Genomic DNA, 1,050,384 nt, shown 5'->3' on the forward strand with positions numbered 1-1,050,384 from the left:
ACTGAGATGGCCCCGAGCGGCTCCAGGAGCACGAGAAGGCTGGGCTTGGGCTGGTCTCTGAGAAGGGACCCTCACAGCCCCCATGCCCAAGCTGAGTGTCCCTGGAGGCGTTTGTGGGTAAAATAGAGCCTGGCACGTCTGCCTGTGCTTGAACTACTCCAATTCGTTACTGGAATGCTCCCCTGTGAGGCGGCAGCCCTGACTCTGGGTGCGACGGCATTCCCAAGACCTCAGCCAGCGTCCGTTTCATTCTCCAAACCCCCTGTCTGCCCCTGAAGACATTGCTTTGCCATTTTTCCTTCTCTCCCTCCCTGGCTTTGTTGTTAAACGTGATGAAAAAGTACTGACTTGTATTCATTCCCGGGGCCGTGGAGACAACGCATCTCTGGATCTCCTAGGCTGCCGTGGCCAGTTGATAGCCAGTTGGCTGAAGTCTGATGTTAGGAATGTGGGGTCTTTTTGGGAACTGCCCGTAGCTGCCAAAACGGTTCTAAATACATGAAAAGTAGGTTAACTTGCTATGCTCCTCGCGTTTATTCTTCCAGCTGAATTTTCCTGACTTTTTTTCCCTTTCATTTTATTAGGTTAATAAAACTTGGTTTTCGAGCGTTTCACTGCCCCAGGAGGGCAGTGGGCCCCATGTCCAATTCATCAAGTGCCTAATGAGTGGCCTCGGAGGTCCTGGCCCATCCATTCCAGAAGCTCTCTCTGCCTCGTAAAGGTGAGGCCTACGGGCTGCACTGTATATTTTGTCTGTTGGTTTCCCAAATTCTCCCGCCAGCTCAACTGTCACTTTTCAGGATTTATATGAGGCCGACGGCACCACGGGGCAGCTCCCCTCCACAGCAGAACCCCCCTCCTTTGCTCGTTCTTCACACACACCACACACTCTGTGCCATAAAACAACTTTTCTGCAATAAAATGAAATAGAAATGTGTCGATGCTAGCATTTTCGAACATTCCAGCCAAAGGGCTGTGGGAAATGCCTTCGTTTACACGAAGGAGGGAAGCTCTGTGAAACTAGGGGATAAAACAGTGTGAGAAAAGGCCTTTAGTAATAAGAAATAGTCTGGCATTTAAAATAAATAAATTAAAAATAAAACGTGTGCATGTGCGTGTGTGTGTGCGTGCAGTCACTACATTCTTTATACACATACGCTTATGCTGTCCTGGTTTGTTTTTGGTGTTTCAGAGAAAGGGCAGTGAGGGAGAAAAGTGGATGTCGCTTGCCTTCTGGGCCCAGCGCCTGGGCTCTGTCTCCTTCTAGAATATTCTTCCTTTTCCTCCCCTGCAGGCTCTTTTGCCTTCACCAAGTTGTCGGGATCCTGCCAGCTCCAGGCTTCGGCTGTGTCTGCCCCAACATGGATGGGAAACTAGAATCTGAGCACCAAGAGCTCAAGGTACAGCTCAGGGCCTGGGAACCCGAGAGACGCGGTGAAGGTTGCAAGCATGGGGCCGGTCGCTGGGTCATGGGGTCCCTGGGCCAGAGGACTCCCGAATTTCCACACAGCAGCCTGGCCGGGTCCGGGTTCCTTCTCTCTGGTTTGATCCTCCAGAAATCGCCTGGCCTTTAATTAAGCACCCCAGCGGGGTGTGTGCCATTGCTGACAAGTGACTCCACACGGCCTGTTGATCTTTTCTCCCCTTCCTTTCAGTGGCTTCTTGAGCACCAGAGGGAAGGAGCACGGAGGGAAGGTCATGCTTGCTCCGCAGGCAGTGAAAGGGAGAGGGAACGCTGTCTCAGAGGGTTCTCTGTGATGCCCTCTGCATTTTATCACCCACCAGGCCCTGAAGCCAGGGCACAGGCCCTGTCCAAACAGTTGGCTGGGGTTTAATACCTGAGATGTGGAGACGTGAGATGTCTCCCAGGCTGTGGGGCAGAGGCGAGGATGGCTGTCCCTCTTCTGCAGACTCTTTCTGTAGAGGAAGAGGATGCTGGAAGGTCTCTGAGGCCAAGGGGGGCATCCATGGCCGGCCCACCCACGGGTAGACTGGCACCAGCTAGCACCTCCCTCCTTCCACATGGGGAAGACACAGTCCAGATTGCGTGGCTCTCAGCAGGGACCTCAAAGTGTCCACACGCCCCAGAATTTTCACCCCAGTCTCGTACGGCCCTGTATGTTCCCACTGGGCTGAAGGATTTCATGGCGTGTGGGTCAGTGGCTTAGAGTTCCCACATGGGAGGCCACCAGCAGCCGTTCTGATTGGGGCTTCGGGGCGGGGGGGGTGGGTAGGTCCAGTTCAACCCTGTGAAGACCCTCAACCCAGGACTGGCCTTTCTCAGTTGGCCCCCGTTCCATCCCAAGGTGGCTGGAGTACCACTGTCGTGCAGGATTTCCCACGAGGAGCTGGCCTTCTCCCCTGCACACCCCTCTTACCGGGCGTTCATTGTGCATTAGATTGTCTTCTGAAAATATACTTTGAAGAGTTTTTGTTTTGTTTTGTTTTTCCTACTTGACACTCTTGAATCAAGTAGGCCATTTATCTTTTAGGCAGAAGAATTTCAACAGTTACACTGCACACTTGCTGGAGGATCGCAGGCTCAAAGCAGAGAGGTAGTTTAAAAATTTTTTTCATCACGGGTTTATTCTTGTCTTAGCTCCCCCTAAACTTTGCAGCTTTCCTCCCCTCCAACTAATCCTCCCGACTGCGGCCCACCCCCACCCCCCATGGATCCAGCCCACCTTGAGCTACTCAAACTGAAAGAAGCATTCATGCCCAGGCCATCTGTTTGTTTAAACTCACCCCGTGTTAGTCCACGTTAAATGCAACAGAATGGAGAAAAATGTAATTCTCTGTCGGCTTTTGATCAAAGAGAGGAGTTTTTTAAAAAAAATTCAAGATGGATTTCTGAAGGACAATGTTATACACATTCCGTGTGTTTCTGAGCTTCAGTGTTTAGTTGAGTTGGGGGGAAATTTTTTTTTTTTTCCCTTTTGATCCCAGGGAGAAAACACTCGCACAAACACATCTCAGCAACACAAACAGTGCGAGACAGGCACTTTTCTGTAGACTCCCCAGCTGTAAAGTGGAAGGGGACTGCCTTTAACTTAGCAACAGAGCAAGAGAATTTTGAAATACGGCTCAACTGCTATACACAAAGCCTTTCTAGCTTCTGTGGGAATTCAGGGCGAAGTCACTCTTGTCTGGGCAAATTCAGGACCCAGGATGCTCAATACTCCCACCCCCCAACCGGCTCAGAAACATGCAGATCCATGCTCACTCCATGATCTGATTTTCACGACCAATCATTAAATGTACATTTCTCCCCTCACTCCCTCAGCTTCAGAGCAAATGCAAATAAAAAGTGCTTAAAATGGTTAACATTTCCTGTCACTGAAGGCATTCGTTAGGGGCGGGGGTCGCTGAGTTTTAAAGTGTATTTTCATAGGAAAACTCCTTTCAGATCTGCGGCAGGAACTCAGACTGTTTCACACAGTGAATCTCAGGGTTTGCGATAAGCCTGCGTCCATGGCAGGCGGTCGAATGATCCTTTATATTATGCGGGTGCAGGAGAGCAAATATCCAAATTTGAACTGAGATTAACCTGGGGCCCAGCTCAGGTCACAGGAAAAAATTATAACATGTCCTCTTTCCCCACCCTCCCCTCTGCTCACTTTCTTTTCCTTTATTGGAGAAAAAACCAAATTTGGTACTTTAATTTGTTGTGTTTCCTCTATTGATTGTTTAGCTAGTGATTTTGCCAGCTTCCTGGATGTGCATTCTGGTTCTGCACAAAGAGCCACATTTCCTTCTGGAATCGGGACCAGGACACAGACAGACAGCAGCAGACACTGGAAACTGTGAGTACTCCAGTCTCTCCTGTGGCTCTGACCCCGCTTGTCCCGTCCCGTCCCGTCCCGCTGCCCCTTTCTTTCTCTACCAGTTAGCTTTCTGCGGGGCTCCTAGACTGAACTCACTCTGTCAGCCCTCAGCACCATTCTCAATTTTAGGAAAAGGGACCCTACAGTTTCTACACAAACATCGGGTAGGAAGGGGAGGGGGAGTGTGCTTACCTATTGCAGTGACTTCAATTTTCATTTTAAGGCTCCGAAAGATGGAGAAAGTAAACAGAAGCAGGCTGGTTTCTTTCAGGGGCTAACAGGGAGTCCCTACTGAATTTACCTAATAAAATGAATTAAAAATTTTTTCATTTTCTCATTTCATTCCAGCAGAAAATGAGTTTGCCTTTATAATGTCCAGATCTTTCAAACTCTATTGAGTGAGAAATTAACTTACAAAATGTAAATACTTTGGTATTTATATATATATACATATATATATATATGAAATGAATATATATATGAAATGAAGTAATCTGTGACTGTAATACAATAGCAAGCCTGACTTTAAGGCTCCTAGGACACTTAACATTTTTTTTATGATGTGTAATAAAGAAAAATAAAATTCAGTAGAAATGTTTCTCCTTTAAAATGGGTGAATCGTGATACTTAATAAATTTAATTGTAATTTTCATTTAACATGTTATCTATTTACCACATTTTTTTTCTGAACATCTTGTCAAATCTTGGGAGGGTTGTAAAGAAAACATATGTTAATATTCTGGGCCACAATTGACTTCTTTCCTTTCCTCCGTGAAACTATTCCAACGAGTATGGGAAATTGTAAAACAATGTAGTTCTCTCATGAAAAGAATACCCTGACTTTAATTACCAAGAGAAAGCAATTAATGCTCAAATTTCAAGGCCAATCCAGTGATCAGTTAGGAGCAGGAAGAAGGGGGGAAAGCAGGACTGTTACTTGCATAAGAAAATCCAGAAATCGACATCATGCAGATGTATAATTGGAATGTGATTGTATTTATAAGGAAAAGTTACATAAACTTCAAAAATGGTAGTTGTTTTGCTTAAGTGCCTGAAAAAAGAGTTTAGAATAATATTTGGGTTATCCCAGTTTTATGCTCTTGTGTTCCCAAAGCCTTGTTAGGTTAAAGAACTCCAAAGGAGTGTGTGTGTGTGTGTGTGTGTGTGTGTGTGTGTGTGTGCCTCTTCCGTGTCCCCAACCCCCAGGAAGTGTGCAGAGAAAAAGGTGGGAGCTGACTAGTGACCAAAAAAAAAAACACCTCTCACTCCAGAAATTCATAACTAATATAAAACTCTTAGAAATTTAAAATAGCAATTGTCTTACTTTTTCCTCCTCCTCTCTGGGGGTTGTTGCAGGGGATGGGGTGATGGGGTAGAACCAGTTTTCAAAATTGCTGCAGACCAGTTTGTGCAAAAAGGGTATTTCCACTTTCCTGCACTTTTGATTAGAGTATTTTATTCTTGCTCTTCTGTCGCTGAAGCTATGGCATTGTACATCTTAAATATATACTTTGTAAGCTTTCTAGTTTGGATTGCCGAAACAGAAACCTTCCTCTTCTTAGGGAGGTTCCCCTGCTGTCCAGTAGATGGCGATGTTACTTCTAGAGTGACCCACGGGTGGGGGTGGGGAAGATAGATACTGAGATTTACCCCCTTCACCTCTCTGGAGTGCATCCAGTGATCTCTAAAAGCAAGAAGAAAAACTTTTTTGAGGCCTGGCCAAGCCATCCAAGAGTATTAAAGTATTTAAGGCGACTGTTAACTACCAAGTGTCTCACCGTCCTGAAATAGTCTGAGACATCACCCAGCTAGAGTTCAACGAAATACTTTCTGGAAATGTTCAAAATAAAAACGGAAGACGCTTAGCAGCTATTTCAGTATTTTATCTGTTGCCTGCCTATGTTTTATCAAGTAAACGATATGATTCTCCGTTTGTAACATTCACGAAGAATATACGTGTTACAGTATTGCATGGAATCTTATATGCGTACAAATGGCCAATTAAAATCAGGAGTGTACAGATAATGATACCAGAGTCTCATCTTCTCAAAAAAGTATTTTCCTTTTGAAAGTGATGAATGTGTGTGGGCCTCCCACCCTGGGCATTGTATTTCATTATATCAGCGCCTGCTAAATGGTATCGCCAGCTTTTTAAAGCTTTTAAACCTCCATCTCCCAGGAATGAAGCTCCTCCTCTCCAACTGGGAAAAGTTTCTACTTTATTTCAAAAACAAACAAACGTTTTTCTATCCCCACCTCTTGCTAGAGAGAGTCTCAATAACCATGAGCATGTCGTTCAACATATTTAATGTTAAAATGATTTTAAAACATTTTTGGATAATTTCAGTGTTTTGATTCTTCATGGGACAACACAATTCCTTAATTTGTTTTATGGAATATTTGCTGTATCTTTTCTTTAACTTAAAAAGAAATAGGGTGCATGTTGACAATTATTTTAAACAAACTGGAATTCAACAACAGCAACAAAAAGATCTATTTCTTTTCCTAAAAATAATGTTATCATTTGTCCTTGGAGGGAGATAGGCAGGAATTCATTTCACTCCAATTGTGAAATACTATTTAAAGACATAGAAATATGTCTTTAAATGCAGCAGAGAGCAATAACGCCATCATACTGGTAGTAATTAATCATGCATTGCTCTCTAAAAATTTAATTGAATGACATGCCAGCTTTTATACCTGTATGTATTTACAAACTGAGCAAGTCGCCGACTACTCATACCTCGAATCTACGCATTGATAAAACGATTGTGCAAAAACAAGCTGTTTAAATAGACTATGTTCCGCTTTAAAGATGTTTTACCCTTTGGGGAGAAAGTCATCTAAGTACTGAGTGGCAGTGACCAGCGAACAATAGTAAGAATGAAAATAAAGCTTCCTGAAACTTAGTTTTAATTTTCTTGAGCAAGATACTAACCCATAAAAAATAAACATTGTTTATGGAGCCAGGTGTGTATCAAGTGAACCTCTGTAAAATGATATGGAGAAACTATGAATTTGTATGTCTCAAGTACTTTGGTTCGCCTGCAGAACAGAGGGAGCTATTTGATACATAGAAACCGAAAAATAAAATTAGTGATTCTGGAGAGAGGTCCAATTCAGATCTGTGCAGACCCAGGCGACTGTATTATAATTCACACACAAAGAGCTGTGTCACTTAGCACCTTGGCTTAAGGGATAATTTAATTACACCACCTATTAACGCTGACTTACGTTTCTGCTCCGGCCAGTCTTCTTACGATCTTGTTTATTCCCAGAAATCACATTTGTGACAGCTCTAATAGGCCATTCAACAGCGAACATTTTCTTGTTTGGTTGAAAATATTTCATGTCTCAGACACCCAACACGGAAAAGCACTTTCAGACTTCGTGTAAATTAATAAATTTGTTCGGCATGAGACTTTTTAGAAAATGAATTCAACAGCCTATTTGACCAATTTCAGCCTAAAATATTATGTTTCAGTTTGCCAACCAGGCTGATAGGACCTCAGCTGATGCAGAGACTATTGCCTCTTCTGGGCTTTCTTTTTTCTTTTTTTCTGGCAGAAAGTGGCCCTGGTACCATGTTTGCACATGGGATTAGAGAAACAGCATGGAGGCCTGGTTGCCTACAAGCATGTCGGGCTGCACACATCCCTGGCTTGGAGTGATGGTGTGCTGTTGCAGATTTTGAGTCCTGTATTTGTAAACTTTCCACTTTTTGTTTTTTGAGAAATTCACGTTTGATCTCTGCCAGCAAAGGTGGGGGTGGTGGTGGATATGTACTTCCCTCTTCACAGCTGAATGCAATCAAAATGCTTATTTTATGTTGTGTTTTAGTTAAAAGGTAAAGGAGAAGAGAAAAAGACACTCAAAAACCCAGAAGGTACAGTTAGCATGGAGTCATCAACCCCACAGTGCCGGGAATAAAGCCCTCGGGACACAATGCATTTTATCCCACCTCCGCACCCCCCGGCAAATTCTCTTGGAGGGAGAGGGGGGCATCGTGGGGATTCCATTTAAGGGTCAGCTAACGTGTTTAAGCTGTGTGACAGGAGAAAGAAGGCCGAAATCCTTTGTGCAAACAAGTGCCAGAAGCTCAAATCCCTGCCTGTCTTCTCAGAAACAACTTGCCCAGCATCTTCTGTGCGGTTTGGAGAAGTGAGGTTTGAGGCCACCTTTCAGTGGCCTTGTGTCGCCGCCTCTGCATCGGAGGTGTCTGGGCCCCAAACATTCCAGGCTGCTCTCCCAGGTCTTACCCCAGGCTGCAGTGGAGGCTGGTTTGGTGAGGAGCTGGGACACACTCCCACCTGGGAGGGCTGTGAGCAATGCACAGAGCGGACCGCCTGGCGGGCACCCAGTCCCACAGGGCCCGGGCGAGGGCCCGGAGAGGGCCGTGCTGCTGTTCCATCGCGCACACTCTCTTGGAGCTCCAATCTTGGACACTCAGTCACATGACGAACGCCTAGTTTTGATGACTTGTGCGTTGTGTCTCTCCACCGGAATCTAAGTGTCATGAATGTTGCCTACTTACAACAAGGTTGATATTTATCCAGAGTGTGAACGTGCCAAGGGTCGCACGGGATCACTGGATGGTGCCTCCCAACACGTTGACGGAGTTGGGAATGTCATTGTCCCCACTTGACGATTGAGGCACCTGAGTGGGATTCCCAGGCGGCACAGCTCGTGTGCAGGGCTGGGGTCTGAATCCAGGTGGGGGATCACAGGCCCCACGCTCTTCAACAGGGCCTTGTAGGCTCTTCGAATTCAGTCCTGTTGAGTGATGGAGGGCGAGCCTGAGAGGCAGGGGTGATGCCTGAGCAGAGGGTTTCGGCAGGTTTGGGTTCAAATAGGGCTCTGCCTCCGTTCACTGGGGACCCGTGGTGAAGTTTTTAAATTTCCTGAGCCTAGGTTTCCTCCGACTTAAAATGGAGCTGGTGATCTTTCTTTTTCAGGTCGTGAGGATTTGAGATTGTGAATGAGAAGGCTGGGCCCCTAGCGTATGCGGGATGGACGATTGGGTCGTGGCCATTTGTGGGCCAGTGCCTGGAGCCCAGGAACAAACGGGCAGAGGGGCCACCTGGCATCACATCTCAGCCACCTACGAGAGGGGTGACCCCGGTGAGTCTCTTGAGTTGGTGGTGTTGATTTTCTCTCCCGTTGCAGTTCCTGCCTCAGAGGCTGGAAGGAGGAGGGAAAGCCCAGCTGCAGTAAATACTAAAGGAATGTCCTCTGGGCGTCTCCCTGTAGGCGTTCCGTTCCCTGCCGTTGCTGCCTCGGGAAGTGTGGCCCTCAGACCAGCAACCTGGGCATCACTGGGCGCCTGTTAGGCATGCAGAGTCTCAGGCCCCACCCAGCTCTCCTGGGTCAGAACCAGGGCTTTGCATGTGTGCGCTGGCCTGGAGCACACGGGAGACAGAGGCCACTTGTCCCGAGGGAGGCTTCCTCTCTGTGCCCTCAGCCCCATCCCTCAACCCTCCCTGGCTGGCTCTGTGCTGCAGGGGCTGAGAGGCTGCGTTTCACAGGCTCCCCTGGCTTCTGGCTGGGTCTGGCTGGTGAGAGGCGCTGGTGAGAGCCGGGAGGGGGCGCTGGAAGAGGGAGAAGCTGGGCACTCTCCCCTCCCCCTCTCCCCTCCCCTCCCCCTCCCCGTCCTCCCCCCACCAGCTCCCATCTCAGCAGCTCAGCAGCGGTGCTGCTACAGGGGCAGGCTCAGTCAGCCCTGGCCCCTCTCTGTCCCTCTGGCCCCAGGGTGCCAGCAGCTTCCTGCCGGTGCATACCTCCCAGGCTCCACGGTTGGCTTCTCCGTTTTCCATCATCAGAGCAACCAGTTCCACGTATTGAATTCTCTGTTTTAAATACTCAGTGAAGTTTCTGTTTTTCTTGGTTGGATCTAGTGATCCACCCAGGCTCACACCTCAAGGGGAAGGGGTCTTGGAGTCAGACGGTTTGGACAAGGGCTCCAGCTGTCCTGCTGCCTTGTGCTGGACCCTGGACAAGTCACTCTTCGTTTGCCCAGGGGAGGACCCGGGCTCAGAGAGGCCCCCTTGCCTCCCTACCCAGCATCTCTTCTGGCCCTGGCCTGGGCCTTCCTCACCTGCGACAGGTGGAATGCATAAGTGGCCTCAGGGCCTCAGCCCTCCCTGGGTCCAAGCCCTTTGCTGAGGGCTTTGTAGCACCTTCTACTAAGAGGCGGGTAGATTTCCTTGTCCCTGGAGTCTGGGTTTCACTGTGTAACTTCCTTTGGCCAATAGGATGTTAGCAGACGCCACTCAAGCAGAAGCTTGGAGGAGCTCTTACCCGTGTCCACTAGTCCTCGTGCGCCTCTGCTGTCTGTGTGAGCAGGGCCTGAGCTGCTTGGCTGAGGAAGGGTGGGAGACGCCCGTTCATCCCCGCAGAACTACAGATATGTAAGTAGCCCAGCCAGCGTCAGCAGCGACGCCTACCTGAACAGTTACGACACAGGGTATAAATGCTTCCCTCACGTGCCACAGGTTTTGTGCTTTCGTTACGTAGCAGGATGTGCTGAGAGCTGAGTGATGATCATCGCCGGGTGACAAACAGCCCTTTTCACGTTGCCCAAGGGCAAGGACCGCGGTATAAAATGGCATTCGAGGAGCCAGGAGCCTGGATTGAGATCCCAGCTCTGCCCCTTCTTGTTGGGTGTACTGGGGAAAGTCAGTTTGCTTCTCTGGGCCTCAGGTTTGTCCTCTATAGAATGGGATAATAGTAGGGCCTACCTCCTGGGGTTTGTAGGGACTGAGATGGTGTAGGTAAAGTACCTGGAACATAGTTGGTGCTGGACAGACACTATCATTATTATAAGCAGAGTTAATGATAATACCGTGTTATGAAAACCAACAACCACCACAGTCTAGCCTCGGCCTTCCTCACTCTGCTCCGTGACACACCCACAACCCGCCATTCTTCAAAGGCCTTTGCACCTGCTGTTCCTTCTCCCCAAGTGCGGTTCCCTCTCCTCCAACTAGTGACTCACCTCCTTGCCTCAAGGCTTCAGTGCAGTGGGGAACTGAAGGGAATTCTGAGTATTTCACTTCTCCCTTCTGTCCTTTTAGGCCGTCCTTCCTTTAGCTCTTGGTCGCCTGGGGTTAGCCATCTCTCCTGCTGCGGCACCAGGGCCAATGCGATGAGACACTCTCCTCCTTTCCCCAAGGGTAGGAGGTATAAGGACATGCTGTGTGGGAGGGAAAACACAGACGTGGCCAGATGAGGCCTTGCTGTACCTCCCAGCCCTCTATAGCCACCGCTGTGAAACGACAGCATCCCCCACTAGGTCAGCGCCAGTCACCCACGGGCAGCAAGTGTCTGTGGAGCCTGACTCCGTGCCTAGCCCTTGGGCGGCTCTGGGTTGACAGCCGTGAACAACAAGCAAGGTCATTTCTATCTCGGCCCACAGTCCACGGGGAGGCTGGACTCTGCTGGGCGGCTGCAGGCTCTGGGGGAGCGTTGGACGGGACACTGGGCATGTAGGGGGTTTCGGGGAAGCCCTAAGATGGGCCTCTGAATGGAGATGTGAAGGCTCAGCCTGTGGGGAGCTGGGGCAGCTGTATTCCAGGCACTGGCCTGGGTTAGGGGCCAGCAAGGGGAGCGTGGGGAACTCCCAGTGGGCGGAACGGGGAGAGTGGACGAGGGGGGACGTGCTCAGAGACCACAGCCTTGGCCTTATCACCGAGATGGGGGCAGTCCCGGGACCAGGCAGGCACGGTCTGGGCATCCCCACTGCACAGGCGGAGACGCCGAGGCCCTCTGCCTCAGTGCTGTCTCCATCGGTCACCACTTCAGGAGAGACAGCAGCTCCGGGGCGCCGCAGCCCGCTTGTCACGTTACACCTCAGGGAACCTGAAGGCGCTTCCACTAAGGAAAGCATAAATAAACAAGCCCCAGTAAATACAGTACTTACAGTAGTGAACAGAGGCGTCTGCCTTTCACTGCCAAAAGAAGACAGAGAACACTGTGATTGGACGCTCTTGATGTCAATCATCTCTGGTAGGCAAGAGGGAGGTGGGGCGCCCAGGCCTGGGTGGGGGTTATTTCCAGGGAGATGGCCGGTCTGACGTCTTCTGTGTTTACTCCTCAAAGATGAGGTCAGGGTTGCAGCTCCTAGTATTCAGGTGCACGTGGGTCAGCTACAGATAACAGGGGTGTAGTCCTAGGCAGGGAAGGTGGAGGTGGGCAGACCGGGCAGGGAGCCTGGTTCTCTCCATCTTTTGGGCTCTGGGCCTGTGGGCTCAGGTCCTGAGGTGAATGCCACATCTTTGGGACTCATGGCATTCTAGGAAGGATACAGGGCCAGGGAGATGCTGCACTGTCTTGTCCCTCTGGAAGGGCCCCTCTGGGCAGTTCACCTCCATGGCCTTGGCTGGAACCATGTCACCTGACCACTCTCACTGCAAAGGAGTCTGGGAAACTGCATATTTTTAGTCGGGTCCATTGCCAAACCAAACAAAACCCGAATCCTGTCAACAGGGAGGAATGGGGTGGGGAACAGATGTGGTTGGGTGACCAGCAGAGGGCCAAGGCGGCGTGGGTCACATCTGACGATTACGTGATGTTCTCTTGATTCAAAGCAGAAAGAGACACTTTTCTTTACAAAAACCCTCCTGATGGGATGTTTATCTCTTCACATTCTGGATATCTCACTCATGGCCTCTTTAAAAATAAAATGAATTAATGTGTTCCTACCAGTCGGGAAAATAAAGGATCGGTGTTTTGGGCCGAAACTTCCCTTAAAAGCAGGAGGCTTCTTTTACGACTGTCATTTCACAGAGAAGGAAATCAAGGCACAGAGAGGTTGGGGGTTTGCCCAGAGTCACAAGGTGTCAGAACCAGAGAGGGGTTCAAGTGGCAAAACTCTCCCCTGGCGCCAGGATCCCAGCCCGTGCCCAGAGGCTGCTGTGGCAGGCTGCGGGAAGGTCTCTCCAGGTGGGCACAGGTGACCTGTGGGCGAGCCCGGGAGGAGGGCGGGGGGCCTGGCCTTTGTGGTCACAGTCCTGGGAGGCCCTGCGTGGTGGGCCTTGGGGTGCCCATGGCTTCCCTTCTCTGGCCCCACACCTCACTTGGGCTCCCAGTCAGTCTGGGATTTTCCACGAATCGGTTCTCTGAGCTCAGAGCCTGGCCCTGGGAGGGGACCCTCTCTGCTTTTGGCTGAAAGCCCGCTTGACCTCGCTGCACTCTGGGGGGCCAGAGAAGGCTGTGCTGCGGCCAGCAGGGCTGTGGGGTCACAGATGAGACCCCAGAATGTGCCGTCGGGCCGCCTGCGTTCGCACCTGTCTCCAAATGTCTCAGAATGGTGGGCAAGACACTAGGGCCCCCTGAGGTTGTGGCTTCCTCGTCCTGAGTGTGGGCAGCACAAGGCCCCTCACAGGGCTCTCGTGAGCGACAGAGAGGAAGGTGGGTGCACGGTGCTGGCCTTGGAAAGAACATGGGACCTGGGCCTACCCCAGCCGCTCACATTCGGTATGGCCGTGGGTGCCGTGGGGAGGCGTCTCAGGGAGAGCGGGAAGATGGGCTGCTCTCCTGCTGTCATGGAATCCTGCTCAGCCTCGGATTCCTGGCCTGGAGTGTGGGAACGCTCCCCAGACTTACCCCATGGGCTGCTGGGAGTGCTGGAGAGAAGGGCATTTCAATAGTTAACGTTTGCTGAGCACTGATCACCTGCCGGGTCTCTGCTAGACCTTTCGCTGGACTATCTCTTTCATCCGTAACCTGGTCAGACCACACCGGGAGCAGCGGGAGTCAAATGGCTGCCCACTCCGGCGCTGAGCGATCCTTGAGGCAGGTCCCCTACAAATGTCCCTTCCCAGCGCACAGTCTCCTTGTGCGTCGTGTGTAAGCAAAGGCATCTTCCCGCAACCCACTCCTAGAAACCCAGTTGTAAAGTGAGCAATCAGATAGGTTGGGAAAATTCACCTCAGAAATGGATTACAGTAAAGCTGTGTTTCTGAAAAAGGGCTGTTTGTCAGAGAGGTCGTATCAGTGATAAACAGCCTGCCATAAAAGTAAGACACAAGGAACCCAGTCCTGAGTGGCCATTAAATTGGAGAAGTCGCACCCAGTCCTATCAGGTGGGCAACTACAAACACATCTATTATCCCAGGGACCCTGTCATTGTAGTGGCCACAATGGCCAGAGAAGGTAACCCTTCTGTTTATTGCAATTAACTTTTTTGTCATAGGTCCACTTTGGTTCAATAAACATTTACTTAACAATCTGTTTCCCTTTTTAGAACGTTGAGGGCTTTAGGACATTATATGAAGAGAAAGTTTTATGAAGAGAATTGCTCAAGGGACTCTGATCTCACTATACCTTCCTTTCTCCAGAAAGGTCCCAGGGCCCCCCAAAGTTCATCGTCAGACCTTGCGGGTACTGTCCTAGGGTTCAATTTACATTTTTAGCTGGTGATGCTTTTTCTCTCTCACAAAAGGAATTTTGAAATGAAAGCTTCTCCAGCTGACACAGATGGCAGTTAGAAACGTGTTAAGCTTCAAGTCACAAATAGTCCATCTTGAAGTGGCTTAAACCAGCATGGGGTCATTCTTCTCACACGACAAGGATGTCTGGAGAAAGGCAGCTGCTGGCCTCTGTTTGCTCGACAAGGGCAAGCCAGCATCTCATATGGCTTGTGTCAGTGCCCTGGAGGTGCTGTGACAAATGACCACAAACTTGGCCGCTTAAAACAACGCAAATGTATTCTCTCACAGTTCTGGAAGTCAGAAGTCCGACACGGGTCTCACGGAGCTAAAGGCAAGGTGTCACAGGGCTGTGTTCCTCCAGGAACTCAAGGGGAGAACCCACTTCCTGGCCTTTTCCTGCATCTTCCAAGCCAGCAATGCTGCATCTCTGCCCTTCTTTCTTCATCACAGCTCTTCTCTGATCCCCTCTTCTACCTCCATCTTCCACCTTTAAGGACCCTGTGATTACATTGGGCTCACCTGGGGAATCCAGGATGATCTCCCCATTTCAAGGTCAGCTGATTAGCAACCTCAATTCCCCTTTGCCATATTACTTAACATTTTGACAGGTTCTGGGGACTAGGATGTGGGCATTTCTGGGAGGTGGGTGTCATTCTGTCTGCCACATTTCCATTACCTGTCCTGTCGTGGTCTCGAGATGGCTGCTGCATCTCCAGACATCACGTCTGTATTCAAGGGGGGAGGGGAGGAGCAGGTTTCCAGGACTGTACCAGCTGGGTCTCTGCCCCTTTTTATCAGGAAAGCAAAAGCTTTCCCAGAAGTGTCCCGGACTCTTTTTGACATCTAATGGGTCAGAACCGTGTCACTGGCTGCGTCTAGCTGCAAGAGAGGCTGGTAAGGTACACAGTCGGGAGAAGGTGGGCATCAAAGACTCTGGGAAGCACACTTGCAGTGTCTGCCACAGCCCCCTTTCCACGCTCCTGAGTTTATTTCAGCAGATCTTCCCAGGGAGGGCACCAAGAGGGAGGAAGTGGTGGCTTTCAGGGCATGGATTTAAAGCTTTCCAGTGGGATGTGGTTGACAGGAACTCTGGGAGCTCTAAAAAGAGACTTAAAATCTCCCCCTCTGGAATTGTGGGGGAGGCTCTGGGCTTTGGAGTTGGCTTTCCTGGGTTCCAGAACCTCCTTGACTTGGGAACAAGAGGGGATGTGCACCACACGGGGCTCCTGGCAATGCTCAGAGCTCGAGTGCCCCAGGGGCACGTGCGGGCAGGTCTGAGTGGCAGGTCCTCTCTGGCATCAATGAGGCAGAGGGAGGTGTGTCTCGCCCTCTCTCCGTGCCCTGGGCTTCCGTTTCACGGGGGGGTCAGCTCTGTCCTGAACAAAGCACTCACTGCACTTTGAACAGAGTGGTCCCACTAGGGTCCTGAGGGCATCACCACCACCTCCATTCTGCCTGGAGAGCTGGGACAGGTTCTGGGTTCCTAGCTGGTCTCCATGATGGACTCCTTATCGTTGAATTCCCCCCAAAATACACTGGCTCTGCACCAACTCATTCAGCCCACCTGGAGTGAAGGAAACAGACCTCATGGGTAGCATGGGTCCCTCTAGAGGTCGGAGCCTGACCCCCACATGCCCCAAGCAGCATGGTGCCACCTCCTGCCCATTCTGGACACCACGTGCTCAAAGCGACCCAGGAAATAAAATCTGAGTCAATTCGACTTTCGCTTTCGAACTCTCCATTGACTGGTTGCCGTGCTGGCATCCTTTGGGGACACAGAGAGAGATGGGTGAGGTCCCTGCCCTTGAGAGGGAAAGGAATTCCCAGAGAGAGAGAGAGAGAGAGGTCCCAAGGGCTGGGTCCCTGCACTGTGCAGACACAGTACTCCCCTGATCACCACTGGGTGATGCTGCGCAGATGACTTGACCTCTCAGAATGTCAGTGGCCTCGACTGTTGGGGGTGCTAATAACAGCACCACCCTCCCAGGGCATCGTATGGAAAGTGAGCTGTAAGTACTAGCTTTCATTCTTGCGGTTATTATCATTTTTGATGTGTGCAAACAAATGCTCAGCATTTGGATTAAACTGAGCCTAAAGGCATGACCCACGGATAAGAATGGAATTGGAGTCTCCTGGAGCTGCCACTTGTGTTGTTGGCTGGTGCTGATCAGGCTCTCAGAACAGTGGTGAGCTCCAAGATGGGTGGGCACAGCCTCTGGCTCCACCACGTCACCTCCTCCACGTCCACATCGGCCTCCGCGCTGAGACAAGGGGCTCGTGCCAAAGCCCAGCTCCTGGGACTGGGACTGGATGAGGGCTGGACCTGGTGATACAGGAAAGTGCTGAGGGCACAGTGGGTCCTCCAGAAACACACTATGGATCACAGCAAAACCCCGAGGAGGGACGGAGGTAGTTCCCACCTGCAGCCCCATTTTGCAGGTGGGGAAACTGAGGAGCAGAGAGGCAGGGCCACTTGTCCAGGGCCCCACAACCAGCGAGACGTAGGGTGGGCTTGAAGGTCAATCTGAGGAGTGACTTCAGGGATGAGCGAAGGGTGAAGGGTGAGAGGTGTAGGGTGTGGAGTGCGGGGTGCAGAGCTTCGTGCAGTGTTGGCCTCGGGCATCTTTCTCACGTTCCTCCAAGCTCCCTGCCAGCTCTTTTGTCCCCAGGGGGAGGCTGGGCAGTGAGAACCTGGGAATTCTCTTATCTCTGCCGAGCAGGATGCGTCCTCTATTGTGTCCCCCCCTCGAGGTTCCCAAGCACGGTGATGAGCTTGCAGATTTTGGCGGGTGATTGCTCTGGGGGGGTGGGGGGGGGCTGTGCTTTGTTTGCCAGGCTCTCTCGCGAGGCTGGCTTCGTGTCCCTGGCCTTTTCAGCTCCTCTGCAGGCCCTCCCCTGCAGAGCTCTGTGAAATGGCAGGGGTGAGTTCCTGCCTGGGGCCATTTCCGCCCATTCTTTCTGTAGGGGCAGTGGGTGGGTTCCCTGCTGGGAGGCTGGGGGGTCGCAGTGCCCCGCATGGCCCTCAGGGGCGCTGTGCAGGCGGGTGAGGGCAGGGGAGGCCTGCCTGCCTGGCCCGGGCTAAGTTTCCGTCCTCCCCCCTCTCCATCAGTACCAGCATCTGAAAGATGCTCTTATCAAGCCATGGAATGTGCATGGAAACAGGTAATTAATCTAGTTGTATGATGGAGAGTGGGCAGCAATGGTTGTCTGAAAATGCAGATTCTCAGGCCCCGGTTTCAGAGTCAGACTCACGAGAAGTGGGCTGGGACCCAGGATTCATAGTTTACACCAGACCCCCGGGTAATTCTTCTGACCTGGAACATTTGGGAAAAGGCTGGCCTGGCAGCTTGGGCAGGCTCTGGGGTCAGACAGGCTGAGAGTCATCTTCACTGCTACCCCTCCTGGTCATTCTGAATCTTGGAGCCTCTCAGAACCTCAGTCTCCTCCTCTGCTGACTGGGGATGATCTTATCTCTCTTACGGGGTAGTTGGGAGACATCCTAGGATGCCCTGCACACAGCAAGCACAGACAGTGTGTTCAGGAAAGGATTAATTCTTATTGCCCATAATGGTATTCAGTTATATAACCTTCCTGGCAAAGTTTCTGATAATCGTAAACTCAGGGCAGACCACACTGAACTCACAGGGCTGGAGTCAAAAGCAGAGACTGTGAGTGTTTTGAGCACCTTCTTAGGCCTCATTTTAGGAACCAGTGCTCTTTGCATTGGAAATTTCCAAATGTTGACAGTAATACAAGGGACTCAAGTCCTTGCTGTCCCCTGGGGCACAGGAGCCCTGAACCAGGAAACACGGAGTGACCCTGGGATTCTCTGAGCTGAGGCGTCAGGGCCAGAGGGGGATTGACCCTCCTTAGGACACATCAGGTTAACGAAGAGACCAGGAAAATGCTCGTGTTTTCCACGAGGAAACTTTACAACAATGAGGGTGAAATCCTGCAAGACCCGTCAGAGGCACTCCTGTCAGATGAGGTGGGGTGGGGGGCAACGAGCCCCTCCTGGAAACGTGGGCAGTGGCAGAGGTAGCGCCCTCGTTCCAGTGCTCCCTCCCCGCCGCGTCCCTCCTGTGCCCGGTTCCCTCCTGCGGGAGGTGCGGTAGTACATCCTTAGGTCACCGGTCCTCGAAGGGGTAAGCGCAGTCAGATGTTGAAGCGCTCAGGCGGCGCCAGAATTAGTGACAGTGTTGGTGGTGGTGGTCTCTCTTTTCCGCAGATGGGAACGCTGGAGGGGCCAGGAGGGATTCCTCCCTTGCACAAGGGCCTGGTGATGAGTGGTGGGTCTGGGATTTGAATTTGGGCCTCTGAGAGCTCTGCACTGCCGGTCCAGTTTGTGGAAAGACAGGCATGGAGACAGCGGAAGAGGCCGGAGCAGGCAGCCTGATTGTCTGGCAGAATCAGTAGGTTCTTGGGTGACGAGGGGCTTGGACAGGTTCACTCCCTGTCTGTTCGAGTCCTACGGTTTTTCTGAAAGTCAGCATGACGGGGAACGCAGTGGGGTCCTCAGAGTTTTGGGTCCTTGTCTTTTATGAACTTTCTGCTTTGTTGTTGGGACTCTCCCAGTACTTTCTCATCCCAGGGTTTCTGTTGACCCAAAGCAGGAAGCTGCAGGCACAGAACTGGTTTCACGTTTATTGGCTTATGTTTTTCCAAAGCAGGGGTGCAATAAAATGTGAAATATGGTGGCTGACCAAATGGTCTCATGCTGTCTTCCTGAGACTTTTTTTTTCTTGGAAAGGAACAGACATACTCACATGCACATACACATGTTCAGTCACATGCACACACTTGGACACATAACACACACCACACGCACTCTTATCACACACACACACCCACTCACATACACACCTGTGCATACCAGCACACATGCACACATGTGCATACACACGTGCAGTCACACCCTGGATGGTGAGGTGGGTCCACCATTGATCTCCTGTTCGTGAACGCTTGGCTGGGCTGCAGCGGTTCTAGGACAGATCACCAAGTATCTAATACTGGTGGCTTCTGAGTCCTAGCATTTTTGCCAGGAACCACCCCCCCAGCCCCAGCTCACTCTGGAATAAATTTGTGACCTGCCAGGTGATGTCACCACTGGAACGAACCAGTTGCATAATTTAAGGCCCGGTTCCTCAAGATTTTCTATCACAGAATCTTGAACAGAGTAGGCTCCCCTTCCCAAGAGTGTGGACCGAGAGCAAAACGTGCCCAGGCATGACCTCTCGGGCATCTCCTCACATTAAGCCACATCATCTTTACTTTGCATTCCGTGTTATTTGAAGAGGTATTTTAAAAAGCCATTGTGTCCCTCCCATTATTTTAGCAAAAATGATGATTTTTCCATGCATCATGTTTGTCTTGGGTCTTCTCATGGTCTCTTTGTTTGAAAAGCCAAATTGACCTTAAGGTGGTAACCTGAAATGCAATCCCCTCTTCCTAAATGTCAGTCATTCACATCTTACTAAGAATGGTGACACAATCTTAAGAGTAGGTTTTCAATGACAACTTGAGATAGGACCATTAAAACTCAGGATGCCTTTGAGGGGAGTACTGATGCCCTATAAAGAGTCAAATATAACGAGGGAGTCGGAACAAACACATTTTGCATTTCCCTGTTGGGTCTCAGCCTCCCCTCGTTCTCTGTCTGAGGTCTGCGAGAACCAAACCTGGCAAAGATCAGGGACAAGATTCTCCCACAGAAACTTCTCGCCCCGGCCAAGAGCTCAAGTGTCTGGCCCCTCTCCCATCGCCCTCTGTGCCAGCCCATCACAGAGAAGCCTTCTGATTTGCTCTTTTCTTTGTATCTACCCATTTTCTCTGGTTTGGCAGGGCCCTGAGAATATCAGCATGTGGGCTCTTCTTGGACTGTTTGGCATTTTCCAAACCTTTGCACAAACTCTTCAACTTTGTTTAAAATATATAACGTGTTGTCATACAGGTGTAACAGTAAAATTTTAACTATTATTTGTTTACCCAAATGGGATCATAGTTGTATGCACTCATGATGTCTGCTTCCTTACCTGGGTTCAAATCCCATTCCTGCCACTCCCTAGCTGTGTGACCTTGGGCAGGTTACTTACCCTCTCTGTAGTTTTCTCTTCTACAAAGGGAGACTAAAAACAGCATCCAGGTCATCTGAGGGTTAGTTTAGTCACTATGTGTGAAGTCCTGGCATTAGTGCCTGGTGTAGGCATGTTAGCTCTGTCACTCTCTGAGGTGTGTGCCCCATGCTGGGAAAGAATAATTTGACTTTCCAGAATGGCCAGTGGAATGTGATTCTTTTCAGCGCAAGATCACTGAAAGCTTCACTGTGGAGTTAACTCCGGCTCGAGGATATATTCAAAGGGAATGAATTGGTGGAGGTCACGTGCAGCTTTGTGGCAGCAGGTGATTCCCATGTTTGGGTTCCCACCTGTTGGTGCCTATGGGCTGGCAGTATTAGAAGCAGTTCCTCCCTGGTGGGCTGCCTGGGGCTTTAGAGGAAACGGTCAGGCTTGAGCCTCTGGTTTGCCAGAATTCAGCTCTTGGAACAGCTTGCCTGGGAGCTGCCTGGCCCCCCAAATGTGCTCTTGGGTCTCGGGTCTCTGATCTCCCCAGGCAGGCCTCCGTTTGTGGTGGAACGCATGCCATTTGTCAGTGGCATGGGGTGACTCTCTGGGCACCCCTTGAAGAGGGCTTGCAGAGTTCAAGGCTGGTCGCCTGGGCGCTCATTATCTGATCTAATTGTGGGCTCGGGCTTCACAACCGGGGGCTGCGCAGGTGGGGCACAAGCTGCCAAGGTCACGCCTAGAAGCTTATTAAAGCGCTGGTGCGAACGGCGAGACCATCTGGATGCCATTTGACAGCCTCAGTGTAATTACACCATTTGGTGCAGGAATTAGTGAGAGCTGTGGCTTCGACTGTGGCAGGGACCACTGCTGTGGGAGTGGGGTGCTTTGGGGCCATCCCGTCCTGCCATCTCGTGGTCCTCAGGCCTACTATGGCTTCTCGGTTTTCCGTGAGCTCTTGGGGTGGACGGCGGAGTTGGCAGTAACGGTGGGCAGCCTTCTCCCCTTCCCCGGCCCTGCAGCCTCCGTAACCAGGAACACCTGCCTTCTCAGCGCTCTGTGTCCAGGGAGGGGAGTGGGGGCAGCTTCCAGTGCATTCCACCCAAGCAATATGGAAGTGTTTAAGCAGGGTTTGCACCAGGCAGGGTAGCTGAGATCTGAACCTTTAAATTATAGCCATTCCCGGACTGAGGAAAAGTAAATAAACAGTTCACAGCTGCAGCCAACTCAGCACAGGACCGGCTATCTCTTCTGATTGCCGGACAAGTAATTAAGTGGGAAATGTGAGCCCTCAACGTCAGGGTGAGATGATAAAGGTCTGGGGGCAGTAAATCCCCCCAACTCCAGAGACCTTCAGATTAACCCTCGAAGGGCTGGCAGGGTTTGAAACCCAGATCGGGAACCTAGGCTCAGAGATTGTCAAACGCTCACTAGCTAAGTGAAAACCACCCACCTCGCTGTGTCCTGCTTTAGGGGACATAAGTGTGAGATTCTGGATTCTCAGCCATATGCCCAAGGAAGCACCTCAAAACAGGTTCTGTCTGCATTTACTGATTGTTCTGAGCTGAACTGAATCCTGCACAAAGTTCACGTATTGGAGCCCTAGACCCCAGGACTTCAGAATGTGACTGTATTTGGAGACTGGGCCTCTACAGAGGTAATAAGTTAAAATAAGCTCTAATCCACTATGACTGGTGTGCTCATAGGAAGAGGGGATTAGGACACGAACACACAGAGGGAGACCACATGAGGACACAGGGAGAAGACGGCCGCCTATACGCCAGAGAGAGAGGCCTCAGGAGAAACCAACCTTGCCGACTCCTTGATCGCAGACTTCCAGCCTCCAAACTGTGAGAAAATAAATCTTTTTGGTAAGCCCCCAGTCTGTGGCACTTTATTATGGCTGCCCAAGCAGACTCGTGCACTGATCTTTGCCTGGGTGCTGAGAGCTGGTGTGCTTTGTGATAAGAGCCGACAGTCTGTGCAGGCCCCTGTGAGGTGTGTGCATGTGAGGCTTCGTGTACTCACCAAGGCAATGGCATTCCCATTCCACAGATGTGGAGGCTGAGGCCTAAGAGGCTAAGCAAATAGCCCACAGTCGCATAGGATGTGTGGAGAGAGCTTCCTTCCGAGAGTTGAGGTTCTCAAACCTGGCCGTGCGGTGGGATCACCTGGGAAGTCTTAAGAAGTACTGGTTCCTGGGCCCCACCCCAAACCAAGCAGAGTAGAACCTGGGTAGCAGTTTACAAGTTGCCTCAGGTGACTTTCAAGTACAGCCAGGGTTCAGAACCACTGCTTTATGCCTAATTCCTCTTGTTGGAATTCTTTTTAAAAATGTGCTGGCTTAGGGCTTCCTTGGTGGCGCAGTGGTTGAGAGTCCGCCTGCTGATGCAGGGGACACAGGTTCGTGTCCCGGTCTGGGAGGATCCCACGTGCCGCGGAGCGGATAGGCCCGTGAGCCATGACCACTAGGCCTGCGCGTCCGGAACCTGTGCTCCGCAATGGGAGAGGCCACATCAGTGAGAGGCCCGCGTACCGCAAAAAAAAAAAAAAAAAAAAAAAAAAAAAAAAAAAAAAATGTGCTGGCTTAGCAGCAGCTAGTGACCTATGTGTCACCTCCCACATTTCCAACGTGATCCTCACATCATGGTCAATTAGCTTGTACCAGTGTAGGCTCTGGAGCCCAAATGCCTGGGTTTGAATCTAGGCTCCACCATTAAGTTGCTGTGTTACTTCAGGCAAGTCACTTGACTTCTCTGGGTCTCAGTTTTCTCATCTGTAAGATACAAATAAGAGTACCCACCTCTAAGGTTGCTATTAATAGAGTTAATGTTTGTAAAGTCCTTAGAACGATGCCTAGCACATGGAGAGTGCTAGAAAAATGTTTGTTAGAAATAAATTAACTTTCTCCTATCTTTACCCCTGGGTAGTACAATGTTGAGGGGTGGGGGTAGGGGTGGGACACAGAAGTCAAGTCTGAGCTCTGTATTTCCCCCAGGGCACAGAGGGGACCTCGGGAAATGTTATCGGGAGGGGACGGGGCGTTCATCACCGCCGCCCTCACCAGGCACACGTGGCCCCATGAGAGGTATGGTGACAGCCGACTCCTGTTCTCGTGTAAACCCTGACACCCAGGGTCCAGAGTCTTAGAGGGACGCACATACGGAAATCTGTGATGTTGCTGAAATGTAGTTTTCTCCGTCAAGAATGAGGTGCGCTGCAGACAGCAAGGTGCCAGGTTGGCACTGACCCAGCGTAAGAGCTGCAGGGGTTGTGGGCGATCCTTGTGTCTCCTTGTTTTCTGTGTGTTCCCCGTTCTTCTCCAGCGCTGGATGTGTATCCATTTTGTAACAAGACAGAGTAGTAGTTGTTTTAAAGAGCAGTGTAAAAACTGGCTGAGTTACTCCAGGCAGATTCTTCCCTGGGGCATGGTTTCGCATTTCCGGGACATCCTCGTGGCCAGCAGGGCTGGATGCCCCTCGTTCGTCGCTGGCAGGGCATGTGCCTGCCTGTTTGCTGGTCTGTGGCCCTGAGTTGGGGGGTGGGGCGGGTGTGTGTCACCCAGCTGTGTGTCTCTGGGAGCCGTTGCAGGGGGCCAGGCCACACGGCCACACTCCAGGGGCAGTGGTTTTGTGGAAGCATGGATCTGGATCTGGACTTCTGGGGGTACCTGCTGCCGAAGGAGTTAGGGTCAGGGTGGGAGGAGCTCCCAGAAGAGGCTTGGGGACAAGGACAGGAGCGGGTCTGGGCCCTTCCCCACCAGGCACGCGCTCCTCAGCAGGGGTGTCTGGGCAGAAAGGGCACTGCCTGAGCCCCTGCTGTGTGGTGCCAGGCCCCTGGGGTTCCTCCCAGCCTGCCACTTAGCTGGGAATTTTCTGTGCCTTGGTGTTCTCAGCTGTAAAATGGGGGTGATAACCTGAGCTAATTTAAGGGCTACTGGGAGGATCGAACAAATCAAAGGGGTAACAGCACCTGCTACTTGGAACGAGGCTCTCCTTAGGATCGTAACTGTGTTTCTTGTAACAACTCTGAGCGGCATCCGTTTGCAGGAGAGGACCCAGAGCTCAGGAAGGCTCGTTGATTTATTCAGTCCTTCAGCCAACAGTTATAGCCCTGGACTGGGCACTAGTGCCTAACGAGAAGCAAACCAAGATTCCCGCCCTTGGGAAGTTCTCCACCTCCTGAAGGAAGCAGCCATCAGTCAAATGATCACCCAGAGGGGTAATTGCAGAATACGGAAGGTGCTGGGGCAGCAAGACCAGGATAAGGAGAGCACAGGGCAGGAGCCTGACGGGGACCAGTGATGTCTGAGTGGGATCTGGGGGAGGAGTTCACTAGACAAAAGGAGAGGAACAGTGTTCTGGGCAGAGGGAACAGCCTATGCAAAGAGCTCATCCTGTCCAGAGAATTAAAAGGAGGTGGTGGTAGGGCAGCTGGGGTGCAGAGAGGGAGGCGGCCAATTCCCCCACCATCGACCCTCCCATCCCCCATAGTAATAGAAGAGCCTGTCACAACTGTGTGAAAGCATGTGACGAGCACTGGCCAATGTGATTCAAGAAGGGCCACATGCAATCTCTGGCGTGTGTCCCTACCAGGAGGGGCCATCTCCTCGTCCCCCTCTGTGTCCTCCCAGTGGCTTGATGCAGATGCTGTGATGCATCATCACAGCCCACATGGATGAACCCCATGCTTTACGGCAGAGAGGAAACCCTGCTGGTTTCAGAGAGCAGAACTCAGACCTTTGTGGGAGAAAAACAAATTCTGCAAACAGCTCATCTTGGACACTGGTATTCCGGCTTCTGTTTAGTGCAGCCGAGGCCAGCTTGTAACACAGTGCAGGCTTTCATGGAGGGGCAGCAGGCAGCAGCCAGGGTCCCACTGTCCCCACTCTCTGGCGTGATTTTGGGAATTACTCCTGGCCACTCAGCCTGTCTTCCTGCTCCCAAGTACTGCAGATAATGTTGGCCATGCAACATCCTCTTGAGTTGCTTTTTTACTTAATTCAGCCCAGGGAGCTTCAGTTATGTGGGAAGAATACTCCTGTCTGGCGCAGGCCTCCAGGTCGGGATGCAAACTTTGCTATTTCTCCTAAGAGCCTCGGGAAGCCGACAAGAGGTTGGAGGACTGACCCATGGGCAGTAAACGGCAGGGCTGGGGCTTGGAGGCAAGTGCGCGGCCCGTATCCTCTCAGAGTTCCCGTCCGTGCTGTGGAGCGGTGTGGGTCTGAGGAGGGGCTCAGGGCCAACCTGCAGACACTCCACTCACTTCCGCTGTCTTACTGACCGTCTGGCCAGCAGCTGTGGGGGTTGGGGGGAATTTGCACCTGTGAGAGCAGGAGGCTGGCATCCTGCACGCAGATGCCAGGAGCTCTCCATCGTCCCTCCCCGAATACTGGCTTATCTCAGATAAATCCCTTGTGCCAGTTTCAGTCGGCATTTCTGTCACTTGCCACTGTGGTATCTGAATTGGAATGCTGGTGCCCGATGTTCATCGTCTGCACGTTTCCTCAGCTGGAGGCTATTATGATTTTCTCGGAGCTTTCGCTTCTCTGGACTGGCCTTCCTGAGCTCCTTTGGCCCTTGCTTGTGGCCCCATCTGCTTCTGCATGAGACCTGTTTTCTTGGGGCCCTTGGTTATGTTTCTGACGTTTCCCCAAAATGGACACGGTGGAATCAGGTTGCTTCTCATTCTGAAGGAGGGACTTAGGCCATAGCCGTGGTCCCAGAGGCTGGGTGCTCCCTGTTTCCTTACTCTTTTGAGGCCAACCCCTTCCAGTGGCAGAGGCTCCTGGGTACAGTGGCATGGGGCCATGGGACGTGACCTCACTGAGCAGACCTTCAGGGAGGATGAGTGGAAGGGAGGTCAAACGAGAGGGGGCCCCAGAGAATGCCCCCCATCCTTGAAGAGCTGTGGGTCTCTTACCACCACCCATTTACCTTGGCCTCCTGCCCACCAGTGCCTCCACTGGGACCTTACTTAGAATGTCTCTTCCGGGACAATAACCCGATTCCTCCCAGCAACACTGAGCTGGTCTGAGACCCCCTCCCAGGCCCTCCTGGGCCCTGCTCCCCACTCAGGGGAAAAAGATGTGGGGAGAGGAACACGGGTTCTGGGTTTAAAGAATCTGCATTTGGTCCTCAGGTCTGCTTCTTACTAGCCGTGTGGGTCTAGGACGTTGCTTACTACCCATGCATCCCATTTTCCATGTTTGCAGAATTAGTCCCCAAACCTGGGGTTGTTTTGAGGATTTCCTGAGATTTTGGCTGAAAGGAGATCAGTGGGTGAGAAGGGTCAGTGATGGGGCTGCTGGAACCCGGGAGGGTGAGGTGTGGGCAGTGCTGGCTGCATAATGTGGGGGTCCCAGTGCAAGATGAAAATGGGGTCCCTGGTCAAAAATAATGAGGAATTTCAAGTCAGCTACAGCAGAGCACTGAACCGAGGGTGGGACCTTCTGGACATGGGCCCCGTGGTACACTTGCTGGAGTCCCTGGAGGGCCCAGGAAGTGGCAGGAAGCTGCAGACACTGAGAGGTCAGTGGCTGATGATAATGGATTGTTTGCCCACTGCCGGGGCCTTTGTGTCTCAGTCCAGGATCCTGACCACAGCAGCATCCAGAGACGTTTCTCTTTAACTGTGGAGATCCACCCCGTGCCTGTGAGCCTCTCGGTGGGGGAAGGGGCACAGCTTTTGGACGGTCCCCCATTGAATCCAGTCCAAGGACTGGCCCAAGGGTCACAGCCCCTTGTAACCGGAAGAATCTGACTTCTGGTTCTGGGTTCCAGAGCGGGCAGCCCCGCCCAGCACGGTGACATCATGCCAGGGAGTCCCTTGACGTCACCGTGATGGCAGCCTTTGTGGGGTGGGGGTGAGGCTGTAAAGCCATCAGGATGGATGTCACTCCTTGGCCCCGTTTCTCCCATCCCCAACATCTCTCCTGAGCAGGCCTGGGCCTCCAGGACCCGGGACCCCACAGTGAGCGTGCTTGTGCCGCGGGCAAGCTGGGCACCACGGGCACAGCTGCACCTTGCCGTTCAGTGCCAATGGTGCTTCCAGGTTAAGTCTTGTTCGGGTAATAAACGGGATGAAAAAACAGCATTTCACTGTATTTTTTCCTGGGGTGTCATGACAGATTGAGGGCCTATGGCTCGAGGCAAGCTGGCTGATTCCAGCTCCCGTGACCCCGAGGTAGGGGAGCAAATGGGCATGTTGCAGACTTCCCCTGCCTTGGCCGGGCCTGACTCCAGGCCCCCTGGCCTCCATCTCTCTGACCATCCTGCTAGTGGCGCTTGTGGGAATGTTGAGCCTGGTAGAGCCCAGGCCCGTTGCTCTTGCCCTGAGAGCTTGTTGGGCCTCATGGGTCCCCGGGGAGCACGTCTCCTGAATGGGCAGGCTGCCTAGCCCCTGGCTGGCTGAGCTGCGTGGGGAAGAGCTGGCCTGCATCTCCCAGGACAGGAAAGAGCCCTGAGGGTGGGTGTCTTGGTGCCTGGCACCTCCCTGGTCCACCAGAAAAATGGCTGCTGCTTCTATGCCATCTGAGTGGCAATGAAACAAAATGGTCATTATACCCACATCCACTATCCACATTCTCACTGTTCAAACTCAGAAACTAATTGATTCAGGTAACAGGGGGCACTTGTAACTATAATAAATATGACACTAGTGCTCACTCCTGGAGGCCTCATTCTGTATATAATATATAACGTGCACATTTTCTGAGCAAGTTTTCCTAGCAGCTCCATGTAATAATAGTACTAGAAAACACACCATGCTTACTATGTGCCTGTTCCAATAACCTAATGTAGAGTGAGTCTTTAAATCCTAACAACAACCCTATGAAGTAGGTACTTCAATCATCCCTATTTTGCAAATGAGGAAGTGAGGTTCAGAGGGGTTGAGTGACTTGCCTAAGGTCACACAGCTGGTTAGTGTCCAGAGCTAGAGTTTTACCCGGTCAGTATCCCTCAGAGTTCATGCTTTTAACCACTAACGTTTACCACATCCAGGGCATTCAAGCAATATTTGGGGCAAGAACATGCTGTGGATTTTATTACTAGAGGCTGGTGCTCCAACAGGAAAGGAGCGGATTCTCCAGGCGGTTTCCTGGGACCACCAGATGAGATGGTAAAACCACAGAGCCCTACCTCTAGGTTTAAGAGAAAGCAAGTAAATCAATCAATAAAAGATAATGCTCTAGTATTACCATTAGATGACATTTATGGATTTATATTCTACTATTTAATGTATCTGATGCTTATCCAGCACTGCTCTGTGTTGGGTGCTGCGCTAAGTGCTTTATGGTGCCTGTTTCACGGGAGGTGAGCTCACCTGTGCAACGCTGGTCAGTAGATGCCTTTGGTGGGTTCAGGAGTCAAACCCAGGAGGTCTCTGAGCCCCCAGTGCAGAGGGACTGCCAGCCTGGAGACGGGCTCCCTTGTGAGCAGGAAGAGGGCCACCTGCCGCCTGTGTGGTGTGATTCGTCGGCTTGGGTGGGAGGGTGCCTGGCAGACCCCTGCCCAGAAGGCTCTTCCCCAGTGCCAGCCAGACCTTTCTCCTCAATGGAGAGGTGAGATGTAGACCCTCTCCACCTGTCACAGAGGCAGAGAGAGCCCATCTAGTCTGTTCTTTCACACCTTAGCAGAGACCGCCCCTGCTCTTCTTCCTGGGCACACCGCAGCCTCCACAGCCCAGCCTCCCTTGGGATTGGCTGTGGCCATTGGCTGACTTGCGGCCATAAGTGATGCGCTGAAGAGGCGCCAAGACGCAGAGGAGAGCAGATCCAGGATGGAAGCGCCCTGGGGCCCAGTGACTGGGGAGAAGAGCTCGCCTCTGGCCCCACTGGGCTGGGATGTGAGCAAGGAAGTGGGTTCGTTGAGTTAAGACTTGGAGCTGGTACAGTGCTTAGCTTGTCCTGGGGAGGACACTGCCCACAACCTGGGCCAACACAGGGAGGATCTCAAGACCCTTCCCAGCTGGAGAGTCTGTAGTTCAGGTTTGTGGATGCTCAGCTGAACATCAAGAAGAGGGAGGAGGTGTTACCCTCTAGCCACGTCTCAACCCTCCCTCCCGCAGCTTGTTCTCTGACTTCAGGGGCCTCCTCTTAGTCCCCTGGCCAGACGGACTGCTCTCTCCTGCCTGTCTTGGCATAGGCTGTTCCATCTGCTTGGCACACCCTTCTGCCACACCCACCCCACCTCTAGTGCTCATCCTTTGGATACCCTCTGAACGCCCCTTCCTCAGAGAAGACTCTCCTGACCCGCAGGATGGGGTCTGGTCACCTGTTTTATGTCCCACTATACTGGGCACACTTTGCTTTCATAGCACTGGACATATTTGTGATTTGTAAGCTCCCGGAAGGCAAGGACCATGGCTGCCCTACTGATGAATCACTTGCCTGTTAACATGTGGGTACTTTATATTTGTTCATTCGTTAATAAATCAATGAATAGGCCTAAGAACATCCCCCAGTTTGTGCCTGGGGTAGAGCCTGTGGTGTTCTTGTGTCTATAGCTCCTTTAATTATTGTATATAATAATATATAATAATTATATTAATATAATTTAAGTTATTTATGTAATATAATAGTTTAATTATATCCCACTGAACTCTGTCCTGGAGCAGTGCGGTCGCACAAGGAATCGCTGCTGTATCAGTTATCTGTTGCTGTGTAACATATTAGCCCAAGACTTAGGAGCGCAGTGTCCAAGGCCATACAACAGATCCCAGCACCAGAATCTGTTATTGTCATTTCTATACCCAACAATGTGGGCACTTCTCTAAATATAAAACTGAGAGGAATATCACATTTTCTGAAACCCCAAAAACACATGTCTATTTTCACTCACGTCAGAGTGTTTCTCTAATCAGCATGCATCTTGTCACTGATGGTTACATATATTCTGGGGTCTCTTTTCTCCCTTAAAAACCCTTAGTAATTTGATGGTGGATCCCAATCCATGTGGCCTTAGGCTGCAAGGAGTACAGTACTCATGAGAACTGCTGCTCACCGATAGCTCTCTCTGTTGTTGCTGTTTCACTATCCGTGATCTCACTTTACCCTCACAAACACCTGGGGAAGGTGCACAGGTGAGGAAGGTGTGTTTCCATGTTACAGATGAAGAAGCATAGAATCAGAGAGGGTAAGCAGCTTGCCCAAACTCACACAGCTACTAAGTGCTTGGATTGAAACTCGGCTCTAACTGTAGGCTGAGTGCTTGAAGATTAGCTATGGAGAATTTTTCATAACACATAGCTATAAGATATTAGGTGCCTTTCATAAGCTCTCTGCTAACAAGCCTTATTTGCTGTGTCGATCTGATTGAACTGCACAACAAAGTACCACAGCCTGGGTGGCTTAAACAACAGACATTTATTTTCTCAGGATTTTGGAGACTGGGAAAACTGAGATTGAGTGTCAGCAGGGTTGGTTCTTCCTGAGGCCTCTCTCCTTGGTGTGTAATGATCACCTTCTCACTGTGTTCTCACATGGTCTTCCCTTTGTGTGTGGCTGTGCCCTAATCTCCTCTTCTTAGAAGGACACCAGTCCTGTTGGTTTAGGGCCCCACCCTAGTGACCTCATTTTAACTCCATTACCTCTCTAAAGACCCTCTCTCCAAACACGATGACATTTGGTGGTGCTGGGGGTTAGGACTTCAGCACATGAATTTTGGGAGCACACAGTCATCTGCTTCCTCTTTATTCCCCCTCACCACGGGGACCTGCCATGAATCTACGTATCCTCTCTTTTAACAACAAGGAAATGTCTGTCTTGGAAACAATCAAATCATTTGAAATGAAACCATTTCTCTCCCTCCAAACAAATTGAACCTTTCTATTTGGTTGTGTGGATACGTGTTAAATCCGTCTCAAGAGTTGGTTGAAGAACCACTTAGGTAGTGTTCTTGTGTCCACTGCCCGTTAGACCAGAAGTGTCTGAAAATATATATGTAGCATTTCCCCTGTGAAGATTGTGTTAATATGTCTCCTTCTGGCTCATGCAAACACACACACACACACACATGTGCACACACACACACACACATGCACCAGTATTTCCCAAAATGTGTGTGGAGCACATCCTATGAGAGGAATTGATGCATATCTCATGGAGGGAAAAGGTGTTTTTTTTTTTTTTAAGTCAAATATGCTTGTGAAATATTATGGTACGCAAAGTGGAATGGATTTCCTTGATGCTGGATTTCTTGGAGTCTCTAGTGTGATGATGTGATTTGTGAATCTCTAAGATGGCCTTAGAGCAGGGATCAGCAAACTTTATCTCTAAAGTACCAGCTAGTAAATATTTTAGGCTTTGTGGGTGACGTGGTCTCTGCTGCAACTATTCAACTCTGCTGTTGTCACCTGAAAACACCATGATATGGTTGATATGTAAATGAATGGGCATGGCCCTGTTCCAATAAAAATTTATTTACAAGAACAAGTGGCGGGCCAGACTTGGCCCTTGGGCTGTAGCTTGCTGACCCCTGTCTTAGAGTGTGGAATATTTTCCAAATGTATTGGATCATGGAGTTCTTTTTCAAGGAGTGTTCATGTTCCACACACCACACTCTTCCTTTGGCCAGCCCTGGACCCTCAGCCAGCTGACACCTTCCCACTGCTCCATGTCCATCCTGTGTGCATTCATGTCCTGATACTGTTTTATGAGGCTCATCTGTGGACTGGGCCAAATCATCGAGACTTCTGTTCAGACTTTATCCTAAGTAATCCAAACTGCTTTGGCTGGAAAATTAGCCAGGACCCTCGTGTGAGGTTGTTCAGTATTTTCAGGTTCTTCAGAACTTGAGATACCTCACCAGGCATGTTATCACAGTATTTAGTAATTCGAGGGAAATTGTACGTTATGGAAAGGCGGATTTTTCTTCTTTCAGATTAGCCATTTCTCCCGTCTCTCTGGCCTGTGTTTAGGTGTCTGTGCATTTGAGAAGGGTGTGAGGGGAGATGGGGGGAAAGGGTTGAATTGCACGGGGTGGGGGTATTTTAATCAGGGTTTACAGTCGTCAGCTACTTTCACTTACATTTAAAAAGTGTTTAGTCTTTGTCTTCAAGCCGATGGCTCTGGGTTCATTTTGGAGGGAGAGTTTTGGAAAAGGGGGGACTGTTTGTATTAAGACAGACGTGGATATAATCTTTCAAGGTATGAAATTTGTGCTGACTTGGTCCAAAACACAACCGCATCTGGTTATGTCTGGTCTCCACTACTCCAAAAATGTCCTAAATTCCAGACAACCTCTTGGGCTTAGAAATAAAAGTCATTAATCCTGCATTTGAATTTAATATTTGAAATTTTATCCTAATCTTTTTTCTTCTTCCACATGAATTAACTTTTGAAAAGAAACATGAGGTTTTTTCTTTTTTCTTTAAGGGAACATTCTTAACAAAAGGGTATAAAATTAAACTAGGTTTGACCTTTTGAGTTTAGCAGATTTTCCACCTGGTCTGAGCAGGAAATGGGCTTCGCAGTAGGAAAGCTTCTTTTCCTACTTCTGGAAAGGAGTACTGTGTACATTCTGGAGGTGGTGAATCTCTTGGCTGAGCAGGAATGTGGGTTCTTCACTGACGGTTAATTGATAAGTGGTGAGATGGAGCGTCTGGGTGGAGAGCCCATTCAGAGAAGGGTTCCAGCCAGCCCTGGTCTGGTCCCATCAGAAATATTTAAGCTCCCCTCTCCCCACCAAAAAATGCACATAATTCTGCAGGAATCTCACACGTGGGTGGACAGATCTATCTTGGGTTTCATCCGTTCAGGGCCAACTTCTTTCTGGCATGAGGGGTGCAAGCTTGGGGCACAGACCCAGCCACACAGATATTTCAAGTGATCTGGTAAAAGAGAAAATCTGGGAAGGAAGGGGGTCTGGGAGCCTGATGGTGGGTGGGAGGTGGGGAGTGAGAGCTGAGAGAAGAGGGAGGCCCATGGAGGGAAGGGGGGCGCCCCCTTGGAGTCAGGGGTTTGGGGAACACGCATTTGACCTCTGTCCCAGATTTCTGGGACATCCTCCCAGGCAGAGGATGGGGCTCCTTCAATTGGGGTTATTGCCTGTCTGCTCCCAGGGGGTCTGTACATGCGGCAGCCTGGGCCTGGATCCTGGCTCCATTTGCTACTGAGTGAGAGACTTAGGGCAAATCACATAACCTCTCTTAGCCTTAGTCGCCTCATGTGTAAAATGGGAATGAAATAGCACCTTCCTTGGAAGGCTTAAATGAGATGATGTATCTCATGGTCATCCCGGGCCTGGCACCCAGGGATGAGCTTAAAGCAACACCCTTATAACCTAGAGAATTTTTCATTCTTGAGTTGATTGTGTTCACCAAGGCAAAGGAGGGCTGGCTCCCTCCCCTCCCACTACCCCCTGCCCTCTTTGTGACTCGTTTTTCCTTTCAGGGGTGGTCTCTGCTCCCTGTGTACTGTGATGTCACTGCCTGAAAATGTTGGGCGCAGGCGTGGGGAGACGGAAGGGGCATTTGCTGTGACTTCTCCCCGCCAGCCTTGCGCTCCCCAGGGGCAGCCCTGGCCACGTCTCAGGAGCTCCAGGCTCCTTCCCAGCGGAATTTATGATTCCCTCCTTGGCCAGAGCTGGTTGGCTCCTCCAGAAATAAAACAAAATCGGCAGAAAGCTGAGGCTGAAGCCCTGACTTCCTTTTTTTTTTTTTTTTTTGCGGTACGCAGGCCTCTCACTGCTGTGGCCTCTCCCGTTGCGGAGCACAGGCTCCGGACGTGCAGGCTCAGCGGCCATGGCTCACGGGCCCAGCCACTCCGCGGCATGTGGGATCTTCCCGGACCGAGGCACGAACCCGTGTCCCCTACATCGGCAGGCGGACTCTCAACCACTGTGCCACCAGGGAAGCCCCCTGACTTCCTTTTTCATCCCTGATTCATCAAGCGACAGAGGGGCCGGGTAGAGTGCGGCGCCCCGGCAGACCTGGGCCCTGGCTGAGTTTGCCTTTAGACAGCTGTGGGGCCTGGGCTTGGAGACAAGGGATTTGGACCAGCAGACTTTCAAAAGCTCATCTGTGTCACTGATTCTATTTTAGGCAGGTGAAGTGAGTGTTTCCGACCGTGCAGGATGGAGGAGAGGTTAGGTGACACTAGCCCAAGTATTTTAAAGCTTTATTTAAATGATGATGCAGGGAAGGGGCTAAGAGAGGTAGGTGAGGCACTGGCCCTGGGTGCAAAGTTTAAGGGGGCACCAAACAAGCCAGTAATCAAGATAAACACGACTTGAATGCAGCACTTGAAAAATCAAAATGCAAAAAGTAATGCATGATGAACAAAATATAAAAATTTTAAATGAAGGCAGGGTGAATATTACCGATTTTTCCTTTTGGCTCAGGCTCCAGTGTAGCTGACACATGTGCTTTTGCATTATGAAAACATTTCTCACAGATCAAACCCACATTAAGGTTTAAAAAGTGAGTTTCTTAACAAAGAAAAGGAGAGGTAATCTGGTGTGTGTGATTGTGGTGTGCAAATGGCAAAGACTGTGACAATGGGAAGAGGTTCAAGTTTAGGTGCTGGAGGGCAGACCTGGGGCTGGTAGGTGGGTGGGTGGGTGAAGTGAACCCTAGATGGCCCTTGAATACACCCCCGATGCCTGGGAAGCCATGCTGGTGCCATGAGCGTCCACTCCTTTGGCCACAGTGGACTGGTCCCCAGGGGCTCCCAACTGGAGCCTCCTGGGTCCTGTTTGGGCTGGCATCCTCCCTGGGGAGGTGTGCACATTCGTGTCCTGGGCATGGCCTTGCTTCCCTCTGTGAGTGGAGGGGCAGAGAGAGGAGATGGTCCCAGCCTGCTCTTCAGCTCCTGGGACCCCTGTGTCTTTATCATTAATCCCCTTTGGCATAAACTGGTTGGATTCGGCTTCTTTCTCTTAAAATGAAAACATCTCCACGGGTGGTCTGAATCCTTGTTCCTCATCAGCTACTGACTGTTTGCCCCTGGGCAGGTCCTTTTCTTTCCCTCTCTCTAGAAAATTCCCTGACAGGTAAATCAGCGTGTCCATGTCAAATAATAGAATGTTAAGTGCTGATTCTCAGAGGGTGAGGTTGAGGCATCTTAATTCATTCATCACGCAAATCAAATTTATTGAGCACCTACTATGTGCAGTGAGGATTCAGCAGAGAACAAGACAGGCGCAGATCCTCTCCCTCACAGAGCTTCCAGAAGCAGACCTGAGGCAACGGCTCATATCTCAGGGAGGGGGGTCCCAGGACGCTCCATTAGGGGGTGGGGAGGCAGATAGGGCAGGTCACCACGTGGGCAGTGGGGTTCCTCCTTCCGGGGATCTTTGGGGGACCATAGAGAACCCAGCTGAGTGCTGTGCTGCCTGGCAGCGGCTTTGTTGCTGGTCTCAGGTGTCACAGACGAGCATACCGGCTCCCAGGTGCTGTGGCCAGCCTTGTTTTCCAGGCTGTGGGCTGAGTTGTCCTGAGGGTGGGTATCTGCCTGTGTTCTGGAGAGGAGGAAGATGGCGTACCCTTGCATGAAGACCTTTGGGAGGCTGACAGCACCAGGGTTAGTCCGCGGAGCGTGGAGGAGAAATGGCGGCCCACACCCTCCTGCCACCATGCTCTGCAGAATGTCCCTGTTCCCAGCTGGCACTTCGCAGTTCACGCTGTCTTCTTTCTGCCTGAAGGGTGTGGAAGCCAATCCTTCCCTAGGAAAGTTCCGGCTTAGGGGGTGGATTTCGACTCCTTGGTTTCGGCAGGGCTCTCTTAGCTCCCTTCTGGGATGACCCAATCTGGATGCACTGTTCTTTCTGGACTGTCTCTCCCGCTGCTCACGCATTGGAAGCCCTCCAGACCTGGAAGGAAGGTGGACGTTCTCAAGGTCCCCGGCGGGGCCCACAGCCATCTTTCATCTTGCCTGGAAGGTCATCCTTTTTTCCATGCAAGCTATCCAAATCCCATGGACAGTCTTTTCCGGAAGCTCCTTGAGTACTCCAACCTTCCTTGGGCTCTGATTTATCTCAGAATCTCTGCCACTCACAGTGGATTCAGGGGCCTCAGACGGGGCCCTTTGGTTGTAATGAGAGTGATCTTGTTTGTCGCGTGGGCAGTGGGGGCGGGGGCATGTTTGGCATCATTTCCTTTGGAGAGCCAACATTTTATTTCACAGTAATCTGTGCATTTCAGGTAAGCCTGGCCCTGCTTCCTGGACCATGGATGGGGTGTGACCCGGGCCTGGCCACTCTGAGCGTTCCATGCCCCTTCCCCTCCACAATAATGGGTACAGAGATAGACATGGGACCATCCCAAGCCAACCCTAGTGTTCCCTGGGACTTTCCCAGAGCTCTTGGGAGAGATGAGCTCCCTTCTCAGGGACCCACGTTTTATGGACAAGTAAGACCTGGTGTTGCTGGGGATCATTTTTACCTGAGAACAAAATCAAGACAACCAGTGTCAAGATATGGAAAGGGACAGATTCCTGATAGCTTCCAGTCCAAGTGTGACTGAGGCTGGACCTACCCTGTCGATTCTCCAGTTAAGATAACCCATGAATGGCCTTTTGGGTTAGGCTGGTTGAGAGGGGCTCCTGGCAATCACAACTAGGAGTCCCAGGTAACTTTGCAAACGGGATTCAAAAAACAAGAGCAAGGTCTAGCAGAAGGATACTGGGGGCTGGTAGATTCAAAAGAAGAATGAAACATGCAGACTCTAGGAAGGAGGAACCAGGCAGCATCAGGTGTCTTGGCACCTGGAACACAGGGAGTCCAGGTACCCAGGGAAGCATCCATGTGCTGGCTCCAGTGGATTTCCACTCTCACACAGGATTCCAGGAAGAGATCACCTGAGTAGCCCAGCCTGCAGCCGGGAAGCTGGGTGGACAGCTCCTCAGGGACTTCACTGCCCCAGGGGAGAGGTGTCCTAAGGTGAAGAGGAGGCTGCACATCGCACATCCAGATGTCTGCATAGCTTGGGACACAGCAGCAGACAACACCAGAGTCATTTTTCTCTGGTTGGACTTGAATACCCTTGAGGGCTTTAGCTCAGAGGCCTGGCAGAGGGGCTGCCCTGCAGTGGAAGGAATGTTGGGCTTGGGGTCAGAAGTCCCTGGTCCTCCTTGGACCGGGGTCCTTCCACCGTGGGCGTTTGTAACCAAAGCTGAGACCGTGACGGTGCTGTCCTCTCAGAGCTCCCGTGGTGACCGAGTGAGTTACGCTAAGTCCGGTCCTCAGAACTACCCACTTCCACCCAAACTGCAGGCGTGCTCGCTGTGGACGTCTCTTCTCTCATCCTCACAGTGGCTGCAGGGCCACATCAGGGAAGCCTAACTTGCCGCGTGGAGATGTGCTGCTCAGTGATGGATTTCCATCTTGACCTTGAGTTTTAAAGCCCGTGCTCCCCTTTGGGGAACGTGACGACCTCAGTCTTCCCTGTGACGTGAACTGAAACTCAGACACTGTGATAAAACCAACCAAAAATGTGGTTGTAGTCAAGCTGCAACTGACATCCATGGGGATCCCGACGTGCAATCATGTTCTTGAATTGGTCTATAATAATTCAAAAAGCTAATTTTTGATTCAAAAAGTAAAAAAACACACATTTCCCTCAATTTTAAGTATTAGGAGCAATGGGAGTGCAGGGGTCCAACACTCTTGGCTTGGAGGTTAGACTTCCTCATTGCCAATTATTTTCTGAGTAACCTTGGGTAAGTCCCTTTACCTTTTGAACCTCAGTTTTCCCGTCTGTAAAATGGGAATTATAATAGCCTACCTTCATGAAGTTCAATGAGTTAATGCATTTAAAGTTATTAGAATAGGTTGGCACATAGGAAGTATGCAGTAAATCTTAGCTCTTATTACTGCTGCCAATTAGTAAAGATTTGGACATGTCTAGCACTTTAAATGCCTAAACTGTGTGTGCTCTCTCAGGAATAAGCTACATCCTGAATATAAAAAATCCCCATGCCTAGGTCTGAAGCCATTTATAGCAATTCCTGTTTCCACTGTGGATTTCAGTTTTGCTGATATGGAGGGAAAATTTCAAGCCCTCTGCTGTATAAATTTAGTTAACATTTTATTGCTCGTGACTCTTTTATCACATGACTTTTGTTTCTCATTAAGTCAGTGAATGAGATTTACTAATAAGGCAAGTAAAATCTAATTAGGGCAGGGGCCCTTTCCTGAAGAATTAGTTCTCCTGCTGACCAGCAGATGTTGGGAATTCAGGGTGAGTAATGTGGAGTATCCTTCGCTGCTTGGAAACGCTGAACCCGCACGCACTCACTTTGCATGTTGCACAAAAGCTGGTATAATTTTCATAGGTTTGTTTCCTGAAAATGAATATTAGTTGCCTCAAGGATGAAAACCAAAAATAGATATAAAGGACAATGGAATTGCCCTGGCAATGAAATACATGTATTAAATGCAGCTTGGCAATCCATACTCGTTGGGTCTCTTATGAAAAGAAGAGATTTTTAGATTAATGTTAGGGTTTTTATTTCCTTTTTGGCTATTTAAATGTTCTGCTTCCAAGGCATAAGAAAAGTTAATTTATCTCAGTCAAGTACCAGCATATTGTTTACACCTGTCCAAGTGTGTGCTCTCACACACATACACATACCTGTTGGGACTAAAATCACTGTTGTGTGTTTCCAGAACTGGTCTTCCCCCTGACTATTGAAGAGACCTATGATTTATTTTTCTTCCTAGGTTCTTTCCTTATTTCCACTCTGTTTTGATCTTAGCAGCCATTGGTGCTTAATGCCTTTCCATTAACTCATTAAGTGCTGCAAAACAGTGAAGTTCTGATTCTGTCATTTTGTTTTTGTTTATTAGCTAGAGTAAGTTTATACAGAGATGCTTCCCTTTGTCTACTATTTGGTTACTCAGTGGTATGGTTCGCATAGGAAAGAGAGGATAAATGATTGAGTCTTTCATTTTATTTACCTAGTTGATAAATTGATTCCTTGCAATTCTCAAAAGGTGATCAATTAGTTTTTTTAAAAAAATCATTGTAAACTTGTAGATTTAAACATAATTAATGAGTTTCAACCCACTGCAATTCAATGGCTAAGGACCCAGCTTTGGGTCTGCATATGCTTATGAACCCATGGGCCAGTCATAACCTTCCCAAGGCTCAGTTTTCACTTCTTTGAAGTGGGACTAATAAGACACACCCTCTGACATACTTGTTTGAAATGTGGTAACGTCTGTGGGTGTTTAACAAAAAGCCTGGTATATAAGAAGTATTACATAAATATATATTCTTTGTTGTTGTCATTGTCATTTTTTCTTTTTGTAAAAACAATGAGAGTTTATTAGTACAGGAAGGATATACAACAATATTTTGGGGGTATGGGCCTTGAAGCTTTCTTAGAAAACCTTACTATATAGCATGTGGTGTAATGTGGTTGCATGGAGAATGTAAAATTCTTTTTTTTTTTACATCTTTATTGGAGTATAATTGCTTTACAATGGTGTGTTAGTTTCTGCTTTATAACAAAGTGAATCAGTTATACGTGTACATATGTTCCCATATCTCCTCCCTCTTGCGTCTCCCTCCCTCCCACCCTCCCTATCCCACCCCTCTAGGTGGTCATAAAGCACCGAGTTGATCTCCCTGTGCTATGCGGCTGCTTCCCACTGGCTATCTATTTTACATTTGGTAGTGTATATATGTCCATGCCTCTCTCTCGCTTTGTCACAGCTTACCCTTTGAGACAGAAAGGTTAGCCACCCTTAGAGCAATTATTCATGCAGTTGTTTCATTATCTTTCTCCCTTACCAAGCTGCCAGTTCCGTCAGGCCATAAATCGTGTCTGTTTTGTATGAAGATGAAAGAGCAGTTTTCCCACTGGTGGTGGACAGAATAATGGCCTCCAGAATGTCCATGTCCTAATCCCTATACCTGTGGATATATGACCTGACCTGGCAGAAGGGACTTTGCGATGTGATTAAGTGAAGGACCTTGAGATGGGAGATCATCCTGCATTCTCCAGGTGGGCCCATATATAAATAATTCCAGGTAGCATTAGATTGACAGCAGGGCAACACAGGGGAGAGGGTATCCCAAGGAGATTAGCCCAGTCTAGGGCTCAGTCAATGCAGCCCTGAGAGTTAGGTTCAAGGTGAGACTCGAAGGATGATGGAGTTGGCCCATGAGAGAAGGGAAGGAGGAACATGCCAGGCAGACCGGAGGGCAAAACCCAGTCTAATTCTCGGAACAGATGGCGAGGTGGTGTCAGTTCCCCATTATACAGATGAGAAGACCGTGTCTCAGAGAGAGATTGCTCATGGGCTCAGGCAGCACTTTAGAGACACAGGAAAGAAACACTGGGGGTTTATATGAACCCTATATGCCTGCTTCTACCCAACCTGGATCCAGGAATATTGTGGTCCCGTCTCTGAGTGCAGTCACTCTGAAGCTGCAGAGTCCAGCAGGGGAAGATCTGGGAGGGATGGTGGGTAATAAGGCTTGAGGAGCTGGCGTGAGCGGGCAGACACCGCCTGGCTGAGGCCCAGCCGCGTCACCTGCAGCCACAGGGCTGAGCTCCTACGTGGGCCCCAGAAGAGGAAATAGTCCCCCAGTTGCTTCAGCCGCGCGAGACATTCATCCGTCTGTGTTTTCCTTGCAGTTACTGAAATCCTCTGGCTCATGTTTAATGCTGCTTCCAGCTCGATTTTCCTTAGAACATTGAAACCTCACTTTTTGCTGAGCGATTTTCAGTTTGAGACCAGTGTTGAATTAGAGGCCTCCCCTCTGTCAGGGCCTGGCAATGGGAACTCACACCTACTCAGGATATTCAATCCACTTTGTTCTGCTCGGCACAAGCAACGCGGTCAGAAAATCCCGATTTATGGTGCTGCTCAGGCTTCCTGTTACTTTAAACCTCGAGCTTTCAAGCCGCACCCTGTGTCCCTGGCCAGCGCAGCTGCCTCCTGACACCCCCCGTATCGCCAGCCATGCGCTTATATAATGTCAAGAGTGGAATAATTGACTTTCCAGGGCTTTGAATCGTCCCGAACCTCATTCTCCCTTTTTCAAAACAACTGAGCTTAATTCACATAACATGAAATGAAGCGTGTTAAAGTGTACAATTCAGTGGCAGTTTTCGTGCATTAAGCACAACCAGCACCTCTATCTGGTTCTAAGATATTTCCGTCACCCCAAAAAGAGACCCTATACCCAGCAGTCACTCCCTCTCCCCTCCCCCGGCCCCTGGCGACCACGAATCTGCTTTCTATCTCTACGGGTTTGCCTGCTGTGGACACCATGTGAGTGGAATCATGCAATGTGTGGTCTTTTGTGTCTGGCTTCTTTCATTTAGCCTGTTTTCGAGGTTCATGTGCCTTGTTTGTACCACACGTACATACTCAATTCTTTTTTATGGCTGAATAATATTCCATAGTATTGTGACTACAATTTGCTTATTCATTCATCCATTGGTGGATGTTTGTGCGGTTTCTGTCTTTTTCATTACTGTGAATAATGTTACTATGAACATTCATGTACAAATTTTTGCTTGAGAACCTGTTTTCACTTTTCTTGGGTCTGTACCCAGGAGTGGAATTGATGGGTCATATGCTGATTCTGTGTTTGATTTTTTGAGGAACCTCCAGGCTGTGGAGGCTGGGAGAGCTTCCTGGGGGAGGTGATACATAATTTAGGAACCAAGGGAAGAACAGGCATCCCTGGAGGTGGTGTAGGTGGACAGCACAGCTCAGGGAAAGTGGCAAAACCCAGCTTTTGGACGCTTGTCCCTGACCTCCTGCTCTAGTCTCCCCAAACTTTTCCTTCCCAGTGCCAAGGGCACCCATGTCCAACCATGTCCAGGTCCCCCTGCAGGACCCACTCGGGAGAGTGGGTGTCAGCATCCCCAGGGAAGGAGGTCTTTCCCTGGCAGAGCATCTGGGGCTTCGGGGTGCTCCCTGCAGCTGGCTGCATCCAGGCAGGCAGGCCAGGGTTCCTGTCCCTGCTGCACCATTTCCACCCAACCCCACACTGGAATGGAAGGGACTTTGGGGCCCCATAGATTTGGGTTCCAGTCATGGCTCTGCCATTTCCTGAGCTGTGTGGCCTTGATGAAATGTCTCTGCCACTCTGACCCTCAGTGTCATCATCTAGAAAATAAAGAGAATCACACCAGGTAGGGAGAGCTCACCTAGTGGGGACCCTCCTGAGCTCTTGCCAAGTATGTCACAGACAACGGCTCATTAATCCCACAGCACTGCGAGGCTGTGCTAGTGTTCTCCACACCTTACAGATGAGCAAACTGACCAGCAGAGAGGTTGGGACATCTGCCCAAGGCCACACCCTTGGTTAGTGGCAGAGCTGGGCTCCGAGCCCTCACCCTCTTCATTCTTACACTGTGCTTCCTCATCGTGACTGTCATCATTTGTGTCACACTTTCTTATGAAATTTCTACTCAAAGGAGGACAGAACAGGACAATAAACTTATCACGCCCCACTCCAGGCCTCCGAATGTCCAGTCCTGCCCCCCAACACAGGTCTAGCCACTTCCCTTCCCCTTGGTTACTTTTGGAGCAAAGCCCAGACGTCCATCATCTCATCAGTACATATTTCAGAGTGTGTCTCTAAAAGGCGACCACGTTTTTAAGTGTTTGTCTTCCCCTCTGCACTGTGTGTTCTTTTCATGTCTGAGACTTGGAGCACAGGCCTGACCCAGAGGGCACTTGCCAAGTGCTTGCTGAATGGTGAGCGAGTGAGGGCGTGAATGAACCAGCACCAGGAGCCGTTTCCGTGGATCCTCGTGTAGGAGGTCACTCTTACCTCCCCACGAGCTAATCAGGAGCCCTCGCTTCCCTGCCCCTGGGAAAGCCAAGACCTCCCTGGAAACGCAGGCCTGAATCCATCAGTGGAAGTAGATGACAAGTTATGACATGGATAAGCGCTCACAGGCCTCAGAGGAAAACACCACATATGTACCCAGAGCCTCGTGTCCAGCCCGGTTGGAGGCCCTGCCCACAGGGCTTGGGAAGCTGCTGCCCACGCAACTGGGGCCAAATTGGACCGGGGGGCGGAGGACCGGCCCGCACGTGGTGGGGTGGGCCGGAGGGAGCCCCTGTGTCTGTCTGGAGGGGCGGCCGCCTGTGTGGCCTGAGTGGTCCTGCCAGACTGTGTCCCCACCTCAGCAGCTGGTCGGGAGCTTGTGGTGCTCCGTTCCCCAGGCACCCATAAGGGCATCCCTGCACCTATGAACTTGCAGTGGAGGGCAGTTTGAGGGAGAGTGTGCATCTTCCCAGCCCAAATGTCTGCTTGTTTGCGTTCTTTTAAAGCCCCCGATCCCTCGTGAAACACCAGCGACCTCGGCCGTTGGCTTTGGCCCCTGTCTGCAGAACGCATCTCCTCTTAGCTCCGTGTCTTCCTCCAGTTCTATGGCCCGTATTGGCTCCGGATACTCAGTTCAGGCTAAGACTTCCAGTTTTCCCCAGATGTTGATCTTTGGGATTCAGGAATAACATAGCAAAATTCCTGGGAAAATTCAAGACCTTCTGAAATCATAAATTATGTAATATTCTATAGCACTTACAGTGATTCAAATAGCAATGAGAGACCATGATAGTAAATGGTTAATCGTTTTTCTGGGACTGGATTATATGAGAAGTTTTTTAAATTAAAAAGTACAATGATAAAGCATAGTTTATTATTCTTTAAAATCAATATATTTTGCCAATATTACTTAATTCAATAATAGATAGCATTTCACATTAAGTTGCACCTGATTCAGATGTATGATAATAGAAATTATTAAACGTAAGACATATTAACACAAAATAAAATGTCAAATAAGAATCATTTAAAAATTGCAGTACTGCAAATATTTAGTAATTAAAATTTATCGGTCTTGATGAAATTAAAAAAACACAATCCAGTAATGGCCCTATCTGAAGGTCTTGATGTTTGTTTTGTAACAGATAATCCAGACTTAGAAAATTTTCCTTTATTTGGCATCTACATTGGTTGAATGGCTGAGTGCATCCAAAATCATTTGCAGTTTGGGCGTTAAGTGCATGTTGCTTTATGTAAATTAAATTCCTTTTTGAACAGTGAAAAAAATTTGTCCGCTGGCCTGATTGTGGTTCTGCTGTTGAAATTGGCTTTAGCACATTTGTGTAAGATCAGTTTCTGATTTCACTTGGAGCGCTCCACAGTGACATACACCACTTCTGCTTGCATCTCTTCTGTTAAAGTATTTACAAAGATCGGTACCCTAGAGCAAAAATTCATGCACCGGAAATAACGCCGAGTTCAGATCGTCTAGAAACGTTAGCAGGGCTGCACAGGATCATGTCAAAATTACCAATTTAAGGCCTTATTTTGCTTCCATAAATTGTTATTTCTTGGAACACCGCTCATGGGATTTGAATGTGTGCAAACTTATTGATATTTATGTTATTTGCAAGAATGACTCACCCCAATGGCAGAGCTCACAGTTATAAGAGGACTGACTAGTGGGCACCACTTCTCCCCTCGTGTTCCTGCCCCAGTCCCTGGAAATGTTGGCTTTACCCTCAGGGCTACCCCCGGTCTGCACCGTCATCTCACACCTGGCTTATGGTAACAGCCTCCTGGTCTCCTAAGTGCCTGCCCTTCCACCGTCCACCCCTGCCCTTTCTCTAGCAGGCCGGGTCCTGCAGGGTCAGACACCGTAATGCTCACATCCAGGAGACACCCACAGTGACCAGATGGGTCGGGTCAAGCCTCCAAAGTTTCAAAACTTTTCAGTGGTATAGCGTGCACTCTCTCTCTTTCTCTCTCTCTCTCTTCCTTCCCTCCCTCCCTCCCTTCCTTCCTTCTTTCCTTTTAAATTAATAGAGTTTATTTTTTGAGAAGTTTTAGGTTTACAGGAAGTTGAGCAAAGAGTACAGAGAGTTCCCATACCCAGTTTTCCCTACTATTGCCATCTTGCATTCGTGTGATGCTGTGTGACAGGCGATGAAGTACCACTGACGGGTTATTACTAACGAAAGCCTGTAGGGTTCACTCTTGGCGTTGGGCGTTCTGCGGGTTATCCACCTTCCAGTGTCACATGTAACAGTTTCACCTCCCTAAACATCCCCTTGAAGAATGTGGGTAGACCTTTTTAAAAAATGCCATCTGTACGTAAATGTCCTAGCACAGTGCCGGGCATACACCAGACACTCAAAGACGGACTGCAGCCCCTCCTAATGGGGGCGACTCCTCCCAGGTTCTAGACCCACCCAGGACCCACTCTGTCCACTAGATCACCCTGTCCCCTCCATGGGCCTTGTCAGCAGCAAAGAGCCATGCAAAATGGGGCCACCAGGCTGGTGTTCTCACTGCTCAACGCCATGGGGAGCGGCCGCTCTGACTCCTCCTGTGAAAGGGCAGCTTGTGTGGTTGTTGACTCTGGGTTGGTCATTAACTGCCCCTCCGGGTCCTGACATCGCAGCTCCCAGGCCAGGCAGCTCAGGCAGAGATCTGCCACTGATGATGGGGGCATAGAAACAAGGAGTGACATAGAAACAAGGAGTGACAACGGGGCCATTGAGCTCGAGCAGCTCAAATAGCAGTGATGGTGTCAGTTCTTGGTGGCCGCTTGTCCAGAAGGTGGCTGGAGTCCGGCTGTCCTCACTCCCGCATTCCTTTCCAAAGGAATCAGCCAGGAAGGGGGCTGAGGGCGTCTGCAGCAAGGTTGCCACAGTTTTCGGTGCAGATATGGATGAGCTGAAGAGGCGAAGTCATCTGTGGTTACAGGGAGTGGTGGGCGTTTGTTCAGTTACCCACTGCTGCCTAACAAGCCACCCCCAAATTAGTGGCTTAAACAACGACTTTGTGTTTTGCACTGTTCTGTGGGCTGCCTGGTGGTCCCGCACACGTGGTGTCTTGGGGTTACTCGCGGGCTGCGTTCAGCTGGGAGCTCTGTGGTGCCCTCCACGCGGGTGGCCCCGTCCCTCCTCCTAACGGTGGCTCAGCCCCTGCCCACCTCAGGAGGCCTCTCTCACCAGGGACCCCTCTGCTTCCTTACAGCATGGCTGCTGCAGTGCGACCCCACCTCACGGCGGATTAGTCTTTGGGGGCTTTGCCGCCGTCGTGCCCCGGGCTCCTCTGTGTGGGCTGCTGCGGGGTCCCATGTCAGGCAGGCCGGGGCTTGCCTGCTCCACTTGAAGCCCACGGCTTGCCCTTCACTGGGCGCCAGCTGGCCCGAGGGGCCGAGTTTCTTACACGCTGTTAGTCAAAGGCACATCCGTCATCCGTGGTGTCGGGACGGGGACGTTTGTCACCTGGCAGCACAGGAATGTAATCGGTAGATCAAAGCCTTCTTCCCATCTGAGATGAGGACACTGGCAAGAGAATAAAGTCTTTGTTTAACAAGGAGCATCAAAGCTGATGTCATGAAGCATCGTGTGTAGTTCAGAGAAGCACTAGCTCACTGTCCCACTTGGTGGCGCAGGGAGACGGCCCCATCCTCTGCTGTCTGCCTTCACTCGGGCGTCTTCTGGACGGAGCTCGGGGCGGGGAACCTGCCGGGGCCACGCAAGTTGTGAGGCCACGTGCGTGTCACACAGGAGTTGGGAGCGACTGGGATTCACTGAGTGTGTCACCCCCCGACATATCACTGTGGGTGCATCGCATCACCTCCCTGAGCCTCAGGTTCCTCACCTGTCACATGGGGATCTGCACGGCCCCTGCCTTGTTTGGTGTCTGGGAACTCTCCATCAGACTGCAAGCTCTGGGGGGCAGGGGTCCCCTCTGTCTCGCCCATCAGTGTTCCCCAGCTCCATAGATACTCAGTAGTTAGGGTACTGCTATGACAGAAAGTTGGCACTCAGCATTTATCATCGTCATCATCGCTATTGCTATTATTACGCTTTCTTTCACGTTTGCTGAGGACCTCAAACACCCTCACAAATCCATGAAGCCATTTGGCACTCTCTGGCGGGGGTCAGCAAACCAGGGCCTGAGGGCCACATGTGGCCCCCCATTTGCTTTTGTGAGTAAAGCTTTATTGGAGCCCGGCTACGCCCATTCATTTATCCAGCATCCGTGGTGGTTTTGCGCTGCAACGCCAGAGACCATGGCCCACAGGATCGAAACTGTTTACTCTCTGGCGCTTTCCAGAAAAGTTTGCTGGCCCTGGTCTAGGGCCTACAGCCAGGAAGGGGTGACGGAGTGCAGGCTCTCTAGTCCTCTCTTGCTGAGGACAATATTTAGCCCTGACGGTGGGCTGAGAGGAAGAGTGAGGGAGAAGAAGGGGGATGGGGAGGAACAGGAGGAAGAGGTCAGGGGGGAACGCGGCCCTGAGCGGGCTTCACGGCCCCTCTGCTGAGGACACTGCAGAACTGGCTGGACATTTCTCTCAGCTTCCACTCAGTCCCACTCTGTTGTCCTCATGATGTGTGTGCAGCTTCATCTGGAAAAAATATGGGGGGAGAAGCCGGAGGGCCGCTGGGAGAGCTGTACCCTCTCTGTTCTACCGCTGAGTGCCTCCTCTCTCCACATGGCCTGGGGGGGGCCCGTGAGACAGGCCTGCATGGGCAGGTCACCCATCCACTTGTGGGGTGAATGGACGGGCTCCTTTTAGCCTCTCCCAACCCCCAGCCTGGGGACTTCTCCTCTCTCCCAGCTTCGGATGAAATACTAGGGAGGGAGGTGCGTGGTTGGCTGTCACTGGGGGAGAAGTCCCAGCCCGGCTCGTGGACGTGGTCATCCCAGCCTTTCTGGGGTCTCTGCCAGCTGCCTCGGTTTACCTGCCCCCACTTTCTGAGCGGAGTGGAGCGTTGGCTCCTGGCGCCATCCTGGATTCCCCTCTCTTGTTCTCTCCCTCCTGGAAATCTTCGGCTCCATGCCTCTCCTGCCAAGCGGAATGCTGCTTCTGGCCTGCTGCGGGGCCAGCTCTCCTCCGGCTGGCCAGTTCACAGACTGCTGTCTCCACTGAACCACCCACCACGGTCCGACACACAGGAGCTCGGAAGCGTCATGTAAAATAAGAAATATAAGCCACGGTGACCCTTTGTCCCGAGGAGATGGGGAGAGAAAGCCCCCAGTCCAGGAAATAAGAGCCAACAACACTTCTAGCTGGAGTCTCATTGTCTGACTGCTTTAGGTGCTCATCTCAGCGGGGGCTGCAGGGCTGGGCTGGGCAGTGAGGCCCTGGAGGTGGGGTCACTGGGGTGGGGAGACTATGGAGGGAATGGGGACCTGGTAGGACGTGGTGTCATGGAGAAATGCGGTGACCGAGGGGCTTAGGGGCATGTTGACAGAGGTGTCGTGGTTGTGTGCACCCAGGGATGGAGGCTGGTAGTCCCCAGGCATGTGGACGGGCAGGAGTCAGGGAGCCGAGTCCTCCTCTTTCTGGTGGCACCAGCGTTTCATTTTGTAAATCACTCATGGCTGACTCAGGTTAGCAATAGCTGCAGACACTCGTGGAATCTGTGATGACTAAAGGGCCGGACAATGCAGAATCATAATGGAAAGAACTCTGGACTGGAAATCAGGAGCCCTGGGTCCAAAGTCTGGCACCGCAGTTCTGTGGGCCAGTTATTTCCAATTGATTGCTGAAATAATTGAGGCTCAGAGAGGGCAAGTGTCTTGCTTAAGGTCACAGAGCTTATATGGCAGCAAGGGGGATTTGAACTTAGGTAGGCTCTTGGGATTAAAGAACCTTCCTTGTTGCCCTTGGAATTGGGGATGAAGCCCCCGAGTCCTTCTTATTAAACACAGACATCCTGGGAATCTTTAAAGCAACTTTACAGATATATATTTTACGTAACATTCAGCCATTTCAAATGTACAATGATTTGAGTAACTTCACTAAAAAAAGTGGTGCAGCCATCTCCATGAGTGAGTTTTAGAACATTTAGACATTTTTATATCTTCATAAACATTTTAGAATCTGCTTATCAATTTCTGTAAATAAATAAAATAAAAGCCCTGTGACATTTTGATAGGAATGGCATGGAACCTATAGATCAGTTTGGGAGAACTGTCATTTTAACAATGGTGGTCTCCTAATCCATGAACATAGACTGTCCCTCCGTTTATTTAGGTCTTCTCTGACTTCCTTCTTCCTTCGCTCTCCAGGTCTTGTACTTTAAAAAAACATTATTCCGAAGTATTTTATTCTTGTGATGCTGTTGTGAATGTAATTGTATTCTTAGTTTTATTTTTGGATTGTTCATCACTAGTGTATAGAAACAAAACTGATTTTTGTGTATGGATCCTGTGTCTCATGACCTTGTGTTTAGTTCATGTGAGTGTGTGTGTGTGTGTGTGTCTGTGTCCTCTATATACAGGATCATGTCATCTATTAGTAAAGTTAATTTTGCGTCTTCCCTTCCAGTCGGGATGCTTTTTATTTCCTTTTCTTGCTGATGGCACAGCCCTGGGAATTTGCCTGTGCACCTCAGAGAGGTGTGACCACTCAACCTCCGCTAGCCATTGGCTCCTCCTCCTCCTTCAGCCTGAAATTCACGCTGAGGTTGCCAGCCACGCCCACTCCCACCCTCAGAAGTCTGGTGGAGTGGCTGGGTTTGCATCCTGGCTTCATCGTTTACTGGCTTTGTGACCTCGGGAAAGCTGTTAGCCTCTCTGTGTCTCGGCCTCCCATCTCCCAGGACTATGTGGGTCAGTCTGTTTAGTAAAGCAACACCTGGCACAGAATCTCCCGTTGGCACGTGTAGGCTTTTATCACCCCAGTGGTACAAAGGTGGACTTAGAGCAGGTCGAGATCTTTGCTGATTTAGAATCTTATTGTCTCACTACACCTCACTTTGTACGTGAAGACACTGAAACTGAGAAGGTCAGGACCCCAAGACCCTGCTTTCCTGACAGTCATGAACCCACCCCGGTGACTCACTGCAGGGTGGCCTGAACCCACCCTGAAGACTTTTCATTATGGATTTCATTTCTGGCCTTCCAGTCCAGCACCCCCCACCCGCCCATATTTAAAGCGGATTATACTGCAACACATAAACACAATTAAATTATAGCCATCTGGGTATCTTTCCATCCAAACAGGGGCTCGTTGTCTGACGTGAAAGCCATCGTCGCCCGCCTGACCGCGTTCTGGCTTGCGTCTCCCGAGATATTGCTCCATGATAAATCACTGGGTTGGCCTTTTTCCCTAAAGGGAGGCTCACAGGCCTCCTCCTGCCCTGGCCACAGGCCTCCCTTGGCCCCAAGTAGGGTCCTTACTCTCACTCAGAATCCCAATGGCCTTGGGCGAGTCGACTTATGCCCCTGAGCCTCACTCAGTTCCCACTTGTGTCAGCAGGTGAAGAGACACCCTCTACACGATCAGGCTTTCCGCTCGTACTCCTGGGCCTTATGCAGGGCTTGGTGTGCGGTGGATGTTAAACAAACATTTGTTAATGGAAGGGAAACAAATTATTTTTAGACCTTCACTTCCCTGAAATTGCAATTTCAAATAAGGTAGTCAGGAAGGCCTCTGGAGCCCATGAACCTTGAGGTAGGACGTGAAGAGCGTGATGGAGGGACCTGCATGGGTTTCTGGGGGAGGTGATGGGGATAGACCTTTTAGGATGAGTCCCCACACTGGGATCCTCAGCTAACCAAACTGAGAGGCTCAACCCCAGAGTCTCTCAAGGCAGTTGTGCAGGGCAGGGGGCTGGGTAGATAGAGGAGGACCCCAGAGCGCTCTGCCAGGGGTCTTGCGTGAACGAGAGCAGCACCTGCTCAGCTGCTTCTCAGGGGGCCTCGAGCATCAGGAATCGAGAGAGGGTGTGGGGCAAGCTCGGGCCTGGTCTAGCTTCTCCTGCAGCAGAGGAAATAGAGCTGGGAATTCCCAGTAACACAATAAGAGTGTGCACCTCTGTGACACCCAAGCCCCAGCCCGCCCTTGTAGTATGGATGCCCAGGCGGGAACAGGAGTGTGGGGGTCCCTCTCACTCTGGGTGGCTGCTGAAGGGGCACATGAGGCTACCGGGGAGGGAGAGCCCAGTGGGCTCGCCAAGGCCCAGTGTGCAGGCTGAGCTGCGCCCCTCACCTGCAGGAGGGTCCACAGCCAGGATTTCTGGAAGCCGCGTGTGGGACCCTCCGTGCATGCCGGGCATCTGCAGGCCAGCGCCCGGAGGATGGGAGTGCAGTTTTCCATCCTGGTTTGTGAGCCTCCGTGTGTCACCACCCTTTCGTTGGGTGTTGGTGTTGCTCCTGAGTGGAAGAGAAGCTGGTTTCTGACCCACGAGTGGTCTCCTGCCCTTTTTGTCTCTCCTGGGGCTGCAAGTCAGGGCCTGGCTTGGCTCAGCTCAGCTGGGCCTTAAGCGGACTCAGGGCCTCTGGGAGGAGCCGCCAGGAAAGCGGAAGCGTTCGCTAAGGTGGAGAGTTCCTGGCCTGGGCGCTTTCTGAGGCCCATTTGTTGGGGAGAGGAAGCTGGTGGCTGAAACCAGAGCCAGTGCCGCCGGGCGGGTGAGAAGCAGCCTCCCAGGCACACAGGCCCTCAGTGTGGGCGAGGCCGGTGCCAAACGCCCTCCTGCGGAACTGGGGCTTGGCAGCCTGGGTGGCGTGCTCAGGTGGTTACAAGGCTGGGCTGGGAAGGAGACTGCTGACGAAATGTCACTTTGGGGAGGGGGTGGGGCTGGTGGAAAAGGGCTCCTTTGGTGTCTGAGGAATAAAGAGGCTTTTGTGCGAGGGCGGGCGACAGACGCTGATTCCCCACAAGGCAAAAGGACACATGCCTGCCTTTCGAGTCTAGCCTTGGTCAGAAGGCGTGGATTTTGGCCCACTGCCACTTCTGGACAGGTCCAGAGTTAAGGCCACAGGCCCCTGGTGACCTAACTGGGACCGCAAACCCACAAGCCACCTCACAGGACTGACCCGGGACAGAGGGGAGCCACAGGCTCTGTGGCCTTGAGCAGCAGGGCGGTCACACCGTAGAGATGGCAGGTCACGGCATCGAGGACTTCTCTGGGAATCTAGAGCTTCCAGACCAGGACACCCGCCTCCCCTCACCCACGCCCAATATCAGCCATAATTTGTAAGCTCCAAACACCTCAGGTTCATCTTTTCTTTTCTAAAAATACATTCATTTTTCATGGACTTTACTTTTTTGAGCAGTTTTGGGTTTACAGGAAAGTTGAGTGGAGAGTGCAGAGTGTGGTTGTATTATATCCCCCAGTGTCCCTTATTACTGATGGCCTCACTGGTGTGGTGCATCTGGTGCACTTTTTTCTGGCTTTACACACATGATAGACTTATAACATTGTGTAGGTTCCAGGCATACAATGTGATGATTTGATACACGTGTATGTTGCACAGTGATCACCACAATAAGGTTAGTTAGCACCTCCATCACCTCACGTGGTTATGACTTCTGTTTTGCGGCGAGAACGTCAGGTACGTAATACAGTATCATTAGTTCTAGTTGCTGTGCTGTGCACTACATCCCAGAACTTACTCACCTTCTAGCTGGAAGTCTGTACCCTTTGACCAGCATCTCCCTGTTTCCCCTGCCCCTGGCACCAACATCCTACTCTTTGCTTCTATGAGTTTGGCTTTTTCAGATTCCACATAAACGTTGATATCATACAGTATTTGTCTTTCTTTGACTGATTTCACTGAGCATAATGCCCTCCAAGTCTATCATGTTGCTGCAAATGGCATTATTTCATTCTTTTTTGAGGGCTGAGTAGTATTCTATTCTGTATATATGTACCACATCTTCTTTATCCATTCCTCTGTCTGTGGACCCTTAGGTTGTTTCCATGTCTTGCCTGTTGTGAATAATGCTGCAGTGAACATGGGGTGCAGATCTCACTGAGATCCTGATTTCATTTCCTTTGGATATGTAGGGTGGGTTCATTTTACATGTTAATGCTTTTCCAATCCACTGGGAACAACTGGATAAAATTCATCTAGGCCGATTGTTACACACGAGCCATCTCAAGTACAGGTACACTTATATATACTAAACGAAAAAAGAAACTTCAGGACTGCTAAGTCTTTAGTGTGTTTTTTGCCAAGTAATAGCCTCTCTGTTTGGGGAAATTGCCAACACTTTCCCTATACTCTTTTCTTTAAAAAAAGGAAAACAATTAAGAAACAGAATTCAGAAGTACATAGTGAATTCCAGGTCAGCAATTTAATGTCAGATATGAAGCCATTTCCTTGTAGACTCTCTGGTCTGTGGCGCTGGTTCCTTCCGGAGAACAGACAGCAGGCGATTCTGGCCAAACCTGGGACCGCTCCTTTCCAGCGACTTCCCTTGGCGGATCGTCACTCTGCCTGTGGCGGGGTCTTCTCAGGTCTGTAAGGCTTGTGGCGAGTTGCTTCCGTCGATGGTGTTTGAGGTCCAGGGGAGGTGCTTTCTGTGAAATTAACTGCAGACAGTGGCGTGGGGGCTGGACTCCTCATAGCGTGTTTCTAGAGCTACATCATTTTCTTCTAAATGAATGTGGCCAGAGGAAAACAAAAATAAGGCAAATTAGAAGTGTGTGGCCTGAGCTGCCCCTTAAATGCCAGGAATGAGAGGGCTGTGTCCAGAGAGGCCGATGTGTGATCAGCACACGAGCAGAATCAGAGGGTTCACCTTGCGCACCGGAAGGGGGCTTGGCTGGACCAAAGAGAAGGCTCGCCTCTGATGTCAGCCTGGAACTACTAACTGGCGGAGACTCGGGACACACCAGCCTGAGGCTGCAGAGGGAGTGACTGGTGGAAGATTGCCATTTTTCTAACCCACACTGGTTGTCCCTGAGCTCGGGCACCAGTATTTTCTCCACGGAGCCAAAGTTGCACAACTACTGTCCATGAGCATTTAACTCCAGGCCCTTCCTGTGATGGGCAGTTTAGATGCCCATCTCACGGGGTCCTCTCAACAACTGCACAGCCCTAGGGGGGGCTATCCCCGCTGTAAAGATGGGTAAACTGAGGTCAGAGCACTCAGTGACTCGATCAAGGCCACACGCCTTAGAGAGTCTCAACATACACGAGCACACTTGAGGCTTTCGAGAGTCCTGCGGGAAAAACCAACAGGACACCCCGCTTAGACAGCTGGAACCCGGCATTTCCTAATGAGAGCTGGTTGTAGATGAATTGTGCCCGGAGGCCCTCGTGGACACGCATCTCTGCATGGGGCCACTCACCTACATGCCAGTTCAAGGCCCAGAAGGGCCGTGGGTGCGTTAGAAACACCGCCGCTGCAGCCCTCAGTGTGGTGCTGACTGTGCCGTCTTGATGACCAGTCTCGCTTTCAACCTTGCTGTGTTCGTTCCCTCCCCCAATGGGCATCTATTTGTGCAGAATTTACCATGTGCCAGGAGCTGCTGCCGTTGCGTCACACATTTGAACTCCTGTCACCCGCCTAACAGTGCTGCGGGGCAGTCACGATTGCTGCTGCTTTGCTTAGGCCCAGAGACGCTAAGGAGGGTGCCCATGGTCACAGACAGCTGGCCGCTGGGATTTGGACCTGGGCCGAGCGGGGCATCTCAGCTGGCTGACCAGCGAGTCCCTCACTCGCTGTGTCCGCCGAGGGCGTCAGCGCAGGGCGGTCATTACCCCAAAGACAGATCGCGGCTGGCGGTCTAGCTGTCAACCTCACGCAGTCCAGAGAGGCCAGGACGCGCCTGACTAAAATCCATTTAAGAAAATTAACCCTGCGGCTCTCACCCTGCTTTCAGTTAGTGGGCGGCAGGAGCTGCAAAGTTCTTAAAAGGTGCGAGGGCGGATTAATGGGGTCCATATGCCTGGATTGAGAGTATCTTTGTGCTGGGTGGGCTTATCATCAAGCCTCTTAGGATAACAAAGGTGGGACAGTTCAAAAGACTGGCTCTCCAGACGCGGGGCTCTCACGGGGTCTCCCGCTCCAGCCCCGCTGAACAAATATTGCCGTCTCGCTCCTCCACTTTGAGCCCAGGCCTTCGTCCCCCTCCCCGCTGCCTTTGTTTCTTTTCCTTTTTACCCTGACAGTGAAGCAGGACGTTTTGTGGGAACCATCCCTGTAAAAGGACTGATTTATAACCCCATTTGGGAGTAAAACGATCTGTGATGATCCATACCTGGGCTTGTGGGGGCCGTGGGATGAGCAGGGCAGGGGCTCGTCCAGCCTGACAGCTCAAAGCTGACAGCCCTCAGTGGAGGCACCTACCTCATCTGCACAGCCCTGCCGGGGAGAGTGTCTGCTGGGCAGACCAGCAGCTGGACTCCAGGCCGGGACACCGTCCCCCCAAGTGGCGCTGCCGCTCACTGGCTTGTTCTGTGAGAGACTCACAATCCATTGTGTGCAGACGCCCTGGGGGAAACACGCTTGTCCAGACTGGATGTCTATGATGTCTCAAAGATCAGGCAGTCGCCACCTCTCTGCTTTGCTGCTACTCACCTTCTTCTAGCTGATACCTGAGCTGTGGTCTGTATTAGGTGGTTATTGTTTCCTGGTTTTGAGAATGCACTTGACTTACAGATCATCCTGTCTTGGTAAATGAGCATTTAAAGACTCTGGGTGATCCAGTATTTGACTATAAATTAACTAAGACTTACTGACACCCGCGGAGCACAAGGCTTTCCCCTGGGATGGGGTTAGTCATACTAGTAATAATAATGATAATGGTGTTGCGCATTTGCCTTGGATTCTGATGAAGGGTCTGTGTTTGGAGAGGAAGCCTGCTTGGTGCGCGCCAGCCTCAGAGCCAGCTTTTCTCTCCTCCTTGCCGAGCCTCCAGTGCTTGTCAAATCCTGTAGCTTCTTCCTCCAGAACATTGTGAGGATGGGAAGTCCCCCAGTTCAGAGGAAGTGTGCTTCTCTGAGCCTCGCTTTCCAAACCCATAAAAATCAAGGAATTAATAAAAGTCTTTGAAGGGAAGCTTAGAAAGAGTGATGAAGAGTCTTGGGTAGGTTGTGGCCCCAAGGAAGCCCAGTGAGACATGGCTTTCGTCATCGGCTGCTGTTGCTGCTGCTTCTCTGTGGAGCAACATTGGCTCGGACTGTTACGGTTTATTTATTTCCTGGGCCTGTTGCAAAACCCTTCGGAGATCTTCTCGCCATATCTATCTAGCCTTTCCCTCCTCTGACTCCTTTAATATGTTCCTGGCCTTATCTTGGGCACCCTCCAAAGCTGCGCCCTTGGGAGCTGGTGGTTTATTTGGGAGGTGGTGTAGGGTGCCAGGAGTGAGGGAGCGGGGAGGAGGAGGGTGTAAGGTTGAGGTCACTGGGGACAACGGGGGCTCAGTCCTACCAGGACAGCCTAAGACGCTCACAGAACACCTCCCAGAGCTGTCTGCCCCAAAGACGGGGGCAGGGGAGGGGTATTTGTCCATTGGTTCTCTTCCCTCGTTGGTCAACTCCTGACTTCCAAGTGGTGCTCGGGGAGGCCGGAGGGGCCCCCTCCACAGCCTCCATGGCCAAGTGAGGACCTGCAGCCTCTGAGGCACAATGTGGTCAGCAGGAAGGGCCCCAGGGCTGTGTGGACAGTCCACCTGGCGTGCGCAGTCAGAGGAGGGGCTGGGTGGATGCGAGCTGGGGCAGCACATGTGCCCATGTCCCTCATGCTGGCTGATCGTCTCGGGGCTCTGGTCATGCCCCCTCCTGCTCATACATCTGCTGGTCCCCCTTCTCTGTAACAGCGTTCCCCAGGGCTTGTCACAAAGAGCTGCTTGATCCAACAAGGCTGAGAAATGCTGTGTTAAGCAAATGTGGATTCGATTCTCTACTGTAGGAATTCTCAGAGCCTTGATCCTGTTCATGAGCCTGGGATGTATTCAGAAGGAGGCAGGCAGTAAAGCTTTCCCCCAGCTTCCTGATTATAGAACTCTACCTTATGGGTGCAGCTCACGGGACCCGAGTTTCCTGGGAGAAGTGCCAGCCGTAGAACTGCGTCCAAGACCCTTAGCCTGAAACTCGAGACCCTTTGTTATCTTGGGGCCAGTGGTGTTTTCTAGTTGGAGTTTCTGCCGCCTCTCTTCCCGTGTCCTCAACTCTGACAAAACTGGCTCTGCTTCACATTCTGTAATTTCTGACCTTGGAGCCTTCGCTCATGCCGTTCCTTCTACCTGGAATAGCATCTAATCTCCCAGATCAAACTCTCCTTCAAGTCTCCACTCAGTTGCCATCGCCTCTCTGAGGCTGACTGAGATCTGGTGAAGCACAGAGCTGGCACAGAATGGTATTTGCAGCCCTTGAGACCCACCACCCACCCCTGTTCTGGTTTCTCACACACACGTCTAGTCTCCCTGCTAAGCCGTATGTGCTCCGGGGAAGGACTCGTGTCTGCTTTGCCAATCCTTGGTCAGTCCTCTCTCTAGTAGCCAGGCTCTGCTCTGCCATGCTGCACTAACAAATAGCTCCCGGATCGCAGTGACACAGCACAGCAAAAACCTACCTCCCACTCATGCCAAACCCACTGCAGCCTCAGGCAACCTTCCTGGGCAACCATCCTCCACACGGTGACTCAGTGATCGAGGCTGATTCCACCTTATTGCCCCATCCTTTCAACATGGGGCTTTCACATCTGCCACCAAGGGGAAGAGGGCACATGGCAACCAGCTTAAGGACCCCCCCACCGCTCTTTAATGGTTCGGCCTGGGAATCACCCACGTCGCTGTGGCTTACCGACCTGCCAGAACCAGGCACGTGCCGCCCTCTCCAGGGGCAGGAGGGCCGAGAAGTGCAGTTTTTCTTGTGCCACTGATAGTGTCTTGCACACCCACCTCCCTCTCCCTCGCCTGCACCCCACTCCAGCAAAAAGCTCACAGCTCTGCTCTAGAAGGTGCCCTCAACCCGTTTACACAGTGGTGCATAACTGTAAGGTGACCTCTCCCTGTCTTTGGAATTCAGGGCCCTCACAACTGGAACCACTTACTGGGCATTTAAAGTTTACATGTTGTCTTGGCAGAGCCCTTGGAATGGCATGTGTGGTTCAAATCTAGAACCGAAATGTGTCCCAGGAGATGCTTCATGAAAAGATGTTTCCTTGCCCAAATAACTGGGGAAACCCGGCTATCCTCTATTTCTTGGAGATGCACAACGCACATAAGCATATTCAAGGCTCTGAAAAGCCCTGCAGTTAAAATATAAACATGGAAACCTGTATCAATTGCCTTAACCCAGCACTTCCCAAACCTCTACGTGCCTCGTGGGGTGGTAATGCAGGTTAATTTGATGATATGTACAATTAGCCCTGTGCCTGGCAACTCACAAGCATTCAGTAAATGACAACTGGCACTGTTAACTCTCCCCAGGCCTCAGCTTTCCCACCCATAAAATGGGAGAGTTAGACACATGCACCCTATGTCTTCACCCCCGACACCTGCAGTGTGTCTGTATTTTCACGTCTTAGGGCTTGAATCATTCTGGGGCAGGGGTTTCTTGCTCGAATGCTTATATTCTCTTCTCTCGCAGAAGAAAATGTTTGAACTAGACTCATGGTTTTGGTCAGAGACTGACTCGCTGTGTGTCTTGCATAAACCAGTTTCCTTCCTGGTTCTCATTTCTCTCATATCTAAAATTATGGGCTTGATTAAATGATCTCTAACATCCTTTCTGTTCCTAAAAGTTAGGATGTCATAATTCTCTTCAGCAATGCCTAACCAGTTTGATTTCTGGGTTATTAGTATAATTCCCTATTCCCGTTCCAGATTCTCTTTGCTTACCTACTGAGATCTCTCAAGAATCTCACTTGTTCAGTAAGGAATTAGGTCCCTGGGAAAGAACATGCATTGCTGAAAATTCTTGCTAGAGTATAAATGCCTGATAGGGAACAATCTAGCCAGAAAGCCGTGTGATGGGGAGCAAAGGGTTAGAGTGAGGGAATGGCAGGGGGCTGGACGAGGGGAGAGGGCTGCCCCCGAGGGCTGGAGGTGGGATCTGGTCGGGTCAGTTAGCGTAAATGTAGTTTACTTCATCTGGGGATGGAAAAGTAAGAGGCAATTTAGCACTGATGACAGGGAGCACAGAGCCAGGAGTGGCCAGCGTGGAATTAATGGACATACCAAGCACTTGGAACTGGGCCTGGCATGTTTTTTGCAAGCCTCATCATTACAGAAAAGCAATTAGGAAATGCAGGGGAAGCTCAGAAGAAAAATCACCTTTAATATGCCACTGCTGACACTGAGTATGTATCTTTGCATTTATGTTTTACCTGGTAGCTGTAGAAATAGGGTGCTGTGTGCAATTGCACAGGGTGTGCACTGCACAGCTCCATTCAGAGAGGTGAGGTTGAAAAGGCTCCCCCTAGAGGTGTGCAGCATGCAACACGTATGCAGCGGTGGTAATAGCCTCCATGACAGCCTCTTCCCACTTTTTAGCTGGGGTATAAGCAAGTCCGTATTTCATAGAACACACCTGAGGTTCTGCCCTCGGCCAGCTACTTGGCTCTATGGGGGCTTCTCTGGGTATTGCCACCTTAGTTACCTCCAGGCCAGAGCTCTGGAAGAACAAAGCTGAAAGGGATTTGTTATTATTCTGCCCAATTAGTCTCTGATTAAAGGTTTAAAAGGTTTAAAAAGACAGGAGTGTGGGGGCAGCGGGAGGAAGAGGAGGGAGAGCGTGAGGGCTGTTTATGGAGCAATAAAAGGAACATTATGCTTCGAGGCTCTGCGAAATGTCTCCACAGAAGCCGACCCTCTTGCCAGCTAATTCAGGGCGTAATAAATACTAATCCCACAAAGGGGGCCCTTGGAAGCCATCGGAGCCCTATCTCCCTGTAATCAGAGCTCCATTAAGCGCCCGTCTTCCTGCACTCGGCGTCGTAGCCGACAGCCCTGCTGCCGGCCCCGTGCTAGGGATGTGGCAGCCTCGGAGCCAACCTGGCTGGCCCTCCCTCCGCCTCACCTCCCCCCTTGCTGCTCGCCAGCTGCCCTGTGTGCCGCCCGTCTCTGTGACACCCTTGCGAGGCCCCGGCTGCAGGCTGGCCCTCTGCTCCTAGCACTGGTGCACTCCAGCGCTAGGTTGCGGTGGCCAGGGTGTCGCAGGAAGCCCCGTGGAGCACCATCAGCTCTGGGAGCTGTGCTAAGCCCGTCACGATGCCACCTATTTCCCCTGCCATTGGGGCCAGAACCTCCATTTTACAGCCGAGACAGGCCAGTGTGTGTAAGCCACCTGCCCCGGGGTTGCAGCCAGAAGTGATGGAGTGGGGCTTGGACCTGGGGCCCCTCTTTTCCCCTCAGCCACCTGCCATAGAAACTCCTGTTTGGAGAAGCCAGGACTCCCCCGCTACAATGCATCCCAGAATCTTGCGTCAAAATATGTATTTTTCCACTCCACAGGCACCCTAGCCCCCAAATACCCTCAAACATAATTCTCATATTGTGCAGAGGTCCGGAGGGCTCCTCGTATAGGCCACTGAGTCGCTCTGTGCCTCAGTTTCCCCACCTCTGAGATGGGGCTGGCCCTGGCTGCACCCACAGGACTGCTGTGAGGAGTAACCGGGACAGGACAAGTACAAGATCACAGCGAATGCTCGGCCCCGTGACGGTCACCAGGGCCTGGCCGGGCATCCTCTGGAGCGCCTGCACACGCTCTTCCTCCTGCCCCTCCGTCTGCTTCGCCCCCAGTCATCCTGGGCCACGCTGAAGTCGAGGTCCAGTCATGTGGCCCTCAAGGCTAAAAATAGCAAGGGGCCATCTAGGGGCTTCCCGATGACCTTCGTGGGTCCGGTCAAGTGTACGTGGCCTTCCTAAGCTAATTAGCCCGGCCTCTGACCCCTACACATCTGTATTCGGGTTCAAGGGGCGGGTGAGGTCCTGCTCCCTGAACAGCCGGATAAATGCAGCGGTCGACTCGGCATCCCTTGGTCTGCTCTCCTGGCTGGGGCACTCTTGACTCAGCGCTCCTGCCCGGAAGCCCCAGGATGGGGCAGAGAAGACGGCCCCAAACCACAGGGCTCTCCCTGCCCTTTCACTTGGCGCTTTGGGTGTCTCACCACACGCCCACCTCTGTGCTGCCCCTTCCGGAGGGGAAAGGGCCACGGGGTAGGTGATAGGCCCCATAATGTTGATGGGGAGAGCTGGCACTAAGTCAGAGTCCTCCCTGAGCGGAGCTGTGTGGGCGTGGCGCAGGGTCCTGGGGCCGCAGCAAGCGCTGCATGCTGGGCTCTCACAACAACAGAAATGTCCTCTCCCAGCTCGGGGGGCCAGAGTCTGAGATCAAGGGGTCAGGAGGGCTGCACTCTCTCTGGAGGCTCGGAGTGGGGGGCGGTCCTTCATGCCTCCTCCAGCTCCTGGGGGCTCCAGGTGTCCTTGACTTATGGCTGCATCACTTCAATCTCTGCCTCTGTCTTCACATGGCCTTCTTACGCATGTCTCTCTGTGTCCCCTATGCTTACAAGGACACCCTCATCCAGTGTGACCTCATCCTAACTACATCTACACAGACCCTCTTTCCAAATAAGGTCACATTATCAGGTTCCGGAAGGACATGAATTGGGGGGGGGAACACTGTTCCACCCCATACATGCCTTTGTTCTCTAATATTTTTTTTCTTTTTTTTTTTTTTTTTTGCGGTATGTGGGCCTCTCACTGACGTGGCCTCTCCCGTTGTGGAGCACAGGCTCCGGACGCGCAGGCTCAGTGGCCATGGCTCACGGGCCCAGCCGCTCCACGGCATGTGGGATCTTCCCGGACCGGGGCACGAACCTGCGTCCCCTGCATCAGCAGGCGGACTCCCAACCACTGCGCCACCAGGGAAGCCCTGTTCTCTAATATTTTATTCCCACTTCTCGGGAGGAAACTGAGGTTTAGACTGGTAAAGCAGTCATCAGGCCAAAGTGAAACTTTAAACCCATCAGGTTCCATGGCCCTGCTCTCAGCCTGCACACATCCCACTGGCCACACAGTGAAGCTTTCTGGGAGTTTGACCACTAGAATGGGGTGTGGGGGAGTGAGGGGGTGTCAAGGTCAGGAACTCCGCAGGAATCCAGAGCGTCCTCTGGGGTCGAGAACTGGATTCTCAAGGAACTTTAAAGGTGATTTGAACCAGAGGGTAAGCTTTCTGTCATCATCATCGGATCACTCATTTACATGACAGAGGCGCATAGTGCCTGGCAGTATATGCCCCAGGTCAGGCTGCCCACGAGTGGAACAGAGGGCAACCCAGAGAAGGGTCAGTGAGGGGTCTAAAATAATACCTGCTTTGTACATCGGTTATGCAAATTCAAATGTCCGTTGTGTGTGATCTTGGGCAAATTACTTCATCATGCTGCCCCTGAGTTTCCACATCTGTGAAGTGGGGGGGCCACAGATAGACCTCCTGGGGTTCACTGGGTTCATCCCTACAAGGCCCTGGAACGCAACGAGCGTGTCATACTTGTTGGCACTTCGACCCTCGAACTCGGCGCCTTAGGAAGCATTTCTCTTAGCATCTGCCTTGGACTTTGTCTCAGGGGAGGCACGGAGGGTCCAAATTGCAGACATAAGCCTCAGCGTTTTTAGTCCCATCCAGAGAAGGAGGCAGACAGAGCCCGACTCATTCTCCCATTTTCTGGATGAGGGAACTGAGGCTCCGGGGTGGGGGGTCAGGGGGGCGTCCCTTCTCTCATGGGGCTTCTCAGTGTCTCGTCTGTAAAATGGGTATAAGAGCAATACCTGCATCCTAGACCTGCTGTGCAAGTTCAAGAAGCTGATTCAGCATCAAACAGTTCGTGCAAGATGCTGCCTGGTGCACAGTAGGCCCCCAATAAATAGGGCCTGCTATTGGCTCTATGGGGCAGCAGGATACATAGAGGCTGGAGCTGAGTAAGAGGGGTGGTGAGGCAGGCCCCTTAATCCAGACTCAGGCAGGACTCCTGAGCCGTCAGCCCAGGATCAGGGACCACCAGTGTCACTGGGGGAGAGTGTGTCCCCTTGAGGGTCAGGACCCCCTGTAGGACAGCCAGCCTAGGGGTGGGGGATGTCTCAGGCCAAGACCTGGGAACTGGAGCCTTTCTCAGCAAAGCTCAGGTTCAAAAGTTCAAGCCTGCTGCTCTGCAGAAGGCAAAACGGAGGCCACAGACCCTCTAGCCACTGCGGCTGCCGCCCCCCAGATTCTGACAGCAGCCAGTGCCACCATTTTTCAGGAACCGCTCAAGCTGGGGTGGCTGGCTGGTCGAGAATATTCTACTCCCGACGTTCCAGGCAATGTTCGTGAGCAACAGAAATGACACGAGAATCTTTTTTGTTTATAAAATTCTGAAAGGAACCTTTGCTCACAAAGTCTGCCGTTCCCTCTGAGCACGCACACCAGGGCTTTAAAATAAAACACAGGGCATCTCTCTGTCAGTGCACACGTTTATTCACCATCTTTTGAGCACCTACTGTATATCCAACACTGTTCTAGAACTTGGGGATACAGCAGTCAACAGCCCAAGACGCCTGCCCTGTGGAGCTTGTGGCCCCATGACCGACCCTGTTATCTTCAGCGGGTTCAGGCTCCGGCTGTTGCGGGTGTGCCGTGCAGAGCACAGGAACTCGGGCCCGGGAGGTGTTCTTCGTGTAGCCGAGGGCTTTACCTGTGTCTCCAGGGCTCCTCTCGCGAAGATGCAGATCCTGCTTCCGTGGCTGGGGTGGGGGTCTGCATTTCCCACGGGCTGTCGACACGGCTGGTGCACAGACCGCACTGAACAGCCCCCCGTCCCAGGGGTGTCCTTCCCGGGTTGGCAAGGGCACGCCGGCCTAGAGGAGGTTTTGCGAAGCCCAGTCTGAGTGCAGGACCTGGGATCGTGGAGACCCCATTCCTCCACACCTTGAAGAAGCGAGTGTGCCCCTCTGATGTGCCCGTATGTACTGTGGGCCGAGGTTTCAGCGACTTCTCAGAAGGCCTCTGGGGCATGGAGCAACCACCGGCCTTCGTGGGCCGGCCAGGCCACCTCCTGCTCACCCCTCAGGAGCCAGCTCACATTCCAGAGGAGGGAGGTCTTTCTGCCCAGGGCGATTTATTGCTGAGCAATTTGTAACTAATTAGCCAGCGTGCAGTGATTAGATGCTTGCATAATAATTGCAGGTAATTGCCTCTTGACACTGCGAGCAGGATCCATTGACCAGCTCAGAATGTCTTTTCAAATTAACTTGACTGTCTTGGGAGGCCCTCGCAGGGAGCGGCTACATCCCAGTTTCTCTGACACTCTCGGGTGAAGTCCTGCCTGGGGGATCGCCGAGTGGGTGCCAGGCTCTGACAGCGACTCCAGGCCTCCCTCAATTGGTTCCAGATGCAGCCCTCCAGCAGGCCTCCAGTTCTATAAATAGCTTGCCCAGTCTGGGCGCTGTCAGCAGAGACGGACAGCTCGGCAGTCCTGCGGGGCCCTCGTGTGCAGGGGGAACACTGAGCCCGTCAGGCATCAGGGGCCACACACCACTGCCCTCTTCTCCTCCCCTTCCTTCTACACAGGGTAACACCTGAATTCTAACGTTGAGCTCTGTTTCCCCAGTAATCAGAAGTTTGCCTTCCCAGCTGCCTTTGGGGTGTTTTCTCTGGAGCTGGGAGAAGGGGGGAGTCATAAAGTGAACTCCAAGAGAACAGAAACCACCGTGCCTCATTCAGGACAGTGTCCCCGGGTCCACAGCCGAGCCCCACAAAGACGTATTGTTGGAGAATTACCCCTCAGAGGAGAAAGCCGGGGTAGCCAGTGTCCCCGGACACCACTGCCTCTGGAGGTGACTCTGGGTGATGGTCAGCCTTCCGGCGCATTCTCTGCCTGGGGCTCCCCTGGGGCTCCCCTGACAGCCTGTGTGCTATGAGTGGGAGGACAGCCATCAGAAGCTGCAGCGCGGAGGTCCGAGCCGGGTCTGAGCACCGAGATGTCAGGATGGAGACCCCGCATTCCTGGCTGGCCCCGCTCTGCTTTCTGGCCATGTTTTAAAGACAGCCAGGCTCTGGGTGGTACATGTGGCAGACATCAACTCTGGAGCCTGCTTTTGTAGAAATCATTCAGGATGGATGGTTTCCCTCACTTTCCTGCCGTGGTTACACAGAGGCGGGGGCGGGGGCGGTTGGCCCCGAACGCTTTGAGCCGCCTCTCCCCCTCCCCCCGCCCGCTGGATACGTGGATCTATAAACACGTCAGGAGGACAGTTGTAAAAGAGATGGATTTTGCTTCCCAACAGTATCCCCATGGGTCCGTCGCCAGATAATTCATGACTAGCATTTATGGTCAGGGTCCTCGGCCTTATGTCCAGCACCATACGACCCAGGGGTGAGGGCGTGGCTCACCCGCGGGCCCAGACCCCGCCTCTGCCCCCACCAGCTCCATTTGCCTGGAGCAAATTCCTTACTATCTCTGTGCCTCAATCTCCCTACCAATAAAAGGAGGATAAAAAATAGAATGTTTATAAGCGGCGTTTATGATGTCAGGTGTGTGGCAAGCTCTTAATAATTCTTACTTGTTGTTATTGGTCAGATGGAAACATTTCTGTAGAACATGCGGGATCAACACACATTGGAGGCATTTGGAACCTGGCAGGCCATGTAGGGAGCGAGTGAGGGGGGTGGAAATAAGGATGGGGTAAAGCTTCTGAATGTAGATCTTTTAAATTCGGGGCCATGTAAAAGAGTTTCCTATTAAAAATTATACACATCGTTGAAGTCCATTGTCCTGCAGTATGCATTCTAGGATGGAGCCGTTTTACTTTTTATTGGGGTAGACACGTATTCAGTAAGGGGAACACGTTTAAGTATACCCCTCAGTGCATTTTTTCTTGGCAGGTGCATACCACGTAACCACTGACCAGACCAATGTCTGGAACAGTTTCAGCCCCCAGCAGGCGCCCTCCTGCCCGTTCCAGCCAATATCACCCCCTTCCACAGTGAGGAAACTTCTGTCTGATTCCACACCCTGGACTAGCCTTGTTGGTTCTCTTATCTCTCTCTCCAATATATATTTTATTGGAGTATAGTTGATTTACAATGTTGTGTTAGTTTCAGGTGTGCAGCACAGTGATTCAGTTATACACACACACACACACATTTTTACATTCTTTTCACTTATAGGTTATTACAAAATATTGAGTGTAGTTCTCTGTGCTATACAGTAGGCTCTTGTTGGTTATCTATTTTATATATAGTAATGTGTATATGTTAATCCCAACCTCCTAATTTTTCCCTCTCCCACCCCTTTCCCCCTTGGTAACTGTAAGTTTATTTTCTATGTCTGTAGGTCTATTTCTGTTTTAGAAATAAGTTCACTTGTATCTTTTTAAAATAAATTTACTTATTTTATTTTATTTTATTTATTTTTGGCTGCATTGGGTCTTCGTTGCTGTGCGTGGGTTTTTCTCTAGTTGCGGCGAGCAGGGGCTACTCTTCGTTGAGGTGCATGGGCCCCTCTTTGTTGTGGCTTCTCTTGTTGCGGAGCACGGGCTCTAGGCGTGCGGGCTTCAGTCGCTGTGGCTCACGGGCTCTAGAGCACAGGCTCAGTAATTGTGGTGCACAGGCTTAGTTGCTCCGAGGCATGTGGTATCTTCCTGGACCAGGGCTCGAACCCGTGTCCCCTGCATTGGTAGGCGGATTCTTAATCACTGCGCCACCAGGGAAGCCCCTGTATCTTTTTTTTTTTTTTAAGATTCCACATATGAGTGTTATCATATAACATTTGTCTTTCTCTGTCTGGTTTACTTCATTTAGTATGATAATCTCTAGGTCCATCCATGTTGCTGCAAGTGGCATTATTTCATTCTTTTTTATGGCTGAATAATATTCCATTGTATATATGTACCACATCTTCTTTATCCATTCATCTGTTGATGGACACTTAGGTTGCTTCCATGTCATGGGTATTGTAAATAGTGCTGCTATGAACATTGAGGTGCCTGTATCTTTTTGAATTAGGGTTTTCATCTTTTCTGGATATATGCCCAGGAATGGGATTGGTCCATCCTCTTTTTTCAGTTTTTTAAGGAACCTCCACACTGGACTAGTCTTGTTGGTTCTTGAATTGCCAGTGATGGGGCCGTACTGAGTGTTTTCTTTCGTGTTGGCTTCTTCGCTCAGCAGAAGGCCTGCGAGAATCATCTGTATTTTTGCATCATAGAGGGTACTATATTTTAAATGACTTATTTGGGGGCCTTTATCAATTACTTAACTAACATTTTATTCCGTGAAACTTCTAAGGGAAATACCTTTAAAAAAAATCACTTCTAGGTGTCAGGAACAGTGTTAGGCTTCTTCCTGTGATCCTTATAATATTAAATCACCTGGTTGTCACAAATATGTATATTTATAGTGCATCTCAAAGACACGAATCACCCAGATGAACTCTAAAGTAAGGAAACAACACCAAGCCAAAACACGTCAGCTAACCTCAGGTGCCACGTGTGCAAGAGCCCTGGGGAAGCATAGAAACCTCCTCCTGAAGGTATTTAGACCTGGAAGGGAATCGCCATCCATCTGTCGACACTTGTTTATTGAGCACCTACTATGTACCAAGCATTGTTAGGTCCTGAGGTCCCATCAGCAAGCAAGGTGTCCCTGGGTAGTGAGTGAGTGGCTGGCTGCGTCCAGTAGCAGGAAATCGTGGCCATGTGGCCCACCTGTCTCTCTCTCTCTTGAATATATATATATATATATATATATATATATATATATATATATATATATATATATATACACATATACCATACGTATATATATGTCTATCTATTTACTTACTTATTTTAAGAAATTGGCTCATGTGGTTGTGGAGGCTGATAAGTCCACAGTTGGCAGAGTGAGCCAGCATGCTGAAGGCCCAGAGAAAAGTTAGTGCTGTAGCTCAAGTCTGAAGGCCGTCTGCTGGCAGAAGTCCCTCTTGCTCTGGGGAAGTGAGTCTTTTGTTCTATTCGGGCCTTCAACTGATTGGGTGAGGCCCACCCCCATTATGGAGGCAATCTGCGCTACTCAAAGTCTACAGATTTCAGTATGAATCACATTTAAATTTTCCAAATTTTCCAGACTGGTGTTTGACCAAATATCTCAGTACTGTGACCCAGCCAAGTGGACACATAAATTTAACCCTCCCAGCAGTCCTGTTTCCCAGAGCTTCACAAACTGCTCCCTGGACCCCAGAGATCCCATAAAGGGGTGTGAGAAGGGCAGGGTGGAGGTTGGGGAGCAGAGCCTGGGCCCCTCAACTCTCTAGCTGAGAGCAGTTTTGCTACCTAAAGGCCCCCCAGGCGTCCTCTGCTCGTGTCCCAGCCCACACCTTACAACCCCACAGCTTTGCCCTGTCTCACCTCTGCATGCCTGCCTCTTGCTGTCCATCTCCTGGGCTTCTGGATGGCTCCTGTCACGGCCTCATGCTTTTAGAAGTCACCTAACAATTGGAGGCATTTCTCTGCCTTCCTGGCCTCCCTAGTCTAACCTGCTCCTTCTTCCTGGAGTGGGTCATCTGTGCCGTTTCTGCCTATGCCTCTAGCTCCCCTGGACCTTGAGAAGGGTCTTCCTCAGGCCGTGCTGCTGCCGCAGCCCAGGGTGGACACCCCGACCGGGTCATCTCAGCTCTAGGTACCTCTAGCCTGCCCTCCACCCATGGTCACACTTGCCTCACCCCTGAGTGTGGGAATGAAAACCATGGCATGAAGCCACGTAGAGGGGACGGCTCGTCCCTTGTGCTGACTGCTCGGTTCCTCAGTGACTGTCCACCTGGAATGGACAAGGAATGTAACAGCAGACCCTACCTCCGGAGTCTTAGAGGAGACAGAATACAACACTTGTGCTTGCGTGAGAGATGCTTCTCTATGTGGGTCCTGAGGGCTCCCTGGGGAAAAGGCACTGTACTGAGTGAGGATTTTACAGGTGTTATTCTTTAAACTTTTATTGAAGTTGTGTGTACATATCTGTAGCTATAATATCTACATATCTTTATATCTAGATTTGTATGTTAATTTTTACACACTGAACACACCGTGATCCAGAAAGAGATCACTGTCCACCCCTAGGCCCCCACCCCACCAGATAGATGCTCCCCTGACTTCCAACACCAGAGGTGAGTCTCAGCGATGGGGCACAGTGCTCGTGGCTACCCAGCAGTGCCTGCACTGTGCTGGGCTTGTCCCTCTCACGGTGTCCATGGAGGCTGAGTGGTCTCCTGCGGTGATGCTTCGCTCCTTGTTGCTGTAGGGTCTCCATTACGTGAGCATCACAGGACTGACCTGCTGCCTCCTCCCTGGACGCAGGGGTGGGGGGCGGTCTAGCTGGGGCAGGCTTGGTGGACACTCGGCCGAGTCTGGAGGTGGGGGGGGGCACCCAGGAGAAGTAGTGCTGGCACAGGGCACACGAGCTCTGCGTCACTAGAACGTCTTACTGCTCTGAATCCTCCTGCCAACCCTGAGATGGGTTTCATGTGTTATCGGGTGTTGTTTACACATGAGGACCCCGAGGCCCAGGAGGGTGAAAGCCGTGGCCCAGGTTCGCTCTCGTAAGTCGAGGAGCTGGGCTCCATCTCAGGCAGTCAGATCCAGGACTCTGGGGCTGAACTTTTAACCATCTCGATACGCTGGGACAGACACGCTGGCCCCACTTAAAGAGGAGAGCCGGGTCACTCTTGCTCTGAAAGCCTTGATCTGTATCTTAAACTCACAACTTCCTCTCATGAAGGGGGTCACTCTCTAAGGACACAGCCCTTTTGTAGGAGAAAAAAATATTTTTAGCACACCCGGGATCAAATTTTGGCTCAGCGACCCAGTAGCTGTGTGACCCTGGGCAGCTTCACGTGAGCAGATAATGAGATAAACCACACATCGTGAGGCTTCATGCAATGGCTCCTTTTGATATTCTCCTCAGATCCCCAAATAAAGAAATTTTCCTTATGATTAAGGAAAAGTTCCTGAACCACTGGAAGCAAGCCAAGATCTGTCATCCCCCCCCCTTTTTTTTTTTGCACTTATTTGGGAAGACTGTCCCTGTAAGACTTCAGATTAGCACCAGAACGTGGCGTGAACATAGTAGAGCATGGCATGAACTGATCTGCTGAATGTTTTCAGTGCTCTTGAATTTTAATACCCTGAAACTATCTCCTTTCTCCCTTACAAAAGAATTAATATTTAAACTGATAAAAATAAACAAGACAAAATGGAATTCATTGTAGAAAGATTAGTTTTACAGGTAACTTTTTCACGAGTGAGCCTTAAAGCTCTCTTGCTTGATTTCACACCAGGGAAGGCTGTTGTAGCGTCCACCTGAATTGGGGGTACAGACTCTAAGGAACCTGTATAAGAAAATATGGATGCAGTCTAGCTATAAGAGGCTTCCAACTCTGACATTGAAGGACAGGTGGGATGCAGATAGCCAGACGTGAAAAAGAACAGCAATAGTGATGGAGAGAAATTGTCTGTATATATCATAGGACCATTCATTTGTTCATTCGTTCATTCACTCATCCATCCATCATCCATCCATCATCCTTCCTCCCTCCCTTCCTCCCTCCCTCCCTCCCTTCCTTCCTTCCTTCCTTCCAGCCACCCATCATCCATCCATCCATCCTTCCTTTCTCCCACTCATTCATCTACATGGCTCACTTCCTCACTGCTTTAGGTTTATACTCAAAGATCACCTTCTCAGAAAGCCCTTCTCAGTCCACTCTAGAAATTTCAACACTCCTGACCCCCCAATTTCATATGTTCCTCCTCAGTTTTCTATTTTCTTTCTTTCTTTTTAAGTTGAAGTATAGTTGGCTTAAAATATTATATTAGTTTCAAGTGTACACCGTAGTGATTCAATATTTTTATACATTACACACCATATAAACTTATTACAGTATTTTTGACTATATCCCCTGTACTGTACATTACATCCCTGTGACTTACTTCTTTTATAACTGGTAGTTTTTACCTCTGAGTTCCCTTCACCTTTTTCGCTCATCTCCCTACTCCCCTCCCATCTGGCAACCACTGGTTTGTTCTCTGTATCAGTGAGTCTGTTTCTATTTTGTTATATTTGCTCATCTGTTTTATTTTTTAGCTTTCACATATAAGTGAAAACATCCAGTATTTGCCTTTCTCTATCAGACTTATTTCACCTAGCACAGTATCCTCCAGGTTCATCCATGTCATTGCAAAAGGCAAGATTTCATTCTTTTTTATGGTTGCATACTATTCCTATGTCTCTCTCTTTATATCTATCTATCTATATCACCTCTTCTTTATCCATTCATCTGTCGATGGATACTTAGGTTGTTTCCATAACTTGGCTATTATAAGGAATGCTAAAATGAACATTGGTGTGCATATATCTTTTTGAATCAGCGTTTTAATATTCTTCAGATAAATACCCAGAAGTGGAATTGTTGGATTATATGGTAGTTCTGTTTTTAGTTTTTTGAGAAACCTCCACTGTTTTCCATAGTGGCTGCACCAAGTTATACTCCCACCAACAGTGCACAAGGGTCCACTTTTCTCTACATCCTCACCAACACTTATTGTTTCTTGTCTTTTTTTTATATATATATATATATAAATTTACTTTTTTATTTTTGGCTGCGTTGGGTCTTCGTTGATGCGCGCAGGCTTTCTCTAGTTGCCGCGAGCAGGGGGCTACTCTTTGTTGCGGTGCACAGGCTTCTCATTGCGGTGGCTTCTCTTGTTGTGGAGCACGTGCTGTAGGGCACACAGGCTTCAATAGTTGTGTCATGCAGGCTCAGTCGTTGTGGCACGCAGGCTCTAGAGTGCAGGCTCAGTAGTTGTGGTGCACGGGATTAGTTGCTCCATGGCATGTGGGATCTTCCCGGACCAGGGCTTGAACCCGTGTCTCCTGCATTGTCAGGCAGATTCTTAACCACTACGCCACAAGGAAGCCCTCTTGTCTTTTTGATAATAGCCATTCTGACAGGTGTGAGATGTTATCTCATTGTGGTTTTGATTTGCATTTCCCTGATGATTAGTGATGTTGAACATCTTTTCATGTGCCTATTGGCCATCGGTATGTCTTCTTTGGAAAAATGCCTATTAAGTTCCTCTGCCTATTTTTCAAATTGGATTTTTTTGGTTGTTTGATACTGTTTGGATGAGTTCTTTATATATTTTGGATATTAATCCCTTATCAGACATATCATTTGTAAATATCTTCTCCCACTCAGTCAGTGGCCTTTTCATTTTGTTGATGATTTCCTTTGCTGTGTCAAAGCTGTTTAGTTTACTGGGATCCCACTTGCTTGTTTTTGCTCTTGTTGCCCTTGCCTGAGGAGGCAGATCCAAAGCACTATTGCTAAGACCACTGTCGGGGAGCTCACTGCCCATGTCCTTCTAGGAATTGTGTGGTTTCAGGTCTCACAGTTCTGTCTCTAATCCATTTGAGTTTAGTTTTATATATGGTGAATAGAGTAGTCCAGTTTGATTCTTTCACATGTAGCTGTCCAGTTTTTCCAGCAGCGTTTACTGAAGAGGCTGTCTTTTCCCCATTGTATATGCTTGCCTCCTTTGTCATAAATTAATTGAACCTATAAGTGTGGGCTCATTTCTGGGCCCTCTGTTCTGTTCCATGGATCTGTGTGTCTGCTTTTGTGCCAGTACCATGTTGTTTTGATTACTGTAGCTTTGTAGTATAGTTTGAAGTCAGGGAAAGTGATATCTCCAGCTCTGTTCTTCTTTCTCAAGTTTGCTTTGGCAAGTCGGGGTTTTGTTTGTGTGTTTTAACTGGCCATGCCTCTGCTCTTTAATAGTCTTAGCACTTAGCACGCTGTAAAACATATTTCAGTTATCTCCCTGTTTAGTGAATGCATCCAGCCAGAATAGGAGCCTGAGAGCTCAGGACTTAGAACAGCCTGGCACACAGTAGATACTCAAAGTTACTCGTTGTCAAGTCCAATCAAATCTGCCTATTCCATTCATTCACTGAGCACCTGCCATGTGCCTGGCACTGAGCTGAGCCCTGGGGCTGCCGAGGAGATAGGGTGGGCCCTGTGCACACAGAGGAGGGGCAGGGGCATCAGAACTGAGCCCCGGAGGCCAAGCCGAAGGCCGGCAGGTGTGGAAAAGTCTTAGGAGGGCTCCAGGAAAGAGTGACCGCCAGCCTCACACGGGACACTGGTCACCAAAAGACCTCAAGCAGGTGGGCCTGGCTGGCGAAGATGAAGCTGGCGAGGTGAGCAGTGGCCAGACCCGAGAGCACTGAGAGGGACTCGGGCTGACCCTGTGGGCGCTAGGGAGCCCCTGGAGGTTCTCAGGGGCGGGACACGAATGGGTGGAGAAAGCGGTGGTGGGCACTGTGAGCAGGACCTGCCCCCGTGGAGCTCCTGGCCCTTGGCTCCCTGCCCGTTCCCCACCTCCGTCTTCAGAAGCAGATGTTGCTCCAGGTGTTCCTGCCTCCTTGGCTGTGCTTGTTCACACAGAGCTGCTTCCAGCCCGGCACATGCCCAGGGCCCCCTTCAGAGGCCTCTCGTTTTCGCCTGCTTCCTGCTTCCGCTGGGCTTCCAAAAGCCTTCTGTCCTCAGTCCAAGCTGCCCAGGGGCTGCCCAGCAGCTGGGATGTGGCTGGTGACGGCAAGAGCCAGAATCAAGCCGGCAGTAACGGCCGTATTCACCACACACGCCTCCTGTGCTAAGACTGTAGCTCTTATTCCCAACGCCATCCGCTAGGGATAAATGCGATTTTTCCCCCTTTTGAAGATGAGGAGGTTTGGCTCCGAGGAGTTAAGTAACTTCCCCAAGCTCTCCCCTGGTCGGCGGCGGAGGTCACGTTCCAGCGCAGTGGGGCGGCCCTGACACGCCCCTGGCCATTGCGCCAAGTTGCCTCCTCCACTTGATGGGGACTTGGGCCTGGCCCGTCACTGCCAGTGTTGCGGGGTGCCAGGTCCTGAAGGCAGTGAGTCCGCCTGGAACCTGGACTCCTCAGCAGACACATGGCGCTGGGAGCGGATGGAACGCTGCCGAAATCCTGCGTGACTGGATGGGACTTCTCTTGCCCCGCCCACCCCCACCCCCACCCCCCCACGGCAGAGGAAGTGCGTCCCAGCTCAGCGACGGGGCTGCTGCGGGGGGTGGGAAGGTTGGCCCCGAGGCCTGCGCTTGGGAGGAGTATTCTGTGCCTGCCCAGGCCTCCCATCACATTACCCCCGGTTCGGCTGGTCAGAGGCCTCCCATACTGTCATCTCTGCTTACGGGAAACACCCAGTTGTGTGTGTTTGGAGGAAGGACATACATCACAGAAGTTTCTGTAGAGGCAGCTGCGCTCAGAGCTGCAGCCACCAGGTTGGCACTTCCCTTCTGCTCAGAGCTGGGTGAGGCAGGTCGTGCCGGTGACTCTGCAGTTAGTCGGTCTGTCAATGTCCTGGGGCTGCCGTAGCAAAGACACAAACTGGGGGGCTTAAAGCAGCAGACTCTTATTGCCCTACTGCCCTGGAGGCCGGAAGTCTGAAATCAAGGTGTCACAGGGCGGTGCTCCCGCTGGAAGCTCTAAGGGAGGATGCTTCCTGCCTCTCCCAGCCCCAGATGGCCCTTGGTTTGTGGCCACTTCACTCCATCTCTCCCTCTGTCACCACGGCTCCCCTCTGTGGGTGTCTCAGATCTCCCTCTTCTTATAAGGACACCTGTCATAACGGATTTAGGGGTCACCCTAATCCAGCTTGACTTCATTTTTACTAATCATATCTGCAAAAGCCCTATTTTCAAATAAGGTCACATTCACAGAGACCAGGCTTAGGACTTGGCCGAACTTTTTTTTGAGAAGGGGTTTCTCCCACTGACGTTGTCCTGGTGAAGCTCTGAGGCAGAGTGGACGCCAAGGGCCCTGCTGGCGTTCCACAGTCCTTGAGGCTCTTCTCCTTACCGAGTGGACCCAGACCGTCGGCTCCCCCTTCATGGACGCTCACACTCCCCGTCTCTAAGATGAGGAAGTGGAACCAGGCTCAGGGTTATGTCCCTGGATGTCCATCCCAATCCCTCAGAGAGCGTTTGAAAAGTACAAATGGCTGGGCCCCACATACTCCAGCTCTACTGAGTCAGAAGGCCCTGCAGCTTGGGAGGAGTGGGACTGATCGTGCATCCATAAGAGTGTGAGTTTCGCAGGCGATTTTCAAAGCATCCAGTCTAGGGATCACTGTTGGAAAACTTCCGGGGCAAGTCTTCTCCAGGAATGTTTTCAAGCTTGGGCATTCTGGAATTCTGTGAGATGTACATCTCTCCCACAGAGCAGGCAATTAGTGTAAGTCTCGAGCCTGGGAACTGGTTCCAGGACCGTGCAGTACCCTTAATCCAAACTCTTTAGAGAAACACTGAAATTTCAGTAGGAAACACACATATTGAACACAACATCAAGGAATTTTTAATGTGACCAAAAAGTCAAAATTTGCCTTAAATTTCAGTCATTTGGGGGCAGAAACCATTGGCAAGATGTTGGATGTATTTCTTAACACGGTGTGAATATCGTGCTAATATTTTTTTCGGTGTTTTGGCTGAGGTCTTCTTTATGGTGAGGGTCCCCACGTAGGATGTACAAGTGATGTCACTAAGGCTCTCTCAAGTATGAATAACATTGGACCCTACAGCAAAATGACAGTAATTGACCCCAAATATACTGATAATGAAAAACTATATTTTCAATTTTTCTGAAAATTTGGCGTTTGTTCATTATAGCTATCTTGATGTCACAATAATATTTAAGTATTTAATTGCTTATTCTAAAGAGAGCAGCGCCTGAGCTCGTGGCCATCGAGAAGAGCCACCTCTGATGAGCCGTCAGGCAGATAGTGTCCCAATGGCTGGCGCTGCCACTCAGCTGGGCCCCCAGGCTGGCTTTCCAGTCTCCCTCAGGACCCCTCCTGCCCGACATCTGTTTTAGCTCCACCACTGATCTGTCTTTCCCCAGTCAGGCCCTCGTGATGGATTGTACCATGTGTCTACCCGTCAGTCACCAGGCAGCCGGTGGGCTCACACAGGGGGACTCCAACTGGGTCATCTTAAGGCTCCAAGTAATTTACCATGTCTGGCCCTCTTCTCTGTTAGTACCGAGTGGAAAAACAGTTTGCAGTGGGGCCAGTCGCTTACTGGGCCCCTCAGCGGACATCTGAGTGAGTCCATTTAATGGAGAAGGCCTCTCAATGCATGTTTAGATTCCATGCCTGTTGCCCCTATATCATCATCGTCGTGACGTTTACTTTATTAAGTAGAAGGATATTCATTTCTCATACCTTATCTTAGCGTCATTCGTGGGTTTATATTAACAATATGGTGCCACCCCGTTCCCTATAGACTGAATTCTATCCCCCTCCCCAGATTCATATGTTGAAGCCCTTACCTCCAATGTGGTGATGCTTGGAGATGGAGCCTTTGGGAAGGAATTAGAATTAGAGAGGTCATGAGGGCAGGGCTCTCTTGATGGGATTAGTGTCCTTGTAAGAAGAGGAAGAGACACAGGGAGAAGGCGGCCATCCACGTGCCAGGAGAAGAGCTCTCACAGAGCCTGCCCATGCTGCCACCCTGATAGTGGCCTTCCTGGGCTCTAGAATCATAAAAAGATAAATGCGTGTTGTTTAAACCACCAGTCTCTGGTGTTTGTTGTAGCAGCCCAAGCAGACTAAGACACTGTTCTTTAAAATAAAACTCAGTCGAGTATGGGAGCTGTTGTTCGCATTCTCACTACCCAGCAGTGTCAGCAGGGGAGCTGATAGAGCACAGCACGTGGTCCCCTTCCGAAGGTTCCGATGTACCTAATCTTACACAGGGCCTAGGAGGCACTGGCATGTTTGCAAGCCGCCCCAAGTGATTTCAGTGCGCATTCAGAGCAGAGAACAGTGGGCCCTTCTGTGCGGGTGCTTGTTATGTATGTACGTCCCTGCATCCATCTCTCCTTTGGATAATATCCCTGATTTTTAGACTCACCCAGGCTCAGCGGGTCATTTCACCCCATCCAGCCTGCTTGGTTCAAGGGCGGATGAATGACTGGGGCAGCCCAGCTGGAAGATGCCTGGAGACCATGCAGGGAGCCTAGGCTGGAGAAGGACACTTCCTCTCTCCTGCTGGACTAGAATCTGGACAGATGTGGCCACCCTGTGAGGCGGGAACAGGCCTGAGCATGGATGCAAAATTGAGGTGCTGGCAGATGGAGAGAGGAAGCCGCATTTGTGCTGACATTGTTTCCACAGGGGTCCAGGTGTATGTGAAGTGGCTGTACCCCAGCGTTGTTCAGTTATGTGAACCAGTTAATTCTCTGCTCTTCTTAGGGCATTTCGAGGTTGGTTTTTCTATCACTTGTAATGGCTTCCTAACAGATACATCCTTTTTTATAGAAAAAAAAGGAGGTTCAGAGAGGTTAATTAACTTTCCCAAGTTCACATTAAAAAAATTCACAGCATCTCAACAAAAGAGCACAGCTACCAGCCACTGAAGGGGGACAAGATATAGGGCTGGTAAACCCTGGCTCTGCGGTTCACTGACTTGGGGTGGGGCTCTTTGACCCTCAGTGTCCTCATCACCAACAGAGCAATCAGTATTACGCCTGCTTGTAGAATTTTCATGTGGAGTACATGGCTTGCAACAGTCATATTGTATCATCAGATTCTAAGCTTCTTGAGGGCAGAGAAAAATGCCTTTCCTTCTCTACATGACCATCGTGTCTGGCTGCACGGAAAGATGCCTTAATATTTGTTGAGTCAGTGAGCGTAGGAAAGTACTAACCCAGTGCAGCATGTCGTGAGTTCTCAGGTTTATTAATGCATAGCATTGAAATTAATTCATCTTCCAATGATGGATTTTCAGACAAGGGAAACGGGAGGACGTACTGCAAAGCACACAGGCTCTAGAGTCAGATGGCATCCAGCTTAATCTATACTCTGCCTTTGGCCAAATTAAATACTCTCTTAGTTTTCCTCATAAGTAAAATGGGTTTGTAGTCCCCACCATGGAAAGCAGGTAAGAGCTTCAAAGTAGATCACATACAGTAAGTACTTCATAAATAGTACTTATTTGTTAAATAAAGTTTCCAGGCACAGGGCTTCATAAACCGGAGGGTCAAAATCAAATATTAGTTTTTGTCCTTAGCAACAGTAACCATTTTTGTTGTTTGTGCCAGTGGCAAGGCATTTTTTGCACCCTGTATGTGTGCATGTAATATGTGGAGAAATGCCCCTCCCCCTGAAAAAAGACATCACAACAAGTCCCTGGAACCTGTGGTGCAGTCTGGAAATGGAGACAAGGTCAGTTTCTGGAGATATTGTTTAAATCCTGGAGCAAGCCGTGCCTGAAACCCTTAAACTACTCCTGGGCTATTCTGTTATATAAGCCAGTAAGTTCCTTTTACAAAAGAACAGATGAGAATGTTATCATTGCTCAAAACACATGGCAAGACAGATCCCAGAGCACAGGCTGGGGACTCACTCACCTCTTCGTCTCCCACTGTGCTAACTCCTATGGTTGCTGTAGATTGCACCTGGCCCTCCTCTGTGGAATCTTGACCACCCTGGTGGTGCGCCCAGATTAGACTCAGCAGCAAAGCCCCTCTTGGCAAGACCGTCCCCTGGAGCCTGGGGTTGGGGGGCGGCACAGGCATTGGCTTCCAATCAGATAAAGTGCCGGTGGGTGCAGACGCCGCCCCCTTCACAGGGCACGGTGGGTTAGGTTTCACAGGCCGGACACATTTATAACAGCACAGTCTCCGTGCAGAGAGGAGGGAGGGCAGGCAAGGGCTGGTGGGAGATTTATCACCTTAATAGTAGCTCTGACAGGCCTTGGAGTGAGATGTCATGGGTCCACGGGGGGTGCGAGTGGGGCCGGGCCGGGAGCTGATCAGAAACATAAATTTGGGGAGAGCAGCTGGGGGACAACTGGGCCCAGCTCTGTGCAGCCGCGAGCTGCCCTCGGAAATGATAGAGCTGATGTGTCTCAAGGCACCATGAGAAGCGTGTTGTTCATATTAATGTATTTAATCCCCCAGCAACTCTAAGAGATAGGTGCTGCTCTCATGCCTCTTTTACAGATGAAGGAACTGAGGCACAGAGAGGTTAAGTGACTTGCCCCAGGCCACCCAGCTAGAAAGTGGCAGACCTGGGACTAGAGCATGGGTCTGTCTCATTCTGAGCTATTCTTGAATCGACCATAGGAAGATTCCTATCACTTGGTCAAGTGTGTCCCATAACTGTCTGCAACAGACCAGCACCAGCAGCCTTGACTTTCCTGGGCAGTATCAGCTGGGGAACTTGTGCGTCCGTGGAGCTGGACGGGCCTGGGTTTGAATGCTTCCCCATCCCCCTACCCCTACTAGGCTGTGCGACATTGAGTAAGTGAATTTGCCTCTCTGAATCTTAGACCATACTCCCATGCACCATTTAAGGTTGTGAGGCTAAAACCCAAATACAGAATCCTAGTTTGGAAAAGTGGGACACGGAGCTCAGCTCTGGGCTCAGCTGTGGGTGCTTGTCTTGCACCGTGCAGGCTTGAGAGCAGTGGCCCCCGAACCGGCTTTGCAAAGAAAACCGGTTGCCGAGGATGTGGCACGAACTAGGAATAGCGCTTAGTTGCAAGCTGCCTGTGCCAGCAGCTGACCATGGGCATCTCACTCCTGCCTTCAGCCTCAGTTTCCCCACATCTCATGGGCTAGGGCAGCAGTTCACGTGTTCCACACTGGAATCACCCGGCCTCCCCTTACACACCCTGCCTTACTTGATCGGGGTGGGACAGGACTTTTGATGTATTATTTTACATTAGGGGTGGAGTTGTGTCCCCCCAAACGATGTTGAAGTCCTGCCCCCCAGTACCTGTGAAGGTGACCTTACTGGAAATAGGGTTGTCAGCAGCAGATGAAGGTCAAGTTAAGACTGAGCTAAGATTAGAGTGGGCCTAATCTTGTGACTGGTGTCCTTATAAAAGGGACATTTTGACACAGAGACACTCACAGCCATGTGAGGATGAAGGCAGAGATTAGAGTGACGCAGTTACAAACCATGGAGCCCAAAGGTCGCCAGCAAACCACCCAGAGCTGGGTCTCCTCACAGACCCCAGAAGAAATCAACCCTGATGACATGACACCCTGATCTCGAACTGCGGGCCTCCGGACTGTGGGAGAGGACATTGTTTAAGCCGCCCCGCTTGTGATCCTTTGTTACGGCCGCCCCAGGACACTCACACACCAGGTGGTTCTAATGTGCTGGCTTATTGGAAACAGAAAACAGCCGAGCTTCCTCCTCACCCGTAAACGTTCACACCCCTGGGGCTCTTTCTTGGAAATGATGGGGTTCTAGAGCACTCCCGGGACAGAGATAGACTCTAACGGAGGACAGGTCTTTGGGGGGGTGACCCTCTGGAAGGCCCAGGTAAAGGGAGGGAGCCTTGATCTTCGGTGCAGACAGGTGGGTGTGGGAAAGGTCACTGTGAGCTTCACCTCGCAGCGGATGCCGTGGCCGCCTGCTGATAACCGCCATAAGGGGACACAGGGGCCAAGAGGTAATATTGGTGCAAAACACTCAGATAAGGGAAGCAAACACGGCCTGGCTGTCATTCCTGGCAGACCATCAAAGCACGTCACCCATCAAGGTAGCAGGTGTTCTGGGAACCCGTCCTGGTTTGCAGCTGGTCACACGGCCCAAACACAGTCCTCTTGCCACCCTCCTTTGCACCCACTGTCCACTTCTGCTGGACATGGAAGGGGTGTGGAGGGTCCCGAGAGAGTAGCTGCTGACACGGAGGGGGCGTCGGGGGTAGAGCTGGGAGGCACGACGGGCCTCGGGTCGAGAACTGAGGGTAGGAGGTGCTGGTCCACACACGCCAGCTCATTCTCTCACTGGTCCTGCTTCAGGGCTGAGAAGTCTGTGCGTCAGAGGGCAGGCTACCTGCCGGGCCACAGGGCTGGGTGGTCACAGACAAGGATGAGAGCATGGGCCCTTGGGACCCAGTGGTGATGACGGGGATATCTAGGAGCACCCAGGGTTTGCTGGGTGCCAGGCTCTGGGCAAGTGGCCTCCTTCTCGCCCTACCGGAGCCCAGGAAAGCGCTCTTATCCCCACCAAGGTCTGAGGGCCAGCTTGGGTCTGGGGGGACCAGGAGCCCTGTGCTGTGCCAGACGGTGCCGACCATCCCCCAGGACAGGGGTTCTAATGGGTGATTACACCCCACAGCGGACACTGGCAATGTCTGCAGACAGTGTTGGTTGTTGTAACTGGAGGAGGGGGTGCTGCTGGCATTTACTGTGGGGGCCAGAGGTGCTGCTCAACACCCCACAGTGCACAGGACGGTCCCCCACAAAGAATCATCCGTCCCCAAATGTCAACAGTGCTGAGGTGGGAAAGCCCTGTTCCTGGCCCAACTTCCCATAAGATGCTCTGAGATGGGGCTGTTGATTGGTTGTTTCAGGTGCAGACGGTTTGTGCTGCCCTGTTCCTTACGGGGCACCAGAACATAGGTGTACAATTCTGCATGATTCCCGAGGGGCTGAGTGTGGTCTCTGGGGATCTCCCATTTACCCGTCACTGCACAGCTGAGGTGCCAGGGCCAGAAGCAGGATTCGAGCTTTGCCCAGAGCTGACTCGCAGGCCACGCCCCCCCCACCCCCGCTCCGAGGCTTCCCTCAGTTCCCTGCTTATTCCTCCTTGGACCCTACTGTCCACTCACAATCCAGAGTGACCCCCTTGAAGGCAAATCCATCTCTATCGCTTATTGCTGGACATATTCCGGCAGCTTCTGTGCACAGTTAGGGAAAATTACAAAACCCTCTGTGGGGCTCCTCAGCCCCTGTATGATCCTGCCTCACCGTCCCCCTGACCCCTTGGCCTCCCTGCTGCTCTGCCAAGTGCAGTCCTACCACAGGGCCTTTGCACGGCTCTGTCCTCTGCCTGCAAAAGCCCCCGGCCATTTTCAGGACTCACTTCTTACCTCTGCAGCTTGGTCGTCATCAAGACTTCCAGTGAGCACTCTGTCTAAAGAAGCACTCTTGTTCCTTCATTCTCTAGCCTCACCCCGATGTGTTTTTCTTTGTACTATTTATCACCACGTTACGTATTTATTTATCCATTTATTCTCATGTTTGTTTACGGTCTGTTTCCCCCACCGGCCTGTAAACTCAGAGAAGGCTGGGCCTCGGTTGGCTGTGGTTCATGCTGCATCCTCAGCTCTGAGCACAGAGGATGGTGGCAGGACCAAGGTCTCCTGAGAGCTCAGACCTGAGGCCACAGTGCATGCCCCTCCCCACCCCCCGCCACCTGCCAGCTCAGTTCTTCCCAGGAACAGCCACGGGAGGTGATGGGCCTTTGTGCACTTGCTCAGAAGAAAGGAGAAAACTCACTGTAGCCGGATGAATGGTGCCCCCCACCCCCTAAAAAGATATGTCTGTGTCCTCATCCTCAGAACCTGTGGATGTGACCTTATTTAGAAATGGCATCTTTGCAGATGTGATTAAACTAAGCATCTTGAGATGAGGTCATCCTGGATTGCCTGGCCAGGCCCTGAATCCAGTGACAAGTTTCTTATATGAGACACAGAAGAGACACACGCAGGGAGAGGGCATGTGAAGGCGGAGGCAGAGGCTGGAGGGAAGCGGCCACAAGCCAAGGGCGCCTGGAGCCCCAGGAGCTGGAAGAGGCAGGAAGGACCCTCCCAAGGTCCTCCAGAGGGATCCTGGCCCTGCCCACACCCTGATATCAGACTTCTGGCTTCCAGGACTCGGAAACAATAAATTTCTATTGTGGCAGTTTCTTGTAGTGGCCCTAGGAAACTCGTACCTCACCTAGTAGATGCTCAGAAGTCTGACTGTTTCTTTCAGTTGCCCTGTAATCCGTGAGGTGCACAAACTAGGTGGAATATTGGCTCCCAGCCTAGTGTCTGCGAGAAATGAGGGAGTTGCTGAGAAATCAGCCAGCATCACATTCCTGCAGTGGAGGGCAGGGAGAGTTGAGGGGTTGAGATGGGGAGCAGATTTCCTTGTAATCAAATCCAGAAGTTGCCTGTAAACCTTATTCCAAGAGACCCCCCAGGTCCCGAGCGTGGGCAGCGCAGTGGTGGATTTGATTCCTTCAAGCAGGCAGATTCCTGGGGCCTGGCCATCCGGTGATTCCGGCCGAGGACCGTGGGGAAGGTTCCAAACGTGTCACTGAAGCAGCGCTGTCTCCCTGGGGCCAGAGTGAGCAGCTGGCTGCCGTCATTCTCACCGATCACCTCGGCAGTGGGGCCCTGGGGACAGTGCGGGCTGGGGGCTCTGAGGGGAGGGCTGGGAGCTGCTCCTCTTAACCCACTGGGAGGAATCGGGAAAGGGAAGGCGACCACGAACCTGCTTCCCAACTGTGACTGTGACCGTCCGGGTGGGTGTCCCGTGAAACCGTGGGCCAGAACCCCAAGATCCAGCATCGCTGTGCTGGGTAGGGCGGGTGGATGCTGGAACAGGGCCTGGCTTGGTCCTCACTGCACAGTGCTGACGCCCTGAGGGCTTGGGCATGTCCTTTGTCCTCCCTGAGTCCCACTGCCTCCGTCTGTATGGGGGAGGGTACAGTGAAGGTCACAGCAGAGTGCACAAGAGCCTGGGGTCAGGCCTGGGTTTGAGTCAGGCTCCTCCACACACTGTGACTCTGGGTGGCTCTGAGGAGGTCACCGACTGCCCCAAGCCGCAGTTATCTTGCTAGTAAGGAGATTGTAGTAGGGCCTGCCGATAGGGTTGTTGTGAGGTTCAAAGAGAAAATGTATATCCAGTGTAGCCAGAAAAAAAGGCAAGACTTTTTATCATCCACGTCACAGGAGTATGAGTGTGGAATGTTTTGAGTTCCAAACAGTCGTTACTGCTAACAGCTGTGTGACCTTGGCTACCTTACTTACCCTCTCTGGTTTTCCATTTCCCTTTTCTGAAAAATGATTGTTAAAGGATCCAACTCACAGGCTGGTCTCAAGGATGAAATGAGATTTCGACCTAGCGCAGCGCTCGGCACCCAGGCGATGGCTCATACCCGTCATATGTCGTGACGGTGGTGCTGTGCCCCTAGTCACAGTGGCCTTCTCTGCGTGTGGCCTGTGCGGTCTGTGCATGACCAGGCTCCCAGGGAGAGGGCTGGGAAGACTCCCTCATCAGCGTCTCGTCTCTCCCACTATTATTGGTCTCCCTCCACTGAAGGCCAGGCCGCCCCCACGAAGCTTACGTTACAAGGCGGAAGGTGCATGAGCAGTTATAGCAAACAAGCAGCTAAAGTAAGTTCACATAGTGCTGATGGGTGAGCGTGCCAGCTGCCTCGCTGTGTCCTAACCTGCAAAGTCAGGCTAAGTCCTGCACACCAGTTACCTCTTCTAACATTCCCCCAACAGTCTTAGGAAGTGGGCAGTAGTATCATCCACCATTTCACTTACAGGGAAACCGGGATACAGAGAGCTCAAGTCACCTACCCAAGGTCACATAGCAGAGTCAGGAGTTGAACTAGGGCAGCGTGGTTTCAGAGCCCTGTCTTCTAATCACCTTGCTGTACTGTGGTGTGCGTGAGTGTGTGTGTGTGTGTGCACAGCTGTGCGTGCAAGTGCCCATGCAGGCCCGTGTGTGTGCACATACACATGGCTGTAATGTTGGGGGCACATCTTTAGAGTGTGCTACTGGAGGAGGCTTGTTGGAGGAGGTGGCATTGGCTAAAACGAAATGAGACCAACAGTGTAAGACATAGGGAAAGTCCCAGGCTGAGGACTGGTGAGTGCAAAGGCCCTGGGGAATCAGCCGATGGACTTTCCAGAGCCAAGAGTCGGTGGTACCCCCTAACCCCATGTGCCCATGTGGAAGCCCCCTCCTTCTCCATCTCCCTCCCCCACGTGTAGACACCCCACCTGGCCAGGTGCTCTGTCAGCAGCGTTCGCAGACCCATCCTCTCAGGCCCTCCCCTCTCCACCCTGTGTGTCCCTGGTTCCCGCCAGGCCGTGAGGGCCTCCCCTCTGGGCATGCAGTGCTGTGCAGGAGCCTCTCTCCACCTGGCTGCCAGGCCCCCGAGCGCTCTCTGGCCGTCTGTCAGGACCCGATGCCCTGGCTTCTGGGCAGCCACTGAGGGACTGATGTGTTTTACATCCCTGCTCCTTCTCCAAACTCTGAATATGAGATGCGGTTTTCAAATTCTTTGACAGAATGCTTTTTACAGGTCTGAGGGGCTGGTATCTTCCCTGCGTCCTGGCTGGCTGGGCTGCCATGAAGTCTCAGTGGGAGGAAGTGGGCTGGGGGCAGCTCCTGTTTTCTCCTGGAGCCCGTGGGGGAGCTGGGAGGTGGGGTAGCTGTGGTGCCAAGGCCCCTGCGGCCTCAGGAAACCGCGCTCGCTCTCTTGAGTCTCTCGGAAGGAGACCTGAAGCTCTGGGTGGGACCTGGGGCCAGGGGCTGGGGGCTGTGGAGCAGAGCTGGCCTGGAGGACCTGCCCTTGGGGGCTCCAGTCCAGCTGGGGGAGACACGCGCGCGGTATACACCGTGGAAAACCGTGACTGCCTGCGGAGCCCCTGAGATGCCCCCTGAGCTCCTTCTGGGCGGGCGGCCTGCCCCGGAAAGGAGGTAGGCTGATGTGTGCAGCAGCAGGCTTGGGTGGGGCCGGGCTGTGTGCGAGGATGAAAATACGTTTGTGCGAATGGAGGCCAAAGCAGAGCGGGACGAGCCCCACCTCTGCCTTCTGTGTTTAAACTCCCCGCGGACACTGTCCCACGCATGCTCGGTTGGCAAAGAGTCACTGAACTGTACACTTATGATGGCTGTGCTTTTCCCTGTGTATGTATTCAGTGGAAAGGTCAAAAAGCGTTTGTCACCCAAAACATCTGGAATCACACCAACATGTTCAAAATGTGTGTTGTTTCTGGGTGTTGGGATTCCGCAGAATTCGGCTGCTCCCCCCCAACCCCCGCCGCAACGGTTTCTCAGCTGTGTTCCTATGGTCTATGTTTGTTTATTTTACAATGAATATATGGTATATTAAGTGTTTAAAGATGCCCACCTCTCCTGGGGAAAGTTCGTCTGCCTGTCACGCCTTGTGTCCAGTTGTGACTTCTTATCAGAGCCGCGGGATTAACATCCCTGGATGCAGGGTCTTCCATCAAATGCAGACAAACAAAACACCCTGATCTCAGTCGCGTTCTGCAGCTGGGCCTGGTGGACCTTCCCAAAACAGTCTTGGGGAAGGAGAAGCTGAGGGAGAAGGCAGGCTGGTGTCGTTAGTCCGGGAAGCCCCTCAGTGCAGAGGCGGGGATGGGCGTTATCTCTGGCTGGGCCCTTTCCTTTGGAACTCAAGATCAACTACTGGGTCTGTCACCCGTTCATTCATTCATTCAGCAAATATTGGTTGCACATCTGCTAAGGGCCAGGCCCTGTTCCAGGTGTTGGGGATGCAGCTGTGAATCAAGTCCTGTTCTCGGGGGAGCTGTAGCTGAGTGTGTGTGTGGGTACACGTTCTGAAACTCGGGGAGCAGTAAGTTCTGTGAACGCCAACAGCATGAGTAAGGGGTGGACAGAGACGGGATGTTCTTTTAGTCACACAGGGCGGCAAGCCTCCTTGACAAGATGAAGTTAGAGCAGAAACCTCAGTGAGGGAAAAGGAATGGGCAAGCCGGGGCCCTGGGGGAGCATGTGCTCAGCCAGGCAGCTAGCATGGCCAGAGTGGAGGGGGCCGTGGGAGTGTGGTCAGAGAGAGGCCCAGGTGGCAGGGGTGGGCTGGGCAGACCAGGTGGTCTTGGTCAGGGCTCTGGTTTTCTTCTGAATGAGATGGGGGCCACGGGGCCACACAGAATGTCCCTGTGTGGCAGTTGCACACACAGCTGCACACAGCACACCTTGGAGAGGTGGGCCCATGACCTTCCCCTTGAACCTGGGTGGGCTGGTAACTGAGCAACAGGATGCAGTGGAAGTGATGCTCCATGTCTCCCAAGGCTGGGCCAAAAAAGGCTGTGCAACCACTGCCTTGTTTGTGGAAACATTTGCTCTTGGAGCCCTGACGGCCGTGTACAAAGTCCAACCGACCTGAAGCTGCCATGGTGTCAGGAAGCTTGAGTCGTGTACGGAGTCCACACGCTGACATTCCATCAACAGTCCCAGAGGGCCTTCCTCCTCCCAGTTGTCCCAGGCCAGTTGCCGGGTGTGTGACTAAAGAAGCTTCCAGAAGATTCAAGTCCTTGGACATCCGCATTCCCTCACCTCACCCCAGCCATTTGAATCTTCCCAAAGGTGTGCATCAAAGAAAAGCCATTTCTGCTGTGTTCTAAGCAAATTCCTGACCTGCAGAATCCAGGAGCATAATAAAATAGTTGTTTTGTGGCCCTAGGTTTTGGGGTGGCTTGTGATGCCTGGGTTTAATGGTGATCACGGCTTGCTGTCTCATCTCATGCCGAGGGTTTGGGTGCTCCCTCCGGGCCCGGTGCTGTGCTGAGCTGAGCATTTCTGGTCTATGACCTTGTTTAACCTTCACAGCTCCCCTGGGAAGTAGGTGTTGTTACCCCAGTTCAGACAGAGAGAGAAATAGGCCTGTGACAGTCAAGTGGCCGGCTGAAGGTCACACGCCAGCATGAAAATAGTGAACTTGCCCAAGACCTGGCTCTCGACTGCTGCCCCCTCAGCAACTCTGTGTCCTCGTGGCTTTGTTTGCCTCCCTACGGCTGGACACATCTCCTCCAGCCTCCTTCTCTGGCTTGTTCAGCCAAACTATGGATTTAGAAAGGACCGTCATCCCATCCATCTTGTTGCTGCATTGCACAGAAGAGGAAACTCAGGCTCAGGGACATGGGACAACTTGCCCAGGGAAGCGGGGGTGCAGCCAGGGCTATAAGCCACCCCTTTGGATTACAGGTCCCAGGCCACTGCTGACGCGTTAGCTCTGTCTCTGAAAATGGCTAAGGGTTATACACGTGCCTGAGCTGTGAGCCCGCAGGCCCAGAGTGAGATGCCTGTGACTTTGCTTTCTTCCCCAACTTTGAGGTACTTAAAGGCACATACTTTCTTATTTAACCTGATTCCTTGGATAACTGAGTTTCTGACATCTTCACGATGAGGAAGATGATAGCAATGAGGATAAAAGGGAAGACGCAAGCTCTCGTGGGCTCTTTCTAAGGGAGCCACGAGGTCCCAGTTCTCACCTTTAAGGAACTAGCATGGAGAGTGTGAAAGGCTCATCGTGGACAAAGCAGGTCCTGCACTAGCTTTCAACTAACTGGCCCTGCTCTTTGGAGCAAGATTTGAATTCACAGAACAGGATGACCATAAGGGATGGGGCCCAGGTCTGTGGTCTAACTCTTTTCTCTGTTGCAGGGGACCACTTGGACCCCTGGCTCCCATGGCCCACCCGCCCAGTCTCTTCACTTATGCCACCTGAAGCTCGCCATATGTTTCCAGATTGTTCAGTGGAAGAACAAGTATTGAACCCAATGAGAGCAAACCCCAGAATTCTAAGCTGTACTGTGTTTAACGTGGGTAGTTCTGTACATAGTATTTTGGCTTGTGGGTCCCGCAGTGTGGACCCTCTCCCCTCTCCTTCCTCCCAAGTGATTTTGTTATTGGCGGAGAAAGCGGAATCAGACAAACCTGGTCTGAATCCGAGCTCTGGTAGTCACGGCTGTGCCCTTGGATACCTTACGCTAGGTCTCTGAGTCTCCTCTCTAGAGGGGAGTTGTGATAACACCTAACTCATGAGATGGCGGGGAGGACGGAAGGGGAATGCACGTGAAAATTCCTGACGCCCACTGGACTCAGGCGTGGCTTCCTTGTTTTCCTTCTTAGAAGCCTTTTATGGATTCAGGTAGAGACATGGGCTGCTGTCTCCCTCCCTACATCGTCACCGTCTGCAGAATCACACAGCCCCCCTCTCAGTGTTATCACCCTTCCCACAGCCCTGGCACTCGGTGCTTTCCTGAGATGCAGCTGAGAAGGCAAGTCAGAGTCCCCCAAGGCTCTTGCTAAGGGAGACTCAGCTGGGACGTGAGTCTCTTCCCAGCGGTTTGTCGGCATTGGATACCCTCTCCCTGGGAAGCACGGTGGGGCTCAGCCTTGCAGGTCTGTTCCAGTCAGCCGTCGCTGCGTAACAAACCATCCCAAAGCTGTGGCTCACCAGTCCAGGGGTTGCCTGGGCTCAGCCAGGAGGTTCTCACTCAGGCTGTCTCACACAGCTGCCAGTAGATGGGCTCATCTCAGAGGCTTCTTTTCTCCTAGGAGCTGGGCTGGGAGGACTCACACAGCTGGGCCTTGGTGCAGCTGGAGCTCCTCGGGCATTTCTCTCCCTATGTGGTCCCTCCAGGGTGATGGCTTAGGGCATCCAGACTTCTATGTGCTTCGCATGCCTGACTCACTGGTCCACTGTGTGATGATCACATGGAAAAGGATTCTGGGTAGAAGGAATAGCAGTTGCAAAGCCTCTGAGCTGGGAAGTATTGCTTCAGTTTCCCTCTCTGAAATGGGAATGGTACTTCCTCGTGGACGATGCTCTTGGGTGAATCGAGTGAGATGAAGCAGGTGAAGTGTGGACATGCCATTGCTCAGGGATTGGGGAACTCCCTCGCCACAAAAGGCACACTTTCCAGGGACTCTCGGAGGCTGCTCCAGAGGAGAATTGCACACAGAGGGAAGCCCGATCTGCACACAGCTCACCATCACCGATGCCCTGCGCCAACTCAGAGGCCCGGGTCAGACTGGAATCTGGACGTGGGGACATCTGTCACCATGGGGGGGCATTTCTTCTGCCCCTTAATGCCAAAATTATGAATGGCTCCACTGTGCTTTGCCGACAGCGAAAACAGCCCTCCACATGGTGCCCGTCAATAACGATGTATTTTTAGAAGCAGCCTGCACTGGGGAGGCCGAAAACCTGCCCTTGAAAGCACAGGCATGGCCTTGCAGCTGCCTAGACAGGGACTCAGGGCCCTGGGTTTGGGGATGGGTCTGAGGGGAGGCGAGTGAGCTGGAGGTCAGAGGACAGGTCACATTTGTTTCTCAGGGTGGGACACCGGGCCCAGTACCTGGGTGGCCTCTCTTTAAAAGGCAGGAGGCTGAGCTATGACCCTGATGCCTCTGTCCCCATCCAGCCCTTGCCCACCCGGAGCCCAGCCTGTGACCGCAAAGCCCATGAGGTGAGCTTGTGGACCTGGCTGCTGGCTGACGAGGCCTGGCCCACAAGTCCTGAGAGCACCTGGCCCCATACTGTACACTGGGGGATGGGGGGCGGGGCCATCTGGTCTCGCATTTGCCGCTTCTGGTATGGGGGCTTCGTGAGGGCTGTGACTGCAAAGGGGGATATGGCCCCAGGACAGGGGTCCCGTAAGAGCCATTCCTCCCTCCAAGTAGGACGAGGAAGCATCTAGAACCGGTGGACGGGAGGGACCAAGAAGCTGTCCCACCCACATGCCAGGGAGACAGGGCGGCAGGGTCTACACACTCACTCCTCCCAAATACCTCTTTGCTTCGTGCTTCATTGGCAGGAAACTTAGAGGAGATAATCAGCGTTACACTTCTTAAATCAAAACAACTATAATTTTTCTATAAAAAATGATAGATGCTCATTAAATATTTTCTAAATAACATAGAACAATCTAAAGGAAAAAAAACAAAGAATTTTTCCCACCCATCAAAGAAAACCACCCTTTAACCATTTAGTGTTTATGGTTCCAGACCTCTTTATTTTGATCATTATTTCTTTCACTATTTGTGTGTATTTATTAATAGGCACTAACTGTGATACTAACTTGCTCTCTTTTCTCATCCTTCCGCCTGTACCCAGGCCCATTTCTCCCCTCCCACCTTGGCCCCCCTCAGAATTTCACCAAATCTCCCCAAGTGAGCCATGGACCAGAGGATTCTGGGAGAGGGAGGTGGGCAGTGGGGGAGGGGCAGCCGCAGGACAATGGGGTCTTGTTCTCCGTGTGGGCGAAACCCCCCTGGACCCCACTGGCGAGTGTGTTGGTTCCTTGCGGAGTCAGCGTCCTGCCCCAGAGTGAGTGAGAGGCTAATTAAGAGGGCTCGCTCCGGCGTGAGCGCTGGCTGCACATCAGAGGACCCAAGGTGATGACTGTTTTGGTCAGGAAGCTGGGGACATTGTAGTGGGGCAGGACAAGCCAGGGCACAGAGGTGCCGGCTGCGGCCTCCCCCCAGCCCCTGCCCTTTATCAGTTTCCTCCTCCCCCTGGCTGCAAACAAAAGGCTGCCGGTACCTGGGGGCCGGGGAGACACTATGACACAGGATGTTCCCAGCATTTTGGATATTTCCTCTGCCGTCTGATTGATACGTCCTAGAGAAAGCGCTGGGATTCTCCAGGGAGCGCGGGGCTGTAAAAACTCCAAAACACAGTAATAACAAAGCCATAAATCTGGGGCTGCCACAGCAGCTCTGGGCTCAGGGCGACCAGCCCAGGCCACACAGTGCGGCCACCAGAGGCCCAGGGACTCAGAAGTGGTCAGAGTCCAAGGGACAGAACGTGGCGGGAGTGATGTTCTCCACGGGTGGTGGTTAGGGCTTGTTTTCATCAGGTGCGGGAGCTCATCCCGCGAGGCACAAATGGGGCCTGGGAAGGCAGTGGACTTGGGGCAGCACTGGGGTGTAGGGCCAAGGGCTCCAGGTTTGGTGCCCAGAAGAGAAGGTCTGGATCTTATCTCTCTTCTCTGTCAGACAAGCAAGTTGCTTGACTTTCCTCCTCATAAAATGGGGCTAATGATGACACCCGCTTATGGGGTTTCTTGTGAGGGTAAAAAGAGCCGATGTCTGTTAGGCATGGAGGGTGATGCCATGGAGATATCCACACGCCCTCCCACCCGTTCTTCTCACGAGCACCGTGTCCCGTCCACAAACAGCAGCCACTCCAGGTGTTTTACAGAGAGGATTTAATATGGGGGTGTGGATCTGTAGGTGGTGGTTGAATGGAGACATCAAGTAGGGACAGTGAAGTGCCACCTGGATTAGCAAGAGCAGAAAGTCACTGGCACTCCCTGGACTGGAGGAACAAAGGAGGGAATGGTGTCATGGAACCCAGGAGCCAGGGCTACCTGGTGAGAGCTGGCACCTTCGTGGTCCTGTCTGCTGGGAACAGGGACCATGGAGGGAGGGACATTCCCACAGGAGAGGAGCAGAGAGAGAGAGAGAGAGAGAAGGAGAAATACTCCAGCTTTTCCCTCCTCTTGCCCTGCCCAGCTGCACCAGTGTCTCCCATTGGCTGAGCTTAGCCAGGAGTCTGAGAGCAAGGGGGCCTGGGAAATGTAGTTCCCTGAGATACAGAGCAGTGAGAAGTGGGAGGGGGCTGTCCTGACCAGCACAGACCAAAGGTCAGGTGGCTAATGATGGGGTTCTGGGGAGAGATTTCCTGGCCTTGCATCTCAGGTCCCCACTTCTTAGCTGAGTGACCTTGAGTGAGTTATATAACATCTTTTGGCCTTGATGTCCTCATCCACAAACAGGGGATGGTGGAAGTTTTTAATGTATTGGGTTGTTATGGAGAGCAAACATGAGAGCATACGTGAAGCCATCAGCGCACCCTCGATAAACATCAGCCAGCACATATTTCAGAAAACTGGGTTCAAGCGGAGATCAGACCAAGGCCTGAATTCACCAGCAAACATTGTCCACCTCTCAGCATGGACCTGGTACATCTGGGCTTGGGCCCCTTTTCAAAGAAACAGGTATAACAGCCAGTTTCTTGGGAAGGAATCACTCATAAAAGCTCAGCACATCCTCTGCCAAGAGTGACATAAGCTCCGTGCTGAAGGTGGGAAGGAATCAGGTTGAGGGCACCTCCCCTGTCACCCACATTCTTCAGGGGTTAGAAAACCATTAGCCGTTACCGCAATGGAGACATTCAGCAATGACCACCGGTCATCGGAAATGCGGGCATAGCCCTGCTTCTCATTTCCCCATTCAGGGATCTAAACGTTCCTGACACCCTGGCACAGCCTGTTGGCATGCTTCTTATCCTGGTTGAGTACACACTGAGCTCACAAGTGGGAAGAAGATGTTCCGTTTCTGGATGGGGGCCTCTGAAGTGACTTCTTCACTTCCTGGGCAGGTCTTGAAGGAGGCCATGGAGTAATTCTCACCATGCCCTGGCTGAAGCCAGTGGGGATCTCTGTTGCAGAGATGGGGAGAGGTGGTGTTGCTGAAATCTGTCCATCTGTTCCAGATTGCATGGAGGACCCCCAGGGATCAGATCATGTGAGGCAGTGGCTCTCCTCTGGGCTTCCTGCCGTGGTCATGCCACTGACAGAGTGGGCTAGGGAACTGGGGAACGTGCTGGGGAACTGGGGAAAGCCAGATTTCAGATGTGTTTTGGATTGCTTCTCAGCTAGCTCTAAGCTGAGCTGCGGTGTCTGACGTGAGATAAGCATTTGTCTCAGCAAAGCATCCACAGGGGAGGTGATGATGGTGATATGATGATGATGATGATAATGATGATGGTGATGATGATGATGGTGATGATGATGGTGGTGATGATGGTGATGGTGGGGATGATGTTGATGGCGATGATGGCGGGGGTGGTGGTGGTGATGCTGGTGTTTGTGGTGGTGGTGATAGCTGTCATTTTTAGAGTGCTGTCGGCCAAGCACTGTGCTAAGTGCCATATACATTCCATTTAATCCTCCCAAGAGCCCAGTGAGGCAGATGAAGAAACTGAGGCTCAGAGGACTAAAGTAACCTGCCTGTGGTCACATCTCTGATAGGTAACCGGGTACAGTTGTAGCAGGTCTGTCTGGTGCCAAAGCCCACGTGCACCTGTACTACCTGCTGGCCCCGTGCCAGGCACAGTGCAAGACCTTAGGGACGCCGTGATCACTAAGATGCCAGAAAACGAGACCTGGAGCTCGAGGTCCCGGTGCAGTGAAATGAGACTTGCTAAAGAGCAGACTCTACCGTCCCGTCAAAGCCGCTAGGGCTGCCAGATTCTGGGGACCAACCCCACCCAAGAGTGGAGAGCATAGACCGCCGTCTTGGAAGGAGGTGGGAGGATGGAGGCACCCCTTCCCCCAACGTTTCCTCACACGTTATCAGAGAGTGGATGTGTGTTGGGGGCTGCGTTTGCTGGACTGGAAGGCGCCGACAAAGAAACACGGGAGTCCTGACTGCCAGCCCAGGAGGTGTGTGCACAGACCTGCGTGACACGGCCTTTGGGACTCCAGATTCCAGAACCTTCTCTCCCAGGACTTCGGACAAGAGACTGCACCTCTCCCAGCCTCGGTTTCCTTGTCTGTACCCAGGGACTGATGGAGTAACTCCTCCTAGAGCTATCGCAGGCGTGAACGAACCAGCGCCCGGGATGCTGCAGAATGCGTCAGCTACGTCGGGATGGGGGCCTTGCCCTCCTGTGACAGATCCAGAAACAGGCTTGGAGAGGCCAGGTCTAAGAGGCAGGGCCGGGGTGATAACTCAAGACCGCTGAGGCCTGTCCCACGGCTTGGGCACAAGGCTGAGGGCTTTACTGCCCCTGAGTCCTTGCTACACACTCACCTGTTGCCCCCAACTGCAGCATCACCTCCTTATTTTATATGGAAAACATAGGCATCATAGATTTATGACTTATTATAATACCATTTACGTAAAGAGAACTGAGTTCTCTTTTGGTCCGGGAACTGCATGATGTCCCTGTGAGATGGTTGGGGACCCCCTGGTGAGCTGTGACACCAGGTGGGGACATGCTGGCCCCGCTGCCCCATCTGTTCTTGAAGAAGCATTTGGCTTTAAGAACGAGAAGGCAATAAAGAAAATGGGAGGGAAGCTGCCCTTTGCCTTCCACCTCCGGAACCACGGCAGGAAGAGCCTGCACTCGGGGCCGGGGCCGCCGGGGGGCTGGAGGACTCCCACTCACCCTACCGTCAAGTCCTTCCTGTGACACCTGCGTGTGCAGACAGCAGGTGAGAAAATGCAGCTCAGGTGGGTGATGCTCAGGGTCACCGCTGCGGGGCCGGGATTCCCCTCCTGCTCTGCCTTCACAGCTCTTGGCCCCACTCCAGGCTGCCGCACAAGAGATAAGACTCCTGAGCGCACACCCAGCTCATCCTGTGGGTTAGGAAGGAAAGACTCCAGACATAGTTAGAAGTGTGTCGGGGAGAGTGGAATGTTCTCCGGAAATGTATTATCATCAGAGCTGGCCTCTTGCCTCCCGGGAGAGAGTGCATGCATGCTTATCGAGCCTGCATTCACCTCCCAACCTCCTGTATGAAGTCCTTTTCATCAAAAATGAAGCCAAAACTCAGAAGTTGCTCCCCTGCATGAACTTTTCTTTCTGCTGCATTTCGAAGAGAATCCGAGAGGCCCCAAAGGGGGAGACCTAGGCACCCCTGGTTTAGGGGGGTTCTGATCACCCAGTGGATTCAGAAACTTCACCTACCTGCTCTGTGCCTCAGTTTCCCCGTTTGCAGACGGCCTGAGAACACAGGAAGGTATTGCGTGGAGGACCTCCAAGGTCCTCTCTGGGTGCCCAGATTCCTTATCCTGGCCAAGAAACCCCAGAGGAGGCAGTGTTGCCTTGTGGCGGAAAGCAGGGCCTCTAGAGCGAGGCTGTTGGCCCTAAGGTTCTGACTGCTGGTCACGGGACATTATTGTGGCCAGAGGTCACTGACGTGCCCCAGCAAGGATCGGCACCCCTTTCTGCGTCTCCTCTGCATCTCGCTCTTCCCTTCAAAGCCCTCCTTGTCGCACACAGATGCGTATTTCACGTCTGGGTCCCTGTGAGACTCAGAGCTTCACCGTCTGTGATGCTCCTTCCCACGTGGTGATGGCAGAGGTGAGATGGAGCTGGGGCCTCGTGTGTGCTTTCTCCCTCTCGCTGGTCTGTGACCGCAGCCGGTCTTGGTAATGACTTCCAGGGAGCCCGGTGCCCTGCATCCCGTCAAGGCTTCTCCTGGAAGGCTGTGCCCGCCGTGGGCTGGGCAGGGCCCGCGGCATCATGCGCTCCAGGTGCTGGCTGCAGCGCTACCCCTCAGGGGTACTCATGCAGCACCAGGAGGGGAAACCTTGAATCAACTCCAGGAAGAAAAAACCCATTCTCCCCACTTTCCCAGAACCCAAGGGCTTCCACGCTTTGGGAACGTGTTGACTTTGAACCTGAGCCCGTCGTGGACCTGGACATGGATCAAAGAGGATGTATTGTTTTTCCTAAAAGCGTTGGGACAGATCACATCAGCAGAATTTCAGGTGCTGTGACTCAGCGTTTCCTCTGCTGCTACCACCTTCCCTCCCGGCCGGGAGAGGAGGAATACAGCCCTCTTCCTCAGGGAGGCGCCCTGCACGGCGCTTGAGGTCGTGGGACTTGGCATTGACAAGTCGGTTTAAATGTGCCTTTTACCGGCTGCTCAGGATGACCACGGGAGAACTTCTCTGCTTCCCTGAATCTCGGCATCTCTTATTTACGGTTGGGGTGAGAGTGAGGGCCACACTCCTCACCGCGTGGTGTGGTCAGGGTTAATGAGAAAATAGAAACTGCGCGCAAGTTCCTCGCAGGGCATTTGGCACGGACTGAATGCTTGGTTAGTGACCGGAACCTTCCGTCGCCTTTCCAGAGGTCGCCTAACACTCGGGTGGATCATCCCGAGCTTCCCTCTTTAAGCACCTGCTTCTCTTCACCGAGAGCTTTCTTGGCTCAGAGATGGATGGGGGCCACGCAGGGGGTCAGTGCCCCCAGAGCAGCACGCCCCCTCCACCACCACAGTGAGAGGCGGGAGAAGGTGGGCAAACAGCCAGCCCTTCTGTCCTTCAGGGAGATGATTCCAAGGTGCCTTCACACGGCTCCACGAGTGTCCCCACCAGGCCAGCACCCCCGTTACGCCAGCAGCAAGCTCTTCATTTTGCCCCTGGGTTGCCTCCTCCCTCCCGTTCTCACCCCCTCAGCCACCTCCAGGTGCTTCCTGAATTCACCTCCAAAATAGTTCACTGTCCCCACGTGTGCTTGGGGGGACCCAACCAAGATAGCACTCACTAAATAGTTGCGGTTATTATTATTCAAAGGGGCTGGATGCAGAATGAGATTAAATTACTGGTCAAGCTTTGTCCTCTGGGTTACCTCTCTCGTCTTATCTCTACGATGCCAGATGCCGATTTGGAAACACCCACGTCCTTATTATGCAGACTTTTGTAGAGCAGCTAATAGGTGTCCGGTGCTGGGTGGGGAGCGAGGGGCCCGGAGGCCCATGGGCAGCACGGGATCTGGGCTTCACCTTGGAATGCTGGGCGCTATGGGTGTTTGGGGTGGGAACCAAGAGACCCTCACACCTGAGTTTTAGCATCGGGGGTCTGGAATCACCATGTTTTCTGGACTTTCTCATCTTTCTGGAAGGAGAACACATCGCTTTTGTAGGAAGGAAAAAAGATATTTGAAAGCTCCAAGACTGGTGTGACAGGGAGCCTTGTGCAGGTGTTTGGGTGGGGGCAGTGGAGCTGGGCCAGCTTAGGAGAGAGAGGGTCAAGCTTCAGGATTCCTGTGAGAATCCTATAAAGCTGATGGACTTTGGCCACAGGAAAGTGGACTCCTGCGTGGAATTCTGTACCCAGCTCCAGTGGGCTCACAGAGCCCCAAAGCCAGATGTGGACCCAGCTATCACTCAGCTTGGTTGCATTTTCTAACAGTTCAGGCAGGAGGTTCTGAGGACTTTGGAGCTCAGTACTTGACTGCCTTGATGCTGGGGAGGGCTGCCACCTTCCCTCAAGGGGAGCCCATGAGAGCGGAGGCATTGCTTGGCATGTTGGGGCCCAAGGAGGCCAAGCGAGGCTGGACACGGGCAAGACCTTCATTGCAGGTGAAGTAAACTTTCCCTGGCATTGAACCCAGTGTTGCAGGTTAGATTTGGAAAGAGCTTTGGAACCCAGGGACTACATTTGCACGCACGCGGCTGGGTGTCAGCAACACTGGCGGAGGCCTCTGTTCCCCAGGCTGGTGCTGGGCAGGGTCGGGGGTGGGGGGGCGGGGTGGTGCTGGAGGTCTGTCCCTGCTCCGGGCCGCTTCATTCCATCTAAGCTTCCGCCGGGCCGGCTCAGGGGACACCGGGCGTCTTGTGCAGGAACGCTCACAGGCTCTCCAAGTCTGCTATTGATTTTCAAATTGCAAACAAGAATGTATTCATTCCCTGGGCTTTGCCATAGTCTTACATTATCCACTTAGAGTCACGTTACAAAAATAGCTTTAAACCGTCTTGCTTGAAATATTGGACACATCTACTCACTGACAGGGAGGTTTCATTTGGTTGTCTAGCCGGGCTTTGGGGCATAACTTTTCACGCTGATGGTGTACACACCCGTCACTTTGACACAAGAGGGGATGTTGGTATTTATTTTTCCCTCGAGAAAATGATGGGGGAACAGGCAGAATAAAAAGAATTTCCAGAACAGCCCACACCAAACCCTTGCCACGTCTCTGCGGGCATGGACTCTTTCCCAGGCCCTTGAATTCCTTTGGTTTGAGGGAAGAGCCCCTTTTCCAGCCCTAAAGAATGGGGCCTGCTGGAGATGTGGGCTCCTCTCACCCCTGGCTGCCCGCACTCCTACCATGTGGGGAGGCTTAAAAAAATGCCAGTGCCCGAGCCCCACCTGAGGCCCAGGAAGCCTTCATTCCCCATGGTCCTGACAGGCAGCCAGGCTGAGAAGCTCTGCTTCAGCCAGTCCTGCTCTTTGGAAGGAGAACGAGGTCGTCACAGCAGCTCAGAAGCAGCAGCGTGATCAGTGATGTATCTGCGTGGCCCCTTTACGGGTTCCCAGCTCTCCTGCTCCCACCCTCGCCCAAAGCCTCCCCCCCTCTCCCACCTGGTGAGCCCATCTTCTTATTTTATTTATTTTTATTTGTTTTTTGTGACATTCAATTCAGTTTTATTAAAAAACTCTTTACTTTGAGATAATTGTAGATGCACATGCAGTTGTAAGAAATAATACAGAGAGACCCCTGTACCTCTACCCAGTTCCCCCTGTAATAGCCCCTGCATCAATCACTACAGTACAGCAGCACCGACAGGAAACCGACATTGACGCAATCCATCCGCCTTATTCAGATTTCACCAGATTTCACTCATCTGTGTGTGAAATGAGTGTGTGTGTGTGTGTGTGTATTTTGTCCTGAGCAGTTTTGTGACATGGGTTCACTTGTGTGACCACAACCAGTCAGTACACAGGACAGCTCCATCACATCCCAAGGATCCCTCGTGCCCTGTTTCATAGCCTCTGCCACCTGCCTCCATTCCGCAGCAGACACCAGCCTGTTCTCCATCTCTGTCATTTCGTCACATCAAAAGTGTTACATAAATAGAATCACACTGTGTGTAACCTTTTGAGACAGGCTTTTTTCGCTCAGTGTCGTTTTCTTGAGCTCCAGCTACGTTGTTTGATGTATCCTCTCCTTTTCATTGCTGTGTAGTATTCCCCACAGTGATGCACTGCTGTCTGTGTAATACTCACCCTAGGAAAGATGCTGGGCTTGTGTCCAGCTTTTCCCTATTTTGAATAAAGCTACTGTGAACATACATAAATTTTCATGAAAACAAAAATTTTCATGGATTTCAGTGAAAATTTATGTGAACCCCATCTTCTAATTAGTCTTCCTGCTTGGCCTTTCGTGCCTAACAGTTCATTCTCCCAGGAATGTTCCCTTCACGATGCAAACCTGACCCTGAGCCTGACCCTCAAGAACTTCTCCGTACTCTTAAGACAAAGTGGGAAGTCCCTACCGTGACATCCGACACTGGCCTGGCCCCTGCCACCCTCCCTCATGTACGGGTGTGCTGCTCAGAGCCCAGACTCTGTCGCCTGTTGGCTGCGTGCAAGCCTGCTCCATGCTCCATGGCTGAGGGCCGTGGGCAGTTAATTTATCCCTCTGTGCTTGAGCATCCCCCAACCCGGAAAATACAAACAAGCGTAGAGCCTACCTCCTAGACTGCTGTGAGGATGACACGATTGCACGTGTGTCGGGCTCTGAGCTCCACGGCTGGCACATGGTTAACATCTGGTAAATGTTAGGCACTGCTGTCACCACCTGCTGGGCCCCCTCCCTCTCTGAGCTCCCATCACATCTGCTCTCCTTCCATCCCTCAGGCTCACTGTTCTCCCCCTCTGGCCTTGGGGCTGTGGCACACACCATCCTGTCTTCATGGGATGCTCTTCCTTTCTTCTCTTTCCCTGGTTAATATCGCTGCCTCCAGGAAGACTTCCCTGACTCATTGGCCAGTTAAGGGGCCCTTGAAATTCACTGGGGCACCTACTAAGTTTTCAGGTCACTTACCACAATTGCTGACCATCTGTGTATCTTTCTAGGATACAACTTCTACAAGGGCAAGAATTGGGTTTCCTTTTCCACTAAATGTTCCCACTTGGGTATAATAGGTGCTCAGTTAATGCTGTTTCATGAATGAGTGAATGAATGAATCTCACTGTTGGCAAAGTGGACAGCACCCTCATGCCACTGCCTTTCAGCCGCCTGCCCTTTTAGGCAAGGTTGTGTGGTCCACACCCACATGCCAGGCAGTCTGCACCCGGCGAGAACAAGCCTGGACCCTTCCCTTTGCTCCCCAGCAACATCTTGACTCTGCCTCTGCCTCTGCTTCTGAGCCGACCCAGGTCCACGTCCCTGCTCAGAGCGGATGTTGCCTCTTCCTACCTCGGGGCTTTCCTCTGTCCTTTGGTACACAGATCTCTTTATCTCTCTCTCTATTTCTGTATAGCAGCCTCTTCCCTTTTGTTTGACATGAAATTCACATAATATAAAATTAACCATTTTAAAGCAAACAGTTCAGTGGCATTTAGTGCATTCAATATGCTGTGCAATCACCACCTCTATCTTGGTCCAAAACATTTTAGTCACCCTAAAAGGAAACCCCATACCCATGATATAGTCACCCCCACTTGCCCTCCCCCAGCCGCTGGAAACCACCATCTTCTTTCTGCCTCTATGGATTTACCTGTTCTGGACATTTCATATAAACGGCGTCATTCAGTATGGTCTTTTGTGACAGGCTTTGTTCGCTCAGCATGATGCTCTCAGCGTTCTTCCATGTTGTAATGTGTGTCAGGACTTCATCCCTTTTAATGGCTGAGTGATGTTCCATTGTATGGAGAGGCCGCATCTGTGTTTATCCATCGTCCACCGATGGACGTTTGGGTTGTTTCCACCTTCATGGCTACTGTGATTAGCGCAGCTGTGAACATGTGTGTACGTGTCTTTGAACACCTGTTCTCCACTCTAGGGTCCATACCTAGGAGTGCAAATGCCGAGTCATATACTAATTCTATTTTAGCTGTTTGAGGAGCTGGCAGACTGTTGCCCGCTGTGGATGCCCCATGTTACATTTCCACTTCTTTGGTTTATATTTCTCTCCTGGTTTCTCCCAAACGCGACTGCTCTAGATGTCACCCCTGACCCCCGGCCCCAGCCGTCCTCTGGCCGTCCTCCTGCAGTGTCCACACCACCCCAGCTTCCCATCCCCTGCTTCACTTCCCCATGTGGACACAGAGGGGCTGCTTGTCTTGGTCGGAATCCTGGCCCTGCCACACACAAGTTGGATGCCGCTGGGGCAGTCACTGCCTTTCTGAGCCTCAGTGCCAGTTTGTAAATTGGGGATGATGGGGTTGTTATGAGGGTTAAGTGAGCCGTGATGTAGGAAGTAATGCTCACTAAGGCTCAGTGACCATTAACTGTACCTACTTAATACAAATCCACTGCGGGCACAGAAGGAGTATCAGGCGTGGCCTCTAAAAGGCTCACCCGCAGGGCCTAACCCTCGGAAGGTACATGGTTATCACTTACTGGTTCTGAAAATGACATGAAACAGCCATGTAAGATGGAACCATGCTGGATTTTATGGTACAGAGGGCAAATGAGCTATTTGAAAAGGACTTGTAGTTCGTTAGTTTCCGATACGAAAATATTACTAATGTGCACAACTGGAGAACTGACCTAACCATGTTCTGTGACTCATTTTACCTTCTCAACACCCCTCCACGGTAGCCCTTATTGTCCCATTTGGCTGACAGGTAAACTGACGCTCCCAGAGAGAAGGAATCTGGATAAGTGGGGGCAGCAGAAATGGGACCCAGGTTCACCTGGCTCCAGAAACCACTCTCCGCACACTCTGCATTCTTTCTCACGCACTTCTCCAGCCCCAAGACAGCCTTCCATCTTTCTCTGCTCCATGGGCGCCCCTCTCGGGCAGATGGACACAGCAGAGGGCTGTGAATCTCCCGGATCCCACAGTGTCCTTGGGCTCCAGCCCCTGAACACTATTTGTTTTTGCCCTCCTGCGAGTATTTCCATTTGCTTTGGATGGAAAAACAGCCCTTTCTGTTGTTGTGAACATTTCAAAGGGACCCGGCGGGCCGCAAGATATCCGCTGGAATGCCATACCAGGAACCGCGCGTTGATTCAGATGTATTGATTTTTATCAGCTTTTGACCCTATTTGTTTATGAAAAATATCTGACTCCCAAATATGGGTGCTTTGAAGGCATAAGAGATAAGAGCATGACTGTGTCCCCAAAGCGATGCGGCTCTTCTGTGCCCACAGCGGGCACAGCGCGGCTGCTGGAGCGTGGACTTGTGTCTGGGCATTTAGTGAAATCAGAGCCTGCCACATCCGCACCGCATCAATCCAGGGGGAGCTGGATGCCCTTGGGTGCTAAAAGGGGGAGTGGGAAGGTCTGTGTTAGGAGAGGAAGGCCATGAACTGGACACGAGCTCAGGCCGTGTCCGTGAGAACCACGAGCCTGGACTCTGTGCCTGGGACCTTCTTAGTGAGGCGATGGCCAGGCACCCGGGGCCCTGCAGAGGGATGGCCTCTGAACCGACAAGGGAAGCTGTCAGGGTCTGTGGGGGGAGGGTGGCCAGCACTGCAGCACCATCACAGTACCCCTCATCATGCTACAGGGGCCCCTCATCATCGGGACACTGGGGAGTGGGCACAGCTGCCCTGCCTACTTTATGATGTTATCGGCCGCTGCAGTCACATGTGTCAGCAGATGTGTACTCTTCCACTAATTCTCAGACAAGGCAGCTTCTGGAGCACTACTGGGGAGCACATCCCCCTCCCGGCCCCCGTCTGAGAACGCTGAGAATACCTGAACACGGGCCAGTACCCTCACCTCAGAACTAGTGTTGGTGTACCAGTGAGAAAACTGCACTGGTCCCAAAGCAAAATCCACAAAAGATAAATAAAACGGGGTCCGTCCTCACAGTGGAATATTACTCAGCCATAAAAGGAGTGAAGTGCTGACGTAGCTACCACGTGGATGAACCTTGGGCACGTGCTGAGTGAAGAAAGTCAGAAGCCAAAGACCATGTATCAGATGAATCCATTTATCAGGACACGCCCATAACAGAGACAGAAAGCAGATTAGTGGTGGCCAAGGACTTGGGGAGATGGGGGTTTGAGGGCAATGGCTAAGGGGCACTGAGTTTCTTTGGGGGTGACGAACGTATTCTAAAATCGACTGTGGTGATGGTCACACAACTCTGTGAATAGACTAGAGCCCATTGACTTGTACACTTTAAATGGGTGGATTGTCTGGTGTGTGAATGACATCTCGATAAAAGTGTTAAAGAGACTGAGGGGTGGGAGATCCTGAGACTGAGAACTTTTGTCCAGTGCGACTTCCTGAGAGGACGGTTGTCGGCGCCCCTCCCCGAACTCTGAGCCCGTTGACTGTGTGTGTGTTTGCAGGTATGTATGTGTGTGTGTATGCATGTGTATGTGTGCATGCACATGTCTGTGCATGTGTGTATGTGTGCACGTGTGTGTGTGTGTGTGTGTGTGTGTGTGGTGTAGGAACCTCGCCTGGGCCTGCAGTTCTGAGGCGCACACTTTGGTGAACCTGGGGTAGGGAACTGGCTGACGGCTTCTGTTCTCTGTGTTTTCATGTTGAAATGGCCCTCAGGTGTGTGTGGACCAGAATTCACACGTTTGCCGAGTTTGTATCAGTTTGCCGGGGTGTCCACGGGACAGGCGCTCTGCTGGGGATGGGGTCCTGCACCCTCCTCCCTGGTCTGAGAAAATCTCCGCCATTTCCTGCCTTTGCTCACAGACACCCACATGAAACACCCCACTTCCTCATTCCCCTTACTTTAAGCACAGCCTCTGATAACCTGTGACCCAAAACAAGTCAGTCTGTGGTTTGTTCGGACCGTCGGACCTCCCCAAAGTCCTCATGTTGTAACTTAAGCTCCCTGTCACCTTTGAAGGCTGACCAGGCTGAACTTTCTCTGCCTTTCCCAGCACGTGTGTCCTGTCTACACAGCATCCAGTTTTGGTGGTGGGCGCCCGGAGTGGGATTGCTGTACCAGAGGCTGCCAAATGGCTGTGTGCATGGTCGTGCCGCTGGATACGAGGCCAACAGATGTGCGTCCGCGTTGGCACACACTGCACGCCTGGTGGGTGTGAAGCAGTGCAGGGGTGATTAGTAACGATGGACCCCTCTCCAGACACTTATGGCTTTTGGACAAACCGCCTCCCGGGGTCAGTCCTTGTCTCCACACTGTCCATTTAAAAGCAGCCAAAGGCCTCCCTCTGTCCCTCCGTCCCTCCACAGGGTAACCTCTGTGGGGAGTCAGGCCCCTCCTCCTGTGTGTGTTTTATACCCCTACCGCTCCCGCAGGAAGTACGCGTTCCTGCTGCACAGCGATAGCGCCAACTGTAAAACTGGAACTTTTCTTTCAATGTTCCCACCCATCCAGTGCTCCTGGCTTCCTGTCCAGGGACGCTTCTACCCCCGCACGTTCACACCTCACACGCACACCACATGGCACCCACACGCACCCTTCACACCATCCCCCGCTTCGCATTCACACCGCGCCGCCTTCCATCTGCTCCGGGCCCGTATCAGCCCAGTTTTTCTGTCCACGGCTCTTGAAGGGAAATGGTAGAGGAGGAGACTGGATAGGAAATTCGTGCACCAGATATCACCTGCTGTGGTCTGAATGCCTGTGTCCCCCTGAGATTCACATGTTGAAGTCCTAACGAGGTGGGGCCTCTGGGGGGTGATGAGGTCACAGGGGTGGAGGCTCGTGAAGGGGATTAGCGCCCTCGTAGAAGAGACCCCGCAGGCTCCCTCCCTGCTTCTGTCCCATGAGGACACAGCGAGAGTCTGTGACCCGGAAGAGGGCTGTCACTCGACGGTGCTAGTGTCCTCGTCTAGAACTTCCGGCCTCCAGAACTGTGAGAAATGGACTTCTGTTGTTTCTACGCTACTCAGTCTGTACTGTTTTGTGATAGCAGCCCGGAGGGACTCAGACATTAGCCCACAGTCATATGACTTCATCCAGTCTTCACAGGTACCCAGTAAGAGAGGGGTATTGACTTCACTTAAGAGACGTGCCAAATGCAGCTCAGAGAGGCTAAGAGCCTTGTCTAAGGGCACACAGCTGGGAAGAACCAGAACCACGCTCTCGCTCCTAGGAAGAGGGATGTGGTCAGCACAGTGGTCCCAGCAGATCTTGAGCTCCTCCCTGTAGCCCTAAGGATGCATTCGGACCAGCCAGGACGAAGTGCGGCCCCTGAACTGGCCGTTGTGCCGCCAACAAGCAGGGCAGGGGCCCGGCGGCCGGACCCACAGCGATCTTAGATACAAATGCGCCTGCTCACCCCGCTGTGGGGGACGGCACAGGACAGCAGTCCGAAGTGGTTTGGGCTGCTCCTCAGCCTCCGAGCCTCACATGGCTTCTCTCCACGTGACACAGACCTTGTGAACACTTCAGCATGCTGTGAAAGTCAGGATCATCTCTGGCGGTTAAAGACCTGACTCACCCATTGTTCCTGCTCATTGTCACTTTAGGAAGTTCTTCCCAATGGGGCTTCTGCAGGTTCGGGCAGAGGGGCCTCCCGGTGACCCCCACACCATGTGTCCGGTCACCTCTCACATACTGGGGAGGCACACTTTCTAGAATTCATCAGAACAGGCTGGTCTTTCCTGGAAGGAGCCCGGCTCTCCCAACACTTCCTGGATTCGCAAGTTCAGGGATTCACCGGTGTTCTTTCTCAACCTTTATTTATTTCTCTCCCTTTATTATTTTTGGATTCATGTAAATGAAATCTGTCTTTGGCTTCCTAAAATGGATGAAAGGCTTGCTTGGGTCAGAAGCTTCAAAGTCGGTTTTGATGGAGAAAAACCGATACAAGACTCTCTGCAGCGTTTTTTAACTCTCACACCTTCTTGGTGTGAGATGAGGGGGAGGAGGAGAGGAGGATGGGAAGACAGGGATGAGGATGAGCGTGAGGGGCACGATGTGCTCCCATCACCACATCTGAGTCCAGACAGTAGGAGGGGGGAGGGGACTTGCGGGCACGTGTCTGGAGCGGGACATCACTTCGCTCCCATCCCACTGGCCAGAATCTAGACACGGGGTCACACCCGCCTGGGACCTTGCACCTTTAGTAAGAACAGCATCTGGGACGGTGAGTCGCTGGGAAGGACGGTCATGCCTAGTTACAGTTAATATTATTCCCTAAGAAGGAAAATGGATATTGGCGAGAACTAGCAACTTCTGCCTTGACGCGCATCAGGCTGGTGTTAATCTGGGGACAGATATTCTATCTGAGACGCCCAGAGAAGTCAGTGCGCAGGGGTCACCCCTTTCGTGTGCAGCCGAGATGTGCCTTCCCCTCCCGGTCGTTCTGTGCCTCGAGGTGTAATCTCCCATTGTCTCGGTTTGGATTCCCCCAACACAGACCAGGGTCAAGTTTGGGTGCACCTGTTTGGAAGGTGACCTCAGGAGGCATCGGGGAAGGAGAGACGGAAGAGAGGGGCCAGTGCCGGGTGCATTCTTGGCCCTGTGACCACAGTGAGAGCTTGGGGGCACTGTGTGGATCACCCCTCAGAGTTTCTCAGCTGCTCAGCCAGGGAGCTGGGACGTTGCCCACCAGCGATCACTGTCACTGAGGACTGCTCCCAAGGACAGTGGCCCCTGGCAATTCTGGCCTGCCCGTCTGCGAGCGGGCCAAACACTCGTCTGTAGCAGAGAAAGCTCCCATAAAAGGCCGCAGGCACCGGAGGAAGCCATTGCTGTCTGGGACGACGCCTGCCGAGGGGTACAGGCTGGACAGCAACAGTGATGCTCCAGCCGTGTCCTGAGCTGACAAAACCTCCCCGGGTCCCCACGGAGCCACTCTCTGCCTTCCAGCTGTGAGCTGCTGCCTGGACGGCTTTGTGGCTTGGACAACTGCAGGGAAGCCTTCTGTTGTCAGCAGTCTGAGGGGGTGCTTGTAGTTTCTCTGCGGCCCCCAGGCACTCCTTCACCTGGCCTGTCCTTCAGGAAGGTGGGGTGTGCGTTAGTTTGCTGGGTTGCAGGAACAAAGCACCACACACGGGGGCTTCCACAGCAGAAATGTCCTCTCCCACGGGCTGGAGGCCCCAAGTCTGAGACCAAGGTGTGGGCAGGGCCGACTCCGTCTAAGGCTGCGAGGGGGACATGCTCCAGGCCTCCCCAGCTCCAGGGGTTCCCTGGCCACCCTGTGCTCTTTGCCTTGTAGGCGTGTCCGGGTGATCTCTGCCATCATCTTCATGTGGCATCTCCCTATGTGCCTTCTGTGTCCACAGTCCCCCTTTTATCAGGATGCAGTTGTATTAGATTGGAGGCCCACCCTCGTCGATATGACCTCATCTTGACTAATTATATCTTCAAGGATCATATTTCCAAATAAGGGCACATTCTGAGGTACTGGGCGTTGGGATTCCAACATGGGAACTGGGGGAGGACACGGCTCAACACGTAAAGGGTGGGAGAATGCGGCAAAGGGGCCGCCACGTCGCGTGCGAGGGGATCTGATTTAGGTCAGCACAGGCCCCCAGGCGGGTGGAGGTGTGTGCCGAGGTCACCTGCCGAGCAGGGCACCAAGCATTTCATCTGAGACCCTTGAGGTTTGAATGGACGGGCTCCCTTCCACTTGTGTGGCTTCACCACTGCTCTTGGTTGTGAACACGAGGGCCCTCTGGAGTTCACCCAGCTCTGTCGAGGCAGCCCCGAGGGTCCTCCCTGAACCGGGGGCAGGGAGGTGGGGTGTGAAGCTCCCATGAATGGCAGGTGGAGCACAGTCTGTGGCGAGTGGCTCTTCTGTGCCTGTTTCAACCTCCGGGCAGCGGGGGGGGGTGAGGGAGGGGCGGAGGGGTGGGCGGGGCGAGGATGTCTTATGCTCCCCACACAGACTCAGGGGCGGAACGCGGTCCAGGGTTCCAGCCTTGGAGTCCCCAGAGCTAGTCGCTAGCCATCCTCCTCCCCCTGGAGGATAATGCATTTAAAACTTCTGAGCTGTCTAGACTTGTTATCTGGCCTCTAATTCCTGAGAGCCCAGAGCGGGCAGCAGCGGGACTGTCGAGATAGCAAGAGGGTGAAGTCATTGGTGTAAATCCTGAGGCAGGAAGTCAGTTCCAGGGACGATGGATGAGCGTGGGCCGGTGCCCGCACAGGGGGCAAGATAACACGTCTAGACTCCGCTGGCCGTTTCCTCCTCTTCCTTTAGGTGTCCTATCGGCTGCCCCGTGGCCTTCCTGCTCGCTCTTCCCGTGCCTCGCAGGAGACACCCTCTCAGGAAGACCTCACTTCATTTTCGCTGTAGGGGGCTCTCGGTGACGTGGCCTCGCTGGGGGTGGGTGCCTTCCCTAAGCCACGGCGACGGCGGGGAAGGCCAGGCTGGCCTCTGTCACTCTGTCATTTCTGAGAGTTCAGTGGGTTAGGGGAAAAATGACGTTTTCTCTCGCCGGTATCCAAAGGTCAATGGAAGGTCACTGGTGGGATCTCGAGGAGACAAGTTGATGTCCGACAGACCCAGAGATTTCCACAAGTCCCGGGGAGAAAAGAGCCTGGAGCAAATCTTATCTAAAAGCCCCTGGGAGCTGTGGAACGCTGCATAAGCTGCATAACCTCCTACTTCCGGAAAGTGTGGCTAATTTCGTTGGCCCCTGTGCATGCTGGGCTATCCTGAACCCTGGAGTTGGGGTTGGGAGTGAGGTCAGAAGGTCATTTGGTTCAGTCCCCTGCCTCCAGGCAGGATTCTCCCAGCAAAGAGTCATCGTGTGTGCTCCAACAAGCAAGGACACAAGTGGTAGCTTGGGAAGAAAACAGACCTGCGAGCACCTGTGGAGAATGAGGACGTGGTAGTCCCCGCCAGCTGTCCAAGCCTGTGAGCCCAGCTAGCGCTTTGGGGTTTGAACCGATTGCGCTGAGATCTGTGGGGGACATCTGTGGAGAAGAGCACAGTGTGTCCAGAGATCAGCCACCACTGCTGTGGCAATGACCACACAACATCAATGACAACAATAAAAGCGAAAATGTCTTGAGCACTTGCCATTCGCTAGTTTATGCCGAGTGGCTAGATGTATGCATTTAATCTCTTTAATCATCACATAAGCCTGTAAGCCCACGAGGGCATCCTATTGCATTTATCCAAACTGAGGCCCGGAGAGGAAAGGTATCTGCCCAAGAAGGAGAGGTAGAATTTGGACCCAGTTGGAGCTGACTTCAGAGCCCAGGATTGAACAGCTAAATGCTTCTGACGTGTGAACATACCATGTGTGTTCTGTTGGACAGGTGGGGGTGGCTGAGGGTGGCCCAGGTTAATAGACAGGATGGCCAGGAGGCCAACCCACATCTTTAGATCCCAAATCCTCCATTGCTCCACTGGGCCCTCCTGTCCCACCACGGGCAGTGCCCTCTGGCCAAACCTGCTGCTCTTTTATGACCCATGAGGCATGTGGAGGGGGACTCCCTCCATGAGGATTTATCTTTCCTACCCTCCTTTAAATGAGGATGATCCAGCACCTACTATGCTCCCAGTATAGATGTGAGAGAAAGCTCTGGTGTGTGAAAGGAGGTCAAAATCAGCAAGGAGAGTGCTTCTAAAGAGGCAGAAGGACCTTGAGTCTCACCCAGCCATGAACAGAGCCTCAGGCTGGAGCTGGACCCCACAAAGGGGGTTGCAGAGACTGTGAGGAGGAAAAAGGAGGACGAGCCTCAGAGTGCCCGGCAGTCCCAGATGGCCATGGCGGAGATGCTGCCTATGGGAAGTGGGATGTTTATCATGAAGGCCCTTATCATTAAGTAGGGGGCCTGTTAAATAAATAGATGATAAATGGGCCATTCAAAGGAATAGTATGCAACCATGAAAAGGAATGAGGGTTCTTTATTTAACAATATGGAATGATCACCAAAGTAGGTGAATGAAAAGCAACAAGATTGTGTGTGTGTGTGTATACTTACACACGTAAGTATACATACTCATATACTTACATGCACATAATTATATGTTTATATTCCTAAAAGATCTCTAGATATTGGTAGCCCTGGGAAGGTGGCTGTGGGAAATGGTGAGAGGGAGATACCTTTTTCTATCTTGAATTTTTGACCATGTGAAGATATGACCTTAAAAAGGAATTTAAAAGATCCATACTATCCTCTAAACTTGGGTGGCCTCTTGAATAATAAGCAACCCCCTTTGTGCCCAAGGACTCTTGCCCTCTCCCCTGGGTGTCCCAGAGGTAAGCGAGGGGCCCTTCTGTGGGCAGTGAGAGGAAGCCTGCGTAAGGGGTGCTCAGTGCCCGCCTGTTCCCTTCTCAGCTCCCAGGCACCCCCGCCCTGCCCCTGGGTGGTGCTGCTTGTCTGTGGGCCGAGGATGCCCAAGCACAGAGGGAATTCTGCAGCACTGAGCTCCTAGAACCCACGCAGAAGCCAGTGCCCTCAGCCCCACGAGGGCCCAAGCGGCTTCCTGCAGGCTTAGAAAAGAGTTCTTTTAAGAAGTTTAAATGCCTTCTGCCAGGCAGGGGCCGGAATCCTGAGAGGGAAACACCCAAGGATTTATTGGCCTTCCCAGGGCTCGGGCTTTTTGACGGCCCCATGAGAGAGGCAGGGGGTCAGGGGTTATCTCCGGGTGGGCAGCTGGGGGCTGCCTGGGCCCCCTCCCTCCTGCGGCATCTGCTAGAACCATTAAGGGGTCCCTCCCTAGAAGTGCCCGGCTCAGGTTTCCTACCTCCAAGCTGCCCATACACTGTGCAGACCCCGGGTGGGGTGAAATGGACGTTTCTCGATTAAAATGAAGAGGGACAGTGGGCAAGAGGGACAGATGGGGAGAGGAACAACGGACGGAGAACAGCCCCCCGCAGAGATAAATGTGAGGCCACTGGAACGTGGCAGTTGTGGAGGCCCTGGTGGGGTGAGGGGACATTTGTTCTTGCTGCAGTCAGTGCTAACAAATGGTAGCGTGAGGGCTGTGCGGGAGGCCCTGGGAACCACCTGTGAGAAGTCAGAGACGGGACCGCGGATTTCAAATTCCCGGTTCAGCCTGCTGGAAGGCAGTGCGGTGAGGGTCAGGCGGTCCCCACTGGGGAGCCTTGGAGGAGTTAGGCCATGCTCTGGGCCTCTGTCTTCACATCTGTAAAACGGGACTAATAATAATTCCTCTTTCTTGAGAGTGTCGGTGATTACCTGAGATGCTGCAGGGCAAATGCATGGCCACAGTAGCAGCCAGTCTCCCCCCCAAGAGCTTTACCCAGGTGGCCCAGGCAGTCCCCACAAGAATGCCATGCGGGGGTTCCAGAGAAAGCAATTGAAGCAGAGAACCGAGGACCTTGCCCAAGGTCTCGGAGCTAGTGAATGGTGGGGTCTGGATTTGAACCCAAGCCCCTGCTGGGTGGTCTTCATCCATCGCCCGACTGCAGCCAGACCTCTTTCCCAGCATGCCACTAACCCAAGCCCCTCGTTTCAGGCCCACGGGATGGTGATTTTCCTCAGCCAGCGGGTTTCTGTGTGACTTGAGTGCAGGTAAGCTTTGATTTAATGTCCGTGGTTATTTCTCAGACTCCAGTGAACCTGGAGGATGCCCTTTCTCAAGGCCCAGAGAGGGAGGAATCCATCCTTTCCACAATCCCCAGAGAGATTTATGCTGTTGGCGGGCCGGCCATGCATTATTACATTTCCTTCTCTTTCATTAATCATCCTCCGGCCCTCGTTCCTCCTGACATCCAGGAGAGCCCACAAGCCCAGGGTCTTACTGCCGATCAGGACGCGGCTGAGCCGGCCGGCGCTTATCTCTGGGAGAGAGCTCAGCGCTGCCTTGACGGGAGGGCAGCGGCTCCCGCATCACCACCCCTCCAGGAAGGAAGCCCGCCCTCCCCAGAAGCCAGGTGCTGACGGGATGGCCCAGCAGGGCTGCTGCAGAAACAAGTGCTGACTCGCGGGCACCTGGTCCACATTCACGCTGGGACGACGACAGTGACTCCCTTCTTGCTGGCCTTCTTGCCATTTCTTGAGAATTTACAAGGTTGCCGTGCCAAGCACTTCACTCTGTTACCTCGTGTTTAATTGTCTCAACGCCCTCTAAGGGGCACACAGCTCATCACCCTTCCTGCGCGAGGAAACGCTGGTCCAGGGAGGCGGGAGGGACAGGCCCCCGTCAGCGAATAGCACAGGGTAGGGCGCCTGGGGGTCCTGCCCTCCACTGCCTTCCGTCATGACAGGCCATGGGATTCCGTTTTCAAGCCTTTTCTTAACAGCCTCGTGGAGATATAATTTGCGTCCATACAATTCACCCATGTAACGTGTGCAACTGAGTGGTTTTTTGAATATTCACAGATATGTGCAGCCATCCCCCAGTAAATTTTGGGGCAGTTTCATCACCCTCAAAGCATCCCTGCACACTTCAGCTATCACCCCAGCCCCCTCATTCCCGAGACCTACGACCCCCAAGTCTGCTTCCCGTGTCCATGGTGCACAACTGGTTAACAGACAGCTGTGGACTAGATGCTGGCCGTCGCCCCTCGTGTCTCCTCTGTCCTGGTTCCAAGTCACCACTACCTCCAAGGCCCCCTGGGGTGCTTGGCCAGGCTGGGCGGGGTGTGTCTGAGCTCTGGGGGCCACCCTTGCTAGCATCCTGGCTGGAACTGGTGGCATGGCAGGGGGGACACTGAGATAACTCAGGGAGGGGACTACAGCTCTCAGGGAGCTTAAGGCCCAGTGGGGGTGGGGAGCACGGGGGCGGGCAGGCAAGGCCCAAGGGTTTGCGACTTGGGACCAGTGAGCAGTGAGGAAGGAGAGGGGACCACAGGCACACAACATACGTTTGAGTTGAAACGTGAGGTGCAGTGGGAGGTGGGGTCCAAGTGCAGGGAGGCGGGGCAGGGGCCTCAGGAAGGGAAATGGCCGAGGTCAGAGAACAGGGTCCCTCTGGGAACTGCAGAGAACTCACCGTGAAGCCCAGGAGGACCAGTGGTGGGGGCGCAGACAGGAAAGTGGGCAGGCGGCTTGGAGGCAGGACCGGAAGTGCGAGGCCACTGGGGCTCAGAGGCGAAGGGGCTTCCTGTGAGCCCCTCAGTTATAGGACCTTCTTCTCTGCGCTCTGTGCTCTGAGATGCTACCGCAGAACTCAGGCCTGAGGCTGTCAGGGCCAGGCTGCCTGCCTGGGCTCTCCTGCTAAATGCTGCCCCGTATTTCACATTTGAATGACGCCTTAATACTTACTGCTCAAGAGAAGTCCAGACTATGTCTTCCTTCTCAGCGTCAGAAAATCTGAGTCCCTCCTGGCAACCTCGGGATCATGTGCCTTTGGTGGGCATGGCCCCACGATGCTCTCTCCTGCACCTGACTCCAGGCCGGGGGTTCCTCTTCCCCCACCTGGCCTGCCCCCCTCATCCGTGTCACCTCCGGGCCCTGTCCTTTATTTGAAAGTGTTCAGAGTGGACATTTCACCAGGCTCTTGCCAGCAAGATGGCGCCTTCATGCAAAATACAAACGTCAGCCCCTCTGGACGGACAGATGGCTCCAAAGTGCCCCCCCTGGGCAGATGGATTCTGAAAAAGTGCGCCTTCCTCGGGGGGCTGATGTGGGGTGCAGGGTGCCGGGCAGGGCTAGGAAGCCTGTGTGTGCAGAGCAGGGCCTCGTCCTCCTCAACAGCCCCTCTCTGATGGGTAGGCAAGCCCAGAAGCCTAACTGAGAAGAGACAGTGCTTACTGAGCTCCTACAGTTTGCTACCAGCACGAGGGCCGGGAGATGAGGATGGAGCCAGTTGCCTTCCAGCATTCCAGCGTGGATGGGGAGGGAGTACACATGCCTCCCCGGCCTCTCGCAGGCTGGATTTCCTGCCTGGCGCTGGGGATCCAAGAGGGGGTAGGGGTGGGCGGGTAAGGTTCCCTCTGCCCCCTTCCCCCACTGGCTTCCACACCATCCATCAGCCCACGGCTCACCTGTGAAACCCAAGGCTGGGAACCACAGCGCTGTTCCGTTACCAAATCAAGATTTATCGGAACATGACAGGCCTGCAGGGCTTTTATGACATGCGTGGCGCCAATCCCTTCTGTTAACCTGCTTGTCCCTGGTGGGGCGGGGCGTTTTACGACTGCCGACACCACTCCATCTGCTCCTGAGCTTGTAGCGTTCTGACAGTGAAGACAAAATGTCCAGCTTTGTCCGGGCCCCGCGGGCTGGATTATCACTCCGGCACTTGAGAGCTCAGCCCGCTTCCCCCTGGAGCAAGACCCCCGGGCGGGCTCTCTGTCCCCTCTCCTTGGCTCTGCCTGCTGGGAATGAAATTCAGATCGCGCTCTGACACTCCTGTGAATTATCTGTTCTCCAGCCTGCCTCCCTGGGTCTTTCATCTCCATAGCAGAAGCTACGTCAGGGTGTAAAGAGGGGGTTTCTTCTCGTGAAATAATCCACTGACGTCTCTACAAAGGCCCTCGTGACACCCAAATTGCCCGAGCCTCAAGGAAGAAAGACACGATTTGGGGGCCATTCGGAACCTCTTTAAAAAGGAGGGCAGGGCCTCCCGGGGGCTGCCTCCTGGCGAAATACCATCCCAGCAAGGTGGGAGGGTGTCCAGGCCCGGGACACTGGGCCAGCGCTTCAGTGATCTGGTTAAAGAGTTAAGCCATGTTTACACTAAATGGAACCCATCGGGAAGTTGGAAGCTCGTGGATGCGCTGTGCACCCTCCTCGTCCAGGGCACCCCTGCTGGTGTCCGTCCAGAGCGAGCACGCGGAAGGGATTTTTCCGTACTAAGTGACAGCACTTGCTCCCCGTTTGCCTGATGCTCACTGTTGCTCAGCCGTGGACCTGGCTGTGGAACTGGGAAGCTGACAGACGTTCGATGTTCAGAAGAGGAGGCTGAAAAGGGCTTCTCATGGGCGGGTGCCAGGGGCGCCCACCCCCACCCGCCCCCCTCCCGCCAAAACTCTCTTCCCACCGAGGAGGGTCCCACCGGAGGGTGGTGCCGGCCTCTCTCCACTGTAATATTCTGGGCTCTCTGTGCCCGGGGCCTGGGCTGGCTGTTTCCAGAAGCCTATGGAGAAGACACTGTGATTCCAGGGTTTCTGATGAGGCCATTAAGTCACTAACTCAACAGCAAAGTGAAGCTGTTCAGGGCAGGGCTGGGGCAGGAGCCCGACTGATGCCAAACTCATGTTCCCAGGTGGAAACAGTTCCGGCTGCTGACAGCCAGGTCTTACTCAAGTGCCCTGGCCTCGTTCACGGCGTCTGTACGTCGGGTTAATGACATCTGCCTTACAAGGTTTTAAGCCTAAATGCAAGTTGATAGCTAAATGTACTAGTATGCAGTAGGCACTCAACCGTTATTCACGGACTGCCATGTGCCGTGAGCCCTGGAGTCACGGAAACCTAAGTCTGAACCCCCAGGTTGGCCTTCAACAGCTGGTGACCCCAGGCAGGCCACGGGACCCCTTTGAGCCTCAGGTTCTGTGTCTGTAGCAGCGCCCAGGTCACGGGGCAGCTTGGAGGCCACGCAAGGCTGTGGGCAAAGCACTTCGCGAGGCGTGCAGTAAGCGATCAGTGAGCCCTCGAGACGCTTGCCCCGATGATGGGGAGGACGCCGTCACTGCTGCGCTTTCATAGACCTCACCTGGAAAATACGTCCTGGGCCCTAAAGAGCTACGTAAGGCCCTGTGCAGGCCTCCCCTGGGCCTGGCTGCCTCCATCCTGGGATTTGCAGGTGCTCCTGTGTCCCAGGCCCTAACGGGGCCTGCTTACACCAGGGCCACAGCCTGCAGCTGGGGAGGGACCAGCCAGCTGAGCAGCTGGGGAGGCAGCCCTGTTTGTTGGCCTTGGATGGCCTGAGTGTTTTTATTTGCAAATGAAAAGTAAGAAACACTCGCCCAGGCCAGAGCAGCATGATTTCATCCGCAGTGTCTCCTCTGGCCTCCCTATCGGGAGGCCCGCAGGACACGGATGCCTGAAGCCGTTCAAATAACTGAACCTGCTGTGACCTGGGCTGAAATCGAGAGAGGGTGTGCTGGGGTGGCTGCCGAGAGGCATGGGGCGCCGTCTACACCAGGAGCTTCTCAGCAAGCCTCTGCAGCTTGGGAGAGAACAGAGATCTGGTGGGGTTAACTTCACCCCTCCGGTCCCCGCCGGGCAGGAATGGTGTGTGGACAGGCTCCCACAGAGGGGCACCTGTGCATGGCAGGGATGATCTTAGCTCACCTGCACTGAGTGCCACCTGTATACCCACCCCTACTCCATGCCCTTCATAGAAGGAGGTATTATTAGCAGTATGATCGGGGGAAGGCAAAATGGTACAGACATTTGGAGGACAGTCTGGCAGTTCCTTCCAAAGCTAAATATACTCTTACCACACGATCCAGCAGTCGTGCTCCTTGGTATTTCTCCAAAGGATTGAAAACTTATGTTCACACAAAAACCTGAACATGGATGTTTATAGCAGCTTTTTTCATAATCACCAAAACTTGGAAGCAGCCAAGATGCCCTTAGGTAGGTGAGCGGATAAATAAACTGTGGCACATCCAGGCAGTGGAATATTATTCAGCACTAGATAGAAATGAGCTCTCAAGGCCTGAAAAGCCACAGAGGAACCTTAAATGCTAAAGCGTGGAGCAGCACTTAGCATATTGCTAAGGGAAGAAGCCCGTCTGAAAAGGCTACGTGCCGCGCAGTTCCAGCTACCAGCTGCCCTCCTGGGGGTCTGGCCTGAGGATTCTGGACTTGTCTGGCCAGCCCCACTATCACTAAGCCAATTCTTGAGCTAAATCTCTTCTTACCTGTCTCCCTCTGGTTCTGTTTCTCTGGTTTGGCACAGACTGACATAATCGCACCACGGCTGTGTCACCTAGGGTGACTTGTCTAACGTCTCTGCCTCAGTTTCATCATCTGTAACATGGGGCTAATAAGAGTGCCCGCCTCCTTAGATGGGGACTAAGTTACCCCATGGCAGGCACTGAGAATGGCTGGCACAGAGCAGGTGTAACTAGTAACTCCTGCTTTGCTGAGGAAGAAACGGAAGCCCAGGAAAGTTCTATCACTCGCTTGGGGCGTCACAGTGCAAAATGGCAGAGCCAGTGTGGAATGTGACACCTGTGGCCCGCACCATGCTAACGCCACCTCCACTCACAGGCAGTTCTGATGGCATTTGTGTGTGGAAGGCTTTGAATGGCCTGTATATTCTGTGCTTTCTGCAGAAGAACTGGAGTTCACAAGGGTTAGAGCGTTAAGTAGTCATGACAGCCCTTCGGAGGCAGGGAAGGTGGCCGGCCCATCACATGGCCACCACGTGGCCAGGCCAGGAGACGGAGGTCGGAGAAGCCCAGCCACACTGGCCACCTCCGTGCCCAAACCTCGCCCGGGACCCGGCGTCCGTGGCCTCCAGTGGGTGCACTGTCTTCCCTGGGGCCGCCGAGGGCTTCCCATGGGTTTTTATTAGAAACAATTGGAGGATCCAGCTGCCCCTCAGACGTTTCGAGTTGCACATTTTCCACATTCCTCCTCGACCTGGCACGGCTGGGACACTGTCATTTAAAAAAATAATAATAAATCTGGTATTTGAAATTAAAAAAAATCACAGCCTTCCTTTCTTTGACTCATTTCCTGTGGTGTTTCCCTGGCCTAATCGAAACCTGACAGGCTTCGTGGCAAAGGAAGCCAGACCCCCCTGTGCCGGGGCAAAGTTCAGCGTGGAGAATGGTGTTTTTGTTCAGGGGGGTGGGAAGAGGTGATGGCGAGGGGGCTTCCCCTACCGAAACCAAAAAGCAGAGAAAAGGACCTAAAGGAAAACATCCTCCTACGTGGCATTCAACTCAGCCCTCAGAGTCGGGATTGAGATTTGAGCCGCAGTGCCAGGAGGGGGTCATCTGTGCCTGGTCTGCTCCCCAGTGCTCCTCTTGGGCTTTACAGGGACCACTGAAGCCCTTGGGGCCCCAGGATCTCTCCTACCAGGAGTGGACAGGAGCAGTGTTCTCACTACCTCCCTGGCACCCACGGAGCTGGATGAGAACAGGAGACTCCGGGCAACGACATGGAGCCCAGAATGCTGGGGGAGTAAGCATTGTGGAGCGCCCGACACGCCAGAGTGGGTACGCTGGCCACACCTGCTTTGTTGGCGTTTTTACGCCAGCGCTGACCACCATCGCTGACCACCATCGCTGGCTTGTGTGGAGCGTTTACTGTGCTGCTCACCTTGCAGGCTTTACCTCGTTTTATCCCCAGACAACCTTAGAAGGTGGAAGACATGACGGCTGCTGCCACTCTATGGAGGTTTGGGGAAACGGAGCATCTGAAATGTCACCCAGCCGTGAAGGAAGCCACATGACCAGGCTGGCGCTTCGAGCCGCCACGCTCTGCTCATTTCAGGGGGCAGCCAGCAGAAGGAGGGAGGCTCACAGACAAGTCACTTGGAAGGCTCGACAAGTGTTGACAAATAGGCATGAAGGAGGCTTTGAGAAGAAAGAAGACATAGCCTTAAACCCACAGGGCTAAAGGGTTAAAAACAGCCGTGGATGCCCTGTTACAAGCAGCATGATCATTAGACACCTTGGAAAACCGGGTGGCAGTACCTTCGAAACTAAACATTCACCTATTCTAGGACCCAACATATACACCCAAGAGAAATGAATCTATACATCCACCAGAGACACGTGTGGACCAAGAACACTCATAGCAGCTTTATTCCTAACAACCCCAAGTGAGAAGATACCAAATGTGCATCAATTACAGAATGGATAAATAAATTGCGGTACATTCACAGAAGGGATCACATTCACAGCAATAGAAAAGAACAGAACTCGTCTGCACACATGCGAATGACTCACAAGCTAACAATGGGTGAAGGAGGTCCTACCACAAGAGTACGCACTGTGGAGTTCTGCTCGTGTGAAGTTACAGAGCGGGCAACGCTGATGGTACCCACGGTGATGGGGGTTCCCTTGGAGATGTTGACTGGGAAGAGGTAGGGGAGAGCCTTCTGGTGTACTGGAAATACGCCCTATCTTGATCTGGGTGGTAGCTACACCAGGGTTTACTTATTTAAAAATTCACTAAGCTGTTGCGTGCTTTACTATGTATTTATAACACTTCAGTTAAAATTAAGGGAAAAGCACAGGCATTGTCCTCAACCCGCTTGTAGCCTGGTTGGGGTGATTGGTTCACTCCAGGGCCTGCAGAGAAGGGATGAACCAGTAGGGACTGGGGTGGTGGGGCAGAAAGGGGACATGGAAGCCTAAGTTAGACAGATTTAGAGTCTCTTTCAGACCCTCGTTGAGGGTTATCTCTACCTTCATATGTTATTTTCAAGGTCCATGTCAATGTGTGTGCACATACATGAATCTCTCTCTCTGTATGTGTGTGTCTGATTTGAGCTTTTACATACCTGCACCAAATACAGAAAGTTTAAACGAACGATTTCTTTGGCATTGTTACCACCCATGGTCTAAGTACACCAGGCAATTATTCAATGGTTCTTGTTTCTTCCTAAACACCTAAGCCTCCGGTTTGGCCTCTGACCCCGTCCGTGTATATTTAGGCAGAGGACAGAAGAGTGAACTCCCACCTGGCTCGGGGTGGGGGTTTGTGAAGGCAGCCACAGGATGCTGTCACTTTGACAGTCACACTGCAGGTGTCCCACGTGTGACAACCCTTTGTAAGGGTCCTGAGCATACCACCCCCCAGAAGTCCCTCTTCCCAGTTAGCTATCTCAGGAGCCCTTTACAAAATAATAAAACAAAAGATTGCCCCAGAGGAGCGTGTGTTGTGGGTTGATTACTCGCCAGGCTTGGGATGATCAGTCCTTAACTATTGAGAACAAGGCAGACAGGAAATAGAACGCTACCAAGTGTGGGGATATCGGATACAATAATAACGGAAGATGGCCCCTATACTCTCTCTTGCTAAATTAAGGCTCTGTGCATGTCTAAACCTAAGACTGATTCTTGAGTGAAGATGGTCACTATTGGAGAGTCTGCAGCAAGCTCATGTCATCCCATTTGTGCTACAAGGAAAAATGACTCCACTAAATCGAATGACCTGGTTAACAGAGAGTTACCCCATAGAACCTACATGTATAACTGGTGTTCAAAGAACTCATTCAAATCAAAGCTTTTCAAATCAAGAAACATTTAGGGAGAAGTCGCTATGTTCCATGTTCTGTCTTTAGCACTATTGGTCACAAATGAAAATGACCCAGTCGTGCCCTCAAGGAGCACTTGGTTGTATATCTCAGCGACACTGTCCTTCTGCCCAGAAAGGAGCAGTGGCCAACTGACAGAGCAGTTGGGGGGTTGGCCGTTCTTCTGAGTCATGACTGTGAATGCCAATCCCTTTATACTATATACGCCCAGAACCAGTAAGGAAGCTCTGATGGCTGGAAGGTAACAAGTTCACACACATAAACTTGTGAGTAGATGCCATGCTGGTGGGTGGGTATCAGTGAAGAGGCTGGATTTCATATACATAATTCAGGGAACGTGTTAGAGACAAAGGTGGTTGCTTATTCCTTTGTGCCCTACGTGTACCTTTGGTCCACCGGAATTACGGCAACTGTAGAATTGTATTACATTTATTGATATGCGTGACTATTCAACCGAATGATGAAGCTCTTGAAAGCCATGACCATGGCTTAATCAGCTCTGGAACCCCAGGCCTGACACCTAGGGGATGCTCACTAAATATTTATTGAAAGAGGTAACGGATGAGTGAGGCTGAGAGATTGAATGTGCCCTTGGGGAGATTAGCATTTACAAGATTTACTTTCTCATTTAGAAAAGGAGACAGTGATGGCACCAGCTCATCATTGTGGGGTCATTGGGAGGGCCAGGTGAGATGATGCAGGTGGGTGACGGTGACAATGACAGCATCAGTGGAGGAGGAGGATGGGAGGGAGAGGGACTGGAGCAAAGGAGTTTGCTTTGCTGATCGTCACTAACAAGTCAGCATTAAGGTTGGAATTTGTTGTCCAGTCCTGGCTTGAGAGGACTTTCTCTAGAAGCAGAAGACAAATGAGGGACCCAGGCCCCCGCCTTGGAACTCCATGTGAACTCCCCTTCGTGGGCTGAGGTCAAACTCTGGGCAGTGGATTGGCTCATTAAACAAATGACCTAATTTAGTACTTAAGACACCGAAAATTTACTAGACTAATTTGTCAAGTCATCCAGAACAACCAAACCACAAACGGTTAGCCTCATAGGTTTTAATGGAATTATAGACAGAATTCAGCTTGACTACTGAATAAAAGTTTCCGTGAAAGCAGGACCGACAGTTTAGTCTCCAGAACCCTGAGGAGACTTTTACGGGCCCGTGTAAATCTCCTGACGGACTCTTTCATCTTGTCCTTTCCATTTTTACCGCCTCTGAAGGAGAATGGTTTATGGAACTGGGGGGCGGGCAGCAGGAAGTAGGAAACAGGAAGTAGAAAAGTTCTGTTTTGGACGTGGCAGCTGATAAGCAGGTTAAGGCTTGGTGCCCTGGGTGAGGGCTGAAAGGATGAAGCGCGTTTGCCCATCACGCGCGGCATCAAAGGTTATCTACAGAGATGTGAGAACATTGACCAAAGTGTGGTTGGCACGGAAGTCTGGGCCTTTCACGGGGTCTTAAAATCCGAACCTCTGTAATCACACCTCCTTCTACAACTGAGGCAACGCCTGTCCTTTTTCAGCAGAACCGCCAGAGAGGACCTTCTCCGTTCTGCTGTTCCCGGAAGGACAATGGACGGTTACTAACAGCCGTATTCTTGGGGGTGCTTGCGCCGCCCCTCACATCATCCGGACAGCTGTCTATTTACACGGTGAGCTATTTGCAAAGCTTCCAATTTAAAGATCCATCTGGTTCTTACATCAAGCTGAGCCACGATCTTAAGGCGCAAACCCAAACACACCAGGGAGATGCGAAAATTTAGGAACGAGCGTGTTTATATTGTATGTGCATTAATGCTTCCTAGAGTTTATTTTCAAAGTGAAGAAAGAACAATGCATAGTAGGCTATTAAACCCAAACATAATCAGTTTAAAGTTAGGGGCGTGCTCCTAAGAATATTTTTCTCCTGTTTTGAAGGGTCCACTTGAGGAGGGAGTCGGGGGGGTTGGGAAGGCGGACAGGGGCGGAGGAGGGACTGTTGTGAATTCTCCGCAGGGCCGGGCCTCCCCTGCGGGCCACTGCTGTTTGTCATATGGAATGGATTAGGCCTTCTCTCTCACACTGTCAACTTGGGTGTTCTGTGCACAGCCTGTTTTTGCTGGGGTCTTGGTTTTGCTTTTTATAACGGCAGGAAGTGCCCCTCTCGGACCACATGTGAAATCGTGTGGGAACGGTTGGGAGGGGGTGGGGGAACAGAGAGGAGGGTGAGTGGGGTGTGCGGATGAAAAAGCCTCCCCTGAAATATACGGCAGTGGGGGAGCAGGGAAGGGGGAGATGCGCCCTGGCCAATTTAACTTTATGGGGCCTGGTTGGCAGGAGGATGAGGACTCGGAGGCTTGCTTGAGGAAACCCTCCTGTCCCTAACAGATCTGCCCCTAATATTTTACAATGCCGCACAGAATCGTGGAGGGGCCATTAAAGCATGAGGGATTGCAGCTGCTGTTTAATTTGTTCTAAATTTCCTGCCGGCCTCACCAGACGTGTACAGGAAATGGGCGGTAAATGTTTAATAGGTCATACCTAACCAGACAATTAACAGGTGCTGTCATTTAGAAAATCCCAACCTGTGTATATGCATATCCAGAGCCAAATCAAGCCCCCTGGGTTTTGTTTTTCCTTCTGCACAAAGGCTCGCTGTGATGTTTTGCGGAGGGTCCCACAGGGACCTTCGTAGAAAACAGCTTGATGGTGGTGGTGCCCCCTCGGTGTCACGTGTGGCCAACCCTGCCCTTCTGCCTCCCAGGACGCTGCCCATGGAGCCTGAGCCTGAGGCTGACCCAGCAAGGGTAGGCCCGCAGCCGGGAGCTCTGGCTTCGTGAAGAAGCTGCTTCCCCATCTGCAGCTCCTTCACCACCTGCTCCCTTGGCAGGGGGAGGGCCAGACAGAAGCAAAGAGGGGGCGAGGCCCTACTTTGGCACCCACATCTCAGACAGGACCAGGGGGCAAGTCGAGCTTGAAAGAGGACGTGTGTGTGCGTGCACATGCGTGTTGTACCTGAGCGGGGGTTGAGGAGGGTGTCTGAAGCGCCCTAGGTTTGTCTCATGATGGGTCCTTGCATCTCCCCCTTAATTCCTGGACTGGTTCGTTCCCCGCAGACCTTTCCCAGATCCGCCCTCCAGACCATATCACAGAGGGGAAACTGAGGCACGGCGGGCTCAGACCTTGCCTGGGTCCACAAAGCTAGCTGGTGGTGGAGCTGGGATTTGAACCCAGAAATCTGCGTCCAGAGCCCCGTGTTTGACTATGTCACCAAAGGACAAACTGGAAGATAAAACACTGTGACCCCCACTCCCGACAGCAACCTGTTAAGAGTTTTAGACAGTTTCTCTTGAGCTTTCCTCTATGGAATATTTTTTCTCACAAAATCAGTATTATGCTCTCTAGGTAGTTTTGCAACCTTGTACTTATAATTACTATCATAGGGTGATCACTTCCTGTGGTTGACACGCAAAAATATGGTTCTCAAATAATCCATCTAATAGATAGGCCTTAAATTACTCAATCAAGCCCTTTTTTTGACTAGGCTGTTCCTAATTTTTCTTATTTATAGACCAAACCAGATCTCACATCCTTGTACTTATCTGTGATTATTTTAACGGTTTTCGAATTGGAGCAAAGGTAGCTTACAACTACAAAGTTCTCGAGTCCCTGGCGAGGCTGGCGTGTGGAGAAGGGGGAAGAACCAAGGAGTCACCCGCTTGGGGCCTGATGGAGAAGGGGCGGGACCTCCTCTGTGGCCTGGCGGATTGGGCAGAGAGGGCTTGGGCTTGGGTTGCGGTCCTTACCTGCGTGATGGGTTCTGTTCCAGGGCAGTTCCATCGACATGATGAATATTCTCAGATGTGCGGACTGGGCTAAATGGGATGTCTGGGGCTGCAGAGAGCCTGGGGTGAGAGCAGCATGGACTGGGGGTCTGGGTGGTCAGGCCGGGTTAGATGGTGCCTTGCTCGTCTGTTCCCTATCCGCTGGACTCCTCCGAAGAGCGTGTTTGTTCCTGTGGGTAAAAGATGAGTCCGACCCAGCTCCTGGCCTCAGGAGTCAGTCACCCAGCCCCTGGCTGCTCAAGGTGTGGTCCCCGGTCCAGCCTCAGCATCACCAGGCCCTTGTTAGAAATGTAAGGCTCAGGCCTCACAGGATCAGAACTGCATTTTAACAGGCGACCAGGGAGTCATGTTACGTGAAGCACTTGGAGAGCTCACGTACATGTTGTCCCTGAGACCTTAAGTCACATCTGTTGATCCCTCTCTACCTCCTATAAAACAGCACAAAGGCAGGGTAGAAAACGACCCCGTACACAGTGCTACAGCTGCGTCCCTGATGGAACTTGGTCGGCCTTGAGGGCAGGTGGCTTCCTCTCAGTAGCCACTCCCTGCTGTCCCCGTCCCCAGGGCCTTGCACGTAGAAAGCCCCTCAGTAGACGTGTGTGGCAATAAACTCAGCCCAAGAGGGAAACAGCAATAGTTTGTTCTCCCACAAAAGAATCTGCAAAGAACTTAGGCTCTCACGCCGCCCCCCTTTTCAACCCACTTCAGGTGTCATGAAAACTGAAGGCATTTAGGCAAAGGCTCCTGACAGAGGGACCAGACCTTGTGAGGTTCTCCAAAGGCCTGACCACTCCTGACGTGTCCATGCCACCTTGGTGTTTACTACCGAGCTTTGACAATGAGAGGTGCCCTCATGTTCCTTGGTCTGATGGGTGTTTAAAAGTCAGAGCTGGGGGCTTCCCTGGTGGCGCAGTGGTTGAGAGTCCGCCTGCCGATGCAGGGGACACGGATTCGTGCCCCAGTCCAGGAGGATCCCAAATACTGCGGAGCGGCTGGGCCCGTCAGCCGTGGCCACTGAGCCTGCGCGTCCGGAGCCTGTGCTCCGCAACGGGAGAGGCCACAACAGTGAGAGGCCCACATACCACAAAAAAAAAAAAAAAAAAAAAGTCAGAGCTGGAAGTGAGGTGATGAAGCACTGGGTTTGCCTGGGACTGCTAGGTTTCCTGAGACGAGGGACTTTCAGTGATGAGACCAGGAGAGGCCCGAGTACATGGGATTCCAGTCACCTCACCCTAGCTGGAAGGTGTCTTCAGAGTCCCCTGTGTGATGCCCTTATCTTATGGAGAAACGTACTGAAGCCTGGAGGTGCCCTGGGACTCCTCAAGCCTCCAGAGTTGGCTAGAGGTTGCCTTGAATGCACCCCCCCACCGCAGGTCTCCTGGCCCCCAGGCGCCGAGACTCGAAAAGTCCGTGCGGGTGTCTGGATGGAAATTGTTGCATTGGCTGCCAGGCGACCCTCAGCTCCCACCCTCCCTGCTATTACCTGCGTGAAGTTCATGTCTAATGGGTTTCAAAAGATGGTTTGAAGACAACATCTGAAACGTCTTCTAATAGTCCATGACTAATGGGCTGGACTTGGCTGTCCAATAAATTGTCTGCTCTATAGAGCAGCTACAGTGATGGGCCTCAGACACCCTTATCAGCACTTGGTGCTCATGTAAACTGACTCTCATTAATGACAGGATGAGAACGGTGACGCTGTGCAGGCCTCTGCCTGCTGTCCTCATCACGCCGTGAAGTCCAGCTGCTAATAGCGGTGCAGACTGCGGACGTGAAGACGGGTGGCAGGTTGCACAGACATGCCTAATTTCAAACAGTTGATGTTGGTTGTCATTTTGGCCAGAAGGCTCCTTCTGCTATGCTTGGCCACGACAGAACAGGCCTTGTGGGGCTGGCGTGCAGCTCGGGGCGCAGTGACGTCCCTGCCGGAGAGATTTTAATTTTCTGAAGCAGAGGGTGTAAGTGGTGGATTGGGGGCTGAATCAGTCAGTGGATGTATTTACATTTTTAAAAATTGCTTCATAACGCTTAAAAACAGAATATTTTATTTAAAAACCTAGAGCTCTGGCTTCTCTTGACAAATTGGAAGGCCCAGCTGCAGTTGGATATGGCAACAATTGGCTGGGTGTGGGTGCGGGCATCCCCTTTGGATAAGGCTGTGCTTCTCAACGTTTCCAGTCCCCACCACTCCCTGCCGTCTTGCGCCTGGTGCAGACTCTGGTAATTTAAAGCACATGCCTGGCTGCTGTAGGCATTTAAATCTGTGATCCTGTTTCAGAGTCTCTCATTTTATTCTTTATACAGCCTCGAAAGGAGAAAAGAGATGGGTTGCAGGGGCACGAGAAATGTAGAAAGGAGTCGTGAGTGGCAGTCAAGCATTCTGGGTCTGTGCCCGGGCTCTGCTGACCCACCTGACGCTTGTGTGAGTTGGAGGGCTGCTGGAACCACCTCAGGAGTCCGTCCAGTACTGTCCCTCCTTCTCTGCCGTGGCATTTGGAGCTTTTGTCCCCCGCCTCCCTCCCAGAGTGGGGAAGTTCAAGCCAATGCAAAACGATGGAAGAAAAACTGACTTGAGGGCTTCTGGATCTGGTGGCACCTAGGACTCAGAACAAGCCCCCGAGCCTTTCCGGGCCTCGGTTTGCAAAGCAAGAGCGTTGGGAGCAGGTGATCCCTGAGGATGCGTTTCTCTCTGACACCCTGAGAATCTGAAGTCCCCGGAGATGCCTGTCCCACCGGCCAGGTGATGTGGCGAGTGTGCACAGACCATGAAGGAGAGGTGTGGTCCCAAGGCTGCGGGAAGAGACGGAGGGTTCAACCTGGAGCACGGTGTGGAGGGCGGGAAGGGGAGCTGGAGTGTTCTCACCAGGCTTTCAGCTCAGCCCCCTGGCCTCCTAGCTGGGTGACCTCGGGCAGGCTTTTTCACCTTTCTGGTGTCCAGTCTCTTTATCTGTCAAATGAGGATAACGATGCTAATCTTGGAAGCGTTCTTGTCGAAAGATGTAGAGGACTCGTAGCCCAGCATTGGCACTGATAAAATAGCGGTCGTCACCATAGTAAATAGGAGGTCCCTCGCTGCAGCAAAATTCTAATTCCATCCCAGGGACCTGGGTGTGCTGGATGGTCGTAGGATAACTAGCCAGACCAGGAACCCCCACACGGACCCTACAAGTTACAGGTTGTTGATGGGAAAGAGCCATCGCTCACACAAATCCCAGCCTTGGGCTCAGAACAGTCTGGTCACCTCTGCTCAACAAGAATTCCCTGCAGACCTACTATGAGCCAGCACCGAGTGGCCAGAGGGGCCTGCATGGTCACAGTCTTCAGAAAATGAACCCTTATTCTGGGGTCCATCTGCATTCTTGTTCTGAGAATGTCAGAATCTTGCAGGAGAAAGAATAAAGAGAAAGAAAAAGAAAGGAAGGAGGGAAGGGAGGGAGGGGGAAGAGGTGTTTAAGTGGGCAGCTTAATGCCCAGGGAGCCATCCTCTCTGTGAAGGCCAAGAGGGAGGACACTTGGAGCTGGGTGTAAAGCACGTACGTTGAAGGATTGGAAAGGAAGCCGTCTAGGGGCTGAGCGTGTTTGCTGAGCTGTGCTGGTTTGGAAACGCGGGAGGAGGCTGAGGAAGGAGTCATCAGTGATGGTCAGAGTTTCTGAGCAGGAAGAGGAAGGCTGGCACTGACATTAACCAGCGTGGGGGGCAGTAAGCTCGGGTTGGTGAGGGACGAGGGGGTGCGTGGAGCTCGGGGTGTCGGCCGGAGATCCAGCTCGAGAATACCATCAGGTTTCCTTTGGAAACCTCAGTTGACTTGGACTTACATTAAAGACCTCACCCTCGGGCTTCCCTGGTGGCGCAGTGGTTGGGAGTCCACCTGCCGATGCAGGGGACACGGGTTCGTGCCCCGGTCTGGGAAGATCCCACATGCCGCGGAGCAGCTGGGCCCGTGAGCCATGGCCGCTGAGCCTGCGCGTCCGGAGCCTGTGCTCCGCAACGGGAGAGGCCACGGCAGTGAGAGGCCCGCGTACCGCAAAAAAAAAAAAAAAGACCTCATCCTCTTTGGCTGGAGTGAAGTCACCATTTAATTCAGAGTAGGCGTCCAACGAGGGTCTGCCGTGTTGTGAGTCAAGACGAAGTCTAGCGGAGCAACCTGAGCCACGGCCGGGCCAGCTGACAGTGTTACCACGTCCATCCCTCAGTGCCGCGTCTGGAATAGACGCTGAAGACTAGCACCAGACTGGCCACGTACATATCGCTGGGTGCCAGGAGTAAAAGCTGGATTCAGGTTCTGGAAGCATGTTTTAATAAAGGCATCCTAAGTGTGGTGATTTAACGTGGAGATCAGGGTCGAAAGAGGGGGGTGATGTCTCCTGTGCGGGGAGTAGCTCCCCGTTTTGCATTTGCAGGAATGATGTTTACTGGGGAACCATGGTGGGAATAAGATACTCACATCTGCCTTCACGTTAAGTCATCTGGGGAGCTTTTAAAACTAGGGTGTATACCTTGGATTGTAAGTCATTGCAGTCCTTATGTTGTCATTGTTGGTTTGCTGGTCTGTATCCTCTATCGAACTCTACATTCTGTCTTATCCTCTGTGTCTCACAGGCTGGACTAGGGTCTAGCCCCGAGGAGGCCTTGGCACATTTACTGAGCGTGTGAATGAGTGAATGATAGACCCTAGCCCCAGCGAGGTCTCACCTGGGAAGTGGTTCAGGAAAAGACAAGCAGAAGAGAAGACTCCCCTTCCAGCCCTGGTTCTGCCATTTTTCCAGCCGCCTGCTTTGGGAACCAGCCATTCACAGCTCTGGGCCCAGTTCACTCTGGCTGCGCTTGCTTCCCCGCAGCAGCTGCTGCCAGAGGGAGCTCGTCCTCACAGGGATGCGCTGGCATCCTTCTGATTTTTGTTTGACTCCGACAGGCCTGGGTGGTCCCTGCTCAGGGAAGGGAGGCTCTGAGGACAATTCCTGGACCAAAAAGGGCCCCCTCTCGGGGCTCCCCTGCACTTTTGGAGTCCACCTTCACACGAGAGTGGCCTGACCCGGTCTTCATTTTCAAGGGATCTCCTCCCCCTCCTTCTCCCCTGCCTCCAGTCCAGATGGATACTGGGCCCTGTTGCTGGGGTCAGGCTGCAAATGCCGGCCTCACACAGGGGCAGCCTCCACCGTCAGCAGGCCCCACGTCCTCTCCCCTCTGGCCTTTGAAGTCAGTGGGGCTGTGTGTGCAACTGAAAAGGCCTGGGCCGTGGAAGCAAAGATGCTGGCTCCAGTGATTCTGGCCAGGATGGAGGGCAGGGGTGCCAGAGTCTCGCTGGAAAACTGATGGATGGCAGCCTTGAGCGCAGTTTCTCCAACGTGAGAGGTTTGGAGAGGCTTCGGATCAACGTCTGACACCCTGGACTCAGAGCTGGCTCAGCCGGACACGGCGGCCCACCCGCTCTGGGACAGCTTTCCGAGCCCACGGAGCCTCTTGGGCGAGTTCGTCCTCACCTCAGCCCGCTCCGCTCTGGGTCCAGCCCAGGCCTCAGGCCAGCAGACGCAGGGAGGAGCTGGGAGCCTTTGAAGAACGGTCACACCTTTCCATGCCTTCCCATTCAGAAGGGACTTGCAAGCTGCCGCTAATTGGATTTGAGTTTGGATGGCTTCCTTCGGCCTTGGAGGATTGCAAAGTGAGGCCACCTGGCCTGGGGCTAGCAAGAGGCCTAACTTTTCGCAAGGCCAAGGCTTTGGGCCTGCGGATGATCCAGTGTGCTTATATCCCAAGGGTGGATGGTTTGGGAAGTGAGGAGAAGGAAGCCCAGGTACCAAGTTGCTGTAGAACCGAGCGTCTTGCAGACGTCCTCGTGTCAGGCAGGGCAGAGGGACACAGCTGGGAGGAAAGGCAGCTTGCCCTTCAGCCAGAAGTTGAGCCAGCTGCACATCTGCAACCTGGGCATGTGTGTCTCTAAATGTTTCGCTGTCCCACACATGTAGAAGGATGAGAGAGAGGGAGAGAGACAGGACAGAGACAGACGGAAAGAGAATGGATGGACATAGGAAACAAAGCACAGCTGTAAAATGCATTCATTCACTCATTCATTCATCACATGTTTTTTGAGCATCTAATCTATGCAAGAAACCATGCTAGGTCTACAGCAGATAGAAGAAAAGCAGCAGTTCCTTCCTTCAGGAGTGTCGTGATATGGGGAATTGGATATGGGTGGGAATCCTGCATCAGCCATTTACTCCCTGTGGGACCCGAGGCAGGTGCTCTGACGTCTCTGAGGCCTCTGTTTCTTCCTCGTGGAGGTGTTCTAAGGGTCCAAGGAGCTAAGTATGTGAAGCCTTTAGCAGGGGCTGGCCTGGGGTAAGCCCTGGAGACGTGGCAATGGCAGCAGTAGCTGTGTGCCCCCAAGGGGATGTACCACGTGTGCACCTCGGGGCCGCCCCTCCTCTGGGCTGCCCCTCCCCACGCTGCCCAAGCCTATCTGGGAGACGACTTGGACACTTCCCCTGTTGCCACATCCCTGTTTTTACCTTCATCACAGCTCTTCTCTCATTACTGTTGCTGCCATGTTGGTCCCCATGATGAGCCGTGACCTCTTGTCTGCAGGATCCTCACATTGTTCATATTTCCACCCTTAGCTTCAAGCAAAGATCTGGCACGTGGTAAATCCACATGCACACCTTCCAAACCCCCATCCTGTTCTGTTTTTTCCTAGCGTGTGATGTAATTTACTTCTTTACCATGTTTATTCTGTGTCTCTCCCCCCCCACCAGAATGTCCGCTTCAGGAGAGCAGGGCTTCTCTCTGTTTTGGTTCTCAGACTTAGCCCAGTGCCTAGACACATCCTCTGTGCATAACTGCCTGCAGGGCCTGACATATAGTAGCTACTCAGTAAAGACTCAGATGGATTAATGCATGACTTAGCGATACTTTGTGAAATTTCTGAGCAGACTGGTTGGTGGAGTTGCAAAGGCCACTGAGAGAGACCAGCGCTCCAGCACGGAGGACAGTCTGCCCAGGAGTCAGGCCACCATGCCTCCCACTCCCTGTCCCTCTGCTTGCCAGCTGTGGGACTTTGCAAGTTGCTTAACCTTGCTCAGCCTCAGCCGGCACAGAAGTAGAATGGGAACAGCAACAGGGCCTCTGGTGAGATGTGGGGAGAATTAATAGGAGAGATGGGCATGAATCACTCAGCGCCTGGCACGCGGGCCACGCCGATGCTGCCAACCGTTGTAAGGTCCACAGTGAGCACCGATGCCGGGTTCTCCGGGGAACAGCCACGTGCTTCTGCTGGAGCTGCGTCATCCCGTCCTCCTGCTACAACGGGCATTGCTTTCTGTGTCGCATCTGACCCGGGATCCAGGGTGGAAGCGTCCTTCACATGAGTGACGGCTGCAAATCTCAGGCCTCGGTGTATTTAGTCTGCTGCTTAGTCCACGAGCAGTGCGGCTGCCACCACTCCCTGCAAGAAGCCCCGCTGTGACCCCAGGCGCCCACCGGACCACTGCTCTGGCCTGAGTTCGGATCCTGTGATTCTCGTGTCCACTGCACAGGCGCGCGTTTACAGAGCGCCCACTGTTTGCACCAAGCCTTGGGTCGCCTTGGCCACCGTCCTCCGATCCGGGGCGGCCTAGAGGAGCCCCCACCCTCTACCTATGGCCACATCTGGGGCTCATTGGTGCCGTCACGACAGTTTGTTTACGTGTAATTTCTGGCTGAGACTTGAAAGCCAAACGACCGCTCCGTTCTCTAAACAGTCACTACCGTTATACAAAAAGCAGGCCATCTCCCGGCTTGGATGTCGGACCAAAGTATCTACTCCCAGCGAACCCCATGAGGGAAATCAAAGGGCTTGTTTACTCACAAGTGGAAACTGCGATGTTCAGGGTCCCACGGGACTGGCTGTCTCACAGCCGAGAAGCTCGCGGGCTCACAGGGTTGTTTACGCAGACGGTGCTCCCGGTTGGGAGCCAGATGTCCCGGAGGCCAGGGTCCTCCAGCGGGGGGACAGGAGCCTCACAGAAGGCAAGTGTCCGCAGGTTTCCTCCGCAGCGTCGGAGGCCTTCCTTCTCCTCCGTCCTCTCTCCCTGCCTCCCAGGGGAGACGTGCATACAGAGAGAAAGTCTCCTTTGTTTCTCCCACAAATGTTTCATTAGGAAGGGGGTGCTCCTGACCTCTGGCAGCCCCGGTCAGTCATCGGGTTTCAGGACCAGGATTTGGACAGCTGTGCGCCCTGATCTGGTCAGGCATCTGGGCGGGGCTGTGGCTCTCACCCCTCGGAGGCCCCGTGCAGTCCGTCCCGTCCCGCAGGCGTGGGCCCTGAGAGGCTGCCGCCCCCTCCGTGGCCAGCTGTCCATCAGGACAGGTTGGGTGGCCCTTACGTGGGTGGGAGAACTCGGATGTGGCCCCAGCTCATAATTTATGTAACTGGGCCCTCAAGGAGAGAAAGGAAGGGGAGGGACGGGTGACCGTGGGGCTTCTGTTCCTTCTGACTGCGGGGCAGTGGGGTCCATAGGACATCTGTCTGACAGTTCTGGAGGCTGGGGGTGGGGCTGATGAGTGCTGGGGGGACCCTAACAAATAATGTGCAGTCGATTCCAAAAAGAGGCCAGGAACCCCCTCAGTGCCGCCAGCTTCCTGTCGGGTGTGCGTCCACGCAGAGTCTAACTCTTTCTACGAGCTGGTGGAGGGTTCCCGGGGCTGCCCAAAATAAGTACCACCAACCTCCGGCTTCACACGACAGAAATTTAGTCTCTCACAGTCTGGAGGCCAGAAGTCAGAATCAAGGTATCGGCATGGATCCTTCGGCCTCTCTCTGCCTTCTGGTGTTGCTGGCGTCCTTGGGCTCCTTGGCTTACAGATGTATCGCTCCAGTCTCTCTCTGCCTCCGCTTCACATGTGCATCTTCCCCCTGTGTCCAAACTTCCCTCTTTATTGGGACACAGGGATTTGGCCCTGTTTCCAAATAAAGTCACACTCACAGATTCTGGGGGTTGGGACTTGCATGTACCTTTTCAGGGGACACAGTTGAACCCAGTACAGAGCTATTCTCCACAAGGGTGCTTTTTGCTTGGACGTCTTAGCTTTCTTATCTGTAAAATAGGGATAATAGTCCCACCTTCATTGGGCTGATGTGGGGATTAAATTGGCTCAGAGATGCAGAGTACTCAGAGCTGTGCCTGATACACAGCAGTGGGATGTAAGGGGTCCTGTCCTTACTCTGATCTTCAGCCACAGCGCTCCGAAAACAACGCGGAAAGAAAGAGGGTCAGGGTCAAGTGCATGTCACTCACTTCCGTGGTCCCCAGTTACCCTTAGAATAACGTCCCCGTGGCCCCCAGGCCTCATCCTTTTCACTGGGCCTGGGCACGTGGGCCTTGCTCCCCGCTCCCCCATCGTCACACTGGCTGCCGCCTCGGGACCGTCTCCAGCCTGATCGTCCATCCCTCTGTCCTTCCTGAGTGCTCTCACGGCTGGGCTTCTCCTCAGCACCCCGACCACCCCATCTAAAGCTGGCGTCCCTGCCTGGGTCCATAGAACGTCCATCCTATGGACGGATGAGGCACAGCACCTCTTCGTGTGGCTGTCACGCTGTCACTTTGCTTTCTTCATCGTGGTAGCACAGGCTGTCGTTTTATGTAGGTGGTTATCTGAATGCATCTAGAACACAAACCCCATGAGGGCAGGAGCTGCATGACTTGTTCCTCCCGTTCTGCGCCCGGCCCTCCGGAGTCCTGAATGATGACGCGAAGGTTGCAATCAGACACCCAGTTAGTAACCTGCGCCCCTTCTAGCGGTGGATGCTTTCTCACTGGGAGCCTCCGTCGGGGGGTCCATGGCAAAGAGCTGACGTGTGAGAGAGCTTGGTGTGGCTCATGCAGCCTTACGTTTTCCTGTTCTATTTATTTCTACTGAAGGTTTTATTTTAAAAAATCGTTGGGCCCACCCATAGAAAAATTGCCAGGTATTACAGTGAATACCCCTGTGCCCATCACCTAGATCCACCCCCTGTCAATATTTAGCCATATTTGCTTTTTCACTCCTTTTGTCTCTCATGGTCAACATCATCGTGATCATTACTTCTTTATTTTTGCTGAACTCTTTGAAAGTAACTTGGGGAGGATGTGTCCCTTTTTGCCCCTGAGCGCTGCAGCACTGTCCCCTTAAGAACAAGGGCATTCTCCTACACAGCCACGTTGTCATGGTGCGTTAGCAAACGTTCATATTCAGATCTCACCGTTTGTTCCAGAACTGGGCTTTCTGGCAACCTTCACCCTCCAATCCAGGCTGTAACCTGGAACCACGCGTTGCATTCAGTGTCATGTCACACGAGTCTCCTTTAATCTGGAATGTACCTCAGCCTTTCTTTGCCTTTCATTTCATCAGCATTTGGGAAGAGTGCAGACCTGCCCTTTTGCAGTTTGCCCCTCTACTCGAGTTTGTTTGACAGGATTCAACTGAGCTTTTATGCATTTTTGGAAAACCAGGCGTTTTTTAAAATGAGAGAATTTTCCATTATAAAAAAAAGACTTCACCTTTTAAAAAATTAACAACTTTGGCAACATCGGGCCCAGATTCCACATGGCATGCTCTGCATAGTGTCCATCCACAGCCTCCAGTCTCAGAAGCTATGCGTGTGTGAGCCCCACCGTGACCCTGGACGTGCCCCTCACCACTATGGGCCTTAGAGAACAGTCTCCCAAGTGGTGGAACCCAGAAGATTTGATCCTTTCCCTCTAACTCCATGGAAAACTATAAATAGATGCTTCCACAGCTGGAGGGAGAAGCATCCCAAAGAAGGACCACACCGTAAACAAGAGCGGCTGGCACATGGCAGGGATTTGTGCAACAGTAGGAGGAACAGGTGATAAAATGGTACTTCTGAGAAGAAACTCATCCACCAAGGGTTTATCAATGGTGGTGATCGTTCTTAAGAGCTCAGATGCTGACAGCTCTTCATGATGGGAATGTTGGTCTCAGAGAAGGAAGGTCAGGCCCCCATGGGCCGCCGTGGGTCTTGGCTAGGATGGGCCACCACCCCAACCATGTGTCACTAGGCTCTTATGTCACCCCCTAAGTCAGAGCTGTCATTCCCCCAGTTCAGACACGTTCATGCTCAGTGCTGACTACCCAGCAGGTGCGATGTTCATATATTTTGAATAAATACATAACTTATTGAATAAATGCAAAGTAACTGTTTTTTTTCTTCTCAACGAATTCTCTGACTCATTCTCCAAAGAAGTGTTTCTCAGCCTTCTTATACAAATATCCCCTTCCAGAAACATGTCCCATTTCACATACTGATTTGTACGCCCTTCCCCCAAAGGGCGATGAGAGGAACTTCTCATTAGTAATCACAGCCCCATCTAAAAATCTCCACAGACTAAAAGTATTCTGTCACTCTTGGTTTTCAACTTCTGTGAAAAAAGCTTCCACCCATAATTTTTTAATATTGCAAAATGGAATGTTCCTTTCTATTCTGTATCACTACTGTTGTAGTTTGTGGTTGCCCACCCCAAAAAGGGGGGAGCAAATGACACCCCTCCCCAGAACATCTCTGATCTAAAGCTTTAGGATGGAGAACCTAGTGGGGAAGCACCTGACCTCAGATGAGTCGGCGTCGTGGTCACTGTTCTGAAATTTTCACCAGGAGCCTGGTCTCAAGGTCTAAAGGAGCCAGTTTTCTCGTAGGACATGGCCCCGAACATCCCGGTGGCTCTACATCCCATGTGGAAGAAACGCTGACCTGCGGAAAGGGAAAACAGAAAGCCAAGAGAGCCAGCCACCAAAAATGCCCAACTTCAAATGAAATCGTGCATGTTCTTAAAAAATAAACAACACAAAAGGCATTTGGGGTGAGCTGGGCTATTTATCCCCATATCCACAATGTGTTGGTTGATAAAGATCTCACTTGGAAACTTTCTTTTGCGGAGATCAGGACAAATTTTCCAGTTAATAATTACAGGTATTAGAAAGCTCAGCTGATCTGGCTATGAGACAACACAGGAAGTGTTTCCTCTTCATTTTTAGCCATGTACTACTAATAACAGCATCAACCAATTTCAAGCAAGATCAAATAGAATAGCTGGTTTGGATTATCCAACATAACGGTCCAATGTATTAAATTAGCTGTGAAATCTTCTAATTTTATTCAGGCATGTAAAGAAAGTTTTTACGCGTAAGTGCATCCAACGGCATATTTTCAACTAGCTTTAAACAGGCTTTCAGCCTAGCTAAGAGAGTTCGGAATGCAGGCTCTGGGGCCAGATACTTGGGTTCAAATCCTGCCTCTGCCACTTACTGCCTGGGTCAGCCTCACGCCTTCCTCACTCTCTTTGTGTCTCAGGTTGCTCCAGTGAGCAAAGGTGATAATGATCAAAGTACCCACAATATGGATTGGGAGGCTAAGTGGGTCAATTTACAAAATCTCTTAGGTCAGTTCCTGGCACATGGAAAATATGTCGTGGAAGTTAGAGATCATGATGGTGATGATGGTGATGGTGGTGATGATGGTGATGGTGGTGATGATGGTGATGGTGGTGATGATGATAATGGTGGTGATGATGGTGATGATGATGGCGATGATGGTGATGATTCCCTTCATGTACACTGAGCACTTTGCACCTGTAGGTGCCATGCAAGTGTAATACATACAGATTTGGTTAATCCTCCTGGAACCATTATTGTCCCTCTCTTTTGATGAAAATAGAAGAGGCTTAGGGAAGTTAAGAAACAGGAGAGGACCTGGACCCAGGCCTCCCAGTTGAACTGAGGCCTCTCATGGCCAGGGTTGGGGGTGTGTAGATGGACAGGACATGTTCCCTGCCTCAAGGGGCCCATCGCTCCCCCCACCCTCTGACAGGTAAAAGGGTACAGTGTTCTAGCACTGGCATCAGGGAACAGCAGGTGTCTTTTGACCTTTAGAGACACTTGTCCCCTGGTTGGAGCAGTCACTGTCCCATCTATATAGTTAAAGATAAATTGACACTCAGAAAGGTTACGTGGCTCATTCAAGGTCACACAACTGGACTTGAGAGGGCCTCCCGACTTCGATGTTCTGGCTAATGCTGTCCATGGCAGCATATCTCTTCCAGCCCTGACTTGGAGGAGCTGCACAGGCCGTGCTCAGTAGGACAGTCCCAATGACCCAGGCACACAGAGTTGGAATCGCTGCCATGCTGGGCTGGGTTAAGATGACAGCTTGACAACTGGCCCACTTGCTTGGTCTTTATGACAAGCATCATTAGCAGCTGTGTTTGAAATGGTGCAGAGACCTAACTTCAGGCAGAAACTGAGGGGCAGTTACTGTGTAAAACTGCCTGGAGAGCCAGGACTAGAGCCAGGGATTCTCCCATCAGGCCACATGCCAAGCTCAAGGGTCTTGCCCCAGACCACACAGCCAGACTGTGATGGGCCAAACTCATCACAGGCTCATTTGGCTGCAAGGCTAATGCTCTTAACCACTTCCCCCCACGGCCCTTCCTCACTTTGATTTTGCCTTGAAGGAAACCAATGGCTTGAGACAGAAAGTCCAGGAAATGTACATAAACTTCTTTTATGATCTGTGATTATTAGATACTGGTGATTAACACTGGCTCTGGGATAACCAACTCTATCTACATGTTTGTGTCCTAACTTAAGCCTGTCCACTAATGATTCACTGCTTAATTTCACAGTGAGAGGACCAGGTTTCAGCTACCACCTCCAGTCTCTGCTCAAAGTTTTGCTTAGTTAGCTGAGGGTTGCTGTCCTAAACAATGGCTTGTAACACATTTTGCGTCATAAGGCTGCTTGTCATTAGTCTTCTCACAATGCTCTTTGGTTTTTCTATGTGTCCTTTATAAGAGAAAGTAGTTTTCTGTTATATATGTATCTATCCTCTCTCTCTTTCTGTCGCTCTCTCCCTCTCTCCCCAGCCTCCTTCTGCAAAGGAATGGGAGACGCTTGTTAACTAAACAACCCAATAGGTAGACATCCCCAATCTGCAAAGGCCCCATCAACGTTAGATTAGTTGCTGACGTCTGAGACGTTCAGATCCTCCCAGGATCTGCAGGGTCCAGTTGTGAAATTGGTTTCATTTCTTCACTTGGAATACAGGCCATGCTTGTTAAATGAGTGAATCACCAGAACTGGCTCTGAAAGATTTTCGGCTATTCTAATATTCAAACCAACTTATAAAGATTTGCTATCCCCAAAGATGATCGAAGACAGAGTCCACACACAAGTATCCTTGAAGAGGCAACAAGCAGGCAGTGTTCAAAGACCCTTTGTAGAAGCATGTTTGGGACTCACAGCGCCCTTAAAGTCAGTGGCTGGATTCCCTCTAAAGGGCCAATGCTTTAGAAATACTAATATGTAATTTAAAAACCACAATTTATTGAGAGTGTATTCTTCATATTTAGTCCATCATGACTTGCATACAGATACGAAAATAGGTTGAAAGCATGCAGAAGTTTGCCCCAAATCAGGCAATCATTGAATGCTGGAGTTGGGATCAGAATTCAGGTGTGTCAGCCTCTGAAATCTGGGCCACGTTCAATCCGCAGTCACATCCATTATCTTACTGGATGCTTGTCCTCATGGGTGAGTGAGGGTTGGTCAGGTGGTGAGGGGTGGAGAGAATGTCAGTGTGGCTGGCGGAGGGGGTGAAGGGATGGTGGAGGGGCCAAGGGGAGGAGCTAGAAGTTATGTAGAGGCCGTGGGTCCTCACTCTGCTCATTGAATCTCCGTGTGAAGCCCTTAAGAAATGTAGGTGATGCGGTCCCACCCGAGATCAGTTAACTCACAATATATGGGGGTAGGACCCCCAAGTAAATGTCAGTTTTTTTTCCAAAAGCTCCCCAAGGGGGTTCTAATGTGCAGCTGGGGGTAAAATCCCCCAGGGTGGATCATGAAGGGACGCGTTGGCCACAGTCATGAGGGTTCCTGACTTGGTCTGTTTTGAGATACACTTTCATTTACAACTTTATTCCCAGGGAATTGTCTTTGTTCCACATCCAGGCTCAAAGCAGGGGGCTGCCACACAGGGTAAAGGCAGGGTGGAGGGCCGGGGGCTGAGTGACACCCGACAATGTCTTCCTGGTCAACTTGAGAAGCAGCATAAACAAACCATGAAACTTTGCTTCTCCTCCGCCTGGGGACTCTTGGTCCGCTGCCACGGAATTGTCAGCCTCTTAGAAAGTGTCTATCTGCTCTGGAGAGGCCATGGGAACACAAAAGGCACACACGGCTCCAACCTGGAGCCGTCTCCCACCAGAGCCAGCGGCACAGAACAGCCACTTCTTGGCCACCTGGTCGGCCAGCAGTGCTCGCTGGGAGCCCTGGCTCCAACCTGAAGGCTGGAGCAGGGGTGGGGGAGGGGGTCAGTTAGAGCTGCATTAATGCTTTTTATGAGTTTCCCTGGGGGCTTACAAGCAACAGGCTACGGGGAAACCCCACATTTCCAAAGCAGCTTGTTCCTAGCCCTAATCTTGTCAGTTTTCCCCAGCAAACATACCAGCACAGAGGAAAAGCTTCCCTCTGAAATTGTTACCCCCACAGAAATTTAATTCTCTTAGAAAAATATCCCCCTTTCCTCTTCCCAGGAATTCCTTTTCCCTAGAAGAGGATTTCACAACAAGCCAAGGTGTTTGGGGATCTCTTTAAACCATAGCTTCATCATTGGACTTTTGGGAAAGTAAAAACATCACCAAAATATAAATCTGGTCTCTAAATATTCAAAGTAATGAAATTAAAGAAGCCCTCAAGTATCATTTCTCTGCTTCCCATGTTAACCCCTGACATTCTATAAACATTGACATTCAGTGCTTATTTGATTGTAGTAGTGAAACTAGAGAGTTCACTGAATTTTGGTAGCCTAGTAAATTTTGTACAACATGACTGCAAATTCAGGGAAATAGAATGTTTGTTTCCTTTAGTCTACTAAATTCCGTCTCTAAGATTTTATACCAAAGCGAAGTGGCATCAAAAGTTTAAACTCAAATGTGCAAGGATGTTCCCTGCTAGGTTATCTAACTCCCAATATCTGGAAAATCTCTAAATGTCCTAGAACAGGGGTCGGGGAACTCTTTCTTAAAGGGCCAGGTAGAAATTATTTTTGGCTTTGCGGGCCACATACTTATGGTCTCTGTCACAGCTCCTCAGCCCTGCCGAGGTGGCACAAAAGCAGCCACGGGCAACACGTGAATGAGTGCGTGTGACTCGTTCCAAGGAGACTTGATCTGGCCCCCAGACCAGTGTTTGTGCCCCGCTTCTATAATAAAGGACATGGTTGTCCGATTCTGAAACAATAAAATACGATGGACTATTTAGCAGCTGATTGAAGAGCCGACAGAAACTTGGGAAAATATAAATGATGGAACATTAATGTAAGAAGGCAGAAAAACACATGTTTAGTTGCAATCATAAAAAAATCATCATAAAAGATGATCGTCATAAAAGATGGAAGCAGGCCGAAAGGAGACGCGCCAGTGAAAAGGGGGTGAAGACAGCGGGGTGAGGGGGTGCTGACGCCGTCCTGAGCCGTCAGGATAGAAGGATGCCAAGGTGCGTCCCGCAGCCAGCTGACTTCCACTCTAGCACGTTCGTTGACTAGATAACATCATTTGTTTACTCAGCTGTTTGTGAATTTATGTAAAGCTGTTTACTTGCAAATGGTAAAACGTCTGCTATGCAGGGTTCTTGACCCGGGAACTTGCGAGCAGGTGCGCTGAGGGCAGTTGGGCAGGAGTCAGCCCGGGCAGTCCTGGTGACGAGCCTGATCTTCCCCCTCCAGCAGTGGCAGGTCCGAGAACAACCTTCCCGCTGTGCAGGGGCCACAGACTTGGAGGGAGGTGATGGTGGTTCATCCACCTGGGCCCCCCTGGGACAAACCCAAATTAAGGAGCGAGAGAGCTGGACATGGTTTCCGACAGCAAAGGCTGGAGGCTCCACCGAGCGTGAGAGACCCAGACCCGCGGCCCTTGCCGCCACACCGCCCGCTGCCCCTTCCACGGGGTCTGCATCTTGTGGACGCAGGGCCGCTGCCAGATGGGCCTGTCTGACCGGCGATAAAGCGCACTGGGGGCCGGACTGGTCTCGCTGGGATCCTGGGACGGGTTCAGATTTACATCCGCGAGCACGCACGAGGGGCTGCAGTGTAAAACTCCAGGTGTCCACCCTGCAGATGTTTCACGTGCAGTTTGGGAACCCTCGGAAATTTTAGCATTTGCGTATAAAATTGCCTGAAATGCAGTCCAAATGTCCATAAAAAGTAACCACATAGCTGTTTATTGTTACTAGTCCATGTTCTTCGAGCTTCCATGTTGGGCATGGATCTAATTGGGTGCCGGCCGCGTTGGGGGTGACCTCAGGGGTGCTTCCTGGGCACCTCGGGGTCTGGTTTATCATGAAGCCGGAGGTTGGCAGTCTCCCCCTTGGCCCTGACATCCGACCAGGACACGTGGGGAAAGCCCCGGTGGGCCTTCCTGAGACTTTCTCCTTGAGGTATATTCCTGAAAACCTTGATGAGGGTCCAAGCCTGTCCATAAATTTGCCAAAATACAGAAAAAAGGAGCTTTAGGAGAAGATTCAGTTATCACCAGGGAGCCCTCCCCGGAACCCCCAAGAGCCCTTCGTTTCTGTCCCTGTTTTGGTAAAACACACCCAACACAGAGGCCACCATTTCACCCGTGTTCAAGTGTGCAGTTCGGCGGCATTTAGCACGTCCACAGCATTGTGCCGTCACTACCTCTAGTTCCAGAACATTTCCGTCACCCCAAAAGGAAACCAGCGCCCACTAGCAGCCACTCCCCAGCCCCTCTCCCAGCCCCCAGCGACCACCAGTCTGCTTCCTGTCAGTGGGCTTGCCTGTGCTGAACGGTTCGCATAATGGAATCACACACTCGGCAGCCTTTGTGCCCAACAAGCACGTAAAAGGATGCTCCCCGGGAAATGCAAATCACAACGCCATGATATACCACCTCGCGCTCACTGGGATTGCTAGAATAAAAAAAAAAAGAAAAGAACAAGTGCTGGTGAGGAGTTGGAGAAACGGGAACACCCGTGCTCTGCTGGCAGGTATGTGAAACGGTGCAGCCCCTGCGTAGAACGGTAACTTGGGAACAGGGTCTGTTCAGTGGGAAGGAGAGGGGCTGTGTTCGAGCCCCAGACCCTCCCTGTAGGAGCCGTGTGACCCTAAACTCGCCTGACCTCTGTGAGTCTTCATTCCTCATTCCTGACCCGCCAAGATCCTGTGAGGCCCAAATAAGTCACAGGCACAGCCTGTAAAGGCGTCTGCGGTTGTCCCCTGAGGCCCCCCTCCCAGGGTTCTTTCCAGAATCTCCCCTTGCTTACTCCCCTCCACCCAGACCAATGGCTGGCTCTCCGTTTCTCAGACAGGCGTGCCCCACCCCCGGGCCTTTGCACCCTCTTTACCCTTTCATTCAACTGTCACCGTGTCAGTGCCACCTGCCCCCTCACTGCCCCTCGGCTCTCTCCATCACACTGACAGAGTAATAACTGACTTTATTTCTTGGGGTCATGACGTCGCCATGAGCCCTGCGGCCTGAAGGCCATGCCCGTGGGCTCTCCGCCGTGTCCCCAGCACAGAGAGGGGCTCAGAAGACCCTGTGGATCAGTGGATGCACGTCCCAAATGACGCATGCACGCAGGTCGGGTTCCTTGAGCACAGGAGGTGGGGGTGGTGCGCTGGGACACCCGTCCCATCCCCGCAAAGCCCAGTGCCCCCTCGCTAGTGGGAGGACAGGCCAAGGGCGAGCACGAGCAAGTTTCTTGCTGACGAGGATTATGCAAAACCAGGGGGATTTCTAAGAACCCCTGGACGGAGCTGGACCCGGAAGGAGTGGGACCCGGTCCCCGGACGGCGTGGGAATCCTCTCTCCCCACACCCCCTGTGCGTCTGTGTTTTGCTTCCCTGACCTTCTCCCCTGAGTCCGTCTCCCCTGCTACGGGAGACGTTTTCACAACGGTGTACACACTGTCTAGGACCTAAGGCTGGACTCCTCTCTTGGTCCCAGCTGCAAGTTCTTGGGGAGGGGACTGACTTCTGGTTGCCCCACTTGGGGTCAGGCTGCTCCCTGGACCTGCCGCCTGTGGCTGGGGCTGTGTCGGGGGGGTCAGCACACCGTACAGATGGCTTCAGTGGTGGGAGCAGCGGCACCGGGGGTGACGGGGCCGTTACGGGAAGCGGCTGAGGGCGGAGACGCTGACCCTCAGGTCCCTCGTCTCTCCTTCCTTTGTCCACACTTCCGTCGGATACTTAACTGAGCTCCTGCCATGTGCCGGGCACTTCTCTAGGGCCTGGAGATATGTCCGTGCACAAAATACACGGACATTCCTACCTTCCATAAGCCTGACTACAACCTAGCAGAGGCAAGGCTCCACAAACAAGTAAACAGGTCCGTTCATTAATGTTGGGAGAGCCAGGGCTCTAATGAGCTTCCAGCGGGTGAGGAGACATGGTGGGGGCAGCGGGCAAGGTGGACAGGGAGGCCTCTCTGAGTGAGGACGCTTGGCAGGGACCTGGGTGAATGGAATGGGCCAGCTGAGCTCTAAGCAGCGGCCCAGCACGTACAAAGGCCCTGTGGCAGGCAGGTCATGCGTGTTCGAGGACAAGGAGGAGACCAGTGGGCCTGGAGTGGGGACGGAAGAAGCGTATGGCACTGGGTTTGTAGCTTTCCAACCTCTTCACGGGTGTGTCCAACTCTGCAGCCGCGATGACTTGTCTCTGGGGCCTCGATGTCCCCACGTTGGGGGGTGGCACTAGGAGCCCCTCCTAGTCTGGCCGTGGGGCCTGAGGTCACACTGGGGGCTCTGGGGAAATATAAGGCCACAGTTGTGCACCCGCGAGGATTAGGGGCTCATTCTTCATGGAGATCTGCGGTGACAGTCATGGCCCAGGGGCGGGAGCCGCAGCCAACGTCCCACCCATGGCTCGCAGCCTGTCTCCACCGCTGGGACCCCCGGGTTGGAAATGAGGGCATTCCAGGGGATGGTCTGTGTGCTCACGGAAGGACGGAGGGAACCACATGGTGGACGAGACCGCTCGCCCGCCGGCCCCTCGGCTACATCCCAAGTAGGAGGCAGGAACCCTTGACAGGAAAACCTGAAAGATGGGTCCCCACGGGGCCATCCCGATAATCTGCTGGGGGCCTCTAAGCCCCAGAAAAGGCCACAGCCCTAATAAGGGCCTCACCCTATGGGTCCCAGGGGCCCTGTCAATCAGGGCAGAGGCGGGGGCACAGGGACGGGTCAGGCTGGCTTGAAAGAAAGCCCCGTATTGTTTTTGAAGAGCAGCCCATTTGCATCCTGGGTTTTACCGGCTGTGTGGCCACCCGGCCAATTTAGCGTTTGCTGGGAGCTGGGGAGGACAGGAGGGAGGAACAGCCCCCCACCCCCCGGGCCTTAGGTAGCCTGTGCTCATGCCCGGGGAGGGGGGGGCGGGGGCAGGGGGAGGGGCACATTTTTATCCCATATTTGGTGATATGGTGGGCTTCAAGTTCCTCTTGTGCTCTCATTTGTCAGGACTTAATGAGAAACCCCAAAAGGATTTAGAAATTTCCCTTTCCCAAGGACAGGAAATAAATGGGAAAGTTCTAGGGAATTAGGGGAAAACCCATTGCAGGGAGAGACAGCAGCCCTTGTGGTCTGCTTGTGTGAGGGTGTGTGAGTGTGAGTGTGTGTGAGTGTGTGCGGGTGTGTGCGGGTGTAAATGTGTCAGAGTGTGAGTGTGCGCGAGGGCGAGGCCTCACCTCCCGATTCGCTTGCTGGCCTTGAGGCCATGCCGTCCTGAGAAGGTTAATTTTGGGGAGTGTCCAGAACCTCCCTCATGACGACGATTCATTCCTTGAAGCTCTCAGCTTTGAGTAAACAGTTTGTCTCTCGTCAGGCGTTTGGATGGGAGAGTAAAAGCACTGTGAGCGAGTGTAAACGCCGATTAAACGGTAAGGATATAAGGAATGAGCAGGTCCTCGTGCACCGTAAATACCCTCACTCATTTCTTCCATAGGACGCGAGTCTGCGGGGGGGGGGGGGAGGGGAGGGGAAGGAGGAGGAGGAAGGCTCGGCGTGAACCTGCTTCTCTGTGCTGCAGAGCGTCTTGCAGACCAGAGCAGACTCGCTGGGAACGGGAGGGCTTTGTGTCCGCCCGCACGCAGCCATTCATTAATTCACTACCGTAAAGAGAAGCAGTGCGAGCCGTGACGGGGAGATAGAAGTAGTTTCGGAGCAGTAAGGCCTTCGAGTAAAACAGGATGCTGAGTCCCTCTCGCTGTTAGGATGGAGCCCGCTCCCCGCTCAGCGGTTCCTCCGGGGCGGTTCCCCTGGACGCCGGCATAACGGGTGGCCTCCTGCCCCTGCTCACGCAGATGCAGACGGCAGCCTGCGCGTCCCACGTCCCACACTCCGTCTTCCGTCGCTCAGCGTCTCTCTTGGAATTCACGCTGCTGCCACGTGAGCAGAGCCGTGTTCATTTTCACCAGCTGCATAGAACTCCATGTTTGGACGCCCACAGTGCATGGAGCCCCGTCTCCTGAGACTGGATGTTTGGGTTGTTTCCAATCTTTGGTTATTACAAACAACGCTGGCACAATATTTTTATCTCTTTGTACAGATGCTCGAGTAGATCCATTAGGTAAATCCCTAGAAGTGGAGTTTACTGGTAGAGTCTTGTGTTCTTAAATGTTTGATAAATACTGTCTAAGTCTTTTTGAAAGAAGCAAACTAAATTCACGCCCCGTGGCGTAGCCCATGGGGGTGTATGGCTCGGATCTCCCTGCCAGAGAGACTCCGCCACAGCGAGAGAGGGCAGCTGGTAGCCTCCAGCTGGGGGTGACTGCAGGGCCTGCCTTGACTTTCTGGCTGAGGCTGCATGCCTTCTGGGCAGCCGATGGCCAAGCATGGCAGAAGCACAAGGCCCCGCCATTTCTGCCAGCAGGGACACCCTCCAGGGGCCTCATCCCTCAGGGCTCCCCATCAGCCTGGGAGAGACTTTCCTGGAGCTGCACGGAAGGCCGAGGCTTGGGGTTACCCCACGCTCCTTGCGTTCACGGGTCCAGGCTCTCCCACCTCCTCAGGCCCACTGTCCCCGGCCCATCACGTTGGCTCCACCCCAGCACAGCCCTCCCGCCCCACTCCATCCCGGCTACAGCTTCCCTGGGGCCCCGCACGGACGCATCTCAACACGCAAGGTTGCAGTCGGGGACAGGGGCTACGGCTGAACGTTTCAGCCCCCAGTCGTGTCCAGATCTCTCATTGCATAACCAGAGAGCTGAGGCCCAGAGAGGGCAAGTGACTTGCCCAAGGCCACATAGTCAGTGATCTCCGACCTTGGGACACCAGCTGACCTTGTATGTCCCCCACCCTCTGCCGAGTTTGAGCCAGGAGAATACACACTTGGCCTGTGCCACCTTTTCTACTTTGCCAGGTTTTCTCAAACTTCCCTGAAAACAGACGGGGGGTTGTGTGCCAGTCCTTGGACAGCCCGAGTACTGTTGTCCCCAGGGCGCCATTCCTATCTCAAATACAGAAGGGCCAAGGGCCAGGCAAGGGGACTTGGAATGTCCTATACTGTGGGGTCACTGGGCGCCGGGCTCCCCAGCTATGGTCAGGGCTGACAGTTGGCAAATATCCTCGGGTTTGGGCGGCGGACCAGAGGTGCGGGACAGGGAGAGGCGGGAGGAAACGGCACTGCCGCGGGCTCCCAGCGCCACCTCCAGGGGCTCGTAAGTCAGGGAGACTGGGATTCTGTCTACACACAGGAGCGTCGGACTGCAGGCCGTTTACCACGTGCTGAAGGGGCCTCATCAGCCATCTCTCTGGGCTTCTCGCCCGCCCAGCAGGGCTGACCGACTTCCACGATCACCTCGCATCGGCGGCCAGAGGGCAGCCTCAGGCCCAGCTGCAGCCTGGGCAGGGCTTGCCCAGCATGGACTCCGGCGGGGTTCGGGGGCTTGCCTGGTTAGGCCTGCAGCCAGGACAGGACGGCTTTGGCCCTGTGCTGAGGGGGAGCCGTGGAGGAGAAAGGGGGATGGGGCCACACATGCCTCTGTGCCCCTGAGGGCAGTGGCCAGCGCTGACTCATCTCTTGTCCTGAGTCCCTCGGCTCAGCACGCGGGAGCTCCTGCTCATTCAGTTTGTCCACTGAGTGAATAAAGGAGATAGAGGCAGGGCGGAGCGAGGCGGGAGAATGAAATTCCTCCTGCCTCTGTCCTTGCTCTCGGTGGGGGCTGGCATCATTTTAAATCGTGCTGACCTCAACCTTGTGCCCAGCTCTGGACCCCGCCTGCCTGGCTGGGCAAGCGCTGGCTGAGCCCCTGCTGGGTGGACATGGCCGTGGCCAGCGGCAGACCTTCCATGGAGGTCAGCACACAGTGGGGGCCCTGTGGACACCCCAGTGGAGGGCAGAGGCCTCAGTGTCTGTGCTGGCCCTTTTCTGGCACTGGCGTGGAGGTGGACACGTCCAGCTCCTGTCCTCCACTGGACAGACGCCATCCCCACCCCAAAGTGTGTGTGCAGGGAGCTGAGGAAGACACGCATGGGTGAACATGCCTGTGTGTACAGGGCTGTGAGCACGTGCAGGACTTCGGGTTTGCTGAGGGCCGTTAGCGCGTGGGCCCTCAGGCGAGGCCATCAGCCCTCTGTGGGTCTTGCCAGGAGACGGTGAGTGACGTTTTGTCTCTGGGCCCCTTGGCTGGGAGTGGCAGGGGGCCTGGCACCGTGTGTAGTGGGGCTGACCTCCTTCTCCTTGAAGTAAGTTCTGACGTCAGCTTGCAGGCCCCCAGCTAAGAACAGTACAGAAGGACGAATCCTTGAAAGAACAGTTAGGTCATCTGTGGATAATGCTGCTTCCACCTCGAAGCGGCGGGTTCACACAGGGGCTTGTAATGCTCAGCCGAGTCATGCATAAACGGTGACTCACACTCACCTTTGCCTTTGCTGGTGGGTCGCCCAGGCTCCAGGTGCAGTGGGTGCCACCAGCCCATTTGCAGCAGTGGCCCAGCAGGCCGCTGGGACTGGGGCAGGTGGTCTGTGAGAAGGCTGTGAGGGAGATAACCATCTTTCAGCCCGAAGGCATCGCCTGGTTTGGAGTGAGAGGAACTGATGCTGGGAAATTGGCACCAGTGTTAAAACCATCCCTTGCGTTTGGTGTCAGATCTACTTGGGTTTTGCAAGGACCACTCCTGCTGCTGGGCTGAGATCGAGGAAGGGGGAGCAGGGGGACGCGTGGGACGGGGGGAGGCCAGTGCCGTGCTCCCGGTGGATCCCGCAGCGGTGACCATGGCCCGGGCTAAGGGTCTGCGCCGATTTGCAGGTGGAGGGAGCCCTGCCCCGTGCAAGGCTGCCCAAGCGCTGGACAGGTGGGCGGGTGGATTCCAGGGGACACAGCTGGAGGGAGGTCAGGGGAGAGGGCTGGGCTCTGTTTGGAAACAGCACAGAGGTGCTCGGTGGAATGCTGAGAGTCGAAGAAGAGGCCTGGGCCAGCTTTGGAGCAGGAGGAGGGCCGGCCCAGGCCCTGGGGAGCCCTGCTGTTTCAGGGTCAGGCATGGAAGCGTCAGCCCAGGAGGGAAGCTGGAGGGGTGGGAAGGAACCAGGGCAGCACGGGGCACGAGCAGGACCGCCCTTGCCCTGAAACCGTCTGTGGGTCACGGGATCCATTCTCTTCCCGGGTGGGAGGCCCTGTGGGGACAGGCTGGGTTCCTCTTATCCACCGTTATGTCCCCAGAGCATAAGAGCATATGAGAGGTGGCGGCAGGCATCTGCTGAGCAAACACCATTGGGCCGACCGGCTAACGAGGCAGTACCAGCCTGCGAGACCCTGGGCCACTGGGTGTGCTGTGGGGCCTTCAGGAGGCTGGGCTGCTCCACCCCGCACCCCAGGGACTCAGACGTCCCACCACCCACCATGCGTCTCGGGGGAAACGGAAGGAAAGAAGTTCCAGGCTTTGCCGGCTGGTCACAGCACCCCTCCATCTCCTGTAGACGCGGCTTGGTGGCCGCCTCCCCAGGACCCTCCACAGCAGGGAGGCCCCACCTCTGCTTTGCACGTGCTCTCCCCTTTTATGAAAACTGCTTTTCTCTTGTCATCAGACAGACACAGTTGGCGCTTCTGTGTCAACGCAGATAGAGCCTGCCCTTAGATCCTGTCTCAATGCTGGAGTCACAGGCCAGGCTAAATTAAAAAAGCAAAACGTGTCTGGCCCGATAGCTGACTTCATGTGCAGTGGAAAAAGCAAAAAATAAACACTGAGAGTTGATGACATCCGTACCATCTGTGGGCACGGTGCCCAGACAGGGCAAGAGCGAGGGAAGGGTCCACATCCCTGCCCTGCACACAGGGCACCGGTGGGTCCCTGCAGTGGCCAGGAGCAGGTTCCACCGGAAGCTGTGGTCTCTACTGTAGAAACTGCCCTCCCCGGGCACCGTGGACCTCGGTGCCCAGGGCACATGACCTGTCACCCAAGCCTCCAAGTTCTCAGAGAACGCCCACCACCTGCTTCTGTCTGCTTGTCTGAGAAGCGGCCCAGGGGGCAGCATCTCCCTGTTTCATTTTTATCTTCGGTTTTTTCTTGCTCAGACGCTCTGCAGGATGAGTTTTGGAACTGGCTTTGGTCTGCATGATAAGAAGTCACTGCAGTACTGATGGGATATGGTCACCTGGTGATCGGGGAGGGTTTTGCCTTAATTTCGTGGAGGAGGAAAGGGAGCGCTGGGGAGCCAGGCAGCAGCCCTTCCGCCCCTGCACTGTGGCCCCGGCTCCAGCTGCGGGGGTCGCTGCCTCCCTCCCGGCTGCCCCGTGAAGAACCCTCCTGCCACGTCTTCGATGACTCTTTTGATGAATATTTGCTTGACATAGACTTCAAATTGATACCCTCCTCTCTCATTTTTTACTCAACTTCATCATAAACAGTACAATTATTAACATGGGTTATGTCATTTTTTTCTTAAAATACAATATTATAAGTACAAACCAGTTAATACATTTCAGATGCGTCACCCACGCACCACGAAAGGGCCTCGAGGGCCACCGGGGAAGCATGCCCCTCTGGGAGCTGCTGGGCCAGCCGGCAGAGGGCTGGAGGCTGGGGTCCTGGGCTGTGAGGTGACCTGCTCCACCTCCCCAAGGGACTATCCCTAGATATACTCTCAGACCTCTACCTGGAATACGGATCGCCTGAGTGTGCTCAGCATTTTATGGGCATAAAACATATACGCAGAAGAGAACCCAGACCCCCGACCCGTGCCCCCAGCCCCACGTGTGTCTCTACGTGTGAGCTCCACGAGGACAGGGGTCTGGGTCTGTCTTGCTCCCTGCTGTGTCCCCAGCACCTAGGACAGTGCCTGGCACGCACTAGGTCCTCGGTACGTATCAATGGAACACGTGTGTGTGGGTGAAAGAAGGAGCTGGAGTTCCCCCCCGCAGTCTGTTCCTCTCCAGCCTCCAGGCCACACTGGGCTACCATGCAGTGTGGTTGTGTCACCCCTGCTCAGAGCATCCTAGTGGCTCTCTCCGGTTTTCACAATGCTGTAGAACTGTGTCCCCCACGCTCTGCTCTGCCGCACTCAGATTCCCATGTTGAAACCCTCACCCCAGTGTGGCAGTGTTCGCAGGGGTAATTCCAAGGTGATTAGGTTTAGGTGAAGTTTAGAGGTTGAGGCCCTCGTGACGGGATCGGTGCCCTCGTGAGAAGAGGAGGAGGACGTGGGGAGAAGGCCATCGTCTGTAAACCAGGAAGAGAGATCTCACCAGGACCCAAATCTGCCCGCACCTTGATCTCATGCTTCCAGCTTCCAGAGCCGTGAGAAGCGTGTCTGTGGTTTTGGTCCCCCAGTCTGCGGTGCTTTGTCACGGCAGCCTGAGCTAAGACCACGACCTTAGGATGGTCTTCAAGGCCCCAGCTCCTTCTACCTGTGCCCTCTCCTCCCTGCTGGACCGTCTGCGGTGCCTAGGACGTGCCAGGTTCTCGCCTGTCAGCGTTTCCACAAGCTGCTCCCTCTGTAGGGACGCTCTCCCTCTGTTTATCACCTGGCCGATTCCTTTGGGGCTCAGTTTACCCCTCACGGCCTGAGGACGCCCCTGCTGACCACCGTCTCCACCCGCTACCGTCCCCCGCACCCCACAGCACTGTGGGGTTGCCCCTTTGTATCAGGGGAATGGGCGAGTGACAACCCTAGGTGACGTCACACAACGAAGGTCTACTTCTCACTTGGGGTCCATGTTCAAAGAAATTCCTTGGGGCCTTGTTCCCCATCACCACTTAGGGCCCCGGCTAGATGGAGGCTCCACTCTGGGCATAGCCAGGAAGAGAGAGAGTGTCGCGAACTCAGTCCTGCCCTAACTGCCTCTGACCCGAAGTACCAGGGGTCACTGCTCACGGTCCATTGGTCAGACCTAATCACCTGGCCCCAGCCTACCTGGGAGGGGGAAGAGAAATACATGAACTCCACTGTGTGCTCAGGAAAAGGAAAATACAACGGAATGGTCTCTGCCGTCACCCGTCATAGAATGTTCCTGTTTAATTTCTGCTCATTCCCTGGCCCAGACTGAAGTTCCTCTGGTCCCTGGATTTCAGGTTTCTCCCCAGTCTTACCCGGGGCACATAGCATGGGGCCCTCCTGAGGGACCAGGAAGGTTTGAGAAGGATCCACATGGAGCACAAGCCCAGTCAGGACCCACGGCCAGCTGCCCCCAGCAGACACCTGAGTCCCTGGGTGGTGCCCTGGTTTCTCAAATGCTCTGCACTGTGTGCCAACTGCAATGGGTCGTTTCTTCACCCGTCTGCCCTCCGCTTCCGTCATTGGAAAACGTCGAGGACCTATGGAAAATCCTAAACACACTCCGTCTGTCTTGTCTGTTTTCCACTTTGTGCTGTTTTTTGTACAATAAACAAGGTGAAAGCAATGAGATAAACAGCGTGAGATTTAAAGGGTTTTTAATGAATGAACAATACCTAACTGTTCTGAGAATGTGAATCCTTAGTTTACACTGATAGTTGGAAAACACAGCATTTGGACGACAGCCAGTTTTCCAGGGTGAATAAACACCTCGAGAGGGACAAGTATTTTTCACAGACCATCAGTGAAACAGAGGCTCAAATATTTAAAAGTAAATACATAAAAAGGGAAGAAATAAAGAAAAGAAAAGGCAAGGTGACCCTGCTGACCTTCAGTTTCCAAATGAGCTAAAAAACAAGTTTTTATAGTTATGTTTACTGCTTCCAAAGAAACAAAACCTTTTACTTTAACTCCTCTGTGCCACTACTCCCAGAATGAGTTTTTCTAAAATGTCACTCTTGAGATTGGACGAGGGACTTCACTCTTTAGGCCTCAGTTTCCTCACCCATGAAATGGAGATAATTATAATTCTTCATTCACAGGGTAATTATGAGAACTAAAGAGGTTAATGTATGCAAAGGGCTTAGACCAGGGCCTGGCACCTGTGAGTTCCATATACGTGTTAGTCATCACCACCGTCATTGTCATCTCCATCACTGTCACCATTGACATCACTATCACCATCACCATCACCACCATCTTATCATCATCACCACCATCATCATCACCATCGTTATCATCATCACCACCATCATCATCGTTATCACCATCACTATCACCATTGACATTATATCACCATTGCCATTATCACCATCTTATCATTATCATCACCAGTCTCATTACCTCCACCACCATCATCATCACCATCGTCACCAGTCTCACTACCATCATCATCATCATTATCAATAGTTACAAACCGCATTTGATGGAGGCAATGAAAGCAGCTATCAGGGACCCATCCCCTGGTTGATATCAGACAGTGACCATCCAGTGGGATGTAAGCTTGACTGTTGAGCATAGACCTAAAATATGAGTATATTGCTGTTTTCCTGGCTTTCACCCCAATGAGGCACAGGCATGCATGTCCACACACTTCATACACCCACACGCTTGACTCCTTTCTGAAAATTCTCTGTACTACTTCTGCTCTGCTGTGAGGATGGTGACATAAAGGCAGCTGCTAGGCCGGGCAGTTCTCAAGAATTCACGCAGTGGCAGAATGCTTCTTCTCGATCCACCATTGCCAGGGTTGCAGAAGCACATGCTCCAAAATGTGAACAGTGGTCGCCTCCAGGAGCAGCATTAGAAATAGGGCACCCGCAGGTCCCTAGTTTGTGCCTGGTTTCCCCCTGGTGTCATCACTCACAGTGCTCCAATTATGAAGTATATGATCACAACAATTGTAGTGATTTCTGCTCTTCTTTTTGCTCATCTCTATTTTCTAAGCTTTCAACAGGAAACTCTTCTAATAAAGAGGAAACCAGTACAAGTGACAAAGCACTAGCTCAGGTGCCTCCTTCCCCAGAGAGGGTTCCCTGCTCCCCCAGCATGAATCATGCCAGGCAGAATCTTCTCCAGCCTCTTCGTGGCCGGCTGGCGTTAAATATTGGCTACCGAGCAGGAAGCTGGACAGCCCCACCCCCAGCTACTGGTGTCATGACGGTCCGACTAGTGATGGTGAGAAATTGAATCACTCCTACGGGAGACATAACACGCAGAGGCCTTCTCCCAGGACGCGGTCCCATTTGCTGGGCAGTGTAAGGCAAGGCTTGCACAAGAGCACTTGGGCTGGCTCCGTCTGCTTGGTGCTTCTATCCGGTGATATCTCTCCACGTGGGAGCGGAAAGAAATGAACCCAGGAACCATGTCCAGGAATGAATCGCTGTGTCTGCAACTTTATACTCATTAGAGTTTTAATAAACTCCTGCTTGTTTTTATAGGGATTTTTTTCCATCACCTTTGAACTACCTTAAAACAATAAAGTGCCCTCTTCACACAGGTTGGCCCAGTGGGAAGACTGACCTTATTTCGATTCTCCTACTGAGAGTGACGACTCAGCCTCAAGTGCCAGGGATGCCGTGATCGTATGAGACACGGAGTTCAGCCTCTGCAGTGACCCCTGGAAGAGGAAGCAACTGGACGTTTCCTCTGCACATTGTCTTGTGCAAAGATACAAGTAAGGGATATTTGTATTGGTTTGTTTTTTTCTTCTCTGAATGCCAGAAAAACTTGCTAAGTTTAAGGAAAAATGGAGGGAAAAACCTGCATTATTAAGTTTTAATGGATAATCATGTTCAAACCAAAGACCCGTGTCTGCTCTGTGGCCATGACCGTCCTCACACCGAAAGGCCTGAGCACACTTTGGGGGCACAGATTTCAGATAAGCCAGCTCTCGTGCTTAACACCCGAGGGTGCTCCCTACCTGGTGCAACTTGGCATCACCTGTGCACTCGCTGTTCCCTGGAATGCTCTTCCCGTCTCTTCCCTAAGGTTTGGCTTTGGGAATTTCTAGAGACAATGATCGTCCTAATTGTCCTGTGTGGCGCTCTGCTCATCACCTGTTTTTCCTGCTTGTTTACTTGTTGACTTTCGGTTTTTTCCCACCTGGAGGGTAAACTCCCATGAGGGCAGGGACTCATCATTGTAGTTTCGTTTCTGAATGATAGATTGTAATGTACAATGCTCCTGTTCTTAAAGGCACAGTGCTCCGTGCGTCGCAGGAGACCAGGCTGGGCGGTCTCCAAGTCCCCTTCTGTTTTTTTGATCCCAATGGTCGGGTCCAAGTCTCATTTAAAACCTCCTTTCTCTCCTCCTGAATCGACTCCACAGTACCAGACTCAAATCCGCTTCCCTCAGAAAACCTCTCCTAGGCCTCTCCCCGTGCCCTCTCTGATCCTGCATCCAGTGAGCAAGCATACGCTGAGTGGCAGCTGCATGCCTGCACCGCACTTGGCTGGAGGTTCCGCCGTGGACAGCATTGTCTCAGACACGCAGGCTGGCCCCCGTGGAACAGAGCACAGGTGCAAGGAGCGAGGGGCTCGCGGAGCTTTGTGGGTTAGGAATCTCCCCTCCCATCACTGGCTCCTGTTCTAGACTGAGTTAGGGTCTTCTGAGTGGTGCCCAAGGCATCCTGGTACTAATTTTCCCAAAAGCCATTTCTCTGTGTTTAAGACACTGTCCTTCATTCCAACTGGAACCCTACAGAACTGCTCCCAGGCCAGGAAGCTACTGTGTGGGGCTTTCTCTACTTCAGATAAAAGTCCTGCTGCCTGATTAGCCAACAGTTCCACCCAGCGCAAGGGAAGGGAAGATTGTTGAGACACAGCTGCCTTCAGAGGGGAGCTGACAAGCAGGTGGAAGGTAGATGTTTTGGAGGGAAGGGCCCAGTTAACAAAATGAGGGAGGAGACATCCCTGTTGTTTATTTCTTCTTAGATTCATAGTCCATTTAACCAAGGGTGCTGACGGGGAGTATTTGGATAGAAATATTAGATGCTCTGAAATCAATGCCTAATACCCTGCCAGAGACACCCAGCTTCTGACCATCATGCACACTCATACCCACAACACATACACACTCACACACACCTTTACAAGCTCTCACAAACTCACACACATACCCCTACACTCATTCATACACTTATACAAACTCTTATGCACACACACATGCACACACTGCAAGAGATATTATCGACCTGAGTCACCCCCCATCTTTTTTCAATCTCTAAAAAGCTGCATTTACCAAAATAAGTAAAACATGTGAGGTATGGGATCCACCTTGTTGAAGGACTGGGTTTTATTGGTCAACTGGTAAATCAAAACACATGGAAAAGTGCTACATTTAGGAACACACTGCGACTGTATTACCCCTCGTTTTACTGGTTCAGCCCTAATCGGAACCAGCTGGCAATAAAGAAGCGAGTTCATGGGAATCCACCCTTTGTTGAAAGCGGGGCTGGGGGGATGCTGGAGGCCGATGAGCACGATGAAAACAGCTGTAATTGACTCACGAGGTCAGGCTCTGGGTAGAGCTCGGGGACAGAGGTGACACTACAGCTGGTGCATAAAATGCCGGGCTCCCGGTTACCTATAACTGTGTGCAGAGGAGCCAGCGAGAAAGGCGCCATTTGTGAGGCTCCCCTCAGTGTCTGCTCCCGCTGACCTGACGCAGGCTTGCTCTAGAATCTCACAGTTACTCTGGGATGCTTGTTGACATTAATCACCATAATGTAATGATGGCACTCGTGATGGTGATGACGACGACGGTGATGATGATGGTGACGATGATGGCGGTGGTGGGGATGGTAATCATGGTGGTGCTGGTGATGATGGCGGTGGTGATGGAGATGATGATGTGACGGTGGCCATGACGGTGCTGATGAAGATGGTGATGATGGTGACGGCGGCAGCAGTCAGAAACGTCAAACGCTCCACAAAGCACGTGGAGCATCTCCACATCAAAGCGCTTCAGTGTTAATATGTGGGCCTTGTAACCTTGACAACACTAATTGAACAACTTTCCATTCTCCTTGTGTTTTATCTGTTTTAAACACTTTTTCCCCCAAACAAGGAAACTGGCGTCTGAATTCTAGAAATGGAACATACACACATGCCACCCCAACTCCCCTTCCTGTCACTAATCAGCTCAGTGGCTCCACCCTTTGGAAAATTGTGATGCATTAGGAGGGTCTGTGGGATATTTTTAGCACCTGACACCATCCCATTTCTTCCTCTCTCTGCAGTGTTGTGTGATGTGCACCTTGTTTAATCACCATACTTTAATTTTATAGACAGATTTTTTAATAAGTCTGCTAATATTTTGAGATCTGCAGAGGGTTCAGCGTCAGACTTGGGCCTGTCCGCCTGGACCTGGGCCAGGGCGCACTGTACACACGGGCTGCCCTTTCTCCTGGGCCAGGGCGGGCCTTAGTGACACTCTCACACAGAATCTGAAGCTAGCGTCTCATTTCTTCTCGACACAGGATGTCTGGGATTCAGTACCAATTGCTGGAAGTTGGTGAGATGAAATTGATCTATCATCCCTGGAGATGTTGTAATAAAAATAACACCAGGTCTTTTCATTTCAAACTTAATCCCTTGGCTTCCACTGGCCCCGTAGTGAAAGTAAGGGGCTGAGTAGAGGGCACCGCATTTCTAAATCATGAACATAGAAAGATTTAACCATTTTGGCGGTCAACACTCTGTACCCTGCTCATTAAATCCATTTAGGAGAACTACTGTTTGGAATCATACAATGGATTAACCTCTTGGCTGTAAAAAGGGTGAAGTCGTATGCACGGACAGGCCTTGAGGCCCCCGTGTCTGCCCTGCTCCCAGCTCCCAGCCGAGGAAAACACTGTCCCCAGAGCACTGCCCCTCCCTGGCATTGGCTACACACCACTTTGCTGTTGGAATGTAAGCTTCATGAGGGTAGAGACTTAATCTGTCTCATTCCCTGCCACCCTTCCTTGCCTTGGACAGTGCCTGGTGTGCAGAAGATGCTCAGTATATTTATAGAATCAGTGAATGAATGAATGGGACTTCCAGATTTCTGAGTCCTGGATAGAAGGGTGGGATTCTCTCAGGGAGCTCGTCCCCCAGCAGTGTCCCCCGCCCCCGGCCGATTCCTTGCATGTGGAGAGAACAGCCAGGTGGGGAAACCCCAGCCTGTATTTCCAATAAGAAATACGTGATTTTTCTTGTATTCACTTTTGTAACCAAGGGGAGCCCCTTCTGCTGAGTAACCCTGCTGGTGGACGAGCAGCTTTGGAAACCAGCGTGCCCAGTGACTACGGGATGCACTTCCCGTCACACGTGCGGCCTGCGTCTGTGAAGAGGAGACCTGAGGGGTTCACGAGCGTGTACCTGGGGTCTGCCTTGCTCTCTTCGTGGCATTTTCCTCTCTGCTGGGCTAAGCTATGACCAGGTTGGAGCTCCTACCTCACGAGTCAGACCTCTTTGCCTTTCCCGGCTCCACCTTTGGCACAGTCTCTGGACCCGACTCCATGCCAACCTGGTAAGGGGGGCACAGAGCTGTATGTGTCTTGGAGGCAACACGACAGGGGCGTAAGGGCCTCAGGGTTGCAGAGGGAAGAACAAAGGCTCACTTGGGTGCAGACACGCCTCTGGCTGGTGAACAACCACATTGGATCTCTTACTTGGAAAGCCTTTCCAAGAGGCCTGAGAAGGAAGTTTCCTTGGTGTGTGTGATGGATTCCAAAGCTATGAACTTGCCTTGTTGAATGTTCTTTGAAGTGACATGGACTGTGTTTTCTCGATGAAAAGGACATGCTGGAGAATTTCCTTCGAGGGAATTCCTTAGACGATTCAAGTTGGAGGGGGAAATTTAGAGGGAAAATGGGTTCCCCCCCCCAGGAATTCTAATGAATGAAAACCATCTTTCCCACGCGCCCAGTCCTACACGAGCTTGGAGAGCTATCACATGGATCACTACAAAGACCTCGGGCCATAATTCTGGAGTGAATTGCAGGACTGGGAGGGTTTTCTTGCCTTCAGAAAAGACGCAGCCACTCTTCCCTTATCCCTGGGCTTCCCTCCAGATACACCATTTAACATTGTGTTCCTCAAAGGGACCATGGGACCATGGACCCAGCTCGTGAAGGCCCTCGGTGGGGAAGGCAGGGCCATAGTGATGTTAGACATCATAAACCCAAGTCACGTTTTGAATGTCAAAAGGAGTCCTAATAGCCAACTACCTCCCCTACTTTCTTCCTAAGAGAACTCAGATTTTATGCGAAGGGGCAAGGTCCCCAGCTAAAAGACCACCGTGTCCAGTTTTCCTCCTCACCGTGGGGCCCAGTACCGCCCCCATCATCCCCGCCATTAACATTGTGGGGCTGATGGAGTGTACGTACGCGGTGTGAAAGTAGCCTCCAGTCACCCTTTGGCACCAAAACTGGTGTAGGAGCACCCATGGCTGAGGGTGTCAGCAGTGGAGTCTGGGCTCAAATCCCAGCACAACCAGGATGTGGAGCCAAGGACAGGTTACTCCCTGGGCTTCAGTTTTTCCGTGTCTGCAAGATGAGAGTGATCCTAGCTCCTAACGTAGGGGCACTGGGAAGGTTAGGTGATCAGAGGGTGCTGGTGGTGATGATGATGACGGTCTTAGCACCACGACCATGGCTAGGGATAACAAAGCAACTGCATCTGTGGTTACAAGGGTTGAATGTTTCTGGCAGTCAGATAATATGTTTTCCAGGGCGTGTCCTCACCCTAAATCGAGGAAGATGCTAAAGAGAAACCCATTGCCTGACTCTGATCAGTGTGGGTCCAGGAAGCAAATGAAAGGAGAAGTCTGGTTGTTCTAGAAAGGAGTTGGGGCCATGGGAACTGTGAGAGATGCCAGTGCTCAGAAGCTGTGGAGCCCCACCATCCACTTGGGTTGGTGTGTCTTACCCAGCACATGACACGCATGCACCTGCCACCTGGCCATCCTTTCTCCTCAAACGCCCTTTGCCCTCTCTGCCAAATCACCCTCCAGGGTTAAAGTGGGTACAAGGGCATCAAGCCGTCACTCATGTCTAGATGGTGTTTCATTCAATCCTCAAAATAACTGTACAAAGTAGGCAAAGTAGGCACTATTACCTCCATTTTACAGATGAGGAAAGTGAGGCTCAGAGAAGGGAATTCGTTGCCCAAGGTCATCCAACCAATGATCAGTAGATGCTCCAGCCCCTTCCCCCCATGGGCTCCTTGAGGCACCTTAGGGTTCCTTGGAACCCAGTTTGCAAACCACTGCCCTAGCCACTCTCTCATGGGCCTTCCCAGTCGGCCGTATGGTTATTTATATGACTTTGGTCGTCCTTTGTGGTCCTGAGGTGGTGAGGAGTGGATAACGTTCAGCATGCACTGCACCCGGTGGGGCTCACCAGGTGCTCTGACAGGAAGGTGTTTTCTTTCCTAAAACGAGCCTCTGCAGACGCTGTGCACAGCAGAGTGGGCAGCTGCTTGGAGCCTGATGAGAACTTTCCACTGGTGCATACAAAGGGGCAGCGTGGCTCGGCGTCCATCACAAGGGCATCAACAGGAGACGGAGCTCGGGCCTCTGCTGTCCTCGGTGGGACAGGTCCCCGTTTCCCTCCAAGTCTGGCTCGGCTTCACCAATGGAATAAAAATGGAACGCGGGATATAATTACACTTGCCGAGTTAGCAGCTGAGAAGCTCACGTGTTTGCTTACGTGTGCACAGAATGAAATCTCGGCTCACAAGCGGGGGTGTTAGGATTATTAAATGTGTGTTGGTGGAAGGTTTGGCAGCTCTCTGGTCGCAGGCATGGAGCTAGAAGTTGACTCAGAGTCCCAAGTGATGGCTCCACACTCATCCATGTCTGTTAGTCATGATGGCCCATCTGCCTGGAGGAGGAGGTCCCTTCCCGAGGCAGGAGGGTGCGGAGGAGATACTGGCAAGGTGCCAGTGTGTGTGTGGGGGTGCTTGGGCTCCCCCTGTGCCCACGTGCAGGTGGAGCTGGGAACTGACCAAACCAGAGACTTCAAAGCAGGGTCCTGGGCAACCTTCCAGGTCACGCTAAGCACTGGAGGTTCAGGAGGAGATCGGAAGGTGTGCACACAGAAAGCAGCTGGACCCAACTTTCTGACTGTCCCCTGACTCACCAAAGTCCATGCTTTGAGAGGAGAGGGCAGTGGGACACATGGCATTTATCGGAGCTGTCATCGTATTAGTGCACTGGTTACCACACCTCCGTGAGCTTGAGAAGCCCCTGGGAAGCTATGTATACAATGTGCGTCCATCTCCCACCTCTTGCTACAGGTGTGCTCCTCTCTCCGGCTCCGAGTCACTGGCACTGCAAAGGGGTTCAGGAATCTATGTGTTCACAACACCTGGCCTTTCTGATGTGGCTGTGAGTGAGTCACAGTTTGGGAGACAAGTTCTAGAGCAGTGGTTTTCACACTCCAGCCCGCTCAGGATCCCTGCGAGGTTGTGTTAGAGCACAGCCCCTCCCTGCAGCTTACGATGCAGCAGTTCAGGGACAGAGCTCCAGAATCTGTACTTCTAACACATTCTTGGGCGAGGCCTTGCTGCTGCTACTGGAGCCCCACTTTGAGAACTATTCTTTTCCTGTCTTGGAGAAAAAAAATCAGCTTGGTCATTTCAGTGGCTCTAAGGAGGGGAAACCATGCCTTACTCAGCTTTTATTCCCTAGCATGGCAGGCTCACCCTTGGCTAATTAAATTCACCTTGAGATCTTTTAGAATGTTCCAGTGATGTTCTTTTTCTTTTTATTGAGACGTGTTTGATGTATGATATTATACAAGTTTCAGGCGTACAACAACATAGTGATTCACAATTTTTACGAATATACTCCACTTATAGTTATTATATAATATTGGCTATATTCCCTGTGCTATACAATATATCCTTGTAGCTTACTTATTTTACACATAGGAGTTTGCATCTCTTAATCCCATACCCCTAGCTTGCCCCTCCCCTTTACCTCTCCCCACTGGTAACCACTAGTTTGTTCTCTGTATCCATATGAGTCTGTTTCCATGTTATATTCACTAGTTTGTTTTATTTTTTAAGGTTCCACATGTAAGTGATATCATACAGCATTTGTTTTTCTCTTTCTGGCTTACTGCACTTAGTAAGATAATCTCTAGTTGCGTCCGTGTTGCTACAAATGGCATTATTTCATTCTTTTTTATGGCCGAGTAGCATTCCATTGCATATATGTACCACACCTTCTTTATCCATTCATCTGTCGATGGACACTTAGGTTGTTTCCATGGCTTGGCTATCGTGAATAGTGCTGCTATGAACATGTGCATTGGGGTGCCTGTATCATTTTGGGTTAGTGTTTTTGTTTTCTTCAGATAAATACCCAGGAATGGAATTGCTGGGTCATATGGTAGTTCTATTTTTAGTTTTTGGAGGAACCCTGATGATGTTCTAATTGGGGGTGGGGTCCTGGCAAGCTGCCCTCCCCCAGGTGCAGCCAGAGCTGAGAACCACCTTAGCACAGAGCAGGCAACCAGTTTCCATTTCCATGTTAGTATTTGTCGAGCGCCCATAGTATGCTTTCGGTCAGTAATTACCAGGTGCCTGTTGTCTTCCAAATGCTGTGTCAGAGTCCGTGGGGACAGAAGAAAACGGTGTCTGTCCAGGTCTCAAGCAGCTTGTGGCCCACTGGAGGCGACAGGTGTGCAGTCACAGGTAGGAGCTACAATCGAAGGACGTGCAGGCGCTGCAGGGCCACAGAGCAGAGGAGCTGGGCAGGGTGTGAAAAACTTCCAAAAGGAGGCAGAGTCTGGGCTGGGTCTTAACAGAGGGCAAGGGAGAAGGCAAGAGCGCTCACCCCGGGCCGGTGGGGCCGCGTCCTGTGCCGCGTCCTGCGTCCTCACGCAGCGGTCAGGGAAGCCTCAGCAGGCCGGTGTGGCTGGAGGGTGGAGCGTCGGGGCAGGAGTGCTGGAGGACGAGGAACGGAAGTCACTGAGGAGCACAGCGTTTAGAAGTGAGCTGAGTTTGGAGCATCAGATTGCAATTCATTTTCCCCAACTGAGAGCTGGAGGCTTGGCCATCAGCCCCTTGCAGCCACATGGTGGGATGGGTACTCACCCCTCCCAGTGGGAAAGCACAGCCCTTTGAGTCTGCGTTCCTTTAAAGAGCATTGATTCTAATGTTTTCCTACGTGCTTTTGGTGCCGGGGCTCGTGCTAGAGCCCCAGCACCCATCTCCTTCCAGGAGCGAGCGGGAGGGCAGGGTGGGGGACGGGGCTGCTTGCTGGGGCAGTTGGCTCCTGGTCCGGACCCTGCTAGTCGTTCCTGGTTCGCTTCTCACTCTGCTGTGCCTATAGAGTGAAGCTGGGCAGAAAATCCCAAGACCAGTGGAGCCCTGACCTTAGAAAGTTGTCTCCTGCTGAACCAATGAGCCAGTGGAGACGAGACAGGAAGGACAGCCTGAAGACGCCGCGGCCCCCGTGGCTCCCTCTGACACCCGGCCTCCCCGCCTGCGGTGCCCTCTCACCCAGCCCAGCGCTGCAGGTCCCCGTCCCTGGGCATCCTGGGACAAGGCCAGGACACCGCAGAGCAAGGTGCAGGCACTTCCCGTCAGGGTGAATCCCAGCTGTTACCTCCACAGCCTCCAGCTAACAGAGAGCTTCCCAGGTCCCCAGTCCCTGAAGAGAAATTGGTTTATTCAACAGTGTTTCAGAAATTAAAACCAGGGCCTCACTCTCGTATTTGGGCAGTCGGATGGGAAAAGTCAGACATGAAAGAAGGAACGGGGACATCTTGGGTGTGGGGCTCTCGGGGGCCTGGCTCGGGATAGAACAGCTGAGCCAAGCCGTGCTGGTCCGCTCCACTCCTGAACCCCGAATGCTGGAGCAGGGGTGCTGGATGGTGTGCCAGGGCGGTACCCCCATCTGCCAGGAGGAAGTGCTGAGAGGGGTGGGGCCGGGGGTCAGCACAATGATGGGAGCTGTGGGTTTGACCGTGGCTGGGATGCCTGTGTAATGTACTGTCCAGGCAGAAGGGCAGCTACTGATCACTCCGCTGGGATGTGGGTGTAAACCAGAGCTGTCCAGGGCGGGCGGGTGGTATGGAAAGCCAGCCCACGAGGCGGAGTTGAAGGAACTAGGGATGTTTAGGCAAAGAGAGGATGAGTTGGGGGAGGCATAAAGCCTGCATTTTCTAGAGTCAGAGTTCCTGACATAAAGCCCTGGTTCCATCACTAACCATCTGTGTGACCTCAAGCAAGCGCCTTGACTTCTTCATCAGGACTGGATAATCATGCCTGCCTCACTGGGCTGCTGGCCAGAGGAGTCAGGATACTAGAAGCCTGGTGTTTATTCGGTGCTCAGTGGGTTTGGTGGCTGTAGCCGTTACTGGTGTTCCTTGCAGTGGCCCCGGGCACTTCTCTCACCCCCGCTAGCCTGCAGTCTCCCCTGGTAGGAGGCAAGAACATCTTCTTTCCTAGTTATTCCTCAGGATAATCAGGATGACAAATGGGACAACTGGTGTGGAAGGCTTGGAAAACTGTGGATGATCCAGACTACGTGAAGAGCAGACCCACGAGAAGGGAACCAGAATAAAGTGCTCCTAGGATGTGTGGCCCCTCAGTGGATACATTTCATCTCTGATGGGAGATTCAGATGACATAACCAGACATAAATATAACCAGTTGTCCCATTCTTTGGGTTGGGTAGCAGTGCCATAAATAAGCAAAGGGTCTTTTTGTCATCCCAGCATCGATTACTTCCTGTACTGGTATTACCTCCTCTTCCCGTTATAGTCTGTGAGTTTGGGTGGGGTTGATCCTCCTCTCCTAGCTCCAGGCCTGGCCAATCAGAACATTCTGCTACTTGGGCCATTAGTCATTGGAGCAAATACTGGCAAGAGGTCCAAGCAGGCCAGTAGGACTCAGTTCCAGGGCTTTGATTAGAGCTATTAGCAAAGGGAGGACAACTTTTCCACCAAGGTTTCTGAGAAGGTGGGTCTTAGGCCTGCAGCCGCCATCTTGCTCACCCTGAAAATGGAACCCACACAGAGGAAAGCAGAGCTGAGAGCTGACAAGGTCCAAATGGGAGACTGCTTCCTTTGTTTGAGTCCTTGGATTCAGCCCTACCGAATCCCAAAAGCGGAGTTTTCAGTTAGGCAAACCAATGTTCCTTTTCTTGCTTAGGTAAGTTTCTGTCACTTACAATCAATAGAACTTTGAATAATAGATGCAGCTGATGATACGAAGTACAGATACGGAGTGAAGGATTCCTAAGCAGACCTTGGGTCGGAGATGGGGCGTCGGTCCTGTGTCTGTTGGCCCTCAGGAGCATTCCCTGCCCTCCCCATCCTGCTTTGTCTTACGGGCAGGCCGCCATCTGCAGGCCGCCTTCCCAGACTTCTGCGTTGGCTGACCTCCAGCCAGTTCAGCCAACGAGGGCGCTGGGGGACAGTCAGAGGCAGGAGGAGGGGAGAAGCTGGGGGGTTCCCTTCTCCCTGCCTGCCTTGGCGGCGTCTCCAGCAGCGGCTGTCTCCTCTCCCTCCTCCACGGTTCCTGCTTCTGCTGGGGGACCCATCCCTCCATCCCCAGCCTCGTGATGCTGGAGGCCTCCTGCTCTTGTTCATCTGTGGGTCGCCGCACTGTCCCCTGGTTGGCTTCTTACCAGCCCCATCACTTGTGCAGCCAATTCCCTGTATTAAATTCTCTCTGTTTTCAATATTCAGAGCTTTCCCTCCTCTCCTGATTGGACCCTAACTGACACAGATGGCAAATAGGTTTCCTCTTGTGTCCAGCAGTAAGACAGCACAGGGACATTCAAGGAACTAAAATAAATTCAGAGTTCTTGGGGATGAGTGGTGAGGGTGGGGCTGGACCAGGCAGGGCCTTGTGAACCACATGGAGGAGTGTGGCTGTGACCTGAGGGAAGCGGGAGCCCCGGTGCACTTTACGAAGGATTAGGGGTGGTGTGGCGTGGTGAGTAGGGGAGGGGTGAGACTCCCACGCCCCAGCAGACTCTGGGACACATCCCGAAATGAGGACTTGGCTTCTACAGGCCAACACGTGCCAGGGGCCCAGAGAAATGTGATCTGAAACTTCCAGGAGCTGCTTCTCACTGACTCACATATTTCAAAGGCCAATCTCTTTGGGGGCTCTTCTTGCCCAAGTGAAATGGAATACTGTATTAGGACTTGGGCGTAGAGGGGAGGGGACTCCAGGAGCCAGCAAGGCGGAGTGGGCCGGGGGGCTTCAGCGAAGCCGGCAACAAAGAGCCCAGTGACCCAGAGAAGCCTGAAGCAGCCCAGACATGAAAGGAATATGCTGGAAAAATTAACTCAGTGTTTTCTTTGGGAACCAGTCTGACGGCTCTTAATCCAGTGGGTGTGTGTGCATTGCAGCTCACGGGACGCCCCCAGATCCTGGCGGGGCGACAAAGGGCCGTTTGTGATGTTTCCATCTGCACCACGGAGGGTGCCTGCCGCCTGGCCCAGGCTCTGGGCTCTGAGCAGTGGTCCTGCCGTCGGGGGCTCCAGCCTCCCCTGGCGGCTGGCTCCTGGCTGGCTGCTTGCTGACTTTTCCTTCTCTTCCCACCATGATGTTCCCACTTTAGAAAGACGAATGGCACGGAGAAGTCGCCAAGCCCCAAGCCCCAAGGCTGGATTTCATGGAGGGTTTGTTTCTTAAAAGTGCATCTGTCAGATGGAGCAGACAAGAGGAAGTACGCCCTTGGCTCCTGGAAGGCGGGTCTGGGGCAGGGAGGGCAGGCGAACCTTGCAGGGATGAGTGACCCCCTCCTCCTCCGTGAGGTAGTTCAGTGGAATCACAATGTCACACGTAGGCGGACAGTTCTCAGACGGAATTTGATTAGATGTGCTTGAGAAGAAATCATGTTTTACATTCCTTTCCTCCTGTTTTAACTAGGCCAGCCCCAGGGAAAGGGACACCTTGGCCAAAATTCATAGATAAACAAAAGAAGTCACTTCTTAGATTTTTGAGCTTCCTAAGGGCTCAGCTCCTGCCATTCCAGGGGGAGTTAAATGACTCTCAAGGGTACCGTTGACCACTGTGGTTTTGCATTACCGACTGGATTTAGAAGTGACCCCTCTCTCCATGTTGACCCACAGACGTCCTGTCTACAAAGCCATCACACATGTGGTCCAGTCTTGGGACAGTGCAGTCATCAGAGAAGCTGAGTCTGGCAACCAGAGCAAAGTTAAAAATAACCCAAGTTGCGGGCCTCCCTGGTGGCGCAGTGGTTGAGAGTCCACCTGCCGATGCAGGGGACACGGGTTCATGCCCCAGTCCGGGAGGATCCCACATGCCGCGGAGCGGCTGGGCCCGTGAGCCATGGCTGCTGAGCCTGCGCGTCCAGAGCCTGTGCTCCGCAGCGGGAGAGGCCACAGCGGTGAGAGGCCCGCGTACCGCAAAAAAATAAAAATAAAAATAAAATAACCCAAGTTGCTAACTTGCATCTGTCAACCACTATGAAGGGCATCAATGGACCAAAGCAAAAGATTTTTAAATATCCTTTTGCTGTTCCGTCCAGTCCCCTCACATGTCACAGCTGCTCCCCAGTTCTCTCCTAAAACAGAAGCAAGACCCCGCCCCTCTTTTCTTTTGTGACAGAAATGAGAACCTGGGAAGTCAGGATCCTCTGTGGTGGTGAGGCCAGCTGAATGCAGAGCCCTTTTCATCGGTGTGTGTGTGGGGGGGCAGTCTAGCAAGGGTAATGATCATCCCAGATCCTCTGTGTCCCCGTTTCTGAAGGAGGGTGTGGGTGTGCGAACGCGCCTGCCTGTGCTCCCTTCCCCGAGGACGCTCTTCTATGCCGCCACCATCCGTGGTGGACCCTCAACCCAACCCTTCAATCTGATACCCCCTGTGACCTTTTGGTCTCTCATCTCTGGCCCAGCAGGACATTCCCTGGCCCCTGCTCTTGCCCGTGGGTCCCCACACCCCGAGTCCTCCTTCCAGCCCCCTCAGCAAGTGTGTGCACAGGTTCCAGCCCTTCCTTCCTGCTCAGGGCCTGGATGTTTCTGTCACGGAGGCACCGCACCAGCCCCCGGGCTTCCTTTGTGTCAAGCAAGAAGGAACTCTTGGTTTACTTAAGCCACTTTCATTTCAGGGCTTTATCACCAGCAGCTGACCACAGTTCTAACTGAGAATGTCAGTTATGTTTATTGCTTTAATATAAGGATGTCGTTTGCAGCAACTCACCCTGGAGTAAACTGGTGCTCTGGAAACGAGTGTCCTCACTTTTTCAGATGTCCTGCCCCCTGCCTGCCATGTCCATTCTGCCCGCGGGGCCCAGAGTGAGAAGCTGGGTGCGGCAGGCTCCTCCCCTACTCTACCTTCTGCTCTTTCGATTGAACGGGCATCTCCGGGCACCACCCGAACTCCAGACCCGAATGTGCTCGTTGCCTGGTTCAGGGTGGAGGTCAGCCTGGCATGGGGGGCCGAGCCCTGGCACTGACCTGGTCCTCATGTGCACTTGGCTGCTATTGGACCAAGTGACCTTGCACACGTTCTGGGACCTCTTTGGGCATCCTTGACATCCTTGGGGCTTTATAGTCAGAGAGAGTTGGGTTCAAGTTCTGACTATCATGCACTAGCTGTTTAAACTTGGGGAAGTCACTTAACTTCTTTAGTTTCTGCATCTATAAAGTTTCTGTCTAGCACTAGCATTTGTAAAACAGGAATAGTAAAGGCACCCAGCTCTGGCACCCTCCCAGATCTGGAGAGCACAAATCTGAGATCAAGGTGTCAACAGGGTTGGTTCCTTTGGAGGGTTATGAGGGAGTCTCTTCCAGGCCTCTCTCCGGGCTTGTGGTGGCCTCCGGTGTCCCCTGGCTTGTAGATGGCATTCAACCTGTCTTCTCATGGTCTCCCCCCATGTGTGTCTGTCTCTGTGTCCAAATTCCCCCCTTTTATAAGGACACCTGCCAGACTGGATCAGGGCCTGCCTACAACCTCATCTTAGCTTGATCATCTGCAAAGACCCCCTTTCCAAATGAGGTCACACTCACAAGTACTGGGGCTTAGGACTCCCACATCTCTTGGGGAGACACAATTCGACCATGAGTTGATTGAGAAAATTCATGTAAAGAAAGTCCTTTCCTGCAGCATCTGCAAATGCTTACCACTTAGCAAGATTTGCTATTGCTGGGTTTATTTTTTTGTAGTTATCTTGCTTTTTCATGAACCACTAGACCAGGTACCCAGGTTTACATTGACTAGAGCAGAAAGGCTGCACCTATCCCGCTAATTCAGCTCTGGGGGTTTTCAGTTGACGATTGGTGGCAAGCCCCATGGTTGTGGTTGAGCCGTCCTTGGATCTAACTGGCTGAGGGGAGGAGGCCATGACCTCCTCATGGCCACTAGTCGGACAGACAGACAGACTCAGCCAAGGGGCCAAAAGTTTCAAATCTCCCTGAATTCCTCCAGCCTTGAGATTGGATTTTACCACGGAATGAAATTCATTCAAAGGCATCTTCATTTTCCATAGAACTTGCCAGCTGCAGAGAGGCAAGGCAGAAAGAGTGGCTGGAAATTCCAGCTCCATCCTCCACTGTTGGCTTTCTGGAAGTCGGTCCTTCATCTTCTCTTTCATCCCTCTCCTCCTATCTGTGAGCAAGAAATGAAAATAGGCACTGCTTTCAACCGTCTCCCCCACGCTGAGGTTGGGGGCTACCTGTGAGGTGACACAGGTCTCCTGGTGGGTAAACGCAGCAGGTGCTGCTTGACAGCTGGTGGGTGACTGTCCTCCTATATGTGAGCAGAGAGGGACCCTGCGAACGGGCATGTTCCTAGTCTAGCGCACTGAGCGTCTCCCAACATCCTCGATAAGGAAATCATCTTCAAATGAAACAGTCTCCAAATAGCTGAGTGGTGACCTAAAAAATTAGAGCTGATAGGAAATGGGAAACACATCTGCCTCTGAGTAATTGGTTCTTTTTTTCATATGTGAGTTGAATCTGTGTGAAATTCCTTCCCCCCAATTATAAATAGAAACCAATGTGCTTTTCGGTTGGGCTTTTCTTTTTTTATGAGGTTTTTCCCACAGACAAAAGGGATTTTCACTTTCAGGAGAAACGATTGCCAAAGGCAAGAGGCTTTTAGATGGATGTGAATCGGGGCCACAGGCCCTCTCGCCAAATTCAGCCATGATGTACTGTCCTTGGCCTGACAGCCGGGGCTATTTTCTTTCTTGGGGAAAAATGCTGGGAGGCAGGAGCTGAAAGATGGGATTCCAGCCCCAGTTCGCCACGGCTGGCTGGGTGGCCCTCACGGGCTGCCTTTGCTCACCTGATACCAGTTTGCTCACCTGGTACTGATACACTGAGTCGGCAGCTACACTGGCCTTTGCACTCAGAGTCTGGATGCTGCAAGATGTGCAGGGAGGAAAAACCGTTCAAGGCTCTCAGAAGCCTGGATGGAAAGGTCGGTGCTGAGAGGAGAACAGAGGAAGTGCCTGGTCTTGGAGGAGAAGCTGGAGGCTCTGCCGCCGCCGGGCAAAGGTAAAGAGACCCGTGGAAACTCGAGGCAGCGCATTTATTGGGATCCGCCTGAGAGACTAAAAACCCCGGCAACACAGATCTGCGATGCCTCCCCCTCAATTCCAGGATCCGAAACCGAAAAACCTAGATTAAAAAAACCTCCATTGGTGACGAAGTCTGCCCTTAAGTGAAACTCAACCATTGACTGCAGAACCGTTTGAAGATACAGGGAAGCCCCAAACCCACGGGAAAATGATGGGGTGTAGGGTACAGTCACCCTATTACCTTCCTAAAGTCCATAAAAGTTCTGAGTTTTGCATGCATCTGGCCCCAGCAGTTTCAAATAAGGGATTAGGGATCTGAAATAATCTCATTTAGAATTGTCACCAGCAAGCAGGTGTCCCCAGGTGATGTGTCAGAGGTCGCAGGCTGGTGGGCTTCAGGAAGACCTGGGGGTATATTTCACTCGGTGACCACCGTGCTTTAAACATCCAGGTTTTTTTGGTGTCTTTGGTGGGGAACAAAGTGACATCTGAGTCCCTCCTGTTTCTTTCCTCCGGGCCACCTGCCTGCCTCTGAAGACATTCGCACTGACAACCTGCCAAATCATCATCGTTGAAAGTGCTTATAAGAAGAAAAGGGGTAACTGAGACAGGCCCCCCCGATTGCTGTCCCCTTACTCAGTCACTCATGCACGCTTTCGTTCAACAAGCAATGGTAGGGCCACCCTTGCTTACCACATCGGTCGCTTGGCAGCAGTCGTTAAGTGTTAAATTCTCCAGAGGAACAGAACCAATAGGAGATTTTATATATTACATATATATATATATATATATATAAATTAATTATAGGACTTGGTTATGGAAGCTGAGAAGGCGACTGTCTGCCAGCTGGGGAACCAGGACAGCCAGGGGTGTGGTTCAGTCCAAGTCTGAAGGTCCGAGAATTGGGGGTTTATGGGCAGGGAGCTGATGGTGTAAGTTACTGTCTGAGTCCAAAAGCCCAAGAACAGGGCTGTCAGACATCTGAGGGCAGGAGTAGGTGGACGTCTCAGCTCACGTGGAGGGAGCAGGCCTGCCCCTCTTGCTGGATTTCGCTCTGCTCAGGCCCTCGCTGGATTGGGAGGTGCCCACCACGTGGGTGAGGGTGGCCTCTTTACTCAGGCCACCAGTTCAAGTGCTATAGTCTCGTCTGGAAGCACCTCCCAGACACACCCAGACCTAGCGTGTGACCAGCTCCCTGGGCACCCGGAGCCCACGTGAAACCATCCACCCCAGGGAGTGAGACCCCATAGGTGTCTAATGGCCCCAACGCTCGGTACCTGATTTTGTTCTTTAGCTGCGTTTCCTGAGCACTTCCTCTGGGGCAGGCCCTTGGCTATATTTCCAGGTTTGCATTTAGGATTTGGAGCTACCCAGGGATGGGGCACGGCTGTCAGACCCATTTTACAGTCAGGGAAACTGAGGCTGTATGATGTCTCGTCTCTTGTCCCGGCTTCTGCAGCCAAAAATGACAGAACTTAGATTCCAAGCCGCCATCTGTTCCCGTCCCTACAAAGCATGGAGTGGAATAGAAATGCTCAAGGAAGTCACATTTAGTGCAGATTGATGTCCCCATGTAAGATCTCTGGACGGTATCTGTGTCCCTGCCTACCTGTTAGGGTTCTTGTGAGAATTTTATGAAAGGATGCAGAAGAAAGACGTTCCTAAGATGCAAAGCACAGGTGGAAGGGACTATCAGTATTATTAATGTTGTTGCTGTTGTTAATTATGATACAAGGGCCCCCAAAGTGGTACTTTAACATGTGAGCGTAACGGTGACTGGGGAAGTCTCCCAGCAGCCTTTTAGGTTCCCCAGCAGTGAGTTCATTCAGAAAAATCTGAGCACGAACTATGTGTCAATCTGATGAATAAGATTCTAAAGGCTCCCGTGGAAAAGCAGATTTCCAATCGGCCCTTTGCCCCCCAGATTTCATAGTGACTTCAGGCAAGATGCATAAGCTCCTGGGTTTTGGTGGTTTTCCCCTGGGCGTATGAGAATCATTTGGAGTAAATCGTTCCCGAGATCCCAGCCAGCTGTAACATCTGATGGCCTGCAGCTCAGGGCTCTCCCCAGCTCTACCCCACTTCCTTCTCCCTGCCTCCTTGCCGAGCTGAGCCCTCCCTCCACCTCTGAAGCACCTGAGCTTGCCTTGCTCCCAGGAGCTGACTTGCGAGGCCAAGCCCTTGTCACCACTGTGGACACAAAGGTGGACCGGCCTGTCCGCTCCACCCAGGGCAGCACGCAGGGTGAAAGCACACGTTATAAGTGGGACTCTTCCTCGTGAAAGGGTTGCCAACTCTCTGTAAATGCAGCTCCTTCTTTCCTGACCCTCTGCCCTTCTTCAAAAGAGCCTTTAAACCTTTAGAAAACATGCGGTTTCACTTTCAACTGTATCCGAGCTTAGAGTGTGTTATTTTGGCTCCAGGACAGAGCGCTGGGTGGGAGGTGTCGACTTCATAGATTTGAGCCGGGTAATATTAATGATGGGACGGCCTGCAAAGGCCCCCAGAACTGCGAACCCATGGTCAGAGCCGTGTTAGTTCAGCTGGAGCCCCTGCTAGGCTCCCAGCCTGAGCTCTGCAGCCGCACCATCGCGTATCAGTCTGACCCCAGGTGACCTCCGCTTGGTCTGAAGTTACTACACATATTCCTGGCCCCACCAGCAGATTCAGGTTTTCTGGCCTCCAACAGTACACAATCTGGGGGTCCTTCTCTAAGAAATCAATTCAAAATCCAAATATAAAAGCAGTTACAAAAGTGAATACTCAGAAAAGAAACCTTAACAAATGGCAGATATTAAAAACCTGACAAATGTGACAAACATCACTAACTACACAAATTAACATAATATTTTTACTAATTAGCTGCCTGACCCACATCTATAATACTTTTTTCCCTGCCTTTTTCGGGCGGCTGCACGAGCTTTGATCTCCTTTTCATATAATACGAATTTGGCCGCATCATTTTCTATAGAGAGAATGGAAAGATAGCCGAGTATTTCCTGTGACATCTTGGACTATAGTTTGCTTTTGTATGTGTATGCTTGGTGGTAGCTCAGAAAAAAGTCTTTCAGCTTCCCATTACATAATTATACTTTTACCTGGCCCATAGATACCAACTGCAACAATTCTGGAAAATTTTTAAGCCTGTGGTCAAATTTGGGGAAACTTCTACTGAATTTCTTTCATATAGGACCTGTAAGATTTCACCATTTCAAATTTTCTTGGAAAATTAGCACTGTTTTTATTTGCGAATTTTATGCTGTCTTCCTCAATGTCGATTATTTTGTGTCAAACTAGCCAGAAATGTAAATATTTTTGCAATATTTATTACATGATTCACTTCTCCACGTTCATTAGGTTTTCAGACTATCCAAGTGCTTCTTCATTGCTTGTATCTGAAATTGATCTCTTCTAAATTAATTAGTGCTTTTGTTATGATCTGGACATTTTCAGTTATAATTCACTTCTCAAGTCAGAAAGGTTACCTCTTTTGTTTCATATTCCGTGAGTATCTTTTGTCACTTGATTCTTTAATAATGGAATTTAAAGATGACCAAAGAAGGTACCTTTCAGATACGTTCATAATTTCTCACTTGTTTCTTTGAAGTATTCCAAAATGCTTTTCCAAATTCCAATTATAATGGCATACTCAAACTTTATCAAATATACCATTCTCACCAAAAATGCTTGAAAAGGTGATGGCACACATGTCACTGCATTGGCTGCACTATTGAGTGTACTCGTGATGGAAATGGATTTCCATTTTGACTTTGAGTCCAAGAGAATCAAATCTTCCTTTTGCGACCACACACATCTGTTTGGAGGAATTTTCCACAGACCAGCGACTGGCTCCATGCCTCCCAACCTCGTATACCCGCCACTGCCCACGCAATTCTTGTGGCGGCATCACAGGGCCTGTTGGTCCCACCTGTCCAACCTTTGGCTCCGCATCTTTGCGTTGTGCTATGAGGAAAGTCAGCACAGGAAACCGTGCCCACCGCCAGGGCAGCCAGCAGCATCCCGACTGTGCCAGAACGACTGCTCCACAGCTGTCCATCCTCCACGAGCCAGGCTCCACGTGCCAGCTGCCCTCAGCCACACTCCTAGGCTGCAGACGCCACCCAGCAGAGGGCAAGTCAGAGGGAGGGAGACAGAAGTCACCGCCAATTGCAATGAGGACATCTTGCTTCTGCCAATTTCCCCGAAACCTATGACCTTGGGAACTCATCGGAAGACACCAATGCACGTTCAGGCCCTGAAGCTAAACTGCATTAGTGTCATGATGAACCCACCTCTATGTGGCCCTGGATCCCACAAGGAACACACTCAGGGACCCAGCTGGCAGCTGGGTTGTGCCCCAGGCTGATTCCAAGTCACAGGGTCAAAGCCCTCCTTGATCCACATCTGAGTCTCTTGGAGGCACCAGGTCCCTTCCTTTTACAGTCACAGCCTGGCCACTGGTTCACATCCCAACTCCTGTTACTAACTTGCCTTGACAACCGTCTGACAGAAATCCCTGCCATCAGACGAGGTCGGCCCTTTTCAACTGCCACAGCCCCCACAGAGGGGACAGTAGCACCCCTAGAGCTGTGCAGTGCCCAACCTGCCCAACCAGACATGGCACCCATCAACCTCTCTTCCCGATCCATACTCCCCTTTGTGGCTAGAGTGACCTTTCTGAGATGGAAACCAACCACACTACTTCCTGCCTACAGAAACCCGCTAGGCGTCCACACTGCTCTCACCACGAAGCCTAAGCTTTGTAGCAAGGACTCCAGGCCCTGACCTGCCTGTCCAGCCTCATCTCTCACCATCCCCCCAACTCTACTCAAAGAAGCAGACTTCCCTGCCTCTCCAAACCCTCCACCCTGCCAAGAACACTCTTCCCCACCTCTTCAGCTGGCAGATTCCAGCTCAGCTTTCGGCTTGCCCATCGCCTCCTCCAGGAAGCCTTCCCTGCCCTGCCCATCCCCCACACGTGGTTGACGACCCCTTTTATTTGCTCCTACCGGATCTGTACTTCTCTGAGAGACATCTGACCAAACTGTTCTGTCATTTCATCTCTTTTGGCCTCTGCCATTCTCTTCCTGGGTGAGGCACTAGAGAGAGATGGACAGAATGTGAGCCCTGCCCTCGCAGAGCTCTAGGAGTAAAGAGAAGATAGATTTATACACAACCAGACACAGAGGTGGGGACACTGCCACAGGGCAAAGAACGAGGTATCTATGTCGCAGGGACCCTCCAAGGAGCCCAAGAGTGTCCTGAGTTGGAGAGAGAAGTCAGGGCAGGGGGATCTGCATGGAAGAGTAGACCCCATGCCGGCTCCTTGCAGGGAGGCTGCAAAGGTTGCCTGGGGTCACCTGGGACTGGATCCAGCCCTCAGGGGCGCCACTGAAAAATGCAAAGCAAAGCAGGGAAGTGGCAAGGTCACATTTGCATGTTGGAAAGATGTCCCTGGCAGCAGAGAGAGTGACCTGGACGGGGTGGGAGTAGAGGCTGGAAGGCCAATTAGGAGGCTGTCAAAATAGTGTAATTCCAAACCGATTTGTCACACGCTGAGCATAGAGGCATCTCATTAGTGAAAAGAAAGGGGAAGTGATCCTGCCCCTGAGATTGCAAAAGCCCAAGTTCAACAGAACGGTTCCTTTCACACGTTTTATTGGTTTTTACAGTTTTGTCTGGTTTTTCCCGCTTTTGTTTCTTCTGTTTTCCATCCTTCTCTTGCTGTTCTGTGTCTTCTCCTTGTTCCCTCTCTTAGGCTTTTTGGATGTTCTTTGCATCCCTCGTTTGCAGTTTTTAGTCCTCACTGCAAGGTTAACGGCTCTACCTCCCTGAGGCTGGACAGAGTTGGGCCCAAATCCAGCCTCTGCCATTTGCTCCGTGGTGCCAGGGGAGCCCCGGCTCCAGCTCCGTTGGAGAAAGGAGAGGCCTACAGTCCTGTCAGAGCGTGTGATGAAGAGATAACTCTGGGAAAACATTTACGAGAATGTGTAATGCACGGTAGCTGTGACTATTGTTTTTAAAGTTGCCTTTAAAAAAAAAAGGCCTGCTTTAGTTTTTTAAACAACCCAGGCCAAGATGAGGTGCTGAACTGGTCAGCGGAGGAGAGACTGGGGGGTGAGGGAGTAGTTCTGAGGTGCTTCTGGCAGAGGACACGATGGCCCCGGGGGTCGGGTGACAAAATGCGTTTTCCAAGTGACACCCTGTCTCTACTTCGCTATTGAAAGGTGATGATTCTCCGGGACAGCGGTTTCTGATCCCCCTGTAGAGACCCTACTCTCTTCCCCAGGCATAGCCACTGTGATGTTTTGAAACTATGCAGTAGAAGTGAAAACGTAAATTAAAATATTGATAACATTGGACTCTTGCTGTATGCACTTTGTCTTATATACCTTCATTCAGTCTGGCTGAATGAAAACTACATTTCTGAAACTTCGACCATTGAGTCTCCCCTTACCTCCGTTCCATTTGTACTGTTACCATGCACTTACTATTTCTTCTTTAAATCATGTCTTGTTTCGTTTTTACTTTATTTTGTTTTGCAAGAAGTTTGCATCACGGCCGTCGATGGAAATGGTAATTTCTCATCACCATTAGAGTCCAAGGTAAAAATAAATGCAATAAACCGTAACGGTGTTATGAAACTCACGCTGGACGCCGGGGTTTGCCAGAGGCTTCAAGCCGAAGCCTGTTGCAGCTCGTTAAAGGGGGCGATCTGTGCGTGTGAGAGGCCAGGAGCACTCCACTGGCTGGGGGCTTCCTCCCCACCTCCTCAGGGTACTTAGAAGAGCGTCGCCAGGTGGTTTCCAGGGGCCCCGAATGTCCCACCTGCGGTCATCTCCTGGGCAGGCTGTGTCCCAGGCCGTGGTGGAGAAGGAGACCAGGGGAGGGGCAGGGCAGATGCCACTCCTCTCTTTTGTCAGGTGTAGAGGATGCTCTCACAGCCAAAAGACGCCTGATTCTGAGTCTGTCAATGAGTATTTTAGTGCTATTCGTAGTGGGGTTTGTTTCAGAAGGAGGATTTTTTCCTTCTTCTTTCATAGAAGACACAGGAAAGGATCAAGCCAGCCCACAGTCCCCGCCGTGCTGTGTGAGTCTTACCGCCACTGCATTCCCACACCCACTGCCCCGGAGCCCAGGGCCGCCTTCCCCACGCTGGAACCAGGCTGGGGCTTTCTTGGCGAGTAGGTCACGGCTTTGTTGGGAGTCAGGAAAAGCTGTCATTAGAATCTTTGGGCTATGGCACCACTAGTTAAGATGTCACTGTCCTACCAGGAGATCATCCACAAGTGTCTATGGCAAAATGGAAACAAATTCATTCAGAGGTGACACTGAAAACCAGCTGACGTGCAGAAAGCCCTTCTCAGCTTGGAACTAGCTGTCACGCTCATCATTCCCATTTAACAATAATAATCAGAGCTCTGACGCACAAATGTTACTTTATTCCCATTTTACCCACCGGGAAGTTGAGACTCGGGTGAAGGGTTTGCCCAAGATGCTCGCGTAGTAGAGAGGCTGAAGTGAGACCATAAATCCAGCCTGAGACGTGCCTCCCTCCCACCCCACCCCCACTGCTCACCAGCCTCACAGCCGTCCTGTGGCCAGGAAGGCAGCGCCCAGGGGCCAACTGGGGTCAGAGGCTGAGCAGAAGCTGGGAAGGAGCAGGTTTTCTGCGGGGAGCTGTCTGCTCCCTGCCCTTGTGGATTTGAGAGCCTGGGAGGCGGCAGTGACAGTGGGGGACACACGTCAGCCTCCCTGGCTGTGAACGTCCCCCTAGAACGTGCTCGCGTGTGACACCCAGGCCCTGCAGCTCGGCAGCGGGGCCAGGAGTGGACTGCCCTGGCCTGGCTGTGCCACTGTCCAGCTGGGGCCTGGGTGGTGGTGGTTGTTTACCTTGTGGGTTTATTTTGAACCTCCTGGAGGCTCAGTTTTGTCGTCCACAGGACGTCTGTCGTGAGCCTTTGCTGAGTCGTGGCTTCTGAGCAGCGTTGAAACAGGTTCCTCTTTGTGCTGCCTCCTGAGGCCATTTCCCACTCTCCCTCACAGGAAGGCTGGTGGCGGGAAGGCCCTGCCCAGTGCTGGCCCTCGAGCTATGGTGTCGCCTCCCAGGGGCCTCAGGCGTGAGCTGTTACTCCAGAGGTTACAGTGCCTCTGGGCCTGAATGTGGCCCAGAGAGTCTGGCACAGAAATTCCTAAATATTCCTGTTCTGCATAAGCGTGATAAGCCCTGATGCCTGCGCTGCCTCATGGGGTTGTCCCAAAGAATAAATGAGATAATGACTGTGAATTGCTTTCCTCAAGGCTCAGCACGTAGTAGGTCCTCAATCTATAACTGTGGAATGAACGAAAGAACGCATTCATGGAAGCACATGGAGTGGTGTTTGGCACCTAATAACTAAATATGTGTTATCATGACCATGACAGTTGTTATAAAATAATAATAATGCAGCCTGGAAAATAGCCACAGCCTGTGTGCCTCTGGGCAGCCTGCAAAATGAGAGTAACTGTGGTGATCAGTGGGGCTGATCCCCGACTTCTAGGCCCACGTAGACTTGCATCTCTCTGTGCCCTTGCGGTGAGGACAAAGGTGTGCAGAAGTGACGTATCTTCCGAGTGGAAGTTTAAAAATCCAGGGTGCAGTTTTCCGAGACTCTTTTGCCTGTGCCATGGCAGCCGGTAACACACGGATGGCGGCAGGGTCGGTGTAAGGGAATTCCCAGCCAGCACTCGGGAGATCAGAGCACATGGCAGGCGGATTACATCGTGTGAAAGAGAAACAAGCTTTTATGTCTGTAGCACCAAGTTTTGTCATTGCAGCCAGTCTCGTCCGTCCTGGCTGATAGGAGGATAGAAATCACGAGTGGGCATATGGTCAGCACGTAGTAAGAATCCATCTTTTACCCGGAGGAGCACTTTATCCCAGGAGGATCTCAAGGTCACCTACGCCTCCTGGGTAACATCTTGGGAAAGCGTTCACCTAAAATAGCTCCAGGAACGGGGGCTCCCTCCCTGAAGCCATCTCCAACTTCAAGGAAATCTCTGTTGCTTTATACTCAACAAGAGTTTTCCAACTTTGCTTCCAACTTTACCCTCAGAGCTCCTGGGTTACAGAAGCCCTGGGACAGCTCTGGGCCTGGGAAGGGGCTCCTTCCTCTCTGTTGTACATGTGAGGACACCCAGGTGCCAACGGTGAGCTTGAGACAAAGCCATCTGGGTGGTAATTCAGTGTTTGTTCTACTAAAGTCATAGAGAACAAGCTCAAAACCACACCCTGCCCATTCCCAGACACTAGCGCCATAGCAGAGTCTGGGTGCAAGGTCTTGACACACACGTACTCACTGTACCCTACTGTGGTCCGGCGCGGGGCCAGGCATGCGGCTGCAGAGAAGAAAGGCACAGACCCTGCCCTCATGGGATCCCCAGCCTGGCTGGGGAGGTTAATGGCTGTGGTGTGGAAGGCTTGGAGGGCTTCCTGAAGTCGGTGATAATCAACGTCCTCCACCTCCCCTGACGGATGGGCTGGTGCTCCATGCTTCCAACCAAGGGTTCAACTCCCTCTAGTATTTGCACACAGTCTTCAGGCACCTAATCTTCCTGCAGGTGGCGCTGGCCTTGGTGTGAAAGTGGCCTGAAATAGCAGCCTTGGGGATGACGAAATATTCTAGCCCCAGATAGCCGTGATGGCTGTAGACTCTGGGAAGATACTACAAATCCTTGACTGTGCACGATAAGTGGGTGAATGTTATGATATGTGAATTATATCTCAATAAGGATGTTTTAGAAAGCATCTCATCATGAGATTTTATCCCCCAACCCGGATTTGGTGCTCACCCACAAAGCCCAGCCCCGTTCAGCCTGGGGGCGCCTGCCTGAGAGGGCGCGTGGTCCCACCCGCTGCAGTGGCGCCCCAGGCTCTCCTCTTCTGGGTCAGTAGCAGCTTGAGCCCACCTTTTCCACAGAGGACAAGCCCTCTCTTGGCCCCACCTCTGCCAGCATCGGGGAGTACTAGGGGCAATGCTGGAGGCATTTGAACAACAGTCAGCTAGGCTTGTTACCCGACGTGTGGTCCCCAGACCAGCAGTGTGGGCATCCCCAGGAAGATGTCAGGAATGCAGAACCTCAGGACCCACCCGAGATCTACCAAATTGGAATCTGTACTTTAACCAGATTCCCAGGGTCGTAATGCACAAGAGAGAAGCATTAATCTAGGGCACACATCTCACACTCGGCTGCATTACTGACGCCCAAGTTGCACCCCCAGAGTCGGATTCCCTTGCTTGGGTGCAGCCCGGGTATGCACAGGTGCCTCAGTGATTTATGATGAGCATCAAGGTTGAGAGGCCCAGGTCCTCTGCACGTAGAATTTTCGCTTCATGTGGTTATTTTGTCCAAAGCCAGCCTGGTTCACTAACCCTCACTGTGTCTCTCACTGTCAAACCAGCCTGACGGTCCCTGCCATGTCTCTCCCTGGCACATAGCGCTGGCCGGCTGGCTCCTTTCATTCTGTTTCATCTTCACCGAGCAATCACTGCCATCTCTGTGGTCACTGTTAAACTTGGCCCCGACCACACTGGGCCTCACAGTGACTGTCCAAATGCCGGACTTCAAACAAACAAAGAGAAAATAACATTTGCTAATCCTTTGTGATAAGCCGCCTTTATCAGCCTCCGTGGCTCTCAGCTGGCATCGGCTGGTCAGATGGTCTCTTTTACACGCTGTAAATAAACATCACCTGTTTGTCCAGGATGACACGGGGGGCAGCTCCTGCTACTGGTGTTATCACAGAGGAAGCACTAGGTTGGGTGTGTGAGGGTTTGGATGTGAACAGAGAGGACAATAACAGCGGCCTTGGCTCTGCCCCAGGGTAACCCGATCGCAGCCTCGGGAGCGTGGCTGAGACTTGTGTGGTTATTGCTTCCTGGAAGGTGCGGCGCTGAGAAGGGGACTTTCACTTCTTCCTGCCTCAGTGGCCCCCTCTCCATCGTCTAGACTTGGCGTTCACAATGGCCAGGGCCTTCCGGATTCCATTCTCTGTCTGCTGCCAGTTTCCGAAGCCGTGTATCTAAATTGGGATTTCCTGGATTCCCAGAGTCTTAGGGTTGGAAGGGGCCCTGGAGGGAAGCGAAGCCAACCCCTCTCTCTTTTTACAGCTGGGAGGACCACAAAGCAGAGAGATGGAGGGCAAAGGTCACACAATTGGCAAGGATGCTCCAGGCGAGAACGTTCTAAACCGAACTGCCCCTTCTGCCCTTATATCAGCGGGAACCTTATATCCTGGGACACACGCCTGGGAGTAGAAAAGTTGGGCCTGATACCAGGGTGCGTCCACAAAAGTCCTGGGACTGAGTCAGTGGCACTGATTGGCCGCATTGGGCCATGAACCAATCACTCTGGCAGGAGTAGGTGATACCCTGATGGGCCAGACCTGAGTTGCAAGGACCTAGGATCCTGTGTGGGGTCAGCCCCAGCCTTTCATTTAGGGTAGGGAAGGGTGCCCAACAAAAACCTGGGCTCTGCTCTCGGAGATGGGGGAACGTGGGCGCAGAGGCAGCTTCGCAGCAGCACGTATGGTCCCCAAGTGCCCGAGCCAAGCATGTCTGCATGTCACAAAGGGTAAACGATGACCACAGAGCTCCTGTTAGACCTGCCAGCAGCAGCCGTGGATGTGGCCAGAGGCCTCGAGATGGTGCTGGCGGAGGTCTGGATGTCAGTCACGTTCTCGGCGCCTGGCTGGGAAGCGGCTCACAAGGAGAGATCATCACCAGTGGCATTTCACCGAATAATAAACGAAACCCTCAAAGGGCAAGTGAGAGGAACGGCTTGTTCCCAGCCAGACCGCTTCTAGGGCAAAGCTGACCCCAGCCTCACTCTCGGCCCAAACCCAGAGGGGAGATGGCTCTGTTCTGCACGCAGGGTACACTGTAGGTTCTCTGGGGGACGGGGTGTGGAGGGGGGAAAGATGCAGAGGCCCCGAGTTGAAGCTGTGCCAGTGTTACGTTTCCCTCGGCTCTCCTACGCCCTTGGTACAGCTGCAACATGGAAACCTTGGACGTGCGAGTTTCCGCTTCCTCGTTTTGCTGTTTTGTAAGTGGAGTGGGTGGTATTTTTCTCCCCAGACCCTGCACTCTAGTCACGCTGGAGGCCTGCAGCCCACAGAGGAGCCAGACCTTTCCTGAACCTGGGATTGCACTCCTCTCCCCTTGGCCGGGAAGCCTGCCACCTGTCCCCGCCGTCTCCACAGGCTGTCCAGTTACCTGCTGCTCCTCCCTTACAGCTTAACTCAGCAGCTTAGAGCGGCAGCTGCCCAATCCTACCTTGATGCTGAACATGGCCACCGCGGGCAGAGCTCAGCTGGAGCTGCCCCGCCTGAAGGCTCAACTGTGCAGGCCTCTCGGGGGCTCAGTGACACGGCTGAGTGGAGGCGGCCCACTAGTGTCCACACTTGGCCTCTCCTGTGGCCTGGGCCTCCCCTGTCATGGCAGGTGGAGCCTCCCGAGGAAGAGGAAGACAGACCTCTTCTAAATCACCTGTGAGTCCAAGAAGACATCTCCAGAGAAATTGTTTAAAATACATTGACCTAAATGAGAACAAAAATACAGCTTATCAAAAATTGTGGGATGCAATGAAACTAGTGCTTAGAAGAGGGAAATGTATGAAGTTAAATGCAAATACTAAAAAGGAAGATCTAACATCAATAATGAAGCTTCCACCTCAGGAAACTAGAGAAGGAGGAGGAATTTAGGCCTAAAGTGGAAGAAAAGAAATAATTCTAAAAATGAGCAGAAATCTATGAAATTGAAAACAGGAACTTTTAAATGTTTTTAGAGAAAATCAACAAAACCTAAAGCTGGTTCTTTGAAAAGATCAACACAATCGATAAACTTCCAGCCAGGCTAACCAACAAAGAAAGAGCGAAGACACAAATGACCAAGCTCAGAAAGGGAAACGGAGTCGTTACTGCTGATCCCGTGGACGTTAAAAGGACAAAAAGGGAATTATGTGAGCAGTTCCATGCTCACAAGTTTGACAACTTAAATGAGATAGACCTGTTCCTTGAAAGACAGGAACTACCAAGAGAGGAAGCAGAGCCCAGGTAAGGGCTGGCAGTAGGATGGTTCCATGTCCATCATTCTGCTGGTGAAAGCAGTGACAGGCCTGCCCAGGCTCAAGGTGGGGAGAACTTGACCACGTGATGAGCAACGTCAGGGTCCCGTGGCACAGGAGCTTTCGGGATGGGCGCTGCTGTTGTGCCCTGGGAAATGCAACCTACCACACTTACCCGCCGTCACCTCTTCCAGGAAGGCCTCCTTATCACCCCCTTAGGAGCCCCCAACTTGGTGTACAGAAGGATTTAGTTAATATCTATGAAATCAGCATTTCTCAACCCTGGCTGCACAGCAGTGTCATCTGGGAAGCTTTTGACAAATATCCTCACCCTGAGATTCTGACTTAATTGGCCTGCTGTGGGGCTGGGGTACCTCTTAGAAGTTTCCCAGGTGATTCTTCTTGCAGCCAGGGCCGAGGAGCTGTGTGGTGAATGAGTGAATTGACAAGTGATTCTGGCTAAACAGTACAAGAACAGCAATGTGGAAACTAAATATTTAGAAACTAAATATTGATGGAGCAGCATAGCAAAGAAGGAAAAAACAAAACACGTAGGAAAAGAAGAGTGGTAAAGAAAATAAAAATACAGAAAGAGGAGGGGAGATGAGACAGCTCAGGGAGGGGCTGTTCAAGGGTAGATTTTGTTGTCAGGCAGGAAGAGACGTGAAATCCACTGTGGGGTCTCAGAACGCCAGGTGCCAAGCACTGCCTGGGGCGAAGAGTAAAGAGGGGATACTCTCCCCAACAGAAGGCCCTCGGAGAGTTCTCTTTCTCCTGTAATGCTGTCACTTGGGTTTCATAAACAGACACGAAAAGATCTGTGCCCAGCAAATTTTTTTTTTCTTTCTACTAACTGAGCAAACAATTTAAAAATGCTTCGAGGTGATTCAGGATATTTTTCTTCCTGAATTGACCATCTAAAACTTGGGCCACGTTTCTGTAAGTGAAATGTAGTGTGTACAGACATGCACACGTGCATGCACAGGCACGGAGTCGATTAGGATGTAAAGTTAATCTGGAGAGAAGTCTCTAGTAGCCTGCCACAGGGCTCTGCATTTAATGCTGTCCTACTCACTTTTTTTTTTTTTTTGGTGGTTAAAAAATACATACCATAAAGTGTACCATTTTAACCACTTTTAAGTGTACAGTACAATAATGTTAACTATATGTACATTGTTGGGCAGCAGACCTAATCACTATTTTTTTTTTTTTTTTTTTTTTTGGGCGTTACTTGGGCCTTCCACTGCTGTGGCCTCTCCCATTGCGGAGCACAGGCTCCGGACGCACAGGCTCACCGGCCGTGGCTCCCGGGCCCAGCCGCTCCGCGGCATGTGGGATCTTCCCAGACCGGGGCACGAACCCGCGTCCCCTGCATCGGCAGGCGGACTCCCAACCACTGCGCCACCAGGGAAGCCCCCTAATCACTATTTTTATAAATTCGTGACTGAAAACAAACCATTTTATCAAACAGCAGAATTCCCAAAGCTCAGAAGTAATTCTCATGAGCTGGGTGAGAAAGCAGTGATTCAAAAGACAGTAGACAGTTATGCCCAATGCCTCTCTAAACAACTTAAACCCCACAACTTAGGACCTGCTGTTTAGGAGGTGCTTTCATAAATGTTTATGAACTAAGTGAATTTTAGCAGGTTGAAATGAAGGGCCCAAAGTGATGACATTCAACAATATGTAAAATCCTTCCTCTAGATTTAAAATCCGAAAGTTCTAGAATCTAAAGTCCAGCTCAGTAAGAAAGAAATGTCTGTCCTTTAAAAACTTTGAAATATGTCAAGTCTACAGTTGAGTACAGAGAATAAAGTAACCAGTAACCATATACTTAGAGCCCAGATTTACCACCATTAGCCTCTTACACTGTTTATCTGGATATTATCTTATGAAGGAAAACATTGCAGAGGCACTGGAACTCCTCTCCGTACTCCTCCCCGGCCCCGCCTTCCCTTCTCCCTTCCCGAGAGTCGACCACTATCCTGATTTTGATGTCTATCATCCCCTTGCCTGTTTTTATATTTTGGCCACGTGTAGATTCATCCATAAACAATGTGAAGTGTTGGTTTGCATGTTTTTATGCTCTATAAATGGTTTCCTACTGCACATTTCTTCCTGCAAATTGCTTTGCTGGCTTCGCACGATGCTCGGAGATTCATCCGCCGTGATACCGTGGCTTTGTCCCTCAAGTTCGCCACTCTGGAGTGTGCTTTTGAGTGAACCTCCCCCCATTTAGTTATCAGCCCTCCCATCGGTGAACGTCTGTGTTATTTCAGAGTTTTTGCTGCAATTCACTCAGCAGCAGTGGGCTGTCCTATATGTGGATGGGAGTTCCCCTCGGTGTCTCTGCAGACGTGCCATCCGGGTAGAGGGTCGCACATACTGGATTTCAGTAGAGACGGGTGTTGTTCTCGGAGCTGTGGTGTCAGCTTCTCAAGCTCACAGACACCGTCAACAGCCCCGCCGTCTCCTTTCTCCAAACCCCCCAGAGGGGAGCCAGCGGTACCTCATTTTGGCTTTCACTGGCATTTCCCCACGACAGGCCAGTAGGGTGTCGTCCTCGTTTACGAATCACTTACTCGTATCCTCTGCTCCTGTTTTCCTGTTATGTTGTTTTTCATTTCTTATTGATTCATAGGTGTTCTTTATATATGTAGTTTGGATACCAATTCTTTGCCACATGTATGCGCTGCAAATATATTTCCAGCACGTGGATTACCTCTTCACTTTATTTAGCACGTAGTAACGTTTAACAGCATAATTTTGGACAGTATAACCCTTTATGGTTTGTGAATTTTCGATGCCTTTTAGAAAAGCCCTTCTCTATCCTAATATCATAGAGTCTTCTACATTTTCCTCTAGAGATTTTAAAACTTCGTTTTATCCTTTTATAAGACTTTAACTATCTGGAAATTATTTTTGTAAATGATCTGAGGGAAGAATCTAACTTATTTTTCCTGTTGATGACCAGTTTCCTCAGGACTACCTGTTTAAAAGCCCAACTCTGTCCACTGGTCTGTAAAGCTGCCTCTTTCCTACGCTGAATGTCTTGCTCTCTCCAAACCTGCTTCTGTCCTGATACTTGTGGACCTAATAATGATGTAGAATTGTCGATGATGCTTCAGGCCTCTCAGAGCCGACACATCTTCTCTTCCAAAGCTCTTATCCATCCCTTCCATGGTCAAACCCAAGAGCATATGGACTGTCACTGTGTTCCCTCTTTAGTTCCAAGCATCTCATCACCAACCACCATCTCCAATGTTTCCACCTCACCCCTTCTTCCACCAATTCGTGGGGTCCAGGGTTTGCCAATCCTATCCCCGACTGCATCGTCAACGTCCCTTGGACTGGCATATATAACAGCCTACTCAGCCTCCTATTACAGGTCTAACAGGCAACTCGGATGGTCCAAACCAGGCTTTGCATTTCTCTCCTCCCAAACCTGCCCCTCCTAGTGGTTCCCATCCCAGTAAAATCCAGTTCCAATCCTCAGGATAAGGGGTCAGGCTTGGCCCCTCCCTTTTGCCTTCCACACCGAACAACAGCAAATCCCGTCAACCCTACCTTTGAAATAAGTCCTAATCCTGCCAGCTCCATCACTACCACCTTGGCCAAGCCATCGTCCCATCAAGCCAGAGAGGACGACTCTTTAGCAGGCACGAAGCCAGGAGCTGTAGAAGGGTAGATGAATGGTGAGCAAGACTAGAAATGGGCCCTTCCCTTATGGAGATTCCAGTCTAAAAATTCCTCCGTGAACCAAAACTAGAAAGGATCAGATGATCCCTAATGGTCCTCCAAAGCCCTTCAAGTGGAGAGAACCAGAGAAGTCCTCCCGGGTTTGCTGGAGCCCACTTACACCAGCCGGTGGGAGCTGACTGGGGGCATCTCTCCCAGCTCTGAGTTCAGTGACATCAAATTGGAAATTCAAAATCAGCCGTGGTGGGAATGTTTACATCATGGAAACTGGCAAACTCAGCCAGTCAGGGCTCCGTGCAGGGTGCAGGTTGTCAAACACTTATCAGCCCCACTGTTCCCTCCCAACCATGCTGGAGTCAGTGTAAACAGAGCTAAAAATCAGCCGATATCAACAAGCTGCCGTGGAGGAGAAACCTTCTTATGGCCCCGAAAGTGGAGCCTCTGCATTCACTGACAGCCTCCTGGTGCTTGTGGATCCACGTCCTGGTGATTCCACTGTGGGAAGCAGCAGTGTGTGAGCTGAGGAGCATCCACCTGGAGTCATGGGCTGCGTTGAAATGCCAGCTCTAGCACTCTTTGCTGTGTGACCTTGTGCAAATTACCTAACATGTCTGAGACTCAGATTCCTCTACAGAGAATGATTGTAATAATACTCCCTACTTCATGGAGGTGCTGTAGTGATCAGACAAGAGAATGCATGTCAAGTTCTTAGCAGAATGCCTGGCACAAAGGAAACACAATAAATTACAGCTATAATTATTGTTGTATTCCCATAACTCCTCCCCATCTGAAGACAATGATCAAATCCTAATCGATATATCCTTGTGACTTAGCACAGCTGGTGCGCAAGGAAGCCTCCACAACCGTCAGAATGACGAGTGAATGAATAGTATTGGTCCTGGCAGAACAGGATATTGTCAGAGAAACAGCCAACCCTCAAGGGGTTAAAGTAGCTCAGGCACAAAACTCACCTCCGGCCCTTGAGCCAGCAACAGCTTCACCAGGTGAACTCCACACGGACAAGACCAGCCAAGCTGTCACGGTCACTCATCCCACTGGAATCTCTTCCATTGAGGGTTGGAGGCCAGTGGTGGTTTTGTTTGATCTTTGTGGGTCAATCTCCATGTGGCTCTGGATAAAGTTTTTATTATTTTGTTTGGTTAGAAAACGATTTTCGTCCAACAAGTGATTTGGTTAATTTATTTCTCAGCAGCTGGAACAGGCAAGGTGGTGACCTGAGCGATCGGTTAGCCACCCGGTTCTCAGCCCCGGCCGCATGTTAGAACGACCTGGGTGCTGTCAGCAAACACCAGTGCCTGGATCCCAACGCCGGAGAGTCCAACCCGGTGTCTCCAGGGTGAGGCCTGGGTGAGGGTCCTTTCTGAAACCTCCCCGGGGGATTCTGGGATGAGAGGAGCCAGGGTCGAAACTGCTGCGCTGGACCACACAGTCGCAGTGGCCAGCCTGCGCCCTGTGGACGAGGCTGTCGCCACCTGCATCTGCAGCCATGGAGCTTTGGGGTGTGCACTGGGGCGGGGGTTGGGATCAACCGTTTGATGGCCATTTGGCTTTTTTGGCGAGGAAAGGACCCGCTGGAGCAGTTGTCTGGTGTGTCATAGGCAAAGCCGCTGATTGATTGGGTGTCTTTGCGTTGGGTCCAGATGTCCCGGCCTCCTCGGGCGGGGGCCACCTTGGCTGGGACGAAGACAAAGAGTGAGAGGGCAAAGTGGCTGCGACGCTCGGTGAAGCGCCAAGGTGCACCCCGCCCCCCCCACCCACGCCACCCCCCCCCCCACAAGCAGGAGCCTTCACAAAGCCCGGAGCAAAGGTGGACATCACGTGCCCTTGAAAATGTGTGCAGCACTCAGCAGCTTGCAAACACTTCTCTAGATTCTCAGTTGGGTCTTTCACCCCGAGAAGCGGGGCAGGGAGGTCAGAATTCTTATACTCATTTTGCAAAGGACCAGAACTGCAGTTCAGGTGTTAAGAGGATCCAGCGATGATACACAGTTAGCAAAAAGCAGACTAGGACGAGAACCAGGTTATCTGTTAGGTATCCCGCATACTGGACATTTGAATCCATCTCCCTAAGCAATTTAGAAACCCGAGTGCACTCTGGACTGGCCTCACCCTGGGTGCATTCTGGGCCACGGCCTCACCACGGGCCACCTCTCCTGGAGCAGCTCGGCATGGGGAGAGCAGAAACCACTCAAAGAAAAAGACCCCCACGCCTCTCTGATCTGTTCCCTTTGCCACTTCCAACAGGAGGGGGCCCAGGGAGAAATCCTGGTTGTGACTAAAATGAAGTTTTAAATCAGAGTTTCCCGTGCTTTTCACATTTGACATCAGAAAATATCCCAGACTGCTCAGGATAGCTGTTGTTACTTTTAATGTCTGTGAGTTAAGAAAACATAGCCTGACAAAAATGCCTTCTGTGAATTTGTAACACTCTTAATTTTAGAAAATCGGTCATTGCAATAGTGTGCATTTTAAAAATCGTAATCCAGTTCATATGGACACAGTATTTTCTCTCAAGACGCTTTTGCTATTATTGGAAGAAAATGACTATATTTTTAAAAGATGCGTTTTTAAGTATGGAAAGAAAAGAAAGAAATGATGTGAACTCTGGGGAGCACGGTGAAGTCTTACACTGATGAATGTAGTTGGTAGGTGTATGGGAGCTCGTTAGACTTTCCCCTACTTACGTCTTTCAATTTTCATCATAAAACATTTCAATAAAGACAATACTTGTTCCAGTATTAATTCACATTGTTGCCCCTCCCTGTAGCCCACAGATTGGAACCAGTGGTTTTAGAACTGGTGAATACCTGTCATCCAAGTTTTTTTGGTTTTGTTTTTAATCTCTTAGGTCAGAATGGCACAGAGTGATGATTGTACTGTATTTACTCATAAACCCATATTTTCCCATTCCGTTCTGCATGATTGCTGCCAACGGCCAGTCAATAAATATTGATCAGTCCGGGATGGAGTTAATGAATCCAAAGATTGGGACCTTCCACCCCAGGAAGCACAGTTGTATGGGAGATAAGTGCTGAACACATCATAAGAGATGATTAATAAAATCACTGCATATAGGAAGAGCTGGAGGGGGAAAGGCAAGTGCTCCATGAGAGTGCACAATGGGGGCTCCTCAGGGCTGGGGCAGGGCGGCTTCCTGGAGGAAGGGGCATTTCAGCTGAGACCTGAATGGTCAGTAGGAGCTCGTTAAGCCAAGAGGCCAGCCGGCCACGGGGTCTTTGCCCAAATTCCAGAGAGCCCCAGGCCCCAGCTCCCTGGCTGTCAGTGGCTTCAGGGGTGAAGGCACTTGGTGCTTCGCATAATCAGATCCCGGCCGGAACAGCAGGAATCTCTGCCTGCCGCCTTCCGCCTTCCTTGTCAACAGGTGGCCCTTAACAAGTGACTAATCTTTAGCATGTTTGATATGCAGTGGGGAGCAAAAATAATCACCTGTCAAGGATTCCATCTTCATGAAAGACACAGCAGTGATCGGGTTTCAGGATGCGTGGGCGCGTGAACCCTGGGGAACTCGCCCTTCAAACAGGACATTGATCTTCCCCGCAGCCGCCCGGGATGGCCCCCATCGAGCCGCAGCTCATATTTCCTGGACCTTCACAGGGAGATAAATGCAAGGAGGCTGACAATCCCGCAAAGATAGGCAGAGCCCTGCCCACTGTAAGGTGATCAAGAAGCGGCCAAATGGGTAATATTTTTGAGTAGTTTCCAGGTGCCAGGCACCACACTCAGCATTCTCTCTGCACCGGCTGATTTACTCCTTCAGATTCTTGGATTTGGAGATTTCTCATGTTCGAATCTGAACTCTTGATTCCCCCCACCCCACCCCCACCCGAAATGTCCGCTCTTACTGCGTTCCTGCCAGGCCAAGACCTCGGTGGTCGCCTCCAGCTCGATCTGCCCCTCCTGGCACCCTCCCAGTCCATTAGCAAATCCACCTTAAACACCCATCCGCTGCCGCCTGGGCTGATGTCCATTGACCCAAAGGCTAGAATGGTTGGCGTTCACTCATGCTGACAGTGGTCTCTGGAGACAGACTGCCCGCCAGGGCCCTAGAGCTGTGCAGCTTCCCAACCATTCTGAGACCTGGTTCTGGAATTCTCCTGTCAAGCCTTTGCACTATCCCAGAACAACCCATGGATTCCTTTTTTCCTTAAGCTAGAAATGTTTTCACTGCAATGAAAAAATCCCCCAATAACGGAACTTTGTTTTTATCCTTCTGGTTAACAGTATTGTTTGAATGCCCCTTCATACAACAAAATGCTTTCCCTCTGACTGTGTCTGGATGAGCAGAAACAGCAATGCTTGGGATTCCCTTAGTGTTATTTTTCATCTCCTTCTATCTTCTCGCCTTCACTCATGGAGACGGGGAGAGAGAGATGGATGGGGATGATTCATTCTCCAGCTTAGCCTGGCTCTAGCCTCAATGGCAAATACGTGGATTTTGTCCAAAACTAGATGAACACGATGACCTCATATTTGGGGTGAAGCCAGAAACGCCCTTGGAACAGGACTATTCTGTCACTGTCACAGGCTCACAGGGAAATGACCATCGCTTTTATTTTGCCAAGGGATGATCACTAATCATAAAGGGCTGCGGGGTGGGGGTGGGGGGGCAAGCAAAGTTCATTCCTTGTGCTGTTTTGCCTTTGCAGTGCTAAATTAGTAATGGAACAGCCTGGCCTAAGAGCTTTCCTCCCAGAATCTAATAAAAGGCCTAGGTGTAGCTGAGGGGCACTCAGCCCTGTGCGGCTCAGGGCAGTAGGAGAGCTGGTTCTAAGAGTTCCTATCTACGAGGAATCAGTCCTGTTCTGATTTAAGATGAGCTCGTTGCCAAGTAGAAAATACAAGGAACGCTTTTCTTTCCCAGTTTGGGTGCTTTTTTTGGGCTGTGCATGTGTGTTGCTTTCTAATGAAGCTCTAGCTGAACGCTTGCTCCAAAACCTTTGGCCAAATCTGAGGGGAAGTGTTGAACTTGAAGAAAGAAAAAGTGGGCATGGTTTTGGCATCCTTTCACTCCAGTTAGGATGGTTGAAGTGTTATTTCCAAGGATGGAAACAGGTGACGGAAGGGATCTGGTGTGCCAGCAGTTTCGGGAATCCCTGTCATCATCACTGACACCACCGTTGTCACCATCGTCATCGCTCTCACCAGCCGTCTCCCCATCACCATCCTCACCGTCATCAGCGCCATCATCGTCGTCACCGTCATCATCATTATCACCACATCCCTAACTTGACCACTTATGACGTGCCAGGCACCATACTAAGCCCTCAGCGTGCATTGACACCTCCCTCTGGTCGTTCTCCCCACACGCTCTTCCGTTTCTCTCCTTGGCACGTAGCCCCACGGGGCAGCACGTTGTATCTTTATGTGTTTATTGCTGTGCTGTTGCCCCCCTCATTCTTCTGCTCGGAATGTAAACTCCGCGAGGGCTTTGTTTGCTTTATTGACAGTGGAACTCCCAGAACCTAGCCCAGTGCCTGTGACCTGGTAGATGACGGTAAATAATAGCTGAATGAAAGAGTAACATCAGTGACAAGTTAGCTACTATCACTGCTCTCACCTTGGAGATGGGAGGAACGAAGCTCAGTAGCTGACTATCAATAGCTTGCCCGAGGCTGCTTGGTGCCACAGTCAGAGCTGAGAGTCAGGTGGCGGTTAACACAAATCTCAGACTTTAACCTCTAGACAAAGTTGTGCCTTCGTCTTTGCCCCTGAATTAACAAGATATAGGTGCTTCAAGACTTGTAAACCTCCCCATCTCTGGTTATTTTTCTGAAGCCAGTGGAATGCATCTCTACTCTCTAAAAGGAGAACAAAAAAAGTTCTGGAAGAGTGAAAACCACCCGCATCTGCTTCTCCGCTTGACACAAAAACCTGAGCGTGTGTTCTCCAAACTCTTAATTAATGACGTGCCAAACTAAGAACCATTTGCCCAAACCAAGGCAGGGATAAGGGTTGATTGACAAGGCTCTAATTAAACCCCAATTTATAATCTAACAGCCGGAGATCTTTCAGGTCACAAAGGACTTTGATCCTAGAAATTGTGCTAATACGAGTTCCCCCACCCCCAGCTCCTCCATCTCTGTCTGGCTGCCCTGACTTCAGGATGGGTGCTGTAGCCCTGCTGAAAAGAAATTAGTTCCCTGCCGTGGCTGAATGAGCTGTCTTTAAAAATAACAACAAACCAACATGGGGTCTTGAGATAGCAACCTGGCCGTGGGCTCCCTCAGTGGGGATGTCGTTTGCATGGCGATGCAGGCCAGATGGTTCTGAGGCAAATTCCAGTATCTGTGATGCTGGAGGAGCCGCGGCCCTGGGTGGGGGAGGGCTGGGAATGGGCGAACGTTGTGGGGTGCAGGTGCTGCCCCTCTGGGACTCAAGGGACCTGACCCCCTCTGATGATTCGCGGGGAAGGGGGTCCAAGTTAAAAATGAATAATAGGCAATAATATTTAGGAAATAATAATGCCGCACAACTGGAGGGATGGGTGGGTCTGAGCACTGTGTGGGTGTGGGGCAGCCAACAGGCTGAACCCCAGAGGGTATTCTTTCCCTAGTCAGCTGGAGAGATCCACTTAAGTAGTCTCAGATTTGGGGATTTAAACAATTTGGGAAATGTTTTAAATATTGGGTGGATTGACATAGGCTCACCAACTTTTACTGTGTCAATTAAGTACTTGAAAAATAACAAGCAAACAAACAGATCAACAGAAATAACATTATCCCTATTATCTACCCTTAGAACAAATTCATTTATTTTATTTTATTTTTTTATTATTTTTATTTATTTATTTATTTTTAATTAATTTATTTATTTGGCTGTGTTGGGTCTTCATTGCTGAACACGGGCTTTCTCTAGTTGCAGCAAGTGGGGGCTACTCTTCGTTGTGGTGCGCTGGCTTCTCATTGCGGTGGCTTCTCCTGTTGCGGAGCACAGGCTCCACGTGCGCGGGCTTCAGTAGTTGTGGCACACAGGCTCAGTAGTTGTGGCTCACGGGCTCTAGAGCACAGGCTCAGTGGTTGTGGTGCATGGGCCTAGTTGCTCCGCGGCATGTGGGATCCTCCCGGACCAGGGATCGAACCCGTGTCCCCTGCATTGGCAGGCGGATTCTCAACCACTGCACCACCAGGGAAGTCCCCATTTATTTTAAAAAGAACATTTTAACGCACACACACAAGTGGGGAGAACAGCATCACAGGTGAAGGATGGACCTTCTCAAGAAGGGGTAGTGGATGTTGGTAGACACATCTCTACATACTTACATTGTCCTTATTTTTCTCACTTATCCTTTGGTAAAAATTAGTTATAGATCAGCTGAGCCCAAGGTCTCATATTTGTAGGATGACCATAAGTCCCCACTGGGCTGGGACAGTTAAGTTGAGGTGATTGTTAATTAATTAATGTCCACTAATTGTTTCTAATGTCTCCTTTCATTTTCAAATGGGCCCCAGTTTGGACAGTCAGTTATATGGTCCCCCTGAGAACTGGTGGACCTCTAGTGCAGCCAGTGCTCAAGACTTTGATCTTACTCCATGACCCGGCGGACATATTTTTAGTGCTCTTTCAAAATGCTTTTGTTCTAGATTTCAGTAGAAGGAAGTGGACACGTGTTGCTCTGAGATTCACTTCTCCCTCTGCTACCACCCTTCTCTCTTACCCCCCACCAACAGCTTTATTGAGAGATCATTTGACATATCGAAATTGTATATAGTCTAGGGCAGGGGTCCCCAAACCCCAGGCTGCACAGAAGGAGGTGAGCGGCGGGCCAGTGAGTGAAGTTTCATCTGCCGCTCCCCATTGATCCCCGTCACTCGCATTACTGCCTGAATCGTCTCCTACCCCACCCCAAGTCTGTGGAAAAATTGTCTTGCATGAAGCTGGTCCCTGGTGCCAAAAAGGTTGGGGACCACTGTTCTAGGGGTACAACTTGACGTTTTGATATACGCACACACGGTGAAAGTTCTTCCTTCTTCCTTTTCTTGTTCTGCATGATGGTCTGAAAGGTTTTTGTGTGGAGGAGTAAGAAGTGGAGAGTGATCTAAGACATTATGTACATGATTCTGTCAAAGTATATCATATTGGCTTAGAAAATAGAGGGAGAAATCACAGTCCTCCCTCTTGCCTGCTAGTGTGCAGGAAAGTCACTGGCTCCTCAGACCCTCGCCTCAGCTTGTCTGCTTCCTCGACTATACTCTGTTGCTCACCCATGGCATCTCACTTACAGAATCCCCCCACTCAGTGATCAAATTGACACCTTGCTCTATCCCATTTCCCACACCGTTTGTAAACTGTGTGCATGCACCCATGTGCTGATGGAGAAGGGACGAGGAATTTGATGCAAAGGGGTGTTGTCAAGATGAAAACCAAAATAGGCAATGTAAAACACAATTTTTATGTTCACTGAGTGAGAGACAGCGTGTCATCTCTAGGACAGCCACCAACTCCTGAATGTTCGTTCCAGCTTAACATCCCAGAGCCCTAGGTGATGGCGGTGACGACGATGGTGATAACAATGATGGCAGCAATGGAGACAGACCCGTGAGGGTTCAGTGGACACCCCAGCACCGTCAGTGCTGACTTGTGTGCACATCTTCACAAAACAAATAGGAGCTTTCAGGATCTTCTGGTCCAATCCACCCCTTTGGATTTCAGTATTTTCGGATGAGAAAGTACCGAAAGTCTGGGAGGAAAGCTCCATGTATTTCTATTCCTGCCCAAGACTACAGGTATTTAGCACTTTTCTTTTCTGACCTATAGGAAGGGTGGTCCTTGGGTTTGGCCAACCAAATGAACTCTTCAGTGATGTAGTCTTCATCCTCCTCTGAGCTGCTCTATCCTGCACAGGGTTGAGGCTCAGTACCCCTGGGTTGAGCTGCCCTTTGCCAGAGCATTACGTGGGCCAGCCCCTTTGCCTCCTGGGCCATCAAGGACCCATCTCCAGGGGCACCCCCATGGCGGCTGGGGCAGGTGCTGTGCCTCAAGGGGAACATCTGGGCTTACAGGCCCAGGTTCTCATTTCTGAGCGACCAGATCATTGAACAGAAACAACTACCTGCTTTGTGCATATTTCTTTCCTTCTGGGGGATCCGTGGGGGAAGAATTGGTGTTGGAGACACAGTCAGAGACGCTGCCAAAACAATCAGAAGCCCTCTGAAGGAAACGAGAGCCAATTGCCAGCATCCAAAGCAGCAGCCAAGATTTAGGAAGCTTAAATACCTAACTTGCCTTGATTTAGAACCCTTCTCGGCTGACATTTAATATGCGAGTTGCCTGGTGGGCAGGCTTCTCGCAGTGTTTGGGGGAGGCTAAGTGGATTGGAATAGCGCTGACCTCATCTGCGTTGGCACTCTTCGGCTCTGGCGCCACCTCTGAGCTCAGAGCAGCTCCATTTGTATGACTCCACACCCCCACGCGGGACTTGGAAAGCCCGGTGTTTATCCCGGGGAAGGAAAAGGTTGGTTTTGGTGCGGGGGTTCAGGCCCACCCAGGGAGATCTGTGCAGACCACAGAGCAACCATTGGTCTTATGGTGAAAAAGACACATGGTAGAGTTAGGCCAACCAGAAAGCAGATGTCGGACTATGGGATGCAAGTTCTGGGGAATTAGGTTCCATGTGGCGATACCGCTTGGAATGATGAGAGCTGTCCAAAATGGAAGAGACTGATTAAATAATTGGTCTGTCTGTCCACCATGGGAATTGTTCAGAAAGTGTAGAGGACCACTTGGTTGAGGATGTTGCTGAAGAGTTTCAAACCCTGGAGAGGGAGGAGGTGGGACTGGGTTAAATCTTGGATCCGAGAGTCGATCAGTCAACAAGGATGGCACCGTCACTGGCTCCTGTTGAAGGGTCTCTGGCGTATAGGAACACCTCACTTAACTGGGGTTTCAAATATCAGGCACTCTTAACTAGCTGAAAAAGAACCAAGAATGAGCAAGAAAATGCAAAATGACTCTGAGAACTCTGAAGTGATGCTGTAGAGTTCATGCATTTTACTGGTAGGAGAGCACCTAGGGTTCTCATGTATGACCTAATGACTCCTACTTCAGACACAGTTTTAGCTCTTACAGACTTGTTTGTCTCATTCCCCAGCTGTAGCTGCTAGAGAAAAATGCATTAAGGAAATCGGGGGAGAATATTATAATTTTTAATACATTAATAACAAGGAATACGTGTGGATAGTGGATCACTAAGGGGGAAACCAGAATAACAAAATAGAGAAAAGTGCTCATAAGTATGGCAATTTGAGGCCATTTAATGAGAGGGCAAACAGTTGTACAGACTTGAGGAGCACTTGGAGAAAGGCCAGGTTATGGTTACCGGTAAGAAGTTAAATTATGATCAGTGGTCTGTGTGAAATAAGACAGAATGATATACAATATGGTTTACAGAAATTTGTAGTAACAGATTGAAAGGTAGACAATTACCTGGAAATTTGCAATACATATGGCAGACATATGATTAAGATTCATATTATAAAATAACATCTATGTATCAGTATGAAACGTATAAACAACTAAAATAGAAAAATGGGCAAAGGACAGGGCATAAACAGACAGTTCTCAAAAGTTCCGTATGTTGTTTTTGGCTCATTTACATGTAAAATATGCCCAACGTTATTAGCAATCAAATACAGGCACACGTTTTAAAACGAGACCTTATTTTTGTCTGCCAGATTGTCCAAGATTTTTAAAAAGCCAAAATGTTCCAAGTTGGTCAGAATGCCAGGAAGAAAGTCCTGTCAAACATGGCTGGTATGCGTTTTGGAGAAGCCAGTTAGGCCCTTTGTATCAAATTGTTATTTATCCATTTATCAAATGTATCTAGAAATTCCATTCCCAGCAACTGACCCCTTCAAAAAGAGTATGAAGGTCTGTGTCCAAGGATATACATCAAACTTCGAATTATAAAACATTAACAGTAGTCCAGAGTGCATTAATAGGGGGTGAGACGAGAACATTATGGAATGTCCATGTGGTGAAGTATTATGGAAACATCTAAAAGCGAGGTATCTTTGTAAATTGATGTGCTGTGAATAATATATCGTGAATGAAATGTATAGTTCATGGAAAAAGGAAGTTGTAGAACCGTATGTGAAATATGATCCTTTTAAGGCCTAAAGATGATGGTATTATTATTTAAACCATGTTCATAGCAAACCATGGAGCTACTCTCAGTTCTTGGAAAGCAAGCTTCTCTCCAGAAACAGGGCCAGGGCAGGGACGGTCTTCCAACTTTTTAAAAACATGGAACAGCTTGGTTTAGCTCGACAGCTGAGCAAACGCTGCTTGGCGTCTTCACCTCCGGATGCTTGACAACATCATTCCTTGCTGTTGTTTTCAGCTCATCGAATTCGTTGTTTCTTTCGTGCCAGACACTCTGCTGGGTCTTCACAAAGGTTCACTAGCACCCTCTGAGGTTGTGCTTCCTTATCCGATGAGGCTCAGAGCTATGAAGCAACTTGCCTTAGCTCACCAGTTAATAAGTGGCTTAACCAGGATTCAAACCCAGGTCCATCTGCCCTAAGAATCTGGGTTCTCTGCAATTCCTTCATTCCTTCATTCATTCACTAACCAGATATTGTTTTGAGGATTTTTTGAGCCTTTTGCTACACCTTTTTCTTTGAAGACGTGATTAAGGATGGGAAGTGTGTATACAGAAGCTCATCTAGAGTGCACAGGAGGGCGTTGGTCCCTCTGTGAATAATTCACAAGGATAAAGGGTGAAGACTCTGTTTCTCCACCATCAGACATAGAATCCCCAAAGCTGGAGCTGTTATGCCTTTGTGCTATCCATTTCAGAATGGAGGAAACGTCCTAGGATTTAAAATAATTAGGAAATGGAAACCCAAACTGGAGGGACCCAAGGGGATGCTGGGATCAGTAAGACGTAAGACAAGTGGAAATACAATAATGAGACTGATCTTGGAAGGATAGCAAAGCATCATTCTCACTCAAGCCTGGAAGCCCAGGTCAGGCTTTGGGGCGGGGAGCTGGGGGAAGAGGGGGTGGAGAGAGTAGAGACAGGATTCGGAGGTCAGGAGGGACAGGCCTGGGGGGTGGAGCAGAGGGACGGGGGAGTGGGGTGACTCAGGGCTCTACTTGCAGACCTGGACAACAAGAGATGCCGTGCTCTCCACCAGGGAGGAGGCTGCTGAACACGGTACCCGGAGACCATGGTGATGGGCTAGCCTGGCCTTCACCCAGAGCAGCCCTGTGTTGAAGTTCCCTGAGCCATGGATGGCCTCTTCACCCAGGCTCCCTGGGAGCTCTGAGAGGGCCTGGTGCCCAAGTGTCCCCTCTAAGCCATCCTGGCTGGGCCGGTCTGGTAGGGGTCGGAGTCTCTTTCCTTCTTTACTTTCTGTAATGATCTCCAGGTTAATTCTAAGGTGCATCCAGGGTAGAAGTGACTCTGAAATACAGCTCTTTTTAAATACGATTATGCGTTCGCCCATTTCCCCTTCTTAGGAGTGCAGACTTCTTTGGTTTTTGTAAGTGGGGTGCCACTGGGGACCCCTGTATGATAGTGAGGGCGGTGGCTGGGCCCTGGAGACGCCGCCCAGGTTTGCTGTGTGGTCTTAGCTGAGTCCCGTGGCTCCTTGGCCCCCAGTTCCTTCTCAGGAGGACCCTGTCTAAATCCCTATCCCTGGCACCCAGCCCACTGCCGGCACCAGTAGCAACAGATACTTGTGGAATGAACGCATGAGCAAATGCAAGGGTTATTTCAAATAACTGAACTTAATCCTGGAAAGGCACCCTCCCTACCTGCTTTAATCCTTTATGGCTCTAAATCCAGGCTTCTTAGAAACTCGAAAACCAAGCCCCTCACATTTCACAGGTAAGTTAGAAGATGGGATGCCGCTGCTGCCATATTTTCACAATTTTATTTCATTTGCCGAAACCTTCACATTTACAACCTTGGAAACCTTTTCACCGTTGGCTTGGAACATCACCAACCCACCCACTCCCACTTAACTAGTATTAAACCAGCACGAAGCGGCAGGCATCTCGGAAAGGTCAGCCTTCAGCCCAACTGACCCCTTTTCTGTTTTGCAATTTTGCAAGAAGGGACCTGGGGCTTGACCAAGTCACAAACTGTCTGATTTGCGCTTTTCCCCACTAATTAAATTCAAACCATTAATCAGATGAGAGACTGTTTTCTTTTTGCCTTTGACCTCAAGTCGATTTGCTCTTCGCATCTGTCACCCTGGAAACTTTACCCTGTGGGACAGGGCTCGCTCCAGCTTTTGAAGTTGTCAGGGAAAAGATAAGGCCAAGGAGACCAACCAGATTCACTTTATGCAAAGCACCTGAGAGGGGCTCCTGGAAAGCCATCCACATAGACACATTACTCCCACAGCCAAAGAGACGGCATGTTATTGTTCCGGGGTCATTTGTTTTCATGTTATGTGCCCAAGGAGGTGTGTGATTTGTCTTTCAAAAGCTTGTTACTCTGCAGTGGACACCCCACTCTTTCCTACCGGGATTGGTTTACTGGCTCTTCTGCCTGCAAAACAAAAAAGTCCTGGGCAGATTTCAGTAGCTCTTTGTTACTCACTTAAAGATCAAGTTCTGCAAGGTAAACTGGGGATGACAACTGAAAAATAAACACTGACCATGTGCAGGGTGCCTCTGTTTTGCTGAAAGGTGACCCTGGCCCAAGGGTTTCAGACGAAGTGGAGGTTACACTGTGTCCCACCGAAAAGAGAAAAAAAAAGAAAAATCTAGAACTAAAGCTGGCCTCTGGGATTTGAACCCGGGGACTGGGGAGAGTTCAGGGCACAAGCCACTGCTCTGTAATGAGCCACGGTGTCTGGTTTCCAGAATGTCATGGTTATCAACCGCAGGGGCTTAGCTGGATTAACATCTGAACGCCGAGGCCGAGGCCGGTCCTGTTACTTGGGCTGCTTTGTTTGCTCATGTGAATTGTATCACACCCGCTGCACAGCAAGAAGTTGCTAGAGCTGAACCCAGTGGGATGTGTTTCCATCCCAGGGCAGAGGTGACGGCTCTGGTGAGCTCTGCTCCGTATTCCAGGGCGATCGGACCCCACCGTAGTTCTGCGGCTTTTAAATTCTTGTGGGTTTCAAGTTTGAGCCTCTCTAGAGGGACGTACTGTTAGCTTATTAAACCAGGTAACTGATGATTTTCTCCTAACGAGAGCTTCACGCTGATAAACCTGGTCATTTTGAAAGTGGAGACATCCATCGTCACAGCCCTTTCTTGAACAACATGCTATCGGAGGTGCTGAAATGTGGTCCCTGACCTTACGGGGTCATCTCTAATGTACCCTTTTCTTTTGTGGTCCCACGTATCAAATGAACAGAAACAAGTTTGGGACATTTTGAGGGAGAGATGCTCGTTGGATAAGAAGATTTCGTGGAAGCGCTCAGGCTTAAACGAGCATCGATCTCAGTGGGAGCTTTATAAATACACAGGGGCTGAGACCCTGCCAGAGATTCGAATGGATCCACCATTCGTGCATCAGACCTGTGTCAGCTTCTTCGCCGGGTGAACTGGAGGCTGAGCTTTAGATCAATGCCACCAAAGAGCCCAGAGTCGAGACCATGAAGACCATTGACCATCTGGTCAATTCTTGTGAGTGAATGAGTAAAGCTGCCTTGGAGACGGGACCAAGTACTGGAACTCCAAGGTCTAGGGTGGGTGGACCAGCCAGCTGGGGAACTGGAGACCATCTACACGGTCACGTCACGGGCAGACTCCTCCCACATCATAAAGAAAATCTCACCTTGTGGCTTCATACTCCACTTGGGCTTAGAGAGGGGCAAGAAGGGCCTCCTGGCACGAGGCACAGATTGGGCAAAGGTCTGGGGTGGGATGCTCCCTGGCCCGGCCAGAAGGCAGTGGGCAGACCTGTATTTTGCCCAGCAGCAAAGGCCACCCCTTTATGGGAGAAGAAGGTTTTGGTCAATGCATTCAGAGAAGTCACTGTCATTTCCTGTGACTTTAGTCCGGGAGTCTTCAACTGCTGCAGGAATATTTTGTTGGCCCTCGAAGTTTTAAAAATGAGGACATCTCACGTGGAAATCCATACAGCCTGATGCTCTTGGTAAACTCCGAAGATCTGGCCACAGCAGGCCGGTGTTCCCATCTGGAAACAAGGGCCCGGAGCCCAGCTGTGGCGTCCGCTTTGGGCAGGCCCTGTGCTCCCAGTTTGCCAAGTCCCCCCTCTTCCTCGTTGCCTGCCCCCATCCGCCTCCCTAGGCCACACTATCTGCCTGGTCCCTGTAGGCCATTGAGTCTGCAGTGCTTCACACAGTTGGGGAAACTTGTCCTCTGTGATGTGTTCACAACTCATGTGGAGGAAAGTCATCCACAGTTGAAATTCCTTGCAGGGGGACTGGATCAGGTCACTGATGGAGGAAGCCGATAGCCAGTCACAGGTTAACGAGCCTTGTGCTCTAGAGAGGATACATAAATATACCCCAGAGGGGATCTGAACTTTCCCCCACCTATCTGATCCGGCTCTAATTGTTACCAATTGGTATTCCCTTACGCCTCTGCTTTCTTTGTAATAGAGACGGTCTCAGGTTCTCATTCCGAGTGACCCTTTATTCCAACTGCCCATCCATGGGGTCACTGACTTCCTGGGATGAGAATTTAGGGGGTTTTGGTGTTTGAAACATCCTATTTTCTTTCTTCCCTAACCCAGCTCCGTTTATTTTAAAGCACCAGGCATCCCCGGACCCTTGAAAGCTGTTCTTACTGCATCCGTATCACTAAGCGAAGTCATAATTTTACCCAAATCCTGAGACAGGCTTTTTATTTTATTTGTTTGTGCATTTGTAAGAAATGAGCCCTTACGGGAGGACGTGTGTGGTGCCTAGGTTCTGTCCTCGCTGGCCTTTTAACATGCGTCATGGATAATTGTCCATAGAATTGCGAGCTGGTGATTGGTTTAAATCCCACACCGTGCCCTCTGACCTCTGACACTGTGAGCATGTTGTGGGACAGAGTGAGTTCACCACACCCCTCACCCCAGACTGCCCTGAAGTCTGAGCTGGATTAAGCATCTGAAGCATGACTTCTTACAGAGAACACGGCCCTGGGTCCAAGCAGGTGCTGGACCCTTTGGTGTGTACCTGGCCCTAATCTGCCTAATCAGATAAGTTTGGCCACTTACACAGTGAGCCACAGTGGAGAATGACAAGGAAGAGAGACACCTTCGGGGCTTCCCTGGTGGCGCAGTGGTTAACAATCCGCCTGCCAATGCAGGGGACACGGGTTTGAGCCCTGTTCCGGGAAGATCCCACATGCTGCCAGAGCAGCTAAGCCCGTGCACCACAACTACTGAGCCTGCACTCTAGAGGCCGCAAGCCACAACTACTGAGCCCACGTGCCACAACTACTGAAGCCTGTGCACCTAGAGCCCGTGCTCCGCAACAAGAGAAGCCACCGCAATGAGAAGCCCCCACGCCGCAATGAAGAGTAGCCCCCGCTCGCCGCAACTAGAGAAAGCCCACGTGCAGCGACGAGGACCCGACGCAGCCAAAAATAAATAAATTAATTAATTTTTTTTAAAAAGTAGGGCTTCCCTGGTGGCGCAGTGGTTGAGAGTCCGCCTGCCGTTGCAGGGGACACGGGTTCGTGCCCCGGTCCAGGAAGATCCCACCTGCCGCGGAGCGGCTGGGCCCGTGAGCCATGGCCGCTGAGCCTGCGCATCCGGAGCCTGTGCTCCGCAACAGGAGAGGCCACAACAGTGAGAGGCCCGCATACCACAAAAAAAAAAAAGTAAAGGAGGGACACCTTCTCCCTTAGGTCTCCCCCCACCACCCCAGTCTCTCAGCCTAGGGACATGTGCCGTGGCACCAGAAGGAGCAGAATTGTGGCTATCAGGGCTGGGGGCTGGACAGTGACAGCGATGAGCACAGGGTCTTTTCAGGTGATGAAATTGCTTGGGTACTGGACCAAGGTGGTGGGCACTCACAATTGTGAATGTACTTAACGCTACTGAACTGCACACCTTTAAATGGTCAAAAGGCAAATTCTGTTATGTGTATTTTACCACAGTAACACAAACAGCAATGGGAAGGAAACAGAAGCTATTCAGTGTGAAGAAATTTTTAAAAGGAAAAATGACCACTGATAACCTCAGGGAGAGAACGAGAGTGTGGGTCTCTCACCTTCCTCATGGGGCATAATTATACATGCCTGTCTCACAAGCACACACACACATGTACTCAACGCCCCCCCCCCCATGCACACACACACCACATCTGTCACCCCAGCCAACCAGCATGCTTGTCACGGCAGTGCGAACCTCCCGGTGTGACCTCGGGCCCAACCATTTCTTCTCCTGAAAACGGAGACCAAGGCTCCCCCCAGGATTCAGTAAAAACACTCGCACAGGTCCAGGGGTCCCAACGTCGGGGTCTTAAACTTTCTGCTGCGTAAAGGGAAAGTGAGCCATCATGTTGGAGCCATCCCGGTTTTCCAAAGCCCTTTTAGGGAGCCCAGACAAGATCAAACCAGGGAACTCACAGAGCCTCCCTAGCCGCCTTCCTATCGTTAATTAGCCGGGTGTGTTGATTTCCCCCAGATGCTGAGGTTTCAGATCATAACTGTGTCCAGGGCTGGGTCTGACCCAGCCACCCACAGAGCCGAGCCATGCACAGGATGCCTTTGAATGCCGGGGCAGGAGCGCCGCTGGGGAAGACCAGCGTGGGGTTCAGATGGAGGGAACATGGGATTTGCCGCACGCCTGCCGTCTCTGGTCTGGCACGGTGGAACCCAGTGAGATCCAGCCAAACCCTGTGTACTGTTTGCGGGGGCCCCATAAGAAAGAACCACAGACTGGGTGTCTTGAAACAGCAGACTGTTGTCTGGTTGTCGTGGAAGTCTGGAGTCAGGGTGTCGGCAGGCCGTGCTCCCTCTGCAACCTGTAGGGGTCCTTCCTTGACCCTCTGTGCCTTTGTCTTCTCATCAGGACCCCAGCCGTGTTTGGTTAGGGCCCGCACTACTCCATCTTGACCGTATCTCTGATTACATCTGTGATGACGATTTCCAAGGGAGGTCACCTTCTGAAGTCCCTGGCATCAGGACTTCAACGTATCTCTTCCGGGGGACACAGTTCAGCCCATAACACCCAGCAGTCCCTCCACGCCCCAGCCCCTCTGGGAACCTCTTGTGCCTCCTGAAATCCACAGTGACTGTTTGCTCCTGAGCGCCGTGACTCTCCACAGGGACCTCTCCAAAGCCCTGGCTTTCACGGTTTAAAGGAAGCCTAACATTGCGGCCATGGTTTTAATTAAAGGTTGATGGGCCATGTCATGACATCATCAATAAAACCAGCAAAATAAAAAGAAATAACTTAATAAGAGGCGTGGGAGGGCAGCCCAGGATTTGTCATGAAATTGCATTATGTAGCAATAAAACGCCATTTTAGAGAACACTGGCAGGGTTTGGGCTGCCCAGCGTGTCCTTTGTTTACTAAGAAGTTCCACTCCTGCTCATCGACTTTCTGCGGCGCCTCCAGCCCAGACAGTGCCCCCGAATGTGGAATCTGATTTGCTCCCAAGTTGGGTGAACTGAGCAGGTTAATTCCAAACCACTGGGTCTGAGTCAAGTTCTTTTCTGGAAATCGTGCACTGAAATTACCGGCACCCTCACGCAGTGGGGGCCGTGGTGTGATGATATCTCTGTGTGTCACTGTGCCGCCTGCCTGGGCAACCAGCCTGAGACTCCAGAACAGAAGCCAGAGGGGATTCCGGGGTTTAGAATTAGGCTCAGCCTTAAAAATGGGGTTGGGGACATCCCTGACTGGATTCATCCATGGCTGTCATTTCCCTCAAGTTCACGGATAAACAGAAGTTCTGTAATATTTTTCAATTCCACATCCCTGTCTGCATGGTTTAGAAAATTTGCTTTCTTGGGAACTAGAAAGATTGGGGGAATTATGTGACCTTCTGCGAGTAGCCATTTAGGAGGAACACTGATTAGCAGGGACAAGTGTTGATACCACGGGGAGGCAGGTGAACGTGGGGCTGCCCGTCCCCGCAGGCTGTGCCCTGTTGTGTGTTTCACCAAAGCACCAGTCCAAGGGGGCTGGAGCCAGCTTGGGTCCGGCTGGCCATGCCATGAACCGCTGGGACTGCTTCTAGCAGAGCGGTGACTTTTTGCAATTTTCCCACCCAGAGGGGGTGCCCCTACCTAATTTGCACAAAGATGCCTTATAGGCAAGCATGGCTCTGGTCAAAAGAATTTGACCATCAAATACAAAAGGAGGGTGGACACACCACTTTCCAGTTGACCTCACGCACTCGTTCATTCCACAGTGTTTTTCTGAGCATCTGTTATTGCACTGGGAAGTCTGCTATCTGAGGGGAGGAGGGCAGGAAGGAGCAGGGCCCTTCTGGACCTCAGAGGACACAGTTTGAACCAATGGGTAGACGTTACGTGGAGGCTGATCGCAGATGGAAAACACACACACCAGGATGCCTCTTGGAGAGGTAGTTTAGAATCATCTAGAAAGTGGAAGCTGTGTACATTTCATTCCAGGTGTATCCCCTGGAGGAATCCGGGTCCAGGTGCACAAGACAGTCCATGGCAGCATGATCATCAGGTTCCCCAGCTGGAAACAACACAAATATGTAAGAACAGTCACACCAGTGGGTGACGGTGGTGCCATCTTATAAGAATGATGGTGAATGGCTGCAGATGAACTTGTGAACATGGTGGCAAGCAAAGGAAGCAAGTCACCAATACACAGCCACTAAGATGGTGCTTCGTAGAGTTCAGACGCAGCAGGGCTCCCTTACACGTTCACGGCTGGACACGTATGCGCTGCGTGCAGAGAAGGGCAGGGACGGTGCTCGTGGAGGCTGGGGCCGTGGGCAGCTCTGGAGCAAGGAGCTGCCCCAAGGAATGAGTGGGGAGATGCAGACTGAGCCCTCACCAGCTGGGAGCCTCTAGCAATTGCGGACGTGGGACAGACACGGGGGCCGGTGATGTGGCAGGAACGTCTGAGGCTGCCCTCTTGGCTCTTCACACAAGGGAGGGCCTCTGGCCAGCCTGGTCAGGGGCAGGCAGAGCCGTGACTCAGAGCATCCTTCTCCTCTGCTTGGCCTGGAAAGGGAAAATGTGAGGCCATTTCTAGGGAATCTGCTGCTTCCAGACCTAGGCTGCATCATCCCCGCCTCCAGAAGGAAGGAGGTGAGGCAGGGGCCACGGCAGGTGGGAGGACCTGATGTCCCATTTGGGGCAAAGGGGCTTGGAGAGGGGGCAGGGCTGTGGCGGACACACCCCTTCTCCAGGGGTGAACCACGCCGCTCCCTTTGCGTCCTGACATCCCAGGGGAACCTGCTCTCAGGACCAACTCATGAGGTCTTGCACTGGATGAGCCCCTCCTCCCCCGGAAGTCTTTGCTGGTGTGTCAAAGGAGGTGGATTTGCCCCTATAGGCCAAACCTGCTGCTCCTAAGATACCCATCTTGTCAGAGTCCCCAACCAGGCCCCCAACCACGGTGCACAGGTGCACGTGGTACACTAAACAGAAGGCACCCTGAGCCCTTGGAGCCCCCACTGTCGTTAGCTGTCAGTGTTGTGTTAACCCCAGAATACCTTCTCTCGCTGACCCTTCACCCCATCTAAATCCACTCTTATTTTGGTCATTGAGGTCTTGAAGCATCCAATTAGAAATAAACAGCCCCACGGTGGAGTCACGGCCACCATCTCTCCAACGTAATTCAAAATAATGGCTGATATTTACCCAAAGTCCATGGCATGCCAGGCCCTCTGCAGTGTGCTTTATGTACACCAGCTGATTTGATCCTTAGAAACCTCTATGATATTGGCACTGCTGGATCCCCCATGTTAAGGATGAGGAAACCGAGGCACCGGGCAGTCAGGGAATCTGCTCTTGGACACAGCTGGGATTGGAACCCAGGTCTTCTGGCTCCAGAGTCTGAGCTTTGAGCCATTACACTGTCATCCTGGTTTGGTTTAATGGGTCCCGTGTGGTAGCCATGGTAGCAAGTAGCCATGTATGGCCATTTAAATGTAAATACATTAAAATCAAACCAATGAAAATTCAGTTCCTTGGTTACACTGGCTAGTTTAGGCCCAGGGGCCGGGGTGGTGACATTGGAGTGACGGCTGGATGGTGGAATCGAGCCGCTTTTGTGAATCGCCACGGGAAGAGTGAGTGCGTGACTGATCAGCATATTCCGAAAAGCCCAGCTGGAAAGGTTCTAGTGGTAGAGAAACAGAAAAAAGGGCCCCGAGGCCAGGGCAGGGCTGCTTTAGGGTCAGGCCGTGGAGATGAACAGGACCAAACCCCAGAGGGCGTGTGGGCTGTGGTGAGGAACCACGTGCAAAGCTTGTTGCATTAATGCCTCCAGTCATGGATTCGTGGGAGACACTGGCAGTGTTAATGCTTTTCCGGGTTCCCAGTCCAAACGGGATCACTTATACTTGCTTTAGATGAACACGCAATAAAAAATGCTGCAGAAAAATGCTCCCCGCCCTTCCTGGTGGGTTCTCTCTTGAAGGGAGTGAACTGCATTCGCCGTTTCCACACCCTGCCTGAACTTGGCCTTTTCTCCCAGCTGCTTCTCCTCTGGATGCAGGGAGGTCCATCAGGTCTGTGTCTGAGGAGCCGGACTCAGTTTCCAAAGCAAAGAGAGACACAGAGACGACAGCAGAGATGTCTGTCTCAACACAGGCAGGAGTTGCCCGGGGGTCAGGTGAGATGCAGGTGGCTGGGTGGACATGAGGTGGGCTGACTGCACCCTGTACATTGAGGTCATTTGCTTTCCCGTGCAGGGACCCCCTCTAGAAGGACCCTCGAGGGAGTGATGGCTGCACGTGTCTCCTCCAGGGGAGGGGAGGTGGCCAGAGACAGTGGTGGCAGGGGAGTCGTTTTTCACTGAAAACCCTTTTGTACCTTGTAAATTTTGTTCCGGGTTCATGTGTTAGCCATTCGGAACGTGTACACATACACAACAATTTCTGTGTGTTAATCTTGTTTCCTGCTACCTTGCTAAATTCATTTATCAGTTCTGGTAGTTTTTGTGTGGAGTCTTTAGGGTTTTCTATAAATAGTATCATGTCATCTGCATATAATGACACGTTCACCTTTTCCCTTCCAATTTGGATACCTTCTATTTCTTTTTCTTGTCCAATTGCTGTAGCAAGGACTTCCAATACTCTGTTGAATAGAAGAGGTGAGAGTGGGCATCCTTGGCTTGTCCCAGATTTTAGCAGGAAAGCCTTCAGTTTTTCATCATTGAGTATTATGTTGGCTGTGAGTTTGTCATAAATAGCTTTTATTATGTTGAGATATGTTCCCTCTATACCCACTTTGGTAAGAGTTTTTATCATGATTGGATGTTGAATTTTGCCAAATGCTTTTTCTGCATCTGTTGAGATGATCATGTGTTTTTTGTCTTTTCTTTTGTTTATGTGGTGCATCACATTGATTTGCATATGTTGGACCATCCTTAAGAACTTGGGATGAATCCCACTTGGTCATGGTGTACGAGCTTTTTCATGTGTTTGCTAATATTTTGTTGAGAATTTTAGCATCTATGTTCCTCAAAGATATTGGCCTATAATTTTCTTTTTTGGTGGTATCTTTGTCTGGTTTTGGTATCGGGGGTAGACAACAAAATAGTTTTAAGTAGAAGCTGATGGCTATCTCTCATGAGGTCCAACTCTATGGGAACATGGCATTTCACAAGGATTCATTGTTTAGTGGTGAGATCGTATAATCGTATAGAACCTTGGGTCTAAAGAAGAATGTTAAAGATCTGGCCCAACCCCCATGTCACAGACAGATAGACAGATCCAGAGAAGTCAGAGGTGCTCCTGAGGCCACACAGCTGGTTTGGGGAGCAAATGGGATTAACATCCAGGCCTTTTGTCACCAGCCTCTGTTCCTGGAAGATGCTCTAATAGGCCAGATGCTCTCCCTGGAACTTTCCATTTCTAAGTTTCTAGAATCCTGTAATGAAAACAGAAAACGTAGCCCCTGTAATGGCTTCCACGTTTTTAGAAAGAAAAATGGAGATTTCTAATCTGACCAGGGTCTGTGGGCGATTTCTACATGCAGGGATCTGGCGGACAATGTTCTCTGATGGTTGAGGCGGTGATGTTTGGGGCCATGTGCATGGTTTATGGCAAGACTGGGGGATTGGGAGATTTTTTGGCAAATCCCAAACATAGCCATATATGGAGGATTTTATGCAAAATAGCTGACTAGGATCTAATGCTGTAGTTAATGGAATGAATACAAAATGCTTTTGTAATTTGTTATTATTGAGCCTTGCTTATGTAGTGGTTACCTTGTGTCAAGAATCATTCTGAGCACTTCACAAAAATTAATCTGTGCAATATGAGCACTGTATCATGGTAATTTCAAGTGTGAATTTTGGAGTCATGTAGACATGGATTTAAATACTGGTTCTGCCATTTTTATTAATTATGTGACCGAAGTCAAGTTACTTGACCTCTCTGAGCCTCTGCTTTATTCGTCCATAAAATGGGGACGTTACCAACTGTCTCACAGACTTGCAAGAAATGAGGCAAGCTCTTAGTTTGAACCGTATAAAGTATTGACTTTCGACCTGTTTTCATTTACAAAACTGGCAGTTTCATATGGTTCAAATATATAAAGAGCTTAGCCGAATGCCAGCACTTGGAAAGCACTGAATAAATAATAGCTTTTTTTTTTTCAACTTTAGCTTGAGAGGAGCTAAAATACAAGAACCCTTTCTGCATTGCTATATGCATTTTCCTTAAGTGCTTTGATGGACCCTTTTGCCCCCAATTATTCTTCAATAAGGACTCACTAAAATAACTGAAAGGCTTTCACTGAGATCCAGCCTTTGAAAGAAAGAAAATTTTGATGGTGATTTTTGAGTTTCCATAAGCTCTCGTTCCCAGTGGCTTCAGCTCTCGTTGAATAAGGCTGCTCAGAGCAGGCGGCTCTGAGGTGGGCAGTTTAGGTCATGAATCAGGAACGAAGAGCCCCCAAGGCGGGCTCCTGGTGATACAAATTCCTCAGCCCCGTGTCGCCCTCGCAAGGTGGGGGGTCCCATCACAGCCCTTTGACAAATGCACAGCTCCTGGGCCAGGGAACCACAGGAGGTGAGATTCACATGGGCTAATTATATCAGAAGATAGATACCCTCCCCAGAGGGAGACCCTTTCTAGTCCCTTTCCTGCCAAAAACACCATAGCAACCAACATGGAAATGCCATTCTGTCCCTCAGATGTCAGCGCCTTTCTCTGGGAGGGAGAGCAGATGCGTGTGCAGGTTGCGACCTCCTACCCGAATGGAGAGGTGGCCCACATGCCCAGGTCACACTGCTCACTTCAAGGGAAAAGCGTCAAAGAGCATTGACATTTGGGGGCTCAGGAGGAAACCAAAATTGTGGCTTCAGGAGCTCAGTGACCACTGGTCAGGAGTGAAATCAGAAGCCTTCCATTCCCGCAGAAAAGAGCCATGGCCCTGCCGTGCCGTGAATTCTCAGCACCATTTTCAACACCAGCTATGTTTTTACATGTGTTTAGAGCAGCGTCACGGGTCTAACTCATCATCACCAAATTGTGTAATTATCCACTCAGTGTGTCACCCATGTCGAGGATGGTATGAAGAACGTTTAATGGGTAGAATTCCTAGGGGGTTATATTTGAGAGTCCCGTCTGCCAGCGCAGTCACCCTGGGTGATTGCATTGCTTTCTGGTGCAGTAATGGCCAAACACTGGTGTAGTGACCTGGGCAACACACATCACACCAATCACGGAGAAGCCTGAAGTGTCTGTGCACTCAGCTGCCACCACCCACGGCCCCCCAGCCGCTTGCTGACTCCAGTGTTACAGATCCTCAACCACAGGGTGCCCCCACCATGTAGCAATCCTTACCTGCTTTATAAATAAGCATTATAATTGTGAAAGAAAGTTACCAGGAAAACAGATGCTTGATTACATCATAAAGATAGAGCATAAAACACACATTCAACCACTGATGACACAAAACATTTCATTTTTACCCTGTGGAAATCAGAATACCCTATACAATACTCTCCATGTGTAAATAATCAGTATAACTTTAGAGAAGGTTGAAAAGGAACCTGGTTCAAAGCTCCTTGAAGATCTGATTCGAAGGCTGCGCTGGGAAAATACAAGATGAGTCTGGAGCATCTTGTAGTGTCAGAAATTAAAGTGTGTGTTTTTGAAAAAAAAAAATGGGCAGTGTCAAGAGGACACAGAAGTCAGTCATCCAAAAGATCTTCCAATGGCCAAAATGGAACAATTTGCCCAACAAAATAAATAATGAGAGTATTGGGTTATTACCCAAACAATAAAATAAATCTCCATGAGCCCATCCTGATATAAATAGATGATTGAATAAATAAATAAATGGAAGAGAAGGGACAAATCCTTCCTACAAAAGAATTCCAAATAATAAGTGTACAAGGAATGAGAGAAATCAGAAATCGTCATTAGGAAGAGTTGCTGTGGCAATATCTACTGATGATGCTGAAGTTAGTAGTGGGGCTTTAGGAGAAGCAGAATAGCTGCAGAGCCTCAAAGTGTCTCCCCTAAAAGATTTATCGATTGCTGTTACGGCTGTAGCCTTTATGTCCACAAATTCTCTGATACTCTGCCCTCCAAGACGTACAGCTTAAATATGGGCTGGACTTGGTGACTCTCTCCTAACCAAATAGAGTATGGGAGGGGAGAACAGGGAACTTTCAGTGGAGGAAGCTGGCAGGCATCGCCCAAAGTGGTCAAGTGATCATCACCCATGATAAGCCATTCAGACAGCATGCACCTCCTGATAGGTGGGATGGGAAGGACACATCCATTCTGTGATATTCTTCCCCCAAGTCCATATCCTCAAGTCTCATCATGAGCAAACAGTAGACAAACCCAATTTAAGGGACATTCTGCAAAAGATCTGACCAGGACTCTTCAGAGCATTATGGTCACAAAAAAGAAGGGAGGGGCCTCCCTGGTGGCGCAGTGGTTGAGAGTCCGCCTGCCGATGCAGGGGATACGGGTTCGTGCCCCGGTCTGGGAGGATCCCATATGCCGCGGAGCGGCTGGGCCCGTGAGCCATGGCCGCTGGGCCTGCGCATCCGGAGCCTGTGCTCTGCAACGGGAGAGGCCACAACAGTGAGAGGCCCGCATACCGCAAAAAGAAAAAAAAAAAAAAAAAAAAAAAAAAAAAAAAAAAAAAAAGAAGGGAGGTCTGGGAAAATGTCACAGACGGGGAAGCCTAAGGAGACGTGACAACTAGATGTGACGTGGTCCCCTGGATGGGATCCTGGAGCAAGAAGAGGGCCTTCGTGGGAAACAGAGATCCCAGTGAGGTCGTGTCTTACTACTATAGCTGTGTTGGTTTCTCCATCTTGATCAAGGTCCACGGGTCGGGTGCGAAGTTACCTTTAGTGGGTGGACTGTATTCAGAAACTCTCTTTACTAATCTTGCAACTCTGAAAACCTAAAATTATTTCCAAATGGAAGGTTTTAAAAATATACGTGGTTCACAAGTTTTCTTCCCCTGCATTGACCATCAACATGCTGTGATAAGGTCAATTACTTTTAATAAAAGAGGAGAAAAATGAGCTGGCACCCTCATATGCTGCCTGGGGTCAGGGGGGTGGGTACCACCTGGAACAACCAGTTTGGAAAACAGTTTGGGTAGAGCTGCTGAACCTAATATGAGCCACCCTAGTATGCAGCAATCCTGCTCCTAAGTATGTGCTCAACAAAACTGCGTGTGTATGTGTGGGTGGGGGGTGTGTGTGTACCAAAAGACACGCGCAGAAATGTCCATAGCAAATTCATTCATAATGGCCCCAAACTGGAAGCAGCGCAAATGTCCATCAACACGAGGATGGAAAATACGTTGTGACATGTTCGCACACTGGAATAGTGTCCAGCAGCGGGTCTCAGAGTGGGGTGCAGGGACCCTGGGAGTCCCCGAGGCTCTTTCAGGGGATCTGAGAGAGCATTTTCATAACATCGCCAAAATCCGTTTGCTTTCATACTCCCATCGCGAGAGCATCTGGAGGAGAATTCCAGAAGAACTCCTGCGTGACGTGACATCGCAGCAGACAGGAGGAAGGGGCGGCTGTGAGAGCCCAGCTCTCCTCTGTTGAGTGAGACACAAAGAGATTTGTAAAAGGCCAACCAAGGCCAGTCCACTCACTGCGTGTTTTGAAAATGTAGTCATTTTTATTAAAACACGTTATGTATAATAACATGTAGTGTGTTCATGACTTTTCCAAATAAGCTAATAAATATGTTTCTAAATTTCTCCATTTTGTTAAATTTCAGTATACATTCATAGACGTACAGAAAGTGAAAGTGTGCTGAGACCAAAGGCTTTGAGAAGTGTGCCGTTTCACAGCGAGGAAGTTTGGGCTGCACGCCGCGGGCCGGACGGGCGTCACAGCCCTTATGCTGAGTGAGAGGAACGGTCGCAGCCCTGTCAAAGGCTCAGAAACAGCCAGAACCTCTCCTGCGAGAGCGACCAGAACAGGGGGCTCCTCTGTGGGGGGAACGACCTGGGTGGGGACACAGGACAGCCTTGAGGGCTGGTGGGCGTCTGGCTCTCAAGCTGGGTCATGGTTATGCAGGCACGTCTGCTTTGCAAAGCTGATCAAGCTTAAGCTTTGTGCCCTTTACCCTGTGTCTGTTATCCTTCACTCAAAAATGCCCCCAAAGAGGGACGCTCTTGTCTTAACAGTTGAAATAACTGCACTGCTGGACACTCAGCCCCACGGCCAAGCTTTGGGACCAGCTGGCCCTGAGTTCACTGACTAACCTAAGTCACTGCCCAGGCCCCTGGGCTGGTGATCGGGGTCGGGGTGGGGAACCACGGGAGTGAAATCACGCCCCCCACCCCCTGCCACCCCGCTCCTTCCTCCCCTGCATGAGCAGCTGGCCCGTGAATGTCTCTTGACCATGAGGTCCCTTAACCCACCGCAGGGAAGGAGTTTGCTGCCCCACACCTCCCCCCATGTCAAGCCCGCCCTTGGCGTCAGTGGCCAGGAATGTTCAGTCACTGCCCCAGAAAACCGTGCCGGCTCCAAGACCCACCTCTCAACTGCATGCGATACATTGGCCTGGGCCCCCGATGGCCCAAGCCCCTCACTTATCACTGTTACTCATGAGTTCAGGAAACGTGCTGCTGGATCTTTTCTCTCCCGACAAAAATGCCCCAAACCTCCGTGGGCCTCCCTGCCCGCCCCCAGGATGAATTACACCAGCTCGTAAGCACACGACTGTCACTCCCCTTGCTGCTCACAGCTGGGGCCATATTTCAAATAGCAATTAATTGACGACAAATAGTAATTAATGGGCCACATTCCTCCTTCAGTGCAGTACACAATTCCGTGCTCCTTGCACTGGGGATGGGCCACACTCTTGTTTTCTTTTAATCTGATTTGAAAGAGGAGCGCTCTCTGGGCGGCAGGGACAGAGCCGGGTCCCCTGTGCGTTCATCGGTGTGGCATGCGCGGCCTCACTGCGCTCAGATATGAAAAGTCAACCGTCAGGGCCCTGCAGGGGCCTCGGGGGCGCGGGTGAGGAGCTTAATGAGCCGTGGTCCCAATTTATTAAAAATCATAAATATTCTCCTTGGAGGCCGGGGGCAGCTTCTGGCTGCTGTGTATATGTGTGTGTAAGTGTGTGCGTGTACATGTGTGCATGTGTATGTGTGTGGGGGGGACTGATTTCCTTTCTTTTTGATTTTTGAATTTTATTTTATTTAGTTTTTTAGACAGCAGGTTCATATTAGTTATCCATTTTATACATATTAGTGTATACATGTCAATCCCAACCTCTGTGGGACTGATTTTCAATGAGTGTGACCGAGCAGGCAGACCTCACTTGGAAGCAGGGTTTTGGATGTGGTCCACGTTTAAGTGCATGTCCCAGCATGTCCCTTGAGAAGGCCTCTCACCTGGCTTATGACAAGAGTGTCATAAAGTAGCTGTACCTCCTCATTATTCACTTGGCCCAATATTTGCTAGGTTCCTACTGGATTCTCAACCCTGTGCTCAACGCAGGAAATAAAAATGGGTCAGACACGGCCCTTTTCATCAAGGAGTTCACAGTCTCCCTGGGGAGAATGACAGGGACATTTGACATGTGGGGACATAATGATTACATAATAATAGTAATAACAACCAGCATATTAGGGTCACAGAAGAGCATTGCAATAACCGTAAACATCTGTGATATAGTAATGTATGCATTTCTTGACAAATACATTCACTAACAAGATGTCAACTGTAATTTCGAATGAGGATAGACAAAGTTTCAAGGTATCCACGACAACGGAAATGTTATATGAAAATATCTGATCTCTGCAGGGGAGAAGTTTCCTTGGTGCTGCTCTGCTGCCGTCATTTGCTGCCCGCATTCATATCGGAAGCAACATCTATGATTCAGCGAGAGGTTAGTGCAAATAGCGGGAGAATGTTTTTCCCATCCTGGTGTGTGGACCTCCTGGGTTCCCCGTGGTCCAAGGGTGCAGGTCATGAACCCCTGCTGCAGGAGGTGAGAGCTGCAGTGCAGGAGAGGCCTGGCTCCCTGAGCTGCACTTTGGAGGGGAGAGCTGCCCGCTGGCCTAAGGGGTGACGTTCAGCTGGACCCCTGTCTTTGCTCCTGAGTCCCTAGCAGCAAGCGGAATGGGGGAGAGCAGCTCTTAAAATCCTAACTGAACATAACCAGTTCCCAGATTTAAATTCAGCCCTGTAGCTAGTGCTTCACTGCATTCCAAGCGGGTCTGTGTGTCACATACTCTGTCTCAAGGGAGGAATAAAGGCATCGTCTTAAGGTTTGCCAAGGCATGCAATTACTTGAAAAAGCCCCAAACAGTCCAGGCCAAAGAGCCTTTTTTCTGTGAGCAGTCTGGAAATCTAACTTTTGACGGTGTAGCTGAAATTGCTTTGAATACAATAGGGATGGAAGGAAGGGAGAGCTCAGAATTTTCAGTGGAGCGCCTTTATGTGTTAAGTGCTGTAGGAGATGCTTTTCACTATCGCTGTCTCACTGTACACTGTCTCATTTAGCTGGAAGGCTCTGGCACAGCCTCACTGCAGAAAAGCATTTCAATGGATTAGGGTGCAAGTAGCACATATCCAAACTAGTTTAAGCATTAATTTGAATTTATGGACCCATATAACTGGAGAATCCAGAGATCAGGCGAGCTTCAGGCTCAGTTTGTTCCAGCAGTTGACAGTGCCACCAGACTTGTGCTTCTCTTTCTCTAGGGCAGCTTCACCTACACAATGGCTTCCCTCGAGGTGGTCAGGTGGCTGCCAACTGCACTAGATTCCATGCTTCCTTCTTCACCTACAGGAGAGGAGACAGGGTGTCTTCCCCACCTCACCCAACCCAAGTCCCGAGATTTGCTCTGATTGGATGGGTTTATGTTGCAGCCCCATTCTTGAATCCATAACGGCGTCAAAGCAGGTGAAGTATGTGATTTTTCCAAACCACCTGGGGCCTGAACAAATCACAGGACTAGGAGGTTCAGGTTCCTTGCAGGAAGGAAGGAAGTGGGATCACAGATTCTGAGAAGCGGTGAATTACAGCCACTGCAAACAAAACAAAACCAAACAAAACCCCAACAACAAGAACAGCAAACTTCTGATTATCAAACTGCGTGGGTCCAGTACCATGCTGCGTAACCATCATTCTGTGTGTGCCTTGCAGGCTTTATCTCATTTCAGTCTCAAAACCCTGGGTCTTGGGCTCCCTGCCGATGACATAAGGAGGTCAGAGGTCGGAGGAGTGGCTCTGTGAGTGGCTGTGCTCAGGGCGCACACAGCATATTTCAGGCATGCCTTCTTGGAGGGTGGGGAGATATCTGTACCCCTTCCCAGGGGTGGGGTGGGGAAGAGACTCCCCATCTCAAGGGAAAAGTTCCTAGTCTGTCGGCCTAGACACGGGGAAGGAAGCCCAGGAGCGAAGCTAGCCTCACCTGCAGCCTCTCCACACGTGACAAGGGCTACATTTTAAATGCGCTTTTTCAGAAGAGCATCAGGTGAAATGGTCACCCAACCAGGGGGCGACCCGGAATAGCCAACTGCAGGCTGCTCGTTCCTTGAGAGCATCTGGGGCTTTCAGCTTTGCTGAGACGCTGTGTCCCACAGTAACTGGGTCCATCCAACCAAACTGACAGATGAAATAGAAAAACTCACTCAAAGCCAGGGAACTTTGCTTTCACAGCATTGTAACCACTGAGGACCAGGACAGACATTGGCTTAAGTGGACATTTTCATGGGTCAGTTACAGAAGAACTAGAACACGGATTATGTCAACTCAATTGTCACCAAAGTAGCTTTTTTCATTATTTAACATTTGTATTGGTTTATAACATTATATAAGTTTCACGTGTGCAGTATTCCATTTGTACTTCTTCCACACTCAGCATGCTCACCGCCAGAAGTCTAGTTTCCTTCCGTCCCATACTATTGACCCCCACCACCCGGTTTGCCCTCCCAGCATTACGCACAATACCTGAGATACAGAAGCAACCTAAGCGTACATCGACAGAGGAATGGATAAAGAAGGTGTGGTACATATGTACAATGGAATATTACTCAGCCGTAAAAACGATGAAATCTTGCCATTTGCAACAACATGGATGGACCAAAATGTCTTTTCGAAAATGGATTCTGGGGACTTCCCTGGTGGCACAGTGGTTAAGAATCTGCCTGCCAACACAGGGGACACGGGTTCGAGCCCTGGTCCGGGAAGATCCCACGTGCCGTGGAGCAACTAAGCCCGTGCGCCACAACTACTGAGCCTGCACTCTAAAGCCTGGGAACCACAACTGCTGAGCCCATGTGCCACAACTGCTGGAGCCCGCGCGCCTAGAGCCCATACCCCACGACAGGAGAAGCCACCGCAATGAGAAGCCTGCGTGCCTCAACGAAGAGTAACCCCTGCTCGCCGCAACTAGAGAAAGCCTGCGTGCAGCAATGAAGACACAACGCAGCCAAAAAATAAAAATAAAAATAAAATGGATTCTGGAGTCAAATGCTCACTCACTGACCACCTGGCAGTTTGTCCAGGCATGTATGTAACGTGGTTGTCGACCATGAGAGCAGAGTCCGTGGTGTGCTGACTAGGTTAACAGCCAGTTCTCTAGACGGAAGCAGTGCTTGCTCATGGCCGTGGTGTAACTACTCTGTCTATGGCTGATTTCAAGCTACCTGTGGGACCTCACTGGGAACATATAGTCATCAGGTCTGGAGAGCCCATGCTGGGTGACTCCAGCACACCACTGCCTGGAAGGAGCGTACCATTCATTTTTCATGCAAACTAGGATGCCTTGGAGGGTACAAAGGGAGCACAGTTGATGACTACACTGCACAATGGGCATAAACCAGGACACTCCCAGGCAAAGTGGGGCACCTGGTCCCCCTCATTAGAGATCAGAGAGACCTAACATCCTCCCAGCTCTCCCATTTTTCAGACGAGGGAAATGAGACTCAAAAGGCAGGATAACTTGCCCAAGATACGGAATATGTTACCTAATATCCCAACTGTTGTACCTTCATCAAGAGCACCTCAAATAGCAAAAATGAAGAAAAATAATACCAGCTGGCTGCACTGGGAGAAAAGCCATAGTGTCTGCTGGATGCAACAGGAGACCAAGGGGGTCCACTCAGAGTCTTCGGGGAGAATGTGTACTGGCTACACCTAGTGATCCACGAAATTGCTCTTACCCTGGATACTCGCCCATCACCTGCCCTTTGAAGGTAGGCGCGCATCAAAAGCCATACATTTAGACACGCGCACAGCCTGCCCTGTGATGTAGGGCAGGGGGACAGTGGCCTGTGGGGGAGGAACCTGGGTCCAGCCTCGTCTCTGCCTCGACTGCCTGGGGTCTGCAGGCTCCTTGCTTCTCCTCTCCTCTGCATTTCAGATTCCTTACTTAAAATAAGAACATTAGCTTAAAAGGTGCATTTTGTTTTGCCCAGAGGATGATTTTGTTTTTTGTTTTTTTAAAGAAATGCACTTAGGACCTGTGCCCACCAATCCTGAAACTTCCCCACTCCCTGGCGCTCCCGATCCTCTGATGGCTTGTTGCACTTGATATAAATTCCACGACCAGCACATGTCCTAAACCTGGGCTGCCAGATTTAGCAAATTTAGTATAAGTTTGTCCCATGTCATATTTAGGACATACTTATACTTTAACAAGTACTCTTTTTTAGTTTGAAATTCAAATTTCACTGGGCATCTTGCATCTTATCTGGAAATTTTACAGAGGTGTTTGAGCTTCACACACCTAGACTAGAGTTTCTAAGGCATATTCCAGCTCTAATCGTTCATAAATATCCACTAATTCATTCAACAAGCATTTACTGGTTACCTAGGGCATGTGCATTTTCGCCCTCTGGAAAATACAGTTGAGTCCTTATCTAAGCCCAGAATCTACGTAGTTCAGTCTCAGAAATCCATTGCAATCCAAATACACAGTATACCAATCAAAAGTAATTTCAGAATAACTCCAGTACTTTACTTACTTTTCTTTAAAACCACAAAGGGACTTGGACCTACCATCCCTAACAGCCTGCCTAGAAAGACCCTCCTTGTCTTCCTTTCCCTGTGTGCCCAGATGCTGCATCAGAGCTGTGCACACTGAAAGTCCTTCCCAAACTCCACTCTGAGCCCTGAGCCACTTTCCTCTCCCCCCAGCCCCTTATTCCATTATTATGCTATAGACCTAGCTGCTCATTCGCTGAAGACTTCCCTTTGGGAAGAGAAAGGCAGCATTGGCGATTTTAGAATATTCTGCAGTGGACCCAAGGGACAGAGAAAACCCGTGAACACATCTGTGTTTGGAATTTGTGTCCTGTTATCTGAGCATTTGGAAACCGTGTTCCCACCCTCAAGAGAACTTATCAGCTACATAGGGCACAAGATATACCCAGTAAAATAAGTTGAAAATATAGTTGCAGGGCAGCAGCATTTCAACACTGGGAGATAAAGACAAAAGAAATAAAACCAGAGGAAGAAGTCAAGGTAGGCTAGAGGAAGGCAGACGATTTTCTTGAGTGATCTGTAGCAGACACCATCGGGGCACTGCCTAACCTCTTCCAGCTCTCGGCACTCCCATCTCATTGGTGGAGGGCTGTCCGAGGTCCCCGGAGTCTGTTCTGCCTACACACACGCGTGGCGGGACAGAGTTCCAGGGAATTAACCGCCCTCCCCCCCACAGGATTAGCCCCCAGTCAGTAACTAATGAGGGTTGGCGTGTAAATACCCCAGCTCCCTCTCCTTGGGCACGATAATTCTGAGGTCTGTGCTCTACATCATTTCCCAGATTAAGTTGCTTGATAATGACACCCCCAACTCCTCCCCAGTTGACTCTGTCCCTGCTCTGGGTCACTTCTCCACCTGCCCACTCCCCTGTTGGTGTTCCCTAGGATCACCACCCAAATAAACAACTCACATTAGAATCCTTGTCCTGGGGCAGCTTCTGGGGATCTCAAACATGACAGACACGAATAGCCCAAAGGATTGGCCAAACTCACCTCTGAGGTCAGAAGGAGACACCAGCCCAGGAAGGGAAAGGTCCCAGAGGTTTGCCTAAAGAACATATTTCCTGCAGGTAGAGCCCTGGCGTTGACCCCTTCCCTCTCAAGAGCTCAGCAACCCAACTAGAATAGGTGCATCCTCTCCATCCCACTCACAATTGGAGCAAAGGAGCTCAGAAAGACTTGGGACATTTTCCCACGAATTTCTCTCCCTGGTTTTGCCTTCTCCCACCTCTGGCTCTTTCTATTCTACAAAACAGAAGCTGGGATCACAGCCGTGCTTACTAATGGGTACTATCTGAATAAGGATGATAACACCAATAATAGCAACATATCCTTAAAGAGGGCTTACTCTGTGCCCCGCACTGGGTGAAGCCCTTTACGTGCATCACCCTCCCTCCCACCCGCGGCGTTTCATCTTCACAGCCACGTGATGTGGTACTTTTAATATCCCCGCTTTACATATGAAGAGTGTAAACCTCTGAGGCTCAGAGACATTAACTGACTTTCCAAGGACACACAGCAGGAATGGGAGGAGCAGCCTGGCTCCAGAGCTCACGCTCTTGAGATGCCAAGACCAAATGGACCATGACCACGGAGGCTGTAACTGACCCAGAACCAAACAGAGGCAACCAGAGAGAGTCCACTCTAACTAGCCTTTCCTGGACATGCCCTTGGGTGCCGTTGACCAAAGAGCAGATGTTAGCCTCCAAACTCTTCATCTGATGGGTGCATTGACCTCAAGTTACTCAGAGGCTCCAGACAGGGAAACAACACAGCCTCTTTGGTGTGGAAGCACGTGCTGAGGGGCTTCTTTCAAGTTTCCCATTATTTCCTAGTTTATCCTGGATGGAAAACCCATGAATGAGGAAGGTGGTATGCTTCAGCCCCCAGTGCCTGACTAAATCTATAGGGCAGAATCGGCAGTGGGAATTAGAGAACGCTAACCCCTCCTGGAATCTTCCATGGAACGGATTCAAGCTGCTTCTCATCTTACCCAGATCTTTCCGCCTACTACTGGAAGAGAACACGACCTGTTAGGTTTCTGAACCACTCGATCCTATAATCTACAGATGATCCATATGTGCTTCGTGCCAGCCCCACGCGCTGGCTGGCCAGCCTTTCATCATTTTTCCCCGTCGACAGCTATACCGCCTGGCCTGCTTCTGCCTGCCGGGGAGACTTGTGAGGCCATCTCAAGGCGAGATGTGAACCCGGGAATCTCATAAGCATTTTGTTCACACAACTTGGCCTTCTTGTGAACTTGCAGCCTGCTTCTGTTCAACTGACCCCCAAATTGCCTGGGTCACTGAGACAGGCCTGAAGGCCGCGATTATAGCCCTGAGCTTGGGCTTCCAGCTACAGCCCAACACACGTGGGCTCGGAATCCTGATGGGGTTACGGAATGAGCAAGAAAAAGCTCTGAATGCGGACAAAATCATGCAGCCAAACTGGCCTCCCCATCCCACTGGAGTGTGTGGGAACCAGAAGAATCAAGCCTTGATTGGCTTGTTTTCCCTAAGAAAATGGCCACAAGGTCATTCTGATGGAACCTCCTGCCTTGAGATGGTTCATGTCAGCCCCATTCGGAGCGCCTGCTGATGGGAACTTAAACATCTAGAGAGTCATCACGCCTCTAACAGGGAGAACCCTGAAATGTTCTCTTCTCATCGGGAGCAGAGGAAATGCCTTCTGGGGGAGGGCCTGTAGGGAACCCAGACGAGGGAAGGGACTCAGCATTCAGCACCCCTCACCTCAGCCCTGGAGTTGGTCCACACCCTGGGTGCTGGCTCCCTCGTCACTGTGTGACCCTGGCCCAGTTGCTTTCCCTCTCTGGGTCTGGGTTTGCTTGTCAATAACAACAATAGCAGTAACAGCCACAATAATAATAATTGCTGAATGTTAACAGTAATCAGTGCCCTCGTCCTGTTGTTCGCCTGGATCATCTTCCTTGAACACCCCAGCAGTAATTCTGTGAGGGAGGCATTAGCATCTGTCTGTTTTCATAGATGGGGAAACTCAGACTTTCATGTGCTTAAGAGTAATCTGCAGCATTTGCTTAAACAAATGCAGAGTCCCCTCGCATTCAATGTGACAGGCGTTTAGGATTCTGCTGCAAACAGTCTACGAGATTCTGAGAAACACCGCCAAACCGAATCGGGAGGCCTACGCGTCCTGCCCGCCAGCCCCCTCCCCACGCCCCGTGAAGCATCCCCCTTGTCAGGGCCGGGAAGCTCCAGGCTTCTGTGAGACAATGTGGTCGCCATATGCAGGGCACCCAGCGCAGGCACGCTGGGTAAATGTTATTACAACGATAACAATGATTCCACTTAGGATAACAATGATGGAAATCTGCATTAAACGACTTTAAACCGCTGATACCTTCCCCTTTCCCACTCACAGAGAAGAAAGGGATGCGAATTTGTCACTTGAACCGGCAGCTGTGGTTCATCTGGACTTCATCTTTTCTGTATCGTCTTTATTAGCAGGATTTTTTTTTAATGAGTAAGTTTTGAACTACCAGGTGTTTTGAATTTTTGTCTTGTTCTCTTGCATACAGGAGGAAATTCAAATAGAGAGCGACGTATTAATAAAAACCCAGTGGGAGGAAAGTGCAGCCTCTCCCCCATGGGGGTGCCTCTGCTCTCCCTGCGGGTCCCCCAGTTCTGGCTGAAGTCCCCAGCTCAGCCACTAGGAGTCGATCTGGGGGGTGTAATCTATTCCCCAGGCACCTGGCTGCTTCAGGCCCCGAGTCCTCTGTGAGCTCACACAGCTGCAGCGCTGCCCCCTCCCCATTAATTCCCACTGAGGGTAGACTGAGTGTGACCACCCCCCTGCCCTGAGCTGATCCCTAGCAAGGAGGGCACAGACTCACAGGCCTGTCCTGGTTATTCCTATAGAATCTGCTCCCCATGCTAGCTGGGGAAAGAAAGGAGAGAAAAAAGATGCAGTCTCTAGTGGGACCCCTGAAAAAGTCCTGGACCAACTCTCCACCATGAGGAGTAATCACGACCGAGCACGCTGCCCCACGTGGGACCCGGGAGAGGCTGTAAGCCCCAAATCGGCCCCACGAAGGGGCCCTGGTCGTCCCCAACCAGCGAGGCTCAGAGAGCAGCTAACCCAGGGGACTGCAAGGTCCAAATGCATGCCCCTGCCCAGCGACGGGCACAGGTGGCACCTCTGCACAGCCTGGAAGAAAGAGGACGTTGGCCTTTCCCCAGGGGAAAGTCTGTCCACTTCTCTGGGGCTCTGGAGTCTGCTGGTGGCCTTTCCAGGCTCATTCTTATCTCCGAAAATCTGGGCAAGGACAGGAGGAGGGAGCAAAGCTGGGCTTTTTTTTTTTTTTCTTTGTCTCTTATTGGTAGCTTCGGGGAAAGGGTTTGTCCAGGAGGTTGAAATTAACTAAAATGAGGTGGGGATTAGTGTGGGACCCCACTGGCCGGGTAATCCTGGGAAATGAGGGCCGACTTCAGCTCGGCACAGACCAAGCCTCCCTTCTGGGACAGAATTAGACTTAAGAAGCCACTTGCTGATAAGGGTTAATCCATGGCTAAACGGGACGGTACCAGAAGCAATTAACATTCCTCGACTCAGTTTCCCTTTGTCTGCAGAGCATTTGCTCAGGGAGCACAAACCCCACTTTGCTGCAATGAGTGCATCCACCCGACTTTCCATCCAGCATCGTCTCCCCGGGGTGGGGACATGCTGGGGCCACATTTAAGCTGCTGTGTCAGCTGGGTCACCCCCATCTCCCCATGTTCTTGCCCCAAAACAGTGGCTCCTGAGACACAGAGAAACACTGCAGATCAGCAGAAGGCAGTGTCAGGGTTTTTCTGTGATGGTCTCCAAAACAGGAATGGAATAAAGAAGCCATTTATGGACTGAGAGTCTGTGGATATTGAAGGGAAGATAGTTTTTCACGTTTTTTGGGTTTTTCTTTTTTACTGACACTCACCCCTCACTACTCCCAAAACAGACCCCAAATGTCTTATCTCAGTGGGAAAATCACAAAAAACGAGAAGGCCAAAGAAGATTCCGGAATGCAAAACCTCCAGAACATTCAAGTAACGATGAATGAAGATTAAAATCAAGTCAAAGAAGGAAGCCGGTCCACGTGCGAGCCTTGGATGGAGGCGTGATTTCAGCACCGCGAGAGTGTTGTGTCTGATTTGGTCTGGGAAAAGAGAACTGGGGGTGGGGAGGGGAATGTTCTGGAAAATGAATTCTTAGTGGCTGTGAAAAGTGAAGAAGGTGGGGTACCTTCCATTGTCATAGATTATTACGTATTATTTATAGCTTATTGCTCACTATTTACTTATGATAGATTATTATTTATTATTTAGTTATTATAGGTTATTATTAAGCCCCTCCTTTAAATGAATGCATCCTTTCACAGTGCCTGATTCCAGATTCTCGCCTATAATTGCACTATTCTGAGATTCAGCAATGACCCGAATGACAGCCCGGCTTAGTCGCAATGACCCATGGTGGTTAGCAACAGCCCCCGTACGACACCTGCGAGAGTGTGACGAGTCACTGCCACCCTGCTGGCTGCGTCCTGCTCCCCTGCTCCCCTCTCTGCCTGGGCACGAGCACGACGTCTCCCACTGTCCTGCTGTGAAATTACACATTGCCGGTATTTTCCCAGCCTGGTTCCGCCTGGCTCACCACACGGCCCTGTCACCATTTCCTCTAATAGCTGTTATGCGCAGAACTTCTTGATATCCAGCTTGAGTTTCCTTTGCCTCATTCATTCCATTCGTCTTAACTATGCTGCCCAGTACCACAGAGTAAGTTCCCACTTTCCTTGGAAGGAAAAGGTTCTTCTTCGTTCGTCCATCCAGGGCACTCATTACATGTTAATTGCAGGTGAGAAATGTCAATAAACAGAGGGCATTTCAGTTTAGCAGCGGCCACTGTGAGTCAGAGCTGAGAGACAAGTTGGGGAGCTTGGCGTCCGTTGAAACAGAAAGGTGAGGACCGCCGTCCTAATAGCCAGCGTCGTGCCGCAGTTAAGGGGCTGGGAGCGCGGACACGCTCACTCTTGCTGTGTCCTCACCACAGCTTCATGAGGTCTGCATTACAGTGTCCGTCTATCACAGACGTGGAAACCGAGGCTCAGAGAGCTAAGGTTAACGTGCCCAGGGTCACACAGCTCAGAGAGAAATGAGCTCCTGATGGCAGATCCTTTCTACTACCTTCTGTAGATGATCAGAAAAGGATTGGATCATGGGCCGCTCTCCTGGTCCAGTAAATAGCTGAAGTTGTGTGTTTGTGTGAGACGTCAACGAGAGAAAGCAGGTGTGGCACCAGCAGGCTCAGGACGGCATCCAGGACACCTTTGGGACGGCAGGTTCCCTCCATGCCTGGCAGTGAGTCCTGGGTCTGCTGTAAATCCATAGCCAGGCCCACGCCCTGGACTCACCTTCAAGTTTCCTTTGAAACCCGGAACACTTCTTAACAAAGTCAAGCCTGTTTCCTTCCTGGTTCTCATTTTTCATCCACGCTCATACCACAAAGACCCTTTCAGAAAACACCATCAGGCACAAACCCACCAGCCACACCAAGAGAATTTGAGATAAGGTTGAAAACCCCCATTCACTGAGGCAAGGGCTTTTTCCCATTTTCCACAAACCTGGCCCGGGCTCCCAAGCCTGTTGCTCGGTGGTATGTGAGCACCTCGTTCCTTTGGGTGGGGAGGGTGGGCAGGCTGCAGAGCCTCGGCTGACTAAGGAAGGGAGAAAGAGGAGGGGCTGTGTGGAAACTGCATCTGAAGTAGCTGTTATAATGGTTCACGTCCACGGGGGCTGCCCTGAGCCAGACACCGCGCTGAGAGCTGCTCACACATCGTCTCCACCCTGTTATCAAATGACACCCTCGGCACTTAATGCTGTGTAACAAATGACCCTGAGATCGCAGAGGCTCCCAGTAGCAAATATGTGTTTCTTTCTCTCAGATCTGTAAGCCGGGTGGCTCTGCTGTGGGCCAGGTTTAGATCTGCTCCACGTGTTGCCTGTTCTAAGACCAGCAGCTCCACGGGCATGCTTTTCCCGTGATGGTGGCAGGAATGCTAGAGGGTGAAGCGGAATCCACTGTGGCTCTCCAGGTCTTGGTTCAGGATTCACAGGCTGTCACTCCTGCCCACATGCCACTAACCACAGCCATCACCAAGGGGGAAGAGAAGGACACCCCAGCCACAGTGACGGCCAGCAAGGTACGGAGGAGAGGCTATCATGAGCAGGTAACAGAACGGAGGAGGAACTGCAGGCTGACAGAGGTAATCCCTGTTGAGCAGTGGCAGGGCCGGTGGATGGCTTCAGAGCCCAGTGCCAAGGCGGACACTCTGAACTGGAGGGAAAGATGCTCCAGGATTCCAGGCAGAGGCCCTCACCGCCTCAGGGTTGCCTTCTAGACCAGAGCAGGTCCCTTTGTCACTGGACGCAGCAGAGGACAGACCTTTAGCTGGAGCCAGACTGCAGAGGTCCAAATCCTGGCTTTGTGTGGCCTCAGTTTCCTCACCTGTAAAATGGGAGCAACACTGAACCTACGGCACAGGGTTACCATGAAGATAAAAGGGGTTGGTATTTATGGAATGCCAGAGGAGTGCCTGACCCACAGGAAGCGCTGCATGAATTTGCGCAATCTCACGGAATCAAAAACGCATCAATCACTGCAGGCTGGGCAGTGAGAAGGCTGGACACGTGACAGTCCAGGCTGCAGGCGTCAGATGGAGGGACAGTGGGGGCTCACTGAGCACCTTCCAGGAAATGTTCACGGGGGTCTTAAGGAGCATGAGACCCAGTCCCTTGTGTCTCGTCCACCTATGGGGGGGGGGATCTAGCCTAGCGGTTGAGAGTGCTGGTTTTAGAGTCAGTCAGCCTGGGCCCTGGTGCTCACGGTGTGACTTTGGACAGAGACCTTGCACCCTCGGAGCTCAGCTTCCTCTTCCGTGAGTTCCACGTTGGGTCAGCGTCTCTGGGGATGAAACAAGATAAAGAGCGGCAGGTCAGATGCAGGGAGGGGCAGCGGGGAGGCCCCAGCCGTGTCCTAGTCATGCAGATACTCGAGGCACAGACATGCAGCAGTGCCACTCTCCTCACTCGATTTTGTTTGTTTTGTGAGATAGTTACTTTTCATAAAACACGTTTTCATTTTAACGTAAAATGAAGTGAATCAATAAATGAATTTTTTTATATTACTTAGTTTTATTTTCTAATGTGATAAATATGATAGGAAAAGGTCTTCAAGATCCTGAATCAAAGGACCTGCTGTACAGCACAAGGAAATCTACTCAATCCTCTGTAATGGCCTATATGGGAAAAGAATCTAAAAAAAGAGTGGATATATGTATATGTGTAACTGATTCACTTTGCTGTACACCTGAAACTAACACAACATTGTAAATCAACTATACTCCAATAAAAATAAAAATAAAAAAATCCTGAATCATGTTTAAGCGTGTCAAGTGTTCCTGGGATTAAAGGTTTGAGAACTGTTCTAAGCAGTGATTCTGAAGCCTGGCTGCACACACTGGAATCACCTGGGTCCAGCGCCAGGGTGTGTGATTTAATCTGTCTGCTGTTGGGCTCAGGTGCCAGGATCTTCAAAGCTTCAGGTGATTCTAATGTGCTTCCGAGCTGAGAAACCAGATCCAAGGCCCTGAGACTCCAGGTTGGAAATGCAGAGTCCTGGGCCCCATACCAGACCTTCAAATAAGCGTTTGCATTTGAACAAGAGCCCCAGGAAAATTGCTCACAGAGCGAAGTTCAGGAGGTGCTGCTTTAGATGATCTCTGAGGCCCAAACTCCGATTGCACGCTGTCTGTTGTCAGCTATCTTCCACGACCACGGTTGCCACGGTTAGTTTTCCTTTCTGCAGTCAACACATGGGTTGTTTTAAAAGAATACCAGGTTAGACCCTTCAAAATAAGTAAATAGAAATGATTCTGTAGTTACAGATTGTATAGATTACCCACAACTAGTAAACTTCTCTCTCTTTACGTTCTCGTAACTTAAACACAGCCATAATATATTTACTCTTCAGCTGAGGGAGAGGGAGAAAGGGCTGACGGCTTCTTTTCAGCATCCTCTCTGCAGGAGAGTGAGTTCCTACCCCTTAACTCAAGAGAAATGCTTCTTTCAACCAGGAACGTGTGCCATTGTTTAAAAGACATCTCATCTCTTGGGCTTCCCTGATGGAGCAGTGGTTAAGAATCCACCTGCCAGTGCAGGGGACATGGATTCAAAGAAAAATGGATAGGAAATACAACTGTAACTGTGACTGAGCTGATTCCATCAGTATTCATTCAGGTCTTGTGATTTGATTCTAGTCGTTTATGTGTTCCTCAGTTTCCCTATTTGTGAAACATTTCCATTATGACCATCTGTTAATAAAATGCCACATCTTTCCAAAAAAAAAAAAGAAATGGTCCAGGAAGATCCCACATGCCACGGAGCAGCTAAGCCCGTGCGCCACAACTACTGGGCTCATGTGCTACAACTACTGAAGGCTGCGTGCCTAGAGCCCGTGCTCCGCAACAAGAGAAGCCACCGCGATGAGAAGCCTGTGCATTGCAACAAAGAGTAGCCCCCACTCGCCACAACTAGAGAAAGCCCACGCGCAGCAACGAAGACCCAACGCAGCCAAAAATAAATAAATAAATAAATTATTTTTTAAAAAGCCATATCATCTCAGCAGTAAAATTTTCCCAAGAACTTTTCACCGTCCAAGGAGGTGGCTCTGGTTCAATGATAAGAGCTGTCCTACATGAAAAAACACCAATTGACTCTCCACCTCACCCTGTTAGGAGCTGTGTGACCCTGGGCAACTCATGTCACCTCTCTGAGCCTGTATCCTCAACAATCAAATAGTACTAATCCCAAGTAACTCACATGGGTGTAGTGGAAATGAAACAAGCTATCAAATGTAAACATTTCAAGAGCAGAGTTCAAGATGCATTATTGTTTTGCATTATTATTTTAACCGTAAAGTGTGATTGCAGAGGGAATGCCTGTTCCATATACAGACTTCAAGGGGAAAAAAACACAGAGAAGTGCAAAAGATGGAACGAAAATTGCCAGAAATCCCATTCCAGTGTTTAAAAAGCTTGTCAAACCCATGAGGGGGTAGAGAAGTATTTACCACATCACTGTGTAAGGAGTCCTGGCTTTGGTGGCTCCACATTCACGGGCACACGTGCCCGTGGGTTTATGTGTGAGTTGGGTTAACACGGCCGTGTGCAAAGCAAGGTCTGGTTGAGCTCTTCTGTATGTTTGAATTAGTTCATTATTATAAATGGAATTTTGAAAATTAATCTTACGGTATGTTAATTTTTGAATAAAAATTTTGTAAATGGCAAAAAAAAAAAGAGCAGGGATTCTCGATTCGTATTCTCTTAGACACGTCTAGCACATTTAATGCAAGTGTTCTGTTCATATAGTGACTGTTTCTCGGGACTTAAAGCTTCAGCGATGGGGCTGCCGGCACCTTCAAAGGCCTGTCGGGCTCCTAAGAGCCTCCTCGTTTGCCCGATGTTTCTTTCAGGGAGTGAGTCTTAGGTTTCTTGAGCACAGGGTGGCAGGGACAGACGTGTGGGGTGCCCTTGAGGGTCGAGTGTCCCTTTCCTGCTGGGAGTGGGGTGAAAGCAGCCGGCGGTGAGGGAGTCCCCAGCAGACGTCGGGCAGCCGGCTCGGGCGCAAAGCATGGGCTCCATCACTCATACGTAAGTTTGTGTTAAGGGATGTTGCTGCCTGGTTTACAGATGACTTTTCTAAAAGTTTCGTTTTATATTGGAGTGTAGTTGATTAACAGTGTTGTGTTAGTTACAGGTGATTTTTCAGCTTGTCCAGTTAAACAACTGGCCCACGTTTACAGTGAATTAAGTGGTAAAGTGGGAAAACTGGTTGTGAAGACACGTCTGCAGGCTCCAGAGGCCTGAGCGTTACGTGACTCAGCCTCTCTGCTGAAGACTAACCTCGGGATTCTCACTTTCTAACAGGGAGGCTTAAGCCTGACAGACTCCACCTCCTGCTGCACTGCACTCTACCCCCTGGACAGTGATGCCCCGAGGGAAGGGTCCATTTCTCTCCATCTCTGCGCCTACACAGCCCTGCACACACGTGGGCCCGGATGATTCCTGGAAGAAGCTACCTCTTTGGTGAGTGAGATTCTGGTCGGTTAGCATCATGGGTGACGTTCCTTCCCTCTGTCTTCACACATTGCTTTAGTGTCATGGCTCCTACTGGTCTAGAGGAAAGGTTTAGGAGTAAAACACAGAACCCTGGACAGCCCCAGACCCACCATTTTTAAAGGAAAACTGGTGTGAGAACTTGTTTTTCAAGCTGGCAAACGTCGTACAAACCAAGAGAGGTGAACGCAGAACTGCTAGCTGTTATATTGGTTCTCAGGACATCCCGACACCAGAAGGGTGTGGTCAGTGTTTGGACATTGGCTCTGGTGTGTCTCGACTAGCTGGGAAAACTGTCCTTGAAGGACCGTAAACAGATCTGAGCGCTAACATCATGGGAGTCCTTGCCATAAACTTTTTGGTCTGGTGTCAGTGTCCCAAGGGACAGCTCTGAATCAGGCAGAACGGCCAAGTCACCAGACCCAGATTTGTAGAACCTCAGGGCCAAAGAGGCCAAGGATGATGTATCAGTCAGGAACGGCCAAGACACGCTGAAGTAACAAACAACCCCCAAATTCTGAGGTTTACTTTTTTTTTAAAATAAAGGCTTATTTCTCATTCATGGGGCAGGTCCATTGTAGGTCGGCCCAGACCTCTGCTCAATGACTTGATCATTCCAGTTGCCCTGTGAGGGATGGGGGATGTGGAGGGTCTCATGGCAGCACTGAGGCACCCCAGCCCAGAAGTGACCCATTTCTCACTGGCTCATGACTCATTGGCCTGAACTAGTCACCCAAAAAGGCAGGCAGTGCAATCCTACCAAAATCCTGGACAGGAAACTACTGGAAATAGTTGGCAAACACAGCACATGTGGATATGACAACCACATGTAGCTGTTAGATTTCTGACCGATTGCTAATGGCTCACAGAGAGCGGGGTTGAGAAGGGTTCAGAGGGCTGCCGGAGAACATGAGCTGACCAAGAAGCCGTGCCTGGGGTGGGTGCTGGCCTGGGGTTGTATGTTCCAGGGAAGTGCCACTCTGACCAAGACCAACCTCCTCATCTCGCTGATGAGAAACCTGGGGTCCCAGAGGGAAAGTGACAGTACAGGTGACCAAGCTAGTTAGTGGCAGAGTGAGCTGGAATCCAGGGTTTGTTTCTCCTTCCAGCTTATTTATCACGCTACTACTTCTAGGACTCAGCCGAAAAATCAGACCATTCAGAGTTTTCATTTCCTCCCTCTGTTACATACCAAGGTTCCTTTTCACTTATTAAAAAATTTAAAAAAAAGCGGTGTGGTCACTTTGTGACCCATTCCTCTCTCTTCTCAAATCTGGAGGCACTGACCCAGGGGGGTCACATTGAACGCTGGGTGTAGAGCTGTTGATGTGAATGAAAAAAACAAACAGAGGAAGAAGATCTGGCTGCATCTCCGTTGTTTGTTTGCAAGACCGAAACTATCCTGTCCTTATTTTTCAGTGGAGGGTCATGTGGCTCAGCCACACGCTGGCATTTGGGGCTGTAATTCCCACCAAATGAGTCAGCAGAGAGAAGAGCACAGAGTTTTTCAGCAGACATCTTTGAGTTGGTGCCCACTACCATTAAAAAGAAGTCCTGTTTATAACGCGACTCTGTAGTAAGCGCAAAGCCCCCTACACCCCATACCCAGGGTCATCAGCGTCCCTGGGACCTGACCTCCCCCCGCCCTCTGCCACCACCGTTAAGGGTAGACACAGCCGGCTCGTTCCAGCATGGGAACACTCACTCGCTTCCTTTTTGGAGGACAGCATTGGCAGCACTTCTCAGTGCTGGAACACCCGTAACAACCTTTGGAAACTGTGACTTATATTCCACCCTGGGATCCTGGAAGAGTGTGCGTGTGCACCTATACACACGCACGCACGCGCACATGTGCCCGTGTGCCCGTGATGAGTGTGTGCTGCAAACATGTTTTTGTCCCCCTCAGGCAGGAGCAGCTTCAGCTATAGATACGGCCAGCCGCCGGTTCAAGCGCGGAACAACTGGGGCTTAAATGCCACTTCCAGCCCAGAAAAGGAGCCCGTCCATGGCTTATTTATACAAATGTGTAAATGACTGACACTGGTTTTTTGGAACAAGTCTCAGTAGGGTGGCACTGCTGAGAGTGCACAAGGTCACAGAGGGTTAAAGGTGTGTTAAAGGGGAGAGGGAGTTGCATTAAAATAAAGGAGAAAAAGCACAAACAGAAAGTGGTATAGGACGGAAGGCAGACTTTCTCCTATCAGACACTTGCCGAGAACCGACATGGATCTCATCATGACTGTGATCTGAGCTGAGACCCATCCAATCTCTCCTCACCGTGCTTGCTTGGCTGGAAAGCTTCCGGTTTGGGGCTGCACTAGCCCACGGGCTTGGTGTTGTCCCCGGGCTTCTCTGTCTCTCAGACCACCCCCAAAGCACACCTGCATCACCCCATTTAGACAGTCTTTTGCAAGCAACAAACCTGGGCTCCCAAAACCAAACCTTGTTCTTTGACGTGTTGTGTTGAAATAAAAGGCAACCTGCAGAGGGGTGTTGGGGGCGAGAGCCGAACGGGGTGTGACGAAGGACGCCGGGAATGGGAGCCGGGTCTCTCGGAGTCCCGGGAACGTGGAGACAAATCCACGGACGGGACCTGGCCACAACCGCATTCAGGGTTACTTGAGTCTTTGTGCCTTTTCCCCAAAGTGCAGCATCTCACAAGACTAAAAATGTATCATTATTATCAGGCATGGAAAAATAAATTGGGGCTGGTTTGGCTAATGCAACTCAGATGCGGTGCCTCTCCTCCCTTCTGCTGGAGCTGCGAGGCCTCGGCCCATATCTGATCTGGAAGAAAACCCACATCTCAGGGGCTCTGATACGCATCTGCGCTCAAGCATGTGTGTGTGAGCGCGCCTGGCCGCCCACCAATGTCAGGACATGTGCTTGGAGGGAGGCTGGCGGAGCTCTGCGGGGGCAGCCCCAGGGGGTGATGGACCCGTTAAGACGGCCCAGGTAGGATACAGGTGAGTTGGGCCACACCCCTGGCCCTCTGCTGGCCCAAGGGATGCCCGTGAAGCCTGTCTCTCATCCCTGCACACGGTGGAGAAGGCCCTGGGTGGTGCCGTGCACCTCTGGCAAGCAGTCCCAGCAGGCATTTCACCTCAGCCCTTGGTGGTGAGGTCTGCAAAGACCGTGTTTCCACGGTCGTATTCACAGGTTCCAGGGATTAGGGCTTGAACATATCTTTTTGAGGGACACAAGTAACCCAGTATGGAGCTCTCAGACATATTCACTCATTTAATACTCACAGCAGCCCTATGAGGTGGTCGCTACTGTTATTCCCATTAGACAGATGAGGAAGAGAGGCTCAAAGAGGCGAAGTTTCTAAGCCAAGATCACTCAGCATTTTAACATGCAGAGGTGGGGCTTGAACCCAGGCAGAATGCTCCAGACAGCTTGGGGCTACTATGAATAGTGCTGCTGTGCTCATGCATGCACAGGACTTTGTGTGGACGTGTGTTCTCTTGGGGTAACATCTAGAAGTGGGTATTACTGGGTCACATGGTGAGTCTGTATTTAACTTTATAAGAGAGGCCATCCTGTTTAATCCACAGCGTGTGAGAGTTCTTGTTGCTCATATGTTCGCCAGCACTTGGAATTAACAGCCTTTTTAACCTTAGTTGTCCTTGTGGCCGCGTGGGGATATTTCATTGTGGGTGTGATTTGCATAAAATGAGTGCACAAAATAAGATGCAAAGTAAACAGAGAGAGAAAAAGAAATGAATCTAAAGCATTCAGATCAAGCTTCATAGCCAGGAGGAGTGCTGTACAAATACTGAGTTGTGACAAAGTTTCATCTGTGATGAAATGAGAGCCATGAGAAAAAACAGCCAGGGGGGCAGGAAAACCAACAGAAACCACAGCCCTCGCCATCCAAATTCTCTGTGAATTCTTTTCCCTGCTCCGTTCCCTGCTTCCTACTCCCATGTTTGGAGGCTTACCTGTCAATTGGAGCTCCATCTTGGCCACAAAGAGGGTCCCTCACCTTCAGAAGAACCTGCGGCCTCGGAGAGCTGGAGAAATGGGCCAGCTGGCTCCACAGTGTGTTCTGAGGAATCTCCGACTCACCCACATCCTTGGCTCTCGCCCATCCCCGCCTCGCTTGCCCACTCCCCAAGGGGTGCTGACGGGGACCATCTCCCACAGAAGCAACGTGCACGTGAGCCCTTGTGCCAGGATTTGCTTCCCAGGAAACCCAAACTAACACGGGACCCGTTGACTGGAAGGGAACAGAATGTGTGAAACTGAGCCATTCTGAACAAAAATCCACAACGTACCGTCATACTCAGAGAAGGTACATGGTAAATGCAAATGAGCATGTAGACATCTTGGTGTTTCATGGACACCAGCCATGCAGCCTCATATGGGGAGGTCACCAGCCCTCCAAACACAATGACACATTTTACGGCCAAGCGTCCTAGCGTCTGTTGGCCTAGACACACCCTCTTACCCTTCAGGAGGAAGTGGTGGCCTTCTCCACTATGCGTCACTTGAAAGGAACTCTTAAAATACCATCTGAATGAAGAGCCCACCCAGTCTGCCCTGGCCACCCGCAAGTCCCCACATCGCATCTATGGCCGACTGGACCTTCATGGCAATGGTCACTCTCTAAAAATAGAAGCCCCTGCCCCGCAGAGTCGGGGGAACCACAGGAAGCAGTTCAAAACCACTTCCGGTGGCCATTCTGCCTCCAGTAAGTTAGGAATAGAAGTGGGGCTGCTGTTGGATTAATAGGTCGTTTGCCTGGGCCATCAATCAATGCGGAGCAGCCCCACATTTAGACGAGCTGCAGGGGGAGCGTGCGCCTTGTGCGCCTGGGCGGCCGGAACCATTCCCAGTCCTTCGAACCCCGCACCAGCACAGGCGTCAGCAAAGTTCCTTAAATCGCAGGAAATGAACCTCTGCCTCTTTAAATCCCTGCAGCAGTTCCACGGGGCAGCCCTGCACCCCCAATGGCAGCTCCAAACAGATTTCTTTCAGTCCTGGATTTGACCTAACTTCTCCCCACCCCACAGCTGCTTGTATTGTATTGTGTTGTGCTGTGTTGTGTTGTGTTGTGTTGTATTTTTCAGCCAGCTGTACACGAGGAGAACCTCAACAGCAGACCTCAGCAGTGTGGTTTTTTTCTGTTGCGTGTTTTTGTTTTGCTGCAGCGCTGCCGACCTGAGGCTTGCCTCACACTTGGTAAAATTCACAGCAGCCGTATAAGAAAATACCAAGTTTGTCAGCTAACCCTGGTCTTTATTACAGTAACCGCCGTAATGTCAGCCAGCTGGGATGGTCCCAGCAGCCTGACACCCATCTGGGGGCTGGATGGACCGGGCCTGCCTGACAGGGCTGGTGCCTTCCAGATGAGATGCCAGCTTCCATGGTGATGGAAACAACGAGGTCTTCACCGCTCGCTACTGCTTCTCTTAGGACAAAATGCAGAGGGAGGGAATGTTTCCTTGGTAAAAGCCACAGTCAAAGTTAAAGCCCGAGTGCCCGCCGTGGCTGCACCCCACAGTCTCGTGGGCAACCCCCTCCTCTGGTCAGCCGCCGCTCACTAGATTCCAGGCGCCGAGACACTTCCGTGCAAATGACAGCTCAGGTCCCTTGTCTCTAGGACCTGACGTCTGGGGCGGGGCCAGGAGACCAGGAAGAAACAAATTAAACCACTCCTTAAATAAGCCTCAAAAGCAATCGTGCAAAAACAGATCAACACAAACAAAACAAAGATGGCTCAGCGGACTTTCGCAGGCCTGGCAGTGGGGTGGGGGGGTGGGGGTGGGGGCGGGGCTGGATGTAATAGTTTGTGAGGGTGAAAGGTAGGGGACGTCTGTCCCAGAGCATGTTCTGGACCCGGAGCTGTTAGTGACCCTTCAGCCTGGACAGAGAAAGGGGGAAATAACACGAAGTAAAAGCATTTACTGAAACAGTGGCCAAGTCCCCATCCCCATGGCCGCATCACTGCTCGTGTTCTGTGGCCTCCTTACATCCTGGCCCTTTTCAGGTGGGAGATTTGGGGCCCTTTCCATCCATTTATCAAGGAAGCACTCATCTGGGGGAGGACCCTCCTCTTTGGTGCGTTTAGACCCGAGCTTATGGAATTGAGGAGTGATCTCCGGCTCTGATGCACAGGAAGTGCAGACTCGGGGCGCTGGGAGTAGAGGGAAGAGGAGGACAGACCCTCGGAGGCCTGTCCAGGGAAGCTGGACCCAAAGCAGGTCCTGAAACAGAGGAGAAGCTCTGGTCTCCTCCCCTCCACGGGCACCGTGTGCTGCAGGCACACAGTGACACGTCTGTTACTCACATGAATGCCTGCCTGTGTTTTGACCAAGACTTAGGTCATATTTGAAGTCTTAGCCCAGGTTTTCCACGGGCAGTGGGTGCTCGGGGACAAATTTAGCCTCCAGTGAAGGAGCAGGGTCTTCCAAGGCTGGACGCAAAGCCAGCGTTGACCCACGGAGCGTGCGCAGCTGGACGTGCAGCCGTGTCGTCTCCAAGCCTGGCCTTTTCTGTCTTTGCCGTGAGGTTTCCCAGTTTCAGCTGCCTCTAATGACCTCCTTCCCGATGTAAGACTAAGCCCATTTTATTTGTACCATATGTCACAGATGCTGGTATGTGGCGTGGTTTGAGAAGGCTAAATCTGCCCATTGATTTGGGGTTTTTAGGGACCCTTATCGGGCTGGGACGGCTGACCGCTCTCCACCCGTCATCTGCGTATCCACAGGGGGCTTGTGGCGGAGTCACAGGGTCAGGCTGTCTGTCCCCCCCAGATGTTTACAATCTCAGAGGGGCTGGAGCCAGAATCCAGAGTGGTATTCGGAAGACAGCAGAATTAGGAAAGTCTTTCTTGTTTTTTCCCTAAGATGCTCAAGGCTTGAGTTCCCAGGCTTCTGGATCAAGGCTGGTTGACTGGGCTCCAGCCCCTTACAGGCTGGACAGTCCAGAGCTTAGAGTGCGGCTCCCTCCCGGCGTCTTGGCAGGAAGTGGTCTGGGAGGCTCTAAGGCACCATCCAGCGGGATGATGACAGTGGGGGCGCTGCTGGGCCTGGCTTAGGGCCCACGGACTGTGAGGGCCATTGCAGTGCTGGAGGGACCACCCAGTGGAAGGCAGCCCTAGACTGGGCAACAGGCTGGGCAGCAGGGGGCTGGGAGCGGGGCTGCAGGGTCCCTGCAAGAGGGCAGGAGCCAGTACCGAGCTGTAATTAGTCTCCCCAGGAGGCCAAGGTCACAACGAAGGTCTAGTCCCTGAGAAGAAGGGGACGAGGTCGTGCCTGGGCTGACACCAGCCCGGGGTTTCCCTTTTCAATACAACGTTCGTGTGTATTCAGTAAGTCAAGCTAACAGCACTGCTCCATCACCTGGTCTTCTAAAAGCTGGCAGACTCTCTTACCACTGAGCTTCTGGCTCCTCTTCCGGAAACTTTTGAGAGATTTTGCGTCTTAGAAGAAGAGTGAGGTGTGATCTTGGGGGCATGAATATTTACGGCCATTACGGTCATGGCTCCTTCCCAAGAAGATGCTTTCTCAAAGCTGCCTTTTGGTATACAGTGACTCAGTGAGCCCTCTGATGATTTGGGGGTCTCACTTTTATTTCGTCTAAATGTAATCTTGTCATTCGTCCATAGGAGCCTAGGGGGCTGTCATCAAATAAAAGAGACATGCCCAGCACATGGTAGGCACTCGGCACTTTGTTGAATACATGAATAAATTATAAAGTAAAAAAAAGGAAGGATTTGACATCTACATCTCAGAGTTAGGCCAGATACCCTGTTATTTAAATGGAATTCCGTTTAGTGATTCAGTGTTTTTTGCCTGCTTATAGGTTTATTTCCCACAATTAAATAACTTAGATTTATCTTTCAGGGAGGTACAATATATTGATATATTCCATCGTGGTTTTCTTTTTCTCCAAGAAAGGCATATAGTGGTGTATTTTTAAGTATTGGTGTAATTGCTTCTTATAAGTATCATTCATGCTTGCTTTTTAAAAAAAATTAAGCAGAAATTCCTAAGAAAGCGACCAACTGCCCAAAATGTATTAACTCCTGCAAAATAGGATTAATATTAATGTGGCTGTCTTTCTGAATGTCCTCCTACACACGTACACAAATATCGATAGAAAGCTGAAGAGAGGAAGTTAATACACATGAGTAACACTATCCACACTATTTAAAAATGAAAATGTATTTCTTTTACTTGAATTTAATTGAAAAAATGTAAAGTAACACCAAGGGAATTGCCAAAATAATTCTTTACCACAAAAGATGGTGACACGGGGAGGAGGAAGGGTAAGCTGGGACAAAGTGAGAGAGTGGCATTGACGTATATACACTACCAAATGTAAAATAGATAGCTAGTGGGAAGCAGCCACATAGCACAGGGAGATCAGCTCGGTGCTTTGTGACCACCTAGAGGGGTGGGGTAGGGAGGGTGGGAGGGAGGGAGATGCAAGAGGGAGGGGATATGGGGATATATGTATATGTATAGCTGATTCACTTTGTTATACAGCAGAAACGAACACACCATTGTAAAGCAATTATACTCCAGTAAAGATGTTTAAAAAAAAAAAAAAAAGATGGTGATTCCTAAAAATCACTCCAAAGCTAAGAAAAGTGGATGCCAAAACTGTGGTGAGGGGTGACCCGAAGGCTGTGCCCTTAAGACAGCGTTGTTTGACACCCCCCAGGCTCCAGCTTCCACGCCGCCCCACTAACCACCTGTATCACGTTTCCTTTGACGGGACCCATACGATATAAACTGTGTTCTGAATACTAATCCCCCCCGGGTGTAAAGTTACATATTTAGGGTTTATACTGTTTAGGGTAAATTCTGTTCTGTAACAACAATCGCCCCAAGTGTGCAGAATCCCAGTCTATGTGAATTTCATGGTATCGCCCATCACTTCCCCACAGTGTCTTCTTTTGGGATTCTTTATAAGTCTCTCGTTCAGTTCCATGTCATCGAGGAATTCTCCAGTGCCCTGATGGGATGAATGAGGGTAACATTCAGTGTTTTCTTGTTTTGTTCTCAAAAATACCGATTTGTTGTCTTCATACTTGAAAGACAATGTACCTGGATTTCATATTCTTCATCCTGTTTTCTTTTGCTCAAAACTTTGGGGAAACGGCTCCATCATCTCCTGCCATGAACTGTGGAGGTGTGGAGTCCCTCCCACCAGCACTTCTAGTTCCTTGTTAAGGGGAATGTCCCCACCTTTCTCTAAACAGGTCACATTTGGTGCTATCTCCAAATATGAGCTTGTCTTTGTCCGCCCTCAGGGTCCACCCTCTTCTCTCTGCTTGTGGGGACCTCCTCTCTTTGTCTTTTTCCTTTCCATTCACTGTAATCATCTCAAGACTTTCCTCTGTGTAATTTGTCATCCATGGCTACTCTGTTCCCTGCTATCTTGAAGCCACCCTGGGAACTGTGAAGTCCTGGTTTCCCCGTTTTTCAGCTCAAGTGACTTCCAAGGCCACGTGGCCTGAGCTGAGTTTCCACTCCTGGTTTGTCCCATTCCAGTGCCTGGGTTCACAGGATTCACCACGTACTGCTCAGCTTTTTAAACTTGGATTCTGAAAGACTCTAGGTATCTCTGTGCATTTGTTTCTTGAGGTACAATCTTTATGGAGATATAATTGACATATGACACTATGTAGATTTAAGATGTCCAGCATAATGATTTGACTTACATACAGATATGTAATTTGTATATTGGGGAATCAATATTTCATTCCAAAATGCCACCTATGTCTGAGCTTTCAGCTTTCACTGCCCACCTCCGCCTTCCCCACCCTCATCACTGTTCATTTTTTATTCTGTGTCCATAACCAGAGATCCTCTCTACTGAGGTCCTCCCTGGGGCTGATCCCGTTGAGCTGGATGTGACCGAAGTCTTGTTCTATCAAATGTTGAAGGTTTAACGTCAGTGAAGGCTGCAGTAGAAAACATCTCACAGGTTTGGGGAAGTTTTTTTCATTATAGAAATATGCCATTACATTTTAGGTTTCTGGATAATATGTGTATTCTTTTGCCCATACAAAGAGCCTATATTATTAGAGCCTCTAATAATAGGTGGGTAAATCCCTAGGTAGTATAATGATGTCTCTGGGGTTTTCTACCGGAATCTCTGCTCTACAGACTGACATTTCTCTCATCTGCTGGGTTAGAAATGCAGGATTCACCAGTCAGTGTGGACAGTTTGGCTCCCTGGCCATGCCATGCCTCCCTGAGGATTTCTGACAGGGTGACAGAGCCAGTGTCAAAAAGCCTGAAGCTGTGAGACATAAACTCAGTCCCGGCCACACTGGCTCTGTTCTGAGCCTCCACACACCAGCCCCAATCCTGTCCCAGGACCTTTGCACTTGCTGCTGCCACCACCTTGCACTCTTCCCCTCAATCAGCCGGGCTCGCTCCCTCACTTCTTTCCGATGGTGTCTTCCAAAACATTGTCTCATCAGAGGGAGCGTCTCTGACCACTGCATTTAATACAGCACACACACACACACACACACAATCACATGCCTGCACATTTACACTCACAGGTACACACCGCCACATACACGTGTGCATGCGTGTGCAAACACTCCTTCCCTCTTTCTCTCCCACCTTTCCTGCTCTGCTTTAGATTTCTCGATTGTCAGTCTCTGTCACGTCCACTGATTGTTTTGGTTTCTGTTCCCTTTCTAACTGCTCAAGGGGCTCAGAACTCCAACAATCCCTTCTTTTCACTGCCTTCTTTTGGGGGGGTAGATGGAAGGGACTGAAATTGAGGGGGGAAGGTAGGAGACACATTAATAAAGAGGAATCCACCAAAAAAAAAAAAGAAACTCACCCACACATATGCACACACTCCTACACTCACCCATAGAGGCCTTCTCGCACGCACACGCTCATGCACACACAGACGAACACACTCACACGCGCTCAGTACTCGTTTACCTTCACCCTCTTCACTCTCCATCATGCAGTCATCACCCCCTGCACACACAGCGGAAGCTCCAGAAGCTTCCTGCAGGGACCCCGAGCCTTGAGTGGCCCCAAGCACTTGGTAAAACACACTAACCACCTGTGCACTGGATAAACGCATGCGTGACCACGTGGGGGACAAGCTCGGTGCCTGGGCTGGCGAGTGTGTGTGACTCAGAGTCAGGCACAGGGGAGGAGGTTCAAATTCCACTCCCTCTGTCACTGACTGCCTGATCCCCCAGAGCCCCCTCGGGTGCAAACAGGGACACTCAGGGAGCTACGGGTGGTCGTGAGAATAGGAGACAGTGCCCAGGGCTGGGCGCACTGATTGCACCCCACGGCTGCAGGAGGCTGCTCACACAGCCTGGTGTGGGGCTGCCCAAATGGCGTGAACGCATCACGCTCACAGCTGAGGGTGTTTGTGTCCCCTCACTGCCCCCCCGCCCCGTGCTTAACAAACTTTGCTGAATCAGTGAGCAAGCAGCCCTGGTTCTCAGCTCTTCCCCTGCATTTTATCTGCTAGGTGCGACTGTGCCCAGCTTCAGGCCACACCACTCCTCATAGCTGAGAGGCTCAGCTCTTGCCCTAAGGGACAGAGAGAAAAGAGGTAACATTGACCTTTTTTGTTTCTGCTTTGCAACCTCAGTGAAGCACTTCCTTTCCCCACCCCCATCCAGGAAGGGGAGACCATTACTCAGTTTCCAAAGTCTGAGCTCTCCTATACCTGCAGGGTGGGCCCAGGGCCCAGGGGGTGTTGACACTGCCTCGGGTGGGAAGGGCTGTGCTCTCTCCCGGGAATGCACTGGCCTGCACTTCAGATGGGACAGGACACAGATGTCATGGGTCTCAGGAGTTGGGTGACCAGATGAAATATGAATAAGTTTTAATATAATAATGAAATATGAATAATTTTTAATATAATGATGTCCCATGCAATATTTGAATGTCAGGTAAAAATTAATAATTTTAGTATAAATATGTCTTTTGAAATATTTGAATGTCAGAAAAAAATGAATAATTTTAGTATAAAATATGTCCCATGCAACTAAAAAACTATTTCCATTATTGTCATGGGTTGAATAAGTGTCCTCCAAAAAATTCACGTCCACCCAGAGTATCAGAACGTGTCAAGTTGGAAATAGGGTCTTTATGGATATAATTAGTTACGATGAGGTCACACTGGATGAGGGTGGCCCTAAATCCAATGTCTGGTGCCCTTATAAGAACAATATGTAAAGACGCGGAGACACACCAAGGGAAGGCCACATGAAGACAGAGGCAGGGATTGAAGTGATGCTTCCACAAGCCAAGGAGCCCCAAGGATTTCAGTAGCCACTAGAAGCCTGAAGAGACCAGGAAGGTACCTCCCTCCCTCAGGGCCTCCAGAGGGAGCACAGCTTTGCCCACACCTTGATTTCAGACTTCTGGCCTCCAGAATAGTGAGGGAATACATTTCTATTGCTTTAAGCCTCCCAGTTTGTGCTAATTTGTTATGGCAACCCTAGGAAACTCATACAGTTGTTTATCTGAAATTACCATTTAACTGGGCATCCTGCATTTTTATTTGCTGAATCTGGCAACTCTAGATTACTCCCGGAATCCCTCCAGAGCAGTGGTTACAATGGCCTGCTTAGTGTCCCAGACCTGCCCCTGTGCTCTTTTCCCTGGTGACTCAGGCAGGGCATCTGCAAAGTGCTCGGAGGGGTGGTTGCCCGCAGCAGGCTTTCCTCACCTCCACCTGCACCTCCACCAGCTCCTGGCCTATGGTGGAGTTGTCTGCCCTGCACTAGACCAACCACGTGGGCTGCTGTGCTTGGGCTCCAAGTAGCCGTGGTGGAAATCACACCAGACCCCTCCCTCAACTATTCTGAATTGCTTAAGACCACCTAAGACAGGTAACTGTCTCTAGGGAGTTGACTTTTCCCTGCTACCTACCCGCCTCAAAAAAGGCAAAATGACACAGGTTAAATTTCTCACAAACCTCAACACGTGGTAGGGGGAGAGGGAAGGGACAGGTGCAATTGGATTTGTCCGATTGAGAAAAATCAGATAAATAAATAGAATTCTCCTGACACCCATGTCACGGAGTAAATCCACGCCCACTCCGGCTATTAAAGCGTTCCCGGGGAGACTCTGCCTTCTGGGAACCGTGTCCACTGTCTCCCTCAAGGAGTAAAGTGCAGACTTCCTCTCCGCAGTCCTGAGTGGTGGCTGCTGCTGCTCCCTGTGGCATTTCCAGGGCTCCACGTGGATCCGGGGATGCCGCTTCCCCAGGCTTCCCGCAGCTGTCAGGAGGGATAGGCCTGCAGGGCGCTGAGCTCACCCGGCAGCTGAATAAATGCAGGCTGTCCTCCGTGGGGGGAGTGCTTCCTCAGATCTAATTGCCTGAGGACGATGGGACCACCCACTGTCCTAATTACCCTCCGTTTGCTAAACCCGGAGTCGGGCTCTCCTGTGATGGACTCTGCGTTCCAAAGGAGGAACGCATTAGCTGGGTCTCTCGTCTGTCCTAGACTCACGCAAGGGCCCTGGCTGGCTGCACAGCTCAAAGCCGACCCACAGGGCTCCGGCCACGTGGTGATACCCTCAGTGCCCGCCTCGCTGGGCCCCAGGAATCTCACTCAGCTTTCCCGTGGCAAAGCAGACATCAGCGCCCGAAAGAAAGGTGCCAAGGGGTCCCCTGTAGCCTCACGTGCGACGGCTCCAAACCGGCAGACGTCTAAATCAACGCTCTTCACCTGGAAATGGTACACCCAGCGGCAGCAAGCTCCTCAGGCCTCAAAGGGTACGGGGACTCTGCACGGCTGTTAGGGAAGCTGTGGGTTGCCATGCAGATGTGATGGTCAATTTCATGTGTCCCCTCGGCCGCGCTCAGGGATGCCCAGGTAGCTGATGAAACACGTTTTCTGTCTGGGGTGGGGGGTGTTTCTGCGTGAGATGAGCACTGAGATGGCGAACCTCTGAAAGCAGATGGCACTCCAGCATCGTGGGCGCCACCCAATCCATTGAGGGTCCGGGTGCAACAGAAGGTCGGAGGAAGGGCAAATCTGTTCTCTCTGCTGAGCTGGGACATCCACCCTCTCCTGCTTTCGGACGTCAGTGTTCCTGGTTCTTGGGCTTTTAGATTCAAATGGGGGCTTACAGCATAGCTCCCCTGATTCACTGAGCATGTGTCCGGCCACTGATCAAGGCCAGAAGGGTGACTTTTCTATTCCTAAATCGTTGCTTTCTGGATGCATCGTCTTATTTCTAATTCATGGTCAACGGATGATGCCAGAGACATGAATAGAAACAGCTCCCAAGGACTGCATTCCTCACAGGTGCTCTCACATTCACACCTGTACAGAGGGGTGCCTGAAGCACAGGGAGGTCCAACACACGGCCGAGGGCGCATCCATAGGTAACGGGCAGGGGACTTGGTCCCCGCCTGCCTGGCTGCAAGGGCCCCGTCTGAAGTTCTGACCATGTCACGTACTGCCACAGTGCACGCCCCATGTCGGGGTCTGCAGCGGCCTCGTCCTGTCGTGAACAGTGAACAGGAAGATGTTCTAAAGATGGGCATGCACAGCATCACTCAGCTCCCAGACAGCAGAGGAGCTGGGTTGGAACCTGGGTCCTGAAACCCGCTCCACCAGAAGCAGTGAGTCATCTAACAGGCGTGGGCTGAGGGCGCTGTGCTGGTGCCAAGAGCCCGCGGAGATGTAGCCTCAACTTGAATCTGAACCCCCTTTGGATAAAGCTCAGATTCATCCATTTTATTTTAATTAATCATTCTCCCCATTTGCCGATCTAATCTCCAGAGGAAGTTGGGCCACCGATTTGGACCCGTTGAGAGGGCGAGACCTTCTCAAGAATCTCAGTGCGGGAGCCCCATGCACACCCCAGCCTTCCAGGACCCTCCTCCAACTGCAGGGGGCGCTTTCAAGGCTAAAGCTCCCTAAAGAGCCCTCCTTCCCCCGTTATCATTTTTTAAGGGAGATGTCTGCAGAAAATAAAAAGCCGCTTGGAAGCAGCAGTTTTTTGGAGCAAGAGGCGGCAATCTATGCTGTGAAGCAGCCCTGGGTGGTTCTCCTTGAAGCGCTCTGCCTTTTGGCGTTTACGTGGTCAAAGTCCTCCACCCTTGCCCTTCCACCAAAGCCAGGCTCCGCGATGCCAGGACTCAGCCTGGAGGGGCGTGTACCTCCACCCACTGGGAGACAGAGTCGGCTCCACGGGCACGCGGGCCCCTCAGACGCCCGTGGACGCTGCAGACTCCCGTCTTCCCTCATCACTTGTCAAGCCCCCTCCACTGATTGTATTCAGCCTTCCCGGGCCGTCTTCCACCCGGGCCCAGCAGGTGCCTCCTGCCCCAGGACAGCTGTGCAGGCCCGGAGACGGGCCGCACTCCCGGGCCCCGCTCTGCCCGTCCGCTGGGCGGCTGGCCTTCCTTTTTGCCGGGGCTGATGGAGACCTGCAGGAAGCTTGCAGGAGGCGGTGCCTGGAGAAACAAGAGGCCTTTGAAGCACAAGGTGAACCGGCCTGGCTGTGGTTTACATTCTTTACCTTAATTTTAACAAGTATTTCAGCCCCTTGAAAATTGCTTCTCTAGAATAATAAACAGAGCCCATGTTGAGTCGTGGCTGGATGTCGGTGCAAGGCGGGAGGGGAGCTAAGCTTGGGGGGTCATAACAGTAGCTGGTGAATGCGTGTGTGCCCTTGCGGCGGGGGAGGCAGGGGGCCACTGCAGCTCAATTGGCCCTCATTTTTGGAGATTTGGTGGGATTGGTGTGGCAACATGAGGTTTTGGGTTACACATAGCAAGTGAAACAGTATACAAATAATAGAGGTAGAGAATCATGGAAGAAAGGGAGTGGTGTCTGCCTGTCGGGTCTGTTACTTGTCACTCCAGCTGGTGCCTTTCGGGCTCCTTCCCTCAACCAGAACTCCAGAGGGCCTGTCAACGAGAGAAAGATGCCAGGTCCTGGTCCTGAGAAACAGGGGAGGGACCAAGGGGAATCCTTTCATTCACTGGGTATTTATTAAGCACCTACTATGTGCCGACCTCTGTTCCAGGCCATGGGGATCAGCAGTGAGCAGAAATTCCACCCATGTCCTCCCGTGTGTGGCCCACACCAGCAGCCATGCTGTCCCCGGGAGCAGGAACGGGCTAGAAATGAAGACTCTCGGGCCCCTCCCGCCCTCCAGCAAGGCCCCAGGCCACTGAGTGTGCAGTCAAGTTGAGGACTCCGCTCTGGAAACAAAAGGAGACGCTGACAGGAGACGGCACGTGGCCGCGTCAGAGAAGAGACCTGCTCCGTGGCTGCATGTGGGGCAGCCAGAGTGAGCTCAGCCACTGACCGAATCATTAGCCCCACGTCCATGCAGGAGCGCAGCTGGTCAGCATCCACAGCCTTGACGGGGCGGCCTGGAGACACAGCTCTGCCCCTCCGTGAGGTAGGCAGAATAATGCCCCCGTCGGAATCCCCAGAACCTGTGAACGTGACCTTCCGTGGGGATGAGAACTCTATCAGCCTTGCTCACCACTGTGTCTTCAGCACTTAGCACGGTGCCTAGAACCTACTAGGTGCTTCACAGACACTTGCTGGCTGAAAGCATTGACCCAGGTCCCCAAAATAGACAGCTTCTCAGAGGGCAGATAACCCCAGAAGTCTCCAATAGCTGGGCCAGATCTGACCCTGTGACCTTGAGGAATATTCCACTACCCACATCTGCCCACCTCCCTTGACAGTAAAAGCCAATTTGTAAAATTACCCAACAGCCAGGCAGACAAGCGCAGGGGTTGTTGGCCGCCCCTGTGTGCCAATACAGCGTGAAATACCTGTTTCTCAAGGATCCGGCAAGGGCAGGCTCCTCAGCGGGCTGGTCTTCCTTGCCCCCGGAGGTTTCTAAACAACCCACTGGCCCGAGGCCGGGAAAGAGTTTTATGGAGATTATTGGCATCTTTTCCCAGATGTGTGCTGTCCTCCAGGTGTGAGGCTCCTTGCTGCCCAGCGGGCATCCCTAACCTTCAGAAAAGGATCTTTGCAAGAGTCCTTACCCTTAGCTATAGGGAGGCGGTGAAGAGGTTTGGGGTTTACGGTCTTTGCACGGGCAGGCACCGTCTCACTCACCCTCCCAAGCAGCCTGAAGGGGTGACAGTACTGGGTTAGGGGCTGCACGAGGACTTAGGGAGAACTTGGCTGTGAAATGCTGAGCGCGGGGCCGGCACACGCACCTGTTTGGGTGAGCCCGTGCTCACCCCCCTCATCTCCACCACCACTTAGTTCCCACAACACACACTCCTGTCAGGCGGGAACCACTGAATCCCCATTTCCAGATGAGGCTCAGAGAAGGAAAGGAACTTGCCCAGGGTGGCACAGCTTTCCCACTGATGGAACAAAACCCTAACCTCCTGGGCACGCTGACACTCTATGGCCAGACCCTAGGTCTCCGGCACATCATTTCGTAGCGGGGGTTTGTGGACAGCACGGGTGATGAGCACCCTTTGCCCCTTCCTCAGGCATCGGCTGATATTAGTGTTTACTGTATCGTTCCTAGAACAGAGGTTCTCAAACCTCTAAATCTCAGGACCTCTTTACATCCTTAAAACTGGTTGAAAATCCTAAAGAGCTTTGCTTTTGTGGCTTATATCTGTCAAAATTTACAGAATTCGACAGTAAAATTGATAAAATTTAAAAATATCTTATCCATTAAGTCATGTAAATGAGAACGAGGGTAAACCCATTGCATGTTAACACAAATAGCGTATTTTTGAAAGAAATAATCATGTTTTGCAAAATAGAAAAGTAGTGAGAAGATTCACAGCGTTTTTCATTTTTGCAAACGTGTTTCATGTCTGGCTTAGGAACCAGCTGGGTTCTTTTATCTGCTTCTTCATTTAATCCGGTGCATATGAAACAAGCCTGGCCACACACAGATATGGATTTGGAAATTAAGAGGTAAGTTAATAGTCTTTTTGGATAATTATGGGTATTATTCATTAATACTACACCAAAACTCGACAAGAGGTAGTTCCTTAAAGACTAGTAGCAATGCGGAATCTGAAACCAAATGAATGAACGTTTTGTACTTATTACATTCAATTCTGTTGGTCTGTCCTGAACTTTGCATGGATCTTTTACCCATGCATGATTTTATAACATTCCAAAACATTATGAAGAGGCCCTGGAAACACCTCAAAGTCCAAGGACCACTGTTGATAACTGCTGAACTAGGTTAAAAGCTCCAGAATGGGGTTTACATGCGTTTTCTTTGGCTCTGTGCTTCCTGAAGAAAGGAAGTGGGTTGTGGAGGGTGTTGGCGGGGGAGGGAAGAGGGGGGAGGGGAGGAAGGGAGGGAAGGAAGGGGGGAGGGTGCTCGTTAGTGATACAACAGACTGGACTCCAATTTAACTCCCAGACCAGCCCCAGAGACCTCAGACACCCTTCCACCTGGGTGGGAGGGGAGTCACTGTGGCCTCCGAATAAGCTCTGGTCTCTGCAGACTTTTCCACGACTGCAGAAGTAGCCCAGGCCACTGGTCATTTTCCCTAACACTTCATCCCTTTGATGTGGGATCTCGAGGGGATTTCCAAACCGTACAGAATATGCGCTGTCCTTACCTTGAATCTAGATGTCAGCATTCCTGTAGTCTGACGATCACCTCCTGTATCCATCATGGTCCCACCAGGAAAGCAGCCTCCGCCAGAGGTAACTGAAGACAGTGTCAGGGCGGGAGGGCAGTATTTACAGAGCAAGGGCAGGGCTCTGGGGACCAACCAGGATGGGGAGGTATCCAGAGGCTAACAGGAGTGGGGGGCCATTACCACCTGGGCTGGAAGTGGCAGGGGAAATAACTGGGGAGGCTACAGCCAGGCACGAGGGGTGCAGAGGAGAAGCCCCCCGCCTCTCTCCGCTCCCGCCCTCCAGTCTGCTTCTGGCATGTCCCCTTGGCTGATCCCGACTGGAAGTGTGGGAGCCCCGTCACACAGTCCCTGCAGGGCAGCCTCCCAAGGCACAGAGTGGCACGCAGGATGGATCTGGAGGGGTAAGTGGAGAACAGCCAGTGCGGCTTCCGTGCACCATCATCAGAGTGGAGCACGTGGCCATGCAGCCTCAAAAGCGCTCGTGCGGACAAGCCTCCCGTCTCTCAGCCCTGTCTCAGCCCACAGGACACCCAGCCTGAATGTGGCAATGGGGTCTGCAGGCCCCTCTCTGCTGGCAATCTCCCCCGCCGTTCCCAGCCCGGCCAGTCCCCAGCCCTCCCTCTGACCCGCCATGTACACCCAGGCCGTGTCCTGTTGGCCTCTCCTGTACCATGACTCACCATTATCAGTCCCTTATGGACCAAGCACTGTGTCAGCTAAGCCTCCCATCTGCGCACAGGGAACCAGGAATCAGAGTGGCACAGCACCAGACTTGGGGCATAGCAGCACAGCAGTGAACGGCAGCACTAGACAAGCAGACCCACCGTGTCAGGGGCCACTTGCCAATGCCATGTCCAGCGTGGTGAGGCCAGGGGACCCCACACTGAGTCCACAGAGCCAGCCCCAAGTTCAAGTTCCAACCTTAGGCAGCCTTGGGCAACTCACGTTGCCCACCTTCCCATACCTCCGTTTCCTCGTCTGTGAAACAGAGCCCTTCTGGGCGATGCTGAGACTCCTCCTGCTCTCACCATGCCCAAGCCCAGCGGGGGTTGAAGACACCGTGCCTTTGTCTTCTAGATTTGAGCAAAGCCCCCAGAACCACATCCGCACTCTCAGATTTTGTGGACAGACAACCTGCTGCTTCTCCTTGGCGCCATGCACTTGTTGGGATCGGCAGATGTAAAATTCTGACGTCGCACTTAGAAAACTTCCTCCATCTGGATTTCTGCAACCCACAGGGAATCATTTGCCAAACACATGTTTTACAAAACACGGGCCCACTTCACTGTGACTTATGGAGCTGATAAAATCCACCTTCCCCCTGGTCCCATGCCTTCTGCCCACGCGTGCTTTCTGGCTGGGAAGAGAGGCAAGACCATGCTGGGTGGAGGAGGCCCTTGGCCTCTGTGCACCACGTGGGCTGTGCTGATGCCAGGGCAGATGGCAGAGGACACACAAGGCCAGGCTTTACTAAAAACGTAGACATGTAACATATGGTGCTAATAGAACCCACAACAGGGTCACTGGTACAGTGGAAAATCATTCATTTCTAACGTCAGGCCAACGACTGCTGTCGGGAGGAACGTTTCCGAGTGTGTCCCTGTGTTGCTGCTCACTTTTCTGGGTGACATTCAAGAGAACCGGGGACAGCGACAGTCGGGTGGCTGATGAATTTAGGAAGGCTTTAGAGGGACTGGAATAATGACAGCTGTAAGCACTGCTGCAAAACTTCTCCGTGCAAGGGATTAAAATGCTGGCTTCCTCTGAAATGCAAGTTTTTAAAAATTACTTAGTTTTCTAAAATCGTGGTAAAATATACCTGACATAAAATTTCCATTTTAGCCATTTTAAGTGCACAGTTCTGTGATATTGAGTGCATTCAAACTGTTGTTTAACTGTCACCACCTAGAACTTCTCTAGAACTTTTTCGTCTTCTGTAACAACACCGAACCCACCCTACCCCTCCCCTAGTCCCTGGCAACTACCATTCTACTTTTTTTTTTAACATTTTTTTATTGGAGTATAGTTGCTTTACACTCTTGTGTTGGTTTCTGCTGTACAGCAAAGTGAATCAGTTATACATATACATGTATCCCCTGTTTCTGGATGTCCTTCCCATTTAGGCCACCACAGAGCACTGAGTAGAGTTCCCTGTGCTCTACAGTAGGTTCTCATTAGTTATCTGTTTTATACATAGTAGTATATGTAATGTCAATCCCAATCTCCCAGCTCGTCCCTCCCCCGCTTCCCCCCTTGGTTCTCTACATCTGTGACTCCATTTCTGCTTTGCAAATAAGTTCCTCTGTACCATTTCCGTCCTACTTTCTGTCTCTATGAATTTGACTCCCCTACTACATTATAGAAGTGGAATGCGACGGTATTTGTCTTTCCGTATCTGGCATATTTAACTTGGCTTGATGTCTTCAAGATTTATCCATGTCGTAGCATCTGTCAGTACTTTGTCCCTTTCTAAGGCTGACTAATATTCCACTGATAGATTCTCAGCGTGTCTATGGACTTAGAATATTGAAACAAAACAGATCTCTTTAAATAACAATGGTCTTGCCTGAAAGTCGACAGGTGATGGGTAAAGCTCCGGGGGACTGAATTTACTTGCCCAGAGTCAACCAGGAGGGCTGTATAAATTCAAGACCACCACTCGGATAGCCTAACTCAGCTGCCCCAGTATTATTCTGTGCTCACTTACATGGGCACACATGCTTCCTACAAAACACACACACACACAACTAATTTCATAAGTTATCTCAAAATCAAAGCAGACCTCAGTGATCATTCATAGCTCTGAAACACGTGGCCTACTGGCTAGTCTTTGGAGTGTTGCTTGAAACGGAGATTTATTACAGAAAGAGAAGCCCATACAGAACCGTCCCTGTCATCAGTGTGACTACTGATTCTGAAGTAGGACATCATTAGAAATGACCAATGATGAAAAATGATGCAGGAGTGGAACAGAGAGGCCGAGCAGGGCAGGAGCCAGCCGAAGATGAGACACATCTTCTTCAGCCTGTTGGTCCATCCACCTTCAGCCAATCAAGAGCTTTCTTAGGACAATCGGACAATCTGAATAAGAGCTGTAGATTAGCTCAGAGTTGTGTCAGTTTTAGTTTCCTGATTTTGATTATTGTACTGTGGTTACAGAAGAGAATCCCTCATTTTTAGGAAATGTACATGGTAGTATTTAGTGGAGAGGCAGATCTTATATGCAGCTTCCTCCGTGTGTTGGGGAGGGGATACAGCAAAGAAGGTAAATATTCATATTTGGGGAACCTCAGAGAAGGGCATCTTGAGAACTTTTATGCTCCTCTTCCATTCGTCTGAAATCGTGTCAAAAAAAAAAAGAGGCTGTGTGGTCTCCAAGGGACACCTGCACAGAAAACAGACAAGTAATTCAAGAGCAGGGACGGAGAGTGAGAGGCTTGGTGGAGCCGGTCGTGGAACGGACTGGCCGCCGGGAGACTGAAAGTCCAGAAGAGGCTGCACCCATGATGCTGTCCCCGCATCACTGGCTTCTCCCAGCCCCGCTGTAAGTGTCATGGTTTGAATCATCGAAGCCACCCCTCCCTCTACTGCGATATTGGCAACAGCCCGGGAACAACCCACACGCCCCACACGTGTTGACAGCTTGGAGAATGTGTAAGTGTGGAGTGTTTTCCGTGTCGATGACATGGCACACGCAGAGTTAGAGTGTGTACACTTAAGAGCACATGGGTCCTGTTGTTTCATGGACCCTACACAGTAGTCATGGGTGAAATACTTCCAAGAGCGGCCACCCCACCCCAGGTTTTTTAATATAAAACATGTTATGTAATACAATTTTAGCAAATTCCCTGTGCAGTAACACTGGCAGGATCTTGAAGATAACATGAGGATAACAACCCTCTCCCATCACCACTTGGACGGAGTGTTCCCTCAGCGCTGGGGCTGCGCTAACCACTGCTGTTTCTCACTGCAGGGAGGGGCTCAGAGCTGTGGGTACTTTTGCATCCCCCAGGTTACTCACTGGGGCACAGCAGAGCCAACGTATGTCTCCTTTGACGCCAGAGGTTATCTCGATGTGACACGATGTCACCACCCCAGCAAGTCATGCTGCCCCACACCCACCATCAGTTCGTGTCTACACTGCATTAGGTACCGGGTGGAATCCAATCAGCTGCAACTTAAGGTCCCTTTGTTCCATTTCTCAAGGGTCACTGCCAGGCCCACAGTGTCTGGACAGCCCAGCTCTCCCACAGGTAGAGCCGTCTCTGTCCACATGGTGTGAGGCCACCATGAGAACTGGAGCAGCCACCTCTTGCTGTCGTGTCCAGTTTGCAAGACCTCAGAACTGGACCTTTGCCTTTCTCAACATCTGCTCAAGATGCACCGGTGACCGATGCATCAATCTCAGGCAGAGCGCTTTTAGATAAGGGCAGGGGGGCATCTTAAACCTCCGCATTGACAGACTTCCAAGATGGTTGTCAAATACGCATGGTTATCCATACTGTCGTTTCTATGTTTAACTTCGCTTTCAGAAGTTTAAGAAATAACAATATCAATTCAGGTATGCTTGGGAGCCAAAGAAAGACACACCTGCTGCTTCTCCAACTCAGACCCACACCTTTCGACAGATGAGCACAGCTGTCGGACCTTGGACTCAACTCTGCTCTGTAGCAGGTGGCTTCCTTCTTGGTGGAAATGACTTTCTGTCTCCCTGTCTGTGTCCTCTGGCCACACCGGCCCATCCCCCCAGGCCTGGGTCAAGGGCATTTCCTCCCTCCTCCTCCCTCCCGTGGGGACAGAGCTGGCCTTGGAGACCACAGCACACGGCACTTCTCTCAGGGCTGGTACTTCAGACGTACAATGTCAATGTCATCTCTCCGCCTCCTGACCGGACTCTGAGCTTCTTGCTTGCTGACCACAGACTGTGTGGGTCTACAGGGATAATGAGTGTACAAAACAGGCATGGTGTTTGTTTTCTGGGAATCAGTGGATTTTATATTTCTGCCAAAAGTTATACATGGGCGATATTACATATATACATTAGGCAACTAAATTTCATCTCACTTGCCCGCTCTGATGGACAAGAAGTGGATACAGGCATGTTGTGTGGAGAGAATTGTGGGGCTGCTCCTGGCGTCTGCAGGGAAGAGCGGGGCGGGGTGGAGCAGTGGTGTCCACCCTGCTGGACGGACAGGCCAGCAGCCATGACTTCCTGTGCCTGAGGCCCAATACCTGCAGCAGGGTGGACACGCCCACCTTTGAACTCTAACTGGCTTGTTCCTAACCACCCCCACCCACCCGCGTCCCTGGGGTGATTGAATGCAGAGCTTCTCCAAGAGCAGCCTGCGCCTGAATCGCCAGGCACATCTGGTCGAGATGCAGGTTCTAGGGCAGCGTGTGCAGGTGGCGCTGAGATTCTGCATTTCTATCCCGCTCCCAGGTGATGGCTGAGGACCACCTCACCTGCGGGGTAGTGAGACTCTAAAGTAAATGAATAAAGAGACCTTCACAAGAGCCCCGCACACTCTAACAATCAAAGTGACACTCTCGCCCCCCTGCTACTGAAAGCGGGGGGCAGCTCAGGGCCCCCATCTCTGTCCTCCGTCAGTCTGCCTGAGCAAACCCCCTCTCCTCTGGGACACAGATGGGTCACACTCTAACCCCCTGCAGCCCCAGCTAGAGGTGCTGGACGCCTCCACGCAGCCCTCCCGACCACTCTTCCGTCCTTTCCTCCGTCCTCTCTCCCTGGGGACTGGCCACATGCTCTGTGTCAGTGGCCCCTGCTCTCTGGCTTCCGGCTGGGGACTGGAGAGGGGGAAGTGGGACCCTCTCCTCCCTGAATGATATGCTTGTCTTCTGGGGAACGTCTGCGATGCGCAGGACGCAGAGTGCCAGCCCACGGTAGGGCCCGAGGAGGGAGAGCTGAGGCTGTTATCCTAACTCTGTGTTCCTTTTAGTTTACTTATTTGTATTATATTTTACTTGTTCTTTCTATTAAACCTATTAAGTTCTAGCTCAGGTCCCTCCTTCATGAAGCCTTCCTGGATTATTTGAACCTTCAATAACTCACTCACTTCTTTTAACTCATTCAAAAAATAATGTAGTCCCTTATTCTGAGCCATCTTGTCTCTTTTCGTCCCATTGCTTCTAAGGATCAGTCTGGGCTCCACAACTGGACAAGAGGCTCCAATTCACCATCCAGCCTTGCACGTCTCCCATGTCCACGGCGCCTGGCACACGCTGGGATGTACTGCTGACCTCAGGGAAACTTCTCTGGTGGGGCAAACTACAAATGCATCTGGAACTCAAAGAATGCAAATAAATACTTGGAGAAAAATCTATTTTTATGGGTGTTTTCTATTTTCATAATAAATAAGTATTGGGGGAATATCTAAAAACAATAAAACATTTTGAAAAGTCAACTTCTAAAGATAGCTTTTTTGGGATATAATTTATATCCCATACAATTCATCCACTTAAAGTATAAAATTCAGTGATTTTTAGTGTCTTCACAGAGTTAAGCAACCATCAGCACAGTTAATTTTAGAACTTTTTTTTTCAGCTCAAAAGGAAGCCCCCTCCGTATGAGCAGCCCCTTCCCTTATCTTGCTCTTTGGTTTTGAGCATAGATTTAGAAAAGAAAGCACGAAAAGGACACTGCAAATGTAAATTCCTCAAGATGCATTTCTGTTTGCGTTGCCTTGTAATCTTGATTACCGTTTTTACTGTCTGTGTTTCAGGAAGACTGAATTCAGATGGCATGAAAATTCACCCGGTTTTGCCACGTTCCCGTTCACCTGCCTCCTTGCACACCTGAGTTCTGGAGCCTCATCCTTCCACTAGAGGGCGTGGCGTCATAGATGCCAACTGTGCCACCTGGGCTGTCCCAGTGTTCTGACCTCAGCCCTTGAGAAGGTACGAGCTTGTTCCTACTGGTCTGGAATGAACTTAAGAGCTCTGCCCCCTGTGTTGTAATGGAACTGGGAAGGGAGCTTTCATTTATGAGCCAACTACAGACTTGATTGTTTCACAAGGTGAGAGGTGGACACAAAGAAAATACTGTGCATTGGTGATGCGGGTGACAGTAATAACCCAGTCATTTATTGAATATTCGCAATGTGCTTGGCGTGGCGCTAAGAACATTACATACGTATCTTACTTAATCCTCCCAACATCCTTCTGAGAATGGACCTTATTATTTTGCCCGATTTGCTGATAAGGAAGCTTAGAGAAAGAGCTTTAGAAACTTGCCCAGAGGATCCTTCCTGATCTTTGGGTCAGTATAGGTATCTGTTTGGATCGAGGGAGAGGTCTGAACTGGATGACCTTCTGAAGTCTTTGAAGCTGCAGAATTTAAGAATTCGGACTTCTACGAAAACTGAATCATAGGATAGCCCTCGAATAAAAAGATTGGATCCTTTTAAACCAAACACACAGGGGAGAGGTGCATTTGTGGGGAGTGGAAAGAGCCTATTTTCGATTTAAGTCATAAACATATGACAGTGTGTGTTGAAATGAGAGCTCTACACCTCAGGGAACCCGTCCCCAATCAGCCTGGATGGATCTGATCCCAGTAACGGCCAAGTCCTTAAGGTCTTACGTTCTGACAGGACAGTGCCCACCTGGAGGTCCCACCTGTCCTCAGGTTTCCTGTCCCCCACCTGCAGCATGGGGCCCAGGAGCAGCCAGCAGCCCTCCATCTCCGGCCCAGGCCCCCTCGCTATGGAATTCATGTTATTAATTTTAAAGATGTGGATGTGGTTAGTGGCAACTTCCCATGTGGCCCAGAGCAGCCTCCATTCCAGGCTCCCAGGGTCAGGAGGTAGGACTCCAGGTGTAGAAAGGAAAGGGGGACAGGAGCCCCTTCTCACTTTTAAGTGGGGTGCACCTCACTTCCACAGCAGTGATGCAAGCTGGAATATAAAACCTCTGCTGCAGTTGAGGTCTTGAGGTCTACACAAACACCTGTGAGCCCTTCAAGAAACCCCCTGTTTCTCCATAGAACCTGTGTCCTTTACAATGTCCCTCCCCCCATGAGACGTCCCGATCGCCTCAGAGTATGTGGCCACTTCTGGAGTCCAAGAGCATCCCAGACGGTATGGCCACATATGACCCATCTTCCATGCCACCTATTATTGTTAGATAACGTTATCTTCAGGAAAAAAAAAAAAAACCTGTAAGAGTCAGATAAGCACTGCCAACAATTTATAAGATACAAATAAGCAGAAGAGGAAAAAAATCATTACCAAAGAGAACCACCTGGGAATGTGAAATGGGGCCGCCACTTTGGAAGAGAGCCTGGCAGTTCCTCGAACTGTGAAACCTGGAGCAACCACGGGATACATCGGCTCTAGCCCTCTGGGCTCCCCACTCCCTGGTCTGGACCCCAGGCGCTGGCACGTTCAGTCCCTGCTCAGCGACCACTCCGTCGGCACCATTTTAACCAGCACTGAATTATCCCACCAGACACGGAACACAAGGGTGGGTCCTCACGGCTTCAGGACCCGTCGCTGTCCACTGGAAAGTCATTCGTGCCCCAAATCAAGGAGATTGTGACCAGGACCTCAGCCCAGCTTCCTTGGGGCTAGAAGGTGCCAGTGTCCTCAGCCCTGGAGTCTTTCTTCAGGTCCGTGGCTGTTGGTCCAGCTGCCACGAGCTAATGACCTCAGTGGATGCAGCAAGGTTCCCGTGCCTTAATGACCTGGCGTGTGTGTGTGTGTGTGTGTGAGTGTGTGTGTATGTGTGAGACATGGGCAGGTGTGTGGCTACAAGGATAAAAGCTGACCTACATACGCTCTATAGCAGGTCCTGTCCGGCGTTCCCTCACCAACGGACACCAGGGCCGTGCAACACAACCGCCCACTGCAGGCCGTCAGCAGACAGGCCGAATGAAGGGCAGTCGTTATCACAGCGAGAGGCCGACTGCCAGGCACCCCGCCCACCCCCGAGACCCGTCTCCGCAATGGAAACCCTGCCGGGCAGCACAGCATGAGCCCAGGTAACAGCCCCACGTGGGACTTCTGGGCCTCCCAGACTCGGCCGCTCCTGGGATCGACAGGGTCCACTTACCCCAGCGCGAGCAGTTGGGTGGGGAGGTGCTGCTCAGAAGGGTGGGTGGGGATGCTGGCATCAGGAAGCCCTGGGCCTCAAACCTTACTCCGCGGCTGTGTGACACTGACAATTCACATAACCTCTCTGAGCTTCACTTTTCTCAACTGCAAAAGGGGGTTTATGCTACTTTCTCTTTTTTTTTCAGAAATAAGAATTTTTTTCAAATTTTTATTGGAGTATAGTTGCTTTACAACGTTGTGTTAGTTTCTACTGTACAGCAAAGTAAATCAGCTATACAGATACGTATACTCCCTCTTTTTTGGATTTCCTTCCCATTTAGGTCACCACAGAGCATTGAGTAGAGTTCCCTGTGCTATACAGTAGGTTCTCATTAGTTATCTATTTTATACATAGTATCGATAGTATATATGTGTCAATCCCAATCTCCCAATTCCTTCCACCACCACCCCTTTCCCCCTTGGTGTCCATATTTTCTTTAAAGAGCTGTCATGAGTGTGAAATGAACAAATGCCTAGATAGTGAGTAAATGAATGAACGATACTGATTGCACCTGTGTGTGCTGCACGCCAGGCTCCGTGTTAGGAGATCACATGCTCACACACACTCACACTCACACACTCACACACTCAGGGATGTTTATTAAGCTCCTGCTCTGTGTCTGGTATCCCCCCCAGGGATGCAAAAGTGGATACCACCACTCCCTGCCCTCTTATAGGTGACAGTCTAATGCAAGAGGCAGAAAAACAAGCAAACAAGTAAAGTAAAGAAAGCAAGAGATAAATCATGTGTTTTCAGTAGTGGCAAGTGCCACAGAGAAAAATAACCAAAGCAAATCCGGGTGAGGAGATGGAGGGTGATCCACTTGGAGGTGGCTCTATTTTTAGATGTGGGAGGGTCAGGGAAGGCCTCCTGAGGGAGGTAGCACCTGGGCCCAGACCTGAACAGCATGAGGAAGGCAGCCACGCAGGGCTCTGGAGGGAGGGCATCCCAGTGCCGGAGCCATGGTTACAGAGGTGCTCAGAGGGACGTCATCCCGTGATCAGCCGCTCAGGCCAGCAGCCCAGGCACGCCGCCCCTGCATCCCAGCTCTGATGCCAGGCGCTTCACTTGGAGACTCGCCTGGCACCTTCTGGCCCTGAAGCGCCCTCTTGCCCTTAGGGACAAGATGGCTGTACTGGCAGGGCCAGCTTGAGACTGCACCTGGATGTGATTTCTCCCTGGTGTTAATTGGCAGGGGGTGGGAGGCGGGAGAGGGGAAAACAAAATAAAGCTTCAAAGGCTTGGCTGTGCCTGAGTTAATGCCCTCGCTGCCCTCGTGGCACAGCATTGGGGCTGAGAGAGGATGCTCACAGCAGCCTCATCATCTCGTTAAATCAAATTACCGGGTGCAGTGGGAGTGCCGAGCACCCCGGGAGGTGTGCTTCCCTGCTGGTCATGAATAGCCTGTCTTGTTTCCCTTAAAAAATAATTTTTTTAATGTCTTGACAAAACACCTCTCTCTTCCGGCATTTCCAAAGTTAGCAAAAATTGAGCTCCAAGCAGCAAAAAACTAAATTGGTGTGTAGTTTGCATTTTCCATTTCCTTCACTTCCATCTTCCTGCCCTGTTGGAAGGGAACAGGAAGCAGTTAATGTCACAGGGGAAGGGGCTCCTGCCAAGCTGTGGCAGGTCCTTTGTTTCTTTGGCCTCGGTTTCTCGGAAAGCGCATCCCCGCAGCTCCCCAGCCCACCTTGCCCAGGAAAATCTATGGTGGGTCCGTGTCCCTGGCCATTTTCATTTCTGTTGCTCTTTTGTTATCTTTCGGGATTTTGCCCCCAGCTGTCAATAGTACGTCCCGGGGAGGTTTTCTCCCAGGAGCCGTGCCTACAAATGGCTCAGGGCGAGTCCGGCTTTCCGGCTTTCCGAGGTGACGGCCCAGGGCCAGACCGTCAGCGGCTTCTGTGCACGATGAACCTGTCGGTGGCAGCGCAGGCCTGAGTTCTGCCGCTTTCCCCTGTGGACCTTTGATACTGAACTTATCAAGGGGGAGGGGTGAGGAGGGGTGGCCAGGGAGGGGCTTGTCATCCTCTGTCCACCCCCGGACCGCAGAGAGCAGGAAACAGGAGTCCAGAGCAGATATCAAAGGCCAGAAGTTTCTCAACATCATGGAGAGGAGCAAGGCCCAAACTCGCCGCTGAGTGTGCCCCCAGGATGGGGCTGGGCGGGCACCAGCTGAACTGAGGAAGCTGACAGGAAGGAGACAGAGCTGGCGCTACAAGCTCGGGAGCCCAGGGCTGTCGGAGGAGAGTGAGCCGGGGCGGGGGGCCCACTGTCGTTCTCGTCCAGCCTGCTTCCCTCCACCTTCTTACTCAGCCCTTGCATTCTGAATGCATCGTAGCTCTGTGCTCTTCTGTTCAGGCTGTGCCCTCTGCCCAGAATTCTCTTCTCTAGCTCCTTCTGTTCCTCATTGAGCCTCTACCTTACCACCCGGTTTTACCTCCCAGCACATCCCCCGACAGTGGATTCACATGGAATTGTCATTGCCCGTCTCTCTCTGTCTCTTGCACTGGAGTGCGAGCCCGGAAGAGCAGGAACTGTTCCCTCCTCACTGTGCACCCTCAGTGTGAGACTCAGAGTGCTTCATCCTCACGTGTCTTGCCTCATGGTTGCGATATGGCTGCGGCAGCTCAGAGCATCTTATTCTCTCCCGATAGCGTCCCAAGAAGAAAGAGGCCTCTCTTGAATGTCCCTGCCTTACATAAGGGGGTGAAAATATTCCCCAGAAGCAGACTTCTGTCACATTGGTCATAACTGAGTCAAATGGCTCCCCCAAACATTGAAAGTGTGGGTGGAAGGAGGGAGGAAAAGAGGGAGGGAGAGAAGAAGTGATAAAAGAATGGAAGGAAGGAAGGATAAAATGATGGCTGGGCAAATGGAAGGATGGGAGGATGAAAGGATGGGTGGATGGAGGATGGATGAATGGATAGATGGATGGATGGATGGATGGATGGATGGATGGAAAGACGCAGGGATGGGGTTTCTTCCTCAGTTGCTCTTCATGCATGCTTCACTGTGATTATGTATTGTAAGTTCTATGGGGTTTGTGACCAAGAAGATAGCAAATGGGAGACTTGGATTCCAGTTCTGGTCTTGACCTGATAAAACACTTTCAGAAAGGCAGAAAGTCTGCCCCAGACCTCCTCTGCCTTTCCACTTCCTTGGATGGCCCTGGGGTCCAGCCAGTTTCCCACTCAGAAACCCCACTAGACGCTCCCCATAGCAGGTGGTACGAGTTGTCTCGGCAAAGTCAGACCTTCCCCCTCGTGTGCTATAGCAGGTCCACCTCCCACGGTGGAGGCTGTGACCCTAGGTGCTCTCGTTTCCAGGCTCTCCTGTAATTAGGGAGGGTCTTATGACCCAGTTCCCACCAAGAAGGCATAAGGGAAATGCAAACAGAAACCCCCTTCCCCACATCTGCTTTGGATGCTGTCATGAGACAGGATGTGATACCTATGTCTGGGGCTGCCGTCCTGTAGCCTGAGGACGAAATGCCAACAGGCTGAGGAGGGACACGCCTGGGCCTTGATAACATCGTGAAGCCACTGAACAAACCTGGAACTCCCTGTGTGCTTCTCTAGACAGAGATAATTACCTAGCTTGTTTATACGACTGTTAGTCAGATTCCTGGTCACTTGTAGCTGAGACATCACACTAAACCTCCCTTTGGAAGTGGCTGTGACGTTGGCAATTGGAGCCTTCACAAAGACTCGGAAATCAGGATGGCTGCTAGGGGAAGGTGGGTTTCGTGAAAATGGGTCAGTAAGAAATATCAGTTTTCTACTGCTTATGTAAAGGTGGTTTGCTTTGTACCTAGTCTTCCAAAATTTCATAGGACCCAAATCATGGGTCACCTAAATGAAGTGTCTCATTCAGCTGTGGGGTAAGAATCAGAGGATAGAGAAGGTAAACTATGAGATTAAATAAAATACATGAGAAATGAAAGAGGCATGGATGGAATCATTTGCCCTTTCTATTCAGGATAATTAGTCTGAAAACCCACTATTCCCTGAATATCAGCTCCCTGAAAATTGGTTATATCTTTCAGGACATTCATTTATTTAATAAGATGTTGCTGAGCGCAAAAAAAAACTACGAGATATGGTCCTAGGTGCTGGGGATCCAAGGAGGAAACAGAGATGGACCTGTCCTCCAGTGGCGTCCATCCAGGGGCAGAGCCGGACAAGCACGCTGGCCATTGAATTAGAATGTGACCAGGAAAACAGCATCTTTAGAGAAACCTGGCAGACACCACCTTAACCAGGAGATCCAGTCACCATCACTTATATAAATAATGCCACACACGAGGAACTAAGTAATAGTTATCACTAAGTAATAGTAATAAGATACATGATGCCCAGTAATAAGACACATGGGCATCATGTACCCCTCAGTTCGATACTCTGAAAAGGACTGGACATCACTTCTGGGGTACGCTTGCCAAGAATGCAGTACATCAAGCTAATCATGAGCAAACTTCAGAAGAATCCAAACAGAAGAGCATCCGATGGAATATTGGGGTGGCCACAAAGTTCGTTCGTGTTTTCCGTAAGCTGTTATGGAAAAACTCGAACCAACTTTTTGGCCAACCCAGTACATGACCCGCACTCTGCAGAAACACTGAGGTCCTAAGATACAAGGAAAGACTGGGGAACTGTCCCCAACTGGAGGAGACCAAGGACCCGTGACAACTACATGCAACATGGGATCCTGGGCTGGAATTCCCATTAGTGGGAAAGGAAGATGAAATCCAAATAAAGTCTGTAGTTTCATTGGGACCCTACCAATATTAACTCCTTGGTTTTGCTGAATTTGTTGTCGTTATGTCAGAAGTTAATGTTACAGGATGCTTGGTGAGGGTAAATGGAAACTTTCCTTGTGATTTTTGAAACTTTTCTGTAAGTCTACAATTATTTCAAAATGAATCCTCTGATGAAAGAATCATAGGTGCTAGGAGGTCATATGCCCCACGACTGACCTACCACATCATTCAGTCGGTCATTCAACTAAGTTTTACTGAGCACCTGCTACCTGTCGGGCACTGTGCTACATGCTGGGGAGAGGAGTGAGCAGGACACTCTGGGAAGCACTGAGTTCACTGTCTTCTCTTTTCCATCTGCCCCCCAAAGGCGGTGCTGCGGACGAAGGCTGTCCCCTTAGTGGTGAACACGAGGTGCGAAGCCCCTGCCAACCATGTGTGGACTTGCAGCGTGGGCAGGTATGAATCTTTGCTGTTGTAAACCAAAGAGACTCCGGGGGTATCTGAGTAAGCTCTAAGTGCTGACTGCAGATCAGTCTGTGTGACACAGTGGACGAGAAGTAACTGCTGAGTGCTGACCTGGTGACTCAGGCTGACAGGTGTTAGTGGAGTTCATTACAGCAGCTGAAGATGGGAAATAGAGGAAACGGGAGCATCCCCAGGACTGATTTAGGTAAAGTTTCCTCCAAGTCACACTCTGGTGTCCTCCCCACCCATTCTTCCAACTATGAACTGAGCCATAATTCATTCACTCCTTAAGCACCTGTGTCAGTACCTGCACTGATCTAGGCAGTGGAGATACATGAGTGTATCAGCTGGCTAGTGCTGCGTAAGAATCCACCCCAAAACTTACTTAGTTCACAATTCTGTAAGGAGGCTGGTTGGTTCCTCTGGCCTGGAATGGGCTGGCTCTCTCCTGCTTTGTGGTCAGCTGGGCGCTAGATGCGGTAGGAAGTGTTCATTCACGTGTCTTGGTCCTCCTGTGACCCTTACTCTCCAGCAGGCTGGCCCAGGCTCGTTCACATGAGTTCCCAGCGTCCCAAGAGCAACCGGGGGTGGAGCCCCGGGCACGAGCACCCCCATCGTACCTGCTAAAGTCCCCCTGGCCAAAGCATGTCCCACAGCCAAGCCCAGGTTCAAGGGTGGAGAAACAGACTGCAGCCTCAGTGGGAAGGAAGAATGAATGACCGTTTCTCAGACGCAATGGGAAGAACAGACCCCAGGCACTGAGATAAGCACAGAGCAGGGAGCCATGACCTTGACTGCAGGGGAGATTTCCTAAGGGAGGTTATGCTTGAGCCCCAACCCTGAAAGACGAATTCAAGTTCATCTGGGAGAGTCAAGTTCATGCATATTATTCATGCAACAAGAACCAGGAAGGAAAAGAAACTAGGACAGGGTCATCAATGAGCTGGGCTGTCAGGTGGCCGGGGTGTGGCAGACGGAGGGGGTGGAAAGCAGGGAGAGTAATATAAGCAGAAGGAAAGCTAACACGAGAGGGGACGTGCTATGGTTGGTGAGAGACCGAACTGTCCAGCTGGGGACCTGAGGCACATTACTTAACATTGCTGTGCTTCACATTCTTCATCTGTGGGGTGAGGATGATGATAATCATCTCGCAGGGGTTTTATTTTCGGGATTTTAAAAACCTGATAACATGAGACGCTGTTACGTTAGTTCCTCGTGTGTGGCAAGCACTCAGTAAACTGTAGTGATTTATCCGTCATTCACCGCATGGTCTGATGTGATGCTCACAACAGCATTATAGACAGACAAAAAGATAAGTAAGAAGATGCCCGAGGTCGCAGAGCTTGGATGGGGTCTCCCTGAGTCTGACCTTGAGTCAGCACCATAACCTCACGGGGTCTTCAATCCTGACGTCTGCGGGAGTGACCTGCCGTCTGGGAGCCTCCCCTCTGGAATTGGGCTGTTTCAGGACCACTTTTCCAGGAGGTTCTTGCACGTGAAAAGAGGGAGCATTTTAATCACAAATCACTCCATGCCATCTCCTGGGTCCCCAGATGCGCTGGAGGGATGGGAGCCTTTGTTCGTGCTCATGAAAGGCTGTGTCGGAGTTTCCCTGTAAAACTGTTGTTTTCTCTAAAATGGGGAGATGTGCCCTGACTTGACCATCTTTGGCAGGAAGCAGAACATTCCAGTAGTGGAGTAACCCAAAAGGCAATGTCTCCATCAAGCCAGGGACGTTTGTGGCTGTCTCTCCAAGGCCCTCGCTCATGGCTGACACGTGCAGTGTGACTGCAGACGGCCCCGAGCCCGCCGCCCGGTGAGGAGGTAAGGAGGCCCATCCAGCGAGCACGGTGCAATGGCAGAGGAGCCGTTTGCTCTGTTGGTTCCAGTCCAAGCTAGAACGGCATTCAGAGCAGAGAGAGTTTATTTAAAGAACCCAAAAGGTTAAACCACTCAGTGTTCTGCAGAGTTAAATCAGAGGTGTTTTTAGCAGTCTAGGCAAGTTTGACCTGGGCCGTATGGGTCTCATAATTTATCCTACACTCTGACGTCTCTTGATTCCAGAATATACAGCAAAATGCTGAGCAGGGAGTGGAAACCATGAACCCACATCTCTGGAGGCCGACTCCGTGCTGTGCATCCTCCATATGCAGCTCCCTGACCTCCCAGAGCTCGGGGAGGGGGGGTTGTTACTGTCCCTCCCTCACAGATGGGGAAACTGAGGTACAGGAGGGAGGAAGCCAGTGGCCTCAGGTGTCACAGCAGCAGGGGGCGGAGTGCGGCTCTGGAGCCAGGCTGTGATCCCAGCATCCAAGCTGCCTTCCCGTCAGCCTCCCGATGAGTCTGAATCTACATCTCCAGCCACAGTCTCGCTCCTGGGCTCTGCTCTTTGCTCCTCTGGGCCTCAGACAGGTCTCCTCCGATACCTCCGTTACTGCAGACTCAGCGGGTTTAAAACTGACCCTGACCTTCACCATGGAAGGGCCACCCACTCGTCCTACTCCAGAGGACACTGGGATCAGACGGGGGATGGGCCCCACCCGAGGCCCTGGCCACTCATCCCAGGCTGTGTCCCCAAATTGCCGCCTGCAGCCTGCGACGCACACAGATGCGCAGCCGCCAGCGTACCCCTGCTGATCTGAATCACCAAGGTAGGTCATGGCCCCTCTGGGGACCCCCTGCCTTTCCATCCCCACGTTTCCTTATTGGGGTGTCTACTTGCTCTGCTGATGGGGCAGACTGGGCGGCACATGCTGGACTTATGCCATCCCGGGTGGCTCACCCAGTTGGTCATCCTGGCACCCACCAGACTGCACAGGCTAAGGGCCAGAGCTCTGCATTAACATGTGAGCAACGGGGGCGTCCAGGCTTGGGGGCCACGGACGTCTGTGCCTGCAACCGGTAGGCAACGTCAGGGTCAGGCAGGCCAGGCTCGCCAGTAGTAAAGTGGGCTCTGGACTCTGATGCCTCCTGATGCTGGGTGCCGGCTCTCTGCTATTTTCTACGCTAGAGTGGAGGTGATGTGGTCAATGAGATTCCCACAGTCATGACAGCTCTGGCAGAGGAAACGGACTCCAACCATGTCTTTGGTTTTTCTGCTTCTGCACGCTCCCTCCCTCTCCCTTCCCAGATCATGCCCGCCATACAAATTATGTCACCTCTTTTCTAAGACAGAATGCAGAAGCTGGCTAAAAAAAAAAAAAAAAAATTGTGATAAAGCACTTTAGGAAAAGCTGCTCATTAAGAACCCCATTAAGCCTCACCCAGTTCCTTTCACCTCTGGGTCCTCACGGCCACTCCCCTGGCCCGCGCAGCATCAGCTGGCCCCAGACATCCCAACAGCTGCCTCCCTGCCCCACCCAATGCAACGCACTCCCCACTGCTCAGCCTGAGACGTGACCCTGAGCCGTGGAACCCACCGTCTCTTCTGAAACCATCCCAGGGCTTCTCGCGGTCCTCAAGTAAAGACCCAAATCATTTGTGATTGTTTGGGCTCACTTCCCATCCCCCTGCACTCCCCACCCTATGCTCCCGCCACAGGGAAGGGGAGTGTATCCCTCCTACGCCAGCTCCCTCTCACCTCCGGCCCCTACCGGCCCCCCTTTCCTGACCCCCACCCCGGAGGCCAACGGAAGGTATGCAGTGCGCTCTTTCCTGCCCTCCCCCCCCCCACCAACTCCTCCTGAAACAAAACTGCCACCAAATGGTGGGAATCCTGTTTCCTCGGCCATTTGCAGAGAAGGCGTCGTGTTTGCTACTAGCACAGGGCACTTTCAGGCACTTGGGGTTTTTTCTTATTTGGACTAAAGTAACCCAGACTTGGGGGAGTTAGATTCTCCGCCTTCATTCATCTTCCTGGAATGCGAGTCAAATTCCGTGGGCACACTGCGCGCTTCCCTCCTGGGGCTGCCTGAGTCTTCCTTCTTGTGTTCCCGGCCCTGCTCTTCTCACTGTGGTTAATCGGTTAATCGGGGGCTCAAGACTTCAGCTGCTGCTGGGGACGAGGTGTCCCTTCCCGCTCAGAGCTCTCGACCTTTCCTGGGATTTATCAGTTACCATCCCCGTGAAGCCCCACGGAGAGGTCCCGCCACCTTTTCACACGCCAGCCGCCCGCCAGTGGTGGAACATGATAAGTCACAATCACTGGCCCACCGCATTGTCTGCGCTGGCTGTCTCTGGGCCCCGCCCTGTGTCGTCTTTGAAGTGCAGCTAAGCCCCTGGTAGCTTTCAGATGACACTTAGGTTACACCTCTTCTGCATTCTTATCTCCACCAGTGCCTTTGAGTGCAGACGTGTTGACACGTTGGCAGTGCGGTGGCCTCTCTGCGGGAGCGTGTCCCCTGGGTGACCTTTGGCTCCCGAAGGTGGCACCTGGGCCTGGATGGATGGGACAGGGCCGCCCCTGCACTGGGCACACCGGGCGCCGCCCCCCACCCTGTGTCGACCCTAAGGGCCTCCTTTCATCACTGGTCCTCTGGGGGCGGGGCTCCCAACCGCCTCACTCTGGGGCCCCCAAATAGTGAGGGAGGCGCCCCTCGGGGGTGCTGCTGCTGTCAGGTGTTCCTTTAATTATGATAAAACAGACACAACATAAAACTTACCATTTAACCTGTTTTAAGTGTACAGTTCCGTGGGGTTACGTACGTTCATGTTGCTGTGCAACCATCACCACATCCGTCTTCGGAACTTGTCCATCTTCCCAAATTGAGGCTCTGTCCCCATTAAACACTAACTCCCCATAACCCCCGGCGCCCACCGTTCTACTTTCTGTCTTTATGAGTCTAACGAGTCTAGTACCTCCTATCAGTGGAATCATGCAATACTTATCTTCTGGTGATGGGCTCCTTTCACTTAGCACAATGTCTTCCAGGTTCATCCATGTTGTAGCAGGTGTCAGTGCTTCCTTCCTTTTTAAGGCTGAGAGCTGTTCCATTGTGCGGATGGGCCTCGTCTTGTGTAGCCATTTATCTGTCAAGGGACACTTGGGTTACTTCCACCTTTTGACTCCTGTGAATAATGCTGCTATCTATGAACGTGGGTGTCTAAGTGTCTGAGTGTCTGAATCCCTGCTTTCAGCTCTTTTGAGTGTACTCCCAGAAGTGGAATTGCTGGGTCATATAGTAATTTTATTAATTCTCTGAAGAACTGCCATACCGTTTTCCACAGTGGCTGCACCATCCCCCGCAGCCGTGCACAAGAGTCCCAGTTTCTCCACAAGCGCCCCTGCCCACACCCTCCCAGCCCAGGCCCTCCTCACCCTTCCATTCTAACCTCCTCTGTCGATGGGACATTTCAAAGTTTCATGGGCAAAGACTGCTTTTAATGACCAGACACAGTGCTTGTGAAGGCAGTGGGGAGTGGGCATCCTCTAACACAGGGGATGGAATTCTCAATCACCCCCACCTTTCTTAAGAGCAGTATGTGTCAGGCTCTAGGTCCATCCACGTCTCTACAAATCACCCAATTTTGTTCCTTTTTATGGCTGAGTAATATTCCATTGTATATATGTACCACATCTTCTTTATCCATTCCTCTGTTGATGGACATTTAGGTTGTTTCCATGTCCTGGCTATTGTAAATAGTGCTGCAGTGAACATTGGGTTGCAGGTGTCTTTTTGACTGTCATACAGAGTAAAATAAGTCAGAAGAAAAAGTATCGTTTATTAACACATGTATGTAGAATCTGAAAAAATTGATATAGACGATCTTATATAAAAAACAGAAATAGAGACATAGACGTAGAGAACAAACGTGTGGATATCAAGGGGGGAAAGAAGGGGGTGGGATGAACTGGGAGATTAGGTTTGACACATACACACTATTGATACTACGTATAAAATAGATAACTAATGAGAACCTACTGTAGAGCACAGGGAACTCTACTCAATGCTCTGTGGTGACCTAAATGGGAAGGACATCCAAAAAGACGGGGTGTATGTATATGTATAGCTGGTTCACTTTGCTGTACAGTAGAAACTAACACAACATTGTAAAGCAACTATACCCCAATAAAAATTTTTTAAAAAGAGCAATATGTGTCAACATTTAAAATGTGCAGACATTTATAGGACAACATTGTAGGAATTTGTCCCAAGTAAGTGTTCAGACCAGATTGAAAAGGTGTGTGTGTATGCAAAGGTGTCTATCAAATGCTGTCAATAATAGCAAAATTAAATAAACTAAATTTCTGTTTGTCCATCAGCAGACACTTGCTTTTGAAGTTGATGGCTCCTCCATATGATGAAATATATGGCATTAACTTTAGGCGTATTGACAAGGAAAATGAGCATAATATAGTGTTCTACTACAGAAGCACATGACAGTGTGACTCCATGTTTGGATACACACACACACACACACATAGACAAAGAAGACATATATTTGTCTATCTATATATACCTATATACTTATGTCTTCTACTGCAGGATATATATATATATATATATATATATATGTTTTCTACTTCAAGCTATAACCTCTGTCTTGGCAATGAATACCCTCCCATCCCCTTCCGTGCAGCCCTGATCTAAACTGGAGAAATCCTGGCAACCAAGAGGAATCCATATTTAGTGGTGTTGTCAAAATGGCCTTTCAATAGCACATTCATTCTGCACCCTCGAATTCAGGCAGGAAAGGGAAGGGGGAGCGAGAGAGAGAAGAAAAAGAAAAAGCCAAGTGTTTGTGCGAGCATCTTGGAGACCCGGGGCTCAATAAGGCAGGTGTTCTGCGGCTGCTTCAAGACCACACGGGAGAAGAGGCCATCAGAGCGCCCGTTACAGTGTGCCAAATCGCTGGAGCTCCATCAGATCCAGCTGCAGAAACCCAGAGGGCAAAGTGCTTAAGGATGCATAAAACGCGGATTTTTCCATAATTATTTAAATATGTGTTAATGAGTGCTGCAAACGCAGTCGGAGTGTGACCATTAAAGGATTAAAAATACAGGCAAATGGAAAAGGAATAGCTTGAACAGTGGGGAAAGCACTCACATGGGGATCGAAATCCCCCAAATTTCTGTTTTGCCTCTAGTCCTGCTGCTCAGAGTCAGACATCCAACCTCACTGGGGCTCCATTTTCTCATCTGAAAATGATCAGCGGAGGGGAATAGATGGATCGGTCCCCCAGCTACAGAACTCCTGCATCCTCAAAACCTGCCAATCTCCTGAATTTAACAAAATCAGAGAATAAGAATTGTCTAAGGAAAAGGAGCCTGCAAGAAGATTATGGAACTTTGTGTGTTTTCTTAGCAATATAAACAGAGAAAAGACCCTGTTTTTTAAGCAAAGGAGTTGAGAATACAAATGAGCCATTCAGAAAACTCAGAGAAAAATTTGATGGACGGGGTGGGGGCTGTCAGATACTTGTGCCATTAGCCCCTGGTCCTCTTGTCCCCTCTCCTCCCCGAGTGGAAGGCCATGAAAGCATCAACTTAGTCTAAGGTTCCTTTAAGGAGGGAGGAATTTACACCACTTGCCAATGGAGTGGAGGAAATATAGGAATGACACTTCATCATTTTTCTTCCCCCATCAAGGAAAGAAAAAAAGAAAAAGAATGAAAGAACCCCAGTGCAAGACTGCTACATTCCATGCCGTTGACACCCAGCCTTTAATTGGAACTGCTACATCCAAAATAAAGAAAGTAGTGATTTCAGGGTATATTTTTGCCTACGTTTTTGAGGATGTTTTGGGCCTTTCATCTCCTTTGAAGGCGTGTCACCTAATTACGCCGCTTTCATCCGTGTATTCCCCAGTCGGAACATGCCAGTCCCCTGCATGGCAATTGATCATGACGGACGGGTTTCCACTCTCCAGCTGGTGCAGAGCCTGGGTATTTGTGACTACCTGAATAAACTCCTTTAATCCAAACACAAACTCCTCCTGAAAGAAACAGGCTGAAAAGGCCTTTCATGGAGTGTTTTCCAACGCACTGGTTCGTGGTTTCCTTGGATCTCACCGTGCTTCCTGCACTAATGGTCTCTGAATGCATTCCCGACTGTGGCTTACTGGCCTGCCGAAGTCCCTGGCGTTACAGGGGAAGAAGGGCACAGGTAACACAGCAGATGCTCAGAGGAGCTGCCACCACTGCCTAGGTGGGAACTGGAACGAAATACATGTGGGCGAGAGCGCTGCGTTCTTTCTACAACGTTCTGAAAGACGTGCTTCCCTCCGTGATGTTTGAAAAACAAAGTTATAGTCACACATGTGGGAACAATCTGCTGGATTCAAAGCAGATCTCTCAAATCAGCATCGAAAGTTCATAAATACAAGGGCTGATGACGCTCCTCTAATAAATAGATTTGCTTTTGGAAGATCGACAACTTGCGTTATTTTTTAAAGTCTGTATTATTGAGATGATAGTGGGTCCGTTAAAAGAGTACCGTACCGACCTGGGGGTTGACCAGTGGGCGGGTGAAGTGCTGAGGCTGGAGCCCTGGACTTGGAGTTGTAAGGTTCAGTTGTGAGAACCAGCACATCCGCTTTCTAAGCCATACGAACTGTCCTAACTTAGTCTTACTCTGTCCATGCCTCCGTAACCCGATCTCCAAGGTGAGGGGCTTGGGCTGCATCAGAGGACCTTTCCCTCAACCAATCAAAGTCGTCCTTATCTGAGCAAATGTCCCAGAGCCCCCACCCCTTTAGATCCTCTGCCCTCTGCCTGCTGTACGGTGATCCCTGACAGGGTCCAGTCTCGCCACTATTGCTGTGTAACAAACTACCCCAGAACAAACTGGTGTCAAGCAAAAGCCCTTTTATTTTGTTCACGATTTTGCAGATCAGGCATTTAGCAGCTCAGCTGGGCAGTTACCCCTGCTGTCTACCGTGGGGCTGCAGCCAGGTGTCAGCTTGGGCTGCAGGCAGCTGATGGCTCCCCTGGCCTGGACATCCCAGGTCTTCCATTCACATGGCTGGTGGTCGATGGTGGCCGTTGGCTGCGCCCTCAGCTGGGACTGTTGCCCAGAGTGCCCACGCGTGGCCTCTCCAGCATGGGGGTCTCTGTGTGCTCAGAATTCTTATTTGGTGGCCAGTTTCCCCTAAGAAAAGTTTCCAGAGAACCAGGTGGAGGCTGCGTGGCTTATTGTGACCTAGCCTCGGACGTCATGCAATGTTTCCTCCACTCCTTTCTACTGGTGGTCACAAGGTCACCAGGTTCAAGGGGAGGGGACAGCATTATAGAGGCAGGTCACGTGTAAGAGCACCTGGGCATGAGACACGGTGGTGGCCGTCTTTGCAAATCACATTCTGCCTCAGGCTTCAAGAATCACAGCTGAGAATCTCTAATGTCTAGATTAGATTCAGTTTCTAATGGCCCTCCCTCTTAGAAAAGAAAAACATCTCTAATAGGGCAATATTTCTTGTTCAGACTCTTTTTTTAAAGAGCTTAATCGAGGTATAATTGGTATGGAATAAATTGCACGTGTTTAAAGCGAACCATTCAGTAAGTCTTGGCATGTGTACGTGCTTGTGCAGCCATCACCACGATCATCCCCTAAATGTTCCTCATGCCCCTGTACCATCCCTCCCTCCTGCTTCCACCCAACAATGCCTTCATCCCCTGGCAGTGATCCATCTGCTTCCTGTCCCTATACATGTCTAGAATTTTATGTATCTGATCATAAACTATGTACTCTTCTTTGTGTAGCTTCTTTCATTTGGCAGTTCTTTTGAGATTCATCTATGTTGTAGCGTGTTTCAATAGTTTTTTTTTTAATTATTTTAATTTTTAAAATTATTTTTAATTATTTAATTATAGTTGATGTACAGTAGCATGGATCAATAGTTTTTTCTGTTCTTATGGCTGAGTAATATTCCATTATATGGATATAACACAATTCTGCTTATCCATTCATGAGTTGATGGACATTTCAGTTGTTTCCAGTTTGAGGTTATTATAAACAAAACTGCTACCTACATTTGCCTTCATTTCTCTTGGATACATACTTAAGGGTGGAATGGCCACATCATATGGCAGCTGTATGTTTAACTTTTTAAGAAATTGCCAAACTGTTCTCCAAAGTGGTTGTCCTGACTTTCAGTTTCAGCTCTGACATGTAAGAAGCTTGGCATCACTTCCATGCTTACCACAAGAAAAACCCTGAACAACCCGAAGATCGATGACTTTTCTCGGACACGTCAGAGAATTGGGGTCAAAGGGCAAACCATCAGAAGGTCGTAAGTACAATGTACTTCCTTGCAACAGGAGCTGCAGGAGCCGTAAACTGGGAGGAACATTTTGTTCAAATGACAAGTTCCTGGAGGCTGAGTGTGGGCTGCTGTGAGCATGAGAAACTCCCAGGGCTGCAGGCTTAGGGCACGTCCACAGTTTCGTGGCTTTTACCTCCAGAAACTCCACCGGGTTTTACCAGCAATGAGCTGAGGAAGACCCCGCACAGGTGTGGTCCATCTTCAGTGTGGCTGTCTTCCCAGGTATGCAGTGGTACCTCACTGTGGCTTTTATGCGCAGTTCCCAAATGGCTAATGGTGCAGGGCGTCTTTTCATTGGGTTCTTGGCCACCCATAGATCTTCTCTGGTGAGGTGCCTGTTCCAATCTTTTGCCCATTTTTCTACCAGGTTGTTTGTTTGCTTATGATTGAGTTTTGAGAGTTCTTTATATATTCTGAATAAAAGTCCTTTATCAGATCTATGATTTTCAAATATTTTCTCTCATGATAGAGCTTGTCTTTCAATTCTCTTAACAGAGTCTTTTGAAAGCAGAAGTTTTGAATTTTAATGCAATTCAAAATTTCACACTGTTCATGCACAGATCACGTGTATGTAAAAGCTATAGATTATGACAAATCTAAGAGATCTTTGCCTAACACATGGTCACAAATGTTTTATCCTTTTATTCCAGAAGTTTTATAGTTTTAGGTTTTATGTTTAGATCTATGATCCATTTTGAGTTAACTTTGGTGTATGGTGAGGTTGTGATCGCTTGTATTTTTCAAGGGAAGAAAGTTTCCTTCTAGTCATTGTTTTCTGAGAGTTTTTTTTTTTTTTTTTTAATGAGGAATGGGCGTTAGATTTTGTCAAACGTTTTTCCTATCTTTATTGAGATGATCGTATGATTTTCTGTTTTAGTTTGTTAATATGATGAATTACATTGACTTTCTAATCAATTAATCTTGCCTTCATGGGACAAACCTCACTTAGTCACAATGCATTCTCCTTTTTATATATCACTGGATTTGATTTCCTAAATTTTGCTTAGCATTTTTGCTTCCATGTTCGTGAAGTATATCGGTCTGTAGTTCTCTTTTCTTAAAATTTGTCTGGATTTGGTACCAGGGTAATACTGCTGATTCATTAAATGAGTCCTTTTCGCTTTTTAATTATTCAACTTAAATGTTTGACAGGATTCACCAGTGAAGCCCTATGGGCCTAGAGTATTCTCTGTGGGAAGGTTTCTAGCTACGAATATAATTTATTAATAGAGAGTACTCTTATCTATCTAATCATCTGTTTCTTTTAGAGTTACCTTTGGTAGTTTGTGTCTTTCAAGCAGTTTGTCCACTTTTTCCAAGTTGTCTGCAAGATCTGTAGTGGTGTCAATACTCTCATTTCTGATACTGGTGGTTCGTGTCTTTTCTCCTTTTCATGATCAGCTTGGCTAGATGTTTATCTTTTATTTTTTTGTACTTGAGTTTTGTTTTTTATTTAATTTGACATTGCTTTTCAAAAAATTTTATTGAAGTATAGTTGATTTACTATGTTGTGTTAATTTCTGCAGTAGAGCAAAGTGACTGTACATATACATAAATATATACATATATATATATTCTTTTTCATATTATTTTCCATTATGGTTTATCACAGGATATTGAATATAGCTCCCTGTTCTATACAGTAGGACCTTGTTGTTTATCTGATGTTTATTATTGTTATTGATCTTCTCAAAGAACCAGCTTTGCGGGTCATTGGTCTTCTCTATTGTTTCCTGTTCAGAATCTCTCTCCACAAAAGGAGCATTTCCTTGCCTTTTCTTGCTTCCCCTGTGCCTAAGGAATCCCCTAAGACAATACCTCACGTGTCCCTGGTCTAGGGCTGAGCTCCAGGACAAAGTCATCTACTAGCTCCCAATTTTGTCAAACCCCCTCAGCCCCCTCAGCCCCAGTACCTCCAAATTTCACGTGACAATCAACTTGTTCAAAGGCGGAGCATTCCAATCAGGTACTTCAGTAAATGCCCACGTGTAGATTTTGAAATACTCTGCCCCCTACAGCTTCAGTGACAGGGATATGAATGCAGTACTCATTTAGTGACACGGATGTTCGTTCCCTGGCTCTGCCCTTTGCTAACATATGACCTTGAGCAAGTGACTATCCATCTCTAAGCGTCAATTTCCCTCTCTGTAAAATGGGAATAATAATAATAATAGGGTTGTTTAAGGACCCAATGAGACGATAAATGCAAAGAGCTTAGTACAGAATCTGGCACGGGGCAAGCAGTCTGTGAACAGTTGCTATTAAAATATGACAGCGAGCGTTATGGTCTGGGACTCCGTTCCCTTTACTACTAGAAAGGAAGGATTTATGGTCTTCCTTTTCTTATGTTGATGTTGGAGCTAATGTTTATTGGTTGTAAATGTTAAAAATATAAACCTGTGGTAGAAATCCACAGACTGTGCATTTTGTCCCATTAGAGCTGAGTCCATGGCCACACCTGCTCTAGCACTGAAGTTTACATTTCCAACACCCAAAATACACTTCATTTATAAAAGTATTGCTTCAGAAGTTTGACAGCTCTGTGACCGTGTCACAGGAAGAGCTCAGATCACGGGTGTTTGTCCAAATACCATCACAGGTATTTCCCTGGGATGCAGTCGTGTTCACATGGCCGGGGAGGACGGGGGGTTGTGAGGGCTCGAGACCCCTGTGGAGCCGGGGCCTCTGAAGCCAAGACAGCTGGCCCTGCTCTCTGGTGGGACCGTCCTCACTGGCATTCTCGGGGCACGCTGTGAACCCCTGCGGCCGGGGGACTGGAGCAGAGGAGGGAGACACAGAGGAGCCAGCGTGGGAGAGCCAGAGGGGCCAGGATGGGCCGTCAAGTCAGGGAGGACTTGAGACCTGCCAGGCTTTCTGTGATGGTCTTTGTCTAGGGGGGTGCTGCATCCTGAATAGCACATGGCAGACATGGCTCTGTGTGACTCCCCAGGTGTGTTAGAAAAGGCCAGGCAGCCTCTGCTGCTCTATCTTGGGACACTGCGGGAATCTTTGACGGACACGTAAGATGCCCAGATGGCCAGTCACTCTATGGCCAACATGTAGCTGGCGAGAGGGTCAGGGGTGGCCGGGCCGTGGGGGACACAATGCGGTGGGGGCGTTGGGGGACAGAGAGAGAAGAGTGTGCTGAACCCACGAGGCGACCCCGACCAGCCTCCGTCTAGGTGGACCCGCGTGAGAGACCCTGACTGAGCTGCTGACGGGACTGTTGTTGTGTTAGTATATTACTGTTGGGGGCGGCTTGTCACACAGCTAGCGTTCGTAACTGGCACACAGCCCATGCCTGGTATGAGCCTCCGAATTTCTGAGGGCCTCGGGTTTCCACCAGTAGAGTGAGCATCGTAAGGCAGCCTTCTGAGCATTCCTGGGAGAAGCAGAGATGTGGAGAACCGAATCCCTGCCTGCGTCTCCGCACAGCCTTCTTCTCTGTGCCTGTGTCACCTCCCTTTTGTCTCTTATAAGAACGCTTGTCATCTCAAGATCCTTGATCACATGTGCAAAGACCCTTTTTCCAAATAAGGTCGTGCTTACTGCTACCAGAGGTCAGGATGTCAGCATATCTTTGGGCATATCAACCCCCCGTGGCATCCTTTACTTAAAGGCAGTGCGGTACAGGAATTAAGGAAAAGCCATCAGCCCCAGGCGTGAATCCCGGCTCTGCTGTTTCCCATGGGGTGGCCTTTACCTCTTTGAGCACCGACCTCTCCATCTGTAAAATGGATCACCCACAGCGCTGCCGTGAGGATCGACTGAGATGGCACATAGGACGGCCCTGGAGCTGAACTTAGCCACACAGTAGGGCCTCAGTACTGGGCAACCCAGCACAATTTCGACCTGGCAGTTAGTGGTCAACCATACTCCACCCACCAGACAGCAACGTCACATTCCGGGACTGTGAAGAGGGGCCGTGCTGGTCCTTTCCTGCGCGGGAGACTGGGCAGACCAGAGGGGGTCAAGGAGGGGGCGCTCTGGCTGGGAGGAGGCCTGTTTTAACCCCTTCCACCCTCCAGCCATGCAGGCGGGGCCTTTCCTTGGTCTCTCCTGTCCCGCTCTCCTCTTTATCCGGCTTCGAGTGCCAGCCCGACAACGTTCCCAGCATGTCAGCCAAGGGTGAGCCTCCCCCGCACTCGCGGAAGGCAGAACTTTGGAAGACACGCTGTGGCATTCTTGGATAGCCGCGGCAGCCTGCGAGAAGACACATGTCCCTCTCTCTCTGGCTTCCCCGCCCTCCATCCATTCGCGGGCCCCCCAACAGGCCAGCAGCAAACGAGGGTCCCGGCAGCGAGCCCTGTGGTAGACTGAACTGGGTGACCTCTGCGTTTCCCACTGGCGCCCGCACCGGCCCAGGGCAGGGGCCTTCAAGCAGGCCTGGATTAGAGGTTTGGGGTTTGGAACATCCACGTTGGGATAAAATCAGAATTTTTTTTTTTTTTTTGAAGAAGAAGACAATTTCAGAAACACAGTCTGAAAAACAAAGCAGCTTTTTAGCTCTTTCTCTGAAATGACATCAGTGGCCACCACAAAGCCTGAATCGGCCCCATTGCTTTCGGCCATGGGGATGTATCATTTCCCCTCCAAAATACCCACGGCATTGTCCCGGATCCGAGCCAACCTGGAGCCACTCACTTGGTGGGAAGTGGCCGCACTTTCCCACCCGTGCTCCAGAAGGGCCTTGTAATTGGAAAAGTGCAAGTTGCAGATGAACTGGGAGCCCAGGCCAGGAAATGGGTTTTATGGCGCTGTGTTTGTCCTTGTTTTACATCCATCTCAATAGTGCCGTCCACGTGGGCATTCAAGGACTGGGATTCCGGGAACAACGTTGCCGGGGACCAGCTGCGCCCTGTCGCTCCCACCCCAGGCCCAAGCTCTCAGCCCCTCCCCACCCCCTCCCTCCAGCCCCATCCAGACTCTCTCGCCTCTGGGGTTTTCGAATTGTGTGGAAACTGGAGGATATTGTCAAGATGGATTTTGTTTAATTGAAGCAGCAACCCAATTGCACTTAAATTTGTTTATCACCACATAAAAATAGACATATAAAAAAAGACCAGAAAGAAATACAGTGACATATTAACAATCTGGTTGTCTGTGGCTGATGGGTTATTTTTTCTTAATTCCTTCTACTTCTGTAAATTTTCTCAATTTTGCTTTTGTAACACAGAAAACATTATTTATTAAAAACCACCAACTGGATCTTGTCTCTGGGCCAAAATGAGCTACTTAAGCGAGTGGAAAGTCAGGCTTTATGGAGAGCCGGCAGTCCCCAGGGACTTATTTCTTTGAAGAGACACTTTTTAAAAACTCAGAAATAATCTGCATAGTTGAAACTTCTGTTCCTCTGGGATTGTTATTCCTTCATTAGTTAAAGTGATTTACTGAGTCACAGGAAATTTCGCCGCTGGACCAAAAAGTGATTCCATTTCCCAAGCATTCACTGAGTGTTTGCCCAGATAAAGCTGCCACGTTCCTGCCCTGGGTGGGCGCACAGTCGAACGAAGGATTCGGGAGCCAGGTCTCTTGTTCATTCACTCAGCAAACATTTACTGAGCCCGTATTATGCACCAGGCACTATTTGGGGAGTGCTGGGACATGGCAGTGTATAAACAAGACCAAACCCCCTGTCTTCATGGGGTTTAAATTTACGGCAAATGTAGAAAACGAAGAATATAAAAAATGCTCAGAAAGTTCAGAGGAAAGAGCTGTCTGTGATGACGGTGATGGAAGGAGGGGGTGTCCATGTCAGGGAGGGGGCCATGGGTTGAACTGTGTCCCCCCTCCAAATTCGTGTGATGAAGTCCTAACCCCCAGTGCCTTGGAATGTGACCATATTTGGAAATAGGTTTGTTGCAGATATAATTAGTTAAAATGAGGTCTTCAGGGTGAGCCCTAATCCAATATGACTGGTGCCCTTATTAAAAGGGGGGGATTTGGACACAGAGACCTCTCCTGCTCTCTCCATGTCAAACATGTTCTGATTCATGTGAACACATGTGTGTGTGTGTGTGTGTGTGAGCCTGGAGGGAGAGACCCCAGAGCAGCTAGAGGTTCCTTTCCCTTCTGCAGCCCCAGGCCCATCATTCGCCTGTGGGAGAGAGCTGATAGAAGCAGGGCCCCCGTATTTAGTCACTCATCAAGCGTAACTGAGCTCCTACTACGAGCCAGACACTGCTCTAGGACGAAACAGACACAAATCCCTGTCCTTATGGACAGGAGATTTTCCTAAACACCTACTATGTGCCAAAAATTGCACTCAATGATTGAGACCCAGAGTCAACTGAGACAAGGTCCCTGTCCCCATCCATCTATCCATCCATCCATCCATCCATTCATTCACTGTTTCTGTTCACCTATATGTGTCAGGGACTCTGATAGATGGTGCAGGAAACTAAAAAGGAAGATTCAGCTTAACAGTCTGATCAGGGAAAGAGATGTGTTTAAAAAAAATAAAACTCTAATCAATAAGTTCTCCAATGAAAGGAAGCACAAAGTACTTTAGAAATGCACAAGAGAGGGAGAGGCAAATAGCCTGGGATGAAAGATTTAGAGGTAACTCTGCAAAGGAGATGGGTTTTGAAGGAAGAATAGGAGTTCACCAGGCAGAGAAAAGGTTCACCTGTGCCAAATCACAGAGGCTTGAGCGAGGGCTGTGTGTGGAACAGCACACAGCCCATGCAAGTAGAACGTGAGATGCTGAGACCCCAGACGAGGCTGAGGAGCTGCATGGAATCGGGTCTAAAGACCCCGATAATCATTCATTTATTCCACAAATATTTATTGAACCCCTGCTGTGTACAGGCACTGAGGACACGACAGGGAACAAATGGGTGAAAACCTCTGCCTTGAGGGAGCTTATTTCCAGCAGGGGATGTAAGAAACACAAATGTAAGAGGAAAAAAACAGGTGTTGATAAGTTATGGGGGGGCGGGAGCAGGGGAGGTGAGAGGGTGGTCAGGGAGGGTCTCGCCGAGAAGGTGATACGAGAGTAAAGACCCAAAGAAGGGGGGCAGTGAGGTAGGTGGCCCCCCGGGGAAGACAGTGCACCGAGGGGTGGCGGCCGGCACCGCGGCCCTGGGACAGGGGGCAGAGCCAGAGGGAGGGCAGAAGGGGCTGAACGCCACAAGGCACAGGAAAGACGGAGACCCAGGCTCTGGGGTTTAAGCGGGGAGGGGGGTGGCCTGACCTGGTTTTGAAGGATAACTCTGGCTCTGGGTTAGGAGCGGGCCCACGGTGGAGAGTGAGCAAGGGCAGGGGGCACCTGAGATGTCAGCCCCGGCAGAGTCTCAGCAGATTCTGGGTTCCCAGGAGTGAATGGATGAACGAATGAACAGACAAACGTGTAGCCTCAGGGCACTGGAGGCCCACATGGAACCTGAGAGACAGCCCTGGGGAAGAGGCTCATCACCACCGCCCGTGACGCAACAGCAGCGGCCCAGCACCGCGTGCTCACTTCCTGGGCTGCTGCATCACGTGACCACAAACTCAGCTGGCGACAACACACACGTGTTCTCTTGCAGTCTGGAGGCCAGAAGTCTGACGTGGGTCTCACCGGGTCAAGTGAACGTGTCGCACGGCTGGTTCCTTCGCGAGGCTCCAGAGGAGAATCTCTCCTTTGCCCTTTCAGCTCCTAGAGGCGCCTGCATCCTTCAGCTCGTTGCCCCGCGTCCCTCCAACCTCCACTTCCATCGTCACAGACTCTGACCTCCTGCCCTCCTCTTATAAGGCCCTTCCTGTTGCTACATGGGACTCACCTGGATAATCCAGGATCATCTCCCATCTCAAGATGGGGCCATTATGCAGCCGACCCAGGTACCTCTGCCAGGCTGTGCAAGCCCATTCCATCCATGGTCTCAGGGAGTCTTCACAGCTGCCCAGGGAGGCAGGTGCTTCCAGTGACAAAACTGGGGCTCAGAGAGGGTGAGTAACTTTCCCAGGGTCACACCTCCAGGACCTCGAGGAGCGGGGACGCACACACGCCGGTTCTCTCCCCGCCCTTGCTGGAATGACCCCACATCACCACGTGGCAGGGAAGACACAGACAAGCCCAACCCAGACAACCCGGACACTCACAGGGGTCCCCCAGCTGCAAACCATCACCGCGGAAAACCACATCAACTCTGAGAAAGACTCACCCCCAACCTCGTCCCTGTCACCCCACAAGAAGCCCAGTCTCCCGCGATTGAGAACAAAGTGCCTTTTGAGTGCCCGGGGCTCCTCTGAGGAGCCCCTTGGCGGGGGATGATTTCTCTGTGACAACCCGCCTCGCGGAGTGCTGCCGCCGAGTCGCTGGGTGAACCCGTGTGTCAAGCAGAGAAGAGCCAGAAGCCCCTCTGGCACCGAGCATGGGGGAAGCGGCCGGCCGTCTCCAGAAGAGGCAAGCAGCCTTGTTTATTTTCATTTTTGCGATTGAAAATGCTCACTTCCTAGGCCCCTCCGCTCAGTATGGCTGTTCCTTTAAAGAGAAAAAGGAAGTGTGGTCCTGGCAGCGTGAACCGAAGCAATAAAAAATAAATCTTGGTAATTGTTGTGGAGACAGAAAGCAAAACAAACCGGACTTAAGTACATTGCAAGAAAATGTCAGCGTCGGAGGCCCGGCCATTAGCGTGCGAAATCGTTTCTCTCCCCGGAGGAACCGCTGGATGGGGACCAGCCTGTTTGATTTTCTACATTCCTCCTTCTGGGGTTTCTTGGAATGTCAGACTACTGAGTTTTTTTCTTTTTCCTGAAAAGGACGGGTGGCTTCAGAGATGGTGATGGAGAAACGTCAGGAAAGAGCCTGAGGGAAGACAGCCGTCAGCGAGCCTTCACCGCTTGGCAATGGTTCCCATGTCCCAGGGCCCCTCGGGTGAGGGCAGCAGGCAGGGCTGGGAGGGGGTCCTCAAAACACCCCCTGGATGCCTCTGACAACAGCGGCTCCCCTTTAGCCTCACCAAAGGAAGCACCCAGCATCACGTCTGCAACACGGAAATAAAATGGAATATTTCCTTATTCCGGAGTCAACTCACCTGTGTTTCCAGAAGCGATAACAACCCTCCCTCTCTGTGCCACTTGCCACAGAAACAAACTTCAGAGTTATGAGTGGGTGTCCGAAAGGACGTGGACTTTGGAACAGGAGTGCATAACCCCAGGTGACAGTCTTGGAGCTCACCCCGGTGCTGATTCCCAAAACAGCCCTGATTTGCCTGAGAGGGTCCCTGTTCGTGTGGGATGCCCTTGATGGGACCTTTCACTTTCGGAAGATCCTGGTTGGGATGACGGAGTGGCGTTGGCGGTCTGAAATCACACACCTCCCAGATGAGGAAACTGAGGCTCAGAGAGTGACAGAAGTGGCCCAAGTCATAACAGGGGCCAAGCTGGGATTTAAACCCAGGCCTGGTTGAGTCCAGCGCATGAGCGAAGCATAGACATGGCCGCTCGGCTTGAGTTTCCTCTGTCCACCAAGGTAACTGTAAATCAGACTTCGTTTGGGAGGAAACTCATTTCTATCCTGAACTTTCTGCAGAATTTAAGACCCAAAGATAAACCACTTGCTTAACTTAAAAAGGTTCAAATTGTTTTTCCATCGGCACCTTCTGCCCAGCAGGAGTGCCCTTCTCTGGCTGTGCCTTAGGTTTAGAATTCCAGGTTTACCGGGTGCAGGTTAGCAGTGTCCCGGCACCTGGAGGGTGAGCAGAGATCAGCTCTTTCTGAGATCTTCCCTGGAGAAGCTGAAAAGAGATTCTCCTCTCCGTCCATCTGAAAATGCATCCCAAGGCCCTTTTGTCTCTGGCACCTTCTACGCTGGCTCTGGTTGAGAAGGCACCGAGGGGCCGTGCTGGGCTTCTCCCACTAAATCAGAAACTTGGACACTAAGTGTGCAGAGGGGGAGCCAGGCCTCTCAGCTTTGAGCTGAAGCGAGGCCCATTGACTGGCTGGGAATGACACATGGCCGGGGATTAGCGGCTTTACAGACTCTAAACAGCTGTAAGAGCAAGGGGAAGCGCTGCAGCTGCCCCCGGGGTAAGGAGGCCGGCATTTGGGCGGGGGGGGGGCACCTGGCCCCTCCCTGCTCACTGGCTGCATAACCTTGGCCTTCTCTGCGCAACGGGGATCTGTACTCCACGGCTGGCCTCCCTGAATCATCTCATCCTGTACACTGACACCCCCTGCCTTCCCTCCAGAGGGTTCTTCCTGACCCCAGACAGCAGGAGCAGCATCTGACCCTGTCCCTTCAGGACGGAACAGAGGCTCTCCTCATTTGGGGAGGCCTCGGAGGGAGGCGTCTGGTTTTGAACCTGTGAAAGGGGCCTGGATAGCTTCCAGATTGCAAAGGTGGCCTCAGTTTCCATGCAAAGCAGATCATCCTGCAGAAGATCAAAGGCCCACGCTCACCTACACCGGTGGATGGTGGCGAGGCTCACGCGCCAGCTGCCATCAACTAGTCGTGCCTGCCTGAGGTTTCTGAGGCTCCACCCAGACCGTGGAGAAGGGTGAGGCCAGCGACTGGTGACATCTGCCGTGGACGTGGTGGAGTGTGTGCCCTGGATTTACTATTCCCGACCTAGACCTCGGGCTAATCGGAGGAAAGAACTCAGCGCACACGGATGTGTGTCTAGAGGCACCATGGCCACAACAGCCAGAGTTCTTTGTACCATTCTGAGACTTCAACACATTTGGTCTTTCATCGACCCCTGGAGATAGGAGATGAGAGGACTGAGGGGCAGAGGGGTTGAGTCACGTGCTCAGTAAAAGGCAAAGTAAAGTGGAGGCTGCACCTTTAACCACTTACCTCATGGACTTCTGGGACGGGAGGAAAGGCTGGTGGCTTTGAATGGACAAGACTGGGTTCAATTCCCAGAGCTGCTGTTGTCAGAGAGGTAAGTGGTTGAGGGCTTTCAGCAGACAACCTGGTCTAGCCCTGGATGCAGGCAGATAGCAGTATTCCCATAGTATCATCTGGGGTTCAGAGAAGGAAAGGGACTGCTCCAAGGTCACACAGCTTGGAAGAGAAGAACCCAGGACAAGCATACAGGGTTGGTCTGCACTAACTGATGCTCTTTCCTCTACATTAGATGAGAAGGTGACTCAGCCCCTGTGACCAGGGGTGTGAAATCAGAACCAGTCCCAAGAATGAGCTGGAAAACCAAGCAATGCGACCCTTCTTCTTAAACACGGATCTCTGATTTCACACGGCTGCCAGTCCCCGAAACGTCCTCCCTGTGTCTGTGGACTTGCGCGCTTTCCGGTGGCTGTCAGGACAGACGCAGACACCCTGGACCACACCAGCGCAGCTGTCTGATGGCATTCCCAGCCCAGTTGGGAAAAGGAATTAGCACAAACCTCAAGAGAGAGCTGTTCTCATGAAATGCACAGCCTGGTTGGGCTGCTCAGAGTGGGAAGGGAAGTTCACGTTCTCTTATCTGCTGACTCGCTTGGCCCCGTCTCCAGCGAGTCTTTCAGCCCCCACGAGAGAGGATCTGGCACAGAAAGAGGGACAGCAAACACCGATCTGAACAAAAGCTGAACTCCAAGGTCTTTACCTAGAGCCCATTACCGTGACCTCTTGACCCCTGTTTTGGGGGTCATGACCAGACTCTTTGCTCGAGGAACACAGGTGCCCGGGGGTCCCCTAAGAGCTGTCTTCTGCAACATGGCGAGAGTCGTCTCTGGATGCTGCCAGTTCCTGGATGATTCCCTGTTGTTTCCAAGCACCCTCAAATCTGGACTTTGGGAACCTTTTCTTGACACGTGGCCATCCCAGGAGCACATTGCTGGCCTCTATTGCAGCACCCATGCCCTCAGCAACCAGGGGCTGTGTCGTAGCCTTTGTGATGGGGCTTCCCTCAGAGCAGTACGAGCCATAGGCACGTGTGTGAGTGAATTGTGACAACCCCTCCTGCCAAGGACCGCCATTGCAAAGAGGGCCCACACAAGCAAGCATACCTACAACCTTGCAGACATTTCCCCCATCCTCATGGATTTAAATTTTTAAATAGGGAAAATATTAATAGTACCTTAGTTCCAAAAATCAAAACGATTCAAAAAATGAATACTTGGAAGTTCCACTCCCTCCCTTAATCCTTCACCCGTTCCCACTCCCCCTAGGTAATCAATCTCCTTAATTATTTTTGGCTTATCCATCCTGCATGTCTTTTGGAGGGGGAAAATATTACACACACACACACACACACACATCTATTTGTGTACATAAGAGATACGCATGCGAAATAAATATATATTATATGCAAAAATATGGCACATTATGCATTCTGTTTTGCACTCAGGGTTTTTTTCCCCCTTAACATTGCTCCCCGGATATCACCCCATATCAGTCCAGATCAGACCTTCTCATTCCTTATTACAGCCGTGTAGGACTCCACTGTGTGGATGGGCCATAGTTTATTCAACTGGATCTCCTAGGTGTAGGCATTTTGGTAATTTCCAATATTTTGCGATGGCAAGTCATGTTGCAGTGAATGACCTCCACATGTATGCTTTCTTATCGTCAAGGAAAGTCTTTTCTGTGCAGCGCAAGCCTGTATATTTTCCATGGTTGAATATTGCATATTGAAGAGCACAGACTCTGGGACTCTACTGCTTTGGCTGCAGCTCTACCCTTATGAACGGGCTGACTTGTCCTTAACAAATCACCCGCCGTCTCTGTGCCTCCGTCTCCTCTTTTGTAAATGGGGATGATAAATAGTATTTTCTCCATGGGATCGTTGTGAGGACTACAGAGCTAATGTGTAGAGGAATGCTTATACCTGAGCCTGCCACACAGGAACTACTCAGTAAATGTGTGCTGGGTGTGTCTGTGCCAGACATTGTCAGAGGTCCGCCCAGGCTGGTAAATGCGTAGCTCTCCAAAAAAAAGTCCTGAGTTGTAGCATTTGCTGATTCCCATGGTGTAAATACTCCCACATGGCCGTCGCTCAGCATGGAGTTGGGAAGCACGCAGTCTGCTCTTTTGATGCAGTGCGAGCTGGCCCCCGCACCTCCCCCACGTGCCCTCCGACCTCCTGACCACCTGTGGGCACACTGGCTGCCCAGCAGCCAACCCCGGTGGCTGAGGTTTTTGCTCGAAGTCTCACCCTGGCCTGGCCTCCTTCCTTTCCCACTCCCACTTCCTCACTCCTCAACCTGTCTTCCCTGTGAACTTTCCGAATCAACCCCTTTCACACACAACCTTGCTCCAGTGTCTGCTTCTAGGGAACCTGCCCAAGACCACATCTCAAGATATCTTTTTCCCTAGAATGCACTGAGGTTTGGGACTCAATAACACTCAGCAAGCTTGCGAGTTCTCTTTTCCGTTAACTCCTCCGCAGCTGTCTCCGGGGCTTCATCTACATCTGCGCCCCAAGGTGTGTCTGTCGAGGGTCCTGACTCACGGGCCACGGTCCTCTCCTCTGACTCAGCAATGCCATTTCCTGCCCACAACCTTCTAGAACTCTTGCACTCTTGACACAATGGGGACCAGCCCACCCCTGATTCACCAGCTCAGTTTTCTGTCACATCCTGTACTTTCCCTGAGGACTTTTCTGTTCTCCTCCTGACCAGGGCCAACGCCAACCAGCCCACAAGCACCAGAGAACAGAAACTCAGCCAGGCAGACTCCAAGATGATTCAAAAAAATTGAGGCAAACACGGACGGTCAAGAGGTCCTTGGTCCTTCTCTCGTTGGAATAGATAGAATTCACTGTGTTGAAGTATACATAGTCTCTGAGTTTCCTTCCTTATTTCCCCCAAAAAGGGCTTGGTGGGGGGGATGGCATGGTGTTCTATGTGGCGGAAACGTGAAAGAATCGCTCACCGGCAAGTGTAATCGTTCTGGAAACCGTTCAGAATATTCACGTGTTCTGTAATTTTTCCCCAAGTAAATAAGGTGGAAAAGCATCAGAAAAGAGTCAAAGTTTTCCTCAGGAATCCAGACCACAGGGAGAAAATAACGAGTTGCCATGGCTCACCCTTGCGAACCACTTCTCTGTGAACCTAGCCTAGCATGGGTGTCTGTTTAGGAAGAGATACTTCCGTATCTGAGGTTGGCTTCCATACTGAGTGGAACGAGAAGGCTGCCAGAAATGGCCACTTTCAAATCTAGTGAAAACAGCTAAGTCAACAAAGGAATAACAAGATCCCAGGTTGCAAAACAAGTTGGAAAAACTTTTCTAAGAGCTGTCCTGGTCACCGCACCACACAGATCCTTTGCTTTGCCTCTGGAAACATTTAGCTCAGGGTTACTTCCGGAATTAATCTGTCGGCATAGGAACGTGCTTTTAGGGTGAAACTTCACTGTTGTCATTGTTGTTGCTTTTTACAGAGCTCACTGTAATATATTTTAAATGTCTAAGACTAGGTGACATTTTCACATCAGTCATGAAATCATTACAGAACTCTATCCAATGCCAGACGAGAACCGTTGTGTAGATAAAGTGATAGTGTTTTTCCTTCCTGCAGAACTCCATCAACAACCCAGAACTATGTTCACTGGAATATTTTGAGTCATAATTCTGAACTTAAATTGATTGTCTCCTATTAGGATAATTTTAAAATGAAGCAAAACAAACAGAAAGAAAACAGAAACAACTAAAAACTTTAAATACCATGCCTATCTACAAAAGGTAAAATGGAGGACCCGCAATTTGGAGGTGAATATGAGCATGGCCCACATCTAATCTGGAACACATGGGTCCAAAATTACCCCTTTACATTCAAATTGCTAAATACGATATGCATTCTCAGTTTCATTTTCTTCCAAAGAATCTTCCAGATTTATGAATAAAGTGCAATACTTTGGACTCAAAGCACATACTTCGGACTCAAAAACCTGAATTTCTTCAGTCTTCAGTCTGCTGCTTGCAAGATGCTTAATGTATAAAGTGCACATCCCCTCCCCTAGCTCAGCCTGGGCTGTAGTATCTCACAGGGTTGCTGAGAAGATGGTAAGACACGAGGCATAGAACCGGATTCACTATGTTATCACCTGTTCTTATAGCACAAGCTCAGTTCTATGACTGCTCTTGTTTGCTTAATCGGTCCCCTATTTGAAAGTGATTAGTTATTTAAAACATAGAGTCTCTGTCTCCAGAGCTTTGCAATAACGCAAAATAATTCTACACGATGCACACAAGGGCACATGGGCATGCGCGTGCGTGCGCGCGCGCACACACACACACACACACACACACGTCTCTAGAAGGATAATTTTCTCCAAACCACATTTTAAGGGCCTGTGTGATTTGGGCAGGGATAGCGGCTGCTGCTTTCCTAGCAAATAAATTTGTCCAAATCTGTTTACTCTCAAATTTATATAAAGAGCTTCATTAGCAACAGCCATGAACTAAATGGCCGCCACATGGCACACAGAGACAGTCTTAGGCTGTTGGTTTACCCAATTTTGCAGAGTGATTTGTTTTTAATGAATTATGCACACTGATCATAGGCTCTGCTCAAAGCCTCATTTACTCTGGAAATTCCTGAAATTGCTATTCATTTTTCCAAGTTTTTTTTTCCCTTGAAAGTTCACAAACACTTTCTGAGAAAGAAAAGAATTAACACACATCTTTTTGTAGATTAGGAAACACAGATGATTTGATAGAAAGCAGGTTCACGTGAAATACTCATGAAAATTAATCAGATCTCTGGCTTTCTTTTAAAAAAAAAAATCTATGGAAACCCTGACAGCAAAGAAAGTCTGATTAAATAAATTCAGAGTAGATTCATGGACTGGGGTCTTAAACTTCTCTGGACTAACTCATGGTGCTGAGAACATGGTAGAAACCAAAAGAATACGTGTGAGTTAATAAAATCACACTTCCAGACACATTCTTTAAGAAGTTGAGCAAGGAATTGACCCTTTTCTTAAGCATCGTATCCGTGGAGCTGCCCATCTAATGGCTCATATCTATTCTGTGGCCGTGTGCGCTAGAAGAACGTCTTCCCTTCCCCATGGAAGAGACAACAGCGGGGTCTCTGGGTTGTGTCTTCTGCATGGTTGCAGCTGGGAGACATAGCATTAGTGTGTAGACAGGGTGGGTTCAATGCTAAGCAGCATTCACAGAGGGATGAGAAAAACAATCAGCTTGCCTTTTGGTCCACCCCTGCCCCAAAGACCAGAGCACGGACACTCGGGGCACCAAGAGTTGAGCACTTGGCTAGAAAAGAAGCCCAGTGTGGGCTCAGTCAGTCCATTAATGCACATCGTTGAACACCCACCACAGAGGAGGCACTGAGCAGAAATCAGCTGGCCAAGAAGCCATCCCTGACCCCTCCAGGGGCTTGCAATCCAGCCAAGAGATAAGACTAAGAGGCCAAAAATTAGATAAAATGCAAGATGCAAATAAGAATGCAGTGTGAGTCAATGCAAAAGACCAAACAAGGAGACCCTGACCATCAGGCAAGGTGGTGTCTACCAGCTAGATCTGGGTTGAGTCTTGGCCTCACCAGAAACCCGATGAGCAACCTCGTTAGTTATTATCCTCCCTAAACGTCTGCTTCCTCGGCTGTAAAGCAGGTGTAATGATACCCTCCCCTCTAAGATTGCTCTAAGAATTAAATGGCATAACCCGGGGCAAGGCAGTCAGAGCAGGTCTTACTGTCCCCAGCGTCCATTGATGGTGAGAATTTTCCAGGGTACCCAGCGATTTAGGAGACCTCACCAGAACCAAGTCTGATTACCAAGTCTGATGTTCTCATGCTTAGTCAATAGGCCAGCAGGCATTTCGTGAAAAAGAGCCCGTGATCAAGTAAGTTTGGAAGATGCTGAGTTAAACAAGGTTCTTTACTAAAGGACTTAAAGAGTCCTTATCTTCCCATTGTGCATTCAAAATCTTCATGAGGGAGGAAGTGCTTCACAAACTTATTTGAACCTCAAATCGTTTTGTTTTCTAAGGAGCGTTTCACAAATCTGTTTACTGCTGAACATCAGCACAGTGAGAGATTGAGCTGGATTTCAACCGAGGTCTGTCTAACTCCCGTTCAGCCTCTTTCCATTTCATAGCTCCTTTTGGAGGCAGGAGCTGGTCTTTGACAACTTCACTTTTTGCCAGTGCTTCATATAGTATTTGGTTATTTTATGTGCTCAGTTCAATAATGTATGAATTCAGGAAAGAATTCAATGATGTAACAGAAAGAATGGGTGTGCGGTGGGTGCTCGGTGATTTCCTTCCTTCCTCGGGTAAAAGATCCATTCAGAGTGCCAGAGACACCAGTTACACCGATGTATTTTAATGCACCAGAGAATTAAAAGTCCATTCACAGGGTTTCAGATTCCACATTGCAACTAACCTTTATGAAACTGCCACTTGTCAAATTTTGGTGTAGTATCAAAGAAGAAAAGCTCCAGTGATCTGAGAGCCTTATCAAAATACTCCGCCCTTCTCCAGCTATCTGCGTGAGGTGGATTTTCTTCTTATACTTCAATCAAAACGTATTGGGTTGGCCAAAAATTTCATTTGGATTTTTCTGTAAGACGTTACAGAAAATCCCGAACGCACTTTTTGGCCAACCCAATATTACGTCAAAGTCAGAAAGCAGACTAAAAATTAAGTTGTTTTCTATTATAACAAACATCAAAGAGATTTGCAAAAATGCTAAAACAATGCTACTCTTCTCACTGATTTTTGGGGGGGGGTTGGGAACATACTGTTATTTTTCATTAAAAGTGAACTATGTAGGTTATGGGTTCTTTAAAATAAATTTATTTATTTTATTTAGTTATTTTTGGCAGCGTTGGGTCTTCATTGCTACTCACGGGCTTTCTCTAGTTGCGATGAGTGGGGGCTGCTCTTAGTTGCGGTGTGCGGGCTTCCCATTGCGGTAGCTTCTCTTGTTGTGCAGCACGGGCTCTAGGCACGCAGGGCTCAGTAATTGTGGCTCGTGGGCTCTAGAGCGCAGGCTCAGTAGTTGTGGTGCACAGGCTTAGTTGCTACGCGGCATGTGGGATCTTCCCAGACCAGGGCTCGAACCCATGTACCCTGCATTGGCAGGCAGATTCTTAACCACTGCACCACCAGGGAAGCCCCAGGTTATGGGTTTATTATTGCTATTTTAAAATAAATATTCTAAATGTTTCTCAGTTTAAATTCTAATACAGTGAATAATAATAGATATAACACACAGACACCAAACTCTTTGGGACTCTCAGTCATTTTTAAGATTGTAAAGGGGTTCTGAGACCAAAAAGTTTGAGAACCACTGCTCAAACTAAGTACTTCCTGAAATTTCCCCCCAAACTGAACTCCATGTGGGAATGGCTCCTAAGATACTGGAAAAGTTTAGAGGCATGATCATTGAGTTCCTAGGAAAATGCCCTATGCAGGACTCTTCTCGCTCTAAGGATCTCAATTTCCTATGTATTTCACAGCCATGTTGAAATTATTTGCAGAGATTTTTAGAATTATACAAAGTGGCAACACAAAATGGGCCCATTATTCAGATGGAAAAAATAAAGGTAAAAAGTTGAGATGGTGCCAAAGAGCAGATCCTGGGTGGATCCACCCTGTTATGGGGGAAGAAGACCCCAGTTCTCCAAACTTCCCGGGAGCCTCTGCAGCCCAGGAAACTGTGCAGGACCCGGCTTTTCTCATGACACATCCATGGTTTGGCCTGTGGTCTCAGCTGCAATCATCATGGGAATAGCTTGTAGTATTCTGGCCCCTGTTCATTTCCGTCACCACTGAAAGCAGGAATTATCCAAGTGGGTGGAAAAAGAAAATGTGAACAATTTAAGAAACACGACAGAAGACGTAAACAAGAGCCCAGCCGCCCCCTGTTTGCTTCTCCCCAAATTTGTTTCCAACGTGGTGTTGTTCATCCGAGGTGTGATTGATACCAAGGCCTGAAATGCAGGGATGATTTAAAGTGACAGCGGGGGCCCATTTCACTGCAGTCTGAAAACTCCAGCCTCCCTGAACCCACCCCATTGCAGCCCAGGCTCAATTTCCCACACACAGCACTGAAAAATGATTCCCAACACCAGACCGCAAGGGGCTTTTTATCTTTGCTGTCAGCCTGAAATACATTCAGAACTCAAAGCAATTATGGAAACATTTGGGTCTCCTGAACTTTTCGCTGTTGGGTTTCTCTACCAAATAAAATGAAATGAAGCTTAGTTCTTTGGGGATTAATATAAACAAAGATCATAAAGGCATCTAGTGAACGGGGTAGGGGGCGGAGATCACAGGCTATGAATGACCAACCTCACTTGCATTCAGCACAAGAACATCTTGCTTCATGGGGGAATCAGGGGCTCTAGGAGAGGGCCTTGCTATGAATACAGTTAATTCTTCTAATTAGAACCCAGGAAAATGTTGTTTCAGCTCCCCCAGCCTCACTCTGCCAATCTACATCTTCAAGGTACTGAATAGAACAAAATGCAAATGTCCTTTTTTTTTTTTTTTTTTTTTTTTAAAGAAGGTGGTCAGAGGGTCTGGAGGGAAGAAGGGAATTTTGAAGTATGCAGTAAGTCAACAGACCCGTGAGCAGTGGGACAGTAAAATTTCACAGCCAGGCTTTGATCTGGATTTCAGAAAAATGAAGCCATAAATGTAGAATGTTTTATGAACCCCAAAATAAGAAACTCTTTGTCTTTTATCTAAAATGTCTACTGAGAAAAATCAGAGGATTATCTAAACGTCGAGCTCATTATATTTTATTTGTGGCAGGGTAAGGAGAGATCACAAAAATATTTACTGAGGTTTATTTTAACTCAAAATAAACTAAATGTCGTTTAAAAAAAGGTATATATATATATATATATATATATATATATTCTTCAAATGGGTTTCAGTGGACAAATCCATCAACCCAAATAGGTAGAAATGAATGCCTTTTCTTGCTGAGATGGAAATTTCCCCTCTGAGGCTGCCCTGACTGCCATGAAAGTTTCATTCTGTTGTCAGCTCTGCAGGTGAAAATCCTCTCTCCACCCTTTGCTACCTGCCAGCTATCCCAGAATGATGGTAAAAGCCACACCGTGATAGGTGACATCACAACCCGAAAACCAGCCAGACCCCTCATCAGCACCCTACATACATCACCACTTTTATGCTCTCTGAACCCGGTACCCGATTTAATACTTGTCACATAGTAGGTGCTCAAGGACACCAGCCGCCTGACTCTTTTCACTGGAGTCCAGTCCTCTCTGGACAGGTGCCACTGCACCCAGTTTACAGGTGAACAGACCGAGTACTGAAGAGTTCCCCTAACTTCCTCAGGGCCACGCGGCCACTATGTTAAGCCCAAAGGACTCTTTCTTACAGTGCCACTGTTGCTTGTAAAGTTAGCCAAGAGGAGGGGAGAGGTGGGAGCAGACCTGAGGAAGATGAAAATTCTCCCAGAAAATGGAAAGCAGAGAACGGGTGGTCTGGGTGAGTTGCCCAGAGGAGCAGGGCCTCGTTATTCCCGGCACCTGGTCCTTGGCACACCTGAGCTTGAGTGTATAAAGGTGCCAGCGTGGCTGGAGAGTGCAGAGGTGCACACTTGGACTCTCAGGATGCTTTAACGCTACTGGATGCAAAGTCAGTGCCCGCCCCGTTATGCACTCGCCTCCGCGGAGCCCTGCGGGCGGCATCCACCAACTCCAGAGACCAGCCCACAGTGTGCCCCTGTCGTTCCCGAGCTCCGTGCTTCTGTGCATTTGTGCATATCTGTCGTAACTGCCAGGGTATGTGCTTCCTTCCACCTCTTTTTGCAAAGTGCTTTGCTCAAGGGTCCCTCGGCAAAGGTTAATGCATTGTCTCTAGACAAGTGCTCTAGTCCTATAGGTCATAACCCATTAGTGGGTCATGAGGTCAGGGGAAGGAGTCATATCTGTTTATTGGTTTGGGTTTTTTTTTTTTGCGGTACGCGGGCCTCTCACTGTTGTGGCCTCTCCCGTTGTGGAGCACAGGCTCCGGACGCGCAGGCTCAGCGGCCATGGCTCACGGGCCCAGCTGCTCCGCAGCATGTGGGATCTTCCCGGACCGGGACACGAACCCGCATCCCCTGCATCGGCAGGCGGACTCTCAACCACTGCTCCACCAGGGAAGTCCCATATCTGTTTTTTTTTTTAAAAAAAAGTAGAGCAGGGCAGAATGGAATGGAATGGGCTAGACCAAGGCACATTTCACATGGTAAGAAGTGGCATCATCTCTGAAACATCTGTTTTGTTGTGCGTGTGTGTGTGTGTGTTTGCGTGAGTATGCACGTGTGTGTGTGATGTAGCCTGGGCATGTTAGTCAGGGCTACACTATGCTGCTGTATTAAAGGGACACACAATATGGTGGCTCAACAAGGTAGAAGTTTGCTTCCCTGTCTGCACCCAGCCAGAGGTGGGCAGGGGGCTAGGGTTAGTAGACAGCTGTGCTCTGTGGGATAATCTAGACCCCCAGATCCTTCCCAGGGTGTTCTACCTCCCCTGGGTGTGACCCTCATCAGCCTGGCCTGGCCTGGCCCCTGCCTGCAGCAAGCCATACGGCCCACAGGAGAGGGTGGAGAGGAAGCGGAAGGCAGGTGCTTTCCTTTTCCAAGGGCCCCACCTGTGGTGCACACCCTTCTTCCCACATCCTATAGGCCGGAAGGTAGCCTCCAGGTCATACTCACTTGCTAGGAGAGACTGATGGGAAATGTAATCTTCCAGCTGAGCAACTGGGTGCCCACTCAGACTTAGGGGGTTCTAGTACTAAAAGCAAGAAAGAGAATGGAGGCCAGGTAGCATCCTCCACTGCTCCGGAGACCCAGGTAAAATGACTTATTAGGGATGTATTTTTAAATGTTTGAAAGCCACTGCCTCATGCACACTCTTTCTTGTCCTTTATGAAAACCCCCAGGATCCCTTGATCTAATTAAAAGGGCATGATCTGAACTTAAGGAGAGTTGGGTTGTAGCCTTAGCACTCGCTGGTTACGTGTTCTCATGCAGGACCTTTGGCCTTCTTGCTCCTCAGTATTTCGGCAGTGAGATGGGGGCATGGTACCCAGCTCCCTGGTTCACGGGCTCCTCGGAGTGTGAAATGAGATCAGAAAGGCAAAGCATCTCAGCAAAGTGAAGGATGCTCTGAAAGACAGATGTGATTATCCTCTTCAAATTCCCACTCCGCTGCTAATCAACTGTGTACACTTGAGTGAGTTTCCTCCCCTCTGGGTCTCAGCTTTCACTTTTTTGTTGTTGTTGTTTTTGAACCTGATTGGGGTTTTTGTGTTTTTTTTTCAGCTTTCAGTTTTAACACAGGAGAGAATCAGATTTGGTGGTCTTTAAAGTCTGACATTTTAGAATCTGCTTTTGCTATCCCCACCCTGAGTCTTCTCTATGTGGTCTGAAGCTACTTAACTGTAAGTTTAAACAAATGAGCTGGAATACTATGGGGACGCTGTCGTTTTTGCATGAATGCACTGCAGATGAGTGTGTGAAACATTATTGAGAGAAATGTTTATGTTTCAACATGATCATGATAAGACATGGATTGTGGCTGAGTTTGCTGATGTGAAATCACTGAGGGGGAAGAAAACTGAAAGTGTTGAAAAAAAAATTTCACATTAGGTGAATGTGTGGGAGGACCTAATTTCTAGCATCCCAACCTCAGATGTGTTGGAAAAGATAGAGATTGGAGTGGGTGACTTTTTAGGAAAAACGACCATGTGTTAAGAATGCTTCCTTGTCAGCCCCTCTCTACACATCTACCAAAGCCAGCCTAAGACCAGTTAAGCAGAGAGTCATCAACCAACATTTTTGACAAAAGGCCATGACTTTTGCTCCTATGCCATATCATTATACCTTGAAATTGAGTTCTTGACATGCTGTGCTTGACATGTACAACTTTTAGCTAATTAGAAGACTAAAAAATGCAACTTAATGAATTCAAGACTTGTTTATGCTAACCTGCCAAGGCGTTTGGCAGTGAAAAAGTGTGATTTGGTGAACATCTGATTACAAGCCGTGTGGAATTCCATGTGCAGAGAGGCTGGGTTGGATCGGATTTTTATTGAAGTATTCTCTAGTATGTGAACTAATTTCCGACTACTTCATAAAGACCCCTAAGCAGGGTTGACAAAGGATTTATCATAATTATTGCTCTGGCCAGGAAAATGATTATAAGTGATACATGTGTAAATTGTGTTTATAAAGTTTCCGAGTCACAATTAAAACATGCTGTAATTTTTCTTCCTTCTCCCTTTTTCTCCTCCTAGTGATGACTTGCCTTTAAAAACTTCCTTTTTTCTCCCTCAAATTAATACCTGCCAGAGATTTCCTTTGGACAGAACAGACTCCCAGCACATACCCATACGCATTCTTAAGAAGCTTTTGATCTGCCATTTTTTCAAACCCGCCCCCTGAGAAAGTAGTTTAGCTATCAATACTTTACATAACCCTTCTTTCAAAGCCACAAACTCAAAGTAATTTGCAAATGCCATTCAATGCTCATTCAATGCTTAGCACAAGCCATTTTAAAATCATAGAGTACACTGAGAACATGTCAGAAAAGAACAGAATGGGGTTCAGAGGGCTGAGCAGAAGGAAGATAGGAAGAAGAAAGGAATGTGTTAAAAGCCAGGAGAGAAATATCACTATAGGGAATTCCCTGGCGGTCCAGCGGTTAGGACTCAGCGCTTTCACTGCTGAGGCCCAGGTTCAATCCCTGGGTGGGGAACTAAGATCCCACAAGCTGTGCAATGTGGCCAAAAAAAAAAAAATCACTCTATTGTTTGTTGGGCATAAAGTTCTATACACTTCTACTAGAGCACACTTAGTTATGATGTTATTGTCCATATATGTATTATTTTTGTCTCTTTGAGCTCTCAGGGTCTAAAAGTGTGTATTTAAAAATCTCCAGGACTTCCCTGGTGGCACACTGGTTAAGAATCCGCCTGCCGGGGCTTCCCTGGTGGCGCAGTGGTTGAGAGTCCGCCTGCAGATGCAGGGGACACGGGTTCGTGCCCCGGTCCGGGAAGATCCCACATGCTGCGGAGCGGCTGGGCCCGTGAGCCATGGCTGCTGAGCCTGCGCGTCCGGAGTCTGTGCTCCGCAACGGGAGAGGCTACAACAGTGAGAGGCCCGCATACCACAAAAAAAAAAAAAAAAAGAAAAGAATCCGCCTGCCAATGCAGGGGACACGGGTTCGAGCCCTAGTCTGGGAAGATCCCACATGCCGCGGGGCAACTAAGCCTGTGCCACAACTACTGATCCTGCACTCTAGGGCCCACGAGCCACAACTACTGAGCCCATGTACCACAACTACTGAAGCCCGCATGCCTAGAGCCCATGCTCTGCAACGAGAGGCCACCGCAGTGAGAAGCCCGCGCACCGCAACAAAGAGTAGCCCCCACTCACCGTAACTAGAGAAAGCCCGGGCACAGCAACGAAGACCCAACAGAGACAAAAATAAAACGATAAACAAATAAATTATTTTTAAAATAAATAAATAAATAAAAATCTCCAGTGAACACTAGATGATTTATCTATTCCTCCCCATAATGCTGTCTATTGTGGATTTATTGGAAGGACCGTTATAGTATCATAGTTTCTCATCTTTTTTTTCTTTTTAAAGCAAAAATAAAGACTGCAAGAACAAAGGATTCCGACACCAAGAAGTTTGCAACAACTAACCACACCCCTCCCTCACCTCACCTTTAAAAATGCTTTGCTGAAACCTGTTAGGGAGTTTCGGTTTTGGGGGCAAGAGTCACCCATCTCCTTGCTCAGCCCTGCAACAAACCTTTCTCTGCTCCAAACTCTGATGTTTCCGTTTGTTTGGCCTCAGTGTGCGTCTGGCACATGAACTTGTGCTGGGTAAAGAATCAGTCTGAGAAACACCTTCTTTTATTTATTTCTTTCTTTGAGAGGGATGCCTTAGTTTCCTCCCAGCTTTACTGAGATATAATTGACACATAACATTGTGTAAGCTTAAGGTGTGCAGCGTGTTGATTTGATACCTTTATATGTAGCAAAATGATTACCAGCTCAGCATCAGCTAATAGCACCTCCAGCCTGGCACACAGTTACTACTTCTTTTTGTAGTGAGAACACTTAAGATCTACTTTCTCAGCGACATACACGATACAGTATTATTAGCTGTAATCCCCCGCTGTACCTTAGATCCCCGGAACTTATGCATCTTACGACCTTTACCGCCTCTCACGGGCTGAGGGGCATTTTGAATCTCCAGGAGGGAGTGTAGCGTTCGGCGCTTTTGCAAACATACTTGGCCCTGGAACTCTGTTTTTCTGGAGCATCTCTTGGGGGGATTATTCCATCAGGCACACTTTGGAGGATGAGCTAAACCTGGAGGCATCTCGGAAAATATTCTGTGGTTCCATCCTGAGGAGCTGGTGTCTCCCAAGGGGCCAATCATGAACCGGGCTCACACCCCCTCAGTCAGTGCTGATCCCGTGCACTCTGTTAGCGCTTGGACCGTGGATGAACGAGACAAAAGGACAGGCCTGAAAACATCGAGACTTCCCATTTTAATGGTAAAAGTGTTTTTTGGGAGATCATGTGGCTTGTCCCTTGGGTTTTGCATTAGAAGTCAACACTCCCCCAAGAGGGTGAGCTCAGAGCCCAATCTCCAGAGTTCAGATCCCAGCTCCACGATTCCAACCTGAGTGACCTTGGGACAGTTACGCAACCTCTCTGAGCTTCACCTTCCTTATCTGCAAAACGGAGATGCTGATTGTGCCACTTCCACAGGTTGCTGTCAGGATTCAGTGGAGAAGCCACAGAAAGCACTTCCCCTAGAGCCTGGCACTTAATGAACACTCTGTGAATATGAGCTATTCCAGAGGCTTTTTCTCTATTACACTTTGCTGTGATTCAGAGTGGAGCTGAGGCTGCATGGCCTAGGGATTTCACGTATGAACTTCCAAGCCAGACCACCTGGTGACCTTCAGCAAGGCACTTAACCCCTGCGAGCCTCAGTTTCTTTGCAGCAGGTGGGATAAGAGCAACCCTAGCCCGCGGGGCTGTTGCAGTTCAGTGAGTTAGTATCTGTAAGCGCTGAACCCGGCGCCGTCACAAGGCTTACACTCACTAAACCTCAGCAGAACTGCGCACTCCCCTCTCTTCTGAACACCCCAGAAGCGGATCAGGTGGTCTCTGCAGGCTCTGCTCTTCCGTGAACGATGTTCTCCTGGGGTAGCCCCCCGCAGCCAGGAGCCACGCCCGCCGCAACTCCGTACCTGGCTCCCAGCCCCACGCTGGCTGGGGTCAGGCACCCAGGAGAGACTCGGCCCTGACAGTGCACTTTCCCCGAGGGTGTGGGGCTCCTGGCTGTGCCTGTCAGCCGAGGACTGGTGTCCATCACACTCATCATCAGATCCTGAGGTCCCAGAGGAGTGGAGTGCTTGGCCCGGGAGCATCCGCTAAGGGAGTGGCCAGTCCTCAACGAAAGCCCCCGAGGCTGATCATGCTGAGTCCCCTCGCCTGGAACTTGGAGCAGCGGGAGGAGACGGGCCTGACATTTCCTCCTGATGTCCTGCTGTCTGCGTGAGGTCTGAGAAGCCAGGACAGAGTGTGGCCCTCTGGGATGTCAGCGGACTCTGGTGCTGGCTCTGCTTCCCTGTGGGTGCTGGGCAGGGTCTAAGTCCACAGTGACCCCCCCAGGAAGGGTCCTGTCCACTGCCATCGTGTCCTCCAGCTCCTTTCTGATGGGACTTGGGACGAGTCCCAGGCACCATAAGTGTGAGAGGGGCTTAACGACAGAGAACTTACCTCGGAGCCCGCCCAGCAGCCCTCGGCACCCACAGGTCATCGGCAGGCCGCATCACACATGCCAACAGCTTCCTGAGGAGCTTCTCAACCCCACCCAGGACAGGCCAGACGGGCCAAGGAGTCAGTGCCCCCAGGAGCATCCCAGGGTGCGTCCCCAGCTTCAGGGCCCTCAGTGGACCCTGCCCTGGCCCGCCCACATGCCCACAGCAGTAAAGCATCACCAACGAATGTTTGTTGCCTTTCTAGCTTCCCCGTCTCACTCCCAACACACCACTGCCCAAGCTGCATGTCAGGCTCTGCTCTGGGAAGACCCAGACTCAGACGGTGCTGACCCCGTGGCCTCCGGGAGTGCGGGCTCTTGTGTCCAGCTCCCAGCTGGATGCAAGTTTCCTCCTGTCCTTAGCAGCCAGGCCCTGGCAGTAAGGTCACGTATTCAAGTTTCTTCCTTTGCAACATGAGTGTGATAACAGCACTTCCCTCCTGGTATCAGCCTCAGGACTGACCAAGTCCGAGTACAGAAGGACCGAGAGAACATGTGTGTCCAGGGAACAAGCAACACACACAGGGCAGCTGCTGTTATGTGTGCACTTAGCACGGTTTCTCAGCCAGTCGGAGCCTCAGTTTGCACAACTGTGAAATAGGAGAATAATCAATGACAAAAGCCAATACAACACTTGCTGGGAACCTGCACAGAAGGGGCTCGATAAATATCAGCTGCTGTTGTAATTGTGATTGTTGACAACGACTACTTGTCATGACTGACCCCCACACAGCAGTGCCTGAGATGCTGGCTGAATGACAGTGAGGAAAAGCTGACCAGCTGCTGCAGAGGTGAGGGTGGGGCATAGATCCAATCAGTCACCCAATAGCCACAGGCACAGGCAATTCCCCTGACACAATTCCTTGTCAGATCACAGAAGGAATGCCGAAGGGGCCAGGGAAGGGGAGATGCTCTGATAAAAATCACTAAAATAACATCCAACGCTAGAGATCAATATATACATCTTCAGTTTAACTGTTTGCTTTGTCCTTCAACAGCACTGTGCCGGTGGCCCTCGGATGGCACAGGTGGTGGGCTGCGTGCGACTCCCAACGCAGATGAGAACAGCCCTGCGGGGACCAGATGCTGAGCAGTGCTTTACCACCATGGTCACGGTGAGTCCCAGCCAGGTGCTAGGTCGGTGCGAGCGGCGGTACTGAATGGATGTGGAAACTGAGGCTCAGAGAGACGGATTCACTTGCCCCTCGCCAGGCAGTAGCAGAGCAGGGGCTGAACCTGGTCCATCTGAGGACCACGGAGGGAGGGCTGGAAGCACCAAGGAGGCTCAGATGGAGAGAGCTGAGATGGAGAGAGCTCTCCACCTCTGGTCTCAGCCAGGGCTCCCCGTGGGGCAAACCTACACCGGAGCCAGGGTGCAAGGCCTCTGGGAGGCGTTTGCAGAGAAGAGCAGAGGCGGAGCAGGGACGGGCTCTGGGGACAGCCCACCATCTGCTGCAAAAACAGAATTCCCCCTTCTCCCAGGGTGGCCACGGGTCTTCTGTGGACACCCTCACAGGCTCCTCCGCCCCTCCCTCCCCTGCAACAAAGCTGGCAACTCCCCTCCCTGGCCAGCTCCACGTGATAAAATACTGTGTTAGTCCTACCATTTCCTGCTAAGTCACTCTCTTCTTTTACAAAGTTCAGCCACTTACCAGGAAGATGAAAACAAGGACTTCCAGCCACATAAAAATCTGTGCAATAATCCCACCATCCCCAGAGCATGTGGCAAAGGCCACACATGTGCCCGCAATGGGCCACCTCCCTACCCCGAAGGCATGGGCGGGCAGCCAGGGAGGGGACCCAGCACCCGGCAGCACCCTACACACCCAATGCAGCCTTCTCCCACTCTCTGCTGAGCTTGGAAGCCTACCTCCCTGGATGGGGTTCAAACACCTACACATTTTTATCAGCTTTTAAAAAAATGGAAGTGAAAAGTCTAATGGGATTGCTGAGTAGAGATTGAACAGTTCCAGGGGAGGAAGTAATATGGGATAAAAAGAGGGTGTTGAGTTTCAAAGCTCCTAATAGAACGTTGGCGAAAACTTGCATAGAAAGCACTTGTCCTGAGTGCCAGATTTCATTATGGATATCTGGTCAGAAAAAGAAGTGAAAATGTCAAGTAGAAAAAGAAATTAGGGTGACCGAGGACTTTCATGGTGGGAGGAAATGTTTAACTAAGTGCATTATTCATTTTTCATTGACTTAAGTGCCAGGGGCTTTAGCTCAGAGTGTGGGGCTGGCAGTAACGTCCAGGCCCAGCGAAGCTGTGCAGTTCAACTTCTTTTCTTTTTCGTAATCTCGGTTAAACAGCTCTGGTCCTCTGGGGTCTTTTGGCTGAGAGCAAATATTCTGTCTCCTCCAGGGAAACTCTGCCTTTTTGCTTGGCAGAAAAATGGAACTGGTAACCTAATAGAACTTGCATTTCTCTGGTTACCAGGACTGAGTGAGCCTTTAATCTCCACTGAATTACCCCATCCCCTGGGATTGGGTGGGAGGTCTTTGAGTCAGTGAAAAGTTCACTGTGGTTTTGACATAGGCCTGCTATTTCTTGTGTCTCCAGAGGGGACTCTGTGAGTGAACCATTCTTGAAATCACACAGAAATGCCTTACTTTTTCTTTCTGACTCTGACATACAACAGTGATCTCTCTTCTTATTTGATGTGTTCCAAAATGTCGTAGTTGCTGCGAACTATTTCCCTAACTGATCTGGAATGCAGACTAATTCCTGTGCCCTGAAGTGGTTCATGGGTCCCAAATTTGGAAATCGTTTCATACATTTAAGACTAGCCTTGTTAGGGCTACAGTTTAGAGTCATGTTTAATAAACAGACCCCCCTCCCCCACCAAAAAACCCCACAAAAAACAGAGGAAGACTATGATCTCTGACCCTATTATCATAAATGTTTTTTTCTAATTCTACAAACATTGTGGTAATAATCATCAATAACAAAAATGGAAGCAAACATTTGTGAGACACTACCTTCCAGGCACCGTACTGAGTATCTTACATACTCAGCACATTGGATTTCCCTAATTATCTGTGTGAGAGGCATTGACATTCACAAAGAAGTTCATAGAGGGGCACAGAAGTGGTGTGGTTTGCTCAAGTTGACACAGACAATAACAGGTGGCCCCAGGACAAAGTTCTCTGGTGAATTCACTGTCATCTGAGTCGTCCACAGGTGTAGAATTTATGGGTATCTTACGATCACTGATGCCACAGCTTTGACCCAAGGGACCACCACACCAAAAGCTTCTATTCCAGTAAAGAGTAAGAACCAGTGGTCACTTTCTTCTTCCCACTTATCCATCCTGGAGACCTGGTCCATGGCTTAATTCAGATGTTGGCTACGTCACTTGCACTCGTATCCCATTGGCCAGAAGTTGGTCATACGACCATGCATGGGAGGCTGGGAAATGAAGTCCTTACCTGGGCAGCCACATACCCAGCTGAAGCCCTGGGATTCTATTACTATGGGAAAGGGAAAGTGATACTGGGTGACAATAGCTGTGTCTGCCACAATCCATGAACCATTGTGTCCCCAGCGACTGTCCCCATCTCCAGTACATAAGTCCTGAATAAATAAACTCACCTGTCAAAGTTTGTCAACCTCAGATAAGAACCCCAACTATTATTCCAAGCTTCCGGAAGTCGCAGCATTAAAAAGTAGAGTAAAAATCCTCTTATCCACATAGATAAGGCAAATGCTGGTACCCCCATTCACAACTGAGAATGTCATATCCATGCTCCCCTACTTCCTTACCAAGAGGACCCCGATTTTATTCCGGGTGACAGTAGAGCCATCACTCTTCCTTCCAGAAGAATCCTAAGTAATCTACGTGGATGCTCTCTGTTCCAGGAGGTGGAGCCTCATCCTGCCCTTGAGTGTGAGGTGAATTAGTGCATTGCTACCAAAGGATGGAGACTAATAGTAGCCTTAGAGTGAAGAAGCCTGCCAGGCACTATGTTAATCAGGTGACCAAGGGCAACGTCACCAGTGATAAGTCATGTGGATATGATGCCCCCGCCCCAATATCTCTGTTCATATAACTCTAGTCAAAGCATGAGAGAAGCCCAGTTGACAAACAAACTCAACCTGGGGGACATTCTACAAAACATCCAACCATTCCTGTCTGAAATTGTCAAGATCATGACAACAAGCAAAGTCTCAGAAATTGTCACAGCCCAGCAGAGGCTAAGGAGACATGATGACTAAATGCAGTGTGGGACCCTGGGACAGAAAAAGACCTTGTGGGAGAACTGGTGAAATCCAAATAAGGTCTGGAGTTTAGTTAACTGTATGTATCAGTGTTGCTTCCTACTTTTGAAAGTGTGCCATTGTGATGGAAGATAGTAACACAAGGGGAGACTGGGTGCAGGGTATATGGGAGCCCTCTGCACTGTCTCAGAAGCTTTTCTGAAAATCTAAAATTCTTCCAAAATAAAACATCATCAAAATAAAGAAATACCCAGCATCCCTTGCAGTTAGAGGCAGCCAAATGACCCGGTTCTGGCCAACGAGATGTGAACAAATGTCTGTCCACAGACGTGGGTTTCTAGGAAAGCTATCGTGTGTGTGCGTGTTTTGTTTTGTTTTCAATAAAATCTTGGCACACACCTCTTCCCCTTTTCTTATCACCTCCTCCATGCCTGAAATGCAGGCTTAGTGCCTGTACTCAGGACCAAGGGCAGTAAGCCAGAAGGAGACCCAGTTCTTAACAAGCCCCTCAGCCACTGCCGTGTGCTGGACTGTCCATCTTTGGAATCCTTGTTGCACAGGAAAATCAAGCCTCATAGCCTGACTTCATTTGATGAAGCACTGGGTTAAGTTTCTGTGATATGCAGAGTCTACTCTAGTTGATATTAAGTAGAATCATAGGAAGTTGCCAATAGTTGATTATTTGGACTTACAAACATGGCATCTACAAAGTGTGACCTATCATGGGTAATTTTTTTCCAAATGTCATTAAACCATCTTCATCAACTATACATTGAAATAATGAGCAGGAGCAAACTGCCACTGTCCACCATTGTTTGGGGTGAGCATCTGGTCCCTGAAGAACCAGAAGGTCTTAAATGTTCTGCGGTACCTGGGATGCTCTCACTGCTGGACACTTCAGATGATCCAGTGAAAGAGAGTCTCAGCCTCTCACGACTGCATGCATTAGATGGCACGGTTGGTGGTTAAAAAAGGTTCTTATTTTCCTAGCAGTTTCACTCTTAGGAATATGCCCAAAAGAATTGAAAACAAAGACTTGAGAAAATACTTGAATATTCATAACAGCGCTATTCATAATAGCCAAAAAGTGGAAACAACTCAAAGGTCCAGAAACTGATGAATGGATAAGCCAAATGTGGTCCATTCACACAGTGGAATATTATTCAGCCATATAAAAGGAATGAATTTGTGATACAGGCTACAACACAGATGAACCTTGAAGACATTATGCTCCGTGAAAGAAGCCAGACACAGGAGAACATGTATGATTCCATTTGTCCGAAATGTCCAGAATAGATAAACCAATAGAGACAGAATGCAGACTGGTGATTCCAGGGGCTGGAGGAGGGGAAAACGGGAAGCAACTGCTCAATGAATACAGAGTTTCCCTTTGGGGTGATGAAAATATTTTGGAACTTGATAGAGATGGTGGTTGCACGGTGTTGTGAAAGTACTAAATGGCACTGAATTGTACACTTTAAATGATTAATTTTACGGTTTGTGACTTTTGCCCTAGATTTAAAAAAAAAAAACTTTCTTTCAGTGTGTTTAAATACATGATAGAACCAAGATAATAATCCAACAAAATGACTTATAATTGAGATAAAAGAAAATAAAATCAAGCCAGCCAAGGGCAAAAAGCTCTCTGTGCACTGGGTTTGTACCTCCAGAGTGTCAGTTATTGCTTGCTGCAGAGTGACACCCTCGAAAATGCAGTGGCTTAAAACAATGACGACATTTATTTTGCCCACAAATCTCTGCATCGTGCAGGGTTTGGCAGAGACGGCTCATCTCTACTCTGCTCAGCATCACCCAGGACTGCTCAAGGTGGAGGCTGGAATCGTCTGAAGGTCCTCTGGCTCACCTGGCTAGTGGTCGATACTGGTGGTGACCTCAGATGGGCCGGGATCAGGACGCTTACGTGTGGCCCTTCCAGGTGGCTGTTTGGCTTCCTCAGAGGATGGCAACTGGGTTCCAAGGCTGAGCATCCCCGGGGGTCCAGGCGGACGCAGCATCACCTTTCATGTCTGAGCCTCAGCTGTCACACAGCACGGCTCGCACTACAGTCACCAGCCTGGGCAGATGCAAGAGTAGGGGACGGTCAGCGTCTCTGTGTAGGAAGAGCAGGGGGCTGCGGTAGACGGGTGCAGCCATCCTGGGCAGTGCAGCCTGACACAACGATCATGTTGTAGGTGTTTATACTCTTGCATGTGAAGGACTGACGCGGAAAGGACCCGGAAGAAGCCTAGTTAGTAACGTATAACTAGGCATCTAACAGTAGTTTGGAGCTGGTGATGGAGATGGTCTCTGGGTTTTCACCAGAGAGCTTAGAAGTCAACCCTGCACTCTCGCTGACGTTAAAGGATCATGTGGAAACAGTTAGCAGACGTCCAGCACTACCGAACTCTGTCATCCGTACGTTAAAAACCTTTCTCATCAGCGGCCTCCCATTTACAGCCATAATGAACAACCTCTGAGCTAATTATTGCCCAGAGATATTTAGTCGACTCCACATACACTGTGAACTGACTTAAAACATTAAACACATCTGTGTTTACCCAATCAATAACTTTCCTCTTCCCAAAAAGAGAGAAAAGGAGAGTAAGAAAGAAGAAGAAGAAAAAAATTGATCCAAAGTTGTTTGGGTTAAACACCAGCGTTTTCGTCTTAGGGATGAAAACCACTTCCTCCGAAGGCCAGACTTCGTACAACACGCGCTAAGAGGCAGTCGGGAAATGTTTAGGAAGGAGAGAGACACCCCAGCTGCTCAGTCTCACCCCATAATTCGACATCCTTCCGAGGCACCCTACACGGAGAGTGGGGTGGTCCTACTCCTCCCACAGGATCCCCCAGATTTCTGTCCTCACGAGTGGATCCCACAAGCCGCTGGGGAGCCTGGATAAGGAAAGGGGTGGAGGGTGGTGCAGTGGTGCCAGGATGGAGCTTGAAAACCCTGAAATGCTGGTACATCCCATACGCCCAGAGCCCCTGGGTTCCTGTTTCCACCTCCTGTCCCCAACTGGAGCCTCAGTGTGCGCATTTCTCATGGAAGGCCAGCTGCAGGCCGACGTGTGCATGAGGAGAGAAGAGGAAAAGCCTTCTGCTCGCAATTCCTATTAAGGCAAACACCATCCACTTGGTACTATTTGGTGGAGGTGAGAGGTCAGACGGGCTCTGACCACAGGCCAGACGCTCCAGCCCCCTCCTCCTGGCACTGAGAACACAGAGCAGCGATCTCCCTCGATGGTAACTAACCTCACAGAAATAAGATTGTTAAAGCCCACATGTGACTTATTTCTCATGGCAAAGTGATGACCAGGACGCCCAGTCTGTTGGCGATTATTGTCACGTGAGTCCCTAGTCTTTATCAGAGAGGCATTTTCCAAATCTGTGACAGCAGAGCTTACAAGGAAGATTCAAGAGCTGCAGTGGCCTGGTGGCCTGTGGCCGTGCCTGCTGTCACCGGGTCCCCACCAGAAGGGGGGCTGCCTGATAGTTACAGAGGGGGCCTCGTGTGAGGGGAGCTACTTGAAGACTCCCGCTCGGTGCTCAGGCGCCCCTCCTTCCTCGGGGTGATCTGTCCCCCAGCCCCACCTGGAGTAACCACACTTCCTGTGGGAGAAACACACCCTGGGCCTGGGGGCTGACTTGGGATGGTCGGTTCTCCAGGAAAGAGGGGAATGCAGGCAACACCCGCCGTCCCCCGCTTTCACCTTGGTGATGTCTCCCAGAGGAGGGACGCTGTTGAATCTCTCCCACGGCAGGCGATCTTGCTTAGTCCTCAGTGTGTGGACAGGCCCGCCTCACCTGCTCCTGGGCTCCTTCTCACCTGTGTCATTACTTTCCAGGTTGGTGGGGCTGTGGACGGCCCGAGCCTTTGAGCTCAGGCCACTGTGCCCAGCCCTTTCATCTGTTCGATTCGATGCTAAGTCTGCCCTGAGCTAGGTTCACGGCGGGGAAAGGGGAGCAAGGCAGACGCTGTCCAGGACATCCAAAGTCGGGGATCTAGGGAGTCACCGAGATTCAAGCTGTTGTTGATGGGCGAGCGCGGCCAGCAGGGGAAAGGGCTGGGGTGCTGCAGGCAGAGGAACAGCCGTGGGAACCTCTCTCTCTCTCTCTCTCTGCATCTCTGAGCTGCCTCACCTGGAAAGCGGAGAACGTAGTTACCTGGTCTCCATGCTTCCCTCCTAGCGCCCTGCACCCTCCTCCCCACACTTGAGCTGCAGGGATTCTTTTTTTTTTTTTTTTTTTGCGGTAGGCGGGCCTCTCACTGTTGTGGCCTCTCCCCTTGCAGAGCACAGGCTCCGGATGCGCAGGCTCAGCAGCCATAGCTCACGGGCCTAGCCGCTCTGCGGCATGTGGGATCTTCCCAGACCGGGGCACGAACCCGTGTCCCCTGCATCGGCAGGCGGACTCTCAACCACTGCGCCACCAGGGAAGCCCTGCAGGGATTCTTTTAAAACCTAAGTCAGATGCTGTTCCCCTGCTCAAAACCCTCCAGTGGTTTCCCACTTCACTTGGAATTAAGGAAGTCTTTGCAAGATCCCACAAACCCTGCTCCCCTCGCCCACCTCCACCCTCCTGTCCTCCACATACCACCCCCGACCCCCTGCCCACTCTGCTGCAACACACCAACCGTTTGCACACACAGACGGCTGCCTCGGGACCTTTGCACTGGCCGTTCCATCCCCTCTTCCCAAGACACCCTCCATCCTCACGTCCCTCTGACCGTGCTCAAGTGCCACTCCTTTGAGAGGCTGTCCCGTGCCCCTGTGTGACATCACTGCCCCCTCCACCCACCCCGCCCCACCCCCAGTCCCTCTCTATTCCCTGGCCCTGCTTTTGCCTTCCCAGCACTTTTTGCCACTTGATACGGTGTATCTTTTTCCATTTAGTGTTGATCCTCCTCTAGTTTGTTCGTGGCTGTATCCCCACACCTAACCCAGAGCTGGGCACACGGTAGCAGCCCATGCTTTGTGTGGCCCTCATTGAATCGGGGCTGGTTCTAGATGACCAGTAGAATACTGGGAGGTGACACGGTGACTTCTAGACTAGGCCACAGAAGGGCTTGCAGCTTCCCCCGTGGGCTCTCAGAGCACCTGAGCCACCCTGTAGGAAAGGCGGCTTCCTCGCAGCCCAGTGAGAGCACCTACGTGCAGAGGGAGATGCCTCGCCCCGCTGCCCCAGTTCCCATCACAGAGACAAGGCCTCCGACAAAGCGGAGCGGAGACGGGGCCCCCACAAGCCCCTGCCCAATCGCAGACTCATAAGCAAAAGAAAAGACACCGTTGTCTTAAGCCGCTGAGTTTCGGGGTTATTTGTTCCGTTGCAGTGATGACTAGAACGTGTCCAGAGAAAGGGCTGTACTTGGATTCTTCTCCCAGGGTAGACTTCTGGGCATCCCCCACCAGTTGTGAGGGTCAAAGACCAGTGGGTGCCTGGCGTCTGCCCAGCGCTGCACCCAACAGTCAGGCCGGGCCCGGTCGTGCATCCACTTCACACACCACTCAGAGAGCTTGAGCTCGGCTCCTCCCAGCATCTTTAGGGGCCCAAGGCTGTGAGGGGAGGGCGGCTGGGAGGTTGTGGGGTGAGTAGAGACAGTGGGTCTAATCAGGCCTGCAGGATGCTCCGAGCTTCTCTTGGACCCAGGTCGGTAATTAAAATGTCACCAGGGGCACATACTATTCACACGAAGTGATGCTTTGTACAGGGTCACAGCAAATTGAAGTCACCTGGCAAGAGGCCCCTGGGGCTCTGGGAAGGCGCCTGTCCCCGGGGCCACGGGTGGGGGCTCCCGCTCAGCCCTCCACGCCAGCAGCACGGCCTCTAAGAAGTGAGTGGCAGATGTGGGGAGCAGGGGGCCCATGCCTTTAAAGGGGCCGAAAAGTCAGGATTCCAACCCATAGTGGAAAGACATGCAGCAGGGGAGCTGCCAGGTTCGGAGAGTGATTTGGTTCCTTGACAGGAGGCTCCAGAGGAGAAGCCAGATCAAAAGAGGCCATGGACGCCCTGGGGATCTCGGCCTGGGAACGCAGGCGAGCCCTCTGGCATCTCCCGCCCAGACCAGCCTCTGTCTCGGGCTTCAGAGGGCACCCTGGGAACTGGACATTTCCTGCCCCATAGCTGACTCTTTGGGCCCCTCAGGAGGCTTGGGACAGCACGCCCCGTGGTCCAAAGGCTGCTGTCAGCCAAGGCTTATGCCAGACGCCCCAGACACTGCTGTGCTCAGCGCCTGCAGTGGATCATCTCATGGCGTCCCCACGGTACCCTAGCAGCCCTGTTCCCCAAAGTAGCACCCAGCCCGAGAGGCTGAGGCTCTGCCCCCTGCCCTCTGAGTGTAACCCATGGGCCAGCCTCGGAACGGGGAGACTACCCTTTTGGGAAAAGCCTGGAATCCTGGCAGCGGTGGTGGGGAGTGGCCTGCACTCAGCTCATGACCCTCTCCCCAGCCACTGATTAATCAATCTGCTGGCTTGACCTTTCACCTCCAGGGGACTTAACCTCATCTCCCAGTCCAGGGCCCCAGGACAATTTGGCAGGACCACATCTCACTCTCGCGGGAGCCCCCAGGCCTCTGAGATCCACCTGTCTGTACCACATGTACGATGAGAAACATGCTTTATACCTCACCCCGCCAGAACCAGAACAACATTCCTGCTACCCCCGATATGGTCTGGAATTTTCTATTCTATTCTAGCCTTGTTTATTTTTGTTGTTGTTGTTGAAGTGTAGTTGATTTACAATGTTGTGTTAATTTCTACCGTAGAGCAAAGTGATTCAGTTATACATACATATATATATATCCTTGCTCATATTCTTTTCCATTATGGTTTATCACAGGATATTGAATATAGTTCCCTGTGCTCTACAGTAGGACCTTGTTGTTTATCCATTCTATATGTGATAGTTTGCATCTGTTAATCCCAAACTCCTACTCCATCCCTCTTCAACCACCCCCTCCCCCTTGGCAACCACACGTCTGTTCTCTATGTCTGTGAGTCTGTTTCTGCTTTGCCGATAAGTTCATTTGTGTTGTATTTTAGATTCCACATATAAGTAATATCGTATGGTATTTGTCTCTCTTTCTGACTGACTTCACTTAGTATGATAATCTCTAGGTCCATCCATGTTGCTGCAAAGGACATTATTTCATTCTTTTTTATGGCTGAGTAGTATTCCATTATATATATGTACTACATCTTCTTTATCCATTCCTCTGTTGATAGACATTTAGGTTGCTTCCACGTCTTGGCTATTGTGAATAGTGCTGCTGTGAACGTATGGGTACGTGTATCTTTTTGACTTAGAGTTTTCTCCAGATATATGCCCAGAAGTGGGAATGCTGGATCATATGGTAGCTCTATTTTTAGTTTTTTGAGGAACCTCCACAGTTTTCCATAATGGCTGCACCAATTTACATTGCCACCAACAGTAGACTTGTTTATTGATTCTACAATTCATTATCCCAGCGTTCCAAAAATATGTTCCCCAAAGTTAACATTTTCTTATTGATGAACCCTCCTTTTTGTCATGACTTTTTTCATTTGCTCAATCAATAAGTACAAATGTTATTTACACTAAAGAAAGAGTCCTTTACCCCAAAGAGTTACTCTGAGAACCACCTAGTTCTCAGAAGTCTAATTTAGCAGAGATTCTGAGCTAGGGTGCTCCAACTTTGCAACTCATTGGAGCCACCTGGAGGGTTTTAACCCTCCCAATGTGCAGGTCACAGCCTGACCAATTAAGTCAGAACCCAGGGGTGCGGTAGGTGGGGCAGGAGGACTGGTTGTTTCTAAGGGTGATTCCAGTGCCCAAGGCAATAGGAAAAAATATTGTTTTCAAAATAACTGGGTCTGGGTGGAGCCTGAGACTCTGCATTTCTACAAGCTTGCAGGTGATACTGCTCGTCCAGGGACCCCACTTGGAACATCAAGTTTTAAACCCTGGCTGAACACAATAATTACCTGGGGAGCTTTTAGACCCCATCCCAGGGGAATTGAATGTGAGTTTCTGGGTCCCAGAGGCAGCATTCTGTATTTTCCTGAAACTGTGCCCTTGATTCTAATGTGCTTGGGTCAAGGGGTGCAAACACCTGGCTTTGAATCCCACAGCGTGGGACCGTGGATGAGTTCCTTTGTTCTCTGAGCCTCAGTTTCCCTATCTATACAATAGGGATGGTGTGTGTGTCCTGGGGGCCTTGAATGGGACTTAGACTTGGCCAGGTGGTCTGGTGGGCAGGTGACACCCAACTTTTATTCACCTGGGCTGAGAAGCATGAGGAAGCATCCTGAGAAAGCACAGTTCTTACAGAACCTAGAGTTCTTTCTGGAGAGAGAGAGAGAGAAATCAGTGAAACAGGTGGGCCACTCTGGGACTCGGCCCGTCGGCCACGTGGAGAGGGTCCTTGTCCCCACAGCATCCTTGGGGATCCTGCCAGGTTCTGACCCCTGGCTCTGCCCTTCTCATGCCCCTGGGTACCCCAGGGCCTTGCCATCCAGGAAGAAACCGGTCTGATGGGCAATCAGTTCCTTCCAAGCTTTGGAATCAAAAGACTTAGTCTCAAACCCCAGCCCTGCTGTGTGACCTTGGGCAAGTGACTTAACCTCTCTGGGCTCTCTTCTTCATCTCTGTAAAATAGGAATGATAAGGATCCCTCTAAGGTCATTGTGAGGTAAAAAGAGGCATTATGTGCACATGACAAATATTATTATTTTGATTTGTGCTGGCTTGAATGAAATAGGTGTTAAGGAATAGGTAGGATTGTGAGGTCAGGTTGGAAAATGGAGAAATTAAAAGGAAAAATATTTTCAACTTTTCAGAAAACATCTAGATGCTCCCGACGGAAATCTGTTTTTCAGCTGTGGCAGCACCGCCCCCAGGCTTCCAGTCTCAGCAGAAAAGGGCTGCTTTCTGGAGCTGTGTGCCCTGGAAACAGCGCCCAGTGCTCTCAGAGCCCACATGGGCCGAGGGCCTCTGGGAAGTCGGGCTCAATCCAGTCTGACCAGACCTGGGGTGTTTGCCTGGGTGCTCAGGATTGCCTCGACATGGCCTGGCCGTGTCCGAGCGTGTGAGACTCCACTGTGGGGCCTGACAGCCCCGCTTGGCAGTGGGCTGGGCTGCACGTTGGCGCCAGGACTGGGAGGATGACGAAGTGCTGAAATCTGCCCGAGACGGAGTAGTATCAGATTGTGTGGCTGCCAGCTCCACGCTCCACGCTCAGCGAGCGCATCCTTGGCGACCGACGGGGAGACAGGAGGGCAGGGCTGACAGTTATCAGCTGGGGAGCTGGCCAGACATGGCCCAGGGGCTGAGCTAGCGTGGGTGGTAGAAAGCAGCACTGGACTGGGAGGAAGGCCCCTGATTCTGTCCGTGTCGCTGACCAGGTGATGAGAGAGTCGGCCACGCAGTGAAGAGTGGAGGCCCTGATGTCACATGCGTGTGTGGGCCCTGCCGCACCCTGCCTCGGATGCATGGATGCAGATAGATGATGGGTTAGACAGATGGATGAATAAACAGGCAATAGAGACAGAGATATATGTAGATGATAGACAGATAGATGATAGATAGGTGACTGATAGATAGATGATAGATAGATGATAGACAGATAGATGACAGGTGATTGTTAGATATATATAGATAGATGATAGATACATAGATGATAGATCGATAGATAGGTGATAGATATATAGATGATAGATACATAGCTAAATAGATAGATGATTGATAAATAGATGATAGATAATAGACAGATAGATGATAGATATATAGATAGATGATAGATCATAGATAGAAAGATGATAGAGATGGGTGGGTAGAAATGGATGACAGATAATATAGATAGATGTAGATATGGCAATTGGGAAATTTTGGGCAGTAACTGGATATCTGATTATTTTGAAGAATTATTGTTCATTTTTCCGGTGTGAAAATGGTCCTGTACACAGAGTAGACCATGGCTAGGCCTGGCCAGTCGAATTCCTGCATGAATTTTACTTACATATGCTGAGGAGAGAGTGGCTTCCACTTACCTCTTGGATCTCCAGGACCCAACAAATAGCAAGAAGGAGAAAAATAAAACCAGATCACCGTGCAGCGCAGGTTTGCTGTCCTCCAGGCACTCACTTCGGGCAGAGAAACCGATGAACAAGGCAGGGGTTTGTGCTCGACGAGATGGAAAATTCTGTTCCTCAGTTACACCAGCCCCATTGCAGTGCTCTAAGAGCCACACATGTCAACCACCTGGGACAGTGAGGTTCTGGAATGTTCCATTGTAGCAACCCGTTCTTCTGGACGGCGCTGTGTTAGGGAGTCTGAGAATAGGTGCAGCTCTTGTGAGGGCAGCGAGCTAAGAGGTGTTGCCGTGCAAGGTGGGAGTGAGCAGGGCTGTGTGCAGCGGCGACGGTGGGCAGCTCTGCCCGGTGTGTGGGCGCCCCGGCCGCCATCCCGCTGGGAGCATGCAGGAGAGTCCCTGGGCTTCCAGAGCCCACGTCCTGCGTGGAGAGGAGCGTTAGTCGGCTACTCCCTCCTCCTCCTTCACCACGAAGGCAGCTTTTGTTAACCCGCCCGCCAGCATCTTACTGTTTATTGGCTTCCCGAGTTAGACTCACTGTGTCCAGGGCGGCTCCAGGTCTGCATCTGGCATCTCCTCTTCAAGTTTCAGTGCATGTCCCAGTGTCTCTCCCCAAATTAACACCCCCAGCTGCCCCTTTCCTTGTGCCCGGCGTGCAAAGCAGGCCAACAATGCCACTGGTTCCCCTCTGGGGGCTGGCAACCACAAACAGCCCAAGCCCCGCTCAATTTCAGCCCATCACTAACCCTCCAGACCCGTCCCCCAACCTGCCGGGACCAAGCCCTGACCCCCACGGTCTGCTTCTGTCCATGACTCCAACTCCCAAATGACCTAAATCTACCCAAACCATTTTGTCGTTTTAGTACAGAGGACACCAAGGATGGCCCTTTCTACAATGAGCCACTGTGATGCTGGAGCTGAAATGGCTCTTCTGAAGCCGAGGTGGGTCCACTCGGGAGGAAGGGAGACCTTCCGCTCAGCGTGGACTCAGTGCCCACATCCTGGGCTTCTCGTCACTCACATCATTTGAGGTTGGAGGTAGCTTTTTCTCTTGGCTAAATGTTTATTGTGGAATTGATGGAAGCTGCCGGTCTGCAATGACTTCTGAGGTGTCTGGGCTCCAAGTGGCTGTTGGTAAAAGATTTATTGGGGACGTGGAAGGTTCTGGACAATTCAGACTCTGTGGCTCAGTTTCTCCACTCGCCTGGCTGGCCCGGGTCTGGAAGGAGTAAAGTAAATGGCAGCTGGGAGCTGCTGATGAAACAGATCAAACAAAGCCCCTGGGAAGGTTTGCCGGGGTCGGGAAGCAGAATGACTTGCGGTGGCTGGACGCTGGGTGATGCAGGTGCGGCTGTAGAATCGGAGAGCGTGGTGTTGGGCAGCAGGTGGCCAGGGACCAGGAGCTCCAGCAGGTGGGCAGGGTGCCCACCCAGCAGTAGGAGGACAGACGCCGGAGGCAGTGAGGTTTGGGTGCACCTTGCAGGGTCTTCTGTGATGCTGGATTCAGGGACAGGAGCCCAGAGCCTGGAAGGACTGAGAAAAGTCAAACAGAGCCCCAAGCCTGGGAAAGATAGAGCATCAGGCCAGGACGTGGGCTCATAGTAACAAGGCAGGAAGACACATGCTCAATCAGGAACCCTGGTGGACCCATGGACACAAGGAAGAAGCTAAGAGCCCAGTCGCTGGAACTTGTTTGCCACAGAAAGATTCTGAAATGATTGTGTCTGCCAAGTGAAGCCCCGCCAGGCTGTTTACAAACCCAGACGTATACACGCCCCTGTGGGGCCCACACTCCTCCCTCATGGCACTGGATCACGTTGGCTCTAGTCTCAGGCAGGAACTGCCCTCATGGAGGCAGAATGCCTGCCTGAGTACCAGGCTTGCATCCTATCTCCCTGAGCTACCCCAGCCAGAGAAATTTTTTGGTTTCCCAGTATATCTAAAAGTTATGTTTACACTACACTGCGGTCCATTAAGTGTACAGTAGCATTGTCTCAAACACAACGTTCATACCTTAATTTTTCAAAAGTTGTTGCTAAAAAAGGCTAACCATGAACCTTCACCGAGTCATAGTAGTAACATCTACGGTCACTGATCACAAATCACCATAACAAATATAATAACAATGAAAACGTTTGAAATACTGTGAGAATTACCCAAAATGCGACACAGAGACATGAAGTAAGCAAATGCTGTTGGAAAAACGGCGCCGATGGACTTGCCTGATGCAGGGTTGCCACAAACCAGCAATTTGTAAAAAACTGGAAGTGAGATAAAGCAAAGTGCAGTAAAACAAGGTGTGCAGGGACTTCCCTGGTGGCGCAGTGGTTAAGAATTCGCCTGCCAATGCAGGGGACACGTGTTCGAGCCCTGGTCTAGGAAGATCCCACATGCCGTGGAGCAACTAAGCCCGTGTGCCACAACTACTGAGCCTGTGCTCTAGAGCCTGCGAGCCACAACTACTGAAGCCCACACACCTAGAGCCTGTGCTCTGTAACAAGAGAAGCCACTGCAACGAGAAGCCCGCGCACCACAACAAAGAGTAGTCCCCGCTCGCCGCAACTAGAGAAAGACTGAGCGCAGCAACGAAGACCCAATGCAGCCCAAAATAAATAAATTTAAAACAAAACAAAACAAAACAAGGTGTACCTGTACTGAGCGGGCAAAACAACAAATGTCGATCTTGTCCTGGGGCCGGGCCACCCTGCACTGTACTCCTCCAGTGTCTGACGTGGTGGGGGACACTTGTTCACCTTCCTGTGATGTTAGGAGCACTCGCTGGACATGTTTTGGGGCAGTAGACGTGGATTCCCGCCTCGTGTACCACAGGGCTGGAAGACAGGGAACTACGCTTCTCCACAGACGAGAAGCTCTCACACGAGGTTTGGAAGGCAGAAGCCACCCGTGTTTCTCTGGCAGCCACAGAGGACGCATTTGGCAAATGCGCGTTTTTGTAGCTGCCTCTGTGTTCCCTTGCCAGCCCCCTGCTCGGGCCCACAAGGCGGCCCTGTCAGCAAGGTTTTCTGCAGTTTTCTGACCGCTGGGCAACAGCACCAGTCCGTTGAGTCTTTGAATTCCACTCACAGTGACAAACCTGCAAGCTGGATACAACCTCTCCTGACATCCCTCTGCCAGGCTCTCTGAAGGTTTGATTCCCTAATGCCCTACACCCAGTCCCTTCCCTTTGAAATACCTGGTATTGCTTCAGTTTTCCTAACAGGACCCTGACTGTAACAGGGAACTCTGGTGGAAATTTTTAAGAAGCTCTCATCTACCCAAACATCTCTTTTTCTGAGGAGAAAACAGTGGTCCATGGGGAAGACACCCTGTCACGGTCACCAGTTTGCAGACTCGCTCCTTGAATCCTCACAGCCCAGAACCAGGGCCACCAGCCACGTGGCCACTTAGATGTAAATGAGTTACAATTGAAGCAAATTTAAAATGCAGCTCCTCAATTGCCGTCTCCACATTATAAGTGCTTGGTGGCTACCATATGGGAGACCACGCACATGTATATTCTATTAGAGAACATTCCCGTCGCTGCAGAAAGTTCTTTTGGACAGTGCTGTTCTCGGCAATCATCTGTAAATCTCTGCCCCTTTTGCAGAAGCACTAGAGGGGTGACTCCTTCCAACTCACTTGTGTTAAAAATGGAAAAACTGAAACCCAGATTCAGATAGTGACTCAAGATTTCCCAGGAGCCCAACAAGGCCAAATCTCACTTCCCTCCACTAATTTGAGTCATCTGGTGGTTCAAATCAAAAATGTTTATTTTCATGTCAAATACGACACTAATCCAGGAAACAATTTTCAATCGTTAAAAACACCACACAAACAAACAAACAAAAAAACCATTAAGAATGGTAAAAGAAAAACAAATAAGTAGTTATTCTTATAAATAACCCATTAGCACTGATCTTTCAATGGATTCAACCAACTGCCTTTTAAATACTATGGTGCTTGGTTTCTTTTGATGATTATTATTCCCAAATCAAACCATGTTTTGTATCTGATTCAGATTCAAAGATTCTAAGTAGGACTTTAATTCTTCCCTTTCCCTTTTTTTTTTTGGCCCCACCGTGCAGCCTGTGGGATCTTAGTTCCCCACCAGGGATTGAACCCGTGCCCCCTGCATTGTGAGCGTGGAGTCTTAACCCTAAGTAGGACTTTAAATGGGATGTTGGCAACAATGTCTGTAAGAGCCGAGTGATGGAAACCAGGGTTCATTCTGTGAATCATGGCACACGTCTGTTTTCTACGAGTTGGTCACTGGGGGATAAATCCCTTCCTGATAAAAGGATTTAACTGGGTAAGTTTTTCAAATCACTGTGGGAGCATGTTTTCTTGGAAGGAACCATGAGTGTTTCGTATGTAGGAGTAGTTATTTCTTAGAAGACTTTTTCCTCTTTAAGCCTTTCTGGAACAGATGTCTAGGCTCTGACCACCTGGGAGTCCAGGGGATGCCCCACTGGCAGGCAGTGAAGAATACGATGGGACGCGGCGTCTGGGGTCCCTGAAATGGGAGTTTCGAAAAGAGCGAATAGAACCTTGAAGGAAAGCAATGTGCTTTTCCTCAACATAAGGTTTCCTCCCCCAAAACAGCGTCAGAGACTGTCGGAAGCTGGGCATCCTTCCAAAGGTTAGAGACGGGGCTAAAACATATCCTTTTAGCCTTTTCGGATGGCCATTTCTGTCTCGGAAATGTTAAATACTGTCTCACCACGGTTGCCAAAGCCCATCCCTTGAGCACAGCCCGGCGGGTAAGCTTCTGGGGACCAGGGCTGAGCGGCAGAGAGGAGTGCTCTCGTGCGTCCAGTCCGAGCCGGCGGTGCAGCCTGCAGGGCTCGCTGGAGGCTCAGACGCTCAGGAGAAGCATGCTGGGTGGGAAAGGCCTGAGCAGCGGGCCTGTATTTGCCGGCTCACTGGTAAATGTATCTGCGGTCTTTTCCTGTCTTCAGTACTTCCTACGTTCCTTGCATAGGGAATCCTGCGTCTCTTTCGAAGCATCAGATGCTTGCCCACTGAGGGAGCTGAAGCACTGCGGAAGTTCATGGCAGAAGGGCGCCTGACCGCGGAGAAGCTTTGGACTAAGCACAGCTCTTTCTCCAGCCTCCGGGGCAGCTTCCTGGCAGGGCCAGCGGCCACCTCTGCTTCAGCAGAGGCTGCCAGTGCCCTGCCCTCACGCCCTCACCCTGCCTGAACATCCAACGGCTTCCCAGGGCAAGCTCCTGAGCCCTGCCTGAGGGCGCCCCTGGCCACAGCCCTCCTCTCCGAGCTCATATCAGGCCAACCCTTTCTACCTCTAAATGATCACTTTGGCAACTCGTTTGAAATAGTGTTTGCTCACACTTCCTACCAACCCCGGGAGGCAAGCTATATGATTCCCACTTCCCAACAGGGGTGGAGGAAAGGCTTAAGGAGGTGACTTGGCCAGGGTCACAGAACCGGAAGACGACAGAGCTGTGGCATCAACCCAGGTCTCCCGGCTCCAGATGCAGTGGTCTGCTGCTCCACGCAAACCCCAGAGGGGACAGACCCCTAGAGCCTCGTGGGCCTTGTCACCGTGACCGACAACATATGGCCGTGACTGAGTCAGGAGTCAGGAGAGGGAACGTTTATCTGTGCTTGTCCTACAGTCACATCAGCTGCCTTGTCCTCGGGCAGTGGCTGTACCATCTGAGTAGACACAACAAACTTTTAATAACTCTACACAACTCTAAACCAGAAGTGTATTTTTACTCTTGTGAGTCAGCCATTTATTTGTCAATAATGGCCAGTAAAGGAAAAGGCCCAGGGGCCATTTATAAACAGACCGTAGACCCTAGAGACCTCCCAGGGGAACCAAACTGTCTAGAAATGCACTGGTCCCTGCAAACTGTTCCACAGGGACAGACAAGCACTGGGAGCCGCCTGGGAAGTGGGTTGTGGGGGTGCCAGAGGCGGAGGAGACATTCGCAGGAGACAGCAGAGTGGCGGCACATGGGCCTCGGGCAGACGTGCATCCCAGCTCCACTGGGGACCCTTCGGGCAGAGTGATTAGCTCTGCTGGGCCCCAGCTTCATCATCTGCGAAGCGGGCAAGATGATACCAGCCTTTCAGGGCTTCGTGGAGATTAGAGATCAGGTCCATAGAGGACAGTGCTCGAATGTCACTCGTGACGGTGAACAGGGTGCTGGCGGTGACCGTGATGGTGGTATGATGGGAAGGGGGATTTGATCAGTGTCCATTCTCCAAAAAGGAACCGCATTAGCTGAACACCTACTGCGTCCCAGGTGCTCACCACATATTGGGAGAGGAAGACGTGTGTAAATGCAGCCCCTCTGCAAAGAGTAAGAAGTAGAGGAACAAGAGTTCTGTCTCGCTGGGACACTGTCCGGCAGGACAGAGCTCAGAGGGCACACAGCCCATGACCAGGCAGTTTCCTTCCCTGAGTATATCCCCAGTGGAATCTAGGATTGTGTTCTACAAGGAGGCATATGCGCAAGAGCCCTCACGGTTACTGCCAACACTCAAGGACTTCAGACAACCCAAGCCCCCCCCAAGCAGTAGAACGAAGAGGTCGTGGTTTCTTCATCTAGGGGAATATTACACAGCAGTGAAAACGGACCAACCACTGCCACAAACAACCACGTGGATGAGTCTCCATCATAGCACCGAGGGAAGGAAGGCAGACACAAGAGCACATGCTGTTTGAATCAATTTATACAGCAGTCGAGAACAGATAAAACTAACTGATGGTGATGGAAGTCAAAGGGGCAGTTATCTCTAGGGTGGGGGGTATTGACTAGGAAAGGGCACAAGGGAACTTACTGGGTGACGGAAATATTCCAAATCATAACCTGAGAGGTGATCAAAAGAGTGTCCACATGTCTAAAATGTTATGGATATTGTGTATATATATATATATGTATATATATATATATATATTTTAAGAGTAAGATATAGTCATAAAAATATCAAGACTGAAAAAAAAAATCAAGACTGGAAACTACCTAAGAGACCACTTTGTGATGCAAACTCAAAAGTCTACAAGGGCCAGGAAGATAATAAGAGTCACTGACATGGGCCAGGTGTAAGGCCATAGGCACTAGGCTGCTGATATTGCTATCAAGGATAAGATCTGTGAGATACAGTGTGTTTTAAAATATGTTTCTTTGAACCAAAGAAAACGGCCAAGCTCTCATGCCCCCAGCCATCGGCTGCAAGTCTGAGGCCTCTGTATGCAATCCTTCACTCCCCAGTCGGGAGCACAGGGGCCCAGAGACACCGCTGGCACAGCTGAGTGGTGGAAAGAGAGTGAGCCTCTTTCAAACACTGTGAAACAGGCAGCAGGCTGCGGTGCAGGGGCCCGGGCTGGGAAGTTAAAAGGTCCCGTTTCCATCCGAAAGACCTAAGACTCCTGGAGTAGGTCACTTAACCTTGCTCAGTGCCTCCATTTCTTTATCAAATGGATGCTTCTTGAGTATCACCTGCTTGGCTACAGAAACTCCATCTTACATCTTTGCCATTCCACCGGGGTGCCTAGCTCATTGTAGGTGCCCAGCAAACATTGCTTGGTCAAATTAATCAATCATCAATCAATCCATCATTCTGGACCATATCAAAGGGACGTGCTGAGAAAAAGGGGTAAATATGAAAATACTCGGTAAGGTTATCAAAATGAAAGGTGCTAGCTGGAAGTCTATCACAGGAAGCCAGCTGTCAGCAACAGTGACGCTGAGGACGCTTGGATTCAGATACCTGGTCTAGGACTAGAACTTCTCCCTCTGAAGCAATTCAGGTTGGCCATCGCAAAGCGATTAGACCAGTCCCTAATCTGTTTGCAGACATCCTGTTTGTCCAATGTGTGCTTTTAAATGTAATTTTAGCAGATGTGTTTCATTAGGACTCTTTTGGTTGAAGGTGACAAAAACACAACACACTCTGGCTTAAGCAAATTGGCTTAAGAATTTTTCGGTTCCTCTAATCAAATATCTGGGGCAGAGTGAGCCTCAGAGACTCAAAGGCTGTTCTCCCCTCCCACCCCCGACATTTTCTCTTTTTTATTCCAAGAAAAAAAAACCCACCAAACTGACTTTCTCCTCCTTGATACAGTCGGATGGTGTGGGAGAGAACTGAAAAGGGGGAAGCCTTCTCACTGGGTGACTTTCGGGTCAGCTCTGTCCACCCACCAAAGGTGGAAACCACACCTGCAGGCACCTTCCAGGCTCCCATCTTTCTCAGAGAAAGAGCACACGCTTCCCCGCTCCAGTGAGGAAAAACCCTGTGGTAGACTCTGATTGGCCCAACAGGAGTCACATGTCCGAAGCTGGGCCCAATCACTGTGGCCCAGGGGTGGAGTCTGATGCAGACGTAACTACTGGAGGAATCCTGGGCCGCCAGCCCCAATTATTTCTGGTCCTTCAGGCAAGGATTTGTGGGGTTTTTTTTTAGTCTCTACCCAACCACCTGCTTTTCCTCCTGTTATAGTTCCAGAAGGACGGTGAGTGAATGGGGGCGTCAAGAAAAAAGGGTAGGACTTCCTTGGTGGCGCAGTGGTTGGGAGTCCGCCTGCCAACGCAGGAGACGCGGGTTCGTGTCCCGGTCCGGGAAAATCCCACATGTCGCGGAGCGGCTAGGCCCGTGAGCCATGGCCGCTGAGCTTGTGCGTCCGGAGCCTGTGCTCCGCAACGGGAGAGGCCACAACAGTGAGAGGCCCACGTACCGCAAAAAAAAAAAAAAAAGAAAAGAAAAAGAAAAGAGGGTAAAGACTATTGAAGAAGGGGGAGAGGAGAAGAGAGGAGAACTGGTGTCTGGAGGGGTGCGAAATAGACGAATAAATTATGCGTAATAATTATTGTTTACAAGGCATCACTTTCCTCATCTCTTTGTTCCTCCGCCAGAACCCTGGGAGGTGAGGCCAGGGTTCGGGGCAGGGATTACGTCCCACTCCACGGGGGAGACAGCCTGCAGGGAGGTTAAGTGACTGCCTGCATTTACTGGTTAGATTACGAAGAAGAGGAGGAAAAGGACCCAGAATTTCTCGCTGCCTCCCCCAGATCTCCCTCTTCTCCTGCACTTCTGCCAAACATCAGCCAGCACCGGGAGTGTGAGGCTTACCAAAGCACAGACCACTGTTGCACGATTTCATTAATGTTTTCCTTTAAGTCGACTCTCACTTTTCACTTTAAAAGTAAACTTTGAAGTATGGCTGACGATGGACAATCCATATCTCTTGATATGTAGATTGTAAACAAAAGCAGGTACAAGAAAATCAAAGCAATGCTGTTCAGCCCTAGCTAGATATTGTTACCTGGCCACGGCTCCACCCCAGGCCTTGATCTGCCTACCTCACATGAGAAGATTGGCAGGTGTTAGAGGGAAGAAAGACCACGGCCCCAGCAACTGAGGCTCTCCTTGATGCCATCAAATGGCGCGGAGGAGAATGGAAAGGGGGAAACCTTTCTCACTGGGTGACTCATGACATGTTAACACTCAAAATCAAATTTGGAAAAGCATGTTTATTATGGTTGTGTGTTCATTTTCAGGATATCTCTGCTTTCTCCTGCACCCTTATTCCTTCCGGGTCTTAGTACATAATGGAACAGGGTCCTGCCCCTGCAGCATTTGATGTCTTGTAACTGTGGCACCAAATAAGTAAAACAAAAATGTACGTGTGTGTGTGTGTGTGTGTGTGTGAGAGAGAGAGAGAGAGAGAGAGAGAGAGAGAGAGAGAGATGGGGGGGAGTAATACTCAGAGAATGGAGTTAAATATAGGGCCAAAGGGATATTTCAGGGTACAAAAAAGGAAATATTAAGCCTATCAAAATGTAAAATATTCTACTAGAATTGACTCTGAAGTTTTTCAAAAACATAAACCTTAAGCAATTGCATTTTTAGGGGAAGATAAACTTGTTAAATACAAGAATGTAATCAGAAAAATCCAAAATGTGGGAAATGCCACATGATAAATGACCTATTTCTTCCACAAATAAATCGCCCACAGAAAAAAAGAAGCGAGAAACCAAAGGACTAAAAGCCACCAAATGCAACGTATGGCTTCGTTTAGATCCTGATTCAAAGAACCCAATTTTTATAACTTATGAGAAAATAGGGGGAAATTAATCAGGATTTTTATGACATTTAGGAATGTATTGCCAATTTGTGATCAGGGTATTGTGGACTTTTAAAGAGTCTTTCCTTATGTTCTAGAGATACGGACAGAACTATAGAAGAATGAAATGATAGAAAATCCAGGATTCATCTCAAAGTCAAGGTTGATACTGAGCTGATGAGGGCTGAAGCTTGGTGAGTAGTACATGAGGACATTCTCTATTCTTGTATATGTTTTAAAGGTTCCATTATAAAAAGTTTAAAGTAAATCAGGCTTTATAAACATGTAAGTCCCTCCTAAGTTATATTCTCCTAAACTGTGTGGAGCCCAGTCCTCAGAACATCTTCCAGGCTGCCGTTCTCTGGGCGGATAGAATCAAGGTGCTAAAGCAAAAGGATCCACCATTCTCGTCCCTCACCCAGCCCATGGCATGACTCCTGGACACAGAGGCGGTGGGACCCTGGTCCTGGCTTTAGGGGAGGGGGTCCTGACCGGTCTTCAAAGGAAGCAGGTTTTGCCCATTTCACAGCCCACTGAGAATTCACAGTTCTCTAATTGTGAACCAAACATGAACCTTTTTTCAGCTAGGGAGCTCATTTATGCTTGGCAAACGGCAACATCTCATTTCAAAGCCAGGAAGGGAGGACTTTAAAAGATTTAAAACCCAACTCCAAAAGCTCCTTGGACATCAAATAGCTTTTTTGAAACAAGGTTTTGATGAGTTAAGAGCAAATGAATCAGAAACATATGGATTAAATTCCCCTTAAAATCCACATGGGTTTAAAAAATGAAGGGGAATGGAGCTTGGCAAATATCTTTTTCAGTTTTATCAAACCCCAAGCATTTTAAAAACAGTGTGAGATGGTTGGCAAATCCAAAATGCAGCTGAATTCATCCAATGCTAACAGCGGATCTTGGGAAAGGATCTGCTGAACAAGTTGGGGACGCCACGCCAGGGTGGCTGTTAGCTTCTCCTCCATCCAACGAGGACAGGCCTCCCCTCCACACACCGGAAAGCTGTGAGCTGAAGCTCCGGCTCACGGTGCCATAAAGGGGTTCTGGTCTTTGTAGCCGCCGTTCTTCTTGATAACTGCCTTAAAGGAAATTAAGGGGAATTGCAAAAGGCAGCATTTGCATTCTGTTCAGGTCCCCACCCCCAATTAGAGACTTCCTCCAAACCCCCCCCTGTAGACATCTATGGGGAACCCAAAGGGCGCTCAGCAAAAGAAAGTAATGTAGTCACAGCTCTGTGTCCGAGATGGGGCTCCTCCCTCAGGCTCTGGACAGAAACCAAGCACGTGTTCTTTAAGTCCCTCTAGAGGGAGGCCTGTGGTCAGGCATGTACTCAGGGGCCCCTCTGTGCTCAAATGTGGACACCCCAAGCGGGTGACAATGGAGCAGCCCTCAGCCAGCCCTGGAGGCAACTCCTTTTTGTTACAGGTGAGGAAACTGAGTGCTGAGGGCACAGGGCCCCCTGGGGTCACGTGTCGGGATACACAGCAGCAATGCAGGGAGGTGGGCACCAAGCTTCCCGATTCCCAGGCCACACACAGGTCGCATCTCAGATCACATGTTGCACAACCAGAAAACATTCTAGAGCACAGCTAACGATGAGAATCCTTGTGGATGGAGTCCTGAGAGGGGTGCAAAAATGCATCGGTGGCCCCACATTCCTAGAATAAGCACCAGTCCTCGGCATGCATGTCAGTGCTATCTATGGGGTGGCGCCTAATCCATCATATTCATGGAGGACCTGCTAAAGAGATGGATGGGAAGAGCGGTGAGAGAACGGACTCAGGGCCGGCCTGCATCCCACGTAGAGCCGTGCAATGGTGAGTTAGCTACCGAACCCCTCTGTGGCCCAGCTGGCTCGTCTATAAAACGAGGATGCTCATAGCTCCCATCTGAGCCTGTGGTTGGAGGAACTGCATGAGTTTCTACACGAAGGCTGTCGGCGTTGGTTTGGCCCAGGGGACGCGTGCAGTCAATGCCCACTGTTGTGGTTGTTACGCTGTGCCGGTCCCTGCAGATAAATGACCTCACCCTGCTCCATCCTCACCACCGCCCTGATGTCATTACCCCATTGGAGGGATGAGAAATCTGAGGCTCCAAGAGGCTGAATAACTTGCTAACAGGGAGCAAAGCCGGATTTCCAGTCCAGATAGGCCTGGTTCCCGGGCCATCTGGACCCCAGAAGGAGCCTCTCCTCCAAGATGCATGGGCTGGATGTTCAGCCTTAGCTCGGCCCCTCGGCCAGATCTGAGCAGTGGACAAGCTGCATGACCAGTCACCACGGGCCTGTCTGAATCCAAAGCCTCCCACTCATGTTAGCCAAGGAGAGGCCGCAGCCACCCTGACCTCCAGCACAGAGGCCAAGCCCTGCTCTGTGTCCTCCCAGCTGGGTAGCCGTGAGCAAATTCGTTTACTGAACCTCAATCCCCTCATCTTTAAAATGGGTCTGTTGTTGGTATTTACATCACGAGGCTGGAAAAAATAAATGACAGAGGCCTCTGCTGCTCTCGCTTGGCAGAGTTCCCAGCACTTGCTAGCTGCCCGACAATTATGGAGGCTCTGGACTGTGTCGTCACCCACCCTCCAGCCTCCAGCTCCAGAAGGACAAGATGTCTCCATAACAGAGTCCTTCAAAGGCAGTTTCCTTTCTACAACCCAGCATCATGCCTCCCAGAACTTGTCTGGTGTCAAGGCCCAGAAACAACGAAATGCTGGGGCTCCGGTTGTCTGCGTGTCTCCACTGACATTTTGGGGTTGGCCTTCATGGTCGTTTCGCTCGTGAACGTGCACACGGCTGCATCTCATCACGCTTCAAGATCCAGTACTGAACCAATCGCTACAATTCTAAGATGCCACCAAAGACGGCATCCTACAGATGGCCCAGCGTGCTGGGTAATGGGCTCAACCTCCCTCAACCGTGGTTTTCCCATCTGCAAAATGGAGCCAGTAACACCTGCTTCGATGGGACGGTACCAGGAACACAGTAAGTGCTCAATAAATGGTCTTCCCACCATGGGAGACTCTATTCCAATCCCCAGTCCAGTTTCACACCAAGAGCCAAGAAAACCATAGATCAAACCATAACCCATAGGCGCAGGGATGTGTCCGTCCCCTGCGCTTTCTTAAGATGAAAAAAAAGGCTTGCTTCGCTATGTCAGGATCACAGACCTCTTACGCTTTTAAAACCCAAAGAGGAGACTCAGGGCCTTTGAAGCCAACGTAAATACAACTGTTTAACAGCTTATTTTAACTATCCAATGGGAACCCAGTTGCTTAAATGGATTCACGTTGCCAGCAATCTCTTTTTGCGACATGGTATTTGTTAGAAATCAGGATTTTACTTAACTAAATGTCCTGCGGTCGCTCCGCTTTGTTTCTTAACAGGGCTGTCTTTATGTGAGTTTTCTTTGGCTTCCCAATAGAAGAGTAACAGATTCCTTTTGAAGTTTTTTATTGATGAATGAGCCGCTATAAATAACCCTCCGTGGCAGCCGCCCGATCTCTGAAGTTTACTCTGGAATAATAGTAGCAGAGGGAATGAAGGCCAGTTCACGGCAGCGTGTCATGAAATACTTTAATGGGCTTCACACTGTTTAACTTAATCTTTACAGATGTAAAAACAGAAATACAATTATTTTAACAACTATTATTACATATTGCTTTGCTAATGAAAACAAAGTCCTGGGAAGCACTTGGAGACACTGAAGGGACCCTTATGATCCTCATGAAGCTGTGCTGGATGCTGGTGGGGATCCCCGCAATCTGGGGACAGAGGGAGAGTCAGTGATGGAGATTCTTGATCCCCCCAAAGTCTCTTTCTGCCTTCCAACTTGGCCACACGTCCCCACGCACACGCAACCACGCACACGCAACTGCACACACGCACGTCCTAATCATGTGGTCGTACCGAGTGCAGCTTCTTGGAGCTGATTTCAGGCTCGGCTCTACGGTATGAATTATGGGGCCCGTGGAGAATTTCTGTTGCTGGGAAAGACAACCGCTTGCTCTTAATGGAGCTCGAAGGGCTCTTCCTGTTTCTCACAGTCCCCAGCTGCCACTCCGCCTCCTTGATCCTAGCCCTCCCCGCCCCCACCCACACAACTCCAGCTTCCAAGGAGCATCCTCTCGCCAGAGGGGACTGGGATACGACTCACTCGCCAACCCATAAATCCAGAGGTCACGCCTGCAGCTTGAACGTTCTCCCTGCCCCTCTGGGAAGTCGCGGAGATTAAATATGGAACCCCTGGGTCTGGTGCACAGTGCTGTAAAGACCGCCCTCCTCTTTGATTCTTCGGGGAGGTCTTTGCCTACAGAGGCGCGTCCAGAGTCGAGACAGGCATTTTTCTCATGAGCTGCAGCCTAAGCCCCCCTGCCCTCCAGACTGGGAGCCGGGCGTCCCCACGGGACCCTCCACTCTGTAACTCTGTGCCCTGGGGAATTCACTTCCCCTCCCTGCTCCTCGGTGGGGTCCTCGCCAGGAAAACCAGGAGATTGCCTGAATTCTGAACCCTTTGGGAAATGACAGGATTGGGCCGAGAGAAGTCAAAAACATTTATTTTGAAAGCTCAGCTGGAGACTGTGGATTGTATCCGTGGTGAGCAACAGACTTGCCCGCTAGTCAGTGGCCCCTCTGGACTCAAGAAGCCTCCACCCCATAGTTGGGGTGGGGAGTGGGCAGACCCTTGAGAGCCAAATAGAGGGCAGCTCACTCCCAGGGAAAAAAGCCAGGCTGGGGCCCCGGGTGCCTGCCTAGCTCTACGCACGTTTACCCGTCCGATAAGCCGCCCGTCCTGGGCTGAGCGAGTAGAGGAGGAGTGAACAGTCTGTATGGAAAGAAGCACCAGGAGCCGGACAAGTGCCTTCACATGATTGTCCTACAAATACACTGTGTGCTATGCACAAAGCACTGGGTGACAGCAAGCTGAGGGACGCCTGCTCTGGCAGGAGAGTCAGGCGTGGAAAAAGTGCAGTCCCGTTAACAGACATTTTTCTGGACGCCTGCTAAGTGGCAGGCACTAGGCTGGACAGATAGGAAAAAAGGGGCAGAACAGAAAATGACGTAACCTTTGCCCTCATGGAGCACATCGCATCGTGGGGAGGGACAGATGCGGAACTCATCATTGGGTAAATAATGACCTAATTGCAGTTGGGATAAGTAATCTATAGAGCTGCAGAATTCTATAAAAGTGTGTGAAAGGGCAACCAAAGAGAATCTGAAGCTGTGCCGTCCAGCGGGGCTGCGGCTACGTACGTACGCGTCGCTCTTGAGTTCAAGAAACGCAGCTCATCTCAGTTAAGATGTGCCATTAGCGCAGGATACACACCGGATTCCCAAGACTTGGTGCCCAAAGGATGTAAAGCATGTCGTTAAGTTTTATATGAAGTTCACACTGAAAGGATAAAGTCTTGGATAGGTGGGGTTAAGTAAAATAGATTCGCTAAAATGAACTTTACCTGTTCCCTTTCCATGTTTCTTTTTTAAGGTGGCTACTAAAATTGTTAAGTTATTCTTTTTTGGCTCACTGGTCTAGAAGATCCAAATATACATCCCTGATCAAGAAACACTCTATGGCCCTTTAGCTTGAAAATCCCAGAGAGATGGGAAGAAGATGGAAATGTGTCTACGCCACTAGCTCTGTTCTTTGGGTGTGGAGATCTCGCAAAGGGAATATACGGGGTTTCTCAAACCTCAGGGCTATAGAGTCGGATAATTCTCCATTGTGAGGGGCAGTTCTGTGCTTTGTAGGCTGTCCAACAGCATCCCTCAGCACACTAGGTGCCATTAGCACCCCTCCCCTGGTTATGACAACCCAGACTGTCTCCAGACATTGCCAGATGCCCCAGGGGGTAAGATTGCCCCCAGTTGAGAACCAGCCTCCTAGACCAATGCTGGACCAGATGAGGTCAATGGTTATTCCACATTAGAATCACCAGGTGGTCAAGCAACCCACCCAAGCCCAATGCCCTAGCATCTCTGGGAGTGGAGTCTGGGAAGCACATTTTGTTAAGCTCCCTGGATGGTTCTGATGTGCAGACCTGACTGAGAACCTCGTATAGGATGCTGTTTGATAGGCGGTGTGTTCCCTGCCTGTGTCCTTCACTTTAAGAGGTGAGGGGGTGTTTGCCCTGTAGGCCCACTACTTTCACACCCGGTCAGGTGATACTGAAGAGCAGCTACGAGCTTTAAAGACAGGTGTGCTTGGGTCTGATACTTTGCCCAGGACTCGCTTTGCCACCTGGGGAGCGCACTAGTAAAATGCCGCTGGTGAACTGGACACAGCAATCCCCAGCTCCCAGGTTCATTTCAAAATGAAAGAGATTGTGCACATAAAGGCCTCAGGACAGAGCTTGACAGCTGCTTCAGAGCCGGAGAGCCTGAATCCAAACCCTGCTCTGCCACGTGTGGGTTACGAGTTGGGAAGTGACTGAGCTCTCTAAACCGGCTGCCCCACCTGTGAAGGAGGGAAAACTGCCGTCCCGAACTCACAGGGGCTGGGGAGAAGTGAGTGAGTAATAATAATACATGCCAAGTATTATCCTTAGACTAGTCCCCAGCAGAGACCGAGTACTCAGCAAATACTAAAATGATAAGTAGCCCCTCATAGGTCTTATTACTTTTTGGGTAGCTTAAGTTTTTACTGCAAACTCTCGTTCAGTTACACAGAAAGAATTTGCAAGTAGCTCACAGGATCTTTGCAAAGTGGATTCCAAGCTGAGCTCCCAGGAGTGAATCCCTGCCAGTACTGCAGGGCTGGCCACCACGGAAGCGACCACCTCCAGTAGGATCCAACGACTTCAAATCCTGGGCGGCTCTCACGGCTCCAGGTCCCAGGACCACTCTCGTGGTCCGCAGCATCAAAGCAGGTACACTATGCCCTCCTCCCTGCCCACCTGGCCCCCAAGGTCACACCTTTATGTCTGGTGGTGGGCCCCATCCTAGCACACAGAGACGAGCGGGGGGTTCTTTCTTTTCTTCTTGTATTTGAAAGACTGGCTTGAAAGAATGGGAATCTCTCAGGAAATGGAGAGCGTTTAAAAGATTTTGAGTAACCATAAATGTCAACAGTGCATCCGCTGGTGCCTGTCAATTTGCTTTGCTAGTTTTCCCCACCTGAATATAAGGCCCTCGAGGACAGGACCGGGGTCTGGTCCATTTGTATATGGCTAAGGTGTGTCGCAGGCTTGGCGCTTAATGACTATTTGATGGATGGAGAATGACAAGCTATTCTGATGACCGAGGCACTTGGAACAAGTTCCTGATCATGGGAAAACAAACTCTTTTACTCGTTTGTGCATATCCTTAAATGCATGTGCTTCCTTTACCCCAAGCTGAACGTGGGTGGATATTTGTGAAACACTAGCTTGTGCAGCGAAGATGTTGTGAAAGAGAGCCGGAGCTTTAGGAACAAATGGCCTGAATGTTTGACTCGGGTTCTCCCTGCCTGTGTGTTATGCACTCACCCAGCCTTGATTTGTCCTCCATCAAGTTGGGAGACTCGAGGCAGCCTCACAGGGTTGCTGGAATGATTCAAAGAGGTGATGTGCTCAGTACCTTCTCCCCAGACGGTGTGCAAGGAGGCGGGGAGGCCGTGAGCCCTGATGAATGTCAGCAGCTGGGCTGCCTCATTCAACCCGAAACCCACTTCTCTGTTTCTTCTTGCCCAGAGGTTTTTCTGAATAATCCAGGCACTTGACCTTAAGCCTTCCCTTACTGATACCAAAACCACTGCTTCCCGACGCCAGCTGCACTCTAGGATTATTGCGGGGGGTGGGGGAGGTCATCCTAAAATACCATCTGGGGCTGTGACCCGGCCGTCAGCATTTTTTAAAAGACCCCCTGGGGATTCCGGTGCTTAGTGCAGGTAGAGATCCACTCGTCCAAACAGACGGCAAAAGTCGAGTTCTCACTCACAGCTCTACCCGTAACTGCTGGAAGCATGAAAGCCAATAAAAGAATGGATCTTAGGTGCTGGCGTGGCTCCCCCGTGATGGGGAGGGAGGGGACAGCGAGGGTGCGGATTGGGTCTGTGGACCAGTGGTCATGTGGTGGGAGTCTCTGTCCCCATCCTTGGTCCCGACCTCATGGCAGGGGGTCAGAAAGAATCTTAGTGCTGGCCATGGGCTCCAGATTAACTCTGAGCCTGACTTGCCAGATGCCTTAGGACAAGACACCTGTCTCTCTGAGAGAGAGAGAGAGAGAGAGAGAGAGAGAGAGAGAGTGTGTGTGTGTGTGTGTGTACGTGTCTGTGTCTGTGTCTGTGTAAATGGAGATCATGGTGATGCCATAGGTGGTTAAATTTAAATGAGAAAAGGGCTATAAAAATTTTTGCACAAAACAAGTCTTTTTCACCTCCCTGTGCATTTCTTTGCACCTTCACATGAATCTATAATTATTTCAAAATAAAAGGTGTTAATAAATAAACAAAGAGATCTATCTTCAGCTCATCTTTGTGTGGCCAGGCTGTCAGCAATTAAAGGATTGTGCCTTAAGAGGCCTTACAGCACCTCCCTGGCACTCTGCGTGTGCCAAAAAGCTCTATGGTGGTGGTGGTGGTGATGATGATGGTGATGGTGGCAGCAGTGATGAGTAAAGAACAATTTGTATATATACAGACAGATCTAAGAGCAATGGTATATCTATAGTCGATACAGATATATATATAGTCTGGTGGTGGGGTTATTACAGGTGGTCATGGGATCACACAGTGGTTCTCTTTTTAGTACTCTTCTAAATATTCCACACTTCTTGCGTGAACACATAGAACTTCTACGAGTGTTTTCGTGGCGGCAACTTTCCCCGAAGAAATGGAAAAAGGATGCTTTTGTTCATGGAGAGAAGCTGAGAGTCTATTTTGACCAAGTGGAAATTGAGTACAAATGTGGATAAATAAGAATAAAGAGTAAGAGATGAACAACCTGCTTTGCACGATTCCTTCACCCCCAGAGACCCGCCTGATGGCGTTGGTACCGCGCTACGGTGGCGCGCAACCCTGGCTGCAGAGCAGACTCCCCTGAGGAGCTTTTAGAAACACGCCATCTGGTCCCACCAGAGGCCAATGGAATGGGAGCCCTTGGGAACAGGACACAAGCACCGAGAGGTCATCCTGCAACAGAGGAGTGGGCACACGGCCCCCTGGGTTTGTTCTCGCCCCATGTGGAAGGCCAGTGAACCCCTGGAACAGACAGCAGAGACAAGAAATGAAACGCACTGGAAAGAGATGTATTTCTCCTTAATCCCATCTTCCTTATGTCACTGAGTGGCCCTTATTCAGACACGGAGCTGTCCCTAGCCCAACAGTTTCTCCCATGCCCGCCCCACCCCTGTCCTAGAGCCCCATGCCCAAGGAAGGGAAGGAGCAGCCACTTGCAGGGTGCTCCGGGCACCCGCAAGAGCCCAACATGGATTATTCGTCCCCCCCACCTCACATCATGCTCTCAAGATGGAGCCTGCAGAGCCGACACAAAGTCCAAAAATGTGGGAAAGTTTATTTATTTCTCTAAAACATTCCTGATTTGTAATGTGCTTTCTAAAAATGTTCTAGCTGACCCAGCCCCTGCTATATTTAGCCACAGCATTTAAAGAAATGTTCCTTACACTTTATAAGGCGGACTATGAAACGCATGAATTTAGGAAAAGCTGCTCCCCAGTCTGGTCCCTTTGTCCCCGGGAGAGGGGCGGAGCCTCCCCTTGATCAACAGGCGTGGTCTTGGTGCTGGGGTGGGGGGAGGGCAGAAATGAAGAGTTTTATTCATTCCCAAGGCCCCTGAGTTCACTATGGCTGGACGGCCAGCCCTGGGAAGCTCCTTCTAAGCGCCTGGGCAAGGCAAAGAAACACCAAAGGACTCGCCCTCCTCGGCTTGTGAAAATCGCCCTCCTGTGGTTTCCTAGGATCCCCTGCCGCGTGTGGCGGCTTATTTTGCTTTTGGTTTTGTGTTCAAACGATTGGATCATCTCAAGAGATATAACACTGCAAGGAAGAGATGAAAATGGCTGCCAGCCTGCCCGGGAGGAAGAGCTGAAGAAGTCAGCCCAGGAGGAGTTACGGAATGCGAGCCGAATTGTGGGTTCACAAATGGACTTGTAAAACAAAAGTGTTTAGATTAGAGGCTACGTCTATATACAGAGACAAGACCTCCCATTTACCGAATGCCTCCCACATGCCGGATATTTTATGTGTATATATTCACTAATTTAATTCTGACAACTGCCCGATGCAGAAGGCATTATGATTAGTCCCATTTTGCAGATGAGAACTGGGTCAGGTGCTGTCCTCGGAATTTACACCCATCATTAAATTTACTCCTTTCTACAGCTTGATGAGGCAGTTACTAACGTTGCCCCCGTTTGTTCAGATGAGAGCGTTAAGGCACAGAAGGGTTAAGTCACTTTGCTGATGTCACACAGCAGGTCAGAGCAGAGCTGGGTTATTATTCTCTGTCTGGCGGGCTCACTCTTGACAAGGCTAACATACCCCTCCCCACCTTCATCTGAACATCAAGTTACTGAATGGTAATGAGTCAATAAGACATTAATGAAAGGGGTTTCCCTCACTAGTAGGTGTGTCTAGAGAGACCTGTGGAACAGTAGAAGGTGACCACTACCTGGGAAAGAACTGTGGATCCCAGGATGCTGGGGAGACAGGACATGTGTCATATTCACTTTGCACAGTATGAGGACCTGAGTCAGGCTTTAAACTTGGTGTTGTCCAAGGTCACATGGTCTTGTGGACAGCAGGGTGTCTTCCCCACTCTTCCCAGAGGGCCTGACCTCCGGCCAAGACACTTCCTTTGTGTCCCTTCCCTGGACTCCGGCTGGAGGACGCCCTCACCAGCGTGTGGGCCACACATTCTGGAAGAGTAACACGGCATCAGTCACGCTCCTCGCACTAGCCAGGAAGGAGTAACTTTGTTTTAAATGCTCAGCAAATGGATACAAACTATGTACAGTCATCGCAGCCCCCAGCAACTCAGCAAATCCTTTCCAGGCTCAGAGGTGAGAAGGTGGGGACTGTACGGCCAGGACCAGGGCCCTCAGGAGCTAAGTCCAGACTCTGCCCACCCAAGAGGCTCTCAGGTTAGGGTCTAGAACCACCTTCTCCTGGAAGCTTGCCAGACGGGAAAATCCAATCTGTGAGAATGCCAGATGCAGCCGCCGGTATTGTCCCAGACATCCTGGTCTTGGCCCTTGGACATCAACAGTGTGGTCCGGGCAGCTGCCACCAACTGGCCCCAGAGGCAGGACCCTCCACCGTGCTGGCCGTGCTCTGTTCGCCTCGGTCCCACCCTGGTGCATTCTCTACCCCTCTCTGCCCCCGGCAGGCTGAGAGCCCTGTGGACTGCATCACCTGGGCTCCCTGTGGGCTGGACTCCTGGTGGGGTTTAGCCGATCAGAGGCATCAGCATGAGGCTGGAAGGCAGAAGAGGAGAGAAGTCGGGTCACTCCCCTCGGCTCCTGCCAGCGCCAGCACTGCGGTCACATCTACGCTCACTCCACCTACTCCCCTGTAAGTAGTCCCTCCAACCAGGTCTTTGCCAGTGGTTCATCTAAGTAGGTTTCTGTTTCCTGCTGGAACCCTGATTCACGCTCATGGGAAGAGGAGGTTGGGACTGAATCTTTGCCCCAGTGCCTACCCTTTGCCCTCCCCTATCACTGCCAGGGTTAATAGAGACACCTGAGTTGATAATGTTCCCCCCCCCATCCCCAGTACGTAGGATAGGCCCTCCCACCTCCCTCTCTCCAGCCACCTTCCAGGGGAAGAAGTGAATTTTCCACTTGGTCTCATCTGCCCACCACAGTGTACACCCTGGGTTTGAATCCACATCTGGCCTGTGAGCCATTTGTGTGGTTTGCCCTGGGCAGTTGGCAACTGGACGCCACTGGAAGAGACAGACCCTCCCAGTTGGGCCCAGGCTGCACCACTCCCTATGGACCCCTCTAGGTCACTGTACAATCTATGGGATCTGTCTGACCCTGCAGAACCCCGAGTCTGGGGCCTCTGGATAAAGACAAGTGTAGACGAGAACTTGACACTTGGCTATTCAGGCATAAAAACTGCTTGAAATGTGGATAAAAAGAATTTTACTTTTCCAACAAACTCATGTTCTTCAATTTTAATAATAAACTTGGTTTATTATCATGTGTATTTTTGACTCTATAAAACAACCCCTGCTTCATGGAAGCAACACCCCAGCCACCATGAAGATGGGAAGTACACCGAGTCGTGGCTCTCACGTGGGTGCAGCCCGGGTGGATGGGCTCTGGCCTTCAGCTGTAACAATAACATCACATGTGGCTAATTCATTAAGCCACACATGCATAGACACTGACCACTCTTCATGAAATGGTAGAGACCACGGGGTGGGCCTCTTTCCAGAGAGATGCGGCTGTATTGGAAAATGGCAAAACACATCCTGTTCCAATTCTGAAAAACCTTATGGGGCATGTGAGACCCAGGAGGCCATCAGCTTCCACAAGAGCCAGGTAATATCCACAAGCAGACAAAGCACAAGGCCTCTGTGAAGCCCCTTGCAAAAGGTGTGAGGGTAAAGGTCTCAGGTGGGTATGTCTTCCAAGATTCTTTTGTAAAGTCCTTGTTAGTTTCACTATGATAGTGCAAAAAACTAAATTATTTCTTGTTCAAATTATATAGAAAAAATCTTTCCCAAAGTACCAATACTTGCATAAATCTAAAGGAATTCAGCACTTGATTCGAGTGTATCTGTCCCAGCTATGCAATGAAGGTGAATTTCTGACCATTTGTGTGTGTAGAACATATATACACACATGCATGTATGTATATACATACACACATACATGTATACATATATGTACACATACACATTTGTCACTGTACCTACACCTGCCATATCCCCTATTATGATCAGTGTACTCATAAGTGTGTGTGTGTGTGTGTGTGTGATCAAGGCTTAAACCAAAGATCATCTACAGGAAACAGAATCTGTTCCCTTTGTTTAGATGAGAATACTGAGGTATACTTCAGATTGCCAAAGAACAGAACGATTTGGTTGCTTCTAGTTTACTTGAAATCCAGGTGCTTTTGTTTTTATTGAGAGTAGAAACCTTTCCTTGCTCTCATTGATCCATAATTTGGAGCACATGACTAAAACTGGAACATTAGAACAGCTGTTTGGATTGCTAAGTGCCAAAGCCCCGCTTTCTCTTCAGTAGGAAGGAATACACATGGAATTGTATAGAATCCATAGAAATGACCCCACTGTCCGTTTCTCTTTGCTTTCCTAAACCAGATCAATGTGGGGATTAGGTAACAGAATTCCTCTTTATGTATGTATAAACACCCTTACAAAGTGATACATACTCCTGCCTTTTTTTTCTTTGCCATAAAAATAATGTCTGTACTGTACTTTTTGGAACTGTAACTCTAAGATACCATCCTTTTAAAATGACAGTATTCGATTATTTGCTTCTCCAGAAAACAGCCATCATAAATTAACAAAACACACAAGATCTCAAATCAAACATAAAAAGAAAACATTAAAAACATATCCTACACAGCAGAATCTTCATCTTATTGCTGACATTCAGGCAGCATCCACCAGTCCTGGGGTTTTCAGCTCCGACCCTCCAGTCCATGTTTGTGTACCCTCCCTCGGAAGCCAGAGCCTCCAGAGACACTGTTGGGGTTCCGAGGTATAATCCTAGGCTCCCCTTTCTTATTACACTGTTTGTTTATCCCCCCGCCCCAGTAATCCATTGAACCAGTCACTGAGAGGTTAATGAAAAAACAACTTTATTCACAGAGGCTGAGACTTCGGGATAACAAAATATCGAATGACGGCCCTTCCACCACATTTTAAGTTAATCACAGTGATCCTGGATCTCAACAATAGGATCCCATCAAAGTTCTACACATCAAGGACCCTGAAGCTCGCCCCCCAAAGTGTTCCCACCAGCCCGGGCAGAAAGCGGTCATGGATGCATGTGTGGGTCGGTAGCACACGCCTCCAGGATGAATTCTCAGTAAGTAAGCTCTGTGCCTACTAGTTATTAAATTATTCTGCCTGTCCAAAATATCCAACGTATTAACCAACAGGCTCTCCTGATGTAAAGTTTGTGTTCATTTGTATATGTCCTGGAAACTGCTATAAAATTCAGAGACTGTCTCCACCTCCCTCCAAGAACTCATGGCTTATTGTGCTTTTCCCACATCAGATAAAATTAAAGTAACTTGGAGGTTCAGGAAATCAAGTTTCAGAACCACCAAAACAACCCAAGGAGAGATACCATAAGAGGTTAGATGCATTTCCCAAAAGTTCCAACTGTACCGGGCTGTGAAAATCTCAATTTTCATAACCAGATCTTTGTCTCAGCCCCCTGCCTTCCCTCCCACCCCTCACACCAGACTTCCAGTCACCTCCATAGGTGTTTATTTAGCTGCAGCCTCTGGGCCTGCCTGGTTGGGGCTTAGAGGGAGGAGCCAGTTGCTGTCCGCTGGGAAGCCTCCCACCAAGCCTCCTGTTCCTTGGGGTCCAGAGAGCCGCCTCCACAGACACCAGTGGGCTCCCTTACTCTTCCTGGCACTAACCCATCTCTCCCTCTACTTGCTTTCCATGTGTTTGTTTCACCCAACTCTTTTGATTAAAAGTAGTCCTTCACTACACAATTCTGGAAAAGGTTGCAACAGTCAAGCCTAGATATTGAAAAAAACACGGAAATGGAAAATCTTCCGCTGTCTTAGACATCTTCCCTCCCCCTCACACACTTCCGGCGTCTCCAGAAATCTTTCGACCCCTTAAACAAAAAAGCAAAGAGATAGGAGGATGGCTATTGCTGGTAACATGTGTTGGAGAACATGTGTAATGATTAACAAGCTATCATAATGCAACAAAATGCTAAATTATATAGAGTGCACTTTCTTAATAGAAGTTGTTAATACAGACGTTTTCAGAGGGCAATCCTTACAGTAAAAAGAATCAAGCATTTTAGCCAAAGAATATAGCATGTTCCTTTTACTATCTAGAAAGGAAAAGAGAAAAATTCTCCCTGGACTTCAGGGACAAACCTAGCTGTGAACACCCATCACTCCAACGAGCTCAAAGCCAAGGCCTGGGCCACAGTGACAGCCGAGCTGGTGATGGTCAGACCGTGGCTCTCAGATAGAAAGGACCACACTGCGGCCACGTATCTGCCCTCGGGTTGTCTGGGCCCTCCCGTTCCCCAGACACGCAGGGCCTGTCTGGGTAGCCAGTGGGACTGACCTAAGGTCAAGGAATTGTCCTGCTCCCGCAGTAGGAGGTCTGAGATGCCCAAGTCCCAGCGTGGGCAGTGTCTTTTAAATCTCCAAAGCTGCTCCGGGTTCTGGGAAGGTCCGCCTTGCAGGAGGCAGGGGAGTGTGCCCATCCCTGCGCAGAGGTTGCTAATACTTCCCAGGGGTCGGCGGAGGAAATCATTTTTTAAAAGACGCGCGACTTCTTTCTCCAGCGGTGGGAGTCCTGGTTGCTCACAAGAAGCTCAGACCAGGGCAGGGGAAAGATCAGGCACTGTTTGCTTTACTGGAAATGAAGCACCGTGTCGGGGAGCTGCAGAGGGAAATAGGAGAGGAATGGGATCCCGAGCTGGTAAAAGCCGCCCTGGACGTGCGGGTCGAGCATCAGGGAAGCGTTGAAAGGTGGACGGAGGCCGGAGGAGGTGGCCAGAAGCGAGGCGCCCAGACAGCCGCCGGGCCCCTGCTTGGCGCCCCCCAGGAGCTCGCCCCCTCCAGCCGGCTTTTGCCCCTGCCGTCCCGCCAGGATGCTGTCTATGCTGAAGCTCTTGGACTTTTCCGAGCTCTTCGGAGAACTGCGGGAGGCGGGGCGCGGAGGGGACCGCGAGCCATCCACCGTGCGAGCGGGCTGGCTGGCGGCCACGGCCGCTGCGCCCTGGAGCGCGTCGCCTGCGTCCCCAGAGGGCGACGCGGGCCTGGGCCAGTGGAGGGACGCCGGAGGAGAGGAGCCTTCCCGGAGGGGCGAGGGGCGCGTAGGCGCTCCCTCGTGGATGGGGGTCGCGGGGCGGGGGCGCGCTCCCCCTCTCCCCACCTCCGGCTGCGCTTCTGCGCCGCGCTCCTGCAGCTGGGCGCGGCCCCGCTTGGCCTCCGGGGCTCCGGGGCCCGGCTTGGGCTTCCTCTTCCGGCGCCGGTAGTTGCCATTTTCGAACATATCCAGGCAGCGAGGGTCCAGCGTCCAGTAGCTGCCCTTGCCGGGCCGTCCTTTCTCGCGGGGCACCTTGACGAAGCAGTCGTTGAGCGAGAGGTTGTGGCGGATGCTGTTCTGCCAGCCCTGTCGGTTATCCTGGTAGAAAGGGAAGCGGTCCATGATGAACTGGTAGATGCCGTTGAGTGTGACCCTCTGCTCAGGCGCATCCTGGATCGCCATGGCTATGAGCGCGATGTAGCTGTAGGGCGGCTTCTGGGGGGGCTCCACCCGGCCCGAGGCCGCCAGAGCGGCCGCGGGGGCGAAGGCCAGAGGCAGCCCGGGTCTCTCGGGGCCGTACAGATAGAGCATGGGAGCGGCGGCCAGAGCAGGCAACCGGGGGCTGAAGAGGTGGCTCATGGCGAGCGGGCGCCCGCGCTGCGCTCCGGCGTCGCAGGCGACCCAGGCGGCTTAGGGACTGTGCCCCGCGCCGCAAGGGCCCTCCAGGGGAGCCCGCCCTGCGCCTGCCTCCCGCTCTGCCGCTCTCCCCGGCGGCTCAGGGCTCTGTCCTTTCTTCATGGCTTTAAAAATGTTAAATAATTGTTGTCAGTTTGCTATTATATGTTGACTTAGCGCTGGAAAATAAATTGTCTATGATAAACAGTCGCTGTGTTCTCAGCCCACCCACATTAATTAAAATTTCATTGCTGAAAAACTCCAAGCTTTTCCCTCCACGTGTCTTTTTGATACCAGCCAATCGGTTTCGGGGTTATTCCTTCATTTGTTTATAGAATTAGTCTGTTGATAAGTCCGCCCACCCAAGTTGAATCAAGCTGTGTTTATTTGGAAAAATTTCCGGGCACCCAATATATAAACGCACTGATCTGATGTTTGAAATATCACGTCCACCCCTTGACGCTGTAAGCACACACAGTCAGCGAGGCAGGATGTGGATCGCGGTGGCTCAGAGCGGGGTCTGCCAGGCCAGGAAGGAGAGGTGGGGGTGGGAGGGGCGCAGGGGTGAGTTTTACCTCTGGCCTGGGGGAGCCCCGAAATCCCATGGCCTCCCACAAACGATCTTTTCTTCTCCCAGGCTTAGTAGGAAATGTAAGAGATGACACAGTCTCATAAAATGCCTTCTGAGGTCTCTAAGAGCTCTTAGATATTTTGGCGGGGGAGAGGAGATAGATGGGAGTCTGATTAGAAGAAGATGCAGCCCTCCTTGGAGAGATCCTTGGGATGCCGCAGAGGAGCTGGGAGTGGAGGCATACTCCCTGGGGGCCTAGCATCCCAAAAGGAGCAAGCCTCGGGGCTCCCTGGGGACCTGGGGAAGAGGACTCCAGGAGCCCAGTTTCTCCCGAAGCCAGTGGCACAGGGCACTGAGAGTTGGAGAGGGCGTGCAGTACCGGGTCCGTAGCTTGGTTGGGGAGGTTTCAAAATAAACCCTTTTGGAGGGTTGAGGGGGAGAGACTGAGGTCTTTCTGATGGGTCTGAGATTGCAAGGAGGAACACCATAAAAGGGGAATTTGGCAGCTGGTGCAGGAGAGCTGGTATTTGTGAATGCGGGTCTCTTGCTTTATATTCTGTGCTTTCCTGTTTATAACAAGGAGGGGGTTATAACAACTTTACAAGTGCACGCAGCTGGCCCGTGATTACATTAAGCGTTTGGGAAGCCTGCTCGCTCTCCCGCCGCTCCCCCCCACACTCACCCTGGGGTGTAAGCACTCCCCACCCGGTCTCACTTTACATTTAGCCACATCCCGGTTTGAATCAAAAACCCTGAGTGATGCTGACTTAGAAGGAGGTGTCTCCCCTACTCCGCCGCCTTGGAGGGGTGGCACGTAATGTGACTAGTTCCTGTTTTATGATCTTTGCTGGATATATTTTAAAAGAAAGAAAAAGCTTGGGATGACTGAATGAACGTTTCTTGAGGCAACCGTGTGGATGCCAAAGAGAAGGCAAAGGAGTGAGGATGGCAGGTGACGGTTGTAATGGCCCTCGAGGCTCCCCGGCAATTGGGAGGAGACGCACTAAAGCTGAGTTAATGAGGGAGGGGCCTGTCTGCTGCTGCTGTCACAGAGAGGCGACCCTATGCTGGGGACCGGCTGCCAGTGCTCAGGTCACCCCTGAACACGGAAAAGCAGGGAGAATCCCACTCTAAAATGCGGAATCCAGAAAGTAACTCATGCGTTTGGCGGTTCCGAATAGACTGCAGGGGACCCGGTACGTTTGAAATACCAAAAAGGAAGGCACGATCAGGGTCGAAAAACCGGTTTGGGGGCAGGCGTGGCTTGAGGGAGAGCCAGGTCAGGCCCTGGGACACATCCAGGCCTCCGTCCCCAGCGCTGCAATTCTAACTTATGCCCAGTGTCCCGCCTGGCCTGGTCCCGGCTTTGGTCTTGAGGATGGCCCTCTAGCCAAGACGGGGCGGGGCGCTGCCTTCTCTCTAGATCCCTGGCTTTCCTAGGAGCCCCCCTTTCAACGCTGGGATGGAAAAACAACCTCAATGTCGGCGCTTTTGCAACACACGGGTACTACAGTCGCCGGAGTCACCCAACCCCTCCAGACCAGAGCGCCCCCTGCAAGCTCAAGTTTGGATCCAGCCTCGGTGCCGGCTCTAACAGACCCAGAGCAAGAGACAAACCGGTGTTACTGCGCGGAGCCCCCACCTCCGCTCTCGGAGCCCTTCCTGGAGTTTCCCAGGCACCCAAAGTCCAGCACGTACATCCTTGCCTTTCCGGAAAGGCGCGCCACCGCAGCGCTCCCTCTAAACTCTAAGGCAAATCGGAGCTTGAATTCGTACAATAATAAACACCGCCCAGTTTGGGCATGGGCGGGACGCAGGCGGAGACACGCGCAGCTGGTGGGCAGGGCACTGATAGTAAAGAAAAAACAACCCCAGTTCTAGTCGTGGTCTGGAGAGGCGAGCCCCACGTGCTTGCAGCAGTTAGCAACCTCTCTGAGAGGTTTCAGCCGCAGAACTCCGGCAGGGCGCCCTAACCCTGCTCCGGCGGGGGGAAGAATCCCGGGCTCCCAGGTGAAGTGTGTAACTTGAGCTTAGGAGGGGACGCTGCAGGAAGGAACCCCGCGCTGGGGCTTATTTCCGGGGAGCGCAGGGAACAAGCACTGAGTGTCCGAGTGTGGATGCGCCCTCGTGCGGAAGCTCTGTCGGGTGAGGACCTAGCGGAGGCTCGGTGGGGGGCCATCTGAGCCTAGGAGACAGCCGGGCAGACTGGGTGACTCAGAGAGCCAGATGGAGACGCCGAAAGTTCCCTGCAGGTTCATAGGTCTTCAAATCCCAGAAAAGCACATTCATCTCGGAAGTCAGCGGGAGCGCGTCTTCCAGAACGCAGGAAAGCCCTGAAATCATCCTTCCCGAAGGACCGTGGCAGTTCCAGCTCTGGGGCCCAATCGCAAATTGGGTTCAGTGTGGGATGAGGGCAGAAAGTACCATACCCAGCTCCCTGGCAGAAAGCGTGCTCCTTGGGCAGGCCAGGCACTAGCCTGGACCAAAGAGGCCTCACGATAAAAGTCTTCGGAGGAGAGACAGGAGTTCCTCCCATTCCCCGCTCCCACCTACCCATCTTCTGCTTCACCGGTAAATAAAGAGCAGACATTCAAGTTAACGATGATCTGCGCCATATTCCCAAATATCTGCCTTCACACTTTTCTAAGTGTGAAGATAGTTAACAGATTGTATATATATTTGAATGAATGAATGATTCATTCAATGATTCATTCATTCAGTTGAATGAATGAATGATTCTACCATATGTTTGAGAAGAGTGAGGGTGGAAAGATGCAAGGTCACCTTAATGACAACCTAAAAATGTTGGCGAGGATGATGATAATAAGGAAAATACGAATAACTAATTATGTCTTGAACACTACTATGTGCTGGCGCTGCTCTAAGTGCTTTCCTTGTATTAAGTCACTCCATCCTCACAGTAACCCGAAGAAACAGAAATATTTATCATTCCCATTCTGCAGACCAGGCAACTGAGGCCAGGAAGTTAACTCACCTCAGGTCTCCTAGGAGGAAGTGTTCCAAACACAGGACAACAATCACATTATAATAGCTACTGTGTGTGGTTCTTGAGAACCCTGGCAGCATCTATGGAAGATGGGAGGATGGATTCACCCATTTTACAGATGGTAAAACTGAGGCCGGGCACGGAACACCGGAAAACAACGGAGGTAGTAAATAGAACAGGGATCGGAACCCACACGGTTTCCTCCAAAGGGGGATTCTCTGAGGTCTGACACCCTCAGGTGAGCACAGAAGCTGAGTAATGTGTGTCTGGAGTAATCAAAGGGGAAGGGGGCCCTCTGGAGAGGAGAGATGAGTGCCCCACCCCCAGAGCTGGGAGATTTGGGGCATTGTAAATAGGAGACCCAGAGTCCTCATATCCTGCCAAAACCCAGGACACTCTCTCCTCCCCTACCCTCCTCTTCCACTTTGAAAGGATCGTGGAGCAGTGTCTTTTGCTTCTCTCAGGGGAAGTGAGCCATAAAGGTAATGGTTGGCCAGTCAGCTGATGCTGATTGAAGCCCAGAGAAAAGGGGCAGTTAGGGCCCCGGCACCACCCTCCCCAAGCATATCAGCATTTAGCCTGATATATGCAGTTAATTGAGACCAAAGAATCCTTTCTCTTCTGTTATCCAGGTAAATCCTAATAGCTAACAGCCCTTACTATGGACTGGATGTTATCGAAGCACTTTCCCCACGGGTGTTGGGTTCATTAATCCTCATGATAACCCTATTTGATGATCCTATTTTTTTTCAGTTGAGAAATGGGCTCAGAGAGCCTGAGGTAGCATGCCCCAGGTCACAGGAACCCTCAGTTGGCCTGTGTGCGGTAGGGCTTGAGTTGGTGCATGTGGATTTGGCTTAGAGAGAAATCTCCATTGGAGAACCCATCTGGAAAAATAACATGAGGGCAGAGAGAGCGCCCAGAGGGGCTGCTGGAAAGGTAAGGTCCAGGATCAAGGGCCACTGAGCCTCCGTGAGGTCAGAGCGGCCTCTCTGGCCTCCGTGACCTCCCAGCCTGGGTGGGCGTATGGAGTGAGCACAAAGCCCTCCCAGTGCTCCCCAACTCCATTCCCTTAAAGGGACCATCAATGCCAGCAAGTCCATCAAGCTGTCAACCCATCCCCTTCCTCCGTTCCAGCCTTCGCACACTCACAGCCCCAGCATAAAGTCCCCACGGACCTGACCCAGGAAAAAACACAGCGCCAGAGAGGCACCTTCGAGAATCAAACTCTGCCCAAGCTATGTCTGTCTGCTTCTGCTGCAGAACAGAAATGTTGCAAAAGCCAGAGAGGGAAAGGCTTGCATAAGTGGAGGCGGTGGCGTCTTCCCAGGTGCAGCAGCGGCTGCCCAGCCTTCCCAACTCCCTGAAACTTTCCACCCCCTTCCTTACATGCCTATGTCAAAAAGCAAACATTTCAAATGCCTTGGTGAGCTGAGGCCAGGCAAGAAAAAGGCAGGCAGGCAATGCTTCTCAAAGTTTGGGAAAGCATTTCAAGTATGTGGTGCCAGCAGGCACTGGGGGTGGCTCTGACCAGGGGGTCCCGCTGACCTGGAGTCTGTCCCCCACTCCCCAGCCACCCCTGGCCTGGCTGCACCCAAAGACGTCTCTACTCTCTACTTATCCACTCCCACCACGCCCTGACCGACCGGCACGAGCACGTGGTCCCGAGGATGCAGGCACACATCCCCTGAGACGCCCGGTACGGGCTCCCAGAGCCCAGTGCATTCTGCTTATTCGTCACGGGAGTCTCTTCTCCGTGTCACTCTCTCCACTCACCTCAGGTTTATGGTTATCAATAAATTTCCATTGGCCAACCTGGCCCAACACCCCCGTCCAGATGTCTGGATTTGGGCTGGGGTTGAGGATGGAGGAGGCAAGCACTCGGCCACCGGGGACCTGGGAGCTCTGCTCTGTGCTTCGAGTGACGCTCACAAGCCTCTCCCAGGCCCAGAGGTGATCCCACCCCCCAGGCAGGCTTGGAGTAAAGGGCAGGAGATGGACCTGTGAAGATTTATGAGCCAAATGCTGAAGTTCCCAGGACCCTGCATTTTCTTCTCCCACTAACTTCTGATATTCACTTCTTGCGAGCAGAGAAGGCGAGTGGGGATAAGCGAAGGCCCATCGCAGGAGCCAGGGATGCAGGAAAAAATATGCCCGCTGCCCTGAAATGCCCTTGCACTCACCTGCTCATTTTAGATGAGAAGACCAAGGCGAGGGAGGGAAGGCGTTTGTTCACGCAGCGAGATGTGGTCCTCTAACCCCAGCCCACTGCTCCAGCAGCTCGAGGATGCATGTCGCTACCGATTTTGGCGTCCTCGGGGACAAGCCACTTGAACCAGAGCAGTGAGGGCCGCCGGGCCACCGACCCAAGACTGGCCGTGGGAGAAGCCCAACTTTCAGCCTCTCTCCCTGAAAGCAGTGAGCCTGGGTGTCTCTCCGAGTCTTACAAGAAGCAAGGCTACTCCAGTTGCGGCCTCTCAAGGGCTAAGAACAACGTGCAGGATGCTCAGAGGCCACTGGGTCTCTCTGGCGGCCTTTATCTGTCAAAACTGGACACTGGTTAGAGACACAGTCCACCCAGCCAAGGCCAGTCGGGGACGCAGGGTTATCTCTGTGGGAAACGGTCTCTGTTGTGGTGTTCGGGTCACTTCCATTTTATTTGCTGTATCTTTGAGACCTGCCCGACTGTATCTTACCGGGTCAGGAAGAAACGTGGTTATCAGACGCAGCTTCACGCAAACTGCGTTCGGTGGACCACAGAGCCGCCTTAGCAAGGAGTCCCGGCAGACCTGCAATCCGGCCCTTCCAGCCCCGACCTCCTTTCCCCTTTTCCTGAAAGGCCCTGGGCCTCCGAGGAGAGCGGCGGAGGAAGGCGCGGCGAGCGGATGGAGCCGTGGAGCCGGGACGCCCCGCGCAGTCTCTGCGCGACGGGGGCAGACGCGTAGGTTGGCGCGAAGACCAGCAAGGCAGCCGGCGCCGCCTGGGCTCCGCGCTCAGTCCCGGCGTCCGGTCTTTCCCACTCCGCGGAGCAACGGACGCCCCAGGCCACTGAGCCCCGAAGCCGCTCGGGCTGCTGCAGGCCGGGGCTGAGCCTGGCTCCGAGCGCAGGGCCTCCCCCCGCCCGCACGCGGCCGGCCTCCAGGCGCTTCCCGCACTCCCGGCCTCCTCGGCCCAGCGCCTGACTCGCCTCCATTCTGCCGCCTCCAGAGGCCTGGATAACTCCTCCAACAGTCCCCAGGTGGCCACGTTCCCAGGGGAATGGAAGGGCCCCTCGCCGTGGCCTCCGTGGCCTTCCTGAGCTACCCGCTCAGGTGAGCGGCCCACGCACAGCGGGGACTTCTTTAAGAGGCTTTCCCAAAGGTAGGAGACCCCAGCGCCATGTCAAGGGCAGATCAGATCTCTGACCCCGTGGTTCCATTTCTCTCTCCACTGTTTTCCATGTGTCTCTGAGACCTCCTCTGAGTTCTAAATCTTAAGGTGAGGGCAGGTTTCAGGGAGGACTCTGAAATATCTGGGGAAGCAGAAAGCCAGCTAGAACACTCTCCTTGAGGGAGAAAAAAGTGAAACCCCAGTGCCCGAGTCCGCAATGAGCGATCTGCAGCCTCATTCTGCAGCTCAGAGAATGGTCTCAGGGGTCTCTCCCTCCCTCTCTGTGGTCCATCCCACTCAACTGAGCACCAAGGACTGGGGGCTCACCACTCCTGTGGTCATGAAAAGGAATAAAATGCAATCTTTAAGTCTTAGCCAGGTGCCACCTCTGGGGCCACAGATTGAAAGAATCTGTGTTGCACATATGGGGGAAATTATTATGCTCAAACTTCCCCCAATTCGATTTCAGCGTAACATAAGAGACAAAATGCCATGTTAAAAACAACATAACGCCCAGGTTACATTCAAGGCTACTGCATCCAGCAAGATCACCTTCTGGAAAATCATCATCTCCTGAAGTGTTAAGTTCACAGGAGCTGCACTCTAGGCAAGGTACAGAGTGCCTTCTCACCTGCTGGGCTGGGAAACTAATTCCCAATTTGGAGCTCTGGACCCCAAAGTCACACACAGAGACCAAGAGGGGAGTTGCGTGTTCTGGCCAGTGAAACAGATAGTAAAGCCATCCCCCCCTCCCCCGCGCAGCCACACCTCACAAAGGCTGCATGGCTCTTTAAAATTTTAAGGACGAGGTATTAAAATTGAAAAGAAAATCTATTATTTAAAGTCCTGGAAAAGTTGACAAACTTAAAACTCTAAAAACATTGTAAATTATTTTTGAAGTGTGACGAGGCTTTAAAATTTTTCACTGCAGTAGGGTAAAGATTTAGAAATCAAATCCATAAGTAAAGAGGTCAAAGATTCACCTCTGATCTGGTCACCGCCAGGGATGGTCATTAAACGGTACAGAATCAATCCCCTTTGGATTTTCGCCATCCGGGTTCAAATTCTTTTCTGGAGAACTATTAAAGTGGGGAAGGAAGTCCGTATTTTAGGAAACTGAGGAAAAGCAGGACTCCCCCTGGTTTGTTGTTAGCTAATGGAAAATGTTTACCCTCCTCTCCCTCACCTCCTAAATTGGAGATGGCTGGACATTGGGATGGAATGGCACTGTTTGTTTTGACTATTGGCATGTTTTTCTGCGTTTAACAAAATGCATTACAGCAAATGTCATTACGGCTCACAGCCCTTCAGGCAGCCACGTCCAAGCAGGACTGTTTCTTGATTGCCTCAGTCAGGGTGGGATTCTGAATTAATCGAAAGCCTTTTGTGACACTAGCAGGACAACAGGGGAGTTCCCCCAGTCTTCTGTGATCATCTGTAGATGTCTACACATTTACCCACCTGTGTAACAAAAATAATCAAAACAGGTGGATTTGTGAACACACCTGGTTTTTAAAAATTCGAGAATACAAACACACTGTCCGGACTTTGGGCAGAAAAACAACATGGGTTTATTTTAAGGCAAGTACAACAATTAAGACCACATAAGACAAACACAGGTCAAGTTAAATTTTTAGTGTTTTTTTTTTCTTTTAGGAATGCTGGGGGAGGAATCTACTGTACAACACCATCACACTTTGTAAATAAAAAGTATCAGATACTTGACTTCTTTATCCGCCAACAACAAAAAATAAATTATTTTCTTGTTTTGTAAAAGACCTACAACTGGGAAAAGAATTATATCTCATAATTGTACAGGGGGGAAACCCCGCATAGGTTTCTTGAATTTTCACTTTGGCAGTTAGAAATGGTCGGGCAAGATGAGAAATTATCCAGTGAACTCAACTTTAAATATTATATTAATGGCTCTGAAAAACAACAAAAAAATAGCCTGATTACAAATCCACACATTTGTACAGCACGGTTAGAGAAATTTAAAATTACACACAGCACATACATAATCTATAGAGACCCCCATAGACCTATGGGGGTCTCTACAGAGAGTCATTACTGGATCGCTATGGGATTTGGTCCATAAGTTATAATTTTTGAAACCCCGAGTGGAGCAGTGAGCACAGCCATCCTGGAAGGGGTGGGGGATTTTAAAATCATTATTCATTTCGTTGGGCCGCGTCCCTGTACTGGGGCCTCTTGGGATCTCAGAAACGGGGCGGCGAATTAAAGTTACCTGCTGCTTCGCAGAGGGCTGAGGCTGGCGCGCGCACTCTCTGCTCCCGGGTCTGCGGAAAAAGCGGTGGGCAAGTTTGGGTTCTTTTTGCGTCTCTGCAGCCTGAACTGTTTGAGAGGGTCGCGTCTGGGAGGCGAAGCCAGAGCGGGCCAGGGCAGAGGAGGGCCGGGGCAGGTCAGTATTTCGTGCAGTCATAGGAATATGGAGCTGCGTGGCGGTAGAGAGAAGGCGTAGACCTGTAGGGCAGCTGACAGCTCGCGTTGCTGCTCACCTGGGGTTCCCCGAGGGTCGAGTTCTCAATCCCCAGCCGGTGGGAGTTGAACATCTCCCTGACGTTAGGGAAAGTCTGCTGCTGGGCTGCGAACGTGTGGCCGGAGAGGTGGTTCAGGTCCCCGCTGTGGTTCAGATACCAGGACGCCGCCTGGGCCGCGGCGGCCCCGGGTTGCGGCGCCGGCTGGGGCTGGGGAGCCGGCGGGGGCGGCGGCGCCTGCGGGTGGTGGTGGCCGTGATGCTGGTGGTGATGGCCGGCGGCGGCGAGCGCGCCCTCCTGGCCGGCGGCGAGGTTGAGGGCGCTCAGGGGCGATGTGGGGCCGCTCGGGTGGTCCGAGAGGGCCTCGTCCAGCGCGGGCGGGACGCACATGTGCGCCGGCCGCTCGGCCCCGGTGTACAGGCTCATGGCGCGCATGCTGCACTGGTAGCCCCCGGCGCCCGCAGCCTCTAGGCCCTGCGCGCACGGCTGGCCGTAGGCAGCGGGCGGCGCGGCAGCGTAGGGCAGGGCCAGCGGCGGCACCACCAGGCCCGCGCGCCCGGCCGCGGGGCTCAGCTCGCCGCCCGGCGGCGACGTTCGCAGCGTCATGATATTCTCCACGCTGAAGCCGGGCAGCCCGTTGGGCGCGCCTGCGTGGTGCTCCGGCAGCGAGCCGTCGGGGGAGCCGGCGGGCGTAGAGGCCGCGCTGCGTGGGCTGCCCTGCAGCGCACTCTCGGGACTCAGCGTCTCCACCTTGGTGATGACCGGCAGCGCCGGCGACGCCGCCTCGCTCTTGATCACCACCTTCTTCTCGGCCTCCTTGGGGGCGTCCGCTAGTGGGGGGGCGGCCGGGGCGCCCTTGGACGCCGCCGGGGGCGGCTCCTTGAGGTGGGCCCGCTCCTCCTTCTCCTTGGGCACGTCCTTCTTCTTGAAGCGCCGCCGGCGCCGCAGGAAGCTGCCGTTCTCGAACATGTTGTAGGAGTCCGGGTCCAGGGTCCAGTAGCTGCCCTTGCCAGGTTTCTTGTCGTCGCGGGGGACCTTGACGAAGCACTCGTTGAGCGAGAGGTTGTGGCGGATGCTGTTCTGCCAGCCCTGCTTGTTCTCCCGGTAGAAGGGAAAGCGATCCATGATGAACTGGTAGATGCCGTTCAGGGTGATCTTCTTCTCGGGCGCGTTCTGGATCGCCATGGTTATGAGCGCGATGTAGCTGTAGGGTGGCTTCACGAGGTCCTTGGGCGCCGCGGGCTGGTGGTGGTGGTAGGGCGCGTAGGAGCGGCCCATGCCCGCGCCGTACTGCTCCGGGTGCCCCGAGTAGACACCCATGGGGCTGGCCATGCCTCCGTAGCTGCCCGCCGCCCGGTAGTAATTCTGCTCGCTCAAGTAGGGCACCACTCCCAGGGCGTTGGGGTCGGACACAGAGTAGCGCGCCTGCATGCTGCGTCCGAGACGGCTAGCCACCGCCTGCGCGCACGGACCGCGAGGAAGGCCCTACGAGAGCGAGCGCGAGCGAGAGAGCGAGAGAGGGAGGAAGGGAGCCGGCGGGGGGAGCCCCGGGCGCCTAGAAGCCTCAGGGGTGAGCTGGAGGAGGCGCCGGGAAGGGGCGCCCGCCTTTGGGCCGGGAAGGGGCGCTCGTTTTCAGCGGACCGGGCGGAGCAGCATCCTGGAGGGCGCGCCCGGGCGAACGCAGCGCCGTCCCCCGCTCGCTCGCCCGCTCGCTCTCGGGACTCGGCGGGTGGCAGCCCGGGCGGGCGGCCGGGGACGGAGCGGAGACGCCGCGCGCGCGGTGGACCAAGGCTGGCCCCTCGGTCCGCGTCAGGAAGGGGAAGGCGGCTCTCCAAGCCCCCCCAGCAAATCGGCAGCCCTGAGGGCCGGAGAGCCGGGGTCCAGAGTGCTACCCTGCCGAGCCCGGAAAAAGAGGCGAAGTCCCTTTTAGGGAATGGGAAAAGTTTCAAAAGTCTTCTTGCTGAAAGCGAGTTTTTACTTTCCTCCAGCCACGCCCCCTCCGGGAACTTTGGACCAATAACCCGGCCGCTGTGGGGACTTGGCACCAATCAGGACGAGGAGCGCCGGAATCCGTCGGCTCTAAGACCCAGCCGCGCAAAACCAGACTTCTGCAGCTCAGTCTTAACTTGAAAATATTTTTTAAAAAGTTATATCTTATTAAAATTTATTTTATTATCACATTTTGGTTAATGGGCCCACGTGCCCAGAGCAAAAGAAAAAAACAAAAAAACCCCGACGCTCCTTCGCAGATAAAAGTCAGTTTGAGATATAAAATCGAATTGATTAATGTAGTCCAGTATCTCCCCAAAGACCTTGTAAGTAGCAAAGAACCTGGGACTATTTTTCTTATTAATGAGTGATGAGGCAAATAATTAGATTTCCTAATTATCGGGGTCCAGGTGTAATGGCTTCCAAGTAAACGTGCTGGACTGGAATGGAGGAGCCTCCGCTGTATGTTGTCATTATTTAAGCAAATAATTAATAATGAACGGGAAGTTTCCAGGTTCAGGGCAGTCAAGAATAACCTATAAAGGTTTTAGAGGCAAATTATAGAAACCGAGTGCCCCTCACCCCAACCTGAGGAGGCAGGCCGAGGCGTCTATACGGGAAAGGCGAAGTGGGGAAAGTAGCGACATCTTGACAATATAATCCTCTAAATTCGCCGTGGATTCAGTAAATCATCCACGACATCGGGAGCCGTTTTGTGGGGTTTGGGGAAGTGAGTGAAATAATTCTGTTCATTTCCTCCTTTCCCCTCCCGCGTAGACGCTTGCAGCCCACCAACTCCAGCTTCGCAGCGTGTCTCCCTTTTCCCAGAGATAAATTCCCTTTGACAGGCTGACTCCCGCGCTCCCCGAAGATGGGAACAATGCACCAGCCACCCGGCCCCGGGAAAGCCGGGTTCCTCTGCGCGCGAGGAGAAACCCGAGCCTCACCCAGCGCCCTGCACTCTGAGCCCTGCACTCCGCGCTCTGCGCTCCGCTGGGGCTTCGCGCTGAACGCGCGTCCGTAGAGCGGGCTCCCGACCGCCGCCCCGCCGGCTGGAACCCACAACCCTGGGCGCAGCCCTTGCCTCCAGTTCCTGGAGAAGCCCCTTGGGATTCTCCAAGTTAACTTTCTGTATTTCAGTCTTTTCTGTCTGGCTGCTGTTTGATAAGGTGATTTGGGCACTGGGGCTCCTCGAGAGGATGGGGTCAGCGATTGCAAATGGTTAAAGACACCTCCGGAGATGGAATTATTCGGGGTATCGACCTGCAGCGAGTCGGAGATCCTCGCCCTTCAAAGCTTTCTCCTTCTCTCTAGGAGTCCCAGAAAGTTTGTTTATTTGTGGACTGAGTATTTATTTCTTCAACACCTCGAATAATCAGGTCCCCCTCCGTTCGCTTCCCTGAAGGGGCAGGACATCTATAAGACGGGCTAAATGCTGGTCAGAATTCTTCTGGAAGTTGTCGGTCCGGTTGGGTAGGGAAGAAGACTTCGGATAAAACTTCTGTATTTCAGGATTCCTTTTCCCCTCCTCACTCTCCCATCAGTTGTTTATTAGATTCCCAGGAAAAGGGTTTGAGAGAATCTACGGTCAGTCTTAGCTTTGGGGGAGGTGAGTACAATGCATTGGGGATTCTTCATTCATTTTCAATAACAGAACAAAAGAAAAGCATTTATATGCATTATCTTTGAATGGTATTATCTCCTGATAAATTCAAAATCAAAGGGAAAGTACAAAACAGTTTCCTATTACCTCGAATATTCTGCTTCTGAAACATTCGCTACTTTTTTATGGGTGCTCTGGGTTCTTTCTCTAACTTGATTTTTTGGGGGGCAACGAAGTAAAATAAACTGCCTAGTCCTCAGCTCACAGGTGAATGGTTTGAGCGTTCTCCGCAACCCTCCAACTCCCACTACAACTTTATTATTTTTTCATACCTCTAGTATTTTCACATCCATTAAAAAAAAGAAAAAAAAACCTCTAGCAAAAAGTGTCTTTCTCCTGGAGTACGTGACAGGCAGCCCGAGTTCTCACAATTTTACTGGAAATGCAAACTATTGATCAAGAAACACTCCTCAGTCTGTAGACTTCCTGGAGGAATATTATTTACTCTGCTTTTACGAGGTGCTTTAAGAAAAAAAGCCTTATCACAGCACAGGGCAAAAACCAAAATAGCTAAGGACCACGGAAAATAAATCCCAAAATGGCAGTTTCTGCCTGAGTTTATATTTACAAGGGTGTCCAGGTTTAAAACCAATGACATCTGAAAAGAACTAGGCTGAATGGCCTAAATTATTCCCCCCCGCAAAAAAAAAAAAAAAGTGGGATGGGAGGGGGAAAAACTCCTTATAATCAAGACAGAAAAGGTGAGAGAGACATTTTCCTTTGCCCTTGGAATTAGGTTTCTTCTCCGCTCGGTAGGACTCCGGGAGAGATGTTTGTTCAGGTTATTAAAACAACACCTTCCACACACCTGGACTTTGCAAAAACCATGTTTCCGATCTTTTCTTTTTCCTGCCAAGGTATTTTGAATTAGGGGCTGCTGATTTTTTCCTTTCTTGACCTTGCTGTCAGTGAGCCGAAAGCCAAATCGGGCCCCAGAGAGCCCTGTGCATTAGTAGAATAATAAGCGACGATAAAGGCAGAAGATATTCAAGTCACTCCCCCACCCCCGGCCCCGCGCCCCACCGCACCGAGTCCTTGCCTGGGCGCCGCGGGCTCCTGCACCTGGAGGCGGCTCGGGCGGACCTGTGGTGTTGGCGCCACCTTGAGGCCCATCAGGGAACTACTCCTGAAATAGTGGGGCGGGGGTGGGGGGAAACTCAACCATTCTGGTTACAATGGAGGTGCTGACACCTTATGGATACACCTTAGCATTGCATGGCAGGAATAAAGTTCAAAATCTCTGAGAGAGAAGGTAAATAAACTGTGCGCGGCGCGTCGATCAAGAAAAAACATTTTCCATAGCTTTGCGATGTGTCAAGAACATGATGTGTTGGAAAACAGAAATGTCTTTGAAACTGCTTGGGGAGCATGAAATCCCCTCTAGGGAGACTCGCTGAGGTTTTAAGCAAATAAAACCTGCGCCTCTTAGGTGTCTACAAGTCTGGCTATAGTTTTGCCCGAGTTGTTAACAAATTGCTCTCCTCGTGTCTTCCCAGGACAGCTGTCTTTCTGCCCGATGTGTGGCGTGAGTTTCAGGGAACTCATCAAAAATGTTTGGGCTGCATGTGTGCGCCTGACATTGGCTTTAACAACCCTTAACTTTAACCAAAGTTAAGGGAGACTTAAAACACCTCTGCAGCCGCTTCTGCTTTTGAGCAACAACAGATTAGACAAGTGAAAGGATTTCTGTGTCTCTCCTCACTATTTTCAATACATTTCTCTCCTGGGCTCATGAGGTTTTAGGGAAAGGGACCAGGAATGAGAGCAGTCTCAGGCTTCCAAAAGCTACTTGGGATCTGATGAACCCTTGAGTTCACCAGAGCCAATGCTGCTTCTTAGAAATCCATTGCAATCCAACTCCTAGAAATTTTTTCCAGGACAAAAAGTGTGTCCCTGACGAAAACTGTCCAAACCACCGTTCACAAATGGTAGCACCATAAACAACAAAATAACAGGGGTAAGGACTGTTCTTGGTGAAAAGATGAAAGAAACTGAACAACTAAATGCAATACTTAATCCTAGATGGAGGAAATTTTTTAAAAACACTAATAGAGGAGAATACCTGGGGAAGTTTGAATATCACGTGTGTATTAGGTAATAATCTTTTATCAAGGTTAAAATTCTTTTCTTTTTTTTTTTTTTTTTGCGGGACGCAGGCCTCTCACTGTTGTGGCCTCTCCCGTTGCGGAGCACAGGCTCTGGACGCGCAGGCTCAGCGGCCATGGCTCACGGGCCCAGCCGATCCCACGGCATGTGGGATCCTCCCGGACTGGGGCACGAACCCGTGTCCCCTGCATCGGCAGGCGGACTCTCAACCACTGCGCCACAAGGGATGCCCCAAGGTTAAAATTCTTGAGTGTGATAATTATATGTGGTCAAGTAAGAACATGTCTTGTTTTTAAAAGATGCATGTCAAAATATTTAGAGCTGATATTCATCACCTCTGCAACTTTTAAAAGATTCAACCAAGGGGGAGGGTGTGGACAGAGAGGAGAAGGAAAGAGAAAGTTATATAAAATGTACTAAAATGAGGACAACTGCTGAACCTATGGTATGTGGGTATTCGTTGTTTATTGGTCTTGCAATTTCTAAGTTTGAAATTTTTCAAAATTGAAAAAAAGTTGGGAGAAAACCACCTTTGTTACTCTGGAAATTTAAAAAGGGATGTGACACAGAGCAAACATCTTTCCATGGAAGGGAATTAGGGTTTCCGTATTGCAAACATTAATGTGGGGGCCTTATTTGGCGCCCAATGTCCCCTCTCCTTGTGTTCTGGAAGTTTCTGGAAAACAATCTGGAACAACCATGGAGTTTATCACATTAACTTGTGGTTGTTTTAAAAAACCAACAACCAAAAGCTGATTGTCTAAGGAGCTTATCTATCTTTATAATTCAAGCATCACCACAATTAATACCATCAAAATTGCAAGAAATCCAATAGAGTACTGTAGATGTTTCTGAAACAGAATATTAAAGATATACACAGGTTTCTTCTTAAAGAGAGTCAATTGCATACCTCTTTCTGCTGCCCATTTCATGCCAGTTCTATACAGTTGTCTATACAGTTGCCCTTATGCATGTTGCTATGCAATTGGTTGGCTTACACAGTGTATCAGTCAGTTGAGGCTGGTGTATGCTGCAGTAACAAACAACCCAAGTCTCATTGACTTCATCTTGAGCCAACCCCAGCTGGGTGTCACTCAGGAGCCTGGGTTTTCAAAGGCTGCCTCTCCTGTCACCTTGGCAGGGGCAGGAGAGGCAGATTCTGCCCTGGGAATTAAGTGTCCAAGTGACACATGTCACTTCCTTTCACAACTCATTGGCCTGAACAGATCATGTGGCCCCAGCACACCCCAGGGACAGGAAGTTCAGTCTTCCCTGTGCCCAGGCAGATGGGTGAGCTGACTTTTGTTTAGCAGTCTCATGTCTGCCACACATGTCCTACCTGTCCAGGCAGCTGGTGACTCTGTCTTGTTTCTCTCTGCAGCGCCAGTGCCTTGCAGGGTTCCTTGGGGCATAATAGTGCACAAGAAGTGTTTATTGAACGAATGTATGACTTTTCCAAGACTTTCCTCCCTAATAAATAAGGGAAAATATAATGCATGCATACTGTGTGCCAAGATGTTCTGCCTGTGACATCTCATTTAATCCTCTTTTAGGGTAGGTACTATTAATATCACCATTTTACAGGTGAGGAAACTTAGGTTTAGAGATCTTAAGTAACCACAAATTTTCAGCTACAAGTGAGAGAATCAGGATCTCTTAACCCATTAATTTGCTGCCTCTTTAAGATTAGGGTTAGCGTCTTGGAAATTAGAGTCAACTTAAGAAGTTAAAATACAAACTTCTATATAAATAAAAATAGTCTATATGGAAACATACATTTATGTAATTTCATAACTATATATACACAGTCAATAGCGTATGCACGAAGGCATGACTTCTGAACACATGACTCAATGTCTATGAAATTTTAGCTTCTTATACCACCAACTTGCAAACCTGTAATTAACCCGGTAGGGTAAAAGATTCATTATCAGAACCTGCAAGAAGCGACTGCTCTCTGGGAGGTGCAGACAGGGCTTTGATTGTTGGACAGGGCAGGGAGAGAAAGAGGTGAGGAGGCTATATGTTTTTCACGGAATTTGCAGACTGTGGGATGTGTGTTCTGAGCGCCAGGGAATACACCAGACTTGGAATCACCATCCTGCCTCAAAGTGACCACCGGGTCTCACGGTGAAGATAAGCAAGGGAGGCCCTAGGGGGCCTGTAAAGGACCGAATGAAGCACAGCGGCTCCCCAGGGTAAAAGGAATCTTCTAGCTTCTCGGGAGCCGGCCTTTGTTATTAGAATTATTTATTTATTTGTTTAGCACTTTAGGAGGGGTGTGTGTGTGTGTGTAGATGATGCAGGGGGAAGTCAGGAAACAGAAAATAAACTGTGGCATTTAACGTTTGTAGGGTCTCTCACAGGAGAGGGATTGCGGCATGGAGGAGCAATCCAGGCCGGCTTCCCGGAGTAGGGGGCCTCTGGGGAATAGAAGAGGAGGTAGCTGTGTTTGAATTGGCAGTGGGCTCCGACAGGCCAGGGGTTGTTCACTCGGTAGCTCCCCAGCGCCCGGCAAACGCGCGTCGGAGCAGGGGCTCTATGCTTGGCCTGCTCAGAGAACAAACCCTCAGGCCCGACGCCCACCTCCCTTCGCAAGGCCCGCGGAGCCGCATGCGCGCCGCGGAACGTTCCCACCAGGCCTCCGCGGCTACGCCCCCGCCCCCGCCCCCACCCCAGGCCAGTGCGCAGGCGCCTGGAGGGCGCGCGCAGGTGTCGTCACTTCGTGCCGGACTCCGCTCGGGGAGGTGTCGCGCACTGACGGCGTCGCCATGGAGCTGAGGGCGGGTGAGGGGCCGCCGGAGGGACCACCTGAGAGACGGGTGGGGAGGCGGAGGGGCCACTGAGAGACGGTCGGGGATGCGGAGGGGCCGCTGAGAGCCGGGCGTGGACGCGGAGGGGCCGCTGAGAGACGGACCGGGGACGCGGAGGGGCCGCTGAGAGACGGGCGGGGACGCGGAGGGGCCGCTGAGAGACGGGCGGGGACGCGGAGGGGCCGCTGAGAGACGGGCGGGGACGCGGAGGGGCCGCTGAGAGACGGACCGGGGACGCGGAGGGGCCGCTGAGAGATGGGCGGGGACGCGGAGGGGCCTCTGAGAGATGGGCGGGGACGCGGAGGGGTCCCCGGGGATTGGGCAGACGGGACGTGGAGGGACGGGCGGGGTCTCAGAGGGGTCGGAGCCGGGTGCGGGGTCGAACCTGCGGCGGGTTGGGACCCGGATACCCGACACTGTCAGTGGAGCAGGTGGGAAGAGGAAGGGAGGCTATCTGCTGGGTACGTGGTACTGTCCGTGCGTCCCCGTGAGATGTGTCTCCCGTATCACGTCCTCTTTACAGCAGGAGAAACGGGGCTCACAGCTGCTGGCAGGGGCACGACTGGAAGCCAGTTTAACCTAAACCCTGGGGTGCTGCATCACAGACCTCTTAACGGATGGTTTCCGAGACCTAGGCTGTCCCAGCCCCTTCCCTAGGCCTTGGGGAGGCTCGCCCCAGAGCCCCTGAGCTTTGGTTACTGATTGCAGAATTGCCTGGCAAAGGTGTTACCAAGGCTGTTGGTGCCCCAGGGTCTGTTCAACCCCGGTTCGACAACCGTGAATAAATCCACTCCTCCCTTACTGTCTGGGTAGCATGGAAACAGCACAGTAAACAGGTGCCGATAGTTCAGTGGGATGGTGACAAAGACCTTTGGAGATGCCAGGAGTGACCTCAGGGCTAGAGACAGAAGGAACGAGACCCAGGCTGACCTGTTGGGCAGTTACGGAACAGGGTTCATGCATTTCTCACATTAATATATGTCACCTTTTATTATTCTAATTATTTCCCATGTTTTGGTAACTTTCTAAGGGCAAGAACCTGCCCTTTTATTCTCTCCCTCCCCTTGCAATTAGCCCATTGCTTTCTACATGGGAGTCACTCGGATGTTTGTGATTTATTGACTCTGGAGCAAGGGCCCCAATGCCTACATCTCTGTGTCCCACACAGCACTGTGCACAGTGTTGGGGATATTATTGGACATCTGGGTTGTTAGTGAAAGTGATAAATGTAGTAGCCTTTTAATAGTTGTGTCGATGTAATGGTTTCTGTTTGAAAAAACAAGCAGTGAGCGTGCTCTGGGTTCCTCAAGGGGGGAGGATCCTAAAGGAGGGACAGTCTGTCTGTGACCCAGCACGCGGAATGCTTTCTGGGGGAGGTGGCGTCTCAGCTAGGCCTGAAGGGAGAGGAGGGGGAGAACCTGGGAGGGGAGGGAGGAGAGGAGGTACAAAGGCCTGAAAAAGACAGGGGGACAGGTGTGTGGGGCTAGGGGCCGACATGGTTGGGCCACTTTTTGAATTTGATGTGAGGGTGACAGGAGATGAGGCTGAAGTGGCCAGCAGAGCTTTACAACTCATTCCACACCCTGTGCCAGGGGTCCTCAGGGCACTGGAACAGCGTGGAGGGGAGACTTCCTGGAGGTGGTGCCGAAGCTGGGCCTTGAAGAGTGAGGGTTTGCCTGAGGGACAGGGAGTAGAACAGACTTCCCAGCAGAGACCAGCAAATGCAGAGCTCCCAGCAGGAAAGAACAAGCCAAGTGCTGGAAACTGCCTGCATGGCCCTACCCAGGCCAACAAGTCTAGTCTTGGCCTGCGTCTTTGGAGATGCGTGTCCCCTAAGTGCCCTCAAATCTGCATTCTTGATTCCTGCAGTGGTTCAGAAGCACAGCTAGGGTCAAGAGGCACCAGCAGTGTTTGCAGGAAGTCCCGGAAGCTCTGGGGTCTGGCTGTGAAGGGCTTGGTATGGGTGCTGTTCCAAGGGAATCTGTGTCTAGCCTGTGGGCATAAGCAGTGGAAACCTTTGGCTTTGCCCTTAACACCTTAAAACTACACGTAGAGGTTTAACAAATCGCTATAAAATGGGCAAGGACTGTAAAGGCATATACATCAGTAACAAGGTTGGAAACCACCTATCAGTCTTGAGTAAAATTTGACCTGCCCCCATCGTGGAAAACTGTGCAACTGCAGAAAAGGATGAGGGTGCTTTTGTATACCATATGGACCAATCTGCAAGATAGTAAGTAAATAGCAGCAGAGTTCAAAGCAGTATATGTAGCTGCATGTATAGCACACCCTCTTAGGGAAAGAAGATGAGGGCAAGAATGGAGTGTCTCCAGGGAGAAGTCTGAGATGCCTGGGGAAGAATTCACTAGAACAGATAGGTGCACTGATTGTCTCGGGGGAAGGGACCTGGTACTCGGCAGGTAGTGAGGAGAGAGGCTCTTCATTATAGATGCCTTCGTATGTTTTAAAACTCCATTTGCAAAAGAATTAAGCTTTTAAAATGTAATTTATTCACAAGACTCAAAGCCACACAATTCCTAAATGTTTATGGCGAGAAGCCAGCTGCCAGCCGCATCCCACCCCCCAGGGTGGTGGCTCCCAGCTCTCGGGCTGCTCCCTTGTGTCACTTTTGCGCAGCCTCCACTCACGCAGGGGAGACTGAGGACACCTGCCCCACTTTGCGCCTGGGTGATGAGAGGTGCCCCATCACACCAAAGTGATTTGAAACAGACTTCTGTACGAGTCCAGGGATATCCTTTCGGACTAAGAAACACAAAAATTCAGTGAATATTTTAAAATAGTTTATATGAATGTGCTGATTTTATTTTTTCCTGCTTAACTGGAAACTGCTTTTCATAGTTCTCCATTCCAGGAGGGGCACATGGTTGATACGGATTTTCTTAGGACATTCCCAATCATGTCATTAAGGAATATTTGTTGCCTAAAAATCCATTACCAAAGTGAGGTCTAGAATAAAGATTCCCTCAATAAAGGGGATTGTAGTTGGTAATCCAAAATAGTAGCTGGGTTACGAATCACTTAGGTCTAAGAGAAGCAACAGGACTTACAGCAGGAGTGAAGTAATCATAGCTGTCTCAAGACCGATAGAATGAGAGTGAGATCACGGAGCCGTAACTGAGCAAAACTTGTCTCTCCACGTGAGGAGTTAGGAATGCTTGGGTCCACGGCTTGGGTTGCGGGTGTTCTCCTGCCGCTGCAGGTTCATGGAACTAGCTTCATTAAACACTAGGGTTACGTTGAATTTACACTGTGTCTGGACTATAGCAGTTTATTGAGGTGTAAAAACTTACCACTGACCCTAGTTTTTCGACGTAGGGATCAGAAGCCCTAGGTTCTGTCTGGCGGGGCGGAGCTGGGGGTGCAGCGGGAGCGGGCGGCGCTGGGCCCTGGGACTGCTGCACCGTGCGCTTCCTGCCTGTGGCTTTATCAGTCACACCCTTTACTGCCATAGGTGTTTCCAAAGAGGACATTCGTGGGCAGATTTGGGACTACATGGAGGCGCGGAATTTAGCTGATTTTCCCCGGCCTGTTCATCACAGGATTCCCAACTTCAAGGTACTGCGGCACTCCTGGAGCGTTCGCAATGAAAGCAGGATACCCCTAAATGAGTAACAGTGGTAGTACAGTTACCTTCCTGCTTCACGGTGGGTTTGAACTCAGTGAACAGTGAGTGGTGTGAAATCTGAACCAGCGGCCGGGGTGTTTTATGCTCTGAGACGTCCTTCTTCATGTCACTTCACCTTCACTCTCGAGCACCTCCTGCCTTTCTGTGCAGCGTTGGTGGGTGGGTCGCACCTTGCTGGGAGGAGGTGCTAAGGCTACTGTTCCCCGTTTGGTACAGAGTGAAATATTTCTCCTGGCTGGAAGCGTTCAATTGTTGTGGTGCCTTTTCACACAGTTGGCTCCTGAGGAGCGACGTGCTCTGAGAGGGAGCCCCAGCCAGCGAGGCCGGCTCCTCAGCCCTTGCTACCTGGCTGCTTCCTTAGACATTCCTCGGGTGACCCCGGACCTGGTCTCAGAATCGGCCCTTGCGCCTGTCTGGGGGAGATGCTGGAGCATCAGGCTGAGGGTGGCCCAGGGTGCTGGCCTCTTAGTAACGTGCACTTGCATTTAAAAACAGGGTGCTTCTCAGGCCGCTGAGCATTTCCCACGTTTGCAGGCGTTCAAAATGGCCAGAACCATTAAAGTCAACCCTGACGCACCCCAGAAAAATGCCCGCTTCTTCGTCCTCAACGTAAGTGCACTTCTGTCTATCTGCCTAACCAGGGCTCTTATCTGGCTTGCCAAAACATCAAAGACCTCGAGGTTTTTGCCAGAACGCAGGAAGTTAAAGTGGACCCTGATAAACCGCTGGAAGGCGTCCGGCTGCTGGCGCTGCAGGTAATCCCATTCCCCGAGCCTGAACCCTGGCTCCTGAGCGGCCCACCTTCCGCAGGCGGCTGGCACATGCGCACAGTCCATGTTTGGGAAGATGGTGCCCCGACTCCCTCCAGTGCAGACTGTGTCCTTGGAGTTGTTTTTTCCAGGACAGTCCAGACTCTTCGGTTGTCTGTCAGTCAGAAGTCCTGAACATCTCTGAATGCAAAGAGAAACCGTGACTTTGAGGCATCCCAATTCTCATGTACCTCTCCAGAAGCGAATGATTACAATATACCTCATCTGCTACATTTGTAATACTGTAATTCCTCGAAACTTGATAACCCATGAGTAAGAGATCTGATAAATGAGTCCCCAAAATATATGAATTAGAACAGTGTTTCTTAACTTAGATATAATAGGCCCCTTTTCAAGAAGAAAAATTCCCCCAGGGTTGCTTCAATTTATTATAATTTAATAAGTATAAACATAAAACTTGGCATAAATTATAATGCTCAGGATCTTATGTGACTGTAAAACCAAAGTAAACATGTAAATTACATATAAACAAAACTATAAAAGCAGTAAAATGCAGATAACAGCACTCATTTAATGTAATGGCTGATGTTGTTTTGCTGAAACAAAACACCGTTTCCAGTGAGTATAGTGCTGCGTGTGGCAGTGCGGGGTCTGTGGGATTCTGCTGTATGCCAGCAGGCCTCGGGTGGCGACTCAGTTTCCCTACAACTCCTGAGAATCCTCTATCTACGGGCGCCTTTCATCCTGTGTGGGAAAGTGCATACCTCGGCAGGCAAGGATAGTGATGTACACGGCCGCAGATCACACCTAGGGGCACAGCTTCCCAGGCTTGACCCCAGACCTTCATTCGGTTCTAGAACCTATTCATAGTAAACGCCCTGATGGAACTTTGAGATCCCTGGGCCTGAGCACACTGGCTGTAAGTCAGCACCCCTGAGGAGCTTTGGAGACTCTTGGCAGTGTCCGGTTCTGAGTCAGGCTCGAGCGGAACTGTACATTGGTGACTCTCAGAGCTCCCCGGGGCGCTCTGGTGTACAGCCAAGGGGTGCGACTACAAATAAAATCACCCACCTCTGTCCCACTCAAAAGGAGAGTAGCACGTACTCGTTACTTCTGCTGAAATACTCTTCTTGGGGTTGAAAACCTTTATTAAATAAGCCAAGCTGTGTTTTTATAGGTCTTTTACTGGTCTCAGGCTGTCATCTGCACAAAAAGTAAAACGTGATTTTTTACATGAAAAGTTTATGATTGCCTCATGGCCCACCCCTGTATAATCTGCAGCGGTGTCCTTGGGCCTTGTTTCTCCAACTTTCTTGCACATCAGGATTACCGGGTGGGCTTGTTAAAGCAGGTTGCTGGGCCCCACAGGGCTTCTGATCACTTCTGACAGGTGTCCAGGGGCTGCTGATGCTGCTGGCCAGGGGCCCCCACTTTGAAAACCCCTGCCCTGGGGCTCGCAGTAGATATTTGAGAACTTAATAGAAGAAGACGGTTATCAACACAGGTCAATATAAAATACTAATTGTAATGAGCACTGATCTCTCAGACTGTGATTTATTGAGCAGCAAACTAGATATAAGTGCTTGATGGGGTAATGTTTTTAATGTGACTGTGTAATGCCAGCTTCAAGATAAAACATCCCTGTACCTGGATAGTGCTTAATGCTGGGAGCAGAAGGCACAGGAAGGTTATGGCTGGAGTTTTCATGAGAACAGACTTTGTCAGGATTTGCATTGTCATTTTCACCTGTAAGCATTTTGAATGGCAAGTGGAGTTGAGTCAGCAAGTTTTACAGCCCCCCCTGCCCCTTTATTCTGAGGCGGGTAGTGCAGCTGCTCTAAGTAAAATCGGCCCCCTGCATTATTCACTTGGGTTTCCAAAACCACTCATCTCCTTGGCACACACCCAAAAATGCAGGTAATAGTAACTTGCTTCTGTTCCTGAAATGTTAAAAATATACACAAGAAAGTTCCCATCTTAAATTCTGTTATTTATTGATTGTCTTTTCTTTTAAAAGAGCAAAAAAACATTGTTGGTTCCAACACCACGACTGAGAACGGGGTTGTTTAATAAGATCACACCACCCCCCGGAGCAACTAAAGACATCTTGAGAAAATGTGCCACCTCTCAGGTAAGTTTGAGAAGCAACACCAGCCACAGGGAAGAACCGTTCTCAGCCGTGACTTCTGGTGAGTTAAAACAGTGTAAATCCGCCAGAGTTGAAATCTGTGTTTAACAAAGCCAAATGAAGAGTGATGTTAAGTATTCAGCAGTCTTGTCATTACAGGAGCCAAGCAGAAAAACTGCCTGTAACTCGGTTTTTCTCTTGCACTAAGCTGAGAAATAGTAAATTCCCCCGTTAAAAAAGAAAAGGGAAAGCCAATTTGACGGTACTCTGACGCCCTCTGGTGTTAACTCTTGATGCTGTTCAGTGCCCTATAGCATTTTCTCAGATGCCACCAGAGCAAATGGGGACACGGTAGAATTTCCAAAATATGTTCAATTGGAAATTGCCTCACCAAGTGCTAAAGTAATAATGGCTTTAGTGATTTAGGAATATGATTTTTTTCACTGCCTCACAATGCCATAAAACCAGTGTGTAAATATCACATTAGAGTGCCTTATAATGGAATTTGTCTAGTATTTTATAGATGAAGAAATAGAATCTGGTGACTTTTCAGAGTTCTAGAGTTGACCCCAGGTCACTTGATTCCTAATCTGGTGGGAAGAAGAAATAAGGCATCAAGATATTCCTTTTAAAAAGGGATTTTCCACTTAAGTCTAGTGCATAAAACGTGAATGCTTTATCGTTACTTATTGATAACCTGTCTTATTGCAAAAAGAGAATTTGACGTGGCATACACCTCAAAGAAGTAAGATGATAAAATACATGTAGGACAAAGAACAAAGGGAAGATAAATGCAGAAAAATGAGAGATAACCCTGGTTCTGGTCAGTGTTCAAAGTGCCCACCCCGTGATCCCCTGCCGTTGGCGGTCGTGGCCACAGATCTGAGCCCATACTTCCGGGAGCTGGCAGGGAATGTGCTCTGTTATGCTTGGTAGGTTCCGGGCAGTAAGAGCGGCCTCTTTCCACGTATTGAGGTCCAGGTCAGACGTGGCCGTGGTGCTGGTGTAGTGGTCTGTGTCACCCTTAGCAGCATCCCGCTCCCCTCTGAAGGGTGACCGACATGGGGCTCGTTGCCAGGAGGCCCTGTGAAGTGCCAGCTCTGGCTGGTCCCGGCCAGGGCAAAGCCAGACCAGCTCTCACGACTGAACCTGCACAGAGATCGAACTGGGTTTGGGCTCGGTTATGTCATGAGATACCGGATGGAGATCAGAGATCCAGGGCCCTGAACCTCAGAATGACAGAGCGCAGGTAGAGGAAACCAAAGAGTTTTGTTTTCTTTGTGGCAGAGGAAACATGGCAAAGGAGAGAGAGACTCTTACAGCCACGTCTAATGCAGATGCAAATTTAGTACGATTATTCTTTAGGTTGCCAGAGCTTAGTGGTGACATGCTGCCACCGTGCACATCGCTGGAGGAGACTGTGACGTAGCCTCACTCCTTGGCAGAGAAGACTCTGAGTTTGTCCCTCCGCCCCTGCTACTGTCACACGCCAGCCACCTGTGTGTGCCATCCTTGTCTTTGTATTTACTCTTTGACTCAGGAGTGTTCTGGTAACCACCCCAGGGGGCAGACGGAAAGGTCTGTTAACTGCCTCATAAGTCCCTCTGCCCACCCGGTGCCTCTTGGTTGAATAGAACGGGACTTTGGAGAGTCACGGTGACTCCCGGTTGCTCACGCGGTGTCTGGTCAGACTGAGCAGGTGAGGCTGAGCCCCCGAGAGAAGGGGGGGCCTGACAGGTGACAACACAGAAAACCCCGGGCAGGTGCGTGCTCCCCAAGGCTGCCAGGCACCAAGCCCACTGAAACAGGCTTGAGGACATGGGCCGTGGGCAAGAGACCTGCCTGCGTGGCCGCTGTGAGCTTAACGGAAGACACGCTTTCCCGCAGTGGGGGCACCGCGGGCCGATGACTGCGGTTTGATGGTTGGGAGGCCCCAGTCATGGTACCGATCCTATAGGGACTTGTCACGTGCTTGTCGACAGGGCACCGTACCACATCCAGCGGCCACTGCTGCCGGGTACTTGGCCGTGCAGCATCCTACTCTAGTTTCCGAGATTCCCCTGTCTCCCACTGTCAGAATCACGGCCACAGGAACCTCCCTGTGCTTTGCACACAGGCCTCCATTCGTTAGCGAAAGTGGGTGTGCTTTGGGTGCTTTTTGGTTGAATAATTAATGTGTTAGGAGTGATCAGCTGTTCACGCAGAGCGAGGCCCCCCGTGTTTCACAGTGAGTTAATAGGTCACACACGCTTAGTGGCCATGTCCTCCGTGCTGGACGCTTTACCCGCACACTGTCATTTCGTTCCAACATGTCGGACGAGGCAAGGCTGGTGTCCCTGTCTTGCAGAGGAAGGGACCGGACCTCAGAGGGTTTCCTCCTGTTGCGGCCACAGGGGAGAGGGATCTGGACCCAGTTCCTTGTGACTCCCGAGCCTGTATTCTAACCACTGTGCTCTCCTGCCTCTTGGAGGACGATGCTGTGTTGAACATCATGAAAGGAATGTCCTGGTCATTGTGCTATATCAGTTCCTCCGGGTGTCTTTCCTGGGGAAGAACTGTGGGGAAGAGGCTTAAAGTGGTTCTGATCCGTGGTTCTCCTGAGCTGCCGCTTCCGTGATGCTGCGTGTTTGCTGTGGGATGGTGCGCGTGCTTGCTTCCCTCGGGGGGTGGTTCAGACCCTGAGTGCACCTCCCCGTGGGTTACGAGACAGGTGGCCTCTCTGCCAGGGAGCTCTCAGGCCGCGTGTCTGTCCGCAGGGCGTGAGGAACTACAGCACTCCCGTGGGCTTGGATTCCAGGGTCCTTGTGGACCTAGTGGTGGTGGGGTCCGTGGCTGTTTCTGAAAAAGGTAAGATTAAGAACAGAAACTCTCGGATGTGACCACTTACCCTGCAGCCTGATGTTCCTCCAGCGCTCCGGTCGCCTTTCAGACATTGATGGTGAGTAATATCAGCTTTCTGGACGCGTGCCTGGCCTGCATAACCCCCTCCCACTCTCAGCCCCACTCAACACCTTTACAGCATTTTCACTTTTCATAACAGGAAAAATAAAGTGAGATAATCTCTCTTCAGGTGGTGAAAGATTTCCCCTCTGCTCTTAAGTTAACTGGAACTAGAGCTGAATTTATTTGCAGTGCGTCAGTAAATAGTTGGTTTTGGAGAGCCTCCAGTAAGTGGAGAAACACTGGGTTCTGAACCTTTTTTTCGTTGTGAAGCAGCAGCCTCCTGGACAGTGCGGGGTGTCCTGAGCCTGCCTCTGGGGCCTGGAGCTTCACCCCGCAAGCCTGTGAGCAGGGACAGCGTGGGTCAGCCTGCCAGCCTCTGCCCTGGGCTGAGCCACCCTCAGGACTCGTCTCGGGGGTGCCCTAGGGCCTCTGCCTCTCTGCCCTGCTCTGCCCCAGGCCCAGCTGGGTGCTGTTGGAAAGGAGCTGCTGGTTCTGCGGCAGGGTGAGCACGTTGCAGGGCTGCGCTTGTGTGGTGTGATCGGGCCCCCCCCCCGCCTCACTAGGAGAGCCTTCTCCTCCCTGCCCGGCAGGAGAGTATCCTGAGATGCTCATCCTCAGATCTCCCTTTGGAAGTTGACCGGCCAAAGCCAAGTCCTTCCTTCAGTAGAGCTTCTGAATGAACAGTTGGCGAGCAGTGCTCTAATCATTTGTTCTGAACCCTGAGCGTCGTGTTGTAAACGTTGGCCTTTAATACCATCACCTTGAACTTAGTCTTTTCCCGGCTCCTGCTCTGAGCTCCTGTGTGAGATGCTTAGGAGTGAGATGTTATATTCCCTGTTTTCCGTGTATTCACAGTTACAGATGCTTTACCTGTGTCCTCAGGGACGGGTACACATGAGCACACATGTGCCCACTGTGTGCCACGTGCCAGGCCAGCACTGAGTGGGCTCTGCTTTGGGTCCTCGGTGGGTGGGAGGAGCAGACATGAGAGCTGAACTACAATACGACGCACTCAGTGCTGGAAACAGAAGCCGGGGTGGGCGTAGGCGGGCTCAGAGGAGGGACTCGCCAGCTTGGAGCAGGGTGACCTCAGAGCAGGCCTCAGGGTTAGCTCCTGCGTGCCGGGTGTGTTCGAGGCAGGCGGAGCAGGACAGGGAGAGGGAGTGCTGTGGTCACGTAGCACGGCCCTCTGGTGTCCGGGGCTGTGCTTCCAGAGACCGGAGGCCAGATGCCGGGAACTGGGCTGTACTCTTTTGGCAGTGGGAAGTTAGCAAAGATTTCTTCTTTTAAAAGGACGTCAGGAGTTTTCTTTTCTAGTTCAGGATGTATGAAAAAGAAAACAATGTTTTGTAACTGTCACTGTTTAGATAACCCCCTAATTAAAACAACAAAATCACCATGCATGTGTTTAAAAAATGTGGATAGCACAGAAAGCATTGCCTGGCCACTTTCCCTCTGCCTGTCCCCTGATGCCCACAGAAGTATCAGCTCTTGTGGTGTGAGATACAGGCATCTCGAGTGTTCTGTGTGGGGGCTGCATGTTCATCCTGGTTCTGTCTCCGCACTGACGGTGCTCTGTGCCCTGCTGCTGCAGCGTCTGCGTCTCCAAGGGCTCTGCCCGTCAGCACAGAGGTCAGCCTCCTGTTCATCAGCCCTGACTGATACACATTTAAGTGATCTCCAGTGTTTGTTTCGGTCTTTCCCTTGCAAATAGCGCCAGAGTGAGGTGTAGTCTTATCGTATGCTCTAGGGGTACCTTTGAGGACCATCCGTGGGATGATTCCTAGGAGAGGAATTGCCGGACCAAAGGGTTTTTAAATCCTGATGGATGTTGCCAAATTACCCACCAGGAAGTGTGCCCACGTCACATCCCCACACCATCTGCTCGCCTCTCTCCCTCTTCTCCTGTTAATAACTAGAATTATCCCACCTCAGGTTTTGTGTCTGAGAGTGAACAGTGGTATTTGAGTTGCCTCTTCATTTGCATCTGATTTGGGTGAGCTTGAACGTTTCTCCTGTGTTCACTGTCCATCCGCCTGTCTCTCTCTGGACTCTTTGTACCCTTTGCTGTTCTGCTATTGAATTGTCTTTCTCTTGCTGCTTTGCGTGCACGGTTGAAGGCTTTTCATTGTAGAAGTAGCTCAGTCAGGTCTGAATCTTAAAGGACGCGTGAGTGATGGCGCTTCCACGCTTGGCGGTGATGCTGACGTCACAGAGAAGTCAGAGCTCCGGGCTGGCCTGGGCGTCCTTCCGAGGAGAGTGACTGGACTCGGCTGGTAGCCGGCAGCGTGCTAACGTCCACTGTCCGCCGTCCTGCGTTCTTTTCTCCTGCTTAGCTTGTCCTTCAGCTTCAGATGATGAATCCTTTTCTTGTGCCGCATTTGTGAATTTGCAAAATAGCACTAGTGCTGCTTAAACCGCCTCCTTCCAAGCTGTGGGGCTGCGCTGGGCGCGTCCTTGGTGCTTTTACAAGGCGAGGCCGTGCTGTCTCGCAGCCATGTCCCTGATTTAGACTTTCTGCTTTCCCTCCATGATGAAAAAGATGTGCCTTTAGTAGGAATTTGTTCTTAGCGTTTTTAAAGACTACTGTTTCACTACTTTTAAACGTAAACATAAAGCTCACATAAATACAAGCTCAGTTTCCTTGGTAAAGGAGAGGTTTCTGTGTTTAAAAGGCTCCAAGCTCACTTCACTGTGTGTTAACCACTGTACCCACTTAGTGTGGCTCTTCCCCTGTAACTCCTCTGAGTCCACGATGAGAAACGTAATCCTGCGTGGTTCCCCAGACCCCACGGAGACATTGATTCTCTGCGTTGTTCTTAGGCTGGAGAATTGGGAAGGGAGAAGGTTATGCCGACCTTGAATACGCCATGATGGTGTCGATGGGAGCGGTCAGCCAGGAGACGCCAGTGGTCACCATCGTCCACGACTGCCAGGTGCTTCCTGGGAACAGGCCAGCAGAGCTACTCCTGCCCACTGAGAGCGCAGGGTGGGGCAAGGCAGGGTCTCTGCCTCCACTCCCTGCCGTGTCGGGCATGGCGTCGCTCAGCCAGGCTGGGTTCGCTTGGTGCAGCAGCTCGGCCTTGCCCATGACGGGTTTGGGGGACATCATACTTCCACCCAGTGGTGCAGCGAACACAGCTGGGGCCGTATCCCTGTCAGCTCCTTCACCCGCTTCTGTTTGACCAGGTTGTCGACATACCTGAAACCCTCCTCGAGGATCACGACCTCACCGTGGACTATATTCTCACTCCAACTCGAGTCATCACCACGGGGTGTGAGCGCCCCAAGCCAGCAGGAATTGTGTGGTCCAAGGTGGGTCGCCGTGGTGTGGAGCGTGGCCAGCGCCGGCCCGTGGCCTCTAGGCACCTCCTCTTTCCCTGCGTTCTCTGTCTGGCATGGCAGCTGTCCCCAAGCCTGCATGGCTGTGCGTTAGAGTCACCCATGAGTTTCTGAACATTTCTGCTTCTGAATCACAGTCTCCAAGCATGGGCTGGAGAACCTGCTTTGCAAACCTGCTGGTTCTGACGAGCAGGCAGGGTTCAAGGTCTCTACACGACAGCAGCTGTAGGAAGCGGGAAGTGCCCAACTCAACTAGGGGAGCTGATGCCTTGAGTCTGTTTGCCAGCTGGCTTTCACTCCTGAGAGCTGTCTTCTGCCGTCGCAGCTCTGCATCGTCCTAAGCATCAGTCTTTGCTTTCGCAAACCCAGATTTTCTTACTGCCGTCTGCATCTCCATGCAGAACTGAATTGGGTAGGAGGCAGTACCCAAAGCCCTCGTAAGCTGATGCCATGGTGACTTTCACCCCCAGAACAGGCAGTGGCTTGTATCGCAGAGTGGTCTGCAATTGGAGTTTGACCCCAGAAGCCAACCTGTAGGTTATGATGCCATCTGCTGGTCAATAGCCAGAATTACTGAGAAAACTGGAGAAGTGCTCTGTTGGGATTGAAACTCTTGGTCAAATTAGCATGTTCGTCCATGTTTCACATTCCTTAAACCTGAGTCATCCAGAGCTTCAGGCCTCCTTCCTGCGGGCGGGCGTGGGAATCAGCAGCGTCCACCTCCGAGGGTGAGCCCTGTGCTGTCACCACCGCACCCTGAGGGCTTCCCCACAGACACCGGTGCTCCTGCCAGGATAGCCCCTGAGGACAGCAGAGGGGAGCACGTGAGACCCTGAGACGGGGCGTGGGGCCGTCCACGTGCACCCTGAACACCAGGGAGAAGGCCGCAGCATCCTTCATGACTATTAAAACGTCCCTCAGGACATTTAGAACTCAGGGCTCCCCAGAATTCAGGCCCACAGCCTCCCTTTGAATGGCGACTGACATACAGGCCGTGGGAGCGAGGTGGCTGTGCTCAGAGGTGAGCACACGGTCTGGGGAGGATACATCACGGGGGCGGCCACAGCGAGGCTGCAGGTGCCCTGGGGCCAGCACTTCATAGCTGAGGGCCAGCTGCAGCGCAGGCTGGGAGGATTCTGGGGGCCTCTCCAGGGAGAGAGAGTCGGTTGCCTTGGAGAATAGCCGTGGTTACAGTCTGCAGATTTTAACAAGAAAAATATAAAGAAAGCAACAAATTAGGTTATCAGTTGTGTTAGATGAATATAATCCCTCTGAGATGAAAGGAAACCAAATTCAACCACAGCTTCCTGAGACATCTCAGCCTGCTCATCGGGACGTTGGCTTATTCATCCTCTTCCCGAAGGATGCTAATCGTTAGTGAGGCCTTGGCAAGAATCCCTAGCTTGTAAAAGGCCATTTCTTATTTTGGGTCCTGTGTTCTCAGTTCTACAGTGCAGAGGGATGGGTCCTGTGAAGGCAAGGACTCTCTCCAGCCCCTGGGGTTTCTGTCTTGGCCTCGCTATGTGTGCAGCCAGAGTGCGTTTTCATTGACTTTGGGGACAAAGTCCCTAATGCCACTGAAGATTTTTTTTTTTTTTTTGCGGTACGCAGGCCTCCCGCTGTTGTGGCCTCCCCCGTTGCGGAGCACAGGCTCCAGACGTGCAGGCTCAGCGGCCATGGCTCACGGGCCCAGCCGCTCCGCGGCCTGTGGGATCTTCCTGGACCGGGGCACGAACCCGTGTCCCCTGCATCAGCAGGCGGACTCCCAACCACTGCGCCACCAGGGAAGCCCTCCACTGGAGATTTGAGGAGGTGGTGGGGGCAGTTCAGTGCTGGGTTATAGTACTGTTTCAGGTTGGCTCTTTGTTTGGCACATACCGGTAAATCCTTCTGTGATGCTCTACCCATAGACTCATCATGCAGGGATCAGACTCTAGGAATTTGCCTCTTGTCTTTATCATTGGAATAGCTGGAATCCCCTTTTTCTTCTAAACACTGTAGCCCTCCCAGATGAAATGTTTTGAAGTAGGTTCAAAATGTGATGCTTTTTTTTTAAAACTCATTCTTAATACACAAAGACTGTACAGCATTGGATTTTCCAGCCTTTGCTCCAGCTTCTCAAGAAACGTGAGTACTGCCCCAGCCAATAATAGACTGATCTGATATGAACTCTGTTTCCAGCTCCAGTCACTTCGGACAGTGGGTCTCCTCTACCCACCTTCTAAGTCTTGCAAGAGACTAACGTGGTTTTTATGGAAGTTGTAGTTCTCATTAGAAATACTTCCAATGTTTCTGTTTAACTTTGCCGGCAGCTGCTCCAGCACATCCTGGCATTATAGAATGACATCATCCCTCCCAAGCACCTTATCTTCTGGTCAAGTGAAGTGAGAACCAGAAAGAAAAGCAATTTATCCCAGAGCGTAACCCCAGCGTGTGGTGGAGGGAGGTTAGAGCCGAGTGTCTTCTTCTTGGGTTGGCAGCAGACGCCTCGAGAGTCAGATTTCTGATTGTATTGGACGTAGCGAGCATTTCTAGGGGACAGGTTTAATTTAATCTCTAAAGGGAACATACATTTATAAACGACTGCCATCTGCATGCTTCAGCAAAAAGTGATTGTAGCGTACAGAAAAAATCAATTTTGCTTTATACTTGCTTTTTAAATGGTATGATTAGTTACAGAAGGGCATACATTTTTTTGCTTGATTAACAAGCAAAATCTTTCATTTCACATGGAAAATAGACAAAACCTAACAAATGTTCCTAATTGCCAGCCAGGAAAAATAGAGAGTGGCACTGTGGGTCCCATGTGGGTGTCCAGCCCGTCCACTGGGCTCTCAGAAGCCTGTCGGCTGCAGGGCCACCATCAACCTACGCCATCCCATGCGGAGCACATAGGTGGCAAATGGCTGGGAAAGTGGCAAAGACCCCCCCTCATGGTCAGGGAGCTCTGTCCTTTAGAGCACACGGGGTGGGAGTGGCGTGGAGAGGGAGCTGACACTGGGCTTTGTTGTTCCAGAGAACATACCGCTCTCAGGACGAGCAGTTTTACGTAAAAGCCTCGCATTTCTGTGTTTCCGTTTCCAAAGATCCCTTGGTGTGTGCCAGCGTGGCGGTGCTGTGGACTCAGTTCACAGTGTGTGCTGGAAGGCTTTCCTTATCCTGCAGCTGATTGCAGTCTGTATGTGCGCCAGCTTGGGATCAGGTAGCTCCCGGGGACGTGCACAGAAGGATGCGTGTTTGCTTCACACACGTTTTAGGGTGGATTTCTGCTGCCTGAGCGTGGAGCCTCACCCCGTGGGTCAGGCTTCCTGAGAACACGCACCTCTGCCTGGGGCAGCCCTGTGGGTCCACTGGGCACTTCAGGGGTGCTCATCTGGCCACAGTGGGCCCAGTGGACGCACGGTGTTTCCCAGGAGATGTGGCCTGGTGGCTCTCGCTGCTGGTGCTTGGACTGGGGTAACGTTTAGTTCTCTCGTACAAGGACATAGTCACACTTTTACTCTGATGGTAATTACAGTTTTAAATTTGATCATTCTTTCTCAATGCGAGATCCAGTCACTTAAGAAATCCCCAAGAATCTAATTATGACCAGTTTAAATTTACTCCTAGATACTTTGAAAGAATGCAAGAATCTGACCTCCTTAAGAAGGCAGAAGAGGGACGTGGCAGGCAGTTGGGTTGGCCAGACTCGCATTGTCTTTGGGATTCTTTGGGAACTGGAGCCTCTGGAGGACTGGTCTGTGAGTTTAACCACCTTCCGATGAGTCAGTTCAGGAGATGGCAGAAGGTCAAGTGGAGGCAGATCCCCTTTGATCAGGAAGAGTGGCTCCATCTTGTGGGTGTCTCGGTGGCATAGACGTGGTTTTTGTTTTTGTATCTCAACAATGGGAAACATGAGAAGGAGGGAGTTTTTCTTTGTGCTAAGAGTGTGCTCTGTTCTGAAGACCCGAGTGGTCGGGTGCCCCCCGCAAGGCTCCTGACTTGGCTGTGCCGGGGACAAGGGCAGCATCTGGCTGGGGAGGCCTCTGACCCCCAGGCAAGGCTTTGCTGCGGTGGAGAGCATCATCTGCATAGCGCTGGGAGAGAGAACCAGGACAAAATTGATGAGGATTAGGAGCCTGTAGGTCTGTGAGAAGATACTTGCCGTGCTTAGGTGTTTGTGTTTCTTTAAATCTTATTCTAATCCATTGATTCTCAACCTGGGACCCGTGTGCCTCTTGCGGTTTGTAGGTCCATGAACAGATGCTGGGAAATTGTACAGAGAATTGTGGCAGAGCCCTTGGGAGGAAACCCCAGCTTCTCTTCAGGGTCCCTGACACCCTGACAAGGATAAGAACCATTGCCCTAAGTTACATAGGATTCTGAATATATTGAGAACACTGGTACTAGTTGAACTATTTTTGTAGAAAAATTATAGCTGTCCACCTTGTGTGCTGATCTGTGTTCTCATGTACCCACATCTGTGGGAAGCCTGTGTTTGGACCGTTGCTTGCCTCTTGGTGACTGATTTTTTTTTTTTTTCCGGCCACGCTGCACAGCTTTGTGGGATCTTAGTTCCCCAACCAGGGCTTGAACCCATGCCCTCAGCAGTGAAATCATGGAGTCCTAACCACTGGACTGCCAGGGAATTCCCTTGGTGACTGATCATTTACATGCTTTGTGCCCCAAACAGAAGACAGAAAGCATCTCTAAAGAATGAATTATTGAAAAGAACTAAGCATGGCTTTCTGTTTCATTTCTGCCTTGGGATTCCTTAAGAGACATGAACCACTCTGCCCCGGGCTCAGCCCCCAGTGCCCCCTGCGCCACAGGACGGAGCCGTGGGTGTCCTGTTCAGGCTTCCCCTCGAGTATTGGGGCTCTTCTGTCACCTCCATGGCTATGGGTGCTCAGGAAATACTTGCTGATCCATTTGACCAAAAAGCCAAAAGTGTCTTTCTCTTTGAGATGTAACATTGTGTGTGGGATTCGTTATTTTGTAGCCTGATCACCCTTCGCTAGAAAGTGTTCTCTATGTAGCATTCTGTTTCACATTCGCCTTGTCTGTGCTTTTTCCCAGAGGTCTGGATGGGTTTGGCCCTCAATTAAGGGGTGCGAGGTGGGGGGTGGGGGGTGGGGGGAGGCTGAGAAGGAGATCCCCACGGCCCCATTAAAGACCTCCTCCCACCCAAAGGCGTAGGTTGGGGAGGAGACGGGTGTGGAAGCAGAAACCGCCCCATTATCCCGGGGTTGCCAGGGCGGTTGCCCTTTGTGACCCTTTAACCCTCAGACCAGTGATCTTAGCTCCTCCCCTTCTTGTTTCTTTTAAGATTTTTTTTTTTTGATGTGAACTTAAAGTCTTTATTGAATTTGTTACAATATTGCTTCTCTTTTATGTTTTGGCTTTTTGGCGGTGAGGCATGTCAGATCCACACCCCCTGCCTTGGAAGGCAGAGTCCCAGCCACTGGACCGACCGCCAGGGAAGTCCCTAGCTCTTCGCCTTCTGCGTAGGAAGCCTTGGTTGTCTGCCTTCTGGGCTGCCAGGAAAATGGAGAAAGCCGCCCGGTTCCTGCCAGCGGCCACGGCCTGTCTGGCAGACGCAGAGTGGCAGATGGAGATGGCTGGCCTGAGTGGACGGAGGCTTCCACGAGCATGTGGGGCAGGAGGCCCCTGAGTGACTGATTTCTCCTCCCTTGTGACCAAGTCATGGTCCCTTTTGGACGCCTCAAGAGTACCTGGAACTGCCTTGCTTTTTCAGATCAGCTGTGAGATGATGGGGAAAATGCCAGTCCTCAGAAGCCTGCGCTGCCGAGAGGAGCAGGCCGGGAAGGACGTCACCCTTCAGGATAAACACTGGAGCCTTCCGGGTGCCCGGGCCGCCCTGAGCACCGTCAGAAGCCCGCGGGAGCTGCCCTCGCTGGAATCGGGCTCCTTGCAGGGGGAGGATATGCCGTCCAGCACTGTTTACGTCGGGAACCTCCCCCGGGACGCCCGGGTGAGTGAGCTGAAGCGAGCCCTCAGCGCACGGGGCGCGGCGCCCTCACGGCTCACTTGGCAGGGGCCACAGCGCAGGGCCTTCCTCCACTACCGGGACCCGGCTGAGGCCTGGCAGGCCATCTCCCGCTTGCAGGGCTTCTGTCTGGGCGCCAACACAGCGAGGGTGGCGCTGGCCAGGCATCAGGGGTCCAGTGGCCCGGTGGGCAGCCACGCTGGAGAGCCACACCCTGACCCGTGACAACATCCCGCTCCGGCCTCCGGCGAACTTCAGAGCCCAGCACAGCGGGGTGTGGTGGAGCTTTGCTGCACAAGCTGCTTTGAGTTCAGTCCTCTCCAGGAAGTCAGAGCTTCAGTTGCTGCCTGGTGTCTCCTGAGGAGCAGGGAAGTCGGCTGTAATACACTTCCCATCTTCTGAAGGCAGAAAGGTCCATGTTCAGGCTTTGGCTTATCCTGGTCCTTCAGCCTGCTGCATGTCTCAGCCCTGCTGGTGTCTTGGTTTAGGGGACTGAGTGGGCAATAAACAAGTAGGAGTAAATGCTGACTGCAATTTAGGGGAGTCTGTGTTTTGAACTTGAGAGGCATGGGGGATTAAGAGAAGGTGGACAGGGGACCAGATGCAGAGGCATGGCGGCTCAGAACCAGAAGACATCCTTGTGTTCCTGGCTCCTTGGCCTGGCACTGCTAGAAGGGAAAAGATGCGTTCAGCTTGCAGAAGCCAGGTGGTTCAGCCCCCTGGGTACAGACTGCTTGTCACATCTCAGTCGTGGTGTCGGAGATGGAGGCCAATCTGGCCTGGACCCTCGGCTGTGTGGCCTCACCTCTGTCCTCTCCTTACCTTTCCAGCCAGGCTCTGCCCTCGGGGTGAATACCCTCTGCTCTCGGCCAGCTGCCCCTGAACAGCAGGGAGCTCTGTGTCTAGGAAATACTGGCTTTCAATGAGTTGTCCCAGCCTACGTCACAGACGAGGCCAGACAGATGCTCACACACTCATTTGTCCACTGTCGTATGTTTTCCGTATGTTTTCTTTCCCTCCATTTCTCTGTTCCTGAAAATCAAGCTGGATTTTGGATGAACTGTGCTTTCTAAACAGAAGTGCTTTTGCAGTTGATCCTGGGTGAAAAGTCAAGATAAGCATTTAAGTGGAGATTTCATTTTTTTTTTCAAATGTATATGCACTGGACATTTTTATTTTTTCACCAGAGGGTCTTACTGAGGATGTTTTAAACCCATTATTATGCCTCAAGGGGCAGGCCTCGCCTGCACTTTGAAGATAATGTTCTCAAGGCTCTCAGTCTCCCTTTGAAAAAGCATTTTCTTGTTGGTTTTACAGTGAAAATGCGGTGGAGACTTTGGAAAGAGAATTGATCCTTAGATTTGCTCAGTTAAATGCAGACTCCTTCCACATTGTCATGAACAAAACCAGGGGGTAGAATATCTTAACACAGGGCAGGCCAGGCCATAGGGCCTCTGGGCTCACTCTTTCTCTGCCCGACCCCTGTCCCTCGGCTGGTTTCGTTTTGTCATTTGTGTTCAACTTGGCCATCCCAGGCTGACTGACTGCCCAGTCCAGAGTAGCGACCTGGTATCTGAACTCCTTGCTCCGTTCCGGTTGGTTTTCCCGTTTTTTCCAGAATGCCTCCTGTCTTTGGCATGTTCTTGTTCAGTTTTGGTTGCTGTTTCTATCATTGACTTGCTACCATTGGAGTAGTGCTACAGGAGGGCAGGAAGTGAGTCTGTCCCTGCCTTTATTCCCCACTGTGCCCCAGCCCCAGCCATGAGAACCACCTGCTGATACCCAGCAACTCAGGAGAAATGCAAATGGGAAGGGCTCCGTCAGAGCCAAGGGGGAGGCTGGGTCCGGGCCTCAGCCCTGGGGGCTGGTGTCTGGTGAGTCTGGCGCCAGCACCTTAGACTGTTGAGTTGTGCACATCAGGGATGATCCCTCCGGCTTGAGCCAGAGTGCTGGGTTTTCTGTCACTTTCAGCCAGAATAATCCAGATGTATTGACATACAGATAATCTGAATGCATTCATCATTTTTTTATATTTGTGGACAGTAGGTTAGTTCGAGGGAAACTAGGACCAAGGGCCTGAAATACAAGCCCTCCAGATGTATCACCTCCGCGCCTCCCCTCCATTCACCTCGGGCAGCCCCAGAGCCATAGTTGTTCTTAGCGCCGCCAGGAGGGGCACTCAGGGACCCTGCTTTTCGTTCTCAAAGTTCTTGAGTATTTGTCAGCATCATAATTGTATAATTCGCATATTAGAAAATAATGGAAAATGAGCACTTGACAAGTTGCTGAGACTGTATGAACCCCTTTTAAGTGGATTTGTCACGATTCATGGGTCACATCTTGCGTTTTCCTGAGTGGCGCTGCAGTTTTGCTTGCAGATGCGAGGAGATTCCTGCCACCCTCAACTCTGCATGGTGAGCGCTGGCCCTGGGGCTTCACTGTATCTGCTAACGGTTCCTGTGTTGCCGGCAAGTCATGGAGCCTCTCCGGGCATTAGCGTCCTCATCTTTACAAAGAGAGGGTTGAGCATGTTTGTTTCTAAGGCCTGAACGGTTGTAACGTTCTGTTTCTTTTAAGGCTCACTGCTCACCGTCACTTAGATTTTTTTCTGTTTATAAAAGTAAACTTATCCCTTCTGGAAATTTGGGGATATCAGAAGTACAAAGAGTGTCACCCCTCACTCCACCACTTAAGCAGCCTTGACACTGCCTCTTATTTACTTCCAGTCTTTCCTCTGTGCAGTTTTAAAACATAGCTAGGATTAACAGCATAAGCTTCAGAATCACACAGGTTCGGCCGAGAGCATCAGTGTTGCTGCTGCCTGGTACCTCCTGTCTGAACTTCCACATGCTCAGCTGTGAGTGGGCATAGTGATAGGACCTCGTCTAGATTTGTTGTTTTGAAGGGTGAATAAAGCAGCTTGGATTTATTTCCAAGTCATACCACACGTAAAAATAAATTCCAGGCTAATTAAATATCTAAACATAAAAATGAAGGAATTTGGAGATAATAGAAGAGAATGTTTTCTAATGTTGGGTTAGGAAAGGATGGTCAGGGCCCTGACTTTAAGGAGGAGCTTATTCCTGGGCCTCTCTTGGAATGTCAGGTTTTGGTGGGTATGGAATCCAGATGGGCCCTCCAGGGTGAGCTGTCTGCGGGATGCTTCTCCAAGCAACGGCATTAACCAGTGTTTTTATGCATCGAAATTTCTATGTGTTCTTTTCTAAAATTTGTCACTATGCACAAATGATTTTATTTAGTATTACTTAAGTCGTTTTTGAAATGTTAAGATAAAGAAGCTTTACAACATGTGTCTCCTACTTCTAAAATCGACCTCTGGACTGGGTGACTGTTACAAATGGAAACAGCTGCTCTCAGAAGGTGCAGTGGGCTTGTTCGGGGCTCCAGACCCAGGCAGAGGTAAAGCGGGTACTTGGACCCTGGCCTCTGCCCCAGGAGCCCTGCCGGCCTCTCTGCATTACGGTTGGCCCTCAACACCTGCAGGTCTTGCACCAGCCATGGGCTCACCCAACTGCCGGTTCTGAGTCCTGGACCCACGTGGAGCCCGTGGACACGGAGGGCCGACTGTATTGCCCAATTTTATATAAGGGACTGGAGCATCGGTGGAGTTTGGTGTCTACGGAGGCTCCTGGGAACAGTCCCCCACACATACCAAGGGATGACTGTACTTTCTCTACCAACCCAGCCAGCAGCCCCTAAGCTGCCAGGGCGTGTGGGAGCCGGCCCTCCTAGACTCTTAGGGGAGGGGTTCTGTAGGTCTGCCCTCCCTTGGTCCTTTGGCCATCATTTGGCCTTCCTGGTTCCCATCCAGCGACGCACACAGACCTCCCCCAGATGCCGCATGAGGAGAAAGAAACACGACACAAGACTGCAAATAGAAAAGGCTGAGAATAAAACTACCCAAGAAAAGAGAGCCCATGTAGCTAAAACCACAAAAGAGTTTATGTTTGGTGAAGAGAGATACTGGAGAGAAGATAAAATGTCAGATGAGAGCAACATTGAAAAACAGTAATCGGGTCCAGGGATGGTAAACGGGCAAATCCAGCTCTCCATCCACACCCACACCCACACCCACACCCACAGCAGACATCAACAGTCCATCCCAGCACCCTTACTGGCCAAGCCTGAGAAACCTTTGCACTGGATTTTAAGGAACTGGGGCCAAATGATCGTTATGAGATGAAGCTTTCTGCCTTTTTGCCAAAGGAGGATCCTTCCCTTCACCTCTTGTTTTCCTGGGGAGCATTGCCACCTCTTACCACCTGCCTCCCCCAGACAGGCTCCCAGGAAGCACCTGGCTTGCAGAGGACTCTTCCAAAACTTCAGTTCTGCTCCTCACACCCCCTGCACTCAGCAGAAAAAGCTGAATGGGTATTGCTAACCTCACTTCCCCCGTATCTGGATCTAACCCAACCAGTGTTCCAAATACAATAGATACTGTGGACTCTATAGTCATTTTCAAAATGGGTTTTTTTAGGGGGTGGGGTGGGGCAGGGCTATCCTAGGGAAGTCTGTCTTCAAAATAAATCTGACACAGAACTCCATATATAAAAGCAGGAAGAAGAGATTAGTGTGTAGGTGAATTTACAGTCACCTCCCGCAGTATTCTTTAACGGGCGCTGCCTACCTGAGCCCCCAGCTGTCCTGCAGCTGAGGGCGGGATGCCGACCTCAGCTGGGTTGGCTTCTGTCTTCACTCCTGATGATAATGGCTCAAACTTATTGAGCTGTTTAAAATGCTGTGGAAGTTGTAAAGTGTTAGCCCAAGGTTCTTCAACAGCCCCATTGAGAGAAAGGGTCTGTGCAGATCCCCTTGGATCTGGGCCCTGGGGCAGCTGGGTGAACACTGCTGGCTTGCATGAGGAGGCTGAGGACCTGGCAGTTTCCTCCTCATCTTCTCGGGATGCTTGTCCTCAGAGCCTGGTCCCCACGCTGTGAGGAAGCCCGAGCTGCCTGGGCCGAGGCCTCACAGAGGAGCGCATACCACCACCTCACCGTCCTCGTAGGCGTGCCGTCTTGAAAGTCGGTCCCCAACCCCAGGTGAGCCGTCTCAGCTGATGCCTCCTGGAGCAGACAAGGGCTGTTTGCACTGAGCCCTGCCCAGATTTCAGTCAGGAGTGAAATGAATGCTTTCTGCTGCTTTAAGTTTAGAGGGCGATTTGTTCTTCATTAATAATCAGTTGCATAATTTCATTTATATTATAACAATGTTACTATATGAATTATATGATGCACTTATAAATACACATATATTACTGGAGATACAATTTAGAAATACAAATCATATAGATGCGCAAGTGCGTGATTTCACCTGACTCTCAGAATCGCTTCTGAGAGACGTCCCTATGCACAGACGGGTAACTGGCCCACAGTCCCCCAGCTTTGGTAGTGAAGCCACGAGTCGGGTTGTAGCTGATTGTAGACTAGTCCAGAGTTATCTGTGTATCTTCTTTCACTCTGGGTCACCTTCACCTTGGCACCTAAGGTAGAAAGAGGCACACAAAACCGGGTCATTTTCTAGAAGAGAGATGCAGGGTGGGTTGATACCCCCAGGCACACACATGCTAGTGGCAGAGACACCCCTGGGGCTGGGTCTGCTCAGTTCAGGAGCCTGCAGGAGAGTCTCCAGGCAGGGGGCGGTGGGTTTTGTCCACTCTCTGTTGCATCTGTCCTCCTGCCTTCAGTTGTGATCTGCACGTCTCTAGGTAGCTGCCCCTGTTGGAAGCCCTCAGTGTGAGGGTCACCAGGCCAGCTTCCCCTCTGTTGCTCGAAATAGCCCCGTTATTTAATCCATGTGTAGATGAGGCAACTGAGGCACCGAGTTGTGATGGCTTGTCCCCCGGTGCATGGCAGAGCCCCTCTTGTCCCCCACCCCTACCACGCCCTCCCCTGTGAGTCCCACTTGCTTTGCCAGTCCTTGTCATCATCCTAGGTTTTCACTGGAGACTGCCTGGGCGATCTTTCATACAAGCAGAGACTTCTAAATAGCGGAACCCACACTCCTGTTCCTCCAGTGGGGCAGGATTTCTTCTTGTGAATGGAATTCTTTATTTCCGACGTCCATAAATCACCAAAGTTATAATGGGAGCTGACATGTGACCATGTAATGTGGACATTTTGCACTTTGGGTGTTTTGGAAGCAATAAACTCAGACCCTGAAGTGCTGAGTTGTGAGCAAACTAAACATCCTTGCCTGCCTCGGAGGGTGGATTAACTCACTTAACCCTTAGAAGAGTCCCATGAAGCAGGTGTTGTTACGTTCCCATTTTCTAGGTGAGAAAGATGTGGCTCCCAGAGGTTATCTGACTTGTTCAGGTCACACAGCAGAGCTGGCCTTCAGTCCCAGAGCCTCTCCCCACCATCAAGGGAGAAGCCTGTCCGTCATCATCTCTTGACTGCCACCAGGCCTCCGAGGTAGCTGGGAGCCAGGGTGGCCCATGGGGACAGCAGAGACAATTGATTTAGTGGTGGAGGCACATGGTGTTGAAGCTACACCCACCAGGGTTGGCAGTGAATCCAGCTCCGACGGGTCCTTGCTGTGCAACCTCAGGCGGAGTGCTTGCCCTCTCGGTTTCTTCACCTGTAAGCCCTTCATAGATTTTCTAATCACTTAATCCTTTGAGAGGAGTTCTCCTACCATCACCCCCATTTTAAAGATGGGGAAGCTGAGGCATAGTGGGGAGGCACTGGCCCGAGCTCACAGTTGGGAAGCAGTGGAGTTGGGACCCAGACTCGGGCTCTCTGACTCCCAGGGTCTCAATCCTGGGTTCATCCTCTGCTTCTCCAGGGTCGGCAGGTCTCCGTGTGTGTGGGGAGACGTCTCCTGGAGCCGACACGCTGTCTCGAGGGGTGGGTTTGAAGCCATGTTTGCTTTCTTCCTTTCACCTTTCTACAGTTTATTTATTTTATTTTAAATAAGCCCTATCATTTGTGTAATTAGGAAAAGACTAAATTCATTTAGTTTGGCTCTCTCCCAAAAAACGCCAGCTGCACCTTAACAAAGGTCAGAGGCCCTGAAACATCAGAATCAGATTCATCTGTGCACAGCTTCTGTCCACGGTACGTTCAGGTGAAATCAATTTTCCTCAGTGGGTCCCTGCTGTTATCCCAACAAAAACGTCGAGGTGGACAGCAGGTGGCGCTGCCCCCTCAGAAACAGCCAGGGGCGGAATCCCTGGGACCGTTCAGGTGCTAGGCTGCCTCCTCTCCCAGGGAGGGTCCCCTGCCCCGAGCTCTCTGCCCAGGGAAGGCTTCTGACCATTTGGACAGAGATGGCCCAGCCCTCCCTGCTTCACCCCAAGCTGTGACCACGCAGGGTGTTAACAGCAGGACCCAGAAACACGGTGTGCTGAACTATGGGACTTGCTTTGGTGGAAATTTCCAAATACAGAAACGTCTCCTTTTCCAGGGGACGTCTGAGGGCCCGGCGTGCCCTGTGGTCGTGAACCCTGACGCAGCAGGGCTCACGGAGTCCGTGCCACCTCCCTGGTGTGATGCCGTGGTTTTAATGACATAAGCCTGGGGAAGCTGTCACCACCGTTACTCCTCAGACCACTGTCCAGCTGCAGCGTTTCTCCCTGGGCTGCCACCCCACTGACACAGCGAACTGCAGGAAGTCAGCCGCAGGGCACGGCCTACACCGGCCCCAGCGCCTCTGTCCACTCTGGACAGGCTCGGCGTCCTCAGCCCGTGCTGTGAGAGTTGGAGGGGACCTTAGTGACCATGCCCACGCGGGGGTCTTGAACAGCACCAGCTTTCTGCCTCCGCTGGGGGCTTGGGTTGCCTTGGCCTTGGTGATGTTGCCTCTTCAGGGTGTTGACACGACCGACCCCAAGTATCCTGGTGCTGGAAACAGTGCACTCGTCTGTTGACCCGTGTCAGCAGGGGTGTGTCAGCCGCTGAGTCTTGTCTGATCCAATGGCAGAGGGTGGTGGGTACTCAGTGTCCCTGAATGAGTGAGTCTGTGCCAGATTCTTCCTCTGTCCTGTGTTTCGTGCCGACGGTATTTTATACTTGCAGAGCCAGTTGTCCCTCTTCCCCTGCCTGTCCCCAAAGCACAGAGATCAATACCGTTGTTAAGGGCCCATGATTTGTCTCGGTCCCACAATAAGTCAGTACGCCATCGTGAGTGGACGTGGCTTGCCAGCGGGAGATGCTAAACAAGGGCCTCCCTCCTTAAAACAGCCCAGAACTCTGAGCTCTTGGTATCCGGAAGATTCCAGAGGCAGAGCGGGAGCGCGCAGCCACATACACCGCCCCAGCTGGCCTCTCTTGCCTTGAGCTTCGACTTTTGTTGGAGTTTTTCTCCGTTGGACTAAGGGGCCCAAGGAAGTGAAGGGATCTCTCATGGAGGTCCGTGGTGGGAACCTACGAAAACCAGGTCTGTTGTCCCAGAGAGGAGGTGAACGTCAGGGGTCTGAGCTGGGGCTGCTAGGAGAGCCTCCCCACCCCATCCAAATGCAGGCAGGGGGATCAGAGGGGCCCCAGTCCCTTGTGCTGCCCCTGTCCATTGCCATCTCCCCAGCAGAGGCAGGAGGCTGGCAGAGGATGGATCACGGACCACACTTCAACTTGCCTCTTTTTTCACTAGGCCTCATGGCTGGAGGAAGGTGGGTGTCCAGGAGCCATGGGGCACAGTGGTTAGGGACATGGGCTTTGTGGTCAGAAAGTCCTGGGTCTGAGTCCAAATTCCACCTCTTACCAGCAGTGTCTTGATAAAGTCCCCTAACCTCTCTGAGCTCATTTCTGAATCTGGAATCGGGAGCAGTAAGTTGTAGGACCTGCCTAAGAGGGCTGCTGAGAAGGTGGTATGTAAAGAGGACGGCCACGTGGCCAGCACAAGGCACCTCCTGCACAAACTCGAGCCCTGTGTCTGCTCGCCTGGGTGCCAAGTGCCCTCCATCAGCTGCTGCCTAGGGTCACAAGCTGGCTGGGCCACTGGGCGGGAGGGGGCAGCAGAGGCCACAATGAGACTCCTTCACCGGGGTTTTCTCAGGAGCCCAGAGAATGCTGGAGGAGAGACTCTAAACTTAGCACCCATCAGGACCACCTGGAAATCTGTGAGCCTGTGGATTCCCGGGTCCCACCTCCAGAGATTCTAATCCAGTGACTCTCAGCACCTGCCCCTGCCCCCATCTGCAGTTTGAGCAGACACCCCTAGTATTTCTGATGAGGGCAGTTCCTGGGCCGCACCCTCAGAAGTGAAGCCCTTGAGCACAGGGTTAGGAGATCCTGGGGAGGGTCCACATCGGAACCCTTGACTCAACCCCACGTTAGAATTCCATCTCTGGAGCCAACTGAGACGTCTTCCTTCTCCCTGGGAATGGAGGGAAAGTCCAGGTGCGTCATACTGGAAGATGGGGCGTCCAGTGGTTCCCAAGCTGGATGCCCGAGTCCCTGAGCAGGAGGCCTTGTAGAATATGGGTTTTTGCAACTTGTTTGACACCCACCCCACACTCTAGGGGAGGAGGATAAGAAATGCCTGCATCTCATAGCCATTCCTGGCTGGGCATCCTGGAGCTGGACTGTCCTCTTGCTCCCGGCAGGTGTCACCTCGCTGACCACTGAGGTGAGGAGAACCTAGGCTCCGAGGTAACATGTCTCGCCCAGGTCAAGTGGCACTGGAGCTGGGACTCTAGCTCCATCTTTGCACTGCTTCCAGGAGAGCTGCAGGCGGGGAGCCAGGCCTTCAGTACCCGCCGCTCCCCTCCCTGTCCCTAGCCCTCCAGCCCCAAAGGGCAAAGAAAACAGCAGGACCAGGCAGGCACTTTCCCTTCGGAAGCACGCACCCTGAGTGCCGACTGGTCGCCAGGCCTGCAGCTCCCGTCTGCCAGGGGCTGGGGAGCCAGGACACTGCGCCAAGGCGCCGCTGCTGCTGCTGCCGCCGCTTGGGGCTGCGATGGCCTGCAGCCGAGGTTCAGCTGCGTCCCAGCCGTCGGCCCCGTGCAGAGAACTGCCACGGGAGGTGTAATCCACGAACAGAAGCCCTGTCGTGAACATCCTGGCTGATGCCCCACCTCCTGGCCTATTGTTTTGGGGAGTATTCATACCCTTGGGGTATTTTGACTGCGTTGTTCCAGGACAAACCCCCTAGAGATATGTGCAGAACTTTTGAATTAATTCTCTCAAAACTGTCCCTAAGCTAGAATGATACCCCTTTATGCACCCAGGGCGTGTGATTTTGCACCGGACTCAGAAGCGCCTTTGCATTTTAAGCTGGTAACTTGCACAAGCCGTGCACGCTTTTGTGTTGGCACCGGTGGTGGGAGCTTCATCCCCGTGGTCCCTGTGCGAGCCAGGCCGAAATGGGCCTTGGGGAAGACTCGAACGAACGTGGTCTTGCGCAGGGGCAGGGGGCGGCTTCGTGAAATCTTGGTCCTGGGCGTGGAGGCAATTATGCCTGTAGAATCTGGCCCTTTCGGGTGTCCCTGGAGCCAGACTCTCCCCGCGGGGAAGGCTGGACTTTGCTCTCATCCCCAGGCTCCAGGTCAGGCCCGAGGCAGGCCAGGCCCATCCCTGATCCCTGGACTCCCCAGGACTGGTTTTCTTGCACAGGCCCCTCTGGGTGCCTCCCACCTGGCCTGGCCAGGACGTGAGCACGCCGGGAGATCTTGCTGAAATGAAGGCGCTCCGGGGGAGATGAACAGGAGACCGGGGTTCACCGCCACCCTCCACCCCCCACTCTGGTCCAGCGGCGCCAAAGCCACGTGCTACCAGGGCACACCAAGGGGCCAAGGGAGTGGGTGCGGGGGCTGGAGACGCTGCCCGAGAAGACGGAGTGCGCCGACTGGGCTGGCATTGGGTTTCTCCTAATCAGCCCCACTTCCCCGGAGCCTCCATCCTAATTGGGGCGCAGGCTCCGATGGAGGAAGCAGGGGGCCCCACTCCTGCCTGCCTGCCTCCCTGCCAAGATTGTCTGGAGCCCCAGCACAACGTTCCTGCACTGGAGGCCTGGGGGCTTTTCTCTGGCCCCGTTCTGGGCACCGACGGGAGGCAAGGGGTGCGGAGAGGTGGCCTCTGCCCCAGAAGACAGCGCCTCCTCCGCCCTCCATGAAGCTGCTCCCTGCCCGCTGCCCAGGAGACCCGGGCCCGCCGCTTCGGCCGCCCAAGACCCCGAGGGATGGAGTCACCGGCTTTCTCCTGTGCCCTTTATCTCGGTTTTATAGACAGCTGTTAGTTTGGGGCATTAATTGCCTGGGCGAGTTTATTGATAATTTTGATGTAACAGAGCACCGGGGAAATTGCCCTCACGTCCAGAACGTCAAATTTGAGAAGAACCAGGTTCAGAGGCTCACGACCCCACGATGCGGAGAAACTGCGGTGGGTCTTGAATGGCTGCACCGACAATGTGACTTTATTGTGTTTGTTTTCCTAGGTAGCTGGGAATTGGAATAGAAAGAGGGTCAGTAGGGGAGACAGACTTTTTAAAATGGATTTTTCCCCTAATGATTTAGGGGGAAATGTAAGCTGATTGGAAACATGCCTATCACCTTGCTCTCCCACCAACAGCCTTTTTCCTGCTCAAATTTTACTCGCTTCTCCATTGGGGAAAACCAAGTGCAGGGCACAAAAAAAAAAAAAATCCTACCAAAAAAAAAAAAAAAACCTTAAAAGGTGTTCCATGATTTATAACAGCTAGAATATGGGAACAGTAAAGTCTGAAACTCAAAGTACAATTCTCATTGGTCTTGGAGTGGCCAAAACAAAAGTGTAAAATATTTTACGTATATACATATATATATACACACGTGTATATATCTGTTTTTTCCCTGGGGGAGGGACTGTAGTTTTTCTTTAAACGTTTGCTTATTTCTTTAAAACAAGAAACGACATTTCGAGGGGCAGAGGGTTCTCCTTAAACAACAGAAGCCGAGAAGAAGAGTTGCTCTTGTCCAGACGTCACTTCAGCGTGAAATGAAAAGTGAAAAGAGAAGGATTCGCCAAGAAATAAAAAAAGAAGAAAAAAGGATTAAGGATTATCCATACTTGAAATTAAAAAAAAAAAAGGCTGGAGATCCCAGGCTCGTTTCTGTCTGTATTTGGAAGATATTCTGCAATCCCAATAAAATACTCATGCGATTTTATTTCTAGTTGATACAATATTAAAGGCCATGTACAAATGTTATACATTTTTATTTTTGTTCTTTTTTAGGAAAAAATACACAAAAGGCAAAAACATCCTCAAATTGTAATTTTTATACAGTGCAGAAGGAAATTTAAAATACGTGTCACAAACGCTGCACCCCAGCAGCCAAAATACTAAAAAAGGGGGGGGGGCCTTCATTTTATATATATTTATTTATTTATTTATTTATATAAAACATATGGAAATTTGTCTTTACACAGATCGGACTTAGTTTCAAATTTACAATGGATACCTAAAAAAAAAATCTACGCGGCAAATATTGCCAACAAAGTTACACCATTAATACTGATAAACGGAGGAGCCTATGCGGTGTTTCGATTATTAGGGAAAGAAAGAATAAATAACAGGATGAGCCTTGCTATCGTTTTTTAAAAGTGCCTTAACCTTTCTGCGTCACCGCGATCCTGAATCCGAGCGCTCAGCGGGCCTTCCCAGTCCCCGCGGCGCCGTGTTTTCCTCACTCTCCCACCAGAAGGTTTACAGTAGAGATCAGGAGACAGCCAGGTCTCGGGAGAAAAACACCCACCAAAAACGTCAAAATAAAGTTAGAAACCAAACCAAAAACACTGAAGAGAAGGATGGAGAGGAAGGCGGAGGGGGACGGCAGCAGAGGCCCGAGAGCCGCCGCTTCTGGGCTCCTGGTTTCTTTGCTAAGACGAGCAGTGGCTTCAGAAATGCAAGTTATTCGCACAAGGATCCACCTGTGGTTGACTGGAGGACTTCTGAGGTGGGGAGGGAGAAGGCGATTTCTTGCCCCCCCTTCCCTGCAAAAGATGGCTCTGAAAGGAGACGCGCATTCCAAGACATTCTTTCAAAAAAATTAAAAATAAAAAGATAAATACTCAACCAAAAAATAAAAGTATTTGATAATGACGGTCTCACATGTTTGCCTTTCTCCTTCCCCGACTTTTGCCATTGGAGGGGAAGGGGGGAGAGACCTCAGCAGAAAGCTTGTTTAGATGTTGAGGGTTTTTCCCCAGCACAGCACCTTCTCAGCCGCTTTCAATAGGATCAAAGACAGATATTTATTTTTCAACAGCTGCAGTCAGATCTGGCCCCCCCACCACCAGTTTAAAGAAACTGTTGAGCGGGTGGCGGGGAGCCAACAGCGGGGCTCCGTCTTTGCCTTGGGGATTCCTTTCCCGAATAATCCGGTCGGGGAGGGGTCAAACCCTCTTCTTCTGCCGACGGTTATACCTCGAAAGTAAAGCAGTTTCTGGCGATGGGTTCCGAAGTCCCAGTGCCCGGCCAGCCCCTGCCCGGAGGGCCCCGGGGGCTGTGGCCTCACATCACGCAGGGCTTGATGTCTTGGTAGGTGACCTGCTGGTGGTAGTAAGAGCCACCGCCGGCTGAGTGCATGGACGAGGATGCCATTGTGTTGAAAGAGAAGACGAACTCCTTTCGGTCACACATGCTGGGCGACTGCGAGTGATACCGCGGGATGCCTGCAGGGCAAGGCGACAGGAAAGGGGACGTTAAAGGGTTAGCCTCCGGAGGCCAGAGTTCCAGGTGGAGAAGCACCTTTGCCCGAGGGGCGCACGGGGCAGGCCTGCCCGGCTCGGGCGCAGGGCTGGAGGCCTCCCCTCCACAGCGCCTCCCCGTGTCCGAGTTCCCGGTCTCCGTAGGGTCGGCGCCCAAAGGGAAGATCCCCAGACACTGGCAAGGATCCCTGCTCCCCTGAGCGCCCGCTGGCTGGGCCTCTCCCACCTTGGACACCGAGCCTGGGCCGGGGCCTTCCAGAGGCTGACGGGGAAGTGGTGAGAGGGGCCGACATGCGCCAACAGCGAAGGTCCAGCGGCCTCCACTTTCAGGGCAGCCTGGGGCCTGTGCCTGGCGCTGGGCAGCCACCTTCCAACCCCAAAGGCTGCGGTGGCCCCAGAGCAGCCAGCCAGGCCGGCAGGGGCCAACGCAAGGGCCAAGGGTGGCTTCTCCAGAGGAAGGGCCCTTTGGAGAACCGAGCCTCTGGGACAGCTGGAGCCCGCCTGGAGTTTGAAGCCGCCCAAGCTGGGCAGCCCCCGTGCAGAGAGGGCCCCTCCAGCCTCCAAGCCCAGCTCCTCCCCCCCACAGGCTGCTGACAGCTGACTCCTGACAGGCCCCTGCTTGGACCACTCCAAGCTCTTCTCAGAACCAGGCCCAGAAGGCTGCTAGTGGGTGCCGAGGTGGAGGGTTCAGAGGGGAAGAGCGCTGTGCACCTTCTTTTTCGGAGGATTGGGGGTGCGGCGGTACCTGGAGACCCGAAAACCTGGCTCCTGAGAAACAGGCTGTGTGGGGGGCCTGCGACTCTGACCCTCGATCGGGTCCCCTCTCTGCCTCTGTCACCACAAAATGCCCCGACTCAATGTTCGCGTGCCCCAGGCCTGATTCCTGAAAGGCCGGGCTCTGAGCCTCTGAGCCTCTGAGCAAGCGTGGAGCCCGGCCGGCTTTGGGCCTAACTCTTCCGTCCTGCCCGGCTCAGAGCAGAGGCGGCGCTCCCGCAGCGTTTCTGGGGCGACTGGGGAGAGTGAGCCAGCTGTCCGGGGCTGGGCCTGGCTCCATCCTGGGAACTTGCTGAGGTGTGAGGGGGCTAAGGGACCTGAGGGGACTTAGAATATTGGAGTCTAATAAGTCTTTTTGGTGAGGATGGGGCCTACCTGGCCAGGCTGGGGCAGGCAGCAGCTGGGAGTTGAAACAGAAAAGGAGAGAAAACGACATCTTAGTCTATACTGGGGGCTCCAGGCTGCACTCGCCTCTCAAATGGGGGGGAGGTGGGGCTGAGAGGCGCCTTGGGGAGCTGATGCCTCCCCGCAACATGGGGCTTGGCACCCCGCAGAAGTGGCCGCAGGCTGTGGCCCAGGGCGGTCAGCAGCTTCTGGGGGCTGGGTCTGCAGTGCGCTCACAGATGTGCTCCCCCCCTCAGGACTGGGACGGCTCAGCCTCCCCACTCACCTTGCAGCTCAGCTGGGATGTTGTGACTGTTCTGGTGCAGATACGGCTGGTCCTGGGAATGCGTGGAGAGGCTGCCGGACAGGGGGTTGGCCGCGGGGTTGCAGGGGGACAGGGGCTGCTGCTTGATGTAGGAGGCGCTGCTGTTGAGTGCCGCGGAGGCGGAGGGCGGCCAGGCGGCCGCGGAGCCTGAGTAGACGGCGTGGGGCTCCATGACCCCACCGGCGGCCGCGGGCAGCAGTGGGGAAGCAGGCACCGAGCTGTCGTGGTGCGGGTACTCGCCGGCCGCCGCGGCGCCGCAGCTGCCCATGTACGAGTGGCCACCGTTGGCGGGCAGGTGGGGCACCGAGTGGCTGGGCAAAGCCATGCCGTCCACGTTGCCCGGCAAGTGGCCGTTCATCATGCCCAGACCTCCCTCCAGCGCCAGGCTGTTGGGCGGGCACGAGAGGCCGCCGGCGGAGCCCTGGAAGCTGTAGGTGTCCGGGAGGTGGTTGAAGCCGAGCCCGTTCATCATGCTGTACATGGGCTTGAGCGCCTGGCATTTCCTTCGGAAGCCGCGCGGCCGCCGCCGAAAGGAGCCCTCCTCGAACATGAACTCACTGGCCGGGTCGATGGTCCAGTAGTGGCCCTTGCCCGGCCGCCCGAGGCCCTTGGGCAGCTTGATGAAGCACTCATTGAGCGAGAGGTTGTGGCGCACGGAGTTCTTCCAGCCCTGGTAGGAGCCACGGAAGAAGGGGAAGCGGCTCTGCAGGAACTGGTAGATCTCGCTGAGCGTCAGGCGCTTGGTGGGCGAGCTCTGGATGGCCATGACGATGAGCGCGATGTACGAGTAGGGCGGCTTCTCGGGGCGCCGGATGCCGGCGTTGGTCTTCTTGGCCTTGGACGGGCCGGACGACGCGGGGTCCATGGCCGCGCCGCCTCCCCCGCCGCCGCCGTGCGGTGGCTGCTGCTTCTCGGGCGCCGAAGACATCGGGTGGCTGCTGCCGCCGCCGCCGCTGCCGCTGCTGCTCTGCGCCGCCGACGAGCCGGGAGGAGGAGGAGGAGGAGGAGGAAGAGGAGGGGGAGGGGGAGGAGGGCAAGGGGGAGGGGGCTGCGCGCGCGGGGCTGGCTGCACCTCTGCCGTCATCGGCGGCCACTTCTCCCGAGCGAGCCTCGGCGCGCCCTCCCCCGCCGGCTCGCTCGCTCGCTCGCTCGTCCTCCCCGAGGAGCTGATGGATCCGCGGGCGGTTGGCGCAGAGCCCCCTCTCTCTCCAGCTGCCTCCTCCCCCCACCTACTCTCCTCCCTCTTTCCCTCTCGCCCTCCCACAAGGGAAGGAGCCGAGCAGAGGCTGAGAGCAGGCTCTCTGCAGCCTGGGCGGAGGCCGCTAGGAAGCCCCCCACCGGTTTTCTGGGGGAGGCACCACCTCTCGGGCCGGTGGCCGTGCGCCCCCGCGGGGAGCAGCGCTCGGTCCCCACCACCCGCGGCGCTCGGCTCCAAGACTCCAGCCGAGGCCGCCCTCTCTGCCTTGTCTCTCGGCGGCGTCTCGCGGGCCGGCGTAAGACCCTCCAGGAGTTCCCTCCCCTCCCTGCCCCCCTCCGGCCCCCGCGGTGGTGGGCGCTTAAAGGGCCCCCACCCTCGCCTCCCAGCGGCCGCCTGCAGAACCCGCCCCGCCTCCACCAACCTGGCGAGCAAGTGTTAAAGCGCCCTCGGCCCGCGGTTCAGCCCAGCTGCGCGCAGGCCCCCCGCCTTCCCTGCCCGGCCCGCGCGGAGGAAAACGCACCCCGGGTCCCGGGCCTTCCCCGACGCGTACTGCTCGGTGGCAAATCGTAACTGAAGTGGCGGCCGTGGCCGCCGGGTCGTGACCATCGCGGACGCAGCCGGTTCGGCTACGGGTCCCCGCGGCCGGCGGGCGTGTGTTCCCGCGAGGGACCGCCTACCCACTCTCCCCGCCCCGGGAAGGACTGCGCCGCGCCCGGGACTTTTCGGACTCGCCCAGCCCCGCGCGAGCGGGCGGGCAGCCGATGGAGCCGAGAGCGGGCGGAAAACGAAAGCGCAGGGCGGGTCGCTGCCGCTTTGTCTCCGGCGCCTCGGGCCGTTCGGGGAGCGAGTGAGAACCTCTGGCCTTGCGGGGACCAACACCTCACGGGCTTCCCGAACAGGCGGCCACGCTCATTCACTTACTTGTGCACTCGTGCACACACATGCATACACTGATGCACATGCAAACCCGGTAAATTTCGCAGACTCAGACGTGCAAACTCACACCCACGCGTTCGTTCCCACTCACGCGCACACGGCGCTCAGGCATGTGCGTGCCCACTCGTGCGCTCACTCACGCGCACACAAAAGGCCCACAGGAGCTTCAGTTCTCACCTACTCCCACTCATGTGCACACTAGCCACGCTGATCTGAGCTCACACATAACTCAATTGACCCCCCCCCCCACAGCATACACACTGAAAACCCGCCTATTTGGCCCCGCAGTCCCTGTGTCCCCGCTTCCCAAGAGCAGGTTCCGATTTCTCGCAGATGGTAAAGGCCCTGGCAGGAAGTTTATACGGCTCAACGTAAACACGTTCTGGGGGATTCTTTAATAATAATAATAGAGAATTCCGCGTGCGCGGGGGGAGTTGGCCTAATGCCCCTGTGGGCTCGGCCTGCCGCCGCCGCGGGGGCCTCTGACATTGAGCGCCAGGCCAGGTTCCGGAAAGCAGTCTGCGCGGGCGGGGAGCATGGGCCCGGGCGGCCCTCGCGCGCCGGGCTGCCCGCAGCGGGGGGCTCGCACGCAGCCTTACCCCGCCAACCTCCCGGCGCTGGGGTGCGGGTTAGCACGGGGTAGGGGGGACGGTGGCGCCGAGCGCAGGATGGCGCAGGAGCCGGGCGCAACGCCGCACGCGGGGACCCAGGTGAGTGCTGTTCGCTCGCAGACTTCGGAGGAGGGAGGCGAGGGGTGTTTTCGCGGGTCGTCGCGAGGAGCCAGGACGCCGTGCCCCGGCGCGAGCTGGGGCGAGAGGCGTGTGCCGGGCTCGGAGTGCGGCCCCGCGGCGCTTTTCAAAGCCCACCGGCCTCTCGGGTTTCTCGGGCCTCCTTGTCAACCCGCTCACGCCCCTCCTCGCTCCGACGCCTTCAGCTTCGGCGGTAGACGCCTCGTCGCCTTCGGGACGCCTGGCACGTCCATGCGAGGAGCTGGGGGTCTCGGCGGCGTAGCCTGCCCTGGCGGAGCGCGCTCGCGGGAGACTAGAAAGCCAGCTTCTCTGCGCTGCGCTTTCGCTCGGCTCTCCCGGCCTCGGCTCCGCACGCAGGCCGGGGTCGGTCGGCTGGGGAAGGGTGAGTGTGGGATGTGACCGCGTCGTGTGTGGTTGTCTTCGCGCAGGTAGACGCGCGTTGGCAGACCCACTCCCACTTCACAGAGCCCAGCCAGCATCCACCGACCGCAGGCATCCTGAGCACGGCGCACGGCCTCGGCCTCCATACGTCAGAGAACACCCCTCACACAGCTCAGGCGCCCCAACCCTTGCACGAGCGCTCAGGCCTGCCCACCGCCGAGGACACACTTTCGGTTACGTGCACACACTCCTGCACTGCGCGTTCGCCCACGCGCAACCCGCCGCACATGCACACGCAATCGCACGCACGGCCGCTCCACTCGCGCGCGCACACGTCCACGCACACGCAATCTCACATTTCTCTCTCCATCACTTTTTTTTTTTTTTTTTTCACCAAACGGCAGCTGCAGGGTAGGAGGCCCCGCGGCGCTGGGAGGGAAGTTCCCGAGAAGGGGTCGCTACTACCGGCTGCCGGGAGCACATCTGGCCTTTAGAAGAGAGGCCACTGGGGGAGGTTGCCCCACTCCCAAGCCAGCGAGGGGTGCAGGCAAAGCCGCGAGGCTCCCAGAAAGCGATAGTAACCCCTCCCTTTCTCTCGCTCCTCCCCCACTGACAGGACGCTCCAAAATAAGGAGGCCCTGTAGAGCATGAAGTTGGGGGCCCTTTTTCCAGTAGCCCCCTTCCCTCTTAGGCCCTCTCTAGTTGGGAGAGGGCTACAGATGCCGTCTTCAGCTAGCCCACAGATCAGTTCCTCTCACTCCTGCACATCACTGTTTCTCAGCGGCTCCCTTTGCGGGCTCCTGTGTGTTTTGAGGTGGGAAAGCTTCGGCCTTCCTGGGAGGAAGTGTGGAGTCAGGGCCCCACCTGGCCTCCACTTACCCCTGAGGTCTAACAGTAGAATAGACTTTGCCGGGGAAGGCCAGCAGTTGCTGTGCCCAGGGAGGGGCTGAACGGCCTCGGAGCCTCAGGAACGCGGCAGATGGAGGCTCTCCCCCAACCCCGAGTCTCCACTGGGGCAGGAGGTAAAGTGGAGGGGGAATGAGTTCCAGCTGTGTGATTTGGAGGTTCCCCCACCCCCAATTCTGAAAAGAGCCACAGCCATGGCAAGGAGGGCTTTTCCAGGCGGCCAGAGACTAAGCTTTAGGCTCTTAAGATGCCCTGAGAGGTCGCTGCTGGTCTTGCCTTTGGGGGATGGAGAAACTGAGGCCCTGGCCTGGGTCAGCCAGCGCTGCCAAGCGAGCATCTCTCTGTGGTTTGCTCCACCTCCAAGGGCTGACTGTCATCGAATTTTACCCTCCCAGATGCCTCGTTACAGGCCGAGAGTGGAGAGAGAGGGGTGTTTAGAAATGCTTCTGTTGCCCCCCACCCCTGGCTTTCCAGGCTCAAGGGCACTGAGACCCATTGGAGAACTGACGGTGATAAAATAGTAACCACCGCCACAAGCACATGATGATAATAGGATTTATCGATTGCTGGCTGTGCACGCGGTATTGAGCTTCACCTTATAAACACCTCTCAGATGTTCTTGATGTTTCTCTGGGCTGTGAATCCCTTTGATAAACTGTTGAAAACTACAACCCTACACCCACCCCTTCCTGAGGAGAGATACCTGCGACATTTGTAGAATGATTTTCAAGGTATCACCAAATGCCTGGATCCACAACCTCCCATCCACGAACCCAGGACTGTGGTTAAACACCCCAAGGATACTTGTTTAACCTTCACAGATGACACTACCAGGTCAATATTATCCCTCCCTTTACAGATGGGCTCAGTGACATTGCCTCATGTCCTAGGTCACCCTGCAGAGGCAGGACACGAATCCAGGTCTGAGCAGGACTGGGGGTTAAGCCTCCGGAGTACAGGGCAGAGACTGTCTACGTGCAGACTCACAATCGTGGTCCAAATTTGAATCCAGCCTCCACTATGTAGTGATGTTGCCTAAGCCATTTGTGCATTTGTTTCTTGTCTTTTTTTGGCAGGGAGTGGGAGGGTGGGATTTATTGGTTGATTTTTCCCCAGCTTTATTGAGATACAGTTAACTCATTGGGTAAGTTTCAGGTGTGCAGAGTGTTGATTTGATACATGTATATGTTGCAAAATGACACCATCCCATCATGTAGTTACCATTTCTTTCTTTTCTTTTTTTGGGGGTGTGTGTGTGTGTGAGAACGTTTAAGATCTCTCTTAGCAACGTTTAAGTATGTGATACAGTGTTGTTAGCTATAATCCCCGTGCTGTAACTTAGTGTCTTCATCTAAAAATTGGGACGAATAATGCCGTCTATTTCTTAGGGCTGTTGGGAGGCTTGGACAAGACTGTGCAGAGAAAGACAGGCTATCCAAACAGACAGAAACAAACAAACCCCCCAGGGGCCCAGCCCCAGGGACTGTCGGAGAAAACGCAGACAGAGATTCGGGCAGCTTTCTGCTCTTAGCGCAAAGATCTATCAAGAACACGCACCCATCCCAAATCCAATCTGCGCTCCAGCGCCGGCCCCAGGAACCCCAAAATGGGGAGGGGGTGTAAAAATAGACACGCCTGCCATGTCTCCCACTCCCGAAGCCCAAGGTATTTTTACTGACTAATTGCTTAAGTGAAGCCGCCCGGGCTGAGAGCGCGCCGTAACCCGAGCAGGGAACCAGATCCAGCTCGGATTGTGCCCGGGCCGGCAGTGCGGGCGCGGGCGGGGGCGGGGGCGGCCGCCGACCACCCACCGCGAGGGCAGCCGCCCTGCTCTGCATTAACGCCGGCCCGCGCCTCCCTCGTCCCCGCTCCCTCGAACCCCTTCCCCGGCGACGTCCAAAAGCGACAGAAGGTAGCGCGGGCCTGGCCCCAGACCAAGGTGGGCGTTTGGCAGTAAAGGAGGCCGCTTGGCTTGCGGACGTCAGTGGGGCGTTAGGGGTGGGAGGTTTGTGGTGAAAATGCGGCCCTGGGGACAGGAGACTGGGTGGGGGGGAACGTCAGAGTCAGGAGGAGAGGGCACCCTCTCCACAGTCACAGGGTGATCTGTGCACAGAGTAAGTGGGGTATTTCTCTGCAGACTCTGGAGGTGCACACATATCGCGTGTGCCAATGTGCAGAATATTGTCCAGAGGGCGAGAACTATAGAACTAGAGAGGCACCGAGCAGTGCCCCGTAAGTGTGATCGTGTCAGGTGGGTGTACAGTGTAAGGCCTGTGTGTACAGAATAGCACAAGGTGTGCAAATGTAACTGTTTCTTGTGCGGAGCATTATTAGGGTGTGGGTGCAGCATAGTGGCTTCACGCATAATGAATATTTTAAGGTGTGAATAATATGACACGTTGTGTGTGCAGAATATTTGAGGGCAGTAAGAGGTGTCCTGTACACCCAATATTATAAAGTGTGTATAGTACGTAGCAGGTTACACACACAGAATAGTCTGGGGTGTGTACAGCACCATGTATTCTGGACAGAATATTGTAGGCTCTGCGGACCATATAATATAGAACTACGCGGACTGTTGTAAGGTGTGTGCGTGATATAATGGGTTGTATTGGACATGATATAGTGGTTCTACACGCACATCGTAAAGTACGGCGCGGTGCCTGTGCGCACGGAGCATCCCGGGCAGCGTTTCGCAAAGACAGGGGTCTGCGCCGTGACGCTGTATCTACCCAAGCGTCAGGCAGTGCGTTTGCAGTGGAGCATGGTGGCGTGAGTAGAACAACGTCAGGAGGTCTGCACGCAGCCAAGCATGCAATAATAAAAATACAGAGCTCACACATCCGACGGTCGTGGAGGCCTGACCTTGTGCCCTCGCTAGGCACCTCAAGGCCACCACTCGCTCAGTAACCCCCACCATAACCCTGGGAGGCAGGTTCTGTTCTGATCTCAGGTCCCAGGGAAGTGAGTGATCCACCTACTCTGTTTTTGTAGTGACGGAGCAACTTTCCTGCCCTTTGTCGTGCCGGGAAGGGAGGGCTGTCCTCGTCGGCACGGTATGGAGACGTGGGGACGATTTACCTTCTGTGCAGGTCTTTGAGAGGCTGTGAGCTCAGAACCGTGTAAGCCTCTGTCTGCAGCCAGCACAGAAAAGACGCAGAGACAAGGCACGTGGGCAGCATGAGCACTAGAAGGGACCCCAAGTCCTAGGGAGCCCCAGTGCCCTCAGAAGGCCACTGGGGAGGCTCCTGCTCTGTGCTGCACACCCACATCTCGGGGTGGTGTCCCTGCTTGTGCCCGTTGCTGCCAGCCAAACTCTAAACGAAGGCAGTCCTGTTGTCTCCTCTTGTCAATGGCAAGTCAGATTCTGGGGCCCCTTAGCGTGTTCCTGGGGCTACCCCAAAGTGAGGAGGAGAAAGAGCCCTACCCTCCGGCTTCACTGGCCCGGCCACACCCCCCTCGGCACAGATGGGGCTCAGAAACGGCACCTGTGGGGACCACTAGGGCCATGTTCGGGGAGCAGCTGAGGCAAGGGTTGTCCCTGACCCAGGTCCTGGCAGGTCATCTCCCCGTCAGCTGCACATTAGAGAGAGGTTCATATTTTGGTCAAAAAAAAAAAAAAAAAAACAGAGGCTCGTATTTGCGCTGCTGCAGCCCTGCAATTGCCTCTCCACTTGGCCTTTTACCCAAAAGCACGCATTTTCCATGACGTTCTTCAATGAAATATTTGACAACATTGCAGCCCAGGAATTTACAGCCCTCTTCCCCTCGAGATTTTTGGGAGTTTTCTGGCATTAGCAGTGCATACTGCTCTAAGGAACAGATAACGCTCCGGGGACACTGCGTGTCCTGGGGCTCCCACCCCGGTGTCTGGCCTGGCTACAGTCTCCTTCCCACAGGGGCACGCTCCAAAGCATCCGATGTATCTTTATCCCTGCTGCCTGGACAGCTGCTCTCAAAAAGATGGCGAGAAGACGTTCGCTCCATCATGGGGGGTGTGAGGGAAGGAGTGTGTCCCAGATCTTGTTTCTGAGCAAAGGACCCACACGCAGGGAGGGAAAGAGAGGCATCTCCCAAGAGGCAGGGCTGAGAGAAAGCAACTGGTCCTCAACACTTACTCGGGGGGTGGGGGGCGCCCCGTGGAAATAACTCCTCTGGGGGCAGGGGGAGCGGACAGTGTAGAGAGAGATGATGAAAATGAGTGAGTTTCCAAAAAAAAAAGAAAATATAAATTAAATTTCAAACGTCAGATATTTTCTATTTCTCAGGTTCAAGGGGGAGATAACACACACCACCTTCGGGGAACAGGGGCTTTAGAAGAGGGCGAGATGAGGAAATGAGGGCCAGGCCAAGCAGGGACGGGGGCGGGGGTGTGCTCAGATTGGGTTCTTAATCAAAAGCAGCAATTTGCTCCCAGAAACCTGCCAGCGTGCGCACCCAAAATGTGCCTGTTGGTCTCCGCTAATAGCTTGTAATGCTCTATGTCCACTTAGAGGGTGTGGAAAATATGAAAACAAGTGTTATCTCTAGGGAGAAAGCATAATCCGCGCAGCCCAGAGCGCCTGGGGGAAGAAGGGACTTCACCTGCCTGAGGCGGCCCAGAGCCCCGGGTTTGCTGAGGAAACGGAGGTGAGGTGCTCTTTCCGCGCCTCCCCCCCCCGCCCCAGGTTGGGTTTGGGCCCTTTTGTCCCAGCCGGGTCGTTTCCGGGCTGCCCCAGGGACCCCCTGGGAGGATTTGCACGTGGCCGTGCCGACTTGCACAGCCTCGCCCGTCTGTCTTCTGCACGATCGGAGAGCCAGCTGTGTGTGTGACACGGGGAAGGCGACACAGCTCCCGGGCAGTCAGAGCTGAGTAGAGTGCCCTGTGGACGCAGAACAGAGGCACAGGTGTCCAGGACACACGGAGACCCTCCTCCACCCCAGAGAGACCCCAAGGTATCTGGTCACTAGAACCCAGAGATGCCTGGGTCAAACAGACAGAGGGCGAAGCCCCAGGAGACTCACATGGACTGTGAGAGTAGCAGGGACTCCCACAAAGCCTAGGGTGAGAGAGAGAAAAAGAACTCACCCAGAGGCACGCAGGGAGGGGGCCCCTCGGTCTGCTTGGGGAGGAGGTGGGCAGGGAGCTCTAGAGTGGAAAGGAGTGTGTGAAAGAGGGAAGGAGAGACAGAGAGAGACAGAGAGACAGAGGTCTGTGTGTGTGTGCGTGTGTGCCTGAAGGCACAGCCCCAGGTGACTGGACACCTCTCTCCGCGGCTCCAGCATTGGGCGGGCAGTGGCCACTCTTGACGTGGAAGTTCCTCTGTGTCCAGTTTTCCGAGGAGCAGGTCCCAGGCCTCAGCCCACTTAGCCCTGGGGTGGGGCTTTCCCAGGAGAGTCGGGAAGGGTCTCTGTGAGGCCCTTGTCAGTGTCCCTGGGGCCACGTGGGAGGAAAACCAGAGGAGGCGGCCAGGGGCGGCGAGGAACGAGGAGAGCCTTCGCAAATGACTTAACCTCTGGGTGCCTCTGTTTTTCCTTATTTTAAAATGGGGATAAAGTCAGTACCCATCCATGGAGCGGTCTGAGAGCCAGAGGAGAAATGCAGAAGAGCCCTGAGCACGGTCTGGGAGGGGGATAAGGCAGGGGGATATAAATGCGAACCAGGGCAAACTTCTTAAAGAAATAAATAAAACTGTATTGAGACTTGGCTTCCATTGCTGTGTGACCCAGGGCTGGTGGCCTTACCTCTCTGTGCCTTGGTCTCCTCATCTGCAGAACCAGAACATTGACAGTAGCTCCTTCTGGGTAGTTAGCAAATTGTGAATAATTCTTAGCCTGGTTGTTATTACTGGGGGTGTTACCTCATCCCTGGTGTTTGGGGTGCTGGGGGTGAGATCCTGTGGGGCTCAGCTTGACAGGACCAACCTTTGGTGGAGTGAACTCAAATAGGGGAATCAGCTCACCTGAGACTTGGGGCACGTTCCCCTCCCCTGGGCACTCTGGTTTGCCCTCACCCCTAGACAGCGTGGAAGAGAACGTAGCTCAAAATCCTGGCACCTACTTCACAGAGCAGAGCGTCAGGTTGGGTTGGAGGGGAGCCTCCCCTGGCCCTCTGACACCTCAGAACCAACTTGCTGCCACACGGAAGGGTGATGAAGTCTCAGGTGCGCACCCCGCCCCTCCACCCGCCAGGCTTGGTCCCGGGTCACCCTCTGCAGACAACAGAGCCCACTGAGGGCTCCCATCCCGCTTGGGGTGGCCTCTGGAGCAGGGGTCCGGCAGCCAAAGGCCTGGGTTAGAATCCCACCTTTCTGCCCGGCTGCTGTGCGGCCTCTGCGCAGCTTAGTGACCTCTCTGAGCCCCTCTTCTCATTTGCATGATGGTGAAAATAAAGATATCCCCACCCTCGGGCCGCGGTGAAGACTAAATAAGAACAGTGTTATCTTTAGAGAACCATTGAGCGCCTGCTGTGTACCAGCACGGGGCTAAGGAGCTGCTGTGCTGAGCCCATTTTGCAGACCGGAGAGCGAGGGGCAAACGGCGAGGGCTCCATAAACGTGGCTCGGTTTAAGACACTTCTCTCCTCCTCCCGAGGGCACCTGTGGGGTCCCAACTCTGGGCTGCCATTGGCAACTCCAGGAAGAAGAGGGGAGACTGCTGGCTCCTGACTCGGAGGCTCTGCTTCACGTCCCCCTGCCCCAGCTTTCCACCCTGCGTCATGACAAAACAGTAGTCTCCAGCCTTCTGGGCCCTGCCCTCTAACCCCCGCGTGGGGTAAGGGGGCTCCGAATCACTTCCACCACACCCGCCCCAACCCGATCCCACCGGCTTCCTGGCACTGCTCCCCAGCAGCCCGGCGTTCTGAGAAACGCCAGGGACGGAGAGCGGCGGGGCCTGGCCTGGACATCTGCACTCCTCCAGGGCGTCTGTCTTGCTGGGAGTGGGGCTTATTGAGACCCTCGACTGCCCTCCCGCAGGGTGTTCAGGGCAAGTCTTCATGGCCACTGTTTTTGTGGACTTAAATTGGGGCAGGAGGGCTTGGGGAAAGGCAGACATTGGAGCGCCCCGGCTGAGCTCCTTGGGGACCGATGGGGTCCCCGTCCCCCCAGGAGCAGACCTCCAGTGGGATCCCTTGGCGGGGGCGGTCCTGACCAGCCCAGGCAGTAGGTCTCAACCTGGGGCAACTGCAGAGCTGCTCCAGCGCCGCTCCTTGCCTTTTAAAATGTGCGATGTCTAGGGGCTTCCGTGGTGGCTCAGTGGTTGAGAGTCTGCCTGCCGATGCAGGGGACACGGGTTCGTGCCCCGGTCCGGGAAGATCCCACATGCCGCAGAGCGGCTGGGCCCGTGAGCCATGGCCGCTGAGCCTGCGCGTTCGGAGCTCCGCAACGGGAGAGGCCACAACAGTGAGAGGCCCGCGTATCGCAATAAATAAATAAGTAAATAAAATGTGCTGTGTCCCTTTAGGCTGCACTTATTTTTGCATCTCAGTCAATGCTCACCTTCCTACCGGCAGCTTCCCGCCCTGTAGAATTTAAAAATCAAACAGAGGTGCAAAGATAAAGTAGTCACTCACACTTCCTGGTTCTTTTATGTTGAAACATGTTTTCTCAGTGCTTGAGATACACCAAATCTGGGAACAGTTTGATCACACACAGGTCTTAGCATGGGTTCGTTTTTAAAACTAATTTCCTTGGGGCACTCGGTTTGCATTTAAGTACTTCACTTCTGTACTCCAGCACCAATGAATTGGGTACTTTTCTTAATAATTAGAAATCAATTACATGCAAAAAGTCTATATAGCCCTGACATGGGAAGACCCGCTATCTTAAAAAGTGTAAACCTCAAAATATTTTAAACATTTTGTTATATTCCCAAGGTCAAAATCGATCTTTTTATCTCCGTTCTCCTCCCACCTCCCTTTTTCCTGTTAAAGTTTGAGAATGAGTTAGGTCCACGTGGCAGCTGCAGGCAAAGCTTCCACGAGGTCATTCCCACCCCACCCCTAAATTGGGCGAAGACCCATTTAATTCGCCATGAAAACTAACTCATTAGGAGTCAGATTTGCCCTTTTTAAGAGGCCGGTAATGAGTATCCTAACACCCCCTTCGCCATCGCCTCCACGTTTTCTCCGCGTTTCTTGCAAAACAGCATTTTCTGAAGAACGTAGCTTCAGGCTGGCTGCCTGCCTTTCACCGCCGCCTACCTGCCCTAACTTCTCTCTCTCTCTCCTTTTTAAGCAGCCGAGACTCACTCTGGCTTTGCGAGTCTGATTCGAGCACTGTCTAGTCGCCTCCCAGAAAATAACTGTGGAGGGCTGGCGTTCGGCCGAGACGGCGCTCTCACCCGCGCAGGAAGCCGAGAACGCGTTTCTCTCCGCGCGGATCCGGGCCCACGGGGCTCCGCGTCGCGCACGTCACCCCTCGGGGTCGGGGCCGCCCCGGCGGCGACGTGGCTCCGCGTCCACCGAGGCCCCGGCGGCGGCGGCGGCGGGAGGGTCCCAGGCAGTCCCGGCTGGTTACTGCCGCTCTCGTTGTGCGACGAAGCAATTATTTTAACCGTGGTTTGGGCTAATGATGGTTTCTGCTTGCTTGAACGCGGTGTTTATTTTACCTCGACCATCCCCGGGGAGGGGGCGTGCGCCCGAGCGCGGGACGCTGCAGTTGCAGATCCGAAAACTCTCGGGCTGGGGTAGGGTCTTGGGAGGTGGGGTCAGTGAGCTCCCTTTTCTCGCTCGCTTGGCCCTGCCTGGGTGGGAGCCGAAGGGGAGGATTCAACCTTCTCCTGCGGGCGTCTAAGCGGAGAGGCCGGGGGCTGGGGCACCGGGGCGCGCCCGGGACTCGCGCTCGTGGAGAGGCGCCTTCTGGAAGCCAAGCACGCGCGCGTCTCCGGGCCCCGTCACCTCCCTTTGACCGTGGTGGGGACTGCCCAGTTTCGGATACCGCGGGCATTGGGCGCACGAAGGGAGAGGGGCGGATAAGAAGGGACTCCGCGCTGGAATCCGGATGCAACCTAGGGTGCCGTTAGAGAGTGAGACGCCCAGGGCAGACTCTAAGGCTCATGACACTGGGGTACCTCGAAGTGTTTCTTTTTCTTTTTCTTTTTTTTTTTCCCTGCAAAACCGGGAAATGCACTTAGAGTGCATAATTGCTTGGGACGTGTCTATACGGGTAATGGGAAATAGCGGAGACCAAAAATTATGTCGTAACGTTAGGAGGAAAAAAGAACATCAAAGGGCTACTCCTTGGACAATTCCAGCTGCGTTGTTCGGGGCCTGAATTATACGGGGAACCGGCTCTGTTCTTGACCTGCCTGTGCCCGCAGAGACGGAGACTGGAGCCGGGGCCTGGGCCAGTCGGGGTGATTTCCCCTTGCGGTCTGCAAGACCCTGTCGATTTTCAATTCGTGCGGGTGCGGGGCCCGAAATGGGGGTACAGAGCGGGGTGGAAGAGAGCGAAGCTCAGACCCATGACTCCGGGCTGATTTGGGGCGGGGCGAGCGGGAGGAGACCCCGCTGGCGCAAGGACCAATTGCTTGCACACGCGGACGTGGGGAGTGGAGGGGCCAGGACTGCGTGGACGCGGACGCGGGAGGCCGGCGCACCAGGAGAGCCGCCAGATGGTCACCGCGCCCGTTTACGCGGACGGCAGAGACCCCCCCACGTTATTGCTGTTCCTTCACCAAGAGCCCACCCCGGGCCAGAAGTCCCAGGCGGCAGGCCCACCTCCACCCCCGCCCCCGGCCCCTTCCTCCACCCCTCCAGGCGTCCAGCTGAACGGAGGCCGTGCGGGTTCCAATTCAATTAGCTCACTGCGAGGCCGCCGCCAGCGACCACCTCCTCCTGAAATTAGGGCCGCGCCGGCGGGGGCGAGGGCGAGGGCGGGGGCTGGGCAGGTAAAGAGGAACCAATTTGCCCCGAGGCTTTATCAACAAGTGGCTTAACTAGGAATTTACATTGACAACTCAGCACCTCCGTCGGGACTGTGGTGGCGGCCGGCCGGGATGACAGGCTGAACTGTGGGGGGCCGGCCGAGATCCGGGAGGCCTCAAGCTTCAAAGCCACCCAAAGGCGGCCTCCGCCTGGGCCCCGCGCGCCGCGTGGACGGCGCGGACCCGGGCGCCCCCGGCGCGCCGCGAGGGCAGGGGTCCCGGTCGGCGGGCGAGCGCGGGCCGGTGGGCGCTGGGCCGTCTTTCCCGGCAAAGTAGGTGGCCGTGTATATTTTTGTTCAAGTGGTGTTTATGTTAATGGAAAAAAGGGATGGAATTACAAACAGCCCGCCGATGGAGCTTCAGCCGCCGGGGCCTCGCGGTGCTCGCATCCCAGGTCCAATCAAAGGGCGTGCGCCCTGGGCCGCTCGGACTCTTAGCAGGACCCCGTCCTCCTTCTTCTAACTGGATGAAATTGTCATGTCTCCCCCCCCCCGCGGTGCAAAATCGGGACTCTGTTTGTTATCACCCCCCCCCGCCCCCGCCGTCCGCAGTAGCACAATCAGGTTTCTGGGTAAGAAAAACCCTAATTTAAGTCCTTCAACGCCCCTTTCTAAGAGCACCCAGACAGTTCCTCTGGGACAGTCAGCTGGGGTGAACGCAGCCTCCAGCCTCCCTCTGCCACCAGCCTTTCCCTTGTCTCTTTTCTTTTCAAATAATATAATTACCCCAGGCTTTGACGTTTGTTTCCTGGCCCGGATGACTTTTTTTTTTTTTTTTCTGGGGAGAAGCAGTTGGCTTTCCAAAGGCCACCCCAGTTCCCCCATCCCAAGAGAGTTTTTCTCCTCTCTTTTTCTCAACACCCACTGCCCACTTTTCTTCCGTTGCCTCAGAGGGCGGCATGTGCTGGCTTTCGCCTCCTTTTCTTTAGCTGAATGAAAACTGGAGTAGGAAAAGCAGGACCCCGCTGGAGAGATCCCCCGACCCGCAGCCATCAGGAGGGATTCCACTGCTCGGGGGGCGGGGGGCGGCGGCGGCCGTGGCCGAGCCCGGGTGCGTTGGACCAGGGCAGCGGGGCTGGTGTGGGCTCTGCACCCCTTGGGGATCACAGCCGCGTGCTTCCTCTTGGAAACACACCCCCAGCCCCTCTCCAAACACCGTGCACCGGGAGACTGGCAACCGTGTAACCAAATGGAGAACTCGGGGCCTTGTCTAATCTCCTAGAGGACATTGGGCTGGGAGATTCTAGTTTCCCAATAGATCCCCGCAGCTCTTCACCACGCTGTGCTTATGTAGATGCTGGGCTCCCACCTTTGGGGATCAGTTCAGCCCGCTCCCAATCCTGTGTGCAGGGTGCTGGGCCGCTGCAGATGCCAGGCAGTGGCCTAGAGAACACCACGCCTGGGCTTCCAGCCTGGTAGACTGGAGCTACCAGCAGCATCCAGGAACCACATTCCCTGGCTCTGAATCTCCACTTCCCGGGTACTACAAAGTCCACAGACAATACTCAGCTAGGCTTTGGAGGCCAGGCTCACTCCGACTCAGCAATCCGCCTGGCACCCCAGCAGTAAAGAAGTCGTGGGAGCCAAAGAAACAAAACTCTTTCAGGAAGAGAAAAATAAGGAGACGATTACTTGGCCCTTAGAGTTGTGCAGGTAGAGCCTTCCACAAGGGAAGGAGCAGACCCTGGCGTACTTCCCCGGTCTTAGGTCGAGCTGTTGGGGGGTGCGCTTCTTAACTCAAGACCAAAGGATCTTGGGGTGGGAGGTGCAAAACTAGGTGTGTGGGTGCATGTTGGGGAAAAGCAGCCCATAGCTTTCAGTGCCGTGCAGAGTCCCTTACACACTCCCTCCCAGATAAGAACCACCAAGATCGAATAAATTGGGCCCAAGTCACAGTTATTGACACTCCCTTCTTTCAAGCAGTTGTCATTTGTCAAAGCCCTCCGTTCAGCTGACACTCCCTCGATGGCTTTTGTAGCCTTGACATTGAGCAGCGGAAAGAAAAATCCAAGAGGCACGGCTGGGTGCACCCTGCACTGCCACAGGCCGGAATCCGCCCCCTCTCCTCCGGGGCGCGGAGGTCACAGGCCACGTTTTTCATGCAGAAGCGCCTGCGTCGCCCACAGGCAGGTTGCTTCGCGGAGCCCCTCCCGACTTGCAGCCCAGCTCCGGGTCGCATCACCAAGTCGTCTGCCTGCTCGAGTTTCTTTCTCTCGATAGCCTTCAGCAGGTGCCAGCGCGCCCTCGTTCCTGGGTCCCCTCTCTCCCCTCGCCCTCACCAGCCAGGACAGATACAGAGGCATGTGCCGGGAGCACTTGAAACCGGTGTTTAGTCTGTGGCGATTGGTGGCGACTCTTGTCCCAAGCCTAACGCCCAGCTCACCGGCCTTGCATTCTGCCAAGGGGGAGGGGTGCGGTAGGAGGGTAGGAGTGGCTTTTTTCTGGGGGACTTTGGAAAGCAGGGTGCAGGCAGAAAGAGGGAGTTAGTCGCAAGAGGGCCGCTCTCCAGGGTCAGCAGCCGCCGGAATCCACCCACACCCAAGGGTTCCAGGGCGGCCCTGGCCATGGACCGCATGGCCGCACTCGGCTCCTGAGCCTTCACCCTCCTTTGTGTCCCAGGCGCCGCGGGAGCCCCTTTCTCTGACGCACCACTTTCTCCGGGACTGGCGGATGCCAGATGCAGAGCCCTGAACTTGCCTGCGAGGTGGCGGGGGCCCCTTCGGCACGTCCCAGCCATTTATTCCATCCTGCAATTAAACCCGAGGTCAAATATCTCCTTAACGACGCCATCAGGCCAGTGGCTCATTATGGCATATATTTAGCCATAAACTACGGGTTAGCGAGGGAGAGATGAAAATTATTGTGTTCTGGGAATGAATCCTTTTAGCAGAAACCGGAGCTGTTATTTACCAGAGAGAACTAAGTACAGGCTTCTAGGCGACCCCAGGCAGGACAAGCTGCGCTTGCAGGCCCTTCCTGCCTTCACCTGCGCACCCCTGCCTCAGGCCTGCCGCTGGCTCCCTAGGGCCAAGAAGGCACCGCCTCAGGGCTCCCCGAGCAGCCGCACTGCTGAGTAGCAACATCGAAGGTGCCCGTGGAATGGTCTGGAGCTTGGTGGGGTCAGAACATTTGGCTTCTAGAGTGATTCTGTTTCTCCTGTGCAGCCTTAGGTGGCTTACCTAACTTCTCTGTGCCACAGTAGCCTCATCTGTAAAATGGGGGAGAAGTCTGAACCCAGGGGGAAGTTTAGCAAATGATGGCCGAGAGAAAAATCATGAGGATGCTGATAAAAAAGCAACTTTATAGGCTGCTGGAATGAATTATGAATGAAAGCACTTATGTAAGGCTGGGGGAGACTTGGAGTCCAGGGTTGGACGGAGCCCAGTTTGAATGAAGCCCAGACCATCACCAGCTGTGCCCACTGGCTTGAGTAGCTTATTTTCCATGTCCAGGCCCTGGGGTCCTCATCTTTGAACGCTGCCTGACCAGAGTTGCCAACGGTAGCTGAGATGCTGCTGTATCCAGCACAGAGCTTTACAGGAGGGAAGATGCTCAAACATTATCTCACTTCCTGCCCCCCCACCCCCCCAATCCGGGATGTCAGGGTGGCCCTGGTTGGAACCAGAAGCTTTTGTATACGCTGGAGATGCTCAAGTTGGCCCCTGCAGTGCAAGGGAGATGGAGATTGTGTGGGTCAAAACCACCCCACATTTAGCCTCTCAGGAAATGACCAAGTGACCCACAGGCTACAAATATTTGGACAGATGAGACAAGGGAGTCCCCAGTCTAAATGTTTGCCCGAGGCTTCCAAGGAGGCAGATTAATTGTGAGGCTGCTGGGCCCCCTTCCCAGGCCGGGCAGGTGTGGCCTAGAGGAAAGTGGCCGTGGCCCCTCACCCCTGCTGGCCAAGGCCCAACTTCCCCGGCCTCCAGGCCGGGCAGCCCACCAAACTCCCCATCCCTTCCCACGGACGTCCTGCCCAGAGATTCTGAGAGCGCCTGCCGGATATTAGACGGGGGTTGTGTTGGGGCAAGACGGGTCCCCCGGACCTTCCTGAAGAGCTCACACGCGTCCACCGACCAGGTCCCCAACTCTGCCTCCTCGGGGCAGACCCTCACCCTGCTGGTGCTGCCCTGTCAGCGCAGCCAGCCCCTTCTCCCAGGCGGCCCATCCGACATGAGATCGCAGGGAGTCCTGGGCGTCCTCCTGGACTCCGTCCTGCAAAGGGGAGGGGCACCAACACTCTCCGTCGTTAGGAATCATGGCCGATTCCAGAGGTGTTCGCAGTTCTGAGAGGGAAGTGCTGGACGGCAGTGCCGGTGCCGTGCTGTCCCTCACAGCTCTGCGATCGTGGCCAGGTCCCACCCGTCTCTGAGCCTCTGTTTCTTCTTCTGAGCAATGAGGATCCTCAAGAGGCCAGGCCTTCCACCTCTGACATTCGATGTCAGACCCTCCTTCTCAGTTTGAGCAGCGCTCTCTCTCTCTCTCAGGCATCACCCCATCACTTTCAGGAAGCGCACACCAGGTACTTCATGGGCATTTAACCCCGAGGTGACGGGGATCCAGGCTCTTCGGATGGCCCGGTGGCTGGGAAGGGGCACAGGGAGAAATTCAGTACTTAATCACACAGAGTTCTGCTTAAATGACGTCGCAAGATGTAACCTTCGTTGGTCAGTTAATATAAATATATACGTGGTTTATTGCTAAGGGAAAATGTGCATTAAAAGCCTGAGTGTCTTTGGGCTGCACACTGTATTACCCAGGACCTCCACAGGGCAGAGACGGCAAAGAGTGATGTGGGTGGTAGAGGCATAAATGCATCCGCGGATATGTCCACTCATAGGCATTGGCCTCAGGTGGGTCCTGAGGCAGTGCCTGAGACAGGCTGCGGTTGCCTTGGAGACAGGCTCACCGCACAGGGCTGGGCTCCGTGCTGCCATTCAGGCTGTGTTGCTGGGAGGGTCTCCGTCCGAGATGACAGATGCGCTCAGCCTGACGCGCTCTTGGAAGCACAGCGCCCGCCTGCCCCTCACAGCGGAGACTCTGCTGCCCGACAGCTTTTATTTCATTAGAAGCGTGTTTACTGTCCGGCGAGCCGGCTGCTCTGGTGAGGGGCCCGACCTACAACGTACAATCCTCCAGTTGTGCTCTCCAGGCCTTTGACATGGCAGTTCTTGCACAAACTAAGTTCTTTCTGTTCCAGAAGGGTGTTTCTATGCTTTCTTCCCCTGTGAGAGTGAGATTGAATGCCTGCCTTGTGTCGGGCTCGCTCAGGCGGTGGAGGAGATAGCAGAAGATCCAGAAGGATTAGGCCAAGAGACGACATCTTCCCTTCGGGATCATATTTTGGTGCACTCTCTCGGGTCAGCACTGGTTTCAGCAGCTAACGTGCAGGGAGACCGGCACCGGCCAAAGGGAGCCTTCATCTCAGGAAACCAGGACTGTGGTCCCAGGACAGCGGTGTTTATGGAGCACTTCCTGTGCGTCAGGCGCCGTATTCTATTATCTCATTTAATCCCCAAACAGCCTTGCGAGAGAGACTTTGAGATCACTGTTCCCATCCTGCAGATGGGGTCACGGAGGCCCAGAGGAGGCCTGGCTTGTCCACCCACACAGTTCTGAGCGGTAGAGCCAGGGGCCAACACAGCGTCCAGCTCCAGAGCCTCAGTCCCCAGGGGCCCTGGCTGTCCACCCATCCCCACCGACACTGCCCCCAGGATGCCGGGTGAGAAGCTGTAGGTGGTGGTGCAGGGGTTTGGGGCCTGGCCTGGGTGGGTATTAAAACAAATGGCCTACTTTCCACATCGTGTTCATAGTCTTCTGAACACGTGTGAATTCGGACCACCCTAGAACCACTCCTGAGGTTCTAAGAACTGCTTTCTAGAAACATTGAGCGCGTCCGTCGATGTTCTTATTTGCGTTTTAGTGTCCGTGAGGCATCTGGAGTGTGTTTTCGATGAGGGTACTTTTCCCAACAGGGAAGAGGCGACCCAAATTCAAAGACGGCTTTGGGATGCAGAATGCTTCGTCTGACCAGCAGCTGCATCACCGTCGAAACCTGCTCCGTCCTTGTCTTTTATAGATACTAAGTGAAATACGTACTGACGGGCTTTACTTCAAAATAACCCGGGGGTCAGGAGACATGGGAAGGGGTGGAGATGAAACAGGATTGGACAGGAGTTGATAACTCATGGGCAGTGGGCAGACGGGGCTGGTCATAGCATTTTCTTTAATTTTGTGTGCTTGCTGTTTTCTATGGTAAAAAAAATAATAATAATTTTTTAAATTAAAATCACCTATCTTGACCTCATAGGGACCAACACGGTGGGGTGGGGAGCGGGACAGGGAGCTGTGCAGAGACACACAAACCCCCACACACACACACCATATATCAATACATATACCACACACACCACAGACGTACACCACGCACACACACACACACACGCGCGCGCGCACACACAGAAGAACAGAAAAAAATTCAAGACATTTAAAGCTAGAAGGAGACTTGACATAGTTTCCTTTTCTTCTCCCATTTTATAGTGAGAAATAGGGAGGCCAGAAAGGGTAAGAGGCGCATCCAGTTTGGCTGGCTGTGTTAGTGGTAGTGCCAGGACCAGATCACACGATGACACAGATCCTGGCCGCCTTTTTTTTTCAAGATTTTTTTTTTTTGATGTGGACCATCTTTAAAGTCCTTATTGAGGTTGTTACAATATTGCTTCTTTTTTTATGTTTTGTTTTGTTTTGTGTTTTTGGCCACGAGGCATGTGGGATCCCAGCGCCCCGACCAGGGATCGAACCGCATCTCCTGCATTGGAAGGCGAAGTCTTAATCACTGGACCTCCAGGGAAGTCTCTGGCCTTCTTTTTTTAAACCATGTCATGTAGCAGAACTAACGAGTTTCGTATTTGCTGTTGTACAGAATCATCGGAGCAGCCGGTCAACCAGGTCTTGTACTAAACACATGGGTAGGAAGGTGAACAGTCCAGGGAGCCACCTGGACATTCCAAATATCTGGGTGCTTCTCAGTCTTGTGGCCAGAGTTTCTAGGTGGTGGGCTGGAGTCTCCTGTTTCTCAGGTTGTTCTGGGATCTGCTGAGCTGTCTGTAAATGCGGTGACCGGCTACTGCATTGTCACACCCTCTTCATCTATTCAGACATCCCAGCCATGGCAGGTGATAAGATGATACCCTCCAAGTATTTTACATAGACTGGGACTTAACACAGGAGATTCAGGGCTTCCAAAATGATCAGATGGCCTGCGACTCCTACAGGCCGTAGGTTTTAGTGGGCCCTCCAGAACTGACCTGCCGAGAGCTACCTGGCAGGAGGTTGCCTCTGGTTCTGCCGAATTCAAGAACAGCTATGCCTGCCATCCAGGCTCAGGAAGTCACCTCCCATGGCCTCCTGCCCCCCCAGGGTGGGTGACTGGAGGCTGGGACACTGCCACACCTGCAGAGCCCAGCAGGAGCCGGATCTGCTCCAGGCTGCCTTCCTTCTGCCTCTGGCTGCATCTTATTGGCTGTATCTCATTCACAGCCAGCACTTGGGCTACAAGGGAGTATGGGAAATGTAGTTCTTTATTTTCTGGACCAGGAAGATACGTGTGAAAAGGGGAGTGGATGCTGGGAGCCAGCCAATCACCTGCAGCAACACAAGTCCCTCCCTCCCTCTGTGTCCAGAGAGGCCTCTGTTCATAGCACTGGCCGAGCACCAGTCCAGCTGCCTGTGATCCACTGGAGGTTGTGGCATCTGTCTCCCTGTACATCATCAAAGCACACGCTAGTTCTGTATCATCACTCCATCCACTATCCACCCATGTATTCATTCAATGGATATTTACCAGGCACCAGGTATTGCCGTGGTGGTGAACAAGGAGCTTCCATTCTGCTTGGCAGGCAATTAGCAACAAGAAAGGACACATCAGCAGAAAAGCTAATTTCAGATGGAGCAAAGTGCAATGAAGAAGTAAAACCGGGAGTGAGGTGGAGTGATGGGAAGGGAGGGCTCAGCTGAAGGGAGCCGGGGCCTGAGGACAGGGAGGGGGACAGACAGTAATCAGCATGTGCAAAGGCCCTGAGGTGGCGGCAGTGGGTAGACTTCCGGGATCCACCAGGAGGCCAGGGTGCCTGGGGGTGGGGGGAGTGGAAAGCAGAGAAGGCTGAGAAAGTAGAAAAGGAGTGGGGAAAGGTGGGCAGGGGCCAGGTGATCCTGCCCGTCTGGTGGGACACAGAAAGTAGATTTTATCCTAAATGTGATGGTCGACTGTTGAAGGTTTTTGGCAAAGAAAATGGCTTGATCTGTGGGTGGTTTCAAAACACATCTGCAAATTCTTCGACGCCCCTTCTCCCAGAAGGGATGGAAGGTCTGTATGCCCCTCTCTGGAACCTGGGTGGGACTTTGAGGCTGTGTCAACAGTAGGATGTGGTGGAAGTGAGGTGTGTGATGTCCAGGACCAGGGGAGCAAGGGGGCAACTTTTGTCCGCCTCTCTCGGGACACACGCCTTGAACCTGGAATGGCCTTGAAGGGGGTCGGCTCCTCAGAAGCCCCGTGCTGGAGAGACCACGTGAAGAGGCCACATAAAGATAAGAGGGCCCGGAGCCCCCTTGGCTCCAGCCCCCACCGTTCCAGGCTCCCAGCCCAGGGGCCAGACGTGTGAATGAAGGAGCCTGTAGACGACCCCACCTGGCCCCCATGGCACCTTGCCCACATGAGAGAGCCTAGCCAGAGAGCCATTCCAGCCCAGCCCCACTCGGGTTCCCCACCCACAGACATTGTGAAAAATAATAAAGCCACACTGCATTTTGGCATAATTTGCTGTGCAGCAGATTACCCGAGAAAAGTCTGATTTACATTTTTCAAGTAAACTTCGTATTGAAATATAACCTCTATATAGAGAAGTCCACAGATTAGCTCGATGAGTTTTCTCAAAGGCAACGCACCCTACAAGCAGCGTGCAGGTCAAGACACAGCAGCCCATCCCCCAGGAGTCCCTTGTGCCCCCTGCCAGTCACTGCCACCCTGCAATGGACTGCAAGTCCGTGTCCCCCAGATTCCTGTGTTGAAGTCCTTACCCCAGCGTGATGGTGTCAGGAGGTGGGGCCTGTGGGAGGTGGCCAGGCTGCTCCCCTCCCTCGGGAGTGGCTGGGACACCGCGGTGTATGCGCTCCGTGGAACACGATGCAGCAGAGAGAGTCCTGCCTTGTGTGGACCCTGTACAAGTGGATCATATGGGCCGTGCTCCTTTGGCCCCGTGTCTTCACTCGGGTCGTGTGTCTGCAGGGAGCCGTGCGCAGCTCCTTCACCTCCGTTGCTACGCGGCAACCCGTCGTGCGGTTGGACCCAGGCTCTTTAATCCTGCTGCTGTTGAGGGGCGTCACGGGCTTGGTTCCAGTCTGAGTCCATCACCCACAGGGCTATTGTGAACGTCTGGGATGTGCCTTTTGGTGGATGTATGTGTGCATTTCTATTGGACATTATTTCCATGTCTCTTAACGCATAAGAGACCATCCTAAATGTAGTGGCTTAAAACAATAACCGTTTTCTTCTTTCTCAGGATTCTGTGGATGGACTGGGCTCAGCCGGGCGGTTCTTCCGCGCCCGGTGATGCTCCACGGCATCACCTGGGCTGCACGACCGAGCTGGCCTCTCTCCTGGCCGGTGCTGGGAGCCCAGCTGAAACTTTTGGTCAGAGTACCTCAGTTCTCCTCCCTGTGGCCTCACCACGTGGTCCAGCTGCTAATGATAGGTGCCTGGATTCCAAGAGGAGGGAAGGAGAGGCTTCCCGCCTTTTTAGGACCTGGGCTCAGATGTCCCAGACCATCATCCTATTGGCCAGAGCAGTGAGAGGGCCAGCCAGGCTCAAGAGAGGGAAATAAAGTCCATTTCTGGATGGAGGACTGTCCTGCACCTCCAGGCTGGTGACATTGCTGGGGACCACCTTTGGAGCTTATGAGTGAGTTGTGGGTTGACTGGCACTCGAGCAGCACCACTCTGGTCACTGTGGGGAGTGGATCGTGTGCTCAGGGTGCACCAGGACTTAAGAATCCCCTTGGGGCCCTTCCCACCCTGAGCTCAACCTCCACATTAAAGGTCGGCCCTCTTGGGGCCCCTGGATGTGAGCAGAGAGCGAGTGAGAGTCCAGACCCCTGCGGCCTGCATCCTGACTGGTGGCTGGAGAGGTGTGCTGGATCTGGTCCCCGGCTCCTGCCTCTGGCTTGGGTTCCCAAGGGCACGCCCTCCTCCATAAATCAGACTCCTCCATAGAAACGGCCCCCACTTTACCCCAAAGCCAGATCCTGCAGTTCAGCACCAGCGTGGGCATAAACTAACTCTCCTGTTTGTCCAGCGTGGAGCAGTTAGGCTATTCGTCAGCGTGGGGCTTGCGGAGCCTAGAACTGGGGGTGACCTAAGTGTCCCTCTCTAGGGGAACAGACTGGACCACAGCAGTATGTGCACGTGGTAGGCTGCCATGCAGCACTGAAACCGTGGAATGAAGCTGCTCACAGCAGCATGGACAGATTTGAAGATGTGACCCTTAGGACCAGGGCGGAGACAGGGTAGTGCCGTGAGGGTGAGCCCCGCCTCTGGAGCTATAATGCGAGGGTTCAAATCCCCGCTCCCCTACTGACCGTGACCTTGGGCAAGTTACTTCCCTCCCTGGGCGTTTACATCCTCAAAAACATGCAGGACGGTGGACTCACCGCACGGATGGCTGCTACTCGCCTTCCCCAAGGGCAGTCCCCAAAAACAGGACAGGGGGAGAGGGGCGCAGTTAGGATGCTGAGTGCTCACTGGAAGTGTGGAGAACCACTGCTCAGCGACGATGGCTCGGACCTGCTGGAGACGGGACAGCAAAGCAGATTCACGCCTGTTGTCTCGGCTGTTTATCCAGCTTCGACAAAGATGGGCAAAGACGGTTTTGTTTTTAAAAAAATAGAGAAAGACACGCAGACCGGAGAACACCACGCAGAGGGGGACACAGAGAGACACAGGGAGAGGCCACATGACGTCGACAGAGGCAGAGACCGGAGTGAGGCGCCTACATGCCAAGGATCTCTGGTAACCCCAGCGGCTGGGGGGAGAGGCCTGGGGTGCCTCCTCCCAAGCAGACCAACCCTATGCCCACCTGGACTCCAGACTTCCTGCCTCTGGAACTGTGAGGGAATCCATTTCTGTTGTTTTAAGACCCCCAGTTAGTGGTCCTTTGTCATGGCAGTCCCAGGAAACTCATACACATTTAAGTATCTAATTTTTTGTATATATGTGTACTTGTTAAATAAAAGATATTTATAAATCATTGAGCAGTGAATTAAATTCATTACATTGTGTTGTTAAAAAAATGATGTTATCTATACATTTTCTATGCTTGTAAAGAAAAAATCCAAGTCTACAGAGGGTTCCTCTTGTTTTAATTATTTCATTCCTTTAAACAACAAACAATGTGGCTAGAGTAAACAGAAATTTTGTGTGTGTGTGAAACAAACAGAAAGGGTAAACCATCCCACCAGCATGGAAACAGGGCTCAGCCTCTAGACAGAGTCATGGGCGTGGCAACGTCTGTGGAGTTTGGGGGTCTGCCCGTTTCGTGGGAAGGGAGTGGGGCCTTTTCTGAGAAACTCTCCCGGCGCACTCGGTCCCCAGGCAGCAACGCCAACTGCTCCCCAACTAGCTCAGGATGCAAGCCGGGTTCGAGGGCTGCACTGTCCCCCCACAACCATGACCTCCCGCCCTCCGGGCAGGACTCTACTGCTTGTGACCCCATCTGTCCCTGAGTCTCGGGGCACACCAGTCGGAACCTCCAGCGGTTGGCCCTTCTGTGTGGAGCCAACAGCATCCGTGTCTTTGAAAACTCACCAGCGCTCCTGGAATTCCCCCACAGGCCTCTTGTCTGCAGTCTGACCTGAAAGTGGGAAGGTTTCAGAAAATTCCAAGGAAATTACTGTTACTGTTAAGAGTCAGAAGTGGTGCTAACAGGATGCTGAAGGCTTGTCTTCTTGCCTTGAAGACAAGGCGAGGCCACCCAAGCAGGATACCCCAGGAGGCTGACTTGATGAAGCAAGACACAGGAACTCTTTGTATCGGGTCAGAATGACGGGGAATTGTCAGAGACCCCTGAGGGTTGGCCCAGGAGCAGAGAACGAAGTATTCTTTCCTGCTTGCTCTCTACTGGGTCCTGCTAGGTTCCTGAAATGGACTTGCAGTAAAACTAATGATTATATAGCTGTTCACCAGTTTCTAAAGCCGTTTCTCTGTATAATTATGAACATCACCATGGGGAAACAGAAAAGGGCACCAACATATGCTAAGTCCATGGCACACCAGGCTCTTCTTTTAATTTTCCCAACTTGAGTCAGAATGACCCCATTTTACATTTGGAGAAACTGAAGCTCAGAGAAGTTAAGGAGCTTGCCCAAGGCCACACAGTGAAGACAGGACTTGGCTGGGCTTTGAACCCAGGTCTCTTTGATTCATGGGTAGATTGCAGGTTCCAAAGACACGCATAACAATCTCTCCCATTCCACACGCTCCTCTAGACCTTGCCACCCTCCTCCCATCAAGGGTAGAGTTGGAGCCTGTCCCTTTGATTCTGGGCAGGCTCTGTGACCACCCCTACCAGAAGGGGACAGCAGAAGTGAGGGGATGTGATTTCCGAGGCTTTGGGACACTCATTCCTGGAACTCAACCACCATGCTCTGAGGAAGCCCAAGCAGCCTGTGAGAGCCCCACATGGACAGGACCCAAGGTCCCCCGGCCCATAGCCCTGGCCGCGCTCTCCGCCACGTGGGGGGGTGCGCCATCTTGGAAGTGGGTCCTCCAGCCCCAGTAACCTTCCCTGCTGAGCCCTTAGCCCGGGTCGCCTACTGAATAAATGACTGTTGTTTTAAGCCACTGCCTTTCAGGATGGTTGGATACACTGGAAAAAAAGACTAAAGATGCAGAAGCCCACTCCACTCCAGTGCCCCCCACGGCCCCCGGTTGACTCTGTGGCCCTCTGCTCTGCATTGCATTCTCACAGGTAGCAGAGGAGAAGCAGAAACCAAGGACAGAGGTCCCAGAAGGTTCATGTCGGAAGGTCGTCAGATTTATTTTTATATTAGGGCATCAGCTTCTAAAATGAATTTATGTATATAAAACGTAAGGGTTAGGTAGATTTTCCATCAGAGCTGTATTTTGGGTGGGCTTTGGCAAATATTTTTTTTAAAATCAGGTGTTGTAATCAGGTAGCTATGAAAACAACTGCCATCTTTGCCCACAGCCAGCACAGGTGGTCCCAGGGCAGAGGTCCCTGGAAGGGCACACATGGCAGTGGAGTGGAGTTTTCATAATCCTTTGATGGCAGCAGACTGCCCGTCTTGCGACTGCACCTCATTCCTGTGACACTGAGTCTTTATCCTCACAATGCCCCTAATGGCCAGTCTGGACAACCTAGTTCTGGACAGCTGGGTCTGTTAGGCCGCAAACAAACACTCAGAAATAGCCACCCAATTTTATTGGGCTCTCACCATGTAGCACTGTGGCACTGTGCTAAGAGCCTTGTGTTTCAAAAGGTGTTTCATTCATCCTCATTTTTTTCTAGAGGAAACTGAGGCTCAGAGAGTCACACAGCTCGGAAACAGCAAGCCACCCCCAGAGCCTAACCTACTGAATCTGCAACTCTGTATCATAACAGGCCCTCCAGGTGACTCTGCTGCCCTCAAGGTTAGAACACGGGTTTCAGGAGTTGAGTCTTCACTGGAGGAAGCATCTTGATTGTCCCCAGTACGGCCCTAGGTTGTCCCTTCCCAAGGCCTTGTAGTGTGCTGTTCCTCAAATTCCTTACATGCCCTTCCATTAGCTAACCCCCTTCTCCCCCACAGCCCCCACACACTGTCACTCCATTTAGGATGCACTTGGCTGTACGTCACAGAAAAACTGGCTTCAGCAATGAGGACATGTACGTTTCTCACGTGAAGCACCTGCTGGTGGGTGGGCCAGGTCAGAGGTGGTGTCTCAGTGCTGTCCTCTGTCATTGAGGACCCAGATTTCTCCATCCTTGCGCTCTGCTGTCTTCTGCACATTGGTGCTTGCCTTCTCACCTCATGGTTATAAGATGGCTGCCATAGCTCAAGCATCACATCCTTCCTCCCACATCCCAAAGAAGAAAGAAGGGAGCAAGTGGAAAAGACACTTTGCTTTTATAAGGGAAGAGAAGCTTCCTAAGAAGCCCAGCCAAGATACACAGTGGGGTGGTTCATGTGATTCACATCGTAGTCAAGAGCTCAGATTCTGGAGACAGACTGGGTGAAAACCCCTGCTCCACCACTTACTAGTTGTGTGACTGTGGGCAAGTTATGCCACCCCCACCCTGTGCCTGTTTTCCCCTTTATAAAACGGGGCCAACTCTGAGGGGTTATGAGGATTAAGGGAGCAGGATGTGTGAAATGCAGGCACAGGGTAAGCTGTCACTGCTGTCCTCAGCTTCATCGGCCTTCTTGTGACAGAGAGGTTGGTGTGCAAAGGGGCACAGAGCAGAGGCATAAAGGGCCTGGTCCGAGAGCCCTGCGAGTTCCACACCACCTGCCACCCTGAGCTATCTCACGTGGACTTTTATTTCAAGCGTATGCGCACGGGGCCGGAAAGCTCTGTTTGTTGCAGCCGCTGTGCTGGTGTCTCTCTCGTAGCAGCTTTATGTGACCCGGAACTGGATGTGTGTTGACGTCTGACCCCTTGTGCCCTTCCTCGAGAGGTAGCAGGTCACCCCAGGGAGGATCAGCCTGTCGTGGTGGGAATGTGGAGAGAAAGGCCTCCACTTCCCAAACGGGCCCCTGGGGTCTGCGGCACCCGTTCTAATCACTGCTCTTACACTTCAAGAGGTAAGACCCCCGAGGCAGGCTGCGGGGTCACCTGAGCCCAGGTAGCGGGGCTCCCTGCCCACACCCGAGGGCAAGCCGGGGAAGAGTGAAGAGCCCACCTGGCGTGGGACCAGGGTTCTCAGGGTCGACCCCTACGGGCTACGGGGTGGTAGATGCAGTTGGAGAAACAGGGTCTGAGAACTTTGGGGCTGGTAACAACGACCCAGGGTCGCTCACCCCATGCGTTTTACATGCAACCACACATCCTCAGCAGAAAGGAGACGAGACCTCCGAGGCGGCTGAGAAAAGTGGTAGCCACAGGGTCTGAGTGTTTTGTGGGCCCTGAAACAAATGACCACAAACAGGATGACTTAAAACAACAGAAATTATTCTAGCGAAGGCCAGAGGTCTACAATCAGGGTGTCAGCGGGCCGTGCTCCCTCCACAGGCTCTAGGGGAGGGAGGGTCCACCCCGCCTCTTCCGGATCCTGGTGGCTCCAGGCGTCCTTGGCTTCTGGCTGATGGCCAAGTCCCTGCCTCTGTCCACATGTGGCCTCCGCTCTCCTCTCTGTCTCCGATAAGGATACTTTTGTCTCTTATAAGGACACTGTCACAGGATTTAGGGCCTACCCGCATCCACGGTGATCTCATCTTAAGATTCTTTTTTTTTCCTTTCTTTTTAAAAATAAATTTATTTATTTATTTATTTATTTATTTTTGGCTGCATTGGGTCTTCGTTGCTGTGCACGGGCTTTCTCTAGTTGCAGCGAGCGGGGGCTACTCTTAGTTGCAGTGCGCGGGCTTCTCATCGCGGTGGCTTCTCTTGTTGCGGAGCACGGGCTCTAGAGCGCAGGCTTCAGTAGTTGTGGCACACGGGCTCAGTAGTTGTGGCTTGGGGGCTCTAGAGCGCAGGCTCAATAGTTGTGGCGCACGGGCTCAGTTGCTCTGCGGCGTGTGGGATCTTCCCGGACCAGGGCTCGAACCCGTGCCCCCTGCATTGGCAGGAGGATTCTTAACTACTGTGCCAGCAGGGAAGTCCCCATCTCAAGATTCTTAACCTACACATTCAAAGACCCTTTCTCCAATTGAGGTCACCTTCCCAGGTTTCAGAGGTTACGACACGGACATTTCTTTTCTGGGGCCACCACCAACCAGCAGTAACCGTTCAAAGACCCTCACCTGCACTGAGGTAGTGGCAGTTGTAGCAAGAAACTGTCCCATTTCATTTGCTCAGAAAGCAAACCTGGAGCATGGACGGGGGAGGAGAGGATGGAAGATGTGTTCTCGGGTGTGGGCTCGGTTGCTGCGATAAAGGTCCAGATGACGTGCGTCTAAACAAGGGAGAATGTAATTCTCGCCCATGGGCGGTGTCCCACACAGCACGTGGGACTGAGAGGTTGGTCCACAGTGTCAGGGGACCAGAATTGCTGTCTTTCTGGTGTGTCTGCCAACCATAGGCTGCTGCCTGCATATGCATGACTCTCCCCACGAGCAAGTCTGCTTCTGGGCAGGGGAAGGACGCAAGGGCAGAGTCGAGGGGAGAGCACGCCCAGAGCTGGTGTTGAGGTTGGTGTACACGGGCACGGCCCGGGGGGTTCCTTATGGTCAGTGTGTGTTTTGATTTCTCAGGGACTGTCTCTACTGCTTGTTCACTGTTTGGACTACAGCCCCAGGAAGGTATGCACACTCGCATCCCATTGGCCAGCACCTGGTCATGTGACCACAGCTAGCTGCAAGGTAGCCTGGAAGTGTATTCTTTATTGGAGGTGGCCATTTGCTGGGTGGAAAATTCGATTACCATGAAAGAAGAGGGAAATGAGATACTGGTTGCCAGTGACCGTCTCTGCAAAGGAGGGGACTGGCATTCTGGGGACAGGCTCAGCTTTTCCTGACTCTTCGGCTGCCTGGGAATTGCTGGAGGAAGGCTGATGGGTCTTTGCCTGGGAAAGTCCTAGATCTTTATGGTGTCCTGAATCCTCGGGCACAGCAGCTATGGGCCATCGCTGGCTTAGCTTTGCTCCGTGTGCACTGGCTGACACCCCCAGCGTGGCAAGGGTCCAGCTCTGTCCTTTGAGATGTTGACCCACTCCCAGCCTGTGAGTGTGAGGGTAAGTGCATTGATTGTACACTTAGATGCCAGGCACTGCCTAGGCATTTCCCCGTGCGTTATTGTTAGTTGAGAAGCTGCAGGAGCTTCTGGCCAACAGCCCTCTGCAAAATGGGCTGCAGACGCTCTTCCAGAGTAGCTTATCCAAGGCCTTTGGGGGCCTGCAGGCAGCTCCCAGTGCAGTTCTTCTTTAGGATGTTATGCAGCCCAGCAGGTTCAGTGACGTTACTGTCCACGGGAAGATGAGGCTACCTCCTTTCCTTGGCAGCGTCCCACTTGCATTGTTTGTTTTGGAGCTTCCTGCCAGACCCCAAAACCAAACACCCTCCATCCTATTGTCTCTGAGGCTCAGTGACAATGGAAAATGAAGTTGCCCTTTGTGAGAGATGGAGCTTTTCCTTTGTCTTCCTATTCCAGCTCACCCCTTCATTCATTCATTCATTCAGCAAATAACAAATAAGAGCCATTTATTGAGTCCCTTCCAGGGGCCGGGCCCTGTGCCAGAATTTGCCAGACATCTTCTCCATGGCCAATCAGTGTGTGATATCGTGGCTAGACAGACACAGGTGCAACAATATAATGCATAACTATCGTGTTAAACACAGTGTGGATTGCCCAAAAATAATATGAAAGTGGGTCCAGCCTCACTAGGACTCTTGGGGAAATGCAAAAAAAAAAAAATGCAGTGAGCCCCACCTCTGGATATATTCCCAAAAGACTTGATGGCAGTGTTTTGCACACCCATGTTTTTAGCAGCACTATTCACGGTAGCCAAGAGGTGGAAGCAGCCCCGGTGTTCATCAGCGGATGGATGGATAAACAAATGTTGTCCATCCCAACAATGGGGTATTATTCAGCCGTAAAGAGGAAGGAGATTCTCACATGTGCTACAACATAGATGAAGCTCGAGGGCATTACGCTAAGTGAAATATGCCAGTCACAAAAGGGCAAATACTGTAGGATTCCACTTACACGAGGTCCCTAGAGTATCACATTCACAGAGATGGAAAGTACCATGGTGGGTGCCAGGAGCCAGGGCAGGGGAGATGGGAGTTCAGTGGGGTTTCAGTTTGGAAAGACGAAAAAGTTAAGGAGATCTGTTTCACAAGAATGTGAACGTGCTTAATACTCCTGAAGTGTACACTTAAAACTGGTTAAGACGGTACATTTTATGTTATGTGTGTTTTACTACAATTACAAAAGAAAAAACAAGTTAACATTTTTTACCCATTGGATTACATATGTTAACGGTGGGAGTGTCAATCGCTAAACTCTCTAGGGAAAGAAATTTAGAAACGTCCTTAACATTTTATTTATTTATTATTATTATTTTTTTACATCTTTATTGGAGTATAATTGCTTCACAATGGTGTGTTAGTTTCTGCTTTATAACAAAGTGACTCAGTTATACATATACATATGTCCCCACACCTCTTCCCTCTTGCGTCGCCCTCCCTCCCGCATCGTCTGATGGCCCAGTCCCTCACTTGGAAATCTCCAGAAACAAAGAAGGTGGCTGGTTGGCGTAAATAAGGTCCTTGGAGTCCATCAGCCCTGTGCCCAGCACTCAGGACGTAGCTGTGGCTACAACTGTTACAGTGACACAGTAGTGACGAGAGGGTCCTCCTGCCCCCACCCCGCAGGCAGGGGTCTCCAGAGCAGCAGAACCAATCGGATAAATATATAGGAGAGATACTTTATACATATGGGATATATAAAGAGATTTGCTTCAGGGAATTGGCTCACGCCATTGCAGAGACCGGCAAGTCTGGAACCTGTAGGGCAGGCCGCAAACTCAGGCAGGAGCTGGTGCTGCTGTCTTGAGGCAGAATTTCTTCTTCTCTGGGGAACCTCAGGTTTGCTCTTAAGGCCGTCACCTGATTGGATGAGGCCCACCCACGTGATCCAGGGTCTCCTCTTTTACTTAAAGCCAACTGACTCTGGATTCTGTCCACATCTCCCAGACACCTTTGGAGCAACACCTAGATGCGTGTTTGGTTGAATAACTGGGTGCTACAGCCTGGCCAAGTCCACACGTAAACCAGACCATTGCAGGGGCGGATCACACTGTGCTTGGCTGGGTCCCTCTTTCCCTGCAGACCCCGGGCTCTGGGGACCAGGCAGGGCTGTGAGCAGCTCTGCCAGTGTCTTCTGTTGGTTCCATTTGCTCAGCCCATCCAGTCAGAATTATCTTAAGGGATTGGCTGAAACATTGAGGTTTTAGCCAATCATTCTCCATGTCCGAGTTTGTCAATTTGACCCAAAAAAAGATCCGAGTCTCCACCATTTGCTGGCCTTTGTGCCACCAGGCAAGTTGACATGTGGACAGCCTTCTCATTAAAGGTGGACCCTGCCCATGGGTTGGTGGTGGGGCCATCACACAGATGCAGGAAGCGAGAATAACCATAGCAATGCTTCCTGAGCACTTACTTTATGCACCAGGAGGCTTTAACCACTTTACAAGTATTAACTCCTTTAGCTATACAGCTAGATGCTGTGATTACACCCACTTTACAGATGAGGAAACTGAGGCCCCCAAAGGCTAAGTTACCTGCTCAGGGTGATGTGGCTAAGACATGGAGGAATCAGGATTCAAACCCAGGTTCTCTGGCTCCAGAATACATTCTTCTGAGCCTATAGCATGTGCCATCCTAGGATGTCACTCTCTGTCCATTTGTCAGACTGGGGAGGTGACAGCTGGGGGCCGGACACACATCTGGGAGTCTCAGCCCCAACCCAGAGTTCCTCTCTGGACAAACACAAACTTCATTTCTCTCTTGAGGATGCATCTCCTTGTCCAAAGCAGGACTTAATCCCCCCGTCTCTTCTCTGGAATGTTTCGAGAATGTGTGTCTGTCAAACGCTTTGGAAACACATGAAAAGAATTTTTTAAATGCCAGGTCTTTTTTTTTTTTTTTAATCAATTATAGATTTGCCTTTGGGGGTAACCCTAGAACACCCTAAAATCCCAAACTCTCATCCCACTGGAGCGAACAAAAATAATCGCTCCGTTAGGTTTTCAGCGGTCGCTTAGGGTTTCACGTTCACAGGCACCAAGGAGAGAAGTGGGACCTGGGGAGGAATTCTGGAGCCTCGAGCCCTGCGCGTTCCCGACTCGGGGCTGCACGGCCGCGGAGCCAGCTTGAGTGTTTGCAAGCAGCGTTTGCACAGGCAAAACACTTCTGACGGGTCCTCTTGAGGGGTCTGGTAACTAGACGCTCTGCAAACTGGAAGAAATTAGCCCCGACCACAGACCATCCAACAGATCCATGTTTAATAATACTTCCCAAATGTGTGAAGCACTTAGTTTTAGAATAACAGGAAGGCGGGAATCGCCTGGAACTGCAGATCTGAATTTCATCCTGGCTGTCACAGCCTCCCGGGAAGCCCTGCTTTCTCTGGCCAGTGAAGAGTGGCGGGCACGGCCCCATCCAGCCGCCCAGCGTTCCCCGACCTTGGGGCTGGCATGTCTCACGGAGGGTGACATCCCCGTGCCCTGCATCCTGGCCTGCTGTGCCTGCGTAAGGCGCCCATGATCCAGCCAGGCCCGGAAACGTGAGCGCCTCCACGGGGTCCACCGGGCCACGGAAACCACCACAGAATCGCTGCCTTCCTTCTGCCCTGCTCCGTAGAGCTGCCCGCCTCGTGGCAGCTCCAGGAGGCCCTTCTGACAAGAGAGCATTGTGACTGGGGTCTGACCCCTCCCTGTCACAAAGGGGCCTTTCACGGCTGTGATCTGGGGCAGGGGGTGGGGACCGCATACCCTCTCTTCAGCCAGCTCTGGGCACGGCAGCCCCGGCTCACCGAGCGGTACCTGGAACCAGCCCTCTTCTGGAATCAGACCCTTTATTTGATTTCCAACAGGGAGCCCTCCTGACGGCGGCAAACTTGTTTGTCCAGGAGAGAAGTGGCTGGCTGTTTACTCCGACAGAGATGATATAGGAGGCTCACAGATCCCGCTGTCTGAAGAGCGATTTCCTTCTGGAAGAAAGGCTCCATTTGGATGGATGGATTTATGGTGTCAGCACTTTCGGAAGGATACGAAAGAGATGGACGGCCCCGTTACGTGCGGGGAGCTTGGTGCCTCGGAGAAAGGACGGGAGGGAAAGAAACTTCGCTCTCTGTCCTTCGGGCCCTTGGAGTACTGACCCACCTGAACAAATAGCTAATTCACAAATGTCTCCATCCTGCAAAAGGCGTCTCAGAGAGGGAGGGTGGGCGTGGACCTCGGCTGGGCTCGCGGAGAGCACGGCGCGGTGTGCGTGTGCCCGTGCCGGGGGGACCTCAGATGTAATTGCTTTCAGCAGAACACGGCCCTGCTGTGTCATTAAGCCGAGGGGGTTGCGGGCTCCCAGAGTTTAAGTGATTTCATGTGCATCTGATGATTATGCTGCTCTACTTGGATAAAAGTGCTGCTTTATTTTCACCTACAAAATGGTGCCCAGAGAGGCCTGGGCGACAGCACTGCCTGCCCACCTCGGCGCTGGGGCTGGCAGCTGCTTCCCGGTGGTGGTGCCAGCGGGGAGATCAGGGAGAGAAGCTGCGGGAACTCCCGCCACCCTTCGCCAGGGTGACCGCACCGGCCCCGGGTCGATCTGGATGGACTGGGCCAGCGTGTTCCTCCTTGCGGGACACCCTCGTCAAAGCCAAGGTTTTATAGCTGGAGACGTGAGGGTCCCTGCTCTTTGATCCACCTCTATTTTTATCATTAAAAATGATCAGAGCTTCCCTGGTGGTGCAGTGGTGAGAGTCCGCCTCCCGATGCAGGGGACATGGGTTCGTGCCCCGGTCTGGGAAGATCCCACATGCCGTGGAGCGGCTGGGCCCGTGAGCCATGGCCACTGAGCCTGTGCGTCCGGAGCCTGTGCTCTGCAACGGGAGAGGCCACAGCAGTGAGAGGCCTGTGTACCGCAAAAAAAAAAAAAAAAAAAGTTTCTCTTTCATGAAAATCCTGGGAGACAGTCTGGCCAGTACGCTTTTCTCCATGTAGTCCTCAGGGACCAGGCCCCTCCCATCTTGTTGCTGTAATGTGAGCAACCTTCATTCCGAAGGTCCAGTCGATAGCCCAAGATGGCTGCTTCAATTCCAGCCATCACACCTACATTCCAGTTAGCAGGAGAGAAGGGGATGAAGAGGGGCCAAGTAGTTGTGGTTGTATAGATTTAAGCTTTTTGTAGATCCACATGCATTTGTAATGAACAATACAGAGAAATCTCATGTACCCTTCACCTAGTTTCCCCCAGTGGCAACACCTTGAAAAGCAATATCACAATATCACAATGAGGATATTGACATTAACATAATCCTCCAATCTAATTCAGATTTCTGCAGTTTTACGTGTGTGTGTGTGTATGTAGTTCTGTTCAATTTTATCACCTGTGTATGGTTGTGTATCTACCACAGTCAAGATACAGAACAATTCCATCACCATAAGTATCTCCTGTTGCCCTTTTACAGCCACATCCACATCCCTCCCATCTGCATCTCTGGCCCTTAACTTCTGGTCGCCAGGTGCAAAGGATTTTGGCCAGGGTTCTTTTTCTTTTTTCTTTTTTTTAGTAAATTTATTTATTTATTTTGGGCTGCATTGGGTCTCTGTTGCTGCGCACGGGCTTTCTCTGGTTGCAGCGAGTGGGGGCTACTCTTCACTGCCAGTGCACGAGCTTCTCATTGCAGTGGCTTCTCTTGCTGCGGAGCACGGGCTCCAGGCATGGGAGCTTCAGTAGTAGCTGTGGCTCGCAGGCTCAGTAGTTGTGGCTCACGGGCTTAGTTGCTCCGCAGCATGTGGGATCTTCCGTGACCAGGTCTCGAACCGTGGCCCCTGCACTGGCAGGCGGATTCTTAACCACTGCACCACCAGGGAAGCCTTTGGCCAGGGCTCTTGATTCCCATCAGCATGGTAGTCTTTTCTGTCCTTGAACTCCGTGTAATGGAATCCCAGAGCACGCACTGTGTGTCCAGCTGCCTTTTGTCAGCTCACTCTTGAGCTTCATCCTTCATGCTGTGTGTGCATCAGGAAGGTTTTTGGGTTTTTTTTTAATGGCCTCTCATTCCATTACTTAAATAAACTATAATGTGTGTGTCCATTCACCTGTTGAGTCATTTGGCTTGCTTCCACTTCTTGGCTATTGTGAATAAAGCTGCTATAAAAATTTGCATACTTGCCCTTTTAGGGACATCTGTTTTCAGTTATTTTGGGTAAATGTTCAGGAATGGAATGGCTGGGTTGAAAGGTAGACATATGTCCTACTCAATAAGACACTACCAAGCTGGTTTCCAAAGTGGTTGTATTTGGTGTTGTCTGTGGATGTAATTTTAGCCCTTCTGGCGTGTGCAGTGCTATCTCACTATGGTGTTGATTTGCATTGCTGATGGCTAATGGCGTCGAGCATCTTTTCATGTGATAAATGGCCATTTGTATATCTTCTTCTATGAAGTGTCTGTTCAAATAGTTTGTGCATCCTAAACATTGAATTATCTTTTTTTATTACTGAGTTGTAGGAGTTCCTGTATTCTGGATGTGATCCTTCATTAGACATGTTTTGCAAGTGTTTTCTCACAATCTGTAGCTTCCCTATTCATTTTCTTAATGGTGTCTCTTAAAGAGCAAAGGTTTTAAATTTTGGTGAAGTACAGTTTAGCAATTTTTAATTTAGTTAGTGCTTTTTGCGTTCTCTCTAATAAATTGTATTTTATCTATGCATCTTGGCTATGTTTAGGTATACGATTCATCTCAAATTTTTGTGTGTGGTGTCAGAGAGGTGTCAAGTTCATTTCTTCTCCCTAAGGATATCTAGTTGTTCCAGCAGCATTTGTTAAAAGGATCATCCTTTCCCCCACTGAATTAATAATAATTATTGATATCGACAGTTTGTGTTTTCTCTATTTTTTGCTTGATCACTTGAGTTAGAGGCTTATCAGTTGTATTAATCTTTTCAAAGAAACAACTTTTGCCTTTTAATTTTTTTCTGTTACTGAAATATTTTCATTTCCTTGATGTCTGCTCTTTATTATTTCAGTCTGCTTACTTTTACTTACATCCTTTTACTTACTTATTCTTCTTTTTGTAGCTTTCTAACTTGGTTCTTTAGACCACTAACTTCAAACTTTCCTTCTTTACCAGCAAACACAGGCATCAAACCTATACCTTTCTCTCTAAGGATCACTTTAGCTGAGTGCTGCAAATCATAGTATGCTTTGCTTTCAACGTCATTCATTACAAAATATTTCATAATTTCCCCTGTGATTTGTTCTGTGACACATGGCTTCTTTAGAAGTGTGTTCCTTAATTTCCAAGTATTGGGGGATTTTTTCCAGACGTCTCATTGTGTTTGTTTCTCGTTTAATTCCACTGTGGTCGGAGGGTACATTCTGTGTGTCTGTCCCCTACAATGGATGGCAGCGTGTTTCATGGTCCAGCCTGTGGTCTGTCTTGGTGAATATTTCATGTCCTCTCAAAAAGAGTCCACATTCTACAGCTGTTGAGTGAATATTCTATACATTCAATTAGGTCAAGGTGGTTCAGAGCTTTTATATTTTTACTGATTTCTTTTGTCTACTCATTCTTTCTGTTATTGAGAATGGGTTTTAAAATCCCCAATTATGACCGTGGATTTTTTGGTTTTGCCTTTTTTATTTACTGTATAATTTTGCTTAATGATATTTTGAAGCTCTGTCCTTAAATGCATAGACATTTACCTATTCACTTAGATTTATATATATTTATTAATCACTATATATACAATATATAATATATACATGTATGTCTGTACCATGTATATATATATACCATATGTAAATATATATACAGCATAAATACTGTATACATAAATATTGACGCAGTATGTATATATTTATATGTGTGTATATATGTATATACGTGTGTGTGTGTATATGCATGTATATATACATATACATGCATATACATATATATGGCTTACTCTCACCTCTGTGGCCCATCTGTCCAGTTTCAGCACCTCATCCCCCTGGGAGACCCCCTGCATAGATGACCACTCTTATTCTTCCAGAGTTTCTTTGTGCACATAAAAGGAAATGCAAATATACGTGATATTTTTCTCCCTACACTCCGTCGCGATGACGGTAGATCTTGGTTCTGCTTTCATGTTAGTCCACGACCGCTTCCTTGTGGCAGCTGCGTTATGCTCCAGTACAGCTTGTGTCACCAGCCCCACTGAGGGACATTTGGCTGGTTACAGTCACCGCCTGTCACAGCACTGCCTCTCTGTCCTGCCTCCACCTTCCTCACTGCCCCTTGGTCCGCTCACCACACACCTGCCCAGGAAGTGGGCAGGCAAACAGAGCTCCCTGTCTCCTCCAGAGGTGAGGCGGGGGACTGTAAGCACCCCACATTTAGCACTTCCTTCTCTCACAGATGTGGACCTTCCCCTCCAGGAGGCTCTGCCTTCGCCCCCCCACCCCACCCCTTCCGGTGCGTGAAGCTACCCCCCCAGCAGCCAGTGAACAATGTTTGTGTAAGAAGTCCTTTTATGCAAACACCCTGAAACCGGCGATGGCATTGTGCAGCTTCTGCTTCTGTCCTGGGCACTATAGTCTAGTGATCAAAAGCCTGGCTCCAGCTCTGCCGCCAGTTTGCTGGGTGCCATTGGTGGCACTCGGCTGTGGGACCCTGGGATGGTAACAGCTGTCATGTAGAGGGGTTGCTTGTCCTCTGAAGAGCACTGCGTCTTTAATCCCTTTTACCTGACCGGTCACGCTGCTTTCTCCGTGGGTCTTCCTGAGGCGCAGAGGGGTTAAGTTTTTTGCCCAAGGTCACACAGCTCAGTAGAGCTAGGATGTAATCCCAGCAACCTGGTTTCAGGCTATTAGGAGAGTTAAACCTATCAGGGAACAGAAAAGCATTCCGACAAGGACCTGGGTGGTGCACAGCATGGGCTCATTAAGTATTAGCTCTTGTCGTCATAACTCGCCCAAGGAATTGGAATCTGGCTAGCCTTGCCTGGGTTAAAGAGGAGGCAGAACAGGAAAATCCCAGGCACGCTTGGAAAAGCCAGACATTCACGTTCACCCCATACAACTTTGAAACGCGCTAGGTCCACGGGGCAGGGCAGGGAAGAGCACCTGCTGCTGGCGTCAGGTGGGGAGCGCCGGAGACGGGGTGGACCTGGGCCACCCAGTTATTAAAGGCCAAGCTGAAGCCTCACTTCCCATCCAGTGTGCTAGTGCAGGACGCCGTCAACATGAAATGTGCAAATGATTTAGAGTCCCTTTGCTTTTCTCTGCGGCAAAGAGAGAAGCAAAGAAGTTAGCAAGCTTGTTTTGGCAGAGGAAAAAACATAAAATGCCCAAACCACAGAATTCTCAAAAATATTGCTAAGCACTAATTTTGCTAACATGTTAGACAGGCTTTCGGATCTAGGCAGTCTCGTTCCTCGGCTGGAAACGGTTCCCGAAAGCCATGTGATCCCAAATCCACCCTGGGCATGTGGGGATGATGAGAAAATCAGCTCCTGCCTTCCCTTCCCTTCCAGCCAAGTCGAGCGGGGCATTCCCGAGCGCATCAGCCCAGGACCCACCGGGAAGATGCCGCTGGTATGCAAAAGCCCCAGCCCGCCCGCCCTGCCCTCCTGAACTCAGTCAAGCCCCAGAGGTTTACATGCCCTCGACACATTGTCAGACCGAACCCACTCCCCAGGTCCAAGTCACAGACCCAGAAAGACAACTTCAGGCTGCGATAGAGCTCCCTGTTGGCACATCCCCCGTCGTTCAAGGTCAGCATCTCTATCGAAAACAGGCTAAATAACGAGGCAGATAGGATAGATCTCTGTTAAGAAGGTAATGAGTCACAAATGCTATTTCGATGGTTTCTTTGAAAGAAATACACATAACCAAACCAATTTTAATTAAAGATCTTGTCTTTGTAATCAGGCAGCCACAAATGAAGACAAAACTACTTTCATGTGGAATCATATATACGGAGCCGAACAAGTTTTCCCATAAAAAGGCAGGGCGGGTTTTTGTTTTGTTTTTTTTCAAATAAGAAAATAGTTTGTTCCTAGCAATACGGGGAATGCAAAAAGAAAGAAAAAAGCTATCTTTTGCAAAGTATAAAATTTTGAATTGCCCTCATTCCCCCCCTGGAAGCCACTTGTTGTTGTTAAACTAGTTGGAACGTTTGCCAAGTTCACATCCCATCTGGGAGTATCCTACCCTTTGAGATTAGACATGTGATCCTGATCTTTAAGCCAAAAACGCCGTCGAAAACCAAATAAACATACCTACAAGTACATCTAAGACGCAAATGGTGGAGACATGATGGTCACACACCACAGTGTGTATTTCTGCAGAAGAAAGAACCTGGACATCACAAATGATGTTTTGATTTTTCGTTTTAAACGACAACAGAATTGAAATACTTCTGCTAAATACATCCTCTGAAACCAGCGAGGAGATAATCGTTTTCAGTGAAATATGCACTTAATTTAATAATCCACGGAAGAGAATGCATCCGAGGTGGTCCGGGCATGGCCACTCATTCTTGCTTCTTGAATCGTGTCTCTACTAAGGAGAGTCTCAGGGTGGACGCCTGTGGCCCGTCCTGCAGACCACCGCCCCACGTCAGGCCGAGCATGTCTTCGGACGTGGCTGGATGCCCTCTGGCTAAGGAAGGCTTGGGGGGCAGCGGTCATCTTGAGGCCTCTTGGCACCCCTCGTGCGGGGAGGAAGAGGCCACTGGGCCACTGTCTGCTGAACTAGCAGCAGGCCGCATTGACTCCTGGGGGCTTCCTTAAGTATCTTCGGATGAGTGACTGTCTATGCTGGTTTTACAAATATGGAGCTTTGTGATCTGGTGATAACCAGAACCCATGATGGGGAAATAGATGATACTAGCAAAGTTTTAAATGCAGTGTAGCTGCTATGCTGTCTGAGTGACAAAACTCAGGCCAGCAGCAGCTGATGCTGCCGGGTGGATTGGCACCCGGATGCTGGGCAGTATCTCACAGCCAACCTGGACTGCACATCTCTGTGACCCACTCACTCGGTGTCACATCCCATATAGGAGCTGGCCTGTCACCCTGTTTGATCAAATCCCGGTTCCGAGAATAGCAAATCAGCTTTCATTATTATTCTGTCTGGGGAGGGCCTGATGCGAGGCAGAAGACATGGTCCTCTCCTCTTGCCCCCAGGTCACGTGTTCCAGGTGCATTTCACAGACCAGCGGGGGGTGGAGAGCCCACAGATGCTTGCCCTCCTTGGCCTGAGGGCTGGTGGCTCAGCACAAACCAGCTGCTCTGGACGTACCGGCCGTCTTCGTTCTCGTTCTCGTTCTCGAAGGCACGGAGCCACATAGAATTCTGGGGAAGAGTGTGGGTTTGGGAGTCACACAGCCGAGGCTGCTTCCGCCTCCAGCTTCATAGCTCTGGGACAGTGTCTCATCTGTAAACGGAGATGACTCCCACCCTCAGGCCCCTGCAGTGGCGGCAGCGCAGGCTAAATGTTTCGTATTGATCACATGCCAGACACTTGGGAGGAGAGTGGACCTGCTGACACAAATGGACCACACCGACTGTCCTGCACAGGACACAGGTGACCTCTGAGGCACAGGAGTGCTCTCCGCTCTGGAAGTCCTTGTCGTGCCTCTCCTCCCTCGAGGTTCTTTCCTGAGCCCACATGCTAGGCTGTTCTAGGCTCTCTTCCCAGAAGGCCTTGGAGTGTCCTGGGACAGAGCTGGACACAGGGGTGACCACGAGGACAAGGACGGCAGGGGTGGAGCCTGCCCCTCGATGGCCCAGCTGGTGTGTGGCTGGGATGGTTTCCCCGAGCCTGGCAGTGGGATGGCTTCGTTCTGCCTCCTCTCTCCGCCCCCGCCCTCCCCCGCAAGGCCCTGGGGACTTGCTGGCGATGAGGAAAGAAGGGGCCTGGCTGGACCTGAGGGGAGGAGGGCGCTGACCGTTCAGCCAAGGGACATGCGGGCCACGGTGCTAAGGAGACGGAACAGCAGGTCATCAAGCTCTGAGCTGACCCGAGAAGCCGCTCCTGGACGATCAACAATTATGAATGTCTACGTGAGCCTACTGTTTACTAGTCTTTAAAATCAGACTGCAACGTTTCAACCTAGGTGGCAAAATGACCTCGCCTTTGTCGTAGTAATGAACGTCTTCCTTTGAATCAAGGACATCTTTTAAGGCCTCATCTGCATTTCACAGATTCAGAGCAGGGGGTCCCCACCTCCCTGAAGGACCCAGTGCTTCCGCAGACACACTGAGCTTCCTCAGGCCTGCCTTCTTCCTGAAGTCCGCCTCCCCCAACCCCGCCAACCTGCCTTCCCCAGGCAAACACACCCTGCAGGTTGCAGCCATGCACAGCTGCCTCCGATCCCCAAGACCAGGCCACGGGTCCCCTCTGTGTAGCCAAGGCTGCACGCCCCTGTTGTAGTGTCATCACTTGTTGTGTAGGTTTTGAATATCTTCAGCTGGAAACAATAGAAACCCAAAGTAACAGTCGCTTAAAGAAGGCAGATTTGTTTTTCTTTTTTCTTTTTCACACCAAAGTCTGGAGTAAGGCAGGTCAGGGCTGGTGTGGTGCCACTCCTTCATAACGTCCTCAGGACGTGGCCTCTTCTGTCTGATTAACCTACCACATGGGGCCTCTTTGCCCAAAGCCACCTTGCTCAAGATGGCCACTTCAGCACCAGCCATCACATCTCCATCCCAGCCAGCAGGAAAGAAGATCTCTGAAAGGAAAGGGCAGAAAGCTGGGATCAACCGTGTTGTTTAAAGGAAGGTCCACCACACTCTGCTTAATCTGATTGGCCAAAATGTAATCACATGGCCACATCTAGCTGCAGGGGAGGCTGGGAAATGTAGTTTTAATCGTGGGTGGACACATGCCAGCTAAACTCAGGGCTCTGTTACTTTGGGGGGGGGGAGAACGGGGTGACAAATATGGGAGGAGAGCAGCCGTCTTGCCCACATCATCTCTTTCTTTATTCCTAGTGCTCAGCTGAGAGACAGATTGTTCGATATTCTCAGTAAATAAGTGATGCTTGAACGAGGGAATGAACCAGTGGCTGGCAGCAGGACCCGGACGTGGGCTCCCCTCTGGGGGCGCCTCATGGGACTGCAGGCCCAGGGCACTCTTGGCTCAGCTGCGGAGCAGGCCCAGAGAGCAGTGTTCGGAGTGTGGGTGGTAAAGGGGGTGAGGAGGCTTTGATTTCATAGGTGCCCAGGGAGGGGCGCAGGGGGGGTGAGCAGGCCTGCAGGGAAGGGGTCATCTCAGCCTCCGACCGGGGGACCCCAGTGAGGGTCCCTCATGGCCTGTCCTCTGCTCCTCTCCCATCTGAGTGCCCGGCTGTCCTCTCCGACTTCTGGGGTCTGAGCCTGGCACAGAGTTTCAGCAGGTAACGGCACCCGGCTGCCTGCATTTGATTTTTCCCGTGTCACTGGGGCCCAGCTCTGCAGACAGCTGTACGGCAGGATCATCTTTTCCAACCCAATTAGCAGCAGACCCCCCAGACACCAGGGAGATCCGAGGCGGTTCCCTTCCCACAGCGAAGCTCGCTGCAGCGGAGTTAGGCTGCTTGGTGTCTGGAAGGAGGGGAAGGGACAGGGAGAAAGGAAGGAGGCGAACCGATCCTCTGGCCGGGGGAGAGGGAGGACGCTCCTGGACTTGGCCCGACCAAGAGGGACAGAGGCAGGAAAGGCCGAGCCACCCACGCACTTCCCCCATGTGGCGTCGCAGCTGTGACTCCTTAAGCTCCACTTGGGGCCCAAACACGCAGAGGACTCACGTTCCTTTCTTTCCTGGCAAGAAAATGATGAGGGGCCTTTGTCTGCATCCTCCGTCCTCACCTGGAGGGGAGAGAGGAGAGAGGCATCTCCTGAGAGCAGCAGGGGTTTGCAGCTGCCGCATCCAACCCCCTCCTTCTGGAAGGAGAAACGGAGGCTCCGAGGGGGGCATGCACTGCCCGAGGTCCCAGGAGAGCTGGGACCAGCCCCGAGACCTCCTGCCTTCCAGTCACTGGTGTCCTGATAGGTTCCCCAGAAGGGCCTGTTTTGCACCGTTTGCCACCTTGCCTCAGTTATGCCTGGACCAAGAACAGCATGCAGTACCGGATGTCAGGAATTTACCCCAATTTCCCACTGGGAGGCTCGAAGTACCTTGTTTCATAATTTCCTCCACCCTGTTTACATCATCGGAGGGAGGCCTCCTCCTGGGATCAGGCATTCCTTCTCTGGATGAGGAAACCGAGGGACGGGCCAGCTGATGAGCCGCATCCCCAGAAAGATGCCCTCCAGTCGGGAGACGTCCCTCTCTTGGACACTCACTGAGGCCGGTCCGGGTCCCCAGAGGCTGCCTGTGGCATTGTTCTCGCACGGCTTCTGCACCCCCGGAGCTCTTTCTCAGCTGACGGTATACATCAAAGTCACTAAGACGGCATCACCAAGAACAGAGCCTCTTTTGGGTCCCAAAGAACCGAATGACCCCCAAGCTGAGAGTGAGCTGGGCTGAGGACGTGAACAAGCCCGGGTCCCAGCCGGGATGGGTGACTGGGTAACTGCAGACACTCCGAGCGTCAGAGGAATCCCGTTTAAAACGAGGGCTGGGATTATGTGCCATTCACCTTCCCGCCCTGGCATCCCAATATTTATTTATTTTTTAGTTCCACGTCAAACGCAGACCTGCTCCAGACCCACAAGTCTGGTTTGGCCTCCCCCATCAGCAGCCGATACCGTGGTGCTGAGCCCCCCACCCTGCGTGCCTTCCTAAGGACAGGGTGGGTTGCCCGGCAAGTCTCCTGGTTTGGGGGACCCGCTCATGAACTTGGCCCCTTGCTAATTATCCCTCCCAGTTACTCGGCCTGATAACTGTTGCGTTTGGAAACAAATGACACACTTTTCCTACATCTGCTCCAAATTTGTCTCTCAGAAATTAGAGAATTTAGTTATGCAGTATTACATGGCAATCGGGCTGGGCCTCGGAGTATGGAACTGATTGGATATTCCGCCCAGAATAAGAGGAGTTTCGAGCTCTTTCCAGGAAATTGAGTGGAACACGCAAACTGACATCCAATATTAAATATTATATTTGTATAGTTGTTCTGTAGAGTTCCCTGGCATCCAACATCTGGGAGCGAAATTTATAAATGGAGAAATTGAATACCTGGTTAGAATGATGCTCATCAGAGCTAAGAAATTAAAATATTACTGTGTGCACTCCGAGGCAGGCCGCTTATAAAGGTAGAGCTATTAAAATATGATTAGCTGAACCGTATTTTGTCTCAAAAATGTCATACACCATTAAAGTTGAAAAGACTTTGATGCAAATACCCCTGGCAAAGGCTTTGCCCCGTCAGCAGCAACGCACTCGGGAATGTTCACTACAAATATACAGTCCTGCCGAGCAAGGGGGCAGCTGCCAGGGCAGCAGGATGCCCAGTACCTAGGGACTTGGGCTCCAGGCTCAGGAGCGTCTCACCGTGGGACAGTTCAGGCCAGCTTCTCCAGAGTTCGAGGGGCAGCCGCAGGATTGGGTGCAAAATTTAAGGGAGTGCCAAAAGTCTTGGTAATCAAGATAAGTTAAGATTTTAGTCTAATATGAAAAAAACAAAATCAAATGGACAAACAAAAAAACGCCACCTGGCAAACTACTGCCTACTGCCTGGCCTGTTTTTGTCAATAAAATTTTATTGGAACTGGGGCCAAGATGAGAGTGTGGCAGGTGAGGCAGTCACTCACGCCCACTCAGGATCAGATTCTGTCCTTACTTGAAATTTGATATTTTGTCCATCGTGGATTTTTTAAAAATTCATGTTGAGATTTTTGGCATCCATTTAAATGTTGGGCCCAAGGCAGATGCCTTACTCCCTTCCCATGGCCCCAGCCCTGGCCAGGGCAGTCGTTTTGGGTAGTGACGCCCCCATCCCCATGCCCCAGCCCAGGTCCCTGCGCTCAAGCTGGGCAGGTTGTTGCTCTGAGGAGCCCCCATGCCTGTGCCTGGAGCAGGTGGACGAGGCTCCTCCAGCCCCGGGAAATGGCAGCTGCCCACGCCCCTTCCCATCAGCTGGACTGAGCTGAGCTACGGCCTCGGTCTGCATGTCGCTGTCCCTTCTCTCTGTGGGCTAGAAAAATGGGGCAGGGGTGGTCGCCTCTTGGCCAGGGTCCCCACGAGGTGACCGTGCTTGGACCCCCATGCCCGCAGAGGGCATGATGCAAGGAGCACGAAGACCCAGATGTGCACCAAAGGGCAGGCCTTCTCTCCGGGAGAACCTGACCTCTCCCAAAGGTCACCTGCCCCATTTGACCCCCTGCTGTGAAAGTTTTCGAGTGAAAACCAGTGAAGGCGATGCCCCCGCCAACCCCACCCTAACCCCTGGCACCGCTCGGGGGCTCTGAACACTGTCCTTTAGCTGCTGGCTTTAGGGGACTGCCAACATGACCACCCACTGCTTGTGGCCTTGGTGTGCAGCCTTCAGGGTCCTGGAAAGCCAGCAATGGACTCTCAGGTGACTTAGGACCACCCAAGGGGTGGGGGAGGGTATCCCAGATCTGGTGCGCAGCAGACCAAGGCCCACCCATCATCGGATGGGACACCACACTGTGTCCTGGGGACACTTCCAATCTGGGGAAGGAGTACCCTGGTCAAGCCAAGTTTCCCGAATGCTCCTCTTGCCATGTCCATGGGAAACTGCTTTAAAAGATACGGATTCCCGGGACTTCCCTGGTGGCACAGCGGTGAAAAATAGGCCTGCCAATGCAGGGGACACGGGTTCAAGCCCTGGTCCTGGAAGATCCCACATGCCACAGAGCAGCTAAGCCCGTGCGCCACAGCTACTGAGCCTGCGTTCTAGAGCCCGTGAGCCACAACGACTGAGCGCGCGTGCCACAACTACTGAGCTCATGTGCCACAACTACACTACTGCCCGTGCTCCGCAACAAGAGAAGGCACCGCAATGAAGAGTAGCCCCTGCTCACCGCAACTAGGGAAAGCCCGCGCCCAGCAAGGAAGACCCTACACAGCCAAAAATAAATACATAAAATAAATAAATAGTAAGAGATACGGATTCCCAGGCCCCACCCCAGACCTACTGAGTCAGACGTCGGCCAGGGTGTAGGAATGTTCATCTGTGACCCCCTCCCAGGTGGCTCCGATGCCCACATCTTAGAACCAAGCACAATACCCACCCTCCCATTGTGAATTCTTGGGAGGGGTTATTTTAAAATACCATTTCCTGCGCCCAACCCAGACCGTCCGAATCCAAATATCTGGGCGTCACCTTAGGCATCTCTAGCTTGCTGAGCTCTCTGGATGATTCTAAAGTTCTCAATCAGCCAGGACTGAGAAGGTTTGAGCTGGAGGGTTTTCCCTGGGCAAAGCCCGCCACCCATCACCCACCATCACCGTTAAGAGAAGAGACGTGCTCGTGCAGGAGCCGCTCAGGGAAGTACAGCTGGGCACGGCGGGTGCCCCACATCTGGGCAGACAGCCATCAAAACGCGGGTTGATAGAGAGAGTCGTCGAAGAAAACTGTATCTGGGGACATTGGGCAAGGCACTGTGATTCGCTAGGCTGGTTTTCCCTTCAAACCACTGAGGCCTGGCACGGGCCCAGATACAATAGAATTGACCATGCTGCCCACTTAGGATGCAGACCACGCAGCCTCGTAAACGGCCTAAGAGACCCATAAGCTGAAGGGACAGCCCCGTCCACACCCCGTCATTTGTTTGGCTTTGGCAGAGGCAGGAGTTCGTGCCTGGCGTTATTATTATTATTATGGTTTTTATGGTGATTCACCCCCCACCGTTCAGCCTTCCTCTCACTGCCCGTGAAGGAAACCTCTCTGATGTCTGTGTCGCCGCTCACATCCGTCAGGGTGGTTGGAGCCCCTGGGCCTGACTGGGGCCATGGTCACCGGGTTCAGGCTGCTTGGAGGGCTGACCTGCCTTTGTCCTCTGGGGTCTCAACCTTCTATGTATGGCGCTCGGTGGGTGTCGGCTTCACTGGTGTGCTTTGCTCGGTGCTGGGCGGGAGGGCCCTGAATCCATCAGGAGCGTTGTCTCTGGCTGAACCGGGCAGGCCTGTGGCCAGACTGTGCCCTTACTTAGCCACCAGCCTGAGGAGGAAGAGAAGTTGAGTTAACCTCAAACATTGCGCAAAACTAGGCACATCAGATGTGGGGCAAGACTGCCTGGACTCAAATCCAAGCTCTGACACAGACCTGCTGGGTGTCCTGGGACATCACTTAAAAAACTCTCCATGGGCCTCAGTTTCCCCATCTGTTAAGTGGGAATCATAACCAGAATGCCACATAGGGTTGTTTTAAATATAAAACAGATCCAGCCTCTCAGAGCAATCTTGCAACAGTAAGTGAGCAGGAAGTTAACTTATCAGGTGTCTGTCCATGTAGCCATACCTCTATCCATTTTTTTTTTCATTTTTTTTTATAGACATCAGACTTCACCTCTGGGGTCCAATTATTTAACCTGAATGCCTCTGTTTAAGTTTTAACAATGCACATTTGCAGGCCCTACAGAAATGCAGCTGGCCCTGGGTAACCTGATGGGCAGAGTCAGAATCTACAAATTTCTAGGCAGATAAAAAGAGGGAGGGACTCCAGGGCACTCCAGGGCGCAGAGGGGCCACCACAAAGGGCTGGGCTCGCTGAGGGCAGAGGCTGAACGCCGCTCCCCTCTGCAGGGTTGGCATAGAACCGGCCCATCAGAGCCTCAGGCAGGACAGTGGCAGAGCTGTCCCCGGGGTGCTGTCCTTGGCACCTTCCTGGGTGCTGCTGTAGCAGGCGGATCAGTGGCTCCACTCACCGGTGCCCAAAGGGCCTGTGGGAAAAGTGGCCTTTGCTCATTGGGAAAAAGCCAGCCTGGGGGCAGGGGGTGCAATGGTGTTCCCCAACTTCATTATGGAAATGTCCAGACATGCAGAAAAGTTAGAAGGCGTGTACAGTAACCACCCACACAGCACCCACACCTGGATTCTCCAGGTCACACCTTACTCTTCTTCCTCACCTGTCCATCCCTTCACCCATCTATCCATCCGTCCGTCCACCCACCTACCTATTCATCCATCCATCCATCCATCCATCTCTCCTCTCATCCATCTAATTATCCATCCACCCACCCACCCGTCCATCCATCCACCCATCTAATTATCCATCCATCCATCCATCACCTATCCATTCATCCATGTAAAGAGCATTTACCCAGAGCATCATCATTAGTTACCATATGCCCCTCATTTAATCCCCATGACAACTCTCCCAGACAGGTACTCTTATTATCTTCCTTGGACACGTGACGAAACCGAGGCACAGCCACTTGTCCAAGGTCACAGAGCTCCCACAGGCAGTGCTAGGATTTGACTCCAGGCCCGGGGACCTGCCCACAGCAGTGCCTGGGGCCGTATGGCTCTTCCCCTCGTAGGGCCCTGGCATTTCCAAAGGGTCAAGAGCGGAAGTGGGTGATGCCTCCCTCACTTATAGAACTGTGACCTCAGAGTGTGACATCATTGCCCCCAAGTTTTAGAAAGCCCCTCAAGCCTGGGAGTTTTCCTCCTTGGGGAGCTGGGGTTTGGCCTCACGCCCATCTAGAATCCAGGGAGGGTCAGCTTTGAGACCGGCTTTGGGGACTTTTCCTGGAAGGAGCATGTCCCATCCACCAGAGTCTCGTGCAGTCAGTCGTGTCTGGGAACAAAACCACATTTCCTGTGTTTACCGAAGCTGCTCTGTGGGCTGAGTGAAGACCCAGGTCACCCGGGCCAGGCACATTCCGAGGGGACCAGCCACCCAGGAAGCAGTCAGGGTGGGGGGTGGAGGGCACGGCGGTGGGTGTTGGGTGGGGGCCCGGCAGGCGCCAGCCGTTGGAGCATTAGCCCCGGGACTGCTGGGTGCCCTCGGGGTGCATCTGAGCCCCATCACACTGTCCCTCTGGTGCAGTGAGGATCCCCAGGGCACAGCCTGACCCCTTTGTGTGTCTGGGCAGGGTGGAAACTGAATTCCAAAGACCCCCGGCATGGAGGAGGGGAGGAGGTGTTGAGCTCACCTATCTGGCCCCTCTGGTTGTTGCAGGACTTACCTGGAGCTTCTCTGTGGGAAAGCCGCCCTCATTCTCTTGGGCCCCAGCTGCTGGCCCTGCATCTCCAGGCCAAACTTGATAATCTCAAACCTGATCTGGAACCTCAGCAGCACCAGAGGGCATGTTGACACACAGATGGCCCGCCTGCCTCCACACCCTCGCCCCTGGGGCTTCCTGAGGGCTCCACCTGGGAAGTTGGCTTCTAACAGAGTCCCAGGTGACGAGGCTGTTGCTGTAGGTCTGGGGGCCAGACCTTGAGACCCACCCCCGGGTGCCTATCTGTCTTTGTTAATGGGCCAACAGTCCTGCCTATAGGCACATGGGGCCCTCCGTCATGGTGACAAAACCATTTCCGAGTAGGGCAGCCACATAGAGCCCTGGCAGAGGACCTGGCCAAGGCACCCAGGCTTCACCTGGGCTGAGCTCCTGGCCGACAGCCAACACCAGTGTACCAGCCATGCAGTTAAGCCCTGTAGGTCTTCCTTGCTGAGCCCTACCCGCAGCTTCTCATCCATGAAATGGGCCTGATGCCGCTGTCTCCGATGATGAGGTCGTGTGTGATGAGTTCATGTGTGTAAATGCTCAGCACACACCACATACGGTCAAGTCAGGGTGTGGATGCTATTGGCGTTACCGTGGCCTGTTGGGCCAATGGGCCCTCCCTTTCCTGCATGAAGCACGCTGGCCCCTCACCACGAGTTCCTGGCTCCGTTTCTGTCATCATAAAAGATGGTCTTCCTGTGAACAAGCCTCTACTCATGGAGGCTATTCAAGAAAGTTCCCTGCTCCCCGCCCACTCCCTCCCTCCGCCTCTTTGAGGTCCAGTGGAAATGGCCGCCAAAGCGGGGCCCCTGAAAGCATCAGGGCCGCCAAGTTGGCCCTGGCCCCCGTCACTGGGCCCTGTGCCCCGATGGCCTGATGGAGACTTTGGGCGCAGGTCCTGGCCACCGCCCAGGTGTCGGGGTCGGGGTCGGGGGAGTGTCTGCAGCCGGTGGGGAGTGGAGAGCGCCAGGCAGGGAGAGAGAGGCGTATGAATAATCCACTGACCTTTCCTCTCGCCGTGTTTGGGTGAACATAAGCCTGTTTACAATAAACCCCAGGGAGATTTTTCATCCTTCCAAATGGAACAAGGGTTATGTAAGCAGAGAGACCTGGAGCGCAGCAAACACCTGCTCTAGGGGGCCCGATGGAGGGAGATCGGGAGAAATGGGGCCCTCCGCTGACTCATGACCAAGTTCAGGATGACACGGGCTTCATCAAGCGGGAGGCTGCTGGGAAGGGCAGAGGGTGCTCCCTGGGGCTTAGCAGACGGGGCTGTACTAGAGGGCAGCCCTCCTCCGCACCCGGCACAGGTCAGGACGGGATCAAGGTCTTGGACCCCAAGGAGGCTGCCCGTCCCTAGAGTTTATTTCAAAATCACCCTGGGTGTCCTCTGTCTTTAAAAATGGGCCTGCATACGTTCTGATAAGGGTAAGACAAGGGCCACTCCTCCTTCCTGGGCTTTGTCTCTCCTCTTTACCCATCCTTGGGACCTTCAGCAGCGACTCAACCCAGGATTGTTTATGTACAGAGGCTGGTCTCCTATCTTTGGGTTTAAGTGTATTGTGTTAAATAAGATAAGCCATACTGGAAACGTAAGGTCAGCAACCAGTGCTTTGGACAATCTATAGGATTATTTGTAGAAGCTCTAGGCTGGTTGGCAGCCTGTACCCATTCATGATTTGGGTGAATCTGGCTTGGGGGTGGTTGTGTCTTCACAGTTTCCCAAATAAAGTCATAGATGCGGACCTCCAGAGCCATCTTGACACACCACGTCAGAAAGAAGGAAGGCAGGCATCTTTTTTCTTTTTTTTTTTTTTGCGGTACGCGTGCCTCTCACTGCTGTGGCCTCTCCCGTTGCGGAGCACAGGCTCCGGACACGCAGGCTCAGAGGCCATGGCTCACGGGCCCAGCCACTCCGCGGCATGTGGGATCCTCCCGGACTGGGGCACGAACCCACATCCCCCGCATCGGCAGGCGGACTCTCAACCACTGCGCCACCAGGGAAGCCCTGAGGCAGGCATCTTACGGTGCCTCCAAATGTCTCCCTCTCGTTTCCAGATTGTCTGTTAGGCAATGGCAGACTGAATTTTCCAAAACAGCTGCAAGGAGATCTCCCATCCCCCATGCTCTTCTTCCAGTGTCCCAGCCCATAGGTGGGGGTCCGTGCTCTCCTCCATTTGCATCTCAGTGGCTCTGTAACTACAGCTGAAGTGGAGCTATGTGACTGCCCAGAGTGGGCCCAGAGAGGAGACACAGCTTCTGTGTGGTCCTGTTGGGACATTCCTCCTGGGAACCCAGCCACCATGATGTGGGGAAGCCAAGAGGCCCACGTGGAGAGATTCACATGGAGGGGAACCTGGGTGGCAGCCTTGAGCTGGCCGGGACTCCCAGCCAACAGCCAGCACCAACCGCCAGCCCTTCACCATCTTGGAATTGGGTCCTTTAGCAGCACATAGTCAGGCCTCCAGGGGTGCAGGAGCTGCGTCTGTGACACAGGGTGTCTGACTCCAAAGCCAGTGGCTTCTCCCTCTGGCAGCCACCTCCAAAGTTAGTGGCCTACCGGTTACAAACTCTCCTACCCCTCGGGCCCTCTTCAGCATGGCTCCCACTGCCTTCCCGATGCTTCTCCAAGGCACCCGCCACTTCCTCAACAGTCCAGCCACGTGCCTGGAGAACCCCCACAGACCCCACTCAAGCCTCCTGCCACCATTGCATCTGCTGTATTCTCAGTCTGGAATGGCCTCCACTGTAGAAAACTGCCCCTCCAGGGAGGCCCATTTCACAGGCCAACTAGTCTCCAGAGCTTCTCCTGGTGTGTGAAGTGGGCACCAACTCACAGAGCTTCAGAGCCGGAGAAGATCCCAATAGTGACTTTGGGGGGACATGTCTGATTTTTTTTTCTTTTTTTAAATTTTTATTGGAGTAAAGTTGATTTACAATGTTGTGTTAGTTTCAGGTGTACAGAAAAGCGAATCAGTTACACATGTACATATATTCACTCTGTTTTTAGATTCTTCCCATATAGGCCATTACAGGGTATTGAGCAGAACACATCTGATTTTAACCTGCCCGAGGGTCCGAGAATCACCGCCCCCTCTGATTTCCCGTCCAGCCTGGCCTGTGCCCCTCTCAGGAGCCCTGTGGTTCGAATGCCCTGCGATTATTCCTTCCACTGACTGCAATGCCCTTCGAGTTCAGGGCAAGTATATTCTTCACGTTGGTGCCCTCAGGCCCACACCTACGAAAAACACTGATTCACTGAGCATCGCCCGGGGGAGCTGCCGCCTGCCTGTGTTGGGCCTCACGCCTCAGCATGTACAGTGCAGCCCACACTGGTCACCCCCAACACCAGTCTCCTTCTTTCATTTGCTAGAACCACCCTCTCTCTCCACAGGTTTCTCTGGGTCCCATATCCACTGACTGACCCACCCAACCACTGGACAAAGTAAAGTCTGGTCCCCTGACCTCAACTCAGGACAACCCAAGCTCCAGAAGGGCTGTCCCAGCTCCAGAGCTCCCTGTGGGATCAGCTGAGGCCTTGGTTGCAGCTGAGTCCTGGTCCAGCGCCTCCTCCCCCACCGGGCAGGTCCCAGTGGGTGGCCCCCACCAACGTCCCACATGAGATCTCTGTCTCAGAGCGTACTTTCTGATGACCACCCCCCCACCCCGAGTTGGTCTCTTCCTTCCTCCTCTTTTCTGGATGGTAATGGGATGGCTGGAGACTAAGCTGCCATTTTAGAGAACAGAGTGCACGGGGTACACGAGTGGTGGGCCGGAGGGGGCCTGGATCCCTGAGGGCTTTGCAGGGTGGGACAGGGGGGTGTGGTCAGCCCAGCCGTGACCACCTGTCTCTAGGCCATCATGTGAGAAGCTTCTGTACTACTGCTTGGGGTTTTCTGTCCCACACCACTCCCAGTTAACGTACTGTCTTGTTTGGCTTTCACAGTCATGCCAGTAAGTAAAGAGGTGGAATCCCAGGCTCAGAGAAACTAAGTCACGTGCCAGGGGCTGCACAGTCAGGAAGCAAGACCTGAACTCAAGGTGTCCTCTGACCCGTCGCCTCTCTCCCTGTCACTGCCGCTTCGGCAACAGTGTCACCTGCCACCCCCACTCCTGTACCTTGCTGGACTGGCTTGGAGCTTGTAGCTAACATTTTGTCAGTTGGGGCAACTCCCTTTGCCCCACCTCCCTGGCACTGTTCCTGAGGGTGATGAATCACCCAGCTCGGGGCAAGCTTGACTCACTCGGGCACGAGGGGAGGTTCCAGCTGGAACCTTCTCTTCATGCCGGAGCTGATTTCAACATGACGGGAAGGATGGCTCAGAGCAAGGTGTCCCGGCCTTACTCTTCATTCTCCTGCCATCTTGAGGCCCCGTGTTTCTCCGCTGTGCTTGGCGGACTCCCAGGCACCTTAAAGGATTTGGCTCAGATGTCCCTTCCTCCAGGAAGCCCTCCTGACTTCCTCCACCCTGTTCCAGATGTGCACACCCCCAGCAGGGCCTTTCCTCAGCGTCCTGATTTCTCGTCACCTCTCTGAGAACCATTCCACTGGGCCTCACAGGGCTACCTCACCTGGCCCTGCCCCACCAGAGCTCAGAGAGGCCAGGATGTTTGCCCAATGTGACACAACTGGCAAGTGGCAGAGCCCAACCCACACTCAGACAGATTGGAGCCCTAAGGCCACAATCTGACCCCAGGGCTTTGCCCGCGGGCAGTGCAGCCTAGTAGCCAGGGAGGGGAGGAGGGGAGGAGGGCAAGGAGGGGAGGAGGGGAGGAGGGGAGGAGGGCAAGGAGGCTCCCGCTGCGCCTGACCCTGCTGCTGCCACTGAGCAGTGTGGGGCCTTGGGCGGGTGACTTCACCGCGACAACTTATTCAAGGCCCCACCGGACTCCGAGTGTGACCACATCCCAGGCTCGCATGTGTAGGACAAGCCCAGCCTGCCGAGAAAGAGGCTGCCTGCTCGGGCCCCCTTGGCTTCGTTGCCTCTGCTCTCTGCTTTAGCCCGGCCCTGACCCCTGACCCTGAGGCTCAGCAAGCAGTGCAGAGTCGGGTGTCTGCACCTGTGCGGTCAGGCCCCTCAAGCCGGCTGTCCTCCTGCTCTCTGCACGTACCCCACCCGACCAGCGCCTGTTTCCCACACACCCGAGCACCTGACTGACCTTCCTACACACTTGCCCCGGGCCAGCTGGTGATCGTTCTCATCAAAGGGGCGGTGAGAGGCCTCGTGCCCCTCCGCTGGTTTCCCTGGTAACTAATGAGCCCACCTGAGGGCAATTCCCCTATAAACTGGTAACCTCCCCGTCCCGCTGGAGCGAAGGCTTGTCATGTCGTCCTGCCCGCCGTCCACCGCACTTGGAGGCCCTCCAGGACCTTGCTTCAGACACGTAAGCTCCGCCACGCGTGAAACCAGTGACGTCTCTGTCACTGACTCCGGGCTCCTTCTTCGGTCTTGAGTTTGGGCAACGACAGGAAAAGCCAGCCAGGAGACTGAGGAAACTCCGTGAGCGCCGAGGTGGCGGCAGTGCGGGATGGGGGATGGAAAGCTGCGTGGCTGTCCGCTAGCACGTGGGACCCGAAGGTTGCGGGGGTAACCCCGGTCAGGTCTTGCTGGTTTGCGGGGCGCTGTGGCGGCTGTCCTCGCTGAGGTGGGGCTGCCGGGGTATCTGGAGGCCGGTGGTCTCTAAGGGTTCCGCTGTTGTATCAAAGTCTTTTGTCATTGGTTAAGCTAGCTCTCTAGAAGGAATGCTATTTCTCTTGGGCCTTTGAGAGGTAAATGACCTACCTGAGCTCTCTGGAACTTTAATCTCAGGTGATCTCTAAGAGGAAAGGAGAAAAAGGAGCTTTGAGGTAAACTCTATAGAAAGGATTATGTTTGGGGTGTATCTATCTAAAATAGTCTCTCCAGACTTTGGTAACTTGAAACTGAACTAAGTTAAATGAAGAGGATTCATTGACTATCTGCGTCATTTCAAATAGGGTAAAATGTTGGAACATTAATTACTGGATGGGTCTAAGTTTACCTACCCTTGCCTGCTTAGGAGAGGAAGACTAAAGCGTAAGTTTTCTAATCAAGAAATGTACAATTACTTGCTTCTTGGTTTTTGCCAGAGATTAAGGTTTTTAAGGATTCATATTATAATCAGTCATAATTCTTTTTCTTTTTAAAATAAATTTATGTATTTATTTTTGGCTGCGTTGGGTCTTCATCGTTGCGCGCGGGCTTTCTCTAGTTGTGGCGAGGGGCTACTCTTCATTGCGGTGCGCGGGCTTCTCGTTGCAGAGCTTGGGCTCTGGGCGCGCGGGCTTCAGTAGGTGTGGCTCATTGGCTCTACAGTGCAGGCTCAGTAGTTGCGGCGCACGGGCTTAGTTGCTCCGCGGCATGTGGGATCTTCCCGGACCAGGGCTCAAACCCGTGTGCCCTGCATTGGCAGGCGGATTCTTAACCACTGAGCCACCAGGGAAGTCCCGGTCATAATTCTTATTATAGCCAAGTTTTTCTTATCAATTACATTGGGATCAGGTGTTTTAACTGTGCCTTTTAAAGTCATTTGTTATTTTTAGACAGTTGAACTCTGTTGCTTTTGCAAAGGTGCTTCATTTTCAAGAAGATGCATAGGAAGGACCTTTTGACAGTAAAAGGTTTCTGATAAATTTCAGATTATATTGCTGAACTGGGTAAGAACTTAAAGAATCCTAATGGAAGACCTGATGGCTTGATAAAAAGTTAACAAAAAGATTGGTTACTGAACAAACTGGTGAATATGGTTCTAATTTTTATGGGTTTCATCTGGAATGTTACTGGTTTTTATCTGTGTTTTCCAGGCAGAGGGAAGCCCTTCCCCTCAAGTTGGTTATGATTTTTAGCAATTTGGTAAACTACACCTGTGGGTAGAATTAAAACATTTTTCTTTTCTCTCTGCCTGGTCCCTCCAGAAACTGGGGACTCTTGGGTTCTGGGCAGCCTTATCAGGTGAATGGGAAAGACTGTCTCCTGGCATGTACAAGAATCTCAGTATTTGGGGGACTGAGAGCTCCACTGAGGCAGAACCTGATGACAGGCCTTGGGCATGACTGTCCTGGCCCTGAGAAGCCTGCTGGGGATTCAGTCTGAGAGTCCTTCTGAGGAGCTCTACTGCAGCCAGTTTGGGGGAGCCTATATGATCGATGGACCAGACTTGTTTTGCAGACAAATTAGTCATGATTTGTCTTTGTTTGGTGGAGATGAGGGTAATTTTAGAGAGAAAAATATTATGTTTCAGTGGACGTTAAATTCTAGTTCTGCTAATTGAGGTCTAGATTTATGAGTTATTGTGTTAGCCATACTTTTGCCCTGATGTTCTGGATCGAAAGAAAAGTATCTAGTGAAATTGTCACAGAGTATAACTACTCATGAAGTGTGACACTGCTTGCTTTAAGTCTGCTGCTAAAAGCACAGGTACAGTGCTTGTGTGACAACTGGGTATAAGTGGTAAAATGTACAGCCTATAAATTGTTTCCCCATTAACATACCTCCGAGCCTGTTCACGAGATCTGATTAGTTTTCCCCGAACGTGAATGACTAAGTGAATGTAAAGGAGACCTAGCTCCTAGGGACACGATCCGAACCTGGGGTGGGAGCCGGCACTTCAGCATCACAGGACAAATATTTTGATCATCAGAGCCTTCTACTGAAAGATTTGCAATCAGAAGGGGAAATGTTGGAAAAATCTGCACATATTGAGATATGAGGAAGTCATTGTGGCTTATACATGGTTGAACTTAAATTTTACCGACCAGAGCAGCCTGCTTTGTGGCCTTTCAGACACGCATTGTACCTCTGCATTCTCCACTGAGGAAGGGAATGCATTTGAAAGTCAGAATGGTGTAGCTGTGGTTCAGACATCCAAGGTAAAACTAGGTGGCCCTTGTGAACATAAATTTGGACATGTTCCTGTGTCGCTGAAAACTTGAGTTTTCTGAACTTTATTATAGACCAGGACAAAAGCCACAGGTGGGTGTGGTATTGTCTCTGATTGCGGCCTCTGCTTGTATTGTGCTTATTGGTCACGATGTCCCCTGTGTTGTGCCTGTTAGATGTCTTACATTGCGTCCCTAGTCTGAGGGAGGAAACCTGTTTGAGGGCTGAGCAGCAGCACTGGCCTCACTGTGAAGTGAGTCTAACTGCTGGGTCTCAAGCGAGATGGCATTGTCGTCCTCCTCTGGGCTTCCATGAAAAATCGACCCGGCTTATGGAGACTTATGTGGGGACTACTGACCGTGGGGGGAAAAGACTCACCATCTTCCGGTCCCATATGTCAATACGTCAAAAGGACCCCCGTCGGTAAACGTTACCGTACAACTGACCGGGTGGAGAGGAATAGGCTGGCTTCTGGACACACAGGTCCAGCTAGTGGTGTTACCTGTTTTTTTGTTTGGAAAGACCTAATGGGCCCACCCCTAATGGCACTCAACATAACACGGGGTGACAGATCTGTACTGTGAACGCGGACCCCTGGCTGGACCACGAGAATGTTTCTTTTAAAGCTGGACCTTCCCCTCCCCATGGGGGTGGCTCTGGCTTCGTGAAAACCAGGGGTGGCCTTGCCTTCCTTGTAACTGGATGGGGCGCTGCTACAGCTGACTCCCTCTCCATTGACTTGGTAAGCGCTTGGCTCCAAAGTTTGCCCACGTCCTGGCAAATGACTGTTCTGAGCATACGAGGTATCTTACCCTTGATTCTTTGGCTGCCGCTGTCTGTGTTGTATTTGTGGTAGCTGGTCACAGTACCCCCTTCCATACCTGACCCCAGGGATATGGCGGAAGAGAAGTGGACCAGGATTGTAAGGGTCATGTGGGGTATGGAGGGGTGGAGCCAGCCACTCCAGGTGGCTGTTGTCCTGCTCTCTGGACATCCCCTGCCCGACCAGCGCCTGCTTCACCCACACCTGCTCCATGACTGACCTTCCCGCATGCTTACCCCAGACCCCAGCTGATGATCGTTCTTATCAGAGGGGCTGTGAGGGGCGTGCCCCTCCGCTGGTTTCCCTGGTAACTAATGAGCCCACCTGATGGCAATTCCCCTGTAACTGGTAACCTCCCCTTTCCCCCGCCGGGAGCAAAGGCTGCCACCTTGTCCTGCCTGCTGTCAGCCGCTCCAGACGTGTCAGCTCCCCCAATCCGTGAAACCACTGATGTCTCTGTTGCTGACTCCAGGCTCTTTCTCTGGTCTTGAAGCTGGGCAAGCACAGGGCTTGCAGCCCAACAGGGCCTGCCTTCACACCTGCCACCCTCACCTGGCATCCTCGCCCCCTGCTGACAGCCACCCCTCACCCCAGCTGACAGAGCTCAGTTCTGCTCACAGAGCTAGATGCGTCAGAGGGATAGGAGTGTGTATTCTTCCTAGCACCTAAAGATAAAATTTTTCATGGTCACGCACACCCATGTTATGTGTTCACATTAGAAACGTTCTAAATCAGAGAAGCAAGAAAAGAGATGTGGGTAATCCACCACTCAGATAAGTATTTTCAGTATGTGTGTCCTTTACTGCTGCCTTTGATGTGGCTTTGAAAACACACTTTACCACGCTTGTTATCCTTAGACTTTACATATATTATCTCACTTTATCCTCATACAGTTCTGTCAGGTTTGCATTGTTACGATCCCCATTTTATTGAAATGAGTTGGAGTAACTAGTTCAAAGTCACAAAGGTAGTAAGTGATGGAACAGTGATGTAAACTCAGCTCGCCGGATTGCAGAACCTGCGTTGTTGCCCGCAGAGACATCCCCACCCACCCTTCTCTCTGGTCTTCTCTCTCTCTCTGTGTCACACACACCCATGCACACTGACAAAGAGATGAAGTTGAGCACAGCTTTGAGATGTTTTTAATGTAACAGTAGAGCAGGAATGTATTTCTCTTTCACTGAGTAGAACCCCCTGCATTTTTGGCCCCGGCCTCTTCAGTCAGTTTGTTAGTATTGACCGTCTAGATAAACATCACGGCATCGAACATCTTAGAGTTAAATCTCTTTGCACACATCCTTAATTATTTCCTCTCTATAAATCCCTAACAGCGAGGAATTCAAGTCACTGTTTATTCATACTTGCAATTTTGGTAGTTATTGCTAAATCGCCTTCCAGAAAAGCTGAATAAATTTACACTTCCAAGAGCTTTATCTGAGCAGGATCAACGAGGCTTTGAAAAGTCTTTCTTAACTAGGGTTCTGGTGTCTTGGAGGCTTTTTTGGCCATTAAGACCCCGACCATGTTCCAAGGAGGAATATTCCAATTACCTAGGAAGTCAGGCCAGCACTCTGTGACGTCTGGAAGGAAGGAAGGAAGGAGAGAGGGGAACAGGGATGAGGAAGCTGCATCCTGTGCAGACTTCTTGAGAAAGGCTGTTCCCGGGGGTAAGGCTGTTTTGTCTTCCACCTTATTCCTGCACCAGGCTAGTCTTTATAAGGAAGGGAGAGAGCTTACCCTCACTGTTGGCGGCGGGGGGGTGGGGGGTTACCTCCCAGAGCACCACAAAATCCGTCCTTAGGCTTTAGAGATGACCCTGAGGAGGAGCGTTGAAATGACTGGACGTGAGCCCAGGAGCTGTCCCCACTTAGAGCAGGGCAGGCGAAGGGGATTGAGCAGCATGTCCCCCGCATTTGGCCATGACCCGGTAGCGCTGCAGGTCCCGGGGGTCCACAGCCAGCCACGCCTCCCTGGGCTGTTCATACGTGGTCCCCCAGAAGCTTCCTGACAACTTGGGCTCCAAAGAAAGGGGCTTTCCAGAGGTCCGCAGCTCGCTGGAATAAGCACGTGCAAGACAGGTTGGTGCAGTGCAAAGACCCCAGGTTCGGGGCTGAGACAGATCTGGGGTGAAATGCCATCCCTGTTCCTTGCCAGCCCAGGGGCTCCTGGTGAGTTGTCCCACCTCGCAGCTTCCCTGAGGGGAGCACAGCCCCCACTTTGCAGGGCTGTGAAGACAACAGATAACTGACCTCCCGGTGCCTGGTGCACAGACCACAGACGCCCATAAACGGGACCTGTGCTCACCGTTACCTGAGATCAAGAAGCGAACGAATGGGATCCCGAGGCAGAGGTCCCCCTCCCGCTCGCACTGCAGCAGCCAAAATACCAGCTACAGGTGAAGTTAATGATCTCAGGGACAGCAGCTCTTCACTCCATTTTCTAGTATCTTCCCAGCAATCTCACTGAGCCCCTATTTTACAGATGAGAAAATAGAGGGTCTGAGAGTTCTAAACAGGGATTGGCTGAAAGCCCACACTCCTTCTGGGAAGACCACCCAAAAAAACCCACGTAAAACAATGGCAATTCACTCTCCAGTGATTTTGGCAGTGAGGGCTGCAGCCCACGATGGGAGCGCGGCCACTGCGGCTGAGCCCCCCAGACGTGCTCGGGGGGCAGCCTCAGCCCTGCTGCGAGGACCCACCAGCTGCAGAGTCTCCCCCAAGAAAAGCACTAGTGGAGGAGGCCTTTCCTCCAGGCCGTCTCACGTTGGGCGAAACTATGAAATGGTTATTAATGTCTGAGATTTCATAATTTTTTTTTTCCAGTTATAAAGGAGGTTCTGAAAAGCAATGTCTGCTTTCCATAATTGGCAAGTGTTCCCCAGATGGCCGTTCAGCCACCTTAAAAACCAATATTTTCACGACCCTTGACCCCTCCTGCGCTGACGAGTGTCTCCTGCAGGTCGGTCCCAGGATGAAAACAATAAAAGCAAATATATAACAGCAAAGGCCCGAGGTTAATGTCTTTAACAAGATAATGTTACTTAAGGGAACTGTAACGCAAATCATTCCAAAATTCCGTGTATTCGCTGCAGCTCCGACTGTATTTTGAAACCACACGTATGTGCTGCTGGTGCATCTGGCCGTGCACGGGCTCCGTTTGTGTGTTACTTATTTTGATCATGTGTCAGACTGTTAGTTTAATACCCTAATCATTCAAAACCCCTAAAAGACACAAAAGGTGGTGTCGTGTGACTGTGGAGATTCTTGCGCCTCAAGCCTTGTGTTTTCTGGACTAATGGTTGTCCCACCACAAAGTGAGACTGATGCTCCCTTGGGGACACTTTGCTGTGTGCTAGCAAGAGTGGCAACTGAAAAACAGCTCAGCAAACAGATGTTTTGATTAGCTGATACCAGACATCTGGCCCTTTGGAAATGTTCAGGTTTAATCTGGATTTGGGCATCAGGTAAACAGGCTCACACCCTGGTAGGTAGATTCAACTTGTCATTGATGTCATATTCCTTGCTGTTGTACATCCTCTGCTCAAGCCATGGTCCTCAGAGGATAATCTCGGTGGCTGAACACGAGGGTCTGGGAACCAAGAGCATCACCTGAGGTTTCCCTTGTGCCTGTGCCATCATCCAAGACGGACCGCTTCCTGGTGCTGGCGGGGCAGATTCAAACCATGACGACGTGACGCGTGCTCGCCAGGATGGCTAGAGCTAAAAGCATGGACATTCGGAGCAAGTGCTGGCCGAGTGGGGAGGGGAGGGCTCTTCCCGTGCATGGGGACTGGCACCCCTGTGGAGGTGGCATCCGGGCTGGGAAAGGCAAAGGCAGCACCAGACTGGGCACGGGTGTTCCCAGAGGAGCTTTACTGGAGCTGAGACCTGGAGGTGTTGGCCAGACACAAGAGGGGAAGGAATGTTCCAGGGTGGGGGCCGGGTCACCAAGGCCTGGGGCAGAGATCTCGCCTCCATCCTCACGACTCAGGGAGCTCTCAGATACCCAGCCCCAGTGGCGTCACCATCTTTTTCAAAAGCACTCCAGGACACACGGTTGGCGTCCCAGCCCAACACTCACCCCCAGTCCTGCCTTCCTTGCCTACTCTGCTCTCAAGGCTGGAAAGACCAGTTCCCTCTCCTCGCCTCCTTCGTAGCTGTGAGGGCAGGAGAAGGCGGTGGGGTGAGCAGCAGAGGGAAGGGGGCCCCCGACCTGGGTGGGCGCAGAGGTGTGGGATATCCGCAGCACCTTCTACACCCTCCCAGTGCCCTGCTGTATCAGCCTCGTGATCAATCCAGACCCGGAAAAGAGCGTGGGAGTCCAGCCCCGAATGGGCTGTGTGTGGACTTTAGGGTCACAGGTGACTTCAGGTTCTTCTTTGGACTCTGAGGAACTTTCCCAAATATACACACGTTGCTTCTGTAATCAGGACATTTTTTAAAAATTGAAGTGTCATTAATTTACAGTGTGCTAATTTCTGCTGTACAGCAAAGGGACTCAGTTATACACATATATACCTTCTTTTTTTATATTTTCCATTATGGTTTATCCCAGGAGATTGGATATAGTTCCCCATGCTCTATAGTAGGACCTTGTTGTTTATCCATTCTAAATGTAATAGTTTGCATGTACTAACCCCAAACTCCCAGTCCATCCTTCTCCCTCCCTCCCTCCCCCTTGGCAACCACAAGTCTGATGTCTCTGTCTGTGAGTCTGTTTCTGTTTTGTAGATAGGTTCATTTGTGCTATATTTTAGATTCCACATATAAGTGATATCATATGATGTTTGTCTTTCTCTTTCTGACTTATTTCACTTAGTATGATAATCTTTAGTTGCATCCATGTTGCTGCAAATGGCATTATTTCGTTCTTTTTTATGGCTGAGTAGTATTCCATTGTATATATGTACCACACCTTCTTTATCCATTCATCTGTTGATGAACATTTAGATTGTATCAATGTTTTAGCTATTGTGAATAGTGCTGCTATGAACATAGGGGTGTGTGTATCTATTTGAATTACAGTTTTGTCCAGGTATATGCCCAGGAGTGGGATTGCTGGACCGTATGGTAGTCGTATTTTTAATTTTCTGAGGAACCTCCATACTCTTGTCCATAGTGGCTGCACCAGCTTATATTCCCACCAACATTGCAGGAGGGTTCCCTTTTCTTTACACCCTCTCCAGCATTTGTTATTTATAGACTTTTTAATGATGGCCATTCTGACAGGTATGAGGTGGTACCTCATTGTAGTTTTGACTTGCATTTCTCTAATAATTAGCGATGTCGAGCATCTCTTCATGTGCCTATTGGCTACCTGTATGTCTTCTTTGGAGGAATGTGTATTAAGGTCTTCTGCCTATTTTTTGATTGGGTTGTTTTTTTGTTGTTGAATTGTATGAGCTGTTTGTATATTTTGGAGATTAAGCCCTTGTTGGTTGCATCATTTGCAGAGATTTTCTCCCATTCCATAGGTTGCCTTTTCATGTTTTTTTTTTTTTTTAATGGTTTCCTTTGCTGTGCAAAAGCTTGAAAGTTTGATTAGGTCCCATTTGTTTATTTTTGTTTTTATTTCTATTGCTTTGGGAGACTGAGCTAAGAAAACATTGGTACGATTTATCAGGACATTATTTTTTAAGAGCAGGAGAGGGAGGGCTATCCTATGGTGCCCATGAGCCCGACTTCACTTTCTGGAACCTTCAGGGAAAGTCTCTGCCTTGCCCTGTTTAGTGCCTAGTAACCAGCTGGTTCCCACAACTCGGTTTTCCCACCTTTAAGATGACAAGGTCTTGATTTCGAAGATCCAGTCTGCATTCTAAGCTCCTTTTCAGGCACTTAGTTCTCAACAAGTCTCGACATTAAAAAAAATTTTTTCTAAGGCACTGGAGATTTCAGAACAACCAAGTATTACCATCTGAACGTGTAAACTACCTTCAAAAACCCGAGGCAGCTCTCCCCCGGCCCACCCTCCGAGGCCTGCCAGCCCTCGTCCTCCCACAGGCCGAGTATTTTTAGAGCATTTGCAACCACTTTTCATTGAATCTTAGTTTTTTCCCTCCCCCTTCACCCACCAAGTACCTGAGGTGTAGAAATGAATTTATAACAGGAAGCCTTTGATTTTAGAGCCTTTATGTTTTTGAAGTCTTCCAAAGCGGGGCTGTAAAACAACAGGCTTGGTTTAAAGGAATGTCACAGTCTCCACGCGGGGGCTGGCACCGGGCTTTCCTTAAGGTGGGAGGGGCATGTCCCTGTGCCGAGGGTGAGGAAGCGCCCGCCCTGTGGAGGAAGTGGGGATCTGGGGTGAAGGCACCTCACGGCCTAGCGTGTTCCTGCTCCCTCGACTCCAACTGATGGGGGAGGGGAAGCCCGGAGGGGCCTCAGGGGGATCGAGCCCTCAGCCAGCAGGTGATGCTCGAGGCCACCCCCACGGCGACGTGCCCGTGCCGATTTGGGGTCCGCCTCTGTGGCATCATTCCTCCGTCCCCCAAACACTGTGAGGTGCGCACGCAGTCTACAAGCTGCCTTTACTGCAGAGGAGGGCGGGAACTGCCATCACGTTACACGCAGGCATCGACCGGAAGAGGCCCTCTGACTTCAGACGTGCCGACGTGATCAACACACAGGTTAGCACTGAGTGACGAAGACAAATGGACGCTGGGTCCTCAGAGGGTTTCGGGGCTGCCCAGAGGGCTGCCCAGCGCATCCGGCCCAGCCCCCAGCCCCACCGAGCGGGCTGTGGCCGCCACATCTTCCCATCAGAGTTCCAGCTGCAAATGGGACGTCCGCTAAAATACTACCGTGCGCCCACATTTTTCCTATTTTACACGTAGGGAGCCTGAGGCTCGGGGCAGCTGGGGAGCGCACACGGGGTTGCTATGACAACGTTGGCATCTCTAACCCTGGCGCTGCCAGCCCTCCCGTGCACTCACACCCTTGTCTCTCCCATCCTGGGTGAAAAAGAGGATCCTTCCGGCTCTACGAGGGCAGAGTTGAGTAGTTGGGACAGAGACGGTATTGCCAGCTAAACCTAAAATATTTTGTGGAAGAGGAAACAGCTTCAGAGAGGTTGAACAACTTGTCCAGAGTCACACAGTAAATGGCGGAAGCTGAGACTCAAGTTCTGACCAGAACAAACTTCAGTCTAGGTCAGGGGTCAGCAAACAATGGCCTACTGCCTGTTTTCGTAGATGGACTTTTATGGGAACACAGCCGTGCTCGTTCACTCGTACGTTGTCTGTGGCTCCTCTGGGGCTTACAACGGCAGAGCTGAGTCGTCGTGACACTGACTGTGTGCCCACAGGGGCGAAAACGTTACTTTCTGGCCTTTTATGGAAGAAGTTTGCTGATCCCTGATGGAGACAAATACATTTCAAAGTAGCGGCTGGAGCAGTCACGTGAAGAGACCAGGGACCCCCAACGGTGGCAGGATAGCTGCTTGTTAGTCTGGATTAAATGTACCAAATGGAATCTACTGCAGGTATTTGAGCCTTTTGTACAGGGAAGTTGGGATCTTGAGAATTTGCCGGAGGGCAGGGACAGGGCTGTCGGCCCGCGGAGTCCCAGCTTCCTGCAGAAGGTGCACGCTTGCTCCTGTCTCCTGGCACAGACAGGCCCCTCTGCTGGGCGGCCTCCACCCCACCCGTTGTCAAGCTTACAGCCGCTCACCCCTATCCGATTTCGGCCTGACCTCCTCCGCAAGCCCTGCTGGCTCCTCACGGGGCCTGGGTGCCCAGTTCCTACGCTTATCTGGAAAGTAGCCATCACCTCCCTGCCGTGCTGCGTGGCTATCTACTCCTCCGTCCCTGCGACCCACTGCATCTTCCAAAGACGGCTGCGGCGCTATTCCCATCCCACCTGTGACTTTGACACTCTCCCCATCGACAGGTGGACCTGCGTCCCCACCCCTTGAAACTCAGCAGGTGTCGGTGACTGCTTTGGCCATCAGAGGATGCAGAAGCCATGCTCTGTGGCTTCAAAAGTGAGGTCCTAAAAGGTGAGGCACCTTCCCTTTTGCTCTTGAGGCTCTTGGCAGCCATGCTGCGAGAGAACCCAAACTCCCACGTGGGGGAGACCACACGAGAGGACCTGCGGCCTGAATGAAGACAGGACCCGCCCCATCTGTCTGCAGCCGTGTGAGGCACCTGGGGCCGCAGCCACCTGCTGAGCCCTCCTGAGACCCTGACCACAGAACCCATGGGAGACATTCTTGGTTGCGCTGTGTCCTCCAGAAAAAGATATGTTGGGGTCCTAACCCCCAGTGCTTCAGCATGGGACCTTGTTCAGTGATAGGGTTTTTATAGAAGTAATCAAGGTAAAATGAGGCCATGAGGGTGGGATCTAATCCAATATGACTGGTGTCCCTGTAGGAAGCGGAATATTGGACACAGAGACACAGGGAAATGATGAAGGCACAGAGCACATGGACGCTTCTACAAGCCAAGGGATGCCAGAGGCCGCCAGTGACCGCCAGAAGGTAGGAAAGAGGCCTGGAACAGGTTCTCCCTCAGAATGCTCCCTGCTGACACCCTGATCTCAGACTTCTGGCCTCCATAACTTGAGGCAATACATTTCTGTTGTTTAAGTTGCCCAGCGTGTGTTCCTTTGTTATGGCAGCCCTAGCACATGAATACAGGAGATAAAATGAGTGTTGTTTTCAGTTGTTTCAGCCAACACTAAGTTCTGGGCTTGTTTGTTACACTAGCCCAAATATTCCAGTTCTAGCTAGCTGGAACTTTCTCCCACGGAAGTGGAATCTCCTTGAAGGCAGGAATCCCTGGCCATGGTATATACTTATGAAAGGAGCAACGATTGGATGATTGGCTGGCATTGCCCTCAGACAAGTCCCTGGGCAGCCCCAGGGACTCTTCAAGGTCCATCCTCCAGAGAATAGAGATCTGGGCGTGGCGAGCCCAGGCTACAAACTGAGAAACGATGTGAGCTCCCATCGCCCGCCTGGGAACCGTAGTGAAAACCCCCATGGTGATGCATTTCCTGAGCGAGCCCTTGCCTGGGAAAACAGGAAGGTTAGTGCCTATGCGTTTTTATGGGCACCCAATGTAAGATTTTGGAGGATGGAGGACTGGTAGGCAAACAATGCACGTGAACTGTTAAAAAGCCAGCGGGAAGGCATATGCTTTTGCATTCAAGTGGGACACACAATTAAATGGATGCTAAAGGCAGCTCACGTTGACGATAAAAGACAACCCAGCTCTGGGTTCTGCACCGTCGCCTGCACAGTGCAAAGCCCCCAGGGGAGCAGAGAGCGAGGACTGTAGGATTGTAGACTGCAGGAGACCTGGGGGTCATGACGTCCAACCCCCTGCCTCTAGGCGAGTAGGTGCCTGCCATCCACAGTGGAGGGGTCCCTTCCTTACTTTTAAATTTTTTGAAAAGTAAAGTGTTAAGGTTGAGAGCTGATATTCGCGCTTTATTGAAAGGTCTCTAGGCATATATAACACATATTTGGGTGATGGAATTAGCTGTCATGTAAAGGGAGCCTTAAGGATAAGGAGTTAGAAGACTGGAGACACAGCTTCCCCACGGTCATCAGCTCCTGAGGGGTTAGCTGGGTTTTGAGCTCAGACCCACCAACCCCAGAGCCACGATCTTAACCACTGAGCCGTACACAGCGGCGCTACAGCATTGCATGGGGTACCTCTGATGCTGGACAATTAGGAAGAGCAGCCAGCGGGTGCCTGCCGGTCGATGGGCTTCAGCAAGCGTGCGGGTCGCCCGGGGGCTGGGGGCACCGCCCGTCCAAACATCCCCCACGCGTCCATTTGACAGCGCTGGTTTATTTCCTTCATTCAGTATCTTTAGGCCACATAAAGAAACTTATACTGCAGTAGAAGTCCCCTAAACTCAGAAATGATAATGGACTTCTGACCCTGCTGCCTCTAAAAGCCAGCCTTTTATTTTAACTTTTGCTTCCTTACATTCTCTGTAGATGCCCTTATAATTTTTTAATGAACACACATGCTTTTTTCACTTATTAAATTATAAGCATTGCCTTTTTCTTTTATTTTCTATGTTAAAGGCCAGGTAATATCTCATCAAGTTGATAATGTAGCACCTCTGATGCTGGACTTTTATAAGGTTTCTCCTTTTTCTCTGTTCTAAAGCTGTTGGCACAAACATTTTCACACAAACTTTTTTCTCTTCTCATTCGCTTATTTCCTTGGGATAAATTTCTAGAAGTGAGATGTTTACTAAATCAAAGAACGTGACTATTCTCTCTAGTTCTTAATCTCTATTTTAAAATCATTTCCCGAAGGCCTGTAAGAATCTACGCCCCCATTGGTGATGTGGCGGACTCCAGATTCACTAGGCGTTGGCAGCTCTGAGCATGACTGTTGTCTGAAACCGTGGTGAATTTCACAGGTGTAAAAGGCCCAAAAACCTGCAGTCGGGACCCGTGTGTGAGCAGGGAAGTTGTCTTGTTTTTTCTTGCTCCGGGCGGGGGAGCTCAGGCGATACATGGGAGCCTTGCGTCCTCATCTCTCTCGTTTAAAGCACACCAGCCTGTTGGTTAAACTCATTCTCTTTACTTGTATTTATTTATTTATTTTTCTGTGCAAGAAATGCTTTTCTTCAGCTCAACAGAACATGGAAGTCTGAAAAAACCCCTACCTTCTGCAGAGGATGTGAGCTGGCTTGCGGCCAGCGGCTGAACTGCTCCCTTGTAAATACCTCCCTTTCCCGTCAGGGCCCGGAGATAAGCCGTCCGGGATTCTGCCTGGACGGCCGGTACCCCTTCCATCTGCTGAAGAGGGAGGCCCCGCACCAGCCGTGGGTTCAGGCCCCCCGGGCCCCCGGAGGCGGCTCCAGTGAAAGGATGTCTGTCTGTGGCCAGGCCCAGCGTGGAATATTCCGTAAATGTTGCCCAAGGAGAAGCTTTCACATTTTCTTCTATTTTCCAAACCGCGGGCAGCGTGAGTTCCCGTGAAGTCCTGCGCTGGCTGGTGCCCGGCCCCGTCCACCCTCTCCTTCTCCTGCCCGGCCTCCCCGCCAAAGCCCTAGGCCCCGAGCCCGCTGCCCCAGGGCCGCCCTGCGACGCCGGGTCTCTGGCTCGTCGTGTGCGCCGCCGCCTGGGTGACAGGCAGGCGGATGCGGGGGCGTCCAGCCTGCGCATCCCCGGGAGACAGGCTCCCTGGTGTCCGTCGTCAGAGAGTGGGCACTGGCGGGGCACCTCCGCTCGGCCCTCCACAGCCTGCCGGCCCCTCGAGTGGGCGTGATGCCAGCGCACGTGGGGACGGGGGTTCAGGAGCCGAGGCCGAGGACATACATGCCTGCTTTGTGTGGGTCACCGTGCAGGGAGGCGCAGAGTCGGGGTGCGCCTCAAATCCGTGAACAGAAGGAGAGGTGGGGCTGGAAGTACGGCAGCTCCCTAAAGGAGCGTGAGGGCGAGACGGTGCGTGCAGGTGTGTGCCAGCGCGTGCGTGGCCCACCTCAGCTCACGAGATCCCCCCTGCCCGCACCTCTCGTTCTCCCCGGCTACTTCCCTGACTCAGTGGCCACCACCTTCCCCCTGTCACTAGCTGCCCCGGCCTCCGTGTCCCCGCAGGGCCTCTGCGCTCCTGCCCCTCGGGCGGCGCTCTCCTCCAGGTCGGCGCCCCTGACTGACTTCCTCCCTGGAACCCGCCCGGGGCCTCGAGGTGGGCGCTCAGGACACACATGTTGAGTGAAAAGTGACTTGTTTATTTTTTAATTAATTAATTATGCTTTTAACCTTCAGTTCCACTGCCCGTTGACTTGGGAGGCATTTGTCATTAAAAGATCTCAGGGCTAACTTTTCAACCCACCCGAGGGGGGTTGGAAGTGAATCTCTCATTTGAAGCCCCGGCCCCAGCCGTTCCGCGCGCTCAGCTGGGCTCAGCGGCTGACCTGGGCCTGTTTCTGCCTTAACGTGGATGTTCTCAGAACAAGCTTGGCCTGGGGAGGGGGTGGGGCTGTTCTCGCCATTTGGGGGAAAAACGTGTGTTACAGCATCCTAGGGAGCCTCTGCCTTCCCGTCGCCCAGACAGCTTCGTGCCCCTGACCTGACTATCCCCAGACTGGGAGCCTCGGCTGGTCTCAGCTCAAAGAGTTAGGCCTGTGAGTGTTGCCTCCAGCCCTTGGTGGCGGCTCTGAAATCCTGACACCGGGTTTGAACAAAAGAGGCCCTGGGAGGTCTCTGCAGAGGAAGGAAAGTCGTATTCAGACGAGCCACCCTTGACGTTCAAAGTGACTCGACAAGGGGGAGTGCCGGGATACATGGACGGCAGTCCTTCCTGAAGAGTCAGGCTGCTCCCGCTGCCCCCCTCCGCCCAGGCTGCCCTGGGGAAGCAGCTCTGCTCAGTCCGCTGTGCCTGGCCAGATTACCAGTCCCTAGGGGCCTCCACGCGGGAATGTCCAGATTACTCCTCTATCAGACCAAAAGGGGCTTTCGTCCTGTCTGCAAGGCCAGTGACCACCCATCATTTGCACAGTCAGCAACCTGTGCTACCAGGCCGAGCAGGCCTTCCGGTGATGAGAGGGCATCAGGAGATAGCATAGCTAGCCCTGGCTATCACCCTCAACATCTGGCGCTCCCCAGGCTCTGTGAAGCCCAGCTTGCTTGAGCATCTCCAGGGCTTCTCAGCTGGGGAACACGTCTGTGCTCGGCAGTGTCTGGAGTTAGTACATCTGGTTGACAGTATTAAACCAGGATAGATAAGGGCAGGGATGTAGAGGATGCTTTCAGTGAAATTGCTACAAGAAATGTCCAACATGATGCTCTGGGCATCGGCCACAGATCTGGCTCCGAGTTCTCTCCTTCCCAGCTCCGCCCCGCCCCCCCCACCCCAAAGTCAGAGGGAAATAGAATGATATTGAAATTTGCAGCACTCATAAAGTAAAAACAAAGCCATTACTCAGAGGATTAAAGCTATTTCTGATACCTAGAAATTTCTCCCGTCTATACCTAGCTTGTAGAGATTTTTGTCATGAAAGAGTGTTGAAGTTTGTCAAACACCTTTTCTGCATCTATTGAGGTGATTGTGTGTTTATCCTTCATTCTGTTAACGTGGTGTGTTATATTAACTGATTTGCACATGTCGAACCATCCTTGCATCCCAGGGGTATATCCCACTTGGTCATTGTGTATGATTCTTCTAATGTGCCGTTGAAATTAGTTTGATAATATTTTGTTGAGTATTTTTACATTTATGTTCATCCAGGGTATTGGCTTATAATTTTCTTTTCTTGTAGTATCCTTATCTGGCTTTGATATCAGGGTAGTGATGACTTTGTAAAATGAGTTTGGTAGTATTTTCTCTTCTTCAGGAATGTACTTCAACGTAAGAAATGCCATATGTGGAAAGTCCACAGTTAACATCATACTCAATGGTAAAAAACTGAAAGCATTTCCTGTAAGATCAGGAGTAAGGCAAGGATGCCCACACTTGCTGTTTCTATTCAATATAGTACTGGATATTGAATAGAAATGGCAATATTGCTCCTAGCTAGAGCAATTAGGCAAGAAAAAGATATAAAAGGTATCCAAATAGGAAAGAAAGAAGTAAAATATCTATCTGTAGATGACATGATCTCGTATGGAGAAAACTCTAAACACTCCACACATGCACAGACACACACACACACACAAACTAAGAAACAAATTCAGTACAGTTGTGGGATACAAAATCAACATATAAAATCAGTGGCATTTCTATACACTAACAATGAACCCTCCAAAGAAGAAATTAAGAAAACAATCTCCTTCACAGTAGCATCAAAATAGAATAAAATACTTAGGAATAAGCTTAACCAATGAAGTAAAAGACTTGTACACTGAAAACTATAAAACATTAATGGAAGAAATTAAAGAAGATACAAATTAGTGGAAAGACATCTCATGTACATGGATTGGAAGAATTAATATCGTTAACATGTTCATGCTACCCAAAGTGAGCTACAGATTCAGGGCAATCCCTTTCATAGTTCTAAAGACTTTCTTCACAGAGATAGAAAAAAACAACTCTCACATTCTTAAGAAGCCACAAAAGACCCTGAATAGCCAAAGCAATCTTGAGCAAGAACAAAAGCTGGAGGTACCACACTTGCTGACTTCAAAATATCTTACAAAGCTACAGTAAAAGATAAGTGTTGGCAAGAATGTATAAAAAAGGAAACTCTTGTACAGTGTTGGTGGGAATGGAAATTTGTACCACCATTATGGAAGACGGTACAGAGGTTCCTCAGAAAATTACAAATAGAAGTTCTATTTTTCGTTCTATGATCTAGCAGTCCCTTTTCTGGATATTTATCCGAAGGCATTGAAATCAGGATCTCCAAGGAATATCTGCACTCCCATGTTCACTGCAGTGTATTCACAGTGTGGCCAAGCTGTGGAAACAGTCTGAGTGTCCACCGATGGATGAAGGGATAAAGCAAACATGGTAGATATACAACGGAATATTATTCTTCCTTAAAAAAGAAGTAACTCCTGCCTTTTGTGAAACACGGATAGACCTGGAGGATGTTATGTGAAGAGAAATAAGCTAGACACAGAAAGACAAATACCGCATGCTGTCACTTATATGTGGAATCTAAAAAAGTCAAACTCAGAGAAATGGAGTGTAGAACGGTGGTTGCCAGGGCCTGGGGGAGGGGGAGGGGGATTGCCATTCAGCAGGTTTAAAGTTTCAGTGATCCAAGGTGGTAGATTCTAGGGATGCCGTACAACACAGCACCCACAGTTAACAGTACTGTATTGTGCGCCTAAAGATTTGGTAAGGGAGTAGATCTCACGTGTTCTTACCCCAATTAAAAAAAAAGAAAAGAAATTTCACCCATGGGATTTTTTTAAGATGATAAAAAATTGAAATTTGAAATGTCACCAATAGGGGTGTGGTTAGGGAAATTAAGTTAGAGCAACCTGATGACTTATCAAGAGGCTTTTAAACTATTAAGGTTTACATGATGTTTGTATACTGGTGTAAAGAAAGATATGCAAAGTGTGTGGATACTGGGATGACAGCATTAAGAAAAAACACACTTTAAGATAAAGACCCCATTTTGCACTTTTTCAAAATTGTCTTAGCCGTCGGCGAAAGTTTATTCTTCCGTGCGAATTTTAGAAAACACACTTGTCAAAGATGCCACGGGAACCTTGCCGTCTGCCTCGCGGGGCGCCAGGTTAATCTGAGGGGATGCAGCTCCACAGGCTCAGTCACCCCCCACGCACAGGGGACTCTCTTCCTCTGCTCAGGCCTTCCTTCCCATCTTAGTAAAGCTTTCAGTTTCTCCATGAAATTCTGCACTTTCTTTCGAAGGGGACTCCCGGACGCTTGATCATTCCTGAGATGGCATCTTAGTTTGGACTTTGCATGCGTCTTGTCATTGCTCTTAGTCTCCCTCCAGGACGGCTGTGACCTGTATACGCTGCGCTCACGCACAGCTCCACTTGGCTGTGGGTCTCCACTCATCCTTCTAGAATAGTTTTATGTCTGCACAGACGTAAAAAGATGGGTGTTGGCCCTCCCCCAGCCCCGTGGGCGGCTCATCAGAGAGGGAGCCCCAGCAGCAGCCCTTGACCAGGGGTGGACAGAGTCACCACTGGTGACAGGGGATCGCGCCCCAGCTCTGCCATCTTTCATCTGGGTTAACTCCGAGGAACATTCTGCAAGCCTTCCGGAGTCTCCAGCAGGGTGGAGCTCCAGGTGCACACGGGGTGCCTCTCTTCTGTGGTGCCTTTCCTGTCCTGCCTTATCTCTCCGCTCTCCTATGGTGATTTCCCAGGACCATTTTCCAAATGCAGTGTTTTCATTCCTTGCCTCAGGGTGTGCTGTGGGGGGAGCCCAGCTGAATTGTTACCCTCGTGGACACCCTGCTGGACAGTGAGCTGAGGGTGCGGGGGAAGCATCAGTGTCTCCTGCTCTGTATCGTGTTCCCAGTGCCCAGCACAGTGCTCAGCCCGCATCTAATGCTTGAATAATTCTGTGGTCAATGGACGGATGGATGGGTGGATGGATGGATGGATGGATAGATCGGTGGATGGATGGATGGGTGGATAGGTGGATGGACAGATGGATGGATGGGTGGACGGATGGATGGATGGATGGTTGGATGGATGGACAGATGGATGGATGGATGGATGGACGGATGGATGGATGGGCTGGGTGGATGGAAGGAAGGAAGGATGGCTGACGGATGGAGCATGGATAGATGGACGGATGCTGTGGACGAGGTGGGGAGAACCTGGGTCTCCTTAGATCATGTTCAGTCGGGGGGCCGACAGCAGTATTTGGTAGTGTTTTGCACCCCCACCCCGCCGACATTCCACACCCTTCTCTGAAAACAGTTCTCTGTTCCAAAGACAATTGCTCTTGCCCCACCCTTCCCAGGAATCAGCACACCAGGACTTCATCCTCCTAAGGACCTTGTTGTGGGAAACGAGCAAAACAGAAAACCACAGAGCCAAGCTTCCCGCTTGGCTCAGAGAGCAGGCTGAAGGCAGGCCTGTCATCTGGTGACTCAGACCCAAGTGCCTGACAGGATACACTGTGCAGGGCATCCAGGCAGGGAGGCGGGGGCGGGGGATGGCCACCTGGCACTTCAGGAAGGGCTCCCGCCCCTGCCTCTGCCCCCTGCCTACCAGCTCAGACCCCAACCTCTGTCCCAGGGAGCTGTGCTGCTGGTACCTACAGTGCAAACTCAGCTGGAACCGGCAGAGCTCCCTGGGCAGGGCAAGGCGGCGCAGCGGTTTACATCATCGACTGCTATGAGATGTTTTCCTGAAAGCTTAGTTTAATGAGAGGGGAGGGGAGTCAGTGTGTGGCCACAGGTTTCTGAAGCTTGGAAGTGAGTTAAGATCTTTGGAGGCGCAAAGAAAAAGAGTCTGGGCAGGGACGGGGTGGGTTAGTGAATTTTGATAGCCTTGCAACTGGTCAAATAGTGAATTCAAACAGTGAAAGTAATAGCTAACGTTTGAGGGTTTACCATGTGCCGACGACATGAGGCAGCTCATCTGACAACTTGGTTAGAATCTACTCAACAACCGTGCTGGGTGGGTTCCATGACTCACCCTCTTTTATAAATGAGGGCCTGAGGCACAGAGAGGTTCAGACACTTGCCCCGCGTCACACAGCTCGTTAGAGGGACCGGTTCCAACTCTGTCTGTGACCTTTGCCGCAGCACTGTCGTTTCTCTGCCTGATGTCCGCTAGACTCAGTGCCGTATCATTGGATGTGCCTGATTTATCTCTTTGATCATTGCCTTCACTAAAGCGACCATTTGCTCTCCCCCTGGGAGAGACAGCCAAGGGTTTTGAAGACACTTGTCTGTCCCCAATGCCTTAGAAAGGGCACAGGAGGTTGGGAGGCTGGAGGACTCACCACCAGGACTCCAGTGAACTGAGTGATACCTCAAGCAGGTCCCTGGTCCTCTCTGAATTTCAGTCTCTTCATCTGTCAAGTGGAGGAAGGCCTGCTTTGTGATGGCAGGAGGTCTTTTTAGCGCTAAAATTACAGAGCGCCTCCCCGCATTTGCTAACCGTGCGAACTTCTAAATGCTACAAACTCTCGTGCCTCACTTTCTGCAGCATTCCAGTTGACATACGAATTGTATTTTCTCTGTGAAGATTCAATGGACAGTGCATAGAAGTGTACTTCATGCAAAGTCTGTAGATCATATTCATGAAGATGGTCTTCCCGCTGAAACACAAAACCCACGTATTTTAGAGGCTCAGCACATGGAAGTTTATATCGTGCTCACACGGCAGTGCAACACCGACTTTCCTGGTCGGGCGTCTCTCCTGGGGAGGGTCCTCCTTCCCCCTCCTGGGTCTGCCTCCTCTTGGCCCTTGGAGGCCTCCCCATTCAGCAGGTGGATGAAAAAGAAAGGAGAAGGTTGCAGATTCACGTTTTATGGGTCTGACCTGGAGTGGTCGCCGTCGCTGTCCTCACACTCCATTGCCCCCAGCTGCACAGGAGGCTGGGGAGTGTGGATGGCTGTGTGCCCTGGAGGAAAGGGGAGTGATTTCCAGGACAGTTCATCCGTTTCTGCCACAGAAACGATCGTCTTCATGGTCACTGACAGCTATCATTTTGCGGAAGGAAAGAAAAGACCCCTTGACTTACCAGGTTTGGAGAAGTCTCGAGATAACCACTGTTTTGATATGTGTGCAAGTGTGTGCGTGAGTGTGTGTTCCCCAGAAAACAAAACCCGAGGCAAGACTTACAGGCTACTACCTTCTGAGGAGGTGTAAGCCCAGGAAGCGGAAGTGAGGGCAAGGAGAACCAATAGCAAGGTCCAGTCTGGACTGACCAGCCCTCGGTATTGAGAGCAAGTGATCACCAAGGTTTTTTTTTTTTTTTTTTTTTTGCGGTACGCGGGCCTCTCACTGTCATGGCCTCTCCTGTTGCGGAGCACAGGCTCCGGACGCGCAGGCTCAGTGGCCATGGCTCACGGGCCCAGCCGCTCCACGGCATGTGGGATCCTCCCGGACCAGGGCATGAACCCGTGTCCCCTGCATCGGCAGGCGGACTCCCAACCACTGCGCCACCAGGGAAGCCCCAATCACCCAGTTTTATAGGACCATCTTCCTGAAGTCCATATAAACAGTTGCTTCTCAGGACAGTCCATCCAAGGAGGAGAAAGGAGGGATGTTTATCCACTGGCTTCTGCTGCTCGTTGGCCAATGGTTCATCCCAAGATGCACGAACTCTCTCTGGATCGTGGACAGGCTCTGGGCAAGTCCTACAGCATCTATGGCCCCCGGGGCCACAGAAAATCCCCAGAGAGGGAGGTGGAGGTGCCCAGCAGGGACACCCAGCAAGGCGCCCGCAGAATCTGGTTGAAACCCGTGAAAAGGTACCTGGGACCGGTGTCACCTTTGTCAAGCTCACAGAAACCGGAATCGGAAGGCACCAAGATCCAGAGACACGTTGGCGCCTGGCATCTGGTTAGCCCACCACAAGATCCCCGCCTGAAGCCGAGTGTGCTTCTGCTTTGCACTGTATCTGACCTCTGGAGAGCTTGAGTGTTTGCTGGGGAAAAAAAGCCCACGCACACATGATTCTCCGAGGTCCTGCCATCTTTCACCGAAATGAGCCCTTCAACCAATGTAAATACTTTCCACGCTCTCCCGGAGGCCCGTCCTAACAAGGCCTTGCCGGGGCTCCTCATATCCCCCGGGATTGCTGAAGCGTTTAGCTTTCACGGAGTAATTTGTATGGCGGCCTGACTCGCAGCCGGCTCCGTGGCGACTTGCCTGCGCTGTGCTCCCGGGCGGCCCAGAGAAAGCCCGGGCTGGCCTCACTCGGCGCTCTGCAGACCCAGAACGAGGATGCCTGTGAACCTGAGAAGACTCGGCAGTGACAAAGCACCATCCTTCCAGGGGCCGGGGCCCCAAGCCTGCCAGCCCCGTGAACACCGAGACGGCTCTGGGAGCCAGGAGAGCCCGGTGCTCCAGGAGCAAAGGCCCCAGCTCGGCACCCACGGCGGCAGGTAACCAGCCGAGTGGCCGTGCGTGAGTCCGTCAGGCTGCTTTCCTCACCCCCGTCAGCAGCTTCCGAAGCCACGCTCACGAGGTCTGTGCAGTGGGTCCTGTCCCCTCGGCCCCCGCACCTCGTGTCGTGACTGTCCCCTCCCCCAGCCACACACCATTCTGCCCCCAGCGCGGCGCCCCCTAGAGGTGCTCCGTAGCGTCGGCCAGTGTCACCCCTAGCCGGGTTTCTCACTTCCTCTCAGCAGACCGCAGACATCACTGCCCAACCCCCAGCAGTCGGGTGGGACCCCGAGACGGGTTCTGGCCGAGGGATCTGAGGAGGATTGCCGTGTGCCACGGCCAGCCTGGCCCCAGGAACTCTGCTGTCCTCCATGATTTCTCTTCTCTGTCCATTGACTGGACACTGGGGTCCAGGGGGGACTCTGAGACCCTAGGAAAATGGGTGCTGGGTTCTGGAATGTCCGCATGGAGCCACCCACGCACCCCACGTCCCGCACTGGCCCGTGATGAGAGAGGAAGCTGTGTCTGGCCAAGCTCCTGGAATCTGCGGATGTTTGTTCCAGCAGTTGTTCCACTGACTGACGCATGCTCAAGAAGTGAATCTAGCCTCGCAGAGTCTCTTTTCTCTACCTTGAAAATGGGGACAAGACACACATCTCAGCCACCAGCGTTGTTGTGAGCTCAGGCGAGGCAGCCGTCGTCCTGGCCTGCAGCCAGACAGGTGGCTGGGCTGCAGCCCCTCAGCACGTCTCAGAGGCTGCCCCACCGGGCACGGTCAAGGTTGGTCAAGGTTGGCCAAGGTCGCGTGGGTACAGCATCTGGAGGGCGCCCAGCAGCCCACAGCAGGCGTCTGCCCCCCGGGGGCTGGTGCTTGCCCACCACCACGCTCATCCCAGCCCCTCCCTCTGCCCCGCTGACCCCCAGAGCCAAGCGCACCTGGGTTCCCTCGTCCTCTGTCTGGCTTGCCGTGGGGTTCAGCCAAGGGCGGTGGCAGGAGCTTGAGGCGCAGGCGAGAGGTGTCTTCCTCCTCCCGGCCCTCCGGCAGCCTGCGAACACCATTTCCCCCCGTGTCCTCTCGGACCTGAGTGTGTCTGTGGCTTCCTGGAGTTGCTGGTCTCACCTGCTCACACCCCTGGGAACGGCTCCCGCACTACAGGCATCTTCAGAGCCCGGGCCGAGGGTGCGAGCTCTGTCCTGGGGGGACCCAGACTGCTGGCCCTGGTGGACGTCTCTCAGGTGCTCGGTTGGAGCAACACCCTCGCTCTGCCTGACCCGGCCGCAGAGGCATTTAGAAAGGGGTAGCAGCGCGCTCGCAGGACTTCCAGGAGGCTGTGCGATGTGGACGTGACAGCCTGGGAGATCAAATCCTGGGACCAGGCTGGCGGCGCCACGCCGACCTCCGCGGAGCCTCGCTTCCAGACTAGAGCGTCGGGCGCCAGGCATCTCAGGGACTGAACTTGTGTTACTGGCCTGGCCCCCGGCCGTGAGCGCTGGGTCGTAAGCACATCGCAGGGCGCTTTGGACCCTGGGTGGGACACCTCTCGCTGTCCTTTATTCTCCACTCGGCCCTCGGAGCCGTAGCACGTCATACTCTCCACGGTGTTCATCGGGCTCCCCTGCCCTCGCTTCCGGGTGAGTTCAGCCAACGCCAAGCACCAGCGAGCGATCTGAAGGGCGAGGGGAGAGAAGGTGGGGTATCCGTGGGCCTCGCTCAGGCTCACGGACATTTGTGTCCCTCTGGGAAAGACCACAGCTCCCGACAGATGGGCCTCTGTGCCAGGGGCTCTGGTGGCTCTTCTCGGCCAGCCCCTCGGTCCTAGAGGTGGTGGCAGGTCCCCGCACCCACCCGTTCATGCTGGTGCGCTGCACCACCCTGTGTAGGTTCCTGTGTAAATCATCCCCCTATTAAGCCCTTTTCAGGTCCCCACTTCAGAGGGACATTGGTTTCTTGCCGATAGTTTGCTAAAGAAGCTGCAAATAAACAAGCAAACCAGCAGGCAGGCCAGTGGACCATGCTGACGAAGGAAGCTCTCCTAGGTCTCTGGGGTGTGTCGGAGTGTGGTCCCCACAAGAAGGATGTTTGAGTCCTAAACCCCCAGGACCTGTGAATGTGGCTTTCTTTGGAAATAGGGTCTAATCAAGTTAAGGTGAGGTCATGCTAGGTTACAGTGAGCCCTAATCCGACGACTTGTGTCCTCATAAGAAGAAATTTGCACACAGACACACACACACAGGAGACCTTCGTGTGGTGACTCAGGCAGAGACTGGAGGGGGGCAGGCCATGCCGGAGAGGCAGGAACAGAGTCTCTCCAGGTCCCAAGGAGGAGCCAGCCCTGCTGACTCTCCAGAGCTGGGAGAGCCTCCCCGGGGACTGCAGACACCTGTTGTCCCCGTGTGAATGGGACAGGCCCTCAGAGCCCTGCACCGCATGGCCTGGTGAGCGTGGGCTCCGGAGACGGGTCTGCCCGGGAGCCGGGCCCTGTCTCGTGCTGACGGTGACCTTGGGCCAGTCCTCAGCCTCCTCTTCTAGGGAGCCAGGGGAGTAATCACACGTACTTTATGAGATGGCTCTGAGGAAGACAGCGGGTAGTGTGGGAGCCCTGAGCACGATGCCGGCCACACAGTGAGCCCTCAGTAAAGCCCCAGGAGAACATATCCGCTGGTTGTTTTGATCCAGCCCAGGGCGACAGGGATGACGAAGGCCTTCTTGGAGGATACAGGGCCTGAACTGAGGCCTGGCGTGAAAGGAGGATGACAGCTGGAATCTGCTCAGAAACAAGCTCAGACAGGAGAGAAACGTGCAGGAGCCTGGTAGACGTGAAGGAGCGACGTGCCGGGCTCCTCCCCAGGCCCTGGCTGTGTGACTTCAGGGTAATCGCTTGCCTTTCCTGGACTGTGGTCACCCCGGCCAGCTGGGGCTGTTAGGAGCACATCGGCCTGAAGCAGATGGCCGACCAGGGTGGTCTCCTAAGACCCTTCTGTGGCGGGAACTGTTAACTGTCCCCAGGATCCATCCTCCACCACTTCCTCAGTGCCCTGCTGCCCACGTGGGGCCCGGAATAGAGACTCACCTCCCAGCCTCTCTTGCAGCTCTGCGTGGCCAAATGACTGAGTTCTGGCCAGTGAGAAGTGAGAGGACGTGTCACGTGGTACCTGTGGGACATCTCCTTAAAAGAGAAGGGCGTGAACTGGCTGTCACGGCCAAGAGGAGCCTAAGGCGACGTGATGACTAAGTGTAAAGTGTAAGGACCCTGGATGGAAGCCTAGGACAGATGAAGGACATTAGGGAAAACGAGGGAAATCTGAATAAAGTACGGACTTTCACTAATGATAATGTATCAATATGGACTCATTAATTATAACAAACGTGCCTTACTAATGTAAGATGTTAATAATATGGGAAACTGGGGGTAGAGGGTATGGGGACTCTGTTATAGTCACAATTTCTCTATAGATCTAAAAATTGTTCTAAAAAATAAAGTCTGTTTGTAAAAAGAAGGAAGGCATAGACCTTCGCCTCTCCTTCTTCCATCCTGCTATCAGAAACTTGGATGTGATTGCCGGAGCTCAGGCAGCCATAAAATAAGGAGGAGGGCCACACTGTAGGGAGGCTGAAAGGAGTCTTGTCCCCTGTTAAACTCATGGAAGCACCATGTCAGCCCTGGAATACCCGTCATATCTTCTTTTATGCTAAAGGATCAAATATGGTGTGTTTGAGCCACCATCCATTACTTATTTTTGTTTGTTTGTTTTGTCTTACTCTGTGGAGCCTAATCCCAATGGAGACGTTCGTCTATCTCTTTAAATGACATCAGACCTCAACAAAATTCCTTGTGGGAAACTTTCCCATACAATGTGATCCTAGAAAACAAGTAGCGTTTCTCTCCCTGTGCCCTCCCGAAGTTTTCTTGTTAAGTGTTTAGTGGCGGGTCCACTAGACACTGATTCATGGCTCCCTGGGTGAATGGGACAAGACAAATATGTTCCATTCCAACTCCTTAAAAAACAACCAGGCCAACTCGATGGCATTTTGGTACTTTTCCATTTGCTGGAGTTAAAATTTATGTCCTCTTCGTCAAGATAATGCAAAAGGGCAGCGTTTGGTGTTTTCGGTCCTCCTGTTGGCACGTGAAGCTGATGTGGCACAGTGGCAGTGCACAGTAGAATGAAATACATATAATCAGTATAATGTGATTTACTCTCATCCTGCTGTCCTGACATTTAACCAGACGTCAGATGAGTAGAGAACACAGCGGGAGGAACACATTAGGGTAAATTATTGCATCTGAAAAGAGGGAGTATCGTAAAAACGTTAAAAGAGAAAGTATTTATGCTTCGAGTTGCTGGTAATTTTATCTCCCATTTGCCTCCTTGTGTGAGGTAATTAGAGCCTCTTCCACGGGGAAAGCTGCTGGTTCCAACGGGCTTGGATGGGACTGACAGATGTCCCCGCCTGCTGAGCTATCCTCGGAGAATGCCACGCATGCCCCTCGGGGAGTGTCCTCTGGTGTGGAAGGGAAGCAGGGGCTGCAGGTTCTAGGAATGAGTCACCAGTGGGGACACGTGGCACCGTGGCATCATCTCCCTGCATCCCAACTGTGCAAGGACCACTGCACCCATTTTACCGGCAAAGAGACCCTGGCCCAGAGTGAGGTTCCGGCTAAGAAGCGGTGGAGCCCGCCTTGGGTTTCCGTCTTCTGGCTCCTGAGCCATCCCTTCCTCTGCCTTCCACCCTGCTGGACATCAAGGGTCTCAGCCAAGCCAAGTTGAAAGGGTCGGTCCTGTTGGCCTGCCGTTCTGGAAAATCCAGATTGCGGCTGAGGACCGAAGGCAGTGGAGTAGAGATCCGCATTTCTCCAAGGGCAGGGGTCCTGCAGTCCACTCACCTGGGGTGCTCAGTGCCATGCAGAGCCCCAGGCCATACCCGGACCTCCAAGCTGAGCACATCTGCAGGGTCACGGCAAGGAATCTGCACTGTAACATCTGCCCAGAGAAACACCTCGTGAGCAAAGGTCTGAGACTCCGTGGCAGAAAGATTAAGAATGCTGATTCTGGAGTTGGCGGCCGCTACCCATAGCGGAATAACACACACTGTCCCTTGGTGTGATTCACCTCCACCGTGGAGGCCTTGAGATGAGGGTTTCGTCGACGGGTTCAAACCCCGGCCCCGCCCCTTCCACCCGTGTGTAGTCTTTCCGCGACTTTGTTTCCTGCTCGGTGACACGGCAGGGTGAGCGCCTACTTCACGGGTTGTTGTGAGACCAAAGGGCTCTCTGCTGCTGTCCCGTGTTTGCCCAGACAGCCTTCGCGTGCGTGGGAAAGGCACTGTCAATCCGCTTTTCCCAGAGAAACCTACTCCATGGAGCCTGCGGTCCTCAGGAGGGGGCTGGAGTCCCTTGTCCTTAGAAGTGACCACAGACTCTTCAACCAAGTGTTCCCAGGTCCTAACCAAGCCCTGGGAGATACTTTGATCCACTCCATGGGGCTTGCTGGCTGACAGCTAACCACAAGTGATCTCCCGGATGAGTAGTCTCAGTACATAAGCACTACTTCATGAGTACCCACCCCCGTATATATTCCTGGACTCCAAGGCCTGCATGTATCATACATTTAAACACACGGAGCTACCATGCTCACCATCATCACTGCTATAGACTGAATGTTTGTGGCCCGCCCTTGCCCCCAAGTTCATACATTGAAACAATCCCCAGTGTGATGGTTATTAGGAGGTGGGGCCTTTGGGGTAATGAGGTCATGAAGGTGGAGCCCTCCTAAGTGGGGTTAGCGCCCTTATAAGAGAGACTCAGGGGAGATCCCTTGCCTCTTCCGCCATGCGAGGACACAGCAAGAGGATGTCCTTCTGTGCCCCAGGAAGTGGACTCAGCAGACACCAAGTCCGCCAACACCTTGATCTTGGACTTCCCAGCCTCCAGAACTGTAAGAAAATGTTTATGAGCCACCCAGTCTAAGGCATTCTGTCATAGCCATCCACATGGACTAGGATAATCACCATCAGCACCATCACTGTCACCACCTTCATCCTCCTGACCACCATCATCACCACCGTCATCCTCATAACCAACTCATGTCAGCCTCCCATGTGCCACGCACTGTCCCAGGTGATTTACAGGCGTGCCTCATTTTACTGTGTTTTGCTTCATTGCGCATTGCAGGTATCTTGTATAAAGTGAAGGTTGTGGCAACCCCGAGTCAAGCAAATCTCTCGGCATCATCTTCCCAGCCGCATTTGCTCGCTTCGTGGCTCTGTATCGCGGTTTGGGAATTCTCGCCATATCTCAAACTTTTTATTATTATTATTGAAATTAGTGTTATATTTGATATGGTGATCTGTGATTAGTGATCTCTGATGTTACTTTGATGTTATAGCATTTTTTAACAATAAAGCATTTTTAATTAAGGTATGTACATTATTTTTTATTAGATGTAATGCTCCTGCACACTCAGCAGACTACAGTGTAGTGTGAGCATAACTTTTTTCTTGAAGCATAGTTGACTTACAATGTGATGTTGGTTTCAGGTGTCCAATATCACTTTTATATGCACTGGGAAATAAAAAATTTCGTGTAACTCACTTCACTGCAATATTTGCTTTATTGCGGCGGTCTGGATCTGAACCCGCAGTATCTCCAAGGTGTGCCTGTACTTGCGTTAATTCAACACCACAACTTTATTATTAATTCACCACAACACCATTCTTACAGTTGCACCCTCCCTCATTTTACAGAGGGAGAAACTGAGGCACAGAGAAGTTAAGAAATCTGCCCAAGAGCCCCCACCTAGGAAGCCATGAAGCCTGACAGTTGGGCTTTAGGGTTTTTGCTCTTGACATTTACTCCAAATTGCTGTGCAGTTGGAGGGTCCAAAAGAGAAAATTCCATCGCATTCCCAACAGAACCTTTCAGGATGGTCAAATATACTCTGATTTTTTTTTTTTTTGTAATTTAGAATTTTTAGTCTACATTTAAAGAATAAACTCCTCAAGTTATAGGGGAAGCAGCCCTTATAGGCAGAGGTGTGCATGCTGAGTTGATGTGTGTGTGTGTGTGTGTGTGTGTGTGTGTGTGTGTGTGTCTGCTGGCCGGTGGTGTTCAGATTAGCCTGTCTGTTCCATAGGACTAGGACTGGTCCACATATTCCACTGAGTCAGATGGGCTAGTGGCCGAGGGCGTTGGTGTTGCTCTCCTGAGGAGGTCTACGGGTGACCTTCCTGAGCATCCTTGGAGAACACGTTGATTATTTTAATTTTCCCCAACTTTGCAGCAAAATTCTTGCCTGTGAAGTACCCTTCTTGCCTTAAAGGTGTGTTGAAAGCTGGCTTCTGCTCACAAGCCTCAGTTCTGCTGCCTAAAATAATACTCCAGGATGCCGGTAAGGGAATAGTCCACTTCCTGCGAGTGTTCGATTCACATTCTCCCAAAAATAACACGGAGACTGTTAACACCTGCACTTTCCAACGTTTCCTCGCTAACAACAGGGAGATTAATGGGTTCCATTCAGAACAGACCTCTCTGACCTCATGTATGAAGTCGGGGAACTCAGGAAATTGCTTGCTAATCCAAATCTTGATAATCCCAGCTTTCTGACATTCTTTTTTCCCTCCCCCTTTGCAGCCCGAAAATGCCCCCATCTGAATGGAATTACAGCTTTCAAAGTTTCGATAAGATACTAACCAGATTATTCCCCACAAAATAACATCTAACATGGTTTGTGTGGATTTGTTGAGTGGGGAGATCAAAAATGATGCAGTTTAACAGAATGAAAAGTGGTCTGATGAACCCCAGAGAGCCGGCCCATTAGAGAAAGAAGGAAATCAGAGGAAGGAGGGAAAAAATGAGAGGATGGAGGTCTCCCGGGGCAGCTCTTCATCCTGTCGCAAACATCCCAGGCAAAAGTGGGGATACACACCTGGTTTCCACGTGTGGACAAACTCATGGGCCAACAGACCCCAGTTCACTCCATCCTCGGCCACATTGGTGTAACCTTCTACAGTAGGTATTTGGAGGCCCATTTTACATGTGAGGCAAATGAGGATACCCAGAGAGAGACTGACTTGAACCCAGGTGTCCCAGCTTTCCTCCAGTCAGCTCTGAACTCCTGGAGGGATGGGCCAGGTCTTACTTAACTGCGCTTTTCCATTGCAGAGCCTACACCTGGCACACAGTAGGTGCTCTTTAAATGCACGTTGGAAGTCAAATGGCCTGCAGTGATCCCTCTTCCTCTCCGCGGATGAGATCTGTGGTCTCTGCGGGTTACCTGGGACTTACGCTTACCTTGCCTGTTACTTAACTCTCACGGAGACACTTCTTAAACATTTCAGTTCGTGGTTGGGCAGTGTATGCCTGAGGAAAATATTCAGATGTTTACAAGGGTTTGTGCAGGAAAGTAATCCTCCCGCCAGCGTCTGTCCCCAGGTTGTAGGCTTTCTTGCTGCTCAGAGGCTCTCCACCTCCAGGCACACATAGGTTTGCATTTCCCGGCCCCCCTGTGGCAAGTGCTGACGGAGGACTTGTGAGCAGAAGTGACGTATGTTACTTCTAGGCTGGAGCTCGTTGTCAGCTCAAGACCTCCAGAGCTCTCTTTGAGTTGGTGGATACTCCATCGGCTTCTGTCCTTGAGCGATTTATGAGCAGAGAAGCCCTGTTGCCTATGATGATCTTGTATGGATGAAAAACAAGCCTCCATTATTTAAGGCACTTAGATTTAGGGTCCGTTTGTTACTGCCGCATACGCACGCCTCTCCTGACGATATACCCAGCCTCTCAGATCCCCTTTTGGAAGCACCCACTCTTACCACAGTGTCCTTGCAGATATAATCAGAACGTATACCAGAAAATACGTAATAGCATATGACACATGCTGTTCTCTCTCTTGCTTTTTTTTTTTTCCACATAATGTATCTTGGAGATACTTCCATATCAGCATATAAATATCTGCCGTATTCTTTTTTGAACAGGTAAATCATATTCTACTCCAAGTATGTACCATAATTTATTTAAGCAGTGCCCACTTGTTGGACATTTAGTTTCCAACCCTTTGCTACTCCAGTGCTGCAATGAATAACCTTGTATACGGTTACGTCTCAGGCCGTTGTATCTCTAGAGCAAATGAGGCCCTCCGTTTCTTCATGTATAAAATGGAAATAATAATAGGACCCACCTAAAGAGGTTGCTCTGTGTGGATCAGACGTCTTAGTACAAGTGAAGTGCTCTAGCCTGTAGCAAATGAATGAATGAATGAATAAATAAATATGTAAAAAAATATTATTTTTATTATTGACTTTTGGGTAAATTAGTGAGCTCTAAATAGGCAAAACAAAGTTCCTAAGTGGAATGACATTCAGTGAAGAAAGGGACTGAAAATGCTAGTGTCATATTATTATTAAGATAGGTACATTATCATTAACTAAGCCACGTACAGCAGAATTTCCTTCCTATGTTCATCCACTTGTTCATTCTCTCATTTGATGGCCTTTATTTTCTGAGCATCTACTGCGTGTTACCCACCATGCTGGCAACAGGAAATACCAAGGTGAATCATACACAAAAGCACAAGCTATTGTTGTCCCCACTTTACTTGAGAGTCAAAAATAAAATTCGCCTGATTTTGTGTATCACCCAAGTTTCTTCAACATTGCTGCTTTATAGAGATGTCTGCAAGCATCATGACAGGCAATGTAGAACATTTCATCACCCCAAAAAGAAATCCTGTACCCTTTAGCGACCATTTTCCTATCTCCCTGTTCCCCCCAGCCAAGTCAACCACTCTTCTACTTTCTGTCTCTGTGGATTTGTCTATTCTGGACATTCCATACAAATGGAATCATACAATGTGGCATTTTGTGTCTGACTTCTTTCACTCAGCATAGTGTTTTCAAGATTCACCCACATTGTAGTGTATGTCAGTGCTTCATTCCTTTTTATGACTGAAAATACTCCATTGTGTGCATGGACCACACTTTATTTATCCATGTCCCTTTTTCAATGGACATATGAGTTGTTTCCATTTTTGGGCTCTAGTGAAGAATGCTACTATAATCGTTTGTGTACAAGTGTTTGTGTGGGCGTATGTTTTCAGGTCTCTGAATGGAACTGCTGGGTCGTAAGGTAACTCTGCATTTCATTGTTTGAGGAACCACCAGATGATCTTCCAGCAGCTGTACCATTTTCCACTCCCACCATCAGTATACAAGCGTTCCACCTTCTCCGCATCTTTGCTAACACTTGTTGTTATCTGACTTTATTTTTTTTCTTCCTAATCTGTGCCTTTTCTTTTTCTTTTCTTAACAATATATTTCAAAGAGCAGAATTTTTGTTTTTTTTTTAAACGTTTTATTTTACGTTGGAATATAGTTGATTAACAGTGTCTCAGGTGCACAGCAGAGTCATTTGGTTACACAGATACATGTATCCATTCCGTTTCAGATTCTTTTCCCATTTAGGTTGTTACATAACGTTAAGCAGAGGTCCCCGTGCTATACAGTAGGTCCTTATTGGTTATCCATTTTAAATATAGCAGTGTGTACATGTCAATCCCAAACTCCCTCACTATCCCCACCCCCTCCACCCTTCCCCCCAGTAACCATAAGTTCATTCTCTAAGTCTGTGAGTCTGCTTCTGTTTTGTAAATAAGTTCATTTGTATCCTTGCTTTTCAGTTTCAGCGTATAAGCCATATCATACAATATTTCTCTTTGTCCAACTTACTTCACTCAGTATGACAATCTCTGGGTGCATCCATCTTGCTGCAAATGGCATTATTCCATTCTTTTTAATGGCTGAGTAATATTCCATTGTGTATATGTACCACATCTTCTGTATCCATTCCTCTATCGATGGACACTTAGGTTGCTTCCATGGCTTTGCTATTTTAAACAGTGCTGCAATGAACATTGGGGTGCATGTATCCTCTGACTTTTTAGAATGCCTTCTCTTTCCTGCTCTAAATCCTGAGGGAAACAGTATGTAATTGAGGACAGAGCCTCATACTTAGAAAGCCTGCTCCTGACATAAGATTCCTGCCAGTTGTTTACATTTCTGTAAGGTGTGACACTTTGCAAAGCATCTACAGATACAGAAACTCATGGAACCTTCCCAAGATCTCTGAGAGTCTGATAAGGGAGGTGTTATCATTCCCATTTTACAGATGAGGAAACTGAGGCCCACACAGGTTCTGTGAGCATCCAAAGTCCACATGGCAGGACCAGCAACCCAGGTTTTCTGGCCCCCCAGTCCAGGCACCTCGCTTTTACACCCCCAGGGAGCCCTGTTTGAGGCATTTCATCCGATACACTGGCCAGGTCGACCAGTTGCTCCATAATTAACTATTCAGAGGAAGTCAGAACAGCCTGAGGCTGCCATTTTAGATGCTGGCTTAATTAAAAGTTTTAAATTAGTTCTGAACAATTTGGTTGCAAAAGCGAGGTTGGCCTTTTTGTAGTGATTTCCAGCAGCGAGGGAAGAGGTCGTGCCACCGAGGCTCTATTGTTTAGCATCTCAGGGCCCCAGCTCGTCACAGGAAATCCACAGCAAGGTGAAGGCCATGCTTGCCAAGTCTTTGAAAGCAGTTCCTCCTGCCAGAGAGTTCCTACAGAAGCCACAGACCCAGACTTCCCGGGGCACTTTCTGCAGAACAAAGAAAAAAAAATTTTTTTTTTGGACCAAACACAGCGCTGAGCTTGATATTCCGCAGTGGAGGTGAAGACTCAAGCGATGCTCAGGGCTTTGAAAACGAGCTGAGTAAACGTGGAAACTGCATGGATGCCCCACAAGAGTGTTGGTCAATAGAATATGGCCCGTTGATTAGATACAATCCAGGCATCTATTGAAAAATTCTATATTAGAAGATGTTTATGGCCTGGAAAAATACTTACGGCATCTGAGGAGGTGAAACAAGCAGGTTCCTATGTAGCAGAATGTCCAAGGCCATTTGGCAGTATCTGGAGACTTTCTCGGTGGTTAAAACTTGGGTGTGCTACTGGCGTGTGTGGGCAGCGGGGTGTCACCAGACATCCTGCAATGCACAGGGCAAACCCCTCACAACAAATAATTATGCAGCCCAAATGACAATCGTGCCAAGGTTGAAAAACCCTTCATATAATAGGCATCACATGATTTACATTTTTATTGCATAAAAATGGTATATGTGATCAGAAGAATGTACACCAGACATACAGTTGATTTCTTACTGGATAAGGGAAAAGGTACATTATGTGAAATTTTTAGGCGCCTTTGTAGTTTCCAGTTTCTACGAACAAAAGCCATATATTACTTTGCAATCAGTTAAAAAGTAAAATAAAATGACACAATGACAGTGACAAATAGGGGAGCCCTGTCGATGAGAAGTTGCTCGTCTCCCGTTTCTCAAGCTCGGTCTAGTTGGGTCACGACCAGCCCATGGTTTGCATCTGAGTCATGTAATCTCTCCTCGCCTTGGTGTCCTCTTCTGAAAGCTGACTTTTCGTATTTGCCTTTCGCTTCTTCCCTCTACCACTTTTCTTCCCTCTTCATGTTCAATTTAGCAAACATCAGTTATGCTTCTGTAACAAGGAGACATTTCTAGGTACTGAGGGCTCCAGGGATGAAGGAAGTCCATGCCAGGGGCCCAGAGTGAAGTATAATGTAAGCCACGGACTCCGGGCAATGATGATGTGTCACGGCAGGGTCATCCGTTGTAACAAATGCACCACTCGGGTGGGCATGTTGATAATGAGGGAGGCTGTGCCCTCAGAGAGGGGCTCCCCATAAGCGCCGGAGAGCTGTGAGCAAGAGCCTCAGATTCCACATCTGCAAACTAAGCCTGACCGTAGTTATTCATCTCAGGGGCTTGCTGGTGAGGGTTAATGAACTAATGTGGGGAAATGTCTGCACATAGTTGGTCCACAACAAATGCTCTTTTACTTCCCTTAAGGATATCATACCCTATTCCAAGAGAGTTCTTATATTCTTTATTGTTTAATTCATGTACTCATTCATTCATTCATCCAATATTAATTTGAATGCCTACTATGTGGCAGGCACTGTTCTGGTTGCTGACAGGTCAGCAGTGAGAAAACAGCATTTCTCTCTGACTACTTACCTCTTATTGTGTGACAAATCGCCTCACACTCAGTGGCCTCAAACAACAAACACTTATTATCTCATCGTGTCTGAGGGTCAGGAACTCGGGAACAGCTTAGCTGGTGTTTTGTGAGGACGCAGTTGGAACGTGACAGAGGCTGCCGTCTCATCTGAAAGTTCAACCGGGGCTGGAGGAGCCGCTCCCTGGTGTGGCTGCTGGTGGGAGGCCTCAGTGCTTCACCTCGAGGGCCCCTCCATGGGGCCGTTAGAGCATACTCACAGCAGAGCAGCTGGCTCCCCCAGAGGGAAAGAGCCAAGAGAGACCAAAATAGAAGCCGCAGTGTCTTTAATGACCAGGTCTTTGAAGTCACACCGTCATTTCCACTTATTCTACTTGTTAGAACTGAGTCACTAAGTCTGGCCTATACTCAAGGGGAGAGGATTTGGTTTCCACCTCTTAAAATGCCTGTAAGAGTCGCCCCCATTGAGAGTGCAGTTTGCTGAGTTTGGCAATGGTGTGCAGTTATGTAACCACTTTCAAGATCAAGGCACAGAGCATCCATCACCCTCAGGGCTTCCTGTGCTCCTTCCCTGTTGGTTGGCAACCCTCCTCCCTGGCCCCAAGCAGCCTGCTTCGTATCCCTATTGATTAGTTTAGGCTGTTCAAGAACTTAACCCAAATGAAACCAGACCACATGCATTCTTCCATATCTGACTTCTTTCATTCAGCATAATATTTCAGAGGTTCATCTGTGTTGCCGGCACCACTGGTTTTATTTTTATTTATTTATTTGTTTTCAATTGCATTGCATTGTATGGACGTACCACAGTTTGTTTTATCCATTTGCCTGTTGGTCCTCTCTTTTCATGATTGTTTGCTATGATTTCTCTGTCCCTGTGTCAGTGTATAGCAGGTGTTCTGTTACTGAACCATCCCCCTCTTGTTTCTCCACTTTCCTCAAGGGCTGGTTTAGGTGGGATGGCACAGCCCAGGTGCATCTCTTCTGCCCAGTCTGTACCTCTTGAGATGTTTGGGACTTAAAAGATATATATTTCTCTTCTCTCAGCTGATGGAGAGGTTGGGGGAGGTACGGACTGAGTTTTTCCAGGGGTTTATCTGGGGGATGAATAAGTAGGTCCCTGCCCAGTGAAAATTGCCACATGTTGAAGTCAGGAGCTAATGCAAGGAGCCTCGTGACCAGCAGCACCGTCCCTCCCAGAGCCCCGCAGGCATCTCCACCACCTGGGTTTGCAGAAGAGCTTTCAGCCTCTGTGTGGGAGGGAGGGACCGACATGGGCTGCCCAGATTTTGTCCTCAAGTCATGGACTGTGGTGGCCGCCTCCTGAGTCGAGGAAGTGGACTTAATTCAGTAGTTTTCTCATAGCTGGCTGCACCTTTCAGTGGGCCATGGATTCCCTGGGAAATAAGCCGTGAGACACGGGTTTTTCTCGAGAGCTCTGACAATACGCCTGTGTTGGGCGTTGGCAGGGGGGCGAAGCACTGCGCGGGGTTGGGGGGCGTGGGCTGCACAGCTGTGGTCCCAGTGGCCTTGGGCCACCCTGGGAGGAGGTGTCCTGCACCCAAGGCTTGACCAGTCCCTCGATATGGGCTGTTCCCTTCAGCGGAGGGCACTTTCTGGGAAGGCCTCAGCTGTGAGCCACCAATAGCAGCTCCCCCGGCCCCCGGGAGAAGGAACGCTTGGGCGCAGGAGGGGACAGGGCTGCACATCACACAGTAAAGCCCAGCTCAGTCACCGGGCCGCTAAGTAACGTTTCATTGAACCTGCTGCAACAGCAGATTTGAGAAGTTGCAGCAGAAACCACGTAACTAAGAAGCATAAAATCTTTAGTGTCTGGCCCTTTAAGGAAAAGTTTACCAATCCCTGATCTGTATCAATGTAGTGCATCAAGACCAGCGTTAAAAACAACAAAAAAATGAACGAGGATAAAAAGGATCCAAGTGCACGGCTGTCGGGGAGGTTCGGTGTTGCCTCATGAGCCTCTGCTTTGGGTTCTGAGTATAAAATGTCTGTCTTAGGTGGGCGAGGGCGTGTCACAGTCACAAAGTCGGGAGGCCCTGCCCCCTCACCTCGTCACCTGCAGGGCGCCAGCGCCAGGTAGGTGCTCAGCGTTTCAGAAAGCCGGCTTTGAGTAAAGCGTGAAGGAGAAGGGTGTCGTGAATCCACTTGGCAAGTCCTAAACATCCGTCTTGAGGAAACTGAGCGCCGAAAGCTGCAAGGTCTCAGCGGCGCAGCCGGGGCCCTTTGCCAGGGGAGCCCCGGGAGTCGGCTTCACCATTTTGGCTTCTACGTGGTTTCTGCTCAGTCTCAGTAGGATCAGCACAGCCGTGGCTGCAGGGTGTGCTCGGTGGCTCTCACATCTGGGCGAGCATCAGAATCCCCCAGCGGGTGTGGTAGAAGGCATTTGGCTGGGCCCATGGCGGGGCAGGGGTTCTGACTCCATGGGGCTGGGCTGGGCTCTGAGACGTCGAGTTTCTCACAAGCTCCCAGGGGAGGCAATGCTGCTGGCCGGCTACCCCTCTCTGAGAACCGCTGCTTTAGACCATAGAATTCTAGAATGTCTGAAATCGTGGAGTCCAGGGTAGCTCCTTTGTGATCTCGCCACGCCTCCCTCCCGACCTGAATTCTTACTTAGTCTATTTAACTAGACTCGTCTTTTGCCTTTTCAATGCATTTATTTTAAAAGGAAACTCTGTATCTCTACTGTAAATAGAAAACCAGTATCACTGCACAGAAATAGAAAGTAACTATGCAGATAAAAACTGAAAACGAAAACAGTTCAGTTCAGGCCAGTGGCCACCTCCGTCCTGCTCTTCCTTTGTTAGAAGGGGTGGCGTCGGGCCCAGTGTTTACTGCTGGTCAGAGACCTTCTGAGCACTAAATGGGCCTCCCTCCTAGACTCAGTCACAAGGCGTGAAAGAAGCCTTCTCTTTTGGGGAAGGAAATGGGTTTTTCAGCGTGTGGGTCGATTTGATTCAGTGCTGTGATTATGTGCTGCCTCGTGTCAGCTGTGGGACCTGCCATACTTCAGCGAGCGCTCACCTCGGATGCGGCCACGCTGTATGTCCCCTTCAGGGCAGCTGTCACAGTCGGTAGTGGTCTTGTTGGTTTGCTTCTTTGCCTCCGGACTCTGTGCCTGGCCTGCTGGAATGAACACTTCGTTAGGGAAACAGACACCCCTGCCTGGTTCCTGAGGGCCTGGCCCTGGAGAAGCCCTCACCCAAGTGAATTAAAGCATCTCCCTTCTTAGGGGGGTGACTCTGGGCTTATGGTACTTCTCTTTGGGGACATCCCTTTCCGCAGTGTTCCCAGTGTCCTCTAAGCTGGACCCGTGGAATCCTTGGGTTGCTCCAGTTTCTTTGTGGGCGGGAGGCCCTGGGCCCATCCCGGCACCTATTTCTGCATCCGACCGTCTCCCCAGTGGACCACAAGCCCTCATGCCATTCAGGCCCTGACAGGACAGAGACAGCACATTGGACTGGGTAACTGCAGAGGGATTGATAAGGGGCAGGGTCCACGGAAACTAACAAGTGCCCTGAGGCTAGAACCGGGGAGCCTTCCCCACCCCCAGCTATGGGGCGGGGGACAGGAAGTGGAGAGAGGAACTGCAGGGGAGGGAGGGCAGGGAAGGCTGCCTCAAGGATGCTGAAGCCTTTGGGGAGGAATGCAGCCACCTGTTCGCCCTGCAGGGAGGGAGATAGGACGGAAAAGGTCAGACTTCACCCTCTTGCCCCGCTCAGCTCCCTCTCACTGGCCAAACTCAGCTGGAAGCCAGAGGCCCAAGGAGCTCACTGGCTCCCCAGAGCCGGACCAGGGCAAGGAGGCTGGGAGAGGGCACGAGATGAACAGAAAAAGAATGACCGACCCAGGCGGCAGATGGCATGCAGCGGGTACCCCGCCCAGATCCCCCTCCCCAGCCTGCGCCCCTTCTCTGCAGAAGTGCCCTTGGCCCAGTGGGAGCCCCTTGACCGGGAAGCTATGCGCCCGCCCAGCCCCAAGACCTGGGCCAACGACTGACTCCAGGGGGAATCACCTCTGGGATGCAGCCCACACTCCGGAAAGACCAGCTTCTTGTCAGCCCCTCCTCCTCCCCCTGCCTCACCTCCACCACCCTAAGCCCCTCGGTGGCTGTGCACCTCACCTTTTCCTGTGTGATGGCAAAAAGGTCTTTAAACATTCTGAGCCCCAGTGACTTACCTGGAAAATGAGCAAAATGGATTTTTCCATTTTGAATGAGTATGAGGGTCAAAGGGATAGTGTCTTAGAAACAGAGGTTACCCATGTAATTCTACTGTGAGTCTCTGTACAGAAGCATATGTATCCACAGGTCAGCAGTGGGTCCCTCTTGGCTGGGGTGTTGCTAGTGATTCTGATTTTCTTATTTTTACTTATTCGTATTTTCTAATTTTTCTTCACTTGTTTTATCGACATATTTTTTAACAAAATGTTCTGTACCATTAAAAAGAAAGCATATCAGAACACACAAGTGGGAATGATGTTATGAGAGGGATAATAAATCAGGTCTAATTTTTAAAACAAGAAATAAATCATTTACAAATTAGGTCTCATTTATAAAATTTATAAATCAGGTCCGATTTATAAAGCAAGGAATGAATCATTTGCATATTTCAGCAATTCCAGAACTTGAACAATCCTTTCTAGGAAGTTCTTTGTGTCTTGCCCCACAGGGGATTCCAACTTGTCCGGGTGTCAGAAACCGTGGCTGAGAATATTGGATGGACAAGACAGGCCCTTCAGGAGGAGAAAGCAGGTGGGGGAAAGGCAGGCTAGTCCAGATCCAAATTGGAAAATATAATAACAGCAGCTAGAATGAATTTTCGGGGCTTTTGCTTTATGCCAGTCATGGTTCCTAAATACTTTCCATGGATTAACTGCTTTCACCAAATAGCAACCCTCTGAAGAAGATACTCTTATTATTCCCATTGTACAGAAAGGAAGCTAAGACTCAGAGAGGGCTAAGGAACCAGGTTGTTAGTGGCAGAGCCACGGCTGGGACTCAGGCCACTGGCCCCCGAGACTGTGTCGTTTGCTGTCCCACCATACCAGATGGCCCAGGAGCAAACCCTAGATCTGCTCTTGGGGAGAATGTCCAGCTCTCCATGGGACTTTTAAAGTCTCTGGGTCCCAAACTTGGACGTAGGTACATGCTTAATGAGCCCTGTACTCCGTGGAACTTGCCTCAAGAATTCTTGGAAGTGTGTACAATTTTCTGTCTTCTTTCCAAGCTATAAAAGTTCAGCTAATGGAAAGGGTGGACTCAAAGAATTAAAAAACCCTACATCCTCAGAGAAACTAACTAGCATTGCTGCCTTGCCTTCCTGACAGAGGTTCCTGGAGTTTGTAACATGTCACCTGGGTGTCAAACAGCACACGTCAAACCCCAGGGGCCTCAGCCAAATTGAACAATCTGGGAACAAAGTCAAGGAAGAAGGAAAGGTGGAGAAGTGAAAGTCTGGGTTGGGGGCCATGGTGAGGAGGACCGAGTGCAGATCAATCAGAACTGGCAAGAATCAGAAGAACTGATTCAGACCAGCCAGTACCAGGGTCTCTGCCAAGCACTGTTATAGATACGATTTTTCCTTAATCTGTCCACAAACAATTAGGTAGGAAACATCATCTTCACGTTCCCACGGTACTGAGGGTGAAGAAACTGAGGCTCAGAGAAGCTGAGTAAGTCGCTTACGGTCACACAGCCAGTGCATCAGTTAGTATGGCTGAGGTTCTGCTAGAGAGAAAAAAAAAAAAGATAACCAACAAAGACCTACTGTACAGCACAGGGAACTCTGGTCAATATTATGTGTAACAACCTAAATGGGAAAAGAATTTGAAAAAGAATAGATACATAGATGTATCTAGATGTATAACTGAATCACTTTGCTGTACGCCCGAAAGTAAAACAACATTGTTAATCAACTACACTCCAATATAAAATAAAAGGTTAAAAAAAAAAAAAACCAACCCTCAAATCTCAGTGGCTTCAAAAGACAAAAGTTTGATTTTGCTCATGCCCCATGCTCCTTGTGGGTTGTTGGGACACTGAGATCACTCAGGTACCCAGGCTGATGGATCAGCCACTTGCTCCACGCTTCTCTAAGGGAGCGAGCACGTCTCAGCCGATGTGTGGTAGAAGCATAACCCCACGGGCCTCAGCTCTGAATAAAGCTTTACCTCACTTGCCTTTATGTCAAGCCACTGAATGCACAGCAAACTTCCTCCCAACCTAAAAACAAAATCCGTTCAAGGTAAGAAGACAGTTCTCCAAGGGGTGAATTTCCAGTTCAGCCCATGGGTCAGTCAGGTTCAGGCTCAGTTGCTACAACAAATAGACCCCTCTGGACGGTGGCTCACAGCAGCGGGCCCTGTTTCTCTCTCAGGAGCGGGTAATCCAGGCTGCGGGACCCAGGTTCCTGCAGTCACCCTCCTCCTCTGTCACCTGCCGGGGAGGTTCTTGCCCATAAGATGGAAGCTGACCCACCAGCACCGCATCGGTGCTCCAGCCAGGGCAGGGAAGAGCGGATGTGAAGGAAGGGACGTGGATTGCACACCCTCCTGGTGAGAACGCAGTCACGTGACCTGCCCAGCCCAAGGGGCGGCAGGGAAGCGGAGTCTCTAGCTTGGTGCCCATGTGTCCTCCTGAAGCTTTGGGAAGGGCTCCCCCTTGTCTCTCCACCCAACTCTCCCGTGGAACCTCTCTGACGCTGGTTTCCCATCAGCCTGGGTTTCCATCCCAGATTACTGCCTGGTGCGACATCTCCTGATCCTCTGTGCTACCCTCCTGCTCAGGTGGCTGTAACAAAACAGTGCAGACTGCGGGGCTTAAAACAACAGACATTTATTTCCCGCAGCTCTGGAGGCTGAAAATCCGAGATCAAGGCACTGGCTGGGTCCGTTCCTGCTGAGGACTCTTCCCTGGCTTGAAGGCGGCCACCTTCTTGCTGTGTCCTTATATGGCACAGGGTGAACTCTCCTCTCTACCCATGAAAGCCACGAATCCCATCACGAGGATCCCCCCCTTTGTGACCTCAGCTAACCCCAATCACCTCCCAAAGGCCCCACCTCCAAATACCATCGCAGTGAGGGTTAGGAGGCCACGTCTGAATTAGTGGCGGGGGGCACAACTCAGTCCATAGCGATGAGACTGTGTGTCGTGCCTCGCTGCCCACGGAGCCCGGCTGTGCCAGAACCCTACAAACGCAGGACACCATGCTATTGTTCCTCACAGATTAGTTGGTATTTACATGATTGATTACATGGGCAAGAGAGAGGAATGGAAGCCAGCAACCCCGGGGACCAAATTCCACGCCGGTTGATGAATAAGCCTCCTTTTCAAGCCCAGCCCGGAGGAGCTGATGTATAGGAATGCAAATTTGTTATAAGCCAATGACCATCTCCCCGCCAGCTCCAAATATCTCGAGGGCTTCCCAGCCCCTTCCTACAGCCCACTGCCAAATTAAACACATGCATCCACTTGGTAAACGTGCACCCAGACATTCGAGGGGGCAAAAATAGAAAAGAAACCAAGCACGGCCTGGTCTCACAGGGCCGCCTCTCCCTGGCAGCCGAGAACACGGGGCCGAGGAAGCCCAGGGCTGTGTGAAATGGGATGCATGGGCTCAACCTCCGGCAAACCTTGCGAACCGATTTTGGGGGATAAATGGCTCCTCAGAAATGTTCCACCCTTCTGTATAAATATGATTTCACACTCTACTCAAAACGCCCCGGGAAGTTGCGACAAAAAATGGGTGCTCAGAGGAGCCCCCTCAATGAACGGGTCCTTGTGCCTTGCCAACGGGCAGCTTGGAAAAATCACCTTGCTTGTCCTTTCCGGAGCTCCGCCGACCGAGCGAAACGCACGCTCTTGCAGCCAAATGGCCGATGCACTGGTCACCTTCCCTCCTTGGCGTGTGTCACCGCAAATGCTCGCTGTCCTTGCTGCTCCAGAGTCCCTTCCTGTTTATTTAAACCTTTCCCTGTCTTCCCAGCCCAACTCAAATGCCACCTCCTCCTGGAAGCCCACGGAGACCACGCATCCAGCCCCATTTTCATCTCTTGTCCATGTCTCACATGGTCCTTGCTGTCCCATCCCAGCCAGACTGCTTGACCAAAGCCCTCTGAACACACGGGAGAGGTACCTGGGCAGTGTCACATGACAACAACCATGCGTCCAGCTGAGCTAGTCTTTAGCTACGTTACCCTGGGCGAGTCATAAGCTCTCTCTGTGCCTCAGTTTCCCTGCTGCCGATGAGTCTGTGGATGGGTGAGCCACTGAGGCCAGTGCCTGCCCGAGCTCATGGTGTCTGTGTGTCAGCGCACAGCTGTGCTGCTCGGGCTGCCTCTCCTGCCCGTGTCCCGGGAGTGAGGGCCATGGGGGAGAACAAGGAGGAGGGTGAGGAGGACGGCTGAGGGGACTGGAGCCAGGCCTCGCGGGGCTTGGGGTCTAGGTTAAGGACTTAGGATGTTACTCCAGGGGACTGGGCAGGGATTTGGGCCAGGCAGTGACGTGCTCGGAGCCACAGTTCGGAAGGTGGTGGTGGTGGTGGTGGGTGTGGGCTCTGCCATGAGGACGGAGCACAGCACTGAGTGCAGAGTGCCAGGCACCACCCCCTCGCCCCGAGTCACTGCTCCTTGCGCTGGAGCCCACTCCCCTGACGCCGAGCAGACCCTCCTCTCGCATCTGCTTTGTGCGCAGGAACAGAAGGCCCTGCGTTCCGAGTACTCGGGAGGAACGCGGCTGGCTACCAGCCAGGAGGCAATGCCAGGCTCCTTCTGGAGCATTCCTGGAAGCGAACTCTGTGCCGCTCCTGGCACACATAAGACAGGACCGTGACATTCACTAGGCACACGTCCAAGAACCTGGGGAGTCTCTGAATTTAGGAATATCACTATCTCTAAGACCTGCAGCTTCAGCAAGGTCCTGGCGAGGAGAGACCTGCGAGGATAGACCAGGCAGGCAGCCCTGGCTTCTCAACCTGAGTGAGGCTGTGTGACTTTGGGCGAACTGCTTAACCTCTCTGGTCTTCTTCATCTTAGTTTCTCCTCGAAGCAGACCCTGCAATGAGGATTTGAGTGAGGAGTTTATTTGGGAGGTGGTCGCAGGAAGAACACACCGGGAGTGGGGAGGGGAGGCCAGGAGGGAAGGAGACGATGCAGCCGTGTTGTTAAGACAGTTACCACTGTGGGTCGTTGGAGCTTAAACCCACTGAGAAAACTCTAGGAGAAAAGGAGAACACGCACTTCAGAGGTGTCCGGGGCAGCGGGGGAGCTGAGGTATTCATACCCTCGTCATTGGGAACTGTCTCTGCAGGAGGTTGGTTCCTTAGCTCCCGCCTGCCTTATGGACTCAAAGCCAGCTCAGGGCATTGACCCCAAGCCCTGGCAGGCAGGTGCTGGCTCCGGGGTCAGGTCAGGGTGAGGACTAAGGGTGGGGCACCCGCCACAAACAGAGTAAAGTGGGGTCATTCTCAGGATTAGTGTGAGGACGAGATGATGTGTCAGGTGTTGGCGAGATGTTTGTCACGGAGGGAAAAGTCAGTAGATGTAAGCTCGCTCGTCCTGACTATGAGAGTTTGGGGCACGTCGGGTGGGTGATTTTCCCTTACCTGGAAGGTGGGAGGAGAGCGGCAGGGTGTTCGTCCCCAGGGCTCTCCCTGCTGCGTCACTGGGGGTTAGCTGCATCTGCTGCTGCTGGCTGACCCTCTGCAGACGTTACCGTCTTGGGTTTTTCGTAACCCTACCCTACTCCCCCTCCAGGGCTGGGCTCTGCGACATCCTGCGATTTCCCCGACACACTTCGTAAAGAGTCTTCTTTTGTTAAACTCTCCTGGCCTGTCTCCAGCCGGGCCCTGACTGACCACTGCCTCACCCGTGCGTGGAGTGACCACTTGCCATTCTTAGCGGCCACCCAGCACCCCGTCTAGGTTCGGGGAGCCACCGTCCTTTTGTGTTTGAAGGGAGGAGGCCTGAATTCCAGGCAGCTGGGATGTGGGCACGTGGCCTGGCCTCCACCAGCTGGACACGCCTGCCCTGGACTTTAAGTTGGGAGCTCGTGGCTCCAGGAAAGAGGGACCGTGGCTGGTTCTCTCTGACAGGGGCGGCTGGGGAGAGGTGGGCGCTGGGGCACTCTGCCCAGATCCCCCTTCCCTAGTGACTCACCTCCCTGGGTGCTGAGAGGACGTCCAGCAGACACGCTCTCTTTGGGGACCGCCGCGGCAGAAGAGCACAGCTGGCCCAGGGGCACGTCCTGGTTTTGTGTGGCAGCTACATCTGATGACTGATGTCACAGGGGTGTAATCCCAGCCCCTCACCCCAACTTGGGACAGCTCCGGAGGACCATCCCAGCTCCAAGCTCCTCAGGAGGGTGGCCAGGTCCTTTGCTGGGACTGTCTCACAGCTCAGTGTCCCCTTCTGCTCAATTCTGCTTTCTCCTCCTCACGCTCAGTCAAGCCCACTCCCTGGTAACTGGCCCTCATGCCCACCCCCATCTCAGAGCCTGCTCCCAGGGTTCCCAGCCTCGGCCGGGGCTGAAGGCAGCGTCCGATGCAGCAGTGACGGTGGGCAAGGCTCAGTGCATGGGCACCATGTGGGTTTTACGAGCTCTGTCCGCAGAACTTCTGAGGCTGACTCTGCAGCCCCCTTAGTTAGCAGTGATCAGCCACAGCAGGGTCCTCTGATAAATTCCTTTTCTCTTCTTACCAGCTGGAGTTGGTTTCTGTTGCTTTCAAGTAATAACTCTGACTGCTAGTTGCTGCCTAACAGTAAATTCTCGAACGCTTAGAGATCTACGGCAGGATTTTCACAGATGCCCATAAATAGGTTTTGAGGAAGTAGATGATCCTCCCCCAATAGAGCCTGCATCACGTGTGCACGACATTACGCATATGCAAATGATGCACATCATTCCTGGGAGAGCATCCAGACCTTCTAGTTAGATTCCCGAAGGGCGTTTTGATTGCTGCCAAATGTCCACAGCAGTGCCCCTCCGTCCCTCCCATGGCCTGTGTGGCATGCTGTGTTCCACTCAGGAGGCTGGCCCTGTGCACTAGGCACGGCGTGTGGGCAGAGTGCAGTTTCTCGAGTTTCTTGTGCACTTAGCAGTCTGATGCGGGCGGGCTCCTCGGTAGTCACTCAAGAGCCCAGGCTCCTTCTGCCTTGTGGCTCTGCCCTCCCGCAGGACGCTGGAGTCCTCTGCATCCAGCACATAGGGAGGAAGAGAACAGAGCCAGTCGACATGTGCTTCTTCAGCAGTGGGGCCCCCACGTCCCTTCTGCCCACAGTCCACTAACGAGGGCTGTCCACTGAGTCACACGCTCCCACCTACTTGCCCAGTGGGCTGGGAAGTGCAGGTCCTGGCCGGACAGCCGCCTCCCAGCAGCAGCTCTGACAGGACAGGAGTGGCACGCACGTTGGTGGACAGCAAGCTGCGTGGACCACACCTGGGGCAATAGTAACAGAGCAAGAACCCCGAGGAAAGGGCCCTGGTTCCACACGATACCCCACCCAGGGAGTTAATGATCAAGCTGGGGCTCAGTACAGACCTGCTGACTGAATAGAGGAAGGAATAAAGGAATGAAAAAAGCCACCAGACTCTGTCAAGTCCAGGGACCATTTCCAGGTTGTTCTGGCTTTTTGGAAAGCATTCTCAGAATGGTTCTCCAGTTGAAAAGGAAAAAAGAATTGGCTGGACGAGGATGCCATTTTTCTCTAAGACAGTGGAAGGAAGCGTTTGGACTCTTGTCCAGGATGTCCGGAGCTGGGCGGATGGATGCCTCTCCCCAGCCAGGCTCCTTCTCCGAGGCCGTGTGTTTACTTGGAAGAGGTCTGTTCCTGCTGGAAGACAGGTGTTCTGCGTGCCGCCGACACGGATGCGCTTGGAGACCCGGGTCCTGCACTAGGTCGGCTGCCTGGAAATTGATGGCCTTTCTTGTTTTTCTGGTGGGAACTGGGAGTTTCCCAGCAAAAGGTAACACAGCCTGTGGACTATTATTTCCTGAGAAGCACTGGATTTCCCCCCATATTAGTCATCGGAGAATGTATATTATTTTAGCTCTCGGACTCAGACTTGGATTTTTGAGCACTGGAGGCAGAGTGGAAAATTGCCTGCAGGGCCCGTGGCTGACGACTTAGGAAAGGGCAGCTCTCTTCCTCTTCTGGAGGTGACGGGATGCTCCCTGAAGGCACAGACAAGCCTCTTCCAGGTCCGGGACTTGGTGACCTTTCAGAAGTGATGTCCAAGCCCTGGGTCTCTTGCGGGCTGGATGGGGCGGGGTGGGGGGTGGGTAGAGAGACGAGGCTCAGCCAGCACCTGGTTCACAGAGGTGCCCAGAGGGGTTAGAGGGCTGATGTAACAACCACCTGTGGTGTGCCAGGCACAGGTGATGCCCTGGGGGAGGGGGCAGGTAGGCCACTCGGCTGTGGATGGCAGGGGAAACAGAAACGTACACGCTCGGAGGAAGCAACAACACACGCCTCGTAGAAGGGTGCATCCTCCAGGATGGGGGGAGTTTTCCAGATGAGAACAAGACATCCACATCAGTGAGAGCAAGGGCCCCGAGGCTGGAAAGGGCAAGTGTCTTCCTTGAGCTGCAACTGTGCCCCGGCCCCCCTTGCTCCCCAGCCTCCGGCCGCAGCCCTCTGAGCCCAGCCAAATTGCTGGCTGCCTGGGTGGGAGGCCCCGGGGAGCACTCTGCCACGGTGCTGCAGGCTGGGAAAAGACAGTGAACTTGAGTGTCCCCCACACCTTTTCTATGGGAGAACGCCAGGAAGATTCGAGGGAAGGCAGAAGGCAGTACAGGGGGCCGGGGGCTATCAGAGGCGACCCCGCCGCTGCTGGATGGTGACCAGCTGTGGGACCGGCCAAGTGCAGCCCTGCCAGGGCTCTCACTCCAGCTGGGCCCCTTCAGTCCTCCCAGCCCACTTCCCATCAGTGGGGGCCCTGAGGAGGCTCTGAGCAGATGTCGCCTTCTGGGCACCTGCCCCGTGGTACCTGGGAAAATCCTCCTGGTCATGAGTGGGCAGGTGAGGCTTGCCAGGTGTTAGAGTGAGGGCGATGGAGCCAGACTGCCTGGGTTCAGACCGCACTGTCATTTCGTAGCTGCGTGTCCTTGAGCCAGTCCCTTGTGAGCCTCAGTTTCCCCGTTTGTAGCACAGGAAAGGCAGCAGCATCTCCCTGATAGGGTTACGGGGGTCGCCTAAGAGACACTTAAATGCCAGGCACACTTGAGCCGTGGTTTTAGGCCTTGATGAGCTGATATTTTGGGGCCCCTGTTCCGTGTCTGATGCCTCTCACCTCTTTTTCTCTTCGTGGCGCCTCTTTATTTACTTCTCGTTCCGTCTTTCTTCTCCAGCTCTCTCTCCTCTCTCCCCAGACTCACGAGCCTGCTCCATGTAAGCTTCCTCTCTCAGAGGACCTAGTGTCAGCATTAAGTGTTCCTGCCACCTGGTCGGAGCAGGGAAGGAGTCAGGAAGAGGGCTTCCGCTGGCCTCCCCCAGACACCAGGTGCCAGGTACGCCCTGCATGTTTGTCTCCTGAACTGCTACTCAGTTCTAAAGGCCCAGATCAAAAGCCCCCTCCTTCAGGAAGTCCTCCCAAACTTCCTCGAGCTGCCAGCGGCTGCCTCTCCCGCTCGCCTACAGCCCTGGACATCGGTGCGAAATGCTGACCCCCCGAGCTTCCAGCTCAGTCGGGCTCCTGCCTTCTCTTCCTGTGGCTGAGACACAGGAGGCTCTCAGTCTGCTGCCTGGTGAAAACCTGGCTGAAGGTGGGGCCACAAGCTCCAGTTCTTGGCGGTCTGTGCCAGTGGGACACCGGAGGCTAGATTAAAATAACGACTTAAATATTAAGGGCGACATGGCGGTAAATGAGCTGTGGAAACAGCAAACACGAGGATCCAGCATGAGGCTTTGGGTCTCTCGGCTCCTGCCCGCTCTCCTGCCTTCCAGCCCCGTGTGAGCCCAGACCTTCCCCGAAAGCAGCTGCTTCCGATGCCAGCACCTTCTTGCACTCCCTGTTTCCCCGGCCATTATTTTCCTTGTCACTCTGTTCCTCTCTTTCCCTGGGAAACTTCTTCAGATACAATTTATTATTTGTTGAGTACACGTGATCTGCAGGCTAAGTGGTTTGCACCTTGTAACCCTGATCCATCCCGGGGTTGCTTGTGGCCCCGTCCCTGCGCGAGCCCACTCTCCAGGAAGCATCGTCTGGCTGCAGAAAGAGGTCCAGAAAAAAAGGAATTCTGACGTTTCTCTCAGGCATCACCCGACTGTTCCTGTAAAGGGGCAGATAGGAACTATTTGGGGGTCTCTGTCACAAACCCCGCCACCTCAACGCCAAGGCAGTGGACACAGCCGTAAACGGATGCGCATGGCTGGGCTGCGGTTAAGCTTTATTTACAAAAGCAGATGGTGGTTTACTAGCTCCTGCTTCACATGCATCTTTTTTAAGTCCATCACCTGGATGCCAGTTCATCCTCAACAGCAGCACATCTCATAAAATATTTCTCTCCAATCTCTAACTCCCTTTGGAGTTTCTCACAGGTGAGACCCCCAAGCCCTCCGCCCAGCCCCAGCCTGCATAGTTTTCCTTCCCCATCTATCTCTCTTTCACCCTTAGTCCTGTCTTTTCAATGCACATCAGGTTGGCTTGGCCGGCTGGTCTTTCCTGGGATTCAGAATGGCCTTGGCAGGGGAGGGGGAAGTCAGGTAGGGTCCTCAACACCGTTTATGAGCCCATCTACCTCCCTCAACCGTCTCGCGACCTGTATGATGCTGGCCATTTTACAGAGATGTAAACGGAGGCTCAGGCAGCTTCCACCTCTTGCTCAGAGCTAGGCTGTGAGTAAACGATGGGGCTGGAATCCAAGCTGGGTCTGCACGATGCCAAACTCCTGTTCCCAGCGGCCGTCCACCCGGATGCCCTGGGTTCACAGTGCCCACTCCTCCCTGTGGCCCCATCGCCTCTTCCTCTCCAGCTCCATTTCATGTGTCCACTCAGGGAATTTGCCTCCGGGGCCAAAGCATGGGCATCAGTGACAGTCAAGGCCCCAGTTCTTCCTGGGAACCCCCCCCCACAATAGTATCTACCCAACAGCAACCGGAGGCTGAGGAGTTATGGCTGAAAGGAGCGCGTACGTAACGAGCACATGGGACCCAACAGGCCGCTCGGCAGGTCCTAGGTCTTCTGCTGAGCACACTGCGCTGAGAACTGCTTTGTGTTTGCGTTTGCCGTGTGCGAGCCCTGTGTGCTGGAAGATCCTCCCAAGGCCCCTGCGCGGTGACTCCATCACCCTGTCTTAGGGGTCAGGGCTGAGGCTCAGAGATGCAAGTAACCTTCTGAATGTTGCACAGCAGGGTTCTGACCCACCCCACACACTGCCTTCGGTTACTGTATTGGGTGAGATAGTGTCGCCCCCAAATTCATGTCCTACCCAGAGATGTGAACTTATTTGGATGTAGGACCATTGCAGACGTGATAATGTAAGATGAGGTCATACTGGAGAATATGGGCCCTTAATCCAACATGACTGGTGTCCTTATAAGAAGAGAAGAGACACAGACGGACACACGGAGGGAAGACAGCTAAGTGATGATACAGGCAGAGACCGGAGTGATGTATCTGTGGGCCAAGGAGCGCGGAGAGAAAGGCATAGAACAGACTCTTCCCTGGAGCCTTCAGAGGGAGCATGGCCCCGCCAACACCTTGATTTTGGACTTCTGGCCCCAGAACTGTAAGAGAATAAATTTCTGTTGTCTTTAGCCACCCAGTGTGTGGCGCTTCATCAGGACAGCCCTAAGAAATGAACTGAGCCCCGTTACACGGGATCTGGTGAGTCCAGACTCCAGTCCACGGTCGGTCCAGCCTCCAGAGTCGAAAACTCGAAGGCCCCGGTGGAGGCCAAGGAGACAGGAAGAGCCTGGAAGGTCAGCTGAGGGCTGACAGGAGTGGGTTCTTCCCCCGGTATTTGCAGACTTCAGTTTCCTAAATACTCTGGAGACCTCGTCGTCACCCCAAGACTGAGGCTTTGTCCACAGTCGGCACAGGGCTCCTCTGAGGGCCCCAAAGGACCTGACAAGGTGGACGATGCGGCCCAAGCTCTCGGGCCCCTGCTGCATCATTTGGGCCCAAAGTGGCTCAGTGCCAGACCCCCCAGGTTGGGGTCTTCGGCCTCTCCTGGCAGGTCCCATGGTTGATCATGAGACTGAAAAGGGGGGCAAGGAGAATAGGAAAGAAAGACGGGAGTCAGGAAGGATACAGAGATGGGAGAGAGAGACGGAGAGACAGGAGAGGGAGAGAGACAGAGATGGGAGAAAATAACAGGAAAAGAGAAGACAGGGATTGAGAGAGAGCTTGGGACAGGTGGACAGACACCCGGACAAGGAACAGATGTTGACAAGGAGACAGAGGAAGAGTCAGAAAGACAGAAACAGAAAGAGAACGAGATAGGGAAAGGGGCAGAGAGAGGAGATGGACAGATAGACCAACAATATAGAAAGAGGGGAGATAGGAGGGTCAGGAGGGAGAGGGTTGGGGGATGCTGCAGATTGCCTGTGCTTAGCATTCTGGCCCACATCATGCCCAGGGCAGAGCGTGCCTTCAGACCCAGCCCAGAGATTGCAGGGCAGGGTGACACAGCCACGGGGCCAAAGGGCACTCTAAGCCCCAGCCCCCAGAACTGCGGTTCTGCGCGTTCCTGGTGGGGCGACGTGAACTCCCCACCCGACAGCGGGACATGGTTAATGTTCTCAAGTCCATGGGCCTCGACCCTCGATTTTAATTAGGCATTTAACTGGAAGGGGGTGAGACCTCCACATTTCCCCACAGATCCAGCTGCCAGCTTTATCGTGATCCCCTGCAGGACACTGCAAAGAGATGGCTTGTATGAAAGAGGAGGAGGAGGAGGGCGTGTCAGAACCGCCCAGTCCCCCAGCCCAGGTTTTATGGGATTGGAAAAAGTATCTCAGCTTGAGAAGCTCCTAGGGGGAGGAGTGGGCTTTACATTGACCAGAATTTAACCCTTCAGAAGCTTCCGTGATTACTTTTCTGACACGTGGGGACCCCGAGGGAGTGAGTTACTATGTCAGGGCAGCCTTGGCTGCTTGCAAATGTCAGGAAGCCTAACTCAACCTGGCTGAGTTAAAAACAGAAGTTTGGCTCAGTTACCTGAGAAGTCCAGGGGCATGTCAGCTTCAGGTCCAGCTGGATCCAGGTGTTGTAATTTGATCAGCAACTGTCCTTTGCTCCTTCCCTCATCTCTGAGTCTGTTCTTTTTTTTTTTTTTTTGAATTTTATTTATTTTTTTTATACAGCAGGTTCTTATTAGTTATCTATTTTATACATATTAGTGTATATATGTCAATCCCAATCTCCCAATTCATCCCGCCACCACCCCCTCCCCGCTTTCCCGCCTTGGTGTCCATACATTTGTTCTCTACACCTGTGTCTCTATTTCTGCCTTGCAAACCAGTTCATCTGTACCGTTCTTCTAGATTCCACATGTATGCGTTACTATACGATATTTGTTTTTCTCTTTCTGACTTCACTCTGTATGACAGTCTCTAGGTCCATCCACGTCTCTACAGATGACCCAGTTTCGTTCCTCTTGATGGCTCAGCACTATTCCATTGTATGGATGTGCCACATCTTCTTTATCCCAACACAAAGTGCTGGAGTCTTCCTCCTACACCCATCTGTAACGCAGGTTCTAAAGATGTGGCTGAGATGTGGGGTGGGAGTTGTCAGGGTCATGATACAGCTTTCTGTCTCTCCCTCGCCTATTTTCTCCTCTCCTCATTCTGGACTTTCCAGAACCAGGAACCGAGACTCCCAGCCTCTCCCATCAAGACCATCCCTTCTGTTGGCTGGGCCAGGGCTGGGGAATGCCCCCTAGTTATATAGTTAATGCAGTTATAATAACTTTAACAGTTCTTATCTACTAAATTTATCATCTCTGTTATTTCTAATTATTTTTGATGGATTGATTTTCTTCTTATTACGGGTTATATTTTCCCGATTCTTTGGATACTGGAAAATTTTGGATTGGATGCCAGATATTGTGAATCTTACCTTGCTGGTTGCCAGATATTTTCTTCTTCCTATTCTGGAATATTCTGGAGCTTTGTTCTGGGACACAGTGAAGCTGCTTGGAAACTTGATCCACTCAATTTGGGTCAAAAACTGACCAGTTGCAATAATCATTTGAGCATCTGGGATGTACACAATCTGGGCTAAATTTTTTTTTTTTTTTTAATGAAGAAGCTAGGCAATTGACTGATGTTTGGAGACTACTATGTGTGTGATTCTGAGCTGTTATTTTCCGGTCAAGAAATCGGTCTGCGATGGGTATCTTTTGAGCACTGGCTGAGCTCATGACGTGGGGGTAACTTCTTTTATGGTCAGCAGTAAACCAAGTCACAGCCATTTTTCTTCTACCTGCTATGGGCACGATGCCGTAGTAATTTCCTTAACTGTCACCGAACTAGCACCCACAGCCATCTTTTGGCACATACGTAAGTATGAGGCATGGTTTCTTCCGTGAGACGTAGATAGGAAGGTTGGCCTCGGTCGTGGCACAGAATGCTGCCAGGCAGTGGCAGATGTTGCCTGACAGGTGCTTTCAAACAGGGCTTCGGAGACAGGGAGTTCACATCCGCTCCGGGAAAGGTGGGTCCTGCTGTCGCTCCGGGGTGGTCCCGGCAGTGCTGTGTATAAAGCAGTTATCACACACCTAAAGCATTTTTTCACCCCAAAGCCTGTTCGAATCTCACAGGGACTGTCTTTTCCTCAGCTGGCAACTTTTCCTGTCTGTGACCCACGAGTTAATCCACCCCTCACTGCCTCCCCACCGTCCCGCTGCTCTTAGGATTGTCATTTTGCAGATGAGGAGGCAGGCTCAGGGCTGGGACCTGCAGGCTGGCCGGGGCAGAGGCGAGATGGGAGTGCGGCTGCCTCCGGGGCCCTCTCTCTCCTCCACCTCCCATCCTGCCTCTCTTCAAAGTGAGTCACTGGGAAGCCGGCAGCCAGAGGGCCAGGAGAGGTGGAGAAAGCCTCGGCCCCAGCTGCACGTTCATCAGATGCAGTGTAGTAAGAGATCACTTGGCAAAAGATGAGCCACAAATTAAATTACTCAGAGCACACACACTGCAATCAAAAGCATCGTCTCGGAGAAGCAGAGTGTTTGCCTCTCCAAGCTGGGCTCAATTATAGGCCAAAAGGAGCCGCCATTGCCCGCGGACTGGGCTCAGGACCCCAAACACAACCAGGGGCCACCTCCTGGCCCTGCCCTCCTCCCCAGCCCCCTCCTGTGATAGCGGTCCCCAGCCTTGGCTCTGGGGGGCCCGCGAGGAGGAGGCCTGGTTCAACTGACACTCTGCCCGGAGACCACAAGTTTATGAATCCCAGAAGTTTCGCTTGCTCAGGTCAGGCGCAGAGCTTGGCTGCACGTCGAGAAGACATTTTTCTCTGTCAGGCAACAGAACGCAGCACAAAGACGCCAGCTGTGAGGCCTCAGAGCCCAAGTCTCTAATTAAAACAGTGGAAAATTAGATAACTTCACAAATTCATCACTGCCGCCACCGGCTGTCAGAGGAAAGGCTTCAGGGGTCACCCCCACCTCCAGCTTATGTGCCGACGGGGTCCCTCCACTTGGCCTGCGTGTGAGTGTGTGTGTGTGCGCACGTGTGTCCGTGTTTTCTCTTCCTCTTGTTCTAGGCTTTCTGTCTTTTCTTTTTCTTTCTTTTTGTGCCCTGTCCGTAAAATCTACAGAGTCTAGTGGTTGACCAAGAAGAAGGAATTTCCTCAGACAGTGATGCATCCACTCCCTGAGCTGAGGAGATGTTCCTGTTCAAGGTGACCTCATGTAACAGCTCGTTTAATTCTCCCAATAACCAGGAGAGGTGCTTTCATCAACTCTGTTTTACAAAAGCAGAAACTGAGGCTATGTAAGCCTGGTACCTGGTCAGGTGACCCAGGCAGAGGCTGAGCTGGGGCTTGAAGACCTTGCACCTCACCCCTACCAGACCTGACCCCATGTAGACTCTGCCACTGTTAAGTGTCCAGCCCCGTGCCAGAAATCCAAGGGATGCACACGGTGGGCGCTGCGATGGCTACCCTTTATTGTGTTTCATGAGCATAGTCTGCTTTTCCTCACCCAAAGCAGCACAGGTTAGGTAGTATAAATATTCCCATTTTACAGCGAGGGAATATTGAGGCTTAGAGATTGGAGCAGACACTATGGGCCAGCTCCTAGCTCTTAACCCTTACAGTTCCCAGCACCCAGATCTCCTCTGGTCACCGGAGCCTGCTCTGCCCTGCATGTTGGCAACCCTAAGTGCTGGGTCTGACGCCCCGGGAGCGTAAATACCTAGGCCCCCTCGTGCCAAGCAGAATAATTCTGAGGTGTGATCTGCGTGATTCCACAGGGGTTTACAACCTGGGGGTGGCGACAGTCAGCAAGTACACAAATCAATGTGTGATGTAATGTGAACTAGCGACACATGCAGCGAAGAAGCGGAAAGCCGGGTGGGGGCTGCCAAAGATGGGGGTGTGCTGGTCAGGGAAGGCCTCTTGGAGGAGGCATTTATTGGTGTATGGACCCGAAGAAAGTGAGCCAAGGCACCATGAGGGGATTTGGGAGGACATCGAGGCAGGCAGCACAGAAAATGGTGGCTGTTAAGTCATTGTCATCAACACCGGCACCATCAGTGTCACCACCACCACCATCATCAATGTCTGTTATCATCACCATCATCACCGTCTCCATCACCATCATCATCACCATAATGTCTGTTACCATCAGCATCAGCAGCATCACCACCACCACCATCAGCACCATCACCATTCCAATTTCCAGTTCAGTTGGTCTGGGGTGGGGCACAGTGGCATTTTTTAAAGCTTCCCAGATGATTCTAATGTACAGTCAGGATTGGGAGCTACTGTCCCAGACTAAAACACCTTATTGGCAAAATTTCATTTTGAAATTCCATACTCACAAAAACTCTGTAATGTTGATCTCCTCACCCATCCCATTTTACAGATGGGAAGACAGACTTAGAGAGAGTACGGCCTTGAGCAAGGCCACAAGCCCATCGGCTGTGTGGTGTCCACGGCATCCTGGCACTCACCCTCTTAGCTATCACTCTACATCCCATTGAGTCAGCAGGACCTTCAGAGCAGAATATGTGCCCAGGGAATACCTGTGGATGGGCTGAGGCTTGTTTCTCATCCAGAGGCCCCTCCTTCCATCCCAGGACACCTCCACTCCCCATCTGTGCCCCAAATTAGCATGCTGCCTTTCAAAGAAGAGAGCCATCCAGGGGAGGCCATAAAATATATAAAGGCGACAGTATTGATATATGCCGTGGTTGCTGTTTCTCACATTATTGAACCCCACTTGGTGTAACATTCTAAGAAGCATCTCTACAACTATTAATCTGCAGCAACCATACAGGAAGGCTGCCAATTATTTCCCTGTTTTTTTCACATGAGCAAACCTGAGGCACAGAAAGATTAAGACACTCGCCCAAGGTCACACAGCTAGTGAGTCGCAGAGCCAAGGTAATGCATAAACATAGCCTTACAGACCCCCAACTCCATCTTCTCCACCCCTCTCCTCACACCCGCTTTTGAGGGAAGATACAGCCTGGAAACCAAGGCTCCAGGTCTGAGCAGTGAGGAGCTTAGGCAAGTCTGTCTCTGAGCCTCAGTTTCCGGGTCTGTATATGGGGGATGATTTGTGTGCTTCCTCTGCTCTCCTCACATGGTTGCTGTGAGACTAAGGGAGAAGCAGCGTGGCCACTTTCCATGAACTTCCCTGCACTCTGCGCCTCTCACCCCGTTTCGTCTTGTCGTGTACACGAATGTGGCCAAGGCTTCTCAGCTCAGGGTAACTCTCAGCCCCTCAGCTCCCCGCTCCCGGCTGGAGGAGGCCTGAGAACAACCTTTGGTCTTCAGGAGCCCTCTTGGTTCAGGCCTGTGCGCAGACTGGGGCATTCTGTGCCCTCATCTGCTTCCCCATCTCACAGCCGCCACTCGCCCCCAGGCTGGATGGCAGGACCGGTGGGCACAGAAGCCAGGGCAGGAGCAGGCTGGGGGTGGAGGCTGGTAATCCAGACAGGGACGGGTCCAGAATCAGAACCCCTGGGACACGGGCTAAAAACGCATGTTCTGGAGCCCGGCACAGAAGAGGCTACAGGGAATCTGTGTTAGCAAAGTTCCCCAGGCAATTTTGTGGCCAGCAGATTTGAAACCCATTAATTTAATGTTTGTTTGTTCATCCAACAAGCATTTACTGGCCCCTGCTCTGCATGCGGTGTGCCCAGAGTTCTAGCTGGTTAAGGGGCCAGCTCTGGAACTGCGGTGTCTGGGATCGTGTCTGGATCTTTCATACTTTGGGTGGGTGATTTTTTCTCTGTGGTTTGTTCATCAGTAACAATAACAATGGCTAATGCGCATTGCCAGTTCACTGCAGGCAGTTATGATGGTGTGCTGGTAAACGCTCAACAGCAGGCTCTCTAGGGGGAAAATTCCTGATTTGTAGCATCTGCCGAATGCCGTGGTATAAATGCTCTCCTGGCGGCTGATTTCCAGCTGTCACTGAACGTGGATGGAGCCGGGAATGCTCACAGCTACTTAGCATTTCCTCCATCGTGATTCAATAGACATAAATCACCTAAGAGCAGAGATAACAGTAAAATACAGTAAAGTAATTAGGAAGTGGTGAGTTTTTAGTGTTTATTATCTTTGTTTTTAATACAATTTATTTCAGGTGTCCAGAATTTAATTTTTAATAACGGCAAACTTTCAAGTTCTATTAAAATTTAATAGTTAGTGCTTGCAAGCTGGTACATGTTGGTTCCAGTGGTCCACTGGGTAGCTGCTGTGATTATTCCCCATCTTACAGGTAAGAACCCCGAAGCACAGAGAGGTTAAGTAACGTGCTCAGGGTTGCAGGCTGAGCCAGGATCCAGTCCCATTAGTTTGGCTTTAAAGCCTCACCACTGGGGATAATAACCACCCCATCTCCTAGGTTACTTTAAGGATTCACGCATATGATGCATTTAGATGAATGCCCAGAACCTAGTACGTGCTCAGTCAGCACTGCGTGCTGTTGTTCTGTTACTACAAGCTGGTGATCCAAGTGCATCAAACACAATTTCTGTCCTTGGTGAGCTCACCATACAGGGGGGTGAGACACATACCTGCAAGGCATAACAGAGGCATCTACAGCACGTTCACTGCCTGGGCACAGCGGAAGAGTTGATCGGTTCTGTTTATGGGGCCAGGAGGACTTCATGGTGGAAGGAATATTTAAGCTGGGTTTTGAAGGATGAGTAGGAGTTCACCAAGCCATTTAATGAGTCAGGTGGCTAAGCCAAGTCACCTGTCTGGCCAGAGGAGCCTTCTCTCCTTTTGCTGCCCCATTCCCCTGACCCGTCTTGCCACGAAAGTTGGTGCAAACATCATTACCAAGTGGAGGCTCTGTGACTTATCTGGAGAGGCGAGTCCCTCACACCATCAGGTCTGACCTTGCCTGAGCTTGCCTGGCGGCATCTCCCAAGGAGGCTTCCAGATTGAGGCAGTGAGCCTGGTGGTTACAAGTGGTGAAATCTCTGGGTTTGAATCGTGGCTCCTCCCCTGACTTTGTGCTGCTGGGCACATTGGGTAATCTCGAGCCATCTCAGTTTCCCCATCCATAAAGGGGGAGCCATGACCGCTCCTACCTTGTCAGGCCACACAAGAGACACGAGACAGTGCCTTCCTACTTAGCACAGTGCAGGGAACAGAGAAAGTGCTCCAAACAAGCCAGCCTCAGGGTGTGGGCCAGCCCTGGCAACCGTGACGGTCCACACTGGCCATGCCTGCAACGGCTGTTGGGCGTGTGAGCCCGGTGAGCTGGGTGGCGCGTGCAGGACCAGGTAACATCCCTGGAGCTGCAGAGCCCACCCAGACCCCGCCCTGCAGGCCCCGCGGCCAGCTCGGCGTGGGCGTCAGGAAGCCGGCGGCCGCGTCAAAGCAGGCTGTCACCGTGCCCTGTCCCACGAGGTAAAAGCATTACGGGTGATGCTGCCGTGCAGTGGCCCCACCTTGCAGCCCTTCCTTTGAACTCTGACAGCAACTTCACATGTGCATGTGGCTGCCAAGCCAGCGTGTCTGATGTCCTTTCCGGCTTTTGTAATGTCACTTCCCGTCAGGGATGGGGTGATGCGTTATTGATGTAGAAAAGTCACTTTTTGGCATAAAATTCCCCGACGTATAGAACATCAGCATGAAAGGACCTTCTGGTTCGGATGTGAGCAGTTCAACTTATTGGGCTTTTGCATTTCTTTCTTTCTTCTTCTAAGTTGGTCACTTTAGGGATCATCCATTTGGAAAAATGTACCTGTGGAAATAGGGTCACCAAGGGGAAGGCCATCGTCTTCTGGAAATGCTCAGTTCCTTGTAAATTAATCGTTGGTGGATTTCATGTGAGAATCAAACGTGAAGAGACCAAGAAATCATAAATGCAAAGCTCTTGAGTCTTTGCTGAGTGGTAGCTTTTGCAGTGACCATGATACAGTATGACTAATATAATTAATAAAACATACTACAGTACAATATAATATACTATACTATAATACGAGCAGTACAGAGCATCAGCAGAGATTTTTGTTACAGGACCAAATAGTAAACATTTTAGGCTTTGCAAATAGTACCGTCTGTGTCGCACTTACTCAGCTGTGCCATTGCAGCAGGAAAACAGCCACAGATGATACCCTGAGGAATAGGCGTGGTCGCGTTACAATTAAACTTTATGTGTTCTCATGAGAAATCTCCTGTTTTCGGTTGTGGGAACACAATCTGGCTGTGGTCACAGGCACCCCTGGCTTGGGTGTCAGAACAAGTTAAATGAGAACCGTGGCTTCACTTCCCTCCGTGAGAAGTGAGACCTTTAGGAAGTTAGTTCACACCTCGGAGCCTCAGTCATACCACCTGTAAAGTGGGGGTGAGGACGGTGTGTGAAGCAGTGGTTTGCAGGGAAGTGAAAGAGGAGATTCATGTGAGATGCTGAGCACAGTGCCCAGAGGAGGGGGTGAGATCATAGGAGCCGTCCTGGTTGAGGATGACGAACGATGAAGACGACGATGATGATGGTGATGGTGACGGGGGATCTCCACGGGAGGAGCAGGGGCCGGCCCTCTAGACTCTATCTTGCTGCTGACCTGGGTGACCTGCGCAAATCCATGGCCCTCGCACCGGGCTTCAGTTTTCTCACCTGGCAGGTAAGGAGGTTGGACTGGTGATGCCCAGGCTACCTCTTCTCTCAGTGCCTCTGGGATCTGCAGGTCCCTTGAGGACGCCTAATCTCGCCGTGGGCACGAGCCAGACTGGTGCTGTTTTAGCCACTTCACCCAGGGTCAGAGCAGGGAGTCAAGGGTTACTGTCACCCGAAAAGCCGGACGGCACGGGACGGTCGCCCTCCCACGCCCTGCGAGGCTTCAGCTAGACACGCCTTCATTCACTCGGTCGTGTGTTCCTCCAGAAACTCTCGAGCATCTGCTGTGAGTGGTGTGATGCCAGAGTGATGCCACTGGGAATCAGCAGATGAGCTCCCCGCCCCTCAGGCTCACTGTCACGGGGACGTCCTCTGCGGGGAGAGTCTGATCTGGCTGTGGTCACGGCAGTGGGTTGAATTGTATCCCCAAAAGATAAGTCCTCATCCTACCCCCCAGAACCTGTGATATGACCTTGTGTGGAAATGGGGTCTCCAGAGACGTAATAAGGATCTGGAAATGAGATCACCCTGCACTTAGGGTGGACCCTGAATCCAAGGACACATGTGCTTGTAAGAGATGCGAGAGGAGAATACACAGACACAGGGAGAGGCCGTGGGGGACACAGGCAGAGACCAGAGTCATGTGGCCACAAGCCAAGGGGTGCCTGGGGCCCCCAGAAGCTGGAAGACGCAGGACGGACCCTCCCGCTAGAGCCTCCAAAGGGATCGTGGCCCTGGGGACACCTTGATTTTGGACTTCTGTCTTCTAGAGTATGAGAGAATACATTTCTGTTGTTTTAGGCCCCCGGGTTGTGGTCATTTGCTGTGGCAGCCCCAGGACACTGATCCCGTCGCTGAGCCAGGGGCTGCTGGGGAGAGTTGAGCCTAGATTCTCCCTTGGACTCAGTCACGCCCCCAGCATGACACTCTTGTCCCTTGAGGAAATGCCATCTCCCGATAAGTGGAAATGTTCTTTCAGTAGAGACATTGCAGGTCCAAACTTGTTAATGAGGTTCAATGTCCTGTTTCAATTCCTGGGTCAACGCTGGTGCAGAAAGGAGGTTTCAGATTCTGCGTGGTGCTCGGACCAACGTGTTCAGCCAAGTGTGTGTCAGGGCGAGAAGTGAGTTCTCTGTGTGTGTGTGTGTGTGTGCGCGCGCGCACGCACGCATTAATTTTTTGTTATTTATTAGAGATCAAAAGGAAGTTTTTAAGAAGTTATAAAATCTACGTGACGTAATGTAAAATACAAGATAACACTATGGCTTATAATGAGTTAACTTCCCACATTCTGCCTTTTTGTTAAGTTTGTTTGTTCTGGTTTTGAGTCCGGTTTGGGCTTTATCACTCATTCAGGTTTGGTCCACGAATCCTTGTCAATTGTGCGCAGTGCCTTGGGGGAGCCCATCTGATTACCCGACTTTGGAAAATTAGTCTCTAAGCTTCGGTTTCCTCATTAAAACATGGTGCTAGTACAGGGGACTCAGGGTTGTTGTGAAGATAAAGAAGCTGCTTTTTAGGGTAGGTACCTCGTGCCGTGCCTGCCCACGGAGGTGCCTCGTATGTGTCCTTCCCTGGTGATGAGCTACCGAAATGACACTCGCTGGAAGCATCCTTCACCCCGCGCTGTTGGGAAATGAAATGTTTCCCCATAGTTTTTTAGAGAATGTGATGTTTCCAAAGGATCCCCCTTCTCCGCTGCCCTCAAACAAAATTAAAAACCCAAACCCGCCTTTGATGAAAATGATTCTAACCTGGAGACAACATCTCGGGCCAAACTCGGACTGAGAACAGCTTGCCCACAGCTGATGTCGTCGCCTGGCAAAAGGGTCAGGCCAGGAGAGGACGTGTGGGGTTGGAGAGCGGACCCTTGCTCCATGGGCCCTGCCCCCAGACTGAGAGCGGCCATCTTCATAAAGCAGACAAGGCTCCTTGCCCATGACGATGCAGCTTTGCTGTTGGGAAGGCGTGGGGTCACAGGAGGACCCAGCTTTATCCAGGCTTGGATTTGGGTCCCCACTTGAGATGATCACTTAACTTCTGTGAGCCCCAGAGTCTGTCTACAAGAGCTTCACAAAAAGAACCTCACGGGGCTGATGGAGGGACTGGACGAGACAGGAGGTGGTGGAGATGGTGACGGGCCCCTCCCCTAGCCTAACAGAGCTGTGCAACGATGCCTGCCTGTGCCGTAGTGAGTTCTCCGTCAGGGGAGGCATCCAAGCACTTATGGGGGTCCTGCAAAGAGGACTTGAGCACAGAGAAGAGTGTTGCCCTGAGGACCTCGAGGTCCCATCCTTCTGCAGTCTCTCTCACATCGTCAGGCACCATTGGGCAGAGCCCAGCTACACACAGAGCCCCAGCCTTGCCCCTGTCCCTGCTCCGCCCGTGGTGACAGTGACCCCAGGGCAGAGGCTACACAGCCTGCAACTGGGTCCTCCCCATTCACCCTAGAGCCTCTTCTAAACAGTGTTCGCTACTAGCCCAGAAATAAGCGAGTTCATTTTATAATATCTTATTTGGGTCGCTTTTAACACTTGAGAGCCTTGCTTTAAAAACTCTTAATACCGGATCGCTCTGTTTTTATATCCGTGGCAGTTCGCTGGGGGAGAGGCTCTCAACCGTGCCCCACCCCCACCCCGTTATCACACCCCCTCAGATCCTCCGTTTTGAAAGGTTTTTTTTTTGCTCCAAAATGATAACAGCTTCCTCGTTCCTTGTTCATCACACACACTGACGGCCACCAATCTGAGCATGAGCTAATCAGCGTGACCAGTGCCAAAAGCAGTGAAACTTGACCGTAAAGTCACTCTGATTTTGGTTCATGTACAATTTCTGTTAGGTTCTGTGAAATTAGGAAAATAGGTCCTGGGTCACCACCATAATCTGCTCAGAATGATGGAGCTGCAGCCTCCCTGCCTCCCTCCCTCCCCTCTCTCCCTCTTTGTTCCCTCAGTCAGTCGCCATTCCTTTATCAAGCATTAAGCTGGACATCCATCCCCTAAATCACCCACTCCTTTGTCCATTTTCAGGAAGTCTTTATTGGGTGGACCCTTTGTGCCAGGCCTGTTAGCCCCTGCGGGTACAGGAGGGATAGGCAATGTCCTGTTCTCGTGGGATGCTTTCCTGGGGATGAGATGAAAGGCTGCATGGAGCAACCAGCATTTTCAAAATGATTAGTCAAGGGAAATCCTGGATCTGTGGGAGGACACCAAGGATATAACAGAAACCTAGAACATGCAGCATTGGCTTAGCGGTCAGACAGCTGGAACCTGTGTTAACCAGACCCCCGTCACTCTGGATGCAGCTGATATACCTGATGAACTCACAGACCTAGGGAAAGAGGTTGGAACACAGTGCAAAATACATGGTGATTGGCCACGCTTGGCAAAGCATGATAAAAAGGCTCCAGAAAGTGGCTCATTTGCAGCAAAAATGAAAGGGAATCAAAGGTTTGTAATATTGAAAAGCCAGACGCTTCTCAACATCAGCAACAACAAAAAAAGCAAAGTCAAAAGGACTCAAAGATCCAAGAAAACCTCTGTGATTTATTTTAACTAAGTTTTCTCAGGGCCCAAAGCAGACTAATGGTGTGGTACCCAGTAAACGCTTTCGGTTGGATAAAATGACTCATAGCAGAGATTAATGGTGAGACCTTCCCAGAGAAGCCCACCCCTTCCAGGCAGCCCCCTTTCAGACCAGAAAGAGAAGCACAGGAGACGAGGAAGCAAAGAACTCTGTCTGAGCACCACATCCTGAACGGCGCCCGGGCCGGGTTCATTGGCTCATGGGACCCTCTGCAGGGAAGTGGGAGAGCGGCTGGCTGGGTTTTGATGAGGGTCACACTGCCAGGGAAAGATGAGCTCTCCCACCTTCTACAGGCAGAATGTGGCTCCAAGGAGGGCATACCCCAACACCCACTTCACGGGGGGCCCAGGAGGGTGAAGGGCAAGGAGGAATCTTCCCAGGGCAAGAGAGGGCCAGGGGGCTGGCCAGAGCCCATTCCCCACTGCAGGGTGGCGCCCTCCTGAGCTGCTGCTAAATGTGAGAAGTGCCGTAGACCAGGTCCTCTTTCTGGACGGGACTGCCAACTGGGGTTATCCTGACCCTCCTCCCCAGCCCCCGCCTCTGCACGTCAGGTGTGGGTGGAGGGCTTGTCCTCTTAACTCAGATGCTCCACCGAGAATCTCCACATCTCCTTCCATCCTGCAGACCACCACGCGTCCCCCACAGATCCTGGGCTCGGAGCTGGGATCGTTCCTGGTGGGACTTCCAAGTTGTCGTGGTTGCAGAGGGGTTGAAAATGTTTTAGTGGGGGATGGAGGGAAGCAGAGGGACATCTGGGGACCAGAAGGGCAGACTGTTGAGACGGTAACGCCCTGCTGCCTTTTACCTACTGCTCTGTAACAAATGACCCCAGTGCTTACTGGTTTAAAACAGTTACTTATTATTACCATATCTTCCTCTTTGGTGGGTCAAGAATGCAGAAAAGATGCAGCGAGTCTGGTTTATCTTCACGGCTCAGATGGAAGCCTTTCTGAGCCTTTCGCAGCTCAGGCTGGGCCGGCAGGGAGGGGCCCGATGGTGCATTCTGTCACTTTCTGCCTGGGGCCCTTGGGCTGCTGCAAGCACAACGGCCTTGGGGAAGGAGGACTTCTTACCGGCAATTTCAGGGCTTCCAGAGGATGGAAGGGGGGGACTTACAGTCCCCTGCAAGGCCAGGCCTGGAGCTGGCCTGGTGTCACTTCTGGACTCACTTGTCAAGTCAGAAATCTACCCAGACTCAAGACTAGGGCCACAGGCCCTGCTGTTGGTGGGGAGCATGTCAAAGTGCCAAGTATTTTATAGGCTCCCCTACATTTCCAACCCCCTGACAGTCAGCTGCTGCCCTAGAGTCTTCCCAAGGTGAGTCTGTGTAACAAGCAGCCCCAGGGTGGCAGCGGCTCCTGCCCTGTGCCGGGCTCTTCACTACATTCTGTCTCCCCCATGGTTCTTTGTTCCCAGAATCTAGGTGGCAATAAAAGGAATGAAGCACTGACACATGCTACATTGATGAACCTTGAAAACACCGTACTGAGTGAGAGAAGCCAGCCTCAAAAGGCCACATGTATGACTCCATTTGTATGAAACATCCAGAATAGGTAAATCCACAGAGACAGAAAGAATCGTAGTAGTGGCTGCTAAGGGTAGGCGTTTCTTCCTGAGGTGATGAAAATGTTTTAAAATGGCCATGGTGATGGTTGCACACATGTGTCAATATACTAAAAACCATTGAATTGTGTGCTTAAAATTGGCATTGGAGGTAAAACTGCCTCTTGATTAATGAAATAAAGGACTGACATTTTCAAAAACCAAGGTATTCTCACAAGCTCCACTTCACCCTTCCTTTGGGCCACTGGACAAGATGAAAGTCACGAGAGCTTGGGCTTCGGGGTCAGGGCTGCCCCATTCTGGCTGTGTGACCTTGGGCAAGCGTCTCTGAGCTCTGGCTGCTGCTGGTAAAAATGGGATGATAAGAGCACCTGCCTTTTAGGTTCCATTTTTGAAGATGAAATACAATAACCCAGGTCAGTTGTCTGAGCAGGCCTGGCCGGCAGTAGGGAGCTCTCAGCACAGCGTTTGCCCTGCTCTGGTTGCTGTTGTATTTTACGGAGGTGAGTCCAGTCCAGAGAGGTGAGGTGGCTGTCAGAGGGCCTCGGAGGCCGGCCCTTCCCGCCCCCACTTCCACATTCCGGCTGCAGCCAAGTTGGGAAGTCGGCCCTGGCTGATGGGACCAGCTGCAACTTCCTTGGGGTCCAAGTCGGGCTCAGCCGTAGGGCCCAGTGCTTTTGTGGTGCTGATGCCTGATCTTCAGCAGGCCCTGCAGTTGTGGTTTGGAGAAATAAATGACATGCTGATTACTTAATCCTAAAACAACGGGAGTTTTCTCCTTTCCAAGGGGCAACGACAGGAAGCTGGCAAGGTTGCAGAACTGGCCACATAAGTCTCAGGCTCCTTTCGGGGGTAGAGGGAGTGTAGGTGATGGAGCAAGATTGAACGGGGGCTCGGGGGGTGGTCTGTTCCCTGCGTTCTCCTCCTGGAGCCTCAGCCACCTGCATTTACAGCACCGCATCGGTGCAGCAGCAAAGACAGCAGAGCTGCGCCCACACGGCCCCTGCCTCCCGGGTGACCCTCCTCGTGCTGTGCGCGGGACCCAGCCACCCACCCTCAGGCCACCTCACTCGTCTCTGGTGCCATCTCGCTAACCTGCCCCATCCGCTGATTTGGGACAAGGAAAATTAGCGACATCGGCCTCCCTGCGTGGGAATGCAAGTGCTGGACTGACCCAGGTTTTCAGCTCCGTTCCCCTCGCACCAGATGACAGGGCCAGCGGATAAGGGAAATCAGAAGCGATGACAGCAGGTGACCCGGGGGCTTCTAGCTCGGCCATCTGAGTCTTGCAGCCATGTGGCCGCGTGTGTGTGAGGAACTGGACCCGCGTCGTTTCACCGGGTCCCTGCAGCCTTACCTGGAGCTGCTACCAGCCCTCCCCTCCCGCCCCACCGGGTCCAGAACACCCAGAGCCTCAGGCCCAGGCTCTCCCTGGCACTGATCCCTTCGGCCTCAGCAGAAATGCCACATCGCTGCCCTCCTGCCCAGCTAGGACGGCCCCTCACCCGTTCTTAGCGGCTTTCTCAGCGCAGAGATCGCGCCTTCAAAAGATGATGGGTCGAGAAGGCGGGGTCGTGTCTGGTGTGCTCTCAGCTTAACACCGCCCCCTCCCCCCTCCCCTCCTCCAGGGCCTGACACAGGGCCCTGGCCCGGGACCAGTGACCATGGGAACGGTGATCCTGAGGATGCGTGTGGCAGGAGGTGACTCTCAAACCCTCTCGATTGTGCCCACTGTGCCTAGTTCATTTTACACTGTGACCCTGTCCCTGCAGGCGCGAAGAGTTGCAGGAAAGCTTCGCAAACAGTCCCTGCCTTTACTGACCCTTTCATATTCCTTTCTATTCAATACTATTTCATTTCTTTAAAAAAGCGCTGGGTTCCGCCCACTGCATTGATTTCACAACACGGTGCAGAGACCCACAGTGTAAAGGAAGCTGGTGTAACAAGGCAAACGTGTTTAAATCCCCTCTTTCTCATTTTGGGTGGGAAACTGAGGCCCAGGCACACAAAGTGACTTCCTAGGGCCTCAGGGTCGGAGCTGCCACTGCAGTCTCTGTCTTCACCGCCCCCCCTCCCCGCCCCCGAGCATCCTTCCCGCCTCCCTGGGCTGCCCCGTTCATTCTGGGAACTGGTTGTAGAATCAAAGGCCGGACGGACTCTCGTTTTTTCAGAAGGCGACTGGAAGCTCCGAGAGGGTGAGTAACTTGTCCAGAGTTGCTCAGCTAGAGAAGTGATGTGAGGATTCAGTTGCGCGTCGGGGCCCTGGGCCACAGTTCCAGAGGCCTCAGCTCTGTTTTGCATCCTTGTACCCCTTGGGGGTGAGGGGGTACTTTGTCCCGCTCGGGCTGAGCGACCCCCAGCGTCAGCCTCTCCCAGGGCTGTCCTCTAGGGCTGCTGGCTCCGCTCAGAGCAGCTGGGGGCCTTCTCAGCTGCGAAGGTTGCTGTGCCTGCACAGAGATCGCCGCGTCTTTGACAACTGAAACGCTTCTGCTGATTGACAAATGAGCTGGTACCTGAGTGTCTGGAGCAGTGTAATGACACCGAGTGTCAGCCCGAGGGCCAGCGGGCAGGCCAGATAAAAACAAGAGGCCAGGACGGTCTGGGGGCAGCCAGCCGGGCCCCGCGGGCTCAGCATCTTCCTGCAGGGCGGGAATCAGTCACTCCTAAGGCTAAGTCCGGGCATGCTGGGTGGTCCTGTGCCGGCCACTTGTCAACCCCCGCTTCTCCCACACCTCGTTCCCCTTCCTTGGGTCCTGCCATCGTGACAGTTCCCTCCCGTCAATCACTCAGCAACTCAAGTATTTATTAAGCCAGACATTGCCCTGGGCTAGCAATAACAACAACGACAACGGGCAACAATAACAGTAAGGGTCTTAAAAAACGCGTGACTGGCCTTCAGAATTCTTGTAATCTTCACAACAACTTTTTGAAATAGATACTATTTTATCAGCTTTTTTTTTCTTTTTCTTTTTTTCTAATTTCTTTCTTTATTTTTTGACTGCGTTGGGTTTTCGTTGCCAGGCGTGGGCTTTCTCTAGTTGTGGCGAACGGGGGCTACTCTTCATTGCAGTGTGAGGGCTTCTCATTGCGGTAGCTTCTCCTGTTGCAGAGCACGGGCTCTAGGCGGGTGGGCTTCAGTAGTTGTGGCACGTGGGCTCAGTAGTTGTGGCTCGAGGGCTCTAGAGCTCAGGCTCAGTAGGTGTGGTGCACGGGCTTAGTTGCTCTGCAGAATGTGGGATCTTCCCAGACAAGGGATCGAACCCCTGTCCCCAGCATTGGCAGGCGAATTCTTAACCACTGCACCACCAGGGAAGTCCCTTTATCAGCTTTTATAGGTAACAAAGCTGGGTTACAGAGAGGTGAATCGGTTCACCCGCTGCCATGTAGTAAGTGTTGGGGGCAGGATTCATTCACTCACCTGAGCACATCTGTCTGGCTCTAGACTGGCGAGGGGCAGTTGGGTGGAAGGTACACAGCTCTCCTCTAGGCTTTCTTGCTCTTAGAAAGAGACACAAAGAAGAAACAGTTTGTGTTTTTTTTTTTTCCATTGGATACTGGGACATCTGTAAGTGACAGCTGGAACTGTGGCAACCATTTTGTGACAGTGAGGAAGAGGCTGATATGCTGACGATGAAAGAGCAGCAAGAGGGAAGGACGTGGGTTCCTGATGAAGACTCTGCATTAACCAACCCCGGAGCCTCTGAGCCACCAAACTTCTTTTCCTGCAAAATAATATATTTTCCTTATTGTATAAACTGCCTTGGATTGGGTTTCTGTGACTTAGAGCCAAACGCCTCCTGTCTGATTCATGGACTCAGAAGGGAGACACCCTTCAGAGTAATCCTCCTGCGGGGAAACTTCACAACACATATAAGTGCTCAGTAAGTGGGGGTTTTCATGACAACAAGGATGACAGTGACAGTGGTGATGGTGACGCTAATGATTCTGCTTTCCCTGTCACTTTGGGAGACCTGACGTCTGGACAATGCAGGTTTACTATTTACAACCCGTTTCCACTCAGGCTTGAACAAAATAGTCTCAGGGGAGGCAAAGGATGACAAGGAGCTCTGCTTTGGGTTGGTCTTGGAAGGCCAGCTTCCGCTCTCTGCTTCTCAGAGTGGCTGTCACGAACCAAATCACAGCAAATGCAGGGCCCTTGTGTTCACACATTCAATCCTCAAGTCCATCCTGTGAAGTAGGTACTATCCTTATCCTCCTTTTACAGGTGGGAGAACTGAGGCCCAGAGATACTTAAGCAATTTATCCCAGACGACACAGAAAGAACTGGTGAGACCAGGACTTGAGTTCAGGACTGGCAAACTGTTTAAGCAGGAGAGTGAGGGGCACTGAGTGTGCTCATCAGGGCCCACGGGAATGCAAATCGCTGTGATCCTGAAGACAGCCACATGCAACACATGCACAGAGGTGGCCCAGAAATCTTTTCTCAGAACATCCATCCTATAGACGGAAAAGCTCCAGCATGTGAGGACTTATTTACAAAGATGTCTGTTAGAAGCAAGAAAACAGACAGACAACCCAAGCAACCTGGACACAAGCAGAGCATCCCTCCCTGGGGAGGGGGGAGCTGTGAGGTCCCAGCAGCTGATGAAGGAGGAGGAGGTGGAGAAGCCTCAGGGAGGCCATCCACAGGAGGAGAGAAATAAATCCACCTGCAGAATAACGTTTAAGGTGTAATCTCACTGGGGTAAAAAGTATGGGGATGAAAGCTCTATTTGGTTATACATGGTTGTGTTTGATTATGTCAGCATAAGGCAGGCAGGGACGGATGTGCACAGCGCTCAACAGCAGAAACTAACAAGGGGAGGCGGAGAGAGCGTTACAAAATCTCCTTCAAAAGGGGTGTGATCAGGACTCCTCTGGTGGTCCAGTGGTTAAGACTTCATGCTCCCGGGCTTCCCTGGTGGCGCAGTGGTTGAGAATCCGCCTGCTAATGCAGGGGACACGGGTTCGAGCCCTGGTCTGGGAAGATCCCACATGCCGCGGAGCAACTAGGCCCGTGAGCCACAACTACTGAGCCTGCGCGTCTGGAACCCGTGCTCCGCAACAAGAGAGGCCGCGATAGTGAGAGGCCCGTGCACCGCGATGAAGAGTGGCCCCCGCTCGCCGCAACTAGAGAAAACCCTCACACAGAAACGAAGACCCAGCACAGCAAAAATAAATAAAAATAAAAAAATTAATAAACTCCTACCCCCAAAATCTTCTAAAAAAAAAAAAGACTCCATGCTCCTAATGCAGGGGTCCTCCTGGGTTCTGTCCCTGTTCAGGGAACTAGATCCCACATGCGTGCCGCAACTAAGAGCCCGTGTGCTGCAACTAACACCAGGCACAGCCAAATAAATAAATACATTTTTTAAAAGGGGCATGATCAATTTTTAAATGTAGAGGAAACTAGAGAGAGAAAACCACATGTGACCATGGACCACTTCCTCAGATAACTGCTATTAACGTTCCTCAAGTCAGTGCCTTTGTGTGGAGTAGGCAGAATCCAGATGGCTCCCCGACCTCTTGCCACCCCCGACGCCCATACCTTTCTATGATCCTCTCCTCTTGAATATAGGCACAACCTGTGACCTGCTTCTAACCTGCAGAAGATGGCAAAGATGAAGGGCGTTTGCAGGTGTGATTAAAGTCCTTAATCAGTCGATTCTGAGTCGATCAAAAAGGTGGTTCTTCTGGGTGGGCCTGGCTTAATCAGGTGGGAGCCGCCTCAGTGTCGAAGGCTCTCTCTCCCCTTGGCCTTGAAGATGCAAACCACCATCAGCTCCACAGCTGCAAGAAAAAGAATTCCGCCAAAAGCCTGAGGGAATTCAGAAGCCCATCCCTCCCCCTAGTTGAGCCTCTGATGAGAATGCAGCCTGGCCAGCACCCCGATTGCAGCCTCCAGAGACCCTAAGCAGAGAACCCGGTGAAGCTGTGCCTAGCCTCCTGACCCTCCAAACTGTGAGATGTAAATGTGTGCTGTTGTAAGCCACTGAGTTCATGGTCAATTGTTACACAAAAAAGAGAAAAATAATACAATGCCCATGGCTAGAAAATGAAAACAGTACAGAAAGGAAGAACGTGCAAAATCCAAGTGTGGCCCCTTTCATCCCCCTCACGATCTCCCTGTGGTGTCAGATGCCCCGCTGAAGAACAGCTTTCATGAGCACGGGGCCTGACTGGTGGGGAGAGGGCTTTGTTTTCAAGTATATGGAAATGACTCCCTTCCCCCCCCCCTTTACGACAACAGGATATGGAGCACACCCCGACGTAAACAAACCTTGCTTTTTTTCACTTAACAATGCATCTTACAACCTCTTGTTATCAGCCCCCTCAGGCCTCCTGAATTCTCTTTCTTTAATGAAATGGGTCAGATCTTTTCCTCCGTTCTCTCTGAGATGTGGACCACGGGGGAAGCCGTCTGCCCCGGTCCAGTTTCCCACAAGTGAAGGCTGAGCAGAACGACGGGCAACTTGGACTTTCAGGTCCATCAGGTCAGCTAACGGATGCTTAGAGCCTGTAAGCTTCACGAGGCTTTCAAATCATTTCCAGACGTGGGAGGGATACGCCACAGCGGGGCTGCGAGCTGCGAGGTACCTCAGCAGAGGGGGAGGAAGAGGAGGCTTTACGGGGGCAGGAGATTGAGTGAGTGAGTGAATGGCTATTGGGGTGTTTGGGCAGTTTGAATGCATTTTATTGGATTTTTTTCATTATAAAAGTACTCTATGATTCTTTAATAAGCCCAGTGGTTCAGAAGTAGATAACTAAAAAGGTGAGCTAGGAATTGGCCTTGATATACCCTGGCTGCGAGTACACCAAGGTGTGTGTTCAGGAGTATAACTGCAGCCTTGCTTGTGATCACCCACAAACAGAAGCCCTCTAGTCCGTTGAAAGAGGACCAGTTACATACAGCATGGGGCACCCACATGTTGGAATACTGGGCAGCTGTTCCAAATGAAGATGCTGTAGTTTGTTGATACAATGAAATATTATACAGCAACAAGAATGAGTGATTCGTAACCGCAGGCAGCAACCGGGATGAATCTCACCTAGATGATGTTGAACAAAAGCAGCTAGAAACAAGCGCACACGCTGTGATTCCGTTTATAGACAAGCATAGAAACAGGCAAAGCTAATCCATGCTGCTGAGTCTCAGGATGTCGATTACCCCTTCGGGGAGCGTGACAGAGGAGGGAGAGTTTCTGGGGGCTGGTAATGTCTGTTTCTCGATCTGGGTGCTGGTTACTCAGGTGTGTTCGGCTGGTAAAAATTCATCTGTTGTACACTTAGGATATCTGTGCTTTTCTGTAGGTGTATTAGATTTCAACTCGAGGTTTAGAATGTGGGACCTCTTGTCACGACAAAATGTGACCACATCTGTAGTTTCCAACATAGCACATTGCTACAAGACGATACGTTTAGAAATCCAACAAAAATGGTTTATGAATGATTACAGATCAAAAGTGAAATAATGTCATTTTAAGAAAATGAAGCCGTTTCAGGAAGCCTGAGGGAGCTAATAAAAGAGGGATGCAGTGTTAGATGAAAACAGCAGGGCTGCAGCCCCCTTCCTCTGCCTGTCAAGCGGAAAGGGGGGAAGCAGGATCAAGGAAGCACTGGTTTCCTAGCAACAACCCCAGCTCACGTCTCATTGGTCAGAATGGCATCACATGACTACCTCTAGCTGCAAGAGAGCCTGGGCCTTGTGATCTTCCTGTGAGTTCTGTTGGTAGGGGAGAAGGACAGAAGGGATCTTGAGTACTCGATGGAATATTTCCTCCACACCCATCAAGAGCAAAATTCACCTAATGAGCCCATTTGCAGGGGGTCCCTGGGGATGAGGAAAGAAGACGCCTTGTGGTTTGATGACTGGGAGCTCTGAGGCCTGAGCACGCCTCTGCTGACCATCCTAGTATCTGTTGGCTCCATCAGGGACCTCCCGGGACTGCTTGACTGTTTAGGGTCATTAAGAATTAAGGCCATTATGGGCATTTAAGAGGAAGAAGAGGAAATTGCTACTTCTCAAGTATTTCCCATATGTGAAGCCGTGTGCCTCTCACAGGGGTGCCCAGCATCCTCCCAGCGTCCTGAAAACAAGGAATCATCACCCCATTTTACAGATGAGGCAGCGGGAGGTGAGCGCCATGGGATGATGGTGATAATTCTTCGGGGTGGGTATTTTATTCCAGGTGCTGGGTGCACTGCACGCTTCACCTCCATACCTCTAACCACAGTTCTAGGAAGCACGATTGTTTTGCTGTTGTACAAAGGGGGAGAGGTTCAGAAACACCCTCAAAGTCAAAGAGACTGACCCCCAACCCTGTGCCTCCAAACCCCAGCTCTTACTCCTGTCCCCGCTGCTTCCAACCAGAATAATGTGGCAGGTCCGGGCCGAGGCCAGTGAGCAGTGTGCACAAGAAGGCTCTGGAAGAAAGCTTCGGCTGTGAGAGGCTGAGGAAGTCGATCAAAGCCGCACAGCTGGAGGGAGGTGGGCCAGCGTGGAAGCACAGGTCTGCTGGACACCAAAGGGCAGCCTTTCCCCACCACGCCCCCTGGACCCAGGGGGGTTAGCTCTTCCCGTGCATCCACCCACCCTCTACGGAGCCCAGTGGAGGGGCTCCCCAACCCTGTGGGCCAGGGAGTTCTGGGTCCCATGTGGACGAGGAACTCCAAACTTCCTAACACAGCCGGTCCTCAGGAGGTATTCCCAGCCTTCCGAAGGGCTCCCTCCACGTGACCTGGAGCCCTGGGTTCACAGCAAGGACACGGTGCATCCGCCGGGCCTCCCAAGGTCCAGTTGTCACCGTGGCGCGTTTGGCCATGTGTGTCCGTCCCCGCGTGTGGCTCCTGCGGCCCGTCACTGTCCTCAGAGCTGAAAGAGCTGCTGAAGCCAGAAGGGCGGGTGTCTGCAGCCCAGCCCACGGCATCTGCCTGTTGGCCTATGTTCTGGACATTCCTCGTTAATGAGAAAGCCCAGAAAGGCCTGACCCTCTTGCTGCATTATCTTTGCTGCTTTTCGAAAGGATCCGATTTCCCATCTGCGTCCTGCCCTGGCCCCTCCCAGGTTAGTACGGAATATACAAAGAGGACAGCTCTTTCTGGGATGATATATGGGCCCCTCGCTGGGGGCCCATCTGTCTCCAAGAGACCCCACTCCTCGGGCCAGGTATTGCTGGGGTCATGGCCCTGGGAAGGTCCCCGGAGGTCAGATAAGGAGATGTTGAGTCTATCAGTGATTCCTCCACTGGACAGACCCCATGTGATGGGGCTCTGCCTGAGGAATTAGTGAGATTTGTCATGAGGTCGTCGAGGGACGGGAGGGGGCCTTGCTGGCTGAGGTCACAGGGTCACTTTTCCTCAGTGACTAGTGCCTTGTGGGTAACAGGCATGGCCCGTAGCCCCTGCTAAGCCTGCCCTATGGAACCCAGCCCAAGGCAGTGAAGGAAACCTCGGAGACAGTGACTTGAGTGCCCAGCCCATAGTGGGTGCTCGAGAAGTAAGATCTGAATGAACACGTGCGTGCACGAATGCATGAACTTGCGAGCTGACCCAGAGGTGCGCACCTGAATTGTCTTGGGGCTGCCCAGCATCAGTCCACCTTGGTCAGAGTGCTCGGACTTTGCCTTGGGAGGGATTATTTCTGTCCTGTCCTCTAAGCCACGGGATGGACTCATGCCTTGGCAGGGGGTCTTTTCCCGGCCTAGAAACTGGGACCTCTGGGACCGACGGTGGCTGCAGTAGTGCATCCAGTGGTGATGTCCAGGGAAGCGTTTCTTGGCTGAAAGGTCACAGAGAGCAGTCGTCAGCCTGTCCTGGTGGCCCCAGGCGGCGTCTCCTACCCGCGGCGTCTCCTACCCTCGCCCTCTCCCTCTGTGGTCATTCCTTCATCTAACGAAGCCCAGTTATGCCCCCTCTGCACGCCACACTCCCCAGGCACCAGCAGAAGGTGTGAGTCCCCAGGCCGCTGGCTCGCACGCGGTCCTGTGGGTGACAGAGGGCCACACACAGGTGGCAGGGGGCCAACTGGAAAAGAGAGGCTGTCCAGGCTCAGGGAGCTAGGGAGGTCTGGGGGCCCCCCATCCTGAGGAGTTGGAGGCCGTGGGGGACTCCTTGGATGCCCGGTGGTCAGGGGTGGCCGTGGAGACGGGATGCTGCTGGAGGATCCGGAGTCTTTCCCCTTCAGAGGGAGACTTACAAAAAGGCACCAAGAGGCCGACCTAAGTTCCCCCCGACCTTGCCCCCCAACCCACAATTTCTGGAAGCAGTGCAGGAAGTGAGCATTTTTGCACAGTCATCCTGCGTGAGGGGGGTGAGCGCGCATGGGAAAGAACTCTCTTTAACTTTTTGTTTTCTTCTGGATTCAGCAGCTCTTTCAAAGGGGATTTTCTCAGCCACTTTTGTGACGTGCTGTTTCATTATCCTGGGGGGCGAGGGGGAGGGCTAGGTGCTGAGTCATGGGGTCTTTGAACGTTCGCCCTCGATAATTATAAGCCAGCTCCGCGTCCCCCGAGGACCTTGGCGCACAATTCTTGGAATTGTCCTGTTTGCCTCATTATGTTACAGAAAGTGCAACGCCAGAGGCATTTTCTGGAGAATCAAGATGTGAAACCAACATTATATCACTCTCTCATTGTTGGCACAGGAAGAAACCCCGGCCCCTGCCAAGTGAAACATGTCAAACTTCCATCAAGTTCCCGAAGGTCCGAACCTTCGAGACTGGTGAATTTTGATTTCATCTTAGGAAAAACTCAAGAGTCTAATGCCAGGACACAGTGAATATTTTAAGTAACTTTACACATTAAGTAGAAAACAAAAAATAATGATAAAGAAAAAGGAGATGGCTGGATCCCCCCAAGGGGCCAAGGGGGTGGGGGAATGAAGAACAAACTATGAAAAGATCCCTCAGAAATGCCGCGCCTGCTGTTTGTCCTCTCAGCCTTGGCTACTCTCCGTGCTCTGAACATTCCTGCTCTGTGCCCCTCAAGACTTTATTTAATCTCATTAAACCCAGATGAGATGCCTCGGCTCCGCGACACCTTCCTTTAATCTCTCCAGTCCAGATTGGTGTTTCTCTTCTTTGCAGACTCACACTTTTTTGTTCTGTGTTACCTGGTGTTTATTGTTATTCTTTTGGCCTGATATTATTCATGAGCACACGTGTCTCCCCGACTAGACCACAAGTTCCCTGATGGCAAAATGCTGCAGGTCTGCACATTCTTCCTGGGTACCCGGCATGTTCCAGGTCCTTGGCAGGAGAGCAGTACCTGCTTGTTCCGTTAATTGATGAGGTAATTTTAGAAACAGGATCTGCTTTACATTTGACAGTGGCTCTGCTGGCCCCCAGAATCAGTGTGCCGCTGCCCAGAGCGCAAACCTCACGCACCAACCTCGATGTCTGTGTGTATCCCTTTATTATGTATTAGCCACCCAATGTAGAAAGGAATCGGAGCTGGTTTATTCTCATAAGCCATGAGAACGCACAAAGGCTGATCCGAGATCACTGAGAAGGAGCAGATCGATTTCCAGGAATCTGGAACGCGTTAGGTGCTGTAATTAAACATAAAATTTTACTCTGAACTTCCTGGCAGCCAAGACAAAATGGAAATTATTCAGGATCATCAGTGCCTTCCTGTTATTCAATTCTCGGACAGCTTTAAGGAGTAGGTCCCTATTTAAGGTTGGTGGAAAATGCTTTTGAGTTCCATTTTATTAAAGATACAAAACATTCGTCACATATTCAAATCAGAGGTCACCCAGAGGTGATAGGAAGAGGACGCGGGGAAGAGAGAGCTGTGGAGGGCTCACACCAGTGGCTCCTTGCCAGGATCCTGTGCTAGTTAGGATGACGGCTAGCTGCTGCGACCACCACTCCCACGTGTCAGGGCACGAGTCGTGTGCTGGTGCTGTGGGTTGGTCACTGTCTCCCTCCACGAGGTCATTCAGAGACTCAGGATCCTTCCTCTGGGGCCCTGCCCCCCGCCTCACCTCTGTGGTCCTCCTCATCCAGCTGGTGGTCGGGGAGAAGGAGAAAGAAGCCGGCACGGCCACTTCTGAACCGGTCGGACTGGGAAGGGACCCCGTCACGTCACGTCCACTCACATGTCACCGTGAGAGTGAGGACTTGTCCCAGGGCCACCTTAGATGTGGGGGCCAGCTCAGCACCTGCCCCCAGCGACAGCTCCTCTAAGGAGGGGACACACGCTGTATACAGTAAGTCCCCTACATACGAACCTTCAAGTTGCAAACTTTCAAAGATGCGGACGCGCTTGCGCATGTCCGGTCACGCAAGTTCGTTCATGTGTCTGGCGTACATTGTCACGTGAGTGCATCCTCTACAAGTGGTTGTGCTTTTGTGTACTTTACTGTACAGTACTGTATAGAGTACAGTAGTCCAGTACCTTTATTTCAAGCCCAGGTTGTCCAGAAGCTAGCGTAAGAGCAGCAGTGATGTAGCCGGTGCTGTACTGTACTTTGCAAGGTACTGTGCTGTGAGATTGAAAATGTTTTCTTTATTTTTTGTGTTTGTTATGTATTATTTGTGTGAAAAGTATTATAAACCTATTACAGTACAGTACTATGTAGCCGATTGTGTTAGTCTAGGCTACCTTTGTTGGACTTATGAACAAATTGGACTTAACGAACACGTTCTCAGAACGGAACTCGTTCGTGTGTGGGAAACACTTTTAAAACATTCTGGCTCAGTGGATCTGGGCGATGTAAACATGTGGACTTTGCAGGAGCTCTTGCAGTGACTCTTTGGCCGTCCTTGAGGGAGGATGGTCCCTCTGATTGACCCCCACCACTATCTGACCACATGCCCTGGGTTGGGTAGTGTCCCCGCCACCCAAATCCATATCCTTCTCGGAACCTCAAAACGTGACCGTATTTGGAAATAGGGTCCTTGCAGATGTAATCAAGTTAAATGGAAGTCCTCCTGGAGTGGAGTGGGCCCTGAATCCAATGACTAGGGTCCCTCCAAGAAGAAGAGAAGATGTGGAGACAGACACACATGGAGGACGAGGCCCTGAGGCCACCAGAGAAGGGCCGGACAGCTGCGGGCCAAGGAAGGCCAAGGACTGCCCGCGAAGCCAGGAGCTGGAAGAGGCAAGGAAGACCCTCCCCGAGAGCCTTCAGTGACGATGGCCCTGACCACCCCTTGATTGTGGACATCTGGCCTCCAGAACCGTGAGATAATACACCTCTGTTGTTTTAAGCCTCCCAGTTTGGGCTAATTTGTTACGATCACCACAAAAACTCCTATACCACCTGCCACTATGGTAATTCCAAATGGACCCAAGAATGGAGACTCTGGGAAAAATCCGAGTAGCTCTGAGGCGATGTAGGGTGGGAGGTGCATGAAGTTTCTGCACGCTGGCAGGGGCTGGGAGGGCTGTGCTAGACACTGGAAACCGGGCAGCCAGACTGCATTTGGGCCCCGCTGTGCTGGGAGAACCTGTGAATACCTTTCCACTTTCGGCTTCCTTCTCCTCAACTGTGAAATAAAGGGTTTGGCCTGGAAAGGGGTTCTCCTGATGTAGACCACGGACCCCCTGGGAATCTTGTCGAAGATGCTGATGCCTGGGCTCCACTCAGGCCCTTTGAATGGGCATCATCAGGGGTGTGGTCAGGGGGCTGTCACAGGATTCTGTAAAAGGTGGCCCCGGCACCCACTTGACAAAGAGTGTCCTGCAGGCGAGTCAGGGTGTTGGCGCACTTCCTGGCTTGTCCACGCTTGTGGGAAAGCAGCTACGGAGTCAAGAAGCTAAATGTTCCTTCTCTTTATCTGCCTCTGGGGCTGAGCTCTCCTCCATGTGGATATGCTTGAAAAGATGCCCCAATTCTGGGGGGCCGGGGTGGGGAGGGGAGAAACCTCTTATGTTAAAATAACAACCTCAGCGGCTGTGTCGAGCAAATCCGAGAAGGCATTTTTTAAACAGACACTCATTATCGGGGCAAAGAGAGTTAGTAATAAATAAAACACAGAGCCCAGCAGAGTCTAACAGCCAAGCCGAAATTTATTTTCTAGAACAGAAGGTATGATGTGGCCTCCTTTGTTTCTCTCGCTCCTAGATTAAAGTGGTTTTGCCCAGTCTTAATATTTACTAATTGTTTTCCACATCAGTTGGAGGAAAATTGCATTTCCTACTTTTCTAAGTGTATAGGTAGAGAAAGAAATCATAGAGAAAAAGATTAATGCAATGGCCCTGTAAACCTTTTCATTAATCCATTACAAAAGTAGAAAGCAAACAAGAAATTGGGGGAAAAATTAGCAACGGCTGTGAAAGACTTTCTAATTGGCCTCTAGAAGACTAAGAAGAGATGAATTCTAATGAAGGGCTAATACAAATTTAAATTCTTAATATGCAAATGACACTTGTAAATCAGTAAGGTCAAGGCAATTATCCCAACAGGCAAAAGGCAATGGATATTTTCAAGCAATTCACACAAGAAGAAATTCAAGTGGCTGACTACCCGAAAAATCTCCACCTGCAGTAGCCATCCGAGCAAAGAAGCTGAAACACAGATGTCCTCTCTCTTTTCTGCCCGCCAAACTGGCTAAGGTTTTTTTTTTTTTTTAGTTAGACTATTCAGTATGAGATTTTTGAGAAAAGTACTCTTATCAGATATAGCCGGTGAGATTGCAAGTTGAGACAACCTTTATGGAGATCAATTTGACAAAGGGTATCGAATGCTGTGTAAGTTACGTAAATAACTACTAACCTAGAATTGAGTAAATAAAAGACAAGACCTGCCCGCAAGGAAATGCTTTAAATCATGGTCTTAAAAAATAGTTAAAGGTGTAAGAAGTGTTTACAAAATGCGTGGGACGAATGCATACAAGATAAAATAGGTTACAAGGCAGTACATGTGTCATGATTTAAAAGTTAAGTATTTTATTTATTGGCCTGTAGGGGGAAAAAACCACTTGAAACGAATCTGAATCTTAGCACGACAGTCTTTGACTTTATTTATGTGCTTAGGTGTGAAGTGTCTGAGGTCAAGACAACTGAAAAATCATTGCTGTGTGATTTTTATTTTAATTTAGGTGCTCGTCTATATTTTTCAGATTTTCTACCATGAATATGTATTGTTTGTTTTTATTTTTTTTTTTAATGATATGAAATCCACCCCACCTCTGTCCAGTTCCTTTTTTGTTTTGTTTCGCTTGATGGTTGTGAGCTCAGGTGGCTTTAAGTACAGACTTGGAGTGTCTGAGGGACGATGGGGCAAGGAAACTGGTAAAAAAAACTCTGAAAACCTCTTCCTGGTCTAACGCATCTCTACTGGCGGAGGACCAAAGGCACTTATACACAACAGCTCCGTGAAGAAGAAGCTTCCGGGGCAAGGCCAGCGCTACCTTGGCTTCCACCCCATCTCCACCAGCTTCTATCTACTCGACCTGTGGGGCTTTCTGGAAATACGTTGGGATAAAGGACTCTGTGGGTTTCAGTAGTGTAATATTGAGATTTATAGTAAGAAATACATCATTGGTCTTCCTTCTATTCAGGTGGCCAAGCGCCTCAAAACCTTGGGATTTCCTAAGTGAGGAGAGCCATCGAGGTATCGTGTTAAGTTAATGGGGTGCCTTTTGTAAAGTCCCCAGGTCACCTAAGGAGGAGGGGGCCAGTTGCCAAGGGACCCAACCATGTGACTAGAGGGTTGGAACTTTCAATCACAGGACTGGCCTCCAGGGAGAGGAGCCACGGCCTGGAGATAGAGTTCCGTCACCAGTGGCCAGTGATTGAATCCATCATGCCCGTGTCCTGGAGCTTTCATAAAGTCCCACAAGGACAGAGTTGAGAAAGCTTCCAGGTTGTGACCCCGGGTAGGTTGGAGGAGAGTGACGTGCTCAGCATGGAAGCTGCTCACGCCTCCACGCCCGCCACACCGTGGCCTGTGCACGTCTTGCGTCTGGCTATTTCTGACTTACATCCCTTTATAATAAACCAGTAAAAATCTAGTCAGTAAAATGTTTCTGTGAGTTCCGTGAGCTGCTCTAGCAAACTAAGCCAGCCCGAGCAGCAGGTGGTGGAACCTCCGATCTGCTTATAGCCGGTAGGTCAGAAGCACGGGTGACAACCTGCACTTGCCAATGGCACCTGAAGCCTGGAGAAGGAGTCCTGTAGGACTGAGCCCTTAACCCATGGTGGGGAGGCCTGACGCTGCCTCCAGGCGGGTGGTGTCAGGACTGAGTGCATTGCTCAGAGGTGTAAAAAAAACATATATATCACACGTTGGAAATTGTTCGAAAACTTTTGCCCTGGGGCATCTCTCCATCTTTGATCCAGCCAGGAACACGGGGTTGGACCCCCTGAGATAGATTTGACGTCTAGAACCCCCGATGGGGACGTGGAAGAATGACAGTCCGAGGTCACACTGATGGCATGGGGGCCGGCTCCTTCCTTCAGGAGTGGCAGTTCTTTTAATTCTCACAGCAGTCCTGGGGGTAGGGGCTCTTACCTTTCCCACTTTACAGATGAGGAAACTGAGGCCGAAGCTGCAGGACTTGAACCTGAGGCTGGCTTCAGAGTCTCTGCTTTCAAGTGGTCTGTGGATGACGTGTAGTGATGAGGGCCAGGACCTCTGGGGGTGGGGCGGGTGGGGCCTCTGATCCCTGGATGATGTCACCTGGGTGTGGACAGGTGGCTGAACTTGGGAGCACAGAGTTGGGGCTCTTCCTGGGAAGGTGTGGACACCTGCTGAGGGGTAGCGGGTTGACCGGAAGCTCCTGAAAAGATAAGTCCAGGTCCCAACCCTCGGAACCTGTGACTGTGGCCTGATACGGAACAAGGGTCATTGCAGATGTATAATTAAGTTAATATCAAGATGACATCATCCCGGATTATCCAGGTGGGCCTTGAATTCATGAAAACTGTCCTTGTAAGAGGCACACGAAGGAGAGATAAGAGGGGAAGGCTTAGGAGGACGAAGCAGAGGTTGGGGAGATGCTGTCACGAGTCAGGGAACACCTAGAGCCACAGGAGCTGGAAGAGGCGGGGGGACCCTCCCCTGGAGCCCGCAGAGAGAACACAGCCCTGCCACACCTTGACTGCAGATTTCTGGCCTCCAGAATCGTGAGAAAATGGATTTCTGTTGTTTTCAGCCCCGTCGTTTATGGCCCTTGGTTCCAGCAGCCCCAGGACACAGATACAGAAGGAGACGCACTAAGACACTTGTTGTGCCCGTTTGTGTTCCCCTGGACCAGCCTGTCCCAGCTCCTGGTGTTTGAGGACAGTCTGCCTAGGCTGACGCCGGGTGAGACTTCCTGCACAGGATCCACAAGGCGGTGCTCCCTGAGCCCTGGCCGGGACCTAGAAATAGCTCTGGCCACAGCGCCCTTTTTTGGTTAATGGATCGGGCTTGCGGTGCCTGCCACTTAAATAGCCTCACCAGCCGGGAGGCCGCGGGGAGCCTGGCTCCGTCCCTCCCGGCCCGTCTTATCATGATGGATTGCCGCTCGGAGTGAGATGGAAACTTTAAAATGCCTTGCTCTGCACAGCTCCGGGCAGTGCCTTGCTGGTTTGATTCGCAAATCCAGGGTCGTAAACTTTTAAAAATAGGCACAGGGCTGCCAGTCTCGTTAAAGGAGACTCTGACTTATTGAGATGCGCCGTCATCGCTGCAGATGGTTCTGGAACCCGCCGCAAGACCCTGCTGGTTGTGACAGTGCTGTTTCTCTCCGTGCTCCTCGAGGACTTTCTGGGTACCCTCCGTGGAAGGCAAACATCTGTCGCTTTATAAATGCTTCTCCTGATGGTTTGCGCTGAGAGGTAATCACTGTTCTTTTGAGGCCAGCTGGACCAAGGAGAAAGCAACTGTCTTGAATCGCATTTTTACTGAGTGTGTCAGAGCGAAAGCCTCTGGAAAAGGGGATTTTCCAGAAAAGGGGGGGAGGGGTGGGGGGGAGGTGGGATATGTGCCGCCGCCCTGAGAATGTTGTTGTTTAAAGTATATTTAGCCAATTCCATTTGGATAATAGTGGAAAATGAAATTTGCCAGGACTCAGCTGACCCCTTTACAGCTGAAATCAGATCCGCTGAGTGAGAGGCAGAGGGGCTTCCTGACCACCCTTGTTTCTTCCTTTATGGAGGCAAGAAAATGTGGAGACAAACAGTAAGAAGGAGGTATCACTTCTAACCCCGCTGCTTCAGGATGATGGCGGCTACGCTCTGGGTGCAACTCCCAGTGCCCTGCATGTTGTAGCCATCCACATGGCTGTTGGCAGCCCTTCCCCCCCGACTCAGTACACTGCAAGCCTTTGTGCTTGCATTGCATATTCGATGGCCTCATTTTAAGGGGATAGGGTTCCGTTGCATGGATATACCAACATTCACTTGGCCAGCCCCCTGTTGCTGCATACTTAGCATAATAATCGGATTAAGGGCTAATTTTTGATTCTTAGGGGTGGAGCAAGAGGCAGATTCTTTGTCCTATAATTCTTTTCCTTTACGCTGAGTACACAGCCCACACTGGATGCCAGTTTTTGTACTCCTGCTGAGATTAGATGTGGTTGACAGGGAATGTTTCCTCACCAAAGTGGTAAGTTAAAGACTGTCATTTCAGACCTCTCCGGGCAGGGTTTGGAGCATGCTGGTGACAGAGAGGAACATGGAATCAGTCCAAGAGCCTGTGGGTCCCTAGGAAGCTGGAACATTCTTCATCTGATTAGAGGAGGAAGAACATTCCTGAAAGTGGGGTTTCTCTGGGCACAGCAAAAGCCCCAAACATGGTCTGTCCTGGAGAGCTGGCCATCAGGAACTCCCCTAATGGAACGTATCATTCAGGAATTGCATTTGGTGCTTCAAACAGAAATCCCCAAATGGTGGCTTAAATATACTTGGTGTATTATTCTTCTCAAGTGTTGAGAATTCCCAAGGTAGCAGCAGATAGCATCGTTCAGTCCAAGACTGTCGGAGGTGAGACCTTGTCAATGTTCTTGGATAGTCTTTTATTGTTGCCTCATGGCATCAAGATGATTGCCCTATCCCCACCATTGCATCTATGTTCCCAGCAGAAAGAAGGGGGAAAGTCAAGGTCAGATAGACTCTATCTGAATCTACTGGGAATCTGCTTGCCCCGCACTGGCCCACACTGTTTTGCCATCTGCAGAAGAGGTATTTCCAAAACTCTGTGTCTTCGGGAAACCCCAGAGCATCTCCTGGCATGCTGTGACACCATTTTCGTGGCCAGAAAATCAACGGCATCTAAAAAAACCAAACCAAAACAGTAGGAGTAGCTTTTCCAGAGGTCTCCCTTCATGGAAACCGGGCCCTCTCTGATTTCAGTTTGGGGTTTTCATGGGACGATGCTGTCAGGAGGTGCAACTCGATAGGCAGCTAAGGGCGTGAGTGGTGGAGAGGTGAACGCACAGACCTGGGGGGTCAACCCTTCCCTCCATAGCTCACAGGAGGGCCAGTTACTCTGCCTCTCTGTACTTAAGTGTCCTCATCCAGAAGATGCATGCCAGGGCCCCCTCCATCTGACCCCCTGGTCTGTGCTTGTCTCCCCACACCAGTGCTTCCCAGACCCTGCATATCCTGTTCCCAATTCTTGGTCTGTAGTATCTGTACCAATATTTTTTGTTTACATCCATTCACCTTTTGCTGAAATAATTCACTTTAGTTTTCACTGTATGTTTTAAATTTTATTTATTATTTATTGTTTTATACAATTTTTAAAGGTTACACTCCATTTCCAGTTATTACAAAATACTGGCTCTGTTCCCTGTGTTGTACGACGCATCCTTGAGCCTGTCTGACACCCGGTAGTTTGTATCTCCCCCTCCCCAACCTTACATTGCCCCGCACGGCCCCGCGCTGGTAACCACTAGTTTGTGTTCTAGATCTGTGAGTCTGCTTCTTTTGTGTTTTTTATTCACTAGTTTGCTGTATCTTTTATTTTTAATTTAATTTTATTTATTTATTTATTTTTTGCGGTACGCGGGCCTCTCACTGTTGTGGCCTCTCCCATTGCGGAGCACAGGCTCCGGACGCGCAGGCTCAGCGGCCATGGTTCACGGGCCCAGCCGCTCTGCGGCATGTGGGATCTTCCCGGACCGAGGCACAAACCCGTATCCCCTGAATTGGCAGGTGGACCCGCAACCACTGCGCCACAAGGGAAGCCCTGCTGTATTTTTTAGATTCCACTTGTAAGTGAGATCATACAGTATTTGTCTTTTTCTGTCTGACTTATTTCACTGAGCAAAACGCCCTCCAAGTCCATGTTGTTGCAGATGGCATTATTCCATTCTCTTTTATGGCTGAGTCATATTCCACTGTGTATATATGTACCACATCCTCTTGTCCATTCCTCTGTTGATGGACACTTAGGCTGCTTCCATGTCTTGGCTCTCGTAAATAGTGCTGCTATGAACGCTGGGGTGCATGTGTCTTTTTGACTTAGTGTTTTTGTTTTTCTCGGATCTGTGCAGGAGTGGCATTCCTGGCTCATATGGTAACCCTATTTTTAGTTTTATGAGAGCCCTCCGTACCGTTCCCCACAGCGGCTGTACAGAAATAGATTTACTTTTTTAAAAGAACCTGTAAATAAATTGGCAAACAGCCCACCAAGAGCACCTGCCACAGGTGGGCCCATGCCTCTCAAAAGTGAACCTGGCCAGAAGCGCACGCCATCCGAGCTGGATAGGGAAGCCCTCTGGAGCCCAGCTCTGCCCTCTCGTTGGCATTCGGTATTAGGTGTTAAGACGATGGGCACCCACCTGAGGCTTCCTGCAGTTAGAAGGCCGGGCCATGCAAGGACAAGGGGACAGTGCATTGTCAGCCGATGTGATTTAGCTCCACGTCACCTGGGGATCAGGGCGTCCACACCCGCTACCCCTCTGAAGACCTCACTGTAGGAAAACGGTCTTTCTTTGAGCGAACTGTGCCTCCGAACAGTTGCACTTCCTTCAACTCTGGGCTTTCCATGGAGCCATGGTCTGTTCCCTCCATTCCCCAGGGACACCCTTGGCCCCTGGATGTCTGACTCTGTTCCGGATAATAGAAGCCTTTGAAGACAGCATATGTGCACACTTACAAACGGCCATCCTCATTAGCCCCTTCCCCCCAGTTTAATACATATTCCTGTAAGAGGAAATATTTGACCCAGTGAAGTTCCTTGCCTGGCCCCCAAGGAGACTGGCGTTTGAGACCCCTGCTCTGCGTGGTAAACAGTCTTTGGAAAGCACTCCGGGTGTGCACATGGACACACCCAGGGGAACACTTCCAGCTCTCCCCCCACACATGGACCCCACAGCATGGCCTGTTTTGTTTTCCCCCGTCTCTGTCAGCCACCTTCTCTGATCCCCACTCCAGAGCTGAGGCCGGTGACCGTCCACGGAGGGCCTCTCCAAACGGCATGGGGCAGCAAGGAGGGCCCTGGGCTAGTTCACTAGCTTCCTTAACAAGGTGCCACAAACTGAAGTTTATTCTTCCATGGTCAGAGGCCAGAAGTCTGAGATCAGGGCGCCCGCAGGGCTGGTGCCTTCAGAGGCCAGGAGGAACAGTCCGTTCCAGGCCTCTCCCCCAGCTCTGGGTGGTTTGCTGACATCTTTGCTGTTCTCTGGCTTGTAGAAGCATCACCCTGATCTCTGCCTTCACCCTCACATGGTGTGTCCCTGTGTGTGTGTCGGTGTCCAAATTTCCCCTTTTTATAAGGACACCAGTCATATTGGATTAAGGTCCCATTTACTTTAGTATGACCTCATCTTAGCCTAACTAATTCTATCTGCAACAACCCTACTCCCAAACAAGGTCACATTCTGAGGTGCTGGGGGTTAGGACTTCAGTGCAGGAATTTGGTGGGGGGGGGGGCACGCAGTTCAGCCCATATACCAGCACTCCTGCCAGACTAGAGAGTCAGGGAAGGCAACTTCAGCCTGTGAGATGGAAGGAGTTAGCTCAGCTAAAGAAGAGGTGAGTCGTGCTCCAGGCAGAAGGGACAGCACGTGCAAAGGTCCTGAGGACACGGGGAAGACAAGAAGCACTTTCCAGACAGAAATGCTTGGAGAGGGGGGCGGCTGAAACCAAAGAGGCACTCGGGGTACACATGATACATTTGCAGTGAGATCTCATTTTGTAAACTCACAGACACAGTCATATATACTCAGGGCAAAATGGCAGAAGAAAAGGTCCCGAAATGTTCCCAGCACCATCCCTGGGCAGTGCTGCGCTGGCATTCAGGGCTCAGGGGTTGCTGGGAAGCAGGAGAGAGTCTCTGGTTCCCTAGACCACGTAGCTCCCATGAGGATGCATTTTCCAGTGCAGAACGGTCTGGGCTGGGCAATTATGAAAACTTTTAAAGGCTTATGCGGCAACCCCTTCCAGAACACTTCACTTCAGCCCTGCTCGTAAACAGATTGTAAAGACGCAATCAGCCCAGAGCCCACTCCGCTGTGATAATCTGATGTAAGCCAGGCACTGATTTATATGCGCCAGTCCAAACAAACATACCTGTAGACCATCAAACTGGAATTTCTTCCATACTTTCTTCTTATGCATTAAGGAACTGCTTTTATTTCTCTTTTGCCGGAGGGAAGTGATATATTTATTTTGCGGAAGAAGAAAAGCCGCGTGCAAGATGCGAGGTAAAAGCTGTGAGGAGGGCTGTCGGCCGGGTGGGAGCTACAGCTCCTTTACAGACAGGCCAGGTCAGAGCTGAGGGGCTGGACAGGCGTGGTGTCCAGTTCATTTCATGTTTATGTTTGAAAACAACCTCTGTATTGCTTGTTAGGTGCCAGGCGCTATTCTGAGAGCTCTGTAAAGATTAACCTCGAGACTCGTCCATCCCCATTTCAGAGGCAGGTAAATTGAGGCATCAGTGCCATCCATTTCTCCCTGGGTTTTGGTTTGCCCTCTGCCCTCTCTCCCATCACTCTTGAACTCTCAAGATTTGGGTCTGGATTGTCTTTCTTAGTCCTGGCTGGTGAAAACGTCTGGTTCAACGTCATTTTTCAACCATCCACCCCCTCCCCCTCCTCTCCCTCCCCCTCCCCCTCCTCCCCTTCCTCCTCCTCCTCTCTTTCCTCCCCTCCCCCTCCTCCCCTCCTCCTCTCCCTCCCCCCTCCCCCTTCTCCTCCTCCCCTCCCCCAAATAACATTCCTGCAAGGCTCAGTATATTAATCACGCAGTTGCCTCCCATCCTCACCGCTCCCTGCACCCGTGGCTTTTGTCACGATACACTGCAGTTCCCCTGCACCAAACGGACAGAACACATTTCCCCTCCTTTTAACTCTGAGTTCATCCATGTGACTTTCGTTGGTCAGTAGAACGAAGTAGGGGTGACAGTATGCCCGTGCTGAGCCTTAAGGGACCGTGCATGTCCTCTTGTTCCTCTGCCATCACCATGAGGGCCAAGTGCCCAGGCTCCTCCCATCCCAGGAGCAGGATGGGGGACACGAGCAGAGCTGTCCCAGCTGAGCTCATCCTGGGTCAGCCAGCTCTCAAGCACCCCCGAGACTGTGAGCTACATAAATGCCTCTCATTGCACACTCACTGAGATTTGTGGTTGTTTGTTACGCAGCATTTTGTGAGCCACGGATAACTGCTACAGTGTTCACTGTAGAAATTTTGCCTAATACAGAGGAGCGTGAAGAAGATGGTCATGTGTACTTTTGCCACCCGGAGGCCGTCTCTGGGAACGTTTCGGGATCTTTTCTTCTCCTGTTCTGTCCCGGGTGTACGTGACTATGTCTGTGGGTTTACAAAACGAGGTCTCACTGCAACATATCACATAGGCTGGTTACCTCTTAAGACTTAGCACCCCCTCCCCAAGCATTTCCATGCCTGCTCATTCCAGAAAGCACTTCCTCTCTTCTCTGTGTCCTCAGGACCTTTGCACATACTGTCCGTTCTGCCTGGAGCACGGCTCTCCCTCTTCTTTGGCCGAGTAACTCTGTGCATCTCTCAGGAGATGCTCTGCTCGGATGCTCCTGCTCTGTGGTGTGCCCACAGCCCCTGTCCTCATACTTCCCTTAACTGCCCGCCTTGTGTGTGCCTGGGTGCTCGTCGGGCCTCTCCCCCAGACTGTGAGCTCCGTGGGGGTGGGACTTTGCCTTATCCAGTGTCCCCAGTTGCACACAGTGGGCACGCAATTAACGTCTGTGAAGAGAAGTTGTGACGTGATAATGTAACATGATCTTGACGTGACACGATACCGTGAGCAGTTTTCCCCACATCATTAAAGGCCAGCTTGCCTTTCAACGGAACGTTGTCTTAGGCATTTTATGCAGCTAGGGGAAGATATTTCTGCCTGTTTTCTTGAGCCAGGGCTTGAGGAGTTTTCTGTAGCACGATGGGACTCTTCCCCAGATGAGTTCTGTGGTGGTTCCCTGCCATCTCCCACCCCAGCCATCCTGGTTGCCAGCTCCTGCAACCTCAAGCGCTCCTTTCATCATAGTGCTGCCTCTGCTCAATAAACTTCAATGGCTCCCTAGTTCCCTGGCAGAGAGTGTGCGAGGCTGATCATTTAGAATTTACGGATGGAGTCATGGTCAAGGCAGAGACTGGGAGGAGGAGAGGTGAGCAGGGCTCTCCTGGGCTCCCTTGGCCGCTGGCCCCTGGCCTGCTGTCCCTCGGGACTCCTTGAGAACAGGGAACACGACTCCTCTGGAAGCCCCTGGGAAAGCTTTGGTGACTGTCTAAATGACCGGCTGCCTCGTCAAGGCTCCTGACCTCTGCTACCTGCCTCTGTGCCCATGACCGCACTCTGTGCCCAGGGTCCTGACCACAGTGCAAGCAGCGCCCTGCGTCTGTCCTGGCCTGTCCTCTCCTCGCCCCCTGGCGGTCCCGCCTCTGGTTTTTAGGAGGCTGGACCTATCCTGCTTTGTTTGGTCTCACCCATCTTTGCTCTTTAACTGGCCGTGCTTTAAGTCATTGAGTTTGCCTTCCTGGCAGGACAGATGCCACTCTGACTCTGTTGTGTTGAAGCACAGGTCCTCTGATTCCTGCATCCCCGAGGGTGGCAGGTGGAGGCCGGATCTGGCCCAGAGGCACTAGAATGCTGGCCCCAGTTATAGACAGAATCTTAGCAAACCACCGAAAATGGCAGACTAGGACAACCTAACATCCCCTGCGGGGGCCACTGGGTCCCAGCCACAGGGCTGTCTGGACTTAGGTTCCCCAGAAGCATACTTGCTAGAAGCATTTGAGAACAAGGAGTTCATGTGGGACATGAACAGCCTGGGGACAGCAGTGGGAGCCAGGGAAGGGGGGCAGGAGAAATGAAATGGACAAGGGGGACAGGCCAGTGAAAAGAGCGTTAAGGAGAAAGGGACCACTGCAGGCCACGGGGGCACCACGCACGGCCCCTACAAGGCAGTGCTGGCCACGCCAGCCCCAGAGCTCTCCCTCGGGAGCTGGAGTATCCATCCCCCAAATGCCTCTCCCTCACTGTCGAAGGCTGCTTTGGGGGCTCCCTAGAGCACTGCTGCCTTGTGCATGGACAAGCGTGACCCAGAAGAGGCCGGCTCAGACAGAGGGGCCCAGGGCTCCCAGGGGCAGCCAGAGGTGGGGAGGTAAGCGCTTAAGAAACCCGGCAGTTCCAGTGGCGGCCGATTCGGAACCACTGGAAAGGTGGGGGGATCTGCACAGGCGACAGAATGGAGGTCCGTGCGGGATGCCGCTAGGGAAAAGGGAAGCCGCAGGACAAATATATGTGGTGTGATGCTCTCTCTGTTCAAATACATAATGCATGGGTGTGCTTCCACCTGAATAGAGAGTCCACACATGCTGTTGAGCAAGCTGGGCACAACTACAGAGACGGGTCTCCATGTTCTGACTCACCTCTGCATTGCTTGATCGTATGTGTTGGCCTTCTAATGTAAAAATTAGTAAAAATACACAAATGATGCTATAGGAAAAAAAACTAATGACACGGTTCATGGCATCAAAAATTAGTGTGAAGTTAACCAAGTAGCTTGTAAAACAGTCTGTAGGATTCCATTTTTATACCATTTTTATGTGTATCTATTAGTATCTGTGTATATGCCTATGTGTGTACGTTTCTATACATCTATACGTGTATCTGTGTATCTATCTCTTGTCAATCTGTATCATCTTTCTATGCCTGTCTATATCTATCTGTCTACCTATCTATCTGTCTATCTAATCTATCTATCTATCCACCTGTCTATCTAGGGAAAAGAGAGAGAACAAGATCTGTATTTGGTAGGACACATACCAAAATGTGAACCGTGGTTGTTTGGATTCTTTGGGGGATTTTTTTTTTGCACGTTTAGACTTTTCACGTTTGAACGTGTGATACTTGCACCCTTTTTGAAATTATTAGGCTCTCCAGCTCCTGCTGGGTGTGTGGGTGCCCTGGGAACAGAGGGAGGGAGGGTGTCCTCTCGGTGGACCGGCGAGGGCCACGCAGCCACTTGACCCCTGCAGCTCTCGTTGACCGTGCAAGCAGCCCAGCCAGCGAAGGGCTGGCTCCCAGCCTGTACTCAGGTTCGGGACTCTTGGGTCACAGTGTTATGTTTCTCGTGCTCCCCTGCCCCTGCCAGAGGTGGTTGAAGGTGGAGGGGAGTGGGGTCTTCTGGGAGGGCTTGTGAAATGAGAAGAGGACTGGGGGCAGACTGCCAGGGGCCTCCACGTGGGAGAGACACGGGGGAGGAGACGGAGCCGTGGGAGGACGGGGCCAGGACGGGAGGACGGGGCAGCTTCCTGCAACCGCGCCGGAGCTAAACCCTCCTGCAGGCCTGGTTCACGGAGGAGCTCACCCAGCTGATGGTCCTTTCTGTACCTCGGACACCTCCAAGGACTGTCCAACCCCAGGGCCTTTGCACATGCCAGCCCCTCTGCCTGGGGTGCTCCCTCTCAGCTCTTCCTCATCTGTCCGTCTCAGCTCGGTTGCTACCCTCTGGCTCTCCTGTCCCCACCCTACCCGGTCCCCCGGCAAGTGCTCTCCATCACGTCACTGTTCATCTTCCTCATGGCCGTAGTTACCACCCGGAATGCTCTGGACTCTATTTTGTTTTCTCTGTTATTACCTGTCTCCCCCCAGCGAGGGCGAGGGCCTGGCCTCTCCAGTCCACAGCTGGGTCCCCCGTACCAGGAGGGCGGAGCCAGTGCTCAGTACAGCTTGGCTCCTGTCACAGGTCTGTCCTCCCCGTGGATAACGGGACCTGGCGGGGGAGATTGTTGGTGCCGAAACCACGCAAAGGAAAAAGACTTTACGGCGGGCGAGCTGGCCCCGCGTTGCACTTCCTGTGCGAGTTCACAGCCAGCCCTGCTCCTGGAGCTGCCATTACGAGTTTAGATTGTTCCAGAAACCCACTGCGGACTGTTCAGAAGGCGCCCAGCTGCTATCAGGAAGTGGCTCAGGAAGGTGTCCGCTAAACACCAAGAAACTGAGAGGCAATCAGCCAGCCTGGAATTCAGGAAAATGCTGGCTCTGGGGCTGGAAGAAGAAAGACCAAGTTTCAGGGTGACGGCAGGCAAATCTGCCCTCTTTCCACCTGCCGGCCGGGCCGGGTCCGCTCCCCCGCGCCGGCCTGCCGCCCAGGGCGCCGCAGCCCGAGGGGCAGAGGCTGGGATCCGGCTGCTGTGGACAGGAATGCTCTGTGATTGCTACTCCTTCCTGCTCCTTGGCATTAACCTGGAATCTTTCAGTTGTGGTCTCAAAGGCCAAACACGAACCAGGATTTTCCATGATGGTTGCAATTTTGGCTTGTAATTTTATCACTCGAATCTAAATCCACTTCAGAAATGTCATAAACTAATTGTCACTGAATAAACTGAAACTTTTGAGGAGTTTATAAAAGTGATTTAATGAAAAAAAAAAAGAAAATAGAAAACAAATGTTGCCTACAGTATTGCTGGCAAAAAGGTAAAAGCTCTCTGTTTCTTTTGAAAGCGTGCCCTGGTCTCGGCCCGAACCCTGCCCACCAAGGCTTCAGAGCCCAGTGGAGGGGATGCAGTCTGTGGTGGAGCCCGTGGCGCTGATTTCACATTTGTCCTGGGGAGGCCAACTGTGTGTGTGTGGAGGGGGGGGGTTGGAGGCTGGGGCACGGGTCGGGTCAGGCGAAAATAAATGGCCACAGATCAGATCAAACCCGGATCCAGCAGAACGAACCCCATTTCCTTGATTCAAAATAATAATAATAGCAAACTGAATGTCGGGGTTAAGTAAATGTGAGTTAATTACTAAGCTGTGACCATTTTCACAGTTTCTGAAGCTAAACACTTCAACTCGAGTTGTCAGTTTACGTTAGGCAATAATTTGAATGACTACCGGTTAGCGGTTTCACTCCATTCATATTAAGAAACAATATACAAAGGGTATAAAGTGATCAGCTCTGTTTATGCTGAGGAGGAGGGGTGTAACGTCAGCTCCCAGGAGCGGGGCAGAGGGAGCTGATCCTGGCTTTCGATGGGCTTCTGCTGATTCCGTATGAATGAAAATCTTTGGAGAAACTTCCAAACGCCTGCAGTCTGGGAGTGGTCAAGCAGAGAGCAAAGGCCATCAAAGCATTCCCAGCAGAACAGCAGAAGAGTTTCCCTGGGGGCGTATCTGGTGGATAAGAGCGTCTGCAAAACAGACAGTTCCTTCCGGGTCAAAGAGATCAGGATTTGGGATCTGTTGAACTCCTACAGGAAGAATCCAGATGACCCAGGAGGGCTGGATTCCAGCGTTTTCCTTGACTGCTGGGGCAGGGGTGGGGAGGTTGTGGAATTCTGAGCTTCCAGGTTGGCTGGGGAGAGTGGAATGAGGACGGGCGCCCCCCTCCCTCCTCAGACGCAGAAAAGCCTCAAAACCTCTTGGCCTCGAACCCCAGAAATCTCGGTTCTTCTGCGAAAACGGGGCACACGGTTGTCAGAAATCAGCCTGGAATCCCAGGAGGGGTGGCCTCTCACATGTTTAGGGCAAAATAGCAACCACCACCACAACAAAAAAACTGGAAAAAGCAAAGATGTTTTCTTAAAAATGTTAAAGCTCTCGGGATAGGAGGTGACGAGAAGCAATGCAACTGTCCATCGACAGGGGAGCAGATAAACAAAATGGGGTCCATCCACACAGGGACTATTATTCAGTCTTAAAAAGGGAGGAAATCCTGACACCTGCTACCACACAGATGAAACTTGAGGACACTGTGCTGAGCGAAACAAGCCAGTCACAAAAGGACAAATATTGTACGAGTCCACTTATCCGAGGTCCCTAGAGGAGCCAGATTCATAGAGACAGAAAGTAGAACAGTGGGTGCCAGGGGCTGGGGGGAGGGGTGGTGAGGATGGGGAGTTAGTGTCTCATGGGGACAGAGTCAGTTTGGGAAGATGAAAAGTTTCTGGAGACGGAGGGTGGTGATGGCTGCACAGCCATGTAAATGTGCTTAATGGCACTGAACTGTACACTTAAAAATGGCTGAAGTGGGGCTTCCCTGGTGGCGCAGTGGTTGAGAGTCCGCCTGCCGATGCAGGGGACACAGGTTCATGCCCCCAGTCCGGGAAGATCCCACATGCCGCGGAGCGGCTGGGCCCGTGAGCCATGGCCGCTGAGGCTGCGCGTCCGGAGCCTGTGCTCCGCAACGGGAGAGGCCACAACGGTGAGAGGCCCGCGTACCACAAAAAAAAAAAAAAAAAAAAAAAAAAAGGCTGAAGTGGCAAATTTTAGGTTATGTATACTTTAGAACAATGAAATAAAAACACTATAAAACAGGTGTGCAGTTGAGATGAGATGGTGCATCTGAACAACTTAGGCTTGGCTGGCACATAGTAGGCACTCGTTTATTGAAATCACCATCCTCAACATTCCGACTGGTACCCCGTGACTGCTTGTGAGATTCTTTATGAGGGAGAGAAGGACAGAGAGAGGAATGAGAATTAACTTCTGTTGTTGACGTAGCAGGAGGCTAGATCCAGGGTTGTCTAAAGTAGAAAGACAGCCCCTGTGATGCTGTTTATAGTATAAAATCGATGAACCGGGTCTTTACAATTAGAGAGTGTCACGTCTTCTTAACTCAGCCCCATCTCAGCAGTCACAGTTCCTTAAGTCCTTGTGGGGCGTCCGCTACGTTCTCTGCAGCCCAAAGTTGGGACCCACCAAACCACGTGTTGCCCATTAAAATACGGGACACAGGGCCTCCTCACACGTCACCTCTTACGTTTCAAACGAGCTACACCATCGTCCAAACCCCCTTGAACTTCCCTCCATATCCAATCGTCCCCATGACGCCATGTGCAGCAAGGCAGGAACCGTTTATGGACGAGGGGCTGGAGGCAGCGGGTTCTCCCCTGGCGGGGCCGCCCCCACCGGCAGCACCTCTCGGTTTCTGTCTCGCCTGGGCTGCAGCATCTTAATGGCCAAGGGTTTTCAGTCAAGGGGCTACCGATTCTGGCGGATTCTGGCTGGTGTTGTACAAACACGGAAGGAAAGAGGAGATGACTTTGCCCTGTAGATAGATGTCCATCCCCCTAATAACAGGGCCTGTGTCATGGCTGGTGGGCGAAATTCCTATGGACACCTTCTCTTAGAGACTGGTCCTTAGAAATGCAACTAAATAAGGTGCACTTCTCCAGGGAACAGCTAATTTCCCTCCCTCCCCCTCCCCCTCCCTCCCTCTCCCTCTCTCTGTCCCCCTCTCCCTCTCTCCCTCCCCTCCCCCTCACCTCTCTCCCTCCCTCCCTCCCTCCCTCCCTCTCCCTCTCCCTCTCTCTCTCTCTCTCCCCTCCCTCCCCCTCTCCGTCCCCCTCTCCCCCTCTCCCTCCCCCTCCCTCTCTCTCTCCCTCCCCCTCTCCCCCTCCCCTCCCCCCTCTCCCTCCCTCCCTCCCTCCCCCTCCCCCTCCCTCCCTCTCTCTCCCCCCCTCCCTCTCTCCCTCTCCCCTCCCTCTCTCCCTCCCTCTCTCCCTCTCCCTCTCTCTCTCTCTGTCCCCCTCTCCCCCTCTCCCCCTCTCCCCTCACCTCTCTCTCTCCCTCCCTCCCCTCCCTCCCTCCTCTCTCCCTCTCTCCCTCCCTCCCCCTCTCTCCCTCCCTCCCTCCCTCTCCCTCTCTCCCTCCCTCCCTCTCCCTCTCTCCCTCTCTCCCTCCCTCCCCCTCTCTCCCTCTCTCTCTCCCCCTCTCCCTCTCTCCCTCCCTCTCTCCCTCTCCCCCTCACCTCTCTCCTCTCTGTCTCCTCCCCTTTCCTTTGGCCTACAAGTAGGTTTGGGGTTGGCTGCCGAGAGAGACCCAAGGCTGGGCACTGAGTCCAACTTCTATATTTACTAAGGAGCAAAGACTCCCTCTCTTAGGGAGAAAAGAGCACAAGGTGTTTTTTTCTTTCTTTCTTTCTAGTGAAAGCCATTACTGTGGCTAGACCATCAGAAGGGCACCCACTTTACCTAATGCCCCCAGAGCCTACAAAGCCCAACTTGCTTCCCCAAGGTTTAAGGAGGTTCCTGGGATGCACTCTGGATGCCGAAACCAGGACAGTCCCAGGCAAACCGGGCCCAGCTGGTGACCCTCGTTCACAGGCCAGTCTTCCGGCATCTTGATCCTTTCCTCTGGCTTGAAACAAATCCTTGCAGCCCATTGGAGTCTGGACTGTCATCACAGCCCTAATAGGATATCTGGCGGTTAACGACGTCATCTGATCTTATCAGCCTCTTCTCTGGCAAGCCTGGCTCCACCAAAATAACTTTTATCTGGAAATAAAATAATGCAATTAATGTCATGACTCTCCAATGCCCTCTCTGGTGATCTCAGCCGTAATGATTTAATGGGTGTCCTCCATCTACTAATTACCCAGAGCATTTATTAAGTTACAGGCATTCGGCTCAAAAGCAAGGGCGTGCACGGCGTGAGGACCTTGTGAGATGAAATGGATCCACAGGCGAGGGGATTTTTCGTTTTCTCCTTCTCTGTTTGGCTCTCAGAGGGCCCCGCACCCCACCCCTTCCCGGGGCAGGAAAAGTGCATGCCACTCGCGCGAGTGTCCTGACTGCATTTACGTCACCTAAGAATTTTCCTTTTCTGGCTCGCTCTCTGGCATCGCCCGGCCGAGAGGCTCCAGGAAAGTCGTAAACCCCGCTGAATGGCACCGTGGTAACAGCCTGTCCCCTCAGACCGCGTTTGTGCTTTTCATCTTATAATGTCACAATGAACTTGGCCGGGAAACCGAAGCCGCCAGCTGTGTGCAGGTTTGGCTTTCTGCGTTTCTGGGGGGTGCCGGGCAGCAGAGTGGGGAGGGCTGGGCGGGCTCCCTCTGTGGCCTTGGGAGAACCACTTCTTCATCTGTGAAACCAAAGCTGCTGAGAATCAGGCAGACCCCTGCGGAATTGTCCCCACGGCTCCGTGAGCACTTCCAGAACCTTCTTTGCCACACTTAGGGCTGAGTGTGAGGCTCTCGTTGAAGATGAGCTAAGCCTGGCTCTGCCCCTGAATAGCTGTGTGGGAGGCGCTTCACCTCTCTGAGCTCCAGTTTCCACGTCTGTGAAATGAGGTGATATTGGACCAGGCCAGGAGTTTCAACTTTGTCTCATCCTGGGATCTTATTCTCTATGGAAACGGTCCCAGGATGTGACATTCGTAAAATGACATTTGTAAAATGACAGCTGGTAGTAGCTTGGTCCCATCTGCTGAGTGCCCCCTGCCGCCCTCCTCATGAGGGGCCTGGCGGGTCTTCTCACCGTTTAATAAACACATCCCTAAAAGCTCCCAGGAGGCAGTTTCAAGCTCATGATTCTGTGTTCTAATTTGCCAAAACCAGTGTCAGTTCGTCTGTCAGTCAGTCTAGCTAATATTTCAGCTCTCTCTGTCTCTCTCCTTTTCTGTATCGTTCTCACATCCATCTGCGGACCCCCTTTCTCCCTCACTCCCTCTATCCAGCTCTCAGATTTATCTTCATTTGTTCCCAAGCTTTACCCTGTCCAAGAGTCCCCTGATGTCTTTGATCCAGAGGTCTGTGATGGGGCCTGAGTCCTGCCGCATTTCTAACAAGCCCCAGGTTACTGATGCTGCCGGTCCCTGACCACACTGAGTGTCTCTGAATCTTCTTCTGCACTTGCTGACACTGAGAGTGTCTTCACGTTTGATTTCAGAAGCTTTTAAAGAAGCTAAAAGTGTTGTTTTTTTTTTTTTGCGGTACGCGGGCCTCTCACTGTTGTGGTCTCTCCCGTTGCGGAGCACAGGCTCCGGACGTGCAGGCTCAGCGGCCATGGCTCACGGGCCCAGCCGCTCCGTGGCATGTGGGATCTTCCCGGACCGGGGCACGAACCCGTGTCCCCTGAATCGGCAGGCGGACTCTCAACCACTGCGCCACCAGGGAAGCCCCAAGAAGCTAAAAGTTTTAAAGAACAAAACTAGTACAGATGGTCACAGACTGACAGTCGTTCAACTTAGGATTTTTCCACTTTAAGACGGTGTGCGAGCGATACACGTTCAGTAGAAACTGCGCTTTGAATTTGGAACTTTTCCTGGGCTAGTGATACTTGGTCAGGTCCTCTCTCATGGTGCTGGGCAGCGGCATCCACCACAGCTTCCCGTCAGCCCTTGAGATCATGAGAAACAACCGATACACTTACTACCATTCTGTCTTTCACTTTCAGTATGGTATTCAATAAATTACATGAGATAGTCAACACTTTATTATAAAATAGGCTGTGTGTTACATGATTCTGCCCACCTGAGCATGTTTAAGGTGGGCAAGGCTAAGCTGTAATGTTCGGTAGATGAGGTGTATTAAATGCATTTATGATTTACAATGTTTTCAACTTGTGATGCATTTATCAGGACCTAACCCCATTGTAAGTTACATGCACTCAGAGTAACAATCCACAATGTACTTGTCTAACGCTGAAGTTACTTTTCTGCAATTTGGGGCCTAAGAGCATTTGCATCATAGGATACTTGCATTTATTAAATTAATGATTTTCCCCCTTATGGTTGAAGCATAGAACTCTGATGAGTTAGTAGTCAAATTAAGTGTTCACGTATCCCAGGGCCCAGCCACGTCCCATCCTGGGTAAGCACCCTGCAGAAGCCTCACAAGGATGTGCACAGAGATGTCCGTCCAGGTGTTGTTTGTGGTTGTGAGAATGCAGGGGTCTGTCACTGGGACACTGGACAGTACATGGGAGGTGCCCGCCAGAGTGTGGGCCACCAATTAGGGTCCACAGATTGAGTCCACCCAACACCATGGATGAGCCTTCATACTGTGCTGAGGGGGGAAAGAGAAAGATGGTGAGAAGTTGAACACAAGACCACTTAGGCAAATTGTTGCCCACAAAACCTTACACAAGGACAGACATAGGGACACATTGGAACAGTTGCCCGTGCGGGGAGAGGGGATCTAAGTGGGGACCCAGATGGAGGGCACTGGAGAAATAAAACAGGCAAGGGGAGCCCTGAGGCCAGGGAGGAAAGCGATGCCCAGAAACTGGCGGCTGTGATGAACTCAGCCCTCTGCCCCAGAGCCGAACTGAAGAATCAATAACAAATAAATACATAAAAAGTGAAAAAATTAAAATGGCCCCAGGCATCCACAGACGAGGAAGAGGACTCCTTTCCCCAGCAGCCTCTGCACCTCTGTAACTTCCTGGCTGGGTCTTCTCATCCACGCACTGCCTGGTGCCTGCCCCCCAGTGTGTCGTAGAGCAGGGCATCCCCGGCGCGGCCGAAAGATCAGAGAGAGACAGAGAAGGGACTCACCCGGCTTCTCGTTCCTTTGTTCCCCTCATCCTCATGATGCTCAGTGATAGTGGGACTAGTTTTCTTTGTGGAGTTTTAGTGTTGAGACCCTTTGTGGGTGAGCTCATGATTAAAAGGCAGACGGGTGGTCCAGGGACCCAGCGACATCACAGTCAACCAAGGCTCTTGATTTAAAAACACCTACCTTCTCAGTACCCACTGCATACCAGACTCTCCCGGGCTTGGATTAAGGAATCTGCAGATTCTTTTCTTTTTTTTTTTTTTTAATCTTTTTAACATAAGTTTTCCAGGTGTTTGGAATGAAACCCAAGTTAGAACAGGCAGTGTAGCCCAAACCTGGGTCTCCAGGTGCCGAGACAGGACTCCCCTGCGCCCCCTGGTGGCCAGGACGATGTGCACGCGGCCATCCTTGGTGGAGAGCCCAGGGGCAGGTGGACCCAGACAGAGGCCAGGTGTTCTGCAGGTGTCCGGTGGAGGGAGGTGACACCACCGCCCTGTCCACGGAACATTACATCCCTTGCGTTTCAGCCCGTCCCACGACTGATTGCCAAGGCCTTGTCTGGTCTGATCTCATTCGTGTTTTCATATGTGCCTTTCCTGAGCCAGAGGGTGACTTTGATGGTTGAATTCTGGCCACTGTGGCCGGACATCAGGGAGATGGTTTGCTGGAGACACTGGTGTCCTGCTTTCCTCCAGCCCATCCCCAGAGTAACCATTTTTGTTTTTTTGCTTTTGTTTGTTTGTCGTAAACTCTGTGTTTTCATCCTGCTCACAATTGTAGAGAACGTCAGCCACCGCTGAATGAATGAATGAATGAATGAGTGAATGGGTTCCCACCCAAAACCCACCAAGGAAAACTCAGGAATCATGTCCAAAGTTTGGAAGATCAGAGCAGCCAGCACCTTCTCTCCTGAGCAGATCCAAGCACTGCCGTGGGCATGTTGGAAAGGGTTCCTGTTGTATGAGTAAGAGTGCTGCCTTGCCATGGGGCATGGTTTCTGGAGCACATGCTTGGCCAGGTGGCTCCTGCTGGGCAGGGCGATTCGGGTCCTCCCTGTTCCTCCAGCTGGCTTGTGTAGAGTCGGGGAAGCAGGCTGCCCAGAGGGGGCTGGGTGACAGGAAGAAATGGCCTGGCTGTAGGAGGGGAGGCGAGGGGGGAGGGCAGGGGCCTCTGAGGAGAAGGGGGGTGGGCCAGCAAACGCCAGGGCTTCCCTTCCAAGCGTCAGGAAGGATGTAACCCCAACTGTATGCAGGGGTTTCATTCACGTTCTCACTGTTCTCACACGTCTGGGTGAGGCACACCCAGGTGAGCATCACCTCAGGCCGGAAGATGACAGCCAGCAATCATGGGGCTCCTGGATCAGGTGCCGTGCCAGAGCTTGACGTCTTGGGCTGTCCGTCCACACCACGAATGAGCTTGTGAAGTGGCACCGGCCTCACCCCTCCCTGCGAGACAAGAAAAGCAGGGGCACCGCCAGGAGGGAGAGGGCACCCCGGCCGCCCAGCAACGAGCTGGGAAGCTGGGATTCCCTGGAACCCAGCCTGCTGAACACTCAGGACCACACACCCTTGTGAGAGAATGAACAAGTAAAGGAACGGGTGGGCTCCGGGGGCGGATAGGGCCGGAGGTGATGCTTTATGTTCCCCGTGACAGGCAGAGGACCCGATAACGTCCCCGTGGGATCGGCGCGCCCCCACCAGGCTCTGCGGGTGCGGGGCGCGTGCAGTTTATCACCTCTATTCCTGTCTTCCCGCGAGCTCTCTCCACTGAGATGTCAGGAGGCTTCCAGAATTCCTAAATGTTGCGGGTTGAGTGCAGAAAGCCCTTGAGGGCCAGCGTCCCCTTGAAACCAGCAGGAAGATTACAGCAAACCTGGCAGCCGACTGGCACTCCAGGTTAGACAGCAGCAAAGGGCCAAAGTTTCCTCCCAGGGATACAAGTTGTACAGGTGCAGATCCATCCCACCCCTGCCAGCCAGCGCCCGCCCCGTCTCCGTCTCCGGGCCCACACAACCTCTAGAGCTCTGAGCACGGCTGGCCAGGGCGGGCACTTGTTCCCACATTCCTCTCTGAGTTCTGTGTTTGGCCCTGCCCCCCACGCTGGAACTCCCTCTAAGACTAATAGGATTTCTGTGGAGGAATCCAGAACGGCCAGCCCGACTCCCATCTGCGGCTCTTCCCTGCGTCTGGGGGAGGCCTCTGTGGCCGGGCTGCTGGGCCCAGACTCTCCCTTTGTAGCCGGGGTGCCGTGAGGGTGACAAGGGGGCAGGGGGCTGGGATGAAAGACAAGGGGGTGGGGAGAGAAGGAGGGAGAGTGATGCTGAGCAAGAGGAGGGCCCGGCTGGGGGAGGGGCAGCAGAGCCACTGCTCAAAAGGACGGTTTTCAGAGAACTTCCTGCAGTTCCTCCTTCCCTGAAAAAGCCCCGCAAAGATGAGGTGGTTGGCGCATTTCAGTTCAGGATGAGTTTTTAAAGAACCCCCAGGTCCTGGGGGATGTCGGCTGTCCACGAGTCCTTTGTGGATGAAGCTGTGTGTTGGAAACAGCTGTGGGTGGTGGCGGGGATCTCCCGTCTCAGGGCCACCACGTGTGCACCGCCTGCCTAGCCCCGGGGAGGGTAAGGATGGACCCGTCTTCTGGGCAGCGTCTTGAGACCTGGCAAGGCTCTTTCAGTGACGAGGCTGTTGAGTGGATAAAAGCCATTTCTTGGGGAGGATGCTGCCCCCCCCCGGGGCGTCCTGTCCCTGGCTGACCCAGAGAGTCTGTCGGAACGTCCCCCGCCCGCCCCTCTGTCCCAGTGCAGTGTCTTTCTCAGGGTCCCTGTGAGAGCTGGTGGGAAAAGCACATAAAACGGCCCCCGGAGGTTTACGAGTGTGGTCAGTTCCCCGGGGCAGTGCCCCGAGATAAGAGACCATTAACATGTAGAGGGGGCTCACTGGGGCTCTCGCCCCTGCCCTGCAGAGACAGCTCCAGGAGAGAAGGAACTCCTACATCCCTCCTCCCAGACCCTCCCGGTCCCCGTTCCCAGAGGCTCCGTGTCCACTGCCGCTGAGTGACTGTCCCTGAGCCGGGGCTGGGCCGGCCAGGCCCTGGGAATTCACAGGAGGAGATAAGGCACCCAGGAGCCTGGCAGAGCCCCCAGTGAACCTGTGTGCTTTGGGAACCTGATAAGCACCGGGATAGAAAATACCCATGGTCCCAAAACTTAAAAAACACCCTTTTAAAAAGTACGTATTGAAATATCCGTACCATGGGCAGGCAGCGTGGTGAATTTTTGAGAAGTAAACACAGGCCGTTTGGAGCCAGCCCCTGAAGCCCCCAGCACCCCCCTCCTCACATCCGCACTCCTGATAAGGCTTATCAGGCCTGCATTGGCCAGGCAGGCAGAGCCACCCTGAGTGATGCGGATGCACAGAGTTAGGACAGGGACTGGACTGGGCACGACTGTGGGAGGAGCTGGGGAGGGGCGGAGCTGAGCCCCGCCCCAGCGTTCCAGAAGCAACGGCACCTAGGACCGCGGTGTGCAGGGGACCCTGGCAAGCAGGCTCGCGCGTGGGTTGCCACATTGGAACCCAGTTCCACTGTGGAAGAGAGTTGCTTCTGCAACGGATGGTGCAGGGGTCACTGGTGGTCAGCGAGGCCGGTGGGTGGGAAGGAGGTGGGGACAAGGGCAGGTGCGACCCGCCGTCCGCCACCCCCATCGCCTCTCTCACTACGGCAGCCGCTGCTGTCCGGGGCGGCCGGGGGTGGGGCGATGCTGCTCTCTCCCTTCCAGGTCAAGTGCACGTCCCTCTTTCAGCCACCACAACCTGAGGCCACTCAGCAAGAAGTGGGCCCAGGCAGGTCGACACAGCCCGACACCCCCACGAGCACAGATCCGGGTCACCTGTTTGAGTAGGTGGTGTTTGGTGTGGACGTCTTCAGCGCAGCGTGACGTGGGTAAGATTCACCCATGGGGCTGCACGCAGCAAGATTTGTTCATCCTCATGCTTGCATAGTGATCCATGTATAACTGCTCCATAACTATTTATTCATTCACCTGCTGAAAGGCATTTAGGTAGCTTCTAGTCATTGCCTATTAGAAGTAACGCCGCCTGAGTAGTCGGTACTTGTCTTTCGGTGGCCATACACACACATTTTTCTTGGGAATGTGCCTAAATGTGGAATCTCTGGGTCATAGGCTAGGCCTGTACTCAGCTTCTGTAGATACAGCCAATTTCCCAAAGTGGTGCGTTATTTTGAGTGTTGCTTGTCCTTATTTGGTCTGTGTCTTGAGTTCAGATTTTGACTCTGTTACATAAAAGCCAGGTTTGTGTCTGATGTCCCTGGGTTGAGAGGAGGGACCTATATAGGAGCAGGAATAATATGCATTATATGTAAACACATTTATTCTTTGTTTACATGTTTCTTGTCTGCCTCTCTCCCACCCTGGACTGTGAACTCCATGAGGTCAGAGACCGTGTGAGTAGAATGAGGGCCCCCCAAAGATACCAGGAACTAACCCCCAGAACCTGTGAAAATGTTGCCCCCCCATGGAAAAGAGCAATTAGGGTCACAGATGAAACAGAGGGTGGAAGATTATCCTGGATTATTTGGTGGACAGGGTCCTTGAAAGTGGTTGGGGAGGCAGAACTGGGAACCAAAGAGGCAGCGTGATGACTCGACTCTCGACATATTCTGGCTTTGAATATGGAGGAAGGGGCCACAGGCCAAGGAATGCAAGTGCCTCTAAATTCAGGGAGGGGGCTTCTCTGGGGGCGCAGTGATTAAGAATCCACCTGCCAACGCAGGGTACACAGGTTCAAGCCCTGGTCCGGGAAGATCCCACATGCCACAGAGCAACTAAGCCCGTTCGCCGCAACTACTGAGCCTGCGCTCTAGAGCCCGCGAGCCACAACTACTGAGCCCGCGCACCACAACTACTGAGCCTGCGTGCCACAGCTACTGAGCCTGCACGCCTACAGCCCATACTCTGCAGCAAGAGAAGCCACCGCAATGAGAAGCCCACGCACCGCAACAGAGTGGCCCCCGCTCGCCGCAACTAGAGAAAGCCCGTGCACAGCAATGAAGATCCAACGCAGCCAAAAATAAATAAATTTAAAATAAATAACCGAATAAAATCAGGGGGAAGCAAGGAAACAGATTCTCCCCTAGAGACTCCGGAAGGCCCCAGCTGCGCTAACACCTTGGTTTTAGCCCCGTGAGACCCCTGCTGGACTTCTGACCTCCAGAACTGTAAGAGAATTCGTGTGCGCCATGTAAGCCACTAAATTCATGGTATTTGTTACAGCAGCCCCAGGAAACAGATATTGTTCATTCCCTGCTATGTCCCCAGGCCCTGGCCCGTAGCAGACTCACGATGAATATCTATTGAGTGAATAAATACAGTAAAGGGAACTCTTCGTTGAGCGCCTGGTGTGCCAGCTGCTTAATACACAGTGAGGGCTGCCAGATGCAGCCCATAAAAATACAGGGTGCCCAGGTAACTTTGAATTTTAGATCAATAACAGACCATCTTTTATAAAAGTACGTACAATGCTATACTAAAAAAAAAATGAAAAATCATTGTTTAGCTGCAATTCAAATTGACCTGGGTGTCTTGCATTTAATCAGGCAACCCAGTCATTTCCCATGAGGCAAGATGTGCCCAAAATTCACAGCTAGTTAGAGGCAGATCTGAGGCCTGAAGGCAGCCCCGGGTGGTTCCCAAGGCCCCCTATTCCTACCCCGGCACCCTCGGCGTGAGGGGAATGGGCACCCGCATCCCCCCAGGAGCCCCACACTGTCTCCCAGCAGGTCCTACCTGCTTTGGGGAAGCAGGTTCAGGGGGCATCTCTGCTGAACAAAACCAGGGACCAGACAACCTCTGGTGAGTCTCTGGGCCACGTCCTGTCTGGTCCAGGGGGAGGGGAGGGGAGGGTACTGAAGTGGGACCCCCGGCCAGACAGCTAAGACTCTGGGAGACCTTGGCCGTGTGTCTTCCTGCCAAGCCGGCCTTGCCCTGCACGGGGATCTGAGGAAACAGAAGGTGAGGGAAATCCTTCTCTTGCAGACAGGGGCCTCCAGAAGGTAAAGCCACTGGAATGCAAGCTGGACAGAATCTTGCCGTTCTATTTTGGGGAGAACAGTACAAAAATAGGGTCCATGTGGAATTGCTTCCCCCGCTGTGCACGGCCGGAGGAGGACGCAGGACGGGTCGGTGGCTTGTGGGGAACCTCACAACCACATCCAGGAAACACCTTGTCAGACACGCTCTCCCGCTGAGCAGGGCACCCAGGATGGATGTGGAACTTGATTTGGCAAAGGGTTCTACTGTTATTTTTTTTTTTTTTTTTTTGCGGTACGCGGGCCTCTCACTGCTGTGGCCTCTCCCGTTGCGGAGCACGGGCTCCGGACGTGCAGGCTCAGCGGCCATGGCTCACGGGCCCAGCCGCTCCGCGGCATGTGGGATCTTCCTGGACCGGGGCTCGAACCCGCGTCCCCTGCATTGGCAGGCGGTCTCTCAACCACTGTGCCACCAGGGAAGCCCTACTGTTATTTTAATTAGTGAGGGTTCCAAAGCACCTCAGCTCCTTCAAAGGGAGTGAAAAACGCCAGAGATCAGGGATTTGCCCAAGGGCATGGAGCACAATGGACGCCTCCCCAGCCCTCCAGTCTCCAGGCAACTGCTCGCCCTGGGATGATGTTGGACGGCCTGTCCTGGAAGACTTCCAATACAGTAAGCATTCAGGCCTCCCCCTGCCCAGCCCTTCATCCAGGTCCCCTGACCCAGGCGCGATTATCCCGAAATGATGCCAGCTTCACGTAGATTTGAGGTTTTGTGAGCTTGACTGCAAATATGATCTTTCTGGAGGTGGATAAGGTAATTTTGTACCGTTCCCTATTAACAAGTTGGAGGGAGGGGGCCTTGCTAGGCTTCTGGGAGGAAACGGGACAACGGCAGTGTCAGATTGGGAAGTTAGAGGGGAGTCGGACAAAAGGACTGCCTGCAAAGTTGAGGACAAGGTGTCGGGACTGTAATGAGTAGCGCCTGGGGGTGGCACCGTGGGTGCTGTCGCTGCCTCGGGGCATGAAAGAGGGAGGTGTGGAGTTTGGAGAGAGGGGCCACTGTGGACAGCAAGGACTGACGCCGATGGGATGAGCCCCATTGGGTCAGACTAGTCAGAGCTAGAGAGGGGCCAGGTCTCTGGAAGAGCATGGCAGCCCGACACCTGAGCAAAGTCAGGGATCTGTTACCAAAGAATACAGGGGAGGGAGGCAGAGTGTGGACATGGGGTGTATAAGGTCGGGGTCGGGTGGGTTAGGCAGGAGACCTTGTCTCCCAGTGGCTGAGTTGTAACCTGGTCGACTTACACAGACAATCGCACACCAACCCTTGTCTATCATGTCCTCTCCTAGGGAGAATTATGAGAAACTAAGGTTCTACATCCCAGTACAGAACTTGATTATGAATAGTAGATAAACTACACACACACTTTGCCTGGCAAACGTTGCATCTATAAAACCAAAACATTTCAGCTAAAAGCCTTCTCACTTTGGCTCCTTCACGGGGACTCTTCCGCATGGGGGGTCCGGAAGTGTTTCTCGAAGCTTTAAGCTTCCCAAGGGCAGAAGCTGTGCACACGGTGTCCACTGCTCCAGCCCGCAGCCCAGCCCGCAGCCCAGCTGAGGCTCCAGAAACGTTCCTACAACCAGGGAAGGAAAACGGGCTGCTACCTTCTTTCCCTGACAAACCCCCTTGAAGCAAGGAGAGCCCCAGTTACTATTTTGAGGATCTTCTGACTTGGTTTGAATTGAGGGTCATCTGCCTGGAAACTTTCTGATTCAGTGTCCATGAAATGCTTTGGAATGTCAGTTCTGAGGGAGGGAGCAGTTTCCGTGGGGACGCAGCTTTCTCTGACGTGGTCCTTGCTCCAGGCTGGGCTGAGTCACTGAAACATGAGCACAGTGACTCACACGGGGTCAGAGTTCACAGGGATGATCGACCCGTGTTTTGGTACTTATTTTGGAGTTCTTCTTCCTGACAAAAAGGACCCTCAAAGCGGGGGTCGTGGGTGGATGTGGAGGCTGCTGGGTGACTCTCCCTAGGATGGGGTTTCCCCAGAAATAAAGGGAACAGCAGACTGGCTTCAAAGAGACTGGGATTTAGTCCTGCCTGGGATCCCCATGGGCTGTGTGGCCCTGGCAAAGTTAACTAGTTTAAACAGAGTCGAGTCTCTGCCCCCTTACCTGCAGGGCTGGTGGGAGCATTAAAAGAGATGGTATTTGTAGAGTGCCAGGCACAGAGTCTGCTGGGGTTGGAGACGTTTCTGTTTTCTTACCCTAGGACGGAGTTGTCCTGTCCCTTGAAGGTAGCTGTTATTTGTGAAAATCCCCCATCGCTTTGTCTCTGCAACACGTTGTCCAGCAAAGATACTTACTTCATATGTTCCCTTCCATCTTCTCAACTAGCCAAAAAGAAAACAGACACTAGAAAGGGAGCCAAATGCCCTATGATCTGTTTTTCCCCCCAAAGCATTACGGCATCTTCTTTGCAGGGTGATGTTGGGGGAGGTCTTGTGCCACAGACATCTCACAGCTGCCTGACTATGCCAGGAATCTGGTCACTGGGGAAACCTCTGGGCCATTTCCATAAGGATGAGAGAATCCTCCAGGACTCCATTCTCAATGCCAAGGCCAGCAAGTCATCTTCCAAATCCAATTACCTGAGATCATCAGCAGCTTTGGACATGTCCCCGGTTGACTGTTCAAATCTGTTGCTGGAAAGCGGTCTCCTCAGCACACAGTGCAGTCGGTAGCTCTGGGGCCTCAGTAACTGGTTGAATACGTTAACAACCCTGAGTTTGTCAATGGCTATTAAGAGAATTACGGTAACTTAACCATCTAAAATGGCCCTATGGCCAGTTCTCGGGCCATGAATCATTAGACCAACTTGGTCAAATTCTGTTTTCAGGGACCCGGAGAGGTTGTTTGGAGAAAAGAATTGGAGTAAACGTTGTGCAGACAGTTATGCTGGGGTACGCTGGTGAGGCCAGACAAGTGTCTGAGAAATTCAGAAGCGGGAACTTTTGCATTTTGTTTCACTTGAGTTGTAATAGCAGTTCCTCTGGGAGCGGCTATACCTTACGCTGAACACTGGGCCAGGCGTTTTTGCATCAAGCATGTTGTGAAATCCTCACGGCAGCCTCAGGAATGGGTGTGAGCGTCCCCGCGGACACACACGGAAACGGAGAAGCTTTGTGCTTGTGAACCCACTGAGCGCCCACAAGCTAGGAAAGGGTGAGGGCCCCCCCAGGGTCGCAGCTCTGAAGTTTGACTTCACAGCTGGAGTAAGCTGTACCTCACTCCACTCACCACGTTTCTTGTTGCTGTTTCCCTCTTGGTGTGGACACACGTTTGTTATCTCGAGATAACTGGCCTGGCCTCACTGATGACTGGAACCTTTCAAATCAAGGAATGAATGTTGTACATGCCCCGAGCGTTAGTCTGTGCAGAGACACCAAAGTGTGTAAGTCCTGGATCTCCCTGCAAGCTGTCACCGTCCTATTGGGTGGGGGACAGGTCACCCAAAGTGGAAAAGCTCACTAAAGAGTGCCGGGGCGAGTGAGGGTGTCCACGACGGGCCCCCAGGACCGGGCGGGGAATGTGCTGGGGCCAGCTGGGAGGAGGGCACGTGTGTGTGTGTGTGTGTGTGTGTGTGTGTGTTGTGCAAAATCATTTATTTATTTACTTTTGAGACATTTTGTTTTGAAATAACTTTGGACCTTCAGAAAAGTTACAAAAGGAGTAAAAGAATTCTTGTAAACGTTTTACCCAGCTTCCCCAAAGGCTAACATCTTACCATACCTGCTTTGTCATGTCTAGCAGACATGATGTCGCCTTCCCTCTAAATATTCCAGAGTATATTTCCTCAAAACAGGGACACTTTGTTACATAACCACAGTAAGGGTATCAAAATGAGGAATTCATCCCTGATACAGTAATTTCATCTACTTTAGAGATCTTATTCAAATGTCACCAACGGTCCTATGAGTGTCCTTTATAGCCAGAATGAGGGGGAGATAGATCTCTCTCACTTTGGTTCCAAATCTAATCCAGGACCACACGTTCCATTCAGTTGTCCTGTCTCTTTAGGCTCCTTTATTCTGGAACGTTCCTCAGTGTCTTTTTTAGTCTTTCATGATTGTGATATTTTTGAAGAGGAAAGGCCCGTTATTTTGTTGAATGGCTCTCAACCTGGGTTTGTCTGATGTTTCCTTGTGATTAGATTCCATTTATGAATTTTTGGCAGGAATGCTCCAGAAGTGACATTGCATCCTCAGGGCATCATATCAGGGGTCCATGATGTCATTTGTCCCATCACTGGTGATGGTAACTGAACACTTGGGTAAGGTGGTGCCTCTCCTCTGTAAAGTTACTCTTTCCCCCTTTGTGGTTGATAAATATCTTGTCAGGAGCTACTTTGAAACTATGCAAAATTCCTTTTACTTACCATCCTTTCTCTTACTAGTTTAATACCCATTGGTAATTCTTGCCTGAAATAAGTGTGATAGGAGTAGCTTCCAAATGGTGACTTATTTTCTCATCCCATCATTGCTTCTAAAGTTCTTCATTGCAATTCTGCTACGAGAAAGAGCTTTTCCTTCTCCCCCATACAAACCTTCAAGTTGCAAACTTTCAAAGATGAGAACGTGCGTTCGCACGTCCAATCATGTGAGTTAGTTCACGTGTCTGGCGTACATTGTCATGTGTGTACATCCTCTACAAGTGGTTGTGCTTTTGTGTACTTTACTGTACAGAACTGTATAGAGTACAGCAGTACAGAGCCTTTATTTCAAGCCCAGGATGTCCGGAAGCAAGCGTAAAAGCAGCGGTGATGAGCTGGTACTGCTGTACTTTTCGAAGTACTGTGCTGTAAGATTTTAAATGTTTTCTTTATTTTTTGTGTTTGTTTTTTATGTATTATTTGTGTGAAAAGTATTATAAACCTATTACAGCACGGTACTATATAGCCGATTTGTTAGTTGGGTACCTAGGCCAACTCTGTTGGACTTCTGAACAAATTGGACTTACGAACGCGCTCTCGGAACAAAACTCGTCCGTGTGGAGAGGACTTACTGTATTGTATCAGTACGGTTTCGTGAATTCTCATTCTGTTCTCTGGGTTGTAACCCATGATTATCAGTATTTGTTCTGTTGCTCCAATCGTCCTAGACTTGGTCAGCGGGAGTCCCTTTAGGTTGACTTTGACGTGTCCGCGTTCTTCATTGAGCGCTTCCTCATGTCGGTCACAAGGAGATGCTCTAGGCTATAGCTGTTCTCCCTCTGCAAACTTCACTTCCTTTTTTCCACGTACTTGCATCCACCATAAGCAGCACTTAAATCCTCTGGTTTGTACTCAGGTACCATCCATATTTTCATGCGTCTGCTTCCATGTAAACTGTAAGGGGCTCTTCTCTGGAAACAGCACTTGAGAACCAGCAGTTGGCAGGACTGAAAGACAAGGTGGACCCAGACAGATTTCTTGGACCTATGCGGGTATCCAGCACGTGGTTGTCAGTCTAAGAAGCGTGCTAATTTCCCACGGTTCACTTCAGCCTCACCAAGTACCTTCCTCCAATTCTGCAAGTAAAGCCCAGCTGATGGACATTTATTGTTGCAAGATAGTCGTTTAACTTGGAGAATGGAGGATTAAAGCCGTCCTAAGTCAGATAATGCACTAGGGTAAGAACGCTTAATCTCCGGGGAGTGCCTCAAACCCCAGGATGTGCTTTCAATGCTTTTTGTGCATTTGGAAGCCTTGATGAGCAAAAAGAGGTAGAAGCTACACAAAGACAGAGGTTTTAATCAGTGGATGATCTAAGCCGTCTGCCACTAGCCCATAAAGTATCTGTGTGCAAATTAGAAAAAGATGCTTTTTACCCTGGTAAATATAGCCCAAGCCATGTGCAAGGCTTGTGAGTGCGGTGCGGGCTAGCCACTTGCCCCCTTGTCTACGTACCTTGTGCAGTGAACAACCTGTACAACTGTACCCAGCGGCCCAGACTCCAAGAGAGTCCTGGATTTTTCTTTCTGCCACAGGGGGTTCTACTGACAGTCCACAAAGGATAAAGAAGCACAGCTGCAAGGTTAAATGTCAGCATATGGTTGTGTACAAATGTCAACTCCCTGAAAGCTTTGCTTTCATGAATTCCTGTCACCTAGGCAGCCTCAACTCCTGCTAAGGAGAAGGTAGGTTAAGAGGCCTCTTGTCAGCACCTTCACTTTGTTTATACGTCTGGGGGGGTGGCAGGAGAGTCAAGGACAGTTCGCTCTGAAACCTACCCTCGCCAGGGAGGTTCTTCCACGAAAGGTGGCGTCTCTGGAGGTGCCGTGATTACTTAGTGGCCAGAGCATGGAGCAGCTGTGACACAGGGAATCGCGTTGTTCCAGTCACGTGCCGTGAATGTCTGAGAATGTGGGGGGACATCTCGGGGGCAGAGACAGGCTGTGGGGAGAGCACGGAATGGAGAAGGGAGAGGAAGGAGGAGCTGGGAGTCCAGACAAGGAGGAGGCCCCTCTGTCTCATGTATGTCTCATGTTGGCATTTTTATGTCCATTTCACAGAAGAAACTGAGAGTCAGGAAGCAGTGAAGCAACTTCCTACTGTGAACAAATAATCATACCCCAACGTAATCATGTGACTAAGCTCTGTCCGGATTGCATAGGTTGTATTTGTCTCCTGAGTATTACTTCACCTAACCTTTGCAGGATTCCTACGTTCTTATAGGTCAGGAATAGAGGTGTTAGGATTAGTGTAGATACATTTATAGAAAACCCAAAATAATAGTGGTTGTAGCATACAAGGGCTTATTTTTCTCTTTTGTAAAGCATGTTTAGAAATAGGGAACCCAGGGTCAATACTGTGGCTCCACAGTCATTGGGGATTCAGATTCTTTTTATCTTGTGCTCTACCAATGTTAGTACCTCCTGGTTCAAAAATGCTTGCTAGAGCACCAGCCATCACGTGTGCCTTCCAGGAAGCAAGAAGGAAAAGGGGAAGGTACTATGTGTCTTTTTATTTCTCGAGGAGCTTTCCCAGATTCCGTGCCCAATAGTATTCACTTACATTTCATTAGCCAACCCTAGCTGCAAGGGAGGCTGGCCAACTGCAGTCTCTTCACTGAGCACATTGCCTTCTGGGCTAAACATGGGGTTCTGTTAATAAGTGCAGTAATCAGGGTAGGCTAAGTGCTGAAATGAACAAACTCTGAGTCTCGGAGATTTTAATAAAATCAATGTTATCTTGTGCTCACATCACAGTGCAACACAGTTGAGGGGTCGGATGGGCTCCTGTGGATGTCTGCTCCACCAAGTCACTTAGAAACCCAGGCTTCTTCTGCCTTGTGGGTCCCCCTCCTCCAGGTGCTGAGAGGCAGCAGGTGGGGAAAGACAATGAGAACTGGGCACAGGGGGTCTTCATGGGCCAGGCCTGGAGAGGGCACACACCACCCCTGCTCACATTGGCCTGAACTCAGTCATAAGGCCACCTAACCGCCACAAGGCTGGGAAATGTAGTCTCTGCGGCACAGAAGGAAGAGGGGCCCAGGGGTGTCGGCAAACACCAGGGCCACCGGGTAGACGATGTGCAGTTGGCCGGGCTGCAGAGGGGGATGTCTCTCGCCCATTCAGATCTGGAATCAACCCAGGGACCCAAAAAAGGAAGGGCCAGCTTCCCTGAGTAGCAGAGCCAAAAGCCCAGGGCTTTGCTGGGACGATGTTCAAGGCTCGGTGACATCCCTTCCACTGTAGCAGGAAGAGTGCCCTCCCCGGAAACTCAGGGACGGCTCCAGCTTCCCACCACACTTCCTCTGAAGGATACAATTAGTGGAGCTCTCCAGACAGGGCCCGAAAATCGAGGCCTCCCCACCGTGACCTGAACGGATCATTTGTGGCTCGAATGACAGACAAATGCAATAATTAGGCCTGTTTAGTAAAGAGGGGGTGAAAGGTCAAACTTGGAGGCCAACGTCTCCTGTTACTGGCCTGGTGACCAAGTCGGATGATGTTTGCACAGTTAACCGCCGCTGGCTACCGCCGCTCCGCCTGCTCGACCCGCGGCGACCGCCTCCCTGGGGCTTTCAGGTTTTTTAAAAACCCCATGAGCTGGCACCAGGCTTGCAGGATCCAGCCTCCCAGCCCTCCTTGTAGGACCGTATCCCTGACAAGGCCCCGGGGGCTGAGATGCCTGTGCCAGACGTGGATTTCTGCTAATGTGACCGCAGCGGTGGCATCCATGGCAGGGTCAGGGAAAATGGACTCGGGAAATCCACCAGACAGTGGGTCAGGGCCTCCTCCCGCTCTGCACTCTGAGTTCCCTGCTTATCTCTTTCTTCTTGTTTTTCTCCCTAAAAATCTGATTTCTTTTCATTTTAACCCAAAACAGATGACCCAGCTGCTTCTCAGCCTTTTCATTGCTCCCTGCCTGGGAGGATGTTCTGAGGTCCCCTCAGGCCTGAGGGGTGAGCAGGGCAGGGGGCTGCTGGGTGTGGGCTGGACCCCGCTCCCCAGAGCAGGCAGCACACGGGCTCGGAGGCCCCTCATCTGCTTTAAAGATTGTGCAAAGCCTTCACAGGACAGGATGGGTCCTTCTTGCTTTAGGGGACCCCCTCGAGAAAACTCCTAGCATTCTCGCCTCTTTCCCACCTGGCTGTTCTCGCTTAAAAGGGTGGATTCAGCTGGTGGGGGGGGGTGCCGAGGTGAGCGTTCTGCTCCTTGCAGGGAAGGCTTCCTCCGCCCGGTCACTCAGGAGAAGTGACCAGCCCAGTGTTCCATCCCCTTTGGCCTTGCAGCAGCCAGGAGGCCCCAGGCCAGAGTCGGTCTCCACCCAAATTTGGCAGATTCTGCCTTGAACTTATGGAGCCTTTGGTGGTGGTTGAGGCGGGGGAGGGAGAGGTCAGTTAATTTGCTCTCAGACAAATACAACTTCCTGGTTTACAGAACAGTAGGATTTAAAACAATTATGTTTTTTAAAAAGTTTCCATCTCTTTCCCGCCCGTCGTATCACTTTCTGCAAATTGACAGTGGGGTGAATGAAAGGCACAGGCTCTCAGAAAGCAGCAGACCTGGGGGATGGGCCACCACGGGGAGGGAACGCTCTCGCAGCCCATCCCGTCTTGGGGTGCGGGACCTGGAGCTGCCAGGAGAAGAGGTGAGGGACACGCGAGACGCTTGTCCGAGCTCACGTGGCCGCCTGCCCTGCACGATCCAGGCAAACCTCGCCGACGCCCATGGGGGTGAAGGAGCGGAGGATGTGCCCCAGCTGGGAGGCCTGGCGCTGTGTAGGTGCCTCTGTTGGGAGGAGAGCCGGAAGGAGGCCTGATTTGTTTGTTTGTTTGTTAGTTTGTGAAGGAGGTCATTGTGTGCCCTCCAAAGCTCGCTTGAGTCCAAGGGACAAACCAGGTCCCTCGGGAGGGATTGTTTTTGTTTTATCGTGCAAATCAGAGTTCAAGTGTTGAAGTCACCAAAATATGTAGCCCTTGAAAATGAAAGCACTGCAGACAAATTGGGCTACGGGGGAAAAGACAGCCTTGTCCAAAAACACAATGAAATTCAATTCAAGAGGCACCCGATGGATGGACCTAGAGTCTGTCATACAGAGTGAAGTAAGTCAGAAAGGGAAAAACAAATACCGTATGCTAACACATATATATGGAATCTAAAAAATTAAAAAATTTTAAAAAGGCTCTGAAGAACCTAGGGGCGGGACAGGAATAAAGACGCAGACATAGAGAATGGACTTGAGGACACAGGGAGGGGGAAGGGTAAGCTGGGACGAAGTGAGACAGTGACATGGACATATATACACTACCAAACGTAAAATGGATAGCTAGTGGGAAGCAGCCGCATAGCACAGGGAGATCAGCTCGGTGCTTTGTGACCACCTAGAGGGGTGGGATAGGGAGGGTGGGAGGGAGGCGCAAGAGGGAGGAGATATAGGGATATATGTATACGTACAGCTGACTCACTTTGTTATACAGCAGAAACTAACACACCATTGTAAAGCAATTATACTCCAATAAAGATGTTTAAAAAAAAGGAAAAAAGATAGATAACCAAAGAGGACCTACTGTAGAGCACAGGGAAGTCTTACTCAATATTCTGTGAAAACCTCTATGGGAAAAGAATCTGAAAAAGGATGGATATATGTATACATATAACTGAATCACTTTGCTGTACACCTGAAACTAACACAACATCGTAAATCAACTGTACTCCAATAAAATTAAAAAAAAAAAAAAGAGGCACCCGAGATCCTCCTCAATTCAGTGAGGGCTTGGCCTCCCCTAGAACCCAGTGTTCACTACGCAAGATTGTTTTGTAACTGGCAACCACAGCTTTCTGTTCCTGGGAACTCACCTTTAATGCTTGTGTAAAACCACAAGCTTAAGTCACTTCTGAAGGTACCCAGGAGCCTCATGTTTGGGCTTCTTTGGAGCCGGAGGTGGGAGCCACGCTAGTGGGGAGCGTTCTGAAGGGGCTGCCTGCCTCAGCCACAGACGTGGGCGAGTCAGGGTCCGCGTCCCCTCGTCTGGGGCACGTCATGGGCTCGCAGGAGGTGATCGTAGTGGCCACTTGTGGCCCTCACGGTGCACCTGTGCCGTTCGGAACCCTGTCTCTCCTGCTTCATCTCCTCCCCCTCCCCGTGATGTCGGTGCCCCCTTACAGATGAGGAAACTGAGGCCCAGAGGAGCTAGTGGCTGAAGGCCACCACGTAAGCTGTGGAGCCAGGCACTGAACTATCGTTCAGGAACCATAAGGCTCTTCTTTCGGTACCTGGTACACATGTGTAGGAACCACGTGATACTGCCAATAACCAAGTGCTTTTGACCGACAAAAATGACATTTTCATGCAGCCCAGCCTCATAAGGATCATCTAGTAATGGGAGCTGCTACCCGCTGACCAGGGCATGTGCTGCTCTCAGATGGACAAAGCGGGCGGGCCAGGCCAGCTGGTAGCCCCCAGTGCAGCATGAGTGTTTGGTCAGAAACCATGGGGGAATTGTAACAGAGCCCTTAGGAACATGATGACCCTGTGGAAAGAGGCTCCTTGCTGACAGAAAGAAGTCAGCTGGGGCTGGGTGACCGAGCCCATTTTTAAGCTAAAGATGGAAGAGGACCCTCCCACCCTGGACTTTGCAGGTCCTGCTTATGTTGCTTAAACTAACATTAGGAAATCTGACTTTTCAGGATGAGTTTAAAAACACAAATACTAATCAGGCCTCACGTACTGATTTCGGTTCCTTGCATGCCACCTGCGCATTATGTTCTTATACACGCCTTTGGAATTTTGAGGGAATAATTGGATATTTCTGTCCCCATTTTAAGGAAGAGGAAGACGAGACAGGGAAGAGATGTGTGTTGAGCGTTAAGCCAAGAAGCTACATCTGAAGTTCCTGATCTTTCATCCCAATGAATCATAACTGTTTTCTTCTCTGCTATCCTTTCTTCCTAAGGAGCTTTGTGTTTCTGGCACAAGGTCACTGAAACCAATTAAAACGCTTAAGCTGGTACCTCACTTTTAACCTATCACAGATTCAGTAATAATCTGATTTCAAGTCTCTACATTGGGTAAAAGGGAAAACGCTCTTCTCTGTGAGATTTTGGTTTCGGTGCCTAATTAGGTTGGTTCCACCATTATTGCATTTTAAAAGTAAAACATGATTTTATAATGAACAGTGAAACCACAGAGGAGATGGTGTTGCAATGGGGATTGTTCAGATAAGCAAGAAAGTCGTACCAGATGCCTGTCCAAGACCAGATTCAGCAGATATTCTGATGTCTGGGGTTGTCCCAAACATTCCGTATTTAAAAGACTGGCCCTTCCCTCGAGGTTTTACTCGATGTGAAAGGGACATTGGAAATGGGAGGGCAGAGGTGGGTCCGACTCATCAGAATCTTTCCTAGAATCCAACCTTGGCCGCACTTCTCTTCCCACTAAAATACGCTGGGCTGGTTCTTGGAGGCTGTGTCCCCACCCTCCCTTGTGTCTCCCTCTGGTTTCCACCCACCCTGATGCAGACAGAGGTAGTCCCCAAAGACCCGAACTCTGGTCTTCGCCGGAGGAAAGGTCCAGGCCGGCTGCTTCATAGGGCAGATGCTCCGCTCAGATCTCCGCCCTGACAGGGCAGACTCTCTGAGGGCGGCGTTTCCCGAGACCTCGGAGGCTCCTCCCCCCCATCACCAAGTGTACATTCCAAGCCCAGTTCTCCAAAAACACAGAGAAAAACTTTGCCCAAGGGCTAGGATGACAGGGAAGGTACTCGCAGGCAGGAGTAAACCAGAGGCCGCCAAAGCCTGGGGCAGGGAGGGTGTCAGGATAGGAGGAGGATTTAAACTTGCCCCAAACACGGGAGTGTCACAGTTTAAAAAAAAATACTAGAGCAACCAAATTCCTATGTCTTTCCTCACCCCTCCCCTCTTTCCCTACACCTAGATCAGAATTTCATACCCAAAGTTTAAAACTTTGAAAGAAGCCTTTAAAATAAAGAACTTTTAAAAATAAGGTACATTAAATATCTAAATTTAACTTGCTACAGATCAGTTTCATGATTATCTAGTATATGCCCGATCAGAGGCGGTGACATTAACTGGCTCATATTTTGCATGTTTGGCAAACCTGCTGAGCACCTACTGTGTGCCACATGCTGTACTAGGCGCTGGGGAGAGAGCAGAGAATGAAACAGTCAGAAATCCCCGCCCTCATGGAGCTCTCATGGGGGGTGGGGGAGGGAGCAGACAATAAAATAAATCAGCGGGATGGCAATAGGTGTTTTGGAGAAAAGAGAAGTAGAGGAAGTAACTGCAGTGGTTTTTTAATTTATTTTTTATCGAACTACAGTTGACTTACAATGCTGCGTTAGTTTCAGGTGTACAGCACAGTGATTCAGTTTTTTTTGTTTTTATAAATTAATTTATTTTTGTCTGTGTTGGGTCTTCGTTGCTGTGCACGGGCTTTCTCTAGTTGTGGCGAGCGGGGGCTACTCTTCGTTGCAGTGCGCAGGCTTCTCATTGCGGTGGCTTCTCTTGTTGCGGAGCATGGGCTCTAGGCGCGTGGGCTTCAGTAGTTGTGGCTCGTGGGCTCTAGAGCGCAGCCTCAGTAGTTGTGGCGCACGGGCTTAGTTGCTCCACGGCATGTGGGATCTTCCCGGACCCGGGCTCAAACCCATGTCCCCTGCATTGGCAGGCGGATTCTTAACCACTGCGCCACCAGGGATGTCCACAGTTTTATACATATATATATTCTTTTTCAGATTCTTGTCCCTTGTAGGTTATTACAAGGTATCAAATATTGTTCCTTGTGTTATACAGTAGGTCCTTGCTGTTGGGTAATTGCAGTTTTAAACAGGGCTCTCAGAGATCATTGCCAGATTGCCTTCCGTGTGCTTCGAGGTCAGTGTTACTGTTTGTGCCCATTTTACAGGTGAGGGAACTGAGGCTCAGCAGGTAGTTGAATGAATACATGAAGGTTGTCAAGAGAGTGACGGGAGTCAGGTTTAAATCCACATGTGCCCGACGCCACTGTCCAGGCTCTTTTAACTATTTTTTTTTTTATTACTGGGTACGTTATGTTTTTTCCTAATCATTTAACGGGCTGTCTCACATCATGGCCATCCCCCACCCCGCCCCCGGCAGCAATTATTGTCCTGTTTATTGATGAGGAGATGGAGGCCCAGGAAGTAGTTTGCCGATGGCCCCACCAGGACCGGGCAGCTAGCCAGGACTGGCCGTTTCTGAGCGTGAGGTCAGCAGATCGTCCCACAGGCTCTGTCCTGCTGGGACCACCGGTTATATCTGATAGTGAAGGACCCTCCTCTCTGGCCAGATCTGTAAAAAGTGACAGAGTGACCTCTGACATGATTTGGTCTGCGAAGCTCCGGCCTGAGCCGGTCATAAAGCTGATAGCGTAAGATTTCAGTGAAGATTGAGGCGTTTATCGCAGGAAACCCTCCTTAATTGCTGTTAACTTAAAGCCCTCTGTCCTGCATGACCGCTGCAGGCCTTGATTTGCTCCTCAGGCCTCGGGGACAGAGAAGGGGACCAGATCCCTCAAGGGTCCCGAGGAGACGGGCAGCGGCCACTTGCTGTCTCTTCCACTTGTCTGTTGGTTTTTGTTTTTTAATTTCAAAAACAAAACGAACAGCGGTGTGGAAGTGGCTCGCTGGAGCCCGCTTGTGCCGGTCAGGGCTGGCCTTCCTGAGCTTCCCTGATTACAGCAGAGGCAGGCGGATTGGACTGCCTTTGTCGGGAGTAATGCGCCCTTGGCCGTGGGGGGAGCCTGAAGCTTTTCTCGGGATGGCTCACCGATGCCTAACCCAGCCTCCACCTTAAGAAATCTCATAGGGGAAGCTTTCTTCCTCTTATATCTATATTCAAGTACACCCCCCTTTTTAATTAGGAAGAAAGGATAGATGCTTGTTTTGACAAACCCAACCAGCAGAAATGAACGCGAACAAAGAGTACCCATTTCCCTCTCATGGCTCCACATCTTGCAGGGAGAACCACTGTTGTCAGACTGGGGAATAGCATCCAGAAGTTTCCAGTATTGGTTCAAGGCTTTTTATTTTGTACTTTCTTTACAAAAAGGGGGATGCTCTATACATAGTGGTCTCCAGCTTGCTCTTTCACTTACTGATTTACCATGGGCAAAGTCATTGTGAAAAATGTATTCTTTTCCAAGCAGACGACTGGATTAGTTCAGCGACTCCATCAGTCAGTGCCATTTTTAAAATCAGTCTTTTTTTTCGAGCGACAAGAGTCGCGTCACTCCACCCATTTCACCTTTTCCTTTGGCTGCCAGGGAACCCAAGCTAAATTCCATTTCTGGCCAAAGCCATCCATTCCCTCCTCTGTTCTCTCCTAGCATTCAGCAGGTAACACTACGCAGCACCTGCCATTTTGCTCTATTCCCTGCTCTAGGTTATAAACTTCTTGTTTATAATCCAGAGGAGACGAGTCGTTTCTCCCTCCATCCAGGGCCCAGCCTGTGCACAATGGATTTTGTTTAAAGGTTGGTGACAGTACCTAGAGGGCCCAAGGTCACCTGTTCCTCTGTTCTTTTTCACTGGATTTTGTTCTGTTAGGGTTGTTCAGTGATCCTGGTTTCTATTCTGCTGTTTATTTATTTATTGGCACGGCATGTGAGATCTTAGTTCTCCGACCAGGGATCAAACCCACACCCCCTGCAGTGGAAGCACAGAGTCTTAACCACTGGACTGCCAGGGAAGTCCCCTGCTTTGTTTTAAAGGATGTGTTAAATTATTTGGGGAACCAGGTGAGATTAAAGGAAAAAAAACCTTAAATATGTTGAAAAGTAAAGAAAGATCCATCAAAGCTATGGGAAGAACTGATCCGTCAATTCCAAATCATCCCAGAAGGATAGACGTTGCTTCCCCTGCATTTCTTCTTTCAAGTTAGAGAATTACGTCACCAGAAAACAAACAGAATGGCATTTACTAACTCAAAATTATTCTGCCTTTAAGAGTTATAACAAGAAAGCAGAAAGGAAGGAAGGGAGAGTTTCTATAGGACAAAAGCAGGTTGAATAAATGCAGTAACAGGAAGGAAGGAGCTATATCATAGAAGTGACTCCAAAAACAGGGCAAAGATCCTGATGTCAGGACAGCCTGGGCAGAGAGGGGCTGATCGTGATCCTCATTTATTCAAGCAACTGTCGGCACCTCCCGCCTGCCACGCCCCACGTTAGGTGATGAAAAGGACAGCCCAGGGCCCTTCCGAGACAGGGATCTTCCAGAATGTCTACACCCAAGGGCTCGGGGCATCAAGCTTTACAGGAAGGAGTGCAGGGAAGCATGTTGCTCTATACCCAGGATGTTTGGGGGACTTCAGGGAGAGCCTGGTAGAGCTGGGAGGGAGCCTGGAGACCAACAGGTGAAACTGCAGCGAAATGCTCCTAATTTCACTGTGGCCCCTAATGCCTCTGTGGAGGAGACCCGGGGGCAGTGCCTGCCCAGAGCCACCGCTCCCGGCCCTTTTCTCTGCACCCACCCCTTTCCAGAACCTGCTCCTGTCTATTTCACGTGAGCGCCAGCAACGCAGCCCTATCGATCAAGCAGAGCTGGACCACAGAATTCCTTTCCTTCCTCCTTGACAGATCACCCAGAGGGATGCTGTACCCCGTCAATGACACCAAGGCCAATGATGCCCAGTGATGCCCAGTGATATGCAGTGATCCCCAGTAGTGTCCAGTAATGCCCACTGATTCTCAGTGATGCCTGCATGTCTAGTACTTCTGAGTAATGCGGTGTGCAATGGTGCCCAGTGATGTCTGACGTCGACTGTGATGCCCGAAGGGCCCCCAGTGATGTCCAGTGGTGGGAGGGGCCCTTTCCGCAGCCCCAGCGCCAGCCCACTCTGAGCGCGCTTCCCCGGCCACACAGCCAGCAAGGCTTCCGGTTCTGTCCCCCTCACCTCCCTCAGATGGATCTCCTCCCCCTCCCCACACCCCGCCCCCAGTGCTCCAGCGTTTCAACCCCGCTCACGCTTGGGGACAGTTGTCATTACTCCAGCCCATCCGTGTTTAGCTCTCGTAAAGCCCTCCTGACAAATCCGTCCAGCTCTTTCCTTAATCATCCTGTTGCACTTCTCCAAACAACCTTCAATTTGTTGACATCCCCGGGTCGTGCAGCCAAGAGCTGTACACAGAACCCAGGTGCAGTTTCAACAGCCCTAGATAAGGCAGGGTTCAGGGGCGGCACCCCCTTCCTGGGCCCAAGGGTTCCTCGGCCGGTCCACAAGGACAGAGCCAGGACGGAGGGGGCCAGCTCCCAGGGAAATCTTCACCCGAGCAGATGGCGGTGTAGGCAAGGCTGCTGAGGCCGTCACTTGCCCTCAGTGTTCAGATAGTTTTATTGAGTACTTATTATTCGGTTGGTGTATGTTCATTGTAGAACAAATGGGAATCCACATATGCAGAAAGAAAAGGGGGGAAAACATCTGCAGTGCCCCAGGCACAACCAGCGCTGGCACTGCCTCACAGCCAGCCTGGGGCCGGGATGCACGCACGGACCCTGGGGTAACCGCCTGGGTCCAGGTTCCTGCATCTCTCTCTGCCTCGGCTTCCTCATTCCGGACAGAATGCTCATTGAGGAACCCAGTGCTGTGATTCTAAACCGGTTCCCATCGTAGGTGTGATCAGACAACTGTAACGTAGCCTTACCACGTGGACCGTGTCTCCAGCGCTCCCGGATCCATGCAGTTCTCTCCTTGCAGGGGGCGTTCCCTATGCGGTCGTGCTTCTAAAACGGGATTCCACGATTTATGGTGTCTCCTTCAACCTGTTTCTTAAAAACCTTACAGTGTATTGCGGACTTCCTATGTCAGCAAAGTCTCTTCTTCAAATTACATCGAATAGCGCAGAATGTTCCAGAGACTGAAAGTGGCGTGTTGGATAGCACTTTCTGTACGGATGGACTTTTAGGTCAGATGCAGCTTTTGGGCCAGGACAGGAGGCTTCAGTGGACATCTCCGCAACCTAAGCTGTGCTCACACCTTAGTTAGGCCCCGAGGGCCCGTGCCTGGAAGTACACGTGCGTGAATGAATATACTGCTGAACCGCCCTCCCTTCTGGAAGGTTCCGCCCGCTCGCCCACCCCAACAGTGCAGGACTGTGTGTCTTGGTGACACACTTTTTTTTTTTTTTTTTTTTTTTGCGGCACGCGGGCCTCTCACTGTTGTGGCCTCTCCCCTTGTGGAGCACAGGCTCCAGACGCACAGGCTCAGTGGCCACGGCTCACGGGCCCAGCTGCTCCGCGGCATGTGGGATCCTCCCGGACCGGGGCACGAACCCGTGTCCCCTGCATCGGCCGGCAGACTCTCCACCACTGCGCCACCAGGGAAGCCCTGGGTGACACACTTTTTAAAGCCTGATTTCCCCACATCATAGGCTCTCCCTCTGGGCCGCACACTGTAACACGTGGGAAATTCTTAAACGGAAAGTATTTTTGAAATAACTCCCTAGAGAGGTATAGTGGGCAGTCAGGCCTGAGGACCACCCAGAAGGGCATTCGCCTGCTCTCACACGCCCTTGTGCATGCCGTCAGCAAGTGTTTATAGAGCACCTACTGGGAGACACAGCCTTTTCCGGGCACGGGGGTTACAACAGGGAAGGGCGCTGCGTTCACGGCGTTTACATTCTCAGCTTAGAAACCAGACAAACAGTCGATACCCACGTGCTCTGCTGGGGAGAGAGGATGGTCTCTGCCTCTGCAGAGCAGCTCGGGAGTGAGCCCTGGCGCCGGGCGTCTTGCATGTTGTGTCGTACCCCTGTTGCCCGTCGGGAACAGCCAGCCTGCAGCGAAGGGTGGGCCACGCCCTGCACAATGAGGCCTTCGGGAGTCGTGGAGCGAGAGCTAAGGAAGCAGGGCCCGGGCTGCCTCAGGCTGCGTGCTGGCCGGCTGCCACTCCCCTCCGTGCTGGTGGCCGTGAGAGGTGAGGTCAAGGACCGAGACCTGCCCAACACAGACGCTGCCGCTGGTCACTGCCCACCTAAGGGTATCATCGCTGGTGGATGGGCCTCTCTGGGGAGCAGCGCAGGCCTGCGACCCCCTGCAGAGCAGCGAGGCAAGGACAGATGTGCTGCCCAGCACCTCCTCTCTGCCGCCTCCACCCCCTGCAATTCATTCGTTCCCAGACGGGTCCTGATGACTGCCAAGCCGGGACACACAGGCCCGGATGTTATTTACCAACCAACCCAGCCCCACAGCACGCATCACGTAGCACGTGCAGTCGAGTTGCTCATTCATTACTTCATTCACTCATTCATTCAGTCCTTTCTTCACTGCTCCATCCCTGGGCTGGCAGACCAGCACTTGCCTGAGCCCCCTCTGCTCGGAGCAGCTGCTTAACAAACGTGTGTCGGTTGTCGAGGGAATCAACTCATCCCGTCTGGGCCCTGAGCGTTCGTGGATCCTCATCCCTGTGCCAGGGACTGAGCTCAGGCTGGGGATCGAAGACGAAGAAAAGGTTTGGTGACCCGGCGGAGTGAGATGGGGGGAGAACGCGGGTCTGGATCAGAACCGTGGCTTTGCAGAGGGACGTTGGGCCTTGCCTGCAGGACATGAAGTTTCTGTGAGCCGTCAGCATTAGCAAATGCTTAATCATCCTCACTGGGGCAGAGACGCAGCCGTGTCACCGGCTTCCTAGGGCTTTAATTACACAGTTAGGATACTTCCCTTCAGGAGTCTGGAGGAGCCGAGAACATAAGCCACTCAGCTAGTTTGCAGTGAGTGGTTTTCCCTAAGAGAGGCTGCCTCAGCCCAGCTCTGGGGAAAGTCGGCCCTTTGATCAAACCTCCTCGGGTCTGTGAAAGTGCAGGGTCGGAGCTGCGGGGAGCCTGTTAACAAGGGCGGGGCCGGCCTCTGCCGCGGAGCCACAGATTCCAATGCCGGCCCTCAGGGGTCCCACCCCACGAGGCGCGCCTGGCAGACCCCCAATGCTCTGTGGAGAGAAGGAGCATCTCCAGAAATGCTAGTTTTTTCCTTTGAATTTTCATGTCCGTGGAAGACAGGAGTTCAAGACAGTAGAAGCCGGAGCAGGTCCCTCGTAGCAAAGCATCGGCTGCAGGTGCAAAATGCCACTGAAGCAGGAGAGATGTTTTGCCAGGAGAAAATCGAATATTCATAAAGACACACAAATGTATTCCTTTTTCCCTCAATGTGTCACTGTCTTATGAGTGAGCAATTTGTGCATTTGGGGACTGAATGGGGCTGAACCGAGGCGAGCGCCAGGACCACCCAGATGTCCCTCATTTCCAGAAGAAGCCTCAGGTATTCACGTCGGCGGCCGTGGGGCTCCAGGGCTCAAGATGTTGGCGGCCTGGGGAACACGATGAGGAGCACAGGGACCTGGGTCTGGAGTTAGCACATCGTACGGGGCGGGGCGGGGTGGGGGGGACAGACGGACAGAGAGACAGACAGAGAGAGACATCCCCGGAGCGGAGGCCGCGTCCTGCTATAGTCTTCGCCCATGCGTGGCTCTCGTCTCCTCTTCCTGCTGTGTCCTGTCTCCACGTGTGCACGTCCAGGGCTGCAGCGCCCGTCATTTCAAACAGACAACACCGGCGTGACCCTGAGAGACTCAGAATTTGTCTATTTTGCAGCCTTCAGCGGAAGTTTCCAGGGGCAGCTTCATCCAGCTGCGTTCACTTTTCCCATCTGCAGTGCTTTAAAAACCGAGGTGCCACCCCCTGAATCCACCCGCACAGATTTGGGGGACCCAGGGCCCCGGCTTCTCACCCCAGAGCCTTGGATGTGAGAAGAGAACCCAGCGTCCCGTGGGTCTTCAATGGGACCACGCAGCTAGATGAGGGGCATGGTTCCCGCCATCCCAAGTCAGGGGTCTCCTGGCACAGCTTCTGGGACGGAGGGCGGCTCTGGGGAGTTATTTGTGTGTTGGGACTCTTTGGCGATCTTTTCTGAGAGGAGACAAACGACACACCTCTTACACTTGGTGGTCGTTGTTTGCAGACAGGAAAAACGGAGCCAGAGGGCTCGTGGGTCTCAGCTGGCTGAATGTAAGACCAGCATCTGTGGGAAAACCAAGGACGAAGTCACGGGCAGCGGCCCTGAGCCCCGGCCAAGCTGCCACCTTTCCCTGGAGCGTCCAGGGGGTTCAGCCACGGGAACGTCGGGTTAGAACAGGGACCGCATGTCCTGAGAAGGCTTGGGAGGCTGGTGCAGCCAGAAAACTGAGCTTGAGGACAGATGTGGGACCTGCATGAAGGGGTTGGCATGCTTGAGGAAGAGGAGGAGGAGAAGGGGAGAGAGGGTATCCTATGCTCCGTTTTCCCTGGACCCTCCCAGAAGCCGACAGCAAGGGGCTCCTAAGTGCATGAACAGCTCCACAACCCCTGCGTTAAACCCGTGAAATGGTGGAGTGCGACTTGGTATGACTCGGGCCCCTTCCGGCTCTGATATTCTGGAATTCCATGTAATCGTCCCCACACTGGGTCACACCCAGGCTAGCAACACCCATGGAATCGTGCCCTGCGTGCGCACCGCATTCGCAGTAAAGGAGTATCATTTCATTACAAGAACAGATCATTATTATTGCCGAGTGGAGGGCCAGCGGGGCCCGAGGGTTATTGAAACCATACTTCCAAGGGCTACCAGCTCCTGTACGAAGACATGGATCTCTCCTCCCGGGCAGCTAAGCCTGGAGAAATCCGCTTTTAATTACCCATCGGCATTGACTAAATGTACCATAGCTGTCTTATCACATTTAAGGAACATGTCTACTTAAGATATTTAATTTAAAATGATATCCTTTATTTCCTCATGGTTTCCGAAGTTTATGTTAACTTTAACCTGCTAGTTTGCAAATGCATTCTCTCTTTGATTACCTCAAGTCCCACACGTTTATCTCCAATTACTTCAGCGGTGATACCCAAGCTCAGTTTTTTCGGCACTGCCGTGTCCTCGTGCACCCAAGTGATAACAGTCCTGAGTTGGGGACTTCCCTGGTGGCTCAGTGGTTAAGAATCCGCCTGCCAATGCAGGGGACACGGGTTCGAGCCCTGGCCTGGGAAGATCCCACGTGCCACGAAGCAGCTAAGCCCGTACACTACAACTACTGAGCCTGCGCTCTAAGGGCTGTGAGCCACAACTACTGAAGCCCGTGCGCCTAGAGCCCATGCTCCACAACAAGAGAAGCCACCACAATGAGAAGCCCATGGATCGCAACGAAGAGTAGCCCCCATTCACCGCAACTAGAGAAAGCCCGCGCGCAGCAACGAAGACCCAACGCAGCCAAAAATAAATAAATAAAATAAATAAATTTATTACCAAAAAAAAAAAACAGTCCTGAGTTGGCCTGGCACCCTGAGAGACTGGCCAGGCTTTCTGACACGCGGCGATTACACTGCTGGCTGACCCTGCTAGTGCTTGCTGTGTGCCAGGCATGGGGGAGGGGTCTGAATGCACCATCTCGTGGCGTCGACCCAAAACCTAGTGGGTAGGTGCCATTGTACACCCATTTGCCAAGGAGGAGGGTGAGGCCCTGGCCACACAGCTGCCCTTTTAAACATGGTGCCCATCTGGACAGATGTCATGCCACGGCCCCAGCACAGGGCACACGGGAGAATGCCCAGCACTGCTGAAGAGCAGCCCAGGGTGGCCAGAGCAGGCATCATGCAGTCCACTCTGCAGATGGGAACACCCACGCCCAGGGTGCTTGCCTTGCCCAGGTCACTTAGCTAGTAGGTCATGTCCACTTGGACATCGCTGATGCCCTCCCTCCTTGCCCCTCTCCCTGGACCATCACAGTCCTTATCATGTCTCTGCCAATGGGGACCATAGTCAGGCCTGGGCTGGGGGGCAAGGGATGGACTTGGGAGCTTGCTGCCCAGGTCGGGAGGGGCAGGACCAGGTCTGACCTGCAAGTTTGACAGTGGGGTCCAAGGGCTTACGCCCCACACGATGCTGCCGCCCGACACTGAGGCAACACTTCTGTCTGCTTCTGGAGCAGCCCTCCAGACGGAGGAGCAGCAAACCTCAGCACACCTTCTGTCTGTACTCGTGGATTATCTGATTTAAATGACATCTTTCCCCAAAGGCAGTGTGAGTCGTACAAATTCATCCCAGTTTATCCGACTGGTCACCATCATCACTTTGCCTGAGTATCTTCAGGTTTGTTCTGTTTCAGGGAACGAACTGCCTCTTTTGAATTTTATAAACATTAGTTAACAGATTTTTTTTTTAGATGAGAAAATGTGTGACTATTTCTACATAGAAGAGCATGACGTATGAGGATGACAGCGCAGCGTCTACGAGCATGGACTCCGGGGCTGAGCTGCTGGGTTGGGTCTGAGACAGGCTGTCAGCCATTCCTGCCTCTGTCTCTGCCTCCGCAGAGTGGAGGTGACAAGCGTTACAAGTTAGGGTTGTCATGAGGACTAAATGGGTTCTACATGAGGGCTTAGCAACTCCCTAACACTGAGTGATTGTCCCGTCGGTGTGAGGTTTATTATTATTATTAATTAATCAACAAGTATACTGCATTATGCCAGGTATTTGGTCAAATGCAATCTCAGAAATAGGAACCCTTGTGCCTTGCTGGGGACTATGAAATGGAACCCTACTTGGGAAGCTTCCTTCCTGATCTTTTAAATCCCCACAGTGCGATGGCTCTCTCAGGTCCGTGGGTAGGTAGTGGGTTTTCTTCCCCCTTTGCTGAACAGTTGATTCAGTTTAGAATATGAAATTGTAACGTAAAGGATTCCCAGACTTTTAGTCATGAAAGTCAAGCCATATCCATTTCGTCCATTCTTATTGAAGCCTCTGGCCACCGATCTCTATCCTAAAGTTCTGTCTGCATCTCGGGATTTTCCACGAGAACTAAGAAAGCACTTCATCATAAGTAATGTACTGAACGTGCCCATGTGCCAGCGTGTGCCGACGAGTGTCTGCGCCCCATTTCCTTTCTGTGAGGCAGGTGCCCCATTTTACAGATGAAGAAACTGAGACTTTCGGGAGTTTGGTGGATTTTCCAAGGGCACACATGGAGCCTGAATGCTGAAGTGGGGCCTTACACTGTAAGGGAATGAAATTACTAACCAAAGACCGCGAATCTCAGAGATAGGCGCCCTGCCGTTGCTAATCCCATCACGTAGCTGGCAGTACATAACACCCTGTGGGAGAAACAAGTGTGACTATCTTAGTTCTCCCCAGACCAGAACAGTGCTCATTTTGTAACTCTTTTTTTTTTTTTTTTCATTTACTTATTTATTTTTGGCTGTGTTGGGTCTTCATTGCTGTGCGCGGGCCTTCTCTGGTTGCTGCGAGCGGGGGCTACTCTTCATTGCAGTGTACGGGCTTCTCATTGTGGTAGCTTCTGTTGTTGCAGAGCATGGGCTCTAGGCGCACAGGCTTCATTAGTTGTGGCACGTAGGCTCAGTAGTTGTGGCTCACCGGCTCTAGAGCACAGGCTCAGTAGTTGTGGCGCATGGGCTTAGTTGCTCCGCGGCATGTGGGATCTTCCCGGACCAGGGCTCAAACCCATGTCCCCTGCATTGGCAGGCGGATTCTTAACCACTGCACCACCAGGGAAGCCCCTGTAACTCTTTTAAGTGTGCTAAATATATATTGCAGATTTACACTACCTGTAAAATCTAAAAGTTTCACTTTTTGGGGGTCACACTTTCCTTTGTGATGCCCTCAATCTCGTAAGTTTCAGAGAGAATTTTTATGGTTTCTCAATTTTAGCAAAAACAAACCTTTTCCCCCTTGAATGTCAAGAGTGAGCACTCAAAAAAAATGTTGTATGATCTTCCCAGAATTATGGATTGAAGGGATTCAGGCATAATTTTGAAGTTGGGTCACCAAGGATCCTATTAATTAATTAAATGCTGGGACCCTAGAATCCCTAAGGGGCTCAGTAAGGGCTCAGGGGCTGGGAACCCCTGAAATTGGTGTGGACTCTGGCAATGCTCTCTCTGACACGGCCTCCGTGCTTTCTCTCCTCTTTTCTCAGTGTAGGTCATGACTCACAGACACACTGAGGACAGGCCACCCTAGCCCCCTCCCTGGCAGGGGCGCCCCTCACCACCACCCCACAGCACGCTTATTCCAGACTTAGCTCCAGACCCCACCTCGCATCTCACAAGGAAAGGGTCTGGCCACTCCCCTTCCTCTGGTGGCTATCGGGTCAATATTTGGAATCCACCAGGAAGTAGGTACTTGGGTTAAAAAAAATGTCTAATATTTTTGAACTAATTTCAGGAAATCACAAATAACCATTCCAGAGCAGCTATTCTATTTTTTTCCACCGGTAAAGGAAGTTTGCACACTTTAAAACATTTTTTTTCATAGAGGAATAATAAAATAAATTATGGCACATCCATAGGATGGCATATTAGGCAACCATTAAAATGATGTTTATAAACGACCTCTAATGACTTGGGAAAGTGCTTATGAGGTACTGACAGGTGAGAAAAGCACAGTATAAAATTCCTGACACTGGCTTTGTAAAGCATGCATCTTTATAACACACACAAACACACATACACACACACACACTCACTTGAAAAAAAACAGATTGAAAAGAAGTTTACCACCATGTTAACAGCAGTCACGTCCGCGTGGTGGAATGTCATATCACTTTAACTTCCTTTTTAAACTCTCCTAAATTTTCTCGCAAGAAAGAGCGTTCTATTTATAAAAGAAACCAAAGGATTATAACAAAACACAGTCTCTCTAAAAGAAAAGATTGTTGAATCAAGGTACAAAGAAAAAGTTAGCAGCGATCATGTCAGTAGGAAGGTTTCAAAATGACCTTTAACAACGTAAATCCAAGTCTGCAAGTTTTATTTATACGTTTGAAAACTGGCAGAACCCGTTACATATGCTTCTTTATTTCACATTTAAGAAACTAAGTGGAGGAATCCGATTCTCGTCTCCTCGTCTGCTATAAAACACGTGGACGGTTCAGTTTCGGTGAGCTCTGAGCGCTGTCCAGGCTAACCTTCTTCCACTCCCCACTCTGTGTACCTTGGTATAAAGGTCCAGGGGATCAAGATTCCAGCCCAGTTTGTGGGGTGGCCCACAAGGGAGAGAGGAGGATCCCCATCCAGGCTAATCGCTTCTCGTTTTGTCTAAAAAGCAAGAGAGGCTGATGCTGGCCTTGGGAGGGGGTTTCCAGAAGGTACGGAGCGCGAGGTGGCGGGTCACCACAGTCACGCTTTGTCTGATGTTCCAGGCCAGAGGCAAGCCCCCGGAGCCTGGCAGGAAGGGCCCCACCCCCAGAGTAGCCCCTCGCCAGCCCCACTCCCTTGCCCACTGTTTGTCCCAAGCTGGTGAGTCTGGATGCAGCCCCTGGGGTCAGCGCCAAGGCGGGGCGCTACCTCGCAGAGCTCACGCAACGGCCCTCGGCTGAGGGTGGAGTAAACAGACTCTCCTTAAAGGTCACTTCTTCAGGCTCTGGCTCCAGTGACCGGAGGAAGCTGCAATCATTTTTCAGGGCTGTAAATGCCAAAAGAAAAACGCACTGAGTCACAGCTTTCCTCCGTGCCCCTGGTCAGCGAGCGCCTCTCACAAGGCATTTCCTTGCCAAATAAAGCTTTTTTTTTCCCGCCTGAACCCGGAATAGACCTCGAGTAACCTTTGCTCAAAGGTCTTGGGATGCAAGCTTTTAAATTTAGTTTGCAAGCCACGGAGGTTCCCAGCTAGCAGATTTTACATGAAAAGATTTGGGCCCAGGGTGGCATCTTTACATTAAAAGGGCTCACAGTGTGCACTTTTGTTTAGTTTGTTTGTTTTTTGGGTTTTTTTTCAGTGTTGTTTGGTTTGGTTTGAAACAAAATGAAAGATTAAATTTTGATGGCCCAACCTTCCTCAGTATAGAAGCAGCCCATAGCTGAACCTGTTACTTGTATGTCCTGAGGACAGACAGGTGCTCAAGCAAAGCAGAAAGGACCAGAGAGATGAAATTTAAGGATTAATTTCGGTGAAACTGAGAAGCATCCTCTCCAACTAAATGTGTCTTCCCCGCTGTCCAATTCACAGACAACCATCTCATGATGAACAGGCCCCCTTCAAAAAAATGCATAATTACTCCTGGTAAAGTACAACTACTTAATTTGTTGGACTAATTCATACTAAAGTGTGACTGACTGATGCCAGGCCTGACCCACCAAGAATGACGTTTTGAAGAATAACGTGAGGCCTAGGTAGCTGGGAAAGAGGTGTCAGGTAGTCAGAAAGTCTAGGTCAGAGAGTGGACAAATGAGGTCCTTGTGTAGCGTGCCTGTGTTTTGCTTAAGGGAATTTCTGCAGGTAGAAAATCTAATCTCTAAAAACAGCTCCCAGTGGAAACAGAAATAGGAGTGAGTGCTTTGGATTAATTTGGGGTCTACATCAATTAAGTTATCCTTTAGACGTTTTTTCCCCTCATGTGTAAGCCAGAAGCTGATGGGCCTGAGTCAGGGGTCATCTTTGAGGCTGGGCCGGCCTCCTGCATCTCCATGGCCCCAGCAGCCAGCAGGGCTTTGTGTGGAAAGACACCCAAACAAAATGGGTGTCTGACGGTGGCTCTAGTTTCCCTGGGCACTTGAAGACAGTGTCTGTAGGAGAAGAAGTCTTTTAAAAAATCTATAGTTTGAGACAGCACTTTCTAAGTTAGATTTCTAACCAGGTTGAAGTTTCCTTTGTGAGCCTTTTAAGTGGTGCGGTTTCCACGTGTTTGAGAAACAACACAACTCAGCTACTCACTCTGCTTCTTCATAGCTGTGTGACCCTCAGCAAGTCCCTTCATCTTTGTGTCTCAGTGACCTTGACCGGAACAAAGAGGGAGGCTGTGATCCGTGCTTCCAGCATTGTTGGAGGCTTGAGACGCTGTTCGCTGAAGGGTTTAGCGCAGTTCCTGGTGTGACACGGCTGTTCCCCATGTACTGTCTTTTAAGGGTTAACAGCAGAGCTGGGAATGCAGTAGACCATCTTGAGCAGTGGTAAGCTCCCCATCTGTGGGAGTATTCAAACACCAGAGCCAGGATGATCTCTTTTGAGAGAAAGAGTTGAGCTGATTCAAGTATTCAGTGGCTGGGTAGAGGGATATATGAGGGGTGGGCGGTCTGCGGGAACCCGTTGGCCGTTAAAGACCTTTGCAATATGAAGTTCTAGGACTAAATAGATGCCCCAGTTCACAGGTGCATAAATGACAGAGAAAAACATGCAAACGAGACCATGAGATGCTACTTTGTACCTACGGTATTGGCGGAGGGAAAGGATGGGGTGGTGTCCAGTGGGAGACAGGAATGGGAACAGGGACCAGGAGTAGGTGGCTTGTGGAAGGAAAATTGGTAATTCCTTGTTTGTGGATGGCTTGCTATGAACACATCTATATTTTAAACGTGAAAGCCTTATATTGGTTACCCCACCTCTAGGAATTGACCCAAGGAAATACTTAGGCAAATACTTAGTGCAATGGATGTTCGTTGTAGCCTTGTTTATAATACAGAGCAGCAAAACTTGGAAAAAGTCTGAGTGCCATCCCTGGAGTTTGTGGGACACTCTACAGCTATGTATAGATGATGTGGATCTTTATTTACTGACGTGAAAATATATCCATGCCCTATCGTTGAGCTGAAAAGAAAAGCAGGTCAACTGCAGGAGGTAGGAGATGACCCCATTTTTGTAAAATAGTACCCATTGATCTCTATGGGTATAGTTTGCATAGATAAACATTTAATGTAATTTTACCAAAATATTATTTCTGAGTGATGAGATTTTAGGAGATCATCTCTTTTTTCTCTATATTTTGATGATGTTTTGGCAATTTTTAATAAGAAACATTTATTAGAGTTTTAAAAGAGTATCTATGTCCTAATTTTGAAAATAAAAGTGAACTAACTCGCCGAGCCCTAAACGGTCTCATCTGGCCCGATCCATCTAATAAGACGACATTCCAGGACAGGGAGCTTGCAGTGACGGAAGACAGTTGACGGATGGCAGAGCCCTCCAGCCTATCTGGGCTGATGGGCTGATAACCCCTCGCACGGCCTGGCTCGCTTCAGACCACAGGGCTGGCCGCAGACCCCGAGGTCCCCAGCCTCCCTCAGAAGTAAACAGGAAGCAGAGGCAGGGCTGAGAGCTGGCGGCGGAGGACCTGCCTTCCCGGCCGAGAGCAGAGAAGACCTGGGCCCCTGGCTCGGCACAGCCTGAAATTCCCAGGAAACAGGCAGCAGGCGTGGACACGGGGGCTGTGGGGGTGTGAGTCGTGGATCGGGCTCCTGGCATCACTCGAGGGCAGGGACCGAGGGGGACACCAGTGGACCCTCGAACAGAGGGACAGGACAGAGAACACAGAGACCAGCCAAGGGAGAAACAGGATGACAGAGCCACTTTATTGGGGCCATTTCAGGAACTAAGGATAGGAATGGGGACATCAAAAGAGAGGACACTGCAAACTGCTGAGCTCCCCCCTCAGCCTGGGGGTGCTGGTCGCAGTCACCCACTGCCACCCCAGATGACTGATGACATCTTCCGGGGTTCTCCTAGCTGCGCTCAGGCTGGACACTGGGAAAACAGAATCCCATTTGTTCTAATAACCACGTGGGGTTTTAAGGGTGATTGAAGGACCACATGGATGTAAAATCACTAAAACATGTAAAATGCTGCACCGAGACACGGCACCACGTTTCTGTTCTGGAATTAGTTTGAGTGAATTAAACCAAATCGTAGGTTACTTTGAGCTTAAAAAAAAAAAAAAAACTCACAGAAATTATCTGTCCAAAAAATGCTCTAAGAGACTTCATGGAAAGTATCCTCTTTGTAAGGTTCATTTCATCTTCCATTCATTCATTCATTCCTCAATTATGTATTGAGCTCTTCCTATGTTCCAGACTGTTCCATCCCAGACGACAGTGCAGTGAACAAAAGACAGAAAGCCCTGACTCCGCACTGTTCATTTTCTGCAGGAAACAACGGACACTTGTGGGAAGTTTGTAAAAGACATGGCCCCGCAAAGCCACGGCAGCCAAGGGTTACATGGCTGATCGATACTGCAGGGGTGGCTGGTACAGTATGGTCCTCATTCCAGGACGCAGGGCAGGATGGATGCTTGTGAAAACACGAGCTAAAACCCAGGGCTTGGAATTGACTCCACAGTGTCAGGTTTCTGCAGCCTAACTTCCCAGCTTGTGTGTTTCCAAGATGAGCGGTTCTCGGAGCTGTTTTGTGACAAAAGACACAAAAATATCTACATACTACAAAAATACCTTAAAATAGGATTTATCAGAAAGCAAGTTTTGTAGGGCTTTCCTTTTTGTATTATCGTTATTTTTTTTTTTTGCCATGCTGTTGCTTGTGCAATACTTTGTGAAGACTTTAAATTGAGAGTTTGAGAATAGCCATTCTCCCCATAATGACAATAATAAAAGCCAACTGACTATGAGTCAGGGACAGCTCTCAGTGCTTGGCATTTGTTAACTCACGTGATCTTCACAATTATTACCCGCATTTTACAGATGAGGAAACCAACGAGGCACACAGAGAGGTTAAGTAACTTGCCCCAGGTCACACAGTGGGCAAGGGGCGGAGCTGGGATTTGAATCCAGGCCTGTGGGCTCCATCATCTCTGTAATCCCTTTACTGTACAGCCTCCAACTGTGGGCAAGGGTGAAGACGAAACGGGAGTCACTGGTACTGAAGCCGGCTTGGTGTCAGGCTCTGCTGCGTCATCTGCATTCTCATCTCTAATTAGCCCACACTCTGGGGGGCTAAGTCCCAGCTCCATCCCCATTTTACTAGTGAAGGGGACACCAAGCGCCCCACCCACCGGAGATCACAGACCCAGTGAGTGGAGGGCGCATGACACAGACCTGGTGTGACACAGTGGCTGTGTCTTCCCATAGAAACAAAACATAGAACATAGAAAACGTAGAAAACATATAAAAACAGAATAGCATCACTGCGTCCAATCATGGTTTAATGTGGATTGCATGAGTCCTTGAGTCCTTGGAGAGGATAAACTTTTGGGGGAGGAAAAAAAAAAAACCTGCCTTAAAAAAAACCCCAACCCAACTTAGCTTTTCTCCCGGGAAGAGCCACCAGCTTCAGAGAGCTTACGCTGCAAGCCTGTGGCGTGCTGGAAGTTCGCAAACACAGAGAGGCGCCGGCTTGGGAGCCTCGCCGGGGAGAGGATTAATCAGGGCGTGTTTGCTGCACACCCTGGGGGCTGCACTGAGACTGTGCCCGGGCCCGAGAGGCAGGGTGAATACTGCTGGCATGTGGGGCCTCACCGTCCATCCCGAGGGCCGCCGGGAGGCTCCTGCCGCAGAATTCCTCCTCCTCGTCGTCGTCCTCGCTCTCTTCCCGGATGTCAGGCTCAAAATGCAGCAAGTGAAACTGGTTTCTTTGGGGCCGGACCGCTTTCCCCGTCCCTGCGCCGGGCAGCCGCCTCTGGATCGCATTAAGCTGCGTAAATAACAAGGCTGTTGTCAGATTCCCCCTGGTGAGGAGAGGGCACAGGGGGAGCCCCGGGGCGTGACCTTCGTGTTTCACAGCAGGAGTCAAAACGCCTCCCGGCCGTGGAGGGTCTGTGTTGTGCTTGCACTGGGCCCTGACAGGCAGATGTGTTTCCCGCGCGCGGCAGCCGGGGGGCAACGCGGGGATTTGCTGGCTCCGTCTGTCTGTCTGGTGGGACCGCGAACCTCCCTGGTTTGGGCGGCCCCCTGGGGACGGGGCTGCGTGGCCGCTGTCTGTGGCAATGACAGGGGTGTTTGTGGTGGGGACTCCTGCGTGGCCGGGGGAGGTGCTCAGGAAGCAGGGGTGTCACGCTCCCCCCCCGCCAGATCCCGAAGATGCAGGGAGGCTGGCGTTCCCTCTTCCCCGACCCATCCTGCTTGGGGCAGCTGCCTACAGGTACATGAAATGTAGAATAAGGCAGGGTCCAGGGCTCTGTTTCCAGCTTCCGCTCCTAACCCAGGTCCTCACCCTGCTTCCCCGGGCACAAGGGCCAAGCTCAGAGGCTCAGTTTGAAGTGGTTGCTTTCGGTGTCCTTGTTGGTTGTTTCTCCAGTTTTTAAGAGACTCTGCAATCTATGTTAGTGGTGTTTAAAAGAAAAAAAAAAGGAAAAGGCGTGGGGAGTGAGACATAGAAGAAAGGGAGGGAGAAGGAAAATGAGATAGAGGCAGATTTACTGCTCACCTACTATGTACTGAGCACCTGCTCACAACCCTCCTGGTGACAGGGTTATAGGCCCATTTCACGGATGAGCAAACTGAGGTTCCAGGAGATTAGTAACTTGCCCAGATCACACCCACACGTAGGGTGGGATCCAGCCAGGATTCAACCTGGAAGTTCTAGTGAGTGGAGGCCCCAGAAAGAAAACAACAGTCACCTCACTTTTCATGACGGAATTCCGATGAGTTCCTTCCTTCTCCAGCTGGGTCATTCCTCTATATCGTGTCAGTATTGCTTTGTTCCCCTCTTTATATTTGCAAGGCACAGCAAGGCCTGTTTTAGCAAGAAAATGATTTCAGGGCCCCTCCTCCATGGAAAGCCTTTCTTACCCTTATAATTATTCACTAGTAACTAAATACCATCCCAAGGAACAGGGCAAAGTGGTAGAAAGAACCCTGAGGGATGAGACCCTGTCTTTCCTCTCTGCCCAAGACGGCGGAGTCTCTCCAGCACCCGTTTATCTCCACCCACGGATTAAATGAGGAGCTTCTCCCGCTGTAACGGGTCTCTCTGGGGCTTTGCCTGTGTGACCTCATTCCATCCTGAAAACAACTGTAGGCCCATTTTCCAGGTGGGGAAACTGAGGGCTGGTACACCAGTCAGGTGCTTCAGGGGCCAGGGGCCTGGGCCTGAGAGGCTGACTCAGAGTCACGGATGGATTCTCACTTGATGGGGTTCCCAAAGGGTTTATGGCATCGAAGTTTGGAGCCCCGGCCAGGGCTGCTCTGACCTCCGGCTCTCCACCGCATCGACCTGTCTAGTTGTCTTAGGTCTCCTCATTCTCCGAGAACCTCATGCACATCTGCTTCTTGTCTGCTTCTCCCCGCAGATTACGAGGACTCTGTCTGTCCTTGGTGTCCCTCATCACCTCCTCGGAGCCTGGGCTGGTGACCCCGCGTAGTAGGTGCTCGATAAAAATGGACTGGATGGTGCAAGGAGATGAAGTGGGCAGCAGTGCAAAGTTCAAAGGCTCGGCTCGCACCTGATCCTCCCAGGGAGGGCTCCCCGAGCCCCAGGAATGGAAAACCCTCCCCTTATATGGGGGGGACTGCCATCCGCCTCACTCTGATCTGCAGAACCGCAACCATGACGGGGGCTTCAAAGCACGTCTGCCAATAGATCAAGCCTCCTCTCAGCCATGACAGCCCCCCACTGCTCACCTCCCCAAATAAACCTGCGTAATGAAGACAGATGGCTCTGGTCAGCGCCGGCCGCGCTGGGAGCGGAGCAAAGCCTGCAGATGGGGCCGGGGAGGCCCGAGGCCCCACCCCCCACCCCAGAGCGGTGTCTGGGGTGTCACCAGGATGGACACTAACCTGCACCCCCTCCATCGCCCCCGGGGGCAACGTCTCTGTTTGACAAGCCCGGTGAGTCAGGAGATGGGCCCCTTCCAAGGCATCCAGGGACTCGGGAGCCCCCTGGGACATGAGCCCCTCGGCTCCCGCACACCTTGTGCCCGCGGGAGTGGAGGGTGGCTGGCGGGACCCAGGGCCTCCTGTTGGTGAGGCTTTCTGGATGCAGCCTCCTGGAGCCGTCTCTGGGCAGCAAAGGTGCGGCCACCGGCATTCCCCAGGAGGGTGCAGGCCGCTGGCCGCAGGGGGGACAATGGTAACGAGGGTCCCAAGGGGCGAGCCATGAGCCCCGGGAAGCAGGCGTCCACACACCCTGCACACCAGCAGCTGTTATCACCGCAGCTTACAGGCAGGGAAACTGAGGCCTGGAGGGATGCCTGCGGAATCCAGCACAGGCACGCAGGGCCCGGTAGGAGGGCACCCACGCGGGTGTCTAGGCGCTTCTCCCAGCCTCCGGGGGCACGGAGGAAACGCAGTGAGCAGAGGCCTGCGTGCCTGCCTGCGTGCGTGGAGACAGGCGGGCAGGCGACGCCTGTGTGGTCCGAGGGGGCTTCGTGTGTGTGGTCCGCCACCAGCCCGACGCTGATCATCTGTCCAAAGGCTGCTAACTGCCTGCCCGGTGACCAGTCTGTTTACTTTAGTCCTGTCTGCACCAACTGAACTCAGAGAGCTGTCTCTCTCCAGCTGGACCTCCTCAGGGGGAGAGGGAGCAAGGGAGGGAGGGAGGGAGGGGGAGAGGAAAGGAGAGAGAGATGGGGAGGGAGGGGGAGGGGGAGATGGGGAGGGAGGGAGGAGGGGAAGGAGAGGACTTGGAAGAAAGAGAAAGTGACGCGCGCACGTGAAGCTCTACACCGGGTAGGCTGTTAATGGGGTTCCCAAGAAATCAAGACAACCACTGATGGGCCATTTCACCTCCATCCTTTCTCCAGCCCCTTCCAACCTCCCTGTGCGAACCTTGAGGGGGGGCCCCCCTCCCTACCCCAGCCCCATGCGCATTTGCTCAGAGGGACCAGGGTGATGAATCAGCCCCTCCGTGGAGTGTGGCCGAAGCTTGGTTTGTGTTCCTCACCACTGACATCAAAAGACGTCTGGTGCAGACGTGTGGTGGTGCGTGTCGGTGATGTGAGCTCGGGTGAAGGCAAAGTGGGTCGTGTTGGAGGTTTGGGCGAGCGTGGGCAGGGTCTGCACCTGGTGTCTGTCCATCCATCGCAGGCAGAGGTTTCAGCCCCTGGCTAGCCTCCCGAGGGTGGGATGAGGAGAGGTCCTCTGGAGGTAAGCATCCCACCTAAACACATGGCGAATTGAATTTATGATGCGCTACCGCCGCTGTGCGGGGTTCCATCCCTTCAATGGCTGGGTTGTAATGACTCCACTCTCAGAATCTTGATATTCAGCTTTAGTTTACATTTCTCCCAATTTCACACTTTCAGTTGATGGTTCTCTCCTCTTTACTGTGTATCTCCTACGAATCATCTCAATATGATATGCAATGAAGAGGGATGGAAACGAGAGAGAGAGAGAGAAGAAAGTTCTAGAAGGCCTGGTTTCAATGGATGTCAGGCTAGCACTTTGTATTAAGACTTGAACAGTCTGTAAGAAAACGATCCAGTGTCATGCCTAGAGAAGTTTCGTTCTGAAGAACGCTCTATTTTTTGAACCAAAAGGAATGTTGGTGATGATTTAGCTGAATCCCGCTCACTCGCGACCCCGTCCTGTGGTTTACACAAAAGCAGAGCCCCTGCCTCAGGACAAACCAGTCTTCTGACCTACATCACTGTTTCCAAGTCAAGGAAATTATTAAATACACAACCTGGAGATAAACAGATAACTTCATTAGGTGGCTTGTTTTACAAAAGAGCATCGGGCACTTTTTTTTTCAACCGAGGTAAAATCCACCTAACAGACAATTCACCACTTTAAAGCAAGCGATTCAGTAGCATTTAGTACATTCACGATGCCGTACGATCACCACCTCTATCTAGTTGCAGACTATTTTCATCACTCCAAAAGCACACCCCAGACCCATTCAGCAGTTTCTCCCCGTTCCCCCTGCCCCCAGCCCGGGGCACCCATAATCTGCCTTCTGTCTCTATGGATTTGCCTAGAAAATCAGGTATTTCTTACTCACCAAAAGCGCTAACTGAAAATGGCTTAGCTGTTTTTAAATTATTATTATTATTATGGAAAAAACTCATACTCATGTAGAAAATTTAATTATTACAAAAAATATAAGAGACATTTAAAAGAATGCCCCCTCCTAATTTCTCACCCTGAGTCACTAAAGGCAACGTTTGGTGCCCCCTACCCCCCACCCCTCCCAGACATCTCTCTGTATAAACACTCCCATAACACACCCTTTTAAAAGCTAGTGGAATCACATTGGATGGCTAGTTGGCAACCTGATTTTTTTTCAACCTAACAATATATGTCACGGACATATTTTCATGTCAACACACACAGTTCTTGATCATTTTCGTCTGCCCAGGGCTCCTTCCTGCAGACCTACAAGTTGCTTTAACCAGCCCCCTCGGCCTGGGTGATTAGGTGTTAGCATCTAGTTTTCATTCAAAAGGATTGACTTTCTGGGCTGTTAATTGATTGGATTTAGGGGCCTTGCTCTCAGGCGGGAGGGATTGAGGAAGGATTTAAAGAATTCTATAGAGGAATTCAGGACTCACTGACACCACCGATGAGACCCCAGAGGCATGCAGACACACCACCCCCTTGGTGCATGTTTGCAGATGTGGGTGAGGAGTGGATGCAAGCAGAGATGACCCACTGTTAGAAGGAGCTACCCAAGGACAGGTGACCCACTAGCAAGTCCACCTAAGGAGGAGGCGTGTGCGGGCCGGCCACTCGGGCCCAGCGCGGTTGGGCGGGGTGGGGAGTGGGGCGGCCACTGCTCGGGAGGGAGCAGTTTCTGCTGCGGGGAGGCGGGCACGGTGGCTGTTCTGGGGAGATAGCAGTGCCGGGGTGAGGGCGGGGACGGTAAGGCTGGCATTGCTTCTGGGATGCTGGCTGGGAGATGCCGGTTGGCGTGTGCCTGTGTGTGTTTGTGTGTATTTGTGCGTGTGTCGGCCAGAGAGGAAAGAGAAATTCCCCTCAAAGGGCGGGATATGTCAGTTTTCCAAAATCCTCTGGAGAATCTGGTAACTCAAGTCTACATTTTGCCTTCATGATGTAAATGGTTGCACATGGAGATTTTTTTTTTGAAGCCAATCATCTTGTCAGAGTTATCTCAGATATGTGCTTTCTCTCTCCACCTCTTCGAATGTTCTGAGGCCCAAGCAGTCTCTGCTTCTCCAGGGAGGCTTCCCGGGCCACCTGGGTGAATCCTGCGTGCGCTCCTGTCCCCGTAGCTCACACATACAGCCTTGAGATGCCTTCCAGTCCTGTGGTTTCTCCTTTCCCTCCATATTCCTGTCTCTCCAGTTACACCGCAAGCTCCGAGGGCAGGGATCTCTTAGGACTTTGGCCCTGGTCCTTGGCACATGTGTGAGCCCCGTACCATGTTTGATGGGCACTCGCGCTACGGCTGCAGACCCCTCAGAATCGCCACGTGCATGCTGGCAAGGCCCCTCCCACTCGGGTTTCTGAGGACACTTCGGTTCAGAGGGGTGAATACAATTATTCACGTATTCGGGGAGGCGGGCAGGCCTGAGGGTGAGGGAAGTGACACCCTCGCCTCAGGCACAAAATTGAAGGGGTTGCTGAAGAAACAGTCGCCAAGTACACTCTAGTCCCGCCCGGCGGCTGATGTATCTTGTCCAAGGTCAATGGCGGTGCAACCGGGACGCACACCAGGTTTCCGGTGACCAGAGGTTTTCTGTTAAGCAGTCGGCCCTGAAGGGTACCTGCCATCTGGACCCCTGAATCTCTCTGTTACATAGTGTTGATCTGCCTGGGCTCCTCGGGTTCTCGGTGGGGCAGATGGGGAGGGATGAACTAGGGTGAGGTGCCATAGCACCCAAGAGGCCGCACAGAGAAGGTGCTTAATAATTCTGCTTGTTCAGTCTTCTCCCTTCTGGACCTCCAGCCTGTCCCGAGCCTTCACAAGATGTTTGAGGTTAGCGATGCACTTAAAACTTCCTGGCGTCGCATTTCTGTCAATGCAGGGTATTGTCACACCAGGCACAGCAATGCTTCCATCTGAGACTCAGATATGAAACTCCTGGAACAGAGTTTTACGGAGGAGAGTCACGTATTTCATGCAAAATGCACACTTCGCCATACGCTTCCCCACGATGCTGATGACAAAACGTCCTCCTCTTTTTACTCAATGTGTCATATTTTTAAATAAAATGTTCCCCAAGCCCAGACCCTCAGAATCTGGAAAAGGGAAAGTTTATAGGATACATGGGAAGGGTCATTTATAAATTGATTTCACTGTTGACCAAATAGTTTTGCCTTTTTTTTTTAAATGAAATGATAACATTCTTAAACCAAGGCTCGCCCTCCCACCCCCCAGGTGGAGCTCTGTTTTGCTAAGATACAGGCTTGCAGGACCCAGGCAGGCTGGCGGTAGTCCCGGCCCCGAGAGGCTATTAGCCTGCCGGCTTTAATTAAACTGATTGACCAATTCAGTAAAACAACAACAACCGTGTAATTATTTGGTGGAATTGGGCATTTTTCGAGCTGGATTTATCTACCATCACGATGGATGGGGAAGGAAGCAGGCTGTGACAGGGAAGGGTGGGCCGGAGACCTGCTCCATCCCATCCCCCCCGCTGCCTGGCTTGAGCTTCTGGGAGCCTCGGCCTCCCCCTTCCAGAAGTTTCTGATCAGATGGGCAGCCTCCTCCTTCCAGAAGGTTCCCAACAGATGGGCGGGACATGCACTGCGTTTGGCTCAGGACCTGCTACCAGAGAGTATCAATGTCCCCTCTGCCCTCATCTTCCTCACCGCCACCCCCCACCCCACCCCCACCAAAAGATACTGTGCTGAGAGGCAAAGTCATCTCAGAGGTCAGGGGAGAAGCCGCCTGTCCTAAGGTTGGTTGGGGCTGGGGAGTTTTTGTTGGACTTTGATGCATGGGGGGAGGCTAATTGAAACATCCCTTTTGAAAAAGTGTTATTTAATATCATTCACTGATCACCTAGTATATGCAAAGGCCTCCACTAAGCTACTCCAGGAAACCCTAAAACCAATCCGATCCAGTCCCACGGAGGTAACAGACCAGACGGGACCCCAGCTAGTCCTGAAGGAGGAATGGGAGCCGGCGGTGCCGGCCCGCCTCTCCATTAGGCTGTGGTCTCACTTAAAAGGATGCTTAAACCTGACTTTTCATCTTTCCTAAGAAAGGATTTATAGAAGTGGTTTACAAACATAGCATGCATTTATCGTAGACTATCTGGAAAATACACAACGGCACAAAAGGGGATTTAAAAACAAAAAACACAAAAATGCCACCACTGAGGGAGAACCGCTTTTCACATTTGGGGGTTTTGGTGTGCAAGTTACACACACATTCCTCCCCCCACCCCACGTGGAGCAGTGCCTGGTGTGGAACCAGCCCCCAGGTAGCATTAGCTATCGTTATTACCGTTATTTATTTTCTCTCGTCCTCAGAAAAACAGGATGGAATTGTGCGTGCGCTGTTTTTGCAAATTTCATTCTCTCTCCGATTGCTCGAGCATTTCCCTTGCCCTTCAGTATTTTTCTACAATATACTTTTTCGTGGCTGGAGAGTGGAAAACTGCTTTAAACCCTCAGCCCTCTGCAGTGCCCCCCCCTCACTGCAGAGGGTGGGAACGCCACCTTGTAGCTATGCTTCCCCAGGAAGCGGGGTGGAGGTGCGCCGCGGCACTTCGGGGCCTCGAGGGCTTGGGCTTGGGGTTCAGGGCTCCACGGGCTTGGGGGAGGCTGACATATTTTGGCGGGGTCGGCATACATCTTTGCCACTTTGTGGACTCAGTTCCTTATCCTAAGCTCACATGTCCTGCACGGATGCCACCCAGGAGAGGGGAGGAAGGAGAGTGAAGCTGCTAGGGCTTGGATCCGCCCGTTTTGTGACTCTGCCTGTTTTGCCGGGTGGGGCGGGGGGACAGCAAAGACACTTCGGAGGCCACCTCCCCTTTCCAAATGGGATTGTCGCAGCCCCAGGCCAGGGGTGCCGAGTTCCAGGGGAGCAAGCGGCACTTCCTGCCCAGGCTGCTCCACCACTGGAGAAAGAGCAGACGTCTTGGGACCCAACACGGTCCCCAACTAAAGGAACGGAAATCAAATTTCAGTTCACGCGTGTGTTGTGGCTCAAAAGGGTGAATAGTTTAACACCACCACCAATAAGAACACTTAACACTTGCTCTGAGGCAGGCAGTGATCTAAAGGCTCTCAGGGAAACTCATTGCATTTTGCACCCCTCCTTTGAGGAAGGTACAACACCAGCTCTTTGCAGCCAGAAGGCTGCATATCTCCCAGGTTGCACGTAATTCCTTCCCATGCCCAGAAGCCCATCTTGTTTCCTTTGGTTGAAAAAACCCCCAGTATTTGCAATACTTGCAATATTACTCTCTTGTCCCTTCTTATTACAAAAACAGTAAACGTTTGTCACCCAAGCTTCAAGCATCACAATGAGAAATGACTTAGAATGAAGGTCCTGCATCCACCCAGATAAGAACTGCTGCCATTGACCAGCAGACTCCGTTCCAAGGAGATATCAAGTCAGAATTACGATTTCTTTCCCGAAGTGGGGCATTTCTATCTCGTCTGCCAGGAGCTGGCCTTTCTCACACCCACTGCTCTTGCTGGCCTGTGGTGCTGTCCGATTGTGAGTGGATTTTAATGAAACTGGAGGACTCGGGGGGGTGCTGCCCAGCAAGAGCTGATGCCCTTTAATGGAGGAGTTCGTGCCCTGGTTTCTGGTTTTCTACGACTTTGAATCTGGCCACTCCTGGCTCTGGCATCCCCAGCTGAGCTCTGAATCCCCGGGGGTTCTGTAAGTGGGGGGCTCTAATAACAGAGCCTGCTCCCAGGAGCTGGGGCTCCACGCCTGCGACGGAGCAAGTCCCCATAGGACACTATTAGCACAGATCCTGTGTCCCTGTTCCCTCCCCACGGAGGGTTCCCAGAGCCAAGTGTTAGGAAATGTCGGGGATTCCAAGATGATCTTTCGGGTGAGCAAGCTCAGCTTCTGTGGGTCCCCTTCGTGAGCTGCTGCCTTTTCTCTTTCCAACCTGAACCGCAAACAGCGCCCTTCTCCGTTTTCCAACCTGTCCACCGACAGCACCGGACACGATGGGATTATCTGTCATTTTAACTCTTTTTCTTAGGAATTTCTCCCCTCTACTTTTAATTAAAATTTTAATATCACACGCGCAGATCGTAAGTTGAATCGAGGTTCATTTTGACCACCTTCCTACTGCGTTCTTTTTATTCCAAAGGGAAATGGGCGATGGCCATGCTGCCGGGACCGGGTGGGTCAGTCTCAGTGGCAGAGGCGGGGGCCTCGGGGCTCCCCCGCCCCGCGGAGCAGAAAAGCGCCGGGGACTGGTCTCCGCGCGGGGGGCGCGCCAGGCTGTGCGGGGCCGGGGGCGCCGACCTTCCCCTGCACCTGCCAGCCGGACCCCGACTCCGGCCAAACAGCCGGCGCCACCGGCGCGAGGAGGCGGGTGCGGAGAGAGGACGGCCTGCGCCTTGCTTCCCGGGCAGCGGCTGGGATGCGCGGTTGGGAGCGGGGCGCGGGGAGCGGAGCAAGCCCGGGACCTGAAGGGACAGAGAAGTGTGGGGCAGGCGCTGGAGGGCACAGCAGGGAGTGAGGAGACGGGAGGGCGCGCTGGAGAAGGCCAGAGGACGGTGGCCAGGGGCGTGCGGAGAGAGTCCAAAGAGAGTGTCTCGGCGCAGGGGAGCGCAGGGTGGGGAGTCTCAGGGGAGAGGGGCGGGGGAGACAGGGGCTGGCAGAAATGCGGAGGGGGAAGCGGGGCAACGAGCGGAGCGGGAACCCCAGCTGAGCCGGGAAGGAGCCGGCGTTGGGGCAGCTGCTCCCGGGAGGCTAATGCGCTCGGCGGCTCAGCGGTTGCAGCCGGAGTGCGATCCTGCATCCACTCAAGAGTACCAATCCCTGGCCCCTTTTCGACATCACCCCAGTCAGTCCCCAGACCTCCAAGTCACAGGTGAGGAAACTGAGGCCGGAAGCCGCTGAGCAGGAAGTCCAAGGCCAGGGCCAGGCTCTTTCAAGGTTGTTGAGTTGAAAGGATGAGCCCTGGAGCCCGAAGCCTTCACCACGGGACACCAGGCTCACACCAAAAAACGACAGCAGCAACTTGGAGTATGCACCCTAAATGCCCAGAACCCTGCGTTTTTTATCCTATCAGATTTTCAAGGAATCCTATGAAGTACTGTTAGTCTCCCCATTTTACAGAGGGGGAAACTGGGGCTCCACCTGGAGGACATCCCTCTCTCGTTCTTGGAGCATCTACATCTCCTCGGGTGCTTCTTGCAGAGCCCAGGTTTCTCCTGCTGTATCTCCCATCTGCCATCTGGGTCGGGGCAAGGCACATGGGCTGAGTTCTGGTTGGGCAACTTCTGTGAAACAGTGAAACTGGCAGCCCTGGGTGCCCAGGTCTCAGGGCCAGCCCCACCTCCCTGGGGACCTTGCTGTACCCCAGAGTTTCTGCACCTGAGGCCTCCCAGCCTTGCCCCTTAAACTCCTACAAAGCAGTGCAGCCAGCCCTTCAAAGATGGGCTTCAGGGAGAGGAAACCATCTTCTCTGCTTATAAGAGCCATCTCCTGCTCCCCTTGCTGATGGACTTGACTAGCAGTTTTTAAGCAACACCTGGGGGCTTCCCTGGTGGCGCAGTGGTTAAGAATCCCCCTGCCAATGCAGGGGACACAGGTTCAAGCCCTTGTCCGGGAAGATCCCACGTGCAGTGGAGCAACTAAGCCCGTGCGCCACAACTACTGAGCCCGCGTGCCACAACTACTGAAGCCCGTGCACCTAGAGCCCGTGCTCTGCAACAACAGAAGCCTCCTCAATGAGAAGCCTGCACACCGCAAGGAAGAGTAGTCCCCGCTCGCCGCACCTAGGGAGAGCCCGCGCGCAGCAATGAAGACCCAATGCAACCAAATAAATAAATAAATAATAAATAAATAAATAACGTTTAAACAACACCTGGATGCCAAATGAGCTGATGTGTGTTAATTAGTTCTTGGCCAAGTCAAAGCACCTTGGGAAGAACCCAACACAAGAAGGCCTCGAGTGGGTGACATCCGTATTATGCAGTTCAACAGGCCACAGAACCTGAATTCCCTGAATTCTCACTGGACTGCCCGAGGGGGTGTGGCACGTTAGCTTCTGTGAGATTCCCAGGTACCAACATCAGGCCCTTTCATCTCCAGCGTGACTGGGAATCGATCAGAAGGCTTTTTAGGACTTCCCTTGGCCAGAATCGGGCTGAGGTTGGGACCCTTCAACATTACAAGGAGCTGTCCCAGGTTCCCATGAATATTCAGAAGAAACAAATGCAGTCAAAGGTGTTTCCCTTGAAATGCAGAGGAAGTGCAGCAAAAGTGAGACTTCAGTGCTCAGTTTTTCTTTAAGATGTGGTTAATTATCATCAGCCTGGGCTACTGGAATGTCCTCATGAGCACAGTATCTTTTCATCAGGAGCTTGCTGAGCGATGGGGGGCTTTCCTTCTCTCCTGGTTATTCCTGCTGCGTAACACATTACCCAAAACTCAGTGGCTAAAACAGCCGTATTCTTTTGCTCACAACCTCGTGGGTGAGGAATTCAGGAAGGGCCCAGCTGGCTGGGTCTCACTGGGGATCTCTCTTTTGATTGTGGTCAGATGTTGGCTTGGACCTACAAGAGGGCACACTTTTATAGCTGCCAGTCGATACTTGCTGCCTACCGGGAGCTCAGCTGGGCTTTGTGGATGGGCACCCCAGCACATGGCTCCTCCAGCAGGGGGTCTCTGTGCTGTCGGATGTCTAACGGACAAGAGCTGCCTAGTGTGTCATGCCCCTGAGTTTCTTTGCCTGGGGCCTCTCTGGATTTTGCTGCCTGCATGGGTATCATGTGCGTGCACGCACACACACACACACACACACACACACACACACACGGCACCAGCAGCCTTTGATAAATATCCCATTGTCTCTGCTAGGGTGATGGATAATTCACCTACACTGGCTCCTAGAGTTTTCCCGGCACAGCAGGGTTGAGCTCAGTGGCCCATTGGTGCTAAGTGACCCAGTGACCCACCCTTTACAGGCTGCCCTCTGCCCCCCTTTTCCTACCCCGCTCATCCACTGATATTTCCTGGGACTGTCAGCTAAACAAACTTCTTCACTTGAATGCTGTCTCTGCATTTCTTGGGAAGGAACCCAAATGAAAACAGTCCCCAAGAAGTCTGGCTGCTTCTTTGAGGCACAGAGACCTCCCCAGACCAGCCGTCCATGTAAGATGCTCCCAAGAAGTAAACAAAAGTGAAGGACCTGCAGACTCATGGTGACTTTTGCAATCAGGGCCACCCCACACAAGGCCCAGGGAACATCCTAGAAGCAGCCTCCCTGGACATTGCCCAACACCAAGTCCCTGGATTGGGAGGGTTTGGGTCTTAGCAAAATGAGACCCCACCCCCACTGTCACCCAGAGCTGCAGGCAGGGATTTTGTGAGAAGGAACTTTGGCTGGTGGTTGTAGAGGGTCCCGATGGGGAAGACCCTGCGTGGGAGGCAGCGGTTTGTCTCGCATCCTGGGGGTGATGGTGCGCTTGCTCAGCCTGACTGGGCACCATGACGAACTGGTCTAAATCTCCTGCAAATTCCTGAGCCAGTCTCTGAGTCTGGGCACTGTCAGAGGACATGTCGACAATGGGCTCTCCCATCCTGATGATGGCAGGTTCATATTCTTGGTCTTGGCTTCCCTGGGCATGTATGCAACTTGCTCAGTGGCATAGAGCAAGTTGTGGGGTGAGGGCTGTGCTGGGTAGGATCCTGTGCTCGTGGTCCACGTAGGGGAAGGGAATTTACTGTATTGCCAAGCTCAATAACCAGCCATGAAGATGTAAAACCAGGCTCAGGAAGAAAGAATAAAAAACCAAGAAAGTACTAGAGTCCTTTTGTGGAACAGGAACTATTTGATGGTCTCCATAAGTCACCACTGCTGGGTGCTATTGTATTTTTTTTAAACATGGATGCATATAGCTCTTACTATTATAATATTTATATATGAGTATGTTTAATCTTCATAACAGTGCTGTGAGGTCAATAATTTTATCATCCCTGTATTTTAGACAAGGAAACTGAGGCACAGGAGAGTTTAAAATGACTTGCCTGTGGTTAGTGGCAACCAAAGTAAGAGGCAGCCGAGTTAAGATTTAAGCTGAAGTAGTTAGTTTTGGGGATATTATTGCTTTTTCCATTAAAATAAAAGGCCCAAAGATGGGGGAATCTGGCTATTAGCTCCCTGAAGGTCTTGAGAAGTCTTTCTTATCCACTTTGCAAGCTTCTTTTTCTGAGGTCTCATGGTCCAGAAAGGCTGCTGGAGCTCCATTCATTGCATCCACATTCCAGGAAGAAAGAAGAGTGGTGGTAATGGGAGGAGGAAGACAAAAAGCTGCCCTCTCAACTGAGTCAACACTTTAAGATATTTTCTTGGAAGTCCTACACAATAGCTTTTGCTTACCTCTCAACAACAATAATAAGTAGAATAAGAATATAAATATAATAATAATAAATAGAAATCCTTGTGCCAACTTTCCTCTTTCTGGGCTCAGGTAGTAAGAACCATGTGAAATTATCATAAAATCAGCCATATCCTGGTTAACGCTTGAATTCCTATATTTAAAAATGCCGTAGGTAACTCGTTATGAAAACAGCCCTCATTATGCAGGTACGAAACACAATTACTGGGATGCTGGTGGGTTTAGTTAAATAATTAGAGTGAGCTGCTAAAGACCTTCTGGTTGTTTCTGTATTTAGATTAAATCGGCATTACTGATTCTCCGTGGCCAGGCTTGCTTTCAAGTTCTTATTGGTGTAATTAAGTGAGGTACTTTGCAAAGAAGACGCCCCCTGTTTACTTTTACACTCCAGGAGAGCCAGCAATTACCTTCTCCAGCCCTGGGAGGGTGTGAGAAGACACAGCCCCTGCTCTCAGCTGGTCTGACAGGCGTGCCGTTTCGTTTCATGAATGCAGAACCCAGCACACCATCAAACGCAAATTGAAGCACCAGATCATTTCAAGTAGATGTCTGGAGTTTGTTTGTTTGTTTGTTTTTCCATTGGGACAACTTCACCAGTGTCCCTGAGATCTTCGGGACTTGGAGACGGGTGGGTGCTGGGACTGCTTGGCACCAAATTCGTCATCCTGGGCAAGGTGGCTTGCCCTTTCTGGACCTCAGTTTCCTCCCCTGTAAAGTGGGGATAATCACAGTTCATGAGCAAGAGGTGTTTCCCCCACCACTGGATTTTGATTAACCGTAAAGCTGTGCAAAAAGCAAAAGGCAGAACAGAGAAGCCAGAATCACTGAGGAACAAGCAGCTTTCCCTCCGCCCCAAATATTCCCCCCATCCGTGCATTTCTTCTTTCCCATTTTGACCCACCTCCCCTCCCCCAGGGGGCTCCTTCCTGGCAGGGTTATCAAGAGTCAATTGATAGTGTTTGACCAAAAGGTTTTGAGTGGCAAAATATACTACTGAAGATACTTACGTTCTTCAATGTGTATGACGGTATTCTGTATCACTATATAGAATATATATATTAAAAAAGAGTCTGTTGAGAGAGATACCCCCTCTCCTGGGCATTTCTGTGTGTTCCCAGATGCGTCCAGTGAACAACGGGGCAGGAGGACATCACTGCACACCCGCCTGCTGCGTGCAGAGGCTCAAATCCTGATGAAAAGCCTTTAAAGATCGAGAGTCTGGGTGTCGTAGGAGTTTCAGAGAAGGTATTGGAGAGGCTTGTCAGTGCCTCTCCATCAGCTTCCCCTGGGGTTTTTAAATTTGATTTCCTTGGCTGCAAATTCAGCTCTTGGCTTAACCGCAAGCTCATGAAATATTAACAATTTCCCCACTGGAAATTGCGTGTGTGTATGTGTGTGTGCATATGTGAAACCATAATTTTCTTCTAGAAAACGCTAAGAATTCTGGGGTGGCACAGTCTGGGGATGCTGTTGCCATGTGCCAGGACCCTTATCTTGTGGAATCGTCATGATACCCTATCAGGTTGGGATTGTTTTGTTCCCATTACAGAGATGAGGAAACCGAGGTCAGACAGGAGCCCTGAGGCTCACCGGGGTCTCACAGGGGGTCAGGGTGGAGTCAGACCCAGCTTCAGGGCTCCTGCTGCCCCTTAGTCACAGGGTGGGTGTTCCACCCAGAAGGATAGTGCCCGGCCCTGATTCTGGAACTTTCCCCAGTGGTTCTTCCCTGTCGGGGAGAGTCTGCACCTTTCTCAGTATCAAGAGGATGGGCCCAGGCTCTCCACAGTTCCCTGGCCACCCCCAGAGCCCACGGCCACCCATCTGTCAGCACCAGCCAGCTCAGGCCGCTTGCGCTCCTTGGCAATGTGCCAACCTGCTCCCACCCTGTTCCTTTCTGGCACCAGGAGACTCAGGGCCGTCCCTGGCTCTTTGCTTCTGTCAGCAGCCATGGGGGCCAGGCCGGCTCTGGGGGCCCATCATCGCTGCTCTCCCCGGCACGGGGCAGCATCTTCTCCCGGCACCTCTGGGCCTGGGTGTGCCGTGCTCCTGTTCTCCATCAGATCCACAGGCTGGAAGGAACTGCCAAGGCCGTGGGGGTCATCGTCGCTAGGGTAGGAAGGGTCACTCGTGATGTTTCTAAGAGGATTTCAGGGTTGTTTCTGTGGGTGACCCCCGTGATAGCCTCTCCTGTTTTCATCGTTGTTTTTTTTTTTTGCGGTACACGGGCCTCTCACTGTCGTGGCCTCTCCCCGTTGCGGAGCACAGGCTCCGGACGCGCAGGCTCAGCGGCCATGGCTCACGGGCCTAGCCGCTCCACGGCATGTGGGATCTTCCCAGACCGGGGCACGAACCCGTGTCCCCTGCATCGGCAGGCGGACTCTCAACCACTGCGCCACCAGGGAAGCCCTTTCATCGTTTTTGATGTCTGGTTAGACTTCCTTTCCTTCTAAGATCCGTCCCAGCCAGGGTGTGAATCCCAGTTCTGCCACTTACTACTGTGTGACCTTGGGCAAGTGACTCAGCCTCTCTGGGTTTCATTTTCCTCATCTGTAAAATGAGACCAATCATCACGCCTGCCTCATGGGATTGTTGTGGGAACAGTGTTGGTTAGTGCACACAGGCTTAGAGCTGTCCCCGGTACCCAGCACCGAATGTTTGCCGCAGCTTCTTTCTTTGTCTTTAGTACGTATTCAGCATTCAAGAGACCCCAGTGTCTCTTTGCAAATAAATGATGCAGTAGCTTCACAACCCTTGTGGCTCCTAGGGTTCAAGTTGAGGGGACCCTAGATAGAGCCCCCTTTAAAAAAGTATGTTCTATGGAAACCTGGCCGCTGCTACTTCATTATGCAGCGCTCTGCTGTAGGGAAATGGCACCAAAGAAAATCAAATCGTATTTTTCAACCAGAAAACTTAAATACCAGTCATTAATGGAAACATGGGAATTTTCTGGCATTAAAATACTGTTGCTCAAAATAAACCAGAGAATATAAATTCCAAGGAGTTCCGTTGAGTTGGGGTTCCAGCAGAGTCTTTGGAAGCCTGGTTGCCGGGGTCACCAGACTCAGCTGAGCCCTTGGGACTCAAATGGCTCCCCGGTTTTGACCAAGATGCTTTCCCATGACCCCCCCGTAGGAGAATAATCCCGCTGGCTGTGGTCCTCCAGTCACCTCCCTGAGGAATGAATATTTAAGCAAAGTTGAGATTCTCCTAGCAAGACAGAATATGGGGGAATCGCATCTGGTATACATACATAGACAGACAGACAGATAGATAGATAGATATGTGGATGGATGGATGGATGGATCGATGGATAGATACATGGATAGACACATGGGTGGAGGGATGGATGGATGGATAGATGGATGACGGATGGATACACACGTACATAGACACACACAAACATCTGGGTAATTTGAGCCTGAATTTACTGGTATCCAGGAAAAGCGTGGTTGTTGGGCTCTCTTCTCCCTTCACGTGTCCAAAGAAATTCCTTTTTCTGGTATTCCTTACATAGTTGTTGAACCTCGTTCTTATTTTGTCTACACAGAAATAACTTTTACATACAACACATCGCCCCTTAGCCAAGTAACTGAGTGTGGGCGCATTGCCTGCCCCAGCCCCGTAATCTCTAGCCGTCTAAGGCAATAATGTCTTTGAGTGAATGAAGCCGTCTTCCCGGCACCCTCATTCAGCAATTATCTGAAAGTGATTCATCTACATTGCGGAGGAAGCCCTGCACCCCACCACATTCAGCTGGTGGCGTTTGATCAGGTGCACCCCGTGTGTACACATCCCTCGGTCCCCGTGGAGCTGTCAAGGTGTGTGATGGAGCAGTGGCAGCTCTGGATGGGAGCCTAGGGGCTCCATCCAGGTTTTGAGTTCCAGGCAGCCCCTGTCCTCGGGTTATTCATTTGTAACGTAAAGGTCCCTTGGAGGTGAGAAGTTTTGCAGCTCTAGGATCCAAGGCTGCAGGAGGCGCTGCGAAAGAGGAGGCTGGAGGGGGCAATGTGGGACCCCCCTGAACTGAGGATCAGCAGTGAGTGCAGAGGAAGGGCAGAGAGGGAGAGGAAGAGGACGTCGTCACCAAGCCCTGCCTTCTTAGTGCAAACTAAGTCAGTCTTTAGTTCTTCCTGACCCAACCTAACCCAAGTCTGAGCTTCTGTTCTGGGAATCTGTCAATGCCAGGGTCTCCCAGTCACTTTGCCAGGGCAGTATCTACGAGCTCTGGGGCTCGCCTCGTGGCAGTGTCAGAGGGAGACACGCCTGCTCTTGACGTTGATGTCCGTGTAGGTCTCCCCTGAGATGGCCCCCCTCCCTGTCCCTTTGACCCTGCGGGCATGGTGGCTGTTTCCATGCCCAGCTTGGGACCCCTGGAATTCTGTGGAGATGTCTATCACCCTGCCTGCCTGGGTCAACTACCGTGTTTCCTCTCTGGGTCTTACTGCTTCCGAGCAAGGGACAGACTCTCATTTGCCTAATTTAGGAGGGAAGTTCAACTTATATAACAGACACCCAAAGGTCAAAGGGTTATTTTTCTCTCCTGTTAGGTACTGGCAACCCAACTTGAACTCACCCACTAGGTGAAGGGTGTCAGCATTGGGGAGGTCAGGTCCCTGGGAGGCCTGGAAATTGGAGGGTTCATCAGTGGGTGCTGGAGATGGGAGGAAGAGAAGAACAGTGGGACCTGGATTAAAAATCACTCCAGTCGATTGAGGAAAGCCAATGGGATCCATCCATGATGGTGATCTCCAGTAGCCCGAGATTTCCAGGAGATGGTCCAGAGGGAACACGATGATTTGGAAATGGCAACAGTGGATGAGAAGCAAGAACAGGTGAACGCTTCTCTCTGTGTGCCGTTACTGAAAGGGGTGAGCCGGCCTTCCCCATGCAGTTTCATCCTTAAAAATCCCCCAAGACCGGGGCTTCCCTGGTGGCGCAGTGGTTGAGAGTCCGCCTGCCGATGCAGGGGACACGGGTTCGTGCCCCGGTCCAGGAAGATCCCACATGCCGTGCAGCGGCTGGGCCCGTGAGCCATGGCCACTGAGCCTGCGCATCCGGAGCGTGTGCTCCGCAATGGGAGAGGCCACAGCAGTGAGAGGCCCGCGTACCACAAAAAAAAAAAAAAAAAAAAAATCCTCCAAGACCAACTGCAGATACTAACTAGCAGAAAAATAAGTGCGGGGTCGGGGGGGGGCCGCTGGGCGCCGCGGTTACTGGGGGAGACGTCCTCTGTAAACAACGCCTCCGTCTCCTCGTGTCGTGGCCTGGGATTTTATAACTTCCAGTTTCTGGTCTCTTCTATGGGACTTTCCACATTCTGCCCCTTTTCCCAGATTTAGTGCGGAAAACTGAATTTGAGGCAATATGGATTTAGAACGGAAAGAATGTGCTGAAGGATTCTCAGTTACTTGGAAAATTCGGTTCCGTAATAGCGTTGATGAGAGACCAAGAGGAAAACGGGTGCAATAAAAGGCCGATTAATACTTATAAAACAATTAATACTTATAAAAATAAGGGTTATTGCTGCGCGGGCCTTAACCGCGGGCCAGGCACTGTGCTTATTAATTCATACACGTGACTGCATCCGCCCACAACAGCGCTGTGACCTAGATGCTGGTATTGTGTCCACATGACAGGTGGGGACATGGAAGGTCTTCTTTGTTTTTCGTTGTCCTCATTGATTGATTGATTGAGGTAATACTCAACTCCTGTGGAGAACTCATAGCTTTTGCATAAAAAGTTGGACAGAAAGAGATGCGTTGTCCCTGTGAGGGTCTGTTTCTGTAACTTACCACCAAATACCAGGTCACCCTGGCAGTGGCCTTGATGTCTGGCTCTTTGCATCTCTCCTGTTTCCTCCTGGCCTCCAGAGACTGAAGATCAGAGGAGGAGACTGAGGTTTTAGCAGGAGCTGATGGATTTTCCTTGGGCCACCCAAGAAGCCGTAGACCAACAAGGGATTAAAATGCCTCTGTCCTGAGCATCTTTTCTGGAGGGGGCTGAATGATGGAAGAGGAACGTGGAGGGGCGGGTGAGGAAACCTTGGGTCAGATGACCGCCAAGGTCTCCAAAGGAAGTGGTCAGAGCCCAAGCTTTGAGTCAACCTCCAGCTGAGAACAGGCGCGGAGGGCGTGCCCCAGAAGAACAACGTGAAACCACGCCTGGTGACCCAGGGAGGCTGAAGGTGCGGGGGAGGTTAGCGTGCCTTCAGCCGCAAGTCCCACCTGGGGACTTGGGTTCAAATTTTCCCTCCGGGAGACTTCTGATCCTTGCCAAGATGGACAGCGCCATCCTCCAGGTCCTCCATCCTATAACTAAAAGCCCTGAATGTAACACCAAACAAACACACGAAGACTGGGAAAGGGGGATATTTGAAGCCAAAATCATAGCACCACCTGAGGTGGTGCCCCATGTACACAGAGGAAGTAACTAAGACAATTATATCTATACATACATATATATATATATATATATATATATATATATATATATATTTTTTTTTTTTTTTTTTTTTTTGCGATACGCGGGCCTCTCACTGCTGTGGCCTCTCCCATTGCGGAACACAGGCTCCGGACACGCAGGCTCAGCGGCCATGGCTCACGGGCCCGACCACTCCGTGGCATGTGGGATCTTCCCAGACCGGGGCAGGAACCCGTGTCCCTTGCATCGGCAGGCGGACTCTCAACCACTGCGCCACCGGGGAAGCCCGACAATTATATTTTAAAAGTAGGGAGGGGGCCTCCCTGGTGGCGCAGTGGTTGAGAGTCCGCCTGCCGATGCAGGGGATACGGGTTCGTGCCCCGGTCTGGGAGGATCCCATGTGCCGCGGAGCGGCTGGGCCCGTGAGCCATGGCCGCTGGGCCTGCGCATCCGGAGCCTGTGCTCCGCAACGGGAGAGGCCACAAGAGTGAGAGGCCCGCATACCGCAAAAAGAAAAAAAAAAAAAAAAAAAGTAGGGAGGATGCAAGGGCCTGAATGGAAGTAAGTTTTCTAAACTCCATGCAAAGTGATAAAACCTTGATATCAGTGGACCATGATCAGTTACGTCAATAGGTTGTGATTTTTAGGGCAGACGCAAGGAAACTGTAACAGCCATATACCGAAAAGCATAAGTAAGTCAAGCAGGAATCAGAAAAATGTGCAAGTAACCTACCAGACTTAGGCAAAAAAAGAGAAACAGAGGAATGAAAAATGGACAAATGTAACAAACAAAATAACAAAATGGCAGACTGAAGTGGTAATAATTACTTTAAATATAAATGGTCTAAATACAGTTAAAACAGAGGTGGGCAGAGTGGATGGAAAAAAAAAACCCACTGAACTCTATGCTGTCTATAAGAAACTCACTCCAAATATATTGACATAGGTAGCTTGGAAGTAAAAAGATGGAGAAAGACACATCACGCAAATGTTAATTTGCCAAGAACGAGCAGCTATAGTAATGTCAGATAAAGCAGACTTCAGAACACGGAGAACTGCCAGGGAGAGGGAGGAATCTCACCTAACGATGAAAGGATCCATCTACCAGATCTTACCTCCACCATTTGCCATCTCTGCTGACAAGCAACGTAACCTCTGTGAATCTTAGTCTCTACGTCTCTAAAATGGAGACAATAGGGCTTCCCTCGTGGCGCAGTGGTTAGGAATCTGCCTGCCAATGCAGGGGACACAGGTTTCATCCCTGGTCCGGGAAGATCCCACATGCCGTGGAGCAACTAGGCCTGTACGCCACAACGACCGAGCCTGTGCTCTGGAGCCCGCGCGCCGCAATTACTGAAGCCCGTGAGCCACAACTACTGAGCCTGCGAGCCACAACTACTGCAGCCCACGTGCCTAGAGCCCATGCTCCGCAATAAGAGAAGCCACCACAATGAGAAGCCCACGCACTGCAACGAAGAGTGGCCCCCGCTCGCTGCAACTAGAGAAAGCCCGCACACAGCAATGAAGACCCAACACAGACATAAATAAATAAATTAATTAATTAAAATGGAGACAATAAATACTTCATAAAATACTATGAAGGTTAAGTACTTAGTACAGATTAGCACGCAGTAAAGACTCAATAGGTAATGGCTCATCGTCATCTTAAATAATGTGTATCTCATCACCACTATTTACGTGATGTGTATCAGCCAGGAAAACAGGAACCACAGCAGTTGCTCTGTGTGTGTGTGTGTGTGAGATGAAATATAAGTAACATAAAATTTACCATTTTAACCATTTTTATGCATACAGTTCAGTGGCATTAAGTATATCCACGTTGTCGTGCAGCCATCACCACTGTCCACCTCCAGAACTTTGCATTGAACTTGGGAACTTGGGAATTGAACTTGGGAGCCATTAAACACACCAGTTACTGTAACAGAGAGAATTTGATACAGAGGTTTTTTAAACCAGGTTTTGGAAGAATGCATAGGCCAGAAGGCCACGTGAGAGTCGGCCGAAGTGGGAATTACAGGTGGGTGCAGCCACCACCTCTAGGGCTGGTGGAATCAGCTGCCCTGTGTGGAGGACATTTCTGCTGTGATGCTGACGGGTCAGGAAGCAGACAGGGAGGGGCACCTCTCTCCTGCCTTCCCGGGCCTGGCAGCAGGCTCCCTCCGGCACAAGCCCGGAGCAGCTCTCAGAGGCGTAGCGGGCAGAGCCCCAGCTCCAGCTTCACTGTGCAGAGAACAGAGGGCGGTGTCTGAGTGTCCTGGGGTGGCCGTGACAAAGTGCGGGCTCAACACCACAGAGGCCAGAATTTCAAAATCAAGGTGTCAGCAGGGCCACCGTACTCCCTAGAGAGGCTCTAGGGGAGGGTCCTTCCTGCTTCTTCCAGCTCCTGGTGGCCCCAAGCATCCTTGGCTTGTGGACACATCCCTCCAACCTCTGCCTCCATCTTCACGTGGGCTTCCTTCTGGGCGTGTCTGAGTCCAAATTTCCCTCTTCTGATAAGGATGGATTAGTGCCCACCCTAGTTCACACACACCTCACCTTTCAACCACAGTAGGTGGGTTTGGAGCTGAGAGACAGTAGCCTAGTAACCAGCATGGGCATCCGTCTGAGAATCAGGGAACATAGGCCCACTTCTGCCCACACAGGTCACTGGGACCTTTCAGAGTCTCCGTTTCCCCATCTGTAAAATGGGGGTGATTATCAAACAGGTGAAAATCAACCACGTGCAAGGCTAGGCATGGGATACGAGACAAGATGACCTGCTTCCTGCCATGGAGGGGCTCAGGGTGAGGGATGGCAGCTGAGCACCAGCAGGTGACGGCACAGTAGGAAGGGCACCGTTGCTGGCCTGCGGCGTACGGGCGAGCTGGGAGTCCTGGGCTAACGGCCCGGTTTGTTTGACCTGGGGGGATGAGAGCTGCCCAGCTGGAGTGTGAACGGGGCCATGGATTTACAGGACCGAGATACCTTTCCCAAAGCTTTTTTTTTTTTTTAGATTGTTTTTTCCTTACAAACATCTTTATTACAAGTGCTCTTTTTTTATTAATTAATTTATTTTTGCTGTGTTGGGTCTTCGTTTCTATGCGAGGGCCTTCTCCAGTTGTGGCAAGTGGGGGCCACTCTTCATCGCGGTGCGCGGGCCTCTCACTGTCGTGGCCTCTCGTTGCGGAGCACAGGCTCTAGATGCGCAGGCTCAGTAGTCGTGGCTCACGGGCCCAGCCGCTCCGCGGCACGTGGGATCCCCCCAAACCAGGGCTCGAACCCGTGTCCCCTGCATCGGCAGGCAGACTCCCAACCACTGCGCCACCAGGGAAGCCCTCCCAAAGCTTTTTGATGGGATTGAGGGATCCCAGACAGAGCACAGAGCTTACATACGTGATGCAAAGTGGTCTTCAAAGGGCCGGGGCTGCAGCTTCCATATTCATCTGACCCCGAGTAATGTAAACTGCCTTCTCCACTAGACCTACGGTTTATTTGTACAGTTTGGACCATTTCTGTAAATGTTTGACCCGTTTGGAAATCCAATCCAAGGGAAAGCAAATGAGTGCTTTTATTCTGTGCAGAGGCATCCCGGTCGATGGCGGTGACATTTACCTGTTGCAATTTACTAAAGGCGTCGATAAGCACGATAAAAAAAAGGACCCGTTTTGTTTGGTTCTATCCTGTTTTTAAACATCTCAACACTAGGGAGAAAGGAAAATGCGTGGATTGGTGAAGAGTGAGGAGGTGTGGGGCTAGACGTTTGTGATGGGGGCCCAGTAAACTATGGACGGATGAAAAGCCCCAGGGGCGGGTGGTGAGGGGGGTTCAGAGTAGGGGTGCCCAGGCGGGGGGGCGTGCTGAAGGGGTACCGAGCTCTGCCATGTGTCAAAACACAAGAAATCCCTTCCGAGCCACTGAACATGCTGGAAATGTGCTTGTTAAGGAAAAGATCCTTGGCTTTCACATAAAAATGACTAATTACTGCCAACTTCTCTCTTTAAAAAATGTATATCAATATTCATAAAGTTGGACTTGCTACCACTAACGTATCAGCAGGAGAGAACACATGAGCAGCTGTAAGTTATAGCGTGAGTGTTATAAGTTCTCATGTACGTAACGGATTCCTGGTTTTTAAATTATTATGTTGTTGTTACAATTTTCTGGGATTGGAGACACATTGCAAACAGCAGAAAACTATAAATGGAGACAAATGAACTCACCAATAGTTCCTTGCTTAAGAATTCAGGGGTGATTTTCCAAATCTTTAACCTGGGCCCTGGCCACTGACACGGCTGCTGAGCAGTCTGGAGGCCCCGTCCTAGAAGCCATTTGTGTGCCCGCCAGGCGGGTCACGTGTACAGCCCTGCGAAGAGCACTGAGCAGGAACTCTGGCAGCTCAGGGCAGGGCGCCTGGCCCACAGTAGGGACCACACTTGAGTCTGGACAGGGACCCCTGAGAACCTTGTTAAAATTCAGACTTCGGGGACCTCCCCCAGAGTTCTAATCCACTGAGGCTGGGACAGGGCCCCGGAATCTGAGTACTCACCAAGGCCCCCAGGGGCTGCCCTGGACGTGTGGGGACAGGGGACCCGCCTGGGCTGCGGTCTGCCCTGTGCCTGGCGCACCCGTCTGGAAACACAGCTCAGGCCTGTGATATGGCTGCAGACTTCTGGGAAGTGAACGATGTCTGTGTCTCAGCCACGGTCCCGATAGGAAGCAGACGGACCCCTCGAATGAGAAGAATTCCACGAGGGTCTGTTTAATAAGGGATTTTTATGTGAGTGGGGTTAGGGTGTTAAGAATGCACAGGTGGTCTGGAGGGGCCACGGAAATGTCCTGAATCTTCCTAAATTCTTCCCAAGTCCACACAGCCTCTATGTCCTGCTGTCCGTCTCCACCTCACTGTCTGCCTCAAACCTTCATTGTGTCTTGCCTGGTTTAGTGTCACAGCTTCCAAACTGGCACCCCTCCCCCAGCCTCGCTCCCTTCCACCCCACCGTCCAGAGATTTCTAACATCCACAGCTGATCATGCCACCCACCTATCAGGTTCCTTCCAGGGCCCCACTGCCTGCAGGACAGGGTCCCGTCTCCAGGCCCAGCCCCCAGAGCGTTCTGCAGCCTCCCTGCCCACTGGCGAGGCCACCACTCTGGGGAACCTGCAGTTCCCCGGAGGCTCCGGATTCCCTCTGCCCACCTGCTTCCTCTGTCTGGAATCCTTCCCCTTGGTCTCGGAGGGTCCCGCTACTTCCTTCAAGAATCTGCTACCATGCCACCTCCTCCAGGAAGCCTCCCCTGAGCTGCATCAGGCCTCCTTCTTCTTTACCGGATGCCTGGGTCCGGAGCCCAGGTAGGTCCTTGCAGGCAGCAGTGCCAGGCTCAGCTCTGCTCACTAAGAAGTTTCTGGTTTCAGTAACTGCATTGTCCTTCCGGCCACTTCCCCCTCTCTCCCCTAGCCCTGGGTTTGGATTGGGTCTCCATTTGGAGCACAGTGGAGCCTCTATTCCACTGGAGCTGAGTCCAGCCCGATCCGGGACACTCACATTTCAGCAGGGTCCGCGGTCACATCCAAGCTGTTTAATTTCACCTCAATCAGCAGCACTCGGGGTGCCGAGCTCAGCCCTGTGGGTTTGGTGACCATCAGCGCCAATTACACGAAATGCCAGTCGCCGGGGCAATTCCACCTTCGCACAGGCCAACAGAAGAAGAAAAATTGCTCCTAAAAGTAATTGAAACCAAACCGAGACCACAGGGCTCCTTCTGGGGGAACTGACCCCGGCCCCCTCCCGGCCCCACTTCCTGCCGTGAGTGTCAAAGCCGATCCCACCCCCCGTACATTTTGATTTTTGCTCACTTCTCCTTTGCTGGGATACAGGTTCGATTTCTTTGAGCAGTTGAACCAACAGCCCGTGTGGATGTGAGTGTTTCATGGGCAAACTGGATCATTTCTGTGCTGGATGAAGTGTCTGTTCTGTGGGGATTTTCACCTTCACGGACGCACTTGTAAACTCCAGGATTATAAAAAATCATATATAGAGAAAGAGAGAGGAGTGTGGTGTGGCAGAGCCAGTGGGATATTGAGTTACTTCTGAGACCAGTTGATTTCTAGAACCTGTCCAACCTTCTTGTGCATCCGTTGTGATGAAATTGACTGTGAATCAATTGGCCAGAAGTTTCTCTGGCACAGCTCTGGGCTTGGCCTGTTCCCTGGTGTATCTTTGATTTTCTGTTGAGCAAAGGCTTGGTTAATAAGAAACCAAAATTGGTAGTTAAGAGCATTCATTCTTGAAATATCCATGACGATTGATAACTTTATCTTTTATTTCTTTCAAAGGTATCTTTTTAAAAGTTTACTTATTTTAATTTAGTTTTAAACAGCTTTATTGAGGTGTAAATTCAGATGCCATGCAATCCACCCTTGTAAAGTGTACAATTCAGTGAGCTTTGGTACGTTCCATAATTTTTTTTAAATTATGGACTAATACATACAATACAAAATTTGCAATCTTCACCATTTCTAATGAAATTTCACGATGCCATGCAAGCATCTGCGCTATTTCCAGAACTTTTACCTCACCCCCAAAGATGTCATCTTTAAAGGAGTCTTTGTGTTTTTTTTGTTTTTTTTTATTTTTTATTTTTTTTTATTTTTTGCTTTATAACAAATTTAATCAGTTATACATATACATATGTTCCCATATCCCCTCCCTTTTGCGTCTCCCTCCCACCCTCCCTATCCCACCCCTCCAGGCGGTCACAAAGCACCGAGTTGATCTCCCTGTGCTATGCGGCTGCTTCCCACTAGCTATCTACCTTACGTTTGGTAGTGTATATATGTCCATGCCGCTCTTTCACTTTGTCACAGCTTACCCTTCCCCCTCCCCATATCCTCAAGTCCATTCTCTAGTAGGTCTGTGTCTTTATTCCTGTCTTACCCCTATGTTCTTCATGACATTTTTTTTTCTTAAATTCCATATATATGTGTCAGCATACAGTATTTGTCTTTCTCTTTCTGACTTACTTCACTCTGTATGACAGACTCTAGGTCCATCCACCTCATAACAAATAGCTCAATTTCATTTCTTTTTATGGCTGAGTAATATTCCATTGTATATATGTGCCACATCTTCTTTACCCATTCATCCGATGATGGACACTTAGGTTGTTTCCATCTCTGGGCTATTGTAAATAGGGCTGCTATGAACATTTTGGTACATGTCTCTTTTTGAATTATGGTTTTCTCAGGGTATATGCCCAGTAGTGGGATTGCTGGGTCATATGGTAGTTCTATTTGTAGTTTTTTAAGGAACCTCCATACCATTCTCCATAGTGGCTGTACCAATTCACATTCCCACCAGCAGTGCAAGAGTGTTCCCTTTTTTCCACACCCTCTCCAGCATTTATTGTTTCTAGATTTTTTGATGATGGCCATTCTGACTGGTGTGAGATGATATCTCATTGTAGTTTTGATTTGCATTTCTCTAAGGAGTAAAGATGTTGAGCATCCTTTCATGTGTTTGTTGGCAGTCTGTATATCTTCTGTGGAGAAATGTCTATTTAGGTCTTCTGCCCATTTTTGGATTGGGTTGTTTGTTTTTTTGTTATTGAGCTGCATGAGCTGCTTATAAATTTTGGAGATTAATCCTTTGTCAGTTGCTTCATTTGCAAATATTTTCTCCCATTCTGAGGGTTGTCTTTTGGTCTTGTTTATGGTTTCCTTTGCTGTGCAAAAGCTTTTAAGTTTCATTAGGTCCCATGTGTTTATTTTTGTCTTTATTTCCATTTCTCTAGGAGGTGGGTCAAAAAGGATCTTGCTGTGATTTATGTCATAGAGTGTTCTGCCTATGTTTTCCTCTAAGAGTTTGATAGTGTCTGGCCTTACATTTAGGTCTTTAATCCATTTTGAGCTTATTTTTGTGTATGGTGTTAGGGACTGATCTAATCTCATACTTTTACATGTCCCTATCCAGTTTTCCCAGCACCACTTATTGAAGAGACTGTCCTTTCTCCACTGTACATTCCTGCCTCCTTTATCAAAGATAAGGTGACCATATGTCCGTGGGTTTATCTCTGGGCTTTCTATCCTGTTCCATTGATCTATCTTTCTGTTTTTGTGCCAGTACCATACCGTCTTGATTACTGTAGCTTTGTAGTATAGTCTGAAGTCAGGGAGCCTGATTCCTCCAGCTCCATTTTTCGTTCTCAAGATTGCTTTGGCTATTCGGGGTCTTTTGTGTTTCCATACAAATTGTGAAATTTTTTGTTCTAGTTCTGTGAAAAATGCCAGTGGTAGTTTGATAGGGATTGCATTGAATCTGTAGATTGCTTTGGGTAGTAGAGTCATTTTCACAATGTTGATTCTTCCAATCCAAGAACATGGTACATCTCTCCATCTATTTGTATCATCTTTAATTTCTTTCATCAGTGTCTTATAATTTTCTGCATACAGGTCTTTTGTCTCCTTAGGTAGGTTTATTCCTAGATATTTTATTCTTTTTGTTGCAATGGTAAATGGGAGTGTTTCCTTGATTTCACTTTCAGATTTTTCATCATTAGTATATAGGAATGCCAGAGATTTCTGTGCATTAATTTTGTATCCTGCAACTTTACCAAATTCATTGATTAGCTCTAGTAGTTTTCTGGTAGCATCTTTAGGATTCTCTATGTATAGTATCATGTCATCTGCAAACAGTGACAGCTTTACTTCTTCTTTTCCGATTTGGATTCCTTTTATTTCCTTTTCTTCTCTGATTGCTGTGGCTAAAACTTCCAAAACTAGGTTGAATAAGAGTGGTGAGAGTGGGCAACCTTGTCTTGTTCCTGATCTTCGTGGAAATGGTTTCAGTATTTCACCATTGAGGATGATGCTAGCTGTGGGTTTGTCATATATGGCCTTTATTATGTTGAGGAAAGTTCCCTCTATGCCTACTTTCTGCAGGGTTTTTATCATAAATGGGTGTTGAATTTTGTCGAAAGCTTTCTCTGCATCTATTGAGATGATCATATGGCTTTTCTCCTTCAATTTGTTAATATGGTGTATCACGTTGATTGATTTGCATATATTGAAGAGTCCTTGCATTCCTGGGATAAACCCCACTTGATCATGGTGTATGATCCTTTTAATGTGCTGTTGGATTCTGTTTGCTAGTATTTTGTTGAGGATTTTTGCATCTATGTTCATCAGTGATATTGGCCTGTAGTTTTCTTTCTTTGTGACATCCTTGTCTGGTTTTGGTATCAAGGTGATGGTGGCCTCGTAGAATGAGTTTGGGAGTGTTCCTCCCTCTGCTATATTTTGGAAGAGTTTGAGAAGGATAGGTGTTAGCTCTTCTCTAAATGCTTGATAGAATTCGCCTGTGAAGCCATCTGGTCCTGGGCTTTTGTTTGTTGGAAGATTTTTTATCACAGTTTCAATTTCAGTGCTTGTGATCGGTCTGTTCCTATGTTCTATTTCTTCCTGATTCAGTCTTGGCAGGTTGTGCATTTCTAAGAATTTGTCCATTTCTTCCAGGTTGTCCATTTTATGGGCATAGAGTTGCTTGTAGTAATCTCTCATGATCTTTTGTATTTCTGCAGTGTCAGTTGTTACTTCTCCTTTTTCATTTCTAATTCTATTGATTTGAGTCTTCTCCCTTCTTTCCTTGATGAGTCTGGCTAATGGTTTATCAATTTTGTTTATCTTCTCAAAGAACCAGCTTTTAGTTTTATTGATCTTTGCTATCGTTTCCTTCATTTCTTTTTCATTTATTTCTGATCTGATTTTTATGATTTTAAAGGAGTCTTTGTTAGCCGTCCCACAGGTAGTGAGAATATCAAGATGAAAAGTGAAAAAATATTGTCAGGTTCCCCGAAGGTATTCATCAGCTCCAAAGTGCAAACACCTGGCATGGGGGCTACCAGAAAGTTCTAGAAGGTGCTGGTTCTGGCTCCTGAGCTCCGAGGAGAAAGGGGATTCAATGTAGTGTCTCCAGCATCGAGACCCGTGCTGGGCACACGTCAGCACGTAGGCAATGCTAGTGAGATGTCTCAAAATTGGGGTGTTTGTGAGGGCGCCCCCGTGCTTAGGTGTGGGATTGTCGGCCCAGGAGGCAGGAGTCTCTGTGGTGCCACGAGGGGAGGTGACAGTGTCCGGGATCTGCCGTGTCCTGGGACAACTCAGGGCGCCGTGCCAGGTGCCCCCCACCCCCTTTCTCCAGCCCACAGCGCTTGCATCTGTCATAACACTAGATATTTTTCTAGGACTTCTTTTTTTAAACTTTGAAAGAAATTTACAATGAGAAAATGCTCATACCATATCCATAAAAATGCAAAACTGTATTTCTTGGGGGAGGGGGTTCTAGTTTTGTGTTAAAAAAACACATTAGATATGTGTAGAATTTTCTGGAAGAAATTAACCAGGAGGCGAGATACTACGTGGTGGCTTGTGAGCCTCTAGGTCTGTGGAAAGGTGTTGTGCCGTACGGCACAGCCTCGCTGCCCTGGTGCGAGCCCCCTCGGCCTGGCCTCCACCCCTCAGCGGGGTGGCCCCACGAACTTCAGGTCAACTCCCTGAGCCACAAGCCCCGCCCCCTGCCTTCCCCCTGGTCCACCTCTGCCTGCCCTGCTGGCCCATCTCCTGCTTCTCCCATAGCTCCAGCCACTCAGGCTCCTGTGTGTTCCCCAGGCACCTCTGCTGGCACCAGCCAGCCCCTCTTTCTGGAATGGTCTCCCCCAAGTTTCCACGCAGCCAGCTCCTTCTCGGCTTGCAGGGCCCCTCATCCGAGAGGCCTCTTCTGCCTACTCCACCCACCCACACCGCCTTCCCTCCTTTCCATCCCAGCTCCTGCCATGACCTGACACTCCCTTGCTTTCACGTATTTGTACATTTCCTGTCCCCCACCCCCAATCAGACTATGAACTTGTCCTGTTGGCCACCGTAGCCCCAGTGTTCAAGTCACTCCTTGGCATATGGTAGCTGCTCAACTAATACTTGTGGACGGTTCTGAAGTTGCCCACTGAGCAAGCTATGGCTGGAGCCGTCAGGAGTCCCACCCTCCTGGCTCTGCTGGCCGCCTCCCCCTCTGTCCCTCGGACCCCCGATCCTCCCCCTCCGTGCAGGATATCACGCTCCGTCCACACCAAGGGGCTCACACCTAAGGTGACCCCGTGGACTGATGCTTGGGCGTTTGTACTTGAACAAATAAACTCCTTAATGACCGCCTGCAAGGGCTTCCCGTCTTCCAGGAGCCGGCCGGGGGAGTGATTTATTTTGCAGCTGGGCTGCACACCTCTCGGTAGGTGCCCCTGAGCCCTCTCCAGCAGCCACCTTCGCCCAGCACGGGGGCCATCCAGAAGTCTGTGGCTCTTGCAGTGACAAGATAACTGTCCCTGAGCTCCCGACTCCGGCCCCTCCTGTGCTCTCCCAGCCGGGCTGCCTGGAGCCTCCGGGTGATGGAGAGACCCAGCTTCCAGCCTGGCTGTTTCAGGTGATGGGAGACCCATATCTTGCAGGGCTGGTGCCAGCGGCTTGACAGAAAGCCGCCTGCCAGGCAGTGGAATCAGACTGTCTATAAAAAGGAGTCAGAGGTGGATTAGCACCACCCATTGGTTACTTGGCGCTGGGGGTCCAGGGTTCACACCCGGCAGGGCGGACCCCGGGGGGGGGTCATGACACTATCATGGTCTCATCGAGAAAAATGAGTCACAAACACCATGGCAACACCAGGCGTTCACCCGCTGTCCAGGCTCGCAGGGCAGAGGCGTCAGGAGCAGCCCGGGTCCCCTGGCGCCGTCCGTCTTGCCAGGCGCCCTGAGAGATTAGACAGATGCTGGCATGTGCCTCCCCAGGAACCCAGAGCTTCTCTAGGACCAGGGAAGGTGGGAAAACCCCGCTCACGAAGGCGTATTGTTCAAAAAGGGGTGGGCTGGGATTTGAATAACAAGACATGGGTGAGGGGCTTTGGTTTACGAATCGAGAAGCAGGCGTCTCATCAATAACAACAGCACCAACAATTGAGGTTGGTATACTTCACCCCTCTCTGTAACTCACACAGTTTCTCCCATTCAGACACACGCAGGCACCCCACAATCAGCACGCCAAGATGCCTCCTACTTGGCCCAAATCCTTTCCAGACGTGCGCACGCTCTGTGCCAGGCTCAATGCTGGCACACCAAGGGGGGCCCAGCGGGCCCAGCCCCTCACCTTACCTTGGGGAATTGGCTTCTACAGGGGAGACAGGCATGGATCAGATAATCCCACAGATGTAAGATCGCACCCTGTGACAAGTGTCAGGACAGAAGAGTCCAGCCTGGGACACAGTATCTTAAACTGCATTTTGCCTGCAGGGGCTTCTGAGGCCCAGATAAGGGAGTTTGGGCCGTGGGACAGCTGGAAAGAGGCACGAGGGGCGAGGGAGGGTGGCCCCTGAACCCAGCGTTTCCTGCTGGGCCCCTCCCAGCCCCACCCCAGCAATGGACCCTCCTAGGACTCAGTGAAGGGTGTTTGAAAGGCCAGTTGGAACTGAGCCCCAAACCGCCTCCTGGATCAAAGAATCCCATGGGCTTCAGGAGCTGATCTCCCTGCCCTGGGGCGCGGGTGAAATGACTGGGTTCATTGCACGGTGACAAGCCCCACGGCGGAGTGTGGCGGGTCCCGACCATGTGGGCCTGGACACTTGGCTGTACAGTGAAACACCGCCCCGGGGAAACCACTGGGCAGGTGAAGCCTCGTGTGTAACCCCGCCTGCCTGCTGCCTGGAGGGGCCGCGTGCTGGGCTGGGATGCAGGCAGGTCCGAAGAGAAGGCAGTTTCCAAAGACCCAGGGGCGAGGAGGCCGGTCCCGGGATGGCACCACCCAGTGCCCTGCTGGTCTTCTGCCAGCCCATCTGTCTCCTGCACGCGTCTGTGCAAACAGCTGCTGAACTCACACCTGGCTGAGGCTCACTGATGCCAGGCTTCCTCCTGCTTAGGGGCTGCTGGCGAGGGTGGCCAGAGATGGCCCCGGATCAAATGGGAGATGCCTGGCGTGGTTTGCTGTCTGTGCAAGACAGGGAGAAGGTGTGTGTGCGTGCAAGCATCTGTTCACAGGCCTGTGGGAGAGTCTGGGGGCCAGGGCACCTCAGGGAAGGTTGTAAAGGCCGATTAGTTCAATGCACTCCCGTGCCCACAGAATGGCCCCTCTGGACATGCCAGGGAATTTCTGGAATACCAAGAGTGATGTCAGGATCCTTCCAGAAGGAAGCTGCTTCCTGTCAGAGGGAGGAAAACAGCTCCCCAAGCAAGCTCCCATCGGAAGGGAGCCGATGGCCGAGACTGTGGGTCACCCGAGCTCCAAGGAAGCCAGGCCTGTCCTGGGAGTGACCTGGGGAGAGAACGGAATTGCCTTTCCCTTTCAGTTTCAGAGATTCTGCAAAGCACTCCCACTAAACGTCATACAGAGCGCCTTTCCTCTTTCCCCCTTTTTTCTCATCTCATGCTCAAACGTCCCCAGAGAGCAGGCACAGAGAGGCTTATCTCCATTTTTAGATGCAGAATTGAAAGCTGGATTAGGTCAAGTGACTTGTCCAGTGTCACAGGGAGTGGAAATGAGCCGGTTGAAAAAAGACCCTCAGGATTCGCCATTCCACGTGGCGACTCCCCCCCCAGTCAGCAACGGGATGCAAGCTGTGTTTTCTGTGAAGGTATTAAGTGCACATCAGCGCGTCATGCAGCTCGAAAAAGCTAAATTCCTGTCCCTCTGCCTTTTAACATCCTCAGTATTGACATCCTTTTAATGTCACCCGTTGCCATGTTTGCTAGTTGCTTGATTGCATTTATTCCTTCTATTGTTTATTCCAAATATTTACATACCTGTTGGAGGTGGCAGTTTGGAAAAGTGCTTTGGGATGGGCGTACTATCTACACCTCTCAGCTTCACTCCATCTGGATGACTTGCAAGGAATCGGGTGGCTCAGCTCCTGGGATGATTTGTCCACACGTCCCCCGAACTGCGCCAGACGCGGGGTCCTTCCTTTGCTTTCAGATGTTTGAGGTCCCGAAGACACGGCTGTATGGGAGAGCCCGTTGGCTGTTTATTTATTGCCATCCTTTGGGTTTACTGGGGTCTCCATAAAACCTGCTTGTTGAGTCAGAAGGTTTATGGTCTGGGTTGTGTTCTGGGGATTTCAGATTCTGCATGTTTGGTTTGTCATTCTGAGAAAAGGCACAAGTTTTGTTTTGTTTTGTTCTGTTTTAAACAAAGGAATTTCAGGATTTGTGGGCAAGCTGGAGAGAACCCTGCATTCTGCAAAAAAGGAAGAAAACATTTTCTGGGGGTATTTTCAAGGAAATAGAAGCTACAAAGATTTGGGACAATTCATCTGGTGTTTCTCAACCTTCAGTTCTAAAGTTCTTAAATCTCTCTCTGTCACACACACACACACACACACACACACACACACACACACACACACACACACACACACACACACACACACACACTGATGAAATAGCTAAATGAAACGAAAAGGAAAGCTTCGGGAGAATAAAAAAAGTGACCTCCGTAAAGTTTCCAAAGACTTCATAGTTCTCATAGTGAAACACAATTAAAACTTGTTTGCCGAGGTAAGAAACTCATGTCTGCGTTTTTATAGAATATCATCTATCTTTCTTTTATAAAGACATGTCTTGTTTCTTCTGTGGAGAATGTACGTTATAAAGCTAACTGAAATATTTTTGTCTCCATGCTCAATTTCTCCTAAGAGATTCAGAAAGAAATCAAGGGCACTTTTTCCCATAAATAACAGGCAGCCGCTGATTTCTCTCGAGCGCTCATTTGGAGTGTGTTTATCAGAAGAGGACGAGCATTTTCACGCTGCACAAAGGGCTTTCCTCTCTCTGCTTCTCTGCTGCAGATTCTGAAGTAACTGCCAGTGCAGAGAAGCCCATCCTTCCTCATTCAAGTCTCTTTTCATTCCCTCCGCCTGGTTTTGGCTTTCACTGATAACTATTAAAGGGAAAGTTCAATTCACAAAAACGGTCATTCTAAAAGCAGACTCTTGATCAGCAAAGTCATTCTGAAAACTTACTTTCATGTAAATGCCACTCAAGAAATTGTTCATCTATTTGTATATTTAAGCACATTAAATGTCCAAAGTGGGTACCAGTTTCTTGCAGCAGATCATACCCGCCGAAATGTATGTTATTAGCTTTACTGTGGATGACAACATAGCACAAACCAAAATGAGTGAAGAGAATTCACTGGTAGCTCAAGCGTAATAACTAATTTTAAAGGATTGGTGAATACCTCTTCATGCGGGGTCTTATGAATAAACATCCCCTACTTTGGCAGTGAGGGAATCGGTTCATTAAATAACAGCGTTAACCGGGGGCAGTAAACAACAGGCAGCTCACCTTCGTCACATCATTCAAGACGGGTGACACACGTGGGAGAGCACATTCACTCCCCCACGGAACAGCAGTCATTTCAAACGACCCTCAGAGTGGACTGCAGCAGGCTGCCTGGCCATAACGACGGCTGCCGCAATAACTGGGGGTGGATTCACTGTCTCAGCCACACGCCAGAGCCCAGCAGACTATTTCCCCCGAGACCAGGGAGGGACCGGCCGGGTTCCCAGGTCCCCATCCCGCTGAACGGCCGGCTGGTTGCAACTCAGCAGATAACTGCCCCGCACCACGTTGGCTGAAGCCAGCACATTCGATGAAAAGGGAGAGATTCCAGGGACCATTCTGATGTGCCCACTTGAGGGCTTTAAAAAAAAAAATCCACATCAGGCAGAAAATGTGTCTTGTGGCTGACAATTCTGATGTCTTTGATTTGGACTTCTGGTGTCACAGATGCAATCTGAACTATTTCTGCGCTGTGCCCAGGAACGCTGACAGTTGTGTGAATGCCCTGCTCCGTTGTCTCACAAGCCCTGCTTCCCGCAGGCTGCTGGGAAGCGGGGCTTCGTGGAAGCGGTGAGCTGACACACTCAGCCTGACCCTGCCCCAACCCGGCACAGGCAAAGCCGAGCCAGATGGGGCTGTGTCCCACACACACCGCCACCTGTCACACACAGGCGGGAGGGGACAGCCCAGGTTACACCCTGGTCCTGGCACCGTTATTAACGGCACCCTTTCACTCTCAAAGGTGTCCCGACTGGGACTATCAGTTAAATAGTTACTCCACATATAAATACATGTGTGAATATACATTCCCTTATGCAGTATGTATGGGTGGCTACATCCATGAGTGTGTTTGTTCATAATCTTAGGCAAATGAAACAAACCCTGGGACCCCTACACACACACACACACACACACACTCTCTCTCTCCCCCCCCCTCTCTCTCTCTCCCCCTCTCTCTCTCTCTCAAGTTAGAGCCAATTGAATTGCATCCACAGGATGTCTGTGTCCTTACCAGGAGTTGCACAGCCTGAATTCGGTTGTCCATGGGAACTTCCTGCACATGGATTGCGGTGTGTGTGTGCACGCGAGTGTGTGGCACAAGAGCCTTGGGAAGAGGGAGGTGGCACGGTGGAGCGACACAGACAAACTAGGGGATCAGAGGAGACAGAGAGGGGGACAAAGTAGCAACAACAGAGAAACCCACACCCTGTAGAATTCGAAAACACCAGGAGCGCTTCATTTGCAGCAAAGGGGCGGGGCGGGGGGGAAGTATCTCTGCATAGACTTTTGGGCAAGGCTTCTGACAACTGCAGCTTGGGTTCGGCCTGCACGTCCCAAAGGCAGGGTGCAGAGGGCAAGCAGGAGGCGGCCTGAGTAATAAGAGCCGTGCATTCTTGGAGTTCAGACCCACACAGGGCAACCGAGAGGGAGGGAAATAACTTACTAAGTCCTAAAGTATGGAATGAGGGTCTGGTTTGGGGGCGGGTGGAAGAGAACCTCTGGTTCGGTCCAGAGACATTTTTTCCTGCCATCTGGTGGGGGGTGGGAGGTGGGGGGATGGAGACAGTCTCAGCGCCTGGGGGCCGCCGGCCGAGAACGGCAGGGGCTGGGGAACGCAGGGTGGAGCCCTCGGCTGGCTGGCGGTGTCTGAGTGACTGCAGCCAGGTACCATCCTCAGGCAGCTGTGGGTGGCCTGGGGGGAGGGGTCTGCACACCAGGATTCCCAGGCCACCCAAGGAGAGACTTGTGCCTAAAGCAAAGCCATCTTTGTGCTCTTAATGGACATGAGGCCTAGGGAGCACGTGTAAGGTCGGGATCTGATCAAATTCCCAGCGTAGGGCAGGTACCGGCCACCAAGGCCACCACCAAGCTCCCACTCCCCCGCGGGGGCACCAGCTGGAAGGCAGCTGTGGGCAGCAGTGGGACTCAGCCAGCGGTGCTCTCGGCCCTGGTAACTCAGTCCTTACAGATGGAAGTGCGCCGTGTAAAGGCCTTTGAGCTGTCAGCAACCCCGTCCAGGGCTCATCAAAACCGAATTGTCCCGGCAGGCAGGCTTGGTAATGACCTCTCCCACCCAAAATTCTGTTGCTCAAAATTGGCACGCAGTTGTCCCCCAAGACGCCCACACGCAACCTCAGAAGAGAGAGGAGGGAGGCTCAGTCCCTGGGCTACTCCTCAGCCGGGACCCCTCCCCCCTGGACACCCCCTTGAGGACCGAGGCCCACAGGCCACCCGTCATCTTGGCCCTGGGGCTGGTGGCGTCAGCCTGAATCCAGCCTCTGGCTTTGAGAGTGTGTCATAGGGTCGGGAAATGAGAGTGACTCACAAAAGCGCGTTAAACAAGGGAGAAAACGAAAGAGCAGGCGAGTTTCTATTTACATTGTAAGGTATGGGTTAGACCCTCGCCCATCAGCGGGCGCAGCTGCTCTGGGGAGTGGGAACGTCCCCGGTGGAAACCGGCTCAGCGTCCCCAGCGCTGGATGTCGTGCCTGCCGGGTGCCCCAGCAGCCCCAGCTCTAGGGGCACACACCACGGGGAGACGAACCCCGTTCCTGCAGCCCCGAATTGGAAACCACCCACGGCCCCTGAGCAGGGGCAAGGGCACCCGAGCGCAGGTGGATGTGTGCAGCAGGGCATCACGCAGCCCTGGAGACGGACCAGCTCCGGGCAGCAGACCGGTCTCACCTTGTGGTGAGACAGCGTGTGCCGCGTGCGTCTGTCCACATAGGGCTCCACGTGGGTGGAAGCGCCCCAGGATGCCAGGGGCCAGGGCAGCAGCTGCCTGTGGAGAAGTGATGGTCCAGCCGGGGAAGGGCCTCTGGGATGCTGGTACCCATTTTTCTTCTTGATGAGGGTGGGCATCACACAGGTGTGTTCACTGCCCCTAATACATTGAGCTCCGCACGTGTGCCTGACCCTTTTCTGCGTGTGTTTCACAAAGAATAAAAAACTCTATAAAAATTATCTGACAACATATTCACCCACAAATGGTATTAGGAAAAGCAGTGGGCTCTCTGTGGGGGACCGAGGCCAGGCCTGCATCACACTTGCTGGGTAGCCATGGCAACCGGTCTGCCTCTGCTGCTTTCTCTGAAAAATAAGGGGTACAAAAAGTGTTCACCTTTGGGCTTCCCTGGTGGTGCAGTGGTTGAGAGTCCCCCTGCATTGGCAGGGGACGCGGGTTCGTGCCCCGGTCCGGGAAGATCCCGCGTGCCGCGGAGCGGCTGGGCCCGTGAGCCATGGCCGCTGGGCCTGTGCGTCCGGAGCCTGTGCTCCGCAACAAGAGAGGCCACAACAGTGAGAGGCCCGCGTACCGCAAAAAAAAAAAAAAAAAAAAAAAAAGTGTTCACCTTTGAGAGAGCCTGAAGCCCTCAGAATCCCCGTGGATGCTCACCCAGCAAAATGCAAGACGTTTTGCGTGCAAATTCTGGGGGCTTCCGACCCACCTGAAGCCCACACTTTAGGCTAAGGAGCTCTGCAACAAGCAGCTGTGGGGTGCCAAGGTGACGAAGCAGGTTCTGGAGCCTGAAGGACCCGGAGCTGAATCGGGGCCCCGCAGCTTTCTGGTTGTGGGGTCTTGGATGAGTGACTTGATGTTCAGGTCTCAGTTTCCTCATCTATAAAATGGGGATAATAAAGCTCACAGAGAGAATGGGAGGATTTGTAGAGATAAGGCTCCCCCGCGCTTAGCCCTGATCCAGTCCCGCAGTAAGAATGCCATAAATGTCAGCGGCTGTTATGAGGTGGCCTGGAAGCCTCCTTTCGGCTCTGACATTCCAGGATCTATTATCTACTAAGAATTCCACCCTGATCTCAGGGCTGGGTAACACGAGTCCCTGTGTGTCCTCCCTGTCAAGGTCAGATTTCCGCTGCAGAGACGTGGTTTTGGGTCTCTCCATCTCTGGAAAGCGAAGTCAGCTCACAAATGAGATGTCACATGTGTCCAGCAACAGCGTCACGGGCCTCCTGCATGCAGAGAAGTTTCCAGAAGGACATCCACTCCAGCCCAGAAACTGCTGGACAGCCCCGCGTGGTCTCGGGCTGCCGAACTCTGGTTTTATAGCAATCAACCTTGGGCCAGAAGACAGTGTGGAGCCTCCCTGGGAGCCTGCTTGCTGCAGTTGGGAAATGCATGCCACATGCCTGGGATTCGCATGGGGCCGGGAAGGATGCTCTTCCCTGGGCGGCCCTGGCTCTTCCTCCACCTGGCTTATCTCCTTTCATGCCAATAAAAAAGAAATATTTGCAGCAATAATAAAATAGGCCCAAGGATTAACTATGTTCCTCCCTTCAATGTTAGGAAAACGTTTGCCTGCCAGAAAAGCAACCCAGGGATTAAGGAGCTCCTGGCTGGAGACGTGGGGCTGAGAGGAGAGAGAAGGCTGCTTCCGGGAGAGGCTGGACATCCAGCAGGCCAGCCTTTGGTGGGCCAGTGGCTCTGTTAGTCAGACCCAGGCCTGGGTCCATCCTCAAGAGCTACCACCTGTGTCCCCAGCCCCACCGTTTGGAGGTGGGCTGGGTCACATCTATTCCAACCATCCCACTGTTGAAGGGGACCACAAAAACCTCTGCAGGTTTTATCATAATTATCATCTACACTGGACATTGGTGGCATCAAGAACAGTAGCCAGTCTTAGGTGAGGGCTCTCTATGAGTTGCACAGAACCCTCACACACCTTCTAAGTGAGGGTCCGTTTGTGCCCATTTTACAGAAGAGAAAACTGAGGCTTAAGGAAACTGTGTCTTGCCCACAGTCCCCTTGCGAATCCTGGAGCTGGTATTGAACTCAGCAGTACCCACAGCCCTCCCCGCTGTTACACGACATTACCCATGATACAGATGTGGGACCATTTTCTTCATACCCACTTGACAAAAGGGGCTCGTAAACTGATAACGACATTCATTCAAACACAATGTGGATCCCAGTCTAACCACAAGCAAACACCAGGCAAATCCCAACAGAGGGACCTTCTACAAAATACCCGACCAATATTCCTCAAAATTGTCAAGGTCACCAAAAACATGGAGAGTTCAAGAAACTGTCCCAGCCAAGAGGAGTCTAAGGAGATGTGATGATTATCCTGTGGGACCCTGGATGGGCTCCTGGAGCAGAAAGAGGACATCACATGAAGACGAAGCAAGTCTGAATAAAGTATGGACTTTAGTTAATGATAATGTAGCAATAACCTAACAATAGTGGTTCATTAATTGTAGTAAATATGGTAAACTAACATAAGATGTTAACGATAGGGTAAACTGGGTGTGGGGTATATAGGAACTCTGTACTCTCTTTGTAATTTTTCTGTAAGTCTAAAACTTTTCTAAAAAGTAGTCTATTAAAAGGAATTAGATTGCTGGCTGGAAGGATGGATGGATGGATGGATGGATGGAAGGAGGGAAGGAGGGAAGAGAGGAAGGAAGGTGACAAAGCAGGAATCACAGAATGTTGACAATTATGGACTCTCAGTGAGGAATATGTGGGTATTCACTATGGATAACTTTTCTGTATGTTTGTGATTTTTTATAATACGGTGTTGAGAGAATAAAAAGGATCAGAGGCTAAGGGATGTATGCCAGCTTCCCCTTTTGGTTTCTTTATTCCTTTGCCCTCTGCACTTCCCTGCTCATGGTGGGGGTAGGGTGCCCCTGGAGTTGAGCAGCGTGGTCCCCTTTTACTTCCAAAGCGGATCCAAATTCCGACAGGGCAGGCATCAAAGGCTGCGGATGCCAGGGTAAATTGGGGACTAAACAATGGAGACTAGGGGCCCTGGTTCATCTCCCTTCTCTCCTCACCACCCACAGAGCCAGGGTGCTCACATGGGATCCTGGGATATTTGTGAGCACGAGCTGTGAGCTAGGCCCCTCCTCCTCCTCCAGGCAAGGAGAATCTCACACCCAGGACTAAAGAGCCTGTTGGCACTTTGGAAAAGCAGAACAGAGAGGACTGTGCATCCGGTGACAGGCGGACGACACCGGCCTCGAAGGAAGAATCTAGAACCGGACATGTTGCTGCTACCGGGCGGCCCCGCCTCCGCCTGATTGAGGATGGGATGCACAAACAACCCAAATGCTTCCAATCTGGTCCTTGAAGAGAAAGGATATTTGTGGTCACGGAGAAATTTGCCACCCAGCGCTGGTGCTTTGGTGTCATGTTTCTGCGGTCCCAAGTTATTTATCCAAAATTGGTCTCTGCTAGGAAACAGCAAGAAAAAAATTCCATATTATAAAATGAGATTTGAAGTGATCTTCCATCCCGGGGTTGATATATGGGGACATGAAAAGAAAAGACAACAATCGAAAGAAAAAAAGAAACTACTAGATTGAAGAAGTCCTTTTCCCTCGCCCTTTAAAGGCGTTTCTGTTTTTTGACAATAGACACTGGGCTTCCTTTCACGAGCGAGATTGGTCTTCCTGCCGTAGCTCAGAAGGTCTGCATTCTGCTCTACCACGGATGCTGGGACACCTTCTCAAAGGGCTAAGGGCCAGGGTGCCCCAGTGATGGACCTCAATTCAGATCATCGTAAACATGCCATGGACGCCCTATAAGATGACAGAACTCCCAAGACTCGTCTTCCCTACCCTCCTGCCTCCTCTGAGGAAAGATGTTCTCTCAGCCAGCCTTCTGGGCCGTCCCTGGATAATCTCACTGATCCTGCCGTGGCAGCCTGCTCGCTGAAAGTACAGAGTATGGGGATCTGGCCGAGCTCCCCTGCCCGCACATGCCCCAGGCTGTCCATCTGCAGAATGGGTGGGTGGCTGGCCCGCCGTCTCAGACTTGGAGAGCTGCAGCCCTTTGGGAGTTGATCAGCCCCAGTCCCATGGCATCGGCTTCTATCCCCTCCCAGCACGGCTCCTCTGGCGGTGTCAGACTGGGGTCCAGTCCCAGCCCAGCTGTGTGATCAGTTAGACTGCTTGAATTTTCCTAAGCCTCAGCAGCTTCATGAACAAAATGGCAACGTGGTAATACCCAGCCCTGGGATCTCATGGGGCTGGTGGTGAGCCAACCCTTGCAAAGTGCTTACGTGGTGCTGGACCAGAACGAGAGCCCAGCTGCCCCGTGATTATTGAGCAGACGCAGTTCTGGAGGGTCTCACCTCCCTGCCCAGAGCCTGCCTGCAGCTATTAGATGAAAGAGCTGAGAATCCGGGCTCTTCCGCTTCTTCAAGGAGTGGTGATGGAGGGCGGCTGGAGACTGAGCCACCTGCTGTCAGGGCTACCCTGCCCCACTTGGAAATGCTTGGTTAGCCCACCCCTTCGCCACCCTTGCCACACTTGGGGGTCAGGTGGGGACACTGCTTGTCCTAATTAGGCCCTTCCCAGGCTCACCCCATTCCAACCTGTCATCTGACGTGACATACACAAAGTGATGTGGATAATCATCCACTTCAGTAAACTCACTTCGCCTTTCAGTGTGCTCACAAGGCCACAGGCCAGAGGAGAGGTCAATACGCCACCTCACCTTTCCCCAGAATGTCAAGTGAGCTGTGTGTCTTTGTTAGCCAGTATCACAGTGTGGTCAGCTTTTCTTATTGTTTCCTTTGATGATGGGCTTTCCGAGAAAAGGAGGGAGATTTTGAGCTCACTAGGGAAGGCATGGAGCTGGCCGCAGTGGGTGCTCCAGCTCCCCAAAGCCCTGCTTTGCACCAATGCCTGGGCTGTAGGTTGATAATCAGCTGGCAAGGATGAAGCAATTCAGTGGGGATGTGGGATCCTCTCGGGAAGCGTCCGTGAACGTAGGAAGAGTGTGGTCCCCAGTCACTGACCAGCCCCACACACCCTTAGAAAGAGCTCTGCTTGCCTGGGAAGAGGGCTCTCCACCCACCACCCCCACTGCTGACCCTCTGCTTTGGGGAGCCTGGGACCTGCAGACAGAGCCAAAGGCCTGAGGTATCAGAGGCATCAGAGGCCAGAGGCAACTATTGGTTGGGATTCCTAAAACTAATCAACCCTGATGCCATCTGTGCTTCACCCATCCATTCACTCATTCATTTAAACAGTTATTCATTCATTCAGCAGTCATCCATGGTATTTCCTCTGGGTCAGGCTTTGTTCTGAAATAATTGATGCTAAAATACTTCTGTACCCTCAAAGCCTAGACCAAGCAGTGCTTAGCACCTGGTAGGAATACACTTCTGAGGAACAGATGGATGGGTGGATGGCTGGATGGATTGATGAATAGATGGGTGAGTGGCTGGGTGGATGGATGGACAGGAGGATGGATGGATGGGTGGATAGATGGATGGATGGATGGATGGTTGGATGGACAAGTCACTGGATGGATGGATGGGTGGGTGCCTGGATGGATGGATGAATAGATGGGTGAGTGGCTGGGTGGATGGATGGACAGGAGGATAGATGGATGGGTGGATAGATGGATGGATGGATGGATGGATGGATGGATGGATGGATGGATGGATAGATGGATGGATGGATGGTTAGATGGACAAGTCAATGGATGGATGGATGGGTGGGTGCCTGGATGGATGGATGAATAGATGGGTGAGTGGGTAGATGGATGGACAGGAGAATGGATGGATGGATGGATGGATAGGTGGATGGATGGATGGATGGATGGATGGTTGGATGGATGGATGGATAGGTGGATGGATGGATGGATGGATGGACAAGTCAATGGATGGCTGGATGGGTGGCTGGCTGGCTGGCTGGCTGGCTGGATGGATGGATGAATAGTTGGGTGAGTGGCTGTGTGGATGGATAGGTAGGTGGGCTGGATGACCTTCACCCTCCAGGAAGGTAATCTCTGCTGTGTTCATATAAAATCCAAACAATTCCTGTCTTTCTCACGTTTTCTTTCTGGAAAGAAGTAGACAGACCACCCAGAGGCACAGACCCAGCCTCTCCTTCCTACAACCTCTTATTTTCAACATTGACTGGGCATCTACCCTGTGTGTTCATCATGGTTCTACGTCCCCAGGGTCAGGGTCAGTCCCTCAGTCGCCTCATGAGACCAGTGTGTGCTCTGGCCAGGCTCTGAGGTGCCATGCCGATAAGAACAGGGGAGGGGAAGACAGAAGGCAGTGTGCAATTGTGCAATAGGCTCTCACCACTTGGGATTCGGAGGGAGGAGGGATGTGGGGCTGGAGGACCCAGGGAAGGCTTTAAGGGGGAGAGAGCCAGGCAGGCAATGGGTGGTGGGTTGGGGAATCCTGGGCTCTGAAGGAAGAGGGTGAGAGGGACCACCTTCAGCAAGGTCCGCAGCTGAGCCAGCCTCAGATTCCACCAGCCGCCGGGATCAGGTCCACATCCTCCCCTTCCCCTCCCCACAACAAGCAACACCCACCACTTGCAACCTCACAACAGCTGCAATAGCTAAGTAGACTTGACCCCGACCATGTGTGGGGCACGGAGCTGGGGTTCTGCCTACATTATCGTGTTTGATTCTCCTGAGGGAGAACCACAGGGAGGACTGTGGGTGATGCCCTCATTTTATGGGCGAATGACTAAAGTCAGGACAGTCGAAGAGTTGGTCCAGCCTCACTCGGTTGGACCCAGACGTTGGCCTCCGGAATCAGTGCTCTCGACCAGGGAATGGGGGTGCTGCTGTGTCCAGTGGGTGGAGGCCCAGGACGCTGCCCACACCCTACAGTGCACAGCACGGCCACACCTCGAAGAGTGACCCCGCCCCGGGTGTGCACAGTGCCCGCGTGGAGAGACCCTGCCCTAGCGGGTCTCAAGCTCCCAGAAATTAGCTAAACCCCGAAGTTTGCCAGAAATGGAATTCTCTGTCAGGATCTCTAAAAGAAAACCAAAATCTCTTCTCTTTTTTCCCAGTTGCAGCCTCAGAAAACACTCTCCAGTCTCACACACATGACTCCTTGCAAAGCTGGAGTGGATGCTTGGGAGTGATTGCGATCCAGACAGGAAAGCAACTTAATTCCCCAGAAAGGACCCCTATTTTATGACTATTTAGTATCTGCACACGATTGCAAATCCCTTCTTACTGCTGCTCAGTGCTGGGGCAGCGATTTCCTTTTTTTTCTTTTTTTTTTTTTTCCTTTTTCCCCTCCCTGCTGCCCTCAGATTGAAGCTGGGTGAACTCTGGCGTGGGTTGTAAGAACGTCTTTATAAAGGGTTGCACGAGATTTCTTACTATATCGGAGTTCCTGAGGATGATGTATCACGTTACTAATTCCCTTAATTGCATGTCTGGGCTAAAAACAGACTTTCTTAGTTTTCCTAAGAAGTTACATTCTTAATGACATTAAAACACTGTGGTAAATGAATCAAAATGTTAACTGATGTACTTAAATCATGAATCAGTATATAGAGTGTTTACCTAAACTTGTTTACCCTTCTTGGTCACTCATTTTGTAGGTTTTGCCAAAACTGAGAGAGGAATAGTGGTGTCAGATTCAGTATCTGGAAATGACTCAAGAATTTTTGTTTTCTTTCGATTTTGAGCCCCGGACTGAGTGGATGCTGCAATCATGTAGTAATCAAAGAATTAGAGCAAAAGGCTGCAGGCTGATTCATTTCCCCGGATTTTTGCAGAGGATGCAGAGAGCAGTGAAGCTGTAGGGAGAGATGACATTTTCCTCCAAGGATGAAAAACTTAACCTTGCATTGTTTGGTTCTTTCCAATTCAATTTGTTAAAAGCTAAAGGCAAAGATAGGGAGATGTGTGATTTATAGCAAGAGACAAGAGTTAAGGAGTACCCACTAGATGCCAGATGGAGTACCCACTAGATGCCAGATGGTCTTCTAAACACGCTGTATATTTTAGCTCACAGAACCCTCCCCATAAACCCAGGGATTAGGTATCAGCATCCTTCCCAGATGAGGAAGCTGAGGCCCAGAAAAGCTGAGTAACTAACTTCCCCAAGATGACACAGCCAGCAGAGGGACAGGGATTTGAATCCCAGCAGGCTGATGCCAATACCTCTGCCTTATTACGCTTCCTGCCTGAGACTCTAGCTATGAAAGTTCCAAAAGGGAACAAGCTCTCTGGGCATAGAAATCATCCATAGCTGAGACCCATCTGTACAAATCTCTATCGCTTGTAAACCCCTCTCCACTAGATACATTATCACGTTGACTCCATGGTGTTTTTCCTCTTTGTGGGTTCAAAATGCTACTTTGGTTTGTCTGTCTCAGTTTCTGTCTTTCTCTCCCCACCCCTCTCTCTCAGCCACATTTTATTGGTAGATAATTTATTTTTCAAGTAGATAATGCATTATCAAAACCATCAGACACTTCAGATCTGTGCATCTGACTCTATGTGAATTTTATCTAAAAAAAGAAAACCCATAAACAACTACTGAACTCCAGTTAATGATACATATGACAAAAATTTTAGGAGGAAGTGCACTGATATCTGCAGTTTACTTTGAAATGCATCCAAAAAAGAATAATAAGAGGGAATGATGGACAGACAGGCGGATGGATGGATGCATGGATGGATGGATGGGTGGATGGGTAGATGGATGCATGGATGGATGGATGGATGGGTGGATGGGTGAGTGGATGGATGGAAGACAAAGCAAGCAGAGCAACATGCGAATTACAGAGCTGAGATCGTAGGTATGTGGATGTTCACTCTTCAATTCTTCAACCTTTCCGCATGTTTGTAAATTTTCATTTAAAATATTGAAAAAAAAACAGAGAATGCAGATACTTGATAGAAATTCAAAAGTCACAAGTTAAAATTGAGTCCTCCTGCATCTCCTCCTAACCTTTAATTTAGCCTCCCAATTTCCCTGACAACAGAAATCCCTGTCACCTGTGTTTCTGGCATGTCCTCCCAGGGATTATTTATGCCTGTATCTGCACATAGGTGCTTTCTTTTCAGTGGTGATGATGATGGTGATGGTGGTGCTGTAATAATAATAAGTAATAATTATACAGCTCCTTCTATGTGCCAAGCGCTGTCCTAAATGTTTAACATATATTGATTCATGAAATCTCTTCAACAGCCCTATGGCATAGGTGCTATTATTATCCCCATTTTATAGATGAGGAAGGTGAGGCCCAGGCATTTAAATAACTTGCTCAACATCACTAACTCATCAGGGGAGTAGATGGTGTATATGCTCATCCACGACTCAAAGGTTCTCAGCCATGTGTCACTGTGATGTGTCGCAGAGCTCCATCTGAGGACTTCAGATCTGCCTCTTTAAAGTGTGCGTCGCTTTCCAGGCATGGATATACCGTTATTTATTCCACCCATCTCTATGAACCAGCATCTAGTTTGTCTCCAAACTTCTGCTACTGCACAGAGTGCTGCAATCAATAAATAAACCCGAGCGTACTGTAACTGTGGGACAAATTCCCAAAGTGGAACTGCAGAGTCCAAGAGAAAATGCGTTTTTAATTTTGATAGTCATTGTCATACGTCTTTCTGAAAGGGTTGTACTGAGTCCTGCTCCAGAGGCGACCCCCGGCGCAAGGCTGCTACCGTGTGAACAGCTCTACCTAGGGCTGTGCTGTGTACAGCTTGCGTGGTCACAGGTAGCAGCCCCGAAATACTGGTAAACCAGCGTAACTGTGGTTGGAATTCATATTTCTTTCAATATAGATGGAATAGAGCATTATTTTATAGACTTAAATTCACTTCTACTGCCTTTCCTTTGAATAGACATTTTTTTCCTTTTGAATTGTGGGCTTGAGAGGTTGACACAAGGTTTATTCCTCCCTTCCAGTGTTCTCATTGGAGGTAGATTGGAAAATAACCTTTGCTGAAAAAAAGCATTTATTACTGCCCTGAGGGAAGGAAAAGAGAAAACCATAGAAGGCGGGAGGGAGAGCCTGATGGAGAAAGAAGAAGCAAGTTGAGTGGCGGAAGCCGGCCGGTTCTGGGGCCAGATCACCCACTTGAATCTCATTACGGTCAAACCCTGTTGCAACATTTTCCAAAAGACGAGAAAGGAAAAATGCTGGAAGTGGGGGAGGGAAATACATTGGGAGCGTGTGCCTGAGCACGTGCGTGTGTGTGTACATGTACTCCATGTATAATCTAGACTCAGACTTACAAAATCCAAGGGAAGAAAAGAATAAGGAAGAAAGGAAGAAAATAAAACACAAACATTATGTCCAGAAGGCAACCTACGGGGAGACATTGCAAGGAGGTCTTATAATAATTGTGAGCGTCTTTGCAGAGGGGTCCTTAGCATCTAGAACATGCGGGTCCAGTGCACATGTGTGTTCTCAGAGAAGAAATGTGGTTCTCCTGTGCCCTCTGAGTAAGTTACTGGTATTTATGAGAAGAGCACAGCTTAGCTGTCTTTTTCTTATCTAACTCGTGTGGAACGTAGCTCAGCAGGGCAGAATCGTGTGGTTTCTTGCGAAATCGGTCCCTCGTCCTCCCTGGCTTGGAAGCCTTGCGGTTCCTGGGGACACTCGGGCAGCTCCTGAACCCACCTCGTCAGGGAGGGATGGTCCCCAGTTCTGGGAGAGGAAAGCCCAGTCTCATTTTTTTGTTTTTTGGTTTTTTTTTTTAAATTGTGATGAAATTGCAAACTTACATCCTGAGACGAAAATTAAATGGAGGAAAGTCTGCCATCGTGGGTGGTCTTCCTCGGGTGTTGGGAGGGAGGGGTCAGATGGTGTGGGGAGACCATGTTTAGCAACATTTCCAATAGGGTAATGACAGCAGGATGATGGCTGTCCCACTCGGGAAGGGGAAATCTCAAAGGCCTACGCGGGACAAAAATAAACAAGCGTGCAAGGCCAGCCGAGGGGGCCTGGGTCCGTTCTGAACTTGAAAAACATCAAAGGGAAGCCAGTTATCAGGCCATCCAGGCTCCAGGCTCCGCTGCGTCCTGCCCAGAGCTTTTATCAGCCTTGGCCGAGCACAGAGGACGCTGACTAGCAGGGCTGCAGGAGAACACGCTTGACTGCCGAGTCGGGAGAGACGGATGAGTCCAGGCTGCGGCAGATGAAATTGAACAGGGACGCACTGAGCCTCCCGCACTTAGGCCCCCCAGTGCTGGCCACGCAAGGCAGCTCCTTCTGAGCAGAAAGTCCACTGGAGCCGGGGAGAGTCCACACCCGCCTAGGCACACGGTGGATGTCTCTGGGCCCCAGCGCCCCTGTGCCTAGAAAGGGGGTGTCATGAGGACACAATGCAGCCAACATTCAGCCAGTAAATACATTCTGAGTTTCTGCCATGTGCCGGGCACAGTTCTGGGCACTGGGGAATAGAGTGGTGATGAAATCAGATTTTTACAGACTCTTGAAGACATCCAATTAATAAAAACTTCTGAAGAAATCGGATTAAAACCATCCTGGTTTGGAGATGTTCTGTACCATGACTGTGGTGATGGATACACAGACCTAGCTTTGTGATAAATGTGCACAGAAGCACACACACATACACACACACACACACAACCACAGTAAACCGAAGAAGTCTGAGTCAAATGGGTGGGTTGTGTCAACACGAACACCCTGGTTATAACATCATACTATAGTTTTGCAAAATGTTACCGCTGGGAGAAACTGGACCAAGAGTGTATTGGATCTTTCCGGACTATGTTTCTATTTCACAGTGATCTCGGTATGGATTTTAATTGAAACAAAACAAAGCCCTGACCTCCTGGAGCTCATGTCCTGGTGGGAACTTCCACGCTGGACTCTGAGACATGAGAGGGTATATGCGGAGCCCCAGCCTCCTGTTAGGCATGGGTAATGCGTGATCAGTAACAGCCATGATTAGGGACATAGGCTCTGTCAGGGGCCTGCCCAGCCGGCAATCAATGGCCACTCAAACTGGGTTTTAAACTGAAGAGGTTTTAATAAAGGCAGCGTTCGCAGGTGTGGACAAGCCCTGTGGAACTGGACAAGGGCAGGCAGCAGTGGGAATGCAGGGGGAGGGGATGGAGGGGCACCAGGGATCAAGGCAGGGTGTCCGCGCGGAGAGGACCCCGGCGGGAGCTGCGGTCTTAGGGAGGAGGACGCAGTGAGCCGGGTGGCCCAGCAGGAGGGGGCAGAGAACACCTAGCTTCCCTCCCCGCGCTCTCTTCTCCCCTGAGCCCCTACTGGAGGCGGAGGGCGGGGCTGGGATGGTGGAGTCCACGCAGGTCAGCCGCCGGGCCAGGCAGAGGGCAGAGAAGGCGGGTGGGAGTCTGGCGGGGCAAGCAGAGGACAGAAGAGAAATCACCCACCAGGGCGAACTCAGGGCAAAGCCGACTGGCATGAACATCTGCCTTTACCCCTGGCCCCATCACCTCCTGGGGCACCTCTGAACTCTGAGGGCGAGCATACTGCGTGGAGGGGAGGCAAGGCTTCGGGAAGCTCCCGGCCAGGGCTGGGGTCTCCGGGTGCGAGGTGGAGGAGGGCTGCCTGCGGCCGAGGCCCCATGACATCGGGGGCAGGGGACACAAGGAGCCCTGGCAATGCTGCAGAGCGCCAGCGGGGGGGACCAGGGCCCCTCTCCCCACTGCCCAAGCGTCCTAAGCCCCAGGGCAGCCCGGGGAATGGCCCGGCACACCCAGGTGGTGGACGTTGGGTAGATTCAGTCAGTTCTGAGCAGAGCTTCTCCAAGGCAGGACAGCCCAGGGACAGGACCGTCCTGGGACCTGCTGCCGCCCACGGACCACAGTGAGAATCTGGCTTGGAGAACCAAGCACTGGCCGCTTCACCCTCCCTGATGCCGGGGCTAAAGCTTTCCCTGTTTGGGGCACTGGGGCTACACCTGTAGTCCCACAACACACACACACACACACACACACACACATCTTCACCCTCCTCACAGCTGAGTGGGACAGCCCGTGGACAAGTTCCCAGAAAGTAAAATAGACAGAAAGTTGGATGGTGCTTGAGTTTCCTAGGGTTGCCATATGATTATCACAAACCAGGTGGAACAAAACAACAGAAATTGATTCTCTCCCATCTGGAGGCTGGAAGTCTGAAACCAAGGTGTTAGCAGAGCCGCCTGCCCCCTGGGGCTCAAAGGAAGGGTCCTTCCTGCCTCTTCCAGCTCCTGGTGGCTTCAGGCATCCCCTGGGATGTGGCCGCCTTCCTCCAGCCTCTGTCTCCATCTTCACGTGGCCTCTCCTCTCCCCTCTCTCCCCTGTCTCTTATAAGGACCTCTGTTGTTGGATTGAAGGCCATCCCAGGCCCAATTCAGGATGAGCTCAGCTGGAGACCCTTAAGCTAACAACATCTACAAAGAGAGAGGAAGCAAGATGGCGGAACAGAAGAACGTGGAGTTCAGCTTCTAACGCAGATACATCAAAAGTACATCTACTTGTGGAACAGTTCCCACAGAATACCTTACTGGTTGCCGGCAAAAGACATCAGACACCCAGAAGTGCAAGAAAGATCTCCTCCTAACCAGGTAGGACAAAACAAAACAAAACAAAAGGAATCAGGTGAGACCTGCGCCCCTGGGGGGAAACTGTGAAAGAGGAAATGTTCCTGCGCCCTGAGAAGCCCCATCGCTGGGAGGGACATTAGCCGGGACAGAGGGGGAGCTTCCGAGGCTCAGAGGAGAGCGCGGCAGCAGGTGGGGGCGGCCAGAATGGAGAGAGACGGGCACAGGGGTTCCGAGGCGCCTCGCTGCAGCCCAGCCCGAAACGTGTGCCTGCTGGTGCGTGCAGGGGCTGGGGGCTGAAACCCAGGCTTCAGAGGACAGAGCCGGGGAGAGGACTGGGGTTGCCTGCCTGCAGACAGCCTGAAAGGGGCCGGACTGTGATGCTGAAACCGCACAGCTCAGATGGTATTCGAATCTACAGTCTTTTTTTTTTTTTTTAATTATTTTTGGTTGTGTTGGGTCTTCATTGCTGCACGTGAGCTTTCTCTAGTTGCAGCAAGCGGGGGCTACTCTTCGTTGTGGTGCACGGGCTTCTCGTTGCAGTGGCTTCTCTTGTTGTGGAGCACAGGCTCTAGGCACGTGGGCTCAGTAGTTGTGTCGCGGGCTCTAGAGCACAGGCTCAGTAGTTATGGCGCATGGGCTTAGCTGCTCCGAGGCATGTGGGATCTTCCCTCATGTCCCCTGCATTGGCAGGTGGATTCTTAACCACTGCGCCACCAGGGAAGCCCGAACCTAGTCTCTTTTAATTGAGCTCACACACCTGGGCTCAGGACTTAATGAAGCTCAGGTTCTTCACGTCTCAGCGTAGAAGGAGTTCAGCGAGACGCTAAGTGACAGGTAAGAAGCAGATTTATTGAGAGATACACACTCCACAGACAGAGTGTGGGCCGTCTCAGAAGGTGAGAGTGGCCCTGAACTACAGGGTGGTTAGTTTTCATGGGCTGGATAATTTCATAGGCTGATAAGTGGGACGGTTATTCCAACTATGTTGGAGAAGGGGCGGGAGTTTCCAGGAATTGGGGCGTCGCCCACTTTTTGGCCCTTAATGGTGGGCCTCGGAACTGTCCTGGCACCGGTGGGTGTGTATTTAGCTGATGTATTACAATGAGGGTTTAATGAGGCTCAGGGTCCACTGGGAACTGAATCTCCCACCATCATGGGCCTAGGAGGTTCTAACCAGTTTTTGTCGTGTCCTCCACGTCTCTGTCATTCTTTTAAAGGTGGTGCCCTGCCCCCTCCCCTCCTGTCTCAGTACCGGTGACCACTGGGGGTGTTCGCAGAAGAAGCCCAGGCACCATAGAGCAAAGCGCCTCGCTAAGGGGCTCGCGAAGTGGGTGCGGGGCCGCCTTAGCAGCCTCTTTCCCGGGGTCGCCTCTACCAGCTCTGGGAGCGGGACAGCGGATGCTCCCGCAGCTGGGAGGGGTCCAGCCTTAGCAGCTGAGGGCTCTGAGGGCACCCATGCGGAGGCGGGGCAGGGGTCTGAGCTGCTTCCCAAAGTGGGTCCCGGTGGGTGACCCCTGTGGTCCTGGTACCCGACATCAGTGGATAAGATCTGCGCTGGCAGCTTTGTGAACACAGCACCTGAGGGACGCCAGGGCCCATTGCCTGTGTCCTGGCAGTGGAGGCTCCAGTGAAGGAATCCTCAGTGGCTCTTCTCCCAGCGGGAGCGCTCCAGCCCCACCTACCTCACGCCGCAGCTCAGAAATGGGTCTGGGGGCTTCTACTCCAACAGCTAGGGAGCAGACCCTGCCCTGGACAGGGCTGTGACAACCACAGAGCAAGGGGAGTCCCGGCGCACTATCCCTTGCGGGCTCTGGTCGCCACAACACCAGTCACATCTCCTATCAAGGGGACACGGCCAGCAGACACTGAGGAAGGAGCCGACAGGCATCCATACTGACAACAGCCCTCCCACCAAAAATACTAAACCCGTGCAGGCTACACAGGGACGCTCCCCCATAGGAATAGCCCTCCAAGAACACAGTAGATAATTGTTTCTCCTAAACTCATAGAGCAAGAGAAATATAAGTAAAATGAAGAAGTAAAGGGACCACTCCCAATGAAAAGATCAAGAGAATTCCCCTGAAAGAACAAACAATGAAGCAGACGTCTTCAGTCTAATAGACACCGAGTTCAAAAAGGAGATAATGGGGCCTCCCTGGTGGCGCAGTGGTTGAGAGTCCGCCTGCCGATGCAGGGGATACGGGTTCGTGCCCCGGTCTGGGAGGATCCCATATGCCGCGGAGCGGCGGGGCCCGTGAGCCATGGCCTCTGGGCCTGCGCGTCCGGAGCCTGTGCTCCGCAACGGGAGAGGCCACAACAGTGAGAGGCCCGCATACCGCAAAAAGAAAAAAAAAAAAAAAAAAAAAAAAAAAAAAGGAGATAATGAAAATACTGAAGGAATTAAGAAGGGCTGTCGATAGAAATGCAGATAACTGTAAAAAGGAACCTAAAGCTATAAAGAGCAACCAAAGAAAATTAGAGAACTAATTCACTGAGATGAAAGCTGAGCTAAAGGCTATGAGTAGCAGAATGAATAACACAGAAGAACGAATAAGTGACCTGGAAGATAGAATAATAGAAATCACCCAATCAGGACGGCAGACAGAAAGCCAGATTTAAACAGTGAAAGCAATACAAGAGACCTATGGGATCATATAAAGTGTGCCCATCTACACATAATAGAGATCCCAGGAGGAGAAGAAAGAGAAAAGGGGATTGAAAATGTATTTGAAGAAATTAGGGCTGCAAACTTCCCAAACCTAAAGAAGGAAACAGATATCCAGATATGGGAAGCACAGAAGGTCCCAAACAAGTTGACCCCAAAGAGACCTACACCAGGACATATTATAATAAAAATGACCAAAGTTAAGGAGAGAATTCTAAAGGCAACAAGAGAAAAACAAAGAGTTAACAACAAGGGACCCCCCCATAAGGCTATCAGCTGATTTCTGTACAGAAATGTCGCAGGCCAGAAGGGAGTGGCAAGATACATTCAAAGTCCTGAAAGAGAAAAATCGGCAACTTAGGACACTCTACCCAGCAAGATTATCAGTTAGAATAGAAGGAGAGAGAAAGAATTTTTCGGACAAGCAAAAACTAAAAGAATGTAGGAGTTCCCTGGTGGCGCAGTGGTTAAGAATTCACCTGCCAATGCAGGGCACACGTGTTCGAGCCCTGGTCCAGGAAGATCCCACATGTCGCGGAGCAACTAAGCCCGTGCAACTGAGCCTGCACTCTAGAGCCCGCGAGCCACAACTACTGAGCCCGCATGCCACAACTACTGAAGCCCACGCGCCTAGAGCCCGTGCTCTGCAACAAGAGAAGCTACCGCAATGAGAAGCCCGTACACCACAAGGAAGACTAGCCCCTGCTCACCACAACTAGAGAACACCTGCGCCCAGCAATGAAGACCCGATGCAGCCAAAAAAAAAACAAAACCTAAAAGAATACAGCAATAGTAAACCTATCCTAAAGGAAATATTGGAAGGTCTTCTCTAAACAGAAAAGAAGCAAGAAGCTATAGGAAGGAGAAAAATCACAATTGGAAAGTAAATCACTGAAATAAGCCATATACAGAATGAGAAAACAAAATCAAACAATTTCTGTGAAAGTGATGATAGCCACCGTGAACAGTGAATGGATGAAGATGAAGATGTAGAAGAGGATATCACGGGGCTTCCCTGGTGGCGCAGTGGTTGGGAGTCCGCCTGCCGATGCAGGGGACGCGGGTTCGGGCCCCCGTCTGGGAGGATCCCACATGCCGTGGAGCGGCTGGGCCCGTGAGCCATGGCCGCTGAGCCTGCGCGTCCGGAGCCTGTGCTCCGCAACGGGAGAGGCCACAACAGTGAGAGGCCCGCGTACCGCAAAAAAAAAAAAAAAAAAAAAAAAAAGAGGACATCAAAATCATAAAATATGGGGGAGGAGAGTAAGAAAATGTAGTTGTTTTTTTTTTTTCCTGAATGTGTTTGAGGCTATACGACTACCAACCTAAAGCAAGTAGATATAGGATGGGGTTAACATACATCTACAAAGACTCTTTCTCCAAAGAAGTTCACATCCACAGGGTCTAAGGATTAGGATGCGGACATATCTTTGGGGGGTCACCTTTCAACCCCCACAGATAGTTACAGGTAGTGAGAAGCCTGAGAGAGCAGAAGAGGAGGCGGACGTCCAGGGGACAGAGGCAAGGAGAAGGGTCAGGCAGGGCCTGGAAGGCACCGGGCTGGCACACAGCCATCAGTCTTCCCCAGATCGCCGTGGCGATGATTATAATTAGGCCTCAGATGAAGCTCCGGGGGCTCTGCCAGGTCCAGCCCTGCCCTGGCCTCTCATTTCCGGGCTGCAGTGTTGCCGCCTGCCGGGTTTCACGCTGCGGCTGGTTTTGATTCTTGGCCTTGTATTTATTCATTTGGATTGATTACCTCGTGTTATGTAACCTGAGTGGCTACAAGCAGCAATCTGTATTTTACAACATCCAGAAAGCCCGCAACGGCCCTGGGTACCCGAGTTGGCAGCCTGGCCTATAGGAGGAAAGACGTAATTGTCCAACAATTACGAATTTCAAGATGGTGACAGGCGGGCATTAAACTCACTCAGGCCCTTCTGACAGGCTCCTGAGGGCCAGCGGGATGGGTGGTGATGGGTTTGGACCGAGCTTTCAACTCAGCCTGCTCAGGAGGATCACCAGGGGGTGTCACAGAAACAACAAACAAACAAACCGGTACGTGGGCCCCATGCAGACCAACGAAATCAGAATGTCCAGGTGGCCGAGACATCAGCACGTTTTAAGTCCCCCCTGCCCCTGGTCTTTTCCTTAAAATGAGAGGCATTCTCTCCCCCAGAGGCCGCCTGCCCCTTGGCAAGCAGTGAGCCGAGTCACAAGGCAAGGGGATGGCCACCACCCTCTGGGTGTGCTTGAGGTCAGCCCACACACCTCCGAGCCATCTGTAAAATGGGGACAACAGGGCAGGTGGGCGGATTGAGGGAGCTGCCCAGTTCGTGGCAGGCCTGTCCGTGTTAGCTGTCCTACCATTCCACTTAACTAGGCACCCCTGTGCCGGCACAGGTGGACCCCAAATGCTTGTGAATGAATAGGTCTGGGCACGAGAATGAATGAACAAAGGCACATGGCATCCCCGAGGCCCTTTCCTGGCTACCCACTTGGGCTTCCTGCTAACAGCAAGGATCAGCTTGAGCTTTCGCCTAAATTAAACAGCCGCTGTCACACCGCACACCCACCCCCTCGCAAATACACACACTCCTGCAGCCCCAGCACACACGTGCGTTTATTTTCTTTGCTGTTCACACTTCTCCTTTTATGGTTCCTGCAACCCCGATCCTTAGACTGGTCTGATTTCATTCAGATACCAGAACACAGCACTGAAACACACACCTGGTCTTCCCGCCGTAGGTTGGTGGTAGAGTGGAGGGACCATCCATCCCTGGGTGCCCACCATGCTGGGACCCCCAAGGAGGCACAGAGAAGTCAAAGATATGGATGGAGCCCAGCCTGCAAGGCATCAGCAATGTGATGTAGGGGAAGGAGCCGTGGTCTCTAGTGAAGAAGGAGCATATGTCCCAGAGGTGGACCATCTGGGCACCGTCGTTTCCTAGGAGCCTGAGCCCAGGCAGGCACATAGCCCTTGCTGTGCTCAGGTGCCTCACCTGTAAACTGAGCTTGGGGAGTCTGCCTTTCTCTGTAGGGCTGTCGGAGGGTGAAATGAACTCCTAATGCGTCGGTTATATCACTATTCTCCCGTCACCTCCACTCAGAGGGCCGAGGGCTCCTGGGCAGGTGACTTTCCCTCTCTGAGCTTCAGTGTCTTCATCTGTAAAATAAAGGTGGATGCGAGGTTGTGTCCTGAACAGTGCCAGGCATTTAGTAGATGCTCAGTAAATATGTTTTCCCTTCTGTGAAGTTGCTTATGGTCTGGGGGCATGGGTGCCCAGGGAAGACCTCGCAAGTCGGGCTTTGTCAGCAGAGGGACAGAGAGGTGTTTCAGATGCCGAGTGTTGTGGCATGTCAGAAAAACCAGAGCCCCCTCTTACCCCAGCTATGGTCAGTGATTCCTCAGCCTCCTCTCCATCTATGCATTCCAAAACTGAGGTTAATTATTATGATTCCAATATGTTACTTATACTTTGGAAAAGTTCTGATTCCTCAACTAACGCATATGTAGTGGGAAAATTAGAAACCACAGATACACACAGAAAAGAAAACCCCAAACCACACATATCCCAACAGCCAGAGACAACCAGTTAACATTTTGCTGAGTATCCATCCAGATCTTCTTTTTCAAAATGCAGAAATGGAATCATCTTTTTTTTTTCCCCAAGCCACATTTTAATTAAACACCCTCCAGTCTGGCTTCTCACACCCCCGGCCACTGACCCTCCCCCATCCAGGTCACCAGTTACCTTGATGTGGCCCATTTCTGTGCTCACTTCACTGAATCCTCGGGCCTCTGTTGTAGGACATTTCAGCTGTTTCAAATCTGTCTGCTCTTCCAAATTACACCACAATGAACACCCTTATTGCTAAAACTTGTCACACATCTCATTTATACACAAACAGATGTTTACATTAACCCCCTCCCAAATGTATAAAATCCTAAAGAGACGGCAGGGGCAAAGGTTAAGTCTAACCTCCCCCGCCTCGGGAAGTCATAGCTTGGGGCCCGCTAAGGAGCAACAGAAGCCTCACCCAGCACTTGGACAGAACCCTGAGCCCCATCAGAACTCATGGGTGGGGAGAGGCAAAGCCCAGCAGGAAGTCCACCCCCAGAGATGGCACTCTCCTTAGCCTGAAAATTGAATGAACTCGACCTGCAGGATCCCGTAAAGTGGCCCCAGCCACACGTGGGGACTGAGCACTTGAAACGTGGCTGGTCGGAGCTGAGACGTGCTACGAGGTACCCGCTGTATTTTGAATAATTCATAGGAGAAAGAATTAAATATCTTGATAATTTTATGTTAATTGCAGGATAATATATTTTGGATATAGTGGGTTAAAATATTTTTAAAATCAATTCCACCCGTTTTCCTTTTACATCTTTTTGAACATGGTTACCAGAAAATTTTAAATTACAGATGTGGCTTGAATTCTGTGTCTATTGGACACTGGCCTAAACATCTCCCTTTTTCACATATGCAAAATAATGTATGCTTCTCAAGGAGCGATTTTTTTTGTTTTTTGCTTTTTTTGTTTTGCCTTCCTCGCTTCGTTTGATCTCACAACGCTGTAAGGTGAAAAATTCCTCCTCTTCATTTTATAGATAAAAACGTACCCCTTGGCAAGATGGGAGACTTGCCCCAAATCACAGCACGTGGGCAGGAGTGTGGTCCAGAACCAGACCTCTGGCCACAGTCAGGGCGTGTCCTGTCCTCCCCAGAGTCCACCTGCCTGGTCTCCAAACCTGGACCTGCCAAGGCCATGAAGTGCCCCAGCCTTGGAGTCCCTGAGGGAGGGGGTCTGGAATTCCAGGGGCCGTCTGGCTCTGATTCCCGTAGTGTATGGGAGCTTCGGGACGACTGGGGAAAAGGGGGCAGCCCTCCCCTCCCCTTCGCTGCCCCAGGAGAACAGGGCTGCGTGGAGGAGAGAGAAGCTGCCACACTGTCCTGCTGAGCCCTGTTCCCATTAGGGTGACTGTTGACAGGACCGTGACACAGCCGATGATGGATGCTTGTTTTGTCCCATAAGTCCTCACACCTCAGTGCCAGAGGTGGCCCTGAAAGGCCTTTTCTCAGTAAATTACTGCATTTATTTAGCCCTTGAAGGGCTGTATACAGAGCCCGCCAGGCTACGGAGGTGGCTGGACGGCCATCAATTCAGGACAGAGGCTGCCCCTGGACACACCACCTTCTCCACCAGAGGTGACCTCAGAACCAGGCTGCTTCAAATCCCCGTCTTTGGGCCTTTCTTTAAGTTTTAGAAGCACCTTTCCCATCTTAGATATGGTCCTAACAGTACATTTTACATTATTTGTAGCTGCATAGAATAGTGAAATAGCACCAGCTTCGGGGGTCCCCAAAGTCAGGATGCCTCTTACACTCCCTCCGCCCCACTTTTTGGGTGTGATTTCACAGCCACTCTTTACAGAGTGCCACCGTAAGCCAGCCCTGGGCTTGCAACAGTCCTTCAACTAGGGTTTAGTTGCCTCATTCTCTAAATGAGGAAACTGAGTCAGGAGAGGTGGCATGAGGCCAGGAAACGGGGGAGGGGACCGCCATGTGCCAAGGGTCTTACACAGAAAGCTGCCCACGGAACAACACAGGAGGCACCGCCGTCCTCCACCATCCACACTGGGTTATTATTGCAGATGAAGAAGGCAGGACGGTGCCTCTGGAAAGATGCTATTAAAATAAGCCTGTGCCAGAGAAGTTGGAACCCTCCTGCACTGCTGGTGGGGATGTAAAATGGCGCAGCTGCTGCGGAAAACCGTCTGGCAGCTCCTCAGAAAGTTAAACATAGAGTCACTGTATGACCCGGCAGTTCCACTCCTGGGTGTGTACCCGAAAGACTGAAAACAGGCACTGCAGCAGAATCTTGTACACAGATGTTCACAGCAGCAGTATTCACAATAGGCAAAAGCTGAAAACAACCCCCGTGTCCACCCACGGCTGAATGGATAGATAAACATGGTCCGTCCATCTGATGGAATATTACTCCACCATAAAAAGGAAGGAAGTGCTGATACAGGCTACGGAATGGATGAACCTTGAAAAGGTTATGCTGAGTGAAAGAACCCAGACACATTAGAATTACATGCTGTGCGACTCCACTTCAGTGAACCGTCCAGAAGAGGCAAATCTACAGAGACAGAGAGCAGATGAGTGGTCGCCAGAGGCCAGAGGGAGAGGGGTGAAGCATGATGACCAGTGGGTCCAGGTTTCCTTTTGGGGTGATAAAGATGCTCTGGAATTAGAGGCAGTGATTACACAACATTGCAAATATGCCAGATGCCGCTGCTTTGTACACTTTAACTGGTTCGTTTTATGGTATGTTCATTTCACCTCAATATTAAAAAAGCAAAAGTCAAAAATAAGCCTGGACAAGCAGAGACCCAGACGGCCAAGGCCGTGGGTTAAGTAACTGAGTCTGGAGTTGCAGATTTTCTCTATGATGTGGAACAGGGGTGCTCAGCACCGCCTGCCAGAAACTTGTGTTGTTTTCATGTTTTGTAGGACAGGCAGGGCCGTGTCATGCGGGCCAAGGAATACTGAGTAATGGGCGGGGTGGTCAGGCTGGGAGGCTGGTGGTCGGCGGAGGGGGTGGAGGCAGGCCACCACCAGCTCCACACACGTCCACCCCGCAGGGCGTGTGGGCACTGCAGGCTCCAGAAGCCCTCCCCTGGGACCATTTGCTCTTGAAAGGGGGCAGGCTCCTTATCTCAAGCTCCTTTCAAGCACCGGTGAGAGTTTGCAAGTCCTTCCCCACCTAGCCTGCCCGCCCTTCCCCAGCTCCGGCTCTCCCCCGCCCCATGCATCTCAATGAGGCCTCCCAGCACAGACGGAGGGGGGGGGAGTCCCAGCCCCCAGGCCTGAGCTCCCCAAAGGGAACAGGGCGGCTTTGCAGAAAGCGCTCCAGATCCCCCGCTTCTGTAACACCACTGATGGCCCTCCCTCCGTCTCCGGGCTATAACCCGCTCCCTCTGGAGACTGGGTTCAGAATGAAGGTGTTAAAACGTGAGGTCAGTGTCCATCCACAGATGAATAGATAAAGAAGATGTGGCACATATACACAATGGAGTATTACTCAGCCATAAAAGGAAACGAAATTGAGTTATTTGCAGTGAGGTGGATGGACCTGGAGTCTGTCATACAGAGTGAAGTAAGTCAGAAAGAGAAAAACAAATACCGTATGCTAACACATATATATGGAATCTAATTAAAAAAAAAAAAGGTCACAAAGAACCTAGGGATAAGACGGGAATAAGGACGCAGACCTGCTAGAGAATGGACTTGAGGACACGGGGAGGGGGAAGGGTAAGTTGGGACAAAGCGAGAGAGTGGCATGGACATATATACACTACCAAATGTAAGGTAGATAGCTAGTGGGAAGCAGCCGCATAGCACAGGGAGATCAGCTTGGTGCTTTGTGACCGCCTAGAGGGGTGGGATAGGGAGGGTGGGAGGGAGGCTCAAGAGGGAGGAGATATGGGGGTATATGTATACGTATAGTTGATTCACTTTGTTATAAAGCAGAAACCAACACGACATGGTGAAGCAATTATACTCCGATAAAGATGTTAAAAACAAAAAACGTGAAGTCAGGTATTTCAGAACCAAACTGGTGACTCGATACTCTTACTCCTTAAATTGGCAACAACAAAAAAAGAAAGTTAGAGGCCTCAGTACTCAGTATTGTCAACAGCAAGTGAGGCAGGTGTTTGCACACACCCACGCCGCTGGGAGACGCAGATGAACATACAGCCTTTCTACAAGGCGGTCTGTCCGTTCACATCAGGAGCTTAGACACGTCCACACCCTTTGATCTGTGACTCCTCTGTTGGGAACTTATTGAAGGAAATAAAGAGGCAGGTTCACGCGGACGTACATGTAAGGATCTGTATCCACACCATGATTTATAAAGATGAATACTCGGGAGCCACCTAAGTGCCCATCAGTGCGGGCTGGGTTCAGTAAACATACGGCGAGCTACAAGGCAGACATTAACACTGTGTCCTCACTGCGTGTCTGTCCTGGCTTTTCTCTTCACCGGCAGAATCGTCTTCTCCTCCGGACTCTGCCTTCTTCGCAACAGGATTTGATTTTCCGATTTCAAAATATGTCAGTTCCCAAAGAATCGTTAAAGAGAGAAAAATAGTCAATGGTGAAATAGTAATGAGAAAAACAGGATCTAAAATTATATAATAACTCAAACCGTATTATATAGAGAGAAGGACAGAGACAGAGAGAGACATAAAATATAGCAAAATACATAAAGCAGTGAATCCCAGCATGGCAGGATGACAGTTAGTTAATAAATTACTCCTTAAACATTTCCATTTTTCATGGTTTCTTTTTTTTTAATTTTTAAAAAATTATGCTTTATTATTTGACCTACATGCTATTTATGATTGTATTGATTAATTTTAAATTCTTTTTTTTTTTAAACCCCACATTTGTTTATTTATTTATTTATTTAGGGCTGTGTTGGGTCTTCGTTTTTGTGCAAGGGCTTTCTCTAGTTCTGGGAAGCGGGGACCACTCTTCATCGCGGTGCTCAGGCCTCTCACTATCGCGGCCTCTCTTGTTGCGGAGCACAGGCTCCAGACCTGCTGGCTCAGTAGTTGTGGCTCACGGGCCCAGTTGCTCCGTGGCATGTGGGATCCTCCCAGACCGGGGCTCGAACCCGTGTCCCCTGCATTGGCAGGCAGATTCTCAACCACTGCGCCACCAGGGAAGCCCTCTTTTCTTTCTTTCTTTTTTTTTTTTTTTTTTTTTTGGCCACGCGGCTTGTGGAATCTTAGTTCCCCGACCAGGGATCGACCCCGTGCCCCCTGGAGTGGAAGTGCAGAGCCCTAACCACTGGACCTCCGGGGAAGTCCCATAAAGTTTCTATAACAAATGTTTTGTTTTATAATAAACATGATAGGATAGTTTTCAAGAGAAATAAATGTATGTTTGTTTTCAAATCCCTGCCCATTGTGAACTAAAATGGCTGTGAAGGAGCACGCAGGAGCGGCCTGTGAGTGTGTAGGATTATAGCACGTCACATTCTCTACACTGGAAGATCCCACATGCAGATGCATCAGGAGGCAGGTGTGCATTGTGGAAACTCCGGTTTTCACCAGAGTGGGTCGGTCAGGAGACCGGGTTCTAGACATGGTGCTCAGTGGCCCTGCTGGTTGCCAAATCTTCTCCGGGAGTGGAGCCTCACAAGTGAGGTGGAGGTAAAACATCCACTGTTTAAGGAATCCTTTCAAGGTTCCGGGGCGGAGGGCCCACTTGGTTTGCATCAGGCCCCAGAACAATGGAGGGTGTGAAGCTGTTTATTATTTCAAGTCAGCAGACTTAGCAGAGACTCCACGCTGGATTCTTAAGACTCACACCAGCCTCCAGAAACCCAGCCACCTTCAAGCGACACATATCATTCTCAAATCTCTTATTAGCGGACGCTCTTAACTGTTGAGAGATCACAGGCCGTTAAGGGGAAGACAAACCCCAGAGACCCTGGAGGGCAGCATGGTGGCTTCCAGAACGGCCAGCACTGCAGGCTGGGGATGCAGGGGGCGTTTCCCTGGGCATCTGGGGAGGACCCACAGCTCGGCCAGTCGTGCTGAGACCTCACTGGACACCGCGTGCTGGACACTTGATGGGCATTACGTTGCTTGATCCTCACCACGCCCTGCAGTGGGGAGCACTCAGCCCATTTTGCAGATTTTTTTAAAACATTTATTTTATCGACGTATAGCCGATTTACACTTTTGTGTGAATTTCTGCTGTACAGCAAAGTGATTCAGCTATACGTACATATATACATATACACATATATATGTATATATACATATATATATATTCTTTTTCATATTCTTTTCCCTCATGGTTTATCACAGGATTTTGAATATAGTTCACTGTGCTCTACAGTAGGACCTTGTGGTTTATCCATTCTCTATATAATAGTTGGCATCTGCTAATCCCAAGTTCCCAATCCTTCCCTCCTCCACTCCCCTCCCCCTTGGCAACCACAAGTCCCATTTTACAGGTTTTTTAAGGGGAGTTCAGAGAGGTTACAGAGCTCTGAAAAAAACATCATCCATCTATTTAAAAATATCTGCTGAAGTCATATGCATCGAGCGTTGTTCTAGGCCCTGGGGTACAATGGTGAATCCAATAGACGAAAATCGTCAACCTCAAGGAACTTACATGTTCCGGTGGAGTGTAAACAAGCTCTATAATGTCAGGTAGCATTGAGTAAAAAGCAGAACGCGGGTGAGGGTCAGAGGCAGAGAGCAGAAGGGATGGGCTCAGCCGACACGGTCCGTGTTCCTGCTGACCCCTCACATCCCTTTTTGCCATTTTGTGTGAATATCGTGGGTGGGCTGTATCAGAGTCATTTTCTGGTGGTGACATTGCTGTATAGCTGTGCTAGATGTCATCATGAGGGGAAGCCGGGTGAAAAGTACAGGGATTCCACCACACGATTCCTTACAGATGCATGTGAATCTGCAGTGACCTCAAAACAAAAAAAGCTTTTTTAAATAAATAGTTATCTTTGACCAAAGCCCAATAATTAATAATAATAATAATTCCCGTCTCTCGGATATCTGGAGAGACTAGAGAAGCTGATGGTTAATGGCCCTTCAGGCTGAAAGTCTGGGTTCAAAACTCAGCTCCAAGTGTGACCTTAGTTAAATTTCATAACCATTCCGTGCCTCGGTATTTGCATCTGAAAAGTGGGCTCACAGTGTTACCTAAGCTCCTCTGGTTGGTGTGAGGATGAGATGTTTATGATCAAGAGCCCCACCTGTGCTGTTTGCTGTTTGCCATGATGACTCTGGAAGGTTCTGGAAGGCTCCTGGCTGGTCTTTCACGAGCGTGGAGCATTGCCTTGTGTAATCCTCCCGGAGCTGGGATTGGCAGATTGGTGGGACTCAAAGGGTGTGTGTGTGTGGCTGGGGGTGGTCCCAAATGACCTCCTCTGGACCCACCGAGAGGTGGGGCCCGGCCCCTGGACACCAAGGCTGCTGGAAGCTTGGCTCTGCAGAAAGTACAGCCCCCGTGGAAAGGCGCTGAGACGTCTTATCCCCCCACATCCACCAGGTCTCTGTGGAGGGAGGGGATGGCATGTCCTGCTGCCGTCCTGCAGAGAAACCAGACCTGAGAGACCTCCTCATCCCAGAGTCAGAAATGTCAGAGGGTCCCTGCACCGGCTGGGAGTCCTGCTTCTTTTCCAAGCCTGCCCTACTTTCCTTTTGTCTCAGCCCCAAGGTTTGTCCCAGCAAAGATCGGCTTGTATTTCCAGAAAAGGTTCTTCTCTTCCTGGAGAACAGACCCCAGCTCCTCACAAACCAGAAGCTCGGGGTCCAGGCCCTGGAAAGGATGGAGGAGAGGGTCAGTGCTCCTGTCTTTGGTGGTGGGAGGGGGCGGGGGCAGCACACCCACGGTACAACTCCTGCTTTATGGGAGAGAAAACTGGGGCCTCCAAAATGAAAAACAACTCACAGAGAGTGGCAGGGCAGGCTGAGGCTGCGTCTCAGAAATTCTCCTAAATAACAGAGTTTCATCTTGCAACCCAGTAATGCCATCCTTGCTTCCCAGTCCTGCCCACCTGTGGGGCCAGACCGCCTGGGTTCACATCCGAGCTCTGTGCCTCACTTACCCTATCTGTAAAATGGGCACAAGAGTAACACCTACACTGAAGTGTCATTGCCACGGTGAACTGAATTAAGCCATGTGAGTTTCCCTAAACAGTGCCTGGCTTTCTAGATACTCTGTCTATGTTAACTCCGATTAGCAAGGTTGTGATTTACAAGATAGTGAGGGGACCAGTGGAACCTCAGAATTACTTAGAACAAATAACTGGAATGTATGTTTCAAGTCATCAAGATTTGAGCTTTTTTCAGAGGATTTTAAAATGTCGTCTTAGTTTTGTCTCAATACGTTTTCCAAGAAAGAGAACACGAGGGATGCTTGTGGAAGTCAGGGTCTCGGCTCAGAAGCTGTTCGGGGCCATCCAGTTTGTTCCCTCGGTTTCACCCGAAGGGGTGAGGGGCGGGCTCACAGGTTAATGAGGTAGGGGCTCCTTCATTCTCCTTCAGACGGACCACCGCAGGGGACAAAGCAGATTCAGCATCTTGGAAACGTTTCCCACACTGTGTGTGTCTCTGCTTCACCAAGACCCGACCCCAAATGCCCCAAACCAGGGTCTCTGGTTGATGGAGACTATGCTTCCTTGTAGATGCTGTGGCCCCTGGACCACGGCAAGCCCACCACCCCAATGGGGCGTCTTCAGAGTGCGCAGATTAAAGACAAACAAACCTCTGAAGTCTCCAGTCTGCTGAGTGGAAGCTCATACAAGAAGTCTGAACCTATAAGTTGAGGCTCAAGGCAGGGGGTCTCAGTCCCTAAACTGCACACCCAACTACCTGGGAACAGGTAAAACATACTGAAGCCGGATTCCACACCCAGCCTCACGTCCTCCAAGTCTCTGGGGTGGGGCCCAGCATCTGTACGGTCAGAGCTCTAGGAGATCATAAGGGACAGTCAGAGCTGGGAACGACTGCGCGGGGGATGGGAGGTTTGGGGTGGGACCAGCTGGAGACAGGGTCTCTTGGGCAGACGAGAACCAAATGGTGAAGGGAAGAAAGATGCAAGACCCCTGCCGCCTGCCCCATCCTACCCCTCCCCCAGCCTGTCTCATCTCCGCCTCCCGCCCACCCGGCTTTTCTTCCGTCTCAGCTCCCGCCCTGCTGGACCCCTAAGTGTCCCACCAGCTCGTCAGTCTCCGCAGGTCTCTAACCCACAGCTTTCTCCTCCACCTCTGGCACCAGCCATCTGTCACCGCCCCCACCCCCCCCGCCTTTCTCTGTTCTCTTCCCTGTGTCCCAGGCAGGACCACACATCCTGTCCTGCAATACTGCCTCCTTTCTTGCCTTCAGTCCAGGCTTTGATGCTCAAGAGGTGTAAGGTTGCTGCAGCTACGGAGGGAAGAGAACCAGGCTCTGCGGTTGCTCTTACTGATTCACTGAAGCAGCACATGAGGCTTTGCTAAAGCAGCCTTGCTTCCACGTTTGTTGGGGATCCCCCCGCAGGGCATGTGAGAGCACAGGCGGCCGCTGCCCGTCCCTACCGGGCTTTCAGGCCACGCTGAGAACCTCCCTCTCGAGACATGTTCAGCTGTACTTCCCCTCCTGTCCCGACAAGAACCTGGGACGTTCAGTGCAGTCCCGCTGGGCTGCCGACCCCCGGGCAGGGGGCACGGTGGTTTGGAGGATCTGCTAAGAATGGGGGGCGATGACACCCCTCCAGGAGTAAAGGAGGTGACTGGGGGATGCCCCTGGGATCTCCAGGGGCCATGGCTCTGTCCCCGCTGCCCTGGCAGTGCTTCCCCGGTCACATGCGGGACTCAGACATTTGCTGCCCGCTCCGTTGTCCGGTGCTGCTTTGCAGGAAGGACCAGGCTGGGTATTGAGAGGGGTACGAGCTGAAAAGCAAACTGCTCATCTGTCTATGTTGGGAAAGGGGAGAAACTTCCCCAGCAAGGGCCCTGGGGCAGATGAGGTTTCTTGGAGGGAATCTGCAGGAACTTGCATTGCTTGGAGAGGCTATGTGGCTGAATTTCAGGAGGTAAATCAGCGTGGAGCTGTTGGTCATGGGTTCCCTGTCAGGTCTGGGTGCTGAGGCAGTTGACAGCAAAAACAATAAAGTGAATAAAAGTACCAGCTTGTATTTTTTTTTAAGTGAGTTTTTTTTTTAATTAATTTATTTATTTTTGGCTGTGTTGGGTCTTCATTTCTGTGCGAGGGCTTTCTCTAGTTGCAGCGAGCGGGGGCCACTCTTCATCGCGGTGCGCGGGCCTCTCACTGTCGCGGCCTCTCTTGTTGCGGAGCACAGGCTCCAGACACGCAGGCTCAGTAGTTGTGGCTCGCGGGCTCTAGGGCGCAGGCTCAGTAGTTTGGCTCACGGGCCTAGTTGCCCCACGGCATGTGGGATCCTCCCAGACCAGGGCTCGAACCCTTGTCCCCTGCATTGGCAGGCAGACTCTCAACCACTGCGCCACGAGGGAAGCCCCCAGCTTGTGTTTTTGAAGCGCCTTTCAATCACCCCTGGTGTGGGCTGGATGTTCTGAGACCAGCTTTAAGTGTGAGGGAAGAAAGGCATTTAGTGATCCTCAGACCCGAGCTCACGCTGTGGCCTGGGAGGCTCTGAACCCGCTCTCTTAGGTCCGCTCAGAGCTGCTTCTCAGATGTCCCGTTCCCTTATGAACTTCAGGAGGGACACGGTGGTCCTCCAGAGGTGCCAAGAATCTCAGCGTTGGGACTCACCCCAGCACGTTACCAGCCCCTTCCCTTTTCATGGAAGGAGAAAACGTGGCCCAGAAATAAAGACGTGCTTGTGGTCACGCAGAGAATGGGGACACGTGCCCTGTCGCCACCTCCCTAACCCCTGGGGAGACCACCGACCACAGCTCCGAGATGGTGGGGACACACAAATACCTAAGACACCATCGAATGTGTGGAAGGGGTGGCATCTTATATTCCGAATGATTTTTTTCTTCTGAATGTAGACATCTGGTGTCCTATAAATAAAATTGAAAATGTAAATATTGTAAAACTCCTTAGAGAGTGGTTTTCAGTCTGGGGAGACCACGGGTCAGCTGCTATCCCACTGCACCTCGGTGGTGGGAAAACATCACCCTACACGCGGGCGTCCTCGGCCCCGTAAGCTGCCCCCCGTGTCACCGCGGTGGCCAAGCTGAGCTTTGTCGGATGAATAAACGTTAAAACATGGGTCAGTCGTCTCCTATTTATTATCTTGCGTTAACGGTTTTTAAGAGCTACGTAAAAGCCTTTCTGCTTTCATTTTGTACATGGAAAAATCGTGGAGGGAGAACATCATGCTTTCTGTCGTAAGAACACAGATTCCCATGCACACCGATCAAGCCCAAGATGTGCACCCAGCCAGAGTCCTCATATCAGGTTTACACCGCTCTTCAAAAGACATTTTCTGTTCGAGACACGTTAAACAAGCTTTATTTAATAATGCTCGATTTGACTTATCCAATTTAAACATTTGCTCTGATCAGCGACCATTTGATCTGGGCTTCGTTTTGGGCTGCAGAATAATTTCTCTGGGTTATTTTTCTTTGGTGCAAGGTTGGTCCTGAGGGCAGAATAACTCCTCTCGAATTCCCTGTGTTTCTCTAATTCACGCTGCGGGTAGAAAGGAAGAGAGCCATAAAAAGCCTGTACTGCAGGCTGCTTTTATAATGTTTACATTGCTCGTCCTCACGTCTGTCTGGCTGAAGACAGGCGATATCATTTAAAAGACTCCTCCTAGCCCGATAATTATAAGGAGAGATTTTTTTTTTTAAGTTAGAGCATCAGAACGTAAAGAAACTCTCAAGTTGGTGATCTTTGGGGGGCTGTAGTCTGCCATCTGCCATCTACTTCTCCCCAGTCAGGGATTTTTATAACAATCTCATACACCAAATGGTCATCCATTAAAAGTCAGGGATTTTAAGACACTGCAGAGGAGAGAGAGCTTAATATCTTAATTCACTCTGTTTTAGAAGAGGAAATGTCGCTTTGATTTCAACTGACTTGGGGGGACATTTCAAACAGACCTTTTGGTTATCGTTACTATTCTTGTTCTGATTTTGCTATCATGATATTAAAACACAAACCTTCTTTTTAGGTTTTATCTTTGCATGCCGCCCTCGAAAATATCCACCTTGAAGCCGGTAGCCCCGTAAAGCGATTCACAAGGACATAAACCTCTGACAGCTTCACTCCCCAAGAACAGCGCAGGGTAAGTCGGCCAGTGGGGAGGGTGGGAGTGCCTCTGGCCATTATCTGAGCGACCTCCACGCAGGCATCTGCTCCCAGACCGGCAGGGAGGGGGGTCTTTCTCGGTGAAAGGAGCGTTTACAAGGGGCCGGCCAGCGCCTGGTTTATGGACCCGGCGGGGTGGGAGGGTGCGCCCCGCCCAGCCCACGTCCAGGCCTGAAGTGTTTACCCCTGGGGTGATTTACATCACCCAGGTGTTCATTTGGGAAACATCTCGGCTCTGAGCTGACACGGTGATTACCATGGACTTGCAGACTTCGGCATTTTTCTGTTCATAACGGTCTGGGGGCCGAAGAGACGTTTTCAAAAAGAAATTACCGGCCCAGAGTGGTTTCATGTCCTGTGTTTCACGCAGGAGGGCCAAGGGCCCTCTGAGCCCGGCACCTCTTGTCTTGCCCAGAAGAAGGAAGTTCCCGGTATCCCCGTCCCCAGTCAGACTCGTGTCTTCTGTCGGCTGCACCAGGCTTCCCCACTGCGGTTTTAGCTCCTCGGGGCTTCCCAAAGCAAAGGTGCTTTCCTCAGTCGGGATGCAGGTCTCGGGTACCACAGACACATTCTGGAGAACGACCCTGTGGTTGGTGTCGATTTGTTGCACACGGATCGGCCTCTGCCGGCTGCTTACATTTTGAAGGCTCCGCTTTGTAGCAGCTTCTTTCACATTAGACTCACTTTCCGTTCTTTCTGCTCACATTTTTGATGCAGGTGATGTTGTCCCTGTTTTGACCCTGGGTTTGCGCTGGGGGTTCCTAACACCTATGCCGGGGTGGCCTTGTGTCATCCGAATGCCGAATTAAAACATGCCCCGAAAAATCAAGATTTTTTGTTTGTTTGTTTGTCAAAAACACAAATGTAAAATGTTTTATCATACCCATCCCACCCCTATTTTAAAAGTTTGGCTTTTTATTACATATCCGTTTTTACACTTGTATCCATCATTTCTCCAGCCACTTCTGATAACTCTGATGAAAAAGAAAATAAATGTATTTTTGCCACATAGAAATATATATTTGTGTAGGAGATAGGTGAGGATGATTGTAGGGAAATTGAGAATCCTTCTTTGTCTCTGTTTTCATTTTTACGAATACCTCTTTTACTGATCCAGAGAATGCTGGGCTGGTTCTAAGAGCTTGTTTCAATTTAGCTGTTTCTCTCTCCTTGACGAAATGTCTCCAAAACCCATCGTTTTGCCTCCTTACACAATCTGCAGACATAAAGCATTTGGTCAAACGCTGGTGGCCATCAGAGCTGGGTTTAGCAAGTGATAGAATTCCTTCTGCTTTGACCTCTACGTTTAAAATAGTCTTCTCAGCCAGTGATTTGAATAGTAACAAATTCACTTAAAAAGCGTTCAAATCTCCCCTGCCTGTATTCCTTTCTCCCATATTATAGATATGTAAACCTCCCCAACATAGAAAAAGATCACTGATTTGCCATGCTAAACAGGGAGATATTTTCACCAGCAGCGACTGTTTAAAATTAGCAGCCCTGGGGTGAGGGAAAAAAATTCCAGCAATAAAACAAAAACCTTTGTTTCCAAATATCAGGTTGAAGTCCTCTCAAATGACCGTGGACCCCTTGGAAAAGGGTTGTTCTCTGTGACCACTCACAGCCTAATATCGGGAACTGTGGAAAATATCACACTGATCCAAAGGAAAAGATCCAATGAGTAGAAGAACTAATTTTGCCGTTGCTCTAGACTTCTTAACGGTGTGCATTTGTGAATCTTTATTCTGAATCTAAGATGCCTCAACATACGCCCGTTTGAAGATACAGACACATGAAAATACGTGTGTCCATGGTCTATTTTAATAAACTGCCTGGAAGTGTTGAATTCTCAAACACTCTACATGGCAACAATGCGGCTAAGAGCACAATTTCACTAAACGACCCGACTCATTTATTTTAAACTCTGCTGGAACTGCTCCCCCAAATGCAGGTGACTATAGAAAGATTTTTTTTTTTAATTCTACATAACAAGAGGGATAAAAGTGAATGTCATTCTATGAGGTCTGAACGTTAAAATGTAAGAGAGAGTTAGCCAGGGTCTGGTAAATGGCTAAACAGATTAGTAGCCTTACTTTTTAACATATAAACATCTGAAACCCGTTTCCTGTTTAAGAAGAAGGGAAAAAAAAAAGTCTAGGTGGATGACCTCGGGCACTTTTTTTTGATTAACAAATGTGAATTGTACATCACGGTGGAAAAAAAAAAATGGCCCACGCTTGGTGGTCTTTCTACAGTCTGTATACGGGAGAGAGAGAAAAAAATACAAAAATAAACGTTACCTTCTCACTTTCCGGGTGGGCGATGCCATTTCTGCAGCGGCGTCCAGGGCTCTGGCAAATGTTAAGGCTGTCACCGCGGACAGAATCCCCATGGTCTGTGTGCCTCCATAGAGTCCGAGGAAAAACATTCCCTGCATACTTGCTGGTGGGTCCTATCTCCAGGCCTTGGGCTCAGCCCGGCAGGCTCGTGTCACCGGGACGAGCTGCTGGGACACGGCTAATCTAACCCCACGCCTTCCCGGGCCAGCCCTGCAGCGGGGTGCAAACTGGACCAATGTACTGCCTCAACCCAGAGGACACAGAGAGTTGACTCTCAACCTTAAGCAAGAAGCACCAGCTGTAGTTTGTCCGGCCGAAAAGAGCTTAGGGGTTCTGACACATTCTGACAAGATGCATTTTATAGGGTTTGTGCTAAAATTTGATACTGGAAGTTGGGATTCCAATTTTATGTCTCGGATGATAACAATAGCAGCTGGGACCTTTAAGAAATGTGTGTATTGCTTCCATTGAGTTAAATAATAAAAACTATTTATGTCAAACACCTTATAAGGGAAAGATTTGCCCGAGTGTCAATATAACATATAATACTTTTTTATCTTCAGATAGGAAAAAAACCCCATTATCAGTGTTGCCTATTAGTTTGGGTTTGGAGTCCTAGATGTGTGGAGGCTTTAAAATTCTAAAGTCAGCATCTTCTTGCTTTAATTTACAAATTCATTGAAGCGCTTCTTTTTGGTATTATTTCTGTATATATTAAAAAATCCCCAATGCTGATACATCATTTTTTTCCAAGTCCTTCTGATGAAAAGACACAAAAGAAGGGCACCATTTTATGTTGTTTGATTTGATTTTGATCATTTCCAAGCATGCGATAAAAAGAGCCACCTGTCCTTAATCATCGGTGCTTCTTTTGTTCTCCGGAAGCAGTTGTGGCTTTGGGTACCGACTGGCCACCAGAGCATTCCTAATTCTGATGAACAAATGGCGCAGGGGCTCAGAAGGACACTCTTTCTCAGGAAAGGAACAGCGACATCGCAGCTCAAGGCAACATCCGCAGCCAGATTTCAGAGGGGCTTACACTCACCTCCAGCCTTCCTGGGGACATCACACCGATTTTACTGCCAAATGGACAAGGCTTCTTGCTGAGGCCAGTCACTTAGAAATGACCGTGCAGCCCTGCCAGGCGGCTTATTAGGAAACCCCAGCTTCCTTCTTATCTCATCTGCTCAGACGAAGAGCAGAACCTGATAGGGATGAGGAGAAAACCCCAATTAGCAAAGCCAGGAGATGTCCATCTGTCCCGCACCCCCGTGCCTGGGTCAGGTCCGCACAGTTTCCTTTGACTTATGGGGCGGGTGCGACAGCGGGTTGATGAGAAAAGCCCATTGCAGTGGGAACCGTCATCCAGATGCCCTGAGCTCCCGCCCTGGCCCCCCATGGCAGGACGACACCCCGTCCGTCGGGGGATGAAGAGCCCACGGGGGCAACTGCAAAACCCCTGTTCCTCATGCCCTGTTGGAAGCAGCCGACACCAACTTAAACTCAGCCAAATGCCAGCTGAATTTCTTTTGTTATTAAGTCACAACTTGAATGTAAGGCCCCCAAGCAAACACAATTTTAAAAAATAACTTCCTATTAAGCCTCTCCCTTCTCTTCTTTGTCAGAGAGTTTCTTCAGCCTAAATGGAAGCCATTTCCCTTTTCTTTTCAAAGGAGAAGTCCACCTAGCGTCACCTGGTGTCCTCTGCCAGCTTCACCCCCAAGTACTAGCACTTACAATGGCCATAAGTGCTCTCTGGGTCGATGGCCATATTCCATATGCTGATTTTATGTCGGTTACATGACTATTATCAGAGAGAACTGTGCTCCAGGCAAGAACTGAGAAGGGCATGAGACAGTGTGAATATTTGAAATAAAAAATGTGCAGGTCCAGAGGATTCTGCAGACACTTGCTATTTGGAACAGCAGCTCTACCTACATCATCTTCCCTCTTCTCAGTGACCTTCATGGTGACTGTCACCACCCACACTTCACACAAGAACATGGAGAGACAGAAAGACGAGCTCTATTTCACAGAGAGAAGGTGGGTGACAGGTGAGGCTTGGCAACACAGAGTAGTGAATGCGCTGGAACCACCAGCCTTCGAGGGGGCCTGTTAGATGCTAAGCGTCTTTCCCCGCAGACTGTCAGCAGTGGCGAAAAGCTAATCTGACCCCCCACAGTGACCCCAAGAGGCAGGCGTTCTCACTGCCTGCATCTCATAGAAGAGGAAACTGAGGCAGGCAGGTCAGTCCATCTCTGAAGACCAGACTGCTGGAAGGTGACAAAGTGATGGGGTCAGGAGCCACTGCCAGGCCGTCTGCCAGCAAAGCCGGGTTGTGGCCTCTGTGCTGTGACATCAGGGTCCAGGCTCATCAGTGAAAGCCCAGGCCAAACCCTAGCCCGTCACCTGGGCGAGTGACTCTACCACCCTGAGCCTCAGTTTGCTTGCCTGTAAAGTAGGACGGGCATGGTCCCCAGCTCGGGGAGTTGTTTGGGATCGCATGAAACGGGACAGGAAAAGTGCACATCACATCGGAGGTGCTGCACAGTTCCTGGATGCTGACCGGGGTGGGGGGCGGAGGGAGGGGGGTCTCAGCCCAAAGTCCGTTCCCCTCCCGCTGTGCGGGCCGCAGGCTGCCAGGCTTACCTTGGGGATCCATGTGGGAACCTGGGTCATGTTCTCAGCACCGGGAGAGCGAAGTGGTCGGCGCGCGTGCAGCGTGGACCCCACCGCAACCGGGCCTCAGCCGAGCGGCTCAGGGCCTGCCCCACGGAAGTGCTGGGCGGCAGTGGATGCCCCGGGCTGCAGGGAAGGACCGTGCAGAGGCCTTGGGCCTCAGGCTTCACTGTGGGAGTCACATGACGTGTCATCACCTGAGAGCACAGGGGACCCCCACAGGTCCCCTGCCCACTCCCAGCCTTTTGCCGCCCTGGCTGCCCGCTGGTTTCTGTTGCATCTGTTTGGACAGTAACCCCCTGGGGGCCGCCTCCTTCTCCACTCTGTTCCAACTTGTCAAGGGCCGCACAAAGGGCCGCAGGAACAATAAACAGCCTTACTTCCCGAAGCTGGCTCTGCTGGAGGCCTGGACGCTTCCCGACCACCGGCCCGGCAGCATGGCTATCGCGGGCTTGGGCTCCCAGTAGAGCCAGTCCAAGTCCTGCTTCTGCCTCTGACAAGCTGTTTTTGTTTGGGCAAGTAGCTTGCCCTCTCTGGATCCCACTTCCCCCTTTTGTCCAAGGGCAGCAGAGATGGAGAAAGTGCTGGTTTGCAAGAAATATCAATTATCGTATTGCTGTTTAACTCTGACCATAAAAGGAAAACACCTGAATGTATGGAGAGCGATAACTCATTTTTTAAAACTGGGATGGCACCTCCTCATAAGAAGGGCTAGAAAGAGAGTAAAGCAAAAGACACAGCAAGTGGCACAGCGGTACGTGGGGGGAATTCTGCCGTCAGGAAACCTGGGTTCGGTTTGTTTTTTCGCCACTTACCTGGGCACATTGCTTAACAATTCTGGACTCCTTTCCCCGTCTGTAAATGATGATCCATACGTTTTCCTCCTACCTTCTTCCTTGAATTACCAACTAAAATCTTCCGCCAGAGACAAATCACCTTAACATAAACACACTGTTCTCCGGGGCACTGGGGTATTCTTAAAGTACCCACATACATGTAATTAAAGTGATGGCAACATTTTGCAAATACAAAAAACTTGAAATAATAGAGTGGTGGGATTGTGGGTGATGATTTTTTTTTCTCTTCTGTACTATACCTTTGATTGATGTCTTGTATCTTAAGTTTCTCTATGGATTTCTTTTTATGCGCATGGAGCTGTGACTGACCCCACCTCCTGGCCCCGAGTCACAGTCCTGTGGAGATGCCCCTGGGCCTTCGCCTCTGAAGTGAAAGGACCCACATGAGCTCAGACCTTTACTGGGAGGTGGACTTTGTGGGAAAAGACTTTTTTTTTTTCTTTTTAGTTATCATGAGTTCTTTGGAGGACAATAGCTTTAGTATTAAGGGATTTATTTACAGAAGCTATGGGGAAATCATTTCTGCTGATTAAGGACATATGTAGAGAGAGAGAGAGAGAGAGAGAGAGAGAGAGAGAGAGAGAGGAAAAGCACAGATTGTCACAGTCCCGGAACTGTATCACCTCTTCAACCCACACCCGTGACTGGTGGAGGGAGGTGGGTGGAACCAAACCACAGATGTCAGGGCTGCAAGGCACCCAGGACCCGTCTCACTCAGGGCCCTTCTGTGGAACATGCACACGAGCCCTGTGGCTCTGGCTGAAGTGGCAGGTCCAGATGAGCAGGTGTGAGTGGGGCTGAGCTTGGCCCTCATTAACCAGCAGCCGGGGGTGGCCAAGTCTCTGATCCGTGAACCGCTCAGAGTGGCCGAGTTTAGAGTAGAACGACCATGGATTTCATCTGCTTGGTAGGGGCGGCTGCCTAAGCGCCTCGGTTCGGAGCAAGCGTTCTCGACTTGCACCACACTTTTCTTTTCTTTTCTTTTCTTTTTTTAACATCTTTACTGGAGTATAATTGCTTTATGATGGTGTGTTAGTTTCTGCTTTATAACAAAGTGAATCGGCTATACATATACATATATCCCCATATCTCTTCCCTCTTGTGTCTCCCTCCCTCCCCACACTTTATTTTATTGATTTCTTTTTCTTTTGGCCGCGCAGCATGTGGGATCTTAGTTCCCCGACCAAGGGTCGAAACTGCATCCCCTGAAGTGGAAGCACGGAGTCTTTTTTTTTTTTTTTTTTAAAAACATCTTTATTGGAGTATAATTGCTTTACAATGGTGTGTTAGTTTCTGCTTTATAACAGAGTGAATCAGCTGTACATATACATATATCCCCATATCTCCTCCCTTTTGCGTCTCCCTCCCACCCTCCCTATCCCACCCCTCTCGGTGGTCACAAGGCGCCGAGCTGATCTCCCTGTGGGAAGCACAGAGTCTTAACCACTGGAACGCCAGGCAAGTCCCGGACCGCAATTTAGAATCAGTGTGATTTTGAAAAACCCCAGCGCCTAGGCTGTACCCTAGGCTAATTAAATCAGAATCCTTGGGAGCGGGGCCCAGGCACTGGATGTTTTCAAAGCTCCTAAGCACTCTGAGCAAGAATGGTCTAGACGCTGCCTCTCTCAGGGCTGGGGAGGAGGGAGTGGAAGATGGATTAGTGATGTCTGCCAGGAGAGAGAGGAAGATGGATTAGTGATGTCTGCCAGGAGGGAGGCGTGGTGGCCTTCACTGAGCAGGCATTTGCCAAGGATGAGGGACTTACCCGAGATGCTGCTGCGGCAGAGTTAGGGTTAGGAGCCAGATCTTCAGACCCTCACCTTCAGAGTCCAGCTTTTATTCAAGGGTGACACACAGACAGAGGTCCCTGTCTGAAGTACAGTCCTCAGGCCTCATGGTTCACGTTCCTGGTGCACTGCTTGGCCACAATCGGTCGGGTGGGGTCTGATGTTGACCTTCTGGGTCAGCCGTGGTGGGGCCCGAGGTGTGGTGAGCAAGGCACGGTGAGAGGTTGGGTGTGGTGAGCAAGGCACGGTGAGAGGTTGAGTGATGCCTTGAATGTCACCCCAAGGACAGCCTGGGGAATGGGGCGCGTCAAGTGAGCCCACTCTTGGGGATCCTGGAAGTTTGCAAGGAAGGGTTCAGACCCTGGTGCGTTGCCCAAAGAGTAGCATTAACAGATCCCAGTCAATCAGGGCATCCAGATCAAGAACGTGACTGAGGAATTTGGTATTTTTCCATATGCATTTAGGGTAGAACTCACAATAGAGACCTTCTCTGGGGAGAGTTTAGGCTGAGAAAGGGCAGGGCTTCTGGGGGGGCCCCTGGGTGCTGGGAATATCGTATGTCTCTGTTGAGGTGTACACACATGGAAAACCGTCAAGCTATAAATTTAAGATTTGTGTACTCTCTATACTTTCCTGGATGTAAGTTAAACATCAAGAAAAAGAAATTAAAAGCAAGAAAGGTAAACCTATACAATAAGTAAAATGGTTGAAAAACATAGAAACACAGAAATAGAGCTACAGATTAATAAGAAAATGACACACAAGCCAATAGAGGGGGAAACACGTCAAAAAAATGAGAAAAAATCAGAGGCGCAATTAACAGAAAATGAACCAATAAGGCAAATCACATTAAATATGCTTATTGTAAAATATAATAACCCTTAGTTAGCCCTTTGATGAATTTCCCTACATTCTTTTCATGATTTAGTGCTGCTTTTGTGTTGAATTCCATACAGGCATGGGGATGGCCCTGTAATCTTTTCAGGGTTTATCTCAATCTGCTCTGGGCTGGATTAAATGTTGAAATTGATCAGGTGATAGTTAAGGACTTGGATGGAATATTTCTTGTAAGGATTTGAGATCTCAGAGGTCTTCAGCATGGAGAATCCATGAAGTAGCCAGGATGGATGACACCAAAACCTGAACAAGGCTTACAAAGATGTAACGAAAAATAAAATCAATACTAAACTGTAAAGTGGAAATTACATTGCAGCTTTTCCTCCTCCCTTTAATGTATCAAATATCAAATCCATCTTTGTAAATGAAAAAAACTATTTATTTTTTGGACAAGGGGACCAGGGAGGGGCCTGTCCTTCCAGGTGAGCCGAGCACACTTTGCATCGGGAAGTGGCCTGCAGGTGATGACAGGGAAGCTGAGAAGGGACCTTCGTTTCGGAGGAGAAGTGAAGGAGTTTGGACACTATTTATCGGGACTGGCCAGACACTCCAGTGCACGTGTCTGTGATCAGAAAGAGACAGACTAAAGGGGACATGTCAGGTGTGGGAAGGAGTCTTGGGAACACTCCCTAGAGAAGCAGGTACAGCGACAGGGGCCTGGCAGCCTGGAGAACGGAGGGCAGAGAACTCAGGGTTCCTCAGAGGAGGGTGGCAAGGGTGGTCCCCCTGTTACCATGGGCACCTGGAAAAGCCTCGCCTGACTCTGCCTGTTCTCACTGAAATGTTTCTCCCGGGGAACACATCTTACTTTCATTCACAATGAGTGGTGATTCACAGAACGCCCTCCCCAAGAGGGACGGAAAGATAGTGACAGAAATTCATATGTAGGTGTAAATGACTTCTCGCAGGCCCCCTTCTCCAGACCAGGACTGATGAAGAGCTTCAGGAAACCCAAAGGGGCTGGCTGGGGAAACAGAAGGGGACCCTCCAAAGCAGGAAGAGTGGGCCCAGCCCAAAGTCTCCACCGACTTGTAAGGGCAGAGCCCTTACAACACAGAGCACAGGGGAACCCCTAGGTCAGTGTTTGTTCTCATCATTAGCACAGAACACGTGGATGAATGTACGCATCCTTACTGGTTTTGAGTCCCTTTTAGCTGGGTTCTGAGTCAGTGTCAGAGGACTCTGTGTGGCTCCCAAGTCCATTGCAGCCAAAATGGAGCAACACACTATGAACACAGGCCCTAGGAGAGGCCGAACTGTGAGCCCAGACCCAAGGGGAAAAACCTGAAAGGGGGTGGTCGCCCCTCCTGCAGACCGTATCTACCCCTGGGTCATCCAGGACAGGAGCAAATGAAATGAGCAATGTGACGGGGACCAGAATTTGCTGGAACAAAGGGTGGGAGCAGCTGCCCCACCAGCAGCCCAGGACTCCTCTCTGACCTGCTCCTTTCCCCTCCCCCCTTGCGGGGACATGGCTGAGGGTGTCTGTTCCAGTTAAGCATTCCAGAACAGAGGAAATAACCACAGGACAGGTTTGGGGACCCACTGGAGCCACGTTGGGACAGGAGTGAGCTAAAACTCCATATGAGCTAAAACTCCTGACCCCCAAAAGCCCCTACGGGGACTAGGGGACCCCAGTGCCACAGCAAGCCTCCTGGAATCAGTGTCCGTGTCCAGGAATCCCTGAGTGTCTGATTGTCCCCCTTTCCCCAGGGCAGTCACCCTGGTGGAGGGCTGCTCTTCCCCGTGCCCCTTTGCCTGGTCTGGGCCACTCGCGCAGGGCAGCCAGGGTGGGCTTTCACTCCCCAGGTGTCAGTGTGTCAGCCTCTTGCTTAAAACCCTTCGTAGAGTGGAGGTATCATTTATTGTTCCAACCTGGGCATTTTTGAGAGTAAAGGGGGGTGTTAGTAATTACATGCAACCACAGCCCAGAATCATCCATATAGGGCTCCAGCTGGGGAGTCTTGGCCCGGCACTGGCTACAGGCTCCCCCTTGCTCATGGCCGCCTTCCTCCAGCCTCTGTCTCCATCTTCACGTGGCCTCTCCTCCTCTCTCTCTCCCCTGTCTCTTAAAAGGACCTCTGTTGTTGGGTTGAAGGCTGTCCCAGGCCCAATTAAGGATGAGCTCAGCTGGAGACCCTTAAGCTAATGACATCTACAAAGAGAGAGGAAGCAAGATGGCGGAACAGAAGAACGTGGAGTTCAGCTCCTGCCGCAGATACATCAAAAGTACATCTACTTGTGGAACAGTTCCCACAGAATACCTTACTGGACGCCGGCAAAAGACATCAGACACCCAGAAGTGCAAAGAAAGATCTCCTCGTAACCGGGTAGGACAAAAGAAAAGAGGATTCAGGACAGGCCCTGCACCCCTGGGAGGAAGCTGGAAAAGAGGAAAGTTTCCCACACCCAGGGAAGCCCCATCGCTGGGAGGGACATTAGCCAGGACAGAGTGGGAGCTTCCGAGGCTCAGAGGAGAGCGCGGCAGCAGGTGGGGGCGGCCAGAACGGAGAGAGAAGGGCACAGGGGTTCCGAGGCGCCTCGCTGCAGCCCAGCCCGAGACGTGTGCCTGCTGGTGCGTGCAGGAGCTGCGGGCTGAAACCCAGGCTTCAGAGGACAGAGCCGGGGAGAGGACTGGGGTTGCCTGCCTGCAGACAGCCTGAAAGGGGCCGGACTGTGATGCTGAAACCGCACAGCTCAGACGGTAGTCGAACCCGCAGGCTGGGACTCGATCCCACTGTCTTTTAATTGAGCTCACACACCTGGGCTCAGGACTTAATGAAGCTCAGGTTCTTCACGTCTCAGCGCAGAAGGAGTTCAGCGAGACGCCAAGTGACAGGTAAGAAGCAGATTTATTGAGAGATACACACTCCACAGACAGAGTGTGGGCCGTCTCAGAAGGTGAGAGTGGCCCTGAACTACGGGGTGGTTAGTTTTCATGGGCTGGATAATTTCATAGGCTGATAAGTGGGACGGTTATTCCAACTATGTTGGAGAAGGGGCGGGAGTTTCCAGGAATTGGGGCGTCGCCCACTTTTTGGCCCTTAATGGTGGGCCTCGGAACTGTCCTGGCGCCGGTGGGTGTGTATTTAGCTGATGTATTACAATGAGGGTATAATGAGGCTCAGGGTCCACTGGAAACTGAATCTCCCACCATCATGGGCCTAGGAGGTTCTAACCAGTTTTTGTCGTGTCCTCCACGTCTCTGTCGTTCTTTTAAAGGTGGTGCCCTGCCCCCTCCCCTCCTGTCTCAGTACCGGTGACCACTGGGGGTGTTCGCAGAAGAAGCCCGGGCACCATAGAGCAAAGCGCCTCGCTAAGGGGCTCGCGAAGTGGGTGCGGGGCCGCCATATCAGCCTCTTTCCCGGGGTCGCCTCTACCAGCTCTGGGAGCGGGACAGCGGATGCTCCCGCAGCTGGGAGGGGTCCAGCCTTAGCAGCTGAGGGCTCTGAGGGCACCCATGCGGAGGCGGGGCAGGGGTCTGGGCTGCTTCCCAAAGCGGGTCCCGGTGGGTGACCCCTGTGGTCCTGGTACCCGACATCAGTGGATAAGATCTGCGCTGGCAGCTTTGTGAACACAGCACCTGAGGGACGCCAGGGCCCATTGCCTGTGTCCTGGCAGTGGAGGCTCCAGTGAAGGAATCCTCAGTGGCTCTTCTCCCAGCGGGAGCGCTCCAGCCCCACCTACCTCACGCCGCAGCTCAGAAATGGGTCTGGGGGCTTCTACTCCAACAGCTAGGGAGCAGACCCTGCCCTGGACAGGGCTGTGACAACCACAGAGCAAGGGGAGTCCCGGCGCACTATCCCTTGCGGGCTCTGGTCGCCACACCACCAGTCACATCTCCTTTCAAGGGGACACGGCCAGCAGACACTGAGGAAGGAGCCGACAGGCATCCATACTGAAAACAGCCCTCGCACCAAAAATACTAAACCCGTGCAGGCTACACAGGGACGCTCCCCCATAGGAATAGCCCTCCAAGAACACAGTAGATAATTGTTTCTCCTAAACTCATAGAGCAAGAGAAATATAAGTAAAATGAAGAAGTAAAGGGACCACTCCCAATGAAAAGATCAAGAGAATTCCCCTGAAAGAACAAACAATGAAGCAGACGTCTTCAGTCTAATAGACACCGGGTTCAAAAAGGAGATAATGAAAATACTGAAGGAATTAAGAAGGGCTGTCGATAGAAATGCAGATAACTGTAAAAAGGAACCTAAAGCTATAAAGAGCAACCAAAGAAAATTAGAGAACTAATTCACTGAGATGAAAGCTGAGCTAAAGGCTATGAGTAGCAGAATGAATAACACAGAAGAACGAATAAGTGACCTGGAAGATAGAATAATAGAAATCACCCAATCAGGACGGCAGACAGAAAGCCAGATTTAAACAGTGAAAGCAATACAAGAGACCTATGGGATCATATAAAGTGTGCCCATCTACACATAATAGAGATCCCAGGAGGAGAAGAAAGAGAAAAGGGGATTGAAAATGTATTTGAAGAAGTTAGGGCTGCAAACTTCCCAAACCTAAAGAAGGAAACAGATATCCAGATATGGGAAGCACAGAAGGTCCCAAACAAGTTGACCCCAAAGGGACCTACACCAGGACATATTATAATAAAAATGACCAAAGTTAAGGAGAGAATTCTAAAGGCAACAAGAGAAAAACAAAGAGTTAACAACAAGGGACCCCCCCATAAGGCTATCAGCTGATTTCTGTACAGAAATGTCGCAGGCCAGAAGGGAGTGGCAAGATACATTCAAAGTCCTGAAAGAGAAAAATGGGCAACTTAGGACACTCTACCCAGCAAGATTATCATTTAGAATAGAAGGGGAGAGAAAGAGTTCCTCAGACAAGCAAAAACTAAAAGAATACAGCAATACCTAACCTATCCTAAAGGACATATTGAAAGGTCTTCTCTAAATAGAAAAGAAGCAAGAATCTGTAGAAAAGAGAAAATCATGATTGGGAAGTAAGTCACTTAAATAAGCCAGTACACAAAAGTCAAAAAAACAAATGCAGTTGGATGAAGCTTTCAGCCACCGACATTTTCTGATTTTGATGGCTAGCCATCCAGTGGGGAAAAACGAAATGTCTCAGACAATGTGCACTCCTGGCCTCTTTTCCCAGCCCCAAGCAGGACCGGGACTTGTCCAGTTCACAGTTCTGTGACCTGCTCCTATCGGGGCATGTGTGGGAGGGAAATACACGGGGCAGGGGTCCTGTGGGCCAAACGCATTAGTGCGAATCGGCACAAAGCGTCCGGCGGGTAGACGGTGCCTCCGGAGCGAGTCTGCCCGGTGCTTTTGCAAGAATTCTCCAGACGGTGCCCCACTCTGGACTGACCCAGCCCCGCACCAGGGTGAGCAGCTTGGTGACTGCGGTGGGCGGGAGTGCCAGGTCCGCTGGGCAGTGAGCAGATCACACAGCTACTCGCGGCATCCCCGGAACACGGGAACAGAAAGCGCCAGGACCAACGGGGCACTTGCTCTGAGTGAGGGTTCTGCTCAGAGTCCCCCCTTTCCACCCCCGGCCCCCAGTTTAGGCTAGGCTGGGGCTCTGCACAACGGCTGCAGTAGCAAAGCCCTCTCTTTGCGGCGGGAGTGGCGGCTCCCCGTTGCCTTATGTCATAGCAGTGCTATTTCCTTTTATTATAAATAAGAATTTCACTCAAAGGGGTGCAGCCTAATACCCCTGGCTGCTTTGTACTTTAATCAGAGCTTTCCTGCCGAAAATGTTTATCTACCAGCAAAGAGGTGCTAATTTTATCTTGCAAGAGTGGGTATCTGCTTACGTCCCTTCTACCTTCGAGAAAGATAACCCAAAGGGCATTATGTCATCTAAATACAGCATCCTTGGAGATCAAAGCGTAATGTACACATCTGCCAAGGTTGATGGAGCGGCCATTGGTGAGCCCTTCCGCCCGGCTGTATGTGCTCCATTGATAGATGTACTTTGCCATTTCTATGAAAGAAACTCCCAAGCGCTCTGTTTGTGCCAGTTGATTTTGGTGATATTGGGAGGTTTTGAAATGAGACTCCAAAATAGATATGCCCTTCTCACCCCTCTGTGTAAGCCCTCGCCACAGGAAATGGCACAAGTTCAAATTTTCGTAATGGAAGCAACGGGGGACTAGATAAGAAGTATGTCCCTTACAGGGACATTTTCATGTTTAAAATAGAGTCAGAATGATCCATAGCCCAAATGCACCTGAGTGTATTTGTCTTTCGACTTGAGTCCTATTTGTAATTCCAGTTCGGTGTTTTTCACTTTCTTGGATCCCAGTCTGTTATAAGAGTACACATCCAAACACACACATACACACACACACACAAAATAAATGTTCACGAAACTGGATGTCATTTTACAACATGCACTGCACTGCTGTGTTTGTCTATTCCCATCTAGCTAGACAGCTCATCTTGGCTTCTCAAAGTGTGGTCCCTGGACCAGCAGCCTCAGCATCATCTGAGTTAGAAATACAGACTGTAGGGCCCCACCCCAGGTCTGCACAGTGACCACATTTGAGAAGCATTGGTCCAGTCTATTTCATTTTTTGAAGCTTTAACATTTTTTCAATAACTTGGTTGCAACTCACGAAACAGACTCACCACTCATCCGTGCTTCATGATGCAGAGGGTTTAACAAACCTCCTTTGAGACTCTGGAGCCAGGGTGCTGAGGGCTTCAGGCAGCTCGGCTGTGAGAAGAAATGGATGTTTGCCTACAGCTCTGCCCTTCGGAGACGCTTTCTGCAGACACCCTCCGGGCCTCCAGACTAGGAAGGGATCATCTCAAACCCTTAACCCCCCCTTAGTCCCCACCCTCCGTGCTGCGTCCTCCTCCACCTTCTCCTCCTGGGAAATGCCTCTACCATCCTTCCACCGCCCCCCCACCCCCAGAGGTCCCCAGTATGCTCAGAAAGATGGTTTCCCACTCAGGGTGGTTTTGCAAGCTTTGTCACACTTGGAATGTAAGCATCCACACTCTGTGGCGTTTGCAAAGAGTCCTAAAAATAAGGGGGAGCAGCGTGGGAGGGGGTGGCCTGACATAGGTGAGGAGCCTGGCCATTTGGTTCACTTACCTTGTGACCTCCTCTCCCTGGTGACCTCATTGCTAAGGGCCCTCTCAGTGCCCTCGGAATTAAGGAGGAGAGGGACGTATCAGATATCATGGAAAGAGGCTGACTCTTCCCTCCTTGAATTAGAGTTGAAATTAAACTGAAATGCCTAGAACATCTTCAGACACCCTCACAACAAGGGCGATTATCTCCCTCAGCTCAGGATGGATTAATAGGATAAAATGAAATTATAAAGGTACATAGTGTTGGAAGGTGCAAAGAATATTGAACTTGCCAGGCTGGAGCAGCAGGACAGCTGCCTTCCCTTATAGAGTGGATCTATATGCTGTAAAAAAAAAAAAAAAAAAAAAAAGTACCACCTCACACACTTTTACCTTTTTTAAAAATTTTAGAAATAATCTCTACCATGGAAAATAGACAAAAGCCCAAAGAAACAACAAAAATCACCTGTGTTCTCCTTATGGAGAGAAAACTACTTCCCATTTTGCTGGATATCCTCAAGACATTTTCTGTGATTTACAAAGACATAAGTTTGTATACACAGAAGGGCTGCCCCCTTGTGTAGTTCATACACATAGATGGCATAATACGGAACACATTCAGGAACCCCCTTTTCAACCAAAGGTGTCTTAGAAATCTTTTTTTTAAATTGAAGTATAGTTGATTTACAATATTATAGTAATATCAGGTGCACAGCATAGTGATTCAGTATTTTTACAGATCATACTCCATTAAAAGTTATTACAAGATAATGGCGATAATTCCCCATGCTATACAATATATTTTTGTTGCTTACCTGTTTTATACACAGTAGTTTGTACCTCTTAATCCCATGCCCCTAACTTTCCCCTCCCCCACTTTCCTCTTCCCAGTGGTAACCACTAGTTTGTTCTCTCTGTCTGTGAGTCTGGTTCTGTTTTGCATATACATTCACTTGTATTATTTTTTAGATTCCACATGGAGATCTTTCCACGTCTGCTATACTTCAGTCTTAACTGTTTAAGCCAGTGCTCAGTTTTCCATATGGAGATGCCACGGTTTGCTTTACCATGTCCATATCAGTAGTCATTTCAGTTACTTCCTGTGTCTTCTTATAATAAAAATATTTGCACTGAACATCCTCAGACCTGCCCCTTTGTGCACATGTGGGTATTTCTTTGCCACAACAGATTTCTACAAGTGCCTTGTCTGGGGTGTCAGGTGTGTGGGTTTCCAGTTTGAACAGATTCCTGTCAATTGCTTCCGTAAACAACGTAGCAGTTTGTGGACCAGCAATGGCTAAGCTTACTCTCCTCCCTCTTCCCAACGCTGGCCATGGCCAGTCTTTGCATTATGACTAATGTATGGATGAATAGCAATATCCTTAAAGTAATTGGAGTTTTCCTGTTGGCTGATGCATTTGGACACTTTTCACACGTGGCGTTTGTGTTCTACTTTCAGGTGCCGCCTTCCTTATCCTTTGAACGTTTCTGCTTGTACGTCCTGTAGGTGAGTATTTATCTTTTTAAACCTGATCTTTAAGAGTGCATTAAATATTTCTGATATTAGTCATTTCTGTGCTTTATATTTTGCAAGTATTTCTTCCCAACTGGTCACTTGGATTTTCACTTTGTTTATGGTGTAGATTGTTATACAGATTTTTGACATGGTTTGCTTTTGCATTTATATATATGTATATATTTTTAAAAGAACTTATTTATTTACTTGCTTGTTTATTTATTTATTTTTGGCTGCGTTGGGTCTTCGTTGCTGCGCACTGGCTTTCTCTAGTTGTGGCAAGCAGGGGCTACTCTTCGTTGCGGTGCACGGGCTTCTCATTGCGGTGGCTTCTCTTGTTGCGGAGCACGGGCTCTAGGCACGTGGGCTTCAGTAGTTGTGGCTCGAGGGTTCAGTAATTGTGGCTTGCGGGCTGTAGAGCACAGGCTCAGTAGTTGTGGTGCACGGGCTTAGTTGCTCTGCGGCATGTGGGATCTTCCCGGACCAGGGCTCAAACCCGTGCCCCCTGCATTGACAGGCGGATTCTTAACCACTGAGCCACCAGTGAAGCCCTTGCATTTATATTTTTAAGAAACTGCTCTCTATTTTCAAAATCGTCTAAATTTATTCCTAATAGTTTTATGGTGTACGTTTTTTGCTTTTGCACTTTTGCCAGTTGTCTCGACGCTGTTTATTGAGTGGTTGGTCCTTTTCATGATGTATTGAAATATCTTCATCGTTGTGTGAGAAATGCCCATGTATACGTCTATCTGGTGCTGGACACCCTGTTCTGTGCCATTGGTCTATTTGTTTTATTTCCGGATATTTAGGATTTTTTAAAATATACTTTCATGTTAATAATTGCTGGTTTGGCTTCACTGTGGTCAAAGAATATATTTTGTACATTTTCAACCTTTTTAAATTTCCTGAAACTTGCTTGATGACCTAGAAGAGTAGAAGGGAAGGTTTTTCTGTAAAGGGCCAGACTGCAAACATTTTAGAGTTTGCAAGCCAAGTAATGTCTCTGTTGCATATTCTTTATTGTTTTGTTTGGTTTTATTTTTGGCAGCCCTTTAAAAATATAAAAACCACGCTTAGGTCATGGGCTGTACAGTCACAGGCCATGAGCCACAGTGGTCTAGAAGATCGTTGGTCTACCTTGGTTGATGCTCCATGTGCACAGGAGAAGATGTGGGCTCTGCTGTTGTTGGGTTGCGTGTCCCGTTGACGTCCTCTAGGTCAAGCTGGTTTATAGAGTTCAAGTCTTCTATACCTGTTGTGATTGGTTTTGTTTGCTTGTTTTATCAAAGAGGAGTATTGGAAGCCCCACTGTGTTTATGGACTGGACTCTCTCCTGTTCACAGTGTCAGTTTTTGTTTCCTGCATTTTGAAACTTGCACACTCCATTGCTTGGCCTTGTGAATAATGGTTACATTGAACTGGTTTGTTGAATGAGTTATCAAAATGTAATTGATATCTTTGTTATTGGCAGTTCTACCAATAACTTTCACAGAGTCTAAGCTGTGCAATATCACTCTTTAGTTTGCAATTCTGCCAGAAACCAATAGGGAGGACATTTTGACTGTCCTCAGTTTTCTCACATGTAAAATGCAAATATTAAGGTTCTCAGTTTGTTGGGAAGATTAAATGGGGTGATCCATGTGGGGCTTAGTAAGAGTAGGTGCTCGGTGCATTTTAGCTATTAGCATTCTTTCCTAAGGTGCTAGAGGCAAATACAAGACAGCTTTTGCTAGGCATGTGGCTGTGGTTGACCAGGAAGGATGGGGAGAAAACTGGGAGTAGTAACTGGCCAGACTCCAACCACGTGGCATGGATTGCGTTCTGACTCCCACCAGCTTTCCAAATTGTATCCCTCCCATTCCCTCTGGCAACCACAGAAGATAAAGCCCACTTGCCCAACATCCACTCCTATTTTCTCCAAAATGTTAAATCCTAGACTTTGTCATGAATGCGAATAATTATGAGAACAATAGTAAAAAGAGAGTGTCAGGGTAGGAGGGACACGGATGGTGGAGTCAACAGACTTGAGTACAGATTCTGACTTCAGTGCTTACTGGGTGTGTCGGTTAGCTCTTGACACAAGAGTGCTGCATAACAAACAACCTCAGAACCTCGGCATCATAAGAACGGTAAGTGTGTGTTGCTTGTGTATCTGGAATGAGCTGGGGGTCAGCCACGCGGCTCTGCTGATCTTGGCTGGGTTCGCATACGTGTCTGGGATTGGCAGCTGATCTAGGCTGACTGCCCCTGGGACAGAGGGGACGCCTACTCAGCTGTGCTTGTTTCTCATCTCTAGCAGACCGGCTCAGGCATGACCTCATGGCCATGGCAAAGATGCAAGAGAGCACGTCCCAGTGTTGGAGCCCTTATTAAAGGCCCTTCCCTTGTGGTGGCCAAAGCAAGTCATGTGGCTGAGGCCAAAGTCCAGGGGTGGAGCATGTCACCCTGCCCATAAAGGGAGAGCTCCTCACGGTTACCGGGCAAAAGCAAAAATATAGGAAGGGGTGAAGAATTGGCACCACTGACACCATCTACCACCCCAGGTGTGTGATTTCTCAGACCTGGTTTGTTCATCTGTGGTTGGGAAACCGTGCTCTTTCTCACAGTATGGTAAGAGATTTAGATTAGAGAGTGTGTCTAAAGTAGATGGTGCCTCAAAGGAGATGCTCAACTGGTGGCAGCCCTTCCTTTACTGATGATAATGACTGATGGGTAATGATGATTGTGGATTCACATTCCACACCCGAGGGCCTAACTTTCCATATTCTTCATTCCTAAAGAGGACAGGTAAGTCTCTGTGTTCTGTATTTCTTACAGTGTGATGCTTCGCCTTTCATTTCTTCTTAATAATAATTATTATTATTTAAGTTATTTATTTATTTTTGGCTGCACTGGGTCTTCGTTGCTGCGTGCGGGCTTTCCCTAGTTGAGTGGGGACTACTCTTCATTGTGGTACGTGGGCTTCTCATCGTGGTGGCTTCTCTTGTTGAGGAGCATGGGCTCTAGGTGCATGGGCTCAGTAGTTGTGGCTCATGGGCTCTAGAGCGCCGGCTCAGTAGTTGTGGCGCATGGGCTTAGTGGCTCCGCGGCATGTGGGATCTTCCCCAACCAGGGCTCGAACCCGTGTCCCCTGCATCGGCATTGCCTTTCATTTTTAATAGCGCTTTTTAAAGAGCAAATGTTTTTAAGTTTGAATTTTATCCATTTTTTATTAGTGCATTTTCTATCATGTCTAAGAAGTCTTGGCCTGCCCCAAGTTTGTCAAGATATATTATGTTTTCTTTTAGAAGGTTTTATAGTTTTCGCTCCTGCATTTAGATCTTTGGTAGATTTAAAATTAATTTTTGTATATGGCGTGAGGTAGGGGTTGGAGTTCCTGTTTTCCCAGCATGACTATCTAGTTGCTCTTTGCCGTATTGAGGAGGTTCCTTTCTACTTCTTATTGGCTGAGTGTTGAATTCTGTCCAATGCTTCTTCCGTACCACATCACTCATTGAAACACTGACAAACATGAACTGCAGAACTTGATACTAGCCAGCAGGACTGTGAACTGGGAATGGAGAGAGGCCTCATTCCTTTTGGTGGGTTTATTACCTTGATAGCCAGAGGCATGTGACAGACAACCACAGGCTAATACCTCTTCCACTTCTCCCCAGATAATCACCTTTCCAGCCTCTTACAGTCAGCAGTGAGCACATGACCCAGTTTGGGCCAATGAACCACAAGAGAAAGTACACTGTAAGGCTCCTGGAAAAGAGGTTTTTCTCCCCAGTAAAAGGAGAGAGGTCACTTGTCTGTCTTCCTGCCTTTGAAGAAAGTCATCGGAGGATGTGTTGTTTAAGGAAACCCCTGCCACCTTGTGACTATGCAGGGAAGGCCATGAGAACTGCAGAGGTGCTGAGCATCACTGGGAAGCTCACTCCATCATGGGGTGCCATAGACTTATCTCCGCAGACTTCCTATTATTGGACATAATTTATTTCCGTATGATGTGTGCCATATTAGTAGGTATTTTATTATTTATAAACTATATGGGCTCCTCCCTCAACCCCTAAACCCCAGTCCAGTCCCGAATAAGCCTTTTCTAGAGCAAATCCACCAAGTATCTTCATCATCCAGTTCTCTCCAAACATGGAAATTGGAGGAGATGTTGATTCCATAAGGTGCAGAGTCCTGGGATGGGACCTACAAGCAGAGAGGAGAGAGCGCCAGGCCTGGAAGCCCCAAGTCTGTGTTCTCACGCTGCTGGCCTCCCCAGCACCTCTAGGCTTGCTTCATCCTCTCAGTGCTCCATGCTCCGTCCCCTGTTAGAGCCTTCCTTCCGCCGGAAATACTGCCTCTGTCTCGGCCCTTCTGCTGGTCTGGCTGCTCCTGCTCACCCTTCAGGGCTCAGTTTAAAGATTACTTCCTCAGGGGGTCCTTCCAGATCCTCTCAGACTCTCTCTTAGCACACTGAAGTTTTCTTCATAGCAAGGATCCCAATTGAAATTAATTATGTGATTTGCTGTAATCTGTTTCCTCCACTGGACTGTAAGCTCCCTAAGGATGAGGGTCAGATCTTCCTGTGGGGCCTCATGCTCAGCAGCTGGTACCGTGCCTGGCACATCAGAAGCATTCAGCACACATCTCTGATTGATTGATGGGTGGATGGATGGGTGGGTGGATGTGTGGGTGGGTGGATGTGTGGGTGGGTGGGTGAGTGGATGGATGGATGGATGGGTGGGTGGGTGGGTAGGTGGATGCGTGGGTGGGTGCGTGGATGGATGGGTGGGTGAGTGGATGGATGGATGGATGGGTGGGTGGGTGCGTGGATGGGTGGGTGGGTGGGCAGGTGGATGCGTGGGTGGGTGCGTGGATGGATGGGTGGATGCGTGGGTGGATGCGTGGGTGGGTGGGTGGGTGGATGGATTGAATGGCACCCCCACCAACTTGCTGCACAGTCGTAAGCAGGTCACTTTCCCTTTCTAAGCTGTAGTTTTCTCATCTGTCATATAAGGAGTCTGAACTAAATGGAATCTAAGAGTCCCTCCTCTGCCAGCTCTTCGTCAAATTGAATACAGATGCTCAGATGTGGCTTTCCTTTTAAAATTGGCCCTCCCCCCATCTATCCATTTACTTTGCCACTGCTGGTGACCCTGAAGTTGTCCCAGAAGCTCATTCCATGTAAGCCTCCCATGGAGGACAGCTGGAGCTGGTGACTTTGACCACCCCAAGATGCTGGTGCAGTGGTTTCCAGACACAGGAAGGCTGCAGTGTCTGGTAGTTTCTCCCAGATGCCAGGTCCCTAGTTCCCTTGTCCTGTGATGGGAAGGCAGACGTTTTGGTGGGTTGGCAGTAAGTGTTAGAGGAGATGAACCTATGTTTGCCTTCATTCCAGCACATCTGTTCATCATCACACACGTGGCAAATAAGACAAATCCTCTTTTCATATTAAAGATCTGAACCAGTGCAGTTTCCTGCAATGCCCATAATGGGCTTTTACATCTGCATAGTGGGTGCTGCAAGGACTCCATCCTGGTCACCTTGTGGCACACGGAAAGCTGCCCTAGTAACCCACAGCTTCCACAGTTGTGTCTTAAATCTCTTTATCATAACCGATACTGGAAGCAAAGGCTAAGGCAAGTCCCATGACTTGTACTTTTTCTTTTCATCCACTTCCCCTCCACTGGCAGGAATCATGATGAGAGGTGACTGTTTATAGAGCCCCGCTGTGCCAGGAGCAGTGCTGGGGCCATTGCATCCTTTCCTTGTAGTCCTCACAATAGTTCCTGGTTGTGCATTCTCACCGCCGTTTAATAGATGGGGAAAGTGAGGGTCAGAGGTGTGCCCGGACCTGCCCAGGGCCACACGGCTCCAAGCCGTGGGCCTGATATTTGATCCCAGCTCCGAACCTCTGAGGCTGCGCGTGTGCTCCCTCCAGACCGCTTGCCCAGTGGAAACCTGTGGCAGGGGCTGGATAGGGAATCAGAATGTGGAATCAGAGCCAAGCACCTGGGTTCCTCCCCCTGGGTGTCCCCTGTCCCGACACCCTGCGGGTGAGGCAGAGACGAGCAGTGAGAATGGTGGCGGGGCTCCCTCTGGGCTCTGGCTGATCCAGTAACCTGCCATCGGAAGCCAGTTCTCTAAGATGGTCACATATTTCTCTGAAACAAAGATGATGGTGTTTTTAATAAGTGAAAAGAGGATGTTTTGTAGAAAGGGATTGAGAAGGAGGGAATGTGTAAACGGGAAGCTTAGAGCTGCTGCAACACCTTAGGCTGGAGATAATTTCCAAGACGACACCTCAGAGCATTGATGGAGCTTAGCTACCTGCTACCTCTGTCCCTCTTGACCGGTGAGAAAAGCCACCTCCCAGGTTTACCTTCTGTTAGTCTTGAATGAGTTACTTGCAGTGGACAGCATTCCAAACGGATACACAGTCCAAGCCACAAACCACCTTTCACACACCCAACCCCTTCAGAGACTGTCGAGGGGGAAGATTCAAGTCCTTCACCCCCATTGCACATATGTCTGAACTCCCGTTTGTCTCCGGCAAGCTACCCGGTGCACTCTGCCTCTCCCCTGCAAAATCCCACAGCAAATTCCAGCTCATCCACTGTCAAGGGATCTTTAGCCACTGTCTGTTCTCTAGCCACATTCCCAAATTACAAAGAAAAAGAAAATCAGAGAGAGAGTTACCCTCCCCACATTTCCAGCTCAACAAATACAATCAAACGATGGGAGGCGAAAATCAAACAGCCAAGCATTCCATCTGCATTGGGAATGTGCAGCCCAGATTCTCCTGGGTAACACATGCCTCTCAAGACCACATCATTACCCAACCCTGCCATTAGGGAAGGCAAACCCGTACTTACAATCAAAATGAACGTAATATGTAACCAGGAGGCAGCCCGGTTCCAGGAACAGCGGTGGAGCCCGCCCATCCCCCTGCCCGCCGTGCCAGCTCGTTCCATCACCAGCCCTGGCTCTGCGCTCAGCAGACGTCCCTTCTGACATCAGGGACCTGACACCTCTGTCCCTCCTGCGTCCTCCTCCTGCCCTAAGAGAAGCCCTCTCTTTCTCTGGACATTTTCCTCCTCTCTGCCTTTGCCTTTCTGATCAGATTCTCTCTGCCTTCAGTGGGACTGCAGTGGAGAGTCAAGATCTTGGGGCCAAAGGTTTTAAATTTTACAATGAAAATGCAGTGTTGGGCCTGGGGCAAAGGAGAGAGGAAACAAGCATCTTCTCTTTGGCTGCCAGGAGTGTAAATCAGCCCCCAGCCTAGAGGGCAAGGTGGCCGTGTGTAACCAGCCCCTCATGATGTGTGTGTCCATTGGCCCAGCAAGTCCACCTCCAATGATGTCATATAGGGAAAACTCAGAGATTGCATGCAAGTGTATGTATGAAAAACAGTTAAAACCAAGAAAAGTTCATAACAGTTCATATACGTGAATGAAACGTGCTAGGTGAAGCAAGTAATAGAATGAGATATGTAGCTGGATACGACTTAACAGCAGCTAAGCATCCGCGGACCAAGCACACGGTACACCTTTTGCAAGGATGCACTGGCTAATGAGCTCTTCTGTGCTGCTCACCAGGTGCAGGGTGCCATTCGAAGTATCCTCATATCCAAGCAACACATTTTAAGTGCGTGCATTCATTGGGTAAATAGATATTAAAATATTATTATTTATTTTAATAAAATTACACTTTAAAATACCATTATGATGTAAACTGAGGCTCCAAGTCACACGGCTAATCCTTATCAGATCTGGGATTCGAGACCAGGAAGTCAGGGTTCTTCAGCTTCGTGCTACAAACAGTAATGTTCACAGTGAATATATTAAAGTGATTGTCCCGAAATGGGGGTGGAGGGATGGAGGACCAGTGGGAATAAGCAAACCAACAAGATGGGACCTTGCATGGTATGATAATGCCACCCCCTCCACTGGAGGCCCAAGGAAGGGCGGGAGGAAGGAAGCTGCGCAGGGATGCAGCTGTGGGTATAGGTGTAGGTATCCATAGAGACACAGGTTTGGAAGTGTACGTATATGTTAACTCTGGCGTGCCCCTGCCTCCTAGGAGGACATGTTGTACCTTGGGATCCCACCCCCCAACCCACCCACCTCCTTACCCTGATCACAGCCGACTAGATCAGGGCTAGGCACAACCCCCAGGAAAAATAATGCACGAGCTGGCCAGCAATCTCTAACCTCAGAAATGCTCAAACAGGTTATTCGATTCACTCAGAGTCCAGAGAATTTGAACTTAAAAACATGGAAGGAATCTTCCAGTGATGGCAGAGCTGGAACAGAGGGGTGAAGTGGAGGGTGCTGAGGGGGCTGCCATGGAAAGAGCAGGGGCTGTGGGGCTGTGCAGAAGAAAACCTCAGAGATGTAAATGAAAGGGAGAGAGAGGAAAAGAGAACGGGAATTAACCCCACTGAGACCTCCCAGGTCTAGGGATTCTGGATCTAAGCCCATTAAATCCTAACAACAACGCTCTAAACAAACAAACCAAAAATGGCAAATACCAAATGTTATCTATTTTATTAATTGTGCAGTGCACGTGTTTTTTTTTTTTTGGCTGCACCACACGGCATACAGAATCTTAGTTCCTCAACCAGGGATTGAACCCGTGCCCCCTGCAGTGGAAGCAGCAGAGTTTTAACCACCAGGGAAGTCCCATGCACCATTATCTTGTGAACCACAGAAACCCATTGCAAAATAATTTGTAAGATGCCTTCAATTATACAATGCACCCTGATTTTAGAGATGTTAAAAAGTGGGGAAATGAGCATCTTAGAATAGATTTTGAAGGAGGTGACCACTCTCCCCTTACTCTCTCTGTGGCAGACATTACTAATCGATCTTGACACTGTTTCCTGCCAGGTCTAGATGTGGTCTCAGCACATCACACCAGGAACCACCAACTGGTCTAAGTAGTAAATTGAAATGAGACCAATTTGTGAGCCCTGGTCTGGGTCTAGGGTTTCTTGAATGAGATCATGAGGGAGCCACTCCCACAGTGCGGTGGGGACCCTGGGAGAAATCTCTACTTCCTGTCCTAGAAAAATAAGTCAGTGATTTAGAGAGGCCACCTAGAAAATAATTTGTTGGATATGTCCATTTTATTTTATTTTTTATTATTTTATTTATTTATTTATTTTGATGTGGACCATTTTTAAAGTCTTTATTGAATTTGTTACAATATTGCTTCTGTTTTATGTTTTGGTTTCTGGCTGTGAGGCATGTGGGATCTTAGCTCCTGCACCAGGGATCAAACCCGCATCCCCCGCATTGGAAGGCGAAGTCTTAACCACTGGACCGCCAGGGAAGTCCTGATGGATATGCCCATTTTCAATCGACTTCCACTTAATCTGTCTCTTCCCTTCCCAGGGAGATCTCTCATATGAGCTTTCATGCGTGTCTGTCCAACATCTTGGGACTGATTCTCAAATACCATACAAAACACAGATAATTTTTCAAGAGCTGATACTCTTCTAGCTGTTAGCAACAGAAAATTAAGAACACACACACACACACACACACTCAGCCACCCATCAGGCAGACTCAGTCTTCTCTGAGGTTTTCCATTACAGCTCATTTTGTCCTCTGCTGGCAAACAAATACTGGCAGTTGCCTGAGGGTTCAGAAGAGCCTTTGGCAGAAACACTTAAGAGGCAGGAGTGCTTGCCAGACATTCTGTCTGCCCCCTCACGTCACAGCCCCCTTACATTTAGACGGATCCACGTGATGGTGCTGGTGGTGGGTGGCAGGGGCCCATCACTTCTGCCGTGAGGCTCAGGGCCATGACCCTCCGGATGTCCCTTCCCCCACCTCAGTGACCACGGAGACTTCCTAATGAGGTGGCGGGGCCAAGACGTGTGGAGACTCCCCACTCGAGAAACAGGACCCACCCCAGACTCCGTGTGAGTGAGAAATAAAGTCTCGGTTGAGCAGAGCCACTGACATTCAGGGGCTACTTGTCACACAGCACAGCTGACCTATCTTTTTTTTTTTTTTTCCTCGGTACGCGGGCCTCTCACTGTTGTGGCCTCTCCCGTTGCGGAGCACAGGCTCCGGACGGGCAGGCTCAGCGGCCATGGCTCACGGGCCCAGACGCTCCGTGGTATGTGGGATCCTCCCGGACCGGGGCACGAACCCGTGTCCCCTGCATCGGCAGGTGGACTCTCAACCACGGCGCCACCAGGGAAGCCCCCTAGCTGGCCTATCTTGACTAATACATGGAGGAGATTCCTTTCTCTTGCTGAGCTGCTTAATAATGTGGGGAAATAGCAGCTTGGTTTTCCTCCTGGAAAATGGCCTGGCCTCTCACTGCACAGAGTCGTTTCTAGGAGGGAGCCCTCAAGTGTGAAGGCAGGGGCTTCCGATGTCTGAAAACCCAGGCTCAGAAATTCCACAGTGGCACTTGCACCACATTCTGTGGGTCAGAAGAAGTCACAAAACCCCTATTTCCCCCTGTAGGACATGCAAGCATTTTTAACTCTACAAGTCTCTACGTGGGCTTCACCTCCTCTGTGCCTCCGCCCTGCAGTCCCTCCCTGGCGTCACCTGGACTGGTCACTTCCCACTGTGACAAGAGATGTGATTGTCCCAAAGCCCTCTCTGGTTTGCCTTCAGTCTTTTATACCCCTCACCCCACCACCGCTATTGACATGCCTCTTAAAGCTGTTAATTATGTAGACTTTGTACCCTGATAGGCCAGTTTGGCTACAGGTTTCACATGCTTATATCTCTTCTTTTTCTCTCTTTTATTCTTGAAAAAAAAAAAAAAAGAGCTTGACCTTGAAAACTCAAAACACTTCACCAGTACGACAATTTGTCTCCACCAACCGGTTAACATTGGGAGGGGTTCCCAAGGGAATGCGAAATTGAGTGTGTAAAGTGGTTAAACTAAACCGTGAGCCTGGGAGCCAGCCCTCGGGGGCCTCTTCTCAGCTCCAGGCATCTGTGTGGTCCTGGGGGGCACTCGTCGGTGCCCCACACCCCCACGCCTCTGTTTCCCAGCGGAAGTATAAATAGCAATGTCCTCTCCCGCTTGAGGGTTTTCCCTCCCTGAAACTCAAATGCTGGACTAAAAATATTTGTTCAAATGTGAAAATGAAACCACAGAAAGTCACATCTGCATAGAATAACTGGGTTCTCTCTTCCTCTGTGTGTGCGCTGTAGATTCCCAGGAGCACTGATTAACAGCTGGATGACCAGGGTTCTAATCTAGCCTGGAGAGGAGCTAGCATGGGGCTCTGCACAAGTCACGTGGCCCCCCTCCTGGGCCCCCGTTTTGTGTGAGCAGAAAGAAGGATGCTGGCCCAGATGAGTGGCTCTCAACCCTGGTGGCACGTTAGGGTCACCGAGGAAGACTTTTCTTTTTTAAAAATTGGACTACAGTTGATTTACAGTGTTGTGTTAGTTTCAGGTATACAGCAAAGTGATTCAGTTATACATAGATCCACTCTTCTTTAGATTCTTTTCCCACATAGGCCATTACAGAGTATTGAGTAGAGTTCCCTGTGCTCTACAGTAGGTCCTTATTAGTTATCTGTTTTATATGTAGTAGTGTGTATATGTCAATCCCAATCTCCCTGCCCCCCTTACCCGCCTTGTAACCATAAGTTTGTTTTCTGCATCCGTGAGTCTATTTCTGTTTTGTAGATAAGTTCATTTGTACCGTTTTTTAAGATTCCACATATAAGCGATATCATATGATATTTGTCTTTCTCTGTCTGACTTACTCCACTTAGCATGATCAGCTCTCGGTCCATCCATGTTGCTGCCAACGGCATTATTTCGTTCTTTTTTATGGCTGAGTAATATTTTTTTTTAATGCTGATGCCCACACCTCACCACAGACCCATTACATCCAAATTTCTGGATGTAGGGCCTGGGTCAAGGAATTTTTTAAAATTCCTTAAGTGATTCCCAGTGTGCAGCCAGGATTAAGAGCCTCTGAACTGGGTTCATGGTTTCAAAACTATTTTTAATCCGAGATTCATTTCTTTAAACAAAACTTAGGCTAGACGCCCTGCGTGTGGAGCAGGCAGACACGTGGTTGTTCCGTTGGCGCAGGAGACAGGCCCGAAGTTGTGCCCACTTGGCCCCTCCTCCCTTCACCTTTCCACCCTGGAACTAGTCCCTGGGACCCCCGGGACCTCGGGAAGCCCTTCCAGGCCCTGGAGCCCAAGAGGGTTGCTAAACACTGTTTAAAAACTGCTGGAGAGGGCTTCCCCGGTGGCGCAGTGGTTGAGAGTCCGCCTGCCGATGCAGGGAACACGGGTTCGTGCCCCGTTCTGGGAAGATCCCACATGCTACGGAGCGGCTGGTCCCGTGAGCCATGGCCGCTGGGCCTGAGCGTCCAGAGCCTGTGCTCCGCAGAGGGAGAGGCCACAGCAGTGAGAGGCCCGCATACCCGCAAAAAAAAAAAAAAAAAAAAAAAGCAAAAGCAAAAACAAACAAAAAAAAACTGCTGGAGAGTATGCAACCTCCAAGACTGTTTAAAGAACTGAACTTCTGAAATCACGTGAGACTAGTCAACATCTGGAGCACTATCTGGGTCATAAATATCCTCACAAACCTACGTGCTGGATGAAACCTAGTTTCCGCCCTGTTTCGTGTCTGGCTGTGGAGCCGTGGACCACACTGGCCAGCAGTGAGGAAATTCCACCACCGAGTCCTCTAGCACCAGCCATGGGGCTGCCCAGAGCCCGAGGGGAGAGGGTCCACGGTCTGCATGGCGGTGGGCAAGGAATGGCTTCATCAGAAAAGCCCCTGGAACCATGCGCCTGGTGCTGAGGAGGGAAGGGTATTCCTGTTACACGGGAAGTGCAGGGAATCCATCCTCCAGACCCAATGGTGAGCACTTTTGTCGAAATCTGACCCAAACCAGGAAGTGCCCGTTCCAGCCCTGAAGTATTTAAAACAAACTTCCCTTTGCTGTGCAAGATCAGAAAGTACCAAGCTGCTAGTACAGCCCAAAGGAACAGCGCCACAGCGCCCCCCATGGGTGTTAGGTGGCACCTGGAGGAATGAGGACTTGAAGCCCTTCCCCAGGTGACAAGAAAAGTCAGACCAGCCTGAGGCTAGGGAGGCGTCTATTCCATCTGCAGCACTTCAGGGCCACTAGAACACTCAGTAACCAAGGTTAGAGATACTTTAATGCAATATATTTTTTAAAAAAATCAAAATTAATGTGGAGTTCCCTTGTGGCCTAATGGTTAGGATTCCAGGCTTTCCACTGCTGTGGCCTGGGTTCAATCACTGCTCAGGGAACTGAGATCCCGCAAGCCATTCAGTGCCGTCAAAAAAACAAAAAAACAAAAAATCAAAATTAATGCAAACAATTCCATGATAAAATATGAAAAATTTAAAAGGGAGATCGGTATTCCGGATTTTTCTTATTGCCACAGGCTCCAATAGAGCTTGGCTCCGTCCTGACAGTCCTTTGGAAGGAAGCAAAGAAAGCCTCATTTAGCCCGTTAACTCATGACGATTCTACTGAGGGTGAACCAAAACGACATCATCATCTTCACCATGATCCAGCAGTTAGGATGCCTGAGGACTTACCATGGTCTAGACATTTCATCCCGATCATCTGCATTTCATTTGCACAACCATCCCGACAAGAAGGAATTTATTACCATTTTACAGATGAAGAAACAAGAGGCCTTAAGGCGGATAGTAATATATCCAAGTGTGAGAGGAAGAAATGTGGAGCCCACAGAAAACCATTTGCAGAACCCAGGCACGGAGGAAACCTCTAGGTAAAGAGTCATCCTGGCCAAGGTTTTCCCCAGGTCCTCAGCCAGGAGTAACATTAATACCACCAAGGCCCACGGCGTACCCTTGACAACGGTGGTTTTTCATTGTGCTTATGTAACTTCATAGGAAACAGGACACAGCATCTACACTCAGTGATGCGCTGGGGCAAATCACTCGGCTTTGCAAGTCAGTTTGCTCTGCTGTAAAGCTGGAGACGGACCTGACTGACCTCCAAGCATCTCAGGACGCTAAGGAGTCGATTTCCCAGCCGTCCACATCCTCTTTGGCTGCTCCTGGCCTTGTTGGGCGCGTCCCCTCCCTCTGAATGTGAGGTTGCAGCTGGGGATTGCCTGGACCTTCCCCCCCCCACCCCCGGGAAGGGGCGTGATGGCCCCAGGACTGTCAGTTTCACCTTTAGTCTCTCCTTACTTTTAGGCAATCTTTATGAAGCTCCGTGGTGGAGAAGGGCTCCCTGCCTTGACCTTCACAGCCTCAACTCTGTTGGGCGTACCAGGTGGGCAGCCTCCTGGCTGAATGTTGATTCAAGAGGCCAAGTTTCTGACTCAGGCTCCTGCTGGATACGTTTGTTTTAAGCTCAGCTGCAGAGCAGCTCTGCGCACCCGCTCCTGTTGACCCCTCCAGTGAGACCCAATGACACAGGAGGTGCAGGAGGGACAGGGAGAGAGACAAAGGGGCGTGGTCAGCCAAGAGGCGCTTGTCATCAAGAAGAGAAAGGGGCAAAGACACGGAGAGAGGGAGAGTCCTCCGCGGCCGTGGGGAGAGGAGTTTCTCCTCCCTCCAATCCTTCCCAAAACCACTTCATTTTATTGTTTGAAGAAGTTCCAGGAATCTGGCTAACAGGCCTAACACCTTACAGCTTGGATATGTACAAAAACAAATGGTCTTAAAATGAACAGAAACAGTGAATATTACTTAGCTCAGAGGCTAAGTCTCAGGTAGCTAAGCTCTGTGCTTGCTGAGAATGTTTTATTTGCAAGTATCAGAAACAGTCTGGAGAGTTTAGGGTGGCTGTGATAGGGCAGTGTGGGTGACAGTGCCCATTCTTACCAGTATCTGTGTTGTCCCCTCCTCCTGGGCACACAGCAGGACTGCATTTTCTAGAAGCCCTTGCAGTTAGAAGCCACCAATGTCCTATGGGCAGGAGGGATGTGCCCCCCTCCCACGATGATCAACAACTCCTCTGCGCTACCCTTCCCTGAAGGGACCCAGCGGGGCCAGAGCCACAGGAGCATGTGCTGTTCCTTCTGCCTGGAATCAGTCTTCCTCCCAGTCTGCCCAGCAAATTCTTCGGCATCCTCAGGGCTCAGTTCAACCGTCACCTCCTCCTTGAAGCCCTCCCTGATCCCCCAGAGAGGAGAAGCCACTCCCACAGGTCTTCACACACCTGGACTCCTGCACCTGTGGCCACCTTAGCAAATTACCACATGCTAGGCAGCTACAAACAAGAGAAGTTGTATTCCTTCCTGGTTCAGGAGACCAGAAGTCCGAAAACAAGGTGTCACCAGGGCCGGGATCTCCCTGGAAGCTCGAGGGAGAATTTCTTCCATGCTCTTCTCTCAGCTCCCCATGTTGGAGGCCATCCTTGGTGTCCCTTGACTCCTAGATGCGTCCATCCAGTCTCTGCCTCCAGAGCTCCGTGGCCTTCTCCCTGTGCATGTGTTGGTCCTTTTCTGTCTCTTCTAAAGACACCCTGGTGGAACTTACAGCCCACCCTAATCCAGTACGATCTCGTCTGCATTCTTACCTTAAACACATTGGCAAAGACGCTATTTCCAAGTAAATCACACCTTCACTTATTTTTTCATGCTCTGGAAGGACATGGATTTGGGTGGGGGACACTAGTTAACACGCCACACACCGCTTTTACTGCAGTTGTCACTTGTGATTACTGTGTGCGTGTCTCAGGTGACAGCCAGCTCCCTGAGAGGCGGGCTGTGCCATCTTTGCTCTGTGTCCTCAGCCTCGTGCCTCGAGCTCCGGCTAAGCGTCTGCTAACTAAGTGATGGATGAGGGATCAGAACATGCTTCCCTCTGTTGGCGCACCGTCCCTTAAGCCTTCTAATGTGACCTCTTCCGTCTCAAACACCCTGCCGAGTCCTCCCATCCTAAGGAGGCTGGGAGGAGAAAATTAAGTTGTTTAATGGCTATTTGGTTGGGGTGGTTGGGTTTCCAGAAACTCTCAAAGCCAGCAGCCAGAATGATTTAGTAAGTCTCAGGAACTCCAGGGCCCTGCCGCTGAGGAGCTTGATGGGAAAGATCGGATCTGTGCTCTTCTGTGTGGGCGGAGAGGGCCTGCTGTGAACGTTTTCCAGGAAGCAGATGGAGGGCAGAGCTGGGTAATTTTTTATGAGCGTTTGTTCCGGATGTTGGTTGGCGATGTGCTTTCTGGAGCATCTGGAACCAGGCAGCAAGACCCCTGAATTCCAACCTGCTTTGCAACCTGCTTTGTAATTACCAAGAAATTACGTGGCCTGCAAGTTGGGTAATCCCTGCAAAACCCAAATGGCCCCGGGAACGATGAATACCCAACTCATCAGCTCTCGGAGCCCCCTGCATCCCAAGGACCTCAGCTCGCCCACACCCCGAGGCCTGCAGGTTCTTTCTGGGAGCCTGCAGGGATGACAACCGGCCCTCTCTGTTCTACTCTGGTCCCCTCTCTGGTCCAGTTTGCTGCCCAGGTCTGTCTCCTGAGTTCCCGAAGTCGAGAAGTGGTGAGTTAGCTCTGCTGTCCACTGCGCCGAGATAAGAGCCCCTTTCTCTAGTGCCCTGTGTCAGCCAGGGACCCAGGTTCCATCCATCTCGTTGGGTCACCAGTGTTTGGTCCCTGTCCCCTGGTTGCTGAGGAAAAAGGGGAAGTGGCAGGAAGGCATTTCCTTGGAAGAAAAGATGCAGAAGCTGCACAGCTATTTCCACTCCTGTCCTAAAGGTGTGAACTTGGTCACAGGCCCCCATCTAGCTTCAAGGCAGGCTGTAGATGGGTGTCCACAGGCCTAGTTAACACTCGGGGGGTTTTATTAATACAGGCAGACCTTGGTTTATTGCACTTTGCTTTATTGTGCTTCAAAGATATTTTTACAAATTGAAGGTTTGTGGCAACCCTGCGTCGAGCAGGTCCGTCGACGCCATTTTTCCAATAGCATTTGCTCACTTAATGTCTCTGTATCACATTCTGGTAACTCTTGTGATATTTCAGACTTCTTCGTTGTTGTTATATTTGTCATGGTGATCTGTGGTCAGTGATCTTAGATGTTAGATGTGACTGTTGTAATTGTTTTGGGGCACCACAAACCACACCCATGTAAGACAGCAAACAATCGATAAATCATGTGTGTTCCGACTGCGCCACAGACTAGCCGTTCCCCCGTCTCTCCCTCTCCTCGGGCCTCCCTATTCCCTGAGACACAACAATATTGAAATTAGGCCAATTTATAACCCTGCGATAGCCTCTAAGTGTTCAAGTGAAATGAAGAGCCGCACGTCTCTCACTTTAAATCAAAAGCTAGAAACGATGAAGCTTAGTGAGGAAGGCGTGTGGAAAGCAGAACCAGAGGCCTGTTGTGCCCGTTCTCTGAGCTGTGAATGCAAAGGAGGAGTTCTTGAAGGAAATTAAAAGCACGACTCCGGTAAACACACTGATGAGAAGAGGAAACAGCCTTACTGCTGACATGGAGAAAGTCTGAGTGGTCTGGATAGAAGATCCAACCAGCCACATTCCCTGAAGCTACAGCCTAATCCGGAGCAAGGCCCCAGCTGTCTCCAGTTCTACGGAGGCTGAGAGAGGGGAGGGAGCTGCAGGAGGAAAGTCTGAAACAAAGGTCGGTTCATGAGGTTGAAGGACAGAAGCCGCCTCCGCAGCACGAAAGTGCCAGGTGGAGCCGCAGGCGCTGAGGGGGAAGCTGCAGCAAGTCCTCCAGAAGCTGTGGCTCAGGTCATCCGTGAAGGTGGCTGCACCGAACAAGAGGTGATCCCTGTAGAGGAAACAGCCTGCTACTGGAAGAAGATGCCTTCTCGGACTTTCCTAGCTGGAGAGGGGAAGACAATGCCTGGCTTCAAAGCTTCAAAGGACAGGCTGACTCTCTTGTTAGGGGCTAATGCCTAACGTTAGGGTGACTTTAAGTGGAAGCCAATGCTCATTTGCCATTTCGAAAACCCTAGGGCCCTTAAGGATGATGCTAAAGCTACTCTGCTTGTGCTCCATAAATGGAAGAACAAAGCCTGGATGACAGCAAACCTGTTGACAACATGGTTTACTGAATATTTTTAATCCCACTGTTGAGACCTGAGGCTCAGAAAAAAAGATTCTTTTCACAATCTTGCTGCTCACTGACAATGCGCCTGGTCCCCCAAGAGCTCTGATGGGGATGGACAGTGAGATTCATATCATTTTCATGCTGCTGACACAACTTCCATTCTGTAGCCCATGGATCAAGAAGTGATTTTGACCTTTAAGTCTTATCATTTAAGAAATACAGGGCTTCCCTGGTGGCGCACTGGCTGAAAGTCCGCCTGTCGTTGCAGGGGACATGGGTTCGTGCCCCGGTTCGGAAAGATCCCACATGCCGTGGTGCGGCTGGGCCCGTGAGCCATGGCCGCTGAGGCTGCGCGTCCGGAGCTTGTGCTCCGCAACAGGAGAGGCCACAACAGTGAGAGGCCCGCGTACTGCAAAAAAATATATATATATATACATTTCTTAAGGCTCTAACTGCCATAGTGATTCCTCTGATGGATCTGGGCAAAGTAAATAGAAAACCTTCTGGAAAGGATTCACCATTCTAGATGTCATTAAGAACATACGTGATTCTTGGGAAGAGGTGAAAATACCAACATCGACAGGAGTTTGGAAGAAGTCGATTCCAGCCCTCATGGACGTCTTTCAGGGGTTCAAGATTCAGAGGAGGAAGGAACTGCAGATGTGCTGGAAACAGCAAGAGAACTAGAATTAGAAGTGGAGCCTGAAGATGTGGCTGAATTGATGCAATCTCAGGATAAAACTTTCATGGGTAAGGAGGTGTTTCTTATGTATGAACATAGAAAGTGGTTTCTTGAGATGGCATCTACTCCCTGTGAAGATGTTAAGACTGCTGAAATGACAACAAAGGATTTAGAATATTACATAAACTTAGTGCCTAAAGCAGTGGCAGGCTTTGAGAGGACTGACTACAATTTTGAAAGAAGTTCTATAGTGGGTCAAACACTAGCAGACAGTATTGCAGGCTACAGAGAAGTCAGTGAGAGGGAGTGTCAACTGATGGGACAAAATTCACTGTTGTCTTATTTTAAGAAATTGCCACTGGCACCCCAGCCTTCAGCAACCTGATCAGTCAGCAGCCATCGACATCCAGGCAAGACCCTCCACCAGCAAAAAGGTTGCTCGCTGAAGGCTCGGATGATGGTTAGCAGTGTTTAGAAATAAAGTATTTTTTAATGGAGGTATGTACATTTTTTAGACATAATGTTATTGCACACTTAATAGACTACAGTATAGTATAAAGAGAATTTTATGTGCACTGGGAAACCAAAAAATTTGTGTGACTGTCTTCACTGCAATATTCGTTTTATTGCCATCGTCTGGAATCAAACCCACAGTATCTCGGAGGCACACCTATCGAGGACGAGAGGATGGAAGGTTCAGAAGGGCAGTTAGCGTTGTCTGCAGCAACCGCTACAACAGACCCACCTGCCCAGCAGCGGGTTTTTGTGGAGACTGGGCACAGAGCAGCTGTGTGACATGTCACAGTGGGAAACACACACTGCAATCTTGAGCTCTCATCTCTCTGGTTCTGGAAGGGGAGGAAGACATCTGTATCCAATTCCCTCTTGGGAGTCACCAAAGCAATGCCCGAAATTAGGTCAGAACAGGTGATCTCATGCACTATTAGAGGGTTATAGTTTGCTACAAAGTAGACAATTTGGAAAGAACTATCAAAATTTTAAATGTACAAATTATTTGATCTAGCAATTAAATGTCTAAGAATTTATTCTACAGCTATATTCACAGTAAGAGCCAAAGACCTACGTAAAAACAGATTCATTGCAGCATCATTTGTAATAGCCAAATGCTAGGAATAACCCAAGTGTCCAACAATAGGGGACTGGTTTAATAAATTACGGTAGATCCATAGCGGGGAATAGTATACAGCCATCAAAAAGAATAAATCCTATTTATGTCTACTGATGTCCATCTTCAAGACTATATATATAATATTATAATAGTATTGTAAATATAATTAAGGGGCCAGATAGAGGAGAGGGCAAATAGCCTATTTCCGTGGTGGGCTGGGCATGGGGGCGGAAGCCAGCATGTAGGAGGCCTGTGTGCCTATGTGTGGCCGTCACACAAGGAACTGGCGATGCTGGTGGGCTCCAGGTAGAGATACAGAGTCTGGAAAAGGAGGAAGAATTTCTTCCACTGTCTGCTCCTCTTTGTACACATTGATTTCTGTGGCCATGTGAATAAATCACTTCTTTTCATATAAAAAGACAGACAAATAAATGAATAGGTAAGTAACTGGGGTTTAAAGATTTACAGAGGTGAAACCTGCCGTTTCAACCTTTCTCCTCCCTGCTGGGGTTGACTTAACCCATCACCCGCTGGTCCCACTAGAGCTCGTCCGTGGCCTGGCCAGCGGCCCCATCACCAGGACAAATGCTTGGCTCTGGAAAGCATCGTGGTGATTCTCCTGTTTACAGAACCTGAATTCAGCTGCCCAGCGGAAAGTTCCCAGATCCCTGGGCAAGTTTCTTTCCCAGCAGCGATTTTACTGCTACGCGATTGTAATTGCAGGGTTTACTGGGTCTCCACAGTCAAATTAGATCTGTTCTGTCCAGAAAACAGATATTTCAAGGAGTTTTCAGGACACAGAATACTCTCTACATCATGATTCCACGTGTGTTAAAAACAACAACATCAGCCACAAAAACAAACCAAAAAACATAAACCAAGAGATAAACATAAACAGAGATAAAACGTGAAAAATGGTGTATTTGGCATCACCTGTGCTAAGGTGCCCCTGCGGCTTATTTTTAAGTGGTAGGTTGCTGTTTTCTATTTTCTTCTTTTTGATTATCTGTTGTTTTTAATTTTTCCAACGTGAACAGATACCAATAAAAGTGGTATGCAAAACAAGGACATTTATTTTTTAACAGCTTTATTGAGATATAATTCACAGACCAAAAATTCATGCGTTTAAAATGTACAACTCCATGGTTTCTAGTATATTCAGTGATTTGTGCAACCATCACCACAGTTGATATTAGAACATTTTCATCACTTCAGAAAGAAACCCCACGCCCTCAGTAATCACTACCAATATCCCTGTAACCCTAGGCAATCGCTAATCTAATGTGTGTCTAAGCATTTGCCTGTTCTGGACATTTCATATGATGGTATCATATACTATGTATCCTTTTGTGACCGGCTTCACTTAGCAAAATGTCTTCAAGTTTCATCTGTGCTATGGCACGAATCAGAACTTCATTCCTTTTTTATTACCATACAATATTCTATTATGTTAGACATAACACTAATTTTTTTAAATCCCCCAATTTTAACTGTTCCAGTGAAAATAGCCATTCACCATGATGTATTTGCCCAGCGCCTCTCAGCTTCCATAAAGATCACACAACTATGTGTGCTTCCGCAGATTCTCTACTTGTAGGGGGGCCACAGCCTGTCGGGACCACCCTCCACCCCAGTTCTCCACTCGCTGTGAGGTTTGTGACATGGCAGCTCACATCTCCCTTTGGCTGTGGCTTCTGGTCCAGGCAAGTCGAGGGACCAGATGGGAAAGGAATTCAACCTGGGGAGAAAATACCTTTAACAAAAATTAAACATTTGGGGGTCTCTCTCTCCATCAAACCTGCCCCTACATTATAGCGGTCAGTCTTTGGGAGGGAAGGTGGGAAGGAAACAGGACGAGGGCCGCAGAACGTGGGGTCATAGAAATAGTCGAGGCCAACAGGGCAGGGCAGTCGGGCAAGAGCGCATAATTAATATGTGATGAATGAATGAATGAATGAATGAATGACTGTCTTGCTAACTAGAAACAGCCAGAAGGCAGAGACTAGACCCTGGTCCTTTCTGTGACCCCAGTCCAATGCCCTGCACGTAGTAGGTGTTCAAGTGACTGTAGTCTGTGACTTGGCCATATATCACAATCATTTCTCTTAGAGAGTTTTGAACTTTTCCCCTCTTCGTTGGATTTTTTTTTCGAAAACCCTTTACTTTGTAAAGGATAATGTGGTAATGATACAAGCCAACACTGGACTATCTGTTTAATCTTCTTTCCCCCAAATATTAGCTCAGTGGGAAAAGGAGCCTAACCTCTCTGTATATTTTTCTCTGTATATACTTTTGGCCAGAAGGCTGGAAAAACTAGGACTAAAGCAAGATGCTTAGAGATTCTGGGAAAAGATGGGGAGAAACCGCCTGCCAGAGGAAGGAAGAGGGCAAGAACAGATGTGACACGTCTCTTCTAGAAAGGCTCCGTCCAAGGATTTGCCTGTTTTACGTGTGAGCCATTCTCAATGACAATCCACTTGCACCTCCGTGACCCCGCGGGGAGGACAGTTTCCATCTGGGCGGTTGCTTAGACTGACCTTGGCCAGGCTGGGGGCGCCCTTCACAGAGCCCGAAAAATGCAAGCTGGAGCCTGTGTTCTGGATTCTGCCCCAGCGGACGCCCAGGGCTAGATTGCGCCGCTGGTTGCGTAAGTCGTCCATTTATTAAAGGTCACTGCATTCTACACTCACACTGCGTGGGTTTTATGGTATGTAAGTTATACTTCAGTAAAGCTGTTGAAAAGGTAAAACATGCTCATTGGAAAAGCCTACATGTATGTGAGTATGGATATATATACATACATGCATAGGTGTATGTTATATATCTACACATACACACGTACAAATTTATGTATACTGATACACATACAAATCTCTATATTGCATGTACATATCTATATAGACACACATATGTATATGCATACATATGTACACATAGATATATATATACATATGCATTTATTTTTATTTATTATTATTTTTTAAATTTACTTTTGGCTGCGTCGGGTCTTCGTTGCTGTGCACGGGTTTTCTCTAGTTGTGGCGAGCGGGGGCTACTCTTCGTTGCGGTGTGCGGGCTTCTCGTTGCGGTGCCTTCTCTTATTGTAGAGCACGGCCTCTAGGCGCACAGGCTTCGGTAGTTGTGGCACATGGGCTCAGTAGTTGTGGCTCACAGGCTCTAGAGCGCAGGCTCAGTAGTTGTGGTGCACTGGCTTAGTTGCTCCGTGGCATGTGGGATCTTCCCGGACCAGGGCTCGAACCCGTGTCCCCTGCATTGGCAGGCGGATTCTTAACCACTGCGCCACCAGGGAAGTCCCGCATATGCGGTTAAAGCAGAAGGGCCATCTCTAATGGGAAAAGCCCCAGAATGAGAGGTAGGAGACCCCACGTAGACCTGGCTCTGCTACTGATTTGCGGAGTGACCCTGATGAGCAGTTACTTTCTCCCTCTGGACCACATCGGTCAGTCTCTCCCTTTTCTCTCTAAAATCATCGCTCAGCAGCCGGAGTGACCCTTTGAAAATATGAGTCCTCCCATCAAAACCCTCCAACGGTTTCCCACGCCTCAGAGTAGAAGCCACAGTTCTCACGATGATCTTTGCAAATCCCGCCAAGGCCCTAGAGGGTGCTGCATGGTGGAACTTTTCCTGCAGTGATGGAATGTTCTAGATCTGCAACAGAGCAGCCACTGGCCACATGTGGCTACGGAGCACTTGAAACGCAGCTAGTGTGGCTAAGGGGTCGATTCTTAGCTCGCTTTTACTTGAATTAACGTAAATGAAAATGTAAGGAGTCAAGTGAGCCCGGAGGCTCCAGAGCTGACCAGCGCGCTCCCCACCACCTGCCCTCCCCACCCTTTCCTCTGACCTCCCCGCCGCTCCTTTCCCCTTGTCCTCCCTGCTCCAGCCACACTGGATCCTCGCAGCTCTGCCAGCGCTCCAGGCCCAGCCCTGCCCCAGGGCCTTTGCATCAGCTGTCCTCTGTGCAGTGTCCTTGTGGGTTATGTTTCCCACTCATTCTCTGTCTCCTCCTTCTGGAACGCTCCGTGGAAACAGGGACCTCTGCCTGACTGCTGCGTCCGTGCTTCCCAAGCTGGTAGAATAGTGCTTGGCACCTAGCAGGCGCTCAACAAATATTTGTTGAATAAAAACTTGAATGATGACCCCCCGCTCTGGTTTTGCTTGTGGAGCAGGACGGTCTGATCACTCGCTGTGCCACGTCCAGCCTCCCCTGGCTCTTCTTGGCTCCCAGGGTCCGGATTCCCTCTCTCTGTCTCGTCCAAGCAGCTGAAAGGCTTTGGACTAAAATAGCAGCCACCGTTCCCGGACAGCCTGGCTTTGCGAGACACTCGGGGAAGCTTTCACTGTGGCCCGGCGGTCATAGGCTGGCGGGGTGTAGGGGTGGTGTGCTCAGCCTGGAGACGGCAAGCCCGCTTGGGTAGGTGGGTCCCTACAGCCCCCTCGCCCCCAGCCTGCCCCCTCTCCTGCACTTCCTGGACGCTGCTGCCCGTCCGCGTTGAGTGAGGAGCTGGGATGGGGAACACATGTCGCTGAGGACCTTCCAGCCCACCCTGCGCCCGCACCCGCCTTCCACGCGTCTCGTGAGTGGGAAGCTGTGGGTCTGGATTCCCACAGAGACACACAGCAAAGGCCATGCAGACGATGGCCCGTGGTGTGTGTCTCCTGGTCTGTAGGTCGGTCTGTCTTCTCCCGTGAAACAAATTCTCCCTTTGAAACTGTCCGTGAACCCGAATGCTCCCAAGATATAGACGCGTCCTGGATTCTGTTCCCTCTAGAAATTCTGTTTTGCTTTTCCTTTGCTCTGGAGCGCTTTGCCCATGTAACAATACCCAGATCTCCCGAAATCTGGGCAAGGCTGTTTGTTTCCTGGCTGATAGATTCCCTGATCCCGAGCTCACTGCAGCTCTGACGACAGTTTATAAACGCAAGGCCTCTCTGCTCCCTAGAGCAGCGCTTTAGTCTTGGGGCCAAACTAAATCTGTAAATGGTGGAGAGGCATTTAGATTTCTCTTCTGCCCAGCTGACAGTGGGTTTACAGTTTATAATCTGGCCTTTGTAAAAGCATTTGTCAGCCTGGATATTTCATTCTAAGCCCGACCACCCATGCAGAGGGACAGGCAGGAAGTGGCCCTTCATTTGTACCAACAGTCAACTTGGAAGTTGGCTGCAGAATCACAGAATCCAGTCGCGAAAGGGGACTTTTTTGGCATTATCTACTTCGCATCTCGGCGGCTAAAGCGGCCCTTGTTTATACGAAGCGATTCCTGAATGCTAAATTTGGAAATTCTACGTATTTCTCTAATCCTCCAGGCCCCAGGCGGGACGGGGCCTCCTCTGAGATGCTTCTCCACTTCCCCAGCCGACCCTCCCAGCGTGACAGGGAAGGCTTTGGGCACGGAGGACCGGGCAGCCGGGGGCCACGCCAGCACCAACCTAAGCACTTCTCCCATCAGCCAAGGAGGCGCTCCGAGGCTGGCCGGCGGTTTTATTTTTAAGTGTCTGTGTACACATGTATATAATACGGCTCCCTCTGGGCCGGCCCAGCCTGATCTTTGGCAGGACCTCAGGGCTCCGGTCCATGGGAGTGGACCAGGGACCAGGGGGAGGTCTGTGCAAAGACAGCCTGAACTGATAAAGAATCTCAGTAGCCCAAGCTGGCATGATAGCGGGAAAGGAATGTAATATAATAAGGAACACTCACGTTTTATCTCTGTTGCTTGAAGACATTTTCAAGGGAGGAAATAACACCATTTCGGGCAGCAGATAAAGGAGATGGCGTCCACGATGGTTCATGTACAGAGCACACTTTTCTCCCCCACTCCTCCGCACCCATCTCCCACCCCCCATCCTCTACCTGAGGGGCAGCGTTGGAATTTTGCTTGGAGCCTTCTTGCTGCCGCTGCAACATCTTATCACATACCAACCGCCTCCCAGAGGTTCCAGCCTCTCTTTAAGCTGCCGCCCCTCCTTACTGCTGCCAGAACTTCTCCCACATCGTAGCTCACACCTTAGCACCTTCAGAGAATCGAGGACAAGCTGGCTGACAGGGACACAGATGCACAAAACCAAGGCAGAGCTCCGAGGAGCTTTCTGATCTTCACATGACTCCTTGCCCTGGAGCTGGGGCTACTTTTCTGCCACCCAAAACTGAGCACATCCCAGGCCCCAGGACCTACCCAGGGACAGACGGAAGAAACCACTCCTGTGTTTGGAGCGTGGGCTTCACGCCAGCAACTTACTTACGTCGGGTCACTTTACCCCATCTCAGGGTGGGTGTCTCCCAGGCAGAGCCTGAGACAAGGATTCTCACACAAGTGGATGAGCTGAGGGCAACCTCAGGAATACCAGCAGGGGAGGGAGGGATGGAGGGAGAGAAGGAAGGGAATGCACCAGTGCAGTGCGCCTTGTCAAGCCAGTAACTCAGTGTCAGGCCACCGGAGCATAGCCCCTCTGGCGAGCTCCCTGGAAGACTGTGGACACGCACACCAGAGTTATCCACCCCGAGGGGACAGCAAGCTGGGGTGTCGCCCACTAACTCACTCCCATCCATCGTTAGATGACAGCTACTCCCACGTGGCATTATTCCCTAAGGCTGCTGGCCTCCAGTGAGCAGGGGCACAGCCCGTTCTTATAGCCAGACAGAGCCCTCAGGCAAAGCAGCACAGGGGCAGGCAGTTACAAGCCAGACTGGCATTTGCCAGAACAGCAAGAGTGAGGGACACGAATGGGCTCAGAGAGCCTCAGCTCACTCACCTGGAAAGGAACAGAGATGTGGAGCCTGGCTTGTTCAGCACAGAGCCCTCTCCCCAAACCAGGCTTCGTTTCTGTTCATGCCTTATCGATTCAAATGACTGTCCATGAAAGCTCCCTGGTTTCTCACCCGGAACATATGTTTTATCTGGATAGAGTTTTCATATGCTGCATTGCAAATACCCCAAAGGTTAATATTACCCTTTAAGTGGCCATAACCAGATTCTGTTGGGACTACTAAGCTATAGCCAGATTCAACAGAAGTTTATGGCAAAACATATTTTCTCCTCTAATAAATAAAATTAAGACTCTAATATATAGGAGAGCTGTGGAGGCTAGTTTTTACTGAATGACTATGTAGATACTGGTTTGGGCCAAGCACTTACTCAGGTACACGTGTGTGGGATAGCTCCCCAGCTCCTAGAACACTGACGACCTAATGACAGGTTGTCTCTAAGAATAGACAACCGAAACTAGAATAGAGGTAAAATCTCCTAGTGTCACTAGTAACAATATGACAAACCTGGGGGCAAAGGTACTTGTAGAGGGGTGGATATAAAAGTGGTGCAGGCTCATTTATCCAGTGGAAGAGGATGGTGTTAAACTACTATTTGTTTTTACAGATATTTACAGATTATCTCCCACTTTAAGAGGCATAACATTTCTCTAAATCTGAGGATCCATTTAGCTCACCGATCTTGCTGAATGTCACGTAGAGCTGGCATGTAATCTAGAGATAGCTATGCAGTGGTTTCTCAAATTTTTCATGCAACGGCAATTATTCCTATGAAGCCTTATGTAGCACTTCAAGATGTGTAACAGAGAAACATGAAGCTGTTTTGCTAGAAATCGGGTAAGGGGTTCTAGTTGAAACCTCTGTTTCCCACCCGACCACCCATGGTGCTTGCTCATATACCTCCACGCACCCCAAGGACTGATAAAAACAGCATGAAAAACACTAATTAAGGCCAGTCCTACAACTGGAGTATGAGAAAAGTAAAGATAAGCAATGTTAAGTCATTTGGATAATATAACAGAGCAAGTCTGAAGGCAGACACAAATCAGAATTCAGCTCTCTTAACTCTGGGCTGCCCTCTAGAGCCATAGATAAACCAGGAGACTCAGTAGAGATTCCAGAAGGGTCCTGCCTTAGCAGTCAGGCTAAAGGGACCCTAGAGTAAAGGCTAACAAAGATTAAAAACAAGCCTCAAAAGGATCAAGCTGGTTTTCAAGTAACTTAACCTCCTGCCAAAACAAATTTCAGCCCTCTTTAGAGGAAGACAACCAAATCCAACAACTCAATAAATAACAAGTATTTGTAATGTTTGGCATCCAATCAAAAATGACTGGACACATGACAAGCAGTAAAATGTGACCTATAACCAGGATAAAAATCAGTCAAAATAAACAGAGCCAAAAGTGACAGTAATGTTAGAATTAGCATGGAAGAACTTGGAACAGCTTTTATAGATATGCTCAAGGATTTAAAGAAAAACATAAACATAATGGAAAGAGAATTGGAAGATTTGAAAAAGAACCAAATGGGATGTTATGAGCTGAAAATACTGCATCTAAAATGAAATTTTCACTGGGTGAACTTTACAGAAGATTAATCATTGCAGGAGAAGAGATCAGTGAACTTGTAGGCATACCAATGTAAGCCATAGAAACCAAAACACGGTTGCATGGGACAACATCAAACAGTCTAACGTGCATGTAATTGGAGTCCCAGAAGGAGGAGGTGAAGAAAGAGAAAGCAGTGGAAAACTAATGAAGAGATAATGGCCAAAATTTTTCCAAATCTGATGAAAACTATAACCTATTGATCCAAGATCACTGAAACTCAAGCAGGATAAACACAAAGAAAACTACACCGAGGCTCATCGTGATGAAACTGCTGGCGAACAGTGATAAAGAGTAAAATTTAAAGGCCAGAGGGAAAAAAACACATTGAATTCGAGGAACAAACATAAGAATCCTCATGGGACTTCCCCAGTGGTCCAGTGGTAAAGAATCTGCCTTCCAATGCAGGGGACGTGGGTTCGATCCCTAGTTGGGGAACTAAGATTCCCACGTGCCGTGGGGCAACTAAGCCCACGTGCACCACAACTACTGAGCTCGTGTGCCTCAGTGATAGAGCCCAGATGCTGGAAACTATGGAGCCCATGCACCCTGGAGCCTGCGCGCCACAACTAGAGAGAGAAAACCTGCTCACCACAACTAGAGAGAAGCCCACGCTGCAACGAAGAGCCCACACACCACAATGAAAAAGATCCCGCATGCCTCGACAAAGATTCCGCGTGCCACAACTAAGACCCGACACAGCCGAGAAAGAAAAAAAAAAGAATCCTCATAGGTGTCTCATTGTGACTGAGGAAGCTGATGAATAAGGAGCCAGCTGAGTTAGGAAACTTCCATTAAGCTTCCGGCTGGAAAGGCATTCATTCCACCCTGGGATGATCTATGCTGGCCCAGTGTGTGCCCGACATGCCACCTCTCTACTCACCAGATTCAGCCCCCATGGTAGACAGGGTCGTAGCTCAACAAATATTCACTCCTTCCCCAACACGCACCTCCATGGAAAGAATATTTCTCCACTGCTTGACTTTAGGCTCAGCGCTGGGGCCTGCTTGGGCTGAGATATTAGCAGGTATCACACTAGCAAAGTCTCGGCGTGAGTTTGCACAGTTGGGTTTCCCCCCTTGCACTCCCATCTTTGACCATGAGAAGAATGTGCCCTGGGCCAGCTCTGAGCCTAGCACAGCAGAGCCTGCCCTAGCTCAGACAGACCTCAGCCAAACCTCTTGCGTGCCACTGTATGGCCTCCTCTTCTTTATAACTCGTTCTGAAATATGTCTGAGTACTCACTCTGTTGTCCAGGTATGTAACCTCAAGCAAACCACTTCACCACTCTGAGTCTCAGTTTTCCTCTTCTGTAAAATTTTTCCACTCAAAGTACATTCGGCAAAGTTCTCTTTTACATGCAGAAAGTTTGTTCAATTAAAGTCGACTACTACAAATAAGAAAATCGAATAAAGGCCTATGTAATTAAGAGGAGTGAAATGGGTACAGAGACGTGAAATATTATCCCATTGGGGGGTACTTCATTTGCACAGGCAAAGAAATCACAAGGAAGGGTACAATGTCCATGGAATCTTGTAAAATAATGAAATGAGCCCCAGGACCCTTCAAGACCACCTCCCAGGGATCTGTGCTGGGGATTCTCTCAGACAGTTACATCTACAACTTCCACTCCCCTTAACGGTGTTTGCAGAGAGGCGCTCTTGGCGGGAAGATCTTTCTACGACCATGCATCTTCATCACCTCTTTCTGGATCAGCACACACGTGCTCCCCTGACGTGTTCACCAGTCTCCACGCTCAGGACAATCTGCTAGCCCATGCATTTGTATCTTCTTTGTTGTCATTAGTTTGTCTTTCACATTCGGACTGCCGGCTTTTCCCTGTCCTTTACTCTCAGAGTTCTCCTGATTCTCATTTCTCTGCCCAATATTTGATCTACTGCCCCCATATCACAGCTGTCTCAGTGTGGGTCCCCCTGAAGGCAGACCCTGAGACCTGGGGGCCCCTGGTTTCTCTGGGAGGTGACCCCTGGCAGCACAAGCAAGCAAGCAGGGAAGTGAGTCAGGGCAGGGAGACATCAGTGAGAGGGCTACCGTTGGACGTAACAGGGGTTCAGGGCCTCGGGGTCTTCTCTGATGAACCACGTAGAATGCACTTCAAAGTTGTCCCACTGACGGATGGGGGCTCTGGATATTTATCCACCAAATCCCACCCTTCCTTGATGGAGGATTGCCCCGGAGGCCTTAAATCTCGGCATCCCTAGGCTGCCCTGCACGTGACCTGATAAAGTTCCCACAGTGCTGGAAAGCTGTCAGGTAGAGGAGAGGGGAGATGCAGAGGCTTGGGGTGCACGGGAACCGGCCAGCACAGCTGGAGGTGGACTTCACGGTGAGCTGCGGACGGTGCCTCAGCAACACCTGCCGCCAGGTAATAATCCCCACCAGGTATGGACACCACTGGAGACTGAGCCACGCTCTTCATGGGATCATGTTACTGGCCTTCTCACTCATTCTATACGACAGGTTTTACTGTTGCTCCCATTTCACAGATGAAGAAAATAAGGCTTAGAGATGTTGTGTATCTCGCCCAGAGCCACCGAGCTCGTGACTGACACAGCCAGGATTTGGACCCCGACCTGGTGGACACCGGGCTACGCCTCCTTCCACGTGGCCATGACTCCAGAGGCTCTGGCAGACCTCTGACCCCCTGCACACCTACCTCAGTCCCACGGTCCACCCTCGGCCCTCTTGGCTCATGAGGGGATGGACACCCACCACCCTCATCTCGGAGCCCTGGAGGATTCCACAAGGCTGCCCTCACCGGGCCCTGCAGTGAAGGACGGATCCCGGACTGCCATTGGTCACCATGGCCTTGCGGACGCACGCAGTTAGAGGGCAGAGGAGGGCGGCATCGGAAAACACAGTTCTGCAAAGGAGGCCACAAGGGCTTTGTTGAGAATACCAGCCTCATGTGACCGGTGCCTGGGGAGCGGGGAATCAACCACCGTGCCTCCTGGGACAAGGCTAACTCTTCCTCTGACCGCGTTTAAGAAGAGGCTTGCAGGAGAAACAAAGAGCTAGTGGGCTGGGCGACCAGCATAAAGCTGGCCTGGCTGGTTAGGGTAATTCCAGGACAGACAGTGATTAAACTGCTTATGGTTTTGGCTTTGGACCCACAGAGCTCAAGGCAAAAGAAGAATGATCTAAGAGCCAGGCCCATGCAGAACCTTCCAAAAGGGCTCCAGATGCTGTGGCGAACCCTGCCCATCCCCCATGCCTTCTGTCCTCGCTGCCCTGGGAGCAGCAGCCTCAGCAGCAGGCTGAGGGACGCCGTGGGTGACGGGAGGACGCAGGAGCCGGCAGGACCCGGTCCACAGCCCTGTCCTGTCATTCAGTAGTTGATTTCCCGGGGCTTCCATGACAGATTACCCCGAACTGCATGGCTTGAAAGCACAGAAAGCTATCCTGTCACAGCTCCGGAGTCCACAAGTCCACAACCAAGGTGTGGGCAGAGCCACGCTCCCCCTGAAGGCTCCTGGGGAGGATCCTTCCCGCCGCTTCCCAGCTTCCAGTGTTGCCAGCCATCCTTGGTGTCCTTGGCTTGAGCTGCATCACTCTAACCTCTGTCTCTGTCCTCACATGCCATCTTGCCTCTGTGTCCAAATTTCCCTCCTCTTATAAGGACACCGGTCATTGGATGAGGGCCACCCTAGCCCAGTATGACCTCATCTTTTTTTTTTTTTTTTTTTTTTGGTTATGTTGGGTCTTCGTTGCTGTGTACAAGCTTTCTTTAGTTGTGGTGAGTGGGGGCTACTCTTCGTTGTGGTGCATGGGCTTCTCATTGTCGTGGCTTCTCATAGTGCAGCACGGGCTCTAGGTGCGCAGGCTTCAGTAGTTGTGGCACGTGGGCTCAGTAGTTGTGGCTTGCGGGCTCTAGAGCTCAGGCTCAGTAGTTGTGGCGCACGGGCTTAGTTGCTCCGCGGCATGTGGGATCTTCCCAGGCCAGGGCTCGAACCCATGTCCCTTGCATTGGCAGGTGGATTCTTAACCACTGCGCCACCAGGGAAGCCCCTGACCTCATCTTAACTGCATCTGCTAACACATATTTCATAGGTACCAGGGTTAGGACTTGAACATGTCTTTTGGGGACATGGCTCAGCCCACAAGAGCCACTTAGCATAGGTCTCCTACCTTCCCTAGCAAAGGCTACTCAGAGTGCGTTCAGAGGACCATTGCTGGTCTGCTCAGAAACTTACACAGCAGCCTGACATGACTGTGATATCTAGTGTTCCCAAACTATCTTTGGTGAAGCACTAGATGTTTTTTATTTCCAATTTTTCATGGCTGGAACCATAGCCCTACTGGGCCGGCACTTGCTGTTCAAGGAGATGTGTCCGCTGAATGGGTGGGCATGGAGCTTTGTGTGTCACACACACACACACACACACACACGCAGTGTCTCCCCCATGAGACTGACCCTGGTGATCTTTACACCGAGCCCCCTCCCTTGGATAGGCAGGCCTTTGCCTCCTTAACTGGCAATAACTCTTCAGAGCTCTGCATCCTGGGCACCATCCATCCTGTGGAAAATAATTCAATCTCGTCAGGGATCTTCATAGTCAAGAAACTTCAGTTTCAGAAACAGCTTAGAAAAATCTATAAATGGGGCTGTGACTAGGTCTTACGATAGATTTTCTGGCCCAAATTTGACATCAAGAAGCACCCCACTGGTAAATAGAAATGAAACGGCTCTCCGAGGAGAATGCGGCTTCCCGAGACATCATCCCATTGCTAATTAGGCAACAACTCAAGCCTGCAAAAAAAAAGTGCAGATAATAATTTAACACATGTTCACGTGACAGTCGGGGAAGAACCCCAACCCCGTGGAAGGTGGTGAGGGCAACAAGCCTCCAGTGAAGGTGACCCAGCGGGCGGAAGGCTGGCTGGCCACCGCCCCAGCTGCGGAAATAGGTGAGATTCGATGGGCCAGTGCAAGACGGTGCATCGCTCACAGCACAGCAAACAGGAGTGTCAGCGTGGTCACGGGGCTCCCTGAGCCCAAGTCCCTCGGGTGATGTGAGAAGCCCAGATGGTGGCCATGCGTGCAGTGTGTTGTACCCCAACTGAGGTTCCCAGAACCGCAGGCTCAGCACCCTTTACAACAAGCAGTAAACAGGTGCGGTCACCTTGACCTTCCTAACTGTCTACACGAGCAGCCACAGAAATGGCTTGGCGTTGGAGGTTGGCTGGGCCTGCCTTCTGGCCCAACACTCCACAGGGGCGTGCAGTGAGACTGGGGGCCCATGGTGGACAGGTTTTGCCAACAGAGCCCACCCTCAGCTTAAGAAATAAAATTGACAGACACAACTGCAGCTCCCCGGGTGGGCTTCTCTCTTGAATTGTCCTGAATAGGCTCACACATGGCTTCCTACGTCTATTACACAGACTTGTTTCTAATAATAATGTATAACTGAGTTTGACCTGTTTCTCAACTTCATATAAATAGCATCGTCCTGGCGTCTCCTTCTCGTCTTACTCTTTTCAATGGCACCTTAAGGAAATTCACCCACGTTGATGTGTGTAGCTAAAATTCATTCACGTTTCACTGCTGTGCAATATTCTATTACGTGAGCAGATGACAGTTTTTTTTTTTTTTTTCTGTTGCGGGGCACTGAGGTTGTGACCACTTGTTTCCTAGGACCAATTGTCCTGTTATCACCGTCCTTGAAGACCAGCTTCCTGGCACACATTTAGGGAATGTTCTCCAGGAAGTGGTCCTCAAAGTGAGGTCCTCAAACCAGCAGCACCACCACCTGGGAACTTATCAGAAATGCAGATTCCTGGGTCCCGCCCCAGACCCGCCGAATCACTGCAGGCGTGGATGGCAGTGAGTGGAGGGTGACTGAGTAGATGACCCACCAAAGACCCACCTCAGCCCCAAAGGATCTCCACAGCCAGGAGGGGGAGAAGACACCAACAGAAAGTCACAAAGACGAACAACCCAATTAAAAATGGGCAAATGGGGCTTCCCTGGTGGCGCAGTGGTTGGGAGTCCGCCTGCCGATGCAGGGGACACGGGTTCGTACCCCGGTCCGGGAAGATCCCACATGCCGCGGAGCGGCTGGGCCCGTGAGCCATGGCCGCTGAGCCTGCGCGTCCGGAGCCTGTGCTCCGCAACGGGAGAGGCCACAGCAGTGAGAGGCCCGCGTACCGCAAAAAAAAAAAAAAAAAAAAAAAAAGGGCAAATGATCTGAATAGACGTTTCTCCAGAGAAGATGTATGAATGCCAAAAAGCACATGAAAAGATGCTCAACATCGTTAGTCATGAGGGAAATGCAAATCAAAACCACGATGAAGTAACACTTGACACCCACTAGAATGGCTCGAATCAAAAAGATAATGCGTTGGAGAAGATGGGGGGATCTTGGACCCCTCATACACTTCTGGTGGGAATGCAAAATGGTGCATTTGGAAAACAGTCTGGCAGCTCCTCAAAAAGTTAAACATTGAGTGAGCGTATGCCCGGGCAATTCCACTCTTAAGTATGTATGCCCAAGAGAAAAAAAAAATACGTTCACACAAAAAAATTATTGACAGATGTTCACAGCAGCATTATTTAGAACAGCCAAAAGTGGAAACAGCCCAAATGTCCATTGGCTGATGAAATGGATAAAACAAACGTGAGATATCCACACAACGGAATATTACTCAGTCATAAAAAGGAATGAAGTTCTGATTCATGACGCAATGTAGATGAACCTTGGAATCATTATGTTGAATGAAAGAATCGCAACACAAAAGACCACATACTGTATGATGCCCTTTACATGAAATATCCAGAATAGTAAACCCATAGAGAGAGAAAGTAGATCAGTGGTTACCCAGGAGTGGGAGAAGGGAGCAACGGGGTGTGACTGCTAATGAGTGTGGAGTTTCTTTTTGAGGTGATGAAAATATCCTAAAACTAATAGCAGTGGTGGTTGCAGAACTCTGTGAATATACTAAAAACCCTTGAATTATATACTTTAAATAAATGAATTATATGGTATGTGAATTATACCTTAATAAAGATGTTCACACACAGCAATCACATCAGAAATGTTTGTGAACCGCTCTCTATTTTGGGGGCAGACCAGAGAACAGGAGAATTTTGAGACAAGTACAGGACACAGTCCCTGAGTTGGACACACTTGGATCCTAATCCTCTCCACCGGGTATGAGTCACATCGACCCAGATGAGTGCCTTTGCTTCTCTACTCTTCACTTTGCCTCCTTTGCAAAATAGGTGCTAACAGGACCTAGCTCCAGTGGCTGCTGTGAGAGTTCAATGTGACCATGAGTAGGCACTGGCCATAGGGACTTGGCACGTGCTGGGGCTGCCTCAGTGTCCCCATGCAACTTCTGCTGTTGCCAGCCACAGGCCGAGGACCACTCAGGACCCAGAGAGAGCCGTACCCCAGGGGTTATAGCCTGGAAAATCCCAAGTTGGAATGGAGTGGGTGGCAAACCCTGGCCATAAGGCATTTGGGATCAGTTGAAAGAAGCCCCGGACCCTATTAACATGTTTGTTCCTGACCCAGAGATTGACCTCACACCCCAAATCGGAGAGGGTGAGAGAGATCCTTCTAAGCTTAGGGACAGTCATGGCGAAAAATGACAAAAGACTGGCCATTTCCCTCCAACTTCAAAAAGCCCCATCTGAGCAGGGCCTGGTGCTACCAGGGTCTCCTATGCAACCTCTACCTCTGCTTGGAGAAAAAAAAATTCCCTGGACGGGATCCATCTTTAACTCACTTGCTGTGTCTGAGGCCCAGACACACACTGTTTAGACAGCCTGTTTCGGTGGGTGGTCAGGCCGGGAGACCCGCATGCAGAGTTTACAGAAGGTCCTGGCACAAATGAACTGTTGACGACCAATTGGAAAGGCTCAGTGAAATCACAACATGTAAAATATGAAAAGGGGGTGGGGGGCAGGGAGAAAAAAGGAAAGAAAGGCCCATTTGGAAGGGATTCAAAGAACCACAATGAGGCCAGGCACAGAAGTCTGGCCATCAGACACATGTGCCCTCTGCAAGAACCGGCCCCCCTGCCCTCCCCGCCAACACACACCACCTTTTAAAAAAAAATTCATAGATTTAAATAGTTTTTCTGCATCAGATACAAGAAACAGACCGACATTTTCTCATCCCCTGTTATGTGGCAGGCTAATATTTGGCTATTTACGCTCCATTGGAGACCATTTCTGGGAGAACGCAGCCCTTTCCAGGTTGGTGGCCGTCCACCCGGCCACCCATACCCACCTTGACTGCCTGCGCTGGGCCGAGGTCTGAGCAATGGGGCCGCCCCTCCGGCCGGTTTGGGGCACAAAGAGCTGGAGGGGGGCTCGGCTTCCGGCCCGTCGAATGGGTCCACACCCAGCAGCCCTGATATTGGCGGAAGATGTGGGACGGTCCCCTTTTTGGACATGCGTGCCGAGCAGCAGTCAGGACAGAGGGTCGGTGCGAGTGTAAATTCTAGAATTTGCCCACAGTAGCTTCAGGCTCCTCTTAAGAGCTAGAGCGTTGCAGGGGATCTGGAGACCCCAGTGCTCCCTCCCCTGCGCGCTTCCTCCCCCGAAGTCCGGCTAATGCCATTCGCTGGAGTTCTGTGGGGTTTTGCTTTTTGCTCTTTACTTAGTTTCACACGGGTCCCAAAACAACCTATAGCTTTGTTTTGCACTTTTTAAAAGGTTTTAAAAGCATCGTTATTGACATTTCCTTCTGAAACTTGTCAGTGTTGCTCTACATCCGTTTTCAAAGTTTGTGGATGTGGATACCAAGCATCCCTCGGATGAACGGTTCTGTCTTCGCTGCCACGAACAGGGCACAAGCAGCCGGCTCTGCTGTTACAAAGGTGGTGGCCGTTTTGACTGTCAGTGCTGCTGGGACTGTTCTCCCACCCACACCCATGCATAGAGACAGGCGTCTGCAAGAATTTCTCCAGAAAATGGGATCCGTGCATCCGGGGGCTACTTATCTTCAATTTTACCGGTGATTGCCAAACGCCGTCCAACACGTGTGCTCTGAGCTGCATTCTGACCACAACAGACGCTCTTCCCTGTTCTGCTCTGTGCTCTGATGAAGTCTGGGGTTGATAAACCTCTGAGTTTTGTCAACACAACCAGACTGAAAAGTTACCTCGTCGTTTACGTTATTTTCCCAGCTGCTGGTGAGAATACGCACCTTTACATTCATGATACATGAATGTTTTGTTTCATCTTCTGTGAATCACCTGTCCACATCCTTACATACTTTTCTCTTAGGTTGTGTTTTACTATTTATAGATTTGTTTTAAAATAGTTTACAAATTGGATAATTACAATACTGACAAACCCTGGTGCCTACCATGCATGAAGTGCTGTTCTAAGCAGACTAGAGATGTCATCTTTTATAACCCGTAACAATTTATAGATGAGGAAGCGGGGGCGGTGCGGGGGAAGACTGGTGACAGGGAGACTTACATGCAGTCGCTGGGAGGTAACGGGGCCGGAGTGGCCCTTGCAGTGGGAAATATCTGCTTCCAGTCTGTGGCTTTCCCCCTGTTTCTTTCGTGGTATATTTGTCGAGGACAAGAGAATCCGTGATTTAATTTTAATATAAGCAGATTTACCGAACTCCTTTAAGGTCTGTGATACTTGTGTGTTGTTTATGAAAGGTGTCCTGTCTCCAAGGCCACAGAGATATTCTCCAGTAGTTTCTGCTTAGCGTTTGAACACTTGCCTTCCACGTTTAGTTGTCTTCATAGACAGCTAATCGTATTTATTTTATATTTATTTATTTATATTTAATTTAAAATTTCTATTTATTTTTATTTTATTTTATATTACTATTCTACTTTTAATTTTATTTATTTCATATTTTCTTTGTTTTATTTTTATTTTCTTTATTTGATATTATTTTATTTATTTTATTTTATTTAGGTTTTTTTTTTTTTGCGGTACGCGGGCCCCTCACTGCTGTGGCCTCTCCCGCTGCGGAGCACAGGCTCCGGACGCGCAGGCTCAGCGGCCATGGCTCACGGGCCCAGCCGCTCCGCGGCATGTGGGATCCTCCCGGACCGGGGCACAAACCCGTGTCCCCTGCATCGGCAGGTGGACTCTCAACCACTGCGCCACCAAGGAAGCCCTATTTTACTTAGTTTTATTTAATTTTTAAAATTTTATTTCATTTTAAAATTTTATTTCATTTCATTTCATTTTCTTATATCTTAGATAAACACCTACCCTAACTTTGGGGACCCATTAATCAACTATGGCCTGATAAGCCAGCTGCCTGATAGACTAAGGCTCCACCTAAGGGCTCGGAGGTGGTGTGGGAGCCGCCATACAGTCGTTAGAGGGTGTTCTGGTCATAAAAACATTGAGAACCCTTGATCTGCAACCAAAGTTTATTGCCTTTGGTACTATCTGGAGGAGAGACGGTTACAGTTGTGCAGAATTCTTTTAGGCGTCCTTTGGCCCTATTTACAGGTGAATCCTGCACCCACTTGGTGGCTGCCGGGCTCTGTAGGACTCCCAGGCTGCAGGCCCACGAGGTCTCCAGCTTAGGACTCGGGCTCTGCGGGCAGGCAGCCCGTGTCGAGAGCTGCTGCGTTACTCCCACTTACCCCTCATCCCCACCTCTGCTGACACCCTGGGGCTCGGGGCATGACAAGCCTCTGCCCAGGTCCCCCAGCTGGAATTCAGAGGGAAAGTGGATTCCTAAGCACGTGCTCCCTCTCTGCCCCAGAACTTCTCAGAGTGAGATGCCCACTCCCGGCGACATGCCAAATGATTCAAGTGGCGCAGAGACAGCACCTGATCGTTTCCATAGTTCTGTGTTTATCTTAGCGTGAATTGGGGAACGTATAACCTGCACATTAGCTCCTCAGCTCGCGGGCCGGTTGTGGTCGGTTCCATGCGCGTACCTGGAGCCGCCCTCCTGGGTCAAAGCCCAGCGCTGTCCTGGCCAGCTGTGTGGCCTCGGGCTATGTGCCCTCTCCTTGCCTCCGGGTCCCTGTGTAAAACAGGACGGGTCCTGGCTCTATCTCAGGTGGTTGCTGCAAAGTTTAAATGCCAATATATAAAGAATGTCGGGAAGAGCGCCTGGTACCGAGGAGGCATGCAGGGAGTGTGAAGTATCAGTTAAGATGTTTAAAGTGACTCTACTTAAAGAAAGACATTACTGTTTAGAACACTTTAAATACGACTGTTTTAAATATTTTCTATGTAAAGAAAAATGGTACCAACATTTCGTGGATGCGGAAACGACATCCCCTACACCCTCCATCACACTCAGTGTTTTCAGAGCGGGATTCTCTGCCTGACTGTGCTTGAATCACGAGGGGAGCTTTCAAGATGCCCAGCGCCTGGGCCCCTCCTCACACCACTTGAAGCAGAATCCCTGGGGTGCAGCCTGGGTTCCAGGAAGCTGCAGATGCCCCCTTGACTGCAACACACAGCAAGTTCGAGAGCCGCTCTTTCTGAGCATCTGCTCTCCCCCGGGTCAGGAGGACCTGGGGACCCAGGTAGTCAGGCACATTGGGTCTCCTAGTGCAGCGGCGGAGGAAGGAGTCTGGGTGTGGCGGAAGGGTGCGGACATCTCGTCGGGAGGCGAATATCACTGCAGAGTAAGACAGCGGGCTGTCCAGAGCAGCGGGGGCACAGGGCTGGCACCTCGGGCAGCGGTGGGGGGGCTCTGGGAGCCCAGAGGCCATGGGGGACACTGCACCTGCCTGAGGGATGACCATGAGCCATATTTTTAAATTGAGGTAAAGTTCATATAACCTAAAATTAACCCTTTTAGAGTGAATGAGTCAGTGGCCTTTAGTGCATTCATAATGCTGTGTGACCATCCCCTCTATATCTCGTTCCAGAGCCTTTTCATCACCCCAAAAGGAAACCTGTAACCATTAGCAACCCATCCCCATTCCTGCCCCCCACCCCAGCCCTGGGCAACCACGAATCTAGTCTCCATGGGTTTATCTACTCTGGATATTTCATATAAATGAAATCATATGATACCTAGCCTTCTGCATCTGGCTTCATTCACTCAGCATGATGTTTTCAAGGTTCCCACGTAGTAGCGTGTGTCAGTGCTTCATTCCTTTTCATGGCTGAGTCATATTCCACTATGTGGATGGGCCACATTTTATTTATCCATTCATCAGCTGATAGACATTTTGGTGGGTTCCACCTTTCGGCTGTTGTGAATGGTGCTTCTGTGAACATTTGTGTACAGGCTTTGTGTGGACCTGTGTTTGCATTTCTCTTGGGCAGATACTAGGAGTGGAATTGTCAGGTCATGTGGTCACTCTATATTTAACTTTTTGAGCCCTGCACACCTCTCCCCAGCCATCTGGAAGGACAGTGGGTGGACAGTCATGTCCTTGCTTCCTTCTGGTGGGGGTTTCTGGGCAGGAAAATGGAACCTGGAGGGGGAAGCATCAGAAACTTTTCTCCCAGGAGCATCTTTGGGGAGGAGAGCTGAGCCTCGAGCCTCCAACCCCCTGTGACTAAGAGAACTGGGGAAGCTTCCCCTCCCGCTAGCCGTGCCCCGCCCCCCATGGGTTCATTCAGTGGACCTTGGTGAGACTGCTCCTTTGTACAGATGCAGCACCAGGTACAATATGGGACACACACCCTGAGAAGAAGATCCTACCAGTGTATGCAGGGTGTGCGGAACATGAGGGAGTGGGCAGGCACAGCTAGGGTGGGCCCAGGAAGGCTGGAGTACTGGTGGTTGGAGGAGCATCCAGGAAGACTTCCTGGAGGAAGGGGCTTTCCTCTGCCCTCTCCCCTCCCCACCCCCAGCACTAGCCTGGCATCTTGTCTTCCAAACCCCCCTCCCACTCATTTAATTACACACACACGCCAAGGTCTTCCTGTCTGTTGTGCACGGATGGGGTTGGATCACATACGAGTCTCAGCATCTTGCTTCTCTCACTCAAGAGTGCGTGGAAACCTCTCCAGCCAGATACACACCTCACTCGCTCTTTTATAGCAGTAATCACAGCTAATATTTATTTCTGAGGATATACGACATACCAGGCACTTTTCTAGACGTTTCCTTGCACCATCTCATTTAACCCGCAAGCCGCCCTATGAGGCGGAGAGTATTAGTAGTCCCACTTAAGGCCAGAGAGCTTGTGACTTGCCTACAGTCACAGGGCTCACGAGGGGTGGGGCAGGGAGGGACGCAGCCAGCCTGGGGAGCCCCTCACCTCACCCTTGGCCCTCACTCTGACTTCCTGCTGAGCCCCCATCCACAGAACGAGGGGAGCCATTGACGCGGTGGGAAGAGGTGAGCTCCCGGGGCCCCAGAGCAGACAGGAGAGGGTGGTGAGCAGAGCTGGAGGGAGACAGGAGATGCGGTGCTGGGGATGGAGTTGGAGAGACACGGGGCTGGAAGACCACCTGGAAGCCTGGCACCGGTTATGCTCGGGCAGGGCCTGCGACATGGGGTGGTTGTGAGAACGGAGAAGAGGGGAAGGGGAGGGGCAGCACGCAGACCTCCGAGGCGCGGAAGACCGAGGACCGACAGGATGAGGTACCCAGGTGGCTCCCAGCGCTTCCTCACTCCTCCCATCCAAACACTCTGCAGGGCGGTGGCTCTGGGCTCCCAGGAGAATCCACCGCCATCGACGGGAAGCTCCTCCTCTCAGGCCCTGCGGCCAACCCTGGGGATGGTCACCAGCCATCCTGTCTACCCTGACCTTGTGAATGAGGAATCAGAGACCAGGAATCCACGGTAGGCATAGGCCTGGGGGACGCTGATGGTGAGAGGCCCGGTAGGGGTGCTGGAGGGGCCTGCCCTGGGGCTCCAGCACAGGCCTGTCCTCTCCAGCGGCCCTGACTGTCACCCTGGGAGACCTGGAGAGAGAAGAGGAGAGAGTGCATGAGAGAAGGCACAGCCAGAGCCTGGGAGGGTGGCCACGGAGCATGGCCCGCGAGCAAGGATGCAGACGGGGTCAAGGCACCCTGCGTGGGCACCCTCGGCTGCCTGCCAGGCCCAGGCAAGTCCTCTCAGACCCCAATCTCATCACCTGTCGTGGGGAGGCTCTCTAAGGACACTGCCAGCTCAGAAGGACGCTGTGTGGAACAGCGCTCACGTCACCTCCCACTTGGGCCCCACGGGCGCCGGTTCCGGGGTCCAAGGTCACATCCCGGCTGCACAACTTCCTTTCCCCATGAGTCTCATTTTCCTCATTTGCAAAACGAGGATCATAAGGCACCCAGCTCCTTCGGTCGGGGTGAGGCTTATGTGGGTCAGGCACGCACGTGTTCAGTTAATGCTGGCTTTTCCCATCGCCATTTCTCACCAAAAGGAACTCTTCGCATCAGCCTGACCAGCGGTAACCAAATCAACGTGGAGGAGATGGAGAGGAAGAGGGAGGAAGGGGGTGCGGGGAGAAGGCCGAGGGGAGGAAGAAGCCGGTTTGAGCGCAGAGAAGGCCGCCCTAGAACCTCCAGGCTTCATCTCAAACACCGGCTTTAATTACGTACAGGGGCCAGCAAAGAAAAATATGAACTCCAAGGGGGTCGTGACCTCAGAATATGTCTTTAAATATACAGAGGAAATTCCCAATTTGATTCTGCTGGCCGGGCAGTGTTTTTATGCTCTCCCCTCACTAAAATCTGGTGCATGACCTTCAGCCAAAAATCAATGCTACCTTGACACTTAGCTTTGAATGTTAAAACAGGTTCCTGGCTGATGTCTGCGGTTGTGGATGAGATGCTCGCCCCTATGAGTGGTCCTGCGGCCCGAAACCCAGGCCCCCGCCTACCCCCTGTCACACCGGATACACCTTCTGTTCAGGAGAGGAACTGAAGAGGTGCCTTAGGAAGGAGAGAGGTGGAGCTAAGCACACCGGCAATCTCCAACTTTAAAATGAGGGTGTCGTGTATTTTTCTTATCAAAAAGCACGTGCCGGGGCTTCCCTGGTGGCGCAGTGGTTGAGAGTCCGCCTGCCGATGCAGGGGACACGGGTTCGTGCCCCGGTCTGGGAAGATCCCACATGCCGCAGAGCGGCTAGGCCCGTGAGCCATGGCCGCTGAGCCTGCGTGTCCGGAGCCTGTGCTCTGCAAGGGGAGAGGCCACAACAGTGAGAGGCCCGCCTACCGCAAAAAAAAAAAAAAAAAAAAAGCACGTGCCGGGTTACGGGTCTAACTCCTTACTCAGTGGAACCTGGGCCACTAGGCTTGGTGGTTGGTTTCCTTGGCAACAAACCTGTCCGTGACCGTACTGCAGCCAAGTGACTTAATCAGGTCCCCACATTGTTTGTGCCGCTTTAATCAACCAAATTTTTTTTTTTAATTTCAACCATTTTAATGGAAATTTTTTTTCCCAAAACGACTTGCACATTTCTCAGACAGTTTAGTCATATTTTGAATTTCTTTAGATGCCGCAGGGCTGCTGCTGTGAGTCTGGACCACTGGGCTGGCCTTCATTCATTTCACCCATTATGCACCAGAGCTGCTGCGGTCACTGGGGATTCACCGGGAGACAAAACAGACGAGCTCCCTGCCCACCGGGAGGGCCAGCAAGAAGCCCAAGTCACGTGGTGCTGGTGTTAGGAGGTGCTGAGTGCTGTGGAGACCAGACAGGAGGCGCAGGTGCTGAAAGATGGGCCACATTCCTCAGAGATGCAGGGTGTTTGCCTCTGTGCTAAATTGTCCCCGCCCGCGACTCCTTGCATGATCATACTGATTATTTTCTATAATATTTTTCTTTCTCCTACTGTGGTCATCCTTGAATGGGAATTTCTGAGCAACCAGAAGAAATGTCAGGAAGCCCAGGCCATTAAAGCCCTTACGCTCCCTCCAGACCCTCAGCGGTTGCAGGCTGTGGACCTACTTTTCTTATCTGGTTGTCACGTCAGTGCCCATTAGAGCTGAAAGGTAAAAGGACTGCCTGAGGTGGGAAAGCAGCCAGCGTTAAAAGGCAGCAGCTAGGCTCTTAACCCATCGTGATGGCTCAAAAGCTTTTAAATTTACTTTCAGATACGTGCCTAAATTCTGAAGAAAAGTTCCTGGCTCTGAAGGCTGTTGCTGCTGTATTCTGACTTAGATGGGTTTTCCTGGATTAACCGGGAACCTTAAAAACTAAATGAACGGTGGTGAGAGAGGAATGCTTTCATGGCAAAAACAACATGGTCCCTGGGAGTGTGTTCTGCCCCCAATGAACCGCTGGCTGTCCAGGCCTCGGTCCCACGAGGACAGGGCAGCAGTGTGACAACGGGTCCTGAGGCCACACTGTGTGCTGGACACTGGAGCTGGCCATCCTGCTACAACAAGGGGGAACCCTCACCCGTGCCTGGAGCAGGGTAGCCTGGGTCGGGAGGCCAACGGGGCTGCAGGTCTCAGTGTGGACGAGCTACTTAACCTGGCTTTCAACCTCAGTGTTTCCGTCTCTAAAGTGGGGATAAAAGTGCTTCGTCGGAATGCTGAGAGAAGCAAATGGGTTAACCCATGTGAAATACTTAAAACAGTGCCGGAGGGCTTCCCTGGTGGCGCAGTGGTTAAGAATCCGCCTGCCAGTGCCGGGGACAGGGGTTCGAGCGCTGGTCCGGGAAGATCCCACATGCCACAGAGCAACTAAGCCTGTGCGCCACAACTACTGAGCCCGCGTGCTGCAACTACTGAAGCCTGCGCGCCTAGAGCCCATGCTCCGCAACAAGAGAAGCCACTGCAGTGAGAAGCCCGTGCACCGCAATGAAGAGTAGCCCCGCTCACCGCAACGAGAGAAGGCCTGCACGCAGCAACGAAAACCCAACGCAGCCAAAAATAAATAAATAAACATTTTTTTTAATTGTAAAAACAAAAAACAAAACAGTGCCGTGATGTAGTAAGTGCCCGATAATTGTTACTTTCATTGCTACTGTTAATACTTAGCTTGGGAGATTTGTGAATTAGGCATTGATGTCAGTTCTGGGGACCTACAGCTGATGACCCCGCACAGTGCCGGGCATATCAAGAAATATCCACAATGAATGAATCTCCAATGGGTGTCACTCTGCCACCCCTCAGAATCAGCTGGTGACCTTGAAAACTCCCTCTGCCCCAGACAAATAGATACCAGTTCACCCAAATCTCAGGGCTGGGACCCAGGCAGCAGGAGACGGCACAGCTCCCAGATTATCTCGACGTGCGGCCCAGCCGGGACCCATGTTGATCTAAAGCACAGGTTCTAGGAGCGGGTCCTCACACCAGCGTCACCGGCGTCGCCTGGGAGCTTGCTAGAAATGCAAGCAGCACCGGCAGCACCGGCGTCACGTGGGAGCTTGCTAGAAATGCAGGTTCTCGGGCCCTCCCAGACCTCCTGAATCAGAAATGCTGGGTAGTCTTTCACAGCATGCGTTACTGATGAGAACCCAGTGGTTCCTTACACGTGGAATCACCTGAATCCCGGGAATGGCAGAGGGCGCTTCCCGCAGGGCTGTGGGCCTTGCTGGGCCCCGCGGCGGCCAGATCACCGGGGGACAGCGGGCTGCTTGTCCCTCCCACGCCCAGCTATCTCTTGTTCCTCAGCCCGCCGCTCCCACACACACCCCCCCGACCGGCACAACCGCCCCTCCCGACCCTGCCGCCCCCTTCACGGCTCACCAGGAAGCAGCCTATCATGGCCATTTTTCTCCTGTCTCGACTCTGCTGTGTGGATGATAAAGGCGGCCCTTCCTTGTGGAGGCTCCACGGCTAATTAGATCCAGATGCGGCCTCATTAGGCCGTCGGCAGCAGGGCCTGGGCTGGCGTTGCGGGCGCTTGAGCCCTCGACTGCCTGCGGGCAGGTCTGTACAGGGACAGCGGCCCAGGCGTGGGTGTGCCCCACGGCCTCCCGGTCCCCAAGGCTGGATCATGGCTGGCGCGCGCGCGCGTGTGTGTGTGTGTGTGTGTAGCCCCAAGGCGAGGAGACAGGAGCACCTGCTGAGGAGGGCACAGGTGTGCTAGGGCTGTGTCAGGGCCGCTGGGGACACCTCCACGGGGAGGGCCCTCTCCCCTCAGCCCTTCCTCCAAGCCCGTCAACCCAGCTGTCCTTGCAACCTCCTCAGAGGGACTGTCCCCCAGTTCTCCCAGCCCAGCTGGGTCCCCTGGAAGCCACTAGGCAGAGAGGCTCCTCCCCTGGACTTTATGGCCAGGCTCAGACCTGCGGGGCGTGTTCCCTCCCGCAGGGCTTGCCCAGGAATGAAAGGGTGTGTGTTTTCCTCCGCACCTTAGAAGCTTCTAGATGGGTAGTTCTCCAACCGTAGTGCTATCAAGATCACCTGGAGGGAGGGCGTGTTCATACACACACTGCCGGACCCCACCCCAGCATTTCTGATTCAGGAGGTCTGGGCTGGAACCCAAGAGTCTTCATTTCTAGCAAGTTCCCCGGTGACGCCAATGCTGCTCGCCCAGGCACCTCACTGAGACTCTCTGATCTGCATTAACACGGGGTCTCCAACTTGGCTGCACACAGAAATCACCTGGGGAGGCTCCAGTGTTTTGTGACCTTCCGCTTTCTATCCTGGAAAGTAAGAAAGGGTGGCCTCACCAGTCATTTCTTCCGCTAAGTGGGGAGACAGACAGGCAACACGGAGGGCATAGGGAAACAGTCAGGAGGCTCCTGAGGTGCCCCTGGGACTTGCTGGGTGGGCCTTATCCATCCCACTTTGCAGATGAGGAGACGGAGGCTCAGAAAGCTCCGGGACTCACTTGGGGTCGCCCCTAGTCAGGCACGGCCTGATACCAAATTGATGCTGTTTCCATGAAGTCCTGTGGCCTCTCTAGGGGCTCTGTGGCCTTGGCTTTGTCCCCACCTTGGTCTTGGGAGAGTGCCTTCCAAGGGAGAGTGCCTGGAGAAGCAAAGCAGTGCTGAGGCCGTAACTGGAAAGCCCACATGTGGGCAGGGTCGCTTCCTGTTCTCAGAGTCCAGGGTGAGCGATCCCACCTGGCCCAGTGGCCGTCATCCTAACTGCGATCAGAGACCCACGTTCCTTCTGGCTCCTGGCTCTCCGACCGCTGGTTTCCGAGGCGGACACGTGCATCTGAGCCAGGCTGGCAGGAGGGCAAAGAGCACGGAGGATGCAGGGAGGTTTGGGACCAAGCCGGGGAGCAGTGTCCGTCACTTCTGCTCAGTCCCATGGATACAGCCTGGCCCATGCAAGGGCCGCTGGGAACGTGGTCCAGCTGGGAGCCCAAGAAGAATAGGAAACCAGGTGTGACCTGCAAGCAGGTCTCCACCACATCTGAAGACTGAACTTAAAATAATAACACCAGGTAGATTCCACTCCTAGATATGTTTACCCCAAAGAAATGAAAATCTTTCCACAAAAGACTCGGTCACAAAATGTTCATAACAGCCTTAATTGTAAGAGCCCCAAATTGGAGACAGCCCAGTGTCCATCTGCAGACGGGAGGGTGACCGCATGGTGGTTCTCCATGGCGTGGGGCCCCGCTCAGCAGTCACAGTGGACCAGGTGCCGACACACGCACACGTGGGCAAATCCCCGAAACACCACCAAGCACAAGAAACCAGAAAGGAAGGGGTACGTTCATGATCCCACGTGTGAAATTCCACAGCAGGCAAAGCCACTTTCGAGTGACAGAAAGCAGATCATGGCTGCCTGAGGCCAGGATGGGGAGAGGGGTGGATGGCGGAGGGCTGGGGCCCTTTCTAGGAAGGCAACGCTCTGTGTCTTCACAGGGGTGGTTACAGGGGCGTGCACCCGTGTCAAAATTCATCAGACGGCACGCTTGTTCGGGTTGACCCTCGAACAGCACAGGGGTTGGGGCAGTGGCCCTACACACAGTTGAAAATCCACATATAACTTATCGTTATCCCTCCCTATCCATGGTCCCTCTGTATCCAAGGCACCGCATCTGCAGATTCAACCCGCCCGGATGGTACAGGACTGTAGTGTTCACTATTGAAACAATCCACATACAGTGGACCCGTGAAGTTTAACATATGCATGTGCAGGCAGCTACCCGGCTTCACGGATGCCATGTCCGTGTTTTCTGCCCCGCACCCTGGGAAGCTCCCTGGGAAGCATCTCATCCCTAGTGGCCAGTGCCGCACCTCATGTATTGCAGCCTTTGAGTAAGTACCAGCGGTACCCAGATTTTACTGATCAGAAAATGGGGTCCCAAAGAGGCTAAAATTTCCTGGAGGTCAGCAAACCTGTAAATGGCAGGGATGGGATTTGAATCCAGGCAGTCTGGCATCAATGATCCTGATCTTCACAGTCACATGATTCTGCGTCCAGTTAGCCTTCCATCCAGCCATCTGTCCATCAAGAGTCCCCCCAGCCATCCTGCCAGCCCCCCATCCATCCACACACCCAACCGTCCAGCCATCTGTCTGCTCAGCCGTCCTTCCATCCAAACATCCTTCCACCCAGCTGTCCACCCACTGCGCCATTCAACCAACTCAACCAACCAGCCATCATCCATCAAAACAAACCACACTTATTGGGCGCCAGCTGTGTGCCAGGCCCTGGAGACGTGACACTGAGCAAACCACACACGCTCCTCACACTCCAGGAAGCTGTAGTCCACAAGAGGAGGCTGGCGTGACAGTGGACCTTGGCGGGTGAGCGGACGTGAGCCAGAGTGTGTACACAGGGACACAGCTGTTGGCCAGTGGAACTGGCTCCACCTGGAGTGAACTGTCCTTGCACGTGGAAGCCAGAGCTTGGCCTGGAGGGCCTGAGAATTTGTTGAAAGTCCTGCCCTGCTGGGGCTGACCCAGGGGCGAAATTGTGAAATCATGCAGCTTGCCCACAAACCTCTCCCTCTGTTTGGAAAGTTCCAGCACCCACACCAGGGGCTGTCACGCCATCCTCTGGACGTCAGAGCCTCCCACTGAGACTTCCTGACCTCCAGAAGGCTCTGCCTCTCATAGCTTACTTGTCCCCCTGCTCCAGACCTCAAGTCCCTGCCTGTGCTGATGACAGTGGGTGTTGGTGACTTATTCAGACAACCCCCATCCCTGTTGATATACTAATGACGGTCACCCCGTTAGAGTAGCAGAAGGTTACCACCCAGGAAAAAGGCCCTGGTCCTCAGAGGGTCTTGAAGGGGATGTGTCACGTGGTGGTGTTTCAGGCACCAGACTGGACAGTCTGCTTCAGGGATCGGCCTCTCAATTTCCTTCCGGGAACTATCCCTTCCCCACTCTCACTCCACGAGGCTCAGGTGGTAGATGACACCACTCGGCTCCCGTTTCAGGGGTGAATGCAGGACCCGGACAACCCAGGTCACAGTGATTGGTTGGGAGATGTCACATGATGAGCCAGTAAGCATCAACCCCAGGATGTTGCTGGGACAACAGAATGGAGCACACTCTTCATGTTTACATCACTAGACTGGTGGAGTATAGTCGGAGCTGCCAGAGGCCAGGACATGGGGAAAAACTCTGTACATGAAAACAACCTAGAGCAAAGTAGAACCCCGGGAAGGGAGAGAGGCAGCCTACCACATTATTCAAGCACCTGGATCCAACTGTGCCTGAACTCCTAGGACTGAGTCCTTGTAGTGTGTGAGTCATAAAGACTGTTCTCTTTAATTTAAATGAGAAGTGAGTCTCTATCACTTAAAACGGAGAGAACCTTGAGTAGGAGGAGTCACATAGGACCACACAGGGTCAGCCCCATAGAAACACAATGCGCAGACTGAAGTCCTGACGTCACTCCCTCTGAGAACGTTCCCCAACGCCATGCTATACTCTTCCACGTAGGTACAAAGCCCCTCCAGGAGGGTCTGGAGATGCTGCTTCTGGTAGTTGTGTGACCCAGAGCAAGGCACTTCCCCTCTCCCAAGCTCCACGTCCTCATCTATAAAGGGTGGGTAAAAATAGCAGCCACGGCGCACCACAGCGTCGCCGGAGAATCAGTGGGCTGCTGCAGGGAGGCTGTGCAGAGCTCACCTGCAACCTGGACAGGCAAATGGGGTTGGGGGGGGGGGGGGCTGGCGCAGGCAGCGACCTCGTCCCTGGGCCCTGACCCACTCTGGTCACCGCAGTGACCGTGCTGTTCTCTGTTTAGGCTTTGCAACCCCAGGGCATCTCATTTCCTCAATGAAGCCATGCGCTTGTCAGCTTGTCATTATAATTTCAAATGAGTGAAATTAGGCAACGTGTACACATAGGTCAGCTTCCTCTTCCAATGTCAAGGAGAGAAGTGGAGCAGGGGCTGGGAGATTGAGAGAGAGTCTGGAAGGACATAACCAGAGTGCTAAAGGTGAATTCTTTCTGGGTGATGGGATTTCAGATGATTTTAATTTAATTCCTTATGCCTTTTTGCTTAGCATTTTCCCAATTTTCTATCATGAAGGTGTATCCCTTTTCTAATCAGACCAAAAATGAATTTTTTTTTTTTTTTTTTTTTTTTTTGCGGTACGCGGGCCTCTCACTGTTGTGGCCTCTCCCGTTGCGGAGCACAGGCTCCGGACGCTCAGGTTCAGTGGCCATGGCTCACGGGCCCAGCCGCTCTGTGGCATGTGGGATCCTCCCGGACCGGGGCACGAACCCATGTCCTCTGCATCGGCAGGCGGACTCTCAACCACTGTGCCACCAGGGAAACCCCTCAAAATGAATTTTATTTTAAAGGAAAAAAGGACTTAAAAACAGAAATAACCTGGACTTCAAAGTTGGCGGGAAGGAAGAAGTCGGCCACTGACATAATAGAACCAAGGAGGAGGGGATTTCCCTCCTGAGGAACACTAAATTGTTGGCGTTCTCGTTGTCCTTTGGAATTTCATTCTGCTGTACTTTATCTAAAATGGCAGGGAACATGAGGTCTTCTTAGTAAGCCTGTAAAGAAAGTGGGCTGCTAAACCCCAGTACAGCCTGGGCGGCAGAAATGGACAAGCCGCCTCCACCCCGCCTCGCTCCCCAACAAAGATGATCAGAGTTTTCCGATGATAAACTCTTCTGGTATGGAAAGAAGACTTTTACCTAAATCTAGGCTGCAGATGCTGAGCCAGGAGCTCCAAAGCTCTGCACACCCACTCCCATGCAGACATGACTAATTGACCACCACACTCCTCCCACTGAGTCCAGGCAGAGCTTTGTGGCGCTTCTCAGGAAGCCAGCCCGGTGGATCGAGTTGGCATAGGGTGTGAGACCTGTGCCCTTCCCCAGGCCTCAGGGAGAGTGTCAGACTTGGGGAGTAAGTGCTCAGCCAGGGTGAGGCTGGGAGCCCCAGAGCCGAGAGCAAGCAGATCTGTTTTGTGGCTCAGGGCAGAGCCTGCTGCAGACTCACCTGGAGAGCTTGTGCGCGGATGCATACAGTTACTGACTCAACAGGTCTGGGGCGGGGGGGGCCTGGGAGCCTGCATTTCCTGCAGGTTCCCAGGGGATGTGGACGCTGTTGGTCCAGGACCCCACTTTAAGAATCACTGGATTAGAGCAAGAAGAACTGAGCATTAGTTACTTAGTGAAGGAGATTGACTAGGGGCCAGTGGTTCTCAACATTAACTGCATTCAAACCAGCTGGGAAGCGACACAGCACTCCAACCTGATTCCTCACCCCACCCTCGAGACTTCGACTCGGTTGGTTTTAGGTGGGACCAACGTGGATCTCTTTTTAAAACCTCCTCAAGTGATTGAAAAATGCAGCTAGATTTGGAAACCACCACTCTAGACCTTTCTGAAGTATTACATTTCTATTTCCTTTACCTCTTGCTCCTTGTGATGTCTTTTCCTTTTTACTTGTGTCTTTTTCTTGTTTCTTTTTTTTTTTTTTTTTTCGGTGATGGACACTTAACAATTACTTGTTGAATGACCCATTCTCTGATGAGTGACACCGAGGTCCTAATGTGGATCTAACAGGAGCTGCCGCATCTAATGGGGACTCCTGAGATGATATCCCTATGAAGTCTGAAGAAGGGATACACAGTCTTGTAAATCCAGAACATGCCGTCTGGCCCACGAACAAGGTGGTTAAATCGGCCATATTGAAAGGCTTGTTATAATGAGTGTCATGGAAGGAAGGAAGGAAGGAAGGAAGGAAGGAAAGGATGAAGCAAAGAAAGAAGGAGGGGAAAAGACGGCAGGGAGGAAGGGAGGGGGGGCAGGAAGGAGGGAGGCGTGGTTCCGGAGCTCCCTAGCTGTGTTCTAAAGCTGCTGTCCCGCAGCTACCAGCTGACCCCTCGGCTGAAGTGCGCTCCCCCTGCCCCACCCCCGTCATTCCAAATCCCATGGCTCGGACCCCAGTCCCATGATAACCAAACTCTGCATCTCCCCTGTGTGACCCTCCCCGCTCACTCAGTCTCAGCTTTGAACCGCACAGATGAGGAAAACGAAGCTCCTGCAGGCAACACTGGACAAAGCCAGGGTTGGAACCTATTATGGTTTGATTCCAAAGCCCAGTTCTTTCCAGGAAACCAAGCCAAAGGGAGCCCAGCTTCCACATGGAGCCGGACTCCAGACTCCAGAGCCCAGGTCTGAGGGTGGAGCCTGCCAGAAGGGCCCCGGCCTGGAAGTGTCCACGAGGGAGAGGCAGACTGCACAGGGGCCTGGGCAGCACAGGTGGGGACCTGCCGCTGCTGCGGGCACAGGCAGGCCAGAGGGCATGGGCTCCACGACCACCGGGCTTCTCTGTGGGGCTGAGGGGGCTGCATGCGGGACCCTGGGCCAGGAGAGAGGTCGCCTGTGGCACTCCCCCATTATCCTCGCCCTGCGGGCTACCTGCATTGCAGGATGGCCGGAATGCCATCCAAGGGGGCAGAGGACAGGCTGAGACCCTTCTGGTGGGAGTGTGGCCCGAGGAGGAAGCAGGACGAGGGGCTGGCAGGCCCCAGAGCCCAGCCCGAGGCCACACGCCATCGCGGGGCTATTTTTAAACCAATACCCACCAGGGCATGGCAGGTCCCTCCTCCCAGGGGCACTGCTGCAGGCCGGGGAGAGGGAGACCGCTCCAGCCCAATCACAGTTTTGGGGATTGAGTCGTCTTTCTCTAACTAAGTAAATTAGCTGTAATACCCTTATTTGCTATCAACCTTATAAACCTAATGCAAACCAGATGGGCCTCACTTCCCGAGCCCCCCATGCCGTGTGGCCCAGCCTCCTCGGGTCTGCCCATGGCTAACTGGCTTCCTTGGCCCCCGTGCTCCTCCCTCCTCGTTCCCACGTGAACAGCCCCTTGGAAAGGAAAAGGCTTTTGGGTTACTGCCCGCACAGGAGGCTTCCTGGGGTCCTCCCAGACCCTCCTGGGAAGCAGGCTCAGGAGCCACACAGAGATGACTCGTTTTCAGGGTCAGCCCAGTGGCACCTTCCGTTGCCCTGTCTCATACTTTATTATTTTGTAGTAAAAAAGCATTGAGGATGTTTCTTCCTGATTGCCAACGTAATGTTTTCATTTCCGACACCGAAGAAAAATTTGAAAGAGACATAAAAAGAAGAAAAATGCAAGATCGCCTATAATCTCTCTGTAGAGATACTTAACATTCTGGGAACCAGCCATCCAGACGTTCATCTAGAGCAGAGGTCGGCACATGTTTTCTGTAAGAGGCCAGATACTGAATATTCGGGCCTTCGTGGCTCATACCGTCTCTGCTGCAACTGCTGAACTCTGCTTGTAGAGTTCGAACACAGCCAAAGGCACTATGCCAAGGAATGGCTGGGCAGTGTACCAATAAAACTTTATTTACAAAAAAATCCCACAGACAAACAAACAAACAGGCTTCGGGCCACACTGAGCTCAGGAGCCATAACTTACTGACCCCTGCTCTAGGTCAGTGCCGTACAACAGAAACAAAGTCTGAGCCATGCTGTAACTAATGTTTTCCAGGATCCCGTTAGAAAAAGTAAAAAGCAGGTGAAATTAGTATTCATAATAGATTTTACTTAACCCAATATAGACAAAATACTATTTGAGCATGAAACACAATTTAAAAAACTTATCAATGAGATGTTTTACAATTTTCGGTGCCAAGTCTTCAAAATCCAGACCTAATTTTATGCTTCCAGCACATTTCAATTCAGAATAGTCACATTTCAGATGTTCAGTAGCCATGTGTGGCCAGTGGCCACTGTGCTGGGTGGTGTGAGCCTACACCCCACTTCACCTCCCACTTGGTTTTACACGGCGGCATCCTCCACCTGTTACATACCTGGTCACAGTCAGCTACTTAACCCCCCTCTTGGTTCTAGTTCCCTCATCTGTCAAGTGAAGATCATAAATGCACATCTCATAATGTTGCTGTAAGGACTGAAAGAGAAAATGCTTAAAAGGCTAGCCTCGGGTCTGGCGAACGACAGATATTCAGTAAGCGTAAACTCTTAGGTTAGCTGTTGGCGTGTAGGCAAAGGCAGAGAAAAGCTGGTTCTTGTCAGCAGTCTCATCATCCCCATCACCGAGACTGCAAGGGCCTTTAGAAATCAGCCATCCAGCCCCACTCTCAATGTAGGGAGGGGCCAGCCTGACGTTAAATGACTTATCCGAAGTCTCTCAGCCAGAAAAACCTAGAAGCCATTAGTAATAATGGGTACATAAAGCACTTAAAAATGTAATTTTGGGCTTCCCTAGTGGCGCAGTGGTTGAGAGTCCACCTGCCGATGCAGGGGACGTGGGTTCGTGCCCCCGTCCGGGAAGATCCCACATGCCGTGGAGCGGCTGGGCCCGTGAGCCATGGCCGCTGAGCCTGCACGTCCGGAGCCTGTGCTCCACAGTGGGAGAGGCCACAACAGTGGAGGCCCGCGTACCAAAAAAAAAAAAAAAAAGTAATTTTTTGTTCATCAAAAATTCAATGAACTTGAAAATCAATGAGTATTATTTACTACATTAATAGATTAAACAAGGGAAAGCATATGATAATTTTAGTAGATGCTGAAAAAGCATTTGACAAAATTCAATATCCATTCACGACCAAAAAGAAAACTAGGAGTACAAGGGTACTTTCTTACCCTACTAAAGGGACAGAAAACCTACAGAAAACCCACAGTTAACATCGGACTTAACCGTGAGAGGCTAAGGCTGGGGACAGGGCAAGGATGCCTTCTCCCACGAGTCTTGTCCCCATCATACTGGAGTCCTGGCCAGTGCAGTAAGGTCAGAAAAAGACATAAAGAGCATGCCGACTGGAAAGGAAGAAGTAAAACTGTCTTTATTTGCGGCTGACATGATTATCTATGCAGAAAATCCCCCAAAATCTTTAAATATATATATTTTTTAGAATAAGTAAATGAGCTTTAGCAAGGTCCCAGGACACAAGGTCAAGATATATAAAGAACTCTTAAAACTCAACAATTTGACACATACCTCACACTTTACCCAAAAAGTAGCTCAAAATGGATCACTAACCTAAATGTAAGATGTAAAGCCATAAAGTTCCCGGGGAAAAAAACACATAATAAAATTTACATCACCTTGTGTTTGGCAACGAGTGTTTAGATATGGCACCAAAAGCACCATCTATAAAAGAACAAAATGAACACATTGTCCCGTATCAAAGTTAAAAGCATTTACCTTATGAAAGACAATGTTAAGAGAACGAAAAGACAAGCAACAGACTTGGAGAAAATATTTGAAATCATATATCTGATAAAAAGGACTGGTATCCAGAATGTATTAAGAACTCTTAAGACTCAACAATAAGAAAACAAACAAACCAAATAAAAATGGGCCAAAGATCTAAAGAGACACAACTTCACCCAAGAAGATATATGGATGGCAAATAAACATGAAAAAAAATGTTCAGCATCATGTGTCATTAAGGAAATGTAAATTAAAACCTAAAGAGATATCACGACATGCCTCTCAGAATGGCTCAAATCCAAAAACCTGACGCAAAATCCAATTCCCTGCTGGTGCTGCAAAATGACACAGTCACCCTTGAAGACAGTTTGGCAGTTTCTTACACAGTTAAACATACCCTCATTACACAACCTAGCAACTCTCCTCCTAGGATTCCTGTCATTGCCACGAGGGTCTGTCTGTTCAATGCCAGGGCCACGAGGTGGGCGGTTGGGCTCAGAGAGCCGGAGTCTGAGTCTTCTGAGCCCCCAGCCCACCCGCGTGGACTCTGCACACCTCACCCCTGCAGCTCAGTCCTGGTTCTCTTCGTACAGTCCTGTTATCTGTACAGTTTCTCCCGAATTTATAACTTGTAATCAACTCAGCCTATTTCTCCTGACTCATCTTGTAACTTCCCACCCCAGACGCCCCTCTGACGATTGTTATCAGTGCCACACATGGGTTTCAAAGTTTTCTTGATGCTGGGCTTCTCAGAACCTTGCTGCTCTGGACAGCACGTGACCGGCCGGCAGGGAGATGAGGATAAAGCATGCAATTTGTTCAGACTTATCTGACCACAGACCGTTTTTTTCCCACCGAGCCTTTCCCGGGATGTGAAGGTGATAGTTGAGGGTGCGGGATCTTCACCGAGCCCCCCAGCAGTCCTCCAGATGGGACTTGTTTTCAGTCCCATTTTGCAGATAAGAAAGTCGAGACCTGGAGAAGTTAAGAGACTTTTTGTTCAAGGCCGCAAGTGCGTAAACGGGCCGGATTCTGACCCACGTGGCCAGGCTCCACAGCCCACCCGGGGCCTAGCCCACCTGCCCTTTGGGGTCCCGTCCCAGCCTGCAGGGAGCTTTTGGCCACCCAGGCCCTCTCCCGCCTTCAGCTGCCCAGTCACCCCATCGCCGATGCTCTCAGACCCACCGCTGTACGAGGCTCATAGGTGCACCCTCCTGTCCAAGATGCCAGCACCCCGGAGCTTGGCCTTCTGCCCGGCGGGAGCTACAACTACCAAGACTTGTCTGGGAGTCCTGAGGGTCCAGATGCTCCAGGAAGCTGACCTGATGTCAAGCTTGGTGGAGGCCTTTCTGGGAAAATGAGTCAGAGCCGTGTCCTTGCGAAGGTCCAGAGATCCCAAGCCTGGCAGCATCCCTGGGGCTCCAGTCTCCCTGGGTCTGGAGAAAGGCCAAGGGCCGTGGGCAGGCGCAGTGTGGGAGGCTGGCTTCCAGGCTGCAGCCGGGTTTGCGCTTATCACGTCTGTGGGCACCCTGGCCCTCTGTGTTCGCTCCAAGACCTCAGGAAAGCACAAGAGCTTTCCTGTGCTCCTGGCAGCCTCTTGTGTCCTGGTAAGTTGGGCCACCCAAGGCCATGGCCTTATGTGGGACCCGGCACTCTTCCTGGCCCTCGAGCTCCCAGGGAGCCCCTTTGCCCAAACCCGCAAGAACCCTCGACAGCTCCCCTCTCAGAGGCCTCACTTCCCTCAGGGTAAAAAAGACCCCCATCAAATTTATTCTGGAAGCACACCATCCTGTAGGGGAGCCGAGAGAGGGAGTGGGAACTGAGTTCATGACGGAGATGGAATTCTCCAGACAGAGAAAAGGTGGAAGTGAGTAAGTAGTTATCAGTTTCCTTAAGTGTAGAACGGGGCTAAGGTGGTTCTTATCTGGGAGGGTAAATCGTGAAGACAGACGAGGCCATAAATACACAGCTCTTAGAAGAAAACAGGGCACAGAGCTACCCTACACTTGATCATCGTGGTGACTGTTAACTGCTTTAACAATGACCATGGTAACGATAGCAACGCGATAATCACAACATGCCCACGTCACGCATGTGCCACACACGGCGCTGGATCCTCTCCCACTTCACCCGCCCCTGCTCCGTGAGGATGAACGCTGCTGGCCCAGCTCCCCCCGCCCCGGCCTCCTGCCTCTCAGACTCTTGCACAATTTTGCCGTGTCCGGGGAGGAGGAGTTCAGGAGAAATCCAGACCCCGCCCCCCGCGGACATCTGTGCACATCCCACGGGAGGCAAGGAGGCCGTCTGGTGAGCTGAGTCAGCTGCCCCACCCTCAGCTCCCCCCCTCGGTGCTGCCAGGCCTCGGGCGGGGGCTCAGATGGCCCTGGACTCAGTTGCCTCCATCGAGATGAGGGTTGCTGTGAGGATTAAGAGTTTGGATAAAGAGCACTGAGCCCATGAACTGGGCTGATAACCTCTAAAAATCTATATCCGGGGCTTCCCTGGTGGCGCAGTGGTTGAGAGTCCGCCTGCCGATGCGGGGGACACGGGTTCGTGCCCCGGTCTGGGAGGATCCCACATGCCGCGGAGCGGCTGGGCCCGTGAGCCATGGCCGCTGAGCCTGCGCGTCCGGAGCCTGTGCTCCGCAGCGGGAGAGGCCGCAGCAGTGAGAGGCCTGCGTACCGCAAAAAAATAATAATAATAAATTAAATAATTAAATAAATAAAAATCTATGTCCAACCCCCGGAATCTGTGGATGGGACCTTTTTTGGAAAAAGGTCTTTGAGGGGGTGAGTAAGTGAAGGATCTCGAGGTGAGATCATTCTGGAATATCTGCGTGGAGCCTGGATCTAATGACAGGTGTCTTAATAAGAGAAGAGCAGAGAGAGTTTCGTGACAGGCACACGGGGAGGCCACGTGAGGACGGGGGCAGAGACTAGAGCCATGTGGCCACAAGCCAAGGGACACCCAGAGCCCCCAAGAGCTGGAAGCCACAGGAAGGAACCTTCCCTAGAGCCTCTGAGGGAGCCAACCCCTTGATTTCCCACCTCTTCCTTCCAGAACTGGGAGAGCACATCTATGGCATCATAAGCACCCCCGGCCTGGGTCCCCCCAGTTTTGTTACAGCAGCTCAGGCCACTCCTAGCACTTGGCTCACACTCAGTAAGGGGCAGCTGTTCTTCCATCAGCGGGTGTATCTCCGGCACCCGCGTGCCCCCACCCCCAGCCTGGCACCCGGGACGCAGCGGCGATCACTGTTGGCATCACCGTTAGTAACACCGTACCATGGATTCTTCTTAGCCGTCTTAGTGAACACCCTCACGGCCGAGTCCAAAACACAGCAATCTTACCCGCACGCTGGCACAGTGGAACCCAAAGCCCAAACCTCCCCGTTCCCTCCATCCAGTTGCCTCATTCCTCAGGGCTCTGCACACTTTGCAGCCTCCTCCAGCCTGGAATTTGAGATGGGCCTTTAGCTCCCAACGCAAGGGCCCAGGAAGCACGAGACCCGGTTACACACGGCCGCGTAGTCAGAGGATGCGTCAGATCTTGGGTAAGCTGGGGTCCCGCAGGTCCACAGAGAATTCTGCAGTTTCCCACTTCCCAGTTAGGGTTCAAGCTGCCCCCTTGGACTGGAGAGCTCAGGAAACCAGAGACCTGCGAGATCACAAGACCTTGAGATCCTGGTCAGCAAGGAGGAAACCAGAGAGGTGCCTGGGCTCCCGTCACCCATCCCACTAAAGGCCTGCAGCACTCACACCCCCAGAAGCCAACTAGAGCCAGGCTGCTGGGGCCAGTGACACGGCCTCCCGGGCCTCAGTTTCCTCACCTGTAAAATGGGCTTATTAGGAGCACTTCACCTGCAAAGCACCTGCACATTGGATATTATTTTATCATCTGCATTAAATTGTGGAGGTAGACACCAAAGTCTGTTCAAGTCAAGGACACCCTGATTCTAAGAGAAGCATCCACTGGCTTTTTCCTCCCAGAGAAAAACCAAATCAGTCCTCCTGGATGTGAGTCCTGAGATCCCGGGGAAGTGACTTGAGCGGGGGCTGGCCCAGGAGTGACTGAGTCCTCCCGCAGCTGCCCTCCACCAAGCCCGGCGGTGACTTAATCCATCCCACATGGAGCCCTGGTAGGCGCTGACCTTTGCCCATTAACCCCGAGCCCCGGCTGCCCTGGCGGAGAACTACCGTCTGTCCCCGATAACCTCCCCAACATAATTCAACCGGCCTCGCACAGGCTGCAGAGATGGGCCGATAACGCCGCCCCTTCTGGGGTCAAGGTAGCAGGGCACGGCTGCCAGCCCTCTCTGCCTGTAAAAAAAAAAAAAAAAAAGAAAAAAAAACCCATGTTGTGGGGCTCCTCGGAACAGATCCTGCCACACTTTCAAACGCCTTCTCTCTGGAAACCTGGAGGAAACAACAGAAGGCGTGCGGGACTGGAAGGAGACGCCATCCTTGCAGCCGCCGGCCAAGCCTGCCCCAGAGAAGCTTCTCGCACACTCCTGAGCCCTGTGATTTGGCCAGGGAGGCACACCGTGGTGCTGGCCTTGATTGGTTTTTTCAAATGTAAGTTGTAAAAATGGACCCAGGGTAGTAAGGGAGAGGCCCAGGGACTGAGGCCACAGCCGTCTTCCCCAGGGAGCGGTACAGGGCCCTGAAGCCCTCTGCATGAGGACGGGCGGTCGCCACATCGCAGGGGCTCCAGGAACTCAGCTGGGAGGTGGCCTCCTAGGTGGGGAGCAGATCCCACCCTGGGGGCTCTGGAGGCACCAGGCCTGGGTCCAAGCCCAGCTCCCCACCCCCACCTGAGCAACCTTGGGGAAGTCACATGGCCTCTCTCGGCCTCGGTTTTCTCATCTGTAAAATGGAGATAATGGGTGGAGGTTGGGGATTGGCACTCCTAGGGGCTCCTAGCACAGAAGCTAATGGGGAAATGGTTCAATCAATAGTATCTCCGCTCCTCCCGGCCTAACTTGAGTCACCCCGAAGGCGAGAGCCAGGACATGACACCGCAAGTCCGGCCAACCCCCTCAGGCCTGGATCCCTGCAGGCAACACTGCAGGAACAAGTTCTCCCCCCAGCCCTGCCTGACTCCCCCATCTGGGCCCCGCTTCTCACCTGTGAATGCGAGGTCACGCCACATGTCCTCTGAGCCTCCTCCACCGTGAGCCCTGACCCCATATGTCCTTTCTGGGGAAACCCAGATCCAGGGAGAAAAGAGCACATCCACCGGGCGTAATTCAAAGCCCCAAAGCGTCGGTGGATGTGGAGGGGGGTGCCATCTCAGGGTGAGGGCCGTGCCTGCCTCTGGGAGTCCCGGCGTCCTCACCACTACCCCAGGCTGGCCACCGGGACTGGTGCCAACACAGCGAGGCGTCACCCGAGACAGTGCACACTGCCCTTTCCCGCGGGTGGAGGCCGCTCACCCCATGGCCGGGCCCTCAAGAAGCAGAGTCAGGTCTTGGATACCTGGACATGGGAAGCAGGTAAAATAGACCTGAAAATGTGGACGTGGCTTTGGAACTGGCTAGTGGGTAGAGGCTGGGAGAACTTCGAGGAGCTTGATGGGAAAAGCAAGGTGGCCTTGAACTGACTGTTGGCGGAAATGTGGACACTGGGGGCAGCCGGCGAGGACTCAGAAGGTGGGGGCATACGGGGGAGGCAGCCTGTCTCGTCTGAGAGAAGACTTGCACCCACGAGCAGGCTGTCTGTGCCTTTGGAGCCCAAGCCTTCCCTGCATCTCGTTCCTCTGGGCCTGAAAAAGCACAGGATGAAGGAAGCAAGGAGGAATGCGGTTGCAGGAGTCCAAACACGTGAAAAACCACACCCAGGGCGGTCGTGGCCACGGAACCGCAGCGACAGGAGCTTCCGGAGGACGCCGTGCTGGGCTCGTTCTGGTTCCAGAATCGAGGGGAGGGGGCCACTTTCTGTGAGCCCACTTTGCCAGTCTGGACTGAGCAGTTTAGAGACTTGCTACTCAGAATGGGGTCCCTGGACCAGCAGCTGCAGCATCACCGGGAAGCTCGCTAGAAATGCAGAGTCTCGGGCCCCACCCCAGACCCTCTGAATCAGAGACTCTGAGAGGGGGCCTGCGACCTGTGTTCTGACAGCCCTCCTCCGGGCGCGGATGCCATAAACCGCTGAGAAGCTGTGCTATAGCCATCGGAACCCCGGGGAAGTTGAGGGGACCTCGTCCCAGACCTGCTATTGTCCTTGTAACATGTGGCGTTTTCTGTTTCTGTGTACGTCTTGAACCTGTTTAGCGAGAGCAAAATATATTTGTACTTAAGCGTATGTATGTATGAATACATATATAAAATATAAACATATATAGGAATATGTATATTTACAAATCCAGTATTCATAAGATTTCTTGATAGGAAGATTCTCTTTTATAGGAATTTAACTCGTGAGTGGTCTTTTCAAAAATGCTGAGCAGTGGGCTTCCCTGGTGGCGCAGTGGTTGAGTCCGCCTGCCGATGCAGGGGACACGGGTTCGTGCCCTGGTCCGGGAGGATCCCACATGCCGCGGAGCGGCTGGGCCCATGAGCCATGGCCGCTGAGCCTGCGCGTCCAGAGCCTGTGCTCCGCAATGGGAGAGGCCACAACAGTGAGAGGCCCGCGTACCGCAAAAAAAAAAAAAAAAAAAAAAAAAAAAAGTGCCGAGCAGCAATGTTATTGTTCAGCAGCTCCGCGTTCCTTTAGCTTTGAGTTTTAGAATGCGTTTTTGAGGTATAAACTATGTACAGAAAAGTTCGTTAACCACGAGTGCGTGGATGGGTGAATCCTCGTAAAGTGAGCCCATCGTGTACCCAGCCGCCAGACCGGGAGGCAGAAGGTGACCCGTCGGCCCCCAAACCCCCCTCGCAGCCCCTCCCCGTCACTGCTGCCCACTGGGACCTGTGATCCTGACTTTAACAGCCTCGTTTTGGCCTCCCACCATTTCTCATTCAAACAAGAAAAGTGTAAGGAAGTATGTCAACGTTCTGATTTCTCCCGTATAACTTTTTAGGCACTGCTACAACAACATCTATTTAAATTTATTGCAAAAGACAATGTCAGCCCCCGCTTTGCTGGGTACCCCTTCTGTCACTGTAACATGGGATCCCTGCTCTGGACAGCCCCTCCCTCCCTCCCTCACCTGTGCTCTGTGTGCCCAGAGCCTCCTCCGTTTGTTCAGGGACCGACATCCTGATGGAGGAGGACATGGGTCGGAGTTCAAATCCCATCTCCACCATTCGGCACGTCACAACTTCTCTGACCCTCAGTCTCCCCGCCTGCAAAATAGGCATCATAACAGGACCTCCCTCCCAGGGGGCTGTGAAGGTTAAGTACATGAGCTGGTGTGGAAGAGCAGGCAGCCCAGCCCCTGCGGAGGGGACGCAGGCTGGCCCTGGGAGCAGGGGCATAGTTGCCTGCTTGAACCCCAGCCCCCTCAGCTGCACCATGGGCCTGGTGACAACTACCCATACAGGGTTACAGGGAAGGGCGATGTCTGTAAAGCGTCTGGCACGTAGAGAGTGAGTGTGGCTGCCACAACTTGTTATTTATTTATTTTATTATTGTTATCGTCATCTACCTGGCTGCCACCTCCTTGAGGCAGGTGGAGGTCACCCACAGGGCAGCTGGGGAGGTCTGGCCCCCGGCCACCCCCCTCCTTCCGGGAGATAAAGTCCATCACAGAGCATCTGGGCTGGGACGTGTCAGTCGTAACCTCTAGGAGAGCAGATGTGTCATCAGCCAGAGGCCAGCTCCCTGGGCTGCAGATAACCCAGAGACCCCTCATGGATGGCTCTCACCCACGGAGGGGCCGGGAGGCACCCCCCCCGCCTCACGTGTCCCCATGCAGATCCCGTCAGCCCTGACCTCCCCCATTCCCGCCTCCCCGCCTTCAGCTGGCCACCGCCCAGCAGCAGGAGATGCTCAAAGACACTTGTTTGGTGAGTGAGCCAGAGGGATGCTGGGTCCCCTCGGCCACTTGGCCCATTATAAATCACCACCTTCCCAGTAACCCCATCTTTCCTCTGTCTAGGACACGGGCCCCAGGAATTCCACCTGCCTTTTGAGATCAGCTGGGTGTGTGGTCCAGCTACCCAAAGTCTAGCTATGTGTTCTCAGAAACTCTCCAACCAGGAAGCAAAGGTGTATCTGTTGCCCACCTCAAATTATTTAAGAGGCAAAAAAACTGTCTGGCACAACAGAAGTCTTACAATAATGGCGATGGTGATGATTATCATCTTGCCCACTGTCTCAAGGGGCCAATCTGCCAACAATTGGTTTAAAAATGGTATCGATTAGTTGTGTTTAATTCCGTCCATTGGAAGCCGTGCAGCAGGGACGTTTGTGTGGCCTGGCCTGCCACAGCGCAGACGAGCACCGTTGCTGTCTTGGATGACAAAGCCTCTCCAAAAGCCAGAGGTGACCAGGCGGGTACAGGACGGAGGGCCTGAGAGAGGAGCGAGGGCGTCTCAGGCCCAAGCTGAGGGCAGCCACCGCCGGTATGACTAATGGACCGGCTCGCAGGCTCCAGGCCAGATAAACGCATCCCCTGTCCAGGCCATTTTTCCTCCGCTATCTCTTGTTGAGGCCACACTAACAACCCCGTCAGCCCGCCGAGTGATGGATGGCCTCGGGAAGGCCCCAGCACACCCCTCATGCCGACCCTTGCAGGGGCTTTGCAGAGCCTGCCTGCTAATCTTCAAGACTGGTTCTCTTTGGGGTGAAAAGTGAGCACCCCAGACTGGAGCTTCTCACACTCCACAGACACCTATGCACACACACACGTGTGCGCACACACGCGTGCACACACCACTGGGTCCGGTCAGCCAAATTTTAAAGCTTGGAACTCAGCAAGCTCAGCTCCCAGGAACCTGCCTGAGATCACAACACCAGACATTTAGCTTCTTACTGACCCTTTGTGGGTCTTTATAGGGGTCATGCTCAAGTTCCCAAGGGGTCGGGGTGCCAACAGAACGAAGTTGGACGAGGAGGCAAGCTGACCACCACCTCCCGGGACAGGCCCACACCAGCCCATCTTGGTCTGTCCAAATGCCAGATGACTCAGACCCCACTATTTCCTGGGGAAAGCTGGCCAACGGTCCGTGTGCCCCCAAATCCTCAAAGGCGGTCAGAAACAGGAGAGCGATTACAAAGCCTCACGCCAAACACTCCACCTTCAAGCCGTAAACTTCCTGTCGAGCAAAATAGAATGAGCTGCATGGGCTGCAGTTACAAAATGAATGTGGAAGCGTCACGCGGCCACACTGGATAAACAGTGGGCTCCCCATCTGTCCTGACCTCTCTGCATCTCATCCATGCCCGTCTCAAATCCCACCCCTCGCCCCGGCCGTCTCCGGGGAAATGACAAACACCGGATGGAACCGATGGGACCCCGGAGGCCGGATGCCCACCATCCAGGACTGTTTATGCCTGAGGCCGTCCTGGAAGAAAAATGTGAGAACGCCTTTTCAGAACATGGTGGCCAAGCAAGGTCCGTCCGGGTGCCAGGGAAGCCACACAATAGGGGCAAATGCGTAGCGGAAGGATAGGGCTGGGCACGGCCGCCCCGGGAACGGAGTGGGGCAGACGGGGCCCTTCCCTCCTCTTTCTGTCCAGATGCTGCAAAAGGCTCCCAGGTTCTGTTCCCCAACCTGGTACCCAGGGTTTGACCTCCCTTGACCCAGCAAGTCATGGGAGCAAATCCAGCTTCCCGCTGACTGGCCGTAAAAACACGGAGGTTTGGGCAGTGGACATTCAAGATGGACACACAGTTTCCTTGCGAGAGTTATTGGTACCAGTCCTTTCTAGAAGCAGGCTTTTTATTTTATTTCAGCTCAAATGCTATTGTTCATTCAGAGGTAGGCGAGTTTCTCCAAAAAGAGAGGTATTTCTGAATTCTGCGGCCATGTCAGCAGCTCAGACGATGCTCGTCACAGAAGCCTCAACCTTTTAGCAAGGAGGAATCACAAGGCGTGTGGCTTCCCAAGAATCTGCAAGCGAACCAAGCTCCTTGGCAGTCGCCATTACTAGTCTTATATCTTAATAAGAACCAAATTTCTGGGGATATCAACCCAGAAAAAAAGCCAACCTATCAATGAAAGCCCCACTATGTACAAAGTGCTGTGCGTTAACACGCATCAATGCCCGAGGGAAAAGTTGGTTGCTTCTGTGAACCAGGAAAACTCATATTGGATTTCCAGAAGACTAGCTTTGGGGGCTCTCCAGACATTGTGTTTCAAGTAAGGGCTCTGCCTTATTAGTAGCTACGTGACTGCGGCCACATGACTTTGCCCCTCTGCCTGGATCTTCTCGTCTGGCAAATGGAGAGAGTAATCGTGCCTTTCCCCTCTTCAAAGGTCGGTTATGAAAGCTGAATGACAAGATGCACATAAAACTCATAGCCTTGCTCTCGGCCTCATAAATCTGCACTGGGGAGTGGAGGTCTGGGGTCGAGCTGTGTCTAACAGACCCCAGCTAACAAGTCCATTTCTCTCCTTCATAGAAGTCCAAGCTCTGTTCCACAAAGGCCACAGGGGGCAAGGGTCCCTCCATCCTGCTGTTCCCACACTTCATGTGTCCTCACCCGCTGGGTCCACAGTGGCTCCTCCACAGTACAGCCCGAGGGGAGGGATACAGGGGCCCCGGGCAGATCCAGAATCACATCGTCACGACCCACTGGCCAGCGCCCATTCACATGACCACACCCAGCTGCAAGGGAGGCTGGGAAGCGAAGTCTTTATTTTGGGCCATCAATTCCCTTGCTCAAAATTGGGGGGTGTTCTTATATAGAGGAAGGGAAGATGGATATTGGGGGCCTACAGGCAGTCTAGTTACTCTATGAGATAAGTATTGTTACCTCCACTTTACAGATGAAGAGGCCAGAGAGGCTCAGAGAGGTCAAGTACATTTCTCCAAAGCACACAGCTTTTTAAAACTTCCAGCCTTACCCACTGGGCTACACCACCGCCTCAGCAGTGGCCAGAAGGGGACATGTTTTCTCCGCACGAACTCATGGAACCTCATTGAACAAACGGTGTGGTCATCTGGGGGCAGAGTGGGCTGCAGGCCGACATCTGCATGTCATCCGGGCCTTCCAGGAAGAGACGACAACTCCCCAGGCCAGGCAGGGCGTCTTCAGGAATGCAGCTCTCCAAGGTGGGAGCCGCCCAAGGAGGCCCTTTCCACACTGGCCATTTTTTTTCAGCATCTCAAGGGATTAAGATAGCAGAGAGGGAGCCTCTCCCGGAGAGCTGAGGCTCCTTCACCCCACTCCGGCCCTCAAGCTCTCCTCCCCCAGCCTCTCTCGGCAGCGTCCAGTGGGGCGGCGAGGCCCAGCAGGGGCAGACGCTTGCTCCCTGCCCTTGTCTAACGTGCTGACATGGGCCGGGGGCTGGTCACACACTGCGCACGGTGCCAGGCACTCCACACGCATCATTAGCCCACAAGGACTGGCAACAGCTCCACGAAGCAGGCACTGCCACCACCCCATCCCCAGCAAGAAAACAAGGCCCAGGTGACTGAGGGGGCCCGGGAGGGGCTTGGAATCCGGGTCGCCTCGTCCCACTGTCTTCTTCCTCGAGGTAAAGTTCAGTGGAACTGCGGCTCAAGGTAACCTCCCAGTAAAGGCTTTTACACAGGAATTCTGGAGGCACCTCACGGCCAGGTCTCAGAATCCACGAGATTTAGGTTCCAATGAACACTGTTGCCACGCTGGGTGTTAGGCCTGGACTGCCTGTGTGCAAACCTTGACTCTGCCCGTCCTGGCTGTGCTCTGTCTGCTAAGACACGTCACCCTCTGGACCTCAGTCTCCTCATCTGTGACATGGGGAGGAGAGTGACTACCGGTTAGGGCTGCTGGGAGAAAGTTGTCTCTTCAGCAGTGGCAGCGATGGGCATTGGTATCTTGGTCTTTTTCGTGACTTTTTCTTTACATTTGAAATGAGATCAAAACTTAAAATAATTAAATGCATGAAAAAAGAGATGGAGGTCAATCTACAGATTAAAGGTGACTTAGACGAGATCGTACCCCATCAGAGCGGAAACCACGGCATCACCCTGCTGTCTACCTGGTGATCGCAGAACCCTACAAGTGCGTGGCTGGCAGAAAAGAAATACAGCTAAAGTTTTAAAACTTCTTGAAATTTAAAGCACAGTTCTAGCCCTCAGAGAAGCTGGTCTGGGACACAAATAACCCCAACCCAGCGAGAGGGGGCAGGAGGGCGATGCGGAGACCAGCCCTCGAGCCTGGATGGCCCTCGTGTGAGGCCACAGAGGAGGCCTGGTTCCCACACTGTTACCTCCTCAAAACAAAAAGTGCCTGTTGGGCTTCCTGGGTGGCGCAGTTGTTGAGAGTCTGCCTGCTGATGCAGGGGACACAGGTTCGTGCCCCGGTCCGGGAGGATCCCACATGCCGCGGAGCGGCTGGGCCCGTGAGCTATGGCCGCTGGGCCTGCGCGTCCGGAGCCTGTGCTCCTCAACGGGGGAGGCCACAGCAGTGAGAGGCCCGCGTACCGCAAAAAAAAAAAAAAAAAAAAAAAAAGTGCCTGTTGCAGGTGCCTCACTTCCCCCGTGAGGAGACTGAAACTCAGGGGTGCCAGGGTACGGGTCACCCCCTCGTCAGTGGCGGCTAGGATCACACCCCCAGTGTGCTCGGTCCAGAGCCCCCTGTTCCCAGGAGGACCAAGGTGCCAGACGGTGTCCCTGAGGTGCCCGACGACACGTACAGAGACTCACATGGGGGAAGGGGGACTTGCGTCCATCCCAGCGGCCAGGGAGCCAAAGTGTGCATCCAACAGCTCCCACCTGTACCGGGCTCAGGGTAGGAAGCCAGCCATCCATCAGGAGGCTTGAGGGCCGAGGGGGTGTGGGCGGGGCTGCCACGCGTGAGCCCACACACCTACACCTACACCTGCACCTGCACTCGCGCTCCTTCTATCCTTCTCCCCCAGCTACAGTTTCCTAAGTCGTAACATCCTTGATAGCAAGAGAAGAGCAACACAAGTCATTGTGAATTTTTTAAAAAACACAAGGAATGTTTGCCCAGAATTTCTCCCCAGAAGAGCTGGCTCACAGTGGGGCGCCTGGACGCAGCTTCCTTCCAACCAGGTCCCGCCTCTGGCCACACTCCCCCACCCTTCTTCCCTGGACACCTGTGGCCCATCAGGTGACACGTCATTATATACTTGAACGACAATGGTGTCCATCAGCAGCCTGAGGCCGCTGCTGCCTGGCTGTGATGCCGCGATCCTGACAAGGCCCCTTTTAGACAGGAATTCCTCACTCTTGGTGATCAGGATTGGACTGACCCTCGTGCGGGAGTTTGCCTTTTACGTTTTGGGACATTGAAATTATTCTTAAACATCGCCCGGGGCAGGGAGTGAGGGGAGCACCCCCGATGCAGTGAGTGTCTGGGCTGTGGGGGGGCCTGCAGTCCCACGAGTTCCTTCTCTTCCTGGGCCCCAACTCACCTTGGGATGCCCCACAGCAGTGAGAATGAGGCGTCAGGCCAACCCAGAGAATTCCAAACCAGCTCCTGGCAGGTCTGGGGAACGCTTTGTGCGTTTGCCCCCAACACAGAACCGGAGTCATCCCCTGAGCAGAATGAATGGAGAGCCACTTCCTGGAACTCTGTGCCTCAGGGGACAGAGACTGAACCTGAAACCTGGCAGGGACCAGCCATGCTGTGTGACCTTGGGCAAGTGACTTAAAGTCTCTGTGCCTTTGGTTCCTCCTCCGAAAAAAAAAAAATGGCTATAATGATACTTGCTACTAATATAGATAACACCTAAACTTGTAAATGTAATAAAATAATAGGGCAAGGGTAATAACTGGAAGCCGAGGTGGTTGTGGTGGGGATTGGATGAATTTCTATATTTAGAGATCTCAGAACTTTGCTGGGCACAGAGCTAGGGTCTCAAGGTGATTATTATTATTAGCGTCATTGTCATTATGAGGCAGAGTGTTGTGTAGGAGAAAGACTGTAGAGGCTTTGGAGACTGAGAAATCCGTGGGCTTAGCCACTTACTGTGTGTGTTTAGGAGAATCACCTAACCTCCCTGAGCTTAGTTCCCCATCCATAAAATGGATTGTTGTTGGGGTGAATAAGATAATGCAGCATTTTCAAAAATGTACAGCATAGGTCCTTGGGTGGTAACAGGAGATGATTTTAGGTGATCAATGGGCAGATTTTTATTTTAATGGTAAATGTATTTCTTTTCATGTTTACCAAGTAAAAGAATGCAGAATTGTATCCAACCCGTCATTTTTCAGGAATTATTACTGGGACCGAGATTCCTTTTACGTATACTTGAATGTCTTCTGTAGTGAATCTATTTATAGAAAAATATTAGTAAAAAGTACAGGGGAAGGACTTCCCTGGTGGCTCAGTGGTTAAGAATCCGCCTGCCAATGCAGGGGACACAGGCTCGAGCCCTGGTCCGGGAGGATCCCACATGCTGCAGAGCAGCTAAGCCCATGCACCACAACTACTGAACCTGCGCTCTAGAGCCCACAAGCCACAACTACTGAAGCCTGCGTGCCTAGAGCCCGTGCTCCGCACAAGAGAAGCCATTTCAATCAGAAGCCCACACGCCTCAATGAAGAGTAGCCCCCACTCGCCGCAAGTAGAGAAGGCCCAAGCGCAGCAATGAAGACCCAATACAGCCCAAAATAAATAAATAAATATGTACAGCTTTTTGAAAAAACCTCAATTTTATTTATTTATTTTTTTAAATTTATTTATTTTTAAATTTTATGTATTTATTTTGGGCTGTGTTGGGTCTTCGTTGCTGCACACTGGCTTTCTCTAGTTGTGGTGAGCGGGGGCTACTCTTCATTGTGGTGCATGGGCTTCTCATTGCGGTGGCTTCTCGTTGTGGAGCACAGGCTCTAGGCATGCGGGCTTCAGTAGTTGTGGCACACAGACTCAGTAGTGTGACACACGGGCTCAGTAGTTGTGGCACACGGGCTCAGTAGTTGTAGCATGCGGGCTTCAATAGTTGTGGCTCCAGGCTCTAGAGAGCAGGCTCAGTAGTTGTGGTGCATGGGCTCAGTAGTTGTGGCTCGTGGGCTCAGTAGTTGTGGCTCGCGGGCTCTAAAGCACAGGCTCAGTAGTTGTGGCACACGGGCTTAGTTGCTCTGCGGCATGTGGGATCTTCCCGGACCAGGGCTCGAACCCATATCCCCTGCATTGGCAGGTGGATTCTTAACCACTGTGCCATCAGGGAAGCCCCAAAAAATAAACTCAATTTATTTAAAAAAAAAACAAAAGTACAGGGGAACCAACACATGGCAGGAATGGGGGAGGCGGTACTTGGATGAAGTTATGTTTGTGCCGTGAGTAGCCCTGGGGGCACCTGCATCCCCGCAGCTGTGTCCGCATCTCTCTGCTTCTCACCTGTGCCAGGGAATTGTGCCACACTGCAGAGGGAAGCCTGGAAGTGGCGGAAACCTTCCCACAGTGAGAGATGGGCTCTGGGGATGAATATATCGCTTTACATCTAGCCCCTAGGGGCACAGCTCTGAGGCACCTGCATGGTCCCTCAGAGGGTCCCTGGTAGGGCTGAGCCCCAGTTGCCTGCGCACTTACTAATGAACTTCTCCAGCATTCCTGGGCTCATGGCCCCTTCTCTGTCTTCAAAGTCAGCAGTGTAACATCTTCAAGTTTCTCTTCCATCTTTCAAGGATCCTCATGATTACTCTGGGCCTAGTCAGATAATCTAAGCCTCTCTATTCTCTTTTCTTGTTTTTTCCTTTTTTAAAAAAATTTTTATTGAAGTATAGTTGATTTACAGTGTTGTATTAATTTCTGCTGCACAGAAAAGTGACTCAGTTATACATATATATTCTTTTTCATATTCTTTTCAATTCTGGTCTATCACAGGATATTGAATATAGTTGCCTGTGCTCTATAGTAGGACCTTGTTGTTTACCCATCCTCTATGCAAAGACATAGCTGCTCACCCCAAGCTCCCACAGTCCCCTCCCTCTTGGCAACCACAAGTCTGTTCTCTATGTCTGAGAGTCTGTTTCTGTTTCAGAGATATGTTCACTTGTGTCATATTTTAGATTCCGCATATAAGCGATATCATATGGTAGTTGTCTTTCTCTTTGTGACTGACTTGGCTTAGTATGATAAGCTCTAGGTCCATCCATGTTGCTGTGAATGGCATTATTTCATTCTTTTTTTATGGCTGAGTAATGTTCCACGCTATATTATGTGTGTGTGTGTGTGTGTGTGTGTGTGTGTGTATATACACACCACACCTTCTTTATCCATTTATCTGTTGATGGATATTTTGGTTGTTTCCATGCTTTGGCTATTGTAAATAGTGCTGCTGTGAACATAGGTGTACATGTATATTTTCAAATTATAGTTTTGTCTGGGTATATTGCTGGGTCATATGGTAGTTCTATTTTTAGTTTTTTAAGGAACCTCCATACTGTTCTCCATAGTGGCTGCACCAATTTACATTCCCACCGACAGTGTAGGAGGGTTCCCTTTTGTCCGCACCCTCTCCAGCGTGTGTGGTTTGCAGACTTTTTAATGATGGCCATTCTGACTGGTGTGAGGTGGTAACTCATTGTAGTTTTGATTTCTCTAATAATTAGCAATGATGAGCATCTTTTCATGTGCCTATTGGCCATCTGTCTGTCTTCTTTGGAATCTCCCTATTTTAAAATGTTTAACTCAATTATACCTGCTGTGTAACGTCACATATTCACAGGTTCCAGGGATTAGGATGTGGACGACTTTGGGGGCCATTATCCTATCGACCACAGGATTCCTGGATCACACTCCCCAAAAAGCTACCCATACCCAAATCCTTATCTCAGGCTCTGCTTCTGGGGGACCCAACCTGTGCCCCGAGATAAAGCACACCACCACTCGGCCTCAAGGGTCCCTTGTCCTGTACTCCTGGGAGTCCGTGTGAGGCTTCTGTGTATGGAATTGGACTTCACGCTGCTGTGACTCCCACTCAGGTGCAAACACACCCACCAGCAGCCATTGTTCCTGGCTGCTCTTGAGTTTCAGCTGCAGGAATATCAAGTTTTATCACAAAGTCACCCTAACGGCCGGTTCACCTAAAAGAAAGACCCCGAATAAGACAATATTGGCTGCTTTCCCCAAACTTCTCAGAGCCCCTCTGTCTCCAGTAGCTGGGATCCCCAAGCCACTGGCAGTCAGGCACATATTTGGGACAGAACAGATACCCTGCTTGGCTGAGGTGGGGAGGTGGCGGGAAATGGGGTCCTTGTTGTGAGAGGGGAAGATTTGTCCCCAAGCTCCTGGACTTGGGAGTGGAGTCTGGTTGCCCTGGCTTTGAACCCAGCTCTTCCACCTCCTAGCTAAGTGAAACTTCATTCCCCCAAACCTCCACTTACCCATCTGTGAAATGGGGTAACAAGATTCACCCACCTCCAAGGGGTGATAGTCAAAATATCTAGCAGCTCACACAGAACAGGCATCAAACATGCTGAGCAGGGCCAGGCATAAACCACCAACACGGCGGATCCAGCACTGCGAGCTGAGCACCAGCCTTGCCCGCCCCCAGGGCCGTCGTGAGGGTGTGATGAGAACGCAGGAAAAGCAGTGTGTCCTCCAGCAGCGGGGCCGTGATGGGCTGCCCTTAGCCTACCAAGGCCATCAGGTCATATCACTGTGCTGAGGATGAGTCCCTCAGCTGGATGCAAACTGGGTCTTTCAAAAAGCAAGTCCATAGAATTGCACAGAAGGCAGGCCTTGCTGATTCCATGCCTGGACGAAGCAGCAGAGGCCGCTACGCTCGAGGAAAAGGCAGGATCGGGACTGGTCCCAGCTCCACCACGTCTGGACTTTATCTTGAGAATCAGGACATGTCTCACTTGAGGCTTGCCCCAAATTGCTCAACGAGAGCATCAGATCTTGGCATCGATTGTCTGGACAGAGGGCCATGTGGAGTTGAGTCTCTGAAGCCAGGGTCCTGGAGGGGGCAGGCGGGCACTGGTACAGGGCAGCTGCCTCCCTGCTCTGGGGAGGGAGGCAGAGAGCAGGAGAGGGTGGCTGGCCAGGCTCCGAAGCTCGGGAAGACTCAGGGACAGTGTGACCTGGAGCCCAGAGAGGCCAACATCTGCAGATTCCATCTGAGCCGAAGCCAGAGCCCAGCCGTCGTGTTACCTATTAGGGGACACGAACCCTGCAGAGGCCCAGCCTGGCTTTGGAAACCAAATGTGGGTGATTCCTACGCCCTGAGTCACGCCTGGGAAAGCGCGTTGGTGGGCCACGTTGCACGGGGTGGATTCCTGTTTCCCATTTTGTTCCTCCACATTTGCATCCTGTCCTGGGCCCGCAGGACGGTGGGGCGGGTTATGGAAGGAGGGCAGGCCCTCACTTAGGGGATCCTGGTGGAGAAACAGAACAGAGGAAAACGATGGATGGGACACAGCGCCACCCCTGCTGGCCTCACGGAAGCAGTCTACCAGAGAGGACCTTCCCTGCGGGCAGCCTGGGAGGAGGGGCGGGAGTTCAGAGCCAGCCCTGCAGCTCTGTCCCTAAGCAACTCAGAGAACTCAACCACCGGCTCACACACAGCCACCAGACAAAAAAGTGGCACCATTTATGCACAGAACACTTTCCATATGTTATCACATATATGATCTCATTCAATCTTCACAGTAACCCTACAGTAGAAACCGAGGCCCAGAGGGGTTAAGTAACTTGCCCAAGGACACACAGCCAGTGAGTAGTGGTGCCTGGACTCGACATCTGGTCCATGAGATGCTAAAACCCCTTCAACACGCATGGGGGTAGAGCTGTAGATGCACAGTGTGTCTTCTAGACATGCCTCCAGTGAAGCCCCATTGATGGCATTAAGCAGAGGGAACAAAGAATGTGCTCGTTCAAAGGAGGAGTTGTTTGCTCAGAAGCAAGGACCTTTTTGAGCAGATGAGATCCTGATACCAGGAGATCCTGACACCAGGGCCAAGCCCTCTGACCGCTGAGCCCCCAGCTGAAAGCCTGTGCTTTGGTTCCCGGTCTGAGTGAACGCCGGCCGGGAACCATCCCTTTCAGTGCTCGAAAATTCCAACTGCCAGGGCCAGCATCTCCACGCCTGGAAGCTGCATGAAGCGTGCCCTCAAAATGCTTGTCCATCCAGAACCTGTGAATGGGAACTTATTTGGAAATTGGATCTTTGCTGAGGTGATTAATTAAAATGAGGTAATAGCGGACTAGCACGGGCGCTAAATGCACCAACTGCTGTCCAAGAGGAAGGCCACACGAGGACGGAGGCAGAGACTGGAGTGATGCAGCCACAGCCAAGTATCACCAAGGGTGGCCGGAACCACCCAAAGCTAGGAGCAAGGCCAGGAAGGACTCTCCCCTAGAGCCATCAGAGCGTGGCCCTGCGACACACTGATTTCAGGCTTCTGTCCTCCAAAAGTATGAGAGAGTAAATTTCCGTTGTTTGAAGGCACACAGTTTGTGATAGCAGCCCTAGACATCTGGAAATAGCCGTTCTACCTGAGCACAGGTAAACTGGAGGTGCTGGGTATGAACACCCCTCAAAGCAGCCCTCAGCCAGGGACAGACGAGAGCTGATGACGAGAGACTTGGCCCCTCACCCCTCGGGTGGGACGGTCCACTTCCTCAGGCCTTGGTGGGAAGCAGCAACCATCTTCACCACTCGCTCCTATTGATGAGAACTAGTCACGTGACCACCTGGATGCAAAGAAGTCTGGGAAATGTAGTCCCTGGCCAGGCAGCCACGACGAAAGAGAGTTCTATAGAAAGGGGAGCAGTTTTTGGAGGACAACTAGCCATGAATGCATAATTAATATGTGTTTGACTCATTAATGTATTAACTAATGAATGAGCAAACAAACCACTTGGAAAGGCTGTTTCATAAATGCTGGTTGGATGCTGAGCTTACTCAAATTGAACAGATCGGGATACGGATCTGGAAGAGAGTCTGCCATGTCCCCCCTCAGCCCCCTGCCTACTTCCCTCCCTACACATCCACCAGGTACATCACCCACCTAGGGGCCTTAGAGGGGTCTTAGAAGCCAGCTCGCCAGCCTCTGCCTTTCCCACGCAGAGAAACAGGCCCAGGGTGGCCTGGGGACAGGCCAGGGTCACACGGCAAGTTTGTCAATGAGGAGCCGGGCCCCTGGCCGCTTGACCCCAGGCCAGTGCCTGAGCCACTCAGTAGCTGCTGGACCCTCATTGTTCAGCTAATTACTGCAAGTCCAGGCCTGTGCAGCATCTGCGTGGGGACGCTGTGTAAACATTTCCTCTTTGGCAGAGCAGGAAATGAAGGGATGATGAGGTCAAGTGACTTTGCTGGGCTCCTGCTGTCCTGCCTATCATCCAGGCCCCACCCGAGCTGCCTGCGGCCCTTCCCAAGGCTCCTGAGTCAGGTCAGAGGGACGGCCACGAGGCCTGGGCCCTCTATCGCCTTCCGCGCCTGGGCCAGGGAGGCCTAGGGTTGAACCCTGCTCTGCACTTCCTGGCTGGGTGCTCTTGAGAACGTTGCTCAACCTCTCTGAGCTTCCATCTCCTCCTCTGCCAAGTCCCTTCGTCCCTTGTGGAGTGGTGAGGATCAAAGGACACCATGTGGGCAAAGCATGTGGCACAGACCCTGACAGACAGTCCTCACCACTGTTTTCCTAATTTTTAAGCTCTTTTGAAAAGATTAGTCACTGAACTGTACACTTTAAAATAGATAATTGTGTGTTACGTGAATTCCACCCCAATTGAAAAGGATTATGTATTAGATGTTTTTCCCCACTGTTGCCCCATCACATACACACTCATACACATGTGTACACTCACAACTCCCACATCCACATACTCTCACACACTAATACAGACACACACACACACACACACATATACTCTCGTTTGTTTTCACACTGAAAACTCACAACATCCCTGCAGATGTACACCCTGATCCCAGCCTGCAGATGGGTAAACTGAGGCTCAGAGAAACAAGCCACTGGAAGTCACCCAACCAGTTAGTGGCAGGGCCAAGTATCAGCCTCAGTTCCACTCCAAAGCTGGAGGTAAACACTGACTGCAGATCCATCCAGGTCCGCCCCTGAGTCCCACACAATCCGCCAGCATTTATGAAGTACCTCCAAGGCCTGCTCTATCCCAGGCACTGGGCTAGGAGCCCTCCCCTCCCCATGGACTTTTGTGCTCAAAGAAACTTCAAGATGAGTTGATCCAATCTGGCACCCCATTTAAAGAAAAGTAAACAGACCAGAGAGGTTAAGTGACTTGCCCAAGGTCACACAGCTAATTAGTACCAGACCAGGCACACAGCTGAGGCTTCCTGTTCCCCCGCCCCCCTCCCTGGCCAGGGCGGCCCCTGGACTTGCTGCAGACATCTCCTGGGGAATTCTGCTCCAAAGACAGAGCTCTGTGACTGTGACGCCAGCAGGCAGGCCGGCAGTGATGGGCTGTGGCAGATCCGATGGACTTTTAAAAGTCTTTAGATAACAAGCTCCATTCCCGAGCTAGTCAAAATCTAAGACCCGTGCCACGGGTCTCTCTGTGTCCTGAACAAAGAAAAGTCACTTTGAAACTTAGGAGGAAACAATTTCCCAAGTGCCTGTGTATTAGATCAAGTTATCTTCCCCCCTCGTGTGGACTGTGGGAGTTTTGAAAAAAATATTTCCCATTAAACTTCAAAAATAAGTTCAAAGAGGAAAAAAAGAAATGAGCCCTTCTGAGCATGGCAAGATTTCCAAGCTGTCAGGAACTGGTTGCCCTCTGCTGGACAAAAGGGGCACGGCCACTTTATCATCAGGACCCTTTCACTCCCCCAGTTATCCTGGATCCAACATGATAGTGGCTGTGCTTTTCACAAGTGGGTTTGCATTTCCTCCGTAACTAAGGGCTACTCAGAAGTGAGGACCGCGTTCAGTGCGTGATCTGTGCTGTTCACTCACTCACTCATCCATCCATTCTCCCTGCCTCACATCTTTATGGAGTGGCTACTGTCTGTTGAGCAATGTCCCGGGATGTTCTACATAGCCAACACATTCCAGAGGAGACCACAGACAATAAGCATCTTAAAAATTAACAGACAAAGCAAATTAACCAAAAAAGAAGTCAGGTGGCTATAAATGTTGTGAGAATAAATCACGGAGGCAGGGAAGGGGCAGTGGGGGTGAGGTGGGCAGGGAGGCCACACGGAGCACAGACGGAATGCAGGGAGGGATGGAGTCGCGTGGGCATGGGGGGGGACAGTGCTCCTGGCAGAGGGAACAGCCAGGGCAAAGGCAGGGCCGATGGGGTGCGTTTGCCTGGTCGGAGGAGAGAAAGGGAGCCAGTTGGCTGGGACTCGGGGATGAGGGAGAAGCAGGAGGACACGCCGCGGATGGGGCCGTCCCCGCCGCCCTGCAGGGAACTGGAGCTGTGTCCAGCAAACACACGAGAGAACCAGACCGTGGACAGAGGAAGCGGGGGCTCTTGGCACTGAGGGACCCCCGAGGGCTGGACCTCAGAGGAGTGAGGGGTGAGAGCGGGACTGCACACGCCACCTCCGGCGGGGAGTCCCAGAGCCTCCCGGGAAAGAGAGGAAACACGCGGCCTGAGATGCAGCCTCTCCCTCTGTCAGAGGGAAGTCGTGGCAGTGCTCACAGTTCGGGAGAACTAACTAGATTCTAAACCTTAGTAAGGGATCGGGGGCCAGTTTCGCTGTCGACTGCTTCCCACTGATCACCCGCATGGAAGTGGTCCTTGTGGGAAGCTAGAGCATCCAGGGGCTGCCGAGCACCGGAGGGAGGGTGGGCTTCGCTGGAGGACACGGTGCGGCAGCCCTGCCCACCCCCAGTGACCCCACCGCCCCCGGGCTGCAGGCTGGGCCCGCCGTGCTGAGCACAGGCCTCCGTGTCGCACACCCGGTTTCCTCTCGGGAAGGGGCCTTGCCTCTCTCCAGCTCAGGCCATGATGACGAATGGAGGACAGCTGACCCCTGGCCTCGGGGTCAGGCGCCCATGTGCACCCAAGGCCAGGCAGCACCCGAGGGGCTCAGGCTGGAGCTCCACAGGCAGGCACTTGGTCCCTGTGAGGCGTGAGGGTAGGGCAGGGTTCCATCCTATTCCTGGGCCCCTCTGGAGCTGGCTTCCCTTACAGTAAAGGAAAGAGTGGCCCCGGCTGGAGGCATCTGCATTGCCGGGGAGCTGAGAGAAATGCAGAGTCTCAGGCCCACCCACCCCCCGAATATGCCCACCTCACCAGGTCCTGTTGCACAGGGCGGGTGAGACCAGCCTGTGCCCAGCCAGCTGCTCCCGGCCTCTGGCATCATCCGAAGTGAGGGCTCAGTTTCTCTCTCCACCATGGCCACTCCACGCAGGACACAAGAGCCAGCTCTAGGCTAGTGCCGGGTGCCCACCCCGGGACAGCTCCGGGAAAGCCCTCTGGCCACCGTGGCGAGGGCACAGAACTCAAGTGCCAGGGCTCTCCTCCTGCCCTCCCACCACCAACCTGCACCCTGGCCTTCCGGGCGGCTCCCAAAATGCCCCCGACGTCCCCTCCCGCCAGGCGGCCGCGGGGCCACAACTAGCTCACACCCATCAGCACTTTGCAGCAGACCCCGAGAGGAAAGCAGTCCTCAAACACTGACATCTGAGTGTCTGGAAGGGAGAGGGGTCTCCACTGCCCCGGGGTCCAGCGCAGCTCCTGGGACAGCCGGGCACGAGGTGACCCCCCAGGCGGCAGCAGGGTTGTGGGAACGAGGCCGGAGCCCCCGAGGTGCAGCCCGGGACCCCAGGGCAGGAGATGGGCAGCCCAGCCAGCTGGGCCGGGCCTGTGGTCAGCCAGTGGCTCAGGTGGAGACGGCTCCCCCTGGCTGAGCCCTCAGCATGTGCAGACACTTGCCATGGGGGTTTTCTGCCCTCAAACGAGCATTTAAAAGTTCATTATGGAATTTTTCAAATTGAGAAAATTAGTCATAAAAGCAAATGGTTCCCATATATCCACGACTTAGACTCAACAATTATGATCTTTTTGCCGAATTTTCTGCTCAGCAGAAAGGTGGATAGATGTGGTTGAACCATTTTAAAGGATCTCACGGACAGCAGGACACTTTCACCCTAACTACTGCAGCAGGCACCTCCAAACCCAGAAAGGCGTCCTTCTATGTGCTCACGCTGCTATGAGCTCACCTAGCACAATTAGCAATACTTTCCTGATATCGTCCGATACCTGGGGCACATCCCGAGTTCTCCCGGCTGTCCCCAACGTGTCCCTCATGGCTAGCCTTTTAACCAGCACGCAGGCAAGGACTGCACGCGGCGCTTGGCAGTCACAACGTCTTGTCGCTCTGGAGCGGGGGCCCCGCCCCTCCCGGGTTCACCGCTGCCGCCCGCCCCGCTGCCGTGAGCTGTTGAGGAGGCCAGGCTGTGGCCGCAGAGCGGCCCGTCTTCGTCTTCAGGATGGGCCCAGCGCTCACAGCCGGGCATGTCCTCCCTGACAAGAAGGGGCCCTGTGACGCCCTCAGGGCGGCATCCACGGCACAGGCCAGCCGACCAGTACCAGCCTGGACAGAGCTGCAGCCATGCAGGGACAAAGGACCCCGAGGGATACTGGCCGCAGCTGCCCAAACCCCTCCAACCGCAGCTCCCGATTGTGGGGGGCCCAGGGGTGGGCTGCACAGGTGGCCCCCCGGGGGGTCTCGGCCGGGAGGCCCGGGCACTGACGGGGCCGGAGGAAGGTGGGCCAGCAACACGCTGGGCCCGGGCCTGTCCGTTCACTCGCTCCGCCTGGGCATTTGCGGGCTCCCCGAAGGGCACGCTCCACGCAACTGAGCCCTGAGAGGGGAGTGACTGCCCCAGGTCCCCCAGCCAGTAGGCGGCGTAAGGTGGGTCACCTGCGCTCCGGACGGCTCGCAGACCCAGACCGGGAGCAGGACGGTGGGCAGAATCCGTGTGGTGCTGGGGGCTGCGTGAGCACCGGGCCTGGGGCTGCAGAGACCCGCCCCCTCCCCCCGACCCAGGGGAGCTGACACCTAAAGGGAAACGTGAAAGGGGGCAGGTGACAGCCCAGGGCAGACAGGTGAGCAGTCGTCTGGGGAGGGACTGGAACAGAGAACAGAGTGCAGGGGCCTTGCAGGGAGAGTCTCAGCTCAGGATGCCTTGTGCAGACCCGTTCAATTTTGTTTGCTTGCTGTTGTTGTTGTTTCTTAAACTCCTGCAAGGTAAGGAATTCCTGGCTTTGGGGGATGGCAGAGATTGGTGGGAGAGCTGGGATTCAATTCATATGCACTTAGGAAGGTCCACTGCAAGCAAAGTGGAAACAGGTGAGCCTGAGAGGTAGGCAGGGGCCAGGTCACACCCTCAGGAACTCGGTAGAGAACTTGGGTGGGGTGGGCACAGGAGGGTGTCGTGCCTGTAGGTCTCCCTGCGGGGTCAAGGCCCACTGTGAGGGCCGGAGGCCTCAAGGTCTCCAGCAGCAGGGGCCCAACCTTTGTCTGCAAGCCTGCGAGAACCTGGGTCCCTACCTAGAGTCACCATGGCATGCACTTGAGTGGGGTCTAACCCCCTAGAACGTGAGCCCCCTGAAAAAACAGGCTGCCCCAGGGGTCACTGCTGGACCCCCAGCAAGTGGCCCAGTGCCTACCCACAGTAGGAGCTCAAAAATATGTGACAACTACAAAATAGGCAGAAGACAGGAACATACATTTCATGGAAGAGAATATACACATGGCAAAGAAGCACATGAAAAGATGCTCAACATCATTAGCCATTAGGGAAATGCAAATTAAGACCACAATGAGATATCAGAGAATAACTAAAATTAAAGTATAGTGACAACATCAAATGCTGGCGAGTACGTAGAAAAATTATATCACACACACTCACTGGTGGGAAAATAAAATGGTTTAGCCTCTCTGGAAAAAAAAAAATATATATGTGATGACTTGGCCAGAAGCTCGACATGGGGCAAAGGGAACTTGGCAACTGCCCAGATGACAAAGAACCAGGCCCCGTGTGAGACTTTGCACCAGGAACGTGCAGGCCACCCTGCGTTCAGGGGCGCTGGCCCCTCCCCCTGCTGTGTCTCCTAGCACCCGCCTCTCTCTCCCCCTCCCCACCTCTCCCCTCCCCTCCGTCTTCCTCACCCCCGTCCCTCTCTCTGTCTTCACTCCTCTCACCCTCCTGGACAGGCTGAGGCAGCACGTGTCCGGGACCCCTGTTCCGTGGCACATGGCCGAGGCCGGAGCCGTCTGCAAACGCACAAGGAGGGTCAAGCTGAGGGCAGGCGCATAGGCAGTGTTAATGAGAGCGGGAGGGGAGTCACAGAGGTGCAGCAGGAAGAAACGAGGGAATCTCAGTGGATGGGGAACGGAGGATCAAGGGAGAAACTTGCCCAGATTCACCAGCAAATTGAAGCAAAGTGCACCCTGAATCCTGGCGGCTCCGCGTAGGTCACACTAGGCCCAGCCCCAACATTCCAGCAGTAGCGGTCAACCTACAAACAGGCAGCAGATACCGCTGGTGCCCCAGCCGGGTGATGCCCCACCACTTCTAAGGTTTTGGTGTGTTCTTCCCCCAGCTTCTCTGTGTTTCTGCTTCTCCAGGCTTTCACCTGGGACCCTCTTCCAAGAACTATCCAAGGGCTTCTGGAACCGCCTGACACAGTCCTCAGGGCAGCCCTTAGCCGCCGGCTTACCGTATGGGACTAGGAAAGCAGCTCTGCAGTGTGACTCACCCTCCAGAGCCCCCCACGGGATCAGGCTGAGGCTGGGTCTTTGCCTTGAAATCACTGGTGGCCTGACATCTTTTTTTCTTCTGTTTGTTTCACCCCTTCCTGGTTTCTCCCGGCGTCTATCTCTAGGGAACGCAATATATGACAGTCAGTGCATTACCTTCCCAGTTAGCCTGTTTAGAAATCTTATAAATCAATGCAGCTGCTCGTCAGGGAGAAATAATTCATATTTACATAAATTTGCATACAGTTCTGGATCCCCCAGAAGTCTACCCGCACCTGCCGTCAAGACCCTGAGCCCCAGGTTATGATCTGCTGCCATAGTGTGTGTGTCCAGTGGAGGGTGAGGGGCAAGCCAGGGGCCTGCATTTGGATACCAGCCACCCACCGGCTGTTTGAGTGATCTGGGGCAATTCATCCCCCTCTCTTAGCTCAGTTTCCTTGCTGCAAAGTGGGTATAACAATACCACAATCGCAGATTCTCATGGCGACTGGTTATACTAATCTATATAAAGCACTGAGCACAGTGCCTGGCACCTGGGAAGCAAGCATAGTATAAGTGCTGACACTATTATCGTTGTTATTTTACTGTAAGCTTCTGCACATCCTTACTGACTTGCTTGTTATTAGAATAATTAAATATGCCAAACCACTTAGAGGGTATTTGGAAGGTCTGATTCACTTAAAGGGTCCAGATATTCAACATCATATGTAGTAGCTACTTTCTACATACAATCTCAATTAAATCTGTAGACAGGTCCCACGAAGGGTGATGTCACCAGCCAAGGACACCCAGGTGCAGAGCCGGGGCTGAGGTCACCTGCCCCAGGTCACACAGCTAGCAGGGGTGACGTGGGCTGCCTTGGGACCTGCCGTGACATGGGAGACTCCCAGGTGCCACATACAGCGTTTGCCGCTTTTCTGGAAAGACTTCTTGAGGACCGGAAATCTGGATCTGTTGTCTTAACTGCCACGTCTTCTGCTGTTCATCAACCTTGGAAAGCAGCTGCTAAAATCTCGTTTCCGCCTCGTGGGTTCCCATGCAGCTCACTCCCAGAGCTGGGGAAAGTGCACTGCTGTCAATAGTTCACAGCCTTCGCTCTTCCTCTCCTTCCCAATTCAGGAACTGAGTCTAGTTCCTTTCTCCGCAATGCGGGCAAGAGAGGAAGCAGTTTCTGCCCACCGCAGCCTGTGCAGGCAGAGACTTGGGTGGACTGCTGGTTTCCTGCCTGCCCTTTGCCCCCTGACACCCCCTGCCCATCCTCCACTAATGAATGGGCCGCCTCCAGACACAAGTTCCTGCTGCTTCTGCCAGGCAGCCCACCTGGATTTCACCCACTCACCAGACAAGAACAGGCAAGGGTGGCCAGGGTTGGCAGAGGGATCTCCTTTGAAACGAAATGATGAGCTTCACTCGCCAATGACACAACCATCTGTCCCTCTCCTCACAGCAGCCACCAACCACACTGGGGTCCCCAGAGCTCACAGGTAGAACATTTTTACATGGCCTTTCTGTTGCACCACTAACGTCTGCTCAGTGGAGAAACACCTAGCAGAACAGAGGAAATAAATCACCCACAATGATATCAATAAAATAAGAACGATAACCAGTAACTGTGAAGGACTTACTGGACCAGGCACTGTGTGATAGACTATCTCTTCGTGTCCGTCCACTGGCTAGATTCTAGTCTAACTCCTTGCCTGGTCCAATGCTTGAGTCAAGAACCTGTCATCCAGAACTTCCCTGGAGGTCCAGTGGTTAAGACTCCGCACTTCCAATGCAGGGGCACGGGTTCGATCCCTGGTCGGGGAACTAAGATCCCACATGCCAGTGCAGCACGGCCAAAAAAAAAAAGCTGTCATCCGGCTTGTATGCCTCCAGGAGTAGGGAGCTCATTCCTTTCCAGGGCTGGAAAGTTATTCCACGTGATGAGATGAAACTGGACTCCTGAGCCTGAAAAGACGGAGGGAGTGTCTTAGGAACTGATGTGGAATGTTCTCCATGACATCTGTGTGTGTGTGTGTGTGTGTGTGTGTCTGCGCCTGTGCGTGTCTGCCTGGAGACCATTACAACTCATCTCCCGTGAGGGCACGGGGACCAGGAGGCAAGATGGGAGGGGAGAGCTCCTTTTCACCCTCTGTCCTTTTTCACTGTTTGAAATTAGTTTTACCTTATGTAATTATTGCATCTTTGATTTTTTTTTTTTTTTGCGGTCCGCGGGCCTCTCACTGTGTGGCCTCTCCCATTGCGGAGCACAGGTTCCGGACGTGCAGTCTCAGCAGCCATGGCTCACGGGCCCAGCCGCTCCGCGGCATGTGGGATCTTCCCGGACTGGGGCACGAACCCATGTCCCCTGCATCGGCAGGCGGACTCTCAACCACTGCACCACCAGGGAATCCCTCTTTGAAATGTTTTTTAAAATGGAAAGATAAGAACTCCTGGCGGGGAGAGACCATGGAATACTCCTCTGTCTCCCCACCGGAGAGGGAGGGGGGCCTAATATCTGTTTGAAAGGAGAGGGGTGGAGGGGACGTGGGGAGGGGAAGGAGAATAGCCTTTTGGAAAATTTTAGCCAAATTGTATCACCTAGCAGGCATCACGTGTTGTGTAGGGAGAGCACTGGAATGAGCTAGAAAAGGGCCAGAGACCTGTTTTTGTAGCTTCTTTCCTGGTGTGGCCAGCCCTGTAGCGACACAGTGGACATATGACTTACCAAATCATTACCTTTCTTGCTGACCGTGGCAACCATTTCTCAGACACCAGCAGGAAAAGATGAGGAAAGTTTCTAATTTGGGATGTGCTCTGGCCCTTGGCCACCAGCTCCACCCCCAGCCCCAGGCCAGGTCCCTGGGCAATGCCCCAGCTAACGCTGCCTTCGGGAATGACCTGGACCAGAGGTGTTTGCTCGGAGTGTGGCTCCAGGCCTGGCCTGCCTCCCAGCCCTTCCAGGCAGAGGGCCTCCCACCAGCAGGCCTCCCTGAGCGCCAGACGGAGAAAAAACGCTCCTGGAAGCTCAAACATTTCTCCCGGCAGGTGCCAGGTCCCTCCCCCGCACACCTCCACTCACACGCCCCCTAGAAGAGCAGATTCTGCAGGTTTTCGTCAGTTCTTGTCTCTGATAGAACTAAGGTGGGAAGCCAACAGGAAGGAGGCTGGCTGGCTCCTAGAATTCGTCCTCGAGGGCATCTCACACACTGATGAAGGAAATCCAGATCCCTACAATGATGGGGTCCTGGGATGCAGGGGTAGTACTCATCAACAGCCTTGACAATGTCCCTGTCTTTGACCCAGCCGCCTGCACTCCTCGGAATTCAACCAGGGAAGCCATTTGACGAGCAAAGAGACGTAACTCTGGGGATGTTTAGCCCAGCATGGTTTTGATAGCAAACAATGGGAAACACCCTAATTGTCCCACAGGTAGGACCAGGTGATATAGTGAGGATATAGTCATAGGAGGCAATTCTGCCACTCCCATTAAAAGTGCAGGTATAGGAATGCTTTTGTGGATGTGGAAATATGTTTTCAAGATACTGTTAAATAGAAAAAGGAAGTTACAAAATAGTAAATGTAACATGACTCTGATTTTGTAAAACACTACATGTACATGACCTATGTACAAAGAAAATGTCTGCAATGTCATTGGGGCTATAGGCCAAAATACTTACACGATTATTTCCAAAGGGTAGGATTACAGGTGATGTGTTTTGTTTTTGTTTTTTAATTTCAGTTAATCTGTGCATTCTAATTTTTTGTGAAATGATAACTATTCTTGAACTTTTTAAAGGTAGAATTTGTGTACAATGAAAAGCACCCATTTTAAGTGTACGTTTCAACAAATTTCGAAAAATTCATGCCATCCATGTAACTACCACCACAAAGAAGATATAGAACATCCCATCATCACCCAAAACAATTTCCCTTGAGCCACTCTTCAGGCAATCCTTGCCCCCTCCCCCAATCCTGGCTTCAAACAACCATTGATCTGCTTTCTGTTGCTAAATTAGATTTGTCTTTTCTAGAGTTTCATGTAAGGGGAATCATACTGTATGTTCTCTTCTGTGTACGCCTTCTTTCACTCAGCATAATGTTTTCGAGATTCACCCACATGTATCATTCGGGGTTTTTTCCCTTTTAAAGCTGAGTAGTATTCCACTGTATGGATTTGCCATACTTTATCCATTTACCTCTTCATGGGCATGTAGATTGTTTCCAGTTTGGGGTTACAATTACAAAGTGATTGTGAGCATTGTTGTTCAAGTATTTCTGTGGTCCTGTGTTTCCATTTCTCTTGGGGAAATGCATAAGAGTGGAATTACTGGGTCCCATGGTAAATGTAAGCTTGGTTCTATAAGAAATTATGAAACTGTTTTCCACAGTTACTATATAATTGCACACGCCCATCAGCAACAGAAGTTCTAGTTGTTCCAATCTTTGCCAACAGTTGGTATTAGTAGCTACCTTAATGATTGTGTATCTCTTTGTGGTTTTAATTTGCGTTTCCCTGATAACTAGTGAGGTTGAACATCTTCATTGTGTTTATCGACCATTCATATATCATTTTGTGTGCCAATACTTTCACATACCGCTAATAATTCTTCCATTTTTTCATGGTGCTGTTGGCTTACTATTCAGGGTAACAGGTTTTTGGTTTGGGGTTGTTTTTTTTTTTTAATATTACTGGATACAAGTCCTTCATTAAATATGTACATTGTGAATATTTTCTCCCAGTCAGTGACTGGCATAGGCTTTTTTGTTTTCTGAAGAACATAAGTTTCAAATTTTGATTAAGTTCATTTATCAATGTTTTTCTTTTATGGTTTATGCTTTTTGTGCCTTATCTAAGAAATCTTTGACTGTCCCAAGGTTATAAAGATATTCTGTGTTTTCTTCTTGAAGTTTTATAGTTTTGGCTTTTATACCTAGGTCGATGATCCGTTTCAACTTAATTTTATAAATGGTATGAGACAATGTTCAAGGTACATTTTTGTCCATAGTTGCATTGTACAGAATGGTAGCCTCTGGCCACAGGTAGCTCTTGTGCCCTGAAGATGTGGCTAGTCTGGATTGAGATGTGTTGTAAGCATAAAACATACACCAGATTTCAAAGACTTGGGACCAAAAAAAAAATGTAAAGTGTCAATGTTGAAATGACATGGTTTTGGATATATTGGGTTAAGTAATATATATATATATATATATATATATATATATTTAGTAGATCTTTATTGGAGTATAATTGCTTCACAATACTGTGTTAGTTTCTGTTGCACAACAAAGCAAATCAGCCATATGAATACACATGTCCCCATATCCCCTCCCTCTTGCATCTCCCTCCCACCCTCCCTATCCCACCCCTCTAGGTGGTCACAAAGCACCGAGCCGATCTCCCTGTGCTATGTGGCTGCATCCCACCAGCCAACTTCTTTACATGCGGTAGTGTATGTATGTTGATGCTACTCTCACTTTGCCCCAGCTTTGTCCTCCCACACCATGTCCTCAAGTCCATTCTCTATGTCTACCTCTTTATTCCTGCCTTGCAACTAGGTTCATCAGTACCTTTTTTTTTTTTTTTTTTAGATTCCATATATATGCGTTAGCATACAGTATTTGTTTTTCTCTTTCTGACTTACTTCACTCTGTATGACAGACTCTAGGTCCATCCACTTCACTACAAATAACTCAATTTCATTTCTTTTTATGGCTGAGTAATATTCCATTGTGTGTATGTGCCACATCTTCTTTATCCATTCATCTGTCGATGGACATTTAGGTTGGGTCCATGTCCTGGCTATTGTAAATAATGCTGCAATGAACATTGTGGTACATGTCTCTTTTTGAATTATGTTTTTTTCAGGGTATATGCCCAATAGTGGGATTGCTGGGTCATATGGTAGTTCTATTTTTAGTTTTTTAAGGAACCTCCATACTGTTTTCCATAGTAGTTGTAATCAATTTACATTCCCACCAACAGTGCAGGAGGGTTCCCTTTCACCACACCCTTTCCAGCATTTATTGCTTCTAGATTTTTTGATAATGTCCATTCTGACCAGCATGAGGTGATACCTCACTGTAGTTTTGATTTGCATTTCTCTAATAATTAGTGATCTTGAACATCTTTTCATGCGCCTCTTGGCCATCTGTATGTCTTCCTTGGTGAAATGTCTATTTAGGTCTTCTGCCCATTTTTTAACTAGACTGTTTGTTTTTTTGATATTGAACTCCATGAGCTGTTTGTATATTTTGGAGATTAATCCTTTGTCTGTTGTTTCATTTGCAAATATTTTCTCCTGCTCTGAGGGTTGTCTTTTTGTCTTGTTTATGGATTCCTTTGCTGTGCAAAAGCTTTTAATTAAGTCCCATTTGTTTATTTTTTTTTATTTCCATTACTCTAGGAGGTGGGTCAAAAAAGATCTTGCTGTGGTTTATGTCAAAGGGTGTTGTTCCTATGTTTTCCTCTAAGAGTTTTATAGTGTCTGGTCTTATATTTAAGCCTTTAATCCATGTTTATTCTTGTGTATGGTGTTAGGGAGTGTTCCAATTTCATTCTTTTACATGTAGCTCTCCAATTTTCCCAGCACCACTTATTGAAGAGGCTGTCTTTTCTCCATCGTATGTTCTTGCCTCCTTTGTTATAAATTAGGTGCCCATATGTGTGTGGGTTTATCTCTGGGCATTCTATCCTGTACTGTTGATCTATATTTCTGTTTTTGTGCCAGGAGCATACTGTCTTGATTACTGTAGCTTTGTGGTATAGTTTGAAGTCAGGGAGCCTGATTCCTCCAACTCTGTTTTTCTTTCTCAAGATTGCTTTGGCTATTCAAGGTCTTTTGTGTTTCCATACGAACTGTAAAATTTTTTGTTCTAATTCTGTGATGAATGCCATTGGTAGTTTGATAAGGATTGCAATGAATCTGTAGATTGCTTTGGGTAGTATAGTCATTTTCACAATATTGATTCTTCCAATCCAAGAAGATGGCATAGTTCTCCATCTGTTTATGTCATCTTTGATTTCTTTCATCAGTGTTTTATAGTTTTCTGAGTACAAGTCTTTTGCCTCCTTAGGCAGGTTTATTCCTAGGTATTTTATTCTTTTTGTTGCAATGATAAATGGGAGTGTTTCCTTAATTTCTCTTTCTGATTTTTCATTGTTGGTGTATAGGAATGCCAGAGAGTTCTGTGCATTAATTTTGTATCCTGCAACCTTACCAAATTCATTGATTAGTTTTAGTACTTTTCTGTGGCATCTTTAGGATTTTCTATGTATAGTATCATGTCATCAGCAAACCAAATTCATTGATTAGTTTTAGTACTTTTCTGTGGCATCTTTAGGATTTTCTATGTATAGTATCATGTCATCAGCAAACAGTGACAGTTTTATTTCTTCTTTTCCAATTTGTATTCCTTTTATTTCTTTTTCTTCTATGATTGCCGTGGTTAAGACGTCCAAAACTATGTTGAATAATAGTGGTGAGAGTAGACATCCTTGTCTTGTTCCCGATCTTAGAGGAAATGCTTTCAGTTTTTCACCATTGAGAATGATGTTTGCTGTGGGTTTGTCATATATGGGCTTTATTATGTTGAGGTAGGTTCCCTCTATGCCCACTTTCTGGAGATTTTTTATCATAACTATGTGTTGAATTTTGTCAAAAGCTTTTTCTGCATCTATTGAGATGATCATATGGTTTTTATTCTTCAGTTTGTTAATATGGTGTATCACATTGATTGATTTGTGTATATTGAAGAATCCTTGCATCCCTGGGATAAATCCCACTTGATCATGGTGTATGATCCTTTTAATGTGTTGTTGGATTCTGTTTGCTAGTATTTTGTTGAGGATTTTTGCATCTCAATATTCATCAGTGATATTGGTCGGTAATTTTCTTTTTTTGTAGTATCTCTGTCTGGTTTTGGTATCAGGGTGTTGGTGGCCTCGTAGAATGAGTTTGGGAGTGTTGCTTCCTCTGCAATTTTTTGGAAGAGTTTGAGAAGGATGGGTGTTAGTTCTTCTCTAAATGTTTGATAGAATTCACCTGTGAAGCCATCTGGTCCTGGACTTTTGTTTGTTGGAAGATTTTTAATCACAGTTTCAATTTCATTCCTTGTGATTGGTCTGTTCATATTTTCTATTTCTTCCTGGTTCAGTCTTGGAAGGTTTTACCTGAATTCCAAGAATTGTCCATTTCTTCCAGGTTGTCCGTTTTACTGGCATAGAGTTGCTTGTCGTAGTCTCTTATGATGCTTTGTATTTCTATGGTGTCCATTGTAACTTCTCCTTTTTCATTTCTAATTTTATGGATTTGAGTCCTCTCCCTCTTTTTCTTGATGCGTCTGGCTAAAGGTTTATCAATTTTGTTTATCATCTCAAAGAACCAGCTTTTAGTTTTATTGATCTTTGCTATTGTTTTCTTTGTTTCTATTTCATTTATTTCTGCTCTGATCTTTATGATTTCTTTCCTTCTACTAACTTTGAGTTTTGTTTGTTCTTCTTTCTCTAGTTCCTTTAGGTGTAAGGTTAGATTGTTTATTTGAGATTTTTCTTGTTTCTTGAGGTAGGATTGTATTGCTATAAACTTCCCTCTTAGAACTGCTTTTGCTGCATCCCATAGGTTTTGGATTGTCGTGTTTTCATCGTCATTTGTCTCGAGGTATTCTTTGATTTCTTCAGTGATCTCTTGGTTATTTAGTAACAGATTGTGTAGCCTCCATGTGTTTGCGTTTTTTACGTTTTTTTCCCTGTAATTGATTTCTAATCTCGTAGCATTGTGTTTGGAAAAGATGCTTGATATGATTTCAGTTTTCTTAAATTTACTGAGGCTTGATTTGTGATCCAGGGTGTGATCTATCCTGGAGAATGTTCCATGAACACTTGAGAAGAAAGTGTAATCTGCTGTTTTTGGGTGGAATGTCCTATAAATATCAATTAAATCTATCTGGTCTATTGTGTCATTTAAAGCTTGTGTTTCCTGATTAATTTTCTGTCTGGATGATCTATCCACTGGTGTAACTGAGGTGTTAAAGTCCCCCACTATTATTGTGTTACTGTTGATTTCCTCTTTTATAGCTGTTAGCAGTTGCCTTATGTCTTGAGGTGCTCCTATGTTGGGTGCATATATATTTATAATTGTTATATCTTCTTCTTGGATTGACCCCTTGATCATTATGTAGTGTCCTTCCTTGTCTCTTGTAACATTCTTTATTTTAAACTCTATTTTATCTGATATGAGTATCGCTACTCCAGCTTTCTTTTGATTTCCATTTGCATGGAAAATCTTTTTTCATCCCCTCACTTTCAGTCTGTGTTTATCCCTAGGTCTGAAATGGGTCTCTTGTAGACAGCATATATATGGGTCTTGTTTTTGTATCCATTCAGCCAGTCTGTGTCTTTTGGTTGGGGAATTTAATCCATTTACATTCAAGGCTATTATTGATATGTATGTTCCTACTACCATTTTCTTAATTGTTTTGGGTTTGTTTTGTGGGCCTTTTTCTTCTCCTGTGTTTCCCACTTAGAGAGGATTCTTTAGCATTTGTTGTAAAGCTGGTTTGGTGGTGCTGAATTCTCTTAGCTTTTGCTTGTCTGAAAAGCTTTTGACTTCTCCATCAAATCTGAATGAGATCCTTCCTGGGTAGAGTAATCTTGGTTGTAGGTTTTTCTCTTTCATCACTTTAAGTATATCCTGACACTCCTTTCTGGCCTGCAGAGTTTCCATTGAAAAATCAGCTGATAATCTTATGGGGATTCCTTTGTACATTATTTGTTGTTTTTCCCTTGCTGCTTTTAATATTTTTTCTTTGAATTTAATTTTTGTTAGTTTGATTAATATGTGTCTTGCTGTGTTTTTCCTAGGGTTTATCCTGTAGGGACTCCCTGTGCTTCCTGGACTTGGGTGACTATTTCCTTTCCCATATTAAGGACATTTTCAACTATAATCTCTTCAAATATTTTCTCAGACCCTTTCTTTTTCTCTTCTTCTTCTGGGACCCCTATAATTCGAATGTTGGTGCATTTAGTGTTGTCCCAGGGGTCTCTGAGATTGTCTTCAATTCTTTTCATTCTTTTTTCTTTATTCTGCACCTTGGCAGTTATTTCTACCATTTTGTCTTCCAGCTCACTTATTCATTCTTTTGTCTCAGTTATTCTGTTATTGATTCCTTCTAGTGTCTTTTTCATTTCAGTTATTGTGTTGTTCATCTCTGTTTGTTTGTTCTTTAGTTCTTCTAGACCTTTGTTAAACATTTCTTGTATTTTCTCAATCCATGCCTCCATTCTATTTCTGAGATTCTGGATCATCTTTACTATTATTACTCTGAATTCTTTTTCAGGTAGATTGCCTATTTCCTCTTTATTTATTTGGTCCTGTAGGTTTTTACCTTGCTCCTTCGTCAGTGGCATATTGTTTTACCGTCTCTTTTTTTTTTTTTTTTTTTAATAAGTGGGATTGTGTTCCTGTCTTACTGGTTGTTTGGCCTGAGGCTTCGAACACTGGAGTTTGTAGGCTACTGGGTAGGGATGGATCTTGGTGCTGAGATGAGGACCTCCATGAGACCTCACTCCCATGAGTATTCCCTGGGGTCTGAGGTTCTCTGTTAGTCCAGTGGTTCTGACACAGAGCTCCCACTGCAGGAGCTTTGGCCCAACCCCGGGCTCATGAACCAAGATCCCGCAAGCCACGTGGGGCGGCAAAAAAAAATAAAAGCACAATAACAAAGTAAAAAATAAAATTAGACTAGGAAACTAACAGATATGTTAGGAAGAATATAAAAATAAAAATACAGATGAATCAACAACCAGAAGGCACATCAGTACCACAATCGTAAAAAAGAGTAGGAGGAAAAAGAAAAAAAAAAAAAGTGGGGGGAAGGCCTTGGCTGTGGAGGATGGGGCCTAAGCAAGGGTGAGGTTTGGGTGGTGGGCGGTGCCAATGCTTAGGACCCACAGGTCTGGAAAAGGCCCTAGGGGCTGTGGGAGGTGGGGCTTAGACTCAAGGAACAGATGCGGCCCAGGCGTGCCCCCCACCCCTGGTCTCAGAGGGCAGGGGACCTCACCTGGGAGCCCAGCAGGCTTCCTGGGCTCGAGTGGGCGGGGCAGACGCCCTCCTCTCCCTCCTGCTCCTCTGGTCTGGGAGGGCCCCTCCCGCCTGCCTCTCCTGATCTCCCCCGCCTCAGGGTTGCTGTTCCTGTGTGGCCTCCACTTCTCCTCCCCCCTCAGTCCCCCCACGTCCTACTGGTTCACTTCGGGGTTCCTCCCGTCTCCTTGGGTGTCAGAGTCACCCCAGCGGTGGCAGGAGCCCTATTTGTGGGGAGATGCTAACTCCGAGTCTTCCCACACCGCCATCTTGACTCCGCCTCTAAAATATATTATTAACATTAATTTCCCTTATTTCCTTTTACTTTTTTAACGTGACCACCAGGAACTTAAAATTACCTATTTAGCTTGCATTATATTTCTAATGGGCAGCACTGGTCCATATGGATATCCATTCCAGCACAGTTTGTTGAAAAAACTATCCTTTCCTTGATTTTTGTTGGCACTGTTGTCGAGAATCAACTGACCACATGGATGCGGATCAGTGAGTGGGCTCTATTCTGCTCCATCGATCTATAAACGTCCTTATGCCAATCCCACACTGTCCCAAGTACTGTAGCTTTTTTTTTTTAATATATATAAATTTATTTATTTATTTTTGGCTGCATTGGGTCTTCGTTGCTGTGTGTGGGCTTTCTCTAGTTGCAGCGAGCAGGGGCTACTCTTCGTTGCGGTGCACGGGCTTCTCATTGCGGTGGCTTCTCTTGTTGCACAGCACGGGCTCTAGGTGTGCAGGCTTCAGTAGTTGTGGCACACAGGCTCTAGGCATGCAGGCTCAGTAGTTGTGGCGCATGGGCTTAGTTGCTCCGCGGCATGTGGTATCTTCCCAGACCAGGGCTCAAACGCGTGTCCCCTGCGTTGGCAGGCGGATTCTTAACCACTGCACCACCAGGGAAGTCCCACTGTAGCTTCATAGTAAGGTTTGAAATCAGGTCGTACACTCTCTCCAATTTTATCCTTGTTTTCCAAAATTGTTTTTCTTATCTTAAACTCTTTCCATTTCTGTGTAAGTTTTAGAGTTGGCTTGTCAATTCCTTTATGTCTTTCTTTCTTTCTTTTTTTAGCCCGTTGGGATTTTATTAAGATTGCATTAAATCTATAGATCCATTTGGGGAAAATTGTCTTCTAAATACAGTGACTCTTTTGATCCACAAACATGGCATATCACTCTGTTTATGTAGGTCTTCCTTAATTTCTCTTAGCAATACTTTATGGTGTAATTTATTCTTAAATATGTTATGGGTTTGATATTATTTTAAATGGTACTTTAAAATGTTTATCTTCCAATTATCAGTTGCTACTGTGTAGAAACACAACCAAATTTATTTTGGTAAATTGACCTAGTATATTGCTAGCTTACTGCATTCACTTAACACTTCAAGTAGTTTTTTGTAGACTCCTTAGGATTTTGTGTGTACACAGTGATGCCGTCTATGAAGACAGTCATTTTCCTTCCTTGTTTCCAATCAACCTTTCTTCTGTTGCCTTCTCATATGAGCTAGAACCCCCAGGACAAAGTGCAATATACATGGTCACAGTGGGTATCTTTTCCTTACTCCTGACCTCAGGGGGAATGTGTTCAGTCTTTACTATTAAGTAGGATGTCCACTGGAGGTGTTTCATGTAGTCATGAACCTTTATCAGGCTGAGGAAGATTTCCTCTATCCCTAGTTTGCTGAGAGCTTTTATTATGAATTGGTTCTGAATTTTTGAAGTGTTTTTTTCTGGATATATCAAATTAGCCCTATGGTTTTTCTCCCTTGTTCTGTTCATGTGGTTATTTTCATATGTTTAACCAACCTTGCATTCCTGGAATAAACTACTTGATCATAGTATCACAGATCAGAGATGTGCTGGGCCCATCGCAGACACTGGACACTCTTCTGTGGGCTGGTTAAGGCTGGATCCCGGCCCTGATCCTTTCACCTTAGAGCCCAGGAGGTCGGGCGTCAGTGAGGGGCAGGAGTCCGCGATCCGGGGCAGAGCTGGGGATGCTCTCCGCGCATCTCTCCGCCGAGTCCTCCTGCACTGTAGGCTGGCAACACTCCCAGTGCTATTAGAGCCACACTGTGGGGAGAAAGACTGAGCGCCTACGCTTTTGAGAACCTCAGTGGGGCAGCCTCATCCAGACGTCACTGGGATCAAAATGGTTCGGCTGTCCCCATTGCTTTACCCTCAGTTTCCGCCATTAGTTCAAAGGGGGCTTCATGGGACACTCACACCCTCTATACAAGTGGGTGGTCCAATGCCGATTTGCCAAAACCCTCACGCAGTAGGGTATCTGGTCAGTTATGCTTCGAGGTAATTCAGAGGCAGAGAGACACCTTGATGCTTCAAGCCACTTCCAAGGTCAACCTCCCGGCATCCTACACAGCCCTGCAGAGAAAGGCGCCTTTGTAGGGCCGAGACCATGAGGTCGCACTGGTCCAGCCTGACCGCAGGAGCTCCAGCCCTGTGCCTGTCATCAGGTTTACTTAATCCCCAGAAAACATCACAATCTGAAGCATCCTCGACAGGACTGAGGACATAAAGCATGATTTATTGCAGTGGAAGCACGTCCTTGTGTTTTTCCAAACCGCCTTAGGGAGCAATTCCTCACCATGTCAGCAGCTGGCTCAGGAGAGGTGGGAAGGGGGGAGTGTGACGCAGAGAGACGTGAGACAGCGCGTGCGCGCCCTTGTCTGGGCACCTTCCCCAGGACGGCTGCTGAACACCTCGGCTCAGGAAGACATCTGGCCTCAGAGTCCTTGGGAGGGGGCTCCGAGGACCCTGGTGTGACCGGGCCCATGGGCTCAGGGGAGCAGCCCCGGCTCTTCTGCACTTCCTGCCCTCCTGGCCCAGCTGCCCCGGTTTTATTAGAACCAGTTGCAGATGAGTTTCCTAGAAACAAAGGGTCTGATCTCATTGGCCTCCCACTGTGCAGAGGAAATGCGAGCACAAGAGCCTTGGCCATGGGCTCAGAGCCTTTCCAGCACCACCTCCTGGGTCCTCACAGCCACCCAGGAAGTCACCGGGGGATCGCCTTTGTCCCTGTACAGGAGGGAAAACCGAGGCACAGAGAGGCTGGGTGCCCGGCCCAAGGTCCCAGAGCTGGATCTGAACTGGTGCCCTTCAGGCCCTCCATCGCGTTGCCATTGGCATCAGCAAGCCCACCCTGCCCCCAAGATGTGGAAGCTTGGTTTCCTGTCCCACGTTCTGCCCAGAGGGAAGAAGAACCCCACGGATACTACAGACCCGTCACCCGTGCTCCTCTGGTGGCCCTGGGATTCCCCTACGAGGGGACAGTGACAAGTAAGACCCTTCACCTCATGCCGATTCCTCACCTTTCCAGGTGGGCAGATCCCCCTCGGGAACAGTCATTGAACATCAGCATTTGCTGAGGACTCACTCCCTGCCGGGCGCTGTGCTGCCAGCTTCCCGGGCTTTATCTCATTTGGTTCTAAGAGCTCTTATTATCAGACGGAGGACAGGGACCTGAAAGGTCGGGGGACCTGAGCTGCAGTAGGCACAGCCAGGACTGAGGCTGGTCATCCTGGCTGGCAGGGAGGCCGTGGCCTCCCACGAGGAGTGTGGACGCCTCCCCCAGAATGGCACCTGGTACCAAAAAATGGTCAGTGATGTCTCGGTAAGGCCTCAGTGTAGCCAGATTCTCCCATGGTGCTGAAGGCTCCAGAGCAAGAGTCCCAAGGAAAACTGGCAAGAGCCACACGGCCTTTTCCAACCCAGACCCCAAGTCACCCAATGTCACTTCCGCTGTGCTCTTTTCTCCGAGGCAGCCAATGGCCAGCCCAGGTTCAAGGGAAAGAGACAGATTCACCTCCACATGGGAGGAGGGTCAAAGAATGTGTGGACGTGTTTTAAATCCACTACAGATGGATATTACTAACATCGCCATTCTACAGATGAGATAACTGAGGCACAGAGAAGCTAAGTGAGCGGCCCAGGGTCACACAGCTGGTCAGTGGAGAACTTAGGAGTTGAACCCAAGAGAGTCTGTGCTCTTGACCACCTCACTGTGCTACAGTGTTAGGGGTTCATGTTTTCCTGACATTCCTGCCTGGGTCCCAGGCCAAAATCCTAGTTCTAACGAGTGCCATACATTGAATCCTCAATTTCTGGTCCACCAATATTTTCCAAGCTCCCCTGTGCCCCAGGCCCTGCGTTAACCTGTGGTGACACTAATGAGGACACAGTCCCTGCCGTCGGGGAGCTCCTGGCCAGGCAGGGAGACGGACTTATCCCCATCTAACTGCTGCCCACGCAGCTGGCTTCACAGGCCAGAGAGGGGTGGGACACTGATGCCTGGGGATCTGATGGAGCTTCTCTGAGGAGACGTGGCATTGATGGGCTTAGAGCAGGCTTCTTGAGCCTCAGCCTGGTTGAGACATTTGGGACTGTCCTGTGCATTATAGGATGTTGAGTGGCATCACTAGCTTTGACCAGTAACACACACTGTCGATTTATGGCGACCAGAAATATCTCCAGATATTTCCAGATGTCCCCTGGGAACAAAATTACTCCTAGTTGAGTACCACTGGCTGTGGGAAAGGAGCGGAATTTTTTCCAGGTGGAGAATAAAGAAAGGGCATTCTGGGACTTCCCCGGTGGCACAGTGGTTAAGAATCCGCCTGCCAGTGCAGGGGACACTGGTTCGATCCCAGGTCTGGGAAGATCCCACATGTTGCGGAGCAACTAAGCCCGTGTGCCACAACTACTGAGCCTGCGCTCTAGAGCCTGCGAGCCACAACTACTGAAGCCCGCACGCCTAGAGCCCGTGCTCCGGAACAAGAGAGGCCACCGCAATGAGAAGCCCGTGCACCGCAATGAAGAGTAGCCCCTGCTCACCGCAACTAGAGAAAGCCCGCGTGCAGCAACGAAGACCCAACGCAACCAAAAATTAATTAATTAATTAATTTTTTTAAAATTAATAAAAAAGAAAGGGCATTCCAGGTGGAAGAACCTAAATAAACTAAATACAGGCAGGTTCAAGGTGAGGCTAAAAGGTAGGGTGCATCACAAGATATGAAACCAGAAAGGTGAGATTAAGCTAGACTGGGAGAGCCTTGAATATCTTGTTAGGAAATTTGGGCTCTATCTTGTAGGCAATGGGGAGCCATGGAAGGTTATTAAGCACAGGAGTGGCATGTTAAACCTTGCTATTTAAAAAGATCACTCTGTCAGTGACGTGGAGGCTACCGTAATGGTCCAAGGCAGAGAAGACATGCACGTACACAAATAGGAATGTCACCATATAGCAATGTCACCAAATAGGAATGTCACCAGGCGAGACCTGTGAACTTGGAGGAGGAAGGTATTGAAGGCAGAGATGGTTGAGGGAAGTTCCAGGCCAATGGATGCTTTGCCCTGAAGGGGTGGCCAGGAGGGGAGGGGTGTTGCTTGCTATTGAAGAGGCGCGTAACCAGCGGGGCAGGGCTCCAGGTCAGCCTGGCTGCAGTGGAGGGCCTCTTCTCCCAGAAGCCAAGCTACAGGACCTGGGCTTGGTCTGGAGCCGCCTGCTGGGGAAGGACATTCTCACACAGGGGTTCAGAGGATGGTGTGTAAGACAGATCATGTATGCATGTGCACATCCACTGCCATGGTGTCACTGGGGGTATAAGCCCAGGATGAAGCCCCCCCCAGCCCCTATGTCCTTACAGCTGTCTAGCCCAAAGGACCTTGCAGTTGCCCAGAGAACAGGCCAAGGGCTGCCGTGCCCAAGTGTCACCCCATCAGCCAGAACAAACCCAGCAATTTTCTCAGAGCGGGTGTAAATCGCAAAAGGAGACACCTAACTTAACGTGGCCAAAAATGAGAATTCGGGTGAATCCTGGTATTGCAAAAGCAGGGTCTGGGGGTGTCTTTGTGCAGAACCCTCCACCGTCCCGTCACGTGCGTCCTCATGTCTCATCTCACCGGCCCAACGAGGTCTGGGAGGTCCCGTGGCACACGCCAGAGAACGGGGCTGGGGCCGCTTCACTGCTGCCTGCTCTACATACCTAGCTCTGCGCCTGGCACGGAATTGATGCTCAGAGAATACGCATGAGTCCCAGCGCCGCTTTGCCCATTAGATGAGTTCTGGAACCACCCCATAAAGACGCCTTAAAAAGACCAGCATCTTATGCAAAGCTATGTGAACAGTCAGCACCTTTTTATCCAAAGAGAGAAGCCTGGGCCTTTTTTCATCTGACCGTCGGAGATCCAGCCAGGCCTGAGAGTTTGGAGAAACATGCCCCAACAGAAGGTAGATGTATGAAGGACATACAGATGAACTGGGCAGGGCGCTTCCAGCTGCGGACACCCCGGGTGCTGGCCCACGACTGACCGTCTCACGGACAAATACCCGCTGATCGCATTTTTGCTGCCATTTTCCCCCCGAGCCTAACCGCTCCGATGGGTAATGTTTAACAACATCTGCGAAGCGGTGGGTGACACTTACAGAGCTGTTCCTGCAGCCAGCCTCTTGGCTAAGGCCACGGGTCTCATTTGAGCCCCGCCACCCCCTGAGGTCATTGCCTCAGTTCACAGACAGGAGATGGAGGGCGTGAGATTCAGGCGCCGGCAAGCACTGGAGCCCACGTCCCGAATGCTGTGTCCTGCTGTCTTGGGAGCTCATGGTGGGGGGGGGGGGAGGGGCGGGGGGCGCGTGCTCCCCAGCACGGGGCCTGGCGCATGGGGAGCGGGGCGGAGTTCACAGCATCACTCCGCCCCGACTGGGCTCCAACCCCATCTGCCTGCACACTTGGGTGTAGTGGAGCATTGGATGCCCTCATTATCCCCATTTTATAGATGGGGGCACCGAGGCACAGAGAGGTTACACGTCACATCCAAGGTCACCCAGCTGAGCTGATAAGCAGCAAAGCTGGGAACGGCTGCTCTGAACTAGGAAACCACACAGACTTTCACATGGTTTGTATTCGGTAAACCTGTGCTGTGTGAACAAGAAGTACATGGACAGAGTGTAATGACCACACTCACTGCCCAGCTGTGCTGACCACAACCACCATCATCATTCCCAGGGCTCAGGGCTTATGGAGCAAGGGGGCCGTCCTTCTCAAGGCCGACGGCCAGCAGGGCGGGGATTGCAGCTGGCTCCCCACACACTCAGGCCCATCCTCCCTGCTCCACGCAGAGCCCTTCGCACGCCCGTGTGGTCCCCCCAGATCATGGTCTCCCTGCTGCATCCACGGGGCAGCCCTCCCTGCCTCTCGCCACCGGGCACCTGAAGGCTGCACCTGCCCCGGGTCCCAGATCTCTTCCCACGCGGAGCCTGGGCCGAATGTCCGCCCCTGTCCCCTGCCTGGAATAGCCCGAAGATCAAGGAGATGCAGAGGCTGGAGTGTGAGCTCTCGGGGTGGACGGACCTTCACTGCACACACGCTGCTGGGCGGGACTCCTGCCTCCACCCCCTCGTCAGGGCAGTGGGGACAAGGTCAAACCCACCTCACAGGACCATCGTGTCCTTTCCCGAGTCCCGCCGTGCCCACTTCCCCTCAAGGTCTGACCAACTCACTTGCATGGGGTCACAAATCCCCCAGTGGCCAGGCCCAGGCAGAACAAGCACTTTTCCATCGTGGGGCCTGCAGCTCAGTCGGCTGCGGGGATGGGGGACAACAGTGCTGCCTGCCTGGCCAGGGTGGGCTGGGGTTGTTGCTGTGGGCCCAGTGGTCACTGCTGTGAGCCCAGTGGTCATTGCTATGGGCCCAGTGGTCATTGTGTGGGCCCGGTGGTCATTGTGTGGGCCCAGTGGTCATTGCTGTGAGCCCGGTGGTCATTGCTCTGAGCCCGGTGGTCATTGCTGTGGGCGTGGTGGTCATTTTGTGGGCCCGGTGGTCATTGTATTGGCCCAGTGGTCATTGCTGTGGGCCCAGTGGTCATTGCTGTGGGCCCAGTAGTCATTGCTATGGGCCCGGTGGTCATTGTATTGGCCCAGTAGTCACTGTCATGGGCACAGTGGTCAAGGTTTAGGAGGTTCATCTACACCGCGGCCTCCAGTGATCCTGGAATCTTTCCTGCTGCCTGGTAGTATTCCATCGTCTGAACATCTCACAGTTGACGTACCCATCTACTACTACTGGACCCTTGGCTTATTCCCAGTGTAGGGCTGTGATCCATGAAGCCACCGTGGACACCTTTGTAAGAGTCTTTTGTTGAACGACGTCCTCATTCTCTTGGGACTGTGTCTGGGGGGACTAGTGAACCATTTCCCTGTGTCCCTATCTCACTTTGGCCCCCGTGGGCAGGGCGTGAGTCCCGGCTGCCCTGCGCCTTCTCTAGCCCTTGATATTCTGTGGGTGGGAGCTGTGCCTCCTGATGACTTTGTGACATTTCTCCGTGAGCAGTGATACCTGGGGGTGTTTGATTTGCTCCCTGGCCATTCTGTATCTTCCTCGTAGAGATACTGGTTCTAGGCTTTTGCCTGGATTTTACCCAGCTCTTGTCTTTTTCTTATTTATTTGTGGGATTGTGGGAGTTCTTTGTATATTCTGTAAGTGAGTCCTTTGTGAGATACACGTATTTGGAATATTTTCTCCCAGTCTGTGGCTTGTCTTTTCGGGTTCTTAATGGTGTCTTTTGATGAACAGAAGTTTTTTATTTTGATGCGGTCCATCATACCAACTTTATCTCTTAGGGTTGCATTGTCTGGGTCGTGTTTAAGAGACCTTTGCCTGTCCCAACGTCGTCAGCGCCCCACAAGTGTGCATATCCTTCAGTCTCAGCCCTGAGAACTTCACACAGTCAGGGAGGCCTCTCTTGTCACTGCACCCCATCCCCGGCACAGCGCCTGGCACACCGTGGGGCTCCCCAGATATGTGGCTGAAGGAGTTACGAGGTTCCCCCGCAAAGCCAGAGCTGCCCCCCACTGGCTCCATCACTGCCCCTCAGATAAGGGAAGACGCAGCCCTTTGATGGAGCTTCAGGTTTGGACGGCGAGATGGCAGAGGGGCCCCCAGCTCCCCCATGATAACTGCCCCGACAGTGTCCCCAGGGAGCCCGCCTGGCCAAAGGCCAGGGCTCAAGTCACCTCACAGCCTGGCCTGGACCCCAGGCCCTCCTCCGAGCTCAGATCTTCCCCGAAGGGAAGATCAAAGACCCAGCTCCACTTCAGAGGCAGGAATTTGGACTGCGGAGATAATTGTGTCCTGGGGTGAGCGAGCGCAGAGATAACTGTCGGGGGGGGGGGAGATAGCTGGGTCATTTGAAACCCTGACTCCTTGCGCTTGAGGCAGACTCGCCAGACCCTTGCATCCCGGGATCCTGGCTGGATTAGAAGCCCCGGTTTAGAGGACACAGTGGGAAAAAACTCACCCAGGCGTCCAAGAACCTAAAAGCCCATTGCAAGAGATCCAGAAAACTCCTGCGTTGCAGGTGGGAGCTCAAGTTGGTCCCCTGACTTTGGAAAACCGTCTTACAGCATTTGTTGCAGCCGAGCCCGAGCGTGGTTGCCCGTGTCGTGTCATGTGTGCCCCGCAGCCCCGCACCCACGGGTTCACCACAGTCTAATAGCCCCAAACCGGGACCCACCCAAATGCCCATCTGCAGTGGGATCGCTAAACAAATTGCATGAAGACCAACATGCTGTCCCTACACGCAACAACACGGATGCATCTCACACAGGGCTGAGAGAAAGAATCCAGGGAAGAGCAAGTATTCTGTGAATCTGTTTGTGTGATGAATTTCAAGAACAGATAAACTAATCTGAGCTGTTGGAAGTCGAGAGAAGACAGGGGGTGCACGGGGCAGGGGGCTCCAGGGGGCTTCGGGGGCTGGTCTCATTCTGAGCTTTGACCCGGGTGCTGGTGACTGGACTGTGTTCAGTTGGTGAAACTTCCCTGAGATGTCCCTTATCTCCCGTGCATTTTCCCACATGTATGTTACACTGCAGTTGGCAGGGGGGTTGGGGGAGGCTCTTTTTTTTTTAAATTGAAGTATATTCAGCTTACAATGTTGTTTTAGTTTCAGGTACCCAGCAAAGTGATTCAGTTACACATATATATATTCTTTTTCATATCCTTTTCCATTGCTGTTTATTACAAGATACTGAATATAGTTCCCTGTGCTATATACATTACATCCTTGTTTTTATCTATTTTATATATAGCAGTGTGTATATGTTAATCCCAAACTCCTAATTTATCCCTCCCTCCCCACTTTCGCCTTTGGTAACCCTAAGTCTGTTTTCTACATCTGTGAGTCTATTTCTGTTTTGTAAATAAGTTCATTTGTATCGTTTTAGATTCCACATATAAGTAACATCATATGGTATTTTCTTTCTCTTTCTGACTTACTTCACTTAGTGTGATAATCTCTAGTTGCATCCATGTTGCTGCAAATGGCATTATTTCATTCTTGTTTATGGCTGAGTAGTATTCCTTTTGTGTATATGTACCACATCTTCTTTATCCGTTCATCTGTCAATGGACACCTAGGTTGCTTCCATGACTTGGCTATTGTAAATAGTGCTGCAATGAACAAAGGGGTGCATGTATCTTTTTGAATTATAGTTTTGTCCAGATATACGCCCAGGAGTGGGATTGACGGATCTTAGTTCTGTTTTTTTAAGGAACCTCCATAACCGTTTTCCATAGTGGCTGTACCAATTTAAATTCAGAAGCGGTGCTCTTTTTAAAAGGGGAGGGTCATCTTGGCATCAGAAAAACCTGGGCTCACACCTGGAGTGCCCCCTTGGCAAGCAACTTTACCCCCTGCCCCTCGATTCCTCCCCTGTGAAATGGTCGGGCAGCAGCCCCGCTCCTTGGCTTCTGGTCAGGATGCTGAGGAGTGAGACTGCCCCATGAGTGTCAGGCTGACCCGTGGAAACTTCATCTGAACCTGAGGAAGCCAGTACCTGCCGAAAGGAATAAAAATGAAAGAAATGTTACATTGTTTGACAGGGTCCCCGAGTTTTACTCAAGGACTGAGAAATAAGGATTGAAACAAGGAGTAACAGAACAAAGTCTTGCAGTGTGAGGAACAGATTTCCCTTTCAACCCGGAGACAGGCTATTTATTTGAACAAGAACTTGCACAGGTCTCTTTTTATCCCCTTTGGAGCATATTTCATGTCGCCAAGAATTTCACGGCTATTAAAAGCTGCAAAGAAAAAATCCTTTTAAAACTGCCTGTTTGTAGCACGGGGTAGTTTCCAAAGCCCTGAGGACGGCAAGGCTTCAGAAGCACCTTTAAAGTTGACAGTCCTCAGAATCCACCGAGGCTGTGCATGCTCCCCGACCCAGGACCCAGCAAGGCCATTTCTGGGTGTCCCCGCCACCAAAAGGGGATGTGTGCTCACCAAAAGACAGGTACTAGAATGTTTGCCGCTGCCCTACCCAAACATCCGGATATCAATGGTAAAGTGGAGAAGTGACTGAGGACGTAGTCTCACCATGGAATAGTATACAGCAATGAACATAAAAATTCAACAGCCACATACCCACAAACAAAGCCAGACACAGATTTTGATTTGGTCACGAAGCCCAAAAGCAAACAAACTGCTCTGCGGTGATGGAGGTCAGCATCCTGGGACAGGGTGGCTGTGGGAATGGGGCAAAGAGGGGCTTTGGGGCTGGGTCCTGTTCTGTGTCTTCACCTGGGAGCTGGTATCACAGGTGTGCACACAGTGATTATCGCTCAGGGCTGTTCTTACAACACCAAGGCATGGGTGTTCCACTCCAGTAAAAAATTAGTACAAGTTTAAAACATGTTTTTAAAATATGGCCGAGCTAAACCTGGGATGAAGAGTTGGAAAATCACCCCGGGTATCTTCCCGAAGGACCCTTTGGGCAGGAGAGCAGGTGCCTCCAGGCTCACACCCAGCCAACCACACCCAGGGACATGCGTGACCACAACTTCTACTCCCCACCCGTCCCCAGCCCAGGCCCTCGGAACACCGGCTCAGAGAAGGAGTGCATCTGACAGACCTCTGTGTCCAGCCTGCCTCTGGCCTGAGACAGGAGGCTGGGTCTAGAGCCAGAAGCAACTGTCCCAGCTGGTCTCCTGCAAGACTGGAGGACAGCAGGGAGGCAGTGGCCGTTCTGTAGTGCATGCCCCTCCTCCTGGTTGCTCGTCCAATGCTAGTCTAGTTGCTGCTGGGGAGAGATTTTGCAGATGGGATGTAAGTCTCTAGGAGTTTGTTTTAGATTAATCTAAACAGAGCTCATCTTGGGTGGGCCTGCCTTAATCAGGAGGAAGGTCTTTATAAAGGGATGTCAATTTTCCGTGAAGGAGAGACCAAACAGTCACAGGGTCGTCAGTGTCCTCCCTTATCCCTGAATCCCTTATCCCTCCCGCAAGTCTGCCCCCTGGGACAGCTTCACCCGAGCCTACGGGTCCCAGCCTTCTCCTCACCTTCCCTTCCAAGGCCTGCCCTGCGGACACTGGACATGCTTAGCCCCCACTAGAGTGTAAGCCAGTGCCTTGTGTTCAGTCTGTCCATCCATCCCTCTGTGCATCTGTACCTATCCATCTGTATCCCTATATCCATCCATCTAGATAACTAGATCTATCCATGTATCTGTATCCATCTGTATATCCATGTCTATACCTATATCTACATCTTTATCTCTCCACCTGCTTCTGCTTCTCTGGTTGAGCCCTGCTGCAGACGCCTCTTGTTCCCCCATCTGATGGATGCTTGCTAGAGTGCAGGTGTTAACTACACAGGGTACCCCCCTACCACTTATTAGGTAATGGTTCTAGGCAGGCTACTTCACCTCTGTGTCTCAGTCTTCTCATCTGTAAAATGGGGATAAGAAGAAAGTATCCTCCCCCCAGAGTTCTTGCGAGAATTAAACAAGGTAGTATATTTAAAGTACATAGACAAATGCCAGCACATAATAAGTACTTGATAAGTATTAGCTATTATTTCCTGCAGAATGGAACTGGAAAGACAATCCATTACACCCTCCATGTCACAGTGGGGCCCGGGTTAGATCTGTGTTCCCTAAATTTAGGTCATCACTATTTTTATCGTATCTGCATGCCACTTGTATTTTTTGTTTACTTAATATATTTATGTTAATCAACTATTTTTTGTAACGTACAATTTTTATTCAGAAGGGAAACTGTGTATCACCAAGATAAAAGGAAAATCAGTTTCACTTTCCATAAATAGAAAGTATGATTTTTCCATAAAAATCAACACAGCCCCGCCGCCCCTTTTCACAATCCCAAAACCCAAGACTTTGAAAAGCACACGATTATTTGGGGGTTTTGTTTGCTTCTGTTTCGTTTTGAAAATTTGATGCCAAACCTGACCTGATCTGACTTGCATCTATTCAGTCTATTTATTCCACTTAGTGTGAAAAATCATGTTTCACTGGAGAAACAGAAATAGAAAAGAAATAGAATCCACTAAAGGTATTAAATGAATCACCGTATAAGCACCATATTGTCTTTTTTAAAAATCCAAGAGAAATATGGATTTCAAAGTACGTCTGGCTAAAAATTTTGACTAAGAGAAGACCCTGAAGAAACAATGGTTGTATAAATGAAGTTATGAGTAAATAGATGATTCTGCATACACTCCACACACAAAGTGAATGGGGAAAAGCCTCATGCTCTGATCAAGCTCCAGATTCAGATGTCAACCGGCCTGGTCATCCAAGCTGGCAGCTGTTGCTGACAGCAGCTCTGCTGGGCTGTGGATGGGAGCACCCAGTGTGGTCCCTCCAATATGGCGGCCTTGGGGAAGTTGGACGGCTTACGTGGTGGCCGGCAAGCACCCTGATGGCGCCAGGAAGCAGCTGCCTGCTCTTCTGACCTAGCCTAGACAGCCTCATCCCTGCCAGCTCTCTTGGTCCAGTGGTCAGAGAGCCTGCCCATACTCCAGAGGGGGAGATGGAGCCCACCCGACAGTAAGTGGAGAATCAAAGAAGGCGGGCCATATTTTACAGGCTTTAATGCTGTTTGAATTTGTACAAGCATGTACTTCTTTTCTGATTAAAAAAGAAGACATTTGCGCATCTATTTCCTCTGTAGTATGGGCTGTAGAGTCCAAAGATCCCAGTTGTGTCATCTACTAAGGATGCGAGGCCAGTGAGTCACTGGGCCTCACAGGGTGACCTTCCCAACCTCAACTGATGTGGCCCCTTTCCTGTAACTTCGACAATTCTCTCGTGTCTCTCTCAGTGACAGTTGTGCCTCCATTGGAGGCTGGAATGCTGGCAGGAGGGAGAGACCCCCATGGAGCCCCCTACCGTGCTATGCTGGGGTGGTGACCCTTCGGGAATCTCCCTCGGGCCCCACCCAGTCCTCTCCCTTCCCCAGCCCACCCCCAGTTCCCTCCAGACCCTGCACACTGGGAAGTCCAGAAGCCTCCACATGCCCCATCCTTCCTTCTGGTGCCAAAGAAGGGCCCAGAGGGAGAGGAGAGCCTCAAGCCCGAGGAAGGATGGTCATCCCGGCGTTCAGAGGCCAGTGGTCCCCCTGAGACTCCATAAGGGCAATACTCGGCAAAACGTCTTTGGAGTTCTAGGTGGTTTCCAGGGCTCAGAACTTATAACCTTACTTTCTGTTTTCCCATGTAGAGAAAATGTCTTGGCTGCTGGCCAGCCTCTGACCAGCAGCTTCTAATTATCCATGCATGGAGGAGAAGGGCAGGGTGGAGACCGAGAAGGGTGTGCTGGATCGTGGGGAACAGGGGCAGGAAGCCCAGGAACTTCCCTCCTCCCCAGGCCACCAGGAAGCTCGGCAGGGGAGGTCGGGCCAGTATGGGGAGGCCTTCACATTTTCACTGAGGCCTCACCCACCGGTTCCTGTGACCTGGACATACAGCTCTTTAGGGCAAAGGACTGTAGTTAGTCAATGCACCAGCTGCTGTAATAAACGGGCCCTGAAATTTCAGTGGCATCTCACAAGCGAAGTTCATTTTTCACTCTGGACATAATCCAGGGGCAAGTTCGCCCAGAGCACCGCTCCAGATGCTCATTAGGGACCCAGGCCTCTTCCACCTGTGGTTATGGGTCCCCAGGTGTTTCCAGTTTCTTCTCTGGGATCCTCACTGTCCCGCCAGCAAACAGGGCAGGAGGAGAATGTGGAGAAGGAACACTGCTCTCAACCCTCCCTCCTTACCTGTGAACTTATCCCTCATCCTACAGACCTTCCTCCCAGATTCTTAGATGGCCTCAGGAAACAATGGGTTCTAAGTCTATTAACATCTAGATTACAGGCAATTGCTCTTAAATTTAAAAGTGCTGCGTACATATCTTGTATTCATGTTGAGAAATCTTGACATTCAACTTCACGCAAATCAGGAAAGGCCCTCTTGTGCAGTCAGCAACCTGCACAACTGTGCCCAGCAACTCTGTTGTAAATTCCTTCAGCTGCCCAGCTTCAAAGTGGGAATGGGGGCTTCCCTGGTGGCGCAGTGGTTGGGAGTCCGCCTGCCGATGCAGGGGATGTGGGTTCGTGCCCCGGTCTGGGAAGATCCCATTTGCCGCGGAGCGGCTGGGCCCGTGAGCCATGGCTGCTGAGCCTGCGCGTCCAGAGCCTGTGCTCCGCAACGGGAGAGGACACAAGAGTGAGAGGCCCGCATACAGAAAAAAAAAAAAGTGGGAATGGTGTGAGCTAGCCCTCAGCCCAACCATAGAATCACAGTGGGAAGGAATCAAGGTCACCGAATCTGGTGGTTTTGAAAGCCCCACCCCCTCAGTTTCCCTCCAATAACCAAATCCAGTGGTCCAGCCCAACCTCCTCAATTTGGTACTGGGAACTTGAGGTTCAGATAGAGTTGGGGCTTTCCCAAGGTCACAGAGCCCTGTTATTGGTCAACATTAGAACGGCAGATAAGTTCAGACTTCCAGTTTATCCATCTAGACCAGCGCTGCCCCACTGCAAAATATAACCTAAACCACATGTGTAATTTTAAACCTTCTAGTTGCCATATTTTAAAAAGTAAAAAAAAAGGGGGGGTGGGGGATGGATATTAGTTTTAATAATATATTTTCTTTAACCCAGTATACCCAAAACATCAACACGTAGTGAATATTAAAAATTGACATATTTTACATTCTTTATTTCACACTAAGTCTTCAAAATCCTGTGTATATTTTACACTTACACTCTACAAAATCTGGTGCAATTTCACACTTCCACATCTTAATTTGGGTGGTAAACTTTCACTGAAAATACTTGCTCTGTATTTACAGTTCATAAAACTTACAGCTGTAAAGGTAGACTCACTCTCCAAGTGGGTGCAAACACACTTAAGAGTTTTCTTAATCACTGGAGTATCTGTTTTCAAGTAAAATTAATGGAAATTAAATACAATTGAGACTGTAGCTCCTGGGTCGCAATGGCAGCATATTCAGCCCTGAGAGGCCACACTAGGCTCGCAGAGACCATATCCAAAAAAGTAGCTCTGGAACTTGTGCCAAATCTTCAGTGACCCTGGGACCCTTCATTACAGGGAAAATCTGTGAGAATTACTGCTTCCCCAAGCGTTTGAGAAAGAAACCATCGTACTGGGAAAATAACGGAGGCTCTGAGACGGCTCATTACTCTTTGTTTTCCTGCGGTCACACCTCCGGTTTCCCAGGGCACTTGTCTGATAAATGGCAGTGTTGCACCCACAGCAGAGGGCGGCCTGAATCTCCAGCAGGAAAGGCCCATCAGAGCCTGGGGACACGTGGACGAGCGCCGGACCTGGGTCCCTGTAGATGGGGAGGATTGTGGGTGAGCCACGTGGCCAGGGAGAGTCTGGATGCAGTGATGGGCACTCAAAGGTTGGGTTTTCTAGGGCTACCGAGTGAGTTTTCTAGGGCTGCTGCCCAAGTACTGTAGCGTGGGGCAGGAGACTGAGCTCAGGGTGTCTGCAGGGCTGGCTCCCTTCCAGCGGCTCTGCGGGAGGATCCTTCCTGCCTCTTCCAGCTTCTGGGGTCGCCGGGCATCCTTGGCTTGTAGACGCATCACTCTGACCTCTCTGTCATCACGTGGCCATCTTCCCTGTGTACGCGTGTCTGTATCCAGATGTCCCTCTTCTTATAAGGACAGTGGTCAGCCTGCATTTAGGGCCACCCGAACCCTTCTGAGCTCATCTCTCGATCACATCTGCAAAGACCTCGTTTCCCAAAAAGGTCCCATTCACAAGCACTGGGGGTTAGGCCTTGAACGTATCTTCTGGGGGGACCCGAGCCATAACAGTGCTTCACAATCAACTATGTGTTGACCCTCAATCCACCCTAAGAGGTTGGTGTCCCCGGGATTCCCATTTCACTGGCGGGAAATGGAGCCCTGGGGCTGTGGGAACCTTGCCCTGCTTGTCACTGGCATCCTAGGGCTCGAAGGTGGTCCTTCCCCAGAGCCATGCTCTTAGGTACTTCCTGGGCCTTGGGCCCTTCTGGCTCAGAAACTAGGATACTTGTTTTGCAAAACAACTTGTAAAACCCAGGTCAGTCTGCTCAGGCTCCAGCTTCCCCCATCCAATGACCCAGGAGGACAATTCTGATCGGTTTCGAATGCTTGCCTAGGGAATCATCCAAGATTCTGGAAAAGATTCTCTGCTCCTTCCAACTCAACAAACTGGACCACAGTATGGGAAACTCCAGACTCCACACGTGAGCCTGAAGTTTTCCTCTAACGAGCTGGCGAGGACGGCCAGGGATGGCTTGGCTTACTGCTGCCGAGGGGACGTCCCCACCTCCTGGGACCCCTTCTCCAGTCTCAGCTCGTGGCACCTTCCTGTCCCCCACACAGCTCAGCCCTCAGCCAAGTGACACAGAGGACAAGGCAGGAGCTGAGATTACCCCAGGCAAGTCCTCCACACCAGGACGGGTGCATTGGAAACCACACGGGCACAGCACCCACGAGGCGAGACAGAGAAACAGGAAGGTTTGGAAACGTCCACAGGATCCCTCCTCAAACCTGGCCAGACGTGCTCGGGGGAGAGTGTCTGTGCCAACGGGGGCCATCAGGAGCGACCGTGCTGCCGGGTCCTGCCCTCCTGGCAGAGAGGCCGGGGCAGAGGGCAAGCTGCCCCAGAGAGGTTGGGGACCCCTGCCCCGGACGATTCCCTGGAGAGCTGAAGCCTCTTGCCAGGTGGCAGTGGGTGGGAGGCTCCTCCAAACGCTCCCAGAGCCTGAGTTTGGGGAAGCTGAGGCTTTGATCACAGGCCTGCGTCTGCCGGCTGGAGCCCGACCATTTTCCTGCCTCTCATTAGGGAGCCCTGTGCAGCCAGAACATCAGACAAGCCTGGCATTCTCTGTTTGACCTAATAAAGCCTTGCTAAATTGCACTGCTCTCATTCCTGGAGAAATGAGACCTGCTCCAATTACTCCCATAAGAAAAGGCCTCTTAGAAAACGCCGGAGCGCAGGCAAAGGTAGGCTCTTCCTGCCGGCCTGGGAGCGGGGCTTGGAAATCCCAGGCGCCTTCTCCAAACAGACCCAGAGAGCAGCCTGCGTGGAGCTGAGGGTGCTCTAGGAGACGTGGGGACCTCAGGAGCCTCTTAAGGCAGCGCTTTCCTCCCACAGGATAGGGGGCCCTTGTCTCGCAAATTGGCAGGTGAAATTGAGCATTAAGGAAAAATTGGCCTGGCCAGGTCAGGGTGGAGACAGAAAGTGCTTGGCTTTGGTAGAAAATAGAGTGAAGAAAGAGAGAGAGAGAGAGCCTTTCACAAGGTGTGGGTTTCCGTGAATTAGCGATGGATTGTAGCCCTGCGGGACTTGGTCTGAGATTGTCCAGTCTGGGTTTGGAAAACAGGGTGGGATTGATTTAGCTACTGCTCGAGACCTTCACTTCCCCCCTCCTCCCCTCCCCTGCACCTTCCAGCAAGGGGCTTTAGAAAGTGCAGGGTTGGGCTCCCCAGGAGGCTGACCCCTGGTTTTCAGGAGGCTTGGGGGGGAGCACTTTTGGGAAGGGAAAAGAAAGGAAGGTCGCAGGCCTGGGCACCCGGAGAGGCTGGACTGGGATGCCATTTCAGGACCGGCTCCACTGTCCCCACGGAGAGCACCACGGATTCAGTGACCCTCAGAGCTGTTCCCTGTTGGACCGAGAGGTCTGGGCCTTTAACCCCCACGTTGATCAGCCATTGGATGTGAGCTGCCCCACGCTGTGGAGAATGTTATACAATTATGCAAAGCAACTGTACACTTTGGTCTAAGAATTAGCTTAGGCATGCAATTACATATCAAATTTAATTAAATAGCATATTTTTAAAATGGGCTTATTTTCATAATTTGGGGGTTTGTGTTTTTAAGACAAAGGCTCTTTTTTTTTTTTTTTTTTTAAGAACATGTTAGGGGTACGAGTTTATTAATTACTTAATTTATTTTTGCTGTGTTGTGTCTTCGTTTCTGTGCAAGGGCTTTTTCTAGTTGTGGCAAGCGGGGGCCACTCTTCATCACAGTGCACGGGCCTCTCACTATCGTGGCCTCTCTTGTTGCGGAGCACAGGCTCCAGACGTGCAGGCTCAGTAGTGTGGCTCACGGGCCTAGCTGCTCCGCAGCATGTGGGATCCTCCCAGGCCAGGGCTCGAACCCGTGTCCCCTGCATTGGCAGGCAGATTCTCAACCACTGCGCCACCAAGGAAGCCCACAAAGGCTCATTTGACCAAACTTTCAGTTCATTTTAAGCAGATTCACTTTTTCAGCGCGTAGCTTACTTGTCACTGCTCCACACCCATGGCATGCATTGCTAATCATTCACAGAGCACATCCGTCTCCCGCTAATTCACAAGCACCCTTCCTGAGCCTTCCCCTGGCTACGTCTCCATTTCAATTCTCCTCCAGAACTACTTTTCTGGCCATGGCCAAGCTGGGTCAGCTGTCCTGTCCCCATGCTTGCCCTGTCATGCATATCCCACTGCACCGCATGTGTCTGCTTTCTTGTCTGTCTCTCTAACGTCCTACCGAGCCCCCCCACCCCCGCCAGGGCCTGGCACAAAGACTGGCACGTGATAGGGGCCCATGGTGAGAATTGCCGAAGTGTCCCTGAGACCCCTTCCACCCTGCCTCTTTGTGATTTAGACATAGGTGTTGAGGAGGGGCTGATCCTATGCCAAGGTTTAGGTGTGGATCCTGTCACAGAGATCAGCCCAGGTAAGACAGACCTAAACCATCAGAGCACGTTATTCCTCTGGCCAAAGGGGTTGGTCCAGGAATGGGCACACCATCCATCTGGGGCCAACGAGGCGTGACAGGGAGCTTGCTAGAGGCTTCTGGGAAAGAAGAGGCCTCTCCTTAAAGCAAGCTCTTTCTCCTTGTAAATGGATGGTGTTTAGGTGTGATGCCTGGAACTCCTGCCGCCCTTTTGCAACCTAGAGGGAAGTCACCCTGAGAGTGACCTACCAGTCACCCTGAGAATGACCTAACACTGCAGAAAGAAAGAAATAGGGTCCTTGGTGATACCAGCCAGTGCTAAACCAAATCAACACCAATGCCCTCCCCATCTCCAGAACATTCCTTACATGAACTGACAAGTGAAATCCTTTATTGTGTCAACCAATACAAGTGGGCTTACCCCCACTTCCCACCTCTCTGACTTGGCCACTTGTTAGAGTCACTTTGTCTCATGGTCTGGGGATCCACAGGTTCCACCACCAGCTCCAGTGCTTCCTCACTAAGGACTTTCCTCACTATGGACTTTCCTCACTATGGACCTTCCTCACTATGGACCTCACTATGGCAAGTCACATCGCCAAGTTGAGCCTCCATTTCTTCAGACCAAAAATGTGGCTTAATAGGAAAAATTACTCTGGATCGGGTGTCAAGCATTACTTCTCCTTTGACGCTGCCTGCCTGTGCCCTCACTCCACCCAGCCACAGCTGATAACCACGAGGAGAATGGACGTCCCTCCGGCATGCAAGCAAAGGGTTGCACCAAGGTTCAGGGCCCCACGTTGCTGGCTCTTTCTGGAACAGGTGCGCATATTTTTTCAGCAAATACCAATATAGCACTTACTCGGTGCTGGGCCCTGTTCTCCATGCTTTCAAATATTAACTTGTATATCATCCACAACTCCATGAAGTGAGTACTGCGGCTCTACCCGTTTACAGGCGAGAAAACCAAGGCCCAGAGAGGTTCAGTGACTTGCCTGAGGTCACAGAGCCAGTGGGTGGCAGAGCCTGAGTTGGAATTCCAGAGGCCTCTGGCTGCAGAGCCGGAACATTTAGCCACCCACTCGTGTCAGAATAATCATGTGTGTTTGCTGTGTCTAGGCACCAAATACGAAATATCTCATTCGATTTTCCCAGCAGCCCCCTGGCATATGTGTCATTACTATCCCATTTTACAGATGGCAAACATATCTCTGAGAAACAGAGAAAAGACTACATCCATGGGTGAGTGAATGAATGAACAAATGAGTGAGTGAATGCTGGGGAGCCGGACCTGCTGAATGACCTTGGCTTGAGCCCCACGTTCCCGGCCAAGAGTGGACTCAGGAAGTCCCAGTTACCCCGGGGTGTGCTCTTGGGACCCAGAGCCTCATCCTGTCTGGGATCCCTGAGAGCGGCCCTGGGCACTGAGTTCCCAGTAGCTTCAAAGGGAGCCGGAGCCGGCCAAGCTCCCAGGGGGCGAGGACAGCAGGAAAGCTGGCCTAGCCCCACTGCCAGACGTCAGAAGCGTGAGGCGGCTTTGGTCTCGGGCCCTGGCTGATGGGACCAGGGCAGCGCAGAGCCAGGCACTTCTGGGAACCGCATGCTGGCATTTCCTTGTTTTGTCAACTCCACCGAAGGGCCCCGGAAACCACATGCAGAACAAAGTCTCCAGGGCGCTGTCTGGAAGGCGAGAGGATTAGAGAGGGAGAGGGGAAAGTGCCTCTGGGCCAGCCTCCCAGGGCCTGGGAACTTCTCCCAGCCTCCCCTGAGATGTCAGCTCCACCCACATGTCCCAGGGACCTCGCACTGCACTCATCACCACCACTGGGCATCAGGGGCCACCCAGGTACTGAGCGTGGGCTTGTCAGCCAGGTGTGCTGACCAGGTGTATCTCAGCCATCCTCAGACCCCCCCAGGGTAAGAACCAGCACTGTCCCCATTTTATGAATGAGGTAAACAAGGCTGGGGACAGTGAGTAGCTGGCAGGTGATGAGGCTGGGTCTGGGAAAGCCCATTTCATCCCCAGGGCCGGGCCTGGGATGTTTGTTTGCTCTTCTGTTTGCTTGTTTTCGTGGTTGATGTGGTTCAAAAATGAGAACGTGGAAAAGGTACTCATGAAGGGTCCCCGCGTCCCTCATCGATGAGGAAACTGAGGCCGAGGTCTCCGCTCTCAACTCCGCTACGACACGCGCCACGAGGGTTGGAAGGAGGTTGGAAGCTCTGTGACGGCAAAGCCCTCGGCAAAGCGGGTCCTGGAATCGCGGTGATTGCTAAGGGAGGCCTCATGCAGGACTGCCCGGGGTTGGCGTGCGCGCGGGCAGGAGTGACCAGAGTGGGTGAGGGCACACCCAAGCCCCAGCAGCCCCATGTGGAGGCGGGCGTCCCCCAGGGCCAGTGGGGCGAGCCCTCCACTTGGCGTGCGGCCTCAGGCCCTGGGTATCCTGCCCGTCCAGCAATCTGTTCGAGGGTCCTGGGAGTGGGGACAGATCTCAGGATAAAAAACGGGGCTCCTCCAGGGAAGGGAACCAGATACACACGCAGGTGTACGCGGTCCCCAGACGGGCCCGCATACACGCTCACGTGCATGCTCTGCGTACCTGCAACCCAGGTTCCCGCTGGCTGTTCCAGGCAGGGCCGGATGAGGGTCTTGGGAGGGTCACGTCCCAGACAAGGAGCCCCTCCCCTCCCCCTCCCGGTGCAGCTGGAGGCTGGCGTCACTGTCTCTGTCCCCATGTCTCTGTCCTCTGCCTCACTGGTTCCCTCCATCTCCATGTGTCTCTGACACTGTCTGCGTGTTGGTTTCCTTGCATCTCTGGGGGTGTAGCGCTCTCCTCTCCTGTTTCTCATCGCCTCTGGCTCCCATGCCTTCTTTCTGAGTCCGCCCCTGACCCTTTGCTCTCTCTCTGCATTTCTCTTTCTGGGTCTGTGTGTGTCTCTCTCTCTTTCTCCCCAACCCCGCAAACTGCTCTCCTCACCCCACCCCAGGGGTCTCCCCTGTGGGCATTTCAGGGGCAATCCTCTACCGAGGCCCACGACTGATCCACTCTTAGACCTGGCCCCTCGTGACCCTCGGAGCCCTGCTCAGGCCACATCCCTGGACCCAGGGGCGTCCAGGAGACAGGAGTGGACCCCGGATGGGAGGCTTCTGGGGCTTTGCAGGGGGGCAGGACGCCTTTGCAGGATGCAGCTGGGCCCTCCTCTCGTCGTCCTCCGCATGGGGTGAGGCGGTGCTCCTGTCTGGAGGGATTTGCGTCTTATCACTCCCCCACCAGCCTCCCCCATGCCGGGGCTCCCCTGGAATGCGCGGAGGGACCCGCTAGGCTCCCCTGGAGATAAACTACGCCGGCCCCAGAGCCCGCTCCTTCTTTTCTCCGTGCGTGGCCCTGGTCCGCTTCCAAATCCTGAACCTCCTGCGGGGAAGGGCTGAGCGGCCAAAGAAATCCAGTTTTCTGCTGTGTGCTGGGTGGGACATCTGACCAGTCCTGTCTGTCCAGAGGCGGGGTCAGCAAAGACCCTGCCCGGCCTCGGGGGCCACTGCAAGAGGTGTGAGAAGGAAGGACCAGGCTGGGGGCTGGGGGCCGAGGTGAGGAGACAGAGAGACAATGAGAGATGGTCAGAGAAACCGACAGGGAGAGAGAACTCTGCAAGAGACAGTGGAGAAACAGAAAAGACAGAGATGGACGGAGGGAGGGGGGAGGGCCAGGGCAGCCCAGAATAGCCTAGAAGATGGAACACAGCTGCGCGGCGTTGCACAGTAAGATGGTGGGGATGGAGGCCACTCCCACTGCGCTTGGCCGCCTTGGGAACACACAGGCGCTACAAGCCAGTGGTGTGCCTGCAGCCCAGCTTCACATCCTTAATCAGCCACTTACAGGCTGTGTGACCTGCAGAAGGTGATTCAACCTGTCTGAGCCTTTGTTTCCTTATCGAGAAAATAGGGATAAGTGTCTGCATCATGAGACTGTCACAAGAGCTCTACGAGTTCACGCACACAAAGCAGTGAAGGGCCCAGCTGGAGTACCACCTGCCAGGCTGCACTGAGGGCTGTGGTGCTCCTGCCCGAGACCCACGGCCCAAGTCAGATCAAGAAGAAGTATCAGGCGAACCAAACTGAGGGACATTCTACACAATAAGTGGCCCGCTCTCTGCAAGCGTGTCAAGGGTCCAAGTGACACAGAAAGAAGGAATGACAATCCGCTCTGAGCCACAGCTGCTCAATGCACTGCGGGAGACCAGACGGGAGCCTTTGCTATAAAAAATTATTGGGACGATTGGTGAGACCTGAACGGGGCCTGAGGACCCGATGACAGTGCTGGGTCAGTGTCAGCCTCTGAGTGTGGTTCTGCAGGGGATGTCCTGTGTGCAGGACACTCACACTGACCTACACAGGGGGACTGCACGTCAGGTGGGGGACAACTTACAGAGCCTGGTTCTCCACACTGGCAGCTCTTCTGTACGTTTAAGATTACTTCTATTTTTTTTAATATATGAAAAAAATTAAAAATAATAAATTTGGATCTGAAGCAAGCAACAGTAACAATAAAACCTCAAGACAGACTAGCAGATGTTACACAGTGGTCAGGACCTGCTGACCACCACCCTTAGACTTTCCTCTTGACGATCAAAAGGCCTAGAAGCAGCCTTTGCCCCCAAGTTTGAGTCTGTATTTTAGGGCCCAGCCCCAGGACCCCCGCCCCTGCATTTGGGAAGCGTTGGCGTCCTAGGAAGACCCTGGGCTGTAGGTCAGATCTACGTGCCCCAAACCCTCCTCTGCTTTATAGCTGGGCAGCCTTAGACAACTGGCTCACCTTCTCTGAGCCTCAGTTTTCTCATCTGAGGAGTGATTGCTGACACCTCCCCTCAAGTGACTGTAATTATAAATGAGACAAGTATTCAAAATGCAATGGAAAGGGGAGGATCTTTTCAAGGACTCCTTTCACTTCAGTTCTCCAGGACCGGGGTCCCTGTCCCTCTTTTGCTTTGTCTCAGACATGAGCCTGCAGGCTAACAGGCTCCCGGGCCAAATACAGGCCACCTCCTGGCTGGATAAGTTCCCTCTGGAGCCACTGAGCTGATGCAAGGCCTGGGGGAAGTGGAGCCATAAACCACCCAACCCGCTGCTCCTGTCACTGGAGATCAAACCATTATCGGAATCAAAGCCGCCCCACTGATGGATGAGCCCCCCGGATCCGGGGCCCAGGCCTCCAGCCCCCTCCTGTTTTTGGAGTTCAGAGCACTCCGGCCACCTTGGCAGGAGCCCCTGCGCAGTTTAATTGGGGCCAGAACACCTCTGCCCCTTGTTGCCTCCTCGGGAAAGATGCTTATCTCTCTCTGCAGGGAGGGAGGGCACAGAGGTGTCAGCAGACGGGGCAGGATGAAGAGGCCTGCTGATAGGGAAGGCCTGGCTGGCGGCCGGGCCCCTCTCCTCCGACAGCCTCTCAGCTGTAGGACAGATGCCTGGAGCCCCAAATGGCTTTCCAAACCCAGGGAGCCCTGAGATTAAAATGTGGCAGCAACCGACAGATCTACCAACAGAGAGTATTTTATTTCAGGAGGCTTTGCAGGGGACAGACGAGGGGCGGTGTCACCCTGACACCCTCTGGACTCTTGGCCTCCCAGGAGAAAGGAAGACACAATACCCAGGGGTCGGAAGATTCCAGAAGGGCCTGGCCAGCCTGAGGGCTGGCTAAAGCCCCAGCCTTGGGAGATCCCTGAAGGCGTCCACAGAGCTGAGTAATTATTATTAATGATTATTAGGAACTGGTTGTGATATAACATCAAATGAAAATTCAAGTGCCAGTACATGGGGTGGTGAGTGGCATCTGAAAGTAAATATCCCAAAATGCCAGTAGTGAATTTGAATGTGCAACGGAAGATTTCTCATTTTATTCATGCAATTTCCAAAGCCTTCTTAATAAACCTGTATTCCCTTTTAACTGAAGAAGCTAAACCTAATAAGTCCTGTAAGAGATGCCCACGCAGCCAGGCCTGGGGCAGGGTGGCAGGTCCTCTAATTCTGCTTCTCGGAGAAACCCCGAGTTGCACCAGGTCACGCTGCTGCCCTCACTGGGTCCTCTAGCTATTGAGAGCCGGTATAATCGCCTGCCGCTGTGTGGAGGTGCTTAGATGATTGTAACTTTCCTGCCTCTGTTTTTGAGCCACTTGACCACACTGCCTGTGGTGTCTGGTCCACAAGACATGCTGTCCCTGTGCTCCAAGGCTAAGCTCCGCCTGGCAATGCCGCCAGCCCTGCCACTCTGCATGCCAGCTGCCTGCTCCGGGTCTGCATGGCTCCACGTGCAAAATATGCTTTCAGCTTCACTACCCTGTGGCTTAGCAATGAGTGCATGAAAGAATGGAGATTAAAGCATCAAACTCTCCGGAGGAACATCGTTGAGTAGGATGGGAGGAGGGCAAGCTTGGGCACGTGGGGAAGACTGATTCTCTTCTCTGCTAGGGCTGGAAAGCCAGAAGTTAGAGGCAGAACAGGGAAGTGGAAGGACTCTGGAGGCGGGGGGCCTGGGTTCAGATATGGCCTCTGTTCCCCACTAATTGTGCAGCTCCCCCCTGTACCCGGTGCCTAGTTCAGGGGGCCTTCGGTTTTTCCTGTGCAAAACCGGTTAACAATTTATCCCACGTGGGTTGTTTGTAAGGGTCCAACAAGATGCTAAATGAACAGCGCCAGCACATAGTAAATGTTCACTAAACGTGAACCACTAAACGTGGTTGTGAAGATAAGGGAAGGAACATCAGTGCTCCCTACGCCCCTGCCCCAGGCCAGTGGCTCTCAACACCGGTTCCCATTACAATCACCTGGGGAGGTTTTAATATCATGGGTGCCAGGCCCCGAGCCCCTTGGAGAAACGTCTGATTCCAGGCTGGGAGGGGAAAGCCAAGACGAGCCCAGAACCAGTCCTTAGGAGAGGCTGTTCGGGGCTGAGGGCCTGGAGCAGAAGTGTTTACGGGTCGCTCCGTGTGCGTTACTGCCTTCATCCTCCCTATAGCCCTCCCGGGTGGGTGCTGTTCCAGTAGCCATCTTAGGAGGTTCTGAGAGTGAAACAACGTGTCCAGAGTCCACACAAGCATTTTGCAGAACCAGGATTTGAATACAAAAATATCGAACTCAAAAGCCCAGTTTTTCTCCTAACCCATGGAGATTGCATCCTTGTTTTCACCAGGGGTCTTTGCAGGAATCTTTAGCTGGAGCAACGCCATCCCTAAAATACCTTAGAATAAATCTGCATCTCACACTTCCACATCACCCACAGTGTGTGTGTATTGTGTGTGTTTTAGGAGTCTGGTCCTTCTGGCTATGTGGCGTTGTGGTGGCCACATCCCCTCTCTGGCCCGTCTAGAAGCACCTCTGGACCCAGTCACCCTGGCGCCGTGTTGCACTTGGGAGAACAAAAGCTGAGCCCGGGAGTGTGGATTGCAAGGGCTCTGGCCTGGGGCCCCCGGGGGGTGGGGGGTTACCATTGCAGCAGAGAGCCAGGGTCCCCTCAGGCTGTGCGAGCCCGGTGTTCAGCAGTGACACCATGTGGCCACCCCTGGAACAGCAGCTGCAACGGGCCGGGCGTCAAGCTTGTTCCCACCCTCTCTCCACCTGCCCGTGCAGGCAGCCTGCCCTCCGCCTTGCCCCGAGAACACGTTCCAAAGCTCTTGGACAGCGGGGAAGTAGGGTCTTTAAGAGGTGATACCAGACTTGGAGCAAATAAGGACAAGCTGAGCGTAAGTGGTTCCTTTTTAAAAAATGTAATGTGGTCATGTTTGACCTCCGCGCTGGGGAAATCTGGGCAGATGAGTTATATTTCATCACAGCCCGCACGACTGCTTTTTTGGGAAACACAGCTCTGGGATCATAGTAGCTAATATCTGTCAATGAGAAGAGGATGGCATTGGATTTGCAAACACATGATTAACGCGAAAATTCCAGGGACGGACGGGGAGGTGGGCCGGCCTCTGGGGCCACTTGCCCAGTGTGGACTCTGACCGCTTCCTCTTATTTTCCTGTGTGCGTGAGTTCCCCAGAGGGTCTTTCCTTGCCTGACCGTGTCGTGTTCTCACATTGTTCTGTTTTTCTGACAACAGCTGGTTGCCAAGGAAACCACTGTGGAGCCCAAAATCAGACCCGTGTCTTCCCTGCAGGGAAATTCAGCCCTTAATCATCTCTCCATCCACAGAAACCTCTGCCAAACCCCAAGCAAGGAGTCCCCTCCCTCCCGCTGGGACCTTTCCCTGGGGCCTGAGCCCCTCTGAAAGAAGGAAGCAGGGGGGTGGGATGAGAGCACCAGAGGCAGCAGAGCCAGAATGGCCCTCAAACCATGTCGTCGACCCTTCCTTGTTTCAGTGTAAACGTTTTACCCAAGTGTAACGTACAGTATAAAAAGCAGGAAAAGCACCCTTTGCATCCCCTTGTGGCCACGCCCCCCCATGCCCAGGAAGGTAACCGCTCTCCTGACTTCTGATAGCAGATGCACTTGACATAATAGAATCACACGGTGTGCACCCTCTGGGGCCTGGACTGTGTTTTGAACACTACGTTGGTGGATGCCACAGGTGCCATAGCCCGTGGCAGGCTCGCTCACTCTCACTGCTGTGGCCTGGCCCACGGTATGCACAGCCCAGAGCTCACTCCTTCATGTGCCATCGATGGGCACTGGGGCACTTCCCAGCTTTGTCTGAAACGAGCGACGTTGCTGTGACCTTGCCTGTCTGTGTCTGTGGGGGAACCTCTGTTTGCATATCTCTTGGGTGTGTATCCAGGGTCGGAGATGCTGGGTCATAGGGGATGGATCTAGTAGCCATTGCCAAAAGGTTTCCAAAACGCTTGTTGCAAACGTCACTCCCACCAGATGGTATGAGATTCAGCTGTTCCACCTCCTCATCAGCACTTGGTATTGTCTGCCTTTTTCTTTTAGCCATTTTCCCCTCCCTTTCGTGTTGTGGTTGGAGATACTGAGGCCAAAGAGATGGCCACTCCCAGGATCCCAGAAGCAGAGGCGCTGGCACCAGCCTGGAGCCAGCTCTCCTGTCATTTCCTCCTCTCTATTGTGCAAAAGGCAGCAATTCAGTTTCCATGTCAAGCCTCGTCCAATTAAACCATACTTAGAAATCAAGGCAGGCATTCCGCTGAGCGATAACAATAAATACACTCGTAACTAGCGTTTGTCAGACACTGACTGGGAGCCAGGGCCACGTGAGAGCTTTGCCTGCGTCGCCTCACTCGGTCCTCTCGCAGCCTCAGGAGGGAGGCCCTTCTCTCTGTCCCCGTCCTAGAGGTGGGAAATTGGAGGCCCAGAGAGGTGGAGCAGCTCTCCCAGCATCACACAGCTGGCGAGCGGGAGGGCTGGGACTGAAAGCCACGTCCTCTGTCTCCAGAGCCCATGTGGTTGGCCCATCCAGTGGGCCAGTGGGAGCTGAGAGGCTCTCCCCAGTCTCTCCCAGGTTTCTTTCTCTCTCTGGACTCAGTCTTAACAGGCAGTGTTTGTCTTTTCAGAATTTGCTAATCTGAAAATTATATTTTTCAAAGATTAGGTAGCTAAGTAAACCGTTCCAAAGACGCATGATTTTCAGGTCTCTTGACTGACACTTGAAAGCATTCTACAGTGAATCTGCACGTGTTCACCACGTGTGCATGTGTGCGCGTGTGTATGTCCTCTAGTCTAGCTTCATCCCAGGTGTCTTTACACCACGTCAAAGCATACAGGTCAGGAATCATCCCCTGCCTGAAGGGCTTTGAGGCCAAAAGGCCTGTCTCGTTCCTTCATTGATCCCACATGTCGTGATTCAGCCCCATAAGCCTGGCCCCGGCACATGATGTGAACTTGTGACACGGCCAGTCCCTGGGCTTTTGCACAAGGCAAATCCAGTGCAGTGAGAAAAGTGCTATGATGGGGACATTCGGGGCACTAAAGGGGTGCAGCCCCCATCCAGTTTGGGGAAGACAGAAGGCTTAGAGGAGGAAGCTGAGACCCAGGCCAGCGGGGACGTGGGCTCCCAGCAGAGGGAGGGCAGGTGCATCAAGGAGACTAATCAGGCAGCAGTCTCCGGTAGCGTCCAGGGGCGTTGTTTTTAACATGCTAATTTGATATGCTAATTTAACATGCTGATCTAATATGCTAATTCAATGTGCTGATTTAATATACTAATTTAGGGTGCTAGTTCAACATGCTGATTTAATATGCTAATTCAACATGCTAACTTAACACGCCAGTCTACACTATGAGCTCCAAGAGCATTTCCCAAGCTCTTCAACCAAGGAATACAGTTACCCAATGATAAAACCTTAAAATGTATGAGGCACCTTTTCCCTTTGCTGTCTCCTTTGATCTCTTCCACCCCTGTGGCCTGTGCACCAGCAGCACTGGCCTTCCCTGGGAGCCGGTTAGAAATGCAGAGTCTCAGGCCCCAGGACCAACCTACTCCATCAGAACCTGCATTTTATCAAGATCCTGAGTGACTCGTATGCAGGTGAGAGTCCAGAAGCACTGCTGCCCTAAGAGTCCAGGAAGAACTTTTGTTTGTACCCATTTTACGGTGAGGAAATGGAGGCCCAGAAGGACAGAGTCCGCAGCTAGTAAGTAACCGGCCACTCCAAACCTTGTTCCTCCCTCTCCAGTGCAAACTGCTGCTCTTATGGATGAGAACGCAGAGGTCCAGAGAGGGCACATGCCTCCCCCAAAGCCACACAGCAAGACTATCGTCCTGGTCTTCAGACGCCACAGGCCCACATGTGCTTTCCCTCCCCCTGAAAGGCTGGGGAGCTGTGGTTCTCAATGTGTCGTGCGGGGACCAGCGGCATCAACGTCACCCTGGATGCTAGTCAGAATGCATATTTCCAGGCCCTTCCCAGAGCTGCTGAATCCAAATGCCTGAGGACGAGGCCTTGAAATCTGCATGTTAGCAGGCTTTTCAGTTGTTTCTTAGTCTCGCTTGGGAAATTGCTGAGGACCCCGAGGGAACATTGTGCGATTCTCAGTCTATCCACCAGAGGGCGCCCGCAGCCCAGAGACGCAGCCTCGTGGTGCCCTGAGGCCCCAGAGAGCAGGTTCCCGTGGTTTTCCGTGGTTTTCTCCCAGTGGGTCCAGCGTGGTTGCTGTTTAGGAAAGATCCTCAGGTCACACCAGTCAGAGGTGTTCGGGAAACGGAGCACTTCTGTCAACACGGGAGACAGGAAGGCTGAGTTCTGATCTCAGGCTGTCCACCTGGACCCTCACATCCAGGCCTCTTGCAGGCGGATTCACAGTGAGGCCTCAGCAGCATCCTTCACCTCTGAGCATCAGCTTCCTCCTCTGCAGATCAGGCTGTCGCACCTAAACGTCCTGAGTCCCCAACCCCAGCCTCAATATTTTACAAGGCACACGTTAATGTCTGTAAAACGTTAGGAAACAGAACGCATGTTGTCACACAAGTGTTCACAGGTTGTTTTTGGAAGGCTCTGCTATGATGGCATGTGCTTTCCCATGTATCTCCATGAATCAAATGCTTTCCAGCCAGGGTGAGCCAGGGAATGGGACAGGGGGTTGTTGTGCCTGTGTGTGAGGGCTGGAACTGTGGCAGCCACCTTGGGCCCCTGAGGGGAGATGGATGGCTGCACTTCTGAGACCATGGTTGATTGTGACCTGCAGCACAGATGCAGAATATTTTCATCATCACAGTGAGTTCTATTGGACAGCACTTTGAATAATACATATACGTACTTTTAATGGGGATAATTAACACTGGGTCTTGAAGTTCAGAAGTTTTTCATCTCTGTCTGTTCTCACAAGAACCCTGTCAATTTTGGATCAATATATTATTATTCTCATTTTTTTTTTTTTTCTTTTTGCGGTATGTGGGCCTCTCACTGCTGTGGCCTCTCCCGTTGCGGAGCACAGGCTCCGGACGCGCAGGCCCAGCGGCCATGGCTCACGGGCCCAGCCGCTCCGCGGCATATGGGATCCTCCCAGACCGGGGCACGAACCCGTATCCCCTGCATCGGCAGGCGGACTCTCAACCACTGCGCCACCAGGGAGGCCCTATTCTCATTTTTAATGAGGAAACTGGGGCTCAAAGAGAGACTTGCCCAAGGATGCATGGTCAGAGGCAGCAAAGCCAGGGCTCGAACCCTGATCTCCTGGCTTTTCATTTTATGCTCATTTGCTGCCTCTCCTCCAGGTTGAACCCATCACAGTGACAGTTTCCTCATCAGCTCGATGAGGCATGTTTTTAAACCCATGCTCCTCAGAACGAGGCTCAGAGTTTTGCAATTGCTGCCCTTGCCATAGATGAAGTAGAAAGCGTCCGAATTCAGGAAATAACTCTGCTTGTTTCTGAGAACAACACCCACTGAGTCCATGGCTCTGGAGCTATTTCTGAAGATGCCAGGACCAACACTCCCTCAAAAGAGCAATTATCTTATTGCAAAACTATAATCAGATTTCCCCTGAAATAACAGCTTTGCTCTCTCTGAGCAGAATAGAAGGGCAATCAGGACTACGGTCAGAGGCCCTGTGTTGCTACCTACTGCTCTAATTATAATCAGGGCTAGGGATTGGAATCCAAAAGATTACCTCACCCCACCCTCTAAATATCGTAGCTCCTAAGAATTTGATTACTTTTCCTACTGCATCAACACTGCCCCACTGTACACAGCTGATTTGGAAAGGCAGAAAGCAAGAAACACTGACCCGGGGCTCTGTGATGGTGACCATGATAGTGATGGTGATAAAGATGGTGCTGATGGTGGTTTAGGTTAATGATATAAATCACACCCTTGCTGGTACTTGCAACATACCAGCCCCTGAGCCACGTGCTTTGGCCATCTTGTTACTTTTCTCACCCTCCCCTAGCCTCTGAGGAGAATGAACTCCTAAACTCTGGTTGCTTCCGTGAGCTGGGTCTCACAGTATTCCCCACGGGGGTGTGTAGTGGAGAAAGCACGGGTTCAAATCCTAGTCTGCTGTTTCCTAGGCATGTGACTTTGGGAAGTGACTTCCTGTCTCAGTTTCCTCATTAGTAAGATGGGGGTGACACAGTCCGTATCTTAGGGGGGAACTGTAACAATTACATGAGGTGATGGATGCAAACAGCTGAGACAGGTGCACCTGACAGGTACCCTCATAATCTCTGTTTCCCTGGCCGTGCCGCACACACAATCTTGGGCAATCATACTTGTCATTGGGGTTGTAAGGACATCTGCTACAGAAACTGGAGCTCTACAGCAGGGGTTCCCAAACTTTAATGACATAAGAATTACCCATGGAGCTTTGAAAGCATCGAATGCCTGGTCCATGCCCCAGGAGAGTGAAATCAGATCCTCTAGGGATGGCTCAGTGGCTTATAAATCTCCCAGGTGGTTCCAACATGTAGCCCGTGTTCTGGACCAGGCTGCCCAATAGAAATGTAATGTGAGCCCATGTCATTTAAAAGTTTTCTCAGCCACATTGACAGGAGCAGAAAGAGACAAGAGAAGTTAATTTTAATAAAACATTTTATTTAGCCCAAATAAAACCAAAATGTTATCACTTTAACATGTAAACCTGGGACTTCCCTGGCAGTCCAGTGGTTAAGACTCCACACTTCCACTGCAGGGGGCATGGGTTCAATCCCTGGTTGGGGAACTCAGATCCTGCATATCACATTGTGCGGCCACAAAATTAAAAAAAAAAAAATTTAAATAAACATGTAAATCCAATACTGAAAAACTACCAGTGAGATATTTTACACATGTTTTCTGTCCCAAGTCTTTGAACTCTGTTGAGTATTTCACACTCAGGGTACATCTCAGTTCAGATTCACACGTTTCAAGTGGCTTGTGGCTTCCATTTTGCACACCCACCTGGCAAGAAGAGCTCTCCCCACTTTACAGATGAGGAAACTGAGAGTCAGAGGGGTGAAGGGACCAGCCCAGGCCCCCACAGCTGTTTCATGACAAAGGTGACTCAAACCCAGGTGTCTTGGCCGCAACCGGGTGCCCCTTCTCTGCCTACACCCTGGTCCAGGTGTTTCCTGGCTCCCATGTCTTGCCCCAAACCATGGGAGGAGAGCAGCAGAGAGCAGACCCTGGTGCCAGCACCCCAGGAACTGAACCCCCAAGCTGGGCCTCCGGGATCCACACACCTTGTTGGGTCTGATCCGTTTGGGGGAATGATTTCTCCACTGTCCACACTCACCTCCCAGCTGCACTCCCAGGGTGGTGGCTGGGATTTGGGCCTCTTTGCAGCTTACCCAGCACAGTGCCCAGGGCCCGACAGGGGCACAGGTGAGACCCCAGAAACTAGGGCGTGTCCTCAGGAACCTCTGAAGGTAGCTGATCCGGAGGCAGAAATTTCCAGGGGTCCCAGCATCATAACCCCTGGGCAGCAGCCATCTGTTCCCACGGCTTGGACAGTCCCTCCTGACGGCCTTCCTCACCAGAACCCCGTTCTGGCCTTTGGAGACCCTAAGAGGTGCACCCAGACACCCTGCCTACTGCTTTGCTTTTGCTCCTGTTGGGGGTATGGCTTGTGCGTTTCCCAGGGTCTGTCTCCCCCTCCTGAGTGGAGGTTCTGGAAGGGAGGCTCTGTGTCTGTCTCAGCTCCTACCGCGTCCCCGCCCTGAGGGCCTGGCGCATCCCCGTCTCCGTAGACACTTGTTAAAGGAACCCATTCATCAGCTCCCAGTCCCAAGGCACCTGAAAAGGTTTGTGCAGCTTCTAAAGACTCCACACTTAGAACAGGGAACAGCGGGGCCCTAGAAGAATCCAATCCCACAGCTCCGAGGGGAGACGCCACCACGTCTCTTCTGCCACCAGATTAGCTGGTTTGTTTCCATTTTCTCAGTAGAGGTGGTGCCATGGGCCACCTGCGCCAGCTCAGAGCACTGGGGGGACCTTTAGCAATGATGATGTTCGGTCAGGGACTTTGTACGGGAACTAACATTCAGGAAAAGGGACCTAGCTTCCCACCAGGGCGGCTCCGGGGTGGAGGGAAGCATGATGTGACGAGCATCTCAGCATATGATAGACGCGTAGCCCGTGGGCGGGTGGGTTTCGCTTTCCATCACCTCTGCAGTCCCCGCATGTCAGCTGGGAGCCAGGGTCCCACAGGCACTTTCCCAGGGAAGCCCTTTGAAGTCCTGGCATCCCATTTAAAATCTCAGAAGGATGTTCAGAGGTAGATGCTGGACAGACAGAGAGAGCAGACTTGTGGTCGCCAAGCGGGGCGGGGTGGGGAGGGAGAGGGACAGACTAGGAATTTGGGGTTGGTGGATGCAAACTGTTACATATAGGATGGACACACAGCAAGGTCCTACTGTAGAGCACAGGGGACTATATTGGATCTCCTGGGATAAACCATCATGGAAAAGAATATGAAAAAAGAATGTATATGTGTGTATGGCTGAGTCACTTTGCTGCGCAGCAGAGACGGGCACACCATTGTAAATCAACTATACTTCCATTTAGAAAACTAAAATTAAAAAGAAATAGATGCTGGAGGGTGTCTGTGTCAGGAGAGCGCTTGCCTCCCCCGCCCCGTGGCCCCGAGCACGAGGGGAGTGGCCCCAGGTGCTCTCCGGGAAAAGGACGTTTCACAACGGCTCCCCCGATAGAGCCCACACCCCAAACCAGAGCACATTTAAACCAACTTCTTATATAACTCAGTTCATTCTTCCTCATCCTTGTGGTTGGAGTTTTCTAGAACCCACCAGCAACCTTCTGGTTCATCTTCTGGTTTTGATGTGCTTCTCTCCACCTTTGAAGGGGGAAATGGTCAGGAGACCTCAGGTTTTGTTCTGTTTTGTTTTTTTAATCTTTAGTGATGACAGGGGTGGCCGCGCTCCATCAAAATGCTCCCTGCAGAGGGAGCTGGGCCCATCTGTTCCATGAAGGGAGCACAGACTCTGAGAAAGGGGAAGTAAGAACAGCAACTCGAGGATGCGAATCTAGACTTCCGTGGAGCTCAGGGAAACCAGAAGAATTTCGCTGTATTTGTTGTGGTTATTTTTGTTGTTCATTGTATTCAACGTGGTCCTTAACTCAGCTCTGTGCTTTTGTGGATTCCTACAAACCGATTCTCAAAGCTGCCTACCGTAGGATTCCAACTGTTTGACATTCTAGAAAAGGCAAAACTATGAAGACAGGGCTTCCCTGGTGGCACAGTGGTTGGGGAGTCCGCCTGCCGATGCAGGGGACACGGGTTTGTGCCCCGGTCCGGGAAGATCCCACGTGCCACGGAGCGGCTGGGCCCGTGAGCCATGGCCGCTGAGCCTGCGCGTCCAGAGCCTGTGCTCCGCAACGGGGGAGGCCACAACAGTGAGAGGCCTGCGTACCGCAAAAAAAAAAAAAAAAAAAAAAAAGGCAATCCTCTGAAATGGTATACACATTCCATAGAAAGAGAGAAAACATGAATATGCCAAATGTGAAATTGCTGAAACCAGGTGGCAGCTATACAGGTGATCATCGCACTGCCCTTTGAACTTCTCCAAATACTTGAAAGTTTTCATAATAAAAAAGTGTGGGGGGGTACTTCCCTGGCGGCCCAGCGGTTAAGACTTTGCGCTTCCACTGCAGGGGGCGAGAGTTCGATCCCTGGTCAGGGAACTAAGATCCTGCATGCCGCACAGTGCAGCCAAATAAATAAATAAGTAATGTGGAAGGGGGGCGGAAATCCAAGCTTTGGGGTCAAACCTCCAGGGGGTCAAGTCTGATTCAAGTCATATCCTAGCTGTGTGAGCTTGGGCACGTGATGATTTCTCGAGCCTCTCTGAGCTCGAGAAATGAGCTCATCATCACGCTCAGCTCATTGGGCTGTGAGCATGAAATTACATTAACACACAGAGCAGGCTTAGCAGGGACCTGGGTTTGTAGTGAAGCCTCCATGAAGGTAGCCATCACTATTGAGGCTTAATCTGAGCTCCCTTATCTGAGAGACATGGAAACTGAATTAGAAAACTTGGGAGCCTTCTCTGAGATCACACGGTCACATGGTCCGAATCTGGCCATAGAGAACTACCTCTTTGGATGCCCACTGGCTACAACCCTTCTTAGAATTCTGAAGTAAATAGTTTATGCACATGTGGCCAAGCCACCCCACCTGAGATGAGGCCCTCCCTCTGGCCAAGAAAGGAAGCCAGGCCCAGCACCCAGATGTATTTTTAACGGAGTGGATGTGCGCACTTTGCATATCTTGTCTTCTTGGCAGCTTGAGGTTCAAGGTCCCAACCAAAAGTAGATGTTTTTATTTGTTTGTTTAGACAGGTAAGATCTCATAGTCTCAAACTTCACTGTCAGAACACTGTCTCTAAAGTGGAGATAGATACATTCCTAAAACCACTCAGTTGGTTATTCAGTTTGTGCTGAAGCCTTTATCCTCCAGGGGTCCCGTGAGGGTTGGCCAGGAGTGTACTGCATATCCTCCGTGTACAGGCGCTCGAGACGTGAGCCGACAGAGACCCAGTTGAGTCTATAAGTGAGAAGGTTTTCTAGAAGCAAGGAAATATCTTGGGCAGTCCTACCCCTCTCAGCTTTGGGGGATATTGCTACTTGATTTGCTAAGTGGTTTTTGTTAAAGGGAGCGGGGGGGGGGGGGGCGGCGGCTGTAAAGGAAGCCTGAATGTAATGGTAGAGGAGAGGAAGTTGAAGGGTGGTCACTATGAAGAGGAAAACATACTCTGGGGAATCATGTTCCTCTTTTACTTGTCTCTTTACACACCAACCTACCCACTTACCTAGAACACACACAGCAACTTTCAAGTATTTTCGTGACTGTTATGTGAAAGGGACTTGTGTTCAACTATTTATTGCAAAGAACTCCTTTTGGTGAGGCAACCACAATGGCTTGTAGGTACATCCCTCCAACCAGTGTGAGTCCAAATGTGGTACAGGTGCCAATCCACAAACCGTGTCTGGTGCAAAAGGGGTAAAGAAATTGAGAGGAAAAGTTTGGAAACTTTGATCCAATTTGACAGCGCACTTTTCAGTCTTTTACTAATGAAGCTGGGGCTTATATGTTGTATATTTTTACTTTATTTTCTAGTAATTCACTTTTACTGTATTTATAAAAATATCCAATGGATTAGATTTTTTTTCATTTCAAAGATAATTTGCCTAGTTTTTCTCAAGGATCAGCTCCAAATATATTCATTAGAGGTCAACCATCATTTTTTAAGCTTTATAACCTGATGTCAAATATACAGGGTATTAGATACGAGCTGCTGAATACATTACACTCCATGCCCAAGGTAGCACACAGAAAGATGACACAGCTTGCCCAAAGACACAGTCCAAGTTTGTGGCAAAGAGAGTTGGTAAGGCCAGCTATTCAAGTTTTTCTCAGACTGAAAAGGATCTCTGCTTCACTTTGGTTTTCCTAATAAAACATTTTAAACCATTTATTTACACAGACAGAAACACAAACAACTGTAAACTTAGGAATCCTTAGGAAATACACTACAAATAATGGAATGAAAGGAGATGAGCCAGTCTTAGAGAGCAAAGAGCAATTCTACCGCTTGGAATATCTTTCCTCAATAAAAAGTGATGCTGTACACAAAAAAGCAAGCCTCTGAAGATATCCAGGACCCTCTGTATGCTCAGGAAATACAGTGGTTTATAACTGAGCAAGTACACTACCCTCCCTTCACTGGGAGCATTGCTCAAGTCAATAAATAAAAAAGCAAACACACATTGGTGTGTGTATAAATTCTCAGTATTGAATCACACATTTCTTGGGGATTTGGAGTACTGATTAAGAAAATAAGTGTAATTTTTTTTCAGAAATTGAAAACCTCAATCCTTGGATTTAGTGACTTGATCACCTTCCTCTGTCCAAAGCACATAGATCTCAGGCAAATCTTGGTTTCGTCTGAGAATAATTTACAATTAAGTGCTGGCTCAGAAAGACAAAAAAAAAGAATCTTTTTAATCCACCAGTAATGGTTGAAAAATGTATTCTCTGATGCTCTTCTCATCGAGAGTGGACTCCCACTCTACTTCCGTTGAATACGGCTCCCTTCTAAGAGAAGGCAGCGCATTTCGGTGTGACTTCTGAGGCTAGGTCCATAAAAGGTGCCTTGTTCTCTCACCTCTTGGGACACAGACCTCTGGAACCCTGAGCCACCGTGTAAGTCTGGCTGTCTTATAACCACCGTGTCACTGCCACACACTTCTACTCTTCTCTTGCTGATTAGATGCAGGAAGAGATGGGACATGCCAGGTGGATTTTATGATTTCCCTATTCCTCTACTGGTAAGATTCCGGATGAGGAGAAACAAGCAAGATGGATTTCATGAGATCATTTGGGGGTTACTTGCTATGGGAGCAGGAAACAATGAAATACGAATTTTGTAACAGCATTGTGGTGCTCAGTCAGACTCCCTGTCTGTGTATCTCCAGGGGAAGGCGGGGAGGTGGGGATAATTCGGGGAATTCAACCAAAAAGGAGAACACACCAGTGAGCTCAGGCAGCATGTACTGGTGAATTGGGGTGGTGGGAGTTGTGGAGTGTTCAGAGACCCCTCTGACCACCTTTGAACACAGTTGCCTCTCCTGACTTCTAGTAAATAAACACTGTACTTTTCTTAAAAAAAATAATATATATATATATTACACACACACACAGGTTATATACAGTACAAGTATTTCTCTATATCAGTCACCTTCATTTGAAAGTGCCTCTCGTTAAAAAACAATAAAGACTCACCTTCCAGGTAAATGATTACCATACATGTGTAGTGCAGAAAAAGTATTTATAAATATGAATTTTCATCTGAACAAGGCAAGATACATTTTCGTCACTCATATAAAAACAATAGCATGGGGGTTTCCCTGGTGGCGCAGTGGTTGAGAATCCGCCTGCCAATGCAGGGGACGCGGGTTCAAGCCCCGGTCTGGGAAGAGCCCACATTCCATGGAGCAGCTAAGCCTGTGCGCCACAACTACTGAGCCTGCGCTCTAGAGCCCATGAGCCACACCTACTGAGTCTGCATGCTACAACTACTGAAGCCTGTGCACTCTAGAGCCCATGCTCCGCAACAAGAGAAGCCACTGCAGTGAGAAGCCCGCGCACTGCAACGAAGAGTAGCCCCCACTCGTTGCAACTAGAGAAAGCCTGCATGCATCAACGAAGACCCAGTGCAGCCAAAAATAAATTAATTTTTTTAAAAAAGAAGAAGAAGCTCCCACCCCGTGATGCAGACTCAGCCGGCCCACACCTGAGCTTGGGAACCTCTACTTTGCAATCATTGCCTCCATCATTTTCCGGCTGAATTGTCCACACACATGTTCCTATCTTCAACATCAGGTGCACAGTTTTCAGGCTGGTCCTTAAGGACTTGGGGTGGAACATGCAGGGAGAGGGACAGGCCTGGAGGAGAAGCACAGATGCAGGAAAGTGTAAGGAAGGTTGGAGTGGGCTGGAGAGAGAAGCCCACTCTGGTGAAAAATAGGCTGGCAAATATGCAGCACACTGCACCATCCCTCACCCACAGCAGACATTGCTAATCAATTGCAGCACTCCTGCAGCAAGCCCAGAGGCAGCCTTATAATCCCTGCAATCATCGCACAGCTCCACGGCAGAACGTTCCAGACCCACAACCACCAACCAAGCACAGTTGGCCCATGAAATACTATCTCAGGGCTGGAGAGTGGGGTAAGGGAGGAGGAGGAGAGGGGAAAGATGCTTTTAGGGCAAGATTGCAGCAGATGCTGAATACGTTGCTAAGGAAGAGAACGTTATCCTGGTGGCTATGAGGGCTATGAGGGTTTTGAGCAGAGGACCCGATGTGTTCAAAGCTGTGCTTCTGAGGTCACGAGGAGCTATGCGGGCTATTTTGGAGTTTGCAGAAGACAGAGCCAGGGAAGTGATAGGGGCCGGACACAGACTCTGGACGTGGAAGAAAGGGTGCAAAGCAAGAGAGGGCAATCAGTGGGGAGCAAGGGGGAAGTTGGCAATGACTGAGGTTTGGAGCCTCGGTAACTGGGGGATGAGTTGGTGCCATTAAGAATAGAGAAGGGCTTCCCTGGTGGCGCCGTGGGTGAGAGTCCGCCTGCCGATGCAGGGGACATGGGTTCGTGCCCCGGTCCGGGAGGATCCCACATGCCGCAGAGCGGCTGGGCCCGTGAGCCATGGCCACTGAGCCTGCGCATCCGGAGGCTGTGCTCCACAACGGGAGAGGCCACAACAGTGAGAGGCCCGCGTACCGCAAAAAAAAAAAAAAAAAGAATAGAGAAAACCAGACTAGCCACGGGGAGGGCTGGGGGTTCTGACTTCACCCTGGGGATGTTTCATTCTTGCAACCAGAAGAACACGCAGGTGGAAATTTCCAGCAGGCAGCAGAAACTGTAAGCAGCGAAAGGAGAGGTCAAGCTAGAAGGAGCCAACGAGCCAAAGAGGGAACGACTATAAATTTCAACGTTTCTGACACCCAGTGGTCAACCAGCAGCTCTGGGAAAGGGATCCCCGGCTTGTGGTGTCTGCCAGTCCCCGCGGGCAGCACGCCCAGCACGGCTGATTCCATGCTGCTCCGTGATGTCATGAACAGGGGCTGGGAGGTGATGCTCCCAGCGGTTCTCTCCCACCCAGCGGGCTCCCTCACACCCCCTCCAGCTCCCCGAGGTGTAGCAAACCTGGCCCCGCCCCCCGCGCCTCATGGCCCACCCCCCAGAATGACTTTCTGGTTTTCTTCTGCCCAAAAGGGAGGCAGGCTTGGTTTCTTTGAAGTCAAGCCAAGTGGGTTTCACAGAAGAAGGTGTCCGCATCCTGGTTTCTACCTGCCGGCCACAGTGGGGTGAGATCTGAGCGGTGGTGGCTCGGCAGCAGCTGTGGCTTCGTGGGGGGAGGCCTGCGGTGGCCTGTGACTTGAAATGAGATGGATGGGGCTCAGCCAGTCCCCCCGAGACGCATCTCCAAACCCAGACCTGCCCCGGCCCAGCACCCCAGCTCTGAGAAGGTGGGCTGCAGGGGGCCAGAGGCTGCAGGGACCCCAGGGAGGCCAGGAGACACAGAGGAAGGCCCCCCTGGCTGGCAGATCCAGGTGGGAGGAGGCCGGGGACCACATCCACTCCTGAAGGCCCCCCAGGCGTGCCCTGGGTGCAGGGCGGGGGAGTTACGTGCCCACATACGTTAGAGGCAGAGGTGAGATTCCATACAAGGGGTGTAAAGGACTTTGAAATGAGGAAATTGAGGCCCAGAGAGAAGTGACATGTTCTCGCAAGGATTGTGTGGCTGACCCGGGACTCGAACTGATTCTCACAAACTTCCTTCCTCCTTCCCTCTTTCATTTCTTTCTTTCCTCCCCTCCCTCCCTCCCTCCCACTATCCATCCATCCCTCCTTCTTCCCTCTGATATTTATTAAACACTTTCTGCTGACATTCATGACCGTGGTAAAGAGACAGGCATCTCCATCCTCTTGGGTAGAAGGCCCACTTTGGGGGGCACGATGCTCTGTTTTTTACTGCATTTTAAAATAGAGACATAATTCACATGCCATAGAATTCACCCTTTCAAGTGTGCCATTCCATGGTTTTTAGCACATTTACCGTCTTGGTGTGTTTTAAAAGACGGCAAGTCTTTCGTTCCCAGGCCCGGCCACTCCTGGTGTCACAGCCATGGCGAGCTACTCCAGCTGTCATATGGAGATGGTGACCGCCCCACCCCAGAGTGCAGACCCTGGCCTCAGTGGGAAGCACACAGTAAGTGATCTCACGTGACAGCTGTCATCATTACTCACTAAGTCGTGGGCCCTGGGCCCCGTGTGGACCGCGGAAAATGAACAGCCCAGAAACCGCCTTCCAGAGGCTCACAGCCTCGGAGAGGAACTTGCTATTAATTGCAAGAGAGAGAAAAAGCAGAGAACAGCTTCCTAGGGGGGTCGTTCTTATAGGACTGAGGGCCTTCAGACATGACTGTCCCAACAGAGCAAATAATCTGTCTTCTGGTTCAAGCCACATGCTATGTTTGTGGCTTTCACCCCATACTCTAATTCTCCAACTTCTTTTCTTTTTTTAAATATTTATTTGTTTATTTATTTTGGCTGTGCCGGGTCTTCGTTGCGACACGCGGGATCTTTGGTTGCGGCACGTGCGCTTCTTAGATGCAGCACATGGGATCTTTAGTTGCGGCACGTGGGCTTCTTAGTTGCGGCATGCAGGATCTAGTTCCCTGACCAGGCATTGAACCCCGGCCCCCTGCATTGAGAGCGTGGAGCCTTACCCACTGGACCACCAGGGAAGTCCCCTATTTCTCCAACTTCTAAAGACAGGTGTTTATGTGACTAAATGGGGCAGGGGCGGATATGCGCCTCCTGCACGGGAAATGGAGAACAGGCGCTCGATTTCCGTTTCCTGGGGAGATGGGATGATGTGGGGGCCATTGGGTCCGTTCTTCAGTCCAAACCCCGGCCCCTCCTCCTTTGGCCTCTGCAGAATGGACAGTGCTGGTGCCCGCGTTCCACCAGTTCTCAGATATCACCTGCGGCAGCTGACCGCCCCCCCGGAGAAGCACTCGGCATCTCCCGGGCTCAGTGCCTGTGGAACGAAGCTCACACTCCCGTCACAGCTGGGTCCTGAGGGCGAGGACCAGCCTGGCTCCACCCACCCGTCCCCAACTGCGGAGTTTCCGCTCCAGGCCCACGGGCTGCCGAGCGTTCCCTGGGATGCATGTGGCTGGGCTGCAGGCTTCAGTTTGTCTCTTTTTTCGTCTTTGTACTCCAGATACTTATCTAGCACATAGTAGGTCCCCTTAAGTGTTTGTTGAGTGAATAAGTAGACCAGAGGTCCACAGTTTCACTTGCCAAATCCCAGAGGAATAAAACCCAAAACCCAAATGTGAGTGTGTGTGTGTGTGTGTGTGTGTGTGTGTGTATGTATGTGTATGTGTATGTGTTTTCAATGAGCCACAAGTAGAAACAGAATGATAAAAACAAGCCCCCCCCCCGGGCTTCCCTGGTGGCACAGTGGTTGAGTCAGCCTGCCGATGCAGGGGACACGGGTTCGTGCCCCGGTCCGGGAAGATCCCACATGCCGCAGAGCGGCTGGGCCCATGAGCCATGGCCGCTGAGCCTGCGCGTCCGGAGCCTGTGCTCCGCAACGGGAGAGGCCACAACGATGAGAGGCCTGCGTGCCGCAAAAAAAAAAAAAAAAAAAAAAAAAAACAAGCCCCCTTGGGAAACTGGAAGGGACCCTCCAGGCTTCTTGAACCGAATAACCCAGAACAAAACGGACACATCAGACTGTTCTCCAGCCTGGGTCGATATTTCCGTTTGACTCTCTGCTTGATGAGAGCGGTTGCTCCATTTCCATCCAAGATCACAGGTACATGATGCTCTGTCTGGTGCACCCTTCTGACCCGGTCCAGGAGAGGCCCAGAGGAGAGGGCATCACTGTGTTCTGGGACCCCAGGCAAGTCCAGCGGCAGCCCCCAGGGAGATACGTGAGCACAGGGGATGCCAGAGGCCAGAGGGCCGATCCCGCCACCCGTGAGAAGCGAGACCCCTTTGCAGCTGGCACTTGGTCCTGCTGTCCTCAAGCACACCTGGCCAGGTCTCCGTTGCCTCGCCTGCCGGGGTCAACAGAGCATTACACTTCCCTGCTTGGGAGGAAGGTCCGTAAGTGTTCGGTGACTGTTGCATGCAACCGAAGAGCATCTGGAAGCACCTGCTAAATTAGACCTCTGGTATTTATGGCCTTTGACGGCAATGACGAGGGACATCTTGTGACCAGGGATGGTGTTTTCATTCCATGACATCCATTTCAAAAGGTTAGGAATGTGCCTGGAATGTGCCCTGGACAGTTCGTTATGGGTCGGTCGTACGTGAATTCACAGTGCTGGATGCTCCAGCCCTGCCACCTGCATCCTGTGGCATCGTGGGCATGTGACGTGGCCTCTCCAAGCCCAGTCCTAGTCCTGGCTTTGCCATGTATAACCCACAGGACCTTGGACAAGTGTGTCTGTCCAAGTTCACTGTCCCCCCATGCGATATAGAGACAGCGGCTGCGGGGATCACACGGGTGGTTCACGGGGCCCCCGCCGGCCGGGCCTGGCTCCCAGGGAGCCGTCGGGCGGCAGGAGCGTGACTGCGGCTCTTTCACTGGGAGCCGCCTTGAGGCCGTGCGGAGCGGTCCTCAGCGTTGTTCTTTCTCACTGTGGGGGAAGCACGCCTGGTGCTTCTCTCAAACCAAACCTTTATTTTCCTCCTCTGTAAAATGGGGACCATAAGAGCACCCATCACATAGGATTTGGGGAAATTGAAGGAGATAAGCAGGTAACGTTTTAGCACGATGCCTGGTGCTGGACCAAGTCTTTTACCTTTCTGTGCTACCCACCCTAGAACTCGCTGCAAACAGCTGCTCCCATACATGAGTGCTGAAGCCTTAAGGAGGGGCCCCCATCCCTCCTTCCCCCGCCATCCTGAAATTACGTACGTTGATCCACCACCTGCAGAAGGGCCTGGAAGCCAACATCTCATGAAAGAACAACTTACATGATTAAATGGTTAAATCCCCGACCCCCCAAACAACCATCAAAGGCCAAGAGCCCTTCACAGAATGGTACATAGCCCAGCCTTGAATGAAAAGGTGAAGGTCAAGGGACTTCCCTGGTGGTCCAGTGGTTAGGACTCCACACTTCCACTGCAAGGGGTGAGGGTTTGATCCCTGGTTGGGGACCTAGGATCCTCCATGCCCTGCGGCATGACTAGTAAAGAAAAGAAAAGAAAAAAGGTGAAGGTCAAGAAAACTCGGGCTAATCGAAGCTGCTCTGCTGAGCACAAACCTTACTTCTGTGTGGCACACCGTGCAGACCACCCATAAACATAGGGGGGCTAGCAAATGTTCTTGAGCAGGGATGACACCACGCCTGCCGTGATCTACAAGGGCTGCGGTGACAGCGACAAAGCTGCTTTTCTGGGAGGTTTCCCACACAGAGGTCCCGGGGTTATGCAAGCCACAGACCTTTTGGATACTTCCCTCGTTCAAGGGACGTCTGGACACCCAGCTCACGTGCTGTCTGCTTGCTCACTCTCTCCCCTCCCAATTCCATCTGTCCTTCAAGGTGAATTCCAAACCTACAGGGAAGACCGTCCGCTTTTTCTTAGGCGAGTTTGTCATGCTCCCTTTTTTGCCGTGGCTGCCAGGAAGCTCCGAGCTGAGCTTTGTATTCAGTGTCTTGCTTTCCTCCTCTCACTGACCTTCCTCTCCATTCTGCTTCCGGAACCCACGGGTCCCTTCCCTCTCTCTCTCCAGAATCCCTGACTCAGGCGTCCTCAGACCTCAGATCACAGTTTCTTCTTCTCACGTGCAGGCTCAAATCCTTGCGTCATGCCTGCTCCTTGGCCTCCCTGGGGCCCCCAGTCCACTGGGCAATTTGTTCCTCTCCTTCCACCCTTCCTGCTTTGCTCACGTCCATATCCAGCAGGGGTTCCATGATTTATAACGTCAATCACGGTGCTCTGAACTCCTAGCATCCCAAGGGCACTGGAGAGGATTCTTGTCATGCAGGGCCATCTATGTGCTCTTGTTGATCCAGTAGTTTTTCCAGTTTAACCACTGTCTGGGGCGGGGAGAGGGAAGCACATGAGCCACCCCCCTTCCTCTGGAAAAATATGATCAGAAATAACACTTTCTCTTTTAAGAATGGTGGGCAGCTTCTGAGCAGTGCAGTGTGAGGCAGCAAGAGTAAAGCCCACAGAGAAGAGTTCCAGAGAGGCTTCATTTATCCCTTTTCACGCTTACGCTTGCGTATGCCACCCGGAGAACAAAGAATTCTGCTGGTGTGAACAAACGTGATTGGTTACTTTGCTTACAGAGGTTTTAAAAATCTTTTATGTCCGTTGGCTGTTCTAAGAGCTCTGGAAGCATGTTGGATGATTATACAAGTCACAAATTAATTATGGTGAAGTGAACTCTTTTAAATATTTTTTACAAATTTATTTATTTATTTTATTTATTTTTGGCTGCATTGGGTCTTCGTTGCTGCGCGTGGGCTTTCTCTAGTTGCGGTGAGCAGAGCTACTCTTCGTTGCTGCGCGCGGGCTTCTCGTTGTGGTGGCTTCTCCTGTTGGGGAGCACGGGCTCCAGGCGCTCCGGCTTCAGCAGCTGTGGCTCGTGGGCTCGAGCACAGGCTCAGTAGTTGTGGCTCACGGGCTTAGTTGCTCCATGGCATGTGGGATCTTCCCGGACCAGGGCTCGAACCCGTGTCCCCTGCATTGGCAGGCGGATTCTCAACCACTGCGCCACCAGGGAAGTCCATGAACTCTTTTTAGATGGCGTCATTTGTTGTAAAGGATCCAGTGGTGAGCTCCGAGCCTTCCTGCAGTGTAGTCAGTCCTCAAAGCCTTGGCAGCCTCCACGTGAGCTCACGGCGTGAGGGGAGGCTAAATAAGAAGTAATTAGCATGGTTTTACGTTTGTTTTACTTTTCCTAATATCCAAGCACAGTATGACATTTTCTTGGGACGTGATCGGTCCCCTGAAATAACAGAGGAAGACAAAGTAAAGATGGGACACAGTGATGTACACTTTGGGTCCTTAGGCATCATTTGATGGACCCCCCCCTCCCCCTAGAAATGGGGAAACCGAGGTCCAGAGGACCCAGTGAATGACAGAGCCCAGAACACACCCAGTAGCTCTTAATCCCAGTCTGAGGGTATGAACTGAGATCCAGGAGACTCTGAGCTACCGTGTCCGACAGACCCCGCTTGCCCCGCTTTGCAGGTGGAGAGAGGACCCCTCTCTCCAGCCCTCAGCATCACTCCCAGCTGCCGGATCAGACCCCCGAGCCATCCGTGTCGTTTCTCCCTGCAGCGTCTCGCACACAGTGTAAAATCAGCTCAGTCATGAGTTTCAGGAACAAATACCTGCAGCTCCTTCGGTGGCAGAAAGAGAAACCAGCGGGGACTTTCCTCCTTTCCTGCTGCCAGGGCTGGGCCCGTGCAGGGCAGGGGTGCAGCGGGGAGCTTGGGGAGGGGCTGGGGGACTCTGCCGTCAGCGGGGGCCCTGCTTTTCCCCTGGGATGCCCAGGCAGCAGAGGAGAGGTCTGGGCGTTTTCCCATCTCGTTCCCTCCCCATCCTGGGCAATTCCTCATCACACTGAATGCAAAGACTGCTGTTCCTGGGTTTTCTTGTAAATGCCCGTTCTCACTTTAGAGGCCTACACTCCTGAGCTTTTATGAAAGGGTGACCCAGGTACAGAAAAGCACACAAACCATAAGCTCCATGGATTTGCGCACATTGGGCACCCATGTAACAGCACCGCATGAAGAAATGGTACACTATCAACACCACCAGGGCCCCCCCAGGGTAACCCTACCGTAGCCTCCAATAACATAGACCCATTTTGCCTGGTTTTGAACTCTGTAAAATGGAATCATAGCGTGGACTGCTTTGTTTCTGTCTTATTTTACTGAATATGCTGTTTGGGCAATCATCCACGTTGTTATTAATACATGTAGTATAGATCATCCATTCTCATTGCTCTATTCTCTTTTCTGTAAATACACCTCCATTTTGTAAGGTCACACGACATGACATCCTCATTTTTTGTAGGGTAAAAAAAAAAAAGCAGTGACACCCTTGATGATTTCCGTTGCTTTCCCCTTCGTATTTACCCACATGTTTCTTTCTGGTAAATGCATGGTTCTGTCATGGACTCTCACTCTGGTGGTTTGTTTGTTTGTTTGTTTGTTGTTGTACGTTCGCCTGTGTTGCTACCTCTCCATCCAGCCTGCCTGCACGCATGCCCTCCACGTGGGCGACCCCTCCCTGACGGCCGTCAAGAGACCTCTAGGCCCCCTGCATGTGCCTTGAACATCCTCACCCGTGTCACCTGACAGGCCCGGGTGGAAATTTCTTGGGAACCTCGGAGTGGAATTGTAGGGTCGTTTGTGTGTTCTTGAGAGGCCACATCTGTAAAAATCATCCACCCCACGGATGCCCTGTGGCACGTCCTACAGCCCCAAAGGCACGCGATGTGTGGGCTGGAGGTGAGCAGACGTCCTCTAGTTTCAGGGCAGGGGAATGGGAGGGAAAGGGGTGCACCAGCCAGCAGGGGGTGCTGCTTCCCTGGGGATCCTGGAGGCCCTGGGGTCCCAGGAATCTGGAGAGGCCATTGCATGGCCGCCGTCCCAGCGGCTCCTGTGCCTTCCCAGTGACCCCAGGTACCATCGGGAGTTGACCTGAGCTCCCGGGTCGTCTGTTGGCAGGGTTGGGGGGCGGGGGTTACGAGAGCGCGCTGGGCAAAAGGGCTCCCCGCATCTCACACACCAGGTGTCCTCTGCTGCCATCACTTGGTCATCAGGAAAAGAAGGCAGAGGACAGTGAGAGACCCTCAGGACCCATCCCAGCGCCGCAGGGGTCAGGACCCAAGCTCCCAACCAGCAGCCCCCAGACACTTTGCTGAGGCCTGTCCCTCTCTGTGGCCCTGCCCTGTTTGTCATCTGGACTTTGAATCGCAAGGGAAGATCGAAAGTGAAAAGAAAAGAGAAAGTTGAGCGGATATCGCCAGCAGAGGCCGGTGGCTCAGTGCCCCCAGGCCCGGGGGACAGCTGTCCCCTTATCCAACGTGATAAGCGTTGATAACGCTTCTTGTCTCTGCTCCTCCTCCCGTGAAGGGATCCCGTTCACGCATCCGTCTGTGCATGTTCTCGCTCGGCATCTTCCGGGCACCTACTGTGTGCTGGACAGGGCTCAGCGCCCGAAACGGAGCGGCCACACTGCCAGAGCCTCACACAGAGGGGCGGGGGCCAGGGGGGCCGGAGGGAGGCAACGGGCCGGCACCCCACTCACCAGGTACGTCCGTCTCAGACTCGTCGAGGCTTCCATACCCACAGCCACAGCTTTTCAAGAAGACTTCCGCCCCAGGAGGTTAAACTCCTGTCTGTTTTTGCAGCCCTGTTTCGGCATTTCTTCACGGGTAAAATATAACCCAACAGCGTCCGCCAAACTGGGAGTGGGCCTGCCTCTCCCCACGTGTCCCTGCGCGAGACCAGACGCAGGCCCTTGAGGGAAGGGCTACTTGAGTTTCCTCGGGCTGCTTTCGTAAACCTTCCCACGCTGTGTTCCTAAAGCAACTGCTTTTTATTACGTGAATGCTCGGGCTGGATCTAAAATCACAGTAGCCACCACCGTGTGCAAAGCTCTTCTGTCCTGAGCACAACACATTTATCAACTTAGAAGGATCCCCATCCCACAGATAAGGGAGGCGAGTCACACAGAAGCCAGGAAACTCTTTCAAGGCCACCTTGAAAATCCATGCAGAAAGGGGGATAGCCCAGGCCGTCTGGGCCTAAAGCACCTTGAACTCCGTGCTCTGTCCTGCGGACATGCATGTCCCAGAGGCCAGGCCAGGGCTGCACCAATCCACTCCATGGGTGACTGGGCATCTGGTGTGCAGAAGAAGGTTCTAGAAAATGAGGATTTCCTTCAGCAGGCTCCAAGATGCTCTGGGGAGGGCAACACCCTGAGGTTTCATGGCTGTTCAACCTGGACCAGGACAGCGGAGGTTTTATGACAGGGCCCCCTGTCTGGTAATAAACATTTGCTTGACTTTCCTTTTCACTTTCTTTTTGTTTTGAGGGTTTTTTTTTAATTCTCCATCTTGCTTTTTTTTTTTTTTCTTTTTCCTCTGACTTTGTGTTTTCCTGCCTTTCTAGGCTTTCTGCATTGAGCCCATATAGCATTTGGAAATGAAAGAAAAGTTACTTTATGCCAGTAGAGAAATAAATGCTTACTGCCTCTAACCCACAGGTCAAGGGAAAAAGAAACTATGGGAGTGATTCAAGCAAACGGTCGATATCATTTAGTTGTGTCATTTTCGCAGTGTATTTCCTAGGCAGACGTGGCCCCCAAGAAACTTCTTTGAAAACTTTCCTCCATCTCAGTGTGAAAACGTGATCCGGGCTGGCAGTGCTAGGGGGCGGTAGGGGTGGTGGTATTACAGGCGAGGAAATGAGAACCAGAGTGGTTAAGTGTTGTTCCCGAGGCCACACAGCTGACTCCTAAGAAACAGACCCTAAAGCAAACCTCCCTTCATTCAAAGGGATAAGATTCTGTCTCAGCTCCGTCAATCCCGCTGCTGCTAAGACCAGATGGCCTCATAAAGATCACTTCCTCTGTCCAGGTCTCAGTTGCCCTGTCTGCAAAAGGAGAGCATTGATCAAGAGAGTAACAGTAACTCACGTGTATTAAAGGCTAGTTATCTGCCTGGTAGGAAATAGATAGTAATACCTGTACAGTTCTCATGAGAGCCCCGTGCAGACAGGTAAACGGAAGCAGAAAGCGGTTGTCTATACCGGAGATGATGTCTCAGCTACGAGCAAGACCAGAGTTTGAACCCAGGGCCTCCAACGCCAGAACCAGGGACCCAGTCTCCACACCGTCTTCTCCTGGCAGGTTTTAGCAGCCCTGCGGGTTCCCTTTCCTGCTCCAGGCTTCCCCTCAACAGAAAGAAGCAGGACCCAGGACGTGTCCAATGTGAGCGGACATTCACGCAGCAACATCTTACCCTCACCAGGGCAGGGTGTCGTGGTGTTTGCGCCGAGACGCTGCACTTGATTTTCTACAAGTGAAATATTTGGGGCAAACTGGCTTCCTTGACATTCAAAGGGGCAGCAAAAGAGGACAAAGTGGGCTCAGTACCTATGCCAGGAGCCTGATCCTTCCTCAGATCTGAACACGTGAGCCTCGATTTCCCCCTCTGCAAAATGGGTTGACGGGGCTGCTGAAAGCTATCGATTCCTGACTAAGTCCGAACACCTCCGCCCCTCCTCTGAGGTGCCAATCACAGCTACACACAGGGAGCACTTCCTCGGTGCTGGCTCTGATGAGGCAGAGGCTGTTACTTTGCCGCCATGTCCCTGACAAGGACACCAAGGCACTGAGAAGACTGGTAGTTCCTGCGGCTAGAAAGTTGGGGGACTGGCAGGTGAGCCCCACACTGCAGACCTCCCCAGGCCGGGCACCACTGTTCCCACCTGGCTCCCCGGGAGCTGGGGCCACTCGTGTCACTGTCCCCATCATGCCAGACGCCGCCAGGTGGCCCAGAAGGGGCGGCCGTGAGGGCTCAGGGGAGCGAGGACTCTGTCCTTCTTCCCGGGCGCGGAGGGGCAGGGACCCTGCGGGTGGCGGGGCCGGGCTCCCACGTGGCCAGCGCGGGTGCAGCCCCCCTCCTCACGGGAGGAAGCGCAGCGGGGCCGGGGACGGCACCCGGGCAGCTGCACAGCCAGACCCCAGGCAGGAAAGCCGCTCGCCCTGCGGTCCTTCCGGCGGGGCAGGAGGCCCTGACCGCTGGTCAGAGAGCGGGGCTGCAAGGGCAGGCGTCCTGTGTAAATCCCAGAGCTGGAGGCCTCAGCGAGACGCCCTGGAGCATAGCAGAAGGGACCAGGCCCGGGAGACGGACAGATGGCTGTTTCAACCCCACTAGAGCGATTCCTAGCTGGGGGCCTCAGGGCCCAACCACTTCCCCACATGGCTCCCATCCCTCAGTTACCTTCAGTGCAGCCACAGCCCTCTCAGGCCTCCCTGCAAGGTTCCCAGATGGTTTAGAAGCCTCAAGAGGGCCAAGGGGGGAGAGGAAGGGCCCCCCTGCTGAGGCCACACCTGCCCAGGTGCCTCGGGGTGGTACTCTTACACAAGGCCATGGAATGGAGTCTTCGGGCCTCGGTCCTGGATCCAGGCTTCCTCCCTCCTTGCCCCAGTGCTGTGTGGCCTCAGGAAAATGACTTCGCGTCTCTGGGCTTCAGGTCTGCTCCATTCAGTGGCACTAAACTTAGTTCTTATCTCAGGCTCATGCATTCCGCGGATTGGTGCCATGATGTGCTTAAGAACAGGGCCCAGCACATAGTAAGAGCTCAATAAATTTCTTATTCCATCACTACTGTCTGTCCCCTCGCGGACCTCAGCAGCCCAGGACCCAAGCTGGGGCCCAGCCGAGGGCTCTTCTGACTGTCCTTGGAGGAGAGACCACCCAGGGGCAGCCTGGGACTCCGGGCCTCAAGGAGTGCTGTGGAGACACTGGCTGGCCTACACGCTGGCATGCGAGGGCACACAGGCACACCGGCAGCGGCCTCGCCTCGCCTCGCCTTCCATAGGAGTATGGCGGGGCAGGCAGTGGGTACGGGGCCAGGGCAGAGCCCTATTATTGCTCAATGCCAGGACCACGCTGGGTCTCAACCGTCAGGGACCTGGCTGTCGGAGCCTGAGGGGCCTCGCAATCAGACCTCTGTGGGCCACAGGCTTTTAATATTTTTAGAGAAGTTGGGTTTCTACCAAGTTCCTCTGCCTCAGATTCTTCCTAGAGCTGGCGTGTCCCCGGCCCACCACTGGCAGGAGCTCTGCAGAATCCAGAGGCCACCGCGGCTGCCAGGTCACCCTGTGACCTCCACAAGGGGTCATGCGGCCAGGCCACCCAGAGCCCTGTGTCCCTCAAGGTCAGGCCAGGGCCTCTGGAGGCACTGCATTTTCTCCCTGCCCTCCGCGCCCCCAGCTTCTGGTTTTCCTTTCTTTTTTGTCCCCTCTGCATTTTTATTATTTTTTTTTTAATGTGAAAGATCCGGTCTGAGCAGCTGTGAGCTGAGGGACATTCGTTTCACCCTTTGCGAGGGAAGGTGCCTCCCTCTGGGCAGGAAGAGGCAGCGGGGGTTGGACCTCCCCCCGACATCCAAAGCCCTCGGGGGCCATTTTCCTCTGTTCTGTTCTGTTTACTCAGGCATGGGCAAAAGTCACTTTTCCCACATCCCACTAGGCCATAGTTCAAAGGTCAGCTCCCCACCTGGCTGAGCACAGGGCTTCCTCAGTGCAGCATGTGGCTGGAACACGGTCTCACACAGCCTTCTTGGGGGTCAGGGGGTACAGGGGACTGGGGGTCGGCCCCGTGGTGCAGACACCAGGTGGCTGGCATCACGGTGAGTCTCCCTGCTCCAAGAGGGGCACCGGGTTACAAAGCAGGATATTCAGGTTGTAAAGTCATGCTTTTATCCATTCAACTTCTGTTGCTGCCATAACGTGTGACCACCACTTTGGCAGCTGGAAATAGCACCGATGTATTATCTCAGAATTCTGGGAGTCAGAAGTCTGACACGGGTCTTGCCGGGCTAAAATCAAGGTGTGGGCAGCGCTGTGCTCCTTCCAGAGCCTCCAGGGGGGAGTTTGCTTCCTTGTCCTTTACGGTTCCTAGAGGCGCCTGCGATCGTTGGCTCGTGGCCTCTTCCTTCATCTTCAAAGCCAGGAGCCCAGCGGCTGCCAATCTGTGACGCTGCTTCTGTCCTCAGATCTTCCTGGGACTCTGACCCTCCTGCCTCCCTCTCCCTTGTATAAGACCTTTGTGGTTATCCTGAGCCACGTGGATCATCCAGAATAATCTCCTCACCTCAAGATCCTTAATCACATCTGCAAAGTCCCTTTTGCCATGGCAGGTCACATATTCTGGGGAGTACAGTGGGGACATCTTTGGGGGGTTGTTATTCTGCCGATCACACTAACTCTGGGCAACTTACTGGATGTGATTATGATGATGGTGGTGATGATGGTGGTGATGATGGTGATGATGATGGTGGTGATGATGGTGGTGATTATGGTGATGATGATGGTGGTGGTGATGGTGGTGATGATAATGGTGGTGGTGATGGTGGTGGTGATGGTGGTGATGTTGATGATGATGATGATGATGGTGGTGATGATGATGGTGGTGATGGTGGTGATGATGGTGGTGATGATGATGGTGGTGATGATGGTGGTGATGATGATGGTGGTGATGATGGTGGTGATTATGGTGATGATGGTGGTGGTGATGGTGGTGATGATGACAATGGTGATGATGATGGTGGTGATGGTGGTGGTGATGGTGGTGGCGATGGTGATGATGGTGGTGGCGATGGTGATGATGGTGGTGATGGTGATTATGGTGGTGATGGTGATGATGATGGTGATGGTGGTGATGATGGTGGTGATGGTGGTGATGATGGTGGTGATGGTGGTGATGATGGTGATGATGATGATGGTGGTGATGATGGTGGTGATGATGGTTGTGATGATGGTACCTACCCATATGGGGTTGTTGGGAAGATTAAATCAATTCACATTTACAGCTCATACAGAGATTAAGAATTCGCAGCTCAGTCTCCATCTTTCCAAGGGGGAGAGGTCTGGGAGCAGAGCTGAGCAGGGTCTGGGCTGGGGAGGAGGGATTGAAGGTTGGCCCACACAGAAGAGGGCTGGGGGTTCAAATGTTTAGGACAAGCTTAAGACAGCCAAGAGATAAGCTCTAAATTCAGGGCTGTACACTCGAGCATGGCCCTTGGAGTCCTTGCTAAGTAACAAATCATGACTGTGTCTATTTTTACCTCATCTTCATCATTCCCAGTGGTGAAAGAGCTGTGACAATTGAGGAAGTAGTGGGTGGACCTTTTTTTTCTTCTGAATCAAAGTGCAAAACTTTCCTTTAAGATTCCAGCTTTTCAGAGCATGCGCTGGGGCCAGAGGCGCAAGCGGAGGTGTCAGCCGCTCCAAGAGCGAATCCTCTGTCGGTCCTCCTAACATGAGGCTGGAAGGCCACAGCCGGGTCCCCACAGGTCCAGCATGGGGGTGGCCCTGGGAGCCGTGTGTTGTGACATCTCCAGAGTGGGCCGGGCATGCGCTTAGGCTCAGCGTTGGTTTGTCGATTTGCCCTTGAAAACTCTCGCACAGGGGCCTTTCATAATGTGGCTCAGAACAGTCCCACAAACCGTTACAAAGTATTTTAGGCGACACATTTTTATAACTGTTAAGCTTTTTAAAACAATTTTTTTTCAGTTTTGCCCTTTTGCAAAATAACTGTTTTTATACTGATTCAGAAGCTCTTTTTTCTCAGAATTATTCTTGGCCAGAATTGCTCTAGCATATGACACTAAAGGGAAGCTGAGACCAAGGGCACGGTCCCTCCACATCTAACCCAGGGTCCTGCTGTGGAGATTTAGCCCAAAGTAGCAAAAGCCACCTCCTCTGCCACAGAATCTTCATGCCAAGTATTCAATGGAGGGAAACTCATGCACGCTTTCCTCTGTAAGAGAAAAGGCGTCCCTATGTGAAAGCAACCAAGAAAACAAGCCCTCATTCTGATGTCTCATCGGCAGGAATCCCAGACACAGGGCTGGGCCAGCAGGTCACTTTCAGGTACACATCGCTGTGAAAAAACATAAACATCCTCCACCCGCAAAATATGGACATCACAAGGTGTAGGCAGTGCATTCAGCATAATCCTATTATAAAAATCACATACAGGGCTTCCCTGGTGGCGCAGTGGTTGGGAGTCCGTCTGCCGATGCAGGGGGCGCAGGTTCGTGCCCTGGTCCGGGGGGGTCCCATGTGCCGTGGAGCGGCTGGGCCCGTGGGCCATGGCTGCTGGGCCTACGCGTCCGGAGTCTGTGCTCCACGGTGGGAGGGGCCGCAGCGGTGGGGGGCCCGCGTACCACACACACACACACACACAAAATCACATGCACACACACACACACACACAAGCGCATGCCTGAGAAGGAAGCCTAGCAAACACAAGCGTCACTTACCTCTTGTTGGAAATTTGAGGATGACAGACGTTTCCATTTTTTACTTTTCTACTTTTCTCCATTGTGTACATTTTTTGGCAAGATGCATATATTCCTTGCATGTGCCTCTTACATTTGTATGTATTTTCCCTTAAAAAACAGTAATGGGAAGATACTGTGGTTCACCAAGTACACTCAAGATGTTAAATTCGATGTTGAATGTCATACAAAAATGAGAAGTGGCAATAAAAGTAGTCATTACCATTTTATTTAACTGAGCATTTACTATGCACCCAGCACTTTAATAACCACTTTGCATACGGGATCTCCTTTGATCCTGAAGCAGCTCTTTGAAGTGGGGGCTAGTACTCTTCCCACTTTGCAGGGGAGGAATGAATGTTGACTCAAAGTTAAGCCATTCAGCCAAAGTCACCAGTGTGGACCTCAGCCAGCAGGGCCGGGTTTGAACTCAGGAGCCTCTGGTCTGAACATGATGGCTCAGCACCGTGGAGCAGGGAAAGAAGGCAGAGTGGCACGGATGGGGAGGGGGGGAGCTGAGATGCAGGAGAGGAAAGGTGTGAGGCAGGGGCGCCGTGCTGAACCATGCTGAGGGGTCTTGCAGGTGGACGGAGGGAAGGGAGGAAAACAAGAGGAGGAGGAGCTTTCAAGCTCTGGGAAATGTTTGGAAGAAGGGGGGCGGTGGTGAGTTGGAATGTTTATCCGGAGGCACCGTCTGCAGCTATGGTTTTGAGATTCTCCATTTTTTTATGATACACTCCAATTTTTCTTAAAACCACTGTTGTTGTCCATCTGTTTACACTTCACCGGTCAATACACGGATGTCAAACAGACGAGGCTCAAGAAAGAGTTCCTTTAAGCCTCCAGTACTTCGTGATAAGGCCACACAGGAAAGCCAGACCCGGGGAAATGCAACACTGGACACAGCATCACCCGGAAATTAAATCTCAAGCCACTAAGTGTTGAGAAGAGTTTTTTCAAGTACAGTTTGCACAACATGAAACTCATGGAGGCAACGTTCCCAGAGCCATTTAGAGACAGTGAATCGGGAGGAGAACGTACTTATAGGAGCAGGTTCTTAACACACATTTGGTTTGAGGGGATTTCATTCTGTGCCGTTGGTTTTCTTTGTGATTTTTTTTCTTTCCACCTGCAGTTTAGCAGCCTGGCTGTTTTTGAGGAGCATAACTGCATGGCCAGCAAGAGATTACACCACTGAGTTTTCAAGGCCAATAGATTGGGTGTTCAAGGTAGGGCTGCCACATACAGTGGTGCGGTTTGTGCACTGCACAAAGCAGCTGGCTTTCAAGTGGAGCTAAAAATACAAGCTGTGTGCTGCCCTGTCTGAAGCAAGGGGCTCCTTTTTCTTCGTACAGAAGACATGGCAGTCAGCTTGCCAAGCCCTAGGCCTGCAGGTCTACACTGGTTCACAGGGGCGCCTTTCCCAGTGCATAGGAGAATGCCATATAGGACAGCTAGCCTCGTCTCTGGACTGGGGAAGCTCAGGAAGGGAGGGAAGCTGGGAGCAAGGCTGGCCTGGAAGAGCCCCTCTCTATTGAGGTCAAAAGAATGAAGAGGCGCCCCAGGTGTGGGCTGATAGAGGAAAAGAAACAAGGCACTTTTATGAGTTCAGTTCGCAGTGACTATGGAACTTTCATGAACCCTTTGCCTTGAGGTTGGCCTTGAGCCCTTTGTTAAACATTGACGGACACACATAGCAAAGGCAGTCCGACCTTCCCTTCAAAGCCACACCGCAGTCTTACTCTTGTCTAGGACATTGGGGGTAGGGTAGGGACCATCCTGCACAGGCCAGGCTGGTGGTCTCCCCCTGGCAGGGTTTTAATTAAACAGCCCTCGGGCCTGCTTACCTGAAATCCTTTCATCAGGAACTTCTTAGTCCTAAAATATGGAAAAGGAGCCCCCTGTAGTTACTCTAAAGGTGATGCTTTGTTGATTTAACTCCCATGGAGGTGTAAATGGTGATACCAGACCCCTGAGGACAAGGTGTGACAACAAGGCAGTCCCAGCAGGAGGAGAGGACAACGTGGAAGGGAAGGGTGGCAGGGAGAGCAGAGAGAGAGAAAGAGAGGAAACCACGTGGACCCGCCTCCCCGTGGGCGCCCCAGCCCTGGGATCTCAGCTCCAAACATCTCCTTGGTTTACTGCATCCACGTGCACCGAGCCAGGCACGAGCCAGTGCTGGAACCAGGGAAACAAAGGCAGTCTCCCTGTTCTCAAGGGCCTTCATCTCTAACATCAGGACGTTGTGTCAGGCGCTCCACCAAGCATTGTAGCTGCATTATCTCATTAATCCTCACATTAATCCCCGGAGGCAGGTGCCGGTTTTTACCCCCACTTCATGGAAGAAGAAACAGAAACTCAGAGTGGGGAAGCAACTTAGCTGAGCTCACACAGCCAGGACCATCGGGCTCCAATGCCGGTATTCTTCCTGACTCGGTTAGAGTGTGGGGAGTTTCTACTGAAGCAGCCATAATGATGGTAACTATAGCAACTGTAGTAGCTGCAGTAGCCATGGTGATAGTGATAGCAGTTGTAGTAATTGTAGTATAATCCCCTTAGAACTAGTCATCATAGCAGGGGGGTAGGGGCTGTGTTAAGTGTTTTCACATATTAATTCATTTAATCCTCATGACACATGTGATAGACACCAGCCTTGTCCCCATCGTACAGATAGAGAAACTGAGGCACACGCACACTAAGTATCCCACCCAAGGCCACCCAAGCATCAGAAGTTGACTGTGAACCCAGGATGTAATGGGTCTTAACGATGCCCACGCCTATGGGGGGAACACAAGACCTGCTTTCTCTAGACCTGTGGGTGGCAGTGCTGGCGGCCATGCGGGGCATCGTACCGTCCGTGTGGCCACCTGCCGCTGGCCAGGCGCCATCCAAGGGCCAGAGCGCCAGCCCTTGGAAGCCCATGTCTATTTAGCGGTGGGGAGGTCAGATGACAGAGAGGAACCTTGCAGAGAGGGCAAGGCGCAGGGAAGGAGATGCACAGGCTGAGGGGCGTGGAGGCAGCTGAGGGGAGGATGTCTCGGGTGGGCAAGGGTCAGAGCAGGTCTCTTCAGGAGGGGACATCTGGGGAGAGATCTGTAGCTACCTCGGGGTCCAGGGAAAGAGCATTCCAGGCCTGCAGAAGCCCCTCCCTTGCCACAGCCCTGGAGAGGAAACTTTTTCCATTAAAACTTTTTGAAAAATATTGCAAAAATACACCAAAGATAAAAACCTCGTTCATAATCTCACCACTTTTGCAAGTATCTAAAGCCGCGAAAATTCCCCTTTCTGTCCTGCGCCCCAGTCACATTGGGGGGATTCATTGGCAGGGGAAGCACGCCGATCCAAGCGTACAAAACCATTTGCGTCGACATGAAAGGCCCCAGATTTCTCTGTTTTCATCACCCTCTTGAAGGCATGGGACTGTCCTTTCCTCAGCAGCTCCCAGCTGGCCCAGGTCTGGCAGCACAACAAACTGTTGTGGCCTGAGCACCCTTACAGCAAGAAAGTTAGAATTGTATGTAAACTAAGGTTAACAGGCTCTGAGCAAGCATGGAGGTCTCTCATCTTGACCACAGGGCAAGGGCGGGAACACCTGGTCTCTGGGTCACATATGTGGACCGGAGGCTTTTTGTCCTCGTTTTGGTTTTCCCGGCTACTTTCCGGGGGGCTGGAATTTTTTGACAGTTGAGTTCCGGATTCACAGCGTTGGGATAGTGACCAGTAAGCTCAGTAAGAGAAAAAATGCAGCTGCGGGCTTCCCTGGTGGCGCAGTGGTTGAGAGTCCACCTGCCGATGCAGGGGACACGGGTTCGTGCCCCAGTCTGGGAAGATCCCACATGCCACGGAGCGGCTGGGCCCGGGAGCCATGGCCGCTGAGCAACGGGAGAGGCCCCAACAGTGAGAGGCCTGCGTACCGCAAAAAAAAAGAAAAAAAGAAAAAACACGCAGCTGCTTGAGCCAGAAAGAGCCAGAGCAACTCAGCGCCAACCTGTCAACCACACGGGGCAAAAGACCCCAAATGACACTTAGAAAGACTCAGGATGCCAGGAGCCCCTCCAGCAAGGGCACCACAGCCTAAATTCACAGCAAAGAGCCCTTGGCAACATCTTTCAGAACACGTGAAAATGGGGTGACACTACCATGAAGACAGTCAGCTCTGAGGGCTATTTTCAGCATGCCGGGGGACCAGATTCCAACCACAGAGCTAAATGAAAAACCAAAATTAATGAAACGACCTAGCCAGAAGGGTGGCAGAAGGTTTCATATTTTAGGTAATTTCTTAAAAGGGCAAAACTGATTATGGGCCTTCCCCTCTCCCAGATGTGTGAAGTGTGAGGTCTTTTCTCATACTGTCTGTTTAGTCTCCACCCTCCACCCCCGTTCCCCCCTCCCGCTCCGTGTCTCTCTCTCTCTCTTCTCTTCTCTTCTCTCTCTCTCTCTCTCTCTCTCTCTCTCCCCCCCCCTCCCCCTCTCTCCCTTTCTCTCCCCGCCCCGCAAATAACCATTACAATACACTTTAAACCAACCGCTTTCTGGAATCTTTTCCCTTTTGTAAAACTCCATTAAACCTCACTCATTCATTCTGAAAACAATGTCTTGATACTTTATTCTGATTTGATTTACATCTTTTGAGAAACATCAACTCCCAATAGACTGCTGTTGAATATGTAATTGGAACGCAGACATAATTTTTATAGAACTGTGCTGTTTCTGACTCAGTTCTGAGCGCTGACGTCAGCCGTGGTCGTGTAGCAAACGCTGCTCTGGAGCAGAGGGAGTGAGGGGTGGGAGTAGGGCTGTGGTGATGCTCATGGCCTCGTCAGGACCCCGGAGCCGCCTGCCTGTCCCCCCAGCGTTTTCTTTCCCTACTGAAGTATTTGCTTTCGATCTTTCATGCATCGTGGGACCAGTCAACCTCAGGGATTGTCTTTTTTTTTTTTAAGGCCCACTCAAAACTTCCCACATAATTCCCCAGCAAGTGTTCATGAAACTCTTGTGCACCCTTGCTGTTCAAAGTGTGGTCTGCAACCCGCACCCTGGGCCCCCCCGGGGGCTGGGGAGAAACGCACAGTCTCGGGCTTCACCCACCATCGTTTCACACCGCTGTTCACTCATCCATTTCCACAACATGGTTTTTTTGAACCCTTGCAACTCTCAGAGCACCTGCCTGCTTCCTGGGGAGGATAGAGAGTGTAAGATCCGGTGCCTGCTCCAGGGGCCCACTGCCCAAGGGAGGGCCGGGCACCCAGCCTTGAAGCCAGTACTGGCCACCCTGCCAGCCCCAGCTTCACGCCCCACATCAAAAGCAGAGGGACTGCATCCTCAGGCTTCTGGACCTCTGTGATCCAGAAGCACAACTGTCTCTGGTTTTGGCACAAGAGAAAGCAGACATCCTGTGTGATGTGACGTCACCTCTTCCAGGAAGCCTTTGTGTGTCCAGCCCCCCAAGCTGAGATCCGGCCCCCCACCCCTGCACGACGCTGTCATCTGAGGTGACTGTTTTAAATATGCAGGCCCAGCCCCCCCCCATCAGTAGAATCAGGATTTGCGGCATGGGGTCCCAGCAGCTCCCATGGGGTCTGCTCTGCAGCCAGGGCCAAGGGCCCCTGCACACCCAGTGCTCCCACTGTGCCCAGTTTGAACCTGCGCTGTCCCCTGCAGAGAAGCCTCATCCCACCCACCCCCACCAGGTCGGATGCCCCACTGGTGTCCCGCCGCGCCCGGCTCTTGGTCCTGAGCGTGATATTCTATTTCTCGGCCTGCCCCACTAGACTGCAAGCTCCTGGAGGTCAGGAGCTGTGTCTCGTTTGCAGTATGTCCCAAGTGCCCGGCACACAATCAGGTCTCATTAAATGTGCGTGTCATTGAATCACCAGCCAGGTGGGAGCGTGAACACCTGACACCGACCCACGCTTCTTCACAGCCTCACGCAGGCCCCATCACGCCCAGCCTGGGCCTTGACCTCTTTGCTCCCATCTGCCCACAGCTGGTGCCATTGGACCCATCACAGGGCTGGCTCTGCCGACCACACCCAGCCCTCTGGGGTCCCAGCACTAGTGCCTGGGCTGCTCATCAGGTTGACCTTGGGCACCTGGGTTTCCTTCTACCTTGTTCCTGAGCCTTTTCTCCCCACCTCCGGCTCCAATTAATGGTGACCTGAGTTTCCTTCTTGCTTTTTACTTTTAATCCCCTTTGCCGGGGCCCTGATTTCCTCTTCTTCACTATTCCAAACGTACAGCTGTTCTCTGATGTCTGAGAACCCTACCTGATACCCTACTATCCCATTCTTAAATATCCCATAGTTTTGTTAAGCTCAACAAATGTATGTCGATGGATGAGAAGACAGATGGTTTTGTTTGTTTGTTTTAATAAGTTTTTTTTTGGCCATACCACATGGCATGCGGGATCTTAGTTCCCCGACCAGGGATCGAACCCCTGCCACCTGCAGTGGAAGCGTGGAGTCTTAACCACTGGACTGCCAGGGAAGCCCCTAGAAGACAGATGATTGAATGGGGGTTGGGTAGGTGGATAGATGGATGGTTAAAAGAATGGAGGAGGATGGAAGATGGATAGACAGACAAGTGAATGTTGGACAGATGGAGTGGTGGATGGATGGATAGAGAGACAGAGAGAAACAGTAAGTCAGTTGAACTACCTCAATCCTGAATGTCCAGCACCAGCAGCAGAGGTTACGGGGTCAACTCAGAGAGACATCTAGAAAGTTTACCAACATGCCTAGACCAGAGTCTACAGAGAAGTAGTCCTAATCCTTGTCCCCCGCCCTCATGGCACTCAAAGTCTGTAGTACTTGGGCCCCAATCTTCAGTGGGAGCTGGATGGACAGGCCACAGCCAAACTGACCAAATCCCTGGTCATATCCAGCGCTTCCCTTCCCGGGTCAAGATCACTGCTAGGATGGCTTCCTTACCTGTAAAATGAGGGGACATTCACGGTACCTACCTGCGATACTTTCCTGGGGATGCTATAACCAATTACCTCCAACTTGGTGGCTTACACTAACAGAACTGTACTCTCCCATAGTTCTGGAAGCCAGAAGTCTGAAATCAGTTTCTAGGCCAAAGTTAAGGTGTCAGCAGGGCCGTGCTTCCTCTGGTGTCTCCAGGGCAAATCCATTTCCTCGCCACTGCCGGTGTCTAGTGGCTGTTGTCTATTCCTGGCTCGTGGTCCCATACTCAGTCTTTGCCTCCGTGACCACATGGCTTGTACCCCTCTCTGTGTAAATCCTCCCTCTCCCTCCCTCTTCGAAGGATACTTGTGATTGCATGTGGGCCCACCCAGATCAGCCAGCATAATCTTCCATCTCAAGATGCTTAGCTTGACCACGTCTGCAAAGTCCTGTTTGGGCCATATAAGGGAACATTCATAGGTTCCAAGGATTAGGACGTGGCTATCTTTGGAGGCCATCATCCAGTCTCCCACACTACCCCATAGGAGCAAGTTAAGTTGCGCCAGATACATAGCCACTGCTCTCTAAATATTAGCTGTCTCAATAATAACAATTATCCAGCACTGCGCTGGAGGTGCCTGGGAGCATCTGAGAGGAAAAGAGAAATTCTTCTTCTCTCTGAGTCTAGAAAACAGAATCATCACTGTCCCACATGTTTGTTTGGAAAACACAAACAGCTGCTGTTTGTCTGGCTGAGGCTCCCACCACCACTTTTTTGCAGCCACAGACCCTGTGGTCACTTCCCTAAAAGGCTCAGTCAACACAGTTTACTGAGAAACCTAACTTGGAGGAACTGTTGCTTCAGCGTTGGAGGACAGGCAAAGCGGGAGCCTACCAGCCATTGTGGCATCGTTCAAAGGCAAGAGAACTGACCCAGCAAACTCTCAGAAGGAGGAAGGGAAGCCACTTCCAAGCGAGCTGCTGGAAGCCAGAGAGACACCATCTCGTGCCGAGACCCAGGAGCCTTCCCAGGACGAGGCCCTTGAGCTGCAGATTAAATTGCCATCTGGTTTCTGCCCTATGCCTGACCTGAAAAAAAAAAAAATCACTTTGAAAGATGGAAATGGGGGTAGAGAAAAGGATAAGGAAGACTTTTGGGAAAATTGCTTGTGTTTTTCCAGGTATTTTTGGTCACTTTGGAGCAACCTTATTAACCCCTCACAGGCTGGAAGAAATTCACTTCTTTTCAGAGTCAAATGAATCCCAATGATGGATGCATCACTGGGAAATTTTAACAGGGGCTAGATATTAAAGGTGATATTAAGTTTCTTTTTTTTCTTTTTTTTTTTTTTTTTTTGCGGTACACGGGCCTCTCACACTGCTGTGGCCTTTCCCGTTGCGGAGCACAGGCTCCGGACACGCAGGCTCAGGGCCATGGTTCACGGGCCCAGCCACTCTGCGGCATGTGGGATCTTCCCGGACCGGGGCACGAACCCGTGTCCCCTGCATCTGCAGGCGGACTCTCAACGACTGCACCACCAGGGAAACCCTTAAGTTTCTTTTTTTTATTTTTATTGAAATATAGTTGATTTACAATGTTATGTTAGTTTCAGGTATACAGCAAAGTGATTCAGTTATACATATATATAAATATATATATTCTTTTTAAGATTCTTTTCCATTATAGGTTATAACAAGCTATTGAGTATAATTCCCTGTAATGTACAGTAGGTCCTTGTTGATTATCTATTTTATATATAGTAGTGTGGATATGTTAATCCCAAACTCCTAATTTATCCCTCCCCACCCTTTCCCCTTTGGTAACCATAAGTTTATTTTCTGTGTCTGTGAGTCTTTCTCTATTTTGTAAATAAGTTGATTTGTATCATTTTTTTAGACTCCACATATAAGCAATATCATATGATATTTGTCTGTGTCTGCCTGACTTACTTGGCTTAGTGTGATAATCTCTAGATCCATCCATGTTGCCGCAAATGGCATTATTTCGTTCTTGTTTATGGCTGAGTAATATTCCATTGTGTATATGTACCACACCTTCTGTATCCATTCCTCTGTTGATGGACACTTGGGTTGCTTTCATGTCTTGCCTGTTGTCAGTAGTGCTGCTACGAACGTTGGGGTGCGTGTATCTTTTTGAATTAGAGTTTTCTTCGCATATATGCCCAGGAGTGGGATTGCTGGATCCTATGGTAGCTCTGTTTTCAGCTTTTTGAGGAACCTCCATACTGTTCTCCCCAGTGGCTGCACCAGTTTACATTCCCACAAACAGTCTGGCAGGGCTCCTCTTTCCCCACACCCTCTCTGGCACTTATTATTTGTAGACTTCTGGATGATGGCCATTCTGGCCAGGGTGAGGTGGTACCTCAGTGTCGTTTTGATTTGCATAAAGATGATGTTAAGTTTCTTCGGTGTGACAGTAAGCATTCGGGTTCTGAAGGGGGAATCTAACGTGTGTGTGTGTGGTCTGTGAACGCACCTTCAAATGTACTTTCAAACGGATCAACAAATACATAAACACAGATCTCTGGTACAGTGGTAACAGCTGTTGAATGTGGGGAGTTAGGAAATGCCGGTGTCCATAACTCTCAGCTTCTCTGTATGTTTGAAAAGTCTTCATAACACAGAGTTGTGGGGTTGGGGAGAAAGGAAAGATGGTTAAATGAAGCGAAGAGTTGCCCTGGTCGTTTTTCCAAGACTCGACTGGATGGGCTGGGGGCACCATCTGAGGTTGAAGGGAAACCTTCAGAGAGCGGAGGCTTGTGGGAACAAAGACGTAAAACCTGGACTTTTAGGGCAAGGGACCAAAGAGGGAGATGGGAAGGGGAGAGAACACCATGGTGAGGTGCTTCCTTGGCGTAAGGACATTGGCGGAACCAGAGCCAAGCACCCGTGGAGCACTGGGGGACTGGGCGGTGTTGGCATGTTGCTGGGTACAGCTCAGTAAATTGAGATGCCAGCCAAGGACGATGTTAAAGGTTAAAGGTCAGCGGCAGGAGCCTCTGAGCGTTTCAGATGCAGCTCCTCTGAATCTGCTATGTTGGGGGCAGTCTGCTCTGTCCATTTTAACGCAGAAGAACTGGGAGACCTGGATTTCCAGAGGAAAGAACCCCACAAGGCTCATGGAATCCTGGTCTTTTAGGCTGTGGTGGATATTGAGGCTGACACCCTCAGCCTCCCTGCCCCCAACCCCATCATTAGTCTGAACCAATCATCAATCCATCCCTCCGGAGTGATTGGCTCGGGACGGAGCCTGTGACCCAGTTCGAGTCAATGAAATGTAAGACGGTGTCGGCCAGGGGCCTTCTGGGAACAGTGACCTCACTTCCAGGAGAGCACCATGGGAGAGATGGTCTCTCTTCTTCCTCTGGATGCCGTCACCTGAACGTGATGCCTGGAACCACGGCTGCCATCTTGTGACCAGCCTGAGGACAAAGCCAACGTCAGGGTTGTCAGGATAGGGAGATGGGAAGGACCTCGCTCCTTGAGGACACCTCTGGGGCATGGGACCAGCCAAGCCTGAAGCCTCTCTGTAAACTCCTGTGATGTGAAATCACACATGTCCTTATTCTGGAATTTTGTTGGATTCCATGCCTCATCCTGATACGAGACCAGGAAGCCGAACCCGTGCTAGCCCATAGGGTGCCTTTGCCTGAGTTAGGAAGGCTGCACCTTCCACAGCCTGGGGAGTGGGATGCAGCCGGCTTTCAAGCCCAACTTGCCCTTGACTCCAGGAACCCCCGTGCGGTGGGCATCCCGCACAGCGGGCACAGAGGACCTCCGGCAAAGCCCCCAGGCCCCACCTGCCAGGCTGGTACCCCTGCTGAGACGGAGGACTCCCTCCCTGCATTTCTGGATGATTCTGGCCCTTGAGAAGTTCAGGATGCTGCCAGGGGGTGAGTGCAGCCCCTACCCTCCGACTCAGTCGGCCCTTCATGGATACTTCGTCTTGAACAAGTCGCATTTCCTCCATTCTCATTCAAAGTGCTGTTTAAGTGCAACTTCAAGCCCCACCCCACTTCCTTTCCAACCAGAGTGACCCCTGAGCAGCCCTTGATGGAAACCCTGGAGGCGAGGCCGCAGCGTGAGCACCTCCGGCCGGGCTCCTCCTATCGTCTGGCCCCACCCGGCCCAAAGGCGCTGGGGGGAAATCAGGGCGACTGCCTGCTCTTCACTCAGCTGAGGACCCAAAGGTGGGTGGGTACGAGTTTCCCACAAAGTGTCCTCAGGAGCCAGATGTTTCCAGGGTGGATCCAAGCCCCCGCCCTGTTGGCCTCCTGCAGGACCCAGGGCTCAACGACCCGGAGAGTGAGAGGGCGTTGGCGGGGCAGGCCCAGGGGATGTGAGGCCGGATGGAGCTCAAGGGCCAGGAGAGTATTTTGGTCTTGACCCCCGGGGCTCCATGCAAGAGGTGGCCAGGCCCTCGACTTCTGTTTCTCACCCGAAAAGGAGAGTGTCAGCTTCTTTTCCCGACATGGGGTGAATTCTGCTGGTGGAGCGCGCCGGACCTTGAGGATCCTGCTCAGGCTTCTGAAGACCCAGATGTGGACGGGGCGGTGGTAGCAGCCATGATGATCCAGCTGCCTCAGCGAGCACAGTCACCCGCCACCTTCTCCAGCCACAAACATTTGCTGACCCTTCTCCCAGTTCCAGGAGCCAGGACACCCCAAAGATGCAGCTCGGTGCGGAGGTCAAAGATTACAGCTTGGGGCTTCCCTGGTGGCGCAGTGGTTGAGAGTCCGCCTGCCGATTCAGGGGACACGGTTTTGTGCCCTGGTCCGGGAAGATCCCACATGCCGCGGAGCGGCTGGGCCCATGAGCCATGGCTGCTGAGCCTGCGCGTCCGGAGCCTGTGCTCCGCCACGGGAGAGGCCACAGCAGTGAGAGGCCCGCGTACCGCAAAAAAAAAAAAAAGATTACAGCTTGGAGTCAGTTGGATACAAGCTCTGCCTGTCCTCAGCTGTGTGACCTTCGGCAAGTGACTTCACCTCTCTGGTCCTGGTTTCCTTGTCTACCAAATGGGGGTAACAGTCGCTCCCTCCTGGGGCTTTGAGCAGGACTTGTTACACACAAAGCACTTAACACACTTCCTGGCATGTAGTAAGCATCATCAGTAAATGTGTCTAGTGACTGGTAAGAATGCACAGCACTTCCCAGTTTGCGAAGCACTTTCGAGGCTGTTCCCTCATGACCCTGAAGAACTGTTGCCCTGGCTCAGAAGGCAGAGCAACCCGCCCTGAAGCAGGAGTCCAGCTCATTCCCAGCCCCGTCTCTCTGGCTCCCCCCTCCCACTTTCCGGCCGCCTCCAAAGCCATCGCCTCCCCAGCACAACCCCCGCAAGGCTGGGAGTCAGCCCAGGTTGAGTTTCAGGGTCGATTCTCACTCACCAGATGACTGGGGGCCAGTCGCTTCTTCCCCTTTCTGTTCCCAGTTTCTTCATCTGAAAAGTTAAAAGCTGGATCAACCCCCGAGTCCCTTTTCCTTCAACGTGCTGAGATTTCTGCTAGATTTAATGTCTATTGCCTTAATTATGTTTTTAATACTTACCGTGTGCCAGACACCAACTATTATTAATAGCAATATATGATTTCTAGTCCTCACAAAAAAACCGTGGGAGGCGAGCCACTTTATCCCCATTGTACAGATGGGGAAACTGAGGCTCAGAGGGGAAGAGACTTCCCCAAGGCCACTCGGTGAGTGGGGGATAGAGCGGGGATTTGAACCCATGTTGGTCAGATTCCAAACTCAACCTTTTCCCATAATGTTGCCTTCAGCTCAATCCCTCCATGGCCCGGTTAGCTTCTCGGTAAATGACCAGACTTCCCCTCGGTCGGCCACCTTGGAACTGGGAGGTATTGGTGAGATTAGGAAGACCAGAACCCCCCACGGGGCAGGGAGCCCTCTGGGCACACAGCCCCCGCTCATTCCATGAACATCCCCTGTGCACCTGTGCCGTGCAGGTCCTCGGCCAGGTATGCAGTTACGAGAGGCGCCAGAAGTCACCAGACAGCTGCCGAGCCGTGTGATTAGAGCCTGGGAAAGGCCAGAAGGCTCCAGCCACGTCTTGCTTTCAATTGCAGGTCCCTTGAGTCCCCTCATGAGCACGCCAGAGCCCCCTCCACACACACACACACACACACACACACACACGCACACGCACACACACACACACGGGGAGCATCCATGGATGCCTCACTCTCTCATGCAGTGCCTGGAGTAACACCGGCAGGGAGTCCCTGTTCAGTAACTGTTGTCTTAATTAGTTCATGAATGAGTGAGTAAAGTGGACGAGGGAATTAGTGGGTCTCACCCTTGAATATAGAGCTTGTTGTTTCCTGTGTGTTCTGTGTGGCTGTAGAGCCCATGGTGTCATTCTATTCACAACGAGCTTCTCGCACTGCTGAGAACTTGGGACTCAGCGTATGGACAAAGAGCCCACTTGCCTGCAGGTCGGGAGCTGGCTTCTAACAGTGACTTTGTTACGAATTCCCTGAGAGACGTACAACTAATTTTCCCACCTCTCCAGCCTCTCTAGACCTAAGCTTTTCATATTCTATGGAGAAATCTGAGTTCTGTCCCCCAAGGTCTGTAGGGCCCGTGCTGTGCAGGAGCCAGCTTAAATAGGCTAAGGTGGGAGATGTACACCATGGAAATTGGCAAAGGCCCTTTTTGCTTTCCTGAAGAGCCTGTTAAATTTCTGCCAGCTTGCCACTTTAAAAGGCCCAGATGTCTTTGAAGCATCTGGTCTTATCTTTAAAATTCCTGTGCATTTTGCAGTTACTTCACAAAACATTATTTTTCATTTTAATGAATTTTTAAAATAAACTTATTTATTTATTTATATTTTGGGCTGCGCTGGGTCTTCATTGCTGCGCGCGGGCTTTCTCTAGCTGCAGCGAGCGGGGACTGCTCTTCGTTGTGGTGCGTGGGCTTCTCATGGCGGTGGTTTCTCTTGTTGTGGAGCACGGGCTCTAGGTGCGCGGGCTTCAGTAGTTGTGGCTCGCAGGCTCTAGAGCGAACCTGCTAAAAACAAAGTCAATTTTCTAAAAATTCAAAATCCAAAAGGAAAATACACTGGAGCATTGCATGATTTCTAAGTGTCCTAAGAGTCCATAGGGTTTGGTCTCCCTTCTTTAATTAGCACCAGTGAAAGTAGGATTTCCTCGTCCTGGCTGTGAGGGAAGTGCCACGGCTTACACAGGTGCCGGCCCATCACCAGCAGTTGTCTTCCCGTGTGGTCAGAGTTTGGGGAAGATGAGGGAGGGGAGGCTTGATTCTTCCAGGGCCGTGGTTTCTCCAAGTGTCTTTAGCCACCTGCCTCGGCATCACCTGCTGAGTTTATTAAAATGCCGATCCCCAGGCCCTGCTGAGGCCTATTTCTGGGATAAGCCCGGGAATAACAAGCTCTCTGCTTGCAGAAATGGCGTGAGCCACCGCCATGTTGCAAAACACCGGTGGGTTAAGCGTATACTTCCCTTTCAGGGGCAGGCGGGCCTCAGAAGAAGGATGGAGCAGCATGTTATCGCCTGTTAGTCCTTTCTCTGGGGGCTAGAACTCGCTCTCCCTGCCCCCATCTTCTTGCAAAGAGGGGACATATCAACTTGGATCTCTCCCAAGAAACTGAGGGCTCATCCAGCCCTTCTCTTCCCTCAGCTTGGGGTGGACCACGAAAGGAAGCAGTTTTAGTATCAGAAAAACTTTATTGGAAAATTCTCATCCTGAGCTGGTGTAGCACGTGATGTGGTATTGCCATTCATTAAAACCAACTGAAGGGAAAAAAAAAAAAAGATCTGTGCTTGCAGTGGGCCAGTGCACAGCCCGGCGGTCCAGGTGGGCCGCGTGGGTCCATCCCAAGAGCGGCAGGACTGCTGGGCTCTGTCCATCTCAGCTAATGGAAAAGTGCCGACTCCTGACTCAGGCAGCGCCGGAGGCCAAAGCCCCCTCCATTACCTACCGTGTGAGATTCCCTCTCTTTGAGCCCCGGTGTCCTCAGCTGAAAACATGGGGCTGATGCTCCCTCCCCAGGGTTGTGGGGAGACTCAAACTGGACACACCGTGACTGGAAAGCCCTGGGTACCTGCGAGCCCTCAGAATGTGCGTGTGCTCCTGGGAGCACGCGGACCTGGCCCTTGTGGGGTCACTGCCTGGTAGGATCCAGCCAGCCGGATTCCTGGGACACTCAGGCGTCTCTACTTCCTCATCTGGGTCACATCCCAGAGCTGAGACACTCGAGTCTGGGTTTGGGGCAAGTTTGGTTCAGGCCGCCCCAGGGGCAGGTCAGCATCACCTGGACCACAGTGTTCTGGCCTCTAGAGTGGGGTCATCCCCGCCGTGGGGAGTGAAGGGGCTCTGACCATGGTTGCAGCCTGAAATCTCCAGGATGCCAGTGGTCAAACAGGGCCTAAAATGCTGCTTCTAAAGGCAGAGACTATTCTTCCACCTGGGACCTACCCCAGCACCTACCAAACTAACACCCAGAATGTGTTCACGTCCACCTTTTTGGAGGCATGAATGTGCCAGGGAAAATCCCCAACTGAAGTTGCCCCTGGATCCCGGGCACCTTCATAAGAGCCTTTGCCGAGGGCTGGGAAACAGCCACACCTTCTGTAAACAATTTGCAAATCCATGTCAGGAGGCCTGAAAAGTTCGTATCAACTCCGTGTACTCGAATGTTTGTCCAGTAGGTGCTGTCAGGCACCTCCTGTGCGCCAGGTCCCTGTAGGAAGCTGGAGATGGGATGATGCACCAGACGTAGTCCTCAGGGTGCGTGCTGTCTAGTGGGGGGCCACCAAATGCATTCATGTCACGTGGTGACAAATGCCCCCGAGAAAATAAAGCCAGACCATGGCAGAGAAAGCAAGGACAGCCCTCTCTGAAGAGGTGACATTTGAGCAGACCCCTGGATGAAGAAAAGGAAAAGCCACATGAATGACTGGGAAAAGAGCATTCTGGGAGCAGCAGTGCAAAGGCCCTGAGGCAGGACCACGAGGACAGCAGAGAGCCCCGTGTGGCCACAGAGGGGTGAGGGGTGCAAGGGGGGGTGACTTGGAGAAGTGACCGGGGACTAGATCATACTGGCCACCCCGTAATGCCACTCCTGGACGTTATCCTAAGAGAACAATTAGAAAGAAGCAAAAACACAACCCCCACAGGCATTTACCGCATCATCCCGGGGGACCAGAAGTTTCCAGTCTACCTAAATGGCCACCAACATGGGGGTAGTGTCATAGAGGATGGCATACCAGCCCCTGGGTACTACCCAAACTCCCCAGACAGTTGTGAAGATCTGGTAGCGACGGGGACAGTATGCATGATATAATATGCTTTTTTAAAAACTCACAGTTCAAAAATACATTCTCGCACCAAAATGAGGGCCAGGAGCTGTTGGGTTAGAGCGGGGGTGGGGGGCAGGATATGGGAGGACACTTCTTTTTTTCCTTTTTCAAATTTTATATAATGCGGTTGCTGTATTATTTTTATAATGTAAAAAAAATTAAGGGGGAAAATGTGTTCAAACCAAACCAATGGTGGAGGCAACGAAAAGGCTGGTTTCCCTTCCTCATGATACCAACCCCCCGCACCGATGTTTCAGGTCTTCTCACCACCACCTCCTGGAACCCAGCCAGCCCGGGGAGTGCTACACTCAGCCCCAAAGGGCAGCATGGATCCTCAGGGATGTGCAAATCCTACCCACCGAGTAGCCGTCTTGCCCAAAGCATAACTAGATGTCATGTCCAGAACAGGTGCGGGGCGCTGGGGGTGCCTTCTTACAGGACAGCTGAAAAAACCTCGCCCCCAAATACCCGCCTGGCTTCTGCCTGACCTCCCACCATCTGAAACTCATGTGGTCACCAGGGCTTTCCTCCCAAACCCTGATGGAGGCCGTGTTCAATCCAAGGTGAGGCCGGCCCCAGCTGCAGCCGAGCTCCAGGCTCACTGCCTCTGGCCCAGGGGGTTAAACAGCCCCCCAGCCCTCTCCTGCCTTGGGTCCCCAGGCTTGCAGGCAAATCGGAGGCTGCCTTGCCCTGAAACGCCCTATGGACCGCCGGCTGCCCTCGCAAGGGGCACGAGGCCCTGATGGACTCAGAAAGCCTCGCCCCCACTCCTGCTTCTTCCACTGTCCCCACTCCCAGGCTGCCCCCTCCCCGGGTGCCAGCCAACCCACTAAGCTGCTGTTTCTTGGGCTTAAAGCATTCTGCCCACCCAGCTCTGTGCTTGGCTGAGCCCTTGACACTCAGCGCAGACGTCCCCTCCTCCAAGCAGCCCTCCCTGACCTCACCACATCCCAGTGTGGATCAGGACCCTGTCCTGGCCTCTCCTGCCCACCACAGCACCCATCGCGGCAAGCCTAAGGGGAAAAGTCTCTCTACGTGCCCCGTCCCCATCCCACACTCTCGGGAGCGCCAAGGGCCCCTGCTGAGAAAGCCATGGAGTCACGGGACAGAGCCCGGTCGCCAGCTCGGTGGGGAGAAGCCCTTCGGGCAGCCAGCAGCACAGAAGGAGAGGCAGCCCCTGCAGCCGCCAGAGGGCGGAACCAAGCCGGCCTCGCCCAGCCCACCCAGCGCCCCACATGGGTAACATGTCCTGGGTGTGACACCCACCAGCAGGCAAGGGACCTGGCGTTTGCTGAGTGAGCCCCCCAGAATGGCCAGGTCTGAGCCTGCACGGACCAGGTCCCTGAGGGGCCTGAACAGGGGCCATGTCCAGCAGCTGTAGACACACACAGGCGTCCACGTGATGGGAGTTGTGGCTTCTTTTTTCCCAAATGGAAATAGTATATAAATTGTGTCCTGTTTTTGTTGTTGTTGTTTTAATGATCGTTGCAAAAACAAAAACAAAAACAAAACAAAAACATACGAAAAAGATACAAAGACAAAACCCCAAATTGGACTCATTCTACACCCACCCTCAGAAGGCTCTGGAAACTTTAAAGAGAACTTTAAACGGGGATTCTCAGATTCCTGGGTCCAGGAGGCAGCGGGGGGCACCGCTAAAGGGCCCCCAGGTGCACGTTCCCAGAAAGTCCCAAAGGCCCCCGAGAGGGTGCATCAGTGCCCAGGAACTCAGAGTTTCCACCTTCAAGTGTTTGCTTTCTTGCAAGTGTTTGAAGTCCTGCCAGAATCTTCCGAGGGGAGGTAGGGCTGCAGAAGAGCAGTCCAGGAGAGAGAGGAGAGGGAGGGGGACGGGAGAGTCTTCTGAAACGGGTCACAAGCCGTGGCAGCCCCCGACGGGTGGCCCTGCCCTTGGGAGGCTGCAGAGGCCTGGGTTCGTGCCTCAAAGCCCTGCTCCCTCTCCAGGTGGCCTGGACGAGCAGGGCCCTTGGGGACCCCGTGTCCTTACCAACACACAGAGGTCTGTCTCTAAGGGGCCTTCAGGCCCTGAGATTCTGCCTCAAGTATTGTTTTCCTGATTCCTTCCACGTCAGGTGGCACAGATACACTTCATCTTTGGTGGAAACGCCACCTCACTGAAGATTTTGTTCTGTGACTTCAGCTGCTTCCTCCAGAGCTCACACCTCACCCAAAATGCTGATGAATCTTGACTCTGTAGCTTTCACTCCCAAACCCGCCCCAAAAGGCCCCCAGAAGGAAAACCAGTCATCCAAGAGGCGAGGGCTTCTGATTCATGAATCTCCAAAACGAAAACTACAAGCTTTGGAAACCGTTCCGGGTGAGTTCAGAGTCTGAACCGTTTCATATTTTGACCCCCCTCCACGCTCCCAGCTGGTCGCGACTCAGCACGCAATGGCCCCGATTCAGTGAACAGAAACTGGCTTGGAAGGGCGTGAAGGGAGGTATTTGGTTGAAGCCCGTCTGCGAATCGAGGAGGCTGGGCATGGGGTGGGGAGCGAGGGCTCCTCCCCGGCTTCGCGTGTGGCTTTTGCAACTGTTCCGGCCGCAGGAGCGGGATGAACCTCCGTGACTTGGACGCGAGGATGCGGCACTCCACAGCCCGGGCTAGGCCTGCAGAGGCTGGAGAGAGAGGACGGTGGGCCCCCGGCCTCCACACGAAGGGCCCGGGGGTCTCGCTGGAGCCCTCACTTGCTGGGTGGCCACGTGGCCATTCTGAGCCTCCGCCTCTTCATCTCCGTAACGGGGATGAGCTGAACTTAAACTGGGGGACAGCGGTGCCCCCAGAGATGTGCCACCCTCGTTCCCAGTACCTGTGGGTGCGTCAGGTTACACGGCAAAGGGGAATTACCGTGGAAGTTTAGCTCGCTAATCAGCTGATTTAAAGACAGAAATTATCCTGGGTTATCCAGGTGGGTCCAGTGTAATCCTAAGGGTCCTTAAAAGTGGAGAGAGAGGTAGAAAAGGGAGTCAAAGTAAAGTGATGGAGAAAGGATTCTACCTGCCAGTGCTGGCCTTGAGGATGAGGGAAAGGACATGAGCCAGGCACACAGGCGCCCGTAGGATCTGGGAAAGGCAGGAAAGGGGGTTCTCCCCTGGCACCTTCAGAAGGAACACAGCTCCGCGGACACCTTACTTTGGCCCAGAGACACCCACGTCAGGCGTCTGACCTCCAGAACTGTAAGATAATACGTTTGTGTTGTTCTAAGCCTCCGAGCTGGTGCTAACTGGTTACAGCGGCCATAGGAAACTCATTCACGTACCATGCGGGGTTGTGGGGATGAAAGGAATGTCTGCACCCGCTGCCCTCAGCATGCTGGAAGCGCTCGGCAAATGTTGGCCATTTTCATCACACGTGAGAGGGATTCGGGGTTTGGTGCCAACCGCTTCCCCAGAACACCCACCATTCCCAGGCTTCCAGCAGCCCTGGGCACAGCCAGCGGGGTGCACCTCCTAAAGATAGCCCTGAGGGTGCAAAACTGGGCCCTGGGCACCGTGAACAGACCATCAGCACCGTCCATTCTTGCTCGCTCAGCAGAACTGTATGGATTTAAGGGGCAGGGAGGCCGTGTCCAGTTTTTCTCGGCACCGACTTATCCCTAACCTCGGGGGTGGGAGGCGGAGCGGGGGTGTCTGTGTTTGTTACAGCTCCCAGGTGCTTCCCATGGACGGCCAGAGCCGTGGACTTCATCTAATCCAGAAAGAATGCTGACTGCAGGCCTACCCAGCAGATCTTTACTATGTAGTTAAGGACAGTAATGTCAACCAGGGCGTCACTGTTTGTTGACGGGGCACTAGGCTACACACCTCTTATATGCTGTCTACTAAGTCCTTCAACAAATGGCAGTTGTTGGTGCTAATATCAGCTCCCCCACTTTACAGATGGGAAAGCTGAGGTTCAAGACCGTGAAGAAACTCACCCAAGATCACTCAGTTATGGAGAGATGGAGCCCAGATTTGAAATCATAACCACCCGACATCACCGTCTTTCCCCCAAGAGCGCGTAAGTCCTCACCCAGCTCCATGCAGCGTTGCGGGGCGTGGCCACCCAGCCCAGTTCCTCCAGCGCCCGATGGCAGACGTGGGCCGCAGTGGAAGAGGCTCACTCCGGTTTAGGGAGACCTGAGTTTAGGTTTGGACTTGGGGAGGGAGGAGTAAACTGTCTCCTCCATCAGTCACTGTATAGTATTTCTTGGTCTATGGCTCGCTTCGAAAACACAGTCCCCCTGAGTCAAGGCTTATCACAATGAATATCTTTGCAAAATAAATTCCACATATTTTCAAAAAGATGCTTCATGTATAACGCAGTGGAGATGTGTTTAGCTCAGAGGACTATGTGTTTTCGAGTGTCGAAGCCCCCCAGCCAAGACCACCAGGGGCGCGAGCGATGGAACAAGTGGGTTTTTCCCTCGTTGCATCATTAGTGGACCCTCCCTATGGGGAACTGTTGAGTGAGGGGGTGTCAGAAAGAGGCTGCTGTGGGAGTGGGCTTTGGGCAGCCGGGCGGTTCGGGGAGGGTCTGAGGAAGGGGGTTCACTCTGGAGTGGGTGCTGTCGGAAAGGGGGGCAGTCCTCTGATGAGGGTCTGACTCATCTACAGGGAGGGTGGGGGGAGCTGTGACGGGTAAAGAAGCAACCCCTCATTTTAGCCGAGCGGAGACAAGGTTTGCTGTTGCGTGTATGACCTCCCTCGCTTTATCATGACCTTGTGTGAGGTCGGCGTGCTGTGAGGCGGCTGATGCCCACATCAGGAGGACAGCACGGCCCAGCTGGGCGCCAGGCCAGTGCCCGGGTGTCGGGGGGCCTTTTGCTTCCTCCAGAGTAACGAGAGGGAACCCTTCTTCAAATACTCTACAACTCCTGCTTTTCACACTGGCCTCCCCTCTGCGCAGGCTCCGGATGGGGGCTTAGACAGTTCCCAGCTCCACACCTCAGCTGGCTCATCTGCAGAATTAAGCTCTGTTTCCCAAAGCATTTTCCACGTAACACTAGTGTCACGAGAGTAACGGAATAAAAGGGTTCCCTGGACTATTGAGTTTGGGCAGCACTGGCTTCTTTGCTGCAGGACTTCTCAGAGCCTTTAATATGCTTCAGTACATTGTGAAATGCCCAGAAAGAAATGGGGTACTCTTGAAACTTGTTTGGCTAGAATAACTCTTGGGGTTTTGTTTTGTTTTCTTCAGGGTGCAGTGACCTATGGAACAGAGTTTATGCAATGCTGAAACAAAGGGGGTTCCAAAACAGTGGTGTCCAGCTGGGAGGACTTGGGTCCTGAGGCCGGGGGTACTTACAAGGGGTTCCTATCCCGCTCTTTCTCGCACATGCATACATGACTACTGGATAGATGGACCAGAAGCTGCTGTGATTGATTAAGGACAAATCTGTTGGCCAAACCATGTAACAGAATTCAGCCGTGTCAGATAATTATGGAGGTTCCCAGTGTGTGGAGATTTAACGTGAAGCCCTCTATGAGCCCTGGGTGGTCTGCTCTCGCCCCCCCACGCTCCGGCAGCCTCAGGTGACCCTCCAGCTGAAACCGGCCTTTGCCAGATCTGCTTTCGAGTGAGCTTCTTCCCTGGGAAGGCTTCTCACCTGCTGCTCCCTCCGATGGGAAGCTCCCAGGTCCACCCTCCCTCCCTCCCGGGTGAGGCCAGGTCCCTGCTGCGTTCTTGTTCTCCAATGCCCCTTTCCTCGTTCTTTTCCAGCACCTTCCACACTGTGATTTGCGTGGATTCCTCTCAGCATCTGATGGTGTCTGTCTCCCCCCTAGAGAAAGGGCCGTGTCTGTTTTGTTCTCTGTTGCAGCCACCAGGCTTGGCACACAGTAGGTGCTCAATAACCACGTGTTGGGTGAATAAATGAATGAGAGGCCTGTGCAGAGTATTTTAACACTTAAAAGGGTCTCTACGACTCAAAAACGTTGGAAGCCACCGATCAAAAGGATGCATAGGGGCTTCCCTGGTGGCGCAGTGGTTGAGAGTCTGCCTGCTGATGCAGGGGACACGGGTTTGTGCCCCGGTCCAGGAGGATCCCACATGCCGCGGAGCAGCTGTGCCCGTGAGCCATGGCCACTGAGCCTGCGCGTCCAGAGCCTGTGCTCCGCAACGGGAGGGGCCACAGCAGTGAGAGGCCCACGTACCGCAAAAAAAAAAAAAAAAAAAAAAAAAAGGATGCATAGAAGTATTAACAGTTAAAAAAATATATATATGTATATTAACCATAGGTGAGGGGTGGCCGCCGAGGGCTGTGGGGTTGCCTGGAGGAGGGAGCAATGAACTTGTTCTAAAATTGACTGCGGTGACGGTTGCACAACCTGTGATACCAAAGGCCATGGATGGAATGGCACACTTCAATGAGTGAATGGTACACTAGTGAGTTAGGCCTCAGAGCTATTACCAAAAAGAGGTGAATTTGGGTAAAAAAGGAGGAGGGTGTTCTTTGCACTATACTTAAAGCTTTTCTTCACACTTAAAATTGTGTCCCCCCCGAAAAAAGTTTTCTAAGTGGCTGTACCAGCTTCCTCTGTCTCGAGTGAGCAGGACTTTAGCGACCCCGCCCCCTCCCTCATTCAACAGGCACTGACTCTGCATTCATTCTGAGCCTTACATGTGTCTATGAGAAGGACTTTACTGCATTAATTTGCTCCATCCTCAGAGCCTCCCTGTGAGCTAAGTCTTATTAATTGATCCATCACGCAGATGGGAAAACTGAGGCCCATGAGGGGAATAGCTTGCCGAAGTTACCCAGCACATAATGAGAGGGGGCAGGACCCCAATGCAGGACATCGAAGAGTCCAGAGTCTTGGCCACTGATCCCCTGAATGCAGGCGTGTGTGTCAGTTATGGGATGTGGGTCCAGAGACCAGCCCTGTGAAAAATTAGGCGGGGTGCTGTTTTTTTCCAAGGGGGTCTAATTCGGTCTCTGGCACGTGTCTTGCCCACAGCACCTGGGCTGCCTCTGACCAAAGGGGCCGCAGAAACCTCAGCAGCCCGTGTTGCAACAGCACGGCCCTGCCACACGGCCAAGCAGGCAGCTGCCCAGGAAGACACAGCCGCGGGTGGCCTGGCACAGGTGTTGCCAGGGGTCAGACCGCCTCAGTGACGCCTGGCGGGGATGCCAGGGGTCAGGCCACCTCAGCGACGCCTGGCGGGGATGCCAGGGCCTCAGGCAACCAGACCTCCCCCGGGAGACCTTCCCTGACCCCCCACCGGCCGGGAGGTGAGATCCTGAAACCAACCTCCCCCCCGCAGTTCTCCTTCCACGGGCAGCGAAACGTGGAACTTCCACCCAGGACTCCTTTCGGGGAGTCGCTTGTTCCTTCGGGCAGGACGTGGAGCACTGGATTCAGGAAGTTGCAGGGCGCCTGCAGTTTGCAACTTCATGTTTTCACTTTTCTTATCAGAAAGGTGCATGACTAATCCTGGGAGCCGGGCACCTTGTCGCTGTGGAACTACCTTGGTGTTCAGGGTCCTCGAAACTTCGCTCGTTTCTCTTGTGTGCGCGTCAAGGTAGGGGCCTGAGCTGAAACGAAATTCAGAATGAGAAGAGCCGAAATAGAAAGGAGAAGAGTGGGAGACCCAGCGGGAGCCGGTCACGCGCTCCGAGCCCAGGCTGCCCCTGCTGGGGTCTCTGCACCAGGCGGGGATCCCACTCCCAGCAGCCTCCCCAGGAATCAGCATTGGCCCAGCAACGGCTCAGCTTCTGAGCCACGGAGACCTGGCTCCACCAGTGGACCACTGCCCGACACACAGAATCACTCCTCTCTCCTAAGCCTCAGTTTCCACATCTGAAAAATGGGTGACAGTAACACCCACCCACCAGGTTGTAGAGGACCGAGTCAGCATGCCCATAAATAGGTACTGTTAATTCTAACAGTGACTATAATTGCTGAGCACCGATTTATTCTATCAAGCGATATGATCCAACATTTAACTGTTCCACCCCATCATGCTCCAGGGATCATGCTGAGAGCTGCCCCCTTTCCTTATATGATCATTACAGCAATCCAGTGAGGAGGTCTTATTATTTCTAGTTTTAAAATGAGGGAACTGAGGTTATTAGGGCCGAGTGGCCTGCCCAGAGTGGATCTAAGCTTGTGGGCCTTAGGTCTGACTTAAGTCCTCTTTAAGATAAAGAAAACAAAAATTAATGGAATTTAAAAAAATTTTTTTAAAGAATACAAAATTCGGCACCCAGCCCAGTAAAGGACCCATGCAAGAAAGGAGCACTAGAATGTCAGCTTCGCAAGCCCCGTGGTACCTCTGTCGCTGAGCCAGGATCCCCCCAAGGCTGGGTGAGCCCAGGCCTAGGCCTCGACCTCCTCCTCATGCAAGGAAAGTGCATGTCACCCTGGGACCCTGCGGGAGGAGGGAGGAAGAGGAGCGGATGGAGGGCAGGGAGGGGACTGAGAGCGACACATGTGGGAGGGAGACAGGGAGGCGGAGGCCGACAGGTGGCTGAGGGGCAGCCAGGAGGATGGGCCATGGAATGCACCGCCGCTGATGGTTAAGCAGAGCGTGGGAGTTGGCCACTGGCCCCCTAAGAGCCAGCCAGGTTCTAGGTCATTCTCCTTAGCTCTTGTGTGGATAATGGAGAAGAGCAGGCAGCCTGGAGACCAGGTGGGAGGCTGTCATGACTTAATTATAATTAATGTAAATGTAGATAGCCACGTGGGCCAGTGGCTGCCACGTTGGCCAGCACAGCACTGAGCCATCATGGGGTTCAGGCTGGGGACTTGTGATCAGATTTGTGTGGCTCGTGGCCAGATGTTTGCAGAAAAATAGTTACTCCGCTAGGGTACTAGTCCAGGCAAGAGATGGTGGGGGCCCAGAGGGAGCCAGGTGGCAAGGGTGACACTCAGGTTTCTAGACTCTGCAGCTGTCCTTAACTGAGAAGCAAAGAGCAGAAGCCAGCTCTGGGGCTGAGGGCAGCGGCTGAAATAACGAATTCAAGTTAAGACAATTTGAGTTTGAGGCGCCAGGTGGGCTGTCTTGGCAGAGAAGTCAAGGGGGGATTCATTAGACAGTTTGGGAATCTGTCACATTGGTGCTAAAGATGTGGATCTGGATGTCGTCAGCCAAGGGTGGCTGTGTCACGTGAGGAGACTCTAAGAGATGGCACAACCCTAGGAGGTGGCAGATGAAATAACAAATTCCCACCTGGCCACCCCGATGCTGACACCAGCAGCGGGCTCACACTGCCTTGACAGATGACCGTCAGGGTAGCAACAGCCATGTGTGTCGAGCTGTGTCACTGCCAGGCCTGAGCCAGGCTCTCTGCGGGCATTTCATCCTTGCTGCCCCACTGCCAGTTCAGGGCTGAGGTTGCCATTTCACTGGCAGAAGCTTCTCTCTTCACACGCTAGACTCAGGATTTAAAAATAAAGAAAAATAAAGCTTGGTTCAAAATTAGCACAAGACTCGCTACAAAGAACACAAGACACGGCTTCCTGTGTGTTTTTTCTTCAGTTTTTTTTTAAGACTTCCAGAAAAGTCTCCTCTGCAAAGCTGAGACGAAAAGGGTAAAAAATGCAAATGTGATGGTCCAACCTTGAACCATCATCTATATGTGCCCAGCCCAGGGGAGCCACACAGAGACTGAAGAGAGAGGTATCCAAGTCCTAAGTTCTCAGAAGCTCCAAACAGGAGCTGCCTGGAATTATGGGGGGGTCACCAAGACTGTGGGCTCCTTTAGGGCAGAGGCAACTCCTTTAACACTGTGTCCCAAACCTGGCCTCATGCTTGGCTCAGCGGATGGATGGATGGACAGAAGATCAGTGGATGGATGGAAGGTGGAGAGGTCGGTGGGTGGGTGGGTGAATGAGTTAATGAACAAACTGTAGTTCTGGAAACTCCATCACTTGACGGCTAACAGAACCAATCTAAGAGGAAATGCAGCCAAATGCCTCTACTTGCAGGTTTGGGACTCACATGGACCCAGACGTGAGTCCCCACTCCACCCTCGCTGGCACTCGATGCTGTTTTGACCAATTATTCCTGTTATTTTGAGGCATCTAATTTTTCACAGATCCCAGTGTTCAAACACAAGGTACGAAAAGGAAAATGCCCAGAAGCCCTGGTCAGTCCCTTTCCGACCCCTCCAGTCTCAAACGCTAGTCCCATCCACACAGCTGAACAGAGACATCTTGGCGGTAAACCATCGCCTTCCCTCTCTTGTAGCCAGTCGACATGGATGGGATACGGTTGGGCCAACCGCTTGCCAGGTTGAAGAGGATATTCATTCGTCCGTGACTTGGGCCACTCCACCTTCAGAGACCTTCTGCTGCCTTGGGAACCATCCATCCTGCAGAGGTGAGGAGAACACGCGAGTCCTCGCGTCCCAGCCTCCCTTGCAGCTGGGGCACAACCATGTGACCCAGGCTCACCAATCAGATGCTAGTCCTCACTTCCCAGCATCCTTGGGGGGGGGGGAGTAGCAAACATGTGACCCAGGATCGCCAATCAGATGCTAGTACTCACTTCCCAGCCTCCCCTGCAGCAGAGCTGCGGCCCCCATGTGACCCAGGCTCACCAATCAGACGCTGCCTGACTAGGCTACCTGGCGTCGGGCCCTTTATTCCGCACACCTGGCGTCCTCTCAACAGGCTCCTTTTCGGCGAAACTCAACGGCGGTTGGCGTCTGCTGTTCTCAGCTAACACTTCTGCTTGATTCCGGCGTGCAGGTACTCACACACAGTGTCTCTACCCTCAGAGAGTGTGGGGCCTGGACCATTCAGGGCTGCAACGCCGTCCTCGGAGGAGCTCTGAGGCCCCCCGCCGGCCTGCTCCGGCCGCCCGCTCCCTAAGAGGACTGGGGAAGGCGAGGCGTTGCCGTATCACTGACTGTAATCAGCCATCTTGGGAACCACACAGAGCGCTGAGGGAGAACTGGGAAAGGACGCCCATCCACAGAGGTGCGACTCCCCGGCGCGCGAGCACGTGTGTCAGCGGCAGAGATGGCGCTCCAGGTAAGTGGAGTGACACTCCGCACGTTTTCTAGCATGGTGACAGTTTTGAGGGTGCCTTACTTTGTGCGTGATTCTTTACTTACACTCTGGCCACGCTAGTGAAGAGGGCCAACGCAGGAGAATCCCATTTTACTGCTGAGCAAGCAGAGGCCCAGGGAGGTGATTTCTCGAAGTGACGGCGCGGGGTCAGGAGCAGGTCGCGGAAGAGTCCTCGTGCTTTTCTGGCTGGTGAAGGAGGGAGGTTGAGAGGAGACGGGGACGGGGAGCCAGAGACGCCCTTTAGGGTGCTTGGCAAGGAGCAGAAAACTCCAGGTGCAAGGGAATATCTGCCCTTGAAAACAAAATATACTAAACTGAGGCAGCCTGGGGCTGGCACTCCTCTGCCACGTCCCCTCCAGGTGTCAGCGTCACCCATAGGCTGGCAGCAGGATGGTGGTGGCAGTTCCACCACCTCCCCAGACACGGCCACATGCCAAGGAAGGAGGCACCTCCTCTCTTACAGGAGTGAGAAGACGCCCCAGAAGCCGCAGCAGGTGTTTTCCTCACAGCCCATCAGCATTATTCGGCCCCAGGCTCCTTCCTGACCCCTGACTGTCAAGGGTAATGGGTGACGCCGTTGCCTTAGAGAGGGATCAAGAATCATAGCTGGAGGGCCGGCCCCGTAGGCCCCTTTCCCGGGGGGCCCGTGCGGGTCCGGAGGGGCCGGCGGCACGCGCGTGCAGCCAGACGCGTCCGCGTCCTCCGCCACCCTCGGCGCGGGGGGGTGGGCCGGGGGTTCCCGGGCGCTCACGGCCCTTGCGCTCTTCCTAAAAAAAAAAAGAATCATAGCTGGGTCTGAGGATGGGGACCCCCCCGTCCCTGAATCAGGTAGAGCAGGAGATGCCTGAACAAAAATCTGGGCTCAGGGTGCAAGAGCCCGGAGTGGGGAGATGGATGTCAGCCCTCAAACAGCCATGTCCTGTCACTGGCCAACCTTGAGGCAAATTCTGGTCATCCAGACCTGGGCAGTTTGCTTACTTGTATATCGCTGAGTCTGTGTTTTCATCTGAATAATGGGAATAATGCTCTGGTAAGGTTGTTGATGAGACGATAGGCTCTGGACAGCTGTGAGTTCCTTTCACAATTAGGGAGATGCCTTGTTGTCGAAGATGATAGGCTCTGGACAGCTGTGAGTTCCTTTCACAATTAGGGAGATGCCGTGTTGTCGATCTGATACACACAGGGTTCCCTACACACTAATCCCCCTCAGAGCCTCTGTGATCGCTGGTGTACTTAGTGAACCAAAGCCTGGCTCTCTGTTTCCTCCTGACTTGGGAAGCTTGCTCCCACCTGGCCCTCTGACTCAGGGAGTTGGAGCCACAGGGAAATGCTCCTTAGTCCCCGTTCAGCAAGACTCGGGGTCATTGGCTCCACCTGATAAACGGTTCAGAGAGAGGCGGAGCGAGAGGGTAAACTCTGGAATATCTCAGTTGCTTCAGAATTCATTGCTCCCCAACTCACTCATTCATTCATTTGGTTGTTGATTCAACAAACATCCCTTGAGCACTGGCTGTGTGCCAGGGAGTCAACGGGACACCTCGTTGGCCACTGTTAGGTTGAGTCTTTATGGGGAATACAGGCTTTTTTTTTTTTTTTTTTTAACATCTTTGGCATTTTGGAAGCATTCCTGTTTGAAATGAAACAAATTGTAAGCCTCATTTAGAAAATAATTCCTTTCCTCCCACACATCCTAAGACGAGGTGTCAGATGATGTTGTTCAGATTTTCCAAGTACAAATCACCTTTAGGTCAAGCCCAAGAACTCAGTGGAAGCAAAGGAAAATTTCTTAGGGCTGTGCTAACAGTGGTTTTGAATGGAAATACCTTCTTGACTCTAACAGCATCATGGTTGAATTTCACACCAGAGAAAGGAAGCACCAACTTTAACCTCAAAACGAGGAAGATCATAATAGTCACAAAAAAGGGGAAAAAAAAAAAAAAACAAGCCTCTAAACCAGAAACCCCTGGTTGCAGGCTGGCCTAGACCCATGTCAGGAATTTTTCCAAGGAAGTACACTTTGAGGTTGATCCACATCCTGACCCCAGAATGGCTGAGAGCTTGGCTTTCGGAGAACTTGAGCTGAAAAGGAATGGGAGCGCGGGGAAATGCCAGTGAAGACAGCTGGCAGAAGCGAGTCAGGAGGAAGTGGCTTTGTGAGTTGTCAACCTCACAGCAGGCTGAGAAGCAGAAACTGAACCACACCGGGTACAGAGCTATTTTCAACCTTGGGGTTTTCACCCCCTGTCCCCAGTGTTCTGGGCAGTGTAACTCCCGTATGACACTGTGAGAGCCCTGGACTCAGGACTGAAGAGAAGGCAGGTCTGAGAAGCGGAGGCAGGAGGGAGCCTGCAGCGGTGCGTCCCCGCCATGGAAACTTGGCTGCGTGACGCCCTTTCTCCGGGCCTTGTTTTCCTCCCCTGCTCACTAAGGTTCTGTATCACTGTCCTCTCACTGCTGTAACAAATGACCCGAAACTGAGTGTCTTGAAACAACCCGTCCATTCTCTCACAGGTCTGGAGGACAGAAGTCTGACACGGGTCTCACTGGGCTAAAATCACGGTGTCACAGGGCTGTGTCCTTCTGGAGGCTGCAGGGGAGCGTTTGTGGCCTTGCCTTTTCCAGCTTCAGGACGCACTGCTTTCCTTGGCTCCACTTTCAAAGCCAACAGGTAGCATCTTTCAGTCCCTGACTTTGATCCTCCTGCATCCCCCTTTTAAGGACCCTTGTGATGACATAGATCTACCCGGGGAATCCAGGACCATCTCCCCACCTCAGGGTCTTTAACTTTTCACATCTGCAAGGTCCCTTTTGCCGTGAAGGTCACTAGGATGTGGACATGTTGAGAGTGTTATTTTTCCTACTACAAGTTCCTTCCCTCTTGAACTTTCTTAGGGCCGGGGTAAGAGCTGAGTCTTCTGTGAAACTTGCTGTCAGTTACAACGGTGGCTGGCGTTCAGGCAGGCCCTCCTCCCCACCCCCCAGTTACCAAGGTGCCCCATCTAGTCCACCAGCATCCCCGGAGTTACGGCCCATCTGCATCTCCTGTCCGCAGACGAGGACAGTAAGGCTTGTGGCGGGGGGGTGGTACTTGGCCTGGCCACATTCACGTGGAGGTGAGCAGTGGAGCTGGGTAATTGAACCCTCCTCCTGCCAAAGCCTGAGCTGTCGACCACGTCTATAACTGTCGCCCGGGTGTTGCCTCATCGAATCAACTGGGATCGAAGGTTCACAAAGCAGACTCAGCCACAGGACCTCCCACTCGTTGCTGGAGGGAATGCAGAATGCACAGCCACTTTGGAAAACAGCTGGGTGGTTTTTTCATAAAGCCAGACATAGGCTTAACCGTATGATCCAGTAGTTGTGCTCCTAGGTATTCAGCCAGAGGAGGTGAGAATGGATGTCCACACAAATACCCGTGCACAGGTGTCGTAGCAGCTTCATTCATAATCGCCAGGCAGTCTGGGGGGGCATGGAGGTTACGGAGGCACCACCAGTGACATCACAGTGCTGTCTGAGCTCCTGGCTTTGGACAGAGTCCAGGCAGAAAAGCCCACACCTGTCACCGTGGTGACCCAGCCGCCTCTCACCACCCTTCTGGCTCAGCAGCCCTGCCGTCACCAGTCCCCCCACACCCCACGATAATGGGCCTTGGCTGTGCCCTCTCCCCACTCGCCATCCTGACCCCCTGTGTTTATCGCATCCCCTCCGCCAGTCTCCCCTGTGCTCCAGGGCGGGGGAGGGGCCCTCCTGGCGATGGGCGTCTCCATCCTTCACCAGTCCACGCCGCTGTCGTAGTTTCCTTTTCCTAGATGTGAGCTGGGGAGGGGGGCCAGACAGTGATGTGCCCCCGCCGGCCCCGCGTCCTAGCGCCAAGCCTGGGCTCCCCGAGCCTTCAGTGGACCGCTGGACACCTCCTGGGTCCTCACATGGGTTCCAGCCCTGTCTGTCCTTTCTCTCATCTGGCAGCCCCACGCTGCCGAGGGGCCTCCTGGACACACACCCATTTGTCCCAGCATGCCCGGCCCCGACCTAGCGATGGGCAGCGTCCCTGAGAGCCCTGCTCTGAGAACCTTGGGTGTGTCCGTCATCTCATCTCCACGGCAACCCGGGGAGAAGAGCCAATTACGACCAAATCCGTTTTGCAAGTGAGGAAGCTGAGGCTCCTAAAGGCCGGTGAGTCACACACCCTCAGAGCCAGAAAGCCTCAGGGCTGGGTCCACACTCAACTCGGTGCTTCCCGCGTCCTCGACCTCTGATGGCACCTATTGTCCGGGGATCAATCTAACGCACAAACGTGGCATCAAGGCCACTCCCACTGTGGCTCTGACCACAGGCCTCGCCACCACTCCTCAGTACACCAGCACCATCCCGCGTCACCCCTGGCACGCGTGCCCCCGTGCCCGCTCGTGCTGTTCTAGAATGCCCTTCCCTCTCTTCTCCCGATGAGCCCCTCTGCTTTGTTCTTCCTCAAGGCCCAGTTTATGTATAATGTGTTTCTGTGGACACTCACCTGCCGCACCAGAGACAAGGGCCTGTGATGTGGGCAACAGACCAAGCTGGGCTGAGATTGCGGCCAGATGGGGGGACGGTGGGAGCCCGCGCTTGAAGCTGACTGGACGCCCAGTCCAGGGGGGCAGCAACGGGCAGACGTGGAGAGGAGCCCAGGGCTGGCGTCAGAGGTGCCAGGAGCCTCGAAGACCTGGAGGAGGAGCCAGAATAAATGCCAGAGTGAGCGAGTGTCCCTGGCGAGTTCGCTCTGCGCCCTCTGTGGTGCCTGCATCGTCTCGTGGCTTCAGAGCTTCCGCTGGGTTCACCCCTAGCTTGTACTACCCAGAGAGCACACCTGGGCTGAGCGGGGGTCTGAGGAGATATTTAGAGTCCTCGACATCCCACCAGGCCCCAACCACTCAGAGCCAATGCCAGCTCCGCAGAACAGGTGTGGGCTCCCATCCAGAGACCAGGAGAAAAGACAGCCCAATGAACAAGTGGGCAAGAGCTCAAACTAACGGCCCTTCACTGTCTGATAAGCCCACGACGAGGAGGAGCCCAGTCCCATCAGCCATCAGAGAGATGCCGGGTGACAGCAGACACAGACGTCACGGCGCCACCCGAACGGCCACAACACGGACGACTGGAAGGGCCAAGTGTCGGTGGGGACACGGAGCATCGGGAACGCTCGTGCTCCAGCGGGAGGGCGGGAGGGCGGCCAAGCTGGCCACGCACGCCCGCCCGCGACACAGAAACCTGAGAGGGGCGCGGGTACCACACCTCGGTGCGGGACCATCAGGCACAGCCCCAAACCGGAAACAAAGCCAGTGCCCCATCCATGGCAGAAGGGGACACTCATGACTGCCACACGCGGAAGCGACACCGCCTTGGAACAAATGCATGACGGCGGGTGACACTCCCCGCCTGAAGGTGGGTGAGTGAAGCCAGATGTGGAGGTTTCAGATGCACAGTTTCCTTGTGGAACATCCGCAAATAGGAGTATGCTGAGAGGCTACTGGGGGTCGAAGTATAAAGAAAAGGAGGGCAGCGGTGACCCTGAAAGTCAGGACAACGCCGTCCTTCTGACCCCCTGCCCGCAGCAGGGGAGAGGAGGGCACTGACGGGGACCAGGCGGGACCAGCCGAGCCCGAGCAGTGAGGGCGCATCTCCCCACTTACTCTGCAGCATCCAAGGCCCTTCAACAAAACAACTCAGTGTGGCTTCGCAGCCATTTGCCAGACGAGGAAACTTAGGGCCAGAGAGGTCACACCATCAGACGTGGCAGAGGTGGGGCCGAGCGCCCCAGGCTGTGGGCCGCGGTTCCAGGGGGCAGTCGCTGATGACTTCTGGGGCCAGCGGTTCTTCACGTCTGAGAAGGAGGGAAGTGATCCCAGCTCACTTCACGATCAGGAAACGAAAGGCGCAGTTGAGAGAATTACCTCGAGTTTCGGAACGGCCGAGTCCCACACCTTGGCCCGACACTTCTGGAAAGCAGGCTCGTCTTGAGTAAAGCCTTGCAGCTTGGCTGGGCCAGGCAGGTGCGGCCGTCTGGAGTCTCTTGTTCTCCCTCTGGCTACACAAAGGCCCTGGTTTGCCTCCAGAGACCCTCAGTTGGGCCCCCATCTCCCACCCACTCTGAGTCCAGGCTCCAGGCCCCAGCCCGAGGTGCCTCCCCACGGGCCCCGCCGTCTTCCTCCTCCGTCAGGGCTCCACCAGTCCCCCAGAGTCGCCCTCTGCTTCCATCCTCTGAGCCTGCAGGGCCGTGTCCCACCCTGCATGTGAGGCACACAATGCCTTAGATCTGGGAAGCACGTTCAGCCCCGTTCCTGTGGCGCCCTGAGCACTTGCTCCTTCATCAGGAACTCTGTTTCGAGCACATACTATGTGCTGGAGACGTAGTAACAAGCAAGGCAGACGTGGCCCCTTCATTCACCAACATGAATGCCACTTTCCTTCCTCCCTGTGATCTCCTGCTGGGGCTCTCACTGGCTGAGCTCGGCCGGAGGCCAGAGGGTAGGGAAGCCGTTCGTGGTCTGCGGCGGTCAGCCTTCCAGAGAGCGAGCAGGGTGCACACTGGGGACCGTGGAAGACATCCAGCATGACGAGCTTACAATGCTGTGTGCCCACGTGGACCCTCGCTCGGCGCTGCACCGCCTCCGTGGACAGGCCCTGTGGAGGATCTCTCAGCTCCTCCTGTTCGATTCCACACCCACTAAGCGGTGGCCCAGCCCATAAAAGACCTCAGTGAATCCTCACAACAGCCCCACGAGCTGAGGGCAGTGAGTCCTCACAGCATCCACAGGAGGTAGGAATGGTGGATGACTTATAGCCAAGGACACTGAAGTTCGGAGAAAGAAAGCGCTCACCCCAGTGTCTCACAGCTCGTCAGCAACGGAGTCAGGCTTTGAACCCAGGTCTAGCTGACTTCACGGACCATAGATGTGCCCCTTGCATCAGCCCATACTGGACCTGGGTAAGAATTCAGGCACTTTTCCCGACCTGTTTCCCCCCTTTCTCTTCTCCTCCACCAGCTCCACCCCCGCCCCCGCCCCCGTCGAGGCCTGCCTTTGGACAACGGAGCCTGATGCCCAGCGGTCAGCCCCCAGGGCTCCCTGCCTCTGTCCCGTGGCCCTGTCTGACCCAGTGATGCAACAGCCGCCGCCGGCCTTGCAGTTGAAATATTCTGAAATGTACAGTAGACCAGGCCATCTGCTTCCTCCAAACATCGCCTTCTGCCTCCGTCGGGACCCGGAGCAAACGTGCAGGGACACCAAAGCAACAGTCACTTTATTTCTGGGCTCAGGATTTCTAACTGGCCTGATTGCTCAATGCGTGTTTCAGACATAGGAGCCGGGAGGAGGTCAGAAGAAAGGGCTCTGCAGATGCTGCAGGAAGGGAAATGCTGAATGGAGAGATAACATCTTGGTCTGCTAAGTGCACTGTGATTTTTCCCCCAAAAGCTCTTCAAGAAAACAGCCAGAGTCTCTCCCTCTTGTGTTTCTCTGAAAGATTTTTATTTTCAAGATTCTCTGTTCTCTCTAACACAGTCTGGTCCTTACAATTTAATACAAAGGTAAAGGAGGGAACAACTACATGGACTGGACACCTGATGTATGTGTGTATCCCTTAAAGAGCCAGGAACCACAGGGCTCAGTCTCAGAAATGCCCGTCTTGATATAACATAGCTCTGCAACCAAATGTAGTTGCACAGTAGCTCAAATGCCCTGGCGCCGTGGGTCGAGAACCGTGAGGTAGATCCACGCCCTGAGAGGTGCGTGAACCCAATCACACAAGAGAAGAAGGTACGCGACCCTGTCGTGCTCCCAAGTCGGAGTGAGAAAAGTCTACCTGCCTGGGATTCAAGGAATCAGGGCAGAAAGGAGCCAGGGCTTCCAGGGCAAGGGCAGAAGATTTAAAAAAAAAAAAAAAAAGGAAAAAAAAAGTGCGATGAACAGCAAAGGAGAAGATGCTTCTGGGCTCCAAGTATGACTGCATGTTCCTTGACACTCCTGTCATCGGGAGGTGGGGCTCCGCCCATTCTTTGGACAGCCTTGTGACTGCTCTGACCAATACAGGTGGCAGAAGTGATGCCAAATGGTGTCTGAGGCTGGGTCATAAAAAGCCATTCAGCTTCCCCTGTGTCCACTGGGCTGCCTGGGGGCTGCCATGCTGTGAGGAAGCCCAAGCTGCCCGGAGAGAGCACATCCCAGGGGACAGTCGTGGCTGTACCCAGCCCTCTCCATGCCCACACAGACGTAGATGCAAAGCCTGCAGGTGATGCCACCCCAGGCACTCAAGCCACCCTCAGCTGTTCGAGTCTTCCCAGCTAAGACCCCAGATGCTATGGACACCATTGTACCCTGTCTTAGTCCTGACCCACCAAATCTGTGAGCAAAATAAAATGTTCTTGACACCGACAAGTCTGAGGGTTGCTTGTTACACAGAAAGAGATGCGTGGCGCCATCACCATGCGGGGCCGACTCCATCTGAAGGCAGCCCAACCAGAACAGGAAAGAAAACGCACACCTTCCTCTCGATGCCTAAGGCTTTTGACTTGCATGAGGCACCACATCCTGGACGCACTGCGAGGCGTGATATCAGAGCACGTAAATTAAAGAAACACTGGATTAAACGACTTTCTTGCCTCGAGAGTGAACTTTTAAAATGCCAGTGAACGGTGCACGTGTCCGAGAGGAAGATACCGGCTGTGAGTGGGCTGAGACATTTGCTGCTTCTCTCCCACTTTTGGTAAAAGCAGCCAGACTTTCCACTGAGACACCACCTCCCTGACTCTCAACCCACTGAGCTGTTAAAATTACAGTCATTAGTTATAGATCATTCTTTAGCAAGAACTTCTAAATATTTCTGAGTAGTTGAGTTGCAGAACTTTCTATCATGGAGGGTCTGAATCACTCACACAAACAATTTCTTCCTGGTTCCCACAATTGCTTCTTCGTGGAGAGAAACTGTCCCGGTAGCACACAGGGATGCCTGCCCAGTCTGTCCCTTTCAGGAGGATTCTCCAGGCTTCAGATTTCCCTGGACCCAGCAGATCCTGTGGACGCTTATCCCAGGGTCCATCATCTCATTAATCCATCTGAACATTACAGAGGAAAACAAACATTTTGCATCCCGGGGTGGGGTGTGGGTGGGATGAACTGGGAGACTGGGATTGACAAATACACACTATTGATACTACGTATAAAATGGCTAGCTAATGAGAACCTACTACAGAGCACAGGGAACTCTACTCAGTGCTCTGTGGTGACCTAAATGGGAAGGAAATCCGAAAAAGGGGATATATGTATACGTATAGCTGGTTCATTTTGCTGTACAGAAGAAACTAACACAACATTGTAAAGCAATTATACTCCAATAAAAATTACTTTTAAAAAATTTTGCATCACAGAGGGATTTTGCAAGTTAGTATGCCAAGTGGCAATCACCCACAAGGTGAGTGTTAAAATATCTTAATTTTGTTAATGATTTTAAAGCACAAAGAGTGAACGCTGCTTGCTTTCCAGAACGTCTCGTCAGCCCATTCCCACGAGCTGCCTTTCAAGATCCCAGAGGCTAACTGTCCAGAGGGGTCAACATCTCAAAACTTAGTTCACATCTAGGACCACAGCAATGTTTTCTAGACACCCCGGTTTATACTGAAGCATCTCATCCTTGAATTCCCTCCTCCGCAAATGAAAGCCCTTGCGGCTCCCCGCCTGTCTCTCCGAGGTTCCTGCAAGAACTTGAGTGGGAAGGATTTGTCAACTGTCTGCCTCAGGGTCTTGAACTCTGGGGAGAAGCAGACTTTATCAAGTATCCACATTTGGCCCTGAATCTACAGGACAGAAGAGGACTTGCTTGTAAACACAGCCCGAGCTGTGGCGTGCAGGAACGACGCGACCCGCTTCCTAGAGAGCCAGCCATTTGCCTTCCCCGCTGCCTTTCCCTGGCTGTTGGCCAGCCAGCCAGCCAGCTGAAGCAGTGCAGCAAGAGCTGTCCCCCTAGGACACAAAGGGCCCAGCGGCAGCCACGCCAGGCCCTGTGCCTCAGTCTCCTCATCTGGAAGCTGAGAGTAAGATCCGCCCCATCCCGCTGGCCTCGCCCGAGCCGGAGGGAGAAGGCCCGTGGCCTTGCAGACAGTGTGTCGGGTAGCTTGTCTCTGCCCTGCCGTCCATCAGTCTGTCCTGGGTGGTTCAGTGGGCACGTCCCATGAGGACATCTTCATGACAGCTGGACTAGGCCCCCCGTGTCCCCGCTGTATCCCCAGGACCAGCACAGTAAGCGTGTGAGTGAGTGGAAGAAGGCACTCCCCCATCATGGGTGACTCTCCAGCAGATCATTTCCAGCAGCTTCCAGGACAGTGTTCAGGGCCAGCCTCCTCCCTTCTCCACAGCCCTGTGTACTCTCCAGTCAGCTCACGGGAAGTCAAGCATGAGAAAACCCTCAGCGTTCATAAAGACGTGGTGTGCCCACACCACACTTTGTCCAGAAAGTTCTGTACGGTCTGTAAGTCTCCAGACCTTTCTGTTACTGTTCTGAGGATGAGTAAAAAACAAGCAAGAAAATCCTGAAAAATCACAGTGCAAGGACTTCCTGGTGGTCCAGTGGGTAAGACTCCATGCTCCCAATGCAGGGGGCCTGGGTTTGATCCCTGGTCAGGGAACTAGGTCCCACATGCCGGCAAGACCCGGCGCAGCCAAATAAGTAAATTTTTTTTTAAAAAACATCACAGTGCAATATTGTTTTGCAATTCCCCCTTTGAAGAATCTAGAATCTGATGAAAATGATAAAAGATTTGACAATGACTTAAAAAAAACAAAAACAACACAGCAGCTTTTTAAAAAGCACTTTATTTTAATAAAGAGATCAATAAACTTTTTAAATGCATGCAAAAATAAACATTAATTCGGCATATTAAAGATGTGTGCTTTGACAGTCATCTGAGCAGAGACTAAAGCCTATTTTTATCTGACATAACTTCAGAAAACAGGTCTATTATCCCTAAAAATGTAATGCCGGCTGTGTCGGCCCAAGAGGAGAACCCACTCCTCCTGGAGTTCTCCTGTATTCTCATCTGAATTCCAGCACATCTGAAGAACCTATGATGGAATCTCACTCACACCATACCTCCATCACCTTCGTACAAGTGGCAACAGGAAGAATAAAACGGCATTCTTTGACTTTTCAGATTTTTTATTGGGGACTCTCACAAGGCCACCGGGTTGGCTGAGCTGGGGCGATCGTGTCCTTAAACCCCAGCTTCTCTCACTTCTCAAAACAAGGGTTGACAGGTGAGGCCCCTCCTTGCCTTTTCCTCGTGAGATTCTGAGTCCGGGATGGTGGTGACCCAGGCTGGGAGAAAGAGGAAGGAATAGAAAATTCTCTTCCCCACCCTGGAGAGAGTGGATGGGAAGCAAATGGACCGTCACCAATGCCCCCACCCCAAACCTGCCCCGTGTCTACACTGACTGGGGGATCGACTCGGCCAAACCCACAGACTCTGTGACACCAAGCAGTAGGGAGCCTGCAGGTCTTCAACCACACCGTGCCTGTCCAATCCTGGCCTACCCCTGGGTACACCCATCTAGCAAAATACGTTTGTTTTTTTAGAAAAAATGTCCAAGTGCTTATTTATTTACTTATTTTTTAAATAATTATTATTGGAGTATAGTTGATTTAAAATGTTGTGTTAGGGCTTCCCTGGTGGCGCAGTGGTTGGGAGTCCGCCTGCCGATGCAGGGGACACGGGCTCGTGCCCCGGTCCGGGAGGATCCCACATGCCGCGGAGCGGCTGGGCCCGTGAGCCATGGCCGCTGAGCCTGTGCGTCCGGAGCCTGTGCTCCGCAACGGGAGAGGCCGCAACAGTGAGAGGCCCGCGTACAGCAAAAAAAAAAAAAAAAGTTGTTAGTTTCAGGTGTACAGCACAGTGAATCAGTTGTACATATGTATATGTCCGTTCTTTTCCAGATTCTTTTCTCATATAGGTTATTATAGAATATTGAGTAGTTCCCTGTGCTGTTGTACAGTAGGTCCTTGTTGGCTATCTATTTTATATATAGTAGTGTGTATATGTTAATCCCAATCTCCTAATGTATCACCGCCCCCGTTTCCCCTTTGGTAACCAAAAAGTTGATTGTGATACCCATGAGTCTGCTTCTGTTTTGTAAATAAGTTCATCTGTATCATTTGTTACTAGATTCCCCATATAAGTGATATATGGTAAATAGTTGTCTTTCTCTAACTTCACTTAGTGTGATAATCTCTAGGTCCAGCCATGTTGCTGCAAATGGCATTATTTCATTCATTTTTATGGCTGTGTTCCATTGTACGTATGTACCACACCTTCTTTATCCGTTCCTCTGTCGCTGGACGCTTAGGTTGCTTCCATGTCTTGGCTATTGTAAATAGTGCTGCAGTGAACATAGGGGGTGTGTGTATCTTTTCGAATTACAGTTTTGTCTGGATGTATGCCCAGGAGTGAGATTGCTGGGTCATATGGTAATTCTATTCTTAGTTTTTTAAGGAACCTCCATTCTGTTCTCCATAGTGGCTGCACCAATTTACATTCCCACCAACAGTGTAGGTTTCCCTTTTCTCCACACCCTCTCCAGCATTTATTGTTTGTGGACTTTTTAACTATGGCCATTCTGACTGGTGTGAGGTGGTAACTCATTGTAGTTTTGATTTGCATTTCTCTAATAATTAGTGATTTGAGCATCTTTTCATGTGCCTTTTGGCCATCTGTATGTCTTCTTTGGGGAAATGTCTATTTAGATCTGCTGCCCATTTTTTTATTGTGATTTTGTTGTTTTTCTGATACCGAGCTGCATGAGCTGTTTGTATATTTTGGAGATTAATCCCTTGTCAGTCACTTTGTTTGCAAATATTTTCTCCCATTCTCTGGGTTGTCTTTTCACTTTGTTTATGGTTTCCTTTGCTGTGCAAAAGCTTTTAAGTTTAATTAGGTCCCATTTGTTTATTTTTGTTTTTATTTTCATTACTCTAGGAGGTGGATCAAAAAAGATATTCTGTGATTTATGAGAGTGTTATGTCTGTGTTTTCCTCTAAGAGTTTTAGACTATCCAGTCTTACATTTTAGGTCTTTAGTTTATTTTTGTGTATGGTGTTAGTGTTCTAATTTCATTCTCTTACATGCAGTTGTCCAGTTTCCCCAGCACCACTTTTTTTTTTTTTTTAGTGATTGATTTTAACCACTTATTGAAGAGACTGTATTTTCTCCATTTTATACTCTTGCTGCCTTTGTCATAGATTAGTTGATCATAGGTGCATGGGTTTATCTATGGACTCTGTATCCTATTCCATTGATCTGTATTTCTGTTTTTTTTTTGTTTTTTGTTTTTTTTTTGTTTTTTTTTTGTTTTTGCGGTATGCGGGCCTCTCACTGTTGTGGCCTCTCCCGTTGCGGAGCACAGGCTCCGGACGCGCAGGCTCAGCGGCCATGGCTCACGGGCCCAGCTGCTCCGCGGCATGTGGGATCTTCCCGGACCGGGGCACGAACCCATGTCCCCTGCATCGGCAGGCGGACTCTCAACCACTGCGCCACCAGGGAAGCCCTGTATTTCTGTTTTTGTGCCAGTACCATACTGATTTGATTACTGTTGCTATGTAGTATAGTCTGAAGTCAGGCCAGATTCCTCCAGCTCAGTTTTTCTTTAAGTTGTGTTTCCATACAAATTTTAAAATTTTTTGTTCTAGTTCTGTGAAAAATGCCATTGGTATCAAGTGCTTTGTAATTACGAAAGTGATTTTAAGTGGTTGTAGAGATACATTATCCTGCACGTTGGAAGGTTAGTGCGATATTGTGAACCAGAAAGCCAAGCAAGCCATTGTTTTCAGGCTCCTATCTGGCTTTTGATTAGTATCATGATTGAGGGTAAACACGTGGATATGTTTTTTGGGGAATAGATGCATGTTATTTGCTAGTAAATAGGGTAAGTTCTTCCAGGGCTAAAACTGGGACTTCTCTGTTGGAATCCCACTATGTTGAAGGGTAGAATTTGGTGTGCAGTGGGGTCATTTTTTAAAAAGTTTATGTGTATTATTTCACCACAATTTAAATTTTAGTTTTATTGAAGTATAGTTGATTTACAATGTTGTTCTAATTTCTGCTGTACAGCACAGCAATTCAGTTATATATATATTTTTCATATTTTTCTCCATTATGGTTTATCACAGGATTTTGAATATAGTTTCCTGTGCTGTACACAGTAGGATCTTTTGTTTATCCATTCTGTATATAATAGTTTCCACCCGCTAATCCCAAACTCCCAATCCATCCCTCCCCCAGCCACCCCCTTGGCAACCACAAGTTCTGTTCTCTGTGTATGTTTCTTTTTCAGACAGGTTCATTTGTGTTGTATCTTAGGTGCCACATACACGTGATATCATACAGTAGTTCTCTTTCTCTAACTTCACTTAGTGTGATAATCTCTAGGTCCAGCCATGTTGCTGCAAATGGCATTATTTCATTCTTTTTTATGGCTGAGTAGCGTTCCACTGTATATATATGTACCACACCTTCTTTACCCATTCCTCTGTTGATGGACATTTAGGTCATTTCCACGTGTTGGCTACTGTGAGTAGTGCTGCTATGAACATAAGGGTGCAGGTATCTTTTCGAATTATTGTTTTAACTGGATATATGCCCAGGAGTGGGAGTGCAGGATCATATGGTAATTCTATTTTTAGTTTTTTAAGGAACATCCATACTGTTCTCCATAGTGGCTGCACCAATTTACATTCCCCCCAGTTGGCAGTGTAGGAGGGTTCCCTTTTCTCCACACTGAGTGGGGTCATCTTTGACTGCAAGGAGTACTGGGGCTAGGAGACCAGCGTAGTGGTGAGAAGCTGACATATCTCACCCAGTGTTCCCCAATCGACTCCAGCTGCCCTCCCACGTTCCACATTGCTGGCCCACGAATGGGCTGACTGGATCAAAGCCACGATCAAAAAGCTGGTGCCATCCACAATTATTTTTTGAACTTGTGGTTTATATCCTGCCCACTTTATAAAAAAAAGATTCAAGGCAGCTTACAATAGGGCAATTAACTTAAAAAGGGCAATTAAAAGTACAAATATTTTAAAAACAGGTCAAAACCATTTAGAACAAAGAAGAGAGAGGTATGTCAGATGATTTAATTACAGAAATGAAAAAATAAATTTAGCTCTAAGCTTCCTGGCAACAAAGGCCCAAAAGGAAAGTTTTCATTGTCTGAAGACGAAAACACACCAGTTCACCTGGCAATGGAAATGCTCTCCTGGCACCAAATTCTAGGAAGACAATGATGCGTTCTTCTAAAAACCCAAGCGTTTTGCTTTCACTTATTAAAGGAAGGCTGGTATCCAGGTGTCTTTAAATCTTATTAACAGGCTTAAAAGAAGACACTTAAGTCTATAGCTCTAACCAAAGTTAAAGACAAAATTGATCTGCTACTCCAGATTTCTGTTCTGGAAACAGCTATTTGCTAAGAAAATTGAATGCCAGGTCTTTGGAAATATCAAGTATCCCCAAATACTGAAAGAATCATAGCAACTAATGGTAATTAGGGGGAAATGCAGGAAATAAATGTTTTAATCACAAGTTACAGTTACAGCCTCCAGAGCATCTGGTGCGAGTTTCGATGCTTACATCTGAACGGTAGAAGTGGGGCACAGCTCTGTTTCCCTGTCAAGTCCTCGAGGACGCCCTTACTAAATGAAGAGCAGGGTAAAGCCTTCCACCCCAGGTCAGAGGGACCCACATCCTTAAATAATTACGACAGTAATTGTAATAATGAAATTCTAGATGTGGGTGGGGCGGGGTGCCCGAGAGAGAGACTTAAACAGTGATCTGTTGGTTTTCTCTGAAAAAAGGTCTCTGGTGTGAGGCGCAAATATCTGGAAACATGCGGAAGACCTGGTCTGGCGGGGGCTCCTCGGGAGCCTGCATCATGGAGCCAGCACTGCAGCTCTTCCCAGCCTCTTCCACCAGCTGTCGGACGTAGAGCTGCTCGATCTGGAGGGACATGCACCACAAGGTCAGAGATGGAGGTGGGGAGTGAGGTGGGCCTCTCTGATGACCCCGGTCCGGAGCCATCCATCAGAACCTCCAGGCCTCCGGTGGATGGACGAGCAAGCAGTCTTTTGCAGAGACTCCTATGTATACTCTCCCTGTAGTGCTCCAGTCTGGCGAGCCAGGGTCCAGAATTCCACCAGTTAGAGTTCATTTCTTTGACTAGAGTTAAACAAGGGCTGGGCAAAGCCCTAGTCTGTCAACTTAGACCTTAAGGCAACTGAACAGGGGGAGACTCTTTCTGAAAAGGAGGATTTGTTTTAAAAAATGAACTAAACAAAATGAATGGAAACGATGTGGACTGTGAGAGTCCTGGAACATGAGAAGATAGTTCAGAGATGAAAAGAGTGAGTCTCCTTCCCCCACCTGAAGCGCTCGTCCAGGCCTGCACATGGGTGGAGGCCCCCGGGCCCTGCTGCCTGGTCCCCAGCCAGACGTGCAGGCTGCACGGTCTGGACGCAAGCCCTGAAGCCACCAGTCCTCACCTGCACGAGGATGAGCTTGGAGCGCAAGGGGGTCATATCTGGAAACTCCTCTCCGAAGCACAGCACCACCCTGCTGTCGGGAAGCCGGCTCTGGCTGTTGTAGAACTGCTGCAGCTCTGGAGGGACACCAGCACAGGGGAAGGTGTTTGCGAATCCTGGCCCTGCGACCCCCTCGGCCAGGTGGACTCGGGGCTTTTGCACCTGAGCTCGTCCCCCTTCACGGGGCCCCTTCTCCAGAAAGCCCCCGGGAGTTCTCTGGCCAGCAGCCTCAGGGGACCAGAGTGACTGATTTCACATCACACGTCCCGACCTTCCAGGAGGAACTCCCGGGCGTGGGATCCTAGCCACACGCCTCCCAGGATGACGGCAGCCTCGGGCAGCGCTCCCGTGCAGGCGTGCACAAGGTCACTGTCTCAGAACGTGGACACGGCTGCCCGGGGACCTTGCCAAGATGCAGATTCTGACCCCGCAGGCCCGAGCTGGGGCCTGAGACACTGTGTCTGTAACCAGCTCCCAGGGCCCGGGGACAGCCCCCAACGACGCGGCAAGGCGCTAAGTTCCTTAATCCTCCGACAGCTGCACGAGGAAAGAACTGCATAGGCGCCCCCTCTGCGGGTACCCCCTCTAGACGCCGGGAGCCAGGCAGGGAGGGGCCTGGGTGGCTCGGGGAGAACGGGCAGGGCAGGGTTCAAACGCAGGGCCGCCCTGCTGCCCGGGGCCTCTCCTCCTTGGGCCACCCCTGGACACACAGGTGGGAGGAAGTCGGGTCGGGACTGACCTCGGAAGAACTGGCTGGTGTCGAAGACCTTGACCACCTCGTCGCGCTCCAGCTTGTTGGGGCCGCCCCTGCCCACCGCGGCGTTGCCGCTGTAGAACACGCGGCCCTGGCACAGCCGCTTGACCAGCACGCCCTGCCGGCTGCTGTGCAGGAGGACGCCACGCTCCAGGTGCCCGAACAGCTTCCGCGTCACCTGCCGCTGCCGCTCACTGGGGATGGCGTCGGCTGGCGGGAAGCGCACCAGCTCCAGGCCCTCGGGCCCACACAGCTTGCCGCCGGGCAGGCCGGGCTGGCCCAGGGACAGGCGGCAGCCCTCGGGGCACGTGGTGGTGGTCTGGCCCACCAGCTTGCCCCCGTAGTAGAAGCTGATGACCATCTGGGAGAAGGCTGTGGGGAGACGGGGACAGGTCAGGGGCCGCGGGAGAAGGGGCCCCGGTCCCTTCTGTGCCAACATGGCCGGAGCCTGCCTTTCTCCCAAGGTGGGGGTGGCTTAACCCTGGGACTCTTCGGCATTCTGGGGAAGTTCACGCACCCCTTCTAGAAATAATGTTTTTTTATAAGCATGAAAAAATACACAGAATCACTAAGGAAGCCAGTGATTCAAGATAGTAAAAATTGCTGGAGGGTCCTCCCTCCTTCTGGGGATGGTCTCGTAACTACTGTAATTTACAAGTCACGGTTGAGGGTAAACGATGTTGTGACAACTTAAATTCTTCGGAAAATAACTCCATCTCACAGGCCCTGCTCTACCACTATCATGTATACAACATACAGTTTATACTAGACGTATACACACATACATACCCACGCAAACACACACACAGTACTGCCTACGTTCACGATGGAAGGAAATGCTAGATTTGATGTCCACGTTAGTGAAAACAAAGATATCTCTTTCCTGACAAATTCACAGTCGCCTTGGGGTTCCCTGAATGTCCAGTTAAGAATCTCTCCAAAACCTTTCCTCCAAACCTGTTCTCAGGAAGAAGTCTGAAAAGTACTCAAATTAAGACGTTTCCCAAAATGTGCCACACACAGGATGACTGGGGGGCGGGGGGAGACAGCATTAAATAAATGAAAAGATGATTCCATTTTCCACAGTCTCTCAACCTCTGATCAAAGAAAGCCCTAGTTTGGAGCTGATGGACCCTTAACACGTAATTCTGACAACCTCCCTTTCTAACGAGGCAGAGAACTTGAGCCTCTGAGCCTGGGGTGGGCCTAACAGAACGGCCAGAATGTCTGAACGGCATGTCTGGTTTCCACCGGCTTGGCTTTGGCCTCTGAGTTCCTACTTACAGCAAGTGGTACTGGTTCCACCTTTACAGGCAATGATAGATGGTCCCCATTTAAATCAAACTTAATTTTTAAAAGTGAAACTTAGAGAAAAGTCAGACATTAGTAATAATAGTCCAGGCGGTACCCAGATATGAAAACCAACTGCGAAGGTGGGGTCCACGGGACCACTGTTTGGGAACCTCTAAACTAAGGTGGGAGTGAAGACAACAGGCAGTCCAGGGGAACCCCCAGAGGGAGCTGCATCTTCGTACCTTAAGCTACAAAAAAGTACACGCGCTACCAGTGAGCTTGGTGAGTTCAGGGCACCTTCCAAGGGCCTCAGACCCGCCGAGGGCTGCCTCGGGAGCCACACAAGCTGTGAGTGGCCCAACTCCGCGGTGCCCCCAAGAGCTGTGCAGCGCACCGCCTGCCCCACTGTCGGGCGGCCCCGCGGGCAGCCGCCCGCCTGGCCTGGGTTAATGCGGCCGTACACTCCTGATTCCTCGGACCCGCCCACTGGCCTCTGCTCAAACGGCACGACTCCCTGCTCCATACCCCAGGCTCCATTGTCTCCCACACTGGAGTTCAGTGGCGTTCCCGAATCATGCGGGGTTGTGGGTCGGGGCTTCAGGTGGTCCAGTCCAACGCGTTTACTTGATATTTGGGGAAACTGAGGCCCGGGTGGCTCAGCAGCACCCGCATCCCAGCCCGCGCCTCGTCCCCCGCTCACCACCCTCCCCACGTGCCGTGTCTGCACCACCTATGCTCCGCGCTCCACTCCCTACGCTCCGGAGCAATTCTGAGCTTTGTCCCAAATGAATGAAATGCTCCAGGTTGGCTCTGTCACCACTCTGCCCCTCTGCCCTGTCATCGCCCAGGCCTGATCTCATGCCAGCGCCTCGCGGCCGTGTGAACGGCTGCTGCACAGGTGCTCCAGACAGGCCCAGGAGGGCTGTGCAAGTGGCCCCTGCTGAGGGGCGGCGCGGGCTGGCAGGGCCTGAGCGAGGACACGCGGCCGCTCCAGCCAAGCGGCGGAGGCCCCGGAGGAGAAGCGCCTCAGCCTGGCCACCGGGGAGCGCGGGCCAGCCTTCCTGCGGATCTAAGAGCCGCACGGCAACCCCGTCCTGCGCCCGGTTTAGCCACTCGCCCACCGAGGACAGCCCTGCTGGGGGACAGTCTGACCACGGTGGCGGCTCAGCACAGATGCCAGGGGCACGGACTCTGGAGCCTGGCCGCCTGGCGTGTGGCCCCAGCTGGGTGGCCCGGGCAGCGGCTCCACCACTCCAAGCCTCCCTCCCCATCAGCAAAGTGGAGACGACAGCCCCACCCCGCCGGGCAGCTGTGAGGACAGTGTGAGCTCGCATTTGTGTCCGGCACGTGTAAGCACCGTGTAAGCGGTGGTTAAAATAAACTGGGATGACAGGACAAAAGACGAGCTGGGTGGATGAGACCCCTGAAGTTATGTCCCATCCCTGGTCTCACAGCCGTACCTGGTGCTGAGCCCAGTGTGGGGACCCATTAGCATACTGAGTCCTCAAAGCGACCCCTCGAGATGCAGACTATTCATAATTACACCACTTTCCAGGTAAACAAACTGGGGCATAGACAAGTGAAGGCGCTCGCCCTGACGACGCGGCTGCTAATTGGGGGCCTGGACCCAGCCCTGCCCAGTAGGCTAGCTCCATGCCTGCCACGCCCGCCACTCTGACAGTTCCAGACGATACCCTTGACCCTGGTCACTTCAACGACACGGTCGAGAGCACACACTGGCGTGCTGTCAACACGTGTCTGTTGCCAGCGTTTTACATGGAGTGTTTCACGTGAAAATCCAGACCTCTGGTTTCTCTGCAGTATATGGGGAAAGCAAGGCTGGCAGGGTCTGCGAGTCCACGGGGCAGCGCAGCGGGCATGGGGTTCCACTTTGCCACACTCCCTACCGCTCCCTGGCACCTTTCACCTGTCCGCTTCACTCACGGCCTCCTCCCTTGACAGCTTATTCACCTAGTGGTGGGCGTGTGAACGGAACAGAGGGACCGAAGTCCACAACTTCTATAAGAACGCTTTAGGACTTTCTCGGCATGAGGCGGTGGCTGTGAGTCTCCTCACACGCTGGGTGCTGAGAAGCTCTGGAACAACCCGGGAACACCGTCACTATCAACACCGTCTGATCAACACCATCACCACTGTCATCGCCATCATCGTTATTAGTATCCCTATTGCTACGAGCTTGGGTGTGGGAGAGGGTATGTCAGTAAAGGAAGCTGACCCCAGTGACGCTGACCAATTATGTCCCCACCAGCAAGTTGTAATAATACCCCGTTAAAACCTCACAGCACTCTGGTGAGGCGGCTGTCACCCCTGTTACTACTTTATAGGTGAGAAGCCTGAGGCTCTGAATGGTTCAGCTACTCCACCTGGGGTCACACAGAGCTGGGCCTTGAGCGTGTCTGTGCCCACGCTCTTTCTCCTGCATAAGTACAGCCACAGAGAACTCTTTGGATCTGTCTGTTGGTCCAACCCAAGAAGCAGCTCAAGAAGACCGCCACTTGCTCCCAAGCCAAACAGTGAGGAGGAGGAATCGGGCTCCCAACTTTCGACACCGGATCACGGTTGTCCATGACCCTCGTGGGCCCCCACGGGTCCTTAGAGCTTTGTCTTCAAAGAGCTCGCGTGGCCGCCCCCAGCCCACCCCCAGCCCACCCCGAGCCCCTCCGTACCTGCGTGGTGCGCGTCGTAGGTGCTGTACCCTGGCACCAGTGGCAGGCCTGCTGGAGAGAGACAAAAGCAGCTTCAGACCCAGCCAGACCCCCAGCCGTGTGCGGGGACCCAGTCACCTTAGGAGCCGCACGTGCGTGCGCCTGAGGCCCCGCTGCAGGCTTCCGCCGCATTCAGGGTGTTCCCTCCCGGCACAGCGACCCTTGTTTCATAAAGCCAGACCTCAACCCGACTGGCGGGCAGCGGGAGGAGCCTTCCCCCGTGCTGTGGGATCTCTGATCGTGTGTTGGTGTGACACCATGGGGCCACACTTCCTTCCCGCCCCGGGGTCTGCTCCTGAAATACCCCTGGACTGCGGCCCCCCACCCAGGCCTTGCCCCGGAGGGGAGCCCAGAGCCCAGCGAGTGTTCCCGGTCGCGCTGCTGCAGCACAGGGATTGGGGGCGACATCGTCCCCCAGCAGCCTGGCCAACTCTGAGGTCGCTAGGCCAGCTGTCACCTCCCGGTCTCCCACAGGGGACAGCGGGGCAAAGAGGTGAGGGAGGAGGCAAAGATGCTCGTGCCCGCGGAGGGAGGGTCGTTTCAAGGAGCGGGGGCGGCGGACATCAGAAGCTAAGAAAAGGGCGAAGGCCTCACTTAGTCCTCACGACCTTGGGGGGCAGGTCCTGGTGTCTCCATTTTATAGTCAAGTAAACTGAGCCTCGAATAAGATATGCCACTTCCTGGCATGGGATTCAAATCCAGGGCTCCGAGCTCTCCCCATCTCAGATGCCCTCGGCTATCCTTGGCGCTCAGGGATCTTCTTCATGCACAAGACTGTCCTAACAGACCTACGAGCCCCGCTGCATCTTCCCTCTGGTGTCCCGCCCCTCCGTCCACCCTTCCCAGGGGCACAGCGGGGGCGCCACCACCTAGGGGAAGGACCCTGTGCCCCCAGGGGACAGTGGCAAGTGGGGCACAAAGGCGTGGCCAGGTTGTGCCCTCAGGCCCGGAAGCCACACCAGCTCTCTGGGCTCAGTCACCTTCAGGAAAATAGGCATGATGGTAGCCTCCCCGCCCACCCGCCCCAAGCAGAAAGGAGAGAAGGCCAGTAGCCATGGGAACACCTCCGGCCCCGCCCTCACCTGAGCTGGGCTGCTGCATCCACCAGTCGGGGAGGAGCTGACTCCTGCAGGCCTCGGGCGGGGAGGGGCTCCTTTTGACCATCCCCATGTAATCGTCCACGGGAGGCTGGGGCAGGGGCGGGAGAGGAGAGCGGTGCTGACACTGGGCTTCCAGACTTAACTAAAGCCACGTGTCATCTCCATCGCAGGAGACGAAGCAAAGTTTCACTTTGCATCGTGAAAGATCCAAGACAACAAATCCACCAGGCTGAGCAATCAAACCATGAGACCGAATCACTAGCCTCTGCGGGGCCCCTCATGTGTTTACTGGCCTTTTACATGGAAGTGCCTATTGCAAAGCCGAATGGCCAGGTCACCCAGCTGCCCTAACGCCCTGGGGAAGCACACGGTGACCTCAGACACAGTCTCCCGCGCTCCAGCCCGTCTCACGCCACGCGCCGCGTCTAGACTTTGCATCTCTGACCCGTTCCTTAAAGGAGGCCAGCAAGTCCAATTAGAAAACGTTCTGAAACCTGCCCTCGCTGTGATCCTCACGTGCCAACGCCAAGTATCTCACTCTCTTAGCTGAGTTGGCTGGAAAGCCTTGTATGGAAAACGGGACATCACTGGAAAGAAATGAAGCCAGGAATTCACTGGGTCTGCTGCCAGAGCCCACCCAGAGGCTTAACAGCTGCCATGTGCAGGAAAGCCAGGCAGCCCAGAGAAGGCTGCATTTTGTTATCTGCATTCTCTCCCTCAAAGCACTCCAAACGATTCTATTATTGCCATGTGAGTGTTGAGAAGAATCTGTATAGCACCCACACCCCCTTTTGCAAGGCTGTGCGGAATAATTTTAGCTAGGCAATGTCGGCCTTGCAACATGCACAAAAACATAGCTATGAAACGACAGGTAGCTAAAACTAGTATTCAAAAACCCACGTGTTTTGCCTAAGGAGACCCCATTAAGCCTTCACGTATAGCCTATGAACTATGAGCTTGTGTACAATTCTAATAAGCCTGGTTAGATGGCTCTCCAACCCATCAAGGACTAAGAGCTGCATATGAGTAACAGGCAGCCCCCCAGCGCGAGAGCTCTGTGATAATCCATATCATGATGACAACCCCAAGCAGCAAAGAACGTTTGCTTTTTCACTACAGCCTGCCTAAAAAGGCACGGGAATATATGGTGCCATTCACAATGTTTAAAATATGACTAGTTTAGAGCTTGAGGGAACTTCACTGATGCAGAGCAGGCAGCTTGGCCCCAGCCCTCGGGATGAAGGACAGGCTGTAAGTTGCAGGGGGCTGACCAGTGGGCCGAGGCTGGCCCCGCAAGGATGGCAGGTCCTCACGCCCCATCCCTGAGCGAGCGAGAGCCCGAGGCCCCGGCAGAGCATTCGGGATGGTGCCGCTCTCTGCCGCTCTCCACCGAACACACGCAGCTTCTGTCGGGGCCGGACCTCTGGAAACGCTGCCCCCACTCACCTCCTTGATCAGCTCGTCGATCTCGGAGCGACCGCACTCCATCTCTGTGGCTTCACTAATGCAACCGGGAGCCACCACGCCTAATTTGCCTACGGAAAACCGGACAAACGCGTGACAACCGGCACTGAGGCATCACAACCATCATCAAGGCCACAGTCAGTGGCTTTTTCTTAAGGCCAGGCTGAAGGAAACAGAAGCCAATATGCGTCTTCAGTGGTTTGGGAAAGGCCTAGAAATCTTTTTCCCATGCTGCTTCAGTCATCTGGTCAGCAGGCACAAGAGAAGTTGGCTGCTGCTGCATCCAGCACGCAGACGACCAAGGCAGCACTTTGGTCTCTTCCTTCTATTTGCTGAGATCTAAGATGAACTCACGTCTGATCTACTCTACACCTGACAGAGGAGAGTTACAAGCTAGGGCATCTGAAGACAGGCAAAGATTTCCCGGCAAAATGTGTTTGCAGCTTGGAGTCTTTTTTTTTAAAGTTAATGGGCAGGAAATCTCATTTTGGCCTTTCCCAATAGACATGTGTGCATCTGTGCACGCACGTGGTGCACCATAAAGGCCCGCGGATGCCCAGGCTGGAACCCGCCTGCAGCAGGAACCGTCTAAAGCCACACGAGCATTCCCACGACAAGCACTCTGGACCCGGCTAGTTTCTTCCCCCCTCTCAGGCCTCTTCCCCAGCCAGAAACTCACCTCATTACATTTATCCATGTGAGATGCATTAGGACCAACAAACACTCGTTTGCTAGAATTCATCAGTCCCAATCATCTGTAGAATTGACCCACTGTTTCATCCGGACTGAATATTGATTCGATTTTGATTTGAAAAAATCACTCAGAAGCTGCTGATGGGGGAGGCAGGGGGCAAGTGGGGCACCCCCAGAGTAGCCAGCAAACCAGTGAGGTACAGAGGAGTGCGCGCCCACCTAGACATTATGCAAATGCGAAGCTTCTCTGCCCCCTGAGAACCGCTGCTTCTGTAACATCCACCCCTGCAGGTGACGCTGGCTGCGCTCCGAGCTATAAACAAGCCAGGGTCGCCTGCCCGTTCAAGCTTGGCTGACCCTGCGGGTGGGAGGATTAAGAGAAACTTCTCTGTTCCTTCAACTCACAATTTATTATACTTTGTGATGACGAAAAATTTATCCAACACTGGAAGTAAGATGGCAATAGAGCATCCCAGAGTATTAGCTAAGAGGTGTCCCCCTAAGGGCCATCTGATTCTCCATGGGGAAGGTCAGTTTGTTTGACTTGCTACTGATTGTCCATTAGGGTTCAGACTCAGTAGAGTTAGGTGTTAATTCACAGACAACTAAGCTACAAGTGATCACGAGAGATCACCCGCAGCTGTGGTTGTGTTGCCCGGGCAGGACACTCACAGGCTCGGCTCCGCCTCCTGCCTTTCACTGACCGTGCGCACCTGCGTCGCATGTTCTGTGAAGCAGTCTTAGATGACAGCACGCTGGCGCCCTCGTTAACGAGTTAAACAGGCTCACCATTTATTTCTGAGTCACGATTTTAACTTTAAAAATTACGTATCAGCATTTTCAACGCTCCCTGCAGTGGGAAGAGCCCCCTCAGAAACTCAGAATTCCTGCCCAGCCCTAGGCAGTTTTCAAGGGTTCTGTTTTCTTCCCAGCATCACTGGACGACTAACTAAGCAGCTACGGAGGAAAGGATGCTGCGCCAAGATTCTAACTGCTACATCAAATGGCTAAGAAAGTCAACGTGTTGAAAGAATGTTTTTAGCTAGGGGTGGTAATTAGGTTTCATCTCCTGGGCCAGCTCTAACCTGTAGCAGCTGCAGAGCACAGCTCTTTGAAGACGCCTGAGGCCAGATCTGAGCGCAACACATCCTGATCGATTAGTGATGTCTGACCAGAGCAGCGCGTGGACAGCAGGATGGGGGGATGTGAGGCAGGTTTTTGCTATTCTGCTTTAATCTCCTCACAATTGCTTTCCTGGGATTTTACAGCGGGAGGAGACTTCAGGAATTATCACAGCTGGGGGTTCCCAAACAACGGTCAGCATCTAATATCTGGAAGCATATCCGATCTCCAGCAATGAAGCCAACAGTGCGCCGTCGGCAAGTCCATTCAAGAACTCTGCCCTCAACCCCTATCAGCCATCCCTTCTTTGTCCGCCTTATTTTCTCCTAGCCTGCTCCGCGAGCTGCTAGAAAACAAAAGGAATCCCTCATCAGCACTGTTCGGGGAGCCTTGCTCCCGTCCAAGCCTGTTGCTGAGCCCCAGGGAGGCCCCAGCACTCGCTCCTGGTCCAACAGTCAGCGAGAAGCAGTGCCAGCTGCCAGCCCGTCTCCCGCCCCTTCCTCCCGTCCACTGCCTCTCAACTGGAAGCTGCCACAGTCGGCAGATGGTGGGTGAGGTCAGCGGAAGGAGACCTCAACCTCTGCTGACATACAGGAGAGAACTATTTGTTTCGCTGGACCCCATGGGCGGCGACTCGGACCCCAGGCCCAGGTGGCCTCCGTTGGGCCAAGTGCCCATAGGGAAGGATACTTACATTTTTGCTCCTCCTCGGGGACGATTCGGTAAACTTTATACGGTTCAGAAATGTCCAGCTGGGACCGGTCTGTGGCTTCCTCAAAATCCGGGCTCTTGTTCAAAGCACAGCGTAACCTCGTCTTCCACGTGGCCGGCTCGGCCTTGTCGCCTTCCTTAAACTTCCCTTTAAAAACGGCCCAGGCCTGAAGGAAGAAAAGAGAGCACATGAAGTCCCCAGCTGGCCCTGGGACCACGCACACCCGGGGCCACGGGCAGGACCTGCCCTGCTCGCCCTCCTGAAGGTCCTCAGTCAAGGACTTCAGGGCTCAGAGACCCCAGTCAGACCACTTCCTCTGACAGAAGTGAAAAGACCCAGGTGGGGGGGGAGGGGTTCCGGAATTCGAACCCAGGCCCAAGGACACACACACACACACACACATCTCTTGGATCTATCCCCTGCAAATCCTCTCCTGGACCAGAGGGCCAGGAGGAGCCCGAGGTCAAGGAGCGCAAAGAGGAAGTTGCGCATGGTTTCACTAGAATGTTCAAAACAAAGAACAATTGGTTGCTTTTTCAAATCAACCTCTAGCTAAAATGTAGCATGAAAAGGGAACATTTGCAAGAGAGTCTGAATGTGGTCATCCACTGCCCTGCTACTTTTAACAGAAATTTTGTTTTGCATTTTGGCGTTTATGCTAACCTTCCCCACCCCCTTCTCCCCTACCGCTCCCCAGGGTACTGTTTAAAATGCAAAGAAATGTTTTCCCTCTTTGTGGGTTTTTTTTACAGCTCTGTTTTCTGACCTCTCCAAACCTTAGAATCTGAACTAGGACCCGAAATTCAAAGCTGGAAACTTTAAGTCAAAATGTAAAATGGGGCAGTATTTTAAAATGAAATAAAATAAAAACATGTGGATGGGCACAGTTTTTAGATTTCAAAATTGGAATACAGACACGCCAATCAGGAGGTCACCACTGTCAGGTGAAAATAACGTTTGCTGTCAGGCAAAATCAGACATGTCTTCCAGCCTAAAATAATAGGAGATCTGGAGGAAATTCTCAACCCTCACCGGGGAAAATGAAATTCTAAGAGCTGACTTTCCCAAGGTGACCCAGTCTGGGATTAAAAACCAGCTGTTCTGACTTCCAACCCAAGGAATTTCTACTTCAGCAAGCAGCAGGCAGGTGTTCCCAAGCTTAATGCATATACCGATCCCCTGGGAAGCTCGTTAAGATGCGGATTCCTGGGCCCTGCCCCTCAAGTCTCCTTGGGTACCTGTGGGTTAGGTCTGGGAACCCGTATCTTTAGCCAACATCCCAGTGATTCTGACTTAGGTGGCCAGGAACTCCATAACACCCTGAGTCAGATTCCCATTTAAAATAGTCCTGGTAGGGCTTCCCTGGTGGTGCAGTGGTTAAGAATCCACCTGCCAATACAGGGGACACAGTTTCGAGCCCTGGTCCGGGAAGATCCCACATGCTGCAGAGAAGCTAAGCCCATGCTCCACAGCTACTGAGCCTGCGCTCTAGAGCCCGTGAGCCACAACTACTGAAGCCCACGTGCCTAGAGCCCGTGCTCCACAATAAGAGAAGCCACTGCAATGAGAAGCCCGCGCACCGCAATGAAGAGTAGCCCCCGCTCGCCACAACTAGAGAAAGCCCGCGCGCAGCAACGAAGACCCAACGCAGCCAAACAAATAAATAAATAAAATTCATAAAATCGTCCTGGCTTTTCCCCCTGATGTAAGACAAGCTCAGTGCCTGTGCTCTCTGCTCGGCTGCCGCCCTAAGCTCAGCGTCTGCAGTCTTACCCGAGGTAAAGGAACCGGAGAAGCTCCCTTACTCATACCAGTGAGCACACGCAGTCATTTCCTCCTCACAGACGCAGGACTCCCCTTTACAAACATGTTTAAAAGTAAATGGCTTTCAATCCTTTTCCGTCTTTTTCTCTTCGTTTATTAACTGCGTCACAAACCAAGCACTGATTTCTGTTTTTCATAGAAATTTAAGTGTAAACTGTGTACACATTGAACAGTAATTTCAAATGTGCATTTACGTTAAATCCGGTTTTCTCCACCTGGCACTAATGCCATTTGGGGCTGGACCACTCTTCGGGGTGGGGGCCATCCTGGGCACGGTGGGAGGTCCGGCAGCATCCCTGGCGTCTACCCACTAGTGCCAGTAGCATCCCCTCTCCCCGCTGTGACACCCAGAACATCTCCAGACACTACCAAGTGTCCCCTAAAGAAGTACTATCATGACTCACACACATCCTCATTTGAGAACCACTGAGCTGGTAATCCGCGTTACCAATGGGACTGGAAGAGCGTGGATTTGGGGGCCATGTTAGGCCAGCTGGGGTGTATCCAGAACTGCAACAGCCCATGGGGCACTGCCGTGGGCACTCGTCCATTCAAAGCTCACGCTCACCCCATCAGGAAAGCCAGCTCCAAAGAGCAAAGCAGGGCCCCGCAGTCAGGACGTGCACTGGGCTGCATCGGGTGCCCCACCGCCAGCCTGCCCTGAGCCCTTGCAGGGCTCTCTGGCCGGCTCGAAAATGCCAACTTACCTGGGTGATTTCTCTTCAAGAGCAAGTGCAAGACAGAACAGAGTGATCTGAGGCCCATCAACAGCCACGCAGCGGCTCAGAATACACCGGAACCTACGTCTCCCCTGTCCGTGTGCTGCTCTGCACTCGTCAGCAGCCAGCGTTAAACCCGGGACCACCAGCTCTTTCCCATTTAACATTAGTGTCTCGCAGAGAACAGATTTGTGGTTGCCAAGGGGGAGGGATGATTGGGAGTTTGGGATGAGCAGATGCAAACTATTAAATACAGAATGGATAAGAAACAAGGTCCTACTGTAGAGCACAGGGAACTATATTCAATTTCCTGTGATAAATGAGAATGGAAAAGAATATAAAAAAGTATATATGTATAACTGAGTCACTTTGCTGTGCAGCAGAAATGAACACAACGTAAATCAACTACATTTCAATAAAATTTAAAAACAACAGAAAACAAACATTACTGTCTCATTTTGTGCTTTAAAAGTCAAATGCGATTTTTTTCCTGGAAGGCCTACTGAATTTGAAATATCTGCTGCAAAGTAAGTTCTAATTTATTCAGGCCTGTCACAAAGCCTGGTCAATGGCAGAACAATTAACAAGTCATAACCCTCAGTTAACTAGATCTTCGCCCTCAACTTTATGAAAAGGAGGCAAAATACTTTTTTAAGACTAAATATGAGCTGATATCAGGGCCTCATCAGTACAGTCAGGGATAATACAAAATGAGCTAATGTCTTTTTCAATCTCCTGTCTCTGGTCCACACCACGTAGCTGACCTCACAATGACACCTGCAGACAATGAAGGATTCTCTGGTATAAGTGGCTTCTTACGATCCCTGACTAAGGCAGGAAAGCAGGCTCATTTTTTTTTTTTTCTCTTAACTCATAAATTTTTGAAAGGTTTTCTGTGAATGTTTGAAACAAACGGTTCTCTACTTAAACAGAAAATCCCCAAGATGGCTCAAGGCCTGACTGTTGGCTTTTCCAACAGCAGAGCTCTGTTGGTGGACATGGCAGAGACGTGCCCCTTGGTGGATGGAAGTGAGCACCACTGGGGACGGGCCAGAGGGGTCTTCCACCATGTGCATGTCCACCAGCCCAGGATGTCGCCCTTTGGGTGGCCACCCAGCTCCGGGTGGGCGCCCTGTCTCCCTCCCGCCCCCATTCCTGCCGAGATTGTAGACTCATTTCAGATTGCCACACTGAGGGACTGCGTAATCAACGGAAACATTGGGAATCTTGCACATTTTTCTCAACGCTGTTGAAACGGCCATGAAGAACGTTGCATAAGATGTATAAATCTGGGGCTCTATTTCATTACCCCCCAGAGCAAACCGGGAGCAGGGTGAAAGGAGAGGCCTGCATCTCCGCCGGCAAGCCACAAGCAGGGCTGTGCAGTCACTGGTCTCGCCCCCAGTCCCCTCCTGAAGCAGTTTTACTGATGGTCAGCCTCCAACTGTGCCCTCAGCACCCCCATGCCTCTGCTTCAATCTGTTCATCCTGGTCACAGTCCGCTCCTAGCAGGGCTCTCACTGGGGAGCGGGGCACTGGCAATGTCAGAGGCATCTTTTGTTGTCACAGTGGGGCAGAGGGTGCTACTGGCATCTAGAAGGCCAAGGCCAGGATGCTGCTAACATCCTCTTAGGTGCACAAGACGGACCCACACAAGGAACAATCTGGCCCCAGGCGGCGGAGCCCTGGCTTACAGCCATCTATGATCTAGAATTCCCAATCGACTGGCTGGACCTTGGGCAATATTAAAATTTAGATGGAGCCATTCCCAAGAGAAATTCACCGTGATGCCAAAGGCAAAAAGCTTCTCCCAGAGAGGAATCCACAATGCCACCAAGGAGGAGAAAGGAGGCATGAGCAGTGCCCAGGCTCCCGACCTGGGGTCTCTGAAGGGAAGAAACCTGCCGGATGGATGTCCAGGCCACGAGGGCCCCCTTGAAGGTGAGCGCAGAACGTTCGCACGCGCCCACTTTTCTTGGAGGGGCAGGCAACGGGCATCAGATTGTCAAAGAGCTCTGTGACCCGCGTTACACAGTAACAGAAGTGCTAAGACGTGCAGCCCCCCTGCAAACGCCAGGCAGAGACGTGAAGGGCTGGGACGCCTCACAAGCCGGCTGTGACCTCTCGGTGCTGTGCTCTGAGGCCGAGGGATAACCTCTGTCACTTTGGTTGTGTCGGGGACAGTGGTCCCGGCCAAGGGTCCAGTGCTGCGCTGGGGTCCTGCAGGCCTCTGCACCCCTCACCCACGCACGCCTGGGCTCTGGCTCTGCCCCCGCCCTCAGCCTCCTGGCTCCTTCCCACATTCACTCGCTCTCCCCTCCCGGACTCTGGCCCCCAAATGCCCACACAACAAGCACACAGGGCAGCCGTTTGCAACCCGGATTCTGAGTCGGATCACCTCCGATATGTCTGTTGGCAAACACGGAGGCCTGGGCTCACCTTGGACCTAGGGCTCCAAATCTCCCAAGGGGTGGAGCCCGCACTTCTGTGACCCTGACGACCGATGGGGGATTCTGATGACCCGGCTGGGCTGCCGAGCTGGGACGCTCTGGCTCCTCTGCCTGAATCTAGGTGATGGGTACGGCTAGGGGTTGGGAGCCTGGGCTCACGGCTGGTATGCCTGGGTTCAAACACTGGCTCCATCATCCAAGAGCTGGGAGATCTTGGACAAGTCACTTCTCCGCTTGGAGCCTCTACAGAACAAGGACAGGAACGGCACCTACTGCATAGGATTGTGGGAGAGGAAAACAAATAAAACACATGGGGCTGGGCCTAGCACACAGCAAACTCTCGGTCAGAGCTGCCGTCTCAGTGCACATGGTGGAACTACACAGCAGCTCGTGCTGCTCGGTACGCGTGGGGTACCGATGATCCTCAAGGGAAGTGGACTAGTTTTAGACACCAGCTGCAGGTTCAGGACACCCACATGACCTGGCCCCAGAAGTGATGACAGATGGTGTCTCTCTCATCTGAGCTGACCCTACACTGCCAAGCAGAAGTAGCAACTCTGAAAGAATGAAGAATTAAACCTTTCCTAGAATTCTAAATGGAATTTAGGGGGCAGCCCAGGGGAAAAGGTCTCAGTCTAAAAGAAGTATTTCCTCTCTGTGTTTGCCAGTCCTCATGCAAAAGAAACGGCAGCGCAAGGGAAGAAAGTGCCCTCGGTTTTCCTCAACGGAAAATGCCAACAATATGCAACTAACCGGGAAAGTGGTTAAATCGTATAACAGGTGTAAAATCACCTACTATATTTTTTGAGACACATTCGGCACTCATTTGTCTTAAAAAAACTGGATTAACTTTCAAGCAAAGAAGAGAGACATCAATCACTCAACAGCTCCACCAGGAGCTCACGATGTGGCAGGAGGCCAAGCCGCTACCTTGAAGATGGAGGCGTCCACTTCCTGGTTGTAATCCTGTTTGCCAGCGTGTTTCCAAGGGATCCGGAACATGCTCTTCTCGTCGTTCTCCCAGATCAGCCCGGGGTACATGGTGCTGTCGATCTGCTCAATCAGCCACTGCCGCAGCCGCCGGCCGCCGTTGCGGTCACACATCCTTGGAAAGAGAAAACATAGCCTGTGAAATTACAAACACCGTCTAATTACTCACAGCACCCCAGGTACTCAACAGCCAAGAACTGCTAACAGGAAAATCAGAGGATCACAACACAGGTGCTGGCTCGGGGGAAACCCAGGGATCCGGGAACTCTGGGCCACCTGCTGTGAGAAGACAATGCCGGCTTCCAGGACCTCCAACCCTGAATGGAAACTGAAAGCTCACTGGGAAATCTGCAGCTGTGCATCACAGATGTGGCCCCAACTAAGGCTCTGGCTGTGCTCTTTCCAGCTTTCACTCCCTGTTCTGTTTCACGCGAACACAGCCGCAAATGAGAGCATCACTCATCGTTCCATTTTTAGCAGCAGATGGGGGAAATCACTTTCACCTTCTCAGGTGCCCTCAATGAGCAGTCCATCGCTCTGAGAGCCAATTCCATGACTTAATGCCCCACTGGACCAGCATGCGTGAGCAAACATGACATTTGTGCTCTCCGAGAAACAAGAAATCCTCAAGGCTATCCCTTCTAGATCGCCCCTTCACAGCTGGTTTGGGAATGGGACCAAGCTGGGGTCCCATTCAAGTCTCACCGTCTCTCAGCTGGGTGAGCCTGGATCGTCGTTTAACCTCGGAGTGTCAGCTACGCTGGCTGACACACCAGGATAACTGCAGATACCAGGCGTTGTCGTGGTGAGGACTCAGCCGACACATATAGAGCACCTCCCACAGCGCCTGGACCGGAGAAGATTCTCTTTAAATAACACATGTTGTTGCTACTGTCCCAACTTTCCTCCTCAGGAACTCTGATGACCAACTGGGAGATAGAGGACAAGAGGGAGGAAAACAACTGCAGTGACAGAACAGAGCAAAGCTTGCCTCTCCCAGAATGCACCAGAATCTGGGGGCCTCACCACCCCGGGCGCCCAAAGACACCCCTGGGAAGAACATTCTAGCCAGAGCAGACAGCTTTCCCAACAGCACAGAGAAAGAGAACGCGACCATGCCGTATCGACTCACAGCCCACGTTTACAAGAACAGGGTGGAAATCCCCTAGGCGGCTGGACAGACGCCCACCCAAAAAAAAACAGCATTTCAATTCTTCCGATTAAAATGTGACCTCTTCGGGCCAACAAATTTGAAACAATCACCAGTGACAAGACATAACATCCCTAAGAACATGGTCACATCCAGAGCCATCCTGGTCCATAAAGCAAGAAGTGTGTGTGTGTTTTGGACACTCCAGCCACCCCACAGGTGGCTACGCGGTCGGAGAAGGGGTCCAGGCCCCAGGTAGGAGGAGAGGAGGTGAGGGCCAATGAGCGCCACCTGTAACTTTTTCATCCAATTAGCTCCAGCTGCCGTTTGTGGATTCAAAAGGAGTGAAGCATGTGAAATGGGAACTGGACTTCGATTTGGAAACTGTAGACCCCAGCGAAGGCTTTTCTCTAACTAGACCTTGGGAAAGTCACCTGACCATCTCTCCGAGGCTCTCCTCATCGGCAAAGTGCATGGATCTCAAAGTCCCAGAGTTTGAAAACAGTCCCTCGTGTTTATAAACTGGAAGGGACAGATTTGGGAGCGACACCTAGTGAGAGATGAAACGACACCACCACGCACCCCAGAAAATAACTTAGCAGGGCAGAGATTCCCACAGGGCTTTCCTGGAGGAAAGATGGAGCATCTCCCCTCACTTGAGGAAGGAGCTGTGTGGAGGAGGGCGAAAGGGGCCAGAACACAAAAGAAGGCTGGTGTCTGCGGATCAGTCGATTAAATGAAATGTTCCCGCTCGTGAGCATTTTGCTCACCCCCTTAGTACAAAGTTCATAAACTGGAGGCCATGCTCCAGGAGCCTCCTGAAATAAAAAGCAACGTTTTGTTTGTACAGGCATGTTTCTAGAAAGCGGGTCAACACCTTCTCATCAGGATTTCTAATGGATTCATAACCCCTCAACTTTTAAGGACGAATCTCGTGGTGATTTATAAGAAAAGAAAAGAAAAAAAAAGGTAAGAGAATGGCATTGAGAGAAAGAGTGAGTCACAGAACATGAAAATACTCTAGAAATCATCTAATCCGGCCCCCGCTTCGTTCAAAAGACGAAACTCTGAGGCCCAGAGAGACATCCCAACCCCCAAGGCCCCCAGCAGGATCTCATTTTACTCACCCTGCAGAGAAAAGCCACGGTTAAGTGAGAGGATCTCAGCACATGGACAGCTCACCTGAATTGTCACCGAAACCCCCCCTCCAAGATTCTAAGTGGCGTTAAAAGCCTAAGATTCTCTTACAGTGTGATCCATAACAATTTACTGAACACTAACAAAATTCCACCAAATACAGAGCCAGAAAACGTTTATAAGCCCAGTCACATGTTTAAAACTTCCTCTTCCTTGATTTTTAGGTAATCATTCTTTTTATGGCCAAGTCCTATCTGAGGCTAATCTGCATTAGCTATAAATTTGCCGGGGATCAGGCTTCCCAGGCAGGAGGTGATAAGAGGCTGCCCTGGGCCCACCCAACCCGGATTCCAGGAAGGGCCTGAGAGGTGGTGCAGGTGCAGGGCTCACCTTCCCCACGTCTCTCAGGGCGCCTGGTCGTTTGCCCAGGACACCCATAAGACCAAAAGCACAAAAGCCATTTCTCCTTCTGGTCCCAATCTTGCTGCAATACCTAAACCTCTCCCAATTCTCTCGAGAGGAAACGGCCATAATCCAAAAGGACTGTCATTTAAGGGCTAGCTCCTAACTTGGCTTTCAAAAACAGTGGGTTACATCCCTCATATGCTGGGGGGTAGTTTAAACTCTGGAAAATCCAGTTTCTAGTTTCCATTCACAAAGCACTTCACCGCTCTGGGTAAGGAGCACACCTCACCTTAGAAAAGTCTGCCCTTTGCCCTGGGGCTCAATTTACACCAAAATGCTCTTTTAGCTGTGAGCCCTAAGGAGACTTTCTGGCCAGGAACGACCGGGCTATTACGGAAGCAAAAGACCTCCAACCGCACTCAGAAATCTTACTTGTCATCGATTAGAATTAAAAAAATCCAGCCCGCCCGCTTCACAATCTAACCCCACCAGCGCGGCTGGACAAGGGGCAGTTTCACGGTTATGACTCCAGCCCGGTTCCAAGAGCAGGATTTGAGCGGGAAAAGGAGCAGGTCTTATAACAAGGGGATCAATATTTCCCTGCATTGTACGGGCCATTCTAAAATTTTCCATGCAAACCAGACTTTAAGAAAAACGAGATTATTTTAAAGCCTCAGCCAATCTCTGGGAGCAGCCGCACCGGGACGCTCGGTTCGGATTCAGGAGAAAACGCAGACAGAGAAAACAGACCAAGACTGCACGGCCGCTGCCTCCGCGCCAGCCGACGTCCGCGCCCCCGGCCCGGGCTCCCAGCCCGCCGCCTACCTGCGCCGTCTCCCGCCGTCCGCGCCCCACGCCCCGGGCCCACCTGCGCCGCCCGCCGCCGCCCGCGCCCCAGGGCCACCTGCGCCGCCGCCCGCGCGCCCCCGGCCCAGGACTCCCAGCCCGCCGCCCGCCGGCGGCGCCGCCCGCCGTCCGCGCCCCCGGTGCTCCAGCCCGCCGCTCACCTGCACCGCCGCCAGCCGTCAGCCGCCGCCGGCGTTCCCACGCCCGCCGCCGAGCTCCGGAGATGCGCCGCAGACCCGGGCGCCCGCGCTAATTTAAGGCCGGGGGCGGGCCCGGCGCGCAGAGCGACGGCCGTGCCGGCCAATAGGCGCGGAAGGGCAGGAGGGGCCGCCCAATGGGAGCGGCGCGCCTGGCCCGCCTTCTTCGAAGCGCTCGGCTTTCCGAGAAATCACTTTGCTCGGAGGCGTCCGTGGCCGAACGGTCCGCGAGTCTTCCGGGGTTCGCTCCGGGGGTCCCGGGAGTGTCCGCAGGAATTCCCGAGGGCCGCGGGGGCGTCCGTCGGCCCAGGTCAAGATTAGGGCGGATGGTGGGTACCAGATGGCGTAAGTCAGGCCAGTTGGGGCTGAGGCAGGGGGTCAGATGGCGGAGGTCAGGGCTGTGGGGTGGATGGTGGGCATCAGCTGGCCGAGGTCGGGGCCGAGGTGGAGGTCTGACAGCGCAGGTCAAGGCTGGGATGGTAGGGGCCCCGAGGTCGATGCTGCAGACGGCCAGGGGTCCCCGCAGTGTGGCCCCCGCGCCACCACCCATGCCAGGTCAGGCTATCATCTCTGCTAGTGTGGTCGAAGTTCCTGAAGCTGCTGTGGGCCAGCTGAAGACGTGTCTGAAACCACTGCCCTTTGAACATCGGAAATAAAAGCGGCCGTGTCTAGCTGTTAAGGCTAGAATGTCCAACTAGGGAAATTTTCATCATAAATTCTTCTCCCCAGAAAACATGGGTTGTGTTGAGAAGGGTCCCCTGTGTATCTGTGTCAGCGTCCAGCCTCTCCTGCATGTCAGCTGGCACTTACTGTAAACATGGGAGTGGAGTGGGGGAACAGAAATGAGAAAGAAAGCCCTGGAAATGAAAAGAAGAAGACTTGTTTTTCCATGTTCTGTTCTGGGGTAGCCTCAGAATAGAGAAAAGTGAGATTCTTCATTGACTTTTATGCCTAGTTGGTCAATCATACACAAGCAGCAGTGTTCATAGGGCCATTTTTTTCATTAGGCTTTTCAAGGACCTATGAAAAGGTTTGGGACTGAAAAAGAAATTTTATTGGGCCCCAAATGCAAAAAAATACACTGCAAATCTGAAGTGAGTAAAATTCAAAGAAAGATCCCTGAAATATAACATGTCAACTTCATAACTGTAATTTATTGATAAACATGTCATTATATTTGAAAACCATGTGTGAGTTAGAAATCACTTGGTAAGAATTTCCTAATACCATGATTCCCAGGCAGTCATGGCAATCATAAATGAGTGCCCCACTGCCAAATAATTTCCAGTGAAAACTATTTTTTTAAAGCTTAAATTCTTTAAGAGTATTTAGATAATGTGGGAGTATTTTAATATGTTTGTTATGATGTGGGATAAGCATCCAGAACCCAGGACGCCTAGGACCTCAGAAGTTCTTAAACAGCCTGTATGTATGTTTATCCTCATATCTTTCCACCTATGTGCCCCTTAAGCCTACCCAGATTTACTAACCTATAAACGCTGTCTACTGCACAATGATGTGTGATCAAATTTCCGCTCAACGCGCCACTTAAGTAAAAAGATAAGAGCAACAAATATAGAGAAGTTGGTGGAAGGGTCCCAGCATATATTATTGGCAGTAGGTGTCACTATATACATGACAGGAACTGTTCACAGTACCCTGGCTTGCATTAAAGCTGCTCCTGAAACCCCGTATTTTCAACGTGGTAATTCCTCGCTGCTAGGAACAATTGCTAACCTGATCTGCTTAGCTCTGCCCTTATGCAGTGAGCACTTATCGAGCCACTGCTGTGCGCTAGAGGCGGTGCCAAGGACAGGAGACCCAAACAACCAAGTATCCCTGGTCACTCCTTCCTCTTCAGTCACCTCCAGCATCTCCCACTCGTGGGAAAGCTCATCCTGATTTCCGCAGCAGCCGACTCACTCCCCTCCTGCCTCCACCTCACGTCCCTGTTTATCCTACTCTTTGCTCCCCCAGCTTGAGCCTTTCCGTCGTACACTGGTTTCGCCGTGGCTGCCACGGCAGGTCCAGGTGCTCATCCTGCCCTCTGAACACCGTGCTCTCCCAGCCTTCTCTCTCCCCATCGTCCAGCAGGAGCCCCTTCTGGAGACGGCAGCCTGTCACCGCACTTAGAACAGCACGTTCTGGAGTCAGGCCCCTGTTCAAGTCTACGTTCCCTGACTTACTAAATGTGTGACCTTGAGCAAACGACTTAACCTTCCTAAGCCTCAGTTTCCTCATCCATGGAATGGCGTTGATGAAATCGCCAATATTCAACTGTTTTTCCATCTACAGAAAGGACAGTTCCCTACGGGTCAACCTAATCATTCTGGCCTCTTAGGATTAGTGGGCACTGAGTGAGCTCTGTGGGTTGGGGGAGGCTGGCGACTAGGGAAGGGAACTGGTGAAGGGCTTTCTTGGGAGGCAGTGTTTCCATTGTCGAGTCCCCACCTCTCCCTTCACACTTTCCAAGCCCAAGCATAGCAAGGGGGGTTCAGGAGAGCTCTGCAGCGTGTCTGCTGAGAGGACAGGTGTCAACTCTCCTGAGAAAACCAAAGTCACCGACAGCAGGGCTCCGACTCCTGCCCCGGAAATCTACAGGACAACGGAGGCGCTTGGTGGTGGCACCAAGAACCTGTGTGCCCGTGTGCCCTCTTCCACATTCAAGCACTCCGAGATTACCTTAGGCATATATACTGTACACATCCCACCCGGACAATCCAGGACACGCTCCCCACCTCAAGGTCAGCTGACCTTAACTCCATCGGCAACCTTAACTCCATCGGCAACCGTGTTCCCCTTTGCCCTGTAAGGTAGCATGTTCCCGGGGCCCGCAGGTTAGGGTGTGGGTGTCTTTAGGGGCCACTGTTCTGCCTGCCACACCCTTCAGATCCACCTCAAGTCATCTTCTTTCCTACCTCTGCCTTCACTGACCCTCATTTTCAAAACACCAGATTCCAGCCACACTGAAATCTTTCTAACATAATTTGGGACTTAATGTATGCATTGGTGAACTATTTCACTGAACGCTTCTTTAGATGAAGGGTAAAGTCTTATTCTGGTTCAGTACCCCTACTTAGCACAGCACTGAGTTAGGGGTGCCTTACATAACAAGGGTAACTTCATTGCAAGATCTCAGGGGGAGCAACAGAAGAGGGGCTGGAAGCACAGCTGTTCGTCTCTGTGCTTCAATATATGAGTTGGGGTCTGGGTTGGGGATCTCCAAGAACACGCCCAAGTTCAATGGGTGGCTAGGAGGACTCGGGGACTCGGGGACTCAGCACAGAGCTGTCATCACAGCTGATCTATTACAGTGAGAGGATGCAGAGCATGACCAGCCCTGGGGCTGGGTAGGGGTTGGGAGGGTGAAGTCCGGGGGAACCAGGCTCCAGCATCCTCTCTAGTGGGGTCGCACAGGACGCGCTAAGTTCCCCCAGCCGCGAGCTGTGACGGCACGTGTGCAGTGTCGTCCATCAGGGATGCGTTAGAGCTTCAGCGCGTGGGGTCTTTATTCGGGGGGCCGTTCACACGAGCACCCTCTGCCTGACGCGCACCCAAACCCCAGACTCACAGGAGGACAGCAGGGGTCCGGCACCAACACCCCCTGTCTGTTCACACGGCTTAGGCACAGCGAGCCGGTCATCAGTCCTGGGGTGGGGGGACCCTCCCCAAATCCACCTTCCCAGACACTGGCTGAGGGCCGACCCTGAAAGGCGGCCCTTCTGGGGACCCCAGTCTTGGGCCTGCTGTGTTAACTCTTCTGCACGTGTTCCTAATTCTGAGGGGGCTTTTGACGTGCAAAACCTGCTACACTCGTTCTAAAGGAGACCGTGGCTGTATTCACCTACCATCAGCTGCGTTTACCTGCCATTAACTAGGGTGGGCTGAGTTTTCTTGCGCTTCACTGAGGCTGGGGGGTCATAATTAAGGACAAAGGAGCCGCTGCAGGCCAGCTTTTGGAGGACGGTGGGAGCAAATCCGGATCAGGTGGGGTGCCGAGTCTTCCAGGGAGGGGTCTCTCTCCTCCTGGGAACGCCTCGTCCTCCCAGCCCCAGCACGCAGGCTCACTTCGTCAGATACCAAACATGCAGGAGTGGAAGCTTTTTCCTCTTTTGGGCTTTAACGTTCCCAGTTTCATCTGCTCTCCGGATTGGCCACCCGTGCCCCGCAGTGCCTGCTGGCTCCCGGCTCTGTCAGCCACGCGGATCTCAAGAGGCCTCTGGTTTTCCCCTCCCCCAGCCTGACCCAGTGTCCTCCAAGTACAACTCGTAGGAAACGCAAGTTGTGGAAATTCCTGCAGATTGCATACTTCCACAGGAGCCTAATAAAGGACGACCCTAATGGAATCGACCCCCTTCGACATGTCGCGTTGACTCTAAATTGAAGTTTCTGCTTAAGACCGCACCGGCGCGGCGAGACGAGACTACCGAGGCGGTCATTAACTGCAGGACGTGGCACTGACGCTGCCACTGTGACCAGGCACAACTCAGAAAACCAGAGAGAGAGGCCCAACAAACAGGGAGTAATGAGAGGTGTATCTGTCAGCAGCTCACCGATCTGCACAGGTAAGAGAGGCTTTGAATTGTATCAGTGCAATGGGGTCAGGGCGGCCGGTAAGTCAGGAATTCAGAGCAGATGAAACAGGACATCTGCGAAGAAATAAGCTCACAATCAAGAATGTAACAGGGTTGGGGATGGCAGTGAGGTAGGCAAATATTTCTTAAACAGGACAGAGAAATTACTAACCAGAAAAGCTAGACAGACTGCACTTCATTAAAGTTAAGAGCTTGTGTCCATTAAAAGACAGCATGCAGAGTGCAGAGGCAGGCCAAAACTGGGAGGAGATAACGCCAACACACGTGTCCAAGAAAAAAACTTATACCCAGACATAAAAAGAAATCCTATGACTCAGTAAGAAAAAAGATTCCATCCTAAATTCTCAGGCAGAGGCAGTTTATTGCATGGATCTGTGCAGATATTTTAAGTTAGCGCAATAGGAGCAGTGGCTACTATAGGAATGCACTTTGCTCATTCTTGAGTTGTGGCGATGTTTAATTATCCACTTGGTTGTTATGGGAATATTCTCAGCTGTAACTGGGGGTTGTTGCTGTAATAGTGTATTGCCCGTACACTTCTGTCTCCAGTGTTTTTTTTTTTTTTTTTTTTTTGCAGTACGCGGGCCTCTCACCGTTGCGGCCCCTCCTGTTGCGGAGCACAGGCTCCGGACTCGCAGGCTCAGCGGCCATGGCTCACGGGCCCAGCCGCTCTGCGGCATGTGGGATCCTCCTGGACCGGGGCACGAACCCGCGTCCCCTGCATCGGCAGGCGGACTCCCAACCACTGTGCCACCAGGGAAGCCCTCCAGTGGGTTTTTATGTGCCAAGTTTTCATAGCCTTGAGCCTGGGCAAGTGCTTTAGCCTTTTTAAAAGAAACGTAATCGAATTGCACAAAGCTGACCAGTTTTTTGTTTGTTTTTTAAAAAAATTATTTTAATTTATTTATATTTTTGGCTGCCTTGGGTCTTCGTTGCTGCACGCGGGCTTTCTCTAGTTGTGGCGAGTGGGGGCTGCTCTTCGTTACAGTGCACGGGCTTCTCACTGCAGTGGCTTCTCTTGTTGTGGAGCATGGGCTCTAGGCGCGCAGGCTTCAGTACTTGTGGCATGCGGGCTCAGTAGTTGTGGCTCGCAGGCTCTAGAGCTCAGGCTCAGTAGTTGTGGCACACGGGCTTAGTTGCTCCGTGGCATGTGGGATCCTCCCGGACCAGGACTCGAACCCGTGTCCCCAACATTGGCAGGCGGATTCTTAACCACTGCACCACCAGGGAAGCCCCTAGAGCCGATCAGTTTTGAGAGATCATTAATGTCCTTGAAGTGGTTTTTGTGGGTGCAAAACAAATGGTAAATTTGAATTGGTCCCTCTTATAAGAGTTTGCAATCAAGTCTGCTGAACTTACGAAGTTATGCCCTTGCCCTGATTTTATATACTTGTGTCTATCAATAAATATTGTGATACTTGAATTAAAAAAGAAAATAGGAAGAGTGAACAGCCACTGCACTAACCAAATAGCCAAGAAGCACATGAAAAGATGATCAAGGACTTCCCTGATGGTGCAGTGGTTAAGAATCCACCTGCCAATGCAGGGGACACGGGTTCAATCCCTGGTCCAGGAAGATCCCACATGCCGTGGAGCGGCTAGGCCCGTGAGCCCCAACTACTGAGCCTGCGCGTCTGGAGCCTGTGCTCCACAACGGGAGAGGCCGTGACAGTGAGAGGCCCGCGCACCGCGATGGAAGAGTGGCCCCCACTCGCCACAACTAGAGAAAGCCTTCTCACAGAAACGAAGACCCAAAACAGACAAAAAAATAATAATAATAAATTTAAAAAATAAAAGAAATGGGGCCTCCCTGGTGGCGCAGTGGTTGAGAGTCCGCCTGCCGATGCAGGGGATACGGGTTCGTGCCCCGGTCTGGGAGGATCCCATATGCCGCGGAGCGGCTGGGCCCGTGAGCCATGGCCGCTGGGCCTGCGCGTCCGGAGCCTGTGCTCCGCAATGGGAGAGGCCACAACAGTGAGAGGCCCGCATACCGCAAAAAGAAAAAAAATAAAAAAAAAAATAAAAAAATAAAAAAATAAAATAAAAGAAATGAAGAGAAAGCGGCATAAAATAGTGGTAGTGGGTCTGGGAATGGAAGCGTTTCAAACTCAGTATAGTTGTCGATTTCTAGCTACTGTGCTACTTCAGAGAAATTATAATGTTCAAACTAAAATCACCAAAATTTTACTTTGCCTAAGCTGTTGAATGACATGGTTTTCACCCAAGGTTTTCCACTTCTCTCTTCTGGTTTTGACTGGAGGAAATTTAAAAATTATGTCATCCCTAGGCATTGAAGTTGCCTGTCTGCCCACCACGTAGATATCATCAGGAGAGGATGACGAAGAAAAAAGAGAAGAGAAAACGCGAGGGACCTCGGGACAGAGAGGGTGGGCAGGCAGCCTCGAGGAGGTGACATTTAAGTTGGGACCCGAGAGCAGAGAAGTCGGGCATCCCGGCCGCTGAAGTCAGGTGGGTGAAAGGTGTTTGGAAACTACAAGACCAGCTCCGACCCAGAAGAGGCTTCCAGTGTCTCGGGAGAAGTGGCAGGGAGTGTGGGTGTTGAACTTGAGACTGAGCTACATGAAACAAGAGGAGCCTGGAGCTGAGAAGCGCTGTCCCAAGCACTGCGGGAGTTTCCTCCTGCCAAAAAAGCATTTAGTACGTTTCACGCTGTAGGATGTACGTGGGAGAGATTTTTGACTCATGTCCACTCAGTGCTTTCCCGATTAGATAATGTTTGACAGTAAAAAAAAAAAAAAAAAAAAAAAAAGTCAGTCCCCGCCATAACTTAATCCTGTTCAGAAGCTCTTTTTGGGGCGGGGGTGGGGGGAGGCGTTATTTTCAATTTGCAAGCCAAGAATACAAGCAAGTTACAGCAGCAAAAACCATGAAAAAGTAAGATTTTGACAGGAAAGATCAGTAATCCTCTAGGAAGGTCACGAGGGTCCTTACCCTTTCCTTGTGCTGTGGGCTCCCAGGTGAGTTGAATGGTGATCCCTCCAAAGAGATATGGCCCCGGGCTAAGCCCCAGGACCTGGGAACCTTATTTGGAAAAGGGGTCTTTGTAGATGTAATTAAGTTAAGGATCTCAAGGTGAGACAACCCTGGATTTAGAGTGTCCTTATAAGAAGAGAGGACTCACCACAGGCAGAGGGAAGCAGGGATGGGAGCGACAGCGGCCCCAAGCCAAGGACCACCCAGGGGTGAGGCAGCCGCCAGAAAGAAAGCATGGAATCAATTCCCCTTCAGAGCCTGCGGACACCTTGACTTCAGCCTCCAGAGCTGTGAGCAAATACATTTCTGTTTTTTTAAGCCCCCCACTGTTTGGTGATTCATTAAGCATCCACAGGAAACTCGTACAGATTCCCTAGCAATCAAGAACGTTTCTGAAATGCATATATAATGAAATGCACAGGATTGGAAAAAAAAAAAAAAAAAACAGTTGTACTGACGTACGTGTCTCTCTCTCTCTCTGGTAACTGAAGACACCCCAGGAACCCTGATAACTAGACAACTTCCATGTATCAGAATTCCTTAAGAAGAGCCACTGGCCCGGCAAGGGGCCACCTGTCACTGGCAGCCATGTATGCATTCCGCCACGGAAACAGTGGGGTCCTGAGGCTTCCTCCCCAGGACATTCAGACTAAAATGTAATTCCAAACTTCAGTGCCAAGTGACTAAGGTGGAATGTGAAACCCTGAACAATGACTTTTAATAGGGATAAAGAAATACAAAACATTTCTGTTAAACATCTTCTATTTAACTTCCTGGTAAAAGACACTAAAGCACTGCACCACCTTTATTTCAGGGAATGGGTACAAAGCTGGCTCTTCTTGGGGCCCAGGTGGCCTCCAACCCAGGATCTGCTCAAGTCCTAACTGTGCCTACAGTGAATCTATACAGCCTGCTGTGGATCAGCATTCCTCGCCATGAAATGGGATCCAATCCTCATAACCGGGGGGAAAAAGGATTGTGATGACCAGCCTCTCAACAAATACTGTTTTGCTTCCAAAATATTCAAGAAAATATCCAAGATAAATATTCAAGTGGCCCTAAAATCACCACTGCATTCAGAAACCCAAAAGGACTGAAAGTGTTACCATCAAATCACAGTGTCCCCTGGTCTGTATACTTAGCAGGAGGACTGGTCACCAGTTGACCTTGGTCAAACACTTGGGAAGATTGTTAGTTCAGAGAAAAAGAGAGAATGTCCAGAAACAGTCACCAGAATCAGCACAAAATCAAACTCCAGAAGCCTCATCCCCTTCAGCACTTTCCCCTCCTCACCTCCAGAGAGCCACAGCCTCAAGGCACCCCATAACCCTTCCTGTGACATCCAGACCAGGTGGGCAGGAGAGCCTGCCACATACTGAGTGAGGCTCACTTGCAGTAATGGGGTGGACAGAACCCAAAAATGGCCCCCAAGGTTTCCCACCCTAATCCCTGGAGCTATGAAGGTGATGAGGCATCACACCCTAATTACGTTATGTTACATGGCAGAAGGAATTTTACAGGTGTAATTAAGGTAATCGGTTGACCTTGAGTGAATCAAAAGGGAGATTACCTGGGTGAGTCTAATCTAATCACACGAGCCCTTAAAAAGCAGAGAGTTTTCTCCAGCTGGTAGCAGAAGGAGAAGTCAAAGGGTCAAAGCATGAGGGGGCCACATGGAAAGCATAAGAAGGGATGTAGGTGGTATCTGGGAGCAAAGACTGGTCCCAGCTGACATCCAGCAAGGAAACGGGGACCCTCAGTCCTACAGCCGCAAGGACCCAAAGTCAGCCAACAGCCTGCGCAAGCTTAGAAGCAGAGCCTTCCCTTGTCGAGCCTCCGGGTGAGAACGCAGCCTCACTGACACCCTGACTGCAGCCCATGAGACCCTGAGCAGAGAACCCTGCTCAGAGAACCGTGGACTTCTGACCTACAGAACCAAGATGACAAATGGGTCTTGTTGAAAGTCATTAAGTTTGTGGCAACTTGTTATCCAGCAGTAGGAGACTGACACAAGTAACATTCCATCAAGCGTGCTAGCTGCTTGGCCAGCTGGAACTGGTAAATTCACACAGCAAGGGAGCAGCAAAGAGTCCACACAGCACCAGTTACTGCCAGGCCCTGTCCACTCCCATTATGCCCAATAGGGCAGCCACTAGCTACATGTGGACACTGAGCATTTGAAATGTGGCTGGTATGAACTGAGATGTAAAACACACTAGATTTTGGAGACTCAGTACAAGAAAAAAGAATGTAAACTATCTCTTTAATACTTTTTATATTGATTGCATGTTGAATTGATAATATTAGGAATCTATTGGGATAAATGAACTATATTATTAACATTGATTTTGCCTGTTTCTTTTTAGTTTTGGGTTTTTTTTTTCCTTTTAGTTTTTAAATGTGACTTCGAGAAAATTTTAAATTAGGCCTAGGGATCACATTGTATTTCCACTGGACGGTGCTGATCTAGGTATTATCTCCTGTAATCCTCCCAGCTCCCCTGTGAGGTGGGTGCTACGCTGTGGTTCAGAGGAAAAAACTGAGACTTTGCAGAATAAATTGTTCAATGTCAGAGGGTGAGGGAGTGAACCAGGGATGAGAACCAGGGTTATCAGAGCCCAAAGCCCATTCTCCCACAGCTTGGTGGGCTACTCTCTCAAACGACAACAAAAGTCTGCATTTTCAGCAGAGGCCACTAATGTCTTAAACCAAACAAATGACTACAGATGTGGACAAAACCATAAGCCGATCTATTTAGGGAAGTATTTTGGGGTGGAGGGAGAGCTTTCATCGCCCTTCAGATTATACTCTAGGAACTGACTATGATAAGCCCAGGGAACTGGATCTTTGAAATGAGTGATGAAGCAGTCATTAGGGAAATTTGGGGGTTCTTGGTCTCCTTCTCCATGATATCCAAGGACACATTATAAGAAAAGAAAGGTTAGGGAATTCCCTGGTATCCCAATGGTTAGGACTCTGCACTTTCACGGCCAAGGCTGTGGGTTCGATACCTGGTCAGGGAACTAAGATCCCACAAGCCACACGGTGTAACCAAAAAAAAATTTTTTTTTAATTAAAAAAAAAAAAGAAATGTTGTTAAATGTCCATCGACAGATGAATGGATAAAGAAGATGTGGTACATATATACAGTGGAATACTACTCAGCCATAAAAAAAGAACGAAATAATGCCATTTGCAGCATAGATGGAACTAGAGCTTATCATACTAAGTGAAGTAAGACAGAAAGACAAATATCATATGATACCACTTATATTTGGAATCTAAAATATGACACAAATGAATCTATCTATGAAACAGACTCAGCAATATAGAGAAGAGAGTTGTGGTTGCCAAGCGGGAGGGGGTGGGGGAGGGATGGAGTAGGAGTTTGGGATTAGCAGATGCAAACTATTATATATAGAATGGATAAACAACAAGGTCCTTTAGAGCACAGGAAACTATATTCAATATCCTATGATAAACCATAATGGAAGAATACGAAAAAGAATAGATATATATAAAACTGAATTACTTTGCTGTACAGCAGAAATTAACACAACATTGTAAATCAGCTATACTTCAATTTAAAAAAAAGAAAGAGGGCTTCCCTGGTGGCGCAGTGGTTGAGAGTCTGCCTGCCGATGCAGGGGACACAGGTTCGTGCCCCGGTCTGGGAAGATCCTACATGCCGCGGAACGGCTGGGCCTGTGAGCCATGGCCGCTGAGCCTACGTATCCGGAGCCTGTGCTCCGCAACGAGAGAGGCCACAACAGTGAGAGGCCCGCGTACCGCAAAAAAAAAAAAAAAAAAAAAGAGAAAGAAAAGGTTATGATCCATACAACACGATCCATTTTTATAAATGCCTTTTATAAGCCTTAGCATTTGAATCACAAATAAAGAAGTTAAATGTGCCAGTTATCTTTTTCTTTTTAATTTATTTATTTAATTTATTTATTTTGGGCTGCGTTGGGTCTTCGTTGCTGCGCGCGGGCTTTCTCTAGTTGCGGCGAGTGGGGGCTACTCTTCGCTGCGGTGCGCGGGCTTCTCATTGGGGTGGCTTCTCTTGTTGCAGAGCGCGGGCTCTAGGTGCCCGGGCTTCAGGAGTTGTGGCTCACGGGCTCTGGAGCTCAGGCTCAGCAGTTGTGGAACACGGGCTTAGCTGCTCCGCGGCATGTGGGATCTTCCCAGACCAGGGCCCGAACCCGTGTCCCCTGCATTGTTGGCAGATTCTTAACCACTGTGCCACCAGGGAAGCCCGTGCCAGTTATCTTGATGTAAGTTCTACCCAACAGTCTTCCAATTACCCAAAACGAAACTGCAGAGAAGCCTGCCCGTCAGCGGCATATGCTGCCTCTGCGTCCCACTATGGACACAGTCTAGGAACAGAAAGGGAAGTGGTGGCCTGTGTCCCAGCACCATATAGAAAACCAGCAGGATGCAGTCCTTCCACCTCCCTAAAGGCCAGTCCCTTGAGGGATCGGGGGCCAGGGGTCACCCTTGACACCAGGAGAAACTGAGGGTTACTTCAGGAAGTGGTGATTTAAGGATGAGGCCCAGTCCCTCATAATCACCCACTCACTGTTCATCCATTTCCACTCTATCTACTGATCCCAAGACACTTGTCGTATTTCACACTTATAGTGTCCCATTTCAATTTATATTCAATCTGCACTCCTTCTTAGCAAATGTTGATCCATTTACAATTCAGTGTTTATGTGTCAAGGATGCTGATTTCCAAATTTCTCCCTTAGAAAGGCTGTTATTGTAATTGCCATGCCTATCATCAAGGATGCAAAGATCTTCCAAGCATACCACCTCCCAGAACGCCTCCTGGGATTGTTCCTGGGGTGGAGATCAGGGGAGGTGGGATGGTGTTGGTAGGGGGATCTCCAGGATCATGTTTTGAAATCCATTCTAGACTTGTTTTTGCTATTAACATGTGACACTCACTGTTACTTCTCAAAAAATCTTGCCCCAAAGATGCTGACCTCGCTAACATGGACTGCAGCTCCAGCAAGGAACTAGGGTCCTTCCTGCTCATCCCGGGATAGGCGGAGCGTGACCTGGGGGGAATGTGCTTCCTTCTGAGTCACAAGACCAAACTGGGGTGACTGTGGGTCGGGAAAGACAAACACCCCACTCAAGTCCCAAGAGCTTGACGAGCAGATTATCATTTTTTTCACACTGGAGATGAACTGAAATCCTTTGTTTTAAAAGTTATGGCTCTGCCTTTGAGCCTTTGTGTATTTTAATTTTTATCAAGGGTTTTTACCTGCCAGCATCTCGCATGCCTAACTTTGGGTGCGTTAGCCTGAGTCCATCCTCTGCTTAAGATTAGAAGCAGGGCGCTTGAATTCCCTAGACCCCCTCCTCCCCCCACCTCCCCCGTGTGCTGCCTTTTAAAAATTGATTATCTGATTTGTACGCACACGTTCATAGTGGCACAATTCATAATAAACAAAAGGCAGAAACAACCCAAATGTTCATCGATGGACAAAGGGGATAAACAAATGTGGTCTGTGCATATAACTAAATATTTTTCAGCCCTAAAAAGGGAGGAAATTCTGACACACTACATCATGGATGAACCATAAGTACATTATGCTAAATGAAAGAAACCAGACACAGAAGGACAAATACTGTCTGATTTCACTTATATGAGGTATAAACGATAGGCAAATTCGTAGGGACAGAAAGCAAAATAGTGGTTACCAGGGGCTGGGGGAGCTGGAAGGGTGAGTTAGGGTTTTATAGGGACAGAGTTTCAGTTGGAGAAGATGGAGAAGTTCTGGAGACGGATGGTGGGTGATGGCTGCACAACAACGTGAATGTACTTAATGCCACTGAACTGTACACTTAAAAGTAGTTAAAATGGTACGTTTTATGTTATGTATATTTTACCACAATAAAAAAATTTTAACACTTTCGGCAACCAGGAAAGATGAATGAGATGCACTCTTTGAATGATAAATATTAACCTTATGAGAATGAAAACTTTCCAATTCTGAACTGTTGAATCAGCAGCTAACCAAGGAATGTAGGATGGGGGAAAAAAATCAAATTGCTATTTCCTTGAACATGTGTAGAAAAAAATTGGATGTTAATACATATTTTGAATGTAAAAATATATTTTAAAATATGTGTAAAAAAGTTTTGAGGAGTTGAGAGAAAATATAAAGATCAATTTCTATGTAAGGCTGTAAATTGCTTGTTTCCACTTACTGATTCCTTTGTTTCCCTGATCTTCACTATGGATTTAATTTAGGGCAGCCCCCCATTAAAATTGGTTTTACTTTTTATAAAGATAAAAGATACTTGTAGGAAATTTCCACATTGTAGAAAAGCGTAAGAAAAAAAATTAAAATTCCCGGAAATTAAATCACTCAATATAAATACCATCAACATTTGGATAACACCTTTCCAAGCCCCTTGCTATTCTAATGGCTGGAGATAGGTAGATTAGCTGGACAGATTAGAAGGATAGATAAATGACTGATGGATGGATATATAGATTAGAAGGATAAATGATGGATGGATGGATAGATAGATTAGAAGGATAGATAAATGATGGATGGATGGATGGATAGGTTAGGATAGATAAATGATAGATAGATGGATAGATAGATTAGAAGGATAGATAAATGATGGATGGATGGATGGATAGGTTAGGATAGATAAATGATTGATAGATGGATAGATAGGTAGGTAGATAATGAATGGACGGATGATGGAGAGATAGCTAGATTAAATTTACACAAATACGATCATTATATTTGCTCTTTTTTTACTCAGCAAAACATTGTATAGATCATTCCATGTTAAGGAATATATATATATCTTCAGAATATATGATGATAAAAAAAATTCATCCAGAAGACATAAAATCCTAAATGTGTATGCCCCTAAAAACAGAGAATCAAAATACATGAATAAATAAACAATAGAAATGAAAGGAGAAAAGGCCAAATGCTAAAATTACACTTTGGGGAATTCCCTGGTGGTCCAGTGGTTAGGACTTGGAGCTCTCACTGCCGGGGCCAGGGTTCGATCCCTGGTCGGGAAACTAAGATCCCACAAGCCATGCAGAATGGCAAAAAAAAAAAAAAAAAAAAAAATTATACTTAATGACATAAACACTCTCTCAGAAACTGATAAAATAAGTAGACAGAAAATCACCAAGAATATAGAAGACCTGAACAACACAGCAACCAACTTGACCCAATTAACACTTACAGAACAGCCAGCCAACAACAGGATAGTCTTCAAGATGGACCATATCCTCAGTCACATAACAAACCTTAACAAATTTAAAATAATTGAAATCATACAAAGTAGGTTCTCTGACCACAGCAGAATTAAACTACAAATTAATGACAAAAAAGATACTTAGAAGCCCCCCCAAAAAATATTTGGGAATTAAACACATGTCTAAATAATTCCTGGGTCAAAAATAAGTCACAAGGGAAATTATAAAATATTTTGAATGGAATGAAAATGAAAATACAAAATATCAAAATTTGTGGGATGCCAGTAAAGCACAGCTTAGAGGGAAGTTTAGAGACATCAGATGCTTAGGTTAGAAAAGAAGATAGTTTTCAAATAAGTAATCTATGACTTTACCTTAAGAGATTAGGAGGAAAAAAAAAAAAGGTCAAATTAAACCCAAAGCAAGCAAAATGAAAGAAAAAATAAAGACAGGAACAAGTGTGAATTAGATTAAAAACAGAAGAACAGTAGGTAAAATCAATAAAACCAAAAGCTCTTTCTTTGAAAAGATCAAGAAAATTGGTAACCCTCTAGCCAGACTGACCAAGAAAAAAAAAAAGACAAAAACTACCAAAATAAGGAATATCATACAAATCTCAGAGATATTAAACAAAGAACAAAGTAATATTATAAACAACTCTATGAGAAATTGGACAACTTGGATGGAATTGACCAAGGACACAGACTAACAAAACTCACAAAATAGATAATCTAAATAGTCCTATATCTAAAGAAATTGAGTTTGTATTTTTAAAAAACCTTCCAAGAAAGAAACTCCAAGCCCTTTACCAAACATTTAATTAAGGAATAATACAAATTCTACACAGTGTCTTCCAGAAAATAAAAGATAAGAGAACAATTCCCAAGTCATTCCATGCAGCCAGCATTATCCAGATACCAAAACCAGAGAAATACTACACAAGACAGGAAAATTACAGACCAATATCCCTCATGAATATAGGTACAAAAGTCCTCATTTAAATATTAGCAAATCACAGCCATTCATAAGAAAAAAAAATCAACACCAAGTAGAATTTAGCCTGGAGTTCTAGGCTGGATCAACATGAGAAAATCAACCAATGTAATCCACTGTATTAGGAGATTAAAGAATAAAAACCACACATCATTATCTGGATAGATACAGAAAATGTATTTGACTAAATCTAATATCTATTCATGACATTTAAAAAAAAAAAACCTCTGCAAACTAGGTTTCCGCTTCTCCATTCTTTGTCCATTGAATAAAGCTTGTGCTGTTCCAGTCTCAAAAAAATAAAAAACCTCTCAGCAAATTAAGAATATAAGGGAATTTTTCTAACCTGATAAAGGACATCTACAAAAAACCTACAGCTAACATTATACTCATTGTTCAAAAACTGAATGCTTTCCCCCTACATTCAGGAATAAGGCAAGCATGTCCACCCTCACCCCACAGAATTGAAAACATGTCTTCCCAAAAATCTGTACAAAAAAACCTCAAAACTTACAGCTTTAGCTTTGCTCATAATAGCTAAAAATCAGAAACAATCTAGATGTCCTTCAGTGGATGACTAGATGAAGAAACTGTGGTATGTTTCCATACAATGGTATAGTATATGGTGCATTTCCATAAAACAGAATACTACTCAGCAAAAAATAATAATAATAAGGAACAAACTATCGATTACATACAACATGGATGAATCTGAAATACACTAAATGAAAACAGCCAGACATAAGAAAGTACAGTCTGTATGGCTCCATTTATACGACATTCCTGAAATGGCAAAACTAGAGGGGAGAGGAGAGGTCCATGACTGCCTTGGATTAGGGATGGGGGGGGTTCCGTCTACAAAGGGGCAGCTCGGGGTACTGGGTGGGGTGGGAAGTGGCACACCTCCATTTCCTGGTCTGCTGGTGGCTGCAGAACCCCACACAGTTGTCAAAACATAAAGAACGTACCTCAAAAAAAGTGAAACTTACTATACGAAAATTTTAAAATAAATTTTGTAGAAGCTAGAAACACACACACACACACACCCATTTCCCAGCCATCCTCCCATGTACGGTCTTATAGATAAACTTTAGATTAATTGTGGGGCTTTTTTTAAAGCTCACGAATAATTTGCTTGGAACTGCACTTGAATTATAGATAATTCGTGAAGAACTGACATACTTTCAACAGTAGGTCTTTCTATCCAAGAACATCCGTGTCACCTTTTATGCCCTTTAACAGAGTCTTTGATTTTTTTCACTTTGGCTCCTACACGTTTTTATGAAAATTTTCCTAGGTTTTTAATGCATTTTGTTGTTACTGAGAATGAAATCTTTTTTCCATTACGATTTCTAAGTGATCATTATTGGTTTAAAGGGAAAATACAGATTTCTGAGTAGCTGTTTTATAACTGGCCACCTCACTCATCTCCCTGTTCCTATTAATATCAATTATTAATTAATATGATGACACATATGCTTACATCACCCATCAATAGTGACTGCTCTTTTCCACCATGTAAATGTCTGACTTCCCTTTTTTCAAATTGCGATGACTAACGCTTCGAAAACAGTGTTAAGTAATTCCACTTTTATTTTCTAAGTTCCACCCGCAAGTAGGAGACCAAGCAGCTGTCCAGCCTTTTGCTCTCGGGCATCATTTTTCTAAACTCAAAAACAAAAGCGTGGAGCCTGTATACACATCGCTCTGTGTTTCTCACAGCTTCCCATTCATTAAAAATTAATGACTCAGCAATATTGAAAATTTTAAAGGAAGAAAGCAAATGGTTGCTCCCCACGCTACGACCCCGGCCAGCCGCCTCCGGTTTGCTCCCTGCGCTCATCCTGTGTAGTTAGCACTTAGCTGTTATCGGACCATAGGAAATGTCAGTTCAGAGGTTGAAAGCACTTCCTGGATTCTGCACGCAGACCCTAGACCCAGACAGGCATCCGCGCACGTTCCCACCTCCCCATCAGAAACGGTGATAAAACAGTGGAAGACAGAAAGCATCGGAGTGACGGCTCCTCTAAGGCTCACTGTGCGAAGACAGGAGGGAAACAAACTGGGCGTGGTGGCTGTCCCGTGCTCCCCGCAACCCCAGAAGGTGACAGAGCTGGCAAGGAAGCAGACAGCCAGAACGGCCGCACTGTCAGGCTGGGCGGGCTGATCCAGCGGCTGGAAAGCCCAGGAGAGCTGTCCCTGTCCCTGTCCCTGACTGGCTGGGTGACCGTGGACAAATCAACTCCCCTTAGTAAAGAGAGCAAACTGAATTTCTAAGGACACTTCCAGCCCTAAGTTCACACGTCAGTTTCTTTGGGGAAACTGGGCACCTGGGATGAGGGTTGAGCCATCAGAGCAAGACGACTGAGAAGCAATTCCAGGTTTTTTCCAGATCGTGAAATCAACCGCTCCTTGTGTTGGAAAGGACCGGAGGGCTGACCTAACGTAACTTCCTCCCCTTTAGGAATCCCCTCTCAAACACCCCTGACATCCCAAGACTGCCTGATTCTGACCCTGTGTCCTTTCCATGGGTCTAAATGGCAGTTCTCAGACGCTGGTACAGGGACAGCACCAGTCTGAGACGGTCTTCATCCTTTGGAGCCAAAATTTCTTTTATGAATAATGACACTGCCGTATGGTAGCTGGTTTTTAAAATCACCTTATAGGGCTTCCCTGGTGGCGCAGTGGTTGAGAGTCCGCCTGCCAGTGCAGGGGACACGGGTTCGTGCCCCGGTCCGGGAGGATCCCACATGCCACGGAGCGGCTGGGCCCGTGAGCCATGGCCGCTGAGCCTGTGCGTCCGGAGCCTGTGCTCCGCAACGGGAGAGGCCACAACAGTGAGAGGCCCGCGTACCGCAAAATAAATAAATAAATAAAATAAAATAAAATAAAATCACCTTATAACAAAATCAAAGCATCAATTCCCCCAACACACGCAGGGTTTTTTTCCTGCTAGTGTTTAAAACACCAACGAGTAAGAAGCCCTAGAGAACATCATATGTGATCAAACACATCATACATGAAAGTAGAACATGCTGGGAGAGTAGCTCTGTTTCTGTGCATGTGATAAAGACTAAATGCAAATACAAAAATATGGTTTGTGGTGGCGAGAATATAAGTGCTATTTCACCTTTTCCCCCCTCACACCCTGAGATGGGAATGCAGGATCACACATGTGTGTAGCACCAGACTGTCTACAACTGATGAACGTGCATATTAATTACTGAGCAAAGGAACAGAAATTCACCCAGGTAGTCTCATGCCTGACATGTGAACAACCAGAGAAGATTTAAAATAGTCCTAGAAACTGGGAAGTGTCACTAAGGTGCACTAAGCTGGGGACCTGTGTTTGAAACCAGCTCCCATCCTCCTAGGTTTAAGGCAGAGGTTCTCTTGGACACTCACTGACCTGGGAGCTGTGTAATATAAAGAAATGCAGAAATAGGGGGAAGGTGTATATTTCAGATTGTCATACCTCATTCTCAAAAGGCATTAGACCATTCTGACCATTTGTTTCCATGAGTTGCAGTATTTAAACTGTTCCCAGATATTAATGCTTTTGACCAAAGCACACTACAATCTTGCACAAAAATAGACTATATCCTTCAGAGGGAAGGGAAATATTCTTTTTTTTAATTAATGTTTATTGGAGTGTAGTTGCTTTACAATGTTGTGTTAGTTTCTGCTGTGCAGCAAAGTGAATCAGTTATACATAGACATATATCCACTCTTCTTTTTAGCTTTGGAGTAGAAATATTCTAATTGGCATCCTAGATAAATACATTATTGGATAAAGTATGAATGGGTTTTCACGAGAGGCACTGTGCTTTAATCTTACTTTTTCCAGTAAAATCAGAACAGAATAGAGCCTAGAAATAGATCTACTTAGACGTGGCCAATTGATTTTCTATAAAGGTGCCAAAGGCAATTGAACAGAGAAAGAATAATCTTTCCAACTAATGGTAGTCCCAGCAGCTGAACAACTGGGCATACATATAGGAAAAAAACAAACAAACAATGACTCATATCATATACAAAAATGAACTCAAAATAAGTCTAAGACATAAATGTAAGAGCTAAAACTATAAAACTTCTAGAAGAAAACACAGGAGAAAATCTAAGTGACTTTGGGTTGGGCAAAGATTTCTTAAACAGGACACAAAAAAGCACAAACTATAAAAGAAGTATTTGAGGGGCTTCCCTGGTGGCGCAGTAGTTGAGAATCTGCCTGCCAATGCAGGGGACACGGGTTCGAGCCCTGGTCTGGGAAGATCCCACATGCCGCGGAGCAACTGGGCCCGTGAGCCACAACGACTGAGCCGGCGCGTCTGGAGCCTGTGCTCCGCAACAAGAGAGGCCGCGACAGTGAGAGGCCCGTGCACCGCGATGAAGAGTGGCCCCCGCTTGCCACAACTAGAGAAAGCCCTCGCACAGAAACGAAGACCCAACACAGCCAAAAATAAATTAATTAATTAATTTAAAATTTAAAGAAAGGGCTTCCCTGGTGGCGCAGTGGTTGACAGTCCGCCTGCTGATGCAGGGGACACGGGTTCATGCCCCGGTCCGGGAAGATCCCACATGCCGCGGAGCGGCTGGGCCCGTGAGCCATGGCCGCTGAGCCTGCACGTCTGGAGCCTGTGCTCCGCAACGGGAGAGGCCACAACAGTGAGAGGCCCGTGTACCGCAAAAAAAAAAAAAAAAAAAAGATATATTTGATAAACTGGACTTCATCAAAAATTTTAAAAGTTTTACTCTTAGGTGGCACTGTTAAGAAAATGAAAAGACAAACCACAAAAAATAGTTGCAAAACGTGTATCTGACAGAGGACTTGTCTCTAGAATATAAAGAACTCTTGCAACTCAATAATAAGAAAACAAACAACCCAGTTTTTTTAAATAGTCAAATGATCTGAGCAGACGTTTCATCAAAGAAGATAAACAGATGGCCATAAGCACATGAAAACATCATTGGTCATCATAGAAATACAAATTAAAACCACGAAGGGATACCCCTATATGGTCATTAGGAGAGTTAAAATTAAAACACTGACACCACCAAGTGCTGCCAAGGGTGTGGGGCAACGGGCACTATGGCACTGCTGGCGGGAGTGTGGAGTGGTGCAGCCCCTTTGGAAAACAGTTTGGTGGTCCCTTAAAAGGTAAACCATAAACCTATCACATGAGCCAGCAATTCCACTCATAGGTATTTGCCACAAAAACAGAAAACATATGTTCACATTAATATATCTGTAAATGAATGTTTATAGCAGCTTTATTCAAGGCTTCAAAAACTGGAAACAACCCAACTGTCCATTAACTCGTGAACTGGGGACTCCCCTGGTGGTCCAGTGGTTAAGAATACGCCTTCCAATCCAGGGGACATGGGTTCGATCCCTGGTCGGGGAACTAAGATCCCACATACCGCGGGGCAACTAAGCCCACGCACCTCAACTAGAGAGCCTGTGTGCCACAAACTACAGAGCCCGCGTGCTCTGGAGCCCGTGTGCCACAACTAGAGAGAAGCCCACGTGCCACAACGTGCCACAACTGAGACCCGACACAGCCATAAATAAATAAATAAATAAATAAAATAGTAAAAACTTCATTCCTAAAAAGACTGGTGAATTGAGGAACAAACTGGGGTGTCACCAGGCCATGGAATCGTATTCAGCTAAAAGAACAAACTGCTGATACACACAAGGGTGTGGGTGAATCGTAAAAGCGTGACATCAAGTTTAAAAAGCCAAACATAAAGACTACTTACTGTAACATTCCATGTACATGCAATTATTTAAAAAGACCAAACCACAGTGAGAGAAAGCAGATGAGTGGTTGCCAGGGACCAGGGAAAAAGGGAGGAGATTAGCTACAAGGAGATAAGAGAACTTCGGGGGGTGATGGGAATGTTTTAGCTCTTAATTGCGGTGCTTACACGACTATACACATTTGTTGAAACTCACTAAATTGTACACTTAAAACTGGTGAAGTGTATTGTCCATAAATTACATGCTGGCAAAGCTGAACCCCCAAAGGCATCCAGAGTCCGTGACCAAGAGCAAGTCCATTACTGCAGTCACCAGAGGCTAGAGTGGGGAAGTAAGACTTCAGTTTCGTTTTGCCAGAAGACTCCTCTAAATCTAGGTGAGTGAAAGCAAAACACTGCAGAATTTTCAGGCTTTTTCTATGCCTCCCCCATGCCAGGCCCCTAGCCCAACCATGTGGCTCTCCAGACATGTGGCCCAAGACTCTCGGTTTCTCTTTTTTTAGGCAACTTTGACCTCATGCTCAGAGGGGTTTTGGTTCTCAGCTGCCATGTCAGCGTGGACTTTCCACACCGCGTTCCCCCGTGGACATCCCGGACCTGGAGGCTCAGTGATCTGAGGATGCTCACGCCCACCCTCATTCTTCATTTTCTGTGACACTTGGCTAACGCTTACATCAAGGGTAGTCTTGAAGAGAGAAGGGTTCTCCATGGACCCATCACGGGATGACAGATGGTCCTTGGATCCACCTGGAAAGGCAGGAGTCGGACAAGGCAGAGAGGCCCAGCCAGCCCCTCTGTGCTCCACCTCCAAGGCAACCTGTGCGGGGCTGAGCCTTCAAAGGACCAGTATGGGCCACTAAGGAGCCATCCTCGGTGGCGAGGGCCAGGTTAGTGGGAAAGGCACCCAGCAAGGCTGATCTGGGGTGAGCCATCACCAATAGCACCACCTGCCACGCCCAGGTGCATAGGACCTCCTAAAACCAGCCCGAGCTGCTGTGTCCCCACTAGAGGAAAGGTTCAACAGTGACTATCCAAAGAGAGGCAACATGGGATGTAAGTCATCTGTATCAAGGGGCCAATAACTGGCGATACCCTCTCCTATGTAGATAAGGGGAAATCAAAAAGGACGCTTCGGGCTTCCCTGGTGGCGCAGTGGTTGAGAGTCCGCCTGCCTATGCAGGGGACACGGGCTCGTGCCCCGGTCCGGGAGGATCCCACATGCCGCGGAGCGGCTGGGCCCGTGAGCCATGGCCGCTGAGCCTGCGCGTCCGGAGCCTGTGCTCCACAAGGGGAGAGGCCACAACAGTGAGAGGCCCGCGTACCGCAAAAAAAAAAAAAAAAAAAAAAGGACGCTTCATAGGGAAAAGATCAACACTCCAGAGCCCAACATCAACTTTTCCACGTCCACAATTCACCCAAAGGCCACATCACACACACTGTGGCAGCTCAAGAGAAAAACAATGGAGTTTTTTCCACTGAAGAAGTTCCCAGCTGAATGAGTCTTCCCTGAGGGACTCGGGTGGAAATCCTCGGGCTTCCCTGTCCTCCAGCCTCAGCCACTCCTTTGAGTTACATCATGGCTTCTGCTGAGTTTAGGGCTGGATCATAGCTCATGGTGGGGCCGGCCTGGGCACTGTAGGTGTTGAGATCATCCCTGGCCACCACCCACAAGATGCCAATTGCACCCCCTCCTCTGGTTGTGACAACCAGAAACGTTTCCAGGCACTGCCCAATGTCCCTTGGGGGTACAACTGCCCCCGGATGAGAACCACTGAGTTATGCTTCTTCCTTTCCTTTCCTTTTTTTTTTTTTGGCGGGGGGGGGCCACACCACACAGCTTGCAGGATCTTAGTTCCCTGACCAGGGATCAAACCCGGGCCCCGACAGTGGAAGCACGGAGTCCTAACCACTGGAACACCAGGGAATTCCCTGCTTCAGTCTCTTTTAAACCTCTTCACCTCCACTCCCTCTTCCCTCTGCTCCCCAGCCTTCAAATCTTCCCCAAAACCAAAGTCACCCCACTGGCACTGTCAAAGGGTCAGGGACCCAGCACAGGGTCCCTCGGAGAGAACAGTGGCTTCTAAAATGACCGAGTGCTACTGTCCCTGGGTAAGTGCCAGCCCTGCAGGGAGCAGCCTAGACCTGCCTGGTAGGCATCACCAAGTTTCCTCACCCCAGTTGGTGGCCTTCTGGCTTGATGACGCCCACCCTTTGCCTGTCAGTACCCAAGGCCCTGCGGGCAGTCTGAGGGGCAAAAGCCCACAGCACCAGAAATTCCTAGGAAGGGCTTTTCCCAACACTTCTTTAAGTGTGAGAGTAACAGGATTCAAAAGAAACTGATGTGAAAGGAAACTGAATGATGGGGCGCCACTTCCCATCAGCGGGACCTACCATACCAGAAGGCCGGGGGAGTCCCCGGAGCTGCCTGAGTCACAGATGTGGTCCATAAAAGGCCCTGAGAACACACACACCTGTCAGGAGCAACCCACAGCACAGACAGAAGCTTGTCCTTCAACTCTCCCGGCCCCTGTTTTTTTTCCTATTGCCTGGCTCAGGGGTAAATTCAAACCAGGCTGGCTCATAATCCCCAGGTCTGAATGAGAAATAACTTCTGAGCTTGTTAAATATCATATATAACTGTGTTCTGCTGTCAGTTGATCTATTACAACCAGAATGTAAGTTTCTTGAGGATTTACACTACCATGCCCCCCACCTGTTGGGCACGGTGGCCGCTCAAGCTTGAAGATGATGGTGATCATTGAAGTCTGCCTTCCAGGTAAAGATCTGTGTGGTGAGCTCCCTGTTCAGACCACAGTCCCTAGTGGGGGCATCAGGCCTGGGTCTGTGGCCTCAGGGCCCTGTGCTCTCCGCCTACAGCGTGTTCATGAGATCAAAGTTAAGCGCAGCCTCGGAGGAAAGTACACTGGGGTTTACCTGATGCACGTGTCCTGGCTGTTCTGGATGTCCGTGAGCGCCACTCCCACCTCCAGACCCGCCCTCTGTCCGCAGTGGGAGGTCCCACCCACTCCGCCCAAAAGGAAGAGTTACCAGTACCCGCAGAGTGTCACCCTCTCGGCGGGTACCAAGCCTGGCCAAACACCACCCTTTCTCCTGCCTGCGCCCCGCGGTGGAACGTGGCCGGGGGAGAGCACGCAACGGCTGGCCCGCCTCTCTTCTGTCATGTCCCTGGTCCTCAGCGCACCTTCCTGCTGCCCAGTAACTGGACCCATCTCTCTACCCGGCTCCTCTCTCCTGGAAACCATCTCATACTTTCTCTCTCCTCAAGCCTCCAGCACTCCCTTGATCTTGTTCCTATTTCACTGAGAAAATAGAAGCAACCAGAAGAGGAGACGGGAGCCGAGGTCTGCCTTTACTTGGGGTCTTCACGGAGGGTTTACTTCCCCAGCGCCCAGCTCCCCAGGCCTGGCACTGCCCACAGCACCAGGCCACTTGGGGAGGCCACGATGCTTACCTAAGTGTATGCCCCGACACTGGCTGCAAAGCCCCTGGGGTTAGAATACTGTGTTGGATTTCTTCCTCTCTTATTGGACAAACACACCGCCTGCAAGTGGATAGGAGTGGATCAAAGGAGAAAATTTTCAATTTGAGGATAATTCAACCAACATCCCTTTCTCGGTCCCAGGAATAGAGCTGTGGACAAGACAGAGTTCCTAAAACAGTGGGGGAGACAGCCGTGAAAACACACATACAGGATTACAACTTGTGCAGATCCTGGGATGAAAAGAAGGGTGGGGGTGGTGGTGTGTGGAGTACTGAAAAGAGATGTGATTATAAGTCTTGCAATGGGGAGAGTATCCTGCCTCATCCAGGTGGGTCCAGTGTCATCACAGAGGTCCTTACAAGAGGACTGCAAGAGGGTCAGAGTCAGGGAAAGAGACGTGATGACAGAAACAGAGTCAGAGAGAGAGGAAAAGAGACATTTGGGGCTGCTATCTTACTGACTTTGAAGACAGAGGAAGGGGCCTCGAGCCTAGGGATGCGGCTGCCTCTGGAAGGTGGAAAGGCCAGGAAAGGATTCTCCCCTGGCGCGTCCAGAAGGAGTACAGCCCTGCCCACACCTGCCGTCAGCCCAGTGAGACCCGTGTCAGACTGCTGACTCCAGAGCTGCAGGAAAACAAAGTGGTGTGGTAGAACAGACATACCACATTATATTGGTTTCACATATACAACAGAATGATTCGATATTCGTACACGCTGTGAAATGATCACCGCAAGAAGTCTCGTTAACATCTGTCACCACACATGGCTACAGAATTTTTTTTCTTGTGACGAGAACTTTTAAGATCTGCTCTCTTAGCAACTTTCAAATACGCAAGACATTTTGTTAACTAGAGTCACCGTGCTGTACGTTTTATCTCCAGGACTTAAATTTGTGTTGTTTTCAGCCATTAAGTTGGTGGTAATTTGTTACAGCAGCAAGAGGACACTCATATGGGACCTTAAATGTCAAATCCATTCCTTGAAGGATGAAAAAACTGAAAAAGGAAAATCGGGTAGTATTACAAGGCAGCAAGGCAACATATACTAGATGACAAATCAAATGTACACCTAGTAAGCGCACTGACGGTTGAGAGGTCTTCTAATTCCCGGCAAGAGTTCAGCAAGAAACGTCTCAGGCTGCTGAGAACAGCTTCTGGAACAAAAGCTCTCCTGTCCCCAAAGCCAGACACCTTGTGTCCATTATGCCCAACAGCCCCACAAGCCCCACAAGCCCTGACTGGGGAACAGTCAGGTGCTCGGGTATGATTGCTCTGGTTTTAGCGGGAGTGACGCTCCATGCCTCCTGGAATATGTCGTCACAGATTCTCCAGGGCACTCACCATGAGGAGAGCTATGCAAAGGCAACACTAGGAAACAACTCAACCTAACCATGAAAGATCCTGAGTTCCTACGACCCTTGAGCCAGCGCTGCACAGGTCCTGGTCTGTTACGGAGCGCGCTGACTGAGCTCATGTCCTGTCTCCACCGCACCAGCCATGTGCTCCTGCCCCAAAGTCCCTTTGATTTTGCCTGGAGCCCGTGTCCTCCTCTGCAAACTGCAGAGAGAAGCATCCACCTCAAAGAGCTGCTGTGAAGGTGAAATGAGATGCGTGAAGCAGCCAGGACCCGGCAGGCACTGAAGAGGCAGTTATCATCTGCATCTGTTCTTCAACGCAGACCTGCGTGGAGATGCCCACCTCCAACAGGAAGGAGAAAGAAGAATGGTGGGAAGCAAAGGACAGAAAGTCAGACAATTTCGGTCATGCCTATAACTTAAATGATTAGTACTTTTTTTCCTTTCTTTTCTTTTTTGGCTGTGTTGGGTCTTTGTTGCTGCGTACAGGCTTTCTCTAGTTGCAGTGAGCGGGGGCTACTCTTCGTTGCAGTGTGCGGGCTTCTCATTGTGGTGGTTTCTCTTGTGGCGGAGCACGGGCTCTAGGCGCGCGGGCTTCAGTAGTTGCAGCACGTGGGCTCAGTAGTTGCAGCGCTCGGGCTCTAGGATGCACGGGCTTCAGTAGTTGTGGTGCGTGGGCTCAGTAGTTGTGGCTTGCAGGCTCTAGAGCACAGGCTCGTAGTTGTGGTGTGTGGGCTTAGTTGCTCCACGGCATGTGGGATCTTCCCAGACCAGGGATCGAACCCGTGTCCCCTGCATTGCAGGTGGATTCTTAACCACTGCGCCACCAGGTTAAGTCCCCCTTTCTTTCTGTTTTTTTGGCCATGCCGCATGGTTTGTGGGATCTTAGATCCCCGACCAGGGATTGAACCTGGGCCCTCGGCAGTGAGAACATGGCATCCTGACCACTGGACCGCCAGGGAATTCCCAATGATTAGTATTTTTAAGGGCAGCAGGGTTGGAGGCAAACTCCACGTAGTTCAGAGGCCAGACCCATGGGGAAACTGGAGGGAAACCCTCCCTTGATTTATACGGACAAGCACAGACACTGAAGTGAGTCGCTAACGCAAGAGGCCAATGTTGGCTGCGCATTCCTCAGGCCATAAACCAGTGACCCCGGGCTCACCATCTTACGTAAAGTGGTACTTTTAAGAGCAGCAGTCTTCACAGAAGGCCCCTGCGTGATTCTGAGGGCTTTGAGAACCACTGCTCTAGGAAAAGTATTTTATTGCTTCTGTGAGAACGGTGTTCCCCAAAATATTGAGCCAGGATCTTTCGACTGGTAGCTCCATAGAAACCTATCTAAACCTGTAGGATTAACTTTGAGACGTATAGGGGGTCGATGGAAAAGAAACTGGCATTTGACAGAATTGTCCAAAATAGTTATGTGAATTCAAACAAACATGCAGAAAAAGAGCAGCAGTACCAGGTCACTGGGACCTCCCAGTGGTTGGGTCATTCTATTTTTTCCTAGTCCTTCTCCAAACTCTTAACTTCCCCATTGCAGAGCCTCGTTGAGTTGACCTCTCACTTCAGGCTCATTTCCAGAAGTGTTTAGACTCTCTGCTCTGAAAGTCTCTTTCTCTAAAGGCAATGTTTAATGAGCCCTCTGATCCTTACCTTCTCTGACCAGACAAAGGGATCCACAGAAGCCCTAAGGGCCTCCTGATGGCACCTGACTCCCAAACTGCAGCTGCCATTGAGGGCATGAAGCCTCCATCTCCCCACCTAAATGCATGCCTGTTGTGAAATCTAGGGTGTAGAGGGATGTTCAGAAAATAGCTTCTTGAACGAGGCTTCCTTCCTGTGGCCAATTTCATGTAGACATGTCACAATTGCAGGGAAAAAAATGAGAGGTTAAAAAAATACACTGGATTTGCTGAAAAAGTTATTTCTTGTAAAAGCATCTCCCTTCCACTTAGGGAGGACATGAACAAGCAGATTCCCCTTGGTTTCCTTTATCTGTGAAGGTAAAGAAAACCTCACTTCAGCAAGGGCTCTGGGCCTAAGCCAGCAGACACCTGCCCGGCCATGGGGTGAAAATAGCTTGGAGGGTCGATCAGACCAAACCCCAGCACGCTCATGGCCTGTCCAGTGGATTCTGTTTGAACACTTCTCATGACCTCAAAAAAATGTGATGGTTCAGCCTGCAGAACCTGGCGGAGATGTGGGTAGATCTTCCACTTGCATGCAGTTACTCCATTCCTGCCTACAGCCCTTAAAAGGTCTTTCAGTTCAGGTCACAAGCGGTAAACCTCTCTCCGTCTTCATCCGAAATGTCTTTGTGTCGCAGTCCCTCTTGAGGGATGGTTTAGCCTGGTTTAGCTTCTAGCTTGGCATTTACTTTCCCTCATCTCTTTGAAAATATTATTCTATTGTGTTCCATTTTAATAAGCATGCTGGGATAACTGGGCATCCATATGGGGAAAAAAATGAAATTGGAGCCGTACCTCACACCATATACAAAAAACTCAATTCTGTGTGAATTATAGGCCTACGTGTGAAGGCAATAACACAAAGTCTTTAGAATTAATGTAGAAATCTCTCTTCATGAACTTGGAGTAGGGAAACTTTCCTTAAGACAAAAACAAGTCATTAACCATAAAGGGAAAGATTGATAAATTCAACTCTACTAAAATTTATCCCAAAAAATGCCATTAAAAGTCCACAGATGACAGAAGATATTTATAATACATGTACCAAACAACTGGTTCAGAATATATAAAGATCTCCTACAAAGCAATAAGGAAATGACAGACACCATAACCGAAACACTGGAGGACACTTTTTACAAGAAATCCAGAAGGCCAATAAACACGTAAGCAGGCTCAAGCTCACTGGTAATCAGATAAATACAAATTAAAACCATAATGAGGTACAACTATGTATACCCTATGACTTATAATTCCACATCTAGTATATGCCCGATAGAAATGCAAATACCAGAATACATGTGAAAAAATATATATACACATATGTGTCTGTGTGTATGTATGGGTATGTGTATATATACATACGTATATGTATATATAGTAATTTCCAAGCATAAGGGAAAACATGTCCATCAGCATTAGAATGGATAAATAAACTGTGGTATATTCATGCAAAGGAATAATATACAGCAATGAAAATCAATCACCTAGGGCTACATACAACAGATGAATCTTTTAATAGAGTGTTGAGTGAAAGGAGCCAGTCCCACCCCTCCCTCCAAAAAAAAATGCATATGGGGCTTCCCTGGTGGCGCAGTGGTTGAGAGTCCACCTGCTGATGCAGGGGACACGGGTTCGTGCCCCGGTCAGGGAAGATCCCACATGCTGCGGAGTGGCTGGGCCCGTGGGCCATGGCCGCTGAGCCTGCGTGTCTGGAGCCTATGCTCCGCAACGGGAGAGGCCACAACAGTGAGAGGCCCACATACCGCAAAAAAAAAAAAAAAAAAATGCATATGATATGGTTCCACTGGTATCAATTTGGAAATAAATGAAAATGGAACATTTAGGGATGCATACACAGGCCAGGGGAGCAGAAGGCAAAGTAGGGATCAGATGACCACCGGGACAGTGGCTGCTCCGGGGACGGAGGGCCTGATGGGAGGGGATACTTTCCAGGAACGTGTCAGCAACACATTTATGTTTTATGCACTTTTCTGTGAAACATTAACACAATAACAAGGGAAAGTTAAGGGTACCTGCTAAAATAATAGGAACGCAACCTATATCTTCCAAACTAGCAGATTAGAAAACCTGCAGAGGGACTTCCGTGGTGGCGCAGTGGTTAAAAATCTGCCTGCCAATGCAGGGGACACGGGTTCAAGCCCTGGTCCGGGAAGATCCCACATGCCGCGGAGCAACTAAGCCCGTACGTCACAACTACGGAGGCTGCGCTCTAGAGCCCGCGAGCCACAACTACTGAGCCCGCATGCCACAACTACTGAAGCCTGCGTGCCTAGAGCCCGTGCTCCGCCACGAGAAGCCACTGCAATGAGAAGCCCGCGCGCCGCAACAAAGAGTAGCCCCTGCTCAATGCAACTAGAGAAAGCCCGTGTGCAGCCACAAAGACCCAACGCAGCCCAAAATAAATAAATAAATAAATAAATAAAATTAACTTTAGCCTGGATTCTTTAAAAAGAAAAAGAAAACCTGGTGAGAGGCGTGCAGAGGGGGATATAAAAAGATTAACAAAACTTAAAGCAAAATGGTGGGGACAAGAATACCACCACAAGGAGAGTAAGCAGCAGGTGCAACCTAAATGCCCGCAGGAGGAGGTCAGCTGAGTGCATTAGGGGCGTCCACTCACTGGGCGGCTGCCCCCTCGATGCCCACCGCACACGACTGAGAGGACAGAGAGGTTCCCATGCCAAGGCAGCATCACAGTCTGTCTTTGTTTAAAATAAACACACGTTACGATGGCTGCACACACGCATCTACAGGTGCTGAGGGACCATTCAGCAAAACGTTACACAGTGGGCATCTCCGGGTGGGAGAGCTGTGGGTCCTGTTTCATTTGTTTTTCTAATATTTCTACAGTTAAGTTGGGTCACGTAGACGTTTTTAAGACTTTATATTTTAGAGCAGTTGTAGGTTCACAGCAGAATGGAGAGGAAGGTAGAGAGAGTTCCCATATACCCCCGTCCCTGTCCCCACACACACACAGCCTCCCCGCACTGTCAACATTCCCACCAGAGTGGTCCGTTCATCACACTTGACGAATCTACACTGACACACAATCATCACCCGAAGTCGACAGTCTACACTGGGGCTCATTCTTGGGGTTGCACATTCTATGGGTCTGGACCAATCTCTATGGCTATGTATCCACCATCATAGTATCACACAGAGTATTTTCACTGCCCTAGAAATCCTCTGCGCTCCACCCACTCATCTCTCCCTGCCCCTAATCACTGGCATCCACTGATCTTTTTATTCTCTCCATAGTTCTGCCTTTTCCAGAATGTCACAGAGCTGGAATCATACAGTCTACAGCCTTTTCGGATTGGCTTCTTTCACACAGTAATATGCATTTAAGGTTCCTCCATGTCTTTTCATGGCTTGACAGCGCATTCCTTTTTAGTGCTGAATAGTATTCCGTTGTCTGGGCATACCACAGCTTATTCACTCACCTACTTAAAGATATCTCGGTGCTTCCAAATTTTGGCAAGATTGCTGTCTTAAGTAATGGGGGTTAAGTGGGTAACTAAGATGAAGCCACGGTGTGGAGATCCTCAAGAGCTGGGCCAGGTTTAGACGTCACACAGTGGGGAGCTACTGAAGATTCTTGAGCAGAGCCGCAATGGGACAAGAGCCGGGTTTGGGGAGGACCCATTCCCTGCAGAATTGGGGTGTGGTGGGACCAGAGGCAAGAGCTCAGCCAGAAGGCGCTGAAATAGCCCCCAAGGAAGGTGGGGAGGGCAGGGAGGGGAATTTGAGAATGATGCAAAAAGGCCGGGGAGGGGAGGGGGTGTGAGGCCTGAAAATCTTTTAGGACATTTTGTAGGAAAGAAATAATAGAGCACAGTGAGTTTCAGGTGGCTGGGTGGGACCCAGGAGGAGGGAGTGGTCAGGAAGATGATGCTCAGCCTGGGAGATCAGGAGGGGAGGCTTTAAGTCAGTCGGCATTAACCTCAAGTTTTCCCAGCATGTGTTAAGACCATGCCCAGGAAAAGCCAGGTGAAGTTAGAGCATCTCTGGGGACACAGAGAGGCCACTGAGTAAGAGCACCGGCCAGAGTGCACTGCACCCCTCAGTTCTGACGCCTCCCTTTGGCCTTACTACACAGTCCTACAAGGTGGGAATTATGATTCTCCCTATTCTGCAGATGAGGGCAGTGACTCTCAGAGGGATCAGGTGACCTGTCCTGGACCAGGAACAGTGGAGGACGTGACTACAACTTGAACTCGCGTCTCCTGTGGGCAAATCCCACTTGGCTCTCCAATAAACTGCTCCCACAGAGATGCTCCCATCTGTGGGGCTGAGGAGCAGAGAGAGGGGGGCAAAGGATCCCACGTGAGAGGAGAGGGATGTGGGTGGCAGGCACAGATTGCACCTTCTGGGGATCAGGCCGCCAGGCATGGTGGTAAGTGGACAAAGGACGGAGCAGGTGGTCTCGCAGAAGCGTGTGAGAACACGAACAGGCATCAGGTTCCCTGGTCCTGTGAGGAGGCGCTTCACACACACTGCTCTCAGGATTGCTATCCTTCCTCCCTCTTATAGTGGAAGAGTCAGAGGTCCCAAGTGGCACACAAGTCCCAAAATGTAGTAAGGCAAGAGGTCGAGGGCACAGCCTTCAGGGTCAGGCGGACTAGCTTTGAGCCTGGCTCTGTAACTTCCCAGCCTCAGGTTCCCCATCTGTAAAATGGGAACAGCACTGGCAACCTCACAGGCACCTGTTACGTGCTAAAGTGTGCTAGCTGTTATTATGACTACTGCTCTTATTACATCAGAAGAACTAGCACCTGCGCAGAAATGATGGCTTATATTGATCAAGCATTTTCCAGATGTCAGACACTTTGTTAAAGTTTTCATAACTCTGAGACCAGTTTTTTTTTTGAACTCCAGTTCAAGCGCCCTTTCCACGGTATTACACCATTTCATTGGAAGAAACAGTCTGTGGAGAGGAAGAAATTGAAGATGCCCAAAAGTAAGGGTCTGGCCCCTTGGCCACCACAGCTCTTGTCCCCGCCAGCACTCTCCACCGCGTCGCCGGGGCAGCCGCAATAAGTAGCAGGGTGGCGGGAAATGGCAGCTTCACCGCCGCCATGATGCCCAAGAGGAAGCCTGGCTCCACCGAGGGGGCGGCGAAGGAGGAGCCCAAGAGGAGATCGGCGAGGTTGTTAGCTAAACCGGCTCCTGCAAAAATGGAAACGCAGCCCAAAGAGCCGGCAGGAAAGAATGAATCTTCAGACAAAAAAAGTGCAAACACAAGGGAAAAGGGGAGCAAAGGGAAAACGGGCTGAAGCGGCTAACCAAGAGACTAAAGGAGATGCACCTGCAGAAAATGGAGAAACTAAAAACGAGGACAGCCCAGCCTTTGAGGAAGCAGGAGAGAAAGAAGCCGAGTCTGATTAATATCACACACCTGGTCCTATCAGTGGTCCCTGTCTCTCTCCTTGCACAATCCAGAGGAATATTTTTATCAACCATTTTGTAAATGCCAGTTTTTTAGGAGCTCTAGAAACATTTTTAAAAAGGAGGGAATCCCCCCCCATCCCATTTTTTTAAGTGTAAAAAAAAATTTTTTTAAGAGGTGAAATCATTTGCTGGTTGTTTATTTTTTGGTACAACCAGAAAATAGTAGGATATTGAATGTGGGAGGCTTTCATTGTCTTCGGTGTCAGCTTAACATTCCATAGATGGGGGTAGCTTTTATATCCTATAATACAAAGCATACTAAATGGCAGTTTGGAGTTGGTAGTGCATTTAATGTCTTGAACACTTTTTTTTTTTAATTTTTGTTGGAGTGTAGTTGCTTTACAATATTGTGTTAGCCTACACTGTACAGCAAGGTGAATCAGCTATACATGTTCATACATCCCCTCTTTTTTGGATTTCCTTCTAATTTAGGTCACCACAGAGCACTGAGTAAAGTTCCCTGTGCTACACAAGTAGGTTCTCATTAGTTATCTATTTTATACATAGTATCAACAGTGTGTATATGTCAATCCCGGTCTCCCAGTTCATCCCACCCACCCCGACCCCCAACACTTTAAATTACTTCTCTTCCCATGTTGTTTTGGTAGAATGTTTCCTAAAGCAAACCCCTCACCCCTTGATCTTGGCTCTCCTGGTCAGAACTCTGTGTGCTCTGTAACGTGTTTGGTCGTGGTAGTCCAGTTCTAGTAACTCTGTTAGTGTGCTGTGAACGATGGACAATTTGAGTGTGTACAGTGTACGATATTAAACTGTGAATTAGTGGGACTTATGATGGAACAGCATATCAATATTGGAAGATATTGGTACTTGCTATCCTGTTACGGAAAATGTGCCTCCAAATTTTAAGCTGGAAAGTCACTGGAATAACTAACTGTTCAGAAAAGAATCACAACTGCATGATTTTTTAGATTTTTGGTATGTATGTTAAGAATTGTGTACAGGGACTTCCCTGGTGGCGCAGCGGTTCAGAATCCGCCTGCCAATGCAGGCGACACAGGTTCAAGCCCTGGTCCGGGAAGATCCCACATGCCACGGAACAACTAAGCCCGTGTGCCAGAACTACCAAGCCTACGCTCTAGAGCCCACAGGCCACAACCACTGAGCCCGCGCACCTAGAGCCTGTGCTCTGCAACAAAGAGAAGCCACCGCAATGAGAAGCCCACTCCCCGCAACTAGAGAAAGCCTGCGCGCAGCAATGAAGACCCAACGCAGCCAAAACTAAATTATTTAATTAATCAACTTAAAAAAAATAAGGTTCTGGCTGAGAGTGAAAGGCAGGAAGAAGGACTGAGCGTAACCAAGATCGCTCTCCTGGAAGTGGGGGGAGGGGGGAGGGCGCCTCGTGGCTTGTGGGATCTTAGCTCCTTGACCAGAAATGGAACCCGTGCCCCCTGCAGCGTAAGCACAGAGTCCTAACCACTGGACCGCCAGGGAAGTCCCAGTGCTGGATTCTTGAATCCTGCATCTTTGCAGAGGGAGACTCCGGGCTGGGCAGTCTGAGGGACTGGCACGACACGAAGTTTCCACTTTCAGAGTAAAGGGGGCACTACTGCCATCCCACCGGAATGGGCCCGCCCCACCAGAAGTCGTCCCCAATGAGCTCCGGCCTTCCTGAGACCTTGGGTTTGGGATCGTTTTGAACACGTCTTCCTTCCGCTGACACATCCGAAGCTTCTGATTGTTTTTGTGAGCCCTATGGCGTGGGGCCCAGCATGTCTCACCCATAGAAGGGTTTTGGGGTTTTTTTTTAAATATATTTTTATTTATTTTTGGCTGTGTTGGGTTTTCATTGCTGCGTGCGGGCTTTCTCTAGTTGCGGCGAGTGGGGGCTACTCTTTGTTGCGGTGCGCGGGCTTCTCATTTTGGTGGCTTCTCTTGTTGCAGAGCACGGACTCTAGGCACACGGGCTTCAGTAGTTGTGGCACGCAGGCTCAGTACTTGTGACTCGTGGGGTCTAGAGCACAGGCTCAGTAGTTGTGGCGCACGGGCTTAGTTGCTCCACGGCATGTGGGATCTTCCCGGACCGGCGATCGAACCCATGTCCCCTACATTGGCAGGCAGATTCTCAACCACTGCACCACCAGGGAAGTCCCCATAGAAGCGTTTTGATAAATATTTGTGGAAGGAATGGAAGGCAAGGATAGGGAGAGCGAGAGAGCAGCCTAGATGGAAAACTAAGGACCAAGATCTCCTTCGCAGAGAGCGTTTGTTATGCCAGCGTATAACTACGAGGGGTCCAAGATTATACAATTTTTTTCCCTTGGGATTCAGATACACTGCCTACAGGAAGAAGTCTGGCGTCGATGACCTGGGCACACAGGCCTCCTTCAGGTTGAAAAGCGGTGTCCTGTGCTAAAAATGGCCTAAGATGTGGAGAATGGGCTGGGCTGCTTCCCCATCGGACAGCGACGCGTGAGCACAGGCTCCGTCCAGCAGCTGTTCTTGACTGCTGGCTGTGGACCTCTCTCGACCAACGAAGAGCACTGGGGGTTGGCAGGATTTCTTTTCAGGGTAAATCTTTTTCAGTGAAATGAGACCCGCCCCCACCCCCAATCCTTCTATCACACTCTGAAATTAAGAAGTGGGAACTCTTTGGAAGCCGCACCGAAAGGTGAGCATTCAGCCTGTCGGACGAGGTCTAAACACAGCTCGCTCCACATGCAGGGCCCGGCATCCCACCCACCTCCCCGCACCGCGGGTGACCTACACTGTGCTTGACCTTCACAAAACCACAGGCACATAACAGTGTGAGAGAAGACACAGCCGTGAGGTGTCCGCCCCGAAGTGGAGAGTGGCTGAGAACCTCAGAGGGGGAAGTGGCCGTGTCGCTGAAGTAGAGCACGTTAGTCAGTAAGGCCCAGCCCAGCTTCCCTCAAACAGCTGCCTTTTGCTATGTTATTGATCTGGAAACATTCAAGCAAAGAGTGCGACTGAGGGTCAAAACAGTAACACTCAGAAGCAGACAAGCAGAGACCGGGAGAGACGGTGCTTCAAGAACAGGCTTGGGGCTTCCCTGGTGGCGCAGTGGTTGAGAGTCCGCCTGCTGATGCGGGGGGCATGGGTTCATGCCCTGGTCCGGGAAGATCCCACATGCCACAGGGCGGCTGGGCCCGTAGGGCGGCTAGGCCCGTGGGCCGTGGCTGCTGGGCCTGTGTGTCCGGAGCCTGTGCTCCACAACAGGAGAGGCCATGGCAGTGAGAGGCCCGCGTACCGCAAACAAACAAACAAACAAACAAAAAGGCTTGTACAGTGCACACAGGTGTGTCTTACTACACCACTGCCGGTACCCAAAGAATAATGAACAGACACTCCCACGACCTAAAAACTGAAGAGGGTGAAGTGCTACATAGAAACAACTGATTTCTAAAAGATCTGGAGTTATGTATTGTATTTTTAGAAGCCCAAATTTGAAACCCTAACGCGGATGACAGAACTCATGCTGTAGTGGGGGATCTCAGCGACGCTGCGCTGCGTGTGTTTGCCATGTGGGATAAAGGAACAATAAAAATTCAAAACAAACACGGAGGTGTAGGGAGTGAGCACTGGGATACTGGGGTGACGCATGGGCATCTACGTTACGAGGACTCTGGGGGCCAAAAGCAGAGCATGGGGGGTGGGTAATGGGAAAGGTGCTGGGGTTCTGGGGAGGGGTTTGGGAAGTTTCAAATATCTAAACCCTGAAGTGCTGTGGTCACGAGGAGGCTGAAGGGAGCGGTGGAGGGACGCGGGCAACGTCAGTGTTAACGCGGCAGGCTCGAGACTGGGGTCCCCAGAAGGGCTGCCTTCCAGGGTCAGTCCTCAGCCGGTGTCTGAGAAGGTGGATTTGGGGAGGGTCCCCCCTCCCAGGACTGGTGACCGGCTCCCTGTGCCTAAGCCGTGTGAACAGACGGGGGGCGGTGGTGCCAGACTCCTGCTGTCCTCCTGAGAGTCTGGGGTTTGGGTGCGCGTCAGGCAGAGGGTGCTCGTGTGAACGGCCCCCCGAATAAAGACCCCGCGCGCTGAAGGTCTAACGCATCCCTGATGGACGACACTGCACACGTGCCGTCACAGCTCGTGGCTGGGGGAACTTAGCGCGTCCTATGCGACCCCACTAGAGAGGATGCTGGAGCCTGGTTCCCCTGGACTTCACCCCCAACCTGTTCCCTTCACGGTGGCAAAAACAGCCCTGGAACCCAGTCGGGTGCCCTAGGCGAGGATGGTAAAGAAGGAAACAGCATTCTTAAGCATACAGCCACACGAAGGCTGATATGAGGCCAAAAGCAGATGAATGACAGCTAGGAAGACCTGAAGTGGGTCACGAGTTATCACAGGAATGGTTAAAACCAAATAAATAAATAAAACAAGCCATGATCTGCTTTTAAATGGGACTTCCAAAATTACTGTGTTCTGAACGTAAGCTAGATTGATTACCAAATAAAAATAAAAATCAGGATGTGGTATATCAGTGTGGTAAATCAGTATATGCTGAAAAGATATACCGAAGCCCTAACCTCTGGCACCTGTGAATGTGGCCTTATTTAGAAGTAGGGTGTTTGCAGATGTGATCAAATGAAGATGAGGTAGACTGGATTGGGGGGCCCTGATGCAATGACTGGTGCCCTAAGAAAAAGAGGGAAGTCTGGACACAGACACGGGGAGAGGGCCATGTGACGATGGAGCCAGAGGTTGGAGCCACGCCTCTGCAAATCAAGGAAAGCCCAGGATTTCAGGAGCCGCGAGCAGATGAGAGAAAGGCAAGGAACTTCCCTAGAGCCTCCAGAGGGATCAGGGCCCCGCCCTTACTGTCAGACTTCTGGCCCCCAGAACTGTGAGAGCGTACACTTCTGCTGTTTTAAGCCACCCAGTTTTCAGTACTTGGTCACTGCAGCCCCAGAAGCTAATACACCGACCTGGCTAAGTAGGGTGAGGAAGTGGAATGCATCCTACATCATCCAATGTAAGAGCCAAAACTTTACCTGCACGACAGTTATTTCATACACACATCAAACTTTTTCACTCTGGGTGGCAGAGACTCAGTCAACTTCAGTAAACTGAATGGCATGATTCACAGTTCTTAAATCAATCTATCAATCGGCCGCCTCTGCTCTGGAGAGGCAGCCTCTGACACTCAGCTTCCCAGTCAAAGGCAGGTGACTCAAATCAAGTCCAAACTGGTGGTGAAAGGACACCGTCCCCTGACAGGTCGGTTTGTCTCGGTTACTGGAGTCCGGGGAAGGGGAATCTGTGAGCTTTGAAAGGGGCTGCTCTAGTTAGTGTGGGAAAAATGCTTTTAAATTCTATGTGCTCGAATTGAAAGAAACAAGCCTTCACTCTCAAAGCATTTGTCCAGGGCCATTAAAAGTTCAAAGACAGACTTTGGAATCTTAATACCATAGGGCGGATTTTAAGTCACCTCCATGCCAGGAGCACCAAAAGGCCCACAACAGGATCCCTGGCCTGGGGCCAGCTAGGCGTGGACAGGTGGAGGGGGGATCACAACCCGGCAAGGGACCAATGCCAAAGAGGTCAGAGCATGAGAAATACCTTACGCGGCATCCAAAGCCCCTCACAACACACTTAAGAGATTCCAGCACCTTCCAGAAGGAATCTTTGAGCTTAGAGTCTCTAATCCCCACATTTGAAGGCTTAGGAAATTCTGCACCCGAGGAAGAAGTCACTCCCCCAGGGTTACACGGAGGGAGGGACGGGCTGGGCCAGCTCGGGGGCTCCAGGCTTCCCGTGTCCTTGTCCCGCTCCATCCACACGCGGCCCAGTGGCCCAGGGATCCACGCAGAGCGCTCTGTGCGCTTCCGTACTCCGCCTAGTCGACAGGTGAGAAAACAGAACTGGAAGAGGCAAAGCTGTGTTCCCAGGAGCCCCCGCCTCCCCTCCAGCGAGCAGCGAGGTTGGGGCAGAGTCCAGCTCAGCCCGCACTCCCCTGCACAGCCCCACCCCCTGCCCTGGGGAGAAGGATTTGATCCAGCGGATGGCAGGGGAGTGGTGGAGGGAAAGCTTCGGGAAGGGTTTTCCTTGAGCTCTGGAGGCTGGGGAGTCTGTGGCCGGGCTGAAGGGGTGGAGAGCATCCCCTTGGGTGGGAAGAGGGGAAGGAAATGAAAGGCCTCTCATGAAGCAGGCCCAGAAGCAAGCCCTCTCCAACCCGCTGGTGCAGCAGAGCAAGCGTGGGAGCTGCAGGGGCGTTCAACCCGGGGGGCTCCCCACTAACTGTTACCCTGGGGAAGAATTTACAACCTTGAGGCCGAAAGGGGACACCCGTGTGAGGTGCAGGGTCTCCCCAGTAACTCTGGATATCCAGGTGTTAACCTTTACCTGGCCCCCTGGCCCCCCGTCTCCTGGACCCCGTGGGGATTCAGGGAGGCTCACTGAACTCCAAAGACCTACAGTAGAGGCTGGCTGTCCCTGCACTTTGAAACCCATTCCGCGCCCTCTCCTCGGGGACCCTGTGGAGACGGGATAGGGAACAGAGTCCCCGGCTCTGCCCTGGCCAGCAAGTGCACGTGGGAGGTCACCCCCACCCCACGCCCCCTCTGCCCACAGGGGGATGGGCTCCTGGTCTCTGGGTTCCACACTACAAGGTGGCTGGAGGTGAATGTGCCTGCCCAGGCGGGGGGACTTCCAGAAATGGAGTTTGACAGAGGACGTCTCGGGGACAATGGCAAGAGAGTCTTTTCCCTGGGACTCAGGACTGTTTCTTGCTTCCAGCTTGTCGGTAAAAGCAGTGGCCCTGAGCTCACACCGGCAGGGAGCTTTTGGCTTTGACCTCCCACGAGTTCGATTGTCCCGTGGTCACCCCGAGTTCTGGAGGTGGCTGCGTGGCCCTCTGCAGGCGGGTGTGGGAGGGCGCAGAAAGACTCCGCTGAAAGGCGTCCCCACCCCCCCGACCCCCGGCCACCCCTCTGATGGGGACTCCTCAGTGGCCAACGTAGTGAGTGCCCCCTGCACCAGGCGTGGTCCCGGTTGAGGCTCTGTGGCTGCAGAGAGAAGGGCAGGCCGAGCTGAGGGACCCACACCACCGACCTCCAACGGGAAGCAGAGGGACCGTCCCGGACGTGGGGACAGCAGTGAGGTATCCTGCATGGGGAAGGAAGGAGGGGGCTTGGAGGCGCCAGAAGGTCCTGAGAGGGGCCTCCAAAGGGAAGGGGGACGCAGTCAACGTGTAGTGCATAGTGCGAGGGGGTTTGCGTACACGGCCCCTTTGATCCCCCAGCAACCCTGTGCCGTAGATCTTATCACCCAAGTTAACAGAGGGGGGCGGTCCGAGGGGCTGGTGCCTTGCCCCATGACAATAGCATCCAGCTCAGGCCGGGAAGCCGTGGACCCCTGCCTTCCCCTGCACCCCCAGCCCTCTGAGAGCCAACACTCACGGCCAGACGGGCCATGCCTGTGTCCCCATCCAGGCCGGGACAGGCGCTGGCACGCAGAGCCCCGCTCCCAGCTGCCGCACCAGCCGCAGGCCAGGGACCACAGCCCCACGGCCAGGCTTCCAGCTGCGTTGGGCAGCAGCAGCCCTGGGAACGAGGGCCGATGGGGAACTGAAAGAGTGCAGCCTGACCCAGCTGGAGCGCGGAGCCCAGTTCCCAGGGACCCAGCGAGGACAAGGTCAAGACCACACTGGCGTTTGTTTTGTTCTTCGCTCATTTCTGGAGCGCCATCTGCCTTCCCGTACTGGGGTACCCCCACCTGCCCGTCCCCGGGGCCCCCCCAGAGCCTGGCCAACAGCACACAGCAGGCCTGTCCTCATCAACCGACTCCCTGGAGCTGGGGCGAGCGGCACCGAGGTAGAGAGTGAGCCCCAGAGGGCCCGTCACCAGGAGAAGGCAGAGGTGGGCAGAGACGTGCGGGGCCCATCCAGGGACCCTCGCGCGGGGACAGGTCCTGCGACTTCCTCCTCCCTCCCTCCCAAGCCTCGCAGGCACGCCGAGTGCTGGGCGCCAGGGCCCCTCGGGAAACCCTGACGCTGCTCCCACCTGTACAGCCCAGAGGACTCGCCCGGCTTCACCTGCCCCGGCTGCCCTGGGCCCTGCACCTCAGGCGTTTGCTGAATCACATCTTAGCCCTCTCTTCTGGGACATTCATCAATGCTCACTCCTCACTTCATGATCAAGGAACCCTCCGCCCCTCGGTCTCACTGGTGCACTCAGCACCACACCAACTGCTTTCTAATGTTCTCAGCTCCTTTCTGGATCCAATCCAGCTGGGACGCTCCTTACTGCATAGAATGGGGGGGAAATGGGTCTTGTTGGTCAAAAACAGGGGCAATGCTTGAGCCCCAGAACAGCCGATGTCTCTCGAGCTGCCTCTCGCACCCGACGTTGGGTTTCATCTGTTTTCACCTCTATCCTCTAGGGAGTCACCCCAGTTCCCTGCCTGGGAACAGCTCAGTGGCCTCTGAGTGTCGAGGGGTAGGAAAGACGGCTGCCACCCTCCAGGAGGGGACCCCAGGCCATGTCAGAAACACCCACATCCAGCCCGTGATTCATGAATTGTCACCTGGGTGAGTCACCCCTGTGGCTCTCGGAAGCTGAGCTGTGAGGCTGGGGGGCTGAGGCCTCACTGCCAGGGAGGGGAGGAGAAGGGAGGGAGAGGGGAGGAGAGGGGAGGGGAGGGGGAGGGGAAGGTGGAGAGGGGAGGGGAGGGGAGGGGAGGAGAGGGGAGGGGAGGGGAGGGGGAGGGGAGGGGAGGGGAGGAGGAGGGGAAGAGAGAATTGAGCTGCCTGTCTCCAGAGTCCCTGGCACTGACATGGATGACTCGCACTTAACACAAGCGCCGTGGCAGTTTCCTGAGACAGAGGCTTCGGAGGACCCTGAAGCACTTCCGCTTCTAGAAGTCAAGAGGGTTCTCTGTAGATGGGTGAGACGGGGTGGACCCACACCAGCCCAGGACGGCCCCTGGAAGCCTAAGGTCATCAACCTTTTTTATAATTTGCCTCTTTCTCCAAAAGATAAAAATTTTTTAACTCCCTTATTCAACATTTTACTTCATGACAAATTCTCAGAACGGCATTCACTCCCACGTCTCAAAGTAGCCTGGACTCCAAAGTCGAACACAGAATCATTTTTGACTTTGTCACTATTTTATTCTGAGGTCTGGATAGAAACTCAACTGATCTCAAAAGCCAGGAACCTATTTTTGCAAATGACTTTTACGGTGTAAGTCTCCTACTGTTACCGTAAGCCAGCAGCCTTTCAGCCTGCTTTTAACAGTGACCTTTTAAATCAACTTTAATGCTGAGCATTTCACCGGCATTTGATTCCATTTGATTCTGCCAACAATTCCGAGGCGGGAGTTATGAGCCCCGCGTGACCGAAGAGCCAGCTGAGGTTCAGTGACCTTGCCTTCCAAACCCTCTGCAGCAGGATTGCTGTTGCCCCCCCACCCCCACCCCCCGCCACAGGACTGAGCTCACATCGTTAGCCCTTTCCAGACCACTCCGCCCGCTGATGTTTCTAAAGCCAGGGTTTTGACAGCAAAGTGCCATTTTGTAGTGGCTTCAAAGCCCTCAATCCGCAGAGCAGTGGCTCTCTACTCTGCGACCCACTTCTTACATTCAATTCTTGCACTGCTCACTGGAAAACATGAAAAGACTCAAAACTACAGTCAACAAGATTGCAATGATGCAGCCAGGTTCCCAGAGCACAGCAGGTCCCTGGGGGCCACGCGTGACCCTGAGCTGTCCCATTCCTCCGTGGCTCACCCACGGCCACGCACTGCCTCGACTGTGCTCCTGTATGCCGTGCGTCCTCAGGCGAGGCACGGTTGTTGCCTTCAAGAGATACCTTTGAAACTTCCCAAGGATTCTTTTGCTTATGGCTTCCCTGGAATAGGGGTTACTTTCTGCCCCTCTCTGTGTGCAGTTAGAGGACAAGTGACCTTCAGCCCAGTCCATCAGGGTTCCAGACCCACGGAGGGGCACCCCTTTCCAACTCCACGTTTGGTGAGGCCACGTTGGCAGCTTGAGATCAGCCTTGGTGGGAGCACTTCCATGGTAATGGGCCAGCACTAAGGAATCAGGGCTCTCCCCCAGGCCAGCTGGTTGCTAAATCTACCAGCACCCACCAGAGGAAGGAGCAAGCACTGGGCTTACTGTCCAGGGAGGGGTTGAATTAGGAGCTCCAAGACCCGCTTCTGGCTTCAGAACCAACATTCTCCAACACACAGCACAAGGGGACTCAGAGGAAGGGCCCAGAAGGCCGGAGCTGCCAACGGATTTCCTTTGAGAACTGCCCTCCTTCTTCTCTAGGCAGCGGGCATCAGCACCTGCATGCCTGCAGGAGCTCAGGCTGCTTCGTGTCTGCGGGGCTGTCTGACAGGCCCCCGAGACAGAGGGCCTCGGCCTGCCATGACTCTCCTAGCTGAGTACTTGCTTTCTGTTCGTTATTCATAAAGGACATCCTACCTTCCAGAAGGGCTGGGCGGATGCGAGCAAGGAGTTTCCACCCCCAGAATCCCAAACCCCATCCTGATACCCCAACAAGCAGCATCTGCCACTGCCGAGAGGATCTGGAATGTGGACCTCAGGGTGGCTGGGGAGACCACGTAGCCCTCCTCAGGAGGCCTCCTGGGGTGGTCTTCGTCCCCTTGTCCCCTTAATTCTGCTCCTCCGGGGTCTGCCAGTCTCAAAGACGCAGAACAAGTGCAGACCCCAGCTTGCTAGCCGAGCTGGGAAACCAGAAGGCTGCTGCGTTGATCATTACTGAAGATTCCGCGTGTTGGGGGACCGGAAGACGCCTGTCAGCGTTACCTGTGCAGTCTCTCCCTCTAGATGGATCTGCACGGGAAGCCAGGTCATAAACAGGCAGTGTCTCGGCGGGCGCAGGGCCAGACAGCAGGGGCTGCATGAAGCAGACGCTCCGCAGCCCCAGCTAAGAGGTCTGGGTCCTCCATCCTGCAGTGGATGGGCGTCCGCGGCCAGTGGGCCCAGAACATTGTGGGGCAGAGCTGATACCCACTGCCCTGGGCACCTCCTGGAGGGGCCGGGCCTCTGGGACTCTCCCTTCCCCAGATGCGGGCCAAGCCCCTCCCTCCGCCCTGAAGCCCGTCTTCCTTCAGCTACGCCGACACCCTCGTGGGGCCACCCAGTCTGTGTAGGGGTGGAAACCACGCCTGACTCTTGGCCTACGTATCTCTGCTCCGGTCTGGTCCACCAGACGGACGTGCTGTCCAGGTCAAGCCTCTGTCCCTGCAGGCTGTGGACACTGGGCAGGTGACAGACGGCCGCCAGCCTCTGCTTGCTGGGCTGCGGGTGCAGAGGCCTGAAGGACTGGGCAAGCCCAGGGAACTCTTGCGACAGCACAGACCGATCACGCACAACAGAGGGATCCCACCACGTGCAGGATCCTGGGCTTCACTCCCCTACACCTGCCAGTTTTCAGGAACTCCTTCGTGGACCAGAGGAGTCTCCGATCTCTATTCTTGGAAGTGCACTTAGAGGTGCCGGAGGTTGGCCCCCCCACCCCCAAACGCCCAGAGAAAAGCCAGCGTGTTGCCTCTTTCAGAGCTTTCAACATGAAAGTGCTTTATAACACTGAGTTGAAATCTGCCTCCCCGGACCTCCCCACAGGGTCCCACACCAGTCTAATTCCTAACTCCTCCCGGGCAGGACGGCCTCTGCAAGGCTTAGGCTTCCCCACAGGGCGGCCCCTTAAGGTCAACACCTCCATTCTCTTCACCTCATACCTACAGCTCCTCGCTCCCCACTGGCTTGGACTCTGGCTGCACCTCTCGGACGCATCTCCTGGTAATTGTGGGAGTCTACCATCAGGCGAGAACTGGGGCACCACCTCATCCCCGCCCCCAGAGGCGCCCAACATTAAGAGCTGGCATGCATCCTTGCAGAGGATCCTCTCAGAGAGAGAAGCTACTTTCCAAACAAATGAACTGTAAGGCGAAGTGTTATGTCCCTTCTATGCATTCTACTCAGAACAAAAGGACTGGCTGTCTCCTCCTTTCTCCTTCTTGCTGGCTAGAATGCAGACATGATGGCTGGAGCTCGAGCAGCCATCTTAGACCAGGAGGCACTGTGCTAGGAAGGACAGAACAGCACCATAGGAGAAGCGTGAGGTCCTGATGACCATATAGTAGCCACACCGGCCTGGAACTGCTACCTCTGGAGTTTTCTAATATGTGGGAGGGAAATGATCTGCTGGGGAAAGACCTGTTTTTCTCTCTCATTTCTTTCCCTGTTCTCCCTTCTCTCCCCTCTTTCCCTTTTCCCTCCCCTCCCTCCACTCCTCTCACTTTCCCTCCGTCCTTTTTTGCACTCGAACTTAATTCTAACTGATACTCAGCCTGACGCTGTTTCCATTTCAACCAGCAGAGCAGACCAAGTAGGAAAATGAATTGAGCAGAGCGGCCCCGCCACCTGCTCTGGAGGAAAACAACATCCATCAGAACAGACGGCTTTTTCCAGACAGGCCGTGTGCTGAGGAGGAGCAGAGACCAGCACCGTGGGGCGGAGATACTGCACAGGCGGGTCTGGAGGACAGTCCGTCCTGCAGTGCCCTGGCTCGGCCCAGGACCACGGGCTTTGCACCAGCTTCCCTGGGCACTTGCTCTGCGGGCTGAGCACAGAGGGTGTCACTCACTCACCCACCCGACTCATGGGCTGGCGTGACAGGGGCTCAGCCTGCCAGGCACAGAGCTGGGGACGTCCACGATTTAAAGAGAGCACGTGGTTGGGGGAGGGGAAGGAGGGGGGGTGAGCTGAGACCCCTGGTCTAGAACCCATGTGTTAGCCACCACCACCCCCCAAGTTCCTTCTCAGACCTCAGGCCCTTCACTAAACCTCTGTGCCAGAATCTTCCACCTGCCCCCCCATCCTGTCCTCCCTGTCCCGGCAAGGCTGGCCTATGTGGCTCCACTGGCTCAGGGGTGGGGATGGGGGAAGCGCTGGCTAATGGGGAGCCCCATGGGAGACTGGAGGGAGGAAGGAGGGCACTGTCGGGCATCTACCCGCTGGCCACCCTCCCGCCCCCCTGCCCACCACTGGCTGTGTCCCTTCATCAGAGACCCCTGCTCCTCTCAGGGAGATGGGAGCCACACGACTCTCTCCTTCTGGTTCCAGAAACTTCTTCCTTCCCTCGCTCCTTCTGGAGTGGGGTGGGGACAGCTCCTCTGCGACCAGCCTGGGGCCCCCAACTCTCCCTTGAGGTTCTGCTCACAGCCACACAAAGGGCCCCGGCATTACCCTAATCTGAGGGGGCCCTCTGCGTGGGGCGGGCAACCTCATCATTTGTAAATGTGGATGGTCACGCCTATTTCCAGGGTTGCGGAGAGAGTTCAGTTGATGGTGCAAATAAAAAAGCTGCGTTGGGCTTCCCTGGTGGCGCAGTGGTTGAGAGTCCGCCTGCCAATGCAGGGGACGCGGGTTCGTGCCCCGGTCCGGGAAGATCCCACATGCCGCGGAGCTGCTGGGCCCATGAGCCATGGCCGCTGGGCCTGCGCGTCCGGAGCCTGCGCTCTGCAACGGGAGAGGCCACAACAGTGAGAGGCCCACGTACCGCAAAAAAAAAAAAAAAAAAAAGCTGCGTCATCTCTCACAGGCCCTGCAGACTCGGCCAGACCGAAGTCCAGCTGGGTCAGCAGTAGGTCATGGCTGCCAAATGCAAGGGTCAGCAACTGGTAGTCAGACCTGGGGTCCAAAAGAAAGGAGGTGGGAGGCCTGCTGGCCCCTGTGGTCAGGCCACGGGGAGGGCTGTGTTCACTGCGGGCCTCGCACCTGCAGACCAGGCTGCGATGAGAGCGGGGCTGGCACGGGGTCAGAGGCCAGGGCAGCGGGGGAGCTGGAAGGGCCACGGCTGGTACCTGGAGATGGGAAGCTGTGCGGAACCCGAGAGCTTCTTCACCGGTTCTGTGACCCGCTGGGTGGACAAGCATTAGAGCTCATGGCTCCTGCCAGCAGGACTGGGTAGGTGGAAGCTGCAAGGAGGTGGATTTGGTTCAAAAGGAAGAAGAAATTTCTAGCGATTCGAGCCTTCTAAAATAGAACGCCTCCCACAGGGAACAAGGTCCCTGCACAAGGATATTCACTGCACTGCTGTTGGGGGAAAGGAGAGGCAGAGTGAGGGACCATCCACAGAACTGGCATATCATGGGACAAATGAGCCACATTCAGAGAGGGGGGGTCTGTAGGTCCTGCTGTGGGACAAGCTCTGTCATAGATGGTTCCTCGACAAAAGCGACTTCCAGAAATGCAGGGGTAGTTGAGGATGAAAGTAAATAATGATAGTAACAGGGTCTGGCTTTGAATAAAATAGGAATCCACGAATGCACACTGATATCAGCGGATACACGTGGACAGACCTCCATCATGAACCAACCCCCCCAAACAACCAACCCCCCTAAGTTCTTCCCTTAGAAGAACTCAGCGTTATTTCTGTGATTTTCCAGCCAAAATGCGTAACTTGCTGTGAGGAAACATCAGACAAATCCAAACTGAGAGACATTTGACAAAAGACTAGTTTGGAATATTCAAACATGTCGAGGCTGCGAATGCCAAGGAAAGACCCAAGAGCTGATCCAGATTGGTGACGGGCCATCATGTGATCCTGGATGGGGTCGCGCCCCAAGAGCAAGAGGCTGGAGCCGTGGGTCCCATCTGATGGGAAACCTGAGTGGGGTCTCTGGGTGAAGGGAGCACAGGAATGCTTTGAAATACTCTTATGTTTCTGTAAGTTCAAAAAAGTTTCAAAGTAAAGAGTAACAATAAATGTAAAGGAGAAAAAACAAGCAAAGCATAAAGTGATGGCAGTGACTGCTATGCCTCCCGCCCGATGCAGTGTCACAGGAAGGACATGGCGCCCGCTGAGCCCTTCCTGCCAAAAGCTGAACTCAAGTCGGGTCCAGCCTGGGGGAAAGAGGAACACACAGAGACCCACCATCCACGTCAGCATGTGAGACGTTCTCCAGCACAACGACCCGGTTTCTTCAACAAACAAATGGCCAGAGAGAGAAAAAAGAATTAAAGGAGACTTACAGCAGCCTTTCTTGGATCCTAATTCAAGCAAACCAACTTCAGGAAGACGTTCACGAGAAAATCAGAGCAACGTGGACCCTGCTTAGATACTGGACAATACAAGGGAATTACTTGCTGTTAAGCTGTCTGCGTGGGATCATGCTATGGCTATGATGCTTTTTTAAAAAAAGTCCTCAGCTTTAAGAGAACTTTGACACATCTGTGGACAAAACAGGATGATGTCTGGAATTTGCTCAAAAACACCTGAGCAGGGCTTCCCTGGTGGCGCAGTGGTTGAGAGTCCGCCTGCTGATGCAGGGTACATGGGTTCGTGCCCTGGTCTGGGAGGATCCCACGTGCCGCGGAGCGGCTGGGCCCGTGAGCCATGGCTGCTGAGCCTGTGCGTCCGGAGCCTGTGCTCCGCAGCGGGAGAGGCCACAACAGTGAGAGGCCCGCGTAACGCAAAAAAAAAAAAAAAAAAAAAAAAACACCTGAGCAAATGTGCATCGACAGATGAATGGGTAAACAAAATGCGGGACGCACGTACGAAACAGTATTATTCAGCCTTCAAAGGGAATGAAGTGCTGACACCTGCTACAACTTCAGTGAACCTTGAAAACATTATGCTAAGTGAAAGAAGTCAGACACAGAAGGCCAAGTATTTTTATTCCACTTATATGAGACACCTAGATAGTCAAATTCATAGACACAGAAAGTGGGATAGAGGTTCCCAGAGCCAGGGGAGGGAGAAGGAGGAGTTAGTGCTTAATGGGGACAGGGTTTCAGTTTGGGAAGATGAAAAATTTCTGGAGACGATGATGGGGATGATTGCAGAACAATGTGAATGTGCCTAACGACCCTGAACTGAGCCCTTAAATGGTTAAAAATGGTAAGTTTTATGTTATGTATATTCTACCACAATAAGAAAAAAAATACGGGGGGGGAGGGGGCGCGGTGAGCCACAGGCTGATACTCGTTGACACTGGATGATGAGAATCTAGTGATTCCTTTTACGATTCACTCTACTTTTTTTTTTTTTTTTTTTTTTTAAAGAGATACATTTTCATTTTTACAATGCCAGCCAAATCTTTATTTATTTATTTATTTTGCGGTACGTGGGCCTCTCACTGCTGTGGCCTCTCCCGTTGCGGAGCACAGGCTTCGGACGCACAGGCTCAGCGGCCATGGCTCACGGGCCCAGCCGCTCCACGGCATGTGGGATCTTCCCGGACCGGGGCACGAACCCGTGTCCCCTGCATCGGCAGGCGGACTCTCAACCACTGCGCCACCAGGGAAGCCCCCCACTCTACTTTTATGCATGTTTGAAATGTTTCCACAGTGAAATGCTTTCTTAAAACCTTACAAATAGAACAGCAGTCCAAACACCCAGGGCTGACAAGGACAGCTATGAAAACCACAGCAGCATGGAAAATGCTCGTGAGATTGTTCGGTCAAAAGCTGGCTCTCCAATTATGTCTACACTATGTTTAAATCACACGCAAAAATATGAATTGAGGAAAAAAGTCTGGAAGGACACATACCAAAATTACAATAGCTGCAGTGTAAATTTTGTTTTCCTTTTCTGAACTTTCTCTAATAGGGTTACTTGTATAGGTTTTGGAAATAAATTACATACACCCCAGGGCAGGCAATCACAAGAGAGAGATTGTTAAGAAGCAAGCTATGAGAAGGGTGCCGGTTGATGAGGTAGCAATCCTTCTGGAGAGTTCTGGGACTTCTTGGGAGAGGCAGGCTGAAGCGTGACCTGAGCGAGGATTTAGGGAAGAGCCACCAGCCCAGGGAGAGGGGTCGGTGCCTTCGGCCCCTGCCTCTCTGACCCTGGGGTGTGAGGGGGGCTTCCCCCAGGGCCGGCCCCTCCCTGGCGTGTAATGGGTGCAGGACGGTGGCAGCCCGGGCCTAACCCCAAGGCGCCCCCTGCACAGGAGGGCCCACTCGAGCCGGGCTGGGGGCACTTCCTGTGCAAACGCCCGGCGGCTGCGGCGTCCAGGGCTGTGGTCGCCCGGCCCCAATCTGGGCTCCTGTTGCTCAACCCACCGTGCTTTTCCTGTTCCCCTTTCCCGACGGCGTAGCCTGGGCAGCAGGGGCCGGGGGCTCTGCGGGTTCACCGCATGGCGGACCCCCCCGGAGCTGTTTCCACGTCTCTGATTGTTTTTTCCCTCCCTGGGTTGCTAAACAGCTTATGAAGAAACCCCTTTCTTTTGCTTTTTTATTCTGGGGCAGGAATCCAGCACCGTCTGTTCGCCGAGAGGCTGTGCCGTCCAGCCAAAGTGGCAGGAAAGGCCCCGGGGCCCCCCAAGGCCCAGGTGCGGCAGCTCCCCTCCTCCCGCCCCCTGAGGAATGGCGCCCAAACCTGTCCAGAGGTCGCACGATAATAATAACGGCTAACATGTACCAAGGCGGCGGGAGCTGGCCCCTCCGTCCTCCCGACAGCCCTCCCGAGTGCGCCCGCCGGGACACCAGTGTTTTGAGGAGGAAGCTGCAGCAACGCAGGGAGGTGACACAGTCGACCCAGGTCAGGCGGGGGAGGCGGGTGTCGACCAGAACCAGGACTCAGCCACTCACCCTCAAGGGTCCCCCTGCACTGTCCCAGATGCCCAAGTGCCCCCAAGGCCACACGAAGGCTGCAGGTCCAGGAGGTCTCGGGGGTCCTTTGGAAAAGTGAAGACTCACCCTGAGGTCACCCCTTTTGGAAGGAAATTTCAAGGGGCAGAGAAAAATGGCCACAGGGGAAAACACCTGTGTCAAGGAGAGCATCACTTCTGGGGGAGGGAGGGGCCCACTGAGAAGAGGTCCCAGGTTATGTTTTGTTTCTTACACCACGTGACGGGTCCATGGGGTTCACTGTGGTATCTTGTGTAGAGGTTTCTATGTCTGAAATATTTCATAACAATTTTAAAGCAAAAAACAAACCAACCAGCCCAATTGCACAGGCCTTTTCTCTAACACTGAGTCAACACTCTGAAGAATATTAGGCAAGTGGCTGACTATCTTTGCGGCAGACACTGGACTCCAGTATTTATCCCAAGACACATCCTCAGGATTGAAGCCTCTAGCAGACAAAACAGGAGTGGAGCGAGGCCCTCCCTGCCGTGGAATCGTGGCTTTGATGATGGCCAGCCGCAGCACCCTCCGGCTCCGAGGGAGGCCCCCTAACCCTGCAACAGGTCTGCCCTCCCCTCCCTTACAAGAACCCCGTGGGAGACTACCAACCGCGCTGACACAGCAAGCCGGCCTCCGGGGAACCTGCCGTATTTTTCAAGCCCAAGAAAAGAAAAATTCTGGCTGCTCAGACAACTGAAACAAACATTGGCTTTTCTGATTCTGAGACCCACAGGGATCTTTATTACATAAACATCTGAAGGATCTGTTCTGTGCAAATGGACAAAAATACATAATTCACTTACAACATAAATAGCTCAGCGTTCCACTGCTCCAGCCTCTGGCTATATATTATTTTTTTTCCAGTTGATATTATTTCGTTTTTTCCAGAATGGAAATTAGACTTTATAAAATTACATTTCAAGTAGTCCATGTATGGACCATATTTCTCAGCTTTATACCAAACTACGTGAAAAGTTGTAGTAGTCTAATATGTGAACCTGTGATAAAATGTTTATTAGAATGAATTTAATGAATATTGGCATCAATATTTTTTTAACATCTTTTTTTTTTTTTTTTTGCAGTACGCAGGCCTCTCGCCGCTGTGGCCTCTCCTGCTTCAGAGCACAGGCTCCGGACGCGCAGGCCCAGCGGCCATGGCTCACGGGTCCAGCCGCTCCGCGGCACGTGGGATCCTCCCAGGCCGGGGCACGAACCCGCGTCCCCTGCACCGGCAGGCAGACTCTCAACCACTGCGCCACCAGGGAAGCCCTTAACATCTTTACTGGAGTATAATTGCTTTACAATGGTGTGTTAGTTTCTGCTGCATGATAAAGTCAGTCAGCTATACATATACATATATCCCCATATCTCCTCCCTCTTGCATCTCCCTCCCACCCTCCCTATCCCACCCCTCTAGGTAGTCACAAAGCACCGAGCTGATCTCCCCATGCAATGCAGCTGCTTCCCACTAGCTATCTATTTTACGTTTGGTAGTGTATATATGTCCACGTCACTGTCTCACTTCGTGTCAGCTTACCCTTCCCCCGCCCCGTGTCCTCAACTCCATTCTCTATGTCTGTGTCTTTATTCCTGTCCTGCCCCTAGGTTCTTCAGAACCTTTTTTTTTTTTTTTTTTTTTAGATTCCATATATATGTGTTAGCATACGGTATTTGTTTTTCTGTTTCTGGCTTGCTTCACTCTGTATGACAGGCTCTAGGTCCATCCACCTCACTACAAATAACTCAGTTTCATTTCTTTTTTTTTTTTTTTTTTTTTTTTCCATTTTTTTTTAAGTTTATTTATTTATTTTTTTAATTAGTTTCTGCTTTATAACAAAGTGAATCAGTCATACATATACATCTGTTCCCACATCCCTTCCCTCATGCATCTCCCTCCCTCCCACCCTCCCCATCCCACCCCTCCAGGCGGTCACAAAGCACCGAGCTGATCTCCCTGTGCTCTGTGGCTGCTTCCCACTATCTATCTACCTTACGTTTGGTAGTGTATATATGTCCATGCCTCTCTTTCGCCTTGTCACAGCTTACCCTTCCCCCTCCCCATATCCTCAAGTCCATTCTCAAGTAGGTCTGCATCTTCATTCCCGTTTTGCCCCTAGGTTCTTCATGACATTTTTTTTTTAAATTCCGTATATATGTGTTAGCATACGGTATTTGTCTTTCTCTTTCTGACTAACTTCACTCTGTATGACAGACTCTAGGTCTATCCACCTCATTACAAATAGCTCAGTTTCGTTTCTTTTTATGGCTGAGTAATATTCCATTGTATATATGTGCCACATCTTCATTATCCATTCATCTGTCGATGGACACTTAGGATGCTTCCATGTCCTGGCTATTGTAAATAGAGCTGCGATGAACATTGTGGTACATGACTCTTTCTGAATTATGGTTTTCTCAGGGTATATGCCCAGTAGTAGGATTGCTGGGTCGTACGGTAGTTCTATTTTCAGTTTTTTAAGGAACCTCCATACTGTTCTCCATAGTGGCTGTATCAATTTACATTCCCACCAACAGTGCAAGAGGGTTCCCTTTTCTCCACACCCTCTCCAGCATTTATTGTTCATAGATTTTTTGATGATGGCCATTCTGACCGGTGTGAGGTGATACCTCACTGTAGTTTTGATTTGCATTTCTCTAATGATTAGTGATGTGGAGCGTCCTTTCACGTGTTTGTTGGCAATCTGTATATCTTCTCTGGAGCAATGTTTATTTAGGTCTTCTGCCCATTTTTGGATTGGGTTGTTTGTTTTTTTGGTATTGAGCTGCATGAGCTGCTTATATATTTTGGAGACTAATCCTTTGTCAGTTGCTTCATTTGCAAATATTTTCTCCCATCCTGAGTGTTGTCTTTTCATCTTGTTTATGGTTTCCTTTGCTGTGCAAAAGCTTTTAAGTTTCATTAGGTCCCATTTGTTTATTTTTATTTTTATTTCCATTTCTCTAGGAGGTGGGTCAAAAAGGATCTTGCTGTGATTTATGTCATAGAGTGTTCTGCCTGTGTTTTCCTCTAAGAGTTTTATAGTGTCTGGCCTTACATTTAGGTCTTTAATCCATTTTGAGTTTATTTTTGTGCATGGTATTAGGGAGTGTTCTAATTTCATTCTTTTACATGTAGCTGTCCAGTTTTCCCAGAACCACTTATTGAAGAGGTTGTCTTTTCTCCATTGTATATTCTTGCCTCCTTTATCAAAGATAAGGTGACCATATGTGCATGGGTTTATCTCTGGGCTTTCTATCCTATTCCATTGATCTATATTTCTGTTTTTGTGCCAGTACCATACTGTCTTGATTACTATAGCTTTGTAGTATAGTCTGAAGTCAGGGAGCCTGATTCCTCCAGCTGCATTTTTCTTTCTCAAGATTGCTTTGGCTATTCAGAATCTTTTGTGTTTCCACACAAATTGTGAAATTTTTTGTTCCAGTTCTGTGAAAAAGGCCATTGGTAGTCTGACAGAGATTGCACTGAATCTGTAGATTGCTTTGGGTAGTATGGTCATTTTCACAATGTTGATTCTTTCAATCCAAAAACGTGGTGTATCTCTCCATCTGTTTGTATCATCTTTAATTTCTTTCATCAGTGTCTTATAGTTTTCTGCATACAGGTCTCGTCTCCTTAGGTAGGTTTATTCCTAGGTATTTTATTCTTTTTGTTGCAGTGGTAAATGAGAGTGTTTCCTTAATTTCTCTTTCAGACTTTTCATCATTAGTGTACAAGAATGCAAGAGATTTCTGTGCATTAATTTTGTATCCTGCTGCTTTACCATATTCATTGATTAGCTCTAGTAGTTTTCAGGTAGCATCTTTAGGGTTCTCTATGTATAGTATCATGTCATCTGCAAACAGTGACAGTTTTGCTTCTTCTTTTCCAATTTGGATTCCTTTATTTCTTTTTCTTCTCTGATTGCTGGGCTAAAACTTCTAAAACTATGGTGATAATAGTGGTGCGAGCAGGCAACCTTGTCTTGTTCCTGATCTTAGTGAAAATGGTTTCAGTTTTTCATCGAGAATGATGTTAGCTGTGGGTTTGTCATATATGGCCTTTACTATGTTGAGGTAAGTTCCCTCTATGCTTACTTTCTAGAGGGTTTTTAATCATAAATGGGTGTTGAATTTTGTCGAAAGCTTTTTCTGCATCTATTGAGATGATCATACGGTTTTTCTCCTTCAATTTGTTGATATGGTTTATCACACTCATTGATTTGCATATACTGAAGAATCCTTGAATTCTTGGGATATATATGATTATTTCAAAAACTCGTGGAGGGTTTTGTGGCCAGTGACCGAGGCTCAGTCACCATGAGCAGAAGTCTGGCAATGAAGGGTTGTGTGTGGAGTAAACGTGGGAAAGCCTGGAGCGGGGCCAGGACACAGGTCCCCAAGGGTCTGCATCCCAGCATCTGGCCACTGGCTCCCTTTTGTGTCGATGGTGTGCAGGTGGCACTGGATTCTGAGGTTCTTCTTTTCGGGATTGCTTCAAGTTGAAAACACTTTTAAGGGAATAACTCAGAGCTATTGAGGATTCGGTTCCAGTCCATGCAAGAAAAAGTGAGTCATGAATCTTCTGGTTTCTCGGTGCACGTAAAAGTTACCTTTACACTCTACTGAGCCTTTTAAGTGTGCAATAGTATTATGTCAAAAAAATGTGCAAAAACAAAAAATTACAACAGTAACATCTAAGATCACTGATCACAGAGCACAAATAATAATGAAAAAGTTTGAAATATTGCGAGAATAATCAAAATGTGACACATGGACATAAAGTGAGCAAATGCTGTTGGAAAATGGCACCAACAGACCTGCTCAACACCGGGGTGCCACAAACCTTCAATTTGTAAAAAAAAAAAAAATGCACCATCTACGAAGCCCAGTAAAGCAAAGCACGATAAAGCAAGGTGTGCGTGCATAGGGGAGCGGGCAAGTGTTTATACCGCTAAGCTCACTTCTCTGAACCTCAGCTGTTCACCTATGATTCGGGAGGGGGTGGAGACCAGATCCACAGTTAAAACGTCTCCTCTGCTCTCAGATGCCCAGGGTGGGCTTCCAAGAACTTTTTAGCATTTTCTTCAAATCCATTTCAGCCTGAGATTCTTGGTACCTAGAAGATCCATGAAAGAGATCCACTGAGCCCGTGTGCTCAACCACGTGCTTGTACGTATCTGCACGCTTGTACGTATTTCTGGTGAGAGGATGCTTAGCTTTTGTTGGATTCTCAAAGAGGGTGGCAAGTCCAAAAGTCTTTGAACCTGTCTGTTGGGCCCTTTCTGTTATGAATGAACAAAACAAACAAACAAACAAACAAAAAAAAAAAACACCCAACTTAAAGTGGCTGGAGCAGATAAAGGAGAAAAATGGAATTTATTGGCTCGGGCAAGCAAAAGGTCCAGGAGAAGCTTGGCTTATGTAAAGTTGAATCCAGAAAGCCCAAGTCTCTCTCCATCTCTGACTCCACTTTCCTCTTTTGGCTTCATCATTGTCAGGTGGACTGACTATAACCAGGTCCCCCAGTGGGTCCAGACTCACACCCTCACCGTTCCAGATGCAGCAGAAGTCCTGGCATCCAGTGGGTCCAGTGTGGGTCACGTGCGCATTCATGAACAAATCCCTCCGGCAGAGGACCAGGATGCTCATCCAGGACGTGGGTTCTCAGTCTCTCCAGCCCATCTCCCCTGCAGCCCCAGAACAGTGGTTCTGCCACTCATGAGGATCCCAAGCTGGTGTTTTCCAGGGGACATCTGGGAGGTCTGAGGAAGTGGTAGCCCTAATGGCTGGGAAAGTCCTCTGGGGCAGCCTTGTGACTTGCTTTGCAGGTGACCCCAGCAGGTTCCTGATCAAAGGGAAAACCCCATGAGTCCCTCTCCAGCCTGGCACAGCTACAGCATATACAGAAATGCCTGGGAAGCACCAGAAGACAACGTGGCCACTGGCCAAGAAGCCCCAGACATGGAAATGCTGCCTAAACACCCTGCTGGTCACACCTTCTGGACACACGTGGTCACGTCCAGCTCGTGCTCTCTAGTATGTGGACACTGATTGTCTCAGTACCCAACAGAGAAACTAAACCAAAGCCATCCCTAACCCAGCCAGCCTCTGAGCTTGGGTCCTGCCTGACAGCTGTGCCAGGAGCCTCGAGCCATCATGGTTCAAGGTGGAGTGCCCAGGCACTGCAGTGGGACAGACCAGGGATTAGCTCCTGACTCTACCAGATAATACACAACATAGACGTTAGCGTGATTATTTACTGAGTATCTAATACATGCCAGGCAATCTCCCAGAAGCTAGGGTTACAGTAGGGAACAACGCAGACACAGGTGTTCTGGAGCTTATGAAGGTGAAGAAGGAGGTGGTGATGGTGATAATAGTGATGATGAGGAGGGTGGTAGACCACAAGATCCTCAGGAGAAGGAGCTGTAGTTCCTTCTTCCCGCCCCTCCATGTTTAGTACCGTGTCTTGCACGTAGTAGGTGCTCAAGAAATGGGTGTTGTTGATGGACTTATCCTCCAAGTCGCTCTAGGCAGAAAACCTCTCCAAGGGCAGCTCAAGCTGGGCTCCATGCAAATCTTCTTAAAGTGGTGTGTCTTACCTTTAAAATGGACTTGAGCCTCTTTCTACTCTGCGGTGTATCTACGTTTCTTCTACTTGTAAACAATAAGAAACTTTTTCCAAAACTTCTAGTGAAAATCATGCCCCAAGAAAACATTCCCCGTTTACTCCTGTGGCTTTTGAGATGCGCACGCGCACACACGCGCACACACACACGCACACACACACACATCCACACACACATCCACACACACACATCGGAGGTCCACAGAGCCCAGGGCCAGAAGCGCGAACCCAAACTGTTAAGCGTCTGGGAAAATGCGTCTCTGCTGGCGGCGCTGGGCCAGAGCAGGAAGGGCCGCTGGGCACTGCTCCGCCCTCCAGACGGGACCTACCAGGAGGCTGGGCCTGGACTCGGCCAGTCTGTGCTGACAGCCAAAGGCTCTGAAAAGGTCTCTGGAAACTTTGTTTTCCCCTTAAAACCTGGTGTTTCCATCACCGGGGCCGTATCACCACTGGACGGCCTCTGGGTGACACGTGGGTGCTGGGGCTCACGGCATTTAGAGAGCTGCTATTCGGGGCGGCCGCGGCCTTAGGACTCGCTCAGGAACCCTCGCAACTCCCCAGCAACAGCACTTCCGACCAGGAAACAGGCAGGAAGAGGGCAGGACACTCCCCAGGGCTGCTGGGCCGACCAGAACCTGATCAGAGCCCGGCTCCCCGCTCGCACCACCCCACTGCCTCGCCGCCCTGAGTTTCTATTTCGCCATTTCTGAAGAGAGTCTCCTACGCCGTCTCCCAGATGGTTTTCAGTTCTGTTATATAACATCCATCCTCCAAAGTGTGGAGGTGCACAACAGCTCAAGGGCGATTTGATAATGACACGCTGAAAACGCTTGTCACCTGATCCCTGAGGATGGGGGGGTCCTGTCCTTCCCGCGGCAGGACGTTAGCACTGACATGAAAATGAACCAAGGGGGGGGACAGTCAATCTCGGTCCCTCCCCTGCGCGTGTCAGGAGGCAGGTCCGAGAAGCCTGCAAAAGCCAGTGAATCTTCCTTGGGGGGCAATTTTACTTGGAATTTGTGGCAATCATTATTTCTATATTAAAACAAACACAGCAGTGTCATGGAGTAAAACACAAAATTTCCATGGATTTTCACGATCAAATACAAGACTTTTGAAGGCACGTCACGTACGCGGCAGGACAATTCAGATCACTGCCCCACAGTCCAGATTGCACTAACTCTCCTGCCAACTGTTCAGTAGACAAGCTTCACAAGGGAAAAAAAAAATTTTTTTTTTAGTGCAGAGCCTGCCTCTGGGCGCTCCAGGACAAGCACGGAGGCCGGATGCCACCTCGTGTTCATTTGGGACATGACAGCCAGCTTTGTGAGGATGTCAGATTCAAAGGCCTGCTGGGGGACGTGGTTCCTACGTCCCTGCGGGAACCTCGCATTTCCCGGCCTCCCCACTCCTCCCCCGACAGCCTGTCTCAGCACCTGGGCCCCCCTTTGCTAACAGGCTCCTCTGCGTGAGGTGGAGCCTCCCCCAGCCTGGCCTCAAGAGCACCCATGGGCTGGTTAACCCCAGCTCCGCTGCCCCGCAGACCATGGCCCAGCAGCCCTGGGTTAGGCAGAGAGGTCTCTCTTTTCAACTGGTTTTCCAGGCAACTTGGGAATGAAGGCAGTGGTTGGAACCTGCACTTGAATCACCCGGGGCAGATCTCAGACCCTGCAGATGCACCTAGGATAAGGCCCACGCCGCAGTGCCTTTACACAGTCACCCAGGTGATCCTGACGCGCAGCCTGAGCTGAGAACCACTGGGATGAAGACTTGCATCAGATGAATTTCCTGAAAAGACTTCAGCATCCAGGGACTTCCCTGGCGGTCCAGTGGTTAAGACTCACGTTTCCAATGCAGGGGGTGGAGGCTCGATCCCTGGTGGGGGAACTAAGATCCCACATGCTGTGTGGCGCGGCCAAAAAATTAATTAATTAATTAATTTTTAAAAAGGTTTCAGCATCCTGGGGAGGGAGGTCAGCAGTGAACCTCGGTCCTCAGTCGGGTGATCACACTTTCAGCCGTCCTGGGACCGAGGGGTTCAGGGATGTGTAGGCCGCCTGCATGGGCTTGTCCTGTGTCTGCGGATTATACCCTGCTTTTGCAAGGACTTTAGCAGGACACCCTAAATATCCTGTTTTCAGCTTTTTTCAATAAAACACATAAATTCCAAAGTGAGAGCTATTTTCTGCCACAGTTAATTGGTGGAATTAATCAGGTAAATGACAACACCAGGAATGCAGGGCTTTAGTGCTAAAACTGGGATGGACGATCCTGGGAAAACTAAGATAGGTTTGTCACCCTCAACCTCAGACCTGCCTCAGACTAGCAATAACTGGAGCCTCCCTGTGCATTTTTGAGAGTGGCAGTGGGAGCGTCCATCAGATTCTCGAAGGGTCTGTAATCCCCAAGGATGACGATCCTGCCTTCCGTGCTTATCCACAATACAACCCTGCTGGTGCGCTGGACTGAATCTGGCAATAGCACAGCTAAGCTTTATGGAAGGAATGAGATCCCAAGGAACATCCAACCCAAGACCAGGTGCTGCCCACAGGGCAGGTCTAGGAAGGGAAGGCTCCGGAGGTCACTGGTCAGCTGGAGAGCAGTGGACATCTGAGTTTAGCTGGTTTTGTTGTTGACTTTGGTTTGGTTGGGGAGTTGGGGAGAAATCGCTGTTACAGGGCAAAAGATGAGGAAATCGCTTGAAAAGACCCTTAGAGGTTGACCCTTTCCTTGGGTTTGAACATGTTTGTTTATTTAATAAACATTTACTGAGCACCTATTATGTGCCAGGAGTTGTACAGATGCTCAAGCGAAAACAGCAACATATCAGGCACCGAGTGGTCTCTGGTGCAGCCCAACTGGAATTCAAATCCAAGCTCTGACTTTACTGGCTGTGTGCCTTTAAACAAGTCACTTTACCTCTCTGTGCCCCATCCTGCAATGTGTAAAATGGGAGAATAACCTCACGTCTGTAACAAGGAAATAAAGCACGTAGGGCAGTAAGCCAGAGCTGGGACCCAGGCAGTCTGAGCTGGTAATGGTACACTTAACCCCTCACCAGCCTACTTCACAGATAAAGCCCTTAAGTACTTTAACCCAGGGAGCAGCAGTGCCAGAAGCAACTGGCTCTCAGGCCTTGTAAACCTACATCACATCCTTGTAAACTACGTTTTGCTTTCAGGGTCTGTACCAAGTCAAACCAAAGCATCTCCCTGGTAGTGAAATGAAGTTTCCAGCCTGCAGAGCTGCAGTCTGCAGCGGGATCTCCCCATGGGCCAGAGGATTCTTTAGGAGGAGAGAGAAAGGGCAGCTGGAGGAGAGGCCATCACTGCGACTGCCTGGTTTTGATGGGTTTGGCCAAAGCTGCCCTGCAAGTGCCCAGCCTGTGGGGAAGCACCGCTACAAGCAGAGACGCGTGCCGGGGAGGGTGTGTGAACAAATGTGCCACCCATACCTCAGCTTCTGTGCCCCAACCCTAGAGAAAGCTCAGGAGAAAGCCCCACTCACTGTGTTGGTACTTTTTTCTGGATGTCCCACCCTACAAACGGGATGGCTGAGGCCTCAGCTCTCCCTCTGCTGTGCAAAATTGACAGTGCGGCCCAATGAACTACCAAGTGTAACTCTCCAAGACGCAGGTCCAACTGTGCATTTGAGATGCTTGCAAGCTGAAGACGACCCTTTAGAAGGCATGTGAGCTCCCACTTTGGGGTCGGAACTTCTGCTCAGGGGTGATAAAGGACATGAGCACAAGTTAGCCAAACTCCAAATGAGCAAAGGACCTGAATAGACATCTTCCCAAAGAAGATACACAAGATGCCAGCAGGTACATGAAAAGATGCTCAATGTTACTAGTCATTAGGGAAATACAAATTAAAACCACAGTGAAATACAACCTCGCCCCTGTTAGAACGGCCATCATTAAAGTCAAGAGATAACAAATGCCAGCGAGGATGTGGAAAAAAGGGAACCCTTGTGCATTGTCGGTGGGAATGTAGATTGGTGAAGCCACTGTGGCAAGCAGTATGGAGGATCCTGAAAAAATTAGAAATAAAACTGCCATATGATCCAGGAATTCCACTTCTGGGAACATGTCCAAAAGAAATGAAAACTCTAACTCAAAAAGATACCTGCACCCCTATGTTCACAGCAGCATTATTTACAATAGCCAAGATATGAAAATAACCTAAGTGTGCATCAATGGATGAACAGATATAGAAGTTGTGGTACATATATGTACACAGTGGAATACTACTCAGCCATATAAAATGAAGAAACCCCACCATCTGCAACATGCCTGGACCCTGAAGGCATTATGCTAAGTGAAATAAGTTGGACAGAGAAAGACACTGTATGTTCTCACTTACATGTGGAATCTAAAAACAAAAGGAAACAAAAAACAAACAAAAAAATCCAAACTCATAGAAAGAGATGGGACTTGTGGTTACCAGCAGCGGGGGCGAGTGTGGGGAGGGGGAATTGGAGGAAGATGGTCAAAAGGTGCAAACTTCCAGTTGTGAGATAAGTAAGTTCCGGGGATCTGATGTACAACGTGACAACTCGAGCTAACACTGCTCCACGAAATACTAAGAGTTCTCATCACAATAGGAAATATGTCCTTTTTTCTTCTTTCTTTTCTTTTTACTCTATCTATATGAGAGGATGAGTGTTATCTAGACCTATTGTGGTAATCATTTTACAACATATGCAAGTCAAACCAGCAGGCTGACCGCCTTAAACTTACAAAGTGATGTACATCAATTATCTATCAATCAAGCTAGGGGTGGGGGTAAAGAATGTAGAGTTAAAAGAAGAATCAAAAAATAATTTTAAAATGTAACTTCATTCCGAATATTGAAGAAACTGCCAAGCACTTGGAGAGAAAGTGGGGCAAGTCAGTACCTAACATGTCTGAAAGCTGCAGGTATAGGACTGGTCACTCATCACACTCAGGGAAAAACTAAAGTTCTGACGTGAAATTTGACACAATAAGGTAATATTGGCATCAACTTCTGAAGCCTTTCAAAGCGCACAGAAGACTTACAAGAACTCAAGAGTTTCTAAGTCACTGTCAAAAGACAGAGCTATCTACTTCCTCCTAAATAACAGATTTTCCCCTTCAAATACCAATACCAAGGAGAAATTAAAAATAAGTATTCAGGGGCTTCCCTGGTGGCGCAGTGGTTGAGAGTCCGCCTGCTGATGCAGGGGACACGGGTTCGTGCCCCGGTCTGGGAAGATCCCACATGCCACCGAGTGGCTGGGCCCGTGAGCCATGGCCGCAGAGCCTGTGTGTCCAGAGCCTGTGCTCCGCAACGGGAGAGGCCACAACAGTGAGAGGCCCACGTACCATAAAAAAATAATAATAATAAGCGTTCAGGACTTCCCTGGTGATGCAGTGGTTAAGAACTCGCTTGCCTATTCAGGGGACACAGGTTCGATACCTGGTAGGGGAAGATCCCACATGCCGTGGAGCAACTAAGCCCATGAGCCACAACTACTGAAGCCTGCGCACCTAGAGCCCATGCTCCACAACAAGAGAAGCCACCGCAATGAGAAGCCCGCACGCAGCAACGAAGAGTAGCCCCAGATCGCTGCAAGTAGGGAAAGCGCACACGCAGCAACGATGACCCAACGCAGCCAAAAATAAATAAATAGATTTATTTATTTATTTTATTTTTTAAAAAAAGGATTCCTAAGACTTAAAAATAATAATAATAGTAAGAGCTCAACTTATTCAACTTCTTTTCACAAAAAAATGAGCCCTCCCATGGTGACACTCCCTTTTAGAGAGCACACTGGGACACCTCAGGCTTCTCACGGGCCCAAGTGACGGCCTGGGAGCCACACGGGAGGCCATGCAGAGACTCCTCAACATGCCAGGCCTTCCTGCATGCTGCTCCACACCTGTGCCAGGGCTTCTCGAAGAAATATGCTTAGGCTGATCCTGCATGCGTGGCAACAACTGAAAGCTGGGCTCAGCTGCTGCTATGATAGTAACTGCCACTGCAGGGGTAAAGCAGCAGGCTGGGTGACACTCCTAGGAAGTGAAAAGAAGTGGACAGCAAGCAGGCAGGAAGCAGGGGCAGACAGGGAGCAGACAGGAAGCAGGGGCAGACAGGGAGCAGACAGGGAGCAGACAGGGAGCAGACAGGGAGCAGACAGGGAGCAGACAGGAAGCAGACAGGAAGCAGACAGGGAGCAGACAGGGAGCAGGGGCAGACAGGAAGCAGACAGGGAGCAGGCAGGAAGCAGGGGCAGACAGGAAGCAGACAGGGAGTAGGCAGGAAGCAGGGGCAGACAGGAAGCAGACAGGAAGCAGGCAGGAAGTAGACAGGAAGCAGACAGGGAGCAGACAGGAAGCAGGGGCAGACAGGGAGCAGGCAGGAAGCAGGCAGGAAGTAGACAGGGAGCAGACAGGGAGCAGACAGGGAGCAGGGGCAGACAGGAAGCAGACAGGGAGCAGGCAGGAAGCAGGGGCAGACAGGAAGCAGACAGGGAGTAGGCAGGAAGCAGGGGCAGACAGGGAGCAGACAGGAAGCAGGGGCAGACAGGGAGCAGACAGGAAGCAGGGGCAGACAGGGAGCAGACAGGAAGCAGGGGCAGACAGGGAGCAGACAGGGAGTAGGCAGGAAGCAGGGGCAGACAGGGAGCAGACAGGAAGCAGGCAGGAAGTAGACAGGAAGCAGACAGGAAGCAGGGGCAGACAGGGAGCAGACAGGAAGCAGGGGCAGACAGGGAGCAGACAGGAAGCAGGCAGGAAGTAGACAGGAAGCAGACAGGAAGCAGGGGCAGACAGGAAGCAGACAGGAAGCAGGGGCAGACAGGAAGCAGACAGGAAGCAGGCAGGAAGCAGGGGCAGACAGGGAGCAGACAGGAAGCAGGAGCAGACAGGGAGCAGACAGGGAGCAGACAGGGAGCAGACAGGGAGCAGACAGGGAGCAGGGGCAGACAGGAAGCAGACAGGAAGCAGGCAGGAAGTAGACAGGAAGCAGACAGGGAGCAGACAGGAAGCAGGGGCAGACAGGGAGCAGGCAGGAAGCAGGCAGGAAGTAGACAGGGAGCAGACAGGGAGCAGACAGGGAGCAGGGGCAGACAGGAAGCAGACAGGGAGCAGGCAGGAAGCAGGGGCAGACAGGAAGCAGACAGGGAGTAGGCAGGAAGCAGGGGCAGACAGGGAGCAGACAGGAAGCAGGGGCAGACAGGGAGCAGACAGGAAGCAGGGGCAGACAGGGAGCAGACAGGAAGCAGGGGCAGACAGGGAGCAGACAGGGAGTAGGCAGGAAGCAGGGGCAGACAGGGAGCAGACAGGAAGCAGGCAGGAAGTAGACAGGAAGCAGACAGGAAGCAGGGGCAGACAGGGAGCAGACAGGAAGCAGGGGCAGACAGGGAGCAGACAGGAAGCAGGCAGGAAGTAGACAGGAAGCAGACAGGAAGCAGGGGCAGACAGGAAGCAGACAGGAAGCAGGGGCAGACAGGAAGCAGACAGGAAGCAGGCAGGAAGCAGGGGCAGACAGGAAGCAGACAGGGAGCAGGGGCAGACAGGAAGCAGACAGGAAGCAGGGGCAGACAGGAAGCAGACAGGGAGCAGGCAGGAAGCAGGGGCAGACAGGAAGCAGACAGGGAGCAGGGGCAGACAGGAAGCAGACAGGAAGCAGGGGCAGACAGGAAGCAGGCAGGAAGTAGACAGGAAGCAGACAGGGAGCAGACAAGAAGCAGGGGCAGACAGGAAGCAGACAGGGAGCAGACAGGGAGCAGGGGCAGACAGGGAGCAGGGGCAGACAGGAAGAGCTCCTTTCTCTTCCAGGCTTCCAGCTCCCTGGGGGCCCCCAGCAGCAGAGGCTATGCCAGCTGGCCAAGCCCAAATGCAGTTTGCAGCATCCCGGCCCCAGCATCCATTAGCCGGTATGGGAGGGTGGGTTTGAAGCCAAGACAATAACTTACCTGGCACAGTCCATCTCTTAGGCTACTCTGTGACCACGCACGTTTAAGAGCCTCCATACAACATCAGACGACTCTACGACCCCACCAAACAAGATGCAAACAGCCTTCATACAAAGGAAGATGTTCTTACCCTCAGCCCAAAGTGAGTCCCAAGAGCCACTGTAGGTATCCCTGGGCTATGTGACTTGCTCCTTCAATTCAGTCACAGTCTCATCTGAATATTGTTACCTAGGGACTAAAACGTAAAATTAACCTCCAACAAATGTGTAGAAATCAATACGGAGAAGAAAGGCAGAAAAGAAAAACTAGTTAATACGCACACGGGCACACACAACAAGCAAGGAAGAAAATATGCCTGGATGCTGCCGTCCTGATTTCTGAAACAGTCATGAAGCCTTAGTTAACACTCCTAACTTCCTTCTGCTACCCATTCTGTTTCCTTTGCCCCTCTCCAGGGCTCAGCTGGTTGAGGTTCTTCACCTATTGGACTGACCTTCATTCACGGAGGTCATGAATAGGGTCTGAATCCTTGGTGGTCCTGTCTCTGCTGTGACTGTGAACTACTGTTTTACGTTGACTTTGACTGTTGGACTTGGAAGATCTAAGTGAGAGGCACCCAGGAGAGTCCCCTGGGTTCTAGCCATGGCTTTCCTCAGCCGCATTATGTAACACAAACCCCATTTCCCGTTTATACTCAGGATCACACGTCCCAGAGTGAGTAACCCCCTTCTCTTACTGTTGGTCAGTGGCATGAGAAGCCCATCCAGTCTTGGCGGACTCAATCTCCAGTTCACGGGAGCCCCTTGTGGCGTCTCCTGGTGGAAACATTCATTCCCTAAGGAATCAGACCTCCAAACAACAGAGTGCTCACAAATGGGAAACAAAGACCCTGTCGATGTGTTATTAGGTGTAATTGTGAAAGAAGACACTCCCCTTTCCACCTCGGATCCCTGGCCCATGTATTCAGTCTAAAAGAAAGAGAGAACCACACGTTGGTCCCTGATTAAAAGCATCATTTTGTATGAAAGGAAAGAAAGTTAACATTCTCCTTGACGAGGATGGAAGATGCCCTTGGGTCTCCTTCCTGGCTCTTCCCACTTCTAGGTATATTCCCAAAGAATCGAGGGCTGAGACTCAAACAAATGTGGTACGCCCACCTTCGTATCAGCATTACTCACAACAGCCGAAGGAAACAACCTAAATGTCCCTCACAGGACAAAGGGATAAAGAGAATGAGGTGTATACATACAATGGAAAATTATTCGACCTTAAAAAAGAAAGGAGGACATTCTGACATATGCTACGACATGAACAAACCTTGAGGTCATTACGTTGAGTGAAATCAGTCATACACACAAGGCCACACCCAGTAACGATTCCAGTTACATGAGGTTCATAGCGTCGGCAAATTCATCCAGTCAGAGAAGAGCAGTTACCGGGGGCTGGGGGAAGGGAGAATGGGAGCTACGGTTTAACAGGTCCGGAATTTTCAGTTTGGGATGATGGAAAGTTCTGGAGCTGGAGAGCGATGATGGCTGTACAACAATGCAAAGGTACCTAAGGCCATTGACTTACACACTTAAAAATGGTTAAAACGGTAAATTTCATGCTACAGATATTCTCCCACAATACAAAATTGATATAAAAAAGGCATATACTGCATCCTGTAAGATAGAATCCCATTCCCTGAGAGCATTATCGCCCAAGTGCCCACCACTGAGTGTTCAGAAGTCCGCTGCCTCTAGGTGAGGGGTAGCGGGACCAGTGAGCCCCCATGCTGCACGAAGGAAGTCCACTGGTGCCGTGCTGGGGCTTCTCAATGGTCTCCGCCATTGGCTGGTTAGGTACACAACATCCATAGCCGGCAGGTCAGCCTCGGGGAAAGGAAGTCTAGGTTATGGGGCCTGCACGGCCTCCATCCCTGCCACCACGGCGGCTCAGTTCACAGACCCACTGAACACACACACACTGACGTGCTGGGGGGAGAGCCGGCCAACCCCCATTCCCGTTGGCTGCTTCTGTCCCTGAGCATTGCTCACGCTTCCCTGTTTCCTTGTGTGTCTCAGGACCCAGAGATTTAAATATGTTGGATGGACGTTAATCCATTGTCGAAGCTGAGGTTCACTTTCCTGAACTTCTAGAAGGAGCTGTGGTTCAGGATAACGTTTCTAATTTCACAAGGTTGTTTTCATTTGGGGTTGAAAAATATGGCAACTGGCCTTCTGAGGTCTGGGGACCGTCTTCAGTTCCTCCACCCATATCTGGGGCTCACCTTTCCTTCACCCCTGCCATCCCTGTCCCGGTCAGTCTGATCCCACTCTCAGCAATTTCTCTGCAGTGTGGGTCCCTGTCTCAGAGGTCAGCCCAGGAGGGTCAGTGTCAGCACTGGGAGTACTCCTGCCCCCTGGACCTTACTGAGGGCCCCCAGCGTTCGCCCGCTGTTGGACTGGACAACCCTCCCAGCTTCATCAGCTGGTCCCACACCTCCTCCCTGGCAAAATCCTTGGCTACCCCGGGGTCTCAGCTCTCAGGTCCATCAGCTGTCCCTGCTTCCCCCTGCTTCCCCTGGCACCAAAGCGGATACTGTGCAGGGCTTGTGGCCGTGCTTGATCTGCACCCCCATTTGTACTTTGGGGGATCACGGGGGTCGGTTCACAGTAATATCTCCTCACCTAATTTTTTGGTATCATCAACAGGGTTTTTGGTTTTGCTCTCTAGTTACCATTTCTATGTGGGGTTTCACAGAAATTCAAAAAGTATGCCACCACAGCCTTCCCCTCCCCAGAATCCCCCCCTCAAATTGGTCAGGATCATTTTTACTGTTGTAGGCAACCAGTGTCTGGGTGGATCTGCCCTCCTGGTTTCCAATCCCTTTGCTCCCCCTTCTTTCTTATAGCTCACTCCTTCCGAGTTGTTTTCTCCTTCCTGGATTATGTCCTGCAGTGCTTCTCTCAGCAAAGGCCTGTTGGTAGTAAACACTCTTCATGTTCGCCTGTGAATATCTTTATTTTTTCCCTTGCTCTGGGTTAATAGTTTAGCTGATTTTATCATTCTAGTTGAAACTACGGTTCCATTGCCTTCTGGCATCTAGGGTTGCGTGTGATACGTCCGCTGTTACTCGTCCCTTTGTACATAATGATTTTTAAGTTCTACAGGGTAGAAAGCTGCCAGCTGGTAGCAAGGTGAGCACTGGCTGACAGGCAAAAATAAGAAGAGTACAAAAGGATGAAACACACTTTCAACGGCAAGGAGCTCTCCATGCGTCAGGTGAGAGCAGCAGCCCAGCAGGGCCTTGCAATGGCCCCAGGTAGAGCCCAAGCCTGGGCTGGTCAGGGACCCCCTACTCTGAAGAATCCCCACTTCTGTGGGGGGACAGGGACCCCTCTGGCCTCCGGGGAGCTAAGCTGGTGGCTGTCCCGTCAACCTTCTTGGTGTTTCTCAAAGTCCTGCCCCAACTTCATGTTACACAAGGAACCACAACAGTCTCCCCAGGCACCCTGGGAGGGGCAGCCTGCGGCTACACGGGCGCACCCCCCAAGAGAGCTCAGCCTGCTCTCTCTCCTGGGCCCCCACGCTCTCCACACCCTTCCCCTCCTCCCTCACAGGGTCTCAGCCCCATGGGTCGTCTTTCTGGTCCTCGAACCGAGGGAGCTCCGTCCTCAGGGCCTTTGTCCACAGTCCTTCGAGCATGACTGTCTCCACCCGCGCCCCCTCGTCCCTGCCTCTGCTCAAGCGTGGGCGAGAGTCATCAAGTCTCAGCTCACGGGCTACCTCCTCGGGGACGTCTCCCACCGCCGACCTCGCATTTTTCCCACCCCCAGCTGAAACACCCTCTCCATCACCGCCCCGAGCCCTCTCGAACCCTCTAATCACGCTGTCCGCTGTTTCACCCGTCCTCGGTGCTCCTGGGAGCCCCAACGGGGAGCCCCAAGGGCCGTGTTCACTGTTATTCTCACAACATGCAGACCATCCATAGGTGCTCAGCAGACCTCCAGCTTAAGGATGGTGGGCTGGATCGAGCATTCATTCTGTTTCCTCCTGAATTTCCACTAAACTGGCAGTAAAGGGATTTTTTTCTTTTTTTTTTAAGGCATAAACCCACAAAGACAGAGAAGCAGACGAGGACAACAGTCACATCTTGGAATCTGACGCTGAGGTACAGGTGGTCATCCTCTGAGCAAGTGCAAGAGTGCTTCCGACGTGGTCGGGGGAAGCCCCCAGGCCCAGGGAGGCTCCGTGTGAAGCCACTCCAGGGGAGCAGCAGTCTGGGGGTCAGTCTCCAGCACCCCCCACTCCCACTCAGGCAGAGCCCTCGGCCTCTAGCTGCATCCAGTTCCACCACCCAACCCGGGAAGGGCCCCTTCCTCTTGGGGTCGTTCTGGGGCGTGAGACGGTGAGCGCCTGGCCCGTGGCAGGGGACCCACCAGTGATCGTTCAAGGGTCAGAAGAGCCAGGTGAGGGGCCAGGTCAGAACCCCAGCCCCACCACAGGAGCCCTCGCTGGGAAGGAGCTGAAAATGGCACTGCCCGAGGGAGGTCCAAGCCACCCAGAGCCACACGGATCCTCACAGCCAGACTCGCGCCCCACAGCTCCCGGCACTTCCTCGCCCCCCAGAGGGCCTCCCGGGGAGTCAGCCGGCCCTTGAGAACAAGCCAGCAAGGCCATTTCCAGAGCAGCGGGAGATACTGCAATCAGGGGCTACAGTTCACCTGCCCCTCCTGTTACACTGGTTGGTTCAAGCCTTCTCACAAGCCTATGTAAGGCCAACTTCCTGTGACATTCCTCTGGTCGAGCTCTAGGGACCAACCTCCCTTCCCAGTCACGGCTCCCCCCTGACCCACCCCTGCACCCAGGCTGCTGGGAGACCCCTCTGCACCAGCTCTATTCTGGAATCTGTTCTGCTTCCCCACGCAGGGGCTCCAGGACCCAGTAAGGGGAACGGACGTTAAGAGCGAGGGGAGAGAACCACAGGACAGACGGAGGAGCCCCCACAGGACACCTGCCGGGGGCTCGGGCAGGGCTCCTTAACTCCTGCCCAGCCTACGACTGGCTTCGCTGTTGCTTCTTAGATGAAAAGGCAGGAGCGCAGAACTCGGTCTGCCCTTCCCAATCTCGTGGTCACACACTCCAACCAACTCACAATTTCAAGGGGAGAGACAGCCCCAGGAGAAAAGTGACCACGGTGAGGTCTGTCAGTCTGGCTACTGCGATGGGGATTTAACTCTCATAAAAATCTCTTGTCAAAACATCCCACACCACAGGACTCTATATTTTTAGTTTTTATATGCTATCCCCTTATACAACTTATTTTTGCCAGTTCATTTATACCCAAAATGTATTTACTACAGACACCTGGGAGAAACTTACTGTGTTTCAAACGACGCTTTCATTTCATTCAGTTACCATCAAAGAAGCAGCCACAAGGACGTCACGTAAACTGCTCGTTTATTAGCACTGGTACTGGGAAACAACACTCCCGTAAACGTGCGGAGCTGCAGGGAGGTGACATGGGGGGGGCTCCGGCATGCGAACGGCGGGTCCTTACTTCTTCCACTCGTTCCTGTCGTAGTCCCACTTGGCTGAGAAGCCCTGGATCGGGGCCACCTTCATGTCGAGCATCCTCTTGGTCTGCTTGGCCACCCACTCCTCCTCAAAGGTGTGCGGGATGGGGCCGTACACTGCAGTCCAAAACAACCTCGTGAGGCAACACTGTCCTGACCAGGTGTTTCCAAGCCAATGCGCTACACGGGTGAGGCCTTCCCCCATCTCACTGGCAACCCGACCAGCGCAGTCATCTGCCACTTGACAGCCACACGCAGGCAAACACACTGGTTTCGAATTCTGGGCACTGACAACTCGGTATTTCCAAATTATTCCTTCGTTTGTAAAAGCAAGCAATAAAACACTTAAGCTAAAAGCAGAACGTCCTCTCTATAGGATATAGACAACGGGGCTACAGGCAAGCACAGAGCACAAACAGAACGAAAGGTGACGCGGGGGAAGAGCAGAGGGTCACAGGTCTGTCACCGAGCCGCGTCCACAGGCAGGCCACAAATACAGGATCACAACTCCTCAGCACGGGAAGATACCTACGCGGCTGCACAGAGAGAACGCAGGACAGGCGGCACTAGAACAAGCGAGCAGGCAGCCCAGCGCTGGCCGGGCAGAAACCGCTAGGGCCGGAGACCCAGGACTCTGGCCACTGAGCTGCAGTCCCCGACAGCTGAGACAGCCCTTGATGCGTACGAGTTCCCTTCTCCTGGATCTAACCGCCACTACTCCTTCTTCTGACAACTGACTGGCGAGCAGAGAAACCACTACTGGATACATGGCGTGCTGTACAAAGGAGGCCGTTCGTGACCGAGCGTGGCCCGCTCAGAATAAAGCAGACTCTGCTTACACCACTTCCGTTCACGTGAGCCAGTCTCTCAAACAAGTAAACAAGCTGGGGATGGAGCCCAGGACAGAAGCGCCGATTTTGTGTGAAGGCCCCATGGCCCACTCTTGGGCACTGAAAGATGCAGCCACTCCGGGTATATGGCCCCTTCTCTCCCCTCAACTCACCGTACAGCTTCTCCCAGATGAGGATGAGAGCAGTGAAGCCGAGGAAGAACATGGCACCGCCCACAACCGTCTTCCACTCGTTCGTGCTCCTGTTCATTTCCGCGAAGCTCTCCTTGAACTTAAGGCGGTACACTGGGAACAGAAAGGACAGCGCTGCAGGCACAGAGGGCCACGGGGACCGGCAGCCCCTCCTCACGGCGGGCCTCCATCCCTCCTCCCCACAACACGGGGGCGGCAAACATACAGCGAGGAACACAGCACAGGCCTGAGGCCCGGACGCACCCACGCACACGTAAGCGGGAAGGAAGGAGATGCATCAACTTATGGAGTTTACTCTGGGCAAAAGAAAGCCGTGAAATTCCTTCTCCTTTAGATTAAGGTTTAAGGGTCTGTTCAAGCCCATAATACTTTCATGCCTCTTTCCTACCTGACAGTGAAATTTCGCTGATCTTCCATCAATAATTTACAGCCAACCCAGTCCCACCCAGGGAGGCCCCGAGAAGCTACTCTCACACGCTAAGCCCTCCGCAGAGCCCTGCTCAGCAGCTCTGCATCTCTGTTCCCGCTCCTCCCCGGCGGGGCTGGAGCCCACAAGCCTGGACAAAGGGGCCTGGGCCCTGGACAGCCCCACAGAGCCACAGCACCCCACCCTCCCCAGCACGCTGGGCTCTGGGCAGCAGCCCAGAACCAGAATTCTCGCCCAACGCAAGCTGCCCTGGCTTCCCTTCAATACCCACGTTCAACTTTCTCATCGATGGAGAGGCTGCTCCAGGAGGCCTTCTCCTTCTCCTTCAAGGCCTTCTGGCTGGCAGAAAGGTCCCTGACGTGGGCCACATCGGGCAAGGGGTAGTCACGCCGGTCGACGTAACTCGGGAGAGCAAAGTCCTCAGTCTTCACAACACTTCCTAAAACATGCATTGGATAAATATTTGAAAATTCACATAGGTTCAGAGTTACAAACAAGGCGGCACTTCTAAAAACCAAAGTAAGTTCGTGTATGTGCACCCTGAAAACTTCAGTTATCCCAGGGGCTGCGGCCACCATTCCAAACATCCACAGGACTGTCACGTGCAACAGGGAGCAGGCCTGTCCTGAGGGGCCCAGATAGCAGAGTGAGGCTGGCAGACGAGTAAGAGCAGCGCTTTTCATCACAGCAAAACAAAAACCTGCCAGGGGCAGCGCTAACAAGGCGGCACTTCCTGCAACGACCAGTGTTCATGCAGAGGTCAGAGAGGGCGCTCAGGTGCCCTGGACTGGACTGCAGACTGGACTAAGTGAAGGCCCTTCTGCAAGGGACTCCAACTAATGGGGAAGAACAAAAACAATATAAAACTCATGAAAAGGGCTTCCCTGGTGGCACGGTGGTTGAGAGTCCGCCTGCCGGCGCAGGGGACACGGGTTCGTGCCCCGGTCCGGGAAGATCCCACGTGCCGTGGAGCGGCGGGGCCCGTGAGCCATGGCCGCTGAGCCTGCGCGTCCGGAGCCTGTGCTCCGCAACGGGAGAGGCCGCAGCAGTGAGAGGCCCACGTACCGCAAAAAAAAGAAAAAAAAAAAAAAAAACCTCATGAAAGAAACAAGGGTTCAAAGTTCAGAAAGAAAGATGTATGAAAAGCTGGTTAATGCTCCACTGCTTATTACAGCAAAGTATCAAATAACCTGTGTCCAACCAAGGACGCACTAAGAAGCTGTGCTCCTTAGAAACACGTTATCATGGAGCCATTTGGCCTGTTCAACAAAGGTTTACCAAGCACCTACCATATGCCAAGCGTGGCTCCAATCTGGGATCATCAGTGAACAACGCAAACATTCCTGCCTACCAGTGTCAACATGCTAGAAGTGGAAATCAAACAATAAACTACAGAGCATGTTGGGAAATGAGAGATCTGGAAAAAAAAGAAAAAGGCAAGCAAAGGAAGGGAACCAGGGGAACATGCATGGCAGGAAACAAGTAACAACCGTACAATGAATGACAGAGATCCATGTGCCCAAAATGGAAAGACAACTGTGTACCCACCAAGTCACAGAACACTATCAGGGTTATGTTTTCTTTTTAAAAAGCTAAGTTACATGTAGATACTCACAGGTATGTGTAACTAAACACACAAATCCCCTGGCAAGTTAAACCCAAGCTGTTATCAATGGGAAGAGGAGAGGACACAATGAGGATTCTGCTAAAAAAGTCAGAAATGTTAGTGCCTTCAAGTGGGTGTGTACCCATGGATTCTTCCAGCAAAGAGGAAAAAGTTCAGACAGCAGGAAAAAAAAGGAATATCTTCAATTTTATTTAGGGTTTTCCCTCTGCAAAAAGCTGTGTTCCATTCTACCCTACATCTGCAAGGAAATTTTGTGTTCCAAACTGATTAAGAGGTATGAAGTCCTGCAAAAATGCTTCACCTCCATTTAGCTTAGTCCCAATGATTAAAATCTCCCCAAACATGTTAACAGTAGTGAAATAAAACCTTAAGCCTTAAAGCAGTAAAATTTCTCTAGACGCGTATCTGTGACTTGCAAATGCCTACCATACTTATGTATTTATACCCGACCTCATCCCAAAAGAATTTGAGATGAAAATGGCTAGAATTACCTTCCAATTTAAAAACTCCATCAGAATGATGAGTGAACTACAAAGCACTCAGGTTACACGAGTTATTAAAACTAGATATTAACTAGGGTCATGAGAATGTTCTGAAGTTGACTGCGTGATAGTGGCGCACCTCAGTGGATGAACCAAAAACCACTCAAGTGCACCCTGTAGTGGGTGAATGTGTGTTGTGTAAATTACATCTCAATAAAGCTGTTATAAAGACGTAAATGCTCATAATCTTTGAGCACTCTAAGCATAAAACTGCACTTTCTAGAACAAGAATGGCCAGTTCGTGATCACAGGGCTGCCGAGGGCTCTTCAGCACTTTGGGCCTGGTCCCCCAGTAAATGAGGGGCGGGGAGGGGAGTGCGGAGCACAGACACATAAAGGTTAACACACCAAACATTCCTTCTAAAAAGAGAGAAAAGCAAAGACTTTGCATTCTAGTGCATGTTTTAGCATGTCTATCCTCAACCTGGATGGATTTGGGGGAGCCTCTGCTGAGGCAATCTGGTGAATCTGAGCTCCCCTCTCAGACGGGTCACCGTACAAATATCCAAACTTCCCACAGGGGCTACCAATGGTGCTCCAGACTGTGCTATTTTATGTGAAGAACCGGTTCTTGTACAACTAAAACTTTAAAGTTAAAGAACGAGACTTGTCTAATGGACTGCAGTTCTCTCCACCTGCCTACCGTGTGCTGGAGACGCGGCCATGAACAAGCCCGGAAAGGGACCTGGACTCCAAAGCTGGCGCTCTAGAGGCAGACGACACTCAAACTACCCCAAATCCACAGTCTCTAAGGAAGCACAAAGCAAGGTAAGGCAGGACAGGTGGTCAGGAAAGGCTGTTCTAAAATAACACCTGCACGGAGGGTGACGATTCCAAAGAAGCAACCATCCACACCTCTGGAGCTGAGGCAGGAGGGGCCAGGCTGGTGCATCTCAGGAACAGAACACGCGTGCGCGCTGGGGGCCTGAGCCCACAGGAAGGGCTGAGGGCTGGTTTGGGCTGCTCTTTGCCGTTCTGGGTCTGACGTGACGAGACCAGAGAGGCTGGGCGCTGATCGTACTCCAGGCACGAGAAGCCAGCGGAGGGCTTCAAGAAGGGACTGACTGGATCTGACTCCCTCTGCCTAACGCAATACCCTAAGAGTAAGTCATGGTCAGTGCCACCAAGGGAGGTTCAAGTTGACTTCTTACAGAAGATCCGAACGACCAAAGGGACGTGAAAGAACTCTTGGGGGTGACGGAAATGTTGTATGTCTTGACTGGGGTAGTTGTTACACAACTGTGAGTGTACCTAAATCCGTAGAAACAGAACACCTAGAAAAGATAAGTTTTCCTTTCTGTAAATTATACTACCAACTAAACTAAGCAAACAAACTAAAAGCTAAGGAAATATATTAGCAAAACCAAAATGGAAACAAAATGTAATTTCTGTCCTACGTGACTTGCCAGGCTTTTAGTGAAGGAGTGCTTCTTTCTGCATGTATTAACTAAACAACTAATTTTTTTCATTACCTAGTCATTTAAATTACATATTTCAATAATACTCTTACTAAAATCATCTGTTTTAGAGTCTATGTCCACAGTGTTATCCTGAGCAATATCAGCAATATAGAGAAATGTAAGACAACAATATTGCCAATTAAAGGACACAATTTCAAGGAAAAATTCACACACAAAGCAACTCAGGCAACAGCTTTTGAGCCCCTAGATACATAAGCCTTGCTCTCTGACTTTATCACCCACCACTCAAGCCTTGCCCTCGACCCCTCAGTAACACAACCTGCCATGCTGACTTGCATTTCCTCCTCCTGCTTGTTTTCCCTCCGACTGGAATGCCACTCCCCTCTGGAATGTGAGGTTAAACCTACTAGCCCTTCAGCAGAGCAAGGCCTCTCCTCCAGAAGCCTCCCCTGTACCCCAGAGGCCAGGCTAAATGTTTCTCCTCAGGGTCTATCTCTTACTGAAACACTGCCTTCATGTATTTTCCCTCTCCAGACTGCAAACAGTCTTGGGGAATGATTCCATATCTCATATTCTTTTATTCTAAGTGCCTAACAGTGACAAGTACAAAGAAGATGCTTGATAAATGCAAAACTAAACTTGCTATGTGCCAGGCACTGCACTAAGCTGTTTACATATATTTCAGGTGAGAAAACAGATTCCTAAACTTGAGTAACTAGTCCAAGGTAGAAATGAGATTGAACCCAGTTCAGGCGAGGAAATCCAAGCTCCCTCCCTTCCATTGTCCCAATAACATAAACCGTGTTCAACGTAAGTGGCTGGGAGTTTTGTTGGAGGGAGAGAGTGTTAAAGTCAGGTATAGTGGGGATCTCTTAAAAGGGGTGGAACTTGAACTTGAACCTGCAAATATGGGAAGGGAAGGAAAAGGGGGAAAATATCAGTATTGGCAAAGACCCAGACCAGAATTCAATATGATTCATAAATACTCTCTGATCTAGAAGTATGCCCCATTAAAATATTTATACCTCCCCTCAAGTTCCTCAACATCGTGGTCAGGATCTTAGCCCTCTCAGCCCTCTGTGTTTGAAACTCCAGCACAGGGCCTTAAACAGAGCGGAGCAAAAAGAAAAGTTGTTACACTTACCGTGTGCCCGTACACACACCGAAGTGGAAATTGCTCGCTTGCCAATTAGGCTAAATACTCTGGTAGCCAACATTCTGAAAGATAAAAACGTACCTTCTCTATGAATAAGCGTAAACGCCTATTAGGAATGATTCTTCTTTTTACCCCAATGCATTTTGGAAGTCAACGCAATTCTTTTTTCTTCTTCTCCCCTCTAACGTAACTGATCCCTTCTTCATTACTGATTCTGAATTCACAAATTAACCTGGGATGAGGTGTTTTCTTCTCAGCAGTCAGCACGTTTTAACGGAGCTTCATTATAAACCAAGCACCATATGTATACACTTAAGGCAATTCGGAGAAAACTGGGTTTTTGGTTTTTTCTGCATATCGTTTCTCTGCTTTTGTGTTTTAAACATTGGCTTTCTTACAAAGCAAAGAGGAAAATATTTTTAAAGGAGACTCTGGAAAAGCTAGAATGTGCTATGATGGGCTCCACTGTTCAGGAAAAAAAAGTCAACAGTTCAAAGGGACGGTGGCACGCACTGCATTCATTATTTGGTTTCAGACCTAATATGTGCACAAGACAGGAAGGGGAAACCCGGGAGAAAGGCTGCAAACAGGGCCCTGGGCCACTTCCAAACCCTGCAGGACAACGAATGACCTGGATGACCCACCTCTCACCTGGGCCTTCATTGAATCATGCCTAGCTCCCCTACCTCCCCCTCCCTTAAAACTGGACGTTTCAGGGGACCCCACCGATGACGAAAAGGATCCCAAACGCATTCAGAAAATACCCATTACGGGCAGAATAAACAGAAGCATGACATCAGGGCTGAACTCGTTCCCGTTTCCCGTGTTTTCTCCCCCTGCCTGGCCCGCGCGTGGGCGGACGCCGAACGCCTGCCCCTGAGCCCCGTTACAGCCGGGGCGGTGGCGCAGCACCGTCTGAAGGGGTGGCCGGGAGCCCGCAAAGCGACCTGCCCTAGAGTGAGCGCCCGCGGCCAGCGGACGCTCCAAGGTCAGAGCCGAAGCCAGCCCGCCGCCGCGGCAGCGCAGGCGAGGACCGGCCAGTGCTTATGGGAGGCAAAAAGACCGCCATCCGGCGGCTCCGGAGCCCGGAGTCCCCGCCGACCGGCCTCAATGTCACCGGGATCGGAGGCCCAGCGCCGGTTCCTGCTGGCGCCGCGCGGCGCGCACGCAGGCCCGACGGCTTCCTGCGCCCGACCCTCACCAGTCTCGCGACGCAGACCGGTCGCCGCCCGCCTCACCTGCCGCCGCCGCCGCCCAGCCGCTGCTCACCGTGCCCGCCAACGGCCGCCCTCTACGCCCCGGTTACTCACGACCGGAAGAGAGCGAGGCCGCGCCGCGGAGCACCACGGGATCGAGGAGGACCCCACCCCGCTCCCGACCTCATTGGAGGTCACAGGACCGGAAGTCGGGGGGCGCCGCGAACGTCGTAAAACGCAGAGCCGGGCTGCTTTCCGGCGGTCGCTGGGAGACAGCTTTTCGGCGGCGCCCGGCGAGAGGCGCGAGGGGAGTCTGACGTGGGCTCATCGGGCTCTCCCGGGGGGAAGCCGGCGTCGAGAGGAGCCAAGACCGAGCGGGGCCTGGTCTGTGGGGGCCTCCGCCAGCCGCGGGACCGCGCCAGGCAGCTGCCGCCTCGTCCCACTTCTCCCCTGAGGCGCCGCGCGGCCGGGCAGCGGATCCAGGCCTCGGCCGGCGCCGGGCCTCCGGGGCCCTCCCGGGCTCAGCATGCCCGGGGTGAAGCTGACCACCCAGGCCTACTGCAAGATGGTGCTGCACGGCGCCAAGTACCCGCACTGCGCCGTCAACGGACTGCTGGTGGCCGAGAAGCAGAAGCCGCGCAAGGAGCACCTTCCTCTGGGCGGCCCGGGTGCCCACCACACCCTCTTCGTGGACTGTATACCCCTCTTCCACGGCACCCTGGCCCTCGCCCCCATGCTGGAGGTGGCCCTCACCCTGGTAAGCGCGGGAAGGGTCCTGCCTCGGAATCAGCAGGGCAGGAGACCGCCTGGCGATCAGCTTCCGAGCAGTCCCAGCTGGAAGCTCACAGTGGTCCAGCCGGAGTCTAGACCCACCCCCGAGGTAGCCGTGACCACGAACGGACGACCCGCGAGGGCGCATAGGACTTTGCCTGCACTTAGCAAGGCCCCGCAGGTGGCAGCTGGTAGTGGCAGCGGCCGCAAGAGCGATCTTAACCGTCCTGGGTATTTTTAGACGCTTTAGGCGACGAATAGTACATTAATTTTCGCACACCAGTATCCTTTATAGAAACAAGCCGTCGTTAACTGAGCGATGATTTGACAGCGTTTGTATTTGGGATTTTGAGTCCCGGGAAGTTTTGACACTGCGGTTTGGCCCTTGCGCACCTTCGCGGGGCCGGATCCGTGTCTGCCGTGGGTGTAAAGGCTGCGGTTCTTCCGACGTTAGTGCCCCGGACCCCGAGGGTGGAGACACGTTTAGAGGCAGGGTTGGCCTCACGGGCACTGCTGCCCGAGAATGCGCCTGAGCGCTTTGTAAGGGAAGCTTGTCTGTCCTCTTAGTGACATCTAGAATGCACACGTGGTTTTAAAAGCTAAAACCCGCAGATGGCAGGTTTGTGGAATTTAAAAGCCGGAGCAGACATGCCTTCCAGCCCGCACACTGCTGTGGGTCTGCTCACGACTGGTCTGTTGAAGTACAGTGAGAAAAGATGTAGCATAGGGATAGACTGGCTGGTCATTGAATCCTAGGCAGTGCTTGTTGAGGTATGGTGACCCATGAAGGAAAAAAGACCGCCGATAAATTTGAGTTGAAACCGTAGGGAAAAATAAACTGTAGACTCAGACCTGCCTGGCTTGAGGTACAGTTTTTCATATACATATAAACTATGATACTAAAAAAAATTAGTTGATTATGCAAAAAGTAGTTAAGTGAGAAGGTGTAGGTAGAAGTCCTTTCTCTATACCTCCCACCAAGTAAAATGAATCCATTTTGTAATTTACCTAATTATTGACACCCATGTCAGTTCTTGGTAAGCAGGAAGTATCTTGAGACAAACGGTCCTCGCCTAAGCTTAATGGGCACATCTTTGAATGCCTGTTAAACTGAGTCATTGTCTGAATTTCTTCATATCATCTTGGGGCAGGAGATAGATAAGAAGTAGATGATATTTATAAAATCAACCATTTTAGCTCCTGAAGAAATAGCTTGTCAGTACCAGTACATCCCTGGGGTGTGCATGTATCTGTTTTACTTCAAGTCTTTTCAACCACCTGTCAGTGATGATTTTGTTATCAAGGGAATTGCGTGGTGACTGGATATGTGAAGTGCGTTCACTTGCGGGAACTAGATTAACCAGTAGCACTAATGCAGGATTATTCAGTTCTCCTGTAGTGTCAGGCCTGTGCTGGGGGAGGGATATGGCTATGGATCAAACACTGTACCTGCTTAGCTGTTGAACTTGTACCAAGCGGACAAGTACAGTAGCGAAGCATAAGTGCCATATCAGGAGTTAAGCAGAAAGTGGGGAAGGTTCAACTAACCCAGCCTTCCTTCAGGGGATGGCGGGAAACCACTCAAGGCAGAGGGAGTAGCTTGTGCAAAGACCAGGAGAAAATGGGGAGAGGGGTATTTAGGGAAGAGCTAGAGTGTAGAGTGTAAAGCGACCTGGCATGGAGAGAGGTGAGCAGTGGACAGATTTCATTGTAGAGGACCTTGCAGACCACACAGCGGAGTTTGGGCTCCATCATGAGGACAGGGAAGCCACTGGAGGAGAGTTGCATGGTCACATTTGTGTCTTGGAGTGATTGCCCCAGCCTGCAGCAAAGAGGATGTTGGAAACAGGAGTGTATATAATACTAGAGGCAGAGAGGTGGCCTAAACTAAGTGTGCCGTGGAAGCAGAGGAGACAGACCGGAGAGAGCCAGGAGGGAGAATCCACAGCATTCAGTGACTAATCGTGTGGGGACATAGGGAAAAGGAAGCAAGGGTGACACACCTCTATTTCTGACTTAAGCATCAGAAGGACAGTGGCACCATTCGTTGAGGGAAAATGACCTAGTGTTGACAGCTGAAAAATGGGTCTGAAACTCAGAAGATGGGTGGGCTGGAGACATAGATGGGGGACCAGTAGCTTCTCAATGACTTTTGAAGCCATGAGAGCAGGTCCTATTGGCTGGGACTGTGTGTAATGAGTAGAGAGCCATGGACAGAAACCCGAGGAACTCCAGCTTCTGCGGGGTGGGTGGAAGAAGGGAAGTCAGACTAACCAAGGTGGAGCCAGGGTGGGTAGGAGGGAAAGGTGTGTGGCTTTAAATCCCTAGAAAATCCTATCAGAAATAATCAAAGAGCATCTTAAAGGCAAACTTGAACCTCACTTGGAATTGTCAAAATAGGATCAATTCCTTTCATTCTTAAGTAAGCTCTACAGAGTTAAAGGGTTATGTTCCTATTACAAGATATAAATGCAATACTTGAAGGAGTTAAATATACCAACTATAAGCAACCTTTACATGAATTTTCCCCAAGGATTAGGCCTGTGTCCACCATTTACCTGGGGAGGGAAGATGCCCAGAGGGGACCTTGACTCTCAAGGCAGGCCCACTGCCACAGCTTGTTAAGGGGCGCTGCTTGAAGCCTTGTTCTGACCCTGCTCGCCCTGCACCACTGCACGCTGCACCCCAGACTCGCCTTCCAGCATGTCCCCAGGTGTGCCCTTCAGTGTTTGGGTCTCCTCCTTGAGTCCAGCAAAATTAAGTGCAAACTAGATTCTCTGCATTTAGCTTCTTTGCACACAGTAGAAACTAACAGCCAAAGTTTTATCCTTGCCAAGCAGTGGTGGTTTGTGCTTACTTTTCTTCTGTTGATCAAAACTTTGAATCATAGACTCAGAATTTGAAAAATACGAGAAAGATGTCAACTGAGTACAAATTAAATAACTTTCAAAATAAAGTTATAAAGGAAAATTTGCAATTTGAGTCCATCCACAAATTTTGTATTACAATTAAGATATTTAAGTTTATATCATTCAGTTTTTGACTTAGCAACTTTACAACCTGAAGGCAGTGAAAAAATCTCAGTGTATGGAGCCATGGTTTATCAGCTATAGAAGATGTAGTTTTAATAAAGCATGTAAATCCATAAAACTGTATAAACGAGGCCTAATTCTCCCAGCTTGTTTCTATTCAGGGAGTTTCGTGTTGAGTTATTTTTTTTTTTTTTTTTTTTTTTTTTTTTTTTTTTTTGCAGTATGCGGGCCTCTCACTGTTGTGGCCTCTCCCGTTGCGGAGCACAGGCTCCGGACGCGCAGGCTCAGCGGCCACGGCTCACAGGCCCAGCCGCTCCGCGGCATGTGGGATCTTCCCAGACCGGGGCACGAACCCGTGTCCCCTGCATCGGCAGGCGGACTCTCAACCACTGCGCCACCAGGGAAGCCCTGAGTTATTTTTGATAAGTGGGGAAGACTGACTTGATGTGCAGTCCCTCAAAGGGCAGCATCAGATTCCTTTGCAAGGCTTTTCATTATCATTTTCCATTAAAAAAAAATCCTTGCATTTCTGGTGCTTTCTTTTTTTTTTAAGTACTTATGCCTGTTAATTTATCCTTATAACCCTTTGACGTAGGTAGTGATGGAATTATTTCTAAAAGCAAAAATCCATAAAATGTCAGTAGGGAAATTAGCATAAACCTGCTGTTTCCCTAAGCCCTCTTTGTCCTTTTCCCCCGTCGGTGGTTTCCTGGTGCTGTGCAGCTGCTTTTCATTACATTCTGCTCCAGTGACTTCCTTTGCCCGTTGGTTTCGTCGCAGTGACCTCGGTATCGAACTCTTTCTGCTGCTTCCACATGTGCCTTCTCTACTCATCTGCACGGGCTGCTGCCCCTGTGGCTTTTGGCTCAGCCCCCTGCTTCCTCCTGCCCCTTTTTCTCTCCAGAACATAAATGTGCTGGCCTGGGACAGGGAGCTGGCTGCTTTGGGTTCTCCTTTCACTTCTTCCCTTTGACCTTCGCCCTCTGTCCCCATGCCATTTACCTCCAGAGCTTTTCCTCCTTGGAGCCAGCTCCTTTCCTGCCAGAGAAGAATCGGCAGCCGACTTGAGAAGGAGCTTTTCTTCTCCGTGAAGCTAACAACCCCTCTACTTTGAGAAGCCAGGGCCTGCTCATTGCTGCAGGCAGGGAGGCTGACAGACACACCCAGCTTGTAAGTGGCAAACATGGGAGCAAGGCCCTACTGGGGTGGCTCTTATCAGCTCCCTGCCTTGCCTACTTCATGGCTATTATATAGCCACGAGGTGGGTGATGGTGCTTTGAAAATTACAAAGTGCCTCATACATGCAATTGGTAGCGAGTTTGCTGAGAGAAGCTGCTTTCTTTGTGCAGTCTAACTGGGAACGGATGAGTTGGGCCCGGGGCCTTTAGTCGTTCTCCTATGTGTCTGGAATGGAACGAGCCTGAAAGGGCATTGAACAGAGGGTGGCAGACTTATGCCAAGGTGAAAGTGTCCTTCTTTCCCTCTGAAAAGTAAAAGAAACTACATAAGTAAATGCAGGATTTGGACCCTGTATTCAGAGTCACTTGACGAGTTTCAGAGTGTTGTCCTGAACTTTTTCATTTTGATTGTTCACGAGATGCATCACGGGAGTAGGGCATCTTAGCAGCAAGGTGAGGAAGATGGAAGCGGATTCGTTGAGAACAGCGGTCAGACAGCTTCTCAGTTCTTCTGCCTTGTGCTGCCCCACTTGGGCGGGAGCGAGTTGCCGTTTGGGCTGACTTCAGGATTCTGAGGGCCCTCAAGAGCTGCCTGCCCCCGACTGTCCATGCTGGTCGCCTCCTCCCACACCCTCACTCTTACTGCCCGCCGGGTCACTCTCACCCATGAGGTCTGGTTCCACTGAAACTGGTTTACGCTACCTCTGTGGGCTCTGATGGCCAGTTCTCCATTCCTCAACTGGGGGCCACTTGTGTCTGAATCTGGACAGCTGTGGACAGGCTGTGCATGCCTGTCACAGGCATCCAGACTTAACTTGGTCGTTCTTTTTTTGAATCATTGAAAGGTTTCTAAAGCCAAGCCAGAGCTTTTGTTCCTGGTTCACTTTTGGGACAACCTCTTCAAAGAGTTCTACTAGGGAGCTCCCTGGCGGTCTAGTGGTTAGGACTTAGCGCTTTCAATGCCGGGGCGCAGGTTCAATCCCTGGTCAGGGAACTAAGATCCCGCAAGCCATGCGGCATTGCCAAAAAAACAAAAACAAAACAAAAGGGCTTCCCTGGTGGCGCAGTGGATAAGAATCCGCCTGCTAATGCAGGAGACACGGGTTCAAGCCCTGGTCCGGAAAGATCCCGCATGCCGCAGAGCAACTAAGCCTGTGCGCCACAGCTACTAAGCCTGCGCTCTAGAGCCCGTGAGCCACAACTACTGAAGCCCGCATGCCTAGGGCCCGTGTTCCGCAACAACGGAAGCCACCGCAATGAGAAGCCCGCGCACCGCAACGAAGAGTAGCCCCTGCTCCCCGCAACTAGAGAAAGCCCGCACTCAGCAACAGAGAACCAATGCAGCCAAAAATAAATAAAATAAATAAATTTTTTTAAAAAAGAGTTCTACTAGAAGTTCAAGGTCATGACATTTTTCTGCTGGAATTTGGTTAGGCCCTTGGAGTTTTACGTACAGGAATTCACCCCTCGTTAGGTAAAGTGTAAGTTGAGGTGTGCATTGTGTTTGTCACAAGAATCATCCTTCATGTCAAGTGACTCCTCTGCGCTCTGAGTACAGGTACAAGGTGACACCACGTGTTTGCTAGGGATTGAGTCCTGAACCGTTACCTGCAGCCCAGGAAAGGGATCTGGGAGCAGCTTACACTGCCCACTAAAGACGGCTGTGGGAGTCCCTGGTGGCATAGTGGTTAGGATTCTGGGCTTTCACTGCCATGGCGCGGGTTGATTCCTGGTCAGGGAACTGAGATCCCGCAAGCTGCACAGCATGGCCATAAAAAAGGACTACTGCTGGGGATGGTCAGGATATCAGCAGCAGAAAATAATTATCTTATATTAAACATAGCTGTGGTGGGCCAAAAAATGGACCCCCAAGATGTCCACACCTTAATCCTTGGAACCTGTGAACGTGTAACCTTACATGGTAAAAGGGACTGCAAATGAGATGAAGTTAAGGATCTTGAGATGTGGTGATTATCCTGGATTGTCTGATGGACCCAGTGTAATCGCAAGGGTCCTCGTAAGAGGCATCAGGGTAAGAGTCAGAGAAAAGAGTTGTGACAGAAGCAGAGGTCAGAGTGGTACAGCCACCAGCCAAGGAACGTGGTGACCCCTAGGTGTCGGAAAAGGCAAGGAACGAATTCTCCCCTAGAGCCTCCAGAAGGAATCAGCCCAGCGGACCCATTTTAGACTTCTGACCCGTAAGATAAATTTGTGTTGTATTAAGCCACTAAGTTTTTGTAACTTGTTACAAGGGCATTAGGAAGCCAGGACAGTAGCAAAACTCGGGATACCATCTGTAGTTGTGACTCTGGATATAAGAACAGCCCACACCACAGGGCTGGGAGAGGGGCACCAAAGTGGGCAGGGTCACCTCAAGTGAGGACACACTCGAGACCAGCCTTTGATCAGAAACAAAGACTGAGAGGGCTACGCTAAAGGATGGGCTAACTTATGGGTTTGAGTTCAGGGAATGGGGCCAAATGCCAAATTTTAGAACGGGGCTATGCCCTTTGATACCACATAGAGATACATTTAGAAAGAAATGAAAGAATTTGCTTCTGTAAGCAGCATTAGAGAGTTTCTAGAACTCATTCCTTTTAAGAGGTGATAGAAACAAAATATAAGTAATTGTGGAATAATTTGCATCAAAGTTACAGTGAAAGAGCCATTATAAATATTTTGTAGACATGGCTCTCGTCTTCTGAGTGGATGACCAAAACGTTTAATTCTTTCACTGAGCCTTGGTTTTGCCCCAATGTAATTTGTAAGCTCTTAGGAAGCCAGAATTATTATTCTAATCTTTGTGTGAACGAGGGAACCTTGGTCTGTAACCATTCTGTAATGTCTGCTTTTAGTCATAAAGGAGACTGTTGGAGACCCAAACCAGAATTTGAGAAAAAGAGCAGTAGAGCTATGTTTAAAAAAGGAAAAAAATAAGAAAGAAAAGAAAAACATTTTTAACCAGTTACTTTGAAAAACTCGAGGATCAATTTTATCTGTTCTTTTGCAGACTGAGGATAGAATTTACTGCAGTGTATTATTAAAATTCCATTATGGCAAAACAGGATGACCTTTTGTTGCTTTTAATAATAGCATTAGACCTGCAGGATGCTAAATCTGATGAGAGAAGAGTGGCATTATAAAACTAAAAACTTTAAAAATCCGCTGCCATGCTCCCATTTGAAAACATGCCACAGAGAAGGGTGTACGCGCGCATGCACGTGCCTGTTTACCCCACATCCCGGCGTGATGGATTTTTCATGGTGTGTTGCTAGGAATACTGAGATACGGTATTAAAGCAGTTGGCTTTGAAACAGACTTATATTCCCAGGTTGGCTGTGCTACCTGGCTATGCAGACTTAGACCCTCTCCGAGCTTTTTAGTTTGCTTATCTGTGAAGGATTGATTTAAATGATCTTAAGGCTTATTCAAGCCCCAGAATGCCTCAGTGCTTCATATTGTCAGAGAAGGTGGGTAACTCTGGTCTCACCTCACCCACGGCACTGCACCCGTTTAATATATGTCTACACTGGGGCCTTCTGCTGGGACTGGGGGAGGAGGTCATTCCTCGTGTCCAGCCCCACCCTTCCCAGTCATTACAGGGTCCTCCTCTGTGGGAAGACACCCCACCTCAGTGAGAGTGGGAGCCCAGGCTCTTCTTTGCTTTCTCTGGCCTCACGTGGACTGTGGAAAGCAAATTGGGGTGACCTTTCCCCTGAGCACCCATTTCATTCTTGTTTGGTTTTTTTTTTTGGCGGTGCTGCTCAGCTTGCAGGATCTCAGTTCCCCAGTCAGGGATTGAACCCGGGCCACAGCAGTGACAGCCTCGAATCCTCACCACTAGGCCACCAGGGAACTCTCCCATTTCATTCTCGTAGGGAGGAGGATACAGGGCTTATATCTGATTTGTCCCAGCATCCAGGGGTTGGGGGGGTTCCCTCTGTTTATTGAGACTTGATATTTAAGAGGAAATCATTCACCTTTTCTTCCCAAATTTTGTTCTTCTTTCAGATTGATTCATGGTGCAAAGATAATAGCTATGTGATTGCTGGTTATTATCAAGCTAACGAACGAGTAAAGGATGCCAGGTATGTCCATGCAAAACCCCTCTGTGGTCTGAAAGAATGATAGTGTGAGGGAGATGATCTCTGATGCACGTTTTTACCTCTGTGGTCTCAGGATGCAAAATCTGTTAGAACAGAACCCCTCTGGGCCCTCTGTGCTTGTTTATAGTATTCCAGGGGGACTGCGGTATGGGTAATTCCAAACAACAGTAATTCTAAACATTTATATTAACGTTGGGATTCTGTTCTGTATCTTCTTTATTTTGCTTGAAGGGAATTCATAAAATGAAAGCAACAGTCCAGGGCCTCCTGTTTCTGTCCCCACTCAGCTGGGTCTTGCTTCCCGTTCCCAAGGTGGGAATGATACAGGGCACAGCATTAGGAAAGAACTCCACTCTTGCTTGGGGGGTTAAAAAAAGAGTAACGTTTAGGTTTGGTGCCCTTAAGGTCTGATACTTTGACGAAAATGTGGTGTTTGCTGCTTCTTTCACGTTAGGTTCCGGTTTCTTTTATCTGGCTATTTGCACCGTGATTCTCACTAATGAGCAAAGCTGAGGTCTTTGCTTTACTTCTGCGTCAAAGTCCCAGCAGAAAAACACTTGACACCCTGTAGTTAGGATAATTGGTGGAGGACTTAATAAGGCGGTTGTTTCCAGAGGTGTGAACTGTATGTAAGAGAACTCACGAGAGGGTGGGGCAGTCACCTGGAGCTGGTGACAAAAGCTGGTACCTGCGCTGCCAGAAGGGGTGAGGAGGGGTTGGGTCAAGAAGCCCGGCCCAAGGAGAAGAGTGCCCTCTGGTCGAGGGATACGACCAGCAGCCAGCCTGATGGGACCTCGCAGGCCAAGTCCCAGAGGAATCAGCACCCTAACCAGCCGAAAGCCAGAGGCAGAAGCTGGGGTGCCCTCGCACGCTTCCCTGACGTGGCCAGGCAGCCTGGGACGCGGTGAAGGACCCCAGACCGAAGTGTCTCCTGGAGTCACATCCGCTTGCCCAGCAAAGGCAAGAGGCTGGACTCACAGCGTTAGGGCCATAATACAATAAGCTGAAGAAACACTTCAGGGATGGAAGCCGTTTTGCTGTAGAGGACTGGGCCCAGTCGGGACTCAGAGGGAGACAGGGTCACTGGCGCAGACTCCTGGGAAAGCCTCTGCGTGGGCCACGGCGCAGGGGCGCCCTCTGAAGCCTGGCTCTCGCGCTCTTCCCGCCCGCTGCCCGTCCAGGCTCTCTCTCCGGCGCATCTCTTGTTGACCACGCCTTACATTTGAGCCCACCTGCCTCCGGGGTGCTGATGAGCTGGGGCCTATTCATGGCCTGTTCATGGCCTGTTCATGGCCGGTGTCGGTCTTGGTCTTTGTTACACGAAAGAGGCTGCATGGCACAAAGCGCCTGCCCCGGGCCAAGCTCTGTGCTGAGCCACGCTGGACTCTTGGCCCTTGCCCTCGAGTTGCTGGATTGAACACAAAAGACACCGAAACCTAGGCCCCCAGGCCCCATGCCGGGAACGTGGTACGGAGGGCTGTCCAGCAGTAGTAGGCAGGCGTTGAGTCCACTGCTGTGACCAGAGGGGCCCTCGGGGAGGGGTGTCGTTTGAACAGGATGCTCGCGCGTGGCAGGGTCCTGTCACGTACAGACGTGGAGAGCAGAGGGAAGAGTGCGGAGGGGGGACAGCGTGAGGCAGACACCGGGTGGAAGCCGGCAGGAGTGTGGGGCGCACGCACAGAGGGGGCACCAGCAGGTGAGGCCACCCTGACGGCTGTGAGGCATTTCACTGTTTTGTAAGCAGCGGGGAGCCGTCCTTGGAAGGTTTCCCGGAAGCAGACAGTACTGTCCCGCAGCTGTTCTCGCAGAAGGAGAGGACACCGGGCCAGAGGTGATGGCGCTGGCTTCCTTCCTCCCCGGCCCCCAGACGCCCCCGCACAGGCTCTCCCTTCCGCTGCCTCACTTGACTCACGGCCTCTTCATCCTCCTGCCTCTGTTCGGACCTCATTGCAGCCCAGCCTAGAATTATCTTGCTCAGACACCACTTTCATGCTCTTCACACCTTCTAGAATTTCCCAGGTCCTTCACCTGCTCTGCTCAGGAGGTCTTCATTCTCCCACTGAAGTCAGTGTCTAAGTGCCTGCCAGCCGTTGGTGAGATCCGTAGAGAGCGTGGTGGGCAGTGAGACAAGTGGGTCCAGTAACCCCCTGGATCCCTTCTGACCCTGTGAGCCTCGGCCGTACTCCGGGATCTAATCCACCCCTCCAGCGTGTTTGGAGTAAACCTCCAGTCACTACCACTGTGCCTGGCCTGGGCCTTTCTTGGTGTCATCCTTTCGAATCCTCACAAGGACACTCAGCTGAAGAAACTCCAGCCAGAGACGCTCGCTGCCACACAGCCAGGAAGCTCAGAAGCTGGGATCACGCTGACTTCCTTCTTTAGTACCATTTGCTTCTACCTAGAAAACCTTCCCTTCTCTCTTCAGCTTCGCCTAGCGAAAATTTTGCTCCTCTGTTAGAAACATCGGCTGATTCACATCGTCTCACAGCATAAGCTTTGGAGCCAGGTTAGACTTGGATTCAAGTCCTCAGTGACTTACTGATTCACCACTTTGGCCTCAGTGGTCCTGTCTGTAAAATGGAGCTAAAGAGTTCATCCCTCGGAGAGTGGGAGTGAGGAGGGCAGAGCAAAGCCACATGCAGCGTGCTTAACTCTGTGTTTGATTCCAAGTAGAGGCCGGTCCTGTTACTCGTCCTGTGATTACCTTTTTTAAAAAAGGATCATTCGGTCACTGTTTTAATCTGAGAAAAAGAACTATAAGGTGTTTGTAACTGTTTTACTCATTTCCTAAACTTCAGGTTATCCCATCAAGTCTTATTTGATCATTTCATAATTGCTGGAGCTTCGCTTCATGATAAACATTTCAAGAGGGGTAGATTTCAGTACCAGGTCCAGTGCCTTGGCCTGAGGTAGATGCTCAGTAAAGAGCTTTTAGGTGTAAATGTAAGATCTCAATCACAGGTTCGTGCCTAGTTTTGTGTGGGTTGGGAAGGGGGTTTCGCAAGTGGCTTCCGTCTCCAGGGCCCCCACCGTTGTATTTGGCAGCTGACTGTTCACAGGAACAAGGACTTGTACAGCCTAGTTGGAAACAAAGTACTGACGTGACTGTCACAATGTGACGATCTGACATTAGGAGTGGAGCAGGTCGGTGTTAGAGACTTAGTGTGAAATACAAATAAGAGGTAAACAAAATTCGTAGTTCTGTGAAATACTTTGGCAATTCATTAACTATTGTAAGTTTTAAGTTCTTTCAAAAGAAAACGGTAAGTGTGAGCTTGGGGGCATCTGAAATGAAACATAATAAATGTTTCTCATCCCCTTCCCAATAAAAGTCACCAAGTACTATAATAATCATAAACGTTAGGATAATAGCATTTTGCCAGTTTCTTTGTGGCAAATGCTCCTAGGGAGAAGATCATGCTCTTAGCAAATGCTGACTTCATTTCCCTTTGCACCTAAGGTGTGAGTGAGTGAGGAGCGGGGTGCGCCTTCTCCACAGTGGGCGGGTGAATCAGCAGGTCCCGCTACGGGAACTCGGCACTTGCTGACTCCTGTGAAGTGCTGCCTTCACTTTGAGGGCTTTCCGGGGTGACCTGAGGGACAAGAATCCCGGGGGCCCTTTCTCTATTAAACTGTTTTTTTGTTTCATTTTTCTTAACACGATACTGCAGATAAATAATCACACATCTCTATAAATTCTCAATTTTAAAAGTGAAAATAGAATAATTAGATAAAAGTTATTTTTATAAAGCATTGAACCTGCTTTTTTCACCTCATTCACAAAGAAACGATCGTAATTGTTCAGTGTGTTTCTTTAAGGCTCTGTCCCTGCTTCAAAAAGCTGAGACTGGGCTTCCCTGGTGGCGCAGTGGTTGGGAGTCTGCCTGCCGATGCAGGGGACACGGGTTTGTGCCCCGGTCCGGGAAGATCCCACATGCCGCGGAGCGGCTGGGCCCGTGAGCCACGGCCGCTGAGCCTGCACGTCTGGAGCCTGTGCTCCGCAACGGGAGAGGCCACAGCAGTGAGAGGCCCGTGTACCGCAAAAAAAAAAAAAAAGCTGAGACTCTGTGCAGGGGAAAAAGATGCACAAAAAGACAACTGCATACCAGGGCTTAAGTGTTTAGAGAGGGGACACATGGACCTCATCTGGGGCAGCTTGGCAAGACGTCCCAGAGAGGATGGTGTTTTCTGGGCATTAAAGATGGAAGGAATTGAGTACGCAGAGGTGGGCGCCGAAGGGCATTCCAGACAGGGAAGGGTATGAGTGGGGGGGCGGGGTGTGTGAGGAGGACAACGCGCAGACAGTTCCCTGGGAGGGAAGGCACACAGAGCATTGCTCCGGGGGTGGGAGCGGTAGCTGGTCCCGTGGTGAGAGAGGCTGGGTCTGCCAGCCTGAGCACAGGGGGCTTTTATCTTCCAAGAAGAGCCTGGAAATTGAGACCAATGAGGAGGCAGTTTTAGAAATGCATGCCTCCGGTGACAGGCTGAAGGGGGCAGGTGGCAGGGAGAATGAAGGGGGCAAAGGGAGGCACCTGGTGCAGGGTTGGAAGCAAGTGGGAAAGGTCACCTCAGCCAGAGAAACCGCGAGCAAGCCGGCCTGCCTGCCTTGGATTCCAGCCGCCCCGGATTCCAGCCGGGGGGCCTTGGAGGCTTCGGGGGTGCTGCCCTCCGGGGTGAGGGGGCAGACGGCAGACTGCACGGCATAGTGAGGAAATGGAGCCAGAGGGACAGGATCGTCAGCTTTACTAAAGAAGTTGAAGAAATACGGTTGAAAGCGAGAAGAGAAGTTGGACCGAGACTGCACAGAACTGGTTAATTTTCTTGTCCTAAAAAGGAAAAGACTCAGATTTGACCTCAGAGCTGGGCCCGTTGTCGGGGAAGGGAGCTAAGTAAGGCCCCAAGGAGGAGGCCAGAGTGGATGGGCCTGCGGGCGGGAGGAGGGGGGCGCAGGGACACGTGTGACCCACTCTCCAAGTCACCCTATTGACGTAAGGTGGAAAGTTGCCATTTACCAAGGTTGCGGTGGGCACAGAGCCAGAGCCAGCCAGGGAAGGCTCCTGAGCACTGAGAAGATCTGGAATGGCTTAGGAATTTTTAAAACTAAAAAAAAAAGGAAAAACAACTGACTCGATTCCAGCAGCTGAGGGCGCAGACGGAGAAGGTGGGCCCTGGGGGCTGCTGGCCTGGGGCGGCTCTCAGCAGCACAGTTGTCTGCAGGCCCTGGGTGGCACTCTCCCCCAGGGTCCAGGGAGCCTTTCTGTTTAGAAAACACCCTCTCAAGATCCCCTCCCAGGGCTTCCTGGTTGGGGAAGGGCCCTGCTCTCCCCTGTGCTCCACGTGGCCCACGCAGCGTTCCCCATCCTCACCAGTCACTGCAGCGGGACCGCAGTCACCAGAAGCTACTTAAACGGGCGTAACAAGCTCGGGCAGCTTACTGGTGCCCTTGGTCTTTGTATCATTGCTGTTCACTCTGCCTTAGGCAGACAGCGTTGAACGGCGATAACTAAAATGCGGTAACCTCGCTGGTTCTTCTCCCACAGTCCAAACCAGGTTGCAGAAAAGGTGGCCTCCAGAATCGCCGAGGGCTTCAGCGACACAGCTCTCATCATGGTAAGCCACTCTTGCTCGCTCCTGAGCCTTCTGTGTGCGGGATGGCTGCTGAGCATCCTCTTGCTGACGTGGGGCTTTAACTATTGCTATAAACGGTTTTCCTTTCTGCGGGTACTTCATCGGACCGTGGCCCACTTTTGCAGTCTGCTCCCAACTGCAGGCTTAAAATTGCTGAGTCACAGGCCGCTGCTGTCCCAGCGCATGGATTTCTGGGGGGGGGGGGGGGGGGTCGTTCCACTTCAGCAGGTCTCACAGTGGGGTCCCCATGCCAGCAGCAGCAGCACCACCTGGGAATTTGTTAGAAATGCAGAGTCTAGGGGCCTAGCAGTCTGTGTTTCAGTAAGCTTCCAGATGATTCTCACGCAGGCTCAAGTGTGAGAGCCATTGGATTAAGTTAGCTAGCACAGCTGAGGGAGCCGGGGAGGGAGCCAGGAGGGGAGTGGCTCTCACCAAGAGCCCTGTTAAGCTCAGTTCAGATGGGATTCTAACAGAGAAGGCGGAAGTAAAGTTTGGAAGCTTCACATTTGTGAAAAAGCAGTAAAGTACTTAGTATTTCTCCTGAATGGCACAGTACACCTGGGCCGTGCTCTCGTGGTGTCCTGCGCCGTGAGGTGGGGTTTCTGCCCCGGGCAGTGTTGACGCTGGTCCTGGGAGAGCCTCAAGGAAGGGCCTGCGGACTCACAGCAGAAGCACCGGCTCTGTTCACAGGCACGTGCTTTGTCTCATTGCAGGTAGACAACACCAAGTTCACGATGGACTGTGTGGTGCCCACAATCCATGTGTACGAACACCACGAAAACAAATGGCGCTGCAGAGACCCTCACTAGTGAGTGCCCTGTTCCAGGGTGGCCCATGTGCCACGTGTGCTGGTGCCACTCCGGGCACCCAGCTCCCACAGGAAAGCTGATCCCAGCCTTCTGGGTTTTTAAGTTAGCGTCTTCCCCAGAGGAGTGTGCAAACCTCTTACAGAAGTCATGCATGGGGCTTCCCTGGTGGCGCAGTGGTTGAGAGTCCGCCTGCCGATGCAGGGGACACAGGTTCGTGCCCCGGTCCGGGAGGATCCCACATGCCGCGGAGCGGCTGGGCCCGTGAGCCATGGCCGCTGAGCCTGCGCGTCCGGAGCCTGTGCTCCACAACGGGAGAGGCCACAACAGTGAGAGGCCCGCGTACCGCAAATAAAAAGAAGTCATGCATGTTCCTCGACCCCTGGAGGACTGAGGCCTACAGGGTTTCCAAGCAGTCCAGACAACCTGAGTGTCACTCGAGGGTCTTCCCACCTCAACCTCAGGGCACCCCTCCCCAAGCCAAACCCTCTTCCCAGGCATTTCATTTGGTTTCTTTTTAATCAGTCATCTACTTCCGGCTTTTTCAGAATTTCATTTGGAGGGTGACTCTTTCACGTTTCAGATTCTTAACGTGCATCTTCACGTGTTTAAACGTACGTGTTTGCTAGTGTTCAGTACTGTCTTCCTTTATACCACTCTGCACGTGGCTGGTTTCCTGTTTACTCTATTGAAAAGCCACCTGTTTTCATTAAGAGGCTGATTTCTCCCATTTCACCTCGTAGTGATTACTGTGAAGACTGGCCGGAGGCCCAGAGGATCTCGGCGTCACTCCTGGACGGCCGGTCCTATGAGACGCTCGTGGATTTCGATAACCACCTGGATGACATTCGCAATGACTGGACAAACCCAGAGATCAATAAAGCTGTCCTGCACCTGTGTTAGGGAGGGATCTCAGTGACTGGTCTCTGGGCATTTCCACTGCACTGGAGAAGAAAAGCTGTTTTTAAATGTAAATAAGATATCTCTAGCCTGTGTGGAAAGCTGGCAGTTTTCAGAAGTGGCATGTGCCTTGAAAGAGGGCAGAATGTCCCATCAGTCATCTTTCTAATGCAGAGTCTCGAGAACAGGCATAGACTGTCCCATCTGACCATCCCTGTGGAGTCCTTCCCAGTTGTACGTTGCTATAATTCTTCAAATCAAAGCTATTTCTGCTTGTCCAAGATTGTTCCTATTAAATGATTTTAACCTTTTATAATCTGGAGAGAATACTTTTTAAGGCTTATGAACTATCTTAAAAAAAAAAAAAAAAAGGCCCAGATCTTATACCCGAATGAGAGTGTTTGTGAGTTTTCATCCTGTTTGAGTTAATATCGTCCAGACCTGGGATTGGGCAGGCACGTGGCGTGTGGGTGCCGAGCAGTTTCTGAGAGCCCTGTGCTGGTGTCAGCGGTCTGGAGGCTGCAGCTACGAACAGCACGCCCCTGCCACCCCGCTGTCAGGCTTCCATAGCTGCCACGACTCTACACGTGGAAATAATGCCACAGTTGCCTGAGAAACCTTCATCATTAAGGGTAAAAACAAACATCATTGGGAAGGCAGCTTGGATGGGAGCACAGTGTAATAATCCTCAACCAGAAAGCTTGTAAACCTGTGGAACCAAAAGAAAAGCGGAACCATGGTAAGATTATCTTAAAAAGGCAAGAATCGGTCCTAACTCCTGACTGACATGCATGATTATCCAAATGGTTCTAATTTATGTCTTCAAAACAATTATTTTTTTTGTATTTGAAGCAACAAAAGCAGAACAAAACTTAGGGTCCCGGAGTTTTATAGTGCACTGTCTGTAATCATTATACTTGAAACAGTCAAGCTTTTTAACCCAGTCGTAGGAAACTGATGGGGAAACTTTATGGTTCCATTACATCTTTTTCTTTTTTACATGATTTGTTTCATGCAGAGTTCAGAGAACTGTACCTTTGCTACTGTCTTTTTTTGGACTACATGAAGGAAATTTGTAACGATCAGATAATCTATTGAAAAGGTTTATGACACAGCATTCACTATTTTCTCTTAATAAGTAGGAAACATTTCAGCATTGCTTACAATAGATGTGCTTTATTTGGTCCACCGGATTCTCTCTTCTTCAAATCCCACTCGCCTTTGGCTTTTTAAGCTGACTTTAAGTCACGTGGGGAAGACAAATGAAGGGGTGATAGAAGCATCGGTACACTTTATCTTTTCACTCTCCTCGACTTAGACGCCAGGGCCAGCACAAGTGGAATGCAGTGGACAGTCTCATCCCAGATGACTGTATTTGTTTCGAAAAAGAGTTATCTCCAGCATTTACCACAGAAAAGGCTGTCTTGGGACTTCCCTGGTGGCGCAATGGTTAAGAATCCGCCTGCCAATTCAGGGGACACGGGTTCGATCCCTGGTCTGGGAGGATGCCACATGCCAGGGAGCAACTGACCCCGTGCGCCACAACTACTGAGCCTGTGCTCTAGAGCCCATGAGCCACAGCTACCAAAGCCCGCGCACCTAGAGCCCATGCTCCACAACAAGAGAAGCCACCACAATGAGAAGCCCGTGCACCGCAACGAGGAGTAGCCCCCGCTCGCTGCAACTAGAGAAAGCCCGCGCGCAGCAATGAAGACCCAACGCAGCCAAAAATAAATAAATAAATAAAAATAAAGTAAAAATTAAAAAGAAAGACTCTCTTTTCCTGGGATTAAAATGAACATGTGCTACCTCCAGGTCAAGGTCAAGGGGAACTGGCAGAGCTGTTTGGAACAAAAGGTGTGGCCAAGGCTAGTTTTGGAGGCATTGCAAGGATAGTCTTATTTTCCGTCATTTTCACCTCTGTGGAATTCTTGTTCTTGATTCCACCACCTTCCCAGGAACATGTGCCATTCTCCAGTTTGGATTTCAGCCTGGAACCAGGCGCCCTGTCTATGGCTGAGTCAGGCTTATGTTTTCAGAAGAAAGCATATTAAATACTCTAAAGGGAGGAATGTATCTGTGAAAAAAACAAAAACAGATTTCCAAAGTGCACATAACTGGTCCTGGATGCTGTAAAGACAGCAGAAGCCTCTGAGGGGAGCCCCAGGCCCTGTGCTGGGCTCCCCTCCCTCTTACCTCTCCAAGCCTTGCTGTGTGGCCTCTGAGCCTCCAGTCTCCTGGCCCTAAGAACAGTCTTCATTTTTCCCCACACAGCATAAAAGTGAGAGCCTGTCAGTTAGCCACTGAAATGAACTCATACTCTGCCTTTTCCTAGGAAAGACTTAAAGGAGCCACACAAGGTATATTTGTACATTGAAGAGATCTTCATCCGTCAAAATGCTCCTGAGTAACTCTTTCCTACTTAAATCTGAAGGGGTTGGAGGGGAAGCGGGAGGGCGGGGGTGGGGGGTGGTGTAGCGATATCCCCTTAGAACCAGCCATATGCTTAAAATTCTGGTGGACATTTTTCTGTCTTCCATAGCATCTATCCATCATGAAGTGAATGGGACAGATGAATTACTGGCTTATGTAAAAATGCCATTTTCCATGTCTAATGGTTGCCTTTAAGAATTGAGGATACTAAACGTGAAAAGGTAGGCATAAATGACAAAAAGCAATGCATATACTAAGGAAAAATTGACTTGGCTAATTCTAATGAAATTAGATTGACCTAGAATAAAAAACAAGATAGAAATCTTGAGTAATTGAAGTTTTCCAGGGATCTGGTATTTTTAAGCCTCCTCAGCGTAAAAAGTTCTGTATAAGTCGCTTTGATTTAATAGCTCATTTTTCTGATTGATGTGTTTGGAAAACTGTTGTTCCTGTGTGTAGTCATTTTCAGCTTTTCTGACCTACCTTTTTTGTTTTGCCTTCAAAAGAAAAATATTTGCTTCCAAAACTGCCCCGTTTTAGTAGTATAACTGTCTTAACACGGTAGCTGCTTTGTGACATCCTGTTAAGTAGAAGCAAGAAAAATAGCCATGAGCATTAATCTCCATACCCTGCGGAGATTTTTAGCAATTTTAATGAAGAGAGCTGAATTTTAAAATAGACTTTTCGTTTTACTAATTGACATTTCTTTAGCCTTTCCATCAACTTAGTGCCTCTTAAGCATTAGAGTTTTTTCTTCGGTTCAGTAGAAAGCCTGGCAGCAAATGTTGGTTTGTGTTCCTCCTGCCACCTCTCAGATAGGTGGTGTGTTAATCTGACTTCGTTCACACTTCAGAATCCAGGGGATAACTTTGATATTTGTATCCTCATAATGTTGACTTATTACTCCTTAAAATGCTTAAGGGCTTCCCTGGTGGCGCAGTGGTTGGGAGTCCACCTGCCGATGCAGGGGACGCGGGTTCGTGCCCCGGTCCGGGAAGGTCCCACGTGCCGCGGAGCAGCTGGGCCCGTGAGCCATGGCCGCTGAGCCTGTGCGTCCGGAGCCTGTGCTCCACAATGGGAGAGGCCACAACAGTGAGAGGCCCGCGTACCACACACACACAAAAAAGAAAATGCTTAAGATCTCCTTGAATGGGATGCAAAATCTGATCAAGTTTTGCATTTCTCCAAAATGAATCCCCATTCTTCTAAGGAGCTTTTTTTCCCTTAAAGATTAACTTCTTGGGATCTAGTCCAGCTTTAGAACTGCCAAAAATTGTGTTTTCCTTGGTCTTTTGCTTTCAAAGTAGTGTGACAAGTGCCAGCAGAACATCCACTTCGATTTGAGTGGAGGAAACCTTTGGCTTGAACTTGTGTTGCCATATAAAGCAGAATAGCATCCTATATTTAGTGCTGTCTGAGAAAAGTTCCAGATACAATCAGTAAGGCTGTAGTAAATAATTGCTTTTCAGAAAACAGGCACACCTCGGAGATATTATGGGTTCAGATCCAGATCACTGAAATAAAGCAATAGAGTCACATGAATTTTTTGGTTTCCCAGTGCATATGAAAGTTATGTTTACATTATACTGTAGTCGGTTAAGTGTACAATAGCATTATGTCTGAGAAAACAATGTACATACCTTAATTTTAAAATACTTCATTGCTAAAACATACTGCCCATCATCTGAGCCTTCAGCACGTCAAGATCTTTTTGCTGGTGGAGGGTCTTGCCTCAGTGTTTATGGCTGCTGACTGATCAGGGCGGTGGTTGCTGAAGGCCGGGGTGCTGGTGGCAATTACTTAAGATGAGACAACAGTGAAGTTTGCTGCATGGATTGACTTCTGTGAACAATTTCTCTGTAGCATGTAATGCTGTCTGATAGCGTTTGACCCACAGTAGAACTTCTTTCAAAATAGGAGTCAGTCCTCTCAAACCCTGCCTTATCAACTAAATTGATGTCATAGTCTAAACCCTTTGTTGTCATTTCAGCAGTCTTAACATCTTCACAGGGAGTAGATGCCATCTCAAGAAACCACTTTCTATGTTCATACATAAGAAACACCTCCTTACCCATGAAAGTTTTATCATGAGATTGCCTCAATTCAGCCACATCTTCAGGCTCCACTCCTAATTCTAGTTCTCTTGCTGTTTCCAGCACATCTGCAGTTCCTTCCTCCTCTGAATCTTGAACCCCTGAAAGACGTCCATGAGGGCTGGAATCGACTTCTTCCAAACTCCTGTCGATGTTGGTATTTTGACCTCTTCCCAAGAATCACGAATGTTCTTAATGGCATCTAGAATGGTGAATCCTTTCCACAAGGTTTTCTATTTACTTTGCCCAGATCCATCAGAGGAATCACTATGGCAGTTAGAGCCTTAAGAAATGTGTTTCTTAAATAATAAGACTTAAAGGTCAAAATCACTTCTTGATCCATGGGCTACAGAATGGAAGTTGTGTCAGCAGCATGAAAACGGTATGAATCTCACTGTCCATCCCCATCAGAGCTCTTGGGGGACCAGGCGCATTGTCAGTGAGCAGCAAGATTGTGAAAAGAATCTTTTTTCTGAGCCTCAGGTCTCAACAGTGGGATTAAAAATATTCAGTAAACCGTGTTGTCAACAGGTTTGCTGTCATCCAGGCTTTGTTCTTCCATTTATGGAGCACAGGCAGAGTAGCTTTAGCATCATCCTTAAGGGCCCTAGGGTTTTCGAAATGGCAAATGAGCATTGGCTTCCACTTAAAGTCACCCTAACGTTAGGCATTAGCCCCTAACAAGAGAGTCAGCCTGTCCTTTGAAGCTTTGAAGCCAGGCATTGTCTTCCCCTCTCCAGCTAGGAAAGTCCGAGAAGGCATCTTCTTCCAGTAGCAGGCTGTTTGCTCTACAGGGATCATCTCTTGTTCGGTGCAGCCACCTTCATGGATGACCTGAGCCACAGCTTCTGGAGGACTTGGTGCAGCTTCCCCCTCAGCGCCTGCGGCTCCACCTGGCACTTTCATGCTACGGAGGCGGCTTCTGTCCTTCAACCTCATGAACCGACCTTTGTTTCAGACTTTCCTCCTGCAGCTCCCTCCCCTCTCTCAGCCTCCATAGAACTGGAGACAGCTGGGGCCTTGCTCCGGATTAGGCTGTAGCTTCAGGGAATGTGGCTGGTTGGATCTTCTATCCAGACCACTCAGACTTTCTCCATGTCAGCAGTAAGGCTGTTTCCTCTTCTCATCAGTGTGTTTACCAGAGTCGTGCTTTTAATTTCCTTCAAGAACTCTTCCTTTGCATTCACAGCTCAGAGAATGGGCACAACAGGCCTCTGGCTCTGCTTTCCACACGCCTTCCTCACTAAGCTTCATCGTTTCTAGCTTTTGATTTAAAGAGAGAGACGTGCGGCTCTTCATTTCACTTAAACACTTAGAGGCTATCGCAGGGTTATTAATTGGCCTAATTTCAATATTGTTGTGTCTCAGGGAATAGGGAGGCCCGAGGAGAGGGAGAGACGGGGGAACGGCTAGTCTGTGGCGCAGTCGGAACACATGATTTATTGATTGTTTTCTGTCTTACATGGGTGTGGTTTGTGGCACCTCCAAAACAATTACAACAGTCACATCTAAGATCACTGACCACAGATCACCATAACAAATATAACGATAGTGGAAAAGTTGGAAATACTGTGAGATTTACCAAAATGTAACACAGAGTGAGCAAATGTTGTTGGGAACATGGTGCCAGTAGACTTGCCCAACAGCGGGTTGCCACAGACCTGCAATTTTTAAAAAACGCAGTATCTGCAAAGCGCAGTAAAAGGAGATCTACCTGTGCTTGTGAAGTTCTCTGGACAAGGCTTCAGACCCAGCGCAGCCCCCGTAGTCGGGGAGTCTGCCCCACGACAGGACACTCACCCGAGTTCACTGAGGGCCCTGGGTGCACCCTGGGCGCTGAGGGTTACGTGAAGTGTGTAGGGTGGACCCCGCTGCCGTCCCCCAGCTGCCCTTCTCCGCTGCGCTGACCTCACTACTGACGAGACGGTCATTCCTCAGAGAAGCGTGTTCTCAAAAACTGATCTTGCTGTTGCCTGGGCAGTGCCTCATCGCCCCGGTTCTTAGACAGCTGCGCCAGGCTGCAGCGGTGTGTGGTGTGGGTCCCAGCTGGCTACTTCAACTCTGTGGCCGTGGGCAAGTTACCTCTCGGGTCTCATCTGAAAAAGGAAGGGTGATGACACCTGCGTGCAGGGACGTAGTGAAGACCAGAGGGACTAATATCGTGTGCTAGCCCTTAGTGGAATGTGTCTGGGCTACGCTGAATACCGTTCTTAATGCGAATGTTTTAACAGTTCTACAACATACTATTGGCCAGACGGACCCTCAAGGTAAAAGCCTGCTTAGTCCTTCGCTAAGAAAGATGTAAGTGTTTATTCATAGTAAACATTCAGTGAACGTTTATTGAATGAATGAGTGAATAAAAGCATTTGCTCTCAGCAGTAACAGCAGCTTACCTTTCTTTAACCCTTTGTTTACACCTGTCTTCCCAGTCCGCGCCCCTGACCCCAGCCCCGAGGATGTGGAAGGGTGTTATGGTCTGTGTTTCACAGGTGGGGAACCAAGGCCCAGACTAGAAGTGACTGCCTGAGGACTCCTACGGCCAGATCCGCGGGCGCGGGCCTCTCCTGGGAGACGAGGGGCAGAGAAGCCGCGTTCCTCCTCCTCTTTCCACGCTGCCCGGCCTCGCTCCTGCCCCCACCCCAGTCTTAATGCAGTCTCCGTCTTACTACGATGTCAGTGTCTGTTCACAGTAGAAAACCAGAAAGAAACTACAAGTCACTAACTACCATCCTGCCACCCTCCCATTCCCCCCTGTTCACGAAGACGCGACGGAAAGCCGTCACATCGTCAGGGTCTCCTGAGACCGTTAGTGTCCTGGATACTGAGATGCAAAGTGGGAAGCATGGGAAGCCTACATATGAGGAGCTTACAGTGTAAACTAAGAGGTAAAATGCATAATTACAAGTAAAGTATTAGAAAATTTGTGCAGATTCTTGGGCTCAGGCCCTGAGAATCCAAATTCATTGAGATTTCGGACCCAAAAGTCAGTTGTTAGCAGTTGATTCAGGCCATACTTTTAAAAACCCTGAGCTCTGACCAGAATCCGTGCATTATTATGAAGAATTAGAGATCCTCAGAACTGAAGTGACTTACCCCACTGTACACACTTAGCCAGGGACGGAGGACTCGGACCGTTAGGCCGACCTGTGAAGTTGCTAATTCAGCAGGTCAACAGCTCAAGCACCACAATTCCATAGGGTTCACCCTGGCGGGATTCAGGCCTCCTGAGTGAACTCTGTCTCAGCAGGAAGCTCTTTGATTTTTTTCTCTTTTAAAATGTGCCACGCACAGAATGCATGAATGTGCTGTAAACATGTGAGCAACAGGAAGCAGGCAGGTGACGCCAGACTCGCAGCTTCTGAGCCATCTCAAGCCCCTGGACCCAGGACAGCAGGGCAAGGACAATATTTTATACTTCCTCTGCCTCCCAAGTTATCTTATACCTAGGAAGACCTGTTGATTATCTTTAATTTTTAAATTATATCTGGAATCTGTCAGTACTTCACACTTCCTGGAGGCGGCTCTGTACCAAGAGTGCTCCGAGCAGCTGCCTCCTGTGTCCCCAGGGCCCTGTCCTAGTCCCTAGTATGCGGGACACACCCCCGGAGACGTGCTGTTGTTCAAGTTGGACAAAGGTAGGAACTAAAAAAACAATCATGTGAAATCTCCCCATTTGCTGAGTATTCTCTCCCCTAAATGTTACAGTTCTTTATTTTTGAACTCTGAAGTCTTAGATTTAAATTTGTTGAAAGAAATGTAATTGATACTTTCTGGATTATTTAATCACTTCATTTCCAGAACCGTTACGTTTGCCCTTTATATTCACGTCCTCCGTTCTCTGCGTTCCCGTCTCAGACATATTTGGCAAGAGTTTTTTTTTTTCTTAATAAAATTTACTTATTGAAATATGACAGGTATATAGAAAAGTGTACAAATCACAGGTACGTAGCTCAGTGAATTTTCACAAAGTGGACAAAGTGGGCAGGTGCAGGCTCTTGTAACTACCACCGAGCTCCAAATATAGGACATTAGAACACTGCCAGCACCCAGGAGCCCCTCATGCCCAAACCTAGGTTAGTTCCGCCTGGTTTTTGAGCTTTATATAAATGGAAGGGTACAGCATGTATTCGAATTGTGTGTGAGATTCATTCATGTTACATGCAGCAATTTTTCATGCATTTTCCTTGTTGTGTGTTATTTCTTTGTATCACCGTACCCCAATTTCTCCATTTCACTGTGGATGGACATTTGGGTTTTTTCCTGACTTGGGCTGATACAAATCTTGCTGCAATTAATTTTTTTCTTTAATTCATTTATTTGTTTGGTTGCGCTGGGTGGGCTCCTTAGTTGCAGCTTGCCAGCTCCTTAGTTGCAACTCTTGGTCTCCTTAGTTGTGGCACACGGGCTCCTCAGTTGAGGCACACGGGCTCCTTAGTTGTGTCATGCGAACTCTTAGTTGCGGCATGCGTGTGTGAATCTAGTTCCCTGACCAGGGATCGAATCCAGGCCCCCTGCACTGGGAGCGCGGAGTCTTAACCCCTGCGCCACCAGGGAAGTCCCTAACTTTCTTGTATGTGTCCTTTTGTGTGTATATGTACACGTTTCTCTCAGGATTATGTGCAGAAGTGAGCCTGTCGGGGTGTGCGTGTTCAGCTTTTTAGGGGACGTTACCAGTTGAACATCTGCCCCCACTTTCTCCGTACCTTCAGCAACACTGCGTTGTCAGTCTTTGGAATGTGAGACATTTTGGTGGTGTGTAGTGGCATCTCATGGATTATTGGCCTACATATGAAAAGTAAAATGATAAGCTTTCCAGAAAATAACAGGAGAATATACTCATGTCCTTGGCTTGGCAAAGATTTTTAAACAGGACACACAAAGAAGTTATCAGTTGTACTGCATTAAAATCAAAACTTCTGTTCATTAAAAAAAATTACGACTGTGAAAAGGGAGGTCACAGAGCGAGAGAAGATATTTATAATACAGTCACCCAACAAAGACTTCGATATATCTATCCAAATACATTAAAATTTTCGGACCAATTTTCTTTAAAAGGCAATCCAACTGATCAGGTTCTTCCCAAAAGGAGATATCCAAATGGCCAGTAAACATCAAAAATATGCTCAAGTAAAGTCATCAAGGAGAAGCAAATTGAAAACAGAGTTTTTCATGGGAAGAAAATGTGAAGAAGCAGAATCCCCCCCGCTGCGCACAACTCACATGTCCTGGGCCTCCCGGCACGATCCCGCGTGCTGTGATGTCGGCGGGCATCCGAAGAAGCAGCAGCCTCCGTAGCTCCTTCGACTGGGCTGGCGTATTCCTGAGACTCGGCTTTAATACTGGGCCTCCACCAATAGGGAGCAACCGTGCTTTGTCTGAGGAGCTCGGCTGTGCCTTTCTCCTCGCCTACTTAGGACGTGTCCCTCTGCGAGACTTTTAAGACTACCGTGGGTGTCACCTGCTGACTCTGCCACCCTTGCCTCCCACCTCGTCCTGCCCTGCAGCTCAGAGCTGGTCCTTCCAGAGTCCAGCTGTTCTGTTCATCACCTCTAACGCCTGGAATTTACTCAGTGGCGGCCTCGCTCACTTTGAGGAGCTCAAAGCCGTTTGCAGATCCTGCTGGTAAAATGGCTGTCCCGTGGTCAGCCAAGCTCTCTGCTAAATTTCTTCTGGGCAAAGAGGCCGTTCTCAAGACTCACGGAGACCTGGGGTGCCTTTACGAGCAGGCTCTGCGCCCACGGAAACCCCAGGAGGAAGGCGCCTCTCCTCCAGGCATTACGGGATTATCCAGGAGGGGCAGCGTTCCCCGTAATTACGGGAGTGTGGTTATCCAGGCGGGCTGATGCTCCTGCACACGCAGCCACACGCCGGGCCACCACCCACATCCGGGCAGAGGGAAACTGAGGCAGGAGTGGACCTGGGCGAGTGGGGCAGGCCGGCAGCAGAGGAGAGGGGAGTGCATTTTGGTTGGGGGCCTGGGGGAGCAAAGCAGATGGGGAGAAGCCTGGGACCCAAAGGAAGTTAAGTATTTTTCCAGTTTCAGCGAAGAGTCACTCGGCGTTCTTCCCAAATGTGTCTCCCAAGCAGCCCACCTTTGAGACCAGCTTCATGTGGGCAGAGCCTCAGACACCCTGTGGGCCCCACACCTCCCCTGGGCCTGCAGGAAGATCGGGGGTGTGCTCAGAGCTGCCCACCGCCCACCCCACCCCACCCCCGCAGCCTCTAACCCAGCTGACTCTTGGCCCTTCCTTTACTCAGCCGTGGGCACACTGTGTGGGAGCGGAAGGCGGAGAGAAGAGCCCCCTGCAGGCCCCGCCCACAGGTCTTTCAGTGCAGTGAAGGCCACAGCTGGTGCGCAGACACACAGGAGGAGCTTGAGTTCCTAGGTAAGGACTGTCCCTCTGGTGGACGGAAGCCGGGGCAGAGAAGCATCCCAGGTAGGCCTCCCACCTGAGCAGCCAGGGAGGCGGGACAGAGCCAGGACGTGGTGGCAGGGAGTGACCAGCCCCCGGGAGTGTGGGCAGGTTGAGACCACTATCCCTGGCTGCTACCACCCTGTTGCTCGGCTGTTCCCTGCAGCTCCACCCTTCCCCCCAGCCCTGTGGGTCCGGGGATTGGGTGGTGGTCAAAGCCTGGCAGCGGGGGCAGGAACTGTCAGCCGGGGGGTCGTGCCTGGGGGTCAGGGTGACAGCTGACTTATCTCGTCCTTTCCGTTCGCGCCTCTGATGTCTCACGTACCTGAACATCCAGACCAGACAGTGTGCCCCATGTCCAGGATAGAGAAAGTGTGGGTGCTGTCTGTACAGTCTCCAAAGGGCAGGGGAGCAGCATTTAGGAAGAGGAGGAACATGCCAGTGAATCGTGGAAAAGGAAGTGTTCCTCTGTGCACACAGGTCTCCCTCCTCTGTGCCAATGAGCAAGGGCCTCCCTGTGATCAGAGAGAACGTGGGATGTGAGACCACATGCCCACCCACTGCCCACCTTGCCTGGTATCTCCTGGGAACTGCCTTCAATGGTGCCAGCTTCCTGAGCCACCTGGGGGGCACCTGTCAGAACCCCAGAGACAGATGCTGCAGGAAGACGCCTGGAGACGTGTCTCTGAGAAGCTCCTGAAGCAGAGCCTGGCTGTCTGTCTCATTGTCTGTGGCTGATTTGGGTTGGAGATTTAGGGTCACTGGCTAAGCCTGGAGCCGAATAAATCCTGTCAGTTATTGTCCCCGCTACACGGGGAGCTGTCAGCTGGGACGAGACCACCCAGCACCCCAGACAGTCCAGCTGTGACTCTGGTGAGCTGAGTCACGGGAAAGAAGTGCACAGGGCTGTGGGGGTCCCACCGCGTCTCAGCTCACCTCTCCACCCCTCAGAGGGACGGCCTTTGCCATCCACCTCCCCCCTGCCGGCCCTCTCAGGGCCAGGAGAACCACGTTTTCATGGTGGCACACTTAGCTTTCATCAGCCAGAAACTTCCTGGGCCCCAGGACAAGCAAAGCCTCCCCAATCAACTAAAGAAGAAGAGGTGAGGCTACAGGGCCCTTCCTTGGAACCCGCCCCCCGCCACTGGAGCACCTGCCAGCCCAGGCTTTGACTGGATACAAAACCCCCAAACTGCAGGGCCCCTTTCCTTCAGGTGCGCCTATGGGAGGTAGTACGAATGGTCTGGTCGCCAGTTCGCCAGCTGGGGGCTTGGCCAGGCCCGTAGTGACGCTCAGCGCTTGGCCGCAGGGACTCAGGTGCCGGCCATGGAAGAGTCTGAGGTTAGAGCTGAGCCGTCCTCACCTGGCCCACGTGACGGCCCACCTTGGTCTGGCCCTTCCCACCCCAAGCAGAGGGGCTGGACCAGTGTCAGGAGTGTCCTTTGACGTGTGTGGCAACAACAGAATTCTAGAAGCCAGGACAAGTCTGGGAAAACTGCCACCACGGTCATTTCCCTCCGGCCTCCAGCTGCGCCTGGGCCCCCTTCGCGCAGCGGCCTTGGCTTCAACCCTGTTACAACAGAATGACGTGCATGGGAGCGGTGAACACGGCAGAGGCCAAGCTCAGCTGTGGACAGCGTTTAGTTACCCCCAGGACTGCGCCCAGCGGAGCAGAGGCCGAGTTCTCCAGCCTGACCTGCTACAAAAGGCCTCTGGTCCTCCCACTCGGACGGACGGCTGTGTTCTCAGCATGGGAGCCCAGAAGGCACTGGTGACCCCTACACCCAGCTCCGTTTACTCGGCCTCTCAGGCTCCGGGCTTTAATTGCAGGAACATTCCTTACTCCAGGGTCGGGGGGCGTGGAGGGGGATGTCAGAGTGGAGCCTTTCAGCGATGCTTCCATCTGAACTGCAGAAGGCTCCAGAGCTAAGCCTGGGGAAGGTGCTGGGGGAAGAGGCCTGTCTTCCCTCCTGGGACTGGGGTGAGCGCTGGCTTCGGGTGGGTTTTCCAGGTCTGAGCAAACGTCCTTGCCAGGGCTGACTTGGGACTCATCAGCTAACTGGACAGCCCTGGTCTCTCTGCCAGCCTGGTCTCACCCCCCAACCACAGCTCTTGGCCGCGTGTGAAGACCGCGCAGCTCTCCACCTGCAGATCATACCATCGCCTGCTCTCGTCTGGCCCGCTACATGGCTTTGAAGCACCTGGGCTAGGATCAGGGTTGCTTTCTTGCCCCGAGGCTGCTTGTCTAGCATCTCACGTGGGCATCATTGGAGCACAAGAGCCTCTCCCAGCACCGTTGTTAGGGGCGCCCCCACCTGCTGGGGCGATGGCAGGGCGCTGAGTTCTGCTTCTCCTCCCTGAGGCCACAGGCAGCCTGCTCACAAGGGGTGCACAATGACAACGGACCCTGGACACCCTCCCTCCCAGGCTCTCAAGTCATCAGGTCAACCATCCCAGTAAAGCCAGTGCGGTGACCGGCGTGCCCGACACACCCAAACTTGGGGCACCCACCCCAGTCCCGAATGCCAGACCTTTCCCCTTCTGCTTTATGAACCACTTCCTGACATTCCCCCACTGACCCTAGTGTCACCCCCTAGGACCCCACGAGCCTCCCACAGCTGCGTTCCTGGGGGAACCTTCCAGAAATGGCCCACCCTCGCTCTGTCTCTTCCTCCCCTGCCGTCGTTTCGATCCTCCGCCACGTGGGTTTCTGTCTTCTGCGGGGCTCCGGTTGGCTCATCCCCCTGCCCTCGAGGCCAGAAACCGGGGATAGGAGCCAGGGATTAATGGCGCAGAGTAAGCTTCCGAAAGCCACGGGGGCCATTGGAAGGCCTGAGCTTAAAGATAATTTCCCTTCTCTGAGAAGGCCAGGCATTTAGTCCATATGGGCAGAGTCAGGGGACAGTCAGCCAGCAGGGGACAGGGAGCAGCCACAGCCCAGATGGCCACCCAGGAAGAGCAAGCGACCGTGCCCAGCCTGAGGCGTGAGATGGCCACTGACCTCTTCTCCTAGAGGTAAGAGCTGGGGAGCCTCACAGGGACAGCAGCCCCCGCCCCCGCTGTGCCTCCAGACCCCAGAAGGCTTGCGCGCCACCCCCCAACCCCCACCCCACCCCTGTCCTCACTGTGGAACGAACTCCTGCCAAGTGCCCAGCAGGGTGCCAGTCACTTTCCTGTCCTCTCCTGAATTGTACAAACTGTACCTTTATTTTCTTATGGCAGAATGCACCCCTGGGTTTTTTCATGTAAAGATTTCAGAAGTTTATACGAGAGAAAGACGTGGCAATGCTGCTGCTTCTCACTCCCCACCCCATCACCAAACCAGAGTGAGTCGTTCTAGTTGCGGTTCAATGAGGTATTGAAATTAAGTGACACGGGAAAAGCAAGTCTGCTTTCTTCTCACTGTCGGCCTGCAGTGCCCACGGCGAGGAGGATGTTTGTCTGCGGCACAAATCTCTTTTTCGTGGAGGAGGGCTCGCTGCCGTTTTCAGGCTGCAGGGAGGCAGTGACCCCCTCAGTCCCCAGCCCAGGCAGTTGGGGGGCTTCCATGGAGAGGGAGCTGCTCTCTGGGGCCCCAGGGTAACTTGAAGGTGGATTTGGACTTGGAACTTCCCCTTCTGCGTTCACCCCACCATGTTGAATATTTTTGTAGCTGGGAGATGTAAAAATGGGCCCGCTGGTGGCCAAGTCCTCAGCAGCATTTAATAAGCAGATGGAACTTGGTGCACTTGGGGGTCCCCTAAAGTCAGTGGGGGGTACTATGGTCTTCCATAGACCATATGGCCCATCTCTTCCATAGACGGGCTCATCCATGCCGGGGAGAGGGCTGTGAGCCGTCTGTGGCCAGGGTGGGCACCCCCTGCCTCTCCAGGGATTAGCGTGGGCCCTGTGCCCTGGGGGTGACTTGGCACCTGCAGACTTGAAAAATAATTTTCAATCTCTGGAAAAGGAAAGAGAATCAGCACTGATTAGAGGCAGTCTACAGAAGGGGTCAAAATGCCAGTTCTGAACCTGGCTGGCTGAGTTCAAATCCCAGTTGCACCACTTACTAGCTGGTAACGCTGGGCGACTTAACTAACTGCCTCGGTATTCTCATCTGTAAAATGAGGATAGGGATGCCTGCCTTTGTTTTCTTTTTTTGGCTGCACTGTGCAGCATGTGGGATCCCAGTTCCCCAACCAGGGATTGAACCTGTGCCCCGCACAGTGGAAGAGTCCTAAGCACTGGACTGCCAGGAAGTCCCAAAGATGCCTGCCTTTCGTACCTGATGTCATTAAGTCAGTTCATTTGTGTTTGGCACTTGGCAAGCACTCAGTAAACACTCAGGACTGTTACTGATTAAGAGCTTCTATTACCAGATGCTGGTCATGAAAAAGTGGCCACGTTTTTGCCCCACGTCAACTCAATGACACAAGTACTATTATCCCATCTTTCAGGTGTGGGAAATGAAGCACAGAGAAGACAGGTGACTTTCACAAGGCCACTCATTCACTCATTTTTTTTTTCACATTCAGAGGAGTTTTAATTTTTTATTATGAAATATTTCACGCATAGAAAAGTACAGAGAATACTTTAACACACACTTATGTACTTAACATATATTAGCATTTTGCTGTATTTGCAGAATTTTTTAACAGATCAGATGTTGAGATAAGACTCCCTTTGTCCTCCTCTCTTACTGCACCTTTCTCTCTGTGGAACCGATCGCTCACCTGAAGCTGGTGGGCACCCCCTCAGATAGTCCTACAGTGTTCTTATGTACAGTTATAGACTGCTTTGTCTTTTTCAAAATGCTCCAGTCAACTTCATACCATATAATTTTGCTTTCTCCCACTCAGTATGCTTTTGAGTATTTCTGTGTGGATGCTCGCAGACCTAGCTCGTTCACATTGGCTGCTGTGTGGTCTTCCGTCGGACGAACAGGTCATGATAACACGCCACAGACTGTCTATTCATTCTTCTGACCAACAGAGCCTTTCCAAGTTCGCTATTTTATACGTCGCTATTTTATACGTGATGCTACAGTGAACACCCGCCATGCCCCCTCCTGGCGCTCATGTGTAGGCTTCCCAGGACACAGACCCCTCCGTGGGGAGGCTGGCTGGCAGAGGTTAGCTTCCCCAGATGGTGCCCAGTTGCCCTCCAGTCGCCCCACTTCCACTCCCTGAGCAGCTCTCTGGCCAGGACCAGCGCTTTTAAGTTTTCATTTCAGTGGATGTGGAGTGGCACCTCCTCGTAGCAATTCCTTAAATGCTTACCAGCGGCCGGAGCTGGCCAGGCACTGTGCATGGTTATCAAATGGCAAAGCAGGGACCAGGGGCCCACGGAGGATACTCTAGACAGAGCACCCCTGCTCTTGTGTCCTGTAGCACTTAGCAAGCTCTGATTTGCATAATCGGTTATTTACATGTCTGCACCCCCGTCCGCCCCAATGAGCAGTGATCCCTTTCAGCAGAAGGCTTGGGTGTTGTTTTTTGCACCTCTAGATCCCTGCTGCCTGATATGGCAGCCGGCAGCCATATGTGGCTCCTGAGGACTTGAAGTGCAGCTGGGCCAAATCAAGATGTGCTCTGAGTGTAAAATACATACCGGCTTTGGAAGAGTTAGCACGAAAAGAAAGAATGTAAACTATCTTGTTAATAATTTTTGTATTGATGACACGTTGAAGTGATAAGTTTTGGATAAATCAGGTTACATGGAATATGCTACTAAAATGAAAATCACTTGTTTCTTTTTTACTTGTTTTAACAAGGCTACTAGGAAATCATAAATGATAAATGGCACCTGTGGCTCGAAATAGATTTCTGTTGGATAGAAATAGCCCTAGACTTTACGAGGCTGGCACCCTGTGGCAGGTGTCTGGGGAAGGTTTGATGAATGAATGTGTGACCCGACACTTTGCGAACAGAACCGCGGTGTATCTGAGCCCCCTCTGGCCCATCCCTGATGTTCTCAGACTGTGCAGAGCGGCTGGTCCCTGACACCCTTCCCTTCCTCCCTTCTCCTCCTGCCCCAGGGGAGTGAGGGAGAGGCCGCAGGAGCCAGCCGCCTGTGCAGGGAACACTGGGTGTCTGCCAGGCTGACCTCCCCCTGAGCAGTGCCTCCCGGAAAGCCCCACGCTGCCCAGGGTAACAATGTCCTGCAGAACAGCTCAGGCCCCTTCGGGGTCAGCCCCCTCCCAGCCACTGTGTGTGACGTCCCTACCCTGCTGGCACCGTCCTGGGTACATTCATCCAAACCCCCCGGGAGGCCGAGACCACACTGAGGGTTGCAAGCCAGCACGCTGGCTGCCCGAGGCCTCCCGGAAGAAAGCAGAGCTCCACTCGGCTCCTGGGCATGGGGCCCGGGCCCTGCACACCAGGGCACCCGCTTTGATGCCTTGAGAAAGGTTAACTTTGAAGCTGCCTGTCTGGGCGGCTGAGCCAGGCAGGACATGAAGAAAGCGCTGTCAGGCTCTAGCCCGCAGCGTTCCACGGAGTTACCCCTGGCAGATGGGGAGCCCGGTCTGAATTGCCCCCCGCTCTTTCCAAAGATGTGCAGAAACCTTACCCATTTGGAATCTTTGGGAAGAAGTCTAGTTGACTTAAGCTAAGGTTTCAGGTAACCGAATCTGACCCCTCAGGCACAATGCTTCAACATATTTTAATGGTTTTACGTGGGAAGTATTTAATGATGGGGTTTATTCTTTTCTCTGAGACAAATGGTGACCATTAGGCACGAGGCTGGACGCGTGACCGGCGATGCCCTCAGGCTCTGTCGAGCCGGGAGGATTGTCCCTCCATGCCCTCCACACTTCCTGGGTCTTCATTCTCCTTCCTGGTGCCAGGCGCTTCACCAGTGTGTGCTCTAGCTCCGTCGGGGCACCCACCTCCTTCATCATCCCTGACCCACTTTCCCCATGGCCCATCTACATCCCCTTTGAAATGCTTCTACTGAGCTGAGCTGGGAAAGCCAAGCTTATTCAAGCCCATGTAAAAGAAGGGCAAAGCTTTGGCCCAGGTCTTGCCTCTGACCCCTGGGTGGACTTTGGCACAGGGCCTTGGGGTGTGGATAGGGAGGTCCCCGGATGTGCCCTCAAATAAACGGTGCTTACTGTCCTTATAAGGACATATTGGTTTATGAACAAGAATGTCTATCAAAGGTAACAAATTTCCTACAGATCACAAAGTACCGATCTTTTTATCTTCAAGATGGTTCCAAGATCGGCTGTTTCCCTGAATCTGGCAAAATCAGAGTTAATTCCTCCATTCCTCCTGTCCCCACCACGTCTCTCTCATCACAGACCCATGCCTACTCCTCCCCCACTTCTCAGGAACCCCTCTGTATCTCTCCACACCCACGAGCTCAACCCCAGCCCAGGCTGGGGCTCCACGACTGCCGTGGGAGGTCCCGTCCCAGAGGCTGGAAGACTGATGAGAAGTCCCACCCACACCCGCCATTAAACACCTTTGGTTCTGGAACATTTTTAAAATAATTCTTGTAGTTTGGCATTTGAAATTATGTGGCTATAAGTAACTGATTAAATTTAACAAGCACAGTCAAGCACACTCAGGAATGCTCGTGAAGCGAAACCTCAATTTGTCTTCAAAGAACTGAAACTTTGTGAAGGCCAAATTTAACTCAGAAGAATGTTGCAGTGTCTTAAGTAAACTTTTATTAGCTTCTATTTTGCAGGTTTCTCTATACTTTAAAACCCATGGATTTTTTTTTTTTTTTAACTTTTGGACTGAGTAATCCATTCTCCTGATTCAAGTTTCAAAAGGAGCTAAAGGGAAGGGAATGAAAAGTCCCCCAGGCCGCTGCCCGGAGCCCCGCTCCCTCCCCCCGCAGGCAGCCGAAGGCGCTGGATTCTGCAGAACCCTCCAGAGTCACCCCAGCAAACACAAACAAACAAACGCAGGGCCTTGCGTTCTCCTCCCTTTTCAGTGAGAGGACTGCACGTTTGCACACCCTTCTGCAACTTGCTTTTTTCCGCTTGGAGATCTTTCCGCATCAGGACATGGAGAGCTTTCTTGCGGCTGCAATCTTGTTTTTGTTTATTGTTTTTTGGGTTTTTTTTTCCCCCCCGCTCTGCAGCAATTTCCTGGGTCATAGAGAGCCCACAGGGCCTGGTGCGGCCCCCGCCCCCTGACTGCAGGGGGCTCTCCCGGCCTTCCAGCCCACCCGCCCCTCCCTGCGGCAGGCTGGAGCCAGCTTTGCAGCCGCTCTGATCTGCCCACCGCCTGCCGAAACCGTCTCCAGGACCAGCTGCTACCAAACTCTGTGACCCCCGAGCCCACGGGTCTGGCCGCCTCTGACCTCCAGCCGCGGCTCACGCCGCCCTCACCCTCTGGCCTCCACTGCCCGGCCTCCCGAGGGACTTCAAGGCAGGGCTGTCCTGCTGTCACTCCCATCCTATCACCTTGCCTCAGGGACGCCTTCTTGCCTTGTCCCCGAACCCTGCCATCTGCCCCTGTGCCCCTGAACTTTGCCCCCGTGACCCCCCATCATGCTTGTCTCCGCACATGTCCGGCCTCCCCGCCCCCACGCTGCTCTTATGTTCCCCGAGCTGCCGGCACCCAATAGAGCGCGAGTACCTGTGAGATGCTCCGTACCTAAGGACCTGAAGAAGGAATGGCTGCTCGTTCTTTTTCTCCGTCACAAGTGTGAGCTAGAAAGCACGAGGCTCGGTCCCTCTGCCGACGTGAGCCCCTCCCTCGGGGCCCTGGGCTGTCAGCCCACCTGCGCTGTCGCGGTCACGAGCTCTCCAAGGTGCCGGGCCACGCCCCCCTCCTCTCCCTCCTCCCCCCTCTCCATTCTCCTTCTCGGGTCGCCCCCGCTTTTTGTCTTCACTCCTCTGTCCACAGCCTCCCACCCCTCATTTTTAGGACCCTCCCTTTGCCCTCCAGCTCCTCTCTGCAGGTGCTGCGGCCCCTCCACGAGGGTCCCGGGCTTCCCCTTTTCTGCTACAGAGCCAGCCCTCAGGCTGGAGGTGAAGCTCCACCTGGCTCTTTCCAAAAGCCCCGGAGCCCGAGAGACCTCTGCCCGGCAGCAGGCGGGGTCCCCTGGTCATTCCAGGGCCCAGTCCCTGCGGGATGTGCCTCTTCCTCCCTCAGCTCCTGTGGCCCTGCCCGCCCCAGAGGTGTTAACGTGGCAGCTGGGGGCTGTCGTTGTTGTTGTCGTCGTCATCGTATTACAGCGTCATCGTGTTACAGCCTTCAGGAGGTGAAACTCACATACCATAAAATTCACCTGCTTTGCGTGCACGACTCAATAATTTTTAATAAATTTACAGATCCCACTGCAGTCTCTCCTCATCCCCAGCCCCAGCCCTTGGCAACCACCAATGTTCTTTCTGTCTTCATACATTTTGCCTGTCTGGACACTTCATATACATGGAATCATCCTCTGTGTGGCTTTTTGTGTCTGGCTTCCTGAACTGAGCCTCACAGTTTTGAGGTGCATCCATGTTGGGAAATATCAGTGCTTCCTGCTGTCTTATGGCTGAGTAATATTCCATGGTGTGGGTGGACCACAATTTACTTGTCCATACATTAGTTGACGGACAGCTGGACTGTTTGCACCTTTTGGTTCTTGTGTGTGGTGCTGCTGTGAACATCTGTGTAGAAGTCTTTGTGTAGACGTGGGTTTTCATTTCTCTTGGGTAGATACCTAGAAGTGGAATTGATAGATTGGTAACTAAATGTTTAACTTTCTAAGAATCTGCCAAGCTGGTCTCCAAAGTGGCTGCATCACTTTACACTCCCAGCAGTCATTTAAGAGTTTCTCCACATTCTCACCAACATTTGTTATTTTCCTTTTATTTTTTTGATTAAAGTCATCCGAGTGCATGTGAAGTGTTATCTCATTGTGGTTTTGACTTGCAAAACCCTTAAGACTAATGACGTTGTGCTTCTTTTCATGTGCTTCTTGACCATTTGTAGATCTTCTTTGGTGAAATATCTATTGTAATCTTTAAAAAAATTTTTTTAATTTATGGTATCTTTGTGTGTGTGTGTGTGGTATGCGGGCCTCTCACTGTTGTGGCCTCTCCCGTTGCGGAGCACGGGCTCCGGACACGCAGGCTCAGCAACCATGGCTCACGGGCCCAGCCGCTCCACGGCATGTGGGATCTTCCCGGACCGGGGCACGAACCCGTGTCCCCTGCATCGGCAGGCGGACTCTCAACCACTGTGCCACCAGGGAAGCCCCTAAACATTTTTTTTAATTTAAATATCAGTTGTTAATTGGGTTATTTGCCTTCTTGCTGTTGAGTTCTGAGAGTCCTTTATGTATTTAGTCCCTGATCAGGTATATGATTTGCCAACGTATTCTCCCCGTCTGCAGCTTGGCTTTTCATTTTCTTAAAGGTGTCTTCTGAAGTTTTTAATTTTGATGGAGTGGCCATCGATATGTGTGACTTCCCCTCTATTGGTGGACGCTGCTTTGGCGCCAGGCATAGCACAGAAACCAGGCTCTGTCCTCACTAGCCCAAGACCCGGGGCAAGTGACAGCGCCTCTCTGGGCATCAGTCACCTCATGTGCAAAAGGGGGACAATGATAGTACCCACCTCAGAAAGCTGTGCAAAGTTGTACTGAAAACAGTGCCTGGTGCCCGGTTAGCTCAAAACAAACCTTAGCTATGGGCTGTGGTTCCTTCAGGGAATTTACATTCACTCTCACTTGGATCCTTACTGCAGCCCTTGGAGCTGGTGCTCCTTATGCCATTTTAGGGTGAAAAACAGAGACTCAAACAGCTGAGTGACTTGCTTGAGGTCCCACAGACTGCGAGGGGCCACGGAGGTGTCACCCCAAGTGAGGGTTCCAGACCTGCTGCCTTGCCTCCCAACGGCTGACCCCCGGAGGCAAAGTGAGGCTCCCTCCCTGGACCCAGCAAGCCCAGGCAGAAGCTGTCCCCCGGAGACACTAAACCAGCACGGACCAGGCACTGGCCAGCAGGGGACGCAGAGACGAGAGACTCATCACCACTGCCCCAAGCCAAGCCTGTGCTCTGGGGGGAGATGAAGTGAGATTGGAGGGCCCCGGGCGGAGCTGGGAGCACTGAGGAGGGGCCAGACCCAGCCTGGGGTGTGGAAGGGGGCGTCTCAGCCTCTCCCGAGGTGGGGTTAAGCCCTGGGCCCCTTCTGACGGCCTGGCCTCCGGAGCTACAATGCAAGTCTGTGGCTCTCTGGTGATCCTCTCCGGCAGACAGGCCTGCAGACTGGGGTGTCCCCGCCCGCGTGGCCCGCCTACCCTTCACCTGGGACCTGTCTCCCCAGGACCTGCGTTGCTTTTCTAACTTCAGGAATTTTCAAATTTGCATGTGGAGCGGAGACAGCACAAGCAATCCCCACGTCCCCATCACCCGGATCCAACACTGGCCTTTCCAGGGCCATTCTCGTCTGTTCTCCCATCCTCTGAATAAAGTCCAGGCATCATATCATTGCATTCCAAAATCCCGCAGTACAAGTGCGGGCACACACATGCACACAAGGGTTTCCCCAGAAAGAAAGGAACTACCTGCCACCCACTCTGTACTGGTGGGTCCTGGTGAGAAAGGCCGGCCCTGCCCCTTTGCAGCCAGATGTCCTCAGTCCAGGCCGTTTCACCTCTCTGAGCCCCAGTTTCCTCATCTGTACAATGGGATAGCAGTGCCTACTGCCTGGCAAGATGGCTGTGGAGATTAGCCAAGACTGCAGACTGTCTGTGGGTGCACAGGTGGACAGCAGAACAGTAACAGCACAGCGGAGAAGGCTAACCCCAACGTCAGGATGGGAGGGAGGGGAGAGAATGGGATGGGGGAGTGACACGCAGATCTTCAAATACCTGCAACAACGAACTCTTAGGGGGAAAAAACCTCAAGCAAAGGTAGCAAGTTATAGGTGTATACTTTCTCATGCTCTCTGCTTTTCTGGACATTGGAACAGTTCATAAATCTAACTGCAGCAAATTAAAGCTGCAGTTAGATCACGTCTCTGCTTGACACTTAGTAGGAGCCTGGCTCAGCAACCTATTGCTCTGTAACAAACATCCCCAAATGTAAAACAGCAGTAACTTAAAACAGCCACCATTGTATATTTTCTCCCAACTCTGTGGGTTGCCTGGGCTCAGCCAGGTGGTTCCTGGGCATCTCATGGCACCGGCTGGGGCTGCTGTCACCTGGTGGGGACGTGCCTGGGCTGGATGTCCAGCCTGGCTCACACACGTGGCGGGCGTGGGGGACTGGGCGTCAGCTGGGAGCTCAGCCGGAGCTCTGCCAGGCAGTCTACACCCGCGCTCTCCCTGTGGCTTGGGCGTCTCAGCATGGCAGTGGGATTCTGAGAGGGAGCCTTCCCGAGAGCAAATCTTCCCAGATGGAGGAAGCAGAAGCCCCCGGGGCTCCGCAGGGCTTATTCCCGGAAAAGACACATCATTGCTTCTCTTGCATTCTGTTGGCCGTGCAGTCTCAGGGCCATAGAGTCGAGGAGGGGAAATAAATGTCGCCTTTCAGTGGGGGAGGGAGGAAGAATCTGCAGCCTGCAGCCATCTTTAACCTACCACTATGATCAACAAATGATTGTTGAATATGAAACTGAATTTCACAGACATGCCTCAAATAGGGAATTAGATGCAGGTGAGGCCTGGGGGGTTGTGAATGGACCGATCTCCCCGATCCCGCCCCCACCAGCCCTGCTCCCCACCCTCCTAGACAGCTTGTGGAGCCCCTCTGGGCCTGAAATCCTCCAATGCCACGTGTGACTGGGTAGCGCTCTCTGGGCGTGGGGAGGTCATGCCGTGGTGACCAGGAAGGCCCAGCTTCTCAGACCCATGCATGGTCTGCTGGCAGTCCAGTGGGTGCAGGGCACCCACTCTCCCACCCTGCTGCCACGGCTGGGGGCTCCCAAGCACCCCTATTCACAGGCGTCCTGGGCTGGGCTGGTCTTTAGCCAGCGATGGCCCCTGCTGAGCCTTGGGCCTGCCCTGATGTCCTTCCAGGCTCGGAAAATGTCCGTGACAGTGCTCGCCCCTCCCCTCGGCTGCCTCTGGTCCCCTCCCTGGTGTGGCTCCGGTGCCGCCTGGCCTCCACGCTGTTGTCATCCACATCCACGCTGCCCCTTGCTGGCAACTAGAAGGGGCACAGGCGGGCGGGGCTGTGCAGACAGAAGTGCCTCCTCCCTTTCTGGGCTGGGCAACCTTGCAGCCGCTCCCTCCCCAGCAGCTGCCCCCGGGCAGCTCTCCTGGCTTGGCATTCAAGCAGATGTCCCCCGGTCCCTGGAAACCTTCTGAGGACTTGCTGTTCTTTATTGGTTTGTTCAAACCCCCAATGCGTTCCACACGTGTGTCCGGAGTGCCTGCCCTGTACTGGGCCCTGCGCCCCAGGCCGCGGCTGTGAGGCCAGTGCTGTGGACCTGGTCCCTGTCCTCCAGGGGTTTCCCTGCTAGTGAGACCCAGACCTTCAGTCATCGCATTGATGAACCCACGGCAGCCTGCGGTCCTCCAGGCAAAGGGACACCTGCCCAGATCCGTGGAAGTGGGGGGGAGCTAACTGGACAAGGGCAGGGGGGGAGGACATCTCGGGAGGAGGAGCTGTCCTACAAATCTGGTCCTTTTTTGCCCTCCATGGGCCATGCCCTGAACCCAGAACCCTCACAGCAAGCGTTTCCTCCTGATATTCACATGGGACCCGGCTCCCTTCGGGGGCTTCTCAAAGGCCACCTTCTCCGAGTTCTCGTCCACCTCGTCTAAAGTTTTAGCTCCCCACCCTTTACAGCCTCCTCTGTTTTATTTTCCCTCCTTAGCATTTAGACTCTGACATCCATAGGGGGCAAGGACTGTCTCATTCACTCCCTGTATCCTCAGAGCCTGGAACTGTTTCTGATACATGGCAGGTGCTCAGTGCACGTTGGAATCCTTGTAGAATCATGCACAGGAAGTGGGTCCCCAAAGGGAGGAGAGGGTGGAATTGCTCTAATTAACCTTCTCCTGTGTCCCCTGCAGACCAAGGGGCTGAGAAGGGAGGGCTTTGGGGGACAAGTATCAGGGTCCCGACTTCCCAAATCACCACCCCTCGGGGCCCACGCCTGAGGAATCCCCGCCTCTAGCACCTGCTTTTTCCCAGAGCTACGGGTGATTCTGATCACAGACAGGTGTGGGCTGCTGCCTTGATCTCCAGGGTCTGCGGGTTCAAGGCTGACCCCTCCTCTTCAGTCACTGCAGCTGCTTCCAGGTGCGCGGTGCAAGGTAAGCCCACTGAGCTGAACTCTCCTCCAGAGCCCATGGGGTCCCCACCACCAGCTTCCTCTACCCCACCACCCCAAAACAAGACCAACTTCCTGGGCACGTCACCTGGCTGCCAGGAAAATGGTGTCCAAGTGGGGACTCTCTCTTTAAAAAAAAAAAAGGGCTTCCCTGGTGGCGCAGTGGTTGAGAGTCCGCCTGCCCATGCAGGGGACACGGGTTTGTGCCCCCGTCTGGGAAGATCCCACAACGTCTGGGGAGGTTTTTGGTTGTCACCACTTGGGGAGAGGGCTATGCTACTGACCTCTAGTGGGTGGAAGCCTCTAGTGGGTGGAAGCCCAGCATCCTACGGTGCCCAGGGCAGCCCCGCAATGGTAGATCATTATCCAGCCCCAACGTCAAAGTGCTGACATTGAGAAATCCTGATCCTGAAGCACAAACCCCGCTGTTCTCAGGCCTCCTGGGGGAGGAAGCAAATTAAACTGGATTCTTTCCATTCCTCATCTCAAACCCATGCAGTCCACGAAACGCATCCGCCTGGGCCTCCTCACGTTAGCCCCGCGTCCCCTCCCCCAGTGCTGAGACTGGACGCCCCTCTCTCTGCTTGGGGCGGGAGACCAGGGCACAGGTCGGAACGCACCACTCAGCGTCGGGCTGACCTGTGGCCTCCCTCTGCTGCGGGCCCCACGCCTGGGAAATGGAGAGAGCAGGGCTGTCCTGAGCAGGCCACGTGCCTAAGGAGCGCTCAGTCAGTGCTGGTTATGCTGTTTACTGCGGTACCCGGTGCCCAGTACAGAATAGATGCTCAAAAAGTGCTTACAGAAATGAATGGTCTATACACTAATATGCATAAGATAGATAACTAATAAGAATCTGCTGTATTAAAAAAAAAAAAGAAATCAATGGGTCCCCATTTCTCCTTGTGGAAGCTGGGGCCCAGAGACAGGCTGATCTCACAACCAGTGCCCAGCCTTCGGCCTGCTCAGGGCTTCTCGGCCGGCAGAAAGGGCCTTGCTTCCGTGACAAGAATGTGGTTGGCTGTGCCTGCCGTCTCTGGAGGCCTCCCCACCCCTTTGTTGCCACCATCACAGGAGACAATGCAAAGCAGCCCTGCCCCACAGCTCCCTGGGGAGGCACAAGGGCACAGGACCCTCGCAGTCCACCTTCCCTCCCGAGGCTGAAGGCAGGGACGGGGACGGGTGGGGGGACATCCGGCCCCTAACCCTGCCCCCCACCTCTGTCCTTCTATTTGGAGGGGGGGACATGATACATTTCCTGCCTGTCCCTCTGGACTGGATACGGTCAGGGGAACCAAAAGATTGTCATATTTTTAGGAATGACTCAAAGGGAGAACACGGCTAGGGCGCTGACGTATTTCCTGCAACCCGTTCCTTCCTGCATTCATGGAAGGAGTGTCGTTGTCCTGCTCTGAGACTCAGTTTCCCTTTCTGAGCCTCCAGAAGGACACAGAGCACAGGGTGTGGAGATCTTGGGCTTGTAAGACGGAGCTGGCCTGACAGGCTTTGACAATGACATGAAAAACACTTGCTAGGGGGTGGCTTTGTTCTTCCTGGCATGCTGGGCAGGTGCCTGCAGAGGCCTCCTCTCTGTGGGAAGCCTCCTGAGAAACCCATTTGGATAAAAGGCCTCTGCACCCACACCTCTGGGAACTGGGGAATGACTATCAGCTGGGCGTCCTCAGAAACCTGAAGGCGGCCCAGCGGCCAGGAGGCAAGTCCTAACACCCCCCAGCTGGGTCGCGCCCACTGGTTCACCCCCAGAAGTGGGGTGCAAAAGCATGTGTGGCGAACCAAAGGGCCAGACGCTGACACCGGCGAAGCTGCCCTCTGATCACGAGGGCCATCTGAAGCCCCACAGCCCAGCGACTAGCCGGGGTGGGGGGAGGGTGCGCACTGCCAACGTGTCCCCAGTGCCCAGGGCGGGGGTGGCGAGATGCTGGAGCCCCCCAATTCCCGCCTCCCCTCTCCGCAGCCTGGCGGCAGGGCCTGCTCAAGCACAGCCATCCAGTGTGGAGGGGACCCCGAGGCCCAACTTCCACCACCCAGGGCTGGGGGGCACAGCCGCAGGGGACCCGGCACCCAGCCTCGGGAGGGGCGCGCAGACCAGATTCCCCCCCTTCGACCTCACCCTCGGGACGGGCGAGAGGAAACTAAGGGGAGGCAGGGGAGTCCGCGAGGCCCGAGGCGCGGGCGCCTGGCGCACCCCTGGCCCGCTCCCTAAGGAGGCAGCGGGCGGTACCCGCTCTGCCCCCGCGTCGGGCCGGTGAGATCCGGCGCCCGCGGGCGAGGCGGGGCCGCCGTCAGCACCGCCCTCGGGGGCCAGGGAGGGGGCGGTGGGAGGCGTGCGCGCGGCGGCGGCGGCGGCGGCGGCTGCTGCTGCTGCCCCGAGCGCCGGCCGGGGCGGAGCGGGGCTCCAGCGCGCTACCCGGCCCGGGCCAGGAGCCCCGCTGCTCTCTCTTGAAGGCTTGTCGCCGCGGCCCCTCGAGCCCGGCCGCCGCCGCCAGCGGCGCCGGGGCGGGCCCCACAGTGAGCCCACCAGGAAGCGGTGAGTGCCCTGAGCCGCGCGCCCCGGTGCCTGGCACGGCGCTGCCCACCCCTCCCTTCTAGAAGACGCCGCTCTTCCCGAGAGCCGCAGCCCCGCGGAGCAGCGTCCACGCCCCGCCAGCCCCCGCGGCGGGAGTGGCGTCCCTGGGGCGGGCGGGGGCCCCGAGGGGCGGCGGGTGACCCTCGCGGGCTCGGGCGTGCCCCTCCAACTTCTTTCAGACTTTTCTGCGGATACGCGGGTTTGGGGAGAGTTGGGCCTCCTCTGGCCCTGTTGCAGCTTAACACTGGGCGGGTCGGGGGAGGGGTGTGTCCCCGCGCGTGGAAGCCTCCGGCCCCCCACTCCCCACCTGCCACCCCGCACTGTCACGAGCTCCTGGGGGACGGACCAGACCGCCACTCCTGAAAGCTGGAAAGGAGCCCGGCGGGGGGTGGGGGCAGGAGGCCTCGAGAGGAACCATTTCCCCTCTATCGAGTATTTCAGAATCTATTATTTATGAACCGCCTCACTTAGGGGCCCCATTCGCTCCCAGAGCATCAGGGCAGGTTTGCAGTCTCGAAGGGCGATTTGAGTGTGAATGCACTCGCGACTCGCCCGGCCTGCTGAGCTCAGCGGACCTGGGGGGAGGCCCTCCTCACAAAGGATGACCCGTAGCCCGGCGTGGCCAGCCTGGTGGGCGGGGTCAGGGCGGCTGGGACCTCTCTCAGACTGCCCCCGGCTCAGAAAAGTCTGTGCAGGCTGAGCCTCCTTTGCCTCACTGAAGATGGGGGCGGGGGAGGAGGAGGTGAAGCGCTCCTGTGATTGTGCAGCCTTTGTGAAAAAAACACCCCATCTTACAGATGAGGAAACTGAGGCTCGGAGTGGCCCACCTGGATTGGCAGGCTCCAGGGTTTCCTGCACAGCCCCCAGGGGCGCTTGGGGAGCCCCTGTCCCAGGCCAGGTTAACTCCAGAAAGCACCCTGTTACCTGTCCAGGCCACACCCACCTTGGGTTCTGTGTCCCCACCCTGGATGGGAGGGAGGCCGTGTATTTATGGAAAGACTTAATCCCTCTGCCCGCCCCAAGGAGGCTGAAACCTCCGCCAGGCTAATCTCCTCTCCCTGGAAGCCTTTCTCTTGGCCAGTGGGGTGCCCTCCGTGGGCCCTGAGCCTGAGGTTGAGAACACCCCTGGACTTCCCCTCAGTGGCCACGGAAAGACGGCGGTGCTATTTAATGTTTATTGAGCACTAAATGATGGTACCCATCACCTGCGTTTTCTGTTTTCCTTCTCTGACCTAATACTGTTGTCTCCATTTTACAGATGAGGACACAGAGGCTTGTAAAGATAAAGTGACTCATCCAAGGTCACGCACGGGCCGGTAAGTGGCAAGGCCGGGCCTTGGACCCCTAGCCCTCACAGTGTAGGACCACCAAGTACAAGCCTTCCCCCATGAAAATATTGTTAATGTATAATATACACACAATAATGTGTACACATTGAAAGTGTACACCCAGATCAAGAAACAGAAATTCCACAGGAACCCACTCATACCCCATGGAGCCGCAGTCTCCCCTGGGAGCCGTGGGTGGTTCTGTGTGTACCACAGGCAGTGGCACATTGTAGTTACTTTTTATTTGGTGCAAAGAACACAGTAGTTTACTTTTCTCTTTGCGCTGCAAACCTGCAGGGAGTGATTAGGAGTTTGTGACTCCTGACTTCAAGGCTGCTGTAACAACAATGACATGTTTTCTACTTAACCCCATGATTAATTAACCATTAGCCTAACTTCTAGTACAAAACCCCTTATTCTGAAACATTTTGATTGATGTATAACATAGGGAAAGTTGCACAAATCCTAAGTGTTGAGTTTAATCTCACAGAGGCCCCGAGGCGGCAGTGGGCTAGTGTTGTGCTCAGACTTACATGGTCAGTCAGCGGAAGGCCATGGCTAGACCCCAGGTGGCCCAAGACCCTGCCGGGTGACAGCGAAGCGGGTGGGGATTTTGGTGGGCACCTTGCCCCTGCCCCCAGGCCCATCCTCTTTCGCTTCCTGTCGGCATGCAGCTGTGGGCCAGGCAAGTGCCTCCTGCAGGTGTGTGGGCTAAAGCCAGGGAGAGGCTCGTGTTTGCACTCTGTGTACCAGGATGGGAGGCATGTAAACACTTGTAGCATCTGTTCCCAGCACAGTCCCTTTGGCTGGTATTGCAGGAATTCTAATCCTGTTGCAAAAGGAAAGTGCCTTTTTTAAAAAAGGAAGAAAACCAAGATGCATCCCGTGCCTGCTGGGAGCCCTGATTGGCCAGTCTGTTAGTACGTCTTCCCTGTGTTTGCAGTAAGGAAACAGGCGGTGGAGAACTTGCCCAGACTCCCCCAGCTGGGAGGGGAACCTGATTCCATCTGGTCTGGTGGGTCCACCCACCTAGGCAAAGGGTCACATTCCTCAGCTATGATTCTTCACACCTGCCCTCCCCTTGGTCCTCAAGTGAGATCTTGGTTCAGGGTATGAGGCCCTGTGCCTGGGCTGAGTCATGACCTCCACGGGGCTATTCTGATTTCATCTGGGAGGTTGACTCTACAGAGACCAAGTTCAGGCTTCTAGCCCGATTCTGCCTTTCATTGACTTTCCCTCTCTTGGGTCCGACTGCTTTCCTACCCACTCACGAAGGGAGCGGAGTGGATGGGGCTCTGCCCACAGTCCTACATAAATCACCCAGGGGAGCGATTCCTCCTGCTGCAACAGGCCACACCTCGGAATCCGGGACCACGTGGCAGGGTGCCCCTGGTTCTTTTCCCACGCAGCACCCTCAGAGGGTGCTGAATGGTGACATTATGACATGTATGCTTGACAGTGGGGTGATGATGACGGTGACACCTGTCCCAGGCCCTGTCCTGGAGGCTGGGCCCAGATGCCTGATGAGGACACAGAGCCTGGGGGGCAGAGCGTCAGCGTCTCAGGCTCAGAGAGGGGCCTGAGGTCACACAGCTTGCACAGATCCCAGCTCCTCTCAGCCACGCCCAAGCCCCATCCCCTTCCTTCTGCCCGTGTGGGGCGTTACAGCACCGTGCCCTGGGATAAGAAAAGTCGGTTTGGGCCTCCCTGGTGGCGCAGTGGTTGAGAGTCCGCCTGCCAATGCAGGGGATACGGGTTCGTGCCCCGGTCTGGGAGGATCCCATATGCCGCGGAGCGGCTGGGCCCGTGAGCCATGGCCGCTGAGCCTGCGCGTCCGGAGCCTGTGCTCCGCAGCGGGAGAGGCCACAGCAGTGAGAGGCCCGCATACCGCAAAAAAAAAAAAAAAAAGAAAAGTCGGTTAGTGAAAACTCCATTTGGGAGTTCTAGAAACCAGAAATAGAATCACTGCACATGGACAAGACCCCTTGATGCCACATTTGCCTGGCCCTGGCAGAGCTTCCTGTCCCCCAGTGTCCCCTGAATCCAGGCTGCCAGGTCCTCTTTCTCCTCCTTTCTCCTTTCTTTCCCTGAGTGTTTTGAGATAGGCATTTACTTATTTATTTATTTATCTATTTTTGGATGCGTTGGGTCTTCGTTGCTGTTCTCGGGCTTTCTCTAGTTGCGGCGAGCGGGGGCTACTCTTTGTTGTGGTGCGCGGGCTTCTCATTGCGGTGGCTTCTCTTGTTGCAGAGCATGGGCTCTAGGCGCGTGGGCTTCAGTAGTTGTGGCACACGGGCTCAGTAGTTGTGGCTCGAGGGCTCTACGGCGCAGGCTCAGTAGTTGTGGCGCACGGGCTTCGTTGCTTGGTGGCACATGGGATCTTCCCGGACCAGGGCTCGAACCTGTGTCCCCTGCATTGCAGGCGGATTCTTAACCACTGTGCCACCAGGGAAACCTCCAGAGATAGGTATTTTTAAAGTCACAAGACAACTTTGGGGATAAAACCCGTCAATTCAGGACAGTTTTCTGGTAGGAACAGTGTGACACAGCGCCTTCCCCCAGCCAGAGCTGCAGTCCCTGGCTGCCCCTCCAGCCACATCAGAGAAGTTGTAGGAAAGCCCGATCTGATGCCCCAACTGCGGATCTGATGCTCAGACTGCGGGGGCTAGGTAACTCTGGTTGAGCAGCTCTCTGCTTTCCTTTCCTTTGTTGAATGCTTCTCTTGAAATAGTTTCAAGCTTGCAGAAAACTTGCGGGAACAGGAGGTGCTACTGTGTATCCTTCACCGTTTAGCCACAGTTGCTTTATGGGCTTGAGGCCCGTTAAGATTTCTGGCGGAACTCTGTGAGTTAAGCTGCAGAAATGATGGCCCTGGAACCTGAACACTTCAGTGTGTGTTTCCTAAGAACAAGGACCGTCTCTTGCAAACCACAGCCCAGTGATCAAAATCGGAAAACTCGACATTGGCCTCCTACTGACGTCTCCTAGGCAGTTGTCTTTCTTTTGACCATTTTATTACTTTCCTAACAGACACAAAAGTATGTCACGAACTCCCATGTCCCAGCTTCAACAGCAGATGGCGTCCCCAGCACCCCCCACAACACTGCTGCTGTTTTTCTGTTGTATTTTACAGCAGAGTCCTGACATCACGTTATCAGTGAGGGCTTCAGCGTGAATCGCTGTTTTATAAACCCTGCGCTGGGATGTGTTGTAAACGCTATTGCGTGGCCTGAGACCAGCACTTACGCGAGACAGAACTGAAGAGCCACAGACTATGAAATCACAGTGCTGCCCACAGCGTCTGTACAGTTGTGATGTTAAGTGTGCCTAGCAGGGGTCCCGACCTCAGGGGCAGACCGCTGGGCAGGAGACCCAGCTTGGGGGAGAGTGGTGGGCTGGGCAGCTCTGCGGTGGAAAACATGGGCTTGAAATTCCCATCCCACCATCTGCTCCCCATACGACCTTTTTGCAGGTTAACTAATAACCTCTTGGTGCCTCAGTTTCCCCATCGGCAAAGTGAGGGTAGGAATGGTCCCAATCTCACCGGGCTGTTGTGAGGCTTAACTGACCATGAATCTCTGTCAAGTTGCTCTGGAGGCTGCTGGGCACAGAGTAGATGCTCAGAAAGGTGCCCAGTATTCCCATAGGTCTGCTCTCGGACTCTCTCTCCTCCAGCCCCAGTCCCCCTTTCTCCTAAGGAAGGATGCACTCTCCCTGGCATCTCATCTTGCACATTAGAGTCCCCCCACTGCCCCCCACCCCGGGAGCTTTTGAAAATCCCAGTGCCAGGCCGCACAGCAGGCCAATTACCAGGAATCTCTGGAGCAGGGACCCAGGCATCTGTGTTTTTGTAAAGCGCCTGGCGACTGACTCTCACGCTGCTCAGAGCATCACCTGGTTCTTGTTGGGATGCAGCTCCTGCGCCTGCGGGGGCGGGCGGGGTCTGAGAGCCTATGCTTGTCACAGCCTCCCCGTGGGGGTGCTGGAGCTGCCGGATCAGACGAGGAGCTGCTCTGAGCAGTGAGGCCCTGGAGAAGAGGCTCCAGCGGGAAACCACCACCTCCCTCCCCTCCATCACTGTCATAAATAATGGCAGCCGACACTTCTGGGACCTTTGCTGTGTGCCGCGGGGAGCAAAGCCCTTTCACAGTCACCCCCTCCCGACACCCAGTTAACACCACTGCACGCGCATCAGCCCCGTTTTACAGATGAGGAGAGTGAAGTCTTGGCAGGTTAAGAAACCTGCCTGCGGTCACATGGCTGAGCCAGGCTCTGGTCCCAGCCAGGGAAACGTTTCCCTTAGCACACAGCTGCCCTGAATCTGTTCCCAAAGGTGTCTGTCTGTCCGCCCTCCCTTTCTCTCCCTCCGTCTCCCTCCGTCTCCCTCCGTCTCCCTCCCTCTCCCCCTCCCCCTCCCCCTCCCTCCTCCCTCTCTCTCCCCCTCTCTCTCCCTCCCCTCCCCTCCCTCCAAGGCCCACAGTCCATCCCCTAGTGGACGTCTCCTTTCCACCTCCTACCGGGCCACAGGTTCAACCTGGCTAAAATTGAAGCCTTTATCTCGGCCCCTCCTCCACACTGACCCCTCTCACAAGCCTGAGCCTGTGCATCACCCCAGCTTCAGCTGCTTCTCCCTCCGTATCCTCACTGCCCCACTGTCTTCACCACTCAGGCTCCACAGTTTCTGGCCCAGAGCCGAGCTGCTCTGACCCCAACAAGCACGTGGATCTCGAGGGGCCTTGTTAAAATGCTGATTCTGGCTCAGTGCACCCAGGTGGAGCTGAGATGCTGCATTGTTAACAAGCTCCTGGGGGTGCCAAGGCTGCTGGTAGCGAGGGCCTGGGGGGAGGAGACCGCCTGCACAGCCCCCTAGAATGTGGAGGCTCCTAGGAGCGCTCAGAATAACCTCTGAACTACGTAACCAGCCTCCAGAGACCCCACGGTCCGGCTCAGCTTTGGCCCTTCTGTGGCCTGTACCACCCGCCCTCTGTTTCCTCCCGTGGGCCACACCCCTCTTGTCCTCTGGGCCGTGGCACATTCTGTTCTTGCAACACGCCTCTGTTGGTGCCAGTTTGCCTACATTCAGGTGCGGGGCCCCATGTGGCCTTGAATCCACTTGTGTTGGGTCTTCTGAGACCAGATGCCAGGATGGGAAATGTGCAAGAAATGTATCAATAAGGGAAATAGGGAAGGGGGCTGGGAGGTCTGAGCCCAAGGACTAGCGAGGCAGAGAAAGCAGGGAAGGGCTGGGGAGCATCCAAGGACCGCTGGCAAAGCCAGAGGTGGCCGTCAGGGGCGCCTGCCTTGGACCTCGGCCTCGTGTAGGACAAAGAGGCGACAGGCTTGGGAGCACAAGGGCGCATCAGAGATCTGTGGGCGCTGCTCGCGGCCACCCCCCACCGCTGCCAGCCTAGCACACAGGTGTCTCCCTGGGAGGCAAGGGATCCCTGCCTTCACCCTCTCAGAGAGCCTGCAAGAGCCTCACAGACCCCTGTGGGGTGGCCCCAGCCAGGGGTCAGGGCAGTAGCAGCTTGGAATCCCAGCTCCTCTCTTTTTAGTATGCTGGGCGGCCTCAGGCAGCTGCTGCCCCCTCTCTGAGCCTTCACGTCCACATCCGTAACACGGGGGCAGTAATAGCACCTCCCAGGGGCGCAACCGAGGGTTGAGTGTCAAGCCGCTGCCTCTGTTCACCCATCAGCTAGTTGGAATGCTCAGACCGTCCCCTTGCAGGGAGATGGTGGGAACGGGCTGGGAAATGCTAACACTGGGGACTGGGTTCCCTTCATCTGTTAGATCTCTGAAGAATTCGCATTTTAGAAGAGGGGAAGCATTGTAACAAAAGGCACACCCATCTTGCGAGCTCAGGGCCCCCCAGCAGCCCCACCCAGGGCCCCCTTGTCCCCAAAGCCAGCCACGCTCTGCTGGTTCTGCCTCATCAGCCCGGGCCAGGCCTCACCGGCACCTTCACCAGCTCCACCGCCGCTCTGGGCCTCCTCCGGTATATTTAGCTTTGAGGCGCCTGAAAGTTTTTTCCACCAGCACACCCTCGTCTCTGAGCAAATTCAGCCCAGCTGTAGCGGGCAAGCGCTGCGGCCGAGGCCGCGGTTTCTCTCCGCGCTACTTCCTGTTGTGCACCCATCAGGCCGGGGGCGGGGCCTGGACACGCGTGGCCGATACAAACAAGCCTCTCCTCTCCTCAGGTTCCAGAGGCACCGACATGGGGCTGAAGCTGACCTGCCTGAAAGGTAAGCGGGTGGCTCTCCCTCCAGCTCTTAAGGGGGGCGGGGGAGGGGGGGGTGAGGCAGGAGAGAGGGTAGAGCCTGAGACCCCAGTGTTGCTGCCCCTGAGACGGAAGGTGCACGCCCACTAAAGGCAGCGCCTGGACACAGTAGGCGTCCTATGAGTGCGTGCTCCGACTCTGAGCGCTCCTCCAGGCCTTCCGTTTCCGTGGAGCTGAGTGATGGGGGAACGTCCCAGGGCCCCCCACGCTTTGGTTGCCCCCTTGGAGGGATGAATCCCAGGCTGTGCAGAGTCAGGGGGTAAGAGGTCCCGGAGGAAGGTGCCACGCCTGCACGGGGGTGTTCGCGGTCCACCCCGAGGGACCCGTTATCACTGAGATAGGTGGTCCCACCTGCCGGGTGCTGGGGAAGGAGGGCTGGGAGAGGGGAAAGGCCAGCGGGGAGAAAGTTCTAGGACACAGAGTCATTGAGGGGCGATATAGGCACTGGCAGAGGCAGCGCAGACCTCTGTCTTGTGCTCTGGAACTTTCCGTCCAGCGTCTGGATGTCTCAAGGGCACCTCAGACCCACACGGCCCACGCGGAGCTCATTATTGGGTGACACATGCTCCCACTCCACGTCTCCCCAGCCTGAAATCTGGGAGTCGCCCTGGTGGCCCCTCGCCCACGTACAGCATATGCCCACCAGCCCCTGACTCCCCTCCTGCCTGTCTCAGGCCTTCCCCCAGCTCCATCCCTCTGCCACAGGAAGTCAGGAGGTATGGGAGGGCCCCCTCCACCCCAGGGATGAGGGACCAGCCTTCAGGTCCTGCTGCTGGGATGAGTGAGCTCCAGTGAGCCTCTGGTTGGCCCTCGGAGGGGGGCAGGGCATCTTGACGGACGGCTCCTCCAAGACTGTGGGCCAGTGGGGAGCAGTGGTCCCCCTGGACGAGCGGGGGAGGTGTTTGTTTTTTTTTTTTTTTTTTTTTGCGGTACGCGGGCCTCTCTCACTGTTGTGGCCTCTCCCTTTGCGGAGCACAGGCTCCGGACGTGCAGGCTCAGCGGCCACGGCTCATGGGCCTAGCCGCTCTGCAGCATGTGGGATCTTCCCGAACCGGGGCACGAACCTGTGTCTCCTGCATCGGCAGGCGGACTCTCAACCACTGCGCCACCAGGGAAGCCCAAAGGGAGGTGTTTGTTGAGCGGGCATCCAGGAGGGTTAGCTCCGAACGCTTGCAGCTCAAGGACCCTTTTCCCTTAGATTTTGCAGTGGATCTCCAGGACAAGCTTTTTGTTTTGGTTTTTGATTGTGGTAAAATATGCATAAGATAAACTTTGCCATCTTAACCATTTTTAGGCATGCAATTCATTGGCATCGAGTACATTCACGTTGTTGTGCGACCACCCCCACCAACCGTCTCCAGAACTTCTCCATCTTCTCCAACTGAAACTGTCCGCATTAAACCCTCACTCACCCTTCCCCTCCCCCAGCCCTGACACCTCCAGCCTACCTTCCGTCTCTGAATTTGCCCCCTCCGGGTGCCTCACATAAGTGGAATCATACAGCCACTGTCCTTTTGTGTCTGGCTTAACTTCACTCTGCATAGTGGGGAAGCTTCATCCATGTTGTAGCAGGTGTGTCAGAATAGCCTTCCTTTTCGTGGCTGAATAATATTCCGGTGTGTATGTAGACCATTTTTGGTGTATCCGTTTATCCCTTGATGGAGACTGGGCTGCTTCCACACTTGGCTGTTGTGTCAGGACATCTTTGACAAACCAGGATCCTGGAGGGGCCTCTGGGGACCACTTGCCTTCCAGCCCGAGGCTGGGGGTCGGCCAGGGGAGGAGACCCAGGAACTACAGCTGCTGAGGATCCCTGGGAGAGCCCCCCACCTGCAGGACTGAAGCCCGGGCAGCAGGCCAAGTGCTCCTGGGCTGGGAGCTTTTAAAAGGGCCCTGGCGGAGCTGAGTGCTGGGAGGGGTACGGGAGCTGGTGGCGCCACGTGAGGGGCACTCATGCATCTTTCATCACTGGCTGCCTGGAGTTGGCCCACCGCCCTTTCCCTCCCCCAGCCCCCCCCCAGCCTTGGTCTCTGGAGGTGACGAGGCCCACACAGGGTTAGGTGTGACTCAGGGCACAGGGGTTGGGGGAGCGCAGGACCCCTCTCCCTGTGCTTCACCAGGATGACCCAGGCCCCGCAGCCCAGGAGCCCTGGGTCCTCCTTCTCTTCAGAACCTGTTTCTTATGGGAAACTTCAGAGGGCTGGATCCCTGCGCCGGTGAAGTTCATGGTTATCTGTGTCCCTTCCCTCGCTGCCCACAGGTGTGCTTTCGCATAGTTGTTGGTGCTGGGACGTGCAATTTGTGCACTGTCTTCTATTTATTTTTTATTTAATGTTGGGTGCGAGTGCTGTATGTCTCCAGCCAGTATCACTTTCACAATTCTTTAATGCCTGTGTGTGTCCAGTTCTGCCAAGAGTGGGTCTTTGGGTTGTTTCCAGTGTGTTGCTTTTATGCATCATGTCATTTTGATCATCTTTGCTTTCTAACTTTTAAAAATTATTATTTGTTTGAGGTAAATTCCAGAGATCAGAAGGACCTGGTCAAATAATATGGATAAATGGTGACTTCTTCCTCGGGGCTTGGCCCAGGCAAGGCCCTTTTCTGTGCATTCTGAGTGGGTCAGTTCATCCATCCCTCCTCCCACCACGAAGTGAGTACTTCCAGGATTCCCAGTTTCCAGGTGAGGAAGCTGAGGAACAGAGAGGTCATGTAGTTGCCCGGGGCCACACAGCTGGGACCCAGGTGGGATTGGAACCCAGGCTGGCTGTCCCTGAAGCCTAGCTTTAGCCTCCGCTGGTATGGCCTCTTCAGAGGAAAACATTTTAATTCAACACTTGAAGTGACCACTGTAGCTAGAGGCATTATCCACATGCTCTCTTAAATCTTCATATTAACCCTATAAGATGGTGTTTTAGTTTCCTGGGGCCATTGTAACAAATTACTGCAAACTAGGGGGCTTAAAACCACAGAAATCTACTTTCTCACAGTTCTAGAGGCCAGAAGTCTGAAATCAGAGTGTCAGCAGGGCCGCGCTCCCTCTGGGAGCTCGAGGGGAGAATCCTTCCTGCCTCTTCTGGCTCCTGGGGGTTCCAGGTGCCCTTGGCTTGTGGCCGCATCCCTCCCGTCTCTGCCTCCGTCTTCATACGGCCTCCTCCCCTGTGTTTCCGTGTCCTTTCTTTTAGAAAGACATGATTCTCTCCTTTGGCTTATGAAGACACCCATCTTTGGACTTAAAGCCAGGCTTAAATCCAGGATGATGGCATCACAAGATCCTTAACTCATCACATCTGCAAAGACCTTATTTCCAAATAAGGTCATATTTTGAAGTTCTGGGTAGATGTGAGTTTGGAGGGAGCTCCACCCACCACAACTCACTTCACCTCTGAGCCTCCGGCGTGTGGGACAAGAGCGTAGCTCTCTGTCTTATTTTTAGAACATGCTCATTGCCTGTCTGGCAGTAAAGACTCAGCCCAAGGTGGGCGATCACCAGGCTGTGACATGGGATACAGCACAGCTGGGCCGAAGTCCTTTTGTTTCTGGTTCCAAAGGAGGGTGGGCACAGTGGGGTACTTCGAGTTGGGTCCTTGTGTTCAAGGGCCTGGCTGTAGCAGCTGTGACCTGTGGGGGCGGTCCGCCGTCCAGAGAGCACCTGCCTCGCAGCTTCTCACGTAAGGGCTGGTGTGTCTGTCCCCGCGATCCGGGCCCTGTTCCCTAAGCGTCTGCCCCCAGTTTGCTCATCTCGTCCTCACTACAGCTGGACAGCGTAGGTGACATTACAGGTGGGGAGACCGAGGCACAGGGACCGAGGCTTGAGGCCCCAGGGCCGGTCCGGAGGGCTTGGCCCAGCAGGCGGTGGGGAGGGGGAGTGCTTTTCCGGCTTCCTGAGCATTTTCTGTCCCAGTCGGCCTCAGGTGGCGCTGCCAGGAAACAACATGATGGGGCCGAGTGGCTCTCAGCGGGGCATCCCCAACCTGAAGCGTCTACTTAAAACATCTTGCATTAGCGTGGTACCTTCATTACAGTCAGCGAATCGATATAGATCCATTATTTTAACTAAAGTCCATGCTTTATTCTCATTTCCTAGTTTTTAACCAAACGTCCCTATTCTGTCCCCGGATCCCATCTGGGACCCACCTTACGTTTAGTCCTCATATCTCCTTAGGCCCCTCTGGGCTGGGCCAGTCTCTCAGAAGTTCCTTGTCTTTGTGACCTTGACTGTCCTGAGGAGGACCGGTCAGGTGCTTTGTAGGATGCCCCACTATAGAGATTCGGCTGACGTCGGGGCGTTTTTTTATTATTATTATTATTTTTTTTTTTTTTTCCGGTATGCGGGCCTCTCACTGTTGTGGCCTCTCCCGTTGCGGAGCACAGGCTCCGGACGTGCAGGCTCAGCGGCCATGGCTCACGGGCCCAGCCGCTCCGCGGCATGTGGGATCTTCCCGGACCGGGGCACGAACCCGTGTCCCCTGCATTGGCAGGCGGACTCTCAACCACTGCGCCACCAGGGAAGCCCCGGGGCGTTTTTATAGTCTCTTGTGTGGAGGATGTGATCGCGTTGAGGGTGGGGACTGAGGAGGACCTTCCCCAGGACACTGGGCGCTGGGGCCCCCAACTGCTCGGGCGTCTTTCCCGGCTCCCTTCTGGGGCTCAGAGCCCCTCCGCTCCCTGTAACCCAGGTTTAGGTGGTTGGGAGGTGGCAGTTACGATGCCCATTTTTCTGATTGGCGTTTGGAGGCCCAAGACGAGCCCCGGATCACAGCAAAAGTGAGAGTCACCCCGCACTGCCCCATTCTAGCACAAACACATGGTTCCAGCTGTCCCGCAGCGGGGTCCAGAGTTGGTCGAGAGATTGTTCATCACACAAACATTGATTGTGTCCCTACTGTGTGCCAGCCCACAGCCGGGTACAGGGCTTCAGGGCTGAGCAAGGCGGCCACAGTCACTGACCCCCTGGAGCCCAGAAAGTAAGGAGGAGATGCAGGTTCCTTGGAACAGACGTCCGAGCACAGCTGCTCTGTGCTAGGACAGAAACCACCACCCAGCCCACCCAGCCCGGGGGTGGCACCGCTGAGGAAGCAGCACGCCTGAAGGAGCTGGCCTGGGAAAGAGTGGGACGGGCCCGTGTCCCAGGCCACACGCACTGCCCGGGCAAAGGCTGGAAGCAGGAAGGTGTCAGAGGGATTGAAGCAGAATGGCAGGTGGGCAGGCTGAGGACTGCTCTGGCCAGATGGGGCTGGAGGAAGCTGGGGTTTAGTCATCTTCGGGGACAGGAGCGTGACACAAAGGTAGGAGACAAAGGCATTCGTTTGGCTAATACATCTTGAGCAGTTTTCAGAACTGTGCTGGCTCCATACCTTTAAAGGGAAGGTCACACAGTGGGATCCACCCCGAGGTAGAGAATGGCCAAGGCTCAATAGCTCAATTTACTGAGGTTTAGTGTTCCCACCTGTGAAATGGGCCGGGGCTTCCCGCCTGTGGAGATCCTGGGGGTGTCCCTCACCTTGCCACCCCTGCGTACCCTGGAACAGAGCCCGACACACAGCAGGTGCTCCCTTCCCTTGGAGGAGAGGCCCGGGCCAGAGCTGTGCTCCTGTGTGACTTTTCATTTGTTCGGCAAACGGTCCTTGAGCGCCTGCCATGTGCCGGGCACTGCACTGGGTCCAGGGACGCGGCAGCGACAAGCACGGCTCCCCTGCCCCCACGTACAGGGGACAGAAATGAATGTGTGAACACGTGACCCGGGCTGGTAGACTTGGTGGTGAGAGCTGCAAAGGGAGTTGAACAGAGAGGTGGAGCAGGGGGGCTTGAGGTAAGTGAAGACCTCTCTGTGGTGCCCACACTGGAGCCAGCCACACAGCGCAGGGAACCGTGTTCTAGGCAGAGGGAACAGCAGCAAAGGCCCTGAGACGGGAACAGGCTTGGTGAGCTGATGAGCAGTGAAGAGTCAAATGTGGTTGGAACTGGGGGCAGGGGCAGGGGCCAGGCAGGAGGAGTGGAGGTCCCTGGCACAGGCAGGGCCGTGGGAGCTGAGCGTTGTATCAAGAATGTCTTTTCCGAGTAATCGGAGGCCCTGGAATCACTGCAGAGCAGCGGTCTCATCCTCCACGGCACATCAGGGTCACTCAAGGCGCCTACAGGAAGGGGCAGCCCTGGTGTGCTGCCCAGGGCCGGGGTTTAGTTTGGATGAAGCTCCCCAGGTGATTGTCCTGTGCAGCCTGGGGTGAGAACCACTGTCTGGGGCCCGTGCTCTTGCTTTTCTGGTTGGCCTGGGGTATAGACTGACACCGAAAGGTGACAAGGACCAAGCTAGCTTGGCTGGGCTTGAGGGACGCAGGCTCCAATCCAGGGCTTGTTCTGGAACCTTCTGAACAGATCTCTGATCAGGAGAAGGGCTCGGGGGGCTAGGAGACCCCCAGCCTACTCAGAGGAGGGGTGGGCAATCAAAGCCTATTCTAAATGCTGAAGCAGATGGGGCTTAGTTTGGCCCCGCCCCATCCCGGGGGAGAGCTGTCAGCCCTCCTGGCTCACAGCAGGGATTTATTAAACCCAGCACCTGCCGTCCTTCCAAAGGAGGGAGGGAGGGCCCACGGCTCAGTCCCTAACTGGGGCCCACCCAGGATTAACCTTTGTCTCCTCCTTATTCTCGGGGATTAACCTTTGTCTCCTCCTTATTCTCGGGGCTCCGCGGGGTCAGGAATCACGCAGCCTTGCTCATCCCTGGAGCCCTGTTCCCAGCTGTGGGTCAGCGCACAGTAGGCACACAATAAATGTTTGCGGAATGAACACTCTCTTGACTTTAACTAAGATGCGGGACCCTCCCAGGCCTGTCCCTGGATGGCTGGGGCCGCTGTGCCATCTCACTCCTTCGGCCCGGTAGGGAAGTCCACTCCTGCCTTCCCACATCTCCTGCCATCCGCTCAGCAAGGCTCTGAGGAGGATTGCTCATGACCCCCCGGGTACGGAGGGGGAAACCGAGGCATAGGGTGGTGAAGCTCCCTGCCCCAGGTCACACAGCTAAAATGTGGCCGTGCTGGGGCCCTGAGGGCCTCGGGAACTGACCGGGCACCCCGGACACGAGGAGCCCCCGCCCCCCGGTGCCATGCCTGCAGTTTCCTCTGGGCCTGACCTGGGCGAGGTGCTGCGGAGGTGTTTCTGGAATGAAGGCAGGACGGAGCACGAGCCTCCCGGGAGGGCAGGAAGCAGGGGACGGGACACAGAGGAGGGGAGGCGGTGCTGGACCCGCTGCCTGGCTCTGCTGTTCTCAGTGGGCAGGGGCCTTGCGCTGCTCAGGACCCCCAGGCGAGGGCCGTGCTCACCGGCTATCAGCTGCTGCCACGCGGCTGGCCCGGGCCTGTGGAATTCCTCTCTGCCTCCTGGGCCGTTCCTCAGCCTCACGGTTGGGGTGTAGACGTGATTCTGGGCCAGGACGGAGCTGCCCCACGTCCACCTCTGGCCGTCCCTCCCCCCAACCCGCCCATCCTAATGCTTCTGCCTCACGGGCTTCGCGGGGCCCGAGACAGGTGGGTGTGAAGCTCAGAGACAGGTCAACAGGTCCAGGTCTCGTGTGACCTGGCTGAGGGTCTTCAAGCACTCCCTGAATCAGTGCTTTTTGTGTTTAACTCTAAAACAGGCAGAGTTAGACCCCACCCGGGTCAGGGCTGCTGCTGGAGGGGAAGAGGCGTGCCAGGAGCTGGGAATGGGGCCAGGGGTGCGGTGTGCATGCAGACATGCTAAGATGTGCCCATACACTTTCTTCCCTTTTGGAATGGCTTTGAAATTTTATTTATGACCGTGGGCCAGACCTTCCATGGCCAAAGCAAGAGTAAGTGATCCTGGTGTCCACCCTGAGAGGTCACTGACTTGCCCGGGAGTCCAGCACATAAACGGACAGCTGTCCTCGGTCTGTCCCAGGTGGCAGGACAGACCTGCGGCCTGGGGAGTGCTTGTGGCATCAACGCCCACCGTGGGCAGCCAGGCCGGCTGAGGGCGGGGCTGGGCTTCCGCCCGTCCCATGGGAGTTTGGGAGCTGAGTGGCCCTGCAGAGCTGTCCTGGATGGAGGGGGACAGGCCTTTTACCTGGCCACCTGCTGGGGAGGGCTGGCCCTGAGAGCAGGGGCCTCCTTAAGCTGTGCGCCCTAAGCGCCTTGCTTGCCTCACCCCAGCTCCATCCATCTGGGTGAACAGCTTACCTGGGCTGAGGGTAGGCCCTGGGAGGGGCTGAACTGTGAGCCAGCTGTGGGCAGCATCCAGGCCGCTGGGGACTAGCCTGGCCCTGTGGGGTGGGTCTGGGCCGCACAGCCCAGCATCTACATGGGCCGAAGGCTCAGACCAGGCACTGTGGGACAGGAAGGGCCTGGTGCTGAGGACACCTGTCCTTTAAGCCAGAGCCCCCTGTCACAGCCACCCGCCACAGCCAGCCTCAGCTCCGTGAGACACACTCTGAGGGCCCAGCCGTGGGCTTCCCACCGGTGGGTCAGAAGGGTGAGCCGTGCAGGGGAATACTCTACAGCTGTGAAAAAGGACCAGCAGCTCTGTCTGAACGGATAGACAGCCATTTCCAACACTTGCAGTGAAGTGAAAAGAACAAGGTGCAAAACAGTGGCTCTGTTGTCACCACCTGTATTGGAAAAAGAAGAAGCATATGCCTGTGAACATATTTGCACGCATATACATAGAATATTCTGGAAGGAGACACAAGAAAACAGTAATCATGGCTGTCTCTAAGTGAAGAGGTGAAGAAGAGCCGGGTGGCTGGGCAGTGAGGTGAGGGCAGGAGTCAGATGGACCTGAGTCTCTTCCAGGTGCCTGTGTCCCTGGCCCGGGAAACCGGCTCGACCCCATGGCCCAGGAGTCTGTGAGGTTGACTCCCAGCTTCCTGGGTGCCTGCGACCACACTCTGGGCCACGCTCCTCAGTGATTCAAGGGGGAAGGAGTGTTCCTGGTGGCGTTCCCATCCCCCTTTCTGCCTCTCCAGGCCTGTGCTCCGAATTCTCCCCCGGCCCTTTCACTGCATTTTTTTTTTTTTTTTTTTTTTGCGGTACGCGGGCCTCTCACCGTTGTGGCCTCTCCCGTTGCGGAGCACAGGCTCCGGATGCTCAGGCTCAGCAGCCATGGCTCACGGGCCTAGCCGCTCTGCGGCAGGTGGGATCTTCCCGGACCAGGGCTTGAACCCGTGTCCCCTGCATCGGCAGGCGGACTCTCAACCACTGCGCCACCAGGGAGGCCCCACTGCATTTTGTACTGTCTCACCTCCTCAACTTGATCAGACCTCTCCTGCAGCAGGAATGCCCCACCACCCCCTTTTCCCCATTCCACCTGCTAAATCTCTCTATGTCCACCCCTCCTCAGAAGATGTTTTATTTCTCTTTTAAATTATTTTATTTTTTGAATGTGTAAAACATCTGCCTGGCACAGAATGTAAAATGTGCAAAAGAATATGTAGGAATAAGTCAGCCTCCTCTCACCCCTGTCCCAGCCTCCTGCTCGGAGGCAGCCGTTGTCGCCTCCCAGTCTTTGGAGGTCTCTGCTGTCTGGCTGCCCATCTGCACCCCTCTCAGGCCTCAGCTGCCCACAGCTGGCGGACACGTCCCTATCCTCGGGGCCCAGACTCCCCCAGGTGCTCCCCGGTTTGCTCTGGATAACGCCAGTCACCTCCTTCCTCTGGGACTAACTGGAATCTCCTTGCCTATTTGCACAGTAAGAACCGCGATATCCTATTAATAGCAGTAATATCTATTAATAGCATTAATAACGATTGTCCCCCTGCTGTTAGCCAGGCTGCCCCAGACACCTTCTGCCTGATGTCACATGTCCTTACGAGAGCCCTGCAGGTTATGGGTTAGTATCTAGGGCGAAAGTTCAAATCTTTATTCCACCAAGGGGCCGACCACTTGCAGCCTCTTTGCAGCTGAGGAAACACAGGCTCAGAGAAGTTAAGAAGCTTGCTCAGCCCGCACAGCTGGTGAAGGACAAACTGGGGAGGCCAGTCCTCTGGCTCAGGCCATCCTCAAGCCGCTTCCTGTGGCTCCAGCCACGCAGATGTGCAGTGGAGCCACTCGGGACAAAGGAAACCACCTGCTCCCGGGCACCCGCTCTGAAATACCCAAATACCATCTCAGTTAGTAACAGCTCTGACGGTGGTTCTCAGCTCTGGGGTATCTTGCCCCCCACCAGGTAGAGTTGCCAGATTTAGGAGGGAAAAAAAACATAAAATGGGATGCCCAGTTACATTTGAATTCAGATAAACGAGGACTAATGGTCTAGGATACGTCCGTCTGTCCCACATGTAGCATGGGACATACTTATACTAAAAATTATTTGTCCTGAATCTTATCTGACAACCCTGCCCCCAGGGGACACTTGGCAATGTCTAGAGACACTTTTTGTTGTCACAAATGCGGGAGCTACAGCATCTGGAGGCCAGGATGCTGCTCAGCCCCCTTCAAATCACAGGACGGCTCCATCACAAAGAATAACCTGGCCCCAGACGTCAGCAGTGCCGAGGCTGAGGACCCAGAGCTACACACATCACGCATTTCCCACGGCCCAGGCAGGCGTCAAGGGCTTTGCGGATTTTCTTTGCCTTCAGTTCTCCATCATCCTCTGAGGGCAGGCCTACTCTTGAGTCCATTTTAGAGGCCAGAAGACTGAGGGCCAGAGGCGGGGCTGCTTGCCCATCACACAGTGGAGACGTGATGGAGCCGGGCTGGCCCCGCCATCTGAGCCCTCACCCTGCAGGCCGAGACCCCGATAAGCCTTCCCAAGGGTCTGGTGTGAGGAGGAGAAAGCCCCGCCCACCAGGACAGGGCAGGGCTGGTGGGGAGGGAGGGACTGAGGAGTCCAGCAGAGGCAGGGAGGTGGTTGCTGCCCAGTCAGGGAGGTGAACACGCTTCCCACTTGGCGGTGGCGAAGCTTCTTCCTCTCTGGCTCCTCCTCCCAGCTTCTCTCTTCAGTAGCTCATCCCTGACGCAAGCTGGGGCTTTTCCCTTAATTAAAAAGAGATTTAAAACATCCACTGCCATCTCCGTTGGGCCCGGGCTGCCGAGAAAAGGTAAAACCCCCGTCTGCCCTGGCCTCATTCGTAATAATGCAAGGCTTTCCCCTTAATTGGAATTTTTTAAAAAAAGAAGAAAAAGATTAAGTGCATCTGGAACCCTCGGAGGCATTTGTCCATTTGTTTTTTTTGAAAGACCTGCACTAAATCCAGACACCCGGTCATCTCTGAGGAATTAGTGCCAGCCCCCGGTCTCGGCCTGGCCCCAGGGCCTTTGTGCGTGCTGCTGCCGACCCGAGAGCCCTCCCTGCCATCTCTGCGGCTGCTCTCGGGTCGGCCCCCTCTGGGAAGCCTTTTCTGACTCCCGCCGTCTCCCCCAGTCCTGCTCCCTGCCATCATCTGCTGCTTCCTCCTATCACTGACCCAGGCTCTGCAACGTGCTTCTTTGCTTCCTGGCCCCCAGGAGGACAGGCTGTGTGTCAAATCCCCTGTGAGTTTTCTGTGCCCCAGGGTGTCCCTCTGGAAGATGGGCCTCGTTGGAAGGACCAAATAATGAATCCCTGCAAAATGCTCACACAGACCCCGGCCTCCTGGGAGCCCTGTTGTCATAGATCACCCATGTGGGCCCCTCCCGACAATGGCTTGGATCAGAGGGGACCCTCGTTATTTTTTCCAGCCTCTTCTGACCTCTTCGGGGTCCTAGTTTGCTGCTGGGGCCTGAAGCAAGAGGCAGAGGAAGTCAGTGTGTGACGGGAGAAGCAGAGAAGCATCTGCCGAGACTCTTGTTCTCTGCTTTGTCCCCAGCACCTGGAACAATGCCAGGTGCCTGTGGACTGAGCATCTCCCCTGGGCCTGGCTCTGTGCTGCGGGCTTTATCCGTGCACTGCAGGGGAAAGGAAGCATCCCCTCACCCTGCAGGTGAGCAGGCCGGGCTCGGGGAAGTCACAGGAGGGAAGCAGGAGGACTGAGACTCAGATTCGGTTTTTCCTCCTTCCCGAGCCCGTGGCCCTTCCAACCCAATGAGGAGAAAGGGTCTCGTGTGAGTGTTAAGTTGGAACCAGGAGTATCTTTTCAGAGTCACTCCACAAACAGCTGTGTGACTGCAGGGATGAGACAAGGCCCCTGACCTGCATGCAGAGGGCGGGTGGTGCTCAGAATTGGCTGAATCAGTGAATAAGTGCTAAGGTTAGAATATCATGTTAATAATAACAGCTTGTGTTTATTGAGTGTGCACTGCAAGGCGGGTTCTGTGGTTTCCTCACCTGCAAAATGCACGTAACAGACCCCTCGGCTGGAGTGAAGGCTTCAGTGTGGCTTTTAATCTTCTCAGCGCCCCCTGGAGGTGGGGAATATGAAGTACCCCCATTTTTGCATGTGAGGAAAAGAGGCCCAGAGGTGGAGCCCCGCCAGTAGAGGAACCCAGGTGTACGTTCTGGCCTCCCACTGCACTGTGGGTCCGGCAGGGCCACTGTGTGATGGTGCCTTGGGGAAGAGTGGATATGGTCCCAGGGACGTGGTCCAGGCAGGGTCTGCGAGCTGGCACCAGGGTGCTGATCGAGCGCCATTTAAAAAAGAGCCAGCAGAGGGCGCCCTTAAGCCACGATGCCTGCTCTTGGCGGCCTCTGGGTGGCTCGGGGGCCAGGAATGGTGCGGTTTCCCCCGTGCCTGGGGCATCCTGAACAGAGGATAGGCCTGGCTCGGGGCTTCTGAAGGATGAGATGGTGGTGGCTGATACCGGAAGGAGTGAGGTGGGTGCTCAGGCCTGGGAGCCACCTGGCCTCTGCGTGTCCTCAGACACGTTACCTTCCTTCTCCAAGCCTTGGTTTTCTCGCTGGAGAATGGCCAGGACCCTAGCGTGCAATGCGACGGATGGTGTGAGGATTAATGTGGACTCCGCCCAGAGCCTGGCACGGGGTGGGGGGTGCTTAAGAAGGGGTGGCTCGTCTCTGTGGGAGGCGGCAGCAGTGCTCACCCCCCCCAGTGTTTGACCCCAGGCCACTTCTCCCTCACTGGGCAGCCCCACGCCCCATACCTTGTATTTCGTTCCTACAAGATTGGTATCAGAGCTCCATTTTTCCAGCCGTGGATACTGAGGCTCGGAGAGGAAAGCCGTGTGTTCCCAGGTGCCCTAGCTCGGGGGTCCCAGCCCTGCTGTCAGAGTCACCCAGGAACTTTTTAAAGTCCTGGTGGCCTGTGTAGCACGGTGAAATCTGGCCCCCTGGGGGTAGGGTCTTCCCCGCCCCGCCCCCAGGATATTTTTTAAACTTTCCAGGTGGCCGCAGTAGGCAGCCAAGATGGAAAACCACTGCCCTGGAGCGGGGCAAGGGCAAGGGCCGAACCAGGTTTCGGAGGCAGTCTGCCTGGCCTCCCATCACAGCCTCCGCGTTTCCCCCGTGGGAAAGTGGGTGCCAGGAGGCCAGAGAGGTCTGGCCCAGCTTGTTCGTCTCCACAACTGAGAAGGCGTGGGCCCCAGAGCAGGGCCTGGTTGAGGCGGGTGACAGCTGCCAGCCCGGAAGGCTTCCTGCGCAAGCTCCCCATCGCATCCCCAGTCAAACTCTTCAGCAGCTCTGGGGCCTTGCTTCCTCCCCCCTGGGGCCCCGCCCCCTGGGATCCCAGCCAAGCCCTTCCCCTCAGGAAATGGGCTCTCACTGGCCTGAGACCAGCACATAATTAACAAATAACCATTCTGGCTTTAGCACAAATGAGCTTCTTGTCTGGGGCAGGGCTGGCTTTTGTTTTTAATCCCTAAAGTCGGCTTTATCTCCTGAGAGCTGCGCCCTCGTGCTCAGCCACCACTGCTCTGAGGCTGGGGGGCCTGGGGGGTTGAGAGGGGCTGGAGCCCCGGCCCCCTCCTTTCCCGCCCTCTCCTCCCTCCTTCTCCCTCCTTCCTCTCTCCTCCCCCATCTCCTCCTCTCACTCTCCTCCCTCCTCTTCCCCTCCCCTCCCCTCCCTCCTCCCCTCTCTCCTCTCAGCCTCCAGCATCTCTCCAGGGCCCACCGAGCGACCTGATGCTTCCTGATTAAGAATGTGGGCTTTGTCACCCGAGCTCCCAGAACGTGTTAAAATGCAAATGCTGGCCCTGGGAGGAGTGTGATTTTTCTCCATTAGCCTTTTATTTTAGAACTTTGGAATATTTGCCGAGGAAGGGGCCTTGGAGACTGAGCGGGGAGACTCCCTTCGGTTGCAGATAATAATCAGACCTTGCTTTTGTGGCCGGTGCTCCCTGAGTCGCACTTTATGGATGACTCTAGAGGAAGCTAGCAGGGACCGAGCACCCTCTTGGCCCCAGCTCACTGGGCAAGTACTTCCCATTCATTCATTCCGTTCATTTCCCTAAGCCCACCACCTGTCACTTTCCAGCAGCAGCCAGGTTTGGGATTTGGGTTTTGGTTTTGGCATTAACGAGCCTTGGACCTTTGAGGTTCCTTTGTTGCCTGTTAGGACGTCAGGCATGTCCCTGATCCAAATTCCCCGACCCCTGGATGTTACAGAGCTGGCAGTGGCAAACCACAGCCCTTGGGCCAAAGCTGGCTGCTCCTCCTATTTTAGTAAATAAAGTTTTATTGGCACACAGCCCCACCCACTCATTTACATATTGTCTGTGGCTGTGTTTGCCCTCAGTGGCAGAGCTGAGAAGTTGCAACAGAGACTGCATAACCCCCAAAGTAAAACATATTTACTCTCAGGCACCTTTCAGATAGTTTCCTGGCTCTGTTATAGGATCGTGGTTACAAGAAGCAGAAGCTTTTGGAGTCAGACAGACTCGGGTATGGGTTCAGATCCTGCCCCTGCCTGTGCACTAGCTGTAAGATGGCAGGAAGAAACAGCATACTAAGGCTTTAAAGGAGGTTGGCAGCGGCCTTGGTGGGTACTCCTGAGGGGCTTGTAGTCTGATGCAGGGGACGTGGCCTCTTTCTACAAAACTAACCAGCCTGTTAGATTCAGGGGGCCACAAGGGCTCCCTAGCGGGGAAACAGGAATGGAGTTTCAAGGACAGGCAAGCTGTGCTGACTGTATCAGTTATCTACTGCTGCGTAACAAATCACCCCCAAACTTAGTGGCTTAAATATTTATTATCTCACAGTTTCTGGGGGTTGGGAATTCAGGGATGATTTAGCTGGGAGGTTCCGTCACAGAGGGTCTCGCGAGGTTACAGTCAAGCTGTCGGCTGGGCCTGTGGTCTCATCTGCAGGCTTGCCTGGGCTGGCGGACTCACTTCCTAGGTGGCTCCCTCCCACGGCTGTTGGCTCACCACCTGGGCTTCTCCTCAGGCTGCTTGAGCATCCTTACAACGTGGCGGCTGGCTTCCCCAGAGCGAGAGCACAAAGGAAGTGCAGTGTCTTCTATGACCTGTCCTGGAAGTCACACGCCATCCCTTCCCTCTTTTTCTAGGCATTAGAATTCATCCTCAGTCCATCCCGTGCTGGAGAGGAGGGGAATTAGACTCCACCTGTTGGGGACATACTTGAGAACCACCACCCCAACCCTACAGTGGTCATTTAGGAGCACTGTCCCCAGTGGGGGTCAGGGAAGGCCACCCCACTGCTCGGTTCCTGATGTTGGCCAGGGGCTCAGCTAGCCAACAATCCAGTTGATTGTTGAGCTGATGCAATCTAGCCTGGGGCTGTTTGGGGGGAAAAAATAAAACAGTGATGGGACATAGAGACAAAGATGTGGCTACCCAATTCAGCAGTGCCTGAAGTTGTTTTTTATTTAAAATTGAAAGCACCGCTACTTTCTCTGTCCCAGGTACAATGCTAGCTTCAAGGGACACGGGGCTGAGTGAGTAGAGGCTGTCCTCCAGACGCGCACAGTAAAGGGAGACAGAACTAGTCGTTTCCATACGGTGAGATGAGCCCTGGAAGACCTCAGACTGAAGGAGCGGGGTCAGATACCCGGGACATCTTCCCCCACAGAAGAGCCTACTGTGCTGGCTTTTGCAGGATCCGTAGGAGGTCACCACCCTGCCAAAGCAACGAGGAGCACTCCAGGCAGGAGGGGAGACCTGTGCAAAGGCACGAAAGGGCTGGGGAGCCCAGGGCATTTGGGGGACTGTGGGCAGGTGGTGGGGAATGAAGCTTCAAAACGAGTTTGGGCCAGACTGTGAAGGCTGAAGGCTGGGCTAAGAGGCTGACTCTAATTTATGATCAGCATTTCCCAAAATGTATTTCATGACTCACGGTCTTGTGAGATGGTAACAGGTGTCCCTCCAAAAACAGACATCAAGGTTATTTAAGTTCAGGAAGACCGGGGTGAAGCACAATGAAAGCAGCTTCCTTAGTGCAGGACTTCTCAGAGCCTTTAATTCTCTAACATGCATGGGACTCTCAAGAGGACAGAGTAGATGGGATTCGCAAACTCATTTGATCATGGAACCCCCTTCCCGAGGGAGTCTGAGGAGGCCAGTGTTGCAGGGGACACACTTTTGGAAAAATGCTGCTTGTGGCTAGTTGCCAAGAGCTAGTGAGAATTCTGAGCAGCTATGAGGTATGATTAGGTTTGCCGTTTCTGGCTGCTGTTTGGAGGGTGGGCTGCTGAGGGGTAAGCCAGGGGGCGGAGAGGCTAGCTAGGGGTGTGAGAGGGGGAGAGGAAGGATGTCCCAGGTATTAAGGCAGTGGAATCGGCGGGCTTGGTGGTTGATTAAACTGGCCGGAGGGTTGGAGGGCAAGGAGCACAGGAGAAGTGTGGCTGAGGCTCTGGTTTCCAGCACGTGGTGACGGCCTTGACTCAGGTGGGGAGAATGAGAATGAGTTCTCTCGGTTTGGCGAGAGAACTTTTATGTCAGCTGGAGATGAAAACGGGGCTGGGCTGGATTACCGGTACCGAGTTTATGGGAGAGATAAGACAAGGAATTCAACAACTTAGAAGAAATGGACAGATTCCTTGGTTAATGCAACGTAGCCAAACAGACGCAAGAGGAAACAGAAAATCTGAATAGCCCCATCTCTATGAAAGAAACCCAATTGCCCAAAGAAAATTCCAGGCCCAGACAGTTTCTCCGGTGAGTTCAGTCACTCTTAAGGAAGAAAGAACACTGATCTCACACAAACGCTCTCAGAAAATAATTTGTGCGAGAGGTCACTTCACACACGACTATGATTCGGACAGGCCAGGGTTCCAGTTCAAGCCCGGTTGGTTTCATCCATTCAGAGCCATGTTTTGAATACCTACTGTGTGTCACACACCTGGGTCACATTAGTGAACAAAGCAAAGCAAACTCACGCCCTCGCCAGGTTGCGCGGGGTCGGACGGGTCACTTCGCCATCCTAAGGCTCCGTTTCCTCACGTGTGGCGTGGGGACACGCAGTGCTGGAGAAAGGTGGCCGGCAGGGGTGGTGGGTAGTCCCCGGCAGCCACTGATGCTTGTCTCTCTGTCGTGTGTGTACGTGTGTGTTCCACGGCCTGCCCTCTCAGGCTTAAAAATGTGTGTCAGCAGCAGCCATGACGAGGCCCCCGTCCTGAGCGACAAGCACCTGGATTTGCCCCACATCATCGTCACCCCGCCGACCCCCACGGGCGTGATCCTGCCGAGGGACTCCCGGAGGGCAGGTGAGGCCACCCTGCCACCACGCTGAGCCAGGGGGTGTGGGGGGCCTGGCTGGGCACGGCTCACAGGGCCCCCCTTCCGGGCTGTGGGTCCGCCCCCACCCGCAGTTTATTAAGAACGTACACTCGGCCCTGCGTACACTCCACTGTGGGCCCCTCGCCGTGGCACCAGCCTCAGCAAGATGTGGCACGTTAAGTAATTAGCCAGACAGCCCCCGCCGGCAGCCGGGCAAGTGATGGATGGGGCTGGGCGGGCCCACGGAGGTGATGGATGGAGGCGCCTTCCCCTCCCCCACAGCTGGGGAACTGGGCCTCCGTCTTGCCAGCCGCCGCGGTTCAGCTGGACAGGACAGGCTTGGAGACTCCCCCGTGCCCAGGCTGTGGCTGATCTCCGCGCTTTCCGTGGCAGCTCACTGCAGGGAGGAGAGAAGGGATGGGACCGTTCCCAGAGAGACGGTGAGAGGGAGCCGCCCAAACTGCTGTGTCCCCCCCCACCCCCGGCCCCTTTCTGGACACTCTTGGAGCCAGTGGGACATTTTTCGTGAACAGATTTATTGAGCCAGACCTGTGCTTGGTGCTGAGGCTGCTGTTGTGAATAATACAGTAAGTCCCCTGCACACGAACGGGTTCCATTCCGGGAGCGCATCCTTAAGTCCGGCAGAGTTAGCCTAGGTGCCCAACTAACACAGTTGGCTAGATAGTACCGTGCTGTAATAGGTTTATAATACCTTTCACAAATAATACATAAAAAACAAACACAAAAAATAAAGACACCGTTTTTAATCTTACAGTACAGTCCCTTGAAAAGTACCATAGTAGAGCACAACAGCTGGCATCCAGGGGCTGGCAAGCATCGTCCGCAATAGGACACGGAGGGCAGGCTGCAGTTTCACTCGTGCCTGATGGCGACGGCATAGGCTCTGGTTTCTTGCTGGATTCAAGTCTATCTACTCTCTTGAAAAAACGGTCCAGTGATGTCTGGGTAGTACTGTACCAGCTACATCACCGCTGCTTTTACGCTTGCTTCCGGACATCCTGGGCTTGAAATAAAGATACTGTACTGCTGTACTCTATACAGTTCTGTACAGTAAAGTACACAAACACACAACCACTTGTAGACGATGCACACACGTGGCCGTGTACGCCAGACACGTGAACGAACATACGTGATTGGACGTGCAAACGCACGTTTGCATCTTTGAAAGTTTGCAACGTGAAGGTTCATCTGTAGGGGACTTACTGATTATGAAGATTTTTCCTTGAGGTCTCATAGTAACTCTGAGTTAGGTCCCGTTTTCATCATCCCCATTCTGTGGATGGGTAAGCTGATGTTCAGAGAGTTTGAGATGTTCGCCGTACAGCTGGTACCTGGCGGAGGTGGGATTCAGGCCCAGGCCGTGAGATCTGGAGCTTGCGCTCTGGATGCCAGGCCAGACGCCGTCTCAGTGGCTACCGTCATTCAGCCAGTCAACCGTCATGACGCGAGCCCTGCCTGGCTCCTGCAGAGGACATGGGCCTTCAAGGCTGATGTGGGACTGGTGGGAGTCAGTGGGGGACTTGGGGAGGCTTTTCCAGAAGTTCTCAGTTTGGATGTCAGCTTGCCCACCAGGGGGAATGAGCTGGAGGAGCCCTCGGGCTTGGGCCAGGCCCCGGGTGGGTACTGGAGCTGGGCCATGCACAGTAGTGATAGCCATGGGTCACAGTCCTGTGTCAGCTTTTCAAGTGCCCGGCACTGGGCTAAATGCTTTCCACAGATCTTATTTAATTCTCACTCCAACCCTATGGGCTGTGAGTACCGCCCTTATCTCTAGTTTATAGCTGGGGAAACTGAGGTTCAGAGAGGGACAGCGACTCACCCAAGGGCACACAGCAGGGTGAGAGAAGAGCTGGGTTTCTGCTTCAGCATCTCATCAGAGAGCTGAGTGTGGGCAGCCGAGGCCCTGGTCCTTGGCTCTGCCATTACGCTCCCTTCTTTCTCAGTGCCTCAGTGTTGTCATCTGTAAGATGGGATCAGAGCCACCTTCCCTGCTCCCAGGGCCAGTGTGAGTGCCGGGGAGACTCATGGTTACTCCTCAGGGTCCGCGGGGTGAGAGCCCAGAGGCCCCGAGAGCCCACGGAGTCCCAGGGTGTATTAGTGCCGAGGGACCAGCACAGGGGGCCCCTCCTGTCTTGTCCGGTGGCAGAGCTCAGGCCTGACCCTCTGCTTTTCCCCATTTAGAGAGGGAGGTGTAGGAGAAAGGGCACAGGCCTTGGAGTCACAAAACCCTGAATTTGGATCCCGGCTCTGCCACGCATTAGCGTGTGAGTTTGGGAACGAGGCCTCGGCTCCCCTGTCTCACAGAGAACAGCTGTGCCTCAGAGAGGCCGTGAGCATTCGTGACAAGGAAAGTCAAGGGCCTGACTTCACAGCCCGCATGTGGCCTGTGTCCTTGGTCTTCTCACCAGCGATATTTAGGGCAGTACTTCCTCCAGGGCTGTGGGCTCCAAGTGGTGATCAGATACCTGGGGCTCCCCCCACAGCGAGGGACTGGAGAGAACCCTGCCCTGCCCAGACTACCCTGCTACCTGGGGGAAGGTCTCCCCCTCTCTGGGTCTCAACTCCCCATCTAGAAGCGGGGACCTCCCGCCCAGCCTCGGGCCTGAAGGCATCTCCAGGCAGGCACTCAGAAGAGGCCAAGCCAAGGATGGGGCCAGGGGTACAATCCCAGGGACCTCAGCCGGAGATCTGGGGGAGCTCGGTGTGGGCAGAGGATGGGTGGGAAATCCTGTGGGACCCAGGTGAGACCCAGCATCACTGGGGTCCCCTCTCAGAAGCAGCTGACACCAGTGCCGTATGCGCAGGGAGCTGGGGCGTTGGTACAAAGCAAGGCGCCCAGAGGCACCGGCCATGGAGCTCCCAGGGAAAGGGGCCTGGCTGTGGTGGGGGGGGTCCATCCAGATGTTGACACCCCCCTCTGTCTCCTAGTCTGGCTGGAGGAGACGGGGTCGTGCCCGGAGGATGGAGAAGCAGACCCTGAGGCCTGAGGAGGAGGCACGCGTGGGTCGGGGAGTTGCCTGCACGGGATCCTGCCCTGGCTGCCCTCCGCTTGGCGTGTCCCAGGGTGCCTGGGACAGATGCGCTGAGAACGCTGGCAGGGAAGACAGAGCGATTCCGGCACTGGACCAGCAGAGGCGTGGCGAGAGGAGCGAGGAATTGGCCCTGCCCTCGTCCAGAACAACACTTCCCAGGCCCCGTTGAGTGGACCGGACCTCTGATGCCTACATATTCTTGCCGACCCCGGGGCACAGTGACGGCCATCAGGGTACCAGGGAGAGGCTTTCTTCTAGACAGACTCCCAGAGGCCTGGGCCATGCAGACGGGTACCCAGGAGGTCCGCACATACAAGGACTTCTTGCAAAGGGCTGGCTTCATTTTTTACAAGTTGTCTTACAGACATTGAAACAGTCCAAAAAGTGATTTATAATTTCTTTTTTGCACTATAAGTAAAGATCCCGTGTAACGAGCAGTGGACCCTGCTTCTTGGGCGGGCAGAGGTGGTGGTGCACACCCGGGTACACAGGTAGGATTCAGAGAATCGCTTATCATGGAGGGGCTGGTCCGGCTGGTGATGGGTCTTTGGAGGGTCTTGGCCCCTTGATTTGCAGAGTGTCCTGTGCCTCCTCATTCTGTGGCCAGCAGCTACCGGAGTGCATTCTTGTGACAGACGCACAGAGCACAAGCCAGGCCGTGCGAGAGCGTTCTCAGCTTCGGCGTGTGGGCCAAGCAAGTCACACGGCCAAACCCCACATGGGTGAGCTGGGCGGTCCCATGGCACAGGAAGGGATGGACATGTCTATCAAAGGGAGTGAGAGACGGGCTGGGAATAATAATCCAGTCTCCCGGTGTAGACACTATTATTATCCCCATTTTACAGATGGGGCACTTGAGGAACTTAGAGACTTAGATCCCTCGCCCAAGGCCATCAGATAGTAAGAATTTGAACCCAGACCCCATACTCTTCTTTTTTAATATAAATTTATTTATTTATTTATTTTTGGCTGCGTTTGGGTCTTCATTGCTGCACACAGGCTTTCTCTAGTTGTGGCGAGTAGGGGCTACTCTTCGTTGTGGTGCACAGGCTTCTCATTGCGGTGGCTTCTCTTGCTGCGGAGCACGGGCTCTAGGTGCGCGGGCTTCAGTAGTTGTGGCACACGGGCTCAGTACTTGTGGCTCGCGGGCTCTAGAGCGCAGGCTCAGTAGTTGTAGAGCATGGGCTCAGTAGTTGTGGCTCACGGTCTCTAGAGTGCAGGCTCCATAGTTGTGGTACATGGGCTCAGTAGCTGTGGCTTGCAGGCTCTAGAGCACAGGCTCAGTAGTGTGGAGCACGGGCTCAGTAGTTGTGGAGCACAGGCAGTAGTTGTGGAACACAGGCTCAGTAGTTGTGGAGCACGGGCTCTAGAGTGCAGGCTCCCTAGTTGTGGCGCGTGGGCTCAGTAGTTTTGGCTTGCGGGCTTCATTCAGTAGCTGTGGCGCGTGGGCTCAGTAGTTGTGGTGCGCGGGCTCTAGGGCGCAGGCTCAGTAGGTGTGGCGCACGGGCTTAGTTGCTCCGCGGCATGTGGGATCCTTCCAGCCCAGGGCTGGAACCCGTATCCCCCGCATTGGCAGGCGGGTTCCTAACCACTGTGCCCCCAGGGAGGCCCCGACCCTGTTCTCTTACCATCCCCACAGAGCTGCCTCCCAGCACATATTTCTTGTTGATTGTCCAGGCAAGGCATCCCTTTCCGACTGGATTCCCAGTGCCCCTCATATCTGCTTGGATGTGACGCTGACACTTTGTCCCCGTCCTTTTCCCTCCGGAACCCAGGGGATGCTGGGTCTCAGGGCTGGGCGCTCGCCCTGAGGGCCGGCTCCATCCACAGCTGGAGGAGCCCACGCACCTCCGGGGCACCACTCACAGGCCTCCAGCCCACTCAGCAGCCTGCCCTGGCTCATCGCCACTTCATCCCAGGCTTCTAGTGCCCACGGCAATGGGAAGAGGGCTGTGAGCTGGAGACGAGGTGGAGGGGCCGGCCAGAGGCTGTGCACCCTGGGGTGCTGGTTTGGCTTTCCTGCAGGGCCCAGGAGAGTCCCCTTGGTCTCCTGGAGAAAGAAAGGTATTGAGGTCCAAGGCACCCACACCAGTCCTGGGCTCTGGGCCTCTTGAATCTGGAGGCCCTGGTGAAGCCAGCCCGGGGTACGCACCCCAGAACGGTGCCGGCTGAGTGAGGGGGACCCTTACTGGTGACATCTGCACCCCAGGCTGCAGGAAACCCCGTGACGCTACTCACTGCCCCTGAGGCTCTGCCTTCAAGCAAGCTGTCTCCCCATGAGGGAGGGGCGAGGTGTAGGGGGCCTGCTCCGTGCAAGCTCTAGCCCAGGGAGGGCATGACATCGGGGGGCAGGGTACCCCACTGCAGCCCCAGCCTCCCTCTTAGGGGCTGTGAGAAAGATTAGGGGTGCGAGCAAGGGTGTCAGCCAGAGCCGCATGGTGCTGTGTGGCCTTGGGAAGCCGTTTAACCTCTCTGAACCTTTTCTTCACCTGTAAAAGTGAGGGTAACAGGACCTCCCATGTGGGGTGCACATGTGGATTAAGGAAAATTATCTACGTAAAACCCCACATGGTCCCTGGCACAGAGCAGACAGTCAGTAAATGGGAGTCACAATCACACAGGTCACCAACCTCCCTGGGCCTCCATTGGCTCATCTGAGGAATGGGCACAATTCCACGGGGACGTGAGGAGTCTGGGAGATTGAGGGTGTGAATGTGGGGTGGGTGGCAAGAGCAGGGCACCTGGGACCACATCTGCAGGGGCAGTGCCCCCCCTTCATGTGACAGGATTCTGCTGCTGCACCCCCACCTTTCTTTCCAAGGGCTTCCTTCAGGGCAGGAGCAGTTGGGGTGCAGGCTCTCAGGGCAGCCTGGCAGTACCCCTCACCCACTGTGGATGGGAGTTAGCAGGTAGATTCCCCACCTTCCTTGTCCCTTGTGGGGGCCGTGAGGCAACCAGTGCTTCTCAGTGGGGAGCTGGTTCAAATCCAGATCCCGTCCGGGGAGGTCTGAGGTGGGGCCTGCTGCTGTGCATCCCTAACCAGCGCGCAGGGCGGCAGTGCTGCTGGCCCGGGGGCACACTGTGAGAACCAGGCTTCCTAGCTGCCCCGGGTTCCGAAGGATCTGAGCCCCGGGGGGCCAGCAGCAGCAACCTGCTCCTTGCCCCGAACTGGCTCCTGCTTCTTGGGGTCCATCCCCGTGCTCCATTTCTCGGCTGGGTGACCTGGAGCAAGTTTCTCTGCCTCTCTGAGCTTCAGTTTTCCCCAGTCTTCAAAGGAGGGTAGGAACTAGGTTCTCGGGAAGATGCAATGGATGACCACGTGTACACAACCTAGAATAATGCCTGGCACAGGCTCTAAAAAGCCCTCTAGAACGTTAGTGACTGTGCTGACGCTTGCAAAGCTGTACTTGAGAAGGTCTACCAGGGAGTAGTTTGTGGTCACGACCTTGTGGGGTTGTTGGGTTCTACGTGGACTTGACCCTTCATGAAAGGTCGGGGATGCTATATAGCTGGGGGTGGCTGTCTCTTTGGGGCTGGTCTTGAATGACAACTTGTTTTGAACTCAAAACATGGCTCCCTGATCCTTATTTCTCTAGTCTGTTCTTCCTGAAATACATTCTGGGGGAACAGTTACTAATGTCTGCAGTTTATTTTTCACGTATTTTTAATGCCAAAGCCACGCATACAGATGAAAACGACCAACAAAAAAGCTTTTGTAAGTGGCTCCCCGCAAAGTGTGTGTGGAGGAGTGGGCGGGGGGGGGCAGAGGTCACGGTCAGTGGTGACCTAAGAGGAATTAACAGCTCTGGTCACCCACAAAGGCCGTTACCCCTAACCCCGGTGCGTCGCGGAGAAGCTCCCAGGTTCCAAGAGGTGAGGGAACGTTCGGGTCCTGGGTGTGGGATTCGCGCTACGTGCCTCCGGGAAGGGAAGCTGGGAGGGGAGAAAAGTGTGAAAACAGATGGAAATGTAATTTTTTAATGACAGCGGCAGATGGCAAAAAGACACAAGGGTGTATTCGCACCATGTCGGAGGCATTTGAGAGCCCCTGGCTCGGCTGAGATGTGCACCGTGCGACTGGCAGGATGGCTCCCCCGCCAGACCCTGGTGGCCGGGGAGCGGCAGGGAGGGACTCGCAGGCCCAGGGGTGGGGCTGGCGGGGGGGGACACTGCCAGGCTGTATGGAGCCACAGGTAGCTGGGAAAGCCCTGTGGCCACCTGGGTGGGGTCCGGAGGCGTCCCCGGACCTGGCTTTTTTGGACACTGGCAGACAGTCCTTGGGCTCTGGTTTCAGACCGTCCCTCCTCTAGATCCCCATGGCTGTGCCCTAGGTGCCACAGCTCTGCTACACGTCTGCTCCCAGCCTCCAGGTGAGTCTCCTGCTGCCAGACCGAGTCCCACCCCCACTCCATCCCCCAGAGTTCTCTTTCTAAACTGCAAATCAGCGCATGTCACTCCCCGACCTGCATCCCTCTCACAGCCTGCCATTGGGTGCGGGATCTGGTCCCGGTTCTGGTAGCAGCTTACACAGCAGCCCTGGAGAACTGGCCGCCGCTTGTCTCTCCTGCTTCACTTGTCACCGCACTCAGCAGAGAGAAGGACACCTTGAGGGCTGTCTTGAGAAGAAACAACACTGCCGCTGCGTGCAGGAGCCCCCGCTGTCTACACGGCTGTGTCAGACGCAACTGAGGATTCACCTGTGTCAGTCCCGGCTCACCTCTCAAGGGCTCAAGGGCTCTAGGAGATGAAGGCTGGAACGGGTACCCGTTGAAGTGGCTGGGCCCCCACCAATGGGAGCCGCTGATGGCCAGAAACAGCAGGTGAGGTCAGGCCTGCGGGGCTCATGCTGTCACCTTGCCTCGGAGACCTCAGAGGGGCAGGCGGTGTCCACGTCCCAGGAGGAGCCGTACTCTCTGGTGGGGACCCAGGTAGGGAAGCATCTTGTGCTATGATCAGGGGCCTGCTCGGTAGGTACCACCACATTGCACCCTTCAGCTGGGGCCAGGAAGGGAGACTTTCTGGAGGAGGTGTTTTCCATTCTGCGTTTCCCTTTTGCTGCTGTGACTGTAATTCTAGCCCCCTCTTTATTTTTTATTTTTTTGCGGTACGTGGGCCTCTCACTGTTGTGGCCTCTCCCGTTGCGGAGCACAGGCTCTGGACGCGCAGGCTCAGCGGCCATGGCTCACGGGCCCAGCCGCTCCGCGGCATGTGGGATCTTCCCAGACCAGGGCACGAACCTGTGTCCCCTGCATCGGCAGGCAGACTCTCAACCACTGCGCCACCAGGGAAGCCCTAGCCCCCTCTTTAGATGGGAGGTACCACCAGCGGCAAGTCACTGCTTCCCCTAAAGTCCCCTGGAGACCACAGGAGAGTGGCTGGCCTCCCAGCCGCGGCCAAGGCCTGAGCCCCACCCAGAGGTTCCAATGCCCTCGGTCCAGGTGTAGCTGGGGATCAGGCAGATTCTCCTGCACAGGCAGGGCCGAGAGTCCCTGGACGGTCTCGCCCACCTCCTCGATTCTTCGCTGTAATTAATTGTTTTTCTGGACCACTGTCTCCTCGCTGTAAGAAAATCGCTCCCCCGTGGCAGAGGTTCAGACCTCTGAGGTAGACCGACCTGGGACTGAATGCAGATGCTCTGTGCAGGGGGACCACAGGCCCTTCCCAATGTGCTCAACCCCACGATCATCGGGGTGCATTGGTGGGCGACCAGCCCCGTGTCTGACACAGGGGCCCTGCCCCTTCAGAGGACGCCAGTCCCCGGAGAGTGCTCAGTTGCCACGTGGGGCTAGTGGCCACTGTCCTGGATCGGACAGCTACGGGACATTTCCAGCATTTCAGAAGGATCCACTGCTTTAAAATCAGAAGTCCGGGTTGCTGACTCATTTGGGGAGCACCGTTCTGTGGCCTAAATTCTGATGTGACCAAAAGGTATTGTGGTGCTGACGACCCTGAGGGGGACACTCGGTTAGGTGCCCTGGGGGAACCTGGAGGGGAGACTTTTTAATTTTATTTTATGTTGTTTAATTAATTTATTTATGGCTGCGTTGGGCCTGTGTTGCTGAGCATGGGCTTTCTCTAGTTGCAGTGAGCGGGGGCTTCTCTTCGTTGCGGTGCGCAGGCTTCTCATTGCGGTGGCTTCTCTTGCTATGGAGCACGGGCTCTACAGCGCGGGCTCAGTAGTTGTGGCGCACGGGCTTAGTTGCTTCGCGGCATGTGGGATCTTCCCAGACCAGGGCTCGAACCCATGTCCCCTGCATTGGCAGGTGGATTCTTAACCACTGCGCCACCAAGGAAGTCCCAGGGAGGCTTTTTTTAAAAAAAAAAACAAAACCTTATTTTTTAATTAATTAATTAATTAATTGTTTGGCTGCGTTGGGTCTTCGCCGCTGTGTGCGGGCTTTCTCTAGTTGCAGCGAGTGGGGGCTACTCCTTGTTGCGGTGCGCGGGCTTCTCATTGCGGCAGCTTCTCATGTTGTGGAGCACAGGCTCTAGGCGCGTGGGCTTCAGTAGTTGTGGCACTCGGGCTCAGTAGTTGTGGCTCGCAGGCTCTAGAGCGCTGGCTCAGTAGTTGTGGCGCACGGGCTTAGTTGCTCCACGGCATGTGGGATCTTCCCGGACCAGGGCTCGAACCCATGTCCCCTGCATTGGCAGGCGGATTCTTAACCACTGCGCCACCAGGGAAGTCCCTACTTATTTTTTAAGAACAGCTTTATTTAAAAAAAAAAAAAAAAAGAATAGTTTTATTTTATTTTATTTTATTTTGGCCGTGCCCTGCAGCTTGCATGACCCTAGTTCCCCGACCAGGGATTGAACCCGGGCCCTTGTCAGTGAAAGCTTGGAGTCCTAACCACTGGACAGCCAGGGGATTCCCAAGAATAGCTTTAGATTTACAGAAAAGTTACAAAGATAGTTCAGAGGGTTCCCATATACTGTCGCCCACCCCGCCTCACCTGTCCTTAATCCTTATTCTTACGTTACTCTGGTACATTTGTCACAATTAATGAACTAATTTTGATACATTATTATTAACTAAGGTCCATACTTTATTCATCTTTCCTGTTTTCCCCCAATGTCCTTCTTTTGCTCCAGGATCCCCTAAGACATTTAGTTGTCCAGTGTCCTTAGACTCCTCTGGGCTGGGACAGTTTTTCAGACTCTGTTTCTGATGACTTTGACGTTGAAGAGGACTGGCCAGGTGTTCTGCAGACTGTCCCTCTATTAAGATTTGTCTGACGTTCTTCTCTTGATTAGACGGGGGTTGTAGGTTTAGGGAGGACGCCCCAGGGGCAATGCGCTCTCCTCCATCCCATCAAGGCTGCACATGTCACCAAGGCTTAGCATGGCTGATGTTGATCTTTTTTTGTTTGTTTGTTTGCGGTATGCGGGCCTCTCACTGTTGTGGCCTCTCCCGTTGCGGAGCACAGGCTCTGGACGCGCAGGCTCAGCGGCCATGGCTCACGGGCCTAGCCACTCCGCGACATGTGGGATCTTCCCGGACCGGGGCACGAACCCGCGTCCCCTGCATCGGCAGGTGGACTCTCAACCACTGCGCCACCAGGGAAGCCCTGATGTTGATCTTGATCACTTGGCTGAGGGCCTGTTGGTCCAGTTTCTCTGTTTTTCCCTGTTTCCATCCTGTTCTCTTTGGAAGGAAGTGGCCATGGGCGGCCCACACTTCAGGAGTGATGAGCTTTATCTACACTATCTGGAATTCTGCCGAGGAGATGTGCCCCTTTATCCCGATTTATTTTGTCCCCAGCGCTTAATTCCTTACCACAGGGGTCATCTAGCTTCCTGGGGAGGCACTGTTCACAACAGGAGATAATGGTGCAAGGGCCCTGACCACCCCGTCTAAAGTAGCGCCCCATCCTCCCTCCCGCTTGACTTTTCCTCTTGTCTGTTTCCCTCTCTCTTTCCCCGACTTTCAGAGGCCAGGCCTGAGGATGGGCTCTCAGGAGTCCTCTCTGGATCCTGGGAGCGGCTCAGAGCTGGACTGGATTGGGACAAATCATTTCCCTTCCCAGTTTTCCAATTATAAGAACTTCCTGGGGAGCGTGTAAAGTGTGTGATTACTGAGTCAGAAAGGCTGGGTCTGGAGCTTAGGGAGGGGCATTTAAATCACAGTTTTCTTGAGGAATAATTCACATATTGTAAAATTCACCCTTTCAAAGTTTACAGTTCAGTAGTTTTTAGTATGTTTAGAGTTGAACAACCACCACCACTGTCTAATTCCAGAACATTTCCATCAACCTCAAAAGAAACTCCATCCCCCTCTCCCTCAACCCTGGTAACCACTAACCTAGTTCCTGTCTCTATGGATTTACCTCTTCTGCACGGTTCATATAAATGGAATCATATATGGTTTTTGTGTCTGGCCTCTTTCATGTAGTATAATGTTTTCAAGGGTCCTCCACACTGTAGCATGCACCAGTGCTTCATTCCTGTCTATGGCCGAATAATATCCCGTAATAAGTATGGGCCACATGTTGTTTATCCAACCCTCAGCTGATGGACATTTGGTATTTCCACCTGCTGGCTATTGTGATTTGTGCTGCTTTAAGAAGCCCCCTAAGGACCTTGGTGTCTGCTCAAGTTTGAGACTCCAGGACGCCACCATTTTGCAGTGTGTAAAGCTGCACCCCCCTTGTCTTGTTCTCCCAGCAGCCCTGCAAGGTAAGCAGCGGCACTGTCCCCACCTTACCCATGAGGACACCAAGGTACCGGGCTCTGCTAGCCCCCCTGCTCATTCTGCTGAGGCCTCTCTGAATCTCCGCTTTCCAGCCAGCTTTTTTCCTTTGCTCTTTTACAAAAATTTTTGCGAAAATCAGGGAGGGAAGCCTCACCAAATTTGAAACACAGATATTTGCCAGTCAAGAAAACATTCCCCCATCAGTCAAAACCCAGACAAGCTGGCACACACTCTCTGCAGATGACTGAGGGAGCTTCTATTTTAGGAGGGGCCAGGTGGCCTACAGCTTCCCCTCCTCCCCAACCCCCCTGGGTACTCCTCTTCCTATCTCGCTTGCAGATGAAGAGACTGAAGTTCAGAGTGGTCACGTGTTCTCTCACACAGCGTCCCGAGGGACCTTTTATTTTCTTTGAAAGTATTTGTCTTCATAAATGACACAATGAAGGAAATCTCCAGGCCTGCAATGACAGCTTCCAATGCAGATAAACAACAGACAACTTTCCAGGCCATGCGAGCGAGCAGAACTGAATTATGGCCTTATTTCATTTCCCGGCAACCTGACATGGGGCAGGTTTCAGGGTGGTTAGAGAGGGAAGCGTGCCGTTTTCTGGGGTGAGACAGCTTTCCTGCTGGGACCTAGAAGCCTGAAATCCTCCTGTCACATATGCTTTTTCTTAGAGCCTAATGATCATGGTGTTGAACTCAACTCCCCCCTGGCCCCCGCCCCTTCCTGACCCCCCCCCCACCCAGTTCTCTTCTAGCTGCTTCACCTCCCAGGAAGTTTTCCTGGCCTATTATCACCCCATCAAAATCCCTGATTAAAATCAACACTGTCCTCACCCAGAACCCTGAATCACAAGCCTGCAGGTGTGTGCATGTGAACATTCGGAATCTCCCCGGGGATGCTGACAGAGGAGGGTCTTAGAACCCCTGTTGTAAAGGTTCACATGAGCCCACGGTATAGAGGGCACCCGGACTGGCCAACAGATGAGCTC

At 51.5% G+C, this 1,050,384-nt stretch overlaps 7 protein-coding genes, 8 long non-coding RNA genes and 1 pseudogene across 33 annotated transcripts; 10 read left to right on the forward strand and 6 right to left on the reverse strand.

The window, feature by feature from the left end:
- Positions 1-328: 328 nt before the first annotated feature.
- Positions 329-154,236, forward strand: LOC308606018. 2 transcript variants are annotated; one of them, XR_014013755.1, is made up of 9 exons: positions 329-721; positions 1,295-1,400; positions 2,493-2,555; positions 3,692-3,803; positions 8,780-8,945; positions 10,076-10,231; positions 111,643-111,698; positions 121,822-121,950; positions 153,930-154,236. It is a non-coding gene; the product is annotated as an uncharacterized lncRNA (long non-coding RNA). The 2 variants fall into 2 exon arrangements; XR_014013756.1 differs by having other exon boundaries at positions 121,825-121,950.
- Positions 154,237-216,155: 61,919 nt separating this feature from the next.
- LOC308606019 lies at positions 216,156-243,136 on the forward strand. The gene is made up of 4 exons (XR_014013757.1): positions 216,156-216,213; positions 231,313-231,471; positions 241,323-241,446; positions 242,980-243,136. It is a non-coding gene; the product is annotated as an uncharacterized lncRNA (long non-coding RNA).
- A 4,375-nt stretch (positions 243,137-247,511) lies between these two features.
- On the forward strand, positions 247,512-258,989 carry LOC308606020. Its single transcript, XR_014013758.1, has 4 exons — positions 247,512-247,889; positions 249,301-249,394; positions 256,821-256,995; positions 258,883-258,989. It is a non-coding gene; the product is annotated as an uncharacterized lncRNA (long non-coding RNA).
- A 5,353-nt stretch (positions 258,990-264,342) lies between these two features.
- LOC308606022 lies at positions 264,343-296,796 on the forward strand. Its single transcript, XR_014013759.1, has 5 exons — positions 264,343-264,406; positions 266,090-266,239; positions 266,856-267,066; positions 274,446-274,581; positions 296,528-296,796. It is a non-coding gene; the product is annotated as an uncharacterized lncRNA (long non-coding RNA).
- Positions 296,797-316,474: 19,678 nt separating this feature from the next.
- On the forward strand, positions 316,475-332,577 carry LOC308606023. Of its 2 annotated transcripts, none has more exons than XR_014013760.1 (3): positions 316,475-316,554; positions 325,804-325,899; positions 332,374-332,577. It is a non-coding gene; the product is annotated as an uncharacterized lncRNA (long non-coding RNA). The 2 variants fall into 2 exon arrangements; XR_014013761.1 differs by lacking the exon at positions 316,475-316,554 and adding an exon at positions 319,759-319,921.
- A 6,892-nt stretch (positions 332,578-339,469) lies between these two features.
- Positions 339,470-342,713, reverse strand: FOXL1 (forkhead box L1). The gene has a single exon (XM_081216430.1). The coding sequence runs from the start codon at positions 342,281-342,283 to the stop codon at positions 341,246-341,248; it is 1,038 nt and encodes a 345-aa protein (XP_081072556.1). The 5' UTR covers positions 342,284-342,713; the 3' UTR covers positions 339,470-341,245.
- An 8,106-nt stretch (positions 342,714-350,819) lies between these two features.
- On the reverse strand, positions 350,820-353,715 carry FOXC2 (forkhead box C2). Of its 3 annotated transcripts, XM_081216788.1 has the most exons (3): positions 351,786-353,715; positions 351,515-351,566; positions 350,820-351,194 (listed from the first exon to the last, which is right to left on the reverse strand). In XM_081216788.1, the coding sequence occupies exons 1-3, from the start codon at positions 353,193-353,195 to the stop codon at positions 351,181-351,183; spliced, it is 1,476 nt and encodes a 491-aa protein (XP_081072914.1). In that variant the 5' UTR covers positions 353,196-353,715; the 3' UTR covers positions 350,820-351,180. The 3 variants fall into 3 exon arrangements, with proteins under 3 accessions (XP_081072914.1, XP_081072913.1, XP_081072912.1); XM_081216787.1 differs by having other exon boundaries at positions 350,820-351,566; XM_081216786.1 differs by having other exon boundaries at positions 351,515-353,715.
- Positions 353,716-360,239: 6,524 nt separating this feature from the next.
- On the forward strand, positions 360,240-379,687 carry MTHFSD (methenyltetrahydrofolate synthetase domain containing). Of its 6 annotated transcripts, none has more exons than XM_081217108.1 (8): positions 360,240-360,309; positions 363,808-363,911; positions 364,477-364,590; positions 366,769-366,882; positions 369,636-369,726; positions 372,646-372,758; positions 373,012-373,137; positions 378,902-379,687. In XM_081217108.1, the coding sequence occupies exons 1-8, from the start codon at positions 360,294-360,296 to the stop codon at positions 379,376-379,378; spliced, it is 1,155 nt and encodes a 384-aa protein (XP_081073234.1). In that variant the 5' UTR covers positions 360,240-360,293; the 3' UTR covers positions 379,379-379,687. The 6 variants fall into 6 exon arrangements, with proteins under 6 accessions (XP_081073234.1, XP_081073235.1, XP_081073237.1 ...); XM_081217109.1 differs by lacking the exon at positions 364,477-364,590 and adding an exon at positions 364,623-364,736; XM_081217111.1 differs by lacking the exon at positions 360,240-360,309 and adding an exon at positions 360,316-360,344.
- Positions 379,688-391,286: 11,599 nt separating this feature from the next.
- FOXF1 (forkhead box F1) lies at positions 391,287-395,746 on the reverse strand. Its single transcript, XM_081216353.1, is given in 4 exon segments — positions 391,287-392,763; positions 394,244-395,268; positions 395,270-395,321; positions 395,324-395,746. Coding segments are annotated over 4 exon segments (1,281 nt in total). The 5' UTR covers positions 395,367-395,746; the 3' UTR covers positions 391,287-392,602.
- Positions 395,747-396,908: 1,162 nt separating this feature from the next.
- On the forward strand, positions 396,909-846,365 carry LOC308606025. 3 transcript variants are annotated; one of them, XR_014013763.1, is made up of 7 exons: positions 396,909-397,126; positions 590,290-590,827; positions 640,284-640,536; positions 658,876-658,989; positions 669,648-670,410; positions 676,092-676,139; positions 846,294-846,365. It is a non-coding gene; the product is annotated as an uncharacterized lncRNA (long non-coding RNA). The 3 variants fall into 3 exon arrangements; XR_014013764.1 differs by lacking the exons at positions 669,648-670,410; positions 846,294-846,365 and having other exon boundaries at positions 676,092-676,200; XR_014013765.1 differs by lacking the exons at positions 669,648-670,410; positions 676,092-676,139; positions 846,294-846,365 and adding an exon at positions 660,572-661,275.
- On the reverse strand, positions 657,971-664,311 carry LOC308606024. Its single transcript, XR_014013762.1, has 3 exons — positions 664,001-664,311; positions 661,313-662,556; positions 657,971-658,391 (listed from the first exon to the last, which is right to left on the reverse strand). It is a non-coding gene; the product is annotated as an uncharacterized lncRNA (long non-coding RNA).
- A 6,275-nt stretch (positions 846,366-852,640) lies between the features above and the next one.
- Positions 852,641-869,323, forward strand: LOC308606397. The gene is made up of 3 exons (XR_014013808.1): positions 852,641-852,720; positions 853,121-853,376; positions 869,277-869,323. It is a non-coding gene; the product is annotated as an uncharacterized lncRNA (long non-coding RNA).
- On the reverse strand, positions 868,394-889,577 carry IRF8 (interferon regulatory factor 8; the record flags this gene model as incomplete). Of its 5 annotated transcripts, none has more annotated exons than XM_081217232.1 (9): positions 868,394-869,418; positions 869,961-870,076; positions 870,739-871,125; positions 874,734-874,781; positions 875,855-875,960; positions 877,319-877,407; positions 879,846-880,029; positions 885,787-885,961; positions 889,546-889,577. In XM_081217232.1, the coding sequence occupies 8 exons, from the start codon at positions 885,958-885,960 to the stop codon at positions 869,242-869,244; spliced, it is 1,281 nt and encodes a 426-aa protein (XP_081073358.1). In that variant the 3' UTR covers positions 868,394-869,241. The 5 variants fall into 5 exon arrangements, with proteins under 5 accessions (XP_081073358.1, XP_081073357.1, XP_081073356.1 ...); XM_081217231.1 differs by having other exon boundaries at positions 874,734-874,784; XM_081217230.1 differs by lacking the exons at positions 885,787-885,961; positions 889,546-889,577 and adding an exon at positions 884,846-885,052 and having other exon boundaries at positions 874,734-874,784.
- A 33,246-nt stretch (positions 889,578-922,823) lies between these two features.
- On the forward strand, positions 922,824-923,176 carry LOC308605689 (non-histone chromosomal protein HMG-14-like; annotated as a pseudogene). The gene has a single exon. The product of its transcript is annotated as a non-histone chromosomal protein HMG-14-like (transcript).
- A 37,607-nt stretch (positions 923,177-960,783) lies between these two features.
- On the reverse strand, positions 960,784-968,519 carry COX4I1 (cytochrome c oxidase subunit 4I1). 3 transcript variants are annotated; one of them, XM_081215306.1, is made up of 5 exons: positions 968,370-968,519; positions 967,120-967,193; positions 962,657-962,824; positions 961,920-962,051; positions 960,784-961,033 (listed from the first exon to the last, which is right to left on the reverse strand). In XM_081215306.1, the coding sequence occupies exons 2-5, from the start codon at positions 967,190-967,192 to the stop codon at positions 960,897-960,899; spliced, it is 510 nt and encodes a 169-aa protein (XP_081071432.1). In that variant the 5' UTR covers position 967,193; positions 968,370-968,519; the 3' UTR covers positions 960,784-960,896. The 3 variants fall into 3 exon arrangements, with proteins under 3 accessions (XP_081071432.1, XP_081071434.1, XP_081071433.1); XM_081215308.1 differs by having other exon boundaries at positions 968,401-968,471; XM_081215307.1 differs by having other exon boundaries at positions 967,120-967,212; positions 968,370-968,462.
- A 73-nt stretch (positions 968,520-968,592) lies between these two features.
- On the forward strand, positions 968,593-985,064 carry EMC8 (ER membrane protein complex subunit 8). Its single transcript, XM_081216441.1, has 5 exons — positions 968,593-969,084; positions 977,320-977,396; positions 982,955-983,024; positions 983,756-983,850; positions 984,592-985,064. Exons 1-5 carry the CDS (start codon positions 968,854-968,856, stop codon positions 984,749-984,751), a joined length of 633 nt encoding a protein of 210 aa, XP_081072567.1. The 5' UTR covers positions 968,593-968,853; the 3' UTR covers positions 984,752-985,064.
- The last annotated feature ends 65,320 nt before the right edge of the window (positions 985,065-1,050,384 follow it).

This window comes from Mesoplodon bidens (assembly GCF_964165515.1).
Source record: "Mesoplodon bidens genome assembly, chromosome: 18".
NCBI lineage: Eukaryota > Metazoa > Chordata > Mammalia > Artiodactyla > Ziphiidae > Mesoplodon > Mesoplodon bidens.

Bases quoted from the DNA above. Each gene is read 5' to 3' on its own strand.
- FOXL1 (XM_081216430.1), bottom strand. From the start codon at position 342,283: ATGAGCCACCTCTTCAGCCCCCGGTTGCCTGCTCTGGCCGCCGCTCCC.
- FOXC2 (XM_081216786.1), bottom strand. From the start codon at position 353,195: ATGCAGGCGCGCTACTCTGTGTCCGACCCCAACGCCCTGGGAGTGGTG.
- MTHFSD (XM_081217107.1), top strand. From the start codon at position 362,526: ATGAGGGTGCTTTTGTATACCATATGGACCAATCTGCAAGATA. The intron at 369,727-372,645 runs GTAAGATTAAGA...CGTTGTTCTTAG, and splicing joins CGTGGCTGTTTCTGAAAAAG to GCTGGAGAATTGGGAAGGGA. The intron at 373,138-378,901 runs GTGGGTCGCCGT...TTGCTTTTTCAG, and splicing joins CAGGAATTGTGTGGTCCAAG to ATCAGCTGTGAGATGATGGG.
- COX4I1 (XM_081215306.1), bottom strand. From the start codon at position 967,192: ATGTTGGCTACCAGAGTATTTAGCCTAATTGGCAAGCGAGCAATTTCC. The intron at 962,825-967,119 runs GTAAGTGTAACA...TGCATGTTTTAG, and splicing joins GGTGTGTGTACGGGCACACG to GAAGTGTTGTGAAGACTGAG. The intron at 961,034-961,919 runs GTGAGTTGAGGG...TTTGGACTGCAG, and splicing joins CATCTGGGAGAAGCTGTACG to TGTACGGCCCCATCCCGCAC.
- EMC8 (XM_081216441.1), top strand. From the start codon at position 968,854: ATGCCCGGGGTGAAGCTGACCACCCAGGCCTACTGCAAGATGGTGCTG. The intron at 969,085-977,319 runs GTAAGCGCGGGA...TTCTTCTTTCAG, and splicing joins TGGAGGTGGCCCTCACCCTG to ATTGATTCATGGTGCAAAGA. The intron at 983,025-983,755 runs GTAAGCCACTCT...GTCTCATTGCAG, and splicing joins GCGACACAGCTCTCATCATG to GTAGACAACACCAAGTTCAC.